Here is a 1,153,433-nt window from a genome sequence, read left to right on the forward strand (position 1 = left end):
TAGTAGAGACGGGGTTTCACCATGTTGACCAGAATGGTCTCGATCTCTTGACCTCGTGATCCACCTGTCTTGGCCTCCCAAAGTGCTGGGATTACAGGCTTGAGCCACTACGCCCGGCCCCATCCCTTTATTTTTAATCTAGTTGTGGCTTTATATTTATAGTGGGTTTCTCATAGAAAGCATATAGTTGTGTCTTGTTTTTTTATTATCTACTCTGACAATCTCTGTCTTTAATAGGTATAAGGATTAGACCATTGATGTTTACAGTGATTATGAATATATCTGAATTAATAGCTATAATATTTGTTACTGTTTTCCTTCGATTTTCCCTTATCTCTCTCTCTCCCCCCTACTCTCTCTTTCCCTCTCTGGTTTCAATTAAGCATGTTATATAATTCCATCTTTTTATTCTCTTAGCATATCAACTATAATTTTTATGCTTTAGTGGTACCCCTTGTGTTTGCAGTATATATATATTTATGACTATATCCATGTCTTCCTTCAAGTAACACTTTCCTACTTCATGTGTCATACCAGTACCTCATAACAGAGTATTTTCAATTCCTTTCTCCTGTCCCTTATAACACTGATGTCATTTATTTCACTTACTCATAAACGATCATCACTGAACACATTGTTGCTATTATTGTTTAGACCAACCTGTTTTCAGTTAAATAAAATAATAAGAAAATAAAAGATTTTATTTTACCTTCATTTATTTGGTATCTAAATTCTTCCTTTATGTGAATCAGAGTATCTGACCTACATCAATTTTCTTCTTTCTCAAAAATTTTTGAACATTTCTTGCCAGGCAAGCCTACTGGTGTCAAATTCCCTCAATTTTTGTTTGTCCGAGAAAGTCTTTATTTCCCTTTCTCTTTTGAAGGACAGTTTTGCTGGATACATAATTCTAGGTCGATGGGTATTTTCTTTAAAAACTTAAAATATTTCTCTTCACTCTCTTCATACTTGCATTGTTTCTGAGAAGTCCAGTGTAATTCTTATTCTGTTCCTCTATAGGGAAAAGTTTTTTCCTGTGAATTCTTTCAAGATTTTCTCTTTGTCTTCGATTTTCTGCAGTTTGTTTATGATATGCCTTGGTGTCATTTTTTTGGTATTTATTGTCCTTTGTGGTCTCTGCACTTTCTGAATCTGTGATTAATTTTTGAAAATTCTCAGCCATTATTATTTTAAATATTTTCAGTTTCTTTCTTCTTCTTGTGATATTTTCATCACACATACGTTGCACCTTTTACAACGTCCCACCATCCTTGCATACTCCGTTCTATCTTTTCATTCTTTCTCCTGTTTTGTCTTTCAGTTTTGAAGTTTCTATTGACGTATCTTCAAGCTCACTGATTCTTTTTTTGGCCACGTTCAATATCCATGACCATGTCCCCTGAGGTGTTCTCTGTTTCTGCTTGTTTTTATTATTATTATTATTCTAGCATTTTCTTTAGTTCTTTCTTAAAGTTTCCATCTCTCTGCTTACATTACCCATCTCTTCTCACAGGTTGTCTCTTTGCTCCATTAGAATCCTTAGCTTATTAATCATAGTTATTTTTAATTCCTGATCTGATCATTTCACAATCTCTGCCATATGTGAATGTGGTTTGTGTGCTATATCGTCTCTTCAGGCTGTATTTTCTGCCAGTTAGCATGCCTTGTCATTTGCTATTGAACATAAAACACCCCCTTCCTTGGCTTAGAGGAACTGAGATAGATAGTCTTTTGTATGAGATTTTATATTTATCTGGCTGGGAGTGGGACTGTGTTTCCTGTTTGCTTTAGCTGTGATATTGGAGGCTGAAATTGTCTGTCATGTGCTTGTTATCATCTCCACTGTTGTCTTTGAGTTTTCCTAGATACTTTTTAAATAGACTCCGAGGCTTGCAGATTTTCTAAGCTATAATCCTGTTATTATACAGGAGCTCTATTAATGTGGTAGTAAGGTGTGCAGGGGCAGAGAGGCATTATCAGTCTTTTAGTAAGGCTGAGTTGGTATTCCCCTTTCTCTAGGTTGGTTAGATTTGGGTAAAACCCCAGTTAGTTTTCTCTAAGGTTCAGCCTTGCTTAAGGATAACAGGGAACGCTGGGCATGTTTCAGAATGGTTACATTTCCCCTTCTCTTGCTGAAAGAAGGTAGGGAGTTTTCTCAGATTTTCACAGTGTGAACCTGGTAGGGCTTTTGGAAGAGGTTAAAACTCTCAAAAGTATGGGGGCCCCCTAAGATTAGACCCCATGAAAGTTTTAACTTTCAAGCTAGTTCATACTGAGCCACCAGCATTTTGTAAATTAGAGTTTTAAGTGTTCCTATTGATACTGGCTTCAGCAGTGGGCTTCCACTCCTGGGCTTCTGCTAAAGGTAAGCTGTCACTCTTACCTGTCTGTCTCTCCAGTTTTGAGGTAGTGATTTGCTCCATCTACTCAATTGTCTGATAGATCTTAGAAGGCTATTGATTTTCAGTTTTTTCATAATTTTTCTTGTTATGAAGACAGGAATGACAACTTCCAAGCTCTTTACATGTTAGATTGGAATCCCTAAGAGTCTATTCATTTTGATTAACAAACTGAATTTCTACTCTGTGCCATGGACATTTGTTGTTGCTGATACTACAAAGGCAAATGAGATAATCACTACCTTCAATGGACATACAGTATGAGAATCCTAAATTATTCACTTCTGTGTTTTTTCTCATTTTTACTATATTTATGTTTGCTTTGCTTCACTTCCTGCAAACATCTGAGACCCACTTTTTGTGCTTCTTTTATATTATTTCTATTTAGCAATCAGACTTCCACCTTCCACTTGGTATGCATTCACTCATTCTCTCATTTTTATGTTGGTTGAGTACTCTTCTCTCTTTACACTCTATATCTCAAAGGCTTTCTCTCAGTGCTCTACTTTAGTTGCTATTAGATACTGTAGCAACAAATGACTGGCTAATACTCTCAGAGATCAGAATAAAAAGAGATGTATTGAGACATGGCTTTACTCCTCAGAGCTACAGCAACAAGTAATTCATGGATACCAAGCCACTCATCAAACTGAGAACACTGACAGCAATTTTGGAGATAATTGCTAGTGCCCTACAGATAAGAATCACCCCTTGCTTTTGAGTTGTTACAAATAGACAAGACTTGGGGAACAACTTGTTGTTGTTGTTGTTGTTGTTGTTGTTGTTTTGAGATGGAGTCTCACTCTGTCACCAGACAAGAGTGCAGTGGCATGATTTTGGCTCACTGCAACTTCTGCCTCCTGGGTTCAAGTGATTCTCTTGCCTCAGATTCCCAAGTAGCTGAGACAACAGGCACATGCCACAATGCCCAGCTAACTTTTGTATTTTTAGTAGAGATGGGGTTTCACCATATTGGCCAGGATTGTCTTGATCTCCTGACCTTGTGATCCACCCACCTTGCCTCCAAAGTGCTGGGATTACAAATGTGAACCACTGCACCTGGCCAGAACCACATTTTAAACTTCTGAAAATAACATATAATACCATTATTGGGAAATCAAAGGTCAAGTATATATAAATGTGATTTTATTTATCTTTGAGACTCCCAGATGCCCCAATTACATTGAGCAATATATTTTAGGAATATATACTCTAATCATGCATTTCACATTAAACAGGTTTCACTTCTCTGCTCCTCATCAAAATTTTTTTTCATGTTAGCTTTTTGAGAAGAAAATATGAACATAATTTTGAAAATCTTTGATAATTTTAATATATATTTTATGATATACTACATTTCCAGTTTATAAATCCAGAAAAGGTATTACCATGTTTTATCTGTCTTTTTAAAAAGTCTTATAGGACCAGGGGCGGTGGCTCATGCCTGTAATCGCAGCACTTTGGAAGGCTGAGGCGGGTGGATCACGAGGTCAAGAGATCGAGACCATCCTGGTCAACATGGTGAAACCCCGTCTCTACTAAAAATACAAAAAATTAGCTGGGCATGGTGGTGCGCACCTGTAATCCCAGCTACTCAGGAGGCTGAGGCAGGAGAATTGCCTGAACCCAGGAGGTGGAGGTTGTGGTGAGCCAAGATCATACCATTGCACTCCAGTCTGGGAAACAACAGCGAAACTCCATCTCAAAAAAAAAAAAGTCTTATAATCAGTGTTTTGTCATAATTGAAAGGACAGTGGCTTCTTTTCTTATACATGGCACTTACAACTAATGTTTTATAAAATATATACATTTCACTTAATGAAATGTACTGTTTTAATATATATCCTGAGCATTTAATTTTTGTCACACTTTTTATTTTCAAATATTTCACTTCTATAAAAATTTACATCTAGTGAAAGCTGGATGAAATAAGTTTATTACCTTAGACAAATGTACCCAAAGAAAATTAAATGTTATTCTTTAGGCCTCACAAAAACTTCACATTGAAAGGATGACATATATGAAGGAAAGAAAAGAAAGCAAATATATAGATAAGTCTAAATAAATAGTCTGTTGTGGTTTGTACAAAATCTTATACATATATACAATTAAAATATATGAAAATAATGGCATCTAAGTTGTGAGATTAGTAACTGGAGTTAAAATTTTTTAAGCTCAATGCATTGTCTGGCAAGAAAATATAAGTAAAATTAATTTTAAATTTTCATAAGTCAAGAATGCATGTTGTAATCTCTAGGGTACCATTAAAAATAGTAAAAAGCATTTCTACTTAAGAGAGGAAAAAATGGGCTGACAAAAATACTCAAACATGAAAAATATTTTAAAAATTTAGAACAAGCAAGATGGACATTGTAGTCCACATAACCTTTTTAAAATAAGGTAATAAATTTAAACCCCACTATACTAGTTAATTACATTAAATGTTAAAAAATTAACTGCTTCAATACCAGCATGAAAAATATTTATCTTATTATCACTAACAAAAGGAAGCTTGTATGTTCAAAAGTTCGAGAACAAAATCAGTACCAATTTTGCAAATACTCTAAACTGAAGTGTTAAATCAGACTAACAAAGACAATGGCCCCAAACTGCTTCATCCAGCATTATCTCAAACCTACTTCTAAACTATGGACAAAAAGTGGAGACTCTAGGAGTGGAGATAAAGGATCTGGAGAGAGAAAGTCGATGTCTGTGTGCATTATGTTTATCTAGTTTCTCCGTCATACTCATGGTGTGTGGTGGTATTTCTTCTACACTCAACTCAAGACAAATCACTAGTGGTAGTTGGAGAGGGTGGGGTTAAGAAAATCTCTTAGGGAGTTTGATTTGGTGTACTTAGCATTTATTAAACAGCAGTGCCTGATACTGGATACTTGTCTTGTACTTGAGGAGTCTAAAAGCAAGAGCTGTTTCTTGGAGCCATGAAAGTATAAGTTTTCTGTGCGCTAACTATAGACTCAGTGAAAAGAAATTAGATTGATCATTGTGAAAGGAATTCCATTTGAGGAATGTCAGGAAAGGCAACAAGTATTCCACAGTGGACGAACTATGGAAAATAAGAGATTGAAGATGGAGTTATAAGTGTCCAGCTTGAAAACATCCCATTTAGGCTGGGTGCGGTGGCTCATGCCTGTAATCCCAGCTACTCAGGAGGGTGAGGCAAGAGAATTGCCTGAACCCAGGAGGCGGAGGTTGCAGTGAGCCGGGATCACACCATTGCACTCCAGCCTGGGTAACAAGAGCGAAACTCTGTCTCAAAAAAAGAAAACATCACATTTAATAAGGTATTTGCAGGTGAGGGATCCCCAAAAGGAACCCATAAAACCACAAAGAGGTAGACCCACCACTTGAAATCCTATATACTCAGAGGGCTTTAAGGCCTGTGTTCATCGAGTAAACCATTCTGCCCCATGTCTTATGTCACATTTTTTTCCTAGCTCAAATTCTGGAGCAGCTAGATAAAGGCGGATGAGTGATCAGAAAGAGTAGAGAGTTAGGTGATAAAATAAAGACATTTCATCATACCCGCACATCCCCAAACATAGAGAGAGGACAGAAGATTTAGCAAAGATGATTTGGAGTCATATGATGGTTAGACTGGGTTAAATTGTTTATTTAACCAAAAAAAATCGATGAGAAATGTCTGAGATTTCATCTAAGGGATTGGGGCATGGGGATGTGGTATAAGTTGGGAGGGTAGATTTAAAGGAGTCATCTTGGGAATGAAAGGAATTACCTTGTGCTTATGTCCTACAAAGCCCTGTTAATTCAATAAGCCAGTTACACTTATGGTAAGACCACTGTCAGCAAATATGAACACTTAGGTTAAACTTGATTGTGTTACAGAAGGATCTCGGTATACAGAAGCCCTAAAAATGCAAAGGTCTATCATTTCTAAAATGTGAAATAAAGTCACAGTGCTACTGGGTTTTTTGAGCATTGCTGGGACAAATTTTTGGCACAGAAAATAAGTGCTCCTTTTATGGGATGAGACTGCCAATTTCTCTTTAAACAGATGGCCGTTATTTCATTATTCAACATACCTTCCCTTGACACTTCTGTCTGCCAATTATTGCTGCAAATATAGTCTTTTATTTTGGAGAATTTACTGAGATACGTTTTGAGACAAAGTATCTAGAGGTGTGAAAGATTTCTATTTCTTTATCTACTTACTAATCAACCTAAAAGTAGGTGCAAGACAAATGGGGACTGATTTCTGTTATTGATAAATCACAAAGAATAAGATAACCCATTTCGTTATTGATCTTGGAGACCTTTTCAAACCCTCTTTGGAATAGAATGAGAATGCCTACTTTAGATGACCACTAATTGGGCTAGTGTATTAGTCCATTCTCACACTGCTAAGAAGAAATAACTAAGACTGGATCATTTATAAAGAAAAGAGGTTCAATTGATTCATAGTTTCGCATGGCTGGGAAGGCCCCAGGAAATTTACAATCATGGTGGAAGTTACCTCTTCACAGGGCAGCAGGAAAGAGAATGAGTGCCAGCAGGGGAAATGCCAGACGCTTATAAAACCATCAGATCTTGAGAGATTCACTCACTGTCATGAGAACAACACAGGGAAACTGCTCCCATAATCCAATTACCTCCACCTGGTCCTGTCCTTCACACACGGAGATTATAATTCAAGATGAGATTTTGGCTGGGGACACAGTCAAACCATTATCATTCTGCCGCAGCCCCCAACCCAGATCTCATGTCTTCCTTTTTCAAAACACAACCATGCCTTTCCAACAGTCCCCCAAAGTCTTAGCTCATTTCAGCATTAACCTAAAAATTCAAGTCCAAAGTCTCATCTGAGATAAGGCAAGTCACTTCCACCTAGGAGCCTGTACATTCAAAAACAAGTTAGTTACTTCCTAGGTATGCTAGGGATACAGGCGTTGGGTAACTATACCCATTTCAAATGGTAGAAATTGGCCAAAACAAAGGAGCTGCAGGCCCCATGCAAACCAGAAATCTAAAAGGGCAGTCAGTGATTAAACCTTAAGAATCCGAAATGATCTCCTTTGACCCAGTTCTCACATCCCAGTCATATTGATGCAAGAAGTGGATTCCCAAGGCCTTGGGCAGCTCTGCCCCTGCAGCTTTGCAAGACACAGGCACCCTCCTGGCTGTTTTCATAGGCTGGCATTGAGTGTGTGTGGCTTTTCCAGGCATGTGGTACAAGCTGCCAGTGGATCTACCATTCTGGGGTCTAAAGAACCCTGGCCCTCTTCTCACAGCTCCACTAGGCAGTGGGGACTCTGTGTCAGGGCTCTGATCCCACATTTCCTTTCCACACTGCCCTAGCAGAGGTTCTTCATGAGGGCACCACCCCTGCAACAAACTTCTGCCTGGATGTACAGTTAATTTCATACATTCTCTGAAATCTAAGCAGATGTTCCAACGCCTCAATTTTTGTCTTCTGCACACCGGCAGGACCAACACCACATGGCAGCTGTGAATACTGGGGGCTTGCACCCTCTGAAAAAATGGCCTGAGCTGTCAGCCCAGGACAAGGGAAGGTCTTGGACACTGGTACAGACAAGGGCATGTCTAGGACCGCATACCCAAGGAACAGTAGATAGATTCAAGGCCAGAACTCGGTTTGAATGTAGGTCATGAGTTACATGAAGGCCAAAGTGAGATCAAGATCTCACGAAGTCACTGTTTGAGGAAGCAACCTTGAAGTCAATGCTGATATTGGCAATACATTTCCAGAGTATATTTATAATATTTGTTGAAGTTGTGTGACATGAGAAAAAAATGTTGGCTATTTGTTGGTTTATTGTTGCTGTTACCTCTCTGAGCTTCTTCTGAAAGGGATCAGAATATGCCACTCCAAAATTGGCATAAGGATTGCTCTGAGCTAAAGATAATTGAGACTCTGCAGGACAGGAAAAGTTTTCTACCCTTTAAACGTAAGGCATGGATTGCCTTTGAGAAAGGTGCCTATCTTAAATCAGGGAGAGAAGAGTTACTGTTCCCACTGAAGACAGACAGCATCAAGATGGGTATGCATAAACAGACTGTAATAAAACAGCCCTTGTCTTCCATGACTTCACCCGTATGCTTTTTTACTTCCTAGTCTCTTGAAACCTGATAAACACAAAAATAAAAATCATAAAAAATTTGTTATAAACATATAATTGTCTTTTTCTTGAATCGCTGAAAAGTGAACTACCTTATAGTGATGACACAGAGGGGACTGCCTTATGCTGGCTCAGGAGTCCCTTCAGACTGCTTGCTGTGAATCTTCTGCTTTTTGGAGGACTGGCCCATTTTAAGAATAGATTACAGGACACCTAGTTCCAGAAAATTCATTCTGGTTTGGTTATTTCAAACAATGTCCTCCCATAAACTTTCTTGAGCAAATCAAAACGTGTTTTCTTTCATTAAGAAGGTAAATAAACCCCAGAATCTAAGCTCTTTCATTCTAATCAACATATTTTTTTGTGAACCACAATGCATGTAAATATTAATAAAAGGTATGTGCTTTAAAAAAAAATCTCACCAGGAAGGTAAGGAGAAATTGTTTTCCTACCAATCATAGGTAATCACAATTAGGATACTGCAGTAATCAGTTTGGGAGCCAAAGAGCCCACAATCAGACCCAGTCTGGACACTGGGAGATCAAATAAAGTTAAATCTTATAAATATTTGTCACATAGCTATTATGTGCATATCACTAAATGCAAAAGTGAATGAAGCACAGTCTTAATCCTGAAGGAGGGAATAATCAAATAGAGGGACAGAAGGAAAGGGTGTTATGAAATACCATTGAGGAGACAAAGATGTAGGTATAACACTAAAGAGTTATTAGTAATACACAATGTTTCATGAATAGGTAAGATAAGAAATGTGCCTTAAGGCTGGGTATGGTGGCTCATGCCTGTAATCCCAGCATTTTGAAAGGCTGAGGCTGGTGGATCACTTGAGGTCAAGAGTCTGGCCAACTTGGTGAAACCCAATCTCTATTAAAAATACAAAACTTAGCCAGGCATGGTGATGTACACCTGTAATCCCAACTGAGGGGAGGATTGCTTGAACCTGGAAGGCGGAGGTTGCAGTGAGCCATGATCAGGCCACTGCACTCCAGCCTGGGTCACAGAATGAGACTCTGTCTCAACCAAAAAAAACAGAAAGAAAGAAATGTGCCTTGAACAATAGGTAATATTTTGACAGGCATGCTTGGGTGAAATGAGAATTTTTTAAAGGTAGATGGAGATCTCAGATCTGTTAAACACTATTTTAAGGATGGGCTTCAGATTTTGGAAAACTGTAATTGCCAAAGTCAAAGGTATCAACAGCACGGCTGATTTAAGTGCAGTTCTTTAACCCATACAGGGAATGGTGGGAGGCAAAGGCAAATGGCCAGGATCTTGCTTTGAAGGGACTGTGCTTTATCCCTGAGCCACTGGCGTACCCTCCAGAACACAGCACACATAGGACTCAAGAACATTTGACAGATAAATTTTTGTCAGAGATCAGAAAGCATATGAGAGCACTCACAATTCATTGTTGCTTAAAAGTTTTTTTTTTCAGCCTCTGAAAACACTAGCACCAGAGCATCTTTGTGAGGGGATGTATATTTTACAAAACAATCTCTTTCCTGCTTCCTTAGATTTCCAATGAGTTTAGTGTCTAGAGCAGCAACTTGGGGGAATTGCTTAGCTTAAATATTTTGAACTAAGAGTGGAGATTTTTTATACTTGCCTATGACTTTTAGCCTTTAGTCAAACCGTTATTACTGCAACAACCAAATATTTTTATCTGACCTTACTACTGTTAAATCCTGGTTTGCAGTAATAAATAAATATAAATAAAATTAAATGAATTTTTAAAATTAAGATGGTATTTTAATGGTCATGAATGGTCTTTTCCAGGGGTATTTTCTATTCAAAACATTATTTCTGCATGTTTGAGATGTATACCATCATTGTGAGTTCTCAATTTTTATAATCAGAGAACTGTATATCAGAAGACTCTTACCCTTGTGTGATAAATATGGACATTTTGGAGACCATTTTTCTATCAGACACTGAGATTACTTTTTATGTTTCATCCCGTCACCGCAATCTCAAAATTGGTAGCAAGTACTTCTTGTGTTACCATTGAAAAAAAAACAGCAGGAATCTCAGTTTGGTGCCAAATTGTAGCCATTCACTTATTTGCCATTTGGCAAAGGATTTCATCCATGGTGATTGTACCCTAGCAACTATACTGATTACCTGTCAATTTCCTAATTCTAAACAGCTAGGAAACCTTGGTTACCATAGAAATTACTTTTCCACCTATGTATAATTTAACTCAGGTAGGTTATTTTTACTAAGAGATCCCAAATTTGAGCATTTTAAAGCTGTAGTCATATTTCCCATAAAGAATTCACATTTCTAAAAGTATACTCTCTGGGTAAAGTTAGAATTTATATGAGTAAATTGTACATTTGTAAAAGTCAGCCATGGAGGAGCTTTGTGAACTTGGATGTGTGTTCTAATCACCTGGAGACTTTGCTCAAATGCAGGTTCTGATTCAATAGATCTGGACTGGGGCCTGGAATTCTGCATTTCTAGCAGGCTCCCAGATAATGGTGTTGCATTAATCCTCGGATCACATCGTAAGGCTCAGGGAGGTATTGGATCTATTTTGTTGTTCTTTAGAAATTTTAATTGATTCAAATTATTAGAATAGTATTTTGTATGTGATGTTTGGAAGCATACAAAAGTTTGACATGTTTCTTCTTTCAGTTGGTCACAAAATATGTTAATAGAGCAAAGATTCTTATGATTATGTCAGTTCGGACACTGAGAACAATGCAGATTAAAAACGAAGTGAAAAACAGCATACAGTTCTATCTATCACATTAGCACTTAAAAAACAAGTCATGACATCTTCCCTTGGAATTTCAAGAACAGCATTTACCATAGGTGTAAATTCTGCTAACATTCATCATAGGTATAAATTCTGCTAGCATAGTCTTTTCAATGCAGGACTGTAAGAAAGAACTGTCTGTAGCAGTGGAAATGTTTGTTTCATCATTCAAAAATATGGAGCTCCTTTGAATTTTTTTCTTCTGCCCCCAAATTTAAATATAGAATTCTGGTTTTCATAGTACTAATAATAAGGTTGTATCTGACTCACAAGCATTCTTCTAGTGTTGAGCTGGTAAAGTGTTATTTCTACAAGGATAAAAGTATTTTATAATGTCACCTCTGCGAAACAAGTAGAAATGTACAGATAAGATTTCAGTTGATTGGAGGCTGAAAATCTGTTCTCCAAGGAATGATTTATAGAGCTTGAATCAAGGCCCTTTTCTCATTGTAGCTGGAGAAACACACATGAAGACACAAAAATTGATAGACACAATTTTGAGGATCTGTCAATCACTGTCAGTTTTCGTTTCTTTGTTGTTTGTTTTATTTTGTTTGCTGAGACTATAGACAGCATCTAGCTCGATGCTTCTAATTCTTGTTTTCTGTAACTAGGTCTTCAGTGGCTGAAATTTAAAATGTAAACAAGACTATCAGAATAAACAACTCAGCCTTTGGTTCTTCCAGCCGGAATTACAGTAATGATTTTAGATACTGCTTTCTCAATAGCTTAATACCCTTAATGTTGCTTCCCATTTTAATTAATGTTCTTATGCACTGGATACTCTAAAGTACATAAGGCCACAATGCTATGGACTTACATGTAAATATTATGAACTGTTCCCTGAGGAATTATGAAGTCAAGGTAAACACACTGTGCCAAGAGAATCTTTGCATTAGGTTCACAGCCAGAATATGGTGCCTTTAGCAAAATCTTCTATTGCACCCTAGCCTATCCAAAGCAATCTTCAAGGATCCTATGATCTAAAAGAAAAGAGAAATAAAAACTTCTAGGTATTCATATCTAAATCTTGTTCTCAATTTCAAGAGTCAAAATTTTGATGAGGATTTAATTTTTCAACACTGCTTTCATGCCTCCCCATTATTTTCTGTTCACATGCTCCATCTTTTCATAAAGTTCATGCTTGCCTCTTACTTTCTTTTACCCCAAAAGACATGCAACTTTACCTTGGCAGTGCCATATAAAATGTTTTGATGGCTCTCCATCAGTTAGAGTCCGAATACCACAGAACAGTGTGACAACTGTCTCCTTCAAAATCTTAGTTTCTAGAAAACCAGCTGTAGTCATATTTAAGAACTTCAATAATGCCTTTTCTCCTTAAGAAGTAAGTTTTTGGGTTTTTGGCCATCACTTACATATTATCAGGGATTTGAAAACAAGTGTAGATCGTTGTTTTCCTTGCAGAACTAACTCAGCATTCCTACCAATTTATTTATACCCTTTTCCCTCAATCAAAACCTTGTGCTTCATACAATTTGATGTGCATTATATTCATGGCAGTGACAAAAAGAGCTAACACTGATGCAACATGAAATATGCCTTAAAAATATTTAATGTGTACATCAATATAGTTCTTTTTCTTTTGGTAGATTTTGTGGATGAGAGTAAGGAATTAATTTGTCACTTAAGGTTTGTCAACAATATGTAGACCTCCTTGAAAATACTTACCTTTAAATACAGTAGATAGTACATAATGCTTTGAAATGCAAGACATTTTTAAAATCATGAAATATATTCATACCTTATCAAAGTATATAAACCATATATATATATATTTCTTTATTTATAACAATAAAGACAATATCAAAGTAGCTGAAATCCTCATTAGGAAATAAGCATTACCAATGACTTAGAAGTTTCTGATCTCTTTCCAGAAAGGGAAGGATATACAATATATTGTATGGCTTTGTTTACTTTTGAACTTGACTTAAATGGAATTGTGAAACATTTTGTACACTCGCAATTAAGTTTGGAAGATTAATAGCTGGTGATACTTGTAGCTGTCGTTCACTCATTTTTTATTGTTGTTTTATGGCACTGAATGATTATATCCCATTTTGTGTATTTGATCTACTCTATTTAGATCCATGCTGCTATGAATTTTTTTAAACCTGTCTTCTGGTACACATGAATAAAATTTATCTAATGTGATTTATTAAAATCTAGTGATAGAATTAATTGGTCATGGGCAGGTGTGTTTCATATTCAGGTAAAATCAAACGTTTTTTGAAAGAAGTTCTGTGTATAATATATGAAAAGCCGGGCCGGGCGCGGTGGATCACAAGGTCAAGAGATCGAGACCATCCAGGTCAACATGGTGAAACCCCGTCTCTACTAAAAATACGAAAAATTAGCTGGGCATGGTGGCGCGTGCCTGTAATCTACTCAGGAGGCTGAGGCAGGAGAATTGCCTGAACCCAGGAGGTGGAGGTTGCAGTGAGCCGAGATTGCGCCATTGCACTCCAGCCTGGGTAACAAGAGCAAAACTCCGTCTCAAAAAAAAAAAAAAAGAAAAGCCAATCTCATAGAAACAGAGTAGAATGGTCGTTACCAGAGGCTACTAGCAGAGAGGGGTGGGGAAAGGGGAGATGTCAGTCAAAGGCTAATAGTGGGGAGGAATCAGGTAAGGGGAGATGTCAGTCAGTTAGATAGGAGAAGTAAGTTTTAAAGATCTATCTCACAGCATGCAGCATGGCGACCACAGTTAATGATATATATTGTATATTTAAAAATTGTTAAAAGAAAAATTTTAAATATTCTCACTACAAAAAAATAAGATGAGGTGATGGGAATGTTAATTCACTTGATTTAATCTTTCTATATATAATGTATACATACATCAAAACATCAGATTCTGTGCCATAAACATATACAATCTTTATCTGTCAAGTAAATAAAGATGTTTTTCAAATTATGGTCTATTTACTAATATGTAAAAATTTATGTTGATTCATGTCCCCTTCAATATTTGCTAATACACAGACTTAAAATTTTTGCTCATCTGGTGGGTGTAATATGGTAACTAACCCCTTTTACTTTTTATTTACATTTCCTGAATATTACTGATCTGAGTGCATTATCCAATGTCTTTTGTTGAGTTACCTCTTCTTTGAAGTGCCTATTCAAATCTTTTGCCCAGTTTTCTGTTGAACTGTTTGAAATTTTCTCCCAAGTTTTAGTCCTTTCTACACTTTATGAGATATAAGTTATATTTTTAGAGTTTGTAGCTTGACTTTTCACTTACTTTAGAGTATCCTGATGGGCCGAAAAGTCACATTTTTAATACAAACAAACACTACTCTACATGTTCCTCAAAATTATTTTTTTAGCTACTCAAAATTAATGTTTGGGTTTGGTAAGAGTTTGAAATATAATGTTCTCTTTTGTTCAGCGCATTAGCATCATTTATTGTAGTGACCATTGGACTTCCCCTTCTTAATTTCCAATAGCAAATCTGTCAAGTAACCAGTGTACTGATATGCATGAGTTTGTTTCTGGGATAATTCAGTTACATTGATCTGTTTGCCTAATATGAAAATTTAACTGGAGAAGGAAGAAGTAGCACGGGAAAAGAGGGAAAAAACATAACTAATTTTATGGTTGTGATATAGGTATTTGGACTCTTTGTTTTTTTAACACTAAAAACATTACTGCATAAACCAATTGGGCTGAACCAGATAAACAGATAAACAGAACCAGATATATAATTTGGAGAGTCTAGTGCAAAATAAGAATTCAAAGTCCCTTGTTAAAAAATTACAAAAGCCAGAAGCAGTGGCTCATGTCTGGAATCCCAGCACTTGGGAAGCCTAGGTGGTGGATCACCTGAGGTTAGGAGTTCGAAACCATCCTGTTCAACTTAGTGAAACCCCGTCTCTGCTAAAAATACAAAAATTAGCTGGATATGGTGGTGCATGCTTGTAGTTCCAGCTACTCGGGAGGCTGAGGCAGGAGAATTGCTTGAACCCGGGAGGTAGATATTGCAGTGAGATGAGATTGCACCACTGCACTCTGGCCTGAGCAACAGAGTGAGACTTTGTCTCAAAAAAAAAAAAAAAATATATATATATATATATATATATACACACACACATATATATATAAACACACATATATACATATGTGTATACATGTGTGTATGTATATATATATACATACATATATATAAAGAATTTCAAGATGCAGCATTAAACCAAGCCTGGGACCCTTCTGAGCATGGGGTCTCATGCACCTGCATGTATCATACATGCAGGAAGTCAGCTCTACAGACAAAATACGAGATTGTTCTCTTTTTATGAGAGAAATATAAAATGATGCAAGAATTAGCCCCAGCTTCTTACAGAAAGATGTTTTCAATCGGAAAACAGAGATATGTAAAAGAAACTAAGCACCTTGCACGGAATCGGGTAGAATATGTAACACAAAATTACAGTGAATACTAGTAAATATACATGTAATGACAAGGGCTCCTAGTTCTAACATTGGGAGGAATTCCTTTTTAATTGGTTTGCTTTTATTCATCATTCCCTAATTGCAAGTTTGAATCTCTCACCTTTACGTATTCTCATGCTTTTGTTTGACTGCAGGGCCATATTACATGTAACCATCTTTCAAGATTCAGCGCTGTAACACACTAAACCAAACATTCTCTTTACCCAGTTTCCTGCTGTGTTTATGATGTTTTAAATAAATGTTGAAGGAAATTTACAGCTACTTAATACTAGTTCATGTGCCAGAAATACTTAATGGAAAGACTGTTTGAATAGGTGCCTGTGGACATATCCACCTATAACCTCTAATTGAATGTTTTCTATATTTGCCAAAATAAATGAACTACTTTAATTAAAGTGTGGTTCAATTTTGCATAGAATATATTAAATAATGCCTCTATTATTCAGCATCATCAGTGACTCTAGGATTCCATGTAATTGAATTTTAAAGGATAACAAAAATTATAATATTCAAAAGTTCAAGTTTTTACCATTGTCTTTTTCTATAATTTTTTTAACCAAAGTTTTTTCATCTTTTTGAGTCACTACTTTGCCTCATTAAATGAAGTATTTTAAACTTTATTGGCTCTTTTTCTGATTATTTATAACTGCTATTCTGGCCATTAATTGTTGAGCTACGTTATAACCAAGACCGCTGTATTGTCATCAGCTCACCCTACTGTGTATGTAGTTGTTATACCTTTCATTGATTTTTCTATCCCCTAACCCTTGTTCATATTGTCAGCTGCTACTAGAGTGTATCCATATGCTGTAGGCTTTCCTCTACTATTAGTTTGCTTTCTTAATCTGATGTGGCTGAGAAACCACTAACTATTATATAATTTATTCGAATTCTGTGTCAAATACGAGTCGGAAGCTTTAAGCAAGAAACCAATCCAGAGAGATGTGTATGAGTTTTCATAGTTGCATTTTTTAATGCTCTTTGACACTAACAGACCTGTACTTAAGTTTAGATTCACTGCTTCGGCTCAGACTGAGCCCAAGAAAGAGCTGTGTTGATGCATGGGCACTGTAATGAGTAGTCAACGATCAGTATTTGACTTATTATCAGTTTGCAGACTCCTTATTCTGCTATTGTTTTTTATATTTCCCACCTGCTGCTTGAATTCTCATAGTTCAATGCCTAAATGGATGCCTAATAATTCAAGTTAATTTGTTCATGTGTATGTATAATTTCAAGGAAAGTAATGGTCATTGTATATGTATTATGTATCTAATAATAAGCTGATTTTTAATACAATGAACATATAAAAATTAAAAACTATCTTATAAATAATAAAAGTGGGTCTCAGAGAAAGTACAGAAATCATACATGCTTATTCATCCACAAAAACTCACAAAGCACATGCGGTTTGTAAATAGGAGAGGTTCCGGAAACATTTCTTAAATAAATGAATTTTGTTGAATACAGTCTGGCTTCAAAACAACAGTTATTTTCACAACATAAAGGTAGTGAGCGGAGATGTAGAATTTAAAATGAGCTTCGAGATTATCCTTGGTTTTCACTTAAAATTATAATTTTTCTTTTACAGAGACACTACTAAGAATTGATCTAGGAGATAATAAAATCTTAAAAGAAATCCAAAATTAGTGTCGGAGTATAATCCACAACATCCCACAGTAATCAGACAAAAAGATAATCTAAGATTTGCACTTATAATGCTGCCTGATAGGTACAAATAAATAATCCACAGTTATAGGTGGCTTTCATAATAGTAGAGCCTGTTAATTTCAGAAATGTTCATTTTCCCATGCCACAGACTGCTAAGTAGGATTGAATGGTTCCCATTAAGATCAACAGATACTTAGAAATCTTAATTTATATAGAAATGTTTTGAAAGAAAGAAATCACAATCCTTTGCCTGTTTATTGATGATGGCTATTATGAAGAGGTTGTTATACACTGTTCTTGTCTGTTCTAGGGGCAGAGCCTCAGGAACACACTTCTGAAGAAAGTCCGCTGTCAGAAACCAAGAGGTGGCTCGTCCAGATCATCTTTCAGGTAAACTCAATGAATGGCACTCTCTAACTGCCATCTCATTCAGGGATGATGTATTTGCAAGGAATAGAAACACACCATCTTTCTCATAAGAAAGTGGTCCTCAGCCCCTGGTACTGCAGACTGGTACTGGTCTGTGGCCTGTTAGGAACCAGGCCACACAGTGGCAGGTAAGTGGCGAGCCAGCATTACCTCCTGAACCCTGCCTCCTGTCAGATCTGTGGAGGCATTCGATTCTCATAGGAGGACAAACCCGGTTGTGAACTGCACATGCAAGGAATCTAGGATGCTCACTCCTTATGAGAATCCAACTAATGCCTGATAATTTGAGGTGGAACAGTTTCATCCTGAAGCCAACCCCGGACCTCCAGTCCATGGAAAAATTGTCTTCCACCAAACCTGTCCCTGGTGCCAAAAAGGTTGGGGACCGCTGCTATAAGTGAACGAAAGAGAGAGAAAGAGAAAGATAGGAAGAAAGAGAAGGAAGAAAGAAAGGGAGAGAGAAAAGAAAGGAAAGAAAAGATGAAAGGAAGAAAGGAGAAAGAAAGGAAAAAAGAAAGAGGGAGAGAAAGGAAGAAGGAAGGGAAGGAAGGGAGGGAGGAAGGAAGGAAGGGAGGGAGGGAGGGAGGGAGGGAAGGAGGGAGACAGACACACCAAAGCTAAACTACCTTAAGTAAGATAAAATGCTCACAGAGTCCATTTAAGAGAAATTTAAAAGAAAAATGTATCCAAGTATTTATGTGTGTATGCAGCTCTGGGTTTGAGGATGGTTCTTTTTATATATTGGCTTCTGGTTTATTATTTCATAAAGTGTCTTCTTATTTGTCTGTATATACATGTCCCATGATGGCTGCATGTTACACCTTAACTCTACAGAATATTCCTTTTAGATCACTACCTTTAAATAACTCCATCAACATAGGCCAGTTCTAAATTTCTAGGAAAGAGGATCAGATTGGCTCAGCAAGAGTCAGATGTTCATTGCAATCAATCCTCTGTGAGCTGGAAGATGGGTTTCTGTGATACATAGAATTGTATGTCTAGGCTATGGATGCTAATTCATATTGAGATCATTGGGCTGGTGGTTAACTTTAGCAGGTTATTACTACCAGCTCCGAGTTTTGATAGCATTCTCCTTAAGATGTTTATACAAACAAAAATATCATTAGAAGCATCTATCCCATTGTCTGTCTGATTCTGATTCTTAACTATGTTTCCTGAGCCACTAAGTGAAGGAAGCAAAACATCTTCTCACAAATTCTAAAAATAAACAAATGAAAACCAACTCCATGGTTCTATATCAAACAAAATAATGTTGATATAACTGAAGATTACTTATCTAGGAAAGAAATGTCATATTGATTATCTATTACTACATAACAAAGTACTCTAAAATTTAGCAGGTTGAAACAACAAACATTGATTATTTCACAGCATCTGCGAGTCAGGAATCCAGGGGGAGCTTAACTGGATACCTAACAATCAGAGCAATTCATAAGGCTACAATCAAGATACCAGACAGGGCTGTACCACCTGCAGGCTGAAGTGGGCAAGGAGCTGCTTCTAAACTCACTTGAGTGGCTGTTGGTAGGGCTCCCATCTTTATTAGCTGCTGATTAGACACATCAATGCTTTACCAAGTGAGCCACTTCAGTATTGCTTTATCACAAAATTTAAATAAATAATCAGCTGATTACATTATTAGGACAACAAATATGTTTTAAAGCTGGGACAAGCAATATACTATGATAATGTATTTTTCTATTCTTCCCTTTTTTCTTTAGTTTTCTATAAACTTTTCGCTATTTTTTCTAAATACTCAACAGAACTCTCCAACAACTGTGAACATTTTTTCATGTGAGCAAATCTATAAATAAACTATTAGTTCCTTTTTCTCTGTTTTTGGAAACATTCTTCTAGCCATGTCCTGTCATCTGATTCAGATAATGTATTTTTGGTCACTAACCCTGGTACTTCCCTTCACATTTCTGCTGAGTTTGATGATATCCAGTATTCTTTCTTGAATTGGTCCTGGTTTTTTTGAAGAACATTCTCCAATAGTTTCCTAAGAAAGAGCAGATGATCTTCTTGAATGTTCTGACCTTCACAGTTGATTCATATTTTTGCTGGATATAGAATTAGAGATTGAAAATATTTTCATGTAGAAAGGCATTTTAACGGCAATACTCCACTGACTTCTAGTTGCAGTGCTGCTGTTGAAAGGTATGAAGCCAGTTCTTATTCAAATTATTGCACATGACTTAATAAATTATTGCCTGATTCTTCTAGAATATCCTTTTTGTTTCTGGTATGCTGAAATGTATGCTTTAGGGTAGGCATATGTTTGTTGATGCAGGGAATTCATTGACTCTTTTCAATGAGGAAAATATAGTTTTCATTTCTGAAAACTGTGTCATTTCTTAGATAATATCTGTAGTTATTTGTTTTTTTTCTGTTTTTTCTAGGGCTGTAACATCTATTATTGAAGTAGTGGACTTCCTTGATTAATCTTTAATTTTTAATATACTTTCCCAAATTTTCCATTATTTTAACATTTGTTTCATTTTCTTTGATATAATTAACTAAATCTTGTATTAAATTCTATGTTTTATATCTGCTTTTCTAATTTTTTTTTTATGTTGAAGGCTTTTCTTAAATTCTTGAGAATTCTTTAACCTGGCTACTCATTCTTATTTAAAAATGAGTCACTAAAATCCTGATTGATATGAAATGACAAGGATGAGGAATGAGGATCAGCAGATGTTTATATTATGGGAATGCACTCATTTCTTAAGCTGGGGCAATCAGTTTCTCCATGCTCTTGAATTTGACAGGGTAGGGAGAGAACAAGCAAATCAGAGATGGTTTCTGGTTGGCTAGTAACATTTGGGCTTTTAAATGGGGGAAGGGTAAGGTAGGTCCCAGAGTAGAGTATCTGGATTTTTACTTACTCTGCCCTTTTCTCAACTTAGATCTCAGTGCAGGTTCTCTAAGTCTGAAGACATGTCTCCAAAAGCTTAACTCTCAGTATCCTGTTGTTGGGTATGGAGTAAGGGAGAGGAGGGCTAGTCCTGACAATGCGAGATGTGTCAGGAGTCCACGCTGTATAGACCTTCCACCAGTCCTATTGTGTTCAACTACATGCTTGTGCTTCCAAATTCCCAAGATTAGATGCTGGAGAATCAGAATTGGCAGGAATTTTTAGACTCTTTCCAAATCATAAGTTAATCTATATTTTTCATAAAGCTTTATTTGCATGTTTTTAAGTAATAGGAAGTGACCTTGATAATAAGCAGTAAATCCTTTTTCCGTGATAGGAGCAAACTAAACTTGCAGGAATTGTTGAGAAAAAAAAGTATTAAATGCATGACTTATTATTATTATAAAACAACGTTATTATAACAAGATTATTTATTTTAATAAGCTATAAAAATTATCTATATCCAACATAATCATTTGATACTAGAAGACATCAAAAGAAAATAAATGCTAAATAAAAATCATTCAAAGCATTGAAAGATAATACCAAAAATATGTTAAATACTTAAAAGTACTTTTCTTAAAATTTTAAAATACATGAAGTTTTAATGGCTGTACCTAGTAGTCTTGATTTTTATAACAAACATAAATTCTGATTTTTATAGCAAACATACATTTCCTTTTAAAAAAAAAATTGCATTCATTTTGCACTGATAGCTTGACAAAGTCCAAAGATCTTCAAATTGCACATCAGAATATATGTTGCCTCATAAAAGTTTATCTCATTTTTTTCATGATAAAAGTATTTCCTCTGCTTTCCCTGAGTTTGGTTTTGCCATTGAAATTTATGTTACTTTTGCCAATTCAAATTTTGCAATAGTTATTAATTCTATGTAAGAATATTCCACAACAATATTTATATATATATTTCTACTTGCATTTCTTCTGTTAAGTTATTTACAAACAGTTATAGCCTGTTAAGTATTTTTAAGCACTGGAAAATGCAGCTAACATTATTGGGTCATATCACAATAAGATAACATTCTGATATTCCAACACAGTTAACAATACTACACAGAACCACATCTCAAAATTGTCAACTTAAGAACTTATTTTGCTTCCAGACTTGTTATTTCTTGGAACAACATTCAAAGGATTTGTATAAAGTATACCATGCATATAAATGTATTAATATATATTTTAATTGCAAGAATGATTCATCCTTAGCAGCAGATAGGGCCCCAAACAGACACCTGAAATATGGCAACAATCACTGACGAGATCGTGATTACTGCTCACCTACCTGCTCCTGTCCTGGTCCTGGAAATGTCCATCTTATGCTTCCATTCTGTGTACCAGTGATTCCTGCTCTTGCTTTCAACTTGGTATCAGTCTATTCTTTCAAACTAGTAACATCTCTATGGTGATTATTAAGCTTTAATTCTAGCAAAGGAATTGTAATTAATTTTCCTGTTTTCCCAACTGATTTGTCTCTGAATTCAGAAAAACACATAAATTTCCCAAAAAATGCCAGAAAAGAATCCCCACATAGAAACACTACCCTACGCTTGACCTTCATTCTGTGTCCAGGATGCCTCCAATCATTAAAGCTCTCAAAATTCCGTGGAGTAATTGAAAACAATCCTGCCTAACCCCCCTCTGTAGACAATTAGGTTGAAACTCTTCTACTTCCTAAATTGTTTGTTTTCTTTCTGCTTCTCATCTTGAATTTTAATGAATCTCTCATTGGCTATTTTCTCTTCTTTCGAGGTTATTTTATTCTTGTGGATTAATATCTTTGCACTGATATCAGTGAGATTTGGGGGTTTGAAAGAAGATAAATGAGGGACATGAACCTGATGTTTTTACTCAGGACTCTCCTTGCCTTGGCTGATAAGAGAAAATCTTCAAAAAGAATGAATAAATAACAAAAGGGCCGGGGGAAAACTTTTGGAAGTGATGAATATGCTCATGATCTTGATAGAGGTGACCATTTATACTTATCCCCCAAACTCATAGGAGTATATGCATTAAATATATATGTGGCTTTTGCATGCCAATCATATTTCAATAAAATGGTATAAATAAAGAGGAAAAACACTTTATGTATCTCATAACTCAACCCCAGCACACATCAGTCACAGATTAGAGGACAAATAATGAACTCTACATTCAAGCCATGTCTGTCAGATTATCTCACCCAAATATTCAAAATTGCTGTTGAAGCCTGAAAATGGTGTCTTATGCCTGTATTCCCAGAACTTTGGGAGACCAAGGCAGGAGGACCACTTGAGCAGACATTCAAGACCAGCCTAGGCAACATAGTGAGACACCATCTCTCTCTCTCTCTCTCTCTATATATATATATATATATATATATATAGAGAGAGAGAGAGAGAGAGAGAGATATCAAACCCCCAAATCTCACTGATATTAGTGCAAAGATATTAATCCACAAGAATAAAATAACCTCAAAAGAAGAGAAAATAGCCAATGAGAGATTCATTAAAATTCAAGATGAGAAGCAGAAAGAAAACAAACAATTTAGGGAGGTAGAAGAGTTTCAACCTAATTGTCTACAGAGGGGGGTTAGGCAGGATTGTTTTCAATTACTGCACAGAATTTTGAGAGCTTTAATGATTGGAGGCATCCTGGACACAGAATGAAGGTCAAGCGTAGGGTAGTGTTTCTATGTGGGGATTCTTTTCTGGCATTTTTTGGGAAATTTATGTGTTTTTCTGAATTCAGAGACAAATCAGTTGGGAAAACAGGAAAATTAATCACAATTCCTCTGCTAGAATTAAAGCTTAATAATCACCATAGAGATGTTACTAGTTTGAAAGAATAGACTTTTATATATATATAAAGTCACGTATGGTGGCTTGCACCTGTCATTTCAGCTACTCAGGAGGTTAAGGCAGAAGGACCACTTGAGCCCAGGAGTTTGAGGATGCAGTGAGCTATGATTGCACCACTGCACTCCAGCCTGGGCAACAGAGCAAGACTCTGCCTCTACAAATAAAATAATAAAAGAAAATACAACTGGGTAAAAAAAATTAGAAAATAAAAATCTACAGGCTAGATTTTTATTTACTGTCTTCTTTTTAATTTTATTCCCTTTTTTCATTTATGCATTCAGTAACCAATTAATCGAGTACTTCCTATGTACCTATCTTTGAGCTAAGTACCCTGGTGATAAAATGAATGATTCATAGCCTTTGTCATCTAGGAATCCAGGTGTAGTCTAGAATGGATAGACAAATCAACAAATAGCCCATCATATCTAACAAAGATATATCCACCAAATGTGTAATGAAGAAAGAAAAGTGCTTATCTGCCAGGAAGGATCTGGAAGGCTTTCCAGAGGACCAGAACACTGAGCTTCAGTAGGTAACATGGAGATGGTCAATCCTAGGACAAAAATATCCAAATACAGAAAAGAGTATGTGCAATCCTTGAAGGAAAGAGAAAATGAATCCTAAATATCCTAAATGAAAGAGAAAATGTCATGTTCAGGATGAACAAGAAGTATCAGGAGACTGGAGAATAAGGTGTTCAGGTAGGCAGTACACATGCAGAGGTTAAAAGTGCAGACCAGAAAAGACTGTGAGAGAGAAGGGTGGCATTTATGCTTAAAGTAGAGGACCTTTTAGGCATAAGAGTGATGTGATCATATTTGCATTTTTATAAGAGAAGAGCACAATGTTATGGGGTTTTGGCAAGGAGCTGAGAGAGGCAGCAGGCAGTATATTTTAAGGAAACTCTCATACTAATTCAGAGGGAAAGGACACCAGTCCAAAAGTTAGGGGGTTGTTTTTTGTTTAGTGGGGAAGTCAGGAAATTAAGCGGACATGTCATGTCCTCTGAGAACACTCTCCTAATCACCCTACACATCTGGGCTTTGTCCCTCTATTTTGTTTCATAGCATGCTCACAAGCATCATACACTTGATCAGAATTTCATATTTAGCTACTAGGCACCTCGAAGGCAGACTTGATCTAAGAGTTGTATTTACCAGTTTAGGATCTAGCAATACTGTATGGGCACCCAGTATTTGTTGAATAAATGAAACCCAACTCTCTGAGAGTCTTCAAGCAGATTCTTACACTCTCCTTGCTGCTGGGAAATGGGAATTGCCTTACTGACATCCACAGCATACACACCAGAGGAGCTGAAGAGTGGTGGCAAGACCAGCGGCAGCTGTATCAGCTGGGAACTACTTAGAAAAGCAAAGTCACAGGACCCACCGCAGAGCTATGGGATCACAAAACCTGGGACTGAAAGCCCAGTAATTGGTATTTTAACAAGTTTTCCACATCATTCTGATGCAAGCTAAAGCTTGAGAGCGTTAGATGATATATTCCATTCCAATAAGAACTTGCCTTTGCTAAGAGACCATGTGTCCTACGTTCTTTTACTATACTTTCAATCTAGTTTTGATGCTTTATAGCCCAAAATCTGTACCATGTGTCTTAGTTTGGGCTACTATAACAAAGTACCATAGACTAGGTGGCTTACAAGCAACAGAAATTTATTTCTCACAGTTCTCAGTGCTGGATGTTCAAGATCAATCAGGGTGCCATGCCGGTTAAGTTTGACAAGGGCCTCTCTTTCAAGTTGTAATGTTGACTTCCTGTGGTATCCTCACACGGAAAAAAGAAGGCAACAGGGCTCTTTGGGATCCCTTTTATAAGAGCACTAGTCCTATTAATGAGGGATTTATCATCTCCCAGAGGCTCCACTTCCTAATACCATCACGTTAGGGGTTAGCATTTCAACATATGAATTTGGAGGGGGTCACAAACATTTCATTCATTGCAGCAAGGTTATATACCACAAGAATAGTGTGAAATGAGGACTTCTTTAGTTGTTCTGAGTGAAAAATGCAATAATCAATACTTATCTAGTTATAAAAGATTTCAATGCTTATTAACTTTATTTCATGAATAAGTACTTGTTTGATGGAACCAACCCAATGACTCTCATGGGAAGTTCAATAGACTATACCCCTCTTTAAGGGTGGGGTTCTGACTTGCACTGAACACAGATGCAGCAAGTTGGGGCAGATTGCCATATTTGTCATTCTATGGGTGTCATTGGTCTAATTTTCTAATAAATGACAACATCCTAGTTGCTGTGTTGGAATCAGTAATGTTTCATCAAAATGTAATCTTGTTCGATTTTATTTCTGCTTGAATTCCTGCTCAAGTCCAGCAGTTGGCCTTTAGTCATCCAGGCCAGCAGGGTATCCTAATCTCAACCTGAGTTAAAGTCTTAATGAAAATACTGCCAAGACGGACACAATTTTTTTATTAAGTCAAATAAAACTGATAATGCCAATAATGACATGTTTGTCTCACGTAAGCAAAAGTGACAAGTCACTCTAGGAGTGCGCGCGCGCGCACACACACACACACACTTCCTGTTGCTCAGTTGTTTGCATTCTTAGTATTGTAATCATTTCTTGTTCCACTATGTCCCACCTTTACAGTGAATATGCATTATACTATTCAAGCATACTGATTTTCACTTCATGAATCTATAAAACCCTATAATTCTTAGCCAAACCTGGCAGTTTAACCTGTCTTTGGAGGAATGATTTAATAACAGACACTTGTAATGAGAGCTCTTATCACACAAATGTCACTGTATTTACAAAATATACTACAGGGCACTTACTAATATACTATAAAGTGCTATCATAAATCATTTAGCCTATGCTACCCTTTTAAAAATACATTAATAAAATAGAAATAGTTCAGTATCCCTGACTTTAAAAACATCTATTCTCTCTACCCTGAGCTCTCAGTTACTATTACTTTGCGTCCTTCTCATGTTCAACATTCTCTTAATAGTCCTAACCAAACATTCATTTGAAAATAGCTTACTGTCCATTTTTGCTATCTTAATAGGTAATAATAGAATATGTGGGGAATTAAGGAGGTGAAGAAAGGTAAGAAACTACTATTTGCTGAATAAGTAATAAGTATGTTAATAATGATAACACTTCCATTTACTATTATCTAATGTGTGATAAGAACAATCTTACATGCCTCATGTAGGCAGGGTGCTAAGTGGATATTAAATACCCACAGTAGACTTGTGATGTAGGTGTTATGATCTCCATTTCATAGGGCAGAAAACTAAAGCAAAAAATAAAAAAAACCTCAGATTAACAGTGGAAATGGAAAAATAACTGTGCTTTAATCACCTTTTAATTTGTTATTTCCCATAACCCCAGAATATTCTGTATTCTTAGTTGGAATACATAAGGGATAAGCGACATGCCCAAAGCCACCCAACTCATTGGTGACTAAGAGTGGATCTAAACTCTATTCTGTTTGATTCTAAAATTCATGCACATTCCACTGTGCTGAGCAGCCTCTCACTCATGCTTTGGGTATAGACAGTGAAGAGTTTTCTTTTGCCCTTTGAATGAATGAGAAAATGATTAAATGACCTAAAGTCAGCGGCAAGAAGATATATTTCCAATGTATTTTCTGAGTATAGTCAGGGAACTCTGAGATATATGATCTCAAAAGAACCAGAAAGAATGTTTTGAAAAGAGGATTTGGAATAAGTTTTCCAAAGAGGGAGAAAGCATTTGTTCTTCCATGACATCTTTGAGAGCAGAGAGACAAGCAATCACAAGCGCTGGCATCGTGAACCTAGACATTCTACTCTCTGCTGCTTACCACAAACTCCCTTTTAATAGCCACACTTTCATTCTTCAACCAAGAAGACAGAATAGTAGGGGGTAGAGGAAAACAGCAAATTTAAAAGGGCTTCTTTAAAACACAGTTCCTTCGCCACTTCCATTCTTATCTTGATTCTTCTCAACCATCATGCGGACTCAGATAACCTTAGACCTTTGATTTTCGAAATTATTTCAGTCAAGCCCTAATGATATTTTGATCATTAATGTTTCTTTCCTTGAAACACAGACAACCAAATGTTAACTGCTTCCTAATAAAAAGTGAAAGCTTCTAAAACACTCCTGCCAAAAATGAAATCTGATTTGGATGAAATCTTGAGCATTACCCACCAATATTAAGACACATAAGGGATAGAGGTATATGTTAAATGATAAAAAGGACAAACTCATCAAAATGCAGAATATGAGATACTCTATGGAACAAAATACCCAGTTTCTTCAACAAATATATCATAAGAAATAAAAAGGGGGTGAAAAAGAGACAGAGTCTTACTCTGTCACCCAGGCTGGAGTGTAGTGGTGGGATCTCAGCTCACAGCAACCTCTGCCTTCCAGGTTCAAGTGACTCTTCTGCCTCAGCCTCCCAAGTAGCTGGGACTACAGGTGTGCACCACCACACCCAGCTAATTTTTGTATTTTTAGTAGAGACAGGGTTTCTCCATGTTGGCCAGGCTTGTCTCAAACTCCTGACCTCAAGTAATCCACCCAACCAGGCCTCCCAAAGTGCTGGGATTACAGGTGTGAGCCACCGTGCCTGGCCAGAAACTTTCATATTATTAAGAGACTTATCAACTAGTTGCAATGTATGGACATTATTTAGATACTAGTTAAAACTTTAGAAAGAAATTACGAGAATACTGACAGAACATTTGATGATACTATGAAATTAGTGTTAATTCTTTTAGATATGATCATGGAATACTGGAAATGTTTTTTAAAAGAGTCCAAATTCTTAAAGATATATACTGCAATGTTTATGCATGAAGTAATATGCTTTCTGGTACTCTAAAAAATAGCACTTTGGGAATCCAAGTCAGGTAGATCATTTGAGCCCAGGAGTTCCAAACCAGCCTGGGCAACATGGCAAAACCCCATCTGTATGAAACATACAAAAATTAGCTGGGTGTGGCGGCACATGCCTGTAGTCCCGGCTACTCAGGAGGCTCAGGTGGGAGGATCATCTGAGCCCAGGATGTTGAGGCTGGATGAGCCATGACTGTGCCACTGCACTTCAGACTGGACACCAACGTGAGACCCTGTCTCCAAAACCAAAAATAAATAAATCAAATTTAATAAATAGAGGAAGAAACAGGTGGAAGTATAGATGAAATATTCTGTGTGGTGATGATTATTGAAGTCAAATCATGAGTAGTATATGAGAGGTCCTATTATTCATTATTTTCTCCCTTTGTATATATCTGAAATTTTTAGTAATACAGTTTTTTAAGTTTATTTTAATCTAATCTAAAATCGACCAGTAACGTACTGTGTGTTTCTTGTGAACTGGATAGTGCTGAGGGTTAAAAGACGTTAAAATCTCTCCAGAGATAAGACATACAAATATATGCAGTAATTCACAACAGGTTCCTGAGTGAATTCTACTATACTATTTTTACTATCTTAAGAACACTAAGGCAATTATTCCCCTAAAGCTATACAGACCACCTGCCACTCTGTTACTTCTCAATTGACTGAAGTAACATCAATTCAGCGTAACTAACCTGGTTATCTCATTTTATAAATATATTAGTTAGTATTTGATAGAAAAAATCTTCCAAAATAGATAGTGTTCTGTGTGAGTTGGGAAATTTAAAAACAGGTTCTTTTTCATTGTTATAAACCTTAATGCTGTGGACTCAGTTATGTCCCTGTATAATTCACATTGATGCTCTAACTCCTAATGTGACTATATTTGGAATAAGGAAGTAATTATTGTTAAATGAGATCATAAGGATGGATCACTAATAGTACACATGGCTTTCCAATAAGGTATACCAGAGAGCTCCTAGCTCTGTCTGCATCTTTAAGAACGCAGTGAGAAGGAGGTCATCTGCAATATAGGAAAGGAGACCTAACCAGAAATTGAATCCATTGGCCCCTTGATCTAGACTTTTCTGCTTCCAGAAACAGTAAGAAATAACTTGCTATTATTGTAGCTACCCAGCGTATGGTATTTGCTATGCCAGCTGAGCCAACTAAGATGCTTGGTGTGCATAAAATCACCTCTAAAGATCATTATAAAGAAACAAAGAAGAGGCTGGGTGCAGTGGCTCACACCTGTAATCCCAGCACTTTGGGAGGCCGAGGCGAGCTGACCACAAGGTCAGGAGTTCAAGATCATCTTGACCAACATGGTGAAACCCATCTCTACTAAAAATGCAAAAAACAATTAATCGGGTGTGGTGGTGCATGCCTTTAATTCTAGCTGCTCAGTAGGGTGAGGCAGGAGAATCGCTTGAACCCAGGAGGGCGGAGGTTACAATGAGCTGAGATTGTGCCACTGCACTCTAGCCTGGGCAACTGAGTGAGACTCTGTCCTACCACCCCCCAAAAAGAAAGAACTATAAATTTCTAATTGTCCATTCAAATACTCAGATTCCACCAGGTCCCACCCAAGCATCTGTAGTTGTAGGAGGCTCATAAATTATGTTGTCCACAAGAGATGGTATTTATATTCATACCCCATACCAAGTAGGTGTGGGAAACTGCAACAGGGAAAAGCCCTCCCATCTTTGTGCTGTTCTACCCCCAGTCCCATGCTCCCCTTCCCTGCTTCACTCTGTATTCCCAGCAAAGCAAGTGGAATGGCATTCTTTTCTCTTTCCAAATCAGATGGCCAATTTAATCATGTTTAGAGAACTTTTCTAACCAAAGTAGCGCTGGAGCCCAAAATGTTCTCACTAAGTGGAAATGTCTATGAAGGTTTTTCTGTAGGACTTTATGCACAATGCTTTGTATCTGCCATCCTCAACAGGGCAGAACTGTACTCTTAGCTCATATGCTGTTGATTGATAAATGTATATACAGAAACGTGTAGATTACAGCACCTGAATACAACAATTAAGCTTTGTGGGCATAAAAGAAATGGGTCTGTGTTTCATTTTAATCATTTTCACTATTAATACTCCAGATTACTGTCCCATCGAATCAGTAGTTCATTAAAGAAGCTAGATTTACAAAGTTAGAACCAGAATAGCATTATTTTCTCCATAGTTTTAAATTACAAAATAATTCAAACAAAAAAATGCAAAAGTTAATAAAGCACTAATGTATCTACTGATAAAAAAAAAACCTCATGGTATCATAATTAAAATCTTCATTTATGTGCACTTATTACTGAATAATTTTTATGTAATTATATTGATACATTATAAGTATAAATTTAGGTACATTTTAGGTACATTTTGACAGATATATACTGTCGTGTAAAGACCACCACAATCATTATATAAACATTTCTATGACCTCCAAACGTTCCCTTCTTTCCCTTTGCAGGCAATTCCCTCTCATTTCTCCTAACTCCTGGCAGCCACCAATGTGCTTTAAATGAAATGGCAAGTCATAAACTGGAAGATAATTTTTACAAAATATTTGTCTGATTTATACCTAAAAAAGAACTCTTGTAACTCAATTAGATAAATAACCCATAAGAAAACAGTTTCAAATGATTCTAATAGACACTTTTCCAAAGAAGATATATCAACGATAAATGAAAAGATATTCAGCATCATTAGTCATTAGGCAAATACCTATTGAAACCACCATGAGATATCACAAAATCCATTCTACTAATGATAGAATGGCTAAATTTTAAAAATCTGACAATACCAAGTTTGCATGAATATGGAGCAACTATAACCAGTCTGGCGGGAATGTAAAATTGTGCAGTCACTTTGAGAATTTTCATTATTTTTGTGAACTGAAACTTATCATAAGACCCAGAAATCTCACCCCTGAGAACTAAAAAAACGCCTGTACATAAATTTGTATTTGAAGGTTTATAGCAGTTTTTCGAATCTCTTTATTTAAAATAAAAAGGTAAAAACCACGTATTATAGATGCAAATGAAGGCAAATCCTCCATGTGGTTCTGTTTTCCATTCTCTTTCCAGAGATAACAACTATCCTGAAGTTAACATGTTTTCTTCTTACAAGGGAGTTTATTCTATTACCACATATGCATGCTTCCATTAAAAAGTAGGATTATTTTAGAAAATATATCTAAATTATATATTTTTGGGTGTAGTCTTTTACAACTTGCATTATTCACATAACAGCATTATTTTTAGATTTATGTATGTTTTCTCTAGTTCACTCATACTACTGTACAGTAGTTCATAGTATAAATACATGATATATATTCAATTTTCTATTAGTGGGCATTTAGATTGCTGCAAAAATATTTGCTATTACAATGTTTCAATGTGCAAGAATGTTCACATTTTCTTCTCTGTGTGTCTCTTGAGTATATCTCTAGAAATGGCTATAGGATATGGCATATATTCACAGCTGTTAAATATTACCACATTTCTCTCCAAAGTGGTTATGCTGGATATTTGCCATCTGTCCTGTGTGACAATGTCCATCCTTTTCCACACTGGCTCTGCAACCCAGGAGACTAACCTTTATGAACATGGTTCCCATCACTTTATGCTTCTCTTGGGTTTGGCCAATGGAAAGGAGATATTAAAGGGCAGAAATTGGAGAGAACTACGTTCCCTACCTGGTAGGATGTAGTTGATCAGTCTTGGATGTCTTCTGTAAGGATCACAGTTTCAGCTGGATGGCTATTTCTAATAAGGACAGCTGTCATGTCATCATCCTTCAGGCCTACAGGTAGTAACAGCTTCCTGCAATTACTAACCCTACAGTGCATCAGCATCCATTGTCAACTCTGATCCCTTACTCTCAGCTTTGTAAATAGTCTACTCATTAAACTCTCTTCAATTTCTTCTTTGAAGAGTGACATCTGTTTCCTGCTGGGACCCTGACCAATATATAGTTTTCCAATTTGCAAATCCACTTATGAGAATTCCTGTTTCCTCCTTGCCAATACTTGATATTAACATATTTGTTCATTTTTGACAATTGGATGAGTGTGAAATGAAAAATCATGAAAATCTTAATTTCCTGATTAGTAGAAGTACAGCATTTTTCAGTTTACATTGCCTACTTAGAGTTCTTCCTCAGAGAATTTTCTGTTCATCTTCATTACTCATCTGACTGAATTGTTGCTCTAATTGATTTGTAGGAATTTTATATATGTCCTGAAAACTAATACTGTATCAAAATGTTGAAAATATCTCTCCATAGTATGTGGCTTTAAAAAATTATTATGGTAGCTTGCATAGTGCAAAATTTTAAATGAAGCTATTTATCAATAGTTATATATTTTAGCTTGCTTAAGAAATACTTTCATTCTCCATATCAATTAATTTGTCTCCTTTTTTTTTTACATTACATTTTTTTCCTCGTGTACTTTATGCATCTGGAGTTTATTTTTGTTTATGGTTTGTTGATATAATGTCATTCTTTTCCATATGGATAGCCAATTGTCCCCAGATCGTTCCAGGAATGGCCTATACATTTCTCATTACACCATATTGCCAAATGTGTCATTTAACAAGTTTCTTATGTGCATTAGTCTGTTTCTTTGCTCCATATTTTATTCTATTTTTATTTGTCTGACACTGGACCAATATCAGAGAGTATGAATCATTCTAGCTGTATAGTTTTCTCCTAATAAGAATGCTTCCATTTTATTCTTCCTTAAGTTGTTTTATCTTATTTTTGGCAATTTATTTTTTCATGTGAATTTTTTTTTTTTTTTTTTTTGAGACAGAGTCTTACTTTGTCGTCAGGTGCCAAGCTGGAGTGCAGTGGCACAATCTCAGCTCACTGCAACCTCTGCCTCCCGGGTTCAAGCAATTCTCCTGCCTCAGCCTCCCTAGTAGCTGGGACTACCGGCACGCACCACCACGCCCAGCTAATTTTTGTATTATTAGTAGAGATGGGGTTTCACCATGTTAGCCAGGATGATCTTGATCTCTTGACCTCATGATCTGCCTGCCTCAGACTCCCAAAGTGCTGGGATTACAGGAGTGAATTTTAAAATAAGCTGGCTAAATTCTTCAAACATAAGCATTTTTCTGGATTTTTTTATCAGAAGTACATGAACTCCTTAGATTAAACCTGGAACTGACTTCTCTAATATTGACTCTTTCCATACATTCATGGAAGTAGCATGTGTGTATATGTATATGCATATATCTCTCATTTACCTCTCAAGTTTGAGAACTTTTTCCATAGAGATTTTGGATATGTTTTGTTAGATTTATTCCTGAATACCCCAATCAAGAAGATTTATTCTTGAATACCTTAGATCAACCTTGTCCAATCTGTGGCCTGTGGGCCACATGTGGCCCAGGATGGCTTTGAATGTGGCCCAACACAAATTCGTAAAGTTTCCTAAAACATTATGAGATTTTCTTCTGATTCTTTTTTTAGCTTATCAGCTATGATTAGTGTTAGTGTATTTTATGTGTGGCCAATGACAATTCCTCTTGTTCCAGTGTGGCCCAGGGAAGCCAAAAGACTGGACACCCCTGCCTTAGATGTTATTGTTGCTATTGAGGATGAGACCATTATATTCTCTAATTGGTTGTTGCTGGTACATAGAAATGCTGAGTACCAAAATTTCTCTTTTAAGATTTAATTCTGCCAATTTTCTGAACACTATTAGTGCTAATTCAAATGTTTAAAATTAATTTTATTTATAAATGATTATATCACTTGAAACAAAATTAAATTTTATTTAATCCTTTATAATACCCCTACCTTAAAAAAAGTTCTTTCTTTCTTTTTCTGTCATATTACATTATTTGAACCCTTTAATAAAATGTTGAATAGTAAGAGTAAAAACAATGTCTTGTACTAGCCCTGACTTTAGAGAATGCTTTTAACCTCTCACCATTAAATATGATATTGCTTTTAATGCATTGGGAGATACTGTTTGTAAGGATAAGGAAGGTTTTTGTTTTAACAGACTGCTAAAAACTTGTGTCATGAATTGGGATTGACTTTTTTCCATATTTTTCTACATTTATTTATCATTTTGGTTTGTATGAACTCAGTTAATATTCTCTCATATGAATCATATTAATATATTGAAATTAAAACTATTCTTTTACTCATTAAGAACATAGTTTGGTGTATTGGATGTGATAATTGTTTCTGTAACTATGATCATAAATGAGATTGGTCTATAATGTTCTTTTTTTATATTGTTCTACAACTGTTTAGTAGTGTATACTTTTGGATGGAAGTGGGGGTATAGGAGTTGTTTATAAGATCTTTTTTATCACTTATTGTTATTTGAAGTTTTACTGAGTCTAGATATATAATTGGTTTATCTTTCTCAGAATTAAGAGGGCTTTATCAATATGTTGATTTGTACCTTTCACTAATTCCAAGAAATTTTTTACTATTATGTCAGCTGAGCATACTCTTTTACCACATTTTCTCTCTGTTCTCCTTTCAGAATTCCAGTTTTGGTTATTCTTATTCCATCCTGCAGGCTTTTTGCCACATTTCCTTATGTCCTAAATTCTAGTTAATTGTTCAGGTCTATTTTCCAATTCACAAATTTTTCATTCAGCTGTGTCATTTCAATGCCACCATTTATTAATAGAAAATCTCTAAAAAATTCTATTTATTTTTCATGGTGATCTGTTCATTATATGTATTCTATGTTTTTTCTTCTTAAAAATTTTTAAAATATAATTAGGCTTATGATTTTCAGCTTTTTTCTATTTTCTCCTAGCACTCTTAGTTTGTTTATTGTGTTTTGTGACTTGCTGCCATGGACTATTCTTATTTCGCACAGTTGTGTTTTCCAAGAAAAGCCCACAGAAAAATATTTGCCATAGCATCCCTATAGATTTATGTTATCTTTTATATGCCATTAGGGGAATTACCAGCCAAAGATCTTTTTGTGTGTTAATTTCACAAATCTGGAGTCCCATCCTGTATCAGTCCATTTTTATGCTGCTAATAAAGACACACCTGATACTGGGAAGAAAAAGAGGTTTAATTGGACTTACAGTTTCATGTGGCTGGGGGGGCCTCAGAATCATGGCAGGAGGTGAAAGGCACTTCTTACATGGTATGAGCAAGAGAAAATGAGGAAAATACAAAAGCAGAAACCCCTGATAAAACCATCAGATCTCAGGAGACTTATTCACTACCACAACAACATATGGGGTAAACTGCCCCATGATTCAAATGATCTCCCACCGGGTCCCTCTCACAACACATGGAAATTATGGGAGTACAGTTCAAGATGAGATTTGGGTGGGGACAAAGAGCCAAACCATATCACACCCCAAGTAGGTTGTGGGTCATGAACAGGCTGGCTTTATACACTTGTATTGAGCGATACTGTTTCAACATCTCACACATGTCTTCCTTGATCCAGAGAGAAGGATTTCTCTAATCCTCCTTTCATGGAGTAGGCAACCATTCCTAAGTCCTGGCCTTATGCAAAAATGTCATTTCTAACACCTTTCCTTGCACCAGTTTCTTGTCATGCCTTTGATCCTCCATAGGCAATGAAATCTCAGGCCGTGGCATTGGGCTTGTGACTGAAACTGATGTCACCACAAAGCTGCCCCAGTGTAGGCTTATTATGCTGACTTCTCAACCTTTGAGTTTCCTCTTTGCTTCTAGCATCTGCAGATTTCCATTATTTCTTTTAAGGATGGATGGATAGATAGATAGATAGATAGATAGATAGATAGATATAGAATATTATACGGCATATCCACATTAGAGGTTAGAGCCAGGGCAGTCCACTTTATCCCCTTCTGCCATAATACTGGAAGCAGATGTTTGTTGTACTTCTGTCCTCCACTGTTGTCTCTAGCTCTTTGCACTCCTAACCGCCACCAGGTAAAGTGGGCATTTTTATCACTAACTAGCCAGTATGGTGAAGGCAATGATAGGTCCTGGCTAATGAAAGGTATTATTTAAAAAAAAAAAAAAAAAAAAAAAGCTTGCATTTTATTTCTCAACTGTACTAAAACAACTGGCCTAAAAACAACAGGGACTAACACAGCTTTGCTACTCTTACTGAATCCTCTGACACAGCACAGCCTTCTCTACCATAGTTAGACACAGACCAGTACATTGCAAGTCAAGTAGCTTTGGCTTTCTCCTAATCCAACCAGGAAATCCCAGTGTGTTCTAAGATGGTCTGTAAAATTGTCAGTGGTGTTTCAAATACTCACAGGATTGTTTGGTTGAATTACAAAAAGAATTTCAGATTTTAAAATATGTTTTTATAAGAATGTAAACACAGTTCAGTTGTATTTAAAATCATAATATATTTTATCAAGTACATGTCATTCATCCTAAGCATGCTCTGTTTTCACTAATTTGTAGTAGGAACCCAACACAGCATAAACTGGCTTTGCTTCAGATGTCTTTGTCTGTCAGTGGGAAAACAGTCATCAGGATATTCAAAGGGCATCAAAACGTTCAGAAGCACCAAAAGGGACCTTTGTAGTGATTCTAAATTTTCCATGGATTTCCTCTCAATGACTGTAAATACCCTTGAAAGGCCATATGAATTGTATCACAGTAGTTCAGGGGGAATGGTTGCTTATTTCTCAGCTGAGATATTTCTGTAAACAATAGGTCCCCATGGGAAAGCCAGATCCTCAATGTGGCTGATAATAGTTTGCTGTATTTGCCAAATTGGAGGGTTTGGCAATGTTATTTTCTGTCTCCAACAGGAACTGTTTCTTCCTTTGAGAGGATGAAATTCTTTCAGAGTTGTGTGTAAAATCAACAAGATGTTCACTTTGGACCCTACAGTTTAAGAGACCTTTGGGTCCTATGTCTTTAGTATGCTTTCAGGTCCTCTATTTAACTCCTACTGAACTGAAGGTCTAGGGCTAAAGTCAGAAGACATATGGGTTCTATTTTGAACATTTTGCCTATACATGACACCATGGACTATCTTGGCTTCAATGAAATACTCCTAGTTTTATGTTTCCTCTTGAGGGAGTATAAGTATATTCAGTTTGAAATCATCTAGGATAGTATTTACTAAGTCGCATTTTTAAGAGAGAGACTCTAGTTTAGGCCCTTTCACAAGGAGTGTATTATTTAATCTCAACATATTCCTCTTGTAGGAGTGTGAAAGAAACATTAATCCAAGCTGTTACTTTTTAATGGCCAATTGCATTATCTCTTCTCCCATAATTTGTCTGCACTTTTTCTTTGCCTCTCATTCCCTAGCGCTGAAGTTCTCATTCATACCTTGGTTGGAACACACACATCAAGTGGCTTCGACACTCAGGTGCAATTACCAATGATGCATTTGCCTCCATGCAAATGTCAGGATGTAGCAGCAGAAAGGTTACCTCCTCGCACTGCAGGGATAATCACTCTGTGAAGTGCCAAAGCTCTATTCACTTCATGTCCTTTTCAGATCCAATTCGAGGTTTCTCGCATCCGTCACAGAAACTGAGCCCTAAATCTGCGTCTCCTGGGACAGTCACACTAATCGGCAATGCCAGGTTTTGTTTTCTTTTAAGGTTCAGGAAGAGATGTTCCTGTATAAAAACAGGAGGTGGGTCTTGTTTACTGGGATTGGGGCCCATTCTTGCAGGGTTTTTACCTTCAGGCTTTGGAGTGGACATCATGTAGCTGATGTCTCAGGGGCTGAAAGCCAGGGGAAAGGGCCATCTGGGTTCATCATGAGTGTCTGGAATCCTCATCTCTTTCAGACTGTGAAGGTCTCATCTCTTTGTCCTAATCTTTAATTATTCCATTAAGAGGAACAGGTGGAGCAAGGGGTGCTTCTGGGCTCTTTGGGAGAGAGAATGGGAGATAAGAAAACAAAGAGACAGAGAAGATGAAGAAGAGCATTTGGGCTCTCCTTGTCGCTGCCGTTTTGCTCATCTTACCAGTTTGGAGGAGCGGGTAGGGACACACATGCTGGCTTTCTCTCCAACGCAGCTGAGACCTTTATGAAATCACTGCAGAGGCAGGGGCGGCAAGGCACTATTTTAGTCTCCAAATTGATTCAGCTGCAATCGCTGCTGTGCCTCTGACTTCATTGCTTCCCGGCCCTCCCCCTCGCTGTCCCCACTCCCAGCTTAGCCCGATTTGGAGACTTATCTTCAGCTTCCTGCGCCGCGCCCTCCCCCTCCTCCGCGGCCTGGGGCAGGGCCGGGCAGGGGCGCGCGGGCTCCTGCCGGATACTGATAGTGACAGCAGCAGCTCGTGCCGCGGGCGCTGACGTCCCATGGAGGTGCGCGGCCAGGCATCCGCGAGCCTCTCCGGGCCGCGCCAGCATCTAATTGTTCACTCTCCAATTTTCCCTGCCCTTGGGAACAGGGTTCCACAAAGAAATTTCATCTACTGAAATACTGCACGCCTGAACATTTGCCAAATGTGTCCCATCTGACTAAGGTCTATGCTTTCAAATGTTGTTGCTAGGAAGAAAGGACATTTACACGCTGGGCTTGTCATCTTCCCTTCCTCCTAGGTTGGTGTGGCTCCAGACCCAAGCTCCTGGAGAGAGTGACTAGCCTCCAAGGACTGGAAGAGATTTTCCGGTTTGGGGCAGCAGAAGGACAGGCGGGTCCTGCCACCCATCCTTGTTTTGCATGTGATGTTTGGAGTTGCCTCTTCCCTCCCTCTCCTTGAGATGCTGGGAATTTTCCCAAAGCCGAGTGGTTTTCTGTTTGTCCCCATCCCTTGTGCCTAGAAAACAGGGGACTGGTCTTCAGAAATGTTTGTTACAAGGAGATCACGGAGTGTAGGCTCATTTTAAGTACCAACAACGTACCGTTAGGAAAACAAAAGACTGTGTCAGTGGGTTCAAGATCCGGTGTCCCGACAACTCCTTGGTTAATCGTCGGAACTCCCTGACTGCACACGGGCCTGACAGCACCCAGTGAAGACAAGTGTCAGGGCTGGTTGGGAAAACGAGTGATGGAGTGACTGTCGCTTGGGACAGGCAATGATAATCTGCCTCTCCCTAAATGCTTTGTGTGTACTAGTCAACGTTCTAGGAAGGCAAAACCAGATCAGATCCCACCAGAAGGAACCTATCCTCTAACAGGGAAGATGAGACATAAGCAAATCCAAAATGCAACTTACAAAACAGATGCCAGGATAGAGTTAACAGAAGATGAAGAGAAAAATGTCCAAGGAAGGGCACAAATAGAGGCTTCCAGGATGATCTGACCTATGTACTGGATAATAATAAATAGCTATTATCTGAACATAAAAAGATAGGTGAGAACAGTATTCCAGGCCTGTGGTATGCGACATGGTAGCTACTATGCATATATGGCCATTTAAGTTTAAATTTAAATCAGTTAAAATGGAATGAAAAATTATCCTCCTCAGTCACACTAGCCAGTAGTCAAGTACTTGATAGCCATGTGCAGCTAGTGTTTACCAGATCGGAGAGTGCATATCGGTTTTATCATTGCAGAAAGTTCTATTGAATAGTGCTGCTTCAGAGGAAGAAAAAAGTATGAACAAAGGCTCTGAGGTAGGAAAACTCAGGATAAGTAGAAGGATCACTCAACAGCTTGGATTGACTGAAACAGTAGATGAATAAAAAGAAGCAATTGGAAGTAAGGGACCAGAGGAAGCAGGCTACCAGATATCAGGTTCAAACATTAAATATATTTTGCAGGTAACAGAACTCCTTGAAGGTCTGGAAGCAGAAAAATGACATGATCAGAGCTGTGCTTCTGAAAGATAAATATGAACATGAAATACAAGAGGTTTTTTTTTTTTTTTTTTTTAGAGTCTTTTAGTTTTCAGAATCTATACACGCCTATTATCTTGTTTAATTCTCAAAACAAGCCCGGGAATAGGCAAAACAAATATGCGCGGGGGGGGGGGGGGGGAAGCTTGCAAGGGCTTGAATGACTTGGCCAATGTCACTGGGGAGACAAAAATCCTCAACAGAGTCACGAACAACATTGCCCCACTGGTGAATCTTCCTTTTTACAACAGGAGCTCCTGATACACGTTACATTCCCTTCCATGAGTTGAATTACAGTATTGGATACTGATCACCCTCAAGAGGAGGCAAAAGGCCATGTGACAAAATGGTTTCAAATTTGACATTGATAAGACACAATCACAACAGTAAATTGGAACCATTTAAAAGAAAAAAGTAAGGAAGATTTACGGTCCCCACCAGGGGTGCCTTAGGCTGTGTGCACAGCGCCCCCTAGGGTTGGTCACGCACTGAAGCTCGGATCACCACCAGAGAGAGAAGAAAGCAGGTCTCATCTAAAGGCAGAGGGAAAGATAGAGCTGAGAGAAGCTTCTTGTCCCTTAACAGAGCAGCCTGGGCCTGCCTGGGAACACTATCAAAATTAAAGCACGTGTAGGTATTCCAGAAGAGAAAAATTTCTTGGAGATTCTCAAATCATACTTCATGGTTGACCTTGAACTCTGTGTTTGGGAAGATGAACGTGAATCTGGCCATGCGTTCTAGCAGAGTTCCTGGATAAGCTAATTTACTTCTCTGACTCTAAATGTTCTCGTTTATAAAATATAATATTTATCAGGATTGAGAGGATTCGACGCGAGATGTATGAAGTACACAATGGTACCCAATACACATAATTTTTAACTCCCCTGAAGACAGGTGTATGCTTTTTAAAATGTAAGTAAAAAGGCAAACAGGATCTTCTGGTTCCAGACCAGAAAAGTGAAGAACATTTATCAGACTGCAATAAAGTCTTTAGTTCAGGTCCCCAGGAATTATTATCTCTCTCTTGGAAAAAAAACACAAAATTTTTTTCCACCTCCCTAGTGAGAAACAGTAAATTCACAGACAGAATATTGTCTGTTTGCTTGCCATCCATCCAGCTGTGGAGCTGAAATACAAACTGAGTTGGGGCTTCTGAGAGAAGGTTGATATGGATTTAGTAAGGTGCAAATCCCAGCGCAGAGGTAAAGTTTGATTTTTGTCACTGATAAAAATGCATTGCTTCAGGCCTAAACTTCTGTCTCCTCCTACTTTTATTCCTGCTTTCTTTCTAAACTCCAATAAGTGGAGCAATTTTACTGCTCACCTCATTCCCTCTATGTTATTACCTCCTTGGTACAGTTTTGCAACATATTCTGGGTATAAATAAGCTGCAAATATTCATAGGGCAGTTTCCTCTTCGAGTTACACTATCTAACAATTACAACATAGAATGTCAAGAAGTCCTAACCATTTTTCTTTCTTGGTTTCTTCTATTTGAGGAAAAGGTTTTCTTCTAACAGTCATCAGAACAGCTGCCTTTCCCAATCTCTTAAGGAGCAAAGCAAATGGAAAAAGAACATTCTCAAACAAGCCAAATCAAGACCACTGTTTTAAAAGGAATTTTTTTAAAAAAAAATAAAGATGATGATATTTGAAGCAAGAGAAACAAATACCTTCTAAGACCTAAACTAAATCCCCTGAGGGGTGGGGGTGAGCAGACACGTTTTCTTCCCCAAAAGCACCTCCAGTGACTCTAAGGATCTTGCTGGCTTAGTCCCTTACTGACCCACACTGGCTAGGAACTGCCTTCATCCTCTTCGAAAGGCAGCTGAGAGCTTTGAATGCACTTTGTTTCATCATCCTGTTCCTTGCAGCCCCAATTACTCTAGATATTTCTGAGTTTCTGGCCACTGAAGATTCTTTTCAAATAGAGGTTGAGTGGTCACGGGAGCAACCTTCCCAAGGAGCCCAGGTTCTAGGTGGATGAGACAAATGCCTCTTTAGCATACTGTGTTTTGAAGGCGTGGGAGCACTTTTTAGGTCCAAATGCAACCTTTTATAGCATTGAGGGTAGAAAGAAAAAAAGAAAAGACAGGTTCATTTAACCTTTCCGTAATTATGTTCAGTGTTTTCCTGCTGTTTTTTCAATGCACCTCCCTGTATTCTCAGTAGTTCCTCAGTCTGAAGTATACTGATGAAGGGAGACCACCTTGCCCGGGGCAAGAGAAATCTGGCTCCACTGAGCTGAAAGTTAGGGTGAGGTGATTCATCACAGCCTGCATCTTTCTGTTTCGCTTACATTGTCCATAGAGAATGCCAGGTAGGACAGCGTTACATGGCTTTTAATAACAGAGCCCTCGGAAACTTCCAAATGAAGGTAGGGTGTGACTGGGAAGAGGACTGCTTATTCTTGACAAGGAGAATTGTTCCTCCCGCCGCAGCCTCCCAAGTAGCTGGGACTACAGGCACGCAGGAGACACCACACCTGGCTAATTTAAAAAAAAAAAAAATTTAATATCTGTAGAGACAGGGTCTTGCTAGTTTACCTAAGCAGGTCTCAAACTCCTGGCCTCTAGTGATCCTTACACCTTGGCCTCCCAAAGCAACAGGATTATTGGCATAGGCCATTGCACCTGGCTGCTTTTTTAATAGAGTTGTGATAGGCTGGTAGACGCTGTTATATAAAGATAATTCAGACATGGCTCCTGCCCCCGAAAAATGAATAATCAAAACATTGTGCTTCAATTTTAGATTAGGTCATGACCAGCCTTTGTCCTTTGTCACTTTCCTACCAGGGCATCATTGCTTACATTCCATCCAGCACATGACTCTTTTGTGCACAGCTCTATTTCCAGCTCACCTCCACATTTACCTAGAAAATGCAGTGTGACTATTTTCCTAAATACTAAAATACTTTTGGTATGTATCTAACCTATTCTCTAATTGGCCAAAGGGGTGTGGGGGGCAAGAAGCTAGCTCTTTCTGTTCCCTTCTTCTAAACTTCCTTTCACTAATGAAATGGTTTTTAAGCATATTTTTAATGCTTAAAATAAGGAAGAAACAGATCAGTTTTTCAAAGGTACACTTTTTATTTCTGGGTTAAAAAACAACAACAAAGGAAAATTTTAAAAAGAAGGAAGATTCCTAAGTTCTGAATATATAACATGCTGACATGCTGATGCCAGAACAGAGCAACCCACAGATTCTGGGCGGGAGATTTAATCCCTGAGACCACAGGCCCTGCTCAGCATGTGCTGGGGGAAGTACAGTTACTACCCTTGCTCTTTCTTCTTCCCTTGGCTTAGTCCACCCAGGTCTGACACGATTATAGTAAGAACTTACAGTCCCATCTGACCACACCTCATGCAGTAGAATCACCCATGGAAATAACTGTATGCCCAGTAGTTACAGTAGTAGGCTGACTCATGCTCTTAAAACTGGAACACACACACACACACATACACACACACACACACACACACACACACACACACACTGTGGATTAAGAAAAGAGGAGATGGTGCATCAAGGAAAGGGAAGACTAAGAATTAAGGTCTCAGTAAGTAGATCTATTAAAAGTGGAAATCCACAATTAGCCATTAAAGCTGTATTGCAGGTTAAAACAGCACATGTGGCCTAACTCAGAAATCTGTTGTTTTGGCTGGGCGCGGTGGCTCAAACCTGTAATCTCAGCACTTTGGGAGGCCGAGGCGGGTGGATCACGAGGTCAACAGATTGAGACCATCTTGGTCAACATGGTGAAACCCCGTCTCTACTAAAAATACAAAAAAAATTATCTGGGCGTGGTGGCGCATGCCTGTAATCCCAGCTACTCAGGAGGCTGAGGCAGGAGAATTGCCTGAACCCAGGAGGCGGAGGTTGCGGTGAGCCGAGATCGCGCCATTGCACTCCAGCCTGGGTAACAAGAGCGAAACTCCGTCTCAAAAAAAAAAAAAAAAAAAAAAAAAAAAAAAAAAATCTGTTGTTTTATTTCCTGGTATTTTTCTGGAACATGCATATATCTGAGTGATTAGAAATCAGTGGCACTAACATTACCATATTCTCATAGTAGCTGGAATGCTGAAGATTCCCTGAAAGGCCCCAATACAGGTATTTGCTCTGACACTGGTGTTTAGTGACCCTCTCACAGAAAGGGCCAATTGCCCTGAAGTTTTGTCCCAAGTTGTCTCTCTCTCTCTTGACTTTATAGAGGTAGGCAGCTTGTATTTGCGTCCTGCATTCTATTTATTAAAAGCTGCCCGACTTTGGGCAAACTACAGTTCCCTCATCTGCAAAATGTGGATAATACGATTGCTTACTTTGTAAGTTACTATGAAGATGAAATGACTCAATACAAGTGACATGCCAGAATGGTTCCTACCAAACAGTAACTCTTCATCATCCTCATGTCGCCTCCTCACTGGCAACACTGTCCCACCTTCCCACCTCAGTGGTCTACATACACCTCGTCCTGTCCACCTCCTCCCCTCCTTTCCTCTAATCCTCACAGTACCTTTCCTCGGCAAGCAAAGAAACTTGAGATTTTTTTTTTTTTTTTAATACTCATGTATTCTTCTCTTCATTATTTACATTCTTTCTTTGGGTAATTTTAGTCTCTCATGCTTTTAAATATCAAACTTGGGTGAAACTTTCCTCATTTATATTTCTGTCTTTTACTCCAGTATCGCATTCCGTATATCCAACTGCTATTACTATTTCCGAGATGTAATACAGAAATTCTCAAGCAAAATCTGCATAAGCTGGATTAACAGTTGATGTTCTTCTACACCCTCTCAGCCTCCCGAAGCAGCCCTTCCTGCTCAGAGCCCTCTAATGACCCTGTAATGCTCATCTTCCACAGCCCACGTGACCCTCCAGAAAGCACTGAAGTTGCCTTCCTACCTCAGGTAGCTAAGATACTTCAGTTTATCCACATTTGAGACCCGTGCGTTTTCTCAGAATAAATCATTTCAAATGAAAATTTCACAAATTATATAACTGACATATTTAGTAGTTGTTGAAACTCAATTTTCTATTGTAATTTATTCCAATAAGGAAAAAATAAATCATACCTTAAACATTTGTGAGTATTTGCCCTACTTAGATTTACAATCTTAGTGTTATAAGGATTTGGGCCTCTGCCATCTATTTTGTAGCTTGTAAAAGCTGAACTTGGCGTTATTGTTACAAATAAATCCAGGACAGACTCTTCCTTTAACTACATGGTGGCTTCTTAGGCAAAGATGTACAGGCAAATGTAATGCACTACTGCATGGCCAATTCTAAAACAACCAACTCTTTAGAAGCATGAAAAGAGCAAACTCAGGTAATCTTAGCCCGACGTCTCAACAGTTATGCAAATATTTTCAATTTGGGCAGATTTAAAATATTTGAGCTGATAATTCAGAGGAAGCATAACTTTCTTATCTTTTCTCTCAGTCCTAAGTTTGTTCACCAGGGAAGTTGCTCATGGTTCACGCTGGCAACTAGGGCATATCATCTTGAAGGTGAAATTCTTTGTGCTAAACAGGAGTAGTTATACAGTCATTAAAAATCTCTCCCTCTAAGCTTGATTTTTTTTTAAGTTCACAATTTTCATTGTTGTTATCCTCTGTCTAATTAATCAGCATTGCCCTCCTTCACCACATACTTTTAAGAATAGCTCTGGGTCAGATATAGTTTAAATCACCCCATGACAAAAACAGCCTTCGTGTTTTTCAGAGTGAAATCACTCATATATTTGAATATTTAATTTTTTTCTTCATTTAAATGGTACATTTTTCTAAACATATTAAGCAACTAGGTTTGTCCTGCAAGCCAACTCTACTACACAGAACCCAAGGTAATTTAGTGGGTGGGTAGTTCTGAATAAAAACCAGGTGGTTCATTTTGCATGAATATTACTCTAGCTTTCTTGCTGTTTTTAAAACATTCTTTCCACTCATATGTTTCTATTGTATAAAGGAAACCAGAGTTGGACATATTATCCCATCCCATCTTATAGACATATTATAATGCCTACCCCTTATGTTTTGATCCTTTAGTGTGGAGTTAAACCATACTATAAATTCCTTTATAGCACAGATCTAGTGCCAGTGTGCATAGGGCCACTGTCACCAGAAGTCTTCTGTCCTGTTACTTGAAACGTTCTACCCCCAATGCTTTTACACTGTTGGTGGGAGTGTAAATTAGTTCAATCATTGTGGAAGACAGTGTGGTGATTCCTCAAGGATCTAGAAACAGAAATACCATTTGACCCACCAATCCCACTGGATTTATACCCAAAGAATTATATATCATTCTATTATAAAGACACATGCACACATATGTTTATTACGGCACTGTTCATAATCGCAAAGACTTGGAACCAACCCAAATACTCATCAGTGAAAGACTGGATAAATAAAATGTGGCACATATATACCATGGAATACTATGCAGTTGTAAAAAGGGGTGGGTTCATGTCCTTTGCAGGGATATAGATAAAGCTGGAAACCATCATTCTCAGCAAACTGACACAAGAACAGAAAACCAAACATGGCATGTTCTCACTCATAAGTGGGTGTTGAACAATGAAAACACATGGACACAGGGAGGGGAACATCACACACCAGGGCCTGTTGGGGAATGGGGGATAGGGTAGGGAGAGCAGGGGGTCGGGGAATAGGGGAAGGATAGCATTAGGAGAAATACCTAATGTAGATGACGGGGCGATGGATGCAGCAAACCACCATGGTACATGTATACCTATGTAACAAACCTGCACATTCTGCACTTGTACCCCAAACTTAAAGTATAATTAAAAACAATAATAATCAAAAAAATAAAAGTGTCAAAAAAATAAAGAGAAAAAGAGAAGTTTCACTCCCATGCTCTCCCCTGGCACTGAAGCTTGATGTTGCCATTTTATGTAAGTCGATAGTATTCATTCAAACTTCAGAAATATCTTCTAATCCAAAAAAGCATTTGTAAGTTCTTACTATGTCAGGACACTAAACCATATGTTATAATTGCCATTGCAAAAGCACTGAGTGCTGACCTTTCGTCAAATAACAGGTGTGTTTCAGCATTACTCCTGCCCCACCTTTGGCATCATAGCAGTATGATCACAGGGGAATTCTTCTACCTTTAGCAAGAAAGGAGAAATGGTATCCTCTTTTCTACACCTTTGAATCAAATCAAATTTATGAATTTAATAATGATTAGCAGATAGAGAAGATGGTGCTACAGTTTGCATGGGATCTGGGGTTTGCAGCAACGGCGGATTTACTACCAACCGTGCCAGCTGCCCTGGAAAGAATAGTGTGACTGGGGCAGTTACCCATGCCAACAACTATACCAACAGCACCTCTCTCATGTCTACCTAGTGAGAAGAAGGTTTCAGAAGACACTTTCACCTCCAATCACAGGAAGAGGTCCATCTGTACTATTGGAAGTAGAATTATATTTAAAGACAATTTCAAAGCTTACATTTTTCCTAATCAATTATATAATGTTTGCCCTCAAATTGCAAGTTTTGCTCCAATATGTTGCTGCTTCTAAACATTTATAGTCACCAGGAACTGAGTTTCAATATAATTTCCGGCAAGACCTTTTGTAATGGAGTGTTCATATTTTTCTAAAGAATAATTCTGGGACATTTCCCAGATCAGCATCTGGCTTTTTCATAGTTCCCTGAGGAGAAGACTTACAAGGGGAAACATTGTAATAATTACATTTATTAACAGTTTATTTTATGCACAGTTTTTTCTTTTGCACATCTGCACATAACACACGCTTTCTCAGGTACCAACTGGTTCTGCTTTGTTTTATTTGTCTCTGAGTACCTGACATGAATGACAGTGCCTAGCAGTGCACCACTCACACATACACATACACACACTTCAGTGAGGACTCAGTAAGATTCAGTTCTGTAATACATATCTGTAGTTTGTTGGGTGGAACACATTTTTCCAATACATAAACTCTCCTTTTGCAATGGAATTATCTTTAGGAACTGTCAGGAGTCACACTAATTACAAATGGAGGAACAATTAAATACACAGAACACAGGGAAGAGCTAAACAGCCCAGACATGGACATAGAAATACTATGGGGAACACTAGTTCTCTAGCTCCACTGAGGCACCAGAAGGAAACAAGTGCAACCATGCAATTGATTGTAAAATGTGGGAAATACGCTGCTTTTCTAGAAAGAAGATCTATAAAATGCACTGGGTTCTCAGAAAAGTTCCCTGTCCTTTTACATTATTCTTTACCATGGGTCATTATTGAATTTCAAAAGACATAATGGGAATATAGATGATTTCTAGTTATCTAAATCTGGGTAACAGTAAGTTGCATTCTTTGTTTCAACACATAATTTATTAAATTACTAGATAACCTTAATGTGAATAAAATTAAGTCTTCCCCAGGGCAAAAATGTACCCTCATAATGGAGACATATGTGGACATAGACAAATGTAATTCCAGACACAATAACATAAATGACCGAAATGGGGCATAGATTAACTCTTCTTGAAATCTCAAAAGACAGTGCTAAACTGAAATCAGAACAGGAAAAAAATTCATAAAGAGGATGGCATATAAGCAGAATTTTGAATCATTGGGATTGGGATTTCAGTTGGTAGATATGATGGGAAAATGCAGTCCAATTAGGTAAGTTTTAATATCATAGAAGTAAAAAGAGAAAAGTAAATGAGTTGCCTCACTGGAATGTGGATAATCTTAGAATAAAACACAGGCAAGGCAGGTTACAATGAACCTTGTGTTAAAAAAAAAAAAAGAGGACATTTTCATATCTGAGCAACCAGCTCTGTAAAATATAAAGAAGCCATAGAAGTTGGCAAAAAGGAAAAAGATGTATTTAATCCATAAAATATGTCTGCTCAAATGTAAGGATAATAAGTCCTATTATTGGGAAATATCATTGTTTTACTACATATATTAATAGATTTGCAGATATAAGTGTCAAGGTGTGAACTGAGAAATAATTATTCTGTAAAGGGGAAGAGATAAAATGTGTTTCCATTTTTTTTAAATTCAAGAAAAATGTCAGAGGAGTCAGATTAAGTATGTTTGGAACAAGGGTCAAAGGAGGGAAAAATATCAAAAAAAGTCAAAAAGAAACAAGGATTTAAAAAAGGGAGATACATCTAACAAGATATTTTTAAGTTATTTTCTCAAGGCCTTGTGATATCGGTCCCTTTTACTGTCTCTCCTATATATAGGACATTCTATAGTGGATGCACAGGAGTGCTGAGTTCTGTATCCACAGGGGCAGAAGTCTTAAGAGGAGTTCTGAAAGCTGTAGCCTGTGAGGACTGATGATTTCACATTACCCTGCAGAGTAGTAGCTTAACCTGCAGGGAAAGAAGTCTGGAGTTCATTGAGCAGATAATGAGATGCTGTTGAAGTTTGGTTTGTTTTGCTTGTTTGTTTTAATCAAATATGTGCTTTAGAAATATACTACTGACAGAATGTAGAAAATATCTTGGAAGGGGAGGTTGGGATGGAGAGAGACAGATTATGAGACCACTGAAATAATCTGGTCCAGAAGAACTGATAAACTGAATTAGGACAATGACAATAGGTATGGAAATGGGGAGACAATTTTGACAAGCATTCACCAAGAAAGTAAAAAGAAATTGGTATACCACCAATGTGAGTGAAAAATGGGATATCAAAGATGGCTCCTGACAATGAAAATTCAAGCTACTTTCAGTAGTCTTATTGTTAGTAGGAATAATATATTAATACCAACTTCAAAACTTTTTATAAATAATTTAAGTTAAAAGCATCTATTTTTCATCATAAGAGATAATAGATACAAGCATTCAACCAATAAAATTAAGTAAAAAAAAAAAGCTACCTTAAATTTGGTTGTAAATATTACTAGAAACTCACTTTTTTCTTGTAAACACATATGTATTTAGCTCTGTTTTCTTAAAAATGCCTAGAAGTAATGACAACCAATAACAATGAGCACTCCAGATCCTTGATTACTGTCTCTCAATACCACTTCCACATCAATAGGAAACAAGATCCAATGTGAAGTTGGTTTCCACTGGCCCAAGACAGAATCCTCCAGCAACAAGCAGCCACACGCAAGAGTATGGAGGATTCAGCAAGATGAATGATGCATTTTCTCCAACAAATCAATGGCATACACAAAACAAGATCAGGATGCTATTTGTAGGATAAAAAAAAAAACTTTAGGAAATATAATGACTAAATGCCATATATGGTCCTCATTTAGATCTAACTAGAATAACCTGACTGTTCAGATTTATCTTTGATACAATCAGGAAAACATTGGATGGTATTAAAATTGGCCCATGTTTCTCTTAGATGCACTGTATCATAATAGGAAGAAGAAAAAGGAGAAAGAAAAATGTCCTTCTATGTTTAACATGTATTCTGAGGTTTTGTTTGTTTGATTGTTTCTAATGAAATGATAGGATATCTAGAGTTTGCCTAAACGTACTCCAGGGAACAAAGTGAAGCAAAATGTGTGTAGAGGTGAGTTGGGGGTGGGGTAGAAAAGTGGGAGATAAAATCAGCTTAGAAAAATGTTAAAAATTATTGAAGCTGAGTGATATATATGTGCAATTTATTAAACTGTTTTCTCTAACTTTATGTATGTCCAGAAATTTGCACAAAAACATATTCAATGAAAAGATAACTCTGAGTTTTAAGCTACCAGGTAGACCATTTTATTTTATTTTATTTTTTAAGCCAGGGCTTGGCTGGGGCTACCTGATGGAATGCCCACATATAACCTCCCTACATGGCCTGGGCTTTCTCTCTTTTTTTTTTTTTTTTTAATGGATTGGAGGTTTCAGTGGGATGGGAGAATCACAAGGAATCAGGTGTTCAGAGGAATGTATTGAGTAGAGGTGAGGAACTAGGATGTTGAAAAGTAAAAAAAGGAGAGAAGGAGAGGAAGAAAGAGGAAGAAAAAGAGGGAGAGAGAACAGGAATATTGCTTCATTCTAAAAATGGGTATTAATAATGGCCGATCAATATCTTGTGTATTTAAAATTTTCCCAGTCTAGCAAAGCAGGATACTATTCAACCCCAGGTAATACAGAGAACACCACAAAGATATTCCTCAAGAAGAGCAACCCCAAGGCACATAATCGTTAGATTCACCAGGATCAAAACGAAGGAGAAAATATGAAGGGCAGCCAGAGAGAAAGGCCAGGTTACCCATAAAGGGAAGCCTATTAGACTTACAGCAGATCTCTCCGCAGAAACCCTACAAGCCAGAAGAGAGTGGGGGCCAATATTCAACATACTTAAAGAACAGAACTTTCAGCCTAGAATCTCATATCCTACCAAACTAAGCTTCACAACTGAAGGAAAAATAAAATCTTTTATGAACAAGCAAGTACTCAGAGATTTTATTACCACCAGGCCTGCTTTACAAGAACTTCTGAAAGAAGCATTATACATAGAAAGGAACAACCAGTATATAGAACAAACAGCCTTTCTAAAAATATACTAAAAAGTAAAGAGCATCAACATAAAGAAGAATTTACATCAACGAATGGATAAAATAGCCAGCTAACATCAAATGGCAGTAACCCTAAAATTAAATTGACTAAATCCCCCAATCAAAAGATACAGCCAAAACCTAACGGTATATCCAAAGATACACAAAGACTCAAAATAAAGGGTTGGAGAAAAATTTACCAACCAAATGGAGAGCAAAAATAGATAAATAAACAAAAAGCAGAAGTTGCAATTCTCACATTTGATAAAATAGATTTCAAAGCAACAAAGATACAGTGGTAAAAGGATCAATGCAACAATAAGAGATCTTAATACCCAGATACATAAGACCCATAACGAGATTTAGACTCAACGAGACAGAAAATTAATAAGGATATCCAGGACTTCAACTCAGATCCGGAACAAGTAAACTCAATAAATATTTATAGAGTTCTCCATTTTAAATACAGGTAGACTATTTTAATAACCATGTAGCTAATCTGTCCACCTCATATATCTCCCCATTCAATTCATCCCATAAATTGTCACCATGTTCTTTGGTTTTTGATCATGTGACTTCTCAGCTTCCATAGACTTCAAAGGGCCTACATTGCTTATCAGATTAAGCAGAAACACACATAGGACTTGGATTTGAAGGTTTTCTTCTTCCTTTTTTTTTTTTGAGGTATGATTTACAACACATAAAAGAAATTATTTTAAAATGAACAACTCAATGGCATTTGGCACATTCCCAATGGTATACAAACAGCACCCCTATGCTAGTTCCAAAACATTTTTCATCACCCCAGAAGAAAACCAATTCAAAAGTTACTTTAAGGTCCTTTTTAATCTGGCCCAAACTAAAGAGCTGGATATGTCTTGGAATATGGACTGTACCTTTCTCATTTCAGTTTTGCTCGTGTTCATTCTTCTTCAGTAATGCCTTCCTCCATTACTGTCCTTAAATAGAAAACCCGTTTAAGACTCAAACCAACTCTACCTCATTCAAGTCTCTGCCATGTCATTGGTTTGGTCTACTTCTCTTAATTCTAATGCTGACAAATCTAACAATGATGAAAGACTATGCTTTTATGGAACTACAGTGAACATAGACTTTTATTTCACAATTATTTTTAATGATAGTAGAGTCATCGAACCTTAGAAGGAAGACTACTCAAGTCCCAATCAGTTCTTTGGGCCATTGCATCTAAAGGGAGAGAAACTGATTTTGGAATCAGAGAAAAACAGAGATCACACATCTGCACTAGGTAAATGCTCTGGAGAGAGGCTAACTCCACATGAAATCAGTGTGGGAGAGAATGTGACCATGATTGCCAATACTGTCAAAGTTTCTAGTAACAGAAAGTGTTCCAAAACAATTTTTAAAACAGATTGAAACAAGACGTGCAGTGAGGCTGAAAATAATAATGAGAAAAAGCTAAGAGTGTCAATGTTCAGCATTTGAAAACTCTCCACAAGGTCATTACTGGCAAATGAATTTATGTTGGTTGGGCCTGGGACGTGAATTATGCAGGAGAGCCAGAGATTTCCATCCCCACCTGGTTTTACTCCATGGCTTCATCAGTTTCACGGTCCCCAGTCCTGCCAGGAGCAAAGCCTGGCACAGGTGAGAATGAATCACAAAAATCAGAGGAATACTGGAGTTGTAAAAAGCCTGTGTGCTTTAGAGGTAACCAAGTCCTGTTTCATCATGGTCTAGATGAAGAAATGGGGCTCTAAGGAAAGGACTTTTGAAATTTACCTGACTGGCAGAGCAAAGTCTTAAAATCCAAATATTCTGGTCCTGATTCCAAGGCTTTTTCTGCTGCAGAACCTAAATTATTTATTTATATTAATTGTTTTAATTAACTTGCTTATTTCATTTTTGTGTGTAGAGGGGGGTTCTTTAAAAGTTTGGTTTTTGATTAGCACTCCCTGAAGGTCAAGGAAATCAGACCCAATGTGAGCATCAAATTTATTTCTATGTTTTTTAAGAAAGTAAAAGATTTGCTTATAGAAATTTGCTGTAATTCCTAAGTCCTGTTATTTCCATATACCATATTGCTAAGGGAGTCACGAGAGAAACAATAAGTAATAAGATAAATGCCCCACATATGAAAAGAGGGGACGAGGTAATGAAAAAAAAAAAGGAAACAGCCGAAGTATATGCTACGACAGACATACATCATGTCCTCAGGAATAGGTTTAAGATCTGACTCCAGTTTCTGGCTTTCTTGTAGATAATGCACTAAATGCAGGCCCAGTCATGCTGAAGGCCACAGAGAGTGTCTAAGGTCTGTCCACCACCATGATCTTTCAGTTATGTGTTGTATTAATTAGTAGGGCTGCTATCACAAAGTTCCATTAACCGGGTGGCTTAAACAACAGAAACATACTGTCTCACAGTTCTGAGGCTAGAAGTCCAAGATCAAGGTGTTAGCAAGATTAGTTCCTTCTGAAGGCCGTGTGTGTCCTCTGTACTATGTCTGTCTCCTAACTCTTGGTCGTCTTCTGGCAATCTTTGGCATTTCTTGGCTTGTAGACTCATCACCCTTGCATTAGTCAGCTCAAGCTGCCAGAACAAAATACTACAGACTGGGTGGCTTAGACCACAGAAATAAATTTCTCACAGATCTGGAGACTGAAAAGTCTCAAGATCAAGGTGTAGGTTGATTCCATTTCTGATATGGGCTGTATTCTTGGCTTGTAGATGGCTACTATCTCATTGTGTCCTCACATGGTAGTGGAATAGTTGTGGGGCAGAAAACGAGAGAGAGAGCCCTCTTTCTAATGTCTCTTCTGTTAAGGACACTGATCTTTTAAAGAACTAAAGAGGTGTGAATACTGAGACATAACCTAAACTGTTGGATGTCCTGGACCCAAGAGAGAGTATATACATGCTATTGGTCAAAATTCAAATGTTAAAATCCTATCTTGCACTACTTCAGAATGTGACCTTATTTAGAAGTGACCTTGTTTGCAGATGTAATTAGGGATTAGGGCCCCACCCTTATGAACTCAAATAACCTTCAATACTTCCATATAGGACCTGTCTCCAAATACAGTCACCTCAAAGTTAAGCCTTCAATGTAAAGATTTTAGGGATATAAAATGCAACGCATAGCAACTCTGATCTCTGCCTTTGTGTTCACATGGAATTCTTCCAGTGTGTGTGTCTATCTCTGTGTCCAAATAGTCTCCTTTTTATAAGGACTCCAGTTCTACTGAATTATTGGTCCACTTTAATCTTAACTAATTACATCTGCAAACAACCCCATTCCAAATAAGGTCACATTCTGAAGTATTGCAAGGTAGAATTTTAGCATTTGAATGTTGACCCATAGCATATATATCCCTCTTCTGGTACCAGGACATCTAACTATTTAGGTGGTGTCTTAGTATTCATGCCTCCATAATAGACCCTGAAACAAGACTTTGCATGCATGAAGTTATTTGGGAAAAACAAGAACTTCAGAAAGGACGTTGTTTGCAGAGTAGGAGAGTAGGGAAGAGGGCATGATTAAGTCAGCCTCCACGGTGGTCACTTGGAGAATCCCATTAGTCCCATGGGGAAAATACAGCTAACATTATCCGTCCAGGAAGGAAAAAGAACAGGGATATGTAAACACCAATTTCTTTGTCTCTTGGTGGCCAGTGGCTGTTGTGTTCTCTCTCTCGCTCTCTCTTTCTTTCTTGATTGTTTGCTTTAGCCTTTTCCAACTCTCCCTGGGGAGCGTGCATATTCATGAGCAAAGACACAAATCAGCTTCACGCAGCACTTCTACTCCTGCTCCCTCTGAGTACTAATCTGGATTCCCACCAGTCTTCATTTGTCATATTCAGGACAATACTTGGAAACATTCATGTTAAACAAGATTCTCTCCTCTCACATCTGGCATCATAAAATGATCTGTAGGGCAGCCCTACTTTGGATACTAAGCTATGTGTTCCCAGCTTAAGATCTTACTCTGGGAACTGGCATGGAATCCCTCTACATTCTTTATCTGCCGCTAAAACACAAAAACAAGCATAACAGATGTGAAAAGTAGAGAAAATTTGTTTATTTACAGTATTTAGCAATCTTAATTTATGTTTATGTCTTATTAGTGAACACCTGCTAATAGAGATTCTGTTTTTGCTTAAATTATTTTGGTCCTAGACTGTGACTTTGCAGGCCGTATCTAATTGTTCTTTGGTTCCTAGAACATTTGGTCCGTGAACATGACTGTAATAAAAGCAAAACAAAATAATCAATCCCAAACCCTCTATCAAGCTTTAAATAGACACACACAAAGACAAGAGTCAGAATCACTAGCCCCTCAAAAATGTCATTCCCCAATTATTTCACCTTGTCATGGCAATAATAACAGTTAAGACTGACAAATGCCTGATGCAGGAATTGGCAGGAGGGAGTGGTGAATTTTGTTAACTGCTGCAGGTTTGAGTAAAATGAAAACAGAATTAGCCATTGGGTTTAGCAAAATGCAAGACATTAGAGATCATTACAGGAGGTCTTTCAGTGAAGTGGTAGAAAGAAAAACTTGATCGAGGTATATTGGGCAGAAAAGGGAAGTGAGAAAGTAGAAACAGTAACTATGAGCAGTTCTTTTGAGGAATGTAACTGTCAGGGGAGCAGAAAAATAAACAATATTTGGGAAGGGGTATGAAGTCAAGGTCAAAAGCATGTACATATACAAACACGCACACACACATACACTTCAAGGCATGTTTTTAAGCCAATAGAAATGATTTTGAGGACAACTGATGACAGTACAGGAGGGAGAAGGGGTAATTGGGAATATTAGGTTGGTGCAAAAGTGATTGTGGTTTTGTCATTACTTTCAATGGCAAAAACTGTAATTACTTTTGCACCCAATAATAGTTGAATAAAAAATATTATTGGACAGGGGTCCTTTGATAGAAGAGGAACCCCAAGGCAAGAAAAGGCAGATGGTGTGTGCAAATGCAGGTGGGAATATGGGGTGGGGAGAACAAGAGATTGTTTTCATGTGATTGCATCTATTTTATTAAAATACAACTCATCCAGGGAGTGGGGGCAAAGGTGGAGAGTGAGAGAAAGAAAAGGGATTAGAGTTTTGAGATGAAAGGTTGTATGTTTCCTACCACCATAGCAAATCACCACAGGTTGGGAGGCTAAAAGCAATGTAAATTTATTCTGTGACAGTTCTAGAAGCCAGAAATCCAAAATCAAGGTGTTGATAGGGCCATGCTCTCTCTGAAGACTCTCAGGGGAGAATCATCTCTTGTCTCTCCCAGTCTTTGGTAGCTCCTGGCATCCCTTGGTTTGTGGCGACGTCTTCACATGGCATTCTTCCCTGGGCCTCTTTCCTATCTCTTATAAGGTCACCTGTCACTGTATATAGCGCACCCACTAAATCTAGGATCATTTCATTCTGAGATCCTTAACTATACCTGCAAGAAGACCCTATTTTCCCAAAAGGTCAAATTCGCAGGTACTGGGAGTTAGGACTTGGCCGTATTTTGGAGGACACCATTCAACCCACTATGGAGGTGGTGTATCACAGTCATCTAGAAGAATCAGGAAAGTTATAGTAGAGAGACTGTGTCTCAATGTCAAGGGTCCATATGCACTTTTGATAGTAATTTGAAATAAGACCATTCTACCTACTTGTGTGATTTTCCTTGGTAATATTCTGCTGCTTGAATGCCAACATGAACTAAGTGGGTAGTTAATTTAACCAAAGTTGAAATTTTGTGAGGCATGCATAATAAATAGAATGACCAGGATATTATGAACCCTGAATAGAAGTGGCTACGTAGTGTCGAACTATAGTGTGGGACATAAAATGTGAGGACAAGCGAAGAGAGATGAATTGTCAAAGTGTCAACAGACTAGAGGTCATTATAAGGTTTAAAAGTAAGTGAAATAGGGGGTGGGTGTTTGAATGAGAATGAGTAGAAACTAATGGCTAGTAGATAGGATGCTTACAATTGAGATTTTGGAAATTAAGGTTTCTCAGTCCTGGCTGCGCATTAGAATAACCAGAGATTCTGAATTAATTGTCTAGAGTAGGGCGCTGGAATTGGTATTATCCCAGGCCTCATTCATGGACAATATATATGGCCATGGTCCTGTGAACATGTGTAAAGGCACTGTGGAGGAAATAAAAATCAGTGGAGTTGAAACAGGAAACCAGAATATGACAACAATCTCCTCAGCAGTAGGAGGAAATGTGAAAACCTCGGGGAATAGAGGATGATTATTGGGAGCAAGACCTGAGGTAGGGACCTCAAAAGAGTGGATAACGCTGGCACAGTTTTTCATGGCAAGCAGAAGTACCACAAAGCCAGAAAGAGATGATCAGGTCTAAGAAAATCATCCTTCGTATCATTATTTGCTATTTTTAAATGGTACATATATTTAATAAAATGATCATTTTCTAGTGATTAACTCCACAAAAGAGCAGCTGGCTTATGCCTGAGAATTATACCAGGAATTACCCAACAATTCAAGAGACTCTGACCTGCCCCCCTCTTCCCAAGTTGCTTCTGTCAACCTGGAATAATCCAAAGGATCAGAATCCAGTTTTAAATAGTTTATCTGAGTGAAAACCTGGGGACTGGCATCCAGGAGACACAGACTCCAGATACGTGAGGTCAGTGCCCCAAAGACAAAAGCTAAGTTCTTGCTTATACAGGCAAAAAACAAAGATGTTTAGTAAGGTTATAACATTTTATCTACAAGTCTGGTTTATGAGTTACAACAATTTAATTAGTTTGTTTTCTTTTCCATAGGGTTTGCTTTCATGTTCTTTCTACAATGAAGTGTACTTAACATTCCATCTTTTTTTTTTTTTTTTTTTTTTTTTTAACAATGTGAAAGCTGGCCCGAGGCCGGCTTTCTGGTTCTGCTTTTGTTTTCAAAGGTCATTTGGTAGGGTCACAGATGAAATTTTTTTTTTTTTTTTTTTTTAATTTTTTATTGGATTATAGGTTTTGGGGTACATGAGCAGAGCATGAAAGACAGTTGCGTAGGTACACACATGGCAGTGTGCTTTGCTTTTCTTCTCCCCTTCACCCACATTTGGCATTTCTCCCCAGGCTATCCCTCCCTACCTCCCCCTCCCACTGGCCCTCCCCTTTTCCCCCCAATAGACCCCAGTGTTTAGTACTCCCCTTTCTGTGTCCATGTGTTCTCATTTTTCATCACCCACCTATGAGTGAGAATATGCGGTGTTTCATTTTCTGTTCTTGTGTCAGTTTGCTGAGGATGATGTTTTCCAGATTCATCCATGTCCCTACAAACGACACGAACTCATCATTTCTGATTGCTGCATAATATTCCATGGTGTATATGTGCCACATTTTTCCAATCCAGTCTATTATCAATGGGCATTTGGGTTGATTCCAGGTCTTTGCTATTGTAAACAGTGCTGCAATGAACATTCGTGTACATGTGTCCTTATAGTAGAACGATTTATAGTCTTTTGGATATATACCCAGTAATGCCATCTTAACATAGTGTGAAAGCCATGAGGTCTTTGTGTGAGAAAGGTAAGAGGGAAGTTCATCTATAATGAAGATCAACGGTGAAGAGGGAAGGAGTCTTCCCTGGTGCCCTTTAGTCATTTATAGCATTTTACAAAACAACGTAGGTAAGGAAGAAAGCTAATCTATAATCAGAGGAGCACAGATTACAGCTGCTGCTTAGGTTGCAGCTGCCTGGCATGTAACTCAGGCCTCATAATCACGTTCCTTTAAAGCTCAAAATAATGTAGCATTCCAACAGCTTACGTTTTGAATTACTTATATTCACACTTAAAACCTAAGACCACTGCCAATACCTCCCTCTGTCCTCCTGGAAGAGAGGACAAGGCTTATGCTGGATTGTTCATTATTATTGCCACTGCCTCACTCTGTGGCTGCCATTATCAAATGATCCTAAGAACTGACTCTTGGGCCTCTCCATTTATGCTGTCTTCTCTTCCTTAAACACTCCTTTACCTTTAAGAGATTGCCTGAGGTGGCTTCAAAGATAGCCCCCAAATTCTCTCTTAATCCCTCTCCCCTTGAGTGGACTGGACTTAGTGATTTACTTCTATTAAGTGTCTAGAGATGGAAATAATGGAATATCGCTTTCAGGATAGAATTACAAAAAATTTCAAGTGGGGCTCACACTGCCAATTGTATTTGCCTGTCAGTTCTGTTTGTTTTTAGGTATTCTTTTGCAGAATACAAGAGATTTTTGGCAACATTCAAGTGGTATTAGAGCAGTCATACCTACATTCTTTAATCCAAATTAACGAAGTGTCTGTTTTCAACAGGCTAAGTCACCAACTCTTCTCTGTCTCAGTACTACTTACTTTAATTGTTTGTTACATATTCATTTGTTTTCCCTAACAAGATCTCTTTGAATGTCAGTCATAAGCTATGCAAGGTCAAACACCACACTGTAAATTTTTCTTTCATGAAAGATATCAGTTGAGACTGCATCTTCATGGGAGAACAAGGTATGGAAGCTATACATTGAAACATCGATGCTTTGAATATTTTATATAGCATAAAATTGTGTTTTATTTATTTATTTTAAATAGCTTTTGACAATAACAAGGCCAATTGTCTATACAGAAGACATACCCCCAAATACAGTGTTTCTCCTTCTGAAGATGGCTGATTTTTATATCTTCATCACAAGTGTGCCTGAGTAGATGAAACAGAAGCATACCCATATATAATAATCATGTGTTTCAGTTCCTCATTCTTGGTTGAATGGAGTATTTAGTTCAGTCTTGGGCAGGTGGTTTTGAGAGCCTCCATTTCTTATGAAGTTCTTCATTTGTAAGGACAGAAGCCATTGCCTAGTTTTTCTTAGGCATTTTTCTTAGTAAAGCTGTCTCTGTTCAAAAGACATCACATTTTATCATTCACTGAACATTCATTAATCTGGAGCATTAATACAATAATGTCTTATATTTACATTGGTTCTTTCTATTTACAAACATCTTTTTATGTCCTTTCTTCTTCGACCTCCCAACAGATGTGGAACTAAATATACAGCACGCTCTTCTATTTCTATTTTTCAAATGAGGAAACAGAATCATAGTGAGGTTAAATGACTTGTCCAAATCCCACATCGAGTAAGTTACGGCACCAGAAATTGAACAAGGACTTCTGAGGCCATGATGTGACTGATTGATGTCCTCATGCATTAAATCACCAGAAGGGAAGACTATCATTTACACATGAGCAAACTCAGGTCTGATAGTTTTTGTTACATATGTTCAAACCTTCTTTGGAACAGTCCTCATGCTCTGTATTATATGAAAAGCACAGACAGAGACAGCCTCTCCTCCAGTATAACAATCTGTCTTTCATCACACTCATTTGTGTTTCACATGACTGAGTTTGCTGTTTAGGGAATCATCAGAGTACAATTCCAAATGGAGAAAAATCAGATAAAACCCAGAGTTCCTGGCTTCAGCCTGTGTGATTATTAACACAGTACTGTACTTACAGTAGGATGCCAGAGTGAATAGACACTGTTGCCTTTGAAAGGATGAGCATTCGTTCTGACCTAATAACTACCTGACGCTGGGTACAATTATCTTTCTCCGAGTGGCACATTATTATTTGACACATTAATTGTTGTGTCATTTCTTTCTGAAAGGCATGTTGGGTGTGTAATACAAACCAGAGGCTTCATGAATTAGCCATGTCAGAGTGGTGCAGCACTAATTTACTTTTCCAAAATAAAATCACCCCAATCTCATCACCTGTTTTCAATTACCACAGGCAGACCCGAGCCACCCTGTGACCTCCAGTGCTTTTTTTCTGTGCCTTGGCATATCTGATAACATCAGCAAGGGCCGCCTTACTCACTACAGCTAGGAAAGGTCCCTCCTCTGAGGCAAATCACAGAGAGACATGGCTTTGCAGAATAGAACATCCTTTCTGACATAGGATGCACTGCACAAGAATATTAGCATGGTCTCCTTCCTTTGTGTCCATCCCACCTTGGTTTCTTTTCACTCTTTTGTAGGAAGGGGTCTCTGTATGGAGGGCTGTTTCCAAAGCACAAAGACTCTATGGTCTTAGCAAGGGCCCAAGCCTTCAAGTCTGGATGATCTTTGTCTATTGCTGCAGCTGCTCTCTGGCATCCTGCACAGGCTGATGGGCTGGCGGCCCTGGGTATGCCTCTGGGCCTGTCATCTGTCGTGTTGTTAGACCGCGGATGAGCTGTCGCTGCTTGCCTTTAGAGTCTGCACTTCTCTCTTTTCCAACTTTGCCTGCCACTAGACAATGAAAATCAAGCAGCCCTTTATCCCCTTCCAGATCCAACTGGTTGAATCAGTCTTATAGCAGAAAACAGAGCCTTCCCATTGTCTTCCCAAATACATTGGGTGTGCCTGTCCTATGGCAAATTACTGGTTTTTAAAAAATGAGAATTAAAAGGCATTCGATATTGCACACGTTGCTGCTCGTGAATGCCATGCTACCCTGAAGACTCATCTCCCCTTTTGGTTCTAATTGGGTCCCTTTCTGTTGCTTTCTTCTCAGCTTGCACCTGTCCCTGACATATAACTGCTGCTGACTACCAAGTGAGTTGTTCAGTGAGCTAGAGGTATGATAAATTAAATATGATATGTATCACTGAATCCATCTTTGGCTGCTTCATGGTACATTATCATTTGGGAAGGGACTATTAAAATAAAATGTCGAGGAATAAGCAGAAACAGCCCACTGTTAACATGGCCAATGGCGAGAGAAAACTACAGGTTTCATTGTATATGCAAGCACCATCTGCTTCTTTGCCGAGGCTGGGCCTTCGGCTTCCCCGGGGGAAATAGCTGTGGATAAGTTATTCAATTAGAACAGCATTATTGGCCAGCTACCTTGGAGAATTGGGTTGATGATGTTGTGATTATCCTCCTGCACATTCCTTCATGTCTCCGGCAGGCTGCAGTGCACGGCAACTTCCTTAAGTGTTTACTGAGCCCTACAGTAGAGGTGAACAATTGGAATGAAGAATATCAAGGATTCCTGAAAGAAAATCAATTCTGAATGAACTTTTCTTGCTTAGCCGCAGCTCCAGTATTCTGAGTCATACTGTATTTTCGTGGGCTTTCATTGAATTAAGTGACAGAAATGGCAATCAGGAGGAAAGCGAATTTCATGATATGCATTTAACCTATGGCACTGCACAAAATAATTCTTCATGCACAATTGTAAGATAAAAAAGTACTTAGGTCTCCGCACTGTGATATTAATCTTGGGGATGGGGAAATCTCATAGGAGCATAATGCTTTTTTAATGAAGACTTTAGCTGTTCTTCAAAAATATTTATATCAAAAAAAGTAATCATTATTTATGAGTCAGTCCCTTCAAGGGTCATGCCATCAACCAAAAAATTCCTAAATGGGAGCTTTGGGGAATGTTCATTGTTATCTCTAGGATCCTATGGCTTATATAACTAAAAGACACAACAATATTCCTCTTGCCTCACACAAATATTTATAATATTTCCATATTTTAAATTTTAGGTGCTTAAAGTTGGACATATAGAAACATTAAAATTTAAAACTATTAATTTTTACATTTCTCATAAATATGTATATACACATCCAAGTATGCTCTGGTATGTCAAATATTTTCAGGGTGCATATGCGCACCCCAGGGGCAGTTCAGGCAGTCTTCTATGACTGTTAACTGGGCAGGAATGCAAACGTGCTCCTCATCACTGGTTCAAATTCTGATGACTCGGGAAGGCATCTGTCTGTATTTCAACTTTCATAAATTGGAAGAATTATGTTTAAATTCTTTGTCTTTGTGTATGTATGTGTGATGCTGATATTTTAAGATACTCATTTTTAACAACTTCTTATATATAAGGTTATAAACCCTCTATTGCCAAAAAAAATGTTTTCTCCACATGTCATTAATTTTCATTTAGTTGTTGATATTTCTGATATGCAAAAGTGTTATGTGCAAGTAGTCAGGTCTACTTTTTCACTTGTGTTGTTTTTCACTAGATTATATGTAGAAAGTCTTCACTTGAGATGTTAAAGATTTACTTATATTTTCTTGGTTTAAAGGTTGAAATGTACTTTCTTTTAACTAATCCATTTGATATGTAGGCATGTATGTTTGTCTGTGTCAATGTATGTATTTAGCATAGAATGGTCTAAGATGCATGTATCTATGAGATCAGGCTATATTATCAAAAACACTAGCATCTCAGTGTCTAAACACACATTTTTTTTCTTGCTCATGTAAAGTCCATGTGTGTCCTGAAAGCTTTTAGACAGATGCCCTTCACAATAACAACAGCTAATTAAGAATTTGAACTGCGCTTTTCCCTGTTATAAGCCTTTACACTCAGTTTTTCAGAGTACTTCAATCTTATGGCATCCCCATCTCATCCCAAAGCTTTGGGTTCACTGTGAAAGAGGAGAATGTGGGAAATGGCTCCATCAATTCTCATGTACTTTGGGGCAGGAAATCATGCGTGGCCTCCTGATAGACATAGTCTGCCTATGAGACCAGTCACCTAGCCCCAGCCTACTGAATACAGGAGTGAAAAAAGGAGAACTGGAAACACTGCTAAGGACTGGTAGTATCTGCCACAATTTACCCTTTTGTTTTTCCAAATATTCAGTGCAGTCTCCCTTTGGCATAGATATGTATGACAGTTATACCAACTCCAACTTCTCCTCTAAGAGATATAACTGCAAGGTCTTCCTCAGTTGTGGCATTGAGCTCAAAGCCCAGAATCCAAAATCTCTGAGTGATATAGCTGTGTCTCTGTATCCGTGAGGGCTTGGTTCCAAGACCCTCAAAGGTATCAAATCCAGAGATGCTCAAATCACTGATATAAATGATGCAGTATTTGCACATAACTTATACATATCCATCTATATACTTAAATCATCTTTGTATGACTTGAAACACCTGATATAATGTAAATACTATGTAAATAGTTAATACCATATGTTTTATTTATGTTATTTTTTTATTGTTATATTGTTTTTATTGGGTTTTAAAAAAACATTTTCCATCCACAGTTGGTCGAATCGTTGGAAACAAAGGGTTTACTGCATACTGTACTCTCTATGTCAAGTCTATAGGTAGCTCCCATAGCTTTGGAAACCTAGCAACTAAAATAACAAGTTATCTGGCACTTATACGTCTCATAATTGAAAAAGGAAACAGGAGTCCCTGTTCCTGAAAAAGTCTGAATTTTTTCCAGGCAGACATTTTTTGAGCCCCCAACCTTCATTAGGCCTGGACTCTGCTCTCTTGGAGGCAACTTGGTTCTTTTTCTCTGTGTCTTCTGCCTCCACCCTCAGGGAGACATTTTTCCTTTCCTTTCTTCCTTCTTAGGCTCATATAAAATGGATCTTACAGAATATGAAGTGTTTTTTTTTTAACCTACTTCCTATCTAGGGCCCGAGAGGTGTTTTAGCATGCCGCCCAGGGCAGCTTTGTAGGCAGCCCAACACAAATGTATAAAGTTTCTTAAAAAATTATGAGGTGGTTTTTTGTTTGTTTGCTTTGGTTTTTGATTTTTGGTTTTGCTCATCAGCTATCGCTAGAATTAGTGTATTTTATGTGTGGTCCAAGACAATTCTTCTTCTTCCAATGTGGCCCAGGGACAAAAGATTGGACACCCGTGTTTTAGATGCTCAAACACTTTAGTGCAGGCTCACAGTTTCTTAAGCAATACAACTCTTAAAACTTTGTTGGTTTTTCTAATCTATTGAATTCCAATTAAGTCCATGTGCCAATAATTACAGCTATGACTCTTTACCTAACACATTTCCCACATCATCCGTATTTCTTTACACTCTTGTGCCTACACCTTTCACAGCTTGACGACCTGGTAGGTATCTTGAGTCTATCTGGATTTGATGTGAGAATGGAACCCTTAAGCTCTTTTACCTGAGCTATTTTTCCAATTGAAAAGGTTACCGGGCCTCAGGCCCTTTGTTTGATCTTTACCCTAAGGCATTTTACCTAATTAATTCCTTTCAATAAGCAAAAGTGCAGTCTAAATAATATTTTATTTTTGGCATTTGTTTTTGTAATTGGCTCAATGTTAAAGTCTTTTAACATTTTGCCTTTTACTATTTAGCCTTGAAACGAATTACTGTTTCAATTCATTCAAGACCCCAAATATCTGACCTATTTCCTTTCATTCTTGCTGGCAAACAGATAATACTTTTCAGAACTGTTTTCCTTGTAATTCCTTATCAAATACAACCCATAGTGACCAGCACACATTAATATCAGCTTTGTGAATTCTCACACTAGAGACACACATTCATTGGGTATACATTCTGCCTCTCACATTATCAGATGAGAGTCTTACCAAATGAGTTCCCGCTGCAAAACTTGGAGCTCCATCTTCCTAGACACAGGTGTCTGCAACAGAGGAAAGAGCATGGAGAATCATTCACTGGCTCCTGATTAATTAATCAGAGCTTGTTGATTAGAAAGTGACATGTAGCCCTGCAAAACATAGTATGTCCACAGAGAGGAAAAATATTGGAAATAGTGGTAATATCTAGAAATTTCTATGCAAAGAAAACTCTAATTTGTTTTTTCTTTTTCTGTTTTTTTAATTGCATTTTAGGTTTTGGGGTACATGTGAAGAACATGCAAGATGTTGCATAGGTACACACATGGCAGTGTGATTTGCTGCCTTCCTCCCCATCACCTATATCTGGCATTTCTCCCTATGCTATCTCTCTCCAACTCCCCAACCCCTGGTGTCCCTCCCCTACATCCCCCTGACAGACCTCAGTGTGTGAGGCTCTGCTCCTGTATCCAAGTGTTCTCATTGTTCAACACCCACCTATGAGTGAGAACATCCAGTGTTTGATTTTCTGTTCTTGTGTCAGTTTGCCGAAAATGATGATTTCCAGGTTCATCCATGTCCCTACAAAGGACACGAACTCGTCATTTTTGATAGCTGCATAATATTCCATGGTGTACATGTGCCACATTTTCCCTGTCCAGTCTATCATCGATTGGAATTTCGGTTGGTTCCAGGTCTTTGCTATTGTAAACTGTGCTGCAATGAACATTCGTGTGCATGTGTCCTTATAGTAGAACGATTTATAATCCTTTGGATATATACCCAGTAATGGGATTTCTGGGACAAGTGGAATTTCTATTTCTAGGTCCTTGAGGAATCACAACACTGTCTTCCACAATGGTTGAACTAATTTACACTCCCACCAACAGTGTAAACGTGTGCCTGTTTCTCTCCACATCCTCTCCAGCATCTGTTATCTCCAGATTTTTTAATGATTGCCATTCTAACTGGCATGAGATGGTATCTCAATGTTGTTTTGATTTGCATTTCTGTAATGACCAGTGATAATGAGTATTTTTTCATATGTTTGTTGGCTTCATGTATGTCTTCTTTTGTGAAGTGTCTGTTCATATCCTTCGCTCACTTTTGAATGGGCTTGTTTGTTTTTTTCCTGTAAATCTGTTTTAGTTTTTTGTAGATTCTGGATATCAGCCCTTTGTCAGATGGGTAAACTGCAAAAATTTTTTCCCATTCTGTTGGTTGCCAATTCACTCTCATGACTGTTTCTTTTCCTGTGCAGAAGCTGTGGAGTTTCATTAGGTCCCATTTGTCTATTTTGGCTTTTGTTGCCAATGCTTTTGGTGTTTTGGTCATGAAGTCCTTGCCTATGCCTATGTCCTGAATGATTTTGCCTAGATTTTCTTCTAGGGTTTTTATGGTATTAGGTCTTATGTTTAAGTCTTTAATCCATCTGGAGTTAATTATAGTGTAAGGTGTCAGAAAGGGGTCCAGTTTCTGCTTTCTGCACATGGCTAGCTAGTTTTCCCAAAACCATTTATTATACAGGGAATCCTTTCCCCATTGCTTGTTTTTGTCAGGTTTGTCAAAGATCACATAGTTGTAGATGTGTTGTGTTGCCTTCGAGGCCTCTGTTCTGTTCCATTGGTCTATATCTCTGTTTTGGTACCTGTACCATGCTGTTTTGATTACTGTAGCCTTGTAGTATAGTTTGAAGTCTGGTAGTGTGATGCCTCCCACTTTGTTCTTGCTTAGAATTGACTTGTCTATGTGGGCTCTCTTTTGGTTCCATATGAAGTTTCAGATGGTTTTTTCCAGTTCTGTGAAGAAGGTCGTTGGAAGTTTGATGGGGATAGCACTGAATCTGTAAATTACTTTGGGCAGCATGGCCAATTTCACAATGTTGATTCTTTCTAACCATGAACATGGAATGTTTCTCCATCTGTTTCTGTCCTCTCTTATTTCATTGAGCAGTGGTTTGTAGTTCTCCTTGAAGAGGTCCTTTACGTTCTTTGTTCGTTGTATTCCCAGGTATTTTCTTCTCTTGGTAGCAAGTGTGAATGGCAGTTCATTCTTGATTTGGCTCTCTTTAAATCTGTTATTGGTGTATAGGAATGCTTGCGATTTTTGCACATTGATTTTGTATCCAGAGACTTTGCTGAAGTTGCTTATTAGTTTCAGGAGATTTAACATAGTATGTCCACAGAGAGGAAGAATATTGCAAATCCTGGTAATATCTAGAAATCTCTATGCAAAGAAAACTCTAACTTGTTTTTTCTTCCAAAGGACATATTCTTTCAATTTGTTAAATATCACCCTTTAACCATTGGTTTTTTTTTTTTTTTAACATTTCATAATCTGTCCCAGGAGTAGAAAAATAATAATAAATAAATAATTCAGAAACACTTAGGGTTACAAAAAATAAATCAACAAATATTTGTGGATACCTACTGTCCAGTGCAAGAAATTAAATTTGCCAGTCCACCAGCAGCCTATCCAATTGCATCCACTTTCCTTTTCTTTTTTAGTTATCTTTTTTTTTTTGAGACAGGTTCTCACTCTGTTCCCCAGGCTGTAGTACAATGAAAAGGGAAAAGTCATAGCTCACTGCAGCCTTCAGCTCCTAAGCTGACAATGTCCTCCTGCTTTAGCCACCCAAAGCACTGGGATTACAGGCATTGACCACTGTGCCTCTTATTATTATTTTTAATTGACAATATGGTACATATTTACAGGGTAAGGTGTGAGATTTTGATACATGTTTACCACGTGTAATGATTACATCAGGGTGATGATCACATTCATCACTTCAAATATTTATCATTTCTTTGTGTTGGGAACATTCATAATCTTATGGCTATTTGAATATACACAATAAGTTAACTGTAGTCAGCCTATTGTGCAATAGAATGCTTAACCTATTCTTCCTGTCTAGCTGGACTTTTGTATTAACCAACCTCTTACTACATAGTCCATCCCCACATCCTTCCCTTCCTCTAGTAACCACTACTATATGCTCTACTGGTATGAGATCATATTTTTTAGCTTCCATGTATGAATGAGAAAACAGAGCATTTATCTTTATGTGCCTAAGTTACTTTGCTCAACACTGTCCTCCAAGTTCATCCACATTCTGAGTTCTCAAATATTAGTGATCGTTAGTCAATGTCATATGTGTCTATTTATTTTTATTGTCAATTCTTACATTAATATACTCTTTTATTTATTGAGGTTATAATAATATGCATGTCTTAGTTTATTTTTTGTTGCTTATAACAGAATACCTGCAACTTTGAAATTTATAAAGAAAGGGAATTTCTTTCTTACAGTTATAGAGGCTGAGGAGTAAAGTGGGAGGGGCTGCAATTGGTGAGGGCCTTCTTGCTGTGGGACACTGCAGATTCCCAAGGCAGCAAGAGGTATGACATAGTGAGGGGGCTGCTAGCTCAGGTCTTACTTCCTTTCATAAAGCCACGAGTCCCCTTGCTATGATAACTTATTAATCCATTAACCCACTGACTTATTAATCTATCTATGAATAGATTAATTCATTTATGAGAATGAAGCTGTCTTAACCCAATCCCCTTTTTTAATATTATTATTATACTTTAAATTCTGGGGTACATGTGCAGAAAGTGCAGGTTTGTTTCATAGGAATACATGTGCCCTGGTGATTTGCTGCATCCTCACCCCATCATTTACATTAGGTATTTCTCCTAATGATATCCCTCCCCTATTCCCCTACCCCCTGCTATCCCTTCCTTAGCTCCCCACTCCCTGACAGGCCCCAGTGTGTGATGTTCCCCTCCCTGTGTCCATGTGTTCTTTTTGTTCAACACCCACTTAGGAGTGAGAACATGCAGTGTTTGGTTTTCTGTTCTTGTGTGTCCCTACTTCTCAATGCTGCCACATTCATGATTAACTTTTAGAGGGGACAAACATTGAAACCATGGCAGTATTCTAATATCTGATAGGGTAGGGAAAGCACCCTTCCTCTCCCTTTATGAAATTATTATTTTTTAAATTACGTATACTTGTTTATTTTTCCTCCAGAAAAATTTAAGATTTCACTCAAGTTAAAGACGTTCTGACAACTGATCCAAGATGGCCAATTAGGAGCAGCTCAGGATTGCAGCTCCCAGTGAAAGTGCAGAGGGTGAGTGGACGCCACATTTCCAGAGAGACTTTTATTGCCCACAGACCAGGAGATTCCCAGGTGGTAGAGACCCACGGGTCACCAGCATGGCTGGTTCAGCCTCCAAGGCTGTTTTGGTCAGTTGCAGCTGTTTTCCTGGGCTTGGCTGTTTGGGCTGGCGCCCTGGCACAGCAGTTCTCCATACAAAATACACGGGTCCAGGAGCCATTTTAGCTGGCAATTGGAGCTCCAGGAAGGCAGAGTCACCCATTCATCTGAATAAAAAGAGGCCTGAAACAGGGAGCCAGGCCAGGAGATTCCTGGGCAAAAAAGCGCCACAAATCTCAGCACAGCTGTTTCAGCCAGTGCAGTGGGTCACCACATGGGAAATCACACAGATCCTGGTGCCTTTTCCATAGGCGACTGGAACACCTGGGAGAGAGTTGACTGTTCAACTAAAAAAAGAAGAAGAAAGGGGGCTCTGAGGCAGGGAGCCAGGTGATCAGGCTCAGCTGGTCCCACCCCCACAAAAAAATAGCAATATGAAATGCTCTGGATTGAGAGTTTCACAGCAAGCACAGCTGAACCCAGGACAGTCCAGCTCTGTGGGGGAGGGGCGTCTGCCATTACCAAGGCCGTCCACCACTACGGAGGTGGTTTGCCATTGCTGAGGCAGCCTGCCATTACAGAGAGAGTCCGCCATTACAGAAGTGGGCCGCCATTGCCAAGGCAGTTCTAACTACACCTGTATAAACAGGACTGCAGGGAAGTTCACATGGCAGCTGGGTGAAGCCCACAGCAGCTCAGCAAAGCCTCTGTAGGCAGACAGTAGGCTGCCTCCTCACTGGGCAGGACAGCCCTGAAAAAAGCCAGCAGCACAACAGAAACTCTTTAATAAAGTCCTGACTCACTGGAGTGACCCCGGGGGGGGGGGGGAGGGGGGGAAGGCATTTATGAGTTCTGCTGCAGCACACTTAAAGGTACCTGCCCAGCAGCTCTAAATGAACAACAGAGCTCACAGCTCAGCACTTGAGCTCCTATAAAGGACAGACTGTCTCCTCAAGCAGCTCCCTGACCCCCATATATCCAAAGAGTCACCTCACAAAGGACTGATCAGACTGACATTTGGCGGGTATCCTCCTGGGACAAAGATAGCAGAAAAAGAAACTGGCAGCAACCCTTACTGTTCTGCAGTCCCTGCAGGTGATCCCCAGGCAAGCAGGGCCTGTAATGGACCTGGGCAGCCCTAGAGCAGAGGGGCCAGACAGCTAGAAGGAAAACTAAGAAACAGTAAGAAATAACTTAATCATCAACAAACAGGACATCCACTCAGAGACCCCATCTGAAAGTCAACAACTACACAGACGACAGGTGGATAAATCCACAAAGATGGGAAGAAACCAGCGCAACAAGACGAAAACACCTGAAACCCAAACACCTCTCCTCCTACAAGGGATCACAACTCCTCACCAGCAAGGGAACAAGGCTGGATACAGAATGAGTGTGATGAATTGACAGAATCAGGCTTCAGAAAGTGGGTAATAGGAAACTTCTGTGAGCTAAAAGAACATGTTCTAACCCAATGCAAAGAAACTAAGAACCTTGAAAAAAGATTTGATGAAATGTTAATGGGAATAAACAATTTAGAGAGGAATATAAGTGAATTGATGGAGCTGAAAAAAAAAAAACATGAGAACTTCATGAAGCATACACATATTTCAACAGCCGAATTGACCAAGCAGAAGGAAGGATATCAGAGGTCAAAGATCAACTCAATGAAACAAAAAGAGAAGGCAAGATTAGAGAAAAAAGGGTAAAAGGAATGAATAACATCTCCAAGAAATATGGGGATTATGTGAAAAGACCTAATCTACATTTGACAGGTGTACCTGAATGTGACAAAGAGAATGAATCCAAGTTGGAAAATATCTTCAGGATATTATCCAGGATAACTTCCCCAACCTAGCAAGGCAGGCCAATGTTCAAGTCCAGGAAATACAGAGAACACCACAAAGATATTCCTGAAGAAAGGCAACCACAAGGCACATAATCATCAGATTCACCAGGGTTGAAATGAGGGAGAAAATGCTAACAGCAACCAGAGAGAAAGATCAGATTACCCGCAAAGGGAAGCCCATTAGACTCACAGTGAATCTCTCAGCAGAAACACTACAAGCCAGAAGAGAGTGGGGAGCCAATATTTAACATCCTTAGAGAAAAGAACTTTCAATGCAGAATTTCATATCCTGCCAAACTAAGCTTCATAAGTAAAGTAAAAATAAAAACCTTTGAGAATAAGCAAGTACTCAGAGATTTCATCACCAAGAGGCCTGCTTTACAAGAGCTCGTGAAAGAGGCACTAAACATGGAAAGGACCAACCAGTACCAGCCAATCCAAAAACATACCAAATGGTAAAGAGCATCAACACAGTGAAGAAACTGCATCAAATAACGGACAAACAGCCAGCTAGCATCAAAATGGCAGGATCAAATTCACACATAACAATATTAACCCTAAATCTAAATGGGCTAAATGCCCCAATTAAAAGACACAAACTGGCAACTTGGATAAAAAGCCAAAATCAATCAGTGTGCTGTATCCAGGAAACCCATCTCACATGCAAGGACATACAAAGGCTCAAAATAAAGGGATAGAGGAAGATTTACCAAGAAAATGGAGAGCAAAAAAAAAAGCAGGAGCTGCAATTCTCATCTCTCATAAAATAGACTTTTAACCAACAAAGATCAAAAGAGACAAAGAAGGACATTACATAATAGTAAAAGGATCAATGCAACAAGAACAGCAAACGATGCTAAATATATAAGCACCTACTACAGGAGCACCCAGATACATAAGGCAAGTTCTTAATGACTTACAAAGAGACTTAGACTCCCACACTGTAATAGTGGGAGATTTGAACACCCCATTGTCAATATTAGATCAATGAAACCGAAAATTAACAAGAATATCCAGGACTTGAACTCAGACCTGGACCAAGCACCTAATAGACATTTACAGAACTCTCCACCCCAAATCCACAGAATATACATTCTCAGCATCACATGGCACCTACTCTAAAATTGACCACATAATTGGAAGTAAATCACTCATCAGCAAATGCAAAAAAAGGGAAATCATAACAAACAGTCTCAGACCACAGTGCAATCAAGTTAGAACTCAGAATTCAGAAACTAACTCAGAACTGCACAGCTTCATGGAAACTGAACACCTGGCTCTTGAATGTTGACTGGATAAACAATGAAATGAAGACAGAAATAAAGATGTTCTTCGAAACCAATGACAACAAAGACACAACATACCAGAATCTCTGGGACACATTTAAAGCAGTCTCTAGAGGAAAATACATAGTAATAAATGCCGACATGAGAAGCAAGGAGTGATCTAAAATTGACACCCTATCATCAAAATTGAAAGAGCTAGAGGAGCAAGATCAAAAAAACTCAGAACCTAGCAGAAGGCAAGAAATAACTAAGATCAGAGCAGAACTGAATGCGATAGGGACACAAAAAACCCTTCAAAAATCAGTAAATCCAGGAGCTGCTTTTTGAAAAGATCAACAAAATAGACAGACCGTGAGCCAGATTAATAAAAAAGAGAGAATAATCAAATAGATACAATAAAAAACAATAAAGGGGATATCACCACAGATTCCACAGAAATACAAACCATCATCAGAGAATATTACAACCAACTCTATGCACATAAACTATTAAACCTAGAAAAAATGGATAAATCCCTGGACACTTGCATCCTCCCAACCTAAACCAGGAAGAATTGGAAACCCTGAATAGACCAATAACAAGGGCATCAATTAAGAGCCTACCATCCAAAAAAAGCCCAGGTCCAGATGGGTTCACAGCCAAATTCTACCAGACACACAAAGAGGAGCTGGTACCATTCCTTCTGAAATTATTCCAAACAATCCAAAAAGAGGAAATCCTTCCCAAATCATTTTATGAGAACAACATCATCCTGATACCAAAACCCAGCAGAGACTCAACAAGAAAAGAAAACTTCAGGCCAATATCCATGATGAACATAGATGCAAAAACCTTCAATAAAAGACTGGCAAGCCGATTGCAACAGCACATCCAAAAGCTTATCCACCATGATCAAGTAGGATTCATCCCGGGGATGCAAGGCTGGTTCAACATACACAAATCTATAAACGTAATTCACCACAACAACAGAACCAAAAACAAAAACCACATGATTATCTCAATTGATGCAGAGAAGGCCTTTGACAAAATTCAACAGCCCTTTATGCTAAAAACTCTCAATAAACTAGGTATTAACGGAACATATCTCAAAATAGTAAAAGCTATTTATGACAAACCAACAGCCAATGTCAGACTGAGGGAGAAAAAACTGTAAGCATTCCCTTTGAAATCTGGCACTAGACAAGGATGCCCTCTTTCACCACTCGTATTCAACATAGTATTGGAAGTTCTAGCCAGAGCAATCAGGCAAGAAAAAGAAATAAAGGGTATTCAAATAGGAAAGAAGGAAGTCAAATAGTCTCTATTTGCAGATGATATGATAGTATATCTAGAAGACCCCATAGCCTCAGCCCAAAAACTCCTGAAACTGATAAGCAACTTCAGCAAAGTCTCAGGATACAAAATCAATGTGCAAAAATCACAAGCATTCCTATACACCAATAACAGACTTAAAGAGAGCCAAATCAAAAATGAGCTGCCATTTACAATTGCTACCAAGAGAATAAAATACCTAGGAATACAACTAACAAGGAATGTAAAGGACCTCTTCAAGGAGAACTACAAATCACTGCTCAACAAAACAAGACAGGACACAAACAGATGGAGAAACATTTCATGTTCATGGTTAGGAAGAATCAGCATCGTGAAAATGGCCATACTGCCCAAAGTAATTTACAGATTCAACACTATCCCCATCAAGCTACCAATCACCTTCTTCACAGAACTGGAAAAAACCATCTGAAACTTCATATGGAACCAAAAGAGAGCCCACATAGACAAGTCAATTCTAAGCAAAAAGAACACAGTGGGAGGCATCACACTACTGGACTTCAAACTATACTACAAGGCTACAGTAATCAAAACAGCATGGTACTGGTACCAAAACAGAGATTTAGACCAACATAGCAGAACAGAGGCCTCGGTGGCAACACAACACATCTGCAACCATCCAATCTTTAACAAACCTGACAAAAACAAGCAATGGGAAAGGATTCCCTGTTTAATAAATGGTGTTGGGAAAACTAGCTAGCCATGTGCAGAAAGCAGAAACTGGACCCCTTCCTGACACCTTACACTAAAATTAACTCCAGATGAATTAAAGACTTAAACATAAGACCTAACACCATAAAAACTCTAGAATAAAATCTAGGCAAAACCATTCAGGACATAGGCATAGGCAAGGACTTCATGAACAAAACACCAAAAGCATTGGCAACAAAAGCCAAAATAGACAAATGGGACCTAATCAAACTCCATAGCTTCTGCACAGCAAAAGAAACAGTCATTAGAGTGAATTGACAACCAACAGAATGGGGAATATTTTTGCAATCTACCCAGCTGACAAAAGGATGATATCCAGAATTTACAAAGAACTCAAACAGATTTACAGGAAAAAAACAAACAAGCCCATTCAAAAGTGGACAAAGGATATGAACAGACTGTTCACAAAAGAAGACATACATGAGGCCAACAAACATGAAAAAATGCTCATCATCCCTGGTCACTAGAGAAATGTAAATCAAAACTATATTGAAATACCATCTCACGCCAGTTAGAATGGCAATCATTAAAAAATCTGGAGACAATAGATGCTGGAGAGGATGTGGAAAAATAGGCACACTTTTACACTGTTGGTGGGAGTGTAAATTAGTTCAATTATTGTGGAATATAGTGTGGCGATTCCTCAAGGACCTAGAAATAGAAATTCTATTTGACCAAGCAATCCCATTACTGGGTATATATCCAAAGGATTATAAATCATTCTACTATAAGGACACATGCACACCAATGTTCATTGCAGCACTGTTTACAATAGCAAAGACCTGTAACCAACCCAAATGCCCATCAATAATAGACTGGCAGGGAAAATGCAGCACATGTACACCATGGAATATTATGCAGCCATCAAAAACAATGAGTTTATGTCCTTTGTAGGGACATGGATGAACCTGGAAACCATCATTCTCAGCAAACTGACAAAAGAACAGAAAATCAAACACCGTATGTTCTCACTCATAGGCAGGTGTTGAACAATGAGAACACATGGACACAGGGAGGGGAGCATCACACACTGGGGTCTGTAGGGGGGAAATAGGGGAGGGACAGCAGGGGGTGGGGAGTTGGAGAGAGATAGCACCGGGAGAAATGCCAGATATAGGTGATGGGGAGGAAGGCAGCAAATCACACTGCCATGTGTGTACCTATGCAACAATCTTGCATGTTCTTCACATGTACCTCAAAATCTAAAATGCAATTAAAAAAAAAGATGTTCTACCAGAACTTTTATTTGGTTGTTATTAAATGTATGCATTAAATTAAAACAATAAAGATATTTCTGATATTTCATCTTTTTATCTACTAGTCTGGCATGTCATTTTAAAATTATTTCTCACAATTTTCTAGAAAATATCTTTTCATAAAATTTTCATGTATTTTTTGTTACAGACATGCCAAGAATTTTGTTTTATTTCTGTTGTAATTATATCTTTTATTTTTTCATCACTTTGTAGATCACAATTTGTAAAACAGAAAAACAAGGCTTTTTTTTCACTTGTATTCAGTGCATGTACTAAATGCTTAATAAATTTAAGTGATTTTTTTTCATTTTTCTGAGTTTAACGATTATATAACTATATAATCCATTAACAATCATTTTTCTGTTTCCTATCACTACACAACTCATTTCTACTTCATATTTCATTGTATTTTTTAGAATCTTAAGATCAATGTAAAAATAATAAGTCTATTAATAAGGATCACTTATTACTTTTAATGAAATACTTCTAAAACTTTGACTTACGATAAAAATTTAAGATTGCAATCTTTTTTTTTCTTTTTCTTTTTTTTTTTTTTTTTTTTGAGACAGCGTTTCGCTCTTGTTACCCAGGCTGGAGTGCAATGGCGCGATCTCGGCTCACCGCAAGCTCCGCCTCCTGGGTTCAGGCAATTATCCTGCCTCAGGCCGATTACAGGCACGCGCCACCATGTCCAGCTAATTTTTTGTATTTTTAGTAGAGACGGTGTTTCACCATGTTGACCAGGATGGTCTCGATTTCTTGACCTCGTGATCCACCCGCCTCGGCCTCCCAAAGTGCTGGGATTACAGGCTTGAGCTACTGGCGCCCAGCCGATTGCAATCTTTATCACATTGAGTTATCTTGCTATATCCACTTTTACCAAATAAAAGTCAGCAAGAGATGTTAAATTTTATTGAAGGCCTGTGGCCTTTAATTCACATTCACACGGGTTTTGGTTGCTTTGATTGAATTTTACTCATGAGCAGTGGTGTATCAAGGGCAGAAGAAGGAGCTGTCTGGCCTGGGTACAGGCTATTGTTTAGAATTTAGAGCAACAAACATGTTTTGTCTAGGAGGAATATTTTATCTCTGAAAATTATATAGAATTGACAGTGCATGATCATAATAAAAAGCAGAGGGACTTTTATTAATTCTATTATTGTTTTAAAATGCTCTATGCAATGTATCCTTTTGTAGTTATAGCCAAGGCTGATGGCCTCCCACAATCCTGTCTCTGTTAAGACATTGCCTATCGTACCTTGTAACATAATAGACTTTCCAAATTAAGCCATCCTTATACTCCTATGAATAGATTAACTCATTCATGAGAATAGAGCCCTCATAACCCAAACACCTCTTAAAGTCCCTGCCTCTCAATACTGTCACATTCGTGTTTAAGTTTTAGAGAACACAAACATTTAAACCATGACAATATTCTAGTATCTGATAGGGTAAATGCCTTTCCTCTCCCTATCTGGAAAATTATTTTGTGTATACACTGTAGAATTTAGATTGTAGGTTTCCTGTAGAAAACTTACATTATAGTAATATAACTATATATAAACTATAAATATGCCTATATATTAAATGTTTATATTTATATTTATTTATTATATTATCTTTATGAGGTAACACTTTTGAATAGAAAACCTACAAATATATAGCGAAGTAAAAGTTTTGAATAGAAAATCTAAAAAATATATATATTTAAAAAAATTTTTTTTTTAATTTTTTATTGGATTTTAGGTTTTGGGGTACATGAGCAGAGCATGCAAGACAGTTGCGTAGGTACACACATGGCAGTGTGCTTTGCTTTCCTTCTCCCCTTCATCCACATTTGGTATTTCTCCCCAAGCTATCTCTCCTCATATATTTTAAATTTTTTACAGACAGGGTCTCATTTTGTTGCCTAGGCTCAAGTGTCTTTGCCCAATCACAGCTCACTGCAGCCTTGGACACTTAGGCTCAAGTTCTCCTCCCATCTCAGCCTCCAGGCTAGCAGTGACTGCAGGTACATGCTGCTATAACTGGTTAGTTTTTCGTTTCAAAAAACTTTTTTGTAGAGATGTGAGGATGTCTCACTATGTGTCCGAGGCTAGTCTCAAGCTCCTGGCTTCAAGTCATCCTCCTGCCTTGGTCTCCCAAAGCTCTGGGATTACAGGCACAAGCTATTGGGCCTGACAATTGGTGTATAATTTTGCAGGGTGGTGGGTGATCAGACATATCATACTTTGGTATCAGAATTGTATTTACTATATAAAGCAAATTAGATAATTATCCTTTATTAATTTTTAATATTTATTTAATTTTAAAGTGTATATTTGCTTATTCTAATCCATTAACTTGAGAACAGAATACATAGAAGAAAACTATTCCTTGAGATTTTGAAATAACTATCCATTAAAGTGTCTGAGTATTTACTTAATAACTTTTAAATTGTCTTTCAAGATTTCTTAATTAGAATTCTTACCTTTCAATAAAGAAAATAAACATTTCACTGATATTTTAAAATATTGACAAAGTTTTTTACAAATTTTGTCTGTTATTTCATCCTATTATTCCTTATTTTGTGTATCTGGGTGAGTTGTAGTACTCCTGAATTACATTTTTCAGAATTTTGTCTGCAGTTCTTTCATATTATCGGAATTTAACTTGCCATTTTTCCACTATTCTATATTTTGATTCATTGACTTACACTATTATCTTTACTGATTTCTATTTATTTAAAACTTCTCTAACTTTTGGCTTAATTAATATGTCTTTCTCCTGATAGTTGTTTAAGAAGCATTAAGGAATAAAATGGACAGTTAATGAGTAGTGGTATTATTTTCTATAACTTCTAAAATTATTTTAGATTATTCTTTGATTTAGTATTATTTAGGAGCACTTCAGTTTTGATACTTTTTTCTTTTGTCAATTTTGTTATTAATAATTTTACTATGATTGTTGAATATGATCTCTGCAATTTGTGTTTTGGGGCAAAGGAATTTTTGTGGCCTAGTTAATGGTCTTGAAATTTTGTTAAAATATTGTTTTATTAAAAATTATATTTATCTAAAGGTCGCCAATTTAAAAACTCAATTTGCAAATGAAAATGATCATTTGTCACCTTGACAAGGTTCAGATAAAATGTACCTCTTTCCAAGAATGTTCGATAGTAAATGAATTGGTGTCACATCACTTTTTATGTTTATCCTCAATATAGAAAGACCTGGGTTCAAATACCAGCTCTGCTACATGTGAACCAACCTGTGACCCTGGACAGGTGCTGTGGTTTGAATGTGTCCACCAAAAAGCATATGTTGGAATCTTAATCCCCAATGTATCAGTGTTGGGAAGTGGAGATTAGCAGGTGTTTAGGTCTTGAGGGCTCCTCCTTCATGAATTTTAAAAGAGCCTGGGTCTGCAAATTTAATCTCTTGCACTTTCTTACCTTCTCTTTGCCCTTCCACCATGGGATGACACAGCAAGACACCCCTCATCAGAAGCAGCTCCTCAATTTTAGGCTTCCCAGCCTCCAGACAATGAACCAAGTATATTTCTGTTCATTAAAAACCAGGTACAGGTATTCTGTTACAGCAAAATAAACAAATTAAGAAAACAAGTCGCTAAATTCTGATCTCTTAGTTTTCTTGTCAGTAAATGACAATAATAATACTGACTTTGAAGTGTCTTGTGTGAAAATTAAATGAATTAATGAATGTCAAGTGTAGTGTCTGCCAATAATCAGCACTAGAAAATACTGGTTCTTCCTATTTTCATTACTTCTGGGAAGAGGTTCTTTGAATTATTTGTGAGACTCTGCTGATTCCTTGCTCACTCTGTCGAGTACACTTTTTCATTCTGTTCTCCTTACTCTCAGTATAGTTAGTCACCTCTACAGTCTGTCTTGTGCATTAGCAGTGAGGGGATTTTACATCTTCCCAGCTTTTGACAGAAAGAAAAACTGCTCTTCTTATAGCAGTTATAAGCTAAAATTATATCTCCCAATTCCCTGAAACATGGATTCTTTGACTTTTCCTGAGCAAAAGTATGTGGAGAACAACCAGAGAATTTTACTGTTTGGCCATTTCACAAATTCTGTCAAGAGCACAACAGGTCTCCTCAGTGTACACATCTATTAAGCTTGTAGCTTACTATAGAGATGATTTGTTTGCTCTAGTGATTTTTCACATTGAAAATCTACACAAAACATTGAGTTATTGCTAAAGCTTCTCATTAACTTACATTTTGAGCTATGATATAGAAATACGACTTGCCGGTCAATAAATAAATAACAACATCATTTCAAAAACAACCGAGTGATTGTGGAATATGGAATACTTTAGTTGGTTGTTTGGAACATGTATATTTTAGCTCAAATCTGAGTACATAGTAGTTACTTAGCATTAATTCTTGATTTTTTAATTTCAGTTTGCAGAAGAAACAGAAAAGCTTCTCTATGAGTTTTAGAAAAAGTACAGTCATTACATTCTTTATTTTTGCATAACCCCACATTACTAGATTTCCTTTTGCCAAAATACTTACGTTTCAATTGCCTTTAAAAAGCCCTAATTTTTTTCTGTATTCAGAAAGTATTCACCTATCCATTAACATAAGATCATTGCCATTTGTTTGCAGAGATATTCCTGTTAATAATATTTCAATGTAAACATGCCAGTTAGCAGAAAAGGTCAATATATGACAATAGTTCTTTTGGCAAAGAACGTAGCCCGAATCTGAAGAGCAAATAATATAAGACCGCATCATTCTCAGCAAACTGACACAAGAACAGAAAATGAAATACTGCATAGTCTCACTCATAGGTGGGTGATGAACAATGAGAACACATGGACACAGGGAGGGGAGCACTACACACTGGGGTCTATTGGGGGGAATAGGGGAGGGACAGCGGGAGGGGGAGCTGGGGAGGGTTAGCATGGGGAGAAATGCCAGATGTGGCTGAAGGGGAGGAAGACAGCAAATCACACTGCCACGTGTGTACCTCTGCAACTATCTTGCATGTTCTGCACATGTACCCCAAAACCTAAAATGCAATTTAAAAAAAAGACCGCTTAAGTAATCTTTGTGAGATTACAAAATATGGATGAAGTTTGTAAGTTAGTGAATACACAGATCATAGAGATACCATACTTAAGTAACTATTGAATAGCTCTCATAAAATACTCCTTCCAACATTGTCTGAATTTTCACATGTTGCATGTCACATAGTAATCACTACCATTTGTATTGTGTGTTTCATGGAATAATGTAAGACTTCATACTAATGACTTTATTTATATTAGATAATATGCTTGTCATAGTAATTCTATGAGCTGTTATATTATCTTTATTGTTAACTTTAAAAATTACATTCACAGGGCTTGTTAATGTTATAACCAGTTTTCAGATATAGTTGATCTTTCTCTCATGTGTGGATGGATCTCAAAATTTCCAACACACTTTCCCTAGTGCTACAACACTGAAACTACTTTTTAACAAACACTGACCTGATACCAAGAATGGGATTGCAACTAGAAGGAGCCACAGTATGGGACTTCAGGCCAGTAATCCAGTAATAGGCAGAAAGGACACAGGTATTACAGGTTGGAAAGCTGGTGGACAACAGCTATTACATGGAAAAAATATTTGTAAACCTGTTTCTGGTAAGTTCTTGTAAACAGATTACATACTAATCAAGGAGTAGCATTAGGGAAAATGGGTAGGACATTTTAAAATGTTAATATAATTGGCTCACATAAGAGAGATGTATGTGAATTAAATCCATCAAGTTTGCTCTGGTTAAGGAAGTTCTTTCTGCTTCAGACAAGAAATTTATGTTGACTGGGATTCTGAAAATTTGACAATACATGGGGTTGAAAAAGTTACTTGGGGAATTCTGAGAATACAGTGATATCATGGTTTTTAATCTCTGCAAGTTCCTACCCTCTATAAACACAGAATATGAAAAATAATTTTAATAAAAGAACCTCACGATTACCAATTACATCAAAACTAGGTAATGTAACATCACTAGGACTCCCCCAAATAAAAGTGCATGGCAACAAATCAGCTAGAAGACCTGTCTTGTATATGCATGTATGTAGCAAGTAATGGAGAGAAGCAACAGAATGTCTGATAGACCCTGACAGGAAACTCAAATTGCCAACAGCTACTCTGCAAAGTGTGACAAGCTAATTTAAGAATAGCAGCAGAAACTTGTAGGAGTTTTTGAAGGATCAGATTTGTGATTGAGTACAGTGTTTACCAGACTTTCTGAAATTTGGACAATTCTGCTCTATGAACTCTCAAAATAATCAGCCAAATTTCCCTCTAGGAAAATTCCCTAATCAGATGATTCTTTTGGGAGTAGAATCCAGCTTTATCAAAACAGGCATCATAGGGGCAAATACATTGAAATGGTCCAAATAAACCTATGGGAAAGGAAGATAGCCAGGAAATCTCAAAAAGTAAGAAGCCGTGCTTTTGACACTTCATGAAATTCACTGAAGAGTATAATAAAACTTTTTGTTCTCTTAAAAAAGCAATACTGGCATGTCTCTTACCTCCAAAAGTATTAGAAATATGATTTCCTGGAAATTTAGTGAAAGAATTATAATCAAATCCCATACAATGTTACTATTAAAAAATAAGACAATGAAAAGAGAATTATATTCCTACAGAATAAAGAAGTTTTCTTACCAATATATTCAATCAGTTAGGTCTTGCAGATTTATTCAGACTCTGATTCCTGTTAATAAAACACACACATGCATTTTGAGGTCAGGGATAAAAGATAAACTGTCACCATTAAAGAAGATAATAACTGAATTAGAAAGAGTCAGAAATGAGATCATAGAACTCAGCAAAATATTAGAAAACAAATTTTTCAGAAATGAAGTCTAAACTGGAAGGACCACAGAACAGAGAAACACAATAGACAGAGAAATAGAAAAAAAGGAAGAATATTTAAAAATCAAAAAGAAAGAAAAATCTTAAAGGATTCCAGGAAAAAAATGTTAAAATATATGCAGAATAGGAGCCCCCAAAAAGGAAAATCAGAACAATGAAATGGAAACAAGATTAAAAGTGAAAATTCAAAAACTTCCCTGAAATAAAATACAGTTGAAACTATATGCTAAAATGATACTACTTAGCTAGGAAAAGTCAACTCAAAATGACAAATTCTAGGCATATTCTCGTAAAATTACTGATCCTACAAAATTAAAGGAAGAAAAAGAAATAAAGACAAAAAGGGGAGATTTCCAAAAGAGATCAAGCCACTTATGGAGGAAACAAAAACAGATTTTGAGCATATTTCTCAACAGTAATACTTTATGCCAAATGACCATAGTATAAAATACATTTAGCTACATTGGAAAAGAAATTAAAATTGGAGATCTATTTTATATCCAGCATAATTAACTGTCAGATATAGAGGCCACAGAAATATGGTTTCAAATATCATTCATGTTCCCATGACCCTCTATGGAGAAAGCTACTATGAAATTGTCTTCCAACAACCAAAAGTGCAAGAGAACCATCAGCTTAAGGACTTTTGATAAGCATTAAAAATGTTTACATGTAAAGCAGACAGTATAACATATAATAGCTGTATATTCTGACAATGTAAATATAGGACAATTACCAAAAATAATGGGAGAATGCAGATAAAAAGTATAAAAGATTACTAGACATAAGTGGATATTACTTTAAATCATATGTCTTAAGACAGGGAAGAAAAATGATAAAATTAGTAGCTAATGTCAATACTGCTTATCCTAGGAAACCAACATGCAATAACTAAAAAAGAAAAAGGGCATTGAAGAGAAAAATAGGGCTTTAACATAACACTATTGTATACAATTACCCATTAGAATAAATATGGATTTATATATATCTATATAAATGGATTAATATATCTATTTAAAGGAGAGGAGGAAAAAAGACCATTTAATGACACACTATTCATAAAAAAAATTGTAAAACTATTAATGTAACATTAAAATGTGATTAGATGAAATATATAAACATGTACATATTCTGAAATTTTCCTTTGATTTATAAGATAAATATGCATATTATACATATTTATTATATGTATCTATATATATAGTATAAGAAAAAGCAAATTTGTAGATTGGCTGACAAAAAATTTCATACAACTTAAAGGAAGTAATTCAGAAGAATGTTTTTATTTTTATTTTAAGGACTGATGAAAACTTTCTGGACAAATGAGAATAAAACACAGCAGGGTTACAACCTTGACATCTGAGAAGATAGAATTTAGAACAAATGCACTGAAAGAAACAAAGGATACTACTGAATGTCAAAGACTACAATTCAAATAATTTTTATTAATACCTATACATCCAATGCCACAGCTAGCTTTTATAAAGCAGAAATTATAGAAGATGTAAGGAAAAATAGAAATACAGCAAAAAAGAAGTTCAATGGATGGAACTAAATCCTACAATGGAGTAAAACGTACTACTAAGTCTGTAGTTTTAAAAGTATGGTATTAGCAAAGACAGAGGAACAGAAGAGAAAATGTAGAATTAGGCCCATTTATATATTCACCTAGTATACAATAAAGGCAACATTTCAAATTAGTGGAAAAAATATATATATTTTTTAATGTGGTGGCAAAATTTATACTTGGGTAAATTCTAAGTGAATCAGAGATTCTATTGAAGAAATGAAGCCATACAAATAATAGGAGGAAACTTGGGTAAATTTCTCTCTATGCCTAGTCTGAACAAATATTTCATAGACCAAATCTAGAGATAGTAAGGAAAAGTACATTTGCTTACATAAATTTTTTTAAAAATATATGACAAAGGAAAATAAGCAAACAACAATAATATATTTAGGAAAATATTGCAACTTATATCACATACAAAGCCTCAATATCATACTACATAATAAGCTTCTAAACATATAAAGAAAAGCACCAACCACTCTACAGAAAACTGAGCTAAGGAAATAAACCAACAGTTCATACTGAAAGAAATATAACTGTCTCTAAATCATATAACAATATTCTTAACCTTGCTCAAAAAAAAGTCGATTAAAACTACACTGATACCATTTTTCATATATCATTCTGGTAAATAACCACAACTTTGACAACAAATTCTCTTGAAAAGGCTATAGGAAACTAGCTCTCTCATATATTGCTGATGGGAAAGCAGAAGGATACATAACCACACGGAGGGAAATTTGGTGATTGCTGTGAAAATTGCATGTGCACTTACCCTTTGACCCAGAAATTTTACTTCTGGGAATTTATCTCAAAAATACACTGGTAATTTTCAAAAAGAGATCTGCACAAAATCGTATGCACCATATAAACATACAGTTACCATGAGGCTATTTGTAAAAGCTAAAAACTCCAAACATATTAAATGTCCATCAACAGAGAATGATTGAATAAACTCATGTATAATCACATAGTGGAAAATCATGTAGCTGTGAAAAAGAATTAGAAATATTTATATACTTTTATGAAGTTATGTCTACAATATATTGCTAAGTAAAAAAGCATGCCAGCACTTAAACACTTATCTAACAAAGGAAGATGTACATATGTTTAGATAAGGAAGATATATATATCTTCCTTTGTTAGGAAGGAAGAAACAGGTATGTGTGTGTGTGTGTGTATAAAGGAAGGAAGATATATATACACACAGATGTAGTGTCTTTGTGTATATATATACACACAATTTCATGTGTGTGCATGCTTAGAGTTATATTTAATAAAAGCAAAAAATTAAAGAATTAACAAAATTCAGAAATAACTTGTTATCTTTATGGTGGAGTGATGGCACAGGATAAAAATAGAAGAGCTAGATTTCTGGGAATATGTTTTGTTTATAATCTTTGCTAAAGTACTCATACGTATATTCAATTTAAATCTATTTAGAGTTGTTGCTTTAATGCCTTGGTAGCAAAGACTCTGCATCCTTTGAACTACAACATTCTGGTCGATCAATTCTCTTTAGGTGGTAACATGAATGGTGGTATCGTCATTTAAAAGTACATTTGTAGAAGGGTCATCTGTGATGATTTTAGAATGAACCCCCAAAACTCATTCATAGAATCTGATTATGGTCTAATATCTTTAGCAAATGGTGCACCAGCACTATGGAAAGAAACAGAAGATTTAAGGATTTTCCAGAGTCCTAAGATTTTCTTGAAGGACTAAGGAAGTTACATGTAGGTAGGGAGGTATGGTGTGGAACTAATTGAGTGAGGCTCTAGGCCTGGTTCAAACTTCAGACAGACTACTTCCACCTCATGGTGTATTTTGGTTTTCTATGTAAAATTTCCTTTATAGAACAGGATCTGAAGCCCATAAAACAGTTTGACAACCATTGAATTAGAAAAGAACTTAGAATTATCTCTCATATACTAAATCTATACAAGATTATATATTTTTGTTATTACTTACATGTGGATTACAACAAAACACACATATAACTCAAGTTTTTAAAAAGGAAAAATTGAAGAATTTTAAGATGAATGAAAGGAGAATATATGTTTATATCAAATGTCAGTAGTTATTCTTGAAAATAAAATTGGCTCTAATCTTTCTAGAAGTCAAAATAAAACAAGTTGCATATCTCTTATTTTCAGAAAGGAAGAAAACAATTCAGCAAGGGGTACAAAGTAATTTCTGGTACAATATTTGGAAAAATATTTCTGGAAAAATATGTGGAATATAAGTGACTTTATCAGTTAGAATTCCTTCAGTTGCAAATCATGGAAAATCTATTCAAACCAGCTTAAACAATAAGGCTAACCTCGAAAAAAGAGAAAGACCATTTCCAGAAGCCTAGAAAACTTCTTTTAATGTCTTCAATGTCTTCACCCAAATTGGGATACTTAGACCCATAAGGATACTTAGACCAATAAGTTTCAAGAAGAGGAGGTGGAGTCAGCTACCCCAATATTTGTGGACTCCATGGAGTAGAGCTGAATACTGTAACACAACTGACTTCTGTTAAAAAAAAAAAATTAAAAATAAATTGGCCTGCCCTGGTGGCTCAGGCCTGTAATCCCAGCACTTTGTAAGGCTGAGGCGGGCAGATCACCTGAGAACAAGAGTTCGAGATTACTTTGGCCAACAAGGTGAAACCCCGTCTCTACTGAAAATACAAAATTAGCCAGGCATACTGACGCACATCTGTAGTCCTAGCTACTCAGGAGGCTGAGGCATGAGAATCACTTGAACCCAGGAGGCAGAGGTTGCAGTGAGCCAACATTGCCCCATTACACTCCAGTCTGGGTGACAAGAGTGAAAGTCTGTCTCAAAAAAAAAAAAAAAAACTTAATTAATTTAAAAAAGAGGACAGAGGGATGGCAAACTCTAATGACCATTACTATGAGTTAATGGAAAATGTCTTTATCATCTACTTTACTACAGTTACCAAGTGGATTTTATGCCACCATTTCTCATTCATCTTTGTTAGAAGTCAGGGCCTCATAAGAAAGACATCTCAGCCTGGTTAATGTGACGCAAATATGTAGCCTGGTAATTTAACTTTATCCAAGTGAGATGGAACTGGGAATGCCTACATGAATACATTGAAACCACTTCCCTTTGACTAAAGTTTTCTAACACAAATTAAATGGCAGACCATTAAACTTGGAATTCTGTAAGATAGATTCAAGAAGTTAGGAAGCAAAAGATGGGAAAGGCAGAGGGAGCCACTGCACTGCAATAGCCAACAAAAAAGAGAACAGGCTTTTATGCAATGTTGTTAACAATCCTATCTGAGTAGCACGTACTAACTGCATTGATAAACACTTTCTCTAGGTACTAGATAGCAAATTGTTTTAGGTTACCTTTACGATAAGGAATGTGATTGCTACTTTTCTGTGAAGGTAGAGCCTTAGGTATAAAAAAACAGTCAAAAAGACGTAGGGCTGTCAATCAATTATTAAGTTTTCTTACCAAGGGGAAGACCATCTAACCTCATTATAGGAATAGGCTGTTGTAGTTCTTACAAGGAAAACCAGTTTTTACCCAAGAATGTCTTTTAAATAGGCAAATGCTTACCAAAGACTATACACTTCAACACTAGGGAATAAGACAGTATGTCTTTCCCTGGATCATCTTTCAGAGGATGTGTTACCACGTTAGTGCCACAGACATAAGGTAATCTCAGTAACATATTTGTGGAGAATTGAAGCTAAACATCATAACCACAAAAGTAAAGGCCAGGATAGCTTATTGGCTCAATGTATCTACCATCTAGGTAGCCAAATAATTTTTCTAAATATGTGGAGTTATTAAAAGTGACCCATGCAACATTAGAAAATGGTTGTCACATAATATGCTTTTAGTTTTCTTATCCTTGAGCACTACTTTCCTGACAGCAGTTAGAGAGTAGAATCATTTGTCTCTTAAGGCCAGGCTTGTTTCATGCCGTTCAAGCTGTCATCACTTAGGAGAGGGGCCTATACATAAAGTTTATCTAAAAAAGGAATCTGATCTTTAAGGTATAATTTTAAAAAGAAGGGGGAGCAACTGAATCAACAATTGAAATTATTTTAGAATAACTGAGATTCTGGGTTAACCTCATGTATCTTGGCCCACAGCCATTTTCCTGTCCACAGAAACAATGACAAGTGAAAAGTTAATGAAAGCTACCAAGAGACACATTGTTGAACTGTTCAGGATTGGATTCAGCTACATATTACAGAAATCTGACAACAATGGCTTAGACAAGTAAGGATTTTTTTTTTTAACTCACATGACAAGGAATAAAATGGAAAGCCATTTAGGGCTAATGCACAAGGAGCCAGGCTACTTCTGCATCAAAGATAGAAAGGCACTTAGACTTCTAGGTATCAATGTATGTTTAACGAGAAAAAGGAAGATGGAGTGGTAAACATTTATACCAGTTTATTGTATGTGTGTGTAATGCACAACCATACTTATAAACTAAGTTACCAGAAGCCCCATTTTTCACAAAGACCTCCATTAATATGGCATTGGCCAGATCTTGAAAACATGACTTCCTTTAGCTTTGGTTCTTAAATGTAATACAATGCCTCCCTCCAAAAGTTAGAGTTCTGTTCAGAAGAAGTAAGGGGAAAGTAAATATTGATTAGGCATAATCAAAGATTAGGAGTATTTGCCTCTATTATTCTTAAATTCTCTGTGGTATTAAAATATTAAAATGGGCATAACTGTAAATTCTAGAAAAGCTGAACCTAAAACCTACTTGCTCTTCACATTGTACGTTGGGCTAAAAAGATATTTATTTATTCACTCAAGAAGCATTATTATATGCAAATTCTGAGCTGATACTGCATTAGATGTTAAGGACAAAAAGGGACCCCAACCCACCTCTAAGGAGCATATGGTCTGGTAAGTGAGAACCGCTTTGAAAAAAGCATGAAAAAAGGTGAAAATGGCTCTATGTACAGTGGCCAGAAACAACAGCAGAAAAAGTGGACTTATACTTGGGGAGACAAAAATGGGGGAGTGTTAGAAATGACGTGATGCCTGAGTTAGTTATTGAGCAATATCTTGAAAAGAAGTATGCCTCTGCTACACAGATTGCCTGGGGTTATACAGAGTAAATTTACACAAGTTCTGGAAAAATCACACAGGAATGAAAAGAAACCCCTAGTGTATTCATGGTTCTACAGGACTCAACCGAACAATTTTCTTTCATTGCACAAAGTTATGAGAGAATATAAAAAATGAAGCTCTTAAGTGGAAAGGAAAACACTTGTGTAATATAGTCAATCATTAAAAGAAACTTTTTCCAAAACAAAAGAATATTAATTCTTGAACTTGTTGCTTACTGTGAAAGCCCCAATAAATCATAGATTGAGCTCTGAGCATTTAAATTAAAATGGCAACATTAGTACCCCCAACTACAGCAATGTAATAGTACTGCATTGGCACGTAATAGAAGATCTCCATGCTGCTAACCTAAGGGGTAGGGTCTGCAATTCCATAGTTTATCTCTCCTAGCTATATTGCTAAATCCATCACTTCTTCTGTGTTAAAGGGCAAGAGAGTCTCTATGGAATATCTCACAGCATCTTTATTACTTAACATTGCCATTTTTTTGGTCCCAGATTGTTTTAGTGTCTGACCCTGATTGACAGTTCCCAGCAAAATTTTTATGGGAACTTCTGTGCAATGTAGATATCATTGCTGGTAGGTGAATCCTTGGAATATCTAGCTAAGAGTATCCCTTTTGTTCTCTGCAGAACAAGATATTTCTTATTTTGGCAGCCATTATAACTTCCACATACTATGTCAAAATGCCTTCATGATCTCCATTACTAGAAAATGTAATCTATTGGTCAATCGATCTAGTTGCCCTTTTTTATATTTTTTAATATTAGGGCCTTCCCAAGAAGCAGAATGCATCTTTGAAGTTTCCAGTAAAGAGACGCTAATAAAGGGATTACATACAAAAGGGGTGAGCAAGATTAAAGGAACAATAAGGGATGATGAGGCTTCTAGAGAGTAGCAATGGTGGGAAGACATTGCTACCCCTAAGAAGGAAAGGGCAAGGAAAGGAAGAGATGATCAGCGAGAAATGCAGCCTGGAGGTTCTCCCAGGGCAGAAACTGTAAGTGTGGAAGGACACAGTGACAGATATATTGACAAAGTCATGGCACAAAGAATAGAGGGAAGGAGGGGAAGAAATGCCTCACTTTCTTCTCTTTCCTCCTCCTTCTTCTATTGGTTCTTTCCATTGATGAACTCCAAGGAAAAAACAGGCAGGCAGCCTCCAGGCACAGAGAGGAATGGAGGAGAATGGCTGTGTTGGAAAGCCAGCAAATTCAGAAAAGCCAAGCAATCACTCTGTCTACTTTTGACACTGACAACATTGGTGTTTGATACTCCAGAAATCTCTAAGTACCAGATAATAAATGATAAAACTTTGCTTCTGGCTAGAATAAGATGTCCTAGAGCTTGGATACTGAAATGCTGAGGGAATCCAGTAACATATGCTATGTTTTTTTAAAGACTCATTTTTTGGGGGGGGCCTAGGTCTGAATTATGGCTCCATAACTTGTTAGCTTGGCCAAGTTGCTTTACTTCTATAAACAGTTTTCCAAGTTAACAAATGGACACATTTATGAAAAAGATAAATAAAATAATTTATATAATCATCACTATGACTAGCACCTTGTAAGCAATTAGTGTTAGTTATTATAAGAAATTATAAACTTGGAATCATGTAGTGTTGGATATAATAATACCTACATCTCAAATTGTGAGAATTAAATGAATAAATAAATGTAAAGCACTTAGGAAAAAAGTGTCCAAAATTATTATTGTTGTTATTACTTAAAATTATGCTTTAAGAATGTATTTATTGAAATTTTAAAAAGGATCACAATACATATTATGTTTCAAAAAGTAGGAGATAAAAGAACATGTTCAATGTGGTCTCATTTAAAAAAAAATTTTTAATAATTTGTATTTAACCCAATATATCCAAAATACCATTTCAATATGTAATTAATATTAAAATGAGAAATTTTACATTCTTTTTTCTTACTAAATCTTTGAATTTTTGCATTTTTTACACTTAAGGCACTTCTTAATTTATTATAAACTCTCCCTGGAAATACTTGACCTATATTAAGATTTTATAAAATTTGCAGTTGAAAAAGTTGATTCACATACTCAAGTTAATCCAAACATACTTAAGGGTTTTTTGTTAATACTTTAAGTTCTGGGGTACATGTGCAGAATATGCAGGTTTATTACATAGGTATACACGTGCCACGACGGTTTTGTAAAAATTTATGTAGCATAGTGCCCAGGAAAGAACTTCACATTATTATAGCAAAATAACAGCATTTAAAAGTTGCTAGTTCTTGATAAAAGAAACAGCACACCACCACGATGGAACATGATTTTGTTTTGGAAATGAAACCAGGATGACCATTTAATTTTACTCATTATGGAAAATGACCCTCATCATTGATTAGTCCACAGATCTTGTGAAGTTTCCCTCAGGGGATTCTCTGTTATAGACAGTAGTTACTGATTTTAGGAGCAGTAATGTCTGATGCTCATTTAATTATCCTCATTGGCATCATAATTCTTTTATGATATCAAGCCTGTCTTAAATCTTGGGCTCTAAAGAGAAGCATTCTGTCAATATTTTAAAGAATGGAGGTAGACTGGAGGAAGGTGGCATAGAATTGAGAATAATGCTGAGAATCATGTGACACAGAGAACTAGACGGAGCTCCACAGTGAAAAAAGGGACAGCCTCCTAAACTTGAAATTCAGTTTTGGCCTGCCTAAAACATTTACATTCTACTCCTGAATACGTACATTAAGTTGAGAAAAATTGAGAATCAAGGTAAATAATTTATCACCAAGTTGATTTGGTAAAAAAAGGTTTTAGAAAGATAAAGATTGACAGACAATAACAAAAGCACATCTAAATTAAACATCAGCATTTTGAGATGCTGACAACATTGATTTAATTTTTCAGAACAAAATGAAGTTGAAAAAGAAAGAAATCATGAAAGATGAGGCAAATGAATGTTTTATGATGGAGCTGTATTTTTTCAGTGTTTTAAGTGGCCAAATTTTTTTTTAATCTTCTCTGTAAACACACTACTTCAGACATAATCATGGCTTGCCACGACCCCCTAAAATGCTTCTGTGGTTTCCACGTGTACTTTGAATAAAATCTAAACTTTAAGCTCTGACTTTACAACCCTCCCCAGGCTTGCTCCTGGTCACTGACATATTTTCCATTCAACTACTAACTTCCCTCCAACTACCTTGAATCTGAGACGTCTCCTCTTACCTTGCATGCTTTATGCTTGTTCTTTCTTCCTATTCTGGTCTCAGTTCAAATGTCACCTTCTCAGAGTGCCTTTTTCTGGGCATTATTTCTAAAGTCCTTTAATAGTTTACTTTCTCTGAGGCTCATGTCATTGTATAAAATTACATCTTTTATTTCTCTTTCTGCTCTTGTACTTGTCTTGCTGGCCCAAGGACTGTCACTGGAGATACAATATCTGTGCAGCTGAGAAACCCCACTGGGATATGAAGTTGATTAAAACTTGGTGCAGGCTGCCCAGCTGCCCAGAGCTGTGCACTATCCACCACCAAGCCCACCCTCACCACCAAAAATCTGCCTCTTGTATATGCTGCTTATTTTTAAGAGGTGTAATCTGGCTGAAGATCAGCGAACAGACTTGCCCGTAGTGGTTCTATGGTGCTTGGGGCTCTCAATACTGGAGCTCATCCCCTCTCCCTCCTCAAATATACAAGGAAGAATACACTGAAGTATAATAAATATGCTTAAAATATAAGGGAATGCTATATATAATATATATATTTAATATAAAGCAGGAAAAAATAAGTTATTTTTAGAAGAAGCCAAGTGGTAATACTAAATGTAAAAAATAAAGTAGGAAAATTACAAAACTCAATGGGAGCCAGGCACGGTGGCTCATGCCTGTAATCCCAGCACTTTGAGAGGCCAAGGCAGGAAGATCACCTGAGGTTAGGAGTTTGAGACCAGTCTGGCCAACATAAAACCTGTCTCTGCTAAGAATACAAAAATTAGCAGGTGAGGTGGTACACACCTATAATTCCAGCTATTCAGGAGGCTGAGGCAGGAAAATCACTTGAACCAGGAAGGTGGAGGATGCAATAAGCCGAGATTGCACCACTGCGCTCCAGCCAGGGAGCCAGAGTGAACTCCCTTTGAAAAAACAAAAAACTCAATGGGCAATATAAAAACTAGGATGAATCCACAGGTAGAATAAATTAGTAAGAGATAGAAAATAAAAAGAGACATGGAAGATAAAAACAGAATTACCAAATCTGGAAAATAGTAGTCCCAGTGGAGAGTAAAATAAGCAAGTGAATAAAATATTTCAAGAAATTCCAAGATTCAAAAAAGATGAAAGTTGTGCCTCGGATTGAAGGTGCTCATAGAGTGCCCAAAGGAAAACCCCTCCCTCAGACACAATATAAGGATATTAAAGAATGTCAAAGAGAAAATTAAAAAGGTAGACAAAGGGTAGACTGTCTTAAAAGAAAAGGAATCATACTGACAGTACACACTTTAAAAAGGCAATCGAATATGATTTTAGAGTAAAATAATGCTGAAACTAGACTTTGATATGCAACCAAATTGTCATGTAAATAGAGGATATAATAAAATTCTATTCTGGAAAATGTTTTCACAGGATTTGCTACACAATGACCTACTTTAAAAGTGCTCTTAGAGGAAATAATGAAATAAGAAATGTAATACATGCTAGATTTTGTTATAAGAGATATAGGAAATAAGGATAATAAATTTCCATCAAATTTGATGTCAACATTACTGTTTTCAAAGGAAAAAAGATAATAGAAATTCTTAATGCTCATAATCAAAATTCCGGAATACATCAAGATGGGTATAGAGAAACCAAATGGATATAAGAATATGCTAAAATGCATGTTATATGGAGCAGGATAAGTAAGAATTTATATGTTTAAAGAGTTATCATGAGTGAATAAACATGAAGGTGAGGCTTATATTAAGGGCAACCACCATAAAAAAAAGTTGAATGAATGTATAACTTTTAAACCAATTAAAGAAAACTTGATTGGTCCCAGGCAAAACAGGAAAAAAGAAAAATAAAATTGTACAAAAGTAGAAAACATGGAAAAAATTGCAAAAATGTCTCAACTTTTTTCAGCAAATGGTTAATACTCACTAATTTAAAGATGAAACTAGGGTTTTTAAAAAAAAGATTCCATAAAACATTATAGTATGTTTTCTGCAAGAGACATGCTTAAAATGAAACAAAAGGCAAAGAAAGGTCGAAAGTGCAAATTTGGAAAAGAATATATCAGGTACATACAAACCAAAGAGATCTTAACTGTTGAAAAAGAAGAGTATAAAACTCAAAAAGAAAATTATAAGCTGTAAAGGGAAAAACAGAGTGGAAAGATATAGTCCTTTTGAGCATACATATTCATAACAATATAATTTTAAACTGTGTGTAGAAATAACAGCCAGAACTATAGGGAGAAATTAATAAATCTTATTAATTCTAAATATAGCTTTTAATATGCCCTGCTTCAAAATCCATAGATCAAGCACACAAAAAATAAACAGCAATATCAAAGACGTGAAAAAATAAATTAATAAACCAGCCTGTTGAATAATAGACTGTGCAAGCAATAAACAAAACTGTGCAAGCAATAAACAGAGAATAAACTAATGCACACATATAGAAAAGTAAAAAGTCCAACTATCAAGCTGCAGAGATAGCTTTATTTTATTCTAAGGGATTAGTGTCATGAACTAATTAGTATAAAAATGTCATGAACTTGTATTAGTATAAAAATGAATAACAAAAAGATATTATAAAAACCACATAATTAAAAAGTAGGTAACATCTTAATTATCATTGGGTTGAAAAGAAAATTTTAAAGAATATTAAAAATGCTTAGAACTAAATATCAATGTAAATGCTGACAGACAAAAATTGTGCTAAAGGAGTAATTAAAAGTTCAACTCCAAATAAACGTATCTGTAAACAGAAAAATAGAAATTGTACAGAAAAGCAAATTCAAAAAGCCAAGAAGAAAGGAAATAATAAAATAATGAACAGCAAAATAAAATTAACAAAATCAGTAATTGGTCCTCGCAAGTTTAATACTTCTGGGAAAAGCGATAAAAAAAATGAAAGAACATACAAATAAGAGCAGAGAATGAAAATGGTGAAATAACTACAGAGGTAGACAATTTGTGAGAGAATAACATAAATAATTACACTTTAAAATACAGATTATGAGAATAAAATACTACAAAAACTAAAAAATCAAAATTAAAGCAAGAAGTAGCAAAAAATGATGAAGTAGTAAGCATTAAATAAATCAAAACATAAAAGCCCCAAATCCTTCTTGTATTATGGTGATTTCTGCCAACAGTTTAAGAAATATTTAACTTTTTAAGGGGAACAAAATCTTCCCTTAAAAAATAAAATAAACATTAGAGTTGCCTTGCTAATGTGGTGAATCTAGTGAAATAGTTCCAAAATCAAATAAGGATAATTAAGAAAAACATTGATAGCCCCAGTTTAGTTTAAAACATAAATGCAAATTTGTTAAATAGAAATTTTACAAGAAAAATTTAAAATACACTGTGATCAAGATTAATTATTCCAAAAATGCAAAGATAGTTCAATATGGAAATTTTATTAATTTAACTTGCTGTAATAGCAACCAAAGGAAAAGAATACATATTTATCACAATGTGTACAGAAAATGGATATGGTAAAAAGTTCAACACCGATTTATAATTTTTTTTTAAGTCACAGAAAGTTTGAAATAAATGGAACCTCCCTGAGTAAAGGTTATATAACAAAAGCCTATTACAAATATTATTTTCAATGAATTATTTTTAATAAAAAATTTAGGCTTGAGAAATACAAAAATAATTCTGTCAGCAGTACTGATTAACATATAACTGGATGCTCTCACCAGCACCAAAAGAAAATAAATTATATGCAAAGAATGCCATAAATTGGTAAAAATGTCATTTTTAGATAAAATATTTATATATATACATATATACAACAAGCTTATAAGAAGAGCTTAGCAAAGTAACTGAAAACAAGATCAACTAATAAAAATAGTAGCACTTCTCTATACTAGAAATAACAAACTAGAAACTATCTGTAAAATGCCCTCATTTATAATAGTAACAGAAACTATAAAACATCAAATAATTAACTCCATAAATATGCATAAAATCTTTGACAAATTCAATTAGTGATAAATTATACATATGTAGACATTATGATCCAACAGTGCTATCACTAAGGAACTCATCCTAAATACGTCTTTATGAATAGTAAGCCCTTGTCACATGTGTATTCTAGCATATTTATGTTGACTAGAAGTTGCAGTCAACTAAAGCATCCTTCAATGTGGATTAGATGCCACCAGTAAAATGTAAAGCACCATTAAAAGCAACTAGTGAATGTACACACAGCAATATGGAAAGATTTTAAAAGCACAATGCTGAGTGAGAAAATAAGAAACAGAGTGAGATCTTTACAATATCACTGTGTAAATTTAAATTTCATGCACACAAAACAATACATGTTTTGCAAGAACATAAACACTAAAACTTAAGTAACCAACATGTTAGAATGTTATCTGCTGATGTGCCTAGGTGTGGGGAAGGTGTAAGTATGAGGAATGGGTCAAAGGAAATAAATAAAAAAGGTAAATAAAATGTAGTCATACACCACATAGTATTTTACTCAATCACAAACTGCATATAGAATGGTGGTCCAATAAGATTGTAATACAGTATTTTTACTGCACCTTTTCGGTGTCTGGATGCATAAATACCACTGTGTTACAATGGCCTGGTATTCAACCAATGTTAGGCCGTACAAGTTTGTGGCCTAAGAGAAATAGGCTACAGCATATAGCCTAGGTGTGTAGTCGGCTATACCATCTAGGTTTGTGTAAATCAACTCTATGATGTTCACACAACAATGAAATCACCTAATGATATATTTTTCTGAAAGTATTTTAGTCGTTAAGCAATGCATGACTGCAATAACAAGAAAGGAACATGGCATTGACAAATAAAGGTAAAGAATCACCTACGAGAGCCATCGGAGCTCTGGCATAAAATCAAAACTATAACTGATCCCACTGTTGGTAACTAATGTCCAGAAAAGTAAGCAAAATAAAAATAATCTCATTCGCCGGGCACAGTGGCTCACGCCTATAATCCCAGCACTTTGGGAGGCCGAGGCGGGTGGATCACGAGGTCAAGAGATTGAGACCATCCTGGTCAACATGGTGAAACCCCGTCTCTACTAAAAATACAAAAAATTAGCTGGGCATGGTGGTGCGTGACTGTAATCCCAGCTACTCAGGAGGCTGAGGCAGGAGAATCGCCTGAACCCAGGAGGCGGCGGTTGCGGTGAGCCATGATCAGGTCATTGCACTCCAGCCTGGGTAACAAGAGCGAAACTCCATCTCAAAAAAAAAAAAAAATCTCATTCAATCTCTTCAAACAGCCACATTCAGAGCCCCAGTAACAACTGCAGGAAAGGGGAGGTGAAATGGTTAATCTGGGCTGCACTGTGAACACACAAGATAAATGAGTTGAGGAAGCAGTACCATTGGTTCTGTGCTGTGTCCATCTTTCTTGCAGCAGAGCAAACAAGACAGCAACACATTGATTTACAGGAAAAGGGCCTATCTTTGCAACCAGAAGGGTTAGAAACTTTTTTTTTTCCTGATGAGATCAAATCACTCTTTTAAGAAAGTGGCTGAACATCTAAAGAGAGGCTTTGAAAAATAAGTTGATAAAAGAGGTGGTTTCTTTATGTGTCTCCTCAAAGAGCAACATAATTTTCAGCTTTATAATAGCCATTTTTTTCTATCTTACCTGATTCAATTGCAACTCAGGTGAATATAGACTTTATTGGGAACATTCCTGAAATGGAGAGAGCTAATGATAGCCTGTGACTAGTCTAAGTTTTTGTTAAGTCATAATGAATAAAATATAACATCATTATTATGCCCTAGAAAAAGATAGGGGATGGGGTTTGCCCATGGACAGATAAAAGTAGCACCTTTATTCTGAATCCCAGAGTGGACCAGCATTTAGGGAAATGAAGGATATAATTTCCAGCAAACGATTCTTGCTTCCTCCCAAAATGCCAATTTAGGATTCACATAATGCAATAACCACTTTGACACTTGAACACTGAAAGCAAATAACCTCTCTGTCTGGGACTTCTTCAACTGCTTTTTGTTAGTTTGTTTTGGCTGGCTATCTGACTTTTGTTTTATTCCTAAAAATATGTCTGGGGAAAAAGTTATTTGCTTTGAACTTCTATAACAAGAACCCAATTTATAAGCTCAATTGGATTAAAAAAAAGCCCAATAGATTACACCAAGGTTTCTAAAGTTACTTCTTTAGAAATCTGAAATGACATTATTAATCTTACTGATAAAGGCATTATATTCATTCCATTAGAAAATAATGCATATTTTTCTATTTATCTAAGAACCTCCTGGGAATTGAAAGCAAACTTAAGGAATACAAAATATGCCAGCAATGTAGTCTCCAGGGCACAGATTCAATGTACTAGGGATAATAAAATGCAACTATTTGACTTTTTAAATCTCCAACGTTTTTATAGTTTAATTCAGCTTATCATCATTGTGAGCCTAATATTTCTATGTCTCCATGTGAGGCAAAATATATGCCTTGACTTTGACCCTCTAGGAACTTAAATATCAAAACTTAAAGAAGATGTATATATATACTGCTAATTATAATGTCATGTACAATGTGAAAAATAACACAATAGAAATCTAGAGAAAGTAACATGAGCAGAATTGAAGAGAAAGAAATTTGTTTCTGACAGGGAATCTGGAAGGACTCCCTGGAATCTGAAAATGACATCTGAGCAGGGCACTAAAGGACATATAGAGTTTCAGAAGGCTGATATGGAAGTGCAAAACCATTTCAGGATGCAAGACCAGTAATGTCCAGGGTAAGGGATATAGATTGCACATCTGTGAAGTAGTGAAGGCTCTTTCATTGAGAGTATGGAGTACATGGATATCTCAGGCCATGATAGGCTGGCTGTGGAAAGCTTGGCTTTGATGTAAGGAAGTATGAGTTTATTCTGTGGAATATGCTCAGGCTTCTAAACCTACTTGAGGAAGGCAGTGACAGATGTGACTATTACTTGGGTAGGAGTGTGAAGTCGAGAGTTTGAGGTAGAGAAGAGATCCATGGTAACCAGATAGAAACTTCATAGATGTTCAAGAGAAGAGTAGAGGAAATTGAAAACAAGAATCACCTACAAGAGCCACCATAGACACATCCTTTTAACAGGATTTATGTTATGAGCTGGATCAATATGCCTTCTTATCTTAAGTTTGCTTTTACATAATTTTTTTCTCCAACTCAACCAGAAGCAGACATTTGACTTCAGAAATAATTAGGCTTTTGTAAAAATAGGAGATCATTTTTTTGGAGAGAGGGTTTTGTCGTCACCCAGGCTGGAGTACAGTGTCATGGTCATGGTTCAACTGCAGCCTCAGCTTCCTGGGCTCAAGGAATCTTCTCACCTCAGCCTCCTGAGTAGCTGAGACTACAGGCATGTGCCACCATGCCAAGCTAATTTTTTAAAAATTTTTTTGTAGATTCAGGGTCTCACTGTGTTGCCCAGACTGGTCTCAAACCCTTGGCCTCAAGTGATCCTCCCATGTTGGTCGTCCAAAACTCTGGGATTACAGGCATAAGCTACTGTACCCAACTTAAAAGATTAATCTGATAATTATATTCATTAAAAAAAATTTTTTTTGGCCAGGTGTCGTGGCTCATGCCTGTAATCCCAGCAGTTTGGGAGGCCAAGGTGGGCAGATCAGCTGAGGTCAGGAGTTCAAGACCAGCCTGGCTAACATGGTTAAAACTCATTTCTACCAAAAATACAAAAAAAATTAGCCAGATGTGGTGGCACGTGCCTATAATCCCAGCTCCTCGGGAGGCTGAGGCAGGAGAATCACATGAACCCAGGAGGCAAAGGTTGCAGCAAGCCAAGATAATGCCATTGCCCACCAGCTTGGGCAATAAGAGCAAAACTCCATCAAAAAAAAAATTTTTTTTTAGGAGACAAACTCTTACTCTGTTGCCCAGTCTGGGAGCACAGTGGCTATTCACAGGCACAGTCATAGCACACTGCAGGCTTACACTCCTGGCCTCAAGCCATCCTCCTGTCTCAGCCTCTTGAGTAGCTAAGACTACAGGCAAGAGCCACCATGCCCTACTCGAATTTTAAAATTGGCCCTGTGACACCAGGACTACTTTCTATGAAAGACAAAGAGAATGAAACCTGGGAAAGCTGATCACTTCTGCAAGAGACTGTTGTGAACTTGAAGGAACTGCTTAATCAGGAAAAGAATAAATATGTTGAATCAGCAAATTGAGTACTACCAACACCCTGCTCTTACCCATCACCATCCCCAGAATCAGTAAGCTGTGAGCCCCAGTGTTCTTACAGCTATATAGCAAATAAAATGCCATGTTTATTATGCATTCTCAATACCCTCCACCATCAACAGCCTTTGCTAACTGCTATCATTTGGATCTGTGTTCACACCCAAATCTCATGTTCAGTTATAATCCTCAGTGCTGGAGTCAGGGCCTGGTGGGAAGTGACTGGATCATGGGAGTGGATCCTTCATGAATGATTTAGCACCGCCCCCTTGGTGCTGTTCTTGTGATGGTGAGTGAGTTCTCATGAGATCTGGTTGTTTAAAAGTATGTAGCACTCACTCCTCTCTTTCTTGCTCCTGCTCTGGCCATGTAAAAGGAGTCAGCTGCCATTTTGCCTTCCACCATGATTGTAAGTTTCCTGAGGCCTCCCTGTAAGCTAAGCAGACAGCCAGCATCATGCTTCCTACACAGCCTGCAGAACTGTTAGCCGATTAAACCTCTTTTCTTTATAAATTACCCAGTCTTGGGTGTTTCTTCATAGCAGCGTGAGAACGGACTGATACACTAACTGATTAGATGAGGTAGGAGGAAAGGTTGTGAGCCAGAAGGAAAAAGAGTTGCTCCAGCAGCCAGACTTTTGAACCAGAGTAGGAGGAAGTATAATGATATCAGTCATCAAATTAGGAAACGAATTAGAGAAATGGAAATGATAGCTCTGTTTAGGGTTTGTTGACCCTAAAATACCCACCTAACATCCAGGTGGCCCAGCAGGCAGCTGCCACTGGGAGTCTGGTTGGTGGTCTCTACTGGGAAGCATCCCACCCATCAGATTGACAACTGAAGCTGGAAGTGAATCAAATGTACTTTCTGTGGAATAAAGCACAGGTGGAAGAGGCAAGAAGGATGAGAAAAACCTCCATAGAAACAAAACATCAGGATGTAGGTGTGGGGACGAAAGAGAGGGTGAGAAGCTGAGAAGGAATGAGAAGTATCAGTCAGGGAGGGGGCTATGAACCTCCTCAGGAGTGCAAAAGGGAGGTGTGGAAAACATCAAAGGACAAAGCAGTGTTGAGTAAGCTGACGTGGTCAACTCGTCCAAATGTTGCGGAAAAGCCGAAGCTGAGAAGGATAGAAAAGGTCACAGCACAAGGCTGCTATTAAGGCACTAGTGATATTATTTGATATTCTTTAAACCCAACACTGCCAGATGCTGTCTGAGTTGTCCTCCTTATACTGATAATATTACATGAGTACCTTATAAAAACACTTTATCCAAATCAGCTTTGCCCTGTGGTTCTGTCTGATAGATAAAATATAATGCATGTTGAGTCATTTAGCTAGCTTATGAACATGTTAGGAAATTAAATTAACACTTCCAAGTAAGTGCTACTCTACTGACCAAAATTATGGTCGTGAGGCCTGTTCTAAAGCTTTGCGAGTACTTAATTAATGGACAGCAAATAGTATTTGCAATGGGACATTTCCTGTGCTGGAAGCTCCTCCCTGGCAGTAAGTTTTCTGCAAAGGTATCAATTAGTGACCTGCAACCGCTAAATGGATTTCTCTTTCCATTTCACCAAATGACCTCTAAATGTACAATTACTATAATCAAGTCACTCTGTTGTTTACACAGTACTTAAAGCTGTCTTCATATAATGTTTGGAAATTACTTGCATGCTAGCATTATGAATTTGAATTCAGAATCTCTAGTTAAAAACTTCAAAAAATATTCCTTTACTTGTTTTAAAGAACCAAACAAACAGGTCAATGGTAGAAGACAACCCAACAAAATAAATGGTTGCAAAATAAATCTGTGCTTGTAGCATCAGATAAAAAGGCACTGGTTACATTAGTTCTCACATGAACACGAAGAAATTAAACATAAACATGGTTATGCTATTAGTTAAAATAATAAGTAGGCTGCATAGTTAATTACCATCTTGTCTTCAATAATGATTAAATTGAAATGACTATGCACATGTCAATTTACAATAAGAGTCTTAAAATGAGATTCCTAGCAATTTCACAGGATGACAAAACAGCATATAGAAAACTTGGTTTCTTTTGATGAAGAAGCCTAAGAAATCTCTACTGAATGCTTTGTTCTTTTCAAAGAAACTAATGCTGAGAGAGAATGGCTGACAGGAAATGACAAATTCAGTGGAGCATCCCAACATTTAGATTGTTAGGCAGCAAATGGTCAAGCTGATCATGTGTCTAATTGTAGCTTTAATTAAAGAATGATGATGGTGATGAAGAAAGAGGAGGAGGAAGAAGTGGAAAGGGAGAGGGAGGAGGGGGAGGGACAGAAAAAGGGGGGAACATTTATTGAGCTATTATTTTATGCTAGTATTCTAGATGTCATTTAGTCTTTATTAACCTTCATTATAACCCTCTGAAATCAGCACTGTAATTATTGATTCTAATATATACTATAATTATTGCTTTTTTAAAGGTTAGGAAAATGAAGCCTAAAAGATTTTGTAAGCAAATTTTCTGAAATCATAATTTGATGGTGTTTTCTTATTATAGTTCCTACATTTCTCATCCTAATGATGTAGTCTATCTTTATATTCTGAAAAAGCTACATGAGGAAGTGGATTTAGACAAAACAACACAGCAATGGGAAGCATATCTCTTTTTTCCCCACCCAAATGTAAACCATACCTTCATTCTTTTTCACTTACTTTACATCTTTTTGCCATCATTTATAGCTCTCTGCCATGTCCCAGAACAAAGTCATGTTAAATATCTCACTTTTATCTTTTTTAATTTAATTTTGTTTTGGTTTGAGACAGGGTCTCACTCTGTTGCCCAGGCTGGAATGCAGTAGTGCCATCATAGCTCACTGCAGCCTCAACCTCCTGGGCTCAAGTGATCCTCCCACCTCAACCTCCAGAGTGTCTGGGACTGCAGGCACACACCACCACACCTGGCTAATTTTTGTATTTTTATGGGTAGAAATGGAATTTCAGCATGTTGCCCAGGTCAGATCTTACTTTTTTTTTCTTTTCAGATCTTACTTTTAAATGAACGTAAGGAGGATGCTTTCCTGGATACAATCATGTGCCACATAATAATGTTTTGGTCAATAACACATATACAAACAACAGTGGTCCCATGAGATTATAATACCATATTTTTACTGTACATTTCTATGTTTAAATATGTTTAGATACCCAAATGCTTACCACTGTGTTACAATTGCCCACAATATTCGGAATAATAACATTCTGTGCAGGTCTGTAGAGTAGGAGCAATAGGCTAGCCCATACAGACTAGGTTTGTAGTAGGCTATATCATCTAGATTTGTGTAAGTATGCTCTGTGATGTTTACATGAAGACAAAATCACCAAACAATACATTTCTCAAAATGTAGTCATGTCATTAAGCAACACATTGACTCTAAGATGACAGTCACGCATTTGGAGTAAATTTTAGCTCTGCTGTCGATGGCTTCAGAGAATTGCACTTAGCTCTTTATGCATTTTTACTAAGTGAGGTAAGGGCAAAGGAGAAAATGCTCTGAAGTATTTTTAAAAATAGAAATCTCAACATCAGTATCCTCCTTTCAAGATTTGTAAACTGGATTTGAGAATATTACAGCACTGCTGTTTTGAAATATTTTCATTTGCTTTTTCTCCATGAAGGCTAACTTCATAATTATGAGAATACCAATTCATCTGGTTGCTGTAAGAATAAAATAAGATAATGATTCTGCAGGTATTTTTTAAACCAGAGCACATATTTAAAAGGCAAGTTGTTTTAATTATCATAACTTGGTTGAAATAATCCATTACAGTGTTAATTCTCAGTTACAGGGAGAGAGGTGAGGTACCGTGAAACTATTGCTCTTGTAAGAAATAAAGGTAGAAATTACAAGCTGCTCTACAGCCCACTGAACCGTGACCCTGGAGTTCACACATTGCTCTTGGAAGCTGCATGCGCCCTCTCCCTTTTTTCTCATATCTCTTTTTCTTCCCCTGCTTCCTTCTCTGTCAGTAACTGATTAATTGTTAAGGCTCCAGCGACTTTAATTAGGCTCAACCTCTAGTATATTCTCCAGCTCCAAAATCTAAAGTAGTTAGGCTATTTTTTTTTTTCCATAAAGAATTTAGGGTCCCTAAGAGGTTATCTGTATGTGCATTTTTCATGACCCAAATTATATGCATCAGACAGAGCTCAGAAAGGCATCACTACACAGGGAACAACTTCTGAATTAAACCCATTCAGTTACTATAGGCTTTGGTGCAGAATCACCCAAAAAAAGAAGGTACTACCACTGATTGAGGCATAGGTTATTTACATAATTGTCTCAGATAAAACTCTAATAATTCAGCAAAGGAAATGTTATTATCCCCATTATATAGATGAAGAACTGAGGCTTAGGAAAACTAAGGTGATTTGCACCAAATCATGCACCTGGTAATGAACAGGGGCAAGATTTAAACTTAATTCTGGGGGACACCAAAACCATGACATCACAGTAGGAGAATTTGTTCATTTTGGCTTCTTGTGAGATCATTCACTAAATTTAAGCCCTGATGTGCTTATGGACATAAAGCAATATTATAATCCTTTTTTTCTTTTTGCATTTATTTATTTTTCTTTTTTTAATTGTGCTTTAGGTTCTGGAGTACATGTGCAGATCATGCAGGATTGTTGCATAGGTGCATACATGGCAATGTGGTTTGTTGCCTCCATCCCCTCATCACCTATATCTGGCATTTCTCCCATGTTATCCCACTCCAACCTCCCCACCCTTCTGCTGTCCCTCCCCTGCCCCCTCAACAGACCCCAGTGTGTGATACTCCCCTCCAGTGTCCATGTGTTCTCATTGTTCAATACCTATGAGTGAGAACATGCGGTATTTGATTTTCTGTCCTTGTGTCAGTTTGCTGAGAATGATGGTTTCCAGATTCATCTGTGTCCTTAAAAAGGACATGAACTCATCATTTTTTATGGCTGCATGGTATTCCATGGTGTATATGTGCCACATTTTCCTTGTTCAGTCTATCATCAAAGGTCATTTGGGTTGGTTCCAGGTTTTTGCAATTGCAATTATAATCCTCTTAATGCTGAACAGAGGAGGGCCATTGGTCTAATTCTCTATATAGTGTACAAACGTGTGTAATAGTTTCCAGTTTTCCCCTCTTTCCTTGCTCAGGCTTCATTTAAGTGATAGCACTCCCCCAGCATGATCTCTTAAACTCTCTATTTCCTCAAAATTGGCATAAGGTGATGGATATACTAACTACACTGTTTTGATTTTTATATGGTATATGCATGTCTTGAAACATCAAATTGTACTTCCATAAATATGTACAATTATAATGTGTCGATTTTAAAAAGTTTGTTATTTAAGCAATGAAGTTTGGAGATGTTTTGTTATGCAACAACAGCTTACCATTACACTCTTAATATAATAACAACAACAAAAGAACGAATTTGGGCCTGGTGTGGTGGCTCACGCCTGTAATTCCAGCACTTTGGGAGGCCAAGGTGGGCAGATCACCAGAGATCAGAAGTTTGAGACCAGCCTGGCCAACATGGCGAAACCCCATCTCTACTAAAAGGACAAAAACTAGCCAGGCGTGGTGGTGGGCACCCATAATTCCAGCTACTCAGGAGGCTGAGGCAGGAGAATTGCTTGAACCCAGGAGGTGGAGGTTGCAGTGAGCTGAGGTTGCAGTGAGCTGAGATCACGCCACTGCACTCCAGCCTGGGCAATAAAAGCTAGACTCCATCTCAAAAAAACAACTAATTTGGTGAAAAATCCCAGTCTCATCGCCTCTTATCTCTCCAGCTCACACTTTGCCCATGCTAAAGGAAACCTTCCTTAAAGAGAGGAGTAGAGATTTTTCTTATGGTTTTTACCTCCTCTATGTTGGTAGTGAAGAAAATTATGGAGAAAAGGCAGGAAGTTTTTGCCCTTAAATGAAAAACAATCCGTTGGATTGTTCTTGTTTCTTTGGATTACCACAAATGTTCATTTATAACTGGTCTATGACAGATATCAAAAGACTCTCAAATATTTTGTTAAAACCTTGTGCGTTTTCCAGTGAGGGAGATGTGACTGGGCCATGAAATGCTTGACTCATCCCTTTTGGACAACCTGCTGCCTAACAGCCCTGGACATAGTAAGCTTGACTGAATAGGGGATGGAGTAGCAAGACAGACGATATGGAGAGTAGGGGAATGAGGGGAAGCATTTGCCCCAACCAAACTGAAAGTAGATTGAGCAAATATGAATTTTCCTAGTGGATTCCAGCCACTGCTGAGTGGTGAAACAAAATCTCTATTTGAGCAAAAAACCCCAAATTTGTAATAAGTAATAATAAGTTTTAATTTCTTTTAAACTTTTTTTCAAAAAGAGTTATTTCAACGTGCTAAACTAGAAGATACAATCTATGAAAATATTTCCTGTAATGACCAATAAATTCAGAAATGGGAATTCATAAAAGCTTTATATACACAAACTTTAATATTTATATTGCTATCAAATATTGGAAAAAGTTATAACTGATAAACTAACAGAAAAAATAATTTGTGAACATGTTTTGTTTTATATGACAACTACATCCTGATTGCAAACAATGGTATATGTAAGAGTTAATAATGAATTGCATATTTTATATTCGGAAAACCTTCTATTTTCAGGCAATAAGTTAAGAGTATCTACTATTTATATAATACTTTTATAGGTCAGATGAGTAATTCTTTTTTTAAAAAAAAAAAAGCTCCATTAACTTGTGTTAGAATTTTGTAAGGAAAGGAAAGGATTATCACCTCCATTTTAAACTAGGATAATTGAGACTGTGAGTAACAGGCACAAGGTCACATATTCTAATGAGTAGCTCAACTTAGGATTTAAATATGTATTTTTTGACATGAAATTCTGTTCCTTCACCACTTTTCTATCTTATTTTCTGATAAGTGGAACAGACTAGCTTGTACTGAAACACATTTCAGTTCTCGGCACATTTGTTCAAGAAATATTTATTAAAAATACATGGCTAAACTAGGCACTAGGCAAATGAAGAAATTAGTGAGAAGTTTACAATTTGAACAAATCTGAGCAGCCCATCTAAGTCCATGCCTCATTTCCCTATCTGGGGAGAGCCTCCATCAACATCCCTGTCCAATGGAAGAAGCATGAAACTGATAGACTGTCAGACCTGGGGATGAATCTTGGTATTGCTATTTACTATTTGCATGACTACTATTTTTACTTTGCAAGATATATCATTTGTAAAATGGTGTTACAGACGTCTACTTTATTTAAAAGCTAGAAGTAATACATACAAATCACAATGGTGTTAAGGACACATACCTTATTTAAAGGTTAGGAGTAATATATACAAATCACCTCTTAGAGTGCCTGACATATTACATGATAGATCCTCAAACATTAGTAGATATTGTTTTGCTGTTATTATTATATTAAGAGTGTAATGGTAAGCTGTTGTTGCATAACAAAACATCTCCAAATTTCATTGCTTAAATAACAAACTTTTTTAAATTGACACATTGTAATTGTACATATTTATGGAAGTACAGTTTGATGTTTCAAGACATGTATACACCATATAAAAATCAAAACAGTGTAGTTAGTATATCCATCATCTCAGGCCAAACTTTTTTTTTTTTTAATGATTCTGTGGATTGGCCTGGCAGTGGCTCAGGGCCAGCTCAGCTGGAGATAGTTTGTTCAAGATAACTTCACTCATGTGTTTAGCAGTTGGCACCTTATTAGTCTAGGAGGTCCTCAACTTGGCTGGCTCCTTTCTGTTGCATATAATGTCTCATGCTGTAGCAGGATAGTCTAAGCTTCTTCACATGAGTGTCTTAAGGTCCAAAATGGGAGCAGGAAAGCAAGCCGCAGTATAGAAACACTTTCCAACCCTCTGCTCACTTCCTATTTGCTAATATCTCATTAGCCAGAGCAAATTACCAGGCAGATCACAAGGGTCATGAGTCAGTGTGGGAAGACACTAAATAAAGACATGCATAGAGGGTATAAAATAACTGGTAGACACTTTTGTAATCTACCAAAATTTCTTCCTTTCCTTCTTCCTTTTTCTTTTTTTTGATGGAGTTTCACTCTTGTCTCCCAGGCTGGAGTGCAGTGGCGCAATCAGCTTAGTGCAACCTCTGCCTCCCAGGTTCAAGTGATTCTCCTGCCTCAGCCTCCCAAATAGCTGGGATTACAGGCATCCACCACCACGCCCAGCTAATTTTTGTATTTTTAGTAGAGACAGGGTTTCACCATATTGGTCAGGCTGGTCTGGAACTCCTTACCTCAGGTGATCCACCTGCCTCAACCTCCAAAAGTGTTGGGATTACAGGCATGAGCCACCATGCCTGGCCAACAATCTACCAAAATTTCTAAATGTTAACTTTCCTTAGGATCCATGGAACAAACTGTAAGGCAACCTCATAATTTAACACCTGTTTTATTTAATCAATTTCATTTGACATGGATACTTCTCGTTTTCTCAATTCTAATTCTGCTTCGCATCAAATAATGTTATTCTGAGTTTATAATATTTGTGTGTGCCCTTCTATAAATCTCTAACTCATTTCTTTCAAAAACAGACTAAAAATGCATGAATGATTTTTCTACCCAGATATAGAAATAGGTAAATATATATTATCGGTCTTTAAAGCTATGTCACATTGATAAGACTTAAAGCATTTCCCTAATATCTACTGCTTGTGACTGTGCTGTGGGTCTTGTTGCTACTTGAAGAATGGTACTCTCATGCTGCAGACAGCAATTTTGCTAAAACTAAGTCACCTGTCCTTGACTACCACATACTAGCACATTCTCTAGGCTACAGTTGTTCCTCAGGTCTCTGCTGTGATGTTACATTGCTTCGGGCTATGATTCAGTGAATTCTTCAAATGCATCCTCGGGCACTCATGCTGAACCAATGTCCTGTGGCTTAATCTAAGCTACTTTTCAGTGCACTTTATTCCATTATCACTCACCATCTTAACATGTCTGCACCCAACCAGGCTGAATTTTCAGTATTTGCGAACCTGCTTGCTGAAAGCTTTGCCAACCAAATGTTTTAAGGAGCAACTTATGAGAAGCAAGAATAGAATTTTTACCCAAATAGCTAAATGAGGCATTTATAAATGTTCTGGTCAACTAAATAGAAGTGGACATTTTCACATTACACAGGTGAAAAACTATAAAGCATGAAGTTCTAGACCAAAATCAGCCGTTCCTGTTTCATCAGGGATGTAGTGACATATACATTTCAGGGACGATTTAAACAGTAAGATTACCAGCCTCCGGATGTGATGTTGTTCCCCGAAGCTCAACTAATAAACATGATCTCAAGTAAAAAACTGCTTCTTTCTGGAAGACTGCTGCATTATTTATAGTCTCTGAAACAGTGGTCATTTTCCCTTTAGTGATGATTTATTTTAAATTTGAAGCACTTTACTCTGAGCATGACCCAAGCTTCCTCTGTTACCTGTGTTGATTTGACTCGTTTTGCTGTTGCAACTATTGCCAGTGCAGGCATACCTGTGCTGCTTCAAAGGACCGGCCATAATGACAATAGAAGGGAAAATGGCCTCGGGTTTGTGTACCCATCAGGAAAGGTATCAAAACAAGCCAAATGTTCTTGCTTTAGTCGCAGAGCTGAGCTCCCTCCACCCTAGCACTTGTGTTCTTAAACTGCTGCACCTGGCCTGTCATGGACAGAAGATATTTGACTTCACCTCCACTGTGAAATCAAAAGCACCTTCACCATCCTTGCCATTTCCACCAGGAAGGCAGATGTGCCACACATTCTCTCCAAGAGTATTTTAATTCATTTGGGTGACTCCCAAACAGGCTAGCTTTGCTGTTTTTATTGTTTTGTTTGTTTAAATGGCCCCCTTCAGTCTTAATTGTTCCTGCCTACTGTACCACCAAATCTTTCGAACTCCTCAATATCATTTATTCTAGGAGATCCATTGGCTCTCCAGGCCAATAGTATTATGCCTGAGGATAGCTCTTCCTCACTTCTCAGGGTTGTCATGCAGATTTGCTTCTCCTGCCTGGAATCCTGTGGTACCTCTAAGGACCAAACTGATCCCTTACTCACTCTTCTCAGTCTTTAATCCATAAGATGATCTTATAGATTAAAATGCCTTTGCTCCTTAGTAATTACATTTCATTGGATTTAAAACGGACTCCTTATGTTGTAGCAATACAAGATACCCTTGGGGGCCCTATGTCCATGATCCTCTGAACGCCATCTCTTGATTCTGCTCTGCAGAGGGCAGAGTACATCATTGTCCAGTGTACATCATTCTCTTTTGCCCATACAATCTTTGCCTATTCTATTTTCCCCCATCATTTCATGTCTTCCTTTTCTTCCTGCTTTCCATCTTGTCTCCTACTCCTCACTTCCGTCTACTCATTATGGTTTCCTCTCTGTAGAGATTACTGTAGAGTATATCCCCTTTCTGTGTGTCAGTCTATCTGTGTCTGTGTGCATGCGTGTGGATGCAAGTGTGACAGTGTGTCAGAGATGAGCACAGTGGGGAGAAGGATGGAGACAGACACAATCATTGAGGCAGAAGTCTACCTCAAAGTTTCGGAAATGAGAGGATTTGAGTGTTCTTGCCTAAAGGAATCAAAGGAACCTACATTCACAGCGAATAATAAAGAGAAATCCCTTACAGCTATAACTCACAATCTTCAACTATTTAGTGCAGCGAGTATTTGCCCCTCCAACACGCTTACGTACAGAATATTTCCAGTTATGCCAAAAGCATGATTCACATAAGTAATGATTACTTAATGACTTCTGTAAGGTACATTTTATGTGATCTTGTTCACATTTTCTGTTTTCTCTTTATTTGGGCCACAGCTTTACCCACCTGATCTGTCATGTGCATTTTCAATGAGGCTCCCTGAGGTTCCTACAGTGATGAATAAAGGAATCTGCACATTTGTACTACACAGTCTTCACTGATTTAATGAGAGCCATGCCAGTGCTACTAAATCAAGCCTATCATGTCTGAAAGGCTTTGATTTTCAGGCATTAACACCAATTACCATGTTGTTGTTGACAAGACAATGAAATACCAGGATCACATTGGTCAGAATTATATTTACTTAATGGAAAGTACTAATGTGGACCCTGGTAATAGTATTAGCCTTTTTTTTTCCAAAGGATAAGATTTTTCTGGAGAAAAAAAAAATAACTGAAGGAAAAAATCCTTTTAGCTTCCAATGAAAATGGAACATATCTGTACTTTGATTTTTTTCATTTCATTCAAACCAGACTTGGTAGAACTCAGCAGGGTGGTGCCAGGGACATTCTCCAATTTCCTGGTCTTGTTCTACAGCGACATATTAAGCTTTTGGAAACATCAATCAGGAGACAGAAAACTGATTTTTCAGCGTTTGAGGTAAGAACAAAAGGGATGGTATTGCCTTTTTAACTTCCTGTGTTTTTTCCTTGCCCCCTACTACCTGCTGTTCTGTTCCTTCCATCCTTCCCCTGTAGATTCCACAATCCCCATGTGCCATCTGCTCTGCTTCTCTCATTTCTCATTCCAGGATTCAGTATTGAGGTCCTTATGTGATTGTCTGGCCATTCATTCATTTATTCAGTCAATCAGTTGTTAAGCAAACCTATGAGCATGTATTGTATGGAGTGTTCTTATTATAGTAATATTCATATTATTTGCATAATTTTATGAAATGAAAGAACAACTGTTTTACAATGTTGTGGTATAGAGCAGACATCACTACAAAACCGTTTCCTACCATGGGAAGCATGCCAAAGATGGCAACAATGAAAGCTGGAACCTAAGAGAAATTCAGTGTAGTGTGAGAAACAGAAAAGTGAAACTATGACTTGCTGGGATCAGTTGTTTTTCTTCTTCCTCTGAAAGCTGGTCTGCAAAGTTTGCTTCAAGAAAATTCAGTAGGTCCACAGCTTCCAGATTCATTTCATCTTCCTGCGGGCTTCTTTTGTCAGGAGCTCAGTAGAGCTGGGAGAGAGTGAGCTAGCTGAGCTGTCAGGTGTCTGAGTAGCCAATTAAGGCAACAAGTCAAAAAATGAAAAAGCCAAAGCTTTGATCACTTACTGTGATGGTACAAGCAAGAGTCTAAAACCAGAGGAAGTACTGACTCTCCCTGTTCCGTTTTCCCCCATGGAACAATGCACAAATTGAGGGTCAGGTGGATCCACATAGACGTGGGGGTCATCTCACTGATAAGGGAGCCCTAACCAAAGGCTTACGCAGTTTTACGGACTCTGGGCTGGAGGAGAGGGCGAGGACTGAGGGTTATGAGTGGAAAAGTACTGAGTACTGAGTCAGAGTTGGGGAAAGCGTCTTCAAGGTTTTCCCCTCTGCCTCTCGTAAGGGGTCCTTGGCAGAGGCAACTGAAGACCCCTACAGCAGGTCTCAAATAAAGAGACCTAGGAATGAAAGCACCTGGACTAGGACTGTAAAAATGTGAAACAGCATGACCTGCCAGAAGGATGCAAGTCCGTGACTGCAACCCCTCTCAGAAACTAATGCACTGGCTTTGCACCACCCATGTGTGAGGAGGCAGCTTCCCTGCAAACGTCCTGCCAGGTAAAGCCTTTGTAATTGCCTATGGCCAGGTCTGAAAAGTCACATATATGTTTTTAACTGGGAACTGAAATCCTCGTTCTCTATTTTTCATTTTTGGCCTAGAAGGTAGAGAAAGAGCAACAGAAGAAAAATTAGTGTGTAGATTTGAAGAGGTCTCAGAACATGAGAGAAATTAAGAATTAATTGTCAATGGGTTTGGGAAATAGAGGTATAGCATCCCTGCCCCAATACCATAATCTCAATAAAGATATTTTTTGTAATTAGAAAACAGATTTCTTTCACTCTAGCTGAAGCATTCAAAGGGAAAACAGGACAGAGATGTGAAAAATTGCAGTCTCTTACGTGAAAAAGTTCTTTCCTACTGCATTCCACTCCCAGCAGATCCTAATCCTTTGAACTATCTCCACCACTAAATTGTCTGTTTGATTTTATCTTCCCAAAGATGGAAAACATGGATGGACAGAAATGTATGACATCACAAGAGAACATCGATTTTGAGTTAGTTCTGCAATCCTTGGACAAGTAACTGCATCTGAGTCTCTGTTTCCTCACCTGTACAAGAATGTCAGGAATACTGAACCAATATACCTACAGAACAGCTCTCCAGTGGCTTTCGAATGACCCAGTTCTCTCCCTGTTCTTCCTTATATTTCTTAAGAGTAACTGTAGAGAGTCTGGGAATGCAATAAGCTGAGATAGGGAAGAACTGCCTGAAACAGCCCAGACCTTATTTCTGTCTCTGTCTCCTACGGAATGTAGCATCTGCAGTTAGGGAGAAACTGCCCTGGACAGCCCAGGCTTTGTTCCTCTCTCCTGTGGAAGCAGGATGTCCATCAAAGCCTTCTCCCATGAGGAGTGGAAGGCAAGGTGAGCTGTCCCATGGAGTCCCTCTGCTGTGAAGCAACTGGAACATGTACCGCCAAGACTTCATCTGCTCCAGGCAGCTTCCTTGAGCCTTGGGGTACTGGCTCACAGTGGATCCTAGGCTGCTTTTGTCCCTGCTGCCTATCTTTAAATAATAAATCAACTTCTGGTAACTTGTGTGTGAGTGTATCCTGTCTCGGAGAACTCAAATAAGTTGGTAACCAGTATGCAGTGAACCTGCTGCAAAACACCTACCTCAGAGTGGAGAGTACAGGAGATGAATGTACCTCTCACATTGTACTTGATTATTTAATGGTAGCTTTTGACCTTTTTAAAAATAACTCTTTAGTTCCTGAAGCACCAAGTACCTTGTTATGTGAAAACTTTTTAGCCATATATTCTGAGTGTAGGCGGCAGGAAAGAGATAGGAGAAGAGAGCATAAACTTATGTTTGACCCAAACTTAAAAAAATTAGTTTTCAAAATTCAGGTTTTAAGAGCTCTATGGTGACCTTGAGGATGCAGTTAGAGACAGGGTTAGCTGGGAATATCTGCCTATATCACTAGCCATCTGGCTTTAGAAACTACAGGGTATAGCAATACCCAATATTTAAATAAAAATAAAAATACAGAAACCTATGAAATAAATATTAGACATCCAGTGACATTTTTTCTTTATACTGACTACTTTGACGCTTTGTAAAGAGCAATATTTAACACCAAATTCCTTTGAAAAAATAATTCCTTTTGCTTTGCTGATGTGTAGGAATGTGCTTAGTCTTTCTCATTGAGGATTCAACCAAAAAGAGGCCCAAATCCTTTCCCCTGACTTTTCTTTCCCACACTCCACACCAGATGCTATGCTTAAAAGTCCATTATTCAAAATACTTTAGTGCAATTCTGGCTTCAGGCAAGATTGAGTAAAACTCTATTCTGCTACTCTCACTGAATGTAAATATAAACATGACAGAATTCATGTGCTATCTGCGGACTCTGAAAAGTAGACGGCAGCAGGCAAATTGGAAAAGGAGTTCAGAAAAAAGTACCTTCAAATCAGCAATGAGTTTTCATTCCCCATTCCCCACCTGTTATCACCTGGGTTGAAATCAAAGCCAGCCACATGCAGACAGAAAATGCTTTAGGAAGTATCTTCATGTTCTGGTCTGAGGAACAAGAAAGGGGTGAGGGAGCGTGAAGAAAATCCCATTTTCTTTTCTTTTATTCTCTTGTGTCTCGGTCCCCAGAAAATCAAGTTGCAACAGGGCAGCCACAGAGGCGGGGTATGTGTGGAAAACTCAGAGAGGACAATCCTTTCCGATCAGAGCACCTATGGTCCCCAGATCAGGGGGAGAATGCCTGCTGGTTTTTTCTCTCTCTGTCGTCTCACCACCTGATTCCAGATTTGTAGACATAGTTGCAAGAAGTGAATGATAAAGTGGAGAAACTGAAGCCTCATATTTTTGGCCCTAAGAGGTAAAATGGGGATCTCAGGGAACCGGAGGCACACATGCCAAATAGCAGTACAAAGGCTGAAAACTGACCTCTCATTGAAACCACAGAACACAGAAAGAAACCCCTAGAATAAGAAAACAAAGTGTGATAGCAAGTAATGCAATAAAAGAGATAGAGATATAAAGAGTACTGATTAATAACTAAAAAGGCAGAAAAATAGTAAAAAGCAAAGGACATATGGGACAATTAGAAAACAAATAGCAAGCTGGGTGTGGTGGCTCATGCCTATAATCCCAGCACTTTAGGAGGCCATGGGCAGATCCCAAGGTCAGGAGTTCAAGAGCAGCCAATCCAGTATTAGAGACAGGTGAAACCCTGTCTCTACTAATAATATAAAAATTAGCTGGGCATGGTGGCATGTGCCTTTAGTCCCAGCTACTCGGTAGGCTGAAGTAGGAGAATCACTTGAGGCCAGGAGGCGGAGGTTGCAGTGAGCCGAGATCACGCCACTGCACTCCAGCCTGGGCAACAGAGGGAGACTCCATCTCAAAAAAAAGGAAAGAAAAGAAAAGAAAAAAAAATAGCAAACTAGTTGGGAGGCTTAGGTGGGAGGATTGCTTGAACCCAGGAGTTCAAGACCAGCCTGGGCAACATAGGGAGACCTCATCTCTACAAAAAATAAAAATAAAAGTAGCCTAGCATGCTAGTTTGTGTCTGTAGTCCCAGCTACTTGGAAGGTTAAGGTGTGAGAATCATTTGAGCCTGGGAGCTATGCTGCAATGAGCCATAATCATGCCACTGAACTCAAGCCTGGTGACAGCAAGACTCTGCCTCACAAAATAAATAAAGAAAACTGACAAATTTGAATGTAATCATATTAGTAATCACATTAACTGTAGATGAACTAAATTCCCAATAAAAATAACAGATCATTAGATTAGCTTAAAAAGCATAACACAATTTACTGCCTATCAGAAACTTACTTGAAATATAAAAATACAAATAGATTAAAAGTAGAAGGACGAAAAAGGATATACCATGCTAACACTAATCAAAAGAAAGACAGAGTAGCTACACTAATGTCAAACAAAGTAGATGTTCAAGCAAGGAAAATTTCTAGTGATAAAAAGGAATATTCCATAATGATAGAAGAGTTAATTCAACTGGAAGACAAAAATAAATAAATCCTAAACATGTCTGCATCTAAAACAAAGCCTCAAACTACTTGGGGAAAAAAAACTATTGAAATAGCAGAATAGACTGATTCACAATTATAACTCAACATTTCTCTCTCTAACAGACAAAGCAAATAAAGAGAAAAATCGGCAAGAATATACAAAAATAAAACAATACTATCAACCAACTATATCTAATTGACATTAATAGAAGACTTTATCCAACACTAAATACACATATTATTTTCAAGTGCTCATAATGCATTCACCAAGATAGACCATAGCAAAGGCATGAAACAAACCTATAACAATGTTAAAGAATTTATATCATATAAAATATAGTCTGAACATGAGATTCAACTAAAAGTTATTAACAGAGATATAGCTGGTAAATCTCCAAACACTTGGGAATTAAACAGCACATTTATCTATAATCTGTGGGCCAAAAAGAAAGTCTCAAGAGAAATAAGAAAATTCTCATATCACAACATGTGAGATACAACTAAATGAGCATTTCGAAGGAAACTAATAGGACTGTATGCTTATAATAGAAAGGATAAATATCGCAAATCAGTGATTAAAGTTTTGTCTTGAGAAGCAGAAAAAAAGCAAAATAAATTTTATGTGAGCAGATAAATAAACACCCTTGAATTGAAAGAAAAGAATTAAATTCAGAAATATATAAGCAATACATAATGAGAAGGGGAGTTATTCCAGGAACATAAAGCTGATTGAATGTATGAAATCAATCTATAGACTACAGCAAACAGACAAAAAGAAAAATACAACACGTCAATTGATACAGAAAAATCATTTGACAAAATCTAACATCCATTCTTGATTAAAAACTCTCAGTCAACTAGGAGTAGAAGGGAATCTTAACCCAATAAAAGGCTTTCAGAAAAACCCACAGCTAACATCACACATTTGGTGAAAGACTAAACGTTTTTCCCCGAAGATCAGAAGCAACAAAGAAAGCATGTGCATTCTTGATATTACTGTGATATGCAAAATAAGGGTCCCCCCAAGATGTTCATGGCCTAATCCCCCCAAATTATGCTTATATTAGGTTATATGACAAAGGACAATTAAGGTAGCAGATGGAATTAATATTGCTAATCAGCTAATTATAAGATAGGAAAATTATCCTGTGTTATCCCAGTTATCCCAATATAATCACGAGGTTCCTTTTAAGTGGGAGAGGGAAGCAAATAAGTCACTTAGAGAAAAATTTGAAGATGCTGCATTATTAGCTTCAAAGATGAAAGGGGAAGGATTGTGGGCAGAAAACTGACTCACTCCTACAGCCTCCGGCAAGAAAGGCAGCCCTGTCAATATCTTGGTTTTAGCTGCATTAGACTCATTTCAGATGTCTGACCTCCAAAACTGTAAGATGATAATGTTGTTTTAAGCCACTAAGATTGTGACAATTTGTTACAGCAGCAATAGGAAACCAAAGTAACTACAATCAACATAGCAGGTGAAGATCAAGTAGGTGCAATATAGCAAATAAAAAAAAATAGACCTATAGACTTGAAAGGAAAAATTAAAATATCTCTATTTTTAGATGAGATATTAGTCTATGGAGAAAACCCTAAGAAAATCTTAAGGTGGGGGGGGGTCTATAGGAAAACTCCTAGACCCAATAAGTGAGTTCAATAAGTTTTCAAAATATAAAATCAACATAACATGCTATTTAGGAATGGATTAAAGATTTTTTTAAAATTTCAGGTCAACATTCAAATCAACTCATACAAATCAAAGTTTGAAAAATATGTAACATTTATAATACCTTAACCTGTTTCTGGAAACATTAAAGTAAAAATCTAACAAAACATGGCAAGATTTATATGAAGATGACTTCAAAACACTGATAAAAGAAATCAAAGACAAGTGAAGTAAATGAAGAGCCACACCCTATTTATGAAATGGAAGACTCCATAAACAGGAGAACTCAGTGGAAGACCCAATAAGCAGGAGAACTCAGTGGAAGACCCAATACAGTTAAGATGTCAATCCCTCCCAAATTGATCCACAGATTCAGTGCGATTTTGCATTAATTTTTGAAAGTCAAAATAGCAAGAGTTTTGCTTTGTTTTGTTTTTTACATAGAGACACTTAAATTTTAACAATCACATGGAAAGGCAAAGGGGAGGCCCAACAGTTCTGAAAGAACGTATTTGGAGTACTCACATCTTCTGACTTTAAGCCTGTCTATAAAGCTTCAGTAATCAAGGCAGTGTGGATCTGGCTAAAGTATAAGCACATAAATCATTCAAGCAGAACAAATTATCTAGAAATAGACACACACTTTTTGTCAAAGGTCCACAGCAAATTCCACAGAGAAAAAGATACGCTGAAACAGTGATGGAAGAAATGGATATCCATGTCTTAGCTCCATCTGCTAACAACATTCTACAGACTTGGTGTTTTAAACAGAAGACATTTGTTTCTCTCAGTTCTGGAGGCTGGGAGTCCAACATCAAAGTGCAGAGTGCTAGAAGATTTGGTTCCTAGAGAGAGCCCTTTTCTTGGCTTGCAGAGGCTTCCTTCTTGCTATGTCTTCACATTGTAAGGAGAGGCAGACAGCTCTGGTCTCTCTTCCTCTTCTTTAAGAGTACTCAGCCAGGCACAGTGGCTCACACCTGTAATCCCAGAAGTTTGGGAGGCCAAGGCAGGTGTATCACCTGAGGTCAGGAATTCAAGACTAGCCTGGCCAATATGGCAAAACCCAATCTGTACTAAAAATACAAAAAATTAGCCGGGCATGGTGGTGCACACCTATAATCCCAGCTACTAGGGAAGCCAAGACTTGAGAATCATTTGAACCCAGGAGGTGGAGCTTGCAGTGAGCAGAAATCACTCCTCTGCACTCCAGCCTGGGTGACAGAGCAAGACCCCATCTCAAATAAAACAAAACAAACCACTGCTCTCATCATGGGGACCCACACTCATGATCTCATCTAAACCTAATTGCCTCTCAAAAGCCCCACCTTCAAATACCATCACAGTGGGGTATCAAATATTCAGTCTATAACAATCCATATCCCCCTCAAAAAAAGAACCTTGATACCTAAACTTAACATTCATAAAAGGATTAACATAAAATATATCACAGATTTAAATGTAAAACTTAAAAATATAAATCTTCTAATATAAAACACAGGAGAAAAAAATGTTATGACCTGGGAATAGGCTTGTATCTAGAATACATTTTTATATTCACAAAGCTCAATAATAAATCAACAATTCAAGCTGTAAAAAAAAATGAGTGTAAGACTTGAAAAAATACTTTATAAATATTTTATCAAAGAAGATATTATGATGGTAAATAAGTGGATGAAAAGACGTTGAACACCCTTAGTCATTAGGAAAATACAAATAGCCATTTGAGATACCACTACAGATCTATTAGACTGACCAAATTTTTAAAAATCTCACAATAACATGTGCTGGGAAGGATGCAGAGCAATTAGAATTTTACACATTGCTGGTTATGAGCTGAATATTTGTGTACCCCATCCAAATTCATATGATGAAGCCCTAATGCCGATGTGGCTGTATTTGGAGATGGCTGGGACCTCCAAGGAAGGAATTAAGGTTGAATGAGGTCATAGGAGTGTTGCCTGATCCAATGGGATTATTATCTCTTAAGAAGAGACACCAGGGCGCTTTCTTTCTTTCTCCCACTTGTGAAGATACACCTAGAAGGTAGCTGTCTGCAAGCCAGGAAGTGAGCCCTTGTCAGAAACCAAATTGGCCAGAACCTTGAACTTGAACTCCCAGACTTCAGAACTGTGAGAAAATAAACTTGTGTTATTTAAGACAACAGACTGTGGTATACTGTGTTATGGGAGCCTGAGCTGACTAATACATGGTGGTGACATAAAATGGTACAGCCACTTCAGAAAACAGTTTTGACTATATCTTACAAAGTAAAATGTTCTCTGGCCCTGTGACCGAATGATTCTACTCTTAGGTGTTTACATCCTAGAGAAATGAAGAGTTGTGCCATATAAAACACCTGTATATGAATGATTATAACAGCTCTATTCATACTGGTTCAAAGTTGGAAATAACCCAAATATTCTTCAGTGAATGGATGAACAAACCGGTACATCTGTACAATGGAATACTACTCAGCACTAAAAAGGAACATGCCATGTATACACCCAACATCATGGATGAATCAAAGACATCAAACTAAATGAAAGAAGCCAGTTTCCATATGTGACATGCTATTAATATATTATTCCATTTATATGTAAAAAGCATATAAATGCTGGAAACGCCAAAAGCATAGTAACAGAAAACAGATCAGTACTTGCCAGGGATTAGAGGAGGCTAAGACTACAAAGAGGCAGTATGAGGGTGGTGGAACTGTTCTGTATTCTGATTGCAGGGGTGGGTATGGTAATCTATACATGTGATAAAACTCTACGCCCCCAAATACATCAATAAATAATGCAATTTAACTGTTAGCTATTAAAATAAATATAATTCCACTGCTATTTGTGGTAGATATTACTGGTACTTAGTAATATCTTCATATAGTCTCCTTTAGACTGAAAAAGGACTTCTTCTGTTGTTAGATAATTTTATGTGGCCAGCAGGCTGTAAGTGGAAGTGACATGTATTATTTACAAGACAAAACATAAAAGATGTGGGAAGAGAGCTCCAAGATGTTCTTCTGCTACTTACACTGAGAAAGTTTGCATGTGCCAGATGATGCAATTTTAACATCATGGAGCCTCCATCAGCCAGGATACCTGAGTGACTGTAGATCAGAGACATCTTTCCTCCCACCCTGCCAATCCATTATACATTTAAAACGAGAGTAGAAAGAACAGGTGTTATGTAAAGCCACTGAATTGTCCTGCTTACTATAGAAATTTTTCATGCAAGTTGACTGCTTCTATTACAAAAACCTAAAATGTGTCACATTGGCTTGGCAGTCCTGGGTCAACAGGAAAAAAAAAGACATCAGAGGCTCCAATAATAAAACATTAAATTAAAATGATGCCTGTTGTATATAACCCATAAAGCAGACAACATACCCAGTGTGCTTGCAGCTTTACGACAGTGGTTCTCAATGGGCGATTTTTGCCTCATAGGGAATATTGGTAATGTCTGGAGATATTTTTGATTGTCACAGTTGGGAGGGTGCTAGTGAGTAGAGGCATGGGATGCTGCTAAATTTCCCACTATGCACAGGATAACCCCCGAAAAAAAGAATGTTCCAGCCCAGGTATCAATGTGGTTGAGAAATTCCAATGAAGACACTGGAAAAAAGACACTGCTACAGGCTATATTTGTTAGCATACTGCAAAATAAAGAGGAAAACTCAACTAAATTTTTGCAAACAAAAATGACCAAGGAGATTCACAGCTGAATTCTACCAGAGGTACAAAGAGAAGCTGGGACTATTTCTTCTGAAACTATTCCAAACTATAGAAAAAGAGGGACTCCTCCCTAACTCATGTTATGAGGCCAGCATCAACCTGATACCAAACCTGGCAGAGACACAACTAAAAAAGAAAATTTCAGGCCAATATCCCTGATAAGCATTGATGTGAAAATCCAAAATAAGATAATAGCAAACCGAATCCAGCAGCACATCAAAGAGCTTATCTACCACAAGTCGGCTTCATCCCTGCGATGCAAGGCTGGTTCAACATATACAAACCAATAAATGTAATCTATCACATAAACAGTACCAATTACAAAAACACATGATTATCTCAATAGATGCAGAAAAGGCCTTCGATAAAATTCAACACACTTTCATGCTAAAAACTCTCAATAAAACTACGTATTGATGAAACGTATCTCAAAATAATAAGAGCTATTTATGAAAAACCTACAGCCAATATCGTACTGAATGGGCAAAAGCTGGAAGCATTCCCTTTGAAACCTGGCACAAGACAAGCATGTCCTCTCTCACCACTCTTATTCAACATAGTATTGGAAATTCTGGCCAGGGCAATCAGGCAACAGAAAGAAATCAAGGTTATTCAAATAGGAAGCAAGGAAGTCAAGTTGTCTCTGTTTGCAGATGACATGATTGAATATTTAGAAAACCCCATAGCCCAAAATCTCCTTAAGCTGATAAGCAACTTCAGCAAAGTCTCAGGATACAAAATCAATGTGCAAAAATCACAAGCATTCCTATACACCAATAATAGACAAACAGAGAGCCAAAGCATCAGTGAACTCCCATTCACAATTGCTACAAAGAGAATAAAATACCTAGGAATAAAACTTACAAGGAATGTGAAGGACTTCTTCAAGGAGAACTACAAAACACTGCTCAAGGAAAAAAGAGAGGACACAATAAATGGAGAAACATTCCACGCTCATGAATAGAAGGAATCAATATCGTGAAAATGGCCATACTGCCTAAAGTAATTTATAGATTCAATGTAATCCCATCAAGCTACCATTGACTTTCTTCACAGAATTCGAAAAAAATTACTTTAAATTTCACATGGAACCAAAAAGAGCTCATATAGCCAAGACAATCCTAAGCACAAAAAAAAAAAAAAAAAAAAGAGGCATCATGCTACCTGACTTTATACTACAAGGCTACAGTAACAATAACATCTACAGGTCCCAAATAAGATATATAGACCAATGGAACAGAACAGAGGCTTCGGAAATAATGCCACACATCTATAGCCATCTGATCTTTGACAAACCTGACTAAAACAACCAGTGGGAAAAGGATTCCCTATTTAATAAATGGAGTTGGGAAAACTGGCTAGCCATATGCTGAAAACGGAAACTGGACCGCTTCCTTATGCCTTATACAAAAATCCACTCAAGATGGATTAAAGACTTAAACATAAGACCTAACACCATAAAAACCTTAGAAGAAAACCTAGGCAATACCATTCAGAACTTTTGGCATGGCCAAAGACTTCATGACTAAAAGAAAGTAATGGCAACAAAAGCCAAAACTGACAAATGGGATCTAACTAAACTAAAGAGTTTCTGCACAGCAGAAGAAACTATCATCAGTGTGAACAGGCAATCTACAGAATAAGAGAAAATTTTTGTAATCTATCCATCTGACAAAAGGCTAATATGCAGAATCTATAAGGAATTTTAACAAATTTACAAGAAAAAAAAACCCCATCAAAAAGTGGGCAAAGGATATGAACAGACACTTTTCAAAAGAAGACATTTATGCAGCCAACAAAATAAAAAAAATGCTCATCATCACTGGTCATTAGAGAAATGAAAATCAAAAGCACATTGAGATACCATCTCATGCCAGTTAGAAGGGCAATCATTAAAAAGTAAGGAAAAAACAGATGCTGGAGAGGATGTGGAGAAATAGGAATGCTTTTACACTGTTGATGGCAATGTAAATTAGTTCAACCATTGTAGAAGACAGTGTGGCAATTCCTCAAGGATCTAGAATCAGAAATGCCATTTGACCCAGCAATCCCATTACTGGGTATATACCCAAAGGATTATAAACCATTCTACTATAAAGACACACACACATATATTTATTGCAGCACTATTCACAATAGCAAAGACTTGCAAACAACCCAAATACCCATCAATGATAGACTGGACAAAGAAAATGTGGCACATTTATATACCATAGGATACTATGCAGCCCTTAAAAAATGAGTTCATATCCTTTGTAGGAACATAGATGAAGGAGGAAACCATTATTCTCAGCAAACTGACACAAGAACGGAAAACCAAATACTGCATGTTCTCACTCATAAGTGGAGTTGAACAGTGAGAACACATGGACACAGGTAGGGGAACATCATACGGCGGGGCCTATTGGGTGTTGGGAGATAGGGAAGGGATAACATTATGAGAAATACCTAATGTAGATGACAGGTTGATGGGTACAGCAAACCACCATGGCACATGTATACCTATGTAACAAAACTGCATGCTCTGCACATGTATCCCAGAACTTAAAGTATAATAATAAGAAAAAAAGACCAAAAAAAAAAAAGGCCAAGGAGAAAGATTCCAGCAATCAAAATTTTTCAATACTGGAAATCCAATTTCTTTAAAAGCCCAAACAGAAAGAGACAAAATTGAGAACGACCCATTAAAACAAACCTATTGATGAATAAATAAGCCACAGATAAAAAGTTCAGACTGTGGATATAGCCCCCAGTAAAAACTGATGGTGGGTAAAGAGGCTCATGGAAAAGATAAGATTAAAGGTATAGCTTACCCCCAGAAGGTCACTATCTATTATTAAAGGAGAGAAAGCAGAAATATATAACAAACCTGTGAAACAGTCTTAAAGAGAACTGCGGTTGTAATTTCTGGAATTTAGAAAAGACTAGATTAAAAATAAACTATGCAATAAATCTTGTGAGATTTGTAGTGACGGAAAAGTTAAGGCTTAGACATTTCCACCAATAAAAGGATCCTATGCCCTGTTGAATCTTTAACCCTTAGGTTCTCAAAACTTCCTTGAGCAGGAAGTAGACAAAAAGTTGTACAGCCTCCAACGTGTGCATATTTCCCAATGCCAACTTCAGAAGTGGCCAGTAAGAGTAAGAGCAAATAAGCTACTGAGAATGCAAAGTTAGGAACCGTAAAATTCAGTGAATAAAGGAGCTCTCCCCAGAGATTAGAATCTGTGCCACATCATGAAGCATTCCCATTCTTGAATATACTGTAGACAGAGAATGAGTGTTTGTCGTTCTGATTAACACAGATTTTGAGAATTTCTTTTAAATGTATTATCGACATTTCCTTGCCCCCCTAATGCCTGTCCAATAGGATTTCAGAGTTGTAGTGATTGCTATATGTTCCTATCCTTTCTTCTCGGGGGGAAGTGTTTATTGTAGTTACTCTTTCCTCTGTTCTGCCACTGTATTTTGTGTGTATGAGTGTGTGAATACACATGCACATACACTCAGAAAAAGACCAGCTAACTTGCATTTTTATTTCAAAGGCTCCATACCAAGAAAAACCACACTTATCCGTGATGTAAGGACTATTGTGAATCACCCAGAAATCTGAGGGATGGATTTCAGTGCTATGACTGATGGACCTTAGTCATTATAGAAGAGGTAGGAATTCTCCTGAAGGAGATCATGAGGAGCAGGTGAGTGTGATCCACACTTGACAGGAGGAATCAATTTAATAATCAGTGACTAGAAGACAGGATCTAGGAAACCCATGACTCAGGCTAAAGCACACAAGGACAGGTGTGAGCTATCCATCTTTTCTTTTCTCCTGCCATGATGACTACAGGGTCTGTGTGTTCCAGGTTGTGCAACCATAAGATGGTGGATCCTCTGATGGGCTGGATCCCTGGGTGACTGTATGGAGCAGAGACCTTCCCCACACTGGCCCCTGCCAACCTACCATAGACATATAGCAAGAGTAATATCCTGACTAATATACACTTCCACCCTCATTTTGGACTAAGAATCTTTAGTAAACAGAATCGTCTTGCTATTCACACCATAATAATGTCATGAAAGGGAGGGAACTGACACAAACTAGTAAGACACTGAAATGAAGAGAGATCCTAATTTTATCGCCTGAGGGCCACACACACAAATATCCATTCAAAAGTATGTCATAGTGCCCTCATGGCATAATACAAATTGTTTTGCATACCCACTGTGTAAAAATGTGGTGTATAGCCCTGCATAAACAGCTTCTTCCTGAAGCATTCCCACTGCAAGCCAATAATGTGAGATGTCTGACTATACAGCTAAAGCTTACGAGTACTTTTTTTTCCCCGCAAAATAACAGGAAGAGAAAATTCATGGTGCATGTCACTATTCACCAGTTCAGTATATGTCCACATTTTAACTTTTAGGTTAAATTCAATATTTACCAGTGAAGCCCTTCTAATAGAAGAGTTTAGTACCTGCACTCTGTCACTTGTGTCTTTTTTAAGCCAGGGGAGTTGGCCATGAGGGGAAACTGACAATCAGCCCCCTTTCTGGAAGATACTAGTTTCTACTGGGTTGGTGTGGAACAAAAATTGTTCATTTTTCTACTGCTGCATTTGGGACTGTTTATTAGTTTCAAATTATTAGTTTCATTTTGATAGATGGAGAGAAGATGAACAAATCACAAGATTTATTTTTCAGGGCATACTTGATAGAATCAGAGACCTTTTACCTTTCTATATACTGTCTAGAAAAATGAAATCAAACCAACATGATATGATTTGGTTTCCTCAGACTTTGTTACTGAAGCTAGGTTTGATAGATAAAACTGCATCAGGCGTTTTTTCTTCTTTGAAACACAAGCCTAAGACAAATTCATAGATCAAAGCCTACATGAAATATAATGTATCTGGTTCTTCTTCATAAAAGATTTTCTGTTATCATATAGATAATGTATACAGTCATTGTGAAATACATAAAATCTTGACAAGTTAACGAAGCAGCATCCTTGAAAAATTTATCCAGTTTCCAAAATGTACTCATGGAGAATAACCATCCTACTGTTAAAAATGGAAAAAGTAAGTAACAGAGACATATTTGGAAAACATTTCTCCAAACTGCCTTTTTGCTGTCCTTGTGTTCCAAAATCAGAGAGTTGGAATTAAAGAACTCTGTCTCTGCCTATCAACTAATAACAGCTTCTCATTCGAAAACTTGATAAAATTGGTAGCTACATGACTGGGGAATTGAGCGTATAGGGAACAGAGTGGGTAGATAACTTTTTCCCTATATTCTTATGTGTTTAGAATTGTGAATTATGCAAATATATTATCTAAACAAAAGTTAACATGCAAATTTTTTAAAAATAAAGTGAAAGCCAACCAAAGCTTATCTGATGTTATTCAGCAGCGCATCAGGAATTGCACAGCATCAGATATAATCCTCTGGACGTTTTAGTTCATTTCACACTTGCCGTGGTCCTCCTGGCTGAGACCCTCTCTGGATGAACAATTTCCGGAATGAAACTAGGTGAGAATGTGAAGTTCATGGTCTGCAGAATATCACTGCTTTCCTTACCATGCCCTCTCTCCTTTCTCACTCTTCTCTCCTCCCAATTCTTCTCTCTCCTCATCTCCATGTATTCTATAACGCTAATCATTCACATGTATTGGATGCTTACTATGTACCTGACCCCATTCAAAATGCTTTGTATTAAATAATTTAAATCTCCTATAACAGTAACCCCGGGGGGGGGGGGGGGAGGGGAAGTACTATCATTAAGTATTACCATTCACAGATAAGGACACTGAGTTCAGTGAACTTAAGCCATTTGCCCAAGTTCACACAACTAGCAAATTACAAATCCAGAATTTAAAATCAAGTCCTCTGCCCAGAATGTCTGCACATAAGCATTTGCAGTGCTGCCTAGTGAAAGCTATTCTTATCAACGGGTTCTTTCATTCCCAAAAAGTATATTCAGTGCATAAACTTCTCCAGGGAGAAGTAGGTTTTTTTTTTTTTCTTTTATTAGTACTTGTTCCATTGGGCCCCCCAGCAAGAGTCTTCCAGGATATTCCCTTTTTCAAACTTCAGATCAAGAGAATGAAAATTTGAAAGACAAGGCCAGAGCAAATAGAGTAGATAGAAGTTAGGGCAGGTGAAGGAGTTTGGAGAACGAGTCCTATTTCGTTTCTTGAATGTGCTGTCTCACTGGGGAGAAGGTTAGAAGGGTAGATGTCAAATCAGTAAGAAAAATGAACCACTTGACTGCCTCAACGTTGGGCTGCCTTAAGGGGCAGTGAGTTCCCTTTCATGGAGGAAGGTGAGCAGATGCTGGATCAGCTGAAAGGAATGTTGTAGAGTAAACTTTCATACAAATGTCAAAAAAATTACCCTTAAAACTAATTGCACTTTGGGATTTAGAAATAAGTCCACATTTCTTGTGAAATATTTTATCTCATTAAAATTGCCTCAATCTGTTTTCTCATTATAATCGGTGGTCCTGATCTAATCTAAGACTAATATGCCCACTAAACTGAGTGATTAATTAGGTACAAGAATCTTTAATGTAAGCCCCATCTTTTGTAATTCTCAAAATATTGCAACACTATTCAGAGGTTGTCCATGCTCGACACATTTATTGACATATTATAACTGGATTCAATTATCTTTGTTTCAAAGACACATTACTTCACCATTCTAAAATAGTGTTTATGGATTTAAAAGAATTAATAGCTCCTCATTATATATGGCCACCAAATACTTCAGTTGTACAAATCAGATTTAAATCACAATTGTTGCACATAATCTGGTGAAACATGAAAAGAAACATTAACTAATAGGTTCTCATGGAGTATTTTAAACTGTGTAAAGTTTTAAAAATGTATTAACTATAATTACAAAATCATACAATAAATCCTTAATCACTTCAAAGGAATGAAGATTTTAAAACTTACCAAGTAGCTGTAACTACCTATCAAATTAATATTTTTACTGTAGTTGAATGAGGAAACCAAAAAGGAAAAGAATTTATCCCCTTTTAATGAAAGTCATACTTACAGTGTGAATATAATATAGGCATGTTGCTTATAGACTTGTTTATCCTTATTTGCTGTCATATAATCAAAATTATTTCAATTATATCTAAGAAATACTATTATATAAATTAGTGGAAATTGGCCTAAATTACTATGTACAATTAGGGCATTGTTATTCAGTTTCCAAAATAATTCCTTTAAAGCAAGAATCCTTTAAAGATCAAAGAATTTTTGATCCTATTTTTTAGTAGGATTTCAGCTACTTTTACATCCAACTTTTCCAGGACTATCAGATGAGCCTAAAGATATTAGCAGCTTTGGTGCTTAAGTTGTTATAATTACCTAATGGAGTTTCTTTCCTATTTTTGTTTCTACACTGAATCTTCTGATTTTGTCAAAACTGACTCCATATTGCAACCTGTTAATTTCAAACTTACTGCCGAAGCTGGAATCAACTGGATGGCCTACATTATCAAACTTGACTCCTAGGAAGGGAGAAAACTATCTTTCCTTACCCCTTGCATCCCGTTATAACTTGATTCATATTCATTTGAACACTCTGAGAATGATGTCACCATTGTGTAAATCAGCTGCCCATCAATGGAGGCCTGATCTGCTTTTCAGCTTTGTTGGTAGAGGATGAAAGACTAGCAGAAGTAAAATAAATATGACTTTAATACTAAAAATTGGGTTTGGGCAGAGATATTATCAACAAAGTGTTCTTTCAGTGAAAGATCATCACAAAAATTCTTCAAAAAACCCAAACTTTGACTATGTACTTTACATCCATCTACAGCAATATTTTCCATTTAAAGGCCCTCTACATATGTATTGTATGTGTTGATTCATCTTTTCTTTAAGTAAAAAACTGTCAGGTTAACTTTTTAAAGCAAAGCGAAAACTGTTGGAAAGCATATGTTTCAATTAAACATGACTCAGAGTAGAATTTTACAGCCGTAAGTACGAGGGCCATTAAGCATTTTATGTTCCCTTTGCTCGTTATCCTATAATTCATTATGCTAGTTGTATGTGCAAATTACTGATACTGGTTAAAATATTTACTTCTTTATTCATTGCTAATTTAATTCTCCTCTAACTTTAATGTAGATACAGATATAAATAATATATAGATTATATATAGTATTCTCCCCTTATCTGCAGAGATACATTTTAAGACCTCCTGTAGATGCCTGAAATAATAGCTAATACTGAAACCTACATACATTGTTTTTATCTATACATACATATCTATGATTAAGATTAACTTATAAATTAGGTACAGTAAGATCTTAGCAACAATAATAAACAGTCATTATAGTATGTTGCAATAAAGGTATGTGACTGTAGTCTCTCTCTTTCTCTTGCAAAATATCTTACTGTGCTGTGTTTATCTTTCCTCCTATGATTTGTTGATATGATAACCAACATGACTACTAAGCAACTAAGGGATGTGTAGGACAGACAGTGTTGACACCTGGGACAAAGGGATAATTTATGTCCTGTACGTCTGCCCAGGGCGTAAATCATCCCTTCGTTCAGTGCATTCCACAAAATGGGACAGCACAAGATTTCATTACAGTCCTCAGAAAGGTGAGTGATTTAAAACTTATGAATTGTTTATTTCTGGAATTTCCATTTAATATTTTTGGAACTTGGTTAACCTCAGGTAGGCTGAGACCTGGGACAGCTGAAACAATAGAAAGTAAAACGATGGACAAGGGCAGACTACTGCATTGTCAAAGACCACAATTTCAACAAACGGAATCTAAAGATCTAATTAGCTTTTATCAGTGATTCACAAATTGGGCAGCATCTCTTCTACAAAATAGAAAAGCAATCCATTGGGTATGGCAGAACAGTTCATTTTTGCAAGGTAGCTTGAGCAGGAATAAGAAAACAGCATAATGCAAAAAGCAAATTGGTTGATATGCAGTTACTTCAGGTTACTTTTCTTGCAAAATTAAAGCAGAGGGAGTTTTCTTATTATGCTAGCTCCAGTTGACTGGACCACTTATGATTGGTTGTACAAATTTTCTATTTTTTGTGAAAATGGCACATTTCTATTTTCAGTTTGATTAGGTGGCACCTAACATGAGTGACTCCACTCCGGCTTGTTTTGGTCTATTGGGGCTTAAGACAGGAGCTCAGTCCAAAACAATGGCTTCTTATATATTTTATTTAATTATCTATCTATCTATCTATAATGCCTTTGAGAAAAATTATTTGCATTTTCTTCCAGCATTTTATCATGTATAATCTTATCTCTAAAAGGAAAATATTTGCTTTTCAAAATATTTTCCCCCTTTTCTGTATTTTCCACAGAAAAATGTATCCAACAGGGATGCCAAAATGAGGAGCTTTTGGGAAACAATCTACCCTCTGATCATGAAAACTCCTAACATCGACTTTAATAAGTTTTAATCTTATTTTTTATTGATTATAACTGTAGAGTTGGGTTGTAATATAGTTTGGCTATTTGTCCCATTCAATTTGGCCCCACCCCCACAATGTCAGAGGTGGAGCCTAGAGGGAGGTATTTGTATTACAGGGGCAGATCCCTCATGAATATTGTGGAACCCTTCCTGTGGTAATGAGTGAGTTCTTACTCTACTATATCATGTGAGAGCTGACATGACAGCCTAAAAGAGCATGGCATCCCTTGTGCCTTCTCCTCCTGCCCCTTTCTCATCCTGAGACATGCCAGCTCCCCTTCCCCTTCTGCCATGACTGGAAGCTCCCTGAAGCCCTCACCAGAAGCAGGTGCTGGTGTCATGCTTCTTGCACAGCCTGTTGAACTGTGAGCCAAATAAGCCTCTTGTCTTTATATATTACACAGCCTCAGATATTGCTTTATAACAACATAAAACAGACTAATACAGGTTGTGAAGAGTGTAAGTCTTACACACAATGCAACTCACAACCCCATTTTAATCCCCAAAGGGCAAAAAACTCTCAGAGTCTCTAAGAGTCTGCACGACAGGGAGTCAGAGAGTCTTGGTTGACAGATGTTTGAAGTCTGTTAATTTAATCTTGAAAGACATATTTATAGAAATATTGAGCTCACTTTTATTCTAGCTGAATCAAAATTGCAGATGTTACTTGACATATTTCAAATAGGATTGTAGCTGAGCATCCACCTGCAATGTAAAATGCCACCACGAGCAACACTTAGGTACAGCCTTCACCCAAGTGTAGGTTCTCCTCATTGTCTCTCACTTCTCACTTTTTGAATTCCTATTCTCTTCATAGGTTCTCTTCTTTTGTTCTGCAATTTCTTCATGATTTGTTAATTTGTTCATGTATTTATTCAGCTAATAAACATTTTTAAACACCTGCTTTGTGCTCAGCATGGGATGAGACATGATCATGAGAATGAATAGCTGATGAAGGGAGAAGGTGAAAGTTGTTGATGATCAAGAAGCCCAAAATGCTGAATTTATAGAATAAATACAAAATAAAGCAGCACCATTCAAAATATGGACTATATACTGGTACAATGCAAGGTCAATTCAGAATTTGGAAGTAAGCTCCTAGAAACTTTTATAGCACCTTGACATGCTCCAATATCCAAGTGTGTGTGACTAATGGACTCATCTTGTTAAACAGGGTATGGATCAGTTTGGTGTGGTTGAATTCACATGGTTAGCTGCCTGTGACATGAGCTATGTACCAGTCATGCATGGTAAGATTGCATGTAAGTCCTCAATTATTCTTTAGAAGAAAGTTGAAGAATTACTAGCTTACAAGCAATACAGAACAACCCTTAGGCTGCAAGATCTCTTTTACTCTCAACTAATCCACATTCCCTAATGACTTTCAACAATTGATCTGATGTTTTGAGATGTAGAGAAACAGAATAGACTTCATAGAAGGCAAGATGCCAACCATTTTTGCCATTTTACCAAGAACTAATTTCAACTCTAATACCATAGCATCCTAGCTCTACTAAAATCCCACTTCCTAGAAAAAGTAACTACCTAGTAATAACCAAGAATAAAAATTTACCTTGGATCCAGTGTGTTTCAGATATACTCTATGTCTATGAATGTGCTTATATTGATGTTTATTCATCAAACCCTAATAAGGGAATATTTTCCCTTCCTCAGAGTTTGAAGTCAAAAGTTTCATCTATAAATTATTATTAGGACATTCTTCGTTCAATAGGGACAGGAATTAACTATTCATAGTGTGTATTTGTCAGTCTTTTTTTTTCCTGAGGGATGGGGTTTATATATTGCTTTGGTTTGGATGTGATTTGTCCCTATCAAAACTTTTCTTAAATTTTGATCCCCTATATGGCAGTGTTAGGATATGGGGCCTAGCGGGAAGTGTTTGAGTAATGGGGGAAAAATCCCTCATGAATAGATTAATGCCATCCCTCAGGAGTGAGTCCTTACTCTTGTGGACTGGATTAGTTACCAAAAGAGCAGGTTGTTTCTTTTTGTCTTTGGTTCCTTTGCACACATCTATGTCCCCATTCTCTTTCTGCCATGAGTTAAAACAACACAAAACCCTCATTAGGTGAGCTGCCAGGTCTTGCACTTTCCAGCCCCCAGAAGCATGAGCAAAATATACCCTTTTTCTTTATAAATTACCCAGCCATGGGTATTCTGTTATAGTAACACTAAACAGATTGACATAAATATCTTTTGTCTATAAAGGTAAAAATTCTCAAAATTATCACTTAGTCCTCCTGATCTTTAATGATTTTGAATACAAAAACACACAAATGTAGAAAGTATGTGTTGTTCAATATGCTTCCTATGTAAAATTCCTAAGATGAAATATAAGCTATCTTTTCTTTCAATCATCAAAACTGTCATGGCATACTATGTGCCAGTTGCTATAGAAGGCATTTGTGAGAAATGTAGAAATGACATTGTTCCTATTCCACAAAAGCTTGATGGTCTCGTGTGGGAGACAGACACATATAAATAATGACAATCAAACATGGCAGTTACTATGACGGAGGTGGACACAAAATGCTATCTACAGGTAGCCCTTAGTTTGCACAATAGTGTAGGGCCATGAAAATGACTGCATGATGAACTTATGGAAAACAACCTACAAAACAAAACTACAATTGATCTGTGACCTTTACATTTTCTCTCAAAACATTAAAACTGTCTATTAGTTCTAAACATATAAGAGAATGAAAAATAGTAAAATCAATATTTCTTTAGTACACTGAAAGTTTAAATATTAGAAACTTTCAGAATTAAAGTGTCTTCTTTTATTATTAAAAAAAAAAAACCTTAAGAGTAGTTTGAACAGTGTTTACCTGCTCATTGTTACTGAGTTGCCACATTCCCTTCTAAAGGGGATCAGCTTCTAACACTTTACCTTTTATGCTTCAGTGTCAAGAAATATCCCAATAACTTTTTAATGTAAAATTTTTTTTGCCAATTTCACACTTCTACAGGGACATCTTCATCCTTTCATCACAACCACTTTCCTCATCTATGTCAAATAAATTCGCCTTCACTAAGTTTCTCTGGCTGCACATCTGGGGTCTTGCAAACACTGGCAGTATCAACATTCCTACAGGCAACTATTTCTCCTGTAACTCCATTTATGTCCAATTCATTTTTCACTTTTATCATTATTGCTTTTCTTTTTTCGCTACACTTTCATCATTTCTGACCAATTTTCTCTTTCAAGTAACTGTATTTCTAAAGTATCACATGGGGCTATCATTGGGCTCAAGGAAGCAACACAACTTGCTGTCTGTGCTTGAACTGAATAACAGATGAGTAAGGACCAATTACCAACATTTTCTGAAAGAAGCAATATGGTAGGTCACCAGTCATGATGTGCATGACTAAATTTTTATTGCACCTGGTGTTAAATGGTTCAATTGTGACATAAATACAACATACATTTACTAAAATATATACAGTCTCAGCTAAAGGACAGAGAAAAACAAACAGTCATGATTTAAGATAAAAAATAATGCTTGAAGTTTTCAGAAAAAAATGAGAGGAGAAACTCAAGTAAGTATAAGAAAAATGAGGAACAAAAATAAAGTTAACTTGAAGAATTTGCGAGAGGGAAATTAAAGGTGGAAGTGGTGATGTGTGAATGAGACCAGCACTCAAAAGCTGGCCATCTGCTTTGCACTCTCTGCAGGTCTTTACGTTAGGTACCAAAGGTGGAACACTGGTAACAGAACACCCAGGGCAATATCCTTGACTTGTCTGAATACATATGCAGTGCACCTGGAAAATACAAGGAAAAGAGTATCTTTGAAATAACTTGAGTTGGATGGGTTTAGTAATCCCATATAGAGGGGTAGTAATAGTCATAGAACTAAAGAGACTTCTCTCTTCAAGAGTAATACCTGATTTGAGGAATTTTTTTTATAATAAAGCTTAAAATTTGCTCATTTCCTTTTACTGTATTTCTATTAAGTTTAAGTCTAAATACTGCTCTTCTGTTCTTCACTGGAAAGGTACAGCCCTTGAAAATAAGATTAAGGGCTTGAGATCTCAAGAAGTAAAAGAACCACACCTCCAAATAATGTTCTACTGCATTTTTTTTTTTTTTTTTTTTTTTGAGATGGAGTTTCGCTCTTGTTACCCAGGCTGGAGTGCAATGGCGTGATCTCGGCTCACTGCAACCTCCGCCTCCTGGGTCCAGGCAATTCTCCTGCCTCAGCCTCCTGAGTAGCTGGGATTACAGGCACGCCCCACTGTGCCAAGCTAAATTTTTTTTATTTTTATTTTTAGTAGAGACAAGGTTTCACCATGTTGACCAGCACTTTGAGAGGCCGAGGCGGGTGGATCTACTGCATTTTTAAAATCAATTACCCTAATGCCACTATCTTTTTTCCCCTATGATTTATGTAATAGTGGCATCTGAATTCCTCTGATTTTGCCAGTTAAAAATTGGCTGTACAAAACAGAAGAAGATAAACTAGAGGTAATTGTTGTTTTTAATAACGACATACCAGATTTTAATAAATAAATAAATAAAATTTTAAAATAAGGCAATTGGAAGGTTTGGCAGATTCACAAATTGGCAGTGATATTTACTTTGTTTATATTCAGAATTTTTAAAACATTGCTCCCATCTCAACAGCCTCTGGCTATTAGCACAGAAAAAAGAATAGGCAGTACCCTGGAAATCTATTAGAATTAGAAAAATGCACTTACTGCAAAACTTCTGGGCATATGTACAAAATAAACGTGTAATCTCACTTCTTTTTTTTTTTTTGAGACAGAGTTTCACTGTTGTTACCAAGACTGGAGTGCAATGGCACGATCTCGGCTCACTGCAACCTCCACCTTCTGGGTTCAAGCACTTCTCCTGCCTCAGCCTCCCGAGAAGCTGGGACTACAGGCGTGCACCACCATGCCCAGCTAATTTTTGTATTTTTAGTAGAGACGGGGTTTCACCTTGTTGACCAGGATGGTCTCGATCTCTTGACCTCGTGATCCACCTGCCTCGGCCTCCCAAAGTGCTGGGATTATAGGCATGAGCCACCGCGCCCGGCCTGTAATCTCACTTCTGAAAACTATTTTATGAATCCTCTCAACACATTATAATCTCTCAGGTGGCCTAAATGAAACCTGCTAAGAGGATCATTATTGCCTCAGACCCCACAAAGGCGATTTTTTACAGGGATAGGATAAGAAGAGATTTTCCAACCTTTAGATGCTCCACAGAAGAGACTCAACTTCTGTTTTGAGAAACAGATCTTTTTGACATAATAGGGAATATGTATTTGGTCTCTTCCCTCAGTTCCTGATACAGAGCTCCTAAAATCCTTGTAATTTCCTGAGTGATGGGGTGCTAGGAGCATCTTTTGTTTTCATATTTGGTCATTGACCTTGACTCCGGACATAGGAGCTTCTAAAAGCTTAGGAATCTCCAAAGTGATGAAAGTCTTTTGTATGCTAATGAGATGACTAGATAGCACCCTTAGATGGCTTCAGGATGGCAGCTAGTCACTACAGAAACCAAAGCATGATTGCAGGGTTAGAACTTTCAGCTCGACCCAACCAATGAAGAGGGAAATAGGGCTAGAGACTGAGTCATTAATCAATGGCCAATGATGTAATCAATCATGCCCACATAATGAAGCCTTATTAAAAACTCTAGACAGTAGAACTCAGAAAGCTTCCAGGTTGACAAGCACATTGAGACACTGAGAGGGGGTAACACCCAGATTTGATAGGGAAATTCTATACCCCTTCCTTCTACCTTGCCCTATTTATCTCTTTATATGACTGTTCATTTGTATCCTTTATGATATCTTTAAAAATAAACTAGTAAACATAAGTAAAATGTTTTTCTGAATTCTGTGACCCTTTATAGCAAATTATTGAATATTGAATATAAAGAGGGGCTTATAGGAACCCCTGATTTGTAGACAAGTAAGATAGAAATGTGGATAACACGGGGATCCACTAACTGGGATTGATATCTGAACTGGGGGAACAGTCTTGTGGGCCTGATTCCTAAATCTCAGGGGTCTGCACTAATTCCAGGCAATTGGTATCAGAATTGAATTAAATTATACGATACTCTCTTAGTGTCCAAGGAGAACCGGAGAATTACTTAATTTGGAAAACCCACATATCTGATGTCAGAAGTGCAATGAGTAGAAAAACAGTTTTTTCTTCTAATCTTCCATAAAAGAGACCATGAGTTGCAAATAACTGCCTCGAAGCCAGAGTATATCATGCAAGCTACAGTTGGCGTCTACATTTTGTATCCCTAATTTTACCATGTAGTTAAAATGGCAGGTCACTCAGAAGTGTTATAATTTGTTATTGAAAGGGATGATGCTTTTTGCATTTTGAGTTCATTTCTGTTGAACCCATGGAAATTATAATAATTATTCAGTATTTGGGTTACAAAATCCTCATTTATAATTATTTCTAACTCCACCCAGATAGGTTTACTTGGACTAAGAAAAAAAAAAAAGGGTAGAAAGGTGCTATTTTCCCTTGGTATCCGTGGGAGATTGATTCCAAGACCCCTGACCCCACAGGATACCAAAATCCAAGGATGCACAAGTCCCTTATATAAAATGGTATCGTATTTGCATACAACCTGTGTACGTACTTTCAGATTTTTAAATCATCTCTAAATTACTCACAATACCTAATACTATGTAAATCGTTATCATACTATGTTGTTTTATTTGTATTATTTATTGTTGTGTTATATTTTTCAAATAATTTTTTCTGCAGTTGGTTGAATCCATGGATGCAGAACCCACAGATACAGAGGGCCAACTATAGTAGATGGGAAAAGTCATTAAGAAGGGACAAATTTCACCCACTCATAGGAGATTAATAGAAATGTCATGGAGTCACTGACTTTTTTTCACCTTCATGAACCCTTCACTTGCTAGGCAAATATTCTTTTAACATTTTTTTATTGTTTGTTAGTTAGATCTGCTTCAACATTTTCTGTTACTTGTTTTACCTCCTTAGAATTCTCACACAAATTTTATTTTGTAATATTTACCACTTTTTGAAATTAAGATACACGTTATTTTAAAATATAACATTGCATGTCTTTTCCAAACACTGTATCCAAAAGAAAAGAAAAGAAAAGAAAAGGCTTATCCTAGAAATTATTTTAATCCCATTTGTTTTTTCTTAAATTTGCCTCTTCATTTAGGTTCTGGTATATTATTTTCATTATAATTATTGCTTCTTTGGCATTCAAATCATATCATGGCATGAATTTCATTTTTCTTACTTGGATTTATGAAATTCCTTAAGAGTTTAAACTGGGCCTTCTAATTATTTTGTCTGGCATGTAACCATAAGATAGTAGAAATGATGTTTTTAATTGTATTAAAGTACAATCTCTATGCAGAAATGTACACAAATTATATTTGCACAGTGTTCTGAATTCCAACAAATTAAATACATCCAGGTAACCACCTATCAGATCAAGAAACAGAACACCCAGAAGTTTTTTGTTTTCTCAGACTTCCAGTAACTTCTCCACTTCAACCGTAGTAAACACTATCTTGACTTCCTACATTACAGATTCGTTTTGCCTGATTTTGAACCCAAAATAAATAATAGTATGAACTATGGACTATAACAGTGAGTTTAGCTGCCTATCATTGAGCCAGTAAGAACTATTTAGAATAGCGTTTGATAGGCCTTAATATCTGGCAGGGTACGTCCTCTTGCTTAGATTTTTGCATTCAGATTAAGTTAGCTAAAACTTTTGCCTTTGCATTTCCATATAAATGTTTAAGGATTGTGATTTTCCACAAACAACTTGCTGAGGATTTAATAGAGATTGTGATGAATCTATAGAACAATTTGTATAGGATTAACATCTAAATTTTTGAGTCTTCCAATCCATAAACAAATACATCTGCTTACTTTATTTCTCCTTAATAATTATAATATTATTTTCAATGCAGAAGTCTTAAAAATTTTCTTAGATTCATTGCTAGATACTTGATTTCTTTGATGTCACTATAAATGGTATTTAAAAAATTTTTTAATTTATTTGTTACTGTCATACAAAAATAAAATTTATTTCTTATATTGACTTTTAGTTCAGCAATTTTGCTGAGTTTTAATAGTTTACTTGTGAATTTTTTTGGATTTTTCTACATGTATAATTATGTTGTCTGTCAGGAAAATAAAAGACAGCCTTACAGTCCTATTTCTCAATTATTTTGAGAAATAATTTAGGGGAGACAGGTTTGTTTGCTTGCCTTATTACACTAGGTAGAACCTTCAATACAATGTAACAGTGATTGTCTTTGGCTGTTCTCAAGCCGAGGGAAAAGCTCTGGATGCTTTGCCAGTAAGTATCATGCCAGCAGTAGTGCATACACATTTTTAAGCAAATATTAGATCATCTATATAGAACCAAATGTACTGGGACTTGCTACCAGAATTTTGTTAACTTTATTATATGTAACTTTATAACTTTAATATGAATGCCTTGTTAAATCTCAAAATGAACATAATTACATTTGCTATTGTTGGTTTTTTTGCCCCTTGTGATTTCCATAATTTCTCTCTAAAACTGTTCAGTTGCTTCTCTTATTATAAATATGTGACAATTGATTAGAAATCAACTCTCAGTCCTCTTCTTCCCCATCTTTAAAACTACAATTGCAACTCTACTTTAATACAGTTTACTATAGTTCCCTCATTTTTACTTTTTAAATATGAAGATTCCAACAGAGCTTCTCTCTTGTTACATAAAGTCTAGTTATCAACTGTGATCACCTCATACTTTGAAAATAAAAACTATTAATATTATTAGTTAGGCCCCTTGTTTTGGTAAACACCACACTTCCAACAACTCCCAGACATTTTCAACTGCCATGCTGTCTTTTGGAAGTCCTAAAGTGCCTGAGAATTCCTGAGGGTTTAATCTAGTTAATTCTAACAACCATTTCTTATTTTCAGTGAACTCTCAAGTCTCACGTTATTATTATCTGTGACAGATATTGTTCATTGTTCCCTGGTTTCCATTTCCTCTCTTATTATTTAAACCAGAATCCCCCTCCTACCAGGTTTCAGCCAGGCACACCATTGGTCAGATCGAGATTATGTTTTTCAGACTTTTTTGCAGCCAGGTCTGACCAATCTGATCAATTTCTGGCCAGTGACAGTTGAGAGCAAATGATGCTTTGAACTTCTAAATCATGGCCTTGAAAAAGGAAGCAGTTTGCCTTTATGTTCTTTTTCTTACCTCTTGCTCTCTAGAAAATGGTGACAAGGAAATAGTTAACTTGGACCCAGAAATGCTTGCTAACTTGGGTCCCCTGTGGCCTTGTAAGAATTGCCTGCCTTACTTGAACTGGCAACCAACCTATAGACCAACCTAAGATCAGAGAAAATTGAACTTTTGTTTTATTAAAACCACTGTATTTGGGTTTCTTTCTTATAGAAATTTAGTTTATTTTCTGTGTCACTCTATATTATTCAGTACTCAAATCTGTTCTTTTTTTCTCTGCCTCACACTGGTGAAGGCAGAGAACAAAGTTTATTTACCTCGATTTTGTAAAAATGCTGCTCACGTCAGAAGGGGTCAGAAGTTTATTAAAGATTTGGGAGTAACACTAAAGATCTAGTAACATTAGACACAGAACAGCTCTGCAGAGAGAGCCTAATACAGAATATTAGAAGTCACCTTCCACATAAAAGTATTCAAATCATACCTCTTGTGATGGGTTAAATTGTGTCCCCACAAAATATATGTCTAAATCCTAATCCCTGGAACCTGTATGTGATCTTATTTGAAAATAGGATCTTTGTAGATGGAATCAAGTTAGGGTAAGGTCATGAGGGTGAGCCCTATTCCAGTATGGCTGGCACTTCCTCATAAGAAGAAGAAAACACCATGAGAAGATGCAGATACATAAGGAGCATGCCACATGACAACAGAGACAGAGATTGACGAGACACTGTGGCAAGCCAAGGGATGCCAAAGTTTAATGGCCACCACCAGAAGCTAGAAAGCAGCAAAGGAGGATTCTCCCCTACAGTTTTCAGGGAGAGAGAGAGCGCACAGCCCCACTGACACTACAGTTTTAGACCTCAAACCTCCAGAACTGTGAAGCAATACATTTCTAGTTTTTAAGCCACCCAGTTTGAGATCTTTGCTATGGTGGCCCTTGCAAACTAGAACACCTACCACAAGAAGTTTCTCACTGGCCAACTATTTCCCTCCCTGAGTATCTGTCCAAAATACCACCATGTCTGTCTCAGAAATGTCCTCTGTCCTTAACACCCAGTGTTTTTATATAATAACTGAACAAAATACAGATTTCACAATGCCATTTCAGTTTGTATAATTTCAAGAAAAATATTCTGGAGTTTCATACTTATGAAGTTGCTTAACAATAACAATAGAAAGCAGCCCCAAGCATACATTTGGCTCATTCTTTTTTTTTAACTGGTGCCATTCTTGCAGTAAAACCTCTTGCCTCTTGCCAAATTTTCCAAATTCAAATATAATATGTTTTCTTACTATACTGATATACTCATCTACATGTTTTGTACTGGGGAGAAGAAGTTATTTTCAAAGCCTACGATTTGGTATGTCTTTTGGCTTCCTAAATAAATATGTTTCTTGAGTTGAGCTGAATAGAGCTGAATTGAATTGAATTGAAATAAATCGAAGCAAATTGAGTTGTGGAACTCTGCTTCACTTATTTAGTGACAGTTGACTGTACAGTAGGATAAAAAGTGTAACTTAAAGAAATATTCTATTTTCATCATATGTACACTGTTACTATTAAGTAATCAGTTCGCTGCTGTCTCGTCACTTTCTCATTGTTCTCTCTTAGAATCCGAGTGGATGGAGATAAATTTATAACTATTTTCTGGTGATTCTTTGTATTGTTGCATTGAACTTAGCACAGAAAGTCAACACCAGAACAAAAGTATGCCAAATTGCAGGGTTTATTGCCGGCGACCACGGAGGACTCACGTCTCTCCAACCCGTGGCAGAGAAAGAAGAGTGACAAGACCTTTTTATACTCACAAAACCACCTTGGGAGTGGGGGTGAGGAGCGGAGATGGGAATGAAAGCTGTCAATCACCTCCTAGGCTGAGACGAGGGTGAGGGGGCTCCAGATATTCCAAGGGCCAGGGGACTTTTGTCATTCCGATTGCCACTTAAGTGGTTTACAGAGGTCAAGATAAACATTAGTTTATACATTATTTGGACAGGTGTGGGGTCCACATAATTTTAGGTTACTTGGTGCCAGGATGGAATTATCTGGGGGTGCTTACTTTGGTAAACAAAGGCCAGCAATTCTGGCAGTTACAGATAAGAGAAAGTATGCAGCTTGTCCTCTCTTTGCATTTTGCAAGGTAATCTTAGTAGTTTACAGAAGCCATGGCTAGCAGTCATTGTGAGGAGAATGGAAACAGTTTTCCCATTTTAAAATGGCATTGTACTGGTTCTAATTCTAGGCCAGCTATATCACAGTATTAGAAAAGTAAATCAAAGTGACGCATATCACACAGTCCGCTCATTAGAATGAAGGTCAACAGTCTTCTTGGATATTTCATGATCTCCACCTTTGTGCAGGTGAGCTACAGTTATATAGCATCCCTGGGCTTTAAAGTGCTGATCATATCCAAGTGCTATAATTTTTAAACAAGCAAGACCAGAAAAGAGTATCCACTTGTGGTACTAGAAATGGGATGCTAAGTTATACAAAGAACAAATGAATCATATTTTTTTCTCTTAACATGAATTCTGGTAAAGTTGGGAGACCATCTCATGTTTTTAGTATTTCAGCTCCATTTTGGTATGTTTTCATCAGTAATTCTCTCTACTGCACAAATAAATATATGTAAATTTAAGTGTTGGTTACAATTCTATTCTTCCTCCATTTCTTGTCATGCATAATAATTTTTTGTTTATGAGAATATGACTTTCTTAGAGAAAAACAAAATGCCATCAGGCTCATCCATAGACATAATTGTTCCGTCTTTTTCCTCTCAGCTTTCTCTTCTCCTGTGTCTCCTCACCTTACCCATTTATTAAGGATCATCTTCATACCCTGTAGCTATTCATCATCCCAACATGGGTCCATAACTCTGCTTATTCATGTCTTCCTTGACCCTTTTCCCCATTACCCCACTTTCTCCATCAAAAGTTATTTATTCTCTGCTCCATTTTCTTCATTCTCTAATTTTTTACACTTCACAGAATTTCAAAATGGTTGTCTGTATGCACCTATGTGTATCCAGTTCTCCACTAATACTGTCACTCCTTTCTAGTCTAACTTCCTTCCTGATGGTTCATTTGAATGCCTCTCAGAACTGCCATGCATAAGAGATGTTTTCCTATCATGGTTGACATCTCAGCTACATTCAACATGATTGTTCCCCTCTTCTTAAAACAATGTATTGGCTTCCATGTGCAAAACTGCCCTCACTGAAGTGCCTCGGGATTTTTTCTACTCATTCTATGCAATCTTCCAACGTTTGTACCCTCTGTTACATCTAAAATTATATATCCAGATGAGGAGATGCCCCATGATGGAGGGACCATTACCAGCAGAGGCTAGCGGAGCAGAGAGAGCTAAGACTATACAGTCAAAAGCAGAGAATGAGGCTCCGACATACGGAGAAACAAGAATAGAAATTCTAGGAAATAATGACAAATAGGAAAGAATCAAAGGAGGATAAAGGGTAAGAGAGGATGGGAAGGAGGAAAGATTAACAGAACAGGAACAGGAGTAGTGAGGTAACGTTTTTTATTGCCTTTTTCCTTCTTCTGACAGCATCACACATCTGCCACCAATGAGCTCTAAGATAAGATGATAATTAAAGACAGGTGCCTAAAAATAGGTAGGGTCGGTAAGTACAGAACAATGATGAGGACCTATAGGAAGGTGATAACAATTTAGAAATTGCAATGAAGGAGAAAGAAGAACCAAATTCAACATGTGGCAGCAGAATCTAGGATAGAAAAAGGGAATCTCGGCTGGGGGTAACCAATTATATATAAGAAATATAAAAATATTATTGTATAATAATTAGAGTAATGCTAACAGTTGAAACAAATGAATTTTTTAAAAATGTACATTGGTTCATGTGGAAAATTTTGTTTCCCACTTATGTAAAGACCAAAGCAAGTATTCCTGATTAGTGAGTAGACACCTCCCTTTAAACAGGGACCAAGAATTTCAATTTTTCATATGCTGGCTTCTCCATCTTCAAACCATGGCTTCCAAGGTCACTGTGCTTATCTGCATCGAGCCAGCAGAAGCCATATGAGCATGGAGGATTATGCATGGGAAGATTTCATGGGCCACTTGTGAAGGTGGAACCGGTCTGTTTTACCAACAATGCTCAGAAATCAGTTACATGGTCACACCTAACTGCAAGACTAGGAACTGTTATCTAGCTTTGTGCCAAGGAGGGAGAGGAAACAGGCTTGCCAAACAGTTAGTAAATCTCTGACACACATTGTAAAATGAGAGTGCACGTGTGCTCTGAAAAGAGTGCACTTTAACTATAATGTGTTCATCCATGACCAGTGATTTATTGGCAACACAAGCACAATTTCAATTGAAGGGCAGTGGCATGATGGGATTCTGCAATGAAAATGAGCCCATGGAGCTCATTCGTGTCTTTTTGAAATTGAGGCATCCCACATTGTTCTGTCTTAAGCAAAATACCATGTCAAATTTAATGCTGTCCCTATTATCTATCACACAATGTCATTTTGTATATAGAAATATTTGATCGTGTGCTGGTCTGTTTTTCCAATTTTAGGGCAAAAATAAAGCTCTTGAACTTCTAAAAGAAAAAAAAAAGGCCAGCTCTCAATCCCCAAGGTTTTAAGACATCTTTGTATCTCAGATCCATATCTGTCAATGGACTGAGAAACAAAGAAAGCACCAGGTATTCATTAGCTCTAGAAGGAAATTACCCTGCCACTTCAGCAGTTGCAAATGCTATCATTCTCCTATGGTGATAGAAGATCATTTGAAACCAGTTTCTCAGTAACTGAGATGACAATGAAAACACTTAGCCCTGCTGGCTAATTCTCTCTTTCATGTGTCTTTTTGGCCAAAAGGCGCTTGCCTCTCCCAGGACACATGACTTTTACATCTTTTTGAAAATACATACGGTGAAAGCATACAGCTTATAGGTATTCATTTAATGCAAGTTGCATACATCTGGTTTTTTAATGAGCAATTGAGTAGCATGCTCTGCACAGAAAGTATTGAAAAGATATTTGTTGAGTGAAGCAGGATGGTGATAGCATGGCCTATCTTTCACTGGCTAGTCAATGAATTTTGGGGGTTTACTTTTGTGTATCTCTAAATATAGTATGATTCATATGCAAAGATCTCTGGTACTATATCTTTGCTATAATAAAGTTGATCTTTCTTAATATGCAAACATGAGAATAAGGAAAGAAAAATTTTGAAGGTGGGAGTTCAGTGACAAAGGGAAAAATTCCGACCCATTCCACAAAAGGAATCCTTGGCTTTTAATTATTCATGCATCCTTCATCCAATAAATCTTTCGGGATCCTGTAGGACCTTGTTAATCAAAGTGCAGTCTGTAGAGCAGCAACATGGGCATCACTTTTAGCTTGTTAAAAAGGCACTGTCTTAAAATCCAATTCAGGTTTCCTGAATCAGAACAGGTTTTTAACAAGATCCCCAGGTGACTTGTAGGCACATTAAAGCTTGAAAAGCACTGCATACACAGCACTCTCCTGTATACAGACTTTTTAACAGCAGCAATCATTGGTCCAATAGCACTAAGCAATTAGACATAGAACCTGTAGCGAACCGCTGTCTCTCAAATGCAGGTGACTTAACCAGGGAACATTTGGCAGTGTCTGGAGGCATCTTGGATGGGCACAACTGAAGGGGTACTTCTACAATCTAGTGGGTAGAGTCCAGGGCTGCTGTTAAACATCCTACAATACACAGGACGGCCCCCACAACAAAGAACTGCCTTCCCAAAATGTCAATAGGGCACTAGTGAGAACCCAAGGGCTGCAGCTGGTAAACTGTAGCTTCTATTAGAAGGATCTGGAGGGTCTGTTAAAACGCAGATTGCTGGCCCCTCCCCAGAGTTTCTGACTATTGATCTGGGCTGGGGCCGGAGAATTTGCATTTCTGTCAAGTTTCTAGATAATTCCAATACTGCTATTCTAGAAACTGTGCTTTGAGAAACATTGGTACAAAGGGATGTGAGAGGCTACTTAGCCCACTGTATCTTTTGCTGTATCCTCTTGATGTTTCTGGAAATTTTGCCTCTCATTTGCCTTGACCTTGTTTAGAACTTTCCAAATTAACCAGAGCCCAAGGTGTCTTGATACTTAAGAGCTGACAGGGAAGCTAGGCAGTGAAATCTTTTCAAGGGTTGCTTGGAGTGGGAGTGTGTAGTGCAGGCAGGGCTGAGGCAAAGGAGAAGATACAGTGCTATTGTCATTTACAGATGATACCAGATGGCAGCTAAATTCAGAGTCCAGACTGCCTGAGGGGCTTGCTAATTACAAGAGACTTCAGCTGCAGGAAACACCCTAATCACCCCAGCGGCAGCTGGGCAGCCCCAGAGAAGGCCGGATTGCCAGTAGAAATTTTTGTTTGTTATAAAATAGGACTTGAAGGGTAAAAATGACAAGTTCAATTTGGACCATATTTAACTGAGAAGGAGAGGGAAATATATTTATAATAGGGATGGCAGAGAGTGATCAAGGGGGACAGGTAGGTTCAGTTAGATGGGAATCAGAACCTGGAAAGTGATGAGCAGCTGGAGCCCAGACCAGGCCCTAAGTAAGGTGCCCCCACTGTCCTGGGCATCCCTGCAAAAACAACAAAGATTTCAAGATGGAATGTGTGGTTTCTACTCACCAACTGCTGTATGCCCCCTACTATTTGTTATTTCTTTGGGAAAAAAAAAAAAAAAAAAAAAGCTAGTGATTTAACACCTTTAGGAAGGAAGGCAGGCATCTTCTGCTTTGTTTCATCAGCTAACTGCCTTTCTTTGGTTGGCAACCAGCACTGAGATAATTTTGTTCTACGGGCGGCATTTAGCACAACCCCAGGACTGTGAATGAGGGAAAAGCAGCAGGGAGGGGAACAACTACCCGAGCAGCTGTTTCCGGGCTCCACCCCAAGTTGCAGGATTCGGGCCAAGTCCACAATATTCTCCTCTGCTGGAAATTTTAACAAGATTTCCTGTGAATTGGAGGGAATGAAATTGGAGAAATGCACCTGAAATAATTTTTTTAAAGTTTAACTCAGTGGGATACAGGGTCTTTAGGTGAATTTTCTTCTTCTAAGATTTGATTTCACAAGGAAACCGTTAGGAGAAAATAAATCTCAAGTATATTCACATTTGAAAACAACTTCAGACTTTACTTTGTACCCCTGTACTGTATCCTGTAATTTTCTGAAGGAGGTAGAAGCATAATGTTTCCAGGGAGCAAACATTTACTAATAATCCTTTTCAAACATACATTTCTTGATGTTTTTGTCTCTGGGATGCTTCGAGTACATGCCCCAAACATCTAGAAACATCTTTTCTGTCTTGGTCCCACTTCTCTTTTCTACCTCTCCGCAGTACCAGAGATTCTAGCCACAGCTTGGGAGGGTGCAGGGCACCCTTCATCCCCGGAGGGTGGGAGAGACTTCTATGCAAGCTGCCTTGCACCCAGGCACATATCTTCCAGATTCTTCACAAATGTGACTACCAGCCAAACTAAACTTTCTCTGGCCAACATGGAGCAATGAACTCGTAGCTCATAGGTAGGCTCAAAATCACCTTTCTTCTAAGAATGAAGGTGATATTCAGTCTAGCAGGTGAGAAGTTTGGAAGTCAACACTCTGTCCTAACAATAAAGAAAACACTGAATAAATGGAAAAAGCAACACGTCTTAGATCCATAAGAAAAGTGAAGTCACAGGGAAAACTGCCGCCCCTAAAACAGGAGAGACCGACAGGCGAAGACAGAGGATCACAACTTACCAGAGCAGGAACCCGAGCGCTGCAACCTCTGCAGATACTACAGCCAGAATAGGAAAACCTTAACTACTAATGTGAAGTGACGCAATCAAGAGGAAGAGGAAGAAGCAGGAAGCTCATCCTGCCTGCATTCTATTCTGTGATACGTTCCTTCCCTGCTTCTTACCCACTCTCTTGATCTCAGATACCACTGACTATTTTACTGCAGATGCTAAAACCTTCAGTTTATAATCTTTAGATTGGTATTAAAGTTCATGCTTTACATGAAAATGCTACTTTAACCAGTTTTTGCTTCTTTAAGTCATTCCTAAATATATACCGTGTTCTTTTAATGGAAAAACACCTTCTCCTCTTAATAATCAAGAGTTAGAACTTGCAACTGATCTGCAGGTGAGCTCGAGATCAACTCCAACCCCCTTCAGCTGTCAGTGAGTTCTTCAACTGAATCTAGAAACCAAATTGACATGAGACAGGTTAACAAGAAAAAAGCATACACATTTTATCAGTTTTCCATGTATGTGGAGATTTTCACATGACAAACAAGACTGAAGGACTGGCTCAAACAATTTGCTTTCATACTTATAGACAAAGAACTATAAATTTGAGAAAAAAACTACAGGACAAAGAAAATTGGACTGGGGCAGTGTATTTCTAGGGAAATAGAAGATATGGGGGGCGTGTAAAAGTAGTGGGAAAAACAATTACTTCAGTAAGTACATTTATTTAGGTCCATTGCAGCCCTTCATTCCCTGTCTCTTGTGATCAGGCTATTTCCTCACCCTTGTATGGAGAGGAGGAGAGTACCCCTCCCAGGGGAATCCTCATGGCTTACCATATGATGAAAGAGAAGGCCAGCTAGCCCTTTCTGAAACCACAATTTCTTCAATGTATTCAACTCAAAATAATCAATATACCAATCTCGCATATTTTGGGATGGCACTTCTTTCACTTCTTCAGACTGATGGACAAAACAACATGGAGTTCTCTCATCAGGCCCTTCCCGTCAAACTGTGAAGATTTCCATTCAATGTGCTACCAAACCCCATGTTCTTGCATTGTTTCCACCAACAAACATACCATAGGTACAAAAAAAGCTTCCGCCTTTTTGGGGGTTATGTTCACAGTGTGGGTATGTCCAAGCAACTAGAGAAAAACAAGTACTGAATTGCGGTTGCTATCAATCTCAGGTTACTTTGGGAATTTTAACATTTTGTTAATTAAAATACAGAGCTTGCAGTTATCTGTGATGTTTAATTATAAATACATCACATGCATGAATACAATAAACTTGTATCAAGTTGTATGAACTTAATTTTTCATTCATAGACACAACACAATTTTTATAATTATAGAGAATAAAGAATAACTTCTGAGAGTTGCCATGTATCTAATGTAGTTAAAGAAAAGTATCTTTGGGAGGCCGAGGTGGGCGGATCATGAGGTCAAGAGATCGAGATCATCCTGGCCAACATGGTGAAACCCCATCTCTACTAAAAAAAATACAAAAATTGGCTGGGCATGGTGTCATGTGCCTGTAGTCCCAGCTACTCAAGAGGCTGGGGCAGGAGAATTGCTTGAGCTAGGGAGGCAGAGGTTGCAGTGAGCCAAGATTGCGCCGCTGCATTCCAACCTGCCGCCTGGCAACAAAGCAAGACTGTCTTAAAAAAAAAAAAAGAAAAGTATTAGGTTAAGAGGCAACCAATTTAAAGCGAGAAATTTCAGACTATGTGTAGAGTTGACACTTGAACAAAACAATGGTTGGGGTGCTGCCAAACCCCAGACAGTCAAAAATCTTCATATAATGTTTGATTCCACCAAAATTTACTTACTAATAGCCTACTGTTGACTGAAGCCTTACCATTAACATAGTCAATTAACACATATTTTTATGCTATATGTATTTTATGCTGTATTCTTATAATATAGTAAGCTAGAGAAAAGAAAATGTTATTATGAAAATTATAAGGAAGTGAAAATACATTTACTCTTCATTAAGTGGAAGTGGATCATCATAAAGCTCCTCACCCTTGTCATCTTCATGTTAAGTAGGCCAAGGAGCAGGAAGAAGAGGGGTTGGTCCTGCCATATTAAGGGTGGCAGAGGTGGAAGAAAATTTACCTAACAGTGGACCCATTTGGTTTAAACCAGTGTTGTTTGGGTTCAGCTATATTTTTTAATTAAGTGATCTGGAAGTAAAATCCTGTCTTTGGTTCCATGATATGGATATATTTTAAGTACTTCATTCTGTTCTCTAAAGACATTTGCTTATTTGGGGCAGGTTGAATGAGTCCTGGCTCTAGACCTCAGATGATAAATGGTGTAGGATGACTTCATCTCTGTACATTATCTTTGTCTCCCTACTAATTACTTCATGCAGTCTCCCTCTCATTAGGGGTAAGAACACATTTGGTCTACATAGTTGAAGGAAGACATCAAAGACAGGATGGCGACCCTCAAGAGTCAATCGTGCTGGCCTAGTTTAGAGAGCTGAAATTTTCTAGCATTTAAAGAACGTTCAAGCACATAGGAATGTTTTCTAGAATAAAACATAAATCAACTTGTGGTGGCTCAGAAAGTTTTGTTCTCATTCCCTCGAAACACAAAATTTTACTAAACTAATAGGCATAACATATTTCTGTGAAAGAGAAATTTGTTTTAGACACTATGAAGAGAAAGGATTTATTGGAAGCACTGACATCTAAATATTAACTGGTAATCACTTGAAGTATTTAAGAGTCTACACAGTGGCATGGTACATAACAGAAATGAGAAATAGTTTCACACAGAGAAGTGGGATACAACAGTGGCTCCGTATGCTAACTTTCCCCGGAGGCTTCATTTTCTTACTCTTGTGAATTCAAGTCTTTCTTGCAGTACATATCCTGGATGTGTTTAGTGTTTTTCTCCTTTTACCTAAGGATAATTGACCTTTAAGAAATGGAATAATTTTGACTTCACATACACATACGTGCATACTCATAATTTTATAGCAAAATGAGAAGTGTTACCAAAAGTCCTTGTATTGCCCAATATGTTAAAGAGAAAGAATAAGGGAGGGAAACGCGTTTTAAATTCAAACCATTCAATAGTGAGTCTAGTTGGTTTCTTTCTATGACTTTCCTACATCCCTTCACGTCCTCCTCTAACCTTCCCGTCCTTCACCAGGCCATGTCTACCTCATGGTTTCTTTTCCTCGCATTGTTTTCTCTTTGATCGCTTTCTTCTTTTACCCTTTGCTTCAAGCCATGAGTCGTTTGCAATTTTCATTGGTATACAGGAAGAGCACCAGTAGGAGATTGAGAGCAAAGGGGGGTGGCCTGAATGAGTCCCTGAAGCCAGGTGCCTCTCAGAGGGTGCTGGCCTCAAGGTTCCAGCAATGTTGTCTGAACACTCACTTCACGGCACTCTTTTAGGTACTTTGTATTAACTCAGTACTCAGGAAACCCACAGAGGTGAGTGTTGTTATTCCCACTTTACAGATGGGAAATTGAGGCACAGAGGGGCTACATGATGCTTATTAACAAAGGTACCGTGGTTAGAGATACCTGGAAGCCAGTGATTCCTGAAACTAAGAAGCATACAGTTTTGTTTTATTCATTTATTTATTTTTCTTTAACTGGCAAAAGAAGGAGGGAAAGACTGGGTATATAAGAGTATAAACAACTAAAAGAAGATACAGAACACTGAAATATCACACCCCCAAAACCATGGCAAGAGCGTTTCAAACTCAGTGTAAGAACTTAGGGCAAATAAAAACAAAACAGGTGATCTTTATCAGCACTCATTTTTCTTCAGGATGTAGTTCAAATAAACCAATTACCTAGTTCCTGAAGAGCTATGGGGTCAGTTAACTAAGGTTGGTTTCCACATCTATAAAAGGAGTATACTGATAAATAATTCCTGCCTGTTCTCTCTCCTAAGAGTTGCTGGAACAATCAAATGAGATGAAGCGTGCAGAGCTCTGGGGTGACAATGTGCTACAAGCTCCTCATCCACATTATTTAACATTTCTCCATAGGAAGTTCTAGGCTCAGTATTACACAGAGTAATGCTTGGGTGATATTCTTTAACTACAATGATGATAACGAACAACTATTGGCCACCTACTATGTGCCAGACACATCAGTGTGTATATGTTCATTAGGCCTTTCAATAAACTGATGAGGTTGAAGATATCCCCACTATATACATGGAGAAACTGAGGAATGAAGCAATTGCTTTGCCCAAGGTCACACTGCTGGAGCTGGGATTCGAATGCAGAAAGTTCAAAAGATATGATCTCTATGACATGATTACAAAAACTTGATCAACATGATATAAATTTGTCTTCCTGTAAAAAGAAATTCTATTGTAAGTGAATTATCCACATTTAAACATAATTAAGATCTTGCCAGTGGATTTTCCATTATTCCAGTGATTGGCATGCTTATTAGCTTTGGAAAAATTAACAAACCAATGCTGAAGGAGCACATGTTACACAGCCTGCGGAGAAAACAAGGACAGAGGGCACAGTTCCTTCTCCAAGCAGTTAGAGTCTGTCTAATAGAGACTTCATGAAGTCCTTAGTTCTGGTAAATTTTTAATGTTGAACTTTTATAATAGACCATAACCAGAGGTAAAATGGGAATCCACTAAATGAGAAACTAAGGTTCTAAGATTCTGGTCCCAATAAATGGACATTTGTTGAATACCTACTGTCAGGAATACAATCATGTGTTCAGCCCTGGGGTGGGGGGTGGGGAGTTAAAGTCTATCAAGAATGATAAAACACTAAATAAGTTATTTTAATAATATATGACAATATCGTATATAAGTACTAAGAATTATTTACAGGCTGCTTATAGAACACATAAGAAGTGGGAGCTCAAAAATTAATCTTAAAAGAATTAGGAATTAGTTTGTTTAACTAGAGAAAGTTTTAGATCGAGCTCTATACGAGTTGGTTTGCTGTGTAGTTTTGAGTTCGAAATATGTAGAAAGAGAAGAAGAGGAGAGGGGGAGGAGAGGAAGAAAGGAAGAAGAGGAGGAGGAAGAAGAAGAGAAAGGAAAAGGGAAGAGGAAAACAAGGAGAAAGAGGAGAAAAGGATTAGACTGATACAAATAGACCTCGAAGAGGAAGTTGATTTACTCTTCCTTACCCCTACATGAGGCCCCACTCCACAGACAATCCTTTCTTTTAAAAAAAGCTTTAATGAGATATAAATCACATTCCATAAAATGAACTCATTTAGAGTGTATATCAATGGTTTTTAGTACACTCACAAAGTTGTGCAACCATCACCAAAATCAATTTTAGAACATTATTATCCCAACCCTTGTCACCATTAGCAGACACCCACCATATCGCTTCAACCCCCATCCCTCAGCAAACATGAATCTACTTTCTATCTCAATAGGTTTGCCTAAACTAGGTTTTTTCTGAATTAAATCATATATATGGTCCTTTATGACTGGCATTTTTCACTTAGCATACTACTTTCAAGGTTCATACATGTTGTCTCATGTATTAGTACTTTCTTTTTATTGCTGAATAGTATTCAACTATATAAATATGTCACATTTTATTAATCCATATGTCAGTTGATGGATAAGGGGATTGTTACCACTTTTTGGCTGTTAGAAGTAATGCTGCTATGAACATGATTGTACAAGTTTTTGTGTGGATATATCTTTTAAAATATCTAGAAGACTGCTGAGTCATTTGCTAACTCAATGCTTAATATTTTTAGAAACTGCCAAAATGTTTACACGTTTGCCAAAATATCTGTACCATTTTACAATCCTACCAGAAGTGTACGAGGGTTTGAATTTTTTCATGCCTTTGCCAATGTGTTATTGCCTTTTGGTTTAGCCATCCTACTGAGGGTGAAGTAATTTCTCATTGTGGTTTTCCTTTGCATTCCCCTAAAGAATAATGATGTGGAATATTTTTGCATGTGCTTATTGGCCACTTCTATGTCTCCTCTGCAGAAGAATCAGGAATAATTTATCTTTTTTTGCCTATGTAGATTAATGTTTTTCATAAACTTTGGTAAATAATTTTCATCATTTTTTCAAATATTCTTTCTGCTTCTTTCTCTTCTCTTCTGGATCTCACATTATGTGCATTTTGGTTTGATGATTTTTCACAGGTCTCTGAGGTTTTGTTCATTTTTTTTAGATCAATAGATTTATGTTTTAGATATGAAGAAAAGTTGAGTGGAAAGGCATTTCCATTTTCTCCTCAATCCCCCCTATTCACATGCAGTTTCTCCTGTTGTGAACATCTTTCATTAGTGCAGTGCATTTGTTAAAACTGGCAAGCTAATACTGATACATGTACTGTCAAGACTTGAAAGTTGTGAATAAAGATGCTATAAATATTTGTGGCCAAATTATTATGTGGACATACATTTTCAACCCATTTGAACAAACCCCAAAGAGAACAATTGCTGAATCATATGGTGAGGGTGTTTATTTTTGTATGAAACTGGCAAATGGTCTTCCAGAGTGCCTATTTTGCACACCACGAGCAATAAATGAGAGGTCCTGCTACTCTACATCCTTACCAACATTTGGTGATGTCAGTGTGTTGGATTGCAGCCATTCTAACTGGTGTAGAATGGTATCTCATTGTTGTGTTAATTCTCAATTCTCCGATGACATGTGATGTTGAGCATCTTTTCATGTGCTTACTTATCATCTGTATGTCTTCTTTGGTGAGATATCTGTTCAAATATATTGCTCATTTTTAACTTTTATTTTATTTTATCTTACTTTAAGTTCCGGGATATATGTGCAGAATGTGCAGGTTTTTACTTAGGTACATTTGTGCCATGATGGTTTGCTGCATCTATTGACCCATCCTCTTAGTTCCCCCACCATCACCCCCAAACAGGCCCTGGTGTATGTTGTTCCCCTTCCTGTGTCCATGTGTTCTCATTGTTCAACTCCCATGTATGAGTGAGAATATGCAGAGTTTGGCTTTCTGTTCCTGTGTTAGTTTGCTGAGACTGATGGTTTCCAGCTTAACTGACTTGTTTTTTCAATGGGTATCCTTGTATATTTTGGATACCAATGCTTTATCAGCTATGTATTTTGCAAAGATTATTTTGGGAAAGGGGGGGGATTCTTTGGCATTTTCTACATAGGCAATTATCCCATCTGAAAACAACGAGATTTTTGTTTCTTTCTTCCTGATCTGTATACTGTGTACTACATATTTATTTCCTTCTCTTGTCCTATTGCACTAGCTAGAGTTTCCAGTACAATACTGAATGAGTAACGGAAGAAGCATCTTCGCCTTTTTTCCTAATTTTAGCAAGAAATCATCTGGTTTGTTATCATTAAGTATGGGGTTAGCTGTAGGGGTATTTTTTTGTAGCTGCTCTTTATCAAGCTCTGCTTATTATTCTTCATTCTTTTTTTATTTCTATTCTGTAGACTGGATAATCTCAATTGACCCATCTTCACATTTACTGATTCCTATTACCACCAGCTCAATCTTGCTATTCAACTTCTTTAGTAACTTACAATTTTCACCACCAGAATTCTTCGTTTCTTTTCCAGTGTTTTGTATCTATTGATATTCTCTATTTGGTGAGACATCACACTCATATTTTCCTCTATTTCATTAGATATCATTTGGTTTTATTCTTGAAACATAGTAGTAATAGCTGATTTAAAATATTCATTTAGTAGATGAAACATCTAGACTTCCTCAGTTATTCTTCTAGTGATTGCTTTTTTAACCTGTGTATGGCCCACACTTTCCTGTTTCTTTGCATGTCTCATATTTTTCTGTTGAAAACTGGACATTTAATTAATATAATATGGCAACTCTAGAAATAAAATTTCCTCTCTTCCCCAGGGTTTTTATTGTTGTTTGTGTTGTTATTGTTATTGCTGCTCTTTTGTTTAGTGACTTTCCCAAACTAATTTTGTCAAATTTTTATTTTTGATATGTGTGGTTGCTGAAATAGAGATTTCCTCAAATGCCTTGATCCAGTAAGCCTCTCAGTCTTGCTGTGGGCTTTGTGTAAGTGTTAGAGCACATATTCAATACTTCAACAGTTTGCAATACTGCCTAAGCCTTTAATTTCTGGCTTGAGGTCAGCCAGAGGTGAGAGAGAGTAGCTTTTTAGTGTAGGCATGTCCATCTCCTTACAGTTTCCCAGGATTACATCAGAGTATTTCAAAGCCCTCGTGGGCATCTTACACCCAGCTTTTGTTTGTAAGTTTTTAGTCTGCCTCTTGTTTGCCTCAAATGTTATCCCTGCCTCAGATAGCTGTGATATTAAACAATTGCCATTGATTGTCTTCAATCATTTTTTCCAGGGAAAAAGCTGTTCCAAGTAAGTTAATTCTGACTCAAGTCAAATAAAGATTATCTGAAAATAAAGTTTTGGTGGTGGCTTGAGAGGGAAGCTGCAAACTTTTCTGCCACCTTTATTCTGATTCTGTTCTGCTGGTTTTTGGAGATACATTCATTACAAAGACGTTGCTTTTTTGTATGGTTTGGCTTTGTGTTCACACCCAAATGTCATCTTGAACTGTAACAGTCAGGTGTTGAGGTGGGTGGTGGGATTCACCCCTACTCATTGGACAATGGGGGCAGAGTCCCCCATGCTGTTTTCATAATACTGAGTTCTCCTGAGATCTGATGTTTTTATAAGGGGCTCTTCCCATCACTTCTCTTTTTCATACTGAGGTGTCAAGAAGGTGCCTGCTTCCTCTTCTGCCATGATTGTAAGTTTCTTGAAGACTCCCCAGCCATGTAAAACTGTGAGTCAATTAAACCTCCTTTGTTTATAAATTACCCAGTCTCAGGTAGTATCTTTATAACAGTATGAAAATGGACTAACACAGTTTCCAATATTACTGCAGATCTCCAGAGAGAGGAAAGAGAATGGGGAACATCAAAATATTATAAAGTTCACTGGCCTTACGAGACTCAGTCATTCATCTGGAATTAATGCTTCTTACATTGGCTCAAAATTTTGGTTAATTTCTAGAGTTCTGAAAAAGTTGGTTTTGGCTATTTTTGCCAGTGTCTTAGTTGTTTTTATGAATGAGTAGTTTTCAAAGGTCCTTCCTCCACCATTCTGAAAGTCCTTTTGCTACCACTGATGGTTATAGTCAAATAACAACACTTCCAATGTGCCATAAGTATGTGGGATAATAGAATATGTCCCTGGAGAATATGAGGGGGAAACTCCAGAAGCCTATGGAATGCAGTATAGGCACCTAGTGATCCAATATTGTTTAACCATAAAGAAGATGTCTCCTAGGAGCTACTCTCTAAATTTGCTTACTTCTGTTTCGTTTATTTACTCTTAGTTTCTAATGAAAGTTTATTCTGATGAAGAATGTTGGTCTTATCTCTCCTAAATATGCAGAAAAGATATTTCTCTATCCCAGTGGGTGATGAGCAACCTGCAATTCACTAAGTGCTGTGGTGATACCCTGTGGAAAATTTCCAGGGCAAGGAAGGGCAAATGTGTAATGGGCAGCTGGGGAGCAGGGACAGGGCAAACTAAGGGAGTTAGTTTCTTCCTGGGTTGACGGGTCCTTCATATTCATAAGAGGTAAAAAATCTTTAGCATTTCCAGAAATAAGCATGGAATTTTTTTTCACAGTGGATATGAACTTTAATTCGACAGCAGTCATTTTTCATTTTTTAAACATAATCTAAAAAAATATTATGGGAAGAGTTCTGTTTTTAAATTTCAAGTAAAGTTATCCATTCTAACTGAAACTTAAAAGCTTACATTTTTACAGTGGACACAGACTTTCCAAGAATCTTTACACAGGAAAAGAAAAATAACAATAAGAGAGAGTATAAAAAGGCACGGAAATCGTAAGGTCAGAGATCAGAAAGAGCTATTAAAATATTGCTTAATCATCTCCTATGGGGCCAGTCTTTGCTAGGTACTTAGGATGAACCTTGAAAAATGCCACAGACTGTGTTTAAGTCTAGCAGCGAAGAAAAATGCATAAACAACCAATTATAGCACAGTATGAAGGGGGCTAATAGCAGAGAAGCAAGCCCCAGTACAACACAGGGGAGGAGGCGGAGGAGGAGGAGGCGGAGGAGGAGGAGGCGGAGGAGGAGGCGGAGGCGCTCAGCCCATGGATGTAGGGAGGAAAACATCTCAAGAGACAAAGTTCTTGTCCATCCCCATTTGGAGGGCGATTCTCTCCACATCAATCTGCCCTGTCACATAGAGAAGGATTTCTGCCACTTCTGAGTCTTTTTGGACCTCATCATTTTAAGAGGACTCCTTGGGGCTCCAGAGCACTTCCTGTTTAAGAAGAAAACTGGTGATATAAAGCTTCAAGTCAAAGTCAGACACTCATTGAGTAAGATATTTAGTAAGATATTTGCCATCTTCTCTGTCCTACTTCTGAACAGTTCTGGCCATGTCCATTCCAGAAATGCCTGGGTGACAGACCAGATGCATCCTTTTGAGAGGGAGAGGAAGCATCTCACTTCTAAAAGGAAATGTACAAAGGAGCATGGCCCCTTTGTGTTCCTTCCTCAAGGCCAGCTATCAGAGTTTTCCAAAATAAAACATTATGACATTTGAGAATATGAAATTACAGTAATTATTTCTTTACTCTGACCCCGTCTTGACATGATTTTCTCCCTTGGCCTTCAGAAAATATTTTGAAAATGATGTGAGCATAGCATCATTTTTCAATATTGAGTCATAAAACTATTTCATGCATTTTAACATTCTTGCCTGTGGTTTATGCAAATGACAGGGATTTGCATAGTGCCAACCACATAGGCTTGTGTAAAGTCTGTCCTTTACTCTTGGATCTCATCATCTTGAGATATTAAAATGTTTTACACACTGTCTTTATCACATGGTGATGCTACCACCCCCTCGTCAAGTGTGAAGAAGAAATAGTTTGTTAAAAGGAACTGTACACTTGCCCTGAGAGTAAGGAAAATGGTATACAAAGAGAGAAGGGAGGCCCAATTTGCAGCGGAGGGGCTCCTTCTCAGGGGGCAGAGGCAACGTTAGCAAAGGTACCACGGTTTTCTTCTGTCACTGTCAAATTTGTTAAGAATTTCCTCGCTCATTCGGGTAAAGGAGAGAATATCAGGGAAGCAGCTTGCATTTTCTATTCCACTCTCAGTAGAGAGCTTAGGCTTACAACTTGAGGAGTAGAGGTAAGTTGAAAGTGCTGTGGCATTCTCAGGTGAGCGCCTGGGGAGAGAAGGGCAGCTGAGACCTGCCTTTGCCCTGACTGTGAAGGATAAAGGATAGAAGGGGCAAAGACAAGCCACACTCAGCAGGCTTGGGGCAGCAGAATGAGGGAAACTACAACACAAAAATACAGAAGCAAATCCAGGAGACGGAAACATGGATTTTTGGTATCACTGAGGCATGTATACTGATTGTCTTTCCGTCAGCCAAATGTAACAGTGTAAATGCCCATGGCCCCCAGCAATCAGCTAATGCCTATGAGGATGGTCAGCCTCCCTGACTTGTTGCTAATCCGGTTCTCATCAACAGAAGACGTGGCAATTCGTTCTTGAAATATTTAGCTTGAGAAAAGCAGTAATATTTCCTATATTCCTCTTACAAGAGTATATCAGGGCCAGGCGCGGTGGCTTATGCCTGTAATCCCAACACTTTGGGAGGTCAAGGCAGGCGGATCACCTGAGGTCAGGACTTTGAGCCTAGTCTGACCAAAATGGAGAAACCCTGTTTCTACTAAAAATACAAAACTAGCCGGGCGTGGTGGTGCATGCCTGTAATCCCAGCTACTCGGAAGGCTAAGGCAGGAGAATCACCTGAACCCGGGAGGCGGAGGTTGCCGTGAGCCGAGATTGTGCCATTGCAATCCAGCCTGGGCAACAAGAGCGAAACTCCGTCTCAAAAAAAAGAGTGTATCAGTGTGCTGTTGTTTTCCCCTATGCTGCAGAAAAATAACTCTGGCTGAAATACAGAAAATATATTTTGGGGAAAATTTCATAAAGTTCACCAATTCAAGTGGAAGGATGGAGAATTAGGCTCTGATATTAACAAGGCAGAAAAGCTTCAGATGGCTTGTTAGCACGAATTATGCAACAGCATCTTTAGGGCTCCATTGGTGGCATGAATATGCTTCCCGTGCTCCCACTGCTTTTATTCTATTTAGTTTCTCTCTCTTTGCCTCAACCCACTCAGAATTCAGAGTACCAGGACAGAGAGTGTGGGCAGCCTCAGTTGAATGGTGATGCTCATTCTTGCCTGGGAAAAGCACCTGACCTTTACATATAACCCAACCAAGACCACACACAATAGCAAGAGGTCACCCCCTAATGGAAATCATTACTGAAAGAAGAAGAAATAGAATCTGGCAGACAAAACGCCCACCATTGAGAGTAATAGCACCCACCAGTCTCTGGGCTTTGTTGACTTAAATAGAATTTTAAAGTAGAAGGAATTTTATGGTAGCCTGTGTGTAAGGGCTATGGACAGTCAGGAATGAAGTACTGAAAACCAGAACCAGTAGAGTTAATGAAAGATAAAAATTAAGCATCAGGTTAAATGAATTCGCCTGGAAACCCAAAGTAATGGGGCAGGTCAATCAGTGAAGATACTACCCAAGACAAAAGAAGATGGGAGAAAGAACTAACATGTGGAAGGCCAGGAACCTCAAGTTCATGACCAGTTCTGAGGCCCTGATACAATTTGGCTGTGTCTCCACCCACCCAAATCACTTCTTGTATTTTAATCCCCATAAACCCCATGTGTTGTGGGAGGGCCCTGGTGCGAGGTAATTTAATCACAAGGGCAGTCTCCCCCATTCTGTTCTGGTGATAGTGAGTAAGTTCTCGTGAGATCTGATTGTTTCATAAGTATCTGGTATTTCCTCTGCTGTCACTCATTCATTCTCTCTCCTGCCGCCCTGTGAAGAGGTGCCTTCTACCATGATTGCAAGTCTCCTGAGGCCTGCCCAGGTATGCAGAACTGTGAGTCAATTAAATCTTTTTCTTTACAAATTACCCAGTCTTGGGTATTTCTTCATAGCAGTGTGAGAAGGGACTAATACAGGCCCCCAGGAAAGAAAAGGTGGCATGGCCTAAGGGAGGTAATTATTTGAATTGAGGGGAGAACTTGGTTGGAGATAAAAGCAAATCCATATAAATAAATAAATGGGAGAGAAAGGATGAGTCTTCCTTACAGGAGTATTTCAATTAATCAAACAGGACAATGAAAATAGAAAAATCATCATTTGTCAAATACCACAGTAATCATTGTTACCTGTAAGAATCACCCTTGGATGCTAAAATTAGACGGCAAATGTATAATGATGAACAGGATATTTGTAGAGTCTCAAATTATTTTCCCACAAGGTGCTTATTAATTAAAAAAAGAAAACTGTAACTTCGCAGTAGAGAAACTTGGCAGATGCCACCTAAGCCAAATGATTAAAGTTAACATCACCAGTAATAAGACACAGCAAAACCTTGTGCCTTTGCATATGACACACTGGGACGGGTCCAACATCACTACTGTTACATTCTTGTCAAAATGCATAACTTCAATTCTAATAAAATCAAATGAAATAACTAGCCAGTAGTCTTCAGAAGTGCAGGGTTCATGAGACACAAATAAGAAGAGTCACAAAAGTCACCAGACTGGAGGCTACAGAGACATGCCACCTAAATGCAATGTGAGATCCTAGGTTGAACCTAGAACCATGCAAAATACACTAGTGGGGCAATTGGCATAATTCAAAAAGAGCCTCTAGATTACTTAGTGATATTGCATCGACATTAACTTCCTGGTTTGAATAATTATACTTTAAGATGGTAACATTAAAGGGGAGATATAGGAACATTACAAGTATTATTTTTACAACCTTTTATTAAGTATAAAATTATTTCAAATAAAAAGTTTAAAAATGTTTAGAATAGAAAGAAAAAGAAAGAGAGGGAGTAAAAGAAGGAGGGAGGAAAAAAAGGGAGAAGAGAAAGAAAATCTAGTCATATTTTATCTCCATGTTATATTTGCTTCTATAACCTCTTCCCGTCCTCCAGTTTGAGCGGGGATATGTCCAGGTCTTGGGTTCTCAGCACAGATATTTGCATTGTTCCTCTTTTCTCCCTTTCTCTCTCCCCACCTCCCTCAGGCCCCCTCCACCCAGGCACACACACCCCACAGTGTTTGCTACTGAGACTTCATTCCCCCTAGGACCCCTACAATACTCAACAAAAGAGGTTGTTTTTGACTTTTCAAGTGCAGATGTACTGTCAGGTGAAATAATCCCTCTCCACCTTTGGAGTAGTTCCTGATGCTCCTTCTATAGTTGCCAGCTTTTTTTCTGAGGCTATTGATGCTGCCGCTAATCTTGCATCAGGGTCTGTTCCCAATCTAAATGTCAACGGCCACCACATGTTCCTCTGTCCTTCACGGCTGCTGCTCTAACTGATTATGCCAATATCATTGCTGTCCATGTCTGGATACTTTAACTGACCCTGCAAAACTCCACCCACAGCCAACCCTGCAGAGACAATGAACCATTCAGCCTATGTCTCCGTTTTTAATTGAAACAGCAATTAACCAAAGAAATGCTATTTTCAGGCCAGGCACAGTAGTTCATCCTATGATTCCAGTGTTTTGGGAGGCTAAGGTGAAAGGATTGCTTGAGGCCAGGAGTTCAAGTGAGCTATGATCGCTGCACTCCAGCCTGGGCAACAGAACAAAACCCTGTTGCAAAAACGTTATTTTCAAATGAACACAATCCTAACATTTATTAAGTTTTCATTTACCCTGTAAAAAGAAACTTGTTTAATTTTTTAAGTTAGAATGTTATTTTTTATCCTCCTTTTATCTTATGGTTATGAGTGGTAAGGGTTTCTGACCACATTATTCTTTTATGCGTTCTTCATTTTATGAATTAATATCAAATTCTAACCTTCCTATAGATACTGAATAAAATATATAAAACATGATATGCAAAATAGATTTTTGAATATAAAGCCAGGTTTGTTTTAATTGAGTTCCATTATACCTAAATGTAGCCTTCATATGATGACATAGTAGAAGGCTTTTATCAATCTCCAGACCTTGGATTGACATAATAACTTGCTTTGATTTTTAATATCTTTTCATAAGAAAATATAGAGACATAATCAGTAAACTCAGTAGTATCCATATCTCAAGCACTTCTACACATTGTCCCAGCACTATTTGAATATGTACATATTTCTTTATTAAATCTCTCCTAAATACCACCGATAGAGCCACTATTAAATATTATCAGTTATATAATATTTCAAGTATCCACTTAGAATAATTAATTCCAGCCATTATTCTAAATGAAGTGACCCAGAAACAGAAAGTCAAAAGCCACATGTTCCCACTTATAAATAGAAGCTAAACAATGTGTACACATAGATATACAAAGTGGAATAAAAGACATTGGAGGGGCCAGGCATGGTGGCTCACACCTGTAATCCCAGCACTTTGGGAGGCCAAGGCAGGCAGATCTGAGGTCAGGAGTTCAAGACCAGCCTGGCCAGCATGGCAAAACCTTTTCTTTACTAAATATACAAAATTGGCCTGGTGTAGTGCTGCATGACTGTAGTCCCCGCTACTTGGGAGACTGAGACAGGAGCATCGCTTGAACCAGGAGGTGGAGGTTGCAGTGAGCCAAGATGGTGCCACTGTACTCCAGCCTAGGCCACAGAGCAATACTCCTTCTTAAAAAAAGAAAGAGAGAGAGAGAAAGAGAGAGAGAGAGACTTTGGAGACTCCAAGATGTAGGAGGGTTGCAGGGGTGCAGGGGTAAGGGATGAAATACTATTTCTGGGTACAACGTACATATTCAGTGATCCGCACACTGAAAGTTCAGACTTCACCACTACGCAGTATACCATGTAACACAACAGCATTTGTAACGCCAAATCTATAAAAACAAAATAAAAAACTAACTTCTAAGGCAATACAATACTTTCTTTTTCCCTGAAAATACAGTAATGTTTGCATATTAAGACCCTTCAGGTAGCAAGTACAAAGCCACACTCAGATAACCTCAAGTGATAGAGATTTTTTATAAAGCATGTACAAAGAAGTAAAAGAGATGGGAAGCAGCTGCATAGCCAGGCTTCCAAGAGTCTAGAATAACTTTCAGAATCCTTCCACATTAACAAAGTTGGGCACAGTGGAGAAGAGAAACGCCATTCAGGTTATAACATTGCCATAAAGACCTTGCTGTCGTTTTACGCCCCTGCAGCAGGCTTCCTTTATGCATTCCTCAGCATGGTTATCCAGCTACTCTCTGCTTTTAATTCCTGCTGTTGTTCTGGCTGCTCCTGATGAAATATTCTCTACTCTGCAATCTGCCACACAATTCACCCCTGTTCATCACATCTGCTACCTCTTAATTTCTGCTGGATTATCCCTTCTTCTTGCTACCTTCTCTTGTGCATCACCCATGTGATTTGTCCCTCTCTGTGTATTTTATATTTAAAACCCCCTAGAAGAGAAGATCTTATCAGATTTTCATTTAATTTTTTAGTCCAGCTCTCCTGGTAGGCCCCCACATTAGGGCCACTGACTATTCTGTAAATGGTTGGGTTCTAGTTGACAGTCATTTTAGATCTAGTTCAAGGATGCCACTATTTGTGAGTCAAATGGAACAAGGCATAACGGTTTGTAAAAAGCAGACAGTGAGCATGGCAATTTCTCTATGGAAACTTAAAAAAGTCCTATAAGCATGTTGAAGGGTTAGATTTTGTACCTCGTTGAATCTATTAAAAAATAGCTTTAAGATTTTCATGCATAAGGTTGGTTCCATTACTGGGCTCATCAGTGGGAAATGAGATCACCATATAGGACCTGGATCACCATTAATCATCACTAAACAGAGCAAAGTGAACTGGCTTGAGGAGCCATAGAGCACTGCCTGCTGCACCCATCCATTTGCACTATGTGCTAACAGGCTCAGCTAACCAACCCACTTCTTGTAACACATAAACACACCCTCATGCCCAAACACAGCCATCACTGGCAAAGTGCATTTGTGATGAATGAGATTCAATCAGCCTTCTGGCCTTCCAGGCTCAAGATAACATTTCTGCTATTGATAGTATCAATTTATAATTTAATTTCAGGTCCTAGCTCTTAAGAGATAAGGCTGTTTGTAGAGCTAAAATCTAATCCAGTTGAGGGTATTAGACAGAGTTCCATAAATTTTGATGACCACAATCTTTTTGAGACTCGACAAGAATGCATTTTATAAACCCAAATTTCTGAAATGAGTAATAATGAAAACAGTGACATCAAATTTAATATTTGCTTATCCATTTACCCAGATGCATGAACTCACTGATCAGCCTGAATGTGCTCTTTTTAAAAAAAGAAAAAAGAAGTCCACCTGTAAGCTTTACAAAAGTGCAGGGAAAACATGGCTATCTCTTAGGGTATTCAGTGAAAATGGATGCCATATCAATATGAGTTGATTGTTTGCTATTTATTTAAGAAAGCAATACATGCTTACTGTGAAAGTTGCAAACAATACAGAATGATAAACAGAGGCTGTTATTCATTGTTGCATATATGGTTCCTTTTATGACGGTCTGCCTTCTGTATCTTTATTTAAGATGATCTGCAGCTGTAAGCTCTGCCACCTTCAGCTCTCCTTGACTGTGGACGCCCCTGCTGCTCCCTGATTGATGTAGGCATAGACTAAGTTATCAGCCAGCTCCTGACCCATCCACGGAGGATAATTTTATTGCATGTCTGTTTAGCCTCTGTCTGGTGCTCTCTTGAAGGCATCAATTCTCTCAGGTGAGGAACACGAATAAAATTTAAGAAATTCTCCCTCAGGCTAAGAGGTTAGGAATCATGCCAAAATTTCTCTGAATGAAGTCACTCTCTGCATAAGCTCCCCAGCTCAGACCATCTCTCACAACTCTGGGGCTCTTTGATTAGAGGAGAATTAAAGGCGATGCAGAGTCACTCAGGGGTTTGATTGCCAGTCATTTTCTTTTCTGTTCCAGTTATTGTTTCGTTGGATCGTCATAAGCGGATCTCTTGCTCCCCTCTTTCTTTTGCCACATTTTTACGTGTGGTTCCTGTACACAGGAAACCTATGAAATGACCAGCAACCTTAAACAATGAGCATTCCCTCTGTCTGTCTTTTCACTGCACCACACCCTCCTCCTCTCCTAACAAAGAACTTTTGAGAAACTGTCTTTCTCTTCCTAGTGTAGTGAAAAATCATTAAATAAAAATTATAGGGTACTTTAGCCAATTTCTCCACTATGCTGTGAGTTCTTTAAAGCAGTTAACCCGGGTTGCTGCATGCATGTTTCTCCATATTCCAAGCTTCTTCCTCCAAAGTATAAACAGGAGTGAATCGGCTCATGAAAATGGTCATAGCTGTGGAATTTAGCTCTTGGCATTTAGTCTCTCCTCTCTCTTCTAAGGCCAAATTTTAACAAATTAATCCTAATGCATTGCAATCTGAAATAATACAATTGAAAGTTCCTTATAAAAAAGATTTCTTCTCTGAAAAACAGGACAAAGAAAATTATTCACCCTTTAAATGTAAACCATGAGTATAAAAAATGATCATTATTAATTTAAAAAAAACAGAGTCCTGATCAAATATTTTGGATATTATACTCAGGCCACAAAGGCAAAAATAATAAATGGTCCCATGTCAAACAACAAAACTTTCTACACAAGAAAGGAAAACAATTAACAAATTGAAATCTCAACCTATAAGTTAGAAAAAATATTTTGAAACCAAGGGGGATAAGGGTAATCCCCCTTGGGGGGATTTAATATCTAATTAAAGAAAACCTCATACAACTTAATAGTGGAAATATTAAAAATGTGGACAAATAGTTCAAATAAAAAAATAGGCAAAATACCTGAATAACTTTCCTCTTAAGAAGACATAAAAATGGCCAACAGATATATAAAAGAGTGCTCAACATCATTAGTCATCAGAGAAATAAACATCATAACCACTCATTATGCCACCTCACAACTGCTAGGATCACTATTACCAAAAAGTTAAAAGATAACAAATGTTAACAAGGACGTGGAGAAAGAGAATGCTTGTACACTGTTGGTGGGAATATATATTGGTGCCACCATTATAGAAAATAGTATGGAAATTTCTAAAAAAAAAAAAAAAAAGAAATATAAAAACAGAACTAACATGTGACCCAGTAATTCCATCTTCTGCATCTATACCCAAAGGGAGTGAAGTCACTACCTCATAACGATACCTGCACTTCCTTGTTCATTGTAGCATTAACAATAGCCAAAATAAGGGAAAATCCTGTGTCCATCATTAGACAAATGGATACAAAAACTGTGGTATGTATATGTAATAGAATATGATTCCACCCTAAAAAAAGAACGAGATCTTGTCATTTGCCACAATATGGATGAGCCTGGAGGACAGTGTGCCAAACAAAATAAGCCAGAGAAAGGAAAATATTGCATGATTTCACTTACATGTGAAATCTAAAAATAATAATAAATACAAAGAAATAGAGAATAATACTGTGATTACCAGGAGCAAGGTAAGGGAATGAATGAAGACATGTAAGTCAGAGGATGTAAAGTAGCAGATACGTAGGATGAACAAGCCTAGAGATCTAATTCACAACATGAGGACAATAGATAAAATAAAATGATACTCTACATAGAATCTCTGCTCAATGGGTAGATTCTAGCTCTTCTTGCCACAAAAACAAAACAAGGGTAACCATGTGAGATGATGGACATGTTAATTTGAGGCACCATAATAATCTTTTTAATATATATACATACTTCATAACATGATGTTATATATCTTATACAGATTACAATTTTTCTTTTTAATTTTTAAAATAACAAATGAAGCAATCTAACATTTACTATTTTATTGTTTTGCATGCATGTGTGTGTGCTTGTGTGTAGAAATGTATTTTATCTGAGTAAATTCCACACACAAGCACATGTTCAGATTCCAGTGTGTAAGAGTATATTAAGGTTTATTTGGAGTCTCTTTTATGCATGGCAAATCCCAGATTGCAAACTCCAATAAAGTAGGAAACCTGTTCCTTTTGGTTTGCTTGTGTCTAAGATGTGGCTTAGCATTTACTTTTACTTGCTAAAATAAACAAACAGATGGTATGGAACAGCATCCTAGCCCTCTCCTAGTTGAGTGCTCGCTAGATGCAGAGCACTGATTATCCTGAACTCTTGACTACTAATCGAAAGAGAATCATGACACAGCACTTAGGAAGGGAAGAAAACCAGTATTCAATAGTGTTTGTTTATAAACATCATTATTATTTAATGATTAAAATCACAAATATTACTTTATTTTAATATTAGTCTTATTTTCAAATTACATTATCACCATAAACGTGGAAATTCCTCTATAAATAGTTAATGGAAGTACAAACATACAATCTTTTCTTAGAATAATTTGGCAAGATTTATCAAAAACTTCAAAAATAACCATTAACTTTTTTCCCAAAAACACCACTTTCAGAATTTATCCTAATTAGTCTATGCATAAAAATTTATGTGCAAAAATTTTTTAGTGACTATTGCTTATAATAGTAGCAAGTTAGAAACAGTTGCAATGCCCAACAATTTTTTTAAAAAGTTTATTTTTTAAACGTAGTAAATCTGTATTTTGGAACACTATATTCTATAAAATTATGGAGTAAGACCGGGTGCAGTGGCTCATGCCTGTAATCCTAGAACTTAGGGAGGCTGAAGCGGGCAGATCACAAGGTCAGGAGTTTGTTTGAGACCAGCCTGGCCAATGTGGTAACACCTTGTCTCTACTAATAATGCAAAAATTAGCCAGGCATGGTGATGCACGACTGTAGTCCCAGCTACTCAGGAGGCTGAGGCAAAAGAACAGCTTAAATCCAGGAGGCGGAGGTTGCACTGAGTCAAGATTGCGCCCCTGCACTCCACTCTGGTCGACAGAGTGAGACTCCATCTCAAAAAATAAATAAATAAATATGGAGTAAAATGCAAAATATGTACTTAAGGTAGTATTACTTAAGGTTTTTTAAAAATAAATATATGTTCATCCAAATATATACATCAAGATACCAATGTCACCCCCCTCCTGGAGATTTGGTTTATGTATGTTAGAGACAATTTCCCCTGGGTCTCTTAAATTTCTGCCTATTTTGCAACTTGAGGCACTGACAGCTCACTTTACAGATTATCTTTCCAAGAATATTTGTATTGTGAACAGGGTTGGAAATTGTATTTCCCTCTAGAATAAAGGGTAGCTTTGTTCACGGTCCAGTTTAATAAAGAGAATGTCTCCTTTCAAGACAAAGTTCAGCCAGGCTATTGCCCGTAAGAAGAGATTCAGGTTCCCTAAGCTCAGTATTCCTCTCCTGTCACATCAGTGTTACACGGTGTACACAGGTGCCATCAGGTTCCCTTTGTATCATCCCATGGGAACTGAGGCTCAGGAACTGGTTCAAAACCTACTGATACTCTATGGCTGTCATAAACTTTTATCTCTGCTCTAGGAGTCCCATGTCTTCTACCAGTGTCTATAAAACTGCAGCAGGTTAATGTTTCAGCTTGCAAATCTTGACAATATGTATTCTTTTATTTGTGATTTTTATACATTTATAACTAACTATAGTAAACATGCATAATCTTTATAACCAGATGCTTAATGGTTTTTTAAAAGAATCTGAAAGTCAGATGCAATGTCATAATACTATGCCAAAATAGTATCAGAGGATGCTAGTTTCTCATGGCAGAATGCGGATAATGAGGCAGCTAATGGCATTTTGTTTGTTGGTAAATTTAGGTCTTCCTATGTTTCCTTCACATGTCAAGAGCCTTGTAGGGCTCTACTTTCAACATAGAGCCTGTTGAAATCCCACACAACCCACTGACTAGTCTTTATGAGGTCCATGGGGCAAAGAACTATTCTAACAAAATAACTAGATCTTTTAGAAAAATGTCAGCTGCATTTTCTGGAAGGGAACAGGTGTTTAGTGCATAGGATTTCGAGTCAGGAGCCTGCTGCCTTTAAATATAACTGTCAAGTGATCAGCGTCCGCTGGCAAATTGCACTGGAAATAGAAGCTTTCTTTATACAACAGATGAGACTTTATAGTGGCTGGAGGTTATAAATGTTTGTGAATATGGCTGTGTGTACATATGTTCTCTCATCAGCATCCATTGGAACACAGAAGTAGTGTTTATGAAAATGTCCTTATCTGGTGGCAGTTCCATTTCTATAATTTGAAGTGAGACAAAAAGAATGGAGTGCAATCCTCTAAAGATTTCTTTGGTGAGTATCTCTACTGTACCTTGGTACTCAGAGATGATGGCTTCAGACAAAAAAAAAAAAAACCAAACAAACAAAAAAAAAAACAAAGAAAGGAAGAGAGATTCTCCCCTTACCCCTAAGCCAGTGTGTCATACTTGCAGGAGATGAAAGGGGCAGGCTGGGTCCATATCTGATTGATTTTAAGGATTTTAGGCTTACAGTAATCAAGCTGGGGCTTCTTTCCTTTCTAGAAGAATTTTAAAGTAATGATTCCTATGGGTGTCACTACTTTAAAACTAAATCTAACCTATAAGAAGCCCCTTTAGGTGGAAGTTAACACCAACCAATTTGAAAAGTTAATCCATTATAGTTAATCACAGATAAACCTAATCCAGTTCCACAGCACACATTGCCTCCCATTGACTCTTGCAATTTTATAGTGGCTTTCCAAACTGGGCTTTCATCCCAGTCTTCCTTCTCATGGCACTCTGGATGTCCATAATTTCTTGATGGCACAGTGGCAAAAGCTATTCTTCCTTTCCACCAACATCCATTTCCTCCATCCACCTTAGTGACAAAATTCCTATTTTATTCACGATAGCACTCTGTCCAGTTAAAAGATTAGATTTTCCAGTATTCTTTGCTGGTAGATGTGGCCATCTGACTAATTTCTAGTCGATGGGAAAAGGAAGTGCTCTGTGGATTATCTGGGATATTTCTTTAAAACAGAAGAACTTCATGCCCCACTCCTCACTTTCTTTCCTTTCTTTTACCCCAGTGATACAGATGGAACTCCTGCCATGACCTTACATAGTACAATTATCTTGCAGATGGAAGATAACTAATAGGAGCAGAAAGAGAAAGCCCCTGGGTCTCTAATGATTTTATGCTTTCAGGCTCTGTCCTCTGAACTTTGCTGTTGTTTACATGAAGAAATAAATCTCGAGTGTCCAAATTACTTCAATAGTTCCTAGATGAGTACCCTTATTCTCACTGATACATTTAGGCTGCCCTCCAATCAGATATTTATCACAAACTCTTTTTGACAAATGTATCAAGTGAATTTAAAATTTTCAGGTTTTAAAAAAGATAAATGGTGTGAGAGATAGAAGAAAAAAATCTAGGCACTGAATTAGCAAACTGGATTAGGTCATTTTCAAACAACAAAATTAAAAGAGATTCTGCATTGCTCTGTACTATCAGAAACCAATGGCTAAATACATATGAAAAGATTGTATTTTCAATGCTTCCTTTCATCTTTACCCACATGAAAGAAGCACTTAAGTGACTTGAACTGAAGTCAGATGGCATGGGTTTGAATCCCGGTCCCACCTCTTCTCAGCTGTGTGGTACGGGACGATTTCCTTCCCCTCTTGTTGTTTCCGTCTCTTCCTATGAAGACAGCCTTCTTCACAGGCTTTCGTTAAGATTACATAATTTAATACAGATACATGGCCATAGACAGAGACTGGCATATATTGTCACCTATAATTATTGATTTGTTTATATATCTTCTATACTTTTAATTATTTCCATAAAATTTGGTGGAGTGACAATCTTTGTTTTGGTATCTAACAAGTGACTGTATACTTAGCAAAAAGAGAAAAAATAAGGTGTTTTGTACATTGAAAGTGGGAGTGTGAAATTCAGAGGTAATCAGACTGTCAAGAGCATAGAAAAACACTTTTCTCACTTTCTTTCTGAACGTCTCCCTCCTCTATCACCAACAGTGCCACTGTATGATAAAGCTGTTCAAGTGTCATAAGAAGTAGGCCTCCTTAAGATGCTCCTAAATTTTCTCTCCTCTTTTTTTTTTTTTTTTTGCCTGTAGATCTCAAAACAATAGAATTTGAGGTCCTACGGTAAGTGCAATCTCACTTATTTTCTGCTATTTTGCTTTGGTTTCTGACAGACTCAAGATTTAAATATGTCATCTAAATTCTTAAAGATACATTCACATTATTCGATTTATTTCAACATTTTCATTTTCTTTTAGAGAAAGTCTTATTCATTTCCAGTAGTCTATAGTTCTATCACTGTATCTTAAAAAAAAAATGAATTATGTATTCATTATATTTTCAAATAATAAAAAATTCTCCGGGATCTCTCAGTGTTCATGATATCATTGTTGCTGACCTCATTCACATAGATTGTACACAATAGGAACATATGACAGCCTTTGAAGGCTTTGTTTTTCTTCCTTCAGCTTCACCCATCCCTCCCTCTTCCATGTTTATTATGTCACATTTCTAGTTCCTCTCTGTTAATTTTGATTCCTGATTACATTTTTGGTATTTCTCATTCATCTGTGTAGAGATGGTATGTCCTGAGAATGTATTACTGCAATTACCCACAGAAAAGGATGATCTCATCATCTTTTCTCATTATGCTCTTTTTTTATTAGTTCATAATCGAATCTTGAACAATAATTCCCCTGGGGTTCTCATTCTTACAATTAAGGATCATAGCACTAATTATTTACTTTTTCTTATCTCTTAACAAGCTGGGAATATATTCTGTGCACCCTAAAAGAAAGAACCATTTAGTGTATTAGTCAGAATCACATGTTTTAATTAAGTGACTTGTTAAAAAAATGTTTTTCACATTTTTTATTTGATATGCCTATCTGCAATGCATTCATAGTTTTCCTATTTCCAAACCATATCTGTGAATACTCTTTGCCTCATCATGTCACTGTCTATCTTTTAATCATGACTATTGATCGTATTGCTGATGCATCCAAAGATTTCAACCCAAGTTTTTCAGTTTTAATAACATTTTGGTAATGGGAAATGTTTTCTCAGTCCTCAAATCCTAGGAAATTTAGAATCTAGCTCTTTATTCATTATTCTCAAATTAAAGAAACTAGAATCACATTCACAAAGTAAAAATTAATCAGAGAAGAAATTTTAAATGAATTTGAATGGTACCATCTTTCAATATCTTTGGTCAAGGTAGACTAAAACCTTTGAGTTTTAAGAATTCAAAGATGATTTTTAACCTCTGGTTTCACTCAAATCCCCCAGTAATACTTTTAACAGAATTTCTTAATAATGGAATATCTGAATGTTTCAAGTTTTACTAAATTCTATTTTCCTTGCTTCTCTACAGTACTTCTGCTACCCTTGCTCTTTCCATGACTTATAATTGCCTCCGATTCTCTCTATAGAATCTTCTTGTATTCATTGTTGTAACCACAGTATTGGCACACAGCAGTGTTCCAATAAATACTTGCTTAAGGAAAGAAATAAACGAATAAAGCGGAAACATGAAAGACTAGCACATTTTCTAGTAGATAAGTGGAAGAAAGGGAGGGGTTATGATCATGAACAATGCTTGTGCATTTAAGGTTATTTTCTAGATGCTGAATACTTTATTTTAAAATAAAAATTAAGCATTGGCATTTGTGTCTGGGTAACTTTTAAGACATTCTGCCATTCTCCATTTCGAACACTCCCTGTGTCTTTTTTTTTTTTTGTATTAACATGTTAATTTTTGTTCCTACCAAAGAAGCCATTTGAGATAGGAACAGTAGTTCACTGGAGCAGAATTACGTCAATATCACTGGAAAAGAGAAAAGGATGCATTTCATACAAAACTCCACAAAAAGGCACAATATACATCCTTTTGAAACCCATTATTTGGAGCATTTATTAGAATAACAGTAAGGCTGCCAGAATTTTTTAAGGCTTTTACAGGTTCAGGAACATTCTTAACATACATTATTAGATTTAGTCTTCACAATAACCAGGAAGCAGAAACTGGGGAGAAAGGTTAAGAGTGACGTCAAAGCAGGCACAGCAGTATCTCCATTAGAAAATACGCTTAATTAGGAACAGGTAGATCTGAGCTCTGGTTCCGGTCGCCACTAAGTATCTTGAGGAATTAACTCAAGTTATTTGACTCCTTTGGGATTTATTTTTTCATCTATAAAACGAAGGGCTTGGATTGTTAAGCTCTAGCTCTAAAACTCTGTGCATATTTTATCAAAGAAAATGCATTCCAACAATTCATTTCAAAACTGGAATTCTTATTATCCAAGATAGAAATAACGTGGGAGGCTTCAGTGTCATTCCAAAGGATGAGCTAGCTTCTTTGTACCCTTCAGCAGGGCACCCCACATTTGCCTACCCCACATGCCCATGAAAAGTGTGCTGAGTTACCTGATCATATTTTACACTGGAAATAGTCTCTTGTTGCCTCTCTCTGTCTTCTCTCCTGTTGTCAGTGGTCAGTGTGTGACTTCCAGATAAGATATTGGAAGGGAACGCAATGGGAAAAATCTACAAAATGTAAAATTGGGAGGAAGTGGTAGAAAAATAAAACAGCACTGGAAACTAGAAAGAATGCTATCTGTATACCAGAAACCTTAATATGTATGGAGCTGACTTTAAAAGAAACATTGTTAGTTGTCTAACATCCCTGGGAAGTTAGCAGAGGAGACACTGCAAAATATCTCCACATCCTGTAAGTCAGTAGGGGGAGGTCAGGTCATGGTCAGGTACAGAGGATATAGAAGCTGTAGAGGCTTCTTTTTGAGATGATGGCCAGACATGCTGACAGTATGGAAGGTTCCCTCCAGAAAGGAGTGCTAGATAGAAGCACACCTAGCATATTTAAAACTTGGAAGAGGACTTTTTTAACACCTTCTTTTCTATCAACAAAATTATTTGCAGTAATAATCATGAAATGAATGAATTACAATAATATCCAGAAAAGAATCGCAGATACTGAAAATCCCTTATTATTAAACTTTGACATATAATTATGCCAGTAAAAAATAAATGTATTAATTGGCCCGGTGCAGTGGCTCACATCTGTAATCCCAGCACTTTGGAAGGCCAAGCCTGGCGGATCACAAGGTTAAAAGATCAAGACATTCTGGCCAACATGATGAAACCTTTGTCTCTACTAAAAATACAAAAATTAGCTGGGTGTGGTGGCATGCGCCTGTAGTCCGAGCTACTAGGGAGGCTGAAGCAGGAGAATCCCTTGAACCCAGGAGGCCAAGGCTGCAGTGAGCCAAGATCGCACCACCGTACTCCAGCCCAGTGACAAAGCAAGATTCCGTCTCAAAAAGAAAAGAAATGAAAAGGAAAACAAAGGAAAGAAGAAGACTGGGCGCAGTGGCTCACACCTGTAATCCCAGCACTTTGGGAGGCCAAGGTGGGCGGCTCACTGGAGGTCAGAAGTTCAAGACAAGCCTGGCCAACATGGCAAAACCCTGTCTCTACTAAAAATACAAAAGTTAGCCAGGCGTGGTGGCGGATGCCTGTAGTCCCAGCTACCAGGGAGGCTGAGGCAAGAGAATCGCTTGAACTCAGGAGGCGAAAATTTCAATGAGCCAGGATCACGCCACTGCCCTCCAGCCTGGGCGACAAGAGTGAGACTCTGTTTCAAAAAAAGGTATTAATTAACAACAAATAAATACTGCAATGCCAAAAGGGAAACTAAGTAATGAAGTACTACATATAAATGGAAATAAAACATAGGCCTACATATTAGTCTGTTACAGTAATGAATGAAAACAAAGTTTTTGTTTTTAGGCCTTAACCTCTGCAAATTAGTAAATAAAATCTTCAAAACCATTTTTCTTCATATATTTACATTCATAGGCCGTGCAGTCTTGTTAATTTGTCATTGTTCATACTTGGCCAATATGAAACCTTATATTTATTTTAAGTTCAAAAAGGTATTTCAAATGAAGCAACAGAAACACAACTTTTAAACATGCAGGTAAGTTTTGCAGATGTGTATAAAAATCTCATTTTACAATACATTTCAGAGCTTGCGGCACCACCCGTGTCTTTGTTTCCTCAGGATCAATTCTAGTAAATCTCAAATCTCTCTGCAGCCAAAAAATTCTTTGAAAATAGCTTCACCAGAAAATTCATCACATTCTGTTTCTTCCAATTCAAAAGCACTGTGCTCTCTTGTTCATTTTGAATCTACCACTGGAATCCAGGAATACCTAGTTCCTCTGGAGTTGGAAAACTGCTCCCCAGGCAAGCTCAAATATCATTAATATTTGTGTACTAGAAACTGACTGTATAATTTGGATTTCTCTGAATTATCTTTCATAGATAACATAGTATTTGTCCAGTGATAAGTTTTAAAATGTATGAATTTAAAGCCATGCATCCGTTATTAGGACACACTAGCTATGGCAATTGCTTAGAATTAGACCAATAAATGATTATTTTTTTAGACAGTATTGTATCATTAACATTGCTTACACTTCTTGGTACATAATGATCATGAAAAGCCGATCAATGTGTACCAGGTTTTCTGTTGCTGTTTGTCAATTTCCTACAGTCAATGGACACTTTTACTGCTTGCACCCAGACCGACCACTCCCATGGTTTCAACCTTTGTAGCTACTCCCACAAGCTCAAAGGCAGCTCAACATCAGGGCTTCTCTAGGGGTAAGCAAACACCAGCTCTCCAAGACAAGAAAGGAAAATGCCGAAGAACTTAGTATAAGAAGTAAATCTTTCTAGTCAAGGTTGCCGTAGGAAAGAAAAATGATTTTTTTTTTCAAAAATCTTGCATTCAACAAAATTAAAAAAGATACTACAGCTACATTAAGATGTAAAAATGATGACCATAAAGATCAGAGTCCTTGAAGATCACTTCATGAAAAAGAATGCAGAACTCAAAATCCAACTCTAGAAGATTGAAAATTTGGGATAAGACAAAATGGCATTTCAGATCATGGAGAGAAGGGTTATACAATATGCACTTTAGATATATTCTGTCTAAGATCTTTACATAAATGAAATAAATGTGATCTCTTCCTTATTCCACCCAAAAAAATAAATTCTAGACCACCTAAAAAGTTAAAGGTGTAAGAATTAAACACACACACACACACACACACACACACACACACAATCATAAAAATATATAGATACATTCTTATCAGTTTTTAGGTTGAGACAATTTCAAGGCATGAAATGAAAGATTAGGTTTCTATACTTTAAAACAAATCATAAATATATTAAAAAGAAAATGACATCCTGGAAAAAAACATACATTGGGTCATACATAAGTGATAAAGGTTTTCACTAATCTTGTCTCCTTGCTTTATTTCACTGAGTTGATCTTCAATCTCTGATATCCTTTATTTGGCTTGATCGATTCAGCTATTGATACTTGTGTATGCTTCACAAAGTTCTCATGCTGGGTTTTTCAGCTCCATCAGGTCATTAATGTTCTTCTCTAAACTGATTATTCTAGATAGCAATTTGTCTAACCTTTCTTCAAGATTCTTAGCTTCCTTGCATTGGGATAGAACATGCTCCTTTAGCTCAGAGGAGTTTGTTATTACCACCTTCTGAAGCCTACTTCTGACAATTTATCAAACTCATTCTCTATCCGGTTTGTTTCCTTGCTGGTAAGGAGTTGTGTTCCTTTGGAGGAGAAGATATGTTCTGGTTTTTAGAATTTTCAGCCTTGTTGCTCTGGTTTCTCCCCATCTTCATGGATTTATCTACCTTTTGTCTTCAATGTTGGTGACCTTCAGATGGGTTCTCTGAGTAGACATCCTTTTTGTTGATGAAATATTATTCCTTTCTGTTTGTAGTTTTCTTTCTAATAGTCAGGCCCCTCTTCTGCAGGTTTGCTGGAGTTTGCTGGCAGTCCACTCCAGATCCTGTTTGCTTGGGTATCACAAGCAGAGGCTGCAGAACAGCAAAGATTGCTGCCTGTGTCTTTCTCTGAGGCTTGATCCCAAGAGGGGCCCCTGCCAGATGCCAGCCAGAATTCTCCTGTATGAGGTGTCTGTCAGCCTCTACTGGGAGGCTTCTGCTAGTCAGCATACATGGGGGTCAGGGACCCACTTGATGAGGCAGTCTGTCCCTTATTAGAGCTCAAACACTGTGTTGGGGATCTGCTGCTCCCTTTACAGTCCAGTTGGAAATGCAGAAATCACCCACCTTCTGCGTCAATCTTGCTGGGAGCTTCAGACCAAAGCTGTTTCTATTCAGCCATCTTGTCAGCAGCTCCACAAAAACACCAAATCTATGTTTGCTTTGTGTACCTGCAAGTGATGGGCAGAATGGAACCAAGTTGGAAAATACTCTTCAGGAAATTATCCAGAAGAACTTCCCCAGCCTAGCAAGACAGGCCAACATTCAAATTTAGGAAATACAGAGAACACCACAAAGATACTCCTCAAGAAGAGCAACCCCAAGACACATAATCCTCAGATTCACCAAAGTTGAAATGAAGGAAAAAATGATAAGGGCAGCCAGAAAGAAAGGTCAGGTTAACCACAAAGGGAAGCCCATGAGAATAACAGCAGATCTCTCAGCAGAAACCCTGTAAGCCAGAAGAGAGTGAGGGCCAACATTCAACAACCTTAAAGAAAATAATTTTAACGCAGAATTTCAAAACCAGCCAAACTAAGCTTCGTAAGTGAAGGAGAAATAAAATCCTTTACAGACAAGCAAATGCTGAGAAATTTTGTCACCACCAGGCCTGCCTTACAAGAGCTCCTGAAGAAAGCACTAAACATGGAAAGAACAACTGGTACCAGCCACTGAAAAAACGTGGCAAACTGTAAAGTCCATCAACACTATGAAAAACTGCATCAACTAACAGACAAAATAACCAGCTAGCATCATAATGAAAGAATCAAATTAACATGTAACAACATTAACATTAAATGTAAACAGACTAAATGGCCCAATTAAAAGACACAGACTGGTAAATTGGACAAAAAGTCAAGACCCATTTGTGTGCTGTAATCAGGAGACTCATATCACGTGCAAAGATACACATAAGCTCAAAATAAAGGGATGGAGGAAGATGTACCAAGCAAATGGAAAGAAAAAATATTAGGGTTTGCAATCCCAGTCTCTGATAAAACAGACTTTAAACCAAGAAAGATCAAAAGAGACAAAGAAGGGAATTATATAGTAGTAAAGGGATCAATGCAATGAGACGAGCTAACTATCCTAAATATATGCGCACCCAATACAGAATCACTCAGATTCATAAAGCAAGTTCTTACAGACCTACAAAGAGATTTAGACTCCCACACAATAATAGTTGGGGACTTTAACACCTCACTATCAACATTAGATCAACAAGACAGAAAATCAACAAGGATATATTCAGGACTTGAATTCAGCTCTGGACCAAGCGGACTTAACAGGCCTCAAGAGAACTCTCCACCCAAAATCAACAGAATATACATTCTTCTCAGCACCACATCACACTTATTCTAAAATTGACCACATAATTGGAAGTAAAACAGTCCCCAGCAAATGCAAAAGAACAGAAGTCATAACATTCTCTCAGATCACAGTGCAATCAGACTAGAACACAGGATTAAGAAACTCACTCAAAACCACACAACTACATGGAAACTGAACAACTGCTCCTGATTAACTACTGTGTAAATAATGAAATTAAGAGAGAATTAAAGATGTTTTTTGAAGCCAATAGGAACAAAGACAGTATGTACCAGAATCTCTGGGACACATCTAAAACAGGGTGTAGAGGGAAATTTATATCACTAAATGCCCAGAAGAGAAAGTAGGATAGATCTAAAACCGACACCCTAACATCACAATTAAAAGAGCTAGAGAAGCAAGAGTAAACAAATTCAAAAGCTAGCAGAAGACAAGAAACAACTAAGATCAGAGCAGAACTGAAGGAGATAGAGACACAAAAAAAACCTTCAAAAAATCAATGAATCCTGGAGCTGGCTTTTTGAAAAGATCAACAAAATAGCTATACCACTAGCCAGACTAATAAAGAAGACAGAAGAATCGAATAGATGTAATAAAAAATGATAAAGGGGATATCACCACTGATCCAACAGAAATAAAAACTACCATCAGAGAATGCTATAAACACCTCTACACAAATAAACTAGAAATTCTAGAAGAAATGGATAAATTCCTGGACACATGCATCCTCCCAAGACTGAAACAAGAAGAAGTCTAATTCCTGAATGTACTAATAACAAGTTCTGAAATTCAGGCAGCAATTAACAGCCTACCACCCAAAAAAAGTATAGGGACACATGAATTCACAGCTGAGTTCTACCAGGGGTACAAAGATGAGCTGGTACCATTCCTTCTGAAATGATTCCAAACAATACAAAAAGAGGGAATCCTCCTTAACTCATTTTATGAGGCCAGCGTCATCCTGATACCAAATACTGGCAGAGGCACAATAAACAAAGAAAATTTTAGGCCAACATCCCTGATGAACATCAGTGTGAAAATCCAAAATAAAATAATGGGAAACTGAATCCAGCAGCAGATCAAAAAGCTTATCTATCACAATTAAGTCAGCTTCATCCCTGGGATGCAAGGCTGGTTTAACATATGCAAATCAATTAACATAATCCATCACATAAAAAGAACCAGTGGCATAAACCACATGATTATCTCAATAGATGCAGAAAGGGCTTTGACAAAATTTAACAGCTCTTCATGCAAAAAAACTCTCAATAAACTAGGTATTAATGGAATGTATCTCAAAATAATAAGAGCTACTTATTATTTTGGCTACTTATTATTATGGGTTTTGGGAAAAACCCATAGCCAATATCATACTGAATGGACAAAAACTGGAAATATTCCCTTTGAAAACCATAGAAGACAAGGATGCCCTCTCTCACCATTCCTATTCAACATAGTATTGGAAGCTCTGGTCAGGGAAATCAGGCAAGAGAAGAAATAAAGCATATCCAACAAGGAAAAGAGGAAGTCAAATTGTCTCTGTTTGCAGATGACATGATTGTATATTTAGTAAATTCCATCATCTCAGCCCAAAATCTCCTTAAGCTGATAAGCAACTTCAGCAAAGTCTCAGGATACAAAATCAATATGCAAAAATCATAAGCATTCCTATACACCAATAATAGACAAAAAGAGAGCCAAAGCATGAGTGAACTCCCATTCATAATTGCTATGAAGAGAACAAAATACCTAAAATACAACTTACAAGAGATGTGAAGGACCTCTTCAAGGAGAACTACAAACCACTGCTCAAGGAAATAAGAAAGGACACACACAAATGGAAAAACATTCCATGCTCATGAATAGGAAGAATCAATATTGTTAAATTGAGCATAGTACCCAAAGTAATTTATAGATTCATTGCAATCCCCATCAAGCTACCATTGACTTTCTTCACAGAATTAGAAAAAAACTACTTTAAATTTGATATGAAACCAAAAAAGAGCCTACATAGCCAAGACAATCCTAAGTAAAAGCAACAAAGCTGGAGGCATCATGCTACTTGACTTCAAACTATACCACAAGGCTACAGTAATAAAACAGCATGGTACTGGTACCAAAACAGATATATAGACCAATGGAACAGAACAGAGGCCTCAGAAATAACACCACACAACTAAAAGCATCTGATCTTTGACAAACCTGACAAAAACAAGCAATCAGGAAAGGATTTCCTGTTCAGTAAATGGTGTTGGGAAAACTGGCTAGCCATATGCAGAAAGGTGAAACTGAATCCCTTCCTTATAAAAATTCACTCAAGATGGATTAAAGACTTAAATGTAAGACCTAAAACCATAAACACCCTAGGAAAAAAACCTAGGCAATATCATTCAGGAATAGGCATGGGCAAGGACTTCATGACTAAAACACATAAAGCAATGGCGACAAAAGCCAAAATAGACAAATGGGATCTAATTAAACTAATAAGCTTCTGCACGGCAAAAGAAACTATCATCAGAGTGAACAAGCAACCTACAGGATGGGAGAAAATTTTTGCAATCTATCCATCTGAAAAAGGGCTAATATCCAGAATCAACAAAGAACTTAAACTAATTTATAAGAAAAAAATGAACAAACCCATCAAAAAGTGGGCAAAGGATATGAACAGACACTTCACAAAAGAAGACATTTATGCAGTCAATAAACATGAAAAAAAGCTCATCATCACTGGTCATTAGAGAAATGCAAATCAAAACCACATTGAGATACCATTTCATGCCAGTTAGAATGATGATCACTAAAAAGTCAGGAAAAACAGGGGCTGGAGAGGATGTGGAGAAATTATACTTTTAGTGGGAGTGTAAATTAGTTCAAACATTGTGAAAGACAATGTGGTGATTCCTCAAGCATCTAGAACTAGAAATATCATTTTACCCACCAATCCCATTACTGGGTATATACCCAAAGGATTATAAATCATTCTACTATAAAGACACATCCACACATATGTTTACTGTGGCACTGTCCACAATAACAAAGACTTGGAACCAACCCAAATGCCCATCAATGATAAACTGGATAAATTAAATATGGCACATATACACCATGGAATACTATGCAGCCATAAAAAATGATGAGTTCATGTCCTTTGCAAGGACATGGATGAAGCTGGAAACCATCATTCTCAGCGAACTAACACAGGAATAGAAAACCAAACACCACATGTTCTCACTCATAAGTGGGAGTTGAACAGTGAGGACACATGGACACAGGGAGGGGAACATCACACACACCAGAGCCTGTCAGGGGGTCAGGGCCTAGGGGAGGGACAGCATTAGGAGAAATACTTAATGTAGATGACAGGTTGATGGGTGCAGCAAACCACTGTGGCACGTGTATACCTATGTAACAAACCTGCACGTTCTGCACATGTACCCCATAACTTAAAGTATAAGAAAATAAATTAATTAATATAAATAACCTCAATTAATATGTGCCAAGTTAAAAAAGGGTTTTCAAAAATCAATAAGAAAAAACATCATTAAAATGCTGAATAAAAAACAAAGAACATGAAGGGCAATTCACACAAACAGAAATGCAAATTTTTTTAAAAAGTTCAACATTATTATAAAAAGAAAAACAAGTAAATAGAACAGCAATGAAATGTTTTACTCCTCAATTTGGAATTTGTGTTCCATCTGTCTGATGTTGAAAAGGGATCGGCAAAATAAGTATTATCTGACAGAGCGCAACATGTAAATTACTCTTCTGGGAAGTTACAATTGCAGCACAAATCAAAAGCTTTGCTGAGGAAACAGTTAAACTGAGTTCTTTAAAATTCTATTCTTAACATATAGTTTTAAATGTGCATTCTTATTCTATATTTAGGGGAAGTGTCACCTTTGTTGAGGCACTTGGGCTTGCTTATCTGAAGTATTACAATATATTTTGTTAGTCGTAACTTATAAGAAGCCTATAACTATTTAAATGCCTCTCATATTGTGACAAAAAGTTACATATTAACCATAATTTTTTATGTTGTTATGAGTTTTCATTTCCCCTCCTGATAAAGAGTACAGTATTTTAATAGGAAGTTTGAACTGATTTGTATTTGGATTACTACTTCAAAGACATTTTAAACCAGAATCCTCATAGTTTTTGTTATAAAAAATTATACTTTTTTTTTTTTTTTTGAGACAGGGTCTCACTCTGTCGCCAGGCTGAAGTGCAATGGCACGGTCCCCCTCTCCTCCTGTGTTCAAGTGATTCTTCTGCCTCAGCTTCCAGAGTGGCTGGGACTGCAGGTGTGGGCCATCAAGCCCAACTAACTTCTGTAATGTTTGGTAGAAACGGGTTTGGGGATGGTCTTGATCTCTTGACCTTGTGATCTGCCCGCCTTGGCCTCCCAAAGTGCTGGGACTACAGGTGTGAGGCACCGGGCCTGGCTTAAAAATTTTTACCTTAAAAATAGCTCATTATCAATAAATACCTCTCTAATTCTTATTCTTAATGAAAAAAAAATAGGACTTGTGACTCCACTTCTAGGAATGTACATAGCAAAATAATTAGAGATGTATACAAGATTTATGTACAACAATCTTCACTGCCCTGATATTTTTAATATAAATATAGAAATAATAATAAACATAGAATTAATCTCAAGAAAAATTTTGAGAGAAGAATGATTAAATAGATTACAATGTATTTGTTAATAAAATGCCATACAGTCATTAGGAAATAAAAAAACAAACACATAGTATTGAAGCATATTATTGTATTTTTAAATGTTTATAATAGTAGTAAGTGGATAAGGCAGGATACAAAACTTTATCTAAAATTATTTCAATTTTTAATAAACTACATGATTCCACATTAAACTCTGGTCATTTCAGGTATTAAGATTATGCCTTATTTTCCTCCTCTGCAATTACTTATATTTTGTTCATGCTCTACAATGATTGTGTAGTATTTTCATAAACCAAAATAAAACAACTAGGTTATTAGAAGGAAAAAATATTAGTCAGGCCTGATGACACACACCTATAGTCCCAGCTACTCGGGAGGCTGAGGTGAGAAGATTGCTTGAACCCAGGAGTTTGAGGCTGCAGTGAGCAATGATGGTGCTACTGCACTCCAGCCTGGCAACAGAGCAAGACCCTGTCTTAAAAAAGAAAATAAAATAAACCTTGGGATAATGAAATTGCCTGTGGCCACCACTTCTCCCTCCTTCTTATGGAGTAAGTACTTCTTCAATGAAATCTTCACAGAGCAGGCAGGAGGCAATTTTCCCTATGGTCCTTTTCCCTCCCAGGCCAAGTGCACTCAAGATTTTGTTCCTGGTGATTTGCTAGTCAAGTCATGATGTAAGATGACACAATTCACACTATCTCATCGCCTAGGTGCTCCAATGAGATAAGACCCTGTTATGGGTTAAGCGTGTCCCTGCAAATATTCGTGTGTTGAAGTCCTAGTCCGCAGCACCTAAGAATTTGACTTTATTTGGAAACAGGACAGTTCCAGATGTAATTAGTTAAGTTAAGATGAGGTCATTCTGGGGGAGGGTAGGCTTGTCATCCATTATGACTGATGTCCTTATAAAGGGGAAAATTTGACACAGACACATACATACAGGGAAGACAACGTGAATCCCTACAGGGAAAACACCACGTGAAGATGAAGGCAGAGATTAAGAGGATGCTTCTAGAAGCCAGGAACACCCAAGATTGCCACAAGCCATCAGAAGCCAAGGAAGAGGCATGGAGCCACGTTCCTTCGAGTAGTCAAATTAATGAACCTCACAGCACTTAGAAAGAACCAACCCTGCTGACACCTTGATCTCAGACTTCTAGAATTGTGTGTATTATCTTCAGAACTGTGAGACTATACATTTCTGTTGTCGAAGCTATTTCATGGTACTTTGTTATAGCAGCCCTAGGAAACCAATACAAACCCAAGAATTTTTGACGCTTTGATCAGGTAACTGTTTTTCTAAAGGTAGAAACCACACGGGAGGGCAATTATCATTTTGTTCAAGGGTAATCACTTTAAGTCTTCTTTGCCTTGACAAAAGTAAAGCACACATTCCACCCTATGATGGACAGACCTAGGATCAAGAGGCTAAAACTCCCTGCAAAATAATATTAAGATGGTCTACACTAGGAATCAAGTTGTACACTTGTGGATATTTTTCACCAAGAGATATGCATTTTTTTCTTTGGTGGCTGGGGTGGGCTCCTGATAGGTGAGAAATAATTAGAGAAGAGTCACTTTGGGAACCGGAAGTCTTGTTCTGTATCTTCAGGTATCCAGGCTGCAGACCACAGGCTGGGGAGAAAAGGTGATACTTGTTGCTGGAGCTTGCATTATGAACGGAGAAGGACTATTTATAGTTTCCAGTTTTTTTCCTCTCTGAATTGCAAATCTCTTCTGTTATCCCCAAGCCTTCAGAAAAATCTTCTTAAGAATTATAGAGTCACTTATCACCATGGAGAATCTGAGGCCAAAATATGTAATCCGCATTGGGGAAATGAGAAAGAAGTTCCAGACTGTTGAGAGATTCCAGTCTCAAGACCACACAGGGTGACATGGACAAAGGCCATGCTGTGGTCTAGACACCCTTGGTTGACCAGGGTGTCTGGCGGGAACAAGGACAGATTTGGGAAGCACATCAGCTCTCTCTGGGGTTACCCAGAGAAAGTTCCCACCTACAAACTGGCAGGTTTGGGAAGCACATTGGCTTTCTCTGGGTTACTCAGGAAACTACAGGGGAATAAAATTGTTAAAAACAAACAGAATTGGACTTTCTGACCTCTGGCAGGATGGGACTTACAGTGTTGTTTTTTTAAGGATTTAATATGCAGCCTCAAAACTGAGCAAGGCTAGGACTCCCTTCCTCTGAACACTGTGCCAAACACCTGGATTTTTGAAAAGTTCCTTGTTCCAGCATTTGAACTTCTATCCATAGTTTTGGTATCTGATCTGCGAAGTCACATAAACAATAGTATTCCTCTAATATTTTGGACTATGGGTTTATTCTAAAATACTGTTTCTTATTAACAAAAAATGTTAAGGTTAGCCAAAATGATAATTAGTGTTTGTCCATTCTGCGCTCATTTTTTTGGTGACATAGCTCTGACTTGAATAGGTTCGTGTCTCTATCTCCTCAGCCACAGTTCTAGTAAAAGTCACCCCAATCTCTCATATAGACTCTCTGAATCTTCCTTTATTCTCTTTCAATCCATGTTTTGTCTAGCAGTAAATTAACTAAAAATGCTAATTTAACCTTGTAATAGCCCACTAAAAATTATTCAATACTTTCCCCAGGAAAAAGAATCAAATTTGTCAGCCTGGCCTGTAAGACTCAACAACTTGATGCAGCCTCTGTCTTCGGCAACGTCTGCTGCTCCGTCAGGGGAATTCTTTTCCCCACTTGGCCTAATTCTTAATTTTCCTTCAGGTCTGAAATTTAATGTCAATTTTTCACTGATCCTGAATCTAAATCAGCTGCCTTAATCATCACACTCTTTAATTTCTTCAATTACATCTATACTTTCTAATTGTATATTAATGTGGTCCTTTATTTGTATAGTGCTGATACCCTATTTTTAAGAATCATAGAATTTAGATTGTTTTCTACTGAGCTGTGTTCCATCCCCAGATCTAACAGAATTTCTGGTATCTTGTAGGTGCTCAACAAATACCTGATGAATAAGAAGGAAGATGCCCTTAAAATAGTGCTTAAATTGTGTCTTAAAGGAAACACTCAAAGATAATTCTTTTTTCAATGCAAAGATTTTTTTCTTTTAAGCAGGAGTAAAATCTGTCTACCTGGATAAAGATGACAAATAGTGCAGATATTTTTCAGCCTAAAAATTTTCCACTTCTCAGAAGCCTACCTGGTAAAGCTTCTTAACACAGTCACAATTTTGATAAGAGAAGAATATCTGGGAATCGATAATGATACACTTGACTGAAAGATGTCCAGAACAATTTAATCTTCGACTTCTAGACCTTGCTTGGACATGAGTAACCATCATCATTCTTCAGCTTTAAATAAGCACCAGTCTCTCCTTTTCCATTTCTTTTCTCTGTGAAAGAAAGCATAGTCCCTTAGCTTGGCTCTGATGTCAACTATGTATAATGACTCTGGCCTCCAGTTTCCTCATCCGTCAAATGGGAATAATATCCAACTCCCTAAATGATAGAGCTGTTTTGAGAATAAAGTGATCAGTTATTGAAAGTACGTTTAAGAAAAACTCTAATAACACAGCAAAATTTAAAGTACACAACTGCTCTATTAACATTTACAGCTAATATGCATAGCCAAACGGTGTTGTTCCAAAGAATTTCCTTAATGAAGTGTCACTAGTGTTTGTAAATGCATACACACACCTGTCAGTAAGTGTCAGCCTGTGGCCAATACGATAGGAAGTCTGGGAAGAAAAGAAAAAAGAAAAGAGCAAAACAATTCCACAAACTACGTTTGATTAATAAAATAGAAAGAATAAATTTGTTAAGGCAGAAATAAATTACCAACTCCAGTTTCATGTATTTTATTTCTGAAGTTTATGCAAGTTCCCTTATATATAGCCTTAGTTTTCAATTTTGACAATTTTATTTTGAAAAGCAATAAATAATACTGAAATGTTTTAAACTGTTGTTACATTTAATCTTCTTCCTAAAGCTCCTTGTTTCTTTGGTAGTAAAGACATAAATTGTCATTGCCTATTCCTATTGAACTTTGAAGTGTAACATTCTTTCTGCTGAGCTAATCTAAATCAACCATGTAATGTAGCCCCTTTGGGTAATAATTATACCTGAAATATGTACCTGAGTAAAAAGAAAGGAAAACATCTCAATTCCTGCTTCTTTTCATTTAGTTTTACGATAACTGATTTATGTATTTCTTCAGTCTTCTATTCAACAGGAATAAACCTCTCTACCGCCTAGGATATTTGCAAATATATGCCTATTAATTGTCTAGTTCCCACTCCACACACCCATAATTTTTATTTTTAATAAATTAACATAAAGTACATGTTACATATCATTATTTGTCACTATATTATCAGAATAAATGGATTATTAAATCAACTTAAAAATAGACAGATTAAATTTTAGTAAACAGCACTCTAAATGTGCTACCAAGTGTTCTATAAAAGCAATTTCACTTCAGCACTGTGTCAAAAAATATCCTACATCCTCACAATATTTTTACTCATTGTAATCATAAATTTTTCATATCATCATCAATAACCTAGGAAATTAATATTGATAAAGGCATTTTATGCTTATTGAGAAAACAGTTCTCCATTGGGCCATAAAATGAAATTCTGGGTCAGTTTCAAGGTTTTGTTCATTCTTTAATGAGAGTATTAAAGGTATAAATCTTCTGCAAAATGTTGAAATGAGATATCCATTTTGTTCAGAGTTGTTTTTGACACTAAGAAGCCAAGCAGTAAGATGATTCATCAGGGCAATTTACTTGGTGTATTAGAAAGTCCTCTATGACAGCAATGGTGCCGCGGGGTAAAACTTGTGTATTTACCTATCGAAACCATTGTGCTCCCAACCACCATTCATTCTGTCTCTCTCTCCCTCTCTCTCTCTCTCTCTCCCCTTCTCTCTGTCTGTTACACACACACATGCACTCTCTCTCTCTGTCTCTCTCTCTCTCGGTCTCTTATTAATCAGCTTGGATGACCTAATCACAGTAATAACACCCGTCGGTTATCCCACTTTTCTTCCCAGGTTGCCGGGCTGTAAGTGCACTCTCAGGCTATTCCCACTATCCTGCTTGATTAAAAGAGACACCATCGTGCATGCATTGAAAGAAACAGAGTTGCTTTCCCTTTTCCAGAATATAGTCACAATTGAGAGTCGTGTTCTCAGTATAAAGACATGACTAAAATTCTCTTAGTACAATCAGTACACAATTTTTTTTTTTTTTGGCTTTAAAGCCACTTAAATACTTTTGGAACCGATTAGTGCTCATATTTATTAAAATAAGACATATCTGTTTTAAAAATGTGGTATGTATAACATAATATATATATATACAAAAGTAAATGGCATAATCTTACAACCTAAAGAAAAACAACTTTGAAAATTTTCTTGATCTATAAATGGTGATTACAAATACTCAGAGTACAAAATCTCTGCTATATATTTTTAAAATATGAGTTCTTATGTCAAAATAATCATTTAGTCTATATGCAAGAACTTAGTCATATTCAATTAAATGTAAAATCATTCTAATCAGAATTTTTAGAGTCCCCGCAGTATTTTCTCAGATAAATTAAAAATTTCCAGTCAATTAGGTTCTCCTTCTCTAGAATTCTACCTAGGTTTTGGTCCAGCTCTAGCAGCACCACACTGGGGAGGATGTGCGTCCTCTCCCGCATCATCTGTTTACACTGCACTTTGTTTGCCTTTATTCTTGTCGGTCTTAAATGAGATATTCTACAGGTCATATGGTCTCCCTGAGCCCATGGCTTTTATATCCACCACTTTCCAACAACAAGATTTTTGATTCTCCAGCTCTCCAGAAACAAGTGGCGAGAGGCTGAATGACCCTAAAATGCACCCAAGACTAGAGTAGCTACATCCATACCCTGAAACTGAAGGACAGGAAAGACAAATGGCTACTCTCTTGAAATTGTGGAGCTGCCCTGAAATCCACCTGCCCAGGTAACTTCTGTGGTCATTGCTACTCGATATCTTAGAAATCATACATAACACAGGCTGGGTGCCATGGCTCGTTCTTGTAATTCTAGCACTTTGAGAGGCCAAGGCAGGTGCATCGCTTGAGCCCAGGAATTTTGAGACCAGCCTGGGCAACATGGAGAAACCCCATCTCTACAAAAAATACAAAAACAAAGCCGGACATGGTGGCACGTGCCTGTACTCCCAGCTATGTGGGAGGCTAAGGTGGGAGGATTGCTTGTCCCCAGTAGGTAGAGGCTTCAGAGAGCGAAGACTGCACCACTGTACTCCAGCCTGGGTGACAGAGGGATACCCTGAGAAAGAAAAGAAAACAAAAGAAAAGAAAGGAAGGAAAGGAAAGGAAAAGAAAGAGAAAGAGAGAAAAAAAGAGAAAGAAAGAAAAGAAAGAAAGAAAGAAAGAAAGAAGAGAAAGAGAGGAAGGGAAGGGGAAAGAAGGGAAGGGAAAGCGAGAGAGAAAAAGAGAAGAGAATAAAAGAAAAGGGAAGGAAGGGAGGGAGGGAGGAAGAAAGAAAGAGAGGAAGAAAGAGAAAAAGAAAGAAAGAAAGAAGAAAAGAAGGGAATGAAGGGAAGGAGGGAAGCAAGGAGAGAAGGAAGGAAGGAAAGAATGAAGGAAGAGAAGGAGGGAGGAAGGGAGGGAGGGAAGGACAGATGGAAAGAGGGAAGGAGAAAGGGAAGGAGAAGGAAAGGAGAAAAGAAAGAAAGAGAGAAAAGGAAAGAAAGAAAAGAAAAAAGAAAAGAGAACACAGGGCTTCTCTACAAGGCTTTGCAAATCCCTGCTCACTATCTGAAACACAAGACACAGGTCCTTTCAGTATCCTGCACTTTCCTTCCCCAAGTACAGATAGCGGTTCTGTAACTCTATTAACTTATATTTCAGTTCCAGGTTATGGAACTGAGCTTTGAACTTTCTTTGTTTTAGAAATTTGTATTGATAATAGTGTTACTCTCTTGTGATATTGTGTTGATCTGGCATTACTCTCTTAGGAGACAGTAATTTTCTACAATTTTCTAAAACAAAGTCATATTCTCTCGAGTTTTTCTCCCCCAACTTAGACAATCCCTACCTAATCTCCAAGGATAGACTCCTATCATATTTCCTAACTATTAATTATAGCAGAAACTAGATATCTTCTGGGATTAGCCTTTTTAAAATACAGTATTCCAATCCTTACTGGTCAAAAGCCCTTGCTTTCAAGAATCTGTCACTGCTGAGTCTCAGGAGCTTATTTTGTAACTCAGAAACCAAGGTACTGATATTTTATTCCATATATTTGATGTAATCTCTCCCCTATGACAGTGCATGTTAATCAACTAATAGGGGAAAGGTCACAGCAAAGAAAGAAATGGATTGGATTGTAGAGAGAAGAATTTCGGTTAAATTATACGTTTCTATCCATCCATCTATCTTATCTATGTATCTATCTAATTTATCTATCTACCTGCCTACTTATGTTTTTCCAGATAGCTTTTTCTTTTTTGCTCTAGAAAGTTCAAGTATATCCATTGCTCTTACTTCTTAGAATTCTATAATTTTTCCCACTTTCATTGAAGTTCTACTTTAGTAAACATTTGGAACATGTCTTCTACATTCACTATTTGGAATTATTCCATTTGCCAGTTGACTGTGTACTTTATTTCCAAAATCATAGAGTTTCCAAATCATGTGAAAGGTGAGCCATGTTTCAAAGGCAAAAATTTATTATTTTCTAACAAATTTGAATATCAGAATAGGTTCTTTGTTCTTGCCACTAGTTTTGGAGTGCCTGTAGCTCACACTGGCAAAACTACTCCAAAAGTCAAACACAATACCTGAAGTGGATTTGGACATAAAATCTTTTAGGCATTTGTCAGAAAATTACAATAAAATTTCCAATGCCCCTCATTAATATTATCTTCACTCTTATTGCTAACCTCTTTCTTAATAATTGTCATGCAGACCAGGGCCTGCAAACTTTCCGGTACAGAACCAGATAATCACATTTTGGGACTTTGCATACTATATGATCTCTGTCACAACTACTCGACTCTTCTTGGTAGCCCAAAAGTTGCCATAGAAAATACATAAAGGAATGAATGTGACTATGTCCCAATTAAACTTTATTTACAAATAAAAAAGTGGGCCAAATTTGGCTTACAATTCACAATTCGCTGTGAATTGTCTTAGACTATCTGGTCCCCATCTTAAAATGTCCTCCCTTTTCAATCCATTCCACATTCTCTGCTTAATCATCTTTGGGGACACAACCTCCCCTGCTGACATGACCCAACCATATACCTGTTTCTCAATCTGGCATTTAAGACCCTCTACAATGTGACTATTAGAGAGGGAAAGGAGGCTAGGACCAAACAGAAGGAAGTGTTGAGAAATCTAATGCATGCATTCTGGCTTTGGTGAGAACAGGCGAACAGTCTGAGGAACGGTTTCAAAAGATATAGACACTTTGGGCAAAAAATGGAGCATTACCTTTCTACTAATATCAGACACCAGAGGGGCAGATCCAGAGGGTTGGGAAACACTAGCTAGCCAGGAGACATTATTCACAGTTTGTTTCTATCAAAGACCCTTAGCAAGAGTATAAGGGGTTGGGACAGGTTATTGCACAGTCTACAAGCCATGCACGTGGCAGGTCTATCATCAGTTTGGTCAAGCCAAAGCTTTGTTTCTGGACATCTGGGTATCATCCAAGTAGCTAGAGGCATGACAGAGTAAGGGACTGGATATATGCATAACAAGCCAAGGAACTATACCCACTGAGGAGCTGGGGGCAAAGGGAAACCCAGTTCTATCTTAGAGCAGACGATGTAAAAATCTGTTCAAAAGAATGAAATTGGTCATTGTGCCATAAAGGGAAGGTTGCCTCTTGCTCACAATAGCCTCCCCAGAAAATGCCTCAATGAAATAAGTCATTTCAGAGGCTCTGTTCTCTATAATCTATGTGCAATGCCCCTTTCTTGATAGTGCCCAGAGAAGCAAGTGGTGGGAGGCTGAATGACCCTAACCAAAATGCGCCCAAGACTAGAGCAGACATAGAAATCCTGACTTGAAAAATTCAATGAGTATAACTGTCATGCTGAGCACAACGGTTGCATCAGCAAATACTAAACTGTAGTTGAACTTTAAAAGAAATCAAATAATATTCAGTACCACTTTATTAAGTCATCTTGAAAGATTACGGTCATAGCACCAATGACCGATGATATTTATCATCTACATGAGTAGTAAATGTTTGCCTGTAGAAAGAACTAAATGGAAAATCAAATCATAATTAGATTGTAACTAGGTAAGCATGGAATTAGTAGAGAGATGATTTGATGTATAAATTGTTTAAAGGCATTATGCTAAAGATAACATGAAACATACCCACTTGCCCATTGAAATACTATTGTTGTCAATGGATCCAGTACATGCTGTTTTCATTGCCTACAATTAATTGCATTTCTCATCACAAAAGGAACGTATTTCTTGGTAAGGAAAACATTTGAGTTTCAAAGGAATATTTAGTGGTGTTCATTCCCTTGTCTATCCCTGAGTTGGCATTGCCAACATTTATTTCCCTGAAACTCTCCATTTCTGTATTTCCATTACTGACTAACCCTTATTTTCACAGATAACAGTCTTTATTTAAGTGAATTAATATAGACAATTGAGTTGCAGTCAAATCCTATTATCATGGGAACCATTCTTAACCTTTCCCAATACTTTGCTTATCTCTGCTCTGGTTTTTTACCCAAAGTGTAACTCTCAAGGAATATTCTATTTAATTTCCAAGATAGTAGAAGTCCTTACTTGCTGTCAACAGGAACTATATAAAACAGAAACTACAGAGACATACAAAGCCATACACTTAGGCACACTGGATTCCTCATCTGGTTGATGGAAATGGAGATTTGAAAGCCCAGCTGCTGGATGCCACATCAGTGGATATTGTTAAAGTAATTTAATTCCCAGACTCACGACACCAAGGTCTACTTCCTGCCTCAATTAGTATTGGCTTAGGACAGATGTGAGACTAAACCTGTAGGGGTAATTGGTGGCAGGAGAATAGATGAGGGCATGGAGGTTGTACATCAGAAGATTCCGCTTCTGTGCAGCTGGTGAAAGTAGCGATACCACGGCACAGAAGGGCGGCTATGAAGCACAGGAGCTCACAATGCGAAGATGAGGAAAAGTAATTGTCTAGGTGAGGATGAGGGGACAGATAATCTCTGTTGAACAGTTTGGATTATTAGCAACACAGGGTGGAAAACCAGAAAAGGGAAATGAGAGAATATGGCAATAGGTGCCTATGAATAGACTACTTCACTTTTGGGTTGCCCAAGTTTTGATGCTGACCATCTCATTTGGAAAATGGGGACAATAAAATGACCTCACAGGGTTACTGTAGGGAGTGAATGAGATAGTATGTATAAAGTGCTTAATATAGTATCTAATACGTGGACTACACGATAAAAGCTATTTCCTTCTCCTCTAGTATAGGAGGTTCTTATCTTGCAATCCATGCATCCAAGGAGAATCACAGTTGGGTGGGAAGATGCATGCGAACCCCTTTCAATTGTTTACAAAAATGTATATGTACATGTACATACACATTCTAAGGATAGAAGGTTTATGCCTTCTATCCAATTTTCAAGAATGCTCATGATGGGAATGAAGGTTGAGAAGCACTGTGCTGGTACACAATGGCAAGAGATGATTTCCAAATCTCACTTACTAGGCAGGGAAAATGTGATCCTACCATGTGAACATGTCAGTTTCCCATTGATTCAAACTGGGCAAGACTATACCTCAGGAAACGGACTTTTAATTCTGACAGCCGAACATGGCAACCCATGGCTTGGGATTGAAGAGGAATCACAAAGCAAATAATTTTTTGGTTGACTCAATTCTCTGCTTAGATTGGGATGTGCATTGAAACTTTCCTCTCCTTTTTGCTTTCCTACCATCATTAACTAAATTGTCCTCATGATTTGTGCCTGTCTGTCTGTTCCAGGACAACAAATGCTACCATACTTTTTCTGGCTCCTCCTGGTCAGAAACCAAAAAGATGGTCATCGCAACAGAAATATAGAGCTTTCAGACATTCTCATCTGGCTACTCAGTTGTCATGGGATTCTTGGGGTGTTGCCTCACCAACTGGAAACCTCTGTGGCTGGTGGCGCCTTCTGTCTGAATATTGCTCATGCCTGGCGGGCTCGTTTCACCCACTTATCCTGGAAGGCTGCACTCAGCTCACCCTCCTGGCCTGAATCCCACACCTGTCAAGGGCAAGCCAGGCATGAATCAGTGAGGGAGTGGATGAGCGAGCATGGGGTTCGGCCCTGCGCAGAGCCAGGTACACTGGCTGCTGCAGCATGGTGGGCAGCTCCAGGCACTGACACAGGTGCCAGCTGCAAGCAAGGCTGCAGCTGGACCAAATGTACTACATGCAGTTTCTGTTGTGGGCACCCATGTCTGGACAAGGGGAATGCAGTGGCACTTGGAGATGCCAGGAACTGCAAAGCCTCAAAGAGGGTGTTATCATAGCCCTAGCTTGGGGAGCCCATAGGTCTAGGCACCCCTAAGGGCTGCAACTCTTTTCTCCTTCTCATCACCCACAACATGATGAGCGACGGGGAAAGTTCCAGTCCTGTTTGTGTTACAGCCCTTTCAGTCCTGCCATTCGACAGATCCTGAGTTCTTGTCCCACATCCAGGAAGAATGAGATGCATGGGCAACTGGAGGTTAAGTAAGGCAGAGAAGAGCTTCAAAGAGTGACAGAACAGCTGTCAAGAAACTTGAAGAAAGCAGCTTTCCACTTTGGAAAGGAGCTACCCACTTTCTGTAGCACTCAGTGGAAAGGAGACCAGGCATGGGTAGCTCCCATCTGCAGGCAGGATGTCCCAATGACTCTTTGAGTGTGGCTAAGTGGGGGATGGGGCAGACAGGAGAAAGGGTCTTTTGTGGGCTTCAGAAGGCAGGAAGTGCATGGTGCATGCTGATTGGTCCACAGGCAGCCATGGGCAGGCCTGGAAAAAGCACCGTAAGTTCACCCAGAACTGACAGCCCAGATCCCATGCTTCAGGCCACCCCTAGATTGAAGGTGGGGCTTTACCAGTGACCCACTGTTTTCCATGAAGGAGCCTGTTGTCCTCCTGCTGCCATCAATCATACTGTCCACAATGCCCTTGTTGCTCACACTGAGGGGTGCCTGCAGGCCCCTGCCAAGCTGCCATCAACCCCACTTCAGACTTCCTCCAATGCTGATCAGTGCCCAAGGTCTGGAGGGGTCCAAGGACCAGGGACCTGGCATGTCAGCACCACCCCAACTATGCATACACATGACCAGGTCACAATAGCACCCGGACTTGGCCTCAACTTTGCTCTGAAATCAGAGTGGGAACCAGGAGCAGGAAGAAGCCAGGCAGTGGAAGCAGGCAGTTCTGAGCCTGTAGGACTGAGGAGGCTCAGAGACCCCCAAGAGCACAGAGTGCTCAGGTCCGCAGCCTTGGCTGGGTGACTGCAGCAGTGCCTGGGAGGGCAGGGCTCCCACCCTGCCAATTCAGAAGGGGGCATGGCTCCCAGCCCCAGCTGTGCCTCCCCCATGGCAGCTGGTGTCCTCACAGCAGCCACTCCAGACAGGGTGCCACTGCCAACAAGATGACCTATTTTGCCAATATTTATCAATTGTAACATACCTCACACTGCAGTGTTGATAAAGGAATATGCCAGTAAGATGGATGCGTTCATTTATGATGAAAATAATTATGACAGAGAATAGTCTGTATAATGGCAGTTATAACAACTGGATCTACTCGACAAGGTGGATGTAACATTTCAAACTATTGAAAACGATGCTTTGAATTAATATAAAATAAAGAATGTGCTGGAAATAACCCATCTACCATTTTACTGAATGAAGAAAATCATTACTATTCCGTATATATTGTGAGGATAGTAAATTGAGACATAAAATATTTTCTGTGAATTAGAAAAACAAATCAAATCAACATTAGTTCTTTCTTTGTCAAAGTTAATATTTCAAGATTAACAGTAAAACACAGAATTAATAAATATGCAAAGAATCATAACTCCAGTCCCCTTAACACATTCATGAGCCAATTAAGAAAATATGGTTGGCATTCCATTATTGGTGTTGGGAGGTTTGATTCAAAGAATAATTGGTCTGTTCGTGCATGAGACTATATGGTGAATCCTTTTTAATGTATAACCTACAGATAATTCATGTCTATTATATATCATTAAAAAATAATTTAGGGCCTATCTCTAAGGTAACAACAAAACATTTCTAAGGACAAAATACTATTTTTTGTAGTTGATCCTCAATACATGAGTGTTTAGTTGGTGCCGTATTTATAGAGCCATCAATTCCTTTCTGAAGGGGCTGTCCTATTGTGGAGTCAGGCATTTGCATTTACATTGCCTTACTTGTCAATCAGTTTTACTCACTGAGCTTTAATGAAGCAAGCCCAGGAACATGGACCAGCGAAAGGAAAATTGTAAATTTTCAGTGTATATGTTTCTGCCTCAGAATCATGCATATTTTTATTGAAATGTTTTACAGGTAACTTATACCACTGCTAGATTAAATTTTTCACCTTTAAAATTTTTCTTTTCAGATTTGATGAACACATCATCACTTTAGAGACCACTTAACAAAAGAAGGCCTCATTAAGTTTGCAGATAATAGTAATATAAGGATGATATATGAAAGACTGATAACAAAGGATAGAAGTTAGGGAGAGGTAGAATTTGACATAATATCAAAAAACAGCCTCTGAATTCCACATTGCCAGGGACTGTGTTTGTATGGTTCAGTGTGGTATCTCTGTTCCTTAGGATTGTGTCAAATATGAGCCCTCAATCGAAATTATTTTAGGTGAGTGTATTAGTTTGTTTTCACACTGCTATAAGGACCTACCATAGACTGAGTAATTTATAAAGATAATGAGGTTTAATGGAATCACAGTTCCACATGGCTGGAGAGGCCTCACAATCATGGTGGAAGGTGAAGGAAGAGGAAAGGCACATCTTACATGGCAGCAGGCAAGAGATCATGTGCAGGGAAACTGTCCTTTGTAAAACCATCAGATCTCATGAGACTTATTCACTATCACGAGAACAGCACAGGAAAAGCCCCGTCCCATGATTCAATTACCTCTCACTGTGTTGTGGGTCCCTCCTGCAACACACAGGAATTATGGGAGCTATAATTCAAGATGAGATTTGAGTGGGGACAAAGCCAAATCATATCACTGAGTAAACTTTGAATGATACAACCCTCTAAAGATGGATCAGATTAACGGATCACTGGAATATCCAGCAAAGACACAAAAACAACACCTTAGGGATGTTGTAGAGGGTGCTCAAGTTTCACTTAAGCATTTGAATTTTGATGACCTTATTTATGGTTCTACCAAATGAATTTCCAAACCTTAACATAGGAGAAAAATGGTGAATAACAGTATCCCCTCTGCCTCATTATAAAAAGCAAAAGTGACATGTTTGACTACAGAAGATAAATTACCACATTTCTTTTTGAGACCTTCTGCAGAAGAGCCAGAATGAACTAGAAACACTTACAAGGCCAACTAAGAAATAAGATGTTAAACATTTTTATGCATCAGATTTAATCACTAATGTTAATTTGTTGGAGAATTTAAATTAGCAAGAATCAAACTAAGAATAATTTTTTCATCTTTCACATATGTTGGAGTAGTTAGCACAATCTAATTAAAAGAAGTCTAACCTAGTTGTTCTGGGTCACTTGTCACTAGTAATCAGAAACTCTTGAATACGTTGTTGAATTTTTCTACTTCGGTATTGTGTGGGGGTTTTCCCTTTTCTTAGAACTAAAAATCTTTTTGTTTTTTATTTGTTTGTTTGCAAAGCAAAATTTAACACCTTTCTAATAAAATTATTCTCTTTAAGATATTCAAATAATTTGTAATTTGGTGTCAGTTTCAGGGATTGGCTTATCGCTAGACCATAAATATTCAGCTTGACATCACAAGACATCTGCTCTTTGATTGCAATATGCTACTTTTATGATTTTCTTTCAAGAACTATGAGTTTTATTTACATGTACCAGATTACATCCTATAAAACTTGAAGTGACTGCTTAGCATTAAGACTTGCAAATAACAAGATATATGCAGATACACATTAATAAATTGGCCATTATATTCTCCCCTCATGGTGCAATAGTTCATAGTCCCTCAGTAATTCCAGAGAAGAGAGGTGAGAATTCAGAGGCTTGGAGTTCATTTCAGACCTGATGCTAATTTTACACATACATAAAATAAGTTAATTATAATGAAGTTCAGTGCTAACGCTAAAAAGCAGCATGTATGTGTAAGGGTCATGGTGGTGGAGGGAGATCTATCTCTTATGAATACTGAATTACTGAACCTAAGAAAGAAATATTGCTTTTTTAACTGACTTGAGTCCTCTTTATGTTAAGGATTTCCTTGTTTTCTATTTGTGTCTCTTTCATATAGAGGTTACACTTTGTTCTTTGTTTCCTTGCTACAAACTGAGTTCAAGGTTTGACTTCTGAAGCATTCTTTTCAGAACTCTCAATTACTTAAAAATCTTTAGATTATCTAAAACTTCCCACAGACTACACTTATTTAAAATGATTGTGTGTGCATGCTTTGTTCATTAACCATAGATTCAGAAGTGCAAGAAAATACAAACTATGAGGAGCAAAAAAAGATGCTTCATGAACTTTATGACTAACGGTGTTGAATAATTTATCTGGACAAGCTGATTAAATAATGAAAGAGAATAAGCATGGTCATTATTTCATGTCTATCAGTGACATTGGCCATTCTGTTTAGAAAATATTTCTTAAAAATCTTATTTTTTATGTAGCCTATTTAATGATGTTTCTAATTTGCAAGTATAAGAAAGCAAAATGGTTAGGTTTGATAGCCTGTTGCAGGGTTGAACTAAAAGCAGTAAATGATGCCAGCATCACTGTCATAAATTTGTTAATATAGTTGCTGCCTCAGCATTCAGTTTTAGACCTGACATAAGTTTTTTGAAACCTAGTCCAACCCCATCACTTTGGCTCAATTGAAACTTCCCCTTCCCGTAGTGGTTGTTTAAAATCGAGCCTGCTTGTGCCTCCTCTCACTGGTCCAAAATCCTGCACACCCCACATCTGCTAACCACAATAAAACACATGGTTAACACCAGAGTTATGTAAATAAGTTCTCCCTTTGCTTATTTTCTTTAGCCAATCCACAACCACCAGAGGAGAGCCTAAGGAATAATGCCCATGGACCTTAATAAACTTACAGTACCACAGGTTTCTCTCTTTCTCTGTCTGTCTTCCCCAACACCCACATGTTGAGCTCCCTGCTGCCTCTGAGCTTCTTGTTTGTCCTCCCATCAGCACCCTTTACCTCTCTGGTCCTGTGAGTAGTAAATTTCTTCTGTCTCACACATTTTGGTTTTACTTCCTCATTGTGTCTCACCTGACACACACACACCCATATTTAACTTTCCACTGGTCAGGGTTCTCCTGGAGGGCTGGTGTCCTGGCTTATGGCCGGGCTCATGACAGAATTCAAGACCAAATTACATTAAAAAGAAACCATAGCAATAGAAATCACAACCATCGAACTCAGCCAGTTACCCTGCCCAACACCAACACCTCCTGCATTAGCTAGCCATCAAATGCTGAGCTAGAAACTTATGACAAAGAAGACTCAAAGCAAGGAGAGGTTTACAGATTTGTATTCAGTTAGAAATATTTTCCAAAATTACCGTTTGCTTTTGTGAGACTTTTCTTTTAATTCCCTTGAGTCACTGGAAAATGTAATTGCATACAAAGAATACATAGGAAGGGTTTAAATAATGCAGGCTGACCTTTCTAATTAAAACCTTAAAAGCAGTTCTCCTGATCAAGCTGTAATTGTCAGGGAGCATTTCCCACAAATGTTTTGTCTCCTATTAGAATTATAAATTACTTTAAACTAGAAAGTGAATCTCCAAGAAATTATTGAAATGTATAGAATAATACATAGTTTAAGCAGGATTTTCAACAGATACCCAGGCAGCTAACCATCTCTATTCATTCCTAACATCATAAACATAAGACACAGAGTAATAATGAATAGCTACTCTACTACTATTAGTAAAGTGTTTAGTGGCTTGAAAATGTTAAACAGAATAAAAAATAACTCATTCATTTATATTGTCTAACACTGTTTAGGCAAATAAAATTTTTATTCACTACATTTAATACTTACTTAGAATCTAATAACTACAAAATACTGAAGTATTTAAACGGCATAGTGCTATTAGTGATTATCGTGGTTTACATGAGCTACTTTGAAAATGAATGCTTAGAAGTTTTTCCAACAACATTAGGTAATGTTTAACCTCTTTGCTCAACTTTCTTCTGTCAGTTACATGATGAGATAGCAGGTACCTAATTGGATACCTTATTTCAGGAGATCTGGGTGAATAATCCCTGCTTAAGCATGAGAAAGGCCCTGGAGAAAAAGTAGAACTTTCATTTAATGTTCTCCATGTGATCAAATGAGGTTTCCAATATTTGTTTATTTTAAAATCATCTCCAAAAACATAATACTAGAGATATTTTATTAGTCTATTCTCACATTGCTATAAAGAGCTTTCTGACACTGGGTAATTTATGAGAAAAAAAAGAGGATTAATTGACTCACAGTCTTGGGGCTGAACAGGAAGCATGGCTGGGAGGCCTCAGGAAATACAATCATGGCAGAAGATGAAAGAGAAGTAAGCACTTCTTCTCATGGCCAGGAGGAAAGAGAAAGAGTAAAGGGGAAATGCTATACACTTTTAAACCATCCAATCTTGTAAGAACTCACTCACCATCATGAGGACAGCAAGGGGGAAATTTCCCCCAGTGATCCAGTCACCTCCTACTAGGTACCTCCCTGAATGCTGGAAATTATAATTCAACATGAGATTTGGGTAGGTACACAGAGCCAAACCATATCAGATATAGTCCCATATTACACAATTCAACTAGTAATTATTAAGTGCTGAAAATATAACCACACTAGTAAGTACTATAGGCTACTGTATTTTCACTCCTTTTATATAAATTTAAGTAAAAACAAAAACACTTATTATTCTCATCCTTAAACCTCTACTTTTTTAATGCACTGGCAATCAGTCCAAAATACATTAAATTATTTTTTGCCTACTCGATAATTTTTGTATTAAGACTCATGTTTGCCATGGATTAAATTATTTGCTAAATAACTGCAAGTATCCTAGACTTAGAGGTTTTAAGCTTAGGGAATAGTCATTGGTATATGCAATATTGATACTGAATTCTCTGTGGGCACATAGCTATGAAATGTAACACTTCAAAAGTGGAGATTTGTTATCAGATCTTTATTATGATATTTTTATTGGGTATCTTTATTATGAAAGAAAATGAGTGGGCCAGGTGTGGTGGCTCACGCCTGTAATCCCAGCACTTTGGGAGGCTGAGGCGGGTGGATCACAAGGTCAAGAGATTGAGACCATCCTGGTCAACATGGTGAAACCCCGTCTCTACTAAAAATACAAAAAATTAGCTGGGCATGGTGGCGCGTGCCTGTAATCCCAGCTACTCAGGAGGCTGAGGCAGGAGAATTGCCTGAACCCAGGAGGCGGAGGTTGTGGTGAGCCGAGATCGCGCCATTGCACTCTAGCCTGGGTAACAAGAGTGAAACTCTGTCTCAAAAAAAAAAAAAAAAAAGAAAGAAAATGAGTGATGCTGAAAAGAACACCAAAATCTGGAAGTCTCAAAAAGAAGCATATTGAGAAATAAATTTAAGATGGTGTCTAATATAGTTATCTTCAAATAGTATTTGAGAAAAATCTTTTGTTAAATATTGTTTGGGTTTTCTATTAAACAAGGCAAAACATATGTATAATGTTAATTTTTCCTCACAGCCAGGAATATTATTAAGATACTATAGGAAAACAAAGAATAACAAGGTATACTAAACTGACTTGTGAAAAGAAAACAGCACTAAAGATTCTGTTAGTTCAAACTTATAATCTTTCAAATACACTGAAAAGGTCTTAAACTATCTGGGCCAGATTCTTGATCAATAGTCTATTTTCCAGGCTCTTCCCACTCGTGTACCAGTTCTGAATCTTGATTCCCACGTAAGTTTGAAAAGTCAGCTGAAGCAATTGGCAAGAACACGTTTTCTAAAAACCTACATTTATTTAGAATGAGTAGCAACTTTCTCTGCAATCAACTTAGACAGTTAAATACTCATTTTGACCTCCAGAAAAAAATAAAGCAAAAAAATTTGACCAAAGGCTGATCTTAAAAATCTTGACTTGTATGATCAGGGTTTCTTTTAATATATTTAAAATGAGATACAGCTTTTAATGTATTGTATGGAAGTCCTGCATCTGCTATAGCACACTAGGACAGAGACAGGTAGCTTCATCGAGTCAAATAAACCTATAAGCACAGGCCAAAATAATTTACCTACCTTTGGTATATATCTTCAACGCCAGTTAAACTTGATATTGGAAAACACCCCTGGGGAATTTGCCTGTATACACAGCATCTACAGCACTGGCTTCATAACACCCACTCAAGTCCCTGGAGAGTCCTTCGACCATCTTCTCTCCCTCTGAACTTCAGAAGAAACCATCTGCTAATGACGCTGCCAGGAACCTGATCTCAAAAAACCTTAAGCTGTTTTACTTCCATTTTTGTCTCAATCACTTTAAAGTCTCCCTGCTCTTCTCCTCCTGCTTGTGATCCAGGAGGTCTGCTCTTCCCAGAAAACCTTCTTCCATCTGACAACTAAGGGCATTTCCCCTTTTGTTCATTCAACAGATTCAGGCTGGATGTCTTGTTACTCTTCCATACATTTGCTTGTCTGTAAATACCAACCATTCAATCGAGGGTTTTTAAGGCTTTCTTCTTAATACCAGGCGAAAAGAGGAAAGTGTAATATCATCTGCGATTTGATTTGAAATATACAAAATCTATTTAGCATAGGGATAAACTGAAAGAAAATATTAAAAATGTCAGTAGTTGTTCTGGTGACTTTTTCTCCACTTTCCTGTATTTTTTACATGTTCTCTTAATTTGTCCTATTTTCATGACAAAATAGTATCATTATCTTAAAATAACATTTTTTAAAATTATGTATTTGGGGTAAGGTTGATACAAGTGACGTTTTAAAATAGTAAAGCCAAGCAGATGACTACAAAATATAACAGCATAATATGATAAACAGCTTTTGTCAATATTTTCATTAAACTACAAATTGGAACTTACAAAAACAACAACAAAAAAGAGAAAGATAACTTCTTTAAAAACTTTTAATCTAAAACAATATCATAAAATCAGTTCACTTTTCATGAAAAAAGCTTCTGATATTAAAAAACATATACAACTATGGGTATGTACATATGTAATATTGCATATGTAATGTATATGTTATTTTGTAATGCATAATGTTAATGAATATGTCATGCATGTTATTAACTTGATTTAGTCATTCCAAAATGTATGCATATTTCAAAACATCATGTTGTACACAATAAACCTGCACAATTTTTATTTGTCAAATAAATAAATAAAAAGATACATGTTGATTTTTTTTAAGTATCGTCCCTCAGCCACAACTAAGCAGAGAAGCAGGATATTCCAACAGGTTAGAAGACGATCCATCAGTTCAAATCTATCCCTGCATGAATGGTGTGTCTGTCTGCCCAAGAAAACAGAGCTCTGGAGATGCCTAAAATAATTCCCAAAATGGAACTAAGTACACTTGGGAGACGCTATACATAGGCAGAAATGTCACATTATCCAACTATTCATTCTATGTGTGCCTTCTGTTGTGATATTGCATACATAAGCAAAAGAAATCCTAATCTGAAAACATTCACTAATAAATTCACACTATTTCCCAAATAACTCTAGTGTTTAGTGATACTTTTGGGCATCTGTCTCTTATTGATCTGGGACATCAAATAATGCCATGGAAATCATCTGCATAGAGAAATTAAAATTGGAATATTGCATGAAACATACACAAAGACTTTGAAAAATTAATGCTTAGTAAAGTTAGACTAGTGAACGGTCTAGAGAAAAGGGACAGAATGATGAGAAAGAAGCAAGAATGATGACTTACAAAGGATTAGAGATTGATCTTCAGGACAAATGACTTTATAATTACACTACACAGTCAAACATGAAATGAAAAATGATCATATCTTAATATAATAATTTGTCTAAAAATTTATACCAATCAAAATTAATATTTGATTTATTCTTAGTCATGTTAAGAGTTAACATATAGATGGAATTATAATAACATTGCATAACATAGTTTCATTTTCTAAAACTGATGTCACAATCAATATCTTTTTTTTTCTTTGACTATTCACCATGATATTTGGCTTAAGTGGTCTTTAAAAAGAGATATCAATTTTTCATATACTACAAAAACAAGAGTATATTTTTTACAATATAAGCCTTAAGAAAAGATTAAATTTTTCTTTTGAGGAATATATCTTGAGCTAAAGGTTAAAATTTTTATTTGGAAGACACTTTTTAATCGCAATCACCTACCAGCACCCTCCCTCCAAATTCTCACCTGTCCTGAAGATATAATAAGCTTAAGAACTTCTACAAAAGCAAAGCCATTAATACATCTGAACAATGTCTATTGGAACTACAGATGAAAGCTAAAAAGTGAGAGAGAAAAAAAAGAATGAAAGTGAGATTCAAAGAGAAGGAAAGTAACAGGGAGAAATACATAAGAGTTGTAAGTGCATGAAACATTAATTCTGTAGAGTGCCATAAAAATTATCTTAGCAATACCAAGACTGCTGTCTTTGAATTGGAAGCAAATGAAAGAGAAAATATAGTACAGCACCCTCTCCTCGTTTAGCTAGCTTCGTGTCATTTCTTGTACATTTTCTTCCATGTTTTTAATCTTCCCACCTAGAATGACCTCTGCTTTCCCACTTCCACCTATGCAAGACCACCCCTTGCTGCAAAGTCCATGTGAAGCTGCATTTCTCTGGTGATTTCCATGATCACTCAGTTTACAATGGACTGTAGCACTTAGTTCGTTAAGTATAAACTCAGTCTTTTACTGCTAGTTCAATGTTACGTTTGTATACTTGTGTCTGTAACTAATCTGTAAGCTCCCCATGGACAGAGGCTGAGTTTCTTTCATCTTTATAACCATACTGTCCTGCCTGTTGTCTAACACATAACAGTCACTGAAGAAATATTTCCTTGTATGAATGGACAGAATATATATCATTCAGAAACTAGAAGAGTGCTTGGCATTATTGGATCAAAGGAATAGGTGATCAGCTGATGTTACCTGAGGCATATTCTTCTTTGTTTAAAACCAGATGAATATGAGTTTAGTAAAGGTTTTTCTAAGGTTTAATATATAAATATTAAGAATAATTCTCTCTCAACTTTCCTTACTATTTTCCTTCTTTATCAATCATGAACTGATATGGTTTGGCTCTGTGTCCCCACATGGTGTGGGAGGAACCTGGTGGGAGATAATTTGAATCATGAGGGCAGTTTTCCTCATATTTTTCTCATGGTAGTGAATAAGTCTCAGGAGATCTGATGAGTTTATCAGGGGTTTCCACGTTTGCATTCTTCTCATTTTCTCTTGCTGCCATGTAAGAAGTGCCTTTTGCCTCCCACTATGACTCTGGGGCCTCCCAAGCCATGTGGAACCATAAGTCCGATGAAACCTCTTATTCTTCCCAGTCTTGGGTATGTCTTTATCAGCAGCATAAAAACAGACTAATACAGTAAATTGGTACCAGCAGAGTGGGGTACTGCAGAAAACTTACCTGAAAATGTGGAAGTGCCTTTGGAACTGGGTATCAGGCAGAGAGGTTGGAACAGTTTGGAGGGCTCAGAAGAAGAAAGGCAAATGTGGGAAAGTTTGGAACTTCCTAAAGACTTCTTGAATGGCTTTGCCCAAAACACTGATAGCCGTATGGACAATAAGGTCCAGGCTAAGAGGGTTTCAGATGGAGATGAGGAACGTGTTGGGAACTGGAGCAAAGGTGATGCTTGTTATACATTAGCAAAGTAACTGGTGGCATTTTGCCCCTGCTCTAGAGATTTGTAGAATTTTGAACTTGAGAAAGATGATTTAGAATATCTGGTGGAATAAATTTCTAAGTAGCAAAGCATTCAAGATATGACTTGGGTGTTGTTAAAGACATTCAGTTTCATAAAGGAAGCAGAGCATAAAAGTTTGGAAAATGTGCAGCCTGACAATGTGACGAAAAGAAAATCCCATTTTCTGAGGAGAAATTCAAGCTACCTATAGAAATTTGCATAAGTAACAAGGAGCAAAATGTTAATCCCCAAGACAATGGGGAAAATGTCTCCAGGGAGTGTCAGAGGTCTTCACAGTACCTCTCCCATCACAGGCCTAGAGGCCTAGGAAAAAATAGTGTTTGGTTTCGTGGGCTGGACCCAGGGTCCCTATGCTGTGTAAAGTCTAGGGATTTGGTGCCCTGTGTCCCAGCAACTCCAGCCATGACTAAGAGGGGCAAGATACAGCTCAGGCTGTTGCTTCAAAGGGTGGAAGCCTCAAGCTTTGGCAGCTTCCATGTGATGTTGAGCCTGCAGTTGCACAGAAGTCAAGAATCGAGGTTTGGGAACCTCTGCCTAGATTTCAGGGAATGTACAGAAATGCATGGATGCCAGGCAAAAGTTTGCTGCAGAAGCAGGGCCCTCATGGAAAACCTCTATTAGGGCAGTACAGAAAAGAAATTTGGGGGTCAGAACCCCCACACAGAGTCCCTACTGGGGCACTGCCTAGTAGAGTTGCGAGAAGAGGGCCACCAACCTCCAGACCTGAGAATGAATAGATTGATCCATCAATAGCTTGGATGGTGCACCTGGAAAAGCCATAGACAATACCAGCTTGTAAAAGCAGCTGGGATGGGGCTATACCCTGTGAAGTCACGGGGCAGAGCTGCCCAAGACGATAGGAACCCACCTCTTGTATCAGAGTGACCTGGATGTGAGACCTGGAGTCAAAGGAGATCATTTTGGAGCTTTAAAATTTGACTGTCCTGCTGGATTTTGAACTTGCATGGGCCCTGTAACCCCTTTGTTTTGGGCAATTTCTCTCCTTTGGGATGGCTGTGTTTACCCAATACCTGTACCCCTACTGTATCTAGGAAGTAACAAGCTTACTTTTGAATTTTCAGGTTGATATGTAGAAGCGACTTGCCTTGTCTCAAATGAGACTTTGGACTGTGTACTTTTTGGTTAGTGGTGAAATGAGTTAAGACTTTGGGGGACTGTTGGGAAGGCATGATTGGTTTTGAAATGTGAGGATATGGAATTTGGAGGGGCCAGGGGCAGAACAATGTGGTTTGGCTCTGTGTCCCTACCCAAATCTCATCTAGAATTGTGCTCCCATAATTCCCATGTGTTGTGGGAGGGACCCAGTGGGAAATTATTTGAATCATAAGGGCAGTTTACTTATGCTGTTTTCATGGTAGTGAATAAGTTTCACAAGATCTGATGGGTTTATCAGGGATTTCCACTTTTGCATTCTTCTTATTTTCTTTTGCTACTGCCATGTAAAAAGTTCCTTTAGTCTTCTGCCATGATTCTCAAGCCTCCCCAGCCATGTGGAACTATAAGTCCAATTAAGCCTGTTTTTCTTCCTAGTCTTGTGTATGTCTTTATCAGCAGCATAAAAATGGACTAAAATACGAGGCAAACAAAAGAAAAAGGAAAATCCCAGAAGTTGAATTTCTTCTACCCAATTTAGGTATATGTGATTGGTACCCTTTGCTGATTGCAGGTTTTTGCTATGGAATCCAGCTACTATCAAGGTAATATCAACTCTGAAGTAGCTTTCTTCTCCTGTTCTTATTACAATCCAAAATTTATTTTTACATAATTTTTTGAAGGTGTAAAATATTCCATATAGTACTTATTTAACTTAAATATCCCATAAATTTTGAGAAAAGTCCATAAGTCTTTTCTGAGACAATACTTACAGTAAACATCAACTATCAAACCTTCAATAAAATAATTGTGGAAGAGTATTTTCTTTACTAAATGTACTAACTGCTACTCATGTTTCTCTAATGATTAAATAAACCATTGCTGAAACCCATTAAGATAATCAAAGTATGTGCATCAGTAAGAAAGGAATAACAGAATAATACACTAAAGCCTTGTCATTCTGTGAACTTAGATGTGTTGCGAAAGTCCAATTCCCTGGACTGACATAGTGTTTTATAGAATTAAGGTAAAAAGAACTTGACTAGAAAATCTGGTGGTTTCTTAGGCCAGTCGTTCAATGTTGGCATTACCAAAGCTCCATTATAATTGAAAGTAGATAATTTATTGAATAATTTTAAAATATAATATGCCTTCTCTTAATTTTGAACTGTCATGTTTTCATGGGGAATGACCTTGTACAAACAAAGGTCATCTCTGCTGCTGTGTCAAACGGACCTGGAAATAGAATGCACTTCTGTGTAAGCCATTGAGAGAGTCTCCAGGAAAACAAATGGGTAATTATTTCCACTCAATGTTCAGTTTTTCTCTGACTTGTTGATTCAGTATATTTTGAAGCATAAAAAATACTAAGATTTATTTAGACAAAGCCAAATTTCAGTCTTAGTAATCAATCACAAACTATCATCCTTTCACTGGTAAGTTAATTCCATGTAGAGATATGTCAGCAATATTTTTAGAGCTGGCCAGATTATACTTTAGATCACCAGAATAAGTTACTATGAGTATTTCGGTGGGAATTATTTTAAATACTGTTAGAAATATCTATTTTTAAAATAGACAAGAATTATCTGGTTTAACCTTTAGCTTATTTTGAACTACATCTAGTAATAATTAGCCAAGTTGTCAGAACAGGAAGAATTTTTAAATTTGCTTAAATAAAAATACTTTAAATGATGTGTACAATAACATGTGTTATCTACAGACTAAAAGCACTTTTACTTACAAAAGTCATTTTGAGAAGTCAGTACTGTGACTCTAAACCAGTAGTTCCCAGACTAGGTCTCGAGATCCTTTCACACTCTTGAAAATGAAGAAAGACTCAGAAACTGTTCCAGACAGCAGGAAACCAGTCAAAAGTAATAACAGAATGTGATGTGGGATTCTGAACCCGTTCCTGGAACCAAAAACAAAAAAGGACATTAATGGAAAAGCTTAAATGGGGTTTTTATTTTGTTAATGGCCTTGTACTAATGCTAATTCCCTGATATGATAAGTATACCATGGTTATGTAAGATGTTCACATTGTGAAATGCTGAAGAAGAATATTTGAAAACTCTCTGTACTATTTTTACAACTTTTCTATATGTCTAAAGAAGCTCACAATAAAAAGATTTTGTAAATTATTAAGGACAGCAAAAAGCTTTGTTTATAGAGGTATCAATATCAACAACATCAATACTCAAAATTTTAAACTGAGAAATGTTAAGGTATATATTTATTAATTCATTTTAAAGTAATAATTATCCAGTTAAAAGTTAACATAAATAGCAGTTTTATAAAAAATAATTATATATTCTAAAATAAAAACATTTAATTAGAAGAGTAGCATTATTTTGTATTTTTGCAAATCTCTTTTAATGTCTGTCTTAAAAGAAAATACTTGGTTTCTTGTATCTGTTTCTACATTCAGTTTATTATAATATACAATATAGAGTGGTGTTGGGGTTTTTTGGTTGAAGTAAATAAAAAATAAGATCCAGCCTCACAGAAGTATATAGTTGAAAAGGGGATAAGGATATCTTTTAGAATCTTTCTGATAACTGTGCATATTCTTCTTTGATACTACACCAAAACTCACCAAGTGATGCTTTAAGATGGAATCTGAAACCATAATAAAATTTCTTTTTCACTCTGCTATGTAAAAATCTATTGGACTATTTTGCACTTTAAACATTTACCCACATGTGATTTTGTGCTATCACGTATGAGTCGTTTGAAAAGTATTTCTTACGCAGATTTTCTAAATGTTAAGTTTTTAATTATAAGATATAGGTGAAAGCCCACAATTCTTAATTTCATCACTAATCTCATCAGAAACATCTTTAAGTATTGATAGTCTTTCAAGTTTATGGTAGCAAATATAAGACTTACAAAATTCTAGTTTTTCACTTGAGAGGTTGGGTTTTATTATGGACAACATATACTGTCAGTGTCTTCCCAAGAAGCTCAGTTTATTCATTTTTGAGGAAATACCTACCAAATAACAGGATTGAAAAACCATAGTTTGTCAGTCCTTCTTTCAAGTAAAAATAGTGTTCTGTGTAAATTCCAGCTAGTTCAGCTCACAACTCAAACAATTGTACAAATGCTTTCTTTGAGGCAGCTGTCATATTGCATTGTGCAGCAGAATGGTTTATGCAGAATATATTTGGAAAGACGTGTATTTAAGGACAGAATGTAATAGAAGTGATTATTTGTACTCCCTTTTCAAGGACATGCTCAGAGCAAACTGACTTTATTTTTTTGTTCTGTGGTGAAGAGGACCACAGTAACTTCTGCCAACAATTGGGCCCACTGCCTACATCACAGTAACTTCTGCCAACAATTTGGGCCCACTGCCTACAGCTAAGGCACCACAGTTTAACCGACTACAGCTTTGCACCACCAGGGCAAATGTCAAAACAGTACAAAGGACAAATACATTCTTACTGTTATAAATAGTTTTGGCTTCATAGACTCCTAGGGACTCCCTCAAGCTTTCACAAACCATACTTTGAGAGTCTCCACTCTAACAGAAAACCAAATCTTATCACAATAGCAAAATGTATTGTGCTACAAAATTATACTGGGCAATGTTTGCACAGAGATAGATGTGGAATATTTTCTAGAGAAGAGAAACAGTTTTGAGAAACTGTGAATGAAAGAACATCCTTCCTGAGTTTATATAAAAGACAGATAGAACCCTGGGCTTTTGCAGAGCCATTCAGAATCAGAAGGCATATAGTAAAGCAGAATTCCATTTTCTTGAGTTGTGCAACAATAGGAAAGGAGAGTGGCATAGTGAAAGACAAACTAGTCTATATAATCCTTACTTGGTAACCACTATAAAGACCATGGTCTCTGCTAAATTCTCTGTCTTGTTCACAATGTGACATCGTCCCTGAAAACAGGAATTGCTTTTTATTTTTTAATCCCTAGACCAAATACAATGATTAGTATCTAGACAGGATTCAATAAGCACTGAACAAATGAATAGACAGGCAGAGTACAGTGGCTCCTACCTATAATCCCAGCAGGGATTTGGGAGGCCGAGGTGGGAGGATTGCTTGAGATCAGGTGCTCAAGACCAGCCTGGGCAACATAGTGAGACTATTCCTTAAAAAAAAAAAAAGAAAAGAAAAATATTAGTCAGGTATGGTGGTACATACTTATAGTCCCAGTTACTCTGGAGGCTGAGGCAGGAGGATCACTTTCACCCAAGAAATTGAGGCTGCAGCAGCCTGGGTACAAATCAAGCCCCTAACTAACTAAATAAATAAAAATGACTGGACAAACAAGCTAAAACACCTGTAGTTATTAAACATTATTTGACTTCACAATAGGAGACAAGGGAATTCATTATTAAACTGCAAAACAGGATAGAGATTTAAAAAGAGACCAGAGAACAACGTACTAGTAGGAAAATTCAGGGTACTTGAGAATTCATATTTCCTGTGATTTTCTTTTGGATTTCTTTCAATCTATCTGATACAATGTTTCTCATTTATGTAAAGCAATTTTGCTAATGGATTTAGTAAACATACATATACACATTAGAACAATATGCACAGATGTATTTAGTACACACTCAAGTACTTAGTGCTCCTAGAAGTTAAAACCTGCAATCGCCCAGATAGGAGAATTTCAGGTAGCAAAGTGGGGACAGGGTAGCACTATTGAGTCACAGAAGAAACTGAAGTCTGCATCCTCGCTTTGCCATTTGCAGACTGTATAAACTTGATTAATCATCCTCTCCATTCAATCACCTCACAGGTAAAGTTAAATAACAGTATGGGTTATGCTTACGCTAGAATTTTATAAACTGCAAATTGTAGAGATTAAGATAATAAGATAAGCTATAAAGCCCTCAACAATCTGAGAGTCTTTTTATCTTCCACTCCAGCACGTCGTCAGTGAGCAAAGTTTAGTTCACTTCTAGAGTACCTAACAGCTGATATAAGATGATATCACACAGACTACATCTCTCCTCCCACCTGGCCTGGGTAGTATAAAGCTTCAACAAACTCAAGGCACCAAGTATTTTTTGCCGGCTTTTCACAATCTCTCTTCTCCCTATGCTGTCCTGCTCCTCCTGGCCTGCCATGTTGTGGCAGAAGTGATAATAAAGAACTCAGGTACAACTCTCCATGTGAGGAGGGTATTTAGCAAAAAAGGAGAGAGAAAAGACAATTTGTCACTCTGAATATCTCCTCCTACCCCTACTATACACACATAGGACTTTCCCTAAAGGCCAACGTGTTTTCGGCTGATGGCTACTCTCAGTTTTTCTATGGGCAAGATAAGAATGTGGAGAAGAAAAAGCAACTCTCTCCGCATATACTTCATCCCATTTCATTTGAAGCAATGGACAGAAAAATAAACATGGAGAAAGTATGCCTTGGACAAAGGGCACTCAGTTTATACAAATACTTGTAAAAATACTTGAAAGTGTTTTAAACACGAAGAGAATGAAACATACAGAGAATTTTCTAAACCAGCTATGAATAGCCTTATGTTGTTAAATCATCTATCGCTAAATAAAAACTAATAAATTTAGATTATTCTCCTTGGAAAAAATAATAGAAAGAACATTGATTTCATAGCACACTAATATTTTCTGAAAAATTAAAATATCTCATTATTCCAAAATCAGCTGTGATACAATTAAATGTAAAGGCAATTTATTTCTCTTCCCAATAGCTGACATTTATTCAAATGAAAAGTAACATAATCCCTATTGAATTCCTACTCTTTTAGAAAACAAAAGAAATGTTAGAAATATTTCTCTTTGAAATGAAATATTTTGGTCATTTATGCAAATGATTGCATCTTAAATCCAATACAATAAAATAATCTAATTCCATATACCTTCAAATACAAATGAAAACTATGGCCTAAACTCTGCCATTAAAATTCTTAGTGGCAGTGCTATGATCTTACTGGTGAAACTGATGAAATCTCTTCTTTGACATATACCATAAGAGAAGAAGAAGTAATACAAGCTAGTAATCTGCATTCATTTCCCCAAATTTTGTTTCTCATATAGCCTTGTATTTGAGCACTGCTAGATGCCTGTGCATGAAGTGTCAGCTCAACAGGAATTCAAAAGAAAAACAAAACTGCAATTTATTGGAGATGACAAAGCATTAAAATCCGCTTATTTTATAACTAAAATTAAATGTTTTACTACTGTTTAGTTGTTTTAAACATGATATTGTTGGAATCTTCTTAACAATGCTAAGCTTTTAAAACTTAAGTCAATCACTCTTTTGTTATCATAGGAGACTACAGATTCTCTTAATTCTAGGTTCGACAATTAAACTTTACCTCTCCTTGCAAAAACTCACATTTCCTACAGTAAAACAAAGGGTGATCAGGTCTTAAGAGGGGATTTCAGTGAATGAATGCTGTGGAATAAGCACACATTGGCTGTGTGTACAAGTGATCTAAATGCAGTTACTACAAACATTCTGACTGAAGCCACGGACTTATATTCCATTAGATCCATATCATAGGAGACTACTATTGTCATCCTAACAACTGAACCAATCTGGAGCAGCTACAAAAACACAGTTTTGTTTGTTTTTTTGTTTTGTTTTCTTTTGTTTTTGTTACAGTCTTGCTCTGTCACCCAGGCTGCAGTGCAGTGGCATGATCTTGGCTCACTGCAACCTTCACCTCCTGAGTTCAAGTAATTCTTCTGCCTTAGCCTCCCGAGTAGCTGGGACTACAGGCATGTGCCACCATGCCCAGCGAATTTTTGTATTTTTAGTAGAAACAATGTTTCACTATATTGGCCAGGCTGGTCTCAAACTCCTGACCTCATGATCCATACCCCCCACCCCCAGGCCTCCCAAAATGCTGGGATTACAGGTGTGAGCCACCTCACCTGGTCACTCTTTTACTTTTAACTCATTCCAAAGTTGAGCACACAAAGAAACCCGAAGGAAAAACATTCTAGAAAGTAATGAACTTTTCATCTGGAAGAAAAGATCTGAGGCTGCTCTTATCTCTAGAAAAATAGCAGGATGATCAGGTACCAGCCAAAATGTTTATTAGCATTTAATTGCAAAGTGTTGGTAACTGTGACATTACAAACTTGAAGGAGGTACAGAGACAATACAGGACTGTACTCACCTGAAAACTTGTAGCCAGAAGTCCTTACTGAGGGCTCAGGGGTACACACCAAAGGCTGGCATTGGCAGGAAAACAAATAAGAATGACTGAAAACTTCTAATCAGAAAAGGCATAAGCCAAAAGACAGTGGAACAACATGGAGTACTGGAAGAAAATAACCAGCAGGCTGGATTCTCTATCTAGTAAAATACCTGTCAAAAAATGAAGGCAAAGTAAACACATTTTTAGAAAAACAAAAGCTGAGAAAATATGTTCCTAACACATCTACACTAAGAGAAATGTTAAAGGAATTTCTTCAAGCTGAAATAAAATGATATAAGATGGGAATTAGAATCCATAGAAAACAGAATGCTAGGAATAATAAATGTGAATAAATATAAAAGGCTGTTTCGTTATTTACTAACCTCTTTAAAAGATAATTAAGAGAACAGAAAATTCACTAAAAAGATTCAAAAATGACATAAAAACCATAAAAAAGCATTCAATCTCAATAAAATTAGAGAAATTAAACAACACTAAGATACCACTTCTCACCTATCAGACTGGCAAAGGTCTAAAAGCAAGACAGCAAGTTCTGTTGACAAGACTATAGCAAACAAATATTCTCATACACTGCTTATGGAAATGAAAATTGGTCTATGTGTTCTGGATAAAAATATTACAATATTTAGCACAACCACATATATATCCTGAAGATATTTTTCCAATAATATGAATATTATGCATAGGCTTAACTAATATGCACAGGGTTATTTGTTGCTGCATTGTTCATATTTGCAAATTAGTGATGATAAACCAAATATCCATGTGTTGGAGAGGGATCTAATAAATTATGATACATTCACATGATGGAATACTATACAGCTATAAAAATAATGAGGAAAAATCCTCTAAGATGCCTTGTTATTTCCAGAATATATTGTTAAGTGGAAAAAAGCAAAGCACAAAGCATTATTTATAAGATTCTATATGTCATGTGAGAAAGGAAAACTAGAATGACTATAATTAAAAAGGATGATAATAAGTTATGAGAATATGGAGAAATTATAACCCCCATATATTGCTATTGATAGTAAGAATGTAAAATGGTGCAGCTCCTTTGGAAAACTTTTTGAGTTAATGCTGAAATGAGTTGAGACTGTGGTGGACTATTGGGAAAGCATGATTGGTTTTGAAATGTGTCGATATGAGATTTCGAAGTGTCCAGGGGCAGAATGATATGGCTTGGCTCTGTATCCCCACCCAAATTTCATCTTGTAGCTCCTAAAATCCTCACATGTTGAGGGACCTGGTGGGAAATGAATGAAGGGGTCTTGTCTTTCCCAGGCTTTTCTTGTGATAGTGAATGGGTCTCACAAGATCTGATTATTTTAAAAAGAAAATTGCCCTACAGAAGCTCTCTTTTTGCCTGCCACCATCCATGTAAGATGTGACTTGCTCCTACTTGCCTTCTGCCATAATTGTGAGGCCTCCCAGCCATGTGGAACTGTAAGTCCAATAAACCTCTTTCTTTTGTAAATTACTCAGTCTCAGGTATGTCTTTAGCAGCAACATGAAAACAGACTAATACAGAAGATACTACAACTGATAACACAGAAATACAAAAGATTATTCAAGACCACTATGAACACCTTTATGCACATAAACTGGAAAGCGTAGAATAGATGTATAAATTCCTGGAAATATACAACCCTCCTAAATTAAACCAGGAAGAATTAGAAACTCTGAATAAACCATAAAAAGCAGTGAGATTGAAGTGGTAATAAAAACAACATTTGTGAATGACAAAACTTTTAGGACAACCATAGTCAAAGACATCATTGACAAGGAAATTTGGTAATTTCTGTGGCATACAAAAATTTAACATGATAATCGTAATTATTACTGAGAACATATATGAAGATATCAAATTTTCAGGAAAGTCATACAATACTGGAACATGTATGAACAACATATCTATGTAAATATAACTCAAAGAAAGTTAAATACCACCTTACATCTGACAAGGCTTACTGTATACTAACACAACAAATAAGTCTAATAAGCCTAATATATCTCGCTTGGACTTCAGGGAAACTAATATCCAAGAAAGTTTGTTTAAGTTAATCCAAAAAGATTGAAGTTAGAACTTGAAATTTTGCCATTGGAAAGTCAGTCAAATATCAAAGTTTTAAGACACTTGATATCATAAAACAGGATCGTGAGTCACTATAGAATAGTTATTCATTTAACTACAGTGATAAAACAGAAACATTTTCCATTTAATGAAGAGAAGATTCAGTTTCCCAAACAGTAAGACCTAATAAAGACAGCATGAAGCCAAATAAATCTGTCTCTCCTGTTCCATTTTCTTCCTGCAGTTTACTCAAAAAGTAAACAAAGTCTTTTATCTTTTAATATTACACATTTTGTTCAGAAGAGAAAACCCTATTTTACCTTTGTATGATGTATTATTAATGTTAAAGCTAATTTTAACAAAACCTAATAAACAAAAAAGTAAATAAATACACAGCTACTGTTGTGCTACAGTCGCCTACAGAATTTACTACAGTAACATGCTGTACAAGTTTGCAGCCTAGGAGCAATAGACTATACCATATAGCCTAGTTGTGTAGCAGGCTACACAACTACAAATTGTGTCATTAGACAATGACAAAATTGTCTAATGACACATTTCTCAGAATATAACCCCATCATTAAGTGATACATGACTATATATCATATATATACACACATACATATATGCTGATTAAATTATATGCAACTTAAAGATTTAAAAAATGAGTAAAAAAAAGGAGTCAGAGAGTTATTCTAAGAAGAGAGAATGTAGGTCTAAGAACAGTTATAAATGGGTCTTGTGTTTTGGTTATTTAAAAATTAGCATAGCAATAGCATATATTTTAAATGAATGGAAGATTAGAGGAAGAATGGAGAAAGATAAATCTGGAAAGATGTGGGGAGAAGGGCAGATTGTTAAGGGTATTTTAACCATGTAAGGAGTATGATTTTGATCTTATAATCTGGGCAAAAGAAACTAACAGGTTTCTAAAGTAAATGGTATAATCAGGTTTGTATGAGTCCAGTGTTAGGGGCAACATTGGCTAGATCAAAGAAAGCCTAAAATAAGACAGTGATAGTGAGGGGGAAAGGAGGAGACAGATTCGATAGATACAATTTTAGAGATAAGGAGAGCCAAGGATGACAGGTTTACAGCTTAGCAGCTAGAGTGAACTGTGTTACAATTTAGTGGGTTTTAGCATCCAAGACAGAACTGGTTTCAGAGGGAAAAATAATGAATTCTGTTCTACAGATGTTGGTATCTCTACAACAGTTGTTAATAAACATAGTTATTATGGCAGGATGTAACCTAAACTAAGAAAAATGTCTGAGCCTGCTCATTCTAGGCCCAGCGAAGAACTGGATGGGTCATGTTCCATTAAAAATGCCTAAGAAAAGAGTACATATGCATCTTTCTAAATAAGCCTGGAAAGTTTTCTTAATTTGCCCAAAATGACTCAATTTCTGTTTTCCTTGTATTTCTAAATTATTTTGTTGCAAGTATTTTAATGCCATATTATTTTTCATAAATTATGACTACTAGAAATGTGATGATAATTGTTCCATTTAAAAATTGTCTGAAACAAAGATATCTATTTGCCCTTATGTTTACCTTTTCTATTTGCCTTTTTGTTAAAAAAAATGCTTGCTTGCCCCTTTATCTTAAACCTTTCTGTATCATTTGGTAATAGTTATATCTCTTGTAAAACAGTATACAGTCAGATTTTTAATCTTTCTGAGAGTGTTTGTCTTTTAATAGAGTATAAAGTGTATAAACTATTTGTATTTTTTGCTGTTTATTTTTTTTATTTGGATTAAGAGATATTTCATTTGCTTTCTTCACATCCAATGATGTGAAACATATTTATTTTTACTTTCCCTTAGTAATAATATTTGAATTTTTCCAAAACGTCTTTCAACTTAAATTCCTTTATATATCACAGCCACTAATGAATGAATCTTTCCAGTTCTTCCATATGTAAGCAAAGGGCACACCCAGGTTACATAACCTAGGTTTAATTTGCCTATTGGGCTAGCACAGTGCTTTTTTATACCAGTATTTATTAAAGTTATTTGATATACTGATACTCACTGACAAACTAACATTAATACAGGAAGAACATGCCTATTGGATGTAAGGGGATCATATCTGGAAAAAGTAAAAACTTACTGCTTAAAATATCTGGGTAAGCCTTTTGGCCTGAACCTCCATTGTTCAGTAATTCCCCAAAAGGACAAACACAAAGAGAAAAAGACAAGGTGCCTGCTACATGTTCTTCAGGCCTTTTGGAAACATGGAGTTGCTCTTTTGGGCACATACATGGGAATCAACAGCAAAGGTGATATTGTAGACATCAAGGGGATGGGTACTGTTCAAAAGGGAGTGCCGTGCAAGTGTTGCCATGGCAGAACTGGAAGAGTCTACAGTGTTCCCCAGCATGCTGTTGGCATTGCTGTCAACACACAAGGTACAGGCAAGGTTCTTGCCAGGAGAATTAATATAGATGTTCAGCATTTTAAGCTCTTGAAGAGCCAAGATAGCATCCTGAAAGATGTGAAAGAAAATAATCAGAACATGAAGGAAGCCAAGGCAGGCATGGTGGCTTACACCTGTAATCCCAGCACTTTGAGAGTCCAGAGAGGACAGATCACTTGAGCTCAGAAGCTTGAGACCATTCTGGCCAACATGGTGAAACCCAGTCTCTATTAAAAATACAAAACTTAGCTGAGCATGGTGGCGCGCGCCTGTAATTGCAGCTACTCGGGAGGCTGAGCCAGGAGAATTACTTAAACCCAGGAGGTGGAGGCTGCAGTGAGCCTAGATCGTGCCACTGCACTCCAGCCTGGATGACAGAGCAAGATTCTGGTTTCAAAAAAAAAAGGAAGTTAAAGAGAAAGTTACCTGGGTTCAACAGAAGCCCCAGCCTGCTCGGAGAAGCATAGTTTGTGAGACCAAGTGGAAAGTAGCCTGAGCTGCTGGAGCCTATTCCCTACAAATTCACAACAGAATTGCTGTAAGAAAAACAAAGACCTCTGGGCTGTAAAAAACAAATAAAATAAAATCTATTTGAGTGCTAATATTGTTTTTCGTTTGTTTTGTTTTCCTTCCCTTTAATTTAACTAAGAATATAATGAGAGAACATATTTTTATTCTAAGCTAAATTGAGAGTATCAGTATAGTGACTACAGTTCAATATTCAAATAGTCAAATTTTCTTGATTAAAAAAAAGATTCAAATGGACTTACCAAATTTCATGTACTGAAGGTGCATTCTAAGCTTCATTTTCAGCTCAGACTCCAGAAACTGACTTTGTTAATTGCGACAATTAAGAATCATCAAGGATATAATTGCTCCTTTCATTTTGCTTTGGGAAGAAAGAGAGTGATTTATTACACAAAACAAAAGCCTAGGGCCCTGCAAGGAAAGAGAATGAGAAGATTTTGGTTAAAGAGGGACACCAGGAAAACTCTTTTATAATCAACTCGTCTCAAGAGATGATAAAAAGACTTCAGTGTCTCCCCCAGATGGTAGAAATTATAGAATATCTGAAATCAGTTGTTTTTAAAAACTCTAATCTACTTTGGCAAAGCAAAAGATCTGGACAGCCATCTGTGCCACCTGCTACCTTTGGCCAATGCTTAAAATACACACACACACACACACACACACACACACAGGTGAGTACCAGAATCAGTGAAACAACTAGTGTTGATTTCAGTGGGATGACAATAATATTAACATTCAAATTGACAGTGTCAACAACCTTCTAGATTTTGGACTACCTGAGGAATCTAGCGTAAACCTAAACAGTTAACTGAGCATTTCTCATCTGTATAGATTATATCAGTATAATTATGGGGATCTAATTTTATAAATATCACATTTGAATACTGTTGAGGTTTTGATAATTATGAGTCTCATATAATAATAAACTTGAGAGTCTGACATACTAATGGCATAAACCTGTGGAGATATCTGAAAACATGAACTTCAAAGCTTTTATTTATGATTCTACCAGTTGAATATATCATATCATATCATATCATATCATAAATTTTCTTATGAAAATTTAAGAGACCAAAACTATTTTAAAAACAAACTTTGTTTTTAAATTTTCATAAGAAGGCTGACCATACGAACCCTAAAAATACAAGGAATCCATTATAGAATGAGTCATAAATATTTGCTGTGTCTACCTGACATCAAAGTACAAAATTTAATCAGATGTGTTTTGTTTACACAAGACCACCCATCTGGCTGTGGAATCTCCTGGTTTCTCATTGTTCTTCCATAAAGAATATTTTGCTTGATAAGAATAAACAATTATTTTTATCAGTCATTTTCAAAACATTGGAATGCCTTCTAGTCTTCCGGGATAAATTTCAATTTTATTTTAGAAAGCTGTGAACCACAGAATAGGCTGTATTGCACTTGACTTTGTGTTTGTTAGACTAAATTAATTTAGCTAAGAAAAAAATAATTTTTTCTATGACCTCTGCAAGTGTTCCATGCAAGCTGTAAATTTTCAAAACTGGCATAAACATTTAGCTAAAACTTATTCTACCTTGATCTGCCTAGCTCTGCCCTTGATCTGAGCAGAAATCTGAAAAATGCCCTGTGTTAAGATATGAAAATGATGCAAAAAAGGAGGGAAAATTCTATCTTTATAAGCTTAGACTGAGGAAAGAAAAGTGTGAAATTGGAAAAGACAATATTTCTGCAGCCCATCCTTCCTGCTAAGTCATCTGTCCTAGTGAAAGGAGACCTTCAAGTGAACTCTTTGAAAGCCTACAGGCGAATTTCTTGGTCTGTTCATGAGACCTGTTCATTTCCAGAGAAGGCCAGATTTAAATTTCTAGATCTGTATTCAGCAAATGCTTGATGCAGAAAATGAAAGTTTGCTATTAAACTTTCGTCAGTTTGCTATTACTTTCCTATAATTTCAGCATCACTTTGAATTTAACAAGCACAAAAATGTGTTAGAGGTCCCTGGAGGCACATGGCACCGCACCACAATTTATTTTACAGACAGTCCTTCAAAATATTAATAAAGAGCCACCAGGCTAATCAATTTGGTCCAACCTTGTTTCTTGCCACAAAGGAACACAGGGTTGCTGATAACCATGGTCCACCCTATATTTAAGTGTCATTAAAATCAGCTCTATGCAAGCCTAAAATGTCAACCATTTATGTTTTAGAAAACAAGTGTGGAGTAAATTTATCTAAATGTCTCAGCTAAAATGCATATATTACCAAAAATCAGCTTTCTAGTCCTTGCTCATTAACACTTGACCAAGATTCATTTATCATAAAATATAGTCTTCATCTGACACCCTGAATAAATGAGGTGCAGTAAAGATGGAGTATGTGGCAGTTAGAAACTCATGGGAATTAAAGCCATCAAGAGATGGGACACAATGAGGGTCATGGCCAAACAGGGAATATATGGAATGATAAGGCATGTGGTTAAAAGTGAAAATGGAGACGGGATTCTTCAGGGTGTGCCTGTATTTTCTTAGCTCCAAGTGGATTCTTCCCTTCCCAAAACTTATTAAGCAACCAAACATAACCTCGTATTAAATTAGTCCTTTAATATTATTATAAATCCTATAAGCAGCAACAGTATTTATTACCACTTGCAGATTTAAAAGAGTGGACTCTTGGCCTGGCACAGTAGCTTACACCTGTAATCCCAGCTTTTAAAGAGGCTCAGGTAGGAGGATCGCTTTGAGGTCAGCAGTTCAAGACCAGCCTGGGTGACACAGCAAAACCCCAATCTCTATTTAAAAATTTAAAAATTAGAGGGGCATGGCGGGATGCACCCATAGTCCTAGCTACCGGGAAGCTGAGGTGGGAGGATTGCTTGAACCCAGGACATCAAGGTGGCAGTGAGCTAGGATTGTGCCACTGCATTGCAGCCTGCATGACAGAGCACCCTGTCTCTCTCTTTTTTTTTTAATAAAGTGGATTTTTATCGACAAGACTTGGTGATAACTACATTTTTGAAAATCACTTAGATATGCACTCAGGTCATTCCACTCAAGGTCTCAGAAAACCAACATGTTCTTACTTTTCAGGAAAAAAAAAAAAATTAAACTCTGTTACAGCCTGCTCTGATTTTAGTAGCTAGCGATAAATTCTGTTTGGCTTTCAAATTCTTTTGAGACATTGGTAAAAAGCAGCCTTAACATTCAAGTCAATTTTATGTGTTACCAAAGCCCCAAACAAAGATACTGCTGAAGAGCTGACTTAGATGCGAAGATTGCTAGGATTACATCCAACCTTTCCCCTCCTGAAGAATAACCTGGTTTGTGACACACACTGATTGCTGATTGTTAAAGCACAAATGTGCGGTGGTACACTGTCAGGTCCTGAGAGCTCTCCTTCTATTTCCACATCATTCTTCCCTATTCTCAACTATCTTTTAAGGCACCATCATCTCTGAAAAAAACAAATCTCTCCATTCCTTTGACAAAAAATTAAATTTATTTCACCATGAAAATGAGTTTGTGCCTTTCTGCACTCATAAAATCTCAGAAATCTTTTGAACAATGAAGTCAACGTATGAAGTCATTATACAAGATTAGGGAGGTGGGGAGAATACAATTTGCACTAAATTATTTTTAAATTGTATTTGAAGAAGAGTAACTCTTGCACACACTTTAGCAACTACAAAATGTCTGCACTTCGAGATTAAAATGATGTCTTTCCAGTTGACATGCTTTATTAATCAGAGAGAGGGGACACTTGTCTGGAGTAGCGATTATTTAATCCCACAGAATTTAAGTACTCTAGGAGAAAGGACTTGGCCTTATTGACCATCTCCTATGGGGGAAGCATTAACCTTGGCATGTTAAGTATTCATCTTAATTAAATCTCACAACAATTTTCTGAGATAGGCATTTGCTTCCATTTTACAGGACAGGAAACTGAGGCTCTAAAAGGTTAAGTAGCTTCTTCAAGATCCTTCATCTAATAAACAGTAATCAGGATTGTGAGTCGAGTCTTTCTGACTCGGAAGCCCATGCTCTTTATAGTATATAGAGTTGTTGAAATAAAATGGGATTAGGCACATGGGTTCTCATAAAAATTATAGGGGACAGAATTTTTGAATAATGTAATTTAATAGGAGATAAATTTTATCTTATATATTTTAATTGAATCTCTTTCAGGGCTAGTTTAGAAATATCAGATTAACAATGTTCAAGAGATAAAATATCAACCTACAGTTGTATTTCTTTTGGATCCAATTTTTTACATGTTTTTATAAACACACAAAGATTATTTAAAATGTTCTATTTTTAAGCTGTGGAAAAATAATGGCTGGCTGTTGCTCAACAGTTGTTCCTTTCTTCCTGAGTATTTAAATGGACTACAATTTGAAGCCACCATTGTATTTAGATGTGGCCAAATGACTGAGTTCTTGCCAATGGAATGTGGGTGCCTCATTTCCAGGCATGATCCATAAATCCTCCACAAAGGCAACACCCAGTGTACTCGTAGAAGCCACATGTTAAAGATGAAAGTCTCTGGACCCACAAATAATTGTGTGGGTCCGAGTTCAAAATGTCTGCCAATACAACACCATCTCTTTAAGTAAAAAATAGGCATTATATGAAATGAAGTGACTATATGTCCCACTATGCAGAGAACAGTTTCAATTTACACTGCTTATCCCAATGTATTTATTAAGAGCTCACCCCTTCATTCTTACAATTGCTCCAGCTTGAATAATAAATGTAGTCTCTGTAGTAATAGGTCATAGAGATTTACATATTATGACAAAGAGCATTACCTTTCTGAAAACATTGGGTTTTATTTGTTGTACATTTACATTCTTTAGCAAACAATGGCTAAGCAAGCTACTTTTATTTTAAAAGTTTTAAAAGAAAAACAAAGGCATACACAATAAATTGCAGTGAATATGATTTATTCTGTATATTTAAGACTCTTGGCTCATTTTATTAATATCTATTTCAATATTCCCTTAGTAAACAATGAGTATATATATATACGGATGGAAAGCAAACATATGTATAATTTACTCCTTGGCAAAGACAACCCTGGGTTTAGTGCCTGGTATATAATAGTACTTAATGAAATATTTCTTGCTAATGCTATGTTATTATTTCTATTATTTTTCTATTTTTGTTCTATTATTACTTTTAATAAACTGCAGATTAAAAATATAAATCAATACAATGTTTTTAAAAAGTAATTTGATAAAATTATTTAATCAGTGTTCATTACTTATGTCTAAGTAATCTAATTTCTAAAAATCTGTCCCCTTCAATTGAAAATGAGAGATCTACAATTCATAATAATCTGTGAACAAAGGGGATTTATTAGTGTAAGTAACTGAGAATTCCAGGAATAAATTTTCTATAGGCAACAAAGCATAAATGATCAATAAAATTATAAGGAAGTCTATGTTTCTCTGTATCTTTTAACTCTTCCTTTCTCTGTACATTCACCTCATTCTTTGGAAGCATTTTATCCTCAAGGCTAAGGACTGGCCATCCATAATGTATATCACATCCTCACAGTTCAGCAATCCCAACATAATAAAGCCATCTCCCGTGACGGTTCTATCGACAAAGTCTCAGGGAGCATTCCTTGTCACTGGATGTGGTACCTGCACCCATCACTGAACCATCCCTGTGACATGAGAATGGGTTATTCTGATTGTCTAACTTGATCTGGTTACTATGACTATGGTGGTGTTGGTTGGGTGGGGGTGTGTATCAGGTTAAATTACCTCATCAGAGTCACACTGAGTGGGGGATGGGGAGTTCCTGAAAGGAAGCAAAGATGAGCAGACATACAATTTTGCATCATGTCACTATAGATAGATATGGAGTCAAAGATATAAAATATTTACACAAAGATGTTTGTTACCTTTTTCTGTTGGTAAAAATGTATAACAATTTTATATCAAGCAATGGGGGATTTTTAAATGATTAATAATATATCTATAAAATTTAACATTATACAAAAAATAAAACCATGGCTTTGAGAAATAATAATATGGAAAATGTTCATGATATATTAGTGTAATAATTTTATGAGTTAAATTGACTGGGCTATGCGGTGCCTAGATATTTGATTAAATATTATTCCAAATGTGTCTGTGAGGGTGTTTCTAAATACAATTAAATCTGAACCAGTAGACTATGTGAAGCAGATTATCTTTCCCATAGGGAGAATTGGATGGTGGGCCTCATCCGATCCACTGGAGGCCTGAATCAAACAAAATTGTGGGATAAGGGACATTTCACATACCTCTGCATTATTGTCTTTAAGCTGGTATGTTGTTCTCCTACTTTCAGACTCAAGTTGAACTCAGATTATACCATTGGCTACCCTGGTTCTCAGGCCATTAGAGCTAGACTGGAACTATACCACTGACTCTCCTGGGTCTCCAGCTCACTGACTGCAGATGACGGGACTTCTCAGCCTCGATAACCTTATGAGACAATTTCTTATTTTATATTAGCTAATTTGTTAGTTGACTTCTCATTTCACTTATATTTTTTTTACAAACACCAGCCAATTTGTTTTCTTTTAAAATACTTTTAAACAATGTTGTCTATGTATTAGGGTTCTCCAGAAAGACAGAACCAATAGAAGATATATGGAGATATAATCATAGATATAAATAGAGATACAGATATACACGTGCACATAAATCTATGAAAAGGTTTATTAGGAGAATTATGAGAAGACTCATGATGAGCCATCTGCAAGCTGGAGAACCAGGGAGGACAGCAGCGTGGCTCAGTCCATGTCCAAAAGTCTCAAAATCAGGGAAGCCAACAGTGTTAACTCTTAGTCTGAGGCTGAGGGGCCAAGGACCCAGAAGTAGAGTTCAAAAGCCAATGAACCTGGAGTTCTGGTATCAAAGGGCAGGATAAGAGGGGTGTCCCTACTCCAGGAGAGAGAGAGAGAGATTGAGACAGAGAGGAACAAAGAAAGAATTTGCCTTTCCTCTTTTAATCCTATCTGGGCCTTAGCCGTTGGGATGGGGCCAACTCTCATTGGGTGAGGGCAGATCTTCCTTACTCAGTCTACTGAATCAGTGCTGATCTCCTCCAGAAATACTCTTAGAGACATACCCAGATATAGTGCTTGACCATCTATATTGGAATCCCATGATCCAGTCAAGTTGACACCTAAAATTTACCATCACAATATATGCATCTGCTTTTGTGTCATCAAGAGGAATATAATAAATAACCATTTTATTAATATAAAATAAGGCTCTTGAAACAATGGATGAAATAGTTTGTAAAATAATTTAAAAGAATGCTATTTAGAGGTTGATTTTTAATGGGAAGGGGAGCATAGGAATGGATAGAATTGTGAAAAGCAAACAGTATTTTTGAATGTTGAACAAATACATGGCAACGTTACTGCAATCACCATATATTAGTTAATATACAGTTAATGTAGAAGCAGGATTTGGTTTGAAGATTAGAGAGAGAGGAGATAAAGAGTTTAGCTTCAGACACAACAAATTCAAGGTGACTACTAGTTTTCCGGTAGATGTGTCTACAAAATATTTAATACATAGTTTGAAGTTCCAGAGAGAAGTTGGCTGGAGACAGAAATTTGTGAGCAATTAGTATGTTGATTTTAGTTGAATCTGTAAAATCAAAAAAAGGATCCAAGATGGCTGATCACTAACAGCTTGGGATTGTAGCTCCCAGTGAAAGCGCAGAGAACGAGAGGACGCCACACTTTCAGACGAATTTTCGTTGCTCATGGACCAGAAGATTCCTAGTGGAGGAGCCCCACGGGTTGCCAGCGCGACTCTTGTGGCCGGCGCAGCAGTTTTGCCGGCGTCTCAGCGTGGCAGCTCTTTGTGCAGAGTAAACGGAACTGGTTCTCTTTCTGACCAATGTTTGGAGCTCTGGGAAGGCAGAGCCACTTATTACGAACTCAAGAAGGAAGACTGACCGGAGATTCCCGGGAAGAAGAGCACCATCAATCTTATCGCTGCTGTTTTGGCCGGTGCAGTGGTTTGCTCAGATTCCAGCACTGGGACTCAATAAACTGGACATCCACTCAGAAACCTAATTAGAAAGGTGGTAATTGTAAAGACGACAGATGGATAAATCTATAACAAAGGGAAGAAACCAGCCTTAAAAGGCCGAGAATTCCCAAAATCAGAACCCCTCTCGCTCTACAGGGGTTTACAGTTCCTCATCAGCAATGAAACAAGCCCTGATAGAGAAGGACTGTGTACCATTAACAGAAGTAGGCTTCAGAAGGTGGATGATATGAAACTTCTGGGAGTTAAAAGAACTTGTTCTAACCCAATGTAAAGAAACTAAGAACTTTGACAAAAGGTTTGACAAAATGCTAACAAGAATAGATAATATAGAGAGAAATATAAATGAACTAACGGAGTTGAAAAACACAACACGAGAACTTAGCGAAATATGCACAAGTTTGAATAGCTGAATTGATCAAGCAGAAGAAAGGATATCAGAGGTCGAAGACCAACTTAATGAAATAAAACGAGAAGACAAGAATAGAGAAAAAAGGATAAAAAGGAATGAGCAAAGTCTCCAAGAAATATGGGACTATGTGAAATGACCTAATTTACATTTGATAGTTGTACCTGAATGTAATGGAGAGGATGAATCCAAGCTGGAAAATACTCTTCAGGATATTATTCAGGAAAACTTTCCCGATCTAGCAAAGCAGGACAATAGTCAACCCCAGGTAATAGACAGAACACCACAAGAAGAGCAACCCCAAGGCACATAATTGTTAGATTCACCAGGGTTGAAATCAAGGAGAAAATACTAAGGGCAGTCAGAGAGAAAGGTCAGGTTACCCACAAAGGGAAGCCTATTAGACTTACAGCAGATCTCTCAGCGGAAACCCTACAAGCCAGAAGAGAGTGGGGGCCAATATTCAACATCCTTAAAGAACAGAACTTTCAGCCCAGAATTTCATATCCTGCCAAACTAAACTTCACAATTGAAGGAAAAATAAAATCTTTCATGAACAAGCAAGTACTCAGAGATTTTATTACCACCAGGCCTGCTTTACAAGAGCTTCTGAAAGAAGCATTATACATAGAAAGGAACAACCAGTATTAGCCTTTCTAAGAATATACCAAAAAGTAAAGAGCATCAACATAAAGAAGTATTTACATCAACAAATGGATAAAATAGCCAGTTAACATCAAATGGCAATAACCCTAAATTTAAATCGACTAAATCCTCCAATCAAAAGATACAACCAAAACCTAACGGTAAGCTACATCCAGACCCATTTCACAACCAAAGATACACAAAGACTCAAAACAAAGGGATGGAGAAATATTTACCAACCAAATGGAGAGCAAAAATAAATAAATAAACAAAAAGCAGGAGTTGCAATTCTCGCATCTGATAAAATAGATTTCAAGGCAACAAAGATATAGTGGTAAAAGGATCAATGCAACAATGAGAGCTAACGATCCTAACACCCAGATACATAAGACCCATAAAGAGATTTAGACTCAACAAGACAGAAAATTAATAAGGATATCCAGGACTTGAACTCAGATCCGGAACAAGTAAACTTAATAAATATTTATAGAGCTCTTCACTTTAAATACACAAAATATACATTCTCTACTTTAAATACACAAAATATTGATTGGCCATTATTAATACCCATTTTTAGAATAAAGAAATATTCCCATTCTCTCTCCCTCTTTTTCTTCCTCTTTCTTCCTCTCCTTCTCTCCTTTTTTTTCCCTTTCTTTCCTTCTAAAGAAAAAAAGAGAGAGAGAGTAGCACAGGACAAGACACTGAGAAGGGTCACAAAGCTTCTGTGCTTTCTCCAGGTGCACCACCCTCCAGAAATAGTCAGTTCATGTGTTCAGCTGTCTCGAAGCTCATTTGAACCCTGTCCTTCTGGGTTTCTGTGGAGGCTTCATTATGTTAGGGCTCAGAAACCAGTACCCAAAACATGGGACTTTGACATTCTGAATTAAAGAAGCAGCCTCAAGACCTCTTGACCTTCTCCAACTCCCTTCACCCAAATTGTGTGTCTCCGAAAGCACAGTATGAGACTGTTAACCAAAGTTCCCTTATTTACCTAGAAACTGGACTCCCAAAGAGGAACACAGTTGCCTGTGATTCCATCCCTGAAATTTCATTAACTAGAGAAGATCAAAACTCAAATCACAGAGGAAGAGACTGAAAATTAAACACCATACCTGGAGCCCAGATGACCTATCCCCCCGCAAAAAAAGAATCTGTAAAATCTTCTGTGGAGAGGGCAGAAAACAGTGGAAATCATAGAGAGCTCTGACACACAGTGACATGCGAGAGGAAGGAATAGAAAGAAGATGCTGCATTGGCAGAAAGGCGAAAGGAGAGGCAGGAAAGAGTTCTGTAAAACTACGGAAAAGAGTAGACAGTTTCCAGAATAAATCGCAGTCAACAGCCACTTCTTTGAAAATTTATGCTTCTCCTTCTTTAGTAAAAAGTTGCCACTGCCCAGCCAGGAATATATTCCCCAGCCTCATGTGTATTTTGGTGGTGCCATTTTACTAGTTTCAATCAATGGAATGTGAGTACCAAGGCAATTGAAAGAGAGGTATGCCGCCTCTGTCCTCTTATTCCATTTCTAAGAGCTGGAAGCAGAGGACTCTGAGGTCCTAACTCATGACAGGGTAATGAAAAGGAAAGAGAGAGGGTCCCTGAGTTGTCACACAGAGGAAGGCCATCCTCACCTTAAAAACACCCATGTCAGACTATGATTGAGCAAGAAATAAATTATTCTGTCAAGGTTCTGAAATTTGTGGGGGGGTGTTATTATAACTACTGTTGTCGTAAATACAGTATGAACTGACAATTAATTGTTGAATTTGACGGCTAGGAAATGATTACTAACAGAAGGATGATCAGGTAGTAGCTACACAGAGATGCAAAGTAAAAGGAAGGTTTTTGTTCTAATATTAGAACCCAAAGGAGATTTCATCATTTTTTAGAGGCTTGAGCATAAGCCATGAGAGAGGGAATGAGTCCGTAGAACAGAGAGGAAATTATTCATAGAGCAAAAGTCATGGAGGCATCCTAAGGCTATGGCAGGTAATGACCTTGATCGCAAGGATAAACAACTCTTCCAATGACTGTCAGAGGCTGAAGTAAGAAAAGATGAATACATGCAGAAGATCAATCCGAGGGGGCACTTAGGTTCCAGTAAATATTATAACCATAATCACTAAGCATCGAAGTTGGATATATCTTGGCAATCAATGCCTGTTGTAATACTTTAAATTTTTTAAAACTCACAAAAAACACATTGGTATCTATATGTTGTCATTATCTACTTAACGTTATTGAAAAAGAAACGTCTCACCTTGAGTTTTCTTCAACTTGCTCATTTCTTACTTATTCACCTTTGAAGGTGATATACAAGATAAAAATCCCTTCCCGCAAAACATTACCAAAGATCTAACATCAAATACTGTCCCTAGAAGAGAACTATATATTAAGAGTAATTCTTTAGTTTTCAGACACTACTTTCTGACTAAGAGCAACATGACAAGGAAATGTGGTTATTAGTCTTGGGAGTTGCGATATTTCTGACTTACAGATATATTTGTCTCTATACAGCCCCACTGTGGGACTGAATGTAATCAAACTAAACTAAAATTGTCCCCAAGTGCTGGAAATGATAGAAATAAATGAGGCGATAGAGAATAGAAAGTGATGGGGTAGGGGAAAGAGAAAGAAAAGCCGTGTTCAATGTCTTTATTACATTTAGTTTCTTAAAGCAGCGGTTTGCATGTCTGGTCTAAACCCTCATTTTTAGGTATTAATACATTTTCACTATAATATTTTTGGATCATTTATAGTAGAAGTGTGTGTCTGTGTGATTAATGTGAAATCTCTGTTAAATGAACAAGATTTATGCTCATGAAGCAACTGTATTGTTTCACAGTTAGTCGTTCTAAGCCTTCTCTCCGGATATTTTTCCCCTCGGATCATGGGCAAGTCTCATAGCTTTTCTGGCCCCTCCCTAGAAAAGTCTCATTTCAGATTTGAAAACAGCTAGATCAGTGAAATAAGTACAATTTGTAACACCCTTCGAGTTAAAGCTCTCTGCAACCTAGTTCTGACGCAGGCACAGAAGCCTTGAGTGCAGAGCTCAGCGTGTCCAGCTTGCTCCAGCATGTCCTAACTCAAGCTCCTGGACCTGCACCAGCCAGCATCAAAGAAGCAGAAGACAGTTTGTGGACAAAGAGCACATGCTTATTGTGCAGATGCAGTCATGATACGCTCTTGGTTCCTTCTAAACAGAGAGCTTGGTACAATCATCCCTTGCTTTCAGGACGCTGTCTTGTGGGTTTGGGGGTTGATTGCTTTTCATCAGGGAGGAAGAAGCAGAACTCTCTCTGTGCCTTTCTAAGGTAGACTGTGCCACTCCTCCCACTGTCTTTAGGCTTCCCTTTGCCTCTCTCAGCCTGTGGGCATCCAGCAACCCACTTCGCTCATGCCATCTGGAGGTCCTTCTGTTCTTCCAAGCAGTGTGCTTAGGCTCTGCCACCACTGGGCCCACAAGTAAACTGTCTCTCTCTCATCTAGCACCTTGGTTGCAAATCTTCTCCCGGAACTGGCATTTTTCTTTGATACCAGTCGGGGGCACCCCAACCTCTAGTCTGTTGGCAGGAGGCAACAGCAGTTCCCCCACTTCCAGGACACATACGTCAAGCCTCCATTGGCTCTCTTAAAGCTTCTGACAACTTTTTCCTAGGCATTCTCATTCTCCCTTTCTCTTCATGTACACACACTCATTCTTGCTCTTGCTCATGCTCTCTCTTAAATTTCCACTGTTTTATAGGCTGGAGGTGAGTGGTAGCTGACATTGGTTTACCCTTGGCATCTGCTACATGTGTGGTCTCTTCCTTCCTTAAGAACATAGAGTTACTTGGCAGTTCTTTTGTCCTTAACAACTTTGAGAGAAGAAACAAGGCCATAAAAAGTCCCACTGCAGAATCCTAATACATTCATTTCCTTAACTTGCTTCCTCTAGACTAGAAGTTCCTTAAAGGCAGAGACTTTGTGCGCTATCATGTTCCTCAACACCCGACATGGCGCCTGGTACATAGTAAGTGCTCAATAAATATTTGTTAGATGAATGAATTCTGTTCTATTTATTCATTTCTGAAATAAAAGCTCTTTCCTTTCTTTTCTTTCTTTCTTTTTTTTGAGATAGGGTCTTTCTTTATTGCCCAAGTTGGAATACATTAGCATGATCATAGCTCACTGCAGCCTCAAACTCTTGAGCTCAAGCGATCCTCCCACCTCAGCCTCCAAAGCAACTGGGACTACATTATGATGGGTACTTTCTTAAATTATTTTTTGTAAAGACAAGGTCTCACTATGCTCACTGTATAGCCTAGGCTGGCCTGAAAGTCCTGGCCTCAAGTAATCCTCTCTCCTTAGCCACCCAAAGTGCTGGGATTATAGGCATAAGCAAGCCTTTCTTAACGTGACCACCCAAGCCTAAATTAGCCACAGGAAGGTATGGTCTGACTTTAAGAACGGGAGCATTTTATTTCTTTTTGTCACACAATGATTAGCTTTTATATAGACTTGCACTAATTAGAGAACTCTTTGTTATCTTTTCCATTGTTCACATGGGCTTAAATAAGACAATATAAAATGAAATCATTTGACTGACAGGAGATTTTGAAGATCATCTAGCTACTCGGCTTAAAATAAGAGATTGAGGGACTTGTGCTAAGTCTCAAGAACAGCTAGTTCTTGGCACGGTAGAAGGCGGAACACAAAATTACTCTCAGTTCAACGAGACAGTATGTTCCTTTTATTAAACACTAGGCAGTATCTGTACTACCTCAGAAAGTACTTGCAAACCAGATCAAGTCAAGGTTTTTATTTCTAACATAATTAGAGGCTTCTTATTGACAGACCTCATCATTTGTAATGTATTGGAACAGTGGAAGTGTTTTAAAAAATGTATGACTTTCTTATACAATTCTAACCAAACGACATATTGATTATTTGACTGACTGAGACTGAAGATTACAAAAGGATTTTTTTCAAGTGATTTAAAGTAATTATTCGAGTTGTAAGTCTGATCCTGGCAAAACTGTGTTTCCATAACTTTGCCACCGTTGCTGTCTTCAGCAAAAGTCTGTTTACTCCCGGTAGCATAGAGAATTTTCTCTCTCTCCATAGAATTCCTATGGAAATTACAGATGGAACTGAAAGACTTCTATAGCTGTGATGGGTTATCACCAGCTCTTGCACCCTGCTGAGTATGTTTTTTTATCCCCTCTGTTAGATTATAAGCAATGCATAGACATTTGATCCCACTTTGTATCTTCTTACAGCACCTAGCAGATATTTATTGGTATGTTTACTGAATAAATGCACCAACATTTCAAGTCTGTGGAGTTTCTTTCTTGGGGCTACTACTCCATATTCTTTAAGTCATATATTAACAGTATTTCAGAAAATGTAAATTTAAAAAGTTACAGGAAATCTCTCAGAAATTAAAAATATTTCTTTATAAACAAATTGTCTTTCTTTTCTTCCAAGTTTGACTTTTACAAAATCATTTTATGGTATTCCTAGTCTTGTCTTTAATATGCCCACTATAGGAATTATTGTCCTTAGCCAGCAAATGCACAAAATTTTGTTTTGAACTTACAGGTGTTGCAGGGGATGGAAAGGCATCTACTCCAGCTCATCACCAAGTTCATGGTTGAGGGCCCTATAAAAAAATAAAAGCTTAATGAGAGAAAAATTATACAAATTTATTTAATATAAGTTTTATGTGACATGGGAACCATAAGAATTAAATACACAAATAAATAGAAAAACCTGTGTATTTTTAATGCCCCATCCCCTTTTTGTTAGACAGAGTCTTGCTCTGTCAGCCAGCCTGGAGTGCAGTGATGTGATCTTGGGTCACGGCAACCTCTACCTCCCGGGGTCAAGCGATTTTCTTGCCTCAGCCTCTCAAGTAGCTAGGAGGCATGCCCCATCACACCTGGCTCATTTTTGTATTTTTAGTTGAGATGGGGTTCTGTCATGTTGGCCAGGCTGGTCTCAAACTTTTGGCCTCAAGTGATCCACCTGCCTCAGTCTCCCAAAGTGCTGGGATTACAGGCACGAGCCACAGTGCCCAGCCACTTAATGCCAATTTTGATGAAGAAATGGATAGTCACGAAGAAATATGAGTGAACAAAGAGGGTATGATCCAATGGTAATATACTGGGGAAAACTTAGCAAGGCCTATTTATTCACATTAATCTCTGTGTCCTTGTGTTCTTTTTTTTTTTTACTTTAAGTTCTGGGGTGCCTGTGCAGATCTTGCAGGACTGTTACATAGGTATACACACGCCATGGTGGTTTGGTCCCTTCATTCCCCCGTCACTTACCTTAGGTATTCCTCCTAATGTTATCCCTCCCCAATCTCCCCACCCCCTGCTCTGCCTCCTCTACCAGCTCACCCAACCCAACAGACCCTAGTGTGTGATGCTCCCCTCCCTGTGTCAATGTGTTCTCATTGTTCAACACCCACCTATGAGTGAGAACATGAAGCGTTTGGTTTCTGTTCCTGTGTCAGTTTGCTGGGAATGATGGTTTCCAGATTCATCCATGTCCCTGCAAAGGAATGAACTCATCTTTTTTATGGCTGCATAGTATTCCATGGTGTATATGTGCCACATTTTCTTTATCCAGTCTATCATTGATGGGCATTTGGGTTGATTCCAAGTCTTTGCTATTGTAAACAGTGCTGCAATGAACATACATATGCATGTGTCTTTATGATAAACGATTCATAACCCTTTGGGGATATATCCAGTAATGGAATTGCTGGGTCAAATGGTATTTCTATTTCTAGGTCCTTGAGGAATCATTGCACTGTCTTCCACAATATTTGAACTAATTTATACACCCACCAACAGTGTAAAAGTGTTTCTATTTCTCCACATCCTCTCCAGCATCCATTGTCTCCAGATTTTTTAATGATCACCATTCTAACTGGCATGAGATGGTATCTCAATGTGGTTTTGATTTGCATCTCTCTGATGACCAGTGACAATGAGCATTTTTTCATGTTTGTTGGCTGCATAAATATCTTCTTTTGAAAAGTGTCTGTTCCTATTCTTTGTCTACTTTTTGATGGGGTTGTTTGTTTATTTCTTGTATATTTGTTTTAGTTCTTTGTAGATTCTGGACATTAGACCTTTGTCAGATGGGTAGCTTGCAAATTTTTTTCCCATTCTGTTGGTTGCCAGTTCACTCTAATGATTGTTTCTTTGGCTGTGCAGAAGCTCTTAAGTTTAATCAGATCCCATTTGTCTATTTTGGCTTTTGTTGCCATTGCTTTGATGTTTTAGTCATGAAGTCCTTGCCTATGTCTATGTCTTGAATGGTTTTGCCTAGGTTTTCTTCTAGGGTTTTTATGGTGTTAGGTCTTATGTTTAAATCTTTAATCCATCTGGAATTAATTTTTGTATAAGGTGTAAGGGAGGGGTCCAGTTTCAGCTTTCTGCACATAGCTAGCCAGTTTTCCCAAAACTTTATTAAACAATCTGTGTCTCTGTGTTCTTGTGAGTTATTTGTGTCCCTGTGTCTTCCAGGTATAGGGAGGGCACCTGTAGAATAAGGGTCTTATGACCTGCTTCAGGGGAGAAAGGACAGGGAAGATGAGACTAATATTCCTGCTTCCATTGTTTTCTCAAATGCTGAGGTGCCATATTTTGGTGTAATATCTCTTGAACCCCATCAAACTCATACCAAGTTACAAACATTTTAATGACTTTCTGAACTCACACTTTGTATCAGTTCTTCCATTCAACAGTGTTGGAGCAGGAAAGCATTTGATGTGTCTGAGGCACAGGTCTTTTTCAGCTGGGTTTGAATCCTAGTTCTTTCTTTTACTGATTTATGATGCTGGCAATTTAATTAGTATTCATAAATCCTATTTTCCCCTTTGATAAAGTGGACATAGTAGCAGAAAGTATCTTATAGGGTGGTCATGACGAATAAGACAATGGGGTCTGTAAAGCATTAGTCATGTTGCTTGATTCCTTCTAAGTACTCAGTACAATGTGTTAAAATGTTTGGTCACAATTGTCAGAAGCTAACCAATTTCATTATGTTGACTTTGCCTTCTTGACCTAAAGTAGCAAATTATAATAATAAATAATTTCAGATGATACTTTGAACACCACCTTCTATAAGGGATGATGACAGGTTTTTATGAATGTATAGTTTTATAAGGGAGACCCACATATACACTCAAGTCCAGGGAGGACAATTATAGACACAATTGGCAAAGCCAAGGTTCTTAGAAATGCTGTGTAGCTCTGAGGAGAAAGGGATTGATTTATGCTAAGAGCTGGCAGGAGACGGGTTAAAAGAGGACTTCACTGGGGAGGGGACTTAAGAGCTGAAACCTGAAAGGTAAAGAGGACTTGGAGGGGAAATAATAGGAAGAATGGCACTGCCACCCAAGGAATCATGCAAGAAGAAGCTTGAAGGAAAACATATGGAATGTTTTAGAGCCTCCTGATATTCATGGCGCATGGTAGCAGCTCAGAGTTGGAAGACAGATTGATGGGCATCCACAGAGTTTCGAATGTCTCACCAAAGGACCATGGCTTGTATTCTGAAGACAATCAGAATCCATTGCAGATTTTGGAAGCACCGTTCTCAAACAAAAGGTAAGTAGAGGGAGGGCAAAATATTAAGGAGGAGAAACTATTGAAGTTATGATAATTAATAGTACAATTGAAGAGTGATGAAGGCTAGAACCAAGCCTGTGTCAGAGGAAATAGAAAAGTTAGACTCAGACCACAGATGTGACAGCACCTGAGGCACAGATGTCTGTGAAGTGTATGGATAAGATATAAGGAGTGCTCTTGTTTCAATGACAAGTAAATGGTAAAGAAGGTAATGAGGAAGGGAACAAAAAAGACAAGATTTGGGTTTGGGAGAGGGACTGGAGGAGAGGACAGGATGTTGGTTTGAGAAATGCTAAGTTCAAACAGTTTGAGGAAATCCAACTGGAAATGTGCAGCTAATAGTTGGATATACCAATTGACTCCAGCCTTTCCCAGTTCTCTATTAAAAATTTTTTTTTAATTTTTTTTTTTAATTCTTCCAGCAATTGTCCTCTAAGGAATTTACTTCCTAAGACTTGATTTGAATTCTCTTCCTAGCTCTATACTCTTTTGGGGTGCTCTCATGTACTCTCATGGTTTCAAATGTTACCTCTATGCCATTGACTCGCATATATTTACATCTCTGTTTTAACCTAACTCTTTCTGGAATTGCAGATTGGTATATTTTCTTCATGTCCACAGTCATTGCCATAGTTTAGTTCCTCGTATTTTTTGCCTGAATGTCTGCATGCCAGCATTGGCATGTCTGCATGTCTGCATACTAGCATGAGTTTTGTAAAATAAAAATTTTTTCATGTCCTTTCTTGGCATAAAATCCTTTACTAATTCTCCATCACCTTCAGAATTAAGTATCTGAGTAGCAGAAAAATCCCTTCAGTATCTACCACTTGCTTACCTTTTTGTCATTGGTCACCATTCCTCTCCTATATAACCTAAGTTTTACTGGAAGTTCTCAAAAATACTTGTTCTTTCTCATGATCTAACCTTCCAATATGCTTATTTTGCACGGAACATCATCCCATGATCCAAAAATCTGTTCACCTTCAAGCCTCAGCTGAAGTGTCATTTTTTTTCTAACTCACTTTCCCCACTTCTATTCACACTCATTGTATCCAACACACACACACATACACACACAGAGTTGGTATTAAAGCTCTCTCCAGTGTGTTCCCACAATACCCTAAAACAGGAATTGTAGCACCTCAAACTTAATAATAATTATATTTGCAACTGCAATGACCATGTGCCAGACATTACACCAAACATGTCATACACTATATCACATTTTATGCTCTCAACAAATTTACAAATTAATTTTGTTATCCCTACTTTACAAAAGAGAAAAAAAACACTAGCAACAATATAGAGTGACAAATGCACAAGATGATTCATCATGACGTTACTTGTGATGATAAAAGATTGGAGAAAATCAAAACACCCATTAACAGAGGATTGGCTGAATAAATTATGACACAGACACAGCACACAAGGAAATACTATACAATGTATGAATGGAATAAGGAGGTTTCTGTGCACTCCCATGGAGTAATAGCTGAGATATATTATTAAGGTAAACAAAAGCAAGGCGCAGAAAATTTGATAAAAAAAACATTGGAAAGAAAACTAAAAACAAACAAATAAAAATGGCTATCTAAATGGTGAGAGAAGGAACAACATGAAAGGTACAGAAATGTAAAGATTTCTTTGGATATACCTTGCTACATAGTTTCAGCTTGGGAATCATGTAAATAATGTACATATTTTTTAAAATTTAAAAGAGCATTCTCTAAAAATAAGTGAAAATAAACAAATGTAGTTGTATACAAAATTAGTAAAACAATGTAACGAAGAAAAAAATCATGTGACATTAGAATACGATATTTGATTACATATCCATGTTGGAATATTTTCTAAAGACAAAAAGAGCCATAAAAATATGTGAAACTTTGTTCATTAACTTTATCGCTAGTATTAGGCTGGTGCAAAAGTAATTACAATTTCTTTGTAATAGTACCAATAGCAATTCTGGTACTATTACCCTAAGACTGCATATACACATATGTATAGACACACCATATATATTTTTCTATATACTAACTATACCCAATAAACATATATTTCTCTTACACTGAAAACTAAGAATTGCATTGTGTTAGAAAAGAAATAAAAGGTTAAAATTAAAGAAATTAGAAAAATAACTATGAACATGTATTTTTTTCAAAAATATGCATTTCTTAAATACGTTCACTATAAAATCCTGGAAGCAATAAGAAGCCAGTAAAAGAAATTCCAGTCACTAGATTTTGGTATCTAAATATCATCTCCCACAATAAGACAAATAGCTAGTTCTATATCTGAAAAAATATGCCAACTGAGCCTGGTGGCCTTTTTTGGGCCAGGAAAAGAAGGAAGTAATTAAAGGCCAGTGGAATTATTTAAGAATAACACTAACACCAACTTAAAAGGGCTCTCTTTGGACAGAGATGGAAAAATTGGAGAATCAAAATGAATTAAGAGCTTAAAAGCATTATTTTCAGCAGCAATGAACATATCTAGCACCTAGATCTTGGTTTCTAATACCATTTTCTGAAAAAAGGAACCAGAGCTTCTTAGAGAAAAAGCTTATTAAGAACTGAGGCAGGAACTTTGTAAGATGAGGCTGGAGCAGCTAGCAGGGCCAGAAGGTAAGGCAATGTTCACAAACAAACAAACCAAAAAATTCACAGCAATAGGAATATGTCAAATGGATACAGCAACCCACTGAAATAACTCCCAAAGGTCAAAGTTGGAACTATTTAGGCAATAGGATACACAAAGTAGTATTTGATTATAACCTAAAATATGAAATAAATACATGAGCCTTTACTGAAATAAATGATCAAAAATAAATAGAGGCAAATCTCCCATGCGAAAGAATTCGAGATAATTTTGTAATACTCTAGCCTTAAATGTGGATGGCATATGGTGAATTCCTTCCAAAGAATACAATATAGAAAGGCAGAAAAACAGAGTTACTTTGCACTGGAGAAATCTAAAAAAGACTGCATTAGCCAGGTGATCAAGGAAATCAACAGTGATCAGTCGTGTTAAGTGCATGTATCCTTCATATGTTGTGATGAAGCGGCATTTTTCACTTTGGTCTTCCTCTCAGGAATCCATAATCTCAGCACAATCATGAAAAGGATATTAGACAAATTCCAACTGGGGAACATTATAAAAATATTTGACCAAAACTCTGTTAAGATTATCAAAAACAAGTCTGAAAAACTGACACAGCCAAGGGGAACCTAAGGAAAGACATCATGACCAAATGTTATGGGGTTTCCTAAATGGGATCCTAGAACAGAAAAAGGCTTTCAGGTAAAAGCTAAGAAAATATGAATAAAATATGAATTATAATCAATAATAATGAATCACTACTGTTTCATTACTTGTGGTAAATGATCCACATTAATGTAAGATGTTAATAATAGGGATAGTTGGGTATGGAGTATATGGGAATTCTCTGTACTATTCTCTGCAGTTTTTTTGTGTAAATCTAAAGTTCTGGCTACATTTGATTTGTATATGTGAATATATCAAAATCTTTGAATTAATAACGACAAGAGAGAATGAAAAAATACCCAAGACTGGGTAATTTATCAAGAAAAGGGGTTTAATTGGCTCACAGTTCTGCATGCTGTATAGGAAGCATGATGCTGGCATTAGTTTAGCTTCAGGGGAGGCCCCAGAAACTTACAATCATGGGGGAAGGTCAAAGGGGAGCAGGGGCATCACGTGGCCAGAATAGGAGGAGCAAAGGAGCAAGGGGGAAGGTGTTACCCATTTTTAAATGACTAGATCTGACAAGCATGCACTCACTACCATGAGGACAGTACCAAGAGGACACTATACTAAGTTATTTATGAAAAATGTGCCCACATGATGCAATCACTTACCACCAGGCCCCACCTCCAACACTGGAGATTACAACTGAACATGAAATTTAGGTGGGAGATCACAGATCCAAACCACATTAATCTCACTCATCACTATTAGAGAGATAACTAGGCCATTAGTTACTGTGAAACTGACAATTTGAAGAAAAAGAAGTAGTCATTTATCTTGCTTTTCTGTATAAATTGTATTTCAGGGCAATCAAATAGTCATAAATAGTATGAGGAAGTTATTTTTTCAAATAAAGCATAGCTAACACATGTGGTAGGAATAATACAATTGGAAACCACCATTATGCAACCCTCAATGAGATAATATATTCAAGTAATAATCATCAGTGGATACAATCAATATATAAAAGTAGATTGAAACATTCCAATAAATAATTATGTTTCATTAAAAGTAGAAAATCAAAAACCTGGTTCCTCTTTATCAGATATAGCACGAAGCCCACAGAATCTTCTATTAAGTACTTCGGCCAAAAAAAAAAGGTATACCTAAATCTCTTTAAGAGTCTAGAGCCTAGATCTGGCTTCCATTTATAGACATTATGGGAGATGAAAGAGCAAATTAAATGACACCACAAGGAAGCAAACAAACAAATCCAAACTGTGGGAAATTCTACAAGAAAACAACTAATCCAGTTTCAGTGGTAAGTCAACTGCATGAAAAAAAGAAGAGAAAAGGATCAAGGTAGGTAAAGAGCTAAAACAATCAAATGTGATTTGTGAATGTTGGATTCTGATTCAAATGCAAAAAGAAATTTTTAGAAAGTCTGGGAAATTTAGTACAAACTGATTACTAAATCATACCAAACATGCTTACATTTATTACATGTGATAATGGCATTAAGGTTGCATAGAAAAAGCTTTGCATCTTTAATAGACGCATACTGAAGTAAGTAGGAGTGAAATGGAATGAGATTTGAGATTTGCTTTAAAATTCTTCAGTAAAGTAAAGGAAGGAAGAAAGGTCAGGAAGGAGAGGAGGGAAGAGAAGAAAAGAATGACAGAGGAATCCCAAATGGCAAAATCTTGCTGATTCGGAAATCTGGGTTACGGCTATAACGAAGTACTTTTGTCATATTGTACTTTTGTCTTTACGTATGTTTGAAATTATCTATTAAAAATATTTTTTGCTGTAGAAATTAATGCTTTAAGTCTCATATCCAGAAATGCAGATGCTGGTATTTTTCAGGATTTTTCCTCATTTCTGTAGTATATGACACTCTGCACTGAAATAAAATTTTTTTCCTTCACTTTTATTTTAGGTTTAGGTGGTACGTGTCCAGGTTTGTTACATGGGTAAATTGTGTTTCACTGGGGCTTAGTGTATTAATGATCATTCATGTAGTGAGCATAGTACCCAATAACTAGCCTTCCAATCCATGCCTTCCTCTAATCTCCCTCTTCAAGCGGTCCCCAGTGTCTATTGTTCCCATCCTTGTGTCCTTGTGCTCTCAGTGTTTAGCTCCCACTTATAAGTGAGAATGTGCAGTATTTGGTTTTCTGTCCCTACATTAGTTCATTTAAGATAATGTCCTCCAGCTGTATCCATACTGCTGCAAAGGACATGATTTCATTCTTGTTTACGGCTGCATCATATTCCATGGCATATATGAACCACATTTTCTTTAGCCAGTCCACTGCTGATGGACATCTTGGTCAATTCCATGGCTTTGCTATTGTGAGCAGGGCTTCAATGAACATACACGTGCATGTGTATTTTGGTAGAATAATTTATTGTAGTTGGATTGCTGGGTCAAATGGTAGTTTTGTTTTAAGTTCTTTGAGAAATCTCCACACTGCTTTTCACAGTGGCTGAACTAATTTACATTCTTACCAGTAGTGTATAACTGTTCTTTTTTTCTCCACAACCTCACCAGCATCTGTTCTTTTTTGACTTTTTAACAATTGCCATGCTGCCTGGCATGAGATGGTATCTCACTGTGGTTTTGATTTGCATTTCTCCAACGATTAGTGATAATGAGCATTTTCTCATATATTTGCTGGCCACATACATGTTTTTTGGGGGGGAAACTGTTCATGTCCTTTACCCATTTTTTAATGGGGTTACAGAACAAAGCTGGAGGCACCACATTATCCAACTTCAAACTATACTACAAGGCTAAAGTAAGAAAAACAGCTTGTTAGTGCAAAAACAGACACATAGACCAATGGAACAGAAAAGAGAACCCAGAAATAAAACCACATGCCTACAATCACCTGATCTTCAACAAAGTCAACAGTAAGAAACAATTGGAAAAGGACTCCCTATTCAAGAAATGGTTCTGGGATAACTGGCTAGCCATATGCAGAAGACTGAAACAGAACCACTTCCTTTCAATATATACAAAAATTAACACAAGATGGATTAAAGACTTAAATGTAAGACCTTAAGCAATAAAATCCCTGGAAGAAAACCTAAGATTTACCATTCTGGAAATCAGCCTTGGCAAAGAATTTAAGGCTCAGTTCCCAAATGCAATTATAATAAGAAACAAAATTTGACAGTTGGGACCTAATTAAACTAAGGGGTTTCTGCACAGCAAAAGAAACTATCAACAGAGTAAGCAGACAACATACAGAATGGGATACAGCGAACATTGCATCCAACAAAGATCCAATACTTAGAATCTATAAGAAACTTAAACAATTCAACAAGCAAAAACCAAATAAATCCATTGAAATAATGTTTTGAGAAGTCTTATTTTACTGTTAGACAAGTCACTCAGTATATATGAACTCTCACTGAAAACAGAGAACTATATTAGGAATTTAATAACTAAGGTAACACAGAATACAAAAGAATGCAGTCCTAAAAATGCATTAAAAGTTACTCCTATTTTTTTTCAATCAACAATGTCTTGATTCTGATTTTGTTAAAGCAAAGGATTCATTAGTAATGGATTTAGATGCTGGAGAAAAATTACCAATTTTACTCTGTACATAATAACCTCTAAAATCTCTGAGTTAAAAAAAAAAGTATTTAATTACATCTTATTCCTCTACCCCTACCACTTGATGTACTCACTCTGAAATGACAGTGGAGCATCTTTGAGATGATTGCAGGTAAAGTAACCATCGCATTTTTCTTTGTCGATCTTGGCCATTATGTCTTCTTTATAAAGGGTAAAAAGCATTTTTTTTTGGTATGTCTCAAATGTCCGAGTAGTAAATATTCTCTCACGCCCTTCAAGTAGGATTTATACCTATATCATAAACTAGTTATTTTTCTTTAATGTTAACATGAAATAAGCAGCAATTTGAACGATGATGAATAACCACAAAATGAAATTTAAGTGTGAGACTTTACACAAGAGAACATAAGGTATCTTCAAGATAGTTTTTCCAAATCAAGCATGTTTTTTAATGTATTCTAATTTAGGTACTTGCAATTGTGAATACGTAACACAAACATAACTTTCTAAATGCCTCAGGCAATGATGAAATTAGCCACTCACTCAGCATCAATAAATCATTGTGGATTTATTAGTCATATATTGCTTTGTAATTGTGCAGCACTTGACAGCTTCCAATGCTCTCACTCATGCATTAACCCATTTTCAGCTCACAACAAACTGCTGAGCACACTTGGATGAGTATGCTCATTTTACACCTAAGCAAATGACAATACAGAGGATTCAAGACCAGTCTGTGGGTCCACTGCTAATGGCAATGGGAAAACTGGGACACAAATCTAGAACCTGCAGCCTATAGCTGAATCAGACACACTTTTACAATACCAAGATGCTCAACATAAGAAACAGTCCCTGACACAACTGGGACTATAACACAATCAGAGACAGACTACTAACCTAATTCGTTACAAGGCAAAGAAGTAAAATTCTTCATAATAATACAAGACAAGGATTCAGAAGTGGTCCCAAAACAGAACATGATACATTTCCAAATGAATGAAGAAGAAATGCTTACTGACTTACCCTATTTTATTGTCAATGTCTTTAACTTTATAAAATACAACAGGATGAAAGAGGTATGTCATATGTTAAGGTTGTTAAATTTATGTGCTTCTTATAAGACACGATGGATTCAGGAGTGATTATAGTAATTACTAAAACTGGCAAAATAATGTGCAAGTAACATGTTGTACATTTCTCACTTAGTCCTCAAGACAGTTCTGAGAGGTAGCTGATGTTATTTCCACTTTACAGAGAAAGAAGCTAAATCTTAAATTAACTTTTCCATACAAACATAGCTAGTAGCTAGCGGTGAAGCCCAGCACTGCCACATGAAAAAGCCCAGGGTCCTCAACATATCACTATGCTTTTCCTCCCCTCTCCATCCTTCTCTGCAAATAATAGTAACAGCATCATTCCAAAACAACATAATTGTTTTTTGTTTTCTGTAGATAGAAATCTTTTTCAAATTGAATTATTTATTTATTCAATATATTTGTTGTGTCTCTTCCTTGTGCACAGAAATATATTACATGGTTCCTGCTGAAAAAGATTTGCCCTCTATTTGAGAGGATAACACAAAGAAAGAGAAAGAGAGAGAAATCACAGTACAGAACTACTACCACTACTACTATTCATACCATTAATAATAAAAATTGCTATTCAGCAGTGGAATCTTATGTACCCAGCTGTTTTAAATGCATATCATGTGTAAACTCATGTAATTCTCACAGTCTTGTGATACTTAGATAAGTCAATCATTTATCTGATTAAATATTATGTTGACTTACGTTTCAAGTTAACAGTAAGATTTCCTAATTTTTGAAATGTATAATATTTCACTTTATTATAAATATGAACCTGAATAGTAATTTTAAGGAAGTCATTGTAGATATTCTTATTCTAACTAATTCTCAACTATGTAGCTTTATAAGGTCAATATCAAGTTATTCATTAATTCAATAAATGTAATTGAATATCAATATATGCACAACTTTAGGCAAGTTGCTATTAAGCTTCCTTAAGTATGACTTGAGCACCTTCAAGAGGCTTATCATCTAGCAATGTAAAGATACAACCTGTGTGTATTCCATCAGAGATGATGCAATATGCCACTCCCTACTTGTTTGTTCTGCCTCTACCTCCCTCAGCTACACAGATATGTCCATTAACAGCTCCACCAAGTACACTCCTGCCTATAATGTTTCCTAAGACAAACAGATAAAATGACAGACAGCTGGGCTTACCACTTAGTAGGTCTTGGTAAATAGTTGCATCCTAGATCTAAATATTGAGTCATGCAATATGTTCATTCACTATTGAGCACCTACTATGAGCACAATTATAGCCCATGAGAACATAGCAGTAAATAAAACAAAGTTCCTGTCCTCATGGAGTAGCATCTTGAACAAAATAAGAGAGTAAATTGTGTAGACACATTCAGAGACTGGCATGCACACAAGGGAAATAGTAAGTGCCCCCCAACCCTTAACAGGCCCCCCTGTGTGATATTCCCCTCCCTACGTCCATGTGTTCTCATTGTTCAACTTCTACTTACGAGTGAGAACATGCACTGCTATGTTTTCTGTCCCTGTGTTAGTTTGCTGAGGAAGATGGATTACAGCTTCTTCTATGTCCCTGCAAAGGACATAATCTCATTTCTTTTTATGGCTGCATAATATTCCATTGTGTCTATATACCACATTTCTTTATCTAGTCTATCACTGCTATGATAAATATATGTGTGCATGTGTCTTTATAGGAAAATGATTTCTAATCCTTTGGGTACATACCCAGTAATAGGATTGCTGATTCAAATGGTATTTCTTGTTCTGGATCCTTGAGAAATAGCCATACTGTCTTCCACAATGGTTTAACTAATTTACATTCCCAGCAACAGTGTAAAAGTGTTCCTGTTTCTCTACAGCCTTGCTAGCATTGGTTGTTTCTTCGCTTTTTAATAATCGCCGTTCTGACTGGTGTAAAATGGTATCTCACTGTGGTTTTGACTTGCATTTCTCTAATAATCAGTGAGGTTGAGCTTTTTTAAATATGTTTGTTGGCCATGTACATGTATTTGTTGGCCACATAAATCTTCTTTTGACAAGTGTCTGTTCATATCCTTTGCCCACTTTTTGATGGGGTTGCTTGTTTTGTTTTCTTGTAAATTTGTTTAAGTTACTTGTAAATTCTGGATATTAGACCTTTGTCAAATGGGTAGACTGCAGAAATTTTCTCCCATTCTGTAGGTTGCTGATTCACTCTGATGATAGTTTCTTTTGCTGTGTGGATCTTTTTAGTTTAATTGGATTCCATTTGTCAATTTTGGCTTTTGTTGCCATTGATTTTGGTGTTTTCATCATGAAGTCTTTGCCCATTCCTGTGTCCTGAGTGGTATTGCCTAGGTTTTCTTCTTTACATTTAAGTCTTTAATTCATGTCCAGTTAATTTTCATATAAGGTGAAAGGAAGAGGTCCAATTTCAGTTTTCTGCATATGGCTAGCTGGTTTTCCCAACACCATTTATTCAATAGGAGATCGTTTCCTCATTGCTTGTTTTTATCAGGTTTGTCAAAGATTAGATGGTTGTAAATGTGTGATGCTATTTCTATGGTCTCTGCTCTGTTCCATTGGTCTCTGTGTCTGTTTTGGTACCAGTCCCATGCTGTTTGGTTACTGAAGCCTTGTAGTATAGTTTGAAGTCAGGTAGCATGACGCCTACAGCTTTGTTCAACACAAATAACTCAGAAAGCCAATACAGGATAAATATTTTAAAATTACCAAAAAAATTAGATATCTTTAAAAAAAACAGAAATTCAACAATAGACTAAGCAGAAGAAAGAATTTCAGAACTTGAAGACAGGTCTTTAAAAATAATCCAATCAGACAAATAAATAAAAAGTAATGTATAAAGCTGTCAAGGGACATGGGGACATCATAAAGTGACCTTTATGAGTTATTAGTATTCCCAAAGATAAGGAGAGATCAGAAGGTTTAAAAACCTATTTAATGAAGTAATAGATGAAAACTTCCCAAGTATAGCAAGAGAATTAGATACTCAGACACAAGAAATTCAGCAATTCTCAAGAAAATACAACACAAAAAAGTCTGCACATTTTAATCCGACTCTCTAAAAGTCAAAGTGAAAATAATAATTCTAAAAACAGTAAAAGAAAAACTTCTAGTCATCTGTAAAAGAAACACCATCAGACTAACAACAGACTTCTTAGCAGAAACCTTACAAGCTAGAAGAAAATGGGATGACACATTCAAAATGTCAAAGAAATAAAGCTGTGAGTCAAGAATTCTATACGGCACTATTAACCTCAATAAATGAAGGAGAAATGAAATCCTCCCCAGACAAACAACTGCTGATGGAATTCATTACCACTAGACTGAAATTACAAAAACAAAACAAAAATACTCAAGGGAGTCCTAAACGTGTAAAGAAAAAGATGATATTCACCATCAGAAAAATACCTGAAAGTATAAAATTCACTGGTAATGCAATTACACAAAGAAGGAAGAGGAAGAAATCAAGTGGCAAAGGTACAGAATTCCACCAAACCACAATGATAAACAGAGAAAAAGAAAGAAAGAAATAAAAAATGCATAAACAACCAGAAAACAATTAACAACATGACAGGAATAAAACTTCACATATCGATATTAACCTTGAACATAAATGAATTAAATATTCCACTTAAAAATATATATTGGCTGAATAGATTTTTAAAAGCACTATCCAACTATATGCTGCTTTTAGAAACTGACTTTACCTGTAAAGATACATATAGATGAAGGTAAAGGATGGAAAAAGATGCTCCATGCAAATTGAAATAAAAAGTGAGCCAGAATAGTTCTATGTTTATCAGATAAAACAGACTTTGAATCAAAAAATAAAGCAAGAAACAGAGGTTATTATATAATGATAGATTAATTCAGCAAGAGGATATAACAATTCTAAATATGTAGCCACCTAACACTGGAGCATGCAGATTCGTAAAACAAATATTACCAGACCTAAGGAGAGAGAAAGATAGCAATACAGTAATAGTAGAGGACTTTAACATCCCACTCACAGCATTGGACAGATCATTTAGACAAAAAACAATAACAACAAAAAGACTTAAATTAGACTGTAGGCCAAATGGACCTAATAGACATTTACAGAACATTCTACTCAACAATTGTAGAATATACCTTTTTTTCACCAACACATAGAATATTCTCCAGTATAGATCATATATAGGACACAAAATGAGTCTCAACAAATTTTTAAAAATCAAAATCATATCAAGTATCTTTTTAGACCATAGCAGAATCAATTGAAAATCAATATTAAGAGGAACTTCAGAAAGTATACAAATACATGGAAATTAAACAACATGTCCCCGAATGACTGTATTCAAGTCAAGGAAGAAATTAACACAGAAATTTAATTTTTTAAACAAATAAAAATGGAAAAAAAATTTAATTTTTTAAACAAATGAAATCAATATTAAGAGGAACTTCAGAAAGTATACAAAGACATGGAAATTAAACATGTCCCTGAACGACTATATTCAAGTCAAGGAAGAAATTAACACAGAAATTTAATTTTTAAACAATATACCAAAACCAGTGGGATGTGGGAGAAACAGTGGTAAAAGAGAATTTTATAGCATTAATGGCCTACATCAAAATAGTAGAAAGATTACAAATTAACAAGCTAATAATGCACCTTAAAGAACTTGGAAAGCAAAAACAAATCAAACCAAAATTTAGCAGAAGAAAAGAATTAAGAAAGATTAGAGCAGAATAAAAAAAAATAGCAACTAAAAAAAATAAAAAGAATAATAAAATGAAAAGTAGATTTTTAAGAGATAAACAAAAGTAATGAACCACTAGCTAAGAACCAAGGAAAGAAGAGAGAAGACTCAAATAAACAGAACTGGAAATGAGAAACATTACAGTTTATACTACAGAAATGCAAAAGATTAACAAAGAATACTGTGAATAACCATGTGCTTACAAACTAGAAAATCTACAGGAAATGGATACATTCCTGGAAACATTCCACTTCCCAAGATTGAACCAGGAAGAAATAGAAAACTTGAGCAGACAAATAACAAGTAGTGAAATTGAATCAATAATTTTAAAAAATCCTACAACAAATAAAAACCTGGGACCAGATGGATTCACAGCTGAATCCTACCAAATATACAAAGAAGAACTAATACCAATTCTTCTAAAACTTTCCAAAATGGAAAGGGAAACTTTCCCTCATGGAAGAGGGAATTCTCCCTAATTCATTCTATATGGCTAGTATCACCTGATAGCAAAACCAGATGATACACACAAATGAAAATACAGACCAATATCCTTTATAAACATAGATGCAAAATTTCTCAACAAAATACTAACAAACAGAATCTAACAGCACACCAAAAAGTCTATACACCTTAACCAAATGGATTTTATACTAGGGACACAATGATGGCTCGACATGCACAAGTCAATAAATGGGACATGTCACATAAACAAAATCAAGGACAAAAAGTATATGATCATCTCACTAGACGCAGAAAAAGCATTTGATAAAATAAAACATTTCTTCATGATAAAACCCCTCAACAAACTAAGCATAGAAGGAACATGCCTCAAAATAATAAAAGCCATACATGACAAACCAACAGCTAACATCTTATTGAACAGGGAAGACTTGAAAGCATTTCCCCCCAAAACTGGAACAAAACAAGGATGCCCACATTCACCCCTCCTATTCAACATAGTAGTGGAGGTTCTAGCCAGAGCAATCAGATAAGACAAAAAAATAAAAGGCACTCAATCAGGAAACTAGCAAGTTAAGGAATTCCTGTTTTCTCTTGATATAATCATATATATAAAAACTTTAAACATTTACCATAAAAACTTTTAGATTTGATAAATGATTTCGGTGATGTTTAAGGATACAAAGTCAATGGACAAAACTCAGTAGCGTTTCTGTACACCAATAATCATCTAGCAGAGAATGAAACCAAGAAGACAATTCAATTTACAATAGCTACAAAAAAAAAAAACAAAAACCTAGGAATACATTTAACCAAACAAGTGAAAGATGTCTATAAGGAAAACCAAAATACAGCAATGAAAGAAATTGTAGATGAAAAAAGTAAATGAAAAAACATTTTATGCTCATGAATCTAAAGAATAAATATCATTAAAAAGACCATACTGCCCAAGGCAGTGACTTCATGCAATCCCTATCCAAATACCAACATCAGTTTTCACAGAATTAGAAACAAAAATCCTAAAATTGGTTTGAAACCAAAAAACAGACCAAATAGACAAAGCAATCCTAAGAGAAAAAAGAAAAGCTGGAGGTGTCACATTGTCTAACTTCAAATTATATCACAAGACTATAGAAACCAAAACAGCATGATACTGGTATAATAGAAGACAAATCAATCTGTGGAATAGAATGTAGAATCCAGAAATAAAACCACAGCCCTACAACCAACTGATCTTTGACAAAGCCAATAGTAACATACTTTGGGGAAAGTACACCTTTTTAAACAAACTATGTTGGGGAAACAGAATTTCCATATGCAGAAGAATAAAAATGGATATTTATCTCTTACCATATATGAAAATTAACTCAAAATATACTAAAAACTTAAATTTAATACCTGAAGCTTTAAAAATATTAGAAGTTCCAGTCAAAATTCTTCTAAACATTGGTCCAAAGAATTTATGACTAAGACCTCAAAAACATAAAGAAAAAAAACAAAAGTTGACAGATAGAATTAATTAAAATTAAAAGCTTAGGCACAGCAACAAAAATAATCAATGGAGTTAACAAACAACCTGTAGAATGGAGAAAACATTTGCAAACTATTCATTCAACGGGAGACTAATACACAGAATCTATAAGGGATCCAAACAAGTCAACAAGGAAAAAAACAACCCCTGTAAAAAGTGGACAAAGGATTGAACATACATTTTTTTAAACAAGACATAAGAGTGGCCAATAAACATATGAAAAGGTGCCCAAAATTTCTAATTATTAGAGAAATGCAAATAAAATCATATTGAGATACCATCTTATATTAGTCAGAATGCCTATTAATAAAAAGGCAAAACACAACAGATGTTGGCAAGGATATGGAGAAAAGGAAACTTTTATACACTTTTCTAGGGAATATAAACTAGTACAACCACTTTAGAAATCAACAGAGCTAAAAATAGAACTCCCATTTAATCCACCTACTATTTAATATATTAGTGGGTGTATTTAATATGCACTACTAGGTAACCACTATGCAAAGAACAAACATCAATTTCTCAAAAAGACACATGCACTCATATGTTTATCACAGCACTATATACAATAGCAAAGATAAAATAATCAACCTAGGTGTCCATCACTGAGGACTGGATAGAGAAAATGGAGTACTTATACACAATAAAATACTATTCTGCCATAAGAAGGATATGCTACATCCAGACCCATTTCACATGCAAGGATACACAAAGACTCAAAACAAAGGGATGGAGAAACATTTACCAACTAAATGGAGAGAAAAAATAAATAAATAAATAAAAAGCAGGAGTTGTAATTCTCACATCTGATAAAATAGATTTTAAAGCAACAAAGATATAGTGGTAAAAGGATCAATGCAACAATAAGAGCTAACCATCCTAACACCCAGATACATAAGACCTATAAAGAGACTTAGACTCCCTAGACTCCCACACAATAATAGTGGGAGACTTCAACATCAATATTAGACAGATCAACAGGACAGAAAATTAAGCAGGATATCCAGGACTTGAACTCAGATCCGGAACAAGTAAACTTAATAAACATTTATAGAGCTCTCCACTTTAAATACACAAAATATACATTCTTGTCAGTACCACATCACACCCATTCATAGGTTTAAATGAAATATTGATTGGCCATTATTAAGCACAATTATTGGCAGAAAAGAGGTTTCCAATACCCATTTTTAGAATAAAGCAACATTCCTGTTCTCTCTCCCTCTTTTTCTTTCTCTTTTTTCCTCTCCTTCACTCCTTTTTTTCTTTCCTTCTCTCCTTTCCTAAAAAAACAATAATAATAATAAAAAAGAAGAAAAAAAGAAAATTATCTCTCATTCATAGACCGTAATGTCCTAAACCTGTTCATTAAGACTTAACTTAGCTATGCATTTTATACCATTGTCCCTGAATACTTTAATCATTTATTAATTATTCAACCACCACGTTGCTTTAGGTGAACGGGAGGCATAAGACAAGTGTGGGATGCAGACTGTTTCTTTTTTTTTTTTTTTAAAAGGAAGGAATAAAATCACATCTTATGCAGCAACATGTAGGAAACTGGAGGTCATTATCTTAAGTGGAACAAGTCAGGCATAGAAAGACAAATATTACATGTTCATACTCATAACTGGGTACCAAAAAATGTGTATAAATGGACATAGAGTATGGAATGATAGACATGGATACTTGAAAGGGTGAGGGGGAAGAACAGAAGTGAATGATGAGAAATCAGTTAATGGATATAACATTAATTTTGGGGTAATGGATCCCGTAAAAGCCCTGACTTGACCACTATGCAATTTATGCATGTAACAAAATTGCACATGTGGCCCCATAAATTTTTCCATATCAAAATTTAAGACAATAATATTCTGAGAGTAGAAATAGGGTAACTTTAGATATGGAAGACATTCATTGGCCAAGGGTTGGAGGATTATCCTTGGGTGTAGAGTGATAGCTGGGATGAAAATGATAAGGTATTAAAATATTCAAACTATCACAAAGCAAAATAGATGAGGCAGACAAGATCCTCCCCACAGCAGGTTCAGGCTTTCTGATATGTTAAAATATAAGGGTGGCTCCATAAGGGCCACTCAACCCCTTAAAATAAATCTGGTTCAGGCTACTGAGCGTGCAAGGCACAAGAATTTAGTAGGACAGTTCTGTATTTAAATTTTTACTCCTTTTTCAGCAGCTGTGAGGCACTAGGCCATTTCTAAAACCTCTCTAATATTGCTTTCTCCTGGTAGAATATAACTACCTCAGCAGTTGCTTGATGGATTACATGAAATAATCTAAGCACATGTTTCTAACGCATACCTGGAATATAACAGATGCACAGCAAATGTCAGCTTTTACTGCCCTCTTAAGAGGAATTATTCTTTCCTGTATCTGTGTTCATATTAGGATAGTGCTTACATCTACTTTTACTATTGAATAAAGGACTAAGGCAGAGAATTATGATTGTGTTTATACTTTAAACAATTCTATCAACATTAAGAAGAATATTAATAACCATATCATCATAAGGGAAACAGGAAATGAATGTTATGTCATCCACTTTAAAGTCTTAAATTCAGTATGGTAAGATGAGAAGTGAATGAGAGTAATGGGGAAAAAATCAGCAGGATAAAAAAGAGCCATGGCAATACCTCTTATGCCTTCTTTTCTTTCTTACCCATTTTTTTTTTACTTTCCTCTTTTTCCTGCACTTTCCAATTGCAATTTCCTCCATATCTCAAGAACCAGTTCCATACCACATACTGTGCTAGGCACTGAGGATACCACAGGCAGACAAGGTAAATCCATACCCTCAAGAGGCGTAGGCTACCCAGCAGTGAAAGACAACTCTAAAATGTCATGGTACCAGTTGGAGAGGTTTTCACCGGGTGCTATGAGAGCAGAAATAGAGTGGAGCCTGGTTTTGCTTGAGGAAGGGCAGATCCTTCGTAGAGGAGGTGATAACCAAACTAAGCCTTGAAAATTTAGTACAAATTACACAACTATACAAGGATATTTTGGTTACAGCATGTAACTGTATTTCTCCAATTGTCATGCACCCAACCATCAATTGATCAATCCTTGTACACACACACACACACACACACACACACACACACACACAATCCTTCCTTCACATTCTCATATTTCTCCTATTTTCCAGAGATTTAAAGTTATTAGTGGGGGAAACAATCTAGTCAGGAAACTAATTTGCATTAATTATTGAGAATCCTTGGAAGTTAAAGCAGCAAATTTTACTTAAGATAAGTAACTAGTTTTTGTGATTGCAGCATTATCAGAAAACTTAGCTTTTCACAGTAGACTTGCTAAGCTGAGATTAAATAAACTAGTAGATCTCAAACAAGAGAGTATAACCAATTCTGTGGCAAGACAATAAACATTCAGATGCACAGGCATTTCACTTCCCTTTGTCCCCGTTTCTGAAACCATGGGGACTTCTTAAATCAAAATTCTGATGACAGAAATTGAGTTTGCAGAACTAAAGAATAAAACTCTCCATATAAGTTAATAGCTTTCCTTTTAGAATATGTACACCTATGTATATTTCCATTTGCACTTTTACTAAAACAAAATTTTGCTTGCAGAAAAAAATGCTATGCAAACATGCCCTTAGAGAATAATGAGTTTTGATATTTACCAAGGGATACAAAAATTTTCTCAATGCTAATAAATTAATAATGTTCTAAGCCTCTAAACCACAGGTTGTTAATTTAGTGGAATATTTTCAAAGTAACTCTAATTATATCTAATTATAAATATTTTGTGTCTACAGTTTCTTAAGAAGAATGTCTTTTTTGCATAATTTCTAAGTATAAGGAACACGAGTAATTTCCAAAAATGGTTAGAACAGAATTTTCATAGACTACAAATGTTTTTCTCTCTGTCCCCATTATAACAATTTGCTACATCAAATGCCAACAGCTAATTTTTAAAAGCAAGCCAAAATAAGCCAAATAATTTTGTTGTACAGATGACTATTTTCTAAAAAAAGAAAGGCAGATTAGAAAAAAATTCATGTATTAGAAGTAGCTATCCAGATGGAGATGTAACATGAGATGAGCTGTTTTGTTATTACTGTTGCTGTATAATCCAATTATTTTGGTGAATGATTCTATTGTCTTATATCCTGAAGCTTTAGGAAAATAACTTGAGAGGAGTAAGTATTTCATCCATAGAGACCCAAATCGAGTTAGGCAATATTTTGGATCCGTGTCAATGTGTGTTTGTCTTATTTATTTAGTTTTTTCATAAAATGCATCATCGTCAAAGGATGAGTTTTCTACTGCTGTATAAAATTTTACCACAATCTTAGTGGCTTAAAACCTCACACATTAATTGTCTCACAGTTTCAGTGGGTCAGGAGTCTGGGCTTAGCTTAGCTCATATTCTAACAAGACTGCAGTCAAGACATTGGCCTGGATGTGTTCTCATTTGGATGCTTGACTGGGGAAGAATTAACTTTCACATTCATCCTGATTGTTGGCAGAATTTATTAATATTTTATTTCAGCTGTATGACTGGGAGTCACTTCTTAATAGCTGCTGGTTAGAGACCACACTTAAATCCTAGAAGTCATCACTGAAGCTCCTGTCACATGCTCTTTTCCATGGATATCGTACAACATCACTATTTGCTCTTTCAAAGCCAACAAGAGAAACTCTATACAGTTTTCTGAGAGAGTCTAATAATATGTAATGTAACCACAAAAGTAGCATTCCATCATCTTTGCCATAGTCAATGGCTTAACACAAATCTGATCCTATTCAGGGGTAGGAATCTATATAATGGTATGACTCAAGAGGGGTAACCTCAAAATGTGTCTCCCAAAATCAGAAATTGTACTGAATATTTAAAAATTTACCTCTTTATTAACTTCTCTGTGCCCTGGAATGTATGTCCCATGAAACCAGGAAAATTCTGTTAAAATGATCCTTTTAAAAAAATCTCTTTCTTATTAATAAAATCTAACCAGAGAAACTATTCAAATATTTGTTTTAAAAGTTACAGATGAATTAACTACAAACATGTAAACTACACAAAAAAGAAACCATTTATGATTTCTGAATTTTATAATTTTGTGAATTTTTTTAATATTGATGTCAATAACACTCTTAGTTGTATAACTTTGTCAATAGTCTCGACTTTCTAATAATCAGTTCTAACTAAATACATTTACTAAATATATTAATTATTATATAACCTGAATAGATGTAACAAAGAAGCCAGTAACACACTGACTGACGTAAGGCAGAAGTTTAGTTCTCACACAACAGACTGGCCAGTATGAACTGGCAGGGCAGCTCACTTGTATAAAGACATTCAATAACCTAGGTTTTTTTCCTGTCTTCTAACCATGTCATGTTTTCTTTGCCTGCTTGGCCAAAACAAAGGCAGCGACATGTCCATTTTGCAGAAAACATGAAGGAGTAAAGAGCCAAAGACCAGGGCAGTAAGATCTGTTCACATTCCATTGACTCAAACATAGTCACAGGTTGCACGTAGCTGCAAAGAAGCAGCAGTAATCACTAGCTGTATAGTTCTGAACCCAGGACAACTGGAGAAACGGATTATAGAAAATAACTAGTAGCCTGCAGTAATATTAAAACAGCTTATCAGAATTCCTGATTAAGATGAACTAATCAAATTACAGGTGCTCTTTGATGACTTGGATCATTGCATCACACTTTGAATGTACAACCATTGTATCATACCTAGAATACAATGTAGGCCTCCTTTGAAAGGCACGTGTTTGCTCACTTACAAAATAATATAGGTTTTTCTGTATTTGTCTTACAATGTTGTTGTAATGAATAATCAGATGATGTTTCTTAAATATTGCTCTCTTGAGGTTAATAGGCTGCCTCTAATATGATAGTTGCACAAAGTCATTATATGAGTAACACAATTTTCCCTTTTCACAAATACAAGATGATTTTTCTCTAGAAAATGAAATAAAAATGTTAACACTTCTTTTTTTTTATATAAAACTCTAAGGAATTCTCTTTTTGAATATTCATGGCTTTTAATTTTCAAATTCTTAATTTCCCAAATTGTACCTAATTGTGATTTACCAAAGCATTATGCTCTTGTTTTTATAAGTCTCATTTGGCTTTTTATAGGCAGTATAAGCAAAATTCTTCCTCTATGTGCAAAATGTTTTGTTGAACAAATAGTCTCCTTTATAACACAAGTTTCTAGAAGAACTAAGCAAGAAATCTTCCCCCTGACATAGCAAAATATTATTATGATTATTTTCAATCTAAATATTTAACCTCCCCAAATCATCTCTATATGTCTTAAGTGATAATTATAACAGTAAAAGATTATTTTCTCATGTAGTGATTATATACTCCAAAGAGTCCTGGCCCCATAAAAAGAGCATTTTAAGATATGTAAAAGAGCCAAATCACTAAGTTTATGGATTGTAGATGTAACACAGTTTACTGCATCTATACATTAGCTACAAAGAAAGAACAAGTACAAGAAGGGGAAGATAATGAAAATAGGTATTCAGCCACATGACACTTTAAAATCCATTGATGCTAAATCTGATCCTGATGCCTCTCCACTCATCACACACATGCAAAAACATACTAAGCTGTTTCTCACCTGGTTCTTTACTCAAACAAGATTCCCCGTCTGGCTTGCTTTTGTATCCTCTCTCCTCCAAATCAGCTCATACTCATTTCTAATGCTCAGTTCAGCTGTTATCTCCTTTGGAGGTTATCTCTTTTGGAGAAAGGGTTATCTCTTTTGGAGAATGGGTTGGGTCTCCCCACCACATAAGTCTCTGATTACATTTACTCTGACATGCTTATCCCTTTCTGTATCTGCCTCCCCACTAGGCTGGAAGCTCCTTGAAGACAGTCATGCAGTTTATTATTCTTTGTATATAGATGCCTGATACATAATGCACACTGAATAAATGTGTGTTGAAAAATAAATTAATGGAGGAACAGGGAAGATGGTGCTGTAGGAGCAGCTCAGGATTGCAGCTACCAGTGAAAGCGCAGAGGATAAGTGGACGCCGCATTTCCAGACAGATCTTTATTGCCCACAGACCAGGAGATTCCCAGGGGGAGAAGCCCCACAGGTTGCCAGTGAGGCTGTTTTGACAGGCACGGCTGTTTCAGTTGGTGCCGCAGTGCAGTGGCGCTCTGCACAAAATACACTGGTCTGGTTGCCCTGTTAAACTGGCAATTGAAGATCCCAGAAGGCAGATTAGTCCATTCATCTGATTAAATGGGACTGAAACATAAAGCCAGGCTAGGAGATTCCCAGGCAGTGACGTTGTTTCAGCCAGTGCAGTGGGTCACCACACAGGAAATCACACAGATCCTGGCACCCTTTCAGCAGGCTACTGGAACACCTGGGAGAGAGTCAACCGTTCAACTAAAAAAAATAGGGCTCTGAGGCAGGGACCCAGGAGATGAGGCTCGGTGGATCCCACACCCACAAAAACAAACAAACAAACAAACAAAAAACAGCAATTGGAAATGCTCCGGGTTTAGAGTTTCACAGCAAGCACATCTAAAGCCAGGACAGCCCAGCTCTGTGGGGGAGGGGCATCTGCCATTACCGAGGCACTCCTGCCCTACAAAGGTAGTCTGCCATTGCTGACACAGCCTGCCATTGCCGAAGCAACCCGCCATAACAGAGAGAGCTCGCCATTACAGAGGCAGGCCAACATTGCCAAGGCAGTTACACCGTACCCATATAAACAGGACTGCAGGTAAATACACAGGGCAGCAGGGTGGAGCCAGCAGCAGGGCGGAACCCAAAGCAGATCAGTAAAGCATCTGCAGGCAGTGACTAGGCTGCCCCCTTGCTGGGCAGGGCAGCCCTGTAAAAAAAAAAAAAAAAAAGAAGGCAGCAATGCAATGAATACTCATAAATAAAGCCCTAACTCCCCGGGACAGAGCACCTGGGGAAAAAAAGGGGTTTATGAGTTCTGCTGCAGCAGACTTAAATGTACCTGCCTAGCAGCTCTGAATGAACAATGGAGCTCACAGCTCAGCACTTGAGCTCCATAAAGAACAGCCTATATCCTCAAGCAGCTCCCTGACCCCTGTATATAGAAAGAGTCACCTCACAAAGGACTGATCAGACTGACATTTGGTGGGCATCATTCTGGGACAAAGATAGCAGAAGAAGAAATGGGTAGCAACCCTTACTATTCTGCAGCTGCTGCAGGTGACTCCCAGGCAAACAGGGCCTGGAATGGACCTCAGCAGTCCTACAGCAGAGGGGCCAAACTGTTAGAAGGAAAACTAAGAAACAGAAATAAACTCATCATCAACAATCTGGACATCCACTCAGAGACCCAATCTGAAAATCAGCAACTACTCAGATGACAGGTAGATAAATTCACAAAGATGGGAAGAAACCAGTGCAGAAAGGAGGAAAACACCCGAAACCAGAACACCTCACCCCCTACAAGGGATCACAACTCTTCACCAGCAATGAAACCAAGCTGGATGGAGAATGAGTGTGATGAAATGACAGAATCAGACTTCAGAAGGTGGGTAATGAGAAACTTCTGTGAGCTAAAAGAACATGTTCTAACTCAATGCAAAGAAACTACGAACCTTGAAAAAAGATTTGATAAAATGATAATAAGAATGGATAACTTAGAGAGGAATATGAGTGAATTGAAGGTGCTGAAAAACAACACGAGAACTTCGCAAAGCATGCATATTTTCAACAGCCAAATTGACCAAGCAGAAGAAAGGATATCAGAGGTCCAAGATCAACTCAATGAAATAAAATGAGAAAGCAAGATTAGAGAAAAAAGGGTAAAAAGGAATGAACAAAGTCTCCAAGAAATGTGGGACTACGTGAAGAAACCTAATTTACGTTTGATAGGTGGACCTGAATGTGAAGGAGAGAATGAATCCAAGCTGGAAAATACTCTTCAGGATATTATACAGGAAAATTTCCCCAACCTAACAAGTCAGGCCAATATTTAAATCCAGGAAATACAGAGAACACCACAAAGATATTCCGCAAGAAGAGCAACCCCAAGGCATATAATTGTCAGATTCACCAGGGTTGAAATGAAGGAGAAAATGCTATGGGTAGCCAGAGAGAAAGGTCGGGTCACCCACAAAGGGAAGCCCATCAGACTCACAGCAGAACTCTCGGCAGAAATCCCACAAGCCAGAAGAGAATGAGGGCCAATATTCAACATCCTACAAAAAAGAAATTTCAACCCAGAATTTCATATCCAGCCAAACTAAGCTTCATAAGTGAAGGAAAAATTAAATCCTTTGCGAACAAGAAGTACTTAGAGATTTTGTCACCACAAGGCCTGCTTTACAAGAGCTCCTGAAAGAGCCACTACATATAGAAAGGAACAACCAGGACCAGCAACTCCAAAAACATACCAAATGCTAAAGAGCATCAGCAAAATGAAGAATCTGCATCAACTAACGAGCAAAACAGCCAGCTAGAATCAAAATGGCAGTATCAAATTCACACATAAAAATATTAACCCTAAATGTAAATGGGTTAAAGGTAACAATCAAAAGACACAGGCTGGAAAATTGGATAAAAAGCCAAAACCCATAGGTGTGCTGTATCCAGGAAACCCATCTCACATGTAAGGATACATAAAGGCTCAAAACAAAGGGTTGGAGGAAGATTTACCAAGCAAATGGAGAGCAAAAAAAAAAAGCAGGAGTTGCAATTCCTGTCTCAGATAAAATAGACTTTAAAGCAGCAAAGATCAAAAGAGAAAAAGAAGGACATTACATAATGGTAAAAGGATCAATACAACAAGAGCTAACGATCCTAAATATATATGGACCCAATACAGGAGCACCCAGATACATAAGGCAAGTTCTTAATGACTTACAAAGAGACTTAGACTCCCACACAATAATAGTGGGAGACTTTAACACTCCACTGTCAATATTAGACAGATCAACCAGACAGAAAATTAACAAGGATATTCAGGACTTGAACTCAGACCTGGAACAAGCAAACCTGATAGACATTTACAGAACTCTCCACCCCAAATCCACAGAATACACATTCTTCTCAGCACCACATCACACCTACTCTAAAATTGACCACATAATTGAAAGTAAATCACTCCTCAGCAAATGCAAAACAACTGAAATCATAACAAACAGTCTCTCAGACCACAGTGCAATGAAGTTAGAACTCAGAATTTAGAAAAAAACTCGGAACCGCACAGCTTCATGGAAACTGAACAACTGGATCTTGAATGTTAACTGGATACACAATGAAATGAAGGCAGAAATAAAGAAGTTCTTCGAAACCAATGAGAACGAAGACACAATGTACCAGAATCTCTGGGACACATTTAAAGCAGTCTCTAGAGGAAAATATATAGCAATAAGTGCCCACATGAGAAGAGTGGAGAGATCCAAAATTGACACCCTATCGTCAAAATTGAAAGAGCTAGAGGAGCAAGATCAAAAAAACTCAAAACCTAGCAGAAGACAAGAAATAACTAAGATCAGAGCAGAACTGAAGGAGATAGAGACACGAAAAACCCTTCAAAAAAATCAATAAATCCAAGAGCTGGTTTTTTGAAAAGATCAACAAAATAGACAGACCACTAGCCAGATTGATAAAAAAGAAAAGAGAGGACAACCAAATAGATGCAATAAAAAAATGATAAAGGGGAAATCACCACAGATTCCACAGTTATTCAAACCATCATCAGAGAATATTACAAACAACTCTATGTACATAAACTAGTAAACCTGGAAGACACGGAAAAATTTCTGGACACTTGTGTCCTCCCAAGCCTAAACCAGGAAGAAGTCGAAACTATGAATAGATCAATAACAAGATCTGAAGTTGAGGCAGCAATTAAGAGCCTACCACACAAAAAAATTCTACCAGACACACAAATTCTACCAGACACACAAAGAGGAACTGTTACCATTCCTTCTGAAACTATTCCAAATAATCCAAAAAAAGGGAATCCTTCCCAAATCATTTTATGAGACCAACATCATCCTGACACCAAAACCCGGCAGAGACTCAACAAGAAAAGAAAACTTCGGGCCAATATCCATGATGAACATAGATGCCAAAATCTTCAATAAAATACTGGCAAGCCGATTGCAACAGCACATCAAAAAGCTTATCCACCATGATCAAGTAGGACTCATCATGGGGATGCCAGGCTGGTTCAACATACGCAAGTCTATAAACATAATTCACCACATAAACAGAACCAAAAACAAAAACCACATGATTATCTCAACTGATGCAGAGAAGGCCTTTGACAAAATTCAACAGCTCTTTATGCTAAAAACCCTCAATAAACTCCGTATTGATGGAACGTATCTCAAAATGATAAAAGCTATTTATGACAAACCAACAGCCAATATCATACTGAAGGGGAAAAAACTGGAAGCATTCCCTTTGAAATCTGGCACTAGACAAGGATGCCCTCTCTCACCACTCCTATTCAATATAGTATTGAAAGTTGTAGCCAGAGCAATCAGGCAAGAAAAAGAAATAAAGGGTATTCAAATAGGAAAGGAGGAAGCCAAATTGTCTCTATTTGCAGATGACACGATAGTATATCTAGAAGACCCCATCGTCTCAGCCCAAAAACTCCTGAAACTGGTAAGCAACTTCAGCAAAGTCTCAGGATACAAAATCAATGTGCAAAAATCATAAGCATTCCTATACACCAATAGCAGACTTAAAGAGAGCCAAATCAAGAACAAACTGCCATTCACAATTGCTACAAAGAGAATAAAATACCTAGGAATATAACTAACAAGGAACGTAAAGGACCTCTTCAAGGAGAACTACAAACCACTGCTCAACAAAATAAAACAGGACACAACAGATGGAGAAACATTCCATGTTCATGGTTAGGAAGAATCAACATTGTGAAAACAGCCATACTGCCCAAAATAATTTACAGATTAAACGCTATCCCCATCAAGCTACCAATGACCCACTTCACAGTACTGGGAAAAACCACCTTAAACTTCATATGGAACCAAAAGAGAGCCCGCATAGCCAAGTCAATTTTAAGCAAAAAGAACACAGCAGGAGGCATCACACTGCCAGATTTCAAACTATACTACAAGGCTACAGTAATCAAAACAGCATGGTACTGGTACCAAAACAGAGATATAGACCAATGGAACAGAACAGAGGCATCGGAGGCAACACTACATATCTACAACCATACAATCTTGAATAAACCCGACAAAAACAAGCAATGGGGAAAGGATTCCCTGTTTAATAAATGGTGTTGGGAAAACTGGCTAGCCATGGGCAGAAAGCAGAAACTGGACCCCTTCCTGACACCTTACACTAAAATTAACTCCAGATGGATTAAAGACTTAAACATAAGGCCTGGCACCATGAAAACCCTAGAAGAAAATCTAGGCAAAACCATTCACGACATAAGAGTAGGCAAGGACTTCATGACCAAAACACCAAAAGCATTGTCAACAAAAGCCAAAATAGACAAATGGGACCTAATCAAACTCCACAGCTTCTGCACGGCAAAAGAAACAGTCATTAGAGTGAATCAGCAACCAACAGAATGGGAAAAAATTTTTGCAGTTTACCCATCCGACAAAGGGCTGATATCCAGAATTTACAAAGAACTCAAACAGATTTACAAGAAAAAACAAACAAGCCCATCCAAAAATGGGCAAAGGATATGAACAGACACTTTACAGAAGAAGACATACATGAGGCCAACAAACATATGAAAAAATGCTCATCATCACTGGTCATTAGAGAGATGCAAATCAAAACTACATTGAGATACTATCTCACACCAGTTAGAATGGTGATCATTAAAAAATCTGGAGACAACAGATGCTGGAGAGGATGTGGAGAAATAGGAACACTTTTACACTGTTGGTGGGAGTGTAAACTAGTTCAACCATTGTGGAAGACAGTGTGGCAATTCCTCAAGGTCCTAGAAATAGAAATTCCATTTGACCCGGCAATCCCATTACTCGGTATATATCAAAGGACTATAAATCATTCTACTATAAGGACACATGCACACAAATGTTCATTGCAGCACTATTTACAATAGCAAAGACCTGGAACCAACCCAAATGTCCATCTATGATAGACTGGACTGGGAAAATGTGGCACATATACACCATGGAATATTACCTGTAATAATATTCCAGCAGCAATCCAAAACGATGAGTTTGTGTCCTTTGTAGGGACATGGATGAATCTGGAGAACATCATTCTTAGCAAACTGACCCAAGAACAGAAAATAAAATATCGCAGATTCTCATTCATAGGCGGGTGATGAACAATGAGAACACATGGACACAGGGAGGGGAGCACTACACACTGGGGTCTATTGGAGGGAATGGGGGAGGGACAGCGGGGGGGTGAGTTGGGGAGGGATAGCATTGGGAGAAATGCCAGATGTGGGTAAAGGGGAGGAAGGCAGCAAATCACACTGCCACATGTGTACCTATGCAACTATCTTGCATGTTCTGCACATGTACCCCAAAACCTAAAATGCAATAAAAAAAAAGAAAAAGAAATTAATGAATTAAAGAATATCATAAATTCTATGACAGTATATAATGCTACATTATGGAATTGCAGGGGTGCTAAACTAGGGGTCTAACTTATCCAAAATTATTTTCAACATTAATTAAAATAATTATTTCAGTGATCTGCTTTGATAAAAGGTAAAAGAGTAAGTTAATTTGTTTGCATCCCACTGAAGTACAGGAAGAAAAAAATTAGAAAGTAAGTTAATTTGATTACGCATCTATTATTACAGGCACTTTGCTGGCACAAATACATTTTCTCATCCATTCATTCTTTCAACAAATATTCAGAGTGCCTACTATGTTCTAGCAACTATTTTAGAGAAACATAGTAAACAGTGGGATAAAAAAGACAAACCTTGCATTCATGGAGTTTATTTGGTGGACAGGAAGAAGTATCCAGGGAGAAAATGAGATAGAAAGTAAACAAGAAATATAAACAAAATATATGAAATAGTGCTAAGAAGTATACCAGAAAACATGAATGTGAAATGTCATAAGGGCTGAAGTTTTAGTTACAGAGGTATGGAGGGCCTCATTTAGATAATGAATTTGAATTAAGACCTAAACTAAGTGAGGGTGATGGCTGTGTATCTATGTGAAGGAAAACAGAAGATGGGGCAGGTAAGACAAGAACTGAGAAAGTTACTTTAGATTTGTCAACATGGAGGTCATCACAATCTTTCAGTAGAGAGGCAGACGTGAAAATCTGATTGAAGTGGGTACAAGAGAGAATGTGAGGAGAGAGTTTGGCAAAGACAAGTCTAGTTTAATCTTCCCAACAACTCTGTCAGGTAAATAGTTGGGAGTTCATTTATAGATGAAATTGAAGCTCACACATGTTAAATAATTAACAAGAGGCAAAGCCAGGATTCTAATTCAAGCCAAATTTATTTCCCCAAAAGCTCTCCAATTTATCAAATTGTTCATTGACTCTTTTGGCACTTGTGATACTCAATTCAATGTCAGCTTCACTGCATGATAAACAACTGTTTAATAATTGATACATAACTGATCCTTATTTCAGAAAAAAATATTATTAACTAGAAAGCCATTAAATGAATGATTACATGAAGACTTGGACATTGGTTCCAACACGTGGCAAGATACACAATTCAACAAAGAATAAGTGTCCTACACAAATACTTGCTCAACAAACTAATCAGATTACACGGTATTCATGCAACCTCCATGCAAAACATTAGAGCAGATTCTACCCATAAGACTACAAGTCAGTCAGGCTGAGGACCTACCCTCTTTCAAGCTAAGAGGAATTACAAATCAGAGTATTATAATTACATAAATGTTTAGGTGCTTTTCTATTTTTTCATTCTTCAGGAATGTGTGTATGTATGTATGTATGTGTGTATGTATGTATGTATGTGTGTGTTTTTACTTTCCTGTAGAATAGATTGTTTTTCTGCTTTTATATACCTCTGATATGTAGAAATTGTGGCAAGGGTAATCCAATTTTACAAGGATGATATATATTGCAGAGATAAAGTAGAAGAATGTTTTTTATTATAAAAAATTTCAAACATAAAAATATGTAGACAGAATTGAATAACAAATACCATGTGCAGCAACAGTTACTGGTTCATGGCTAATTTTGTTTCTATCCTCACTTATCTCCCTCTCTCCCTGTTATTTTGAAGTAAATAACAGGCATCATATTATATCATCTGTGTATGTGTGGTGTGAGGAGATTTAAAAATAAGTCACATGGCTTACTTGCACAGTAAGAAAGTAAAAAACATCTAAGTTCATCATCTTCATTTGGCAGTACCCAAGTTCAAGTTCTATAAGAATAATAGTATCTATATTAGATGACCACCTGGACTGAATAAATTGAATCTTGGAACATGCATGTTTTTAACTGCATTTTGATTTTTCCTTCGAGGCCACCCCATATTCTGGTTCTATGTTCAATTCTTTCATATTGTGTCCCCCTGTTCTAGTCAGTTCTCTCTTCTCATTCTCTTTCATTAATACGACATTCAAACTTCTGTTTTTCTCTCTCAAGTCTAGAATACCACTACCCTTCATTCAAAACTAATACCTCTCTTAAGGTTCAGGTCAAGTGCAAGGTCCTTCAAGAAGTCTTCCTGGAGTAGTTCAAATCATGGTAATCTCTCCATTTCTAAAATCCTATTTCTGTTACAGTTTACACCATTCAAAACTTTACTATATATAATCTCCTATGTTTGTTTTTCCAACTCGACAAGCTCCCACATGGCAAGAATGATAATTTATACCTGATTTATATTTTAAACTTTATACCACCTGCCACAGAACCAGTGATATAGCAAGTGTTCGATAAATATGTATTAATTAATTAATGGATTTAATGGATCCAAGTATTTACCTGGGACTGGAAATGCTGGGTTAAGTGAGTGTCTTAGAATGTAATATATGCATTTAAGTGTTCTAATTGCTAAACTTCTCCTAAAAAGAAATTTACTAATAGCCTAGAGTTTGTTCACACATTTTTAAAAATCAAGACTCTAATTTAAACTCTTCAAGATGTGAGATTTGCCTAATCATGATAATACTCCTGACTTAGATTTCTTTGGTATTTATTTTTTTGAAGACTCTGAAAGTCATCTTTTTAAGAAGTACCAGGAGCACTTGAATGGAAAACTGAATGTTCTCTCTTGTTTCAAGAGAGTTCATCACAAATGCTGAGCTGGGGACAGCCCCTAAAATAGCACTACTCAATCTATTTCATTTATCTTATAAGGCATTTGAAGATGGAATATTTTTATGTGCTGAACCAATTTGATTCTCTATATGATTTGCCATTCATATTTTTTTCTTTTTCCACTCAAGACTGTGATTTTAATAGTGATGAAATGTAATGACAAACATGTGAATGAAATATGTCATTATTATTCTTGATAGAAACAATATGCTGCTATGAAATTTTTGTATCAAAATTTACTCCATGATAATATTAGAAAAGAAAATAAATGCTCTATCTTGACCATATTTGTTGAAATATATGGAGTAGGTTTTGACAACCTTTAGTGATAATCATTTCCTATACTAGATACTTCTACATTGCAAATTCTTTTAGGCCATTTCAACTTTTGTTTAGCCTTTTATCCCCTGATAAAGGGGATATTTGAATATTAGAATACTGCCTAATAAGTATGTGCTTCTTAAGTGCTTGATGGGATACATTATTGGAGTTATCATGCTAATTGATGCTAATTTCATGAAGGGGCAGAAAAGAAGATACCTCTTTATAATAACATATGGAGGAAAATACTATTCAAATGAACTGATCACACGCCAACTTAAATTTTAATCCCCAATGAAAGAAAATAAGTAGGGTAAAGAGGAGGTTGTAAGCTTCCATTGTACTCTTCTCAGATTCCAGAAGGCCTGGATACCCACACTTAACAAACCCACATCTCAGTCTCTAGAGGAAAAAAGAAATAGCTCTGTGGCTCAGAATCACCAAAAGAAACAGTAACACCTAAAATGGACTGAGTGCTTACTAAGCGCCAATCACTGCCCTCAGTGCTTCTTAGTAATTACCTCATTTTCACTTCATCAGAAAACTATGAGACAGATTTCATTTTATGTCCACATTGCTAGGGAGGAGTTAGCCTCAGGGCTTTTACTCAGAGCCTTCACACTTAGCTTTCCTTCACACTGCCTCTCTGTTATTCTAAGCCTCTCTCCACAAAATATTTTCTCTCCATAAGACTTAGCACTTATTCTCCAATATACGTCATGGCCAATATCCCAATCTCCAGTGGCCAAGTTTCCAAAAACTGCTCCTGTAACTAGTTAAAATAAGACCAGTTTTTTTTGGACTTTAAGTTCTGGGGTACATTTGCAGATCTTGCAGGACCGTTGCATAGGTACACACATGCCATAGTGGTTTGTTGTCTCCATCACCTGGTCACCTACATCAGACATTTCTCCCAGAGTTATCCCTCCCCAACCTCCCTGCCCCCCACTGTCCCTCCCCTCACACCCCATTCCCCAACATACCCCAGTGAGTGATGTTCCCCCACCCCATGCCCATGTGTTCTCATTGTCCAACACCCTCCTATGAGTGAGAACATGCGGTGTTTGGTTTTCTGTTCTTGTATCAGTTTGCTGAGAATGATGGTTTCCAGATTCATCCATGTCCCTACAAAGGACAGGAATGCATTGTTTTTTATGGCTGCATAGTATTCTGTGGTGTCTATGGGCCACATTTTCTTTGTCCAGTCTATCATGAATGGGAATTTGGGCTGGTTCCGGAAAACTAAGACCATTCTTTCGCAGATAGTCTTAATGCAATGGTAGCCTTCTGTGTTACCCTTCCAAACTATCTTTCCAGGTGAAATTTTTTTTAATCTTCTGATAATATAGGTATTACTATCAAACAAGGGTCTTAGTCCTAGAACAGGGGCATCCAATCTTTTGGCTTCCCTGGGCCACGTTGGAAGAAGGAATTTTCCTGGGTCACACCTAAAATACGCTAACACTAATGATAGATGATGAACTAAAAAAAAAATTAAAAGCTGTAAAACAATATTAAAATGTTTTAAGAAAGCTTATGAATTTGTGTTGGGCTGCATTCAAAGCCATCCTGGACTGCATGCTGCCCACAGGCCACAGGTGTGACAAGCATGTCCTAGAACTTTACTCCGTCTTCTCTTCCCCAGCTGAAATGAAAGTCTAATGTCTGAATTTAACTTTGTTCCTTGTCAGGATGTAAGTAACCTGCCTGTTCCCCCATGCATAGCTCTCCTCATAGACGCTTGTGGTATCACCTAACTCCTAGTGCCTCAGGACCCAGGACCCAGCCAAGTTGATTCTGTTCCTCTATTTACTCAGCTTCCATGCTTATAGACAGGAAAATCCCCACCTGAGTCCTGCATGGTTTCTTTCTCCGCCACGAAATAAACAAGCTTTCAGAAATGTGGCTCCAAATTTCATATGGATGACACTTTCAAATTTGATATTCCTATAGCAGAAGTATTATTCTTGAATGAAACTAAGGGTCTGTGTCCAACTGTAATGCAATTAAAGTTATCTTTCAGCATCCTCTGGCGTTTCCTAAACAGACGATGTTAAATGAATCAAGCCAGCAGGGCCGTCCTTAGATGCCCAGGAGCAGTGAGGAAACCTGAGTGCAAATCCCTCTGGTGTTCCCCCTTTATCACTTTCTTCCTAGATTATATTTCCGCTCCACAAAAGAAAAGTCCAAACACTGCTAGGTTTGGCACCTCAATCAGATCTGACCTTTTTGGTAGTTGTACTACAAGAGAATCTTATTTTCTCGTCTTGGTTTCACTCAAAACAAACAAACAAAACAATGACCCCCGCATTTTACTCAATCAACCTGCCTCTGACAAACAAATCCACATTACAGTGGCAATTACTTAGAACAGCTTCGTGTTTTATCCTTCTTGATAACAGCTATATATGTAACGAGGACACTTGGAAAGTAAATAGTTTTCAAGTTTCAGGAAATGTGATAAATATAAGCGAGAATCAGGAAAATTTTTCTTAGGCCTCTAAATAATATTAACTGGAAACAGCCCTATTGTCTGGCCTTGGAATTATGCATTTAAATTTCATTAAAAAGTACACCTCATTAAGTGAAGAGAAATGACAATTCTTGAGCACTCACTCTATGCCTATGCACTGAGTTTTGCACATGCAATTTCATTCAATTCCTAATAACAGTCCTGTGCTGTGCAATGCGTATTCTTATCCCCATTTTACAGTGAAAGAGACTGGGGCTCACCCAGCGTACATAGATCCAATTGCTCTTCACTAAGTAGTAAAACAAGAATTGCACATTAGGTGTGCCTCCCTCCCAACCATAGTCTTTATTCACGCTGTTACTAAGATCTGACTCCTATTTTCCATAATCTTTTAGCAGCTACCACTCTCTGTAAATATCTCTTATCAAACTGTCTATAATAATACTGGCTCCATTGAGGGGTGCTTTCCATCTTTAGTACCCAAAGTGCCAATGGCAAATGAGCAAAATAGAATTATTCAGATCATTGAGGATTCTTCTGATAGGTACTAAAATGTTACACTAAATGAAAGTGAAGCTTATGTTTCAAGTACAATGTGGTATGTGAGGAACTGTTCCAAAGGAAAAGGGAGTTCACTTTCCCATGACTAGGGCATGGGGAAGGCAAGAGAGTAGCTGTGGTTCCATAAATGGCAAGAACTCACTGAAAAGAGAGGAATCTCTGATGCAAGAGTATAACCCTTGTGTGCTGATGGGCTGATCACAAGAAGCTGGGGTCTTGGGAAGGATGACAAAAAAAAGTCCCAAGTGCTTCAGGAAGCAGCAACCATGTTGATCCCAGAGGAGCTACAACTCTGCTGTGCCCAAAGGCAGTGCCACAACTCCATCTCGGGGCTCTGTGTCTCATTTGCTCTCTTTTATGCATGATGCATTGTTCTAAAATGTCCCAGTGGTTAGTGATATCCTTTGTTCCCTCCCCTCCATTGCCAACTGAGCCAGGCTCTGCGATTTCAGGTTTGAGAGCTCCTGGAGGTATTACTCCAAGACCAAACTCTTCCATTTCCAGTACTGTCAACCTAGGTACCAATGAGACTCGATGCTAGTAAACTGGAACATATTATCTCTGTGCCATTGCAAAACTTTCATAACATCAGTCGCTTCTGTTGCCACATGTTAGAGGCTTTTATTAACATAAACACATACACATGCTTCTTTTTCTCTCAGGATGCATGTGTAAATCATGGTGGCTGGATTGGAATGAATTTTCCAATCAGTTGCACTGTGATACCAAACCATCTGTCCTCTCCTGCGCTCTGGCCTTATTGGTCAGTCTAGCTCACTCCATCTCATGCCATCTTCACTTTACTCTTGGGGCTTCCTCCATTTTTTTTCCTTGCATTTGCACTTCCCCCAGGTTCACCTCCATCCAGCAGCTAAGATTTCATATGTCCAAATGTCAGAGTTCAACAGTGGAGTGTGATTGTTTTCAGATAGATCCTCAGCCTTCATGTCAATAAGTGGATATGTCATGTATGGGGGTAAGGAGGAGTCCTAAGGCAGAACTGTGCCCAACATGTCATGAAGGAAACTAAGGGGGCCTTTGTGGCTCCAGAAGAGTGACTAAAAAGAAAAATAACAGGATTAGAGTGGGTTACGGAGAGAATGGGCAGGGACCAATCAAAGGAAGTATAACTAACTCGTAGAAGTTTTGATGCAAACTGAGCAAACGTTTATGATATTCTCTTTGCCAATCTGCACAACTTTACACTGTGCCATGGTGCTTTACATACTGAATTTGTTTTACCAGTTTTTACTACCTAGAGGGACTGAAGATTATGGTATTAATTAGTACCATTCAACAAATGTTCTGGTTCTCCACCAGAATACATGGTAGGATTGAGCTTGCTTTCTCCTCATGTAACCTCTTATAGGAGTGATGTATGTCATATCCATGTGGAAGTTTTATGAACTAGAGAAAAATTCACTACAGTCTCTTTCCACCTCTGTAGGCAAGCAAGAACTTTCAAGATGGAGTCTGCTCCATCAGCCTGCATCCTGGAGTAAGGACACATGAATGAGGGTCTCTGGTCAACTCATGATGAGCAAGTCATGTGAATAAGAAATAAATCTTTGTGGCTGAAAGTCAGTAAGTTCTCAGTGTTGTTTGTTATCACAACATAACTTATTCCAACCTGACTGACAGAATAATGTGTAGAGTTTATTTGTGTTTTTAATAATATGTAGACATGGAAGAAAATCGAAGGAGCCAATCTGCATTTGAGGTATCTTAGTAAATTATCTAAAATAAGGTTCATACTAGATCCATCCTACCAATAGCAATAGCTACAAAATTATATTCAAATGTTATCTCCTAAAGCTATGTTATATTTTATGTATGTTGCATTTCATTAACCTCCATACAACTTTGTAACCTTCATACAACTGAAAGTTTTAGATGAAAAAAGTAATATTGGTCTCAAATTATATACTTTCAAGTGAGAGCAGTAAAAACATCACAAAGCAGGTATATTGCTAGCTCCTTGGAAACCCCAGGATCACTTGAAGGCCTCTTCTGTCTAAAAAGACAAATTGGAAGAGATTCAAAATACTACAATACAAAGTTTCCCTGAACCCAGCTAAAAAAATCTATGATAGTGACCATTTTTAGGTGATCTTTTAAGCAGATAGACATAGCCACAATCATCCACATTGAATAAGGAAAAAAATCTGTCTTTCAGATTATAAATTAATTCTTCCTTAATTATGTTAAAACAGACACACACACACACACACCACACACACACACACACACACACACACATTCTTACAAACATTTCAATGGAGTTTCCATTGTCAGCAATTAGATTATGGTGTTCATTTATGTGGTGTCCTTTGATGCTGCCTAGAGCTCGTTTTCATCATTCCTTGGCTGGTGTAAAAGCATGTCCTTTAACCATTTTTGTCATCAAGGGTAAAGACAAGCAGTATTGATGTTTAGTCATTACAATCCCTTTACATTTTAAAAACAATTTCCATTTAGAGTATGAAACTAGCAGATTCACACTGTAGGAGTCTGTTTCTTTTTATAGTCCCCATGGACTTTGGCAGGGGATGGTGTGCACTTGCAAATGGTCTGCTTTGTGCTATCTCTCTGCTTAGTCTATAGAAATTTTCCACTAGAAGAACCAAAAGACCACAAAGAGCTCCTTTTCTCTCTGGGCGGGCAGCGATGTGGACAGCAGACAGAGTATGGAAGCTGAGTGTCTTTTGGCAGGGAGCCATGTTAGGAGACAGCTCTTGGCTACACTGAGAGCTGCTCTGTATTTATCTGTGATGGAGAGATGTGTAAATCACAGACCCAGCAGAATTGCTTACACATAGTAGTCACCATGTAAAAGTGAGTGACTCTATAGCTTTTATTTGACATTGTTCTTATATAGACATATGAGCAAACTCCAGTGAAGATAACAACTTAAAACACAGCTGTGACACTCGCTTTTATGCCCTTGGAAAAATCATCTCATTGCTTATCTGACAACTCACTTCCAGGCTGTTTGGTTATTTTCTTCTTCTTCTTTCAAATTCCTCCTTCCATTGCTCGTGTGTTTAAAACTACAGGTTTAGTGGAAAGGAATAATCTTCATTTCTCTAATGCATGAAATTATGTTTCTAAAGGTTTGAATAGTATTTATTATTATAATTATTGTACTATTATCATAGAACAGATAGGAGCTTGAACTCTAGACCTGGGATCCCTTATTTTCCCATACTCTATGGTTGTGCATTTTACCAAGTATCTTTCCTAATATCTTCTTGTGTTGCTGTAAAGATAAAATTATTTAACAGATATAAAGATTTTAGGACAGAGTCTGGAACATAAGAACCTCTAATTTATGTGTTTTTCATTGTTACTCTTGGAAAAAGTAACACCTTATTGGAGAGCATCAACTTCTAATACAATCCACTGCAAGAAAAGATAATTATAGTGGTAAGTTTATACTGAGAATCCCCAAATTGCTCACCACAAAAGACTCATTTACAGACGCCACGCTGAGAGAGCCACTACTTCAACAAAGAAGTTAAACAGCACTCGTCCTATAAAAATCTTTCCTTAACTAATTAATAAACCCTGGTCTTTAATGTCCAGATCAGCTTTCACCACAGTCCTCTGGCCATGATGCCTAGGAAGGTCATTGAAAGAAAGCCTTCATCTCCACAGCCCCATCTTGCCATAATTCTCAGAGTGTATTAAATGAACACCATGACCAACTCTAAGGACCTATACACCCTTGGTAATGCAACAATCCACAGAATAAAATCAGCAAAGAGTCCCCACCAAAGTAAATGTCATGCCTATTAGTGAATATCCTTCCCCAATTCTACACGATTCCTTCAGCTGCTATCTTGTAGTGTAACAGACTCTGAAACCAGACTGCTTGGGTTAGAATCCTGGCTCTAACACTTACTGTTATGTGATGATGGGCAAGTTAGCTACACTCTCTGCCCCTTAGTTTTCTCCAAAATAAAATAAAGATGACTACAGCAACTAACTTTTAAGGTTGCTGTAAATCCGTATGAGTAAACATATGTGAAGTATTTAAAACAACGCTCGGCACATAGTAAACATTCAACTATTGTTATTAATATTAGCTATTACTAGATTGAATTATGAAATTGACATTTTTTAGCAATAAAATATGTAATGGCCATTTCATATAGTTTAATATAATATTATATGACCCTTCTATAGGTTGTCTGCAGGGACAGGAATAGACACAATGTTTATGAAGATTTATTCAAAATATCTGACAAGAGAAAACATAACTAACACTGGCCTCCACTAATTTGATTACTGTAATCTAAGTAATCTGGCATACATGTTGTCCAAGACATAGGTTATATAAAGATCAGGTTATACGATTTGAGATGCAATGTGATTCAAGATAGCTGGAATAACCTTTTCTACTTTGCTATTATTCTGTCTGAAGTCCAAGAAAGCACATCTTTTAAGTTCTAGCTCTGTCAAAGCTTTTCAACTTCAATCTTTTTTACATAAATTGATTAGGCCTTAGTTTATGAAATGAAATTCATCCAATCCCAAAATGTGCTCAGTTTAAGACTTTGTTCCCACCCACCTAAATTTTCTTTTGTAGATTTCTGACTAGTTTCTTCTGATCTCTGCTTTCATGTTTTATGCCGGGTAGCCAAGTTTTCTATCCACAGAATCCTCAGGCAACTCCATCCTTAAATGTATTTTGCCTTTCTCATTGTCCTGGCTTCTAATCACTGGCATTCTATTGGGATTAATAATGGCATTTAGCAAGGTCACTAGATATAAGGTCAATATTATATTTCAAATCAATTTTATGTTTAATATTAGGTGGCTAATTTCATGCGTCAACCTGAGTAAGTCACAAGATGCCCAGGTATCTGTTTGAACATTATTTCTGAATGTGTGTGTGAGGGTGTTTTGGGATGAGATTAGCCTTTGAATCTGAGAACTCAGTAAAGTAGAATGCCCTCCCCAATGTGAGTGGGCATTACACAATCCATGGAGAGCCTGAAAAGGACGAAAGGCAGAGGAAGGAGAAAGAAATTCTCCTACTCTCCTTTTTTTCCCCCCTGCCTCACTGCTTGTGGTGGGACATCTCCACTCATCTCCACCTGCCCGTGGGCTGGGATGTACACCATTAGCTTCCCTGCTTCTCCAGCCTTCAGACTCGGACTGAGTTACACCCCCAGCTTTCACCAGCATGCAGACTGCAAATCATGACTTCTCAGCCTCCACAAGCACGTGAGCCAATTCCTCATAACAGATTTCTCTCTCTCTCCCTCTCTGTGTGTGTGTATGAATATATAGCGAGAACAGAAACAACAGAATATATACACACACACATATATATGTATATATATATATATATATACACCTATGTATATATTCATATACACACCTATATCTGGGTATATATGCATGTGTATATGTGTGCATATATATGTATATGAATACATGTATATGTGTGTATATCTAGATGTATATATATGTGTACACATATGTATATATGTATATACATTTGTGTGAACACTTTACATATGCTGACTTATATGCATTTACAGCAACCTTAAAAGTTAGGTGCTGTAGTCATCTTCATTTCATATAGGAGAAAACTAAGGCGCAGAGAGTGTAGCAAACTTGACTATATACATACCCACACACATATATTTATATATACATATATAATACATATTTATATGTATGAGTATGCATGTATGTATTATATATGTACACATGTATGATACATATGTTCATATGTATGTGAGTGTGAATATATGTATTATATATGTACACATATAATATATATTCATAAGTATATATGAGTATATATGTGTGAGTGTATATATATATCTACATGTGTGGGTATATATATATATATAATTGATTCTGTATTCTGGAGAAGCCTAACAGCAATATATCACCAACAAATATGTAGGAAATAAATTTAAGTAACAACACATTTATAATAGCAGTATAAAATATAAAACACCTAATAATAAACCTCATTTTAAAAATTAGTATATGCTCTACACAAATACTACATAACATTTTTGAGAGATAAAAAGATCTAAACACAGAGAGGGATATATCATGTTCATAATCTGGAAGACTGAATATCAACTTCTCCAAATTGATCTAAAGAGGCAATGTAAACCTTCCTCTCTAAGAGTGCCAAATTATATTTTATAAAAATAAACAAACTCTTTCTAAATGACAAAGAATAACTAAGACAATCTTAAAGAAGAACAAAGGTGGAAGATTTACAAGGTTTATAGCAAAGCTACAGTAATTAAGCCAGTGTAGTATAGGTACAAGAATAGAAAACGTCCAGAAGAGAAAGCTTAGAAACAGAATGAAAGAAAAGTCACAGATATGGACACTTGACTTACAACAAAAGTGATACTGCAAAATAGTGGGAAAAAAACAGGTTTTTAAATAAATAATGCTGAGTCATCCAATAATCATATGGAGTCAAAGGAACGCTGACTCCTTACTAGCAAATACCACAAACAAAAGTTAATTCCAGATGGAGTGCTGATCTAAACGTAAAGTGAAGCAATAAGGTTTCGGAAAAGTGGCATAAGATATCTTCTTCAAGACTTTTCAATTGACAGTGATTTCCCAAACAAAATATAAAAAATATTAACCATAAATTACAATTAAGATATTCAGTTTATCAGAAGAAATCTTTAAGAGATTGAAGAGGTCAGATACACTGGGAGGAGATATCTGAAATGCTTTTACAATAAGGATCACCTATGCCAAATATAGAAAGAATTCCTCAAGTGAAAAATGGATAAAAATCTAAGCCATTACATAAAAGAGGATAAACCACTTGCCAATTAACATAAGAAAACATGTTATTCTCATTTGTCATGAGGAACATGCAAAATAAAATAAGATAATACTATACATTCCAAATTATGTGAATTTAAAACAGCTAAAATTAAGAAGATAGACAAGACTAGTGATTGTGAAGATATGGAGGAAATGGAAATCTGACATACTACTGGTGAGATTGCAAATTAGAAAAAAACATTTAGGAAAACTGTAGAATACCGGATAGCAGGAGGGAACTATTAATGAGCTCATAACGTTCTATTCTTGATCTGCAGGTTGGTTGCTCAACAGGCTGTACTCTTGTGATTTGTGCAAGTATCAGTTTGTATGTCATTTATAAATGCATACATATTTAATTAGTCTTTTTTACTAGCCATGTTATTTTGATATGTTGATTAGGTATTTAATGGTAAATTGATGACTGATGATAAGTCTAATTTTATTTCTTACTTTCTTCTTTTCTTTTTTTTTTAAGGTGGAGTCTTGCTCTGCTGTTCAGGCTGGAGTGCAGGTGGTGTTATCTCAGCTCACTGCAACCTCTGCCTCCTGGGTTCAAGCGATTCTCCTGCCTCAGCCTCCTGAGTAGCTGGGACTACAGGGATGGGCCACCATGCCTAGCTAATTTTCAGATTTTTACTAAAGATGAGGTTTCACTGTGTTGGCTGATCTCGAACTCCTGACCTCATGATATGCCCACCTCGGCCTCCCAAAGTGCTGGGATTATAGGTGTCAGCCACAGCGCCCGGCCGATTTATACCTTATTTTCAATGATCACATCTCAACAATGAATATTTGATCTTACAAAAAAATACTATGGCCAAATTAGAAAAAAAATGCATATGCCAACCTTTTATAATAGATATTACTGCATTTTAACTTTAGCAATGCATTAATCCTCAGAAACTACATCTGCAAGGAGACTCAAAGCAAAAGTTTGTTTTTTTTTTTAAACTTGACAAAACATGTTCTCTGATCTCTAAGACTATATAAATCAGTCAGCAAACATTTGTTGGACCCTTTTTATATATAGCATGGGTACTATACAAAATTTTAAAAGGCACAAACATGATCTCTTACTAGGGAATTTGAATTCAAATTTGGAAAAACAAATTTCACTCATGTACTCAAAAAAGATATATTATCAAGAATGTGTTAAGTGATTATATTAAACTAATCTTACAGGTTGCAAAGAAAAGGAAAGCATTGTACATGGGGTCTGGTCAAGGAACTCTTTCTGAAGGAAGTAATTTAAGCGATATTATGAAGAATGTATTTAGGAGACGTTGAGCAGCAAAGGCTAATGTTTAGGTACGATTGAAATGTTTAAAATGAAATTTTAATTGAACAAATGAACGTTAGATACAGATTGTGTAAGACTAAGGAGAATGGGAACCACTGAAAATTTTGAGCCAAGATGTGATTTGTTCATTCAATGAAAGGTGAATCACTCATTTCTCCCATAACACATAGTTGAATCTAATTCTGATTTGTTTTTCCTGTGCTTAACTTGCCCATTGCATAGTAACTAGCCTTTTCGAAGGAAAGCATCAGTTAAGTCATATTTATTTCTTCTAGAACATCCAGATTAGAGCCTTACACACAACTACCACTCAATAGTTGTGTGTTAGATAAATGGATCAATCAATATCAATAAAGAAAGCTAAAAAAGAGATACTTATTGATGAACATACAATGAAATACAGTAAATTTAGGTTTGAAGCAACAGAAAGACACTCACATATCAATGACTTTATATTCATTATTTAGAAAATCATAGTATCTAAAATCGTATGTTGTATTAGCTCTAATAAGTTAATTATGAAATTATGAAATCAAAAAGAGATAACAGGAAATGAAAGAGTTTTGAAAAGCAAAACAGGTTCCTGGTGACCATGGGGAAAAAAAAGACCCTGAGCTGTCTGCATGATCTAATAGAGAGCTTAAAGGAAATCAGGAGAATGAGAGACTGAAGAATTTTCGGTGCCTGAGATGGTAGTGGGTATTAAATGCTTTATATATTTGAGACCAGGTCCTTTAGGACCAAGTAAGTTGAAATTTATATATGTTCACCATAACTGTATTTACTTTTGTTGGAAACTAATAGATAAATCTAGTATTGCAATTAGTTTGGGAAGTCATGGGATGAAACATGCTCTGTAAGAAGCAGCAAATTATATATGTTCAACCAGTTAGCTTTATTCAGCCTCTAATCATTACCACTGAAAATATTCAAAGATAACGCAATAAAAAAGAAAGCGTTCATTTTTCTTATAGCTTTTAACTAACTTAATGATCCTTAAAGTGGCTTCTGGTGTATTTAAATCGAGTGGCATTACCATGCAGCTTTCACAAAACAGACCTGAGTCAATGCTGTCTCTTTGACAGGGATCGAGCTGCATTTACTTTTAGCCTACCAACGTTGAAGAGGGCATGAACTGCACTAATGCATATACAGCATTCAGTACAGCATCTAGCTCACAGTAGGTATTCAGTAAATGTTCACCTTTTTCTTCCATTTATAGGAAACCAGGTAAAAAATAAGTTAACATATCACAAAACCATGTAAAGATTCATATTTTCCATATAGATATTTTGCTTTCATATCACTCTGTGTGACCCTACTAAGCAAATATTCTTGTGCATAAGATTAAATTATCTTTTATACTTAAATTATTATGATTAAAATGATCTTCCATAATTTGACATTCTTTCTCTCATCTTGAATTTTTTTAGAATCGCACATATTCCAAATAGAGGTGCTCATTTTGGGGAGTCAAATGCATAATTCCACATCACCAGCATCAAAGCAACTACCACAGAACTTTCGTCACCTTAGAGAACTATATCAGGAATGGGAAACTACAGCTGGGTCCCATGTTTACTGCTATATAGGATATAATAAAAATTTCTGATGAAAGTCAAGTGTCTGTATTACCACACATATATACATACATAGAATCGTGAATCCAATATCAAATTTGTCTTGATATTATAAAATTAAGTGTGGCTGGTTGACTGTTGAAGCCAATGTGTAACTGCAATTACCAAAAGGGGGACCACGAGATCTATTTCTAGCAGGAAAACAAACTCTCCAGTTTGGTGCTTCGGCTTTGACAGGATTCAGTGTGCCACCCATAGTCAGTAATTACAAAGCCATAATTGTGCAGGCTTCTAAATGTCATAAGTCTAATTTGTATCTCATCTAATTAGTCATTATATTATGGACTACTTTTTTCATTGATGTTTTGGTATAAATAAATAAATAAAGAGTTATTAGGAAATGAGCTAACATATCGCCTGGTAAATTCTGAGATCTTTTATACACTGTGTTTTCTTCCAGGTCAAAGCATTTTTAATGTAATTACTCAATATGTATAGCAAGAGCTCCGCTTATTACATTCAATAAACAAGCTGAGCCATAATCTATTTAAACATAAAACTTTAAATTATAGCTTATTCATAGTCATAAATGGAACAGTGTAAGCATTCTCCTTCCTGCTTGTGTTTATGATAGTCCATTCTAATACAACTGTCTAATGCAGTATGAGCTTTGTCTAAGCAGACTGTCAGTTATGTGGGAGGTTTCTTTTTTCCCTTCCTCTCTTTCCTTGACTGCTGTTGTTTGATAGATGCTGTGTGAGGGAGGATGTGTTGTTTGGTTGATGTGTGGTTAGTAAAGAAAGTACTGCCTTCTCAAATAAATGACAGAAATTCCTTCCTGACAAAAGAAGCAAACATTTGAAATGAACTCTCCAAATGTACTTGCAGTAGATAAACAGACCACAACCCTATAAAAAATACCTTAATTTCTCTATGATGAAAAGTGTCCATTAGTCACCAATGAAAGATAATCCCTAGGTGGGAACCAATCTCAATTACATGTGCATCCCTGCTGCCACTGAAAGTCAAACTTCTGAGGATTTCACTTCGCTCATATATGTTGGGTATTCAACTGAAAAATAAAATACATGTATGGCTACTCATGTGAAGACAAAACTGAAATATTATGTAGCACAGTTGGAGAGGCAGGCAAACCTTCCTGAGAAAAACTGTGGATTTGGTACTTAAAGAATCCTGGACAGCATAGTCAGACCCTCATCTCTACAAAATATTTTAAAAATTAGTCAGGAGTGGTGGTGTGTACCTTTAGTTCTGGCTAGTTGGGAGGCTGAAGTGGGAGGATTCATTGGACTCAGGAGTTTGAGGCTGCAGTGAGCCATGGTCATACCATTGCACTCCAGCCTGGGTGACACAGCAAGACCCTATCTCTAAACAAGAGAAAATCAAACACAAAGAATAAGTCTGACTCTAGAAAACGTAAGCATCAAGTCAAACTCAAAGAGCAAGTTCTTTTTTTTTTTTTCTTTTTTTTGAGAGAAGGAAAGAAAAAAAATGAGTAAAGAAGAGGAAGAAAGAGGAAGAGAAAGAGGGAAGGTGAACAGAAATATTGCTTTATTCTGAAAAAAATGGGTATTAATAATGGCCAATCAATGTTTCATTTAATCCTATGAGAAGGTGTGATGTGGTATTGACAAGAATGTATATTTTGTGTATTTGAAGTGGAGAGCTCTATAAATATTTATTAAGTTTACTTGTTCCGGATCTGAGTTTGAGTCCTTGATATCCTGATTAATTTTCTGTCTTATTGAATCTAAGTCTCTATGTATCTGGGTGTTAGGATCGTTAGCTCTTGTTGCATTGATCCTTTTACCACTATATCTTTGTTGCTTTAAAATCTATTTTATCTGATATGAGAATTGCAATTCCTGCTTTTTATTTATTTATTTTTGCTCTCCATTTGGTTGATAAATCTTTCTCCATCCCTTTGTTTTGAGTCTTTGTGTATCCTTGCATGTAAAACAGGTCTGGGTGTAACATGCCATTGGGTTTTGGCTGTGTCTTTTGATTGGGGGATTTAGTCGATTTAGATTTAGGGTTACTGCCATTTGATGTTGACTGGCTGTTTTATCCATTCTTTAATGTAAATTCTTCTTTATGTTGGTGCTCTTTACTTTTTGGTATATTTTTCAAAAGGCTAATACTGGTTGTTTCTTTCTGTGTGTAATGCTTCTTTCAGAAGCTCTTGTAAAGCAGGCCTGGTGGTAATAAAATCTCTGAGTACTTGCTTGTTCATAAAAGATTTTATTTTTCCTTCAATTGTGAAGCTTAGTTTGGCTGGATATGAAATTCTGGGCTGAAGGTTCTGTTCTTTGAGGATGTTGAATATTGGCCCCCACTCTCTTCTGGCTTGTAGAGTTTCTGCTGAGAGATCTGCTGTAAGTCTGATAGGCTTGCCTTTGTGGGTAAACTGACCTTTCTCTCTGGCTGCCCTTAGTATTTTCTCCTTCGTTTCGACCCTGGTGAATCTAACGATTATGTGCCTTGGGGTTGCTCTTCTTGAGGAATATCTTTGTGGTGTTCTCTCTATTACCTGGGGTTGAATATTGACCTGCTTTGCTAGTTTAGGAAAACTTTCCTGAATAATATCCTGAAGGGTATTTTCCAGCTTGGATTCATTCTCTCCATCGCATTCAGGTACACCTAACAAACGCAAATTTGGTCTTTTCACATAGTCCCACATTTCTTGGAGACTTTGCTCATCCCTTTTTATTCTTTTTTCTCTAATCTTGTCTTCTTGTTTTATTTCATTAAGTTGGACTTTGACCTCCGATATCCTTTCTTCTGTTTGAACAATTCGAGTGTTTAAACCTGTGCATACTTCTCGGAGTTCCTGTATTGTATTCTTCAGTTCCATTAATTCACTTATATTCCTCTCTAAGTTGTCTATTCTCAATAGGATTTCATCAAACCTTTTTTCAAAGTTCTTAGTTTCTTTATGTTGGGCTACAACATGTTCTTTTAACTCACAGAAGTTTTTTATTATCCATTCCCTGAAGCGTGATTCTGTTATTGGGATGCACTCGTTCTTCATCAAGCCTTGTTCCATTGTTGATGTGGAACTATGATCATCTTTAGAGGGAGAGGCGTTCTGGTTTTGAGTATTCTCAGCCTTTTTACACTGGTTTCTTCCCATCATTGTGAATTTACCCTCCTGTCGTCTTTGAAATTACCAACTTTCAGATTAGGTCTCTTGAGTGGACGTCCAAGTTGTTTGTTCCCAGGGCCAGAACAGCTGCGTTAAGACTGATGGTGCTTTTCTGCCCAGGATTCTCCTGTCTGGCTTCCTTCTTGTGTCCGTAATAGGCAACTCTGCCTTCCCAGGGCTCCAAACCTCTGTCAGAAGGGGAACCAGTCTTGTTTCCTCTGCGCCGAGAGCTGCCATGCTGAGGTGCCATCACAGCCGCTGCGCCGGCCTCAGGAGTCGTGCTGGGGACCTGTGTGGGTCCTCCAAACCTCAGTCAAAAGGGGAGCCAGCCCTGTTTACTCTGCTCCGAGAGCTGCCGCGCCCAGGTGCTGGTGAAACCGCTGCACCGGCCACAAGAGTCGCGCTGGCAACCCGTGTGAGTCCTCCACTGGGGATCTTCTGCTTTGTGAGCGACCAGAATTTGTCTGAAAGTGTGGCGTCCTCTAGTTCTCTGCGCTTTCACTGAGAGCTGCAATCCCGAGATGTTAGCGATTGGCCATCTTGGATCGTTCCTCACAGCAAGTTCTTAATGGCAGCTTTATTAAGACGTAATTGACATGTTACACAATTTACCCTTTTAAAATATGCAAATCAGTGTTTTTCAGTATTTTTTTATTTCAATAGCTTTAGGAGTACAAGTGATTTTGGTTACCTCGACGAATTGTGTAGTGGTGAAGTCTGAGATTTTTGTGCACCTGTCACCTGAGAAGTGTACATTGTACCCAATATGTAGTTTTTTATCTCTCACCTCTCCCCACAACAACTCCCCTTCTGAGTCTCCAATGTCCATTACACCACTCTGTGTGCCTTTGTGTACCCAGTCACAAGGTAAGAACAAGTCTTACAAGTGAGAACATATATTTGGTTTTCCATTCCTGAGTTACTTCACTTAGAATAATGGATTCCAGATCCATCCAAGTTGCTGCAAAATACATTATTTTATTCTTTTTGATGGCTGAGTAGTATTCCATGATGTGTACATATCACATTTTCTTTATCTGCTCATTGGTTGATGAGGACTTAGGTTGGTTCAGCTTCTTTGCCATTGTGAATTGTGCTATGATAAACTTATGCATGCAATGTGTCTTTTTTATATAATAACTTCTTTTCCTTCAGTAGATACCCAGTAGTGGAATTGCTGGGTCAAATGGTAGATTTACTTTTAGTCCTTTGAGAAATTTCCATATGGTTTTCCAAAGAGGTTGTACTAATTTACATTCCCATCAATAGAGAATAAGTATTCCCTTTGTAGCACATCCACAACAACTATTGTTTTTGACTTTTTAATAATGGTCATTTTCCACAGCCAGCAGTATACTAAATGGACAAGAGCTGGAAGCATTTCTCTTAAAAACTGGCACAAGAAAGGATGCCCTCTCTAACTCCTATTCAATATAATATCAGAAGTCCTGGATAGAGCAATCAAGCAAGAGAAAGAAATAAAGGCATCCAAATAGGAAGAGAGGAAGTCAAAGTGTCCCTGTTTGCAGATGACATGACTCTACATCTAAAAAAAAACTTCATAGTTTCATCCCAGGAGTCCTGTAAAGTGATAAGCAACAGAGTTTCAAGATACAAAATCAATGTATACAAATCATCAGCATTCTTATACATCAACAACAGACAAGCCACGAGCCAAATCAGGAATGTAATCCCATTCACAATTGTCACAGAAAAAGAATAAAATACCTAGGAATACAGCTAACCAGGGAGGTGAAAAATCTCTACAATGAGAATTACAAAACTCTGCTCAGTGAAATAAGAGATGACACAAAAAAATGGAAAATCATTCCATGCTCATGAACAGAAAGACTCAATATCATTAAAATGGCTAGACTGTTTTTCCCAGGAAGGTTTGCCTGCCTCTCCAACTGTACCATACAATATTTCAGTTTTACCTTTCAAATATGGATTTCTATATGTGTATCAATATCATTAAAATGGCCTATAGCAATTTATAAACTAAATGCTATTCCTATCAAACTACCAATGACATTCTTCACAAAACCAGAAGAAATTATCTTAAAATTCACATAAAACTAAAAACGAACACAAATACCTAAGGCAATCCTAAGCAAAAAGAACAAAGCAGGCAGCATCACACTACTTAGCTTCAAACTATACTACAGTGCTACAGTAACCAAAAAAGCATGATATTTGGTACAAAAACAGACACATTGACCACTGAACACCTGCAACCATCTGATCTTTGACAAAGCTGACAAAAACAAACAGTAGGAAAAGGACTCTCTATTCAATAAATGGTGCTGGGACAACTGGCTAGCCATCTGCAGAAGATTAAAACTAGACCCCTTCATTACACCATACACAAAAATCAATTCTAGATAGATTAAAGACTTAAATGTGAAACCTAAAATCATAAAGACCCCAGAAGACAATCTAAACAATACTATTCTGGACATGGGAACTGCACAGATTTCATGACTAAGATACCAAAAGCAACAGCAACAAAACAAAAAATGGACAAATAAGATCTCATTAAACTAAAAACTTCCACACAGCAAAATAAACTGTCAACAGAGTACACAAACAATCTATAGAACAGGAGAAAATATTAGCAAACTATGCATCTGACAAAAGTCTAATATCTACCATCTATTAAAAAAATGTGTAAGAAGAAAACCCCATTAAAAAGTGGGCAAAGGATATAAACAGACACTTTTTAAAAGAAGACAAACATGCAGCCAACGAGCATATGAAAGAAAGCTCAGTATCACTGATTATTACAGAAAATCAGGTCAAAATCACAATGAATACCATCTCACACCAGTCAGAATGGCTATTATTAAAAAGTCAAAAAAATAACAGATGCTAGTGAGGTTGCCGAGAAAAGGAAACACTTATACACTGTTGGGGGGAGTGTAAATTGGTTCAACCATTGTGGAAAGCAGTGTGGCGATTTCTCAAAGAGCTAAAAATAGAACTACCATTCAACATTACTAGGTATATATGCAAAGGAATATAAATTATTCTATCATAAAGACACATGCATACGTATGTTCATTGCAGCACTATTCACAAGAGCAAAAACATAAAATCAACTTAAATAGCCATTAATAGTAAACTAGATAAAGAAAATGTGGCCATATACACCATGGAATACTATGCAGGCACTAAAAAGGATCAGATCATGTCTTTCATAGGAACATGGATGAAGCTGAAGGTCATTATCCTTAGCAAACTAATGCAGAAACAGAAAATGGAATACCCCATCTTCTCACTTATAAGTGGGAGCAAAATGGTGAGAATACATGGACATAAAGACACTGGGGGGGCCTACCTGAGTGTGGAGGGTAGAAGGAGGGAAAGGAACAGAAAAAGTAACTATTGGGTACTAGGCTTAGTACTGGGGTGACAAAATAATCTATACAGCAAACCCCCAGACACAAGTTTTTCTATATAACAAACCTTCACATGTGGCCCTGAACCTAAAATAAAAGTTTTTAAAAACAAAAATAGTGGCCTTTCTAGCTGGGGTGAGGTAGTATTTCATTGTTTTAACTTGCATTTCCCTGATGATTAATGATGTTGAGTGTTTTTTCATGTTTCTTGGCATTTCTACAGCTTCTTTTGAGAAGTGTCTATTGATGTCATTTGCCCACTTTTTCATGGGATTATTTTTTTTCTTGCTGATTTGTTTGTGTTCTCGAAGAGAAAATTTAAATTGCAATGTTTTAGAGTCTGTAACCTCTTGCATAATTTTGCATAATGTCTGGTGTGGAGTGAATGATGTTATATACTACATAATACTGGAAAGATTCAACAATTATGAATCTGATTACAAGGTGAAGGAGATTGCTGGAGAAATTGCAGAAGATGAGAAGCCATTTGAAAATAACTGTGAAGGGTCTCAAAATCCAATGTTTCTTAAGTTCAATAAGAGAGCTTCTTTCCCCTTCCCCGACCCTGCAAATATTTCCCCAATTCATTCCAAACACCAAAAGCCTTCTAAGAATTAAGTTATAGCTAATGTAGTAAAATATATATATATATATTTAAGACTTTCAAAAAAATGTTTTCTATAGGACAGGCAGTAATAAAGAGGACTTAGAAAAGGCAAATAAACATTCATACATCCATACACGAAGACATATGTATAAAAGAAATGGAAGTGGTTATCAACTGTTATCATTATTCTTTGCTATCTAAGATTGTCATTTAGATAATAAAATGGAAAGTGAGGTTAGCACATTAATATCTAGAGAGAAGAATTAAATTTATGATGTTTAGAAAATGGTTTTGCTGGGCTGGGCGTGGTGAATCAAGCCTGTAATCCCAGCACTTTGGGAGGCCGAGGCGGGTGGATCACGAGGTCAAGAGATCGAGACCATCCTGGTCAACATGGTGAAACCCCGTCTCTACTAAAAATATAAAAAATTAGCTGGGCATGGTGGCATGTGCCTGTAATCCCAGCTACTCAGGAGGCTGAGGCAGGAGAATTGGCTGAACCCAGGAGGCAGAGGTTGTGGTGAGCCGAGATGGCGCCATTGCACTCCAGCCTGGATAACAAGAGCAAAACTCCATCTCAAAAAAAAAAAAAGAAAATGGTTTTGCTTTTCAATCAAAATAAATTTTGCAGCAATGGGTAAAATATCTAAGCTGAGTTTTTAAAAAAACTAATCCATCAGTCCTGGGGTTGTTTCCTTACTTATATTTCAGATTCAGAATTTTAACTGAAATTGTAGAGAACTCCTAGTTCACTGTCATTGATTTAAAAATCTGTCTTGTGTCGTTTTTCCATTTAATAGAACCTTGATGTATTAGTCAGGGTTCTCTAGAGACAGAATAGAATATATGTATAGTATATAGATAATAATTTATTTCAAGAAATTGGCTCACATAATTACATAGGCTGGCAAGTCTAAGATCTACAGGGTGGGCCAGCAGGCTGGAGACCCAGGGAAGAGGCAATGTAGCCATTCAAGTTCAAAGGCCATCTGCTGGAAGTTTCTCCTTCTGGGAAAGTAACTGATTGCATAAGTCCTGTCTACACTGTGGAAGGTAATTTGCTTCCCTCAAGACTGCTAATTTAAATGGTAATCTCATTTTAAAATACATTTACAGAAACATCTAGAATAATATTTAACCAAATGTTTGGGTACCACCATTGCATACCCAAATTGATACATAAAATTGACCATCACATTTGGTAATCCAGATACCTCCTAGAGGTGATATTATGCTTTTGATTTTATTCTGCTCTCCAATCTCCTTCTTTCAAAGCTCTTAAATCATTAACATATTGGCGTAGAGGAAAAGTTTGTATTTAAAATTTGCCATAAACAACATGCCTCAGAAATCATCTTTAAACTGCTCATTTTCAGTTACAGTTGGCACCAAGGAATACCAGTTTTTAATATCCTGTGAGTGTTTAAGAATTTTCTTAACCAAGTTGCCTAGAATCTAGTTCAAGAATTTTGGGAGAATCTTATTTTTACATACTCTATCTCTGAGGCATCTCTGAAACGATGATGCAATCTTCAGGTTTTTTGCTTATTTCTTTAAGGACCCTTTAGCATTTGCTAAATTTCAAACTTCTTTTTATTTTTATATAATTAAACTGTTTTATTTCATTTTTATACAGGTGGTGCTTCTAACATCTCAATTTTTTCTCACTTAAAAATATTATTTTGGTCTATTTGCAATAACGCTTATTCCAGTGGTTTCTAATCATCTTTGAATTTTGACAATAATTACATGGATTAAGCAAGGCATTTCATTGTTTTCTCATCTATGATATGTATGAATTAAGTCCAATGCAATTAATCTTGTTTTGAGAATTTTCACAATACCTTTTGTTAGGTTAGTATGAAACTAATTGCAGGTTTTGCAATTAAAATTAATGGCAAAAACTGCAATTACTTTTGCTCCAACCCAATATACCCAGGCATACTCATATAACAAAGCAGACCTCAGAGTTCACTGTGTTGAGTGCTGGCCATGCTGTAGCGTTGGTAATGTCTTCTGTATTCAAGGATTACAAATGTGTAAGGGTTGGCTCCCTGGAAATCCCTTGAATTCTTAGAAAGCAAAGATTAGGGGCATATAGAAGTTTAAAGTGAGAAGATATTATTCATACCAAACCTCTCATCGTCAGAGGAGCAGACTGAACCCTGATGACATGGTTTGACTGTGCCCACCCAAATCGCATCTTGAATCGTAATCACCAGGTGCTGAGGGAGAGACCTGGTGGAAGGTGGTCAGATCATGGGGGTTGATTCCCCCCCATGCTGTTCTTGTGCTAGTGAGTCCAGTCTCATGAGATCTGATGGTTTTATAAGTATTTTGTAGTTATTCTCTCGCTTGCTTGCTTCTTTTCTCTCCTGAGACCACATGAAGAAGGTCCTGGCTTCCCCTTGGCCTTCCACCATGATTGTAAGTGTCCTGAGGCCTCCCCAAAAATGCAGAACTGTGAGTCAGTTAACCCCTTTCCTTTATAAATTACCCGGTCTCAGGCTGTGTGAGAATGGACTAATACATCTGAGAAGTAAAGAAACATGGCCAAGGTATAGGTTCATAAGATGAGGAGCCAGTGATTTGGGTAGCCTTCCTTGCTCTGTTTCTGAGTTGTGACTGGCAAGTTAAGTAAGTATATGGTACTGCAGTTTGTTTACTTTAAAATGACAGTTTTGTACCTCTTAGGGAAGATATGTCAATTGAGTCAACTTTAAGACAATTTCACTTACCTAGAAAATAAAAATAATTGAATACATGCCAGTGTGAAAAGTAGAAAAATGGTAGCTAAACTCTTTCTTGCCAGTGTTTTGCTAATTTTTTACTAATTATGTAATATTCTTGAGCTTCAGTTTCCTCTTTAGAAAAATCAAAATTGATAAATAATATTTGATTAGTTTTTTCTAGCATTTACCCACTAAGAATGTAATGGCAATATAAATAGGCTGAGGCAGGTGGATCACGAGGTCAAGAGATCGAGACCATCCTGGTCAACATGGTGAAACCCCGTCTCTACTAAAAATATAAAAAATTAGCTGGGCATGGTGGCGCGTGCCTGTAATCCCAGCTACTCAGGAGGCTGAGGCAGGAGAATTGCCTGAACCCAGGAGGCGGAGGTTGCGGTGAGCCAAGATCGCGCCATTCCACTCCAGTCTGGGTAATAAGAGCGAAACTCCGTCTCAAAAAAAAAAAAATACAAAACAAAAAAAAAACATAATCTGAGTATCTGGTAACTGTTTTCAGAATTAAATCATTCCATATAGAAAGTTAGAAGTTACTATGTAAAAAAATAGACTATCTTGTGTGAATTTCTGTACAAGTTTTACTTTAGACTATTTCATGTAAATTTCCATACCAATTATATTTACTTTCAAACAAGCTTCTCCAATGGCAAAAAAAAAAAATTATATGACCATGATATATATATCTGGATACATACACACATGCATTATATATACAAAAAGATTCTTCAACTTGACCTATATATATAGGCCAATTTTTTTTGAGACAGAATTTTGCTCTTGTTGTCCAGGCTAGAGTGCAATGGCATGATCTCAGCTCACTGCAACCTCTGCCTCCTGGGTTTGAGCGATTCTCCTGCCTCAGCCTTCCAAGTAGCTGGGATTATGGGCATGCACCACCACACCTGGCTAATTTTGTAATTTTAGTAGAGATGGGGTTTCTCCATGTTGATCAGGCTAGTCTTGAACTCCCAATCTCAGGTGATCCACCCACCTTATCCTCCCAAAGGGCCTGGGATTGCAGGTGTGATCCACCGTGCTTGGCCAGGATAGTATTTTTGATGCAAAATGTTTTAGTTGATCTCCAAGTTATATAGATAAATACCTTGCATGTTTTATAGGTACGTATGATAATTATAGTACTTGTACTGGTCATCAGTATTTGACTGGGCTCATTTGGCAAAAAATAGTAGAAACTCACCAGAACATGATGATTAAAAAAAATTCAATTATAAGTGTGGGTCAATCATTGTGAGAGTAGCAGTTGTTAGCTTCAGCTCCAGTAAGCTTCATCTGCTCTTTATTTTAGTAACTCACTATCTAATCCACACTCTAGGTGTTAAGGATTGAATTGTGTCCCCTGAAAATACTACGTTGAAGTCAATGGGTACACTGGTTTACCTAATGTGACTATATTTGGAAATAGGACCTTTAAAGAGGTACTTAAAGTTAAATGAGATTAAAAGACTGAGGGTCTCATCCAATATGACTGATGTCCTTGTATGAGGAGAAAGAGAGACCAAGGACGTACACACACAGAAGAAAGGCCATGTGAGGGCACAGTGAAAGGGCAGCCATTTGCAAGCCAAGGAAGGAGGCTTTGGGAGAGATCAACTCTGCTGGCGTCTGGATCTTGGACTTGCAGCCTCCAGAGCGGTGAGAAAATGAGTTTCTGTTCTGGAAGCCACCAGTCTGTGGTGTTTTGTTATGACAGCTCCAGCTGACTAATACGCTGGATATGATCTTTAATATCACAAGTTCACCCGCTTCTTTTAACTTGACAGCTTGTCCTTCCAGTTTACCACTTTTTTACTCCCAACACCCCAGTTGTTAATAACATATCTTCTCTGTTTTCTTTTAGAGGCTCCTCTACTCCAGCTGTTCCTTCGATGTTAGTGTTTCCAGGCTTGCACCTTAACCCCGTTCTCTTCATATTGTATACTTTCTGCTTGGGTGATCTCATCCACACTCATGGCCCCAAAAACAATGCATCTGCTAATGTCTACCAAATGTACTGCCCCATCTTTGATCCTTGATTTCTTTTCTGAGCTCTAGACACTAATATAATTGACATTTTCCTAGCCTTGAGGATTTTATAGGGTATTTGTGTGTGTATTTGCTTACCTTTAAGAGACTGGAGAGTGAAGTTCTTAGAAGAGAGAGGGCATGAGATACTTTTAAAAAGACACTAATTCAGTCACTCTTGTCATCATTCTGCTCCTCTGTACTCCTAAATTTGAGAAAGACAGAAACAGAGACAAAGAAAGTCACACAGAGATTTTTTTTTTTAAATGTCCAAAAGCATAAAAATGGAACTTTACTTAGACTGAAATGAGCATGCATCCAAGAAGCCTTTTCCATCAATGAATGAACAACCATTCATCTCTTTGTTAGGACTAAAAAGCAATCTACAAATTGTCCCACCTAGATACTTCCATTTTATTTCCCTCTCTTGTTTTCTGTCTTTCTCTCTCTTAAATACACATGCATGCATGCATGCACACATACACACACACACCAGTACTACTGAGTCTACAGCCTGTCTCCTTCCAACTACAGCTACTTTCTCTAAATATCTCTACTCTTCTCCTTGCCCCAAGAGGCTAACTTCTATTTACTACAACACCGAGATATCCTTCTCAGTGGCTACCCGTTGGATTCAGTGTCTGATAACAGACCTTAGCCAATAACAACTCCCTACTGTGTGGCTCTTTGGGTGCTTCACCATCCATTGTTGATTTCCTTAACTCCATTCACACCTGTGCAAATTTTTTTTTCAATAAATTATCTACCACTACGCTTTTTGAAAGTGCCATCTGTTTCCTGTCAAGGCTCAACTGAAATACATATAAGCTAACTGCGATCTCTGGTTCCAGTCCATTCCTATGCATTCCAGGCTACTGCTAGACTAATACAGCTTAGTTACAAATCTGAATATAGTTCCTCAATGACTTACAAGTTTCAAGTTAAAGTCCATATCCCTTAGCTTAGCTCACAATGTCCTCCATGATTTGATCGTATCTATTGATCTAGCCTTATCTTCCACACCACTCTTTCTTTCTGTAAACAGAACACTCTTCACTCTTTCTCAAACAAACCATGATTTTCATTCCTCTTGCCTTTACATTGTGTTTTCCCTTTACAGAATTCTTTACTCCCTCTCTCCAGCTAGCTAACCCTTACATCTTCAAGCTCTACCAGTCTCAGTTAAAGGAACATCAATGTATATATACCTATCATATTTTTATCGGACTTTAATAGTCATTGTGGATTATTATTTTTCTTCCTCCTTGTACGAAACATCGTGAGGGCAAGGTATAGGTCTTATTTTACTCTGTAAATCCTACTGCGAAACAGAGAGATTGTTGCTGGTTTATCTCTTCCTTCCTCTCAGAGGAGAAAACTTAAGAGAGTTCCCTCTTCTTTTTCTCTCTCTTTTTCCTCATCACTATTAGAAATGTTTCTAAATATCTCAAGGCCCTAATCTAGGCCCTTGAATCCTCAGTATTAATCTACACCAGTAAAAAAAAAAGGATCACACTGGCTATTCTTGCAGACCAGAGGTCTAAGGAACAATAGCAGAAAGATGTTCCTAACAATGGAAGCAAGGTCATAAGCTCAGCCGCCACTCCTTCTCTTACAATAGGTAGACTGGCTTCACCCAAGGCACATGGCGGAGAACCATGGCTAAGAAGAGACTGAAAGTAATAAGAGAGTATTCACAGCAGAGCTAAGTAGCCCAGACATGCACTAGAAACATAGTTCGACGTTACTAGCCTTGAGGATTTTATAGGGTATTTGTGTATTTGCTTATCTTTAAGAGACTAAAGAATCAAGTTCTTAGGAGAGAGAGGGCATGAAATAGTTTTAAGACACTAATTCAGTCACTCTTGTCATCATTCTGCTCCTCTATTCTCTTAAATTTGAGAGAGACAGAAACAGAGATAAAGAAAGTCACGCAGAGAGTGAGAGCGCGAGAGAGAAATTAACATTCGATAGTAATGTGATACTGTTGTCATTTCCTGAATGATGAATCCAATTGTCCAAATGTTCCGCTTTATAACAAGAGCATTTTTCCCTACATCAAATGCTTCTCCCTCAGGCAGGAGAGGCTGGTGCAGCAGTGGTGCAGGATTGTAGCTCTCATCCTATCACTTTCACTCAGTCACTTAAAGCTCCTCACACTCTCAAATTACACACATGGTTTTGGTTTGTAAATCACCATGGTAATAAGCACGACATAAATAACTCATAGAGTTCAATAGAAAAAAAAACTAACAATGACAATGAATAATTAGGAAGTAAGGACTTTGTGCATTAGTTCCAATTAAATTGCTCAAAATAAATACACACTTGTGCTTTCTCAAATCTGTGAGTGCTAGTCCTCTGCCTAGAGAGAATAAAGACAAAATAAATAATAGAGAGGAAAACAGATGTATTGATTCAAATGTACTTTTAAAAATAAGAAAGATGGTCTGAGGAGTAAAAGGGGAAATAGCCATTCACAGAGTGATACTGTGCACCCTCAAGAAAAACACGCTAACAAAAAACAAGGCTTTTAAAACAAGTAGTTTTAAGAAAAAAATTTTGCAACAGGTTAGAGTTAAATACAAAACTAGTGACTAAAGTGGAGATAAACATGCATAAGAAATGGTTAACAATGTTTAGTCAGCTCAGCCATGACAACATTAATGTAGGAAAAGTCTTTCTTTCAATATTTTGGTCATAGCCTGATAAGGAACCAACAAGGGTTTTCACACAGCACCTTAAAAGCCTGTCTTATCCTTGGGGTTTCTGCAGCCAATGAAAGTTTGTCACGATGATGTAATGCTCCTGAGTTGTGTTTCAGCACCGACTATGTGGTCACCGGGTATCATGCCTGAGAGCTAGGTAAGTTTTTGGATCAAATCTTTCTTTCCAGCCTGTTCCCCTGCTTAAACTAATTTCAGCAGAGAGATCATTTGTTTCTAGTCTATTTTACTATCTCTGAACAATTTTTTAATGTGAGCTGGGTTATTATAGAATTGTAAAGACAGCTGGTAAACAAAACGATGGGATCTTAGAGTCAATTTTCCTCTGTTATTAGTGTGAAGGCTTTTACTCCCCAGCAATTTATCGTCACTTCAGAGGAAAAGAGCAGCAAACACTGTTATGTTTTATTTGTTAAGGAAGCTGTCGTCATTTGACAAACAAGTTTTACTAGAGATATTTTCGGGGAGATGAAAAAGATTTCTTTTTAAAGACTGACACTGAATTTGACTGATATTATTAAATGACCCACAGTGAACTGTAAGCAGTAGAGTAAGTTTTGATGTTTTTTTTATAAACAGAGAATATGTAAGTCCTGACCTCACAGATTTTAAACTTAAAAAAGAGAGAGAGAACAAGGCAGTACACTAATTTTTTTCAATTCTTATTTAAGTTAACAACAATTTTAAAAGGAAAAAAACAACTAAATATTTAGTGACCCTCAGTGGCCTGACAGTTACATGACATTAAATGAAGAAAAGTTAGAGATCAGTAATCAGTAAATAAGCCAGTTTCAGTGAATGGCTGTACAGATGTTTTCCTAAACAATTTTTTAAAATTTAGAGCATTTAAAAAATTTGCATTAGGTAACCAGCAAAAGCAATGGAAATGTAGCACTTTTTTTTTTCTCTATGGTACTCTCTGCAGATGTGGAGGTTTTAAAGAACTGTTATTGATATCAGTCAAGCTATGGATTTCTAGCAAAATGAAATACAGGAAACAATTATCCAGATAATTCAGGATGTAGGGGGGAAATCTCCCAAAACTGTTACTGGGGAAAAGAGAATGAGTGGGGAAGAGGGAGAAGGGTTATCATGCACTACCTGCTACACTGATTAAACGACCCAGATGTTACTATCTTTCACCTTAACTCTGACTGTATAGACACAGACTCTGAGAAAGGCATCTTAAATATGAGTGTGGAAGAACTGTCCTCAGCAATGCCGAATAACAGAAAATGTCTTGTAGAGTTTCTAACAGGAAAAGTATTTTTTCTTGTCTTGTAGAACTTGATGTCTGGTAGGTCCTAATGCATGTGTTCTTTTAAAAGAAACTTCACTAGCTTTCAAGCTCTTTCTCTACCCTCAGCTGAGTTTATCAATTACACTTCACTGTCTCCTACATCTTCTTTCATTTTATCCTCCAATGAACTGGGCCGTCTCCCTACATACCATCCTAGTGGTAAATAGGTACTTCACCCCTTACATTTAATTATCGTCCTCTCTTTGTTCCACAGTTAACTCATTTTTCTCTCAGATTAATAACTGAAATGCTAAATAGTTTATTTTTCAAAACTTTAAGTTAAAAATATACTAGCATAATATAAACATGACTCATTTTCCTTTCCCCCACCCCCCAAATTTCCATGGCATTGCTTTGGTGCTGTAATTGATACCAACATGGAAATTTAAGAGAAAAAACTCCACATTTTGATAGCATCCTATGCTTTGCTCTCTGCATTGTAAGTTCTGAACAGGGAGACAACATGGTTAGAAGAAGGGCAACAAAGTATTGCTCTAGAATTGAGTGAATGAAGGAGCAAGGCTTCAGAGTGACTGATAAAGAGAAAAAACATTTCCATAAAAGAAAAACAGTATGGATAAGGGGGACTACAGTGCAAATGATGTGAAATTACCTGGTTTCTGACACAGAATTTTTGGCTTTGGGCCCTTGGTCAAGGCTGAGCCTGTGCTTTTATGACAGAGCTGCATGCAGTGTGTTGTAGCTCACTAGGCTTGGGTTCCGAAATCCCACAGCATCCAGCTAGAGGCATAAAGGGATCAGCGTGGGGTTGCACACACTCATTAGTCTGCAGAGTTGGCCCTCAGAAAGGCCTAGGAGGAATCTGCTTGGGGTTCTGCTTGACCTAGGAAACCTCTTTGATTCTCACTCTGTCTGAGATGCAACTGTGCAGTACACATCAGGATTTTTTTTAAACAATGTTTTAAATGGAACATATTGCTTAAAAAAAAGTCTTTGGGGCATAATCTGAGCACTGACCTGGACAAATAACGCACCCTTCTGATTAATCCTGATGACAAAGTAGGCCTCAGAAAAGACAATTCAAGGTAGAGCTCCAATTCCAGCATTTCTGAAATCAGGTGGACATATCTGAAAGAATGCCTAGAGGATTTGTGGGTGACAACGTCTGGCAACACAGAGAATAAGTTACTGGCTGAGGGAGATCTATGATCGTACTCTACTGTATACCACAAAAGGGGTGTTCAACAAAAGTCATTCCGCTTTAAGGACAGTCTCTTTAAATATGTCACTTTCCATTTCATCAAAAATTATCTTTTCATCAATAGCATCTTTTATAAACAGAAATGGTCTGAACTCATTGAGTTATTTATCCTACCCATTTATATGATGGAGAGGAAAGCCCACTGGGGTCATTATTAGAAAAAAAGAATGATAGGTATGCAAAGAAAACAGAAGTTAGCTATGCCCTCCAAGGTGAATACTGGGACTAGTGTACTCCCAAGATACACTGAAAATGTGGATGTGAGAGCATATAGGAGTAGGTGTAGCAGGAGCAGCCGTGAGAAACAGAGCTCTGGAACACCGAATGGGGAAGGAAAGGGTTTATTATTATTATTATTATTATTATTATTGTTGTTGTTATTATTATGGCAGGGAGCCAGGCGATGGTTCCAAATTACCCAGCTTGTCCAACAAAGGAAGGTTCTGCCTTTATATAAGCTTATACTTTAGATATTACATATGGAAGAATCTTAGGTTTGTAGCCTTAGAAATTACATATGAAGATTTACAGCTTTAGGACTCACCTGTGAAAAGATTTCAGGTTTACAGCTTTAGAAATTACATATGAAAGGGTTTCGGGTTTACAGTTTTAGGAATCACATATGAAAAGGTTTCGGGTTTATAGCATTAGGACTTACATGTGGAAAGGTTTCAGGTTTGATCTTGTTTTAAGTAAAAACAGTGCCTTCCTGAGAGTTTCCCCAAGACCAAGCCTGCCACCTACAGGAAGGTGAATTAGGAGGCACCAGTGGGTCAGCCTTTTCTTCTATTGAAATGTGGTGTGGCAGTTAAAGGGGAAGTTGATCCCAGATGCCTGGGTCTCCTTCCTCATAGGAAAGACAGGAATTCAATAGTCACACTCAATGATACCTCCACAGTGAAGGTTCATGGGGCACCTGCCATGTGCCAAGCATGAAGGACACAGGAATGTGTCCTTCCTGAGATGCAGAGGACACAGGAAGAAAAGGACACTATTTCTAACCTCAAAGAGCTTTCAGTTTTCTTTAAATCAAGTCTTGAAGAATAGGATAGATATCGGTGAAGTGTAGGAAGAAAGTTTGGTTAAAGGAAGAATGTCCATACATCCAGTTTGCCACGGATGGTCCTAGTTTATGCCTCTTGTCCTGGTATAACAATCAATAGCACTTGGGTTCATTTTCAAAGTGTCCTGGCTTGGCCTTTTCAAATAGGGAACCATTGAAAGTTTCAAAAATGAGTTTAAAGAAATGAGTTAAAGGAGAAAAACTGTTCACTCAGGCAAGAAAATTAGGAGGCCCTGACCGAGGGCATTGATCATGGTGACAGAGAAGAGCACACAGCACTCATTTTCCCTTTTCTTTTAGAAGCAGCACCCCTGCCTCCTTTGGCAGAATTTCTCCTCTCCTTTTGCAAGGCGTCCCTGTTAGTCAGTAAGCTGAGGGATCCCTGCTTTCTCCAAGCCAAGCAGTCACATTGGACATGTGAGCAATGGGACACTCTCTCCTGGAATTTTGTCCCTTGAGCTGAATGATGAGAAAAGTGGGAGAAAAACTTGGAGACCATTCAATCTAGCAGTGGTGACCTACAATCCCAACAAGCAGTGCCTCCAACGAAAGCACCATAATGCCACGACCCCTGTCATCTCCGAGTCAATTTCTTCAGTCTTCCTTTTATTCTGTAAGTTTCCTCATGGCCCTCCAATAAATATTCTTTTAGTTTAGTGTCTTTACAGCTGCTCACAACCAGAGAACCTACACTGATAACTGTAATTGTCAATATGCTGTATTAACATACGGAGGAGACGAACTAAGAGCAAGTGAGGCAATATGCTACCCAATGCTATCTTTTTCACTCTATCTTATCATTTTATTGAAGCAAAGTTCACACCGTAATCTCCCTCTGTCACTTTAATATAGTTCTTAAAATGCTGCTGTTTCTGCTGCATTACTTATTGTCCAGTCATCACGTATGACTATATACATAGAAATGGGGTTTGCTTTGTGAAAAGATTAAGTGTTGGTATAGAACTTGGAGGTCCTGCTTCTGCCCCTGAAAGTTCAATAGCCTAGGATTTCTGTTTTCTTGCTTCTTATGATGGTGCCAGTGCTACCCAGGGGCTGCAAAAACAAAAGGCTAAGTAAGATTTCATTTAAACCAAACCAAACCAAAACACCCTTCACAGATGGATCTTTTCTTGGAGGCTATTTGTCATTGAAATGAATGTGCCTGGGTGATCACAAGTAAGTTTTTATTGTGGTATTATTCTCCTTTAAACCCTTCAAGGCATGGAGCGATGCCTCTGCAGTTGTAACAGGGGAGAGCGTGCTCGGTGGTCATTTAACATGGGCAGCTCAGGTAGAGGGAACAAATGAAAATTGGGGCGGGCAAGAATACTGCGATTGGTTGGATTCCGATGCAGCTTACACTCTAACGCCCTGAAATATGGTATGCAGGAGTTTCCACAGATGCTCCCTGCTGCAGTTCTTGAAAGGCAGGAACAAATTTAAACTGGGTTTTGTGAAAACAAATGACATCATTCCTGCATACTCTGAAAAGCTGCAGCCCCAATGGAACATTTTCTTGTTTTCCCCTTTGCTCTTCTCTGTCTGACTGCAGGGCTTCAGGTTTTTATGCTGCACATTTAACTGGCTAGATCTTGCAGGGAATAACCTTTCATCACTTGCCTCTAAAAATAAGAAAAGCCACGAAGAAAATATAGAGGCCTGTAAAAGTTCATTTAAAATCACATTTAATCTCCATGTGGCTCTTATCTGAAGATATGACAGCACATGGGAAGAATTCTAGTGATTTGAAAGAAACAATAACAAAACACTGTACTGGGGACTGTCATCATGGAAATTATGGCCCTGGCTTATTTTGGGTGGCCTTTATTGTACAGTGTTCAGTGCTGGTGATTAGGAGAACTAGGATTTCCATTTAGGGATTTTTCTGGGTTCACATTGTTAACTGCAAAAGTAATCAGGGATCTGGAATATTAAGACAGTCAGCTAAGGGCCATATTGAAATACTGTTCTAGATGTTCCTCATTGCAGACTTCTACAAAAGTAAAATAAATGGTAGGTGAGTCAGAAAGTTTTTTAAAACACAGCAGAGTTTGCTGATTTTCAGAACATGACTTAAGAAGCGAAGGCACTTAGAAATGCAGTAGTGAATCTTCAACATACCAAAACCTGATGGAAATTTTCTCATCAAGATAATATTTGCTTTATCATGATCCTAAGCCAAATGATGTCCCAGGAAGTTCTCTATTTGTCAAAGTCAGTCTGTAAGAGCAGCTGCTTGAATAAGTACTGTGAGAGTCCTCCAAGATTCAAGGCCTACCTGATTTTCTCAGTCCCATCCCAGGAACCCAGGCCTAACTGTTAACTTTCCTTAGAGATAATTCTGAAAACTACTTATCTTTATTGCAAATGATTATTAAAATCTTTACAATTCAAATTTCCTCAATATTACTATCAGATGGCAAACAGAAAGTAAATCTCAAACTGCAAGGATGAATTTTATATAAAAAGCTACATGCAATGCCTTCTAGACGAAGGCATAAGCATGACATCTTTCATTCCTTAAACTTGCAATAATCCATTTAGGAAGCAGGGGCAAGGTGATGGTTATCTTCCTCAATGAAATGAAATCAGCCTAGAGAGAGACTTAAAGAGAAATGAAGAAACAAGTCCATCCACCCTTCCCTACCACACCTTCCTTGAACATGAATTTTATAGCTTTGCCCTTGATTCTTGATTGTATATAATCCCTTTGATGTTCAAACCTTGGAGGTCATCTTTAACAACCCTATTCTTGTTCATGTTATTATGAACTCAACAATGGCTACTATGTGGAACCAAAGAAAGTCATATGCCAGAGATCAAGAACAATCTCTAAAACAGAGATAGATGTATGAGTCAGGAAGCCAGTAGACTATTTGATTAAATAAATACTTCTTTTTTTTATTACAGAGCATGACAGTATTGTTTTTTTTAAATTGCCCTCCTTTTGAATTCCCCTCTCATTCTAAAAGAAAATTTAAAAAAATTTTTTTTTCCTGCTTAAGTTCCTCTATTCAATTATCTGAAAATTTTAAAGATGCCCAATTAGCTGGTCTTTGGGACAAAAGGTGATTTCCCCTTTTTACAATGATTTTTTTTTCCCCATTATGGATACTTTTTACATGCAGGGAGTCTTCTTTCTACTTCCCAGGCTGGGAAAAGGAGAAGTGAAAATTTTTCAGCATATCTCTACTTCTTTCTGAACTTCTAGTAGCCTCTCCTCTTCCTCTTTCTTATTTTGTCTTTCTTCTGCCTTTCCTGAGCTGCTGGCACTGAAGAAACAGAGCCAGAGGCTTGGGAATGCAGTGGCTGCATGGGTCCTCCACTGGCCCAAATATACTTGAGCCTTGAGAAAGGAGAAGAAGAATTAGAAAATAGGAACGCTACTTTAAAATTTTTTAGTTCTGCTTCCTCTACTTTAAATTCACTCCCTGGCATGCCTATGCTGTAAGTTTTTCATCAAAACTCTCTATGGCAATTCCTCAAAAAGTATGTCTTACTAGCCCTTAACACTGGGAGACTTTATAAAAAGGGGCAAAAGGATTAAGAGATGTAAAGAAACCTGAATTCCATTTGCTTTTGTTGATAACTGCTGTGTAACCTGAGTCAGGTTGATATTATTTGGAATACAGTGGAAATTCTATAATTAATGAAATCTACCCCAATGTGATAGAAAATATTGCCACAGTACTGACAAAATTATATATATCCACTCTAATTTATGAAGTAAGCAAATAAAAAGATATTGTAAAAGCATGTATAGGGTGAAAGGACAGAAAGTTACCAGCAAAGCCTGAGTCAGGTCACATTGCTCTTCCACTCAGAATTTCCCAGTGGCTTCCCATCTCAGAGAACATCCAGTGCCCTTACAAAGGTCTGTATTTCTTTCTGTACTCTACCCCACCTTCCTGTCAGACCTCCACTTCTCCCCGCTCCTTCTCATTCACTCAATTCCAAACACACTAAAATGTCCTGCTATTTACTGAGCAGTCCAAAACACATGTCAGCCTCAGGACCTTTGCATAAACTAATTCCCATGCCTGGAAGAGTATTCCTGCAGATGGGTCTATGTGGGTGCCTACATTTCTTTCAGATCTTGAATTTCTCTCTGCCATGTCCTACTTACACATTGCATTGGTTTCTCTTTCCTTGCTGAGAATTCTGCTCTTTGAGATTGCTCCAACTATAATCTTTGGACAAATGTAGTAGACTGAGGTCCCTGATGGAATTGAGTTCTCACAGTGCTGTCTGAGCACAGCAGTCCCTGGTTTCAATTAGTCATTTAAAAGATGTGCTACAAATCAAGCCAACGTCTTCCTTCCTTAAGAGTAATACATTAAGAAGCAGAAATATGTTAAATATAGTGCTAAATGTTAATTTATTTTTCTCATGTTTCTGTATTTTTAATGCTTCTTTACTCTTTAGGCATAAAAGTCTTCTTATAGTGCTCTAAATTTCTAAAGAATTTAAGACATTAGGCTGGGCGTGGTAGCTCATGCTTGTAATCCCAGCACTTTGGGAGACCGAGGTGGGTGGATCATGAGGTCAGGAGTTTAAGACCAGCTTGGCTAAGACGGTGAAACCCTGTTTCTACTAAAAATACAAAAAGTAGCTAGGCGTAGTGGTAGGCACCTGTAATCCCAGCTACTGAGGAGGCCAAGGCAGGGAATTCCTTGAACCTGGGAGGCAGAGGTTGCAGTGAGCCCAGATTGTGCCACTGCACTCTAACCTGGGTGACAGAGCAAGACTCTGTCTCAAAAAAAAAAAAAAAAAAAAAAAAAACTTAAGACATTTTACTCCACCAGCCTCTATGATTTCAAAATCTACCACTTGCCGATAAAACCCTGCCATGCTAGCCTCTCTTCTTTTCTCCTACTCCTAACTCCCACATGGGTCTGAAATCTGTATATTAATATAAACACTCCTGCCCAGTGGAACTTTCTGCAAAGATGGAAGCGTTCTTTACCTGCCCAGTTCAATACAGAAACCACTAGCCACACGTGGCTATGGAGCCTTTGAAACTCAGCTAGAACAACTGAGGAACAAATTTTTAATTTCTAGAAGGGCATCTTTAATGAAGTTTAAATATCTCCTACCAAACATGAAAACAGCGGATGACACCTGCCTGATTTTACAATCTACATCGATATCCATCTCCATCCCCATATTCCTTTCTTCTTCTTGGCATACAACGTATTACTTACCCAATGTCTTTCAGGCAGATTTATCTGAAAAGTATTTAAATACCATGAAACTACTTTGACAGCCAACCCTCTGGCACCTGAAGTGGCAGAGCATATATGTTTATCAGTAATATAATAAAACCAGGACTTCACATTAACTTTGGGTTTTAGAATCTCCTACCCTGACTCTGCTACTAGAATAGCAGAATATATTTCATTTCATTTCTCTTGACCACACTATAGAGACAACTGTAGATGTAAACCATGATTTCCAGATGGAAAGATTCAGAAGAGAAAGAGACAGTGACATAGAGACCTTCATAACCTGATTTCTGAGACACTGCAAATGTCTGATTACATAAATTTAAATTATCCCACATTCCTCAATGAATTATTATTACCTGGGATAATTTGACAATACATAAAAATTAACAGCTTTCTTAGAAATACTATGGAGAAAATATAAGATTTCAAGTTCGTCCATAGTAATTCACTCAACAAATGTTTAAGATGCTATATGGAATGCATTTGATTTTAAATTTTTCTTTATTTATAATCACAGAAACTTCTGTATAACATGGGCCATACCGATGTTTTATTTATCTTTGCCTCATTGTATTTTCAGGTAGGATTTTGTTCATTACTCTCTTGACATTGTATCTGTACAAAGTTGCTACAATGTTGCTATACCAATGAGACAGATATTAGCTCCCAGCTAGATAAAATCTATCAAAGCCCAAGGGGCAAAATACAGCTGGCCACAGTTCCACAGTACCTACAGAAACACTTCAGACTTGTGCTTCCTATTTTGCAGATTATTGTTTTTGAGACACTTCCTAAACAAAGCAAATTGAACAAGCAGCAGCTACTATCCCAGGAGAGTCAAAACCAACAGTGACATATTAAAGGTTCTGAGAAGTCCAGTAGCAAAGAAATCTGTTGGAATTTTTAAAACCCAGTGTTTCTCTCTATATTTGGCCTTAAAACACTTTTTTCTCACCTGACATCTCCTAAGAGGCCCTGCAGCTAGCGCTCCAGGGAATACACTTTGAGAAACCCTGTCTAGGCATTAAGCTATTCCAGGGATCAATTTCCTGTCTGAATAGTCTGGCATATTCTAGATCTCAACAGGTTCATAGATACAGAAACTCTATAGAGCCAACTGAACGCCTTATGTCTAAGTTTGAGAGGCTTCCAAGAGGTTGATAAGATGAATGAATGACTTTCACTGTGTATTCCAAGAGTCCCCTCATGAGAACTTTTCTAGCAGTTTATAGTTGCTATGTTACCAAGAGTTTTGAAACATATTTGGGATCATGATTGTTCATCAATCTACAAATTTGTCATTAATTGCAGATACAAGTAGCTATACAATTACTCTCCATATCCGTAGGCTCTTGTAGACAAGAGTTTCCTACTGAAAATTTCTGAACAGTCTGTTACAAATAGTATTTCCCAGGACAGTATAACACACAGCAATCTGCATGATTTGTTTGGGGTGTAGCTTGATTTCTGTGATTTGGTCAAGAAAATTAACTGTGTAAGGATCTCCTGCGCAAGTATTGTATGGTGAAATGAAAAGTACCTTTGAAAGTCAAAAAGGCATCATTAAAATAGTTTTCTTTCTGGAACAAGATTGCTTCATGACTTCTTCAAAACAAATAATGAGCGAAAATGAAAGGATTAATGAGATGTCCAGATTTTAGAATTTTGGAGTTCTGAGTTATGCTTTATCTACCTAATAACTACTATCTCCAACCACTCAAAGATGTGACTCTTGCAGACAACTGTCACCTGCTTCACGAATTTTTCTCTAGTCAAGATCCTAATCCCCACTTTTCATCTATGTTTAAGATGAAACCAGCCTACGGCAATAGATTACATGAGATAGTACCATATAGAAGATAAACTTTGGAGTCAGAAAGTCATAGGTTCAAATACCCACTCTAACAGTTAAAATTGTGTAACCAGAAAAGGCTACTTAAACTTTCTGAATGTCAGTTCCTCAATTTGTGAAATAAGTATTATAGCACCTACAACAAAGAATAACAAAGGATTCTGGAAATATGGTGGACACAAAGCATTTAAAAGCAGCCCTGAAAAAAAATTTTTTAATGTGCTAAAAAAAAATGGGGATGAGGTCAGGCACACTGCTTTATGCCTGTAATTGCAGCACTTTGGGAGGCCAAGGCAGGTGGATCACCTGAGCTCAGGCATTCGAGAGCTGGACAAAATGGTGAAACCCCATCTCTACTAAAAAATACCAAAAATAAAATTAGGCTGGGCATGGTGGTACATGCCTAAAGTCCCAGCTACTCAGGAGGCTGAGGAGGGAGGATCGTTTGAGCCTGGGAGGTAGAGGTTGCAGTGAACTGAGATCACACCAGTGTACTCCAGCCTGGGTAACAGAGTAAGACCCTGTCTCAAAAAAAAAAAACAAAAAAATTCAGAAACACTTTTAAAAAAGAAAAGAAAATGGGGATCAGTACTCTAAACCACTATTTTTAATCCAAGAAAGCTTTCGGAATTATTTTTCTTTACATGTAATATTTTCTAGAATATAATATTTGAGCACCCATTTCTTTAAACTACATATCCTATTGATTCTGTTATTTGATTAAACAAATGCTTGAATCATTAAGGATCAAGAAACAAGGGAAAGTCCGTGCCACTGAGAGGTGACAATCACGTTGGGGCAAACCTCCATGAGCACAAATCATAACAACACATCACAGCAGCACATCACGGCAAGTATATTTTGAAAGAGGCATAATCACAGTGATTTGGGAGGACAAGAAGGATTGACAAATTCTGCCCCAGTACAAAGGCGCAGGCTCCTTAGGGAAGAGAGCAAATCCAAGGGGATTTTCTGGGTTGGAGGAGAGAGGTAAGAGTCTTTCAGCAGATATATTGGGAAGTGAGATGGTTTAGGGAGCTGGAGAATGTGTACGTGTGGTTTACAGGCAGTGGAGGCAGGACAGAAGAAAGAGGTTCAGGAGTATCCACATTAGAGGTGGGAAAAGCCAAAACTGTTTGGACTGGAAAGAAAAGGAGGAGGGAGGAGTAATGAAGTTATTAAACATCTACTATGGCCTTCATAACACTAGATGCTTTTACCTACACCCTTCCATCTAAATCATGACAACACTACCAGATAAGCAGTAGTATCTCCATTTTGCAGATGAGGAAAGTGTGCCTCTCTCAAGTTAAGCAATTTGCCCAAAGTTACATAAAAGGAAATCGAAGGAGTTTGGATTCCAGCCCAATTTTGTCAGGGGACAGAGCCTATGCCAACCTCTATTTTAAGCAGGGGAGCCAGCAGGGGCTTTCAATCAAGAAAGGAACTCATCAAAACAATTTTTGAAAGAAAAATAAGGAGATGGAATATAAAATGATGGATTGGAGGGAGGTGCAGCTGGGACTTGGGAGATAAATCAGAGGTTATTACTGGTTTGCAGGGGAAAGATGAGGAAGGCCTCAACTAAGGCAGCGCCTGTGGGGATGTAGAAGAGAGAAACATTTCTTAGACTCAAAAAGGCTTAGTTACCAATTGGATGTGAATATACCTCAGAATAAAATCTCTTAACACAGTTACAATAGAACGTATGTGGGAGAGGCCAGGCAAGGTGGCTCACACCTGTAATCCCAACACTTTGGGAAGCCAAGGAGGGCGAATCATGAGGTCAGGAGATCAAGACCATTCTGGCCAACATGGTGAAACCCCATCTCTACTAAAAATACAAAAATTAGTTGGGTGTGTTGGTATGCTTGTAATCCCAGCTACTCGGGAGGCTGAGGCAGGAGCATCACTTGAACCCGGGAAGTGGAGCTTGCAGTGAGCCAAGATCACACCACTGCACTCCATCCTGGTGACAGAGCAAGACTCCGCCTCAACAACAAGAACAAAAAAGTATGTGGGAGAATAGCAAACGACCTCCTCAAAAAGTTTCTTATTAATTTGGGGGATTACAAAACCAAACACGTGGCATTATGTCATCTAAACCAGTGCTTCACTTAACAGATCCAATGTGCATGATTTGGGTGATGGGTACCTAAAAGCCCTGACTTCACCACTACACAATCTATGCATGTAACAAAATTGCACTTGTACCCTATAAACTTATACAAATAAAAATAAAAATAAACTCCTGCTACGCAAAGTGTGGTTCACAGACCAGCACATGACTTCACCTGGTTTTTGACAATGCCGAATCTCATGCTCTAATCCTGGCATTCTGGAAAAATGTGTACTATTTTAATAAGGTTCTTTTGATGGTTGGGTGATCATAGATACTTTGAAGTTTAAGAAGCACTCATCTAAAAGAACTAACATTGAGGGTGATGGAGGAGAAAAAGGTGAGAGGAGATTGGCTCTAAATTCAGAATTTCCATCATGACTCTATACACTTTTAAGAACATTCTGGTTAGCATTAATTTTATTTCATATTACTTTTACTATGTTCAGAAGTTTCTAGAACAAGAAGCAGCCACAGGTGCTGACATGGCCAATATATAAAAGGCAGATGCTCCTTCAAATGCAGTGTTTTATAAAATGCTGCCAAAATCCAGGCTATAACTGCATGATTAGGTGGCATCTGAACTGCTTGTTTGGAATGTCAGCAGGGATAGTGCTTACGTAAGCTGGATGCTGTCTTATATTGTCCTTCAGTTACTAGGAAAGCAGAAATCCAGAAGAGTCAATTTTATCATCATGATGGTCTGAGAAAGAGACAGAGTGGAAAGATCTTAAAATATTCTGTGAAACTTCTATCAGTTCATTTCATACATATGCATATTAATGTGTGTGTAGGTATGTGTAATGTTGAGAATGTTTGAAATTCTTGAATTTACTATTACTTCCTGCATTTACTACTCTGATCTCCAGTTCTTCTTGTTTCAAAGTCCCTTGATTGTACCCAACAATTCCCGAGAATCAGAGCCAACATGAACTAGTTTTGAGAGAGTCTGAATGGAGAAAAATAGTAGACCTCAGAAAGGGTACACCAACTAAAAATCTTCATCCAGGATTTTCCTTGGAATCTCTTCTGTCTCAGCTTCCCACACCTCATCTGCCCTAATGAACACTGTCATCCTTTGGTAAACAATACTAAAACTCAACTTTCTCAACTTTGGTATGAGGTAGGGGTGTTCAGATCCCCATTCTGGTCATTGCACCTATGTGCCTGTTGTATCCCTGCCCTGAAGAACTTAAGGGTTCCTATTGCAGCCTTTGTCAGTGCTCATTAACAATGATTTTTAGGAATCTGCTATGTCCAAGCACTTTTCTTGGTTCAGGGGCTCAGAAGTGAACAAAGATATTGCTCACGTGGACCTGACATTCAAGAGCAAAACAGATAGTAAACAAATTATATATACAATAAAAAATCATGTCTAGTGGCAACGGAAAAGCATAACATGGTGTTATGGGAAAGAGAGCCATAGGGAAGCCATTTCAATCAGGGGGTAAGTCAGATTTCTCTTGTTAATATTTGAACTGAGACCTGAAGAAAGTGACAAAGGTACACTTGGGAGGGGAAGCATGCCGGGCAAGGGAAGCTGCAAAGCCAAGTCCTCCAGCCAAAACACATTAGGCTTGCTTGGGAAGTGGCAGGAAGGTCAGTATGGCTGGGATAGAGTGTAGGGGAAAAGGAGTGACAAGAAATGGTCAGCCAGGAAACAGGTCATTTAGATTCCTGAAGGACCTTAAGGACATAACAAGGTTAAAACCACAAACATTAAAAATAAATAAATAGAATAAAATTTAAAAAACCCTTTCATTTACTGAGCTAGGCACTATGCTAATAAAACATATATACTTTATTCAATCTAATTCTCACAATCTTCCCATACCTGGGTATCATCGTTATCCTTCAAGGGAACAGAGGCTTATATAGATTAATTATAAGGATCAAAGTTTCGAAGCTATTAAATGTTGAAGTTGGGATTTGAACTCAGGACTGACTGACACCAAAGGCCATTATACTCAACACCATGATGTTACTACAGAGAGATCTCTTGAATCAAAATTTACATTCACTTTGTTGGTTGAAATACCGGGAAGTTCAAGTATAGTGGATACAGCTTTAGGTCCTTCTAACCTTAATAGAATGGTAGTCTATTCTCTACTTTTTATTGCAATTAAACTTAACTTCAGCCTCATTTCACATGCTCTTAACACAGTAAGTATCTCATTGAATGTCCAATGTCTATAATACTTTTGTATAAGTCTTTATTTAAAGTATAAAATAATCAAACTTTATAACATCTACCTAATCCGTGATCAGATTCTGCAGACAATAGGCTCTGATACACAGCTGAGAATACATTTTAATTTCAAAAACAGTTGATATTAGCTACTGAACTTGAGGTATGGATGCCCAAAATATCTGGTGCTTTCTACCTCTTCCTAATTGACATCATCTTTGCTGATTTGTGTGCCTGGTTTTCCAGATTTCTCTCACTAAGGTGTGCATGTGTATTATATGTATATCCAGTCAGCAAGGTCTGTTCCATCCATGGTCATCCTTTCTCATCTCATTCTCCTACACAAGAACACTTTCCTGTCTTTCTCTGCCGGTTAAAATCAAGTTGCTCCTTTAATGCCCTGCTCTTCTCACTGGAGCATTTAATATACAGCCCTGCCCCAGGGACTGGATTAACCTTCACTATATATGTTCTGCTTCACCAACTGACAATGAACAGCCTGACCTTGTCTTCTATATCCCTGAGGATGTGACTTTGCCCAGAGAGCCATGCTCGGGGCCTCACTCGCTGCCACAGATGATAGGACTTTTGAGCTTCAGCTTAAGATCACTACCAACATTTCTTCCTGGCCTCCCAATCACAATTGCATCTCATGCTGACCAGAATATTTCTTTAAATGTTTCAGTTAGTTGAATAATCCCTAATTCATGCACAACTGATTTATCTAACTGTTAGCTTCATTATAAGGTAGTGTAGTTTTCAAACCTATTTATAGGAGTTTCTTCAGAAAAGCCCAGGAACCTGAGGGACCTGAAGCACACATTTTAATGGCACAAAAACCTAACTGATTTAAAAATAAAACCCACTTAAGACAAAAATAAACCGGGTAGGTTTTCCTTCCTCCAATGCCCTCTATCCTACAAACTAGTAAATTTTAGATTTAGTTCTTTTTACGAAAGCTCTGCTCCCTTGGGCAACAAATCGCTGTGGACTAAGTGGAATAAGCCTGTTTTCAGTTAGGCCATTGGGACAGTATTAAGCTAAGCACACTCTTTCTAGAAACCCTTCAGCGAAAGTTCTGTCCAAGTGTTTATTTGTTCATGTGTTTTTAGCAAAAACCAGACTTTTCTTATGCTACGTTTGCAGTGCAAAAGGACGTAGCATCATGTGGCATGTAAATCAGGTCTAAATTATAAAGGTTTTTACATTTGTTTTCAGGACAACGTTTAAAATACTCTGCCTTCTCCAACAGTTTGTTGAAGTGCAGAAGCTGAAAAAATTCTGGGCTTGTAAAGAAACTGCAGTGCCTAAAACTCTCCAGAAGTACTCAGAATGACAGGGCTCTTAACCAATAATACGCGAGAGTCAAGGAACACATTGTCACTACTCAGCAAATAATAAGAGGCAGGTATAAGTATGACATCACTGAAACACTGTCTCATTGGCAGTTTCTCTGTGTGCTGGTTACTGCTCTATTTGTGGAAGCAGCAGCCTTATTCAAATTAACCTTTTCACGCAGAGGGGTGGAGGGCGGTAGTGAGTAATATGCTGCAGTCTTTCCCCTGAAGGTGATGTGCTCTCAAATTCGCTTTACATTGCCTTTGAGCAGACAAAATAAAAATAAATTCAGCGGTGGCAGTGTTTCTCAGGGATAATAGCTGCTGGGATTAGATCAGGTCAGTGGAAAGGAATGAAAAAGAATCTGTGGCTGAGTTAAAACAAATTTCTGAATTTTCTTCTTGCTTTTATTCCTTCCCCCTTATTATTTCTCCATGTCTCATTCCTGGTCTCCACAGCTGCAAAGACTAAACTTGGTATCCCTCTAATCAGCCATTTGAGAGGGAAATTTCTTTGAATATTAATACCTCTAGCCTGTGCTGTCTGGGGGTCTAGCAGACAGGTCAGATTAATGGATGGTTTTCTGGCACTGTAGAAATACTCAGGAGTATGAAACTGATGAGATAATTTAATCACATTTACTGTAGTCTGTGAGGAACTGTCATCCTGTATCCTGTTACTGTTATATAATATAGGGCCTCCAGCTACATTAATGATACACGAGAGAGCCCACTCACGTTTTAACTCTTAGTATTTTGTTTTAACTTATGAGGGCTCCAATGTAAGGAGGCTGTCCTTTAATGATCTATCTATTCCTTTTCTAGTTCAGTTTCTGGGACTTCACACAACTTTCCTAAATAAAATGCTGTAGGTCTTTGGCTTTATTTTATTTTCTCTCTTTAGACTGTTTCACTGTGTGTTGGCATCCACAAAAATCATTTTCTAGTAGAAGCCATGTGAAATTTTGAATCCTGCTGTAGAGTATATTGGCCTTGGTCATTTCCTGCTTGGGGAATTTATTTACATTTTTTCCCTTCCCTTATTACCTATTACTTTCTACCTCAAAATTTCTCAACTTGTCAAAGACAAATAAAACAATGAAAATGACAAAGGAACACAGAATTTTGACTATAAACGTGCCATAATACGGAGTTGAGCCAAAACGGCTATATTTCAGGTCAGAAATAAGTTTGCTGCCTGCACATAGCTAAGCTCTCTCTGCTCCAAAGTCAAGATTCCTTGTTCCACTATTGCATGTCCTTAAAGAGGTGTTAACCTCTGAGAGATTAGAGCTTCTCTTACTACTCCACTGAGAGTATTAATAACCATGTCACCACACATTAATGACAATGTCACCATAACTACATGACATTCTCATTTAGTTACCATACTGTTTCGTCTCTCTGTCCTTGTATGGCTTCTCTAACTTAAAATTCCTTTTAACTGACTGGACCCAAGGTAGTGAGTTACCTCGATTGATGGCTCACAGTCAGTTACAGATCAAACTCTTTGTTCTACCCTTTTCTCCCTCCTTACTACTGCACTTGACTAGTCTTTTAAAAAAAATCAGAAAAAAATATATAAAAATTCATTTAAGTTTATCTGGGTGTCATAGCTGTTGTTAGGTTCTGAACAAAGCTATACATATTTGGAAAATAGTCGCTTGGATGAGGATGGTTGAGGTACTATGTTTTCATCACGGCTATTCCTTAAAGTGAATAAATAATGCAAGAGTAGTTTGAATGCAGAAGAGCGCCAGGAAGCTTGTTGACCAGTGGAGAGCAGGTGTTGACTGGGGAGACTGGCAGAACAGAGGCAGGAAGGGTGAGGCTCTTCTCCCTGCCGGTGCTGCATGGCCGGCCCCGACGCCACCCTGCCAGCATTCAGCCAAGGATCACTGCAAGCTGTGCAGCTCTTTGCTGGGTAGCTGCCAAAATCCCACCAACAAGGTGTCTAGAGCAGCTTTTAGCACAGCTCTATGTGTGCCACTGAAACCCACCAGTCCACGCTGCCCAGGCTTCCATTTCTTGACTCTGCACGGTTCCCTGCCTAATCCTAGCCCTTCCTTTGAAATCAGACTATTTCCTGCCCTACCTTGGCAAACCACTCCCCACTCTGTTGGGAGGAGTGCAGAGGTTGCCGATCTGACCTGGCGCACCACACATTTTCAGCTCATTATGCCTGAATGCCGCATTGTTCCTGTGCTGAATGAAGTTTTGGAAAATGACTTTCAGATGTTACAGAGTCCCACTCTGCTGCTGTTTTACCCCGTTACCTTGCTTCTCTGCTGTTTATAATACCATAAAACTCATTGTCTGTGTTTGACTCTGGACAAAAATGAAAAGACTCATAAGATAGCAACTTAGATGCGATGGACTGATATAAACTTGAAATGCTTCAGCTTAAGACCATTACCAAATAATTTAATTATTTGCCTTCCACTAGACTTACCTCTTCCGTTTGTCTACTTCTTTTGCAGTAACTCTCAAATCCATTGGGTTATTTAGTCAGTGCCCACAAATTACTGTGACCCTCTTTATCTGAACTCTGATCAGAAAGCTGCCTAGTTCTCCCCAGTTTTTTTTTCCTTCCCCCCTTCAAACCAGAAAAGTAGCTGCTGAAAGCAGAACAGTTGCCATGGCAACCCCTTGGCAGCTTCCTCAGCGAGTAACAGTGTTGATTTCCCTGGGCCGGGTGGGAGGGGGTGGAGCTGTAAGGAGGTAAAGGAAGGTTACTGTGCACTTAGTTAATATGCAAAACCACTTACGCAGTGCTGGATGAGCAGTGAATAAGTGCAAACAAAGCCATGCTTGATCAGCTAACATGGACTTTGCATACAAGTTGCTCTGTCCAAGGATGCAGATGCTGGCTCAGAAAGAAATTGTGCAATTGGACAGTAGAGGACACAAGAGGTCATACTACAAGAGGTTAAACACTATTTTTGTAATGGTTGGTGAATATGGAAGAAACAAACCAAAGCAGGGGTGTAATTGCCTGGCTCCTCTTTGCTTTGTTCAAAGAAAAACATAGCAATCTAAATCACAGGGATGGTGTTTTCCCTGAAAATCTAACATACTGAAGTTCAAGTTTGCATCAATTAAACTCTATGTAAGATAAACCAATATGTTCAGATATAAGCAAGTATAGCATAATTTGGTTTGTGCTTGAACAAAACATACGGCTCAAGTAGCATCTTTCACCTCCGAGTTTTCAGACAAAGAAGCAGCTTAGGAACTTGGGGCTGGGGTTGGGGGTGGATAGTGGTGGATTCTCTCTCTCTCTCTCTTCTCTCTTCTCTCCTGTCTCTCTCTCTCTCTCTCTCTCTCTCTCTCTCTCTCTCTCTCTCTCTCTCTCTCTCTCTCTCTCGCAACTTTGATAGATTCCTGTGTGTTTCCTGGGACCTGGGCACGTTGGAAATCATTTCCCCCCGAGAGAGCACTGGGGACACTGGCACATGATTCTGCCGACAAAGGTCACCTGCATGAGCAATGAGCAGACCGGCTGCAAGCTGCGGAAGCGGCAGCCAGCCCCTTACCTAGTGGCCTGCAGCTTTGCATGCTAAAGAAGAGGTAGGCTGATGGAAAGCCTGCAGCAGTGAGCCGAGGTCTGCCCAGCAGGTGTCACTAGGGATTTAAAGCTTACCAGACCTTTGGGACCATAGCTAGGAAAGAGCCATGTAATGATTAATAAAGCTTACTTTAAAATATTTGTAAGAGGCTATATGTGAAATAATTCAGAGGCTTTCTCCTTTAAAGGAACATTAAAATGATAGCTACAGCTTGGTTTAAATGATTTCTGGACTATTCTCTCCAAGGCTCAACCTCCATGTACTGAGTCCGCATTCCAAAAACCAGACAGAGACATAAAACTCACAGAAGGCACACTGATCCAACCACGACGGAAAAATACGTGTGCAAAGCCAAAGCAAGTGCAGAAAATTATTACAGTGAAGATCTCTGCTTACAAAATCAGCCTCCATGTCCTAACACCATAGATGTTGATTTTGCAAGAAATCTCAGGATTAAGATCAGAGTTCACTTTAAAAATGCAAATTCCCCAGGTGTCCCTGTAAAAGTGATGTCAGCTTGTATTTTATCAATGCTAACAATTTTTTAACAAACCCATATGAAGGCTATCCCAACTTAAAAAAAAAAAAACTGCATTGACGGTATTACCTGCCTTCTAATTTATGCACCAAGAATATGCATATGATAATTTTTTCTAAGAATTATGTTAGAGAAAATTTGTCTCTCCTGAATATGTTTTTTACTGTTTCCCTTTTTATCTTGTCTTCCTGGAAGCTCAATATTTTGAAATGCCATCATGAATTTCAGTCGCTTCCCTAGCTTAGATTTTCTTATATAATTTCTACCTCCATTCTATATTATTTGAATCGTGACATCCTACCTTGTTTTAATCGTGACATCCTACCTTGTTTTATTACAGTTTTAACACATCTCACATCTCTACTTTTATCTGTACTTTTCATTGTGTATATTACCTCACATCCATTTCAGTGTGGCATATCCCCTTAGAAAGAAGGGAAGAGAGGAAAGGAGAGAGAGAAGAGAAAGAGAGTGGAAAAAAGAAGTGGTAAAATGACCCTGTTATCAACATTCAGCATCTTATGATGAATTGTTTACCATGCTTATCTTCATTTATCCTTTGGAGGATAGAAAGGAAGCTAGAGTAGTGGTTGGGAGAGGGGTAGTCCTAATTTTGTGTGAGCATGGATAATTTCTTGTGCCTAAAAGACAACTAAAGCACTCTGGGCCTGTGAAATAGTAGAGGAAAGGTAGGAGAGTAGAAGCTCGGAACAGAGGTATGAGCGTGGGAAAGACGTGCGTTGGCTTCAGGGCTTGGCTAAGAATTATTGGGAAAATGCTTATAGCTCTTTAAGAGCTTATTACAAAGCATGATTAGGTGCACTTTTACCTTCCAATCTCAATAAAATGTTTATCCAATAAATATAATCCTTCCCATTTCACAGATGAGAGAAACTGAGCCTCAGGGACATTGTCATGTAATCACCTGCCATTATGTAAAAGAACCAGGACTAGAAACCAAGTCCTCTGCCTGCATTTCTGCTACTAATGGTTAACTACAGTTGGGGAAGAATGAAAGAAAATCACAGGGAGTATAGGGAAATTATGCAATTAATCCTCTGTTTTCTATTCTTTCTCCTGGGGATGCCCCATCACACACCACCACCAAGGATTCTCCCACAAATGAAAATGTCAGTCTGCAGTTATGTGATTGTGGCAGGATTTTATTAAGAGCTTAGTTGGCCATTATAGTTCTTTCTGTTTTATGAGGGAAAGAATAAATGACTTTAGTTGTATTGATGTCTACAGGCCCATTTTCTAACCACAACTCCAGCCATCCACAACTCTAGCCATTTCTCTAATCACTTAACTAATATTGTTTTAATGCCAGCTATTGTTATTATGCATTATTAATAAAAGACCACCATTACTATTAATAACACTTACGAAAGATTCTATAAAGAGCATTGAGACTGCAGATGCAATTAACTAGAAGTCAATTCTCCATAGTGTAAAAAAAAAAAAATCAGGTAGGCCTGGCTATATGCATTTGATCTTATTTAAATGTTAGAAGGGGTTGTAAGTGAATTTCACATGTCTACAAGAAAAACCATGTGCCCTATGAAGATAAATTCATGCAGTTACTTGTCCTCCTCCATACAAGAGAAATTTGATGAGTTTAAAAAAAACTTTCAAAAACCTCCAATCTCAAGGCCCACGACAGTGGAAATTATTAGCTCACAGTTCAGGGAGCTCATGCTTACCCAAAAGGTCCTACTTACAATGGGTGAAAAGAAACATATTTACACTTTCAAATAGGATATGAAATGTTACATAAGTGCGAATGTTGTCATAATTCTATACCATAGTGTAAATATACCACAATGCCCATAATTCTCATGGACTTTATAGTATATTTTAAAGGTGAAAACATGCACAGAGGGGCTTGCATGTCCTCCCTTCACTGATATTCCCATTGAAAGGCTCTCCTCTCACCTCCAAAGCTACTACTGCCTACCAGCCTTAGAGCCATTGGATCCTTCTGTCCCTTTATCAGGGAGCCATGAATTAGAAGCAAGTTGGGCATAGCCAGAAGGAGCTGGGCCTTGGCTTCTGACTCTACTACTCCATGAAGGAAGACTGGACCGGGGTGCCATTGCCTTTGAGATGAGGATGCAATTCTGCACTGTAATGCAGAGATCACCTTAGCCAAGTGGGCCAATTGACTCACCATCCTGAGGAGTCCTGAGTTGCACAAATATCATCACACTGTTTTACATTTTTTCTTTGATAAGGGGGCTTATTCCACAGTGCCTGAGGATTGCATTCTGAATAAGATTCTCAAGTACCCCTTCAAGACTTTTGGTTTATGAGTCTGTTTTAAGGAATTGACAACCCCTGATTTTTCACCTGGCATTCAGCCTCACCCTAAGATTAAAAGGCCTAGGTGATCTGGATGAACTGAGGACATTAAGGGTGGGTCCACTTACTATAAAATCATAGGTATACCTGGAAATTTTCAAGGGCGTCAAGGAACTTACAAGACTTTATACACTTATGGATGATACATTTGCCAAAATCCTCCATCTCAGTGAAATAGTAATAATCATGTCTTTTTTTCTAGAAATGCATAGGGTTTAGTTTTTTAAGAGTTCATAATTTAATCTCAGATTGGTCAGGTGAGTATCATTATCCTCATTTTAACAGATGTGGAAACCGAGCCACAAGGGCTGAGAGTACTGAAAGTTATGGAGTAAGAAATGAAAAATTCTAAATACAGCCCCAATTCCTCTGACTTCCAACCTAATGCTTGGTCTGCCCACTAGTACATACTTTTAGGTACTAAATATAGAGGAATGTCTGCACGGAATATAATATGTATCTTTAGTTTATGCCCTGTCTAGATGAATTGATTTTTCTGTTTTATTAACATGAACTTCTTGGGTTATTCCACTGGACTTACCCATATTTTTATGTGTTTTACTATTTTCCAAATTATGGCTCAGCATGTAATGGCAATGAGATTTTTGCAGAACTTTTAGATTATGCTAATGATGCATTCCTAGTAGTTTTGGTAATCAAAGGAAAGCATCTTACATTAGAATATTCAGGAAGTAACCATTGAAAATATATAGTCCGTATTAAAACAATATAGTCTGAATTTTTGGAAGACATTTTCAAATTGGCTTAGATGATTTTCTCAGAAAAGATTCTTCAGTGCAGGTTGCAGTCTACATTTCCTCTGGTTTCTCCAATTCAGTAGGTTGGAAACTAATGTGCATATTGTTCGTTTCTAAGGCAGAGAAATATTGTCAATTTTATGTCTTTTTTTGGACAATTTTTAAATAACATTCTTGCTAAATCATTACAATATGTCATCAAGAATTGAGACACATTTGTGTTTTGCTAAAATAAAATCCATCAACATATTGAAAATCAAAATATGAGTGCAGAGAACATAGATACTAGGAGGTTAGAATCATAAAATACTTCATGAATCATATAGTCAATATATAACCAGGGGAGAAACAGAGACCCAGACAAGTTATGTGCCTTGCCCTAAGTCACACAGCATTCAGTAACAGAACTGAAACCATAATGGAGGTCCCTAACCTCTGAGACCCATCCCTATTTCATTACCCTTTCTATTCAGTTTTGGTTCTTTGGTTCATTTCTATTCCTTGGTTTGCTCTTTCTTCTTCCCTGAAGTTATTATTTCCATATTTCCTTTTCTGCCCATGCTGTCAGGCAGTCACCCATAGATCTGAATTTCCATCACACAGGCTCTCAGGAGAGGCATCCCCATCACACTGAGGCCAGGCTGGTGTGAAAAGATCTTAACATCATCACCCTGTAGCCCTGGGGAACTTCAGACCATTAACATGTTTCACCCTCACAGTTCCCACCCCTGCAGGGTGAAGCCACAGAAAACACTGAAAATAGTGTGTGGTATTAACTTGGAGGAAATACGCAGATCCGATCGTCAAGATTCACAAACCATGTATGTAGCAAGGAAGAGGACTGGATTTAAAAGCCTTGCAACGAAGGCATCATCTTAATCACACCTGCTTAAGTGTGCATAATCTTAAGACTGAATTTTCTCCTAAGCTGCAAGCTCTGAACATGAATATTAAATTAGAATTTTGGAAGGAAAATATGCTCTCCTTCATAGAAAAGCACTTGTATTTTAACATTTAATTATGAAGCTGCCCCACAGAGGAGTCTGGAGCTTGTTGCCACTAGAAACTGAGTCATACTTGCTAGGGCTATCATCCAATTACAAGTCCCACTCCCACTTTCCCCTAACCTCCTCCAGTAATTGACTGACCTTACTAAGGTTGACTGAGCTGAACTTTGAGATGATCCCTGGTGTTTGGGGGCTGAGCTGTGCTTCTGAAGGTGCTCCTGAAGAAAGGCTATTATGTGCAAATACAGAAATTGGATAAGAATTTCCAAGGAAATCTCCCTTACAGAAGATAGCAATGTGTACTAGAAAAAATTTTACAACTACCTGAAGAAAATGTCAACGAAGTTTCCATTTATTTCAAACTGTTGTGAGAGATATTGAATTATTGTGCAAGAAAAATAGCCACCCCACATCCACCAAGAAGATTTCAACAATCTTCCAAAATGGAGAATGTCTTGTAACCAAGCACACAGATCAAAAAATGATTTATGTGAGCCACTGAATTTGTACATATTTTGACGCTATTCATTCTATAGCCTTATTCCATTACCTTGACAGAAGAAAATATTTATCTGTTTCTAAACTTGGATTCTGATTTTTAAAATGTTTATAGCTTTATACAGTTAAAAGCAATTTAATGTTATCTTACAATAAAATAAATATCCTAGTACATACTTTATTCCTAATTCTCTAAGAATGGATTTTTTTTGATTAATAACTTCATGCCATATCTAGTTTTTTAAATACTTTGCATCCACACTTATCACACCAAAATAAATACTTTCATATTCTTTAAATCTTAATTCCTATCTCACAATGTTTTGAGGGAAAGAGAAAGAGGAATAACCTTTCACCTTTTTCTCTGATGACAGTGCAAAACTACTTCATCATCACAGCAGAGAAGGTCAATACATTCCTAGCAAGTACAATTTCTACCAGAACAACTCATGAAGTGTGGTGAGAAATAGTCTGTGGGCATCTTAAGATAACACTTTTTTTATTTTAAAACATTTTTTAAAAATAGAGAAGAGAATTTAAAAAGTCATCCTTTTTAAAATTAGAGAGAAAAAGGGGAAGATGAAAAGATAAACGTGCAGATCAATAAAATACAACAAAATATAGATATTATATACAAGACCATGGGAGATAGAAGTCTAGGAGAAGCATAAGAACCCGTTAGTAATGGATTACAAGTAGCTTTTACCCCACTGCAAAGTAGTCGTGGGAGACAGTATCAAACTTATCAAAAGTAGTGACTATCTGATTGTGGCTCCAGATAAGGTTAATATGTTTTTGAATTTATTTTCCTCCTTTTTTCTCAGTTTTTATGGCACAGTCTTTGGGGGAAAAAAAAAAGCGTAGATAGGAGTGTTAACAAAACAGTATTTGCTACGATTCTCACAAGGAGGATGCACACCAAAGCTTCTTTCACTGTTAGGTCTGACTCTATCCATGAAGGTACTTTCTACCACCAACTTACAGAAAACTAGAGAATGTTTTGATCCCAAGATGTGTTTCCCCATCGTGTCTCTTTCATTAGCCTCCCTGACTACCCCCAAAGTTGAACATTTTTCACCACCATGAGAAACAATCTGTGTATAGATTCCTAAATTTCCCGTGTATATTTTATATTACTTAAGGGTAAATCAGGTAGTAAGGCAAGCTCACTTCCTGATCACACCTTTAATCGGAAGTCTACGGAACAGATTTAAGTGTAGCCTGTTTCCAGCGGTTTCAGGGACTTCTGTATTGGGCGTAGCAGGGACAAAACTGGTCATCAGACTTTACCCAAAAAGATCGTCAGACCATATCAGGTTGCAGTCATGGTTTTGAAAACGTGGACACGTTTCCTAAGCTCTCTGAGCACTTGTGATCTAATCTGTAAAGAAGATATGAGACTGGCTTGCATCATTGTTGTGAGGATTGGTGATTACTTACATGACAATAGAATTTAATAGATTATAACAATTATTAATATGCTCACCAACCACATAGGGTCAATTTTAAAAGGAAGGTTTGTAAGCCCATTTGCAGCCCTGAGGACATCCTACAGAGGCTACTAACAAAAAACATTACTAAAATCTATTTCTTGCCCCATTGTCCAGATCACAGGTATTCAACACATCTGGTCCTCTGTGCTTAAGTTAATGTTCTTCTGCATCCCTCCACTCTTAGAGACTTTCACCTTCTCTCTTATAGAAGATGAAACTTTGGAGTTTCATCTTCATTTGAGACTTTGCACAAGACTTAGATCCTCTTTGCCCATGAGAATAAGTCAAAGCTTTTTAAGATGGAACTTGAGGGTCCTTCAAATCTCAAATCAAACTAGTTTAGCAACACTTGACAATGCTTATTATGTACTCCATGCTCTTTCCCTGTTGAGTCCTCTATGGGACAACCTCCTGTGTTTTCCTGTACCACATGTTTTTTGTTCAAGCTAAACTCTCAGACTGACATGTCATTTACTATTTTGTTCATTGGTTACAGAACTGATGTACCCATTACTGTGCTTAATTTGTTGATTAAGTTCAACACTTTACTGTGCTGAATTAAGTTTAGCCCTCAACAAATTCCTCATGACTAAAAAAAAAAAGTCAACAAAATTTTTGTTTATTTCAAACCATTTTGAGAGATACTGAATTATTGTGCAGAAAAAACATATTTTTCTTACCCACCAAAATTAAACCACACTTTACCAATGTGCATGGTTAATTTTCGGGAGCTATATAACATTTCTTCCATTCAAGGTAGAAGTCAAAGAAGTCGAATGCAAAATACTCTATATTCAGGATAGAAGGCCAAGAGTCTAAGCACAAAGATCAGAGCCAAACGCATTACCTTTACACAGAGCTGTCATGCATCAACTAAATTAAAGAGCACAGTGGGGCTTCCTACTTCCTGTTATAATATCCCAGTGCTGTGATGGAGGAGACTTTTCCCCAGGGGATTTTAAGGGCAGTTATGTCCAAGAGGAAAAGAGCGGGTCCAGAATCTGTTTGGGCAGAGTAATATGACCCACTAGTACATGGATGTAGCTAAAGGATACAGGCTGTCTCCAGTTTCACTAGAGTTGATACTGACAGAACTTCTTGGGTAGCTATGGGAAAAGATGTATTACCTTTTCCTGGCAAAAGTAGTCCAAGTCATCTCCCCACCATGGAAAGAGGTGGGGTATATTCTTATTGGATAAGAGTAGCCAGAGAATCAACATTCCTTAACAGTTCCTTAATTAGCGTTCTTAACTGTGACACTCATTATATAACTGAATATTAAAATGAGATCCTCTCTCTATTTTGGCTGAGGCCTGAAAATAATAGATGCTACATTTCAAAGTGAGATTTGAAAAACATCCCAAGGCAGAAAATTAATTTTGCAGCTTCTGAGATAATAGCCCTCCATTTAAAAGTTAGGAAGAGGTGAGGAAAGAGGGGGTGGAGACTGAGGAGGATTTGTGGAGGCAGCTATTGGAGCACAATGTGGTGTTCACTCTCTGTCTTGTGTTAAAAGGGATGGTTTTTAAGGAACAACCACAAGGATTTAATATATATTCTTGGCTGTTTGGAGGATACTGTGGACTGGTGACTTGATTGTTACTTGGAAAACCTAAAGAGTAAAACCTGGACTGACAGGTTCTCTTGTGGAAGAATGAAAGAGAGTTGTTGCTGAATTGGGATCAGTATGTAGACCGAGAATTTAGACGGAGAGAAGGAAAGGGACATATGAGCAAAAAATGCATGAAAGTTTTCACTGGAAACTTTGAGTGAAACTAATGAGTTAAAAAGCCGTTTTCTGAAGTCATCTTAGATCATGATCCAGAAAGCGACCTGAAGTAGGAATAGACCTCACCAGAGATTAACCTGGCAGCTATCACCAGATTCCTAGGGCTTAGGGAGCAGGAAACGATCAGCCCAAATAGAAATAGAAATCATCTATAGATTGGTTGGGGCAACGGAGGGGATGCTGGAAAAGTTGGGAAGCCAGAGGTGGTGGGTGGAGGCCTCAAAGAACTGATGAGAGCACCTGTAAGCAAACATGTCCAGATTAAACACACATCAGGACCAGAAAACAGCACCACCCAACCCACAATACCAGGCATCTAAAGTATACCTTGCCTCAACCTATCTCTCCTCCTACCCTTCTCCCCATCAGCTCTGATCCTGAAGGGAAAATAAAATTTCACTAATAGTAGCAGGTGGAAGGGTAGATGTGCTTGGCAGAGAGAAAGAAGCCATCTACTCTCCATCCTTTGGGCTGAGGCTTCCAACCTAAAACGTGTCTGAGCACCTATGGGAGATGCCTCAATTGGATATCAGGACTGACCTTGTGACACCCCTTGAGACAGGACATTCTAATTACTAAACTGAGAGAGAGAGTTTTTTGCCCTGAGAACAAATTTTTAAAAGTTGTAGTTCCTTCCTAAGTTTTCATCCAGGGAAAGGGGAAAGAATAGCCCTATAGAGTTCACTGTAAGGGGCTCTTGGAAATAATCTACAATTGCTTTATGATGACTCCCTCTGAGCCATGTTTATTTTCATATAATACTAACAGTTATTTTCACATGCCTCTCTGCCCAATATGGAAAGAAGGAAGGAAGGAAGGAATGAGGGAAGGGAGGCAGGGGGGGATGGACAGAGGGAGGGAGGGAAAGAGAGAGAAAGAAAGGAAGGAAGGAAAGAAGAAAGGAAGGGAGGGAAAGAGAGAGGAAGGAAGGAAGGAAGGAAGGAATGAAGGAAGGAAGGAAGGAAGGAAGGAAGGAAGGAAGGAAGGAAGGAAGGAAGGAAGGAAGGAGGGAAGGAGGGAAGGAAGGAAGGAAACTAGCTAGGCATACTGGTGTGCACCTATAGTCTCAAGCCACTCAGGAGGCTGAGATGGGAGGATCACTTGAGCCTGGGAGGTCAAAGCTACAGCAAGCCATGATTGCAGGCAACAGAATGAGACTCTGTCTCAGAAAAAAAGAAAGAAAGAAAAGGTTGTATACAGACAGAATTACCGAAAAAGAGGCAGGAAAATTTGGATTTAAAAAGCAGTAACAAGGAATGTGTCCATCTACATTTTAAATATATTTTGAGATATAATAGTTAAACCATACTGTATTTATGCAAGAAAAATTCTGGAGACTAAAGCAAGTAAGGGGAAAATCCCACATATATATTAACTCTACATAAGAATTTAATAATTAATGCAACTTGCATTTTTAAAAGCAAGCTTCTATCTCTAGAAAAAATTCAATTATTCAACATGTTATTTAACAGCAACTGGTTAGACTATAACAGAATAAAGAATTATCGTAGGCCTGGCGCAGTGGCTAACACCTGTAATCCCAGCACTTTAGGAGGCCGGGGTGGGTAGATCACCTAAGGTTGGGAGTTTGAGACCAGTCTGATCAACACGGAGAAACCCCGTCTCTAAAAATACCAAATTAGCCAGGTATGGTGGCACATGCCTGTAATCCCAGCTACTTGAGAGGATGATGCGGGAGAATCGCTTCAATCTGGGAGGCGGAAGTTGCAGTGAGTTGAGATTGCACCACTGCACTCCAGCCTGGTCAACAGGAGTGAAACTGTGTCTCAAAAAAAAAAAAAAATCCTGTTAAGATGAAAGCGAGGTCCACATGACTTATTTGCTTAAAACCCTCCAATGGTTCCCCATATCTATCAGAGTAAAGGATTCATAGTGACGTTGAAAAGCCTAAATAATTTTACATATATTTTATCACATATATTACATATACACATATTTTCTCCCAGACTTCATTTTGTATTGCTTTCACACCCCAATCACTCCACCTCACACACTGGCCTCCTTACTGGTCTGCAAACAACACATAAAAGCTCAAATTACAAGGTTTTCACATTTGTGGTTCCCTTTGCTTTGAACAATTTCCCCCCAAACATGCACATGGCTCTCTCCACATCTCCTTCAGATCTTTGCTCAAATGTCACCTTCTCAGTGCCTTGCTTCACTTAAAATATGAAAGTACTAAGAAAGAAAATATAGGCAAGTCTATGTAATCTTGGGGTATAAACAGGCTCCTTAACCAAGACTCACATATTACTGATTAATAAATTTTACTATGTAAAAATTAAAAATATCCAAATATGACAAATGGAATTTTAAAAATTGATGAAGTGGAAGAAATATATTGTTAACATGTGCCAAACAAAGTATAACTTCTTTACTATGAAAAACTATGACATGTAAAAGAAATAATGTAACAATGAGTAAAGGAATGGAAAAGAAAATGCTTATACCTACATAAAGACAGACTGCCAACATGTGTGAGAAATATTCAACTTCAATTATTAAAAAAAATAAGTGAAAATTAAAGTAATGAGGCACCAAACTAGCAAAGACAAAAAGAATGGTAATAAACAACATTGGCATGAGTGGGAAGAAAGACTTCCTTCTTTTTCCCACACAGCAATTAGATACATAAATAAGTACAATCTTTGTCAAGAGTAATATGAGTAAAAATATTTAAAATATGCTTACCTTTTGACCCCAGAATTTCACTTCTGAAAATTGGTCATAAGGAAATAATTCGAAACAGGTGGAAAGATTTAACTACAAAATATAATAAAATGGTAATGTGCAATCTTGGAGGTAATAAGCAATGTAAGAAGAAGCACTGCAATATTTTTCTCTTGTTGATGAGCATAGAGAAAGGAGATGTATGAGCTGATTATATGTAAATAAGCCTTAGGTCTTTTTTTTTAAGGACCATCTGGAAGTGGCAGCTGTATTGCATCTTCAGTAAGGCAGGAGAGGAAGTAGTGGGCTTAAGCTTCCACGTAGGGATTTAGGTTAAATATAAGAAAAGTATTTCCTTACAAGAAGATTTGTAAACACTGGTATTGGATGAAGAGGGAGGTGGTTAATCACATTCCCTGGAGGACTTTCCTGCAGAATAGATTTTTATCACATTAAGATGATTTTCGGTACAGGTCTCAAGAAGCAGAGTTTGGTGTCTCAAGTTCATGTGCCAGTCTTCTATTTTTAATTACACTGTGATGTTTGATCACTGCATTTGTGCACTGTGTGGCATAGGTTCATATTAGAGTAACTGTCTCATTAAAATAATACTTTGAATTATTCTTTATTACCCAAATGAAATAGGTTTCTCAGTAAGAATTAGGGTGGAAGACTGTCTTCAACCCACCAGCTGCCATGCATTACATAATCCTTGTACTATTTGAACTCCTTTGGGTGATCTTGGCTTTTTCCCAGAAAGCTGTGAGTCTGAAACCAATTTATCAGCCCTCTAAAAAGCCAAAAATATTCCAAGTCCACTTCTCAGTTACAGTAGAAACAAGTGTTCTAGTTTGCATAACTCATTCAGGTTTATTATGATTATTAATTATATTATGGTATTTTTACTGAATATTGAAAACTAAGATTAAGCAAATATTAAGCACGATTCTATTAGAGTATAACAGAATTGCACACAACCATTGCAAAGTTCTGATATAAAGGGAATACTTTACAAATAAGGAAAAAAGATTTGTACATGCTCAAGAGAAAAAAAAACTGGATGTAAAGACTATTACAGGAATAGATTAACATTAAGTCAATTCTAATCATTTTTCAAGGGAGCACAGATACACTTACCAAAGGAAAAAATGAGCCTAAGGAGAAAAGAATATAAATTGCTTATATGGAAATTAGAAGGTACTGTATTATTTACAGCTTAAAGAATCATATTTTCACATTCAATAAACTTCAAATATCCTCATTTTTCAAACAAACAAAACCTGGCATTGTTTCTCTGGTTGCATCATAACTATATGCCACAAAATAAGGAATTCTGTAATGATTTCTTAGCGATTATTTATGTTTAGACTGTTCCAAACAGGAAAGGAAAAACTAAAATGAGCACTATTTGAAAGGATACTAGCAGAGCATACCCTACCAAACAGAAAAGAAGACGGCATTTGTGGTTTCTACAGCCCATTTAACCCAGTTCCATTAATTTATTTTAAAGCAACGTAGTTTCTCCTTAAGTCCTTGCTGTTACAGCTAGTCTATTCTTTCCAAACTTTAACTTTTATTCCTTGGACACAACCTAATTTATCTTGTTCAGAATATCAGGTACCTAGCATACCAAAGTCTTAAATGTCTACAAATCAGATTGTTCCTTGGCTTCAGGAAAATTCTACTTCTTGAGTTTCCTAAACTCCAATCTGAAAATTCTCCCTTCTAAACATATAGCCTACTTCTAAATATTTAAGATTTTACTTTTCAGAATTTCCTTTATTCCTGCCTCCCTAGTGAAGAATCCACTCTTTTTTCTTTCAAATCTTCATTTTCATATTCTATTAATGTTCCATGCCATTCTGTTTAGTCCCCTCCTAGGTAAGTGTTACCACCTGACACCGATCCTCCTTCCACAGTTTCAAACCTAATGTCTTAAGTCTTATCTCAGGCTCTCTTGTGTAGACATATTCCCATCTCAAAGACTTTAATATGACAACTATCATACGACTTGTAACATTTAAGTTTGACTCAGTAGCAGTGTACGTTCTCAATCTAAACAATTATTTTAAAGATTTGCTACACCAACCTCAACCTCCCAGATATTTTAACTTCACTATTCAATCACAATCCAAGAAAGTGAATATTGCAGGAATTTCCAAGAAAGGAACATCGGGGAATCTTAACTTTATCCATGTATATGTTTAGCCTTTATACATATAAATACTTACTAAATGGACTATTAATCTTGTAATCAGCTGTTAAATTGGTAGAAGTATAAGTCCCAGACTAGAGAACAATTTATTCAACAAGAGTAATCATAAGTAGCACTTTAGAAGTTAAAGAAAACAATGTGCCAGTTTTCTTTACAACCCTGATTTTTATTTATGATGGCAATATGTGCAGCAAAAAATAAATAAATGAATAAACTTTGTTGTCAGACTCCCTTGCAGCTAAGGTTGGCTAACAAACATAATTCTGGCCAATAAGATTGCAAATACAAGTCACTGAAAAAGTTTTCAGAAAGTTTTTTATAAAGAGCTGACTTCACTGGCATGAGTTCTTTGCCCCTTGCCCTTCACCCTTCTTGCTTGCTAGAGTCTGGTCACCATATCCATGGGGCAAAGAGCCATCTTGAAATCATGAGGAAGAGAGCAAACATTTGAGGGGAAAGTTAGAAGCCTGGATCTCTGATGACATTGTGCATACCATACCTGGCTTGCCTACCTTCCCACTGCTATATGAAAGAAAAATTGATCCCTTTTATGCCACTGTATTTAGTGCTTTCTGTGGTTAGTAGTCCAATGTATCTTTAACTAATATAGCTGGCAAAAAGCTGACTATGAAATTTTTATTTTATTTATTTTATGAAAACAAATATATTTTAGGAAGATGTGTTTATCATTGAGAAAGTGACTTTCCTTTGGAAGAAAAATTAAAATATTATAGATGCAACATAATCATTTGTTAAGAGGTTCTTCTGCCTTACAAATGTCTTCCTCTATGATATAAAAATTGCCCTACCATTTTTTTACTTTTTTACTGTCATAAATTTGCTAAAGGAAGAAGAGAAAATTAGGGGATTAGAGACCTCATGTTAATTTCCAAGGCTTAATCCTTAGTTTCTACTAATGCATAGCATAGTTGCCCTCTTTTCTCCTTATGCCTTATATTGATTGCAGACAACAGAAAGTTACTCTAACTTAGCAGCCCCCAACTTTTTGGCACCAGGGACTCGTTTTATGGAAGACAATTTTTCCATGGACAAAATGGGAGAGACAGTTTTGGGATGAAACTGTTTTTCGCCTCAGACCATCAGGCATTAGTTAGATTCTCATAAGGAATGCTCAACCTAGATTTTTCACATGGCGCAGTTCACAATAGGGTTTGTGCTCTTATGAGAATCTAATACCGCCGCTGATCTGACAGGAGGTGGAGCTCAGGCAGTAATGCTCACTCACCTCTTGCTGTGCAGCTCAGTTCCTAACAGGCCATGAACCAGTATCCAGCCTGAGGGGTGAGAACTGCTGTTCTTAACCTAAGCAAAAAGGGAATTTGCTGGAATATCAAGTGGCTCACAGAATCAACAGGAAAGCCAGACCTAAGGCAATTCTAATCCTAACTACCCAGAGTTAGGTCAAATCTCACAGATTAAGTGCATAGTCCATGATACTGCCCTGACTTCAGATACCAGTCCCATGATCCAGGGTTCCCAGGCCACCTGCACATCTACCCAATCAGCTACAGTTTTGGAGATTCCCACTACATCCTCAATAATTTTCTTACAGAACAACTCACAGAACTCAGGACAGTGTGGTGATTGTTCATTATAAAGGTCACAAATCCATATAGATAAAGAGATGTATATTAATTGCAAGGTTTGGGATGTTCCAAACACAAAGTTTTCCAAACACAAAACTTTGGTGTTCTCAGGATGCTTCATGCTTGCAGCACACTGATGTGTGATCACCAACCAGGGAAGTTCAGTCAGGCTTTCATTGTCCAGAGCTTTTATTGAGGTTTCTATATGTAGCATCATTGGTTGAATCATCAGCCACATGATAGAGCTGAATCTCCAGTTCCTTTTACTTCATTGGAGGCTAGGAGGTTGGGCTGATACCATGTCATGCAAAACCCTAACCCTCTATTTATCTGACTGGTCTTTCTAGCATGGCCAGCCCAATTTGGAAGTCAACTCATTAATATAAATAACCTAGGGGTCTGCCATGAATCACCTTGTTATGGTGTGATCTGAAGAGCCCATCATGAAAAAAAAAAGACACTCCTATTACTCAGAGAATTCCAAGGATTTAGAGACTCCCCCTACTAAACAGGACAAAGGCCAACAAAGTTTTATGTTATACAACACTGAAGAACCAGGCTCAGAAAATTAGTAGAAACTAGGATTACAGTCAGGACCTCTCCACTGGAATAGCTGTCTTAGAACATAACTGCCACCTCCAAAGACGTCTTTGGAACTCTCCACTAAGATTACCACAAACAGCAGGTAGCACTGTGTACACTGAGTACTGACAAACAAATGCCACCTCAAAATGACTAAATACTGTCTAGATTCTTTGTTTCACTTCTCCCATATTAAAAATCCCTGGCATGAGCATCTCATTATCCAAATTTAGGCCATGTGCACACACACTTGCTCATGAGAAAGATGAACATTTATACTACGTAGACTTCTAAGGTAGAAATAAGGATCTTGCCTGAAATAACAGAATTCCTATCACATAGGAACTCGAGTTCCTGGGCAGCAAAAATATGACAAATACCCCTACACTATAACTCTTTCACTAATTAAAATCTATATATACACTTGTCTCAAAAATATGCTTCTGCCAAATATAATGATAGCCTCTCTTGTATAACTAAAACACGTCTTTTTACTCCTACAACAAGGAGACCATCCAGAGTCCCATTATATACAAATCTAAATACATGTCTTGGCTCCTTAGTTACAATCTATTCTTCTCTAATTTTGCCTCCATCACACACAAATATTGTTCAGCCTCTAAACTCAATATGCTCTATATGAAATAGTGTTGTAAATGAGCAGAAAATAAAAGGTAGATTAGTCAAATATGTAAATATATACAGAGGAAGAGAGAGACAGAGCCAGTAAAATAGTAAGCGACTACACTTCTTGTTTATGCAAAATCATGAAGACAAATATGCCTTCCCCACTCCTTCATTTCATGTCCCCTTTGCCATGAGCCATCACAAAAGTTGGTTAAACAACATAATCTCTGGGATAATCCAAACCTTTATTCCTGAGAATTCTGTCTTAGGTGATCCTACTGTATACGACTAAAGTCACCTTTAAGCCATTTTTTCTTTATTGCTATACTTGGCAATACAAAGATCTTCCCCCAACCCCATTCTTGTCTCAGCTGATTCTGTCCATTTTCCTTTCTGCCTCCACTGGGAACTAGCAACTCTACTTTTCTTCAGTGTCAGGATTAATCACCCCAGACAGCACCATAATCCCTCTTTTTAGTGTATTCAACTCATGGTGAAGAACCTAAAAAGACCAAATAGCTGTCTCAGTTTCCAACTCAAAAGAACCCTTGTTACAATGCCTGGTGGATGCATTCATCTCTTGCACTAAATCCTCTAAGCCAGAAGTGTTTGGAGATAGCACAATTTCTAGGGTACACTATGAGTTGTAACCTGAAAAGCATCAAACTTTCTATCACTCCTTCTTCTCCAGACTCACATATTATCATCTCTGAGAGAAATCTTTCTGTATACTGCTCTCCTGAACAGGCATTCCAATCTCATAAGGAGATCTCCTGAATGAAACTGTAAGAGATCCTCTAATAAGCCATCCAATTATGCTGTAAGTGAGCTGCTTTGGGATGATGGGATACATGATAAAACCAATTATCCCAGGGCCAGCAGCATATTACCTGATTTCATTCACAAAATAACAATTTCATGGCCAGAGAAAGGTTGGACAAGATATTTTGATGAACTAAAAGGTGTCTGTTGAGTCTATAATCAATGCCTGAAATAACAGGAATTAATGCTTCTAGAAATATAATAGACAGAAAAAACAAATCCAATCCATATCCTTAAGGTGTTTTTCATTGGCACAAATACTTGATGTCCCACTAAAAAAAGTAATCACCCTGCCAAAAGTGCCACCCAGGCTCTAGCTCCTTAGCTCAGAGGGGACTAATTATACTGGAAAAATTGAGTCCTCAGCAATAGTGATAACAAAATAATATAGAGAAGTCTCTCCTTAGTACTTTTGTTCCTTTGGCTGATTGTAACAAATTGCCACAAACTCAGTAGCGCAAAACAACAAAAATTCATTCTCTCACAGTTCTGGGCACCAGAAGTCAGAAACAAGACATCAGTAGGACCTTGTTCCTTCTGAAGTCTAGGGAAATCTCCTTCCTTGCTTCTTTCAGCTTCTCGTGACCCCAGGTGTCCTTTGGCTTGTGACGACATAATTCCAATCTCTACCTCCATCTTCACAATGGCCTGCTCTGTGTCTCTCTTCTCCTCCATTGCCTCTTTCTTAAAAAATTGCTGCATAATAATTTTATGCATTTAGAGGTACAGATGATATTTTGATATATGCATATAATATGTAGTAACCAAATCAAGATAATTGGATTATCCATCTCCTAAAACATTTATCATTTCTTCATATTGAGAACATCCCAAATATTCTCTTTTAGATATTTTTAACTATACAATAAATTATTGCTAACCATAGTCACCTGACAGTGCTAACACTAGAACCTATTTCTTCTCTGTAACTGTAATTTTGTACGCATTAACCAACCTCTCTTCTTCCCTCCTTCCCCTACACCTTCCAGCCTCTGGAAACCATCATTCTACTCTCTACCTCTATGAGATTAACTTTTTTAGCTCCCACACATGAGTGAGAACATAAATAATATTCCAGCCTGTATATATACCAGTATTCATCAGTAGATGAACACTTAGGTTGCTTCCACGACTTGGCTATTGCTCTATCTCTTGTAAGTATTGTCTAAGGATATTTTTCAATGGATTTGGCACCTACTCAGGAAATCCAGGTGACTTGTCTCAAATTCCTTAACTTCATTAGACCTGTAAAGATTCTTTTTCAAATAAGGTCTTATTCACAGATTCTGGGGATTAGTATGTGGGCATATCTTTTGGGGGCCATCATTCAACCCACCACAATGGGTTTCGTCACTGTCACCATTGCTATATCATTTCTAAGATCATTATGCAAGCACACGGAGAAGGAGCAAGGAGGCTGACTAACATCTACAGAGTGGGTCACCATCTATCCTGAACCTTAAGAGACACTTGATAAGCATTCAAATGGTACACTAATATTTTTCCACTCTGAGAGCATTCAGAGTGGAAGAACATAGCCACTACCCTCTACCAAAATAGTCTTGCTACTTCTAAGTTTCTGACTACCTACTCAAACTATTAATTATTACCCACTGGCTTTTGTTATTACTTAACTCAATCTATGACTTCTTACAGGCAAATTAGACAACATGTTTACTTCCCTTTAGGACCAGCATTCAATTAAGGATTACAGTCATGTAGCATAAGTCCACCAATGCTGGCCCCAGGAAATTAGGAAGAAGTATGTGTAAACCAAGAGCTATCTCTCCATTTATTGATTTATTTGGCATCTTGGGCTACTAACTCGTCATAGGAATCCCTCCATGAGGCCACTGGAGTTGAGTGAGAGCAGCAGGGAAGCAGAAAGACACCCAGGAAGATGAGAATCCTCCTTGTGCAATTTAACATGTACATTCAAGACTGGCTTGGAACCATTCCTGTGTGTGTTTATGTGCATGTGTGTATGTGTGTGCATGTTTGTGTGTGTGTGTGTGTGCATGCATGTGTGTGCATGTGTATGTGTGCATTTCACTTGATAGAGTACTGCTGTGTATTCCTCACTTTATTTTTTGGTGAATGAGTTTATGACTGGTTCATAATGGGAAATTCAGATCATAATGCCAGGCATTTAGTCTCTACAATTTCAAGAGTTATTTCTCAAAATAATACTAGTTACTTGCTGGGGAGGTCATACTTTTATTTTTAAAATGATATTAGAGGTCTTGACTGTGAATTTACTATTGGGGCTCCATAAAGCATCCCAATCTGCTACAGACTCTTCGAGCTTCATTGGATCTGCTGGGTCATATGGACTGCCAGGTAGAGTTTATTGCACAGCAGCCTGGACTGATTGCCAGGAGCTCTGTTGATTTGAGTTAGTGAGGAGACAACATCTGGAACAGCAGCTGCACTTGGAGGCATCACCTAATTAAGCTTACGATAATCCACACTCATTCTCCAAGACCCATCTGTCTTCCCCATCAGCCTAATTGGAGAGTTAAATGGAGCTGTGATGGAAATGACCACAATCTACCATTTCAGTCATTGATGGTAGTGCTAATCTCTCAGATTCTACAGGAATATCCTACTGCACTTGGTTTACTCTTTTGGTAAGGAAGGTGAGATCCAGGAGTTCCATCCTTGTTCTTTCTTTTTGTAACAACTCTTATTCCTGAGTTAACAAGTAAATGTGAGTATTTAGCCAGTTGCCTAGAATATCTTTTCTAAGAACACACAGGAAATGAAGGGAAAAAGAAGAGAATGTGTCTGTAGGTCCCCTATGCCAACAGTGAGATGTACTTGGGGCAAGATTCCATTTATCACCCAAATACCATACATTTCTACTCTGACCATTGAACCACAGTGCCAGAAATGTGCAATTTGGGAGCCATTATCTGAAAACAACTGAAAGGTCTACTTATATTCTTTTCCTCAGAATATATTTACCAAAAAATGACCACAGGTCTAGAAATAGGGTAATGAATCTGCCTTTCTTTTGGTAAGCTTTATTATGAGACATGGAGATTTTATGCCAATTCATTAGAAACTTATGAGTTGCCCACATATCTCAGATCTATAGACTCCATAATCAATAAACCAGTGCTAAATATCTATGTGTCTCTATTAGGGAAAGCACAAATACCTAGCCTCTAGAGGTTAAGTGCCTGACTTCTGCACCTGCCCTTCTCAATCATAGGATCTTTCCAATCTCCATTGCAATCTGGCAGACTATTTCAATATCAGTGTCTCCCATCAATATCCCTATGTGATAAGAGAAGCCACAATCACATTTTTTATAGATACTGGTAGTTCCCTCATTGAAGTATTTCTCAAGGTCTTAGTAACAAGATGGTCATCTATGTCTACTTAAGCAACATAGTTAGGAAGTAGATGAGATTCATATTATAAATTCAGTCATTTTCTTTCCAGATATTATTGTAAATAATTTATGACATCTTAATTTTCTTTAGCATGATTAGTAATCTATACAGCTTCCAGTTAGCCAACCTGAGAATTAAAACTACCTTGCCCTATCAATGAATTCAGATAATGGCACTATACAAAAAAAAAAATAGACTAACCTAAAACTGTATTTCTTCTCTTTCTGGTTGAGCATGTTTGGAATTTAATAATAATAAGATATATTTTTCCCTAGGTATTTCATTATACAAATTGTTAAGTATATTTATTTTATATATTTATTTTATTGTATAAAGCTATTACAAAGTTTGACAATGTAAATTATTAGTATGCTGAAATCCAATTTAGTTACCAATTTGAAATGAAAACAGGGGAAAGAGGGTTAGGATCTGAAGAGAACTGGCTTAAGAATGGGAAGGCCTGCCTCTTACCACAAAGACAAGGGTTTTTACCTGAGATATTGTGAACGCATCAACTGGCAAAGGAAGCTCAAAGAGTTTGGGTTTTGTGGGTATTTCAAGTCCTTCAAATCCTCCCATATATCCTTATTTTAATATTCAGAATGTTACTGTCCCATTTAATATTTTAACTCTCATCAAAGAAGGTGAAGAGGGAATAAATAATGCGTTAACTTGGCAACCCAAGACTAACTAACCTTTTTATTTATTTTTTGGATACCTCATTTTTACCACTGTAAGAGTCCAAAGATTCTGCTAGCATCATCAGGTTAAGTTCCCTGAGCTTAAGTTTGGGACACGAGAATTTAATATTTGAGCTTGTCATTCTTTTTTTACCCAAGACACCTAGTATGTCTAAAAGCAGCTCCCAACATGCCCAGTTAATTTTTTTCAGCTGTTATTCAACATCAGCAAATTGATACCCAAAACCTGCTCTTCAATTCTCACTGGATTCCAAGTGATGACAGGAAAGTTAACCATTTTGTCATTGCTTACCACAGTCTGTCATCCTTCGATCACTGACACAGCCACATTTTCACTGCTTTTAACTCCAATTATGCCAAGTAAATCCCAGACTTGCTTCTTTTCCCTGGAACCAACTTTCATGCTAGTCGAGATTCTTGGTTGCCTAGAAAAAAAAAATGGCTATAAAGCACCAAAAATAATTGAAGAATATTTATTGGATACTCCAAAATCAATAAAAGGCCTGAAGGACAAGATTTTTAAATGGTCAAGAATACATGGAATATCATATTAGGTGAGTGTAGAGTCATATGACCAGACCTGAGGTGATGGGATAGGCAGAGGGTACCTGTATTCATCCTTGACTCCCATTAGCTTGCTCTGAATGAGAAGAGAGAATTAAACTCAGCATTTTAAAACAAATGTAGAGGAGGCTCTAAAGAGATAAATACTAGTACCATATTATTGGATGAGAGTAACAGGTTGAGTGTCACACGTAAGTTGACAAATACTTTAAAAAGCAATGATCTCAACCCCAATTCCATATGCTCTTCTACTGGGACATATACTCATAGATGTCAGTCTTTATCTTACGCTTCCTTTAATCTTTTGTTGCATACAATAGCAATTCAAATGTGAATAAAATCTTTAATACTGTTTTCTTCAATTTCCCTGAATTTTTGATGGGCTTGAGCAAGTTAAACTACCTAATTTTTCTCACAGCTACTATACGTAAAAAGATGTCTACAAGGAGCATTACTTTATTTTTTACATAGCTATATAAGTTAGAAATGAAAAGCATTTTAGTTAGAAGTAAAAAAGAACTTACTTTAAATATCTTCATTCTTTTATAAATGAAAATGTCCTTGTCTTTAATAATCTTCATCAATTTGATCATTCTTTTTTTTATGTCTTGGAGCTGTTAGAAAGTATTTAGCTCTGAGGCTCACATTTGGTATTTTTACTGAATTTTATTTTATTTTCAAACTTTAAAAAATATTATGAATTACACACACTGACTAAGAACCAGGTAAAAAAATATGAATGTGTATTTGTCAATAACATTTTGGACTCTGTGATATATATATACTATTATTCTGAGAGGTTGCCTTCCTGGGATGCTGAGTCGGGATCATGAAAGTCTTCTATGGAAATATAGTTGACCCTCTGCATCTGTGGGTTCCACATTCAGGGATTGAACCAACTGTGGATCAAAAAAATACTCGAGAAAAAACTGTGTTTCTACTGGACATGTACAGTCTTTTTTTTTTCTTGTAGTTACTCCCTAAACAATACAGCTGTTTACATAGCATTTACATTGCATTAGGTATTACAAGTAATCTACAGCTGATTTAAAGTATAAGGGAGGATGGTCATAGATTATATCCAAGTACCACTCCATTTTACATTAGGGACTTGAGCATCCTCGGACTTTGGTATCCAAAGAAGGTCCTTGAACTAATTGCTCATGGATACTGAGGGACAGCTATTCTTTCTTAGCCTTTAAAATTGACAATTGCTCTTGTGTTTTCTTCAAATCTCATGAAGTTATGCTGTCTCAGGCCACAGGTTCTTCCAGCCATATTTCACAAAACATTGATTCAACCTCCTACAGCTACAGTTATGTGTGGTGCCTTTCACTATTTTGAAGATCAACAATACCTCTAATTGCCTCTCATTTGTTCAATTCTACTTGACCATTTCCCTGAAAATACCTCAAGTCAATATTAAACATGCATTTTACCATCAACCATGATACTCTACTTGTGTTTTCTTGCAAGTTGATTATTTACACACCTTCTGTAAGCTGCAATCATTCAATATTGTAGACCAGACCACAAAACACATGGCAAAAAGAGAGGCCCCCATCAGCCACACACACTGAGGAGCACACTCAGCTCGGGACAGCACAGTACAGAGCTCTCCAAAGGTAAGAATTTGCAGCATGGTGGGTTCTTGCTCAGGAGTTGAGCATGTTCATGTAGTCATGAAACCCTGGCTGGCTAAGAGCATATGAGAACATTTGGCAAGTACAGCATTTACCAGTGTACTACTCCACACGTTTCTGTCTGCATGTGCACATTTTTCAGAAAGATAGTTCAGAGACAAATGACTGCATAGCAAATAAATGCTACACAAAGAAACATAAAATCGGGAACACCTAGATTTCTGTATCCTTATTAATATTTAAATATACATAATTTTTAATTGTCTGTAGAAAATGTTAAAAGACACTAAAATCCAAATCACATATACCTGTTGTATATGTGTTTGTTTATTTACAGTCTTTATATGTTTGTTCAGAGATGGACTATTCCTCTAACTTTCTCACAAACATTTTTTATCTTTTCTTTCTTTTTTTTTTTTTGAGATAACATTCAAGAAAAGCTAGCAGGCTTTTATCCAATTTGGTTTATATAGAATGGGCAAATGAAATTTCCTGTCATATTCTATCTAATGCTTCAAAGCACTTTTATTTTGAAATACTTTTTTATTTTCATGCCTCTGTTTAGAAAAAATATCTGCACATATATTATGGAAATTGCATCCATAAACAGATAAAATATATAGATGTGAAGATAATGTTCTTCTATTTCATTTATTCTCTAATTATATTTTTACCAGGAAAGTACAATACATTTAAGGATAATTTTCTTTGGATGATTATTGATATTATTCTGTTAAACACTAGGTCTTTTCGAAAGTGTCTCTGCCATTTTAATACATATTGGTCTGTTTTTAAATTTTTTTAAATTTCAATAGTTTTTGGACAACAGGTGGTGTCTGGTTACATGGATAAGTTCTTTAGTGGTGATTTCTGATATTTTGGTGCAACCATCACCCGAGCGGTGGACACTGTACCCAATGTGTAGTCTTATCCCTCATCCCCCTCACACTCTTGCCTCCTAGTACCCAAAGTCCACTGTATCATTCTCATGCTGATGAAATTGTTTCAAAAAATGTAGTTTGCTTTTTTCTTTTTTTCTCACTTACTTTTTTCTTCAAAATTAATGACTGCAAATCTTGTGCTTTTTTTCTTTAAATCAATTTGTTTTTCTTGGTATGTTTGTTGCTAACACCAATTAGCGCACATATCCCCAAATTTTTATTTTTCCTAGCATTCTCACACATTTACAGTTAGTGTCTATTTTCAGCAACTTCATTACTCTTCCAAATCATAGGATCTTTTTTTTTATTGCTTTTCCATTTGAAGCCCAATTTTATTACTTAGTACCTCTCCAGCAATTTTTTCATTTTATTTTAGTAACAGTGTTTCAGTCTTTCACCCAGGCTGGCAGTGGGGCAATTATAGCTCACTGTAATCTCGAATTCCTGGACTCAGGTGATTCTCCCACCTGTCTCCCAAGTAGCTAGGACTACAGGTGCACCACCACACTCAGATAATGTTTCTACTTTTTGAAGAGATGGTGTCTCCTTCGGTTGTCCAGGCTGGCTTCTAACTCCTGGCCTCAAGCTATCCTCCTGCCTCAGTCTCCCAAAGTACTGTGATTAGAGGTATGAGCCACTGTATCCAGCCTGATTATTTGAATTGTTGCTACATGTCACCTGAGAGAGAACAGCGTGCTTATATGGTCCAAGTAACCTCTTACCAAAGCACATACTCAGAGACCTTGCAGTTACCTCCATGCGCACGTGCGTGAGTGTGTGTGTGTGCGCGCGCGCGTGTAAATTTAGTTTACTAACATTTTGAAGTTCCTTCTTTATAAGGTACATTGCATATACCTCTCCAGAGGGGACATAAGAGAAATAGCCTCCACCTTCAATATATTTATAAATTCACTAGAAAAATGTTTGGAAGAAGTAAAATTAATTATTCTTTAAAACGTTAATCAGCCCCGAACAGCATAGTTATTTATGCAATGCTCAAGCAAATTTTTATCAAAGTCTACTATGTACCCTTAGGCCAGGTCTAGGAGTGCAGCAAAATCATGGTATCAGGCATCACAGCCTTTGAAGTGTGTCTGGACAGCTAATAATGAGCAGAAACCTGAAGTGTGGTGAGCATTACAAACGACAAACAGAATGAATGCTTTTGAAGCAGGCAACACAAAAACCCACCCTAATCACAGGGGCTTGCGTGAGTTAACAATGTTTACACTAAAAAGATTAATAACATTGAGTAGATAAAAAGAAACAAGTGGAGAAGAAGGACTGCATTGAGTATTGGCTAAAGAATTCTTAAACTGGGGTTTAAAAAAAGGTCTTTGGACAGAAAGAAACCTTAACGGGGGCATGCAATTCAATCTAAAAATATATTTTTAAAGGATTATCTATGTTAACTACGAAAAATTCTGTGTACTGGGAGAGACGTGGATTGGTGAAAATGACTGAGGAACAGATTCCAAGTGGAAGAAACACCTTAATAAAGAATGAAAGGCAAAATTCTGTATTGGCTTGACCATAGAAGAGAAGCTAAGCAGGAAAGGAGGTTGCACAGAGATGAGGAAAGTCAGTAGAACCTTTAATAACTAAGTCACTATGTTCTAGAAGGTAAATACAAAATAAATGAGAATAAGAGGAATTTGCAGCTAGACGGGGAATCCCCAGGATATTGTGAGTATTGTTGCCTAGGTTTGGGTAACACGGCAGATGCTTGGTGCCCTGCCCAAACCCCCTTGGCATCCCATTCCCATTTCCATACACACCACCTGCTACCTACCACAAGCATCTGTGACTCTCCACCCTTGGGCTTTTTCTAGCCACAGAAGCATGCCTAGTCTATCTGGGGCACAGGCCAGAAGTTTGGGGAAGTTCGTGCGCTTAACCAGTGAAGAATGGAAATTAGTGGATCAGTAGCCTAATTCTCTTGACCCAGCAGAGGGGGCAATTCTGGGACATGTTTTTCTCAGTCCTCCAGAGGTGTCTTTCAGGAGAGAGCACCAGCACCTTTTATTAGCTTTCTTCACATCTCTGTGTTACTTCTCTAATCTCTTATCAGTCTTTCTGGAATGAATTCCAAAAAAACTGCTCACATCAACTCCTTGTTTCATAGCCTGCTTCTGGGAAACCCAGTCTGAGCAGGGTGCTACTAAGAAAATTGAGGAAGAGTGGGGAGTGTTTGGAAATAGTGAGAAAGAGATATCCCCTCCTTGGGTATTCAACCTATGAATTGACTACCTGTTCCCATAATATACATCCAACTCCATGTTCCCCTGGTAACAAAGATAATGCTTCCAAGTTACATTCTGTTTATCCACTAAATGTACAGTTATGGATCACACCAATACTGTCACTGAGAGAGACAGGATCCTGCATTTACAAAAATTTGCAAAAATGTAATTCTCAGTGTTTTACATGATCGAGTCCTGGTTACTAATCTCTGCTTGTTTTGGCCACCACATCACAGTGAATAAGCACCCATAAAGTCAGGACATTTCAACATTAATAAGGACTTAAGAGACACCCAGGCAGAACACTCACTTTATAGGTATCGGAACCGAGACTTAGGGGAAAGAAATGACTTCAGCAAAGCCACACAGCTGGTGACGGGAGGCATGGGAATAAGATCCGGTTTCCCTTTCTCTCTGCCAACTTCACCTTATACACTGCTGTCTTCCAGCAGGGCCAATCACCTTCAAAAATAATAGGAAACTTTTGTTTTACTACACACACACAGTAATAGACCAAGATGAACCACTTTGAAGGAGGTTGCCCTTAGCGTTAACAAAAGGGCAGGTTTTCGACACAGAAATCGCACTTCACAAAATTCAAAAACTTGTCCTCTTGTCATTTTTTTTTCCTGGGTTGAAAGATAATAGAAGTTAAGTATAGGAGAAGCAGTTCCCTACCCTCTGGTAATGATAAGATACTTATCTAAGAGACTTTTGTTATTTAATACAGAGAAGACCTTTCAAGTAAGACAGAAAATAGCTGATAGCTACTTATCAAAATCCCCTTTACCAGAATTTAGAAATGAAAATATAAAAGGGAAAGATGGGTTAGAGCTGAAAACTTCTGGAAAAAAGCAGCAAAGACAACCAATGTTGCACCAGAGGATAGCAAATGTTAATACAGTTGTGTTGTGGAAACTAATTTGGGTTCACAAAATCAGATGTATAGGAAGCGCATCATTTTTATAATTCTGTAACTGAATTAATTCCATATCAAGCTCACAGTCCCTCAGGTGACAAAACTTAATTTCCAGAAAATCATGTCCTTGTGCCAAGGTTGCCTCTAAGTTTCTGGGAAACTTTGCAATGTGCAGGAGCATCAGCGGGAGAGGGGGATGAACATTGGATCTGGGATTTCCATCCATGCATGTTCCTGCTCCATCTGGCTCACACTGAGCAGCAAGCTCTTGCGGTCAGCTGAATTTCGATGTTGTGTTGTACTGTGTTCCTATGGCTGCATGGGAAAATGGTCTGCTTCTCCTCATGCCATGCTGGAGAGTACAGGGACTCTTGGGAGCTAACTCGATCCACTAGCCTGGACACCAATCATGACATTTCATCTGCTGCTGGGCCGTGGAAAAATTCAGGGAACTTGCTGCTTTCCCAAGCCCTACTCAGGAAAAGCAGCACCAGTCTCTCCTATAATCTTAGATTTCCAGCTACTTCCAGGTCCTGGGACTCGGGCCATGGAGTACAGGCAGAGAGTTTCCAGAAACAGCCAATTTCTAATGCCTTCTTCTTCTCCAGCCTGTGTAACCTCCTCCAGCCTAGGCTCTGTAATTAGAAAACCTGGCCCTGGCTCATTACAGATTCTTTCAAATCTTGCCTGTGTTTTAAAAACAAGAGCAACTTTTGACAATTCCATAAGGCAAAATGTTCACTCTGTTTTTCTCTCTGTTTGGGATGCCTCATGGGTTAGCTGCTTAAGTAGAGAAGATGTAACAGAATAACAACTGCAACAGCAACAGAGTAGAAGACTGATCAGCAATTAATATATGAAAATATGTCTTCAGGGACAGTGAAACAAAATTTCATTGTTCTTCTACCATTTCATGTGTAATATAAGATCTAACAGTGATTAAAACTGGAACTGGTGAATGACAGTGAGTCTCTGCAAATAGCAGGCCATTTCCCAAACAGCATGGCAACAGATAGGAAATTCTTAGAGAGAAGCTCTACTCAGAGTTTTCCATTAATAAAAGAAAAGATTAATGCTGATAAAGTCACCAGCTCCCCCCTCCATCACCAATGTGCTGAAGTGCCAGCTTTATCCTGCTGATTCGCTGGTAGACTGAAGGGCTCGTTATCTCTCTCACTGTAACTTACCTATTGATGGAAGTGTCTCCTGTTGATCGTTTCACTTCAATTGTTTTACTGTACCAATCCCTAACACAGTCCCACGCAGATCCACAAGTTAATAGCTTTTCATCTTCACAGCAATGAAAGGAACAAAGTTCCAACTTCTTGATTTGAAATGTACAAGAACAAAACCCACAAAGCCCAATGGTAGCTGAGCTGGGACTGGAATTCAGGTGTCTTTATTTTAAGTGATGTGTTTGTTCTATTTTATTCTGTTTGTGTTGTTTATTATTTTTATCCACAGGGCCATGCTGATTCCAGTGTTAGCCAGTGTCAGATGTGAGCCACATATGTGTGAACCTTGAAGCAGTTCATTCCTGACTTCTTTAGGGCAATACGTATCATCTCAGTCATCTCAGGAGATGATGGCATTTGACTGGAACCTAAAAACATTTTATTTGAAACTTATGGAATATATTTTTCTCCTCAGTAAGCAGCAGCAGTTAGTAGATAGAGTTAGTTCTCCTGTATATAACAATCTTATTTAGCAAGAAAGCATTTCTTAGAAAATAATTTCTAGGCTAGAGACACAATTTTAATTAAGTAGAAACCATTCAATATAATAGAAGCTACAAATAACTGTTTTGTGGATATCCTTCTCAGGCCAAAAATAATCTGGTAAAACAACTTCCTGAAATTATATCCATTTTAGGTCTCACTATATCATGCAATTGAAAGCTCAATGAAATTCTGATTAGTAGCCTGCTGTTAAATGATACCATGTAAAAGGCAAAATGTTATTTAATTGATAAGCAACCAAAAACTTAACTAGGCTATATACCCTAAGCAAATGAGTATACATCAAAAATAATGATCTTATATTTCATCATTAATCCTAAAATTGCACTCTGGCACATGCAATGTGCTGAGTGAAGTTTGTCTTTGGCCCCAGTACCCTCCTTCCTTAACTTGCAGAGAGGCTCAGTCTCTCTTATTAACCAGTATTTATGTAACACTTACCTGGAACAAGCTACCATGCTAACCATTATGGAATCTTAAAAGGAATGATTAAAATGGTCCTCCCTCCCTTAAAGTATTAGTTTACTAAATATCTGTTATAGAGGATATATTTTTAGTGCTAAATTTTTAAAAATAAATGCTAGACATTAGATGGGTGTACTGATCAAGCAGTCGACCTTTGCAGGCACCAATCTTTTCTCCAACATTCTTCTAATTCTTGTCAGCCTTAGCTGATGATCACAACACTGGCCATTCAGAGGGAGAAGGACTGTTCCCTCCTGAACTCTACAGTCCATTTATGGTCACCTCACCTTTTCTTTACTTATTCAGTGTGAAACTGAGGTAAAGCCTAAATGTTTCAGGGAGGTTTATTAACAGCTAAGGGCTAACAAAAGAGAAAGACACACACACACACACACACACGCAAGCCCTGGCATGCGATGGTGTGATTTAGAGTATATATGTATTTATCCTCAGCTTGGGGAGTCACCTCCCTGTCTAGCTCCTAGCCTCATATCATATGGAAAAGGCTACCTATAAACTTTACCACCTTGGAAGTACAGTTGAGAACTTCTAGATTCAGCAGGCAATGGACAGAATGGTTACAATCACGGGCTTTGAGGCCAGTTAGAAATGAGTTCAAATCCCAGCTTTACTATATTTCTGTGTCAATTTCAAATGTGAGTAGTTATAATCCTCTGAAAATTGCATTAGTAATGCCTTCCTTATTGGGTTGTTTTCAGAATTAAAAGAAATAACAAGTACTTGCCACATCACAGAGCATAACTGCATAATGAGTAGCATTAATATTATCATCATTATAACAATGATAATGTAAAAGCATAAGACATAGCAAGACCCAAGGTAATGGAGTTCTTCCTCTTCTTTCCTAGAGCCTGCCAACCATATTTTCATTTTCTGTCTCAAGGCCTGCTTATCCTAGTTCACTGGCATGAAGAAAGTCCACTGCTGTCAGAAAAGACTATGCGGACATTTAGCAACAGCCCTGCTAACAGGCAAAACCAGAATAATCCACTCAAACAAATAAAAACACGTAATCCCACATGACATATGCATATATGGAGTGCATATAATTATTCATGAAGGCTTAACAAATAATTAAATGATAATCCAGGCCGGGCGTGGTGGCTCACACCTGTAATCCCGTCACTTTGGGAGGCCGAGGCAGGCGGATCACCTGAGGTTGGGAGTTCAAGAATAGCCTGACTAACATGGAGAAACAAAAACAAAACAAAACACACACCCCCACACACACAAAAGATAATTCAAGTCTTCACTAATTAAATGGCAAAAAAATATACAACCAGCTTTGAGAGAGAAAAAGAGAGAAATTGATAAATATGATTTTTTAAAAGATTCCCTGGTCAAATAAGTTTTAGAAATTCTGGTTTAAAAAAATTAAAATTTTCCTATTTTGAGACTACTCATAACCTGTACTAAGCTAATGTGCACTACGGAGCTCACATAGTGGCTACATAATTTGTAGTGTTTTCATAATTTACATGAACTGAAATTTTGCAAATGTGTCTCACTGTTTGTTTGTTTGTTTCATGGTAGTAGAGATAGTTCATGAACCTAGAGTTCTTTAGAATATATTTTGAAAAATACTGGTAAATTTGAAAAAGTATTATTATTCTAAAAGACAGATAGCTTGATGGGCTCTAACAGGCTGGCAAATTTTAATGGGAAGGAGGTTTTAATCTCTTTGAAGAATGGGTAGGACAGAGCATTCAAATCAGATATATATAATAAATTGATATGTAGCTACTTAAAGATATTTTCATATATTCATTTATTTATAACATTCCCTTTTTATTTCACTCATACTAATAATATCTACAAGGGATTTGAGGTAGGTCCCAGAGGTATGTTTATCCCTCAGCATCACTTAGCTACCACTTCAAAATAGTCATTTACATTGTATGATATATTGTGGTTTCAAAGTCTTCACATACAGGGTTCTCAGAATATTATGTGCCTAAAAATGTTGGGGGAGGGGTGGCAATCTTGTTGGTAATATTGATTCTCAGCCTGCAGTCAGATTCCTGTACTTTTAGCAAACACCTCAGGTTCCTCAATGCAGGTAATGTTAAGACTAAACCTTTCTTAAATGTTGCTTTAGATTAATGTTTTTTTAAATAATATCTAATTAAAACTTAAAATCTGAAAGCATAGATTTTTCTCTAGAAATACAGATGAAGAATGAACAGATGGATGGATAGAGGATAGATAGATGATAGATAGATGATAGATAGATAGATAGATAGATAGATAGATAGATAGATAGATAGATGACAGATGGATAACAGATGGATTCCAAGGGTTTTAAAGACATGTTATAAATAGGGATAATCTAGACCAGAGATTTCTAGTTTTTTGCTGAAACATTTTGTCCATGCAAAGAAGTGACTCAAATTTCTAACTTATTTATTTCAAATTGAGAAAGAAAGGAAGAAGGATGGAAGGAAAGGAAGATGGGGAAGAGGGAAAGAGAAGGGAAGATGGGAAGGAAGAAGAGAACAGAGCTGGTAGTTGTAGTTAAATGTTTCTATTTCATTAAGAGAGTTTAAAAGGAAGAATTTGTCTTACATAATCATGATTAAGGATAATAAATAACTTCATTTACAGCCACTGAGCTCAATGCCTATAGAAAGTAATGGTTACATCTTTTAGAGTGATGGCAGCTTTAGTGTTGTTATCCTTGGTGGCCAACCGCTCTCCACCTCCTCTTCCAAATGAGGAACAGGGAATCTGGGTGCTGGGATATGCTGGAGGTTAGTGACAGTTAGCAACAGTGATAGGGTCAATCTTTTATGATGACTGTTAGGTCCTAGCCAAAAGCTGTACATGAGGCTGCTTCTAAGAACAGCAAGAAGAGGTATATATCTGTAACAGCCTGGGATCAAGAGCTAACCACATTTCCATGGCAGGCCCTGCAGAGGTGACAACAGCCTAAGTCACAATGTGTGAGGAGCAGGTAAACTCAGCTGACTCATCTAGCAGCCCCACCTAAGGGTCCTTGGCAAGGTGGAACGCAGCAACCAGAACCATTCTAGGGTAAACAAGCTTTGGGTCAATAATCTGTATGTCTAGTTTTATAAAATCTAAATGATAACGAAAAAGAAATAAACACACACAACAAAACAACATGATATAAGATGGTGTGGCTTGCATGGTCCTTAGGGGAAGTGGTGCCCGCCCATGTGAATCTGAACCACAGCTGTCAATTGCAGCCTGTCACAGACCCATCCCAACATCCCCTAATGATTACCTGCCAGCTGTGTTTTCAGCCACACCCATCTGGGCACTAATAATTGACTCAGCCAAGCAGAATTAGAAGCTTTGACCCTGCCCACTTGCAAGTGGGGTCTGGAAACTGTCCATTGCTGTCTTAAGTCATACAGCCTGGAGGTCAACAGAATTATCTGCGCCAGAAAGAATATTACATTTCAAGTTCCCTAACTAACCCTCATGTCACAGCCAGCTTGTCTAACTGACCCTTCTGAAAGTTCAAGTTTATAATGCTGGGTTTCTCTTGCAAGCAATCTTCTCCATGGTAGGGAATCAGGAACCTATCTGTGAATGCCAGTTAGCCAGATGGAGAGCTGAATCTTTCTCACCTGGTGGGGGAGGGTAGGAAGATGAGGATGGATATGAGAATGTTAATCCCGGAGGACAAGAAGGTGGCGAGGAGCAGGAAGTGCATCAACTGCATCAGGAACTTAGCTCATCAGACCTCAGTGTAATTCAGGGGTCCAGCCACAGTGAAGTCTTAAAGAGTAAAAACCTGTTCTATATAAAAGTGAAAATTAGAAAATCACAGAAGATTGGCTGGGTGTGGTAGCTCATGCCTGTAATCCCAGCACTTTGAAAGGCCAAGGCAGGTGGATCACTTGAGGTCAGGAGTTCAAGACCAGCCTGCCCAACATGGTGAAACCTCGTCTCTACAAAAAAAAAAAATTAGCAGTGATGCATGCCTGCAATCACAGCTACTTGGGAGGCTGAGGCAGGATGCTTAAACCCAGGAGGCAGAGGTTGCAGTGAGCTGAGATCTTGCCACTGCACTCCAGCCTGGATGGCATAACTAAAAAAAAAAAAAAAAAAAAAAGATTGCCCAGAAGATTTCTCAGTACGATGAGTTCATGAGATTCATATCTGGGTGATTTACTCAGATATGACAGACACCAGATTCAGAATCATGGTAATGAAGCTTTCATGAAACTAGCAGCCTGGAGCAATGTCAGGACAGGCAGCAGGCACAGCCGTATCCAGGGGATGGAGATCCTGGGCTCCCTTGAGAAGAACTAGGGAAGACTGGTACTGACTTTAATTTGTGGTGTTAAAACTGAAGCACTTGTCATTAATTATTCTTTGAATGTTGACGTGTTTTCTGTACCACTTTTGGCACATCAATCTTTTCGCTGCTTTTTCGAGGTAATGCACATAACAGTTAGAAAAAAATACAAAACTATTCAATGCTGGGTTCATTTTTATTGCAGCCTTGATCCTTTTTTTTTCTCTTAGGTATCTTCCTAAACAGCCTTGATTGAAGTTTGATGTAATAAAACCACCAGTCATTGGCGTGTTAGACATAATGAGTGTCTGACAGATGTAGCACAGAATTGCTGGATTGTCTTACCAGGAACGGGGTTAAACTTCCTCACCAAGAAGCCTAGCTCTGGCCTTCTCTGCCCTCCCTTTCCCTAAGGCTGCCTCCAGCATTCCCTTCAATGGTCTCATGTTTCTCACTTTTTTCTTTTTTGATACCCTTCTTCAGCATCCTTTCCTCCTAAGTTCTCCAGGGTTCTTTTCTCCACACCTTTCTTCTTTCACCGGGTGTTGATTACTGCCCTCATCCTACCTGCTGATGACCTCAAAGACCATGTTTTGAATTATTATAAGATCATTGTGGAACAATTTGACAGTCCTGCCATCAACATTTTTTACCAACTAAAGCATGAGTGAAATGGATCTGCTCCTTTTCTTGAAGCACGTTACTCTGTGTGTGTAGAATTCTTGCCCTTATCGTCTTCATTCCCTGACAACTAATCCCACCCTGAATTCCTCAATATTCTCTCTCAAAGTGCGACGCTTCCACATATCCTCCATTTACTGATTGGTGTTCTATTTATTTGGCCCTCTTGTTTTGTCTTGTCATAATGACGCCTCATTCCTCTCCCCAAAATGAGTACCTCTGACATGTGTCATAAACATGTCTCAATGTGTCTCATTACTGAGTCTAAGACTGAGCATCTCCAGCAAGGTTGGTTACAAAGTTTGGAGACTGTTGAGTGACCTGATTACTAAAGAGAGAACTTGAAATCAAAGCACAAGGGCACAGTACCCACCCTCTGTCCTGTCCCTCAGCCTCAGGAACTTCCAGAAAGTGTCCACTGACTCCATTGACCTCATCAGGGAGTAACTGAAGAAATGCCTCCTTATGATATTAATATATTAAAAATTCTCCAAGGACCCCACAGAGCATTTCTCTGTTAAGGACTCCTCAAAACAACAGCAGGAAACACACTGTTTTATTACATGTTTTTTAAAAACACCGCTCATCAGAACTTTCAGGTTCCATAGGTTTCCCTCAAATTACAGTTGAGGGAGTTGTTCGGAGTTCCTTTTTTGTTTTTTGAGACGGAGTCTCTCCCTGTCACCCAGGCTGGAGTGCAATGGCACGATCTCGGCTCACTGCAACCTCCGGCTCCCAGGTTCAAGTTATTCTCCTGCCTCAGCCTCCTGAGTAGCTGGGATTACAGGTGCCTGCTACCACACCCAGCTGATTTTTTTGTATCTTTAGTAGAGACAGGGTTTCACTCTGTTGGCCAGGCTGATCTTGAACTCCTGACTTCGTGATCCACCCACCTCAGCCTCCCAAAGTGCTGGAATTACAGGCATGAGCCACTACGCCCAGCCAGTTGAGGGAATTATGGTCGATGAAAACCAGATTTTAAGAGTAAGAAAGCTTGTTGTTTTTCACCAACTCTCACCTACTGTCTTGATGGTCCTCCTACCCACCCACCCCTATCTCAATCCATCCTGGACTCAAGCTGTTGGGAGAATCCCTGAGAAGCTTGTGATTCAAACTCATGATCTGAATTCACATATCCCCAAAGCACCAGGGCCCAGCTCCGTACTCTTTTTCAGCAGATATTTATGGCATTGAGTGAGAGAGAGAGAGAGAGAGAGAGAGAGAGAGAGAGAGAGAGAGAGAGAGTGTGTGTGTGTGTGTGTGTGTGTGTGTGAGAGAGAGAGAGAGAGAGAGAGAGAGAGAGAGAGGCTCCTGCTTTCAAGGCCTTTATTGTGTAGTAGAAATGCAAGAGTTGACATTTACTAAAAGTATCAAATACTTGCTATTCATTGTGCTAGGTTCTTTACAACCATTACAACACTTAATCTTTGTAGCTTTTTTTTATAAATTAGATATTACTATTTCCATCTTAGAAATTAAAAAAAAAAAGCTTCAGGCAAAGAAAGAAGAAGCAACTAGTATCATCACATAGCAAGTGTCAGGGAGTGGTTTTGGACTCATGTGTGTCTGGTTTCAGGGCCCACAATTTTTCTCAGTTTCAACCAACCTACTTTCCCACCCTTACCTCCCATCTTTCCAATCCAGTCCTGTAGCACCATACCGCCATCAGTCCTTCAGCCTCCCGAGACTGACAGTCCATTGTTCCTACACCATTCCGCTGTACCCCACCCTTCTCACATCCCTCCTTTCCTCTTTCCCCACTTCAAATCCATGGTCAATCATCAGAAGTGCTCACTGGCTCACACCTTTGATTCCATGGTGGTTTGCTCTCTTTGTGTGCTCATTTGGTAAAACTCCAACCCCAGTTAAACACAGTGCTCCACTTTCTTTGTGTCTGCTTCCTCCCCGTGGCTCAGAGCTAGAGAGAAACACACAGCCAACAGGACTGGACTCAGATAAGGCACAAATGTCAGGTTACCCCTTAATTGTGGGTACTTCTATAATTATTGCACCATATGTTTAAAGAGCTGAGTCTAACAAAACTGGATGAGATAAGTTCTATAACTCCCAAGTGTGTCGCAACGTGAAACCTAGCATATACACATACAATTGCACATTGGCTGAAGTTGTATCAGTCGATGAAGTCTATTTCTCCTAATTTCTTTAAACTCTCTATTCTTCCTGGAAACATATGAAGCTCACTTTTAGAACCAACATCTCCACCTTTGCCAAACAACAGAGAAACCTAAATGGCTATGGCAAAAGTGCAAATGGTTTTTATCTTGGCCAACAGCAATGTGTCCAAGCATCAGCAGAGAAAGATCGGCTGGCCACCTCCACATTTCCTCATAGCAATAGCATATTCACCCTCGGCATTTCAGGCTCCAAAGCTGAATGCTCCAGAGTACTGAGAATGAATACAAGCTCTCAGTCTGAACTCACAAGAATCAAACTGACAAGCAGGTGTACAAAACCAGAATACAACTACGTACAGGTCTGTCGCAAAGTCCCTAATATTTGAGGCAGCATACCCAGCCCTCTTCCCCAATATAAAAAGCCACATCAGAAACAGAAGGTTGACTGAGCAGCTTGGCATGAGAGGAAACAAAGTTACCTCAATTAAGTTCATAATAGCATTAGTCTAAGATAGCTTAAGGCAACCAGTGCCACAATGGGACTGGAATTCTGATAGTCCCTTGGCCCCCATTCCCCACCTTTGCACAGTGCTTGGGAGATCACTTACTAGCTTCTGTGATCCTCTCTCCTTCCCACCATAATATTAAAAATATCTTTCTTTAATAACATTAATTCATTCAATTTGGTCACTGTTACATCTCACAGAAATGAAAACCACTCTGCCTGTTTATGCTAATTTGATTGGCTGGAGGCGGTGGCTTATGCCTATAATTCTAGCACTTTGGGAGGTCAAGGTGGGAGGACTGCTTGAAACCAGGAGTTCAAGATCAGTCTGCAAAAAATAGTGAGACCCCAGCCTCTATAAATAGATAAATAATTTTAAAAAGATAACCTGACATAACTCTGATTTCTTATACATTGGTTTCATAGGTAAATTATGTTCAATTACAGGAGAAAAGTGCTATGAGGTACACTGTGGGAGATGAGAAAATCAGGTAGGATACTTAGGGCACTTCATCTTTCGTCACCTATGCACAGGGCTGGTACTTCTGGATATGTGCCAGAAACTGATTCAAGAGGAAAATTCAATTAGCGGTAGCAGAGAACCCCCAAATTGCCCATGTGTTGCTGGTATTTTTTTCAAAGAGTTATCATTACAGCAAAATGCTGCTATTTAGTCCATGTCACCCCTATACACCATAAAAGCTGTAAAAACAAAGAAATTATTTCATATTGTATTGTCTTTTTGGTTCAAAACAATCTAAACCCATCGTCATCATCAAGAGCGTTTGTGAAGCAGGTATTCATTTGCCTGCAGTGTAAGAAGCAAGATATCAAAGATGTTTGTTCTGCTTTGTCTTTTCTGCACCCTCAATTTATTTTCTTTGAAATCTGGTCAAAAGAATTTAGCTTACTGCTTCAAAACTCATTATTAGTACAATAAGATAGTTTTCACAGAAGGTAATAACTATGGATGGAATTCAAACTACTGATGTCTATATTATGATCATATTTTTCAACTAAAAGTCTCTTTTTTAAATTAATTACAGAATACCAGTTAATTCCTCTGAGCATTCAGACTTTTTGAACGTATGTGATTAACTCCTCTGACCCTCCCTCATCTTTTTTAACACCGTGAACCACTGTCATTAGCATCCAGTCAGATGTGCTTTCTATCCTTGCCACACACAGAGGCAAGCCACAGCCACAGCCCTCTGACTTCTAAATGCGCATGTGCATAAGTGTGCTGAGATCCTCTCTTCTTGGAGGCTTCCTGTACAGAGACTTGGATTTCTGATGGAAATGCCACTGAGGTGATCTTTGCCATCTGTGCAGTGTTTTTGGGGAGGCATCATGGGTGCCTGCCAGAGGAGAGAGAGTTGATGTGTTCCTCACGTTGGTCTGTGTTACTTTTTCCACCCACCAGGCCAGTAAGTTGGCAGGAGGCCACTTTCTATTTTCTCAGAAGCACAGGATAGTTCCCCTGTATTTTAAAAAGGCAAATGCTGCCTTATTCAACCTAATCATTCCTCAAAGAACGAGAGCAAAGAACGGAGCCCACTGCATTTTATGCCTGAGGAAAAAGCCAAGGCAACATTCTAAATACTTCAGCTTTTCCTTCCCAAAAGACAGAAAAGTAGTGTAGAAAATGGGCTGTCTTTAATGGGGCCACCCATCTTCTGACACTCTGAGTACAAGAATGTGCTATTCCTAGTTCATCTTGGAACTCCCAAACAGAATTTGATCAAACCCTAGTACCAGGTGGCCCTGTCATGAGTGCGTCACCCATTTAAAACAGCATGTATCCACTTATAACAGAAGCCGATCTGAAACTGTTGACTGTCTCTTCTCATATACATAACTAGAGTTCTAGGAATGATGTTGAAGCATAGGCATTTGGAGAAGGCAGGCTTGGGTGTGGTGTCAAAGCTGGAGAATTGGGACACTGACATTGAAGAGGGCTTGAGAAAAAGACCTTTAGGTGCAACGAACGAAGTTTTGATTACCAACAATAACCCTTCTACTTGAACAAGTGTCTGGGAAAAAGTTACTGAAACTCAGCTTTGCCATATGATCAATTTATTTGTTCACTGAAACTTTAACATACACTTGCTATGATTTTCTAAAATTCTCGTATTAGTCTTCCGGTTAATTTGGTCTGTTCAAAACTAACTTGTTGTCCTCTCTTATTTACAAGAGTAAGTGGTTAATTAATTCAGGCCTTTCTTTGAAAAACTGTATTAGGTGACTATTCTTAGTGAAACACTTTGCTATATGTCACAGTGGATCCAAGGTTAATAAGACAACAAATTTTATTTATAAAATAAGATCAATAAAATATGGTAAAAACTCTCAACCAGGAACAAGAAAATAAAACAAGGTTCTCAGAGCACACATTTCCTGTTTTTAACTCTTAACTTTTTAATCTATCAAATGAGAAAATATGTTAGGAGGTTTCTCAATTCATATAAAATGTTAACATTCCTTTGTGTGTCTTTATTTTCGTCCTACTAGATCTGCTTTGTTTTGGAACCTTTTTTTTTTCCGTGCAACGATTTCTTTCTTTGATTCTATAAAACTTTCCTAGCAATTTCATCTACTTTCATAGCTTTAATTTCCACTTCCAGACTTATAATTACAAAATGTTGTAGATGATAGATAGATAGATAGATAGACAGATAGATAGACAGACAGATAGACTTATCTCCCACTCTTCAAACCTGATATTCAGCTTCCTACCAAATGTCTCATCTGTATGTCCCAAATTCATCACAATCATTCATGTTCAAAATGGAAAACCTTCTTCTTTTCTTGTATCTGTCTCAGTAGATAATAATACTGTCTATCCAAATACCAAAACAAAGAACTAGAAATTTTCCTTGATAGCTTCTCTAGCCATCCAACTGGTACTCTGACCAGCTGATTCTTCCTCTTCTATTCTCATGCCTGTAATCCATCTTCTAGGGCTACCATCAGAGTTATTAGTGCGACTTTGCCAAATCCCAGCTGTACTAATCTATTTTTTTGTAAGTTTGAATCATTTAGCCACAAGTTTGTTGCTGCCATCACCGTCTTAAAATCTGCCAGTGGTTCCCTATCACCAAGACGTGCTCCTCAATCTGGAATACACATTGCTCAGGAGGCCTGCAATGTGCTGGGGGAATTTAAAACCCAGGATAACATCTTATTTCTGAAATTCAATTTTACTTGGTAGCAAGAAATTGAAAAATTATCCCAGCATTAAAATAAGTATGAGAATATACATTAGAATCCAAAAACCATGCAGGGATACTATAAATACATCTTTCACTTGTGATGGCCCACTTCAGGCTATACTCCCCAAACCCACAGTGGAGGGCAGATATTCTTCTTACCCCATTGGAATGCATTAGCCAAAATATTTGAGAAGTATTATGAATGCAGTATAAAACCAAGACTTCTTAGTACAACATTTGCAAATCTCCATCATCTGATCCGTACCTAATTACCTCCACTGTCTCATCCTCTTCCCTCTGCCCCTGCCCCACCCAGGACTCCAACCCTCAAGAGGTGCCTATATCTCAACGTGCTGCATTGTTTCATGCACAGAGGCATGAGTTTCAAGAGAGTATAGCGTATGGGGTGGGGAGGGACCATGGGGCACGGTGGGCAATGAGTAACTTGTGATGGTGTAAGGTTGGTGGACCTCGTTGAAAATAGAAAGTGGTAAGTGTGGAGGGAAGTTCAAAAGAATTATTGGGGCCAGGTCATGTTGTTCATGCCACAATAAGACTTACTTCGGTAGATGATGGGGAGCCCCTGAATGTTTTAGGTAGTGAAATGTCAGGATGATCTGCCTTTTGTAGACAAAAGACTAAGCCACATCATGATACCTCTGGTAATAAAGGGATATAGGTGTCAAAGACTGGAGTGAAGTCCAGGTGAAAGATGAAATTCTTAACAATTACCGAAGATGATATTCTTAACAACTACTGAAGAGTCGACCGTGGGAATATAAGCAACACTTTTCACTCTAAAGGTCTGAGGTTAAAAACAAAAAATTCAACCACAGCAGGAACTGTGATAATGATTCATTTGGTAAACATCCTGTAGTAGATGTTTCCAATAATCACATTAGTAAAAGCAAGCAAATTCAGGTTTTCTAACCCCAACACAGGTACATTAAAAACCAGTGAGACAGATCACAATTATCTTTTGCACATATCGTGTCTACAATTTCAAAACTGTATGCCAGTGTCACCCTTCTCTGCCTTGCCTGTACATTCTGTTCCCATTGCAAAGAATGCCCTTCTTAGTACAGACCCTACTCCAATTGTGGAACCCTTAACTGCATTTCAAACACTAGGACAAAGGATATCTCCTTAAAGAATGTCCTCTCATGGCCAACAAACATATGAAAAAAAAGCTCATCATCACTGGTCATTAGAGAAATGAAAGTGAAAACCACAATGAGATACCATCTCACACCAGTTAGAATGGTGATCACTAAAAAGTCAGGAAACAGCAGATGCTGGCGAGGATGTGGAGAAATAGGAACACTTTTACACTGTTGGTGGGAATGTAAATGAGTTCAACCATTGTGGAAGACAGTGTGGTGATTCCTCAAGGATCTAGAAATAGAAATATCATTTGACCCAGCAATCCCATTACTAAATATATATCCAAAGGATTATAAATCATTCCACTATAAAGACACATGTACATGAATGTTTACTCCAGCACCATTCATAATAGCAAAGACTTGGAACCAAGCTAAACGCCCATTGATGATAGACTGGATAAAGAAAATGTGGCACATATACACCATGGAATACTATGCGGCCATAAAAAAGGATGAGTTCATGTCCTTTGCAGGGACATGGATAAACCTAGAAGCCATTATTCTTAGCAAACTAACACAGGAACAGAAAACCAAACACCGCATGTTCTCGCTCATAAGTGGGAGCTGAACAGTGAGAACACATGGACCCAGAGAGGGGAACATCACACACTGGGGCCTTTTGGGGGTTGGGGGGCAAGGGGAAGGAGAGCACTAGGACAAATACCTAATGCATGCAGGGCTTAAAACCTAGATGACAGGTTCATAGGTGCAGCAAACCACCATGGCACAGTATACTTATGTAACAAACCTGCACATCCTGCATATGTACCCCAGAACTTAAAGTAAAGTAAAATAAAAGAATATCCTCTCCCTGCCACCAAATGAAGTTGCATCAGGGCTCTGCAGTGGGTTGCAGTGAAAGGCAAGTTCCCCAAGTGCCCAGAAATTCTGTGTACACATGACTCTGATAGCTTCACCTTGCTATAATATAATTACGTTTCTGTACGGTCATCTTCCACTTTAAAATAAAAGTGGAAAAATAGGGCTACACCTTCTTTCCCCTTGTATCCCCAGTACCCTAGGTCAGGATGCTTAAAAATAGGGCTACACCTTCTTTCCCCTTGTATCCCCAGTGCCCTAGGTCAGGAGGCTCAAGCCCTACAACTACTAAACAATTGGGAGTTTATTGGATGAGCATATTAAAGAGTTAAAACTCGCAAACCGGCCTTATGACTTTGCTACATCTCATATACACACGTGTGTTGATTTGATTTGGCTCTGTTCTCACCCAAATCTCATCTTGAATTGCAGCTCCCATGATTCCCATGTGTTGTGGGAAGGACCCTGTGGGAGATAACTGAATCATGGGAGCGGTTTCTCACATAGTGTTCTCATGGCAGTGAATAAGTCTAAGGAGATCTGATGGTTTTATAAAGGGTTTCGTCTTTGACTTGGCTCTCATCCTCTCTCTTCTGCCACCATGTAAGATATGCATTTTGCCTTCCACCATGATTGTGAGGCCTCCCCAGCCACATGGACCTGTGAGTCCATTAAACCTCTTTTTCTTGATAAATTACCCAGTCCGAGGTATGTCTTTATAAGCAGCATGAAAACAGACTAATAGACATGTCAAAGAAAATTCAGAGACATGTAAACTCATTTCAAAAATAAAGGTCTGTCTTAAAAGATTAAATCTACCTTAAAAGATTAAATCTACCTTCTATAAAATTTGACTCTTCAATGATTTGTATTTCCTGTAAGTTTTACCATCATTAACTAACATTTTATCTTTGAGGGGGAATAAATAATGATCATGCAAATATACAAGCTTTCAAATTTAACTCTCCAATAACACTCCATAGAGTGGACAGAAGAGCTTTTAATATTCCTACTTTAAAAACGTGGTAGCTGAGAATAAAAGTGGATGTGTGGATATCCAAATTCCACTGTTGATCCTCTATTGAGATGCTCTTATATAATGTTATTAGAAATTGCAATTTAAAACAACATGCAAGTGTACTAATATTTAAGGAAAGGAAGATAAGTTTGCATGGCTTTTTAAATCTTCCTTCTGGATATGACTTACATGCTTCAAAGGAGAGAAATACTTCTCATAAAAGGATAGCTTTTGATAATTATAAAAAGCAAATGTAAATAGTAATAAATTGCTATTAACTTATAAGGATCTTATCTCATTTTCCTGTAGTATTTTATTTTTATATTTAGAGTGAGGGGGAGACCATCAACAATAGCAAATATACATATTTTAGTCAAAGATATTTTGTAACTACCTTCTTTGATTTCTCCCGTCTTTTGTAATGAGGAAATTCAGATACTGAATCACTCCATGGCACAAAGGTGAGTGATAACAACCAAACTTTTAAAATAAACACAGAGAAGGGCAGAAAACAAATTATGACACTTATTGAATACTTGCTATACAGGATAACTGAGATAAACTCTTGACACTTGTTACTTCATTTAATATAAACAATATTTTCTGGTTTTTCTTACTGGCACCTATTACAAATAGCACCTGCATGTACTTGTTAACATGAATTTAATGCCTTGGTAATTTATATCAAGTCTAAACAAGGGGAGTCAAAGACCAATTTTTGCTTACATCAACCGGCTTACAAACATTTTCTACGACCCTGAAACCTCTGAGATACATCTGCCTTCATGAGTTGACAAACACTCCCAGAAACTACCTCATCAAAAACCAGAAAGAAAGTGACCATTGAATCTTTTTCAATTTCTTGCATCCAGATTGTATTATGTCACCTTTTAAGATAAAAATATAGATGATAGATAGATAGATATAGATAGACAGACAGATAGAGTAAGTACTCAGAAGAGGACTTCAGAACTACCTCTAAGATTCTATCATTACATATAGTAAATGTATACCTTTTTACAAATTTTAAATAAAGAAAAAGATCTCCATTAATTCCAAAACATGAGGTATTGATATACATAATGGTCTTGAGCAGGCAAAAGAGATTTGGAAAGAGATCTCTGAAGCTTTTTCTTTTCTTTTTTCTTTTTTTTTTTTTTTTCAGAGTTAGAGGAAAGAGTGGCAAAACCTTCAAAATGTAGGTAAGTAAATCTACTGAATGGTCTCCAAATGTATGTACAGTCAAATGAATGAATAATTTGTCCTTTCCTGCATAACGACTTTTCCTTTGCTCCAATAACCTTTCTTATTTCTGACTTCAATCTGTTAGTTTTAAAAATGTGGACAGCTTTTAGGTGTAGCTTTATACATTAAAGATTAGATATTATCAGTTATTGGACAGGTACAGTGTGCCATATAGTGTTCTATGTGATTTGTGAACATAATCTCATTTGACTGAGACAGTCCTTCTTATTCAAGCTCTACAGATGATAAAAATTAGGTTCAGAAAAAAATTAAGCCACTTGCTTAGATTCACACTGCTTTTGCAAGTTACAGAGTTCAGATTTGAATACAAGTCTTTCTGATTCTAAAACCTGATTTCCACCGACTGTGTTACACTGCTTCACAGATAATCATCTGAATATGCTGTACCATGTCTTGGGATGCATTTTTATCACATTTTCCATATATATTCCTTGAATGGGACTTATTTTTAGTAGACTTTATGCAGTTTCATGTTTACCAAAAAATTGAACAAGAAGTACTGAGAGTTCCCATCTATCCCTTCCTTGCCTGTTATTCTCCTATCATCAACATCTTGCATCAGTGTGGTATATTGGTTATAATTAATGAGCTGATGCTGATACTTTCATCAGAGTTTTGTGATTTTCTTCATATAGAACTTGTAGATATTTTGTTAGATTGATATCAAAGTATGTCATTTTGTTGTTGTTGCTAATGTAAATGGCAGTGTGTTTTTTATCTCAAATTCCAATTTCTCATTTCTGGTATATAGAAAACAAGTGATTTTTTGTATATTAAGCTTGTATCCTGTAATCTTGCCATGTTATTTATTGGAATGACACTTTTTAATATTATGAAATATTCTTATCATCTGATAATCTGAAAATGTCCATAGGTGACAAGTTGCCTTATTATGAAAGATCCTCTGCTCTTCAATTCTAAAAAATATATTCTATATTTGAGATTAAAATTATTTCATTCATCTGTCTTCATATAGAAAATGTAGTCATCTGGAGGATGTCTATAAACATTTCACAAGTTACTTTTAATTGAACATTATCATGCCTTTCCAAAATACAACGTGTAATTAGAAACAAAGAAATTGTATTTAAGTATTACAGATTATGAATCTTCATGGATGAATATTCTTCTGGAATAACTAGTAACAAAAATACCTTTTTCCATTGCTCACAAAATACTTGCCCCAGGCACTCTGATGTTTTTCTGGCCATGCGTATGTGACATAGGCTCCTGTCAGAACAGTTTCCCACCTCAGGGATGCATTTCAGGGCATACAGTGGATGGAGCAGGTCAGGGCTGCTTGACCACGGGATCAGTATGATCAGAAGGGCCCTGAACAAATCATGGAGTCTTGTAGCTATTCACACAAAATTGTGAATACCAAAGAAGTAGCTTCCTTAAAGTGTGAGTCTGTGATTTGTTCATTTACTCGTTTGCCTGAATGAACAATCCTCGTATATAAGCCAGGTTCTCAGTGTCTGGGAAAAAACTGTGGAATCAAAACTCCCCACTGCTAAGCAGAGGAGCCCCATTGTCTTTGAAAATGACTTTGGTGAGACTATGCACACTTTCATTTATATCTCCTCTAAATGTGATTCTATGGTAATTGTTGTCTACCTACGTAGAATGCCACAACACTTTTTTGTTGTTGTTGACCTACATGGGACCACCCGATTAACAATCTGGAAATATAAATTCTATTAAAAAATGTACTTAAGTATCATATATAATGTATTTTTATCACTTTTTTAAAAGCTTGGGACAATATGTAAAATTACTTTTGTTGCTATAGGTTCCATTTTCAGAGTGTGAAAACCATCAAACCTAGACAAGACACTCTGCTTGGAATGTAAAGTAAATTTCTAAAAAATACTTATCCTCTTTTAGATGTAGATAATTACTTAGAGGTGTGAGAGTGTGAATAAAGATATGACATGAACAAGACAGTTTCCTATAATAACCTAGTTTGAGAAATAGTACAAACATATATGAAGGGATAAACTATCAAGGTCAATTTTATGTAGCAGAAACTGAGACTGCCAAATGGATATATTACAGAGTCAGCCACAAAGAATCATGAAAGTCTACATGATCACAGTTACCAATTTGGAAATAGAAAATCTCTTTAAAATGTACTTCAATATTATATTAATCTTCCATACACTCTGGAGTGGTGGAGTTTCATTGTTGCTGTTGTTACTAGTGTTTTTGTTGAATAACCATTCTCTAGGAAGCACATAATGAAATTAACTCCAACTCCCTCCTTCTTCCCACACTGTTCCACAACCTCTTCCTCTGCCAGCAAGAACTCGGAAGGAAGATGATTATTTACAAGGGAAAGTAAATTAGTTTATGTTACTCCCAGATCTTGTTACACTATGAATTTATATAGGAAACAGCTTCTAGAATTTAAACTTCCATACATTATATTATCAATTCAGACCCCCAAAAGATTAAATTTTTTTGAATATCTGATTTTAATAGGTTAGATGATTTCTGCCAATTTTTCTCCATACTATACAAACCTAATGAAATAATAAAAACCAATAACAAAATCAGAGGTTTCCTAGACAATAGCCCATTTTCATTCCCAGGTTACAAATTTTGGTTGAGACTATTTACAGGCATACAACAATAATTCCTGTGCAAGAGAGTTTCTATTTAATGATGTATAATCTGAAGATGGTATGAAGGAAAGAGGCTCTTAAGAAGATCCAAGCTGGCTGCCAAGCTTCCATATCCACTTCAAGGTTTTCTGTAATATTAAATTTTTTGCCTTCACAGAAGATGTTTCCAAAGACAACATATACATTAAAACCACTCCTTGGGATAGTCAGGCCTGGAGGATCCCAAACTTGGATATGAAACATGACATAAGAGAAAGAGTTGGCTATTTGGAGGGAGAAGGTTGATTTCAAGGCCAACCCCTCAATCTCACTGACATTGCAAACAGAGACATCACTTAACCTCTGTAGGTCCAGTTCACATGTCTGCCTTACCTCCCTAGATGATGGTTTTGCTTATCAGATAAAATGATGTAAAGGTAAGAAGAAAAGAAGGCACTGGTAAGATATTCAAGAGGTTAAAAGAGGATGTGCAAGTGATGGGGATATTTATTCCTCCTCTTTCTTCTCTTAGTTTTAACTGCTCGGCAAAATATTTACTGAATGCCTACTAAGTTCCAGTGATAAGCACTGGAGATAGAGGGGGAAAAAAAATGGTCCCTGACCTGAAGTAGTCAAGGAGTGATACTACCTGACTTTGGTTTTATAAGGATCACCGTGGTTACTATGTTGAGCAGTATGGTTACTATGACAAGCAGATCAAGATGCAAGCCGAGTTACCTGTTTTATAGACTACTTACTATATCATTTCAGGCAAAAAAAAAAAATGTTAGTGGCTTAGATAAGGATGGTAGTAGCGACAGTACTGAGACTTCAACTAAGATAAGGACGGATGACTAAGTTTTGGATTTAACATAGTGAAAACATAATTGGTGTGCTTGCAGCACAGACACAGTTTAATGAAACCTAGGAGATCAACAGAGAATGAAAATGCCATGAGGCATATCAGAAAGATTTGGAAGGTAGGCCAACAGGAGATGGAAGAATAGGAGAGAAAGAAGCCCCAGGTTTAGAGAAGCTTGCTTCTGGGGCAATAAACACTTGACAGTTGTGCATGCACAGAATTCTGTGTGGTTGGCCCAACAAGGGTGTGCTGTCTCCATAGTTGCTCACTTTCATGCAAAACCAACTGTTACCCATTTGGTTAGGGAATTGAGATTAAACATAGTGGAACTGAAGAGGATTAGGCTGGAGTAGCAGAGTCCTGGCCCTTGAATAGGGTTTTTGCCTTTATTCAAGAGCATGTGGATGAGCACAATTATACCTATTATTTATTGGGTACTCTCTGTGTCTGCCATATTTAATCTTCACAACAAAAAACTTAAAAGATATGTGTACTAGTTCATTCTTACACTGCTATAAAGAACTGCCCAAGACTTGGTAGTTTATAAAGGAAAGAGGTTTAACTGACTCACAGTTCCACAGGGCTGGGGAGGCCTCAGAACACTTACAATCATGGTGGAAGGGGAAGAAGCAAACATGTCCTTCTTCATGTGGCAGCAGGAGAGAGAAGAATGAAAGTCAACTGAAGGGGTAAGCCCCTTATAAAACCATATGATCTCATGAGAACTTACTATCATGAGAATAGCATGGGGGAAACCACCTCCATGATTCAATTACCTCCCACCGGGTCCATCCCACCACCCCTGGGGATTATGGGAAGTATAATTTAAGATGAGATTTGGGTAGGGACACAACCAAATCATATCATATGTTATATCGTTCTAAAGATGAGAAAAGTACAGCTCAGAAAAATTAAGCAATGTACCTCATCTACCCATCTTCACACAGTTAAGTTACAAAATTAGGATCTGAATCTCTCCCTCTTTCCATTACACTTTGAAGAGCCAGGGAAGCATGTCACATTTTAGAAGATGAGAAATTGGGATTAGTTGGAAATACAATATTGGGAACACTGGGGAGATAGGATTGAAATAGTCTGTATAAGAAACAGAACTGAATTAGGGTCAGCTGAGGTTTTGGCCTTCTGAACCAATCCTTGTAGCTTACTCAGGTGCAGGCCTTGGTTGTTAGTGGCTCCTGGTCTGTCCCACAGTACTTATGAAAAAATTAAAAGGAATGGTTACCTTATGATTTTTCCAACCTAAAAGAAGTAATTATTATTTTAGATAACTTTCCAAGTACTGGTATAAGTCAATAGTTTTCTTTAATTAAGACTATCATCATAAACTCTTACCTTTTCCAAATTCTCACCCTTTCAAGTCTGATGACAGGAATACAGACTGTTGTTACCATGCATCACTGTCACCAGAACTTTTTTACTTTTTACAAGCAGCTGGGTACACCATGAGGCTGAGGAAAGCATAGAATTGTTGCCAAGTGCAGGTACAACTTGTGAACCCTGCATGTTCAAAAGCATGAATAATAAAAACAGCAGTAAAAGGACTTTTTTGGCCAGGATTTCACCCTTTAGGAATGTATTCTTCAAAATATTTAGGGATAACTTGCTTATTATATATTTTTATCTTGGTTCAAAGCTTTCATTCCTAATGACTATTCCCTTGATAATTTCACAAAAAGTTGGCATTTATATAACTTTGATGATGAGCTCCAAGAATCCAGAAAGCCAGAGAAATGGCAACATAATTATGTTTGTTCGATATCTAGTACTATCCCAACTCACAGGTTTAAAAGGGCATGTTTCCTTATTTGTTTTACTGTTTGAGATAGTCAGCACTATTACGTTTTAGCATATACATTACTAAAACATAAAGCACCACTGTATTTAACTTTGATTGGCTTCATGTACTGAAGGTTCTTAATATTTGACGATGTAGATTCAAATGTTATTAAAATTATTCCTTACGCTTGGAGCAGCAACGTTTGGTTTCCTTCATTTTTCCATTTCAAGTTAATGAAGACCATAAAAATTGATAAAACATTAGTATTTAATCTTACCTTTTTTTAAAGAAAAACCCATTGAGGGACATAAATAAACTATGACACAAATAAACTTCTTGCTATCAAGTTATTCTGACTTGGGAGTACAGTTTCAATTTCAAATATTCCATCCCATTGTTTCCAATCATATCAGATTTTAAGTCATATCAGATTTTCATAATTTGCATTCTAGTTTTGAATTCAGACAATATAGATACCATAGTATGGGTAAAAAGAGTGACTGATTTGGAATCAGACAAGTTAAATTCTCATTTAAGCTCTGCTACTGATTCCTGTGTGACCTTGAAAAGGGGACTTAATATTTCTAAGCTTAATATTTCCTTACTCACAAAGTGATGTAACTGGTCTAGGTGACCTCAAAATTTCATTCTATTCTAAAATCTTATGAATATGTAATTAGGAAAATAGCACATAAATATTATTTCAATGATTAAAGATATATTACCTATTATTTTAGAACATAACATGTCCAGCTCTCACTGGTTTGCTTTTTCAAAATATATTATTTTCATTCCAGTTTAATTCATGACTTTTTTCCAAATCTTGAATTGTTTCTACTAAATAATATAGTTTCAGATTTTTCAACATATGGTGCAGAAAGGTTGCTCTACATCAAAACATAGAAGAGAAAGATAATATTCCTCAGACATAGATAGTTCTGAAGCTCATCCAAGTAGACAGGTAAAATAAACTTAAGGAAAAGAAAACTGACATTTAAAATTGGTAAAGATACAAGTATTTTTGCAGAAATAACATCTTATATTTCCACAGCAATCTGTCTCCTGTTCTTTCTCCGAAACACAAGAAAAAAGCATTTCAAGTTACTAATTAACTTAAACATACTGATCTCTGGCTCTGTCTAAGGTCCATGAAAGTTGACTGAACATTCTTCTACCAAAGAGAAAAACGAGAAAATTGAACCCATTTTTAAAAAATTATATTATCTATTATCCTGATATATCAGCCCAAAATCTCATTTGGTTTTTATTTGTTATTTTATTTGTTATTTTTGCCAGAGAAATTAAGAAATTTTTTTTTTTTTTTTTGAGACGGAGTTTCGCTCTTGTTACCCAGGCTGGAGTGCAATGGCGCGATGTCGGCTCACCACAACCTCCGCCTCCTGGGTTCAGGCAATTCTCCTGCCTCAGCCTCCTGAGTAGCTGGGATTACAGGCACGCGCCCCCATGCCCCCGCTAATTTTTTGTATTTTTAGTAGAGACGGGGTTTCACCATATTGACCAGGATGGTCTCGATCTCTTAACCTCGTGATCCTTTTTATGATCTATTTCTTAATGATTACCAAAACTCCATCCCTTATCATTCTGCCCAGCTGATATTCATATTTTGCACTGCCTAATGGGCATACCCACACGGATGTCCCACAAACTTGTTAAATGAACATATCCAAGATCAAGCATCTTCCCTTCTCTACTGGCCTATTCTCCTATGATCCTAAGATTAATTCATCTCCCAAGCCAAAAATTGCAAAGACACCTTCTATTTCTTTTTCATCCCAGAACTCTCTATCCAAACCATTAGCAAGTCCTGCCCATTCTTGCTCAGAAACTTCTCTTGGATTTGTCCCCTCCTTTCCTTCCCAAGCTGCTGTTTTTTCTTATTTCAAATTTCCATCAACTCTCACCTGGATTATTACATTGGTTTTCTATCTAATCTTATTGCATTCTTCTCCTTGAAAACATCCTCTACACAGCTCCCAAAATTATCTTCCTTTAGGAAAAAAATATATTCTCATTATTATGGGAATATTATGGAATATGTTTTATTCCCATAATAATGTGGGAATAAATTATATTTTATTTTATCTGCTTAAAATTTTAGATAGCTACATATTACCTGGAAAACAAAACTCTAACTCCTGGGTAGAGCAAGAAAGGGCATTTTAAATGTGACCACAATACACCTTTCCAGCAGCAATTCCACATTTCCCCATCTTCAGTCGTGTTGAATTTATTACTATCTTCTTCGGTTTGCCCCTGTATTCGTCCCTGACCATTGTATATGCTATTTGCTCTGCCTCAAGTGTCCTCTTTTCTCTTCTAAGACTGGACATCTTTCCAACCTTCAAGACACATATAAAAATCACCTTTTCTTTCCCTAACTGGGCCTGACAAAATTGGATTCTCCCTATATCCATAGAACACATTGTTTCTACCTTGATTTTTGCATTTACTCCCATTTTGTTATCACTTTGTCTGTTTATATGTCAGAGCTCTTTCAGTTGGCAACAAAATTACCAAGGGTAAAGTCTGGATCTCATTGACCTTTTTATCTCCCATGTTTCTAATTAGCCTGGTAAATGGCATGTGTTCAATAAATGAATGACTGATTATCACTATCGGATACTACACAAATAAGTAATTACCCTTTAGGAATAATCGCAATGTAGGCCAAGACTACACACAATACTTCTTGGAGAAGAGGTAGGAAATAAATCTCATGGAGATTTAGAGCTTTATCTGTAAGTAATGTTTTGAAAGAAAATGTAACTATGGGTCTCATTAACAGCATAGCTTTGATAGCAAACAATCAACATCCTTAAGGTAGTGTGAAATAAAAACTCGGCTGGTAAAAGAGAAATTAAGGAAATTAGCATTCTAGTCTTGAGTACCTTCTTCATAGAGGTGGTAACTGAAGCTTTGGAACAGGATGAGGATATCAAAGGATCAGGTATAGGGAGAAAAGACTACATACATAATCCATGTTGACTCTCAAATTCTTCCTGAAGATGCCACAGTTAAAACATTCTTGTGTCTGAGTATGGTTGTATAGTGTTATGTTTTACCTTTGGCTTAATTCTGTTATGTTATGTCATTGATATTCTCTAATTTGTATGCAATCAAGGAGAAAGCCATTTAGTAGTAAGAATGCTTTCAGCTGATTAAAAGTTCTAATTTTTCTGGGCAACCTGTTCAAATAAAGGGCAAATTTGAAGGCAACATCAAAATGCACTACCTTTTTCTGTTTTATGCACCTCTTTTCTTTTTCACTTGAGCAAGTAATAATGCATATTTCAATTACCTGCCAATTCTTGAAATGGTTTTCCTGATGAAGTTAAATTGACATTTTTGGCATATTTGGTAAAATTACAGTAATATTCATCTCATATTCAATATGTTCTTTATAATATTTATTCCTTATACTAGTTATTAAGAACTGGTTATAAGACAGTTTGAGAGGGAAAAAAATGCCAGAAACTCAAAACAACAAAGCATTTCCATTGTTACAGAGCTTTATCAGATGTTGTGTTCCCAATTACCTAATAGAGATTTAAAACACTCAATTCCAAGCAGTCACATGCTACAAAGTATGTAATAAGACTGGGAAAGAGCTCAAATGCTAGAGAAATGGAAGAAAGAACATTTCTTCTTTTTAAAAAAAGTCTCCATCATTTAGCATCTATTAATCAAATTACAGAGTACAATAGGCTGGTTGGTTGTTCGATTGGTCGGTCAGTCATCAGTCAGTCAGTCAGCTGTTCAGTCGGTCAGTCATTTGGTTCATTGGTCAGTTGATTGATTGGTTGCTTGACTGTTTGGTTTAATGGCTAAATTTTTTCATATAGAAAGTTAGAAGATCCTAGATGTCATAGATCTCACTAGCCTAGGTGTAAGAAATCAAGGATTTGAGGGTATAGGAAACATGTTTGTATTAATCCCAGAAGGTAGCCCAGGACCTGCAGTCATTTCCTTTTTGAACAAATAAGAGAATGAATAAATGGTCAAACCTCTACATTTCTGCAGAGAATCAACAGAAATGTTGGTCTCATTGAGCCATCAACACATTAGTGCATATATATTCTGAATTATTGGGAATTGTATGAGGCAGGATGAGAGCATCTGTGGAAACATGATATTATCCTTATGAAGCATTCTCTAACTTGAGCTAAAGGACAAAGTCACTAGAGAAGATTTTGTTTTTTAGGGGAAACACACAATAAGAGAAGCAGATAGGCGGAGCAGCGGATGTTTCAGTTCTCCATTACATAAGTTCCCCTTCTGTCAAATGAACAGATTGGCCAAAGAAACAAGATACTGACTTTCTCCACTTTATAGATGGCAAAATATAGGAAAGTTAAAACAAGTGAAATATGTAGTTGTGAATAATACAGACTTGATAAGTGATGGTCAAACCCATGTGGCTATGGAAACCCCCAGACAGTCACACACCACTAGGACCATTACAGCAGACCCAGCAGCATAAAGGCAAAACTCCAAAGTTGGAAGAACAGGGGGAAAATTCGTGATATTAATCCAATAGGAATATGTTAACATTGATGTAGCTCAGCATTGATTTCCTAACACATAAATGGTGGGAATTGACCCCCCTAAGCTTTTTGGATCACAGAGAAGTCCACTTTCCATTTCTATTCCATTTAGGTCGTATTCCTGGAAAGACTCTCCTGGGTCCCAGAAATAGTTCAGTGGCAAGGTCTTTAGCCCTGAATTTAGCAGAGTATCCCTCGCCATATTTGCCCATCATCTGGAAGCTGTCTTGTGGTAATGCAGAAGATCTGGGAAATCAGAGTAAATGAAGACAAATGCCTTTGAACTATGCTGGAACACAAAAACTGTACTAGGAGTCTAAAAGAAATAGACAGGGGTTCTCAGTAGATTTTCACAAAAGTTCTATTCATAAACTTCCAGATATTATTTGCAGCATGTATGGTTTCACCATCTTCATACAAAATCATGCTCTACAATGGAAGAGCTCAATTGTGTATTGTTTAAACCACAATGGAAGAAAATTGAGCTATTTACAATACTATTGTTTACTCATAAAATAAGTTACCCTTCCTCCCCCTTTTTCATCCAGAACATCCTAGCCAACTAAATTAATCCATTTTAAAATTTGAGAGCACCAAAAAAAGGATCCAGATGTTTACAGAAGGGAAAAGGGTGGGGCATTATGTGCTTATTTTCTTTTTTTGGCTCATTTGATTCAAAGTACTTTGTTAAATCAACTAGGGTTAGCAATTTCTTTTCTAAGTCCTACAGGCTAAGAATGTTATTTCTAAAAAGTGGATTTGTTTTTATTAAATTCAGTTGTTGATTCATTCTACTATTGTTTGAGTTTGTATTTGGTGCCAGGTACTGTGCTAGGTTCTGAAACTATTTTAAGGAACAATACCAACATGATCACTGTTCTCATGAAATAACATTATTGTTCCCTTTTAGTTATTTATAAGTAAATTTGACATATTTGGAAAGAGGGCAAAATTTATACATTATTATTTTATTTAGCCTATTAAATTAACTATTTGAACATCAAATCTCTCCCAGGTTATCTAAAACGTAGTTATAATTAAAATTCTATTATGACTATGTTAGCATTGTCCACTGATTCTAAAGCTTTTTTGGAAGAATAAGAGCTGGCACCTAATTAAGCTATTTTAAATAGGTAAAATAAAGAGAATAAAGTTGGTCTGTAGATAACAAAAAACAACACTAACTTTTGGTAATTAAAGGAGTATAGTAGTGATATAGGCCCCAATGACTAGATCAATAAATAGAAATAAATATCCCAGAAACAGGCTCATGTGCTTTTTGTAAAAGACTATGGAATTCACATGTTTAGTCAGTTCATTCCCATAAAACTTAACAAAATATCTGAAATTGAAACCATAAACTATTTTTTAAACTGAAGATACAGACATTTGCTCTCACCACAAAGGGAATGCCAAACATTAATTCAATGCCCTGCAGATCTTGGTTGAAGTACAAATTCCTCTGAAAGAATATTAGAGTGCCCCAAAAAGCTAACCACATTTCTATTTTATTTACTCAAACTACAAGAATTGGGATCATGGCTGTGGTAGAGAGAATGTGAGGGTCAAATTCAACACTGACTAATGGTGGGAGGATAACTGAAATACCTACGTAGACATGTATCTTTGTTGGGGTCCGGCACATCTGCTGGGGGACTACCAACCTGCAGGAGTCCCCGAGACCGCCAATGTAGATGTCTCGTTCAACCTGAGGGAGAGAGTGCGCGGAAGTGAAAGAATAAAGGAAAGCGGAGTCTGGAGGGCTAGCTTAGGCTATGTCCAAGCAGCAATTTTATCTTTGCAATACATCTCATTATATACTTTTCTGAAGTCAAAGTTGTTTACGCCAGATCAACGTACTTAAGTTACAGTAAGCAAGTTATGCCCACTAAGTTACGCCCGGTAAATAAGTTAAGTCCAGTAAGTAGGTTATGCCCAGCAAGTAGGTTACTTCCAGTAAGTAGGTTACGCCCAATAGGTCAAGGTAAGTAAGTTACAGTCATGCCCCCTAAGTTATTGTAAGTAAGTTACAGTTACACCCAGTAAGTTTCGATAAGTAAGTTACCAAGTGTAAATACTTAAGTTAATATTTTACAAAGAAGGTGACAAGGGTCCAAAATGAACACAATCAAGCAATAAACCATAAGGAGCCAAAAGGGGACACATTGCCTCCCAAGTCCTCATATCCATAAAGTAATGTCTGTTAATTATTTAGAATAACATAGTCCCTCTCTCGGTTCCTGCTTTCCCTCGGCTCGACTCCCCCAGCTGGGGATCTGTGTCCGGGCTCAAGTTCACTGTATGGTGAGGCCCATTTCCCAGGGGCCTCACACGGGAGCGATCCCCACATATCTTTACCATCTAGCTCCTCTCACTCAACTATTCAACACTGGAGAAATGGCTTTCAGGTGTGCTAGGGTAAAGGGGAGGGAAACAGACAGAAGTACTCATTGAGCAGAGATAAACTGCCACAGAAATGACCTGTGAGTTAGAGGGCTGTACCATGGACTGTGCTGTCTTCTTGCCTGTGTCATCTACCCATCCCAAAATGTGAGCTTCTAAATCTAAGGCCTTCAGACAGAGTAGACTTTGGTAGAAAATTGTGCTCAAACAACAAACCCAAACTAAAGCTTCAGTTTCCCAGAATCATGCACCCCTGAGATGATGGTATCAGCACATAAAACTGCCTCTCTTCAGATTGAATATTAATTCCACTTAAATATAAAAAGAAGTCATATAAATTGGGTCTAATAACTAATTATAAAATAGCATGTAAGTGTTACAAAGCAAGGGAAGGTAAATATAACAAAGGAAAACATAAAGTAATAGAAATATGTAAGGAGGCATAATTGTGCTAATTTCTTCATTTTTATGTTAGAGAATTAATAATGCCCTCTAAAGGTTATATCAAGGAACTTAGGTCTACATTAATTATTTGGTGTCATAGAAGTAAAACTAAAGGAATAAATATGGGCTACAGAAATTCCAAAAAGAGGTGAGAGTGACTCAAAAGAAAAAAAACTACGCATACCAGATAACAAAAAGTAGAAGACTCAGGAAGCATTAGAAATATGAAGTATTACCTGACTTTTTAAAAGGACTTAGTGATATATATACATAAGTTTTCATAAATGGCAGGTGAGATGAAGTAGAACTGAAAAATTGAGATAAAATATTTTAAATAATCTGATGAAGACAAAATTATATATACACAATGGAATGCTGTTCAGCATTTAAAAAGAAGAAAATTATGTCATTTGTGACAGTGTGAATAAATCTGGAGGACATTCTGTTAAGTGAAATAAGCCAGACACAGAAACAAAAATACCTCATGATCTTAAATGTGGAGTGCAAAAAGTTGATTTCACATAAGCGGAGAGGAGAATGGTGGTTGCCAAGGGCTAGGGTTTGGTGGACCAGGGAGCTGTTGATCAAAGGACACAAACTTTCATTTAGGAGGAATGAGTTCCAAAGATCTGTTGTATGTCATGCTGATGATGGTTCATAACATTATACTATACATTTGAAAATAGCTAAAAAGGGTAGATTTCGAGTGTTTGCCACAAAAAAAATGATAGGTATGCAAGGTAATAAGTATGTTAAGTGACTTGATTTCACCATTCCACAATGTATACATATATCAAAACATCATGTACATAAATATACATCATTTTTACTTGACAAAACAATAAGGAAAACCACTACTTTAAAAATTATTTAAGACAAAGGCTCAAAAATTTTAAAGCATCTTCTTAACAGCTTTGGGAAGATAAGAGAATAATGCCTTACTTTCAAGACAAAAATTTACCATATGAAAATCCAATGAAGGAAGGAAAGCACTTAAAGCCATTATTCTATACTATAATCAAAATTAATAATGTAAAACATGAATTCAACAGCAACTGGGACATAATTAAAGAAAGCACTGCTAGCATATAAGTTTCACTAAAAGAAATTACCAGAACAATCCACAAAAATGCAAAAAGTGGAAAAACGCAGAAGAAAAACACTGGAATTATGCAAGAAGTTTCCAGAACAAGAAAAAGTTGAAGCAGATGCAATACTTTAAGAGATAATGACTAAGGCATTTCCAAAACTGCTTAAACACATTACACTTAAGGATAAGGTTTTAAAAGAAAAAAAACCTACATTTGGACACATTTGAGTGCAACTGTAGAAAACCAAAGACAGAATTTTTCAAAGCAGCCAAGAAAAGCAGATTACCTTCAAACAGCAATTACACTGAGAGCTGACTCCTCAACACCAGCAATCTTAGTCATAAGACTGTGGAATGTTTCTTTCAGTGGGCTAATGTGAATTTTATGCACAGCAGAAATACCATTCAAGACTAAGACTGAACTAATGACATTTTAAGAGAAAAAGTAATAAGACCTACATTAAAGAAATTCTTTCTGGGGGGAGGATCCAAGATGGCTGATTAGGAGAAGCTCAGGATTGCAGCTCCCAGTGAAAGCATAAAGGGTGAGTGGATACTGCAATTCCAGATGGATTTTTATTGCCCAAAGATCAGGAGATTCCCAGGAGGAGGAGCCCCATGGGTCACCAGTGGGGCAGTTTTGGCTGGCGGGGTGGGTCTCTGCACAAAATATGTGGGTCTGGGTGCCATTTTAGCTGCTGATTGGAGCTTCTGGGAGACAGAGTTGCCCATTCAACTGGTAAAAAGGGGACTGAAACAGGGAGCCAGGCCAGGAGATTCCCAGACAAGAAAGCGCCATGAATCTCCTTGTGGCTGTTTCAGCCAGTGCAGGGGGTCCCTGCATGGGAAATCAAACCGATCCTGGCACCTTTTTAACAGGAGACTGGAATGCCGGGGAGACAGAGTCACCCATTCCACTGATAAAAAGAGGGTTGAAACAGGGAGCCAGGCCAGGAGATTCCCAGAGAAAAAGCGCCACAAATCTCCAGCAGGTGTTTCAGCCAGTGCAGCGGCTGAAACAAGAAATCACACAAATCCGGGTGATGTTTCAACTGGTGACTGGGACGCCTGGGAGACAGAGTTGCCCATTCAACTAAAGAAAAAAGGGGTCTGAGGCAGGGAGCCACACAATCAGGCTTGGCCAGTCCCAACCCCACAAAAAGGAGCAATCTGAAATGCTCTAGATTGAGAGTTTCACAGCAAGCACAGCTGAACCTGGGATGGTCCAGCTCTGTGGGGAGGGGCGTCTGCCATTACGGAGGCAATCCACCACTACTGAGGTAGTCCACCATTGCTGAGGCAGCCCACCATTTCCAGGGCAGTCCGCCATTACAAAGAGAGTCTGCCATTACGGAGGTGGGCCGCCAATGCCGAGGCAGTTCTAACGATACCCATATAAACAGGACTGCAGGGAAGTGCACATGGCAGCTGGGTTGAGCACACAGCAGCTCAGCAAACCCTTGGCAGGCAGACAGTGACTAGGCAACCTCTTCGATGGGCAGGGCAACCCTGAAAAAAGGTAGCAGCATGACAGAAACTTACAAATAAAGCCCTAACTCCTCCGGACGAAGCACCTGGGGGGGAAAAAAGGCATTTATGAGTTCTGCTGCAGCAGACTTAAACATACCTGCCCAGCAGCTCTAAATGGAACAATGGAGCTCACAGCTCAGCACTTGAGCTCCGATAAAGGACAGACTGTCTCCTCAAGCAGCTTCCTGACCCCCATATATCCAAAGAGTCACCTCATAAAGGAGAGCTCAGACTGACATCTGGCGGGTATCCTTCTGGGACAAAGATAGCAGAAGAAACTGGCAGCAACCCTTACTGTTCTGCAGCCGCTGCAGGTGATCACCAGTCAAGCAGGGTCTGGAGTGGACCTCAGGAGTCCTACAGCAGAGGGGCCTTACTGTTAGAAGAAAAAGTAAGAAACAGAAAGAAATAACTTCATCATCAACAAACTGGATGTCCACTCAGAGACCCCATCTGAAAGTCAACAACTACAAATCCACAAAGATGGAAAGAAACCAGTGCAAAAAGGATAAAAACACCCAAAACCAGAACGCCTCTCCTCCTCCAAGAAATCACAACTCCTCATCAGCAAGGGAACAAGGCTGGATGGAGAATGAGTCTGATGAATTGACAGAAACAGGATTTAGAAGGTGGGTAATAAGAACTTCTCTGAGCTATAAGAACATGTTCTAATCCAATGCAAAAAAAACTAAGAACCTTGAAAAAAGGTTTCACAAAATGCTAACAAGAATAAACAGCTTAGAGAGGAATATAAGTGAATTGCTGGAGCTGAAAAACACAACTGAAGAACTTCGCAAAGCATACACAAGTTTCAACAGCCGAATTGACCAAGCAGAAGAAAGGATATCAGAGGTTGAAGATCAACTCAATGAAATAAAATGAGAAGGCAAGATTAGAGAAAAAATACTACAAAGGAATGAACAAAGTCTCCAAGAAATATGGGACTATGTGAAAAGACCTAATCTATGTTTGATAGGTGGACCTGAATGTGACGGAGAGAATGAAGCCAAGCTGGAAAATACTCTTCAGGATATTATGCAGGAGAACTTCCCCAACCTAGCAAGGCAGGCCAATATTCAAGCCTAGGAAATACAGAGAACACCACAAAGATATTCCTAAAGAAGAACACTCCCAAGGCATATAATCGTCAGATTCACCAGCGTAGAAATGAAAAAGAAAATGCTAAGGGCAGCCAGAGAGAAAGGTCAGGTCACCCACAAAGGGAAGCCCATCAGAATCACAGTGGATCTCTCAGCAGAAACCCTACAAGCCAGAAGAGAGTGGGGGCCAATATTCAACATCCTTCAAGAAAAGAACTTTCAACCTAGAATTTCATATCCAGCCAAACTAAGCTTCATAAGCAAAAGAGAAATAAAATCCTTTACAAACAAGCAATTACTCAGAGATTTCATCACCACCAGGAGTGCTTTACAAGAGCTCCTGAAAGAAGCACTAAACATAGAAAGGAACAACCAGTACCAGCTGCTCCAAAAACAACAAATGGTAAAGAGCATCGACACAATGAAGAAACTGCATCAACTAACGGGCAAAACAGTCAGCTAGCATCAACATGGAAGGATCAAATTCACATGTAACAATATTAACCCTAAATGTAAATGGGCTAAACACCCCAATCAAAAGACATAGACTGGCAAATTGGATAAAAAGCCGAAACCCATCGGTGTGCTGTATCCAGGAAACTGATTTCACATGCAAAGATACACAAAGGCTCAAAATAAAGGGATGAAGGAAGATTTACCAAGCAAATGGAGAGCCAAAAAAAAAAAAAAAGCAGTAGTTGCAATTCTAGTCTCTGATAAAATAGATTTTAAAGCAACAAAAATCAAAGAAGGATATTACATAATGGGAAAAGAATCAATGCAACAAGAACAGCTAACAATCCTAAATATATACGCACCCAATACAGAAGCAAGCAGATATATAAAGCAAGTTCATAACGACCTACAAAGAGACATAGACTCCCATACAATAATAGTGGGAGACTTTAACACCTCACTGTCAATATTAGACAGATCAACGAGACAGAAAATTAACAAGGATATCCAGGACTTGACCTCAGACCTGGAACAGGCAAACCTAATAGACATTTACAGAACTCTCCACCCCAAATCCACAGAATATACATTCTTCTTAGCACCACATCACACCTACTCTAATATTGACCACATTATTGCAAGTAAATCACTAGTCAGTAAATGCAAAAGAATGGAAAGCATAACATACAGTCTCTCAGACTACAGTGCAATCAAGTTAGAACTCAGAATTCAAAAACTAACTCAGAACCACACAGCTTTCTGGAAACTGAACAACTGGCTCTTGAATGTTAACTGGATACACAATGAAATGAAGGCAGAAATAAATAAGTTCTTCGAAACCAATGAGAATGAAGACACAACATAACCGGAATCTCTGGGACACATTTAAAGCAGTCTCTAGAGGAAAATATATAGCAATAAGTGCCCACATGAGAAGAGTGGAGAGATCCAAAATTGACACCCTATTGTCAAAATTGAAAGAGCTAGAGAAGCAAGATCATAAAAACTCAAACAAAACCTAGCAGAAGACAAGAAATAACTAAGATCAGAGAAGAACTGAAAGAGATAGAGGCACAAAAAAAACCCTTCAAAAAATCAATAATTAATATCGTGAAAATGGCTATATTGCCCAAAGTAATTTACAGAATCAATGCTATCCACATCAAGCTACGATTGACTTTCTTCACAGAACTGGAAAAAACCACCATGAACTTCATATGGAACCAAAAGAGAGCCCGCGTAGCCAAGTCAATTCTAAGCAAAAAGAGCACAGCGGGGGGCATCACACTACCGGATTTCAAACTACACTACAAGGCTAGAGTAATCAAAACAGCATGGTACTGGTACCAAAACAGAGATATAGACTAATGAAACAGAACAGAGGCATCGGAGGCAACACAACATATCTACAACCATACAATCTTTGATAAACCTGACAAAAACAAGCAATGGGGAAAGGATTCCCTGTTTAATAAATGGTGGGAAAAACTGGCTAGCCATGTGCAGAAAGCAGAAACTGGACCCCTTCCTGACACCTTACATTAAAATTAACTCCAGATGGATTAAAGACTTAAACATAAGACCTGGCACCATAAAAACCCTAGAAGAAAATCTAGGCAAAAGCATCCAGGACATAGGAGTAGGCAAGGACTTCATGAACAAAACACCAAAAGCATTGGCAACAAAAGCCAAAATAGACAAATGGGACCTAATCAAACTCCACAGCTTCTGCACGGCAAAAGAAACAGTCACTAGAGTGAATGGGCAACCAACAGAATGGGAAAAAATTTTTGCAGTTTACCCATCTGACAAAGGGCTGATATCCAGAATTTACAAAGAACTCAAATAGATTTACAGGAAAAAAACAAACAAGCCCATTCAAAAATGGGCAAAGGATATGAACAGACACTTTACAAAAGAAGACATATATGAGGCCAACAATCATATGAAAAAATGTTCATCGTCACTGGTCATTAGAGAGATGCAAATCAAAACCACATTGAGATACCATCTCACGCCAGTTAGAATGGCGATCATTAAAAAATCTGGAGACAACAGATGCTGGAGAGGATGTGGAGAAAAAGGAACACTTTTACACTGCTGGTGGGAGTGTAAATTAGTTCAACCATAGTGGAAGACAGTGTGGCGATTCCTCAAGGCCTTAGAAATAGAAATTCCATTTGACCCAGCAATCCCATTACTGGGTATATATCCAAAGGACTATAAATCGTTATACTATAAGGACACATGCACACGAATGTTCATTGCAGTACTGTTTACAATAACAAAGACCTGGAACCAACCCAAATGCCCATTGATGATAGACTGGATTGGAAAAATGTGGCACATATACACCATGGAATATTATGCAGCAATCAGAAATGATGAGTTCATGTCCTTTGTAGGGACATCATTCTCAGCAAACTGACACAAGAACAGAAAATGAAATACCGCATATTCTCACTCATAGGAGGGTGAGGAAAAATGAGAACACATGGACACAGGGAGGGGAGTACTAAACACTGGGGTCTATTGGGGGGAAAAGGGGAGGGCCAGTGGTGGTGGGAGCTGGGGAGGGATAGCCTGGGGAGAAATGCCAAATGTGGGTGAAGGGGAGAAAGGAAGGAAAACATACTGCCATGTGTGTACCTATGCAACCATCTTGCATGTTCTGCACATGTACCACAAAACCTAAAATGCAATAAAAAAAGAAAATCAATAATTTCAGGAGCTAGTTTTATGAAAAGATCAACAAAATAGACAGATTAATAAAAGATTAATAAAGAAGATTAATAAAATAGCCAGATTAATAAAAAGAAAAGAGAATAATCAAATAGATGCAATGAAAAATGATAAAGGGGATATCACCACAGATTCCACAGAAATACAAACCATCATCAGAGATTATTACAAACAACTCTATGCACATAAACTAGTAAACCTGGAAGAAATGGATAAACTCCTGGACACTTGCATCCTTTCAAGCCTAAACCAGGAAGAGGTCGAAACTCTGAATAAACCAATAACAAGGTCTGAAGTTGAGGCAGCAATTAATCGCCTACCACCCAAAAAAAGCCCAGGTCCAGATGGCTTTACAGTCGAATTCTACCAGACATACAAAGAGTAGCTGGCACATTCCTTCTGCAACTATTCCAAACAATCCAAAAAGAGAGAGTCCTTCCCAAATCATTTTTTGAGAACAACATCATCCTGATACAAAAACCCAGTAGAGACTCAACCAGAAAAGAAAACTTCAGGCCAATATCCATTATGAAAATCGATGCAAAAATCTTCAACAAAATACTGGCAAACCGATTGCAACAGCACATTAAAAAGCTTATCCACCATGATCAAGTAGGCTTCATCCCAGGGATGCAAGGCTGGTTAAACAAATGCAAGTCTATAAACGTAATTCACCACATAAACAGAACCAAAGAAAAACCACAATGATTATCTCAATTGACGCAGAGAAGGCCTTTGACAAAATTCAACAGCCCTTTATGCTAGAAACCCTCAATATACTAGATATTGATGGAACATATCTCAAAATAATAAAAGCTATTTATGACAAACCAACAGCCAATATCATACTGAATGGGCAAAAACTGGAAGCATTCCCATTGAAATCCAGCACTAGACAAGGATGCCCTCTCTCACCACTCCTATTCAATATAGTATTGGAAGTTATAGCCAGAGCAATCAGGCAAGAAAAAGAAAAAGGGTATTCAAACAGGAAAGGAGGAAGTCAAATTGTTTCTATTTTCAGACAACATGATTGTATATTTAGAAGACCTCATGGTCCCAGCCCAAAATCTTCTGAAACTGATAAGCAACTTCAGCAAAGTCTCAGGATACAAAATCAATATGCAGAAATCACAAGCATTCCTATACACCAATAACAGACTTAAAGAGAGCCAACTCAAGAATGAACTGCCATTCACAATTGCCACAAAGAGAATAAACTACCTAGGAATACAACTAACAAAGAATGTAAAGGACCTCTTCAAGGATAACTACAAACCACTGCTCAACAAAATAAGAGAGGACACAAACAGATGGAGAAACATTCCATACTCATGGTTAGGAAGAATCAATATCGTGAAAATGGCCATACTGTCCGAAGTAATTTACAGATTCAATGCTATCCCCATCAAGCTACCAATGGCCTTCATCACAGAAGTGGAAAAAACGTCATATGGAACCAAAAGAGACTCGCATAGCCAAGTCAATTCTAAGCAAAAAGAACACAGCAGGAGGCAACACACTACCGGACTTCAAACTATACTACAAGGCTACAGTAATCAAAACAGCATGGTACTGGTACTAAAACAGAGATATAGACAAATGAAACAGAACAGAGGCTTCAGAGTCAACACCACAGATCTAAAATCATCTGATATTTGACAAACCTGACAAAAACTAGCAATGGGGGAAGGATTCCCTGTTTAATAGATGGTGCTGGGAAAACTGGCTAGCCATGTGCAGAAAGCAGAAACTGGACCCCTTCCTGACACCTTACACTAAAATTAACTCCAGATGGATTAAAGACTTAAACATAAGACCTGGCACCATAAAAACCCTAGAAGAAAATCTAGGCAAAACCATTCAGGACATAAGCATAGGCAAGGACTTCAGGACCAAAACACCAAAAGCATTGGCAACAAAAGCCAAAATAGACAAATGAGACCTAATCAAACTCCACAGCTTCTGCACAGCAAAAGAAACAGTCATTAGAGTGAATGGGCAACCAACAGAATGGGAAAAAATTTTTGCAATCTACCCATCTGACCAATTGCTGATATCCAGAATCTACAAAGAACTAAAACAGATTTACAAGAAAAAACAAACAAGCCCATTCAAAAGTGGGCAAAGGATATGAACAGACACTTTACAAAAGAAGACATATATGAGGCCAACAAACATGAAAAAATGCTCATCATCACTGGTCCAAATCAAAACCACATTGAGATACCATCTCACGCCAGTTAGAATGGTGATCATTAAAAAATCTGGAGACAACAGATGCTGAAGAGGATGTGGATAGGAACACTTTTACACTCTTGGTGGGAGTGTAAATTAGTTCAACCATTGTGGAAGACAGTGGGGCGATTCCTCAAGGACCTCAAAATAGATATTCCATTTGACCCAGCAATCTCATTACTAGGTATATATCCCAAGGATGGTAAGTCGTTCTACTATAAGGACACATGCACACGAAATGTTCATTGCAGCACTGTTTACAATAGCAAAGACTTGGAACCAATGCAAATGCCCATCGATGATAGACTGGACAAGGGAAATGTGGCACATATACACCATGGAATACTATGCTGCCATAAAAAACAATGAGTTCATGTTCTTTGTAGGGATATGAATGAACCTGGAAACCATCATTCTCAGCAAACTGACACAAGAACAAAAAATCAAACACCGCATGTTCTCACTCATAGTCAGTTGTTGAACAATGAGAATACATGGACACAGGGAGGGGAGCATCACACACTGTGGTCTGTTGGGGGGAAATAGGGGAGAGACAGTGGGGGATAGGGAGTTGGGGAGAGATAGCGTGGAGAGAAATGCCAGATATAGGTGATGGAGAGGAAGGCAGCAAATCACACTGCCATGGGTGTACCAATGCAACAATCTTGCATGTTCTTCACATGTACCCCAAAGCCTAAAATGCAATAAAAAAAGGAATTCTTTCTTAAATAAAAATATACTCACCCACAGTTCCTATAAATCCAATCCTAGGAATTTATATCAAAGAAATAATTTTAAAAAGCATGAAAAGATGTATATACAAGGTATATGGATTGCTTATCTTTTCAAAAATTTGAAAGCAAGCAAAATGTACGTCAATAAGAGATTATTGAATAAAATATGATGCATTCATAATTTGTCTTAAGAGGATTATACATGTCTTTTATACTCACATGGAAATGTAGTCTCAGTATTACAAAAAGTAGAAAAAATATAAAGTAAAAATAGGTTAAAAGTTACCAGTTTCAGCTTGCCATGGTGGTTCACACCTGTAATCCAAACACTTTGGGAGGCGGGTAGATTACCTGAGGCCAGGAGCTCAAGACTAGCCTGGCCAATGTGGTGAAACCCTGTCTCTATAAAAATATAAAACTTAGCCGGGCATGGTGGTATGTACCTCTAGTCCCAGCTATTCAGGAGGCTGAGTTAGGAGAATCAAATCCAGAGACAAAGGTTGCAGTGAGCCAAGATCAACCCATTGCCCTCCAGCCTGGGTGACAAAGCAAGACTCCATCTCAAAAAACAAAACAAAACAAAAAAACCTCTTAATTGTTATAAGTAAACGTATAACATCCAGAAAAGTCAAAAGTGTATGCATGTAGTCATGATTCCTGGGGTGTGGTATAAGGGGATATGTTCATACTCTCTGTTTTATTTGTATTTTTTACTATCATAATTTTTGTTTGGAAAAACAAAAGCTTTTCAGGAGAATCTCATATCTATTGAGACCTTTACTGTAAAATTATATTTATGCAGCTAACATCATTATGTGAGACTCATTATCTCATTTGGTTAGGCCATGGTGTTAATGAAGCCTACCCTGAAGTTTTCTTTCCTGGGTAGGTCAATTAGCTCTGCACAGAGAACAAAATGACTCGTTTGTGTATTATCTATTCCCCCAGGGAGCCAGGCTTTCAAGTTTACCTGAGTTCGATGGCAAGAGATGTTGTGTGGATGTTGCACAGCATAGAAAATGGAAAAACCAACACGAACCATGTGAACATGGGAGGTGGTGGCAGGGCAGGGTGAGGGGAGGCAGTTAGTATCTCTTTCACCTGCAAAGAATGACTCATATCCTATTCTCTTTGAAAAGTCTACCTTGGTTTTTCCCAGATCACCACATTTCCCAGATTTCATTGCTAAAATCAAAACAAAACTGCATTAATTAAGAAACTCATTTCTCGGTGCTCCCTTTTCATTTATCTTATTGTTCCCCACATTCTCTGATTCAGAGTATGTCCCTCCTTTTCCCATTTTCATTCTCATAATAAAAAAAGCTCAAGAAATGGGGACTGACCAAACCACTAGCTATTGTCTCAAGAAGCCATTCTAATTTTTCAGTTCTGGTGAGAAGCATCGACAATTTTGAGACTTGAATCTCACAATTTTTTCAGGCTTGCAGTTTTGCTTCTCAACTTTGCAGCAAGTATAATAAAACCTGGTAACATTTTTTGGACGCTTGTCTCATATAGAGAGCCTGCCACATAAGCCCACAGCTTCATTCCAGTCTGAATATATCACTGTCCATTTATAACCAGAGTCATAGAAAGAATTTGAGCAGCTTGTTGGATTGTTTATATTGCATATATGGAAGAGTTGGGGTTATACATTCCAGCACATCATTGTAAATGATGGACTATGTAAAACTGTAAACAAGCCATCTCAGAATTCTTGAAAGAATATCTAGCATGTGGATACATTATGAGGAGAAACAGATATTGTAGCATTCTCTATGTTTCTTTTGCAACATGTTCCGGGCCTTTTTTTTCCCTAGATGCAATCTTGCTTTGTTGCCCAGAACTGGAGTGCAATGGCGCAACCTCAGCTCACTGCAATCTCTGTCTCCCGGGTTCAAGCAATTCTCCTGCCTCAGCCTCCCCTTGAGTAGCTGGGATTATATACACACACCACCACACAAGGCTAATTTTTGTAGAGATGGGGTTTCACCATGTTGGCCAGGCTGGTCTTAAACGCGTGACCTCATGATCTCCCTGGTTGGCCTCCCATATTGTTGGGATTATAGGTGTGAGCCACCATGCCCAGCCTGTTCTAGCCCTTTGTGTTAGCAATTAATAATGTTTCAGTTACTGTTATTTTGTGGAGGACATTTTACACTTTTAAAATAGTAGTACTACCAGTAGTGTCTGTAGGGAAGTTTTTCTTTATAAAAAAAAAGTCATCTATTATGCCACAATGAATGAGGCACACATTCTGTTCAATTGTCCTCTGAATGGGTTTCTTACTTCTATATGGAATTTCACATCATGCAGTGTCCTGTAAATAAACATTAAAGTCCACCCTTTTCTTTACTTCAAGAAAAAAAAATCACCTAATACTTAATATTCCGATAACCAAGAAAAGAATAGATAAGGTCCCAGAAATTTATGATTTGAGTTTTTCTTTTAGAAATCCCTAGATATGTATGTATATAAAAGGGGGTTTATTTTTTTAAATAAATACAAAAAAGAAATTGCTAGGTACTTTCTCCTGGGGAATATGGAAGAAATATGTGTTAAATAAAATAATTCTCAAGATCTTTTATATATAGGCTGACTTTTGACAATTAGTATAAAGCCATAAATTTCCATAGAAAACTACTTCAGAGGTAAAAGTGCTGAAAAGAAATTCATTGTCAATCAATCACATTTATTTTTAAAACTCTCCTTCCTGTCAAGGTTGGTTAAGACTTCTTGCTACAGAGGATGCTAATTAGGGCAAAGATAGATTCCAGTTTCTGAAATAGTCCTAGTTGATTTAAGCCTTTTGGCCCCGTGCATCTCTTAATTGCCCTCCTTTTTACTTTTAGCAGCTTGAAACTTCCAATTTCAATAGTTCGATCACTCCTTTTCACATACTTCTCTTGACGACATCTCCTGATGTGCACTTCTCTTAGAAATCCAGGATAACTGAAGAATTGAAGAACGCAGAAGCCCTATCCTTATCGACCCTGGTCATTCACCCAGGGTACCTTGCTAAGTAAGGCTCACTCAGGGCTACCATGCTGCCCAATTTTCAGGGATGCTGTTCCCATCAGAATTCGTATGGTTGGTGCTCTCCACTGCCTCTATTGTACTTACCCTATTGTAAATTAACCTGTGGCCAATTTTTTTGTACATTACCCTGTAGCCAATGAAGAGTTGAATGTTTAGACCTAACCCCACTGGAATTAGGTTCTTTTTTGTTTGCGTGTGTGTGTGTGTGTGTGTGTGTGTGTGTGTGTGTTTATACTTTAAAAGAATTAGGTTCTTTTTTGTTTGCGTGTGTGTGTGTGTGTGTGTGTGTGTGTGTGTGTGTGTGTTTATACTTTTAAAGTCTTTTTAACAAAAAGAGAATGGCAAGGACTTAAGAGTGTAAAAGTGATTTCAAATGTGGGATGTGGGAGAGATACAAAGAATTTGAAAGAGTTAGTGGAGTTTAAAAAGCTGAATGCCAAGTACCAACAGAGAGCCTGCCTGGCAATCCCAGATGGGCTCATTACCTGAATATGCTCCTTAATACAAAGGAGAGTTGGGGCTCTTGTGTCGATTCCTGAAAGCATACATGTTGGACTCCACATTCTCTCCACATTCTGAAACACCATGGTACCTTCCCTACCCTGTTCTAGCAGAAGCAGAAAGTGCTCTGGATTCACGGATACCAGAAATGTGGAAAGAAGAAAAGAGATGCTGAAATGAAAATAGAGGGATAATTAAAAGTCTACACTCAGGACAGTGGGACACCTCCCCGGAACCTTTCTGTGTTCTTCAATTAAAAGAACACTAGCCACCAGGCATATAAACTTCTGGGAGGAAGACTAGAGGAGGAATATTTTTGTTTGTTTTCTGGAAAATCTCTGGTGCAGAGAAATGACAAATAGGTACTGACATAAAGAGAGGCAGAGTTCTGAAACAAAAATGGCCAGATCCCCAAGAGAAAGGCCATCAGGTGGCAAGCTCTGACCACACACACGGCTTCCATTCAGGATGTTTGGGGCCTTTCTCTTAAGCATTCAGTTTTAAACCTCATCACAAATTTGAGGAAAGCATCCAATTTTATAAAAGGCAGAGACCCAAGCAAACTAACTACTTGGCTCAGGTTTCAGTTCCTGAAAAGAAAAAAGAAAAAAAAAAAAAAAAAGAACACAGAGGAAATGAGAATATGTTAGGGTTTTTTTTTAAAGCTTAAAAAAATCCTAAATTATTGTCATCAGTAATTTAAGGAAAAATACTGCATCCATTAAGTAACCATGGGATACAGAAGAAGAACAATCAGAGAATAACTTTTAATAAGAAATAAAAACAACATTGCTAAAATTAAAAAGTTAATAGAAGTGTAGGAAGATAAACTAAAGAAACTCTATCAGAAAACATAATAAAATGATAAAATATAAAAAAATTTGTAGCATAAAAGTAAAATATTTAAAATAGAGTTCGAACAATAAAATATGCCACAAATCAAAGTTCAAGGAGACTACAGTGAAGAAAAAAGATAGGAAGACATTATCAAAAATTAGTTCAAGGCCAGGAGTGGTCGCTCACCCTGTAATCCCAGCACTTTGGCAGGATGAGGCAGGCGGCTCTCCTGAGGTCAGGAGTTGAAGACCAGCCTGGCCAACATGGTAAAACCCCATCTCTACTAAAAATACCAAATTAGCCTGGCGTGGTGGTATGCACCTGTAATCCCAGCTACTCAAGAGGTTGAAGGAGAAGAATCCTTTGAACTCAGCGGGAGTGGATGTTGCAGTGAGCTGAGATGGTCCTACTGCACTCCAACCTGAGTGACAGAGTGAGACTCAATCTCAAAAAAAAAAAAAAAAAAAAATTTCAAGAAATTTTCCCGAAATTGAAAAACATGAATTTGTAAAATAGAATCTCTACAAAATAAATAGAAAAATTGCCTATTTTAATGCACATCTCATCTCTATGAAATTTCAGAGCACTAGGGATAAACAGAATATTATAAATGCCTTCAGAAAGAAATAAATAGATTTTTGGGAAAAAAAATCATCTAAAATAAGAGTCCTACCAGACAACTCTATAACCACATTTGAAGATAGAAGATGATAATCCGATACCTTCACATTTGTGAAGGAAATTTTTATTCACACTGAAATTCTGTTCCCAACCAAACTATCAATCAATCAATGTCAAACTATCAATCAAGTATGGCAATGTGTTAAAAGCATTCTCAGACATACAACTTCTAAAAACAAGATCTCCCATGAACGTCATCTCAAGAAGTTACTGGATGATGAGGATGTTAACTAAAATAGAGAAAGACAGTGAATCTTCAAAATAAGGAAGTCAGAAAAGGGGAGAGGAGAAGTTCGAGGATCACTGTACAACAGTTCTAAAGTGGAACTAGTCCACATTGCAGCCAGGAGGATGGAGGGCTCCAGAGCAGATGTTTCCAAGGGCTATGGGTGGGCTGGGGAGGGGCAGAACTGATAAAACACCAGTTGTATTTGACCATGGGGAAACTAAGATTTGTAAGTGTCTTATCGATCTGTTGGAAAGCTTGATATAATAATTGTGATATGTAAACCTAGGCAAAAAAAAAATACAAATCATAACTAACTCTTGGAAAAACAAAAAATTGCACAAAATAGAAAATTTAACTGTGCTACTCGACTCAGCTCTGAACAACACTAACATAGTCACAGCAACATAAATAATGACCATGAATTCAACAAAACTAACTTTAAAACATTATATTGAAACAAAAGGTAAAGACGAAACATGAGATGAGGTGAGAATGCTAAATCTTCATTTGATAAAAAAAAATAAAAAGTTATTAAAATTGACAGGTTAAAGACAGCATTAGAAAATACAAGAAAGTAAATGCCCAAAGAGATAGCCAAAAGAGATTATAAAAGGGAACACAGGAATAGGATATTTGGGCTTCAAGGAGATATTTCTCAATATCAACCTTGTAAAGGTATTTTTACTGTTCAAACTATGTTCATATATTACTTGGAAAAATAAAAAATAATATTTCAAATAGAATAAAAAACTTGGAGGGAGGGAAGGAAGGAAGGAAGGAAGGAAGGAAGGGAGGGAGGGAGGGAGGGAGGGAAGGAAGGAAGGAGGGAGAGGGAGGGAAGGTAGGAAGGAGAGAGAGGGAGGGAAGGAGGAAAGGAGAAAAAGAAGAATTTTTCATCCATGTATTTTGTAACATCTACCAGTTAAAGGAAATAGTCTGTGTGGTCAATTTTATAAATGCCAAAAAAAAATTGATACAATTGTTTACCCATTGCTGATATAAATGAAATAAAGGGGAAAAGCCCAAAGCAAAAACAAAGAAGACTTTTTCTTTACCTATTGAAAAAGCACTTCCTGGGCTGGGCATGGTGGCTCAGCACTTTGGGAGGCTGAGGTTGGTGGATCATGAGGTCAAGAGATCTAGAGCATTCTGGCAAACATAGTGAAACCCCATCTCTACTAAAAATACAAAAAGTAGCTGGGTGTGGCAGCACATGCCTATAGTCCCAGCTACTCTGGAGGCTGAGGCAGGAGAATTGCTTGAATCCAGAAGGCGGAGGTTGCAGTGAGCTGAGATGGCACCACTGTACTCCAGCCTGGTGAGAGAGAGACTCTGTCTCAAAAAAAAAAAAAAGAAAGAAAAAAAGTAGAAGAGATTCCTGAAATCTACAGCAACCACTATGCTATTAAAATGACAAACAAGATGAGCACAAGAATAGTTACTCTCAACACTAAAATTTAGTAATTTCTTACACTCACAGCCAATGCTGCGAACTAGAAAAATGAAAGAAGTCGGTGTCATGAACAAAGGCCACAGTGTATTGCTAAGTGAAAAAAAAGATGTTTTAGTATGTTCCCATTTATGTGTATGTACATACATACTACTAAAAAGTAATCTAAGATAAAACTTACCACAGATCATCTCTGGGTAGAATTATGAATGACTTTTAGCTTTTATTTGCTGATATATGTGTGCAGTTTTCTACTGTTGCAGAATTTTCTAAATTTTCTGCATTGTTCTACACATGAAAATTATATATTTTTTATTTGTGCCACATTCAAAGAAATTTTCTTTTTTTTTTTTTACCTTTCTGAAGAACATATCCTTCTCAGCCATCTTCTTCTCCATTCCATCTTTGTTGATAAAGTTGAAACTGTAGCTGAAAAATAAAGAATGTAAACATTTGTATTTAAATTACCTCCACTTTTGCACTTGAGAGAAGAACTGATCTTGAGTAAAACGGTGAAATTGAAGAGATATTTCTTTTTTTGTTTTGTTTTGTTTTACTGAAGAGATAATTTCTTCAATGGATCCCGACTCCCCTTTTTGTCTCTTACCTCCATTTCAGTTTTCCTGAAATCAATTAAGAGCTGATTTTTAAGTGGAAGTTTCTTGTTGTTTACACTCATCAAGATAGTCAAATTTTAAATCTTTCATCCCAAAGTTGGTGCTTCCCAAGATTCTGATCTGGGCCATACTTGATTTCATAAATACTTAATTGCTCTTAGACTGTGCTCCCATAACATCTGTGCATGCCTCAGTTTTGGTAACATAGAACTTTTCTTAACGAAACTCCAATTAATGTACCTAAACTACATTTATATCATCCATTCGGTCTGTAAAATATTATGGCTGATGCCCAAAGCATTCTAGACTCTCTCACCTTTCAGCTGTTCCAGCACGATCATGAGCTTCTGTTTCTGCCAGTTGACTTGTACATGTACCAAAAAGTTGGTAACATTTTTCCCCAAACCAGTTATACTTTAATTACATAATTAAATTATGTACTAAATGTGATTTTGAAAAATGTGAAAAGGGTTGTTTCTATGAAAATACATGTGAATATTTAAAAAAAACTGAATAAAGATGAGTTGCTAAAAATAACGCTGTTGACTTAAGTGATGGCAAGATAACTAAAACACTAGTTTATAAAACTAATACAAACCCAGTACACTTTTCACTAATTACTTTGCAGGTTTCTTGATTTTTCACTCCACTTTGAAAAACAAAAACATTAAACCATATGTCATCCATTATGTGGTATATTGCAAAAAAAAAAAGCAATGCATAATTATAAGCAGAAGATCTTTACTCAAAGTAAAGGTCTTGACTTATATCAAAAGATCAGTGAATGAGCCCACAACTTCATGTTTTCAATTTAAGAATTAAAAGGTATGTTTTCATTCCCTCCTATAACCAAATTTTATAATTGGGTTAATTAACCAACTTCTGAGCCAAACTGCATGAGTTAAAAAAGCTTTAACTGAACATAAAAATTATTCAGTTACATATCTGCCTCTCCTACTGGAAAAGGAGTACAATCACTACATACAGGTCTTACTCTTTGTTCTCTGGCACCAATTAAATACCCTTAATACATGTTTGCCTCTTAAAAATATTCAATGCCTCTCATGGAAGAATAACATAATATCAAATTCTTTATTTTGCATTCAAAATTTCCTGTGAATTTTTATTAAGCTTCATAAATCCAAATTGAAGCCCCTGTGAAAATTGTTCTGCTTGATTTCCTTTAAAAAAAAATATTTATCTGCCTTTCCTCATGTAGTTCTTCCACTTAGAATGCTCTCTCACTAATTTCAATATCCTATCCAACCATAACCCTAATTCACACAGTCATTCAGGGAGGTCTTAAATGCTTTCCCTAACTCCTTACACTGACCTGATGGTTGGCTATTTTCATTTCTGGTATCGAAGCACAAGTCATGATAAGTCAGCTCACTCTGGAAATCCTGGGACTGACTGAAGACCCAAATATGGAACCAGCAAGGACCTAAGTGAACTGGTTTTACTCAGAGCTAAATGTAGACATTCAGAGATGCCACTGAGCAGCTGAGACACAGCACCTGGCATCATTATAAGTTGAGTCATGATTCAGACAAGAGTCAGCCCAAGACTTCCAAGCCCAGATCACAGGAAAGGCAATGATAATCTGGGTGGAAGACTGCCATCATCCTTGAGTTGTGCTGTGAACTTACAGACTCCAACAAGATCTCAGAGACTCTGTGGGCTACAGGACTGTACAACTGGTGTGACTCTTTTCTCCTGACCTTGGTTGGGCAGTGTTACGAGGCCAACTTTGGTGTATAAGGAGCAAATGTGAAACCCAGATTGAAATTGGCTATGAATGCCTGTGAGTCAGCAACCAGCTAGGATTTGGAGGTAACACGTGTATTTCGCAAGATCCCAATAGAACGCTGGATCTGAGGTCTGGAGAACAACAGAAATAATTTCTTATGGGGGCCCAAGAAACCAGCTGGGTCACCAGGACTATGTCTGGAGTAGTGACTTAATTTTAAACCATAAAAAATGGGGAATTTTCATGAAAGGGAGGCGCTAAAGCTATAGATACTTCCTAATTTAGAAAATGTTCAATAACTGGCTAGATCATAACTTTAGCAAAGGGTATGAATTCAGCCAAAGTTTATGACCTTGGAAGAGGCATAGATGAAGGAAATGACATTGTCTCACAGATAAAAACAGTTTGAGAAAATGAGCTGATAATATTTCATAGCATAGCTAACTAAGAGATTAATAAACCAGTGACTTAATTTACATTTTATTCATTTATTTTTTTTTTTTTGAGACGGAGTTTCACTCTTGTTACCCAGACTGGAGTGCAATGGCGCGACCTTGGCTCACCACAACCTCTACCCCCTGGGTTCAGGCAATTCCCTGCCTCAGCCTCCTGAGTAGCTGGGATTACAGCCACGCGCCACCATGCTCAGCTAATTTTTTGTATTTTTAGTAGAGACGGGGTTTTGCCATGTTGACCAGGATGGTCTCGATCTCTTGACCTCGTGATCCACCCGCCTTGACCTCCCAAAGTGAGGCAGCAGGCTTTAGAATCTTTGGACAGTTTTGAGGGTAAGCAGTTGGGTGGCAAAGAGCATAATTTTATTGAGCTAAACACCTAGAGTGAAGCTTCTTCAGAACTGAGGTGATGAAAAAATATTAAAATTTTTAAAAAAGAGAAGCTTCTTCATTCATCATAATTCAGAAAAATCTGTCAGTTACCACGTCAGCAGGTTTTAGGACCATATTTAGGACCATATTTTTGGATTCCTAGAGAATGGCATTTACTATGACTTGATAAAAATCTAAGTCAACTGCTATTCAGATTCATTCCTTATAACAAAACACCTGAATCAGCTCATTCTAATTTCTTTGCAATGGTGTTTTGAGTGTTGTTCAGTATCTGTTTTATGATATTTTCACATTCTCCCAAGTAATGACATAAACAATAAATATTAGCTAAATTCTTATTAATTCAGTATCTTCTTCCAGTGAAATACTACCTGGCTTTGGGGATTTTCTTAAGAGTTACAAGTTAGTTTCACTTATTTGGTCAAAGAATTGGAATAAATAAGTTGTCAACTTTATAGCCTAATTCTTGCCTCTTTTTTTTTCTGGTTTTACTATATCTGACTTTTAGTATTAGTTGTGTAAAACATTTTAAGACATAGAGAGGTGCAGCTAACAATATAGTTAATAATTACCGGGCACTTATTATTATTTTAGGAACTCCGCATATATAATGTAATCTACCCCACAAAAGATTATCTCAAGTATCTACCCTTACATTTGCCATTTTGTGAATGAAGAACCTACAATCCTTTTACAATAATAGTCCTAAGAGTGCCCAAGATCACAAAGCTATTAAGAGGTTAACCTTGGATTTTTAGTCCAGGTCTTAAATTTTTTAACTGTACATTTAAAAGAGAGAGAGAGAGAGAGAGGAGACAGAGAGAGAGAGAGAGACAGTGTGTGTGTGTGTGTGTGTGTGTGTGTGTTACTAAGACACTCTCTCCTTCATTCTTTTATACAAAAATTTTCTTTTCTTCTTAGGAAGTTTATTGAACATTTAGTGCACTGCTTAGTGCACAGGGTATTTAGTAGGAATCAGAAATGGATAAAAACCAATCCCAGTGTTTAGAAGCTTATAGTGGTTAGGAAATATTTTCCAATCAAAATGACAACTTTTTAAATGGGAAAAAATGAAGAGGACTGGGTGTTTGGCCCTCAGAGTTAGCTTAGGACATTTAGATGTTGCAGGAAGGAAATTAAGTGGCTCTCACTGCACTTCACTGAGAGTAACTTGAACATTGTGAAGTACGGAATCTAATATCTATTGAATACAAATGGAGGTTGTGTCATTATCCTTGGCTGTGGAACACGTTTTTAATATGCTTGTCTATGTGATAAGACTGTAAGTTCTGTAAGTGTGGATGGAGCCTTTTTTATATTTCTATAATGCCACAAAAGCTAGTATACTGCTACATCATTCAAGATTGGATTTAATTGAATTGGATATGATCTTTCATCTGTATTTAGTGCTCTTTCATGAAATACTTGGGAAATTTCTCATCTCTCTTCCACAGTACTTAAACTGCTACAAAGATAACCAAACAACAGTTTGTCCACAATTCCCATTCCCAATGCAAAATAAAGCTCTGCCCCCTCACTCATTCTTAAAGAAATATTTCTTTTTTTTTTCCTCTTTAATTTTTTTAGACACGGTATCTCACTGTGCTGCCCAGGCTGTCTCAAACTCCTGGCCTCAAACAATCCTCCCATCTCAGCCTCCCAAGCATCTGGGAATACAGGCAAAAGCCACCATGCCTGGCTCATGTATGTTTTTAAACACCATTATTTTCCTAGATTCTAATACTCTCATTACATTGAGAGTATTAATCCAAAAAAATGTCTGATGACTGATTTTGATAGGAAAATAGAAGTTTGAAAGACTATGTTTGGAATCTAAGGACACACTCACTCTGTCTTTCAATAAAATGATCTATAATTTACTTACTATCATATTATCATTTTCAAAAATATTCATGCCAGCAAAGTTCCCAGACAAAATATGCATCTGTTTTTTTAAATATACATTCAGTTTTGTAGCACTATGTTTTTATTTCTTTAATTACACTTAATTAGTGATAGATTGGCCACAAGAAGCTCAGAACCTTGAAGTACCATATTGCAGCATTCTGAATGTTTGCATTTACAAGATACGTTTGAGAGTCAGTTCCTTAAAGAGATTGCAAAGATACAGGTTAGACAGATTTCACAGAGAGGAGATTACCTCTTCAATGTGTTTGATTCTAATAGCTGAACTTTGCAGGTTCATGTTATTAATGTAAAGATATGATCTCAATGTTTCATACCTTTGACATAACTAGAAAGGATCTTGAATGTGAGCATTCCTAATGTCAAAAAAAAATTAACTTCTTTGAACTTAAACTTATTACTGCATTTTTTTCCTTCATTCTGTAAATTCTTAATCCTGTGTTTTTGATGCATTGGAATTAAGCTTTAAAAATGTCTAATTCAATGATGAGTCAAAATCGGTAAACTACATCTTAGAAAATAGCTAAAATTCACTTATTTACTTGTAGAGCAATAGAGTAGCGTAGCAGGAATTATACTTTCAATTTTTCACCATATGCTGAGGTGGTAAAGTAATTTTTTCTGAATTAAAAGATTATGATAAGATAAAACGCAACAGTCAAATAAGCATATGCCCTAGTGGTTTGAAAACTGAACAGCCTGTCACTAGATTTGGGGATGGATGGAATCCTCTTTCTACCATTTGTTACATGACCTGAAACTTTTTATTCTTGTCCTAAGCAATGAGGACAATTGTACTTTCCCATCCAATGCTATGTATTGTGTATGACTGTTATGGTTTGAATGTGTCCCCCAGAAAGCATGTGTTGAAAACTTACCACTGTAACATTTTTAAGGGATGAAACTGTTAAGAGGACATTAGGCCATGAGGGCTCTGTCCTCATGAATGGACTAATGCCATGATCATATGAATGGGTTTATTATTGCAGGAGTGAGTTCCTCATGAAAGGACAAGTTTGGCCACTTCTTGTTCTCTCTCACCCTCTCTTTGCCTCTCCACTATGGGATGACATAGAAGAAGGCCCTTAACAAATGCTAGCCCCTCAGCCTTGGACTTCTCAGCCTCCTGAACTGTGAGCCAATAAATTTCTGTTCATTATAAGTTGCCCCATCTTAGTAATTTATAGCAGCACAAACCAGACTTAGACAGTGACTTAGGTAAGGTTTGTAAAGCAGAACAAAAGTGCTCATTAGTATACTATTGGCAAGGAGGCAGATGCCAAACATTTAGAAACTCTTGAAGACTGGCTTTCATTTCACAACTGTTCTCGGTTTTGTTCTGATACACAAAATTAAGTAAACTGCCAAAGCATCGTGCTGTATTTCATTTTGTTTTTCATGATCCTGTGCATAAAGAAGGACAAAGTGTAGACTAAACCACCTCTTCTCACTGGAGGCTCATTCATTTCCATTCTAGAACCAAGACTTTTCATTTTCCCTGTTTTAAAATTAGCAACGCAGCTCATATCCCTGGATCAGTGGATGAAGGAAAGGGATAATTTGGGGGTGGATGGGAATGCAAAGAGAATGCAAGGAAAGAGAAAAAGGAAAATATCAGAGTTGCAGGGAGACAAATGGGCTACTCAAAAGTGGTTGCCGGGAATGTAGGGAATGGAAGCTGAGGTAATTGTGTGAAACTGAATGAGTCTGTTACTGAATACTGTTTTAAAATATTTGAAAAGCCCATAACGTCTAAGTAAAGTCAATGTTTTTATAACAAAGATAACCATAATAGTACACAGCCATCACTCCTTCTAAAAACACTCGAAATTCAATGATGATAGTTAGTGCTATAAAATACGTTCTGTAAACTAGCTACTGTAATTTTTTTAATGGATTCTAAAATAAGAAGGGCCTGTAATGAATAGGTAATGAAAACAGATGAGACATTTTTTCATGACAATTATATCCCTAGATTTTATCTTGGTTGGGTACCATGGTGTAAACTTGAAGTTCAGGTTAATGAAATGGATCATATCCAAAAACACAAAGCAAAAACAGAGGGAAAATGATCTCCTCAGTGTGACCATTTAATTTAGATTTCACATTCATAAACTTGCATCTCTTGTCATCTCTGTGTCAAACATTACCTCCGAGGCAACTGGAACCCAGTTTACCACATTTGGGAGCTGCTAATTACTGGTGACAGAGTTCACATTTGGCAATTCTTTCTTTCTATTATAAAAATCTCTACAACCTGGAGGAAAGAGTTATCTTTTTATAGCCCACCCTGGGCCTTGACCTTGGTGTAGGGTTCAAACTCAGCTAAGCATGATCTCAACCTCTCTGCCCAGTAATGAGTTTTAGCTCCAGCTGCTTTTGTTTTGGTTGACTCTTCCATTTTCTTTTAAATGATAAAAAGACAGTCTAGTCCTTCCACTGTGTCCATGTCAGGGTCAAGAAAGTCAGGTGGCAGGCCAAAGGAAGTTAGTCCTCAGCTATATGTGGCTACCAAAGCTTTACATGTCCATACAAGTCCAAGATTGTGTTTACTAAGCCAGAATTAGCCAACATCAAGTTTTAGATAATATTTTTCTTTACTCAATACACTTGAGTAAGAAGAAAGTCACACATGCACTTCGGATTCTATGTGCCTAGAGGAACCTCTTCCAAACCTCAAATTCCATCTAAGCATTTCCTGAAAGCCTAGTGAGTCTCAGAAGAAAAGATGCCAGTTGTCTTGGGAGAATAAGTTACTTTTCCTATCACCCCAGATTTAGTCAGAAAAAACTTCATCTGAAAGCATTTTCTGGTGCAGTAAAACTTTGCCATTTGTTTTCATTATGAATTCACTAAGTTGGTTTAATTCAACAAAATGTATTTGGTGATTTCCCTTCTCCCCACGCTGAGCAAATTTGCTGTCAGTCTATGTCCTTAGGGAATTTACCCTCTAGCTAATGCAGATGACCACTAGTGAAATAATTTTTAGGCTATCCACAGAACAAGCTACAAGCAAGAACCAAAACAATACAAGGCAAATATGTCAGTGTCCACAGAAGTTCACTTTCTAAATATAACAATAAAGGATAAATGAGAAAATAACTCTATCATCATCTTCTGCTATCAGCACATGTCTAGTAATTTATTTTATACTGGCTACTGGCTTCATAAAAAGCCCAACACTCAAAAGGCTTGAGATCGGACATGTGCAATAATAGCAACAAACTAGAAAGAAGTTGCTAGGAAGATGCTACACAATCCTCAGTATAATAGCACAAAAATTCCAAATATGCAGTGATGATGGTACAATCATCCACCAACCTCAAATTCCTGAAGTCCTGCCACATGCCATGCAGAAACTGAGGTCTCTGAATCATTCAAGTAATAGCCAGATTCATACATAAAACAGAATCTTCAGCATGTTTTTAGATCTGAAAATTACTTACGACTTAGAGAAAATGGCAAGCCATTCTGTGTATCTGTCAAAACTGCAGTAAATACTCCTCAAATAATTGGGTGAGATCCCTAAAATCCTAAATGATGCAGAAAAGATTTTGGAGTTGAAAGATTTCTAAACTTAAGGAAAAATAAATTGAGAAGAATAATATTATAAGGGAACATAGAAGATTTCTTATAGGTATTTTTTGCTTTTACTAACAAAGTTTTTGGGGATTAACAATTGTAAATCATGAGTCCAAAGTACATTATTGGGCTGATGGTTACATCAAAAACCCAAACTTCGCCATTACACAATATGTCCATGTAACAAATCTGCACTTGTAACCCTTACATTTATACAAATTTGAATAAGCAAAAGTTGCAAACATTTCAAAACCACCCCTGTGCCAGGTACTTTGCATATATTATCTCTATTTTGCAACATTGCTAAGCAACATCCTTATTCTACAGATGAAGTTTAACAACTTGCCCAAAGTCATACACATAGTAAATAAAAAAAAAAACCAGAATTTAAAAACCAGAGTTATATCATTTTAAAGCCCACTCTACAGCAGTGATGATGGTGGTGGTGATGGCAGAGAGGAAGGCACTGCCAAACCTCTATTTGCTTCTGACATCTTTGTGCTTTTGTGGAGTTTCTATCTTGAGCTTTCAAAAAACAAAGATGTCTGTGTAGTATTTGCATCTTTTTTTTTTTTTTTGGAAGGCTTTCTTCAACCAGTCATTCAGGCTTTGCTTCTGAGGCTCCACATATGTACTGTTTAAAACAGTCGTGGGGGACCACATATCTACAAAGCTGTCTTACAAACTGGCAAATTGCCTCCTATATTGGTCAATGGGAATGGCTGGGTGGTACTGTAGCTCTCTGTCTCTGTAACCTGAGCACTGGATCTGCCTTTTCCTTGGCAGCCATGTTTCACTGACATAATTAATTTCTTGTGTCCTGTGGCTAGGAGAAAGACATTTTAAACCTTCTTTGCCAGGAAGAGTCACTCCATGCCAATCTCTACCAAGTCAGTGCAGATTTTCACATTGCATAGCATCATAATATGTCCTACATTTTTACCATGATACATCTCAATGGCAGCTGTAATCCATAAGCATTACCTTTACTTGCCTTATCCTAGTAGCCAGGTTGCCTTAGATTCCATTAAGAATCATAGTGGACCATAACAGTCTTATTTAAAAAATATATGAAGGTATTGATACTTGACTTTTTTACTATTCATGTAATTAATTTACAAGTATGATGAGATGAAATATCTCTACAAAGGAATAGTGTTCCCTCCAAAGCTCAATTTGCCGTCATCTTCTTGCATCTAGCCTTATTCCAGGATAGAGAGAGCAGAGGTTCTCAAGCAATAGATTGACATTCACAATCCATGTGTAATGACACCCAAGTCTAATCTCCAGCAAGTTCACTACCCTCAGCTCTAGATTTCTATCAGTATTTGCAAAGAGATATCATCTCCTAGATGCCCCACACATTCTTCTAACTAAATATGCCCAGATATAAATTCCAAAACAAATTGTCTCTTTTATAGCTCTTCTTTCTTAATGAAACCCCACCTAAAGCATTCATCCAAGCCAGAAAACTAAGAGTCTAATAATCAATCACTAGTTCTATCTTGTCATTTTCAACTTCTAAATAACTTTAACTCAAATCTTTTCCTCCCTTCCTTTACCAGCTATTTTATTGGCACTCTAATTATTGAACACTCTGGTCTTGCTGCCTGCTGCACTTAAACATTTCCCACCCTGCTCCTTTAGGAAAGAAGCCCTACTCCATTTTTTGAACAAATGCTACCACTAAATGGATCAGAGCAAATGCCTGACCCAAAGGTCTATCCAGTGATTAGGGAGGTTGCCTAACTCAGAAAATTCTGGAAAACAGAGATAGCAGCTTCTAGCAGATTAATTCCTTCCATAATTTGGATATGGAATGGGGGTTAGGTAGTTGACCTATCCACAGAAAAAGGAGAAGAGAGCAGACAGGCTGAGTGAAGCCAAGGATTTTGTGTGAGAAAAACAGGGAGAAGTTGGCCCTTGGGGGTGCTAAAGCATAGACAGATTGCTTATTGCAAATCTGGCACACAAGTATACATTAATAAATACACATTTTTTACTAAGAAAATTAGTCTCCATGCCTTGCAACCAGAAAGATATAGCTAACACAGGTAGGGGTTGGGGCTATGTTAAGAGTAGCCTTGCGTCCCAGTTCCTCAGAGGCGGTATGAGTTTGTTTGCAGGGTTATGGAAGGTTGAACAACCCCTTCCACGGTGGAGCGTAAGCCATCCTTGTGCAGCCAAGATAAAGTGGATACTGTCCTGGCCAAAGCAGGGCTTTGGTGCTTTTGCTTTGGAGCAGTTCCAAGGAAACAGAAAATGCAAGTAAAATTCTCCCTCCCTCTACATCTTTCTCCCCACACTGCCTCTTCTGGAAGGATAGAAACCACATTATTTAAGGGGTTGCTTTTGCTTGGTGGAGATACAGAAGACCTTTAAGAGCTTTCAAATTATTTGTATTTTCTTTCCTTTCCTCCAACAATGTACATGCATTAGTTTGGAGATAAAGAAATAAGAAAGCAAAAAGGAAAAATAAAACTCACTAACACCAGAGCTGGACAACTGCCTTTCATAGGATTAGATGGTGTGCAGCAGAGAAGCACATGCTCTGGTCCCAGGTAGCCTGGCTGAAGGCAGATAAGGAAACACAGGGCCACCATATGACTTGGCTTCAGGAAACCCTTTCTGTTTGTAACCGGTATTCTGAGACCACTTAAAATCAGATCCAAAACTAATAGTTCCCACTGCTGAATTGCAATGTTAAGCTGAAGTGCCTGACTTGCCAGGTTTCTATGGTTAAAATTAATGCCCTGCTTGGCAAAGACTGTCATACTAGCAATTGGAACCATCTGAGAGGAGCCAGAGAAGCCTGGATTTTCCGACTCCTGGGTCCTTCTGAGTTACATCTCTGCATTTATCTGCTTCCCCCAAGAGTAGAATGAGGGGCAGGCTAGTCACGAGGATTCAAAAGTAGTGTTACATCCAGCAATATGCAAAATCAGAATATGGAAAAAGAAGGATTCTATGGAAAAGAAACCACAGGAGGTGTCTCAGGAGTATGTGGAAGAGCTTCTTGGGAATATATAGACATGAATCTTACATTTGCTTAACCAAGGCGTATGAAACATAATAGGAAAAGATCTAGCCAAACTTATTCTAAGATCAGGATGAGAAAGGAAGGGAAAGAAGGAGAAGAAAAGGGAAAGGGTTTTATCCATATAGGCACATTCTGAGCTTTACGGGACTTTACAAGAGGATGTGACTAGCACAGACTGATGTTACGGACATCATTCTATGCTTCCAAAGGTTTAGACTGGAAATGGCCAATGTGGAAAAAAAAAAAAAAGATTTACAAATGATGCAGGAGACAGAAATGTTAGAACATACATCTCTCCTTGTACCCTACTCAACTCCCCAGGCTCTCTATTTGAGCTGGAACACACACACACTTCTTTTAATGTTTAAAAATAATTTAATAAGAGAAGGCATTTTGGGAATGAAAACTGCATCCCTGATTAGGATTTGCAGATAGGGAAAAGAGTCAGATATTAAAAAACAAAAAGATTATGCAAGTATATCTGCATTAAATAAAATAGTGGCACCCAAATGGGTATGATGTTTCTAGTGCCAGAGAAGAAAACCTAAAATCATCTGTGTGTTGGACTCCAGAACCAGAAGGGAACCGAATTAATAAGCATTCCAGTAAAGCTGATCTTGGTAAGGACAATAGTAATATGCAAAACATCTTATAGGATTTGGGATTAAAAAACTGAGAGAATGGGCCATTTGCTCAGTTTCATAGTTTTTCCAGAGGAGAGGTGTATAACCACGGACAAAAGTAGAAACTTTCTATGACATTGAATTCATGTGACAGACCTGAGATTAGCCAGTCCTGATGATCTCCATTTCCAGTTTGCAAGTGAAGAGATCCCCTTTTTCTCAGCAAGATCTGAGTGAGACTGAGTTGGGCAATTGGAAGATCTTGACTATTGTCTCTCACCAGGGCTTTTGTAAGCTGGTTTTACATTCTTTAATCTTCCATCTTTTCCCTCCGCCCTACCTGCCATCTAATTTCTAGAACAAAATTTCCAAGACAAAATCCAGGCAGGTGATTCCATCTTCAAACCCTTCCACAACACATAATATGATCCTGCAGACTTGTTCAGTTCCCTCGCTTAACACTTGCCTTATCCCAATAGCAAGGGCATGAACTACACTCATGCTTCATGCTCCAATCACTGAAACATCTCAAGTTCCTCCAGCCAGTCAATTCTACTGCCGTATGAACATACAGCTTTTTCTCTCCACATTGCTTCCTTCCCCTAGCCTGACTGATTCTACCATCCACCCTTGGTGAACTCTGAACTCTGAATTATGCAGGGCTCAGCCGAAAAGATTCCAATTAGGCCCTCTCAGGAAACCCTTCCTGAGCAAGCCTAGAAAAGGTTAACCGTGTCCCCAGGTCCCTTCCTCTTTAGCTCCCTGCTCTCTCATTATGCCAATGATCACAGCTCCATCTCTCAGTTTACCTTTGTGCTTCCCCCACTGCAATGTGATCTCCTTGAGTGGGAAGAATGCTCTTTAAATCTAAAAATCAACTTTAATTATCTTTAAGGCCTCAGCATCCAAAAGTTAACTAGGATGCTATAAATGTTTATTGAAAAAATGACTAGTGATCATTGCCTACTAGATGTCATCAAGAGTCACAGGCAATACCTGAGAGAGGGCTTGGGATCACTAAGATGAAGTCTCCGTGTAGAATTTAGGGACAGATCACCCTGACCTGTGATCTGTCCTTTCCCATCCTTTTGGAAAGCCCAGCAAATCTAAAAGTGAATAAAAATCAAATCCACTCTCCTAAGGCCCATTCCCATGACTTGGAGAACTTCCTATCTGAGCACTTATTCAGGACATTATTGATAATCACCATGGCTATGACTCTTACACAATTCACTTGCTTCACTTAAAATATTAGGCAACAAAGCTGTGATTCTGTCACCTGCAAGTAGAGAGAGCTTCTACAGGTCCTGCACGTCCTAATTCTGCTTGTGTGCCAATATTTGAGATGTAATATTCATGGGAGTTCCTCTTAATATTTCAGCAAACCTTTATTAATATTGTACTATATGCTAGGCATGGTTTTTATTGTCACCATTTATTGAGTGTACAGCAGGGTTAATAATTTATGCACTACCAGTCAGGTTTTTTAAAAAAATGTATTTCTTTATTTCCTACATTTTATGTAATTTTGCTCTCAAGCTACCATACTTCTGGGTAATGAGAACAACGTGGCTGTTGAATCAAAGTGTATAATTTCTTTGGGGCAGTCACTTTGAAGTGAATCCTCAGTCCTTCCACTCTTCCCCACCTGCATTCCCAAGATGGTTTCTGGGTGTATCAGGAATTTTCAAGACCATGAGTTGCTGAGCTAGAAGGCATGTATGCCCAGGGATCTCAGGAATGAATGGATGGCCTTTTGGTCCTTACTGACCTCTGAAGAAATACCCTAACTGCCAGTCTCTGGGTGTCCTGTGAGAATAAAGTCTGGGTCTAGTGGACTCATGGGCTGTTCTCATGCTGGTTCCATCCTACCTCAGCTCTCACTAGCATTATGAGTTTGTCTGAGTATCAGCTAACTCCTTCCTCCAGCTGTGGTTTAGGCCATCTGCCCTTTAGCAGTGGGATCACTCTGCTCTAGTTCCACAGCTAACTCTTAGAGTCTCCATCCAGGCACCTCCTATGTCCGCTACCAGTCAAATACGTATAGTCTTGGCTTCCTCCCATGGCACATGAGACTCATGTATGTGAAGTGTTAGAAGAGAAGTGGGCAGCAGGACTTTCAGCCCTCTGGAGGAGCCCTCTCTTAGCCACTTGTAACACATCTTCTCAATTCAGTAAATGACATATGTTGCTGAAGAAATGGTATATGCTGTACTTTGTTGGTATTTTTTGTCTGTGCTCTAAATTTCTGTTTTAAGCTGGGCCATGTAGTGTGGTGGCTGAGGCCGTAAGAGTATGAATAGTATAACACTTCTCAGACTATCTATACCGACTTTTTCCTTTTCAACCCATTACAGTTCAATATTTTTGTAAAATACAATAAATACTACTACAAACAAAATAACAAAGAGGTGTACAGTACAGGCCCTGGTTTTTATAAATTATTATTTGATTCAAGAGGCATGAGTTTATGAAATTGCTTTAAAAGTTTCCAGATCCCTATTGTGCCCTTCAGAACTCATCTCAGTGTAGATGGGAGTCTAACAAAGTATTACAGGCCAGCACCTTCTCAGGGCCACACTTTGAGTAGTGCTGGTCTACAAGGTGCCACATTGGATGGAGCATTTCTCTGGGGTGGCATCTGATCTTCCCAGGCAGTGCCCAGGAAGGGAAGAACTCAGGATACACCTCTTTTCCTGCCTGGGTCTCTCACAGTGTCTGCCTCATTGACCATGAGCCTCTCTACTTTCTCCTTTTGCTTTCACTCTTCTTGGGGTTGATGGACAAAATTCCCCATCTTTGCTTTTGATATTTGAACAAGAGAGATTTTCTTCTTTTTCTTTGTCTCTTTCCCTTTTTTCTTTCTTTCCTTCCTTCTTTTACTTTCTTTTTTTTTTCTCTTCTCTCTTTTTGTTTCTTTTCAGCATTTTAGGAAAAACAACTCTTTCACTCCCTAAAAGGCTCAAGAGTTTTTTTTTAAGTTGGCTTTAAAATGTAGGCCTGATCAATGCCCTCTTTGTTCCAGATGGTATCTGCCCTCCTCTTGGAGGGACTGCCATTGACAAAATGGGTGGGGAGCCACAGAGGCAAGAAAAACTTGCAGAATATGAAAATATTTTATAAAACGCTTATTGCATGTACACCTGGGTGATAAAAATGGCAGTGGTTATGAAAGGTTTTAAAACTATCACTATTACATTATATTTGCTTGATATGTGCATAAAATAATGGTCTGGATAGAAGCATTTATCTATTTCCCTTACTATTACCCTCATCTTACCAGGAGACAGGAAGAGTTCCCAAATTTTATGTATTTACATATGTACAGAACCAAAAGTACCACTGGTATAAAGTTAGAATTGTATGAGTTATTCACTGAGTATGTGTGAGTGTGTATAAGTGTGTGTGTGTCTGTGTGAGTGTGTGGTTGTGTGTGTGAGTGAATGTGTATGCCTGTAGACAATTGGAGGGAGAATGATCCTTATACGCTGTTGGAATTTGAACTTTACATACCAGTTAACCTCAGATTTACTCCCATGAAAATTGAGTTGCCCAAATAAAATTGAATGGTTTGTTTTTAATAAATATTCTTGAATTTCCAAAGTTGCAATTCTGTAAAGTTGCCTGCAGAATTACTTTACAGAATTCAAAATAACCATCAAAAGAAACTAAAAAATCAAGACAGTGTTTCTATGTTTTCTTCGTATTTATTATAACCATATAAATAATTCTAGCTATTATTTTTATTACAATAGCTATTATGTACTGGAAAGTTGCTGTAAAAAATAAACTCTAAGTTTTCTGGGACCTTATCTCTTTAAGGCTTATAGCTGAACATAGCTATAAATTCACCTCAGTATTTGAAATTTTTGCTCAGAGCCTGTAATATTAAAGAAACCAAATAAATGCTCCCCAAATTAATTATTGGGAGTGAAATCTTACTTTTCCCAAACTCCTTTTGGGTACACGCTCCCTCCATGCATGCACATTTTCAATTAAACTATCTCAATAAAAAAGATGTAGAAACAAAATTTTTTAAAAATTCTAAACAAATATTACTATATATCCTACAGTATCTTTTAAAAATCCATTCTCAGGGTATCAGAGTCCAGAAAGAAAGGAAAGGGCATATTCACATTGTACAATTTGAAGAGAATTTTTTAAAGGCATTATTTTGAGGGCATCATCAGAATATGGGGAACGTACAAAAAGTACCACTGGACTGGTTAAAGGGGAAATTGTGACCATCCTCAGGCTAACGAAGTCAGTGGAGCAGAAACCCACGATGGAGAAAGCTTAGACGGAGAATGTTTAATGAAACCTACCATCTTCAGATGACTCTACCAAAAGATGGTAGAACAGCATTTTAAATGACATAGAGTTTAATACATCTTCTTTCCCACTACTTGCTGTCCTTGACAGGATCTGTGACTTTAGGTCAAGGGATGCAGCAGACCCAAAGTGCTCTCTCCTCCCTGTAAGATAAGGGCCTGGGAAATAAATATTCTGTCTTCTCTCTCCCTCCTCCTTCTGACCTCCTGCTGGTACTCCCAATTCCCAACTCAACCAGAAGTCAGAGGAAGCCTGCTTCGGTAGATCAGAATCCTAATTCCCAGAGCAGAGTGGTGAGAGTGGTAAGTGAAGCTAGAGAAAAAAACAGAGGATATCCAACATACCCAATATACTGTCTGGCAATGCATGCTCCGAGAGGACACATGGTTGTTGCATGTGTGCTCTTTAAATAAATAAATAAAATGTAATATTTTGCACTTGATACTTTCTTTAAAAACATAAAAGAGCGAATGAAAGGTTATATGCATGCATATCAAGAGCAATATGATTTATCTTATTCTCTTTTCATAATACCTTGTAAAAAATACATTTTTTGAGTTTTCCTTTTGTGCCATTATCATGCATTTTTGGATTGTAATGAATATCATGTGTGTGGCCATCAGCCATAAAAAAATTAAACTGCCAGGCGTGGTGGCTCACGACTGTAATCCCAGCACTTGGGGAGGCCAAGGCAGGCTGATCCTTTGAGGTCAGGAGTTCGAGACCAGCCTGGCCAACATGGTGAGACCCCCATCTCTACTAAAAAATACAAAAATCAGCCAGGCATAGTGGTGCGTGCCTGTGATCCCAACTATTTGGGAGGCTGAGATAGGAGAATCTCTTGAACCCAGCATGTGGAGGCTGCAGTGAGCTGAGATTATGCTGCTGCACTTCAGCCTAGGCAACAGAGTGAGACTCCATCTCAAAAAACAAAAACAACCAACCAACCAAAAAAAAAAAAAAACTTAATTAAACGCATAGAATTTCCCTGTTTGTGAAACTTGCATTTCAAGGTAGGAACCAAGACTCCTTCCCAACCTCAATGAAGCCTACCTCCCAACCTCAGCACAGAGACTTCATTGTATGAGGACCTTCTTTCTCTGGCAGGCTTGGGAAACGTGGCACAGGACCCTGCAATTCTAGGATTCATAGCAGTAGGTGTCCCCTGCTCAGCCTTTCAGTGTGTACTGCAGTTTACACGCCTAGCAAGAACGTGAAATGTTTTTCTAGCTGTGAGGCCACTGTGTCTGATTTTTTTGGCCCTCTCAAAGACTGTAAAGACCATCTTTAATAACTTTCTTTTCCACTAAAACTAGTTAAATTTAAGTTCTGCTGTTTGTAAATTTCTTTTAGTGAGTGGTGATACGCATTTCAAATGATTTTAATTTAATCTTATGAGATATTCCTGCCAAATAAAAAAACTCGAGCTTGGAAAAGTGAAGATCACACACCTTGTAGCTGGCCAAAGGGCCAACCGCAGAGAGCTTTCTGGTGCCAAAGCTTATGTTCCGTCTGCTTTCCACAATGCCTTTTCACCCCATCTGCTAGTTAATTCACCTAAGAAGTCAAAACAAACTCTTCAAAAGAAGCTAGTCCTGAAAGAATTTCTCTAGAGAAATTTGAAGCAAAAAAGATAATTATGAGTTGAACGGCTTTATAGATACAACTACAACTACATAAAAGAAATTCTTAAAAACTGGTTGGTTTTCAGGATAAGTAGAAAAGTGCTATGATTCAATATATGAAGTATGGGAGTGACATCTCTCTCAAACCAAACATATTTGAGTGTATTTCTTTTGTTATTCCTATCAGTAAGCACATCTAAATGTGAAATTCAGATGTCATCTAGCCTCCCTACTGGCCGTTAAAACACAATAGATATTTGGTTTCTTTGGTGGTTTAGGTATTTGCCAAAGTGACAGTATTAGGAGATGGAGCCTTTAAGAAGTGATTAGATTATGAGAGCTCCTCCTCTTGTGAGTGGGATTAGGTGTCTTTATGAAAGGGTTTCATGAAGGGAGTTCTTCTAGCTTGTTCTTCCTCCTTCTGCCCTGTGAAGACTCAGTGTTCCTCCTCTCCTAAGGATACAACCCCTACCAGATAACCAAACCTGCTGGCACATTGATCTTGGACTTCTAAGCTTTCACAATTGTGAGAAAATAAACATTGGTTTTTTATAATTACCCAGTCTCTGGTATTTTGTTATAGCAGCATAAATGGACTAAGACACTGTCTATTAATTCCTAGACAGGCAATTCAAAAATTCTTAAATTACATTTCTGCTCTATGTGCTATGTTCTGGTTCCTGGACTCAAACATGCTCTACTATACCATTTTCACCACCACCACTGCAAAAAGCAACTTTATTGGAGATCTGTGGGCACAAAGAAGTGTTATATATCATGCAACTGTCTCACACCTCATCTTTTCTTTCTTTGTTCTCCCTTCTCTCATTCTTCCTTCTGAGGGTGCCCGCAGTTCTCCCAATTATGTTCCCTTTAGGAAAAAAAGAAATGAAATCTTTCCCTTACAACAAATATATATCCAATCCATCCATATGTTCAGCAAAACAAACGATCACCATCCACTTAGAAAACCATTGTCTTCAGAGACGATCCAAGGTGGACCAAAAGGAAAAGCTCTGGAGTGCAGTTCCCAGTGAGAACACAGAGGGTAAGTGATCACCGCATTTCCAAACAAGTATTTACTGCCCACAGACCAGGGATTTTGGGCAGAAAAGCACCACTAACCTCCAGCATGGCTGTTGCAGCTGGCAAAATGTGTCTCCGCACAAAATCTCACACAAATCTGGGTGACCATTTCAACTGGCACCTGGAACAGCTGGGAGACAGAGTCACCCATTCAACTGAAAAAAAGAAGGCAGAAAGAGGGAGCCAGGTGATCTGGCTCGGCAGGTCCCACCCCCACAAAGACCAGCAATCTGAAACGGTCTGGATTGAGAGTTTCACGGCAAGCACAGCTGGACCTAGGATGGTCCAGCTCTGTGGGGGGAAGGACGTCTGCCATGACCAAGGCAGTCCACTACTACTGAGGGAGTCTGCCATTATTGAGGTAGACTGCCATTACTGAGCCAGTTCTAACTATATTCCTATAAACAAAACCACAATGTAGTTCACAAAGGAGCTGAGCAGAGCCTACGGCAGCTCAGCAACCCCTCTGCTGTCAGACTGTGACTAGGCTACCTTCTTGCTGGGTAGGACATCTCTGAAAAAAGGCAGCAGCATGACAGGAACTTATAAGTAAAGGACCACCTTCCCAGGGCAGAGCACCTGGGGAAAAAGGCAGTAATGAGTTCCATTGTAGCAGACTTAAACGTACCTGCACAGCAGCTCTGAATGGCACAATAGAGCTCACAGCTCAGCACTTGAGCTCCTATAAGGGACAGACTGTCTCCTCAAGCAGCTCCCTGACCCTGTATATCCAAAGAGACACCTCATAAAGGAGAGCTTAGGCTGATATCTGGCAGGTATCCTTCTGGGACAAAGATAACAGAAGAAGAAACTGGAAGCAACCCTTACTGTTCTGCAGCCACCACAGGTGATACCCAGGCAGGCAGAGTATAGAGTGGACCTCCAGCAGGCCTACAGCAGGGGGGTCCTGACTGTTAGAAGGAAAAGTAAAAAACAGAAAGAAATAACTTCATCATCAACAAAAAGGACTTCCACTTAGAGACCCCATTCGAAGTCACCAACTGCAAAGACCACAGGTAGATACATCCACAAAGATGGGAAGAAGCCAGCACAAAAAGGATGAAAACACCCAAAACAAGAATGCCTCTCCTCCTCCAAGGGATCACAACTCCTCATCAGCAAGGGAACAAGGCTGGATGGAGAATGAGTCTGATGAATTGACAGAAACAGGCTTCAGAAGGTGGGTAATAACAAACTTCTCTGAGCTAAAAGATCATGTTCTAAACCAATGCAAAGAAACTAAGAACCTTGAAAACAGGTTTCACAAAATGCTAACAAGAATAAACAGCTTAGAGAGGAATACAAATGAATTGATGGAGCTGAAAAACACAACACGAGAACTTTGCAAAGCATACACAAGTTTCAATAGCCAAATGGACCAAGCAGAAGAAAGGATATCAGAGATTGAAGATCAACTCCATGAAATAAAATGAGAGGGCAAGATTAGAGAAAAAAGGGTAAAAAGAAATGAACAAACCCTCCAAGAAATATGGGATTATGTGAGAAGACCTAATTTACATTTGATAGGTGTACCTGAATGTCACGAAGAGAATGAAGCCAAGCTGGAAAACACTCTTTAGGATATTATCCAGAAGAACTTCCCCAACCTAGCAAGGCAGGCCAATATTCAAATCCAGGAAGTACAGAGAACACCACAAAGATATTCCTCAAGAAGAGCAACCCCAAGGCATATAATCGTCAGATTCACCAGGGTTGAAATGAAGGAAAAAATTATAAGGGCAGCAAGAGAGAAAGGTCAGAAAACCCACAGAGGGAGGGCCATCAGACTCATGGCAGATCTCTCAGCAGAAACCCTACAAGCAAGAAGAGAGTGGGGGCCAATATTCAACATCCTTAAAGAAAAGAACCTTCAACCTAGAATTTCATATCCAGCCAAACTAAGCTAAATAAGCGAAGGAGAAATAAAATCCTTTACAAACATGCAATTGCTCAGCGATTCTGTCACCACCAGGCCTGCCTTACAAGAGCTCCTGAAAGAAGCACCAAACATAGAAAGGAACAACCAGTACTAGCCACTCCAAAAATGTACCAAATGGTAAAGACCATTGACACAAAGAAAAAACTGCGTCAACTAATGGGCAAAACAACCAGAAAGCATCAAAATGGCAGGGTCAAATTCACACATAACAATATTAACCTTAAATGTAAATGGGCTAAATGCCCCAATCAAAAGATACAGACTAGCAAATTGGATAAAAAGTTGAAACCTATCGGTGTGCTGTATCCAGGAAACCCATCTCACGTGCAAGGATACACATAGGCTCAAAATAAAAGGTTGGAGGAAGCTTTACCAACCAAATCAAGAGCAAAAAACAAACAAACAAACAAACAAAAAAAGCAGGTGTTACAATCCCAGTCTCTGATAAAATATACTTTAAACAACAAAGATTAAAAGAGACAAAGAAGGGCATTACATAATGGTAAAAGGATCAATGCAACAAGAAGAGCTAATGATCCTAAATATATACCCACTCAATACAGGAGCAACCGGATACATAAAGGAAGTTCTTAATGACCTACAAAGAGACTTAGACTCCCACACAATAATAATAGGAGGCTTTAACACTCCACTGTCCATGTTAGACAGATCAACAAGACAGAAAATTAACAAGGATCTTCAGGACTTGAACTCAGATCTGGACCAAGCAAACCTAATAGACATTTACAGAACTCTCCATCCTAAATCCACAGAATATACATTATTCTCTGCACCATATCACACCTACTCGAAAATGGACCAGATAAGTGGAAGTAAATCACTCCTCAGCAAATGCAAAAGAATGGAAATCACAACAGTCTCTCAGACCACAGTGCCATTAAATTAGAACTCAGGATTATGAAACTAACTCAGAACCACACAACTTTATGGAAACTGAACAACTGGCTCTTGAATGTTGACTGGATAAACAATGAAATGAAGGCAGTAATAAAGATGCTCTTCAAAACTAATGAGAATGAAGATACAACATATCACAATCTCTGGGACACATTCAAAGCAGTGTCTAGAGGAAAATTTATAACAATAAATGCCCACATGAGAAGCAAGGAAAGATCTAAAGTTGACACCCTATCATCAGAATTGAAAGAGCTAGAGAAGCAAGATAAAAAAACTCAAAAGCTAGCAGAATATGAGAAATAACTAAGATCAGAGCAGAACGAAAGGAGATAAAGACACAAAAAACCCTTCAAAAAAATCAATAAATTCAGGAGCTGTTTTTTGAAAAGATCGACAAAATAGACCACTAGCCAGATTAATAAAAAAGAAAAGGGAAAAGAATGAAATAGATGCAATAAAAAACTATAAAGGGGATATCACCACTGATTCCACAGAAATACAAACTACCAACAGAGATTACTACAAACAACTCTATGCACATAAACCAGTAAACCTGGAAGAAATGGATAAATTCCTGGACAATTGCACCCTTCCAAACCTAAACCAGGAAGAAGTTGAAGCCCTAAATATACCAATAACAAGGGCTGAAGTTGAGGCAGCAATTAATAGCCTACCAATCAAAAAAAGCACAGATCCAGATGGGTTCTCAGCCAAATTCTACCAGACATACAAAGAGGAGCTGGTACCACTCCTTTTGAAACTATTCCACACAATCCAAAAAGAGGGACTCCTTCCCAAATCACTTTATGAGACCAACATCATCCTGATACCAAAACCCAGCAGAGACTCAACAAGAAAATAAAACTTCCAGCCAATATCCATGATGAACATAGATGCAACAACCTTCAATAAAATACTGGCAAACCGATTGCAACAACACATCAAAAAGCTTATCCACAGGCTTCATCACGGGGATGCAAGGTTGGTTCAACATACATAAGCCTATAAACATAATTCACCACATAAATATAACCACAGACAAAAACCACATGATTATCTCAATAGATGCAGGGAAGTCCTTCAACAAAATTCAACAGTTCTTTATGCTAAAAACTCTCAATAAACTAAGTATCGATGGAACGAATCTCAAAATAATAAAAACTATTTACGACAAACCCACAGCCAATATCATACTGAATGAGCAAAAACTGGAAGCATTCCCTTTGAAATTGAAATCTGGCACTAAACAAGGATGCCCTCTCTCACCACTTCTATTCAATATAGTATTGGAAGTTATAGCCTGATCAATCAGGCAGAAAAAAGAAATAAAGGGTATTGAATTAGGAAAGGGGAAGTCAAATTGTCTCTATTTGCAGATGACAAAATTGTGTATTTAGAATACCCCATCATCTCAGCCCAAAATCTTCTGAAATTGATAAGCAACTTCAGCAAAGTCTCAGGATACAAAATCAATGTGCAGAAATCACAAGCATTACTATACACTAATAACAGACTTAAAGAGAGCCAAATCAAGAATGAACTCCCATTCACAATTGCTACAAAGAGAATAAAATACCTAGGAATACAACTAACAATGGATGTAAAGGACCTCTTCAAGGAGAACTACAAACCACTGCTCAAGGAAATAAGAGAAGACACAAACAGATGGAAAAACATTCGATGCTCATGGTTAGGAAGAATCAGTATTATGAAAATGGCCATACTGCCCAACAAAATTTATACATTCAAAGCTATCCCCATCAAGCTACCTATTACCCTCTTCACAGAACTGGAAAAAAACACCTTAAACATCATATGGAATTAAAAGGGAGCCCACTAGCCAAGTCAATTCTAAGAAAAAAGAACAAAGCTGGAAGCATCACGCTACCTGACTTCAAACTATACTACAAGGCTACAGTAATCAAAACAGCTTTGTACTGGTACCAAAACAGAGATATAAACCAATGGAACAGAACAGAGGCCTCGGAGTCAACGCCACACATCTACAACCTCTGATCTTTGACAAACCTCACTAAAACAAGCAATGGGGAAAGGATTCTCTGTTTAATAAATGGTGTTGGGAAAAGTGGCTAGCCATCTGCAGAAAGCAGAAACTAGACCCCTTCCTGACACCTTACACTAAAATTAACACCAAATGGAACAAAGACGTAAACAGAAGACCTAACACCATAAGAACCCTAGAAGAAAACCTAGGCAAAACCATTCAGGACATAGGCATAGGCAAGGATTTCATGACTAAAACACCAAAAGCATTAGCAACAAAAGTGAAAATAGACAAATGGGATCTAATTAAACTCCAGAGCATCTGCACAGCAAAAGAAACAATCACTAGAGTGAACCAGCAACCAAAAGAATGGGAAAAAATTTTTGCAATCTACCCATCTGTCAAAGGACTATATATCCAAAATCTATAAAGAACTAAAACAGATTTATAAGAAACAAACAAACAAACAAACAAACCCATTCAATAGTGAGTGAAGGATATGAACAGACACTTTTCAAAAGAAGACATCTATGAGGCCAATAAACCTATGAAAAAACGCTCATCATCACTGGTCATTAGAGAAATGCAAATCAAAACCAGATGGAGATACCATCTCACGTCAGTCAGAATGGCGATCATTAAAAAATCTGGAGACAACAGATGCTGGAGAGGATGTGGAGAAATAGGAACACTTTTAAACTGTTGGTGGCAGTGTAAATTAGTTCACCATTGTGGAAGACAGTGTGGCGATTCCTCAAGGACCTAGAAATAGAAATTTCATTTGACCCAGCAATCCCATTACTGGGTATATATCCCAAGGATTATAAATCATTCTATCATAAAGACACATGCACACGTATGTTCACTGCAGCACTGTTTACAATAGCAAAGACCTGGAACAAATGCCCATCGATGACAGAGTGGACAAGAAAAATGTGGCACATATACACCATGGAATACTATGCAGCCATAACAAACGATGAATTCGTGTTCTTTGTAGGGACATGGATGACTCTGGAAACCATCATTCTCAGCAAACTGACACAAGAACAGAAAATCAAACACCACATGTTCTCACTCATAGGTGGTGTTGAACAATGTGAGAACACATGGACACAAGGAGGGCAGCATCATACACTGGGGTCTGTTAGGGGGAACTAGGGGAAGGACAGTGGGGGGTAGGGAGTTGGGGAGGGATAAGTTGGGAGAAATGCCAGATATAGGTGACAGGGATAGAGGCAGCAAACCACATTGTCATGTATGTACCTATGCAACAATCCTTGCATGTTCTGCACATGTACCCCAGAACCTAAAGTGCAATAAAATACATTTTTTTAAAAATAAAATAAAATAAAGCCATTGTCTTCAGATGGCTTTAACAAAGGCAGAGGAAACAAGCTAAAGAACATAAACATACATTTTTGTTGCAAATACAAGTAGCATAGGGACACGTTAGCAATCATCAGAACTTTCTTCCTAACAGAAGGGGCCAGAAGAAAGGAAGAGATTAGACATACTGAAGGTATGTGGGGTAGAGAGGAAGTTGCTGAGAGTTGGGCTTATAATATTGGTTTCTCCCATATTTTTTTTGACGTTTTAGATTGAATTTTATTTAGTCTAAGCAGGAGGTCTTTGATTATATTATTTAAACTGTGCATAGTGTTCTTGTGTGTATATGGAAAGTAGATGAAGGCATGGAGGAAATTGGAACAAAAGGTGGGAAATGATCCTTGTTAACTTAAACATACAGAACCTTGGGCTATGAGTAACTTTGGCAGTAAACAGTTTGCATAGCATAGGAATCAAGTGTGGGCTGTAGAGTCAAATAAACCTGAGTTTAAATCCTGGCTTTACCATTTATTTATGGTCTAATTGTGGAGTAGTGCCTGGAATTCATTGGTTCTCGTTTGTAAAGAGAGGGTAATAATAGTTTTTACCTGATAGATATGTCTGTTGATTAAACTAGGTGGCATATATAGACCACTTAGCCCAGTGGTTTTCTTCTACATCTTTAAAAAGGAAAGTTCCTTGGCTGGGTGATTACATGGCTCATACCTGTAATCCCAGCACTTTGGAAGACCCAGGCAGGAGGATCACTTGAGGTCAGAAGTTCAAGATCAGCCTGGCCAAGATGGCAAAACTCTGTCTCTACTAAAAATACAAAAATTAGCCAGGCATGGTAGCGGGTTCCAGTAATCCCAACTACTTGGGAGGCTGAAGCAGGAGAATTGCTTCAATCCAGGAGCAGAAGTTGCAGTGATCCGAGGTCACACCACTGCACTCCAGCCTGGGTGACAAAGTGAAACTCCATCTCAAAAAATATATACATTCCTTAAAAGAAAGAGCTTTCAATCTGATTCTAAGAGGTACCCGTGTATGCTGCTTCTGGGTCTGTGGTAACAATTCAAGAGGTAGCAGCAAATAGTGTGATAGTGGGGAAAAATGAATAAACACCATGCTAGCATAATTCATTTTCTTGGAAAATCTGCACATTTAAAGAATTTAGAAAATTATTTGGAGAAGTCCATAGATTTTACTAGACAGTACAAAGTGCCCATAGCATAAAAATGATTTCTACTTGTGCCTCCTCTTTAGCATAGGACATCGAAGTGCAGATCATAGCTTTGCAATTGTATTGGCAACTTTTACTTATTTTATAAAATATGTCTGTCAAACTATTGAAACATAAAGTAACAAAACTAATTTCTCATGTCACATGCAAAAACCCATTTCATTACCTTGTAATCACATATTACACTATGTGAAACCAAAGCATAATAAGCATGCATAAATCATATTACAGAGACTCTACACCTTATACATTCAAAATATCCTTTTAACAGATCCAATGGGTATTTGTAAATTTCTGGAAAGTAACTTTTAAATGTAAAACCAAGGGCTACAGTCATATTTGAAAGGGAAGATCAGGTATCCTAGACTAGTAAAAAATTATTAGTTCTACTTCTAGGACTTTAACAAACTGTGGCTTTTTATACTCAAAGTACTTTGCAAAAGGAATTGAACTGGAATAACCAGTTAGAATTTTTAACATAAACTGACAGGCTGCTTTGGTTGCTTATATATTATAGGTCTAGTATTAGTTGTTACTATTTTCTGTTTTTTTTTTTTTTAAAAAAACAGTCAAGGCACTCCTCATGATTGGTTATTCTGCTCTTAAGGAAAGTATCAATTTCCCAAAGAGCTCATCAGTTTGCTGCCTTTTGTTTACAAGGCCTAGTTACAGTAAGTTTGAAAGTGACTGTGGAGGTATGAACCATATACCTAAAAGCCACTGATACCTAGTCAACATAGGTAATTTGAAGTGAAAAGAGAAAATCTCAGTCACTCACAATTTCTCTCAAAAATGGGAATCACAGAATTTTTTTAAAAGGGAATTTAAATAATTTTTAAGAGCTAGTAAAGGTAAAATATATATATGTATATATATAATATATACTCTACGTATACATATATACGTGTATATATATGTATACATATATACGTGTGTGTATATATAGAGAGAGATAGTATATATGATATACACACACACATATGTATAAATATATAGAGAGAGAGTAGGGGAATACAAGTAAATTTTATAGCTTCTATATACCAAACACCTCCCCGTGAACTGTCCTCTCTGAAGCTCTAAGAAATTTTGTTTCAAGGGTGTAAGGAATGACTTATTTCCATGAGTCCGGGGCTCTGTGCTTTCTAACTTGTCCTCTAAGTCAGCCTGTATGCTAGAGCTGTGCAGCCACGCAGTGATGATTTCTTCAGGGAGATGTCAGGAAAAATCCACCACCACTTACTTCCTTGTCACAGGAGACCCTAATCCCGAGTGCAGAAGCAGGCGGCTCTCATTAACCTAGAAGACAGACATTGAACACTGAGATACAAGAGGGAAAATGGGCTCCTCCTAGGATTACATCAGAATGCATTGATGCTAGTTGTTTAAATATAAGTGAAAGAAAACAAAGATAACTCAACAAAATAAAAAGTAAAAAGGTTTTTCAGGGCTTTGGACATTTATATTCTTATGATACTAACAGTGGTCAAGAAGGAAAATCCTATCTTGTGATAAAGTAACAAGAAAGAAACCTCAGATGTAGCTTAGCCAGAAAGGAAATGATAAATCAGCCACCTGCATGCCACAGATGCCAAGCTCTTTGAATTTCCCTGCTAATTCAGAAACAGAATATACTGCTAGTCACATGCTTCACATAAAATCCTTTGAAAGGGGAATTCATTAGAGAGAGAGTTCACAATATAATGAAGCAGACATTTATTGCTAAAATGATTGCTGACCTGGCTTTTTAGTTATTTTGGTTCACATTAAGATACTCCTAGCTTGTAGCTTCAAAAGCATATTGAGTGTAAAGCAATGTGTAGCAGTGCCCTGTGCTTCCAGAGGTCACTGGCAGAGTAACTGTAGGTCCCAAGAACACATCTGGGAATCCAAACATAAGTGGAGAAAAAGGTCTTTGAACAGAGTGGAAAACAGTTGTCACAAAGCTCAGACACTGTCTTCTGAAGGAGAGGAAAGAGTTGATACGGCCATTGAAACACTGAATCTCAGCTCTCCTGGTGATAAATTGTCAGTAGCAGCCTGGGTTACTTCCATCAGGAAAATGTAAATAATAATATCTATTTTATAAAGTCTCTATGAAAATGCTATAGATGATGCATATAAACATCTACCTGAAACATAAAAGACACTTAACTGGTAGTTATTATAATTATTATTTTGAAGACTGTAGGAACCTCTTTCATTCCTTCCTTCAAATGATAAAGTATTAATTAAGGAAACAGATTAGAAACCAGGACTATATTCACTACACAAAAAATAATAGGTGAAAGAAATTAAGTAGCCAGAAGAACAATCGGGGCACAGTGTTCAGAAACCAGACCCATTCTTGGCAAAACCTTTGTTAATCATCACCCTTGCGGGCATCACTACATTACAGCACAGAATTAACGCTGGTAATAATAACAGTTAAACATCAAAGGAAGACCAGCCTTAGTGTCAGCTGCACAAGAAGGCAAGGGAAATATGCAGTATTTTCTTAAATACATTTTCTAAAGTTTTTTTTTAATTAAATAAAACATCTTGCTTCTTCAATATATAAACTCTACTAAGATACTGTTTTTCACCTATTAGATTTGCAAAGATCAAAAAGTTTGGTGCACTGTTGTTAGGGGAGCTGAAAGAGACATTTTAATATATTGTCAGTGGGAGTGCCTTTTGGTACAACCCCTGAAGAGGGTAATTTGATAATACCTGTAAAATTACTAATGTACATACTTTTGACTCAGGGAGTCTACTTCAGTAACAAATACTAAAAATATACCCTCAAGCGTGTGAATTGATGTGACAAGGTTACTCTTTGCAATAATCTTTGCAATTACAAAATACTGGAAAAATAACATTACTCAACATTGTAGTAGTTAAATAATGTTTTTCATTCAATGGAATACCTTGCACACGTTACGGAAAAATATGTGGACATTCTTCAAGGACTAGTCAAAAACAATTTCTGACAACTTGTTAAGATGAAAAAAGATGTGAAAAGAGTATATAGTGTATACGGATGGATGGATAAAATATATACATATATGTTGTTTATATATGAGTGAAATATCTCTGGAAAGATACAACAGAAATTAGCAACACTGGTTGAACTCAGGAGTTGGAGAATGAGGTGAAAGGTAGATCTTTTGCTCTTATGTACATCTTAAATTTTGAACCATGTGAATATATTACCTATTCAGCAAGCAAAACAATCTTTGCTCCCAAAATCAGCAGTGGGAACAAGGCCTAGAAATGGAAGACTCATCTGTGGGCTGTTGAGTGGGGGCAGTCCCACATACAAAGTCAGATACACCAGTTAAGGTTGGTGCCATCTATGGAAAGGAAAGCAACTCGGCGGCCTCACTGCCATGAGGAAAAATGCATGCCCGATATAGACGTTCTTTGGGAAGGAAGGCTATGATCTATGACGTGTTTTTCCTGTCCTGTTGTCTTACAAAACCAGAAGAAAAACTGTGTTTTTCAGTTTTTCTTATGAGTCTACTGTTGTCTATAATTCCTTTATGTCCTGCAAATAAATTATGGAAGGTTAGCAAATATTTTTTCCTAAATGTGTTCACTGAAACAAGTGTCCCACAGAAAGTTCCACTGGAAAGATGATTCTGTGATCAAATAGGTTTATGAAACCCTGAGTGTCATTTTGCATACTTGCATATTCATGAGGCACAGGAGCACTTCCAAACTTATTTAAGCAGGAAAATCGCTTTTTGGGTTTTGTTGGGGTTTTTTTTGGAGACAGGTTCTTGCTCTGTTGTCCAGATTGCAATGTCAGCCCATTGCAAACTCCGCCTCCCAGGTTCAAGTAATTCTCGTGTTTAAGTCTCTCAGGTAGCTGGGATTACGGGTGCACACCATCACACCCAGCTAATTTTTTTTGTATTTTTAGTAAAGACAGGGTTTCGCCATATTGGCCAGGCTGGTCTTGAACCTGGCCTCAAGTGATCTGCCCGCCTCGACCTCCCACAGTGCTGGGATTACAGGCATGAACCACCGCGCCTGACCCACTTTTTGTTTTTAAGCTGAATACCTATTAACAGCCCATGAAAAATAATATTTAAAATGCTGGTTTAGAGGAACTAGCTCTATTAACTTTACCAGGTCTTACTATCATATTTTGCCAGGCACAATTGAGCCACAATTTAATAAATAGATTTATTAAAAAACGCAATAACATATTTCAATTGTATTTTCAACTTAGTAGAGATAAGGGACTTAGAACCATCAAAATTTCCGTCATCAAATTTGATGATCAACTTCACATATTTTCAGAAAAGTATTATGACATCAAAGGAATATAATTCTAATTTAAATTTTCTATTGTGCAGCCTAGTTGACATAATTTGGATCTGTTTTATTCAGTGGTACATCCTCAATCCCTAGAACAGTGTCTGGATATAGTAGGTAGTCGATAAATATTTATTAGATTACTAAACTACAGCATGAATAGAATACACTGATTCAAATACTTAATAATACAAAAATTATCTAAGAATCAGGTACATAAAACACCACAGCTATACTAAACCTACTTTTTTCTTTTATTTTTATTATTCTAAATAGACTCCCCAGACCTATGCTATCTCAAAGGAACAGCATGTTCTTTTATAATAAGTGTGTTCTATATAATAAGAACAAATGTCTTTATTATAGAGACATTTTAAAAAGAAATCATTGTAATTGAGTGAGACCTGGTCATTGAAAGTCACATGCATTACATTTCGTGAGCAATGTTAAAGAACTCTATTTTCTTCTGGCTACACCCCTATCTGTAGCAACTCTCAACACCTTGGGGCTGGCCTGGCTTGGGTTTGTCAGTGTCTAAAACCATGAAATGTGTCACAGTTTGGATCATGTCAAAGTCAGACAGTGCCCAAACAGCTTAGCGTATCACTGTCAAATGCCAAGATGAAGGCTTGCTGAGTCATCCTGGTATCCTTCAGGGAGCAGGAAAATGTTATACAACCTCTCTGGCCCCCAGTCATCCCTGGGGCAAATCAAACTTGGGCAAATTAATTAAGTCATACATTCATTCAGTCATTTGTCAGATATTTATTTACTGTCTACTGTGTTCCCAGTGGAATACTGGGTGTTAAATCACTCCATATAAGCTCCCTAATAACAACAAAATTTAGTGAGTGATTACTATGTACCAAGAATTGTATAAGAATTTTATGTGATATCTCATTCAACCTCACAGAGATAGCTACACTGGTTATTCCCAGTTACAAATGAGGACACTCAGGCATACATAGGGGTTGCAGCTTGCCTGTGACCACACAGCTAGTGAGGGATGGCAATGCTGGTTAACCACTGAACCTGCAATTGTTTTTTCTTTTTTCTTTGTTTTGAGACAGGGTCTCCCTCTGTCACCCAGATTAGAGTGCAGTTTTGTGATAACAGCTCACTGCAGCCTCGATCATCTGGGCTCCAGTGGAGTGATCTTCTCAGCTCTGCCTCCCAAGTAATTGGAACTATAGGGGCATTCCACCATGCCTAGATAATTTTGGTATTTTTGTAGAGATGCCCAGGCTATAGTCTGCAATCTTAACCACTGAGCAATAATGGATCCTGTCATTCCTAGAAGTAAGCACAGGAATCAACATTTTTGCACACAGGGAGCTAAAATTTGTTGAGCACCTTCTATGTACAGACACTGTGTTTTACATTTTTCTGTGATCTCTCATTTAATAGAATTATAAGATGAAACAGTAGATAATGGGAATTAAGAGCAGGAGACTCGTGAGCTAAAGTCCAGGGTTAAATACCAGCTCTTGCACATACTGTCTATGTCCTTGAACAAATGTTTTTTTCACCTCCCAGGGCTCAATTTCCTCATCTGAAAAGGGGAAAGTGTATACAATATAGCATCAATCAGTTAATTATGTAAACAAAATACCTAATCATGACTGGCACATAGCAAGCACTATATGGCTTAATTATTTTTTAAAATCTAGGTAAAATGTAGTTTAAAAACACAACGAAAGGCATTTTTTTTTCAATCATGGAAGAAAATGGAAGGGTTGAAGGAAAGCTAAAGTCTCACACAACACCTTGGGATGTTACACAGCTAACATCCTCAGCTTCCACATCTCTGAGATAATGTGTCTCAAAATCTTAGGATACTTTTGGTCTCTATCAGATGCACCCTCCACCATTACCCCTTTAAGAATTTCCAGCCATTTGTCCTCAAGCTGTCGAAAGTTCCTGGGCTACTGCTTGTCTTTCGGGGAGGACTCTGGCTCAGGCCTTTCTTCTGCAATCTATAACCCAAACACTGGACATTGGTGAGGTCTTCACGGCCTCATATAAACACCCAGGTTAAGTAAGAAGAATTGAGCCTACTAAATTATAAGTGAAATTCATTACAATTGCCATAGGTTAAACAATGAGAATACACCAGTAAGAGAAGCTGTTGCTAATATCAAAGTATTATTGTTTCTTAAGAAAAAAAAAATCTTCCAAAAAGATGATCCTTAGGATTGTATTTCTGAGGTTTTTGTTGTGTTCTTTTCTGGAAGAGCCTAGTGATTGGTGTATGATCATGCATTTAAAGAATACATTATCATCTAGTGTATATAAAACCCTCAATACTCTAAAATACTCCATTAATCATGAGTCATAGCAAATAATATAATACTTCTAGCTCATCACTGTTCTGATTAAAGAATTCCAGATGACCTCCAGCAAAGTTAAGAAGTCTTACCGAAGTCATTAATCTGGCCAGTGTTGACACCATTCTGTGCCAAAAGTTCCAGGAGTGTTACTTGACTCTGGTCAAGTAACAGAATTCTATTCTGTGCAACGGCCTCAATTTCTTTGGCCCTAAACTACATGAAGCCTGTAGACTCACAATGCATAATAACCCTTCAATGAAGTTGAAGCTATACTCCAAATTCTTGATGGAGTTGGAAAAAAATTTGGTGACTGACTGAAATAGTTCCTGGTGAACGAGTTACCATATTTGGCAGACTCACTCTGTCCTTAGCCTCCTCTGTTGTTTTGGAGGCCTCTATGATTTTCCTAAAGTTTATTGCTAAAAATTCTGAGACTGTGTAAGACCATTTGGGGATGGGAGACAAGGACTGAAATTTTTAAAAAATTAATTTATTATTAATTGAACAGGAAAAATATTTATTTTCATAATTTACTTCTCAACATAGCTTAAAGAAAATATTGGCATACATATAAACAATTGGGAACCTCAACTCCACTTTACCTATTCTAGTCTTGCTGGACCTAGACTAGAATAGGTAAAGATAAACCGTACTTAATAAATAAGTTCCTAGTGAGTAGGGCCATATTTGTCTATACCACTAGTACCTGATTTAAAAAGGCACTTAATGCATAATTTTTATGATGGTGAAGTGTTTGCATCAAATCACTGTGTAAAAATCCGTGCCAACTTGTACTTCAATAGTAAAATGTTCAATCGGCAGAACATTTACTGAAGTAACAAATTACACTTTTAGACAAATGCTGCAATTCTTCTCTATAAAAGCTGATTGCAAAGTTAAATTTTTTAAATTAAATCAATAAAAATGTTTCCATATCCAGTTTGGCCTACTGGCTAACAGAATTCTGTTGGTTATTGTGTTACTGAGTGGTGTCTCTCAGCTTCAGCAAATTGTTGCAACCTTCTGTGAATGCAACCCATATAGCCTACTGTAGAGTGCACTGAGCTTGCATACATAATTATAAAGTTTTCCATAATTATGCTTTATCCACGCATACTTTTGAAGATTTTATAATGGAGAAAAATATTTGCTGGAGGAAATTCTCATCAAAACATGATTTGTAAGAATGTTGGTTACACAGTTCTTTCTCAATGCATAATACTGTGTTCCATAAATACATATTAAAGATTGCGGCATCCTTGAGAGTTGGTCAAGTGGAAACATTACATTGAAATTTTTTTTGAAGTCTGGAAAAACTAGAGCCTTTCCTGGTTTACCATATTGAGTTAGTCACACCTATTTCTGGCTCTCATAGAAGTTTGTCATCCCTACAAGTTTGTGAGCTCTAGGCAGACTGAGACTATATTCTAATTATCTTCTGAAATAATACTTATTAAAATATATTTGGCAGAAAGCTCCTAAAGCACAACGTAAGAATAAAAATCTGTCAGCAATGCCATTATAAATATTTTGGTGTTTAAAAACCTTTTATGCCTAAAATTGAGTGACTTTCAAAGATTTTTGTACATCTGAGTCACTTGGAGATCATGTGAAGTATAGATTCTGATTCAGGAGGTGTAAGGCTGGACCTGAGATTCTATATTTTTATCAAATCCCCTGGTGATGCTGAGGCTGATGGTCAATGGATCACACCTTGAACAGCAAGGACTGTATTTATATCTGCCAACATAACTTCATTCGAATACAATATAAATGCTCTTTAAAAAAATTTTTTTGAGACAGAGTTTCACTCTATTACCCAGTTTGGAGTACAGTGGTGTGATCTTAGCTGACTGTAACCTCTGTCTCCCAGGCTCAAGCAATCCTCCCACCTCAGCCTCCTGAGTAGCTGGGACTACAAGCATGCGCCACCCTACCCGACTAATTTTTGCATTTATTTATTAATTTTTTTTTTTTTTGGTAGAGACAGGGTTTTCCTATGTTGGCCAGGGTGGTCCCGAACTCCTGGACTGAGCTATCCACCTTAGCCTCCCAAAGTGCTGGGATTACAAAAGTGAGCCACTGTACCCAGCCTCTGAAAGTCTCTGAGAGTTTTTCTAAACAGAGTATTGGTGGATTTTTTTATTTTTACAAAATTATTCTAAGCAGGGAATTGGTGCATAATTTGGTAGTCATGATGATGTTTTCATAACCAGAAAAAAAATTTCTTTGTGATTTTGGAAAGAACATTGAAGTGTTTTCTGAGTGTTGGTTAAAGGAGACTGATGGTGAGTAATATGGCTGATGAAGATGGTAGCATTTAGAAAGGGGAAATTTTTTTCTCAGCTCTAACAGTGATATGAAGCCACCACTGAAGAGTAAAAGGCCTCAAGAGAGGGGTTTAGGTAGATGCAAATACCTGACAAGTCATAGCCAAGTCCCAGATTCAAGTGGCTTTTGAGTACTCGACCTGGTCATTTGCATTGTGTCTGGTTCCTCTGGCACAGTATAAACTTCCTGAAGATAGGAACCATATGTCTTATTCATCTTCATATCCCCAGCACCAAGCAAAGAGTAGATGCATAGTAGACAGTCAATTAATCAATGCTATTCAATAAATTCATGTCAAGGAAATATGGCTATAGTAGGTACAAAAGGATAGAGAAACTGAAGTTAAGAGTTCATTGTGCACTTGGGGCTTGAGTTAAAAATGGTTTGGTCAGGGGCAGCATTTTCCAAAGAGCTTTCCAAGAAATATTCATCTCAGATGATGTTCCTGGAAAAAGTGTTACTGTTCACAACAGTTTGAGAAATACTGCATTCAGGGTCCCCCACATAGGCCCCTAAGGAAGTGTGTCACATGTACTAAAGTATTATATGCCTGTTACTTCATAAGGAAAAAAATGCTAAAGTATTTAATCAAGCATTTCCCAAACTGGTCTGACATTTTCCCATTCCTCATGCTCCTCCATGGAATGTCTGTTAATGTTTTGTGGAAGTAATGCTCTTGTTTCTATAAGGAAATAAATCAATTATTCCAAAACGAGAATGCCAAGAACATTTCTCTCCCTATGGCTTTCTTAACCAGCAATATAGGATTGCTCTTCTTTCTCCTGCACACTGTGCACAGCAGTTGGAGGGGATTCCTGGGTTCCCTCTGCAGCTGGTGAAGACAGAGGGGCTCCTAAGTCCAGCCATTTCTCCCTTCGCCTCTGCAGAGGTAACGGAAAGGGAAGTAAATCCTGGGACCTCCCCTAGTACACACTGTGGCCTGAGGCAGACCATCATATACGTGGTGTTTGCTTGAACTGATTTAAACCTAGTGTTACAATGCTGCAATTAGTTTGTCCACTAATTCTCTGATGATAACCATAGAAAGAGAAAATAAAATCACCCCTGGACAAAAGTGACTCTAGCATTGCATGTGCAAATCTCTAAACTAGACCCTTTGTCAAGGATGCCTAAACTAGAAAATAATAAAAGAAAAGGAAGTTGTTATCAATTTGTTTATTTGCTCCTTTCTAATGCAGTGAATTGATATTATACTTTCCAAATATAGATAAGAGTGAAGAATAATATCAAAAACTTTGTACTCATCACCCGGCTTGAACAATTACAACACTTGTCAATTTTTTTCATTTATACTCTCCACATTTTGTTTGTTTTCTAAACTATTTTAAAGCAAATTCCAAACAGTATAACACTTCAAATGTGAAGTTTTTGCTATGTATCTCTAACTGATAAGGTACATATACAGCATACTAAATATGTGTGTTAGGCATATATATCTATATCTAGGTACACATCCACACACAAACACACACACTATGCCACAAATATTCTATGCAATTATCAAACCTAACAGAAGTAATAATTCCTTAATATCAACTAATACCTAATTCACATTCAAAATTCCAATAATATTTCAGAGATACATATACAATGTATACAGTCAAATCAAATCAAGATCCAAACAAGACTCTCATATATTGGGTTGTTATCTCTTATGTCTCATTTTCAATATTCTTTCTTTCTTTCTTTCTTTTTTTGAGGCAGAATCTTGCTCTGCTGTCACCTAGGCTGTATAGCAGTGATGTGATCTTAGCTAACTGCAACCTCTGCCTCCTGGGTTCAAATGATTTTCCTGCCTCAGCCTCCCAGATAGCTGAGACTACAGGCACGTAACACCAAGCCTGGCCAATTTTTTTCTTCTTTTTTTAATAGACACAAGGTTTCACCATATTCGCCAGGCTGGTCTCAAACTCCTGACCTCAAGTGATCCACCTGCCTTAGCCTCCCAAAGTGTTGGGATTACGGGCATGAGCCACCAGCCTCATTTTCAATTTTCAGGCATCTTTTCTTTTTTGTTTTTCAGTTTTGTCAATATTTTCTACTTTTTTTCTTTTATGCTAAATATAGTTTTTAAATGTTTTTCAGAACTTATTCTAATATAATCAAAGGACATGAAACAATCAGATTGGTAAATCAACTTTTAAAATTTGAGTAGACTACATACAAAATTAAATGGACTTAATATTTCATCCTTCCAGTTGTGAATGTCATTTATTTATCCTGAGCTATTTTTTAGAGGGAAAAAGCGACTAATTAGCTCAGGAAGCATAATTGCCAATTAATATTTATCTTTTAAATTTTCATATTTATAATTTATTATTCCTATAGCTGAGGCAGGAGTTCAAACCTGATCTACTGATTCCCAGGCACAGCTATACCCATTCTCAATAAAATAAATGAGTCAAAACCTTAAGTGTACTGAGTTGGTCCATTCTTCTTAAAGATTTGCCTCTATCCATCTAGATTTCTGAATTGCTGCCAAATCATTAGAGTTTAAAAGACATCACCCATGTGTGCTTCATTGCACATATGCCATGATTATGAAGAACCTTAAAAAACATAATCTGATGATTTTCAGAAGCAGGATCTGGTTTTCTTAAGAGTTTTGCTGGTTAGCAAACCCTATTTCAGAAAAGCTAAATGTTAAATGGGTCACTTCATTGGCAAAGACAGTAATTTCTGAGCTTTTATTTAGAATAAATGAGAAAAGAAGGATAAATTGTGAGGAGAATTAGTAACACAATCTTTCAATGGCAAGTATTTCAATTGATTAACTGTCAGACCAAGCATTTCCCTAAATTCAGCAAACCAACTCAATCTGTCTTTTGAAATACTTTTTGCAATTTGTTAAGGCTTTTTGTCTAATCAAGAACACTAAACACCTACTATTAGTTCAGGTTTCATTTGCAAGTTAGAATTATTTTCCATAGAGAAATCTATGCATTGCATGATAGCTCTACAACCAGATAATCAAAACTCTTAAAACAGCCAAGGAATGTGCCAGAAGGCCTTAAATAGGCACACAAATGATAAGTGAAGATGTCTTTATCATTATCTCCCAGATTTGTTACAAAGACGATATTTCTTCATGCTCTAAATTTTAGATAGAGTAGTTTTCCTGTAAGCTATTTCTTCCCAAAATGGATAAGAAATTTTTCCTCCTTTTAAGTACAAGTTAGTTATGTAATCATTCAAAATTACCAGATACTGATTGGGAAACTCGTTAGAAAGGACAGGTTGCATACCTGCAATCTCATTTCTTAGGACATATTAAAGCAATTTAGAGCTAAAATGTCCATTCATTCTTAGAAACAAGAGGGATAAAGCTGTCAGTTTCCTAGCCACCTGGAGTACACTATTCTCCAGTGTTGATTTTGATAAAGCAACCTTAGTTTCATAAACCACTGAAAAACTAGAATTTAACTGGCTGGCAGAAGAACCATGGCATCAATATGTCTTAAAATGGAGGTCAGGGAGAAGTTAAATTACTGAGCAAATGGGTAAAAATCTTTTCCTTAATGTATAGCCTAATTTTTCAGTACATCTCCAGGCAAGATTGTACAGCTCCCTTCATTTAAATCATTTTATTTCTACATTTTGCTTAATACTAAAAGGAGGATGGCAAGATGTAACACTGACACTCAAAAAGGCAGTAATATATAAGCAAGAGCATCTTCCTTGATGCATACTATCGTCCAAGAAACAATCATTTTCCTGCAGGACAGACACAGCCAATCATGCTGAATATACACATGAGTCACCTCATGGCTTTATTCATCCCTGCCAGTAGGCATATCTCTCAACCTCTGCAGCTGTAATGGCTCCTGTCCAAATGGGCTTTTACTACACACAGGAAGCTTTCTTGCTTCTCTCTCTTTTATAACTAAAGGCTTGTGGTCCAACAAGTCCAAAGCCTTTGGCAGGAGGAGCCTGAGTGGTAGGTCTGATGGTCCAGACTGGAAGCCTATATTTGGGCCATACACAAAGGAAGGAAAACCCAAGTCCTAGCGATGTTTGCAGCACATGGACATAGTAGCCACAATAAATACTTACTGAGCACCAACTGACTATATATAGTATCTATAACTCTTTTCTTTCAAGATAAGGCAGAGGTTATATTTTTTAAAAGTAAAACAAACAAACAAAAAAAACTGGATAACTAACTGTAACAGATTATAAATTGTTAGTAAAACTGGGAGTGAGGCAAAAATGGAATTCCAGTATTTCCACTAGGTTCCTAGTGAAAGCAGATATTGCAAGAAGACACTGGGACTGAGGAGGGTCAAATGGAAGAACTCCCCTGTTTAGACAAAGGGGATGTATCCTAGGCTCAGTGTCAGCCTATAGATTGGGGTCCATAGAGAAGCAGGCAAATTGTGTCTCCAAGAACTAAGGAGATGAACTTGTTTCTATTCATAAATGAAAAGAAACACGTTTTAGGGAGATTATCTTTTTTTTTTTTCATGACATCCTCATTCAATTTCCTAAAATTTAATGTCAACTTAAACCCTCTGTTTTTGAAAGCACTGCAAAGAAGCATGTGGAACTCCTCTGGTGTTTCTAAGACAGAGATTGTCAAAAGCACCAGGGTACAGTGTTACAGTGTCACCTCTCTTTTCTGTAATTCTATGGCAGACACTGCTAATTGCCTGCTGATATTTGTTCTGCCCCTTTTCCCTTGAAGGGAGCCATTTTTAAAAGAACCCATTTCTTTTAAGGCAATGCATGTAATTTAAAAAATGGAATTAGTCAGCATACATCCTTTGCCCTTCAAGCCTCCCCTTTCTTCTTTGTGGAATATGCACCCCTCACTGGTTGTTGACCATGAGGCAAAACCATACATTTAAAAAATGGCAGTGCTGGGCCGGGTGCGGTGGCTCAAGCCTGTAATCCCAGCACTTTGGGAGGCCGAGGTGGGTGGGTAACAAGGTCAAGAGATTGAGACAATTCTGGTCAACATGGTGAAACCCCGTCCCTACTAAAAATACAAAAATTAGCTGGGCACGGTGGCACGTGCCTGTAATCCCAGCTACTCAGGAGGCTGAGGCAGGAGAATTGCCTGAACCCAGGAGGCGGAGTTTGTGGTGAGCTGAGATCGAGCCTTTGCACTCCAGCCTGGGTAACAAGAGTGACACTCCGTCTCAAAAAAAAAAAAAAAATGGCAGTGCTGAAAACTAGAAGGAACTGACTCCTTGGTGACACTGTAGAATGCTATACCAGACATGGACCACCTGACTCCAGATTTTTTTATGTGAGAAAATGAAACTCCTAATACATTTAAGTCTAGACTTTAGTGGTTTCTGTTGCTCACAGTGAAACACAATGCTCAAGTGTATTGCATTTATTACTATAATGTAGTATATATATTAGCTCCTTAACATTTGATGATGTAAAATCCTCTGGAGTAGGAATTATTATTAAAAGACCAAAATGAATTACCTACCATCAAATATTTTTCATAGCTCGAATTTTTCTCTCCCACTTAAACCACAAATCCACTATTTCCCTCCTCTAAGTCCTTCTGGCCTCTCCTCTCCATCTGTACCACTGCGGCTTTCCCTCACCTGAATTCAGATAAAGGCTCCTGATTATTCTTTTTACTTTCAGACTTCTTCATTAATTTACTGTCACCAGTGATCTGCCCAAAGTATCAATATGATCATGTCACTTTCTATTAAAATAATAAAATGACTTCCCATAACTTATAATTAAAGCTAAAAGCCTTAAATTTCACGTAAGGTTTCTCAGAACCTTGCAATATGGTAACTTTCTGGCCTTATTTTACCACCTTCCATCACCTTCATCTTCCAGGTTCCCTATTTTCAAGTTCACTGAACTGCTTGCTAGGTAATATATACAAAGTGTTTTATGCAGGGCTGGCAAAAATAGGCACTTATAAAATGTGGCTTGCCTTCCACAGTCCTTCTCCAAACACACCACATACTTTCACATCCTCTGAATTTGCATATAATTTTGCCTAAAATTTCTTGTTTACCTTCTCTCCCAGAAGACCTTCTATTCAGAGTTCAAGACTCAGCTTCAATGCTGTAGGCTCTATGTGTCTTGATGATGTAAAGTCAACTTTCATGCTTTGTATCTTCCTTCCCTGTCCTAGAACAGAAAAGTTACTAAAAATGTTGAAAAGAATTATTCAAAATTACTCTAACTTTACTTCATATAAATTAGGTTTCTGGTAGCTGACCATTAGTAATAAGGCACTGTGAGAGAAGATCAGAGAAGATTCTTTAGAACTGGCCATAGTGGGAAACAATTGTAGCAGATTCCCAGTAACTCAAAGGCAATTAAAATATTAGCTCTATGATGGTGAAAGACAAAGGTAATATCCAATGAAGCAAGTGTAATTAATTTAATTAAGTCAATATTTATTAAGCACCTAACATAGGGACCTAGCTGGAGTTGCTGACAAAGTAGACAGATTGATATAAAGCAGGGGTTTTCTGGGGAAGTTGGGAGAGAGAAAAAAAATAAGTGAAATGAGGAAGAAATTTGAAAGTACAGATGAGAAAATGAGTTAGCAGGCCCTTGAGTTCAGATTGGACAAGGAAGGTAATGAAAATCCAAGGAGGCTAACAAAATTGAGAGAAAATCAAGAGATTCAGTAACTGAATGTCTCAATGCACACAAAGAATCAGTGCAGTGGATATAATGAAGAAAAGCACTAGAACAGGAGCTCATGATCAGAAATGGGAAACCTGAGTTGAAGGTTTCAGTGCCAAAGCAATCCCTGAGGAAGAAAACATCCACTGAGCAGTCATGGGTATGGAGTGGAGTGAGGGTTGCAAGTTATTGGAGGTGAGGATGACAGGGCACCGTGAGGCTAGAATGTTGGGCATTTGACAGCATTAGGCAGAGAAGTTTTCCAGGATAATGGTTAGACCTAGGGTAAAGAGAAAGAATGTTAGTCAAATGAAAAATTTTATGCATTTGTAGAAGATTGTCTGTTGGGAAGCACAGAGGGTAGCAGAGCTACAGAGTTCAACTCTCACAGGGCAAGGGGTATTTATACAACGATGGAGGAACAATGTTTTGGAAGCAATAGTGGGGATTCTCTCCCAGTCCACATCACTGACACACATGTACCAACACAATGTGGATAAGGAGGAATAATTAGTTCAGTTGAAATAGCTAAGGGAAATTGTATGCTTGGGAGAAAACCAGGTTTAAATCAATTTCAAGAAGGTGTAATGAATCCTCTGTGAAGATGATTAAAACGACGGAGCTTTTCTTTATCACGAAGTGAAATTTCTTGGAAATATAAAATATTGCAAGACAGTTGAATAGTAGGAGGCTGGCCAGGGAAGAGAAAACACAGAAAATCCTTGGCATAAAAATATGGGAAGAATAGATAGCCCAAGGAGTTTCTTTTTGCCAAGGATAATGTGTTGTGAGGAACCCGGGAATTATCTGGCATCGAGGTTTTAAGGAAACACTGGGACAAGTGCTTTGAAGGCTGGCTCAGCCTGAGCCACAAGTATGTTTCAGGACAGCTGGTGTTAGCCTTTTGGGGCCTTTGCTCCAGGTTCATATGTAAACCTTGTTAAGAAGTTGTCAAGGTGTTTCTAACAAAATTCTAACCTAGGTAGATCGGAATTAAAATTACAGTCTCCAGATATTCACCTCCCTGTGGAAACATCTCAATGATGACTCAAGCTTTTGAAGAAATATACTGGGCCCTGGATTGGGTCTCATCTCAGGAATGCCCCTGGCAGCATCAGAGGCAGGATTCAGGAAAAAGAGACTCTCATTTTCAAAAGCATGAAAAGCTCAGAGTATCAACTTATCATTGAGTCTGATCCACAGGAATCACAAAAACGTGTTATTGAATGAATTGATATGGATTGTAAGTTTTACCTCTCGGTTAGAACATGGAAGTTGAAATAGTACATTTTCAAATTGCTGAAAAGGACAATAGGACGTATTTGTCATTCTTTCTGGCTTCCCTACATCTTAGCCACTTTCTAATTGGGGGAGTTCCCATTTTATAAGTTAGAGTTAGAAACAAATGCCAGAACCTCATTTTTCGAACCTCCCTTGGGGGTCAGCAGTATATACAAGACCTAGGCTCAGCCAATAGGATGCAACTTTGCAGAATTTATATTGGGATCGGAATGTGGAATCGTTAAAAAAAAAAAAAAATCATTCTTGTAGGAGGGGCTACTGAAGCAAGATTAATTTCCCAAAACAGTACTGGTGGCAGTGACAGTAGCAGCACCCAGGGCTCCATGCTGGTGACATCCACAGCGTGAGCTGTAGGGTGCCATGGTTAGTGGCAGTGGAAGCTGTGTTCTCACCTAGTCAGTTCTGCAAGTGATTTGTGCCATCATTTCTGACCACACATCCTCTGATGATGGTTTTTCATCACCATATGATTTTGTACCCAATATCCTTTTAGTAAACTCAATTTCTCCTTAAATCAGGTTGCTTATTTTAGCAACCAAAGACCCTACTGATGCAGATGTTTGAAGCAGAAGTGGGAGGCTGAAAGTAACAAACTAAAATAAGTGAATGGGTAAATGGACACGGTTCTATAGAAGGCACTGAGGAACCAGGATGGAAAGTTGTGACTTTTTTGAGGTTAGAAAGCAATCAGTTAAACCATCTGTTGCTCTTGAACACAGACCATGGGCCTAGAAAGACATTGGGCTTAGGGCGAATGCTAACAACATCAATGGATGCCTTTCAGTGGGTTCCATGGAGAAAGGAAGTTAAGACTAGGGCTGTACCATCTTAAAGAGGGAAGCAGGAAATTTAGCAGCAGCAGATAAAATTGAGCCAATAGATGAGCCTAATCTTCCAGACCTGTCTTAAACAATTTTTATAAAGTCGTTTCTGCCTGACAAAGAGAAAAACCCAGATGGCAAAGATTGGATTATAGGTATTGCCTTCCCACCCAAGGTTATTGTTTTTAATTGACTCAGGGCAGAGGTCATTAATCTGAGGTCTAGGAGGACCGGCATCATGTAGAAGTCCCTGGAATGGAGTCAGGAATTCTCAGACTCACAGTCTATTTCTAGAAAAGATCGCTGGCTATGTTATTAGCCCATGGAATTGATGGAAGCACCTGAAGCCTACTGAGTTCGTACAGGAATTGTATTACCAAGGAAAGGCCAAGGTTAATAAACAATGGCCTGTGACCTCTCAGACAGTAAGGCAATTCCCTGAGCTCCTAAACTCCCACCAACTGGATATAAAATACTAAAGCTGTATAGCCCCAGAAAGGCATTTTCCCCAAGATTCATCTTCCATATTGCCACAAAGGAGAATTGCCTTGTTCTGGGTAAGGTAACTGCCATAACAAAAAGACCAAATCTTGAAACATCTCAAACCACAACAGGAATTTATTTCTTATTTATACAACAGAACTAAGCAAGTGAAAATGTGGGTGGTACAGCCTTCATCCATCTGGTAATGTCGGGATCCAGGCTGAAAGAAGTTGTTGTATTATATTCAACACATCTTTTAAGCTTATCAAATATCTCCACTGCCTTGAGGTGGAAAAGAGAAAAACAGCAACACATAAGCACACAGGCTGGTGGTTTTATGAATCCAGCCTACAAGTGATGCATGTCACTTCCACTAATATTCTATGAGACAGAACTCCGTCTAGATAGCAACAACTAAATTCAAGGAGGGCTGGAAAGGGTGGGCTAGCTGTGTGCCCAAAAGGAAGAAGAAAGAGGTATTGGAGAGAAGTTAGCCATTTCTACCACAACTGAGAAAAGAAAAACTATTCCTGAGATTAGAAGGGGAGCTGCACAAATGGATGAAAAGGTTCCTTTCTCCACTGGCAGAGTAGGAAGTCCTTGCCGTTCTCAAGAATGTTAAGTGCTATGAAACAGTGATAACTGCCAATCATTTCCTGTTGTCTCCTTCTCAGAATTGGAGTTGATCTGGGGGTGAGGGAAGCTTTTACTGTAGTTTATTGGCTATGCTAGTGATAAAAACTTGTTTCTAAGGCATATGTTCACACACCATGATGGAAGAAGTCAAAAAATCCCCAAAATCTCAGATATAGAATTGAGTATTGACTGATGAGACTGCTGGGTTACCTTCCTTCAGGAAGGTGTGGGCATATTTTATGTAGATGTGCGCACTTTTTCCAAGTATGAATAGGATGATGGGTATATATTTAGATGCTGATCAGACAAAGGATGGACCTGAAGGATGTATTTTTTGTTGCTACCCTGATATCAATTCCTCTGCTTCTTCCATTTGGGCAGAATTACAGTAGAAATTCAGGTCACCCATTCTCTTCTTGTCTTTATTTAGCCAACCCTGGCCATCTCATTCTGTTTGCCTGTGGTATGGGGAAAGGCACGTGATGCATTCTGGCCAATGAAACATTTTGCTCCATTTCCAAACAAAACGAAAATCTGTGGGATAACTTCAGATAAAGGTTTCATTACCATAAAAACGCTTCATGGAGAGAAAGAGATCGTTTTTCCATTTGATCTTACTGTGGAAGCATAAGATATCTGGAACTGTGCCAACACTGTGGGACCATGAAGGGAGCTGGACTACAGTTAAGTCAACAAGAGCATTAACAGCCAAAAGATGGGGCAAACTTCAGTTACAATTATGTCATTAAGCCATGACATCAACTGGCATTGAAGCCACTCTAAGACTCTCCAACTTCTTCTTATGTAGGATAATACATTTTTATTAGTGTTTAAGATCTTTCTGTTACTTTTATCTGAAAGCCTCTTTCCCGAGGCTTTTTTTTTTTGTGCTACCCAATCCATATATTACACATCACACATGGGAAGCCTAAAGTTTACTGTCTTCTTATAGAAAATACCTTGTTTATATCTGATAAATGTACACTATCTTTTGTAGATGAAGACAGCACTGGGAATACATGTCAGTAGGGTGTGTGTGTGTGTTTCATGAGGAAATAAATTTTGATTGATCCATCAACATGGTCTCAACTAGTTCTCTTTGTAACTGAAACATATTTGATAGCCAGTTGGCTGGGGTCAATGGTGTAGTGCTTGATTATGGACTGAAGTAATGTCAGAATAAAACCTATTATCTTAGTTTCATTAGAATGGTGGGCCAACTATCAGAAGTTATGCTCACTCTGAGAGTGAATAACTTCATTACAAGCCCTCCTTCAACATGGAGGGAATTGAGAATTCTCCCTCAGGTTCTATTATACACTAACTATATTGCTTTGGACAAATAAATAGCAACAGAAATAATTCTTTGCAGATGTGGGTGGCTTACATGGTATTTTAAGATCCAGTGTTTGTTTTTTTGTATTTTGTGGGGTTTTTTTTAGCAGCTGAACATTTCCTACAAATGTTTCTGAAGTTACTGCGGATAATTTTCTTTCCATTACATTTTATTATACTCTACTTCCACCTTTCAATTATTGTGAATATGTAATGATGAAAATAACTACTATAAATAATGCATTGACTTTTTATATCATCTTTCCAACAAAGAGAAAAATTCATGCTGAGCTGCAGGGAGAACCGGGTGGCAGCTGCTGCAGTGTCTCCACAGGCAAAGATGTATGGACTGTTTGGGAGGAAGTGGTTTTCCCTGCTATTTAGGATGAGATGGGAGGGAATGTGTTTAGCAGCTAAATTGAAGTTCCAGAGTCCCTCCCCTCATCCCCCACTCTTTTTAACATGCCCAATCTCCGAACTGAATGTGTAGAACATCTGAGAATGCCAAGAGCAGCTTTCTTTTGTATTTACTTCTTAGGAGCTTAAGGACTCTCAAGAAGATCGTGGAGGTAACAGTCACAACCTTGGGCAGAAAATGTGATGGTTTTACTCTCTGAGCAAGGCATTAATTTAATAAAATCTTAACTCCTCTGTTCTCAAGGGATGGATCCTTCTGGAAACAACACAGGATTTGGAATCAGGAGACCTGGTTTGAAGGCCCAGCTTTGACAGTTATGAGCTTTATAAATTGCTCATGTAACTTTGCCTATCTCTAAAACAAGGTAGTGGCCGGGCACAGTGGCTCACAACTGTAATCCCAGCACTTTGGGAGGCCGAGGCAGCCAGATCACCTGAGGTCAGGAATTTGAGACCAGCCTGGCCAACATGATGAAAACCCAACTCTACTAAAAATGCAAAAATTAGCCAGGCATGGTGACTCACACCTATAATTCCAGCTACCTGGGAGGCTGTGGCAGGAGGATCACTTGAACTTGGGAGGCAGAGGCAGCAGTTAGCCAAGACTGCACCACTGCACTCCAGCCTGGGTGACAGAGTGAGACTCTATCTCAAAAATGAAATGAAATAAAATAAAATAAGGTACTAAGAGCCAAATTATTCATTCATTTATTTATTGGCTCTCTCATACCACCCTGTTTCACACATGTGAAGCAGATTATGAAAATGTATATGTGCAATAATCATCTGAGGCTGATGAAATAGAAAAACCAGAGCAAAGAAAGAAAGAAAGCATGCTAACTACAAAGATTGATATAATGGCCAAACATACTCCTTTTATTAGGATCTGAGGTTCCTAGAAGCCAGGGAATGCAGAGGAAACCAAGGGTACATATATATGGTTTACATTAAGGAGAATGAATATCAGCTCCTTTGAGGAAGTAAGTATAGTATATTTTTGATACCGTATTCTTTTTTTGTTCTTTTTTTGGAGGTGAAGTCTCACTCTGTCACCCGGGCTGGAGTGCAGTGGTACAATCTCAGCTCACTGCAACCTCTGCTTCCCGAGCCCAAGTGATTCTCCTGCCTCTGCCTCTGGAGTAGCTGGGACTATAGGCACCCACCACCATGCTCGGCTAATTTTTCTGTATTTTTAGTAGAGACAGGATTTCACTATGTTAGCCAGGATGGTCTTGATCTGACCTCATGATCCGCCCACCTCAGCCTCCCAAAGTGCTGGGATTACAGGCATAAGCCACCGGGCCCGATCTGTATTCTTAAAGAAATTGAAAATTTATAACAATAATAATGCTCAACTCCCAGGAATGCTAAGTGTGTTAAATATGTAAAAGCCTTTATAAATTGTAAGCTACTATTTTAACAGCTTATAATAATAATAGTAATATGTAAATATGAATTAAATATGTTTCCAGAGACTAACTTTGAAAGTAGAGAGTAGAATTTTAATTTTAATTATTTTCCAAGGAAAGTATTTTTATAACAAATTTTATGCTTTCTGTATTGTACTTCCTTCTTGCGCAGATCATATAGGACGTAAGTTCACTTTTAGAAGGGATTTGTGGGTTCATCACCATAAATATCAGTGGTTGTGGTTTGTAGTGTCTATAGGTATAAATGTTGATGTTAAAAATTATGTGCTGTATAAGTATGAATGCAGAAGACTATAGCAATGAATCTGCCACTTGCTTTCTTGAAAAAAAAACAAGCCAATATTTGTTTGCTTTTAAACAATTTGACTCTCATAAAGGTGGGGTGAAAAATGTGCAGCTGTTGACCCCTTGGGCAGTGTAACACAGCTGCTTTTCTGTAAAACTAATTAGCAAGCCTGAAGTTGAAGCAAGCAGCCTTCTCCCAAGTGGCTATCTTACCCTCCAGACAATCTTCACGTTCATGGGGTCTCTTCCTCAACGCCATTCAAGGCATTATCTTTTGTTTCTGCATTATAACTCAATGATCCAGGGGCATTTTCTTGTCAGCTTATAGTTCCTCTTTTACTTAATTTACACAGTATGAGGATGGGATGTGTAAAAGGAATATCCTTCAATATTTCAAAAAGTTATCCAAGGGCAAAAAGTGGTAGCTTATTTTAAAGCCTATCAACAATATTAATAACATCTACCAGTTGCATATCATTTTAAAAGCTTACCGGATGCTTCTTTGTACTTAGATTTATTTAATCCTCACAGTTGCTCTCTGTGTTAGTTATTATTCTCTCTATTTTACAAATAGAATAAGGTATATCTGGATTTGACTTCTAGCTCTGCAATCATTTAATATTTTTTTATGGATCAATGTCTCCATCTATAAAACAGGAATAAAATACCCACATGAATGAGATCACATTTGCAATGTACTTTTCACAGTATTAGTGTTAGACTGAAAAGTAGGTACATAATAATGGTGATTATTATTTTATTATCTGAACAGAACTCTGGCAGCCACAAATAACATTTAAATTGCATATTCTAAATATTATAATATCATTAAAAGGCATAGCCATGTTCTATTAAAATACTTTCTTGGGTAATATTATTTCCTTAATAATACTTTGGTCTACAATTTGAATTAGTCAATAACATTGATTTTTTTAAAAAAAGTTTCCAAACACTAACCCATTTCCTGAGAATAAACTATACAATCTAAGACTCCTGCTTTGAAGCTACCAAAAGGTAACTAAATCATTAAAAGCGTTGCTGTCTCCAGCCATGGCTGATTTGTACTCTCTACGCAGCCAGGAAAGCCAAGGCAGCTACAATACTCACAGACATGAATTTCAATCCCTAATACTTTCACATCATAGGAACTTCTAATATTAGTGCACACAACATTTTCCTCCTTGATTCTTCCCAGAGGCTTCCGATTATCCTCTAGGTATCTTCTGGGTTAGAATTGCCAAAATAACCCAGTTTCTTCAAGTTGGTAAACTGTTTATAGGTGATTTATCTGAACAAAAGCCACAAACATTCTCCAGCAGCCTCCTCACTCACTAACTCTTTGCCACCCATTATTTCCATTTCTAAAAGCATGCCTCATTTTAAATTGCCAGTGATAGCCCTGAGAAAGCTCACACACTGCAGTCACTGTGTTTGCTGAATATAACCCAGCCTTTGCAGCCAGCACTAGATCAGACTTGGGGAGCGATTTGATCTTGTCACCAAGAGGCACATGGTCTCTGTGTCGAATATCACCAGTGGACTATTTCACAAGTTGTTGTACCAGGTTGGCATGAGGACTAGGCAGAAGTCAAAACTCGGACTCAGTGTTAGGCGCACATAAGTAAACATTGACAGCCAACACACCAGTGCCAAAAGAAAGTTGTAACACAGAGAGGGAGTTAAGACATGGAGCCAGAGTCCAGTCAGGGGACAGGAGCAGGCTGCAGCAGCTGAAACCGGTGTCCCCTTGCTAAGGCTGTTCATATTGGGTCACCTGTGAGAAGATGGGCAAACAATGGCTCACAGATACCATTTAACACCACTAGAGATGCGAAGAATTCGAACAGCTACCATTTCAAAGCCTTGATAAGTGATCAGGTAAATTCCACTAAAATTCACTGGCTTAAGGCCAGTTCATGTAATGATAGTTATCTCAATTTGTATAGGAAATGAAATATGCATCCTGTTTTAGTAAAAATCCCTCCAACCCATTTTGGAAAATTTTGAATTCTAATAGGTTTCTTGTAAAAATGTACTGGTTGAGAACAATGTAAGGAGTTTAGCCAATTTAAGCTTTCTTCCACTTTAATTTCATATTTTTAAAATATGCTCATGATAACTTTAGTGTCTTACATTCTTTAATCTATACTTTTATAAACTATATACATTTATTAAATAAATTACAAGTACCCTGTTTGCTTCCGTTTAATGAGGCATTGCTGTTTTGATGATAATAAAGAAAAATCTGTTATGATTTTACAGTGTAGACATCAGGATCAATGGAATGTAATGGAGGATTAAATTAAACACGAGATTAAGTATAAAATCACAGTACCTGGCATATGTTAGCTACTTGGTTGATATTAGTTCCTTTTAGAGAAATGAGAGACTCATTTCAGTACCAAACTGACTTGCTTAGTATTTGGAATACCTCAGACTCGCCAGATTTGCTAACTTTTCATTTCACTTTGAATCCCATCAAAATTGTTATGATGTGGCGAAGAGGTAGGAAAGTAGATTTTAAAAAATATTTCTCTTTAGAAACTGAAATGTTCCAGTTGATTTTATTTTCTCCTTAAGTCCAGTTGGAAACAGCCTCTGGGAAAAGGAGTTATTTCCACTTGACCTTATACTGGTTCCCATATACCTAATACTAAATAGCTAATTTTCTGTCCTATCCCCTCTGGCCTCTATAAGCAAAAAAGGGAGGTATGCCAGATGTTCCAAGGCTTTCCTTTCCTTATAGAACCTGCTAGGGACATGGAAGCTAGTTAAATTATGCTTTAATGCATTCTTTGCTTGAGCAATTCTATATGCCTTAGCTGGACAGATAAAGAGGCAACGAACAAAATGAAAATAATACAAGATATAGGGTCAAAGTATGTGAATGTAAAACTAGAGACTAGAATGTATTAGAATTAAAGAGTTCAAGGTGAGCAGAGAGAAGGATCAATACAGAGCACTAGTTTTGTGAAGGAAGAAAATATGGTTTTGTTTGTCTACACTTGTTTCTGCATGATTACAAAGGCAAAATATCAGCCACAAATATTTCTGAAGAGAGCAAATTCAAGTGTGTGTGTGGGGTGAAGGAAGTTGATAGAATCCCGGGTGATATAAATCAGTGAGATAACCCAGCTTCAGTGGGAGAAGAGCTAATTATTTGAGCATATATTTGAAAGAGGTTAAAGAAGGTGCAGAAGAATACCAATGAACTACTGCAAGTATCAAATGTGTGGCACTGTGTATTTAATATTAGAACAGTAGAGGTTGAATCTGAGTCTAGTAGACAAAGAAAAGTAGGGGGGGAAATCTATGCAGAAACAGGATTAAAGAGAAAATAAATAATAAACATACATGTAGACAGTGGAAAATACAAAAAGTGACATCAGGAAAACTTAACGTTTGTTTTCTAATGGAAGTGAGCTATTTAAGTGGGAGTAATCATTCCACTCTTCAGTATTTCCTTCTAGCAATCATTTTTTAGTTGCAGTCTTACCTATGATTTTACTGGAAGCTTTGAGTCTCTGAATAATCCTCAGATGGAGTATTTCATTTGTTATCTTTTAGGGTGTCTTTTACATCTTAAAAAGAAAGTCTTGGCTGGGCACAATGGCTCATGCCTGTAATCCCAGCACTTTCGGAGGCCAAGGCAAGCAAATCACTTGAGCCCAGGAATTTGAGACCAGCCTAGGCAACACAAAAAACCCTGTCTCTACAAAAAACACAAAAATTAGCTGAGCATGGTGGCAAGCACTTGTGAGTCTCAGCTACTTGGGGGCCGAGGTGGGAGGATCACCAGAGCCTGGGAAGTCAAGGCTGCAGTGAGCTGTGATTGTACCACTGCTCACCAGCCTGGGCCATGGGAGTGAGATCCTGTCTCAAAAAAAGAAATAAATGTTTATGCATCAGCTCAAAATCCTGTGTAATCAATCCATTCTGAACTAACAACCAGTAATGAAACACTGTCTTCAGATTTTATACATAATGTATCTCATAGGTATAACAAGCCTTTCTGTGAGTTGACTACTCAATAGTCATTACATCTTTCCTCCCTGATAACAGAAGCACGATTTTGCAGTGGGCAGAGGTCCTTTGATCTCGGGCAGTGCAGGATCCTAACACAGACCCAAGGAATGAGATATGATTGGTCTAGGCCATTCATAATAGTCTCATTCTCTTCTGTGTATGGTTGGTCCAGAGGTGGCATGTGAAGCAGTTCTAGCTAATGAGACATAGAGAAACCTGGCATTTCCCTTCCCATTTCAAAAGAATACAGTCATTTATCCCTTCCTGTTTGTAATATTGATGTAAAGATTTAAACCTGGTGATGTGGCAGTTATCTTGCAACCATGCGACAAACCTAAATATGAAAATACGAGGCCAGGCACGGTGGCTCACACCTATAATTTCAGCACTCTGGAAGGCCGAGGTGGGTGGATCAGTTAAGGCCAGGAGTTCAAGACCAGCCTGGCCAACATGGTGAAAACCCATCTCTAATAAAAATATAAAAATTAGCTGGGCATGGTGGCAGGCACTTGTAATCCCAGTTACTTGGGAGGCTGAGGTGGGAGAATAACTTGAACCGGGAGGCAGAGGTTACAGTGAGCCAAGATTACGCCACTGCACTCCAGTCTCAGTAACAGAATGAGACTCCATCGCAAAAAGAAAAAAAATATGCAAAGCCCACCGAGAATGACACAATGGAAGGATGAAAAGAATCAGGTTTCTTGATCCCATTTTTTAAAAACTTTTCAATTTTTAATTTTTGTGGGTACATTGAAGGTGTTTATATTTATGGGGTACATGAGATATTTTGATCCAGGCATACAATGCATAGGAATCACATCAGGGTAAATGGAGTAGTCATCACCTCAGGCATTTATCATTTCTTTGTGTTACAAACATTCTAATTACACTTTTAGTTATTTAAAAATGTAAATTATTGTTGACCGTGACTGTAGTCACCCTGTTGTGCTATCAAATACTAAGTTTTATTCATTCTACATAACTATGTTTTTTTGCCCATTAGCCACCCCCACTCTCCATGACCCACCTCAGCGTATGGTAACCATCATTCTATTCTCTATCTCCATCAGTTCAATTGTTTTCATTTTTAGCTCCCACAAATAAGTGAGGACATGTGAAGTTTGTCTTTTGGCGCCTGGCTTATTTCACTTAACATAATATCCTCCAGTTCCACTGACTGATCCCATTTTATTGCTGAGGCTATATAAGCAACCGCCAGCTTCCAGACATATTACATGTATAAGGCACTACTTAGTTGGATTTTTCTCTTATTTGAACCCAGCACATAAGTGCTTGGCCATGAACCTATAACCTTCACTGAATCTTTTTACACTTTAGAGGAACGTATATCTCAGGAATTGAAGAAACCATTTAAATGAACCATCTTGAACTAATATTTCAGAAATACTTTCACACATTCTTTTTTTTGTCACAAATCCAGATACGTTAGAAGTGACAAATTGCCCTACCTATTTTCATGTGTTAAGACTTTCTACTGGCATAATATAAAAAAGAATAAAGAAAATTAATATATGACTAATTTGCAGTGAATACACAAATATTAGAGTAAATACAAGGATTTAAAAATAAAATTTCCATATTGACTTCTGATTAATCATTTTGACTAAAATGTCTTCAGAAATACATAAAGTCACAGCTTCTTATAAAGAAAAAAAAAACACATAAATATGTATTTTTGTTAATTTTGGGAAGAAAACAGAAGGGTTAAGTGACCTGACAGTGAACATTCGACTAGACAGTGACAAACAAGACTACAGTCCTTTCTGACCAAAGGTATTTCCACTGTACTATACTGACTGCCAAATGGAAACACAGAAACTGTCATAATTATTGGAATCCTTCCACTAGAAAGCAATGACCAGATGTACTTTTCCTGAAATTCACCTGTGTCATCTTCAATTATTCCCTTATTTTTTGTCCTTGTTCTCACACATCAAACTGACATTTTTTTCCTTCTTTACTTTTTCTTTCTTATTTTTTAACTATTTCTTTAATTTTTAAATTATTTAAAAAATTTTTTTGGGGTACATAGTAGGCGTATATATTTATGGGGTACACAAGATGTTTTTATACAGCCCTGCGATATGAAATAAGCACATCATGGGGTTATCCATTCCCTCGAGCGTTTATCCTTTGAGTTACAAACAATCGAATTACATTCATTATTGACTATGGTTGCCCTATTGTACTATCTGATAGTAGGTCTTACTCATTCTTTTCCATTTTTTTGTTCCCATGAACCATCCCCACCTCTCCTCCAACCCGCATGACTGTTCCCAGTCTCTGGTAACTATCTTTCTACTCTCTAGTTCAATTGATTTCATTTTTCAGATTCCACAAATAGGTGAGAACATGAGATGTTTGACTTTCTATGCCTGGCTTCTTTTACTTAACGTAATAATCTCTCGTTCCATCCATTTTGCTGCAAATTATTGGATTTCATTCTTTTATATGGCTGCGTAGTACTTCATTGTGTATATATCCCACATTTTCTTTACCCTTTCATCTGTTGATAAACATTTAGGCTGATTCCATATCTTGGCTATTGTAAACAGTGCTGCAACAAATAATGAGTGCAGATATCTCTTGAATATACTGATTTTCTTTCTTTTGGATGTATGCCCAGCAGTGGGATTTCTAGAGCATATGGTAGCTCAACTTTTAGGTTTTTGAGGAACCTCCAAACTGTTCTCCATAGTAGTTGTACTAATTCACATTCCCACCAACAGTGTATAAGGGTAACCTTTTCTATTTCATTTATTTTCTCTGTTTCTATAGCCTCTACCTTCCTTCTTCTCTCCTTCAGATTCCGTTTTTACTAATTTCTTTTACTCTTATCTCCATTCTTCTACCAGATAATCTACTTTCTTTTCTTAACATAAACTAATTGGACTCGAGTATCAATTCATTTGTCCTTTTTGTTATTGTTTTTGCTTTTTTTGATGGAATTTATTTTCATTCTTAATCCCTTTTCTTGCACACACTTTTAAAAAATGCACACGCTACCTTTTTATTTATTGTTTTATTCCATATCTCTTGCTGTTTTCCAAAGTTAGCAGAGCAGTAATAATCATAAGGTCTTGGTACTTTCACCAATGCCTCTGCATTCCACAGTTGACCTGCAAACCTCTGCCAGGGGTGAAAAATAAAGACTATGCACGTGCTGAGGAGGTGGAAGAGAATAAACAGGCAGAGTCCCAAGAAGTAAGAGAGCAAGGAAAATAAATAGCATTAAATGCTCCTCTTTCAGAGTCATATTATTTTACACACATATAGACAAAAGAAAATGAGCAAGTTTTCACGTCATTGGGATTTACTGCTAGAGGAAGGTACAGGGAAACCCCAAATTTTAAGCATCTGGCTTAATTTAAGAATCAAGTTGAAAGAGGTCAGTGATAGAGCAGAAGCTGAGTTAAAGGTTGAAGATAAAAGAGACATTGGTCAAAGCCTCTTCAGTTTTGATCAATCTGTGTTGTCAAACAAGAGGGTTCCTTTGTAGTGTCATTCATCCGTATGTTTGAGAGGAGGACAGCAGACAAGGAACACGGAGAATGAGAATATGAGTTTTCTGAGCTGAACAGTTGCCTTGACATCATTCACATATTTTACCAAAAAGGGTTCTATTTTTCCTAACTCTGCTACAACTCCAGGTTTTTTGGGCTTGTGATTCTGCAGTTAAACCTGTCTCTTTTGGAAATAAAAGTAATATTTGTTGCTGCCACTTTTCCAGTGTTCCACTCCACCATGGAATTTATATAACTCATTAAAATAAACTCTATCTGATAGTCTAAATATTTTTTATAAGAGAAATTGCAAATATGATGGAGATTTTAAAATATATTGATTTAAAATGGAGCAATTTAAGTACATCATCTCTAGATTAATCAGAGAATGAAAAAAACTGATTTGAGCAATTCATATGACTCCCCCTGACCCCTGAATCTATTCGTGAGCACTTATCTGTGTAGATTTGCTTGCGTACATGGAGCACTTGAGAAGGAAATAATTGAGTTGGAATGAAAATTAATCTCTACTCAATTGCTAAATAATTAAACATGCAGCCCATATTTCCACAGGGCACTGGAGGCTGGATCTGAAATTGAGGACTAAAGGTTACATATTAGCTTCCTAGGGCTGCTATAACAAATCACCACAAACTCAGTGTCTTAAAACAACAGGTGATTCTCTCCATCTGGAGTCCAGAAGTATGAAACCAGCACATTAGCAGGATTGTTCCTTCTGGAGGTTCTGAGGGAGAATCTGTTCCATGTCTTCGTCCAGCTTCTGGTGGCTCCTGGCAGCCTTGGCTTGTAGCTGCATCACTTTAACTTCTGTCTTCATCTCCACAGAGTCTTGTTCCCTGTGTCTCTGTATGTGTCCAGATCTTCCTCTCTTTTCCCATGCAGAGGCACCAGGCTTTGAATTTAGGACCCACCCCAAATTCAGTATGATTTTATCTTAGAACCTGAACTAATTACATCTGCAAAGATCCTATTTTCAAATAAGTTCAGGGTTCCAGGTGGATGTAAATTTTGGAAGGACACGATACAACCCATTACAGGTCATAACAATTTTTTTACAATATGGCTCAACACAGATCAACAAATTTTGCTAAAACTCTAAACCACCTTTCCCAAATCCCCCTAGTCTAGTGTGGGAAGCCTTACCAGAGTGGATTCAAACACTGCCTTATCAATTAAAAAAAAAAAAAAGACTATCCTGAATGTCCAAAACCAATCTCCGTGTTCCATCCTATGAACCCCTCCTGCATGAACAGCTTTGCCTCTTAGTTATGACGTCTCCAGTAGTCCCCGTGTGGCTACTCCTCTGCTCTGCTCTGATGGCTCCCTTGCTGAAGAGGGTGAAGAGGAGCTATTCCCATCTCTTGCCTATCAGAACTTCTTTAATGCCCACAAAACAGTGAGCCTTGTGTACTTGCACTTGAACTTAATTAGAGCAAGCCAAGACCCAACTCAAATTCAAGTGCTCTGGATTAACCACCCAGAATTCTTCCTCCCTACTGACCTCATACAGTGTGTCCCATTCTGTCTCCCTTAACCTCCATAGGTTTCTTCCCTTTCTGAATTATGTGCTTCTAAGTCTCTAAGGAATTTAACTCTTTTTCTGGATTTCTGAAGGTGAGGCTACAAGGCAGAAGCCAAAAACTCCGGGTCCCATCTTTTCTCCCCCTGTGGGTCATCTGACACTTACATAAAGACACTTTATTTGTTCTATGCTGTCTGTCCTTTGGAAGTGCCTGGATCTCTGTTAAGCTGAGATATTCCCTAAACAGAAACTTTGCTACAGATGAGTTTTTCTTATTCTCTTCTCTCTGCAACAACAAATATGCAAGGATATATCCATTTGCTTATTTTCAATGAACATCTAGTTACAAGACGGTACAAATAAGATGAATACAACAGACCTAGTAGAAGATATTTTAGAATGAGTGCCATTAGATGTTAGTATCAATGAGATCTCCATGGGTTGAGAATTTCAGTACATAGAACGTGGTAACACATACTGTTATACCACAGTCCTACACTAAAGAAGAAATTATATGACTTACTTTTATAAATTCTGAAATAGGATGTTCAGTTCTTTCTGAGGAGTTAATTCACAATAACCAAACTGCAAAGCATTCATAAGCCAAATTGCCAATTTACTGATTTACTCAGAAAAAAGATAACCACCAGGTTGACTGTGATACTCACTCACTTTGACTAGTTGGAAGAGTACCTTTATTTTTTTGAGACAGGGTCTCCCTCTGTCACCCAGGCTGGAGTGTAGTGGCATGATCTCAGCTCACTGCAGCCTTGACCTCTTGGGCTCAAGTGATTCTCCCACCTCAGCCTTCCATGTAGCTGGGACACAGACATGCAGTTTTTGCATTTTTGGTAGAGACGGGGTTTCGCCATATTGTCCAGGCTGGTCTCAAGCTCCTGAGCTCAGGCAATCTCCCCACCTCAGCTTCCCAAAATGCTGGGATTATAGGCATGAGCCACCATGTCTGGCTGGAAATGTACCTTTTAGATAGAAATGTCTACCTGAAAAATAAATTTAAAAGTAGAGACTATCTTGTAATTACTGAATAAAAGTGAAAGAAACTGAGTGACCTTAAGGCATACAGCAACTTATCTCCCCCCTTGGGGTTACATGTGCTAAACAGACCTAAATATTTCTCCATTACTCCAGAGCAGGCTAAAGTCATAATGAAATATGAGCATTATCCCTCATTGTCCATTTTCAATATTTTTTAGCATGGGACAAAATTTTCTGTGACTAAAATTGTACTTTTAGAATTTTCAGCATCACTATATACTTTCTTCATTTATTTTTCTTACATTTTTAGATCAGGTTATCGTGATTGGAATTCAGGAAGATATGGTTCTCTTACCTGTTATACACTTTTATGACTTGTCTTGGTATGAAATTATATATATTTTTAAAATACCCTTTCCAAAAGATGGCACTTACTCACATGAAATTGTTATTTCTGAAGGATATCCTGTGTGTTTGCCACACAAGGTTATATGGGCACACATAGGCACAAGAGTCCCAATGTACTTAATCCACAGAAGGAATGGATTATCCATAGATGGCCTAGTGGGGCATGCAAAGGTCTATGATTCAGGATATCTGGGTTCTTATCTTAGCTTTGCCTCAAGGTACCTGAGGTATAGGAAGCTCATGCCTGTTTTCTCATAATTACATACAGAGAAACTGGGATATATGATTTTACAATCCCTCTGACTAGCCCATAAGACACACATGCTCATTGAATCAATGAATCAATGTAGGAGCTCTATCAACTTTAAGCGGGAGGGAGGGGAGTTGGGGAGGGATAGCCTGGGGAGAAATGCCAAATGTGGGTGAAGGGGCGGAAGGCAGCAAAACACACTGCCATGTGTGTACCTATGCAACTATCTTTCATGTTCTGCACATGTACCCCAAAACCTAAAATGCAATAAAAAATAAAAAAATTAAAAATAAGAATAAAAACATTTACAAAATCTTTGTGAATTAAAATCCAGATTGGTGGATGACTTTTTTACTCATTCATTTTTCTCTAACATTAGTTTTCCATTTAGTCATTCAGCGAACATTTGTTGCAAACTACCTATGTGTCAGGCAAGGTCTCTGACCTGAACGTTTACTCCACCCTATGAAGAAGCATTTTCTTCTTCATATTCTTATGTATTTATATATTTTATAATGCCCCCCACCTCACTCAACATTCTATATCTATATATGGTCTTTTTATTCTAATAATCTAATAGTCTCTTCCATGACCAACTCCCTCTGTCCATGTTTTTCTTTCTCATGATTACCCCAAGATTTATTTCTCTTTAGGACTCACTTGTTTTGATCTCTTTCTTTCTCAAGAAGCCGGCCGACTGCTTTCTATTCTAAGTTCAGAAGTTCAGGAAAATCAAAAAAGAGATTCTAACAAGAAAGCAAGAGTGTCAGTGAAGGAACCCCTGGCCTTCTGTTCACCCCTAATCCCAGACTGTGAATTGCCCACGTTGCTAACCCTGGCAGGTCACTCCAGCTTCCCTAATCCTGGCAGCAGATTGCTCCAAGAACTCCAGCAACTCCCAGCTCTCCTCCATCTTACACCCCCTGCAAATCCTCCACAGGGTGGGGGTAGTCAGGCAGGAATCCAGCCAAACATCCTGCAGCCACACATGTGTCTTCACTCAGAGTCCAGCCCCCGCAGCCTTCACAGGTCGCTGCCCTCATGCGGACCACCCACAGGGCCTTCCCCTGAAGCCCTGAACGTGCCTCCCTTGCTCTCTCTTCTTTCAGTCATGCCCAAACATGCCCTGTCTATACCCCACTTATTTCTACCAATGTCACTATTAAGGAAACTCTAAAGAGAAACATGATTAAAAAAATTTGCATTAAGAATAAACCACTAAAGTGTAGCAGAAGCAGCAGCAACTCACACACAATGAATACAAGACTGAGGCGGAGAGCTACCCGAGGAGGTAAATGGGACTTGCAGGGAAGAGGGCTGGTTGTGAGGGCACCCTGATGACACCATGGGAGACAGCAGGATGTCTAAGGACTCAGCAGGTATTTGCTCCCAATTAATCGATACCCAAGAAAAGCAAAGGCCCAGCACTGAATTCCTTGTGCTTAACACTTTTCTCTGACCCAAACAATTGGCCAGTCTTAGGCTGTTAACATTCTCTTGTCAGCATTTGAGGGGAGCAGGAAGCTTAATGACTGGTCTGGGGTAAATCCTTGGATTTTGTATTGGATCCCCAGGAAGCCTAAGGGATCTGGAAAAATATGCCCATAAGGTGACCACCTCCAGTGATCCCTTTGAGCTCCCTTCTTTCACTCTGTGCCAGTATTTGTATCTACCATGTTAAGAGTTGCTGCTCTATTTTAGGGTGGATGAGCATAGCCAAGCTCCATCCTTTACCCTAGAAAAGTTAAATAGTTAGTCTAGGATAACATTTTTTTTAAATACAGCAATGATTTTCCTAGGTAATCAGCTTGTGATCAGTCACATTCTTTGATTTCACAGGTAATGTCAGCCCTGCTATGGGACCCTTGGCTACAGGATCAGGTAAACCAATGTTTGACCATATCAGCCCTCTAAGTTCCATTTTGGAATCTGTCATAAAGAGATACGTTGAAAAAATAAAGATACATGTACAAGAGTATTTATTACAGCATTTTATACACTTGTAGAATTTGTTAAATAAATCAAATATCTCTTGACTGATAAATTACTATACCTTTATATAATAGAAAACTAGGCAGTCACTAAATGTGTATATCTTTATTCATTGATATAGAATAGTCCCCTGAGATTCATTGTTAAATGCAAAAAGAAAGTGGTAAAACAACAGATATGATCTCCTTTATGTTAAGTTTATACTGGCATACCCTCTCACACGCACAGAATAAAATATTAACCAAAGCATCTCTGTCAAATTTCCAAAGTGAGGAGATGCCTGCACTCCTATGCTTGTTGCAGCACTGTTTACAATAGCTAAGATTGGAAAGCAACCTGCCCATCAACTGATGAACGGATAAAACAAAATGTGGTACATATACATGATGGAATACTATCTAGTCATTAAAAAAAAAAAGAATGAGATACAGTCCTTTGCAACAACATGGATGGAACTGGAGATCATTATGTTCAGTGAAATAAGCTAGGCACACAAAGACAAATATCACATTCTCACTTATTTGTGGGATCTAAAAATCACATCAATTGATTTGATGAAACACAGAGAATAGAAGGATTGTTACCAGACATTGGGAAAGAAAGTGGGAGGGCCGGGGGTGGGTATGGAGATGGCTAAGTGTTCCAAAACAAGAAACAGAAATAATTAATAAGATCTACTACTTGATAGCACAATAAGGTGGCTATAGTCAATAATAACATGTATATTTTTTAAAAAGTTAAAAATGTAATTGGATTGTTTGTAACTCAAAGGATAAACATTTGAGAGGATGGATACCTCATTCTCTATCATGTGCTTATTGGTTGACTCAGAGCATACATTTTATACCACAAACTGTAGTACTGAAAAACCTGTATGCTGATTACAGAGCAGGGTCCTTCATCCTAAAGGAGACAAGAGAGGAATCCAATGGGTGGAATGAATTGGTTTGGAAGAAACATGACTAGACCATACAGAGGCCTCTGAAAAGTTCCCAGAACTCTGTACCAATTTAGAATAAAAATTATGAAGAGAAATAGCAGTATAAATCCTATATTCAGGGGAGATTTTCAAAGCAGAAAAGACTGTGGCTTAGCCTCCCAAGATATAACTTTGGAAGGTGTGTTCTGGAGGAAGTCTTCAACACAGCCTCTGCAGGATGCACAAGAAGGACTAAGAACATTGTCTATGCAAAAGGTTTCCATATGTAGAAGTAGCACAACTAGAGTGCACCAAGACTGTACATGCCGAGACAACAGGTCATATGGAAACACTGGTATCATTAGTAGAATCCAGGACACTACAACAGGGACCCATCAGGTGCGCTGTACCTCACTAGTGGCTGGCAGGGTCAGAAGAAATTACCTGGGCTGAGTACCCCTCCAAATGCTAGGATGACACAAAAGCAACAGCACTCCTCTCAACACAGATTATCACAGAGGAAAATAAAGGAAAGGAAGGGAATATATCACAAACTAAAGATTTCATTGGAATTGGCCAAATATAAGTTATAAGGAACTAAGTTATCTTAAGTTGCTCAGATTGTTTTTCTGCCATCTTAAAAATAGAAGCTACAGGCTGGGCATGGTGGCTCCCACCTGTAATCCCAGCACTTTGGGAGGCCGAGGTGGGTGGATCACCTGAGGTCAGGAGTTTGAGACCAGCTTAGCCAATGTGTAAAACCCCATCTCTACTAAAAATACAAAAAATTAGCCAGGCATGGTGGCGGGTGCCTGTAATTCCAGCCACTTGGGAGGCTGAGGCAGGAGAATCCCTTGAACCTGGGAGGTGGATGATGCAGTGAGCCAAGATCCTGCCATTGCACTCCACCCTGGGCAACAAGAGCAAAACTCTGTCTAAAAAAAAAAAAAAAAGGCAGGAGCTATAGAACTGATTTACTTTCACTTGTAGAGAAATAAACAGTGTTTGAATTTTGCACACCTAGGTTAGTGACTGTAAAATTTTAAACCTGCTGCATGTGGGAGTGTGCTTGAAATTCCAGGGAACATTCATGCAAAGAATACTTGCACCATGAACTAATTCAAACCTTAGACAAGACTTGGAGCAAGTCAGAACCATGATCCTGTGAGAGAACTGTATGTACAAAGTCAACCGTGATGTGAAGTACACTGATCAAATCTTGATAGTAAAGGAAAGAGAGATAGAGAATATTATTTTTAAAGCCATTAGCTCTGACTGTGAAATGTCCAAAGAAATAAATCCCCTTCTCATAAAGGGAAAGCTAATTTTAGGGGATACCAGCTTAGGCACAAATTTGGTGGCTGGTAATATATTTGAAGAGTTTGACTTTGGAAGAAGAAACAAGACATCGAGTTCAAGCTCCAGGGAGAAGCCAGTTAGTGATGTAGAAGCTAAACAGGCAAAGGAGACCTTGGGACCCTAGAGAGCAGAGATCCCAGGATGATGGAAGAGCCAAAGACTGGCTGGTACCTGTCACCTCTTGAGCCAGACTCTGCCATGGCCCAGTAATGGAACCGTCACTACTCCTCACAGCTAGCGGATAATCCAGGGGATTTGGACTGGGGTCCTGTACATCATTTTCCACAATACTAAGATACTTGCCCACCCCTTGTTTTGCCTACTACAGGGAAGCCTCTTCTGTGGGACAGGTTAAGCTCCCTGGCAGAGAAAAAGAGGAAAGAGAAATTCTTGGGAAAATGCTGGTGATCTAATATTGGAGCATTTAATCACTTAACCCATGGGCTATGTATAACTCCACAATCTCAGACATTCAGGGAGGTAAACTGTATATAAACAAAATTCAAGCAGAGATCTAGCTACTATAATTTTGCAAAAATATATTTTTTCTAGCCATGTAAATACTTATTATGGGGTAAAAGAAGAGGATATTATTTTTGAAAATTCAACCCATGCAATTTATATTTATAAGTTTATCCCTTTTTCAAGTCTCTACTTACTGAATAAATAGTATTTCTTGCTTCAGTGGGTATTCATATTCAATCCAGAACAAAAATTTCACTATTTCACTTTAAATTTGAAAGTAAAGAAAGGGTTAAAAATTCAGATGGGCAGGTAGGAAGGTAAATTCACAAGGATCATGCCTAAAAACCCAGGACAGTGGGCAATAGATTCAGCAGATCCTAGACCAGAAGGGCAATAGCTTGGCTTTCCTGGGTAAATCCCACCACACTGCAAGTGACCTAGAGAAGCTCTGACTCTAACAAACTAAATGCTGTTAACTAATAGTGGCTAAGGCCTCTGGTTCTTGCATCTTTGAAGTCCCTAACATGAGTGCAGTTATGGGAAAAGCCAATGGGGGTTTGCAAAGAGGCAACAGCTGGACCAAATGAAATCCCATATTTAGAACAAGGAAAATGAAAGAACTATGACAGCCAGAAGCCACAAAAAGGGTACGGACTTAGTACAGTTACAGCACGTGTTCAAGTCCAGGCTGGACCAGCTATATAACTTGATGTACTGAACGAGCACAGAGGGCAACCTCTGGACCAGATAACTCATCCATAGGCCAGAACAATGTTTTCGCCAGACCCTCCTTGACATCCTTTCTGACCCAGGTCTCAGTTCAACTCATGACTTCAAAGAAAAAACTGAGAAAGAATCACAAGCTGACTGATTTGAAACCTTAAACTGACTTCACTGAATTCAAGAAAGTCCTGTGTAAACTTGAATGGAGAATACAAAATCTGCCACTGTCAAGGAGACTGGGAGCTTTACATCATTTGAATTATAATGGAGGAGGAAAAAGCATTTTGTCTTTAACACCCAAATTTTGCAACTATGTGAAAATTAAACCCAACATATATGTTAAGAGTAACAGGCACATGGCAAACATTTAATAAACAACAGCTCTTAATTAGTATGAAATTGCTGTATCTTTCTACTTTTATCTGATATTTATGCTTTGGTTCGAGCAACTTTTAGGTCTCAAGACCCCTCTATTTTTATTTTTATTTTATTATTATTTGTAACAGGGTCTCACTCTGTCACCCAGGCTGGAGGGCAGTGTTGCTTACTGCAGCCTCGACTCCCTGGACTCAAGCAATCCTCCCACCTCAGCCTCCCAAGTATCTGGGACTACTGACGTGTACATGACTATCCTCAGCTAATTTTTGTATTTTTTGTAGAGACAGGGTTTCACTGTGTTGCCCAGGCTGGTCTTGAACTCCTGAGCTCAAGTGATCTTCCTGCCTCAGCTTCCTAAAGTGCTGGGATTACAGGCACGAGCCACAGCACCCAGCTGATTTTTTAAAAATTATTATTTATGTAGAAACCTTGTGTTGTCCAGGCTAAGCACTCCCTATTTAAAGTACTAGCAAAAAACAAACAAACAAACAAAAAAAAAAACAAAAAAAAAGTACTAGCAAAAAACAAAAAAACCTTAGGTTCTTAAAGAAGTAATACAATTATGTGAATATGGTGGGGTAAGAACCTGAAGGAAGAAGCTAATGTTTAAAAGGGGAGCAGAAAAACTTACTGAGTTCATATTTTACCTGGAAAGGAAAATAAGTTCATCTGGACCCTGAGTCACATATGAATTGTGTGTACCAGAATGACAAATAATTAATAAGAGAACCTTAGTGTAAAATTGCTGCCAACCCACCTGTATTGAGAAATAAAATTATAAAAAATGGCTTAGTAAATCTGGAATCAGAGCAAATGGGTTGAGTTGTCTCTCAGTCTATTTTCACCACTGTAGGAGCCCAGCAGACTGCTTTTCTTCATTAAAGGACTGTACCATCCAGAGCATCTATTTATACTCCAAAGTCAGGCCACCCTCATGCTTGGAAAGGACTGCCAGAAATGAACCAACCTTGTAGTATTCATTGCCCTTCTTATTCTCCGGGACTGCTACTGCTCCTTAGTTTGCATTTGTTCACTTTCTCTCTCTTTTCAACATGCATTTTTTAACATGTTGCCAATTAACTGGATTATTTCTTATTCCTAATATTTTTGGTTGGTTACTTTCACAAGCACATAAAGAGTGATCTTTATTCTTAATCTCATCACTGTAATGTCTTCAAATCACATTGCACATAAGTTACTTCCGTCAAGCCTATTTCCTGACTTGTATATTTATAAGCTTCAATTATTTCCAAGCCAGAATATCTTAGTTTCCTTTGACTTGCTCCTAGGTTTGGAGATTCTTCTTATTTATTTATTTACTGAGACGGGGTCTCGCTCTGTCACCCAGGCTGGAGTGCAGTGGTGCAATCTCAGCTCACTGCAACCTCTGCCTCCAGTCTCCAGCAGTTCTCCTGCCTCAGCCTCCAGAGTTACTGGAATTACAGATGAGCACCACCACACCCAGAATAATTTTTGTATTTTTTATAAACACAGGTTTTCTCATGGTTGTCCAGGCTGGTCTCGAATTCCTGGACCCAAGCAATCCATCCACCTCAGCCTCTCTAAGTGCTAAGATGGCAGGTGTGAGCTACCATGCCCAGCTTGGAAATTCTTCCTAGTTTGAGGCTTGTACAGCTTTTGTCCATGGATGAAACACTTAATCACATTTTATTTTTATCTGGTTGCAATTATAGTTTTAAATGAAAAGAGTAATACAAAAATGTCTCCAAAGTGGCTTTTCTTCATCCTATTTCAAACCCTAGTCTTCAAAACTATTACTCTTCAGTCCTCTCTTGTATGCTAAAGTAAATTCTCTCTCCAGACTTGCAATTACCTAAATAAGTTAACAATCATTTAACCAAGTGCTAAAAAATCTTATCACCTATTTTCCATCCTAAAATTAATAATCTGGGACAGAGCACCACTATTTTATTATATTATAACTGGTTAATAATGAGTTTGATATTTTTAATTTATGGAATTAAAGTCATTGAAAATACAGTAGTTTCAGCTACCCAAGGTCAACTACAGTCTGAAAATATTTAAATGGAAAATCCCAGAAGTAAACTCGAAGTTAGTTCTGAGTATTGTGATAAAATCTTGTGTGTTCTGGCCTGTCCGCCCCAGGCCACGAGCCGTTCCTTTATCTAGTGTATCCACACTGTGCTCCCAGTCTCCCCATGTGTCCCTTAAAAGTAGCCATCTTGGTGATCAGGTTGACTGTTGTGCTGTTGCAGTATTTGTGTTCAAGTCACCCTTATTTTACTTAATAATGGCCCCAAAACACAGGAATACTGATGCTGGCAATTCAGATACGCCAAAGAAAAGCCATCAAGTGTTTCCTTTAAGTGAAAGGTAAAAGTTCTCAATAAGGAGGAAAGAAAGGTAGTTTGTTCACATTGCTAAGATCTACGGTAAGAATGAAGCTTCTATCCATTAAATTGTGACGAAGGAAAAGAAATTCATGCTACTTTTGCTGTTGAACCTCCAACTGCAAAAGTTACAGCCGCAGTTCATGAATACTTGAGATGGAAAAGGCATCACAACGGTGAATGAAAGACACGAATGAAATGTGTTCTAATTGATGGCAATTAGATTTGGTACTTTCCACCGTTTACGCACCCACGGGGGTCTTGGAGAATTTTCTTTTTGGATAAGGGAGACTACTCTACTAATTCTCCATTGATGAATAAATAATGACAATTGGGTAGGAAGAATTGCTTTAAAATGTATTAGAGATATTCACTAATTTATTCAATAATAAATTCAGTAGATCTATACTGAGTATCAACGGTATTTCTATATTATTCTAGGTAATGTGAATATATCCGTGAAACAGAAAATCAGTCCTTACTGAAATTACAATCCAGTGGAGGGAGAGAGAAAATAAAGAGCAAGCAAACAAACTACATTTATTGCTCACGTTAACGTACAGAGCAAAATGAAGTAGGGAAGGGACATGGGATGAGATGAGAAACAGATGGTTATTTTTCAAAAGGTTGTCTGGGAAGGCCTCACTGACTGGGTGAGCAGAAACCAGAATGTGGGGAAATGCAACCAGCACGTATCTAGGGGCAGAGGCCCCCAGGGAGGTGGAGTAGCAAGTGCACAGCTGGATAGGATGGTCTGGTGTGCTCAGAACAACAAGGAGGCCAGAGGGGGTGGAAAACAATGAGAGAGAAACATGGGAGATGGGATTGGAGAGGTCACAGGTAGCCATGACGTGACTACCTTAGAAGTCTTGCAAGGACTTTGCCCGTAACAAGTGAGAGGAGACATCACGATGGGGATGTTAAGGAGGGAGGTTGTAAGATCTGACTATGTTTTAAGAGGTTCCTCTGGATAGTACCATGAGAAGAGTCTATAATGAGAGATGCTAGCATGGAGTCCATTTATGAGGTGTCCGCAATAATCTAGGTGAAAGATGAAGTGTAGGAACAATGGAAGTGGTGACTGAGTATCAGATTCTGGATATAATTTGAAGGTAAGAAATCAATAGGGCTTGCTGACTGGCCATATGTGAGCCATGAGAGAATGAGTCAAAGTTGATACTAAGCTTTTACGCTAACAATGGAGGAAAATAAGTAATTTTTATTCATTGAGATGAAGAAGATTACAAAGAATACATTTAGGGTCAGAACAGGGTCAGGTAAGATCTGGAGTTCAGTTTTAGAAAAGGTAATTTTAAGTTCCCATTGTACATATGAGTATAGCTATAGAATAGGCAGTAGAATATATAAATCTACAGTTAAGTGCACCTTTCAGATACACATTTGAGAGCTGTCAGCATATAGATGGCATTTAAGTCTATCAAGACTGGTTGAGATCACTAAGGGAGTGGGCTGAGATTATGAAGAGATCTAACAACAAGTTGGGCACAGTGGCTCATACCTGTAATCCCAGCACTTTGGGAGGCCGAGCCAGGTAGATCAGCTGAGCTCAGGAGTTTGAGACTAACCTGATCAACATAGTGAAATCCTGTCTCTACTAAAAATACAAAAATTAGCTGGGCATGGTGGCGGGCACCTGTAATCCTAGCTACTAGAGAGGCTGAGGCAGGAGAATTGCCTGAACCTGGGAGGCAGAAGCTGCAGTGAGCCAAGGTCATGCTATTGCACTCCAGCCTGGGTGACGGAGTGAGAGCTGTCAACAAAAACAAGAGATCCAACAACAAACACAAACACTCCAACATTGACAAGATCAGAGCGGGGGAAAAAAAAAAACAAAAACTGGTGAATGTGGATCTCCGGAAGGCAAGAGAAGGAAAATGTTTCCAGGAAGACACGGTGTTAAACTATCTCTTTAACTATCAGTCAGTGTTGTGTTAAACTCCACCTACTTGAGCGGGCAGTCAGTGCCAGGTGCTGCTCACAAGTCAAGATGGAGTTTAGCATTTACCACTAGGTTTAAATACTAGGGTTAATTGTTGCTGACCTTAACCAATGCAGATTTAGTAAGCAGAGTGGTGGGGATAAAAGTCTTACTGAATTGGTTTCCAGAGAAGATGGGAGGAGAGAGATTGAGTACAGAAAAAAATAAAAAAGAGCAGTTTTGGCAGACTTTTGTTGTGACAAAGAACAGAGAAATGGGATGGGAGCTGGAGGAAACTTTGTGGTCAGGAAAATGGTTTTTAAATTTATTTTCTAAAACTGGAAAAATTGTAGCATATTGTATGTTGAAGGGAGCAGTGGAGAAGGAAAAACTGGTGATACAGAAGTGAGAAAACAGGTAGGGGGCAGTGGCTCAAGCTTTTAATCCCAGTACCTTGGTGGGGCTGAGGCGGGTGGATCACCTGAGGTCAGGAGTTAGAGACCAGCCTGGCCAACATAGTGAAACCCCGTCTCTACTAAAAATCCAAAAAATAAATTTGCTGGGTGTGGTGGTACATGTCTGTAATCCCAGCTACTAGGGAGGTTGAGGCACAAGAATCATTTGAACGGGGAAGGTAGAGGTTGCAGTGAGTCAAGATCATCCCACTGTACTCCAGCCTGGACAACAGAGTGAGACTCTGTCTCAAAAAAAAAGAAATGAGAAAACAATTATTGGAGCAATATACACAAATGGGTGAGAGAGAAGGAAGCCCACAGCGGAGGGGTTGCTTTAGATAGGATCACTCATGATTTACCCATGGCAGGAGAAGGAAAGGCAGAGCTGTCAGAAGACGGGTAATTGAGCTATGAAACTATGTGTGCAAAATCACTCCTGGGGGCTTCTGTTTTCTTAGGGAAAAAAGAAGCAAGGATAGGAGATGAGGTATTGGAAGCCAGAAGTCAGATTGGCTGTATAAAACAGTCAACTGACCGGGGAATGTTGCAGGAGTTCTGGACAGTACGTTAAGTCCCCCCCAAAAAAAGACCATTTTGAAACTCAGGTTCCTGGGAAAGTATTCCCAAAGTGTTAGAAAGTGAGTTTGAAAAAACTGACTACATATTTTGGGGAAGCACTGTACACTATGTGGCCCAATCTCCTGGAGTCACAATGCCAATTAACAAAATTACAGTCACTGCAGCACCCTCTTTGAAGAGTTGAAGAAAGATGTTTAACATTGAGCACCCAAAATTTTTCCAAATATGTGAGAGCATAGAACTCTTTGTGTAGCATCACCAATTAGCATTCTACAGAACAATGTTTCAAAAACTCCAATTTGGAAAATTATTCCTACCACTAGGAAGGTGTGCACTTGTTCTCCAGGGTAGGCTCTTTCAATTGGCACTATTCCATATACAAGGAGCAATGTCTCAGCTATGTGAAAAGTGTAAAACTTAGGAGTCTCTAGGTAAAGGATTAGGGAAAAGCTCACTAATCTTTTCCTGAAGCTCCTTAGTCACGAACCAAAATGGGGATATAAAAAGCCTTCAATGACAATTCAGTCTAATGGGACGAACAATGTGCTGGGGTCCATCAATCCAAACCTGACATGCACGGTCTATGCGTCTTGGCAAGTCTTCAACACTTAAGTATCTAAAGGTTCACTAATAAGTTATCTCCACCAGTACTGGGTATAGGATACACAGTGATTAAGAGGACTTGTGTGAAGTTCAGTCAACATGGGTGAAAATCGCAGCTCCATCTCTTACTAGCTGTGTTATCTTGGAAACAAGTTAACTTTCATTGGACTTAATTTTCTCTTTTGTAAAATGGAAAAGATTTCACCTACCTCCCTGGCTATCATGAGGGTTAAATGAGAAAATACACATCAAACACTTAGCACTTTGATTTTTATACATATATTGTAAGAAGAAAATGCAACAACTGATAGAAAATCATATTCCAAATTAAACACTCCATGAAATTGTAAAGCAGCATTAGTTTTTTACTAATAGTGTGGCAAAGGAAACGAAATTAAGACTGTCTTTTAAAAGAAAACATATGACACATAGATTTGGCTCTAAACCATTGCTCCCTACCCCTTTAAAAACTAGCATCCTTAATCTTTTTTTCTCCACCAAGTGTTTTGACAACAGTCTACATAGAGGTTTATCAAGTTTTGTACTGTATTATTGCAGAAAGGAATGGCTTTTCTGTAGGGGATAATAATAGTAATAAAATCATATTGTTTTAGATCTGTGATCTAGCATGTCCTTTATAAGCAGGTATTGCTCCTGATGGGAAAATAAAGGTTACTGAAGGGTTAACTGACTTACTGAAGGTTAACAACATGGAACAATCACTCTGCCCATAGAGCGGCAGGAAAGTCTGTATTGCTGACATATTTATAACTCTGTGGCTAAGATGTTTGCTTAATGCTCTTTTTTATTCAAAGGTCTCTGACCATTTAAACCTTTCGCCTTTTAACTTAGATGTGCTTTGCTGGCTATTAATGCCCTTTAAAGACTTTCTGTGTGCTCACGTTAAGATCTGGACCTACCAATTTTCAAAGAGGTCCTGCTTTGACAAAACTCTAAGGTAATTACGGCAATTGCTTTTTAAAAACATGTTCAAGTTAAAAATAAAACCTTCCTTTAGATTTGAAATTTCAAAGAATTAAATTTCCTTGCTTGTAAAAAGATATTTCTTAGACTCTGTGATACTAAGAATAAGAAATACACTACATTTTGCATATAGGTTTAAAATGTATTTGAGGATGTCTGCCATTAACCTTGCTACCTGATCCCAGACCAGGCTCAGAGATAGGAGTTAAAAATCTTAAGTCTAGGTTTTATTGCCAAATCTACAGAGAATTACATATCTCCTTTGTAGCTTTGATGCTTCTAGATTAAATGGCAAAATATTTATTTGTGGCTTGATTACATGTTATAAATAAAAGTGATATTTGTGAACACTGCTGGAGTTAAATTATATAAATATTTTTATTAGCACATGACTGTAAGAGATAGGGATCCCAAAAGTAGATGTGCATGAATGGACACAAGTCAATACACATGTACAAAAAGAGATAGAGTTACGCATGGTGTGTGTCTAGATTTTCACAACAGACACAGCCATATGTTTCTTATCTCAGCAGCTGCCCAGTGAACTCATGCATGTGGATAACAGTTCTAGCAGGCAAGAAGCCATATAAACAATGAGCATAACTCATAATGAAACAAAAAGGCATGCTAATAGCAAATTGTGTCATGATAACAAACCCTACTCAACCAAACGTTTTTAATGAGTAATTCTGATCAACGAATACATGATATATTAATATAATAATCCCATTGAAAAAATAATCACAAGTTCAATGGTGGCAGACTACATAGCACTTTGTTCCATAAGATACGATGGTCACATTTGCTCCCTGACTTCTGTCTACAGTTACCTTCATTGTAACCTCTGCGTGGTCAGCAGGACAGGACCAAGTAAAATGTTGCCTGTTGGACAGTAATTAAATTCCACGAACTGTTTTATTTTTTCATTGCAATAGGGAAGAAACTGCTTCTAGATTCAAAGGAATAAAGAATGAAATTTAAATTGGTCCTTATTATGTAATAAATACGATGTAGACTTTCTGCTTAGTGTAGGGGTGGGGTGGGTAGTGTAATAAAGCTATATAGGAAAATTTATATATGTTCAAAGTAAGCCTTACATTTCACCTGATGTTTTCTTTTGAGAAAATAACAGTCACCCTGCTTAATTCAATGAGAAAAATATTTAATAATTGATGAGGATTTGTTGAGTTGAAAATTGTAAACAAGACAATATTTCAATACAGCAGCTCTAAAATAACTAAACAGACATTCTCCGTTGTATTTATTTGCCCTTTCTCTAGCACCTATCATCTTAATACTTAGGCATAAAAGTACCAGGCATAATGTGAGGATGAAAATATTATGATCCCATCTAATTTTTTTCTCTCAGTGAATTAAAAATCAAACAGTGTTCAGCCATACATACATTTTCCCTTCTTACTGTGCTTAGTTCTTGCAACTAAAAAATGCCTTGTGGACTCCATATACACAGTAATTGACATGAAATACAAAAATGTGACACTAAACTTTAATTTTAAACTGACTCAGTGGGATAAATACAAATATACAATTATAGAGTAATGGTAGTTAATAGCCAAGCTTCATGGCCTAGTTTCATTCTCATGTTTGAAGAAACTTGTTCTTGTCATAATCTTTGATAACCAGTGGAAGTCCTGAGACCCACAGTCATCTGTTGGGTCTGGTAAGGTCATCAAGTTCTTTCATGCCAACAAGTGACATAAGAAAATGGTTTCCATGATAACTATTGTTGATGAACTGTACAAAATCCTTGTAACTGTAGTTTTGAAGATAAAGCCATCTGAAAGCATCAGATGCCTCATGTTCCTCATTTATGTAATGGGAATTCATTCATTCACAAATATTTGTTGAGTGCCTACTATATGCTAGGCACTTTTCTACACAAAGGGCTGCAGCAGTCAACAGAATGGAAAAATTCTCTGCTCTTGTGGAATTCCTACTTTAATGGAAGTGGGCTGCAGACACAGACAGACTGCATGTAGTAACAATATAGTATACAGATGCTTCTCAACTCACAGTGGGATTATGTCTCAGTAAATCAATAGTAAATTGAAAATATTGTAAGTCAAAAATGCACCTAACTTACCTTAAACTTGCTCAGAACACTTAACATTAGCTTACTGTTGGCAAAAATCACCTACCACAAAGCCTGTCTTAAAATAAAGTGTTGAATATCTCATGTCATTTACTGAATGTGAAAAACAGAATGGTTGTAAGAAGACTCAAAGTATGGTTTCTACTGAATGCATATCCTTTCACAGCTTCCTATAGTCAAAAAATTACAGGTTGGACCACAGTAAATTGGGCACCATCTGTATTAGATGGTGATAAACACTATATAAAGATAAAAGGGAAGGAGGACCAGGAGTGCTTGTGGGTATTGCAACTTGCAATAAGTTGGCAAGGCTCACCCTGAGGATACGAAAACAATAGTACAGCTTCATAGGATTCCATGAAGAATAAGTAAATTATTATACACAAAATGCTTTGGACAGTGCGTGGCACATAGAAAATTCTTAATAAATGTTGGCTTAAAAATAGGAGTGCCATTTAAGGGGGTTTTAAGAAAAGTTTTTATTTGATATACAGTGACATTTCTTTATTTGCTATGACCATTTTTATCCGGAATTGAGAACGAAATTGTATTTGAATTCCATATAAAAAGCTCATAAAGCTAATTTGTGAACTGGATAAAATTTTAAAACCAAGAAACCCAACTCACCATGCTTCATGGATTAATTATCTACAATCTGTCTCTGTCTTGATAGAAAGAGAGAGAGAAAGACAGAGAGGGAGAAAGAGAAGGCAGAAGAAGGAGAAGGAGGAGGAAGAGAAAGGGGTGTAGGGAGGGAGGAATCAAAAGAAAGGAAGGAAGGGAAGTTCTTTATTAAGAATTGATTTTAAGTTTAAAGTTGTAGTAGGTAATGATTTGTTTTAACTTTAAATGTATTCTAACTTGGAAGAATACACAGAGATGATTTATTTTAACTTTATATGTATTCTAACTTGGAAGCTGGGTCAGTTAAAAGAGATGCATGACAAATCTAGTCAAATACTAATCTTTACAAATTAAATTAACCGAGTACATATATTTTATTGAACTAAAGTATGGAAAATGTATATATTCCTTTAAATTATTTTTCTTGACAAATAGGACAAACGGCTTTATTGTTCTGGTAGGCAACTATATTTACAGATATCATAGCGTACCCACAATATCCTATGCCTTTTGGAAGTTACTTTCATTCTTCCTCCGAAAAGACTTGAGGAGTTTCTGTGTGTTGAATGCCAAGTTAGGCACTGATGATAATTGAGAAGTGGTCTGACACAATTCTTGTCAAGACTTGTAGAGCTTACAGTCTTGTAAGGGAAGGTATGGAAGACCTCATTAGTTGTCCACATCCTTGAAAAGAAGGTGCCAAACCCAGTTGTCCTGGGGATGAAACTGATGACACGGAGAAATATTGAGCAACCTGTCTAAGGTCACACAATCAAGTGGCAAAACCAGGAATCAGTTTATCCTTCTGGCTCTGGGCATTAGCTCATGCATTGCTGCTTCACTCTCATTTGAATGTGAAATGCAAAAACATCTTATATTTTGTGAGACACACATTTACCTTTCTAATAGTGATTTGCTTATCCAACTTTTAAAAATTAATGTTCATTTCTCAGAGACATGTAAATTCATGGAGTGGAAGGATAAGCCATAACCAGACTATGTAACACAGTGAAGCTAAACTGAGATTCACACTATGCCTCGGGTAAATCACACATGGATTCATTTAAAATGGACTACGTTATGGTTTGTGTACTTTAATAACATATTGACTGTATTGTACAGAAAAAATGTTATATATATACGTTAAGAAACATCAATCTTTTTTTGTAGTTTATGAGTTCAGATCTTATGTCTCAATTTATTATATTTGAAAATGCAGATTATTACTTTACAGCTCTAATGTTTATAACCTCAAAACTTGCAAATGTGATTTTTTAAAACAAACTTGCTGTGAATTTTCATTCTGGCATTAAAAAATTGAACATCTTTAATTTAATACAATAGAATGCAGTCTGATTTTAATAAAACATAAAGAGGAATATAATTGATTGAATGATTTTTAAATGATACATATGAAAGATAAAATGGAATTAGGTAAAAATGCTCCAAATCGAATATATTTATGTAAAAACTTCAACTTAAAAGAAAGTTGCTTGAGGAATGTTGCCAGAATTAATGTTCAAAAGGTATTTATTGACACATTACAGAATTTTGTTATTTTCAATATGTGCACCCAAATGGAAACTCAAGTTTTCTGCTAAATCATGTTTAATGTATGTCATTCTAACTTTATATATTGGAGTTATTTCACGATTCAAGAAGCATTCATTAATCACCTACTATACGCAAAACAGTGTGAAGGTAAAAGAAAGGCTAAATAGGTGATTAAAGCATAGCTCTTGTTCTGAAAGGTGTAATAAGTGTGCATGTAATAGGTGGGCCAACAATACTTCATGGAAATAGAAACGTGTGAGAACCTGAAGAATAAATGAGGGAATCAATATTTATTGGATGCTTACTTGGGCGAATATATCTCCCATTGGCTCCGGTAAGCAGCTAATAAATGTTAATCCTTCAATGTGAAGGAAATATTATTTAAGTAGGTGGAAAAACAGAGAATCAGAAAAAAGGTGAAAAACCAGCTAGTCAGCACCTGAAGCACTCTTTCAGTTATACTATAAAAAGCTCCAAAAAGGGAAAGCAACTTTTTGGCGAGAGGATGGATATGCATACATGTATGCAGAGTATCCAAGACTCCTTTTTAGAAGATTCCAGAGAAGACAGAGGAAGATCATCGCAAGGTATGTGCATCAACTGGAGGGGAAAGTATGAGGTATGAAAATGGAAGTGGGGCCCTTACAAGTCTTGGTATTGTATTGTTACTAATTGGTGCCAACTTGGGTTTGTCAAGATAGATATAATTAGTGGATTTGATGCAGAGCTCAGAGCTGGGCAGCGGACATGATAGTGGAGGTGAGGCTGGAAAACACCTGAACAAAAGTGACTGGAAGAACATGGAAAAGAAGACATGTTTGAAGATGTGATGAAGATATTTAAACTAGAAGGATCGAAAACTGTATTGATTGCAACAAAACCAAGTTATGAAACGGCATTCTCCCCCTAATTTGTAGACAGCTCATCCCACAAATCAAAACATGGTGTTTACCAAGTAATCACATAATATCACCAGCTGTTTGCAGTTATAGTAAGGCTTTTACATGTCTTTCTCACTTTCTCATACTTGAACGGGAAAATTCCCCTCTGCTGCACATTATTGCTGAGATATCGCACATGAAAAATATAGGCACTGAAAACCTCACAGTACATGTTCACTTTGGGCCTCAGGAAAAAAAATCAAGATTGTATTTTAAAATTTGTTCAGAGTTCTGGAAATCAGCTTTATTTTTATTTCTAGTTAAACAGAATCTTTCAACATAGCTTTTACTTCTGAAATGGACTTCATTCCTACCCTCTTCCTTGAAATTATATCAGTGCTAAATCATCTATGGTTTCACTAATCCAAAGCCTTATGATCGTTAAATGTACACAGATACTGAACAGAGTTTTTACCTTAGAAAAATCTGGGTGTGGTACAGGTAATGCTCTTAATACTGTAAAAGATTTTTCTAACCACTAATTTTCAAAGACAGTATCACCACTGGTTGAGTATAAGATCTGACAAAAAGTTTATGGGCAGGTAACGTTTACTTTTATAGTAACAACATTATTTCTAGTTGTAAATTTTTCTGTTGTTTCAATTAGATATTTTAACTGCTTTGAGGGTGTTTGGTTGTGCTTTTTCGGACAATGTGTCAGGTAAAGGAAATCCAATGCATGTGTTACGTGTAAGAAATTCAGGGCTGGGTGCAGTGACTTACACCTGTAATCCCAGCACTTTGGAATGCCAAGGTGGATCACCTGGGGTCAGGAGTTCAAGACCAACCTGGCCAACATCTCCAAACCCCGTCTCTACTAAAAATACAAAAAAATTAGCCAGTGTTGGTGGCGCGTACCTGTAATTCCAGCTACTCGGAAGGTGGAGACAGGAGAATTACTTGAACCGGGGAGGAGGAGGTTGCGGTGAGCTCAGATCTTGCCACTGGACTCCAGCCTGGGTGACAGAACAAGGCTCTGTCAAAAAAAAAAAAAAAAAAAAAATTCAGAATATGAAACTTAACCTTCTTTGTTTATAATTCATTCTTCTTTTGGTTATCTAAGACTAAGTAAATGAAGTTTTTATATAGAGTTAGGGAAATAGGTTACCACTTTTTACCAAAATCATCTTGGTTTTAAACAGAATTCAGGCCATATATAGTATTGGATTTGACAGATACTTTCAAGCCCCAGATTCTACAACTGCACTTTCTTCCCACACATTCTTTTACATGGTCCTCCTGAATTGAGGATTGAAATAATTTTGCCATCTTTATATTTTCTGCAAACACAGAAGTAGAGAGGAGAAAGGTCTAAACATTAAGTTAAAAATGCGCACCTTTGCGGAGGTAGTGTACTTTTCCTATCTTCTTCCCTTCTGTTTACACCTTAGTTTTCTTTAAATCCAAGTTCTATACAGAGATAGAATTACATGAACTGAGTTAGAAACGCATGCCTATGTGTATACATACATACACACACACACACACACAAACACCTCTAGTGATCTCGCTCCAGTTATCATCCATGCTTTTTATTCTTTCAATGTTTTTGCTCTTCTACACCCACCCCCAGTCCACACAACGAAGTGATTCTCTTTTCTAAGCCCGTTTTTCTCTTCTTTATCCTTTCCCTTTTCATAACTAGGGAGATGGCTTAATGTAATATTTCTACTCCATATCTGTCAACAATTTTTAAAATCTGCAACATTTTTTCCCAATGCTTGATGTACTTTTCCTTTTAACCACATAGGCTCACCAGACGCTAGAAACTAACCTTGACCTACCCCTAGTTTCCTTAGCCCTCTGGAATGGTTTCTTGTAGTTTATTTTCTGTCTTTCGCCACTCTCCTAACAGGCCCGTGGCTGTTGCCATAGGAAGGGAGTGCAGTTTGCTTTTCCACGTGCAGAAGCACTCGCTATGGAATATATTTATGGTCTGTCCGCCACTCAGCTCACTCGAGAAAGAGCTGTTAGTACAAGAACTGCCACGATGACATAATTTCTTACAGCATCCTTCCACCCTTACAGTGAAACTCCCTTCCTTCACACCCTGCCTCTCCCTGCCCCACCTAGAGGGAAACTTCAGTGATTCTAGCAGAGGCAAGTTTCTCGCTGAAATGCTGCGCAGTTGTTGATATTTTACTGCTTTTCAAACTTGTCTTTTCGTGCGGTTTCCATCCGGGTGTTGTGGAGTGTCAAGGGCTGTTTACCCTCTGCCCAGGATCGGATCAGAGAGTGGGAGCAGCGGCTGTGTTCCCCAGAACGGAGACCGCAGCCCGGCGACTGACCCCTCACCCTCCAGTTCCACTGGGCTCCCGATGCCCTCACTGCGCCCGCGCCTTCCCGCCACTAAGGCTACTTCGCTCCAGTAGTGCTCCACAAATTTCAGACATCTGTTCTTGGAAACCTTAAGACCTGGACAGACCCCTCCTCTGCATCCTGCTGTCTTCCTAAGATGCATCTTAGGATGTTGGGACTCCTCCTCTAGGCTGGACCACTCTTCCCATTTTCCTCAGATCCTAGGAGTGGCTGGAGGCAGAGAACGCACCAGGCAGTCGCCGCCTTTGTTGTGATTAGGAACGCACACCGGGCCTGGAGTGGCTGGAAACTGCCACACCGATGGAGAGCCCGGCCAGCCCTAGCTCACATTCGTGCCTTCGCTCTCATTTCCTGTTTATCATTTCTCCCTTGTTTCTCTTCCCACCCCACTCCACGCCACAGTACAGCAGAGCTTTCTCTGCGCACACAAACTTCCCTTTCCCGGCCTTTCCGCCGTCCTAGCAGTTTCCCACGTGGGGCGGGGCGGGGCGGGGGGCGAGGGGCAGGGGCGTCTTGCGGTCCCCGGAGCTCCGCGCCCACCTAGGCTGGCCAGGAGCCTCCCACCTCCGCCCGCGGCCGCTTCCGCCCCGTCTGCTCCCCGCCCCCGCCGACCCTCAGGCAAGGCAGTGACCGCGCGCCCTCCGAGCGGCCGCGGAAACTGAAGGGCTGCCTGGCCGCCTCCTCCCTCTCCCGCCCCACAATCCCGCTGATCCGCTCCCCGGGGCGCGGAGGCGGGAAGGGAGGGGCTGCTGGGGAAAGCGTCAAGGACTCGGCTCAGGGCCGCCCGCTTCTCCCGGCTCCGCTTAGAGCACTGGACTCCCTTCCCCGCAGCCCCTGGGCCCCGCGGGGTTCTGTAGCTCCCGCTTCCTCTGCCCCAGTCCTGCAAGTTTGCCTCTTTCTAGAACTGGCGCGGGCAGGGGCCCCTTCTCCTGAGGTGGCGAGGACAAGCGCGCGTCTCGCTCTCGCCCCATTCATCCCGCCAAGGTGAAGCGCAGGGAGAAGGGGCGCCCCAGTCTCGCCCGCAACGTGCGTCGCTCCGGAACCCAAACAATGACTCCCCTGCTGGCCGCCGCTGGCCCTCACCCGCCCCATCGGCGCGCAGAGGGCACCGCCCGCGGGGCTGCCCCGGCCGGACCCCATTGTTGCACGGCGCGGTTGATGCCCAGCGCCCGGGGGCGGTCCCCGCCCGCGGCCCCGCAACCCCAGTCGGCCGCCCGGGCCGGCTCCGCCCACACCTTTCCAAGTTCGCTGGCGGGCGAGCCTCGGGGACGGCCGGGACGCCTGCCCCCTCCCTGCACTGCGCGCCCCCAGCCGGGCGGGAGCGGCGAGGGGCGGGGGCCCGAGCTGGCTGCGAGCCTTCTGGGTCCCCGAATTCTCCTTCTAAGCCTGCTTGGCGCGCTCTAACACAAAAGAGGGGACTTTCTCGCAGCTAGGCGCGAGTCCTCGCCCGGCGAGTTGCCCTCCGGGGGTCCCTCCCGCCGCGAGCCCCCGCGGGCCCCCTCGGCCGGCGGCTCCCCGAGCTCCCAGGGCCATGTGTGGGTTATTTGGGGTGCCCCAAAGAGGTGGTGCAGGTGAAAGGGAAGCTCAGCTGAGGCCCGGGACCAGGGGGCGGGGGCAAGGGTGGGGCGGGGTGGGGCGGGGTGGAGGCGCCAGGGACCCACCCCGCAGTCCGGCGGCCCGGGCGGGGAGGCGAGGGCCGGGCTGTGGGTGTTGCCTTCTACCTCTGCGAGCGGGGAGGGGTTAGTTTCCCACAGGGGATTTCAACCATCACACTCAGAGCCCGCCTCCTAATCCTCGGGCGGAGCGGCTCGGGGGCCCCATTTTATGGCAATAAAGCGACTTAGCGCCTGCTAAGCGAGCCCCTCCCCGCCGCCGCCCCCGCCCTCGGCCCCACCCCGGGGCTCGCCCGCAGCGGCGGGGCTTTGTTTCTGGGGAGAAGGACCCGGAGCTCTTTTGTTTGGGGTTCCTTGTTTTCGCCCCCCCCCCACCCGCAGCTCACCCCACCCCACCCCAAGCGCCTCTCTGGTTTCCTGAGCTGCGGGCTGCGAGGGAGGAGAAGAGGCGTCCTGCAACCCCCTCGGCTGGGCCCCGGGGTAATTCGATGCGGGCCTGGCGAGGCTCCCCACACTAGACCTGGGCTAGCGTCTCGGCAGCCTCCACCCACCGGCCCACCCTACATTTAGCGCATCATGTGATCCGGGTAAGTCATTTGCAAGTACAACAGTTCCCCGGGTTGCCCCCCATTCATTTCCTGAGAACTGCAGAGAGCCGCTGAGAGGCTCTGCGTGTGCGTGTGCGCGGGTGACGCCGTGTGTGTGCGAGTGAGTGTGTGTGTGTGTGCGCGCGCGCGTGTGAGAGAGAAAGGGAGAGAGAGGGGGACTCTGTGTGAGGGAAAGAAAACAATTTCTCCTGCTCTGCAGCTTCTGTTCAGGTCTGTGCCGATTCCGTTTCTTATCAAAATAAACAACCCCCTCCTTTTTTATTTTTATTTTTTTTGCCATCCCAAATCAGACCGTATTCTCTTAACGTGTTTTATTTTCCTTCTGTCATCTGCTCAAGTTAAATCATTTTGGTTGGTCTGTGTTCTTAAAGGGGGAAAGTGCTGGGAAGCGGGAGGGGGCCGGGGAAGGGCGATGCTGTTGCAAAGCAAGTAGCGTCGGTCGGATTCGTGGAGAAGAAAGAAGGAGGTTTCTTCCCCCCCTCCCCTAAAATTTTTTTTTTTTTTTTAAGAAGAAGTTATCAAGTAACGTGAATTAAGCAAATGTTTTTCTACCCCTAGTGGAATTGTTGGTTGCAGTGTTTGCCTGACAGTTGCCAAGGATGAGAAATAAAACCCCAGGGCTGAACTGGGGAGGGGGGAAGTGCTAGTGGAAGTAGTTGGCCCCTTGGCCTCGAGCGGGGTGGATGAATAGCTGCCGCACCGGGGCCGTGTGGGCTGTGTGTGCGCGCTCGAGATAGTGGAGGGGAAGGGGTTAAGGCGGAGATGACACTGCTGGCATGAATAGTGCTCCTGGTGCTACATTCATTATTGTCTCTGGTCGTAATGATGTGTAACTGTCACTTGCTACAGTGCCTGGTCCATGCTAGTAGCCAGGGGCTGGCCAGTGGCTGTTATTTTCAATTACGGGGGACCTGGTCAGAGTTGACAAGGGGCAACTTTGCACGTCCACCAGGGCCGGGAACCCGCAGAGCCGTCCTGGAAGCCACTTCTTGCGTTAGAACTCACTCTGAGGATTCGGACTTGACCTCCGCGACATTAGTTGGTGTCACGTTAGATGCTCCCCTACGGGGAGAATCAATCCTGCTTTTGTTGGTTAGAGAGCTGCCTGCAAGAACTTTGAAAACTTTTATCTTTGGGGCAAAGGGTGGGGTACACTCAACAGTTTTGTTTCGCAGTGCATTTGAGGCAAATGCTTGGAAAAAGTACCAATTCCTTTGTTATATGCCCTGCAGCTTCCCAACCCCCTTCGCCTTGCGCTTCGAGTTTTGCATACTTTAATAGTATAGTCTTAATTCAGCTGATAAAAGATGACTGTGTTGAGTTGAAGAGTATTAATACAACAGAATGTGTAATCCGAATAAACAGTTTGTGTAGTTAGTATTGTCAGCCCTCTCATTTAACTGTATAGATGGCTTAAGTGTTGTTCTGTGTGGATTGTTTTAAATAATTCCACTGGCTAATGGAATGCTCTGCGAGCACTCGGATATTTTATTTTTCACTAGCGTTAAGATTTTCTCTGTTATCTTGTAACATTAGAGAGACGAGCAACTCTATTTACATTTAGTGCATGTGCATCTAGTGACTTCGCTAGACATCTGCCAATCAAATACACGTCATTCTGCAAAACCACCTAGACGCCTCCATGCCCTTTTCTTACTGGACGATAGAGTTGTTTAGATAAGTAAATGCTTTGACATAAATTTGGTGGCTTTTAGCAAGAGGAAGCTTGTGGTGGGAATAGGAGTGGTCACTTTGAGGAGTGGGTGTATACTGTCTTCTAAGAAATGCTTTTAGAACTGACATTTAATTAAAACAGTGGACCCCACACCCCCCAAGAAAAAAAAAGCTTGCTTGTGCTGTTCTCAGACCTCATTCACATGTTGTGTACATTTTTTAAAACCACATGGAAATTGATTCCGATAAAGGAGTGTACTTTTAGGCTAGAAAATTTTAAACTATAGAAGCATAGTGCAAATAGGATGTTGAAGGACAAACATTTCAATTGCATAAGTTATATCTTTATTGTTGCAGACCTGTCAGTCTCGATACTAGATTGAGTATATTATGCTCCTTTGATCTGAGGAGAGAGCAATTTGAGCATAAAAAAATTAAGAAAGAGGTTTATTATTCTACCAATGACTGTGACGAAATGTACTGGGAGGATTTGAAATTTGAAATGTTTTCAGATCAAATTTTCATAATTTTTGAACTAAGACCATGTAACCAACATAGCTAGGTCAGGTTAAACAAAACATTCTTGAGGGTTTCTGTTTATTTTTGAAATCCTTCAGTTATTTACTACTTAGTGCAGTCAGCTGAACTTTATTGTGGAATGCTTTTTATTACTATTTATTGAAAAAAATTGTTGTGTCAATGAGTCCTTAATAGTCCCCATCTCCCCAACCCCCCACCCAAGTTCTTTTTTCAGAAATGAATGTCATTTGGGAGGAAATGGTCCTGGTATAGCATTTGAGACCTTGACCTTAGCAACTCTTGGCTGGTGGTTGTTTACTACAGCTGCAGCCTATGTGTGTGCTGAAAGGGAAGGTCTGCAAACACTAGTGCACTCACTCTTCCCAGGCCAAGGGGAGAACAAATCGGGATGCTTGACTTTCATTCTGAAGAGCATGCATCTGGTCTATAATATCCATCGTGTTATGATCATATGAAATATACATGTTGCTCAGGGATATTTTCCCTGCCTCCTGTGCAGGGAAATTATGCACTTTAACAAGCTCCAGTGAGTTTTAGATGTTACAGTATATCATGAAGCAGGCTTTTATCAACCTAGTGAAATAATTTGGCCTTAAATATAGGTGTGTTTTAATTCGGCAGAGACAACGTCAAGTGCTTAGGCCTCTAGGTGTGTGCTGAGAGCATTTTGAATTCGAGCCAGTGTTAGTTAATCTAGAGTTTGGAGTAACCTTGCCCAGTGAAGGGATGTTGTTAAGTAGATGAACGTGTAAAGGTCCTGGACATTTTTTCCATCATACAACATGGAAAGCATGGAACTTTATATTTTTGCAAATTAATAATATTACAATGATCACATTAAATTGGAGTGTTTATATTGTGAGAAAAACAGTCAAATTCATAAATCTAGCTGTAGATTGTATATTAAAGTATAAAACTAGTAATGTCACAAACTTATTTGAAGATTTTTTAAATAAGTTGTTCGACTTGCTGCTTGAATGTTGATTAATGAACATGAGCTAAAATCCCAAGACAGTTTTATTCAAAATTAAGACCATCATTACCTTTTCTGTTTAGAGACAGATTTTTTTTTTTTTTTTTTGGAGATGGGGTCTCACTCTGTCACTCAGACAGGACTGCAGTGGCATAATTGTAGCTCAAATTCCTGGGCTCAAGGGATCCTCCTGCCTTAGCCTCCCAAGTAGGCAGGAAGGGTCTCACTGTGTTGTCCAGCCTGTCTCTTGAATTCCTGGTCTCAAGCAAACCTCCCGCCAAAGTGCTGGGATTGTAGGCATCAGCCACTAACTGCACTGACTACAACTTTAATTTTTAAAATAAGTCCTGAAATAGGTTGTAGTTGCTTATCTGTCATTTTCTACTTGAAAATACTAGATGATCATAGACTGGAAATAGCTTATATTTTTGTCCAGTATTTACTTTTCCTTTCCAACTCAAACTTATTTGTTTTTCAGCATGCAGTTTATACACAGCTTTCAACTTTTAGTTTACAAAATGTAAGGGTAAAAATATTAAAATTAAATCACAGGCAACGCCCTATAACCACAGCCTTAACTCATCTACCACAATTACTCCTCCCAAAAGCAAGCAAGTAAACAGATGGGCCTTGCCCTATGCCCAGAAGGTCAACAGTCTTAGGCTTTGTTAGACCTGCTTAGTTTCTGAATCCCAAGCCCAGCCCTGAGAGCTGTCTGACTTCCACCGGCCAGAATTCACTTTTGGGGCCTAAGTCAGCCACACCCCATCTGATGTCAGCTATTGAGTTCTTGTGGTAGAGAACACATGCTGTGGATTAAATGGTTACTTTCTGTCTATATTGTCAGTAATTATGTTACAAAAGGATTTTTCCGTTTTGGGTGTTTATTGTCATAAAGTGGCTACTTGAGTAGTCTTATTGCTCCATAAAAATTGGTTTTGGTTGGCAGTAGATTACAGGATACTCACCCAAAGAATTCTGGTCTAGTATGAGCAGAATTTCGTTTTTCCTGTCTTTTTATTTTTTCCAGCTTAAAGTCATGCTTTTCTTTTGTTGCTACTCTCATGGTCTACATTTTTGAATATTTATTAGTGTAATAGTTAGACTGGTCTAAACAGATTTGCTATCTGGTGCAGAAGTAGCAGCAAGAAACCCTTATTGCTGTATTGCTGAATGGAAGGTGAGAGGGGAATACATTAGGAGACCTTTAGGATAGTTTTCCCACCCCGGTCAAAGACTACAGAAGCTACCATGATAGCTACCTGCTGCCTTTGACAGTCATGAATTGTGTCCTAAGTGTGATGTTCACTATGCTTTTCAGTCTATAGGGCCTTTCACAGTAATTCCTGGCATGATGTGTATGTATACAGTTGGCCCTCTTTATTCATCAGTTTTGCACTAATTGAGTCAACTAATGGCAGATTGAAATCATTCAAGAAAAAAATCTACAACAATACAGATGATACAAATAAAAAAATCATAACAACTATTTATATAGCATTTATATTGTCTAAGAGATTGTAAGTAACCTAGAGATGATTTAGAATATATAGGAGGATGTGCACAGGTTATATGCAAATACTGCATCATTTTTATAACAGAATTGAGCATCCATGGATTTTGGTATCAGCTGGGGTTTGGGATCCTGGAGTTATTCCTCCAAGGATACTGAAGAATGACTATATATTGTGTGTGTGTGTGTATATATATATATATATATATATATATTGATCACCTTATATATCTATATGTGTATGTATATATTTTGTATTTATCTTTATGTGTTTTTATGTGTGTTTTTGTAGTCTATAGCTATATTTTGTAGTCTGTGTACTAATATCTATATTAGTACATTACCCACACATACACACGCCATACTCAAAATGAAGAATTATAATAAAATTTCATGAACAGGAAATACAGTAAAAAGCCACACATGTGTATAAAAAAGGGAGAAAAACAGTCCTTAAAAAATTCTGTTTAGTAATACTGTGCTCACTTTGAGATTGTCAAGCTAACTCATAACAAAACAGAAAAACAACCCTGCCTTAAGGAAAACAAACCTAAATGGCAACCAAGATAAATTATTCCACAACAATGTAAAGAAAACCTTCATTCATTTCATAATGAATGGTAACCTCTAAGATTATACATCCTTGAATCACAACTGATTTCAGTGGCAGATATATCTCAGTTTGAGTCTTGCTCTCTTGCTTACTAACTATGGATGACCTTGGTCAAATTTCTTAACCTCTCTGAGTCTAGAAAATGGAAAAAATTGTATGTAGTTTACAGGGCTGTGGTGAGAGTTAAATGAGGTAATGTGGCCAAAAGTCACTTTGTAAAACTACAGAGTACTTGTGTGGCAACTGATTTGACAGGAAAAGCACTCCTGCCATACCTCTACCGCCCCCACATTCCCCTCCCCAGAAAAGGATAAACTTTCCTGCTTCTCAAAATGAGCATATAAATTACACTGATGGGGAAGGAATTTCCGAGTGTGGGTAGAAAACTTCTGGTAGTCAAAGGTCATGAATTCCATTCCTGTCTTACCAGAGATTTGCTCTGTGACCTTGAGAAAGTCATTCTTAAAAAGTTTCAGTGTAGCTGGTATAAAAGTTACTGTTAACATTTATATAATACAGGTGAGATATCCCAGCTTTTCAAAAGAAAAATACATGAAATTACAATTCTCATTATTGTAACTTGACACTTGAAAATAAAGATGAACAATAATCAGAGATTGAAAGTCTGCAGGCTACTTCTTTAATGAGTCATCTGAAGCGTCTATCAACTCATCATTTTAAAAGCCCTTAATTTTTAAAATAATTACAAATTGTTAAATTTGTGATGTACTATAATTTCAAGCAGTGCGTCGAACTGCAAATCCTTGGTTAAGCTAAGATTCAGTTGATTAAGCTATGTCTGATTTATGACTTAAAAGTCACTTGGTTAGATTCAGACATTGTTGCTTTTAAATAACATATAAAATGCACAATGAAGGTAGATAATGAGGATCTTATACGTTATTTATACATTTATTGAATAGTTATTTATAATCACACATATACATGATTTCTCCCCAACTGCATTTTCTCCAGTAAAAAAGAAACACTAAAAATTTTTGTTTGTAAAAAAATTTTTTGACACTCATAGGAGCAAAGAAACTAACTCAAACTAGCTCATCAATATAACTCAACTTAAACTCTTTCCATGTTACAGGTATATCTTGCCTGACTCCTCCTATTCATGTTACGATTATCACTGCAAATATGGACATCACTTTTTGTGGGACTGTCTTATTTATCATCCCCTGCTTTAAGAATACACTGTGTTTCCAGTCAGTATTCTTGGGCCTCACAGCTCATAGTATTCCTTCTGGTCTTAACTGCTTGTTGATCTGCCTTGTTCTAAATGCCACTATCATGGTCTTTTCCAACCTAAGTAGCTAAATATATTGAACTCTTTTTGACCATTCCTCAATTCGCTTTATATTCCTGAAAAAAAAAATTATTTCTTCTTGCAAAAAGAAACCTTGTGGGCCTGGCACGGTGGTTCAAGCCTGAATCCCAGAACTTTGGGAGGCCGAGGCAGGTGGATCACGAGGTCAAGAGATCGAGACCATCCTGGTTAACATGGTGAAACCCCGTCTCTACTAAAAATACAAAAAATTAGCTGGGCATGGTGGCGCATGCCTGTAATCCCAGCTACTCGGGAGGCTGAGGCAGGAGAATTGCCTGAACCCAGGAGGCGGAGGTTGCAGTGAGCTGAGATCGCGCCATTGTACTCCAGCCTAGGTAACAAGAGCGAAACTCCGTCTCAAAGAAAGAAAAAAGAAAAAAAAAGAAACCTTGTGGCCAGGCATGGTGGCTCACACATGTAATCCCAGCACTTTGGGAGGCTGAGGCAGGCGGATCACGAAGTCAACAGTTAGAGACCATCCTGGCCAACATAGTGAAACTATGTCTCTACTAAAACATAAAAAAATTAGCTGGGCATAGTGGCACATGCCTGTACTCCCATCTACTCGGGAGGCTGAGGCAGGAGAATTGCTTGAATGCAGGAGGCAGAGGTTGCAGTGAGCCGAGATCGTGCCACTGCACTCCAGCCTGGTGCCAGGCGACAGAGCAAGACTCTGTTTCAAATAAAAAAAGAAACCTTGCGATATAGTAGAATTAAGCCATACTGCATTTATAAATATTTGCTCTCGTGTATTGCTGACTCTCTTAAAAGTTGCCATTCATGCCAGGTGTCTTGGCATGTGCCTGTGTTCTCAATTACTTGGGAGGCTGAGGCAGGAGGATCCCTTTATCCCAGAGTTTGAGCCTGCAGTGAGCTGTGATCCATTGAGCCATTGCACGCCAGCCTTGGTAACAGAGCAAGATCCTGTCTCTAAAACCACAACAGTAACAACAAGAAACAACCATTCAGAGTAAATAGTGGGTACAAAATAAAATACTCCTTATTGTGTACCTAACATAATACAGAAGTTAAGACCCTGGTTTTCCATATGTTAGTTTATTTAATATGTACTCTTTAGTACACTGGTATTGGTAGTCCTTGGCTTTTGTATCATGGACTTTTCAAGTAACTGACACATGGAATACTATGTGTCCCCTCTGAAATGCCATTTATACACTGGATTTTGACTTACAAGCATCATTTGATGAATGTCTTTTTTGGGCTGTTGTGTGGCTGCCTTGCCAATTAACCCTGACTCCTGCTACATCACTGTGACTTTGCCACTTTTGGCAGAAATTTTACTGCTTTTTACTTTATTTTAACAAAATGACTGGAAAAAAAGAGGAAAATTGAAAGCATCTAGTTATGAGAAACAGTTTATTATCTTGCTATACAATTGAGACAATAATCATTAGATGTACTGAAAGTGATGAATCTTTATTGGAAGTGCTATATGAAGTTAAGCTGATGATTTGTGAAAAAATGAAATTATAGAACACACAAAATGATATATAGATACTTCTGATGACTAATAGATTGTATATAATTGCAGATTTTGTGATTTTCCTTTTGTCTATGAGAATGACTCTCCTTTAAAACATGTCTGGTCCCTTCACTTTTACAGATTTGAGTTTTGTATGTTTCAGGCAAAAAGATACAAATATATCTGTAAAACATGTATCATAATTCTTAATGTATCATGTATGTATTTGTATCACTTAATATATGATTAAATCATACAACTTACATGTAATGGTTATGTCATATGACATGTCATATAGCACATATGTGCTATATGCACTGTTGTACTCTATTATGAACTGTGTTATGATTTTCATTTCATAAATGTGGAAACTGATTTTCAGCAAAGTAAAGTAATGAAATTATAGTGAATAGCCAGTTCGCTTTAGAGAGTTAAACACTAGAAAGCCCCCTGGACTTTCCCCTTGTGTTACTCTTACCTCCCTCTGGCATTAAATGTAATATTCCAGAGTTAGCCTTACTGTAGAATACAGCAAAATGGGAGTATTATCAAGTAAATATGGGTTAGGGGCTGTATTATTATATTTGCTATAGATTATATTGACATACTATGTTTACTAGAATGCATTTACTACAAGATTTACTTCAATAAAGTAGTCAATTGTGTGTTTGTTGTTATATGTACTAAAACAAATTATCATACCTCATCCAAAAAATTGTTTTAGCAGGAAATCGCTATAGGATGTTCTATAGCAGTGGTAATAATAGACCAGTAAATTCTGGCTAATATGCATTCTGCTATTGGATAAAGCTATCAAAGTTAGGGGCATAATAAAAGTAATAATAATGTTATTTTTGTTAGAGCATGCTTCAGTTATCCATTTGACTTACACATATTTAGCTCCTACTATGTTTATGGACCCTTACATGAAAATGGGTAGGACAATATCCAGTATCATTAGTGAGCTGAAAATCAAGATGAGAAGTAAGAATTATGTGGCAAAGAATAACATAAGGTAATTTGTGATAAATGGACCAAGTGCTGTAAGTTGTTTAAAGTACCTGGGGAAGGATTGTTTTTATCTGGGAAATCAAGTTTTCAAGGTTTTAGTAGGAATGCGACAAAGATTCTTTATATAAACAGTGTATATGTATATCTTATATAAACTGTGTGTGTATTTTTTATATAAACAGTGTGTGTATATGTATATGTATATATATCTTTTTTTTTTTTTTTTTTTTTGAGATGGAGTCCTGCTCTGTTGCCCAGGCCTGAGTGCAGTGGTGCAATATCAGCTCACTGCAACCTCCACCTCTCTGGTTCAAGCAATTCTCCTGCCACAGCCTCTCAAGTAGCTGGGACTACAGGTGTGTGCCACCTTGCCTGGCTGATTTTTGTACTTTTAGTAGACATGGGTTTCACCATGTTGGTCAGGCTGGTCTCAAACTCCTGATCTCAAATGATCCGCCTGCCTCGGTCTCCCAAACTGCTGGGGTTACAGGTGTGAGCCAACGTGCCTGGCCCAGTTTAAATTTTTTTTAAATAGAAAAAGCAAACCTGCTAGTATATGAATCCAAATTAAAAACATATTTTGGCAGTTGTGGTGATTTCCTACCTATTTTTTTTCTGTTATCTTTTAGAGCTGATGGTTTTATGTGTTTTGGCAAATTTTTTCATTTGCCAGATCACCAGAAAATTTTCTTTTCCATAAATAGATTCTAAGATGTGCATGGCCAATAGGTATGCAGTATTACAATGAGTTTAGAGGTTGTTTATTCGGGTTACAAAAGCAAGAAAATTGACTGATGAATACATTTTAAAATACACTTTATGTGATGCTATCTAATGAAGGTCTTCCATATTTTTGAAAAAATCTGATGTTAGTATTTTATTTTTAAATGATAGGAACTTTAACTTTGACAAAAAATATTTTAAATAATGGGAATATTAATTTATATTAAAATATTGTTTATTAAGAGGAATAAATTTGTTAAAACATGAGAACAATGGTAGGAAAAACTTGAAAACATAAATTTTGCAGAAGATCACAGTCAGTTTAGAAAGAAACATTGAAGTAGGTGGATATTTCAAGGCTAACAGACTTTGGAATATGCATTAGCTCTTCTTTAGGTATGAATATAGGTAACTTTAGCAAACACAAAATATTTCATTGAAGAAATAAATGAACTCAATAAGTCAATTAAAACCATTAATGGAATTATTACTTTAAACTTAGCAATATATTGAGTATGGTGGAATTATACCAAGGCTGTAGGCTGAGGCAGTTACCTTGTGTTTTATTTATAAATAACAGTAATTAAGACAGTTTAGAAAACTTGATAAGTATGTGCTACCAACAAGAATTGCTTTGTGCCTGGTGGTTTACAGACTGATTTTAGTTTCATCCTGATAGTCTTTTATGGTGCATTGGACACGTTACCCATATAATTGAAGAGAACTTAAAATCAAGAGAAGGTAAAAGTCTAAAAATTGGCAGAAGTAGACCCTAATTGCCAGCAGCAGTTAAATAGTTTTTTTCCCGTTTTATAACTACTACTGTCTTTCTACCTTTCATTTAGTATCAATAAGTAAAAACTTTGCAAGTCCACATTGCATAAAAGAAGTGTCACTGGTGTCTAGCTCTTATGAAATGATCCCTCAATATCAGATGAATTCTTACCTTCCTCCAAAATGCGCTTTAAAAAGGTAAAGAATTCATATGCAACAGCCCGGAGAGTTCAACCCACTGACCCTGGATAGAATGTGTGTGTTTAGAGACATCTGTAGAGAGTGCGCAGTTAGAGACATCCATGCTCTTCAAAGAAACTTAGGGCACTTACCATGTGCCAAGGCTTGCACAAGGTGCTGAAAGCATGGGCTTTGTCCTGCAATTTAGGCAGATCAAGAAAGAAGCAGGATAGCTAAGCTGAAAAGCAAGCCCAAGCTGATATATTCTGGTTTAGTTTTTTTGTTTTAGGTCTTTAATGTGCCTAAGAGCTACCCTAGATATTTTTAGATTTATGCTGTAATCTCTTTTGAGTATGTTTAATCTAACTAGAAAACCTTTTTCTATTTAAGCATGTATTTCATAAGTTTTTGCTTTCAAAAACTTTTTGCACATTTATTTTATATTAAATGTGTATAATACATTTTAAAGGCATTTCATTTTAGGTTTCTAACCACACAGATAGGTATTTATGATATTTACATGTGATTTTTTTTTTCTTTCTATGACTAAGTTTTCAAAGAAACACAACTGAAGATCATTAGAAAATAAGTGTTGTCTTGCAAAACCTCACTTTCATGGGCATTGTTTACAATTATATTATTCTGATAAGTGGGTATACTTGTATAGAAATTTTAAAATTCATTTTTTTAGTAAACTATTTTCTCTTTTGCTTAGTTCTTTTTCCTGTAGCCAAAAATAACATTCCATTAGTCTATAACCCATGTTTTTAGTACTATTATGTATCCTTTTGTATTTTTCTCTATATTCTTAAGCATTAGGAACACATACACACACACAGTTTTTTAGTCACTGCTTACAAAAATGGAAGGAGTTTTTTTTGAAACTTTTTAATCTTTTTTCATTGCTGCCTTAGAGAGATCCTTTTCAGCTGCTACTGTTCTAATCAATTAAAAAATTGTTACATCTTATTTCAAGGAGTGGTTATTTCATAGTCTACTCAATCATTCATTTATTAGAGGGAAATACTGTGTTTCTGGTTTTTGCCACTTTAAAACCAATGATGTAATAAATAACTTTATAGCTGTATTCTGAGAGACCTAAAGAATAGATTCCCAAAGACGGGACCATCCATTCAAAATGTATCAATTTTCATAAATGTTGCCACATAGCTTTGAGAAGTATATAGTAGTTCACATTATTAGCAGCAATGCAGGCAAATACCCTCTTCCAAAACTGGGTCAGCATTAGTTGTGTTTCCCAGTCTGATCATTGTGTGCTAATATCTTATTGTTACTTAAATTCATATTTCCTGATTGTTAGTGACTTTGAACATCTTTTCCTATGTTTGTAAGCAAATTAGAATTGTTGTAAGAATTGTCTTTTCATATTGTTTGCCCATTTAAAAATTTTGGTTATTGTCTTTTTGTGGGAATTCATTTCATATTAAAGCCACTAACCATCTGGCCGACATCTCCATTGCAAGTAATTTTTCATAAACTGATCTTTTATCTCTTGCCTGTTCAAGAGGTAGCTTTTAATATATAACCATTAAAATATTAATAAATTCCTTCTCTTTCTCTGTGGTGTCCTGTTTTAAGGTTTTCTCCATTGATAAAGCAGGCGTGTAACCTCCTAACTAGATTTACTTTTCCCCCATTTTTGTCTTATCTTCAATCTATTTGGAATTTATTGTTATATATGGCATAAGAGAGGGGGTCTACTTTTTACTTTCAGAGCATAAACATACCATTGTATCAGCAGCAATTCTGAGGTAGTCTGTTCTTTTTCCAGTGAATACAAATTTCACATTTGTCATATCATATGTTTTCCTGTATTCTGTAGTACCTGACTTTCTTTACAAATTTTCTTACATATTCTAAGACATGTAACTAGTATTCATATGTGAGGAATATTTTATCAATCATCACACCTCTCCTGGGCAAAAAATATTCAAAACGCTGTTGTGATTTTAATTGGGATTGTATTAAATTATATGAACTCCTGGGTTAATTCACATTTTAATGTTATTTGCAGTGCATTATATTATCCCAATTCAAGAATATGGATTTTTTTCATTTGCTCATTTCTTATTTTTTATATTTCAAAAATGTGCACTGCTTACTTAAGCTTTGATCGGATGCGTGGCTGGATTTGATTTTTTAAAGGTTTTGTTTTGCTTGTTTAATAGGATAATGGTCATTAGCTTTTTTCTTTCCTTTTAATATTTTTATCTGATATTGGTTTCAGGGTTTTCATAACATATAATGAGTTGGGAAGTTCTTCATTCTTTTCTATTTTTTGGAATACTTTGTGTAGAATTCATACTATTCCATAGAAGTATGAGAGAATTCATTTGAGAATTCTGTATTGTTACTGGTTTTTTGACTCCTTGTTCTCTCAGTTATTGGGAGAGGAGAGTTTACAGTTGTGAATTTCTCTCTCTTTTTAGTGTTGTCAGTTTTTGCTTTATATATCTTGAAATTCTGTTATTAGTTGTGTGCACATTAGGATTGTTGTAGTTTCTTAGTGAACTGACCTCTGCTCTTACCAGCTCTAGTTTCTATTTGGAGTGTTCTAGCAATTTATGTATAAAATAATTTTTGTATAATTGGGTTTCTATAACTTGCTATTTGTTTTCTATTTTTCTCATTTTTTTCTCTCACTGTCTCCCATATCTTGCTTTCTTTGGGCTTGATTATTTTTTATTATATAATCTCTGTCATTGACTTTTTAGTTACATATATTTGTTTTATATTTTTAGTGGTTACTCTAATATACATCATTAACTTCTCACAGTCTACCTTCAGATAATATTTTACCTCTTACTGTATGATATCAGAATCTTAGTATATTGCTGTTTTTTTCTTTCATTGTTTGTGCTATTTTCTTTATATATTCTACTTATACATGTTATAGCCCATCCATTTCTTGGCTACTGTGTTTGCTTTAAACAATAAGTTACCTTTAATACAGATTCAACATCAGAAACAAATCTGTTTAAAAATTTTTTTTTGCTATATCAGGGTCTGCTTATGGTGACAGCTTTATCTCTTGACAGTGGGTAATTTCTTGCTTTGTTTTTCTGTCTTGTCCCTTTTTTTTCCCCTTGAGATAGAGTCTTGCTGTGTCATCCAGGCTGGAGTGATGTGGTGCAATCTCGGCTTACTGAAGCCTCCACCTTTCAGGTTCAAGAAGTTCTCTGCCTTAGCCTCACAAGTAGCAGGGATTACAGGTGTATGCCACCACACTCAGCTAAATTTTGTATTTTTAGTAGTGATGGGGATTCACCATGTTGGCTAGGCTGGTCTTGAACTCCTGGCCTCAAGTGATCTGCCCACCTCGACCTCCCAAAGTACTTGGATTACAGATGTGAACCACTCTGCCCTGCCCTTGTCATTTTTGATTGACTTCTTGCCATTTTTGATTGACTTCTCTTCACATGTTTTGTCTCCTGGATCTATCTTTCAAGTACTGCATATTTTCTTTCATTATTTTTTCTCTTTGTAGTTTTACTTCGTGCTTTGGAAGAGGTGTGTGTTTGTATGTGCATATGAGCATGTACAGCCAGCTATCTTAACAGCCTTGCACCTTCTTACAATTAAGATGTTGGAAAGTTTGATTTGTAAATTGGGTTTTGGGGATGATAATGTATCACAGGGACTTGTTTAGTTCCATTTTCATATCCAGTTTTGAAACTTTTTTGATAATTTAACAAATGTAATGTGAGAGGGCATTTCTCTTTCATTACCTTGACCTACCGACCTTCAAAATTGAGTCAGCCACTTTTTCCTTCATTCTCTAATTTACCAGGAAATAGATTAGCATAATGTATGGAAAGTCACACCATTCACAGGAAACCAGCTTTCCTTTGCAACCTAACTAATAAAGCACTTATAAAGGTCTTTATTTTTGTAATCCTTAAGAATTTTACTTAACAATATACCAAACTTTGCAAAGTTCATTAAGCATTGTAAGATGTGCCTTGTTTTAAAAATTTTTATTTGAAGGAGGCTGACTGAATCATAGACATTTAAAATATTTTTAATGTCTTTTTTAGTATGAGAAATTTTAAACATATATTAAAGTAGAGATAATAGTGTAAGAAACCCTTATGCACACAGACTTAAACTTAGCAATTCTCAATGTTTTTGCCATTTTGTTTCATAAGTCTCTAGCCTTACTCACCCTGAACAACTAATTTCAGACTTATAATTTTGCTCATAAATACTTTAATATACTTATCTAGCAGATAGGGACTTCAAAAAATCACACACATATACACACATACAAAAAATAACAATATGTAGAATTAACATGCATATACATGATATACATAGTAGAATTACCATGATGTATTTATCAAGGCCAGGAAACCAATATTGGTAGGTTATTGTTATTATTGTTTGGATTTCACTAGCTTTTCCATTAATGTCTACTTTCTCTCTTAGGATACAAATAAGACCATATTGCTTTGAGTGTTTACACACCTGTTCAGTTTTCTGTTCTGTCACAGTTCCTTAGTCTCTCTTTTTATTTTATGACCTTAACAGTTTTGAGGTGTATTGGTTAGGTATTTTAGAGGATGTCCTTCAGTTTTGGTTCATCTGATGCTTTTCTCATGATTAGACTGATTTATGGGGTCTTGGAAAAAACTTACAGAGGTGAAGTACACTTCTCAATGTATCATACCAGGGATATCATTGTATCATATCATGATATCCACAAGATACCACTGATGATCTTAACCTTAATTACTTGGTTAATGTGGTATTGGCCAAGCTTCTCTACCATAATATTTTTCCCTTTCCATACTCTGTTCTTTGGAAGTGAGACACTAAGTTTTTCCTACTCTTAAGAAATAAGTACAATTAATATTTAAAATTCTATAGATTATTTTATTTTCCCCATTTATTTTAAAATTTATATTGATGTATATATGCATATTTATTTTACATGTGGAGTCATAAGCTAATACTGTGTTATTCTCTTAGATTTTTCTAACTTTGACCAAAGACTGCTTTCAGATTTGCTCTTGTGGCCCAATGACAACCCCCCGTCCTTTTGTTTTTGAGTACTTTGTTAACTTTCTGGTATTACAGTATTCTCCAGGCTCATCTCATATTTTCCCTGCCACAGCTACCACCAAATCAGCCAACCCTTGAAGCTTCTCTCATTTCATTGTAGAATAATGTATAGAAACCACTATCTGGGTGCTGAGTGTTCTTTTTGCTACCAGGGTAGTCACTGTTCTAACTGTGAATCAAGTTGATTAGAATTGGTCTTTCTTTAAACCTTTTTTTGTTTTGTTTTTAATAAACAGAGAAAATACCAAGAATTCTGTTTGAAATGATTACCTTATTTTGGCTAATTGACTGGAATTTTCATAACTTACCATGTTGTGATAAGAGTAGAGAAAATAGATCTTTTACTAAATCTTGCAGCAAGTTGACTGACATTTTTCTTACATTCACTCTTTTAAGTTTCATTATCTTGGTTCTCTGGTATGATGGAGTATGAGGGATGTTTTATTTGAAGAGTTTGAGTCTATGGATACATTGTAATGCTAGCATTATTTTATAATCTGCTAGATAATACTATATTAATAGTAGTTAATTGGTCTCTTCAGTTAATAATGTAAAACTTGAATAGAGCACTTATTTCAGGCCTAATTATAGTTTATGGATATTTTGAAATTTCTATCCTAGTTTTCAACCTTAATTTGAAGATCATAGCGTCTTTGGTCTTTGTAAGGTTAAAATATTTTCTGAAAAGTTCTGCTATGACATCTTAAACTGTGTATAGGAAACAATCATAGCTGTGGGAATTAACATATTCTCACTGAATGTTCATGATGTGCAAGGAATTGTGTTTTGAATGAAAGCCTAAAATCTTGAGAAGTAAGGCTTTAAACACTTACATTTCCTATAAGGATAAATTCTTAGTAGTTTGGCTTTCTACCATTCATGTAAAACTACACATGCTATACAACATTCATGGCCATGTATAAAGAATTTAAAGAGATTAAAGTTCACCTAGAGCAGGTTATTGCTTGATGTGAATAAGAGTGTTGCTTTGTGAGGAAGAAGATATATCTCTGAATTTTTTTTTCCTAGGAGCAAACAAATGGTCTTCACTGATCTGTCATTGGGCATTGTGTTGAGTAATTCTTAGTAATTTCTCAGTTAAAAAAACAGCTGTTGAAGCTTTCTGGCTGTGCCTCAGCGATTCGTTTTCAAAGAGGACATTAGCAGAGAAGGGAAGGACTTAAGTTTTCCTGTTTCCACTTTTCCTCATTTTTAGGTTTATCTATATGTTTATTTCATGTGGGTCTAATGTAAGAAAACTGAGTACATATTTACTGTATGGCAATGATAGTGTGTGGAATGGTGAATCTCAGTAAGATATGCCCACGTCTGAATCCTGGGAATATGTGAATATTGTGTTGTTTGGAAAGTGATCTTTGCACATGTAATTATGTTAAAATGTTGAGATGAGAATATCCTGGATTTCTTGGGGGAGCTCTATATTCAATGACAAGTGTCCTTATAAGCATCAGAAGAGGAGAAGGCAGTATGAAGACAGAGGCAGAGATTGGAGGATGTGGCTACAAGCCAAGGAATACCAGCTAGTGCCAGCAGCCAGAGACAAGGAAAAGATTCTTTTTTTTTTGAGACAGAGATTCTCTCTGTCACCCAGGCTGGAGTACAGTGGCATAGTCTTGGCTCACTGCAACCTCTGCCCCCCAGGTTCAAGGGATTCTTCTGCCTCAGCCTCCTGAGTAGCTGGGATTATGGAAGGTTGCCACCATGCCCAGCTAATGTTTGTATTTTTAGTAGAGATGGGGTTTCACCATGTTGGCCAAGCTAGTCTTGAACTCCTGACTTCAGGTGATCCCCTTGCCTCAGCCTTCCAAAGTGCTGGGATTATGGGTGTGAGGCACCAATCCCAGCAGAAAAGATTCTTTTCTAGAGCCTTTGAAGGAGTTGTAGGCCTTGCTTTCCCCTTCTCTACAACTGGTAGATAATAATTTCTGTTGTTAGTGACCAAGTTTGTGGAAATTATTAGGACAGCCACAGGAAATGAACCTACCATGGACAATTATTATGCTAAATGCTAGTGGTTATAAGGTCTTTGCTACCAGAAATTCAAAAATTTTTGAAAAGTAAACAAAAAATGTTACAAGTTCTATAAAAAAAAAACTGTGCAGAAAGTTCTGAAGCTTTGAAGAGGATAACTTTGTTCACTTGGAGGATTTAGAACAGTGCTCCCCAACTCTTTTTGCACCAGGGACTGGTTTTATGGAAGGCAATTTTTCCACAGACTGGGAGAGAGTGGGAATGGCTTCTGCCTCAGAACATCAGGCATTAGATTCTCATAAGGAGCATGCAACCTAGATCCCTCTCATGCACAGTTTACAGTAGGGTTTGTGCTTCTGAGACTCTTATGCTGCTGCTGATCTGTCAGAAGGCAGAGCTCAGACAGTAATGTTCACTGGCCCACAGCTTACCTCCTGCTGTGTGGCCTGGCTCCTAACAGGCCATAGACCAGTACTGGTCCATGGCCCTGGGGGTTGAGGCCCCGTGATTTAGATGATTCATTGAGAAATAAGCATTTTATCTGGGTTTGAATAACGAGTTAGACTATTCCTGGAAAAACGGGGGTGGAGGATTAGAGGGAGGGAGACATGTGTATGAAATAGCATGTTATGCTCCTTTAAACCACCTCATCTATGAGATGAGCACCCATCTAAAACTCCAGTATTTTCAAGTATTGAGAGTAGAGCAGTTTCTTGAACCCACGTTGACAACTTGATGCTGCCATATCTCAGATTTTAATAGCGTGTCTCTGCTGTAAATATTATTAAAGATATTTTTTTAAATCACCTTTCATTCATAATTTTTCTCTTAATCTTCTGACTCAATCTGTTTGGCAGTTTAGAGTGTTCTATGATGTCAGTGACCCACATATAAGACCTTAATTATAGGCATCCCTCAGGGATACTGTGGGTTTGGTTCCAGACCACTAAAATAAAGCAAATATTTCCATAAAGCAAGTCACAAGAATTTTTTTATTTTCCCAAAGCATAAAAGTTATGTTTACATTATAATGACCTATTAAGCGTGTAATAGCATTGTGATTAAAAAAAAACCTACATGCCTTAAATTAAAAATACTTTATTGCTACAAAAATGCTGACATTCATTTGAACCATAAATGAGTCATAATCTTTTTGCTGGTAGTGGTTATTGCTTGGATGTCGAAGGCTGCTGACTGATGAGGGTGGTGGTTGCTGAAGGTTGGGATGGTTGTAGCAGTTCACTGATGCTCACAGCATCTTCACCAGGAGTAGATTCCAATTCAGAAAACCACTTACTTTGTTTATCGTAAGAAGCAACTCCTCATCCATGAAAGTTTTATCATGAGATTGTAGCAATTAAGTCACATTTTCAGGCTCTACTTCTAATTCTATTTCTCTTGCTATTTCCACCACATCTTCAGTTACTTCCTCCACTGAACTCTTGAACTTCTCCAAGTCATCCATGAGGGTTGGAAGCAGCTTCTTCTAAATATCTAATGTTGATATTTGACCTCCTTGCATAAATCACAAATATTCTTAGGATATCTAGAATGATGAATCAATTCCAGAAGGTTTTCAATTTACTTTGCCCAGATCCATCAGAGGAGTCGCTATCTATGGCAAGTATATCTTTATATAATGTATTTCTTAAATAATAAGACTTGAAAGTTGAAATAACCCCTTGATCCTTGGGCTGAAGAAAGGATGTTGTGTTAGCAGGCATGAAAACAGCTTTAATATTCTGCATACATCTGTGTCAGAGCTCTTGGGTGATGAGGTGCATTGTCAATGAGTAGGTATTGTACAAGGAATCTTTTCTGAGCAGTATGTCTCAATAGTAAGTTTGAAGTATTTAATAAACCATCCTGTAAGTAGATCTGCCATCACCCAGGCTTTTTGTTCCATTTATAAAGCACAGGCAGGGCAGATTTAGCATAATTCTTAAGGGGCCTTGGATTTTCAGGATGGTTAAGTGAGCATTGGCTTCAACTTAAAGACATCAGATGTATTATTCCCTAACGGAGTCAGCCTGTGCTTTGTAAAGCCAGTCATTGACTCTCCTCTCTAACTATAAAAGTCCTGGATGGCCTCTTCTTGCAATAGGTTGCTGTTTTGTTTACATTGAAAATCTGTTTTTTTGTTTGTTTGTTTTTTAGTATATTCACCTTCATCAGTGATCTTAGCTAGATCTTCTGGGTAACTTGTTGCAGCTTCCCCATCAGCACTTGCTGCCTTGCCTTCCACCTTTATGTTATGGATGTGGCTTCTTAAAAACCTCATGAACCAAACTCTCCTGGCTTCCAGCTTTTCTCCTGCAACTTTCTCACCTCCCTTAGCCTTTATGAAATTAAAGAGAGTTAGGGGCTTGACCTGGATTAGGCTTTGGCTTAAGGGAATGTTGTAACTGCTTTGAGCTTCTATCCACAGTACTCAGACTTTCCATATTGTTAGCAATAAAGCTATTTCATTTTCTCATTCTTGTGTCTGATGGAGTAACACTTTTAATTTTCTTCTGGAACTTTTCCTTGGCATTCACAACTTAACTCTTTGGCACAAGAGGCTTAGCTTTTGGTCTGTCTCTGCTTTCACCATGCCTCCCTCATTAAGCTTACTTACTTCTAGCTTTGATTTAAAGTAACTTCCTTTTGATTTAAAGGAAGCAGGTGATGCTTCCTTTCACTTGAACACTTAGAGGGCTTTGTAGGGTTATTAATTGGCCCGATTTTAGTGTTGTTAAGTCTCAGGGAGAAAGATGAAGGAATTGCCAGTTGGTGGAGCAGTAAGAACACACACAACATCTATTTATCAAGTTCACTTAGGAGGAGGTCAGGGTTTCCGTTGCCCTGAAGCCAGTCCCAATAGTAACATCAAAGATCACAGATCACCATAACAGATATAATCATAGAAAAGTCGTAAATATTGCAAGAATTACCAAAACGTGACACATGCCGTTAAAAAAATGGTGATAATACACATGCTCAACTCAACATTGCCGAAAAATTTTTATTTGTGAAAGAACAAAATTCTGAAACACACAGTATCTGCTAAGTGCAGTAAAGTGGAGTGCAAGAAAATAAGAAAGGCACGCCGGTATGGAGAACTTTTTATACTCTGACTGGGTCAGTAAGCTTTTGCGTAAGAGCGAGACGAAGTATTTTAGGGTTTTCCAGCCACATGAGTTATCTGTTATGCGTACATGTTATACACACACACACACACACACACACACACACACACACACATTTAACAACCCTGGAAGAATGTAAAAACTATTCTTTGGGAGCATGCCTTTTGAAAACAGGCTGTGGCTCTGTTTGGTCCATAGGTCGTAGTCCACTGACCCCTGTTCTGTGATAATGTGTTGTTAGTTGTTCCTTTTTTCTTATTTATAGAAGAGTCACATATTTCTGCTATAACGAACAGATATAAAATATGAATAACTTAAAATCTGAGCCAGAATATGATTGGCTGAAACCTATGGCTTTCTAGCCTTGACTACTGAACAAATTCAGAAATAGCCAAAAAATAATCTACTTTTCTTTAATATATTTGCCTTTTTTATAAGTGGAACTTTTAAAAACATGTCTTTCACAGGTCTAAAAATAAAGAGGAAACATGGGATCTTGAGGATTTCTGTAACTTCTTTAAAATAATACATTTCTGGCTTAGTAACTCATAGGACTTTTAAAAGACCTTTTTTCCCCATTGGCACAAATGTTTTTCAATGTGAGATGTTCTATTGAATTTTTAAAGACACTTTAATAAAAATGTGTTCTTTAGGGTGAATGATTAATTGGACTTTTCAGATCATCTTGTGAAAGAGTTTTGTTATTAGGTTGTCTTCTCGTTTTCAGTCACAGCTTGTGAAACATCCCCAAATGCTTGTAGCTTTAGAATTTGCCAGCAGGTTACATTAGAATTACTTTAAATTCTCTTAAGGTAAATTGATATTTTAAATATTTATTTAATTTTTTAAAATAAGCCTCTTATAAGGTGATTTTTAATTTCAACAAAATACACAAATTAGGCTTTATAAGAACTTTATTGGTACCTTAAATGACAAGAATATTAGGAATATTTCAAAAGTTATCTTACGATTCAAATTTTCTTTCAGGCTACAGTACAGTACCATCTGTTCTGTTTTTCCTCCAGTGAGTACATCAAGTTCAAGTGAATCAATAAAATTTGCTAATGCAAAAGGTTAATTATTGATATAACTTATTATTTTTGAGGTAGAGTCTCACTCTGTCGCCCAGGCTGGAGTGCAGTGGCGCTGTCTTGGCTCACTGCAACCTCCACTTCCTGGGTTCAAGCCTGGCTAATTTTTGTATCTTTAGTAGAGACAGGGTTTGGCCATGTTGATGAGGCTGGTCTCAAATTCCTGAGCTCAGGTGATCCACCTGCCTCTGCCTCCCCATATAACTGATATTATTAAAGTCAATTTCAAATACACAATTGGAATATGTCACGTCTTCCTGGGCTTCATGTACTACTCATATCCTATTTTCAGATTACAGACCCTTGAGTTCTTACCTTTAGTGTTCTTATTTTTGCCATCTCTCATCTCAGTGCCCTTTTTTGAGAACTGAGTCCCAAGTAAATTTAATTCAATTCAGACCAACCAGCTGTGATATGGTTGGTGAAGCTGGCAAAAAAGAATTTAGAATCTAGTTATTTCCAGGACCTGTTTCGTTGTTTACCCCCCTGAGCTCTACATCACCTGTACAATAGGAATAATACCTGTTTGGCATTTGTTAGGAGGGTTACAGAACAACTCTGTAGAAAGCATCATTTCAGTGTTTGGTATACAGAAAGGCCAGTAAGACAGTATCTGGTATTGTTATTAAGCACTGTTCCTACTCTCCAATCTAGAGGAAGAGACAGAATACGTTGGGTTACTATTTATTATTACAATCTATTGTTAGAACTGTAGCCCTTGTAGCAGAGGGAGAGTAATGATAAATTCGTACCAGAGGTTCTAAGAATGATCTGTTGAGGACTGTCCTATAAGCCACACCTTGATGGATGGGTTGCATTTGAGTGCCTGGAGAAAGAGGAAGGGGCTGTCCAACATAGGAAGCAATTCGAGCTCAGGGCGAGGCAGGAAGTGTTGGGTGTGTATAAGGCAGAGGTCCACTATGGCCATTATAGCCTACAAAAAGGCTTTCTTTGGAAATAGTGCTTTCAAAGACTTAAGCCTACAGAGAAACGTGACATTTCACTTAAGAAAATGCAGATTTCTAAAAGTCTTAGCTATGATTTTTTTCCCCCGAAAGTCTTAGCTATGATTGTCACTTTATTCTTCCATGTGACTTACTGATTATTTTGTTTCTCTAGAAATATGGTATATACTTCCAGTTATTAAAACCTTCTATGTTGCCTTTTAGTAAAAACGGGTCAGTTTTCATAATTTCAGTTCTGTAGATACTTGATAGTAGTTGCTATTGTGAATGTCTCCCTTGCTTTTCATATTTCTTAAGTGGTCAATGTTGGTATGTTCTTGTAGGAAATTTCCATTGACTTGAACTAACATTTTATGATGTTAAAGAACTATCTTTTTATTTTTATTTTACTAGGAATTATAATCAAGAATAGATTTACAATTTTATCAAATGCTTTTGGACATCTTATAATTTTTTTCTTTAAAATATTGATGCTTTGACATCATAGTTTGTTGCTTTTAAATAATAAATTAGGAAGTTTCCCATCTTTTCCTGTGTTCTGGAGTACTTCTTACAGCATTGAAATAGTCTGTTCTTTTAAAAATTATTATAAAAATATATCATCTATTCTTCAAATGTTAGAAACTTTATGTATCTGTTAGCTTTGAAAAATAATCAGTTACTTACTCCCCCCAGTGCTCCCTGCACTCCAGCAAAGCTGTTTTGCAGTGATTGATTCAGTCAGGTCTTGTATTTAAAAAAACAAAATTGATATTAACAGTTACCTTCAATAATTTTGTAGCTACTTTTAAAGTTAGTAGCAGAAATTTAAAGATAATATATGTTAAAAATTTCTATGTGGTAGTTAAAAGTGATTCTTAATTTCATAATATTTGTATTTTTATATCTTTAAAAATAAACTATGATTTGTCTGTTTTAGCAATTATTTTTCAAATATTCATGTTTATTACATTTTTTGTTTTCAATTGCATTTTCTATTTCTTTTTTGAAGTGATTGGATTTTACACTTAGTTACTAATTTCTAGTTAGAAAATCTAACATACCATTTCTGTGTATTGGATTTTACTGAAAATGTTATAAAATGGATGATTAATTTAGGTAAGTTTCCACGTATTTGACCCTTGAACAATATGGATTTGAACTGTAGAGGTCCACTTACACATGTACTTTCTTCCACTTCTGCTCCCCCTGAGACAAGACAAATCCGTCCTTTTCCTCTTTCTCCTCCTACTTCTCCTTAGCCTACTCAATGTGAAAGCAACGAAGATGAAGATCTTTATGATGATTCACTTCTACTTAATAAATACTAAATATGTTTTTTCTTATGATTTTTAAAATAACATTTTCTTTAGCTTACTTTATTATAAGAATATTGTGTATAATACACATAGCATACATATAGCAGTGGTGTTAATCAAGTGTTTATGTTATCAGTAATGCTTAGGCAATAGCCAGCTACTAGTATTTAAGGTTTTGGTGAGTCAAAAGTTATACATAGATTTTTTGACATCATGGGAGGTGAGTGCCCCAACCCCCATGACCCTCATGCCCCACATTCAAAGGTCAATTGTATATTTCAAAATATAGGGTATTTACTCTTCGTATAAAATTTGATATAAATATGTTAACTTTTTTCTCTTGCTCTTAAAGAGTTCCACTTAGATTCTTGAAAAAAATAATATGTAAATGAACATATTTAGAGTTTTTAAAGTTGTACAGAAATTGGAGTGAGAATGAAGTGGTCATCTGAATTGCTAATAGTATTGAAAAAATATATCCAAAGAGACTCTGAGTAAACCAGAATGATATAGACATGGACAAATTATCATTATTGTTGTTGCAGAGAACATAGTCATATACTTAAAGAGATGAGGGACATATGTTAAAATAAATTTGAAAGAGTCTTTTAATGGTCTCTTTCGTGAGTTAAGCATTTATAATACATTCAGTTCCTTGTATGGAAGATAAGTAATGCCACAAGTGAAGAAGTAAAGTAGTAAAAAAAAGTGTGACATAATACTACATTCAAAGCAGCCTGCATTTTCATGGAATGGAAATTAAAGGACCATACGTATAGTATCTAACCCTAAACTTTGTTACCAAGACAAATTGTCTGATGTCATACCTCATGACTAAATATTTTTGCTTTCACAGTTGCTTAAAAGTTTGTAAAGATCGATTATCTTGACCACTTGTTGGCGCTATAATCTAAAGATCATTTTCCACTTTGTATTCCTTCTCTTGGCTCTTCATTGATTCCTTCTCTGACCCAGCTTAGGTGCATTCTTTCAAGGATAGAGCAACCCTTAATGGTTTGCCTTGGTTTTCCCTGATTACTACTTTCTAATATGTATATTTCTCTGCTTTTTATGCTTTATATTGGTAACCATGTGTGCCCGTTCACGCGCAGACACACACAGTGAGAGAGAAAGACCTCACATTTAAGTAAGTCAATCATACAATGATCTAAGAAAGTAAAGAGTTAACTTTCCTTTTTAGTTTTATTTATGTGGAGATATTACTATCTTGAAATTCAATCTATTTCTTTATTTTAACTTTGTGATATTGCTGTTTTAAATCATGGTTGGAAAGTTTTGAGAATAATTGATTGCATAGGGACCCTATCCTAGAACAGTTAGAAACTGACCTGGGAATACATGTGTGTTTCATAGAGGCATCTGCTATGGTCTGTTGATGTCCCACCAAAATTCACACATTGAAATTTAATCTCCAATGCAATAGTATTAAAAAGTGATGCCTTTGGGAGCTTATTGGGTTATGGAGGCTCTACCCTTATGAATGGGATTAGTGCCCTTATAAAACAGATTCAAGGGACAACCCTGGCCCCTGATGTCCCTTCCACCAGGTGAAGACAAGCGCCATCTGTGAAGAATGGGCCTTCCTCAGACACCAGATCTGCTGGTGCCTTGGTCTTGGACTTCCGAGCTTCCAGAACTGTGATAAATAAATTTCTCTTGTTTATAAATTACCCAGTCTAAGGTATTAGACATAGCAGCCCAAATAAAGACAGACAGCATCTTTAGGTTTTTTTTTCTTTGAGCTCTTTTGAATTGGAACTGACTTTCCTGCCAAGATTTTACCACCATAATACAGAGGAAGCATAAGAAAGTCTTCCATGAATTGTTTGGCTTGGGTGTGGGAAGATTGATTTGAGTTACTACATACCTTACTGTCTTTGCAAATAGAGAAAAATACCTAACAATACTTGTGTTGGAGCAGGTGTCTAATGATCTGTTTAGCTCAGTGCAGTCATCTGTTTTCGAGGCAGTTATGTTTCGTTGAATATTACTAATTCATGGTCTTGATAACCCAGTGAAAATGCAGAACTCCTGTGAACACAGTTGTGTTAAGTATGCACTGATTTTTATCTCCAGAAAATAGCATTATTGCTTACCAATAAGATGAATATTTTGAAAAAATTTTTTTTTAAATTTATACTTTGAAGTATAGTGTTGAGTAAAAGAAGTGAGAATTCAGTTATAAAGTGCCCTAAATTGGTCTGAGTTTTATTATGGTAGAAACTATTAATTTCTTCTTGTAGTAGTGTATATTAATCACAGTTTCACCAATATTTAAAGTAATAAATGAAGTTTTTTGATAAATGAAATTTTAATTAAATATTTGACATCACTTTTAGTGTCTAAGATATCCAGTTGAAAAATTGATACAGACAGCTGTTGAATTACCCATATTATCAAAATGGTCTTAAATACCAATTTTGATAGGTACCTGTCTAAGGCTGTCCAAGCATTTTCTATCTACAGGTAAAACATACATGGAGCCTTGAATAGATAGTAGGCATCAAATGTGATTATGAAATATAATTGACTGTGAGTGTCTTGAGGACAGGGACAGTGCTTTATAAATAGCCTTGAATTCCCAGTTATTGTGATATTACCTATATAGGGGAAGGGCTCAATTAAGTTGGTGAAATTCAATTACATCATTTCTTTTTAAAGCTGACAAGAAATTGCCATCTCATTACTACCTTAATTTCATTACAATAAGAGAAGATACTAAGAACATCAGTGGCCATGATGAAGTCTCCCCGATACTATCATGGTATGAAGACATCTTTTCCCACTCACTTTACAAAAGCTGTTTTCTTCTTTTCCTTTGGAGATAATTAGGCATAGTACATATTAATTTTTTCCTTTTATTTTCAGTGCTTGAGTGTTGAATTATTTGAACAAGCACTTTATCCTTTCATGGGAAAGGTCCTCCATCAGATGTTCTGCTTACGTTAACACATTCAGGTTGGAAGCCAAGTAATGCTGTTTCTCCCACTTGTTCACTTGGTGAGCAAATCCAAGAATTCAGCTTGTGCATCCCATTAACTATGATTTTACACTTTTAACAAAGATCTTTTCCCCTTCTTCGCTACCTAGCTATACCACGCTTGCCTTTTCAGGATTATTATTATTATTGTTGTTGTTTGCTTTTTGGAAAAACCTGCATAATGTCAAGTTATTCTGTATATGATGCTTTTGATTAGACTATTTTAAAATATGATAATTGTTATTTTTCTTTGATTTCCATTTTCCTTATACAGATTAATATATATTTTTTAAATTATTTAAAGAAACAGTCTCCAATCAAGTTAGGGATACTTAGGGACAAAACCCAGTCTGGTTTGAAGATATAAAACTTATATACTTGTATTGCTAGAAAATGTTGCTATTTTAAGAATTCTGAAATTGCTAAGTCAGTACTTCCTTTGACAGTGCGTCTCCAGATCTTTCTTATAGACCATCATATCTGCATAATTGTTTCCAATTTAACAGGTTTGTGAGTAGTCATCCAATAAACCTTGTTTTATTTAGTAAAAGAACAGATCTTTCTTACCAGCTGTCAAACAATCATTGACTTCTGCTGTACTTGGCCCAGGGGTTGTACTGAATGTCATGGCAACCCAACTCCCTGTAGACCCTGCAGCTTATGATCTTAAAGAGATGCCAACAAATAATGTTAGAAATTAATGAAATTAATATACAGGAAAAGCACACAGTACTACTGTGCAAACTGTACAGGCCCACTTATACATGGGGGGGACATAACACAATTTTGGTAATGCTCCCTAGTGTAAGTTTCAAAGATGAGAGCCTGTGCCCTCCATATTTTGTCTCTTGGTCACTACTCTTTATTGGTTTTCTATTGTTATTCTCTTTTCCCCTGCTGTTCTATTGCTTCATAAAAGAAATCTAATGAATTTAGAAGTTGTCAGATTAAATTTGGAACACTATATATATTTATGAAATTATATACTAAATTAGGAAAAAGTTTTCTTGAAAGAACATTATTGACTCAGGAAATTGTATAACATCTTAAGTGATATTATATTTTCAGTCTGTTACATTGGGCAAATGGGGGTACCATTAACAGAAAATAAGAAAGCTGAGAGAAGTGTGAAGGAGCAGGAGAAAAATACGGTGAACAGTCACATCTGAATTGATAAAGAAAGTGGGTCCAGGTTATTCAAAACTTTGGCTTTTGGCTGAAACTCTGTGTTTTGCAGACCAATCTTTATAATGATTCATGGAAAATGCAAGTTAAGAAATGTTGGTGCCTTATGCATCTTTATGAATCTCAGTTTATGTGAATGTGCAGAAATGTCAAGCTGTACAGTTATGGTTGAATAAATGTTAGATAACACAGTGCATGAGTTTAATCATTCACTGAATATCTCCGTGTTTCCAGAGAGAAATAATGATGCACTACTCAAAACTGTCTAGAAATAAAATGTACAAATCATTGAAATAATTTTCTGAAAATATGTTCAAATGTGATGACCCACAAGTTGCCAGAACACCTTATTCAGGAATATTTCCTAATATGTACATGTTTCTCTATTATTGGATGGGGTGTGTGTTTGTTTGTGTATTTTAATATAGGATGAAATTTTATAACCCATTATTCCCAGTGGAAAAATTAAGGGTAACTATTTCCATGGGAAAAGTTATTCTTTCTAGTGTTAAATTTGCTTTTCATGATCTATTACACTATCAGGCTTTCCTTAACCCCATATACTTCTAACAAAACTATCATTTGTTTCTCAATTATTTTGTAAGCTGACGCTGTAATAAAGTGGATCCCATATTGTGATGACAAGTTTTTATATATAATCTTTGTTCTTCATTTGATAGTATTGTAATAGATCAAGCCATTTGAAATTAGACATAATTGAATTACATCTCATTAGTACATGTTCTTAGTGACCTGGAAGTTGTTTTTTTTAGTTTGGGATCATTTCAAGGAAAATGAAACATTTTCTTAATTTGGGTTGTTTATGGTTTTCCCTCAAAAAGATTGATATTGTTAAATACAAATAGCACATTGTTATATCGCCATACAGCTCCAACTGAAGATGTGGGGTTTGCTCTTCAGAATTCCCTGAGGGGTGTGCTTAGGCTACTTAGGAGAATATTAGTGACTGCCAGTGGGCAACATGTCCTTGCTTCTATGACCTGCTCTGCTATTTAGATCTAGAGTACCTTTGAGTGGGCATTTTCTGTGCTGCACTGTTGATGGTATTTCTTAGCACCTGGACTAACGTCTTTGAATACACACATTTTTAAAGATCAAATCATTGTTTTAATTTGCCACCATCAAAAAGCTTCAAATGATCAGCTAAAAGGATACTCCTGTTTTGAGAAATTTTTTAATTATGGAAAGTTTTCAACAGCAGGGATAAAATTGTAAAGTGTCCTAGAGTTAGTTTTGGGATACAAATTTTAGAAATAATAATGTTTAAAACTATTTAGAAATAATTTTAAATGCGTAGCAAGTTGTATGAGCATCACAAGTGTTGCATTTCATCATGTTTGCTCCATCACACACCCCTCTCTCCCATTATCTTTGGTCTTTTAAAGAAACGTTTGAGAACAGGCTTTAGACATGATGCCTGTCATCCCTAAATACTTTAGTGCATGTTAATGCCCCCCAAAAACAGGTTAATGGAATCACTGTATGCAGTTCCAAGGGAGAAAGTCCACATTGATATGTCACAGCCATCTAATTCACAAAACTTATTTAGATTTCAACAACTGTTCTAAAGCTGTCTCTTTGCCCTTATGGTTGTGAACTCATGCAAGAATTATATTGAGGTCAGTGGTCATGTCTCTTCATACTCACCAATCTGGAACATTTCCTCAGTCATTCCCTATCATTTCCTCCACAGTTTTAAAGATTACAGATCTGAGATCCTGTAGATGGCCCTCAGGCAGTGATGATGTGTCTTTTTTTTTTTTAGACAGAGTTTCACTCTGTTGCCCAGGCTGGAGTGCAATGGTGCGATCTCAGCTCACCGCAACCTCCACCTCCCAGGTTCAAGTGATTCTCCTATCTCAGCCTCCCAAGTAGCTGGGATTATAGGCACCTGCCACTATGCCGGGCTAATTTTGTATTTTTAGTAGAGATGGGGTTTCTCCGTGTTGGCCAGGCTGATCACAAATCTAACCTCAGGTGATCCACTTGCCTCAGCCTCGCTACGTGCTAGGATTACAGGTGTGAGCCACCATGCCCGGCTGTTGATGTTAATTTCTGATCATCTGTTTCTGCTAGTGTCTGATAGGTTTCCCTTCCATAAAAGCACCATTTTCCCTTTGGTAATTGTTTAGTATTATCAGGAGTTAAGCTGTTAGTGTTAAGATTACACCAATATCCTTTTCCTCATCAAAGCTCAATCCATCAGGCTTATTCTTTATCGAGTTACTCTGCCAGAATCAGCCACCACAGTGATCGTTGCCAAATGGTGGTTTTCATTTTCTACCATTCTTTCTATTGGCAATCTACTTTATGGAGGAGCTCTTCCTTCTTTCTCATTTATTAATGTTTTTCATATATTGTTTCGCAGATTTCTAGTTTATTTGGTGGGATATAACCCATTATAACCCATTAACCATTTTGATGCTCAATTGTCCCATATTTGGTGAATGCAAGCCACTTTGTGGTGGCTCTTGTGTCTTTTAGACACACCCTGGGTAGTCTTTGAGCACTTCCTTATTTTATGGCACAATAAACAGTTCCACACTCATTTTGTATTTTCTCTGCCCCATCCTTGTGATAAGCCGTCTCTTCACTTAACCCAGGTTTCTTTAGTGGAGAATGATATTTAGAAACTGTAATTGGAACTCTCTGAGTGATCATTCATCCTAGGTCTTCTTGGTGGACAACTGGGAAATATGTGTATGTCTGTGGGGAATTTTAAACTTTCCCTCTGAAAATTTGATAATTGAGTCTGTTGGAATAAGCTGACAAAAGACAGATTAACAGGAGAAAAAGCATAGAAACTATTAATATGCAAGTGCACAGGAATTACACAAAGTAGTAAATTCAAAGAAGAGCTTGAATACCCTCTTCACAGGGGAGAGGGCAAAGTGAGTGATGTAGACAATTTTGGAGGAAGAGTAAATCATTTTTAGGGGAGGTGGACAGTAGTCTGGTACAGAGTTCCTTGTGGCTTGCAGGGAGATGGTGACAAGCTATAGGAAGGTGACGGGAAGAACTATTCTGGGAACAAAGGTTGTCTTTTCTGCAGATGAAGCTTCTCAGTAACACACTCAGAATAGTGTGATGACCTTCAGGTTCTTCTTTGGTGATTCATTTCCCTGGTTAATGAGATTTCTGAAGGGACTAAAGGCAATTTTGTTTCTTTTGAAAGAACTTTTTTCAGTTAGATGAGGAAACTTCAGAGATATCCCCTCCCTGTGTTAGGGTGAAAAACAAGGGAGGGTCAGACCTTGATTCTGAGGCAGTTTCTAAGTCCACCCAATTTCCCTTAATTCAAAGTGCTTAGCATTTAACAAGTGCTATACTTTGGAGTATCATTTAATGATCCAATGGCATGTACACATACATTTTTATGCACACACTCTATAAATACATACATTTATAGCAATGTCTCAATCCATGTTTATAGATATATATTTAAGATGGAGTCTTGCTCTGTTACCCAGGCTGGAGTGCAATGGCATGATCTCGGCTCACTGCAGTCTCTGCCTCCTGGGTTCAAGTGATTCTCCTGGCCTCAGCCTCAAGTAGTTGAGATTACAGGTACCCGCCACCACACCTGGCTAATTTTTGTATTTTTAGTGGAAATGGGGTTTCACCATGTTGGCCAGGCTGGTCTCAAACTCTTGACCTCAAGTGATCCACCCACCTTGGCTTCCCAAAGTGCTGGGATTACAGGCATGAGCCACCGTGCCTGGCTTCTATGTTTATATTTTTTAAAGCTACAAGTTCATACTTATATTTCCAATGCCATTATAGCACTTCACCTATTCTGTTTGTAAATACCTGCTACTCTAGTAAGATGCCTGGCTCTTGTTATCCTCAACATATTTATTTGCTTAATCATTTTACTTCTTTTCCCTATCCACTCTGTCTCTTCTGCTTTCTATCATCTCCTTCTCCTTTACCTCCCCACCTTTGTCCTTGGTCTCCAACCAACAGCTGCCAGAGTGCCTCCATGCTGCATGTTCTCTCTCTCCTCTGCACTCTGTGTACTTGGTGCCAATGGGCATGCTTCCCTGTGTGTGCCATTCTTCCCCATCAGCACTTCATGGCTCTAGGTGCTGCTGGGCACAAAATACCATTTCATCCTACAGTACTGTAGAATGTATTTCTATTTTCAGTTTAGATCAACACTTTTTAAAATAAAAAGAATGTTTACCCTGTGTTGAAGCATCATGCTAGGTATGCTACAGAAGTGAAGATAGACATAGTCTTCACCTCTATATAGCCATGCCTAGTGGATGAAATAGCTGAATTATGTTTGATGAATTTTACAAATGGAAAGAGCAGGGTGCTGTGGAGGTGCTTCCTGGGTACCCTACATGTAGGTTTTCTTTCCATGCCTAGGATCATCTTTGTTCTTAGGATTTACTGCATGAATTAATTGGCATTTCAGTTTGAGTAAATATAGGTGCCTAGGGATAAGCGTAAATGGCCCTGAGAGTTACAGAATCATCAAACTTTGGTTTGATGATTTTACATCATCTTCTTCTCATGGTTGGAGTGTGATAGCTCATGTTACCGAGCAAGATGATATTTATATTGTAAAGAGTTAATATGCTTATGAAAATTGATTTAGGGCAAATTGCAAAGGATTTTTCTTTTCTTCTTTTGAGAGACAGGGTCTCACTCTGTTGCTCAGGCTAGAGTATAGCGGCCATGATCATAGCTCACTGCAGCCTCAATTCCTGTGCTCAAGTGATCTTCCCACCTCAGCCTCCCTAGTAGATGGGACCACAGGAGTGTACTACCATGCCCAACTAATTTTTAAATTTTATATTCTTTGAAGCCTCAGTATGTTGCCTAGGCTGGTCTTGAACTGTTGGCCTCAAGAAATCCTCCTGCCTTGGCCTCCCAAAGTGCTTCAGTTACAGACCTGAGCCACCGCACTTAGTCCAAAGTGATTTTCCTAACACTATTTAAACAATGATAGTGATGTGTATATATATATATATATATATATATATATATATATATATATATCCAGTAGCAAAAATGAGTCATAAAATAGCTCCTTCTAGCCTTACAAAAGTAAACAGAGTTTGTGTTATAAAACAAGACCCATGACATATAACATACTTGCATGGTAAGCATTTGAAAATATTGTGTTTCATGTGAATTTGTTTGCCAAAATATAAACATGTTTATATTTTGAATGTAATTGCTTAATAATGGTTAAATGCTACATAAACTTGTTAGCAACATATTTTCTAAAAAATGTTAAGCCTATTATGAAGACTCTTTGTACAAAAATTTGAAAACAAAGCTTACCAAAGTCTGATTTATGTAATGGTTCTTTCTTGTTACATTGGCTAAATATTTGGGAGGTATGCATTCCTGCATTGTAGCAAAACCAGTCTATGAGGTTTGATATAGCCATATAATATTCAATATATGTATCTCTAGGGCATTAGTCCTAAAGAGTCATGGAGAGTTGAAGAGCTTTAGAAATCATCTTTCTTGGGCAGATAAAGGTGAAGTGATCTTCATTAGGTTATAGAGCTTGAATTCTGTAGAGCTAGGAACCTGAATGAGAATTTAGCTCTCCACAAGTCAAAATCTATTCCAAAGGTCTTAGTGCTTCTGGATGTGGTGGTGGTTATAATTATCTTCATTATTGTATTTGATTAGCCTAGCCTAACATTTTACAATACCAGGCTTTTGCCAGGAGGTAAGCAGTACTGATAGTTAATAATTACCTGGACCATTTTTAGCACTTAATAAATGTGCATGCAGTGTTCTCTCCTTGGTGTGTTACTCAAGATTCTAAGCAGTGAGTTCAGTATCAGCTGTGATGATAAACAGAAAGTCTGCATTGCCCTTAGTATTATGGCTGAAATGATTATATTCCTGGGATCAGGATTTCTGGGATTTTGGGAGGAGGTTAATGGTACAGAGGGGTCAGCTTATGGAAATTAAACATGCAGTGTCTAAATATCTGTTTGGTAGTTGAGGCTAGTAGTAGCCTGTGAAAATAACATTAGCTGGTTGGTTGTTGCCATTTCTTAGTCTCTCTTGTTTGATACATAAAAATTCTTTCACAGAGTAGAAAATTGAATTTTGGATATCTTCATGGTGGATCAGCACCTGTAAGTTAAAAGGGATATTTAAATTACCCGTATTTGGAGGAGCAGTTTGTGGAGTTAGGGTCTGAGGTATGGGAAAATTGTGTTGCTACTTTAGGAAAAAGTTGTTTTGCCTCTGCAGACAGTTAAATAATAAAAGCACATGAATATATGTGTGTGTGTATGTGTATAAATACAATGCTATACACATATACATATATATGTGTATAAAATTGTATTTTAAAGTGTCCAGTGCAGTTAAATATTTGGAAAGATGCTTAAAACTTAAACATGTGTTTAAAATGTTGAGATGTTAATCACCAGTGTCTGAGTTTGGTTAAACAGTGAATCTCAGTAGCATATGCAGTCTGGATCTTTGGCCCAGGGATGTTTACCCTACAACTTACTGTGACTTAATAATGGATTTTAGAATTTTGAGACTGTTTAAATGAACTCTGTTGTCAAGTGCATAATTCAACCATGTTGTGATTTGTCTCTCAGTTTTCTTTGTGTATTTGATTGTTGATAAAGTCAGAGCAAGTTTAGGTGATGTGGTCCCAGCACAGATGTATAGTATAGAAGTATCACATTTTCAGAGTTAGAAGCTCATGCACAGATATTTGTAGAAGTGACATACATTAAACTTTTTAAAGATGCCATGTCCCTTTGTAACCCCTCTAAGATGAGAGCTTAAAAAAGAAACCTATGTCATAAGTTTTCACTGGTCATAAAGTCCTTGAGAAGCTACCTGTTTTGTTATCTTGGAACATAATTCTTAAAGATGCTTTAGAGACAAAATCCTGAATGTGGTATTTTTATTTCTTTTTACATTCTGTTCATTTACTGCAACATGAGCTAGGTCTTTTCTCTTTATTAAGACGTGGAAACTGTAGTTCAGAGAGGTGACATAATTTTAGTTTACCCAAGGAAAAAAATCTGGAATTTGAACTTGGACGTGTCTGACCTGATGTTTCTAATGAATCTAGGCTTTTAATTCCTTTGTTTCAAAATGTCATGCTCTGTGTTGAGCACTGTAATGAGCTAGAGTATGAACTGTTTTCCAGCTTTTTGGAGCTCTCTGTGCAGGCATTTATTCTAGTAATTCTCCATCACACCTGAGAAGGAGATGCATTCTGAGACACTGGTATTCTGTGTATCTCCCTTCTCATTTCATTGTGATATTCAATAGTACTAGAAGATAATTTTTTTCTTCTAATCAGCAGTAACCATGGTATGAGCCAAGGATAAAAGGAAAAGTGACACTGGTAGAGTTTTTGTGTCATAGGTATCACCTACTTAGTTTCCTAGGAAACAGAAACATGGTTAATATTGATTTTTAAAAGCTTAAAATACACCCTAGGTTGTTTTTTCTGCCATTAAGATAGTCTTTCTGAGGAGATTCACTTACGTAGTTGAATCTGGAGTGACCACACTTTATTTAGCATATATCTTGCATTATGATTCTGTAAGTTTGAAGTTCATTGTGTTTGTAATCTTTGGTACCTGTCTTTAGTTCTCTCTGCTAGAGAGAGAGGGGATTTCTTTTTCCTGTAGTTATATGTGGTCTAGTTGCTCACTTTTAGATTTTCTGGGCACCATGCTAAATATCAGTGAAAGAGGCATTGGGTACAAAGGAAAGTAAAGATAATTTACGATGAAGCTTAGAGTTTATTGAGAAAGATGAACTCTTGTAGTCCATTTTATGGAAAGCTTTTGGAATTGCTTGAACTTGCTACTTTTCAGTATCAGCAATTCAAATGCAAGTTTTCTGAGCTTTCTAACTAAAAGGGAAATAGGAGAACCTTCAGAAACAGCCTATGTGCACTTATCAGCAAATAACATGGTGGAGAAGAACTGTTCTGACCGGGCGCGGTGGCTCACGCCTGTAATCCCAGCACTTTGGGAGGCCGAGGCGGGTGGATCACGAGGTCAACAGATCGAGACTATCCTGGTCAACATGGTGAAACCCTGTCTCTACTAAAAATGCAAAAAAATTAGCTGGGCACGGTGGCGCGTGCCTGTAATCCCAGCTACTCAGGAGGCTGAGGCAGGAGAATTGCCTGAACCCAGGAGGCGGAGGTTGCGGTGAGCCGAGATCGCGCCATTGCACTTCAGCCTGGGTAACAAGAGCGAAACTCCGTCTCAAAAAAAAAAAAAAAGAACTGTTCTAGGTGTGTGTCGAAGTTGAGGCTTTTCAGAACAAACCAGCTAGCTTAGGAAATGATGGAAAATGGTAGGGATCTAGGTGGAGAGACCACTACTTATCTCAGGTGATTCTACAAAAGGGTGAGAGATACAGGATGTGTGTTTATGTGTGGAACTGTTGGGTCCTCGATGTTATTGAAATACCTCCCTGAAGACAACCCAACATACCCCAGAAATTCTGGGCTCACATGTGGGGCTAGGGAGAGTTGGCTCCTCAGTATTCAATATGGTAACCCAAATCACTAAGAAGAGTTTGTTGTTTTAATTCAGTACATTCTTTGTAAGGAATTGAAATATGTAATGACACACATAAACATTTCTCTTAAAAGTTATGATAAAAGGTGGAGCACAGTAGCTCATGCCTATAATTGGGATGCTGAGGCAGGAGGATCACTTGAGTCTGGGAGTTTGAGACCAGCCTTGGCAATGCAGACCTTATCTCTACATACACATACATAATTAGCTGGGCATAGTGGTGCTTGCTTGTAACCCCAGCTACTTGTGAGGCTAAGGTGGAAGGATCACTTGAGTCCCTGACTTTGAGGCTGCCCTGAGCTATTATCACACCACTGCACTCCAGCCTGGGTGACAGAGTGAGACCCTGTCTCAAAAACGAATAGAAGAAACAATTTAAAAAGCACTAGAAGTATTCACCGTAACAAAAACTCAGCTGTATCAGAGGTCTTATTTCTTGAGGATTCTAAAAAAAATGAGGTTTCACTGAATATAATTATATTGCTATAAACTTGAAATTTTATATCTGAAATCTCATGTGGGGATTTTAATCATATCTTGAAAAAAGACATGATATGAAAAAAAGATGACTGATCTTTGTTTTGTCTGGAGACTTGAAAAACGTGAACTCTTCAATCTGGAGGATATATGATCAGAGTCCATAAAATGCAGACTTTATTATATCAAAACTCAGAAATCTTTATTAGAACTGAGTTTTCCCATGAAAATTGAAATACATTAACTATAAAACAAGTGAAAGGACATAATAATACATACAATGTGTAGGATAACTGTAAAATATATTACATGAGGCATTTTATACTGGAAATACATAGTTTCAAAAATGCTTTAAAAATGAAAGATAGATATAAAAGAGGCTTGTGTGATGATTCATGCTTATAATCTCAGCACTTTGGGAGGCCGAGGCTCATGGATCACTTGAGGTCAGGAGTTCATAACCAGCCTGGCCAACATGGCGAAACTCCATCTCTACTAAAAATACATAAATTAGCTGGGCATGGTGACAGGCACCCATAGTCCTAGCTACTTGGGAGGCTGAGGCAGGAGAATAGCTTGGACCTGGGAGGCGGAGGTTATCTGTCTCAAAAAATAGATAGACATAAAAGCTTTTCTGTTTTGTGGGGGGACTGGGGGAAACATTTACTACCTCCTGTGTGCCAGGGATTGTGATTGATCCCAGAGATTCCTGGCCCAGTCCCTTTTGCCTTTGAAACACGTGATCTGGTGAGAATTGGTAAGCCACGTAGAAATCCATGGCACGGAAAGGAAATCATGATATATAAAGGAAAATGCTAAGTGCTGTGGAAGTCCATTGTACCATGGGTCATTTCTTCCCCCCCACAAATGCATGCTCATGTACTTTTTGAAGCCAAGAACTATTTTCTAAACTCCTGCAGAATGTAAATTTTATAGCTATTATTAATAACCATCTTTCTTTACTTTCTCAGCCATCAAGGGATGGAAGTATAGCTAATTTAAATAGATAAATGAGATTTTAAACCATTTTTACTGTGTCTGTATATATTTGTGCATGTATATGACAGATAGTTATGAGCTTAGTCTATACATAAGATAGAGATATATAACATTTAAAATTACATATGCAGCATGTATCAAATACACTGATTTAAAGTGTTGAATACATATTTGTGTCACATAAATATGAACTGCTGGCTATCGTATAGTTTTTTTTTTTTTTAAATTGTTTTGCTGCTTTGCACTAATACTCCTAATGAACTCTGAAATATTTGGGAAGAATAGTCCTTTCCTAAGAAGAAATGACTTTCAAATATTTTTGGCGAGTAACATGTTGAAATCAGAGTGGTTGACTGTTTGCTTTAGTTTATATTTTTGTTTATTTTACTTACCTAGAGAAATTGATTTGAGATTTAATGTATTGAACACAGGCTCTCTCACTATATATATGGAATCAATTCTTTTTTTAAATTTATTTTTATTTTTTAATATATATACATATTTTATTGCATTTTAGGTTCTGGAGTACATGTGAAGAACATGCAAGATTGTTGCATAGGTACATACATAGCAATGTGGTTTGCTGCCTCCATCCCCCTCACCTATATCTGGCATTTCTACCCATGTTATCCCTCCCCAACTCCCTAACCCCCACTGTCCCTCCTTTAGTTGCCCCTCTCCACAGACCTCAGTCTGTGATGCTCCCCTCCCTGTTTCCATGTGTTCTCATTGTTCAACACCTGCCTATGAGTGAGAACACGTGGTGTTTGATTATTTGTTCTTGTGTCAGTTTGCTGAGAGTGATGGTTTTCAGGTTCATCCATGGCCCCACAAAGGACACGAACTCATCATTTTTTATGGCTGCATGGTATTCCATTGTGTATATGTGCCACATTTTCCCTGTCCAGTCTATCTTCAATGGGCATTTGGGTTGGTTCCAAGTCTTTGCTATTGTAAACAGTGCTGCAGTGAACATACATGGGCATGTGTCTTTATAATAGAACAATTTATAATCCTTTGGATATATACCCAGTAATAGGATGGCTGGGTCAAATGGAATTTCTATTTCCAGATCCTTGAGGAATCGCCACACTGTCTTCTACAATGGTTGAACTAATTTACACTCCCACCATCTGTGTAAAAGTGTTCCTATTTTTCAACATCCTTTCCAGTATCTGTTGTGTCCAGATTTTTTAATGATCACCATTCTAACTGGCGTGAGATGGTATCTCAATGTGGTTTTGATTGGCATTTTTCTAATGACCAGTGATGATGAGCATTTTTTCCATGTTTCTTGGCCTCATAGATGTCTTCTTTTGAAAAGTGTCTGTTAATATCCTTTGCCCATTTTTGAATGGGTTTGTTTATTTTTTTCTTGTAAATATCTGTTTTAGTTCTTTGTAGATTTTGGATATAAGTCCTTTGTCAGATGGGTAGACTGCAAAATTTTTTCCCATTCTGTTGGTTGCCAGTTCACTCTAATGATTGTTTCTTTTGCTATTTAGAAGCTCTGGAGTTTAATTAGATCCCATTTGTCTGTTTTGCCTTTTGTTCCCAATGCTTTTGGTGTTTTAGTCATGAAGTCCTTGCCTATGCCTATGTCCTGAATGGTTTTGCCTAGGTTTTCTTCTAGGGTTTTTATGGTATTAGGCCTTCTGTTTAAGTCTTTAATTCATCTGGAGTTAATTTTAGTGTTAGGTGTCAGGAAGGGGTCGGGTTTCTGCTTTATGCACATGGCTAGCCAGTTTTCCCAACACCATTTATTAAACAGAGAATCCTTTCCCCATTGCTTGTTTTAGTGAGGTTCGTCAAAGATCAGATGGTTGTAGATCTGTGGTGTTGCCTCCAAGGCCTCTGTTCTGTTCCATTGGTCCATATCTCTGTTTTGGTACTAGTACCATGCTGTTTTGATTACTGTAGCCTTGTAGTATAGTTTCAAGTCAGGTAGCATAATGCTTCCAGCTTTGTTATTTTTGCTTAGAATTGGCTTGGCTATGCGGGCTCTGTTTTGGTTCCATATGAAGTTTTTTTCCAGTTCTGTAACGAAGGTTATAGGTAGCTTGATGGGGATAGCATTGAATCTATAAATAACTTTGGGCAGTATGTCCATTTTCACAATATTGATTCTTCCTAACCAGGAGCATGGAATGTTTCTTCATCTGTTTGTGTTCTCTCTTATTTCATTGAGCAGTGGTTTATAGTGCTCCTTGAGGAGGTCCTTTACATCCTTTGTCAGTTGTACTCCTAGGTATTTTATTCTCTTTGTAGCAATTGTGAATGGCAGTTCATTCTTGATTTGGCTCTCTGTAAGTCTCTTATTGGTGTATTGGAATGCTTGTGATTATTTCACATTGATTTTGTATCCTGAGACTTTGCTGAAGTTGCTTATCAGTTTCAGGAGATTTTGGGCTGAGACGATAGGGTCTTCTCAGTACACAATCATGTTGTCTGTAATTCCTTCTTTCCTAATGGAATATCCTATATTTCTTTTTCTTGCCTGATTGTTCTGGCTAGAACTTCCAATACTATATATTGAATAGGAGTGGTGAGAGAGGGCATTCTTGGCTAGTGCCAGATTTCAAAGGTAATGCTTCCAGTTTTTGCCCATTCAGTATGATACTGGCTGTGGGTTTGTCATAAATAGCTTTTATTATTTTGAGATACGTTCCGTTGATACCTAGTTTATTGAGAGTTTTAGCATAAAGGACTGTTAAATTTTGTTGAAGGCCTTCTCTGAATCCATTGAGATAATCATGTGGTTTTTGTCTTTGGTTCTGTTTATGTGGTGGATTATGTTTATAGACTTGTGTATGTTGAACCAGCCTTGGATCCCTGGGGTGAAGCCTACTTGATTGTGATGGATAAGCTTTTTGATGTGCTGTTACAATTGGTTTGCCAGTATTTTATTGAAGATTTTTGCATCTATATTCATCATGGATATTGGTCTGAAGTTTTCTTTTCTTGTTGAGTCTCTGACAGGTTTTGGCATCAGGATGATGTTGGTCTCATAAAATGATTTGGGAAGGGTTCCCTCTTTTTGGATTGTTGGGAATAGTTTCAGAAGAAGTGGTACCAGCTCCTCTTTGTATGTCTGTTAGAATTTGCCTGTGTAGCCATCTGGACCTCAGCTTTTTTTGGTTGGCAGGCTATTAATTGCTGCCTCAACTTCAGACCTTGTTATTGGTCTATTCAGGGTTTCATCTTCTTCGTTGTTTAGGCTTGGGAGGGTGCAATTGTCCAGGAACTTATCCATTTCCTCCAGGTTTCCTGGTTAATGTACATAGAGTTGTTTATAGTAATCTCTGATGGTGGTTTGAATTTATGTGGAATCTGTGGTGATATCCCCTTTATAATTTTTTATTGCATCTATTTGGCTATTCTCTTTTCTTTTTTATTAATCTGGCTAGTTGTCTGTCTATTTTGTTGATCTTTTTGGAAAATCATCTCCTGGATTTATTGATTTTTTGAAGGGTTTTTTGTGTGTCTATCCCCCTCAGTTCTGCTCTGATCTTACTTATTTCTTGTCTTCTACCTGCTTCTGCATTTTTTTGATTTGCCCCTCTAGCTCTTTCAATTTTGATGATAGGGTGTCGATTTTAGATCTTTTCTTGCTTCTCATCTGGGCATTTATTGCCATAAATTTTCCTCTAGAACACTGCTTTAAATGTGTCCCAGAGATTCTGGTACGTTGTGTCTTCATTCTCATTGGTTTTGAAGAACATCTTTATTTCTGCCTCCTTTTCTTTGCTTATCCAGTCAACATTCAAGAGCCAGTTGTTTAGTTTCTATGAAGTTGTGTGTTTCTGAGTTAGTTTCTTAATCCTGAGTTCTAATCTGATTCCACTGTGGTCTGAGAGACTGTTATGATTTCTATTCTTTTGCATTTGCTGAGGAGTGGTTTACTTCCAATTATGTGGGCAATTTTAAAGTAGGTGTAATGTGGTGCTGAGAAGAATATATATTCTGTGGATTTGGAGTGGAGAGTTCTGTAAGCATTTATTAGGTTTGCTTGATCCAGAGCTGAGTTCAAGTCCTGGATATCCTTGTTAATTTTCTGTCTTGTTGATCTGTCTAATATTGACAGTGGAGTGTTAAAGTCTCTCACTATTATTGTGTGAGAGTCTAGTCTCTTTGTAGGTCATTAAGAACTTGCTTTATGCATCTGGGTGATCCTGTATTGGGCGTGTATATATTTCGGATCCTTAGCTCTTATTGTTGCACTGATCCTTTTATCATTATGTAATGGCCTTCTTTGTCTCTTTTGATCTTTGTTGGTTTATAGTCTATTTTATCAGAGACTAACATTGCAACTCCTGCTTTATTTTTGTTTTTTTTTTTGCTCCATTTGCTTAGTAGCTCTTCCTCCATCCCTTTATTTTGAGCCTCTGCATATCTTGCATGTGACATGGGTTTTCTGGGTACAACACACTGATGGGTTTTGACTTTTATCCAATTTGCCAGTCTGTGTCTTTTGATTGGGGCATTTAACCCATTTACATTTAAGGTTAATATTGTTATGTGTGAATTTCATTCTGCCATTTTGATGCTGGCTGTTATGTGTGAATTTCATTCTGCCATTTTGTTGCCCATTGGTTGTCGCAGTTTCTTCATTTTTTCAATGGTCTTTATTGTTTGGTACATTTTTGGAGTGCCTGGTTCTGGTTGTTCCTTTCGATGTTTAGTGCTTCTTTCAGGAGCTCTTTTAAAGCAGGTCTTGTGGTGATGAAATCTCTGAGCAATTGCTTGTTCATAAAGGATTTTATTTCTCCTTTGCTTATTTAGCTTAATTTGGCTGGATATGAAATTCTAGGTTGAAAGTTCTTTTCTTTACGGATGTTGAATATTGGACCCAACTCTCTTCTGGCTTGTAAGGTTTCTACTGCGAGATCTTCTGTGAGTCTGATGGGCTTCTGTTTGTGAGTAACCCGACTTTTCTCTCTGGCTGCCCTTAGCATTTTTTTCCTTCATTTCAACCCTGGTGAATCTGACGATTATGTGCCTTGGTATTGCTCTTCTTGAGGAATATCTTTGTGGTGTTCTCTGTATTTCCTGGACGTGAATGTTGGCCTGCTTGCTGGGTTGGGGAATTTCTCCTGGATAATATCCTGAAGGGTGTTTTCCAGCTTGGCTTCATTCTCTCCATCACTTTCAGGTACACCTATCAAACATAGATTAGATCTTTTCACATAATCCCATATTTCTTGGAGGCTTTGTTCATTTCTTTTTACTCTAATCTTGCTTTCTCATTTTGTTTCATTGAGTTGATCTTCAATCTCTGATATCCTTTCTCTGCTTGGGCGATTTGGATATTGAAACTCGTGTGTGATTTGTGAAGTTCTCATGTTGTGTTTTTCAGCTCCATCAATTCATTTATATTTCCTCTCTAAGCTGTTTATTCTTGTTAGCATTTTGTGAAACCTTTTTTCAAGGTTCTTAGTTTATTTGCATTGGTTTAGAACATGATCTTTTAGCTCAGAGAAGTTTATTACCCCCCTTCTGAAGCCTGTTTCTGTCAATTCATCAGACTCATTCTCCATCCAGCCTTGTTCCCTTGCTGATAAGGAGTTGTGATTTATTGGAGGAGGACAGGCATTCTGGTTTTCAGTATTTTTATTCTTTTTGTGCTGGCTTCTTCCTACCTTTGTGGATTTATCTACCTGTGGTCTTTGTGGTTGTTGACTTTCAGATGCGGGGGAGGTCTCTGATTGGATGTCCTGTTTTTTTGCCAATAAAGTTATTTCTTTCTGTTTTAGTTTTCCTCCTAACAGTCAGGCCTCCCTTCTATAGGCCTGCTGGAGGTCCACTCTCGACCCTGCTTGCCTGGGGATTACCTGTAGTGGCTGCAGAACAGTAAGGGTTGCTGCCAGTTTCTTCTTCTGTTATCTTTGTTCCAGAAGGATACCCGCCAGATGACAGCCTTAGCTCTCCTTTATGAGGTGTGTCTGGTTATACGGGAGTCAGGGAGCTGCTTGAGAAAACAGTCTGTACCTTATTGGAGCTCAGGTGCTGAGCTGTGATCACCTTTGTTCTGTCCAGAGCTACTGGGCATGTGTGTTTAAGTCTGCTGTAGCAGAACTTATAACCACCTTTTTTCCCCAGGTGCCTTTTTTCAGAGATGCCCTGTCCAGCAAGGAGGTAGCCTAATCACAGTCTGCAGAGGTGTTACTGAGCCTCCATGGGCTCTGCCCAGCTGCTGTGTGAACTTCCTTGCAGTTTCATTTATAGGTGCATAATTAGAACTGCCTCAGTAATGGCGGGCTGTCTCTGTAATGGTGGACTGCCTCGGTAATGGCGGACTTCCTTGGTAATTGTGGACTGCCTAGCTAATGGCAGGCTGCCTTGGTAATATTGGACTGCCTCAGTGATGGCAGACTGCCTTGGTAGTGGTGGACTGCCTTGGTAATGGTGACCTTTCTTGGTAATGGCAGACTGCCTCAATAATGGCGGGCTGCCTCAGTAGTGGTGCACTGCCTCGGTAATGGTGGACACCCTTCCCCCCACAGAGGTGGACTGTCCTGGGTCCATCTGTGCTTGCTGTGAAACTCTCAATCCAGAGCATTTCAGATTGCTGGTCTTTGTGGAGGTGGGACCAGCCAAGCCAGATCACCTGGCTCCCTGTTTCAGCCCCCCTTTTTTAAATTGAGCATGCCACTCTGTCTCCCAGGTGTTCCAGTCCCCAGTTGAAATGCCACCCAGATTTGTGTGAGTTTTTGTGTGGAGACCTGCTGCATCGGCTAAAACAGCCATACTGGAGACCCATGGTGTTTTTTGGCCAGGGAATCTCCTGGTCTATTGACAGTAAAAATTCATTTGAAACTGTAGTGATCGGTCACCCTCTGCATTTTCGCTGGGAACTGCAGTCCAGAGCTGTTCCTATTCAGGCATCTTGGATCGTCCTTGCCTATTTTTTCTGGAGTCAATTTTTTTACATGTGATTCTATATTTTGGAAAACTCTAGAATCAGATATTTAGAGTTGGAATATTCTTTAAAAGTTATTTTAGTCTGATTCCTTTGAGTTATTCATAGTCAAATGATAATGACCATCTTATAGCTATTTGTGGTTTACAACATTCTTTTTCATTAAAAGAAATTCCAGCTTTGCCCAATTCTATGACCTCTGTATTTTAATTTTCTTATATTTTATGCTGTATTATATTGAGTGGATGTGTGCCCACATTGTTAGAAATATGGAACCATGATCAGGTAAGGCATTTGAGCTGGAAAAAGATCTATCTAACATCAAGTTCTGGGTGAAGCTTTGAAACATGATTCAGTATGGTAGAAGAAAACATAATTTGCCTTTCTTCCAAAATAGCCATTTCAACACTGTTGCCTGCAAGATTATATTTCTGCTCCAGTTATCTGCCTGCTGTAGCATTTCTTAACTATGTGATTTAGTCAGTTAAGATTTTTGATTTTGAGTAAAGAAACTGAACTCAGCAGGCTTAAATAATAAAAGGGACTTTGGTTGTCTAATAAAAGAAAGTCCAGATGTAGGTAGGTTCTCATGATTAATTCGGTTTAACTTCTCAACAGTGCCATCAAGGACGGATCCAGTTTCTTTCAGTCTCTCTGATCCACCTTAACTTCCACTTGGTTCCCCTCAAGTGGGAAGTTGTAAGAAGCAAAGTGTCTGGATTTTTTGTTTGCACAGTGAAAAGAGGTGGGCTTCTGGAAGCTCTTGCAGAATAGTGAGGGTAAGGAAGCTTCTTTCTCAGGTGCCGTTTTTGACAATTTGCATTTCTCTGATAACTAAAAATGTTGAGCATCTTTTATGTGCTTCTTGGCTGTTTGCATATCTCCTTAGGAAAAATGTCTATCTAAGTTATTTGTTCATGTTTTCATTGGGTTAGTCTTCTTGATGAGTTTTAGTTCTTTTCATATTCTGGATACTAGTATCTTACATGATTTGCAAATAGTCTTTCCCATTTTTAGGTTGTCTTTCATTTTCTTTACTTTTCTTTTCTTCTTCTTTTTTGAGATGGAGTCTATTTCTGTTGCCCAGGCTGCTGGAGTACAGTGGCGTGATAACAGCTCACTGCAACCTCTGCCTCCAGGGTTCACGCGATTCTTCTGCCTCAGCCTCCTGAGTAGCTGGGATTATGGGCACGTACCACCACACCCAGCTAATTTTTGTTTTCTTTAGTAGAGACAAGGTTTCACCATGTTGGCAAGGCTGATTATGAACTCCTGACCCTCAGTGATCTGCCCATTTCCATCTCCCAAAATGTATCTTTTATTTTCTTGATAGTATCCTTTGCATAGTTTTTGATTTTGACAAAGTCCAGCTCATTTTTTTTTTTTAAGATTGCTTTGTTTTAGAGCGGTTTTATGCCCACAGCAAAATTGAGAGGAAGGCAAAAAAGTGTCCCACATACCTTTGCCTCACACATGCATAACCTCTTACATCGTCAACATCCCCTATCAGAGTGGTACATTTGTTGCAATTGGTGAATCTGCATTGACACATTATCACCCAAGATAAATAGTATACATTTAGATTCACTCTTGGTGTTGGCTTTTCATAGATTGTTGACAAATTCACAATGGTACATAACCACTAATACACTCATACAGAGGTTTTTTTTTTTAACTGCCTTAAATCCTCTGTGCTCTGCTTATTCATCTCTCCCTCTCCCTAACCCTGGCAATTACTGCTCCTTTTACAACTATATTCGTAATAGTTAAAAGTTTGGAAGCAACCAAATGTTCTTCAGTAGGTGAATGGATGAACAAAGTGTGATGCATTGAGACAGTGGGACGTTATTATCACTAAAAAGAAATGAAAAATCAAGCCATGACAAGACATAGAGGGAACTTACACGCACATTACTAAGTGAAAGAAGCCCATCTGAAATGGCTTCATACCCTGTGATTCCAACTGAATGACATTCTGAGAAAGGCAAAATTATGGAGACATTATAAAAAAGATCAATTTTTTTTGTTACTTGTGGTTTTGGTATCATATCTAAAAATCATTGCCAAATCATAGGTCATTAAAATGTACTCTTGTATTTTCTTCTAAGAAATTTATTGTTTTAGTTCTAATGTTTAGTTCTTTGATCCATTTTGAGTTAATTTTTGAATATGGTATGAGGCAAGGGTCCAAAGTTATTCATTTGCATGTGGATATCCAGCTATCTGAGCACCATTTGTTGAAAAGACTTTCATTTTTCCTTCAGTGATCTTGGTACTCCTGTCAAAAACCTGTTGGCCATAGACCTGAGCTTATTTTTAAACTCTGGATTCTGTTCCATTGACCTAAATCCTTATGCTAAAACCACACTGGTCTTGTTTCTTGATGCTTTGTAGTAAGTTTTGAAATGGAGGAGTATAAGTTTTCTTATTTTCTTCTTTTTTTTAGAAGATATTTTCAGCTGTTCTGGATCTCTTGCAATTTCTGTAGGAATTTCAGTTTTATAAAAAATATAAAAAATTATATTTTCATAAAAGACATATTTTTATGTTTTTTAATGAATTGGATGGTATCAATATCAAAACTTTTGTTCTCTGAATGACACTATTAAGAGAATAAAAGAGAACCTACGAGAATGGGAAAAATATGCTAATGACATATCTAACAATGGACTCATATCCAGAATATACAAAGAACTTTCAAAACTCAACGACAGCAAAAAAAAAGAAAAAAAAAGCAATCAAAAAACAGGCAAAAGACCTTAAGAAACACTTTTTCAGAGAGGATACATGGCTGGCAACTAAGCACATGGAAAGTTGTTCATTATCATTAGTCATCAAGGAAATGAACATTAAAACCACACAGACCTACCACTAAACATTTATTAGAATCTACATGCATTTTAGAATCAGCTTGTCAATTTTTATAGAGAAGTCAGTTGTGATTCTGATAGGAATTGCATTGAATCTGTAGATTAATTTGGTAAGTAGTGCCAATTTAACAATCTTGAGTCTTCTAATCTAGGAATACAGGATGTTTTTTCATTCATTCAGATCTTTCATTTCTTTGAATGATTTTTTGTAGTTTGTAGAGTTTTATACTTTTTTTTGGTTAAATTTATTATCTCATTTTTTATACTATTATAAATAGAATTGTTTTAATTTTGTTTTTGGATTGTTCAGTGCAAGTATATAAAAGTATATTGATATTTGTATATTGACTTAGTATTCTGCAACTTTACTGAACTCATTTCTTAGTTGTTATTTCTTTTTAGTGTATTCCTTATCATTTTCTATATACAAGATCAAGGCATCTACAAATAGAGTTAGTTTTATTCTTCCTTTCCAATCTGGACGCCTGTTATTTATTTTTCTTGCCTTACTTACTATGGCTAGAACTTCTAGAACAATCTTAAATTAGAGTGGTAGAAGCAGATATGAGTGTTTTCTTCCTGATGTTAGGGGGAATGCATCTACTCTTTTACCTTTAAGTATGATATTAGCCATGAGTTTTTTTTGTGCATGTTTCTGTCTTGTCATGAAAATTCCTTTTTATTCCTAGTTTGATTTGTGTTATTTTTTTTTTTCAAGAAAAGGCTTGTTGTTAAATGCTTTTATTGCATCTTTTCATATGATCCTGCTGTTTTTCTGTTTAGTCTACTGCTATGGTGTATTACATTAACTGATTTTCAGGTGTTAAACCAACCTTGCATACCTGGGATGAATCCCAGTTGGTCATGGTATATAATTTTTTTTATGTTGCTAGGTTTGGTTTGGTGATATTTTGAGAATTTTTGCATACATATCATAAGAAATACCTGTTTGTGGTTTTATAGTGGTATCTTTATCACAAATAATTTTTAAATACCTAGCTATTTAGATTATGGAATTTTCAATATGTTATTTTTTCATAGGCTTATCTAAATATACACTTATATTTGATAAAATGGCCTAGGAATGAACAGTCACCAGCATCATTATTTTGAAGATATTTGGTCCTTTTAGGGTTAAAAAGAGAACACAGTAATACCTGTTTTAAAAATGGAATGGATCTACTATATTCATGAACCTGAGCCAATGCGTCTTTGATTCTCTACCTTTTTTTTGTGGGGGGTAGGTGGAAGTTTTCCTTGACTCTGTGTATGTGTTTATAGGACATACACATTTACCCTATCATTTACCTGAAAAGCAATGAATATCATATAGTGTGAATAAAGTAAAAGAAATTTTATGGAGGTTAAGCTTGGATTTGTGTTTAGGGTTTTACTACTTTTTTTTTTTATAATTACTACATCAGAATTCTAGAAATGTCACAGAAGTAGTAGAATTGTCTAGAGGTACTAATTTACTACACAGGTGTTTTATTTTTTAAGAACTTGGATATAAAGTGGTTTTTAGGATAATCCAGAAAATTAAATCCTGTTGTCTTGAAACATCTCGCTATGCATACAAGTAAAGTTTATATCTTTAATCATAATTCTTTGTGAATGATTTTTAACAGTTTGAAGTGTTTTCACATTCATGACCCCATCCGGTCATCATGAAAGCCCTGTAAAAAAAGGTGTAGAGTGAATATGACCATTCTCACTTTTCAGAAATACAAGTTTAGGCATTGAATGACCTTAAGGCTACAGATCTGTATAATAGCAGAGGACAGATAGTAACCCAGATGTTCAGAACCCCAGTGCTGTGCTCTTTCTTGTAAATCAGATTATGCACATCAGAGTACCATCTGATGACCATATTTTGATTTCTGAATAGCACTCATCTTTCTCTTTTTGTCCTTTGTTATGCTAAAGTTGAAAGATCTAGGGCTGGGGACAGTGGCTCATGCCTGAAATTCCAGCACTTTGGGAAGCTGTGGCAGGGGGATCGCTTGAGGTTAGCCTGACCAACGTGATGAAACCCTGTCTTTACTAAAAATACAAAAATTAGCTAAGCATCATGGCACATGTCTTTAATCCTAGAGACTTTGGAGGCTGTGGCAGGAGAATTGCTTGAACCCAAGAGGCGGAGGTTGCAGTGAGCTGAGATTACACCGCTGCATTCTAGCTGGGCAGCTGAATGACTCTGTCTAAAAAAAAAAAACAAAAAACTGTAGCCACATTTTTTATCAGTGTAATAGTTTCTATGGTGGGTTAAATTCCTCTGAAAAGAATATTTATTCTTAGTGGAATTTCTGAGTGAGTTTGCTAAATAGTAAGAATTGCTTTGTCTTTGGACTGAGCTCACCATGGTTTGTGGAGTTAGTATCCCTTTGTGCCCCATGATGCTGAAAGAGAGCATGATCATGCTTTTGCCTTGCAGTCTGTAGGGTGCTACTCCCTCCTCCAATCACTCATTCCTGTGAAGTTTCTAGGAATAAGAATGTATTGGAAGAACTAAGCTGGATCATGCCCCTTATCAGTGTTCTCTTTGTTAAGAATGCACTTGAGTGTAGTAATTGACAGTTCCTTCTCTTCTGCTTATTAACTCTGTGTACATCGATTGGGCTTCTTTGATAGCCAAGTTCTGGCTACCTTTACGCAATGCACCAAGAAACACCAATTAATAGTATATTATACTTTACAGATATTCTCATTTGATGCCAACAACTGAAGAAATTGTTATTTCTGGTGAAATCCTGTCTCAACTAAAAATACAAAAAAAAAACTAGCTGGGCGTGGTGGCACGTGCCTATAATCCCAGCTACTCGGGAGGCTGAGGCAGGAGAATTGCCTGAACCCAGGAGGCGGAGGTTGCAGTGAGCCGAGATCGCACCATTGCATTCCAGCCTGGGTAACAAGAGTGAAACTCCGTCCCCCGCCCCCCAAAAAAAAGAAAGAAAAGAAATTGTTATCTCTAGTTTACAAATAACAAAACTTGGGGCTCAGGAACTTTTAAGTGACTTGCTTGGAATGATACGGCTAGAAGCTGGCACAAGCTGGGGCTAGAAACCTGACCTCAATCGGATTATTAACTCTTTGAGAGCAAGAAGTGCATCTTCATCACTGTTTTAGTCAAGCACTTGACTGACACACATCTTGGCACATAGTTGAAGCCCAGATAGGTATTGAGCAGGTGTTGAGCCCCTGCTCCACATTGTGCAGCTGTCCCTGACTCTGAGCTATTGTGAGATTGCTAAGGCAAAAGATTCTGGACACTTGCAGAGAAACTGAGCTTCTCCTCTTAGAGCCCAGGGGCATCAGCTACTTTCATGGGTGAGAAAATTCACTCAAAAAAAAATTTCTTTTTTAAACCATTCTCCTGTCTTGTCTCTGACCTACATAACGTCTGACAGAGGACCTGTGTTGACATTCGGTCACATGCTTTTGCTCTTGCCTGAGCCTCTCTTCCCTTGTGCTTCTGCTGGCAGAATTCATGTAGCTGCTGCTTTCTCCCTGGACTCACTTCTTGGGACATGCTTTCTATTCCCTGTTCACGTTGTTGTCAGAATTAAATTACTGCTGAATAATGTCACAGTTCTTCACCAACCTCAGGGGCACATAAACAAAATGTTCCAGACAACACAGTTGACCCTTGAACAACACAGGTGTGAACTGCATAGTTCCACTTATATGTAGATTTTCTTCCACCTCTGCCACCCCAAGACAGCAAGACCAACTCCTCTGCTTCCTCCTCACTGTACTCAGCTTGAAGAGGACAGGACAGAGGTCTTTATGATGTGCTTCCACTTAAAGAAGAGTAAATATATTTTCTTTTCCTTAAGATTTTCTTAATAACATCTTCCTTTCTCTAGCTTACTTTATTATAAGAATAGAGGACATAATACATATGCAAAATATGTTTTGATCTACTGTTTATGTTATCTGTAAGGCCTCTGGCCAACAGCATACTGTTAGTAAAGTTTTTGGGGAGTCAAAAATTACACAGAGATATTTCACTGTGCCTGTGCCCTGGGTAGGGTCAGTACCTTCAACTTCCATGATGTTCAAGGGTCAACTGTATATATTTCTGAATATACAAAGAGCAATATAATAATTTTAAGCCTTTTAAAACAAAAATGCTAGCAAGTGATCATCAACCCCTAGCCATACTGAAAGTATTAACTGTTGTTTTAGTTAATTGTTAAAACAAAAATTGATTTTTAAAGTTTAAACCACTTTTAAAATATTTATATAAAATATTTAAAAACTCTATATCTTTCATAATTTTACATATAATATGTATCAAAAATATAAAGCAGGTTAAGAGTAAAATTTTCTTTAAAATTTACTGCCCTTTTTTGTTATTGCAGGTAATCATTCTCTATAATTAGGGTTTTAGCAGGTATCAGCAATCTCTATTCCAATGTAGATAATTGCCTTTCTGCTTAGAAGTTGATGATTGCTCCACAGACGGTTTGTGCCAGAATTACCAGAAGTGTGTGTTGAAATGCAGAGTCCTGGATTTAACCCCAGGTGACTAAATCAGAACCTCTGAAGGTGGTGCCCAGAAATTGGTGTACAATCAAGCTGTCCATTGATTGTGGTGTGCTTTAAAGTTAGAAACCTACTGGCTAGTAGATCACAGTTCAGGACCAGCATTAGAGAGGTCTGGTTGAATCCCTGCTGCATTATTTAAGACTGCTAAACTTGAGGGAAATTTTTAGGTCTCTCTAAACTTTGACATTTGTATCTAGAAATCGGGGCAATAACAATAGCAACCTCAAAAAAGAGAATTCAGCGAATTATGTGTAAGCTCATTAGTAAACTTGTATGTAACAAGTGTTCAAGGAATATGGTTGGTAGCAGGGCATTTATGGTGGTGTTTGTTGTGATACTAGTTATGTCTTTCTTGTGTTAGGCTTTGACATTGCCATGGGCTTTAACTGGGAAAGAACCTCTGGACAGTGGGTTTTATATGCAGCCCTTAACATTATTTTATATGACCCTTGGGGCAGATGATGAGGTATCCCCATTTTTGCATATGTTCATGGAAACACAACCAGTATCTAAAAGTCTTCAGTAAAAATGTTTTGAAAGATCGAGCAATTAGAATGCTATTCTTTGGTCATGCGGGTTTGATTGTAGGTACTTTTCATGTGTAGTTCTTTCTTCTTGGGTGTTTGTTTCTTTCTGTCTCATTCTTCTTTCACTTGGTCATCTAACTCCATTCTTCCCTTTGGCTTGCTTGTTTAATGGATCATGATATAGAACTGTAGGGTATTATTAGCTCTAATGTTAATGTAATATAACTAGAATAACATATAGCGTATCTTTAATAAAAACAATAAAACCTCCTGCAAACAATAATGAAAAGACTTGATATGCTCTTTAATGAATATTTTTATTAGCACACTGGCTTTCCAATAAGTGGAAAAAATGTTCCCATCCTCTGTTTTTTGGCTTCCTTGTTTTGCTGGCTTAGAGTGTTTTATTGTTTGATGGAGTAGATAAAATTCCCCTGATGTTTCCTACCCACACTAAATTTGGAATACACCTACAGTATTCTTTTAGGCTTTATTGTTTCCTAAACCATCTATTTAAATACAGTCCTAAAGCTCAAACGGAACACTGTTATTGTGGCTAAGAATAATATGTGTAATGGAGCAGTAGATTAGACTTCATTACCATCTTCATAACCATGCAGAAGCCAGTGTTCTCATAAAGCACTCAGTATATTCTAGTGATTATTAAAATTTGCCACTGTCATGGTAAATGTTGCGTGGTAACTTCTAGTGATCTGTAAGTGGAGGGGTAGGAAAATCTAGTGGGGCTTTTATAAAACCCTGGTGTTTGGGACAGAGACAGCCATGAGAACAGTGGTCAAGGGGTAAGTCTGTCGTCCATCACAGAACAGAATAGGATGATCTGTGGGATTCCACCATATTTGTAATTGAGTGAGGAACTTTTAGTGTTTTTTTTTTTTTTTTTTTTTTGAGACAGTTTCGCTCTTGTTACCCAGGCTGGAGCGCAATGGCGCGATCTTGGCTCACCGCAACCTCCACCTCCTGGGTTCAGGCAATTCTCCTGCCTCAGCCTCCTGAGTAGCTGGGATTACAGGCACGCGCCACCATGCCCAGCTAATTTTTTGTATTTTTAGTAGAGACGGGGTTTCACCATATTGACCAGGATGGTCTCAATCTCTTGACCTCGTGATCCACCCGCCCCGGCCTCCCAAAGTGCTAGGATTGCAAGCTTGAGCCACCGCGCCCAGCCCACATTTAGTGTTTTATGTTGACACTTCTGTAAAGTGGAGAAAGTTGGTAGTCCATTTATAGGGAATTGTTGATTCGATGCTCTTATTTAATTTTTCCTTTATTGTTGATCAGAAAACCTTTGTTTTTACCATATCACCCTATTTCTTTGATTATGAGACATGTAATATCAAAATCTCCAATTGAATCTAAATTATTTTTAATAGTGAACCTCACATAGTTGTTCTGTAACATTAAAATAGATTTTATTATTTGAATTATTCTGTTACACTTTATGATTCTGTGCTATGTTCTTGCTTTTCCAGTCTAGAATCCCCATCTGCCATTCCGTATCTCACTCTATTCTCTCTTCTAACAATTCCAAATCTCAGAAACTTCTGCCTGGTTCGTATGCCACTTGCTCTAAGAAGCCATCCTGTTTTCCAAAGACAAAATGAATTACTTTTTTTTTTGCATTTTAATATTTGTACTCTAAGATACTTTTTTCCTAGACTTCTATTTCACAGTTATTTTATTAACTTTTAATATTGGTATTATACAACAGTCGAACCTGTGAAAGTATCATTATTCAATTATGTTTGAGCTGTAAAACATGTCAAGTTCATATAGTTGAGCCAAATTCTCAGTTCAACATTAACTGGACAAACTTTTGAAAATTAGCTACGGTGTACGAGGTTACTTAAACACAATTTGGACTTGGGTTTATGTGTCTCTCCTAGAGAACTTATAGAGCTTTTGTACATGAGAATGTATGTTTGCTTTTTATGTGTGTGTGCGGAGACAGCATCTGACTCCTGTCGCCCAGGCTGGAGTGCAATGGCACAATCATGGATCAATGCAGTCTTGACTTCCTGGACTCAGGTGATCCTCCCACCTCAGCCTTTTGAAGAGCTGGGACCGCAGGCATGCACCACCATACCTGGCTAATTTTTTAATATTTTTTAGAGACAGTGCTTTGCCATGTTATCCAGTCTGGTCTCTCTGGGTTCCAGTGATCCTCCTGCCTTGGCCTCCTAAAGTGTTGGAATTGCAGGCTTGAGCCACTGCGTCTGGCCTCTATACATGTTTGATGAAATAAATTGGATTGGATGTGTCTAAATTAACAATACTCCTTATAAGACAGCCAATAATGGATGATCTAGAGATGATGCCTGATTGTGGGTCCCACGCTTTTAAAGCCAGGATGTTTGAGTTCACTGTATACTTTAGTGTATTCTGTCCAACTCATTTCAATGTTGTCAGATAACCCAAGACAAACTTTCTGTCAAGCCACTCTTCCTTATTTTTAAATTTTATATTGTCACCTGTTGAAACATTTTTCTTTACTCTGCCTATACTTGTCTTGTTTTGCTTTGCTTAATGCAAAAACAGTAATTCTTGTATTTTCTTCTTTTCCTCCCTCAGAATTTTTTACTAACCTAACTCTTGCCAGAAGGTCTGTCAGTGTGCCTCCCCTTCTCCACCCCAGGAAAATGCTCCCTGGCTTTGTTTGTTTAATCATGGAAAAAATCTTTTTCTTCTTTTGAAGTTATATTCTTTGCTTGCTAAAGGTCCAGTTAAATCGCAAGAGATAAAAGTTATACTGACAACCTTGGATGTTCCCTGCCCTTTTGCCAGAAATAGCAAACTAGATATTCATCTTATACAAAAATATGTACATGTTCATCTTTGCTAAAAACATCTTATATTTGGTCTTTCATTGTGCAGTAGATGTTTAAGTCAGCTGACAGTGTAGAATCTGGGGGATGGAGGAGGTGAGGCTGTCAGAGGGGTTGGAAGAAAAAGGGTTTGGGGAGAACTAAGCGTGGTGCTAAATCAATGAAGGAAATTGATAGATTCTATTGATAGACTCCTTAGTTTAATATCACGTAATCTCTTTCTTAGCTTCCTTTGCTATAAGTAGTATAGTATAGTGGAGTAGCTATGAAAGCTCAAGCTATGTTTTTTAGCTCATTTATATTTTCTCCTAACTGGAAGAAATTTTAATGTGAAAAGGACATGTGTGAATTGGAGAGAAATTGTGAATGCTGGATAACAGGTTGAACTCCTGGGCTCAGGTGATCCTCTTGCCTCAGCCTCCCAGGTAGCTGGAATTACAGGTACACACCCCCACACCTGGCCAAATTTTTGTTCGTTTGTTTTTGGAGAGATGGGGTCTTGCTATGTTGCTCAGGTTTGTCTTGAATTCCTGGACTCAAGCAGTCCTCCTGCCTCAGCCTCCCAAAGTGCTGGGATTACAGGTGCGAGCCAGCTTGCCTGGCCAAAAATGTTTTTCTTTATGTGAGTTTCTTTTGTTCTTGAATCATAATTTTACAGCAAAGTACTTTAAATTAGGTAAAAATTCTTTGGTTTTACATTGGCTCTTTTACAATCTAATGGATATGTGCAGATATTTTTCATCTTTAGACCAACCCATGGTTTGAGGGGGCTGGGTCATGAGACACTGAGTCATCTACGTAATTGAAATTGGTAGTTTTAATAATTAAATAATGTGACTTATTTTCTGACATTCTTTGGCAGGAGTAATGTAGGAAAATAGGCTGTTGTAAATCTATGGAAGGAGGCTTTCTATGCCTGTTTGCAATATCTATGTGTTTCTGCTGTTGCAATAAATAATTCAATACAACAGGATAGATTTTATTGAGCATGGATCATAAACTCAGGGGTAGGGATCAGTGTATTCTAGTGCCTAGGAATGATGCCTTGCTCATGGCAGATCCATTATCTGTTGGGTGAATGGTTAAATTGATAAATAACATGTCTACTGGTTGCTTAGTACCATGTGATGAACTTCAAAGGACATAGAAAAAAAATAGAATGCTATTAAACATGGTCCTTGAGGTAAATTAGAAGTAGAGACAAAAATCAGTGCATATTTAGGGAATGATTGGTCCTGAAATCTATAGTACTTAAGGTAATTTTTATAAAAGAGGAGATGAAAGAAGCATCAGCAGTGAAAATGTCAGCTTCTGATTACTGAATACCTATTTTATACCATTTACTGTGCTAAATGTTTTGCATGTGTATTATCTCAATGAAATCTTCATGACAAATCTGCCATTACCATCCCTGTTATTTTTCTGTAATGTAATCAAAGTTAGTATCTTGCTCAAGATCACCTGGCAGTTGTGTGGCAGAGCCAGGTTATGAGACCTATTTTATTTGCCTCTTTTACTACACTGCTGTTTAATTGTTTGACTAGTTTTCTAGAGCTCTCTGGACCAGGATTGGCACTGGTGGGTCCTTTCATACCAGAGGCTTTCTGAACACTTGCAGACCCAATGGAGGAAGATGTGGGGCTCTTTGTAAACTACAAGTATGATGCAGCTAGAGCTATAGTCAGTGGACTAGGGCTCCTCCCACTGTTACCAGTTCAGTGATAGGAAGATGGCATGTTGTAGAGAGGGAGAGACTTAAAGGGCCTCCTTTGTCTCTTCCCTCATCAGTATCAGTATTAAAATGCACACCCTGCCTTTTTTAGTGATGCTATCAAGCTGATCAATTTCCATTTCTTGTAGAAATACTTTATGTGCTCCTGTAAACAGTCTTAAAAACAAAATGAAATGTTAAACATAGCTGCCATTGTGTTTTAGTAACTTACAGCTTAAAAACTGATGTAATTGATAGATCTCTGTTGATACAGAGCCATTTCCTGGGAAGCTTTTTAGCAATACCAGATATTTTAGCCTAATCTCTGGAAATTCTAAGCCAGTAGATTTGGGATGGGAGTCAGGAAATCTTTTAATTAACTTATCTAACGTATACATTGCTCTTTTTCTTTCGATTAACTATTTTAAACCATCTTAACTATTTTAAAATGTACAGTTAAGTTGTGTTAAGTATTGTATATTCAGTGTTGTGCAGTGCACATCCAGAACTCACTCTGTCACCCAGACTTGAGGGTGGCGGTGTGATCACAACTCACTGTAGCCTCAAACTTTCAGGCTCAAGAGATCCTTCCACCTCATCTCCGTAGTATCTGGAACTGCAGGTGTGCACCACAATGCCCAGCTACTTTTTTTTAAGTATTTTTTTTTTTGTAGAGATCGAGTCCCACTATGTTGCCCAGGCTGGTCTTGAACTCCTAGGCTCAAGTGATCCTCCAGCGTTGGTCTCCCAAAGTATTGGGATTACAGGCATGAGCCTTCACACCTGGCTTGGAACTTTAAGTGGAGTCAGTCAGTATTTGACTTTTTGTAAGTGACTTATTTCACTTAGCATAATGTCTTCAAGGTTCTTCCATGTTGTAGCATGTGAGAATTTTCTTCATTTATAAGGCTGAATAATAGTACATAGTATGTATTGCCACATTTTGTATATCCATGCATCCTTTGATGGACTTTTGGGTTTGCTTCCACCTCTTGGCTATTGGGAAAAATGCAGTTGTGAACATGGGTGGCAAATATCCGTTTCAGACACTGCTTTAAATCCTTTATATACCTAGAAGTGGAATTATTGGTTCATATGGTAATTCTATTATTTTATTTTATTTTTTCAGATACTGCTTTAAATCCTTTATATACCCAGAAGTGGAATTATTGGTTCATATGGTAATTCTATTATTTATTTTTTTTTTTTTTTTTGAGACAGAGTTTTGCTCTTGTTACCCAGGCTGGAGTGCAATAGTGTGATCTCGGCTCACCGTAACCTCTGCCTCCTGGGTTCAGTCAATTCTCCTGCCTCAGCCTCCTGAGTAGCTGGGATTACAGGCACGTGCCACCATGCCCAGCTAATTTTTTTGTATTTTTAGTAGAGACGGGGTTTCACTATGTTGACCAGGATGGTCTCGATCTTTTGACCTCGTGATCCACCCACCTCAGCCTCCCAAAGTGCTGGGATTACAGGTTTGAGCCACTGCGCCTGGCTGGTAATTCTATTTTTAACTTTTTGAGGAACTGCCATATTGTTTTTCTTAGCAGTTGCACCATTTTATAATCCCACCAACAATGCATAAGAATTTCAATTTTTCACTTTCTTGCTAACACTTGTTTCTTTTGATAGTAGCCATCCTAATAGGTGTGGGGTGTCTGGAAATCTTTTGAAAGCCCACTGGTGATTCTGACGGTAAGCTGGTTGTGTGAAGCACTATCTCAGCAAGACTTTTTGTTTGGAGACTGCAGATTTCCTACAGTCCATCGAAAAAAGACTCCGTGTTTCTGCAAAAGTAGTTTTCAAGGAAAAGTTACCTTTTCAAGTTATCTTGATAAGTTGGGTTGAATTTAGGTCCTTTCCAGATCAAGAGTTTTGCAGTTTTGCAAGTCCATCTTGCATACTATTCTTTTCCTATGGAAATCTTTCTGGTATTTCCTATGGAAATCATTAAATATACATAACATAAATTTACCAGCACAACCGTTTTCCAGTGTACAAGTCACTAGCATAAAGCATATTCATACTGTTGTGCAACCATCAGCACCATACACGTCCGGACCTTTTTTCATCTTGCAAAATGGAAACTCTTTACCCATTTGACAGTAACTCCTCATTCTCCTGAGCCCCTGGTAACCACCATTCTGTTTTCTGTCTCTATGAATTTGACTGCATTAGGTACCTCATGTAAGTGATTTCTTCTGGTGTCTGGCTTATTTCAAATTTAAAAACATTTGAAAAAATCCCTTGTGCAACATTTGAAAAATGTCTCTTTGATAAACATTTACTGAATGCTACTGTGGGAACAGAATACCATATATCAAGTCTAGGATGCGTGCATATTTTCTCCCACTCTCTCCTGATCTGCTTTTAAACATCTCTGAAGGCAGTTTGGCATTGTCTAATAGTTTAACGGATAGAGCTTTGTTTCTTATTTGCACATAAAATAATGGTACATTTTACAGTCTCTAGGAACTCATTTCTAGTGACGGGTATAGGTGGTTTCTGTGAGGGAAAATGATGGTCTACAAAACACTTATTTAGGGATACCCCTATGATTCCCAGGCTATAAATGTTTTAATTTAACTTAGGAACAGAGAAGTTACTTGGTACCATTAATCAGTATATTTGAGTCATTACTCTGAATGATTATGCTTCATTTATTTTGTGTCAGAATGTTTTCCACACAATAATAGAGAATAAAAGTGCATCATTAATTACAGTTGAGCAGCTCACACATATGTGGGTATATATATGTTTCTATATCATCACACAATTATGGAAATTTACTATAACAAGTAATCCTTACAAAAGAGTCGAAGATTTAATTAAATATGAGTGTTAAATTTGTGGCCATTTATAATTATGCCTTGTAACAGTTTTAACTAATGCTTGAAAAAGTTTGGTGAAACATTTCCACAAGCACGTGTCTTCTTTTTCTAGGTGAAGCATTTTTAGTAATACAGTTTTTGTCTTTTGGGGTAACATGCTTTGGAGAAAAGTACAATTTTTTTTTTGAAATGGGATCAATTAATTTGCAGAGCTTCACTGTGTCAGTTTATAAAATAAGAGACTATTTTAAAACATTACACTTCTACACATGGAATTTTGGAGGTTCCCCTTGACTGTAAATGTGCACTCCCCTCGATTAAGAACCACTATGTAAATCTGCTCTTGTAGGTTCCAGAACTCTCATGTTTCTCAGTAACTGTTTTTCTTCACTTTGGCTGGCTGAGACTCTTGTCAGAAAACCACAAAACAAACAACCCCACATGCAGTCACTGCAATATTACAAAAAACACACTGTATCTTCTTTGGTCTAAAAGGCAGATGAAAGAAGCCAGGCCACCAGTTTGTTTCATCAGCTGCATTTATTCTCCAGAGTGAAGTGGAGGACTTAATTTAGAAGTTTAATAACTTCTTAAAAGACAAACACATCTTCCTCTTATAGATGAGAAAATACATAGACAAGAAAAAGTAGTTTAACTGATGCTACCAGGAAAGTGGGTGGAGAACAAAATTTTAGGGATTCTTGGATAAAGTAACCATGCCTGAGAACTTGTTCTGTCTTTTTTGCAACAAAGCCAAAATAATTTCAACACTTTTTAAAGCCATGAAACAATTTTTAAATGATTTCTTAAACATTGCTTCAGGGTATTCTCAGAATGAATTTGTGATTTAAAATTTTTATCGCCATTTTGAGTAATTCAGCCAAGGATCCTCATCTTGCAAATGTGGGGGTCAGAACTAGGATTTGGGACTTCCTGCTCTCAGGCCTTCCTCACTTTCAGTGCATCGCACTGAGTGATTTACTAACCTAATCACATTTCATCCCATGCCCCCTAATTATTATGCTGTTAATTATAAGATTTTAATGTTAGTTTTTATAGTTTCATGTTTTTGCTACAGGTTGAAACCAAAATTCTTTCAGTATAGAATATACCCTTAAGTTTAGAAGAATGTGAAAAAGAAGTGAGATTTGATATTAAAACATGATTTACTATATGATGGGATACTCATAGTCTATATACAGTGCTGTGGTTTGAATGTGTCCTCTTGTTGGTGGGAGCGTAAACTGGTTCAACCATTGGGGAAAGCAGTATGGCAATTTCTCAGAGAGCTAAAGGCAGAACTGCCATTCGATACAGCACTCTCATTACTGGTTATATATACCCAGAGGAATGTAAATCATTCTGTCATAAGAACACATGCATACCTATGTTTATTGAAGCGCTGTTCACAATAGTAAAGACATGGAATCAACCTAAATGTCCATCAGTGACAGACTGGATAAAGAAAATGTACATATATACCACAGAATACTATGCAGCCATGAAAAAGAATGAGATCACGTGTTTTGTGGGAAAATGGATGAAGCTGGAGGCTGTTATCCTCAGCAAACTAACGCAGGAACAGAAAACCAAAACCACAGGTTCTCTCTTGTAAATGGGAGCTGAATGGTGAGAACACATGTACACAAAGAAGGGAACAGCAGACACTGGGATCAACTTGAGGGTGGAGGGTGGGAGGAGAGAGAGGAGCAGAAACAATAACATTGAGTACTGGGCTTAATACTTGGGTGATAAAATAATCTGTACAACAGACCACCATGACATGAGTTTACCTGTATAGCAAACTTTCACATGGACCCCCAAACCTGAGATAGAAGTTAAAAATAAAAAGAAAATTCATGGCCAATGTGATGGTTTTAAGAGGTGGGGTCTTTAAGAGGTGATTAGGGCACGAGAGCTCCTCCTCTCATAGGTGGGGTTAAGGCCCTTATAAAAGAGGCTTCACACAGCCTTTAGCTCTTTTGCCCTTCTACCTTGCACTCTGTGGGGACACAATGTTCTTTTCCTCCAAAGAATGCAGAGTCGAGGCACCATCTTGGAAACAGGGAGCACCCCCCACCTGCCTGACAAACCTGCCAGCCCCTTGATCTTGGACTTCCCAGTCTACAGAATTGTGAGGAAAAAAATTTCTGTGCTTTATAAATTACCTAGGTTATTTTGTTTTTATAATGTAGGTTATTTTATAACAGCACAAATGCACTAATATGTGCAGTTATGAAAACAGTCATATTTTAAATATAGTAAAGAAAGTAAATCTACCATTTAAAATTTTCTTTAAAAAACTATAATAGCTTTATCGAGATATAATTTATGTACCGTACAATTTCCCTATTTGAAATGTGCAATTCTTTAGTTCTTAGTATATTCAGAGTTGTAAAGCCATCACCGCAATTAATTTTAGAACATAAGAAAACCTACTTTTAAAGTAGTGATATTCAGGGGTATTCGCTTGTTTTAAGTTTTTGACTGTTAAGAACAGAGCTGCTTTTAAGAAAGTATAGGTAATTATAACAAAATAATTAATCTTCAAGTTAATGTCAGAATCGTGTTTGAAAACCTTTAATTATACTGTAATTATTTCTCAGCCATTTAGAGACACTCTCTGCTGGTGTACTGGGCTGGGAAACTTTTACTAGATGCATAAAAAGCTTGTCTTGTGTGCATAGCTTTTTGTTGTTATTTCAGTGTGTTACTGTTTTTCCCCTTTTTTGTGTGTAGTCAGGAAAACAAAGTACATTGATGATTGTTTAAATGTATGAGTTTCCTATATTGTGGGAGGAGCTGTAAGCATACATGTGGTTATTAAATGTAGATTTCTGTTTTTGTTTATCAAATTCACAGCGCAACGTAGGCAGAAAACTACACAGCATTGTTTAATGACCAGTGGCTCTCGGTAGTTGATGTAGATTAGAATCACAAGAGTATTTAAAAATACTAGTATCTTTACTTACTCCCCAGAGACTGTAATTTAATTGGTAATTTAATCTGGCATGGGAGCCAGATGTCAATAGTTAACAAATTTAAGTTTCCTGTATGATTTTAACATGTGGCAGGATTGGGTACCATTGCTTTAGATTCTTGCTTATCAAATTTTAGTAACAGAAACCTGCAGCCTGATTTCATTTTTTTCCCCCCATCTTACCTTTTGTTTATCTGTCTGATCCTTAAAGAAAAAAGACTGATTAAACCAAAACTAGATTAGAAAATGGAGAAAGGACCCTGACTAAATCACTGGCCAGAATCTCTGAAGCTAATTTGCCCTTCCTTCCTTCCTTCCTTCCTTCCTTCCTTCCTTCCTTCCTTCCTTCCTTCCTTCCTTCCTTCCTTCCTTTCTTTTTCTTTCCTTCCTTCCTTCTTTCCTTTCCTTTTCTTTTCTTTTTCTCCCCTCCTCTTCCTTGCCCTCCCCTCCCCTCCCCTCCCCTCTCCTCTCCCAATTTGCCATATTTTTTATCTTCATGTCCTCAGTGCTTAGCAAATGCTTGCCCCATAGAAGTTCCTTCCTTCCTTTCCTTCTTGTCCTTTTCTTCCTTTCCTTTCTTCCCTTCCTTCAACATTTATTAAGTGCCTACTGTCTGTTCCAGCACTGTTTTATGTCCTCAGGATATAAATACAATTTGGACTCCTTCTTACATTTGAGTTGGCAGAAGATGCTTAATAAATATTTGTTGAATTGAATAGAATCACAGCTGAGCCCTCTTGGCATACTGCTGTGCTGTGTGCTTCAGTTCCTTTGTAGAAATTATGCATTTTTGATATCCAGGAACATTCCAAGCATTGTCTGTCACTTCTTCATTTGTCTGTCTCTTTCCCCTTTCTAGTCAGGAGCATGCCAGCTTTAGCCAGGCTTAAGCCATCAGGATGAAGTTGGTTAAGAAGAGTAACTTTGGTCTCTCTTCTCTGTGAATCACAAACCACCTGGGATCCACTGAACTATTGAGGTCAGAATCCAGTTAGATGATAGAGAAAATGGATATTTTGGTGGGTTTTAAGTTAGAGAAGGCTGTCCCAGGAGACCTTCTGCAGGTCTTAGAACCCTGTTTGGCCCCTTAGCAGATTTCCTTCTCTGGGAGCAAGAGGACACATGCTGTCTTTCTGTACCAGTTTATCAGGGCTCACTGGGTTTGATCATCCCTCCTGTACTTCCCTAGAGTTTCTTAGATATTTTAGAGTTGACTTGACTTACCAAAAAAGAGTGCTTCAAAGTAGCAAAATGTACACATGCATCTGTGCATGGGTGCATACAGACACACAGTCTCTCTCTCTCTCTCTCTCTCTCTCTCTCTCTCTCTCGAGAGAGAGAGAGAGAGAGAGAGAAAACAGTAGCAGAAGGGACAGTGTTTTATATTGCTTTTTAATCAGTGATTCTTTTACTTGGTTATTTCTAGCTTTCCCAGCCTCTCAGCCTGTAGAAAATGTCTTCTGAGTAAGAGTAACAGATACAGATTGCTGGGTTATGTTTATTGCTGCAGTGCATCTATTGAAAATATAAAATGGGGCAAGAAAGATTGCAAGCCTTATTAACAAGGCATTTCTTCTGTTTGAGTCTTTGCTGTTACTGTTGGCATTATTAAATGTATTTATGCAACTATGAATAATAATAACTTAGAGATATAGCATGCCCCATGTTCTTAGGAAAATGTTTTCAAAAGTAAATTCACCTTTTACTTTGTAAATGAAGTGACTGGAGTTTAGTCATTGGGGTTCTTCCCTTACACTGCATCCCCTCCCTCAATCCTTATACTTTTTAGTTGGGGCATTGACTCCTTATTCCATTTTGCAAATAGTGTATTTTGTGGACGTGTGTGTTGGTGTGTGCCTTTTTAAAAAGTATCTTGTTCGGTAACCCTTTAAGTATACCAGTGGAACTTCTGTGTGGCCACCGTTAGAACAAAGCTTCCTGATTTCAGTGTCATTAAGTCAGCAGCTGGTGCAGCTGAATTCAAAGAAACAAGCATAGTTATTGACTGTTTTCTCTAAAAACAGCCTGAACAAAGCATTTCCTTAAGCAGCATTGAGCAGGATTTAGAACTTCCTATGCCTCAAAAAAGTCTTAGAGAGATTTACGGAAGTACAAAGGTCAACATTTACTGCATGTGATTCCTCTCTCCTACCCCCAATATATGGCAAATAACTGCCTTAAAAAAAATCTTGTATTTTAAAAATCATATGACCGGAATTTCTAAGCAAAAACAGCAACAACAACAACAAATCGGTCAAATAGATGGTTGTATTCGTCCAGTTTCATACAGCTATAAAGAAGTATCCAAGACTGGGTAATTTGTAATGAAAAAGAGGTTTAATGGAATCTCGGTTCTACTTGGCTTCAGAGGCCTCACGATCATAGCAGAAGGCAAAGGAGGAGCAAAGATACATCTTAAGTGACAGCAGGCAGGAGAGCATCTGCAGGGGAACTGCCCTTATAAAACCATTAGATCTCATGAGACTTACTGTCATGAGAACAGCACAGGAAAAACCCACCCCATGATTCAGTTACCTCCCACCAGGTCCCTCCGTGACATGTGGGATTATGGGAACTATAGTTCAAGATGAGATTTGGGTGAGGACACAGCCAAGCCATATCAATGGTCATATTAGCTATGTCTTGATAACCTTCAGCAGTGTCTGAGGAGTGTGGCAACACAGATGCTGGCTTATTTAAGAAAGAAAAGTTTCAAAAATTGTAGCATACATCATAGTGATTGTGTACTATTTTTTGCATGTATGTATGTATGTATGTATGTTTGTATACATACATACAAAGATGGGGTCTTGCTCTGTCACCCAGGCTGGCAGTGGCACCATTACAGCTTACAGCTCAGGATTCTCCTGTCTCAGCCTTCCAGGTAGTTGAGACTATCGCTGTATGCTACCACACCTGGTTAACTTTTAAAATCTTTTGTAAAGACAGGAACTTGCTGTGTTGCCCTGGCTGGTCTTAAACTCCTGGCCTGAAGCAATCCTTGGCCTCCCAAAGTGATGGGATTATAGATGTGAGCCACTGCACCTGGCAGATTGTATGCTATTTTTGACATTGTTATTTAGTTTCCTGTAGATAATCTTTTATATATATTTATTTTTCTTAATTCTATAAAGATCTTGGAAATAGTAGACATTTAAGAGTTGATAAGAATTCATTCATGCATTTTTCTATATCATATTGTCATATTTCTTTTTAATGAGGATATACCATTAAATGAGGACACTCCATTAAGTGTTAATAGGTACAAAAGAAATGTGTAATAATATACAAACACTTGAGTTATAATAAAAGTAGAATATAATTTGAAGTGAAGCCAAATGGCATAGATCTGCCTTTATCTATTTTATATCCAGGTAAATTTGTATTTCTAATTAAAATTTCTTTTGTAGAGAGAACTTGAGGGTTCATAAGGAGGTTTGGACACTACCCCAGTATTCTGTATAGTGTGATCTACATTTCTGTGGTAGGTAGATTGTCCAGCTATTCTGGTGGGGGGGTCAAGGAGGAAAATCTAGAAAATGCTAGACATTAGATTACGCTGTCTAACACTCTTCTGTTAATATGTGGAGAATTGTTCTTTCTTTTCCATTGGTGTTGATTTAAAATAAGTCACCATACACAATCAGACCGATGACCAATCAGTTTTCTCCCCTGTACCTTCATGATGGGGTTGCCCTTTAACATATCATCATTTCTTCAAGCTACTCCTGTCTTTACTCATGTCTTCATTTCTTCTTTCATTAATGAAGACTTGTTTCATTAAGCTACTGCTTGTTTCTGGTGAATCCATTTTGGTTTGCCATTCAGTCATTTCTTAAAACTTCACGAAATTTGAAAAAATTTTAGTCTTACAGATTAAGGGATTACTTTATGTAGGTTTAACACCTGCCATATGAAATAGCATTCAATTCATTTTTTTATATTATTTGTATTTCTCTCAGGTTTTAATAAAATACTCCTGGGTGTACTGTTGCCAGGATGAGATGGACAGGTGGTGTTATAAGATCCTTGGCAACTAGAACTCCACAGATTATTAGTTTCTGTTTCTGGACTAAAACTTCATATTATTTTTATATAGTACCCTCCATTCTCATGATGAGTAAAGTGCAAGCGGTTGTCATCTTATCATGTATTACTTGTTAGGGCGTGGTGGTTAACATTACAAAGCATCACCGCTCTGTAAAGGTAATTTTTGTTTTGAGTTTATTTGGTAATGCTTAATTTTTGTTGATGTTTGCATTGTGTTAACAGTATTAGAGAGCTAACTCCTATAAATTGCTCACAGTGACTGTTGGGCCCACTTCCTGTTTATTCACAACTGCCATCTGTGTTTCCACAAACTTACCTCAATTATTTTTTTTTCCTCATGAAATATTTTACTTACCGATAAGGGAAATGTTACAGACCTACCCCCAGAGGCTCAGAAGGTCTGCTGCACTGCCCACCCAGGAAGTTTTAATGTCCTTCTCATTCCTGCTGCCTGAACAATGACATTCTCATTCTCATCGATTAATATCTGTGTCACTGAGATAGATCCCTGTAAGTCAAGAACTCCGTCAGCTTCTTCTGTGACCAGTTAGTGGGCTTATCCCTGCCTAGTCCTCTCTCCATCCTTTCCCTCACTCTGCGGAAGGTGAATTGTTTTGGATTGTGGCTGTTGCTGGCAGGGTCCTCTCTTCTGACTCCTTTCTGGTTTTCCTACGGGCAGTGCCCTTTCGTACCTCCTTACATTGATTTTCTTGTCCACTCACTCCTCCCTCAGCTTACGACAGTCTCTAAAGTCGTGTCTTAAACAAACACATATTCCTCCACTTTGTTTTTATCCTCTAGAAAAGACTGTTACTCTCTTTAGCCCTTGGCTGAAGGACAGCTTCTTAAGAGCTTGTTCCCACTTCATCGTCCATTCTGTCTTCAACTCAAGGTGCCTGAGTGTACACACCGTCTGCGGAGCTCCAACTCGGCTAGTGGTCGTGCACGTGCTAAGCACAGTGGTTTCATGAGTTACCTTCTTTGACCTTGCTTTTTCATTTGACACGGTTGATTACTTGCTGCTGTAATTTTCTTCTTCTCTTGGCTCTCATGCCATTCCTATGCTGCTGCAGCTGCTTCCTGTCACTTCCTAGTCTCTTGCATGGATCTTCTCTCCTTCTTGCCTCTAAAGTTGGCATTTTAAAGAGTTTCATCTTTCTCCCTTGTTTCTCTATTTGCCCTCGCATCATGTGCCCATTTATTTCTGCAGCTTCAAATTCTACCCATACAGTAGAGTCCTTAAATAGATCTCTTCACCTCTCTTGAGCACTAGCTGGTGAGGGCCAGCTTCCTATTTATTCACCATCTCATTCCGGGTATATAGTATTTCAAACTCATCATGTTCACAACTGTGTTCTTTATCGGTTGCTTTAAAATGCCTTCATTTCCTATTTTTATTAATGAATTTTTGACCACCAGATGCCAAATTCCTAAACCTAGGAACCATCTTTTATTTATTTATTTATTATTTATTTTTATTTTTTGGGAGGAAGGGAGGAAGGCAGGAAGGGAGGGAAGGAGGAAGGGAGGAGGGCAGGAAGGGAGGGAAGGAGGAAGGGAGGGAGGAAGGAAGGGATGAAGGAAGGAAGGGAGGAAGGGGTGAGGGAGGGAAGGAGGAAGGGAGGGAGGAAGGAAGGGATGAAGGAAGGAAAGAAGTGGGAAGGGGGGAGGGAGGGAGGGAGGGAAGGCAAGGAGGGAAATCAAGCAATGAGAGAGACATTGCCGACCTGGATCTAGAGGTTTACAAGTTGATTTCTTTTTTCTTTTTTTTTTCTTTTTTTTTTTGAAAGAAGGAAAGAAAAAAAATGAGTAAAGGAGAGAAAGAGGGAGGGTGAACAGAAATGTTACTTTATTCTGAAAAAAAAAAGGGTATTAATAATGGCCAATCAATATTTCATTTAAACCTATGAGTAGGTGTGATGTGGTATTGACAAGAATGTATATTTTGTGTATTTGAAGTGGAGAGCTCTATAAATATTTATTAAGTTTACTTGTTCCAGATCTGAGTTCGAGTCCTTGATATCCTTATTAATTTTCTGTCTCATTGAATCTAAGCCTCTATGTATCTGGGTGTTAGGATTGTTAGCTCTTGTTGTTGCATTGATCCTTTTACCACTATATCTTTGTTGCTTTAAAATCTATTTTATCCGATACGAGAACTGCAACTCCTGCTATTTATTTATTTATTTATTTATGCTCTCCATTTGGTTGGTAAATCTTTCTCCATCCCTTTGTTTTGAGTCTTTGTGTATCCTTGCATGTGAAACAGGTCTGGATGTAACCTGCTGTTGGGTTTTGGCTGTGTCTTTTGATTGGGGGATTTAGTCGATTTAGATTTAGGGTTACTGCCATTTGATGTTAACTGGCTGTTTTATCCATTCGTTGATGTAAATTCTTCTTTATGTTGGTGCTCTTTATAGAAAGGCTAATATTGGTTGTTTCTTTCTGTGTGTAATGCTTCTTTCAGAAGCTCTTGTAAAGCAGGCGTGGTGGTAATAAAATCTCTGAGTACTTGCTTGTTCATAAAAGATTTTATTTTTCCTTCAGTTGTGAAGCTTAGTTTGGCTGGATGTGAAATTCTGGGCTGAAGGTTCTGTTCTTTGAGGATGTTGAATATTGGCCCCTACTCTCTTCTGGCCTGTAGAGTTTCTGCTGAGAGATCTGCTGTAAGTCTGATAGGCTTGCCTTTGTGGGTAACCTGACGTTTCTCTCTGGCTGCCCTTGGTATTTTCTTCTTCATTTCGACCCTGGTGAATCTAATGATTATGTGCCTTGGGGTTGCTCTTCTTGAGGAATATCTTTGTGGTGTTCTCTGTATTACCTGGGATTGAATATTGACCTGCTTTGCTAGATTGGGAAAATTTTCCTGAATAATATCCTGAAGGGTATTTTCCAGCTTGGATTCATTCTCTCCGTCGCATTCAGGTACACCTATCAAACGTAAATTTGGTCTTTTCACATAGTCCCACATTTCTTGGAGACTTTGCTCATTCCTTTTTATCCTTTTTTCTCTAATCTTGTCTTCTTGTTTTATTTCATTAAGTTGGACTTTGACCTCTGATATCCTTTCTTCTGCTTGAACAATTCGAGTGTTTAAACCTGTGCATACTTCTCGGAGTTCCTGTATTGTATTCTTCAGTTCCATTAATTCACTTATATTCCTCTCTAAGTTGTCTATTCTCAATAGGATTTCATCAAACCTTTTTTCAAAGTTCTTAGTTTCTTTACGTTGGGCTACAACGTGTTCTTTTAACTCACAGAAGTTTCTTATTATCCATTCCCTGAAGCATGATTCTGTTATTGGGATGCGCTCGTTCTCCATCAAGCCTTGTTCCCTTGTTGATGAGGAACTGTGGTCATCTTTAGTGGGAGAGGCGTTCTGGTTTTGAGTATTCTCAGCCTTTTTACACTGGTTTCTTCCCATCATTGTAAATTTATTCTCCTGTCGTCTTTGAAATTACCAACTTTCAGATTAGGTCTCTTGAGTGGACGTCCAAGTTGTTAGTTCCCAGGGCCAGAGCAGCGGCGTTAAAACTGATGGTGCTTTTCTGACCAGGATTCTCCTGCCTGGCTTCCTTCTTGTGTCTGTAATAGGCGACTCTGCCTTCCCGGGGCTCCAAACCTTGGTCAGAAGGGGGAACCAGTCTCATTTACTCTGTGCCGAGAGCACGCCGAGGTGCCATCACAGCCGCTGCGCCGGCCTCAGGAGTCGTGCTGGGGGCCCGTGTGGGTCCTCCAAACCTCGGTCAGAAGGGGAGCCAGCCCTGTTTACTCTGCTCCGAGAGCTGCTGTGCCGAGGTGCCGGTGAAACCGCTGTGCTGGCCACAAGAGTCGTGCTGGCGACCCATGTGACTCTTCCACTGGGGATCTTCTGCTCCATGAGCGACCAGAATTTGTCTGAAAGTGTGACGTCCTCTAGTTCTCTGCGCTTCCACTGAGAGCTGCAACAATCCCGAGATGTTAGCGATCGGCCATCTTGGATTGTTACCTCAGGAACCATCTTTTAACTCAGTATTATCCTTCAGTCTTTTCACCTCTCACCAGTCACCAAGTCATGCTTATTTACCTTTCTTAATACTATTCTTTTTTTTTACTGAGCCATTTTCATAGTCTCATATTTTCTGCCTATATTACCTGTATTCATTTTCTAAAATGTTGGAAAAGATATCATGATGCTAAAATATGTCTAATTGTGTCATTCTTTTGTTTAAAATAGATGATTCCCTGCAAGTTGTGGTCTGAAACTCAAATAAGTTGGCCTCGTAGTCTTGTTTCCACCCAGCCTTTCTAACCTCTCCACTGTTTGGGATGTTTAGTACCCGGGACCTGTGGTGTTGCTCTGCCCTTTTGCACATATGATCCGTCAGAATGTGCCTGCATACCTCATCTACGTCACCTGAACTCACTCTTCAGGCCTCACCATCATTAATTAACTCTACTCTCTCCAGACTTATTTTCTTTTCCATGCTTAACAGAATGCTTTTCCAGTGTCCACTGGTATTTGTGGGGGATTAGTTCCAGGATCCCTGTGTACTCAAGTCCCACCCTATGGAACCACCTATAGGAAAAGTCAGCCCTCCAAACAGAGTTTAGCATCCCTCTAGTACTATATTTTTCATTTGTGTTTGGTTGGGGAAAAAGAGCCACATGTAAGTTGACTCAGGAAGTTCAAACCTGTGTTATTCAAGGGTCAACTGTGCTTACAGTATTTAGTATGATGAATAGCTATTGTTTGTTAGCATGTCTGTCTATCCCATTACATTTGACTATGTGGAAGGCTAAAACCTTATTCCCTTTTGTATTCACAGCAGCTGTTATAGTGCCTCACACTTAGAAGACATGACAATAAATACACTGTTGTCTTGACAAAAGTAAGAATCAATAGTTGGTCCGTTAGTCAAAAAGTTAGTTAAAAGATTGAGGAGTATAAAATTGATGTATACATAACTTAAACATTTTATTCAAATAGGCTGGGTGTGGTGGCTCACACCTGTAATCCCAGCACTTTGGGAGGCCAGAGTGAGGGGATCACTTGAGACCAGGAGTTCTAGACCAGCCTAGCCAACATGGTAAAACCCTGTCTCTACTAAAAATACAAAATTTAGCTGGGTGTGGTGGTGTATGCCTGTGGTCCCAGGTACTCAGGTGGTCGAGGCAGGAGAATCATTTGAATCTGTGATGTGGAGACTGCAATGAGCTGAGATTGCACCACTGCAGTCCAGCCTGGGCAAGAGAGTGCAACTCAGTCTCAAAAAGCAAATTTTTTTATTCAAACATAACACGTATGTTTGAATAAAATACATTTTAATCGGTGTTAATCCTTACCAGGATTGCAGCCATAATGGACTGTTTGTTATTTCTGATGTTTCTTAAATGAAATAAACACTTGTGGAGATATTTCTTATCTTTCCATTGTAGTACAATTAGGATACCTTCCTTATTCAATATTAAAAATTATTTTTAAAAATTGTTATAGTAGCTGAATCTTTAAAATATTTCAAAGCATATAACTTATTTTTCATAGAAATAGATACTGTGCTGCTTTTCATTCTATTTTACTTCCTTAAGTATCATTTAATTAAGTCACATTTTAAAAATAAGATATTACTGTATAAATGAGTTTAGGATAAAAGCCTCTTATTAAAAATGTGTGTCAGGTGATGGGAGCAGAGGTACTTTGTCTGCTCAGAGAAAAGCCAGTTGTCTAGTCACACTCCAGATGCATCAGTCAGTGTGATTTTCAAAGGGAATGGAGCTCATTGGTTCATCTGGGCAGTTGGTTAAGTGGAAGTTGGTTAAAAGGATTCTACCATATTTGTGAGATTGATGTTAAAAGGATGTTTCATCTCTGTTACATGGCATTTTGGTAACTAGAAGAGCTTAATGCAAACTTTCCTACTTTCCTGTTTACCCTTTCCCCAATATCATTTATAAAAATGTAAAATAAGACCACTTTGAGCACCTGTCTCCTGGAAGTGTGCATGCATATATGTCTGTTTCTCTGTCATTTTTCCACTGCTTACACCATGGCAAAATGTGATTTTTAAAACTGGTCTTTCATTGGTTACTGTCTGTTGATTGCTATCAAGTAGAGTGAGAGCTCAACCATATCACATCATTAATTCCTGGTAGTTTTCCCCTCAATATGTAGTTTCCTTAATACTTGAAAGGCCTTCATTTTGAACATTTGTAGATAGGTACCCAGTTAGCAACTGCATCCTTCTGTATGGTGACTAGTTGTAATTCAAGTTTTACGTCTGTGCCAACAATTTACAAGTTCCCTCTTGAGTCTTTCACTCTGTGTTAGTGCCAATTAGGTTTTTGCTTTTGTTATATCTAATTTAATGATTAGGTTTAGACTCTCCCTTAAGTTAGTAACTGATTTAGTTCCTCCGACCTGTTTCAAGAGATAACTTAGTATTTACAGTAATCTCAGTACTTAATAGAGACCAAGGACAAAAGTATTCAATTTCATATACAGACTCTTTTTTCATCTGATGTACATGCTTTGCAGAAAATCCCACTTAATTTTCAGAGAGTTTTATCTTGTTAAGCAATGTTTTTTATTGTCTTTGGAATACATAGCAGGGTTGCTTAAATTCTTTCTTGGCAGGCCTTATTATTAGTTTGTACTTGACCTGCTAAACTTTGAGGGTTTTCTTGTGATCCTTGATAGGAGGGCTCTTTCCAATTTTAGAAAAGCAGTTAGCTATGTGTGTCCTTGCCCACCCTGCCCCCTAAGCCCCTGTCCCATCAAGGCCTGATCTTTTTGATCCTTAGCAGACATTTATCTTGGGCTATGGATGAGTTCTTTAAAATGGTCTTCAAATTACCTATTGTTTATTTGCTAAAAGCTGTATATTTCCTTTTTAGGAATAATGACCCATTTTTAAGAGTTGACTACTAGTGAGCTTTATAGCTGCCTTCAAAGAGCAGACTGATGGTGCTGTCCAGTTTGGAAGGACTATCAAAAATAGCTATCTTTGATTTAAATGTTAAGCAAAATTCCAGAAAGAGAAATATGTTCACATATTACATCATCATTATTATTCTTGGTGTATTATTTTTATATCTTAATTAAAACTATGAGAATTTTATCTAAGGGGATCATAAAAGCAGTACCTCATTGTTTGGATCATGGGATCATGGCTCACTGCAGCATCAACCTTCCAGGCAGGCTCAAGTGATTCTTCCACCTCAGCCTCCTGAGTAACTGGGACTACAGGTGCATGCCACCACACCCAGCTAATTTATTTGATTTCTAGTAGAAATGGGGTCTTACTGTGTTGCCTGGGCTGGTCTTGAACTCCTGAGCTCATTTTCCTCCCACTTCAGCCTCCCAAAGTGTTGGGATTACAGGCCTGAGCCACCGGGCCCAGCCTATATAGGCTCTTTCAATACAATGTATTCATGAGTTGGTAATGGCTATGTTTAATAATGAAGAAAAATTATGGCAAAAGAAAAATGTGCTGGACCTTTAGAGCAAGTAGCTTAAGAAAACAAGTGTTCATAATATTCGCCATCTGCTTCAGTCGACTTTTTGAGAATAACATAGTACAGTCTGAAACTCACAGATGTTGGGTTCCATATTGCCTCTTCATAGTTTTGTCTGCTCAGTGTTGCCAGCAGGTCCACAGGCCTTACTGAATTGTGGATGTGGATGGAGCATATTATCCACAACAATCCGCATTTTCTGTTTATGCATCTTCCTGCTCCTGCGGGACCTCTAGCCTCCATAAAATTTCCCTAATGTTTTTATGTCTGGGTCCCCAGGAATGTCTTCTATATACATGTGAATTATTGAATCAGCTAGTTACCCTGAAGAATCTTCTCCATCTCCGTCTACTGCTTGCTCCTCCTCTTCATAAAACCCCTGCAAGGGGCCCATCATTGAGATTCTAACTCCCATAAGAATCTTAATGTCTAGAGAGATCATTCAGAGCCCTCTGTGTTGCCAGCCCTTGAGGAGAGGAGAGGATATTCCTTCAGGTCACACTTTGTACTTGTGGTCCTCAGCCACATTGCTCATACACTTCCCTCACATCACTCCTACACAGTGCTTCATGGGGTCAGAAACTGGGAATTTATCCTGGAACAAGGACACAGAATGTTCCTCTGTCCCTGGATTCTGTGTATATCCACCTTTCTATCCCATATTATAGAAAACAGTACAGTATACCCAAAAACATTTAATATTCTCATCCTTGACCTGATAAAATCTTCTTACAAATGGATACCTGTGGGTTCACTATATTTCTATGTCATAGGTCTCATTTCTTCCAGTTTTTGGGGACTCTTATAGAGGTAAGTGAGAGTCTGGATAAATTAATTCATAATATAAGTTGTAATAACTTTGAGATAGTTATATGAGTGGCTGCCTCACACTTGAATTTCTCACTTTAAAAAATATATATGTTTTGAGAATGACCATGATTTACTATTTTAAATTTCAGTATATATATATACCTGCCAATATGTATGTGCATATGAATTAGATACAGAGTAGTATAGTATATATATGTGTGTGGAAGAATCAGATACAATACATAAATGTGAGTAAATTGTGTATGAATCAGTAAAATGTGTATATGAATCAGATACTGAAGTATAATGTTTGGGTCTATGTATGTATGAATCAGAAGCAGAGTACTGCAGTATGTGTTTTTGTATGAATTGAGCAGACATGTGTGAACATGTGTATTTGTATATGAATCAAACACAGCAGAATAATGTATACATGAGTGTGTGAATCAGACATTGAGCAGTATGATAGTAAGGATGCAGGATGAATAAAACTAACATTGATTCCAAGATAACATAGTACCTATGTGACTTTGTGACTTTGCACAAATCACACAAACTGTCTAGGCATCATTAGTATAGTGTGAGATTTTTAGATCTAACTAAGGTCCTTTATGGTTCTAAAATTTGATGGTTAGTACAGTCACCATCACAAACTACTCAGCCTATTTCCTTCCTCTGTGAATTATTATATCTGTAATGACATTTATAATTGACCTTTCAGCATTCAAAATCTCCATTGTGTCTTTGTTTATTAGCCTCTGCAGGAGAGAGACATGATAACTCTTAATTTCAGGGTCATGTTTCTGAACTATGCCCAAAAGATGTCCCTGGTTATTGTAATTAAGGGACTCCAATGCGTCTTTGGATGTATCATCAACACCAAATTTTCTAAGTCACTGGATTAACGTAAACAAAACCATTGCAACTGCCCATGTCTCATTTTGCTAAAGTTCTCTGGCTTTATAATACTTAACTAAAAATTGAGTGAGTGAAATTCGTGAAGGCATTATTTATGTTTGTAGAAAATACGTATGTAATACCTGCTACATGCAGGGTACTTGGCAAGTGTTTATGGAATGAACAAATCATTGTATGGTAAAATGCTTTTTAAATAATATACAGTTCTGTATGAGCCTGTGTGTTCTCTGAGAATTCCTGTGATGTTTTGGTTGGTGACGGAGAAGGGTGGTTTTCCACCATCACCATTGCAAGATGGCAGTGCTATTTAGATGCTGTTTCTAATGGACGGATGGTGAGAGGAACAGAGGGGTGCTGGGAATAGGATGTTAGTGATTTTTTCCTCTTTTGGGGGCAGGGATTGCACCCCTTTTAGAGGAACCATCTTAAGCCAGTGAACCAAATTATTTTATTAGCTCATGTCTATAGAATCACATGGAAGCTTTTTCTCTGGGCATAAATCTTGTGTCCATAGGGCACAAGTTAATCTAAATGCTCTCTTTTGGAATCAAAGGGCAGCTTGGACACAGCACTGAATTATGATACTGGAACATCAGAAGGTTCTACCTTTCTTGTAGTTTTTTTTTTTTTTTTTTTTGCTAGTATATGGTAATTACAAAAGGAAGTGAAAAACTATAAGGGAAAATTATAAACACTAAAAGAAAATTTTGTAGTTTAATACAGAACACCTTTTTTATTGCATGAATACCTTATACTTAAAGAAAATTTCAAATCCATTTGAGTATTTAATCACTAAAGTTTGCTGTGATGACAAGACATTGCCTTTAAAGTCTCCCTTTCATTTTATGCTGAATAGATGTCGTGGCAGTTAATTTTTACTTTGATATTTTCTGTTGACCTCCTTACTTGTGGGAAAGGAGTAAAAATAAGACTTTAAAAATCTTGGCTGATTGTCAGTTATTGATACTATTCCTGAGGAAGAGGTTTGGCCCTAAGATAAATGAAATTTGAAGGTTGTTAAGTAAGGTTAATTTACCTAGCAGTTTTGATGTCCTTGAAGGTTAACATAGGAAATAATAATGCAGCCGGAATGCATGGGTGTTGGCTTTAGGGTAGCTCTTTAGTTCAAGCATCCTTAAACCATTTTGAAATGTTTGCATTAACTTTGTGCTGAATTGAATCCCAGAAAGGAGACTTCTTCCAGAATCAAAATGAAACTAAGTATTTATATTAGAGGGTGGTAGGGAGAAAAAAAAATGTCCTCCACTCAGGAGCGCAGACTGCATTAGAGTTCTGCCAACTGGCCTGTTTGTGAGAACTAGTGAAGTCATCAAGCCTGAGCTATTTTAGTACCCTGACACGGTGCACCGAGGCAGCTGGAGGTGCTGCACAGAGGAAGCTGGGAGAGAGAGGTTTTCAGAAGCAGAAAATTTTCCTGCTGACTGACAGCATCACCATTTCACACCGGCTGGGGCTCTGACATCTCCGGGAAGCATGAGGGCTTGTGTAATGGCCCACACATAAAAAAGGTGAAGAGGATTTCTAGCTTTCTCAGGTTATTTCAAGTGGCGTGTCATTGTCATGGGACCAACCACCCAACAGAATAGGTTCCTGTGGATTAGGGAAATGGTGATGGTGAAGCTGGAGATGAAATCTTTTGTTTCTAGAGCCAGATGGATATTTTTCATTTTTCTTTTTTACCACAAAAGGGTCAGAAATGCAAAGGATGCCCTTTGCTGACACAGCTCTGTAAGAGATTACGGTAAAACAAAGACAGACTTACAGATAATTTATCGGCATATTGAAAACAAATTAAATACCATGCTTCACAGTAAATTACTGCAGAACAACCAAAAAGTGGAAGAAAATACTTGTAAATTGCATTTTTAAGCCCTTAAGAACAAGTTCTATCACTTGTTTAAAGAAATTGTTTTGTAACGTGAAGTGCATTTTAATTTTCTGACTATGAACTCTTGCCATGTGGGCTCAGTCACTAAAGATCCTTAAGAGAAAAGCATAAATTAATACTTGATTGATCATAAAATCATCTACAGGATGCTGTTTTAACCACTTCCAAAATGCTCTAAAAGTGTACACAGCTTCATCCCTTTAGAGACTCAGAAAAAGTTCAGATACATCAACCAAATACAGACAAATGTAGAGAAAATGAGAGACTAAGTTTTGAGTGTAAAAAATTAATTCGTCTTGAGCTTCATGGAGGAAAAGCAAGATTTTACAGCAAGAGATACTCCATGATGAGTCCTTCTTTACAATAAGGAATGAAGCAAAGCAGACACTCTTTAACATGGGTGCACTCAGAGGTCAGGGCTATGAAAGCTGCCAGAGTTCAGCCCTGATTTAGGAATGAGAAACCAGAGACAGGAAGCTGCCTTGTTTATTAGAAATAGGGTAACCACAGTCTCAAGACAACTGAGGAAGACTCTGTTGGCACTTCTGAAAGCAAGCAATAGTGCAAAAAAAAAAAAACACCAACCAAAGTATGTAGTGTAGGTGTTTATATCTTACTAAGGCTTGTATGTTCTTTTGTTTACTTCTTAAAAATTATGATTGAAAAGGCACACCTTTTATATTTCTTACAGTTAAGTTTCACAAAGCTATCATAACATCAAGCTATAAAAATCATGTGTGACCTTGATTTCTACCATACTTTATTCAAAGTAATAGAAGCTTTATTTAGGAGGATGCTTCCTTCAAAGTACTCCAGAGGACTTTTGCTCAGATAGTGCCACCATGTTTCAGTGGGAAAAGGATCAGATTAGCCCTGGGATACTTGAGGTTATGGCAGAGGTGGCAGAGCAATTTTTCATTATTTGATAGAACTTGCGGTATCATTTGGATCATTTTTAATCACAGGTGAAGAAACGGAGACCCCAGAGTGTCTATTTTATCTGTGATTTCATAGTCTAGGAAGTATCATGGAAGTTAGATGTTTGAGTCTAATTGAAAGTCACTGTATATTCAATAACTGGCCTTCCACTTTAGAGGGAAATTAGGAAAAACCATACTATGTTTCTATTAAACTTTCTGGACTTCGATTTCATCTGTCTTTGGAACTTTAAAGTTTCTTAAGGATCATGAAATTTGTCACAGTGATTAAAAACTAGGCTACAGAACCCACCTATCTGTTTTTTAAACCTTTGTGACCTAGGATAAGTTACCTAACACTTTAGTTTCTTATTGGTAAGATGACCTTATTAATAGAACTTAACCTTAAAGGATTGTTGTGATGACTTGAGAGAATATATCCGAAATACCTCATTTGGTACCTGCTTCATAAAAAAAGCAAAGTCAATGTGAATTCTTGCTATAATGAATGTTATTTTATTGTACAGTGCCTCATGACCTTGATTCAAAAGATGCATTTTGGTTAGTAGTGAAACTATTGGACCACACCTGGGTAACCCAGGGACCGAGGTCTAGACTTAGCCCATGTGATGGTCCTATTCCTGTCACCCTTGTCTCCTAGAAAATCACTTATCTTCTGGTAGGAAATAAGTGCCCTATCAGGAGTAAAGTGCTTTTTCAGGAGTAAAGTTCAAGAAGTTAAAACCTGTGGAATAGAGATCAGTGAACATTTTAGAAAATAAAAAACGACGATTCCTAGTCAACAAAGTACTGGAAAGCCTAGCCAGAGCAATCAGGCAAGAGAGAGAAATAATAAAAGATATCCAAATTGGAAACAAGGAAGTAAAATTATCTTTGTTCACTGATGATGTGATCTTATACCTAGAAAATCCAAAAGACTCCTTGGAAAGGCTCCCTAGACTTGATAAACAACTTCAGTAAAGTTTTAGGATGCAAAACCAGTGTACAAAATTCAGTAGAATTTCTGTACACCAGTAATGTTCTAGCTGAGAACCTAATCAAGAACTCACTCCCATTTACAATAGCCCCCTCCGGCCATACATACATACACAACACCTAAGTGTACATTTAACCAAGGAGGCAAAAGATCTCTTTGAGGAAAACTACAAAACACTAATGCAAGAAATTTAGTTGATATGAACAAATGCATTGGAAGACTCAACAATGTTAAAATGACCATACTGCCCAAAGTAGTCTACTGATTTGACACAATTTCTATGAAAATACCAAAGTTATTCTTCACAGAAATTTTTAAAAATCCTTAAGTTTGTAGGAAAACAAAAAAGAGCCTGAGCAAACAAGGCAATCCTAACCAAAAAGAACAAAGCTAGAGGCATTGCATTAAATTGACTTCAAATTATACTGCAAAGCTATAGTAACTAATACATTATGGTAATGGTACAAAAATAGACACATAGACCAATAGAGAAGAATAGAGAACCGAGAAATAAAGCCACTTACTGCAACCAACAGATCTTTAACAAAGTGGACAAAAATAAACAATGGAGAAGTGGCACTTTATTCAATAGGTGGTGTTAGGAAAATGGCTGGCTTTGTGCTGAAGAATGAAACAGGACCCCTGTCTCTTACCATATACAAAAATTAACTCAAGATGGATTAAAGACTTACATGTAAGACCTGAAACTATAAAAGCCCTAAAAGGTAAAACTCTTTTTGATATTGGCCTAGACAGAGAGTTTATGGCTAATTCCCCAAAAGCAAATGCAACAAAACCAGAAGTAGACAAATGGAACTTAAGTTAAAAAGCCTCTGCACAGCAAAAGAAATAACAGAGTAAACAGGCAATCTACAGAATGGGAGAAAACATTTGCAAAGTATCCCTCTGATAATAAAGGGCTAATAATATCTAGAATCTTCACAGAACTCAACAAGGTAAAACAACTGCATTCAAAAGTGGACTAAGGTCATGAACAGACACTTCTCAAAAGAAGACATATAAGTGGCCAACTAACATGAAAAAATGCTTAACATCATTATCAGAGAAATGCAAATCAAAACTACAATGAGATGTCATCTTACAACAGTCAGAATGACAATTATTAAAAAGTCTAGAAACAACAGTTGTTGGTGTGGATGCAGAGAAAAGCATGTATACTGCTTGTGGGAAAAATTAGTTCAACCCTTGTGGAAAGCACTTTGGAGATTTCTCAAGGAACTAAAAGTAGAATTGCCATTCAATCCCATTCAACCCGGCAGTCCCACTATTGGGTATCTATCTAAGGAAAGAGAAATCATTCTATGCAGATGCCTGCTCTTGTATGTTTATCACAGCGCTATTCACAATAGCAAAGTCATGGATTCAACCGAAATGTCTGTGAGCAGTTGTTTGATAAAGAAGATGTCATGTATACACACTGTGAAATACTATGCAGCCATAAAAATTTGAAGCCATGTCCTTTGCAGCAACATGGATGGAACCTAGAGGCCATTATCCTAAGTGAGATAAGTCAGAAACAGAAAATAAAATACTGCATGTTCTTGTAAGTGGGAGCTGAACAGTGGGTGCACATAAAGATGGAAACAGTAGACACTGTGAGACTCCAAAAGGCAGGAGGTTGAAAGGGGAGTAAGGGCTGAAAAATCACCTTTTGGGTACAATGGTAATATCTGGGCGATGGGCTCACTAGAAGCCCAAACCCCAGCGTTATGCAGTATATCCATGTAACAATCCTACACGTTTGTACCCTGAATCTAAAATCAACGCAAACAGAAAATAAGAACAGCAATCCAAGTTCAGAGTAGCAGGTCTCATTCATGGTCTTCTTATACTTTAAAATCTCTTTCCTTGTTTTATACTCTGTGTATGGCTATGCCTTTGTGTATATGTGTTACTTTTGCATATATTATTTAAATGATAAAATTCTGAGATAAATTTCTTTACACTCATCTTATAGATGAGGAAACCAAGGTTCTCAGAAACTTATCAAACATTGTATAGCTGGCCGGACATGGTGGCTCACGCCTGTAATCCCAGCACTTTGGAAGGCCAAGGCTGGTGGATCATTTGAGGTCAGGAGTTTGAAACCAGCCTGGCCAACATGGTGAAACCCCATCTCTACTAAAAATACAAAACTTAGCTGGAAGTGGTGGCACATGCCTGTAATTCCAACTACCGGAGAGGCTACAGTAGGAGAATTGCTCAAACCTGGGAGGTAGAGGTTGTAGTGAGCCAAGATCATGCCACTACACTCAAGCCTGGGTGACAGAACTACACTCTGTCTCCCCGCCTCAAAAAAAGAAAAAAGGAAGAAAAGCTAAAAAGTGCTTGCATAAACTCTGTTTCAGTTTTTGGTTTTCGGTGTTTCCAAGTCTCTGTATCTCTGTCTTATCTGATTCTTCCCTTTACTGTACGTTCTTGGCCTCCTTCCTTCTTACTCTTCATCTTTCTCTTCTCCCTTTGAATGTTACTATTCCCTTATTTTTCCTCATTTCCCTTATATATAAAACAAAAGAACTTTCAGGAAGTTAGTGTCTCTCATTTTTGAATTTTTGGGCAGTTTTAAGAGCTGATAATATATTCTCTTTTAAAATAGTTGAATAATTTCATCACTGGCAATTTCTAGCCAATGAGTTATTTGTCTCTTCTGTACGTCGATGACTAGGGATAAGAAAAACCACTTGTTACCCCTGTTTAGGAGTTAGAAGTGACTGGTTGGTATAGGCAAAACTGTCTATTTTCTTTGTAGGTATTTTATGTTATACTAGCTGAGTGCTTTGGTTTTAACAGTTACCATCACGGCCATCGTTTCAATTGCTCTGGTCTTCTCAGAGTGTAGTACATGCTGTAACCTGTTTTTCAGGAGCGCAGTGTGATTAGTGGTGGGAGGAGGTCGCAGTTCCCTCTAGGTCTCTGGGGATAGGGAGGAGGTTTCAGGCAGCTGGACCTCCAGCTTTGCCTCTGTCTCGCCATTATGAACTGGCTGTCCCTGTTGTACTTTGTCCCCACCCACACAGGAACACAGCCCTTTTCCCTTGCCTGCCTTTTTTTTTTAAATTAAGATCATGTTAGGTAAACTTTATGAAGATAAGGGAAACAAAAGTTCAGAAGTTCAGAAACAAAAAAGCCTGAAATTGAATATTAGACCATATTTTTTAAAAGTGCCTCTTCAGGATACAGCAGCTTGTGTCTGGCAGCTCATCATCGTTGGTCTCTCTGTCTCTCATTGCAATGTACAAAAATAATGTTGGCCGGGCGAGGTGGCTCAAGCCTGTAATCCCAGCACTTTGGGAGGCCAAGGCGGGTGGGTCACAAGGTCAAGAGATCGAGACCATCCTGGTCAACATGGTAAAACCCTGTCTCTACTAAAGATACAAAAAATTAGCTGGGCATGGTGGCGTGTGCCTGTAATCCCAGCTACTCAGGAGGCTGAGGCAGGAGAATTGCCTGAACCCAGGAGGTGGAGGTTGCGGTGAGCCAAGATTGCGCCATTGCACTCCAGCCTGGGTAACAAAAGTGAAACTCCGGCTCAATCAATCAATCAATCAATAAAAATAATGTTGAGTCTGAGTTACACAGAGCACTACAACTTTCTCCAGCTCCTGTGCCCACACCTACTTCTGGGCCTTCTTTTACTCAACTGGAGACCCATTAATATTTTGTCCAGGTCGTCTTTTCACTCCTTTATCAGGCCTCACGAGGGAGATGTGGAGGTATGCAGATTTATTTTTCCATTGAGATGAATTTTACCCTTCCTTCCCAAAGAAGGCAGACATGACTCTTAATTATTTTTCCATTCCTCTTTTATACATAGAATTAAAGCCAAAAATAATTATGGTAATGTTGGCTTTTTTGGTCTAGTAGATTTTAGATGAGTTGGGGTTTACTGTAACATTGAAACAACATTTTTTAGTTCAACAATATAGATGGGTAACACAATTTTTATTTGCACAGATTACTTTTCTGAGCCTATTTGTAGACTAAAGCATGGCAAATACTCAGATAAGTTTCTCTTCTCTCCCCTGTGCAGGGAGTTCTTCATGTGAAATCGAATTCTCATGCACTCAAAGCGATGGATGTACTGCATAATTTTACGCTTAGTTCCATATAAGTTGAATTTCTTATTCATCGCACACCATATGCGGTGTTATTAATTCTTACTGTAAGTAGAATGACAAGTGAGCAATAAAAGCCAGGCCTTAAAAAACTACCAACAAACATACAGGAACAAATCCCCTAACAGATGCTTTAGGAAGAAGTGACAGTCAGTGAAATTTGGGTTACATGTATGTTGCATAACTGATGGGCTGCTGTGTACAGCCAATATGGTTCTTGGTTTTCTTTCTCTTTAAATCACAGTGTGAGCTCCATTCTTACCTGTTTCTCTCCCTCTTTCCCTCCCTGTTGCTCTCCCTTTCTTCCGCCCTCAAACCTCCTCCACTCCTATATCCTATTTCGAAAACATTTGTGGTTGGGACCTGCTGGACTGTTACCTCCTCCTTTCTTCCTCTTCTGGCATGTATCTGCAGGTGTCTGCATCTGCGGTCTCAGGTTCACCCATGTTTTCCTGAACTGGGTTGAGGATAGCCTCAGAAGGTGTTGGCACAGCTCATGCTCGTTGCTTCTTTGCCTCTGTTTCCCACCTCTGCACATGTACCACTGTTTTGGGGTTGCTTTGATGTCATTATCCACGCCTGCTCTTTCTCCTTCCTTGGCCTTACATGCCCCCATTTATCCTGGCTCCAGACTTGAGGTTTTCTACACACTGCTTATTTGCCATTTGCTATTGAAACAGCTCAGTGTTTCGGGTAAATTGTTGGTTGTTTTTTTCCCTCTTCCACCATTGCTTATCCATACCTTCCAGTGTTACAGGGAAAGTCTTTTTGGCACATCTGACTGTCCATGGTAAGAGCCATGGTGAGCTCTGGCTGTGGAGAAGCTAAGCCCAGGCGAAAGCAGAAGAGCTTTGTAGAAACACTGGAAGGCTGACTAGGCCTATAGTTTGTTTCCATATTCTTGCGTGGATGGTAATGCGCATCATATGGGCACAGTGATATGAGACCAGACCTGCTTTGCAGCTTTCTGTCGCATCTTATAAAGAACCAAGAAAATACAATTTCCAGGCATCCTCAGATAATCTAATGGCAAAGTAAATAAATACTTTGTATTGATTTGTTATTGTGGTCCATCAGCAGAATCATATTTTTTTCTTTTAATAAATTGCTTTACAGCTAGGGTTTTGCCTTTTAAAGACATGTAAGTAAATGGAATGGATTTGAGAAATAGAAGTCTAAATTTCCAACTTACTTGATGCCAAGACTACATGGTATTTTGGTGAGAGAATAAAGGGCAGAATTTGACTTGTTAAAACTTTGTTAGCTTTCTTATGGCAGGTTTTCGTAATATGATTTTTCTGATGCTTAAAAAATATTTGGTAATCTCAGTGGCTGCTGGACTGTTACATATTCTGCTAGGTGCTCTGGAGCAAGATATTTGACTTCTCTTTGTCTTAATTTCTTTGCCCATTTCTTAACTTCTTCATCAAGACGTTGTGATATGTGTGATGCTGTATTATCATATTTTGGAATAAATGTCATGTGTCAGTACAAAGCACAATACAATTAACTTTTATTGTTTTCTTCAGTATTATGTCTTTGCTGTTTTCAAATTAGCATAGATGTGCATTGAAGATGTTGAAGCTTATGAGTACTTTTTCTTAAGATCATGGACATCGTTTTTATTTTGGAAAATGAGGTACAAGCAATTCTATCAAGAATGGAAAGTACATGGTCCAGTGAATAAAAGCCAATGATGTTAATATGGTTAGCAAAATGTAGAGGGACCCTGATATATTAGGAACACCAAAAAATTGCATTAACAGAGGAGGCAGTGCTTTGAGAGAATGGCCCTTGGTTCTGATCTTAGAAGCTTATGTGCTCCTGCGTTAAGGCTTGAGTTGTTTTTTCGTTTGTAAAATGAATCATTTGAACTTGATAATCTTGAAGTTCCCTTTTGTTCTGTCTTTCTAAAACCAAGTATTCACTTCCTTGCTCTTCCTTGCCAGCCTCTCCCATCAGAATCACATCTCAGGCTTGGCCTCCTACAAGGAAATTGATACAGGTCATGGTGAGTTGACTCTCTGTGGGATTTTTTATGCTGATGGAAAAACTCCAGCTTCTGACTACAGCTACCCTAATGGCTTTTTTTATATTCTGTATCATGTATAAATGATACTGAATTTTTGCCAAAGCATCTGAAAGTTGAAATGATCATTCTGAAGTCAGTTGCTTTGATTTCTCTTTATGAATTGTCCCGGCTGCCTTCACAAGCCTACTGATTGTTAGGAGCAGACTTTCTATGTTTTGTTGTTTTCCCTCTTTATTCTAAGAATTTTAATACTATGAGTAGTATGAAATACCTATTGAAGATATTCTGGAAAATATTTAAATTTGAAATTTCAAATTTAAAATATCCTAAGATTATTTTTATATGATGAAATATAGGGAAATGTTTATTGAGAGTGGGATTTCATTAAGTTAGGACTCAAATACTTTCTTAATTATAACTAAGAAATATGCCTGTAAATGTTCATAGTAATATTCTGTACCCTTTAGTCTCTCAGAATGAATTTATCTTCAGTATTTTAATGAGTATGTGTCTCTAGGTCCCATTTTACCATTCATTGCGACTAACATGCAAACATGCCAAAAAGTTTTCTGCTTTCCTTCCACCTCATCCTGCCTCTCGACAATGTACTGACAGAATTTTAAGTAATTTTTTAGCAGGGGGTATAGCTCAGTGGTAGAGCATTTGACTGCAGAATTTTAAGCAATATTGTTAAAACATTTCTAGTCCAAGGATATTCATGCAATAATTCAAGCTTGTAACCATTCATTCTATACTTATTAAACATCTGCTTGTGCTGAGTCCAGTTTTCCAAGCATGTGACTTCCACCTTTGCAAAGCATTATTTCGGCTATTACAGAAGCCAGTGGTTAACTGCTTCAGGGTCTGACTGCTTGGGTTTGTATTTTGTTCCAGTGTTTGCTTAATGTGTGACTTTGGGCTGGCTTTTAACTTCTCTATGCTTTAGTTTCCTCATCTATGAAATAGCAATGTTAACCTCACCTCATTAGATTATTGAGAGCATTTAATTAATTAATACATGGGAAGGACTTAGAAGAGTGCCTGACATATGATCATCTTTGTTGTTAGTGGTATTGGAAGGAGAGACAAAGAAGATAGATGTTATTTCTTGCTAGCATGATTCTTACAGTTTAATGAAAGGTTAGAGATCTGTCTCTTACAAGGAATGTATATTTAGTATAAATAAAGTGTGTGTAGGATATAGTCAGTTTTTCACCGTAAGAGGCAAATGTAAATTTTTTCTCTGTCAATGCTATATTCAGTACAATTGCTTATGTGCAGTATTAAGTATACTTTGAACATAATTTATCCTTAATTATTTTAGGTATTTTCATTTGTTATAGCAAGAATCTGAAGATGTTCATTATGAACATACAACCAAATTGGAAATAAAATCCAGATAGTAGAGTTTCCTGACTGACACCGGGGCCCTCCTCGTGAGGAGTAAGTACACATGTGCATTATTAATGAATTCTTGTATGACCGTGATGGAGATAAGGCAGCCAGGGAAGACCGATGTTGTAGAGGGAAAGCAAGATATTCAGTTGGCAGAGATGATGAGGAGAGCCCTACCAGCCAGCGAGTGGAGTATTTGAGAAGTTTATGAGGCAGAAATGAGGAGATGATACACAGGGGAGAGAAAGCTAGTTTGCCCTTCAAGTTTTCATCTCAGCTATAGTAATGGCAGGGAAGGACAGTCACCAGAAAGGGTGTCCTTGTGTAGAGTTAATGACGTTTCATTCCACTTGATTCTTTATGCATGGCTGTGGTGTACAAATGTTGCTTCTCTGGCACATTGACGTTAAAACGTAGGACACTAGAGTGGAAACTTGCTTCAGGGTAAGAATTCTCCCTTCGAATCATATGTTATGTGATCTCGCCAAGACAATGGAGTGTGGCACTGGGCAGGGCAAATAATGTGCCTCCTTGGCTGTTACTTGATTCTCAGCTTTAATAAGTTGGCTCATTGTTATTTTGTTTCTATAGAGTGTCCAAAAACTTATTTTCAGTAGAAAACAGTCATCCCAAGAATGGGACTAATAGAAAACTTAAAAAAAAAAAATAGAAGCTTCCAACAGTTGAGTTTATGTAATTCTCAGAATTACCTAATGGGTAGCAGGTGAACCCAGACAGCATGACAGTTCCTGTCTGTGGCCCAGGTTTTTGGAGAGACCTACACAATGTACACAATGTTTCTGATGCCAAATAAGGGGCACTTTAAGCTGTTTTTCATTTTCTGGGCGTTAAAACCCTTGTATTTATAGACTATGGTTTAATTCTCACAATCAAGCTAAGAAGCTTATTTCTATCTTCCTTGTTTTGTATGTGCAGAAACTGAGGCATAGAACGGTAAAATGTAAGTCATACACCCTGAAGGTTTTGGAGCCAGACTTTGGAATCTTTATCTTCTTTTTATTTCTTTAAGTTTCATTTTATGTTTACTTGACACATAGTAATTGTACATATTTTATGGGGCATAGTATGTTGTTTTCATGGTTGTGTACATGTATAATGATTACATTAGGGTAGGTAGCAAATCTATTACTTCAAACATGTATAATTTCTTTGTGGAGAACATTCAAATTGCATTCTTCTAGCTGTTTTTGAAATACGCACTGTATAATTGTTAACTATAGTCACCCTGCTGTGCAAAGGAATGTTAGACCTTATTCCTCCTATATAACTGTAACTTTATGGGACTTTTATCTTATGATTCCAAGTTCCCTTTCCTTTTTACTTAACCCTACTTGTGTTTCCTTCTAACTTGATCCCAATTCTTTCTCCCCGTTTCTCTTTTTTGGGGGTAGGGTGTGATGGCAAGTGGTGATGGTGTGTTCGGTCCTCTGATGTACATGGTTGGGTCCATTCTGTTCCTCAGTTCATGCCCTATCAGTCTTATTAGAACCAGGAAGACACCTCTCCTGTTTCACTCATTTTACTTTCATTATCTTCATTCCCTAGTTCTACTCTTCTTCGTGTTTCATGTCCCGCTCTGCACCACCACCCAAGCATACTTTCCATTGTGCCTGAGATATGTCCCTAAATGTACAGGAATTCTTGCAGAGTTAGTGGCAGAATTCTTGTGTGTGTGTGTGTGTGTGTGTATTTATCCATTCATCCATTGATGGACAATTAGCTTGGTTACAAATATTGTGAATAGCGCTGCAATAAACATGGGAGTGCGAGTAATCTTGCCAATTTACGAATCTGATTTCATTTTCTTTGGTTACATACTCAGTACTGGGATTGGTGGATCATATGGTAGTCCTGTTTTTAACTTTTGAAGAACTTACACACTTTTCCATAATGGTTGTTCTAATTTCTATTCCCACCAGCAGTGTAAAAGGGTTCCATTTTCTCCACACTCTTCACCAACACTTGTTACCATATATGATTTTGATAATGGCCATTCAAACAGCTGTGAGATGATGTCTCCTTGTGGTTTTAGTTTGCACTTCCCTGACCATTAGTTGTGTTGAACACCTTTTCATGTAGCTATTGGCCATTTCTATGTCTTTTGAGAAATGTCTGTTTAGATTTTTTGCCTATTTTCTTGCTATTGAGTTTCTTTTATATTTTGGATATTAACTCCTTATCAAATGAGTGTTTAACAGGAATTATCTCTCATTCTGTAGGTTGCCTTCTCCCTCTGTTGAGGGAGAAGTTTCCTTTGTGGTGTAGCATTTTAGGTTGATGGAATCTCATTTGTTGATGTTTGCTTTTGTTGCCTCTGCTTTTGGGGTCATATTGAAGAAATCATTGTTCAGACCAATAACATGTAATTTTTCCTATGTTTTCAGTTTCTGATGTTCTTACATCTTTCATGTGCTTCAAACCCAGAATTGTCTGATTCCCCTCTCAATGCATTCAGATTCCAGAGGTGTCTGGAATCTGTCAAGTCTATCTTCTTGGGGCTATCAGGTGTGCTCTGCTTCATACACAGCCCTCATCCTTAGGCTTAACCATAACCATCCTTTCCTCCCTGTGTTTCCTTTGTCTCATTATCTCAAGATTTCCTCCCTGTGTGTCCTTTGTCTCGTTATCCCTCTTCTTTTCTAAGCATATCTTCCTTCCTGAGGAGGGAGGTTGCAGGAGAGGTGAATTTTTTCAAATCCAGCATGTGTGAAATATCTTAACATTTATACCAGACTGATAATGTAGCACGGTCTATAACTAAAGATTGGAAATAATTGTGATTTCAAAGCATCCTGCTGCTCTAGATTCCATTGGGATGCCATTAAGATTCCCAATACATTTGTCATTTACTCTTCTCTTCCCATTCTTTTTTTTTCTTTCTCTCTGAAATCTTGTAAAAGTGTCTTATTCTAGATGTTCTGAATTTCTCAGTGATGTTCCTTTATGCAGTCTGTTTTTGTCAAGTTTTGCAGGGTGCTCAATAGTCCTATCCTTCAGTAAATGTAAGTCCTTCCTTTAGGGAATTAAGAAAAAAAACACCACCAGGAATCTCATGTCATCCAAATTGGTTCATTTACTGAGTTCAGATAGCAAACAATGGTATTAGGACATGTCAGAGGATTGGAGGTACTGTTTCCAAATATTGGATTATCCCAGGCTGGAATTCCGATTTTATTATTATTTTGCTCCTATTTTCGGTCTTGTTCTACTTTCTGAAAGACCACATCATCCATTGTCTTTTCATCCTCTTATTTATTCTTTACTTTTTTTACTACCATATTTTTAATTTCTAAGAACATTTTGTTGTTGTTCTGAGAATAATCCTTTTTTAATGACGCCCTCTGACTTGGTGAGTGCATTAATAATGTCTGTAATCTCTGTGTGGGGCACTAAGCAGCTTCCTGAAAGCTCTGAGCTAGTCTGTGGGCTTCTCAGCAGAGTCACCTGCCCCAGCTATTTGTTACACCCTTGATGGCAAGAACTGTCTTTAGGCTTGAAACTAGGGCTAATTAGGTTCTCCATAGAAAAACTTTTCAGGCTCTGCCTACCAGTGTAACCCAGGCTGCCAGCAGTTTACAATTTGAATGAGAAGAAACTGGACATCTCAACACTATTTGTTCCCTCACTCTGTTCTTGGTATGATTTTTCTATTGTACTAAATGTCCATGGAGTCTCTCAGTGGAGGCCCTTTTTTGACTCTACTGTGGGAATAAACTGCTAGTCTTCTGGGGCTGGGAAGGACAAGTTATCTAGCTGAGTTCACGAGGATATGTGGAAATCTAATTCTGAAGTGGATTGTCGATCAGTCTTCTTCATTTTAGCTAAACTTTTACCACCATGTCTCATCACAGAGAGCTGGCAGTGTCCCAGATTCTGGGATGTTTTGTTGGCTATGTCAGGTTGCTTTTTATTTTTCTTCACAATTGGTTTAGCCTCATTCAGCCTTCTAGGGTCTGCTAAATCATTTAGCTTTCTTCCACTTACTTTTTTACCTTTTCGAAAATCTTATTCTTACTGACTTATCTCACATTCTATATCTAAAGAAAAATTTATTCTCTCTTACCTTAATTGGGGAGAGAGTGAAGGTCAGGGTTCATAATCAATCTGTTCTCTTTACCTAGAAGTTATATTCTAGTTGGCCATTCAGGTTTTCCTTTCTGTCAGTTATTTATGTTTTACCAGGTTTTTTTGTTGTGTTTCTTGACTTTTAAAAATTGTGTTTCTGAATTTCCTTATCTATTCCAGAATATAATTCCTAATTAAATTCACATTCCTAAGTTAGCAACTTTGGACCACATAATAAAGCTCTATTCTCAATGGTCTAAAATGTGAAATTAGGTATTAATATTCTGTTCTCTAAGTATGTGTCATTGCTACATGGGATTCCCTAAACATAAATACTACAGTGATTTAATGCCTAAGAGTTCTCGTTTTGGGCAAAAATATTGTAATTGAGAGAACAACAATATGTCATATGATTTGTGATAGTTGTCTTAGCTGGAAGTTATAGAAACCCAGCTGCGACAGACGCTGACTGTTGCCCCGTCTCTTCCTTTCTTTCTTCTTCTCTGACAATAGAATTTTTATTGTATGTGTGGCTGCTTAGAATAGAGATAACATATTCCAGCCTCTAGATGTGGCCAGCAAGTTCTAGCCAGTGAGATGTAAACGGATGTATAGTGAGCAGCTTGTAAAGCTGCTCCACCTGTGAAGTCTCCCAGTACATTCCCTTTACTCCACATTGTCCTTCTTTACTTCTGTTGCCTGGAATGTGGGTGTGACAGCTGGACGTCTCAGTGCTATATTGAACTGTTTGGGTGTGTCCAATGCTAGGCATGGTGGAGCTATGAGCTGGAATGTACATAAGTTCTGTGAGACTTGGGGAAGCACAGCTTGCATACCCTTTACTGCCTGACTTTGCACTTTGAATGCAAGAAATAGAAACTTCACTAATGTCTCAGCCACTGTCCTTTTAAGTTTGCTGACACTTGCAGTCAAACCTAATCTTAAATGATACACTAACTGAAACTTGCTTAATCAGAAAAGTGTTTATGGAATGGGACACCCAAAAGGTGAAGCTGTATTTAACAGCTGCTGCATGTGGCAATTTGACTAGTATCCTTAGTACTCTCTCTATTTACTTCTTGGTAATTTTATTTTATTTTATTTTTTGCCTCTGTTTGCTTTATCTTAGGCTATCAAAATGTGGCAGCAATACAGCTGTGGGTTGCTTCAAATTTCCGTTATAAAGATGTCTTCTTAGAGCAAGCATTTCTCTGATAATTTTACACTTGGCCTGGTAACCTATTTCCTAAACCAATCAAGGTGACCAAGGGGCAAATCCTAGGAGCTGTTAGGCTTGGGTCATATGGCCACTGCTGATGTGGGGGAGGGGACATCCTTACCCAAACATATAGACTAAGTGGCCTTTCTCTGGCATAGAGGAGGGCTGGTTTGGAGAGGATTCTGGGAAGATAAATACATATCCAGTTGCATTATATACAATTAGATTTCATAATTCTATGGTTTAAAAACCTCTGTATATGTTAATTTCTTGATTTTTTTTTGTTGTTTCTCAGTAGTTCTTTCCAAAGAAAACAATGAATATTAAAGTCAATAGTTTCTAGAAAAATCAATGGTAGTGAAGAGATAAAATTTAAGACAGATAATATGGTATTATAAATCTTATATGGTGTAGTAAGGAAAATATAAAATATTCTTTGCCTTTTTAGGACACAGTAGTAATATCAAATGAAAATAACTGATTTAAAAAGTTGTTTACATTTTCTAAGTAATATCCTTTATGTCAGTTACAATGAAACATTTCTTAGAGTGGTTGCTGTGTATTTTATGCAAACTGTCCCAACTATAGTTAAGAAACTAACAGTCTCATATGATTCATTTCTAATTGTAATCTCTTACAGATAACTCTTTTTCCTGGTATCCTCTACAAGGGCCCCACGCACTGACATAGTTGTTTAGTTTTTCTTTTCTTATTTTTTTCCTGGATGGAAAAGCTCTTTGGAAAGAGCACTCTGAAGTGAAATGAAATGTGTTTTCTTTTTTTTTTTTTAATAGAAGCCTGTAATATTTATTCTTAAATTTATTTTAAATTTAAGTGACAAAGCTTTTTAACAAATTATTTGTTTCCATAAACTTTTGAAAAATTTAACTTTATATGGAAGGGAAGGCAGGAATTTTGAAAAATAAACTTTATTTTTTGGAGTTGTAGATTTTCAGGAAAATTGAGAAGATGGCAAATAAAGTTTCTGTATTCCTGATGCCCAGTTTCTCATGTCGCTATAATCTTAGGTTGGTATGGCATATTTGTTTCAATTAGTGAACCAATACTGATACATTAAACAAAAGTTCATATGGTAAGTCCTCACTTAAGTCATAGATAGTTCTTAGAAACCTGGACTTTAAGTTAAACAATGTCTAAAAATACCAAATTTACAGTAGACGAATTGATATAAACAAGAGTTAAGTTCCTGGTCACAGATATTTCTGGCCACAGAAATATCACCCAGCTTCTAAATAAAGAACAAAACACTTCTGATATTAAGCACTGAAATAAATACAGTTATACATACATTTAAGCAAGATTAATAAAAATAAATAATTACACAGTTATTCCAGTTCAAGGTGGTGGCCAGAGCCCATCTAGGCAGCTTGGAACGCAGGGCGGGAACAGCCCTGGACAAGGTGCCCTCTCATTGCAGCTGCCACACACACACACACACACACAAACACACACAGACACTCACACACACACATGTCAGCTTCCCTAATGGGCACAGCTTTGGGGTGGGGAAGCTCACTGGACTACTTGGAGAAAACCCATGCAGACATGGGAGAACATCCAGACTCCACCCAGACAGTGGCTTGGGCTGGGGATCTATTTTTTTTCCTTCTAATCAACACTGTAATCAAAGGATGTTGAGCCAAGTGATGTTAACTGAGAACCTACTGTACTTTTTTCAGATCTCGTCAGTTTTCATCTCCTGTCCTTTTTGTTTTCCAGGATCCTGTCTAGCATACCACATTAGGTTTTGTGACTACATCTGACTCCTCTTGGCTCCAACAGTTTTTCAAACTTTCCTTATGTCTGATGACCTTGGCAGTTTGAAGTCTGCTGGTCAGTATTTTGTAGAGTGTCCCTCAGTTGAGATTTGTCTGATACCCTCTCATGGTGAGTCTAGGGCAATGAGTTTTGGGAGGAGGACGACATAGGTAGGATGCCGTTCTCATTACATCACATCAAGGGTACATGCTGTCAAAATGACTCATCTCAATACTGACCTTGATTACCTGGCTGAAATAGGGGTTGTCAGGTTTCTCCACTATAAAGTTGTTCTCTTCTGTAATAAAGGATTATGGTCTTTATTACCATTCCCTCTGGAAGGAAGCCACTGTGTGTACCCCACACTTCAGAGGTAAGGAATTATTCTACCTCTTTAAGTGTGAAGTATACAAACAGATTATCTGGAATTCTTCTGCGTATGAGATTTTTCTCCTCTCCCTTATCTAATCTACCTACCTATCACGTCATGTTTATATCAGGTGGATTCATCGATATTTATTTTATATTGTGGATTATAATCCAGTACAACTTTATTTTATTGCCCTAATTGTTTTAGCTTTGGTCATTGGTAACTCTTTGAGTTGGGTTTTGTATTTCTCTGACATATCTCCTTTATTGTATGTTAAACATTTTTTTTTTAATTGCACTTCTCTACTTTCTGGCACTTTCAAGATGTGTCTTACCCATACTCATACTCCATACCCATCTGATAGATCTCCTGCCCCAGTCCTGGAATCAGTCATTTCATCACAGACATTTCATCACAGAGCCCTTGTTTCTCTTATTGACAAATGGTATTAAAAACCAAGATCTGAGCTCTGGGTATGTTGTTGCCACTGGGGTATTGCAAGGCAGGCATTTTTGTTATCCCATTTTACAGATGAGGAATGGGACATCTCAAATGACAGTGCTAGTAAAGGAGGAGGGTGGGGTGCTTGTGGTCACAGTGTGGAGCAGGGAAGCTTGTTTCTGGGTAGTTTCCTTTTCATTCCTCTTCAATGTGCAGAGTTTTGCTCACTGATACTGTTACAAGGTAGTTTATTTTCCTGGGCGTTGAGTCATTCATCTAAGGGCAAGGTGTAAGAAAGTTTTTATTAATATTCTGACTGGAGAAATTATTTATTGATCACATCATTCTTTTCATTTTTTGCAGCTTTGCCAGCAGGCATAGAAATGAAACATGCTGTGTTAAAAAATATTGTATATTGTTGGTAGCAATAAGAATAGATGCAGAATTCCCTACAAGATTGTCAGTAAAGATAGAACACTGCAGGAGTGTTTAATGAATTGAATGCTCTCCCACTCTTCTTTCAACCCACACAGCAATTGCTGTGAGGACCTGCCTAATTTGCCAAAACTAGATCCATTGCCCAATTTTCACAATTTTAGTCTCTATTGAATACATAAATATTACATTGAATAGAGAAATGTATGCTTTCCTCAAGGAACTCCTTCAAAACTCAAACTCTCACTGTGACATACTGCTGTTCTCCCTTTGTATTAATTAATCAATCTGTGCTTTTAGGAAATGGGAGTTTGGTAGTTTTTATGGGTTGTCATAGACAAGGACCAAGATATTTGTGTAATCCTGATTCACTACATTTTAGTGAAATATCGAAAATCAGTGAAACCATTACAAAAGCAGAGTGTGTACACACACAAACACATACACACACACACACACACACACATTAAATTCCATTTTCCCACTGGGACCTGTTACATGTTTGTAGGGAGGTTGGAATGAGTTTTATTTGCCTCAGTTTTGTTACTCCTGTGTTATTGCAGAATGGCCTTAGATCAAGCTATTATGAGTTATCTTTGTTCTCTATACCTACACCCTTATTTAGTCATCAGTAAACATATTCCTTTGAAGCATTTGAATGAAATTATTTTTGAGGTTTGAGACATTTAATCTGCCAAATGATTATGGTCTTTATTTTCCACTGGCCATGAGTGGGATACTTATGGAACCTTCAGCAGTGCTAGACCCTTATTGCATTCAGTCTTTCAAATTTATAGAATTAATGAAAACATAGTATCTCATGAAAAAAAAAATCTCTGTTAACCTCATAGAGAGGTTTTTCCGTCTGTCCAATCTTACCTATCATGCTTGCAATCTTTTTGCCCTTTCTTTTTTGTATTAGTATTGGAATACTTTTATGAAAGACCCCAACCTTTGCTACTTTCTTGAATCTTGATTCCTATTTTACTAGGTTTCTTCTTACTTTGCTGTGTCTTCTACGACATTGAAGTACTAGAAAGGCTTCCTGCCCATAGACATTCACTGTACTGTCTCAGTTTTAATTTGTGCCTCGGTTAATACTTTTCTCATATTCATTTAAAAGCTTTATGAGTTCCTGTTCTCTGAAGCATAGATCTTATCTGTTTGAGTGAATGACACATTGCAAATATTTAATGTTACATATTTATGAAGACCTACTGAATTATTTTATTACCCTTTTGGACATACTTATCGAGTCTGTCTTAATTGATGTGAAGACTCAGCAATCCATTAAGTCTTTGAGTCAATTCAAACTCAGACTGTACCTAGGATTTTTATAGTCCTAACTCCAGTGATTTTCAACACAGCTGAATCAAAGCAGATACTCTTCTGGTTTTGCTTCTTTTTAGCAATCTTTGGGACACTCTGACCTTTTAATGTCTTTTTTACAGTGAAAAACGTGGAACGTTACCTAGCAGGGTGAGATGCTGCCGGGTCAGATACATTTTCAAGATTGAGTACTTAATGCTGAATGCACTTGTGACCTTATCTATTCAGAATTAGCCAGTAGATAACCTCTTTTTTTTTTGAGATGAAGACTCACTTTGTCACCCAGGTTGGTGTGCAGTGGTGCTATCTCAGCTCATTGAAGCCTCCCCTCTCTGATCCAAGTGATTCTCCTGCCTCAGCCTCCTGAGTACAGGTGCCTGCCACTACGCCTAGATAATTTTTGTATTTTTAGTAGAGATGGGGTTTTACCACATTGGGCAGGCTGGTCTCGAACTCCTGACCTAAAGTGATCCACCCGCCTCCTGGCCTCCCAAAGTGCTGAGGATTACAGCGCCCAGCTAATAACCTCATTTGTTTTTTTTTTTTTGAGATGGAGTCTCACTTTGTTGCCAGGCTGGAGTGCAGTGGTATGATCTCAGCTCACTACAACCTCTGCCTCCAAGGTTCAAGCGATTCTCCTGCCTCAGCCTTCTGAGTAGCTGGAACTACGGGCACGCACCACTATGCCCAGCTAATTTTTGTACTTTCAGTAGAGATGAGGTTTCACCATTTTGGCCAGGATGGTCTTGATCTCTTGACCTCGTGATCTGTCCACCTCAGCCTCCCAGAGTAATGGGATTACAGTCCTGAGCCACTGTGCCTAGCCCTTCATTCTTCATACTGAAACTATGACTAAACTATACATTACAGAAAATGTTAATAGCAAACACTTGTATAGCACTTATTTAGCACTTACATGTTTTAGATGTTTATATGAATTATGATCCTCATTTTGTAGATGAAATTAAGAATCAGGGTATTTATATAGCTTGCATACCTTCACACAGTAATGTAGAGGAAAGATTAGACCAAAGCATTTTGATTCAGGAAATTGCTCTGAAAACTTTGCTATTCTGCCCTGAGTTTTTTCTTTTCTGTTTTGAAGGGATGTGTGTGTGTGTGTGTGTGTGTGTGTGTGTGAATCAGCGGTCTGGGGAAGTGCATAGCTATATCTTTGATTTTTCATTTCTCTTTCATTAAGTTGAGCTGTGGATGCTGGTGATTTTGATAATGAGTTTTAAAAAGGAAGAGTTGCTGAAACAAATTGAACTCTTAAAAGGCCCCATCCTCCCACTCATTAAAATTTTAGCTCTACTTACACAATGCTTGATTTTGAGAATAAATCAATATCTTAACATGAATGTTGGAAGCCAGTTTTATTTGATAAATATTTATTAATCACTTCCTGTGAAGTGATTAATAAATATCTGAAGGACAGTAATCACAAAAAGGACAAAACTCATCCTTGAACTGTGTGGGGCAAGGCCAGTCTTTTCGTTGTATAGATACTTCCATAATAAATACCTACATGAGGAATTATACTATAAGGCACATGAGTGGTGCAAAATATTGTGGGGATTCAGAGATGGTAAATATTATGAGCATGCTTTTCCTGAAGAAGTTGCTTTAAAGCTAGGATGTGAAGGAGGTGGGATTTCTGTGAGGTATTTGAGGTGGAAGGGGGTGATGTGAGCAGACGGCTAAGGAAGAAAGAAAGGTGTGTATAAGTAGTCTGCTGTGGTTGTCAGCTAAGATATGTTTCTGGGGAGAAGGAATTTTGGAGATGTTATTTGGGGTTGTATTGTGGGTTTTATTTAATGCCATCCTAGACAATTGTTGTGGCAATGCAAATGGAAAAGAAGGGATTAGTTCAAAAGGTTTTCTCAGAGAGAACTTATAGGACTTGGCAACTAGTAGAATGGTCTGGTGAAGGAGGGGTCAAGGATGATGTCAGGCTTTTAAGTCGAGGGAATTTTGGAGAGGGCAGATGGAAATCAGGAGAGCTGGATTTCATTCTGGCCTGTTTTGCAGAGGCAAGGATTATTGTGGGAATTGTTATGAACATTTTTTACTTCCTCAGCTTCAGGAATACTGTTTTGTATGACTATGTTTTATATATAGGGTGTGTATTTAAGAGAGGTGATGGCTCCCTAAAGAAATCATGGAGAAAATGCCCTTTAACAGCTTTGCTATATAATGCATTCATTGTGTCTAAGTGAGTTATTCCAAGAACCTTTTAGTCAGTCTCAAGTTGTTTGAAAATGGGAAAAGGGAGAAATTGTAGGCATACTGATGTTGGCACTGGGTTTTTCATACTGGAAGTCTTTTTTATTTCTGAACTGTTCTTGAAAACATGGAGGCTCCCCAGGTTTTCTGGAATCCCAATGCCCCAGACCAGGACTGCAGATGCTCAGTGCATCCACTAAGGGTGTCAGTCTTCAGGAGAGGTGTGTGGTCTGTATAGTACAGTACTGTATTCCATAGACCAGTAGCATGAACACACTTTTTTTCTCTTCCTTGTAGATGCTCTCCATGATGGCCTGAACCCTGTCTGTGACTGTTGAATCCCTAGCACTTGGCATAATGCCTGATACACATTAGACTAAAAAAGTATAAATGAAGTGATGATACATTCCTCCCATAGTTGTGGCTATCACATCTGTCCTGTTTATCAATAACCCTGTGATATACAGATTTTGAACTAACAAATAAATTTTGAAAGATAATGTGATGGCTATTTATTAGAGAAAATTTGAATAGAGGGTCCAATATATGTGATTTACCATTTATATGTTTTAATACGTGAAACCCACTGTTGAATGCTTTTATCTAGATTGTCTACTGACACCACACTTGGTCTTTGACATCCATGAGTTGCAGTCTGAGCAAGCTATACTTTTTACATTGACAGCCGTAAGTCACTATTTTATACTGAATTTTGAGCAATAGCTCATGTGTGAAAATTGAGGCATGACAGAATGGTGTCAGACAGCAGTCTAGCAGAGTCAGCATTACCATCTTTGCCTCTGTCATCTTGAACCCAGCACTCATCCAAGCTGAGGCCAAAGATGTATGAAGAATTTCCATCTTTATCCTAATTGTATTATGTTTCTGAAATCTAACATTGATTGTTCATTTTTTATTTCCCCTTATTTCCAGAAGTACTATCCATTTTGTAAAAAATCTTTCAGGCCAAAGCATAATATATCATTAAATAAAAATTATTTTATAATTTTTTATAGAATTATGTTTTTCTTTTTCATTTTTAAAGTTTTTATATATTTTTATTTTTATTTTGAGATGGGGTCTCTCTGTGTTGCCTAGGCTAGAGTATGGTGGTGTGATCACAGCTCTGGCTTCTCAGTCTCCCTGGCTGAAGCAATCCTGCCACCTTAACCTCTCAAGTAGCTGGGACTATAGGCACATGCCAACATGCCTGGCTAATTTTTCTTTTGGTAGAGGTGGGGTCTTGCTGTGTTGCTCAGGCTGGTCTCTAACTGAACTCAAGCACTCCTCCTGCTTTAGCCTCTCAAAATACTCAGATTACAGATAAGAGCCATTGTGCCCAGTTGAGAATTATGTTGTTTTAATGTAGCATTTTTCAGATACAGTGTTAGGTTAGGGAACCCAACGATCTGATTAGACCAGCTTGGCAGAGAGACCAATAAATTAAAATATCAAGATACTGTTAATTGAAAATCAGAAGCAAAGGAAAAAAATACTTAAATAAAAGATCATATTAATTTAAAATGAAATTTTGTGCTTTTACAAAACCTTTTCAGGAAAGCACATATTGTGCAAAGTGAATCCATAGCTGTATTAAAAGAAGTAGTAATGGTCATTCCAGGTTAATTTTTTTTGTGTGCTAGTTATAGATATTTAAGTTCTAATAGCATAAAGCATTTCTTTTTTCTTGGATATTATCATCCCTTGGTTTTACATGTTTTAAACTAAGCTATAAATTTAGCTTGAACAATTTTAATAACATTTCCAAAGATGTATCTCAAAAAGCAATTTAAAAGAAATACTGAGCTTTTGAAGTCAAACACAACCCCCTTTCTTACAAAAGCAGTCAACTTATTTTAGCTGAACATTTCTTTGCCCTGAAGCAGAAATTTCTCCACAGGGTAGATATTGTAATGATGGAAACCTTAGGTTAATGTGACCATTTTATACTAGTCATTTATAATCATTTGTGAATGGAATGGTAATTGACAAATGCATTTACTTTAATGTGGGCCTGGACTATAATATATATGGATCAACTTCAAGTGCTCATGCCTGTCCTCTCCATGTGGAGTACGACTGTACCTTCCCTTCCCTCCTACAGTGGTCTCTGTTGTGGATGTCTAGGCTGTGAGTTCCTCAAGATCAAAGATCACATCATGTTGTGTCTGTAGCCCCAGCATGTAGAGCAATGCAGGCAGCAGTGTGTTGTTAATAAATGTTGGTTGAATGAATACGTGATTGACTCTATGTATGTATGTCTAGTAAATGGTGTTTGCAACTGACAGCCTTTTTGAAAAAAACATTTTGAATAGTTACAAGTTTATAGGAATTTCCCCCTCCCATCTCTCAGATACAGGAAAGTCCTTATTTCCTCCCTACCAGTTTTTCTCACTGGCAGCATCTTACATGACACCGTACAGTGCCACAACCAAGAAACTGACATTGGTATAATCGATTGACCTTCTTCGGGATCACTGACTTTACATGCACTCATTTGTGTGTACTTTGTCTCAGTTCTATGCAGTTTTATCACCTGTATTAATCTGCATGGCTGTCATCAAAATCAAGATACAGATCTTGTGTATATGGGGTTCCATGCCCACAAGGCTTTCTTGTGCTACTGTTTTGTAGCTAACCCCAACCCCTCATAACAGGATTTTAATCATCCTGACCTTGTGCTTTACATTAGCTTCTGCACTAACTATGGCATGAAGGAGCTATAAGATGTTTCTGTTCATTAAGAGACAGCAGCAGCTCAAGCCTGTAATCCCAGCACTTTGGGAGGCCGAGGCGGGTGGATCACGAGGTCAACAGATCGAGACCATCTTGGTCAACATGGTGAAACCCCGTCTCTACTAAAATTACAAAAAATTAGCTGGGCACGGTGGTGCGTGCCTGTAATCCCAGCTGCTCGGGAGGCTGAGGCAGGAGAATTGCCTGAACCCAGGAGGCGGAGATTGCGGTGAGCCGAGATCGCGCCATTGCACTCCAGCCTGGGTAGCAAGAGCGAAACTCCGTCTCAAAAAAAAAAAAAAAAGAGACAGCAGCAATGATTGTATCTGTATCCGTTCCCCAGTCCACAGATATCCCTCATCCATGATCAGTTTACACATTTTTTTTAAAAAATGTCTTAAAGTTGGCTTTCCTAGAGTAATGAATTGTCAAAATTATGATAATGGGAGTCCACTCCTATTAATCAGAACTTAGAGACCACATGTTGTGTTCATTATCCAGAAAATGCATCAAGTTGCAAATCTTAAATAGAATGCTGAAAATTGGGATCCACAGTATTAATGAGTTAAATATTGACAAGTGCATCTTAGAAAATGTTTCTGTGAGCAAAAAAATAAAATCACAGGCTCATATGTAATGAGTTGGAGTGTTCAGCAGCATTTATCTGGCGACTATGCATGTCTTGTGCATAATTGAGGCTGTAAAGATGGATGCACCTGGTAGACATGGGGGATCTAAATTTGTGAGTGTGTATTGTAAGGGAATCCGTCCCTTTCAACATACAGCAGGCTTGGTTGCAGATACAGTGATCCATGTTTATGTAAGCAAGGTGGAAACTTCTGATATAGAAGGAAAAAGGCAAGGACTTAGGGATGTTTTTCCTTCAGGAAATAGTTCACATTTTCGAGAAAGAAAATCTTTCATGCTCATGTCACCAAGATGAAAACAGACAACATGGTCAAGTTTACACTTGGTTTATTCATTTGTCAAAATGAGAGCTGTCTTGTCGGCATGAGATAGAAGGCACGTTTTCTACATCCTCATTCCTGTCTTATTCTTTCACATTTCATTGTGCTGGAAGATTGGATCCCAAGGAAGTTCCTTGGGAATTTCATCACTATCTTCTGTTGACTCTGCTTCTTCCTTCTCTTCCTACCCTGCCTCCTGTTCCGCTACAGGGACTTGCAAAGTGAATGTCTATGAGGACAGAAGCCAGCAAGAAAAACCTGTTTGCAAAGAAAAGCCTCCAGGCCACACTCCCCTGTCATCAGGATAGAGAAATCTTGCCACATCCTCAGGTTGGAAAACCTTCCTGGGAACACTGTGTTCCTGCTGGTGGTGTTCATGTGTTTGTGTGTGCACTGTGTGGGGATCTGGAAGCCTGTGGGTGGCCGTGGGGACCATGAGTCTGGGTGTTAGGCAAGGCCTTTAAAAATAGCTTGTTTTTCATTTTTTGGTACATACCCTCCCTGTTCTAGTTTATTAACAATGAATTTTTAACTCTTATGTTAGGTACCATGGGAAGTTAGAAAAGTCCTTCTTTAAAGAACTAAGAGTCTCTTCAGAGGATTTATCTACAAGTGAGAGAAAAGGAGAGTTACCAGAAATACAAAATAGGTCATGGAATATTTAAGTATGGAGAGGATGCATTCTTAAAATTATAGAAGTGGTTTGAGGGAAATCTATGAAGACTTAGACAGTAGATGGTGTCAGATGGTTCACAAGGAGCTGATGAATGCTGGGCCTTGCAGATGGGAGTGTGGCAGTGGCTTGCTGGTTAATGAGTGTACTGGATCAGTCAGACATCTTTGGTTCAAGTTCTTTTACCACTACACCTGTTAATTTAAGGTGAGGTTCTTCCTTGACTATAAACTCCCATGTTACATTAAAGTTATGAATAGTAAATAAAATGTTTATGAAAAAGTAAGAAAGCTTTCTAAATTGCAAAACAATATACAGATTTGAGTGATTGCTCTCAGATTACCAGTCTTAGAAATCAAAATTTTTAAAATTTGTATACAATTTAAAACTGAAGAACATCTGAAAAGATGCTGATGTTTACCCATTTTTAAGAACATGAAGCCGGGAGCAGTGGCGCATGTCTATAATCCCAGCACTGTGGAAGGCCAAGGCGGGTGAATCACAAGATCAAAAGATTGAGACCATCCTGGCCAACATGGTAAAACTCTGTCTCTACTGAAAATAGAAAAACTAGCCAGGCGTGGTGGCATGCACCTCTAGTCCCAGCTACTTGGGAGACTGAGGCAGGAGAATCGCTTGAATCCAGGGGGCGGAAGTTGCAGAGAGCTGAGATTGTGCCACTGCACTCCAGCTTGGGTGACAGAGCGAGACTCAGGTCTTAAAAGAAAGGAGGAAGACAAATTCATGGTACAGTTGTTTGTTTTGTTCTCATTTGTTTGTTTTTAAATGTGATGTCTGAATGAAGCCAAACAAAAAATTGGTACTACACAGTTTTTTAGAAGTAATCGTTCTCTCCCAAATTTTTAGAAAAGCTGAAGAAAATCATAATCATTCTAAAAATTCATTTCTAATGGGTCAAAGGGGGAATGCATTTTTCATCCTAAAATCTGCTGTCATTTCATATTCTATTTTCTTTGAGACAATTTATCAGGCACATATTTAGATGCCAGCTCCTACAATGGGGATCAGAAATCATCATCATCCCTGCAGTGGTGCAGATAACCACGTTAATACAAATACAGTCAACTTTCTGTTTCCAAGGGCTTCTCATACAAATTCCACCAACCAAAATTGAAAATATTAAAAGACAACATAAATTTTAAAATGCAGCACAACAACTATGTGTATACCATTTGCATTGTATTAGGTATTATATGTAACTAGATATGATTTAAAGTATACGGGAGGATGTGCATAGGTTATGTGCAAATGTTACATACTACTACTGTTTTACATAATGTACTCAAGCATCTTTGGATTTTGGTTTGTGGTGGAAGTCCTAGAACCAATACCCGCAGATACTGAGGGATGACTGTATATATGTATCACTTCAACCCAAGAGCTGCTGTTGAATAAAGGGAAAAATTCTAGGCTAGCTTATAACAGGAAACTGGTGAGGCTGTGTTTCCTTGAGGAAGTAGTATTTGACTACAGATATGAGGTAAGCTATGGGATAAAAAGGCCCAGAAAGCAGAACAGGTATATGGATTGGGATAAAAATTAATTGCTAAAAATGGTGACAGTTATTAAGCCAATGTATATGATGGGCCTTTATATAGTATTCTACCTTGGAAGCTTAAGCAAATCCTCTTCTGTAGCATCTTAATACAGCAGTTTGCCTAGGCATTACGCTTTCTCCAACCTGAGATATTTTCAGAAATAATGCCCTAAGATTTCAGATGTGTCTCTCTAATACTTTGCTTCATAAAACCTGAATCAGAGTAATAGACAAAAGGTACTAAAATAAGATTTAAGTGAATATTTTTGTAAATCTGTAATAGAAAAGAATTTTCTAAAGAGGGACTCCAAATCCAGAAATCATAAGTTGGAATTTGACTTCTTAAAACACTTCTATAATAAAAGTTTTATCAGTTTAAATAGAAAACTATAAACTGGTAAAAACCATTTACAGTATATATGACAGTGAAAACATTTTTTTTATGAAGAAACCTCTTAATGTAAGTCAGCAGCTGCCCAATACAATATAAAGATTGGAAAAGATTTGAACTGGGATTTCACAAGAGAATGCATAAATGACCAAGAAACAGATGAGTTGATGTTTCATGTCACTGGTAGTCAAAGAAACAGTGCCTTTTTTTGTTTGTTTGTTTTTTGTTTTTTTTGGCTTTCAGGCTTTTTGTTTTATTTTGTTTTGCCATTAAGAAGATGGCCATATTGAAGAAACCGTAATAACTACACATGTATATGCAATGATGAAGCATGTGTGAATTTATACTTTCTGTATGCATAAACATTTATAATGTGATTACCCTATGACCCAGAAATTTAACTTCTAGGAATATATTCCAAAAATGTAATTATGAGTATGTGTAAAAATTTAGCTACAATTATGCTCATCAGATTATTATAATTAAAAGTTGTGAAGCAATCAAAATGTGTAATACAGAGATGGTTATATAAATGTAGCATTTTGATAGAAGGAACACTAAGTGGCCATTAAAAACAAGGCCCTTTTGAATTCTCTGCTACGAAAGTTTGTCCATGAAATATTGTTAAGCAAGGAAGTAGATTACAAAATAGCATTTATGGCCAGGCGCAGTGGCTCAAGCCTGTAATCCCAGCACTTTGGGAGGCCGAGACAGGTGGGTCACAAGGTCAAGAGATCGAGACCATCCTGGTCAACATGGTGAAACCCCGTCTCTACTAAAAATACAAAAAATTAACTGGGCATGGTGGCGTGTGCCTGTAATCCCAGCTACTCAGGAGGCTGAGGCAGGAGAATTGCCTGAACCCAGGAGGCGGAGGTTGTGGTGAGCCGAGATCCTGCCATTGCACTACAGCCTGGATAACGAGTGAAACTTCGTCTCAAAAAAAAACCAAAAAAACAAAAATAGCATTTATGTTAAGGATATATAGTAACATGTTAAACACTTACTTGTGTGTTAGATACTTTGCTAAATGCTTTATGTTGATTGTCTCATTTAGTTATAACATTCCTCTGAGTAAATATTATTAGTCCTATTTTATAGATTAGTTAACAAATAACAGGGGCTAAATAACTCCAGGTCACTTCATTCAGTTGAAAATGTGGAGCAGGATTTAAGGAACAGCTTCAGAATTTGTTCATTTGTTTATGTGCATATATAATAAAAGGGGATGCACCAGATACAGTAACAATGTGTACTGTTGGCTGAAGTACTTCAAGGGATCTTAACTTTCTTATTTATACTTTTTGCATAGTCTGAGAGTTTTAGCCTGTGCTTTTCCTATGAGGAAATACAAGCAAAGGTGTTTTTATTTCTTAATGTTTTTCTTTTATGAGAAGGGCAGACAGCACTAGTTTTAATTTGTATACAGTGCATGTCAAGTTTTACTTTAAGAGGAAAAGATGGAGAAAAATGAATAGTTAGCATATGTAATTGGCATTTTTAATAACACCTATGCAACGTTTTTAGGAAATTAGTAAGTGATGTTTGTGAAGGTGGTAGCTGTTAGGGTAGATAAAAAGAAATGGAGTTTAAAGGATAAAAGCAATTGAACATTAACCACATATTTATGTTTAAAATATTACTTTTTAGAAAATTTAAATGTTAGTATAAAGGTAATTTTGTTTTTATTGATCAGCCATCCAGTACTGGCTGAATACCAAGCATTGCCAGCAGCAAAGAAGAAGTATAAGATGCAGAATTCATGGTGTAGTTGTGGAGCGGTAATCTGTATTTAAGACAGTTACATGATTAGGTGGTAAGTTACAAAGTTCAGATAAAAATACTGGGATAGGCCTGGCTCATGGGAGTGGGGTTGTATATAAGATGGGTAATGTTAAGCAATATTCATGTTTCATAAAGAAGATACATGGAGAAAGTGAGTTGAGTTGACACTGAACACTGGATAGGCAGTGACTGGAAGTAGAACCCGTTCTGCAGATGAAATAGCCTGAGCGCAAGTGGCAGATGCAAGAATGAGCAGCTTGGAAATGTGCAGTTCAGAAAGGTGTTGGCTGGTTTTCCTGAAGACATAGGAATTAAAGTAAGGTGAGACTAGATAATGGAGAGCTTCCACTGTGAAGTGTTTATGTAGATGTGTAAATGTATCTAGATACATTTATTTAGATACATATAAGAACATATTTGAAGGCCTTCTACAAGGCTTAGTTATATTGGTTTACTACAAGTTCTTCTTCAGTTTCTATTAGAAATGTTAAGGAGGCTCCTATGATCAACTCTGTGCCCAACAGATTTGGAAGCTCCTACTATATATTGTGGGTTTTATTTTCACTTTTTAAACCGTATTTTTATAGTGCACTAACAGCATTCTGTGGATTTTTACGTGAAAAATGATGAACTTGATTAGTGTGAGCAGTCCTCTGCACGTTTCTGAACAGAGTTCTTAATTAAGAAACCCAGCCTTGGGTGGGGCTTTGGCCGTCATGTAGCCTATCTTCCCACCCCAGTGAAGGAATTTCTTCTGTAATAATTCCCAAAGGAGATTATTCCTAATTATTTACCTAAAATGATGAATAGAGAGAGGAAGATGAAGACCTAATTACTTGCTTAGCCCACCCAATAGAGTAGCCTATTTCATCTTTGAAATACAGATTTATAACGGAATGAAAATTGAGAAGCATGCTTTTTTTTTTTTTTTTTTTTTTTCAGATTTGTACTTGTTGGAAAAGAATCACTCATAACACTAAATCATCATTTAATTTAATCTTTGAGGTAACTTTGTCTTTTAATCTTCTATGTAGCATTGAATATCTTTCATGATATTAACTAGTTTTGTCATTTGAGTTGTTTTATAATGCACTCCTTATAGATGGAAGAAGGTTATATCTGACTCAGTATGTTAAGGATACATTCAAAAATTCTGGTTTGGTAAAAGATTACATCTCTTTAATAGTGATGATTTAAATAACATCATTTTAAAATTTGAAGTAGTACACTACCTAAGAGCTATCACCAGCAACATACACCTCCTCTAAATAAGAGACATAATGATAATTTCTTGTAAACCTAAAATTAAGATTTATCTAGTTCTATGTACCTGAGATTGCCGCCTTGTCAAACTGATTTTATCTACTTAACTGAACATATAGCATATTGTTGGTAGAACTGGTCATTCAGAACAAAGCAGAAGATACAGTCTGTTTGTTAAGTGTAAATGTAATTTACGAAGCCATCCAAACACAAGAAATTGTAGGAATGAATTTTAAATCACATATGAAGTCAATAGTATTGTTAGAGGAGACTTAGTTAAGGAAGACATTTTGGAGACTTTCCAAAGAGCAAAAAGATGGGCTTTGGTGGTCCAAGGAAGGTTTCTATCTAGAAGAAATGGCAAATGGCTGAGTCTCTGAATCCACTGAGTCTTGGACTGTTTATATAATCTTTGTAGTTCTAGATATAGCATAATGCCTTGTGCATACTGGTATTCAAAAAATATATAGTGCCTTATAGATATTGTAAAGAGTAGGAAGTAGACTTTAATAATCTTCAGTATAGTGCGGCCATTCAAAATTCAGTTTAGGATTAGAGAGATTATAGCTTGGGTCCTAGTTTAACCACTTGCTTCTATCTCTGATATTAGTCAAGATATTTATCTTCTAAGTTACAGTTTCCTCATGGCAAGGTGGTACATCAAGAGTCAAAATTTGTGATTAAAATGAGATCAATCTTGTGAAGCATTTAGCATGATGCTATCTTAAATGTCACCCTGAAATGAAATAGGAACATGGCAGAATGCTACTTTTGTGGCTTGCATTAACATATAAATGCATCTTTATTGCTTGCTATAGGCTTCTAAGAACTGATACTAATTGGCTTAAATATTATCTGTGCCATATAATTATTTTCTCTTGAATGGGGGCCAAAATGGGAGACAATGTGGGAGGAAAGGGCAGGAAGGTTTTATTCTGAAACAGTAGAGGTGTTCAGACATCTTCCTCTAGGTATTTGGAAATATAATTAAGACCCATCTTAAGGTAGGGTGAAATACCCTCTTTTCTAATGAAAGAAATTGATATTGAACAGGACTGTACATTGGCAGGAATAGACACACATTCTGAATCATGGATAGAGAAAGAAAGGCCATAGCATGTAACATCAGGCAGAGTGTCTGCTCCTGCCCTGCCCTTCCTTCATAGCTCTTTTCCTGACTGTTCCTTTGCTTTATCTCAAAGAGGTAGTCCCTCTGTCCTCAATGGACGCTATTTCTGGTAATCTTCTCATTTGTTTTCTTCTAGTGAGCCCTCTACCATACTGGCGAAAACAAAATACACTCCCACCCCTTTCCTATCCATGACTTTTATTTTACCCTGGATGTTCAAATCTGTAAGGATGTTTTGACTTTTATGTTTGGCCATCAGTGGTCTGAGATAATTCGAAACAAAGAGTCACTTAAAACATATTTTAATGAGCTATAAAAGGATCTATTGTGGAGTTTTGTGGAGGAAATCCACACATACTTATAAGAAAATACAGACCTTTAAAAAATTTAGAGCCGTCTGTGGGGTGAATTGGGCTCTGCCTGTGGCAGCAACTCTCCTTCCTTTTCATACTTCCTTACTTCAGCTGCCTTGTGCCTGGCCCTGAGTATGCACTTAACTATAGCCAGAGGTAAGATTTGATAAGCAGTATTCTTAGGAGATTAAGTTATGAAACTTAACTCATAGGGAAACAAACATTTGATTTAGGAAGGGAACGAACTGCCTAGGAGGTCGTTAGGAGTTGTTTATGCTGGAAAGCAAGGTCCTTTCTAGGGGCCAGACTTCTGATCGATAGAATGAGACTTGCTGAAAAATGCCTGGGAACAAACTGTAAGCTTGATACTGGGTACCCTGGATCAAGGATGCCTAAACCCATTAATAGAGTCCCTAAATACTTACCTTAGAAATCACTGGCGACTTGTATACTACAGAGAACAGTAAAGATTTATGTGATCCAGTATGTGCTACCAAATTATTCCTGGTGTAGTTAAGTCTCACTTAAACATAAATGTGATCAGATTATATGCCTGTATCAGCTTTATAATCTTAAAGATAAAATTTTAATTTAGCTGAAAACATTTTATGAGAAACCTTGAAAACTAAGTAGTTGACCAATCATGGTGAAATTTTCTTGACATATAGTTGAACAATTCTTGCATCTCAACAACAGATAAAAAAACAACTGTTGAAAAGCAAATCTAGAACATTTATATGAAGAAATAGAAATAAAAGTTGCTGGTTCTATATGATTTATGTAAGTTTTTCCCCCTTCTTTTTAAAGACTGGTATTTGGAAATGGTAGGCAATGTAGGATCAGGATTTGGTTAAATCCACTGTTTATTACTGATCAGATAACCTCCATGTAATCTTATGTGCAAGTTATAGTTTTGACTTGAGATTCACTTTCCTTATTTATAAAATGCAGTTACCAGAATTACCTACTTGGTAGTGTGGTACTGAGAATTGTGTAAAAGAGAACTATGTAAAACATCTGACAGGGCATCTGGAAGTTAGTACTCAATAATAAATATTAACTATTAATAGTGATAACTGCAAACCTTTTTTATATCATATATTTTTACTGCTATTTCACTAGAGCTTTTTAATTGGTCATATAATATATGCCCCTTTTAAAAAACTTGAAAATCCTCTCTCCTTTTATTAATTTAAACTTATAAAATGATGTGATTCCCTTATCTTCCTTCTCTTACACATTGTAACTCTGCGGCACCTAGATGCATTGTAAAAACTTATTAACAAACATTTTAATACTTGAAGAAGCATTTTTCCACAAAACAGCCATGTTTCTTATATTTATCATAGTAAGAGAAATTCTAGATATGTGTGACCTCAATAATCTTCATAGTCTTTCAATAAATATTGCCATTTGGAATCTATTTTAATGTTTAAAAACATTAGGAATATAAAATATGTGTATATATTATAGCTATAAGTACTTAGAATAACATGAAATTATGACAGTAATACAAATTAAGATAAGAAATATTTCTAGTGAAACCACATTTACTTGACAGAATTTTTTGAATATTTTACTAATTCTGCATATGCAGGTCATTTTAACTTAATATTGCAAAATAAGGTCTTTTTTTCATTTTTCTTAAATGTTGTTTATAATAGCAGCATGCTAGTCCATTATAGTTTTCAACCATAATTAAATCAGCTATTTCCTTGTAATAAATCATTCCTAGTTTTTAGGTTATAAATGGTGTTTCCATGAGCTTTTTATACTTATAGTTTTTCCTTTTTGGTTGTTGTAGGACTAATCTAGGAATGTTATCTCTGGGTCAGACTGTCAATGTGTGTTTGACTCTTGAAACTGAAGTGCCTTTCAAAAAAGTTCTGATGGTTGGTAGTGCCAAAGGCAACATACGAATAAGGTCCTTCTTGCCATTTTCTAGCAATGGATATGATGGTTATTAAATTGGTCAATTCAATCAATGTTAAGTGATCTCATTTTTTTCTTCTTCTTTCTCTACATGGGACTGAAATAATTGTTGACATACTGTTTGGATTAAAATGGATAGTTATGTCTTGAAATAATTTGGAATTGATAGTACAGTTATAATAAAGTACATGCTGTTACAACTAAGTTAAAAAGACTCTTCAATGTAACTTGTTGACTTTTTATGTGAAGAATTTGTATGCTCACAGTAGACGCTATCATGGGGAAAATTTAAAGTTTTTGAAGTGAAAAGAAAAAAGAAGCCAAAAAACTTTAAAATATATTTCCAGCTTGTAGATTCAAATGGTGATTTCTTAATGTGCCATGTATTTTAAACTCAAGTCACTACATGTAGAATTAGAAACCACTGTTTTGGTTTTAAGGGTATTTAAAAATAGTCTTAGGGAAATCTTTATCTTCAGTTTTACTGTTAAAGCCAAATTGAGTTTTACTATTAAAGCTAACTATACTCTGTCTTTCTCCTTAGCTTGCTTTTACCTCATTTATAGAACAGATATAATATTTTAAAAACAGTTATATATGCCACTCATACCCTCCCCTGTCCTCCCCACCCCCAGGACAAATTGTTGGCATGTTGAATGAATAGTCATAGCCAAGTGGGGGGATTTCCTTGAGCTGCAGAATTAGATGAAAAAAAGGGAAAGAGGGGAAGTGTGAGAACTACAGAGAAAAGACAAATTACAGAAGAATACAAGGAGATATGAAAGAAGTAGATTTACATTTTGAGTTCTCATTGCCTTCGTATTTTTTGACAAATTCTCTGGCAAGCTGTAAGGCTATTTTTTTAAGGTTTATTGATAAACAGTTGATTTGTATTTTAGGTCAAACTAATTCTGCATCTCTTTCCTATTGTCCTTTTCTATTCTCCTCTTTATTCTATTTTATTTTTAAAAGAAACACTGTCTAACTTGCTGGCTCTTTCTGCTCTGCTGTTGCTCCAGCCGTGCAGCTTCCCTACCGTGTGAATTTGCACTTCAGTGGCACCATTTCCTGTTAGAAACCAAAGGCAGGCCCCTGACTTTTCTAGGTGGTGATTCACACCGGAAGGACCTGAAAAGCTGTATCAGGGCACCTGACTTCACTGTGGGACTAACTGATCAACTTGATGCACAAATGGGACCCTGGACTCTTTTTCATACCTTTTGGTCTCCTGTGGGTCTGAGGTAGAGTGGTCAGAAAATTGAAAGATTGATGTAAGTAGATTCTAGAACACTAATTACAGAAGGTTGGAATCAATCTTGTTCTGATTCCTCTGGATAGAAATCAAGGTGAATGATATTTGAGTTCCAAATCAGGTATTTGTTTTTGTTTTAATTGTAGTAAAATACCTTTAACAGAAAATTTTAAGCTTTTTCAAGACATTGTATAGTGTCACATCTGTATCTAACATGGAAATATGTGCATGCATATGTAACTTACAATGATGAAAACTGTTCATTCCTTATTTATATAAATTGTGTACAGTTCTATTAGAGAAGACTGAAACTAAAAAAAGGTTGATGTGAAGAAATCTCACTTTTTTGGAATTAAAATAACTGATATTTTTCCCTCTTACATCTTTCTTTATTTTTCTACACATATATTTTGGTACTTGAAGTATTGCTAAGTTTTTAAACCTAGTTTTCCTCTGAGGCAAATTTTTTTTGCTTTCAAAACCTTAAAGATAATTTTTTCATGAAATGAATTTGCAATCCATGTGCAATCAATCTTTATAATAAAAATATGTAATTGACATTTGTGGATACATTGTGAAATGTATCCATAACTGGCATAAATTCTGATGATTAATAAGGTCAGGTTTCTGAGTAAGGGTGCCCAAAACTCAACTGTTTTACTAGAGAAATCCTAGCAAATCCAGCAATTAAATCTTAGCAAATTATTTAATTGTTTGCATTTTACCAGATAATGTTTTCAGCCTGTTGTGGGGACTCTAGAGAAGGGGTTATCTGACAGTTGTCAAGTCGGAGGAAGTTAGATGCCTTTCTGTCTACTTGGGCTCATCGTTTAGCTCTATCTGCAGACGTTTGGTATTGTCATCCAATCAGTCAAATGTGTTTCATTTACTTTATTGATCAGTATAATCAACATTATTTTATGTTAATGATAGTGACTATTTGTTTATAAAAAGGCAGTATATGAACTTGGGCAGTTCTGAATTCCCTTGGGTACCTTTCTTACTGAATATATTAGTAAATGATTATGTCCTAGATAGGCCTATGCAATGCAGTGCCAGAATTCTTGCATCTGTTTAGTCTACTTACTGATTTTATCTTTTATTTTAACTCTGAACAAACCAAAACGTCCAACATCTGTAACTCACTAACATTCACAACCCACTTGTAGCAAAACTAAGAACCTTAAAATGACCTTGAATTTATGGCAGTAGATGGGCAGCACATGTATTCAGACACTTCATATGAGTGGATTAGCAACAGACTTCTCTTAGAAAAAAGAAGTAGTTGGGAAGCAATGACATTTGCATAAAGGCACTTCCTTTTTCCACCTTTGGATTTTTTTTTTAGAATTATGGTTTAATCTTACTGCTGTTATTAAACTGCTTTAAGCTTCTTTCCAAGTATCACAGCCAAATTGAAGGATTTATTTCATTGCTTGTACTTTGAAACACTATTGTCAAACAAAGTAAGCAAAGGCAAGTGATAGAGATACAGCCCCCTTGCATTTTCAGTTTATTAGCATTTGTTCATGACTTCTGTGACACTTTGAATTTACAAAGGAGTTTGCTTGCTTTAAACTCTATCATATATACGTTGTTACCTGAATGAGTCTGTAAGAGATAAAAGTACCTGTCAGCTTAGTAAATAGAAGAGATTTTTTTTTTCTCTCTGAACTGGTTATAAAGGGAGAATTCATTGCCTTATATGTGTTGAGAACTTAACATAGTTAAGAAAACAGTGGGTTGTTAAAGTTTGAAAAGTGTCAGGGAAGAGGTGGGTGGTATTTTCTGTAGAGTATCAAATATTTGAAGTATATTAAAGCTGAAATAAGTGAAAATCTGTTAGATTACTTGGAGTTTCTCCTAATTTCCTGTTTTAAAGAGACCTTTTCCCCCTCAAGTACATTTGCATATGTAGAAACAATTTAGCTTTAACAAATAATGTTGCCTATCTCTCTTAAAGTAATAAAATGAATAATACAGACTCATTAATATTGCCAGTTATTTTATAGAATACTTGAAGCTGAAGAAGACACAGATATCAGGGGACCTAACTGATTTGTACCTATGGAATTATTATTTTGGTCAAAAATATTTTCACTCCATGTGTTCATTATGTGTGCATGCCTTCCCTCTCTGGACAACGGTCCAGCTGTTTGCTGCTGTTATTGTTAAGGGCTCTGAGTGTATCAAAAATAAGTTTTTGAGCATGACAGAATGGTGCATATGCTCATTTTTTAAATTGGAAACAAAAGTTCTGTACAAACTACATAGAGAGTACAATCAAATACACAAACCATTGGATGGACAACCAAGCTGGTAAGCCATGGAGAATTTACTTTTTTGTTGAATATTTGTTAAGCATGAAGTTGGAATTGAGAACATATTTTCTTCTGAAATATGGTTGATGATTATGTATGTGTCTGTGAGGTGTCATTAATTCCACAAAGCCTATTTACAAAGCCCCCCAAATCGGAATATGGGGTAAACCTGTATATGACAGTGTATCTATTGGAAAATGTTTTGAGTTTTCATATAAAGTTTTAGGGGCATTGCTGTAGCTTTGACAGTATAAATATGGATTTGAAAGTTATAAGCCATACACAGCTTGATATTTCAGAGTAGCAGTGAGGCTCCAGTGCACTAGTGGTGATAAACTGTTAGGACTTGGAATCTCTTTGTACTTTGATATCTTAGGAACTGTCTTAACCCTAATTGTATTTCACATGCCCCTTTTCTTTGAGATCTCCAGAAACTTAGTTAATCTGCTACCTCTCCACAATGAACAGCTGTTGCTTCTGGCTGTAGTAGCTTTCAGCCCCCTATTCTGCTAGGTTGGGTTAGTGTCCCCACAAAATTTATGTCCTTTTTTGGACCTCAGAATGAGACCTTATTTGGAATTAGCGTTGTGCCAATGTAATGAATTATGATGAGGACATCCTGGAATAGAGTGGCCTTTAATCTAATGTGGCTGTATCCTTCTTAGAGGAGACCCAGACACGTAGGGAGAGTACCGTGTCACAGAGGCAGAGATGGGAGTAATATATCTACACCCCAAGGAATGCCAGTGATTGTTGGAAACACCAGAAACTCAGAGAAAGGCATGTGATAGATTCTTACCTATAGCCTGCAGAGAGAACGTGGCCCTACCAACACCTCGATTTTGGAATTGCAGCATCCATGTCTTTGAGAGAGTAGATTTTTGTTTTTAAAAGCCACCTGATGTGTGCTACTTCCTTACTGTAGCCCTAGGAAACTAATACAACTGCCAATAAGCAGAGAAGAACATATTCTCTGAGTTTCTCTCCTGTAAGTCTGTTTTTCAGCAAACATGTAAATAGTTTTAAGGTTCTCTAAAATTATCAAAAACAAAACTGAGCATCTGTAGGTGAAGAGCATTCATTTTCAACCATCACTTCAGTTAAGCATTTTGTGGGAAAGCGATTCCATACTGGGATTCCATCCCCAGAGATTCTCATACGGTAGGCTAAGAGTAGGGCCTGGGCATCTGTATGTTTTAAAGCTTCCCGAAGGAATCTGGGAATATGCAGATAGAGTAGAGAATCACTAGTGCAGAGGGAAGAGTAAGAATGAGCCAGGAGCACATTAGAATCAGCTTGTTGGCTTTTGAAGCTTGCTGATGCCTGAGTCCCAACACCAGAGGTTGGAGATGCAACCTGCCATTGGTTAGGGATAAAAAGGGGTTGAAGAGAGGTTTTTTTTGTTTTTGTTTTTTTGGTACACAGTGTATGGATGAAGTCTCAGCACAACAAAGTATCTTTTTCTGTATTGTATTCTCTCTTCTTCATAATTCAAGTCTTCCCCAAACATCTTTGAAGGAGGTGGCCAATGAGTTATATGTGAGTTGGGTGTGTTAGGGGGATTGTAGTAGTGACTGGTGGCTCCAGGTAGGGTGGGTAGGGATTGATTTTTTTTTTTTAATCCTTTTCCCTCCTACCTCTGTACCATTTTCTGGTTCCATGGGAAAACCTGTCTTGGGCCCATGTGAATAAAATGAGAATGAAATTATAGGGTTGCAAAAGTGTAGAAGTGAGGGGATTCTCAGTGAGAGGAAGAAAATTTGAAAAATCCCATGTGGCAGAAGTGGGAGGCAAAGAAGTACTGTGGCCATTGGTGGCCATTTCAGTTGTGTATAATCCATCGTGCCTGTAGAGAGGGGACTTAATGTGTATGTGTAGACATTCATACAGATAATTTTTGTGTGGGGCACAAAAATGTCTGTATAATTATGTTTTTTTTTTCCTGAAATTCTGTTTGCAGTGAATGTTGCCCCGTATTATGTGATGATTTCCAAGAGGCTTCTGTTTCTCCATCTTGCAGTCTGCCTTGTACTTTTAGACTTATTTGGGTTGTGCCTGTGGTGTTAATCTTGATTAAGAGATACATTGTTAATACATCTGATGCTGTGCTAGTGACTAATATCTAGTATTGTTGCTATTTCTTTTATAATGACAGTATATTTAGAATATCTAAGACACAAAAACTTCAGATTTAAGGGAGGTCTTTGCATGTAGGTGACTTGGAATGAAAACCTTCTTCATCCTGCGCTCATTTCCTTGCTTTGTCCACATGCTTCACTATCTTCCTGATGACCTTAACTGTGTTTAGAGACCACATTAAGGAGACCTCCTCATTGGCGAAGTTCTTTAAGATTGGTTCTGAGATCTGTGCTTGATGGCAATTCTTAAAAGTTCTCATAGCCATAGCTATCCGAAGTTCCTGTATATCTACTGATAATCATGCTTGCTTTATTTGATTTGCATATCAATCCTTTGAGGTCGATTATAGCACTTGTATTTTCTTGATAGGAGACTATCAGTGAGATTTGTACTTTGGAACTAACCGGTGGCATACTGGGAAATGACTTTCTGAATAAAAGGCCCTTATTTGTAGCATTTGCTGATTCCCCTGATGTAAATACACAGAATATGATGAATTTCAAGCTACTACATTGTAGTCATGGGTCGTAAAGAGATGTGTGAAGTCAGCTGTCTCATGCCTGTACTAGCCAGATCCAACCCTTCTCTGGTCTTATGTTATGCTGCCGAACTTCCCTGACTCGTCCTTGTCCCTCCTACCGACAGCAGTCATTTTACAGAATCCCCGAGTCACTATCAAATGAACATCGTGTCCTATTTGTAGCCCCTTCTCCTAAAAGTTTCTCCGTGATATGGAATTACAATCAACTGTCAACTTTCAGGACCCTTACTGCCCTAGACTAATGTGGAATTAATGGAATAGGATTTATTACATTAAGACATATTTTGTTATTTCTTGAGAAGTGTGGATAATGCTATTGAGTCAAATGCCTGATCATTCTTGATGTGAGTAGCAATTTTATGAACTTATTAATAACACATTAAACTGATTTTTCTCATGACACCAATCATTATTTTTCGGTTTAATTCAAAATGCTTTTTTCTTTCCATATCTCCTTTTTCTTGGCGTGGTCTTTAGGTGAAACCACTTTTTCTCTGTCTTTACAAAAAACCACCTTTTCTCCAAGATAGGATTTGCTTTTGGCACAGCTGTGTAGTAGCAGACTTGGAAGGGGTCCGGCTCTTGGGTAATGAAAAGCCAGGAGACTTATCAGCCCTTTTTTCCAAATTGTGAATGAAGTGGCCAGCAGTACTATCTCCTTCCTATTCCACATTTTTATGGAAAAGTCTAAACAATTATTTCCTTTCTCGTCTCTATTTCTGCCTCATTGTAGATCTTAGAAAACATGTGTCTTGGGTTCATTTTTCCCAATTCTGGCTATAACACTGACTTCCTTAAAAATTAGAGTGCATTCTAAATCATTGCCTTTTGTCAAACTTCCTATTCATGCTAAGACCTTGAGTGAGATGTGTTAGGCATCACTAATGTGCGGCTGCCATCTTTGTAGGATTTGCCCTATAGTGACTAGGATACCCTTTTTTTATTTTTTCTTCAGCACTGCTGTGATAGGCTGAGTAGAGTTGAGAGAGCTTGACTCTATCCCTGGCATGGACTGCTTGCTTTTTCTGAGATACTCTGGTTTTATGGGATACTATGCTTTCATTTATGAGCACTGTGTCATTTGAAAAAAACCAAATGTTATTAAACAATTTCTGAAATTGCTTCCTGAAGTATATATTGCATAAAAATATATTTTAGTGACTATAAATATGAGACATGTGAAGTCTTTTTTATAACCAAATTCCATGTAAGAATGATCTCATTTCAAGCAGACTGGATTTTTCTTCTTTCCTTTCCCAGCTTGTCAAACCTCTTTAAGACATGGCCACAGACCATGGGATTGCAGTCCCCACACAACTGAATGTCATTTTATATTTGATCCCCAAAGATTTTGTAATTGTTAAGATTTTTATGACTGCCTGACACTTATATTTAATGTCCAGGCCATGACCCTGAGCGATGAGAGCATGTGGTGGCTGGGACCATGGACTTGAGTTTGTGTTACTGTTGTAGAGGTTCCTGGGGGCTTCAATATGATTTGCAGTCCGGACAATTTATTTTGCTTTTGCTGAGGAAGTAAAGAAGTACATTTTTATTTTTTTTATAAAAAACATTAAAATTCGAAGCATTTTCCACAAGAAAAATATGTTTCCAGGAAAAAGAAAAATTGTATTTTAGTCTGATTATAAGAGATGCAAAGTGATATTGATCTGCTTCCTACTTTTATTTAAACATATGTGTTACAGTTTTGATTGCAAGGGACTTGTAAGTTAAAAAGATCTATTATGAGTAAGCTTCTTGACAGAGAAATCTGATTTTCAACATGAACAGCATAAATGGAAACTGCTTTCTCTGTGATAATTCTATAATTTTATTCTAATTTATAATGAATATACTTACCCAAAGAGAGTTACAGTGAAATGGAATTACATTCAATTACTTAAACTCTGTTCAGTTTGAAGTTTTCACATAGACAGTTAATAGTATGGTAGTAGAAATATAGTTTTGTAATGAAAGTTTGAATGTTAATCTTTGGTAAAACCACTTAAAAAACTGCCAACAAACATATAAAAAAAGAAAAGCTCATCATCACTGGTCATTAGAGAAATGCATATCACAACCACAGTGAGATACCGTCTCACACCAGTTAGAATAGTGATCATTAAAAAGTCAGGAAACAGATGCTGGAGACGATGTGGAGAAATAGGAATGCTATCACACTGTTGGTGTGATATAATTTAGTTCAACCATGGTGGAAGACAGTGTGGTGATTCCTCAAGTATCTAGAACCAGAAATACCATTTCACCCAGCAATCCTGTTACTTGATATATACCCAAAGGATTATAAGTCATTCTGCTATAAAGACACATGCACACATATGTTAATTGCAGCACTGTTCATATTGGCAAAGACTTGGAAGTAACCCAAATGCCTATCAATGATAGACTGGATAAAGTGTGGCACATATACACCATGGAATACTACGTAACCATGAAAAGGATGAGTTCATGTTCTTTGCAGGGACATGGATGAAGCTAGAAACCCTCATTCTCAGCAAACACAAGAACAGAAAACCAAACACTGTATGTTCTCACTCATAAGTGGAAGTTAAACAAAGAGAACACATGGACACAGGGAGAGAACATCACACACAGGGGCCTGTAGGGAGGTAGGGGGCTAGGTGAGGGACAGCATTAGGAGAAATACCTAATGTAGATGACGGGTTGATGGGTGCAGCAAACCACCGTGGCACATGTATACCTATGTAACAAACCTGCACGTTCTGCACATGTACCCCAGAACTTAAAGCATAATAATAAAAAAGAATAACAAAACAAAACTGTAACTTTAGTAGACAAGACCAATCGTAATTTTTGCATATTTGTATTTGACACATAAGTTAACATTTTGATTTATTTACATATTTATATGTAAGTAAATATTCCTAAAATAAGACTTAGTTTTCAAGTTGTCAGTCCCCATTTGAAGACCCTTGACCCAGAAACATAGACCTCTAATATGTTATTATAAATTAAAACTTTTTCCTCTCCAATCTTTAAAAAAATAATTTATACAGTTTTTGTAATTTCTGTTAGATGAATAAAGCATGGCAGATATTGTTTTTATCTATACACGTAAAAGATAAAAGCATGGATTCTTTTCAGTGTAATAGGCCTTGCTGAATCACTATGATAGGACTAGGATGATGCCTAAATATTTCCATGTTATGGAGTCAGACACCATTTCCATTGAGACAGAAATGTCTATTAAAAACTACATCTGCAAATGATCTGAACCGCGACCCACTTCCAAAGGTTAATTGGCCTTGTGGAAATTATATGTATAGATTTATTTTGTATACCTTTTCAACAGTAGTGAGTGCCCCTTTAGGGAATAAATCATTGTACAGAAACGTTATTACTAATTTAAACTGGTAAAATGCCATTGAAGTTTGACTTATTGAAGATGTTGCCTATGTACTTTCAAGTTTATTTACTTTTAAGCTGACATAAAATTGTATGTATGATTTATAACTTGATGTTTTGAAGTATATATATACACTGTGGAATGGTTAAATCTAGCTTATTAACAAATGCATTACCTCACATAGTTATTGTTTTTGGAGAGAACACTTTAATGTCACTTGGTGTTTTTCAAGAATATAGTATATCTTTACTTTAGTCATGCTGTACAATAGATGTTTTGAATGTATTTCTCCTATCTAACTGCAAATATATATATATATGCATTGACCAGCATCTCCCCAACTACTTTAGCATCTGGTAACCACCATTCTCCTCTCTTCTAACGAAATCCCCATTTTTAGATTCCACTTATGAGTGAGATCATGCAGTATTTGCCTTTCTGTGCCTGGCTTATTTCAGTTAGCATAATGTTCCCCAGGTTCATCTGTGTTGTCACAAGTGGCAGGATTTCCCTTTTTATTATGGCTGAATTGTGTGTATATATTTTTTAAGTTTAAAAAAACAGTAATTATAAGTATTTTCAAAAGTTTTCTCCTGGTCTTGGTTGTTCCAATCCTAATTTATCACATTCTTCTGTGATATTATTGAGAAAGGTAGTGTGGAGCTGGCATGCACCACTGAATAATCTCATGCCTTGTGTACCCTCCCAGCCTCGCAGTGATAACAGTGCTCCTTGGTGACAGCTCTGGAACTGTCCGCTCTAATGCTTTCTTCCCCTTTCCTTAGTTCATCCCTGGAGGGTGGACAATCGTCGATATGCCAGGGCCCCTGCTGCTCTGTGCCTTTCACTGCTGCTTGGCCAATTTCTTTTAACTCAGACCATTTGCTTTAGATGTATGTATAAGTATTATAATACATATACATGTATAGATGTCTATCATTTCTCTTTGTCAGTTGCCAACTTAGGAAAACCTTTCCTTCGTGTTCTTCCAATTGTGATGAAAAAGATAATGATCCTGTTTCTGCTGTGTACCATCACTTAAAAAGTTCTGTGGTTTTTTTTTTTTTGGAGGGGGGCCTCTTTTGATGTGACTTTTTATGACAATGTTAAATCTGTGTATATGTTGTCTGTATTCAGGAAACAGATGAAAATAGAATTTCCCAATGAAGAGAAGAGTTAGAGATGTGACTAAGATAAGATCTCAGATAGAATCAAATGACTTGTCTGGTTCTGTGGATTTCAGACTTCATAAAGGTTTATGAGATAATTCATATAACTTATGAATTCATATAACGTATCACATAACTACCTTAAGTTATGTGTTGACTTTTTTTTTTTTAGGTTGAGGGCACTTATTTATTCACTCATTTGTTGTTCACCTTTTGACCAAAGTTCTGTTCACATGCAAGGAAGTGCATATATTACAAATGTACAAATGGATAAGTTTCCATACACACAGTTTTTATCCAGATAGTCATAAAACCTTACCAGCAGCCCCTCGCACAAGTGTCAGCTACTGTGCCGTCTCCCATCACCATAGGTGACTGTCCCTGAACACAAGACCTTGTGCTGTTTTGAGTCCAGCCTTGTCCATTCAACATTGTTTTGGGGGTTCATTCATATTTTTAAAATTGATGTATAATATTCCATTATGAGTTTATCAAAAAGCTTCCACAGATTTATTCATCTGTTTTACTGACGATAGATGTTTGGATTGTTTCCAGTTTGCAACAGTTGGGAATATGCACTGTGAATTTCTATAATGACTTTTGGTGTACCATGTACACCAAAGAGTGTATGACATGTATCTAAAAGTAGAATCGCTGAGTCTTAAGGAGTATTATTTTTGTTTTAGTAGACACTGCCAAACAGTTTCCCTAAGTAACTGTCCCAGTTGAGACATTCATCAATGCTGTCTTGAGAGGCAGCCATGGTGGCTTACACCTGTAATCCCAGCACTTTGGGAGGCTAGGGGAGGAGGAACCCTTGAGGCTGAGAGTTCAAGACCAGTCTGGGCAACAGAGCAAGGCCTCGTCTCTACCAAAAATTTAAAAAATTAGCTCGGCATGGTGGCACGTGCCTGGAGTCCTAGCTCCTCAGGATCCTGAGGTGCGAGGATGGCTTGAGCCCAGGAGTTTGAGGCTTCATTGAGTAATGGTTACGTGCCTCTGCACTCCAGCCTGGGTGACAGAGCAAGACCCCTGTCTCTTAAAAAACAAACCAACCAACCAAAACAAGAAATGTAGATACTCCATATTCTTTTTATTCTTCACATTGTCTTTTTGCCATTCTAATAGCTGTGTATTGGTGTCTCTTGGTGGTTTTAATTTGCATTTTCCTAATGATTCATATTAATGAATACCTTTTGCATGTTAATGGCCATTTGGCTTTCTCTTGGGAGGAACTTATCCAAGTTTTCTGTTTGTTTTTGGTCTATTTTTCTTTTTTAATGGGCTTATCTGTCATTTTCCTTTTTGTTCATTTTAGAAACTGAACCAAAGCGTAAATCTACTGAGACATTTGCTAGGGAGGATGAGAATAATGGAAAAGTTATTCTGATAGACATATTTATTTGTTCATTTTAAAAAATGTTTATTAAACAACTCTTATGTCCATACCTTTCCAATGATAAAAGAATAGTATCTGGCTTAGGAATTTTTTCAATTTGTTGGTGTATTAAGACAAATACAATGACACCAAGAATGCTTATTAAATTTTTGATTATCACGAGCAAGAAGAGAGTCCAATGAAAGCATAAGTGGGTCCTGTAATAGTCTCTGAGTTTAAGACATACCCTCAGAAGAAAGGGAGTCAGAACCTAGAGGCAAAGTAGGAGTGAGCCAGAAGAAAATTAGGGTGGATAATGGTGTTTTAGATAGCGGGAACATGTACAAATACTCATGTTGGAGAGATTGCAATGCCTGCGGAAAGAGAGGGTGTATCGGAGTATATCTAGTGGGTATTGCTTAAATTAATGAGTATTTTAAGACTTTGTATTATTTATTGAGATTGTCTCATGAACCCAACCCTGTGAAACTCATGAGGACACTAGGGTGCTTAAAAGTAATAATAACAATGGTAACAATCATCATTTACCGAGTGTTTTCTGTGTGCTGGGCACTGTGATAAGCACTCACATTATTTCATTTAATTCCCATAGCCAGTTTATGATACAGGCACTGTTATTATTCATCTTTTATATTAGAAGAAAATAGGTCTTATAAAGTTTAAGTAACATCAGTGAACCTTATGGTGCCCTATGCTCACCAAATTTATAATCTAGTGGAGACTTTAGAAATTGCACAAAGAATTATATATACAAATTTTAAGTGTACTGAGGATTATGATCGCAGTAGATTAGACATGGGTCTATTTATGGTAACAATAAGAGTTGTAGGATACTGGAAAGATGATAAGAACAAACATTTTCTAGCATTGTTTTACAATTAGACATATATAATCTATTGTTTATATTAAATGCTACTGCATGCTAATAGTATATAATTTGTTATATATAAATTACCTCTGTCCAGTTATGATCATGGAAAGGTGATAAACTGTAGTCGTTACGAGCACAGACTTTGGATTCGCAATCCTTGGATTTGATTCCTGACTTCACCATTTGCTGTTGAACTTACCATGACAAACTCAGCCTCACAGCTTTACTTGGAAAAACATTGTTTTAAATCCTTACTAGATTCATTTCAAAATTTAGTGGTCCTGTGAGGAAAAACACATTCGAATTTGCCTTTGGTCTTTTTCCTGAAAGTTTCAATCTGCTGAACATTAACAAAAAAAGCCATTTACAGACGGAGACCTTGGAAAGCACATACTTTTGGGCCTGCAGAAAATTTTAGAATTGAACTGTGAAGGCACTGAAAATAGGTTATAATTGAAATGTCAGCAAATATAACTTTAACAATTGCAGTCGATGCTACTGGAATATTAAATATACCTGTTAAATACATTCTTTCTTTTTAGTGTATAAATTTTAATATGCATTCCATATCTCTCCAGCCATATTTCCTATATCAGTAGTCCCCTGTGGCAACTTTATCTTTGAATACAAACTATGCATGTTCAATACTTGAGTAGTGATAATGGGTTTTATTCTATAAATAACAGCCTTAGTACCCTAAATACAGCCAGCATAACTTTACCATTTGCAGGAACTACTGGGCTTTATATTCTAAATGGCAGTTTTAATGTTTTATTCATTACTAGTAAACCAACGCAGGACACAGGAAAAAGAAAACTTTATTAGCATGGAATACGCAAATCTATCACTGTGGTAGTGGGGTGCCCTCCATCCACTGGGCTGGTATGCCTGAACTGCTGCAATACAGTGTACCTGGGCCCTTCTAGAACATCTTGACAGTACAAGTTATATTTGAATCATCAATCTAAATGGCCCTTCGCTGACAAGAACTCCAAATTATGGAAGAATCTTTTAAAACGATATATTTTTCAGAGTCAGTTTAAAAGATTCCTGCTCCCAGCAAGGTATGCTCCATAGCCTACTTCTCAAACTCTCTTCCTCAGAAATAGAAAATAATTCAAGGTGAGTGTTTGAAAGTAGCCTGATGTTGGCCAGGTGTGGGGGCACATACTTGTAGTCCCAACTACTCTGAAGGCTTGGTAACATAGTGAGACCTCATCTCTTAAAAAAAAAAAGAAAAGAAAAGAAAAAGAAAGTAGCCTAATGCAAGCAGTGAGTTTGAGTCTTTTGCTTTACTTTATGTGACTTTTGAACTACAGTCATAATACATTGTTTGTTTTAATACAAATTAACAAATAACCCTACAAGTAAAATAGATGCTTCAGTAGAAACTGCATGTTTTATTATGTAAGTTCATATTCCTCCTGGCAAAGGCCCAGATCTAGGGTCTTTATAGTTTAGAATTTCTTTGCCTTCCTAGATATTTTGAATCTGAAGGTAAGAATGATACAACACATATCATGAACTGGCTGCTATGTAGATGGTGTTTTTGTGGTTTTGTTGTTGTTAGTACAGGAGTTTAAATTAATTCTGAAATATTTTAAAATTAGCAACTTTTAGAAACAGAGATTCTGCATGTCACTTGAATATAACTGTAGGGCAAACTTGTCAGGAGTGGAGTAGCAGTGGTACTCTGCGTACAGTGCGTTCCTTGTCCCTGCCACTTTCAGCCTTCCTCTGTCTGGCTAGCCGCCTCAGTCTCAACCCTGACTCTTTTTAGCATTTCGACTTGTAGCTCCCTAAGTAAATTCATCCAGAGCTGCCCAGCTGGTGTGCTGTGGGCTGTTACAGTATGCTAAGGTACTGATTTTCTCTGACAGTTGGAGAATTATGGGAATGAAATTGGGAGATGCCCAGTTAGCCTTTTGGTCACTACAGGCACAGCCTGGCATCCCCCAGTATGTCCCAAGATTAGGGGTTCGGGGAATCCATTCCCATGAGGGGCCTTTCTTGTGTTCGTACCCAGCTGTGTAAGACTGCCAACTCTTAAAGGCCTTCTACAGACATAGAAGGAAGAAATCTATGTGTTCTTTATGAGGCTGGCACTCTTTCTGATGTCACAGATTTTAATTAGCTGCTTATGTTGCCTCATGAAAACTGTCCAGTTTGACAACGTGCTCACTTATAACAGGCTCTATCTAAGTAGGGCAGGGATAGCTGGTAGAGATCATATGTTTGAAAATGCTGTCTTTACCTATAACTCCATGAAAAAAAAGATGAGTAATTAGATATAGTATGCAATTGTTTTTTCAGTACTGCTAGTTGTCTGTAAAGGAACTGAAGCACTGCAAAATTGCTTAAATGCACAATGATTTCCTTCAACACTTTCACACGTCATGAGAATTATGAACTGTTAAGCAAATTTCTTTACTCAGAAAAACACTTAAGGAAAAACATACTAGAAGCAACAGTAAGATAACAACAGGATGAATGAAAATGTTGTCAGAGGTTTGACATTTAGGAATTTAAGAGGATGGCTTGGTCTGAGTTTCCAGATGATACTGTAACATAATATACTTGGCTGTGGTAGTTTTAATCATGTATAATGTCCGATGCATTTCCCATCAGCAATGTAGCAGGTATGTGATATAGAATACGTTATATTTTATTTTATCAATTTAAAAACCAAGCCTCTTTCAGGACATAAAACAGTAGACTCAGGAGTAGATATTGGGTTATATTTCTGGTCCTCTGGGACTCTTTTCATTTTAATAGGCTATGAGGATTATGGTAAGCCCTTGACGCTTTCATTCAGGCATGGTTGTGCATGAGTGGCTGTGCTTCGGGAGACACGTGCAACACTTTTGGGATCACTTTGTAGAGTTTTCAAAGAACTGAAGGTTGATAATCTGGTGAGATAAAAATTAGGTACCAGCAAGCATCGAATACATTCTGCACAATTATACCTCTCCAGGGGGATGAAGATTATACTAAATTAACAGTACATGTGATACATTTACATCCAGATGCTTTAATTGCTAGATTAAACAAGAAAACATGTCTTTTGGGAGTTTAGTGGACATATTAAGGTCTATATAAGACAGCTAAAGAAAAGGAAAATTCCCAGTATGTCGTACAAGGGTTTGAAATGTGGAACCTTGACCAATAGTGTTCAATAGAAACATAACTGAAGCACCTTCAGGAGTTTTAGAGTTCCTAATCACCACAGTGAAAAGACATAGTCGAAATTTTAAGTAATATAATGATTCTTAATTAACCCAGTACTGTTTGTCCCTTGGTATTCTTGGGAGGTTGGTTCCAAGACACTCTTCTGATGCCAAAATCCACAGATGCTCAAGTCCCTTATATAAAATGGCATACCATTTGTACATAACCTGTGCATCTCCTCCCATACACTTTATATTTGTTAGATTATTTAAAATACACAACACAATGCCTACACATTATTTCATTTTCATGGATTTAATGTAGTACTTAGCAGCAAATTCGAGTTTTGCTTTTTGAATCTTTGTGGAATTCTTTTTTCATGAATATTTTTGATCTGCAGTTAATTGAGTCCATGGCTGCAGAACCCAAATATAAGGAGGGCTGACTGTATATCCAAAATATGATCATTTCAACATGTATCAATAGAAAATGATTAGTAAATGATTAGTGAACTATTTAAAGTGATTTTTGTATTGCACACTTACAGAACAACTGAAATTGCATGAACTACATGTAGATGCTCCATGGACAGTGGTCAGAGAAGTCACCACTGGTAGGTCCGCAGTTCTTGGCCTTCTGCCTCTGCAGTGCTATGAGCAGAGATTTTATACTGTTCCAGTTCATACTTCCATGGCTTTCTTTACTTATTTATTTATTTTTTGCTCTGATGTGTGCTTTCTGAAATCTAGAGTCCTTCATTATTTTTAACTACGCTAGGGATTTAGTTGGAAAGGGGAGGAAGGAGTTTAAGTATTTGTTGATTCAGTGAATGAATTATTAAAGTTCATAGTGAAGAATCAAGGTATAGATTTCCTAATAATTAAGGGAATAAGACCACTGGTATTGAAGAGGCAATAAAAAGGAGATTGTAGAAGTGACTAAAAATCAAAGTCTAATTCTGAAATAGATTAAATTTTTAAAAATAAAGCCAAAAAATATATAAGTAGGAATTCTGGATGATGGATTCTTAGAATGATCTTTTCCTTTCTATGTTTGTTTAGTTTATTTGGACGATATTACTATGAAAAATCCTGAACCAGGCTTCTGTTGCCTTTCTGTAAAAGGAGAAAGTGACATTGATGCATGTTCCTAGAAATCTGGTTCTATTTATTAACTACATTTCTCCTTTTTAAAATTAGCATAATTTAAGATTATAGAATGCCCAGAGAGGTTCATGCAGCTTTTCTCAACCTTGTTAGACACCAGCAACTTCAAAAGCCTAGTAGTATTGATTAGTTCTGTTTTAAAAACCAAAACTGTACTTATCAATAAGAAAAAATAACTACAAATACCTTCTACAAATGACATGTTTTAGATTCTCCAAATATGACAAAATGATATAACATAGGCATTATTTAAGCCATTTTTGGATGTGAAAAAACTGGATTTCAGAGAAATTATGGCTATGCCATGACTTGGAAACAGAAAAGCTGGCCATTAAATGTAGGGCGTAGCATGCCACATCTCATCCAGAATCAGGAGGGGAATAGTCATTTAAGGAAACATAAATTGCCTCTGAACTCTGCAATTATTGTTTGTGGTCTTACCAAAATGGGTGGGAGAGTTGCTTTCCAGTAACTTCTGAGGCCCCTGGGACTTTTGGGGTATGTGTGTAGGGTGGTGTTCTTGCATAATGTCTTTGAGAAAACCTACATTAAAAGTGAAATACAGCTGGGTGTGGTGGCACTCGCCTGTAATTCCAGCACTTTGGGAGGTCGAGGGGGGTGGATCACCTGAGATCAGAAGTTTGAGACCAGCGTGGGCCAGTGGCAAAACCCAGTCTCTACCAAAAAAGTCAGCTGGGTGTGGTGGCGCATGCCTGTAATCCTAGCTTTCGGGAGGCTGAGGTAGGAGGCTTGCTGAAGCTCATGAGATGGAGGTTGCAGTGACTCTGAGATCTCACCACTGCACTCCAGCCTGGGCAATAGAGTGAGATACTGTCTCAAAATAAAAATAAAAATAAATAGAAGCACAATACACCAGCAAACAAGATCTTCATTATACTTTGTTTAATTTAAGCTCCTTCAGTCACAGACCACCCATGGAGAAATGCTTCCCAAATGGTAGCTAGACTCAGTCTGCCAGTGGCTCCTGGTTAGAACTTGAGAATGAAAGCACCAGACTCTTCTGTGTCTGCCTGGATCCAAAAGTAAATGCTGCAGTCACAATTCATGTAGAACTTCTGAGTTACGGCCATATTTAACATATACATTTATTGACTGTACTTATCGGACCATACACACCATCAGATCAAATCATTTGCAAATATGCTGTTTCTGGAGTTCTTCAAAAATTACCATGTTTCTCTCCTTCCCTCTTGTTCTCCTAAAATCAATTCTGACTGCTGCCTACAGAACAACCAGACTTAGCACTTCCTTCTAGCTCATATCCCAGAAGCTTCAGCGAGAGGCAAAATGGCATGAGGAAAAGATTGTGGACTTTGAGATATTTCAAAAGTGAATTCAAATCCCAGCTATTTGGTTGAATAGCCATTGACCTGTCTTTCTTAACTTGTAAGTGGAAGTTAATATCCTTTTTTTCACAAGGTTATCATGAAGATTACTTAACATACTGTGTGTAAAGTAGTTACCGCACTGCCTGACACATAACCTGATTTATGAATTACATTTTTACTGCTGAAATACTATTGTAAGTAATATACTCCTTTAAAATTTTCAAGACAGTGACAGATACATTCCTGAGTATTCCAAGTGTCTGTGGTAAAACAGTAGGGAAACAGATTATTTACAGTCGCAGATAAACTGTTACAATGCAGTGCTTTATTGAACTGTGCTTAGAAAAGAAATCCTTTCTGCTCACCTTCAGAATTCCTCAAGGCCACAAATCCATCCTCTGCCAGCTTTGGAGAATCCTTCAGCTGCTGCTGCATTCACAGGCTCAGCTAGGAAATAGTGAAAATATTTCACTCCCTGGTCTTCATTTGTAGCTCCTAAAAATCTCCTTTTCAGAGTGAATAGAAAGAGGAGTGCTGGTTACAATGGACATTAAGTTACCAATTTTATTCCTGCCTGAAGCAGGTTGGTTAAATTTTATGAATTCATCAGTGTAGAGTTAGAACTCAAATTCGGTTAACAATATTAATTTACTCCAGCACTTTACAGAGGTCATGAAGACTTGTGCATTTACAAATGTAGGATTTATAGGATCCATAACTTCATTAATGAAAGGAGACTCAAAGATCTTCAACTCCTTAATTTCATAAATGAGGATGCTGAGACCCAGAAAGTCTAACTAATTTGACAATTGGCATATACAGAAGTTAATGGTAGTATTGTGGTGTAATTAAGGAAAAACAACCAAATTGTTTTCTCCATGTAATTTGCTGTGAATCTTCATTAGTGAATCAAATAATATTTAGTGGTCAGCCAGAAGAATTCATCATATTTCAAAGAACAACAGAAACCCCAAGCACAATGCATTGTTTAACTTTTTTGCATTAAAAACTGCTGCTGGTATAAAGGACTTAACAGGATAGATGGAGTACCAGATGTGTTTCCAGTTGTTTGGCCTCCTCCAAACAAGAGGGGCTCATGTATCCTCTCTTATTAATTGATTGGTCCTTGGTGATAGCTGATTTTGGAATGACTCATGCATATACTGAACGTCACTCTATAATTTGGGTAATGTGACTTAAAATTAGGAATTCATCTGATCAAAATTTCTCTTACAGGAAAGTATTTTTTGTTTTAGTTAAATAAAATGTGTAAAAATTATACAAATCATAAGTATATGTCTCAGTAGTGTTCAGAATTGAACACATCCATGTAACGACCACCCAGATAAAATATTAAAACATTACCATCCCCAAAGTCTACCCTTGTATCTCTTTCCAAGTGGTCATTTTCAGTCTCCCAATGTAACTGCTCCTTTGATTTAATATCAGTTAATGTTAACTTTTTTTATTCTTTTGAATGCACTCAAACTGTGTGCACTTTTGTAACTGGTTTAATTTTATTTCACATTGCGTTTTTTTCCTTATGTACCAATTGTTTGTTCTCATTGTTGTATAGCATTTCATTATTTGAATATGCTATAACTTATTTATACATTCTACTGTTGATGCAATTTGGATTTTTTATATTTTTGGCTAATGCACATAGTACTATAATATTCTTGTGTGTAGCTACTTCAGTAAATACATGAACTCATTCTTGGTTTTAATATTGTCCATTTTATTAGCCGTATTTGTGATTAGTACTTTTGGTGTCTGAGGAATCTTTGCCTGTCATAAGATTATGATGATATTCTTTTTCATTTTTCCTAGAAACTTTATTGGTTTACCTTTCATACTATATCTATATCCATCTGGAATAGATTTTTGTGTATGATGTCAGGTGGGGACTAAAGTTCACTTTGTCTTCCCATAAGGTATTCAGTTGACTGAGCACAGTTTATTGAAAAGGTTGTATTTTCCTGACTGCAGACTAGTACTGATTTTCTCATAATCTGGTAACCACATTCATAATTATGTGAGTTCATAGATCAGCTTATCTGGACTTGTATATCAGTTCCAAAATGTCTTAATCGTAAGACCTTATAATAGGTCTTAACATGTGAGAATGTAAGTCCTCCCGTGTCCTTTTACTTTAATAGCCTTGGCTGTTCTTGGTTCCTCACATTCATATTTTAAATTTAGAATCAGTTTTTCAGCATATGTGCGTTTTGATTGGGTTTGTATTGAATCTACAGATACTGGGATTTAGACTGTGTTTGTATTGACTCTACAGATCAATTTGAGAAAAATTTACATTTTAATATGGGATTTTCCTACCTATGAACATGGTATATCCCTCCATTTACTTAGAACTTCTTAAATTCTCTCGAGTGTTTTGTTTTTTCAGTGTAGATGATTTGAATATCTTTTATATTTATTTTTAGGTATTTATTTAATGCCATTTTTTGTTTGTTTTTAAATTTCCAGGTAAAATGTTTTTTTGTTCTGGTATATTGTTCTTGTATATCTGTATACAAAAATCAGTGGTGATACTAAATTCATGTTAATTCTAATATTGTGACTATCAAATCTTCATATTTTCTGCTACAGAATTGTGTTTTTCATGAATAATAACAATTTGTTTTAAAATAATCATTATACCTAGGCTTTGTGGTACTTGCTAGAACCTACAGCATTAGCTGTATTGGGGGTGATGAAAAACATCTTTGTCTTTTTCTAATTTCAATGGGGAAAGTTTAGTATTTCACCACAAAATGTGATGCTTATGGTAGGTTTTTGAAGGCAGTTCTATTTATAGATTCTAAGGTTAATTTTTAAAAAAAGATTGCTGTGTTGATTTTATCCAATACTTGTTTGTGTCTATGTGAGGAGATGATAATGCAGGAGGGCTTTGGCTACAGGCAGAGATGAAGCCCCTCCCAGAGGAAGATGAGGAAACCCTTTCCTCTTCAGAAGGGCTGTGAAAGTCAATGGAAATTGAGACATACTGGAAAAAAAAATCTAAATTCTTGACACTGGAATTATCATGATGAAATATCTGAAACATTAGCCAGGTATGTTTGTCATGTGCATTGGAAAGAGCAGAAACTAGAGATGAACAAGTCGTTCAGACTTGTTAAATGAGGGCCTTAGGAGATGAGGTGGCAAAGGAAAATTGCAAAAGTAAATCTGAAGAGTTATTGGAAAGAGGATGGATTTAGTTATACAGTTGTAGAAAAGGACGTTACCATTGTCTCAAAGATAACGTTGAAGCAATTGGATGTTGATGACTTCTGACTGAAATGGGAAAGCAGGAAAAATATTTTTATTGAGGGAAATATAATGGCTTCAGTTTTGGGTTCTTGGAAATGCTACTGTCTCCGATGGTAAACCATTTTGTATAGGGGAGCAGTCTTCACTGTAAATCTCTATGGCTTTTGTAATTCCAGGCATACGATAAGATGATAAATGTATTTTGATTTGTTCAGTGGTATCTGTGTGTACAAAAAGTAGAAATTTAGGTGGGAAATTATGCCCAAAGTTGTTCATTTGGGAGTTACTTGGGGAGGTGATAATTGAGACTTGTAATAGTTGAACTTCCTAAGAGATCAAACAGAGAGAGAATTACCACGTCTTAAAGTTAGGGCGACTCTTAGAACATAGCTCTGGAGGGAGGAAGAATCTTCAAAAGACATCTGATGGCAGTGGTTAGAGAGAACAGAGATAAGAATCAGAGAAGTCACTGAAATATGGAGGAATTTTCCAGGTGCAGGTTATCTATCATGCCAAATAGACATCAGCAATCAGAGACCATAGCAGGGAGGGTATATAAAATAGTTAATAGGTTGTGATTACATGTCTGAGGAATGACAGAAATGTTCTGCAACTGCATGAAGCAGTAGAGCTAGCCAAAAGTAAAGTGTTGTATAGTAAACATCTGATTATTTTTAAGGCAGGAGAGATGACTTCTATGCTGGAGAGGAGTACAGAATGAGAACCTGATGTGGTGAGGGGAAGTAAAATGCCCTGAGCCAGACCAAAAGCATTTAAAAAGAATACTTGAAGTAGTATATAGTATAAAGCATTTTATGAAGCTGAAGACTGAAGCATGTTGGAATTTGAAGCTTATGAATAAATATAAAAACACCATTATAGAGGTTAGCAACCAGCAACCTTCTGTGATAAAGGAAATTCGTATGCTTTGGACAAAGATTGCCATATACAAAGATCTCCAAATACTATGTTCCATGCCCTTTGTGTGGCTCTTGTATTCATTTAGATGCTGATTGGCTGCTCTTTTCATGCTAAAGTTGAATGGACAGAGTTGTGCGTATACATTGTAGCTCTATTCCTGATTTCTGGTAAGTTGTCATCTACTTTTCCTGAACTGAAATGCAGTTATTTTCATCTTCCATACCTTGGTTCTATGAAGAGATGAACTGTGTCAAACCACATACCTGGTGCTTGCTGTTGCCAGATTTATTGGTACTTCTCCAAAAGTGCAGCATACCGCTGCCAACCTCTTTAAATTTTGAAATATATGCTGTCTTTTTCACCTTTGAATCCCCACTGATAGGCAGGGATATTTACTTATATATAATTGCATAAATGAGATAATTAGTACATATGATTATAGAGATTGTATAGTTCCTTTATATTCCTTTATTTATTTCTGTATATTTCAATACATTTTAGGAAATTTACTATTTGAAAGCATTTAAGTGTATTTGCTTAGCTTTTAAAATGAGATGTAAGCTCTTTATTATTTGGTTACCTTATTGAGATTGTTTAATATTATGTTCATAGCAGTACCTTCAGAATCAGCAAATAATCTAATGTTGTTTCCCTCAGCTCAGATTATTTAAATCTAAATATTTTGCCAAAACTGTGCATAAATTACTTTTTCAAATTATGTAATTCATAGCTGCTTGGGGTGACAGCCTCAAGCACAAATTAGAAATAGTTTTTTGAAATGTATTTTCAGAGTTGACTGTTTTATTTTAAAGACATTCTCAAAGAATGCAGTTTATTTGTGAAGTGAAAACTTAAATTCCTTTCCTTGTCTGTGCACAGGTTTGGATGTCACTGATGAAGAAAGGGGAAGGAGAATTTTCATTCATTAATCCTAAGTTTCATGTAGGAGACTTTACACAAATTTTAAAATCTTTGTAAATCTCTAAACATTTTTGTAAATTTTCTCTAGAAATCTTTTCTCTAGAAATCTTTGTAAATTTTTGTAAAATGATTTACAGAAAGGATTAGTTTCTAATTAATGAAGAAACAAAATACTGGCTTTATTGTAATATTGGGCACAATTTCAAATAATCTCAGATTTGAAATATGTTTTTCTTTTCCTTTATTGGAAAAACATCTGAAATACCTTATTTTACTCTGCTTGAGAGGAAAATACCAAAACTCTTGTTGCAGTTGGCTTTCTGTGTATTTTCCACAAATAAAGATACCATACTGTTGTGTATTACACGATGAAGCTATACCAAGATTATTTATAAGAATCATCATTTAAGTAATAATGATTAAGTTAAAATCATGAAGACTGGAGCCAAACTGCAAGTTTCAAAATTCTGCCTTTATCGCTTGTTAGGCAAGTTACTTCTCTGTGTTTCCACATCTGTAAAATGAGAATAATAATTCCACCTGCTTCACAAGGTTGTGAAGATTAATGTCAGTTAATAGACAATAGAGTAGTTAGAACAGTTGTTAGCACATAGTAAATTCATATTAAATATTTGCTGATACCAGAACTGCTGTCACCACTACTACTTTTACTACTGGGATTTGATACCATGCCACTCCGAACAATTTTAATTCAGTTCTTTGGCCAGTGGCTTTCCTTCCCTGTATCTCCCAAGATGTGTTTAGTCACCTTTGGGAATAAAGTTAGAGAACTGAAAAGATTCTTAAAAAAAAAAAAAAAAAAACAGGTGTTTTCTGCATTATACTATATTTATTTATTTATTTTTTATTTTTTTTTTGAGACGGAGTTTCACTCTTGTTACCCAGGCTGGAGTGCAATGGCGCGATCTCGGCTCACCGCAACCTCCGCCTCCTGGGTTCAGGCAATTCTCCTGCCTCAGCGTCCTGAGTAGCTGGGACTATAGGCACGCGCCACCATGCCCAGCTAATTTTTTGTATTTTTAGTAGAGACGGGGTTTCACCATGTTGACCAGGATGGTCTCAATCTCTTGACCTCGTGATCCACCCACCTCGGCCTCCCAAAGTGCTGGGATTACAGGCCTGAGCCACCGCACCTGGCCTACTATATTTAAATTAAAACATAAAAATACATTCCCCATGCGTGGGGAGATAGGTGTGAGATACATGTGAGCACTTAACCTGCTTACTCCCAATAATTATTTGATCATGTCATTTCACTTGTGAATATATTAGTTTTGTATGTGTCTCCAAATAGGTTTGTAAGCCTGCAGTTGGGCCCTTTATGTTTTGAGATTACTTTTCAAAATGCCATTGACATTCCTTGGCTGCTACACTAATTTTCAAAATCATTTAGTTTTTGTAGTATTTCTGAAACTTACATAACTTCAGGATTTTATCTCCTGTCCGTTTTTCAGCAAAGCTTAGCCATGTATGTGTACACATGTGAACACTCTATCTGTAAGCATATTTTCATTGATTCATATTTGTATAATAAATACTGTGCATTATTTGATCTTTGGTGGCAAGCAATGACAGAAATATCGAGAATCATGTGGAACATGACAGAATTCTTAACTCATTTTTTCATAGATTTCTTGAAATCATATTTTGGTGGTCCTGATATAGCATACCAAATGTAAATCCCTTTGCCTCGTCAGACAAATGTACACCTGAGACACAAGAAGTTAGACTTACAGAAATTACTTGTATTGTTTCCTTGAAATGAATCTCCCTTCCATACCACAGGCTTCTTTTCCACATTAGAGCCACTCTTTCAGTTGGATAGGCTGATATGTTAACTCATGGGATACTCACTCTAATATTCATATATATTCTTGTAAGTTATGCATATTTTCACATTCATGTATGATTATTCTCAAATTCAGACTTAAATCTACTACCCAGTACACCTCCTTTCCCTGAAATATCTTGTCTTCCCCATTTTTCAAGACTCAGCTTTGTGTCCGTGCTTCTGTGAAGCTTCTGATTTCCTTCCACTTGCCACTGTACTCTCTTCTTTCACCCGAGCTCCTGTGATGTTACTAAGGATGGCCTCTTGATCTGAATTACAGAATATTAACTTTAATCACACTTATTTTCACTGTAAAATGTGGACATCGGTCCAACTTACCTGGAATAACTGTGGTTTTTCCATGAATTCAATTAAATAATAAATATAAAAATACCAAGTCAGTGTTAACTATATAGTAAAACATTGAAGAGATGGTAGATATTAATGTTACAGTTATGTCACTTACCCATATTCAGCCTACCTTTGTTGATTGTGAGCTTCTGTGTGTCAGGTTCCATGGAATATTGTTATTGATGTTCTCAGTTCTTTGCATATGGGTGATTCATGTGTGATTTGATAACAGAATGTGTTTGCCATGTAATATGCATCACTATAATAAATAAGTGATTTTCATTACCTTCTAGGAATTGTTGGAATAAGGTTGAGTTGATCTTCTTCAATTTTAGTGTTTTTCCATTTTTAAATGAGTTTTTGCTTCTTATAAATAAGAATCAGACCAGGTACAGTGGCTCGTGCCTGTAATCCCAGCACTTTGGGAAGCTGAGGCAAGAATGTCACTTGAGGCCAGGAATTTGAGTCCAGCCTGGGCAACATGGCAAAACTCTGTCTCTACAAAAAATTAGCTTAATGTGGTGGCATGAGCCTGTACTTCCAGCTACTCAGGAGGCTGAGGCAGGAGGATCACCTGAGTCTGGGGTGGTCGAGGCTGCACTGAGCCATGATCGTGCCACTGCACTGTAGCCTGGATGACAGAGTGAGATCCTGTCTCAAAAAAATAAAAATAAAAACAAAATAGTAAATAAAATAATTTGTCATTTTCAACAAATATTATTTTTATTTTCTGAGATTATGTAGTAATGAGAGAAGCATATGGTTAAGCAATCCGTTTGACAGTCTACTGATTTGCTCATTGAGAAATACTAATTGATTATGTATTATGACAGCTAGCTATGTGTTGAGGACGAGATTCTGAGATACATAGAGCAAAGATGATATCTAAATACACAAACTTGGATTGATGAATTCAGCCAGTCAAAGCTATCATTCAGAAAGGCACTTGGCAATCTGTAAGATAATCGTTGAAAATATCTAAGTGCCTTGTTTCTGGATTACTATGTCAAAATGTCAGTAAAACAAATCTATTCAGTCCTTTGATTGATCTTTCAAATTGTATTATAAAATCTACCTTGGTTAAAAGTTCCTTGGGCCAAGATGTGTGAAGAGATTGAATATAAAGTTTCCTAAAATACTTTGTCTTCTAATATTTTCTAATTATTGCAAAATATTTTGAGAATGCAAATTTCATTTAAATGTCAACCATAATTAAGCATGTACCATTTGTTTTCCTACTCAAGTTTCACAGTTTGATGGAATGTTTTCTCCACAATTTAATAAATATTTGTTTTATTTCACATGAATTAATTCAGAAGTGTGGATAAGAGCAACATATTTTAATAAACTATTGTTGTGATGGACTAGAAAATAAATGTATTCACTAAGCAAACTGTTTGCTATGCATTTGAATAGGATTTATCTTGATTAGCATTGGCAGCTTATGCCTACAGACAACAATTAATAGGAAAGCCAAATATATATACTGCATACTGAGCAAAGCAACTTATTTTTCTTGATTATATCATAGATCTCTAGTATCTAAAACTTTTTAAACTGTTTACCCCACGATGTCCTATAGCTAGCTGTGTTCAAACAACACCAAATGAAGGGAAGTAGTAGAGAAATTCGTAGGCTGTGTGAACTATGCATTTGTAATTGGTACCAAATATGCATGTGATTTCATTTTCAGTTGCTTTCAGAATTTTTAATTTGGCATTCTATGTATAAATCACACAGCAACATTTTACATATAGTGCTGTGAAATAAACTGGAGATTACTGAGTAAATGGGCACCCTATTCTTCCCTTCCTTCCACCAACCTCTCAAAACCCCAAAGATTTTAACATGTTCAACATGACGGTTAAAAACGCATCCTGATAGATAGGATTAAGAAAAGGATGTGAGTGTTCTTCATCTGGCAATGCAAATGTGTGTGTGGCCAAGTTACTTTTGGCAGAATGCACTACTACATGTGGTAGTACTTATGGTACTTACGTGCACATCCAAATGGCACATGTTTATATTTTGTTACAATTTACATCACATAAATTAGACATACAAAGACAAAATTTAATCATCTTGTCAATCCTTTGCAGTACAAATCAGACTTTTGACTATGCAGTCCTGATAAAATGGCAATTACACTCGAATCTGAGTGTAGCGTAAATTACTTTTCAACCTGTTATATTGAGTACAATATATGTAAAAGAAATGCTTAATTCATTTGCTATGGTTACTTTCTTTTAAAGGCTTATTTGTTCTCTGGGTGCATAGAATGATGGGGTGTAATGGAATGGAAGCTGAAAACAGATTAAAGGAGTAATTTCCATGTCACTGTGCTTTTTCTTTACCTTCTCCCTCTGAAAATGGGCTGTTTATTCAGTGATCTTTGTTGTTAAGTGACTGCTCAAGCTTTGAGGCGCACCTTTCTCCAAGTGGGACCTTAGTTCTTAAATTTTACTTTCTGTAGTAGTATCTGCTGTTTTAAAGAGTGAAAAATCCTTGAGTGGAATATAATTTCAGGGAAATATAAAACTGGATATGGGGGACTGTTTTATAAATGAAGTATTTTAAATCAATTTACACAATGAACAGAATTCCAAGGGGATCTTTATTGAACATGGGTTACTGTTGACCTCTGAAGTTCCTTTCTCCTATTTCTACTGGCTATTGTGTCTTTGAATTTTCTTAATGGAGGAATTATGAACACTATACTGTGAGATCCTAGGGTCGAGATTCCATTTCCTGTGGATCCCAGGACCTTCCTATAGGAAACATGCAAGTATGGTTGAAGGTGATATTGAGGAAGTATAACTTGTATCAGATATATCATAGCTTTTCCTAGTTTTCAGGAAAGCGGAAGTGGAAAAGGAGCTGGGCACTTGGTTATAATTGTAGAGAGTAGAAATAGGAGTGACATTTCTTTAATACCCAATATGTCCCAGACATTTTGGTATATACATTCCCTTTTTAAATATTCTTAGCTTTAAAAAAAAAAGTTGAGGGAGAGTTTATGATATCAGTTTAATAAGAGGCAAAGGGCTCATGTGAAATGGAAACAACTTGCTGCAGGTCACATTACCCCCAACTGTTAAGGCTGACTTTCCTTTGTCTGGCTTTTAAAGCTGGATCATTTCCACGATGGCATCACAGCCTTTCTCACATGGAGTGGAATATGCTATTTGTTCATGTGAAATCCTGACCTGCTGGATATAATGGAGTTTCTGAAACTTCTGTATTGTCACCTGGATTTCCCGATAAGTCAAAGGAGTGAGGGTGGAACTTTGTGCCGGGTTTTTGTCTGGAGGATGGATATATGCTATAAAATAGGTGTGTCATTATAAAATATTTCCACGTAATCTTACTTGGAAGTTTTTTGTGCTTTCTTTTTTTAACTTACAAGAGCTTTACTATGATGGCCTTGTGTTACTAAATTTAGTGAGCATTGGATTACATATAGGAGAATAATGCCTTCTTTATGGACTCTACGTACCTTAATTGAAATGATGTCTATTATCACCTTTTAATGTTTAATTGTGAATTGTGAAAGTTAAATGTGTTTCATTTGTAGACTTTACTTAAAAAATGTGTACCTGAAATGGAAAGTAAAGTACTATTCTCTCCTATCGTGAGAGGCATCTCTATTCCTATAGCCATGATTTGCTAGTTGTGGCCTGTATTAAAAAACTCTAGTTTGTTTCTCTGTAGAGAATTATGTGTGTCCAGTGGAAATTCATGTGCCTCTTCTTGGTAGTAAGATGTGTCATGCTGTACAAGTTCAGAAGAGATACAGTAGGTGTCACCTGTCACCTAGCAACAAGCATTCTTCTTTGTATCTTTAGCTACTTTTCATTTTTAGTCAAAATAGCTATGAAAACGTAGCACTTAGATTTGCATTTATCTCCAGAAATATTTAGATTAACCTTCAAATATTTTTAGTTCCCATGATAACTCACTGTGACAGATGAAACAGAAATAACTTGAAGTAGAAAAAAAGCAACTTACGTGGTAGAAACCTTGATGCGCAGAGCAAGGCAAGCCTGGACCTGTTACATAACATCGCAGACTGACATGCACAAAGCCTGCCTGTCGAGTTCCCTAGTTGGCTTTAAAAATTATGGTAACTGAATTTAATACATATATAAACCTTTATCAGTTGATTTTTAAAATCAGTGCTGGAAAATACAGGATCATAACTAATGAAGCAGTGATTTGTCAACCTGAATCTAGAAGACAGAATTCCAAATAAGATTGCTATACCAACACCACCATTCAATTTGCTCGAAACAGAGCAACTAAATTACCTTTGAGCAGAGAGTAGAATCCCTGATGAGTTGGATGTCCAGTGTGCATCTGTGTCTCTATTTAAAGATACGTAAAGGGATTCTCAGAGGATCTACCAACAAGTATACTTATGGGTCCTGAGTATTTAAAATGTATTAAACAGTAACCTTTAAAGACTGAGAACATAATAGATCATTGAAGATGTGGTGAAGAGCAAGCAGTCTGGTACTGTAGTATAATAGAATGCCTGTACTCTGAGGTAATTATTACAGAGTAACTGCTTATTTGTTAAAGTAGATAGCATTCACTTTCATTATGGCCAAGGTCACTTCTGTTGTCCAAGGTGTACTGTCTTGAATTATAAAGGAACTCAAGTGATCATATGTGGAAATTTCAAGACAGAAAAAGAGAAAGTGAATAATTTAAAAATCATTGTCTATTGCTTGCAGCTACTGAAGAGAAACAGGTGTATTTCTCCAGTCTCTCCTCTAAAACCATGAGCATTTATTTATCCATGGTTCCAGGCAGCAATATTTTGGTTTAAAAGTAAACCTAAAATACTTTCAAAAGTGTAGTATTTTATGCCTTGTCATTTTTCAGGTTTTTCACATTGAAATAAGCAGCCAATCCTTTGCTTTTCTTCACCTAATGACAGTTGAGAAACATTTTTGAAGCCAGGAAAATGAGGACCAAAACCATGCATGATGAGCATTTTGATGAGGCCACTGGCCTTTAAAACTTCTGTGCTTTGGGGAGATTTACTGGATAATTTCAGAAACCTATTTGGCAGAGCTAAGTCAATTTAATTCGAAAATTGATGAGCTATTAACTGTTACTGGAAATGTGCCATTTTCCTATTATATTATGGCTTGTTTTTGATAGGGATTTGAGGGGAAAAACCAAAGGCCCCTTAGCATGAATAAAATTAGATATGCATCTGTTCTATCGTGTGGCCTCCATTTAGATAAATCTTTTTTAGTTCCTATTCAATATCTAGGCTGTTGATTAAAGAATGCTAATTCTTACATGTATAACATTTAACATTTTACAGATTGCTGTATAAACATTACTGCAATTAGAGTAGGCAAGGTAGATAAAGCAGGTATTATTATTATCCTTGCTTTTTAGAAAAGAAAACTGGGCATCAAAGGGGTTGAATGAGTTGCTGAAGTTCACACAGCCCGAGGATGATAGAGGTGAGACTAGGGACAGCAGGTCTTCTCAACTCTAATCTGTGTCCTCATCTCTAACCTTCATTTGTGCTCCTTTTAAAGCATGGGTGGCGGGGCGGGGGGGGGGGGGGAGATCTAAAAGGCAAGAGATGAATCTTGAACCTTCTTTTAGGAGGCTGAATTGGATGGAAAGCAAAAACTCGTTTTGTAACAGCTCTTCCCTGCTTTAAAACATACAGAATTACACATTTGAATTGTAGAAGGTTGCAAACATAGGTGGTATGGCAAACCACAAAGAGCCATGCAGTAAGATTTGGGACTAAGGCAGGGGTTTCATAAGAATCTTGACATTATCTAACTTGTTACCTTGGTTATAAAATTTACCTCTGATCATCATCCTTGTGAAGTGGATCTTAAAATAGTTCATATGCTCAACTCACAGACTGCTTTATTTTGTTCTTTTAAAATTTGAGACAGGGTCTCACTCTGTCATCCAGGCTGGAGTACGGTGATGTGATCTCAGCTCTGCAGCCTCAACCTCCAGAGCTCAGGTGATCTTCTCACCTCAGCCTCCCGAGTTGCTGGAACAATAGCTATGTGCCACCATGCTTGACTAATTTTTGTATTTTTAGTAGAGATGGGGTTTACCATGTTGCCCAGGCCTGTCTTATTTTGTTTGTTTGTTTGTTTTTTGAGATAGAGTCTCGCTCTGTTGTCACGTGCCAGGCTGGAGTGCAGTGTCACGGGCTTGGCTCACTGCAACCTCTGCCTCCCTTGTTCAAGCAATGCTCCTGCCTCAGCCTCCAAAGTAGCTGGAACTACAGGCATGTGCCACCGCCCAGCTAATTTTTTTTTTTAATCTATAGTAGTTTGGTTATTTATTTATTTATTTTTTTAACTAGAGGCGGGGTTTCACCATGTTGGCCAGGATGCTCTCATTCTCTTGACCTCATGATCCACCCACCTCGGCCTCCCAAAGTGCTGGGATTACAGGCGTGAGCCACCACACCTAACCCAGGGTGGTCTTGAACTCTTGGGCTCAGGCAGTTTGTCTCCCTTGACCTCCCAGAGTGCTCGGATTACAGGCATGAGCCACCACCCCCGGTCCAGAACTGCTTTCAAAAAAAAAGTAATAACATTGGTCAGGCCAGGTGGCTCACACCTGTAATCCAAGCACTTTGGGAGGCTGAGGCGGATGGATCATGAAGTCAGGATATCAAGACCATCCTGGCTAACATGGTGAAACCCTGTTTCTACTAAAAATACAAAAATTTAGCCAGGCATGGTGGCACGAGCCTGTAGTCCCAGCTACTCAAAAGGCTGAGGCAGAAGAATCGCTTGAACCTGGGAGGCAGAGGTTGCAGTGAGCCAAGATCGTGCCACTGCATTGCGGCCTGGGCATCACAGTGAGACTCCATCTCAAAAAAAAAGCAAAAACAAAATGATAACACTGGGATATTTTGTCAATCCCCACATGCTGTAAACATATGTGATATGTATAGTTATGTATAGTTCACATAATTTAATGTTTATTTTAGTTTGTAGACTGATTGTATCTAAAAATACAAATTATATAACTAAGGTTTTAGTTACTTGGGTAAGAATTATCTGCATAATCGATGCAGAGGAAGTTTGCTTTATTTGCTTTTTCTTCCATTTCTCATCATTAACTTTACTCATTTAACAAACATTCACTGGTCTCCTAAAATTTGTTGGGCTCTCTGCTGTGTATTGGGAAACAAAGATGAGAATGGCACAACATGTTTTCTCCTGGTGGGAATATAAGTTGGTGCAGCTAAGTACAATAGTATAGGATGAGGTTACCTGGGTGAGTGGTGGTTATAGTTTGCAGTAGCCTCTGCTTGCCAGGCCCTGCCCTCTTTCTGATTGGAGTCTCTCTGTGTCGGTCCCAAGAGGGAATCCTTTCTAGTTGCATGAAAGCATCATTCAGGCTAGCAGAGACGCTGGTGCACACCAGATTTACATGGAAGGGTGTTTATATGTGATTTGTAATAAAAATTACAAATTATAAAGCAAAAGTTAAGAAGTAAATAATGATAGATTCCTTCAGTGGAGTGTTACAAATTTTTGGATTAAGCCTGTGAGAAAATGCCTATGGAACACTAAAGAAAAAAATTTACAGAACTGCTCTGAAAAATAATGAGCCAGATTTGACGTACCTTGAACATTCTGCTAAAAAGTTGGAACTGATTGAATTAGATATATTTTGAAGACTAGAAAGGACAAAACATGTTTGAGAACACTGTGTCTTAGGTGACTTTTTAAGTATTTCAAAAGTTACCATGTTATGGTCTAATCATGTTAAATAGAAGAATTATACTTTGAATTTCAATAGAACGTTTTTAGTCTGCCACTGTAATATTAAAAGATTGCATTACCTTTTTAGTAGCATGCCTGGTAAAAGCTGAAGTGCATATTGGGAAATGTGTTATAGCCAGAGAGACATATATATTTAAAAGTAGAATAAAATTAAAGGCCAGTTTCCTTCACTGGTCAAGCCCATGGAGCTCGTGAACACTGCTGCATTTCATTTAAGGCCTTTATAAGTGAGGGAGTTCTTTTCAAATGTATGGAAACATACACAGGAAACCAGGCCCAGTGCTACAGCCCAGAGACATTGGCACAGAATGGGTGCTGCTGAGAACTCCAGGGCGTGTCCCCTCTTGAGTGTAATTCCAAATGAAAAATAAAGTCAACTGTGCCTAATAAGCTGGCTCAACTGAATGCCAAAGAAAATTTGCCTCATGAAGTGGAAATTCTGAAGCAAGTAATATAATGCTGAGAGAGAATAAATAGGAAGACTTGTAAGATATATCCAAAGAGGGCAAATGGTCTATTATAATCAGAACTCCCCAATTCAATAATGTTTAATGATTTGGTGAGATCCATAAGGTCCTGGAGATTTCAGATCTTTTAGAAACCAGATAAGTATTTAATTTATATTTAATTTTTAAAAAAAGGGATATAGATTAATTCAGATCAATTTTTTTAAAGTTAGTTGGATATTGGCTGACATGGAGCCACCAAATTTATTTGTATTCATTATTCTGCACATTTGTAACAACTGTAAGCAAATTACCATTTCCCCAATAAAACAGCATTATTTTAAATCTCTTCATTGCTAAGAATAATGAAGCCAAGTGTTCCAATTTGAGTATTTCAAGCTTCTCTTTTATAGAGTAAATTTACTTATAAACCTTTATTTATTTATTTATTTATTTATTTATTTATTTATTTTTTTTTTTTTTTTGCCATTTTCTCCCCAGTTGTCTTTCTCTGTTGCATCCCTTTTTATTCTCCTCCTCCCTTCCTCCTTCATCTTTGTCTAGGTCTTCATTATCTTGTGCCCAGGATCTTGTCCTAGTGTCTTAGCTGGTGTTTTTTCCTCTACTGCATTTTGCCTTTTCATGGCTGCTGAAGAGCAAGCCAAGAACATGTAACTGAAGAAAAGTTATGCCTCAGCTCTACTGATCATGAGCTTAAGGAACTGTAGAATCAAGATGTATTTTTTCCCCTAAGGGAGGAATAACATCAACTTGTAGAACTTTCATCATTTGTCTTTGTGTTTTTCTTGCAGGATCGATGTGACTCTAAGAACAAATGGATGAATGAATATCCATATGAAGAGAAAAACAATAAAGGTTGGTTAGTCAGATGTTAAAATTGCATTGAAAACATTGCTACTTTGAGCATGACTTTTGGACAGTTTATTCTCATTAGAGTATTTCCTTGTCTGAATATGAGACAGAGGTCTGTACTTATATGTGCATATCTATCTGTAAAATGTAATTTTTCTTTTTAGCTTCTTAAAAATATTATATGGAAGCAACTACCCATTTTTGTCTGCAAGTCTAGCTGTTATACTTTTCCAGAACTTAAGCTGGTATTTTAAGAATCAGCTTCGAGATGAATATTAAAAAATGGAAAACCACTTGATGCAACTGATCACTGGTACAAAAAAAGAAGCCAGATTTTGTTTAATATACATCAGTTTTCTACAAACATACTTCTAATACCAGCACCATATGGTGCATGATTGCTGTCAAATGCAGTCCTCTGCCCCTGAAGTCTCTGCTTTCCTCATAGAAGTAGGATCATCATGGAAAACTTTAATATTTGGTTTCCTACAAATACAGTATGAATTAAAGTAGGTGGGGGCTGTGAATTTCAACAGTCATCAAATAAGGTAAGGGCATTACCTTATTTGTGGTAGTTACTTGAGATTTTCTTATAGTTTCTACTGGTTATAATGTAAAAATAATAAGTGACACTAAGAGAATTACAATATGGTAAACCAGCTCTATTTTATAAATAGGTTTTACACTGAACAGGTCTCACACAGAGACATGTGCCTCATAATTCCTCATGTAGCTGCTGAGCAATACAATTTCGTATTTTCCTTCCCATGTTACTCTTGCTGCTTCCAAATCAATGCACATCTTGGCATGTCTTTTTCTGCCAGCCTACCTTCACAGTTACTTACAAGTGATTTTCAAGGTTATATCTTTCACTTAAAATTGTCTTTTTCCATCCTCATTGGTAAAATTGCTCCTTTCTAGTATTTGTAAAGTGTTTGGACCTGTGGAGGGATATTGATTCAGATACAGTTCAAGGGAGACTTCTGCAGGTATCAGTAATGTTCTTTTTCATGACCCCAGTGTTGCCTATGTGGGTGCATTCACTCTGTGAGGATTAACTATACTGTGGACTTATTTGTATGTGGATCACTGGTGTGTTAGTAAAGTGATTCTCTGGGAGGGGGAGGGGAGAGGAGAGGCCTGATTGTAGTGTTCGTCAATTCCTGTGGTGTAATTATTCCCACTATGGCTGGTTTAGATGCTCACCAACTGGCTTGCAAGATTCCTTAAAATTCAAAAATTGGCGCTCATGAGCTGGGGATGAGTTAGCTCCAGCACACTACTGATAATTCCATCTATAACATAAAGTTAAACATTTTATGTATTCCTTAACACTAGAGTGACAAAGTTAGTAAATTTAAATTTTCTTGCCTCTTCTCTATATAAACATGGAAATGTTCTTATCATGCAAAATGTATTTATCCCTTTCCTTTATAAATGATGTTGAGATAGTATTTCTTTATGTTTTTGTTCAATTGTCATTAAATTTTTATGCCTGACAAGATCAGTGTTACAATGTTAGCTTTGTAAGTTTATAAATTTTGGCAGTGTCATTATTCTGTAACTAATTTTTATTATGGCAATTGAAGATGATAGCAAAAAGAATCATTGTGTTACTAGTTATCCTGAGGATAAACCCTGAAAATATTATGATTGACTGTAATATATGTGATTCATTCTGAATAATTGTGCCTTATAGCTCATAATTCATGAGTTCTAGTGAAGTCTTTAAGGAGAAAGGAGCAGTGAATATTTCATTTAATGTGTTTGTCCCATTGAGACAGAGTCTTGCTCTGTCACCCAGTTTGGAGTGCAGGGGCATGATCTTGGCTCACTGCAACCTCCGCCTTCCAGGTTCAAATGATTTTTCTGCCTCAGCCTCCCAAGTAGCTGGATTACAGGTTCATGCCATGACACCCAGCTAATTTTTTGTATTTTTGGTAAAGACGAGGTTTCACCATGTTGGCCAGGCTGCTCTTAAACCCCTAACCTCAAGTGATCCTCCCACCTTGGCCTCCCAGTGGGCTGGGATGACAGGCTTGAGTCACTGTGCCCAGCCTCACTGCTGTGTTTTTAAAAATAAGTTTTCATACATTTTATCTGTCGTTGATGCCTTTGAACAGAGGATACATTGATACTTGCTTTTAAGTCTGCTTGAATCAGATGCTGTTAGTTTTAACAAAGTCTGATTCAAGGGAAAAATTGCAGAGTTTGAAAATTCATCTTTATATTTCAAATACTTTGACAAGGTCAATATTAAGATGAAGTTTTTTAAATGTCAGTGGAAGCTATATTGCCATAGTATATGTAATTGAAAAGGGATTTGAATATGGCTTTTAAAACTGTTTTGTACATTTCCAGTTTGCCAGTTGTGACAAAATCCTGCCAAGAGCCACGGAATATCATGCTGTGCCTTTCTGCTTAGGTTCTAAAATTTAAATAGACTACTTGGGTTTCATAAAATTTCTATTGTGTCCATACTGAGAGGTTTACTTTCAGGAGCAGTCTTCATCTGCCCTTTCCAAAAACAAAAACAAAAACAAAAAATCTTTGCATTACTTTGCATTAAATTTTCCTTTACTTCATTTTTAAGTTACTTCCTTTACTCAGCTTCATTCCACTTGGATTTGTCCCTTTATCATCGGCCTTTAGAAAACAAATAAATTCCTTTTTAGAAAGGAAATTCCACTTGGATTTGTCCCTTTATCGTTGGCTTTTAGAAAACAAATAAATTCATTATTTCCTGCTCACAAATACCAGCATAAAATCTGGTGGATACACGCTTCAATGTATTTCCACAGTTGTCCTCTCTGTGAATATGGTGGTTTGTTGTGGACCTACTCCTTGCTTTGCTTCGTTTTTCTTACCCCTAGCCATTTCAGTATGTTCACCCAGCGCTTCTCAGCAGCTGGCTTAGAGCAGGTGTTCAGAACATACCAACGCCACATATACATTAGTCCAGCTTATCAGAGTTCACATTAAAACTTTGCTCTGTGACTACCTCTGATGAACAGCTGCCTAACCACCCAGCATTAACAGTGGGGTGACTTTTACTTCATGCATTTGGGAACGAAGAGAACAAGAGCAAGCCTTTCTGTGAGTGATTTCATGCCACACAAAAAGGGGTTGTTTAATATTGATGGTTGTATAGCTTGTGGTTGCTTTAAATTTCGTTTCCAAGTTCCAAGGATCTTTCTTCGCACAGGATAGAAGGATTGTAATAGCAGCATTCCAGCTTTTCTAACATTATCAACTAAGTAGCCATAGGTGCTCCAAAAGCTGCATTTAATGTAAATGAAATGGATTGTTAGCATTGGCTGCTGTAAGTGTATGTAGAGTAGTTGCCTGAACAATAAAAGTGGTCTCAAAAAGAGACAGGCCTTAGCTCTGCAATTATCTGCCTGTTTGATCTGGGAACCCAGTGCCCTCTCCTTTGTGAATTTTAACTTTCTCATCTGCAAAGAGGAACTAATAACACCTGTTCTGCCTATTTCAAGAGTTGCTATGGGTGTGAAAAAAGGACATATTTGTCAAAAAGATTTAAAGCTTTTTTTTTTTTTTTTAGCATAAGAGAGATTCATGATATTGTATGATTTCACATCACAAAGTCAGACATTTTCAGAAACGGAAGTGCCCTCAAAGGTCATTAATTCTAATATGCACTTACTTGGTGCCTGGCCACTTTCCATAAGACTCGGTTGTCTGCATTACTGTTATGGTGAATAAGCCTTGGAATTTCTTAGTTCCTGTTGCATTCATCCTATTTCCAGGCATATATAATTATACTAAAAGTTTTTATTGAGCCACATCAATAAACTTGATAATGATACCAGCTAGTAGGTGTATCACAGTATTTATTAAAATATTGTCTTGAATTGGATCACTCTTTTTTCTGTCAAGTCATTTCAATTTTGGGTATCTCATTTATCTGGGAAATGGGAACAAAATGATATATAGAGATTTGGGAAAAATTATGGAATTACTGAAGGAGAAAAATAGCTTGATTATTTGAAAAGATGATACATTGCTCATTTTTAAACTATTAAAGCATGCAGAGCCCCATCATCTCCTTGCTTCTTACCTTTTGTTCACATTTGGTGAACATTACTTATTGCATCTCTGTGTACATACATACAAATAATTAGAAACAGTTTTATTAAAATAAGATTATATTTATACTTTGTATCTCTTATAAAGAGTATTTTTTTAGTTTCCTTCCAGTGGAATAGGAATTGAATTTAAGCTGAAGGAATTGCTTAATTTCATATTAATTTCCTTTTACCAAAATGACTGAATTTAATTTTAAATAGAATCTTTTGACTTTTTGTTAGAACAATGGGAAAATTAACAAAGTTTCTTCCAGATTCCCTTTTTCCTTTTTGTGTTTTACACAAAAAGTTATTCACATTTATTTTCTGATTGTTAATTATAATGATCAAAGCTATATAGTATTAATTATTACTTACCTCAGAAATATGGAGACATGGCTTCCCCGTCATCTGGCATTTGGTGTCATTGTGAAGGCTGAATCAATGTTTTTGTTTTCACTTGTTCTTGTTTTGCTTTTTTGTCCAGGATGCTAATGAACAATTTATTTTAAACCTGAAAGTCCAGGAACTTCATCGATCATCTTACTTTTTGTCATTCTGTATCACTTTTTCTTGTATATTGCTCTTAATCTCTAAGAAGTAGAGTCTGTTTTTATGACAAGGGATTTTAAAATTATATTTAAAGTACACTATTTTGTTCTTTTCTTTAGTAACCCTGAAAATATGTGTGATGTTTCTTCTTTAACTTTTTAGTTTCACTCAATGTGCTTTCCAATTAAACTGTTTTAAAAACTGTATTTTCAGTTAAATTCTTTACATTTTTGTTCCCAAAGTAGCTTTTCATCTCTGTAGTATTTCATAGCTGTGTCGACTTATTTTCATTTCTTTTAGTTATCTGTTATTGTATCACATGAACCCTTGTACTTCTTGAACCTACACTTGTACCTCTGCCTTGAACTTCTTTCTTTTAAATAAACTTCTGTCTGTTATTTTTATAATTTTTTGGAGTCTATGAAGAGATATTTGTCTAAATTCTTCATCTGTTTGCTTGGGTTGTTTTTCCCGTGATTGTTCTTCATTGGCCTCTTGCTTACATTTCTCTCTGGCTTTTGGTATTTGCTGCCTTTACCTGCAGTTCTCTTCTGGCCTCTCCCTGAGTGTCGCCTGTCTTTAAATGGAGCTAGTGTTTGCCAAAGCACAGTACGAGCAGGGGCACTGGTGATTTGGGTATGAGCTAGTGAGTGCAAGTCTTTGACTTGAGTTTGTTATTTCAAATACTGTCTAAATAAGGATGTCATTTTCAGAGTCTTTACTCTGCTTCCATTGGGACAGCAGTGCCCCTTATGTGAAGGGCTACTATTTTCCTTCCTTCTACCACATCTGGTAGAACCCCTTCATGAGGGAGCTGGGCTCCACCAAAGGCTGTGGAGTTTGTTCTTTTAACAACCCTTTGCTTTCTGAGATATTGATCTGTTTCCACTTGATTGTGTCTGATGGCTGTTCTAATCAAAGGGTCATTGGATAGGTGTCGTGTAACTGTGATTTTTACTTTTAGGGAATTCTGTGTTTTGTCTGAAGATTGAGGAGCTATATATCATCTCCCAGTAGCCTCTCACATTTTACGGTATTTGACAGGTGTGCTTTGATTGGGAATTTGAGTTTGTGACTTTACTTTCACTTAAGGTGGAGTTTTTTGTTTTTTGGTTTTTTTAAATTTGCGTTACGTATTTTCAGTGGGTTTTAAAAGAGAGCTGTACAAATGCCTTTACACTGCCATTTTGAATAAGTAAACTTTTAAATGGATTTAAGGAGCACATGGAGAGTATCGAACTTGCTGTGGTGTTTAAAAAAATGGCTTTGTACTCAGATTGCCTGTATTCAATCCTGGTCCAGCCAGTGTTCAACTTTGCTTGTGTATTTCAGTTGCTGTGTCTGTGATATGGCAATAATAGCAATAGTTTCTACTTTGTAAAATTGTTGTGAACGTTAAATGAGAAAAAAATTCTAAAGCATTTGCATATTGCCTGATCGTTACTAGTGCTCATTAAAATAGCTGTTTTTATCATTTTAAGCTGTGTTAGTTGGATTTAGAGTATAGTCAGTTTAGCTTTAGGACAATTGGCTACTTAGATCAGTATGTGTATATTTTATTTCCTTTGACTGAACAACATGCTGGGATGGAGTCCAGGTGTTCTGCTTATATGGCAGCTTCTGGTGTTGGGTCCAACTGGGGGCTTCCAAATTGTTATACTCTGTGTTGATAAAGAATAGAATCATCGCCAGTTCTCTTGGAGGAAATAACATTGGATATGCTGTGGTAGTTGGTTCACCTACAGAATGTTGGCAACTTTTGTCCTATAGTGTTGCAGGCACTACAATTCAAACATATATTTAGCATTTATTATTTGTTAGACACTGGGCTACAAAGACAAATTCTATTTAGACCCTGCCTTGAAGACTTCAATGTCTCAAATAAGCTACTACAATTTTATGTGATTGGTGCCATAAACATTTATTAGAGCCAAGGAATTGGGATGTGCGTTCTGGAAGGCTTCACATATAAAGTGACATTTGAGCTAGACCTTGAATTCACAGTACAACATTGACTGGAAAAAATGGGAGCAACCAAGAAAAGTTAGCTTAGAAAAAAATCTTAGCAAATGCAAAAGTATGTGTTTTTTTTGGGGGGGGGGGCACAAAAGTCCCCAGCAAAATTTCCTCTTAAAGTTAAATGTGTGATAATCAGTGATTCCAGGGGGTCTACTGGAAGTGGCAGAAGAAAGGAAGACAGAAACCCTTCTCCTAAGGGGCACTACTGTGCCGTAGAAGCAGAGGGGAGACTCTGGAAATGACGCCTTTATTTAGACAGTATTTGAAATAACAAACGCAAGTCAAAGACTTACATTTCAGCCAGAATCTGTTGAGGCTCATTTGTCTTTTTCTCCCTTCCTCTCCTTCCTTCTCTCACTCTCACTCTTTCCCTCTCCACACTCCTTTCTGCAGTTCCTCTCTTTCCTCTACCCACCTTTCTCTCCCCCCCTTCATCCCTCCCCTGTCCTACTTCCTCTCTCCCCTGTCCTACTTCCTCTCTCCCCTCTCTAATTTCCTCTCTGCCCCTCACTTTCCTCCCCTATTTCCTCTCTGCCCCCATATTTTCTCCCTCCCACTTTCTTTCCTCCATTTTCTTCCCCCCATCTCCCACTTTATTTTTCTCCTCTCCCACTTCTCTCTTACTCCAATTTCCTCTCCTCACTTCCTCTCCCCTCCCACCCTGCCACTTTGCTCCCTCACTTCTGATTTTTCTCTTTCGTGTTTACATATTTTTGTTCTCTGGCCACTTGATTGTAGTGATTCTTCAGCTAAGTTATTCAGATTACCTTACCAAAGTAATCAATATGTTTTACCAGAGACATTTTCAGTGATCATGAAAATGATATGGGTATCTTTCAAATATCATTTCAGTTAAAATTTTTAGATTTATGAGAACACTATAGTGTTAAATCAGCATTGTAATTGATTATTAAAATCATTTATTGAAGTATAATATCTATATAGTTTTATGTATCGACATTTGTATGCTGTTTTAATAAGGCAGCTTTCCTTCTCTCAAGCTGATGTTAGGGGAGAATTTCTTACTTCTCTAAAGAATATTATTTAATATGAATAATTATTGACTCAAGAAATGTGATTTTTTTATGTCTTACACATAATCAGTCTTTCAGCATATCTTATAGTCTAATGGAGTGTAAGTTTCTCAAATGTTCCAATTTAAGAATCAGTGGATTATTCATATTTAACACTCTGCGTCAACTATTTGTGTGCTCTTAGATCAAGAGAGTTAATATGAAAGTGAATGTATTTTTATTAAAGGCTTTTAATTTGTTTTCTCTGGCCACTGTAACAAATTACTACAAACTTAGTGGTTTCGAAAAAAATCACAAATTTATCTTGCTGTTCTGGTGGTCAAAAATCCAATGGTCTTAATTGGGATAACTTCAAGGTATTGGGAGGATTATGTTCTTTTCCAGAGGTCTTAGGGCTGAATCCATTTCCTTACTGGACTCGGGGGCCTACACAGGTTCCTTGGTCCATTCAACACCAGCAGCTTTGGGCAGAGTCCTTCTGGTACTACCATTTCTCTGGTTCTCCCCTTCTACCTCCCTCTTCCACATTTAAGGACTATTGTGATTACTTTGGGCTATCCTAGATAATCCAGGATGATCTCCTTATTCCAAGGTCAGGCGATTAGCAACTTTAATTCCATCTGTGACTTTCATTCCCCTTTGCCATATAACCTAACAGATATCAGGGATTAGGACATGGACATCTTTAGGGGGCCATTACTCTGCCAACCACAGGTTTTCAAGAACATACGTGACTATGATTGCAGGCATATGTTACTGTTGTCATTGACACGTGGTTGGGAGTTTTGAAAGAATTCTCATTTTACTAATTCCATTAATAGTCAAACAAATTATGATTTATGTCAACCAAAATATAATTTTATTCCTTCTTATGAGACATTTCGAAAAAAAAGTCCATTCAAATAATTTTTGCAGCTAAATGAAGCAAGTGATAATATTTCAATTACCCATTATTAAAAAAATCTAATAAGTATCTGATTTTTTGCAAACACTAGATTGTTTGCCACAGTTTCACATGGTGATGCTGTGGTTTTAGGTGCCTTCAAAGCTAGATGAACTACTTTTAGAATTCATCAGACCTTTTGGCCTAACAAACTTTCCTTTCTTTCAAATGTTGTTATTTGTAGCATATCTGATAAAACTAAAATCTAGTTTCAGGAGGCATGATTGGTTGTCTTGTTAAAAGCCCTTGGGGTGATAGCATGCACTTGCTTACAGCCCATACACTTACTAAGACACACTGTATGTATCTCTTGAAGCTGTGGCTCTGGAGCCGTATTTAAAGTTTAGTTAATACCTAGCCGGCAGCAGTCCATTGGAATTAACAGATAGGCTAGGGCTGTTGCCTCTTTGAGGATAGGAGATCCTTTGGATTTCAAAGAACTTTTTCATGGGGAATATTTTTTGATTGTTTTTGTTATCAAAGCGAGAAAAAGTTCTGTATAGCTTTTTCTTTTCATCTGTCTTCACACAGCAGAGAGTCTAAAGGGGCAAAATTTGTGAGAGGGACCTTTTGTGATATTCATAGCTTCACATCTCAGGGACAACTCCTTTAATTCGGTGTGCTAATAGCTGGCATCTAGGGGAAAGGCTGCTTGAAAATGAGAAGCCGGAAAATTGAGAGCAAACACATGGAGAGTTGTCAGAGCCAGGATTGTTAACTAACAAGAGGATAGTAGTTACACAGAGGGTCTGGGGTTTGGGACCCCTGAGCCTTGTTTAAAGCCTCCTCCTAATGTTGCACACAGTGATCATCCTGGTTGTCAGCTTTGCACCCTTCTGCCATGAGTAATCCCTTTCCCCCTTCTTAATCATGTGCACACAAATTGAAGGGTAGGTGTTCCAGGGGCTCTTGAGTGTCCTTTTTAACTGAGACTTGGAATCTAGGCACCTTGTGACAACCACGATTTCATCATCGATTGCTGAAAAACAGAGCATCCCAGGTTAGCGGCTTAAAGCAGAAGCAGTATGTATTTTGCTCTCGAAGTGACTTAGTTGGGTAGGACTTGGTGGCGTCAGCGTCTCCTTGCTTTACTCAGTGACTGCTGAGGTTCAAAGGCTGATGGCTGAAATCATGAAGACTCTCTTGTTGACATGCTTTCCAGTCAGTACTGGCTCTCAGCCAGCCTGTTGGCTGCAATGCCTTCATGTGGCCAAGGCTTCCTTAACACAAAAGCTGCGCACTGGGGCAGGTGGGTGGGGAGAACACTAGGCAGCAGCCTCATCATCCATGGAATTGATGTCACGTGATTTCCTCCATGTTCTGTTTATCTATGTGATTATAAAGACTGGCTCATTAATTCAAAAGGAGGGAACATATCCTCCACCCTTTGATGGAAGAGTGGAATCATTCTGGAAGAGCACGTGACTGGAGGCACTGTATTGAACATTTCTGGGAAACAGCGTCAGCTAGAGTTCATCTTCAAACTGGAGGAATCCTTAATGTTCTGTTTTTCTGGAACTAGTTCTGATGCCAAATTCTGTATCAGTCAGGATTTGAAAAGAGAAACAGAATGAGGGGAATGGTGTCAAATATGGGACTTACAAGGACTTGACCTCGTATGATGGTAGAAACTAGTTAAGCACATTTGTATAGCTGTTGCTTTTACATATTTGGTGCCAGAGCTGAAGTCAGCAGGACAAGCAGTCTTGAAGGAAGGATGAATGTGGAGTGCAGAAGGCCACACTGGATGCATGAGAGCATGCTCCAGTCCACACAGAGCCTCACTCATCATAAGCCTCCCACTTCAGAGACTGGGAACTGTGGGAGAAGCTGGCACCCTTCCCTGAGCAAGGCATATCATGGCCCACGAATAAAACCAAGCTGAAATCCCGTGGACCAACTGCTTCCATGTGCCAGCAAGGAGAGTGGGCATATCGGCGACAGTGTGTGTGAGCTGCACCTTCTGAGTGTGAGATGCTTGCGGCAGCTGCTTTCCTCTGCCCCGTGAGTCCCACTGGAATGGCTCTTAAAACCCAAGAAGTGATGGAACGCTGCAAGGAAGACAGTTCCGAAAATGTAGAAATGTAGTTGAGATAATTCAAATCTACCAACAGCTCTCTCCTTGCCTCTTCTCTCCTTTTTCACTTGCAGCTCTTCCCCCTCACTGTACTCCTCACCCAAGTTTCTTAGATTATAGACCTCTCTTGGTTCCTGTTCTTTTCTTGATTTTGCCATTTCTGTTTGAAGCACTGCTCCTGGGACCCAGCCTTGTAGAAGACGACCCTGCTGTCACATGAATGGACATCCTCAAATGAGGAAGTCTCATCTACCCTAGAATACCACCTGTCTGGATTCACTGCTTATCAGCTCCACACAACTCCGAGAACCTGCAAGATCATTTGTGGCCTTTTTTTGCTTTTTCATATGGTACTTAGTTACTGCTGTCTGTTGTGGTAGAGACCACTCTGCTCCCTGGATTTTGGATCTTGACTATCTATAATGCCATAGACCAATCAGGCTTAGGCCAGAGTTTTGTGACCTCAGGGACTGGTGATTGAGAGTTTAGGAAAAAGAAAACATAACATGAGGAAAAGGAGGATTCTGATTTTGGACATGACAGAAATATGTGAATAATTGGGACATTGGGGACTTGTCCAGATAGTAAAGTTAAGAGCAAAATTATGAGCAAGAATGGTAGCAATAGTTTATATTCAGAATATGCGTGAATGATACAAAGGCCGGGAGTAAGTTAGAGGCAAGGTTGACAGGCAGTAATTGGGAGGACCAGGTGCTGGAGAACACCTGGTAAGCAGGAATGTAGTAATTCAGATGGAGGTTCATGAACCAGGAGGCCCTGATCCTGGAGAGAAGAATGGGGTAGGTAGTTAAAAGTCCACGCCGACATCACTAAGTTGAATCATACTGGCACCAAGAAAGGTGGTGACATATGGCAGCTTCTGCACAGCAGAGCTGGAATGCAAGTGGCTTTTTTATTGTACGTTAAGTCTTAGATTGTGCCAGGGTCAGTTGCTGGCATTCTGGCTGAGCCATAGTACAGGACTAGAAAATCCCATACAGTTGGACTTCCAAGAACAAAGATAAAGGGATTCCTCAGTGAGGTGAGTGGTGGTACACAGGGAGAGGGTGCTAGCCTCGTACTGGGTAGTATTAAGCTGCCTTATAGAGATTTTTTCAATGAATATTTGAACAAAAGGATGAATGAAATGTGAGTGAGAGCAAAAGAAGGAGAAAGAGAGAAAGAAAATGAGAATGAGTTTTACTTTTTTTTCCTTTTTTGGAAAAAAAATGTTAGAGTATGGTTATATATGACAAGTAAAAGAAAAATGAAATCCTGAAAAAATGAAAAATGGGTGGCAAAAAACCTGAAATATTGAAAATTTCTTTATTAAGATGGAGTTTTCCGGTATGTGGTAGATGAGGGAAAGGGTCTGGTTTACCGGAGTTAACTATATAAAAAATGGCAAGAGAGGGATTTTCCTAAGCAGTTACTCTCCATGGCTAGGCTGATGTCATGGTAAAATGAATGTACTGCTTAGGCTATTGTTAAATATAATGACAAATACAAAGAGTGTTTTTTCCTATACCTAGTGTATTTATGATTAGAAATCTACACATTTGTGATAACTCAACAGTTTTATAATGAGGCATCTAGCAACAACATTTCTTTTTTTTTTTTAATGGAAGATACTCTTTTGACATTGTCTTTGCCTAAGTGTACATTTACCTTCCAGTGCATATGGGACCAAGAAAACCCATGAAACAGAACCTCCTCCTAAATTTCTTTTAGTTTGTTGAGTGTTCTGAGGATTTTCTTAACCCACTTTTTCTTGTGCTTTTTGTATTGCAAATTAAGTTTCTATTCATGCCTTAAAAATAAAACAATTGCTGTGGGTCACCTTGGCTCATGCCTGTAATCCCAGCACTGTGGGAGGCCAAGGTGGGCAAATCACGAGGTCAAGAGATGGAAACCATCTTGACCAACATGGTGAAACCTTGTCTCTACTAAAAATACAAAAATTAGCCGGGCATGGTGGCACGCTTCTGTAGGCCCAGCTACTCTGGAGGCCGAGGCAGGAGAATCGCTTAAACCTGGGAGATGGAGGTTGCAGTGAGCACCACTGCATCCCAGCCTGGTGACAGAGCGAGACTTCGTCTCAAGAATGAATGAATGAATGAATGAATGAATAAATAAATAAAATAAAACAGTTGCCTCTATTGTGTTATGAGCATATCACCATAATAAAGCAAATCCTAGTCAATGAAGTTAATGGTTTTTAAAATCAGACTTCAAAAGTTCTCATTTTAACCATTTAAAAGAATTAATCACTCTAGTTGAAAAAGCACAGGGGAGATGCTTTAAGTCATTTAGTATTTGGAAGATAAAAAAGAATATGTATGTATTGACTGTGTAAGTTGTAAGACATAATAACAGAGAAACCCAACAACAACAAAAATAGATTGTTTCCAGTAGTTTTTTTCAAGACCCCTTTTAGTCTCTTTCTTAGTCTGTCCAGGCTACCATAGCAAAATACCTTAGACTGGGTAATTTATAAATACTTGTATTGCTCAGAGTTCGGAAGCTGGGAAGTCTGAGATAACTCTCCAGCAGATTCAGTGTCTGGCCAGGGTTTACTCTTTGCTGCATTTTCTCATGGCAGAAGGGACAAGGCAGCTTCCTAAATCACTTCCTAAAAGGCACCGCCTCATTACCACCACAATAGAGATTAGGATTCAACAGGAACTTTAGAGGGATACATTCAGACAGTAGCAGTCCCAGACATAACCATTTATCCTGAATTTTGTATTATTTCCTCTTTTCATCATATGTAAGTACATGTTCAAACTATGTCTCATTTACTTTTGTTTTGAGACGTATGAATAGTACCATACTGTTCATATTTTTCTGATCTGCATTTCTTGACATCGATGTTTTGATACTCATTCACATTGATGCATATAGTTAGGATTATTTATTTCCACAAATGAATAGAATTATATTTTATGACTACACCGTAATTCATTTTCAGCAATGGACATTTCCATTTTTTTAAGCTTTTTGCTATCTTAAACAATCCTGCTATGAACAGTCATTTAAATGTGTCCTGGTACAAATATAGAAGATATTCTCTGGAATATATACCCAGAAGAATTGCTGGATTGTAGAAATATTTTCGGCTCTACTGGATAATGTCCAGTTGTTTTCCCATGTGGTTGCAACAGGTTTTGTTTTGTTTTGTTTTTTTCCTGAGACAGGGTCTCACTTTTCTCCCAGGCTGGAGTGCAGCGGCACAAAACAGCTCACTGTAGCCTCAAGCAATCACTGCCCTGGCTCAAGCAATCCCCCTGCCTTCACGCCCCCGAGTAGCTGGGACTATAGGTGGGCATCACCATGTCTTGCTAATTTTTGTATTTTTTGTAGAGACAGGGTTTTGCCATGTTGCCCAGGCTGGTTTCAAACTTCTGGCCTCAAGCCATCCTCCTGTCTTGTCTTCTCAGGGTGGTGGGATTACAGGTATGAGCCACTGTGTTCAGCCTGCGACAGTTCCTAAATAGTACTGTTTAATAGTCCCATTTTACCACATCCATACTAACTGTTGCTGTCAGCTGACATTTGAAGTTTTGTCAATCTGGTGTGCATTAAATAGTGTCTCACTATAGTTTTTAATTGGACTTTGTTATTAATGGTTCATATGTTTATTGATTATTTGGACTTCATCTTCTGTGGCATTATTTTTGTCTTTTGCTTATTTTTCTTTTGAATGATGGTCTTTTTTGGAAGGGACGATGGGGCAGATATTCAGGATTGATTAAAGATATAGAAATTATTTTTCTCTGAGATGGTAGACTTTCTTTTTACTTTTTATTTTGATTTAATATTTAATTTTGTTGAATTTATAAATGCATGCTTAACGCTTTTTCTATTCAACTTGATCATTATAATTTTATATCCCACTGAGACATGTTTAGTAATATTTTATATAGGATATTTGCATTTATTTTCACAAGTGAGATTGGCCTGTAGCTTAAAAAAAATTCTGACTGGGTTTTGATAGCCATGTTAGAATCCTTTTCAATAGTGTAGAAGAATGTGAATAAATAATTATCTACTCTTTAAGGATTTGGTAGAACCCATTTATAAATTATCTGGGATGAGTGGCTTTTTATGGGTAGAATTTGAACTTAAAATTCAATTTTTAATGGTAATAAGATTAGGTTTCCAGTTTCTCCTTGAGTCAGATTTGGTACGTTGTATTTGGTTTAATGTCAGCTTTCAAGTGCATTAGGGTAAGATTGTACTAGTTCGCTAGGGCTGTGTAACAAAGTACCACAGATTGCATGCGTTAAACAACAGAAATTTATTTTCTCATGTTTCTGAGGGCTAGACATCCAAGATAAGGTCTTAGCAGGGTAGACTTCTGCTGAGGTCCCTCTCCCAATGCTTGGAAATGGCTGTCTTCATCCTGTGGCTTCACATGTCTTTTTTTCTTTTTTAATTTTTCTGTGTTTCTTTGTGTCCTAATCTCCTCTTCTTATAAGAAAACCAGCCAATGAGGTAGGGTCTACCCTTATGACTTTATTTTATCATAATTACCTCTTTTGAAGTTCCCATGTTGAAAAAGAGTCTGAATACTCTGAGGCACAATGGGTTAGGACTTCAACATATGAGCTTCTGGAGGGACAAAGTTCAGCACTTAACAAAGATGTCCACAGTCGTCTCTTACATGGTTAATCTTGCCATATCTGTACTCATGTCTCCCCTTGTGCTTTAGTGTATTTCATGATTGTTTTTACATTATTTTTTATTTGATAAATCTTACCAGGGATTTGACAATGTCATAGTGTGTTCAAAGCATATCCTATTGTTTCTTTCCATTGTATATTTGTTCTCTATTCTACTTTGTCTTTTTCTTAAAATTTCTGAGTTTATCTTCATATTCTTTATCTTCTAAATTGAGCTTCTGAGCTAATTAATCTTTAATTAAAAAATAATTTCTCTCTAGACAGCATTAGCTGTATTCCTTGATATTTTGTGTGTGTTTTAAAAATCACCCTATTTTTTAAAAAAAATTTAGGTTTATAGCAAAGTTGAGCAGAATAAATAGAAATTTCCCATAGTAGCCCCTGCCCCAACACACATGTAGCCTCTCCCATTATCAACATATCCCACTAGGATAATACATTTGTTAAAACTGAGTAACCTACCTTGAGGTGTCGTGATTACCCAGAGTTCCTAATTTACATTAGGGTTTCCACTGGGTGTTTTGTATTCTCTGCATTTTAATAAATGTACAATGGCACATATCCTCTGTTACAGTTTCATACAAAGTGATTTCACTGCCATGAAAATCCTCTGTGCTCTTCCTATTCATCCCTCTCTTTCCCCAACCCTTGGCAACCACTGATTGTTTTACTGTCTTCATAGTTTTACTTTTCAATGATATTACATAGTTGGAATCATAATAGTATGTAGCCTTTTCAGATTTGCTTCTTTCAGTTAGCAATATGCATGTAAGGTTCCTTCATGTCTCTTCATGGCTGACAGCACACATTTCTTCTTAGTACTGAATATTTCATGGCCTCCTTGGTTGCTCCCTACTTTTGGCAATTATAGATAGCACTGGTATTAACATCCATGTGTACATGTAAGTTTTCAACTCATTTGGCTAAATAACGAAGAGTCAGATTGCTGGATCCTTAAGCCCTGAACCTGGATTTTGGGGGGATTAAAAAAGAAAAGATTGATGGATCCTGAGATAAGAGTTAGTTTAGCCTTGTAAAGAGTCTAACAAACTGTCTTCCAAAGTGGTGGTTTCAGTTTGCATACCCGCCAGCGATGAATGAGACTGCTTGTTGCTCCACATGCTCGCCAACATTTGGAGTTGTCAGTGTTCTGGCTTTTGGTTATTCTAAGTGTGGTGTTGTATCACTGTTGCTTTAATTTGCATTTCCCTGATACCATATAATATGGAGCATTGTTTTCATATGCTTATTTGCCATCTTTTTATCTTTTTCAGTGTGGTCTCTGTTAAGGTCTTTGGCCCATTTTTGTACTTTGAGTTCTTCGCATATTTTGGGTAACAGTCTTTACAGATATGTCTTTTGCAAATATTTTCCCCCAGTCTGTTACTTTTCATTCTCTTGACAGTGTCATTCACATAGCAAAGTTTTTTAATTTTCATGAAGTTCTGCTTATCAGTTATGTGTCTTCGGTTTTATGTTGCGTTGTGTCTTTGTTTTTATGTCTGAAACGTCATCTTTGAACCAAGAATTATCTAGATTTTCTCTTAAGTTTTCTAGGAGTTTTAGAGTTTTACATTTTACATTTAGGTCTGTGATCTATTTTTGAGTTAATTTGTGTAAAAGGGTATAAGCCCTATGGCTAGATTCAGTTTTTTTGCACATGGATGTCAAGTTGTTCCAGCACCATTTGTTAGAAAGACTATCATTACTCCATTTTATTGCCTTCACTCCTTTGTTAAAGATTAGTTGACTATATTTATGTGGGTCTATTTCTGAACTCCGTTCTGTTCCACTGATCTATTTGTTTCTTCTTTTGCCACGACCAGACTGTGCTGATTATTGTAGCTTTGTAGTAATTCTTGGAGTCAGGTAATGTCATTTCTTCAGCATTGCTCTTCTTCAATATTATATTAGCTATTCTAGGTCTTTAGCCTCTCCATTTAAACATTAGAATTAATTTGTCAATATTATAAAATAACTTGCTAGAATCCCATTAGTTATGAAATGAAGTATTTTCATTTAATCCTATTCATTTTCTGTATTTCATTATAACTTCTTTTGAGAGGTATGTTCTATACCACTATACTAAATTACCAAGTGCTAATTTCATCATGTTATATTTATAGCCTGTAGTCTGCTTGGTATAATTTTTTTATGGCTTTGTTATATGGCATAGTTCAAGGATAATTTTTGTAAATGCTTTATATGTGTTTGAAAAGAATGTGTGTTATCTAGCTGGGCACAGTAACTCATCCCTGTAATCCCAGCTCTGGGAGGCTGAGGTCAGCAGATCGCTTTGAGCTCAGGAGTTCAAGACCACCTTGGTCAACATGGTGAAACCCCATCTCTGCAAAAAAATACAAAAACTAGCTAGCTGGGAGTTCATGGTGGCTTATATCTGTAGTCCTAGCTACCCAGGAGGCTGAGGTGCTTGAGCCCAGAAAGTAGAGGTTGCAGTGAGCCAAGATCACACCACTGCACTCCAACCTGGGTGACAGAGTAAGACCGTGTCTCAAAAACAGACAAAAAAAAGAATGTATGTTATCTTCTTATTGTATACATCCTTGTATGTTTGTCCAATAGATAAAGCTTTTACTTGCTTTTCTTAAAATTTCTATAACCTTACTGAATTTTTGCTTGACCGATCTCCCATGGATGAAAGAATTGTTTGAAATCTCTGATTCTAATGATGGCTTTGTCAGTTTCTCTGTGTGTTTCTAAAAATTTTGACTTTCTACATTTTGAACTATGCTAAGTAGGTGTACTCATTTAGAATTTTTAAAATTACTCCTAGGAAATTGACTCAATGTCTCATTGCTTAGTGATCTTCCTTGTAATACATTTTACTTAAATGCCTGTTAGTCTGAATTTAACATACATACTCTAGCTAGCTAGTATTTTTCAGCATGTTGAGGATATTATTTCACATGACTCTAAGTGTAGTCAGTCATTAAAAAATAGCAAGCAGGAGGGAGAACGATCCAAGATGGCCGATCACTAACATCTCAGGGTTGCAGCTCTCAGTGAAAGCGCAGAGAACGAGAGGACGCCACACTTTCAGACAAATTCTGGTCGCTCACGGAGCAGAAGATTCCCAGTGGAGGAGCCACACGGGTCACCAGCGTGACTCTTGTGGCTGGTGCTGCGGTTTCACCAGGACCTCGGCACGGCAGCTCTCGGAGCAGAGGAAACAGGGCTGGCTCCCCTTCTGACTGAGGTTTGGAGGACCCACACGGGTCCCCAGCACGACTCCTGAGGCCAGCACAGTGGTTGTGACAGCACCTCGGTGCTGCAGCTCTCAGCGCAGAGTAAACGAAACTGGTTCCCCTTCTGGCCGAGGTTTGGAGCCCCGGGAAAGCAGAGTCGCCTATTACAGACACAAGAAAGAAGCCAGATAGGAGAATCCTGGGCAGAAAAGCATCATCAGTCTTAACGCTGCTGTTCTGGCCCTGGGAACTAACAACTTGGACGTCCCCACTCAAGAGACCTAATCTGAAAGTTGGTAATTTCAAAGACGACAGGAGGATAAATTTACAATGATGGGAAGAAACCAGCATAAAAAGGCTGAGAATACTCAAATTCAGAACGCCTCTCCCTCTAAAGATGATCACAGTTCCACATCAACAATGGAACAAGGCTTGATGGAGAATGAGCGCATCCCAATAACAGAATCACGCTTCGGGGAATGGATAATAAGAAACTTCTGTGAGTTAAAAGAACACGTTGTAGCCCAACATAAAGAAACTAAGAACTTTGAAAAAGAGTTTGACGAAATCCTATTGAGAATAGACAACTTAGAGAGGAATATAAGTGAATTAATGGAACTGAAGAATACAATATAGGAACTCCGAGAAGTATGCACAAGTTTAAACACTAGAATTGTTCAAGCAGAAGAAAGGATATCAGAGGTCAAAGTCCAACTTAATGAAATAAAACAAGAAGACAAGATTAGAGAAAAAAGGATAAAAAGGAATGAGCAAAGTCTCCAAGAAATGTGGGACTATGTGAAAAGACCAAATTTACGTTTGATAGGTGTACCTGAATGCGACGGAGAGAATGAATCCAAGCTGGAAAATACCCTTCAGGATATTATTCAGGAAAATTTTCCTAAACTAGCAAAGCAGGTCAATATTCAATCCCAGGTAATACAGAGAACACCACAAAGATATTCCTCAAGAAGAGCAACCCCAAGGCGCGTAATCGTTAGATTCACCAGGGTCGAAATGAAGGAGAAAATACTAAGGGCAACCAGAGAGAAAGGTCAGGTTACCCACAAAGGCAAGCCTATCAGACTTACAGCAGATCTCTCAGCAGAAACTGTACAAGCCAGAAGAGAGGGGGGCCAATATTCAACATCCTCAAAGAACAGAACCTTCAAACCAGAATTTCATATCCAGCCAAACTAAGCTTCACAACTGAAGGAAAAATAAAATCTTTTATGAACAAGCAAGTACTCAGAGATTTTATTACCACCAGGCCTGCTTTGCAAGAGCTTCTGAAAGAAGCATTACACACAGAAACAACCAACCAGTATTAGTCTTTCTAAAAATATACCAAAAAGTAAAGAGCACCAACATAAAGAAGAATTTACATCAACGAATGGATAAAAAAGCCAGTTAACATCAAATGGCAGTAACCCTAAATTTAAAGCGACTAAATCCCCCAATCAAAAGACACAGCCAAAACCCAATGGCATGTTACATCCAGACCTGTTTCACATGCAAGGATACACAAAGACATACAAAGACTCAAAACAAAGGGATGGAGATTTACCAACCAAATGGAGAGCAAAAATAAATAAATAAATAAAAAGCAGGAGTTGCAATTCTCGTATCAGATAAAATAGATTTTAAAGCAACAAAGATATAGTGGTAAAAGGATCAATGCAACAACAAGAGCTAACGATCCTAACACCCAGATACATAGAGACTTAGATTCAATGAGACAGAAAATTAATAAGGATATCAAGGACTCGAACTCAGATCTTGAACAAGTAAACTTAATAAATATTTATAGAGCTCTCCACTTCAAATACACAAAATATGCATTCTTGTCAATACCACATCACACCTACTCATAGGTTTAAATGAAACATTGATTGGCCATTATTAATACCCATTTTTTTTCAGAATAAAGCAATATTTCCGTTCACCCTCCCTCTTTCTCTTCCTCTTTCTTCCTCTCCTTTACTTCTTTCCTTTTCTCAAAAAAAAAAAAAAAAAAAAAAAATCAACTTGTAAACCTCTAGATCCAGGTCAGCAATGTCTCTCTCATTGCTTGATTTCCTTCCTTCCCTTCCCTCCCTCCCCACCTTCCTGCCTTCATCCCTCCCTTCCTCCTTCCCTCCCTTCCTGCCTTCCTCCCTAAAAAAAAAAAAAAAAAAAAAAGCAAGCAGGAGAGTTACATGATTAAGAGTTCTGCAAAGGTGACATGGGCTTCTATATAGAAAATGGATTAGAAGATTGCAAAAATACTGAAGTAGGGACCCTACTGTGGGGCAGCATGAGATGGTGATGGCCTAGCTTGCAGTGTTAACAACTGACATAAAAATGATGGGAAGTTCATCATATGTTTCTGAGGTAGAATTCAGAAATACTGATGATTGTTGTGAGGGTGATCTGAAAGAGAGTGTATGGATGATGAAGCTTCCGTTTCTATCTTGAGCAACCAGTTCCTTGGAATGATGATTTGTCAACTTGGAGATACTATAGAGGGGCGTGCTCCTAAATTACTTTCATACCGGTTTCATTTATTTATTTTTCAAAAGTGTATTGAGAGTGGCTGCTGAAGAACAACTACAGCTTTTACATTTGTTGTTTTAGAGAGGATTAAAATAAGCTTTATAGTGTATGGATCAGCTATAAAAACAACAACAAAACAAAAACCAACAAATAGCAAAATGAAAACACTTTCTATCCTAGCCTGTTCATTAATTCCTCAACTTGCTTTTTTTTTTTTTTTTTTTTTTGATGACTCCGTATATGCCAGTTTCCGGGGCTTCCAACCATGAATATAGTGGATATAATGTGTGCTTGCATGGGGTTTACTAGTAAATGCAGACCAGCACAAAGACACTTCTCCATTCAGTGTGGGAAAGCTTTGATTGAAAGTGTGTGGTTTTGTGACTACACATGTTGGGATCGCCCAACCTAAATTTGGTTGGGGTTGGGGTTCTCTTGTGAAGATTTTGCAGTGCAAAGGATACTTAAGCTAAAAGAGACCTACAGATAACTAGACATAAACCAAAGGTGGGTTAGGAGTGGTGGAGAAGAAACACAGGCCAGGAGTTCACTGAACAGTTGAAGAACTGAGGAAAGATCGACTGGATTTGAGAGTAGACTGCTCAGAGAAATACACCTGTTGAAGAGAGGAGGAGCCCAAAGTATAATGAGACTTATAACCTAAGACGGTATGTCTGTGAGGAGCTTTAGGAAAGAAATGGACATGATGAGATTTACACTTTAAGGAATTCAGTGCGTGTGAAAAGCACTACAATGAAAAATAAAGTGGGACAGCCGGATTAAGGGGCTGATGATGATGGTGTCTTTAGCTGTGCCTAAGCTTGGCTGTAGACATGGAAAAAAATGAGTAGATTTGGAGCATGTTTAGGAGGTAGATAAAATGAAGATTTAATTATTGAGTGTATGTGGGGTTAAATATAAGAAGGAAGTGAGAAATGATACCAAGAAAATCAGGTTTGGAAAATGAGATCTTCTAGGCCTGTTATGAAACAAAACTACAACAAATATAGTTTAAAGATCTAATTTGATTTTATTTGTAATTATAGAATTGGACAATACCTCATTCTATATAGTAGAATGAGTGTTCTGATGGGCTGAGCAGAGAAGGTTGGCCTTATAGGCAGGAAAGAGCTGAAAAAAGCAGAAACAGAAAAAAAAAATTTTACTTTTTAATTACATACTCAATATGTAGTTAGATTTTTAGATGAGCATACATCTTTTACTAATGGAATAATTAAGTTTTTTAAATGGGAACATATAGTGATAAAGCTACGGTAAAGGTTGCACTTAAGTTTCAAGATTTCCTTTTACTGATTGATTGAGGATTTAGTAAATTTACAAGCTAACTGCTCATGTAGGAGTTTCTATCTGGTCCTCTGGAAAATTAAGAAACCTGTACTGTGCTCTTAAAGGGTTTATCTGCTAGTCAAACAGCAAATAATACTTTTTGTGTTTAAATCTGTTTGATATTCATCCCTGGTTCTTTTTCATGATTTTTAATTTTATTTGTCAACGACGTTTCATTGTCAAGTAATTTTAAGAAAATACCACAAATTCTGCATTCACTGAGAAATTTTATATTTGAGCGTATTAAACAGCTACTTTCCTACTCTTAAGTTCCAATTGACTAAATAAAATAATCGGATCATACATTTCCTCAGAACTTTGTAGAAATTTAGTGTCAAAGTAATCCTTTTGCCATAGCATCTCTGTTAATGACTTGTTGGACTGCATTTTATTATTAAAGAGTTTATTTTATGAAAGTCTTGTGGATGATGCATTTCCTGACTTCTTGCACATTTAAATGTATTTTCTTTTATACTCAAAACATATTTGGCCTTGTGAAATTCTTGGGTTGCACTTAGACATCTGTAAACGTTGCTCCTTTGTCTTCTGGCATTGAGTGTTCCTAATGGAAGGGTGAGACCAGTCTGATTTTTTCCCCCACGTCAGTGAATTGCTCTTTACTGCCTGAACACCTGCAGATTTTTTTTTTTTTTGTCTTGAAGTTCAGTGACTTAAGGATATAACTTTTTTTGGATCATTCTGTAACAATTTTTCCTGGAACACTCTCTGTTATTTCAATCTGTTCTTTGTGTTAGGGAAAGTTTATATTATTTTTACTTGAAATATTTTTCTATCCAATTTTTGGGTTCTTCAGGATCAGCAATTTTCAGGCTCTCTTTGTTCTTCATGCCTCTTATCTTTTCTCCATTAAAAAAAGAGTATTTGTCTTTCTCCTCTTTATTCTTTGGAATTAAGCCTTTCTTCTACATTATTAATTCAATTTCAGCCATTTTCCTTTATTTTTAGTCATGTCTCTTCATTTCCATGCTGTTTTTATTGTGTTTATGAGTACTGAATTGATACATTTTTGGTCTTCGGTATGTTTTATTGGCTTGGTGACATCTTTCTATTGTCTTGTCCTTTCATCTTTGAGCCCCTGTTCATTGATAATCACTTTTGGAAGTCCTGTTATATGAAGCCTTCTTCTTGTAGGTTGTGTAAATGTTAGGAGTGAGTGCTTTTTTCTCCTTTGCATGCTGTTTTCTTCCTTTTCTTTCTTTCATTTCTTCTTTCTTTACTTTCTTTTTGTCCTTCGCTATGTTTACCTATTTTCCGTATTCTTTGTTTTACTTGTCTTGCTGGGCAGATGTTCTGTGTCCTGTGATACGGTGTTAGTTAATCTTTCTTTCCACCTTTCATACTATAGTTGAGACCTGTCCATTATTTTTAGGGAGCTACACTTTGAGAATTGGTTATTATATCTTCCATTTTGCTATAATTCAAGGTGAGGAGTGGGATGGAACTTATTCTGGGGAAGGGCTGGGCTGAAGTATGTGCAAGTCTGTCAGAATGTCCTTGCTCTGTCTGTTTTGGTCATGTATGGACAATGATGCCTTTTCAAAGAGCCACTGAGATACTGAACTTGTATAAAGGCATGCAGACTACCTCTGTATCTTTCAGCTAAATGGCAGGAAGCTACCTCTGAGGGCGATTGGTGGCATTTTGTCTCATACTGTGGCTTTCCTTTTTAACAGTAAGAGCCCTATTGCATAGATTTTTATTTATTAAAGAACTTAAGATTTATCCACAGGATGATTATTTTAAGTAAGATTACTTTGGTGCCCACAGGTGCATCTTCAGTGTTAAATAACAAAGTTATTTTACACATTTCCTGGGGCAAAACATATTCAGAAAGCTAAATGGGTTTTACATTTCTGCTTTTGGTATATTGCTGTTGCACCATTTCCTTTTGCCAATATAGAAACAACTTGCTACAAACTGCATATCATTTAAAATTATCCCCTCATTAGGCTTTCTGATTTTCTGTCATTCTTGATGTTTCAGTTTAAAATGATGAAGTGTTTATACGATAGGTACATATGCTGCATGAAACCATCATGTCCAGTATCTTGTAGAAACGAGTCCTTTCTTAAATTTGTCTCATGTCAGGGGATGATCCTTTTTTGGTACTGTTATAAATCCAGCTCTCACATGGGCAGAACACACACAATCTTGGTGTGCTTCTGGTGATTCATTAAGTCTTTAGAGTGCAGAAGGGCAGGAGTGGGTCACGCTGGGGCAAGATTTCAGCTGGGAGTCTGTCACCTCGTATCGATCTGCCGGTTATTTGTTTCATTTATGTTTGAAGTTGCTCCAGTGTAGCTGTGATTACTGCGAAGTCATTCTGAGGCATACTAGGTGATAAAAATAAACTGAAATTTATGGTTTATAAGAAACCCAGAATCAACCTTCACATCCAGCTTATGATGTTTATGTTTAAATGCAATTCGTGTTATACTCAATAATATTGAGATGTCTGATAAGGAAATTATTCATAATATGTATTAAAGATGGACTATATGTGCCTGAGGAACCACCACGCTGTTATAAACTATTCAATTATATTGATAATTTTATGAATTGAATTAATTATAGAGAGTTGAACTTTGAAGATTGTTTTAAAGACATTCTTTAATGGAACATTTACAGTGAAAATGTACGATGATAATGGGGAAAGTTTCAGTTGTTGATGTTCGTTATTGTCAGTGTTTATTCTTGAATCAAAACTCATATTAGTCTTTAAATTCTTCATCTGTGGTTTAAATCATTTAGCACGTTGTGATTTTACATATTTATGAATATTATATTTTTTCCTCCCTTTACTCAAAGCATTTAAGAATTTTAAGGTTTTTTTGGCATTTGTTATAAGTCGGCATTTCTTTTCCTGAGCATCATTTAATATCACTTGGTTTGATTTAATGAACACTTAATGATTCTGTAGCACCAAAACTCTGATTTGGCTAGTGTAGTTGTACAAACAGTTAATTTGTGAATAGAAAACCCTTGCCCTACGGTCATCTGATCAGTTCACTTAAAAAGATCAGTTAGCTTTCTTAATAAATGAAATGGGGTTTTTCTGTGTTGCCCAGGGTGGTCTTGAACTTCTGGTCAGAAGTGATTTTTCTGCCTTAGCCTCCCAAAGTGGTGGAATTACAGGCAGGAGCCATTGTGCTGGGCCTCTTAGCTCTATTTATTCATAGCTCACATCACCATTGTGAATGTATTATTTTCATTGACGTCAGTAGTTGCATATAAGGTCTCTTGATAGTGATGAAACCAGTCGCTATCAAGATGGAGTTTCCTTGTTTTGAGCCTCAGGAGAAATATCCACCATGCTTTTTTTTAAAGCAGGTGCCTCCATGGTATCAGCTTTATAGTTTATGGTTTAGTAACTCTTCCTGTCTTAAAAGATATTGTCATGGAGGTGTACTCAAACTGGAAAAGGGTAGCATAGCCCAAATAAATTACATATGCACAACATTGTTGCCTAAGAACAGGGATCAATCTAAGAGTTGTTCTGTCTCTTAACAGTATATTTCTGTGCCTGCATTAGAGGCTGGCAGGATGTCAGGAGCTCTGTCTGGGGTTTGGTTGTATAGTCTATTTTGTGAAGGAAGTTAATGTACTTGGATTGCATTATGATTGTCGCCCAAACCATTATCCTCAGTATAAAAATTCTTAAATGTGTTTGCAATTGCTTATTAAAAGTCTCTGGCAAGAGGAGTTTAATTTATAATTCCTAACTTCTTGACTCCTTGCTTGATTGAATTTTTTTGGCAGAACCATGTTTATCTATATATATTTTTTAAATTAGCACAGTTTTTTGTCCCTTGCCAAGTTTGAATAAATTTCTTATTTTTGGTTGCTTATAATTTTTTAACACTTAAAAATTTGTAAAAATTTAACTTTGAAAACCACTGGCAATTTTTCTGTTTTTCAAAGATGCCTTCCCTCAGTCAATGTTAACATTTTTTTTTTTTTTGCAGCTGATGCAATTTTGTTTAAAAACATTCCCCACCCTTCTGCTGCTTTGAGCCCTTGATTTAACCCATAAAAAATGGGTACTTTTGAAAGCATCTGCACTGAAAAATGCTTTCCAAAGAAAACATTTGTTAGAACACACAAACGATTTATTTGGGTACATCAAAGAGCCTAAACATTTGATTCAGCTGCCAGTATGTGCTTTGCTGGCTAATGTTTCTTCAGCGTTTCCACATTTTCATAGGCTAGCGGCCAAGTTGTCCAACAGTCTGGTACCTCTTGAGGGTGGCAGTGGGTGTGTATATGTGGAGCTGGTGGCACTAGCATGCTCCTGTATGTCGCCAGTTGGCATATGGTAGAACTGGCAGAAGCTGGCCCCACCAACCTGGAAGCGTATAGATACCAACAACCTTCTTCAGCCTGCTCAAAATGGCTTCAGGAAGCCCACTCAGATCCCCTGTGACGCTGATCCCAGGAAGTTAGAACTCTCAGAGCAGTTTTCTCACTTATGTCAGATCTGAGATAATAAGACAGTACATATGAACTTGAGTATGCCGTTATTGTACTAAGACATACTATGGTAACAAGAACAAAAAAATCCAGCGACCAGACCAGTACTCATACAGTGCTTTGTGATTTATATAGTGCCATGTGACTTGTCATTTGGTTAATAATAAATGAAAAACTTAAGTAGATTATAGTATCTCCATTTTTTGAGATAAGAAATTGGTCACACAAGCAGGAAGTGTTGGTGCTATGGTTTAAATCCTCCTTATCAGAGTCTACCTTCTGTGTTTTCTCACTGTGCTACACTGGAAATAAAGTATAAACTATGTAAGATGAATGGACCTAGTTTAATACAAATTGCATCAGCTATATATCAAATTAAGGACCTGTATTTTTTGTTTGTTTATTTGTTTTTGAGAGGGAGTTTTGCTCTTGCTGCCCAGGCTGGACTGCAGTGGCGCCATCTCGGCTCACTGCAACCTCCACCTCCCAGGTTCAAGCAATTCTCCTGACTCAGCCTCCTGAGTAGCTAGGATTACAGGCATGCACCACCACGCCAGGCTAATTTTGTGTGTGTGTGTGTGTGTGTGTGTGTGTGTGCGCGCGCGCGCTTTAGTAGAGATGGGGTTTCATCATGGCCAGGATGGTCTCGATCTCCTGACCTCTTGATCCGCCCATCTTGGCCTCCCAAGGTGCTGGGATTACTGGTGTGAGCCACCGAGCCCGGCCACTAAGGACCTGTAACTCTCCTTGTGCCACTGGCATGAGGAAATCAAACAACAACAAGCAGTTGTTGAGCCTAACTACACACTGTGGGATTTGCTAGGTTTTGATTAGATGAAGTCTAAAATTATAAGGAGGTCTCTGTATGTTAAGAACAAAAGATGGGTAAATTAAGATGCTTGCTTGTATGTATCTAACAGGTAGACATAAAACATTTTCTCTGTCTGTACTGCATTAAGAGGAAGATTTGATGGGAGCCCTATGAAAATTTTGAGAATGGCCTCTTGTTAAGTGAGAGCTGTGGAAGTACTGCTTCGTCCATGCATATCCTGAACACTTATTGTAGTTGTGTATGGTGCCAAGCAGTATCCCAGGGACTGGGGAGACAGAGGTAAGTGTTATATAGGGCTCAGCCCTGAGGAGTTCTAAATCTAGTGGGGAGTCTGAACACAGAGGAAATGACTCCTTTAGCATGGCAGAAGTAGAGGAATCTTTACAGACTCACAATGAGGGCTTGAAGGATACAAAGGAGTTCTATCAGTAAAGAAGGAGTTTATCCCTTCCCAGGCAAACTCAATGTGGGCATGTCCTAAAGTGAGGAGGGAAAAAGTATTTAAAAATCCAAGTGGTGGCCAGGCCTGGTGGCTCACGTCTGTAATCCCAGCACTTTGGAGGCCGAGGTGGGCAGATCACGAGGTCAAGAGATCAACCATCCTGGGCAACATAGTGAAACCCCGTCTCTACTAAAATACGGAAATTAGCTGGGTGCAGAGGCTGAGGCAGGAGAATTGATTGAACCTGGGAGGTGGAGGTTGCAGCGAGCCGAGATCGTGCCAATGCACTCTGGCCTGATGCCTGGTGACAGAGCAAGACTCTGTTTTTTAAAAAAAAAAAAAAACCCAGTGGTGTACATTGTTGAGGGTGGTAGAGGATAACTTAGAAGCTTACCTGGGGCCTGTTTGCCAGCAGTCATTTTGGATGTGGGATAAATAGGAGGGAATTGCAGATAACACCCAGATTCATGGGCTTTATAACCCCCTTCTCTGCTTTTATATAGTTACATGTTCAGTTCACTCCAGGCAGTATAGACTTTGATTATCCAATCATTGCCTAGGATTGACTGCTTTAGAACCTCCAAAAAGGTAGCTTTTGTATTCTGGCCCCTCAGTAATTATGGATTTATATTTCCTGGATATTCTTCCCTCCTGACCCAGCACTCACCCAGTATTCCCGTAGATTAGTATTCTTCACGCTCCAATATAGCAGAAGAATTTTAGGATAATTGCTATAGTTTTTTTTTTAAGTATAGGGTAAAGGAGAGAGATGTGAGATGAGGAGGCAATATAAACTTTCTTAGACATTTTATGGGAAATCCAAACTGAGGTTATGATAGGGAATAGAGGTCTGGAACTCGCGAGAGGTGGGAGCTGAAGATGGATGATCTGTGCAGAGCTGGACATATAGCTGTGGGCATGACCTGGACTTCTCAGCGATGAACTACAGTAGAGGGAGTGGGGATGTGGACTTGGATGTGGTTTTAAAAGTTCCTGATGGTGATACTAATAGACAAATCATGTATTAGGGACTCTAGAAAATAAAAGATGAATAAATTCTCTTTCCTTACGGAGTTTGGAAAAATATTTTTTACATTTATACCGTGTCCTATGTTTCCACAAGCATCATCTTTTAGAAAACTTTCTGAAGTAGTGTCATTGAAACCATTAAATAAAGTCTCAAAATAAGAGTATTCACTTTGCAATTTGCTGACAAGCGTAGATGACGAAAGATATACAGATTCTGTTCTTAGGTGGCCTGAAATAGAGCCATTATTAGATAATAATTTGCCTTGCGAGTATTAGGTAAAATAGAAGCCTATGGAAATACAGTGAAATGTCATAAATACAATCATAGTTATCCAGAAAGCCTGGCTGTCTGAGACCCCACCAGTGACTACAATTATGCAAGTAAGGCCTCTGAGAAGACAAATAGATGTCCTAAGGTTTTTCTGCTTTGCTTATAAGACAGCATGTTGTGTGCTTATGTTTCTATTTTATGTTGCTTCCTATGCAAATTTAGCTGGCTTATTTTTCTCATTTCAAAATCTACAACAGATGAGAAACAGCAAATGTGAATTAAGCATCTTAGCAAAGGAAAGGACCTTGAGAGATAGCTGAATTTCCTCATTTCACTTAGGCCCAAAGATGTTAAGTGACTTATCCAGGGTCATTCAACTGGAAATAATAACCTAAATTGACTTCAGTCTAAGTTCAGTGTTCTTTCTGTTTTACCATAGGACAGAAGGAGCATCTATAAAAAGAACATGACCATATTGAGAAGTAGTAGCCTGACAGACTCTAATATGCAGATACAAGAACTCAAGAAGCACAGCAGTTTCAGGTCATTGAGCGTCGATACACTTCAGTGGGCCCTGAAGTTATCTCAGTATGCAGCATCGCATCGTCATTGATGTTCATAATTATTAGTGTGAGTCATCAGGAAAAAGTTAACTTATGCCCCTTGCCTTCTGTGTAGAAGATATTAGGAATATTTCCATCCCAAGTACTCGATATTTTCTCTTTTAAATTTGCAGTTAAAAGAGGGAACCCCTCAGTCATCCAGAAAACTAAACTCATCGGAACACAATATTCCTAAGAATGCTGTATAATTGAGGCTTCTTGGTGAAGGGGCACACCTGCCTTATGACCGGATTACTGTTTTGTGAAAATGACAGATGTTTAGTACAGAGAATAATATACCTTAAGAATTGTATAGTGTTATCTGTATCAGATGCCTTGCTTACATAGGGAATGGCTTGGATTTCTCCCTGGCAGAAGGCAAGAGAGTCTCAGCAGGAATGGTATTTCTTTTTTAAAATCTTGACTTGGTCTTGGAGATGGGTCCCTTAGACTCCCATTTACACATCGTCCACCATATTCAGCATTGTTTGTTTTGTGACCATGTATTCCAGCCTTAGCAAGCTCCTTCACGTTGGCATCTCTGTGCCTCTCCGCACTGATTCAGACCTACTTTTCTCAGTTTTGGTAACTGGTGCAAACCTATTGTAACTGATCTTTCTTAGCTAAACCCCTCTAATGCTCAGACTCTCCATCTTCTGTGAAGTCTTTTGCATGGTCCAGGAAAACGGATTCCCTGGTCAAAGATGCATCTAATTATGGATTTGGGAAGTATTACATTTGCATTCATAGGAAGGCATTAGAAAACAAAATTAGAGGCCTTTTCAAAGCAAAAGAACCTGTGAGAATTGAATATTTTTAATTGTCTTTAAGCATATCCTGGAAGTTATTTTGGTTACTATTAATAACATTTTTAGTTATAAAACTTACAGGTCAATATGCATGTGATTTTAAATTTTCTTTTTCTCAACCTGGGATATTTAAGTGGCTGAAATTAGTTATAATTTTTCTTTAACGTGGATGAATCAGTCAGCTAGAAGTCAGTTGCACATTCCAGAATAGTAACTAACATTCAACAGTGTTTTCTGAGTAAAGTGCTGGCACATTACTGGGCATATAAATTGAATGTCATTGGGTTTCATTGCTGGGTGGAAGACTTTAGGGTTGCTGTCTCTTGAATAGGGGAAAGGATTGTGGAGGATTGGGGGCAAATGTAAGGAATTGACCACTTTGTGTGTCAGTGAGTGAAAATTGAATTTTGGCTGAGTCTTCTTATACATGGAACTGAAAGAGGCCACGGAGGTCAGGACTGCATTCAAGCTGTCCTCAAATGAGACTTGGCTACCCTTTTCTTACAAATCCCCAAGGAAAATAGATTCCATAACTAATGTTGGCTGCACATTTCAGGGCCTCACAATCACACTTGTAAGGAGTTCTTCCTAAAGCCCATTTGTAATCCTTCCTCTTTCAGATACTTTTTCTTTGACATCTTCTTATTCTATAAACTTTTACTTTTCTTCTTTTAGTCTCTCTTTATCAAAACTATACATGTTCATTACATACTCATTAAAGAAACATCAGAAAACAGAGACAAGAAAAGTAAAGCTACCACAATTTTAACTGCACCCAAAATAATGAGTGCAGTTTATTTATCTGTATTTTGATTTTTATACTTAAGAATGACATGCACAAGCTTGTATTATATAGTAGGCACATTTCTGTGTTTTTCAAAATTATCATTTGTGATTTTTATGTTTCTGTGATAAGTCATTTAACTACTATCCACTTTGGGGGCAGTTAGTTTTCTTCTAAGATTTAGTAATTACAAACAGCAGGGAAATTAATATTCTTTTGCACATCCTTAATTATTACCTTAGGATAAATTCCAAGAGTTACAATTGCTAGATTGAAAGGTACATACATTTTGATGGCTTTTGATATTTTCTGCAAAATTGCCCTGCAGTTTACAGTTTGAGAATGGCCTGCCTTTATTTAATTTACATACCAGCTACATCACAAGAACTTGGAAAAGAAAGCTCACTGGTATGAAATAGTCATTTCCTAGTTTGAAGAGCATATTATACTAGGGGCTTAATAACCTTTACCGAGATTCCAGTCATCTTATGCTTTTTGGTGAGAGTGGGAATTGTTAATATATTTATTTGCTTCTGGAAAGGGAAAGATGAAAGGTGGAAAGGGGGGCAGGAGTTTTGGAGTAATGTGCAATTACCTGCATGAATGTTCTCTGCCTCTCCTGCCCTTGGGATGCTAAGTCAGCCTCCATGTTATTTCTACATGGACCATGCAGTAGGGGATGGATCATAAACAGCCATGTAGATACGAGCACAGGTCTCTGACTGGGTGACAGCCAGATTCCCCACCCATCAGATCTGCTTGCCCTGCACATCCCATCACTGTAGAGGATGGTACGGAGGTAATTAGAGTCTCAAATTCTTCTGTATATTAGTCAGGTCCAATGGAAGAATGAAGAGATGAGCCATCAAAATAAGGTTTGCTTTTAGAATAAAATATTTCTTATGGAGACTTGATACTGAAATATTTTGCCCTGAAGTCTTTCACCTGAAATATGTATTTGACAATCTTACTGTCTTGGAAAATGTACTTTTAACAGTGGCAGCATTGACCTGTTAAAGTATAGAGATTTTGATGGTGCTTCAGTTCTCAGCACTGTTGTTTTTTACTGTTGGTGGTGGGTTTGTTTGTAAAGTAGCCATGTTGAGGGCATTGGAGCCTAAGGTAAAGGCTTTTGACTGTTATGATATCTGGAGTCACACTGATGCCTCACAGTTGGGTTACAGGTATACCTCAGGTATGCATCCCTACCCTTTGGGACTGTCTGCCAAGGCCAAGCTAAACTGTGCTCCATAATATGAAAATAATTAGGAAGCACTGCTTATAGTCCTGCTTTGGCTTTTGGCTTCCTTGGAATATCATAGGCTATGTTTATACCAACCCTAACATGTCAGATTCTCCTTAATGTACCTCCTGCAATTTATTCTGATATGTATTTTGTTTTTTAAGTAAAGACGAAGTCTCATTATATTACCCCATGCTGGTCCTAAACTCTTGGGCTCAAGCAGTCCTCCCACTACAACCTCCCAAAGTGCTGGGATTTATAGGCCTGAGCCACCAAGTCCAGCCTCTGATACCATTTTGAGATAATCGAAAAAGTTTTGGGGTATACATAAAACTAGGGTGACCTAAGAGTGTTTCTGAAATTGAGCAGTGGTTTTGCTATTGTCGGTTTCCAATAAACTGGAAAAAAGACCTAGGCAGGCTGTTTTGAGCTTCTGTGTTCTGTGAGCTATTCTATAAACAATGAGAGATGCAAAGACCAATGAGTTGTCAGTAGGAGCCAGTAAGATGTTCACTGTTGCATGGACCTGCTTATTTGTGTTTTCTTGAGGACTCCTTACGCCTCTGCATCCTTAGCTGTAGTTGCTGTGGGTGTGAGAAAGTACAGGGTACCTGGATTTTCTCTTACAAGTTTTATTGTCACACAGGTTACTTTTCCATTGCCCACTATTTGGATGTGAGATCATGAATGGTATAGAATTAGACATTTGTAACATTATTTTAGAAGGGATCTATCAGGGGCCAGGCGTGGTGGCTCAGGCCTCTAATCCTAGCACTTTGGGAGGCCGAGGCAGGTGGATCACGAGGTGAGGAGATCGAGACCATCCTGGCTAACATGGTGAAACTTGTTCTCTACTAAAAAGATAAAAAATTAGCTGGCTATGGTGGCACATGTCTGTAGTCCCAGCTGCTTGGGAGGCTGAGGCAGGAGAATCACTGTAACCCGGAAGTTGGAGGTCATGCCACTGCACTCCAGCCTGGGCAACAGAGTGAGAGTCCATCTCAAAAAAAAGGGGGGGAGGGGTGGAGGGAATCTATCAGTACTTTAAAGCTACTTTCCTTATTTATTGGTTTCCCTGGTAATAAATAAATTGTCAAAACAAACCCATGAGTTGAACCTCAGACACAGTTCCACTTCATAATCCCATAGTGCTAGGTTTTCTTCCCATCTGTTATTGAGGGTCACTATCTTTTTGCCAGTTCTTTTGGATATTTGAATTACTGAACCAATCAATCAGACCTTAGCATCCAAGCTGTATGTGATTTCTTATGTAAAATTAATAGCTTGCAGAAATATAAACAAAATGTTTTGTCAAGTAATTACATTTAGATAAATAGTTCTGCTTGTCCTTGACAACTTATTTTCTATGTCAAAATATTAAGATTTGCTAAACTGAATATTGAAAATGAAGAATTTATTCATTGGCATTATTAGCATTATTCAAGCACTAAATTATACATGAAACTTTTCCGTATAGAAAATGGGAATTATTTTTCTGAAAACTTTTCACCTGAAAAGATAATTGACAGAATAGATGTTCCAGAAACATTGTTGATGGCTTTTCCTAATTGTTAGGAGTAAGAAAATGTGAAAACATTTTTTAAGGTTATATCATCCATTCTAAAATTTAAAATAAATAGAAAAGTTAAAGTTAGTTGAGGCAGAGTGCTGTGTCTCAGTGCCTGCAATTCAGGGACATACAAATAATTCCAAGTTATAAACACTTGCACGTGTGTGTGTGTGTGTGTGTGTGTGTGTGTATGTAAATGACTCCTTATACTTTGATTGTTAACCTGTATAGGAACTTTGGTTTGTCTATCCCAATACAACACACATATTCTTATATCTTCTGGCACAAACTGACGATGCTTTATTTCATTGTATTTTAATCTTTTATTTAACAAGTACACTGGGTAACAATTTTCTTTACTCCTAGGGGGAAAATGATTAAATGCACAATGATATATTTGCCCATGTTGCTTTGTATTTCACATTATTAACCAATCCCTTCTATTGGTCTTGATAAAATGCTAAAAATTAATGTGCGGTAATAGAATTACATTCGAATCTCTGTTACAAGTGTGCTTAAGTAATATAAAATTGTATGAGAGGATGGTCTATTGCTTCAAATCTCTTGAGATAGCACCTTGCTACTTGTTACAGTTTTATAGACTTGGCAGTAGTGGTTACTTTTAGGCAGTAGTCTTTTTACATATGTCTAAGTATTAATTGTAGTAACCCTGAAGTGCATTAGGAAATGCATTATCGAAGTGTCCATTTATTTTTTAACTGCCTTTTTGGAGACCATTGTACAGAGTATATTCTTTTTGTTTTGAATTTTAAAATTAGAATATGTGATTAAACTTACAAATGGATTTTTAATACACTTTATTTTGAGAGCAGTTTTGAATTCACAGCAAAATTGAGCAGAAAGTACAGAGATTTCCCATCTACCCCCAACATGTGCCTACACATACATAACCTCCTTAAAAATTTCAGCATCCTACACCACAGTGGTACATTTGTTACAGTGGATGAACCTACCTTGACATATCATTGTGATTCAAAGTCTATCATCTACAATAGGGCTTACTCTTTGTGTACATTCAATGGGCTTTGACAAATGCATAATGATGTGTATTTACTGTCATAGTCTCATTAAAAATAGTTTCATTGTCCTAGAAATCTTCTATGCTCTTCCTGTTTATCTTTTTCTTTCCCTTAAGACCTGGCAATTATTTTACTGTGTCCATAGTTTTGCCTTTTCCAAAATGTCATAGAGTTGGAATTATGTAGGATATAGCCTTTCAGACGGGCTTTTTTTTTTTTCCACTCAGTAATATGCATGTAAAGTTCCTTCATGGCTTGATAACTAATTTCTTTCTAGTGCTGATTAATATTCCATTGTCTGGATGTACCACTGTTTATCCATTCAGCTACTGAAGGACATTTTTATTGCTTTCAAGTTTTGGGGATTATGAATAATGCTGCTGTAAAGGTTGTGTGGACATAAGTTTCGGTTCATTTGAGTAGATTCCTAGGACAGTGACAGTGTGATCCTGTGGTAAGAATATATTTAGTTTTGTGAGAAGCTAATAAACTGTCTTCCAAACTGGCTGCCTGCCCATTTTGCATTTCTACCAGAAATGAGTGAGAGTTCGTATTGCTCCACATTCTCCCCAACGTTTGGTGATGTTAGGATTTTGGCCATTCTAATAGTTGTGTAATGGTATCTCATTGTTTCAATTTGCAATTCCCTAATGATGTGTGGTGTTGAACATCTTTTCATACGCTAACTTGCCATCTTTGCCTTCTTTGTAAGGTGTCTATTCAGGTCTTTCACACTTAAGTCTCATTATAACACACATTACTTAATCTTATTGAATTTAGTTAAGATTGCAGATTGTACCATATGCCTGTTGGGAGTCCACTGTGACTTGGTCCCTCTAGAGTTTTTAACTCCCAGAGTTGTCCACTCTAAGTCTGTAGCAATCATCAATTACAATTTGGGGTTTCCTAGACTAGTTCTCACAGGGTTTTCTTCTCTGACAGGTTTTGTTTCTCTGTGTCTTCCCAACTTTGTCTCCAACTTCAGGACAGTATTTGCCTGACTTCGCTAACCGATCTGAGAAGAGTTGTTGATTTTTTTTTTAGTTTATTCAGCTTTTCACTTGTTAGAATGTAGTGGCTACTTCTAAGCTTCTTACATGCTGGACAGGAACCTGGAAAGATTTTTTTAAGAAAATATCCAGAGGATATTTTTAGTTCTTCAAAAGTGCATTGTTGCTAAGAACCCAGTTCTCTTCATAGTAACTCTCTAGGAGTTTTCTCAAAAAAATATTTCCAATATTATTTATATAATCTGAGAATGCGGCTATGATAATTAAAGGCTCAAGGGAGGGCAGAGTCTAATTGTTGTAACTATAAGATAGTATATTTTGTTCAAAAATCTGACAAGTGTAAATCTTTTTGCTTTTGTGTAATTTCCACAGACAGAACCAGAAAAGATTTATTTCCCCTATGACTAAGATCTTTTAAAATACACTAACTGGCTACTACATGTAGTTTAAAAAAAAAAAAGAAAGAAAGAAAAAAACGAAAAAAGTATTTGGCAAATAATTTCTTTTTTAAGGATGCTAAATACATAGCACAAGATAATAGCATAATATGTCCATTTTTCTATTGTCAAGGAACTCCCTATAACATAAAAAACATTATTTTTGATGAGGTAACTTTATAATATAGATCTCTATATAATGAAAATATTTGCAAACATGGGTTGATAGCCCCCTTAAAGCTGTATAACAGACTCAGCATATCAGTGACAAATATAACTTAGACAATACATTGTTTCAGTTTCAGCTACATATCTTTAAGTTTCCTATTAGTCAAATTGTAATGTAACATGAGTATACATGGGAGAGTGTCTACCTGTGTGCGTTTATGTGTGCTTTTCTGGTTAGAGAACCAAAATGACTCTCTTAAACTTTATAATTGTTAACCTGTATAGGAACTTTGTTTTTTTCATCCCAACCACTGGCTTTTCTTTTAGCCTGCTTGACTTTTTTTTTTTTTTCTTTCTCTCAAATTTTGAATTGTCAAGCATTTCTGTTAATTGTATGGATGACATGTAAAGTTATTTTAAAGAGTGAGAAACATGTCAAAGCAAGTGAAAAATCTTACTCCATGTTCTATCAGCTCCAATTTTGAGTGTTTATCATTTTAACACACTTTTTCTCTCTCATATGCATTATTTCTAAAGTTATTGGAACATACTGTTTTTTTGTTTGTTTGTTTGTTTGTTTTGAGATGGAGTTACGCTGTTGTTACCCAGACTGGAGTGCAATGGCACAATCTTGGCTCACCGCAACCTCCGCCTCCTGGGTTCAAGCAATTCTCCTGCCTCAGCCTCCTGAGTAGCTGGGACTACAGGCACACACCACCATGCCAAGCTAATTTTGTATTTTTAGTAGAGACGGAGTTTCACCTTGTTGACCAGGATGGTCTCAATCTCTTGACCTCGTGATCCACCCACCTTGGCCTCCCAAAGTGCTGGGATTACAGGCGTGAGCCACTGCACCCGGCCTATTTTTTTTCATTTCTTTGTGATCCTTTATATCAAGACAAAGAGCTACATATTTAATGTATACGTATTCAGTGGTTTGAATGTCTCATAATCATCTGTTCATCTAGTTCTCAATTATTTGACATTAAATTAATTTCAATTATTATTTTTAATATTTGAAGCAGGTAAGTTTGGCAGTCACTTTTTGAGACTCATGTTGGTTGTGAATACTGTTTTTCCTGGATGCCAGTAGACCTTGATGTTTTTCATCCATTTAGGTATCTCTAGCTTTTTTCAGAGAGTTTAATAGGCTTTCAAGTTAATGGTAAAGAAGAAAAGTTGCATTTTGCAGTATTTGAGGCTGTTGATCCTGCAATTTTATATTGTCAAAAGGTAGTAATAATTCACCATCGTCTGATCCTTTAGACTAAACCATTTACTTAGGCGCAAAATAAAGTTGTATTATGCATGGCCCTTTTAAAATCTAGAAGTAATGTATTTGTTTTTAGACAGCATTTACCTAATAATGTGTTGAAAAATAAGGTTCTTATAATGTCCCTTTATATTTACTTGAAGTAACCATAATGAGAATCATTTAATATGTAAATATATTACATGAGATATATAGTTATATAGTACATTATCATATACATGTACTATATTTAAACATATCTAACCATATATACTTTTAACTTCTTTATAAGTCACTTATTCTTAACTACTAGTAGACTTCATGATTTTTCCTTTAATATATCTAATATAAATAATATATATTTAATATAAAATACAGTCATATTTTCTAAGGCTTCCTTATGACCTTACGTTTTACCTAGCATCAATGATTGCTCTGATTTTCCTCTGATGCTGGTTAAATTAGTTAAGCTGTAGACATAAAGGAACAATTTTCCTTTGTCCCAAAATATCTTTGGTGGTGGGACGGGAGAAAATACCATCATATATAGGACAATGACAATTGGAATAGGGAGGAAAGGCTGGCTGTGCCTGGCCAAGGATTCTGGTAACAAGTTTTTATGTGGGGTAGCAAGGGAAAAGTTGCTAGCCCCAGAAACATGGTTGTGTTAATGATGATGTCATTCCTTGAGGGAAAGTTCATGATAAAGAGAAGGATCTGTCTTGCTTGCTTGTGGTGTTTTTTTTTGTTTTTGTTTTTGTTTGTTTGTTTGTTTGTTTGTTTTGAAGGAGTATGGAGGTCAGAGATACTGAATTTGGTTTAAATTTGTTAATTGTACCACGTTCATGGAATGTCCAGCTGGAGATGTTAAGGGGTAGTTGGAATATAGTTCTGGATCTTCAGGGGAAAAAGAGGTCAGTGCTAAAGATACAAAGTTGTTTTGGGTGAGGTCTTCCTAAGAAAAAAAGAAAAAAAATTTTAAAAAGATACAAAGTTGGGTTTCACCAAATACAAAGTTGCTGAAGTCAGCCTAGCAAAGGAGATCACTGTCCTGTTTTCTAGTAGGGGCACACCTGAGATTGTCCATAGAGCAGTTCCTTGTTGGGACTGACTCATAAAGGGCTTTTAACATTATCCAGCTCTGGGCAGTAAAGAAAAGTGGCATTCTTCCAATTTTGTGACATTCGAAACTCCCCCTGTCCTTTAATTTCCAGAAAGCTTGGGTGGAAGCTACAGGGAAGATCATGGTAGCAATTCAGTGTGAGAGCCACTGTCATAAGAGTGTAGAACAGCTTTGTCCAAGGATATAGAATTCAATCCACATGTAATCTTCAGTGTTCTAGTAGACACTAAAAGAAGTTACGATTTTTGTTTTCTAGTAAACATGTTACAAGTTTAAAAAAATTTTGGCTGGGTGCAGTGGCTCACGCTTGTAATTCCAGTGCTTTGGGAGGCCCAGGCAGGCAGATTACCTGAGGTCAGAAGTTCGAGGCCAGCCCAGTCAACATGGTGAAACCCTGTCTCTACTAAATATTCAGAAATTAGCTAGGCATGGTGGTGTGTGCTTGTATCCCAACTACTCGGGAGGTTGAGGCAGTAGAATCACTTGAACCCGAGAAGCGGAGGCTGCATGAGCTGAGATTGCACCATGGCACTGCAACCTAGGTGACAGAGTGAGACTCTGTCTCAAAAGAAAAAAAGTTAAAAAAATTAATAATTTAACCCAGTATAATCAAAATCCCATTCAACATGTAATTAATTCAAAAATTATGAGACATTCTAAATTCTATTTTTCATACTAAGTCTTCAAAATCCAATATGCTTTTTGCACACATCTAAATTTGGACTAGTCATGTCTCAGCTGCTCAGTAATTGCGACAAGTGGCTACCCAGGCAGCACAGATATAGACGGTGCAACAAAACTGCTTAGGCTAAAAGAAGTGAATTCGTGGTTTGCTGTTCTGAGTATCTCCTATCTTCTAAACCAATTCCTTCTTTTATTCCTATGAATCAACAGTAAAATCTTCCAGAAACTATCCAGTGTTCAAACTTGTGTTTCTTGCCCTACTGCCCAGCGTATCTTTTAATTTTTTATAAGGAGCACCCTTTCCCCTTTTCTTCAGCAGTTTATTTACATGACTTGTGATCATTTTTATTGTTCTTAACTGGAACTGGATAGAACAACCACAAGCATATGTTAAATTTTACTACTTATTTCTAACAAAATTAATGGAATATAAGCAGGTTAGTATTTCAGTTCATATGTGAAATATTTTGTTCTTTGTATAGGGGCCAGCCTTTGTTTTTGGGAAGGAAAGCAAAGTCTAAAGATCCCATCCAGCCAATCTGATATAGACCAAAAATAAAAACTCTTATCTTCTGTTTCCTGTTGAAAGTTGTCACCATATTAATTTGGGTAATTGTAATTTCTTACTTTGGAGACTCACTGGCCATGTCTAAGAATGGGACCAGAGAGTTTTCCTTAGTTACTATAACAATATGTAAATCTTCAGGTTTCTTTCAGTTGTCATTGCTTGAACTAATAAGCAAATTTGTAGCCCCTTTCTGTGATCTTTGTACCTTTTGTTGGAGAAACTTGGATATGCAGAAAGGATGGAAGGAAATATTGCTAATTTTGCAGCAGATATATTCTAAAGCAAATTGTAATTATGCTTTTATAACAGGTCTTATTTTCTTTTAATATTGAGTTACTATTTTATTGGGCATTATAATTCAACATAAAATTAAGTTCCCATCCTCCCCTCCCTTCCCCTGCTCTCCCCTTCCCTATTCTCTTCTCCCTCTCCCCTCTCCTCCCCCTCCTCTCCTTCCCGCTTCCTTCCCCCTCCCTCTCTTCCCTTCCCCCCTCTTTCCTTCCCCTCCCTTCCCCTCTTCCTTCCCCTCCCATCCCTTTCCCTCTTCATTCCCCTCCCCTCTCTACCTCTCCCCTCCCATCTACTCCCTTCCCTTCTCCTTTCCCCTCCCCTCTCATCCCTTTGCCTCCACCTTCCCCTCCCACCTCCCCTCCCCTCCCCTCTCCTCCCCTTTCCTCTCCTCCCCTTCCTTCCACTCCCTTCCCCTTTCCTTTCCCCTCCCCTCTGCTCCCCTTTTCTCTTCAAGGCAGGGTCTTGCTCTATTGCCCAGGCTGAACTGCATTGGAACAATTATGGGTCACAGCCTTGACCTCCCAGGCCCAAGTGATCATACCACTTCAGCCAGATTAGTTCGACTATAGGTGCACACCACCATGTCCATCTTGTTTTCCTTTTTATTGTTATTTTATGTAGAGATGGGGGTCTTGCTATGTTGCCAGAGCTGGTCTCAAACTTCTGGGCTCAAGCAGTCCTTCTGCCTTGGCCTCCCAAGGTGCTGGGATTACAGGCTTGTGCTAGCATGCCTGGACAAAATTAAGGTTCTTTTAGTATCAGCAATTATAAAACTGTTTCTGAAATGGGCTGTTTCACTGCCTCTCCTCTGCAACATTTGGCAGTTTCTGAAGGCATTTTTGATGGTCACAACAGAGGGGATATTACTGGGATGTAGTGGTAGAAGCCAAGGATGCTGCTAAGCATCCTGCAGTCTACACAGGGCAGCCCCAACAGCAAAGATTTAATCTGGTGTAAATGTCCATAGTGCAGATGTCAAGAAATCCTAGTCTAAAAGAATATCTGAGTTACAGCAATGGACTTCCTCAAATGTACTGTCTCTATTGGCACCATTTATTTTAGTCATATTCAGCATCAAATAGCAAAATAGGGTAATAGGAACTTGTTGGGTATAATAAGTTATTCAATTTTTTGAAATTATACTGTTTCTATTTTTATGGGTCATGCTTATTAAGAGGCTGGCAGGAAGTAACAAGGCCCGAGTAAATGCTGTGCAGTTATATAATTTCTTAAGTAAAAAGTGTATTCCAAATTTCTGTTGAATTAATTTTGTTTTTTTTTCTTACTTTATTGTGTTACTTTTTAGAATTGGAGAAATACTCCAGAAAGGAAAATATAATACTGGATTTAATTTATTTAAGCACACACAAGGCACATCCTATGGAAATTCCAAGAAGGGACAAGCATGGTTGGTAAAATGTGGAAAAGCAGAGGTGGGGAAAGAACATCGTCAAGGTGATGACGGGAACATATGTAATGGCGTAGAGGGGTTGGTCTTGTGACTTCATATTGCCCTAAATGCAGGTTAATTTTGAAATTTTAGCATCTTATTTCCTGTGTAGTTTTTTTTTTTATTTCTTCAAGTAATTTTGAAAATTTTCCAGGGCTCAAATTACAGGCCATTTTGTAGATAACTTCTCCAGTAATCTATTTGTTAAATATGTTCCATAATAAATGTCTTTCTCTTAAACAGTATATTTTTGGATAATCACATAAAGGAGAACCAGTAAAGCTTTTTGTTTAGCACTGTATCAGATACAGAATGTTCTTGCTAGGAAGTGCTATCAGACACTTCATGGTTGTCTTTAGTCATCAGAAAACGTTAGATGTCCTCATTAGGGTGTGGTGACTTGTATTTCTGTGTCATTGGTATGTACATCATCACAGTTTTAAACAGATAAAATAATTCATTGCTGCCACTTACCATGATTATATATTAATATATTCCACAGTTATATATTAATTGTGTGGGTTAGTCTTTTGTTAATTCCTGTCATCATTTACAAAAAAACAAATCTTTTTAACATTTCTATTTTAGTTATATAATAGTTTTATAAAGAATTTAACACCCAAAACTTAGTGGGTCTGCAAAGAGCCAAAGAAAATCAGGTTAGTACACCCATGCTAAAATCAGTTTAGGAAGAACAAGTGAAATACTTTTCTTACTACTATTGCTAATTATAATTATTTAAATATTATCTATTAACATTTAAAAAATACCATTTTATATACATTGTCTCTTTGAAGTCTTAAAAAATTATACTAAGCAAAAAGTTATCAGCATTTTACAGATAAGAAAACGGAAATCAGAAAAAAGTCATATACCTAGACTTACATGCATGGTAGAGACTAAACCAGGAAGTCTGATCGTCAGGCCTATGCTCTGAGGCAATGTCCTGTTGTAACCTGCATGCTATGCAATAATGAAAGCGTAAAGAAGAATGTGTACATGAAAGAATGTTTTCAAAAAGGTAAAAGATAATGTAGTCAGAATTCTTGGGGGATATTTGCATGAAATGAATATAAATATTTAACAGCATTGCCAATAAAAATGTCAAATGAGTACAGTATTGGATTATACATAAAATTTAATATAACTAAAGGCATCATTTGAGAAATCTGGAAAAATAATAGCTGTAAAGTGGGTATCTTTGAAAATTTGATAGGTTATTTATTGGGACAACATATATATTTGGCCATTTGGCTGCCAACTAAGAAATGTCTTTCTTCACTGCGTTGTGAGCATCCAGAGAGTTGGTGGGAAAAAGAGAGGAAAGGCCTGGCCAGTCTTGTTAGGTGTCTGACATGGCTGTCCAGACAACGCAAATCATTGCAACTTAGTTAATATTGAAATAATCTTTTAATACTAACTACTTTTGTTACACCTTTTAATAACAAGGCAAATATTATATCATCCTCTTGTGTGCTTTGATAACCTTTCTTGGATGAAGTGAAAGTCTAAAGATCATTTTTGCTGCCTTACTTTTTTTCAAACATACATACCATTAAATCAATATCATGCTCAGAGTTTTCACAGGAAGATGAAATTACATGTAAGCACAAAATGTTAACTAAATATTTAAATTAGAAATAGGTGAAAAGAGTGAATGTAGCTTCTTAGAAAAATACAAAAGTTATTTTCGTTGTTTAGCAGTGTGCACATTTTACTGGCTACCAAAGAAAAAATTAAGATTGTTTACTCTCCTTTTTGTTTTCATTTGAATAGTCACATTTAAAAAACTTAACTTGGATTTTTCTTTTTCCTATACATTCTTTTATTTTTCCCAACTCATCAGCGCTATTTCTTCAGGCTGTGCAGGAGATAAACACTCAACAATCCATGTTGTAGAAAGTTAATCCATTTTGGGTTTGATAAGGAGCACTTGAAATCATTGCACACAAGAAAAGGTGGAAATTTAGGTCAATAATCATTTCCTTTGTTTCCCACAGAAAATAAATGACTTAATACTTGATAGTAATCTTCATTTTCTCTAGACACAAAAGACCAGTGATGTTGTTTCATTGCATACGCCCTTCAGCGTTTTGGATGTTTTTTTCATTACTAGTCAAACAACTTTTTATAAAGGGAGATGACCGATAAATATGTTAATGTACAGTTCTCAAAATTCTACTTTGGCTAATGGCAATTTGTATTTTGTTTTTGGTTTTGATAACCATGCGTTTGTAGAATAAAATGGTAGTAAAATTTTTTTGAATATGTGGCTAATCAGAGGATTGGTTGATAGAATTTTTAAAAAAAATTTTAACCAAAACTTGTATTTCTATATTAGGATAAATTTGACTTTATTAGACTCTATGACATGATTTGAACCTGCACAGCTTAAGAGAAATCTTTCCCTCTGTGTAACAAATTCTAGGTAATAAAAATATATTGAAATTAAATACCGTACCCAAATATTCATGTATCCCAGAATGTAGTAGGCCTTGGAGGGATATAGGAAGAATGTGACATGGTTTTCTTTTCCTATTTGGTTTCCTGTCCTAACCTTAGTGGAAAATCTAGAAAAATCTTTGTCATTCCTGTCACTCTTCTCCCAGCTCTTTCTTACTACCAGCACTTCTTCGTCTCAGTCATCAAAGGCTGTACGTTCTTCCTATGAACTGTCTCTTTCAAACATTCTTCCTCCTCTTTCTTCCCACCACCACTGTGACCTTACCACCTCTTCCCCTGTCCTGTCCTTGCAGACTGTGAGCTGGCTGCATTTTCTTTTGTATCACATCGGACATCTTTGTGAGCCAACTTCCAAACTGCTTCTAGTCCTGTCTTTCTATAAACAATGCTTAATCATTGGCTTTTGCTTAATAAGCCTTCATGACTCCTCATCACCTGTTATGTGATACCAAGACACGTTTCTTTCTCTTTTACGCCAAGCTCTCTTAAGGCAGGGAGCCTTTCTGTCTTGTTCACTTGCACCCCTAGCAACTAGCACCCAACAGGCATTACAGAAACATTTTTGAAGAAATGAATTACCATAACATTTAAGAAGCTTAATATGGCTTGGCTGTGTGTCCCCACTCAAATCTCATGTTAAATTTCAATTTTCATTGTTAAAGGTGAGGCCTGGTGGGAGGTGATTGAATCTTGGGGGCAGTTTCTAATGGTTTAGCACCACTGCCTTACTGCTGTCTTGTGAGTCAGTTCTCAGGAGATCTGGTTGTTTGAAAGTGTGTAGCAGCTCCCCCTTTGCTCTCTTCCTCCTGCTCCAGCCATCTAAGACATGCCTCCTTCCTCTTTGCCTTCTTCCATGATTGTAAGTTTCCTGAGGCCTCCAGGCTATGGAACAGCCTGTGGAACTGTGAGTCAATTAAACCTCATTTCTTTATAAATTACCTGGTCTCAGGAAGTTCTTTAGAGCAGTGTGAGAATGGACTGATACAACCCTTCGTGAACTGACTCCAAGTTACCTTTCTGGTCTTATCTCTAGTTACTTCTCCGATGAATATTATGTTTCAGCCATGCCAAAATTTTTTTTTTTATTTTTCACCAGTATGGGGAATTTCATATCTCTTAAGATTTTGCCTATGTTCATCCCATGTGTCAACAACTAGCTTATCTCCTGATCCCAGAGAATGAATGGATCTTATAGTAATTTATATATTTTTCTTTCATTAGTCCAACAAGTATTTATTTACTTAATGGTGTTAAGTTTCGAGTCTAGGATAGGAGTACTGTTATGAACAAAAAGAGAACTCTCTGTCCTCCTGGAACTTACGTTCTGGTATAATGGCATACGAAGTCTGTCAGGTAGTGGTGAATACTGCGATGGAATAGAATGCACACAGTCCTGGAGAGAGGAGCATTTTGTACATGGTCAAGATGTAGCCTGAGCAGAATGTCAGACAATGGGTTGGGGAAGTGGTTAGAGGCACCTGCTGTAAGTCAGGGCAAGAACTTCAGAATGAGCTTGGAGCTCTCCTTCTCCACTGTATATGGGATCAGTTAGCATTTGCCTTGCTGCTTCCACCTCAGCCATGGTGCTTGATCTCTTGATATATTAGGAGCTTGAAACCCACTAGCCAGAGTTGTTTGCACAGTTCTGGACTTACACAGCTTTTTGGCAGTGCCTAAGTACCCTGTGTTTGAGGATCCTTGGAAGTAACGAAAAATTGTCATCCTGAAGTTAGTTTCGTTATCATTTTCATAATCTTAGACAGATATATAATCTCTCCAAACTTTAATAATTTTCTTGTCTAAAATAGACATAGTTTGAAAAAAAGCTGATGTGAGATTAAATGACTGGAATGAAATGCCACAGAACTTTCTCTCTATTGCTCACTTGTATATCCTAAATAACTAGAGCAATGACTGGCCCTCTGTAAGCATATTGTGAATGAATCAATGTATAAATGAAAGAAGCAGTGAATGTAAAGCACATGAAACAACCTTGGTACATGTGTTCAATAAATATTATTGTTGTTATAACTGTTATAACTTATAAAATTAGGGATCCTTGTGAGGATATCGTGGTTGTATTGAAAATGTACTTCTTGTCTGTGAGGCCTGTATACTGCATTGGCCCTTCTGCCCAGGCTCATGCTTCCTGGCTTCTGTGTCCAAGCATGTGCCCAGGAAAGGAGGCCTGGCATCATGGACTGGGGCACTGGGCTAGCTTTCTGATTTCTCTCTGCTCCCATTTCCTAGCTCTGGACTGTTGGGTGTAGGTCCTGAGAATTAGTTTTTGCTAACCTTGTCTCCTAGAGAGGATCTTGTTTCTGGCTTCCTTTTCCAGGACTGAACTCAATTCTCATCTTTGTCTGACACCAAACCCACTTGTAAGTCCATGTCTACCCTAATACCTGCCTCCACATGTTGGATCTCTCCTCATAATATTAATACCTGTTCAGCTGAACTGAAGTTTTGCCCTGGTCTCTAGGGTTAGGTTGGCGATGGGTTAATACTTCTCTCGCCGTGATGTTGCTATCTGACTACTCCTCTTATCCATGGTTCATGACTGTGGTGCATATGGAATGGAATGACAAGCAGAGTAGAAGCCTTCACTGCATATTTAGGAAAGATTTAGCCAACTCACAACCCCCAAGTGTGTGCAGTTTTTCAGAGTACGAATGACAAAAATACTTTTCTATTACAATTTGAATAAATGCTGGGGTGGAAAGTGTTATTTGGAAGCTCAGATGTCATTTTAACCATCCTCTGCCCAATGAACAAAGGAAAGTAGGCGTACATCAGTTGCAATTTAAAAAAAGGTATCAAGGACGTTTGGAAATGCCAGTAGTAAATTTTGGTTCCCAGTTTGTATTGGATTGGTTGCCCTTTTGAAAAGCATCCATTTGCAACTTGAATACAAACATCTGCTTTTCATGGCTAGTTCAGCAACTATCACTAATAGGAAATATATTTTTTTAAATATTAGTATTAACTGTACATTGTTGTGATAGTTTAGCACTTTATCAACATAGGAAACTGACTGATCATTGCTATTAGGAAAGTGTAAATTGCTGCGTTACACATACCGTTTTACCAGTTCTTAGGACAGATACCGTTCCATGTGCTTCAACATGAGGATTTTAATGGAAGAATTCTGTTTTTGAAACTGAAGACAAATATTCCAGAATAATGTAATTTGGATCATTGAAACATGAAGGGGATTTCAGTTGAGAGTCCCAATAGGCCTATGGTTTTGGGTCTTACTTCTGTTAATAAAATACAATTATTGACATTGATATCCATTCTCCTAATATGCAAAAGAATGTAAGATGCAAGGCCGGGCTAGAAAGGCAAAGTCTGTGTTTGAAGGGATGTTTACTTTGTCTCACTTCTGGTACTTCCATTAGTCATATGCCCTCTATGAAACTGAGTTACCAGGACGAGGATATGTGAGTAGAGAAAAGGATGTTTTTGCACTTAGCCATTATAAATTAATTGTCATGATGAGAGGCATCGGTCCTGAGTATAAAATGTAGAAGGTGAAGTTACTGTTTCATCGAAGTACATGAAACCATTGTGAAAATACTGAGTGAGCTGCCAAAGACAAGAATATTTTTTTTTAACTGGGTAGCAGATGAAGTTACTTGCTAAATTAATTGCGAGATATTCTTAGGAGAGAAACATAATCTCATTAAGTTAAGAAAATATGTGGAAAACTTGACTTAAAGGGAAGAAAATATTAATAGCTTTGAAATAGCTTTAAAACCAGAGGCTGATTCTCCAAATTGTTGCTACTCACCAGTGACCACAAGTTCCACATTTTAGTTCCATAACTAAGTTAGCTCAGCTCAGGGAGGAGCTGTTACTGCGATTCCAGAGTGTCTCTGTTGGGACCTTCAATAAAGTGTTCAGATTTTTTTCTGTTATATTAGGAGTGTGTATTGATACAGAGAAAGCTAAGTGGTGGACAGGTAGGTACACACAGAGTGTAGTTGTCAAGAGAGCTGGCTTGGTGTCAGACTCATTGGTTTGGACCACAGCTGTATTGCTTACTAATTGTGTGGCCTTGGGCATTTTAACCTTCTTGTGTCTCAGATGCCTCAACATCAGATAATACAGCATCAACCTCTTGGGTTGCAGTGAGGATTAAATGAGCAGCTGTATGCACAACTCTTAGCCCATGGTTCTGGCTCACAGCAAATATGCAAATATCTGTATTATTTTTGTTGCCAAGATAATGATAAAATGATTGTTGTTTCACGCCACTGTGTGATTTGTTGCATAGCAGTAGACAACTGAAAAAATTACCTAAACATGATTTCAAACTATTAGGTTTGTAACCCTTACCCAGAGAGAGGGAGGAATTCACTTATTTGCTTATATGTGAACACAGGTTTTGAAGTTAGTTGTTAACCTGCTAGTTAGTGGAACTGGCACATCTGCAGTAGGGCTTGAAAAAAATTGCTGTTGTTACTGGTGTTTGTTGTTGTTAGGGTAGAGGTGAGGGAAGTTGACTTCTCTAAAAAATCTTTTTTATGCAAAAGGCTATTGCTCTGTAATCTGATATTGATGTTTTTTCTGTAGGAAGAGGTATCCACAGCATGTTACTTTTAACTAGTTGGCACGCTTGCATTGTAAACCTTTAAGAAATCTGCTGTGCCATCCTGGTGGCTCACACCTGTATTCCCAGCACTTTGGGAGGCCGAGTGGATCCTGGTCTCACATGGATCACTTGGGGCCAGGAGTTTGAGACCAGCCTGGGTGAAAAAATAGAAAAAATTAGCCAGGTGTGGTGGCGCATGCCTGTAATACCAACTACTTGGGAGGCTGAAGCATGAGAATCACTTGAACCTGGGAGGCAGAGGTTGCAGTGAGCTGAGATCATGTCACTGTACTCCAGCCTGGGTGACAGAGTAAAACTCTGTCTCAAAAAAAAAATCTGCTATGAAAGGGTCCCAACCAACGTTGTACAGTGAATCTTGACTGTTCATATGTCCCGTACATTACTTTCTGAATAACATGGGCATGGGGCAGAAATTTAAAGTGGATATGTATTTAAGAAAATATATCATATATTCTGTATCTACAAACAGCAAAACAAATACCAGCAGTTATTTTTGACTTATGACAGGAAACCTTGTTTAAAAGCTTAGGACTGTTGAGTACTCACTAGCTGGTTTCTTATTATTCCAGTTGTGCAAAATGAGTCAAGGTCAGAAGGAAAGAAAGGAAAAGATTTGCCTTGGGAGGTTAGGAGGGCACATTGTAGGAGCTGACCTGGAAAATCACCCCGATTGTATGTTTTTATGAGTTTTGGTCATTGAAGATCAGTCTCTTTCTCTGCTGTACATTACATTGAGAATATTTTGAGATGCTGGGATCAACGACTGTTGTGCTTTTATGGCTTTTGACAGGGGGAGCAAATGTCAACTGAACTATTGTGTTCCCAACTCTTTTTTTTTCTTTTTTTCTTTTTTTTTTTTTTTTGGAGACAGTCTCACTCTGTCACTCAGGCTGGAGTGCAGTGGCACAATCTTGGCTCACAGCAACCTCCACCTCCTGGGTTCAAGCGATTCTCCTGCTTCAGCCTCCTGAATAGTTGGGACTATGGGCACCCACCACAATGCCTGGGTAATTTTTGTATTTTTTGTAGAGAAGTGTTTCACCATGTTGGCCAGGCTGGTCTTGAACTCCTGAGCTCAAGTGATCTGCCTGCCTTGGCCTCCCAAAGTGCTGTGATTACAGGAGTGAGCCACCATGCCTGGCCATTGCCAACCTTATTTGATAAATGGGATATCGAGAGTACCCTTCTCATCCAGTGTACATGGAATTGGTCAACAGCCAACTAACAAATCCTGTGGATAATTTTTCATTAATTGGTACAGTTCACTCATGAAACAAGTGTGTAAGCATACATAAATTATTTCCTGAGGATTGTATAACATCAAATGTTTGTTACAAATATGTAAAGAATACCACGTTACTAAAATTGATGACTGTAATATTATTTATCTCTTGGGAATCAGTTGAACTATTGATTCCACAGCAGATGTGCTTTGATTAAGATCATGGCAAGATATATTTGACAGCAGTTCCAAATTATTAGAACCTATTACTTAAAGTCTACAGTGATCTGAGAGTATATGTATTTGATCTTAGCTCGGTGAGATAAATCTATCAATATTTTGTTTCAAGGACTGTATTGTCAATGCTGTATAATTACTATGTGTTATATAAAAATCATGCACCTTCCTAGATAGTTTGGAGCTTCCCGTGATGTTGAATGTTTTTGTTTATGAAAATTGGGGTTAGATCTATGAATTCAGAGATGAATATGCTTCACATCTGTTTGCAACAGGCATATTATACAGATTGAATCTGCACTAGTTGAAAGAGTTTAACAGTTGAAGCTTAGTTCCCCGGCTGTGAACATTGTTATTTATGGTGTTTATTATAGTTGTGGCTGTGAAACATTCTGGAAAATCATAGAAACATTTCCAGGAAAACTTGATTTCTTAAAAAATTGAGAATGTTTTATTTTTTTCACTTGTACATGAAACTAAAATGTACATCTGGACTTTAACACATGTAGAATTATTCAAGAATGATAAAAAGTTAAAGAAAAACCATCATGAATATATAGTGATATTTTAAATGTGTTAAATGGAACACAGACTCAGTCAGGTTTTCATGATGTATCAGTTTTTAACTTCAAAGACTCTGGTTAGCTTGCATTTTTTAAACTAATGAGTTTATCACAGCCGGTGGGGAAAATGGTTAAAGTATATCAGCTGTAAATTGGTACAAAGCACTAAAAGGGACATTAGCCTCTAATCAGATTCTAACAGTTCATTAAATCTGCTTTTCCAGAAACGCTCTTTGTCTTTCCTCCTCTTTTGCTTGGGCCTTCCTTATAAGGAATCTTCTTGCCTTTTCATCTGGGCAAGAACTCCTCCAGGGTAGGAAGCAATATCAGCTCATCCTTCATTGTCTACCAACCAAACAGACTACAGGGTGCTTTGTTAAGGTGGATTCCTAGAGCTGCTGCCAGACTCCGGAGAGTCAAGGGCTAGCCGGCTGCAGGAAGGCTTTCCTGATGAGACTAAATGGTGGTAAGCCAAGCTGGCTGCTGCCAACCACAGAAGCCAGTGACACGTTTTCAAATAGGATTTGAGATCCCTGCCCTATGCGAAAACAACCCACAGGCCTCCATGAAAGGATTTCAAGTTTACAACAACCTAAGCTCGCCAGTAATATACCACAGTTACTTCTGCTCTAAATTATCTACTAAGATGTAAAATTCTGAAAAAAGGGACAAGTCAAAAGCAAAAATATTTTTAAAGTATCCTGCCAATTTTGAAAATAGCAAACATTTCCAGGAAAATAATATTGACAGTAATTTGTTTTCTTCTTTTTATCACCTAATAGACTAGGTGGTATAGACTTTTTAAATGCACATTAACTCCAGAGTAAATCTTCTTTTTCTTGTTGATTTCTTGGAGCAAATATTTATGATAAGAGGCTCTGTAAATTTTATTTATTGGAACATTTTTCTTAACAAAAAGAATAATGAGGAAATATGAGAAATAATTAGAGCTTCACTATACTGCACTCTGTTGGTATTATTTGGTAGTAAGAACATGTAATTTATGATTTGTTAAAAGGAGAGTTGTTTTTATTTATTTACTTTTTTGAGACAGCGTTTCATTCTTGTTGCCCGGGCTGGAGTGCAGTGGCACAATCTCAGCTCACTGCAACCTCTGCCTCCAAGGCTCAAGCGATTCTCTTACTTCAGCCTCCAGAGTAGCTGGGATTACAGGTGCCTGCCACTGAACCCAGCTTTTGTATTTTTTAGTATTTTTAGTAGAGACAGTTTCCCCATGCTGGCCAGGCTGGTCTCGAACTCCTGACCTCAGGTAATCCACCTTCCTCAGCCTCCCAAAGTGCTGGGATTACAAGGGTAAGCCACAGCACCCAGCCCAGTTGTTTTTATTTAACTTGCTAGTTTGTAGGAAAGCAACCATATTAAAGGTGAACAACGAAGGTTTAGAAATTATACTTATCTTTTTCACCAGGTAGGCAAAATGTTTAGAAACTGATTTTTTTCTCTTAAAGACCATGTTAGTGTCCTGCGGCTTTATCCTATAATTAAATAAAAATAACCATTCTAAAATCTCAATCAGATTTAATTCTATCACTTTTGTGGTTGAGTCAATATGTGAGGGAGAAGTTAGCTTCTAACCATGTTTGAAAATATGAGCCTGATTTGGGTCTTACATGAACACTGATGTGTGATTCTGACTCCCTTCCTCGGTTTCTGACTGTAGAAAATCCCGAAGGCAGTGACAATTAGGTAGAAAATAACCTTGATTTAATCTTTTATAAATGGTGTTTGAAATGTTATTGAGCTACAATTTAAGTAATATTTTCTTTTCAAGAGGTGGTAATTGAGCAAAACATATACCAGAATAAAGACCAAATAATTGTTTGTTATTTAGTTCAGCCTAAAAATTCACTCTTAGTCTAAGATTTGTGTTGGTTGTTTTTAAAGCAATATTTGGAGGTCAGTAGGTAGAAATTTTCATTTGACCAGAATTCCCATGACATAAAAATTGAATGTATAGAATTATCTTGATTTAAAATGATTTAATGAGACTTTATAAATTTTTATGTGATTTTTCTCTTTTATGGATATCTTTACACAATACAATTTTCAGAACTAAGGGAAGGGAAAAACTTGCCTTCTATTTCCTTCCACTATTGTGAAAGTGTGATGAATTGTTGCAGCCCCATATAAATTAATGTAAGGTTTCCATACTCCAGTTTATTACAGTCTGACCTCCAACCCAGAGGTCAGAGAACCAGACTGATTAATTCGACTGCTTGGTCATTATTTCAAATGAAAGTTCAGAGTGGGGGGAATAATTGGTTATGCTGATATTCTCATTTAATTATTCTTTATTGTTTAAAAAATTAGGTTAGCACTACTAAATGTACTACAGTGAGGGAAGACTCTCCCAGAGGTCCTCTTTTGAATGCTTTAGAGCTAAATCTTTCTCTCTCCCTTTTATTCTCAGAATATCAACACTTTTGAGAACAGAATGTTAATGCTTGATGGGATGCCGGCAGTCAGAGTCAAAACAGAGCTTTTGGAATCTGAACAAGGGGTAAGCACAAGTTTCCAGCAATACCTCACTCCTTTTGATGATAGTGGCATTCATTTGCGAGCATCCTGAGGTTTGTAGAACACCTCTGTGGTTTTCCTAGCCTGAGCTTTTCTCTCTCAGGCTAAAGAAAAAAAATCTGAGATTGTGGTTGATTTGTACCCCTTTGCAACTTCACCATTATTTCCTTGGAAGGGATAGTGTCCTAAAATTTGGAAGGCATAGTGACATATTAAGAACCATGTGGTTACATCTAAATTGGTAAATGATTTGAAAAGCTAATACAAATCCAAAGCAAAGAGGAAGTATTAAAAAAATAAGATGGGAATATAACCTCAGTGTCATCATCGTTTGGTTGATTCCAATCAGGAAATGACAAAGTGCAGCTATGAGAATGTTATATTTGCTGGATTGGTTTCTCTTCTGACATTTGTACTTGCCTTTTCTTACTCTGGGAGTACTGGGGGATAGTTGATGAGGTCAGTGAATTTGAAAAATTCCTAAAAGCAAAAGAAAGATTATTTAACAATACATAGCCAAAACAATGAATTAATTTATGGGTACCGAAAATGTAAGGGCTATGAGTGCATCTTTTTTTAAATGGCATAGATTTTATAATGAATGTTTATGCCGTCACTGGTTTAGTTAAGAACACAAGGGCAGTGTAATTGGTTGCAGCACTGGCAACTTTATTTAAGGGAGAAAGCGCTGCTCATGGGGCTTGATGCCCACTGGTTACCTATCTTATTAAACCACCACCACTGAGGCAGCACAGGTGACTGACAGAAAGACATAAATACATATATAATCTTTATCAGTGCCTCTCTTATTAAAAAATCAAAACTAAAAATTAGCAATGTTTTCTACTTGAACACTCAAAAATGTTAAATGTGAATAAAATCTCACTGTTAGTGTATAAAAATCAACGTGGATGAGTGCATCCAGGATCCCACTCAAAGGGTCAGGATATTGATGTCCCAAAAGGATTTCATAATGAGGATATCCAAGGTTATGGATCCATATGGTAGTATTTAGAGAGTCTCTTTGATAACTTCTGCAGACCTCAGCATGATGTAGTTCGTGGCATCTCAATATAATTTCTCTTTTTCAGTGTAAGCCTGTGTTTGAACAGAGCCTCATTATGGTAGAGGATGTCATTTCACCTCTATGTTCTGTGTTGACTTTTGTAGCTCTGAAATGAACTTTGTAGAGTATGTCAACCAATAACACAACTCCACAGTCCTACACATAATATGATGACCAACTCATGTAGCCCAAAACACAGGCAATACAGGATCATGAAAGAGAAGACTGGCAATTACTAACATTGGTTCAGTAGAGACAACCTTTCAGAAAAAGTCATTTGTTCAGCTGAGTTTTCTAGTTGGATTCACTAAGTTAAATTACATATATATTCCAAACCGTATAGATAGTTTTAATCTTTATTGATTAACCTAACCTTAGGGAGGATTTATCTTAGTTCTTTAGAGTTCTGAGTTCTGTTTTCTCTCTCTTTTTTTTTTTTTTTTTTTTTTTGAGACCGAGTTTCGCTCTTGTTACCCAGGCTGGAGTGCAATGGCGCGATCTCGGCTCACCGCAACCTCCGCCTCCTGGGTTCAGGCAATTCTCCTGCCTCAGCCTCCTGAGTAGCTGGGATTACAGGCACGCGTCACCGTGCCCAGCTAATTTTTTGTATTTTTAGTAGAGACGGGGTTTCACCATGTTGACCAGGATGGTCTCGATCTCTTGACCTCGTGATCCGCCTGCCTCGGCCGCCCAAAGTGCTGGGATTACAGGTGTGAGCCACCGTGCCCGGCCAGAGTTCTGTTTTCTTAATTTATTTCTTAATCTAGATGTATTATCATGAGTTTTTTAATAAAATAAATTTCTGCACAACTCTTATAGAGCTGAACATCTCATTCAGAAAGGATAGCCATTTCCCAATGCTCATGGGAAAATAAAAGCGAAAAAGCAGTCTATATTTCACAACAATTTCCTACACTTCTTCAAATAACAGACATTTATTCAAATTACATATGTTGGAGGAAGACAAAAACTATAGAAAACCTGTCAGAAACTTTGCCCCAGACCAGTGGTCAAAGCCAAGATAGTGGGTTGCTGTCACCAGTCCTGGTAATCTTTAACAATATCCAGATAGTTTCTTCCCCACAATTTTTTGGTTTCAAGGTAAGGTCTATGTGAAAGATTTAGATGTACAAAAACCAAATGCCAGTATTCCCAGCAGTTTTACCATGTGAATAAGAACCCCATGTGACATTATTTATAGAAAGCATTTTTTGTCTTTACATAGGGACATGAAAAGTTGTGGGTTCATAGGTATTGCTTAATGCCTGTTCATGAAAATCAATTTTCCTTGTTGTGAATGGAGCTGATGTTGGTATTTTAACTCTTAGATTGTGCATGTTGGAGGGAAATAGAAACTTCATTTATTTTTCTTTGGGTTTATGTGTACTTCTTAAATATATGACAGATATCATATCATTCTCTTTCATTGCAAAGCTTCAAGAGAATCAGCCTGTAGTGTTTAATGAAATGTGTAATTATTTAACTATTAGAATACACAAATTTTAACAATTTTGTAATGCTTTAAATCAATTCTTCTTTAAAAAAAGTCTAGAATTTTAGTGACTTTCATTTTTAGCCACTTCACTGGGTTTTTCATTGGAGAAGTTGGGGTGGGTGTTATATACCATATAATGTTCAGAATCTTATAACTATTTTTAGATAAGGAGAGCTAGAATTTTGAATATTTCATGACTTCTTCCTCATTTATGATTTAAAGACTGGTTGAAGTTTAATTCTTTGTAAGAAAAAACATATTAATGAAATTTCAATAAATAATTACAGTCACGTGTGCAATTATGGGCATTTATTTATTTATCTATTTTTTTTTTTTTTTTTTTGAGACGGAGTTTCGCTCTTGTTACCCAGGCTGGAGTGCAATGGTGCAATCTCGGCTCACTGCAACCTCCGCCTCCTGGGTTCAGGCAATTCGCCTGCCTCAGCCTCCCGAGTAGCTGGGATTACAGGCATGCGCCACCATGCCCAGCTAATTTTTTGTACTTTTAGTAGAGACGGGGTTTCACCATGTTGACCAGGATGGTCTCGATCTCTTGACCTCGTGATCCACCCGCCTCGGCCTCCCAAAGTGCTGGGATTACAGGCTTGAGCCACTGCGCCCGGCCCTATTTATCTATTTTTATGACATGGGGTCTTGCTTGCTGTGTTACCCCACCTGGACTCAAACTCTTGGATTCAAGTCATCCTTCTGCATAAGCCTCTCAAGTAGCTGGGATTACACACATATGCCACCATGCCCAGCTGATTATGGACTTTTGAAAAAGATGAGACATGTTAGTTAACAATGAACAAAAAGTGATAGAAACTTGCCTGTGTCACAGCAATTAATGACAAAGCTTGAAGAAAGCCTGGAGGTGGAACATTGGTTGGAATGTATAATCACTCTGAAAAACATAGTGTTGGTACTCTGTTTTTAAGAAATAGATACTAATCTCAATCTTTTGGTAGAGAAAAGCTCGTATTTCTTTCAGGTGCATGCAGCATTTTAAAGATATGCTACTTTACATGCCCTTCTGTTTCAGTGCACCGGGAAGGCATGTAGTTGTTCTCTGCTGTGTGTTACAGAGTCGTTTAGGTCTTCTGCTTTCAGTGGGGCTCTACATGTCTCTCTCCCCACCCCTCCAAGGAATTCAGGACCTGAGGAGCATATTTCAGAGGTTAAAGACAGACTGGGAATAGGCCTGCGTCTCTTCTCTAGAAAGTTCTGGTTGCCTTGCCTCATTCTCTAATGAGATTAATGCGATGTGTATGTGGTCATTTGACTTCAATCAGAGTATAAGCTCCTAGAGGACAAGGACTATTTCTTATATTTCTCGTTTGTATCTCTTAGTTTTTGGCACATGGGAAATATGTTATTTATTCAACTTGTCTCAGCATTATAATTAGCATGGCGAAAATAGAAAACCAGTCAATAAATAATTGTCAACCTGCTCAGTGTCATAGGGTTATTGTAAACATAAAAAGCAAAATTGTGAATATTGGAAATAGGCATTTTCATTGGTGACAGGGGTCCTCATCTCGTAGACATGTGAACCAGATAGACATGGTAGCATATGGGCACCACCTCTGTGTGCCTTCAGTTTGGAGTTCTCTGACTCTTGCATTTTTATGTAAGTGAAAAGTGGATAGATGATTATTGCAGTCATCTGAAATGTGACTTCGGTTTTCTTCTGGCTTGTCAGTAACATGGCACATGCTGCTGGGCAGCCTCTAGGAAGGGCATGTGCTCTTGTGATACACCTCAGGGGCACAGCGAGGAGGGTTTGAATGACTTTGTGACTTTAGTGCGTGTGCCCTGCCACTACAAAAGCTTCCCAAATTCTGTCAGCCTTTGGATGTTCTAACATGTTATGAAGCAAAGGACTGAAGCAAGAAGAAGAGTATTAGAACTGTTATACCCAGACATAAGGCAGTACGTAGAAGATACTACCCCAAAGATATACAACATGATTTTATTCCTGGTCCTGCAGTTTACCAGCTTGAATGACACTGGAAAGTTATTTTCTATCTTTAGTCCTCTGTGTCCTCATCTGTACAGTGGAGGTGCTGGAAATGAGGCCTTCCCTCCCAGGTGAAGTCTACCATTCTGTGATCCTGGTGAGCAGCAAGAGGAGAGAGAGAGCCTATTTTTGCATTTAAGAGTCTTACTGCAGTGAAGCTTCCTGATATGGAAGTGTAAATGCACAGACTTCAAAATGAAAAAGACCTGAGTTCAGATGATATTCAGCCTGGTGCCAGCTGTGTGGGTCATGCTTAGGCTTCATTCTCTAATTCTGCTCACCTGGAAAATGGAGTTGACCACCCATCCTCATGGGAGCCTGCCTGCCTGCCTTTGGTGGGTGCTGAGTCAATGTTCTCCTTTTGAAGAAAAACAGGAGAAAAAGGCCCTTTTACTTTTGTTTGTGTTATTGCAATCCTCATCAAGTATCTAGTAGAGATTTCAGCATCTATGTTAGTTCATAATTCTCCAAGTAGGTATAAGGTAGATTTTAAATTAGAACTCTTATTTTTATTTTATTATTATTTTTTTGAGACGGAGTTTCGCTCTTGTTACCCAGGCTGGAGTGCAATGGCACGATCTCAGCTCACCACAACCTCCGCCTCCTGGGTTCAGGCAATTCTCCTGCCTCAGCCTCCTGAGTAGCTGGGATTACAGGCACGCGCCACCATGCCCAACTAATTTTTTGTATTTTAGTAGAGACAGGGTTTCACCATGTTGACCAGGTTGGTCTCGATCTCTCGACCTCGTGATCCACCCGCCTCGGCCTCCCAAAGTGCTGGGATTACAGGCTTGAGCCACCGCGCCCGGCCCAACTCTTATTTTTTTATTTGAAGTTTTATTTCAGCATATCTGGAAGAATGTTTCAAATTCTGATTAGAGTTTATTCTGTGAGATAATGGGATACAAAAATAATGCTAATAACAGAATAAAAAATAAGAGAATAATGGAGCCAAAAAATAAAAATACTTTTTCTGCCTAATTCTGTGTATTTGAACTGCTTTAAAGTAAAATGTTTTGAGGGAAAAAAAAAAGATAAGCTCTCTAAATAGAACTATTTTTGATAACTACATAGGTGCAAAGGACTGAGGGAGACCTGAAAGCAGCATTTCTTAGTCACCCCCACTGTTTATTTCCTACGTCTGAGGAATCTGCTGTGGGGAAGGAGCTGACCTGAGTTTCTTCACTAACTGCAGGGGTGTTGAAGCCATTGGTTATCCTGCCTCTCTGCTCTCTTGTCCAGCCAGGTCCAGTTCTGATGTGCGGGCCAGTAGAGAAGAGTGGCGATAGTGTGGCAGAAACAAGGAAAGAGATTGGGTGTTTTGCTGGTTTTAAGTGCTCTACACAGTCAGTAATTGAGTGGGAAAAATATCCCTCTCTGTTACCCTTGGGGAAGGGGACATAATGCCTCTTTACCATAGCCATGTAGCTAGAAGGGCCACAGGCATTGCAGCAGACAAGTATAGGATCACGTCAATACGCCGTGTCTTAACTACCAGGAAATATCCACCTCGGCCAGATCAGAGATTCCTATGTTCTCCCTCATTTTAGAGGATAAGGGAGACTTGGTCTTTTCCCTAGAGGGAGCTTGCAGTAACTTTTATAAGCCATTCTGGAGGACAATAATAACAAGATGTTGGGGCTATTTCTATATCACAAAGAGCTGATTAGCATTGTGAAGCCAGCTGTAAGGTACCTTCCTTAAGAGTGGAGCTTATGCTTTATGTTTCTTGTTATTTCTCATCATCTCAGCATAGGAGCTTATGAATAGGCAGGGCTCAGTAAACGGTGATTCATTCATGTGCTGTTTGTTGTAAGAGGCTGTTTGCCACACTGTGGAATTGAGAGGATTTGGAGATTGGTGCTTTTTTGAAAATGACTCCAGTCCTTAGCTTCATAAAGAAATATAAACAGGTGCAAGTATTGTAGCTGAACCTAGAAAGGTGCTAAGGAATGTTTACTCAAGGCAGGAAATTACATTAAAATTCGGTAGCATTAGGGGGAAAAAAAAACCAAGCTAACTTTTTCCCTCAGTAAACCTATTTAATTTTACACTAATGATCTAGTGTACGTCTGTGTGTAGAGGCTTAGTAAGACAGTGTTACTTTAATGGCTTCATCAGAAGTGAAGAAAGGGCATTATTAAAAATGCCACTTGCATTACCCTTTAACAGGGGCTCATTATTCTCTCTCCTGCTGTGGAACAGGGGCCAGCATTTGACTAAATTGGTAGAATTATCTTGGAAATGTGAATTTGCTTATCATTTAATATTCTGTGATGACCCACTGCTTGAGATCTTTTGATCTGTAGTGAAATCTTTGCATGTCACTACCTGGCTTCAAAGAGAAACATTTGCAGTTGCTGTGTTATGGCTAATATGAGAAGACCATTTTTTTTTTAAGCAGAAAGAGTTATCTCTGCTTGCAAAACTCATATTTTAAGAAGAGATATCCTCCACTAAAGATGCAGAGTTGGACTGATTTTAATAATGTCAGAATGGCCAATAAATGTATTAATAGAAGGAATTGAAAATCAATGAGCTGTGATAGTAATTACAGATAGTACCCAAGGGAAATATGGCAGGCAGACAAATCCTTTCCCTCAGGGCCCGCCCTGGGCAAAGCTGTGAAGTTGTGAATTCTGCCCTTCTTCCCTTTAGCAACGGACTTTCTCTTTCAACTTCATTCTCTTGCCACCCACAATCCAGATGTCCCTGCCCTCTGATGGTGCTGTAATGGTTCAAGGTACCAACAGATGACCAGTTCTAACCACAGTCTCATTAATTGAAGAGAATGTAAAATGTCCTTTCCAAGAGATACTTGCATTTTTATAGGGTCCTTTTGTAAAAAGGAATATTTCTTAAGGAAATTTCATGCTCCAAGTAATCTGAGAAGTTTAATTTCAGGCAAATTAACCTTTCCAGAATATTTCAGCCTCCACTAGATTATGGTCTGCTTTGTCTCCTCGTCTTGGTGGTAGAATTTTTTTTATTATTACTATTATTTTAATCTGGACCATGAAGCATGTATTTCTCTGCGGTTGTGTTTTCTTCAAGCCAATGTTTGCATACTGGTTCAGAGTTTATAAAGTGTGTTACAAAAATATCTTTCTTTTTTTTTTGAGATGTAGTCTCTCTGTTGCCAGGCCGGGGTGCAGTGGCATGATCTTGGCTCACTGCAACTTCTACCTCCTGGGTTCAAGTGATTCTCCTGCCTCAGCCTCCTAAGTTGCTGAGATTACAAGTGCATGCCACCACGCCCAGCTAGTTTTTGTATTTTTAGTAGAGATGGGATTTTGCCATATTGGCCAGGATGGTCTTGATCACCTGACGTCAAGATCCGCCACCTCAGCCTCCCAAAGTTCTGGGATTACAGGCATGAGACACCATACCCAATCAAAATATCTTTTTTAACCTTTGGAGAACTTTTACTTCTGACCATGAAGGATTAACTGCTGTGGGAAATGACTCCCACCATAAACAACTAGAAATTCAAACAAAAGAAGAAATGTTTTTTCACATATTGGACAACAGGCGGTAGTCCTTGAGAGGAGAGCAATAACTTCTGGGTGGCCAAGCAGGGAGGAGGAACCCAAACAGAGTCTAGCCAACTCACTGAACTAAGCAGGCAGGGTTTGATATTTGGAGAAGTTAGGATGACTAGTTCGTGAGAAGAACGATACTGTAGAGAAGGGAATTGTTCAAACAGAAAGCTCTGGAGATACCCAGAGGGGCCACTAAAGGGTTTGGTGAGTACTTATCTTTGTGTGTATTGAGGAAGGCAGGGAAAGGCCAGCCAGATAGCAGTAGGTTGAACAATTCTTGGACCTCACATAAAGCTGACAGAAATCAGGGTGGAGAGACCTCTTCATATGTGAGGCATCGGGGAGAGGGCTTGGAAGGGTCAGAGCTTAGTGGCCCTTAGTCCTGAAATAGACTGCTCGGGACCTACCCTGACAAACCTTAGAAACAAACATTGAAAGGATTAGACTGATCTGCGAGTCACTCAACTGTATACCAGAGCAAAAATTGACTCCAAAGAATACACAGACTAGTGCAGAATGATGTAAAAATCACAGTATCTGGCATCCGATCGAAATAACCAGATGTACAAAGTGGCAGGTTTTAAAAATGAATCAATGGAAACACATCTGGAAATGACAGATAATAGGCAAGGATCTGAAAACATCTATTTTATATCTTATATGCTCACAAATGTGAAGGAAAACATGAAAATATGAGAAGAGAAATGGAAGTTACAAAAAGATAAAAAATTAAACAGATGAAACATATATTGTATATGTCTGTTTTTACATTGCTGTAAAGAAATTACCTGAGACCAAGTGCTCACACCTGTAATCTCAGTGCTTTGAAAGGCCAAGACAAGTGGATTGTTTTAGCTCAGGAGTTCAAGATCAGCCTGGACAATGTGGTGAAACCCCATCTCTGAAAAAAATATAATAATTAGCCAGGTGTGGTGACAAGTGCCTGTAGTCCCAGCTACTCTGGAGGCTGAGGTGGGAAGATTGCTTGAGCTTGGGAGGTGGAGGTCACTGTAAGCCAAGATCCCACCACTTTACTCTAGCCTGAGCAACAAAACAAGACTCTTGTCTTCAAAAAAAAAAAGAGAGAAAAGAAAAGAAAAGTCATGGCAGAAAGCATAGTGGAAACCAGTGCGTCATGTGGTAAGAGGGAGGTGGTGCCAGGATAACAACTTGTGAAATCAGAGTGAGAACACATTCATTACCATGAGGACAACACCAGCTCATTAAGCAGGGATCCACCCCCATGACCCAAACACCTCCCACTAGGCCCACCTCTAACATTGGAGGTCACATTTCAGCATGAGATTTGGAGGGGAAAAAACTTCAAAACTGTATCATACTGTATTCGAAATTTAAAAAAAAAATACAGTGGGTGACATTGATACTGTAGAAGAAAAGATCAATGTCTGAATACATAGCAATAAAAATTATCCAAAATAAGCTGGACACAGTGGCTCAAGCCTGTAATCCCAGCTCTTTGGGAGGCCAAGGTGGGTGGGCCACTTGAGGTCAGGAGTTCGAGATCAGCCTGGCCAAGATGGCAAAACCACGTCTCTACTAAAAAATTTACTCCAGATAATACAAAAATTAGCCAGGGGTTATGGCTCATACCTGTAATCCCAGCTACTCAAGAGGCTGAGGCAGGAGAATCGCTTGAGCCCAAGAGGCAGAGGTTGCAGTAAACCAGGATCATGCCACTGCCCTCCAGCCTGAGCAACAGAGCAAGATTACATCTCAAAAGCAAAAATAACATCAACAAAAACTATTCAAAATAAAGCACAAAGCACAGAGAGAAAAGAAATAGAGACAAGATAAAAACAGAGCTTCAGTAAGCAGCTGTGAAAGTATATCAAGTTGCTGATCATACATACAATTGGACTCATAAGAAGAGGGAGACCGGAAAAAATATTTGAAGAAAAAAAGCTGGTCATTGTTCAGATAGGATGGAAACTGTAAATTCACAAATCCCAGGAAGTTTAATGAGCCCCAAGCAGAATAAAAGGCACTAAAACACATAATCAAATTGCTGGCAACAAGTAATGAAGAACATAGTCTTAAAAGCAGCCAGGGGGCGAAAAATGCACCTTACACATGAAGGAAGATAAATCAGACTTCTTATCTGAAATCAGTCAGGAAAGAAGAAAGAAATTGCAGAGAGAAAGAAAAGGATATTAGGTAGGAATTTAGATTTATGTAGGAAATTAGTAATGGTAAAAATATGGATCAATATAAAATAATTTTACCCCATTGCACTCCAGCCTGGGTAGCAAGAGCGAAACTCTGTCTCAAAAAAAAAAAAAAAGAATTTTAAAATCTTTTTAAAAGACAGTTGACTGCTTAAAGCAAATAAAACAATGCATGGCGGGGTTCGTGACATATTGAATGAAAATGAGTAGAAGAACAGTACAGGGCAGGGTGATGGAAGGAAGTATAGGTAGAGTTCTCCCACTACATGTGATGAAATGTTATGGTATTATTTGAAGATAGTTCAGTAAGTGGGAAGTGATAACTTGTGATAAATTAAGTGTTTGTGTTGTAAATTCTAGAGCAACTACACACAAAAAACCACCAGCTATAGTTGTCAAACCAGTAGTGGAGACGAACCAGAAACACTGCAAAAAAAAAGAAAAAAACCTCAATTTATCTAAAAAAAGAAAAGAAAAAAGGAACAAATAGCAAGATGGTAAATTCTATAGCAGTTCAAGGATAGAATCTAGAGTAGTCATAATCTTCAAAAGTAGAATGAAGTTGCCAGGTGCTGGGGAGAGGGAAATAGGGGGTTGTCCGGTGAGGATAGTTTCAGTTTTGTAAGACGGAAAAAGTTCTAGACATCTGTTATACAACGTTGTTAATATAGTTGACACTACTGAGTTGTACACTTAAAAATGGTTAAGAGGGTAAATTTTATGTTATATGTTCTTTACCACAATTAGAATTTTCTTTAAACCAGAAGGCTTAGGATTTATAACCGTATAGGAGAGCAAATAATGGATGACTAAACTGGCTAAGGGACAACTTGAGCAGATTGCTGTGTGTAGTTCAAAGGGGCAGTGACTTTTTAAGAAATCTGTTTGTTATAGCAGCAACCATGTGTGAGTATATGGCCTTCCTTATACTTACCATGAAAACTTAAATGAATTTTGGCTTTGAAAGCATCTGTCTTCTAACTCTAGGGGAAGAAATTTCATATGAAAAGTGAGACTATTCATATTTGGCCATACCAGTCCTGTTGATTGCCTGTAGACAAGGCCTGTCCTTAGATCAAACTGGAATTCTTATGTCTGATAACATTTTTATTTTATGAAAGTTTAAATATTTATTTTAAAAAAACCTATCAAGAGAAATTAAAAGGTATGGTCACCTCTTGAAATAAAAGCTATTAATAATTCAGAATATTTTCTTCCTGGAACATAATTCTATGGTAAACACTCTTTTAAGATAAAAACTGAAAGGATAGAAAAAGATATATTATGCAAACACTAAATAACTGCAAAACCAAAGCGCTGGTGCCTGTATTCATATCAAAACAGGCCTCAGAACAAGAATATAACCAGAGATAAAATGGAGCATTTCATAATGATAAGGATGTCAGTTCATTAAGGGAGCATAATAGTTTCACATGCTTGTCTACCTTAGTAACCCTTTGAGTAGATTTAATATTTGTATTAGTAAATAAAGTTGCAGAGATATCATGCGTGTTAGATCACACAACCAGTAAGTAATGGGCACTGAACTGTATGTAGTTCATGTCTTGTGAATTAGTCTTTTCACCATTGCAGGGTATTTGTCTTATAACTCGATTTTGATGATTGTAACTAGTTATCACATTGAACATGATCTGATATCAGAGATAATTCCCACTAACATATTGATGTGTAAGAAGAATCTAATGTAGACCTTGTGAAAAGCTTTTGTTTATTACCCCAGTAAATGCAAATTTGCCTAACTAGAGTCATAGGGCCTTTCACACAGTATCCTACAGTAAATGTGAACTCTTTTGAATCACTCTTTCAACTTAATTTCATAGGATTAAAAATATTTTACTACATAAGGTATGTTTGTTTTAGTATAAAATGTTTGTATTTACTTAATGGGAAGACATAATCCCTGGTCACCACATGTTCAAAATTCTGTTTCACTGTGTGTCTATCAATTTCAGAAATCAACAGATTGAGCAGAACTGACACCACATATTAGATTCAGCTTCTGGAAAACTCCCCTAGTATTTTGAGAAACCAATGTAACAATAAAGATGTCAACAGGTATTTTTTTTTTCTTTACAAATTATGTCAGAGAATCATCACTGAGAAAAATGCTGTGATCTGAAGGCATTCCACCTGGTGACAGTTCTGATCAGTTTAATGTCTTACTAAGTAATCGTATCTGTAGCTACAGAAGAATGAAACTGTGTTCACTGTCATTGTTCAGTCCTTTCTGTTGTCTTTAAAAAATGCAAAGAAAGTATCTTAAGGGAATACGAATTTCTTTTCATCTATCTTAAATGAACTGTAATGTTCAAGATGACTCATAGTCTCTATGACTAATTTTCTCTTTAACTCTCAAACTCCAATTTCATTGCTATGTTCTTGTCATAACTAATTATATCTTTTTCAGTAAATTTATGAAGATATTAATTGAGATTATTCATTCTTTAAAGACTATCTGCTAAATAAGGCAGTCTTGTTTCTATAAAATTCAGACAAAAAAGGAATTTATTTTCTTTTAACCTTGGTTATACACTTTATTTTTAACTTGAAATAAATTAGTGCAGCTGTGCTTTTAAAACTTCGAACCTCCCTTAACTAAGTCAGTTCTAACAAGGTAGTAGAATGAGCCTTCTGGGTTGCTTGAAGTTTTGTTATAAATTTGATATAAAAGGTGAGTATTCAGAGTATTTAAAGATAGTTAATATATTACTGTAAATGGTGAAAAAAGAAGCAAAGTATTAGAGGTGAAGCATTTTCTATGCACAGTACAGGTGCTGCTGGCTCTGATCATAGATATATTTTCAAGATTATGTTTTTCCCCAGTCAGCATTATACTCACAAAAACTTACATATTCCTAAAAGTTTCACATTCTTTCACCATCAGCAATTTTGCAAACTAACACTATTTTCATAGATAATCATCATCAAAATCCTTACTGGATGTTGTTTTATCAATTAGAAGACAGTTATCTCTTTCCATTGACATTGCATATCTATGCTATTTGCTCTCCTCCCCTCAAGTTTTATTTGCCATAGTAGTTTCTGATTTCTATACTGACATAAATATATATAAATGGGATTTTGCCTTAATCCTCTTTAGATTATTGCCCTTGGGTATATTCACATTTCTATGCAGTGTTTTCGAGCTATAGAAGTGTTTCTGAGAGTCATGTAAAACATTTTTCTGTTTAAATTCAGGTATAATAAAATAGATGAATTCAGCAAGAATAAATGAAATTGTATACATAATACTCAGCATAGCACATGCACTGTATGTCAAGTAATCAATAAAAAACTGCTATTGCATTTGCTGTTAATCTGCATTTCTCATGAATTTTGTCATAGAAAACATTTGGGATTTGAAAATTAAAATACGTGGCCAGGCGTGGTAGCTCACACCTGTAATCCTCACATTTGGGGAGGCCGAGGCAGGTGGATCACCTGAGGTCGGGAGTTCAAGACCAGCCTGACCAACATGGAGAAATCCCATCTCTACTAAAAATACAAAAAAATTAGCCAGTTGTGGTGGCACATGCCTGTATTCCCAGCTACTTGGGAGGCTGAGGCAGGAGACTTGCTTGAACCTGGAAGGCAGAGGTTGTGGTGAGCTGAGATTGCACCATTGCGCTTCAGCCTGGGCAAGAAGAGTGAAACTTCATCTCCAAAATATATATATATATATTTATATATGTTTTCAATTATTCACATAGCTGTTCAAAAAGGATTTAACATTAATGATGCTCCTGAGTAATCCTGTGCTTTCTTACTTTATTATCAGGAAAAAGTTGGTACTATTGGTACTATCAGTCTGTTTATATGATAATATTAAAGCATGGATATTATGCTGTTGTATACTTGCGTTTTACCAATAATCGATGATTTAGAATAGGTATCTTTAATTCTGTATTCTGGATTTTACTCAGAAATACAGTGTCTTATCATACGTGGCTATCTTTTCTTAAACATGAACTACTAAAAACAATTGTTATTGTAGAAAGCATTTGAAATGTTATTCAGAAACATGTATGGTTGTGACCATTAAATGAATTATGGTTTTTAAAAACTTTCTCAAATTGAATAAAAAACTTTTCTAGTTAATATCTAGTATTTTATTTCAAATTTGTTTCCAAAAAGATAAAACATTACTAGCATTCAGCGTTTCCATCACCTTAGAAAATGATCCTTGAAGAAATACAAGAAAAATATAAGAGGTAAAAATAATGTATGACATATAATGTAGCCAGTTTATTTAATAGGTTTTGTTTACTAGCTATTTGCTTTTTTATTAAAAATGATGCATATAACTATGCTTTTATAATATAGCATTTTTGATGATGGGGGGAAAAATTCAACTTTCTGGCACTTGCATTTTTCTTTTTTTTTTTTTTGCACTTGTCATCCAGGCTCAAGTGCAGTGGCGCAATCTCTGCTTACTGCAACCTCCGCCTCCCGGTTTCAAGGGATTCTCCAGCCTCAGCCTCCCGAGTAGCTGAAATTACAAGCACCTGCCTCTATGCCTGGCTCATTTTTAAATTTTTAGTAGAGACGGGATTTTGCCATGTTGGCCGAGCTTGTCTCAAACTCCTGACCTCAGATGATCCACTCACCTCAGCCTCCCAAAGTGCTGGGATGACAGGTGTGAGCCACCGCACCCAGCCAGCTGCAATTATTTAATCATCTTTACATTATGCCCTGAACAATATCTTGCTGTAGTAAGAGACCTGTGGCCTTTACTAGAAAGAGTGCATTGTTTTCAAATGCAGTTGTACCTGTATAATCTGACCCTACTTTATATAACTGACTTTATTTCTCAGGACCTTTCAGCCTGCTTTTATCAGGATGTATAGTGGCCTTTTGTGATTGCCTGACATCTTTTATTTATCATCTTGACATTTCCTTAGCTTCTTATATTGTGATTCCAGTCCTCTCAAGATAGAATTTTTATTTTTTCAGCTGCATCTCCTAGACTCTCTTGCTGCTAGGATATGGACACAGTGCCCGTCTACTGCACCATTCATGAAAGGGATGCAGGAGGGGGCATTGTAAGGCTGCCTGCACGCTGAAGAATAGCTCTTTGGGCAAGTGCAACGGCTAGGACTTACTATTTTGCAAGGGAGGCTGTGACATTTCTGGCACCACATACATGGAGGTGGCAGCAGTGATATTTTCACTGGAATGTCCTAGTGTGCTTGCGCTTTGTCCCACCCATGTTGTTCCTGGCTGATTCTCTGATCTACTGAGATTTCTGAGCTGATATTTGAAAAAAATGTCTCTTTCCACTTAAAAATGTATGGAGGGGATTCTGTTGTTTGCAGCTGATACAGTGAGATATACTCACTTTTCGGATAAATAGATCTTATTTTGATGACTCTGTAATTTCAGTGTGTGGATTTTGAAGCCAGACTTTATTTATGTCCTACTCTGACACTTCGCTTAACCTGGGCAAGCCACTTAATCTGTCTCAGTTTCTTTATCTGTAAAATGGGGATTATAATAATATCTACCTTCTGAGATTTCTGGGTAGAAAATATTTATGCAATATTCTTGGCTAATAGCAGTGACTTCCACCTGAAGCACCCTCTCCTGTTCCTTTAGTTTATGTCAGTCAGAGTTGTCTTGCAAGTCCCAGCACAAAATCCCTCTTCCAGAAAGCATTTCCATTGATCTCTGTTCCCTTTGCACTTTTATTGAATCTATTTACAGTCACTACCCACCCAGTTTACCACTTAATTGAGCTCAAATTGTATCATGTGGATTAATTCTCTTCTCAGCTTGATTTCAAGCACATTCATTTTTAGTCACAAAATGGTGTGTTATTAGGGACAAAGGTAGGCAAGAATCTGACTTGAAGGAGCCCCACTGTTAACTCTGATGGTGATACTAATATTAAATTTCCAACAAGAATGTCTATGGGGGGTACTGTTTATAAGTGCTTTTATGTGCTTGGGCACTTATATTATCTCATCTAACACCCTAGTAATCTTGTGGTGATCATTGCCACTTTACCAATGAGGACAGCTGTCATTAATAATGGTTATGGAACTTTAGGATCCTCGGCTTCTCAGTGTCAGAATCAGCTGTATTTAAAAATGCTTTTTTGTGATACTAAGCTGCCACTTAAATGACAAAAACATGTTAGGCAAGACAGCAAGTCTTCATCTTTTTGCTGCTGAAGGGTCTTGCCTTGTGTGTTGATGGTCACTGACTGATCAAGGTGGTGGCTGCTGAGACTGGAGCAGCTGTGGCAACTTCCTAAAATAAGACAATGATGTTTACTGCATCCCCTGACTCTTCTTTCATAAAAGATTTATCTGTAGCATGCGATGCTATTTGATAGTGTTTTGCCCACAGTAGAACATCTTTCATGATTAGAGTGAAACCTCTCAAACCCTGCCTCTGCATTTTCAACTACGTTTATGAAGGAGTCTAAATCTTCTGTTGTTGTTTCAACAATGTCAACAGCATCTTTATCTGGAGTAGATTCCATCTAAAGAAACCATTGACTTATCTGTATAAAGCAACTCCTCATCCATGAAAATTTTATCTGAGACGGAAGCAGTTCTGCCATGTCTTCGAACTTCACTTCTAATTCTAGTTCTCTTGCTATTTTCACCACATCTGCAGTTCCTTCCTCCACTGAAGTTTTCTTAAACACCTCCAAGTCATCCATGTGAGTGAAATCAACGTATCCCAAACTCGTGCTGATGTTGATACTTTGACCTCTTCACATGAATCACAGATGTTCTTAGGGTATCTAGAATAGTGAATCCTTTCCAAAAAGTTATCAATTTGCTTTGCATAGGTCCATCAAATAAATCATTATCTATGCCAGCTATAACTTAATGAAATACATTTCTTTGAGACTTAAAAGTCAAAACAACTATTTATCCAAGGGCTGCAGAATGGATATTGTGTTAAGAAATATGAAAATAATATTAATGTTTTTGTACACCTCTGTTAGTGCTTTTGGGTACATTGTCAAAGTAATATTTTGCAAGGGATCTTTTGTTCTGAGTAGTAGGCCTTAATAGTGAGCTTAAAATACTCAGTAAACCATGCTGTTAACAGATGTGCTGTCATCCAGGCTTTGTTTTCCATTTCTAGAGCACAGACAGTAGATTTAGCATAACACTTAAGGCCCCTAGAATTTTCAGAATTGTAAACGTGCATCCGCTGCAGTTAAAAGTCACCAGCTACATTAGCCCCTAACGAGAGAGTCAGCCTGTGCTTTCAAGCCAGGCATTGACTGTTCTCTTACTGTGAAAATCCTAGATGGCATCTTTTTCCAATACAAGGCTGTTTTGTATACACTGAAAGTCTGTTTAATGTATATTCCTGCCTTCATCAACAATCTTAACTAAATCTTTCGGATAACTTGCCGCAGCGTTTACATCAGCTGTTGCTTTACCTTGTATTATTATGTTTTAGAGACAGTTTCTGGCCTTAAACCTCATGAACCAACTTGTAGAGCTAGCTTCACACTTTTTCTGTAGCCATCTCGTCTCTGTCAGCCTCATAAAATTGAAGGAAGTTGGAGTTTTGCTCTGGATTAGGCCTTGGCTTGAGGGAATGTTGTGGCTGATCACCTGTCCAGACTGCTCAAACTTTCTCCATATCAGCAATAAAGTGGTTTCACTTTCCTATTTGTGTATTCACTGGAGTAGCACTTTTAATTTTTTTCAGGGACTTTACCTTTTCATTCACAATGTGGCTATTTGGTGTAAGAGGCCTAGGTTCCAGCCTGTTTTGGCTTTTGACATGCCTTTCTCACTAAACTTAGCCATTTCTAGTTTTCAGTTTAAAGTGAGAGACATGGAACTCTTCCCCTCACTTAGAGTCATTGTAGGTTGTTACTTGGCCTAATTTCAGTACTTAGTGTATCAGGGAATAGGGGGCTGGAGGAGTTGGAAAGAGACAGGGGAAAGAATGGTGGGTGGGGCGGTTAGAACACACACAACATTTATTAAATTCGTAGTCTTCTATGGGTAAGGTTCATGGCACCCAAAAAAAAATCACTGTAGTCACATCAAAGATAACTGGTCACAGTTCATCACAACAGACATAATAATAATGAAAACATTTGAAATATTGGGAGAATTAACAAACCAAAATGTGACACAGAGACACGAAGCAAGCACATGCTGTTGGCAAAATGCCACCAATAGATTTCTATATGCAGGCTTGCCCTAAACCTAAAATTTGTTGTTGTTTTTTTTTTTAAAAAGGCAGTATCTGTGAAGTTCAACAAAGCAAAGCACAATAAAATGAAGTCTACCTGTACTTAAAGTGCCGTGTGTAATTAATCTTTCAGGATGATATACTTTATTGTGTACTTTGTAACTTAGAGTTGGCCATGCTCTTCCTGAGTCCTACTTTACACCTGTGTAGATACTTTGCATGCCTCAGAGTGCCTTCTTGTGCCTTTTCATGTGATGTTTGTGTCAGTTCACTGAGAAGGTGGAATAAAACTACTGTGGTCATTTTTCTCAAGAGAAAACTGAAAAATTCATGTTTTACCCATATGTAATATCATTTGATAATTATTTCCAGTGGATGGCCAGAAAATACAGGTGTGCCTGTGTGATATTGATGATCAGTGTCTAAGTTGAATTGGTGAGAGGATACTGTCTGCCTCAGGACTCAGAAGCCCGGGGTATGGAATACAACATTTTTCAAAGTGTGGTCTGCAGACTGTGACAGTAAAATATCCTGGATTCCCACAGCAGACCTACCAAATCAGGATCTCTGGGAAGAAGAAAGCACCCCGGGTGTTCACCAGATTCCCAGGGTAGTTCTCATTCTTATAGAATCTGAAAACAACTGACCCAGAGGAGGGTAATAAGGTCCCTGGTTCATTGGGCTTTTGAGGACTGTGACTTCTAAGGTGCTACTTTCTAAATGACAGGACCCAGCCTTCTGTGATGGAACAATTAAAAAGTGGCTGCCGTGACCCTCGGAATGTCTGCTGGGTCTGATGGGCATGGCCTTTTAGAGGAACCAGTGGCACCTGCAGCCTGGAGGCATCTGAGAAATTTTTAGCAGCTGAAATTGGTTAGTAGCAGATACATATAAATTCTGAGTGGCACAAATGATTCCTTTAAAACCCCATGAGAGATGGGAGGAAATTGAGTTATAAGAAGTATAGTAAGTGAGATATGGATAATGCTGGGACACTTTCTCCAGCAGCCTTTGAATTCCTGCAGAGCCCAGTGAATTTCCATTGTCATGGGTGGCATTGTATTTCCAAGTTCCAAGCCAATTACCATTGAATCGTGAGAAATGTACTCACTCTATCTTTGAAGCAGTAGTTCACATTTTAGTCATTGACATTTTATTTTACCTCTTCTCTACTAAGAGAGTGAATGACTCATTTAGAAGATAAAAAAAAATACTTGAACTGTTTAAAATATTGATGTTATAAGTGCCATAACTTTGAAGAGGAAGCATGAAAATTGGCATTTAAATGACATCTCCAAAGATTCCACATCTTTTGTACAGAATGAGACTCACTATTGGAGTGAGCCTGAGATGCTGGATTTCGAATTTGTGTTGGAAGGCCTAATGGCAGGGCTGCTGTGTCTGGCTGAGCACAGCATAAAGCCACCCTACAGAGGGGGTCTGGGGGTTAATATTCAGTCTGTGCTAGCCTGGCCAATCAGGAGCCCTAGTGCATGATTTTTCTGGCATATATTTTTCTAATTATCTGAAGAGAAATGTCTAATTTTAAAAGTTTGAACACAGGGTTTTTGGGTTAGCTGCAGTCTTGCACAACACCTAGGGCAGTGCAGAAAGTAGGCTCCCAGTCAGTCTCGACTGCCTTTTGATTTATTGAGCCTGACAAGAAGTCAGAGATGCTGTGTTTCTGGGATGCAGTGTACATAGAATCCTCATTCCGTTATCTCTGACATGGTGGATCAGAGGAATCTGCCTCTCTCCTGGTTGTAAGCAAAGACAGATCACACTTTCCCACTCCCAACAAAACAAAATTGATGAACAAATGATATAAAATTGTACACAGAGGTTCATGTCACACTATTCCCTCTCAACGGTTCCTCCAGTCCAAAATCTAATTCCTAATTTCTCTTTGGCAGTGCAGCTTCTTGATTTTGCCAATCTTTTCCATGGGTACTAAGATGTTAAGCTTATCTTCAGCCTCATGCTGTACCTGAGATACAGGAATGATCTGTTTATGACCAGAAGTATTGTAGGATTTCAACAAAGACAATTAATGGGGAAAAAAGCAAACACAACTTTGATCTGCCATTCATATGTAAAATGTTTAAGGCAAAGGGCAAGAATAAAGTAATTTTCAGTGTATAGAAAATGTGAAGGTTTTACTCCTTGAAGGGAATATTAGTGTAAGTAGAAAATAGTTTCATTGAAACTTGACAATAAAGTAATTCAGTTAAATGAAAACTAGGTACCAAAACAATTGTATGCAATAATAGAAAATCCTGATCTTCATACTGTGAAAAGCATGACTTTTTTAAATAAAAAATTGTGTACAATTAAAAACATAATGCTATTTATTGATTCTGCAGCCACATAATAGAAAGCCCACAGATTCTAAAGCTCCTCTTTATAATCTCTAGGTATGATAATAATGGTTTAGTATTTCTTTTGGACTTTAACAAATCAAGAGAATACTTCCTCTCTCCTGAGGGCATGGTATAGGGGTTAGCTGCAATAACTGCAAAAGACGTGTCCAGTAAGATATGGGTTACAACATGGGTTTTCAGTATGTGTGTTTATTCCCCAGGGGAGGCACTTCTTAACATACTTGAGTTACTGTTAACATGTATTATTACATTTAACATGTATTATTACATTTAACATATATAATACATGTTAACATGTATTATTACATTTAACATGTATTATATATCTTGTGTGTGTGTATATATATATACACCTTTGTATATATATATATACACATATATTACACCTTTGCATTAATATGTATTGCAGTTTTTACCATTACATTTGATTCTTGCAACTGAATTTTCAGCTGGGGACATTAAGTTGCCGAATATGTAAGTGCCTATCTGAACTCAAAGCTTAGGAGTATTTTTTCCAGTATACACAGATAATAAAAAACCGTGTTGTCCTAGGCACGTTCTCTGATAGACACAAGACAGGAAAAAATATTAATGCATAAGTATTGTATTTATAGCCTCTTCTTTCTGCCAGTTTTTGTGTGGTAGGCCTTTGTTATACAGAATCTGGAGAATGGGAGTTAAGTGTGAAAGGAACTTCACTTCCACCTTCTGAAAGTTCAGGAACTTGAGTACATGAAAGAAACTGACAATAGATAGATTAATAGGAGAAAAAGCATACAAGTTTATTGTGGGTCAGCACACAGGAATCACACCAAGTAATGAAACACCAGCGGGGCCAGGTGGTTGATAAATACCTTCTTCATGGAAGAGAGAGAAGTGGGAGATGTAGGCAATTTTAGAGGACGAGTGAATGATTTTTAGGGGAGACAGTGAGCCTGAGAAAAGTCAGTAGTCTGGGACAAAGTCTGAGTTATGGGTGTGGTGTCTGCTCTAGCTTCTTTCCTATCAGTTAATCTCTGTTGGATGAGATCTTTCGAAGGAGGCCTGGAGACACTGCAATTCATTCTCAAGGAAATGTTCTTCCTCAGATAAGGGAACCTCAGAGAAAGCCCCTCCTTGTGCTTTTGGAGAAGGGAAAGGGGCAAGAGCCTGGGAGTGGGAGGAGGGCAGAGAGATCTTGGTTCTGAGCCTTGCTGCTTTAGTTCAAAATACTCAGCAGGTCAAAGAGCCATACTTTGGGGTATTGTTTTCTGATCCCCAATGAGGGAGAAAGATGACTCTCGAGGGAGAGGGTAGAAGTGAAAAGCAGGAAATGCACTGTGCTTTGACTTAACTTTTTAGGAAAGGACAGAAAACTGTTGCCAAATAGGAGAATAATTAACTTTGAAAGGGTCCCCAAGGTTGGGAATAGGGGAATTAAGAGCCTCAGAAAGTTTTAGCAAGTTTGGATAGATAATTCTGTGGACAGGAGGAATGGATTTGCCACATGTTTCAGATTTGGAAAATGGAGAAACGGGATTTTGAAAGTTTGTATATTACAGTCACATTTTAGTTTTTAAATTTTGGTGAGAGACTTCACTAAGCAGTTAGTTTTTTAAATACTGGACTGGTATTTTCTTGAATGAGACCTTGTTATGTCTGCCCCATAAGATGACTTAGCTTACATGCATTTAAAAAAAATGCACAAAGACACACCCAAACTTCACACACAGACATATATGTACATAGTTATACATGGGTGTATGTTTATGCATATATAAACTTATACACACAAAATACAAATATTTATGTGTATACATGTATGCATATTCATGTAATTTATGCATGTTGTGTTTATACATGAATTAATTTGTTTGCACAAGCACCAAATATGTCTCATGGTATTGGCACTGCTGTACAGTATTGTTCAGAACAGGCTTTTCAAACTACTTTGTATCTTTCTGAATTTGAAGGAGAAAAGATTCTAACAGTAGAGCCCCTGAAAGGAGAGGGAGTGGATGTGCCGACAGCACACTCTCTCAGTGGAATGCTATTGGCTGGACTTCCTTTCTATAAGTTGAGAAAATTTAAGGGAGAAAGATTTATAATAAAGAAATAATAGTAGCAGTAAGCTTGGATATTTCTCAGTTAAGGGTTCAGAATCTAAGGATATAATCTCAAAGTGGGTTACAGGGCAACCCTGATGTACTGGAACACACCTCACACGAGGAATGAAAATGGTGCAAATCCTCGTGACATTATGTTGCTTTTCATAGTATATTGGTTATAATATCCAGATATCTGGATGCATTCAAATGAAATTAGGGGATGGATTCACAACAGTATGGTGTGCAGTGTTAATGATATAGTTGGGAATTGGAGATTAGTGAAATGCAACAATAAAATAAATACCATTATTTGCCCATTAGAGCAAACTGTACAGTGAGGTAGCCAATTTTAATTTGGACTTAATTGTTGAGGAAATTTAGGCCTTTTTTTAAAAAAATTACTATGGATTCATTTTGTTTTCACTTTTCTTTTCTTTTTTGAGATGGAGTCTCACTCTGTCGCCCAGGCTGGAGTGCAGTGGCACGATCTTGACTCATTGCAACCTCTCCCTCCTGGGTTCAGGCGATTCTTCTGCCTCAGCCTTGCGAGTAGCTGGGACTATAGGCACGCACCACCATGCCCAGCTAATTTTTATTATATTTTTAGTAGAGACGGGGGTTTCACCATCTTGACCAGGCTGGTCTCGAACTCCTGACCTCGTGAACCACCTGCTTCAGCCTCCCAAAGTGCTGGGATTACAGGCGTGAGCCACCATGCCTGGCCTTTGTTTTCTAGCTATTCTAGATTTAGGAGTTAGAGAAAGACAACTTTCTTCCCTATATCAAGATCAGCAACAGGATTAACAGAGAAAATGGTTGTCTCTGTGCAGTCTAGAGGAATATAAAAAGCAGTCGTTTTGGATTAGTTACTGTTCAGTTTTGTTACAGGAGTCAAAATTCTGTCATGGGGTTAGCAAATTTCCTAGTCAACTTATGGATAACCATTCTAGGAATTTTCATGGTAAATCCTGGGTGACAGTTTAGGAGCTGCCCTCGTTAGAATTCTTGAAGGAACAGCAGAGCTAAATTGATGAGTTTTCTCTGAATTTTGAAATTTCCTAAAGATGATCTTTAAGTATCTGGGGGCCTCTTTTGATACGGACAGTGCTCCTGGGGTAGTTACAGGTACTCCCATTTGTTCTCAGAGGCTCAGGGGCACATGTGCTCAAGTTAGTACCAACAGTTTGATTCCAAGGCACCTATTTAGCTTGTGGCATTTGGCAGGGATTCTCCAGAATCTGATTGGTTTTCAGAGTAGTCAAAGTAAGTAATTTCAGAGTTAATGACATGTTTCAGATCTTCAGAACTTTGGCAGCACAACTCAACTCACAGAATTAAGAGTAAACCAAGCAGCCTTAAAGAGTCTATTAGCAGCATGGTTTAGAGTACATCAGTTAAAACATCACAATAGCAGTTAGGGTTCCCTTAACACTTCTGGGTTTCTGGCAGGAGAAATCCATTGTCTAACCAGACTCAAGATCAGGTGGTAGGAAATAAATCCTTGTTGGATAATTCTTTTACTGGCATTCTTTCTTGTTTTCTAGTTTTGATTGTTAAATAGCTCTCTAAATGTTGCCTTTGTATCGGGTAAAGAGCTTGAGTCTCAATGAGTTTGAATTATAACTAGTTTACATCACAGAGTCTGAAATTCTTGGAGTTTTTTAATCAAATATAAAAATTGGCCTCAAATAGTTCTGTGTAAAAAAACATCTTGTATAGTACTGGGGGATGAGGTGAGAAATGTGTCTTAAGTTAGTAGGCATTTTTGTAGTTCATCTACATCATGGACTGGAGGATTGAATTTTCTAGTAGCAATTTCAAAGAGAGAGCAGTAGAAATAGTCGTAGACATTTCAGTGGTGGAACTTCAAGGTAGAAATATTACCATGGAAACAAAGATTTGAGTAGGAGTGAGAAGAGGAGTTACAAAAGGAAGAATATTTGGGGGAAAAAAAGAAAAAATGTGTTTTAAGTTTTACTAATAATTGCATTTACCAAGTCTGCATTCACTTTTGAGCTGGTTCTTTGGTCCTTTTCACTCAGTTTTGTGAGTGAGGGCAGGAAAATACCTCTCTTTCCCGTTCTCTCTCTCTCTCTCTCTCTCTCTCTCTCTCTCTCTATATATATATATATATATATATATACACACACACATATATATATATATATGGATGTATATGTGGATGTATGTGTATGGTGTGTGTATATGTGTGTGTGAGTGTAGATGTATGTATATATGTATGTATGTGTATATGTTTGTGTGTATATATGTGTCTGTGTGTATATAACCTAAAGGTCAGGAATAATTTTTTTTGCATTTTTCACTGTGTCTTCACAGTGGAAAAGCCCAAAACAAATACTGTTTGGTTAATATTTTTTACTCAGTTTGATTTTTTAAATGCCTTCTAAATACCTGTTATGTACAGGACATTGGCCTAGATGCTGTAGGGTCACCAAATACATAATTCATAATATCCAATACAAAGAGTTTACACTCAAAGCAGGATACTTGCAGCAGGAATAAGAATATTAGCTAGTGTTTGTTTATCGCCTGTTTGCTAGATTTAGCACTTCATATATTTAGTTCTTCTGACAAACTTGTGAGTTAACTATGACTGTCTTTCTCTTCCTTGAAGAAACTGAGTCTTAAGAATGATCTGTTAGGGTGATAACTACAAATAAATGACAGAGTCCATCTTGGTACCTAATATAAACTAAAAGCTGGACTCTTAAATATACCTCTGTGTTGCAATCATGTATGTATGCCATAAGCAGTATGGGTGGGTACAGAAACATACGTAGCTAAAAATAATAGACTTCTGAGCATGGGTGATTCTATCTGATTTATAAGGTCTAGAAGGGCCCGAAGGTGGTGACACTGATCTAGGCATTGGAAAGGTTAGTGTAAATATGAGAGAAATCGTTCTAGGCAGAGGGAGTAGTACCAGGAAAGGTGCTGAGATTTATTAGTATAATAAGTGCCTGTCTCCTAGTACAAATGCCATGTATTGAGTATTTGATAGCATTTATAAAGTAATCATTTTTGTAGCAGATAAAATGGACGCTAAGAAAATGGAGTGTTTTCTTTGAAGGCAAGGCCAGTCAGACATTTGGTATATAATCCATGCTGCACCTTGGATAGTTAATTTTTGGTGATGCTTGTCCAAATTTGGACAGTAGTTATAAAGTTTAATTTAAAGAGATGGCCATGTTTTGACCTAGTTGGACACAAGAGTGGCCTAAGGAATATTAGTGTTCGTGTCCCTACCTTCAGAATAATTGCTGACACCATTTACTGCTTTGAATATGTCTTTTACCTGTTAATTGGGGGCAGATGGAGTTAACAAATAAGGACAATTACATGACTGCAGGCGCTCAAAGCCAGTCCTTGCACTTATAGTGTAGAATGCTAATAAGATGCAGACATCCCAATTCCTCATCTCCCAGTTCTTTGTTAAATATTAATATATTAATTTATGTGACTGCAGTCTGTCACTGAGGCTTCTACCTTCTTACTCCATACATCACAGTTAAATGATCATACTTAAGCCCTCATTGCAAAGTAACTTACAGACTCTGGCTAATTCATCACAACATTTCTCAATTGGTTCTTATTTAAATATTATGATTGCTGTTTTATAGGCAGAGAATAGGAGGCAAAGACATTGACAGTGTTTATTGATATGGCTACTTAAAGCATTGTACCTAAAGTGCTACATTCAGCATAATGACATTAATTTCTTTCAGAGCTTTTTACTTTTTAGAACTCTGAGATGTTGTGGGGTAGATATTTGCAGAAGCAATAATCTCTGTGGCTCCTCTGCTATACTGAGGCAGAGATATTTACTAGATGTTTCATCTCTCTGGTTCTTGTAGTCCCTGTTCTGGAATTCAACAAAGCTATATCTTTTAATTCATTGTTTTTTCTATGAATAACTATTCAAAGCGTCAGCCATTACATAAAATTATTAACACTTTAAAACTGTGTGTGTGTGTGTGTATGTGTGTAAGTCCTAGCTCTTCTCTAAGTTGGAGTACTGTTTATTTGCCTGTTTCATTCAAGATTTATAATTTTTAATTACGGAAGCCAAATTATTCCAATCCTCTAAAAATCTATGCAAGATCAATGAGAACGGAACAGACAAAATCATAAAACTCCATGTTTTTGGCATAAGGGGAAGACAGAGAATACCAGAAATTTCAAATTATCTGTAAGTAGAAAGGTAAACGCTAACTTTCGGAAAAGAGGTTTCTCAAGTTTCCTTCTCAAGTCTTTGTGGAGAGCTGAGTTTTTAGAAAAATTGCATGGAAAAGTGAAGATGTAATTGAGCTAAAATCTACCATCCAGAGAGAAAGTTAATCCTAAATTCAGAAATACTGAAAAAGAGGCCTGGGCATATCAGAGCAGCGACAGCAGGGAAAGGGTGTAACACCTGTGTGTGGGACTCAGGCAGGCAGGCAATCTTGGAAAGGCAGCACTTCTAAGGAAATGACACTGTGGGAGGCCGAATAGTGACCTCTAAATATATCCATGTCCTAAGCCCTGGAACCTGTGCCTGTTACCTTATCCTCTGCAAAAGGGATTTTGCAGATGCAATTATGTTGAGGATTTTGAGATAGAGAAATTATCCTGAATTATCCGGGTGGAACCTAAGTGAAATCCCAAGGGCCTTTGTAAAAGGGAAGCAGAAAGAAATTTTACTACAGAAGAGAAGACAGTGTGAGGATGGAACAGAAGTTAGTGACACAAACGGGAGCCAAGGAATACTAGCAGCCACTGGAAACTGGGAGAGGCTGAGAATGGATTTTCACCTGGAGCCTCCAGAGGGAGCCATCCCTGCAGATGTCTCTCCCTGCCAGCCCCAGAAGACTTACTTTGTTTTTCGGGCTTCCAGAATTAGAAGAGGATAAGAAAGTTTCTGCTGTTTTAAGCCATTCCATTTGCGGTAATTTGTTACATAACCATTAGGAAACTAATACAGAGCGTAAAATGGAAAACTTACTTTTGGGAATTCTTCAGAGAAAGCAAAAACAAGCAAGAGGGGAAATGTAGGATCTTGAAAGGAAAAAAAAAGATGAAAACAAAAATGGGAAATGCATAGTTCCCCTGCCCATCACCCCTACACCCAAACCATTTACTAAAGAAACTACATTTTTGCTAACCTAACAGACAAGACCTTTCTTGAAGGAAGTCGTGAGAGACTGTGCTAGAATAGCCCTGCATCCTGTCTCTTGCAGTTTTTCCTGTTGCAGAATGAGTGTGGGGAAAGAGATTCCTTCTCAGAGGTATTCTCCAACCTTGTTAAATTTATTTCACTTGTGCAGCTCGTACTGATTTTCAAAAGCCAGCCAGAGAATTTGGCTTTTTCTGTAACTTCATAGATGCTTGTTTTTTACTGAAGAAAAAAATTATTTAGCTGTCTTCACATCTCTTTATTGAGTGCATGCTATGTGTACTATTCTCAGAACAGTCAAGGTAGGAGTTAGTGAAAATGTCTCACTTTGATGAAATTCTTGGGGCTGTAATATGCACAAGCATCTCTTGCTGATGAAGGGCTGCAGCAGCTGTAGGGTCCCAGGGGACGGGTGGGTTGGTCTTCTGATGTCTGCCCAGACTCACAGCAGAGTGAGCCACATAGGAAGAGGGGTCTGTCAGAGATGGTAAACCCAGGTGCCAGAGAAGGACATGGAAAAGGAAATTCAAGGGATCAGGAACAGATATCAGAAATAAGTCAGAAAATGGCGTTTAAGGTAGGTCAGTGCAAAGTGGTTTGGGATATAGGCTGGAAAGGCAAAGGTGCCAGGGAACATTTATTGATGTTGGCAGGACCACACCAGTCAGCTTAAAGACTCAGAGTTGGGCTGGCCAGAGACCAGCAAAGATTAAAAATAAATTTGTTTAATTTATGGATATGCAGTATAAATGATTTCTTAAAAAACAGTTGACTATGCTCCTCCTTTTTTAAAAAAAAAACTTCTTTTAATAGAAAAATGTTTATAAAGCTGTTCCAGATGCAGTTATAATAAGTTTTTATCACCATGTTTAGAAATTGGACATATTGTACTTGTACAGTTTTAAAAGTGTTATACTTCAAGTAACAACGGCTGAAATGAAAACAGAATGAAGGTGACATTAATTTATACAAAAAAGTGCTTTCTAAAAATAAAGCTCTTTTTATTTTAAAGGTATTAAAAGGTTTCTGTCTTTTGGCTAAGTTTAAATTTGTTATTTTGGTCATTGCCAGCATAAGTGCTTTATTTTACTTCTTAGCCCATCCAATCCCGTTCTTCCTTTCTTGCTGTGTAAGAGGAACATAATACTTGGGGAGTAACAGTGGACTAAGGACTCGCTTAGTCATTATATTGGTAGAAAGGAAAGAGTTTTCTCATTCATGCTTAGATCCACTGAATGCTCCTCCTTCTGGCCTTGCCACACATCATCAGGGCGGACAATCAAGCTGAATGAAATGTGCACCATGATCTACGGTTGATGGTTAAAATTATGGCAAACCTGAGGCCTAGTCCAGGTTCCTGTAGCTGGCCTGTGGCTCTCAACTGCTGCATCAGCTGGTTTTTGCTAGATTTACACATGGAAGGGTTTTCTCCACGGAAGTGATGTGTAAAGAGAGGCCAGACTAGACAATGGGAAGAAGAAAGAAGAGTGTGTGAAAATACAAACAAAAGTGGTCTATGCAACTGCTGTGTGCCTGTTACGGAGTTCAGTCCTGTGGAGAAACGGAAACACTGTGCTTCAGGAGCTCGGTCCAGTGGGGAAGAAAGACACGTGTTGGAGAAATGTGTGCCCTGCTTGGGGAAGATGGCTCAGCACCGCTCTCGGCTTGGCAACTAATTAGGGAAGGTTTCTTGGAGAAGGAAACACCTGAGATAAGTTATGAAAAATAACGACATGGAGAAGTAGGGGAAGGAGAGAGAGAGAGAGAGAGAGAGAGAGAGACCAAAGGAGGAAGACTAAAGCTTCATGCTATGAGTGAGGGGAGAATAAGGAGCTTGACATCGTAGAAGGAATGTAAAACCTGGAGATAAAAAGCCAAGTTGTTCTTAAAGAGTTAAAAAGAACTATGGTGTGTGAGTTAGCCTAGGTATAAGCTTCCTGGAGCTGCCTTAACAAATGACCGCAAATATGGTGTCTTAAAGCAACAGAAATTTATTCTTACACAGTTCTAGAAGTCCAAAATTATTCATGTCAACAGGGCCATACTCTCTCTGAAACCTGTAGGAGAGAAGCCTTCCATGCCCCATCTAGCTTCTGATGTTCACTAGCAATCCTTGGTGTCCCTCAGTTTGTAGAAGTGTCACTCCAATCTCTGTCTCTGCTTCTCCTCATGTATCTACCTGCGTTTCCTTTCCTGTTCTAATAAGGGTACATGTCTTAATGGATTCAGGGCCCACCATCATCCAGTATGACCTCATTTTAACTAATTACCTTTGCCATGCACTTACTCCAAATAAGATCACATTCTAAGGTACTGAGAGTTAGAACTTCAGCATATCATTTTGGAGAACATAATTCAACCCAAAACAGTATCCACAAAAGAGTGTTTAAGTTTATATTTTTCCCTGGGAATTGCTTAAAGGAAGGCCACGCAGTAGGAACCCATACTTGTGGGCTGATAAACTGTGGTGATTTTTTAAATGGCCTGTTGAAGAAGAAAAGGCAAACTTGAACATAATGAACTGAAAAAAGGAACACTAAATATTTATAGCTCTGGTAACCCTCATTAAACAAACAATGTACAGCACTTTTCTGAGAAGCTGTGTGGAAGCTGTTTTAAAAACTACCTTTTGGGAGTTATTGCGAAGCAGAAGTCAGTTGTTTCAGCATCAGCAATGTCCTTATTTCAACGAAACAAAAAAAGCAAGCCCTGAACATATCCTATCCTAAATCATTGTATTTCATAGAAACATAAAAGGAACAGAAGCACAAGCCAATGGCACGGTCTCTAGCCTACATGACAGGCTTTTATTGAAAAGGTTATACGATATTTGCTTTGGAATAAAGACATAGAATGAAGGCACAAAGACAAAATCCATTTCCATGATTCAAAACATAAAGAATGCCACGTTTAGTTTGTACTTTCTTATCTGAATATTTTTTCTTATTTTTGTAACTTCTGATGTTCTAGATGCACTTTAAAAATCTTCAATTCTTCAATTAGAATAGGCCAACAAATACCCTCCAGTTCGTAGAAATTCACTGCATAGGCATTTATTTAAGAACGTTGCTGTGAACTTCTAAATCACTGTTCTGTTTCTCTGTCCCTGACTGTTGGAATGTATCTGGCTGTTAATCTGTTAATCTACAGAGTACATGGGCAGTATTGAAGCCATGAGTTTTGTTAAACAGCATTTTCAAAGATTATCCTGCGAATCCACTAAATTTATATTATTAGACTCACGTCTTTCTTTGTTGTTTTATATTGATTTTCTGAACAAACTTCAAATAGCTCGCTAATGAAACTTCTTCATTTTAATAGCCATGAAATTTGAATAAATATTTTCATTCATTCATTCATCTAACAACATACTTTATCTTCTCACCTCTTATTAACCATTTGTTTTTATTTATTTATTTATTTATTTTTTATTATTATTTTTTGAGACGGAGTTTTGCTCTCGTTACCCAGGCTGGAGTGCAATGGCGCTATCTCGGCTCACCGCAACCTCCGCCTCCTGGGTTCAGGCAATTCTCCTGCCTCAGCCTCCTGAGTAGCTGGGATTACAGGCACCATGCCCAGCTAATTTTATGTATTTTTAGTAGTGACGGGGTTTCACCATGTTGACCAGGATGGTCTCGATCTCTTGACCTCGTGATCCACCTGCCTCAGCTTCCCAAAGTGCTGGGATTACAGGCTTGAGCCACCGTGCCTGGCCTTATTCATTTATTTAAACATTCATTTATTTATTTCCCAAGAAATAAAGTTTGAAAGTATAAAATTAGGAAATTTATAAATTATATAGAAGTATACAAGTAAAAGGTGATTATATATAAAATAACCAAATTGAGAGGATTATTGGAATAGTAGATCAAGAAAAACCAAAGGCTTTAAAGAAGTTTCCTTTAAGCTATTTGGACAGAAATGGAAAGTGTGGACTGAATGAAGTGGCCCCAAGAAGATTAATAGATATTTCAATGTGCCTATTCAAAATTTTGTTTTTAAACAAACATAAGTCATGTTGGGACATAGTTGATGCCTGGTACGTGTAGATTGATGAATGGCTGGCTGGATATCACAGTTATTAAAATTCCCTTGACTTTGTGCTGGAATTGCTGCATCTGTCCTATTAGGGCAACATACTTTACTTTGAAAATGAGCAATCTGTTTAGGTATATGTGGCCAGGATGGTGAGGGATTTGAAAATCATCCCATATTAAGCATCATCCAAATAACAAAAAGCATTTAGTCCACAGAGGAACAGGCATATATGTGAAGAGACAACAAATTTTCAGATTTTTGAAAGATTATTGTTGATGTTGTATGCTTCATCAGATGTACTTCAGAAGGCAGAATTAGTACAAACTTTGCAAATTACACAGAGGCAAAACTGGTACATATGAGGAAGCAAAAACTTAGTAACTAGTCAAATTGTTTGAAAAATGAGGTCCTCTTTCTGACAAGCACTTTATGATTGACCAGTGGTAGTATGGATACAGAATCTAGTTGAAGACTGAAAATTTTACTCTGGCTACCTTTGGCTGGGAGGGTTAGAAGGTGATCTTTTAGGTGCGCTTTCCAAAGATTTTGTAATTCTCTGAAAGATCTTACATATGAAACTTTGGTCTGTTGATCAGCAAATACGTGTTGTTGTCCATTTTCTTCTGTACCATGAGCACTACTGGAGAAAGATAGTCTCTCTATGATCTTTATACTCTGGCCATAGCCACAATGCTAACATAACTTACATGACTGTACCTGGTGTTGCCATTCATTGATTTCATCATTCGTTAAATATTTTATTGTGCTTCTGTCATGTACTAGCCACTGTTTTAGGGAGTAGGGATAAAACAGACAATCATGAACTTCCTTTGGGGAGTGGGGCCGATAGCATAGAGATCAACAACTAAATATGTATCAATGGTGAGTACTATAAAGAAAAATGAAAACCAGCCGGGCGCAATGGCTCACGCCTGTAATCCCAGCACTTTGGGAGGCCTTGGGGAGCAGATCACTTGAGGTCAGCAGTTCAAGACCAGTCTGGCCAACATGGTGAAAACCTGTCTCTGCAAAAATATAGATATTAGCTGAGCATGATGGTGGGTACCTGTAATCCCAGCTACTTGGAAGGCTGAGGTGGGAGAATCACTTGAACCCGGGAGGCAACGGTTGCAGTGAGCTGAGATAGCACTCCTGCACTCCAGCCTGGGCAACAGAGCAATACTCGATCTCAAGAAAAGAAAAAAAAAGAAACTCTTTGTGGGGGTTAAAGATTGATCAGAAAGGTTAACTTTTTTTTTTTTGACACAGAGTCTGTCTCCCAGGCTCGAGTGCAGTGACGTAATCTTGGCTTACTGTAACCTCCTCATCCCGGGTTCAAGTGATTCTCCTGCCTCAGCCTCCCAAGTAGCTGGGACTACAGGCATGCACCACCACACCTGGCTAATTTGTTGTATTTTTAGTAGAGACGGGGTTTCACCATGTTAGTCAGGCTAATCTCGATCTCTTGACCTTGTGATCTGCCCACCTCAGCCTCCCAAAGTGCTGGAATTACAGGCCTGAGCCATTGCGCCTGGCCAGAAGGGTTAATTTTTTAATAAGATTCTCAAACCTTTCCAATAGGGAGACATTGAACCAAGACCTGATAGATGCAGTAGACTAAGCCAAGCCTAAACTATTCTCATTCCAGGCAAGTGGGCAACTAGTACAAAGGCCTGAAGGAGGAGTGTGTTTCCGTGTTTGAGGAATAATAAAGAGGCATTGTATCTGAGGCAGAAAAGCCAGGGGAGGAGGTGTGGGAGTTGCTGGGGTTTGCTAGAAGGAAGGAAGATGGTCAATCATGTGGGTCATTGTAATGACTTAGGCTTTCACTGCGAGGGGAAGCCTTGAATGCAGATATCATATTCAGAGGGAAGAACAGAAGTAACAAATGACCAGTGAAATATCAATTAAAATGAGTCCTGGACTGATGGTGTGGAACCAGATGCTAGGATGGTCTGCGCCATCTAATACCTGGACGGGGCTTCTTAACCACTCTGGGTCTTGATTGATTTTGTATTTGGGGACTGGAATATTAATAGCTGGCCTATAACGATTTTTATGGTTTTTTAATTTCTTGATTAAGTATCATTTTATATTAAGTTTAGAAGACTGGGTCTGAGCTGGGTTTTAAAAGTAGGCAGAATGTAGATCAGTATGAGCAAAGAGGATAGGATAGTCCAAATGTGGAGAATGCTGTGTGAAGGGAGGCAGAATATGTATTGAAAGTGAGGAACCACAAAGAGGCTGTCTCAGTGAGGGTGGAAGGGGGCTCTGGAGGAATTGCGGGTAGATATAAGACATTAACAGATTATTGGTCAACAGGGAGGGGAGGTTAATATGCTCCAATGAATAAAGAACCATCATGTATTTTAGAATGGGGCTAACAGGTTGATGTCGCTAAGAAAATAATATGGATTTTGCATTCAATGATGTATCATTTCACAACAATATCTTTGATAAACAGAATTTGGGTTATACTGGCAGAGATTAAGTAGTAGAAAATCTCTTAAAAGAAATGTGCCTCTACCATCTCCCTTACTAAAATAGAACAGATCAGCCATAATCAGAGCTGGTAACTGGACTGGTGATTGCTATGAGGACAAATGTATATAAACGTTCTTATCTGAATACCTAGATTTGGGAAAGCAGTAAGAAGGAAGGTTCTGAACCTGAGATGCCCAGATTAAAGAAGGACCTTTTGAGATGGGCTAAACTGTTTTCAAGAGAGTAGCACCCTGACTCCTAGAAGAAGCAGGCAGAAATCCCCTCTCAGGCATCCACATTGTAGGTTTCCAGGATTTTAACAGACTAAGATCAGGTAGGTCATAATCATTTGTCACCAACTTGATAAGAAGGTAGGACATTTAGCCAAAGCAGTGAAATAAGCATTTAAACACTTATGGAGTTACAGATACTGGAGTTATTAAACATAGACGATAAAGTGACTGTATGTACTTATTTAAGAAATAAAAGATGAACGACAAAAATGAACAAGTAATGAAAACCTGTTGACAATAATCAGGAAGATCTGCACAGGAACCACATGGAACCTCTAAACATGGGAAATGTTGTGGAAATTTAAAAAATGGAATAGATTAAGAAGCAGAGGCATCACAGCTAAAGAGAGTTAGTAAACTGGAAAATATATGTAAGAATTACCTAGAAGGAAACACACAAAGGAAAATGGAAATGTAAAAAGATTGAGAGATTGTACTAGCAGACTTCCCACAGGAGAGAAACTGAAGAGTGAATATTTGAAAGCGTAATGGCTGAGAATTTTAAGAACTAATAAAACATGCAAATTCCATTATTCAGGTTGTATAAAGTATCCCAAGTAGGATAAATAAAAATATGAAAATTTTTGTTTAAAATATCTATTTCAGTGGGTTTTTTTTTTTGTTTTGGTCAATATATATATATATATTTCAGAGCATTTGGGGGACTAAAAAAATTGGTGTTGGTGACATCAGCTAAGAGTTGCTCACCATCGTTATGGTGAGAGATGATAACTTGGATGTATGATCCAGGAGTGATGATGAAAAGGCAATCAGTACACATATTAAATCAAACTCCAGTGATATCAAGTGAAATGATCTGATATTAGGGGAAATAAAAAGATCAAACAGCCATTGTCATTCTAGGTTTTTATGATTACAACACAGGTGTGGAGGAAAGTTGGGAAGGTGAAATGAACTAATTTGAGGAAAAGATGTCTGTTTGGTTTTAGATAGATTAATTAAGTTTGGGGGAATAGTAGCATATTGAAATGAACATTTCAAGTAGAGAAGCCATCCTTATGAACATTTAAAAACCTGATGGATGCTTATTGTGAAAAAATGGATTACACGTTAACAATATTTTGTTATAATCCAGAGTTAAAATAAAGGATTCTTTCCAGTGCAGTATTTTACCATGGTATCTTTTATGTGTGTATTGCAATAATATAAGGGGAACAGTACAGTACAAATCCAGATTACTGAAGTTACTAAATTGATTCAAGATTACTAAAGTAATTGGGAATTTAATTTCTGGAATTGGGATCTTTTCTTAACATAGATTAAAAATGGTAAGAGTACGAGAACTAATGTTCATGGAGATTCTCGGACTCAGGTTAAGGTATGTTGGTTTCACTCTGAATTGTGTATTTGTAAAATGATTGTACTATTACCTGCCTAGGTTATTAATTTAACAGTGATTATCCACGATATCATATTTCGACAAAGCCCCATGAACATAAAAGAAGTTAGCACTGCCTCAGATTTTAGCTACACAGGAAAAACAATAATTTAAAAGTCAGAGGTGACTGAATAACACAGAAGCAATGGTAAACTGCAGGGTAAATTTGAGTAATTAATAGGTCCTTCTAAAGGGGAAGAAATCATCTTGAATATAATACCTTTAACATTATATTTAATCTTTTGGTTTATAATATTGCATGAGATGAAGTCTATGTTAAAAACAGGGTTTGAACCCTTGTGTAATGTCTTTCTACAGCCATCAAAACAAAACAAACATGCAAATTAAATAGAATCAACACTTCAGAAAATTATAAAATTGAAATTACCATCACATCTGTTTTAGATTATTATTACTATTTATTTTTTATTTATTTATTTTTTGCCTAGTATAAATTGCTGTCAACCCACTGACTGTTAAGGCACAGGACTTTTTAGTTTGACAAGCCTGCTATTCTGAGATCTGTGTATTCTTGCTACTTTCCTCTGTTTGAATTACTAGGAAATCACCATTATGGCTCCCAGTGCTGTCATTTGGCCTGTGCTGAACTACACGCATCACTGTTAAGTCTGGCTCCATCCCTTTCCTGCTAAACCAGCCCTGGGTGTTAAAGTTGGAACTTAACATGTTACTCATACAACAGTAATAAACCCAGACATTGAAATCACATGACAGTCTCCTAATAAAATGATCCAGAATACAGTTGTGCTAATTTTATAGATTATCACTAAAATGAATAAGATTTTCCCAGAGATAGCTAACATTTCTGATAATACGTTCCTTGGCCTTTTGGGACCCAAATGTTACAGTGACCTGATGAACTTAGTAAATAAAACAAAAGAAAACAAAAGCTTGAGAAACTGTCTTTTCATCTCTTAGTGAAGCAGGTAAATAAGAAATAGCACATTATTCTCTCTTCTCCAGTGAAAATTGCATTTCTAATAGATTAAAAGATCCGAGAAACAGAACTTAAAAGATTTTTGGGCAATGATTGTTACATAAATCAACCTATACATCCGAGAAAACAAATTTATTGTACTTTTTCTAGGAGGTGTCAGGTAGTGAATTTTATTAGTGAATCCTTAATAACTATAATTAACAGGTAGAGCCTTTAAATGTGACTTTTTAAAATCTGAAAGTTATGGCTGAGATAATTTTCACTGCCCATTTTTGATCTGTTATATCTCCATTTCTAGCCTTGCCTTCCAGAGGCTTGCTTGAAGGTTGTTGATTGCCCTTGTATTTGTCATTAGAAATATCTGATTATGATCATCCTTGATGCCATCCGCTGTCTTATCCTCACTAGTACAGCAGTCCCACCTTTTTTGGCATCAGGGACCAGTTTTATGGAAGACAATTTTTCCATGAATGGACAAAAGGTGTGGGGGTGGGAGATGGTTTTGGGATGAAACTGTTCCACCTCAGATCATCATAAGGACCATGCAGCCTAAATCCCTCACATGCACAATAACAATAAGGCTTCTGCTCCTGTGAGAATCCAGTGCCTCAGTTGAGCTGACAGAAGGTGGAGCTCAGGTAGAAAGGCTCACTGGCCCGCTACTCACCTCCTGCTGTGCAGCCAGGTTCCTAACAGGCCAAGGGCCACTGGGGATCCCTGCACTTGCATTATCTTCAGTTTGGTTCTGTTGTAGCTTGAGTTCAAGAGAGTTGGAAGATTGTGATACTTCTGGGGCATGAACCTTCCCACACACTCAGTTGTTAAAATTTAGTTGATCTACCTTTTGAGAATTGTATGACTTGATTTGTGAATAAACCTTTACAAGTAAGTATACAATTCTGTTCTTGAATTTGGCTTTAGGTACAAATCCTATTAAATTTCATAGTAAAATGAATCTCTTGAAAAGATAGTCAGATTTTTGTCCATTTAGTATATTACCAAATATTATGTTAAATTTCTCTTTGCCTTTTATTTCCCTTGTACTGTCTACTTACAGCCTTATGTATTTGTAGAATGCCATAATTAATAAGATTTAGACTCTGTGGTTAATTTTAGTGTTTATTGCCCATTTCCTGATGTGAAGATCACTTCATCACTATCACAGCATGTTCTGGCATACACAAATGCCACACGGACAACAGAACTTTAAAAAAAAAAAAAAACAGCATTGCCTTAAAAAATTAACCTCTCAATTAGACATCAGCCAAGTGAGGAGGTATCTTCTGTTAGATCATATTACATTAAAACTTCTGTTAACCCATATGAAAAAATATAATGTCTTGATTTGTGGGCCGACATTTTTGTCAAAATAATTATAATTTATCACTGCCACATACAGAAGAACTGATCTGAATAAACCAGCTGTGTCCTATTAGATAAACCAATGGAGAATGTGCAGATGGATGTCTTAGCAGTTCTCCAAAAGAAATCGCATTAATAAAGCAAACAACTCTGGGTCATGTTGCTGGACAGGATTTTTTTTGTTTTTTCTGGTTAACCTTTCAGCAATCCGAGTTACGATCATCTTGTTGACAGTAAAATGGAACTTTAAATCATTGCACTGAAAGTCACCTCAATGAGTTATCTTATTGAAAGTAAAGTGGGATATTAGTACTTACCCAATTAGGAATTATCTTTGAAAATTAAAAGAGTAGAAGGAACATTTAAGATTCATGATTTAACAGCGAATTATTACTGTGTGCTGAGAAAACTTGTCTAAATAAGACTTTAGAATGCTTTGTGTAAGTGTGACCATTCCGCTAAATAAAGTAACATCTAAAGTCATGCCATAATGCAGTTCTGGAAAGAGCTATTGAATTCGAATTATTTTCACTTCCTTGCAGCCTAGTAAGCACATCTATGAACTTGGGTAAGTCACTTAATCTTCCTAAGCTTGGTATCCGCTTCTATAAAAATGGAAATGATATTCTAATGCCACTTCCTCCTATGATGGTTTTTAAAAAATAGTTGAGATAACCTATGTCAGAAGGCCAATTACAATGTCTGGCATTGTTTAATTAAACGAATTAGGTGTGTAAAATGACTGAGAAATACAATGCCTGCCTCAAAATAGTTGAGCATTAACAAAATTTTTATGCTCTCCTCTATTGTTTCTGAATCTCTTACCCTTCTGAAACTGCTCTCTAGTCTTTCTGTCCTTACGTAATCTCTGACACACCATAATACTTTTGGGATAACAGAAGTCCAAGTAATTACAATTTTGTTATCTTCCTTTTTAAATTATCCTGTATACATGTTAAAATATTCTGTTTAAATGGCCTTTAAAATCAGCACAGTAAACTATAAGCATTATAGATGAATCAGTTCTATTTTGTACCTATAGTCTCAAACTATATAATATTTCCACTAAAAGTATTTATGGCTATGTAAAATGAATTTGTAGTTTTAAGCCACTCGTATGCTTCAGGGAAGCTCATCTGATTCTTTTAAAAACAATCGTAAAACAGGATTACAGTCCCTTAGACCCCTACCCTCAATTAATGACTCTCAAAGTACTGTTCATATTTGCGTTGACATGATGAGAATTACTTTTCTGCTTTACAACTGTGGAAGATACTTTTACATTGGAAAGTTTAGAATGAAGAAAACGAGCGTAGAGAATCCTTTGCTGATCTTTATTGCTTTGCTGCATTAGGGAAGTTTTCAGTTGAGCCAAAGGAGCAAGAACCTATTAGTCAGGGGCTCTGTCACCAGGAAGATTTGTGTGCTCTGTTTTGGAGAATTTTTTAGAACTAAGGATCACAGTCATTTATAACCATCAGGACGGAGTGAACTATCCTATAATTTGGGCTAATGTATACCTCCAACCTAGTCCAACACACACACACACACACACACACACACACCCTAATACTAGGCTAATGTAAAGATAACATTTAGTGCTGAGGACAAGGTGGACTGAAGATATTTCTTTGGCAACAAAAAAGCCCCTCCAGACATCTGCATTCTAAAGTTGATGCTGTTTTTTAGAGGCTGCCTGTTCTACAGACTGTAATTATCGTTCGGTAGAAAAAGGTTGTTGAATGTGGGTGGACTGGTTGGCTGAAACTTTCTGACTGATTTGTTTAGCACAGCTTTGAAGTAAATTTCAAAGGAATATTAAGAACCTGACATTGTGCTACCTCTCTGTAGGTGAAGCTGTAGCTAATTATAGGATGTTTGCTGAATGTGAAGTTTTTGAACAAGCAACATAAACAGCAATACAAAAACACAATTAAGAGTTGACCCATCTATGTTAAATGATTTTAGTGTATATGCACTGACACTGTTTACAGAGGTTTATTTCTCTTAAAGGAAAAGACACTCTATCAAATCAGTCTTTGAATTAAGTTGCCCTGGAAGTGGTTTCCAAAGGCTAACAGTCTATGATTCAGAATTTATCTTCTGGTTTTAAAACTAGAACTCAAAACTCCCAAGATTTTTCTTGGTATAAATTGTAATCAGATGGGCCCTGATTAGAATGTGTATGGAGCATTTTGTTTTCCTGCATTTATAGTCATGAGCAATATATCTAGTGAGCCAATACAATGTTATTGTTGAAGGAAAAACATGTAGACATTTGACTAATTTTGGCAGCAGAATGAGTTCACTTTCTTTCAAGAAAGCAATTTCAATTGTGAATAAATCATTTTTTTACTATGTGCAATTCATTTTTTTGTTTAATGAGAAAATATAGAAGTTCCACAGTCATTCTATGTACTTAATGGGATTTTACATAAGAAATAATGAAATTGCATATTTTGAAACCATGTAATCATTCCATAATATGTAGAGTCCTGAATAAACCTATTTCACTGATGGTTAAAATTATGCTATAGTGTATTATATTAAAAATATATTAAAAGATTTAGGATGTATTCTTATGTTTTATGGACACCTGTTTTGATAGTTACTGTGACTAACAACAAATGTATTATAAAGAGAAGTAGTTTGCAACAAAATGATTTTGTATATTGAGTATTATGAAATGGCTTAAATGAATTTTCTCTTTAACATGTGCAGGTCTAATTAGATACCAACTCTCATCTACTCTGGCAAATCGTTGTCTTCCTTGGATAATTTAATTTTCATGTATGCTAATTCCCTTATGATGACCAAATCTCCAGTCAGTTTATTGAATAACTTGAACTTGGTAAGGTATTAATATAAACATGAAGTGATTTTATACTTTTGATGAGTGATCGATTCCTCTTCCTTTTCTTAATTGACATTTCAAGTATTTCCTATAACTTATCAGTGACTTTTGGCTATTTAATGAAAAACTTTCAGTTTAGTTTTACTCTTCAGGCTCTCTAAAGAGTCAAAACCAATAGGAGATATAATAGATGAGAGGAGATTTTAATAGGGGAATTGGCTCATGTGATGATGGAGGCTGTGAAGTCTCACAGTAGGCTGTCTGCAAGCTGGAGACCCAGGGAGTTGGTGGGATAACTGTAAGTCTAAGGCCAAAAGCCTGAGAACCAGGGAATTTGGGGGTTTTGGGTGCAAGTTCCAAAGGCCAGAGAACCTGGAGTGCTGATGCCGGGGAGCAGGAGAAGAAGGGTGTCCCAGTTTCAGAACACAGAGTCAATTTACCTTTCCTCTCCTTTTTTGTTCTGTGGGCCCTCAGATGATTGGATGGTGCCTGCCCACATTGGATAAGGGCAGATCTTCCTTCTCAGTCCACTGATTCAAATGCCAGTCTCTCATGGAAACATCCCTGTAGTTACACCCAGAAATAATGTTTTGCCAGCTTTCTGCATATTTCTTAAGCCAGTCAAGTTGACGCCTAAATTTATCTATCATAAGCCTCATATCCAACTGTAAGCTCTTCCTTTTCTTACATTGCTCAGGAGAGGGAATGTAAATTCTGATTTTTCAGCTTGAGCTTTCAGTTTCTCATCTTGGAGTGTGCTTTTTGGTGTTGGGAGATTATTGTCCTCCAGGTAATTTCCTTCCACTCCTTCCATTTGGTGGAAACAGAGGGATATGGGGAGAGAAGGCAGCAATGAGAGACACTTTATAGTCTGGTCTGGCTTGGTCTAGTTCTTGCTGCTGGTGGCCTTAGTGATGTGGTATTTCTCATATAGATGATGCTCGCTTTTATTCCACCTTCTTAGAGGACCTCCTTAAGTAGGGCAGCCATGTTTGTGTTCAGTCTCCCGGTGGGCCATGACTCCAGTCCCCTCTCTTGGGGTGGTTCCTACTGGGGGGGCCTCATGGGCAGCATCCATTCCCTGACGTAGGACATCTTCTGCTAGCATGACTTTTTTCACCCCATCTTCCTTCACTTTTGCCACCAGAATTACACTTCATCACCTCTTTCTGCTGCAGTCACCTTGCATGGCTGGATAACTTTTGTAGGGTACAAGCCAGCCTAGCTTCCTTTGCAGTGTCCCTTAATCCATGGGAATCTCACATCATTGTAAAGCCATAAGGAGGGATTGTAGGCTGTGTCCTCACCCGTCCATCCTTCATTACCTGTTGGTCTCTAATTTCTTTTTTCTCATTTTTGGATAAATGGAAGGATAATTAATAAGGAATATTGCTTAAATGTGTGTCCAGTCAAGGACTGAGATAGAAAGTTTTTTTTTCTTGCATGTACCATCATTTTTATGAGAGATTTTATTGGCATCTATCCATTTACCTTTGGTTAGGGGAAGCCCCTCGTCCACTTCCTTTCCCCACCCTGCCAACCCAGACAGAGGACACATGACTTCATTATTCACTCTTTTTTCTCCCCAGTTTTTTCATTATGGACCTAATAAGTGGGACAGGCTTGGATGAAAGTTTTAAGTCAGAGAGCTTTTTCAGCCACATCTTTAAAAGCCCTGAGGGAATTGTCTGGCCCTAGATATTTATGACTGTCTTTAAATAGGAAGTTTATCTCTGTCTTCAGCTTTGAATTAGTGGGCAAATTTAATAGGAAACATCCTACAAGTATCCTGTAATAAGGTTTTCTTTAAGAAAATGAGAGAGAGAATATTGTCTCTTGTATCTGAAGATTACTGACCTGATAATCATTGTTTAACATTGGTTAATTACCTTTGAAATTTTTGGAGGAGTTTATTGTGTCCTAGGCACAGACCATACAAAAGGGGAGAGAGATTTTTGGTAAGATGAAAAGAAATGCTGTCATAGGAAGCATATGTTAAGAAGGGCTGAATACTCCAGGCTTTGGAGGTAAGTGATCTCTCCTGGAGAAAGTAAAGCTACATAGATGCCTGAAGGAGAAGCAGGAGTTAGGCAGGTGAGTGGAGTGAGGGAGAAAGTTCCCTGGCAGGGACTGTCTTTACAAGGACCCCACATGAACAGAGAATATGGAATCTTGAAGAACTTAAAGTTTAGAATATCTGAAACTAACAGGGCAAGTAGGGACTCATGGGAGGAGTGGGCTTATTGATTTTAGAATCCTGGAAGGTCAGTTAAGAAGCTATTGCATTAATCCAAGTGTGATATAGGTATGAAGAGAAATGGATAATAGGTGTGTTTAATAGGTATAAAGAGAAATAGACAAATTAGAGAGCAATTTGGGGTATGAAATGGCCAACACTTGAAGACTGGCAGAATGTGGGGGTTGAAAAAGGAGGAGATGAGAATGAAGCACAGGTTTCCATCCTGGAATCCCACGTTGTTTGATATTGGTCTATACTGGTCTGGAGGGGAGCTGATGGATTTAATTCCACCTGAGGGATATGAAGTGCCCAAGGGCCCTAAACATGGAAATGTCAAATAGACATTAGACAAATCAGAAGCTGTCTGGCCTGTAGTTGCATGTTGTGCTTGGGAGGCTGAATTTATTACCAAAACTGTTAGCTCATTCAAAATAAAAATAAGGAGACACCATTCATATTGACCTGTAGTGTGTTTTGGTTAGCAAAGTGAACTTTTTTCATTTGAGACAGATTTTTTTTTAAAAATTTTCATCAGTGGGATTTATTAAATGTTTTCAATATGCTGTAAATTTGATATTCCCTCCTTCCACTATAACTCAGAAATGATAAGGTCATCTTTGCCATGGGAAGCAAATTTAGGGCTTTTAAGTATGGGTATATGTAAATGTGACCACCAAACCAAAGATAGGCATGCATGATCTGAAAGTCACCATTAGTTTTGCAGGCCTGTTGCCTTTTGACACCAGATATAAAATATGACAAAGCCTTTGCCCAGGAAAGGAACATTTTATGAGTTTATAATTTTAGGATAATAAAACACAGAACTAATAAAAGGAAATCCTTCAACATTGCAAATACTCCAGTCTCTATCATTTTCTTGGAGAGAACCAAGAAAGCCATTTTATTATAGGGCTTTGTAGTATAGAAAAAAAAAAAAGTGTGTCTATCATTTAGGGCTCATATATATGGATTTAATGAATCTCCACGAGCAAAAGGAGTTTTTTGGTGTTAGGTTAAATAACATAATGTGAAGAGAATTGCTAATTCTAAACATAGCCTAGGTTCAGGGAAATTTTATTACACATTAAAAATACTTCAAAGAAGAAATGAATTAGATGGGGATGCAAAGTCTTACCGGGCCTCACTATGCTGCTCTAATGATTTCTCTATTAACAATTTGTTAACAGATCAGGCCGAATATACCACACTTTTATTGTCAGCTTTTTGTAATGTCTCGGTCAGAGATTTGGAGGCTCCCTGGTGCTGTAGCAGGATTCATCAGTCATCCTAGCATGCGTATTGCTTGGCTAGTAGACATTCAGAAAGTCCCCTATATTTGCATCGCTTTTGAAAAATATCTCGTTCTCAATGTAACAGTTTAATTTCATTAGAAACGGTTTCTCATCCAAAATTTTAAACTTAGTTAATTGACAACCATTTGTTCAACATAATCTACTGTCTAAGTCATCATGAACATAAAAGAGCCAGCATGTTTTGCCTTATAGCATCTATTTTTGACTTTAGTATCTTCTTTTGAATGTGAAGTATACTTGGGACCTGATTTCTCAAAACCTTATCTTCTGGTGCATCATTTTTTATTCTTCCCATTTATAGAATTCTGTGGTGATTTCTATCCCAGCACCTTGGGAGGCTGAGGTGGGTGGATCTCCTGAGGTCAGGAGTTCAAGACCAGCTTGGCCAATGGTGTAACTTGGCTCTACTAAAAAATACAAAAAGTAGTCGGGTGTGGTGGCACACACCTGTAGTCCCAGCTACAAGGGAGGCTGAGGAAGGAGAATCCCTTGAATCCAGGAGGCAGAGATTGGCGTGAGCCCATATTGTGCCACTGTACTCTAGCAGGGGTGACAGTGAGATTCTGTCTCAAAAGGCGGAGCATGGTGGCTCATGCCTATAATCCCAGCACTTTGAGAGGCTGAGGCAGGCAGATAACCTCAGGTTGGGAGTTTGCGACCAGCCTAACCAACATGGAGAAACCTCATCTCTACTAAAAATAGAAAAAATTAGCTGGGCATGGTGGTGCATGCCTGTAATCCCAGCTACTCGGGAGACTGAGGCAGGCAAATCACTTGAACCTGGAAGGCAGAGGTTGTGTTGAGCTGAGATCGTGCCATTGCACTCCAGCATGGGCAACAAGAACAAAACTCCGTCTCAAAAAAAAAAAAAAAATCTGTGGTGACTTCTCGTTGAACTATTGGTTATGATCAAAATTCTGATTTAGGGGTATAAAACTTGTTAATCTAATATCAAACTACCTATTGTTCATTCCCTCCATCACAGTCAGGTCAGTGTTTTATTGCTCCCGGTCATTTAGTTCTCCCTGGTGTATGCTCGACCCTTCTCCTGTGCCCTTTGTAGTGCCACCCACTCTTTATTTGACATATGGTTCATAGCTTATGCCGTAACGCTTGTCTTCAGTGTCAGCATTACTAGCCACCCACTATGAAGATACAGGGACTGGCATAGACCAGAGCACCTATTTTGCTTTTCTAATGTTTTAGGTCTTAAATATAATTTCGTATATGAAAAATTCCATCACCCTAACCAAGTGTGCAAGAGAATACACACTATATGAACAATGTTGCCTGGTTGTCAGGGTGAGATCTTGTCCTTAACACTACTAGACACTTCTGCATAGCACTGGAAAAACTACTTAACTGTGGATTGTAAGTGATTTGTTTTCACCGTGGTAAGAGCAAAAGTGTTCCAAGGGAGCAGTTCTAGGATCTCACGTATCTATACAAATTTCCTGTTACTCAGAAATCAGACAATAACCTCCGCCATCTAGAACAGCGCTGAGTCTGGAAACTGAATATGAAGCCTGGATTTGGCAGCAAAGAAGCAACTTATTTATCCAGCAATGATGAATCTACTGGAGGTGTGTTGGGGAAACCACAGATTCAAGTCATATTGTAATTATATGGTTCATAAATGGAGATACCCACCAGGAAGGAGAGAAATACATTTGTTGGCTGGCTTTATTATATAATGCCAAGACATTTTGGATATAAGCCAAGAAATATAGGAGGATTAAGAAAAAACAGAGATAGAACAAGGAATCAAAAGGAAATCCCTTGATAAATAAGAACTATTACTATAATCCTCTCACTAAAATTTTGACATTTGATAGAATTTAACAGCTATTCCTTATAAAAAATATTAAAAAATAGAACTTATTTAATAGTGGATGGATTTTTTTCCCGTAGTCAACAGTGTATTTAATGGAAAAAGTCAAGAGAATTTTCATTAAAATCAGAAGATAAACAACAGTCTGCTAGCACAATCATTATTATTGTTTTATTTTACAAAAGCCTATTCATTGTGTACATGTAACACAAAGTGCATTAAATAAAATGAAATAAACATTTTATTAGCTTAAGAGAAATTGATTGAATACTTCAAATGAAAGAAAAAACTGATTAAATTAAATGATGAGTTTAGTGAAGTAGGCATGCTAAAGTAAATAATATTATCTATGCTTTAGCAGTAACTAAACTAAAAATATAATGACATTCATGGTGACAACCTATCATGAATTACCTAGAGAGAAATTTTTGAAAGAATAAAAAGTAGATGATATTGGTGGTCAGTTAGGAGACTCTCTTAGATCCCCGTGGGCTCAAAAGATGACACTCATCATATATTACTTATAGGGCATGATTTCATTGTGAATGTGCTGTCCCAAGTATATGTACCCATGTACATTGGTGTGCATGGTTTGTAGACATCTTGAGAGTGAAAAGTTTTATAGATTTTGAGTAGTTTAAATGCTAATCGTTACTGAAGTCTCAGTGTCTCCTTGCTTTATCTATTACCTGCCGCTCTGCAAACTGTGTCCCAAGCCTGCTTGCTCACTTGCTTCCAAGTACATTCAGCCAATGGGAGGCATTGACAGACAATACCAAGGCTAAGGGAGTGGGGCATCCAGGACCCGTCTTCCCCTCTCTCTCACTAACTTGGGCAGCCATTTTTTGGTAGTAGTTATATCCCTTCTTAGCCAGCTCCTAAAAGCCCTTGTTGTTGTTCTAGCTCCCTTCTGATGGAGCCGGCCCTGGCTTCTGATAACATTTGGTCTTTCTAGTTTTAGGGATGAAAGTGGCTTTTTGGCTTTACTCTTGTTAATCTGAGCTCCTTCACTGTTTCCATTTTGTCTCCTGTGCTCTAAATTTCTTCTACTTAAATACCCAGCATGGTGCCTGTTTCTTGACTTGATGGTGAATTATACAAGCACACTTCTGTTTTTCTTTATTTAAAAATATATGTAGAACAATGTCTGGCACACAGCAAGCATTCAATACCAGCCTGGGCGCAGTGGCTGATGCCTGTAATCTCAGCACTTTGGGAGGCCGAGGCAGGCAGATCACCTGATGTCAGGAGTTCAAGAACAGCCTGGTCAACATGTGAAACCCCAGCTCTACCAAAAATACAAAATTAGGTGGGCATGGTGGCTTGTGCCTGTATCCCAGCTACTTGGGAGGCTGAGGCAGGAGAATCGCTTGTACCCAGGAGGCAGAGGTTGTGGTAAGCAGAGATCACACCACTGCACTCTAGCCTGGGTGACAGAGTAAGACTATCTCTCAAAAAAAAAAAAAAAAATCAATATTGTTGATTGAGTATATTCTAAAACAATGAGACTGAAAGAAAATGAACTGATCAAATTACTTGCAGAAATTCAGTCAACTAAAGCTAATAAGAGCCACACCATACTCATAATTAAATTAGATCACATGGATTGTGTTTATTTAGTCATTAGAAAAGAGATTTGAAGGTGCCCTTCTCTCTGACCCAGTGCTAATTGGAAAAGCATTGCGGAGGTGTGGGTCAGGGATTTTTTTGAAAGAGTGCCTTTTCAAAATAAGATGTTAGAAAGTCTGCTTTGGCGGCTGATAAGCAGTCAGCAGAATAGGAAACAAGAGAGGGTTTTCTTTTTTGGTCTTTCAAAGCTCTTGCCTCTGAACATAGTGTATTATCTGAATACATTTACATTTCCAGTAAGAGTGCTGATTTCTGTTATTTCTTTTTATTATAACAAAAGCAATATATTATTGTGGCAAGATAAATTCAAACTAAGTTATGGTTAAAAAGGAGTAGATCCACCCTACCCACCTCTATTCCCACAAATATAACCAAAGTAAATGGTTACTTGTAACTGAGACAGTGGTCTGTGCATAGACTAAGAATATACAAATTGCATGTTGCTGTGCAAAAGCTGTCTTTCAGTTTATTTGCTAAAAAGAATGACTTAGATGTCTTTTGCTAGCAATCCATAAATCTATGCCATTCTTTTTAATAGCTTTATAGTACTCTGTTGTATGGATACTAGTTTGGTCATGTTCATTATTGATGGCCAGCGGAATCTATCCCAGCAGATATCAACTTTAAGCAAAATAAGAAGAGTTTGACTGTTTTTGTTTGTGTGTTTGTTTGGCCATAGTTTCATAGGTTCCTATTTTACTTAAACACCTGCTAGAGTAGATAAAATCTTAGTGGCTGTAAAATGTCTATACCTTTCAAATCCAAATGAATATATATGTGGACATTTGATTCTAGTTATTTTTAAAATTTTTCACTAAAAGTTCTTTTCATCATCAGTTTCATTTCTTGAGAACAGGAATGCTGTTCTACTCCTGTAGGAGTTCGTCCAGAAGAAGTGAGATCGCTATTTCTTAGGAGTTTTACTCTCTCTGTCTTCCATTGTTGTTCCATTACTTTCATGTGATATTCTAGAGAACCATTCAGAGTATAGAGCAGTTTAGCAGAGATTGCTGACGATGATAAAGAATTTGTAGGTTTTTTAAAAGGCCTTCTTAAAATACCGAAATCCAGAGTCTCAAAATTTATTCTAAATTACTACCATTAAAACAACAACTGGGTCCCAGGATAAATACTTGCTGTGAAGAAGCTACTTGTAGTGAAACAGGAAAAAAAAAACATTTGTCAATGAATGCTATTGACAAGTCAACCATTCACAGCAGTAGTGATGACGCAGTTTCTAGAAGGTTGCTGACCTCTTGGGAAATTACTTTGGCTTTTGATTCAGTGTGACTTTTTGTTGAGAGGTAATCACATTGTTTGTACATTATTCTGCTTCTCTATAATAAAGAGAAGTCATCCAAAGAGGCAAACTATCAACAGAAACTTCTTAAGGTTATAGGAAAATTGTACAGTTTGCCAGTTTCTGTTGTCATCTGCATGTGCAACACCATCTATATCTTTATAAGAAGGCAAAAATGGAGGTATAGAAACAGACCCTACCGAAAAAGAGATGACAGTATCTCCATTTTTGTTAAGAAGACAAGAAAATCTATAATTAGCTTAGCAGTATTTTCTTCCCAAAGCAGTTTTGATTATAATTATTTTGAAAGTGTACTTGTCCAGAATGCTTCATTTTCCATGATTCTTGAAAATGAAAAACTATTTCTGGACCATCATTTCATTTTTAACGTTCCTTTATAAGGCAGAGTGATTCCGTTAATATTAAAACATGGAAGAGTGACCTTTATTTGTCCCAGTGTTAATGTGTTCAGTTGTTGAGAGGAGATGGTTCTTGATCTGGGTAATTCTAAACAAGTAGGATTTTGTCTACATAGCAATGAAGTGAGTGGCAATCTACAGTTTTTAAAATATGTGAAAATATATTTTAAATAACATTAGACTTTTAATATAAAAATGTTCCTGGCTGAAGTTTTATAATCTTTTCTAACTTACCCATACTCATGAAAAAATATATATGTACCTGTCTTCTAATCTTACAGTGCCCAGAACAATATTTTCTTCTTTCTGCTTCCTATTGAATATATTTGTTTTTGTCCTGTTTTTCCCTTATTAATATGCAAAGAAGTTGTATGTTTTAGTCTTCAATGTTACATTGTATCTAAAAGTGTAAAATGACCTGTTTCTTCTACATTTATTCTTTGAGGACAAACCGTTTTCAAAAGGCAAAATTTAAAGATCAAATTGGCTTTTATTTGCCATTTTAGAATGGCAACACTGAATTCTTTAAAATAGCGCGAGGGTTCCAAAGAGCTGAGAGAGATAGTTGGCTTTCTAGGCAGAAAAGGACTAAAGAAAGCAGAAACAGAACAAACAGTGGGTTGGCTATTCCACATTTACTTCCCTTATAGGGTTAAAAGAGAGACGACTTATTATGCAGACTCAGATTGACTGGAATCTTCTGTTTTTTGGAAAAGTGAACTCTTTGAAAGATTGGTTTGATTATGATACTTAGCGTAGGTGACTCCATTCTGGTTTGGTCTGGTCTGCTGCGACCTAGTGCAGGAGGCTGGTCTAAACCAATGGCCTTGAATAAACTTTAACAGCATAGTAAAATCAATCAAATTAAGTGTCTGTTAATTTTTTAAAGCTTTCACTAGAAAATTAAAATTGATTTTTCCCCAATCATTATTGTTTAAATTATATGAAAATAACTCCTTATGCTTACAAAATAAGCGTTACAAAATAATGCTTACAAGTATGTAAAGTGATTTTTTAAAATAACAGTGAGATAAAAAGGATTATTTCTTTTGTGGGATAACCCTGATATCAGTGTCTGTTTTTTTGGCTGTTTTTATGGAAAGAATGGGGTTTCTAGTCGGAAAGTTTAAACAAACACACAGAAACTTTGTAAGGCTGATTTTCATTGCTTGAAAGAAGTAGGTATTTTTGGTAATGATTTTTTTTTAAGTACAGCCTAAAATAAAGCTTGTAGAATCCATGCCCCTTGGTGTTTATGTGAGACAGAAGACAAGGAATACAGTTGTGGATGAGAGAGAATCAAAGGAAATCAATCATCTTTTTAATCTGATAATAATAAACTACAAATAAGACTAGGTATGCTTCTACTGTGAGCATGTTTAAAGACAGTATTCTTGTGTATTCTCTTCTTCACATATGATTAAGGTCAATATATGCCTCATAAATTATTGTAGATTTATAATATTCATAATTCAGTCACATAATTAGAGAAAATTTTGTGAAGAATAAAAATAAAATTTATATTTTAAAAAAATACAGAACTATTTTTACATTAGACACTTTCACCAACTACTGTTTTGGAAAGCATGGTTATATTTAGTTCCTTTTATTTTGTAATATTCTAAACAAACGGCAATTTGCTTAAATATTTTAAAATTTTATTTTGTGTTTGTTCAACTTTTCTAAATGTTTTACTCTGTTAATTCTTTATTTTGCATTACCTTTACTTGTACTTTTAAAATATATAAATGCTCCTAAAAATGTACTGATACTCTTGTGTCCTTTTGGTTACATGCTTGTCTTTCAAAATGTGAATTATTTAGTTTACACCATACATTTGTCATTGAGTTTTCTGTAGACGTATTTTAGCAATCAGGTATTAAAGTCACAGTACTTGGCTATTGAGAAAAAGCATAATTGTCTAGATTCTAAATTTATGTGAGATATTTTAAAAGAAAGTTAACCTCTTAGATTCCCAGGTTCTTGATGTGCAAAGTGAGCATAATAATTCCCACATTGTAGACATTGATATTCTACTGTAAGTGCCTACTCCAGGCGTTCAAAGATAGTATGATAAATGATACTTGTGTAATTTGAACTTAGACCCCTAGTGTCATAAGTCACTGCAAAGGGAATATATACATAGGTAAAATGGAGAATGGCATTGTGTGTGCATATACACATATATACATACATGCATGTATATTTTATATAGATATTTTATATATAAATGTTAAATATCTTATATGTACATATACCTTCTGCCTATCTTTTCTGGCTTTCTATGTCTCTACCCAACTCTCCAATTCCCTTCTAAAAGTAGGAGAGAGGTACACACACTCCTGTGGATTCTACTAGAAATTATAACAGAAGAAGACTAAAGATGTCAAGAGATGTTGGCAAGTCTAAATAAATCAGTCTGGATCTAAAATAATCTGTAAAATCCTATTAGCTTACAAAATCAATGTGGTTACTATCCTTCAGGAGATTTATAGGTACACAGTTATAGCATTTTTATTGCTGTTTCAGTTGTTGACCATACTATTTTAAGTGACTTTCCCAAATGCAGTGGAGCCTCCATAGTTAAGCTTTTTGATGATAAAGGAACAACATAAAGCATGGCAGATGGAGCAAAGAATCAAGTTTTGAGTCCTCACAGCTCCCTTCAAAATCTGGCGGATTTCTTTCTTTTCAAATGACATTCTTGTAAGAAAGGCTTATAAAGCATAAAAACATTTATTTTCTGTAAAATCATTTCTTTTGTGATAGTTCCAATTAGATATGTGTGTATATCTTTTCCTTCTTTTTTTTTTTTTTTTTTTTTTTGCATGATTACTTACCACATTTTTTTTTTTTTTTTTTTTTGAGTCGGAGTTTCACTCTTGTTACCCAGGCTGGAGTGCAATGGCGCGATCTCGGCTCACTGCAACCTCCGCCTCCTGGGTTCAGGCAATTCTCCTGCCTCAGCTTCCTGAGTAGCTGGGATTACAGGCACGTGCCACCATGCCCAGCTAATTTTTTGCATTTTTAGTAGAGATGGGGTTTCACCAAATTGACCAGGATGGTCTCGATCTCTTGACCTCATGATCCACCCGCCTCGGCCTCCCAAAGTGCTGGGATTACAGGCTTGAGCCACAGTGCCCAGCCCACATTGTTTTTGAGAAACTGAAACACAATAACCTTCTCTTTTTAACTAACACAGATGAAAGATGAAGAAGACCTATTGTTTTACTGATAAAAGTTTTTATGAAACAATGAATGGCAGAATTATACATGCTACCAGTTGTTTTCAATGCTCTGAATAGCAGCCACATCTGATTTTCTCATTAAAAGTATTCATAATCAAAATACAGTTTTAATGAGTTAGCTAGACTATTGTACTAAAAATATTAGAAGTAACCTAAAGTCATTTCAGTCTAAATTATTTTTGTTTAAAAATTAGAAGGTTTTTGTGGCCATGTATGGTGGATCAAGAGTGCAATCCCAGCACTTTGGGAGGCTAAGGCAGGCAGATCACTTGAGCTCAGGATTTTGAGACCAGCCTGGGCAACATGACGAAATCCTGTCTCTGCAAAAAATACAGAAGATTATCTAGGCATGGTGATGCATGTCTGTGGTCCCAGATCATAGGAGACTGAGGTGGGAGGATCACTTGAGCCCAGAGGGCAGAGGTTGCAGTGAGCCAAAATCATACCCCTGCACTCCAGCCTAGGAAACAGAGTGAGACTCCATCTCAAAAAAATATATATATATATATACTCTGAAGTATTTAATCAGATGCATAGATACAATGATCAATAATAAGTGTTTCTTTTGTATAAATAAAAATTTACAAAAGAGCATCATATTATTATGTATTCAGTCACTTCCTGTCATGTAATCCTTTATGTTGGTTTTCCTAAGAGAGCTGTTTCAGAAACGATTTTTTAAATTCATGGGGATAAAACTTGGCCAACATCAGATAAATGCTTATTCTGGAATTTGCAAAGATTTTAAAGTTCTTTCACATGAATAGGAATAATTTATGTGTTTTTATTTTGTAAAGCAATGTGAACTAAATGAATCTTTTTAAAAATTGAGATATCTTTCTATTAGGCTTTTCTTGCATTGCTCTCAAGAAATAACAGACTGGGTGATCTATTAATATAAAGAAAGAGGTTTAATTGGCTCATGGTTCTGCAAGCTGTACAAGCATGGCGCCAGTATCTATCTTCTCAGCTTCTGGTGAGGGACTCAGGAACCTTACAATCATGGTGGAAGGCAAAGGGAAGTAGGTTACCACATGGGGAGAACAGGAGCCAGAGAGAAGAGGAAGGGCTAAACTCTTTTATCCAACAGCTCTCCTGTGAACTCACAGCAAGAACACACTCACTGCAGTGGTACTAAGCCATCCGTGAGGGATCTTTCCCCATGATCAGTTAACTCGCACCAGATCCTATCTCTAACACTGAGGATCACTTTTCAACCTGAGATTTGGGCAGGTCAAATATGTAAACCATATCATCTTTTAATTAGCTTTGCTATCTTTATTACATTATTTTTACTGTTATGAATGGCTTTAGACTATTTATTTAGATTAGACTATCTAGATTAAAATTAGGCTGTTATATTTGTTCAGTAGCACATGTATCACCAATTTCCATTTTTGAAGATTTTTAGTATCTCTGATGATGATGAACTATATGAGCGTGCATGATCTGAATTAGTGAGTGAGTGGTTTTGCTCTGGCTATACACGCTAAAAATGTTATAAGTATCCAGTGGATTTATTTTCCTGTCTTTTTTCTTTTCATCAGCTTTTAAGTTCCGGGGTATGTGTGCAGGATGTTCAGGTTTGTTACATAGGTAAACGTGTGCCATGGTGGTTTGCTGCACAGATCAATCCACCGTGTCAGTATTAAGTCCAGAATCCACTAACTATCTTCCTGATGCTCTCCCTCACCCCACACCTCTGTTTTTCCATCCTCTTATATTGCTATTCATCCTACACAAACATAGCCGCCATAGCTGTGTGCCATATTGCTGATAATTTTGTCATTTGGTTACTACTGAGCCACAGATTTTCTATCACTGAGCACAGATTCATGCCGAATTAACAGATATCCTGAAAGATAAGTGGAGAGAATTAGAGGAATTCTCTATACTCCATACTCATATATGAAACTGTCTATTTAACTATATAGTCAGAATGGCAAACCTCCCATTTCCCATTGAGGAATACATGGCATGTGAAAGCTAGAATTTCAGACCTTCATCTTAGTAACACTTCCAAAGATTGGAATCCGGTGACCTTTGTCCCTTCTTGGAAACTGCCTTTGTGATGTCCCTGGCTTTGTCATGTCCCTTGATTCTAACCTCTACCACCACCAGCTGTCAAAACTATTCCTTAATGTACCTGAAATAACTCAATAAGTAACACCAATCTTCCTGGAGTTTCACAAGCCAAAATCATAGGAGTTATCCTTGATCCTCCTCATTGCTTCACATTCCACATCTAGTTCATTTCACATCCAGTTCTAATATGCCTTTTATGTGGATTAGCCGCCATCTCTCTATTCACTCAGACTTCACAAATTGTCTCCTAGTTTTTCCAACTTCTGCTCTCACTCCCTTACATTTATTCTCTATGTACCAGGTTTTTCTTCCAAACTTAAAAAACTTTTCACTAGCTTTCCATTTCCCTTTGAATTAGTGCTACTCTTCATTTATAGCTGGTGGCCCTTGCTCTTCCCTGTTCCTAGAATTTTCTTTTCCTAGATATCTGCAAAGCTTGATCCCTCTTTTTTCTTATTTCAAGTCTTAATTCAGACAACCACTTGTCACTAAACACTTCTGTGACACCTGTTTTAAAGTACTTCTGCATCGTTGAGCAGCAGTTGCAGAAAATGGGTGGCGATGAGGGCAAGTGTGAATGCAGAAGATGAGTCTGGAGACCACTGCAAAAGTCAGGACTAGAGATCATGCTGACTGGGACTAGGTTTGTGGTATGAAGGATGAAGTAATGGAAACCAATATGTGATACAGTTGGAAGTTTAATGAAACGTTCTCACTTATTAATTGGATTTGGGGTGAGGAAAGAGAAATGAATCAAAGATGAGCCCCATAGTTTTGTCTTGAATTACTAGTTAGGTGTTGATGCAAAAATGACAAGGGGAAGACTGTAAGAGGAGATGGCTTTTTGCAGAGGTGAGAAATTAAGACCGCTGCTCTTGATTTGTTACATTTAAATGCTTAGTGAAGATTTCTGATACTCTGTTGGCTTTGGGAGTCTGTCTTTGGACATAGAGATTTCATAATGAATGACATATTGACATGTGAGATTACCTAGGAAAGAAATTAGAGGGTACAGGTCTGAGTCCTAAAGCATCTCAGTACCGAGAGTTTGAGCACAACAGGTCGAGCCAATAAAGGTCTCTCTGCCAGAGAGATACAAGCAGAAAACCAGGGAAGTATGGTGCCCCAGAGGTCAGAAGCAGCAAGTACTTAATGAAGAAGTGGTGGCCCAGCTGTGATGAACATCAGGGAAGATGAAAACAAAGAAGTGACGGTGGCCCAAGCCTGTAATCCCAGCACTTTGGGAGGCCAAGGCGGGTGGATCACAAGGTCAAGAGATCGAGACCATCCCGGTCAACATGGTGAAACCCCGTCTCTACTAAAAATACAAAAAATTAGCTGGGCATGGTGGCACGTGCTTGTAGTCCCGGCTACTTGGGAGGCTGAGGCAGGAGAATTGCCTGAACCCAGGAGGCAGAGGTTGCGGTGAGCCGAGATCGTGCCATTGCACTCCAGCCTGGGTCACAAGAGTGAAACTCCGTCTCAAAAAAAAAAAAAGAAAGAAAACAAAGAAGTGAATGACGGATTGGCAATCAGGTCATGGATGACCTTGATCAGAGAATTCTCTGTGGCCAATACTGTGAACACTAACCCCCTTTGGCTATTTAAATTTAAATTTACATTAATTCAGATTAAATAAAATTAAAAAGTCTTCAGTCACACTAGGCCTATTTCAAATGCTCAATAGCCACATGGGCATAGTGGCTGCCATATTGATAGCACAGATACAGGGCATTTCCATCATACAGAAAGTTCTGTTGGAGAATACCACCGTGGTTGGGAGGTACAGACCCTGAGTGGGCACATCCTCCTTTGTCCACACAGGCTCCTCATTCTACAGAGAGGGATGTGACTAGAGGCAGGACAGAGCAGGGCCTTCGATGACACTGGGTCCAGTATCCCTGATTTAAAGGGGATAATTATCACAAGTCTTTTCTTTCATTGAAAGTAAGTGGGTTTTTTTTTTTTTTTTTTTTTTTTTTTTTCTGTAGTGACAGCTATGGGAGATCCAGGACACTGGAGAAAGTGATTGTGAGGGCTTGGGTTGTCCTGGAAAAATGTTATTTTGTAGGCTGTATTTGTGCTAGCCTAAAGATGAGTAAGATTCAGATCCACAACAGGGTATTGATATGTCCTTCAGATGAGAAAATAGAATATAGGTGCAATTTTGTTTTAGACAAACAGCACATTCAATCCTCAGAACAACTTCAGGAGGGTAGGTACTGTTAATATTCTCATCTTCCAGATGAGAAAGAGTTCCATCTTACTTCAAGACATAATATTGATAGGTAAACTGAGGTTTTATTCTGTTTGCTTTTTAGAAACCAAGTAGGGGAGTTAAAGTTTTAACATAGTGGTCAAAAAAGATGTTTCTTTTTTTCCCAACTGTATTAAATTTGGGGAAGGTACCTCAGAAAGGCAGAATGATGCTCTCTCCAGATAATTTATATCTATAATTAAGTTGACTGCCACTCCATTTTATCAGAGTTTATGTCAAAATAGCTACTCAGTGTGGAATGGAAATGTGGTTTATCTCACACAACGTCCTATCACCCTAAATTTAACTTCCAACAAAAATTAATGCTTTTTAAAAATATGAGTTAATTATCTTATCAACTGTCTGCTGGAGACAAATGCCCTGCCTTTGTCGTGTTGTTCTTTACCATTAGCTGTCTACGTGCCTGTTTGTCATGCTGGGTTATACGCTCCCTGAAGCAAAGATGGGTGGACTTTGTTTTACCGTGGAGTGCTCTGCCCAAAGCTTTGCAGATAATTAGACATTTAATAAACAAAGCTTGGATTGAATCAACTACCGTGTTAACTGCTGCTGAGTCCGTTTCAGGTCAAAAGTGTCCCCCATCTATTTTCCTTTTGTGCTTGATCTTATGGTGTTCTTCCTTGTCGCATCTCTTCAGTTTACCAAAGAAGAAAAAAGAAAAATCCCTAACCACGTGCTACCTTGCAGTTGTTGTGACTGGGTGTCATACAGTGTATGTAAGGCAGGTTACCAATTCGGCAAGCACATTTAAATTTATCGTCTGACTTCTGCAGTACTATGCCACACATTCCTGAAGCTTGTATGATAACTGGTGCTTCAACAAAGAGAAACTTGTGAGACTGATTCAGTTACTCATTTTTTTCTCATGCCAATAATTAAGTTTTTAAAGAGTTTTCTGCTGTTCTCATTGAAGTTGCTTCTTAGTAAAAAGATGTATAGGAATGCATGATCTAGACACCAACAAGCTTTAGAATGCATTTTGAAAATGGGGAGGAGGCAATATAATGTTGATTTTAACCATAGTGATTATTTGGAGAAGAAATTCTCAATTTTGCAGTCATCCTGACAATGATTGGATTAATACATTTCGCATTCGGGGATGATTATTTCAATTTAACAGAAGACAATTTACAAAGACACTACTATAACAATACAATGAAAAGGAAAATGAAGAACGAGTATGACTCCCGCCATTAAGACCCTTTCGCCTGAACATGAGACAGTTCCCTAAATCGGTCTATGCATGAGGCTGCTGTTCATCTCCATTCATAATTTGCTTTACAATATATTAATGATAAATTCTGTTGATGTATAATGCATTATATTGCTTCTGGTTTGAAATATCTGTAAGTCTTTTATAATGTTTATAAGATACGATATCAAAGCATTAAAAGCATTGATTTTGAATTTTATCATTGACTCTTGTGGATCAAATATTATAATTTTAATTTAAATCACCATTTAATCATGGCACATGATTGCGTATGTGTTCTTTTGTTGGTAAAACAAAAATCCAAAGTCTATAAAAATCAAATTCTGCTGCTGACATTTCTCATACAGCCTATTTTTGAAATGGAAGTGTTGCATATCTGTGATTTTAAAACTCTTTACATGTTTCTTCACTAAATATGTTTACTTGCTTTTAAATTCAGAATTATTTACTTCCTTAAATCTATATACACTTCATGTAGTAAATTAAAATCTAAGTACAAATAAGGTCCTCTGGTTTCGTATATGCCCTGTCTGTCTCTGTCAGTATATGCTGTGTGACGATCATTTGTATGAAAGTCAAAAATTATCAGAATGCGAATGGTTTAGGAAGATGCAGTTCTGAAAATTCTGAAAAGAGTATCTTCTTCAAATGTTACAGAAGAGGAGTTTTTAAACTTCAGGATTCGTTTGTATGCAGAGGTTAGTATTTCAAGTGCCAGACTTGGATGTAAACCAGCTTAAACCAGAGAAGCCCACCAGGTAAAAGATAGGAGTGGCTAAGCTGTTCTGTTCAAGCATTTCCACCCCACCTCATTTTGTGTTTTAAAATGTGGGGAAGGCAATATTAAGTCAGCTAATAGAATTCCCTTTTACAAGCCCTTAGTTTTTGTTTTCTGTTCATTTCATAGACAAAGCCACAAATCAGGCTGTCCTAATGAAAAAGAACCATTTTATTTTATTTTAATTTATACTGATGAAAAAGACCCAATCAGGGTTGTACTGATGAAAAAGACCCAGTTACCTGTTTATTTCATTATAAGTCTTGTTAATGTTATGTAGAGATCATAATGCCACTTTCTTCCCCCATTAGCACTCTAAGTAAAAAACTGAAGAAGAACATGTATGATCTTGTGCTAGGACCAGGACTAGATTTCTAAAGTTATCAGTAAATTGGAATGGGAAAGCCAAAGTGGAGAATTGTTTTAAGTTTGTCAGTATAGATGAGGCTTTGCATATGGCGGGTACTTATTAGCTCTATCTGATAAACAACAGAGTTTAAGAGAAAGAAATCATAAGGAAAATCATCATGTTGTGCAAAAATTGCCTGTCTATGCAGAGGAGATGCAAAATGATACTGAAAGCATTTTTCAAAACCACAGGCAGAAGAAATATTATTTGAGAAACTTTTCATATGGGACATAAAAGATTAGAAAATGAAATTCTCCTGACTCTGCCAAACCTATAGCTATATTATGCCATTTGAAAAAAGAGTATTGAATGGTTTGTTTTCTTAATATTTATAAGTTAGGAGATCTTTGACTAGGTTTTAATTGGTTTTGAGTGAATGAGTTGAAATTTTTTAGCTCCTTTGTATTAGTTACAAGAAAAATCATACCTCGCTAAAGAAATGAAAGTAATTATTTTATTGCTTTCAACTTCTCAGAAATTTAAAAGAAAAAATGTTAAATATTTTATCTTTTACAGAAAATAGCCTTTAATGATTCTACCAGGATGCAAAAATACAGAAATAAAAGTGAAATCTATGTTTTTATAAATAATGATTTATATATATGAGTTGTAAAAATGGATTCAGTTTCCCCTAATTTACCTTTCATTTTCAAAGCAAGCTTAATTTCTTTTTAATCTTCCCTTGGCAATGACTCCTGAAGTCTGACTTTTGTTATCTCTAAAAGACCATGTTTGGGCATTAATGATTGTTAATAGGTACATTTAAAATTTCTAATTTGTTTAGACATTAACATTTTCCCATATCAGACTTAAAATAGATGCATGTTTTATTTTCTAATGTATTGATCACTTCTGTTTGCTAATAGCATTGTCTACTCTTTTTAAAAGCGAAAGTCTTGATAGTTTTCTCTAAGCAAGTCAAGGTATAACTTTCCATTTAATAATAGTTTGGTTAGTTGTACTACTAGGTTTTTTATTTAAAAAAAAATTCATTTAGAACAGAGCCAATAATCTGGAATTTAGAAAAATTATCTTTGGGAGACCAGTCTTGTTCATGCACCTGTGAAAGACAAATCCCATAGGTCCTTAAAATCCTATTTATTCTAATTTTAGGTACCAGTTTTACCACATGTTTGTTTTGCTTTCCAGCTCCTAAAGTGATTTGGAAGCAGCAAATTAGGAAGCGAATGGGTGAGTCATGGCTAGAGGCATCTGGAAGCCGCAGGAAGTAGCAGAGGAACCTCCATCACAGGTTGGAGGCAATTCCTCATCAGGACTCAAGACTACATAGATGTTTAAGAGGAATCATTTTTTATACAACTTCCCTCCAGGCTTAATGGCCTGTGATCACTTTACCATGCTGATGTGTAGTATGAGGCAATAAACTAATTTGAACTCCCTTCTGATTCATTTAACTCTGTGTTAGTCTGGGTCTAATGCTAACCAAAGAAGCTGAACAGTTTAGTATTTGTTCATTTGGAGAGGAAAAGTGAAGTCCAGAAAACATTTCCTGTCTCAGGGATATTTAAGTGAGGTGGCAAGTATATAAATAGTTAAAATCAGATGGACTGAGTGTCAGGTACCAGGTATTCATGAGCAGGTGTGGACCAGAGAGGGGAACTCTTTATGCACAGTGGAGAGTGAGGAGCATCTTGTTAGAGATGACTTGAACTGAGTCTCAAAGGATCAGTGGGATTAGCCAGGCTGAGGAGGCAAAGAACCATGCTCCAGGCAGAAGAACTAGCATGAGCAGTCACTGAAACAAATGAAGGATCGGGACTTATTTGAGAACCTCAAGTAGTTAAGGAGCTTGCGGAGGAGTGGGGCAGAGCAAGGGTCAGCAAACTTGTTTTATAAAGGGTATTTTATTTAGGCTCTGTGAGCCATATGGCTCATCACAAAGACTCATGCTTTGCTGAGTAGGTAGTGCAAAAGCAGCTGGAGGGGATATGCAAATGAGTGGGCGTGGTGTTCCATGTCCACTATTTATAAACACCATCTGGTGGGATTTGGCCTTCACGCCCTAGTTTGTGGACTTGTGTTGTAGAGATTGTGTTGGCACCAAGGCCCTCTACTGCTTTGAGTAATTAAGTCATTGTTTTTGTTGATATCTTCATAGGATTGATCTGCAAGGCATGATGTAGATAGAATTCTGTGTGTTTATATGCCTCCACTTGTCTTCAGGACATTTCGTTCTGTGTTTTAATTATTGTGGTTTTACTGTGTGTTTTGATATCTGATCTATGTTTCCTATTATGGAGAGTCTGACTTTTCTTAGAGTTATATAAAGCAGTTGTCTGCAGTGTCTAATTACCTTCTTATCTTTTGTTATGTTATCTTTTTGTAACTCAAATTTTGTGTCACAATCACAATGTTGGGGTGGAAGAGAAGCAGAAAAAAAAAACTCAACTATCCCAGGGTCATAAGGGAAGGCTTTACCAAACAATGACATTTGAGCTGGCCCATTGGAATGAGTAAGATTTTGCCAGTCTGTGAAAAGAAAAAATGGCACTTTGGGCTTCAGAAATTGCAAAAGCAGAAATAAAACCATGTAAAAGGCAGTGTAATACTCACTGAGCAGCAGGTGAGTCTGAACATCAGTAAACATGAAGAGTCTGTAGGTCTGTCCTTCGTTTTAAAGTGTCTTCATTGACAGTCTCAGTAGTTTGGATTTTTCTTATAGGCTGTGGAAAGTTCTTGATTTTCTCCCATCTGTTTTCCCCGTCACAGCCAAAATGATCCTTTTAGAGCATAAATCAGATTTTATCACCCCTCTATTCAAAAACTTTCCTTCTCAAAATAAAATTCAAAATCCTGCCATCTCCTCACAGGGCCTCCATAGCCTGGCTCCTCATCCCCTCTCTGGTCTCAGCTCCTCCCACGTTTCCTGCCACACCTCCCCTGGCCTCCAAGGGATTCCTCCCTCGCCGCGGTTCTCATGGCTCTTGTGGCTCCTCTCTCTGGTGCACTCGCCACCCGTACTTTATTCAGGTTTCAGATCACATCTTTTATCAAGCAGGCCTTCTATGAACACAGCATCTCAGTAGCACCTCCTCCCATGGCACTCTCTTGCCCTGCACCCAGCCTTATTAGAAAAATCCCCTTTTTTAGGAAATTATATCTTATGTTGCTGGAGAAGTTAGACTGCAAAAAAGATGAGGACCATGAGAAGATAACTGGAGCCCAGGTGGAGGCATCCTGAGCAGCACATGACTCGGAACAAATTCCGAAGTGAAAAATATTTTAAAATAAGTAATAGAAATTTTGTACTTTCTTTGCATTTTTATTTCCTTTTAGTTTTGCCTACTTGGAACAGCTCCGTGTCACATTCACATGAGAAAGTCTAGTTTTATGGAAGAAACATTGAATTTTTAAGGTTAAATTTTATGTCTTTTTAGCCCATATAGAAAGGGGGAAAAGGTTTTTCCCTTTTTATTAGCCTCTGTAAAATTTTATGTGATTATCCATAGAGAATATAATTTTCTCTTGTGAATTGAGGTTGTGGAGTAGGTACTTTAATTAAATTTACTTTGAGTTCATGCTTTTCCAAAACCAGGTATAAAGTCCCTGTAACTCTTATGACCCATTAAGAGTCTAAGACTCATAAGAAATATCCATTAATACCATTTCAGATTTGAAGGTCAGAGGAAAATACCAATGGAGTTATTACTATTTTATCATGAAGTCCTTTATGACAGCTAACATACTAAAACAAGTAGCAACTATTAACTACATAAACATGTTTGGCGAGGGGGTGGCTGGTGGGGCTCGGGTTTATATGAGCACAGGATACTGTCATGGCAGGCCAGAGTCGTCTTAGAAAAGGCAACATTTGGGCTGAAAACAGAATGCCTATGCAGACATAGGGCTGCCAGCTTCCAGGCTTGAGGGTAGGGCTTTTGCTGGGATCCACCCCTTCTATCCAGTATTTATTTGCCTCCTGTCCATATCAATAATGAAAATATCTTCATAGAAATGAAGAAAACAACTTTTACAAAATAAATAGTGACAATCACTTAACCACTTAATTTTCGTAGAAATGCTACTTCCACCAGTATGGAGGAGTAGGTACTAGCAAGAAGATGACATGAGCTTACAAAGAAAACGCCACTAGATTGACAGCCAACCTCTCAGTATCAACAGTGGCAGCTAGAAGACAATGGGATAATATTTTCAAAATGCTGAGAGAAAGTGTCCACATAAAGTTGTGTGGTTGCTCACTGTAATCCTGTGAAACACCTTCCAAAATACTGGCAAAATGAGGACACTTTTGAACAAAAACAGAGACTATAAGGAATTCTAAAGCATTTAGCTAAAAGGTTCTAATTTTTTTGTTGCTTGATGAAGAAATAGAATGACCCCAAAATGATGAACTAAAATGTAAAATGGAATAATGAATAAGAATATTGTATTTCATAAAAGCATGCACACATTTTCATCTTAAAATACTAATACCATTTGCTCTAAAAGATGTTTATACAATGATGGAGCTGAAATATTAGACTGTAATAACATTCAAACTTGGAGAGGACATTGGGAGTTAGTTTCTAATGTCCTTATATTGTTTCTCTATGACTTTGTTAATTACACTTGTTTTAAAAAAAAAATCAAGAATAACTACTGAAAGAATAGAGGTTCAATGTAAAACTTCCCAAACAAATTGAATGGGAATGAAATATATAAAACAGCAAGCAAACAAAAAAGTATTTCTAATTTTTAAAACTCAGAAATAAGAACAAATAAACCAAAAGGACAAATAGAAACATAAGATAAAAAATAAGACAAGGAATAAGATAAAAATAAAGCCAAGTACCACTAATCATGATCCATGTAAAAGAATGTGGAAGGCACAATTTTAGGCTGGCCCCCAAGAGTTCCTGTCTGCTTCAGCCTCGAGTACATGTTTTGTGTAATCCCTGGAATTGTGAATTTGACGAATTTTACTCCTGTGATTAGGTTGTATCCTGTGACACAATTGTCTTTAAGAAAGGGAGATTGTCACAGTGGACTTGAGCTTATCATAGGAATCTTTTAAGAGCAGAAAGTTTTCTCAGGCTGGTCCTAGAAAGGGAGAGCTGAGAGACTGCCACATTGCCAGGACCTGAGAGTAATCAGTAAAAGCTGAAAATAGTCCCAGCTAAAAGCTGAGAGCTGAAAGGCATCTGGGACCTCAGTCCTACAGACATAAGGAAATGAATTCAGCCAATAATCCATGGTAGTGTGAAGGTGAATCTTTGTTAGTTGAACCTGCAGATGAGGACTCAGCCAGCTAAAACCTTACAATTTTTTTTTTTCTATTTTAGCTGAGTATAGGACCCAGCTAAAACGTGCTAGATTCCTGACTCACAAAAACTGAGAATAATACCTTGTCTTGTTTTCAGTATGTTTGCAGTAATTTGTCATGCAGCAATAGAAAAAAAATATAACAAATCTAATTCCAAAAGCCAAAAGACAGAGACACTGAGTTTGGATTTAAAAGTGTAGTTATATGTGGCTTACAAGAAACACACCTAAACATGAAAACAAAGGTTGAATATAAAGGAATAATGACAGATTTGCTGTGGAAATACACCCATTTTATTTCAGATTATTCAGATTTTAGCACAGAAAATAATTGGGTGAAGATAGGTTTACTACATAGTTTATCAGGACAGTATAACAATACTAAAGCTATAAGCAATTTTTAAAATAGCATGAAAATATATAAAGCACAATTGATCAAACCATTAAAAAATCATATACAGAGGTAGATTTTAATGTCTTTATCAATTTTTTTTTAAGCAGAAAAAGCTAGTAAAGATTAACAATTTATACAACACAATAGGGTAAAGGGAATAAATATATGTAGACTCCTGCATCTAATAGTTTAGAAAGTAGGCATTCTTGGCTGGGTGAGGTGGCTCATGCCTGTAATCCCAGGACTTTGGGAGGCTGAGGTGAACAGGTAACGAGGTCAAGAGATTGTGATCATCCTGGCCAACATGGTGAAACCCTGTCTCTACTAAAAATACAAAAAATTAGCTGGGCGTGGTGGTGTGCACCTATAGTCCCAGCTATTTGGGACGCTAAGGCAGAAGCATCTCTTGAACCCAGAAGGGGAAGGTTGCAGTGAGCCATGATCGCACCACCGTACTCCACCCTGGGCTACAGTGAGACTCTGTTTCAAAATAAAAAATATATATATATAAAGAAAATATGCATTATTTCAAAGACATGTAGTAGTTGCAAAAATGTATCACACAATATGCAACAAAGTAACCGTCATAAATTTCTGAAAATTTCTATCACAAAAACTATGTTTTCTAACCACTATACTTAATTAGAAGACAGTAACATTAAAAAAATACTTTCATTGACATTTTTATAAGTTACCCATGAGTCAGTCAAAAAAATCATGGTGGAAATGTTAAAAAATATTAGAACTGTATCATAATGAAAATAAATGTGTAGGAAGCTGTCAAATTGGTCTTTGCAAACTTAAGAGAGAATAAATGTATATATTAGAAAAGAAGAATAGCTAACCATGGGAGTTCATGTTGATATGCTTCCCAACTTACTACGTCAATTGTATTCTTTTGTATATTTCAAATATTACAAAAGTAGATCTCTTCAAGTTCTTTTTGGTCTTTAATACTGATTGGCAAGCGATCTTCCTAATTTGGCAATAACTACTGCGTTCTCTTCACTTAAGTATTCTGTCGTACATGATATATGAAAACCTAAGACGACCAGTGTTGAAACATAATTGTAAATATACTCAAATTGCCCTTGATTATATTTTCATATTTCATAACTGAAGTACCTATTTAAAATATGGTAGTTAGCAATGACTGGATATTTGCAACTTTGTAAGGGCAAAGAGCTATAATTCTTAAGATTTCTCTTCAGTGAATAGTTAAGCCAAAAAACAAATTCGTGAAATTTACTTAAAACCTATCAGTGAAAATTTCAGTATTGAGGAGAGTGTTAATTCTGAAGAATATATTATTTTCAAGGTGATGGACACTTGGCCCATGTTTCTTACTTTCAGTAACTTGAACTGAAAATAGTCAATGGTTTCACTCAAGGTAAGCCATTTGCCAAGGCACAGGGTGGTCTAATAGGCCGTGCTTGTGTGATCCTCAGGCCTGTATGACTATTTACCACACGTTGGTGTTGAGTGATCTTTGTTGAAGAAAACAGAGGTCGATTATTGGATTGATTCTAATTTAGAATAGACTGACATCACTGCAGTGACATTTTCCTGAATAACTGAGTTTATCAAGACTGAATTTCTTCTAAAAAGGGCATCGTGTGATTTATTTTACATGGGTCTGTGGATGCTAGTAAGATTCACTAATTGATTTATAATCTTTTCTAATTTATGGTAGTGCATAATTGCTTAAACGTATTGAACAGCCATGAAATGTTTCACAGGGGAAGTGCCCCACCTCCTTCCCCACCTCAGCCCAGCTTTCTTTTCTGATAATGTGAATGATTTGCCTATATAGAACTGTCTATTTTCTCCATAAAAGGCAATATATCTATCTAGTGTCCATAAAATAGTTCCAAGGTCAAATATTCAGACAATCCGTAAATACCTTATCTGAAATCATCACAGTATGAGCAAAGCTCTGTAATAAAAATTCAGAACTGCTGCTTCCTTAATAAGTAGTCCATAGTTCCAAAGGCTGCGCTTGACCTCATCAGAATTCTGCCCCGTGAACAGTCCTCGACCTTGCCTTTTCCGCTGCCATTACAGCTTTTGGTTCCTTACTTGCTTTTTCTACGCAAGTTCACTTGTATTCATTTGCATTTTTAATGAATTGTTTGCTTCAATGCTTTTTTTTTGAGTAGTACCATATGTTTACTATTTAAATTATAAATTCTGAATGCCTTCTTAATTTAAACACCATTGTAGGGCTTTTGAATACATCATCAACATGAACTATGTTTAGATATTTTTAAAACATATTAATACATATTACAGATATTTTATAGCTTGACAGTTTCTTTTCCCTGAGAACAGTGTGTTATCTTTTCATAGCGTGACTTTTTACCTGGAACAGAAGCTAAACACAGTTAAGTTCATGTGTTGTTACTTTTTAAATAAAATCACTTGCTAAAATGTCCCAGCTGAGCAAAGGTTTATATAGTTTTCAGAAAAAAATCCACAAAAACAAATATGAACCCGGAAAAAAGAATAATAAAATTTGTTTTAATAACTCATTTCTGAGTGCTTTGATTACAAAACGTAGTTTTGGTCATTTAGAGCATTACTATATAAGTTGCTTTTAAGCTGTGGTTTCTAAACAGTAAAGACACAACAACCACACCAAAACTAAACAATAAATTGATGAACTGGATTTTGATAATTACTGTCTCTTTAAAATCAGTCCAGTGATGAAATGATTGAAATCTCAAGCCATATTTAAGAAAGCTTTGTTTCTTTTCAGTTGTCTGGCATATGATTCTCATGGTTCATTTCATGTTTATGCTTATTCACCCTTTCGTTTATTAAAAGTAAAGGTTGAGTTTACTATAAGTGATTTCTCTGAATACTTATTGAAGTCCTCATTTAATGGGAGCAGAGGTGAGAGCATAACTGGTCAAGTAGATCATTGATTATGTTATTTTAACAGGTCATGATCAAATGGCTAAGGCTAAGAGAGCTAGTCATTTACATCAGTTGTTGATGAATCTGTTCGAATATTCTATGGTAAAACTATGTTATTAGTTTTTCATCTTTGATTTTAATGTGATTCAGCTTACATTTATTCTTATACTTTCTCTCTCTCTCTCTCTCTCTCTCTCTCTCTCTCTCTCTCTCTCTCTCTCTCTCTCTCTCTCTCTCTCTCCTGATATAATAAAGATTCTGTCTTTAGGCTTTAAACCCATAAGATTATGGCAGGTAAAATGGTCAATGCACTGACCAAAAGATGTAACCAAGAAAGATGAGCAAAAGGAGAAAGAGAGGTGCCTGACAACACCAGCCTCATTCCACTCATTTATTCCACAAACATTCCAGGTGTTTGGAATGTAGCAGTGGTCAGAATAAGGCCTCTGAAGGTTCACTCATGTCCTCTGTGTCTCACACTTCTGGTTTGCACACCTGAGCCTAGAGACTTCCACTCCTAAAACCTTGGCTCTGTTTTTGAGAATATTCTTAAAGTAGATCAGACAGTACTTCAGCCGTCCATTGCTCACTCTGCTTACTACTACCGTACAATACATAGAAGGATGTCTTAGCCAAGTGAGATATTAAAAAATGTTATGAGCAGATAGAGCAAGGACCCATCAGTCAGAATATATTCTGGCCACAGTGAACTGGATTCTGCACCCAACAAGAGCTTGTGATTCATGATGACCAGTGGCTTCCTAAGTGCTCCCAAATTTACTCTCCTTCCTTCTACTCAGTGGAATCTGACCCAAATTCTCTGTTCTGTGCTGGGCAGTGGTTGCAGTTTCCCGCTGGGTTTCTATCTCATTGTCTTCCCATTGCCAGTTCTCATGTGAGGGGTCACCCTTCTTACATTCTGTCCTCAGATATGGTAATCCATATACTGTCTAACCATCTTTAAAATCTTGAGCATTCAAAATAATGAAACTAATCATTTGATTTTTTTTCATTTCTTTTAAAAATACATATTCATGTTGAAAGGGGTTTGAAAAACTAAACGAAGAATTTTGGCCCCTAAATCAGTTTACCGAGGGTAAAAGTGGGTGGTGCTGACATGTAGGTGTGTAGATTAAATTTTGAAATGTATTTGCAGTGTGAATGGCCAGACACACAGAAAAATCCAGACTAAAAGTCAAATCATTTGCCTTGAACAGGACATATCAGAATCCCTTCCCTTTTATATGAGACACAGGACCCAAGCACATAGCCTTCTTCCACCCTCAAAGAATTACTTTACAAGGAGAATTAGAAGTTTCTTCGGGAAATCTCGCTTTGATTCAAGCCTTAATAGGATCACTTCCACAAACTCCACAAAAACAACATTCTAGTCTTTTCAGGCAAGTGGACCAATAAAAAATATAGAATTATTTTCTTATTCATTTGGCAAAATTTATTGAATGTCATTCAAAACTACAAGGAGTTCACCGTCTTAGAAGAGAGATATACACAGGCAGTGACTGTAATACAGCATGAGAAATGGAAAAATTTGGGTGGACATAATGCATTATGGGATTCTGGAGGAAAGCTCCTAACCAGCCTAGAGTATCAGGATGCATCATGGAAGACAGGGAGTATCTGAACAGCATCCTAAAGATGCGTTAGGAATTAGGAAATAGTTGGATGTGAAGGAAAAGTGGTTGGGAGAAAACTGTTCAGAGAGAGCAGAATGTATGAAGAGCCCCAAAGTGTCAGGAATGTGGGGAAACTAGGTCCACTTTGGAGGCACGTGGGGTGAGACAGGACTCCATTTGTACTGTGTTCAGGAACTGAGAGCGTGCATGGCTGGTGATGACTTATCCTGCATTTCCTCCCTGCTCAGTTTACATTTATTTTTCTCTTTCATATTCTCTTTTCCAGTCTCAACAATTATGTCAGTTAGTGTATGGTAAAGGAAACACGAACCACTCTAGGCATTTGAGGAGAACAGGAATTTAGTATAGAGAATGCTTGCTTATTCATTGAAGAGAAGGAGGAATGGAATCAGGTCGGCCTCCTGACCATTGATTTCAGGACACATCACCATAGCTGAAGCAGAGACAGAGAAGCTGCTGTGGTCATTACCACACCTGACACAACTGCCTCCCTAGCAGATTAGTAACTCGACTCTGCAACACTGAATGTTGTTGCCAGCAACCACACCAGTGAGAAGATGACCTCCCCTCTCATTTCTGCCTTCTGACTCTTGCATGGGGGCATCTCCCTGGCAGAATCTAGAACCTTCATGTTAGGGAGTTCGATGCTTCAGGGAGATACTACAGAGCAGTGGCAATGGATGACAAGCAACAACTAATTTGTCATATCTCATGCTTTGTACTTATTTATATGTTGCTTATGTAAAAATGTTAAATTTGATTTTTTTTCCCCCATTGATCCAAGTGTCCCAAAAGAAACTATCTAGTGACCAGAAAAAAAGTCAAGTCAACAAGGGAGTAAAAAGAAATCTGGAGAGTAGAAGGCCCCTGGCTGGGCCAGAGAGGAAAGAATTATATTTGAAGGACAAAAGAGATGACAAGGCTTAGAGGAAAATCTTTATTGTAGCTAATTTGAGTTTGTTCTCAATGATTATCACTCCACCCTAGTTTCCACTTTAACCTTCTGTTTTTCTGGACTTGAGTGTCACCAGGTCTCTGAAAGCAAATGTTCTAGCATTACAGGTATCATAAAACTGAATGACTGCCTGGGTGTGAGGACACAAGTATCGCTTTAAGAATGTATTTAAAACAACCATCTAAACACACACAGAAACACACACATGCACACACATAACTCCCTCTGGCAGTTACCTTTAAGTAGCTTTAAGATGATCTTATCTGTAGGTCAGAATAAATACCAAGCCATGGACTTCAAAGAAGTAAATGTTTGGAAAGTGCTAACTGTAGAAACCAGCCAAAGTTGTGTTGGCATATATTTTAAATGTTACTGTAAAAATCAATTAGATATTGTGTAAATTGCTCAAATCATATAAGTAAAATGTTACTGCAGCATAGTGTTTGGGCATCTGGTAAATCTTTTTTTTTTTTTTTTGAGACGGAGTTTCGCTGTTGTTACCCAGGCTGGAGTGCAATGGCACGATCTCGGCTCACCACAACCTCCGCCTTCTGGGTTCAAGCAATTCTCCTGCCTCAGCCTCCCGAGTAGCTGGGACTACAGGCGCGCACCACCATGCCCAGCTAATTTTTCTATTTTTAGTAGAGACAGGGTTTCACCTGGTTGACCAGGATGGTCTCGATCTCTTGACCTCGTGATCCACCCGCCTCGGCCTCCCAAAGTGCTGGGATTATAGGCGTGAACCACCGCGCCCAGCCCATCTGGTAAATCTTTAACTTGCTGACAGATTTTGTTTTGTTGTGTTTGCCAAATGGGAAATGAAGCAATGAGAGAAAACCAATGCTGTGCTATGATTATGTTCTGAGTAAGAAGGAAGAACTGCTTGGTGACATCACAGTGATGGCAATCTGGGGAAAATGGGAATTTATATTGAAGTTCGTAAAAGTAAGAAAAGGAATGTTAGGTACAGAATGGAGAGGTGAACCTTAGGAAAGCTGTCTTCTTACAATGCCTTAAACAGCAGAAAAGTTCTTTTGGTTCAACATAAATGAGAGATTCAAAGAGTGTTCTAACTGGGTACTTGTGCATCATATAAACAAGCTAGAGATGAAAATCTTGTCAAGAAGGAATCAGTGTGGCTCTCTACTAGGAGCCTTCTGATCTTGAACTACAAGGACAAGTTAGCCAGGGCCAGAGAACTGTCCAATACTTGTTTTGTCAAAGGAGAGAGCAATCTCCTAACAGTTAAAAAGGGAGACCAGTTTTCTATCGAGGAAATTCATGCCTTCAACAGAAGAGAAATTGATCAGAGACAATCTGATTTGTCACTCTGTCATTGAGTTTATTTCTTCATTTAATAATTATTAATGAGTAGTTACAAGTTATCAGGAACTATGTTACATACTGAATATATTACATATATATGGTTATGGATATAATTTATATATGTAATTACAGAATAATTACAGAAAATCTAGATGAAATCAGAGAAATAAGAGGACTGAGCACATGTGTCTAATATTTTCAAAATGTAAAATAAAATACAAAAAATGATAGATTCTTATAATTATTGGAATTTATGATGTTATACTTGTTGGAATTAAATGCAATAGTTTAGGTAGGTAGGAAAAGAATACTAACATTTATATAAACTTACATGTGTTTCTTAAGAAGAAATCACAACAAATGTATTTTTAGCTTGTGAACATTGAAAAAAATTACATCAATATAATTTGGCATGAGTTTAACAAGATATTTCTCTTTTTCTTCTTTTTTAAATTTAATTTTATATTTATTTATTTATTTATTTTTATTGCATTTTAGGTTTTGGGGTACATGTGAAGAACATGCGAGATTGTTGCATAGGTACACACATGGCAGTGTGATTTGCTGCCTTCCTCCCCTTCACCTATATATGGCATTTCTCCCCATGCTATCTCTCCCAGACTCCCCACCCCCGGCTGTCCCTCCCCTATTTCCCCCAACAGACCCCACTATGTAGTGCTCCCCTCCCTGTGTCCATGTGTTCTCATTGTTCAACACCCACCTATGAGTGAGAACATGCGGTGTTTGATTTTGTGTTCTTGTGTCAGTTTGCTGAGAATGATGGTTTCCAGGTTCATCCACGTCCCTACAAAGGACACAAACTCATCGTTTTTGATGGCTGCATAATATTCCATGGTGTATATGTGCCACATTTTCCCTGTCCAGTCTATCATCGATGGGCATTTGGGTTGGTTCCAGGTCTTTGCTATTGTAAACTGTGCTGCAATGAACATTCCTGTGCATGTGTCCTTATAGCAGAACAATTTATAGTCCTTTGGATATATACCCAGTAATGGGATTGCTGGGTCAAATGAAATTTCTATTTCTAGGTCCTTGAGGAATCGCCACACTGTCTTCCACGATGGTTGAACTAATTTACACTCCCACCAGCAGTGTAAAAGTATTCCTATTTTTCCACATCCTCTCCAGCATCTGTTGTCTCCAGATTTCTTAATGATTGCCATTCTGACTGGCATGAGATGATATCTCAATATGATTTTGATTTGCATTTCTCTAATGACCAGTGATGATGCGCATTTTTTCAAATGTTTGTTGGCTTCATGTATGTCTTCTTTTGTAAAGTGTCTGTTCATATCCTTTGCCCACTTGTGCATGGGCTTGTTTGTTTTTTTCTTGTAAATCTGTTTGAGTTCTTTGTAAATTCTGGATATCAGCCCTTTGTAAGATGGGTAGACTGCAAAAATTTTTTCCCGTTCTGTTGGATGCCAATTCACTCTAATGACTATTTCTTTTGCCGTGCAGAAGCTGTGGAGTTTGATTAGGTCCCATTTGTCTATTTTGGCCTTTGTTGCCAATGCTTTTGGTGTTTTAGTCATGAAGTCCTTTCCTACACCTATGTCCTGAATGGTTTTGCCTAGATTTTCTTCTAGGGTTTTTATGGTGTTAGGTCTTATGTTTAAGTCTTTAATCCATCTGGAGTTAATTTTAGTGTGAGGTGTCAGGAAGGGGTCCAGTTTCTGCTTTCTGCACATGGCTAGCCAGTTTTCCTAACCATTTATTAAACAGAGAATCCTTTCCCCATTGCTTGTTTTTGTCAGGTTTGTCAAAGATCGGATGGTTGTAGATATGTTGTGTTGCCTCCAAGGCCTCTGTTCTGTTCCATTGGTCTATATCTCTGCTTTGGTACCAGTACCATGCTGTTTTGATTACTGTATACTGGTAGTATAGTTTGAAGTCCAGTAGTGTGATGCCTCTGCTTTGTTCTTTTTGCTTAGAATTGGACTTGGCTCTGTGGGCTCTCTTTGGTTCCATATGAAGTTTAAGGTGTTTTTTTCCAGTTCTGTGAAGAAGGTCATTGGTAACTTGATGGGGATAGCATTGAATCTATAAATTACTTTGGGCAGTATAACCATTTTCACGATATTGATTCTCCCTAACCATGAACATGGAATGTTTCTCCATCTGTTTGTGTTCTGTTTTATTTTTTTGAGCAGTGGTTTGTAGTTCTCCTTGCAGAGGTCCTTTACATTCCTTGTTATTTGTATTCCTAGGTATTTTATTCTCTTTGTAGCAATGGTGAATGGCAGTTTGTTCTTGATTTGGCTCTCATTAAGTCTGTTATTGTTGTATAAGAATGCTTGTGATTTTTGCACATTGATTTTGTATCCTGAGACTTTGCTTAAGTTGCTTATCAGTTTCAGGAGATTTGGGGCTGAGACGATGGGGTCTTCTAGATATACAATCATGTCGTCTGCAGATAGAGATGATTTGATTTCCTTCTTTCCTATTTGAATACCCTTTATTTCTTTTTCTTGCCTGATTGCTCTGGCTAGAACTTCCAGTACTATATTGAATAGGAGGGGTGAGAGAGGGCATCCTTGTCTAGTGCCAGATTTCAAAGGGAATGCTTCCAGTTTTTGCCCATCAGTATGATACTGGCTGTGGGTTTGTCCTAAATAGCTTTTATTATTTTGGGATACGTTCCGTCAATACCTAGTTTATTGAGGGTTTTTACCATAAAGCGCTGTTGAATTTTATCTCAAAGGCCTTCTCTGTATCAATTGAGCTAATCATGTGGTTTTTGTCTTTGGTTCTGTTTATGTGGTGAATTACATTTATAGACTTGCATATGTTGAACCAGCTTTGCATCCCGGGGATGAATCCTAATTGATCATGGTGGATAAGCTTTTTGATGTGCTGTTGCAATCGGCTTGCCAGTATTTTATTGAAGATTTTTGCATCCGTGTTTATCAAGGATATTGGCCTTAAGTTTTGTTTTCTTCTTGAGTCTCTGCCAGGTTTTGGTATCAGGATGACGTTGATCTCATGAAATGATTTGGGAAGGATTCCCTCTTTTTGGATTATTTGGAATAGTTTCAGAAGGAATAATACCAGCTCCTCTTTGTATGTCTGGTAGAATTCGGCTGTGAACCCATCAGGACCTGAGCTTTTTTTGGGTGGTTGGCTCTTAATTGCTGCCTCAACTTCAGACCTTGTTATTGGTGTATTCAGAGTTTCGACTTCTTCCTGGTTTAGGCTTGGGAGGAGGCAAGTGTTCAGGAATGTATCCATTTCTTCCAGGTTTACTAGTTTATGTGCAAAGAGTTGTTTGTAATATTCTCTGATGATGGTCTGAATTTCTGTGGACTCTGTGGTGATATCCCCCTTATCATTTTTTATTGCTTCTATTTGGTTATTCTCTCTTTTCTTTTTTATTAATCTGGCTAGTGGTCTATTTTGTTGATCTTTTTGAAAAACCAGCTCCTGGATTCATTGATTTTTTTGAAGGGTTTTTAATGTCTCTCTCTCCTTCAGTTCTGCTCTGATCTTAGTTATTTTTTGTCTTCTGCTAGGTTTTGAGTTTTTTTCATCTTGCTTCTCTACTTCTTTCAATTTTTATGATAGGGTGTCAATTTTAGATCTCTCCTTGCTTTTCATGTGGGCACTTATTGCTATATATTTTCCTCTAGAGACTGCTTTAAATTTATCCCAGAGATTCTGGTATGTTGTGTCTTCATTCTCATCGGTTTCGAAGAACTTCTTTATTTCTGCCTTTATTTCATTGTTTATCCAGTCAACATTCAAGAGCCAGTTGTTCAGTTTCCATGAAGCTGTGTGGTTGTGAGTTAGTTTCTGAATTCTGAGTTCTAACTTGATTGCACTGTGGTCTGAGAGACTGTTTGTTATGATTTCCATTCTTTTGCATTTGCTGAGGAGTGATTTACTTCCAATTATGTGGTCAGTTTTAGAGTAGGTGTGATGTAGTGCTGAGAAGAATGTGTATTCTGTGGATTTGGGGTGGAGAGTTCTGTAAATGTCTATCAGCTTTGCTTGGTCCAGGTCTGATTTCAAGTCCTGGATATCCTTGTTAATTTTCTTTCTGGTCGATCTGTCTAATATTGACAATGGGGTGTTAAAGTTTCCCACTATTATTGGGTGGGAGTCTAAGTCTCTTTGTAAGTCATTAAGAACTTGCCTTATGTATCTGGGTGCTCCTGTATTGGGTGCATATATATTTAAGATCGTTAGCTCTTCTTGTTGCATCCATTTTTTTACCATTATGTAATGTCCTTCTTTGTCTCTTTTGATCTTTGTTGCTTTAAAGTCTGTTTTAGAGATGAGAATTGCAACTCCTGCTTTTTTTTTTTTTTTTGCTCTCCATTTGCTTGATAAATCTTCCTCCACCCCTTTATTTTGAGCCCATGTGTATCCTTGCATGGTAGATGGGTTTCCTGGATACAGCACACCGATGGGTTCTGGCTTTTTATTTAATTTGCCAGTCTGTGTCTTTTGACTGGGGCATTTAGTCCATTTACATTTAGGGTTAATATTGTTATGTGTGAATTTGATCCTTCCATTTTGATGCTAGCTAGCTGTTTTCCCATTAATTGATGCAGATTCTTCATTGTGTTGATGCTCTTTAGCATTTGGTATGTTTTTTTGGAGTGGCTGGTACTGGTTGTTCCTGTCTATGTGGAGTGCCTCTTTTAGGAGCTCTTGTAAAGCAGGCCTGGTGTTGATAAAATCTCTGAATAATTGCTTGTTTGCAAAGTATTTTACCTTTCCTTCATTTATGGAGCTTAGTTTGGCTGGATATGAAATTCTGGGTTCAAAGTTCTTTTCCTTAAGGATGTTGAATATTGGCCCCCACTCTCTTCTGGCTTGTAGGGTTTCTGCTCAGAGATCTGCTGTGAGTCTGATGGGCTGCCCTTTGTGGGTAACCTGACCTTTTTCTCGGACTGCCCTTAGCTTTTCCTTCATTTCAACCCTGGTGAATCTGATGATTATGTGCCTTGGGGTAGCTCTTCTTGAGGAGTATCTTTGTGGTGTTCTCTGTATTTCCTTGACTTGAATATTGGCCTGCCTTGCTAGGTTGGAGACGTTTTCCTGGATAATATCCTGAAGAGTATTTTCCAGCTTGGATTCATTCTCTTCGTCACATTCAGGTACACCTATCAAATGTGGATTAGGTCTTTTCACATAATGCCATATTTCTTGCAGACTTTGTTCATTCCTTTTTACCCCTTTATTTCTAATCTTGCCTTCTCATTTTATTTCATTGAGTTGATCTTCGACCTCTGATATCCTTTCTTCTGCTTGGTCAATTTGGCCATTGAAACTTGTGCATGCTTCGCAAAGTTCTCGTGTTGTTTTTTTCAGCTCCATCAATTCACTTATATTCCTCTCTGCATTCTCCATCCTCGTTAGCATTTTGTCAAATCTTTTTTCAAGGTTCTTAGTTTCTTTGCATGAGGTTAGAACATGTTCTTTTAGCTCAGTGAAGTACCTTCTGAAGCCTGATTCTGTCATTTCATCACACTCATTCTCCATCCAGCCTTGTTCCCTTGCTGATAAGGAGTTGTGATCCCTTGTAGGAGGAGAGGTGATCTGGTTTTGGGTGTTTTCATCCTTTTTGTGCTGGTTTCTTCCCATATTTGTGGATTTATCCACCTGTTGTCTTTGTAGTTGCTGACTTTCAGATTGAGTCTCTGAGTAGACATCCAGTTTGTTGATGATGAAGTTATTTCTGTTTCTTAATTTTCCTTCTATCTGTCTGGCCCGTCTGGTGTAGGACTGCTGAGGTCCACTCCAGGCTCTGCTTGCTTGGGGATCACCTGCAGCAGCTGCAGAACAGTAAGGGTTGCTACCAGTTTTTTCTTCTGCTATCTTTGTCCCAGAAGGATACCCACCAAATATCAGTCTGAGCTCTCCTTTACGAGGTGACTCTTTAGATATTTGGGGGTCAGGGAGCTGTTTGAGGAGACAGTCTGTCCTTTATAGGAGCTCAGGTCCTGAGCTATGAGTTCTGTTGTTTATTCAGAGGTGCTGGACAGGTACGTGTAAGCCTGCTGCAGCAGAACTCATAAACCCCTTTTTTTCCCCACGTGTTCTGTCCTGGGGAGTTAGGGCTTTATTTATGAGTTTCCATTGTGCTGCTGCCTTTTTTTTCAGGGCTGCCCTGTCCAGCAAGGAGGCAGCCTAATCACTGTCAGCCTGCAGAGGCTTTGCTGAGCTGTGGGCTCCGCCCAGCTGCCGTGTGAACTTCCCTGCAGTCCTTTTTATATGGGTGTAGTTAGAACTGCCTCTGCAATGGTGGCCCACCTCTGTAATGGTGGACTCTCTCTGTAATGGCGGGTTGCCTTGGCAATGGCAGGCTGCCTCAGTAATGGTGGACTACCACTGTAGGGGTGGAGTGCCTTGGTATTGACAGATGCCCCTCCCTCACAGAGCTGTACAGTCCTGGGTTCAGCTGCGCTTGCTGTGAAACTCTCAACCTAGAGCATTTCCAATCGCTGTTTTTTTTTTTTTGTGGGGGGGTGGGACCAGCCGAGCCTGATCACCTGGCTCCCTGCCTCAGAGCCTTTTTTTTTTTTCAGTTGAACAGTCGACTCTCTCCTGGGTGTTCCAGTTGCCTGTTGAAAAGGCACCAGGATCTGTGTGATTTCCCACGCAGTGACCCACTGCGCCACCTGAAACAGCAGCACTGAGATTCATGGCACTTTTTTGCCCAGGAATCTCCTGGCCTGGCTCTCTGTTTCAGTCCCCTTTTTAATCAGATGAATGGGCAACTCTGCCTTCCCAGAGCTCCACTCGCCAGCTAGAAGGGCACCCAGACCAGCGTATTTTGTACAGAGAACCGCTGCACCGGGGCCCCAGCAAAACAGCCATGCCGGCCAAAACAGCCGCCCTGGTGACCCGTGGGGCTCCTCCTTGTGGGAATCTCCTGGTCTGTGGGCAATAAAAATCCATCTGGAAATGCAGCATCCACTCCTCTGCGCTTTCACTGGGAGCTGCAATCCTGAGCTGCTCCTAATTGGCCATCTTGGATCTCGACCTTCTTCCCTCTCAATATTTCTCTTTTTCTTACAGTTGTTTGTGATGAACACAAGAGAAAACTTTCTCTGAATAATAGTGCATCTAGATTATAACTTTATTCTTCACACAGTACATACATTGTTTACCTGCAGAAAGATCTAAATTAAGGACTTTTTTCATTGTTGTTTTGTAAGGTTTTTTTGTATAAAACATGGAGAAATGTACAAATTATAAGTACAGTTCGCAAATTTTTCACAAAGTGAACAGAGATATATGTAACTAACACTCAGATAAATAAATAATAATTTATATGCCCCATTGATATCTCATCCTAGTCACTACCCATTTTCAAGAGTAATGATTATCCTGACCTTAAAAAATATGGATTTGTTTTGCTATTGGTAAATTTAGTCAGGTTTTGATAACAAGTATGCCAGCCTCATAAAACTGTTCACTATGTGTTTCTTCTTCTCTTGTTCTGTGGAAGAGTTTGTGTCAGATTTGGGTGATTTGTTTGATAAGTGTTTGAAACAATTCATGAAGCAAACTTATTAAACAATTCTATTTTTTGAATTTAAAAAATGATTGGCATAAACCTGTTTATAATATTCTTATATTATAAATTTATAAGATTTATAATATTCTTATAAAAATATATAATGTCTGTAGGCTTTGTATGAAAATCTCTTTTTTCAATTCTGGTGTTGGTAATAATTGCCATGCCTCCCTCTTTTCCCTTTACCCTCTTCCCTGTCTATCAGACTGTCAATGGGTTTTTTAGTTTTATTAGTTTATTCAAATGACAGTGTGGGAGTTCACTGATATTCTTTAATTGTTTGCTATTAAATTGTTAGCTTTATTTTTTTTCCTCCTTTAGGATTAATTTGCTTTTCTTTTTCTAACTTCTTTAGATGAATATTTACATCATTGATTATCAACTTTTAAAAATATATTTATTTAAAGTCATAAATTGTCATCTAATCACACATTCAACTATATTCCACAGATTTTTGTATATTGTATTTTATTCTCATCTGATTCAAGATATTTTCTGGGTTTTATTATAGCTAATTTTTACACCTGTTGGTTGACTTCAAATATATGTATAAAACTTTTGGAGTGGTTATTTTGTCAGTAAAATGTCCTTTTTAAGTTTCTAATAATTATTCAACCTTGTCATCTTTTCTCCCTGGTATGACTATAACTGTACCCATCTTATTTTGCTTTGCATTTGCAAACTGTTTTTTCATTCATTTACTTTCAACTTTTGTTTTCTTATATTTGAGAGTTATTACATTTAAGTTTTTCTTAAAAATCCCAGCTATAATTTTAAAACAATAAAAACTAGACTACTTAATTACAGAATGTAGTACTGTACATTATACCATCACACTGTATACTTTTTAATTCCCTTTTTTCTGTTATTTTAAATTTCCTTTCCTTGCCTTCTCTGTAGTATGAATGTTATTTTCAGTGGTTTGTCTGTAAATTGCATTGCCCCTCTAGCTTATTAATGCTTACCATAATTTAATCCTTTTACTTATTTCTAGGCAATGCAGAGATCTTTGGACATTTTAACTCTATAAATTCCTCCAAAACCCCAAAAATATAATTAGTGTTAAGACAGTATATTATTAGCCTAGGATGTCTTCATTATTCGATGAGATATATAAACATATTTAGCTTTTCCTGTTTATCCATGTTCTTTTTTCTTTCTTGTATTTCCATATTTCTATATGGAGGATGGTTTTTCTTGGGCCTGAAGAATTTTTTTAGTATTTCTTTTTATACAGTCTGTTAGCTATGAATGCTCCATTTTTATTTAAAATGTTTGCATTTTGTCTTCACTTTTTATAGAAAAATATCAAAGTTTTCAGTTGTTTTATTTTTTTTTTATTTCAGATTGTAAAGCTGTACTGTTGTCTTCTGGTTCTGTCATTTTGTTGAAAAGTAACTCTTCAAGTAGTTACTCCTTAGGAACTCATCTTTTCACTGACTGCTACTATTTTTGAGTAGTTTCTTTTGAATTTATATTGCTTGGGATTTATACATTCTTGAATTTTACAGCGTAGTGTCTTTCAGAAAATATCTGGCCAGTATTTTCAATGTTGCTGTGCCCTTTCTTTCTTTTTTTCTCCACCCCTCTGGGCCTCCAGTTACACACCCGTAATGCCTTTCCCGTGTATCTTATGTGTTTTTGTTTTATTTTGTTTTGTTTTTTTGAGATAGAGTCTTGCTCTGTCAGCCAGGCTGGAGTGCAGTGGCGTGATCACAGCTCACTGCAACCTCTGCCTACTGGGTTCAAGTGATTCTCACACCTCAGCCTCCTGAGCAGCAGGGATTACAGGTGCCCACCACCACGCTCAGCTAATTTTTGTATTTTTAGTAGAGATTGGTTTTTGTCTATGTTGACCAGGCTAGTCTCGAACTCCCGGCCCCTAGTGATCCACCTGCCTCCGCCTCCCAAAGTGTTGGGACTATAGGTTTGAGCCACTGTGTCAGGCCTGTTTTATGCTTTTTAAAGTATCTTACTACTCCCACTTGGCTACATTCTCATTTTTGCTCGTTCATTTTTTCAGTTCATTAATCATTTCGGCTATGTCTCTTCAGCCGTTAAACACAAGTATCAAGTTTTCAATTCAAGTATTATATATTTTGCTTCTGGAATCTGTGTATTTGACTAGGTTTTTATTTTGTTTTGTAGATTGCAGTTCTGGAATACAATTTTCTTATCTACGCTTTTAAGCATTTTATGATTGTTATTTTAAAGTACATGTTGGGTAACTCTAAAAAATATTTAATTTGTTCTTATTTTTCTTATCCCTCTCTTTTTAGTTCTTTCTTATCTATTTCTCTCCTATTAGTTTTATGTAATTTGGAATAGTATCCTGAAATGTTTTGTAATTTCAGTGAACAACAGACGTTGTGATGATGCCTCAGGGAGAAATGAGATAGAGCGATGGTTCCTTTCCTGGTCTTGCTTTCCTTCTGGGATCTTGGACCTTCAAGTTCTGGTTGTTGTAGTTGCTCTTCATTGTCTTAAATTGTACTTTTTCAAATATAAGCCAGTTTGGTTACTGTTTCTAATAAGAGAGTTGATCTAATACAAGTTACTCTGCCTTAGCTTTTCGTTTTCCACATTTCATGTGCCATAAATTGTCCAGATTATTTTGCATCTCATCACTTTGGATTCCTTTCATAAAGCCCCTCATGAAAAAGGTTTGCAGTTTAATGTAGGTTTTGAAACAATGGTAAGAAATGTATACAGCTCACTATTGAGACAATGTGATTTTATAGAGCTAAAGCACAATGTTACATTTGAAATTTGGGCAATCAAGTTGACCATAACATTTGACTTATTTATAGACTCCTTTTTGTTTAGTGGAAGGGGTCTTATTTCTTTGTTGTTTTTGTTATATAACTGTATTTATCTTTCATCGTATATTTTCTGTCAGAGTTCTCCTTATTATACCTGTACTTGGAAAATTGAATCTTTTAAACCTGTTTACTTGTTATTTACTCTTTAATTTTATATTGGATTGAAAACTATCACTCTAATCTTATTCAAAGTTGACAACATTCAGTCCTCTTCAAAATACTTATTTTTATGGTCTTTTATGTACCACTTTTATCGCATATATATTTCTTCATTCCACTCTGATCTTCTCATCTCGGAGATTCCTGAAAATTTAGCACTTTCTGAATGACGAATCTTGTGTTGATTGATGCTTCTGTTGAACAGAATTTTTAGCAAATTTTACCCAGGCAGGTAGATTAACTTTTACACTCCTTTGTAATTTAAAATCCTTTGGATTGAATATTTTGGATTTATAGTTGGTAATGTTTTCTTACTCCTGTCAGTGAATGATATAAACTGTTTCCTTCAGTCTTTTATAAAAATGCATCAGATTCTTTTCTACTTCATATTGGGGATTATTCACAATCTGATATAATTGTTGTGTGTCTGTGGGAAAATAATAGGTATAGACCAGTATTTTTTCCCCGGGGGGCTCAGCTCTATTTCCAATCATATTGCTTATGTTTTGCTTCATCTACTGATCAGAATTGAGGAATTTAATAGTTTGTTAAAACCTTAAATCTAATAATTTAATCCCACTCACTGGTAAATTACAACTATAAAAGAAATTAATTCCTAATGGAAACCAAGTATAAAATGGTAATGCTATCTTTATGTCACTTTTTACAAATCAGGAAATCTGCCATACCCTTTTAAAAATTAGGGAGTAATTACTTAAACTTGAATTGCTTTTTAAAATTCCATTTGCTAGAAATTCTTCAGGGCCATTTTATGTAAACCAAGAGGAATTTTTAATTCCCCGGTTATCTTACCCTATAATGGTGTGATATGTAGTATATTTTTAATGGAAAACTGTAGAATTGAGATTAGGTGTATCATTCTATTTAATCCATTTCCACAACTTCTTATCTATAATCTAAAATCCTTTAAAATTCTGAAAAATCACTTATTTAGAATTAAAAGCTGTACTAAACTGACATACAAGTATTTCTCGTCTTTACAGCACTCAGGGTAAATATTCATATGTTTTACTGAAGAAATATTAATGCGTCAGAGTATCTGGTTCTGCCCCAAGCCCTCCTGGCAGTGTGTTGTTACCTTCTAAAAATCCTACAAATGTTTGAATTTCTGAATATATATGGCCGCAGAAGCTTAAAACTAGAAAACTGCACATCTCTTGTATTTCCCAGTTAGTTTTGATAGTTACAAGTATGTCCAACTGTCTTCTGCACTAGACTATGAACATAATCTAATATTTGACCCTCCAGTATACTATGTAATTTATTGAATAATCAAAGGTGGCATTATTATTATTATTATTATTTTGAGACGGAGTTTTTTCGCTCTTGTTACCCAGGCTGGAGTGCAATGGCACAATCTCGGCTCACCGCAACCTCCGCCTCCTGGGCTCAGGCAATTCTCCTGCCTCAGCCTCCTGAGTAGCTGGGATTACAGGCACGCGCCACCATGCGCAGCTAATTTTTTGTATTTTTAGTAGAGACAGGGTTTCACCATGTTGACCTGGATGGTCTCAATCTCTTGACATTGTGATCCACCCGCCTCGGCCTCCCAAAGTGCTGGGATTACAGGCTTGAGCCACCGCGCCCGGCCCAGGTGGTATTATTTTATGGGAGGCAAAATGATACAAACTATCAGATGTTCTAGTTTTAGCACTACAATAAAATAGATAAAATAATAGCTACAATAAAAAATAACCACAACTAAGTTTAACTATTTTGTGTCAAGCAATGTGCATTTAATAATTTGATTTTTAGAACTCCCTTAATCTGTAGGGAGTGCTAATATTAGTACTGTTATAAGTAAACAACTGAAGTTTAGAAAGATAAGAAACTTGCTTATGGTCCCAGAACAAGAGCAGAAGGATCCTACAAACCTGTCTGTTGGAATCCACAGCCCAGGCCAAAACACCTCTACCATACTGCAGTAATATAATCTCTCATGTATCAAATAAGACTCTTAATAAATATGAAATTTAGTTTCACTGTCCCCATGACTTCTTGTCAGTTATTCACAGGAAAAATTGCTAACAGCAAATCAACCTCCTTTCTTCATCCAGCATATTTCTGAGAGCCTCTCTCAGTTGGCATGTGTTTAGGAAATACAAATGAATTTATATAAATGAATTATATAAATGCATTTTGATGAGTCTTATAAATGTAATTATAGTGGTAAATCTGCTAGAATCATATAATGAATTTTAAACCCAACTACATGCCTTTTTGGATTATCTGTCACTTGGGATTACTTGTACTGTGATCCTGTCTATGAGTAGATAATTGAACGTTGGCTATCTTCAACTCAAAGTTCTGATGCTAAGAAAATGAATCACATAAATGTGAGTCTGCTAATTTACTTAATAATTAATTTGGGATTTTATCATAGGAATTATTTAAAATAAGAAACACAGAGTAACTTTATCTCACGGGAACCAAACTTCTAGTTGGATCAAAGAAGTGATTAATGTGTGTGACTCTTTTCTTTTTCTTATTTATTCAGTAATAAATAATTGAATAATGTACAGTTGTTGTTTTCTTAGAGCTTTCTAAGGAAAACCACTAAAAGAAAAAATAATTCTGCTAAGATATGTTTTTGAAGTCTGTGAAAGTTTTTACTTAACTTTTGACTCTTTCTTCTTTGTGAAACACTATAGTCATCTTAAAATTGCACAAAATAAGAGCCAAATGTTTTACAGAATTGTTTACAGTGATTTCAGTCTTTCCTGATCTGCTATAGGCATACATCAGAGATTCGGATGTGGGAGTTAGTATTGCATTAATAGTTGAGGCCTTGGATTTTATTGCCAGAAATCACTCAAGATTGTGTTTTGACATTTCATGTAATGCCTTAGAACCAATGGCACATTTTTTAACCTCTCCACATCTGTTTCCTATCTGTAAAATGTGATTCATAATAGTTTTTTATATTGAGATATTGTGAGGAATAAACAATATACTTTAAAGCATGTTTATAATTTTTAGATAGACATGCCTTTTCCCCTTTATATGTTGTGAAAGTAATTTAAGTTTGGGGCCTAGATTTAGCTAGCAGTAGCATCACATGGGCTGATATCCAGAATCCTTACTGGAAAGACAGATGCTTCATGGATTTAGGGATCGGATCGTCAACCGCATTTATGTGTTAAGGTTTTTAACTCAACCTCAACTCCCTTCGATGTAAAAAAATAAAAACAATAACAACACAAACAAATGTATCTGCACTCTTCTATTTATACAGTTAAGCAAATATATCAAAACTGTACAATTAATACTTATAAAGCGAAGGGCTAGGAACACATAGATACACACATTTGTATATAACACATTTGTAATAAATACTTCGAGTTAATTTTTGTATGTATTCTTTCACACACACTCCTTCCATGATTTTTAAGTGCACTACATGCTAAGATGTCACAAGAATACACACATGCCCACCAGCATATTGTGACTATACCTAAGCTATATTCACAAACCCACAGATGCACATATATATGTTTAGACTCTGTAGATATATATATATGATTAACATGAATGGAAGAGTTAGAGAAGGAAAAAATTAAGAATTCTATACATAAATAAAAGAGGGAAATATAAGATGTTAGGGGGAAAAAATAGTAGGAAAAAGATGATGGCTTCATTCAGGGTTTCTTTATGCTTCAACACTCTTGATCTTTTGTCTTTGTCCTGGGAACTGTCTTGGTACTACATCCTCAGATGTGACAATCAAAAGTGTCTTCAGATGTTGCTCAGTGTCCCCTGGGGGACAAACTACCTGTGGTTAATAACTACTCCCTGAGGGTAAATAAGAATGCCAAATAACAATGCCACAGCAAAAGTTATAGAGGACTAGAATGCACATGCAAGAGCTGAGCAAGATAAGCCACGGGGAGGAGAAAGCAGGCGTAGAGTTCACTGTTCAGAAAGCAGCTTCAGAGTTTGTGGGTTGCTGGTACAGGTCATCCCCACACTGAAAGGATTAGAGTTAGCAGTTTTTATTTACCATGGAATGGAAAATTAACAAGAATGGGGTGCATGCATTTATCATTGTGCCTAATTATACATTTATAACCTTCATGCACTGTATTACATGCCATGTATTACACCCTGATTGACAGAAAAAATGTAGAATCCTAACTTTGAAAAAATTGTTAGACATTAAGACTTATTTTCGGAACCAGAGAGAATGTTATTTTTTAACTTCCTATTACTGTGACATATTGAGAGATGCTAATTATAAGTTTTCTAGTTATAAAAAAGGAAATGTATTTCAAATTAGCAAAAATACAAAATATGGCTCATACATTTGGTTTTAAGCCCGTTGGAAGTATGTCTTTCATCTTGTGTTTTTAAAAAAAATCATCTTGTAATACATGGAAACTAGTCATTTAAAGTTCTGTGGTGGGAGGAATTAAATATCAATTGATAAATTTAAATTCTTTTCTAACAAAAGAATGAGCCAATGGAAACCTTCAACTTTAATTTTTATATATGTTATAACAAGTTAATGTTTTTACCATTTAAGTTTTAGACATGGGCTAATTAATTCATAGATTCTTTTCACTCTGTCACCCAGGCTGGAATGCAGCGATGCAGCCATAGCTCAGTGCAGTCTCAATTTTCTGGGTTCAAGTGATACTTCTGCCTCAGCCTTTGGCATGGCTAAGACCACAGGTGTGTGCCACCGCCCAACTTATTTATTTTTATTTTTATTTATTTATTTTTTTTCGTAGAGACAAAGTCTCTCAGGGTTGATCTCAAACTCCTGAGCTCAAGCAATCCTTCGGTCCTGGCCTCCTAAAGTGCTGTCATTACAAGCATGAGCCACTGCACCTGGCGCATAGATGTATTCAACCTGAGACCCAATAAGGCCTTTAGAGAGCAACTGGAGCATTACTAACGAGCTTTAATTAAGTGCTTACTTTGTACTGGGGACTGTGATAGGTGCTTGTCTACAAAATAACAAGATAAAAGTGGTATCTTCAGTGGTCCCATGGCCTCATAAGACAAAGAAGCACAAAGCTCAGAATGCTTTGGAACCAAGGAAGAGTGGCATCTAATTTAGAACAGGTGGAATCTGGTATGGCTGGAGGAGATAACAGACACCTGAACTGTGCAAAAGCATAATCAACATCATTTTCAATTAGAAATTGAAAAGAGGCAATGAGCGAACTGATCATATAAAATACAACCCAGACTGGAACTCAGGCATGGATCCTTTTTACAAAACCACACTGCATTTCTTCTCACTTATTGTCCTATTTGCAAAAGTTACATTTTATTATATTGGTTTTATCAGGGATCGCTCATCGTTGGTCAAAAATAAAACATTTTTGTTAAAATTTCTGAGTCTTTAGCTTGAAAGAAAAGGAAGAACAGAAATTACGTTTATGGTGAGCTGATTTTTCTGCTTACAATGCTTATTGTACTTGTTTTCAAATCTAATGAGGTTTTTGCTTTTTTTTTTTTTTTTTTAATCTTGCCGTCTTTTCTTATTTCTTTCAAACATATATCCCATACAGCATGACCACTACACAAAATGCAGCATGCTATTCCCAAATTCGGGGTGGTTTTCATTGCCCTTGTTTTTCTAAAGCCTGATTTGAGAACAAACAGGATCTAATTAATAAACAGACATTGTGATGTTGGTAACTGACATCTGCATCATGCCATTAAATTTGTTATATTCGAGGTATATTGGGGAAGAGGGTTGCAGCTTACAAACAACTATCCTAGCAGTGCCCATTATTTTATATTCTTTGCAGTTGGTATTTCCAAGTACTAATTGCACATGAACTCCATGAGAAAATTTCACCATTAAAGACAGGAGGTCTTTCTCTTTCTCTTCCGGGGCTGATACAGGCAGCATGGGGAAGTGAATTTAATCTTAGGAATTACCCTTAGGTTTAGATTACAGGTCCATGTTACCTTGTGGCTGTGGGCAATATTTTCAACTTCTGTGAGACCATATTTCTTCACTTGTAAAACTAGAGAGGAAAATTTTACTAATGTTGTAGTAAATATTAATAGTAAATATTTCTTCTTTCTGCATTTTAAAAAGATCAGTTAAAATTGATTTCACGGTGTTTATAACACTTATTTGAACATTTACACTTTTAGTTTATGCATTCTGAAGACATTGATTTAAAGAGCACAGTTTTGTTTTTCTCAAATTTGTTCTTAATACCCTCCATTTTTATAGAATATAGGGTTGAAACTTTCCACATTGCTTTTCCTTTTCATGTTTTTCAGATGTAGTTCACTTTTTAAAAGTGATGGAAATCTCATTAAATCTTTAAGGGGAAAAATGCTTTTATCAGAGCAAGGGTGGAAAATCCTTTCGTAGCATCCTCAGATTTATCACAGTGTTGTGTTGATCACATAGCAGTGATCTCTAAATACTTACTGATGGAAAGCTTTACATCAAAAACAGAAAAGGCCTTGTAGTACCCAGATGCTGATAGGTAATTGTTTATGATAATTTCTCAAACATGAAATTGTTCTCCCAGTGAATTGTTCAGTAAAGCCACAGGTTGGTATTTCCAAGGAACACTGTTGTTTTAATCCACTGGGGAAACTAGAATCACATACCTTCAGTTATTAGTTATATTTTGCTGTTTTCCTTAGTTAATTCAAATTGTAAGTGGATGTGTTAATTTTATGGAATAATCATGCCACAAATCTAAAACTGATACTAGTAACGCACTTAAGAAATAGAGCTTTTAACAATATAGAATATTTTCTTCTAATGACATTATTGTTCACGAGGATCTAGAACTATGAAAACCAGATTTTAAAAAGCTCTGCTCCTCTTTTAGATTTCTTTCTCAAAATATTTTTCTTTCTAAAAATATGACTTTTTAAATTTTAAAAGTAGCAAAGATTTGCTGTAGAAAATAAAGGAAAAATTTTAAAAAGAAAATGTCGTTCTCTCACAAATTCACTTCATGGAAAAACCATTGTTGACATTCCGGAACGTTTTTTCCCGTGTATGATTTTCATGTCTAAATAAGAATGCTTTGGGGGGGACAAAATTAAGCTCATGCTTTTTATATGGTTTTGTATACTGACATTTTTTCACTTAACATTATATCAAAGGTTTCCTGCCATTGAATATTGTTTCTCAAACTTGTCTGATGATCAGATTTAGATGTGATGCTTTGTAAACCGTTGGCGTCTACGCCATACCTACTCCCATACGTCTCTGTTCTTTTCACCTTTAAAATGTATCATAAAGATTGCAGTGAACAGCTGAGGTTAAAATCCTTCTTTCAAACTTGATTGTTTTTACGTCTATGTTTTGGTTTCTAATTTTTACTCCCCAAAATAAAGCAAAGTTAAGCATCCTGATAGGCATCTTTCTCAAAATCCAAAATTGCTGTCTATGTCACAATTTAAGTCCCTGAAGTAAGTTAGCCCTATTTCCCCAAGAAGTGTTTGTAACCAACTAGAATGTATAAATGTGTAGATAATTTCATCTTAAGAGTATTAATATTTTAACGTATTAAATTAGGTAAGCAAACCCCCTCACATTTCATATAAAAATATATAAATGTTAACATATTGAGTCACTCCAGACTCTCAAATTTTATGTTGTTATTTCATTCAGTATCTTCATGTAATTTCAACATCCGTGTCTGTGTCCTCACCAGCCCCCTTTTCAGTCATCTAACAAAGTTTTCTGGAACACGTCATCTTGATTCTTGTCCAGTTTGCTTTAGATACAGTGCTATTTAAGTGATGATGTTGCCCCTGGGATGTTCTCTCAAAACAATCTAAAGTACTTATTTGCATGAAATTGAAATGGTTGCTATATATGTAATCTTTCAAACATAAAGGCTGTCTTTAGAAAGCTGCTTCTGGTGTTCCAGCACTTGAAATTGTGAGATCATTCCATGGGAATCATGACTAAATCTGCCTTAACTTTCCTTGACTCCTTTTTTTTAATATTTATTTTATTTTATGTTATTTTTTCAGACAGGGTCTGACTCTCTCGCCCAGGTTAGAGTGTGGTGGTGTGATCTCTGCTCACTGCAACCTCCACCTCCCGGGTTCAAAGGATTCTCATGCCTCAGCCTCTGGAGTAGCTGGGATTACAGGCGCATGCCACCACGCTCAGCTAGTTTTTGTATTTTTAGCAGAGACAGGGTTTCACCATGTTGACCAGGCTGGGCTTGAACTCCTGAGCTCAAGAAATCTGCCCACCTCGGCCTCCCAAATTGTTGAGATTACAGGCATGAGCCACTGCTCCAGGCCCTTTTTTGTTTGGTCTGGTTGAAAGAGTATTTGCTTGAGGATACCATTTCCAAGCATTATTTTGCTTTTTTAATGTTGAATAGTTAGGAATAGATGTTGAATGTTTCTGAATATAGGGTTACTCCCTCCTGCTAAAGAGGTGAGTGTGTAGGTGAATGGGTGGCTGGGGGTGTGTGTGGAAGAGGGAGGGTGGGAGGAAGAGAGAGGAGGATAGCAGTTCCCAGTTTGTTAAAAGTATTAGTTTTAAGGTATTTACTTTTGAGACAGTTCAACAGGATTCCTTAAAATGCTTCCCTTCCATTTTGTAGCATAATATAGGTGGCAGTTTTCCTAAATCCTTGTCAGCATTACTATGACCATATTTTAAAATTCTTATTTCTGATGTATAAGCATCCCACCCAAGAGGAACATAGAGCTGAGGGTCTTCGTGTCACTGTAACTCACACCTGATTAGCAGAAGCTGTGGCTGGTGGGCATGGCACCTTCTCGGGAACATCAGCTGTCCTTTCTGCCTCCCTGTGCCTGCCTTCATCTCTAAGGCTCCAGCTTGGCTCTTTTACCATTTTGCTCATGCTGCTGTCTTGACAGGTAGGCAATGGGGGCTTCATTTGTACGATGTGTTCTCCACTTAAATGCATTTATTGCATACACCTGTATGTGCCTAGTGACAGTTGTAGTCCAAAAAGGGCCCATTACAACAACTTTAGATGATGTCATCCTCTGGAATCCTCAGAAACAGCTGTGTGACTCTGTACTCCTTTCCCTGGAAGACAAAAGCCAAGGCTTAAGTGTCGGCTTATGTGAAGGTGTTTTACTAATTTAACAATGAGTTGAGATGGAATTAAATCCACTGCTCAATCAAAATCATGATGAGATGCCATGTCACACCAATCAGAATGGCTTTTGTTAAGTAAATTAAAAAAGTAACATATTTTGGAGAGACTCCAGAGAAAGTGAGATGCTTATATACTCTTGGTGGGAATGTAAATTAGTCCAAGCACTATGGAGAGCAGTTTGGAGATTTCTCAAGTAAAAGCTGGACTACCATTCGACCCAGCAATCCCATTACTGGTATATACTCAAAGGAATATAAATCATTCTTTCAAAAAGACACATGCACCCACGTATTCATTGCAGCGCTATTCCCATTAACAAAGACATGGAATCAACCAAGATGCTCAGCAGTGGTGGACTGGATAAAGGAAATGTGGTATACATACACCATGGAATGCTATGCAGCCACACACAAGAAAAACAAAATCATGGCCTTTCTAGCAACATGGATGAAGTTGGAGGTCATTATCCTAAGAGAACCAATACAGAAACAGAAAACCAAATATCACGTGTTCTGACCTATAAGTGGGAGCTAAACATTGAGTACACGTGAGCATAAAGATGGCAACATTAGACTCTGGGTACTGTCGGGGGTGGGAACCAAGGACTGGAAAACTGCCTGTTTGTATACTGTGCTCACTACCTGGTAATGGGATCAATTGTACCACAAAACTCAGTGCCACATAATGTACCCATATAACAAACCAGCACATATGCCCTGGGATTCTAAAACAAAGTTTGAAAAATGGGTAAATCTACTGCTCATGAAAAGGTTCTGGGGCCTTTCAAAACTCTGGCGTTTCTACTTGTGACACTTTCCCATTGCAGCTGCCTCTGCTTCCAGGAAAGGTAGGGAAAGAGATTTCTCTCAGCTTCACCGTTAGCCTTGCCTTGGCCTAGTGGTTTAGCTGTCTCTAAAAGTGTTTTCTATTAGAAGTCGGGTATATACAGTTGTCCCTCAGTGTCCCTGGGTTTCACATCTGCAGATTCAACCAACTGGGTAGAAAGTTCCAGGACTGGAGAGATAATAAAAAAAAATAGAAATGATAACTGTTTACATGGTGTTAGATATTATGAGTAATCTGGAGATAATTTAAAGTTATTGGGGAGATTTGTGTAGGCTGTATGCAAATACTGTGCCATTTTATATCATGGACGAGCATCTATAGTTTTGGTATCCCTGGTGGAGGGATCCTGGAACCAGTCCCCCATAGATACTCCCAAGGGAACCTCAGTGTTGTCCAAAAAGCAAAGCCATTGTTTACATAAAATACTTTTGTTTACATAAAAAGGTTAGTTTTGCTTTACATGCTTATCCTGTGAGAGTTTCCAAGTGTATCATTTGACTGTCATAGCCACTCTGAGGTCAACTTTTGGTTCTCTGAAATTTGATATAACAGTTTATGGTGAACATTTTATAGACTCAAAAGCAGAACCCCTCTGGTAGCAGAGATTAGTCTGTTTGAGGATGGTAAACATTATTGCATATTTAAAAATATGTAACTAGCACAGAACATTTGCCTCAGGCACTGGAGTGCAATTATGATTTAGGATAAAGATTTAAATGAACCTTTTATCCCTTAAAAGTCTATACAACAGATTTTTCTGGTGTGTATAGTGAAATTTTAATTCATATTATAAATAATCCAATGAATAATAACATTAATTTAAAACCAAAAGAACAAAATTCTAATCATGAGGAAAAGATAACCCTATAAAAACTCTTTATTTTTAAGACATTTTTGTGTGCTTTATGAAATTCTACTTAAAAGCAATTGTAAGATAATAGGAATTAATCCAACTTCTTAAACTTCCTTTTCTGACCTTTGTTATGGTGATACTGCTTCTACTTCTGACCATATAAGTAGAATTTAAGTGGTTTAAAATTCAAAACATCTTGAGCACCATATTCCTTCCCAGCTAGCAAGTGTGATGAATATTCTCCTAATTAAGATATATGGTAAAAGAAAATATCATTTATTTGCTATATTTGTGTATTTATCTAGAACACATTTATGTTCCTGTTTAAAAATGTTTGTTTGCCTTTTCAATCATTGGGAATGTCTGCTTACTGATTTTTTGTTTGGTTTTTAGACAGGGTCTCACTCTGTCACCCAGGCTAGAGTGCAGTGGCACCATCTCAGCTCACTGCAATCTCCGCCTCCCAGTGTCAAGCTATTCTCCTGCCTCAGCCTGTGCCCACCACCCCACCTTGTTAATTTTTGTATTTTTTCAGTAGAGACAAGTTTCACCATGTTGGTCAGGCTGGTCTCAAACTTCTGACCTTAGGTGATCTGCCGGCCACAGCTGCACCTGGCCTGCTTATCAATTTTTAAAATACATAACAAAATTCTGTCTTTCCTCCTTACTCACTCACACCAACTTAACCTCATAATACACATGGGCCAAAACAGGGTTTCAGAGTAGCAGTCTGTACACATAAATCCTGATTTTCTTCAGGTAAATAATATGATTTATGAAAGCCCTGGGAAATAGGTCAGGAAAAAATAAAACTATTAGGAAGTAACAGAACTTTAGGGTAAATTTAAATGTGCGTATTAAACCCATTTTAAAGGTTAGCATTTTCAATTCAAATGTTAAAAGCATAAAAGCATAAATTAAAATCACTAAGAGCACATTATGTTATGCATAAACTTTGAATTTTCTTAAGGAATCAATCGTTTCTTCTTTCATTATTTTATTTTGTTTTCAGTTTTGAGATGGACTTTGTTGGCCAAGCTGGAGTACAGTGGCAAGATCTCAGCTCACTGCAGCCTCCACCTCCTGGGTTCAAGCAATTCTCCTGCCTCAGCCTCTGGAGTAGCTGGGATTACAGGTGTGTGGCACCACACCCAGCTAATTTTTGTCTTTTTAGTGGAGATGGGGTTTCACCATGTTGGCCAGGCTGGTCTCAAACTCCTGACCTCAGGTGATTCACCTACCTTGGCCTCCTAAAGTGCTGGGATTACAGGCATTAGCCACTGCACCTGGCTAGAATCAGTCATTTCTTAAACTGACAATTGACATATTTGATATAAGGCAGTTGAATTAAATATTTATTCAAATATCTTCCCCTTAAATCCAGTAGATAACTCATTCAAACCAAATTCCAGGTTATCAGTGTAGGATATTTCTACATTTTTCCTTTTACTCTCTCAGCTGTACTTTTAGAGGAGGTTCGATTTCTCTTTCTTTAGTATACTTTGATTTACTTTTTTCTTTGTCAGTTTTATAAATTCACACTTTTACCGCATTTATGTTTAAGAGTTTGCCCTTGAACATGTAGAGTAAAGAAGAAGAATCACTGGGCTGAAAGCGAGGTAAATTATGACCATCGGGGCTCCTGCAAGACAAATATTGAAAAATAGGCCTCTCTTTTTAGTAATACAGAAGAATAGAGGAAAGTGAAATGCATGCTCCATTCAAAAATGGATGTGTGGTGACTTTTATACTTGTAGCAAAAATAGCCAGAGTGGCAGGATGCTTGTTTTACGAATAGTGCTTGTCTCTTAAAACCATTTTATTTACTACTAATAAAAAATTGTCTTTACTGAGGGAAATCCAGGCACCAAAACTAAGGCATGTACCTACTGTGCACTTCGTGTTCCAAAGGAATTTGGCTCTTTACCTAAAATAATGCAATGTAACTTAAAAGCTCAAAGGATGTGGAGTCATAGAATTAATTTAATTCCTTTTTAACATAAACGTCCTTAAGCACCTCCCATAAAAGGTACATGTTCAACTAATCACTAAGCCACACAGTGAAATTTATGTAAATTTTTGTTAAATCAATTTTAACAAAATTAATTTTGTTAAAATTAATTTTCTACTGAGACACAAGAAACACATATGCTCCTATTTCATCTCATAATAAGACTGCTAAAGAATGACCAACATCCCCAAACAATTATTTGAATCTATTTGTTATATTATTGTCATAATGGATGCACACTGAAGTGTGGATTGATGCAAGTTATTTATACTGTGGAATTAGAAGTCAGGCTAGTCAGTTAAAATGTATTCCATCAACTGTAACATGATCTTCCTGTGGGCCAATCTAGTTCAACTAGAAAGTGTAGAAAAAGTGCAAATGACATAGCTATCTATATTTAAGAGAAAATTGTTTTTAAATAATCGTAAGAGATCCCTAAAGATGACTTGTTCACCTCCTTTTGTAACATGTATTTATTTGGTTCAGTAAATACTATTCCTCCGCAATGACTGTATTTATGCGATTCTGTGTCAGAATATATCTTATGCTACAGTCAGTGAGTCAGGTTCCTCCTGAGATCGTTTTAGTAATAGATTAAGTTCCCTTTGGAATTTTTAGTTCTAACCAGAGGAAGTTCTGCTCATTTGCTTGTCTCTCCTTTCTCAGTATTACTTAAAAGCACTTAATGCTATTAACCCAATCCTCACAACAGTTGTATGAGTTTGGAATTAACATCACACTTTTATAGATGGATGAACTAAGACCTAGAGAATTTTAGTGATGATACCCAGACTGCACAGCTAATAAGCAACAAGGATTGGTGATGAATCCAAGTCTTTTGTGTCCAAATCAAATTTTCTTTGTATAATATCACACAACAGTCTACAAAACAAAGATTCTTGTGACAGTTAAGTCATGAGCTATGTAATGTTAGGCAAGTCACTTTAAAATTTTTTTTAATTGTATAAAATTATTTCTCAAACATTTGTAAAAGTAAAATGTAGCATAATATGTTTAAATGACAGATGACTAAATGGAGAGCTGGAACCATCCTGTGTGTAACTGTGCATGCCCATGTATGTCAGCCCCATCTCTAAACATCCTTAGTGTTACTAAATAGGAAAGAGTATGTGAATCTTGAATTTAGTAGAATAATATGCATTCCTCCTCAATTCTGGCTACACATAAGAATCCCTGTAGGAGTTTCCAAAGACGGAGTATTCTCCAGACATATTTTTTTCTTTTTAAATTCCAGGGTATTACAATATATGACCATCATTTGAAATGCTTTTTGTTCACAGACAGACCATAATAAGATTCAGCTGATAGCAATAGATAATCATAAGAAACATATCTAGTACTCTGAGAACTAACAAGTAGGAGGTTTTAGATTCATTTGACATTCATTCAACAAAATGCCTAAAGCTGAAATTACATTTTAAGATGTTTATTCAGGAAAAACATTATCTGATTAGAAAACCTCAAATGTAATTCCAGATCACTCAAAAAAACGTGTTCATTAGAATGTTATATGTAATATTTTATTGAGTGGCTTAAAGTGAGTAAAACTGGCTTTGAGAGTTTTGGAGAAAAGACAATGTGACAGTATAATCCTTCTTATATTTACCTTTAGGTTTTCACACACATTGTTTTTAATGAAGTATATTGTTGCATTTATTTTTGTGGCCTTTTGTATGTATTTATGCAATTATTTAATATGTATTATAAAAATGTATGTTTTACAGTGGGCCTTTTCAAGGGATATTATGTGATCTTCTGGAAAATGAAATTACTCTCCTCTTTGACATAAATCCAGTGTTCTTATGCAGTTTTCCTGTTGTTAGAAGCAGGGTTTTAGCATGAGAGTTTGAGTGCAGTAAGTGTTCTATCTTTCATACCAGGGATATCAACAGCAAAAATTAGCTATTGTCACCACTCCCAGGCAAAGATTGTGATGGGCTTTTATCTAAAAACAAACCAAGAAACCCCATTTAGTTGGCACTGCCATGTGAATTCATTAATGAATCAAGAACTGAGGACTTAGTAAACAAGGGAAAAATTTTAGTATGGAATTCTTTGTCCCTTTTGCAGAAGTGTCTCTTCCTCATGCTTAAAACTTAGGACCTTTCTTCGTTGTTTCTCCTCTTTTCAGTGTTCTTATTCCCTTTGAGGCCATTTCCTGGGTGGTCAGATGTAGTATCTCCTCTCACTTTCTCTAATATGTGTAATTCTTTCATTTAATTTTTCACTATTGTATTTTCCATTTGGGATTTTTTTCCTTCGTATCTCCTTGGCCTTCGTTCCCCCTGTCGCTATTTGTAGTGCTCCCATCCTGTCAAGACAACTACACATTTACAGGTGCAAATTTCAGAACCAATACCACTTCCCTCCCTTTTTTTTTTTTGAGATGGAGTCTTGCTCTATTGCCCAAGCTGGAGTGCAGTGGTGCAATCTTGGCTCACCTCCTGGGTTCAAGCGATTCCCTTTCCCCAGCTTTCTGAGTAGCTGGGATGATAGGGATGTGCCACAGAACAAAGGCTTTTGATTTTCCATTTCCTAAAAGTAAAGAAATGAATTTCTAATGATGATTTCAGGACTGAGACTTTTGGGTCTTTTTTCTTCCCTAAAAGGAGAAACAAAAGTATGTGCCATAGCTGTTTGAGATCATGTTTTTGCAGTACTTCTGGCTTTACAAATGCATATATAATGTCTGTGTAATCTCAAGCTGGAATTATGGATGACTTTACCTGCCCCATGATCATTGTTTAAGAGATTAGTGTCAGCTGTCAGGGTATGCTGCTGTGTCAAAACTGTAAACAGATGAATTGTACAAGAAGGATTTTGTCCTCTTTATACTGCTGAAGCGTTATTTTTTAATGTGCTAGCTGCATTTCAACTGCTGCATATGAAAAAGGAACCTGCATCTATCTCTGTGATGTTTACAGATTCATGTGTAATTTGTAGAAGGTTCTAAATAAGGTGTTTTTGGTCCCAAGGTTTGGTTTATTCTTCCTTATTTTTGTGAGCCTTTGCTCTATTCTGGCTTGAGCTCATGCGAAAGCCATGTAATTCTCAAGTGTCTGAAAGTATGTAGGGGTTGTTAATATTTGGCTTCACAGGTTTCTTATGAAAGTTAATATTATTCATTATCTATAACCTTGTTGTTTATAACAAGATGTTGTTATGAAACATCTTAAGAGGTAAAGATTTTCCTCAGTAAGGGATTAAGAAGATACCCATAAAAGGTAGACTTCTATTCATAATTTAGAGAAGTCTAAGCAGTTTGCAAAGCTCAGTGAAACTTGGTGTCTCACAAGCAGTCTCTTTACAGATAAGCTGCACATTTATCAGCTCCTCCTCCTGTATTGTTTGTCTACTAAAGTCATCTTTCGTTTACATTATGGAATGTTTCTGCATTGATGTACTCTTCCTTTTTAGTTTGTAAATTTATGTAGGAATGTTGTGTCTAAGTAGATAGTTAGGAGAAAAATTTGTGTTGGAAATAATCGCTATTTCCAAAACAAGAATTTTGATGTGTTAATACGGTAAAGGGAGAAAAACTTATCTAGAGTATAGTTAATGTCAAACCAGTGGTGCTTAATAATATGTGCTTACTGATATTTTTTATTTTTTAATGGCAAACTAGTCGGTGTCTTTTATGAAAGCAGCCTAGTCACAGAATTTCTATGTGGGTATAATATACTAATAAGAAACATTTTATATTTTTCTACAAAGAAATAAAATGATAATGCTGAAATTGAAATACTGTTATAGTTACAAGAGTAGATAATGACAATAGCTTTTTATAAATGTAGTCCAATTTATGGTGTTTGTTTTTTCTTTTGTGTGTGTGTGTGGTTTAAATACAGGTTTACAATTTTTGTCTACATCAGACCTCATTTCAGAGAGGACTTGAAGCAATTTACAAAAATGCACAACATCAAATTGAAAACTTACACTAAGTAAAAATCAGATTCAAGGAAAATGTAAATAAAGTGATTTTTAGTTCTGAACAAGGGAAAGTCAGCATGCAGATATACAGTCTGGAGAAGTGATTCTTACTGCAACTGCACATTGGAATCACTTGGGGATCTTTTAAAATGGGTATCTATGTCCTAGCCCTCAGTGATTCTGACTTAGTATGGGCTGTGGCCTGGGCATTGGGATTTTAAAAAGCTAAGTGATTATAACTTGCAGCCAAGGTTGAGAACCACTGGTTTCAGTGGAGCCTTCTGTTATTAAAGTGAAATTACAGATTTAATTGTGAACTTCACAGCAGGGAGAGCAAAAAGGAAAACTTGATCAGTTTCAAATACACATTGTCTCAAAGATGGGAAGGCTTCTCTGCCTCTGAAGTCTGCAGAAGAATCACTGAAACATTTTTTGGACAGTTGTGTATGCATGCATCTGTTTTTTGGGTCATTTATGTGCATTCATATATCCCTTTTTATGCAAATGGATTCATACTGTATTTGTTCTTCTGCAACTTGCTTTCCTTTTTTTTATTATTCTTTTAATTTCTGAGATACATGTGCAGAACGTGTAGGTTTGTTACATGAGTATTAATATGCCATGGTTTGCTGCACCCATCATCTACATTAAGTGTCTCTCCTAATGCAGATTATCCCTCCCCTAGCCCCCAATCCTCCCGACAGGCCCCAGTGTATGACGTTCCCCTCCCTGTTTCCATGTGTTCTCATTGTTCAACAACCACTTAAGAGTAAGAACATGCGGTGTTTGGTTTTCTGTTTCTGTGTTAATTTGCTGAGAGTGATGGTTTCCAGCTTCGTCCATGTTCCTGCAAAGGACATGAATTCATCCTTTTTTATGGCTACATAGTATTCCATGGTGTGTATGTGCCACATTTTCTTTATCCAGTCTGTCATTGATGGGCATTTGGGTTGGTTCCAAATCTTTGCTATTGTGAATAGTGCTGCAGTGAACATGTGTATGCATGTTTCTTTATAGTAGAATGATTTGTAGTCCTTTGTATATATACTCAGTAATCGGATTGCTGGGTCAAATGGTATTTCTTTTTCTAGATTCTTGAGGAATCTCCACCCTGTCTTCCTCAATGGTTGAACTAATTTACACTCCCACCCACAGTGTAAAAATGTTCCTACTTCTCCACATCCTCTCCAGCATCTTTTGTTTCCTGACATTTTAATGATCACCATTCTAACTCGAGATGGTATCTCATTGTGGTTTTGATTTGCATTTCTCTAATGACCAGTGATGATGAGCTTTCTTTCATATGTTTCTTGGCCGCATAAATGTCTTCTTTTTGAGAAATATCTGTTCATATCCTTCACCCACTTTTTGATGGTTTTTTTTGCTTTTTTTCTTGTAAACTTGTTTAAGTTCTTTGTAGATTCTGGGTATTAGCCATTTGTCAGATGGATAGATTGCAAAAATTTTCTCCCATTCTGTCAGTTGCCTGTTTACTCTGATGATAGTTTCTTTTGCTGTACTGAAGCTCTTTAGTTTAATTAGATCCCATTTGTCAATTTTGGCTTTTCTTGCCATTGCTTTTGGTGTTTTAGTCATGCAGTCTTTGCCCATGTCTATGTCCTGAATGGTATTACCTAGGTTTTCTTTAGGGTTTTTATGGTTTTAGATCTTACATTTAAGTCTTGAATCCATCTTGAGTTAATTTCTATATAAGGTGTAAAAAAGGGGTCCAGTTTCAGTTTTCTGCATATGGCTAGCCAGTTTTCCCAACACCATTTATTAAATACAGAATCCTTTCCCCCATTGTTTGTTTTTGTCAGGTTTGTCAAAGATCAGATGGTTGTAGATGTGTGGCATTATTTCTGAGGCCTCTGTTCTGTTCTGTTGGTCCATATATCTGTTTTGGTACCAGTTCTATGCTGTTTTGGTTACCGTAGCTTTGTAGTATACTTTGAAGTCAGGTATTTTATTTCTCCTTTGCTTATGAAGCTTAGGTTGGCTGGATATGAAATTCTTGATTGAAAATTCTTTTCTTTAAGAATTTTAAATATTGCCCCCCTCACCCACTCTGTTGGCTTGTAGGGTTTCTGCAGAGAGAACTGCTGAAATTTCTGTGGGTAACTCAACCTTTCTGTCTGACTGCCCTTAACATTTTTTCCTTCATTTCAACCTTGGCAAATCTGATGATTTTGTGTCTTGGAGTTGTTCTTCTCTAGGACTATCTTTGTGGTGTTCTCTGTATTTCCTGAATTTGGATGTTGGCCTGTCTTGCTAGGTTGGGGAAGTTCTCCTGGATAATATTCTGAAGAGTGTTTTCCAACTTGGTTCCATTCTCCCCGTCACTTTCGGGTACACTAATCAAACGTAGATTAGGTCATTTCACAGAGTCTTATATTTGTTCATTCCTTTTCATTCCTGTTTCTCTAATCTTGCCTTCATGCTTTATTTCATTAAGTTGATCTTCAGTCTCTGATATCCTTTCTTCCACTTGATTGATTCACATATTGATATTTGTGTATGCTTCCTGAAGTTCTCATGCTGTGTTTTTTGGCTCCATCAGATCATTTAAGTTCTTCTCTAAAATGGTTATTCTAGTTAGCAATTCCTCTAACCTTTTTTCAAGCTTCTTACCTTCCTTGCTTTGGGCTAGAACATGCTTCTTTAGCTTGGAGGACTTTGTTATTATCCACCTTCTGAAGCCTACTTCTGTCAATTTGTCAAACTCATTCTCTGTCGTGTTTTATTCCCTTGCTGACGAGGAAGTGTGATCCTTTGGAGGAGAAGAGACATTCTGGTTTTTGGAATTTTCAACCTTTTTGCACTAGTTTTTCCTCATCTTTGTGGATTTATCTGCCTTTGGTCTTTGATGTTGGTGACCTTCAGATGGCATCTCTGAGTGGATGTCCTCTTTCTTGATGTTGATGCTATTCCTGTTTGTTAGTTTTCCTTCTAACAGTCAGGTCCTTCTGCTGCAGGTCTGCTGGAGTTTGCTGGAGGTCCACTCCAGACCCTGTTTGCCTGGGTAACACCAGCAGAGTCTGCAGAACAGCAAAGATTGCTACCTGTTTCTTCCTCTGGAAGCATCATCCCAGAGGGGCATCCACCAGATGACAGCTGAAGCTCACTTGTATGAGATGTCTGTTGACCTCTACTGGAAGGTGTCTCCCAGTCAGGAGGCATGCGGGTCAGGGACCCACTTAAGGAGACAGTCTGTCCCTTAGCAGAGCTCAAGCATTGTCCTGGGAGATCCACTGCTCTCTTCAGAGTCAGCAAGCAGGGACATTTAAGTCTACTGAAATTGTGTCCATAGTTATTTCTTTCCCCTGATGCCCTGTCCCAGGGAGATGGGAGTTTTATCTGTAAGCCCCTCACTGTGGCTGCTGCCTTTTTTTTTTTTTTTTTCAGAGATGCTCTGTCCAGAGAGGAAAAATCTAGAGAGCCAATCTGGTTACAGCAGCTTTGCCGAGCTGTGGTGGGCTCTACCCAGTTTGAACTTCCCGAAGACTTTGTTTACATTGGCCTCAGTAATGGCGGACACCTCTCCCCACTCCAAGCTTGAGCTCCCAGGTTGACTTCAGACTGCTGTTCTGGAAGCGAGAATTTCAAGCCAGTGGATGTTACCTTGCTGGGCTCCATAGGGGTGGGATCCACTGAACTAGAACTTGGCTCCCTGGCTTCAGCCCCCTTTTACAATTCTGTCTCACTGTTGTTCCAGGTGACACTGGGTTATGAAAACAAAACTCCTGCAGCTAGCTTGGTGTCTGCCCAAATGGCTGGCCAGTTTTGTGCTCGAAATCCAGGGCCCTGCTGGTGTAGGCACCCAAGGGAATCTCCTGGTCTGCAGGTTGCAAATATCATGGGAAAAGCATAGGGCCAGAATGCAATCTTCCTCACAGAACCGTCCCTCACTGCTTCCCTTGGCTAGGGGAGGGAGTTCCCCGATCTCTTGCGCTTCCTGGGTGAGGCAACACCCCACCCTGCTTTGGTCCCCCCTCCGTGGGCTGCACCCACTCTCTAACCAGTCCCAGTGAGATGGGCCAGGTACCTCAGTTGGAAATGCAGAAATCACCCACCCTCTGTGTTGATCTCACTGGGATCTGCAGACCGGAGCTGTTCTATTCAGCTTTCTCTTTTATTAGCTGCTCCTATTCGACCCACACCTCTTTTATTTGCTTTTTAAATGTCTTCGAGAAGAGAAAAAAAATTATATCTCAATGTTAGCACATAAACTGAAAATCTTCTCATTTAGAATTTCATATAGTAGATATTTTAGATGATTCACTTTTTTTCTAATTCATATGTTTTTGTAGGTAAGCAACCATGTCAGCTAAGAAAAAGGAAAAAAGTATGTAAACATCAACCCATTTCCCATTTTAGCTGATCTTGTACCATTACTTAAGTATTTTTTCTTGAGGTATTTTTTCTTTTCTCAGTTGCCGAGTGAAATGCCCTTGTACTCCTGTCTATTTTCTGTTTTGAATGGAACTGTAATTTATATGCTATTTTAAAAAGGCTTTAAGAAGCATATTTTGTTTATTTTTAATGTATGCTGAAGTTTTAGGGGGAATAGCAAACCAGAACCTTTTCTTAAATGAGAAACAAAATGAACCGATTTAATATCATTTTAGGTATTATTCTGAAAAAGTGAAAAAAAGTTTTTGGAGCCGGGCGTGGTGGCTCACGCCTGTAATCCTAGCACTTTGGGAGGCTGAGGTGGGTGGATCACCTGAGGTCAGGAGTTCAAGACCAGCCTAGCCATCATGGTGAAACCCCATCTTTAAAAGAAAAAATAAAAAAAAGTAAAAAAAAATTTTTGTTCCTCATGTAATAGAAAAATAATGTCTATGTTAACCTGGTCAAACAGATATAACCAAAATAATCAGTATAGTCTAATTCTGTCTTTTTAGGCTAGACCGGCACTGCCAATAATACTCTTATGCCATTTGGGGACTTGTACGCAGACATTTAATAAACGTTTGTTAAATTAGTGAATGAGTGTGTGTGTGTGTGTGTGTGTGTGTATACATATATGTAAAGTTATATTCATGCCAAATAATAACATGCTGATCACAAATCTTGGGGTCTGTTATCACCAAATTTTGCTCATTAAAACTTAAAAGGATGCAAGTGAACTTTAACAATATTATCATTATTTCAAATTAAATGAAAATTCATAGACAAATTAAAATTTCAGAATATGTTTTTCTTATTTCCTAAAATGTCACTTGTAGTTGTGTATGTTATTTTGAGAAAAATTTTGTCATACATTATGAATTAGCTAATTATTAAAAATGGCTTCCATTCAATAAATTAGTGATCAGGTACTGGAGGGTGAAGAACTTTATGCCCTTTTTTTCATGTGCAGAATATTCTGAATATGGTATGGTATCTCTTGCACCAAGTGTGAACATAGAAATGTCATAGTGGGTTTTCCCACTCTTGTTGCCAGGTGGTCTGTTTCCGTATTGTGATAGTGTTGAGTAAGGCTCAGAGTCCTAGAGATTCCTGTGGCCTCTTTTCTCCCCCATTGAGCACTGATTTCATAGTATTTTAATAATGGTCTGTCACAATAGAATGAAAATGTCTTTGTGGTAGAGGCCTTGACTTCTGTCTTGTACTTTTGTGCCCTCAGTTTTAATCACAGTGACTGTCACTGAGCAATCCTTCAGATATTTGGAGAATGAATAAATCCCATAAAAATAAGAGAAAAGTTAATAAACATTCAAGTGGTAAGCCATGCATCAATAAAATGTGTGATAAACAAACATAAATATATGTTCCATTTTTCTCCCCACAGTCTCCAAACGTCCACAACTATCCCGATATGGAAGCCGTTCCCCTGTTGCTAAATAATGTGAAAGGGGAGCCCCCGGAGGACTCATTATCAGTAGATCACTTCCAAACACAAACTGAGCCTGTGGACTTGTCAATAAACAAAGCCAGGACGTCCCCTACTGCCGTTTCATCCTCCCCAGTTTCCATGACAGCGTCTGCCTCCTCACCTTCTTCAACTTCAACCTCCTCATCGTCTTCTAGTCGTCTAGCCTCATCCCCAACCGTTATCACATCAGTATCTTCAGCGTCATCTTCGTCAACAGTATTAACTCCAGGGCCCCTTGTTGCCTCTGCATCTGGTGTTGGAGGCCAGCAGTTTTTGCACATTATCCATCCTGTACCGCCTTCAAGTCCCATGAATTTACAATCTAACAAACTGAGTCATGTTCACCGCATCCCCGTGGTGGTACAGTCGGTGCCTGTTGTCTACACAGCTGTAAGGTCACCTGGAAATGTGAACAACACTATTGTCGTGCCGCTTTTGGAGGATGGGAGAGGCCATGGCAAAGGTAAGAGACATAGACAAAGCCTTGATTGATTTCAGCACTAGAGGTGACTTCATTTTTTGCATTGAACATTTTTGCATTGTATGCAAACCCTACATCTAAAGAAGTTCTGTGTAGAGCAACACAGAGACACTAGCTGTTCAGTTTTCAAGGAGAGCACAGTTTAGTGGGAACTCACTCTATCTTTATGTAACTGTGTGCCAGTTTTGCTTAGTGTATTTTTATTTACCATAGGTCACATAAGGTCAGAATTCAGATATCTAAGTTTGCAAAATAATACTTGCTTTTAAATGACCATCTTTAAGTGCTCAGTTGGAAAGGGCAATCTATGGTTAACATAATTGCTTATGAGGTATAGATTATAGATTATAAAGTATAAATTTTTTAGGTAAATCAGGATATTTCTTTGTTGAGTTGTTCAGTTGGGATTTATTTAGGTGGTAATAACATAAAATGTTGTGAAGTTGGCAATGCCTGGAATCTAATCATTCACTTTTGGGTAACCTATAAATTAAGTTGCCATTAAATAATTCTAAAATCAGGGGTTTGACTGTAATAGTATCATGTAGCTTGTGTTATTAACTTATTATAAGGCTCAGTCATTTTAAGGAACAGGATGACTCAATATACTGGAAATATTTCAAGATGCAATATTAATATTCCCTTCTAGGGTCTAGAAAGCAGCAAGATACTTTGCCACTTGACTATGTGTAATAATTACTAGATATTTAATTAAATTTGACAGATATGTAGCTGATCATGAAGTTATTTTCTACTTCTAAGTTTTTTTCCCCAGATTTTACTAGAATGAATTGTAATAGCATCATGATGTCTTTTCTTTCTTTACTACCTATGAATCTAAAAAACAAGCTACCCCTCAATAGAAATGTAAAATGCCCATAATCAGTGACTCATTCCCTTTTAAAGTAAACACATAGGTATGTATTTTTTCTTCAGAGCCTAGAAATAATGATGGATTAAGATTTATGTTGTATTACTTTTTGCTTTGACACCGTATTACTACTGAGGCCTGTAATTAAAATATGATCGATGAGTGCATAAAACATTGCCTTCTCATAAAATGCTAGTAGATGTGGTTGTTTTGGTTTTTGTATAAGGTGGGAATAAATACATAGAAGTAACATTTGATTGTGAACTTACAGCAATTTTTGCAGATATGAATTACAAAATTGAGCATTCATCATTAGCAAGGTATTGTTTTATCTTCAGTGAGTTTTTTCACCACACATGAAATAAATTTCACCTTCCCAGTTCAACCAAGTTAAAATGTGATGATTCAGAGCATACAGGCATTTTAGACTGCAAACCTGAGATGCAGACACTCCTTGCTTACCTGATAATTTCTTTCTTTTGTTCTCTATTGGGCCAGGAGCTAGTCCCACCATCCTCTAGTGAAAAGGAGGAGGAAAAAGAGGAATTAGGGAGCCAAACCCTCTTTGATATTGCTGACACTTCTGACTGAACTGAACCGATTAAATTTGAATAGTAATAACTGCAGGCCAAATCAGATATTTATTTTCTTTTACAATTTAGAAATAAGATTGTAAATTTTTTAAGAATTAGGAATTAAAATTTAGCAAAACATGCAAACTTGCATATCATTTTATATATGGGTATACAATAGAACCCAATCTTTGTATAAGATAAAAATTGCTTTATTATAAAGTTGATAAAGATATTAATGTTGCTCATGACCTCTCATACAATGTTGATTCACTAATGAAAGAAACAAAAGTAATATTTTTTTTTTGTTTGCCATGATCATTTTGTGGGATTTTTATTTTAAAAGTATAATATATTGCTAAAATTTAATTTTCTGGAAAATGAATTATTGTAGTAGAACTTTTAAGACTTATGCTATAATTTGCTCTCTACATGAATATATTTGTTTCATGCAGCATTCTTTACTCAGTAGTTTTCTCATATCAATAACAAAAATTTAAAGCACTGGGTGCGGTGGCTCACGCCTATAATCCCAGCACTTTGGGAGGCCAAAGCGGGTGGATCATGAGGTCAAGAGATCAAGACCATCCTGGTCAACATGGTGAAACCCCGTCTCTACTAAAAATACAAAAATTAGTTGGGCATAGTGGCGCACACCTGTAGTTCCAGCTACTCGGGAGGCTGAGACGGGAGAATTGCTTGAACCCAGGAGGTGGAGGTTGCAGTGAGCCAAGATCGTGCCATTGCACTCCAGCCTGGGTAACAAGAACAAAACTCCATCTCAAAAAAAATTAAAAATTTTTAAAGCATAAACCCTGTGGACTGTGCTATGGTCACTAGGAACATGGGATTTGGGATCAAGGATGTATGCATTAGAACCCTAGCTCTGTCACTGACAGCTGTGTAAATGGGAAAGTCATTTAATCTCACTAATTCTTCATTTATATTAGTGATTAAATGGGGATAACATGATCTAGCCTAGAAAATTATTGGCAAAATTAAGAACATATAAATATGTAGCATCAATTAATTATCAATAATGCTTGAAATTACTTATTATCTCTCCCCTAAATATCAAAATCAATAATATTTTTTTTACAGTTTTCTCTTTTTGATAAAAACAAATACGGAGGAACAAAAACTTGTTGAATTTTAAAAAGTAAAACTGTCTCAAGACATTGGTATGGAATTGTTTCTCAAAGTTTTTACTATGATAGATTATAAGGGATGAGAGTTTAACATGAGAACTTATCTGATGACATCCCATATTTTCTATTTTTATTAGTTTATACTAAGTTTTTATAATCACCATATTCTACAAATGTTGCTATAGCATTTTATAAGTTTTTTTATTGCTTAACTGATTAATTAGGTAATAGTAAAACTGTCTAGAGGAGGAAGCCTGCCTACCTCACAGAATGAATAAAGGAAAGGGCGTTTCAGTAATTCCTCAATTCTTTGTTTTGCACGTATGCAGCCAGGCAGTGAGCCAGCAATGAAGGCTGAGAATAAAGGGAGCCCCCATTTCCCTTCCTACTTAAGATGTGTGTTTCTGGTATGGATGAGCAAAGGAAAATACAGTAGGGAAGTTGAATTTTCAAAGCACTAATAATAAAAATACATGTAACACTTAAACATAGATGATTTCACTGGCTAGTTACTTTTAAAGTTGGTATAGTGTATCTGGTCTCTGATGGAGAAATAGATTACCCTACATGTCACATTACATGAAGGACTGTGAAGGCACATGGCTGTGTCTAAGCTCATGTGTCCTGTCAATTGAATGATTTATCCTTTCAGCTGTTTTTTATCCATTTATCATTATCAGGCATTTTATTGACACCAAAGATACAGTGTTGGACAAAGCAGATGTTGTTTCTGTCTCATAGTGCTTACAGTGTAATGAGAGCTACTGACACTCCACATGATAATCATAGAAACAAATAGCTGATAATTGTGGACAGAGGTGGACTAAAAATAGACCAAGCAGGGAGTTGCCCAGTGGAATGGGTTTAATTATAATCACAAATAGGGAAAGCTGTATTTGACCAAAGTATTTTCATGTAGGATGTCATGTTCTAAGAAGACCTGTACTTACTGTGATGCTTAGGGGATGGGGAGGATTTAAGGAAGGGTGGGGTGAAACTTCCACCAGGGATACTTGACTAAGGACAGAATGGCATGAAAAGACTTTTTTTAAAACTCCTTCCTGAGAAGTGTGAAAATGACTTCTAGTGAGGCAGAACCTCAACCTTGCCAAGTATGTAAAGAATAGTGATCTAAAGCAATGGCAGGTTGTCAGCTAGGACAGAACACCCAGACATCTCTATTGGGCCTTGGATGTAATATGTGATATGAATAAAAATGGAATAATGTTCTAAAAGGTACATTAAACAAACATAATTTAGAATTGAGCTATGAGAGGGAGGATGTCAGAAAACGTCCTGAGGAAGACATTTTTCCATTTGACACCAAAGGATAAGTAGCAGTTAGCCCCCCACAGTGGTGGTACTGGGAAGTGCAGGACTCTCTAATTTTTCTTCTTCCAACGTGGCCCAGGGAAGCCAAAGATTGGACACCCCTGGCATAGAGGGTCAAGACAGATCACAGGCAAAGTTGTTCTTAGTTCATTGTTGGCTTTGCCTTGATGGAAGAGCAGATGTGTTTAGGATTCTCCTTCCTTCCAATTTGCACTATGTGTTTACTTTATACCAACCACATTTCTAAGAATTCGTGTCTTAAAATCAGCAAGTCCCTACTGTCAGGGACCTTACATTCTAGTAGTAGAGACAGTTCATATCTATCAGATGCTATAAGTGCTATGAAGAAAAATAAGGCATGATAAGGAAGATAGGAAGTTAATAGGAGAAGGCACAGAATTAGATATAATCAAGGAAGGCCTCTCTGAGAAGTAAGCTGTGCCAGGAATAGCTGGGGGAAGAGAACTGCAGGTTCAAAGAACTCTGAGGCATGAGTGAGTATGGCCTTTGTGAGGAAGAGCTGCTAGGAGGCTGGTGGAACTAGAGAGGCTTGAATAGGGGGAGGGGAGGGCAAATGAAAGATCTGGTAGATTTCCAAGGCAATGCTGTACAGTCTTTGGTTTTGTTTTAAATGTGTTGGGAAGCCACTGGAATCAGAATGAGCAGGAGGGCGACATGATCTGTTTTACATTTTACAAAAATCATTGAGCCACTGCGTGCTGTAGAGAATATGGGGAAGGAGCAGAACTAGGAAGAACTAGTGAGGGGAGACTGTTGCCATGTGGTTTGGATGGTGGGATATGAGGGAAGAAGAGGAAGTAAGGATGACGTCCAGGTTTTGGCTGAGCTATTGTTCTCTACCAAGATGAGCAAAGTGGAGTTTAGAAGGGACGTGTTAAATTTGATATGCCTGTTCCACATTTGAATAGAGAGAGCTTGAGATGGTAGTTGGAGGGTGAGCCTGGAGCTCAGAGGAAAGAGGAGACAGATTTGGAGAAAAAAAATTGGGAACCACTAGAGATCATCTCAGGAGATCCAAATGGAGAAGGAGAGCGTAGAAGACTGGACACTTTAGCATGATGGGATTAGAAAGTGAAGAAGGATGCAGCAGTCAGCATGGAGACCCATCTGTTCACGAGGGTGGAGGAATGTTAAAGAGAATGCAGGTGGGAATACTTTCCAGAGCTGCTTGTCAGTGGTATCCAGTGCTGCTCAGGGACCAAGTAAAATGAGGACTGAAAAGTATGGACTTGGCCAGGGAGTGTTCGTCGCTGACACTGACTGGCAGTGTGCGGGTGGAATGGTGGAGAGAAACGACGGCCTGAAGTACGTTTTTGTTCAGATGGGAGGTGGGGAAGAGGAGATTCAAAGTCTAGATAGCTCTTTGGAGTAGTTTTGCTTTAAAGGGTTATAGAGAAATGGAATGAGAATTGGAGAGGCATTTAGATTCTCAGGGGAGGGGTTTTAAAAGAGGGAGATAGTATAGCAAGTTTATATGCCCCCAAGAATAATCCTACATCATTGTCTTCTGGTTCTTTTGCATTTCCTTTCATTTTCATTATGTATCTTTTCCTAACAATTTTGTCAACATAATAACCTGACTTTAGAATTCAGATTAATTACTACAAGATGCAGTATAGTTACAGTACAATATAAGCAATACCATGCAATTAAGGACTTCTGTAATTCTTCCTGCTCTAGAATCATTCATTTCCAACTCTCTACTGGATTATTAGCAAACAAATAAAAATAAAAGTAAAATCCGAGTTCTGTTGATAATCACAAAAATGATACCAGAAATTATATAAATATAAGATCAACATTTTTTCCTTCATTATCTAGTGGAATGTGCAGAATAACTGAAAAATAAACCATGAGTCCAAAATAATCATTTTGTCCTTAAGGGGCATTTTTTACATGTAAACATTAATAGGTATTACATATTAGAAATTCAAGATACATAAAAGGTAATGTCAGTCAGATGTGGTGGCTCATGCCTGTAATCCCAGCACTTTGGGAGGCCGATGCGGGCAGATTGCTTGAGCTCAGGAGTACAAGATGAGCCTGGGCAACATGGCGAAACCATGTCTCTACCAAAAATTAAAAGAAAAAAAAAATTAGCCAGGTGTGGTAAGCACCTGTGATCCCAGGTACTTGGGAGGCTGAGGTGGGAGGATCACTTGAGCCCAGGAGGTAAAGGTTGTAGTGAGTTGAGATCACACCACTGTACCCAGCCTGAGTGACAGAGCCAGATCCTATCTCAAAAAAAGAGTTAATGTCATAGCCAGTCTGTGATAATCCAATGAAAGGTCTAGGGAGTAAAAAACAAAAGGATGCTTCTCCTCCATTCCATACCTGAGCCAGCTCTTCTCCATGTTGGTGGAGGAATAAGGTTGATGCCTGGGAGTGAGACTTGAGCAAGGACCTGATTGATCAGTGGCTTTGAGACCATCAGGGCCTGCAGAAGCCTTGTGCAGCCAGGTGGGTATTTTACTTTGCCCAATTTTCTTTCCTAACCTCTCTCCTTTTCTTCTTTCTTAACTTATGTAGATACGCTGTTATTTCTCCCCTTTCCCCACATTTCTGTCTTTTCTTTAGCCACTCAAAAGCAATGAAATGTCCACAGGACAGTAATAAAATAGATTGCTTGAAGGAAAAGAACCCTGCTCTGGTTTCCTACTCAGCCACATTTTGTTTCATGCAAATTTAACACCAGCAGCAGAGTCTACCAGCATTTTAGAAAACATGTTTATTACATTAAGAGTTTTATTGGAATAGTGTCATACTTGGAAAATAACTTATGATAGGTCCTAAGTGCATTATTTCTTCTTGAAATAATCATGTGATTAGATCCTAGAGTATGAAGTACTTTTTCCCAAAGTACCTGAGAAGAGCATGTTGATACTGCTGTTAAGAAACCAATCTGATTTGGGTGTGCAGTTTCTTTGGTCTCCTCCTCTTAAAGAATGCTGCTTTCTTACTATATTTAGATGCAGACACACAGTGAAGAATCCTCCACAAATGTGTTATTTTCATAGCATCCATTCAGGAGTTTCAAAGGGATGTGGCTGTGGACTAATTTGAAATACACCCCGTTTTCTTCCTACAGGCTGTTGCTTTTCTCAGCAGCCTACAGAAAGAAGCCACAAGGGTATTTTTAGTCTCAGGCTGGTTATATTTGTGAAAGGAAATATAGTCATTACAGAGATTGCTGCAAAGCTCAATGGGCATCATGACCTTAGATTCTGTCCCGTTGATGAAACTGGAGTTCACTCCCATGGAACTTCCCATTTCAGGTCTTTGTTTCACTAATTTTCTTCTGTCTTCAGCTTTCTCACTGTCGATGTCTTTGTTTCAGGTCATGAATCCTCCCTTCACTCAGTTGTTATAGACTTTGTTCATGTCACAGACTCACTTCTTCTGTCCACCTTTTATGTGGCTGTCCTCTTTTGTTTACCGTGTGGTGGAATCCTGGAGTCATCTGTCCATATGACAGAACAGCCCTAGACAGTTGACCTATGATTATGTGTAAAGTTATCTTTGCTTCCCTTGATGAATTGATTCTATTTACTCTTAGTGCAGTGGTACAATCTCGGCTCACTGCAGCATCTGCCTCCCAGGTTTAAGCAGTTCTCCTGCCTCAGCCTCTCGAGTAGAGTAGCTGGGACTACAGATGTGTGCCACCATGCCCAGCTAATTTTTGTATTTTTTAATAGAGACAGGGTTTTACCATGTAGGCTAGGATGGTCTCCATCTCTTGACCTTGTGATCCACCCACCTCGGCCTCCCAAAATGCTAGGATTACAGGCATGAGCCACCATGCCTGACACTATTTCCTCTTAGGTATGGTGACTACTAGCCGTAGGTTAATACTTCAATTCAGAATTTGATTTTTATCAACAAATTATCCTGTTACTTATAGTCTTTACTTTTTTAATGTTGCTTATTGGGCAGTGGAACTGGAATATTGGTGATTTTTAGTTTATGATGATTAAATATAGGCTTTGATAAGACTTGAGTGTTTCACTCTTATGGCAAAACAAAGATAGGAACTTGTTAAATAGTGAGAGAAAGGCAGGCAGCTCATATTTTTGAAAAATTGAATTTTTACTCCGAGTTCAAAACCTTTTTTTCCTACAGATACACTCATGATTTGTGGTTTGTTTTTACCTGATTTTCAACAAGAAGTAGAAACTTATCTGCATTTTTTTCACTTCTGGGCATGCGCAAGAGGTTGAATAGATTCCATCAAAAAAATGGATTCTTATGCTCGTATTTATCTGAAATGCCTACAGTCTGTCAATTCCACTGCTTCATCTGGCATAGACTGGGATAGTTCTAAGATTCGATGATGATAACTGGTGCATGGAGGAGACAGAAACTGTCTGTGTTGTTCTCAGAGAATTAGCAGAAAAGAGAAAACTCTAATATCCTCATAGACTGAAAAATGCCCAGAAAAGAGTTGGATTAGCTCCCCTCACCTCCTTGCGTTTAATAGTAAATAAAAGTACAAAGGAGAAAAGTGGAGGAAGAAGGGAAGGTCTGGATACATAGGACGTTTCTTTTAAAAGGTAGATGTCACTTAAGGAAGTGGAGATAAGAGGACCGTCAAATCCATTTTTTAGGTAAAGTAGCTAAAGCAGGAAGAGGTTAACAAAATGGACTTTGTTTCATTTCATTATAAAGTAATATTAGGTGCTACTGAATAAGGGAACCTGGCACACTATTCTATTTGTTAGGTCAAGTTTCTCCTATAATAAAAAGACCTAGTTTATGTTTAAAGAAATATTTTTATGCTTAAATTATATTTTGCTAGTATTCTCATGTAATCTACACACTTACGTTTTCACCAAACCTGAAAAGTTTTATCTGATAATATTTACTACATTGAATATTACCTATTGGATTTTGATGTTTAATATCTTTTATTTCCCTTGTGAATAGTTCTATTTAAAAAAAAAATTCGTTCTATCCTGGAATAATGTTCTTATTAAATATGCTTCTAATTTCATATAGTACAAGTGTTCTTATGCCACAAGGGAATTCTTATTCTACATAGTAGATTGCAAGTATTTGTAGAATTATTTTGATGCTATTTTAGCATCTATACTCACAGTAAGAAATATATACATATATAAAAACATATTTAGTAAATAGACACTTTTTCATTAGTAGAAACAAATGAAAGAAGGAAGGATATAAGATCCAAGAGGGAAACTTGGTCTTAGAATCATTACCAGCACTGTTTTAAATTGGCTTTTTAATAATTTACAACCCTGTGGCTGTGGTTTCTATTTCCTGTTTTTTTCTTTCTCCCTTAATAATTATTTTTCTGTTCCAGACTATGTTATTATTTTCTCAGCTCTTTCACTCTGCCTATGTTCCTTTGTTAATGGGGAATTTGATTAACTGGGTATTCTGCTTTGTTTTCTTTAGAAAACAACTAATTGATATTTGTCCTTCTATCTAATAAGTGAAAAAGAGCTACCAATTTACAGGGTGATGATCACATACTCAGTTCTTTCTCCAGCCACCTTTAAGTTGGGGAAATGCTACTTTGATCATTGGCCAATTGTATGTGTTTTTCACAACCAGGCAGCCTTACCATCGTTTCTTCTTTTAATAATTAGTTCATTTATTCAACAAATGTTTTATGGGCAATTTACATGCCCAGGAATATCTCTTAGTCCTAGCTATGGCACTTAGAGAAATTCTTGTTAAAAGTCAGCTCTAGTTTTCAATAGACCAAAATGATGATCACACTGTGGGTCATTTTCGGTTGGAAATCAGTTTACTGGTTCACAATGAGTGGTTTTAAAGAAATGAAATAGAATGGAGTAGATTGAGAAATCTCTAAGAGTGTCACCCAAATAAGGTTTATTCCATGAATTTTTTTTTTTTTTTTTTTTTTTGAGACGGAGTTTTCGCTGTTGTTACCCAGGGTGGAGTGCAATGGCGCGATCTCGGCTCACCGCAACCTCCGCCTCCTGGGTTCAGGCAATTCTGCCTCCGCCTCCAGAGTAGCTGGGATTACAGGCACACGCCACCATGCCCAGCTAATTTTTTGTATTTTTAGTAGAGACGGGGTTTCACCATGTTGACCAGGCGCAGTGGCTCAAGCCTGTAATCCCAGCACTTTGGGAGGCCGAGGCGGGTGTATCACAAGGTCAAAAGATCCATGAAATTTTTTAACTTGTTTACATATATAAGGCAGGGTTAATGTGGTACATGTGTACTTATCATGCTGATATACATATTTCTTACTGTGGTTTCTGTCCAAACAATTCAGAGAAACTCCACTGGATCCTCCCCTCTTTCACTCAGCCCCTTCCCTTTTTCTTGCCCTTTCTGCACCTCCCTTTCAAAGTACCCTCCTCAGTTCTAACACCTTTTATTCTCTCACTTTTCCTCCATTTTTCTGTCTTCTTCCTTTTCTCAGTTGTTTTTCTCTGTCTCCCTCCACTCCTCACCATTATACCTTTTTCTGAGTCTTGATTTTTCTCTTTCATGTCAACCAAATCACCTTTACCAAAAGTCCTGTATTATGGAACCATGAGACCGGTAATGAAAATGACAGTCTTCGTATTGCCATCTAGTGGCAGAGTTTTAGAATGACATGAACTGAAAGACACAGGAACTCCACAATCTATTTTTTCTACCATGCCCCTGGATTTTTCCCACCTAGCTTAGTGTTGTAATATAGTGTGGTGAATATGAGCCTTTTAAGTAAAACTCAAACCTGAATTTAAGACCTACATTATCTACTTTATTTTTAGAGCTCAAGTATATGAAATATTTTTAGGACTGTATTTAATTTGCCCCCCCCCAAAAAAAGGCTTAACTTCTGCTCACCACACTTCCCATCATGTCCATTTGTATGTGACTCTATTCAATGGAAATAAAAACGCTGCGTTCTGTGTACATGTACATAGTGTTTTTTAAAACTGTGAATTAGGTTTGTTGGCTAAATAGAAGCATATATATGCCAACTTGTGTGCTGCTAGGAAGTTTGGCTGAGAGGTGAACCCACCGAGCAAGGATACCAATCCCCTAGAATGTCATAGAGAGAAAATAAAATTAAAATGGGCCGGGCGTGGTAGGTTCATGACTATAATTTCAGCACTTTGGGAGGTTGAGGTGGTCAGATCACTTGAGGTCAAGATTTTGAGACCAGCCTGGCCAAAATGACGAAACTTCATCTTTACTAAAAGTACAAAAGTTAGCCAGGCATGGTGGCATAGGCCTTGTAATCCGAGCTACTCAGGAGGCTGAGGCACGGGAATCACTTGAACACGGAAGGCAAAGGTGGTTGCAGTGAGCCAAGATTGTGCCACTGCACCCCAGCGCAGGCAACAGAATGAGACTCAAAAAAACAAAAAGAAGATAAAATGAAAATAAATATAGTGGACAGTTATGTCTTGGGACAAAGAGTTCGGGAAAACAGAATGTAGGAAAAATTAGTAAAACCGAGAGAACTAGGAATAGCCCTGGGAGAATTCATCACAGAAACTGCCTTTTCAAATACTAGGCTCTTAGGATTTCAAAAGGAGCATGGTATAATTAGAAGAAAGATAATTCTTTGATAGGTATGTGGATTTCTCAGTTTTTTGGGGAGAGAAAGATCTAGCAGGACTTGGGTAACGTATAGTAAGAATCAGCTCCTCTGCCGAGAAGAACTATGGTGCTTATATAATGTGCTTTATATTGTTATAAATCCTCATTTCTAAAGTAAAGAGGTTGTGGTGTGGGGGGGGGGTTCTCCCAGAATTCTTCACGAAAATTTAAGCTCCTTGGAAGTATCATTTAAGCCTCATTATCTAATATTTCCCTAACATTGTGTTTGACACTAGTAAATGCTCAATAAATATTCATTGACTAAAGATTTGGATGAAGAAATGAATGCATTAATGTAGCCTGCTGCAGGAAGAGTGTTTTGTGTGAGATGCTGAGGAATGCCGTGGCCGGTACAGGCATGCAGTCCTAAACCCTGACCATAGAAGAAACCTTCCCATGGTGAAGTAGAAGGCTGCCAACACACGACATGGTAGCCAGCAAGCCTCCGCATGTCCTCGCAGGCTGCCTCCCACTTCCCCTCCATCTCAGTCTGTTCCCATTCCACCATATGTCTCACGTCCCAGCCATGTTGCATGGCCCTTCAGCTCACATTCTACCTTTATCCATGTAGAAAGCAAATGGAAGTCTTTTATTTCTCTGACAAAAGATGTGGTTCAAATGCCTTCTTTTCTGAAATAGTACATACCAAATTGTAAGGCAAATCATACACCACCACTTCCCCCCACAAACACACACACGCCATCTTTTCTCATTGCCTTACTACTGCCTTCTTCAACATCTGCCATACGATAAACACTCTTAAGTGCAGAATGAATGAATACCATTGCCGAAGCTCCTACCGTGGTATGTCAGTCTGTAGTTGCCTGGTACTTGAATTTATTGTTTCTGCTGTGTCCCAGTTTATTTCGTAGTACTAATATTAAAGAATAACATGTGTGGTACCTTACAGATACTTGGTGTGATTTAGGTTTTAGTAGTTTCTGGAGATGAACCCCTGTGGGTGAGAAATATTCTTATGGCTTCCAAACAGACTTAATACAAAGATATTGCTGTATGAAAATTATAGTCAGTTCTTATTTATTCTTTTACTCTCAGGTAAAATATTTTACCTGTGAAACTAGGATAAATAATAGCTTTGATTGGATCCAGGCAATTAATAGAGCCTGCTAGGTTTCTTCTGTAATAGTAACGCCAATTTCGTTTCCCAGTCAGGGCGAAACAAGTTGTGCCCCCTCCCCCACTGCAGTTAACGGCGTCAGCATCATGGTCCCATAAAATCTGAAAACTGTGGAGTATGGGTAATCCCACTATAAATTGTAACAAAAATTACCTCCCCAGACTCTATATTCTCTCCATTAAGTTCATAGACACTGTCTCTTTGTACATAAAGTTTTATGAAATAAATCGACCATTTCTCCTGTCCTTACCAGATAGCAAGCTGTTTTGATTTAAAAGCTGATAATGGTACAATCAGTTTTTGGTGTTTGTAGAACATTTTTAAAGCATAAATTTCCTTTAACAAACCTTAAGTAGAAGGAAAATGCTACTTTTATTTGTACTAGAGAGTTGAATATCTCTGTGAGAAAGAATAAACGATGTAGTTACCATGGTGGGCCCATTTGTTGCATCCATAAAACAAAGATTTGGTTTCCCTCCTCAGATCTCTAATCTTAAAAGTGTGTTAAGTAAAACCCAGCACGAATCTAAGATAGCTTTATCTGAATTGTTTCCAGTATTCTGTGTTTAGAAGGAATTTTCAATTTCTTGATTGCTTTTTTGTCTCTTCTGTGCTAAATCCCAGGGCTCCCTAATCATCTCCAGTGTGGCCTTTGTCAGAAGTGAATGTTGTAAATTAGCCCTCTATAAACACAGAGACCTTTTAAACAGAGGAAACCTGCTAGAGGCCCAGGCTGTAAATCTGCGAAGAACATGAACTAGACTCTGGAGGAAGTCTTGTGTTATAATGAAGGGAGAGTAGGTAGCATTTGAGGTGAAAGTTGGAAAAGCATAAGGCTTTGGTAATCAAAGTAAATAGCAGTATTTCAGACCAGGAAAAGAATCAATGATGAGGGTAGAGAATGGAGGGCCTACAAAGAATGAAGAATCCTATGCTTGTACTGAAAAGTAGCCTGTGAGGTCCTCTCACACTCAGGTATTACATATGATACAAAATATGTTGCCTACATCATATGTACTCTATGTTACTTACAGGAAAGCACTCAAGATCCTCCCTCTTTGAAAGTATTTTAATTATTGGCTTAGATATATTTGTTACATTCTCTGCAAATATAATGTTCTAACTGCATTAAGTAGAGAATAGCAAATAAAAATATGAAGGAAAAGTAAGTGATAGGAATATTTCTAAGTGATAGGAATTTTTCAGTCTTTATTTTTATAACTTGAGTTCCCTGAAGTGTCTTCTCGGTAGATTTTTATGCCAATAGGCACAAAATTTTGTAGCACTTCGCTTTCTGTAGATTTCATTACTGATAGAAAACAGATCTACTGATTTTTATATTACCAGTTTATAGAAGCTCAATACTTCCTGAGATTCTCATCTACCAATTCCCTGCCCGAAGTAGGAAACTCCCTTTATCTATAGGGACACTGAGGTTAAAAAGTGGCAGCCAGCAAAGAAGATGTCAAAATTATTGTTAAAAGAAGAACTTGAATAATTGCAGCAAGGTCTTTCTAGATGGGAGCAAACGGGCTAACACGGCACTTTAGTCCTTGGAGAAAATACTTTATTACAGGGTAATAACTGCTTTTGAAATAATGACCATTAGTAATGAAAGAAAGGTTAAATTATCAGTCTATTTGAAAAAGGCAGCAAAGTATGCAATAAATCTTGTAAATATATTTATTAGAAATCATTTAAATGACACATAACCTTTATTGAATGCTTATATGTTCTTTGTGCTTTACATATGTTATCTTTAAGCCCTACAATAGCCAACATACAGATATTCTTGAAGACCCATGTAACTTTCTGTACCACTTACAAGGGCACAGCTTAAAAGTGGTGGAGCCTTGAATTAGATCAGAATTTCTAAATACTCCATGGCAATTTTGCTGCACTTAGGCTTGATGCCTTAAAAGATATGGCTTAATTATCTACAGAATTTGTCAGTTTTAATTATCCAATTCCATAGTGCCTCAAATTAGGTGGCATTATGTTTTAAAATCATTTTATTTTTTGGCAAGCATTAAAACTTATTATATATGAAATTTATGTATGTAAAATAAGTGTGTGTGTGTATGTGTGTATATATATGTACATATATATGAATTGCATGAGGTAATTCCATGTTGCTAAATATTGATATTATAGTACTGTATTATGTTTTTTCATTTCTTCAGCATCCTGCAGCCTGAAAACAACAGCCTTAAGCTGTAGGTTAACATTTGTAGGTGTAGGGAAATTTTGTCAAAGTGTGGTTCACTGAGTTTCAGAGATCGACATCCTTGTCATTTTTAGACATATCTGGCCCCTGCCTGGAGCTCTTTTGAGCAGGGAATTGGTTAGAAAGACATATACAACACAGACACGCCTGCTCTATCTTGCCTCGTTCTGGTAGTGGTAATTTTCTGGAAAACACAAGGGGAAACTAGAAAATAAAGACACGGCCAACATTTATTATTACTGTTATAATTATATTTATTTTTCTTAGATTAATGAGTTCAATAAAATTCTGAGCACTAGCCAATAGCTAATAATCATTATAAAATTACAGTTTTAGAATTATCCAAGCTTATATAAGCAGATGTTCAGAAATGCCTTCTTCAAAATTGGAAAATAAATTCAATAAAATGTGTTTGGTTATGGAGAATAGCTTCATAGTAAAATCTGGCATCTTCCAGTTTTTGTTTCAGTGTCTTTTCAGAATCCTATAATCTTTGCTGTTTTTGTAGTTCTCTATTACTTATTAACTTTATCAAAGAGTAAAATATCTTGAATACTGTCCAAAATGTATTGGTGTCGCGATAGGTCATGAGAAGTATCTTTTATCACATTCTGGAAGTCATGGCTATAGTACATCATTATCCATTTATCATCTAACAAATGAGCGCTCACTGGTGATGCACTGCTTAGTGGCATTATTGTGCCCATTGGTATAATCTACAGTAATCAAGATAGTATAACCTCCAATTACGTGTTTTATTATCTCATTATCCACCTTGCAACTCATACAACTATTAACAAGCACATTTCTTGCCTTCTTTGGCCAGTTGTGATTACTTTAATAGTTAGTCACCATGATAAGCCCCTCATATTTACAATAAACCTGCTTTCAATCATGACTTACACGAGTTTTAACTATATAATTTTGTGTGATCTGATAGAAACAGAGGATTACAGCTTTGTCCTTTGCAAGCCTAAATAAGCCACTGAATGGTTCATACCTTTTTTAGTATTGTGCTTTGTTTTTATAACTATGATGAATGTTAAGAATGCAATCATCCTTAATAGCAAGATTAAGCCATCACAGACTCTGTTAGCATTATTTATTCATTTTATACCTTATTCCAGAAAAGATATAGGGGAGCTAAGCCATATTCTTACTATTCAGTCAGTAATTTAGCCAATCACAATTGTCCAGGCAGTCAAAATATGCAGAGGTCTTGCATATTTATAAGTTTCGGAATGCAGTGTCCATCTGCTAGCCAGGCATGTTAGTATATGCTCAGAGAAGAACGTGGTACCAGACCCAATAATGCATCTATATATAAATATAAATGCACACACACAGAGACAGATATATGTGAACATGTATATATTTTTATTAAAAAATGATACTACCTAGAACGTTATAAACCAAAAGAAACTAGTTGACTTGTTATAAAACTCTTGGATTTTATTCTCTATCTTGTAGCATCTCAGTGAAAGAAAGATCTTTATTATTTAATTATAGTACCGATTTATTTTGTTTATTGCTCTCTGACTCATCTGTTAAAACTAAGTAAAATTTGGGCTGCCAGGTTCAAAAATTAAAATTTTTTAAAAAGTCTTTGATCTCCAATTTTCCCCCTTTTGCTTTACCCGGGAATTGCCCAGTGTACTCCTTTCCATTCCCTTATTCATGTGATTAATACACATTCATGATTCAACCACATGCACAATGTACAGTACCCACAATACACTCACAGTCAAATGGATAAAGCAGACAAAAAAGCCACAGTGAGACAAGTTCTGCAATCCAGTGAACCCAGGCCCACAGAGGTGAATTGCAGAGGAAGAGGGACAGTGCACTCGGTGGTGATGTTGGGTGGCGGGGAGGTGTGCTTATCACTTCAAGACAAGGTTGTTTCTCAGAAGAAAGTATTAGTTACATTCTCTGTGTAACCATGGGGGAAAGGAAAGGCAGTTTTTACAAAATGCAGACTCTTGGAAGTACAAAAGGGCGTACTGTATCTTGGTAGGTTACATTCAACAAGTAGATAGGTTGGTATCGTTCAAATGAAAAGTACTTAAAAGAAATAGAAATGAAGCTTAAGGGCAGTATTCATGTATGTGGTTATCACAGGCCTTGTGTGCTGAGCTAAGGAGTTATCTACTGACCTCTACAGGGAGGCACAGGAAACTTGGAAGTTGATGGGAGTTAACATGGTAACATTAAAATCTGGGTCATGAAAGGTTGAATGTATTGAAAATAGAGGGAAGGAGACAAGTTAGGAGACTATTTCAGGAAACCAGGTGAGAATAACAGAGAGCCCGGGCAGGGGCAGTGTGAATGGAAATACAACAGAGCTTGTTGGCCAGTTGGATGTCAAGGATTAAAAAAAAAAGATCAATCTAGAATAATCCCCAGGTTCTTGTTCTGGCAAGTGGAATGTGTTGAGAAAGTTCAGTGGAAGAATATATTAATTAAAAGATTACACTGAGAATTACACCCAAGTAGAAAAGCTGACAAAACCATGAAAGAAAAGTTAAGAGACATTAGTCGAAGTATTCCAACATATATCTAAAATGTCATTCATCAGGCTAGATAGAATGCAACATTCAGAGAAGTGTCTTGGAATTTGGGAAAATTAAGGGAAATTATGAATCTCAGATTGTAGACAAACTCAGTAAAAATCAGTTTACATCTAGATACAGTGCAGTGAAATTCCCAAGCATGAGTTCCCTAAAGAAGACCTTAAAAGCTTGTCTGCAAAGGATTTAAGAATGAAAAGACTTTGAGCAACAACAGATGCCAGAAAGCAATGCAATAGGCTCCTCAAAGGGCTGAAAGATCCTGGGATTCTGTACTCAGCTGAAGTAAAATTCCATCAAGAGTGAAATTTTTAAAAAAAAATTTCAGACATACATTGACTAAGAGCTTACAGCCCACACAAATTTGCTGATAAGACTCATAAAGAATATAATTTTACAAACAGAAAAACCCAAAAGAAAAGGAGAGCTTAGAATGGGTTTGAAAAACATAGATAAATATATGCATGAAGATAACTTTTAATTAACTCTTGATAGTAAAACATGCACCAAAATTCTGGACAGGCTGGACGCAGTGGCTCATGCCTGTAATCCCAGCACTTTGGGAGGCTGAGGCTCATGGATCTCCTGAGGTCAGGAGTTCGAGACCAGCCTGACCAACATGGTGAAACCCAGACTCTACTAGAAATACAAAAATTAGCTGAGCACAGTGACGGGAACCTGTAATTGCAGCTACTTGGGAGGCTGACACAGTAGAATCACTTGAACCTGGGAGGCAGGGGTGGCTGTGAGCCAAGATCATGCCATTGCACTACAGCCTGGGTGACAGAGCGAGACTCCGTCTCAAAAAAAAAAAAAAAAAAAAAAAATTCTGGACGAAATGATAAATGGAGAAGATGGGAGGTTCCTTGGATGGTTATAGCATGCTCAGTCTAGTGTTTAGGAGGTGAATGGACAATGTGGGATAATTTTAGACTTTAGAAAAATTTTAGTATCTGTCAGTGTTAAGTCTGACAACAGTATGGGGAAATGTGGATATTCACATACCAATGGGAGTGTAAATCGATTCAACAACTTTGAACATCAAGTTGGCAATATTTGGTAAAACTGACGATATGCACACCCCATAATTTTCAAATGTATACCATGAAGAAAGTTGCAGCAGCATTTTTGATGAATATTTTTAACAAATTAATTTTTCATCACTAAAAGAATGGATAAATAATACTGGTCCATTTAGAAAATGGAATATTTTACAATGAAATGAAAGAGTATGAATAAATCTCAAAAACACAATGTTAAATTGAAAAATCAAATAGAAATATATTGTTGGCCAGTTTGCGGAGTCTCATGCCTGTAATCCTAGTGCTGTAGGAGGCCAAGGCGTGCAGATCACTTAAGCCCAGAAATTCAAGTTCAGTCTGAGCAATGTGGTGAAACCCTGTCTCTACAAAAAAATACAAAAGTTAGCCGGGCATGATGGCACATGCCTGTAGTCCCAGCTACTCTGGAGGCTGAGATGGGAGGATCACTTGAACCTGGGAGGTCAAGTCTACAGTGAGCCAAGATTGTACCACTACACTGTAGCCTTGGTGACAGAGTGAGACCCTCTCTCCAAAAAATTTAAAATATATATGTGTGTGTGTGTGTGTGTGTGTGTGTGTGTGTGTATAGATATATCATTATGTGACATTTTAAAAAGAGCAAAACCATAGGTATTGTTCACGGATATACATTTAGTTAAGGGCCATAAATATGAATAGGAAGGATATACATCAGAATACTATGGAAGAAGGAAACAAAATAGGAATTTTTAAAAAATACAAAGGAGCTTACATCTCTTTCTGTGATTTAACTTAATGATCTAAAGGAAATACCACAAAATGCTTAGATATTTTGAATATTTTGGGAAAATAAATAGCCATTATACATAAGCCTGGAATTTCTTAACTAAGAAGTGACTTGACATGAAAGAAAATCTGTAAGTAACAAGTTTATAAGCAAGTTAATGAGGGAGCAATTACTAGATCCTATGTTAAATGGCTGTTTATATTTTCTTTTGTATGAAGGATAGTTGGATGTGAGAAACAGTGGGAAGAAATGATTTTCAAAATGTAGGGAGGTCTTTTAGGAATGAGATAAATAAAATTATTGAAGAATTGATTTGGTCCCTGACATGTTATTTGATAGCTTAAATGTGGCAGGCACATAGAAAGCGTGGCTACTCTTATTAGCAGATGGATTTGGTTGGGTTGTAATGAGATACCCTGGCTCTCAGATCTCAGCTTAGCCTCAGAGACAGCAGGTGCTTAGAGTGTAGGTAACCTGGCATCTTCGGTTAAGGAAATCAAGGCTAGATGATGTTTAGAATATATGTTATTAGAGCAGTGTGAATTTCACGTTTCACTGTTTTTTACCAGTAGAAATTCCATTTTCCTTATATTACAAAAGATAGTATCCAGCCTGTTTTTTAATCAACTACATGCACCAACCTCAAGCACCATGCAAAATATGAGAAATTTTCCTGGCAAAGCCCAAGACCTCATCTTCTGTCAGAGCTCTTATCTTCTTCAGAAGCTGTCTCTTCACAAAACCAAAATGAGCTTTCTAAAGAGGTTAGTGTAAGCCCAGCTTAAAGCTGCGAAAGCAGAAAAGACTAGTGTGTACCTCCTATGCTCTCTTGGTGTGGTATATGCTATGGCAGTGTTCTCACGTGCTTCACCTGGCCTGACTCAAGACAGAATTTTAACTTTGATCTCGTTCTTCAAGAGTCATTTCCAGAGATACCGTTGCCACCACCTCCCTCAACGAGTCAGAGGCTTGAGTTCCTGGGCTTGGGAAGGGGTCTGACCAAACAAACTCCAATGCATCAGCCAGACCCAAAGCCCATGGAAGTCATAACTTCATTTCTAGTTGGTGGAAACCTCACCAGCCTTCACAGAGACTAGATAATTTATCATAATAGGGGCAGGAGGAATGGGGGCACTGTCACAAAATGTGAAAATTACATCTCTTTAACAAACTCCAAAACACAGAGAATGCGTATTTCTTTGTTTGTTTTTTTATTGTTGTTGTTGTCTTTTAAAGTGGAGTTTCACTCTTACTGCCCTGGCTGGAGTGTAATGGTGTGATCTCAGCTCACTACAACCTCCGATTCCCAGGTCAAGAGATTCTCCTGCCTCAGTTTTCTAAATAGCTGGGATTACAGGTGCACACCACCACTCCTGGCAATTTTTCTGCATTTTTAGTAGACACAGCCTTTCACCATGTTGGCCAGGCTGATCTTGAACTCCTGACCTCAGGTGATCCACCCACCTTGGCCTCTCAAAGTGCTGGGATTACAGGTATGAGCCACTGTGCCCGGCCTAAGAATACATATTTCTAATAGATTGATGCAAACTAATGGAATTGTTCTTTCTTATAAAAGCATAGCAAACAGAATTAGTGTGGAAAACAACTTTCATCCAATTTTACACAGTATATTTTTCTCTTTGGAGTTTGCATAAGATGAGGATATAAACAAATACATTCTTCAACCAAGATTGAAACAAAGGAAAAAATATACGGTAATACCTGTTCTTTTGGCCCAAAGATATTCCCGGGTTATTTTTGAATAGTGACAGCATTCACCATAGTATGGGACAGTCCTGAGGAATGCCCTGGGGAAGTGAAGAGTCAGCACTTAACTTTTGTTCTCACAAAGAAAAATTATATTTTATGATTTTAACAGAGGAGACCCTGGCATTCACACATATAACATCTAAGATATCCGCTTTCCACAGTGTCCCAGAAGTCTATTACATAGTGCTGATATTTAAGTTCCAAGTTAGAATCCTATGCACGGCAGGGGAGGTCAGTGGATGAGTGAGACTGCACAACTACAGGGCTCGTCTCAGGGGCGCTTTGTGTTCTCTGCCTGTGGCCCGCACAGTAACTCTTGTGAGGTGTCAGTGGAAATGCTTCTCTGTGTATACGTGTTTATCAATCAATCAAATGAGAAAGAAAACTCTCATAGGGTATTTTTTTAAACAATGTGATGTGAAGATGTACACAAGAAACATGTAATTCTTGATGGCAACATGTTCAGGGTGTAGGGACAAATGTGTCCATCCCTGAAGCCAGAGGAGGAGAGTTTTTAAGAACAGGACAGGCTGGGCGCAGTGGCTCACACCTGTAATCCCAACACTTTGTGGGGCCAAGGCAGGCAGATCACCTGAGGTTAGGAGTTTGAGGCCAGACTGGCCAATATGATGAAACCTTATCTCTACTAAAAATACAAAATTAGCCAGGTGGGGTGGCGCATGCCCCTGTAATCCCAGCTACTCGGGAGGCTGAGGCAGGAGAGTCACTTGAACCCGGGAGGCAGAGGTTGCAGTGAGCCAAGATTGCGCCATTGCACTCTAGCCTGAGCAGCAAGAATGAAAAAAAAAAAAAGTAAAGAAAAAAAGAGGCCAGAACTACAAATGAGGAGGGATAACCAAATCTTGAAAGCTGTAGAAAGGTCCAACTGCATGTATAAATAATTCTCAAACTTGAGGATTTTTGATGCTCTTAGACCGTATCTTCGAGAATGTCCACTCTGCTTCTAAAAGAAATTCAATCACGATTATGTATCAAGCCTTACCTTTAACTCTGCAGGTTTAAATGTATTCTAAAGTGAGGCATGGAGAGCATACTAGTCGGAGGGAAACAGCAGCACTGATTCTCAACGTGGCACAGTAGTTCTGCATGCCTCCACCCCACCCCTTGCTTTTTTAAACTTTTAACTTTTAAACTAGGAGAGAGCCCTTGCATGGTAAATCATTTACATGCCATCTGGCTGTACATAGCGTAGTTGATATAGAAGCAGACTTAAGTTCAAGGTAGATTTTTTGCTCTTTCTTTTAAAGTATTTCTTATATTTAAAGTACTAACAACAGGGCTGTGATTTGGTGGTACTTAAAATTATTATAACAGATTTTAATCGGCCTTAAAAGATTCTGCTTTACCCTGTACACAAACTAGAAAACACAGATGGGGCAACAGACCAACTAAGAGAAATAAGAAAAGTGAATAAAAAGGCCATGGATTAATGCCTAAAATCTTCTCTGTACATTGCACATGAAAATGAGTTTGATGATTTCATTGTTCCCCATAGGTATGCACCACAAAATCACTTTTTTATTATTTTACATCTCTGCCTGTAGAAGTTTCAGTTTTGAATAAATCAGTTAGAGCTGATTGGCTTTGGTTTGGAGCAGTTATAACAAATGAACAAAATGCAAAGCTTCTGGGGAACAGTAGTGTGGTGATATCTCAAAGGGCTCCCAGAGATCAGGGCTCTTGGCCAACTCTGGAGCGTTAGTAGAAGCACACACAGTGGAAAAGCCTACTTATTAATGGAAAATTTTATGAACTTTTATTATGCTCTTAGATGTACTTTTAGTAAACAAGACAATTGTAAATCTCTATTCATTTTTTTGTAAACAAGAAAAGTAGTTTTAGTCATGATTCTTTTAAAAAATGAAACTCTTAACAGGTGTTGATTTCAAAAAATCATGAATTTTTAAGCTACGTTTTATTATTTTTTTAATAGAGATGGTGTTTTACTTTGTGACCCAGCCTGGTCTTGAACTCCTGGGCTCAAGTGGGGGCCTCCCAAAGTGGTGGAATTATAGGCATGAGCCACCACACCCAGCCTAAACTAGGATGAAGGATGAAATTCCTTCACTTTCGTTTCGAAGCAGTAATTCATGTGACAGAAATGAGAGGTATTTGGAAGAGTTTAAAATGATTTCCTGAAAGAAAAATAAAGTCCGTTAAATGGAATTTAGCTGAAAAGTGAATAAAACTTATGAACACTTTCATTCCCACTCATCCCAAACCAAAAATATAAGACTTTGGAGAATGAAAGAAATTTAATGATTGTGACTTTTCCCTCACAAATGTTCATATTAGAATGTAAGTCAGAATGTAATTTTTTAAATAAAATGTGAGCTAGACACTTGCATCATTATGTTGTAGAATCTTTCACCAGCTGGGAATTACTGTGATCATTTTCTGTAGAGATCTACATGTATTAGCATCATCTTCATCGGTAAACATTACATTTTACTGTGTACAAGGGAGTATCATTGATGTGTTCTCTCCTCTCAAGGAGTAAACAATAATTGGAGTTAGAAAATAAGTATATGCTTAACTATAATTCAAAATGAAAAATGCAAAAATGCCATGAAAATATATAAATACAAAGTATGAGCATTCTTCATAAAGGAGAGATGCATTTAGTTAGAAAATGAAAAGAAGGGCATGAAGGTATCATTCTGTAGGAAGGGTAGATGATGTTGGCAGAATTGTGAATGGAAGGAAATGGCCAGATAAAGCTGGATTCAGGGGGCTTCGGGGATAAGACTCGTCATTGTTCCCAATGGAAAATGAGTTGCAGGATGGTTGTAGAGGGCTGTTGAACCTTATTTGGTAGATGGTGGGGAAAAGTCAAGGATTTCTCAGTAAGGACTGTCTTAAGGAAAGTTTGCATGCATTCAGTTACTAGAGAAATACTACATGGGACAATGTATAGTATAACAGGACTTCAAGGAAATCCATGAGAGGCAGTGGAAAAAGAAAAATATCAGTGGGTAAAAGCACGAGCACTCAGCAACTGATGGAATGAGGGGCTCAAAAGAAATGCATGAAAGTTTGGAACCTGGGTGACTGGGAAAAGGATCTCTCAGTTGAAACTCAGAAACCAGGAGAAAGAATAGGACTTGCGTTTGAAATGAGTTTTGAGGAATACTAGCCAGTACGATGCTGGAAATGAGACTGGTGTTGAGGGAAGAGGTCAGAGCTGGGGATGTTGATTTGGTATTCATCCCCTCTGAGACAGTCATTGAAATTGGGAAAGTGATGGAATTCTGTGGAATTGCTGAGAAGCTCACCAATAAAGAGGCAGAAAGAAAAGAGTAGGTAGCAAAACCTTGGGCAGCAACTGACACATAGCGGTATGCGGAAGGAGATGAAGTTAGAAGGATAGACAACCAGAGAGAGACGAGACCCAAGAGAATGATGTATTTCAGCCAGCAAATGCTTTTTCTAACGACAGATAGTATTTTATAACAAGACACATAATTTCTGTGACAGCTACTCAATCCTGCTGTTGTAGCACTAAAGGTGCCAAATATGAAGTAAATGAGCATGACTGAATACAACTTTATTTACAAAGACAGGTGGCAGGGCCCACGGGGCTTAGTTTGCCCCTCCCTGAGGCCAAGGGAGAAGAAGGTTTTAAGAAGAAGCCAGAAATGGAAGTGAAAAGGAATAACCAACAGTCTTGAAAATTGTAGAGAGGTCCAGCAACATCGCAACTGAGAAGTGGACCTTGCATTAGGGAATTATAAGAACATTATGAGGTTTTGTTTTTTTTTTTTTTTTTTTTTAACATAATGATAGCAGAAGCCATTACACTGTCAAGTGCACAGAGAAGAATCGGGGGGGAAATGAGTAAATTGCATATTATATCTACACAGTACCAACATCCCAAGATTTACATAATTGATTGAAGTTTTAAATCGTCATTTGGGGTTATATGGCCATCACAGTTGCTGCTCTGTAGAGGCATTAGCAGTAGCAAAAGTAAAGGAAACAAGAATCAAGGCCTCATTGAAACATTAATAAGCAAAATGGGACCCTGGAGAGCTAATTCTAACCTTGGAGTTCACCATCCTTTGAGTCAAGCTTTATTTACTCATGAATGTTTCTCTCGCTGTCTTGATGTGCTAGAAAAATTAGCAATCTGTTTGAACAACTGATACTCTGAAATTAAATGAAGTCAGAATATCAGTTGTACAAATATATTAGGAAAGACATGCCACATAGACCTTGATGTAACAAAGTCCTGAGTTTTAATTGACTATGTGCAGCCAGCATGAGGCCACCAAAGAGATAAAAAGCTTGTGCTGTTTTTAAAGAATATTAATGTCATAGATGATTCCTATGTTTGTGGCTTCATCTGAATCCCCCTATGCTCCAGGCACAGATAGCCAGGGGGATCCTTACCAAATGACACAATTTTGTATCATGTCAGCCTTCTGCTCAGTACCCTCCAATGACTTCCCTTCTCACCCAAAGCAAAATTCAAAAGCCTGTGTCACCCTCCAAGGCCCTCTGTGCTCTACATGCCTTCCTCTGCCTCTCTCTGTCCTCATCCAGTTCCCTGTATTGATTCCAGCCACAGCTTCCTTGCAGGTCCTCAGGCACATGAAACTCATTCCTACCTGATCACCTTTGCACCTGTTTGCTCTGCCTGGCATGCCCCTCATCCCACACGCAAAAACCAAAAAGCCTCACCTGTAAGCTTCTCTTAATTCCTTCAAGCTTTTGCTCAAATATCTTCTCCATCTGGCCTTTCCTGGCCATCATCTCAAAAATTGTCCACCTGCCACTAACCCCATCCACCTTCCCTGCTTCATTTTTCTATGTGGCTATGAGATGCTCAAAATGAAAGGTTATACTTCTTGGAGCGTTAGCCTATCTGTAGCTGATTTAACAGAAAGTATCTTGAAGAATCTTAGGAGAGTGCATCCAGTTTCTACCCTAAGTAAGGGCCTCTATGGAATAAATGAAGAAATATTCTTTAGTGTCCCATGTATCCTGGGAGAGAATGGTATCTCAGACCTTATAAAAGTAAAACTGACCCTTGAAGAGGAGGCCTGCTTGCAAAAGAGTGCAGAAATACTTTGGGAAATTCAGAAGGAGCTCAAGCTTTAAAGTTGCTTAAAGCTACCATTCTGTAGATTGAAGATGAAGTAGTCGTTATGGAATTGTATATGTCAAACTTTCAAATAAATTTGAATTCTAAAAGTTGGAAAAGAAAAAGATATACAGTATCTTTTTCTTTTTTGTTAGTAATCTGTATCTCTGTAATGCGAGAGCAGGAATTTTAATCTGCCTTGTTCACTCTTCTTTCTCCAGCAACCAGAAGACGGCTTGCTACCTCGTAAAACACATATATTACCCAATATGTGTTCTGCTCTGTAATGGTGTTTTCAGTTTAGGTACATGTAAAAAGAAAACTGCCTAATTACAATAGCCCAGGAGAGAGTGAGAGATTTGGAAGGAGCGTTATATAAGAGAATGAATGAAAAAGCAGTAAATTTACTTTCAGGGTAAAACAGAATGATGATTAGCTACTAAGCGCGGAGCCAGGACTAAATGCTTTGCGTATATTATCTTCTTTACTCCTTAGAGCAGCAGTGGCAGGAGAAGAAACTGAAGATTCCCGATGTGAAATCATTGCCCGAGGTCAGATGCTTGCAAGTGACAGGGCCAGAAGTCATCTTATGCTCCCTGAAACCAGAGCCATGTTTTTATCTTAAAGAAGCTTCATAATCCTCCTTGTTTGCGATTTCCGCATAGAATGAGTTGGAGGAGGATTCTTCTACCCACCGATACTATGCATTTTACCCCTAAACATTCCTCCCCAAACATTCATTTTTCCCTTTGTGCGGTACTCCCCCACTGCCCTCCTTTCTAGAATAAAGCACCAGCTCTCCTGGAAGCCGGGCTTTCTATAACTGGGACATGTTTCAGTCTTGGCAGGGTGAGCAATTAGGGCATCCGCAGGTAGCAGGGAGCCTGTCAGTGGCTGAAAGAGGGAGAAAAGAGGCCCATCAGCCCTGTGGCCTCTGCCTGCACAGCCACCTCACACCTTCTGTCTGTATGTGGCCCTCTCTTCTCCAGCCCTGACGTGTGGCAGTGAAAGGATTCAGTATCTGCTTCTGGGATTCATTCCTGTTAGGAAACGTTACTCTGTCAGCTTTCATATATGTACGTAGATTGCTGTGTTATACACATTTAATGTTGCAACTTACAGAAAAACGTCCTTTTCTTTAGGAGTGGCTGCATAGGCAAGTTTACTTCAACAGAAGTTAGAAGGGTGTTTGATCTTTTGACAGCGTGCAGGCTGAGGTGAGGTGAGGTGAGGTGAGAGTGAATTAGTGCCCCTGCATCTGTGTCCTTCTACTGTTACATGAGGGGAGGAAACAAGCAAAGTTTAAATGTCTCATGAGAGTTGAAGAGGACCAGACATGAAATATACCTTTGAGTGACCAGACACCAGGGAGAACCCACCCATATGAGCATCCTATTAAGTCTGAGCTAAGGAGAAGACCTAAAACGTGCTGTTCAGTTGGCACAGTGGCTCACGCCTGTTATCCCAGCTACTTGGAAGGCTGAGGCAGGAGAATCGCTTGAACCTGGGAGGCAGAGGTTGCAGCAAGCTGAGATTGCACCACTGCACTCCAGCCTAGGTGACAGAGTGAGACTCCATCTGAAAAAAAATTAAAAATATAAATAGATAAATACATAAATAAGTATCATTCATGATAACCAGATGGCCCCATAGGACCCAAGAAGAACCTTAGCTATGCAGTACTGAAGGGTCAAAGAAGATACCTCAAAAGCCAAAATGCCCGTACATACATTTGAATATTTTCCATTGAGAGGTAAATGACATAGAATGCAGTAGGCAGCTTTTATGTCACTAAAACAAGGTTGGCTCTTGGGAAAAGAATAAAGGAGAATATTGTTAGAAGAAAACAAATCTAATTTTGCAGATCTTAATTGGCTTTAATTTGATTCCGTAATCAGACAACAGTCTCAACCAAAAATGTTCAGAATGCTTCACCCTACTGCGTGTGTGGATTATATGTATAGCCAGAGAAAACGAGGTGACATACAGAAAGTGGAAGTGAGGTACAGAGACAGCTCCATTGGTTAGAACCCAGAATGTGCCTTAATTGAATCTGGTTTCAGCTGTTGGCCACCTTTGATTGACCGAAACTTGGCTGCCTGTTGCATCTGTTTACACATCAAGTTAGGTTACAGCTCACCATGTACAGAAGAAACTTTAGACCAAACTTAAAAGTGTATAGAGGCAGCTTTAGGCCAAACTTAATTCAGTTCAATATTTTTAAGACTGTAATTGTACTTGTAGTTCATCCACATCATTGCTAGGAGATCTCTAGAAGGAGCTGGGCGAGTAACCTGGTGCACTGACTTTATATTGCTGACCTACAAGTCACCCTAAATTGTAGTAGAATAAAATAGTAAGTCTTGTCTTTTTCTTTCTTTCTTTCTTTCTTTTTGTTTTTTTTTTTGTTGTTGTTGTTGTTGTTGTTTTGAGACAGGGTCTCACTTTGTTGCTCAGGCCTGGAGTACAGTGGTGCAATCATAGCTCACTGCAGCCTCAACCTCCTGGGCTCAAGTGATCCTCCCACCTCAGCCTCCCAAGTAGCTGGGAGTACAGGTGTGCATCACCACATTTTGCAAATTTTTAAAATTTCTTGCAGAGATAGGGTCTCACTATATTGTCTGGGCTGGTCTCAAACTCCTGGGCTCAAGCAGTCCTCCTGCCTCAGCCTCCTAAGGTGCTGGGATTACAATGGTGTGAGCCACTGCACCGAGCCTAAAACAGCAGGTGTTTTATTTGCTCAAAATTCTGTGAGTCAGAAATGTGGCATAGGTTTAGCCAAGAGGTTTTCAAGCAGGTCTCACCTGGGGTCACTCAGGGCTGCAGTTATTTGGCGGCTGTAACGTAGCTGGTGAGTCTAAAATGGGAATGGCTGCCAGCGAGCAGCGTGCCTCTTACAGGCTCACCTGGGCGTCTTTGCAAGGTGACTGGGTTCTAAAAACAGCAAGAGGAAAGGGGAAACCCAAGGTGCAAGAGCTTTTCAAGCCTCTGCTTGTGTCACATTTGCTAATGTCCCATTAGTCACATCAAGTCTTAGAGCCAAGCCCAGAGTCATTGTTGAGAAGTGGCCACATAAGAGCGCGGATACAGGTAGACATGGTTTCCTGGAGGGATCTTTATAGTAACAATGTACCATAGGTGAATATTTGAATCAAAGTAAATCAGGTCAACTTCAGGTGTTGGGATTCTGATATTTTCTCCCCAGGATTTTGACACATGGAATGAAACTCGCATAGGATTCCACAACACCTCCAACTCCAAGGAATGACCCTCTACCAGCAGTAAGCTGGGATACCCAAAACTGTCTGATCCCTTTTTCATTAAAAAGCAGTAAAATCTAAAGTGTAAATTCTTTTCAGGTGTTTATAGATCATCTCCCGTTCTCTTACTTACACAAGTTGATGTTTTTTTGTTTCTGGTGTCCAGGTAACTTCCTTTTGTCTCTAAATGTTCACCCCAGAGAATCAGCCCTTCCTAAATGGGCTGAGATGCTCAAAGACTAATGGAGGTTAACTAGGGTTGATGTCCCTATTCTACATTTAATAAAAATAGAGTGGAATTATGCAAGTATGTAGATAAGCTAATCATCTGACCTAATCAGCAATGCAGATTTTGAAAAGCCTTTCTAATTACTTCCTCAGCTTGGCTGAAGGTATGGGTAAAAAGAATTTTGCAGCATGATGGTAGCAGATGTATTTCATAATATTTATTGAAAATATTGCAAAGAAATCCTCAATTATGCTCCTGAAAAGTACATCAAAAAGATATCATATTTAACATATTTTAAACTTTCATTAAGATATAAACATAACATAATGAGATGATCATGTAACAACTTCACACAAGGTTTTGGAATCTTTCATACAATCAGACTAACTTTCAGAGCCAGATTGCTCACGGTTAACTGCCTCTATCTTCCTTGAGTTGTATTACTATAAGAGCTCTAGTTGTCTTGGACAAAATGGGACAATCAGAATATTTTCTTTTTTCTTGGCTGTTTGCAAATTTGGTGTCTTGGCAAAGGCTTCATAGCGCGTGATGTTTCGACAACTTAAAATGTTAAATTGTTGACATTTACAGGTGTATGAAACACCACACAATATGTGATTTGGAAGCTTGGATAGATCTGATATTCATTTTTTTTTTTTTGGCTGGCTTTGAATAGTTGCAAAAGGCTGTTAAATGAATCATTTTAGAACAGGATTGTCCAAAAAGAAACTATCTGTGAATTCGTAGCTGAAATGACTGTGTCGTTCCTGGATCGTACGTTCTTTTAGCGTTGCTTGTTTGACCTTCCATTCTGTGCGCTGCTCATTATCTTTCCAGCACATTCCTTTATATGTTAGCCTCAGCCAATTTCTGTTGCCTACAGCCAAAATTAATCTTAAATGATATGGTTCCTTCAAGTGCCCTTCGAGTGACTGAGTAGTCAAGCTCTCTGTTATCAGATGGTGATGGAACCAGTTTCTCCAATATTCCTCTTCTAGTGGATCTCCTCCAGAGAGCAGATGGAAAATAATCCTTTTGTCCCATAGCTCATGGTTCAAAGAAAATATTCAAAAGCTCTTAATAAATATTACTGCCTAATTCCTGAAATTGGAGGAGGTATAGAGTCATGTGACAGTGAATTTTTTTTAAGGCAAGGCCAGAAAATATGGATAATCTGATGTGTGACAATTTCCTTGTTAGCCGTGTTGAAGTGAGAGCATAGTTACATAGGAATTGAAAGTCAAAGTATGACACCTTTTATATGTCCAAACACTTGAATCCCTAGATCAGTTCCTCAGCCTAGGTACTGCTACCATTTTGGACTGGCTCACTCTTTGCTGTGAGGGGCTGACTGTCCTGTGCATGGTGGAATGTCTAGCAACATTCTTAGCCTCTGCCCACTAGATGCCAGGGGCACCCTTCCTACCCCCCTAAGTTGTGACAAACAGTAATGTCTCTGGATATTGGCGGGTGTCTCTTGGGAGGCAAATTTGCTTTTGAATGAGGACAACTACTTTAGATTATTTGAATTAATTTCTTTTACATTTAATATTTACCAAACACTTCCATTGTGCAAAGCACATTTTGATATATTTATATTTATAGGCAGGATGTATGTCAAATACTGGTGCACAGTGTACTTATATCTAGGTTCGCTAGATGTAAATTCTTTCCTAACCAAGTGTAGTTAGCAATATGTTGAAATATGTTGAAACTGTCTAGGTATAGTTTTTCTAGCCAGATTGTAAATATCAAACACAATCATCAGAAGTTGCCATTTCATGGCTAAAAATGGTGCATTCTCAGCAATTCCATGTGGTTCTGTATAATGTATGATACACGGTAACCAAAAAAAGGGATTTAAGCAAAAAAAAAGAAACTATAAAATGTACCGAAATGTCACTGTGACCATGATTTCACCCGCATTTCGCTTTCCCTGGCAAGCGGTGGTGGTTTTAGAAATCTTAGGCAGCCATACGGTTTAACAGTGTGGTTGTGTAGCTCATGCGTTTTCTTTTAATTGAAAAGGTATGCCTAGTTTGTGCTTGAGGTGAAGGCTGATAGAAATTCTGGGCAGTGGTTGCTAAATCTGTTCATAGGGAAAAGGAGATGGAAATGAAATCTAATTTTTAGAAATATGTGTTAACATATGTTAACAGTAATCCTCTCATTTGAAACGATCTGATAGTCTTGGTCAACAGAGGTCAGAAGATTGTGCCATTTCCTGCTTTGGCAGATTCATGGTGGGAGGAGAATCATATCTGGACATGCCTTTTTGAAAAATAAAATCGGGATAGAGTTGAAGAGCACTGTCTAGCACTGAGAAACACGATATCTAAAATGCTACCACTTCTGTCATTTTTACGCCTTCAAATCCCAGCTTATAGTAGTAAAGAACTTGGAGACAGTGATTCACTGAAGAAAAATACCTATACTTTCTTTTAGTCATGCAAACGCTGTTCTTCTTTTAACTTATTAGGAGAGCTGTAAGCAACTAATATCCCCTTACTGCATGCTCTCTACCTTCCAGGGAGAGTGCTACTGAGCAGTGAAATGGCCAGAACTCTGGCAGCGGAAGGAAGGAGGAGGAGAAACCAGAGGGTTGAATGGTAGCTCAGAAGCTACGTAATCAGCTTTTGGCCACTCAGGAGTTGGTAATATTGTGAATTTTGTAGTTTCTACTCTATAATCATACCCTGAAACTCTTGAGAGCTGGTGTAGGTATTGTAAATCCAGTGAAGGTGAAAAGAATCACTAAGTACTCAGAATATAAAACGTAGAGCTGTCACTAATTCCTGTCATGTCTAGAGAATTCCATTTGTGTGATATGCACAGAAGAGAAGTTCCATGCTTGATGTTGGTCCAGGACAAGGTTAACTTTCTGCGCACTGATTTTAATTCATTATATATGCCTTTTCTCCCCAGCACAAATGGACCCCCGAGGCCTATCTCCCAGACAAAGTAAAAGTGACAGTGATGATGATGACCTGCCAAATGTGACCTTAGATAGCGTTAATGAAACTGGATCTACGGCCCTTTCCATAGCCAGAGCAGTACAAGAGTAAGTATCACATTCACAGGATGAAATAAGAATTGCCAAGGTGTTCAATGGATAATGGAAACTGCAGCGCCTCCGGTCCCCCAGCCATGTCATTCTAGCTGTGAACTGGCATGAATGTCAGAAACTTTTCATTGAGCTGGTTGCTCTTTGGGAGATTAGGGCAGAGAATAGAGTATTTGAAAGAGTTGGAAATTCATGCTTTGATAAGATACAAGACCTCTGTGCATCTTTTCTAATACCTCCCTCGCCCTTCTCCTTAACTCTGCAAAAAAAAAAAATTGTTCTTTTTGAATGTCACTGTTTGATTATCATCATCATTATTATTACACAGTCAAGGGAAATGTGGCAAGTATGGCTATCTCGTTTTGACAGGAAATTACAGAATAGCTTTGTAGAAGATTTAAATTTGGAAGATAATATGTTCATCCCTTGAAAAGTAGGAATCGTATGTGATTTTAAAATGAATCCTTTCTCTCTCCTTTTACCTGGACCATGGGGTTAGATGTCAGCCCCCGTTTATTGAGAATAGCTGCTTTTCTATCATTGTCAACTTTGTATATAGAATTGAACGTAAACTATTTTTTAAAAATCTGGATATGTTTGTTTCATAGAATAAGTTTTTTCAGCTTTATTGAGGTATAACTGACAAATTAAACTTTATATATTTAAAGTATATGTGCTGATCTAATATACATATACATAGTGAAATGTTTACCATAATTAAATTAATTAACAGATTTATCACCTCACATAGTTACCTTTTTTGTGGGTGAGAATGCATAAGTTCTACACTCTTAGCAAATTTCAAATTTCAGGTATACAGTACAGTATTATTAACTATAGTCACCATGCTGTGTACGAGTCCTCAGAATGTATTCTTGTATTTTTCTTTTCTTTTTCTTTTTTTATTTTTAGTTTTTATTTTTATTGTTTATTTTATTTTTTTATTTTTAGAATTTATTCTTATAGCTTCAAGTTCATACCCTTTGACCAGTATCTCCTCTTTTCTCTGACACCCCAGCCTCTGGCAACCACCATTCCTTTCTGTTCCTATGAATTTAACTTTTTTAAAAATCTTCCACATATAAGTAGTTTCATGCAATATGTGTCTTCTAGAGTAATTTTTAATAACATAATTTTGAAGATGAGGAGGATGTAGTCACTGTTACTTTTGACAAACTTGTTAATGAACATTTCAATCAAAATTATCTTAGTTACCTCTCTTATATTATTTTTCCCAAATGTTGACTAAATACCTACTTTGTTTTATGCATTAGGCTTTGGAATTAAAAACATAAAAATAAAAGAGAACTTTGGTATGGCATTTCAGAATTCACAGCATAAGTGTATGTCTCTGTGTATATAAAATGAATAATATATCTATGTTATAGAGATATGTATTATGTGTTGATATTGTGTATGAATATGCATGTAATATATCAGAGAAAACAAGATATAATGGATCTAAAATGAACAAATTTCCATGTAAGCTCTTAATAGCTGTGTGACTTCTGGCAAGTTATTAATCACTCTGAGATGTCTCTAAGAAGAAAATCAGAATAGTTACCTGACAAGGCTATTGAGAGGGTTTTCATATAGATACAAGGTATGAAAAGTATGTCACAAAGTTTTGGCACATAGAGAGCTTCAGTTATTGATAGAATTAGTATTATTAGTGATAATAACAGAAGGAATTAGTAATTATAGTACTAATAGTAATAGTACTAGTGTAGCAATTTTAAGTTTATAACCATGAGGAAATATAAATACAGCAAGTGTCATTATTCTGATTTTACAAATAAAGATTTTAAGGATCAGAGGTTAATGACTTTTTTAGTCATATGATAAATGGTAACAAGGCAAAGTTTAGAACTTTCAACTCCAAAAACATCTTTTTCTAGATTGCCTATAAATCTGTTACCAGTAGTATGATTCTACTTGAGCACTTATAAAAACATTGTTTGCACACCTGTAATCCTAGCACTTTGGAAGGCCAACGCAGGCAGATCATAGATCATGAAGTCTGGAGTTCGAGATCAGCCTGGCCAACATAGTGAAACCCTATCTCTACGAAAAATACAAAAATTAGCTGGTCCTGGTGGTGGACATCTGTAATCCCAGCTACTTGGGAAGCTGAGGCAGGAGAATTGCTTACGAAGGTTGCAGTGAGCTGAGATAACACCACTGTACTCCAGCCTGGACAACAGAATGACATTCCTTCTCAAAAAAGAAGAAAGAGAGAGAGAGAAAGAAAAAAAACACATTGTTTATCTCTTACTTGTTTTGTTCAAATAACTTCATTTCTCCAAAGTAAATGTTGACTTGATCCAGTATAGACACTGAATCCAAGAGGTTGCTGAGATCTTCCTCATCCCTGACTCACCACAGTCAGCACAGTGATTCTGATTTTGTGTGAACTAAATCCTAAAATTGAGGAGTCTGTGTTCTCTTCTGTTTATTTAGACTAAATGATGATAAATTTCAATTCTGAGATGAATAAGTTTCATAGACATTTCAATCACATTGTTTTTTCTGCATCATTCTGATGTATTTTTAATTTGTGTGAGTGTGTGTGTGTGTTTATAGATGTATGCATTTTTTTAAATTAAATTTTAAAGTTCGGAACTGTGGTGACTATAAAGTATGCTTACTCCATTTGGGGCTTATATAGCCAATAATTACATTGACTTCTTAAATATAACTATTTTTGTGCTTTTAATATTATGTGCTTATTATATATTAGTATATTTTAATGTGTAACTATTTAATAGAAACTTAGGAACTGAAGCTTAATATTCAACATAACTCTTCTAATTTGTTTTCTTTTTCTTTTTCTTTCTTTTTTTTTTTTTTTTTTTTTTGTGCTGGAGTCTCACTCTGTCACCCAGGCCGGAGCGCACTGGTACCATCTAGGGTCACTGCACCCTCCGCTTCCCAGGTTCTAGTGATTCTCCTGCATCAGCCTCCCTGGTAGTAGGATTACAGGCACCTGCCACCATGCCCAGCTAATTTTTGTATTTTTTTGTAGAGACACAGTTTCACCATTCTGGCCAGGCTGGTGGCCTGGCCACTCCTCGCCTTATGTGATCCACCTGCCTCAGCCTCCCAAACTTCTGGAATTACAGGCATGAGCCTCCACGCCCAGCCCACACATTTTCAAGTCGCAGTGTTTTATATAAGAGTGCAAATGCTTGTCTTTGTTATTATTACAAAAGTTGCATTGATTTGGTAAATAATACACAGAGCTAACAACTGGGGAGCCCTAGAATACCAGGACCCATCAGTAGTTAATGAGACATCATTCAAGACTCAATGTGCATATGTCAACACTGGGAGGTGTGCAATGAAGCAAAAAGAATGTTCTACAGAGACCTCTTAAATGTAGATATACAGATCTTTGAAAATTAATAGTAATACATTAAAATTGCATTCTGAAATAAATATATAATTGTTATAGAATTTTTTAAAATTCTATACATAGGTCAAGTGACAGAAGTGGTGACGGAAGTCAATAAATATATGACATTTTATTAAGTTAAATGTAAAAACTTTTAAAATTCTGTACACAGGTTTACTCAAAGTTAACTTTCAGTGTGTACAATTATGAACTTGTCTTCCTGCTTTTGTTAGTTTCTCCTCATTCATTAAGGCATATGACTATTTCACTATTAATCTCTTTCCTCTTTTTCTAATTGTCTTTCATATCTTGATGACTTCTGTAAGCTCAAAGGCTGTCAACAACAAAAAAGTCCCAAATATTTCATTATAATATGATCATTAAACGTAATGTTTTAAATAACAAAAGGATAAAATATCAGATTAGCATGTAAAAAATGAAAACATTTCAGAGGACATCTGTGGATCTCTCTACTTCCTGTACCTGAAGAACTTTTCTAAGGGAGTGAGGTTGAGAAGGATGACTCCAGGTAGGGAGGTGGTAAAATTAAAAGTTTTCTATATAGTACAGGCAGCACACTTTAGAAACTCTGGGCAACTAATTCACATTTGTCTTTACAATTAAAAACCAAAGGAGCCATGGTCTAAGAAGGATTCTAAGATTTGCCTCTTATTTCCTTGGCCACCAGTAGAGTATCAGGGAAGGGAAGAGGAACATGGAAAGGAAAGGGATATGAAGGAAGATTGACAGCAGAGGCTGGAATTGCCTTGCCCGGGACCAGCCTTTCTGTTGTAGGCCTCTGACAAGATGCTAAAGCACAGGTAAATACCTCTAACGGAAGCTCTTGGCTCCTGCCTATTCTTGCTCATAGTCTTGCCTCATGCAATAACTGTTCAAGTTTGGGTTTTTAATTTGGTGCCTTACTTTATCGACATTACTGTATTTATATAGCATGAACATTTCTGAGCTAGGAAATTATTTTTCCTAAATGTTTAGCGCTATGCATTTTACTGTTTTTTAAAATGAACTTTTAAAAATGTTCCCTTTGATTTGATATGCAGAAATTGTTAACCAAGATGCATCTACCCACCCCACCCACCACCACAGATATTCAGATATGCCTGTATTCAAATTAAAAAGACCAGTGCTTAGTGGCTACAGCAGCAACCTGAGTCAGCCTCCGTTTACATAGATTTATGTAGTGAGTCTACTAAACTGTGCTTGATCACTTCAACCATTTTCACTAATTAACTTGACTCTCATTTATCCGCTCAGCATCAGTGACTTTAGGTATATTGGAAGAAGCAGCCACAAAGAAACCCACAGTCAGGGTCTCTGCCTTTTTTCTATTTCAATTGTATACATACTAAGTCAAAAATCATGTCTTCAGTGATCTGACAAAGCCAACTTCCCACAGTTTTTAGAACATCTGTTTCATTTTGGTCTTGGGTTTTTTTTCCCCCCTCCTTGATGATAAAATAGGATCATTACCCTTAAGAACTTGACAAACGTAACTATGAAATAAGTGTTTGGAGAAAGAAAGGTAAAGGCACATGACAAGAGCAAATTATTATAATTAACTTTAGTCCTAGGCAAAATAATGATGTCTCTTTTTTTTTTTTTTTTGAGATGGAGTTTTGTTTTTGTTACCCAGGCTGGAGTGCAATGGCACTATCTCCGCTCACCGCAACCTCTGTCTCCTGGGTTCAGGCAATTCTCCTGCCTCAGCCTCCTGAGTAGCTGGGATTACAGGCACGCGCCACCATGCCCAGCTAATTTTTTGTATTTTTGGTAGAGATGGGGTTTCACCATGTTGACCAGGATGGTCTCGATCTCTTGACCTTGTGATCCACCCACCTCGGCCTCCCAAATAATGATGTCTTTTTAAATGGGTAAAGAAAGTTCAGCTTTGTTATCCAGAGCCGCTAATTTTTGTACCCCTTTTTCCTCTTTCTAATTCCAAATATTCATAATGCTCATTTATTAATGCAAGTAAAAGAATCAAGTTCCACCAAACTCAACTAGTAACATCTGAAAGAGAGCACTCCCTGGAGGAGTTTATGTTTTACTAGGAACAAGCTATAGGACATGGATATTTCAGTGACTGAAGAGGGGAAGGGTGGGGTGAAAGGTGGAGGAAGAGACATAAGATGCTAAGGAGATATGCCTATTTCCCAGAATTAGTCCTTGCAGAATTGATAACTATGTGTTACTGTTTAACTTACTCCGTATCTGAGTAGTAGTCTACTGTCTCTGGTTTTGATTATAATGCTCAGTTGATAGTATTAGTACTCAGGGATGTTAGCATCCCTGATATCTGCCCCTATGAAAATGATATTCTTTTAAAATGGTTCATTGTCAATTACATTTAAGCCAATTAAAACACTTCACTGTCATTCTCTCCCTGTTTTTGTTATTATATGACTTATATGAAGTGCCCATCATCTTAAAGAAAAACAGCTAGTGAATTTCTGGAAATGTAGTCTTATCTTTGGTACTTTTTCACGTAAATGCTCTTTGAAAGAACAACTGTGGTAGCAAGGTAGATATCCTGTTGCTTCCTCAGGCTTCTCTTATTGCTAGTTTGAACGTTATAATCCTCAATTTAGAAAATTATATTTAACAGTCAAAGAAAGTTAGAATCTAGGGTGGGGGTTGGCTTTTGTTTATTTGTTTTTGTTTTTCTTATTTTAAGCTTGCATGGTTAGTTAACACCCCTTCTATTTTTCTTAATCTCCTCATGTATGATGGCGATAATGTCTTTTAAATCACAGTAGAGAATAGTAAAAGAGATGAAGAAGAAAGGGAAAACAAGAATTGTTACTGAGAGGTGACTTTTCGGCAGATTCTATGAAAACTCAGTTTTAATTTGCCCCATGATACTGTTTGTGTCCTACAGATAAAGAAACAGAGAGCTGGAGAGGTTTATTCTCTCCCCAGAGGTCTCAGAGGTTTTCTTTCCTTTTTTTTTTTTTTTTTTTTTTGCAAGTTCATATTCAATCCCAAGGTTGTCTGACTGCAAACCTACATTTCTTTATGAGGGGGAATCTCCCTTCCTTTGTTTTTATGTTGTGGCTTTAAAATCTCTAAAGCAGGTGGGTGCTATGGTGCACACCTGTATTTCCAGCTACTTCAGGCTGAGGCAGGAGTGTCAGTTGAGCCCAGAAGTTTAAGACCAGCCTAGGCAACATAGTAGGACCCCCCTCAAAAAAAGGAGAAAGGCCGGGCACGGTGGTTCGTGCCTGTAATCCCAGCACTTTGGGAGGCCAATGTGGGTGGATCACCTGAGGTGAGGAGTTTGAGACCAGCCTGGCCAACATGGTAAAACTCCATCTCTATTAAAAATACAAAAGTTAGCTGGGCATGGTGGTGGGTGCCTGTAATCCCAGCCACTCAGGAGACTGAGACAGGAGAATTGCCTGGACCCTGGAGGCAGAAGTTTCAGTGAGCCGAGATCGCACCACTGCACTCCAGCCTGGGCAACAAGAGCGAGACTCTATCTCTAAGAAAAAAAAAAAAGACAAAAACTGTCAGGATGCGGTGGCTCACGCCTGTAATCCCAACACTCTGGAAGGCCAAGGCGGGGGGATCACTTGAGATCAGGAGTTGGAGACCAGCCTTCCCCTGGCGAAACCCCATCTCTACAAATATACAAAAATTAGCCCGGTGTGGTGGTGGGTGCCTGTAATCCCAGCTGCCTAGGAGGTTAAGGCACAAGAATCACTTGAACCCAGGAGGTGGAGGTTGCAGTGAGCCTAGATCACACCACTGCACTCCATCCTGGGCGAGAGAGCAGTTTCCTTCCGCCCTCCTTCCCTCCCTCCCTTCCTTCCAGACGGGGCCTGTGGTTAGAGTGCAGTGGCATGATCTCGGATCACTGCAACCTCCTGGGCTCAACCAGTTCTCCCAACTCAGATTTCTAGCAGCTGAGACTACAAGTGTGTGCCATGATGCACAGCTAATTTTTATATTTTTAGTAGAGACAGAGTTTCGCCATGTTGCTCAGGCTGGTCTTGAACTTCTGGGCTCAAGTGATCCTCCTGCCTTGGCCTCCCGAAGTGTTGGGATTGTAGGCATGCCCAGCATCAATTTTAAAACTTCTAATCTTCAAAGCCATTGTTACTTTAATATAATTTGGTTTAGGGAGAAATAATTATATCAAATACATTCTTTGATATATATATATTTAAGAATTCAGCTATCAATCTCAACATTATACTGAAATGTAAAGAAATAAAATGTAAAATATTAGCACGTTTTAAGATAATCTTTACTGTTACTATTATTCAAAGAAAATCTTGGGGAAAATGGGGTTCCATATTTTAGTATCAGCATATTTGCCGACATTCCCAAGCCCCCAAAATGAACATCCCTTTAGAATTGCTTTCTGTTAATCTATAAAAGAAAAAGTTGTCTGAGAGTTAAAAGGGTACTGAGTCAACTTACTTTGCACCCCTTGATGGAAAGATTTGAGAATGTCTGGGCCACATCTCTTCTCTGCTGACAAGAATTAAGCCAACTGCATTGATTATGTTCTGAGAAAAAGCCCAAGAAAGCTCATGTATTTGGTCTCGAATTTTAGTGTTAAATTATTTCAATTTAGCTCTTATATGCCTTTAATGTAAGGCATATAATGCCTTATATGTCTTTAATGTAATCCTGGCACATTAAAAGATGCTAATTTTTATTTAGCAAGCCTAGTAGCTTTGGGACACCTTTACATCCTCACTTCAGAGAATACCAAAGAAATACTCTTTGACTCAGATATTTAGGTGGAAGTCAGCTGTCTGTTAGTGACTAAATGTCATGCCTGTTGAGATGCTGCTGATGGGCAAATCAGGGAGGCATTCATTCTTGCCAGGGGAGATAAATGCTGTTAGATTGCTCTTTTTTGAAGGAGGTGAGAAAAAGCTTTGATTGACTTTGAATGACTGTAGATAAAACCTAAAGTATATGCTTTGCCATTATCATCCCACCAGTATTCTAAGCTTTACAAAATTCAAAATAGTGATCACTTAGTAACTCAGTCCCTGGGTGTTTAGGAGCCAGATAGAGACCATACGCCCATACATAGTCCTTTTTATCTGCTGTGGTGGGACAGTGTTGGTCCCTCTTCAATTTAAAAATATATATATAGTGGAATTTGGCTAATCACTTAATACTTGAATTGTTTCATGAATTGTCAACATTAAATCATATATTCTTTCAAAGAGTCCTTAAGTCATTTATTCAACTCTTGGGTACATGCTGGAGATACAGAATGAGTGACTCAGGGTTCTGACTGTGAGGAGCTCAGAGTCAAGCTTTGTGGGATGGACTAAAGTCTCATGGGTTAAAAATATTAAATGCCACCATGAGAACAGAGGTGGTAACATGTAACTCTGATTGGAACAGGAGGAGCGTTGGCATGTGGAGGAGTGTATCAGGTCATAATGACTGGTGCACAGCGAGTGAGGAGGTGAGACAGGAGATGCATCTGCTTGGAGAGCTAGGTTAGGATGGGACCAGGAAGGATGAGTTTATTCTTTAGACGATACGAACTCAGCCCACTGGTGGGTTTTAAGTGGAAATGGCATGATCAATTCTGTGTCAAGGAAGCTGGGTATGGTTATACAGATTGTACAGCCCAGAGTGTGCCACTGACATCCTCATGGATATGACTCTTGTTACTTAGGTGTCCACAGCCTCCACGATTAGACACAGGAATTTATAGTACAAAGCATGTGTGTGTGTGTGTGTGTGTGTGTGTGTGTGTGTGTGTGTGTGTGAGAGAGAGAGAGAGAGAGAGAGAGAGAGAGACACTCTCCAGTATGCTGGGCTGCTCAGAGGGCAGATAACATGTCCTAGCCTTTGTATCTCCAGAGCTAGCATTGTGTCCATCAGACACTATTTTTAAACACTAAAAAAGCATTGGATAAAATAGACAAAAATCACTGATCTTGTGGTGTTTAATATTCTAGCAGAGAGGGTGGAAGGAGACAGACAATAAGCATATGATTCTATATAATAAGCATAAGATTCTATAATAAGAATTTGATTCTTCTGTCCCTGGAGAAGGTAAGTGCTGTGGTGGTGAAGCAAGCAGGATCTGGGGACTGGGCAGGGTGGAGGTGGCAGGCAAGGTTTGTTATGCCATGTAAGGTGTTTGGGGAAGAACTCTGATAAAATTATATTTTAGGAAAGACTTGAAAGGGTGGGAGGTCAAACCACGTGGACAGCTAAAGGAAGAGCATTCCAGGCAAAAGGAATAACAAGTGCAGAGGGCTGAGGTGGGAGCTTTCTGCAATGAGTAAACGAACAATTTCACTGACTAACCGAAGAACATTCATTATCATTCCTTAAACTTACAGAAGACACTGAACTTCATAGAGGCCAACTGGATAGTCTAGCATCAAATTCCTAGGGAGAAGACAGAACTGAGTCTCTTTATCTACGCATGCTTTTCCCTCTTGCTGTTATAAAAATTCTCTTTCTAAGAGAATCTGTAAATACTTGTTTAACCAAAAAAAATACAGAGCAAATTTTTCTATCAAAACCTTTGTCTGCTTTGTACTTCTTTTAGGCATAGTTTCTTGAAATCTAGTTATATACGCATACAGGTATTTGTTCTGAGAAGTATTTTAAGTGTTTGCCAAAAATTCTAAGATGTCCATATTATTGTGCATGTTGCTATTGGTTACAATGCTAGTTTGTGTTTGTATCAGTTTATTCTTTCAGAGTGATTTTATCCTGGTACATATATACCATGGAATATTATGCAGCCATAAAAAAGACTGAAATTGTGTCTGCTGCAGCAACATGTATGCAGCTGGAGGCCATCATCCTAAGCCGGTTAACACAGAAACAGAAAACCCAATACCACATGCTCTCACTTGTAAGTGGGAACTAAATAGTGGGTACTCATGGACATAAAGATGGCAACAATAGACACTGGGAACTACTGGATGGGGAGGGAGGGCAAGGGTTGGGTAATAACTATTGAGCACTATGCTTAGTACTTTGGGGATAGGATCAATTGTACCCCAAACCTTAGCATCACACAATATACCCACGTAACAGACCTGTACATTGTCACCCCTAAATCTGATATACAGGTTGATTATAAAAATTAAATAATAGGCCAGGCGAGATTGCTCACACCTGTAATCCCAGCACTTTGGGAGGCCAAGGCAGGCAGATCACCTGAGGTTGGGAGTTCGAGACCAGCCTGACCAACATGGAGAAACCTTACCTCTATTAAAAATAAAAAAATTAGCCAGACGTGGTGGTGCATGCCTGTAATCCCAGCTACTTGGGAGGCTGAGGCAGGACAATCGCTTGAACCCAGGAGGCAGAGGTTGCGGTGAGCTGAGATTCACGCCATTGTGCTCCAACCTGGGCAACAAGAGCAAAACTCTGTCTCAAATAAATAGGTGATTTTTTTTTCCAAGCACATCTTATTTTTCTCTTCAATATTGTGTTAAATATCTCCTGATGAATCAAAAATAACTATTACACTGGAAAGTTTTAATATATAACTATGATATCTTCTAGCAGCCATTAGGTGCTTTTTTCCCTAAAAATTGATGCAACTTTAGTTCCAAGTGAGAATTTATCCTGAGAATTTTTTTGTGCATGAATCTTCATAATCATTAAAAGACGTGTATGAAAAATACTACACAGACGTTGGTGTTTTGAGAGTGATTTATGTCTCTCATTTCTGTGGATGGCATTTTATATTGTACACCTAATGCTAAACACACCCCCAAATGAATAGAATGTCTTCTGATACAGGTACAGACAGACCTTTTTTTAGCCTACCTAACCACTTGGAAACTATTCGGTTGAGTGTTGATTTATTGTTTAAACCTCCATGCCTCATTCTAATGTGAATTTATTACCTCTTGGTCATCAGTTTGAAAAATAGAACAAACTTTTGAAAACTAAAGGTCTTGTTTTTATTTTTGTTTTATATGTAAGGGATTCCAAAATTACACCATGGATAGAATTGATGAGCCACTTACAGTTTGATAGTGGCCATTTATTTTTCCCACTTAAAAATTATGTTTGGATTTTTTTAGTGTTAGTAATTTCTAATAACTCATAATTTAAAATGTAATGGTATTTAATGTGGGCATACCATGTATTCAAAAATGATTGCAAGGATTAATTTGCTTTTATTTGTTTGACATACTTCGCCACGTGAGATCTTTTTGTGGCTTTTTTCTTCCTGTATGTTCTACTGTAATCACATTGCAAATTTATGTGTGTCATTTATACTTCTCATAGACATTTTTCTAATGGGTGTGACTAGTGAGCATAGGTAGTCATCTCTCATGCATTTTTGATGTGTGTTGGCATAGATACTCGGTGATGATATTGAAATATTAATGTTTCACTACAAGTTCCCTGAACCATTCATCACTATTTCATTTATTAATATAGCCAGTGAGAGTACACATGATAGAACACCATACAATAATATATTTGAAATTAACCCAATTCACCAGGACATAGTCTCTTCTATTTCCAGTCAAATGCTCGAGACATTCTCTCTTTTTATAACTTTCCAGGAGTTATAGCCATTGTACCATAATTTTCCCTTACTTTGTATCACTTTCTTATGCACTGGAAACTCATTGAATACATTTACTTACCTCCATCAAATGAAAGTAAAAAAGTGAAGAATACATTCTCAGGGTAGCCTGCTGCTGAATACATAAATCTGATTTAGATAGAAAAAGCTTCGCTAAGAGTGAATCTTACCTGACTGATGTTTTACATGGCCATCTTCAATGATATTTTCCCATCTCCTTTACAATCACATAGCCGAGGGTCATCAGCTGGTTAAAATCTAACACATCTTGCATCATGGCTTATTCTAAAAGTTAAATCCCAAACCATATGCAGTTAATGTAAATAAGTGTGCCAACACATTTTCAGAAAATTCCTGATTACTCTTCTGCAAAATTCCTGGTGTGAAGGAAGGAATTCTAAGCTTTTACTTATATAATAAAATAGAAATCTGCCAGTGTTTAGTTTTAAAACTATCCGATATATCGTTAATATTATTTTATCTCTACTTACAGAAGAACAAATCTAATATTGAAAACTGGATGCATTAATATAATGGTTTAACTCTAGTTTAGAAGTAACTTGATATTCTTAGCTAAAATGATTATTTTGTCACCTAATTTTTAATGTTAGATTAAGTCATATAATATTTCTAGATAAAATTCTGCATCTTCATTAATGTGAATGAAATCACTTGACTAAACCTAACATCAGTAGGGTAGGGAAGGAGGGCTTTAGGAAAGCAGTGACTACTGTATTAATATTTTAGAAAAGAAACACTGTTGCTTATAGGAGCAATTCCAATGAACTAATATATCCATTTGTCTAATCTAATTTCCTAAGTTTTAGCTAATTTTAGTCATGTTCTCTGATAAAAATTTCTAGACGATTCTGGTGGTTCCCATAAATTCTTCTCACTAGACTCATGTAAATGACCTAACTTTAAAATCCATAGTAACAGCTATATTTGTTTTGTCTTAATTTCATAATATAAATTTTTATCTCTAGGGTTTCACTCTTAGAAATGCTGTTTTGTTTTGCCAAGTATAATAGAGTAATATTTCTAAAATACAGAGCTTGACAAAAGGCTTATTCTAGGAGAATAAACAAAATCTGTGAAACATAGTTATGTTCAGTCTATAAACTCAAATTAACATTGATTAACCTCTCGTGTTGTAGAAAATGACAAAAAACATCATCAGCTATTGTGTCTTTTACCCTGATTTCTGGACTTACATAGCTGTGGGCTACAATAGTAACAAAACACAAAATATAAAATTGAAACTATTATCTAGATAATTGAAAATAAAACCTTTAAGCCAAAATTTCATGACCTTTCCGCAGAAAGTATTTCAGTCTTCAATTCTGCATTCATTCTCTATTGTGTTTTGTATCTTTAAGCACTATTACAAGGACATAGAACATGAAATTGATCTTGTAATTGAAGTATCCATTTTCTAAGGCAAATATAAAATTAATTTTACATTGCAAATTAAGAGACACTTTTTCTAATATAAGAAAATTCAAATCAGAAAATTGGGAAAAACAAACGGCTTCTTTTTTAATCAAAAGGTTAAAATATCTTCTTGTCATCTTGCATTGGGCACATTACATTCTAGGGTAAAAATACTAATTTTTCACTAAATTTCTTATGAGACTTATTATCCAAGTTAAGTCAGCAAACCAGTAAAGATTTTATAATGAGAGAGTAGCCAGTAAAATTGGAAATTGTTCATGAAAGCCCACATAGTTATTGGATTAAAAATATTATATGTAGTCCCTTTATACACAAAAATTAATCTAATTTTTAAAAATATATGTTTTTAATTTATGTTTATTTTAAATTCAGGGGTACATGTAAAGGGTTGTCATGTAGGTAAACTCATGCTGCTGGGGTTTGTTGTACAGATTATTTCATCACCTAGGAAGTAAGCCCAGTACCCAGTTATCTTTTTTGCTCCTTTCCCTCCTCCCCTTCTCTACCTTCAAGTAGACCCCAGTGTCTGATGTTTCCTTTTTTGTGTTCCTAAGTTCTCTTCATTTCACTCCTACTTATAAGTGAGAACATGAGTTATTTGGTTTTCTGTTCCCGTGTTAGTTTGCTGACCTCCAACTCCATTCATGTTCCCGCAAAAGACAGGATCTTGTTTTTTGTTTTTTTTTTTTTTTAATGGCTGCATAGTATTCCGTGGTGTCTATGTGCCACATTTTCTTTATCCAATCTGTCACTGATGGGCATTTTGGTTGAATGCACATCTTTGCTGTTGTGAATAGTGCTACAGTGAACATTCACATGCAGGTATCTTTATGGTAGAGTGATTTCTGTTCCTCTGGGTATACACCCAGTAATGGGATTGCTGGATTGAATGGTAGGTCTGCCTTTAGCTCTTTGAGGAATGGCCACACTGTTTTCCACAATGGTTGAACTAATTTACCCTCCTACCAACAGTGCAAACACGTTCCTTTTCTCCACAAATTCATGAGAATCTGTTGTTTTTTGACTTTTTAATGATCTCCATTCTGACTGGTGGGAGATGCTCCTCATTGTGGTTTTGATTAGCATTTCTCTAATGATCGTTGATACTGAGCTGTTTTCTGTGTGCTCATTGGTCATATTATGTCTTCTTTTGAGAAGTGTCTGTTCATGTCCTTTGCCCACATTTTAATGGGATTGTTTGGTTTTTCTCTTGTAAATTTAAATTCCTTATAGATGCTGGACATTAGACATTTGCCAGATGCATACTTTGTAAATATGTTCTCCCATCCCATAGGCTGTTGGTTTACTCTGTTGATTATCTTTTGCTGTGCAGAAGCTCTTAAGTTTAATTAAAAATCCCACTTGGCAATTTTTGCTTTTTTTGCGATTGCTTTTGGTGTCTTTGTCATGAAATCTTTGCTCATTCCTATGTCCAGGATGCTATTTTCTAGGTTGTATTTCAGGGTTTTTATGGTTTTGGTCTTTACATGTAGGTCTTTAATCCATCTTCGGTTAATTTTTGTGTATGGTGTAAGGAAGGGCTCAAGTTTCACTCTTCCGAATATGGCTAGCCAGTTATCACAGCACTATTTATTGAATAGGGAGTCTTTTTCCCCATTGCTTGTTTTTGTCAGTAAAAATACATTTCTGGCCAGGCACGGTGGCTCACGCCTGTAATCCCAGCACTTTGGGAGGCCAAGGCGGGTGGATCACGAGGTCAAGAGATTGAGACCATCCTGGTCAACATGGTGAAACTCCGTCTCTACTAAAAATACAAAAAATTAGCTGGCCATGGTGGCGCATGCCTGTAATCCCAGCTACTCGGGAGGCTGAGGCAGGAGAATTGCCTGATCCCAGGAGGCGGAGGTTGCAGTGAGCGGAGATAGTGCCATTGCACTCCAGCCTGGGTAACAAGAGCAAAACTCCATCTCAAAAAATATATATATTTCTTTGGTAAGAGATTTAGCTTTGGTTGTTTTACCCCATATTTTTACCCAAGCTTTCTGGTTGGCTTCTGCTTTGAAACAAATATGGAGTCTCATAAATCTTACTGCATATTAAAAATCAATATTAATATTTTGAAAGGGATTATATGGTAAATTATTAGTCACAAAAATAAGTAATAGATTGGTTACATGCCAAAAAAAATCAGGAAGAAGAATATATCGGAAGTTATTGAAGTAGTTCCGACATGATTGACTCTGGGCCTGGGCCAGGCCTCTAGTGGGGGCTTTTGAGCAAGTAACAGTAACAGTAATCCTAAGGGTAGGATTAAAAATGTAATGTTTTCTTTTTCTTTTGGAGACAAGGACTTGCTCTGTTGCCCAGGTTGGAGTGCAGTGGCACAATTATAGCTCATTGAAGTCTCTAACTCCTGGGCTTGAGGGATTCTCCTGCCTGAGCCTCCCTAGTAGTTAGAATTACAGGCATGTGTCACCATGCCTAGACAGTTTTTAAAATTTTGTAGAAATGGGGTTTTTTTTATGCTGCTAAGGCCGGTCTTGAACTCCTGGCCTCAAGTGATCCTCCTGTCTTGACATTCCAAAGTGCTGGGGTTATAGGAGTGAGCCACCGCACCCGGTCTCTACTACATGTTAAGATTGCTCTTTTCCTGCATTCTGTCTTGAAGGGAAAAGATATATGATTTGTATTTAAAGGAAGAATTGATAGTTTGGGTGATAACTAAACTCTAAAGAACAAGATGCAGGAAAAGAGAATGTCTGTGCCTTCGAAATGAATAGTGTAGCTAAGAGTGTGGGTGAAGGAGTTTGATACAATAATGAAACATCCAGTTGGAGCTCCTCTGTTGGTATTTGGAGATCTAGCACTGGAACTGATTGGAACAATGGAAAGTGTAAAAAGGAAGTCAGTGGCAGAAGGACAGTCACTGAGGTTATTTTGTCTTTATTTTTGAGGTATTTTTTACTTACAATAAAACACTTATTTTAAAGGTACAGTTCAAAGGATTTAACAATCGTATACCCTCATATAAAATCTGAACATTTCCATTGCCCAGAACAGCCTCGTGTCCCATTCCAATAAATTTGCTTCTTCCTCCAAAGCCCCAGAGAGCCACTGTCTGATGCCTGTGACCACCAGTTACTCCTAGATCTTATATGTGGAATCATAGGCTGTGTGTTCTTTTGTTTGAGCTTCTTTCATTGAATAACATTTTTGAGATTCTTGCATGGTGTTGCATTGCTAAATAGTATTATTCCATTGTACAGATATAACATAATTATTCATTCACTTCTTGATGAACATTTGGATGGTTTTTTGTTTGAGACTATTATAAGGCTAGATGAAGGTCTGTGCATGCAACTCTTCTGTGGATATACGTTTTTATTTCTCTTAGGCAAATATTGAAGAGGGGAATTGCTAAATTAAAGGTAAATAAGAAATTACGAAAGAGTTTCTTTATAAGATTTGTTTGATTCACAGGAACAAGATGTCAGGAACCCAGTTTGGGAGGGAGGCCTACAGTAAGGAGACAGAGGAATGAAGAAGATTTAATCACACACACACACACACACACACACACACACACACACACGCACTCACAGAGGCAGGGAGAGAGAGACAGAGACAGAGAGAGAGAGGAGGCTTAGAGAAGCACCAAGAAAATGGGTTCCATTCTTCTGAGATTCAAAAAGAATAAAAAATGAGAAGCCTGTTTAGTTGAGGGTAAAAAAAATGAACTAGAGGTACTACAGATCTAGTTGAGTTATGAAAAGGACATATAAGCCAGGACATATAGCAAGTTAAGAGAAAGGAATTATCATTGCTAATGGAATACGGACATAAGATTCGTGGGGAAGCAAATGTGTAAGGGAGATGAGAAAAATGAGAATGACAGCCAGAGGAGTGAAGGTCATTTATGTAGGCGAGAGATCGATCTGGAGTGAAGAGAAAATGTTAGACAGTTTCTCAAGTAATTGTGTATGAAAAGACTCCTTAATCACAACATGTTTTTGTGTATGTCTGTAAAATAAGCTTGCTTATCTGATAATTATCTGGATAGACTGATGTAGGCATCAATTGTTTGACCCATTTAAAATATACTTATTAAAACTCTAGTATACGCCAGAGTTATTTTTATCTCCTCCCTTCTGTTTACTTCTTATTCAAGGTACGTCATCTTTGTCTTCTTATCCATATGAACTTTAAAATTCTCCTTCTTCCATTTGATTTGTCAACTTTTAAAAATATTTATGAATAAACATTTGTAAATTGTAAACCCAAGGTATATGTTGAATCTTGGTTTATCCTGATCAGAAAATAAGGAGCTTTTCTCTTTGCAACAGTCCTTTCATTCACTATCTCAATAACATTTTATAGCTTTCTAACTTTCCGTCTCTTATCGTTTGGAAAAACAAGAGTTTCTTAAGTGCTTTTCGGATTTCTGAACTTGTAAAGTGCCCAGGTATTATTTAGTCACTTGTTTATATTGTATAAAACTAGGATCGTAAAATCGAAATTGCAGATAAACATTACTGATTTATCCAGAGATTCCTACCATATAACTTCCAGTGAATGCATTGTTCTACAAAATGGCATCACTGGCACCAGAAGGAAATTCTCATACTTCATTCATTCAGTGTGTATTGAACATTTGCCATATGTGAGATACCAGGCTAGGTTTGTGGAAGAGATAGGTAGAGGATATCATCCTTAACATGCAAAGAGTGATTTCCTTTGTTGACCATTATACCTAGGGGTTTGTATTCAAAGAGAATTCCCAGTGAATTTAAATGTTGTGTGCATTACAGTAATTTCTACTCTCTTTCACAGGGGATGTTTCATGTATTGAGCATTCAACATATGCCAAAAATCAGCAGTGTGGAAGGTCTGTGTGGATCAGGCAGAGCAGCCATCTTTATAATGGGGAAAAATAAGATTTAAGATTGTCTCACATGACTTCCCAGTTCTGACCAAAAAAAAATCATGAAAACTTTCTTTTTGGCAAATCTCATGCTTGTAAAATCCAGATTTTGTTGATTTTGAAACCAGTCATAAAGAGATAGAGCTCAACAGCAATAATTTGCCTCTATCTGGGAGGCAGAGAGCACAAAGACTGGTCTGTACTTGTTTCATTTTAAGACTAGGATCAGATATCCCATGTGGTGCAGAATACAGAGAACATAAGCAATCTGATCCGTGTATTAATGTAATGACTTCTTTATTTTGTGGACTATTTACAAGGAAGTTGAACCTTGCACAGGGACAGGTTAATTTAAACATCCCTTCATGATCTTTTCACTCCAAAAAATATTCTTTAAAGAAAGAATATGGGGAATTGAAGATGGTGCATAATCAGAATGATACACTGACAGCTGGGAAGGGTTAAGTTTTTGAAATTACTTCATCAGAAGAAGGAGAATTTAAGGATACTTTCAAAGCTGTCTTTTAAATATATTGAATATTGTCAGATAACAGGCAGGGTTGAACTGTGTTTCAACTGGAATATATATAAAGTCAGGATTCCATATAGAAAAGTTAAATGTTTTCTATACTAAAATATGGCCAGAGGTATGTATAATTATGTATTCATAACCTTATTATTTTTATTTTCATCTTTTTTTTTTTTTTTGAGATGGAGTTTCGCTTTTTGTTACCCAGGCTGGAGTGCAATGGCGCGATCTCGGCTCATCGCAACCTCCGCCTCCTGGGTTCAGGCAATTCTCCTGCCTCAGCCTCCTGAGTAGCTAGGATTACAGGCACGCGCCACCATGCCCAGCTAATTTTTTGTATCTTTAGTAGAGACGGGGTTTCACCATTTTGACCAGGATGGTCTCGATCTCTTGACCTCGTGATCCACCCACCTCGGCCTCCCAAAGTGCTGGGATTACAGGCTTGAGCCACCGCGCCTGGCTATTTTCATCTTTTGAGACAAAGTCTCACTCTGTTGCCCAGGCTTGGAGTACAGTGGTGCAATCTTGGCTCACTGCAGCCTCTGTCTTCCAGGTTCAATCAATTATCCTGTCTCAGCCTTCCATATAGCTGGGACTATTGGCAGGTGCCACCAAGCCTGGCTAATTTTTGTATTTTTAGTAGAGATGGGGTTTCACTATGTTGGCCAGGCTAATCTCAAACTTTTGACAGGTGATCCACCTGCCTTGGCCTCCAAAGTGCTGGGATTACAGGAGTCAGCCACCATACTTGGCCTGTAACCTTTTTAAAAGGCTATCCCAATATGTGTCAAAGAATCAGATTTTCAAGGTTGGCTTGAGGAGCCAGTCATCCCTTCACTGTCAAGCAATGGACCTTGAGGTGAGGTGAAGTGTTGCCTCACCTTTGTGGACCTTTTCTTTCCCGCAACCAGAAAACAAGGAGTTTGGACTAAATTACATCTTAAGTTCTATTCCATCTATGATCTAATTAGTTAGCGATTTATGAACATACTTGAAAGACCTGAGCCTTCCTGTGTAAATATGACTTCTTGGGACCACCAGTTGTCCTCTGTCATTTAGTCATGTGGTTTGTGTTTTCACTCACTGTCAGGTTGCACTATGACTGTCTGAAGTGATACATTCACCTTAAGTAGGAGATATGGATATTGTGATTTAGCACAGTTTGATTCACATATACCTGTTTGTTCTTTAATAATCAGTTATTTCAATTTAATTAAGTAAGAGTTTGGAATTTAGAGTTTCAGTAATCGACCTAATAAATAAGAGTTAATATAATAGGATTTATAAAAGGTACCATAAAAATAATAAGAAATTTACATGTGAAAAATATTAGTCATGAAGCCAGTAGTTGTAATGGAAAGGAGTCTGAATCCAGGAAATTCATTCACATCTCCAAGCTTATTAACTGATATGGTGGGCTAACAAAGGGGTTTGTCAACTGTAAACTCTCAGAATGAGAATTAGAGTTGGTGTCAGAAAATTAGCCTCAAAGTGCTTTTTAAAATGGTACCTATAGATGTCTAGGTCTTATAGAAGTGTTTGGGAGTCATTTTAATGAATTTTAATTATATTTAAAATTGCAGTTATATCAAAATCACATATAAATGAGTTTCCTACTAATATTTTTACAAACCTGGAGGCTATAACTGTGTTAACTTGTACTGTCCGATTATCTTAATTTGGGGGCAGATTGCACACACGTCTTTTACCATCTCTGCTGGTGTGTTTAAAATTCCCATCAATGCAATCCTTGAGGTGGTGAATGCAGGAACTTAGCACAATGCCTGTAATGTAATAAAACCTCCAGAGATGGTAGTTGCTGCAGCTTCCTTTATCACTCTTTTTATTATATACCATTGGGTAGAAAGGTTGTCACTTTGTACTAGTTGTTTTCAAATTCATGTCTGCAGATGTCCACTCACATAAAACTGCACAGTTGAGTAAGTTACTAGAGCACATATGTGCCAGACTCAATTAAACGTCAGGCAGAGCGAGACACGTTTTCAGCATGTGCCCTCTCTGCAGCCGAGCAGTCACTTGTATAATAAGTGAGTGTTTTGCATGTGCAGCCACAATAATGTGGAGCAAATCATTTTGGTTCTGATTTTTAATGTTAATAATGATAAATAGTATAAATTTTCATTAGAAATTTTTATTAACTTTGAAACAAAAAAAAAGTATTACTTTTTTCACGCTTCTGGGTAATTGTGTTATTAAGGCATAACCTGTACATTGTTCGGTTTACAGATCTTAAGTATATAGCTTAGTGAATTTTTACATATGTATACACCCATGCGACCTTCATATAGATTATGGTATAGACTGTTTTGAGCAGTCAGAAGCTTCTCTTACTCCCTTCCACCTAGTAATAATTTAGATTATTTTAATACTTTTCCACCCTGTGATAATCCAGATTATTCTAATGAAGAGGATTCTGAGATTGCAAAATGGCCTGTTAAAGACTCTTGTTATTTTTAACTGTGAATTTCAGTAAATCTTGATCCTTTTATACTTTCTAAATGAAACAAAATGCAAGATAAATTGGATGCTGCTATTGATACCACAGAAACTAAGATTTTAGGATTTATCAAATATATTTTTTATATTGGCTTCATAATTGTTAAGGATTTTAATTTATAAAATATATTTATTATAACAAGATGTTGATGTTAACTTTTTTTACACTTTGAGATTCTGTGCATAATTTCATTGTAAAAATTCTTTTCCTTCTAGAACTAGCAGCTTTCTCTAAGACATGAGTATACATTGGTGGTTTAGGACTTACTGGTATATTGGGTTGGATGAGAGGAGAGTAAAATTGCAGTTAATTTACTGAAGATGTCACTTAACCTACTGTCTGTGCCATAGGACATGATGAGTGACCTTCATTAATCTGAGTTTGTTTCCCTTGATCTGTGTCTATATGACTATGTATATAAACATAGGAACTACATGTCTATAAACATGGAGGTAAAAGCAGCTGAAAATAGCTGACGTAGGTCGGTGGTTTGGCCACATTTAGTACATTCTGCCGACTGAGATAGCATGTTGTAAGGAATTGTTTTTGAGAGTCCCCAGAGTGATGCTGATGAACTAGATTCCTGTTTTGATAATTGTATTCTCTGGTCCACAAGGCTCATAATTCCAGAGCAATAACCATGACATTTGATCTGACAATAGGACTGAATATTGTATTTGTTTCCTTATTCCTTTTCCATTCAGAAGAAATTTGGGGGTAATTTATATAAATGGTATCTGCTGTAATATAATTGAAGAAATAACAACCAAGCAAATCATACTACAGGAAAACATAATGCAAGAACAGTTGGATAAAGCTAAGGAAATGTTACTACCTAGATATGCAGAGCATAAGGTTCTGTATAATAAATAGAGACCGTATCCTACTGCCATTCACACGTGACTAAAAGTCGCATTTCTAAGGTTTTACCCTAGAACAGCCACAAAATATAACCCTAAAGAAGACAATAATTTTTTATTAACCTGACAGCTTATTTCAAGTGACAAACAGCTCATGTGGCAGGAAAAAAAAATGACACTTTAAAGAGGAAATGTGACGAATTGCATTGAAATTCTGCTGCAGTATCACTTATTTTTATAAAAATGCTCTAATTTCAAACACATCATTAGATAATGTAGCAATAAATTGTAGCTTTCACAACATATGAATAGGCACATGAATATACACTGTGTTAGTAAACTCTAGTAAAGATTTTTACTCTCTGACTATAAAAATTATGAATTACATATACTTTAATTTCTATCATATTTTGTTTGTATCCATTTAATTTTCACATAAGTTAAACACAAAGGAAAGGCGCTGTTCCGGAATCTTGGAAATAGTAAAAATGAATTATTTTAAAATTTATTTCTAGTGAATTCGAAATGCAGAATGTCTTCCAAGAGACAACTCCCTCTTTTTGTCAAAAACGTCAAGATGGAATAGAAAAAATTTTTATCCAAGTCAATGTGTTATTTTCATTGCCCGAAGGAACGGGGGTACTTTCATGGAAGAGAGATCATGATTTAGTGAAAGCCGAGGCTGAGAGTCCTTACTCCTGAATTTGAATCCCACCTTTCTGCTGGTTTGGCTCTGTTTGCAATTCAGCCAGGCTTAGTATACATCTGCAAAATGGAGCTAAGAATATCTGCTCCTTCCTTGCCCATTAGACTGTAAGGAGGGAAACATCAGTATTAGCTGGAGAGTTCTTTGGTTTCTTAGCAAAATTGGTACTAAATGCACTGTGGCTTTCTATGAAAATGCTTTCTATGCAGTATTAGCCCCTAGGACCATGCTCCACACTGCATGCAGCAGATAGAATGCAACATAAAATTATATGCATAACTTAATTTTGAGTACCACCCTAGAAAGTGTTGGCTTTTTATTGCTGCAAAATCATGTTACTATAAGTCACTTCACAAAATACTTGATAATGAAGGATTACTTGCATTCTAATCACCAAACAGTATAATTTTTTTAAGGAAGTATAAAAATAAAATTATAAAAAATATATTTGCCAAAGCAGACTGATGTGGACTTGGACTTATATTTTAAAACCTTAAATCATAGTAAGAATAATGAGTTTTATTATTTGGTTAAGTATTTTAATAAAAAGGACTATATATATAATGAAAAGTTTGACCAATAAAACATCATTTGTAAGTTAAGGATTACCTATAAAAGTCAGACACAGACATTTGCAACCAGTTTTTGAAAGCTACTGTGAATTGCTGAATTGTTTTTCATTTACAGCCTGAAATTTGAAAGCTAGATACTGTTATGTCAACAGTGAATTGGAAAGGGAAATAAAATATTGTGTGTTCAGTGGTGATGATGGCCAGACACACCATATTTCTTACCTGTTTTTTATCCCTACAATTGCACAAAGTAGGTATTAATAGTCCCACTTCAGAAATGAGGAACCTAGAATTGTACAAGTGCAGGTACCTTGCACAGGGTTAGAGATAGTGTATTTGGGACTAGAGTCCAAACCTAGCCTAACTCTGAAACATTTTTATTTCCATTACACTTGGGAAGAACACAGAAGTTCTTAGTCCCTGCATGGCGAGGATCTCACTCTGTGACCTAGAGTACTTTGTGTGTAGTCTTACCTCAGTCAGGTTAGGTTTCCGGTGGGAACAGACTAGATGATGTCCAAAATGTTTTCAGGCTCCCAATTCTTCCAGGGTAGTGGAAAAAATAAATACGTGTAGAATTGGTGCTTATTTCTGTCTGACTAGCACTACTATGACACCTAACAAGTCCCAGAAATCCTTAAGGTGCTCATTTACAGAAAGAAGATCTAGTAATTAATGCCTGTGTTCCTGCTGCGGGACTTTTGTGAAGTCCAGATAACATGGGAGAAGGTATTTTGTGACTCTAAAGTACTTCAGAAACGTAGAGCATCACCATGATTCAGCAGTCATAGCCTCACTTCAAGACCAACAGTTGAAAGTCTTCGTAAAAAAACAAAAGTCTGCCAACTTGCCATGTATGCAATATGATTTATGAAACTGTTCTGTATTATCCAGAGCATTTTTGCTCTTAACTCATCATAGGAAAATGAAAAAAAAACATTCTCAGTTGTTTTATTAATGACTCAAAACTGTTAAAACTTGCAGAAAATGTAGTTGTAATAGCTTTCAAAAATAGCAACAAACTATTTTGAAATGTACACAAAGCGTGAGATTTTCTTTAGAATGAACTCAGCAGAATTTGTTGAGACTTAGTATACTGTGGACTGGAAAGACATTAAAACTCATTGGTTTTCACTAGAGTGTACTTTTTATTTGTATCATAATTAGCAGAATGGGTAGATGCAAGTTTCATACTTTGTCTAACTACTTACTTAATTTGAAATTTAACATATAAAATTGAAATGTTCTGAAACAAAAATGCAACCTGAGATAAAAGTAGTTTAATGGAGGGAACAAAATCTCTAAAAATAAAAAAATTTTAAAAAGAATTAGAAAGCAGGCATTTGGAACATGATGTGTGTTTGATATAAGAGCACAAAGGTGTTCTACATGCCCAGGGTAGACCCATCCTTTACAGAATAGCCTTTGGCAATCACCATAAACCATCGTGTATTATTAAACTGAATGTTTGGTCTTAAAATATAGCTGCCTCCATGCATTTGAAATGTAGGCATATTTATTATTTTCTATAGGCCATCATTTTGTATCTTCACTGATTTTCTGAATGACAAAGATAATATCAATAAAGAAACAAAAAGATCCTTATAAAGGAATGATGCATTTGGGTTGAGCTACAGCAAACTCCTCAAATTCCCTACTGTAACTTCCAGATCAGTTTCTTTGAAACTGATTTAAAATCACCTTATATGAATTCCAAAAAGAAATATAATTGTCTGCATTTTCCAGATTTTCCATAATGATACTTTTACCAGGGAAAATATATAACAAAACCAATACATAATGAAGAAACTATAATTGTGGATATTAAAAGTAAGTCAAATAGGGAAAGAATTAGTCAAAGTGTCTTACTGAACAACGAGACTTTATGTAAGAGAACCCCGAAAGATTTCATCAGTTATTATTTTTATTAAATAAAGTGTGTTTTTATTACCTAAAATATTTTTATTAAATACAATCGATTAAGATTATTTTTCCCCAGGTTCCTCTTGCCTTCCTTTCCCTCTCTTTTCCCTGACTTCCTTTTAGATTTGGTTATTCCTACCTTCTGCAAACTATAAATTTTAAAGTTGTCCCAATAGTCATAATGGCTCTTGTACTACAAAACACAATGCACTATGTATTTTTTTTGCTTAAAAGTAAAATATTTTCCATGAATCATTTTGTTAAATAGTCTCCTAGTCAAATCATTGTATCTTCGAGAACGAAAGTGGTTGCTCCACTTCCCACTACATACACTATGGAGCCAAATGCTTGGGTTCCGTTCCCAAAACTGCCACATACAGGCTTTCTGATCTTTCACGTTACTTAGTTTCTCTAAATTGCAGTTTATTTGCTTGGTTTCCACAAGTATCATGCCTACCTACATCATATAAAGATTAAATGAAACATTTGTAATGTGCTTAGCAGAGAAAATGACAGAGCAAGAACTCAATAAATAGTCATTTGAGAAATTAACTTACTGATTATGTAATCAATAATCAATAGGTAAAGTATTGAGGACCTGTTTTTGAAAGGGACTATATTTTGTTACTCTGGAGAAAATACAGCTTGGCTAGGTTTGAGTACAAATCGGCTTCTCTGACATGACCTAGGAGAAGCTGTATGACATCTTAAAACTTGTTCCATCATTCATAAGATAGGTTGTTTTCAATATTGTCACATGGTTGTTTTCAGGGAGAGACTTGAAGAGTGTCTGGAACAGTGCATGGTAAAAAGTTGGTGCTCCATAAATTAACTATATATAGTTGTTACAGATGTTATAATTTAGGTCTTTCAAGAATGAAAAGTAGAGATAAAACTTAGCAACATAAGTTGGTAAACTTATAATAACACAAAGCTGCAAGTGAAAAGCATGTACTCTAACAGTATCATGTATCCTATTTGTTTAGAGGAGGTGAAAGAAAAATCATTTCTACCTGAGGTGGTCCAGGAGGGCTTCCTGGCAGAGATGGGGCTTCTTCTTGCTTTTGTTTTTGTTTTTGTTTATTTGTTTTGAGTTGGGACCTCACTCTGTCATCCAAGCTAGAGTGCAGTGCTGTGATCAGAGCTTACTTCAGCCTTGACCTCCTGGGCTCAAGCAGTCCTTGCACCTCAGCTTCCCAAGTCAACGAGATTACAGGTGCATGGCACCATGCCCAGATAATTTTTTTTTCTGTATTTGTATTTTTGTAATTGTTCTTTGTACTTTTTGCATAGTGGAGACAGGGTTTCACCATGTTGCATAGGCTGGTCTTGAACTTTTGGGCTCAAGCAATCCTCCCACCTTGGCCTCCCAAAGTGTTGGGATTACAGGCATGAGTCATTACACCGGGCCTTGTTCTGTGCCTTGAAAGATAGGTAGGATTTATATGTCAGAGACAGAGAAAGGCATTTCTGACAAGTGGGACAGTGTAAGCTGAAGCCCTATAACAACAACAAGAAAATACAAGCCGAGGGAAAAAGGTATACAGAGAAGTGATGTGGAATAGTACTAGTGGATTAGGGAGAGACCATGAGAGTCTTTAATGTCGTGTTAAGGAGTTAAGGGTTAATTCTGCAGACACTGAGAACCCCCTTGATGGTTATTGATACAATGAAAGGAGTGTAGAGAAGTGTTTTTAGGGTTCTTGGTTGCTGATAATAGAATCCACCACGTTAACAATTTATGATGAAAGGGAGTGGAATGTCATGCCAGCAGAGCAGCCAGAGGACATTTCTAGCAAAACGCCTCTGCCACCCACTGCTCACCAGTTGCACCTCTAATTGGAGCTGAATGCCAGAATCTCTCCCCAGCTGCCCCGGAATGACTTACGTCTCAGCCGTCATGCTTGCCAGAAGACCCATCCCCTTTGCACAGGACAGCTCCCTGACACTGCTCACCTCTGCCTTGCTTTGGTTTGGTGGATGCTAAGTGAGCTGGCTTCTACTATCTGCTTAGATGGCTCATCTGTTATTAGAGTGATAAATGAATAGGCAAGAACAGAGATGGATGCATGGCATCTAGTGGATACTAGTGTGCTGTATGTGAGATGCTAACCACCTTTAATAGAGGGATTGCAGTAGCAGTTGAAAAAAGGATAGTTGAGACATCTCAGTACAACTCTCTAAATGTTATTGACTATAAAGGATGAGTGAGAAGTCAACAATGATTACATGACTCTGAACTCTACTATCTTGAAAATACTCATTTTACTTAAAAAAAACATGGGCAGAGAATTGGTAGTATAAGACAAGTTTGGATTTAGATATGTTGAGTTTGTATTAATAGTGGGATATCTAAGTGAACATAGCCAATAAGGACTTGGAAATGCACTATTAGAATTTGGGCAAGATTAAAGCTGAAGATGTGACTTTGGGTAGAAGGCTACCTGCAGTGAGGTGAAAAGACCTTTCATTAGAAATAAGATATGGGCCAGGCTTGGTGGCCCATTCCTGTAATCCCAGCACTTTGGGAAACTGAGGTGTGTGGATTGCTTGAGTCCAGAAGTTCAAGACCAGCCTGGATAACATAGAGAGAACCTGTCTCTACAAAAAACACAAAAATTAGCTGGGTGTGGTGGCGCCACCTGTAGTCCCAGCTACTTGAGGGGCTGGGGTGGGAGGATAACTTGAGCCTGGCAGGTTGAGTCTACAGTGAGCTGTGTTCGTTCCACTGTATTCCAGACTAGGTGACAAAGCAAGACCCTGTCTTAAAAAAAAAAATAGATAATTACCTGATTTACTGAAGGGAAATAAAGATAACCACAGGAGGAAAAAGTCTTAATTTCTCTGGAGAGCAACCGCTACTATGAAAATGTAACTTTGGGAGACACCAGCATGTTGTACCGTCATGAATGCCTGTGGAGACAGGGGAGAGGAGGTGAAGAAAGAGCTGAAGAAGATGAGGAAGTGTGTCAGAGATTCTGGAGTGGAGGAGGAGATGGGATAGCACAGTGACACAGAGGCCAAGAGAAGTGGGGGTTGCAGATCTGGTATGTGGGGGGGTGGGGCGTCAGCAAGGCTGGTTACTGAAGTAAGTTTATACTGAACCAAAAGCAGGATTAGAGTTAGGGAAGTAGAAGCCAGATCAGAGAGAGAAAGCAACAACAACAAAAATACAAGCCTGGAGAGAGGTTTATAGAGCAGTGGTGTGAAATACTGGGTCAGGACCGAATAAGAGGGTCTTCAATGTCATGTTAAGGAGTTAAGGTTCATTCTGTAGACACTGAGAGCCCCTTTGATGGTTTTTGAACTAGGGTTGATATGAGAGATATAATGGTTGATAGAATGAAAAGAAAGAGATGCATAAGAATTAGAGTCAGATGTAGGCCACCCCCTGCAGATGTTAGCTCTAAAAGAAGCAACAGAGATTGTGACTTCTTTTCCTTCTTTGAATTTAAAGGGAGTCTATTCTATATATTACTGAGGGCCAGGGAAAGAGACTTAATAAACAGAGGTGATGTAAGTCAGGTATTTATTACCAGAAATAAACACAACTTGCATTTTTAAAATGCTCTTAGGAGTCTAAGTACATTCAGCAGTGTTCTGTGGACTCGTGACATTGGAGGCATTTTGGCACGAGCAGGTGTGTACCTGTAGAAATATAACATGATAGCCCATTCTAAGAATGTGTTTGTGTCACACTTGTGCCTGGTTTGCCAAGCCTTACAGTCACGTTAAAGTTCACGAAGATGGTATGATTTTATAAAACATACTAGGAAGAACAAGATGGCATAATTTGAATTTAATATTGGGCAAATATATTTCCAAATTGCATACTCTTGGGGCCGTTCATGGTCAAGGTAGAAAGAGGTTATGCAGGCAATCATGAGACTACACTGGCATTTCACAGCAATTCATGTTAGTAAAATAGAAAATTCCTTTTTGAATTTTTTAAATTAATGCATAATACTTGTAAATGTGTATGGGGTACATGGGATATTTTGATTCATACAAAGGGTAATCATCAAATCAGGGTATTTAGGATACCCATTATCTCAAACATTTATCATTTCTTGGTGTCAGGAACATTCTAAACCTTTTCTTTTAGTTATTCTGAAAGATACAATTAATTATTCTTTGTTCTAGTCACCCTACTGTGCTATATCAAACACTAGAATATACTCTATTTATGTTTGTTTGTACCCATTAATGAATATCTCTTCATCCTCCTTGCTACCCACACCTCCACACCATTCCTAGCCTCTGGTAACTATCATTTTACTCTTGACCTCCATGAGATCAACCTTTTTTTTTTTTTTTGAGATGGGGTCTCGCTCTGTTGCCAGGCTGAAATGCAGTGGCACAATCTCAGCTCCCTGCAACCTCCACCTCCCAGGTTCAAGCGATTCTCCTGCCTCAGCCTCCCAAGTAGCTGGGAATACAGGTGCACACCACCATGCCCAGCTAATTTTTGTATTTTTAGTAGAGACGGGGTTTCACCATATTGGCAAGGGTGGTATTGATCTCTTGACCTCATGATCCGCCCAACTTGGCCTCCCAGAATGCTGGGATTACAGGCATGAGCCACCACGCCCGGCCAAGATAAACCTTTTTAGCTCCCATATATGAGTGAGAACATGTGATATTTGTCATTATCTGCCTAGCTTATTTCATTTAACATAATAACCTTAATTCCATGCATTTTGCTGCAAATGACAGGGTTTCATACTTTTTTAAAGCCTGAATATAAATTCTGTTTTTTTAAGCCCTTTAACCCTTATATTTATCATTACCTGAAAAAGCCGTAGTGTAATTCATCCATGATTTGTTTGGCATGGTGCAGAATGATTCCAGCAGGGGAGCAGGCCTGTGTGTAACCTCATGATACGTATGTAAGAGAATGGGAATTTCAAGGTCTCTGCTCTTTAACACTGTTCTGCATACAGCATACGGTAAATCAGTCCAACTGCCTGTCCTGTTTCGCCCCATTCAGATTGATGACACTTTGTAAACACGAGCTACAATTAGGACACAGCTTGACAAATTAGAGCCCCGGACACAGTAGAGAGAACTTTTTTGACTTCCAAAGCAGCCACTCATCGGATACACAATCAACACCAAATTTAAAAATGCACAGACTCAAAACTAAAAAGAAACTAAAGTCACTTAGCAACCACTGGGTCATACTTCCTAATCAGCAGATAGTTAGTATGGTCAGTTCAACTTTGCATTTCCAAGATACTGATTACTCTGGTATTCTTATAGAATGCACTCTACTACAGCTACAGTGATTTAAGTTTGTCGAGTTATTTAATAGCATGTAGTGAAACACTGGTTATTTTTTATTCTAAACTTAAACATTTAAACCTTTATTCGTGATAAACTCTCCTAGTTATGTACAGTTTGGGAGCTGGGTATTTATTTCAAAAGAAGACTATTTTAAGTCTTCCTCGTAGTCACTTAGCATTTAGCCTGTCAATGCCAGCACCCAGAGAAACAGAGTCTACTAGCTATTGTTCTTACTTTAGGAGAAAGTTGGGCATGAGACATGGAAGAGCCAGGGACACATGGCAACACTGCAACATGAGATTCCAGTAGATAAGGACAAGATCATCAAGCTGAGACTTGGGTAGAACATGCTGTGCTCCGGGCATTGTTCAGAACTATCCCCGTTATGAAGATAGGAAACCTGAGGCAGAGAAGATTAGATTTCTCACCTGTAGACCACACAGTCAGCAAGTGGAGAAGCTGGATTTGAACTCTGGCAGTCTGGTATAAAGTCTAGACTCTTCACCATGTTACTACGTAGCCCTTCCATGAAGTTTCTGTGCTCGTCTGACTCTCTAGCCTGGAAAATCCTTCATGGAGGGAGCAATATTTTATGCTTTTTTTTTTTTTTTTTTTAATGAGATGGAGTCTCGCTCTGTCACCAGGCTAGAGTGCAGTGGCTCGATCTCGGCTTACTACAACCTTCATCTCCTGGGTTCAAGCAATTCTCCTGCCTCAGCCTCCCGAGTAGCTGGGACTACAGGCGCGTGCCACCATGCCCAGCTAGTTTTTTGTATTTTACTAGACACTGTGTTTCACCATGTTGGCCGGGGTGGTCTCAATCTCCTGACCTTGTGATCTGCCCACCACGGCCTCCCAAAGTGCTGGGATTATAGGTGTGAGCCACCGCACCCGGCCAGTTTATACATTTGTACCTCCCTACTGTCTGTTACCCGCATAGAAAACAGTGGAAACTAGGAACATGTTCTGATTCATTAATTACTGTTTTTAAATATTGAAATGTTAATCCTTTGTATGATTAGTTAAATTGTATTGCTTCTTTTCTTCAATTCCCAGGGCAACAGTGAAAGAGTGAAAACATCAATTGATTCTATTAATATTTTAATTTTATCATTTCTTTTTGTTAATTGTGGCATTTCTATATTACTGCTAAGTAATAGACAGTTTTTAAGCCTCTGCTTTGTGTGTTGTTGATCACACATATGAAATTATTTTATTTGACTAGGTTTATTCTTCTTATTTCTACAACTATCTCAGGAACTCTGTAAAGACACTTGCTTTCTTTTTTGTCAAAGCAAAAATAAAGCTAAATAATAAGGATGCATTTGTGGGTGATTTCCAGACCCAGCCTATTTTGCATAACATCTGTATTTAATCAGAGCCTACAGATTTAAGCAAACTGCTCTAATCATATTTTGTAAATTCAGTTTGTCTTGATTATTTAAGAGAATATCAAGATTGGTAGATTTAAATATAAGTTAAATCTATTTTATGGCCATTCATCCATCTACATTTTCAAATAACAATGATGGAGAAAATATAGTTCTAACAAAAAGTTTACAAAAAACTGAGTAGTGGTGTACCTCAGAGTTATTGTGGGCTCAGTTCTAGACCACTGCAGTAAAGCAAGCATCGCAATAAAGCGAGTATCATAAGGCAAGCCACACAAATTTTTGGTTTCCCAGTGCATATAAAAGTTGTGCTTAAACTATGTTATAGGAAGCATGCAATAACATTATATCTTAAACAGTATATGTACTTTAATAAAAATATATTATTGTCAAAATATGCTAACGATCATCTGAGCTTTCAGCAAGTCATCTATTTTTTTTGCTGGAGGCAAGACCCTCCACCAGCAAGAACATTAGGACCCTCTGAAGGCCGACTGATCAGTGTGGTGGTTGCCGAAGGCTGGGGTGGCGGTGGCAATTTCTTGAAAAAAGACAACAGCGAGGGTTGCTGCATCCATGGAGACTTCTTTCCGTGAAAGATTTCTCTGTAGCATGCAGGGTTGTTTGATAGCATTTTGCCCACAATAGAATTTCTTTTGAAATTGGAGTCAATCCTCTGATACAGCTTTATTCACTAAGTTTATGTAATCTTCTAAATCCTGTGCTGTCATTTCAGCAATGTAAACAGCAGCTTCACTAAGAGTACATTCTATCTCCAACTGCTTTTTTTGTTCACCCATAAGAAGCCATTCCTTGGTGCTAAGCCATGAGGACGCAAAGGCATAAGAATGATATAATGGACCTGGGGACTCTGGGGAAGGTCGATAGAGGAACAAGGGATAAAAGACCACACACTGGGTACAGTGTACACTGCTCAGGTGACCGGTGCACAAACTCTCAGAAATCACCACTAAGGAACTTTTCTGTACAACCAACCACCTGTTTCTCAAAATCTACTGAAAAAATGGAAAAGGAAGAAATGACTCTTCATCTGTCCACATTAACATTTTTTTAAAAAGTTGCTTCTTTGCTTATAAAGTAGGATATTGTTGAAGAGTGTGCCATAGAATTTTTCGGAAATTGTAGCCATTCAGTCACGTCTTCAGGCCCCACTTTTATGTCTAGTTCTCTTGCTCTTTCTACCACATCTGCGGTTACTTCCTCCACTGAACTCTTGAGTCATCCATGAGGGTTGGAACCAACTTCCAAACGCCAGTTAGTGTTGATATTTTGATCTTCTCTCATGAATCATGTATGTTCTTAATGGCATCTAGAATGGTGAATCCTTCAAAGTTAATTGAAGTTTTCAATTAACTGATGCCAAGGAGATGTCCAGCTATTCAGTTAAATTCTAATGCTAGCAAGGCAGTCAGCACAGATGCCACAACTCAAGGAATCTGTCCCTCAAGACTACTAGCACTTCAGATGCCAGCTGCAAATGGGGTCCCCAAACTACCCACCCTTTGTCTGTCTAACTAGAACTTGGGAAATTCCCATAATCCTGTCTCTAGTTCATTAATTGGTAAGGATGCCTTGCAGAAGTTAGGAAGGCAATTTACTTGTGATTACTAGTTTATGATAAAGGATAAAACTCAGGGGCAGCCAGATGGAAGAAATGTATAGGATAAGGTGTGAGGGGGAACCCTGAGTTTCCATGTCATCTTCGGGTGCCCCATCCTCCCAGCACATGTGTGTATTCACCAGCCTGAAAGCTCTCCAAACCCTACCCTGTAGGGAGTTTTACTGAGGTTTTATTCTATAGGCATGAGGGATCAAATCATTGACCACTGATGATTGTGCTCATTCTCCAGACCTTCTCCCCTTTCCGGAAGTTGGAAGATGGGGCTGAAATTTCTAACCTTGTTTCTGGTGAGGAGCTAAAAACCTGAAACTGTCTAGGGGGTCTGCCATGCATCATCTCATTAACATAAATCAAGGCATGGTCCAAGGAGGCTTATTATAAATAACAAAAGACACTCCAGTCACTTAAGAAATTCCAAAGGTATTGGAAACTGTGTGTCAGGAAGCAGGGCAAAGACCAGATAATGAATTTTTTGTTATATAACATGTAGGCAGACTAATGTGTACATTGTAAGCTGTGTATTGATAAATAAATCGGATGGTCATTTAAATAGCCCAGACTGATGTATGACTTAGAAGCATAATTCTCAATTGCAAGCAACATCACTGTTTGGTAAATATGAAACTATAAGTAACTAATATTTACCACACACTATACCATTCTAGCTTATGTCTACTTAACATTTTCTAAAAGAGCTGCTTCTTTGCTCATAAAATAAACTAAGCGTTGTTTAACAGAGTGGCATGGGAGTCCGTCAGGCCTGGGCTTGAGTTTCAGCCCTGGTGTGTGACCTTGGGTTGGGTACATAACCTTTCTCAGCTTGCCTTTCTCATTTGCAAAGTGAAGATGATAAACTTGCATGGCAGGCTGTTGTTCGGTGAGACTAGTGAAATTCAGCAGAGGCCAGGCACAGTGGCTCACACTTGTAATCCCAGCACTCTGGGAGGCCAAGACAGGCAGACCACTTGAGCCCAGGAGTTCAAGCCTAGTGTAGGGAACACAGGGCCTACCATACAAAATTGTGGCTTCTGTTTTCTTTTCTTTTTCCTTTTTTTTTTTTTTTGAGATGGAGTTTTGCTCTTGTCACCCAGGCTGGAGTGCAGTGGTGTGATCTCGGCTCACTGAAACCACTGCCTCCCGAGCTCAAGCAATTCTCCTGCCTCAGCCTACCAAGTAGCTGGGATTACAGGCATGCCCCACCACACCCAGTTAATTTTTTGTATTTTTAGTAGAGACAGGGTTTCACCATGTTGGCCAGGCTGGTCTCAAACTCCTGACTTCATGTGATCCGCCTGCCTTGGCCTCCCAAAGTGCTGGGATTACAGGGGGTGAGCCACCATGCCCAGCCTTCTGTTTTCTTTAAAAAAAGAGAGAATAAGGGAGGGAAAGAGAAGGAAGGGAAAGATTACCTGGATACTGGTCTTTTTCATTTGTAGTTCTTCTGTACACCCTTTACCATTGAATTCTTATATGACACTACCTTGTACATTATTCATCTGAAGCGAGATCTTCCACTTTCACTTTCAAGAAAAGAAACATCTCAAAGCATCAATTGCATCATCAAGGACATTCTGTCCTCTGGGATATACCCCCTCAGCATGAACTCCTTCTTCCCACTAGGGTAGTCATGCGCTCAACTGATCGTCCTCTCTTCCTTTTTGCACATAGGTCTTTCTTCACTCATATACCTGGCTGCCTCTTCATGCCTGTAGAAAAGTTATATCTTAGGAGACCCAGCCCAAATCTCATACCAAAGGAATTTTTCTCCTCCGACCTCTTGAAGTAATTATATTTCCATGATTTCTTTACTGTTTAGTTATCTACTGCCTTAGAACTATTCTTCTATTTGCAGAACTGGGTGTTCTTAATCCTATATTGGTTTTTAGCCTTTCTGAGACTATTGTATACTCCCCGAATTGGACTGTTGTCTTTTTTTTGATCAGAGGCTATATCTTAGATTTCTTTAATACTACCTAAATTGACTGGCAGGTGCATTGAGTGTAGGAGTGCCTAACACATATTAATCAATTTCTTCCTGTTCATGTATCTTTTTGCAATCACAATGGTAGAGTGCTTCATACGCAACCAGAACAATGATGTAGTGATTTATATCAAAAATAACCCAAAGAACAATAAGATGTGCTTGAATTTGGCTATTCTATGAATATTACAATAGCCAATATGTGTTTCTGCAGAGTAAACTCTGTACCCTCTTCGACTTGTGCTACATGAAGCAGTGGAAACCTAATGCCAATGGCTGGAAGTGAGGCAGAGGAGACAATGGGGAATTTGAATGTGACTAGTATAAATGATGTTGATCGAATGTGAGAGTCCGGTGCATTTTGGAAGTGCTTGTATGGTGGGTACATTGCAATTTGTCCAGTCCTGTTGGTGGGCTGGCACGTGATACTTCATAAACTCCTTGCCAATCTCCACAAGTACCTTTAGCCCTGTGGGTACTGATTTATGTGTTTGGCATCTTAGATTCAGATGCCAAGTTCTGAAATAAAGTGTCTCTGTATAAGCTGGTAGGTCAGGTCCTGGCTCCTTTGCCTTGTAGTTCTCCAAGCATCTTGGCCGTCAGTATTGGCAGTGAGGAAAATGCTACTACAGGTGTTTACGGATCAGACTGCGCTGTGATTCAGTACTGAATCCATCTCTTGGATACCATTCCTTTTGATTTATTTGGTGTCCACTTAAAGAAAAACAAATTGGGACTTACACATACACACTCATACACACACCCCTACCTAAATCCATTTCTTTTTAACACATTATTTAAAATAATAATAATAGTCACTTTTAGTTAATAGACTGAAAGTTTTCTAGCATTTGAAATTTTATTGGAAGTGAAATATAAGCTACATTTTTTCCTTAGAGGTGGTTTATCATCTTTGGAATCTAGTCGATGCCATTTTCATTATACCTGTGAACCAAATGTGTAAAATTTTGTCCTATTCAAAGGAAAAATGGTATAGCTTAGTGAGCTATAACACCTTCTTGAGAGAATGCTAAATTGTAATAGGTCCAATTTGAGGTGACAAAATGTCTATATTACAAACTTTAACTTTGCCTCTTTTTATAGCCTAAATGAGGCTTCTCAAAATTAATGCAGCCAGAGATAGCAAAGACATTTGAAGTAATTCCCTGACTACTTATTACTTATTCTCGACAGAGCTCACCAAATAAATGGTGTTATGAGTGGGACTAATAGAGCAACTACCAATCAGAATATCTGCCAGTTCATGAAATGTCTCTAACTCTATCCATACTAAAAACTAAATAATGTAATAAAGGACTGGAACCTTAATGTGCCACATACTGAACACTAAAAAATAATATATTTACATATACACAAAGTGAAGTGGAAAATCAAAGCAATTATCAGGGTCTCTCAGGTCAAAACAAAATTTGGGATCTGTATAACCTAGATAAATGTCAGTTCCACAAGACAGATTGTATTTCTCTGTACACATAATGTAAATTTCCCCAAAACTTACCATGGCATTATTTTATCAACCTTTAAAAATGCCTTCATCTCTTTTTCTTACTCCCTTCTTCTCCCACTCTTTAGCATGCCATTTATTAGTAATTCTGTACTCAGTTCATGCAAAAAAATCATGAAAGTAAAGGTGGAATTAATGAGTTTTTACTTCTAAAAAAAAGAATGATAGGCTGGGCACAGTGGCTGACATCTGTAATGCTAACACTTTGGGAGGCCGAGGCAGGTGGATCACCTGAGATCAGGAGTTCAAGGACAGCTTGGCCAACATGGCAAAACCCTGTCTCTACTAAAAATCCAAAAATGGGCATGGTGGCACTTACCTGTAATCCCAGCTACTTGGGAGGCTGAGGCAGGAGAATCACTTGAACCCAGGAAGCAGAGGTTGCAGTGAGCCGAGATCGTGCCACTGTACTCTAGCCTGGACTACAGAACAAAACTCCATATCAAAAAAAAAAAAAAAAAGGACAGAGAAGGGACATACATATGCACGCACACACACACTTTATAAACAGGTATAGAATGAGTGTTATTGGTAATAACTTGAATGAAAAAATATATCACAAACTGAAACACGGAAAAAATAATTTCTAATAGATCTGTACTGCTTATACTCTTATCCCAGCAAAGCCCTGCCACTTAAAATTATTTTATTTTTGAAACAACTTTAGAATGTAAAAGTTGCAAAAATATTACAGAGTTCACATACACCTTTCACCCAATTTTTCTAATGTTAATATCTTACATCCTCATAGTATAATTATTCACACCAAGAAATTATCGTTGATTCAACAATTCACTAAACCACCGACCTCATTTGGATTTCACCAGTTTTTCCTCTGTGTCCACTAATTTTTCTGGTGGTAAAGAAGTGATGGATACATCTGCCATGACATTCTCGCTTGGGATGGTTCCAGGTGTGGGCTGATGCAGGTTCAAAGAACCCATCTCCTGTACAGCCACAGCTTTCCTTTGGGGTACATCATTTTTCACTCATCTTCTCTTACATTTTGTACGTTATCATTTTAATATATAATCTATGTATTAAATAGATGTCATATATATATATATATATATATATATATACACACATATGTATTATTTGTATATGTGTACATACACAAACCTATATTGACTTATTTATTTCTCCAGATTATTGCGGCAGCACATCTTTAGGAAAAATAAGGCTACTATTGTGAGTTCTCATCATCTCTTTTTATTTATAGAGCAGTATGTAATGTGTACCTACTTTGCATTAGACATATGGCCTGGTGCTAGGCATGAAGTGGTGAGCTAAGAAGAAATAGTTCTTACTTTTTATCAAATAATCACTCTCTCTATAATTACAAGCTGGATAAGTGCTATGAAGGGCAAATGCAGGGAATGATGAGAATCTAAGTTGGAGACATGATCCAGTTTGGTGAGCTGGAGAGAGAGAAGTAACATTTGAGCTGAGGAGCTGAAGAAGGACTGGAGTAAACTAGGTGGGGCTGGTAGGGGGTCTGTGAAGAAAAGGACCAGTATGTGCACAGACACTGCACTGAGAGCTCGAAACAGAAAGCAGAAGAGAATGTTGTAGCATCATGAAACTTGGAGGGGTGGGTAGTTGGCTGATGGGCATTTGGGCTGTTCTGAGATTTGGGTCAATTTCAAGAGCAAAGGAAAGCCATTGAAGGGACAGTCTTGCTGAAAAATATCACTATACTATAGTGCAGCCAAGAGATTAGGGGAAGTGGTAAAAAAGAGGAATGGGTTAAAATAGGTGGGTAACTGTGGAAACGGAACACAGATAGAATAGTGATAGTGTCTTAACTATGCCTGTTTGTGGATATGGAGCGAGTTCAGACCAGGGCGACCCTGGGCTTCTGGGTTGTTTGACAGAATCCATACTGGTGTTAATGACTGCTCAAGGCAACACTGAGGGAAAAGCAGATTGTTTTTCGCCTTTCTGACGTCAAAGAATGGGTGGAGACACTCTCTTTTCTGTCCTGATGTTGGTCATGAGATCATACGGGCCTGAGCTGAGTCATGAAACTCCAACTTCCCATCACCAGTGAGATCCCTGGTATTCTCTGAATGAGGGGGAAGAGAGATTTAAAGTCAACCAAGAGGATGTCCTGTTCCCTGAGGTCCTGACTCTGGTTTGGTGTTCTTCTCACTTAAATTCTGCCTCCATGAAGCTCAGGGCTCACCTATGATTTATGTGCTGAGGGTACTCAGGTCTCTAGCTCTTCTCAGAATTCTCTGCTGAACCCCAGACCTGTATATGGATCTGATAGTTGGAAACTTATATTCCTTTTTAATCCGGAAACATAATCCTCCTCCTTTTCTGTACTGGCTTCTTTGATCACCCACATCCGAACCATGGGTGTCATCCAAAAAGTTTTACGTTACTTCTGCCTTGGTTGCCCACACCTCACATATACTTAGACCAGGTCCTGCAGATAACATCTAATCTATTATGTGTCCATCCTCTTCTCACTCCTCCCCCAACCCACCATCATTCCTGCTTGTGTCCATCCAAATCCCTCTCTGTGGCATTACTGCAGGTGACCTCCTGTGGCCTCCTGTGCCTTACATTCCCCTCAGGCCATCCTCTGTCCCACTGCCAAGGTGATTTTTCTGGCATCCAAATCTGCTTGTGACCATTCCAATCTTAAAATTCTTTGGTGGCTGTCCTTTCATTCTGTTTGAATTAACCATTTAGCACCACATACAACACCCATAATCTCCTGCCCCTACAGGCCTGCTAACTAACCCCTTTCTCTAGGTGTCCACACCAATTTGTGGTTTTGCTGTTGGACACATTTCCACCCTTCGATGCCTTTTCATATCTCCAGAATTCTCCTTTCCTTTTTAGCATCTGAGAAATGTATCCTTTAAGGTGTACCTCATTTATTGTCCTAGGGAAACTCCCATGTTTATTCCAAAGCTTAATTCAGATGCCCCATGGCCGTTTATCTGCCCCGTGGCTGCTCATCACATGGCACCATCATGGTCAATTATTTGTCTAAACTCACCTTGCAGTGCTGGCTTCTTCAAGGCAGGAACCATGTTTGAATCCACATAGTATCCCATCGCCTAACGTGCCTCAAAACACGTAGGAGCCTGGAACACACTTCAGAACTTAGATCAGTGCCTGGCGCAGTAGAGATTCAACTAATATTTGAATTAATGAGTAAGTAATAGGTGTACAATAAATGTTGGTTAAGTAAAAGATAGATGGGTATACAGATGGCTCTGATCAATAGAGGAAAGGCTGATGGCTGCACAGCTCTGCGACCCAGTTCTTGACTCCTTAGACATTTATGTATTGATCTGTCCTCTAATCCCATCTTAATATCAAGCTTATCTCCCCCAAATACTTCCAATAAACTTTCCCGTCTGATCATGCCATATTATTCACGTCACACCTTGAATTCACTTTCATACTTAGATGAGTAACTTAGCTCCTCTTCTTGGAGCGCTTTCCTACCGTTGTCCAACTCTGCCTCTGAAAATCGTACCTATTCTTCTTGTCCTAGCCTAAAAGTCTCTTCCTCCTGGAAACCTTCTCTGGTATTTCACAGTTTGAATTCATTCTAACCCCATTTTCACTTTTACAAAATTTGAAATCTCTCTTAATTTCCCTCATATTTTGTAATAGTTGCTACCTGTTTATCTCAACTGGACTGTAAGCTGCTTGAGGGCAGGGATCCTATTTTGCTTACAAGGCAAGACCTCACACATAGTAACTGTTGAGTGAAGTTTGTTGGATTGAATTAATAATGTTCAATTATTGATGCTTTGGGTATCCTGAAGGTTTTCAGTAAGTAATTCAATGAGATTCCTCAAATTTCTAAACATAAAATATTTTATATTTTTCTATACTCATTGTTTAACAAAGGTTTATGTGTCTATGCCACATATTTATTATATGTGGGCAATATGCATTATGCTAAGCTCTAAGGATGGCTCCTCAGAAAAATGGCCATTGTATCCAGCCTGGAAAATGTAGTTCAGTAGGAAAATCATGCTAATCATACAACAGCTATTTATTGAGTGCTCACTTTAGTACCAGGTACTGGAGATATGACAGTGAGCCGAAAGAGAAAAGTTCCCTTGTCCATTGGAATATGCCATCCAGTTGGAGAGACAGGTTAATAAACCAAACATACTAACAAATACAATCTTCAGTTAACCCATGCTAAGTACCCTGTGCCATGAGAACTCACAGCAAGTTGACCAAGACCTGGAGGTCAGGGAGGGCTTCTTACAGTTGAGCATTGGCTAATCAGGTTAGCAGGGAGAGAGGAGAACATCTAGTGTCACTACCCCAGAGAGAGCAAGTGGGGATGGTGGGAGATAGGTCCAGGATTAATTGATACATTATAACTGCATACCAAATGCTCTTTTTAGAATTCTTCATTCTGTTGGTGTATATCAGAAATAAATGTTTCCTTCAGAATGTTTTCTTTTTAACACAGTTTAACGTCTCTCTTTCAGTGTCCATGGCATTAGAATAAGAGTTACAGTAAATAGTAAAAACATGTTCACCTACTGGCTGGGCATGGTGGCTCACGCCTGTAATCCCAGCACTTTGAGAGGCCAAGGCGGGAGGATCATTTGAGGTCAGGAGTTCGAGACCAGACTAACCAACATGGTGAAACCCCATCTCTACTAAAACTTCAAAATTTAGCTGGGCATGGTGGCATATGCCTGTAATCCCAGCTATCAGGAGGATGAGGCAGGAGAATCACTTGAGCCCAAGAGGCAGAGGTTGCAGTGAGGCGAGATGGCACTGCCTGGCCGACAGAACAAGACTCCATCTAGGAAAAAAAAAAAAAAGATCACATATTAATTCTATATTGTATTTAAGTTCAGCCCACTTTTCTAAAAGTAACATAAATGGCTTTTCATGAGATAAATTTTAGTATAAAGGCAGGTGGAGGATCTTTTAAAAATATGTGGCATTTCTTTTTTTTTTTTTTTTTGAGATGGAGTTTCGCTCTTGTTACCCAGGCTGGAGTGCAATGACGTGATCTCAGCTCACCGCAGCCTCCGTCTCCTGGATTCAGGCAATTCTCCTGCCTCTGCCTCCTGAGTAGCTGGGATTACAGGCACGCGCCACCATGCCCAGCTAATTTTTTGTATTTTTAGTAGAGACGGGGTTTCACCATGTTGACCAGGATGGTCCCGATCTCTTGACCTCGTGATCCACCTGCCTCAGCCTCCCAAAATGCTGGGATTACAGGCTTGAGCCACCATGCCCGGCCCAATATGTGGCATTTCTAATAGTTATTTAATCACGGGCCTGAGGAAAACCTGAGAATAGAAAGGGCCCACTGAATTTAAACACTGGTCACATTCATATTTTTATTTGGTCATGGGTAGTGCATTTATATTAAAATAACATGTAGAGTAACCTGAATAATCAGGAGAACTTGTATTCAATACAACCTAGTGTAAGAAAAAAGCAATACCAATAATTATTTTTAAATTATCTTTTATATGATTCTTCATAGGAAAATTCTGATATTTAATAAATGTGGAATTATTTCTAGGTTAGTCTTCAACAAATGTACTAAACTGAGTTGTTAAAACATGTATTATGTTTAATGCTTTGCACAATGGGTAGATAATCATTTAATCATTAACCTGATTAAAATACAGGTTCATGATTATGTAACAAATGGATTTAGAAAAAGAACATATTTGTTCATAATAATTTCTTAAAATCTTGACATAAAATATCTAATCTTGCTAGATGAGTAATGTCCTACAAGAAAGATTTCATTGGTCTGTGAAATAGTCATTTGTTCTCATTCTTCTCGGTATGAAACAGCCTCTCTTACAAAGAGCACAAGTGAGCACAAGTGGACTCACATTTTATTCTGTTGTTCTTGGCCTAAGCAACTGAGTGAATAATCCTGCCATTTTTGGGATTGAGAAAATATGAGAAGGAACACCTTTTTTTGTTTTTGTTTTTTTCAGAGAAAGGTTAATATTAAGAACTAATTCTGGTATTCAGAAATCTAAGGCTGGAGGTAGACATTTGGGAGTCATGATCATATGGGTGGGAAGGCCATGAGGGTAGCTATATTGGAGCCTCTTTTGGCTACAGAGCATGTTTAAACAGTGGAGCAGAAGGTCATAGGAAAGCGACAACTAGCCCATGCCAACATTTAGAATTTGAAAGAATGAGAGGAGGAGAGTCAAGCAAAAGAGAAAGAAAAGAGGAAAACCAGAAGAATGTCTTGGCTGCTGAGTAAAGAATCTGTTCAAGGACGGAGTGATAAGTTATGTCAGCTGTTGCTGAGAATTTGAGAAAGTTGAGGACTGAGAATTTACCCTTAGATTTGAAAACATGGAGACTATTGGTGACTATGACGAGGGTGGTTTCATCAGAGGGCTGTGGACACCAACTACATTTTATTCTGGAGAAAATGGAATGTGAGAAAGCAGATTTATGTAGCTAGAATTAATTTCTGCCCCCTGAAATTTAAATGTGTTGTACATTATATATTTAAATAGCAATGCTAATATAGGAAGGAACATTCATAAACAATTAAAGAGTATTAAAGTATATTATCATGACTGTACTTCTTGTAAGTACCTACATGCTTCATATTTAGTCCAAGATTCCACTTTGTATCTACTTATATTATAAAACGTTCTATTGGGCTTTAATAAATGGAAAATCTCCTATTTAAGAATCTGGTGCTAATTCATCTTATTACATCCTCTGGGCTGAGTGGAGGGAATACATACATATATATATATGTATGTATATATACCTATTGTGTATATATATATATATATATATATATGTTATCATCTGATATGTACGTGTGTGTGTGTGTATATATATATCAGATAATCTTACATCATCATAAGTAGGACAGGTCAGATATACCTGTGTTTAAATTCTGACTTTTCTCTTTACTATCTATGTGACCCTAGCTAGTTACCTAATTTTCTAAGCCTATTTCCTCAAAGACAAAATGTGGACAGTAATGACATGAGGATAAATTAAGATAATATGTCTTAATTATTTAGCATGATGTTAGGCAAATAGTAAGGACTCTGTAAATGGGTGCAAATTTGCATTGCCGTGATTATTGTCTTGTTCTTGAATGGGGCATAACTTAAATATGATGCAATTTAGTAAACAGAAGATAGGTCTTCTAATGAGCTGCCTGAGAGTAAGCCATACCTTATGAGCCATAGTGTTTTATTTGTATTACTCTGTACATGTTTATTTGTTTCCTTGCCTTTAGTAAAGTTGTATGAGCATAGTAGGTAAGACTACTGGCTCTGTAGATTTGTAATCTTAATCCCCTGGAATGACCTGGGTAGTCCAGCTTTATCTTCCTATCTTTTCACATCTAATCAGCACTGCTAGTGATGAAAGCTAACATGTATTGACTGCTTCCTAAGTACTGAGCACCATTCTAAACATTCTGTAGCTGTTAACTCATTTAAACCTCTTAGCCCTAGGTAATAGGCACCATTATTACCTCCATTTGCCCAGATGAGGAAACTGAGGCATAGAGAGGTTAAAATAACTTGCCCAAAAATGACGCAGTTGGTAAACGTGAAGCTGGGATTCAATCAGCCCGGCTGGTCACACAATTTTCACTCTTAACCTCTTCGTCCTAATTCCACTTGGGATGATAAGACTACATTAAATTATCACAGCTTTCCTGTAGTACAGATAGTAAAGTGGGACCGGTATCCGCCCCCAGCAGTTCATGAGTGGCTGATGATTTGTGTGGGGGTCAAGGTGCTAGAGCCCACCTCCAGTCACCAGGGGACACACGGTTCCGAGGGTCAGGTTCTTTGCTGTTTATACCCTAAGAAGAAAGAGTCTTTTTTTTTTTTATTAAGTCGTCTAAGAAGTTTTCATGTACTTAGCAAGAAAGCTAAATTAAGCTCTGCACTGGGTAAAATTATAAACATGCTCTCTGCTCCAAATGAGTAAGTATATATAAATAGAACAATTGGTACACATGGCCTTAATGGTATAGCTTCCCTGTTTTCTTGTAATGTAAATCACCAAATGTGAGCATTTCCACCTGATAAACTGTCAGTCTCAGAAGAGCATATTCAATACATATTACATAACAACCAAGTTTGCCCTTTTCTTGAGCATGGTGTTTTTTCTTTCCACATCCAGCAGTTAGTACTAAGGCCTAAAACCCTTAGTTACAGAACAAAGTGGATTAGCAGTAATCGAGCCTGTGTGAGGCTAAGGGAAGAATAATGAACATTCCCTGCAAGCTTCCTGCCTAGATGCAGGTGCAGGAATCAGGAGGTCATGAATAATGCATGACATGCAGATTAGGTGGTAGTTTCTCCTACTGAGGTTTTGACTTTGCTACCTGCCTGGCTTCTATATGCAGAAAGAAGCAGAACAAGATGGTAAAAAGTGTCACAGTTTAAAGACTGAGCTCACAAAACATGCCATATCCTTTTGAAGAAATACAATTTAGGGAGTTGGTGAAGAGCAAGGCTTATGGTCTCCTTTATAAGGTGGAGTATGTGCCAAGTTATCAGTGTATTTACAAAATAAAGCTTTCTTGATTTACCTTTTTAATTTAAGAAACCATATAATTATTTGTTCATATACTCACAATCAGGACTTCTTTTCCAAAGACTTTCCTAAGGAATTCTTTTCCTCAGACTGCTAAACCATTATAGAAAAATCTTCATTTATAGTATTTGATCTATGGATCAGTGAAATTTTCCTTAAAAATACAAATACCTAGAGAATGGTATAATTATGGATTAAACAGACCCTATTTTTCACCACTAATGTATGCAATCAACAGCATCAATAAGAGAATACTTCTATCATTAAACTTCACCCGGTGGAATTTTCACGATCAAGTAGTTTCTCTGTACTCCAAGTTAAGGAGGGGACAGTGAAAAAGGTAAATGTCTAAAGGATAGAGAAAAAGAACTGTGAGTATCTGGAGCTGATTCAACTTTAATTAAAAAGGACTCCGATACACCAGTGAGGGTATAGGGAAAGTTCAGGAGAATTTCCTGCATTTCCTCTTAGGTTAGGGGGCTTTAACTGGGGAGAAGTTTTTTGGCTCAGATATCCATTTTAAGGATTGTATTTCAAGCAACAGATAAAAAACCAAAAGAATAAAAGAGGAAAAAAATTACTCTTGCTACCTTTCGTATAATTTTTACGTACTTTTTTTGCATTCCCCCCTCTTTGTTCAATTTGGGAAACTGGATTATGAACTGGCTTTCATTTCTAGCAGAGTCTGTCATTTCCACTAGGCCCCAGTTTGGCTGGATGCCAAGACCAACAGGTGATCCTTGTAGCTGCAAAACAGCAGGAAGTGGGCCGTGCTTGAATGAGACAGTTCACCAGAGGGGCTGTCTGGCCTCTCTCCATCTTTCTGCATAATTAACATCCCCTCCCCCATGCCGAGCAGAAAATCTGTGCTGAGCAGCTCAGCTGCAGCAGTCATTGAGAAGCACCGTGAGGAAAAGAATGTTAATAAGGGATGTTGGAAGAAATAAGCCTTCCGAGTGCAAAGTGCAGTCTGGCCCTGGGTTTAGGGAAAGACTACAGTTGGCCCTTAGGCGGAGCTGGAACTGCATTATCTGTTCTGGAATGATTTTCACTTGCTAAACAACTACAGAGAACTGTATTTCTTAACAAATCTTGGAGCTGTTGGTGCTAACAGGACTTTAAGACCAGTTTTATATATCCATTTGTTTTTCTTGTAAATAAAAGCAGTGTATGAAGTGTAAAGGGTGAAGGTAATATAAGCTAAGACTGCTTAGATCTCACAAATCCTGGTAAAGATAGACCAAAACAGGAAGCTGGCAGCCGGAAGTAGGGCATATTGTTTTCCCAGTTAGTGACCCACTAAGAGGTGGAGGTTTACTAGCCAGGCTTTGATTGGAGGATAACAGCAGTTCCCGGAAGCTTTAAGCTATTTCCGGTGGGTGAGTCCAACCCTGGAAGCTTGTAAAGCAATATATTCTTCACTTCTCCTTTATCCAGCTAAAGTTTTGAATTGGCTTTACCTTCTTCAAAGGCCAGTGGTAGCACATCACTTCCAGAAGGTACTTCTCGTAGGAGTACCTGTTCACTCTTCCTTCCTCCCGTGTGCCCGCAGATTCTGTTACAGCACATTTGAATCAAGTCGTCTTGTTCCCTAGAGTTTTAAATGTAGTAGACTGAAGAAGGGGTCACTTAGATGCCTATTTGGGCCCACCCTCATGACAACAAGTACAAAGAGGGCTTACTGAAGACAGACCCCATACCTTAGGTAACCTTTACCCAGTCTTCTTGCACCAGGCGAGGGATAATTGGACTGAATGAGTGCATCAGTCCTGCCTCAGGGAGTCTTCCGTGTCTTGAGAGTGGTTAAGAAGGAAAAAAGGACCACAGATTTGCAGGCATAGGAATTTAGTTGCATCATTTACTAAAAGGGGATCAAGTTCTGGGATTTTATATTAAGCATTTCTAAAAGAGATTATTTATAAAACAGATGCCATTTTTTAAATTTGCAATCGGGAATGTGCTTTTTCAATGACTGGATTGTTCTCATCTGTCTACAGGGTACATCCGTCCCCAGTATCAAGGGTCCGGGGAAATCGAATGAATAATCAAAAGTTTGCTTGGTGAGTATAGTCAAATATGAGTAATTGTAGGTCTTACGGGAAATTTTAATAGGGCTTGTGTTAAAATTAAGAGAATTATTCCTACTTCTCTATATAGACTACATTTCTACTTACTGGACTATGTGGTCTTCCTTTCCTCTGGACAGCTCTAAATAAAAATTGACAGAGTTCCTTTCCAGCAAAAACTCTTCATTCACCAAAAACCCTGAGTGTAACATTTATTTTAGCAGATATGATCTAAGCTCCCATTTAAGAGTATTTTCCTTTTTTCAAAGATATATAGACCCAGATATTTCTCAGATGCCAACTTCAACTTCTCACGAAGATTTTCACAGTCAATGAACCTGTTACATTAGTTTTGGGGTTACAGCCTCAAGGTTTTTTTTTCCTTGCCTTAGCCTTAAATATCCCGGTTTTTTTGTTTGTTTGTTTTTTAATTTGGGGACTGCTAAGATCCTCCTTAACTGATTGAGTTCTCAGACAAAACTACAGATGGAATTTTGCTGAAACCACCTGAAAAGTTGTTTCAACAACAAAACATTGATTATTGATTCTTTAGAGAAGCAATTTAAAGTGCTTCACAGATATTTGATGTGAAACAACAAAAAAAGTAGGTTCAAAATCTGTATTTGTTTATATTGCTCCATTTGACAAAATTAACCTTTTCACACATAATGTATTGTTAAGAGAAAAAAAAGAAAGATAAAACAATGAACTGTGGCTATATTAGTTTAAAGATGAATGGAAATTCCATTTTACTTCATTGAATTATACTTAGAATGAGATTTTGATTAAAACTATGGCTTTTTTTTTTAAGTATGGGAAGATGATTACCAAAGATTGAGCTTCCAAATTAATTTTATTCCTAAATCAGGATTATTTTTAGACACAAAATAATGACACTTTGAATTTGAATCATGCCTAATCAGCTCACCTCCCTTCCCCCATTAAATCTAATTAACTCTCACAATAGCTTGGGCATGTTGTTAAATATTGTGCTTTTCGTTTTCACAGAGCGGGAAATGGGGCACAGAGGATACTGTCATTTGCTTACACCCTGCCTCAGAGGCGGAGCATCCTTCCTGGTCTCTTACCATTGCTAAAGCATATTATCCCCTGTTCGACCTGGAAAGCTAAGGGGGTAGTAATCTAATGGTCACTAAGTAAAAAGAAAAGTAGAAATCGGGTCTGTTCTTGACTCTTGACTTACCTCACGCCATAAGCTAATGGGTAGAGTACAGAATTGTCAAGTATGAGATCCAGTTTCTGCAACGTGGTTTTCAGTGGCTAAATGTGAAACATGGAGTAAATAACAAAGTTTCTTTTCTTGACTTTTCCTCTCTGAAGTATTGAAGTAATGATGTTCCCACATAGTTCATAGCATGTTGTTTGTTTAGTAGGTGTAAACCACTTGTATCTCCAGAGAAGTAATCCATGAAAGACAAAAGTGATGTTTACTACCAGCCTTGAGAAAATTCAACTTTTATTTATTCTGCAACATTTATTTACAGTCCCAGGCACTGTAAGCAGCACTAGATTAGAAAGATAAATAAAACATAGTTTCTATCCTAAGGGGTCTACCTGTCTTCCAGGCAGATGTGTATATGTATGTGTGTGTGTGTGTGTGTGTGTGTGTGTGTGTGTGTGTAATGACACACACACACACACATACGATATCACACAAGCACATAATATGCAATGTGGGAAGTGCTCCAAGGAGATATATTTATAATGTTTAGAAGGAGAAGTTAGCAGCTTTATTTAAGATGAATTTGAGAGTTTATACTTGGGAGTGGGGGGAATATAAAGGAAAACAAGGCTGTCAGAAAATCCATCCCAAAGAAGAAAGCTTTTGAGCAAAGACCTAAAATTAGTAAGGAAAGCAGGGTTGAGCTAGTTCTTCCTTTATCGATTGATGCACGCATAGAAAGACCTGGAGATATTTCTAAATTGACTCTAGTAGGAGCATACATGGATTTAATACGTGTACTTTATTTGGTCATGAGCTAGCTAAGATTTCTATGATATATACTACCTTAAATCTTCCTTAGGTAAATACTGTGAGTCTAGTATATGGAAATAAATCACCTGGCTAGGAAGAAGCCCCATGAATCACCCAGCCTCTACTTCTAGTAAAATGATAAACACTTGTTATTTCTTTGTGAAATATTGGCCCAGGAAATTCAGAAAGTTTAAACACTCAGGCTGGCAATGAAGAGGAAGGGAAAGTGATAGTCGCTCTCCCCTATCTATCAACTGAGTAATTTGTAGGATTAGATGTCAAGTTCAACAACTAGCTTGGCTCTGGGTTGGGTTCAACCCACAAATACTGTATTTGAGAATTAGGAACACTGATTTTTGTGAAGGTGGCTTACCAAATACCCCAATCAGTTAAAAAAAATAGTCTTCATCAGATCAGTAATTAAAGTTCAGGGAAAGAAAAAGCCTCCAACTTAACACTATTAAGGTATGTATAGGTAAGCTATGAAAATCAGTAGGTTGGGAAAGCCTGTAGCTGTTGTTGAGCTCCCAAACCAATGTTCATTATTGGGTTAAGATGGTTTAAATTTTTAAGTAGCATTTTTCTTTGCATAATGTTATAAGAGGTGGCATCCGCTGGCCTCATTCATGTGGCAGCATTTCCTCTGGAGCTGAAGAAAAAGAATATCTGTATAAGGCAAACAAAATCTGCTGGAATTGAAAGTGTGGCAACATTGTACATACCCAGGGAGGAGATGAGAGCACCAGGGCCTAAGAATTCCAATGGCATATGTTAGAATGGAACCAGGCTTGCTAACTCGAAGGGATTAAAGAATGGCAATAAGAACTTCTCGCAGGGTCTATGAGCACCCCAATGACAAATACCAGATCATTGTACAACTCATTTACTATTGAGTTAATTAAAGGTAGCAAGCCAGGCCAGACATAAACTCTGTTTATCAGAAAATCTGTCCCCTCAGTACTGCCACACACTGGGAATATTTACCGATTTGAAGATCGATGAAGCCTTTGGGGTTCAGCCGTGTGAATTTCATTCTCTATTTCATCAGACCGCTCCTTTTTCCTTCACCCTTGGCCCTAAATGGAGGTGACCATGCCTTCCTTTCTCCAGTGACTGTGGTAGGGAAGTAAAAAACTCTTTTCCTTCTATCCATCTGAGGTTGATTGGCTGGGGCCCTGTAAATTAGAATGACAAGAGATTAACAAAGAAAAATGAGCAGAAGTTTATGAACATGTGCATTTACATACACATGGGAATGAGTAACTCAGAGGGGTGGTTAGAGCTTAGACTTCTATAGCATCTTAACGACAAGTAGTTTTTTAGAGAAGTGAAAAAGACAAAGGAGAAGGATTTTTAGCTTCTAGGGGATACAATCGTACAATCATAAGGAGGTAAATACGTGGGAGAAACTAATGGGAGATAAGGGACAGTTGGTGAGATTTGTTGTGCAGATTCCTCTGATGCCATCTGAGTTGATAAAGGAGAGCTGTCTTCAGTGATTAAGAATGGCCTTGCCCTTCCTGGTAGAAAGAGGGAGAGACTTTTTCTTGTGTCTCCTCCGTTTTCATTGCCGTTAGCTCATAATAATCCTTATGCCAAAGTGACAAATTTTGGAGTGGCATATTCTACTACACTTCACATTATAAACCATATTTAGAATACTCGCCACACATTCTTGCATATAATAATGCCAGAAAAAAAAAACTGTTTTTCTCCATTTGAGGCAAATTTGGAAAACTTATTAGATAATTGAAAGTGAAGACAGAATTTTTTTCTTGGCAGATCTTTTTAATTGAAATGAGTATATTCTGATATCAAATCCACAGGAGAGTGGCTGTTTCCAGGTCATATTCAGCTGTTCTATTCCTAAATATATAACAGAAATCTGGAAGCTACCTTTTGGTGTGCCTGTGTAGCTGGCATAGGACAGGGAGGTATTTGGTGGGAAATATCTGTGAACCAAATATTTAGGTTGACTTAAGGCTCCTGAAATTTCTAGAATCTGTGTTCATATTCTAAAGACATGCACATTTACATATGCTCATGTTTAGATTTTCAGTTTTCTTTTCACTCCATCCTGCTCCATTTCTCAGGTTTTAAAGGACCTGGGCATGTGTTGTTGCTTGATAATGGTAATGGTGGTGATTGTGCTGTTTACCTAAAACATGTATCAAGGGCTGTTATGTAACAGTGGTAGTGGGAGTCACATAATAGAAAATCTATGGGACATTTATTGATAACATAGGAAATAAAGCATTATTAATAGTAATCATTGGCCGGGGTGGTGGCTCACACCTGTGATCCCAGTAGTTTGGGAGGCCAAAGCTGAAGAATCGCCTGAGCCCAGGAGTTTAAGACCAGCCAGGCAACATAGTGAGACTCCATCTCACTATTTTTTATTTACTTTTTAAAATGAGCCAGGCTTGGTGGTATGTACCTATAGTTCTAGCTACTCAGCAGGCTGAGGCAGGAGCCTCGAGACTAGGAATTCAAGGCTGCAGTGAGGTATGATTGTGCCACCACACTCCAGCCTGGGCCACAGAATAAGACTCTGTATCTGAAAAAACTATGTATGAATCGTCATTAGGAAAATATAAGTAATTTTATAGTTTTCTTTAACCAATTGGATGCTGCCACTACCAGTCTCAATTATGATTTATTTCTTACCAGTGTGCCTAAGATTTTATGTGGCTATATACACAAAAAGGCTCCAGTGTTAATGGAGTCTCTATGCAAAATATAATCATTCTGAGTATGAATCATATTTCACATTTGGCTGTGAAAAAGTTCTGTGTCACAAATTTTTGTGGAGGGCAGGAAGAATCTTTTCACACTTTAATGTTTTCATGTGGATATATAGCGCTACAGTGAACTTAAATATTTATATTCATACAGTTGCAAATGTTAAACATGACTTCATGGAATCTTTTTGAGGGATATAACTAGGAGAATTTTGTCATAAAAGTAAGAACATTCTTTCTTGCTTAAACCTTTTTCCTTAACAGAGGAAGGCACTGAAGTTATTTATATTGGAAACCTATCAGAAATCTAACGTGGAACAACCTTTTAAAGAAGGATAGAGCATTTCCAAATTACAAACATCAAGACTATATAGGAAATGCAAGCATCATCAAGTGCACTTCAACCTCCTTACCTTACAGATGAGGCCCCGAGACAAAAATATTACATGCCAAACCTGGGCATAAATCTAAGCCTCTCCATGCCTGTTCATCCAGGCCTCTGCATGCCTGTCCAGTAGTCCTTCCACGATGTGACAGTTGTGCACCTGTGTGGAGAGCAAGAGAAATGCTAAAGATGAAATAGGATGAATGTTTAATTCATTACAAGCTAAGCAGAAGGCTTTAGCCTGGGAATTCCCGTTAGATTGATGGGGTGGGAGAGCAAGGAGAAATAGGAGAAGCTTAACGAAGACATTGCTGCTCACACCAGTATGTGGCACTCATTCCCTGCCAAAATGTTTACTCATCATCTTGCAGATCGTTGCATGCTCATTATTTATAGATAATATTGATTTTGCTATTTTAATTACCAGAATATTTCACTGCCTCACTTCTTGACTTACATAGCAAAAACTGTATTATGCATTGACTTTAACATGTGGAAATTCCAGTTCCCAGAATGCAAAGCCTTCCTAGTCTTTTTGAGCCATGTGTGTTGGCAAATAAGTTACAGGAGGTTGTCTTTACATTTGGTTTGGTAGCACATTCTCTCCCAAGTTTGATAAGAGATTTGAAATATGCGCCATAGTTGGTGTAATCACTAACCTGCTGGCAAGTTTTCTGTGTATGTACTGAATTACAATGAAAAGAAGTGCCTGCAGGGTGACGTTACATTTACATCCCTCCAAATTCACATCTTTTCTGTGTTATAATGTAGTATTACTTATTAATTTCTTCAATGGCTTCACCTCCTCAAATTTAGCTTGAGGACACATATATATATACTTCAAACTTATATTCTGTCTTCCAAAGTGACCGTATGAAAGAATCTTGGCCTAATTTTCTTAATTTCTCTGTCACCCAGAATTTCAGCAGGAGAGCTTCATGACAAAAGTGGTTTCTATATTCCTGTTGGTATCAGCTGATTTTGTCTCTAGTATTTCGTTAGTAACAGTAAAGATGATTTAAGGGAAAAAAAAATAAAGTAGATAATTTTCTGTAATTATTTATTATAGGAGAATTAAGGCTACAAGATCATGCTGAGGCCATGAAGGTTAGCACTTCTGAGACATTTTTATATTAAAAATCCAGAAATATCTTACCAACCTGCAGGTCAGAACCATATTAGTATCATATTAAAAGCCTAACATGTGAACCCATAAAGACATGTCATTGTACTGTTGATTCCTGGAATCTTCCCAGCACCGTATCCAAGTGTGGTGCTATCATGTAATAAAACATCCCCATCATATTAACTGATTATCCCATGAGCAGGCAATATTGTTCACAATTCCAAACAACTTTGTAATTCTGGGATTTGTAGTCTGTTGTCTATTTTTGTTCTTAGGGTGGTTTTGTATAGCAGAGAAAATTTAAAATTCACACAGTCTGAAATCACGATTTACTCTAGCAAAGCTGCTTAAACTACTGCTTCTTATGGAGTTTTAAATTGTGTGATATGGGTTATTCTCCATCCTAAACCTCTCCCCTTTAAAGTTGTTCATATGTAGAACCTTAACATAGCTGGGTACAGTAGGCTGGTTCCTGTAATCCCAGAAACTCGGAGACTGAGGCAAGAGGATCCCTTGAGCCCAGAAGTTCAAGACCAGCCCAGGCAACAGAGCAGGACCAACTGCTGGCTCTTAAAAAAAAAAAAATTTATTAAAACTTAAAATAATGGTCATAACATAATAAAACATGAAGAAGGGAACGTGGAGAGTCATAAATGAAAAAATATATGTATCTATGATAATGCTAGTTTAACCAGTCATGTTATAATTAACATATCAACTTGAAGAAGGATTTTATTTTATATATAAAGAGAGAAGGTGCATCCTTTCTTCATCTTTCATAGTATTTTTCAGTGGATATATTTGGGCTAAAAAAATTGGCTATCAATTATAAACCATAGCTGTCTTCTAAATATGCATTTGAAAGAATAATGACTAAAATTGGAACCCAATCAAAAATCTGAACGTGTTCATGCATATGCTGGAAATTCTGCTCAGGATAATAAATCTTAAGGGGTTCCCTGCAGGAATGCTCCACGTGCCAGCAGTTTTGTTCTGGTTTTCATCTGCTGGTCATATTTGCAATGTCATCTTTCTGGCTAGGGAGATTTCTCCGTATACATATGGACAGCGAACTAGCAATTTTAAAATCAAACATATTCTCACCTCAATATAATTTTTCTCAGTCAACCACCAGATTTTCATAAAATTTCTTAGTAATTTCCCTGAAACTAGCTATTTATTACATTTTTGGCGTAGTACTAGATTTGCCTAAGGTAAGACCAGTATCTTAATAATATATTTCTTTTAATCAGTTTTAAGAGAGCAATAGATAGTGTGCAGCATATTTGTAAAAAAATTCAAACCAACTCAGTATCCCACAGGTTTTGTCACAGCTATTATACATAAGCCCTAAGCTAACTGGCAGCTAGGGGGCTGAATGAAGACTATGCTGGAATCCACTGTCTACTTGTAGCCGTTATCTCTATCTAAATAGTCATTTAGTTTAGTCTCTATTGTCAGATATAGTTTTTTTGTATAAATTTATGAGATATGAGTGATTTTGTTACATGCATAGATTGTGTAGGTGAAGTTGGGGCTTTTAGAGTATCCATCACTCAGATACTGTTTGCTGTATAGATGGGGTTCTTTAGTTGGAAGTGATGGAAACTAACTGAATCTGGCTGGCTGTCTTAAGCAAAAGGTGATTTTTAGGGACATAGGGAAGGTTATATGGAGACAAAAGAAAAGCAGCAGAGGAGCTGAGCCTCAGGAAGCACAGGAGTCAGGACAGCACACAGGGTCCTGGGAGCAAGATTTAATCAGCAGGTACAGGCACCTCTGTGTCACCTCCTCAGTAATCACAATAGAGGAAGCCAGAGTATGATTGGTTCTGGGTCAGCTGCCCAGCTCTTGGTTCAAATCCTACAAAGATGACATGAGGTGAGAGTAGTTGCCCAAAGGAAAAGTGTTAGTACCAAAAAATGATAGGAAAGACTACTTTTCATTAATTAGAACCATCAATTTGCCATACTGTTAAATTACCTGGAAGCTCTCATAAGGGTAGTAGCTCTTCCATGACGAGCTTTAACACTTTCCCTTTGAGGCCGTAATGCCTTGTATTTTAGAAAATGAAGTTGCTCTAGCTACTAGATCCCTTCTCTTTGGTCTTACTCTTGGTTATTGAGTAGCCAAAGTGTTTGAAGGATGTTTAGTCAAAATAGACTCCATTCTCCTTGAAACTTAAGACTGTTTGATCTTAATCACTTCGAACCTTCATTTCTCTAAGTCCCTACTTGGATCACATAGTTTTAAAATGCAGCCTTTAAAACCAAACATACATAGTTACTGTGATATCACATATGCAATAGGTAGAAAACAGAAGAACTGCCTATGAAATGCATAAAGCTTTGGTCTACAAGCTGTTCTGGCATAAATTCCTCACTTACACTAAATTAGTCTTTATGGCTCTTTAAGATAAATATTTATCCTTTTTTTTTCTTTTTGAGGCAGAGTCTTGCACTGTTTCCTGGGCTGGAGTTGCAGTGGGGTGATCTCAGTTCACTGCAACGTCCGCTTCCCAGGTTCAAGGAATTCTCCTGCCTCAGCCTCCTGAGTAGCTGGGATTACAGGCACCCACCACCACGCCCAGCTAATTTTTTTATGTTTTTAGTAGAGACGGGATTTCACTATGTTGGCCAGTCTGGTCTCAAACTCCTGACCTCATGATCCGCGCACCTCAGCCTCCCAAAGTGCTAGGATTACAGGTGTGAACCACCATGACCTGCCCAAATAATATTTATCTTAAATCAATAGATAAATGATATCTGACACAAACTATTCAAATTAGGTCTTGAAATAATCCCCAAGAGATAAGACTCTTCATAGTATCACCATGAAAGAAAGTGCTTCACAATTTGCAATTGCAAAAATATGCAACCAGCCCAAATGTCCATCAGTCAACTAGCGGATAAAGAAAATATGGTGTGTGTGTGTGTGTGTGTGTGTGTGTGTGTGTGTATAGAATATAGATTCTATAATATAGAATATATACTATATAGTGTATATATATATAAGGGGATAAAGATATGGTATATATATATATATACACACCATATTTTATAGATATAGTTATATATATTTCATACTATATATTCCATATATAGAATATAGTATGGAAGGCTACTCAACAAAATAATAGCATTTGCAGCAACCTGGATATAAAAGAAGACCATTATTCTAAGTGAAGTAACTCAGGAATGGAAAACCAAACATCGTATGTTCTCACTCATAAGTGGCAGCTAAACTATGAGGATGCAAAGGCATAAAAATCATACTATGGACTTCGGGGACTTGGTACAGTGTCCACTGCTTGGGTGATGGGTGCACCAAATTCTTAGAAATCACCACTAAAGAACTTGTTCATATAACCAAACGCTACCTGTTCTCCAAAAATCTATTGAATTTTTTTAAAAAAAAAGCGAGATAGAGAAAGTGCTTCATCAACCCTAAGTACTAGCCCACAGTCAAATCTCAACTTTATTTAAAAGGAATCCCTTACACCTAGGGATTCATTGACATCTCCGCACTGGGTAAACAAGGCTATAACTTACCTCACTTCTCCTGAGACTTTCCTAAATCTAACAATTTAGAATTCTGAGTTGATGGGTATATTTATGTAGGACTGTAGTGCAATACACTACATAAATATGTACTCATATGTTACCATGTTTTCTGATGTTCTATCTGGAACACTCTCATAAATGGATATATCATAGGATTAAGGTGATTGTATTGTAAAATAGAAATCTCTCCAATTCCATCTATTTTTCCATTCCTTTACTCTTTACCTTTTTTCCTCAGAGGCTTGAAAAGAAAAAGAAATACAGCTTTTCTGAGAGTTTGCAGTTTACAGGTATAGAAAAAGAAAAGGGTATACCTTTCTATTATTTTTCACTTTAGGTCTGAATTATTTTGTACTCTTTGAAGAACCTTGTAACTTAACTGAAGAATGGACTGATTTCTTACAGTGAAAGTGACTTAAAGTAATCTTCCCCAAACTGCACAGTCCATCAGGCGTTTATTTGAGAAAGACAAGGAAGTATGGAATTGTATTAAAGGTAGGAGACAAAGACTAAAGGCAACCACGTGAAGAACAGAAGAAAGTTGCTGCCACCTAGAGGTAAAAGTTGGTAAATTTTGAGAATGTGCTGTGAATACGCAAAGGTTTTTGAGTAGACATTGATGTAACATAATCCGAAAGTGAAATGCAGCCAGGTGACTTCTTTCTGCCTCTAAATGAGGTGAGATTTATTTCATCTTCTTTCACTCCCCATTAGTAGTGTTTTTGTATTCCTCATGAGATTTTGGTGACCTGGGTGGGTTTTTGCATTTTTTGTCAGCAGTAGCCTTGTTACTGGTCATAAGACCTTATGTCATTGCTTCATCCTGTGCGATAGAATCTCAGTTGTTTGGAAGTCATCATTACCATGGCTCATAGAGGATGTGTTTTCCACAGTCTTGGCTATCTTTTTCCATATCTAATCTCAGAAGCGCCACTAAGCTGCAGATCTCATCAAATTGTGTGGCTCTTTTCCTTTCTCCCAGGAGAGGGCAAGCAGCAGGGAAGCCTGTGTGATGAGAGGTGAGGGGCCCGGGCACACCAGTCAGAGGAAAGGACCCTGGACTCTTCCTAAGTTATGTCAACACCTAGAAACAAATGTAGCACCAGTCTGCAGAATAATATGCAGTTGGGCCTGTTTTCATTTTGAGTGTTAGGAATTGATTAGACATAGCCCTAACATTTAAAAAAATTGTCAGAACATTTCCTTTAATGGAAAATTCTCCCAAATAAAGAAGCCCAGGTAGCCAGAAATTTGGTGCCACCACATTTGCCTTGCTATTCTCTTTTCAGGACAACCATATTGCACAACCCCAGGGGGCACTATTCACATCATATTCTATGTGAAGAGTACCTCCAGGAGCATGAAAGGAAAACATATTGGCATAGAAAGGTGAGAAAATGTGAAGAGAATATGAGTGTGAGTTTCTATGTCTGCCTCTCTCTCCTCTCCTGAGTGGGAGGATGATTGAATGCTGTTGATGGTTTTCAAGGGGAAAAGGGCTTCAAAAATACAAGAAGATCCAGCAACACCTTTTGAAAAATGAGGATCGCAATCAGAGTGGTCCTTGTTTATCTTCCACCCTTCTGCTTCCTTAGAATGCATTGGTTGAGTCTCTTCTCTGCCTGGCTTCCATGTGGGCCTTTACTTGCTTGCCATTTTTGTTTTCTCCTACTCTATATTTATTTTTAATCTTCAATTTAAGTATTTAAATTCTATGTCACTTACAAACCTGATCATCTTTTGAAATTGCCAGAGATTGACTTCTTTTTTACCCTCAATAGCATCATCACTTTTCCAGAATACTTGTGTTCATTCGTTTGTTCCCTCGTCAGTGAAATTAGTGTGCCTGCAATGATCCAGCCACTTTCTGTACTATGGGGGCACATTATTTAATAAGACAAACCTGGCCCCCACTTGGTACCGTGTAGTGGAGCAAGAGTGACAACTGGCTAGTGTCTGGTAGTGATAAGTGCTCTGATAAAAATGTAATGAGGATATGATTGGAGATGACTGTAAAGCAATCCAAGGGGCTTGGCCAGAAAATCCCTCTTGAAAGGAGGTGTGACTTGGCATCTGGGAGCTGAACGACAGAAAGGAACCAGCTGGGTGATGGTCTGAACACAATATTCCAGGTGCTGGAAACAGCTCATACAAAGGCCTTCTGATGGGAACAAACATGGACATTCAAGGAACCAAAAAATGAATGAGGAGGAGCGTGAATCAACCTCAGTCCATCATCCGGGTGTAGCAGGAGCCACAGGCCAGTTTTGAGCAGGAGAGAGAAGTGATGGAGTTGTGTGTTTCAGACTTAGTCTGGCAGCTCTGGGGAGAAAGGGCTGTAAGAGTGTAGAAGGAAGCCGGGGAATGAGTGGGGAGGCCAAGGCTGTGGCTAAGGAGAAAACATGCTAGCTGTGACTAGAATGGTATCCACAGAGGGGGAGAAGTGGAGGCAACTAGGATGTGTTCTGAAAACTGTTAACAACAGTTCCTTATGGAAGGAAAGGAAGAGAAGAATCAAGGGTGACACCTAGTTTTAGTGTGAGCCACTGGTTGTTGTGGTTGGAAACGTAGAGCCTAGGGGAAGACTGTAGATGTCAATGTAGGTACCACTGGCATATAAATGACAGTTACCAGGGGTGTGTGTGTGTGTATGTGTGTGTGTGTGTGTGTGTGTGTGTGTGTGTGTGGTGTGGGTGTGTCTATATTTGATGTTAAGGGACAGAACAGTTCTTGAGATGAAGAAAATCTGAAGGTAAAAATGCTTGCAAACCATTAACTGGAGGCTATAAAAATGTATAGTTGGCCGGGCGCAGTGGCTCAAGCCTGTGATCCCAGCACTTTGGGAGGCCGAGGTGAGTGGATCATGAGGTCAAGAGATCAATACCATCCTGGTCAACATGGTGAAACCCCATTTCTACTAAAAAAAAAAAAAATACAAAATATTAGCTGGGCATGGTGGCGCATGCCTGTAATCCCAGCTACTCAGGAGGCTGAGGCAGGAGAATTGCCTGAAACCAGGAGGTGGAGGTTGCGGTGAGCCGAGATCGTGCCATTGTACTCCAGCCTGGGTAACAAGAGCGAAACTCTGTCTCAAAAAAAAAAAAAAAATGTACAGGTGATGAGCCATAAATATCCATAGGTGGCCGGGCATGATGGCTTATGCTTGTAATCCCAGCACTGTGGGAAGCCAGTGTAGATAGATCACTTGAGCCCAGGAGTTCAAGACCAGCCTGGCCAGCATGAGCAAACCCCATCTCTATTAAAAAAAAAAAAAAAAAAAAAAGACAAAAATTAGCTGGGCACCATGGCATTTGCTTGTACTCCTAGCTCCTTAGGAGGCCGAGGCATGAGAATCACTTGAACCCAGTAGGCAGAGTTTGCAGTGAGCTGAGATGGCACCATTGCATTCCAGCAGGGCGACAGAGTGACACTCTGTCTCAAAAAATAAAAAATACAATAAATCCATAGGTAAACTGGGCAGAAGCTATATCATTGTAACTAAGGTTGCCTGCGTGTGTGACCTCAGGATGCAAAGGACCCTGTAAGTTTCAGCCAATTTCTTTGCCCTAAGTGCACATGCTGTCAGCAGCCCATTATAAAATGATGTCACCTGCCCCTAGTAGATGTCCAGCCCTGGGCTGCTCAGTGAGATATCCAACTTCAACTGAATAAATAGATCTTAATATGTGAGGGACTCTTTTCCCAAAATGCCAAGTACCCTGATGCCTTTCGTCCACAAGAAGACTGGCACTGAAAGAGCCATCTATTCTATTTGTTCATACTCCCCAAGCTCAGTCTTCTCATTCCTCATCTACAAAATCACCCAAGCTGGAAACCTCATAGTAACTCCAGCTCCATCATAACCGACATTTATTTGACCAACTGAGTCTAGCGTTCCTCCTCCTAAATATTTCTTGGCAATGTTGGCTCTTCTTCACCCCACTTGTCCTTATCATCTCTTAGCTGAAACATTACCCTAAGCTCTAACAAGTCTCTTTTTTTTTTTTTTTTTTTTGAGACAGAGTCTTGCTCTGTCGCCAGGCTGGAGTACAGTGGCGTGATCTCTGCTCACTGCAACCTCCACCTCCTGGGTTCAAGAGATTCTCCAGCCTCAGCCTCCTGAGTAGCTGGGACCACAGGTGCATGCCAGCACGCCCAGCTAATTTTTGTATTTTTAGTAGAGATGGGGTTTCACCATGGCCAGGATGGTCTCAATGTCTTGACCTCGTGATCCGCCCACCTCAGCCTCCCAAAGTGCTGGGATTACAGGTGTGAGCCACCACACCTGGCACAAGTCTCTAGATTCCGTGTTACACCAGGCAGAATGGCTATATTAAAAAGTCAAAAACAGATGTTGGCAAGGATGCAGAGAAAAAGGACCATTTACACCCTGTTGGTGGGAATGTAAATGAGTAGTAGTCTCTATGGAAAACAGTACAAATGTTTCTCAAATAGCTAAAGCTACCGTTTGATCCAGTGATCTCATTACTGGGTATCTCCCCAAGGGAAAAGAAATCATTATATCAAAAAGATACCTGTACTCACTTGTTTGTCACAGCTCTATTCACAGTAGTAAAGTCATGGAATCAACCTAAGCATCCATCAGTGCATGAATGGCTGAAGAAAATGTGGCATGTATACACCATGGAATTCTAGATTCAGTTCTTTCTACTACTACTCCCCTGAATCCAATCACTGCCATGCCTATGATGATTATTGTAAAACGCAAATGCGATTGCTCCTATCTTTACAACTCTGTGGTGCTGTGCCATGATTTAGAAGTCCAAAGCCCTTAACACTGTGTATGAGGCCCTTTGCATCACGTAACTCTTTTCCATCTCACTTCTCAAAATGGTTTCCATCTTCCCATGAGCCCTAAATTCCAGCCACACCAAACTTGTTATATTTCCCAAAATACCTTGATCCCCAAGGACACTAATTCTCAAAAACTCAGCTTAAAAATGTTCTTCTGCTTAATACCTAGGTGATGGGTTGATAGGTGCAGCAAATAACCATGGTACACATTTACCTATGTAACAACCCTGCACGTCCTGCACATGTATCCTGGGACTTAATTAAATTAAATTGAAAAATGTTTTACTGTGAAGACTTCCATGCAGTCCCTAGCCTATCAACCTTGTCTTCCTCTCTGATCTGATGCCACCGTACGGAGCATATCATCATCCTCATCGTGACTGACTGTATTTGTTGGTCTATGTATGTTCTCTCCACCTTCTCCTCAAGACTCAAGACTGAGGCCCTCTAGTATGAGGGCTTTCCTTTACTGGCTCTGAGCATAGCACGTGGGCAGCAGGCTCCAGGCATACGGATCAGTGAACTGAAGACATCTCTTCCACCACCCCCATCTGTTGGTAGGAAAACTGAAGCCCAGAGTTTGACTAATTTTGGCCAAGTTTGCACAGTGAGTCGGAGCTCGGATTAGAACTTAGAGCTTCTGCCTCCTGACTTTGGTCGTTTCCTTTCTACATTTCGACGGGTGTTTCCCATTCTTTATTCAATATTTTCAGAAAAGTAGAAGTATTCAAATTCAGAGGGTAGCAAGGCATTTTCGTATTGGAAGCATCTTTAAACATTGGTTACATTATTTCTGCCCTTTCTCTGTTTATCACTGTTATGCCTGACAAGGTGTTTGAAGAATAATGGTGGCTACTGACCCCAATTTCAGAAGCTAAGATTTTAAGGCTGTTCTGTCACTCTCTAATTATGTGATCTGGGGTGAGATTGAGTCCCTCATGCCTGCTCTTATCTATTTTTTTCCATAGGGATTATGTGAAAATAAATGGAGATTAGTATGTAGGAAACACTTTATGTCACAGAAGGCAGGATGCTACAGAATACCTGTGTATCATTTGTCACTGTTCACTTTTCTCTTAAATATAACCACCTTTATTGATGCTTTAAAAAGAAAAAAAAAAACTTTTCATAAGTTTTCTTTCTCTTCTTCTTTTCACAAACCATATAGTATTATAAAAGATTAGGATTCCAATTCTAACCTCCACCTGACTTTTACTTTTGTGGCCTTCCCTCTGATCCACTTGATCCTGAATTTAATTATCAGGCTTCCATTAACACCCTGTCTCTTTGCTTTCTCTGCCTAGCAGTTCTTCATGGCTGAGTGGAAAGAGCTTGATTAATAAAAGTTTACCCTTTTATACTTCCTTGCAATTAGTCCAATAAAAAGCCTCACCCCCTGGATAGGCTTTGTGTGGCTATTTTTTAAAATTCTTTTTCCTTTGGCTGTGCTAATTTAATGGCTTTTTGTCTCTTGTGTATATTAATGAATTTGAAGATCAACCTTATAGTTTTTATTGTCACACCTTCGAAGATACAAACACCCTCAAACATTATAACTCAGGAAATAGGATTTAGAATGAAATTTAAATCCAGGCTCTGTGGTTTAATGGGATTAATGCCTACAACATTTTTACTTGAACAAAGAATAAATATCTTTTTTTATCTCTTAGCTGAATCAACAGGTACTAAATTTTAAATGACACTGTGCAAAGTGTCAATCCATGTTGGTATAAAGAGGTAAGCCATTTATCTTTCGGAGGACTGAGCAGCTGGGCCTCCCCCAGGATTGTAGCAAGCTGAGGGCCCATGGTCTTAGAATACACACTGAAAAGGGCCTTCTAATAATAAAAACTGAACATAGGAACTCTATAGGAAACGACCATCCAAGTAAATCTAGTGTTAATTGGCCACAGAGGGAGATGTGTTCCTCTGAAGTACTGAATATATTAGGCTTTTATCCTCCAGTAACTTTCCTAAGGCCTTTAAAACTGACCTGGGGTGAATAAATATAAAGAACAGGTGTCCAAACAACTCAATGGAAAGAGCACAGCTTTGGAATCAAGGGATGCTGGCTCAAATCCTGTCTGCTATTGGCTTTTGACATTAAGCAAATCATCAAACTCTTCACTATCATTTCCTCTGGGAAAAAAATGCAACAGAAATATCTATCCCAGAGCTCCACGTATTGAAATTTAAATATGTTTGTCATGGATTGGCCTGCCATAACAAAATACTGTAGATTGTGTGACTGAAACCACCAGACTATTACTCATAGTTCTGGAGGCTGGGAAGTCCAACTGCAAGGCATTCGCTGATTCATTTCCTGAGGAAGGCTTTCTTCCTGGCTAGCAGAGTGCACTTTTTCTACATCCTCAAAAAGTGGAAAGAGAAGAGAACCCTGGTCTTTCTTCCTCTTCTTATGAAAGTGCACTAATCCCATCCTAAGAGCCCCACCCTCATGACCTGATCTAAAACTAATCCCCAAAGACCCCATCTCCAGATACCATCACATTGAAGATTAGGGCTTCAACATGTGGATTTTGGGGGGACACAGACATTCAGTCCATAACTGTTGATTAAAGGTCTGGACAGACAAGGATCATATATAATATTATTTTTATTTATTAAAATGCCAACTTCTGATTATCAGCTCCCTTAAAACTTAAACATCACTTCAGTACGACTTTGTCTTCTGTATGGCAAAGGAATCTGATAAGGGTTAGAAATGGAATTATTGGAATTAGAAATGGGATTAGAAATGGCCCTTGGAATCAATAATTTGCTCCCAGGCATGCCTGGTTATATTGCTGGTAAATAATTCATCCTCTAGTAACAGAAGCAAGTCTCCAAAGTGATTCTTCACAAATTTATCGTTTTCAACACTTCTCTCTAGGGGAAACAATGAAGTCTGATTTCACCAGAAATGGACATTGTACTTTGTTAGAACCACTTTTCAATGATGTTTTACATTCTTAAGCTTTTCACGGTTTCACACAGTTCATAGGTATCATTTTATTTATTTCTCAGACCCATTCTGTGACATGTCTTGAAAATGGTTTTATCTTAATCTTTAAAATGAAGAGAGAAAGAATAGAGTAGGGATCAATAAATCAGACTGCTTATTTTCATATTTCAGTTACTATATCTTAACTGTAACCTCAAGCAAGTTATTTTATATCTCTATGCCTTTGGTTCCTAATATATAAAATGGGGGTTGCTAATTATACCTGTTTAATGGTTATCATGAGGATTAAATGTACCATATTACAGATAAAGCTCAAAGGACAGTGTTTACCAACTCAATAAATAAATCTTGACTATTATTTATAAGAGAGTACAAGACTCATTTATTATGTAGGGCCATAACTAATACATAGCTAACATTAATTATGTCATCTGGCTAAAATGTATTTTGACCCTTTAACAGATAATACAATGGAGAAGTAGGTTAAATCAGTTTCCCAATATGACACAACCAGGCTAACCCTGACATTCCTACTGCATCCTTCTCATTCACTCCTTTTCCTTTACCTGCCTTTTACATGTTCATGTTCTTCAAAGTTTCATTTCCTTTTGCATACACTCCCTCGATAACAGCCTTCTCCATAGCTAAAGCACGCACCTTTTTGCTGATGGCAGCCTGGATTCTTCACTTCCTCCTCTGGATCCCTGCCATGTCTTTTTGTCATGGCCCTCAGTTGTGTGCCTGTAAGGAAGTGTGTGTGCCTCTCTTGGACTGTAAGTCTCCAGCACCTAGCATAAGGCCTGGCCTATAGTAGACACTCAGTAAATATTTGAAGAAAGGGCCGGGCACAGTGGCTCACACCTGTAATCTCTGTAGTTTGGGAGACTGAGGCAGGCGGATCACTTGAGGCCAGGAGGCCAGGAGTTGGTCACCAGCCTGACCAACATGGCAAAACCTTGTCTCTACTAAAATACAAAAAGATTAGTGAGGCGTGGTGGTGCATCCCTGTAATCTCAGCTACTTGGGAGGCTGAGGCAGGAGAATCGCCTGAACCAGGGAGGCAGAGGTTACAGTGAGCCAAGATTGTGCCACTGCACTCCAGCCCTGGCAACAGAACAAGACTCCATCTAAAAAAAAAAAAAAAAAAAGAAGGAGGGGGGTGGCAGGTGAGGGACAGGCATGGCTTTAAACTGAAGTACTCTCATTCTTTTAGTTTCAACTCCATAATTTTTTAGAATCACTCTTAATTTTTGAGAAAGATAACACACAATTTAAATAAAATGGAATGTTTTAAGACATTTTCCAAACTTTGCTTGATTAAAATAATGAGCTCATTGAAAATCTGACATATTTTGAGCACCTGCTAGGTGTCAGGCACTATGGAAATGCTCAGAGCATAAAGGTATCTAAAGGAGCTCTGTCTTTGGAAGAGAATTCAAACTATTGTGAATGAGTTAGCAAAATTATGTTGCAGCTGTGTGTTAACAGACGTTTATAAAGACGGTGTTGCCTCTTTCTCACAGGTTGGTCTTTCTATGCCTCACCAATTTAACATAGTTAGATATTACATCATGTGTTGGCCCTGGGAGTTAGCCTTGTTTGAGATAATAAAATTCATGTTTGTTTTATTTATAAGATTTAAATACATCTATATCTATTGCTTTACCACTTTAATACTTAATGTGTTTTACCATGTGCAGAAACCAAAAAATAATCAAATTAATATAATCCCTGCATTGTTTGCCCACATGTACATATCACACTTGTAATTGTGACAGTGCACATTTTTTTGTTGTTCTTGGTTTCGTTTGTAGATCTCTACCAGCTAGGTGCCACACCATTGTGAAATGTTAAGACTACTGATTTCTCTCTGGGTCCAGAGACCTATTTTGAAGTTACCTGATATTCAGTAATAGCATTTTGCCTGGTGCAGACGGTGTGCACTACCTATTTTGCAGGACATTACTATCCTTGAAATGTAAAAATGATACATCGTTTAACTTTTTCCACAGTTACTGATTCATTTATGTAGTGGCATACTCTTGACTTGCATGCTTTCGAACTGGTGGTATCTTGAAAATAGCATTAAGTGAAATTAGAATCATCGTGCTATTTTTGCTTGGTATTATCTGAAATAATGCGTAGCTTTTGCAAGTTTGTGAGTATGAATAGATTTGGAGGCCTTTGATTCTAGAAATTACCTACGTGCAGAACAATGACAAGCGTTAACAAAGGAGCATTTTCTTTTTCTTTTTACCCTTAGTACTGTGACCTAGGATATGAAAAACAGTAAATCTCACATGTGATGCTTTACAAAATAGAAATTCAGTATTGTCACAATCTGGGTTGACTTTTGTTAGATATATTTTAAGGATAACATGTATAAATATGCCTGGTTACAGTTGTATTGGATAGAGCATGCCCTTCAGTCATCGTCTCAGGTGATCTAAATGTCACATGATTTCATGCACTGGAGGAGGAAAACCAGAGCATACTTCTAGGCTACTGACACAACTCCATTCATAGTGAGCTCTTTCACAATGTCATGAGTTTAGTCACAGTTGGATAAGAGTAGCGTCCCCTCTTTCCTACCTAAAACATATGCTCTAAATGAACGTTCATTTGTAATAGCTGTTCTCTTATGTCCCCAGGGGTCAAAGAGCACATGTATAAAACATTACCCCAACCTGAAGTTATGTGTGGTGATGAACCATGGCTTAAACAATGGATGCGGATGCATTAACCACAAATTCTTATAAACAATAAATGACTAAGTTATTTACTTTAATAAGTATGTAACAGCTATAATTTTAGGTACTCATAAAAGTGACTGGTTACATTAGCAGGCCTTGGTCTAAAGAGTGCAGCTGGCTAAAACTAGAAGGCTCTGTAGAGCGAGAAAAGGCAACCATGGCTTCAGAATTTAACATCAGGAGGCATGAATATTCAGTTCTTCTTTTCTGATACACTAGCCTTCATCAAAGGTAATCTCAACTAGCCACCCTCAGAAATTAACGACCCCAGTAACGTAGAGACACACATATGCTAACCTATGGGTAGACATGCATACGTCACCCTGCAGTTTTATTTTTGGATGTGCTGATGCAGGTTTGCCGAGCATCGTCTTGTCATGTTTGTCCTCGGCAGCAGGTTTTCCTTCCCCGCATTGCTCCTCAGTGTCTGCCTCCCCGCTCCTGCAGCCCTGGGGCTCCATAGCAGTTCTTCCTGTGTTGCTTTTTCTGGCTTCACTTTCTGTTGCTGCCACCCCCCTCAACCCCACATTACTAGACCACCCCTGAGTAGCTGACCCAGGCTCCAGGATGTCCACCACACAGGCCCCAGACACCTGCTCCTACCAGCGACCTGCCAAAAGGGTTTATAAAGACCTGTCTTGAAAAGACCCCTCCTGCAGGAGACCTACACTTACCCTTTCAAAAGGCACTTTCATCCATGCCCTCATGAGAAATTCACAACCAACCCTTAGGACATTCACAATGGGTAGTACTGACCCCATTTTGTCAGTGATGAAATTGAAGTTCCAAAATAGAAATTCAGTGGGTTGTCCTATGGAACAAAGCCACTTTGCAACAGCACTGGCACATCTAGATCTTCACATTCCAAATTTAGCAGTGAATCTCCTCATCCAATCCCTGCTACCCAAAGTTAGACTTGAATTCGTATTTGTAGATGGAGAATTTGAAAGCAGGCTTACTAGTGGTATTTAACTTTAGTTCAAAGATGCCATAGGTCTTGGCATTTGGGTCTGTTTGAGGTATGGAAAAATATTTGTAGATGTAGAACTTTTCTTATATAAGAAGAGTTTCCAGACAAATAGGAGAGGTCACTAAAGTTCTTGAAAGTACTTTTCAAAACTTTTTTAAAGGTCTACATTCGTTTCTTCTATCTGGAATGCTTGAAATAGAATCCTGCCTCAAGGAATTAGTCAATTATCAGAGCCCTCAATGTACTTTCTAGTCATTATTTTTCTCTCTTTTACTGGAAGCCATAACATTCTTAGAAACCACAACTTTGGTTCTTCTCATTGATAAGCAGAACTTTTGAAAATAAGGTGATTATTCTGAAATTATTGATGGTTCCGAAGCATGCTAATACCAAAGCAGAGTTAAAATCTCCTTCTTGGATCAGCGGTTTCCAAATAAACATAAATACACATTAACCCACACATATAATGTAATATGCATGCTATATCTTTTGGGAGGTTTTCTAGGAGCCAGTTTCAAAGAAGTTTCCTTGTAACTTTAATGAATGGGAGAACATTTTTTTTCAAGTACTCCCCCCACCCCACCTTAATTTCTAGTACTTTCAACTTGTTACATAATTATATAGTAGGTCTTAAGGCAAAGCCATATTCTGTGGTGCTTTCAGGAGCTCAAATCAGTAGTTATTTTATATAAGATAGCACTGATCAGACAGCAGAATTTTAGCCTCTCTACACAACAGTTCATTCTGAGGGAAGTAATGTTAAAACCCTCTGTCAATTTTCTTTAAGAGTGAGTAATAATAACACCACCTACCACATATAATATTTACGTTATTCATAGATGAATATGCCTAACTCCTCCCTCCCAATTTGCTCATATGTGAAGCTAGTTTTGGAAATAGAGTGCAACCCAGAGCTGAAGAAAGAGAATCTACTGTGAAATAAACACGATGTCCTCACTCCGTCTGATATGTTACAGGCTGCTTCCGGCTTCCTTTCCAACAACTCTCGCTTTAAGCGGAGGAACTAATAGAAAGATAACAGGATTTTCTTATGTAAGAGAAAAGACCACAAGAGGAATGAGACTAAAGGCTTGCCTTTTTTATTTTTTTTTATGCCGAGGAGAACACAAAACTACAGCCGTCCCTGGCTTAATGAGAGGGTGACATACAAGAAATGAAGGACAGCCATTCCTTTGAGCAGTGGGAGGCTGAGCCATATCAAGTCCTTCATGGGATAGTTTATTATTTTCTCTTCAGGCTGTGATATTTTCTTAAGAGGAAGAACAAATTGTAAACCTGAGGTCTCATTTGAAAAGTACATGTCCCACCATTTCATTTTCTCAGCACTGTGCGGTTGATGCACTAACATTTCTACTGTGTGACCTCTAACTTAAAGAGAAGGTCAAACTTTATCTACTTAATCTGCCTAAACTCTATTTTACTCATCTGTAAAATGGGGATGATAATGCCATTATCTTAGATGTTGGAAAAATTAAATAAAATGACGCATGTAAAGTATTTAGCATAGCATCTAGCCAACATTAAATTGCTCTATAACTGTTAGTTATTGTTAACTACTAAGACTTGAATACCAAAAACTTCAATGAAGGAAAAATTAGTATTTGTTATCCTCTAACTAGAGACTGAAATTTACATACACTCTATTTTTGAGTTCAGGTTTGACTGAAGTAAAGCTAGCAAGTAATTTCAGAGACTTCGGTCAGTTCTTACCGTTTTCTGCTTTCTTAACTAAAAAATTGTGTATGTTGGCCGGGCGCGGTGGCTCAAGCCTGTAATCCCAGCACTTTGGGAGGCTGAGGCGGGTGGATCACGAGGTCAACAGATCGAGACCATCCTGGTCAACATGGTGAAACCCCGTCTCTACTAAAAAATTACAAAAAATTAGCTGGGCACAGTGGCGCGTGCCTGTAATCCCAGCTACTCGGGAGGCTGAGGCAGGAGAATTGCCTGAACCCAGGGGGTGGAGGTTGCGGTGAGCAGAGATTGCGCCATTGCACTCCAGCCTGGGTAACAAGAGCGAAACTCCGTCTCAAAAAAAAAAAAAAATTGTGTATGTTTCACAGGACACCTTAAGTATTCAAGAATCTTCTCCAAATCTAATGCAAGAATCTGAAATATAAATAAGCACTACCCTTTGCTTCTATTTGTTTCCTTTTGCTTCTATCTCTAAATTCCCTGCAGTTTATTAAACTGACTTTGTTGACTCTGCTCAACAACCATAAAACAGGAGAACGCTCAGCAGGTTGGGCTTAAAACTCACCGTGTATGTAGGCTTTCCAACCTCTCGTGAAAGGTCAGTGCGAGTGACTGCAGGAATGTAAGTCTCTTGTCACTTGGTGATCTTTGTTATATGCATCGTAGCAGATGAAAGCAGAGGCAGTCCCTGCCTCATGACTGCATTCCCAGAGCTTAGTGCTACACTCTGCACACTGGTGCTCAATAAATGTTTGTGAAATGATAAATGAGCAACCAGTCTCACAATTTTCTGGAGATTTTTTGAAAACAGCATTTTTTAAAACTTAACCTTACATAGAATATTTAAAAAGATAAGAGCAGTAACACATGAGTGTAAAGTCAACCTCCAAGAAAAATGGAGCTATTGATAAACATGACAGGAAGTCAAAGGTAAGGGTTATCATCTTTTTAGATTAGCCTTAACCTGCTTGAAATTGCAGTCATTCGAAAGAGTCATCCTGAAGTTCTGAAGGTTCCATTGTACGTGGTTTCAAAAACACTGTCGTAGAATTAAGAGAGAATGTGTTATTGGCATAAGTACTATAAGAATAGTTAGCATCTAGCAGATTGCAGGAGAAATCTTTGCTGTAATTCTTTGTAAATCTGAAAGCAAGGTTCCTGACCTAGCAAGGAAATCAGCAGCTAAGCCTTTGAAACCACAGCAATAGCTGACCAACCTAAAGCTCGTGTAGGTCTTCACAGTGTTGGTGCAGCTCTCTCAGGGTCAGGGACCAACCCTGGCAGGCTCCCTTGTGTGGGGGCGGAGCTTCTGTGAGCGTTCGAGTCCTGCTTCCTCGACACCTTGACGTGTTTCATCTAATTGGGTTTTGGGTTTCCTCTTCTGTAAGATGCAGGCAAATTTCCTACTGTTCCATGGGAACATTGTCAGGATGAATTGGAACTTTGAAAATGAATAAAACATCTTCAGAGGATATTTAACTCTTCAACAGAAAGATGTTATAGAAATGGAAGGCGTTATTATAAACTTTAAAAAAAAAAGTGTTACGTGAAAATGCTGTTAGCATTTTGAGACTGTGTCCCATTTTGTGTCTTCTGTTTTGCTTTTGCTCCTGGAATTTTTAGGACTGTCTTCAGGGTATGTATATTGCATTAGCACTGGGTGGGCTTTGCATCTATGAGTGGTACTGTCAGCCAGAGCAGACTGCTCTGCTGTTCCTGCTGTACTTCCCAAGTCTGCCCACACATTGACATGCTGCAGAGGCTCCCAGACTGAGACATATGTTATAGCACAAAATACTTTTCCCCCAGGACTCCTAGAGGGTGTTAGAAGAACGCTTTCCCTGATTCCTGCTTCTTGAGATAAAAGAACATTTGGCAAAGAAAGTCTAAATAGTTACTTTGAAAAAAATAAAGAATTGAACTCATATTTAAAAACTAAGCCAGGTGCGGTGGCTCACACCTGTAGCCCCAGCACTTTAAGAGACCAAGATGGATGGATCATTTCAGGCTAGTTTAAGACCAGCCTGGTCAACATACTGAGACCCCATCTCATTTGTTTTAAAAAAATGAAAAACAGCTAAAGGATCTGTGACATGCCTATTCCTAAATTATCTTCTGTGATAATCCTTAAGCAGGTTTACCCTTGTCTTAGTCTTTTTGGACTACTATAACAAAATACCATAGACTGCGTGGCTTACATACAACAGAAATTTTTTTCTCATGGTTCTGAAGGCTTCAAAGTCCAAGATCAAGGTGCCTAAAGATTCAGTGTTTGTAAGGCCCTGCTTTTCTGGTTCGTGGACCTCACCCTCCCACTGTGTCCTCACATAGTAGCAGGAGCAAAGCAGCTCTCTGGAGCCTCTTTTATAAGGGCACTAATGCTCATGAGGTCCCCACCCCTATGACCTAATCATCTCCTAGAGGCTTCACCTCCTGATACCTTCACCTTATTTCTTAACTCATCTTCTTGCTGTGAAAAATTAAAAAAAAAACAATCAGCTTTCAGATATACCTAAATGAGACAGTTTCAATGTATGAAATTTTGGGAGGACACAAACATGAGACCATAGCACCCCGCAGCTGTCTCCAGTGATCCAGCTCCTTCTCACGACTTTCTGGGAAGGCTTCTTGTTACACTTTGACAGCATTTTACAGGTTTTTGGTCACACAGTCTGCAGAACTGAATAATTCTACAAGAGCTGTGACTTATAGCCCTGCAGATCAGCTACAGACAAAATAGTTGACTCTGTATTCCTGTGCATGTTACTGGTTTTGTATTTTTCCTTTTAATTAGCAAATCTCAGGAGGTAATATGTTTGTGCTAAAAGGAGAAATTATGATTTGGAGTTGGAAATTAGACAACTGGTTTAAAAGATAAAATTATCCAAGAATGTGCTAAACCTAGATAAATTTACAAGTGTTTTTTATCGTTGTCAAAGCTAGCTTAATGTTTTCTCTGATTATTTATCATCATGTCTATGTAAATGCAAGAACGATTCAGAAGCTATTAATGGTCTACAGTTGTGAATTTACCCTAGAAGAAGAATTTTAGAAAAAGAAGTCTCTAGTGCTGCAAAGCGTCTCTAGAGAATGTCAGATAACAGCAGTGGAAAAAGGGACATAAATGGGCATGTTTATTTCCCCAGCCTTTGCCCCAGAGCAATGACTCCCAACCTTTTTGAAGATATAAAACTCATTAATTTTTTTTTATTGATTTTATGCCTTCTCTTCTACATCTTAAATGAGCTATATGACATACATTTTTTTAAACTGAATTGAGCACTTTTGCAGTTTCCCTTGAGGTAAACAACAATACCTTAATATATTTCCAGCCCAAAATTGGGGAACAGTGAGAAAACATTTATTAAGAAAATGTTTATTAAGGTGTTTACCAGGCACTGCTTTAAATACTTTGCATGTTAACTCATTTAATTTTTTCTGCAACCCTTTAAGACAAGTACATTTATTATTAGTATTTTTTTTTTAATTTGAGATGGTCTCACTCTGTCGCCCAGGCTGGAGTGTAGTGGCACAATCTTGGCTCACTGCAGCCTCCAGCTCCCAGGTTCAAGTGATTCTCCAGTGTCAGCCTCCTGAGTAGCTGGGATTACAGGCATGTGCCGCCACATCTGTCTAACATTTGTATTTTTAGTAGAGATGGGGTTTCACCATGTTGTCCAGGCTGGTTTCAAACTCCTGACCTCAAGTGATCCACCCACGTTGGCCTTCCAAAGTGCTGGAATTACAGGCGTGAGCCACTGTGCCTAGCCAAGTACATTGTTTATTCCATTTTATAGAAAGGAAACTGAGGCATTGAGGCCCTAAGTTACTCATCCATAGTCCATAGTGGCACAGTTAGATGGGTGGGGCCTGGTGATCTGACTGTAGCACCAGGCACTTAACTGTAAACCTCAACAGATGGCCAGCAGTCCACACTTCAGAAGCAACAGTCATCAGTGGAAGTTGTATGAAAATCACTATGGCTGTGTTTATCATGGTCTTTGTTCTTTTTAAAATTTCACCTGCAGTCTTTGTAGGGCAATCAAATCTCTCATGTTACATGCTTCAGCATGCATAGACTCTATCTGAATTTCTCCGTGGTCACTCATATTGGTTTTGCATGACTTTTGTTATCGATGTTTTTCCCCAAACATAATACATATTTACTTACCCAGCTTTGCAATTCAAATGATCAGAGACAATGTCTTCCACTACTTGTCTATTTTTCACAAAAGACATGGAAAAACAACAGAGTAAGGACTTAAAACTATGTGTTAGGGTGGGGGTATGGTGGCTCATGCCTGTAATCCCAGCACTTTGGAAGGCTGAGGTGGGTGGATCACCTGAGGTCAGAAGTTCGAGAGCAGCCTGACCAACACAGTGAAACCCTGTTTCTACTTAAAATACCTGTCTCTACTAAAAATTCAAAAAAAAAATAGCCAGGCTTGGTGGTGGGTGCCTGTAATCCCAGCTACACAGAGGGCTGAGGCAGGAGAATCTCTTGAACCCTAGAGGTAGAGGTTGCAGTGAGCTGAGATGTGCCACCGCACTCCAGCCTGGGTGACGGAGCAAGACTCCATCTCAAAATCTATATGTGTTGAATGAAGGGGATTTAAGGGAGTTAAACAACGTTGGTTTTAATTATTAAGCTGTTTCTCACATCTGTCAGAATATAATGTTCACAAATTTTGATGTTGTTGGCTTACAGTCACGTATTAGTGCCAAAGTGCAATTGGCCAATCTGGTCGTCTTCAGAAAGGCTCTGAAAGAAATTTTTTCTAAAGAAGATGCTTAATTAATTCTCATGGATAGTGTACATACTCTTTAATCTTCTTGCTGGGAAAATCAGCTTTTAGATGCACCTAAATTAGGCAGTTTTATATATTTCTATTTACATATCCATAATATTCATGCATGGAATTAGAAAAAGAGCCTTGCTGTTCTATATTAAAGTATATTTTAATTGCCCAGTAATCAAGGAAAATTCAATTCTAATTAGTATGAGCCTCATATCTGATTCACAGGTATTTGATGATAAATCTTAACTTCAGTGTTTGTCTAAAATATTTTAGTATGCTAGAATCATAGCCTCATAGGATCTGAAGGGGCAGGAAAGAGTATTTAGTCCCACTGTCATATTTTACAGATGAAAAAACTGGAATCCAGGGCTGCTAAATGACTTATCAGGGCTACCCAAAAATAACACTTTCCCACTGTTGACACTCATTTGTAAGGACCCTTGAAGAATGTTAAGAAAAGGCCTCTTAGTAACGAGTAAATTTGAAGACTAAATAAACGTGATTCCAGATAAAGCTCTTTTTAATTTGTGATTCAAAGAAAGATTACAGCTGTAGTTGAAGAAAGGGCAGGATATAAAATATAAAATTAATAGAATTCCCCTGCATTGCCTGTAATACATTTAGAATATTAAACTCCATAGTGACATGTGGGGCTTCTGAGCACATTAGCTTTCTGAATCAAGGCCTCAGAAGTTGCCCTCGGGTAGTCTAGAAAGAAGACAGAAGAAAAAAATAAATTGCATTGATTGGAAAGCAGGGAGAGAAATCTCAGAAATCCACTGATACATACTCTTTTTCATCAGAACAACAATATATTTTTGAAGTTACTGTATAATGAAGAGAACTGCAAATTAAATAAGAAAATGTTTCATTTATGGCTCTAAGTATTTTTACTAAAAGCTAGAAACTATAATATGTATTGGAGTATATTTATTAGTATGTAGTTTTCCCCTGGGTTCTGTTCGGTCATTCTCTTTCAAAGTGAACATCAGTTCTCCATGTTTCTAACTTACTTGCCCTTTGAATAAACCTGGACTTGCACTGATGCTGTTAAACATGTTTCAACACTTGACCGCAGCATACTTCGTTAACCCTGCAGGGCAGCAACCCATCCAACAACCAAACTCTGTGTTGTTATTTGGAAGCTGTAATATGCATCCTGAGTGCATTTGTGCATTACCTGTTACACAAGCATGGTAAAGCCTGGTGATATATAAAGTTCCTGCTTGACAATCTAATCTGTAATATACGGCCACATATCCTCTGATACTAGGTCATCTTATGGAAATTATGAGAAGTAATGGGGGAGAAATCATAAAGTGGTGACTTTTCTGATATAGGAATTATTTTACTGACTCTTGGAGTCAGACAGTTTTAAAATACTATAGTTTATATAGGTAACTTGAAGAATCAAATTATTATGTTGATAATTAACTCTCTGAATTGAGATGAATAGTTTATAATTTACAGAAACTCCAGGCTTTCTAGAGATTATGCTTTAATTAATGTCACTTGTCTATGAAGCAGTTCTCAAACTCCACAGTCATTTTCTCTACAAATGAATTATACATTATGTGGATTTTGATGGCTAGGAGATAGGTCCTTGAATGGAGGAACCAAGAGGTGAGTTACAGGCATAGACTAAGGAATTTCAATTAGCAGGGTTTAAGGGTGACAGTCTAGAATGACTGGAGACTAGGAGATTCATCTTGATGCAAGCATATTTAGAGCCATCTTATTCAGAGTAGCATAGGTGAGAGAGGAGCTGGTAGAATTTGAATGTCACAGCTGGGTAGTACAACTGGCTATTATGAAAACATGGTAAAACTTCAAATAGGAAAGAAAGGAAGAAAGGAAAAGAAAAAGAAAGAAAAAAGGAAAGAGAGAAAGAAAGAGAAAGGAGAAAAGAACAGAGGGAGGAAGAAAAGGGAGGAAGGGAGGGAGGAAATAAATCAGTGCAATCCCATTACTGGGTATATACCCAAAGGATTATAAATCGTTCTATTATAAAGACACATGCACACATATGTTCATTGCTACACTGTTTACGATAGCAAAGACCTGGAACCAACCCAAATGCCCATCGATGATAGACTGGGCAAGGAAACTGTAGCACATATATACCATGGAATACTATGCAGCCATAAAAAATGATGAGTTTGTGTCCTTTGTAGAGACTTAGATGTATCTAGGAACCGTCATTCTCAGCAAACTGACACAAGAACAGAAAACCAAACACTGCATGTTTTCACTCACGGGCGGGTGATGAACAATGAGAACACTTGGGCACAGGGAAGGGAACAACACTCATTGGGCTACGTTGGGGGGTGGAGGGGTGAAGGAGGGGAATGGAGACAGCAAACCACCATGGCTGTGCACATGTACCCCAGAGCCCAAAGTACAAAAAAAGAAATCAGTGCATACTGGACAAAGACAAGTACTTTGTCGCAGCATTCAAAATCTTGACGCAGTCAACCTATGCATCCTTATCTCTCACTGTGCACCCCTGTCTCTCCCTTAGACTCAGTTTTTTTTTTTTAATTTTATTGCACTTTACATTCTGGGGTACATGTGCAGAACATGCAGGATTGTTGCATAGGTAGAAACATGGCAATGTGGTTTGCTGCCTCCATCCCCATCACCTATATCTGGCATTTCTCCCCATGTTATCCCTCCCCAACCTCCCTACCCTCTGCTGTCCCTCCCCTGTTCCCTGGCAACAGACCCCACTGTGTGATGTTCCCCTCCCTGTGTCCAAGTGTTCTCATTGTTCAACATCTGCCTGTGAATGAGAACATGTGGTGTTTGATTTTCTGTTCTTGTGTCAGTTTGCTGAGAATGATGGTTTCTAGATTCATCCATGTCCCTACAAAGGACACAAATGCATCGTTTTTTATGGCTGCATAGTATTCCATGGTGTGTATATGCCGCATGTTCCTTGTCCAGTCTATCATCGATGGGTATTTGGGTTGGTTCCAGGTCATTGTTATTGTAAACAGTGCCACAATAAACATACGTGTGCATGTGTCTTTATAATAGTACAATTTATAATCCTTTGGATATATACCCAATGGGATTGCTGGGTCAAATGCAATTTCTATTGCTAGGTTGTTGAGGAATTGCCACACTGTCTTCCACAATGGTTGAACTAGTTTACACTCCCACCAACAGTGTAAAAGTGTTCCTATTTCTCCACATCCTCTCCAGCATCTATTGTCTCCAGATTTTTTTTTTTTTTTTTTTTTTTGAGATGGAGTTTCGCTCTTGTTACCCAGGCTGGAGTGCAATGGCGCGATCTCGGCTCACCACAACCTCCGCCTCCTGGGTTCAGGCAATTCTCCTGCCTCAGCCTCCTGAGTAGCTGGGATTACAGACATGCGCCACCGTGCCCAGCTAATTTTTTGTATTTTTTTAGTAGAGATGGGGTTTCACCATGTTGACCAGGATGGTCTCGATCTCTTGACCTCGTGATCCACCCACCTCGGCCTCCCAAAGTGCTGGGATTACAGGCATGAGCCACCGCGCCCGGCCCGTCTCCAGATTTTTTAATGATCACCATTCTAACTGGCGTGAGATGGTATCTCACTGTAGTTTTGATTTGCATTTTTCTAATGACCAGTGATGATGAGCATGTTTTCATATGTTTGCTGGCCTCATATATGTCTTGTTTGAAAAGAATTTTTTCATATCCTTTGCCCACTTTTGAATGGGTTTTTTTTCTTGTAAATCTGTTTTAGTTCTTTGTACATTCTGGATATTAGCCCTTTGTCAGATGGGTAGATTGCAAAAATTATTTCCCATTCTGTTGGTTGCCAGTTCACTCTAATGGTTGTTTCTTTTGCTGTGCAGAAGCTCTGGAGTTTAATTAGGTCCCATTTGTCTATTTGGGCATTCGTTGCCAATGCTTTTGGTGTTTTAGTCATGAAGTCCTTGCCTGTGCCTATGTCCTGAATGGTTTTGCCTTGGTTTTCTTCTAAGGTTTTTATGGTGTTAGGTCTTATGGTTAAGTCTTTAATCCATCTGGAGTTAATTTCAGTGTAAGGTGTCAGGAAGGGGTCCAGTTTCTGCTTTCTGCAAATGGCTAGCCAGTTTTCCCAACACCATTTATTAAACAGGAAATGCTTTCCCCATTGCTTGTTTTGTCAGGTTTGTCAAAGATGGTTGTAGATGTGTGGTGTTGCCTCTGAGGCCTCTGTTCTGTTCCACTGGTCTATATCTCTGTTTTAGTACCAGTACCATACTGTTTTATTACCGTAGCCTATAGTTTGAAGCCAGGCAGCGTGATGCCTCCAGCTTTGTTCTTTTTGCTTAGGATTGTCTTGGCTATGTGGGCTCTCTTTTGGTTCCATATGAAGATTAAGGTTGTTTTTTCAAGTTCTGTGAAGAGGGTCATAGGTAGCTTGATGGGAATAGCATTGAATCTATAAATTACTTTGGGCAGTATGGCCATTTTCACAACATTGATTCTTTCTAACCATGAGCATGGAATGTTTCTCCATCTGTTTGTGTCCTCTCTTATTTCATTGAGCAGTGGTTTGTAGTTCCTTGAAGAGGTCCTTTACATCCGCTGTTAATTGTATTCCTAGGTATTTTATTCTCTTTGTAGCAATTGTGAATGGCAGTTCATTCTTGATTTGGCTCTCGTTAAGTCTGTTATTGGTGTATAGGAATGCTTGTGATTTCTGCATATTGATTTTGTATCCTGAGACTTTGCTGAAGTTGCTAATCAGCTTAAGGAGATTTTGGCTGAGAGGATGGGGTCTTCTAAATATACACTCATGTCCTCTACAAATAGAGACAATTTGACTTCCTCCTTTCCTAATTGAATACCCTTTATTTCTTTTTCTTGCCTGATTTCTCTGGCTAGAACTTCCAATACTATACTGAATAGGAGTGGTGAGAGAGGGCATCCTTGTCTAGTGCCAGATTTCAAAGGGAATGCTTCCAGTTTTTGCCCATTCAGTATGATATTGGCTGTGGGTTTGTCCTAAATAGCTATTATTATTTTGAGATACGTTCCATAGATACCTAGTTTTTTGAGAGGTTTTAGCATAAAGGGCTGTTGAATTTTGTTGAAGGCCTTCTCTGCATCTATTGAGATAATCATGTGGTGTTTGTTTTTGGTTCTGTTTATGTGGTGAATTACGTTTATTGACTTGCATATGTTGAACCAGTTTTGCATCCCGGTATGAAGCCCACTTCATCATTATGGATAAGCTTTTTGATGTGCTGTTACAATCAGTTTGCCAGTATTTTATTGAAGATTTTTGCATCGATGTTCATCATAGATATTGGCCTGAAGTTTTCTTTTCTTGTTGAGTCTCTGCCAAGTTTTGGTATCAGGATGATGTTGGTCTCATAAAACGATTTGGGAAGGATTCCCTCTTTTCGGTTTGTTTTGAATAGTTTCAGAAGGAATGGTACCAGCTCCTCTTTGTATGTCTGGTAGAAATTGGCTGTGAAGCCATCTGGACCTGGGCATTTTTTGGTTGGTAGTCTAGTAATTGCTGCCTCAACTTCTGCCCTTGTTATTGGTCTGTTCAGGGTTTTGACTTCTCCCTGGTTAAGCCTTGGGAGACTGCAAGTGTCCAGGAATTTATCCATTTCTTCCAGGTTTACTGGTTTATGTGCATAGAGTTGTTTGTAGTAATCCCTGATGGTAGTTTGTATTTCTGTGGAATCTGTGGTGACATCCCCTTTATCATTTTTTATTGCATCTATTTGATTCTTCTCCCTTTTCTTTTTTATTAATCTGGCTAGCAGTCTGTCTGTTTTGTTGATTTTTTCAAAAAAACAGCTCCTGGATTTACTGATTTTTGAACGTTTTTTTGTGTCTCTATCTCATTCAGTTCTGTTCTGATCTTAGTTATTTCTTGTCTTCTGCTAGCTTTTGAGTGTTTTTGATCTTTCTCCTCTAGCTCTTTCAATTTTTATGATAGAGTGTCAACTTCAGAGCTTTCCTTGCTTCTCATGTGGGCATTTATTGCTATAAGTTTTCCTCTAGACACTGCTTTAAATGCATCCCAGAGATTCTGGTATGTTGTGTCTTCGTTCTTGTTGGTTTCGAAGAACATCTTTATTTCTGCCTTCATTGCATTGTTTATCCAGTCAACATTCACGACCCATTTGTTCAGTTTCCATGAAGTTGTGTGGTTCTGAGTTAGTTTCTTAATCCTGAGTTCTAATTTGATGGCACTGTGGTCTGAGAGACTGTTTGTTATGATTTCTGTTCTTTTGCATTTTCTGAGGAGTGATTTACTTCCAATTATCTGGTCAGCTTTAGAGTAGGTGTGATGTGGTGCTCAGAAGAATGTATATTCTGTGTATTTGGGGTGGAGAGTTCTGTAGATGTCTATTAGGTTGCTTGGTCCAGATCTGAGTTCAAGTCCTGGATATCCTTGTTAATTTTCTATCTCATTGATCTGCCTAATATTGACAGTGGAGTGTTAAAGTCTCCCACAATTATTGTGTGGGAGTCTAAGTCTCCTTGTAGATCGTTAAGGACTTGCTTTATGTATCTGGGTGCTCATATATTGGGTGTATTTAGGATAGTTAGCTCTTCTTGTTGCATCCATCCTTTTACCATTATGTAATGCCCTTCTTTGTCTCTTTTGATCTTTGTTGGTTTAAAGTCTATTTAATCAGAGACGAGAATTGCAACTCCTGCTTTTTTTGCTCTCCATTTGCTGGGTAAATCTTTCTCCATCCCTTTCTTTGGAGCTTATGTGTGTCCTTGCATATGAGATGGGTTTTCTGAATACAGCACACCAATGGGTTTTGACTTTTTATCCAACTTGCCAGTCTGTGTCTTTTGATTGGGGCATTTAGCCCATTTACATTTAAGGTCAATATTGTTATGTGTGAATTTGATCCTGTCATTTTGATGCTAGCTGGTTTTTTGCCCATTTGTTGATGCAGTTTCTTCATTGTGTTGATGCTTTTTACCATTTAGTATGTTTTTGGAGTCCCTTGTGCTGGTTGTTCCTTTCTATGTTTAGTGCTTCTTTTAGGAGCTCTTGTAAGGCAGGCCTAGTGGTGATGAAATCTCTCAGAAATTGCTTGTTCATAAAGGATTTTATTTCTTCTTTGTATATGAAGCTTAGTTTGGCTGTATATGAAATTCGAGGTTGAAATTTCTTTACTTTAACGCTGTTGAATATTGGCCCCGACTCTCTTCTGGCTTGTCGGATTTCTGCTAAGAGATCCACTGTGAATCTGATGGGCTTCCCTTTGTGGATAACCCGACCTTTTGCTCTGACTGCCCTTAGAATTTTTTCCTTCATTTCAACCCTGGTGAATCTGCCGATTATGTGCCTTGGGGTTGCTCTTCTTGAGAAATAACTTTGTGGTCTTCTTGGTATTTCCTGGACCTGAATATTGGCCTGTCTTGCTAGGTTGGGGTAGGTCTCCTTGATAATATCCTGAAGAGTGTTTTCCAGCTTTAATTCAATCTCTGTCACATTCAGGTACACCTATCAAACACAGATTAGGTCTTTTCACATAATCCCATATTTCTTGGAGGCTTTGTTCATTTCTTTTCACTCTTTTTTCCCCTAATCTTGCCTTCTCATTTTATTTCATTGAGTTGATCTTCAATATCTGATATCCTTTCTTCTGCTTGATCAATTCACCTATTGAAACTTGTGTCTGCTTTGTGAAGTTCTCATGTTGTGTTTTTCAGCTACATCAGGTCATTTATATTCTTCTCTAAGCTGTTTATTCTCATTAGCATTTTGTTAAACCTTTTTCCAATGTTCTTGGTTTCTTTGCATTGGGTTAGAAGATGTTTTTTTAGCTCAGAGAAATTTGTTATTATCCTCTCTCTGAAGCCTGTTTCTGTGAATTTGTCAGACTCATTCTCCATCTAGCCTTGTTCCCTTGCTGGTGAGGAGTTTTCATCCCTTGGAGTAGGAAAGGCGTTCTGGTTTTGGGTGTTTTTATCCTTTTTGCACTGGTTTCTTCCCATCATTGTGGATTATCTACCTATGGTCTTTGTAGTTGGTGATTTTTGGATGGGGTCTCTGAGTGAACATCCTTTTGGTTGATGATGAAGTTATTTCTTTCTGTTTTTATTTTTCCTTCTAACAGTCAGGCCCCTCTGCTGTAGGACTGCTGGAGGTCCACTCCAGAGCCTGTTTGCCTGGGGCTCACCTGTGGCAACTGCAGAATAGTAAGGGTTGCTGCCAGTTTCTTCTTCTGTTATCTTTGTCCCAGAAAGATACCCACCAGATGTCAGCCTGAGCTCTCCTTTATGAGGTACCCCTTTGGATATATGGGGGTTGCGGAGCTGCTTGAGGAGATCGTCTGTTCGTTATAGGAGCTCAAGTGCTGAGCCGTGAGCTCCATTGTTCTGTTTAGAGCTGCTGGGCAAGTATGTTTAAGTCTGCTGCAGCAGAACTCATAACCGCCTTTTTCCCCAGGTGCTCTGTCCTGGGAAGGTGGGGCTTTATTTATAAGTTCCTGACATGCTGCTGCCTTTTTCAGAGATGCCCTGCGCAGCAAGGAGGTAGCTTAGTCACAATCTGCCAGCAGAGGCATTGCTGAGCTGCTATGGTCTCTGCCCAGCTGCTGTGTGAACTTGCTTGCAGTTTTTTTTACAGAGGTATAGTGAGAACTGCCTCAGTAATGGCAGTCTGCCTCAGTAATGGTGGATTGCCTCTGTAATGGTGGACTGCCGCAGTAATGGTGGACTGCCTTGGTAGTGGCGGACTGCCTCAGTAGTGGTGGACACCCTTCCCCCCACAGAGCTGGACCATCCCAGGTCCAGCTGTGCTTGCTGTGAAACTCTCAATCTGAGTGTTTCAGATTGCTGGTCTTTGCGGGGGTGGGACCCACCAAGCCAGATCACCTGGCTCCCTGGTTCAGCCCCCTTTTTTCACTTAAATGAGCGACTCTGTCTTCCAGGTGTTCCAGGTGCCAATTAAAACAGCTGCCCAGATATGTGTGAGTTTTTGTGTGGAGACCCGCTACACCGGCTGAAACAGCCATTCTGGAAACTCATGGTGCTTTTCAGCCCAGGAATCTCCTGGTCTTCAGGCAGTAAAAACTTGTTTGGAAATGTGGTGGTCACCCTCTGCGTTGTTCTTGCTGGGAACTGTACTCTAGAGCTGTTCTTATTCGGCCATCTTCTAGACTCAGTTTTTATGTTACCTGGGTAACTCCATAGTATCAATATCATAGAGTTGCTCTGCACATTAAATACATAATCCTTATATAGCATATAGTGCTTGATATCTTTTACTAAGTGCTCGATAAACATGAACCACTGTTCTTCCTTTTCCTCAACTCCTCCAGAAGTAAACTATGAAATCCAAGTAGATCACTTTACCCTTTTTGGACCAAATGCTGCTCGCTCCTTTTTGTTTTTAGGCCAATGCTCGGGTGGTTGCCACAGCTGGAGTGACCCTCTTCACATCCTGCATGCCTTGCTCATCTCATTCCCATTTGACAGGACCTGGCTCAAGTCCCACTACCTCCAGGATAACTTCCTGACCACCAGAGCCCCTAAGGGTGTAATCCTCCTCAAAATCCCTGTAATTATCTTGAACAGTAATGGAGGTACCAACTTTTGTTGTCCATTGTATTGACTGATGTCTTTTAAATTACATATGGACACGTGCTTGTCAGACTACTAACTAAACAGCATTCTCTTTTTGTTTTTTTTAGACAGGGTCTGGCTCTGTCACCCAGGCTGGAGTGCAGTGGCACAATCATAGCTCACTGCAGGCTTGAACTATCTGGGCTCAAGCAGTCTTCCCACCTCAGCCTCCCAGGTAGTTGGGACCATAGGCATGTGTCACAATGCCTAGCTTTTTTTTTTTTTCAGTAGAGGTGAGAACTTGCTATGTTGCCCAGGCTGGTCTTGAACTGCTATGCTCAAGTGATCCTCCTGCCTTGGCCTTCCAAAATGCTGAGATTACAGGTGTAAGTCACCATGCCCAGCTAGCATGGTCCTTAAGGGAGAGATTGTGGGATTTAATTCTCCGTGGTCTCCAAACTGCTGTGTATGACTTCTTGCAGAATGACATGTGGAATAAGCAATAACCTTTGGAGTCAGACAGTGCCTGGTGGGAATACCTGACCTGCCGCTTACTTGTTGTGTGATCTTGGGCAGTGTACCCTTCGTGAGCCTTGGTTTTCTTATCTGTAAAATAAAAACACCCTACATAATTTTGTGAAAATTAGACATAGTGTATATTAAGTTCATAGCATAGTGCAGGGCACAAGTAAATGCTTAATGATATTATTGTTATTATTGAGAATATCAGTAGAAGTTTCTTTCTTTGTCTGGTCAATAGATAATAGCAAAATCATGCTTCACCCCCCTCCCTAAAAGGAAGGAAAGACATTTTTAAAATACTTTCAGATATCAAGGAATCTTTTGCCATCTATTAGAAAAGTGATAAAAATAAGTAAAGATTCTTTACTATAAAAATCTCAAACTATTAAGCCTCTATAAATAGATAACCTTGCCTGCCTTTTATAGTTAGTACTTAAATTTGCTTCACACTGTTTTAGGTATTGGGGACACAGAAATGAATAAAAAGTCCCCAACCACATAAAACTTACATTCTGCTGAGAGAGATGGATGATGAACAAATAAATATACCATATCATTTTAGAAATGATAAGATATATGAAGCAAAGCAAGCAGTAGACAGTGGGAAGGTCTGGTGCAGAGGCCAAGGGAGGCTATCTGGATTGGGTGCTGGAAGTGTCCTCTCTGAAGACATCTTGAGATGTGACAGCTAAAGATCTGAACAGCTCCAAAGAAGTGACAATTGATCAGAGACATGGATTAGGCCAAAAGCCATGTGATAATGGTGAGAAACTGTCCTAAGCAGAGGGATAGCCAAGAGTGAAGGCACTGAGTTGAAATGGATTTGACATGTTCCGAAACAGTTAGAGGCCATTGTGGCTGGAGCTGAGGAAGCTCAACAGAGAATGAAGAGATCTGAGGGTTCCTGTAGAACCTTATGGGTGATGATAAAGACTTTAAGCTTTGTTCTAAGTGAAATAAGAGACCACTGGTATTTTGAAAGGACATTATTTGTTTTATTAAGAAGACTATGGGAGACCATTTCACAGCTGTTAGGATGGCTATTAATAAAGAGGAAACTAATAAATGTTAGAATATAGAACAATTGGAGCCCTTGTGCTTTGCTTGTGGGAACGTAAAAGGGTGCAGCAGCCATGGTCAACAGTTTGCTGATTCCTTAAAAAGTTAAACATATAATTGCAAATAATCCAGCAATTCCATTTCTGTGTATAAAAAAAATGGAAGCAAGAACTCAAACAGATACTGGTTGTAACAACATTATCACAATAGCCAAAAGGTAGAGACAACTCAGATGTCTATCTGTCATCTATGAATAAAGATAGCATGTGTGTGTGTGTGTCAGCATTAGAAAGCAATGAAATTCTGATACATGCTACAATATGGATGAACCTCGAAAACTTTATGCTAAGTGAAATAAGACAGACAGACATAAAAAGACAAATATTTTATGATTCTACTTATATGAAGCATCTAAAGTAGGCAAATTCATAGAGACAGAAAATATGGTGGAGGTTACCAGGGCTAAGGGAAGGGAGGGGACAGGGAGTTAATATATAGTGGAAAGAGAGTTTCTGTTAGGATGATGAAGAAGATGTACATATAAATTTATATCAGTGATAATTCTACAACAGTGTGAATGTACTTGGCGCCACTGAATCATACACTTAAAAATGATTAAAGGGGTAAATTTCATGCTATGTGTATTTTATTAAAATTAAAAATAAAAGACTGAGGGGAAGGAGTAAGAGTGTGAGAGGGTGGATTCCGGTTAGATCCTATAGCAGGTAGCCAGATAAGAGACAAGTATATGGCAGTGAAGATGGAAGTATTCAAATTTGGGATACATTTTAGAAGTTGAGCCTTTAGGTCCTGTATATCTATAGAAGAGAATAGTTATGAGGGACCCCTGTTTTCATTCTGAACTGCCAGGAGGTAAGTGGCCATTTCCTGAGATAGGGAAAACTGGGAAAGGAGTGGGTTTGGGGAAAACATCACTAGTTCAACTTTGGACATGTTATATTAGCGTTATCTGCTTGACACACAAGTGGAAGGACTAAAAGATATAGGAATCTGGAGCTCAGGGAAGAGGGAGTTTGAAATAGATTTGAGGGCTTACAAAATGGTATATGAAGCATACCATGTGAAACGTGGGAATGACTAAGATCACTCAAGGAAGAGCTGAAACAGAACGGAGAAGTGGTTGGAGGACTGAGCTCGGGGAACCTCCAACATTCAGAGGTCAAGAGAGAAGGAGGTATGTAGATGTGTGATGTGAGATACTTTTCCTTGATATTAGGCAACTATCTATTGAGCAACACCTCTGCCAGCCACTGTCTCAGGTGCTTGGAATAACAAGTACCAGAAAGGCAGCTCTCACTACTTCATATCTGTGTTCTTGATTGAAAACTTACTTAATTTGACCAAACCCCAGATTTCTCATCTGTAAAATAGGGTTAATAATTACAAAGTGAAACAACAGTAACTGCAGTCATTTTCCAAATATTTGCCTGCTCACACGAGGTATTTCATTTTCATAACCCCAATCCCCTTTATAACCCAGAAAGTATAGATACTATTGTTTCGTAGGAAAAGAAACCAAAGCTTAGGAAAAGTGGTAAATTTTTCTAAGACACAGCTGAAAGTGCATTGGTAAGATTCTGCCTCTGACATTCCTGAGCTCACACCTTTCAGTCCCTCCACTCTTTCAAGGTATTCGAATATGTAAAACACGCAGCAGGCAGCCTAAGGCCACAGTTTGTGCCTTAGAACTTGCTTCTTTCATCCATTTGTCCTTCCCTCCACTAAAGTGCATCTCTTTGAGGTCCTGAAAAACAAACTCCTATAATTAAAAACAATCAAAAAAGCAATCACCTAGGTCATCAAGTATGCAAACTACCAACTATAAACTTAGTAATATCCCTAAAAGAATTTAATGAATGTTAATTGACTGAATAAACAAAAACTATGCATTTTTTTTTTTTTATCTGATTTCCTCTACAAAGTACCTGGCCTTTAGAATTATACATTGGACAACATTTAATGAAATTCCATTACCATTATGCTTATTTTATGAGCTTTCTTTTATAAAATCTATTTAAGTTATTTCTGGAAATTCTTCTTTATTACTTAGTTTCTACTTTTTTTTAAAATTATTACTTGTCTAGAAAATGAAAAGAAAGTGCTACTCTGTTGTCATTTAAACATAAATTTATTGTTTACATATACATTAATTTTAATTGTTAGCTTCTATCGTGGCACTTTTCCTGTGGACTGCAGGTTGGCTAATGACGTTATCCTGGCCATCTAGGCTCAGCTGCTGGGGTCACCTTTCATTCTTCTCTCTCTCTTATCCCCCATTATTCAATCAGTTACCAAGAACTGACAGTTCTACTTCTGAAATGCCTTGGAATTGGTCCCCTCTGATTCGTATTTAAAGACACTACTTTGGTTCCGGTAGACTTCACTTACTTGAATGATGGCAATCAATAGCTCAGTAACTGATAAAGGCCTTGACTTTAATCAGTTTCTCACCATGGAAGAAACTAAAAAATGAAACAAAATGAAATCATGGCACTTCCAGGGCCTACACATTGAAGTTCTTGTAAGGAAACATTCAGTCTATCATACGTGGCCCTGGTCATCCTCTTCTGCCCACCCACCCACCCATTAGGAACCCTGTTTGTTAGACAATTTGTTATTAAGATTAATTGTGTGCTATTTTATCTCCATCGTCAGCAATTCTCTCTTCCGCTTTCTCTTTACCACCGACACATCCATGTACCAGTATTCTTCAAGACTCATTTGTTGGTGTCCTCTATCGAGCTTGCCCTGATCTTTCCAGGCAGAATTGGACACACCCTCTCTTGACTCCCATAACACTTCATTATGCCTCTCTTTACCACATATCATTTTTGCCACGTATAATTATGATTTACATATATAATAAATTGGAGAAAATTTTATCATCTTAATAGCTGGCACCAAATTCCTCCAGAAATTCTTGGTGTGGGAAACATTCACTTTGAAAGGCTCGGAGGTAAACTATGAGCTGAACCCTGCCTGTACTTCCTAGCCAGGGACCTGAATATAACCTGCCCCCAAGGTTTTTGGAGGGCAAAGCTGTTATACTTGTGCCAAGGGAAGGAAGCTGTTGTTTTTATACAGGTAGAATGCGGGTGGATTAAGGAATCAGAATAGATGTAGCAGAGAGCTCCCCAGCAAGATGCAGAGAGCCTGAGGCCGGGTGAGATGGGTGAGACCAGTGAGCAGCACAGAAGCAGCCAAGGGCCTTTTACAGAAACAGGGAGCACCAGGGAAAGAGTGAAGCTCCAGGAGTCCCTCAGCATCTGTCTGTAGGAGAGAGAGCTACTAGACCCTCAGATGGGTTTCTGTAGTTCTTGAAGAAGGTGCTAACCTGATGCTGAGGCCAAGGTAGTCCTGAGAGCTAAACTCCCAGAAGTGTACATACATCTTTGGGGGGGTTGGGAAGGAGGCTTTAGACTTCCACATGCCATAGATTTGAGCAAAGATTTGAGTCATTTTTCATGCATTTGAGGTAGAGAGATATCCAAGTTCTACACTTGACTAGATTATCAACTTGCTAACGATGTCTTTGAGTGTTTACTTGCTTCCCTATGGGGAACCCACAGAAAGTAATTGTTTTATTTTATTGAGTCACTATTGTTAAGATGAAAAATACTGACAAAGCTGACTGCTACTAATCTGCTACTCTCATCTTACTGATTTTCTCAGCAGGAAAAAGCCAAGTTAAAAAAAATACCAACAGAGCATATAATATTTAATCATCAATAAATATGGTACAGGAGATTTAACATTATCAGCTTGATAATTTAAAGATTTCTCATCTTTCCATAGGAAAGATGTGATATATATAGGAAGAGAAGTGGAGAAAAGAGCTCTCAGGTTTATCGTTCCCTAGCACTTAACCACTCCAGGCTTCTCTTTCCTCACTTATTTCTCAGCTGTAAGATTGCTACTGACAATATCTACCCTGCCTACTGTCAGGTAATTTTTCTGACAATCTTCTAAGCTTATGTAAGGTGCTATATAAGCCATTATTACACCATGCAGTATTTTACATTGTACACTGAGAGTACTGTAAACAGTACAGTTCATATGGAGATTTGAACAGAAATTCCCAGCAATATGCTCTGACCCTGAGAACTGTAGACAGCGTGTTGCCAATAATGCAGAAGAGAGAACCTAGGAAAGTAAAAATACATGATTCTTTAACACTTGCAACGTCCTTATTTGATCCTTCTTCATATTATGAATAGGGCCAGGTCTATGCATTCAGTGAACATCAAGGCCATGAAACTTTAGTGATATGAGAAGTTCTAGGTAAGAGCAGGGCTAATAGCATAAAAATATCGTAAAAAGCAACTCTGTGGAAGTGGACTGAAAGCTAAACTGAGGTTAGAAATATCAGCAATTGGGAACAGTCGATATAGTAAGGAATGGATCTTAGTGTAAACATGGCACAGTGAAGCTTCAGGTTAATGAGGAGCCCAGAACTCTCGCTAACTTATTCTTTGAGACCAGCATTATCCTAATACCAAAACCAGACAAAGACCTCACCAGAAAACTACATGTCAATATCCCTTATGAGTGTAGACTCAAAAGCCATTAACAGATTGCAAGCAAATGGAGTCCACCAACATATAAAAAGGATTACATACCATGACAAGGGGGACTTAACCCTTGCCATGGTATGTAACAGGCTGAAGGAACAAGGCTGATTTGACATGGGAAGGTCAATATAATACACCCCATTAATAGATAAAACCACATGTTTATCTCAATAGACACAGAGAAGGCATCCAACAGCATCCAACATCCTTTTGTAATGAAAACACTCAGTACACTAGGAATAGACGGCAGTATCCTCAAGTTGATGAAGCTCATTTATGAAAAAGTCACATCAAACATACTTAATGGTAGAAGACTGAATACCTAACTCTAAAATCAGTGATAAAACAAGGATGTCCATACACACCACTTTCACTCAACATTCTAGCCGAGGCAATTAAGAAAATGAAATGTGGACTGGAAAGGAAAAAGCAAAGCTATCTCTATTTGCAGTTTACATGATCTTGTATATAGGAAATCTAAAGGGCACCTCCCAGAAAGTATTAGAACTAATAAATGAGTTTAACAAGGTTGCAGGACACAAGATCAATAAATAAACATTAATTGTATTTCTATATTCTGAGTGGATAATCTAAAAATGTAATTAAGCAAACAATTTCATTTACAATGGCATGAAAAAGAAGAAAATACTTCTGAATATATATAACAAAAGACATGTAAGACTTGAACATTGAAAACTATAAAACATGGTTAAATTTTTTTTAATTAAATGGAAACAAGTTCTATATTCATGGTTTGAAAGACGTAATGTTGGCAGCAGTAAGATGGCAGCAGTCTATAAACTGGTTTTCATCCAAATTTTGGCTACATTTTCTTTTGCAGCAATCAGTGATGGATGGCTGGGTGCAGTGGCTCATGTCTGTAATCCCAGCACTCTGGAAGACTGAGGTGGGCAGAATCACCTGAGGTCAGGAGTTCAAGACCAGCCTGGCCAATGTGGTGAAACCCCATTTCTACTAAAAATACAAAAATTAGCCATGTGTGGTGGTGTAAGACTGTAATCCAGGCTACTCAGGAGGCTAAGGCAAGAGAATTGCTTGAACCCGGGAGGCAGAGATTGCAGTGAACTGAGATCATACCACTGCACTCCAGCCTGGGCCACAGAGCAAGATTCCATCTCAAAAAAGAAATTTGGTGAGACAATTCTAAATTTTATGTGTAAACAATCTGAGGGGGGAGAATAAATTTGAAGGAATAATATTTTCTAATTTAAAAATTGATATTAAAGCTGTAAAATCAAGACATTGTGGTAATGGAATAATTATATATAGACATATCTATGGAATAGAAGTTAAGAGTACAGGAATCAACCCTTACATTTATGGTAAATTGGTGTTGTCAGCAGTGTCAAGACAATTTACTCAGGAAAGAATAATCTTTTCAAAAAATGTTGCTGGGACAACTGGATATTTCCATGCAAAAGAATGAAATTCTTCCTTCCTTTCTTATATCTACAGAAATGAACTCACAGCTGATCATATATCTAAAAGTAAGAGCCAAAGCTATGAAATTCTTAAAACATAGGAGTAAATCTTTGAGACTTTATGTTAGTTCAAGCCATCTTAGAACACCAGATATATATCACAAAAATTAATAAAGTCAACTTAAAATTCAAAATATTTGAGAATCATGTATCTGATAAAGGACTTGTATCCAGAATATATGAAGAAATCTTACAACTCAACAATAAAAAGACAAAACAGTTTACAAATGGGCAAACACTTCTCCAGAGAAGGCATACAAATGACCTGTGAGCACAGGAAAAAACTCTCAACATCACTGGTCCTTAGGGAAATGCTAATCAAAACTGCAATAAGGTACAACTTTACAATCTCTAGGATGACTAAAAGGAAAAATACTGACATTATGTGTTGGTGAGGATGTGGAAAAATTGAGTCTTTCTCACAATAGTGGTTAAATTATAAAATGGCACAACCACTTTAGAAAACAGTCTGGCAGTTTCTCAAAATACTAAGCATAGAATTATCATACAATCTAATAATTCTATTCTTCGGTATGTAACCAAGAGATCCGAAAACATGTCTACACAAAAACTGTTCACAATGTTTGTAGCAACATTATTCATAATAGCCAAAAGTGAAATCAACCCAAATGTCCATCAGCTAATATGTGAATGAACTAAATGTGATTATCCATAAATGGAATATTATTAGACTATAACATGAGTGACGTATTGATGCATGCTGTAGTGTAGATGAGCCCTGATGACTTTATGCTCGGTGAAAGAAGGCAGACACAAAAGGCCATGTATTATATGATGTCACTTATATTAAATGTCCAGAATAGAAAATTCGTAGAAAGTAGATTAGTCCTTGCCAAGGCCTAGGAGGAAGACAGAATGATGCTAGTGAGTATGGGGTTTTCTTTTGGGGTGATAAAAGTGTTTTGGAGTCAGAAGTATAATATGAGTATACTGAATTGTACACTTTATAAGGATGACTTTTATGATATGTAAAGTTATTTGCCACAAAAGAAAGAAGGAAGTAAACATTAAGAAGTATTGGATGTATTAGACATTGGGACAGCTTTAGCTTACTCTAAACTAATCTTCATGAAAACTTCATTTAGTAATTACTATTAAAAACCCATTTGAAATATGGGAATCTGAAAATCCAAAAGTTTAATACGCAAGATACCATAGCTAACAAGTTATAATACCTATAATTCATGTCTGTATTTTCAGATTACAAGTCCTGTGTTGTTGATTTTCTTTTTTCTACCCCACCAAGCTGTGTTTCAGTGACAGCTTCTGAAAAGGGTGGCAACTACTAATCTTACATTTCAATCGGTTCAAAATAGTTATAATAGCTATAATTCATGTCTGTATTTTCATACTACAAGTCCTGTGTTTTGTTTTTTTCTCCATTTTAAAGGGCAGCATATTCTGTTTTTTGTTTTTGTTTTCTTATCATTAAAAGTTTTCTTAGTTCAGAAAATATTTCATAATACATACATTTGAAAAATTACAGCATAAAATTAAAACCATGTAGTTTTATGTTTCAGATCTTATATTTAGAGTGGCAAATAAACACAACAGATCCTCAGCTATTGTATCTGAGTTTCCTAGCAGCCAAAGCAAAAAAAAGTAAATAGGGTAGATTTGTAGCTCTAACTCTCTGGTATAAAAACAATGAATATCTATGTTGCCAAGCAGGTTTTCCTTCCTACAAGTAAAAAGTACCACACAGATCTTTCTACAACTTCACTGGAAAGTCTTAGCTCTAGCGATCAAGAAACTCACTGTTTAGGTCTAACTGCCCCTGTTTAGCTAAGTAAGCTTCAAGCAGTAATTAATCTTTCTGAGCCTTAGTTTTCTCATCTTCTAAATGTCTTTAAGATACGAATTTCAGTCATATTAGTATACCTCTCTACTTTTCAGTGTTAATTTCACAGAGTATTCAAAGAGTAAGTAAAATTTTCAGGAACGAAATAAAAAGTGGGTAAAATATTATCTGTATCAGGTGGGAATATTTTTGTTTTTCTCCAAAATTCAAATGCCTGGACATCTTATGATGAGAAAAATGCCTACACATGGCCTCAGACAGTCATTTTGGTAACACAAACTCAAGGGAAAAACTACCAATGAGTTCTACTTGCTCTTATTTGTCTAATCCTACCCAGGCAATAAAAACTTTCAATAATTCATGTTAGCTTAAGTACCACAGTTAGCTGATATAATTTCAGTGCTCTTTAATAAAACAAATCTCTAGTGTAACATAGATCTGGTTAATGATCAGCATAAAATAGATTGAGGCTTGTTTTGATGGTCATGTTAAACATTTATTTTATATTTTATTTATTTATTTATTTATTTTTTGAGACAATCTCACTCTGTTACTCAGGCTGGAGTAAAGTGGCACAATCTCAGCTCACTGCAACCTCTGCCTCTCAGGTTCAAGAGATTCTCCTGCCTCACCTCCCGAGTAGCTGGAATTACAGGTGTGCACCACCACACCTGGCTAATTTTTGTATTTTAGTAGAGACAGGGTTTCACCACATTGGACAGGCTGGTCTCAAACTCTTGACCTCAGGTGATCTGCCTGCCTCAGCCTCCCAAAGTGCTGGGATTACAGGCATGAGCCACCATGCCCAATCCAAAAGTTTATTTTATGGGTGCATTATAGTATCTCATTAGAACTGTGTATTTTGAAACATCTTATATGTTTTCATCTTTAAAGCATGGAGTCTCGTTACATTCTGTCCTTGTCTGGGAACATCCATAGGACTGACTTATTAGTGAATCTGCTTTATATTAAGATTCTTCTGAAGTGGAAAAATTAACCTATTCAATTCTGCCTTAGAGCAGTGTTATGGTGAGGTTCCTGTGTATATAGTTGGTAAATTCCTCATAAGATAGACTGAGCTTTCCAGCCTCCTTCTTCCCTTCCTTTCCCCCATTCAGGCATCCTTGTATAACACTGGCTTCTAGACAGACATGTATAAGACCCTATTTTTTTTTTCACTTTAAGTTCCAGGATACATGTGCAGAATGTGCAGGTTTGTTACGTAGGTATACATATGCCATAGTGGTTTGCTGTACCCAGTAACCTATCATCTAGGTTTAAAGCCCCATCATTAGGTATTTGTCCTAATACTCTCCCTCCCCTTGCATCCCACCTCCTGACAGGCCCTGGTGTGTGATATTCCCCTCCCTGCGTCCATGTGTTCTCATTATTCAACTCCCACTCTTGAGTGAGAACATGCAATGTTGGCTTTTTTTCTGTATTAGTTTGCTGAGAATGATGATTTCCAGCTTCATTAATGTCCCTGCAAAGGACATGAACTCATTCTTTTTTATGGCTGCATAGTATTCCATGGTGTGTATGTGCCACATTTTCTTTATCCTGTCTATCGTTGATGGGCATTTGGGTTGGTTCCAAGTATTTGCTGCTGTAAATAGTGCTGCAGTGAACATACATGTGCATGTGTCTTTATAGTAGAATGATTTATAATCCTTTGGGTATATATCCAGTAATGAGACTGCTGCGTCAGGTGGTATTTCTAGTTCTAGATTTTTGAGGAATCGCCACACTGTCTTCCACAATGGTTGAACTAATTTATACTCCCACCAACAGGGTAAAAGTGTTTCTATTTCTCCACATCCTCTCCAGCATCTGTTGTCTCCTGACTTTTTAATGATCGTCATTCTAACTGGCATGAGATGGTATGTCATTGTGGTTTTGATTTGCATTTCTCTAATGACCAGCATTGATGAGCTTTTTTCATGTTTGTTGGCTGCATAAATAGATATGTATAACACTCTTCACTCTTGAGTATTTTAATGTTTATCTTTAGTCAAATAAGGATAACTTATTTTTAAAATTTAGCATGATTCTAGAGAGTCCCAAAATCATATGTGTTCAAGAACTACATAGATAAAACAAAGTGCTGTTCTCATAAAGCAATAGGGCAAGGGTTGGGCCCATGCTAGAATGAGGAGGGCAGGGCTTACCTTAAGGCATTCAGATTAAAATAATTAATCCTATTCTGACCTAGAAAGTTTTTTTTTAAGTTTATATAATCCACCAAGCTACATCTTTTGGCATAAAACCTAATTTAAACCCCAATATTTTCTGAAGAAATTCTATGGGAAAATTCCTCTAAATATTTAAGTAAGTTATGTGTCTTCCATTCAGTGGGTATGTCCTGGATAATCCAGACATACATACCTGTTTCAGAACCCTTGTTTCATCCTACATTATGAACTGATTTCATGGGACAAAGTCCTTGTAATGCATAAGGCCTTCCCCTCACAGTAAGTATTTTGAATAGATAAGCTGTATCTGAAACAGTTGTTTTTTTGTTAACTAACAATCCTTTTTCAACTTGGAGCCTAATTTCATCATAAAAGTTTGATAAAGCCAATCATAGCAAGCTGTTAATAATTCATTTTTTCTGTGATTATCTTTAAACCTTTTGCTTAATACAGCTTCTGATCTTGCTTGCTGAAATACGTTGACTCAAAAAGAGAACAGAACGCCTGTAATAGTTTTAGGTTTTTTAATGGCCTAGAAAGTGATGTGGAAAATTATGTAGTGGCTGTTGTTATATTTAAGTAAAATCATGATATACCGTGAATCCATCCCTGGGCTCCCAAAAAGTCTCATTTGCAAACCATTATCTTTCAATTAGTTAAGTAGGAGATTTTGTTTACTAAAGTAAAACAATAATTAAATATACATTTTAGACACATTCTGTTCATATGAAAAACTTGCCAAACTCTTGTTTGAATAGATGCTAAAATTGAGCTTTTTGATGCATTTTAGCAAATGTATTGCTCTTGATTTATACATTTTGTAAAAACATTTTTATTGACTCCAAATTAGAACATGATATAATGTCTCAGTCACAGCTTCTGAAATGGGCGGCAACTACTAATCTTACAATTTCAATCTGTTCAAAAGCAGTTTTCTGTGAAATGCTACAGACAGGAGTGAGAGAGGAACTTGATTGCAGTGAACCTGCTCTACCTCCAATTGTAGCTGCTGGGGATATGGTAGTGAATGTATCTAAACAGCGCCTTTCCCCTCATTAATATCATAGGAGAGACATTGACATGGTTTGACAGGCACTAGAGTCTATCGTAGTATGGAAGATAAATAGGAAGATTCCTGCTTCTGAGAGCCATCTACTGGCTAAGCAAAAGCCTACAAAGTAATACAGTTATCTGGATTGTTCATGTGAATAGAATCTCTTTTACTGAGATGTATGTAAATCCTTATTAATAGAAAGTTGCATCCACTGTTGCTCTGCTTATGTTCTTGATCATTCACTCCCATGGTGGTGGTTGATTCATTAACAAGGAAGTCGTTCTCCTACAAGTATTCTGTGTTAGAAGTTGATTCAGAATTCTGCAGGTGATGTCAGTGTCTTATTTTAAATAATATTAAACTTTAGATACAGTACAAAATATACTTTGTAAACTGAATGCTCCCACTTCCCTGAAGGTAATTCTGTCATGCAGCCAGCTCAATTCTTTTTGGTACAATTGTAAATAAAGTGGGATGACAGGGAAGGGACTAATTTTGTGGCCTTAATCGTCAAGGAAGACATTATCATATACCACTGCCAAACTCAGCCTTTAAAAAATATTTCCCTTGGAAATATGTAGTTTATCACAACTTTAAGAAAATACGTACTGGCTCACCATAGTGGCTTCTATCTATAATCCAACACTCTGGGAGGCTGAGGTGGGAGGATCACTTGAGGCCAGAAGTTCAAGGCAGTCCAGGACAACACAGCAAGACCTTGTTTCTACCAAAAAAAAGAAAAAATTAACTAGGCATGGTGGCATGCACCTGTAGTCCTAGCTGCCCAAGAGGCTGAGGCAGAAGGACTGTTTGAGCCAAGGAGTTTGAGGCTCCAGTGAGCTATGATTGTACCACTGCACTGCAGGCTGGACAACAGAATGAGTCCTTGTCCCTTTTTAAAAAAAAGATAAAAAGAGAAGAAAATATTTTATTTGGTGGATTAACAGTAAGTATACTGAATGCCCACCTGATGGTATGTATAAAACAGTTTACCTTTTTAAAGTTTTTCAGAGAGAAGCATATGTCTTTATCATAGTAGGCTATATTCGAGAACACTTTATATGCCGTGGTTTTATGTAATTGGGTTAAAAGGGAAATTTAAATGCTACAGATATTTTGTTGCTTGTTGCTTTTTCCCATTTTATCATATGTTGGTTTGTAACCATCACATGCTGGTCTTCATCTGAGTCTTCATCTGAATAAGCACAACATCGGAATTAAGATCTTGTTCTGGAATCAACCACTCAGGTCTGAGTTTCGGTATAGCCATAGACTTTGTCTTGGCGTTGGCCTTAACCTCTCTCTGCCTCAGTTTCCTCATCCGTAAAAGAGGGATACAGTGTACAGAAATAGTAGTGTCAACCTCAGAGTGTTGCTCTGAAGCTTAAGGCATACAGGTCAGTGCCTGACACAAGCATTCTGTAAATATCACTATTATCCTCAGCTGTGCCCCTTGGAATTCTGTTGAGATTGCATGTGTGAATTTACTAAATCTCCCTCAATTCCAGTGTTTTCTGCTCTGGTTTTTAAATCTGGGATGTGTATGTCTTTTCTAGGCTTGAAAGATTGTCCTGGCCTTTTTAATTTTTTTAAGGCTATAAAAACTCCAATTTCAGTGAAGGACATCTCATCATGCTAAGGTCACACATGAGGAATGGTCTTTTGTCACCGGCTGATTACAGTTAACCCTCATTTCTTTCATGGCAGCCATGCGGCGCCTTCTATTTAAATAGAGCTGTTCTTGGCTGTGACTTTTTGAGCCTCTCTGGGTTTAAGTCTAATTTAACTTGCCATTCCAAGTGGGACTATTGTGCAAGCAAAGTCATGATTCACTCATCTGTTCTCTCTAGATCTAATTATCACCAATGTGGCACCTGTGGGGCCCCCTCGAGTGTTCATTCACTACTCTAAATGGTCTAACCTTCTGGGGAAAGAAGTGGCCTTTAGTTGTTATTCTTTGGGGCTGTACAGATGTATTTAGTATGGAATTTGGGAACACAGTAACAACCGTTTTACTTCAACCATTTTCATCATACCAAGCTTATTACTAAAGATTATTCAAAGAATGCGCTACTGGTGTTTGCAGTAGTTACTTGCAATTCCCATTCTATAAAATAAGGCCAGTTTTTGAAGCACAGGAGTCAGGTTTCATGCCTGTGAGGATTCTTCAAGTACTCTCTAAACAAAGGGCATGTTGCTCAGAAAGCATAGGTAAGGCAGAGTGAAAACACCCAGTGTCATGACAGCTGTTCTGTTACCAACACCCCTTCTTATGGACAGCTCTCAGTGAGATGGGGCAAGATAATATTGCCAGCAGTAAGGGTCTTTCCTTCACTTTTTCCAACTAATCTAGACGCGTATTAGGGTCAAAAGAAATACTATCGTTCTTTCGTTCACCAGCATCCTACATATTTATCAGTGGCTTCCCACTGAAAATTTTAATTGTAAGCAATGCTTTAGAATGCGCTGCTCTTGAACTTAGAGGAAATAACAGAGACATTTATATCTATGTGTTTTTAATGGTTAATCACTAGCCACTTTGTGTAGCATTGAATATATGAAACTTGGCCAGGAGTGGTGGTTCATGTCTGTAATCCTAGGACTTTGGGAGACTGGGGCAGGATCACTTGAAGCCAGGAGTTCAAGATAAGCCTGGGCAACAAAGTAAAACCTCAACTCTACAAAAAAATTAAAAAGTTAGGCAGGCATGGTGGCATATACCTGTAATCCTAGCTACTCAGGAGGTTGAGTGGGAGGATCACTGGAGTCCAGGAGTTCAAGGGTACAGTGAGCTATGATCATGTCACCTCGGCCACCAGTCTAGGTGGCAGACCAAGACGCTGTGTCAAAAAAAAGAAACTCAGGGAAATGGGTGAGGAGCGTGGAATTGAGTGCCCATTGTCTGAAGACTTATAATCAAAGGATCCTAGTGAGGATTAATTAACCAATTAAGAATAAGTTAATTATAAAATTAAAAATCAGGAATACCAGGCTTAATGCCTTCATTCATTCTATTTAGCAAACATCTTTTTTTTAATGCCCACAATATTCTAGGTTCTAGAAATACAAAATTACTTGATACCAGTACCTTGACTGACACCTTTCCAACCATGGACTTGGCTCAGACAAACCCCAGTCCATGGTTGTTGTCCACCTGCAGTGCTCGCCAGCTGTGGATTTATGCTGGGGATCCCAACACAACAGCAGCGCTCTTGGAGCTTGGACTGACCTCTCCTTTTCCTGTGTCTTCAGGTTCTGGTTCCCTTTTATCTCAGCTTCACTTAACCTTCCTACCTTTCCACAAAGAGATCAACTCTACATTTCTGAAAGGCATAGCTTAGCTCTGGATTCTTTGACATCTGAGGATATCTCTGACTTTTAGAAAGGGGAACCAAGGGGAAAAATCTACCCATTAAATGTCATTTCAAAGCCAGCTTTACTAGGTACAATTATTCATTGCATATATCCTTTTTAAAAATTATTTTTATTGTACAGATACCTTTAGGTATTTGTTCTTCACAGTATTCTAAAACATTTCACTTCACTTTTTTTTTTGAGACAGGGTCTTGCTCTTTTACCCAGATTGGGGTACAGTGGCGTGATCTTGGCGCACTGCAACCTCCGCCTCCCCAGCTCAAGGAATCCTCTCACCTCAGCCTCCCAGGTAGCTGGAACTACAGGCATGTGCCACCACGCCCAGCTAATTTTTGTATGTTTTTGTAGAAACAGAGTTTCACCATGTTGCCCTGGCTGGTCTTGAACTCCTGAGCTCAAGGGATCTGCCTAGGTCAGCTTCCTAAAGTGCTGGGATTACAAGCGTGAGCCACCACGCCCGGCAAATTCTTGTATGTTTTGGTAGAGATGGGGTTTCAACATGTTGCCCAGGCTGGTCTTGAACTCCTGAGCTAAGCAATCCACCTGCATCAGCTTCCCTAAGTGCTAGGATTACAGGCATAAGCTACCACACCCAGCCAACATTTCATTTTAGAATGAGGAAAACCAGGAATGAGATCCTGTAGCATTAAGACAATCCACCTGTCATCATTTTGATGTAAATTCAAAATTCACAGTGAAGCAATTTCATGGCCTTCTGTAGCCTTTGCTTTTGTTTCTCTGCCTGCTGTATATTTAAGTGGTTGATGGGCTGTGGTACAGGATTACTTCACTGGTCCCTAAAGAAACATTCACTATTGACTGAGTTCTGATTTCAGGGGTTCTTTTTTGGTTGTTTGTCTTTTTTTTTTTTTTTAACTTTTCTCCATATATACCAATAGCAAGATAAATAGCTAAAGTCAACGAAACTCAGCAAAAACCTGTACGTGTGGGTTTATGCATACATTTAGACTTCTACATATTCATGTGTAGAAAACATTATACAAAAAAAGTGTTCTTATTATAGACTTTACATTATAACTTGCAGGTAAACAAATACTGTATCATTTTCTCACTTTTAAAAGATGTTAAACATTGTACAACACTACGAATGACTTCTTTAGGAACAGAAAGGAAGGACCAAGATCAATATTTATTCCCATGACTACCTATTCCAGAAATGAATTACTGTTGCTCTCTTATCGCCTCAGAGTCTTACTTGTTCATGGGAATCAAACCCAGTGATAAAAATGTACCTTGTCAGGGGTGACTACAGCTGTTCTTACATGAGGCAGGCCAGTCACACTGTTTTGACTCCTTTCATGACAGACTCCAATCCCTGTAACTGTGAGTCAATTATGTGGAAAACCACAAATCCACATTGATAAGAAAGCTGAAAAAAAAAGTGGCTTGGCCATATGTAACGTATTTTCTTTCATTCTACTAATGCAGATCTTGCACAAAACTGTTAGAGACACAGGTAGATAAATATCATTTATATTTGACCTTACGTAACATAAAGCTTTGTTTGCCTGATTTATTAGTAAAAGGGACAGAGTATGCTGAAAACTTAAGACTTGTATGCAGAAAGAGACTTTCAGAAAAAAATTCACTGAAGCAATTTAAAAGTGCAAATTAGAAGTCGTCTCTATGTCCATCACTTGAGAAATGGATTTTTTAAACTCTGCAATGAAAATTCACTGGACTCCCACCATATTTCATCTAACTCCATAGTCGGCAAGCTACAGCATAGTTTTCTCCATAGCATGGAGAAAATACAGCCCACTCTTGATTTGTTTGTTTATTTGTCTTGTAGAGATAGGGTCTCTCCTTCTTGCCCAGGTTGGTCTCAGATTCTTGGGCTCAAGCAGTTCTCCTGCCTCAGCCTCCCAAAGTGCTGGGATTACAGGCTTGAACCACTGTGCCTGGCCGGCCCACTGTTTGTGTAAATGGAGTTTTATTGGAACATAACTACATTCGTTTGTTTATATATAATCTATAGCTGGCTTTCATGATACAGTTGTAAAATTGATTAGTTACATTATAAGACCGTGTGGCCCTCAGTGTTGAAATAAAATATTTACTATCAAGCCCTTTACAGAAAAAGTTCACTGACGCCTGATCTAAATTGAAATGTCATCAATTGTAAAATGCACCATTACTTTATGTACCACTAATAAAAAAATATGCCAGTAAAATTATAAGCCATCAATTGTGAGAAGCATTCTGATTTTAGAGATGGTTAAAATATTTTTTAAAAGATCTTAAAAATTGATAAGTTGTAAGTATATAGCACTTCAAATAAGTGAATTATGGCATTTATTTCAATAAATTTCAAATGTTAAATGTTGAATAAAAAATAGGAATAAAACAATTTGCAGAATGATATAAACAGCATGATATTATTTATCTGACTTTAAAAACACACAATGCATGTCTGTAAATGCAGCTATGTATAGGTAAACATAATTTAAAAGAATTGGAAAGATGTAAAGAAAACTCAGGATAGAGACTTTTCCCTGGAAGGAGGAGAGAGGGCCAGGATCATGGTGGAAAACTAGGGGGGAATTGATTTTTATCGGTAATGTTCTACTTTTAAAAGAGGTGATTTACTAATAACAACTAATTTTTAAAAGCATCAAAATGTGAACAACCTGGAAGAAAACATGTCAAAATATTAACTGTGGTAAATTTTGTGGAGTAGAAATACGAGTGACTGCATTTTAAATGGTATCTCGCTGTAATTTTAAAGAACGTCATGGATAACTAAAAAAGATGAGTCATATTGTTTCTGTCTGAATCAAAAGAGATTAAGATTTTTTAAAGTACATGTTAATCAATTACCTGACGTTACAGACTAATCCTGTTTTTCTACTGGGGCATTCAGATGAAACAACATGCAAGTCAGGGCCACGTTTCATAGTTAGAACTGTTTTTAATAATGGTGGTACAGCTAATCTTTAAAGACAGTGCACGTTGTTCCTCACCACAAAGAAACTCCAGTGAGAAAAGTTAAATGTCAGGTGTGCTTCACCAAACTGAAAGAGCTTGTCATGATTCATGTTACTGATGTCACTTCTTTCAGCCTGACCTCACTTGTTTTGAAATGTTCCTTGTGCTTTTACAGGAGTTTATGTGTTGTCACATGCAGTGCAGACCCTCTGGTTACTTATTAAATGTGTCACTTTGTCATTTGTCTATAGCAAGGCTTCTTAAAATCTTCGCTATCAGGATATTCAGAAATTCAAATCTGTGAGATGGTAATTTACCCCTACCAGATTGTTTGTTCTGATAATGAGGATACACTCACCGACCACTGCTTTCATTTACTTTCAGTTGTTGTTATTGTTGTTCTAAACCTGCCTTTCTCTCACTTGGAGTATTTCACCAGACATAACTCATGCTGCCTGCCTTTCAGGATTCAAAAAGTGAGATCTGCCCGAGAAAGTGGTAGCAGGAACCGTGGTCATGGTGGCCTTGAGTCTGTGAAGCTGTAGTGCCTGAGACAATGCTCCCATGCCACTAGAACCAAAATGGGGTGCTGTGCATCTCACCATGTAACTCCACTTTTTCTTTTTCCAGTTCAATTTCACCATTTAGTATTGAGAGCACAAGACGCCAGAGACGGTCTGAATCCCCAGACTCCAGAAAACGGCGTATCCACAGATGTGATTTTGAGGGATGCAACAAAGTGTACACAAAAAGTTCTCACCTGAAGGCTCACCGGAGGACACATACAGGTACAGCTGTGCAGGGCTTCTCACCTGTGAGCCAGTGGGAGTCTGTAAAGCACCGGCCACTCACCTCGGGAGCCTTTCGTACTCATTCGTCCTGTGTACATCTCAAGTCCAGTTCCCTCCTTCTAGGCAGAATGTCTTTCTCTCTCTCTCTCTGTGTTGAAAAAGGCTTAAGTCTTAGTGAACTTCAGAAACCAATAAAGTATTTGAGCTTTTAAAATGTTGGAAACACAGTGATCTGGTAGTCTTTCTCATAATCAGTATCACCATGTCATCATTATAGAGTCTATCAGTTTTTAAAATGTCCGCATGGTGCATCAAAGAAGAAACTGAGCAAAATTATTCTCTCTCTTAAAGTTAGTATTTTATCCATTCCTTCAGATCATGCTTTTTTCTCTTCTCAAAATTATCTCCCGGGCAGGTGCTGTGGCTCACGCTAGTAATCCCAGCACTTTGGGAGGCTGAGGTAGGCAGATCATGGGGGCAAGAGATTGAGACCATCCTGGCCAACACGGTGAAACCTCGTCTCTACTAAAAATACAATGATTAGCTGGGTATGGTGGTGCGTGCCTGTACTCCCAGATACTCGGGAGGCTGAGGCAGGAGAATAGCTTGCCTCGCCATGTAACGAGGGGCAAGGTTGTAGTGAGCGGATGATCGCACCACTGCACTTCCAGCCTGGTGACAGAGCGAGACTCCATCTCAAAAACAAACACAACAACAAGAACAACAAAAATCTCTCCCAAATAGCAAATAGGTAAACAACTGAAGAATAAAAAATGACATATACACATATATGTAGCATTGTGGAAGTTTTTACAAACACTCAGGCATAACTCCATTTGATTCACACTGGCTTTTTTTATAAATCAGGAGAGGAGTTTTAGTATTGACAGTTTACAGAATCGGAAATTGATAACACAATTGATTAACTGCCTTTGCCACTGTTCACCCATCCGTCTAGAAAATGAACTGGTGACTGCACTTAGCCCCTGCCCACCCCATCCTCTGCCTTCTGTGTCCCTCAGCTGGCATCCTCTGGCCTCCTGGGCTTTCTGTTTCTCCTGGATGCCCCCAGTGGAAGGCCCTGGCAAGAGACTGAAGATAAGAGGAGGGCGCCATAATTCCACCACCTCTTTTTTAGAAAGTGGTGAGTGGACTGTGTGAAGCCCAAAGAAGCTGATAGAGCAGGAAAACTCATTCACACATTCCCAGTAAAGCACGCCTCACAGCAGCCAAGTCCCGTCCAGTGTCTTTCCTTGACAGCATCTGCCACTGAGTGGAAATTTCACATGTAACAGATTCCCGTCTCAGACATATGAAAAGAACTGTACCCTGTAAACTGCTTCCCAGCTTAGGTGTCAAAATAATTGAAATTAGCACCCTTTTCCATTTAGCCCATGTTCCCTCTCTGCTCTCTATTCTTTTTCCTTTCCTACTTAATTAGAGGCAGGGTCTCACTATGTTGGCCAGGCCGGTCTTGAAGACCTGGGCTCAAGTGGTCCTTCCACCTTGGCCTTTCAAAGTTCTGAGATTACAGGTGTGAGCCACTGCACCCAGGGTCCTTTTTCTACTTATTCTAGATTCTTCTCTATGATTATGAGCTTCTTAATGAGAGGTTTTTTTCTGTTTCTTATGCTCTGTTTTTAAGTCAGTTTCTTTATTATTAAGGCAAAGAATGAGTGTAAAGACATGGAAATTGAATAAGCATAAAACATTCTACCAGTAGATAGCACAGATCACAGCAGGAAGTATGATTAGGCCATATTACTCACTTTTTATAGGAGCATTTCTGTTTTTAAAAATGGCTTTCTGTACTGAATCAGCACATATTTTGAGTTATTCCTATTCTCTTTGAGCTTTCTGGAATGCATATTAGCCTCATTTTCACACAGATACCTCCATTCCTCTTACCCAAGGGATGAACAGTGAAGGGGAGGGAAATTTTTAATCAGGTACTATTAAAGGATTTAACTCCATGGCATTATAGGATTTTTTCTTACAGGTTCTAACATATACCATGAGAGCAGAGGAGATACCATGTATGCATTATCATTCAAAGCAATCTAAAGCTTGCATGCTGTGCTAAAGCAGAATTAATTAGCTTGGCTTATTAATACAATGAAATCATGGACTCTAAGGGTCAGAATGGACTTTATATGTTACAGTCTAGTGTTTCCTAAGTAGGGGAACCCTTTGCATGTCATACCTCACAGAGAGCGAGTCACTGCTATGCAGTTTTCTGCATACTTACGTGTATTTTTAAGAATTTCTTCTTAACGACTGGGTGATTGCAGCTGTTACTATGTCTTTTACACTTCTGGCTATTGTTCCCACATTAGTAATTTAACCAACTCTCTTTAAATGCTCTGAGTGATCACTTATTCTTCTGCAACACAATCTGAAGGCAGAGTTCTTCTCTTACAAAGTCCAATAGTCTCTTACGGTGCTGTTTAGATCTGGAAACCTTCTGGTTGAGCAGAATGGCTCTAATGATAACGCTGTAATTTTCACTCTCTAGCCCCGGGGCTCCTCTCAACACTGTCACGAACCAACTAGCGTCTTAATTCTCCAAATCAAACACCTCTAGTTTTCTCAGCCATGTCTCCAACTGATCATTGTGTCCCTTCAAGTTTTGATACCACAGATTGAGGGAAGACATCCTGTGAATGGACTTCTCTCAATACATGTGTACCCCAAAGATATTGTGAGTTCAGTTCCAGACCACCCCAGGAAAGTAAATATCACAGTAAAGCAAGCCACACAATTTTTTTGTTTTCCTATTACATTTAAAAGTTGTGTTTACACTATACTCAACTGGGCAATAGCATTGTCTAAAAAAAGTACATATCTTAATTAAAAAGCACTTTGTTGCCAACAAGTACTAATAGTCCGTCTGAGCCTTTTGGCTGGTGGAGGGTCTTGCCTCTGTGTTGATGGCTGATAAGTGATCAGGGTGGTAGTTGCTGAGGTTGGAGTTACTGTGGAAATTTTCTAAAATAAGACAACAATGAAATTTGCCACGTGAGTGGACTCTTCTTTCATAAAAGATTTCCCTGTAGCATGTGATGCTGTTTGATAACATTTTACCCACCCGTAGAACTTCTTTCTAAATTGTAGTCAATCTTCTAATGCTATCAACTAAATTCGTATAAACGTCTAAATCCGTCATTGTCATTTCAACAGTGTTGACAGCATCTTCACCGGGAATATATTCCATTTCAAGAATCACTTTTTTTGCTCATCCATAAGAAGTAATTCCTCATTCATTCAGGTTTTATCATGAGCTTGCAAGAATTCAGTCACATCATCAGGCTCCACTTATAATTCTAATTCTCCTGCTGTTTCTACCACTTCTGCAATTCCTTCCCCCATGGAAGTCTTGAATCCCTCAAAGCCATTGATGAGGACTGAATCAACTAATTCCACATTCCTGTTCATGTTGATTTTTGACTTATCATAAATCACAAATGTGCATAATGGCATGTAGAATGAATCCTCTCCAGAGGTTTTTTAATTTACTTTGCCCAGATTCACAAGAGGAATCACTAGCTATGAAGCTATAGTCTTATGAAATGTATTTCTTAAATGATAAGACTTAGAAGTCAAAATGACTCCTTGATCTATGGGCGGAAGAATGCAGGAAAACAACACCCATCTCCTTATACATCTCATCAGAGCTCTAGGGTGACCAGGTGCATTGTCAATGAGCAGTAATATTTCTCAAGAAATCTTTTTTTCTGAGCAGTAGTCCTCAACATTGGACTTAACATTCAGTAAACCATGCTGTAAAAATCCAGGCTTTGTTGTTACATTTATGCAGCACAAGCAGATTTAGCATAATTCTTTAAGGACCCTAGGATTTTCAGAATGGTATATGAGCCTTGGCTTCAACGTAGTTACTGGCTCCATTAGCCCCTAACAAGAGTCAATCTGTGCTTCGAAGCTTTAAAGCTAGGCATTGACCTCTCCTCTCTAGCTTGGAAAGTTGTAGATGGCATCCTCTTTCAATAGGAGGCTGTATCGTCTACACTGAAAATCTGTAGTTTGATATGGCTGCCTGCATCAGTGATCTTAGCCAGATCTTCTGGATCACTTGCTGCAGCTTCTACATCAGCACTTATACTTATATGTTATGGACGCAGCTTCTTTCTTCTTTCCTTAAGCCTTGTGAACCAACCTTCTCTAGCTTCTGACTTTCCTTCTGTAGCTTTTTTACCTCTCTCAGCCTTCATAGAATTGAAGAGTTAGGCCCTTGCTGTGGGTTAGGCTTTAGCTTTAGGGAATACGGTAACTGGTTTGATCTTCCATCCAGACCACTCAAAATTTCTCCAAATCAGCGGTAAGGCTGTTTGGCTTTCTTATCATTTGTGTATTAACTGGAATAACATTTTAATTTCCTTCTGGAATTTTTCCTTTGCTTTCGCAACTTGGCTAACTGGCTCAAGAGGCCTAGCTTCCAGCCTGTCTCAGTTTTTGACGTGCCTGACTTGCTAAGCATAATCATTTATAGCTTTTGATTCGAAGTGAAAGATATATGACTTTTCCTTTTGCTTGAACACTTAGGGGTTATTGCAGGGTTACTAACTGGCCTAATCTCGATGTTGTTGTGTCTCAAGGAACGGGGGGGAGCTCAAGAAGAGGGAGTGAGATGGGGTAGCAGCTGGTCAGTAATGCAGTCACAACACACACAACATTTATCCATTAAGTTTGCCATCTTGGGTACAGTCCATGGAACCCCAAAACAATTACAGTAGAAACATCAAAAGATCACTGATCACAGATCACCATAAGAAATGTAATAGAAGTTTGAAATATTACGAGAATTACCCAAGTGTGACACAGAGATGCAGAGTGAGCACATGCTATTGGGAAAATGGCACCGACACACTTGCTCGACATCGGATTGCCACAAAACTTTAATGTGTGGAACAGGCACACACACACAATATCTTCAAAATCCAGTAAAGTGCAGTAAAATAAGATATGCCTGTATATGCAAAATAATATTAAGTTTTTTAGCAGTTTACTCTATTAGGTTATCTAAATCAACACTGACAACTGTATCTTGTCTATTCCTTGTACCTATAATAGATTTCTTTTAAAAGAAAGAAATTTTTTTTCTTTCTTTTAAAAGCCATCAGCTCCAACCATATATATAACATTGCGTTTATAAGGAATTATAGGTAAAGATTTCTTGTACCTATAATTTCTTATAAATGCAGTGTTACATATGTGGTTGGAGCTGATGGTTTTGCTTGGAAGTAGTGTGCTTCTGATCACTGAAAGTGTTGAGGCACAGGCTGGAAATAGAGGACAGAATCATTATTCTGAAGGTTGCACATACTTTTTCAAGCCTAAGAAATAATTATTTGTATTCATTTTCTTGATTTGGGCTCTTTTTCTAATAAATTGAAATGACTTGAAAGTTCTCCCCACCCACTTTGCTTTTATTAATTTTGCTCTCTGTTTCAGCTTCTCCATCTGTACCAGATAATTGATGAATGATTGAATAGGATGGGTTCAAGGAAAACCCTAAGACATGATCTGAGAGGCCTCCATTCAGTTGCATCTTAATTCTTTAAACAGTATCCAAAATCCACCTAGCTCCCCTATTTCCAGCTCACATTTCTCTGTCTCACAGCTACATCGAAATTTCCTTGTGAAACACCTGCCCAAAACCAAGATATGTCAAATCCATTCATCCACTCAGCAGAGAGATAGTTACTATGTACAGGCGTAGCATCCTTGAACTATTACCAGTCAAATAACATTTTTTTTTAAAAGAGTGAAATTCACTTGATTTTCTGTAACTAGTTCAAAATGAGCCCACACTGACTTCTGATTTATAATTATGTGTAAGATTTTATAACAGTGTCCAAAATGAAATCAAAGCTAGATCTATAGGGAATCAGCTTGGTTTGCATGCTCTTAGTAAATATCTTCTTAGCCTTCCCTTTGCTTCAGGCATATTGAGCAAGTTACTCGTGTGTGACCAATAACAATTAAATTGGAGTTTGGCATTTTAACATTTGACTTACGAGAGCCATGCACGCTATGGGAGGGGAGTAAGTATCAGTGAGAAACTTCCCTTTAGAAAGTTAATTTCACATTTAATGCTTGATCTTTTTGTACCATATAAGTACCTGATCAGCCGTCTTTTTATTTATGACTGTGACAGTAATTTAAACATTTTTAGGTATTTCAAAGAGGAACATTTTCTAGATATTAGCAAAGAATTTACAGTAGAAAAAGAAATGCTGAGGAGTGCCTTTCTAAATTTAAAAATAAGTATATTTTCATGAATGTGCAGTTCGGATAATAGCATGAAGATATGACCAGGAATTTTTAAATGAGTTTATTAACACCTGCCTGTGCTTAATCAGGCACGTTAAAAAGGAAAAAATATATCTCAGCCATCACATACACATTATTGTCAGCAGGTTAATTATTTATATCCACTGTCTGAATTGTGAGTCTCTGTACATGAAGCAGTTTACAGAGTATTTAAATATTTATATTCATAAATAAATATTAGCACTTAAATGAATATGCATTGCCATTTAAATTAATATGGTCATTTAAATCTGTGCTATACAAAACAATTATGCACTACAGATTCCCTCATGTTAAGAATTCTATTGCTTATTAACTGAGTTGCATTTGAATTTTAGAAGAAACTAATTTTGTGAATTTGGTTTTGCTGTTTAGAATTCTCTATTTTCTAAAAAAATTAATGCTCTAGTAATATCTACAGTGCAGTACAAGCAAATACCATTCAGGCATCAGTGATTCCTGCAGCCACTAGATGGTGCCCCAGAACCAGATGTTGGGTCTAGTCTAGAAGAGAGTCTGAAAAGAAGAAGCTAGAACTCTGGTGGTATGTATGCTGTGGCATTAAAATGGAACTGGGATACTGACGTTATCAGTGTTCTGCAGAATATTAAAATTTAATGATGAAGTTTGAAAACACAAAATGAAGATAAAATCGGATTTTTTTTCAAAGTAATTGGAATATGTAAAAATAGTCTGTTTCAAATGAATCTGGAAATATTTTCTATCCCCAATTAACATACTGTTCTCTAATAAATTTGTGAGGGCCAGTAGGTAATCCTGTATAATATTCATTTTAATTCATGTGAAAACCATACACCTCTAACCTTAAAAATTAGTAAACTTAAGGTAGTCATATTTCTAAGGAATTATTCATATCTGAATTTTGCACATAAAGGAAGTTTAATCATACAGATGCTTAAAAATATTAAGCAATTCTGATGTAATTTCCAAAGTACGTTTTTCCCTACCTTTATGAAACCGCACATTGTTTAATAATTTTTCTCTCAATGAATGAAGCCTCTGTAATTAATATCAAATACTGTAACAGATTTATTACATTAATTATATTTGATTACATCTTTGAAATGCACATACACATATGTACACACGCCCTCCACACAGAGGGCACTAAATGACTGCAGATTTTGTCCTTTCTCGCTTTCTTACTTGCCTCATCATTTCTTGCTGCTATTCCTGTATTTCTTGCTTCTGATTTGAATCTTCATCTTCATTTACTGGATGAGATTCTGAAGTGGTTGAGGATATTCCTACAAAGAAAATTGGGGGCTTTGTGACAGCCCTATGTCCTGGTGGCCTTTTGTTCACAGGTGCTTGTGGTTGCTAGATCTTAACTTCAGATGAGTAAATGCTGCTGTTCATGACTTCACATCTGTACTTATTAATTAAATAGCTCATTCCACCTAAAGCTCTATTTCAGACCCCCCCATCTAGATTCCTTGTTAGAAAAAGCACAGGGCTTAATGATGCCAAGATAATAAATCATTTAAGAGTACACTGACACTTTTCAAGGAAAACTCCTCTCCTGTAAGTTATAAGTCCTGATCAAATAGCTTGTGAATATGAACTATACTGGTAACTGTTGAGACTTAAGAAAATAAAATAGAAATATCACCAAACTTGAAGTCCGGAGACAAAAGTTTGAATCTGTCTTTGGCCCCTAGCTGGTTGGCAAACTTAGGACAAATTACTTAACTTGTGTGAATCTCAGGTTTTCTTTTTTACCTTTGAACAAGTACGTAGCTCTTCAAGTGGTTTACATTTTCTCATCACATGTGTAAATCCCTGGAAAGGAACAAGGTTAGGGCACATGGACATTGTATTAGGAAAGCAGTGGAGCTGAGATTGAAACTCTGGTTTCTCTCAAGCCTATGCTTGTCCTTAAAGCTGGTCTCAGACTAGTTTGCCGATAACCTGCGAGTCCTCTCTTCACTAGAGCCATGCTCCTATGCTATGCATCTCTACCCAGCAGCACCTACCTGTTTAGCATCAGCCCTTCAGCGATGATAAAGTAATGAGAGAGCAAGAGACTTTAATCTGTTTTTAAGGATTTCATTTAACATACAGTGGTCTCTCTTCCCAGTCTACTCAAATTTTATTAGAAGCCAGTGAGAAGACATGGACCAGAAGCATTAATCATCAGATAAAATTAAATAGTCTGCTCTTGAGTGCTTGTTTGGCACATAGCTCTTTGAATGTAATGGGTGCTATGTACAAATGAAGACAGCAAAAAGTTCTAAATCTGGTGGGAGAGATGGCCTCATTCATACATAGCCAGCATGTAAAATAATATGTAATAGGAAAGCAGTGAGTGAGCTCTATGCAGGTTGCTACAGTGGCACTGAAGGGGTCATTGGTCCTGACTGGAGGGAGGCAGCAAGCATCACCTGCCCATGCAGACCGTCTTGTTTCCGTGCCACCTCCAACAAGGAAAACAAATAATTTGGATTGGTAACAAAATGCTTCGGAGGCATAGCACTTATTTTCATTAATGGAGAAGGGAGTCATTTTAACCTGTCATGGAGAGTTTTTGTTTAGAAACACATGCTTAAGATTTACAGTGCTTGGAATGTAGGCAACCATTCTGTACATAGTTGAGCAAATTTTGTTTTAAAAGTTTTACCTTATTTTTATTTTAAAAATAAGTTGGTCTTTTTTCCTATATTTAGAAAAGACTTCTAAATCTATTATTTATTTTTTTGGAGGGGGGAGGAAGGGAGGAAGGCAGGAAGGGATGAAGGAAGGAAGGAAGGGAGGAAGGAAGGAAGGAAAGGAGGAAGGGGGGAGGGAGGGAAGGGAAGGAAGGAAATCAAGCAATGAGAGAGACATTGCCGACCTGGATCTAGAGGTTTACAAGTTGATTTCTTTTTTTTTTTTTTTTTTTTTTTTTGTGAGAGAAGGAAAGAAAAATGAGTAAAGGAGAGGAAGAAAGAGGGAGGGTGAACGGAAATATTGCTTAATTCTGAAAAAAAATGGGTATTAATAATGGCCAATCAATGTTTCATTTAAACCTATGAGTAGGTGTGATGTGGTATTGACAAGAATGTATATTTTGTGTATTTGAAGTGGAGAGCTCTATAAATATTTATTAAGTTTACTTGTTCCAAATCTGAGTTTGAGTTATTTTTATTTTAAAAATAAGTTGATCTCTTTTTCCTATATTTAGAAATGACTTCTAAATCTATTGTTTTTATTTTTATTATTTTTCTTTAACCCCATTTTAGTCTGACTCTGGTATATTTTTATTTTAAAAATAAGTTGATTTTTTTTCTATATCTAGAAAAGACTTCAAAACCTATCAATTATTACCTCATTTAAGTAAATAAATTATTAATGAGTTCTGTTTCATAATTCTTTTTATGTTAGCACATAAATTATCAATGACAGTGCAAAGTTAAGGATGCCATGGGATTTTTATAGTGTCTTCATTACCTCATTCTCCTTACTTTGCTTTGGGGGCTTTATTTTATCCATACATCCATCAAAGCTGGGTTATATGAAAGGTATGGAATAATAATATCTTTATCCTTTCTACTTTCTCTTATTCTGCCTAAGAAAACTGGATTTGACTGTTGGTCATCTTATCCTGAATGGTAAAATTAACTGCTACTAATATAAAATTTGTGGTTTTAATAGAATTATTAAAGACAATAAGGAACTGTATTTTGGTAGAATATAGATTCATCATTAAAGGGTATATAAAAATAGGGTCGGGTGCATTGGCTCACACCTGTAATGTCAGCACTTTGGGAGGCTGAGGTGGGAGGATCACCTGAGGTCAGGAGTTCTAGACCAGCCTGGTGAACATGGCAAAACCCATCTCTACTAAAAATATAAATATTAGCTGGGCATGGTGGCATGCCTCTGTAGTACCAGCTACTTGGGAGTCTGAGGCAAGAGAATCACTGGAACCTGGGAGGCAGATGTTGCAGTGAGCTGAGACCATGCCACTGCACTCCAGCCTGGGTGACAGAGCAAGACGCCATCTCAAAAAAAAAAAGTAGAAATAATGGATTCAGAATGCTCAAGATAATTCAATTAAAAATCTTCATAACTAAGAATAATAGAATTATAAGACATATGTTTTAAATGTTTAAATAATGCTCATTTGAGTAACAAAGTACAAGACTCGATCACATTATCATGTTGCTAATTTTAGAGGTGTAAAACAAAATATTTGCAGACTAGAACGTAAATGGCACTAGTATTAAATACTTTACAAATCTGTTTTTCTTTTCAAAAGTATATATTCTAATTCATTAGACAAGAAAATATAGAATAGATAGAATGCAAACAGTATATACTCTGTCTCACTAAGTAGATTACTCTTATGTTAACCCTACTATGTACTATTCTTTTAAAGAAAAGGAAGTATTTAAATTAAAGTAGTTTCATTCATTTGATCAACAAGTCTCTCTTAGCATATAGCACTAACATATTAGGCTCTGGGGTACAGTAATGAGAAGGCTCAAAGCCATCCTCAGTATAGCACTACTCAGTGGGACAGAGAGGAAAACCTTCAATCACAGTGTGGTGTGAAGAGAGTGTCTCAGTATTGTGGGGCCAACATGTGGTATGATCCGATTATCTTCCAGAAAGTTTTCTTTCTCTACAGCATGGACAATAAATTGGAGTGCATAGGAGGTAAGATAGAGAAACAGTCATTTAAAACTGGTCCTGGTAGAAGGTGGAAAAGGACTTAAAGTGAGGTAGACCACCACTGTGGGGATAAACTGGGAGGACTGCTGGATAGATTTTAGAAGACAGAACTGGCAGATGTAATTAATCAGAGTAGGGTAGGCAGGGAATCACAAAGAGGGAACAGTCCAAGAAATCTCTCCAGCTGGAGACGTTGATGACTGGGTACCTGAGTAGGTAGAGTTACTATTTTTCCAGAAAGCAAAACAGGAAGAACATATTTAGGTGGTAAGTGCTGAGCAAGTTTTGGTCATGTTGAAGATGCTTTCAGACCGCCAGTTGGAAATGTCCTGTATCCCACTCTGGTGCTTAGGAGAGAGACTGAGGTATAGCTGCTTAGGAATCTTTCCCTTATGAGTTGTGGCGGAAGCCATATTAGCCAAGAGGAACAGCTGCCAGGTGAGAAGTTAAGTCAAAATCTTGGGAAACATTTATGCGACAGGTAAAGGAAGAGGTCTCTGCAAAAGAAACTGAGGAAAAAGTAGCCAGTCACTTAGGAAAGTAAAGGACACTATGTAGAAATGAAAACTCAGAACAGCCAAAAAAAATATTGCCTTTTGACTTTGAACTTTTTACTTAGACTAAAGCTCACTTTTATTGTAGGTTATTTTGGGTCATTTATATTGGATTTCTGGGTGAGAAGGGCTAGCCTGTGTGTTAACGCCATTGTCTGTCCTGTAAGTGGCAATTCACACTTGCAATCTCCATGCCCAGTTCTGACCAGATACCCTGGTTTATTTCAGCACTGATTTAAAATGTTGAGAGACAGGATGAGTGGTGATTGAGATATATGCTAACTGGGTGAGGACACTGGGTGAAGTGGGGCTAGTTATTGCAACTACTTCATCAGGAAGTTGTCAAAGTTAAATGAGGTAATATCCTTAAAGCTCTTAGGGCAAAGTATGGTACACGGAAAGTACTATATGCTTTAGCAAATACTATTTTTATCAAAGATACTTATTAGAGAATATGCAATATTATTTAGAGGAGGAAAGAAGGAACCCACTTGGTCTTTTTAATATATAATGAAAAAGATATTCAATTAATTCAGTCCAAGCAATTCAGTAGGATGGAGACTGCCATATTGATTACTTATTTAATTGAATTGACAGGACCAGATGGATATCATAGAATAGATTGGTCTGCTTGGCCTATAAAGTAGTTTTTTTACTTTACAATGTTAAGAAAATCAGCATCAGGATCGGCATCCAGTTACCCTAAAACCATAATTAATTGCTGAGAAAATAGTAACTAATATTAGTATTAGTTACTAATAGTAATATAATAGTAAAAAATAGGACCCATTTTTAACTTTATATTATTTACATTTCTTTATAAAATCAGAAATACCTTGAATTTTGTAAATATAAAATTAAATATCCTTTATTGAGTGAGTATCATTTCCCAGGCATGCAATGTGTTTATTTTTGAGTAAATGGTATTTCTATTTTATAGATGGGGAAACTGGGAAGCTTTCAGAAAGCTTAACTTTTTGGCCTTGGATCGATTTCATATAGGTGAATTAAGCCTGTATATGGCTGTGTGCTCTTTCAGATTTCAAAACCTGTGGTGTTTTATGCTGCCTTAACCTATGAAGAGGTACAGCCACCTAGTCTATCTGTAGACAAGTCAGGGGTCTTACAATCTCAGCTCTTTCCTGGCCTTTAGATTTCAGTTTCCTCATCTTGAAAGTACCTAATTTCCTTCCAGATCTAAATTCTGTGAACTTTCATGAACTAATGTAACAGAAACCAGAAGACAAGATAGGAATCTTGCTTCTGTTTTTTTTTTTTTCTTTTCCTCATATGCAAATACCATTCCTCAAGGGAAACAGATTGTCACAGCCAATATGTTGAACCTTGAATGTAATGAAGCTCATTTGTCAGTGTCTGGGGCTCCGTAATTGTATAAAAGTTAAACAGGGACATGTTTCAGAAATGCACTTCTGAACCTAGGAAAATGCCTGTGCTTCCTGTTGCAAAAGGTGTTCCTTTTCAGTTGCTTGAGAAAATAATAGAGAAGCTGATGAGAGCATGGGTGTTTTGTTTAACAGGCTTTTTCAAATTGCACATTCCTCTTATGTGTGTTGCTCACATGTCATTTTAATATGAAAGGGCACCTGTCTTTTGTCTCAGTACACATTTACCTTTCAGCATTTCAGATGGCGAAATGGGAGGTACCTGAAAAAGTTATTTTTGTTTGGTGGGTTTGGGAATCTATTCAATACCTGGTGTTTTCTTTAGATGTTATTCTGCCTTCTGCTGGGTAAATGTCATGGAAATGCACTTAGTGACTCTTAATCCTTTTCTTTAACCAAAATTGAAAGAGACAGCCGTTTTCACAATAAATCAGTTGGTTATTTCAAGAAAAAAAAAAAAAAAACCCTGATGTGAGTTTTTATTTTCCCAGAACACTTATTCTATTTAAATAATACCTACATTTTTATATGCCGTATATGCATACAAAATTATATTTAACATGAATTCCAAACTGGAGTTAAAAGAGTGTTAGAATGAACAATAACACACCCCCGCTTTTTGGGGGGTATGTTGTCTTTTTTAACCTTTAGAAGACTATTTCACTTTAAAAAATAGATGCTCGTCCCATTAGTGTTGGTTAACAGATTTCTTTTTCGAAGTTTTTCTGGTTTAGTCCAGGTTTTTTACAGAACCGGAGAAGCACAGATTGTGCTGAAAATGGTCAGATACTTTTTTTAAATACGAAAGCTGGAAATGGCCTAAGGATTTATCATGGGACATAGAGACCACCCCTTCAGAATTGAAGGCCTAGAAGTTAATAAACTATACACCAAGCACTGGCGTGGTATCACCCAGCGAGGCACCCATTACCCAACTAGTATCCTTTGATTTTTCTCTTTACATCAAAAATTCAATGTCTCAAGTTAACAACAACAACAAAAACTTACTAAGATTTATTGGCAGAGCAGCACACAGTACCTTTCTCTGTAAGTCTGCTGTTTCGTAGACGTCGTATAAGAAACCAAAATCAAAGATGATCAAGTCAAAGTGAAGTCAAAATTTTAGATTATTCAGAAAAATATTAAACACATCTTTAAAGATTTTTGTCAAGAGGTATTAGCTGTGTACTTGTGAGTTAAACAAAAGGAGCAAAGAAGGTAAGCAGGCTGTTTTTATTTTTAGCTTATTTTCAGAGAAAACAGTTTTGAATAACACATTTGCACATTCCTCTTATGTGTGTTGCAGAATTCACATACTTTTCAGAATTCTACTTCCAGTGAATTTAAGGAAACTGCATTATTTCTAAAGAAATTATTAGAAATCAAGTTTCTGATCACCATCGTTCAACCTGATGCAGAGTCACCCAGGTGCAGTAGCAACCCAGGCTCTGGGAGGTGTCTGACTCCATTTATTGTCCCAGCCAACTCTTTTCATAGGAACATTTTCATGGAAAATTCACCTACCATTCTGTCCCTGCTCCTGACTTTTTAAAAATTAAATTTAGCTTTTTATTTTCAAGCAAGTTTTAAAGGAAAGAATGCAAAAAGGACAATTCTGTTCTTTATTATAGCCTTTCACGGCTCAGTTCACATGCTACTGGATACCTTACAAACTTACTCACCTTTCTAATTAGTTTTTGACTCTCATCATGAAGTTAGTTCCTGCTATCTTAATGTGATTATAAGATTGTATACTTTAAATTGCCTCAAAGCACAAATATAAGATACAGCGTGCCGTGCCGTTAAAACACAATGCAGTAGCTACTAAAGTGTTTTGTATCCGTTTCTAAAATTTGACTAGTCTAAGGAGAGCACTTATAGACTTTCTTTCTTTTTTTTTTTTTAATGAAATACTAGGCAATGGGTGGGTATATTGAAAACATAGGTCTCTCTCGAGCTCTCTGGCTGGACCCAGTGACATCTTCTCCCCTACCCCATAGCTCAGCCTCTCATTTTGAGAAGAGATTTGAAAACCTTGTTTTCTTTTTTTTAAGCACGGTGAGAGAGAATGCTTAAACTCCTGTTTTATTAGTGGGGCAATGGGAGTAAAGAATATTATGCATAAGATTTTTGGGGGATTGTAAAGTTATATGTTTTTATAAGGAACATTTCAAGGAAAATTCATGTTATCACTTAGATGATTAAATTTACTGTTTTCTAATATACTTTCTTCTCCCTCCCCCCGTAGAGAAGGTTTGCATTCCTTATGATATGGCTTTGTTAGTTACTTAGCCCCAAATAGCATATAAATTTTCATTTTTTCTTTTGATTTATTTATTTATTTTCAAGACACAGTCTTGCTCTATCACCCAAGCTGGAGTACAGTAGCACGATCTAGCTCACTGCAGCCTCCGCCTCCTGGACTCCAGTTCTCCTGCCTCGGCCTCTTAAGTAGCTAGGACTGCAAATGCACGCCACCACGCCCAGCCGATTTATTTATTTGGTAGAGATAAGGTTTTGCTATATTGCCTAGGCTGGTCTTGAACTCTTGGCCTCAAGTGATTGATCCTCTCACCTCAGCGTCCCAAAATTCTGGGATTACTGGCATGAACCACCACATCTGGCCTAGCTTATGATTTATACATTGTTTTTATTGGTTTTATTCATGGAGTAGGGAAGCATCTGCCTCTTGTATTTCTGAGGCCCCCACCTTGCTTTTCACGATTGTTTAGTACACTTGATCACACTTCAGAGGCACTGTTTCCCCACTCTACATTTGAGGGTTCAGACAAATCCTTGCTCTACCAGGGGCTGTTTTCCCTGCTGCTTCTGCCTTTAAAATATCCATCTTAGAAATAGCTCTGGACGTCTTAGCTCCTACTTTCTGATCCTTCTCATATTGTGACCCCACTTCCCAAGCTCAGTAGGAGGGTAACTCTTCAGTGTTCAGAGTGGCTTTTTTAACACAACTGTATTTCAAGGATCTGGAGGTGAGGCGGGGCACCATCATGGTGTAGAATCCTTACTTTCGTTTACCAGGTATAGAGAGGCACTCCTGAACTTCATACCTTGTGACCTTCACCCTCATAGGTGAGGTTATTGTTTTTTTTTTTAATGAGCAGAAGATTTTGAGGATATTTTTAGGTCTGATTAAGTTGGGTGAGCCTTTCTCAATTTATTATTATTTTTTTTTTTTTGAGACAGAATTTTACTCTGTCATTCACACTGGAGTGCAGTGGCGAGATCTCGGCTCACTGCAATCTCTCTGCCTCCCGGGTTCAAGCAATTCTCTTGCCTCAGCCTCCTGAGTAGCTGGGACTACAGGTATGTAGTCCCCAATAAAATGCCCAGCTAATTTTTTGCATCTTTTAGCAGAGATGGGGTTTCTCCATGTTGGCCAGGATGGTCTCGGTCTCATGACCTCGTGATCCACCCACCTCAGCTTCCCAAAGTGCTGGGATTACAGGCCTGAGCCACCACACCCGGCCTTAATTTTCATTTCTAAAAATTATTTATTTTTTGACCAGGCACAGTGACTCATGCCACATGTAATCCCAGCACTTTGGGAGGCTAAGGTGGGCAGATCACAAGGTGAGGAGACTGAGACCATCCTGGCTAACACAGTGAAACCCGTCTCTACTAAAAATACAAAAAATTGGCCAGGCGTGGTGGCATATGCCTGTAGTCCAAGCTACTCAGGAGACTGAGGGAGGAGAATTGCTTGAAACTAGGAGGTGGCGGTTGCAGTGAGCCAAAATCACACCACTGCACTTCAGCCTGGATGACAGAGTGAGACTTTGTCTCAAAAAAAAAAAAAAATTATTTATTTTTATATTTTGGAGGCAGGGTCTTGCTCTGTCACACAGGCTGGAGTGCAGTTGCATGATTATAACTCAACTGTAGACTGGAACTCTTGGTCTCAAGCAATCCTTCCACCTCCAGCTTCCCAAATAGCTGGGGCTGCAGATGTGAACCACTGCCCCGGCTAAGTTTTCTTATTTTTATTGTTTTAGAGATGGAGGGTGTCTCACTGTGTTACCCAGTATGGTCTCGAACTCCTGGCCTCAAGTGGGATCCTCCTGCCTCAGCTTCCCAAGTCACTGGGATTATAGGTCTGAGCCACTGTTCTCAGTGGGTGAGTTTTTTAAGAGGATCACTTATTTTCTGTTGTCCAGAAATCAATTTGAGGTATTTGAAATACCGTGGGTATTTATTACTGAGAGGACTGTTAGGATTTGGATCGAGGATTCTAAGTTGGGAATAAGTGATTGAACTGTAACTAAAACATTCCCTCACCAACTCATTTCAAAATCCCAGTGTGTAATATACAACCCCAATTCAATAAGCTAACATATTCATGAAGCTCACAAAAAGCAGAGATGGCCATCTCTTATAATCAGTGGTTGGCTAACCCTTTCTATAGAGGACTGGATAGTAAAGATCTTAGGCATTGAAGGTTATACATTATATGTTGCAGCTGCTCAACTTCTCCCTCTCTGGAAAACAGCCAGAACAAAGTGTAAATGAATCAATATGGCTGTACTCCAATAAAAACTCATTTATGGACACTAAAATTTAAATTATATATAATTTCTCTTGTTTTTTCAACCTTTAAAATTATAAAAGTGGGGACCACAGTTCACCACACCCTGCTATAGATTTTCAAGTGGAAAGGACATAACTACCATTATTAAATAGCCAACATAAAAACAAGTATGGCTGGTATCATTTTAAGGAAGAAATTAGAGAATTTTAAGTGACTAAATTGGAAATACAAAGACAGCTAGACAGCACCTGATGTATAAACTATCTCTACCTGGGAACATACCAGCCTCTCAGATCCTTGTGAAGATGAGCCTGGAGTTCTTGTCTGTCTCTCCTCCCCAGGTACACCCCCACCATGGAGTCCCTTCTTCTACTATCTGGAATACCAGTGGCAGGATCTAGCAGCTTATCTTTTCTTTCCCCATCCCCTCCTTCTTCTCCTTCCCTTTCCCTCCCCCTTTCCTCTCTCTTTTCTTTCTTTCGGGGTTATGCTCTGTCACCCAGGCTGGAGTGCAGTAACACAATCATAGCTCACTGTGGCCTTGAACTCCTGGACTCAAGCAATGCTCCTGCCTCAGCCTCCCAGTGGCTGGAACTACAAGTGCATGCCACTGCACCTGGCTAATTTTAAAATTTTTTTCGGAGAGAGATAGGATGTCACTTTGTTGCCCAGGCTGATCTCAAACTCCTGGCCTGAAGTGATCCTCCCACCTCAGCCTCCCAAAATGCTGAGATTACTGGCATGAGCAACCATGCCCAGCTAGTTATCTAATCCCATGTGCTACTTCCTCCAAGAGAAAAACACACATCCTCCTGAGCAATGCTCATCTCCAGTGAAGGAGACATTTTATTCTTTTCTTTTTAGGCCTTACACTCTCTAGATGGTTCCATAGCAACACAGGAAATAGCTAAGAGATGGTTCTCAGTGAACAAATCCAACTAGCTCAGCTAAGTGCACCAAAGATGGATGTATTTTTGAAAAGATGAATTATATCAAGCTCAACTCATTAGAACCCATGCTTATAATATAAATTTCAAAAACAGATGACATGTAACACTTAAAAGCATGTTAATGATACCATTGATATACTATATAGTAGATCTCCAATCTTTTTAAGTTAGGGGCTTTGGTGGCTTTTTTTTTTTTGTTTAATTTCTGTCAGACTTTGGTGAGTGGACATATGCAAATACAGTTTTGTCTCCATGGGACAACCACAATGAATCAGAAGTTGAGGTTTGGTGTCAATCCAGGCAGTAGACTTTTTCTTAAAAGGCGCCCTTTCAGAAAAACCTAGAGCAACCTGGGGCCACAATTAGTGCATCAGTATTTCTAGATTTAACAAGCCTGAACTATTCACTCTCTTCTGAAAGGGCTACTTGATCCTGGAAGGATCCACATAGACAGCATTGATTTAACAGTTGAATGAAAAATGCTGGGTCCAGTTCGGTCTAGTTTTCTCATGTAGGCATTACCTGTACACCTCATTTATAGGGTCCTGTAGTTTTCCGTGTATGTTCTTGTGTGTGTGTGTGTGTGTGTGTGTGTGTGTGTGTGTGTGTGTGTTGCAGATTTCTTAATACATTCAAGTACTTGCTTGGCAGCTATTCTAGGCTCCAGTGAAACTGAAACAGTAGAGGCAGAATAGTCCAAGATCTCCAAGTATTCAGAAACTGGTAGAGGAGAAGGGCATCTAAAGAAGATCTTTATGGTATGTTGTGATAGGTGATGTAATAGAAATAGGAAGCAAATGATTTTGGAGTACCTAAGAAAGTAACACTAACTCTGAGGATGTGACAACACTTAGATGGGATAAGAATTATCCTTTCCACTGTAAAATAGTGAAAAGCACTGGATTGAGAGCCATGCACCTTTTTACTGGCTTTGAGTAATGTTACTACCTTGAGCCTCAGTTTCCTCATCTGTAAAGTGGTGTCAGCAATACTCACTTTGTAGCTTCCTGCGCGGGGAACAGCAGAGAGCATTCTTCCATATCTTAGGCTCTTTTCACCGGAGGCCATGTGTGACCAAGAAGCACAATGTGGATTGTTGGGTGTAAGGGGCAGAAGAGAGATCAGTTTTTGTGGGGTTGTGTGGGGACAAGCCTCCCATTCTGAATGGGAGCCAGGAAAACAGCACACCTGGGTCAACTATTGTCCTACTCCCCCTGGGAGCTCATTTAGACAATGGATAGTGTATCTTTTCCCAGCACAGCCTTTGCATATTTTACTGTCCTTACAAGTTGACTAAGGGACCTGGTCAAATTACATACTTCTTCAGACAGCTTTTCTCTGTGAATTTTAGCTTTAGGACCAACGTGATGATTTCTCAGGCCTTACCCCAATTCTTAAGTCCTGTAAACTTTACGCTATTAAAGTATCTAGGATTTTCCCCCAAAGTACCAACAAAAAGTAGATATCTATGAATAATATGTACTTAATACCTGATATCTGGGGGTGATAGAGTATGTTATCTTTCAATAAAATTTTGTGTATATTGTTGGACATTGTGTTTTAAAATTGTCTTAAGCCACCTAAGGGATGCACAGTCAGTGGGGGTAGTGAGGGGAAGGTCGATTGCCCTTAAGAATTCTTTGTGACTTTCAGCCTTCAAATCAAATCAAACTGGGTAAAGCTTTCATAATTTCCTTTTAGTCTACTGGTGATGATACATACAGTGGCCATCAATTCATGCCTTTTGATATTTTGATGACACAGTCTTATGGAGGACACCAGTGTTAACTAGCTTGCCAGATGTCACAGCAGGCAAAACAAGATTGAAACCCTCACCTGTCTGACCCAGCCCCGCTGGTGGGATGGTAAAATTTCCCGACAAAGATTTACCAACTGGAAAATTCATTGAGAACACCAGTTTCCCGACGTAGAGCACTGGCCTGGTTGTTATGGCAAGGTGATGGATGGAGCGCCAAACTTTGTGTTCCTTTGTTTCTTCCAGGAGAGAAACCCTACAAGTGTACCTGGGAGGGCTGCACCTGGAAGTTCGCCCGTTCGGATGAACTGACGAGGCATTACCGCAAACACACGGGAGTGAAGCCATTCAAGTGCGCGGACTGTGATCGCAGCTTTTCCCGGTCGGATCATCTGGCCCTGCACCGCCGGAGGCATATGCTGGTGTGAGGAATGCTACCTGTCCAGCTGAGCGTAAGAGCTGGATCTCTTAGCGGCACCCAATTCAGCAGGGCTGAATCCCCTTCACAGTGTTAACACAAAAGGGCATCACCATCCCACGATGTCTGAAACCAGAGCAGGAGAAAGAAGGCAGGCTTCTTTTGGTCTGAAGGTAACCCCCATCATGACTTCACGAGAACCGTCTTTACGCGGGCCTGGGAACTCAGTGACACAAATGCTGAAGAGACAGACATTGTTTTCCATGCTGTGTCCTCTGCCATTTAAAGATGTTTGTAGCTTGTACATTTTCTGAGCTGTCAGACATTTTGTTATTGATACCTTAAAGGTCACCTACCACAAATTGATGGCTAGAGCAAGACCTTTTAAATTTGGATGAATCTCCCATCATCCCACCTCTTAACCCCTTTTTACAGAAATTTTAGTTACAATCTGAGTAAGCTAGAACACACATCCAATCTGTTACCAGCAAGCAGCATGAAAGTAGAAACGAAGAAGCAGATGGAGAGGTCCCATTACCTGCAAAGAAAGGGCACTCAGGCAGCCCTTTGCAATCGCGATGGCGGCCACTAGATATCACTCGCAACTTGTCATTCTGCCATGCCCTGAAGAAAACCAACATTGAATCTTTCATTTGTTTGTCGTTGATTGTTTTTGTTTTGTTTTGATTCTGTTTTGTTCATCTGTTCGAGCAGAGGGGCAGTTGAAGTCTCGTCCTGGTCTCTGCCCTGGCATGGACTGGCACAGAGGTGTTCTGTAGTTGAATAGGAAGAGCCTGTCTAAAAAAAAAAACTACTGCCCCACTTCAAATTGCAGTGTTCTGTCACCTAGGCATCATCTCTTCCTGCCCCTAGTATTTGATTACAAGGAACCAGGGGAAAAAAACTTTCTTAGACACACTGGCACCAAGGTAAGAGGTGGGGCTGCCCAGGCAAAGTCAGTGAACATGAAAAATCAGACAAAGCAGAGATGGAAATAATGCGCCTCTTGAGGAGAAAAGCAATAATGAATAAAAGGACTTTCCTACAATAACTTCACTGAGGACTCACGTTACCAATTTTCATACTTACTAAAGGGATTGTAAAAAACACCCCAGCATTTTAGATGTCTTGGTTCCATTTACAGCACTGAGGTAATCTTTCTGCTGTTTGTTGTCCTGCTTGGTTGAGTTAAATTAAAGATTACGCTCCCCTTTTCTTGTTTGAAAACAGTTATTTGGTGACTAGAAAGGCAAGGGAGGCATAGCTGGGAATTAACTTTGGTTAATGGGTCAGTTCTCCTTGGAACTGAATCAGTGGAAAGAGAATGCTTCCCATAGAAAGCCTGACATGGTGCTAGTTTCCTCTCTTGGAGAGTCAAGGATAAGTGACTCTCCAATAGGTTCTTCTATACAGATTTCATTTTCTAAACTGTATCAGGACCCAGTGGTCCTGCACTGGCATCTGCAGGGATATTGAACCCACTCATCCCATGCGGAGGATGAGAGGAAGGTGTTAGTTCCATCAACCCCCTAAAATTATGAACCTTTTTGCAACTAGCAGAGTATACAGTAAACAAGCAATACATCACCAACAAGCATTCTTTCAGAAAAATTACCATATTTTTGTGCCCACTACAAGCTGGGTTTTTCTCCAGCTTTCTGTGGCTGAGGGGCTTGGTGAGAGATTTTTTTGTTGTTGTTATTGTTGTTGTTGTTAGAATTTTTTATAGCTTAGATATAAAAGGTCTCCAACAAGACCTTTGCAATATATTTTAATTACAAACACTTGATTTTGGGAATTGCACATGTTAACCTCACAATATTACTAGCTCATTTTTAAATGTCTGGACATTCTGAAATAATTTCCGGTTGCAGAATTATCCTTTTTAGGATCATCTTCTAATTCAGATAATCTTGTTCTGATGAAGCGAGAACTATGAACACTGAAACAAGGACAATTTGTGTTGGATGGTATTCAAAGGAATTTTTTAAAACGTTAAGCAACAGTATAATGATTTTCAGGTCAAATTATGGCTTCAAAAATATGTGCTCTATATTGTCTGCCAGATCTCAAAAATTTATCAGGCAGTTTCCCTCCAACAAGGGCTGCAGTTCTAGTGATAAATAGCATCTTCAGCTACACAGTCTACTACTCACCAGCCAGTGGGGTTTTCACCACCTGGAAAGTTTTTTTTTTATCTGTACTGTATGCAACTCCTACTTCACATTACCTGTGACCATTCAGAATAAAAAAAAGGTCTCTTGATGCATGCCAGCGTTGGCTACTAGTCAGTGGCAGAGAACACAGACAGGGACACACACAGCCACGAACCCCCTGGTGCTAGACCAGCACCTCGTTGGCAAGTAGTCGGCGCACCCCTCAAGTGAAGTGTAGATTTGTATTTAGACCTGCTTGCTCTCATAAAAAGAGCCAGTTCTTTTCTCTGCTGAAAGATGTTTTGAGAGTATTACAGGTAGACTTGGTTTTTAGAATTCATAAAACTGACAGGCAGGGGAAGCTTCCTGAGTGACAGCCTGGTTTAAATTTAGCACAGAACTAAATGAGTTGCACTTTTCTAATAACATAGGATGGATTTGGGGAAGGGAGCATTTTTCCTCATCCTCTGAAAGTGGAAACCAGACTGAGATGGTAAGTTAACTGATAAAAGCTGTCAGCATTCCATCATTTTCCCCTTTTGACGTATCAGTACTTCTAAGAAGGGATCTAAGCACAAGTAAGTGAATGAGTCCATGGTCTCGCCTCAGGAACTGAAACTTCCTTGGGGCTTGTCTTGGGACTTGGCAAATTCTCCTTGGTGAGTTTTCTAAAAGTATTTCCCCATGGAAAGGAAAAAGTGGTTTGGGACAGAAAGAAATGGAACGTCTTTAGTCATGAAAAAGCCTCCATTTCACCTCATGTCCATTTCTAGCCTCTTTCAAAAAGCACAGTGCATCATGAGCGACAGAAAAGCAGTAGAATCCTAAAGAACTTATCAGTTGTTCCCTAACTAGAGGCATTCTTCGATTTTAAATTTTAAGCTGTTCAATTTGCAGTTGGGGATATGTGCGTGGTTGAGAATGTGTACACATAGAGCCGTTAACAGCTTAAGCAGCTGCAGTAGACCTGATTTTCTGTTTGCAGTGTAGAGATGGATTTCAAGGGATTTACATTATTTGAAAAGTTATGACGGTCAGCCTTTAAGGTTTTAACAATCTCTTTTCATGCTCTGATCTTAAGTTGTTTGGAAAAAGATCACGCTTCTGCATCCACCTCTGCCCTCATCCTGTCAATTGTGTGTGGACTCTGAGAAGCCTGCTTGATAACTTGCCTTAAGTTCTATTAAGGCAGTTAGACTGAGATTTCTAGTGACTTTCCCATAAAGATTATACTTCTGCCTGGCATCATTTCTACAAAACACTATAGGACATTGGTTTTCAAAAGCAGTTGGATAACAGCAACATACACAACATTAAAAAAAATGAGCACTTTTCATTCACATGAAAGCTTAAATGGGAAATAGGAAGATGATTGTCAGGGGAAAAACTTACAAAATGCTACAGTGTTTACAAATGCCAGTTCCAGGTGATTAGAAAGGCCATTTTCATTATGGTTGGAATTTGGAATCGCTTATGTAAAGCGATTGTGTTCATTTTTATACAATTCTTTTTGACTTTAAATTGCCATTTGTGTTTTAAACATAATTCTGCACTTTGAAATCAGTTCATTAGAATGATAACATTTATATGGATAAAGATGCAGTATTCCTTATTCTGTACTTTATTTATTATACTTACCAAAGCTGCAACTGAATAAATCTGGTGAGGTGAGGCCTTCAAATGTATTAATACGCCTTTGTTATGTTGTTATGACTGCTTAGAAATGTAGCCATGATATTGTTCTAAAGGTGTCTTAACATTTATAGTGAGGATTGACACAAATGAAGCAGTGTTAAGAATACCAGCATCCATGTTACAGTCTGCGTATAAGGGACTGAATGTGAGATAACTCTTCTGAATCAGAATAGGCCCAGAAAGCCTTAATATTCATAGTTCATAAGCCAGTCTCAGATTTCGCTCTTCAGTGATGCCTGTCGACTTAGCAGGTAAATGTATTCTAGAATAAGATATCATTGACCAAATCTCTTCCTTTAGTTTTTCTGAGGTAGTGCATCCCATAAAAAAAGTCTCTTCAATTTGATTTGGCTTTAGTTTAGAAAAGGGGTTTGGTAAGTCATGTCTTCCATATGACATTTCTACTCATTCCTGCACTGCCTTCCACTGAACCTGTACAGACAGCCCCCACACATGCACATGTGTATACAGAACTGTATATGCAACAGCCAGTGGGCTAACAAATATCAACAAAGAACTTTTTTAAGAATTTGTAATAATCGATGCTGTCTAGAAATGTGAGTTACTTACCTTATTAGGAAATCGGCTTATAATACTATATATGACTCTGCCTGCATTTTATAGTTAAGAAATGTACATAAAAATTGCTATATTTTCACAGTTTCATTATAGAGTAATGTCTGTGTAGTAATCCATGTCCACTGGTACTTTAAATATGCTAATTACTGAGCAATTGCAATAGAAATCCAGATTTTCTTAAGAAAATGAAATAGAAGGATACTGCATCTTTAAAAATAGAGTGAAGATATTTTACTGTATTCGTAACATATGTGATAGTGGAAAAAGTATTTTCAAACTCACAAATTTTACAGAGGTTGTAAATAGTTTGATGAAGTATGTTGGGAAAAAGAGCTTCTAGTTTTCATCACAATAAAAAGTAAAACTTGTTCAGATATGCCTTGTATATCTTACACACAATGAGCGATATTGCCATGGGAACTCTGTCCAACTTTGTCAGAGCACGTTCTTCGTGTTCTGTTCCAAATAGAGTGGCCACTTGTCACGGTTTAGCCAGGATGGTTTAAAATATGATGAAGTCATTCTAAGTTGCAGACAACTGATTCCAAACTAGTAATGTCTTTTTCTGAAAAGGGCCAAACAGCTGCACAGCATTTTGCTTGTACGAAAGAGGAGCATCTTACGATTGTTCACTTTTCTCAGTTATCTCCCTCCTCAACAGAGTGGTTCTTGATGAGACAACTATACAGGTGTTTATTCTTGTGTAATTCCAGAGAGACTACTTTTAGGTGTAACTACATGTTGACAAGATTAAGTGCCATGGATATGGCCACAAGTTAAATGAATTTATACTGGCAATAGGAATAAGCTAATGCCCATTTTCAGAAATGAATTAAATGCTGAAAGTGCCTGTCAGTAAACATTATGACCAATGAAAGCTTCCTATACTTTTACACAGCAATAACTCTTAATTAGACGTTAGGGCTTTTTTCTGCACATGGGAACAGACACACACACACACACACACACACACATGGAGTAAATGCATGGACATAGTAAATCAAATCTGTTCACATGCCCCCAAACAAGCTTTTATATCTTTCAAATATACCTAATCATGTTTACATTAACATTTCTTAATTTGATCTTTCTAATTTCCAGATAAAGAGTTGACTGTCATTTTCCCCAAACTTATGAAACAGTATGTATGATTTTAAAAGTTTTGCTCAGTTAAAAACACCAATTTATTTGGAGCAAAAGACCGAAGGGTATTTGTTTGCTTGTTTCATTTTATCGACTCATATCAAACGCACAAATTCATCTTTACATTTCTTCATTCCCTTTTCCCCTAATATCACCTATTGTCATCTAAGAATCATTTGGGAATGAATATTGACAGAATCATTTTTCCCCAAAAAGTCTATTGAAGTACTACTGACACTTAGTAAGCCTAGCCTTTAGCCCATTTTGCATTTAGTCCTAAAAATTACCAGATTTACATTTAGAAGCTCACAGGTTTTCTTCCTGTAATTATTGTACTGCTGAAAGTGGAGTCATGAATAGAAATATGCAATGAGACTATGTGAATAGACATAAACCCTGGGAATTCTCCAACCCTGCCATCTCAGAGCACAAAGTCACCCAAACAAGCTGAGGCTATCAGCAAAATTATACTCATGGAGAGTCACACATTGGGTAAGGGCAATTTTAAGAGTAGGACTGTGATTAAACATTCAGACTTTAGACTTCCACGATGGACTCAGAACACAGGCCTCGAAAACAGCCACTGTTTTCTCCTCCCAATGTTAGAAAGAAGGAAAGGGAGAAGATCAGTGTACCAGGATGAGGGGGTAAAATAACCAATTAAGTGTCAAAGGAAAGCTGCTGGGTTCCTTAATCTCACTGAAGTCAAGTCTTCTGACTGGGCTTCTTTCCATGTGTTATCTGAAAGTACTAAAGTACCTTGAAAGGTGACACATTCAGCAGACCATGAAAATAATAGCTGTTCTTTATTAAACACTATGTGTCAAGCACTAGACTAGCCAATTTTTAGATACGTTACTTCCAATCTGTACAACATTTCTACATTTTATGGATGGGAAACGGAGGCATGGGAAGTGTGGCTGAGTGGTTCATAAATGTAGAAATAGTAAATGGCAGAGTGGGAATGTGAAACTGCCTATCTCTGACCTAGAGGCCTGCCCATAATTTTTCAACTCCACCACACTGCACGTGGGTTTCCCAATACCACCTTCCCAGATTCCTGACTCTCAGTAATTTTATTATGGACAACATGCATGAGTAGTCATCATATATTTCAAGTGAAATATCGGGCCATGATATAACACAAGACTTAATAGTGGTACTGAATATTTGAAATCAGGCCTCTCCTGGAAAATCATGCATGAAGGATTGTTATAAACAAACAATAGCAACCAGTTGTCTCCCAGAACTTCTCGTTTTTCTCATAAATGTCTGGCGTGGAGCTCCAAAATCATTCAAACACTTAGTGGCATTTTAGCCTGAGTACACTTTCTCAGTTCTTCCACTCTTTGTATGCCTTTCCACCAATATAGACATTCTAGAATCTGCCTCAGATGCATTTGAAATGTTTCCCCCCACAGAACCAGTTATTAACGTCAGAGCCCACTCCTGCCATTGTTAATGGGGTGGCGATGAAACATTCAGGTAAAGATCAAGGAGAGATCATGGATAATTCTTTTCCCGATTCCTCACTTAACAGCTCTGCGTTGGAATGTTTTAAATAGTCTTATAAATAATTTGTTTATAGTATTGTTGTTAGTTTAATTGAATTTTATGTAAGAAGCTGTCCAACATCAGAGAAATGAAATCCCTCCCGCTTTTCTGTGTAGAACAAGGTCTCTGACAGTATTGATTCATGGAAGTACTAATGGACTTAGAAAACATTAAGAGAATGTCATTTCTCATAGCGTTTCTGTTTCTGAAAATGAATCTCCTGAATTATGATCTTTCTCCCTGTTACTTGGCTGGGGAAAGAGATAGAAGCTGTATAAACAAATTCTCTTCCATGCTCAAAGCAAGTGTTCCATGTGCACAACCTGCTGCAGACTGGGGCTCTTCTCAGTTAGTTGGGTTTCACAAGCAATAATTTCTCCACAACTTGAAGTGAGTTGAAAAGAGATGAATAGTGGAAACAGTCACCTCAGTACTTTTTCTTTCTGGATTTCATCTCTAAAAATTTGAAGTGTTTGAGACAAGTGTCCACCCTTTGTGCAAGGCAAGACCCAATGAATGACTCCTTGTGTGAATTATTGCATCTTCTTCCAAAGCAGGTTCACCAAGACTTTCACAGAGATTCATTTTTGTTAAGAAATAATGGTCAATAGGAGGATAGAATTTGGATCCAAATCTAGTAATAAAAGTGTCCAAGCAATCAAAAAGTAAGGTAATTCAGGGACATACCAACATCTTCCCTTTCTGCTAATTTTATGCTCCAAAGATACGGCAAAAAGAAAATCATAGAAAATGCTTTTGCCCTACTTGTGTTCTAGTTTTCCCATGGCAGAATTTTGTAGTTACATCCAGACTGTAGTGTGTATTTTGTTCCTCAAACTTTACCACATTGGATGGATATTGTTGAACTGGGGCACTGGTGCCTATATTCAAGGCTCTTTCCTATCAACGTGTCTGTCCACAATTTGTTGTGTTTAAAACTTCATTTTGAAAACTCACCGTCCCCCCATGGGATAGTGACTGTATTGTTTTGTTCATGTCTGTGTGGGACACATTGCATCACATGGCAAACCAACTCTCTGTGGATGTGAGATAAGTACCTATAAAACCAGCTTGAAAACATTGTCTTATGTATTATGTCATCCTGCATCATAATGCAATTATGTGTATCATAACATGCTCATTTAAAAAAAAGAGAAACCAGCAAATTCATGTTTGTCCATAGAAGAATGTACTCAGAACTTTGTGTTGTGAAACGATGAGAACAGACCACCTTGAAGATACCCACCTGCCACTTAAAATGAGTTAGTTATAATTAGTAGTAGTCTAGACGTTCTTGGTGTGTGGGGGTCAATTCTAACGTCATGTTCTTTTGAATAAATCTCTCAGTCATATTTGAAAAAATACATAAAAATATCATCTTTGGCCAAATCAAGCAGGCATCTTTTTTCTTTTCCTTGACGTTTAATTCATGATACATGGTGATTAGATCACAAGATCTTTCCGTGTAAAAAATATGAAAACATCTTTAGTTTACAAAACAGTTATTCTAGGCTTGAAGCCTCTGAACAGCAAATTGAATAGATGGGCTGTGTCTGATTTGCTTTATGGATGTAATTTTACAAAAGACTCTTGGGTCTCTGACCCCAGAGAGTTAAGAGTGCCCAGAGGAGGTCCTACACATTAAAGATAAAGCCCCCTGTAATACTGGCAAGCAAATGTGTTGAGTTCTTAAATCTTCATTTGGTTTTCTGTTCAGGATTTTAATTGCAAATGAATTTATTTCTCCAGTTTATCTAAAGATCTAATTTCCCAATAGTTTCCTCTGCATTTATATACTCCGTAGTGTTTAGGCAACCCCTGTTATAAGTTTATTAATATTATGTAAGTGTTGTTCTTGTATTTATGTATAGTGTATGTATTGTAAATATACTCAGAGCTTTTTTTCCTTTTACTGTAAAATGGTGATTTTTTTTGCCCTATGATAATGTAAAGGGAGACCCTCCTAATGAGATTCTCTCAGAGGATGATTATTCCAGTCTATTCTCAGAGATTTAAATGAACAAGTGTTATTGTTTTTAATGGTGTCTCAGACATATTCTGTTGGTGCATTGCTTTTCTGTATTCAACTTTCCTATGAATTGAGCTGTGAACTGAAATAGAGTTTAAACCTTTAACTGTATGCATTTGTATAATTATCTGAATGAAGGCATGAAGGTTAAATAAAGCATTTTGTATGGAACAAAACTCCCTAACTGACTCAGACACTTTGGAAATCATAGCTATTAACCATTCTAATTAAACCTTTGTTATGAAAAGTTCTACCATTTGTGTATAGTAATTTAAAACACAGAACAAAATAGAGACTATTCTAAAAAAAAAAAAAAAAAAAGCAACATTTTTATTTCCTAACAGGCAGCACAGCACCTAAGGAGGGATTGCTAACTTAATATTTTAATGAATATAAAACTAAAAAGTAGTTCGGAAATGTAAAGTGATATGAAAAATCCATCTTTCAGAGCCCAGCATTGAATCCTTGGGATAATTTCTTCACACTTTACATATCCTTTATGTACAGAATGATTCATCTAGCACGTGCTACAGTTAGCTGATTTCTGTCGATTTTTTAAGAAAACTGGGTTATAAAAGATTTTGAAAATACCTTTAATGAGTAAAATGTCTTTAAATAATTGCTCAGATAACCACTTGAAAACCTGTGTAAGTATCTTACTAGTGTCTTTTAATCGGAGAACTAGAAAAATCCATTCTGCAAAAGGAATGGTATTAAATACTAATAATTATATAGAATGGTGATATGTGATAGATAATAATTTTTTAAATAATATTTGAGTGTTTCCCAGATGCAAGGTAATGTTTTAAGCATTATATTTATTCTCTTTATTCATTACAAAAATCCTGAGTTCTGTTTTTATTAACCTAATTTTACCAATGGAAAGGTGAGGCACTGAGTGTTGGTGACTTTCCCAGTCAGTCTGGTTCCAAGATCGGTGTCCTTAGTCAGTAAAGGGATATGAGTTACAGAGATGGAGAAAGGATGGGAGGTGGGGAGCAGAGTTTGAGGTGGAAGAGAGAATAGCAATGACTATCATAAAACATTCAACAAAAGCTTTGATTATGTATGTATCAATATAAATATACCCATGTTTATATTAAACTACACTCTGGTTGCTGAGTATGAAATGAAGGATAATATTCTAAATAATAATATTTTAAATATTATCCTTCATTTCATACTCAGCAACCAGAGTGTAGTTTAATAACTCATACAAATCAGAGACGAAAATCAATTTTGGTTCACTTTATGACTGACTCGAACCCATTTCCAAATAAACACTGAGTTCTGTGAAATTGTTCTGCTGTATTCAGGGGAACTGGAGAGAGCCATGGGGGCCGCCAGTCCCACTCCATTCCCACTGAAGCCTCCTCTCTTCCCATCAGTTGGGAGGCTCAGGGTACCCTTGTGTTCACGCTCCCCACCCTGGCCCTGCTTTGAGCACTAGGAAAGGGTCTTGCAGAAATCATTTCCTCTCCCAGTGACAGCCTCACCTCCTGCTGAGTTCAACACCAGTCTTAGAGAAGAAATCACTCATTAGAAGATTAAGTCTCTTTCAAAATTGAGGCCATAAGCTATTAAGTACATGTTTACTAATTTTTTGTAAAGATTTTAGTTGTGCCATTTTAGAAATATTCAGTTAGGAAACGGCCAATAAAAAAGTCTATCTTGCTCTACTCTTGTGAAACATACTAAGACTTGCAAGGCTAAAATGAATCGATTCAATTATTTCATTTTGGATATGACTTTGTAACCAAATGGTAAATTGGACCTTAGATTTATATGTCTTTGGCCTGATTTTCTGCCTGTTCTTTGTAGGCCACACAAGCAGCCAAACCAGCTTTCCAGCTTTGTTTTTTATTTGTTTTTCAGCTCACCCCAGGAGGCTCTGTCATACAAATAGACCAATGAGACAAATTTCACGGACTAGATCACATGATGTTATTTTTCTCTCAGGGCAATTTATTTGGCCATATTTCTTCTACCAGGGTGATTCTTGGATACTTCAATGATAGCTGGAATTACACAGGTGATAGATAATTCAGTAACATTCTCAGGTTTCACCTTTACTCTAGCTGTTTTGCCATAGCCATGATTTCGAATCTAATGGCGTCATTGTTTCTTATTCTCCCCAATTTTAAGACTACCAAAAAACCAGATGAAATAGTTAAAAGTACAGGAGCAGCAATGTACTTCATCTTAGAATACCTTGGGGCTTTATCAGAAAAGAAAAAAATATTTCAGTGCTAGGACAAAATCATGCTCCCTAAAAAATTATTTGACTCCCAAATGGCCACAGAGCGTTTCATACTATACAGTGCATTGTCTTCCCCTGAAAGTGCGTGGTTTCCTTCAACACAATGAGCTCCTTGTGCTTTGTTCGTGTGCTGTCTGGATTTAATATATTTCTCTCCCAGCAGTGTAATAACTATAATTTACATCACTTCCTGTTTAGTCTAAATTCACCAATGAACGCCTACACAGCTCATACACTTGAATGATTGTCTATTTCTGAAATAAATTACATTTTCCTTGAACAGGAACAACTTTTACATGATCTTTTTTCCTTTATAGATTCACCACGTTGAGTGTGTTTGTGTGTGTGTGTATACATATACAAAAGAGAGAAACCCAGTTTTATGAGACCATGTTGACATCAGCAATATTTGCTGAAAACATTTACTAAGGAGAGCCCCAGAATTGTTTAAATAGGCCTATAGTCATCAGAATCGCCCCTTTTTCTCTTACTGTAGCTGCAGTTCGCATGCACAGATTGCAATCCATTGTATTGAAGAAGATTGCAAGGCACAGAAGGCCTGTGCCGTGAGCTGCTCTTCTACCCAGTCCCTCAGAGCTTTCGGTCTGTACCAAAGACCCAAGCTTGTCCCAACATCTCAAACGCAGGCTTGCCACTGCCTCTGGCTGCTTTGCCCTCTTAAACTTGGCCATTACCTGGTCATGAGGTAGACGTGGCCGAGGAGGGTTAAACATTATTGATCATCCCTAGGGCCCTGAAAGCTTACGTCAGTGTGGCCAGTGCATTCTGTTGCTGAATTAGGGCCTGTGTACCTTACTTCACCCTTCGTGGCTGATTTAGAGCCCTTTCTTTGTACTGCGTTCAGCATGAATGAATCCAGTCATTTGGGCACTGATATGGACTCTTGCATTATGTGTACCAATATTCTGCATTATACAAGTGAGTATTCAAATTATACTTGATATATCTAAAACATGGAAGAAATGGTTAAGAAATTGCTTGAAGTTTATGTATTCTATTTAACCACTCAAATCTATGTTCTTATGATTACTGATAACAATTTTTATGTGCATAAAATAAGGAAGAGCACAAGTTTGAGTTATTACTCTGTGAAAAGATTATACTAATTGATGTGAGGCATAAGGCTTTGTACCTAAGACATAGTCCCTCATCTAAAGTAAGTTATTATATCCTATTAGGGTAGATCAATATATACGCAATTTCCCTAGTATAAACTATAAATGGATAAGCACCACCAGAACTGTCTAAAGCATAATGGAAGTTTAAGGGTAGAGAGAATAGCTCTGTAACACAGGTCATCAACCAGCCCTTGTGTCCCCCATATGCAACAACATTGTCCGCTTTGATCTGGAGAAACAGCAGAATAAGAATAAGCCGTGAAAAAAGAATGAATGGACGAACAGCATTTGGAAGATGTCAAATCCCTGTCCTCTGTGTTGCAGCAATAGTCCAACAAACATAGATAATAGTCTGTATTTGAACAAATCCACATTCTTGTCTCTTATGCCTCAGCACATGTGGTTCCCTTGCCTTGAACATCCTTTTCTGTGTGTCTACCTGGTGAATTCTAAATTAATCTTTACCTTCCCTCCCTGAATCCATTGTCCATCTAGGCAAGAAGTAGTCAGTATGGTAAGTAGTTGTTGTCTTCTCTGCTACATTGTGAGCTGTTTGAAAGTAGAACTTGTGCCTTACTCATCTTTGAATCCACAGATCCTAGCATGTATTAAGCAATCAAAAAAATTTGATAGTTACATGAATGATCCAAATAATAGATAAGATTTAATAAGGACTCTGTAATCTGAAAGTACAGAGATTACAGAAATCTAAAGGCTAAATTCTGGCCAAGTGTGCTGGCCCATGCCTGTAATCCCAGCACTCTGGGAGGCCAATGCAGGAGAATTGCTTGAGCCCAGTAGTTTAAGATCAGTCTGGGCAATATGTTGGGACACCCCCATCTCTTCAAAAACTAAAAAGAAAATTAGCTAGGCTTGGTGGTGCAGGACCGTAGTACCAGCTATTCAAGGGGCTCAGGTGAAAAGATCATTTGAGACCGGGAGTTCAAGGCTGCACTCCAGCCTAGACCACAAAGCAAGACCCTGTCTCAAAATAAAATAAAACAACATTAAGCAAAATTCTGGAATTTGGACTTCATTATTTATGCAATATGAAGTTAGTGATATTTTTATTTCTAAAAATGAATGTTCTAGTAAGTTTTTTAAAAATTAGGTTATATTTATAGAGGCACCCACACAAACATATTGTTTTCTTAAGCCTAATAATTGATAATAATAAATATGTTCACATGTCAAAATTATTATCAGCAGGAGGCTTATCAAATTGTAAACTTTCCCTGGAATTTCCCTGTCTATACGTTTTATGATTAAGTATGAAAGTCCTTTATTTTATCCAAAAGTTTCTGATCTAACTTTCTGCCAGTGACCACACTGATTAACACCATATTACTGTCTTATTATTTCAATCCACAAAGTCTTATGCCAATTAAAGAAAAAATACATTTCATTTATTTGACACTTTTGCATCTTTCAGAAGAAAATCCTTAGGACAAATTTACATTAGGAAAGTGCTGAATTGATACTATACCTCACATATAAGTCACTATTTATAAATGGCTTTCATTTGATTATTTGATTATGGGTTGGATTTTAGAAACATACGATAAAGAATTGTGAAACTTGGAATGGCAGCTGGTGTACAGAATTCACCGCAATCAGAAAATAATTGTTTTCTTCAAGTAAAAAAAAAAAATGTTGCCTATCACTCTTGCTGAGTAGGTAGAACTGTCCTAGTCAGAAATGTTTTTCTCTGAAGTCATAGCATTCACGTGGATTAGTAACTTGTTCCTGTGACAGCACTAGAGGAAGAAGGCCTTATGCGATACTTCCTCATAGCTAGGGCAAGTGCGAACAGGCCACCTCCACACACCATTCATTGATGTTTCCTTTCTGCTTCCAATATTCATGTATTTTTCCTTTAAGATTGTCATTTCCTGTCTTTTGTGAAGGATTCTGTAATCTTAGAATCATTCAGCACAGATGAGGCCTGAAAAGTTTTGGCATTTCCTTTTTTATTTTTATTTTTGCTTTATCTTCTACGCAGATGTGGCTGTGTCTTTATTCACATACATCCAAACAATAGTTTCTTATTTTACAATGTTTCACTGTGACGTATTTATCCACAAATAAACTGGCTGTATCACATGAAGTATTTATTTAGATATTGTGTATGTGCAGTGAACTGCTAAACGTGGGCAAGTTATTTTTCACCATAACCTTGGGGAGCCACTGTGATGACTTTTTTTGTCCCTTATCTGAGGACTGTGATTCATAAAATGCTCGTCATGCATGTGGGGAAGGGGACAGTATTTTCTGTGAATTTCTAACCGGTGGAAGGTATGCCTATTAAAACCTTAAAGACGTGCAAGATGACAAAGGAAACCTTTTGACTTCTCTTCACTGTTTAATCCCTGGCAGCCTCTTATAGCTGGACAGAAAACAGCAATAAAATCCAGAAGTAGATAAAAGCACAAGGAGTGAAACCAAAGTATTTGTAAAGCTCTATAAACCTGTTACCCAGAAGCTGCAGTTTTATCTTTGCATACAGGTAAGTCTCAAGGTTAACTGCTCCATAAAGCTCCTCACAGGCACGGGTGTTTGGCATCTCTTCACTTCCTTATCAGCTAAAGAAGGGCTCCCCCATTAGATTTCTTATAGTTTCCCTTCTCTAGAATGTGGTGGATGTGAGCTTTCCCTGCCTTCAATTTTAGAAAATGTCACTGGCCTATTGGCATCAGTTCACAGATATACATGTTTGAGGCAAATGTATGAAAGATTGAGAGTGGCCTCAGTCGGTTCACAATAAATGATATGATGATGGCATTTTTGACTCCATGAGGGAAAAAATAAGACTTTCCACCAAAATTGAATGGATTCTTCTCCAGGTGTACCAAATGAACTAGGCAGACTGTTGTAACTGTGAGTGTTTTCAGGATGGAGAGTTTAAGAAAGAAACTTTTGCTGCAATATACTGGTAGAGCTACAGCCTTTGTGTTCGTTACAGAAGGTCGAAGTCTGATATTTAAAGTGTTAGAGCGGTGGAAAGATCATTCACTGGAAGACCAGGTGGAAGTGGTTTTAGATATTGGTTATTCACTTGGCCAGCAGAGTGATGCTGGATATTAAGACATGGTTACCCCATGTTTAAACAGTCTCCCCGGGTGTTGTGAGGCGTGCACAGGATAACATGCATGAAGCACACAGAGGTGTTCAGTGTGGGGCCTGGCACAAAGGCGGCCATCAGGAAGGGCTTGTTATCATTCCTGCCTCCTCTTGGTCACAGAGAGAAAGAACTTTACTCCACAGGAGGATAAGTTCAGGATTCATTCTTGCCACTCTCTGCCCCTCTCCAAGACCGCAGTAGTGATTGTCTATGTCACAAATTTGAGTGAAGGAGCAAGTGCATGGTGACTCAGTCCCTCTGCCTCTCTCAGAACATCCTGACCTTGAGTCCTAAGTTCTCCATCAGACCTAAAGCAAAGACCCTTGTATCAATATCGTTGCTTTACAAGGCATTTGGGGCCATCTCTCCTCCTGTCTCCTGGAAAGGGAAGGTGATATTAGTGCTTGTAACGATGATCTCTACAACGCTAGGACAAAGATCTACGATGCTAGGACAAAGATCAGAAGGACTTAAATATGAGGTGGCACCTGGCTTCAGCAACACAGATTAATAGCTAGTTTATTTGGGGGGCAGCTAAAAATACCCCTGTAGCCCATCTCTTCAGTAAATATATATTCCTATTTTTTCAGTTAGTGTTTGAAATTACACTTTAGGCTTCATGTATTTGCCTAAGACTTCTTATCATATGCTAAGTAAGCCTCAAAGGGCAAACGTCACGCCTTAGTAGGAATTTATCTGTAAATGTATTTGGAAGAGCAAGTTTGGATTAAGAGAACAAAGACAATGAAAAACACTGACCTCTTGCTTCTGGTTAGTTGTGGAAATTGGGCATTATAGAAGTGGCAAGAGGTAGAAGGAGAAGTTGGCAAAGTTATATAAAAGAGAAATAAGTGTCCTGAAAATTAATCTTTACCTAATATATGGTTTCACCTTGGAATATTCTGCCTGAGATGTAAAGGGCTTATTATTCCACAAGCAATTCCTAGTTGAGTAGGAAGAATCCTCAAAACACATTTTCACAAGAGTCTACACAATCTAATACTCAGATGGACTATTGCATTTAATACCCAGATGAAATAGCTAAATGAAAAATATTTATAAAAGAAATTTCCTACAAATTGCTTTAATAGAAGTATGTATCTTTTTTCAGGGTTCTGGGAAAATTGGTCTATTAGTTTTCCCTACTCAGTTTGCTTCCTAATAGCAAAGTGCCCATTGGAAAAAAAAAAAAACAACTAAAGGGGAAAAGACTAGAAATGCAAAAGCACAAGTTATGAAAATTGTGGAATACCTGGGTTTTTTGTTTTGTTTTGTTTTTAGTTTTTTTCTGTAAACTGTCCTTTCCTCTAGGAGGATTTATTGTCCCTCTGGGGTGTGGCTGAGAACAGACCAAAGTAGCAGAAGAATAAATAAAAGCTTTTAAAAATTGCTAACGCCTTGCCAGGAATATTTACATTAGACACATTGCATGAAAAAATAGATTTTATGTATCTGAGTAAATTCACTGGGCGTTCTTAGCAACTTCCTAAACCACTCTGTCATTTGGGATGACACCTTTTTTTCCCTGTCTTTGAACAGAATGCTAGGTGTAATAATATTATGGAGCTGGAATTCAGTAGGGTGAATTTTCACAGTGTAGGAATTTCATAGCAAATGAGTACTTTTCAGGTATGTAAAGCACATATTTATTTGGTATACAAAAATCTGGCCCCCATAATATCTCCTCCTGTATTAAATAAAACCCCTATGCCATGTTTAAAACCTCTATGCCCTTCTCTTTTCTGGTCAGTTTCCTCAAGAATGATAATCTTGTCCTTTTCATTTTTGTATTCTTTATATGCACCTTACCCAAAGCCTTAAGTGAAGAATGCGCTTACAATCAAGAGTCAACATTTTGGAGGCATTTATCATATACCAAGCACTATGCTTTGAGCTTGACTTATTATAATTACTTTTATCTGCTCAACAATCCTGCTACCAATATTGTTCCCACTTACAGATAAGGAAACTAGTGTCCACAAAGCTCAACAAATTTGTCAAATGTCACATGACCAGCAGGCGTGCCTAGAACTCAAGCCCGTGTTTAACCACTATATGTTAACGAACTCATCTATTACAGACGTTGGGTGGTACAATAAATAAGAAAAATAATACACACACATTCTTTCTTCAAAAGAAACATAAAAATATTATTATTGTAGAGGGAGGCACAGGATTCAACCAGGCTAATACACCAAGGCTTCGTGCCCCACCCTGTGTGCCCCCCCCCCGTGTGCCCCCCGTGTGCTCCACCCTGTGTGCCCCACCCTGTGGCTTACTGTGTTTGTCTTAGGTAAGTCAGTCAGGCTTGTTGATTCTCTGGTTCTTTATCTGTAAAATGCGGATAATGCACAATAGCTACTTCATTGGTCAATAGATCATTTAAATAAAATATGGCATCTACAGTTTGGAGTTCTGCTTATTTCTCTCTCACTTTACTCCCTTTCATCTAGCACATCTATGCAAAGGTACTCTCTGTGACTTTAATGAAAGCAGAAGGCACCATTTGAGGGTGTTGTTGATGCTTGTTTAATCAAAATATCTGCTGTTTTTAATTGACAGCTTTAACGAAGGAAGTCATATACTGAAAACTATAAAACACTGAAGAAAGAAACGGAACAAAACACAAACAAATGGAAAGATGTTTTGTGTTCATGGATCGGAAGAACTAATATTGTGAAAATGACCGTACCACCCAAAGTGATCTACAGATTCAGTGCAATACCTATCACAATTCCACAAATCTTTCACAAAAAATGGAAAAAGAAATCCTAAATTCATATAAAACCATGAGAGACCTTGAATAGCCAAAACAATCTTGATCTTTTATTTGCAATGTGAGAAGCCATTTCTTGTGTCAAGATGATAGATGTCTAAAGAACCTACTGAAATAAGTTAAAACACATTTGGGCAAACTTGCTATCTTTTCAGTTTAGATTGGTTCCTGATTTTTACTAATGACCTTTCATTCAACATAAGAGTTGAATAAACCCTGGACTTTCCCAGATTAAAAACACACATAAACCTGGAAGCAGCCACCACAAAATATCACTGTGTAAACATGATAAAATACAGAAGTAGATCATTTACATTCAATGAGTAACAAGGTATTTGCAGGAATTAGCTGTCCTTGACCAGCCCAATTCTGTTCATATGGCTTATGCTTTCACTTTATTGATGCCTATAAATAAACATTTCTTGTCTTAATGTGTCCGGGTTCAGCATTCAGCACACAAAGGGCTATATTTTATAGCTGTGGGTTACAACTCAACCTCCAGGGAAATTGTGTGATTTCTTTCCTCTTACTCAGCTTGGTATCTGCTATGGAGGCCTGCATCCCTGGAACTTTCAATTAGAATCAATAATTAGCTGCCTATGGGCCAGTTATCCACAGATTAGCCCTCTGAACCTTCTGTTCCTTCTGGCCATCTTTGGGGGAGTCTCATTACTTTGGAGAGTAGCTGTTGTTCTGGAGAAAGAAATGAAACTAATAACTGTAAGAGCAGAGGTTTGTGGGGGTGGTAGGGAGGGACTAGGTCTGGAGACAGTTTCTTTCTGTTTTTGCCCCTGCTTAATCAGTAGTTAAACATAAAATGCAAAGGCTCCCACACGTATATTTTTTAAAAGAATTAGGCCGGGCGTGGTGGCTCACGCCTATAATCCCAGCTCTTTGGGAGGCCGAGGTGGGTGGATCACGAGGTCAAGAGATTGAGACAATCCTGGTAAACATGGTGAAACCCCGTCTCTACTAAAAATACAAAAATTAGCTGGGCATGGTGGAGCACGCCTGTAGTCCCAGCTACTTAGGAGGCTGAGTCAGGAGAATTGCTTGAACCCAGGAGGCAGAGGTTGAGGTGAGCCAAGATCGTGCCATTGCACTCCAGCCTGGGGAACAAGAATGAAATTCCATCTCAAAAAAAAATAATGATAATAATTAGATCAGCAAAAATGGCAGTAGACTGTATCTACCTAAACTTTACCAAAGATGGAAGTAAGGTCTAAATGGAATTTGGAAATACCCTAATGGCTCTTGGTTCCCACACATGGAGCACTTACACATCCCACATATGGTGCTACTTACCTGATAAGTATTGTCTCATCTAAGCCTTACATATCCCTGTGAGGCAGACATTACAACGTGGACCTTAGGGATAACAATACTGAGGTTTAATGAAGTTGAGCAGCTACCCAGAGACACACGACGAGCAAGTGGAAAGCTGAATTGTCTCCTCCCAAAACCAGGCTCTTAATCACATTGATGCTACATATAGTCATCCTGGTAATTCAGTCTTAGTGAAAAATGGCTCAATTTACACCATGTGCTGTTCTCAGTAGTAAATCAATGGCATTAACTAAGTTTACCTAGTTTTAATTTCTTATATCTATGGCATTTTCTACTTTTATTTGGGGGTTTAAAATTAAAGGAATTCCTTTAAGAAGCAATTATGAAAGGTTTCAGTATTTATTTTCTAAAAAATAGAGATGGGTCTCGCTATGTTGCCCAAGCTGGTGTTGAACTCCTGGGCTCAAGAATCCTCCTGCCTCGGCCTCCTGAGTACCTTGAACTACAGGCACGCTTCATGGCCCCAGGCAAGTATTTTTTTAAGAAGCTAATATATCTATCAGAAGGACGATCACCAAGAAGTAGAAGACATAATTTCTGTCATAATGTGTTTATTCAACAAATACTTATTGAGCACCCATTTTTTTAATGCAGGTCTTGTTTAGAAACAAGAAATAAAATAGTGTGTATGACTGACCTGCCACACTAAAAAAAAAAAAAAAACCTCAAAAAACTGGAATCCTATGAGAAAGGGATTTCCAAAGAAATAAAGCAGAATACAATGGTGAACCGCCTTGGATATCACAAAAGGAGATGATGAGGGTGATGGGTACTTAATCTAAATTTGTCCAATAGGGGAAAGTATTGGCAATAGGTGACACCTGCACTGACTCATCAACCACAAGTACAGATCAGTCAGGTATAGGAAAGGTGGGGGCGAGGAACAAATGAATTGGTCTAGAAAAAAACTGAAACCTCTTTGGCTTTGGAGAAACAGCAAAGATAATTTAGTAATGGTTAGCGTATGGATCAATGGCCTTTAATTTGGGAAAATTAGAATAACCTGAGGAGCTTTGAAAACTCTCCGATGCCCAGGTTGTGCTCCAGATCAAGTCAGAATTATCTAGAGGTGAGATGCAGAGATCAGTCATTTCTAAAGCTCTCTGACTAACTTTAATATGAGCCAACTCTAGGAACCAGTAGTGTAGGGCAGTAGTTACCAAAGAACAGTCTAGGAACAGGTAATACCAGCATCAACTAAAAATACAAATCCTATGCACAGTATTGGAGGACAAATTGCAGAGCCATCAAAACACAGATTGCTGGACCCCACCCCAGAGGTTCTGATTTAGCAGGTCTGGTGGGGCCTAAGCATTTGTATTCCTAATAAATTTCCAGGTGATGCTGATGCTGCAGGTCTGGAGCCATAATTTTAAGAACCCCCCCCCGCCCCACCCACGAGTCAAATGCTTCTCAAACTCTGACTTGCATATGATCACCTAGGGATATTATTAAAATGCAGATTCAGATGCAGGAGGTCTACGGTGGGCCTGAGGTCTGTGTTTCTAACAAATTCCTTGATGATCCATGTTGCTGCTCCCCAGACAACACTTGGAGAGCAAGAGGCCAAATAAGGAGAGATGAAGGTGAAACTGTAACATGAAGAGCCTGGTAATCTTCAGAGTAAGTTCAAATCAGTTATAAAAAATCCGGTAAGTCATGCATGTTCAGTATTGGTTGGTTTCTCCTGTCTTTCAGCTTTGCCTTCCACAGCATCAATTTTAGCTTATTAAGGTAGTGGCCAAGAATACTCAAGGCTACAATGTTGTTGTTGTTGTTTACCTCAACATGAAAAGAGAGAACGCTCTTATTCATGGAATAAACTTCCTCACTTTGGTCTTAGATTGGCTCAACTTAGATACCACATCCACAGCTCCACCAATATATGTCATCAGGGGAATGCTCAGCATTAATTCTCAGCCCAAGTTTCCCAAATCAATCATGATTGGCAGGACTAAGCAGCAGCTGCCTCTGAAGCAAGGATCAATTCCTGAAACCACTTTACTGCTATACATCAGGAAGCTAGGCTTGGCAATGAATGCTCAGGGGTGAATCATAAAGAGCAACGTTGTCCATGAATGTCTTGGTAAAGTACTTTTTTTCCTAAGAACTGTTGGGTATCATTGAAAGATTTTTAGTAGAAAGGTAATATCAGAAGTGACTTTGAAAAGACACTTGGATCTTGGAGTCAATAAAGTCAATAACTGGTAGTGGGTCAAGAAAGCCAATGAGGAAGATATTAACATTTTTCAAGGGTAAATGGTGGTTTCATCTTAAGCCATGGTGTTGAAAATGGAAGAATCTACAAGACTAGGTAATAATTGTATGTGAGCTGAAGAAAGATGGGACTTGAAGATCACTCATGTGTTTCTGGGTTTTATAAGAAACACAGAAGGAGGAAAAGGTTTTGGCTGGGGTGGGAGGAAAAGGTGAGAGTGGAGCAAGGGAGTAAGCTGGGTGGAAGGTAACAGGTTCCATTTTAAGGATGTCAAGTTTGAAATGTCTAGGAGACTTTCAGGCAAAATATTCCCAAAGCAGATTGGACTAGTTGTATAGATCTGAACCTCAATGTAAAGAACAGGGCTGGAAATTCAGAATGAAGAGTCTCTTTTATAGATAGTGATGTTTAGTATGAAAAGAGGCCAAGAAAGATCTGTGGAGAATCCCAGCATTCATGGGGAGGTCCAGAAAAATGGGATATTCATAAAAGAGACCAAGAAGGGTCAGGTAGAGGATCAGACAGAACACAGGAGAATGTGGCGTTGCAGGTGCTAACAGTGGAGTTTCACGAAGGACAACAGAAGTTCATGGTAGAGAATGTTGCAGAAGACAATGTAAGTGCAGGAAATTGTTCAGGACTTTTAGCCACCGTATCCTAGTTGGATAATACATGCTGAAGGGGATGGACTTAGAGGTGAGGGATGAATGATTTGAGGTCGTGCAGTTTGCAGGCATAATCTTTCCATGTCAATCAGCTGTGACAGGTTCTGACCAAAGGGGAATATGGGATGTCTTGTCATTTTTTACAAAAAAAAAAAAAAAAAAAAAACTGGAACTTACAACTATCATTATACTATTGCAGTATTCAGAAGCCAGCTCATGATGGCTTAGGAGAAGACAGATTTCATATCTTACTGATTCTGTGTGAAGATACATCACATTGGTAGCTTGAAATTAGCCATGGTAGGAGCATTTTTACCCCAGAAATTGGCAAATGCTACACATCAGTGCTTCTTTCTTCTAGAGTACCAATTGTTAAGTGTTTACCAGCACAAAGCTGCATATAAATAAAATTTTAGAAGCGGCAATGGATATTTTTCATGTTTGTCTGCTGCCCAGAATTTCAGCTTTTCTTACTGTTTGGGAAGGTCTTGATTTCAATAATCCTGGAGGGGACAGAGCCCTGTGCCATTTCTAAAGCTGAAAAGATCCATGCCATGGCGGCCAGGATTAGGACCACCATGCCGTTCCGTTCTGGATTTTGATTCTGAAGAAAGTGAGATGACTCAAAAAGAACAGTAGAGGATTCCTTTCAGCAGGGGAGGTAGCACCACGTAGTATTCGGTGGCAGTGGTACAAGGGGATGTGCATTGGAGTAGCAGTGTCCATGCCAGATATTTGAGTTTGGCTATGGTCATGACTCTCAAGTCTCCCTTGATTTTTTTCTGCTCTTCCAAGCCTATGTCTGATTTTCCCTGTCATTTCTAATTGACTCTATATCCCTTCAATGTATTTTTTTTTCTGTATACATACATGTAGTACATTAGTAAATAAAACAGGTAAACATCTTCACATTCATGGAGGTCACATTCTGCTCAAACAACCCAGAGAAATTCTCTCTTGCTTAGGCCTCAAACTCTGATTCCTAGCAAGGCATTCTCTACAAAGCTCAAAGATGTCCGCGGTTGTTACATCATAGTCCATGCTCTAGGAGGCAGGCTCTGAAATGGAGTTTAGCTTGCAGAGGATTTATCAAGAAGTGTCCTTGAATCAACACAATCAGAAGACAAAGAATGAAGCAGGACTGGGCAAGGGAAAAGCTGAACTGTAAAGTAGGTCCAATAATAGCTTCAGCCAACCCAGGGGAGCTATGGAGCTAGAATGCTTCTTTGGAGTTGTCCCAAAGCTGGGCCAAGATCTATCATCATTGATGCGGGCCAGCCCAGAAAAGGTGTGACTTTGCACAGAGTGGCTCTCTGCAGGTATGACAATCCCTGAAGGGGGTACCAGCTGAAAACTGTATGCTGGCAGGGCTCCCAGGAACTGGGGCAACAAGCCTGTTCTTAAAGGGGGATCTGGGCCCTTACACACTGTTCTATTCAACATTCCAAACAGTTAAACAGTTAACAAACAAACAAGCAAAAGACATGCGATATAAGGATTAGAAAAGTAAAAACACAAAATTCTCATTTGCAGTCAATAAAATTGTATACATAAAAAACCAAGACATTCTAGAGTCAATATGACCGCATATTACTTGATAAGTACCGACATGTACAAATCAGTATTCTTCTTGGACGTCAGTAATAACCAAGTAAAAATCATAATGGAAAGAGCCAATTTACAATAGCAATAAAAGCTCTAAATAGATATCAAGGAATAAATTTTAAAAGGATATTAAAGTGAGGGATCATTATGAAGAAGTTTAAGAACATTACTGAAGAGATACGAAAGAAGACTTACATAAATGGAAAGATACCCCCATTTTCAAAAAAGGGAAGACTCAATAGCTCAACGATGCCAATTAGTCTACCAACTCAATGCAATTACAGAGTCCCAGCATAATATTCTCACTAGACTTCATAAATTGGTACTAAAATCTACATGAAAGAGAAGCCTAAGAATAGTCAATTCTAGTTCTAAAAAAATAAAGAATGTATCACAAATAGTAGACATGAAAACTAAATAAAAATAGTTTCACTGAAAGATCTGCAAATTTAAAAGACTAACAATAGACTGGGAAGAGAGATTTTCTACATATGGACAGAAATTATTATGCAGACACATTTTAAATATCACCTATAAATCAATAAGGAAAAGACAAACACACCAACAGAAAAATAGGCAAGATGTGTTAACAGGCAAGTAACAGAGGAAATAAAACACCAGAATGAAAAAAATAAATTAAAAGGCATTGTTCTTCACCAGTAACTGCGTAAATCAAAATCAAAATAATATAAAACGCAATTTTACACCTGGATTGAGAAGAATTAAAAAAAAAGTCTGACAATACCGTATGGTATCAAGTAAGCACAAAAAAAAAATCCTTCTTACTGTGGAGAAGAAAATAGGTATAACTATGTTGGGGAGTAATTGTGCAACGTCTAACAAAATTTAAAATATACATAGCCTCCTACTCATATGTTCTACTTCTCACTTACCTTAGAGCTGCAGCTCTCAGCTGAAGCTCCTCATTAGAATTTCCTGTGAGGCTTTTAAGAAACACTTCTGGAAACTCTATTTTAATAGGTCTTGGCTAGAACCCTTGAGGACTGGTGTCCTGGAGAAAACTGTCACACATGTGTGCAAGAAGACAAGGACATGTTTATAAAAGCACACAAACAAAATGGTTATAACTAGGAAATGTCTAAATAAATATGGACATGTGTGGATGAGTAATAAGAATACAGGTGTATGTGTGTACAAAGACACACACAAATCAGAGAAAAGAGAGATGAAGCACATTACATGTTAATGAAAAATGGAGAAAGCCAAGAGAGATAGAAGTCATACAGGAGAAGGATTGCCTGATGAAGCCAGGTTCCTGATGGGAGGACACAATAACTGCTTTGGAGAATGCAGCCAAAGCACAGGTGGAAGATTTAAAGTCTCCAGAATATTTAGTCAAGCAAGAGGAGAGCATGTCCTCTATTTGACAAGTGTCAAAGAGTCAAAAAAAAAAAAAAAAAGTAGGGAACTGCATCCATTCATTCAAATAGCCATTCCTGGAGCACCTGGAGGTAAGTGTGCAATGAAGGTTTGGGAGGTGAGAATGAAGAGATTCTGCCTGTGGTGGTCCATTTTCTCAACAAGTCATCTGCTGAGGGGTAGGGAGAAGCAGTGAGACAGTTAGCAACAGTGTTTCTAGAACTCAAGTGTTTTTAATTAATTTTATTGTTTTTCAATTTATGTGTTGGTTAACCCAATAAAAGCGTTTCATTTTTTAAATTAACCTTCTGTTTTTAATTGTTTTCAAGTCCAGAGCCAAGTGTGTATTGTTTTGTTTTGTTTTTCACTTGAACAGCTGGTGTTTTATAAACTATTGACAAGATAATCATTTACAAAGAAATCCATTTCTATATGTGTCTCACATCAGACACACAGATGAATCTTTGAATAACACTATCCATAGTTCCCTATACAATGACTTCACAATTACTTGTGGACAAAAACAAATTTATTTTTGGAATACTATTGATATTTTCAGCTTTATTGGCATTTAAAAATGGAACCACAGCAATTGAGTGTAAATAAGAGGCAGAGTCAAGATGAGAAACTGTGCTTCCTGACTCAACACTGAGGCCCTGCATCTTTTCCCAAGGGCAGACACAAAGGTTTGAGCTCTTTGAATAGACCAGCCAGCAGCTTATGGATAGAATATATTAAACAAAAGGCCCAATAACATGACTGCAGTGTTTGAAGGCCCCCAAAATGAGCAATTGAGCTAAGTTTGGCATCAGCTACTTTATAAGAAAAGAAACTATGAGAAAAGGGAGATCTAAAACTGTTCTTCCACTGGAGACCTATTATCAGTTGCACACAGAGTTATTGAAGTTGCTCTTACATGCTACACCTGCAGCATTGTGTGAGATAATTATTTTATTCTTTGCTCATTAGAACTAACAGACCTCCCAGAGAGTAATGTGCATTCTTATTTTTTAATGGATTTATGGACTCAAAGTATTGAATACCAAATTTTCTGTGGGTTGCTGAAAAGGCACAGAGGGATTCTATAACAAATTGGTTGTCAGAGTCCAGGCGCCTTGTATCCAAGGAAATGGACTTAATTTAATCCAGGTGACTGGCTACTCAACAAAATCTTTTCTTAATTAATGGTACCTTGACCTCTACTTGTGGAGTCTCTTTCATGATCTACATTTCTTGCATCTAACTCGTCTTATTTTCCCACACAACTTTCCACAGTTTTACTATAATAGAAAATCTATTAAACAAAAAAAAGTTCCTTTGATTTTAAATGTATCCAAGTGGGCAAGAAGAGGTAACTATTCTCTGTACTAGTTTTGTAAAGATAATTTTTAACCCAAAACAAAGATTCCAAAAGGCAGTTCTTAGATTCTCAAGAATTTCAGTAGCAACACAGTAGTGGCAAATATTGAAATAGGAAAATGTTTTCCATCTCATGTGTGGAAGGCAGGATTCTCAAAATGGCCCTAAGGATTTCCTACCACCAGTATATACACATTATCCCAGTTATACAGTCAGACAATAATCTAGGCTCTACCGTAAAGGAATTTATCAGATATAATTCAATCAGTTGGCTGTAAATTAGAGATTAGCCTGGCAGGGCATAACCTTACTAAGTGAGCTCTTAAAATATGTCAGAGAGATTTTTTTATTGGCCTTAAAGAAGCAAACTGTCATGTTATGGAGAGGGCCACATGGCAGAGAACAGTGTGGGAAGGGGGTTCTGGTTGCTAAATGCCTCTGTACTAAAACTACAAGGTCCTGAATTCTGCCAGTGAATTTGGAAGAGGACCCTGAGCCTCTGATAATATCACAACCCTGGCTGACACCTTCATTTCAGCGTGGGAAGCCCCTCAGCAGAGAACCCAGGTAAGCCATACCCAGACTGCAGAACCACAGACACTGTGAAATAATAAATTTGTGTTGTTCTGAGCCACAAAGTTTTACCAGATTTTGTTATGTGGCCCTAGAAAACTAATACATGAGGTGAATGCAAATCTTAGCTTCTTGGCTTGAAGGTAGAATATTAAGTTTTTATGTGGTCTTCCAGTTCCCAGAGCACGTGGAGCCAGCCTCAGTATGAAACACCCTTTTCAGAGAGAGTAACTTCCAGTGGTCATCCACATAGTCCTGTCAAATGCCTGAATGAGAGGAATGACAGAGAAGATCATCTAAGACAGAATTCTCAGGTTTTTTTCTACCTGAATGTACATGATGGATGAGATTCACCTTTATGATATTCTCCCATGCATATCTAGTTCAATCCCCACCCATAGCCTGTAATTATATCCCTTTCTGTCTCTAATTAACAAATCAAATGATTGAAAGCCTCATTATAATAGTTGTAATAATCTTGTATCCACTTTGATTTCTTTTTAAAAAATAATTCGTTTTCAGTTTTTGAAACTTTTGCTGTCACAATACAATTGTGACAGACCTCATGACTAACGGTTTCTTTATCAAAGTTGAAAGCAGCTTCTCCCTCAGTTTTTTTTTTTTTTTTGAGACAGAGTTTCACTCTTGTTACCCAGGATGGAATGCAATGGCGCGATCTCGGCTCACTGCAACCTCCGCCTCCTGGGTTCAGGCAATTCTCCTGCCTCCGCCTCCTGAGTAGCTGGAATTACAGGTACGTGTCACCATGCCCAGCTAATTTTTTGTATTTTTAGTAGAGATGGGGTTTCACCATGTTGAGCAGGATGGTCTCGATCTCTTGACCTTGTGACCCACCCGCCTCGGCCTCCCAAAGTGTGGGATTACAGGCATGAGCCACCACGCCCGGCCCCCTCCCTCTTTTTTTTTTTTTTTTTTTTTTTTACATTCAATGAAGATTGAGACATTTTTGTGTAAAGGACTGTAGTAAGTACTATAAAAGTGGCTTCCTATGTTTGTTATCCAAAAATATTCCTACTAATTAGATCAAGAAAACCTGTGATTACCAAGGCCTTTCCCACCTACAAACCCCTTACCACACGTTTCCTAACTTTCTAGGCATTTCTTGTTCTATCAAAACGCAAGTGGGTAGCCGGGCACGGTGGCTCACCCCTGTAATCCTAGCACTTTGGGAGGCCAAGGTGGGTAGATCACTTGAAGTCAGGAATTAAAGACCAGCCTGGCCAACATGGTGAAACCCCGTCTCTACTAAAAATACAAAAATTAGCCAGGCATGGTGGTGGGTGCCTGTAATCCCAGCTACTCGGTAGGCTGAGGCACGAGAATCGCTTGAACCTGGGAGACGGAGGTGCAGTGAACCAAGATTGCGCCACCGTACTCCAACCTGGGCGACAGAGCGAGACTCCATCTCAAAAACAAAAACAAAAACGCGAGTCGGCAATTTCAGGCTGTAAGCTTCTTGAAGCTTCTCTTACTTGTCCCTGGAACATGCACAGTACTTGATAAATATGGTTTTGAATGAGTAACTGAGTGGCTAATAGAAAGTATCCTCTCCCCAGGAGGGTCTGTTTAGAGATTTCTGAACAAGGAAGAGAGCTGGTTATAACCTCTTCATCTTTTTCTTGCGAACTCAAGAGTTGTAAATGGAAGGAATAAGAATAGCAGAGTACTTTCAGAGCAGAGGGCTGCCAGCCAGAGGATTGGTCTAAGTGTGGCGGTGTCTTGCCAGTCCCTAGATAGCAAGAGGGAACTGGGTGCCTAGATAAGGTCATCGGAAGGAGACATTAGGAAGTGGAGGAGTGTTCTCTCTCCATTTGGGTGCCTAACATTTAAAGTCTGCTGAGGAGCTAGAAGGAACACAGCCCAAAGGCTGGGTTTGAGGACATGAAACCTGACTAGAAGAAACAGACATGAAAATTGGCTGGAAGGAACATGTTTCAGTGGCCCATCTACCAGTGTTTCCTCACTGAATCACTGGGTCACCGTTCAAGTAGGGGTGTTTGGAGCTGGGAGAAACCTAAAGAAATATATATTTTTAAATGAGAATCATGGCTCCATAAGCCTCATTTCACTTTACAAGTGCCACTGGAGCCAAACTCTAGGGCAGGGAGGGTTTAACCCCAATCTCCCAACCCCACATCCTGTGTTTCCAGAAAAATGGGGGGTGGCCCACATGTAGCGGAGGAGCAGAGACATACAGCCCCCAGCTAGGCGTGGCCATGGCTGATTGCAAGTGGCAGGTGAAGTGCCTGAGTGAGGTCTGGGCAGAGGGAAGGGGGTGGCCCAGGTGAGAGAAGGCAGAAATTAAGGAGGGGGTGTGGCCAATTTAGAGAAGCAGAGTGTATAGGGCATAGCTGTGGTGGGACGGGCATGACATGGAAGAGCACAGGGGCCAGTCAGGGAAGAGAACTTGGAGGGAGAGAAATGGAGGATACCTGACGGGGTTGTGCTAAAGCCAAAGCACATTTGCCCCAGCCCAGCAGGTAGGGACGTGGTGCAGGCGGAGCGCAGAGGTGTGGCCTGTCAGAGAAGGCGTGGTTATTACAGAGCACAGCGAGTGCGGTCCTAGGGTCAGGGCCCTGCACCCAGCTGAGCTCAGAGGACCCAGTCTGGCAACTAGAATGCAATGGGAGGTAAGGAGTGACAAGGTGAACAAAAGCAGCTTTGTCCTGGTGGTGACAACGCAGGGGCCAACGCAGAACGCAGAGGATTGGCCTGGGAGGGGCATGGTGGCGTGGGCAGTTGTGGCTCTGCTAGGAAAAGCGTGGTTCTGTGGAGTGAAAGGGCCTGATTTCAGGGCGTTGCCCGGAAGAAGTGCAGGGGCTTGGTGAAGTTATGGCCCAAGCCAGAGAAGAGAGGGTCGGTGGCTTTGAGGGATCGTGGCCCAGACGGAGCACAGGGGCATAGTCATAATGGACCAGATACGGCTTCCGCAGGAGGAACCACATGAAGCACAGAAGGCCATTTACTTATGTGTCTACCACATTTCTTTGTCTCTCCAAAAAGTCCCTGCTTCTTCCACAGTCTCCCAAAGCCTCTGTTCTCTCCCGTAATTCCATGACTCTCCCGCAATTCTTAATGACTACGATGGAGTGCAGCAGTAGGCCCATCGATAACCACGAATGTGGCTCCAGCTGGATAGGTGCTGTGGGGCAGGAGGGGGCGTGGTCACGAAGGAGCAAACGTGGTGTGGCCTCCGAGAGAGGAGCAGGGCTCTGCCAGACCTGTCGGGTGGATCCAATGGTAAAGGCGGGTGGAAGAGCGCAGGGTGAATTCTCTATCTCACTGCACCTTCTTTCCCACAATTCACTATCTCACAGGGTTCTGTTCTCACCCACGATTCTGTTTTCTCCCACAATCCTCTGCTCTCCCACAATCCAGTCTTCTCCTACCATCCTCAGTGCTCTCCCACAGCCTTCTCTGCCCTCCCACAACCCAGCCTGCCCTTGCAGTCATCCATGCCCTCCCACAATTCTCTGTGCTCTCCCACAATCCTCCATAATCCAAGGAACCTCTTGGTCTCCCACAATTCTCTTTGCACTTCCCAGAATTCTCTGCTTTCTCCAATAGGACTCCATTCTTTCCCACAATTTCCTTCTCTCCCAGAATTCTTTGTTCTCTCCTATAATTGTATGTCTCCCACAATTCTCTTTGGGACCTCACTAGGAGTTGTGACTTTAAATGGAATGTGTGTCATTGAAATTGCATGGGAGAGTGGCCCTAGCAGAAGAGGCAGGTTTGCAACATTGTGGGGTAGGGTGGAGGAGCATGATGATCTTGAAGGAGTGAAGGTGGCTTTACCAGTTCAGAGGAAGTGCTCAAAGCTGAAAGGAATCCATCCTCCCTCCCTTTCTCCCTCCTACCCTCCTTCCCTTCCTTTGAAAGCTTTGAGGAACAAATCAATCCTTCCTTTCATCCACCCAGGTGTTCTAAAGTCTATTCTGTTTGTGTTTGATCTTGAACGGCTATACATTTGAGATCATAGGATCACTTCTATATTGAATGTAATTAGGCCCAGACTTTGCAGCGGGATTGAGGTTGTTCTTTGAATCAGCTGTATGGAGACTGCTGCATTTGTGGGAATACTGTTGTTGAAGACAGATACTTTTTTCCTTAACAAATATCTATTGAGTACTCTATGCCAGGCACTGGGTTAAGTGCTAGGGACAAACCGATGAATAAAACACACTCTTATGCAAGAAAGTATGCTGTGATATATAGTATGAGTTTTAATAGAGGCCCATTAAGGGTACCATGGGTAGCCTAAATCAGCCTGGGAAGTTCAGACATGTTTGAACTGTCTTGAAGAAGCGGTATTAAGTGGAAAGACTTGAGAGGGGGCAGACAATGAGAAATGATAAAGGGAACTTGGAATGCAGAGCATGAAGGCACACTAATGTTTACTACTCAAGGATGGTTAAGTGGATCAGTATAGCTGGAGAATAGGGAAAGCCTAGTGGTGAGTAGTAGGAAATGAGACTCCAGACGTGGATAGAGGAATGTGATCTTCAATATAATATGGAGTCATTGAAAAATTTTATTCAGAAGCTAGGCACAATTATATGTATTTAAATGTACAAAGATCATTTCTGAAGATAGGTAGGAGGGGATAAGACTGGATTGAGATAAACCGGTTATAGCCAACAGTTTATGCAGGAAATGATGAAATCCTGAACTAAGGCAGTAGTGAATTGTATGAAGAGAGGAGGCATTTGAGATATTCAGGGTACTCTTATTGTCCCCTATGTAAAATTTTAGAGAATAGTTGTCTTGAGTTGGAAAGGGCATGGATTTTAGAACCAGAAATTTAAATAGTTCTCAATTTAAATTTCGTTCCCTGTAAATTAGCTGAGTAGAGAAATAGCTTGTTTTCCGTTTCCTTATCCATAAAATAGGAATAATAATGTCTAACTAACAGAGCTGTAAAAATGAGCAATGTGTTTAATGCGCTTAACATATATTATGGACTGAATATCTGTGTCTCTTAAAAATCATATGTTGACTAGGTATGGTGGCTCACACCTGTAATCCCAGCATTTCGGGAGGCTGAGGTGGAAGGATTACTTGAGGCCAGGAGTTTGAGACCAGCCTGGGCAACTCAGAGGGACCTCATCTCTACAGAAAATTTTAAAAATTAGCTGGGCGTGGTGGCATACATCTACAGTCCCAGCTACTCGGGAGGCTGGGGTGGGAGGATCACTTGAGCCCAGGTGGTCTGGGCTACAGTGAGCTATGATGGCACCACAGCACTCCAGCCTGGGTGATAGAGTGAAACCACCCCATGCAATGGTAGTAAGAGGTGTGGAGCCTTTGGAAGGTAATCTTGATTTCCACCGTGTGAGAATATGAGAAGTTGGTGGTCTGTAACCAGAAAGAGGGCCCTCACCAGACACTGACCATGCTGGCACCCCAATCTCAGACTTCCAGCCCTCATAACTGTGAGAAAGAAATTGTTTAAGTCCTGGCCTATAGTACATTGTTATAGCAGCCTTCTAAGCTAACACAGCATAGTAGCTAAAACTTTACGGTTAACCTTGTCTTTATGTAACTCATATATAAATAGTTTACTTTTTTTTTTTAGGTTTCAAGAAGTACAGAGTTAAATGTAATACCAATCAACAGAAATCACATAGACCTTGGGACTGATATATATGCTTTCTCTATCTGTTAATGTTTCTATGACATTAACTTTACTGAGTATTCAGTCCTGTGCTGTAAACCACCTCATAATCTTTTTGAGAAAAAGGAGCATTAGAAATGGATGAGTAGATAGATGTCAATATTAACCCAAAGTTGGTGATTTAAAACAACTCTTACTTAACTTACAATTCAGTGGGTCAGCAATTTGTGCTGGGCTGGGTTCAGCTACGACAGCTCATCTCTGTGGCAGTTAGTGGCTTCTGGGCTCAGTAATGCTTTTGCAGTCAGCTGTCAGCCAGCAACATCACTCACAATTTGGTTCCCTGTTGGTTATTGGCAGAGGCTAGCAACTGAGCTAGCCTAGGCTCTTTCACATGGTGGTTGCTGCAGGGTTTCCAAGATTAACAGAAGAGGGCTACTTCCATTGCAAGCACTTTTCATGTCCCTTCATTACGTTTGCTAATATGCCACTGGCCAAAGCGGGTAATATGGCCAACTCCAGGGTTAAGCAGTGAAAAAAATAAACTCCATCTCTGATGGGAGGAACTGCAAGTCATATTACAAACGGATGAGAAGGAACTTGTGGCCTTTTTTTTTTTTTCCCACAATTTCCACCATCTGGGCTAGCTTAGGCTCTTTTACAGGGAGTTTGCTAGACTAGGTTTTCCTGGCTATTATCCAGTAACATGTCACCACTCATACTCCCACTATTTGAGGATCTCCAGCTTCCTGCGAAGTCCTCAGAGTCCATCTCTAAGAGTCTCCAGAGAGTACCTCATTGTTCTCAGTTGCCTCCTACTTAAGGATATTTTCTTTCTGCACCAGCCTCCTCTCTGCTCAGTTGGTGCCCTAGATCTGCCAGATGCTGCTCTCCTCATGAGTATTTGATTAGCTCCTTTACCACGGATGCAGTGGAGTGTTTGAGGCACTGAAGTTCCACCGTGTGTTACAACACTGTTGGGAGAAACCATTCTTCCTTTTTCACATTGCTCTTGGCTACTAGTACTGCTCATGCCTCAGTGTGTCATAGTATTTTGAAAACACACTCTCTTTTAGATTTTTCATATAGCCTACCACAGCCACCAATCACAAGTTCATTGGCTATAGATTGAGAGTTATGAAAAACACTGACTGAAGATAAATCTAAGTTTATAACAAACTCATATTCAGGTTGCCCCATCCAATGATTAAGGCTTGTTGATATACTTTGGAGGTTTGTTCCCTCCAAATCTCACATTAAAATGTGTTCCCCAAAGTTGGAGATGGGACCTATTGGAAGGTGTTTGGGTCATATCCTTTATGAATGGTTTGCTGCCCTCCTCATGATAATGAGTGAACTCTCACTCTATTATTTCATATGTGGTCTGGTTGTTTAAAAGAGCCTGGCACCTCCTCCCTCTCTCCCTTGCTCCCTCTCACCATGTGACACATCAGCTCCCCCTTGGCCTTCCATCATGATTGTAAGCTTACTGAGGCCCTCACCACAAGCAGATGCTGGCACCATGCTTCTCATACAGCCTGCAGAAATGTGAGCCAAAATAAAACTCCTTTCTTCATAAATTACTCAGCCTCAGATATTTCTTTATAGCAACGTTAATGAACGAATACACTTGTCCACCTCACTCATTCCTTTATTGTGAGATTTTTTCCTCTGTAGATTCCTTAAGATAACATCATCAATTCACAAGCATAGTCAGAAATGTCTGCATCTTAGTAAAGGAAAGGAGTTTCCAGATGAACTCCCTACTTCATTTGTTTTATAAGTAGTATCGCCAGTATTGCTATTATTACTATTTGTACTGGTAGCTGCCACGTATCCCTACAGCCCTGTGAGATGAGTGTTATTATGGTCCCTAATTTGTAGATGAGGAAAAATGAGGCTTAAAAAGGCGGAGAAAATTGTTCTGTGTCTCACAGCAAGTACATAGCACAGCGGGGATTTGAATACAGGCATACCGACTCCAAAGCTCATTCACTTAATGGCCTCACTATATTCCAGCTCCTACATGTAAATCATTTCACTAGGTATGTATTCCAGGGTTTTTGCTTTAAAGGTTAGGTATTATGAATACAGTGCTGAAGAGCAGGTATTTCTTTTTGCTAACAGAGGAGAACTAAAACCAGTTCTAAGTGAAGAGTATTTAAAAGGAGAAATTCATAGGTAGTCATTATAAAACCTGGTACCTGCCTGGCTTTAAGGCTCTATAATTTGTAGTATAGTTTAGTATAGCATAGTATGTCTAGTAATTTAAAACATGCTACTAGTATGTTTCTTACTATCCTACTGGCACACTAGTAGTATAGTATAGTAATATATTAGTATATAGTATTAGTACACTAGTAGCATAGTATAGTAATCTAGACATGTGTAGCCGTAGATGTGATGGCCTTGCCAGAAAAGAAAGGGAAGGAAAAGGAACTATTCAGGAACTCCTCCAAATTTCAAGAGTGTCAGGTGGCACGAGAAAAAAGAGCATGAGACATGGATTCAGGTTTTCTCGGGTCCAAAACTAATTTTTTCATTACATGTTGTACAGCTGAGCAAGTCACTGAAACTTCACTTTTCTCTACTGAAAGATTGTATGAGCTTCCTGTCAGCTTGTGAATATAAATAAGTTAATGCATGTAAAGCATTTTAGCTTAGTACCATAACAAGAATAGGTTCCACTCAGGAAACTGCAGCTATTATTATAAACCTTAAACCTTTTGAAACAAAGTAGAAAGAAACAAGTAGTTACTCTAATACCAACTGCAACTACAAAGATTCCAGCCAACGAAGACTGCTTTCTTTGATCATCAGTATTCTCGTGATTACTGTTCCTAGGCTGTTTCCTGTTTCCTCTTTCATATGTTTTTGTCCAATCTTCATGTCATCGGGCTAGTTTTTAGTTGTGATGAGATCAGGACGCTTACTCTTTTTCTTTCCTTCCTTTGCTTCAAGTACTATCTAAGTCCTTCTTCTGGTGGTAACACTTGTCCTGGTTTTTGAAGAATTTCAGTAGGCAGAGAACGCAAAAAATCTGAACATCTGTGATATTGGCAGAAACTGGTGAGCTGCTTGATGTGTCCAGAACACCAGATAATACTAGGGGGATTTTTTTGTAAAGGCAATGGAAGACAAAAGTGATAAAGGACTGAGAATTCTACAGTAAGAAATGCAGATTTTACCATAGGCAGTGGAGGCTTTTGAAGGTCTCTGAATAAGAGGCAAATGCATGACATGTGTATACTAGGAAGGTCACGTTGGCATAGTGTAACAATTAGATAAGAATGAATACTGAATTCAGGCGACAAGGGATTGGTAAGCTGAGATGACTTGAGCAAAGGCAGAACAGTGGGGATGGAGAAGACAGGGTGGAGCTAGCAGATGGAGGCATTTGCTAGGATGAATATGCATTTGTCAAATATTTATCAAATGTTGACTCCATAGCAATGAATGTTCTACGTACTAGAGATTCAAAGTGGACATGATTCTGTGCTCAGCATCGGCGTTACGTGGTAATGAGTGCTCTGGAGAATAATACATCTAGGAGCACCAGGTGGGAGCTTCTCTCTTTGGGAGGACATTTAGAGTGTGTGTTTCTAATGCGGTGACACAAACAATGAATGGTGAGTGAACAGCCTTGAGGACACAGCAGAGAGACATTTCTGGGAAAAGGAGCTGGCAGGTGCCAAGCCATGAGCTTCAGCATAATTCACTGGACCAGCAAAAGGGTTAGACTTTAGAACAGGGAGGAGGAGGGTGGAAGACATAGTAGAAAAGCTAGGCATGGTATCCAGGGGCTGGTTCTTAGAGGGCTTTGCAAGTCATTTAAAGGACATTTTTTGGGTTTTTTTTTTTTTGACTCTAACAGTGTGATGGAAGCTGTTTTGCATGTGCTGTAATTCATTTATCATGATTAGCTTAGCCATCCCTACATATGTAACTTGAACCTTGAACCTTTCTGAGCCTCAGTTTTTTCATGTTTAAAATAGGTACAAAATGATAAACTCTCGAAGTCTGGTATAAGCATTAAATGACTGTTGAAAAGTACTTGGCTGTGGTGATTGAACATGTCGGACAACAATGGATTTTATATTTCCAGCCTGCACAGCTAGGTAATGGTGGTATTTTCTGGGAAGAAAACAGGAAACAAGCTATAATAATGAGCAAGAAAATAATGAGATGATATGGATTCTAACATGCTGTGTGACATCCAGGTGGAGGTCTCTGGTCATGGCTGGTTCTGTGGGTATGGATTCAGGAGAGGGCCTTTGCCTGGAGATATGGCCTCCAGGGAGCAAAGGCAGAGAAATAGGGCAGTTAGTATTTTTTTTCACATCTTGTTCTTATGCATCAAAAGAAATCTTTTCTCCATTATCACTACACAATTGTCATTATATCCTCAAAGCTGAAAGAGAGACTCATTAAACTATAAAACAATTCTATATACATCATTCCAAATCTTCCTTCTATTGTAAGCACAAAAACCTGCTTCTGTTTGCCTCTCACTCTATAGGGCCATAAAACATGTCCTGCTGGACATCTGGCGGCAGAAAAGACTTGATGGACGTGCCCTACTTTTTTCTTTTCTTTCTTTTTTTATACAGAGGGTCTCACTCTGTCACCCAATCTGCATTGCAGTGGTGTGATCATAGCTCATTACAGCCTCAAATTCCTGGACTCAAGCGATCCTCCTGAGCAGTTAGGACTGCAGGAGTGCACCACCATGCCTGGCTAATTTTTGTAGAGAGGGGTCTTACTATGTTGCCTGGGATGGTCTTGAACTTCTGGTCTCAAGCAATCCCTCTGCTTCAGCTTCCTAAAGAACTGGGATTACAAGTGTGAAAGTGTGGTTACACATGTGTAATGGGGCCCAAACCCATGCCCTATTTTCCATAGCAATTTCCAAGTCCCCCCCACCCCCATTTGATTTCCATTGCTTTTTTTTTTTCTATTTTCCTAGTTCTCTTTGTGTCTTCCTCCCCTTTAAAGTGGACTCCCCGGAACTATAACACTTCCTCCATTATTCTAGTTGCAATAGTATTGTCCCTCATTTTGATGGACTTGCCTATGTTTAATTGATTCTTAATCTTGTGAGTCTCAGCCATTCAAATATACATCCATTTGTATTTAAACTGCTTCACAGTCACATCACCTGCCCAAGATACAAAGGGGGGATGCCTATGAAAGAGTCCCTTTCTGCACCTTTCCCAAGAATTACTCTAAAGAATGGCTTGGAAGAGGATCTGGGAAGCCCAGAATTGGGAGCTGAGTGGGCAACTGTGTGTACTCCTACATTTCCCACTCTAAGTGGGGAGGATGCCACACCCACTGAGAGGATCTAATATTCCCCACACTCCTATAGGTTTAAGCCCTCTACATAGAAAACCTCAGTCTGCCTAACAAAAGCATTTCTTGGCTTGGACCATGGTAAGTATCCACACTACCTTTCTTATTTAGGTGGACCCCCTGGTTTTTCCTAAATCTCCATCCCTTGAAGTCACACATCACATCCAATCCCCAGGAATCCAGAATAGATTGTACAACCAATATCTATCTGTTTCTATGACTTCCTTCTGTCTTTTTGTAACCCTTCACCTGCCCAATCCCAACAATACACCTCATGTCAGAAGACTAGACATGTTCATCTTTTTCCCATTTGCCATCAAACAAAGCAGCTGAGGGTGCAAGAGGCAGTCAGGCAGCCAGCAGGAGAAATTCAGCCATGGTGTCAGACTGGCCAGGAGCCTGCTCCGTACTGAAATTTCTGCTACCAAATAATTTACTTTCTCTTGTCTAAGGGTCTTTGTGCCAAGCTGAGTACTGTGAACCACTTTTCTCTATCCACAGCCTATGATAACCACCCCTTTTTTGTTGGGATACTTCTCCTTGTCCCCAGGTATTGTACCTTCAGAGAAGCCTCTGCTGGTAAGTTCAAGATCCATTTCTTCCCAAGGCTGGGGTGGATACTAACCTCGGGAAGGTACACACACACACAAACACACACACACACACACACACACACACACACACACACATACACACACATATATACCCAATATTATGTTGTCTTTGTCTGTGGACCTGTTTGCCTTCTCAATGAGATTCTTACCCCTCTGAGGGCACCTCAGTTTCCTCAGCACTGGCCCCACTGTTGAGCCTGAGTAGATAATAAATAAACACTTATTAAATGAATATGTACATTTCTTCTTTATTCTTTCATCATAATACTAAAATTAAATAAGATTTTTGTATATTAAAACTTTACCCATATGTGGACTTTCTTCTTACTTACACCTTCTTTTGATGCTGATATGGTTTGGATCTGTGTCCTTACCCAAATCTCATGTTCAATTGCAATCCTCTATGTTGGAGTTGGGTCCTAATGGGAGGTGATTGAATCATTGGGGGATGGATCCTTCATGAGTGGTTTAGCACCATCCCTTTGGTGCTGCTCTCATGATGGTGAATGAGTTCTCATATCTGGTTTGTTTAAAAGTATATAGCACCTGATCCTTCCCTCTCCCTGCTATGGCCATGTGAAATGCTAACTCCCGCTCTTCCTTCCACCATGATTCTAAGTTTCCTGAGGCCTTCCCAGAAGCCAAGCAGATGCCAGCACTGTGCTTCCTGTACAGTCTGCAGAAGCATAAGCCAATTAAACCTCTTTTCTTTATAAATTACCCAATCTTAGGTATTTCTTTATCGTAGTGCAAGAACAGACTAATACCAATGCCTTTTTCCTTTTTCCCTCTTAAAATCATTTCATAAAGAAATTAATTCTCCATTATGTGAAATTTCTTGTTCCATGCCATAATAATTTTCTTTTTTATTTTTTTCTGTAGTAGAGTCTCTATTGCCCAGTCTGGAGTGCAGTGGTGCAATCACAGCTCACTGCAGCCTCAACCTCCCAAGCTCAAGTGGTCCTGCCTCAACCTTGGCATCCCAAGTACCTAGATTACAAGTGCGTGCCACCATATTTTTTTTTTTTTTGGAGATGGTGTCCCACTATGTTGTTCATGTTGGTCTTGAACTCCTGGGCTCAAGCAATCCCCCTTCCTTAGTGCCCCCCAAGCTGCTGGGACTGACAGCCTAATTTTATTTCTTAAAACCAATTTACTTTCTCTTTTTTCTTGTATACTTTGAAGTATTTTGATTGTGCCTTTATTTTTACCTGATATCTTATAACACTGAAACCACTGTCCTCAGGCAGTGTAGCAAGATGTCTCAAAATCATTAAGCTTTTCTCAAACTACATATCTTCATCAGAAAGTTGGCAAGTCTCTATGGGATTCCTCTCTCCTCCCGCTACCCAATTTTATTTTAGAATTAGCCACTATTTCAGATGAAAGCATTTGGGAATAGGTATATTAGAACTTCAAAAGTAAAAAGTTGGGAACTATTCAGTACTATAGAAATGTCTCTCAACTAAACTTTAATTTTCTTTGTGATTAGAAAGCCACAGCCTCACATTTGCTCAAGATATTTCTTTGTTTTCTTTAATTCTAATATAAGTTCCTTTTTACCAGGAATTGCCAGAACTCAGGTGTAGTCTATCTTGGATTCCATCTTCTTTTTTTTTCAGAATTCAGAGGAAAAGGGTTTGGGTCCTCTGACATGATTCCTTGATTTATTCACTCAAGAAATATTCATTAAGCACTTATAATGTGACAGGCACTGTTTCAGGCCCTGATCTATAGCAATAATAACCAAAACAAAATTTGTGCTTTCACAGAAACACACACACACACACACACACACACATATACACATATATATGTATGTAAATATATATGTACATGCTGTTAGGTGGTAATAAATGCTATGAAAAAAAGTAGCTCACTGTATACACAATGGAGTACTATTCAGCCATAAAAAGGAATGAGATCCTGCCATCTGTAACAACATGGATGGAGCTGTAGGTCATTATGTTAAGTGAAATAAGCCGGGCACAGAAAGACAAACATTGCATATTCTTACTTATGTGTGGAATCTAAAAATCAGAATGATTGAACTCATGGAGATACAGAGTAGAAGATGATGATCAGATGCTGGGAAGGGATATAGGAGTGTGGGGGATGTGGGGACAGTTAATGTCTACTAAAAGCAGTTAGAAAGAATGATAAGACCTAGTATTTGCCAGAGCAACAAGGTGATTACAGTCAAAAATAATTGTGCATTTAAAAATAGCTAAAAGAGTATAATTGGACTGTGTGTAACAAAGGATAAATGCTTGAGGGGATGGATACCCTATTTACCCTAATGTGATTATTGTATTGCATGCATGTGCCCAAAATATCTCATGTAACTCAATATGTATAGCTACCATGTGCCCACAAAATTTTATATATATATATATGAATGAAAAGAAAAATAGCTCAGAGTATATAGAGACAGGATACAACTTCATGGTCTTTACTATATTCACTGTATTGTGCAGTCATTGTCACTATCTAATTCTAGAACATTTCCATTACTCCAAAAAGAAACCACTTACCCACAAGCAGTCACTTCTCAATTCTCCCTATCCCCAGGTCCTGGCAATGAGTAATCTACTTTATGTCTCTATAGACTTTCCTATTCTGGATGTTTTATATAAATGGAATCATGCAATATATGACCTTTTATGTCTGGCTTCTTTTACTTAGCATAATGTTTATGCCTTCCTAGTTTAAGAAAAAGGAACCATCTGCATTGTTCTGTCCAGTTCATTAGAGGTCAGCATTAGAGTTCAAAGCCCAAGACTCAGCGTATCAAGGTGCAGTACTATACCTTTCACTTTCTCATTGGCCATTGCAAACTTAGTCAAGTAAGAACACCTCTCTTTAGTGGCCAGTTTCAGACACAGTCATGCTTCCTGGCAGTGGGTCAACCCATTCCATGTCAGGAACAGTGAGAGCACCATATGGTAAGCTGATTTCCATGTGGCTCTAAATACCAGTGACAATCTTGAATTGAATTCAGACAATTCTGCTAGTAGGTGTGCTGAGAGGAGTCAGCAGCTGACATCACCAGAAGCATGAAAGGGAGAAAATGGGAGATGCCACATCCTAGGTGAGAAGACTTGTTAGTCCCCATGAAACACCCTTGTAGACTCCTTAAAATTATTGGAGGTGGCTTTAGGGAGCTTGTCATAGTCCATTTGTGTTGCTATAAAGGAACACCTGTGGCTGGGCAATTTATAAAGAAAAGAGGTTTATTTGGCTCACAGTTGCACAGGCTGTACAAGACGCATGGTGCTGGCGTCTGCTCGGCTTCCTGTGAGGTCCTAGAGCAGCTTCCACTTGTGGTAGAAGGCAAAGAGAAGCTGGTGTGTACAGAGATCACATGATGAGAGAAGAAGAGAGAGAGGAGGAAGTTGCCAGACTCTTTTAAACAACCAGCTTGTGCAAACCAATAAAGTGAGAACACATTGCCATGAGAACGTCACCAAGACATTCATGAGGGGTCCACTTTCACGACCCAAACACCTCCCAACAGGCCCCACCTCCAATATTGGGGATCAAATTTCAATGTGAGATTTGAAAAACAAACATCTAAACTATAGTAAGGCTTATAAGAGTACATGAATAGTATGACTGTCACAAGTTTTTTTCCTTTTTGAGACAGAGTCTCGCTCTGTCACTCAGGCTGGAGTGTGGCGGTACTATCTTGGCTTATGGCAGCTTCTGCCTCTCAGGTTCAAGTGATTTTCCTACCTCAGCTTCCAAGTAGCTGGGATTACAGGCACGGGCCACCATGCCCAGCTAATTTTTGTATTTTTAGTAGAGACAGGATTTTGCTATGTTGGCCAGGCTGGTCTTGAACTCCTGATCTCAAGTGATCGGCCTGCCTTGGCCTCCCAAAGTGCTGGGATTATAGGCATGAGCCACCACGCCCAGCCAAAAATTATTTATACCATCAGTATAGTCTCATTTTTACCCCAAGACTGATGATCTTGGGAAACACTGATCAGTTTTATAAACAAACGAAGATTCCCTCGTATACACTGATGAAGCCTAATTTTTTGGATTCATGGACTACTTTCTTGATTACTTCCACCCAGGGACCTAATCAAGCTCTCAAAAATATAGCTTGAAAGAGCAGTAACTCAAATAACTGGGGAGGACTCCAGTCTCACTCAAGGGTTTCCCATTTAGCCTTAGTAAAATTCCCTTCTCCTCTCTCCCTCCCACCATTCCAAGAGGTAGAGTCTGATAGAAAAAAAAGAAAAACAGAAAAAGTTGAATGGCTCTACTACATACCAACTGATGTTCTTGAACAAGTTAACTGATATCGCAAAATGTTGGTGTCCTCTTGTGTAAAATGGGAAATAGAGTACCACTTTCCAGATGTTTTAGGAAGTTCAACTGGAATCGTGTCCATAAAATGAGTGGCAAAGTGCCTGGCATGGTAGGCACTCAGTCAGTAGCTGCTTTCTCACTGCTGTTGGCTGGGCCCCTAAAAGAAACCACCTTGGGGCTGGGTGCAGTGGCTCACGCCTGTAATCCCAGCACTTTGGGAGGCCGAGGCGGGTGGATCACGAGGTCAAGAGATCGAGACCATCCTGGTCACCATTGTGAGACCCCATCTCTACTAAAAACACAAAAAAGTAGCTGGGCATGGTGGCACATGCCTGTAATCCCAGCTACTCAGGAGGCTGAGGCAGGAGAATTGCCTGAGCCCAGGAGGCGGAGATTGCAGTGAGCCAAGATCGCGCCATTGCACTCCAGCCTGGGTAACAAGAGCGAAACTCCATCTCAAAAAAAAAAAAAAAGAAAAAAGAAAAAAGAAATAAAAAAAGAAACCACCTTGGCTGGTATTGAAAACGCAAGTCTCCAGAACAGCCTTCTTTGAAAACCCATGGCAGCCAACTCTATTAGCACAACTTCTCTTTGGGAGCGCTATTAGCTGTTGCCTCTGACCACAATCTATCTGCTGCGTTCATTGATTCTTTTTCAATATCAGTCATGCTAGGTACATGCACCGTTGAGCCTCTGATTTCCTCCATCAGGTATAGCAGGTAGATCCTAAGTTGTCCCCAGGTCCACACGTAGAGTTTCAGGCAAACTTCATACCTCTGCTTCACTCATTGCCATGATACCCTCTGACCAGGTAGGTCTCGGCCTGCCCCCACCCAACTCCTGATTCCTCACAGTGACACTTTCTATACCAATGATGGAAGGCAGGATAAAACATCAATCTCTGACTCTTTTCCCTCTCCTCTCACACATTCTTCTCTTCCCCATCTCCTGCATCCCATATCAACTTATTCCTTTCTTCCATTTTCTAAATTCTCTTTTGAGGTTGATAAAGGAGAAAATAAATCTCAAGAAACAATGAATGCCATTGTCTGAGTGTTTCCAGAAATGACTGATTAGTATTAAGTCTGCCAAACTGAAAATAATCAGTTTTTGCCACTCACAGAAGTTTATGTAGACAACACTAAACAATTTCATCTTTTCATGAGAAAAGATCCAAAGATAACTCTTAAGGAAAAATCTGACTTTGGTGTCAGACATCCCATGGCTCATCTCCTGGGAAGATGTTTCACTCTTCACATGAATGTGGAGTCAGGTCAGCATTATAGACTTGCTCACAAGCGCCACTCATATAGCTGGGATCCAAAATATAAGGGGGTAGGTTGAACTTCAGTCAGGAGCTGAGCATAGAATCTGTATCATATAATAGTTAAAAGCCCAGCTGTAGTACCAGGGTACTGAGATTTGAAGCATAGTTTATTGACAATGGGAAAATTTAATAAAATCTTGGTTTTGTAATATATAAAATAGATAGAATATTGTTTGTTACCCCATAAGTTTGTGTGGGACTTATGCATTACAATCAAGGCCTGGAGCATAGGAAGGTACTCAAAAAGTATTAGCTATTATTATTGGTGGTGGTGATGTAATTGTTATTATTTTCTAAGCTGAAGCTAGAGAACTTAATTTAGGACTGCGAGAAGTAAAATAATATGTATGCAAAGAAGATAAGTAGATCGTTTGAGACAGTGGTTCAAAAATGTGAGTGTACATCATAATCACCTAGATGGTTTGTAAACATTGACACAGATTGCTAGCCCCACCCCCAGTCTCTTTTGGTACTTCTCAGATAGGAAAAGAGAATTTGCATCTATTTTTGTTTTTGTTTTCTGAGACAAGGTCTTACTCTGTCGGCCAGACTGGAGTGCAATGGAGTGATCACGGCTCACTGAAGCCTTGACCTCTTGGCCTTGAGTGATCCTCCCATCTCAGCCTCTGAGTAGCTGGGAATACAGGCATGCACCACCACGTCCAGCTAATTTTTTTTTTTATTTTTAGAGATAAGGTCTCACTATATTACTCAGGCTGGTATTAAACTCCTCAGCTCAAAGTGATCCTCCTACCTCAGCCTCCCAATGTGCTAGGATGACAGGGCGCCCAATCTGCCTTTCTAAGGAGATCTCAGTTGATGCTGTTATGGCTTGCCTGTGGGCCATGCTTGGAGCAGTACTAATGTACGCTATTTCTCTCTGAGGAAGAGAGTTTGAGTTTTTATCAGTGCTTGATACAAAACGTAGCCACATTTCTTTTACACACACACACACACACATATATATATATATATTTTATTGTGTTTTAGGTTCTGGGGTACATGTGCAGAACATGCAGGATTGTTGCATAGTTACAAACATGGCAATGTGGTTTGCTGCCTCCATCCCCATCACCTATATCTCCATGTTATCCCTCCCCAACTCCTTCCCCCAACTGTCCCTTCCCTACTTCCCCCCAACAGACCCCAGTGTGTGATGCTCCCCTCCCTGTGTCCATGTGTTCTCATTGTTCAACACCTGCTATGAGTGAGAACATGCAGTGTTTGATTTTCTGTTATTGTGTCAGTCTGCTGAGAATGATGGTTTCCAGATTCATCCATGTCCCTACAAAGGACACAAGCTCATCATTTTTTATGGCTGCATGCTATTCCAATGGTGTATATGTGCCACATTTTCCTTGTCCAGTCAATCATAGATGGGCATTTGGGTTGGTTCCAGGTCTTTGCTATTTTAAACAGTGCTATAATGAACATACATCTGCTTGTGTCTTTATAGTTGAATGATTTATAATCCTTTGGATATATACCCAGTAAAGGGATTAATGGGTCAAATGGAATTTCTATTGCTAAGTCCTTGAGAAATCGCCACACTGTCTTCTACAAAGGTTGAACTAATTTACAGCCCACCAACAGTGTAAAAGTGTTCATACTTCTCCACACCATCTCCAGCATCTGTTGTCTCCAGATTTTTTAACGATCGCCATTCTAACTGGCATGAGATGGTATCTTAGTGTGGTTTTGATTTGCATTTCTCTAGTAACCAGTGATGATGAGCATTTTTTCATGTTTGTTGGCCTCATAGATGTCTTCTTTTGAAAAGTGTCGTTCATATCCTTTGCCCACTTTTGAATGGGTTTGTTTGTTTTTCTTGTAAATCTGTTTTAGTTCTTTGTAGATTCTGGATATTAGCCCTTTGTCAGATGGGTAGATTACAAAAATTTTTTCCCATTCTGTTGGTTGCTGGTTCACTCTAATGATTTTTTCCATTGCTGTACAGGAGCTCTGGAGTTTAATTAGATCCCATTTATCTGTTTTTGCTTTTTTTGCCAATGCTTTTGGTGTTTTAGTCATGAAGTCCATGCCTATGCCTATGTCCTGAATGGTTTTACCTAGGTTTTCTTCTAGGGTTTTTGTGGTGTTAGGTCTTATGTTTAAGTCTTTAATCCATCTGGAGTTAATTTCAGTGTTAGGTGTCAGGAAGGGGTCCAGTTTCTGCTTTCTGCACATGGCTAGCCAGTTTTCCCAATACCATTAATTAAACAGGAAATCCATTCCTCATTGCTTATTTTTGTCAAGTTTGTCAAAGATCAGATGGTTGTAGATGTGTGACATTGCCTCCGAGGCCTCTGTGTCTGTTCCATTGGTCTATATCTCTGTTTTGTTTCCAGTATCATACTGTTTTGATTACTGTAGCCTTGTAGTATAGTTTAAAGTCAGGTAACATGATGCCTCCAGCTTTGTACTTTTTGCTTAGAATTAACTTGGCTATGTGGGCTCTCTTTTGGTTCCATATGGAGTTTAAGGTGTTTTTTTCCAGTTCTGTGAAGAGGGTCATGGGTAGCCTGATGGGGATAACATTGAATCTATAAATTACTTTGGGCATTATGACCATTTTCACAATATTGATTCTTCCTAACCATGAGCATGGAATGATTTTCCATCTGTTTGTGTCCTCTCTTATTTCCTTAAGCAGTGGTTTGTAGTTCTACTTGAAGAGGTGCTTTACATCATTTGTTAGTTGTGTTCCTAGGTATTTTATTCTCTTTGTAGCAATTGTGAATGGCAGTTCGTTCGTGATTTGGCTCTCTTTAAGTTTGTTATTGGTGTATAGGAATGCTTGCGATTTCTGCACATTGATTTTGTATCCTCAGACTTTGCTGAAATTGCTTATCAGTTTCAGGAGATTTTGGGCTGAGACAATGGGGTCTTCTAAATATACACTCATGTCGTCTGCAAATAGAGACAATTTGACTTCCTCCTTTCCTAACTGAACACCCTTTATTTATTTTTCTTACCTGATTGCTTTGGCTAGAACTTCCAGTACTATACTGAATAGGAGTGGTGAGAGAGGGCATCCTTGTCTAGTGCCAGATTTCAAAGGAAATGCTTCCAGTTTTTGCTAATTCAGTATGATATTGGCTGTGGGTTTGTTGCAAATAGCTTTTATTTTTTTGAAATACATTCCGTCGATACCTCGTTTATTGAGAGATTTTAGCATAAAGGGCTGTTGAATTTTGTCGAAGGCCTTCTCTGCATCTATTGAGCTAATCATGTGGTTTTTGTCTTTGGTTCTGTTTATGTGGTGAATTACACTTATAGACTTGCATATGTGGAACCAGCCTTCTTGCATCCCCAGGAAGAAGCCTACTTGATCGTGATGGATATGCTTTTTGCTGTGCTGTTGCAATCGGTTTGCCGGTATTTTATTGAAGATTTTTTGCATCAATGTTCATCATGGATATTGGCCTGAAGTTTTCTTTTCTTGTTGAGTCTCTGCCAGGTTTTGGTATCAAGATGATGTTGGTCTCATAAAATGATTTGGGAAGGATTCCCTCTTTTTCAATTGTTTGGAATAGTTTCAGAAGGAGTGGTATCAGCTCCTCTTTGTATGTCTGGTAGAATTTGGCTGTGAAGCCATCTGGACCTGGGCTTTTTTTGGTTGGTAGGCTATTAATTGCTGTCTCAACTTCAGCCCTTGTTATTGGTCTATTCAGGGTTTTGACTTCTTCCTGGTTAAGCCTTGGGAGAGTGCAAGTGTCCAGGAATTTATCCATTTCTTCCAGGTTTACTGGTTTATGTGTATAGAGTTGTTTGTAGTAATCCCTGATGGTAGTTTGTATATCTGTGGAATCTGTGGTGATATCCCTTTTATTGTTTTTTGTTGCATCTATTTGATTCTTCTCCCTTTTCGTTTTTATTCATCTGGCTAGTGATCTGTCTCTTTTATTGATCTTTTCAAATAACCAGCTCCTGGATTTATTAATCTTTTGAAGGGTTTTTTTCTGTCTCTATATCCTTCAGTTATGCTCTGATCTTAGTTATTTGTTGTCTTCTGCTAGGTTTTGAGGTTTTTTTTTTATCTTGCTCCTCCAGCTCTTTCAATTTTGATGATAGGTGTTGATTTTAGATCTTTCCTTGCTTCTCATGTGGACATTTATTGCTATAAATTTTCTTCTAGACACTGCTTTAAATGTGTCCCAGAGATTCTGGTATGTTGTGTCTTCATTCTCATTGGTTTCGAAGAATATCTTTATTTCTGCCTTCATTGCATCATTTATCAGACTCAAGAGCCATTTGTTCAGTTCCCATGGAGTTGTGTGGTTCTGAGTTAGTTTCTTAATCCTGAGTTCTAATTTGATGGCACTGTGGTCTGAGAGACTGTTTGTTATGACTTGCATTCTTTTGCATTTGCTGAGGAGTGATTTACTTCCAATTATGTGGTCAATTTTAGAGTAGGTGTGATGTGATGCTGAGACGAATGTATATTCTGTGGATTTGGAATGGAGAGTTCTATAAATGTCTATTAGGTTTTCTTGGTCCAGAGCTGAGTTCAAGTCCTGGATATCCTTGTTAATTTTCTGTCTCATTGATCTGTCTAATATTGACAGTGGAGTGTTAAAGTCTCCCACTGTTATTGTATGGGAGTCTAAGTCTCTTTGTAGGTTGTTAAGGACTTGCTTTAGGTATCTGGATGCTCCTGTGTTGGGTGCATATGTATTTAGGATTGTTAGCTCTTCTTTTTGCATTGATCCTTTTACCATTATGTAATGCCCTTCTTTATCCCCTTTGATCTTTGTTGGTTTAAAGTCTATTTTATCAGAGAGGAGAATTGCAACTCCTGCTTTTTTATGCTCCCCATTTGCTTGGTAAATCTTCCTCCATCCCTTTATTTTGAGCCTATGTGTATCATTGCACATGAGATGGGTTTCCTGGATACAGCACACTGATGGATTTTGACTTTTTATCCAATTTGCCAGTCTTTCTCTTTTGATTGGACATGTAGCCCATTTGCATTTAAGGGTAATATTGTTATATGTGAATTTGATCCCACTATTTTGATGCTAGCTGGTTGTTTTGCACATTCGTTGATGCAGTTTCTTCATTGTGTTGATGCTCTTTACCATTTGGTATGTTTTTGGAGTGGCTGGTACTCGTTGTTCCTATGTTTAGTGTTTCTTTCAGGAGCTCTTGTAAGGAAGGCCTGTTGGTGACAAAATCTCTCTGCAATTGCTTGTTCATGAAGGTTTTTATTTCTCCTTCACTTACGAAGCTTAGTTTGGCTGGATATGAAATTCCAGGTTGAAAGTTCTTTTCTTTAAGGATGTTGAATATTGGCCCCAACTCTCTTCTGGCTTGTAGGGTTTCTGCCTAGAGATCCACTATTGAGTCTGATGGGCTTCCCTTTGTGGGTAACCTGACCTTTCTCTCTGGCTGCCATTAGGATTATTCCTTCCTTTCAACCCTGGTGAATCTGATGATTATGTGCCTTTAGGTTGCTCTTCTTGAGGAATATCTTTGTGGTTTCTCTGTATTTTCTGGACTTGAATATTGGCCTGGCTTGCTAGGTTCGGAAAGTTCTCCTTGATAGTATCCTTAAGAGTATTTTCCGACTTGGATTCATTCTCTCTGTCATATTCAGGTACACCTATCAAATGTAGATTAGGTCTTTTCACATAATCCTGTATTTCTTGGAGGCTTTGTTCATTTCTTTTCACTCTTTTTTCTCTAATCTTGCCTTCTCATTTTATTTCATTGAGTTGATCTTCAGTCTCTGATATCCTTCCATCTGCTTGATCGATTCAGCTACTGAAACTTGTGTATGCTTTGCAAAGTTCTCATGTTGTGTTTTTCAGCTCCATCAGGTCATTTGTATTCTTCTCTAAGCTATTTATTCTCATTAGCATTTTGTCAAACTTTTTTCAAGGTTCTTAGTTTCTTTGCATTGGGTTAGAATATGTTCTTTCAGCTCAGAGAAGTTTGTTATTATCTACTTTCTGAAGTCTGTTTCTGTCAATTAGTCAGACTCATTCTCCATCCAGCCTTATTCCCTTAGTGGTGAGAAGCTTTGATCCCTTCTCCATCCAGCCTTTATTCCCCATCCAGCCTTATTCCCTTGGTGGTGAGAAGCTTTGATCCTTGGAGATGGAGAGGCATTCTGGTTTTGGGTGTTTTCATCCTTTTTGCATCTTTGTGGAGTTATCTACCTGTGGTCTTTGCAGTTGGTGACTTTCAGATGGGGTCTCTGAGTGGATGTCCTTTTTGTTGATGATGAATTTATTTCTTTCTGTTTTTTAGTTTTCCTTCTAACAGTCAGGCCCCTCTGCTGTGAGACTGCTGGAGGTCCTCTCCAGAGCCTGCTTGCTTGGGGATCACCTGTGGTGGCTGCAGAACAGTAAGGGTTGCTGCCAGTTTCTTCTTCTGTTATCTTTATCTCAAAATGATACCTGCCAGATGACAGCCTGAACTCTCCTTTATGAGGTGTCTCTTTGGATATACGGGGGTCAGGGACCTGCTTGAGGAGACAGTCTGTCCCTTATAGGAGCTTAAGTGCTAAGCTGTGAGCTCCATTGTTCCATTCAGAGCTGCTGGGCAAGTATAGTTAAGTCTGATGCAGCAAAACTCATAACTGCCTTTTTTCCCAGGTGCTCTGTCCTGGGAAGGTGGGGCTTTATTTATAAGTTCCTGACATACTGCTGCCTTTTCTCAGAGATGCCCTGCCCAGCAAGGAGGTAGCCTAGTCACAGTCTGCCAGCAGAGGCATTACTGAGCTGCTGTGGGCTCTGCCCAGCTGCTGTGTGAATTTCCTTGTGGTTTTGTTTTTAGAGGTATAGTTGGAACTGCCTCAGTAGTGGTGGACTGCCTCAGTAGTGGTGGACTGCCTCAGTAGTGGTAGACAACCTTCCCCCTACAGAGCGGGACCGTCCCAGGTCCATCTGTGGTTGCTGTGAAACTCTCAGTCCAGAGCATTTCAAATTTCTGGTCTTTGTGCGGGTGGGACTCACTGAGCCAGATCACCTGGCTTCCTGTTTCAGCCCCCTGTTTTTCAGTTGAATGGGCTACCCGGTCTCCCAGGCATTCCAGGTGCCAGTTGAAATGGCCACCCAGATTTGTGTGAGTTTTTGTGGGGAGACCCACTATGCTGGCTGCAACAGCCATGCGGGAGACCCGTGGCACTTTTCAGCCCAGGAATCTCCTGGTCTGTGGGCAGTAAAAACTTGTTTGGAAATATGGTGATCACTCACCCTCTGCATTCTCACTGGGAACTGTACTCCAGAGCTGTTCCTATTCAGCCATCTGGATCTGTCTCCTTGCCACATTTCTATAACTATTTTCTGAGGAGGCATGGTCAAGGCTTGCTGTTTTTCAATGCCCTATATATGAATACTTAGGTTGATTCTTCTCATTCCCCAGACATATAAATTGAGGATCTGTGATGTGCCAGGCACTGTGCTAGGTCCTAGAAATAAAACAGTACATCAGACAGACACTCTCCCTATCCCCATGGAGCTGACAGCCTGCTGGGGTGATAGGCATTAAGCAAATAATTACACAAATGCAAAATTACAGACCCTATTGAGTAAAAGAACTTAATACGCTTATCAGCACTGGAGGTGGTACAAATATTATTGCCCCTATTTTAGAGCTAAGGAAAAATGTACAGAATCAAATAATTTCAAGGCTGGCAGAACTCTTAGAAGTCACCTTCCTAAAACTCAGTACAAATGGAGTTAAAGAACTTCCTCAAAGTCACAAGAGTAACTGGCATCAAAGCTGAAATTAGATTCTCATTTGAATTTTCTCTTCATATTGTCTGAAAACTGAAAACATGGGCTTGGTGTTTTACAGCATGTATGCTATATATAACACATCCACTGTGTTAGCCAGAAAAAAATAATAACAAGGGAGCCAGCAGGTGACATAAATAGACTTTCTGCCACACTGATTTAGAGCATTGTGTGATATTTATAACTTCATTTACACTTCTCTTGGTGGCCTAGAAGTCAGACATTATTCTTTTATTATGTTATTTAGTGAGTGTTTTTCTCTCTGAATTTTGGAATAAATTGTCGAAAGAACACTTGACCTTGTCTGATGAAGTTTTACTCTAAGTCGTTTATGTTTAAAATTGAAATCCTTATTTAAAACAGTCCACAATTTCTGAAAATAAGGTACTTGAAAATTTTTTGTAAGAATACAGTCTTATTTTATAAAATACCTCTCTATCAGCTATTCATTAACCTTGTTGAATTTTTTTCCCTCAGTTCTATTAACAAGGAAACTAAAAAATACATAGAAAGTAAATAAGAAATAGTGTTACTAATTAGAACACATTAAAAAAGAGTGATGAGAATCCTATATATAATTCAAGTCACCAATATTAGAGAAAAGCTTTTAAATAACGTGAGACATATCCGTTACATACATGACTTTTTGAGCTATGAAAATGAGATCTTAGCCTCAATTAAATAGTTCTAAACCTAATTAGAAGGATCTAATTTTTATGTACTGTAAATGGGTAGAGAGTAAATCATGGCACCCCACATTATTTCCCATGAATATATGATCGCAGAGTTTCAAAGACAGCAGAGCTAGATGGAAATCTTTTTTTTTTTAATCAGATAAAATAGTATTTCAGTATTTCTAGATCCAAAAGAGAACATGGAAAATGTCTGTCCTTACCCCTGATGACATGGGTGAAGAAACCAAGTTCCTGAGAGGAAATGACTTCCCCATAATTGCTAGCGGTGGCAAATCCACATGCATCTACAGCAACCTCACTTTTGCCTCCTCAGAAGAAAGAATTGGATCAAAGGGCATAAGAGACTGCGGCGAGTTTTAGAGCAGGAGTGAATGTTTATTAAAAAGCTTTAGAGCAAGAGTGAAAAATACAAAATAGACTTGGAAGAGAGCCAAGTGGGCAACTTGAGAGATCAAGTGCACAGCTGACCTTTGACTTGGGGTTTTACAAGTTGGCATACTTCTGGGGGGTTGCATTCCTTCTCTCCTGATTCTTCCCTTTGGCTGTCTGCATGTGCAGTGGTGTGCTAGTGCTTGGGAGGGGGCTGCTTGCTCAGTGTGTTTACTGAAGTTGTATCCATGCTCATTTGAGGCATTTTTCCCTTAGGAAGGTTCATATACCAGTTAAACTCTCAGGCCATTTTGCCTCAGTTGGGTGAGTGGCGCCTCTTAGTGTGCATGCTTGAGCCCCCTTGCCTAACTCCTGAGATCTTACGGGGAAGCCACTGATCACCAGCTTCAGTTGTTTTCTATCTATTGGGAGACTGTCGTTCCATGGCACTGGCTGCAACCCATTATTATTTTAGAGAGAGAGTTTAAAAACCTCCTGACCATCACCTGATGGTTGCCTGATATTCCTGGTGGGGTTGAGGGGAGGTTCTTCTGCCCTGCTCATGTCTGACTAGCTGCCTACAGTAACATGATCACATGGCAAACTCCCAATCTCCTAGTTCCTCATCTGGTGCTTTTCTCTGAATTATGGTAGTGGCATAGTGTTTTATAAGTTTTATTATATCCCCTTTCTTCCACCCTATAGATGCCCCTTTAGCCAAGTCAAGGAATTTCTCATACATGGTGTCACAGGAGAGAAAAAATTGCAAAGTCAAAGGAGTCTATTCCTGGCTTCGGTGTTTATAAGCCTAGATCCTGGAATGAAACAAGAGATTTGGATGAAGCATGATGACGTAAGAGCAAGGCTTCCTGCTTCAAGCTAGAGAAAGATTATCTTGGAAGAAGAAGAAGTTCAAAAGGCAGATGCATAATTTAGACCCTGTTGGTTTCTGAGAAGGGAGCCTGTGATCTGCTTCTTCTTAGCCGAACACCTAGGGGGAGAGGGCACCATAGAACTCTGAATGCCGTTGGAAGGTCCAAGAGCAAAGAGGATCTGAGTCCCCATCCCTTGGAGACAGAGGGAGCCTTCAGCATCCCCAGCCTTCATGGCAGGAAGCAGAAGCAGAGCTGGGCAGACGGGCCCCAGACAGCCTCATCAAGTTCTCAGTCCTACTCCTTGGCTACAGAAGCAATGGAATGATGCCACGCACCCAAGAAGGATGGGCACAACACAAAAGCGGAGGAGCCAGAAGAAGGCTGAGGCTGTGGATAAGAAGGGACGCTGCTGGGACCCACAACAATCATTGCGGGTCCTGCAGGTGTGGTGCCAGCCCTCCTTTCAGCCTTTGCCCATGTCTCCACACTATGTAAGCCACCCTAAATTTAGACCTAATCCCGGGGAAAGGAAGGAATAGCTGAAGTGGGGGCAGGAGACCACATTGTATTGACCGAGATCAAATTTCCAACCATTTGGCCAAATAGGAAATGAAAATAAATATTAAGTTTCAGTCATAAGAAAATAGAGAAATTTCTTGTACAAAAGCGTTTGTGGGTGAGGTTTGTTTCTTTTTTCCTGCCTCAATCTTACTGCTTATTTGGCTTGAATGTAGTTTTCACAAATGGCAAAAGAGTTGCTTTCCTGAATTCAACTTAAAAAATAATAATTTAGTCCAGTTAGTTGGCATGTAAAATGGCCTTAAATAACATTTTAGGAAAGGCTGCAACTCCTCTTTTAAATGAAAAACTGTTGGGAAGAACAATTTATATCTTTAAATATTTTAATGTAAAACGTGTGTTGGTATTACATTTTGGATCTGAAGACCAACTCAGCCCCCATACATTCCCTTCTCACATCCTGTGTTAAGAACGTTCCAGTGGACTGCACCAAGGGCCTCCTGACAAGACCTCCCAACTTCCTTTGGACACACCCCCAGCTCACTGTCAGCAGGGAATATTATCGTTTCCTTATTGTAATCCAAATGGTCCTTCTTACTTTGCAATCTTATTGTTATTTACACATTTCAGATGTTCCCACATTTATTTCTGAAGCACATGCAATTAACTTTCAACTAACATTTACTCAGGCCCTTGAGAGTTACCATTTGTATCTTCTCTTCTTTAAAAAAATGAGCAATATGTCTTGCTCCCTTTTTTTTTGTGGCAGGGGGGAATTGGGGGGTAGGTGTCAGGAAGCAGCATCCTCCCATAGTCAAAGCAGAAGCTTTGGAGCCCCTTTTGGCTTTGAGTCTTTAGGAAAATCACTTAAACTCTGTAAGCCTCAGTTCCTCATTTATAAAATGAAGATAATAATGGTTTCCACCTCTTGGAGTTGGGAGGATTAAATGTAACCCATGTGAAATACTTAGTGATATTTCTGGCAAATGGTTAGTGTTTGAGAAATGGCAATGATTCTTACTATTGTATGACCTGGAACAATGAATATGTCACATGTGTCCTCTCCCACCCCCAGTAATTTTCTTCTTCACTTTGTGAGATTATTCCTTAAATATTTGTTGAATATATTCTAAATGACGCATTTACCATTTGCTTTCGGTATTCAGTTCCATAAACTTTAATTAAATCCACACCATGCACCAGACACCATGGTAGTGAAACAAAATGGATAAAATATAGTCTCTGTTCTTCGTCTTACAGTGTAGGAGAGTTTCAATAATTTCACGTACGTGCATTTTAAGGCAGAGAGAGAATGGGGGGGGCAATGGAGAATAACTGAAGGTTTCATGGGGAGGCTACCGGTAACTTGAGTCCTGAGCCATGTGTGAGAGTTAGCCAGGTGGAGAATGGTGGGCAGGCCCTTTCAGGCAGCAAGAAGAGCCTGGAACACAGGAAGAAACATCATGAAGACATGGTATGTGGGAATAACATATGCCCACCATTTGTGGAGACTGGGGTAAAAGTGCAAATGGAGGTAGCATATCTTACCTCTAAATAGATGCTATAAATCAAGCTAACCACCTGCTATGTAAAATAAGGTTTATGTTCCTGCCTTGATAAATATACCTTCATAATATCTTGGAAGGCTGGGTCTAATTTGGAATTGTAGAATTTATCGGAATTCCAGGCTAGAAATGTGATGGTAAGGAAAGACAGCCCTTAGCCCATGGTCCACTGCTATGGGCTAAAAGTTTGAGTCCCTCCAAAATTCATATGCAGAAACCCTAACCCTCAATATAATGTTATCTGGAGATGCAGTCTCTGGGAGGTAATGGGGTCATGAAGGTGGAACCCTCATGATGAGATTAACTCCCTTATCTTAGTGTTCTGTCCCCCTCCCCGACCCACATCACCACTGTGACAACACCAGGAAGAAAGTTCTCACCAGGCACTGGATCTGCTGGCACCTTGATCTTGGTCTTAGCAGCCTCTGGAACTGTTAGAAAGAAATTTCTGTTATTCAAGTCACCCAGTCTGTGGTATTTTGTGATAGGACCCCCTAAACAGACTGACACCCATCTTCCTGTTCTCTTACCCCTGGTTCCACAGTCCACCCGCTTCTTTTTGGCAACACTGCTAACATTTGCCTCTGGGCCAGCCTACCTCACACCTGCCCAGCGTCATGTGCTATCCTTCAGAGCATAAATTCAGAAAACAAACCCATGCCAGCTTTGGAAAGGGCTTTGGGCCCTCTGTCCAGGGAAGTCGGGATACCAAACATCTGAAGCGTGGTCCATAAGAAGGAAGTTTAGGCTACAGGTGATTTCTGCATAGCTACATAGATTCCTCACCTGTGGGAAGACCAGGCAGCACCAGAGCTGAGGCCTCTGAAGATTGAAAGCTCAGCACAGCTATGCTGTATGCCTGGGTCTAGGAGTGGTACTGAAGGGAAGTTGCAATTCTCCATATAAGCACATAATGAATGAGGCAGAGAGAAAGCGAGCTGTGAAAGGCTGGAGGGCAGATAGGATCTGTGCCATGGATGTCTCTGCATTACAGTGGGGCTGAAGTGGAATCTGCTGCTTATGTGGAAACACTGAAAGATTGTGTGCAAAGAAATGTCATGATTATATATTTTTAAAGTAAATAATTGGCTATGGTTTGGAGAATAGATTGAGTCAAAACAAAATAGGGGTAGAGGGACCAGTTTGAGATGGTCCAGATGATAGATGAAGTAGAATTCTGTGCAGATGAGAAGATGGGGTCAATCCATGCTTTGGAAGTAAAATGGATAGGAACTGCTGAGTGCTTGGAAGTACCGGTAGGAAACTGTGAAGGATGGAAGAGAGGGGGGACTATGAGATTTGGGTTAGTGGTTTTCTATCCGTTTTTTAAATTGCTGTCATAAGAAATTACCACAAATTTAGCAGCTTAATACAATACCCATGTATTATCTCACAGCGCATCTCATCTGAATTCCCTGCTTAGGATCCACAAGGTTAAAATCAAGGTGTCAATGAGGCTCCATTCCCTTCTGGAAGATCTGTGAATGCATCTGCTTCTAAGCACACTCAGGCTGTGGGTTAAAGTCAATTCTTTGACACTGTAGCAGTGAGGTCCCCATTTCCTTACTGAGGTCAGCCAGGGGTGAGTCTTTGCTCCTAGATGCTACATAGGTTTCTTCTCATGTGTTCCATCGGGAATCCTTCCAGCGACAGCAGGCTGAATTCCTCTCACACTTTGAATCTCTCCATCTTCCCTTTCTGTGGCATTTCTCTGCTGCATCTCTCTTCTGCAATCAAAAGAGAACATTTTCTGCTTTTAAGGACATGTGATTAAATTAGGCAATCCAGAGCAATCTCCTCATTTCAAGGTACTTAACCTTCATGAGATCTGCAAAGTTCCTTCTGCCATGCAGCATAATACATTCACAGGTTTTGAGGATTAGAATGTGAACTCTTTAGAGAAGGGGTCCGCAATCCTTGGGCCAAAAACTGGGAAAGGCCATTGGCCTGTTAGGAACTAGGCAGCAGCCAGGCACAGTGGCTCATACCTGTAATCCCAGCACTTTGGGAGACCAAGGCAGGGTGATCGCTTGAGTTCAGGGGTTCAAGATCAGCCTGGGCAACATGGCTAAACCCTGTCTCTACTTAAAATACTAAAAAGGACATTACATTTGTTGTGTGTTTCATTCACAGCTGGATGGTGTTGTGCCACTTTATTTATAGCTGGGTGGTGGCACGCCCCTGTGGTCCCAGCTACCCAAGGAGGCTTAGGTGGGAGGACTCCTTGTGCACGGGGGTCAAAGGTTGCAGTGAGCAGAGATTGTGCCACTGCATTCCAGCCTGGTTGACAGAGAAAGACCTTGTCTCAACAACAACCAAGAAAGGAACCTGGCCTCACAGTAGGTGGCGGGTGACTGAGCATTACTGCCTGAGCTTGGCCTCCTGTCAGATCAGCCCTGGCATTAGATTCTCATAGGAGCAGGAACCCTATTGTGAACTGCACGTGCGAGGCATATAGGTTGCGTGTTCCTTGTGAGAATCAAATGTCTGATGATCTGTCACTGTCTGCTATCACCTACAGAGGGAACCATCTAGTTGCAGGAAAATAGGCTCAGGGCTACCACAGATCCGACACCGTGGCAAGCTGTATAATTTTTTCATGATATGTTACAGTGTAATAATAATAGAGATAAAGTGCATAATAAATGCAACGTGCTGGAATCGTCTTGAAACCATTCCCCGTCTCCTGGTCCGTGGAAAAATTTCTTCCATGAAACCGGTCCTTGGTGCCAAAAACGTTGGGGACCCCTGCTTTAGAGGGCCCATTCTGCCTCCTATAGGCTGTAAAAAGCTTCTGGATTATGTAGTCCAAATGACCTGCTTGGTTTACAGATGCCCCTTTTCTAAGGCCACTTAGCTGGATTGGTGGCAGAAGTTCGGTGAGAATCTAGCCTTTCTGATTTCTGGTCGAGGCCACATGTAAGCATGGTATCTGGTAACCTCCAACTCCATCTACCTCAATCCCACCCAACTGCGCTCTGTCAAATCTCCTTATTTCCTTCATTCTAAAATGTGATTAAATGTTATTAGTTTACTTATTTATTGGGTGTATTATCTCACACAATTATTCTAGTTCCCAATTAAGCTATAAGTCTAAAATACGGATTTTTTTTTTCTGGTTTGTTCACCATTGAATCTCCAGCACTACAAATAGTGTTTGCTACACAATAAATGTCAACAAATACTTGTTGATGGTAAGATCTGGCTTGAATATGTGAGTCTTCAAAAAAAGAAGCAACACTACAATTCAAACCTTGTTCAGTCTCAATGTTCAAAGCATATTCAGTTATCCACTGATTCTTCTGGCAAATCCTCTTCATTTCAAATATGCAGGTGCAGTGTACCCACTTACACAATAATGTCAACATCGAAATTACTTGAGATTAACTGTGGTTGGATTTTCCCTAAACAATGCAAAGTGTATTGAATTTTGCATGCAAAGCAGGCCATTTTAACCTTCTAGGGTAATATGTCATCCATGAGTGGTCTCATTAAAATAAATCAGCAATAGTAAGTCACGATATTGTTTTATATTTAACATACTAATGAGTGTTACCAGGGCCAGCTGGACATTTGCATATGTTTATATTTTCCACAATGTTTTGTCATAAATTTTACCTCTACTTAAACCTTACTTGTCATATAGGGTTGGAAATAACTTCAGGTCACCTCATTCATCCTCTTCTTTGAATCATAAGTATATGAAAACCATCCATAAAGTCAGCTGAGAAGCTATTTCTTAAATAGTCTCCAAAGAATATAGCTTTTTGACTGAAAACCCTGCGTTTCGTGACTATTAAACCAAGTGTATTGTTTCCAAATCTTGCTTGTTCTTTCTCCCATTACTATTTAAGTTGCACTGACTTAATTATCCTCTCATATTTATCTCAGTGAACAGAGAATAACATCACAAATAATTCATATCCTTCATTCTTCTTCAGGCTTCCACAGCAGATAATAGCTACAAAGTTAGGTTTTACACGCTGGAGTCTCGCTCGGTCGCCCAGGCTGGAGTGCAGTGGCACGATCTCTGCTCACTGCAACCTCCGCCTCCCGGGTTCAAGCAATTCTCTGCCTCAGCCTTCCAAGGATACTTTTTCTTAAATGACTGACTGTACATTCTTTGAAGTTATATCTTATTTATGGGACCTCAAAGTGAATACAGTATTTTATTGAAGTCCTGATTAGTGATGTATGTAACAAGTAGGTGACTTCTCCTTCCTGTGAGCTGCATTCCTTGAGAGACACCTCATTTCTGATCTCTTACTCTTCTTGGTCCACCATGGCTTATAAACTAAAGGTGCACCTGAAGTAACTTCTATGTGTATTTTGATAAGGGTTATTTAAAATAAACTCCAGAAGCATTATAATAAAAAACAACCAGCACAGACAATTTGTCAATATCCCCTTGAATATCTGATTTCAAAGATTCAATTTCTTTTCCATGTTTACTCAAATTAAATCTCAAATTAAAAAAAAAAAAAGCAGGTTTCCTACCTTTGGCATGCAGCATGTTTCTGATTGCCTTTTAGTGGACATGTGTTTAGACATCAAAACTCAATGTATGTGCAGAGCTTTCTATAGACTGGGATCTCCTTCACGGGAGTTGCCAAGGTTAACACTGGACTTCCCTGGTGGTGTTCCCTGGAGCCTTTGTGGTCTCAATGGACTTTCACTTATTCTACTGCTCCAAGGAGCATTTCACAAGCAGAGTTCAGATTCCTTTTTTAAGAATTAGCATTTTTGTTTTTTTGAGATGGAGTCTTGCTCTGTCGCCCAGGTTGGAGTGCAATGGCATGATTTTGGCTCACTGCAACCTCCACCTCCTGGAGTTAGGTAATTCTTCTGCCTCAGCCTCCCAAGTAGCTGGGATTACAGGCACCTGCCACCACATCTGGCTACTTTTTGTATTTTTAGTAGAGACAGGGTTTCACCATGTTGGCCAGGCTGGTCTCCAGCTCCTGACCTCAGGTGATTCGCCTGCTTCGGCCTCCCAAAGTGCTGGGATTACAGGCGTAACCCACCATCAAGAATTAGCTACTTTTAAAACAATTTCGGGCTTGTCTGGACTATAGTTTCTGGAGACCTTTCTTTTCTTTCTTCAAGCTCCAAATTTCCTTCTTACAGCACCTCATTCCATAGAAGTGTCTTGCTCCTGTATGTCTTTAAAGACAGCACTAAAATGCAAATGATGCCAGATTTGCCAGTAGTGAACTATGGAAATCATTTCCAAATCAGTTTCATTGTAACCTGGTTGAGGAATCATGTGCAGGGGACAGGGGAGATGGGCTTCACAGCATGCATCTACAACCTCAAGATCCTATCACTGTATTGGTTGTGAATATATAAGTGTTAATTGCATCCAGAATAAACAAATATAAACTGTTTTATACATTTTTTTCTCACTTTTCTTACATAACTCATTCAGGCTGTAATGAATTCAGGCTTTATTAGATTTCACATTTTCTAGAAACATATACTTGATATGCCTTCTTTGAACCTTGTGTTGATCCTTTGAGCGAAGAGATGCACTGGGCATCATTGTATAATCAGCATGGCGTTATTTGATCCCAAATATGAGGAAATCTGTGGATCTAAAACTTTTTGCCTTGACTATGTAAATATTCTGGATTGTTCATAATCCACTTCACTTCCTGCTTCAAAAACATTCAAAAGAGCATATTAATTCTTTTCTTAAATCCTTACATATTTTTCCTTCTATGAATTTAGTGATGCTCTTCCTACATTTAGTATATTTGGAAATTTTACTTTCGTTCAATAGTTACAGCTCATCACAATCTATGCCAAGACTGAATTTTTTTAAATGTATCTTCAGGGCTGTGTGCCTGGATCTGGAATGGAGTGGTGTTTGTTATCAAAAATACCCCTTAGGGAAATCTAATATACAGTTTATTTATAAATAATATAATCCCCTTCAAAATTAGGTTCTTTTCTGTGGGATAGATAAAAATGCATGTACATTCTTTTTGTACCCACAATGGGCAATTTCCTTAATGCATAATAAATTATGGTTCTTCCTTAGAATGTGCAGAAGGAAACAAGATGGATAAACATATTATAACTACAGAAATATGTCATAAAAATCCTCACATTTTAGTATATTGCTAGTTACACATCACTATTTCTCATTGCTGAATTTTTTTCTATAACTCATGGCTTTTTTTTTCTTTGAGATGGAGTTTTGCTCTTGTTGCCCAGGCTAGAGTGCAATGGTGTGATCTCAGCTCACTGCAATCTCAACCTCCCAGATTCAAGTGATTCTCCTGCCTCAGCCTCCAGAGTAGCTGGGATTATAGGCATCTGCCACCACACCCAGCTAATTTTGTATTTTTAGTAGAGATGGGGTTTCACCATATTGGCCAGGCTGGTCTCAAACTCCTGACCTTGTGATCTGCCTGCCTCAGCCTCCGAAAATGCTGGAATTACAAGCATGAGCCACTGCGCCCAGCCCCTGATGGCTCTTTTATAAACCCTTATGCCTTATCAGAGAATATGGGGAAATTCGACAGAAAGACAGAATAAAGCTATCAAAAGCTGGAAAACTGGGTAAATATAAAAATATTTTTATCTTGTTGATAAAGAAAGTAGAACAATATACCTCTTTCTGAATCAATTTACATTCTAGAGTGTTTTCAAACATTTATAAGATGGTTACATTATTATTAGCAAGCAATAATTATCACCATACTTATATAGTTACAGAAACCATTTTTTGAACAGGAAACTATGTGTTGATATGTATTTTATATAAAAAAGAACTTATTTAGCTAATTGCATTAAAATGAACAACTGAAAGACTAAAACCTGCACATTGCCTTCTCTTTGGCAATTCTTAAAAGTTAGACTCTAAAATAAGCTGCCTTAATAAAACTGGAAAGATTTGGAGAGAAAAAAGAAGTATGGGCTAGTTCTTGGCAAATCAGAATTTACTGAGTTATATCTTTGGGTAACAACTGACAGCCATGGATGGTGGGAAGATGGAAGAATCAGAGTAATACGGACACTAACACCTGATCAACACCTGTGGTTGTTAGCACTTCGTCTGTGAGCCTTTGCCTTTAAATCTCAACCTATTTCTATATCTCCTAAGGCAGTTAGCAGGCCTTATAACCCAAGAGTCATAAAGCAAAAAGTCATACAGGCACAATCCATATTGGCAGCAATGTTATGAACAGATAGAAAAGAACTCTGAGATTGGGAAGTATCAACACACCCAGGACTGTTGATGTCTCACGTGAATGTGAAGGTTACTGGGTTGTGTTTTTATATGGTTTTTCATTGAGGACATTCAAAGGTAGAGCCTCACCACCCCGCATTGGGAGTGGCTTGCAGGTAAAAGCAAAGAGGATTTTTCCTGTCCATCACCAGGGAGAGATGGATCTCCATGCAGGACACCTGGTCCAAGAAAGTGAACATCGGTTACTCCGAGAGGTCAGGCTTGGGGGATTTAGGAATCTGTGTGTGTTCCCACTGCTAGGAAATCACCCACCTTTAATACCTATGGCTCCTTGGGTCCTGGAATAAAAATAAACAGAGATCCTCCTGGGTTACAGATTCTCAGAATATTTTTTTGACTTAATTATAGCTATGTTCATTCTAACAGCAGACCAGGAATCTCTTGGAAATACATCTAAAGGGTTTCTCTTATCTCTGTCACGGTCGCAGTCTCCTCCTCTCTCCTTCCTAAAAGCACAAATGGGCATACGTATGTGTGCAAAAAATAATCCAAATCCCATAATAGGCAGGAATAAGCCTACATCCCATAATAAGCAGGAAAAGTGTTATCAGCTGAGATAACAATGCAACATTTACCACCAACTTGGCGTCAAAGATCTTCCTTATCTTTTTCTTTGTAAGCTTTCAGAATCTTATTACACAAAACACATGTCCTTGAACATTGAAAATAATTTCAGATAAATCTGCACCTGAATATCTGTACTAAAGGTGTCTCCTGGAGTCTGCCTCTGTCCTCATGTCCCACAATGGCAGATCAGATGGATATCAAAATTACATTTCTCTACTTTGTTATATTAACACAACAATATAATAGAAATCACAACGAAGAGAGTGTAGAAACTATGCTGTAAAAACATATATGTTAGACATTTCATTGCTATAGAGTTAATACTCAGAACTTACAAATAACATCTATAGAATAACACCAAAAAGCAACCAATACAGATGAGTGAATGGTATGAATAAGCACTTTACAAAAGAGGAAAACCGCTGGCTAAAAGCATGAAGACCTTCCCAACTTTATGAATCTTAAAGAAATACATGTTAAGATATGTGATTAATACCGGTGTGAATTTAAAATTTATCTTTATGCAGTTGCTCACTCCATTGCCATTATGGCCTACATCCCATAATAAGCAGCAAGAGTGTTATCAGCTGAGATAACAATGCAACATTTACCACCACCTTGGCGTCAAAGATCTTCCTTATCTTTTTCCTCCTGAGCTTTGAGAATCTTATTACACAAAACACATGTCCTTTGGTAACATTTAAATTTTTGGTAACATTTAAAAATTATTAAATATGATTGAAGATGTAGAACAGTGGTACTCTCAGATAGTTCTTAGGGAAATTTAAATTGGTACAAGCACTTTAAAGAGCTTTTTGACACATGTATTGCTGAATATGCACATAATCTCCCACCCAGTGATCCCACATGTGCACACACCTCACTCTTCTAAAGTTTCACATGTATGCACTAGACATATACAAAAATATTCATTGTAAATTTTTGGAAGTGTTTAGAAATTAGAAACAATGTTTAAAAATTACATCAGATCGAGACCATCTTGGTCAACATGGTGAAACCCCGTCTCTACTAAAATTACAAAAAATTAGCTGGGCACGGTGGTGCGTGCCTGTAATCCCAGCTGCTCGGGAGGCTGAGGCAGGAGAATTGCCTGAACCCAGGAGGCGGAGATTGCGGTGAGCCGAGATCGCGCCATTGCACTCCAGCCTGGGTAACAAGAGCGAAACTCCGTCTCAAAAAAAAAAAAAAAAAAAAAATTACATTTCGGCCAGGCGAGGTGGCTCAAGCCTGTAATCCCAGCACTTTGAGAGGCCGAGGCGGGTGGATCACGAGGTCAACAGATCGAGACCATCCTGGTCAACATGGTGAAACCCCGTCTCTACTAAAAATACAAACAATTAGCTGGGCATGGTGGCACGTGCCTGTAATCCCAGCTACTCGGGAGGCTGAGGCAGGAGAATTGCCTGAACCCAGGAGGCGGAGGTTGTGGTGAGCCGAGATCACGCCATTGCACTCCAGCCTGGGTAACAAGAGCGAAACTCCGTCTCAAAAAAAAAAAAAAAAAAAAATTACATTTCTCTCCCATGCCAACTAGGTAAAATGTAATATCCTGTTCAAAAGCATAAGCAGTATGGAAACTAGTGGTTACGGTGTGGGATCTGAGGAATATAAGGAGAGAAACCCATTCAGACCTTCCTGCTTTAAGCAGCAGATCAGCAGAGCTCCTTTGATTGCAATAGAAACTCACTTCAGCACTGCTCCAGAGTGTAGAGGGATGGCCACAGTCAATGGGAATAGAAGTTCAGGATGGGGACACCCGGCAAGGTGTCCTTTTCCTTCCTGGAGTCACACGTGTAGGAGAGACGCAGAACACCTCTCAGCTAGGAGAGAAAGTCAATATTACAAGTTACACTGTCTAGGGTCAGGCACATCCTGTGTTGATTTTTCTTGTTTTCATTCATCAGCCCAAGGTTGGTTCTCAACCACACGTGATCCTCAGGATTAAATGCCAAACAGGATGCTTTATAAGCATCCAGAATCCTGGGCTCCACAACGGGCCTAATACATCTCATTTCTGAAGAGTCTGAGATTAAATTGTTATGGGTTGAATTGCGACCCTGCCCCAAAAAAGACATGTTGGAATCTTAACACCCAGTACCTGGAAATGTGACCATATTGACAGATAGGATTTTTACAGAGGTAATCAAGTTAAAATGAGGCCTTTAGGATGAGCTCAGGTCCAATATAACTGGTGGTTTTATAAAAAGGGGAAACTTGGACACAGAAATAGGGAGAAACAATAAGGAGAAGATAGCCATCTACAAGCTCAAGGGGAAAGGCCTTTGAGAGACCTGTCCCTCTCAGGGAAACTAACTCTTGACACCTTGATTTTAGACTTTCAGACTCCAGAATTGTGAGACTGTAAACTTCTGTTGCCATCTAGTTTGTGGTACTTTTTTTAGGAGGGGAGGTCAGAGTCTAGCTTTGTTGCCCAGGCTGGAGTGCAATGGTGCAATCTCGGCTCACTGCAACCTCCTCCTCCTGGTGATTCTCTGCACCGGCCTGTGGTACTTTATTACAGCAGCCTAGGAAAGGAATACAAATCTTAGTTAAACTTTATAGACAACCTGGTTCAAACAGAAGAGAAATTTATGATTGTATGCATCATCTGTCAAAATCAAGAATAACTCCTGGACGCCCACCCCCAGAACCCAAAGCAAGAGCCTCAAAATTATATCTTGAGTTAGATTTATATATTTCAGGTAATTCTCTCAGAAAGTAAATAAATGTAAACATCCTCTGTCAAATGTCAAAAACTGCTAGGTGAAATATTTTTTTTTATTGATTCAATCCTATTGAACGATGTGGTTCAGAAATGTTCACATGATTATACTAATTTTCATAATATATTTGAAATGGAAAAGATAAAAACTAAGCAATTTTGAATAAAGATGAAATCAATTACACCAGAGACTTCATTTTTCTCTCTATGGTTAAGGTGAAATTACACACAGGGTACTGGGGGGCTGTTAATTGGGTCCCTCATTTATCTCAGATAGATAGATTCTGAGGAATCCTGGATTTCTCTCTGTTACTTTCATTTTCTAGCTCAGTATACTTAGCAAATAATTTGATTTCTCAGGACCCTACTGGTCCTGCCTAGAGTTAGAGTTCCTTCCTCTAGGTGTTCTTTCGGTTTAAATTTAACACTTTACAATGTGCCAAGGATGTTCCAGGACCTGAATACGTTAGTTTCCTTTTTCTTCTGTTTCACCATTTCCATAGACCGAATTCAGCATGCACTCAAAACTTTAAGTGCCTCTCTGTGACTCAAACCTCTCATCTGTAAATGAGGGTAACCATAGCACTTACTTCAGCTTTGTATGGTTGTGGAAAGGATGCAATGAGCAATCGCATTGCATATACAGCACATAGCACCAGGCCAGAAACGTTGGAGCAGCCCGTAACTGTAAGCTAGTACCATTTCCAGCATTGCCACAGGATTAATATCTCCCAAAGGGAGCAACAGCCTCCACCTAACAACACAACCATTCATCTGAGAATAAAAATGCCAACAGGCAAAATCTAACAAATTACACAAATCAGTCATTGTTGCTCTAGATGGTTTTAGCGTTTACCTATTCATTCAGACAACCTGTATTTTCCAGTGTCAGAAACTGAACCCAGCACATGATGCCTACTCAAGATAAACAAGGGACTCAATATCCCACCTTAGCAGCCCCCCAATCCCCTTTATGAGATCCACCTCATGCATAAAAGAAAGAAAACGTCCCCGGTGTAATGGATGCAGGAATCTCTAGGGAAGTAGACTGTGTTTATGATCAGAATTTCTCCTCAATTTGGAACCAGTTTGGCTCCGGAGATAAAGATTAAATGGAATTCAATGCATCCTATGAGCTTGAGAGCCAGTACCCAAAGCAAGACCCTCAAAATTAAATCTTTTTTGAAAATAGATGAATCTTAAAATGTTTTATTAAATGGAGGAAGAAAAGACTCAGAATATTACATATAGCACAAGCCCTTTTTATAATAGTCATTCTTTTGGTAAAATAACAGTTATTCCTAAACTAAAAGCACCTAAACTAAAAATATTTACTTTTGAGGAATACGTACAGATGAGCTAACTATATTCAAAGGAAGTAAGTGAACCAGAGACCTGTGATTCAGGACGATGGCTACCTTGGGTGGAGAAGCAAGAAGATTGGAAGAGGAATGGCCATGTAACTAGATGGAAGTGATTGTCAAGGTCCCAGGCTTCATGTTGGATGGTAAATTTGTAGGTGCTTACTGAATTGTGAAAAACAGATACCTGCATAAATGAATGAATGATCAAAGAGGCGCTATATTCTGCATCAAGGATTCTGATTAACCTGATTCAGTGCCACTGAGGTCCACTGAGAGGAAAGGGCTGAGCCTGAAGGATTGAATAGGACACTGCTATCAACCCCTGCATTGTGGAACCCCCATGAAAATTAAATCCTGAGTTAGGTTTCAGATAATTTTGTCAGAGAGTAAATAAGTGTAAGCATCATCTGTCTGCTGGGTGAAATATTTTTTTCTTGATTCAATTCTGTTAAATGTTGTGGTTCAGAAATGTTCACAAGATTGTGCTAATTTTCAGAATATGGTTGAGATGGAAAAGATAAAAAATAAGCAATCTTGAACAAAGATGGAATTGAGAATAGAAGCTTCAACAACTTTAATTCTAGGTATAATTACAAATGCAAAGTTTCTTGGCTTTGAAGAAATTACTATAGAAAAACCAAAGAAAAGCCTACTCACTTTTCTTTCTAAATTGAAGCACTAACCAAAGTTACTAGATCATTAAGTCAAATCTCCATTTTGTTTCACGTGTGCAAAGACAGCTTATATTTAGGCAGGCATCACTACATTAGGAAATCTTTTCCCAAATAAAGCAAAGTGTGCTGCCCACACAATCATGAATGAGCGTCGTTGCAAGGGATAAAAATCCCTCCTGGGCCACGCAATTTAGGCCGCTCTGTGGCCACAGGGGCATCAGAATAGAGCACAGTGGGTATCTTGTAAGATCCCCACGTGAGGGGATCAATGTTTCTGCAAAGGAAAACATTGAGCATTCTACTTGCCCAAGTCCATCGTGGGCACAAGAGAGTTTTATTCTTTTTAACGTCTAAAGGCAGCTCTTGTGTTTGAGATCTCCCATACATCACTCAGTAACTTCAACATAAACTCTGCTTCCTCATGGAAACTTCTCCTCAGGTTACAAAGTACATGAAAACAAGAGGGAGGGAGTGGTGGGAGGGAAATTCCACACTGTAGTTGGTTTGCTTGTATAATTTCAACAACAGTGACATTGATTAGATTTACCCCTATGGGAAAGTTACAGGAGATGGAATTATTGCCCAGTGGTATAGGCCGACTTCCACATCTCTATTTTGGGAATAAATACTCTTTAAGAAATCCTTGAGGTGAATGATTAACACACACCTTGCGCCGAACAACAGGCCAGAAGATTTGCAGACTTGGGCAGTGGAGCTGCGGCCCTTCCTGTTCCTGGCTCAGGTTAAAGGGGGCAGCAGTCCCTTTTGAATCCTACAATGAATGTTCCCCGACAGGGCTCCTGAGCAAAGCAATTCTAGTTGTCTTGGGGTTTCTACTGTAACCAAAAGAAAAATAATGCTTTGCTATTTGCCCAGATTTGTCTGTGATTTTTAAAAGGGCAATTTTAATCCAAAGAAGTTTTTCCAGCATATTTCATCAAAATGGGGGCAAATTGGATAGAAAAGTCTGGAAAGACCACATCTTTTAGAATGTTACTCTGTGAGCGTCCTTATGAAATATTTTCTTTAACAAAATGTTGTTCTAAAAAAGGATGTAAATCGAGACAGACTAAGCTGAGCCTAGAAAAAAAAGTAATTAGACACAATGATGCCCACTTAAAAGCAATATTAACGAAATTAAACAATGTAGAAGATCCCCTTGCAGACTTCATGCACAGCCACAGTAACAGGCGTCCTTCCAGTGTCATGAAAGGAGACCAAGCTTCACCCTACAGGCTTTGGAGGCGGAGAGCTGGAGTTAGAGACTCAGCTCTGTATGTGATCTTGGGTAGGTAGTTACTTTCTTGAGGCATCTGTTTCTTCATCTGCAAAACTAAGACAACAAAAGCACCTCCCACCTTGCAATATTGAGAGTATTGAATAAGACAATGTCTGTAAAACATTTACTATGGTGCCTTGTATATAGGAGGAGATAAACACAGATTAACTATTATTATTCAAAGATACTGGAAACAACCCTATTGAGAATGTTATTGACTGCCTAACAGAAATATGAAACATGAAATGTAATTAACTTTATGAGGATATACATATATATACATACACATACATATTTCTAAATCCAGAGATGTTGTGTGCCCTTAGGAACCAGCTGATATGGACATACCTGTAGGGTCACAGAAGGAAGTCCTTTAAGGCTGAGTGAAGGACCAGGGGGAATCCTAGGAAAAATTCATATTTAGTGCCAGAGCATGACTTGAGGACACAGGTCCGAGGTTAGAGAGGGAGAAGAGATTGTGAGAACCACACCATGTCTGCCACTTGGGTATTTGGCTTAGCTCCTAAGGAGTCCTTGGTCAAAAGGGATAGTATGACAATATAAATAACAGAAGAAAAAAAGAGATCGGGAGAAATTCACTGAATTTGCCTGGATATTAAGAGCACAAAGTGGCAGCTCTGTTCTAGCAGCATTGGCAAGGGGAAACACTTTGCTGGGAGTTCTGGAAGATGGTGCCAGCCTTCCAGAAAAATTCGTGTCCCGTACATTAGTAGCCTTGGGACCATCATTTTGAGCAGCCGTGGCTGCAGTGCGGGCATAATCAGCAGGCAGCAGTGAGAAAGCCTCTGGAGGCATTGGCAATGTAACTGACGTAGTCAATGGATGTCTCTGCGGGGACCCAGAGCAGGAAAGAAGGAAATAATGGTTATCATGTAGCAAAAAAGAGGAACAACTGACTGGGCACAGGCGAGTCCACTGTCGGGATTCAGAATTTTCTCTAAGTATTGTTACAATGAACTCTAGAAGGGGCATTTCACCAGAGGTCAGACAAACCTTAGAAATGCCGCGCATCCCACCAGTGAAAATCAGATTCCATTTTAGCATGGTCCCAGGGTCCTTTTCCTGTCCTGTGAGCAGGGTTATTCACCCACAGAACATCCCGGGGTGCCAGCTTGCTGAGACTTGTCTAAGATGTTTGTGCCTTTCAGGATCAGGTTCTGCTAAAGCCCAGGAGAATAGATTGGGTACTTAAGAACAGGGAAGCCAGGCAGGTAATGCTGGAAATGTCATGAGCAAAAGAGAGAATTATCCTTTATCTTGACACTGCTAACCTGGCACGCCCGTTCTGTAACAGCTGACGCGAGACAATATGGTATGGCGGAAGGAATGTAGGCTCCGGAACTAGGCGGATCCATGCTCACATTTTGGCAATAACACTTAGCAGCTGGCAATAATGCTTTACCTCTCTGAGTCTCCCTTTTCTCCACTATAGAAGGAGAAAAATAATATCTGTCTTGCTGAGTGGTTGGGAGGGTTAAACAAGGTAACGTACAATGCAGAGTATCTGGCCCAAAGTAGGAATTTAAACAGACCTGCATTCATCAGAAGAATTGTTTTCTAGCGCGGCATTCTATGCAAAGAAGCAGTATGATGATCCCTTCCCTGGAAAATTATTCTCAAATAGGGCTTAGCCAAACTGACAAGATTTCTTTGGGATCCTGGTTCTTCAGACTCATTGGGGCAGACGAGTGCGATGGACCCAAATGAACAGCATTTCTGAATCTCCTCTAAGCATGTAGATCCATCCTTCTTCAGCCTCATCTATGGCCCTCCTTAGACTGGACCTGAGTCACTGAGGTCCTCCAGAAGCCTCCAGATCACCTGTGGTGGTGTTGTCTCCTTTTAAAAATTACTTTATTGAACAGATCATTACATAAAGTAGAATGCTGTAGAGAGAGATCCCACAGGAATACCAAAGAGATGTTCCAAGGAGCAAAAGTGAGACTACAAAATACAACAGAACAGTAACGTGTACGTTCAGGAGGCAAACACCTTGCCTCTCCTCTGAGGTCTACAAGAAACAATGTGGCCCCTTTTGCAGGGAAGAAGGCATTTATGGTGGGGTGGAAAGCCTTTTAGGAGGAGAACCTAGTTAAAAATCTAGCTCTGCAGGTTGCCAATCTTGGCGTAAACCTGGGCAGTCCCTAGCCTTTTGAGACCCAATTTCCTAAATGATATTAACAGAAATTCCTAGCTAAGCAGAATATTGCTTTGAGAATCATGTGAAACTTTTTTCAAATGCTTATTTTTCAAGGGAGAAACCACTGCCATTGCCACTGTTTTCAAAGAGAAATCGGTTTCTTCCCATCCTTCATCAACTCACGCCTTTTTCCACCAGATTTTTGGAGCCAATGCCCCTGAACCATGTGCTGTACTTTTGAGAATTAATTCCAGCTGGAAACATTGACGTTTTTACAAAAAGCAAATACTTCTCATTTTAAAGATTCTCCTAAAGCTGAAAGAGAAACTTTCACTCCATGCTGAAAGTTCGCTTCCCTTACCTGAATGAGCTACAATCTTCCCGTGAAAGGAATAGAAACACACATTTTCGCCTCAATTTTGCATGGGAAAATACAACTTTAAAAAAGAAGTGATTTCTTCAAAGTCACAGAAGAGTTTAATTTTTGAGATAGAACTGCAAAATACCTTTTGTTTGAATACACAGTAATATCATATTTTTATGACTTTAGTACCAATTTTGAATGCATAACATGACTGAAAAACATTTATTTTGTAAAAATTATTTTATTTAAAAATAAAACTTAGGCCGGACCTGGTGGCTTACTCCTGTAATCCCAGCACTTTGGAAGACCAAGGTGTGGTCTTGGGGAGAGATTACAATCTCAAACTCCTGAAGTCAAGAGTTTGAGACCAGCCTGGCCAATATGGTGAAACCCCCGTCTATACAAAATTAAAATACAAAAATACAAATATTAGACAGGCATGGTGGCTCACAGTTGTAATCCCAGAAAATACAAAAATTAGGCAGGCATGGTGGCTCATGCCTGTAATCCCAGCTGCTTGGGAGGCTGAGACAGAAGAATCACTTGAACTTGGGAGGTGGAGGTTGCAGTGAGTCCAGATCACGCCACTGCACTCCACCCTGGGCAACTCTGTCTCAAAATAAATAAATAAAATAAAAATAAAAACTTAATTAAAAATAAAGTTTAAAATAACTTTATAAATAAAACTTTATTTAAAACAAACTTGCAGCTTGGGAGTGGTGCTTTCTTTTCTCTCCTCTTTAGTTAATGTTGTAAATCCTGTTTCTTTGTTTCAATGCCTCCATGTCACACCCATCTGGTCTTCGCTTCTTGACTGCCCTAACCCTGGTCACTCTCCATCACTTCACACTGGGTTATTTTAACAACATTCTATTGGCAAAATTTCTCTAGGACCTCTCCTCCTCAGTTTTTCTTTTATATTGCAATCTCTCCCCATGAGAACAAGAATCTTGTTATCTGCTATCCCCCACCATTGAACCAGAAGCACTGGTGGCCTTTGTTTCAATTTTTTCAGGATGTTTGTGTAGCAGACAGCCTTGGAAGACAGATATGGCGTCCCCCTTCACAGTAGGGGTAAGCAGGCTTCTTGCCCATTATAAATATTTGAGTTATCTAAGTTTAGGATTCCTCTATTATAATTCAATCAACTGCATACACAGGTGTCACCTGCCCCTCTTCATGACACCCTGTAGAAATGAGACTTAGAGAACTGAGACAAATGCAGCTATTCTAGCTACTGGTACTATTGTGCATAATCACCATCCTTCATCTCTGACCCAGGAATCTCATGTCTTTTGTCAGCATTTATGAAACTGTACTAGGCTAACTTGTTAGCATGTAAGAATGCTAACCTTCAGAATCCTTTAAAATCTTCAATATCATTATCAATAGAGAAACACTAATTGAAGCACCATGAGCTACCGGTACATATCTAGTAGAATGACTAAAATAACTTTTTAAAAACCCTGATAATATCAAATGCTGGCAAGGATAAAGAGCAACTGAACTATTGGGAATGCAAAATGGCGCAGCCACTCTGGAAAACAATTTGAAGTTTTTAATAAAGTTAAACATACACTTATATATGACACAGCAATCTCACTCCCAGATATTTAACCTAAAGAAATAAAGATCTCATGGTCACACAAATATCTATAAACTAATGAGTGTAGTTTCTCTATTCACAACTGCTCCAAACTATAAAATATTGAAATGTCCTTAAATGACTGAATAGATAAATGAATTGTACATCTAAACAATGCACGGTCTACTGCACAGCAATATAAAGGAATACACACTATTCACAATAGCAGAGACATGGAATCAACCTAAATGCCATTTACTGATAGACTGGATACAGGAAATGTGGTACATATACACCATGGAATACTATGCAGCCATAAAAAAGAATGAGATGATGTTTTTTGCAGAGATTTAGATGGAGCTGGAGGCCATTATCCTTAGCAAACTAATGCAGGAACAGAAAACCAAATACTGCATATTCTCACTTGTAATTGGGAGCTAAACAATGAAAACACATGGACACATAGAGGGGAATGAAGCACACTGGGGGGCCTTTTGAGGGGCAGAGGGTGGGAAACGAAAGAGGATAAAGAAAAACAACTAATGGGTACTAGACTCAATACCTGGGTGACGAAAGAATCTGTACAACAAACCCCCATGACACAAGTTTACCCATGTAACAAAAGTCAACTTATAATACTGAACTTAAAATAAAAGTTTAAAAAAGGAATAAACTATAGAAACACGGAGAAGCTTGCATTAATCTTACACTGAGTGAAATAAATGAGTCTCAAAATGTTGCATGTGGTGTGATTTCATTTATGTGATATTCTACAAAAGACAAACCTATGTAAATAGGGAAGAGATCTGTGATTTACAAGGATTAAAGGTAGGGGGAAAGTGTGACAGGAATGGATAGCATGAGGAAGTTTTAGGGGAGTGATATATCTGTCCATGTGTTAGGAGTCAAACAACTGTGCATCCAATAGTCCTTTTTACTAGATATTACTTTAAATAAATAAAAATTTTTAAGTGTCACTAAAATGCTCACCAATGTGCTTCTAGCCACCATTTCACAAGTTTCTAAATAATGCATAATTTTTAAAAAAATAACTGGCATACAGTAAAATACACAGCTCTTAATTGTATCGGTCAACAAGTTTTGACAAACAACAAATGTTGTAACTTTTCTTTTGCTCAGTTCTTTCGTTCTTTTTTTCAGTGCGATCTGTTTCTTTTGAGAAACTTATACCTATATATTGTCATATCTCCTCATGAACACTATCATAGCACATCTAATTTATGCTGTGACATATATTCTTCTTATTATTTTACCTGTTTATTTGTCCTTCATACTCTATACTCAAGAGGAAATGGTTAACAACTTAGTCTCAGTTAATCCCTCTCACCTGAATGAATACTTGAGGACAATTTTTTTCATCCATAAGAAGACCCCACATTTTCATTTTTTAATACCATAAATATATCCACATACGATGAATTTACAGAAAGTTTAGGAGGTTGCATTAAAACTTTATATGCTCAGTGTTCAGCATAGATTTAAGATTGTAGAGCCAGCTATAGGTAGTATAATGAAACAGAAAAAAAAGCCTCTCGTATAAATACATGGAAAAAAAATTTCAAACATATTTCATCTGCCTTCTGTATGCTATACTCTTTCAAATCTATTAATAGAGCATTCTTAAGTTTTTTAGTCAACACATTATAGCAATATGCAAAAGTTTTATAACCAATATCTTGTAGCATGACAATATTGAAAGCATGACCAAAACTAATTCGGTGGTCAAGAAAATCAGAAAAAAAGATGGAACTTATTTCAGCCAGTCTCAAATGGACTTGGAGTCAGAAAAAGAAGATAATTAAGTAGCTTGAAAGGAACATAAACAGCATACAATAAAGTTTATTCACAGACAATGAGAATGAAACAGAAACCCGTTCAAATAAGCACAACTGTTTTATAATTCTTTCCCATTTAACCCTGGAGACATCTAGTGACAGGACCAAACCTGTTCTTTGACCAGTCAAGCAAGTGAAAAATATGATCGATACTGTAAAGAGAAAAACCTCACCCCAGCGATCCTGGCCTTGAGCATGACTGTGCTTCTTGGGTAACAGGAAGGGTATCTCTGTGATCAGTGGCATAACACCTCCCCGTGTCTGGTGTAGCACTTTCTGAGATCTAGTGCTAACCTGAGCAGTTAACCTGTCAGCTCACTGACTCCTTCTTCCCATATTCCAAACTGACTGAAATATAATGAGTGTCTCAGAAATAACTGCTTCAGGCATTCCCAAAGGTGCATCCTCCCTTAGTATGCTGGGAGCATAAGGTAATTTGAACCCTCTTTTGGCTTCCTGTTTTTAATTTATTATCAAAATAGTATGTCATACAAGGAAAATGGAGGAGTCTGATTTAATTGGATTCTGCAAGAGGTGTGACTTTTCTCATCTGCCCGCTTCACACCGCTGAGCTCTGGCAGCAGACGTGAGGTGGGGCTCAGCTTACCTGCTCAGGCTTCTACTTTAATAATTCTGAAAAACATCCCTTTATTTCAGGACTTTATAAATAGAACAAAATCAGTTAGTTCAACGGAATGCCCCATTCCTATGGTGGCAACGTAGCTACACCGAGCAGTTAACCTAAGCCTTAGTATGTTTCGAACAATAGCAGATCACAAACAGGGCTGTTCTTGTTTTAGCCCTTATTCCTCAGTTCAGAGGAACTGGTGCCATAAGTACTTAAGCAGATGTAGTAAGAGAAAAGTCTTGCTTCTATTTCTGTCCAGACCCTGTTTATTTTCAGCTATCCTGGTTTTATGACACGCATTAGTCGCATTCTGGGGACTATGTTGTTTAATTTACCATCACGATTCCTTATCAGGACTTCCCTCCTAATGGCAGAGCAGTGGCAGGGTCTTTGACTGCAAATAATCAAGGTTCAGACTTCAGATTCTCCACTCATTAGGTGTGAGACACTTAATCTCTCTGTGCCTCAGTTTCCTCACATCTAAAAAGGTAGATAATCATATCTGCCATATAGATTTATTGTCAGGATGAAATGAATTGTATATAGAAGAGGCTATAATAGAACTGGTAGAGAGTGGGCACTCCATAAATGTTAGCTATTTGCTTATTTACCAAATAGCGAGCCACATTAAGCCTACTGATAATGAGAGGTCTGGAGAGCACAAGGCCACAGAGGAAAGAATGTAAAGGGAAAAGGGTAGGGCATAGAACTTTATGGTTCAACTTTTAACCCTTACGGGACGTCTTTTCTGTGCAGAAATCCTTCCATGTGTGGAAAGATGTGTCTGAATCCTCCTACTTCAACACATGCAAATGACAGCAAGAGACTTATTCAGCTTGGTGTCTTCAGTGCCTAGAATGGGGCTGAATATAACAGATGCTCAATAGATATTTCTTGAAGAAAAGTTGCTGCCTGTAATCCCGGTACTTTGGAAGGCCGAGGCAGGTGGATCACTTGAGGTCAGGAGTTCAAGACCAGACTGGTCAACATGGTGAAACTCCATCTCTACTAAAAACACGAAAAATTAGCCAGGTGTGGTGGCACGTGCCTGTAATCCCAGCTACTCAGGAGGCCAAGGCCTGACAATAGCTTGAACCAGGAAGGCGGAGGTCGCAATGAACCAGGATCACAGAACTGCACTCCATTCCTGGTTGATGAAGTGAGAGACTCTGTCTCAGTAAAACCAAACCAAAGCAAAAAAACAAAAGTTGCCGATTGTCTGGGTGGGATACTGGCTATGCGAACAATTATTCTATTCTTATGCCTAGCTCAAATTTCTTCCTATAATTTGGGTACTATAAAACTCAATAGAAGGGATCAAACCAAAAGTTTGGAGAACACTTTTTGCATAGTCTTGGAGAAGAAGGAGCCTGCAGGTAGAAGAGTAATTCCAACAAGTTGCCCAAACTAGAATGTCACAAAAAGCAATCAGCGCAGGACCCAGCTTGAGAGGCTGTTGACATTCTGTGTAATTACTGCAAGTGCACCCTGGGTATCCACATTATTGTAAACTGCATTTCCAACACTGTGTGGCATTACATTTTTAAAAAAAGAAAGTAATGAAGTTATAGCTATTAGCAAAGCTGAATTGGAACTCCTAGAAAATGTCAAGGAGATCTTAATTGTACTTTATATAATGGTCTCCTAGACTAATAAGATATGATCTAAAACCATTAGGTATGAGAAGGTAAACATTTTAAGAGCACTCTTTTATTTTTTATTTTTTTGCCAAAAGGCTCTTCATCTTTATTTGACAACTCTCGCTTGGCCTTGAGGTAAGCATTGCAGTGTTCTGAAATAACAGATATTGTTTGTGACAGAGGCAATGAGGCCCTGTGGTGTGGGAGTGTATTCAAAGATAACACTTATGGAGCAAAGACGTCTATAAATCTGACTGTTAAGTCTCACATCACCGCTCCACACCTCCCACCCAGGCAGAGGGAATGGGCAGGCATGCTGTAAAAGTTATTAGCATGTCACGTAGCATGCAATTCTAAAATGCTGGGAAACACCCATTACTCTAACGAGCATCAGAACACATAAATCTATTTAACCTTCTAGATGACTGAGATTCATTCTCTCAAGGTCGGAATCTCTCCAACAGAGAGCCAAATATTCATGTCATGTTTTCTTCAAGAAGCTTTTGAGCTAAGACAGCCAATCTTTGAATCCCTGTAGCTGTTGGAAATTTTAGAGTCCCTGCTCTCAATTATTGATGAAAGTCACCAGCAACTAAACAGCCAATGTTACATTCTCCTAGAGTTCCCCAGTCTTATTTGCTCTTTCTGGCTCAAGGAGTATACTTTTTACCTTAACTCTTCAATAGTTAAGTGGCTAGTGGCTACAATTTGCAATTTGGTTCTGTTTGTAAACACAGATGAGAAATCATTGTTAGGACATGTGGGCCTTGGTTCCAGTTTGTCTCAATCTTGTGTGTATTCTGGCAAGCAATCTAATGCCTCTTTATACCTTTGTTTTTCTATTTGTACAAGGGGGGAACATTACCACGAAATGAAATTTGTATAGTGCTTTGGGACACCTGCACAAATTGTGCTGTTTCTAACAGATATTAAGATGATATTTGTTTAATCTACTACAAAGTCTGAATAATACTTTCCTTAATGCTGGTTGAGTAGTGTTTACCAAAGTGTGGTTGTTTCATTAAACATTAGCTCTTCAGGATTAGATGTTACATGAAACGGCCTACTTTTGTGAAATAAATTATGAAACTCTAAGGTAAACAGAGTTAAACAAAGGCTTTGCTACAGGACTTCTCAGAGCCTTTAATATGCTAATGATCATTATGAATCTTCTAGGTGGCTATGGTATATAGTGTTTCCCAAACCTATTCAACCATAGCATATTTGGCGGGGTTGTGGGGACTTTTCTTTTGAGGTTACAGGAAAATTCTTTGTAAAATGCTTGGCAGAAGAATAAGCACCATTAATAAGTGCAGTTCAAAACACTTAAAGAGGAAGCACGATGTTGAAAAACAGCTCTGCTCTTTGAATATTATAATAGAAGCAGCCTTAGCTGACCTGCATTTAACTAACTCACCAGACCAGCTTGTCATCACTCTATAAAACATACTGGTTGAATCATATTAAATCGCTGGTTTTGTGGGTCAAGAAATGCTAGAATAACCAGCATTTTCATGTATTTCTACTTAATAAAAAGTTCCCCGGTAGACTAAACCCTTAGGACTAGTAGGCTAAATTCTAGTCTAAATGCCAGCAAACTTCGGCTCCCACCACTTGAATTATGCTTATCAGGATCAGTTGTGTTTGTTTCCCTGTGTTTCATGACAGCTGTGCTAGTTCTTATAATTACATAATTCAATTAGCTATTATGAAACCCATAGAATATGAGTATGCTGTTGTTGATTCTATCACAATTAGATTGAATGCTTGTCAAGATTCATTTTGGTGAGATTTTAAAATTGCCATTAAATGAGGTGTAGGTGAAATATTCTAAAAGATTAGGTGGGGTTGGGTACGGTGGCTCACACCTGTAATTCCAGGACTTTGGGAGGCTGAGGTGGGTGAATCACCTGAGATCAGGGTTTGAGACCAGCCTGGCCAACATGGTGAAACCCAGTCTCTACTAAAAACACAAAAAATTAGCCAGATATGGTGGCGGGCACCTGTAATCCCAGCTCTACTTGGGAGGCTATGGCACCAGAACTGCTTGGACCTAGGAGGTGGAGGTGTAGTGAGCCTCGATGGTGCCACTGCACTCCAGCCTGGGTGACAGAGTGAGACTCCATCTAAAAAAAAAAAAAGAAGGAAGATTGGGGGAATCTCTAGGCTGAATCATAAACATATGGAAGTCTTCATTATGTATAGAAAGTTATTTTTAATTCTCACTGAGCAATTAAAAAAAAAACCCTGAAACTGAAAATTAAGGATAAAATATAATGACTGTGGTTTATGGAAGAATGAATTGCTATCAGAAGATCCATTCTGAAAAAGAGGATCTTGATTCTGTGTCAAAAGATTGATGAATATAAACTCAAAAAGTGGGATTATATCCAAATACTCTATTAACTGGTAAGGTTTTGACATTGACCAAGCAGAACAAATGTTTGTCCCATCAGAAAAGATGCTCACATTTAAGCAATTATGTAGCTATGGGCAGTGCATGCTGGCCAAATGTCAGCTCTGCCTACAACTCTTTTGCACTAAAATATAGTATTTTGATAGTTTTCATCATTTTAAAATGATTCCTTATTTCAGTTAATTGTTTTGATTATCTGACCAAATGCCACTCCTGATTATCTCAGAAAACATCTCCTAAATACTTGCTATTGTCAAAAGTAAGAGGACCAAGCACAATACAGTTTACAAAATACTTTCCATATATTTTACCCCCTTTAATAATCAGGAATAGAAGAAAAGAAGTTTGGATCCTGTAACCAAATGTCCCAGAAGAATCCTTCTTTGAAGCTGCCACAAAAACAGGTGAGAGCTATAGAAATCAGAATTTAGTTACATAAATTATTTCCTTGTTAATCATTCGGTGAAAGAAACAACAGATTTGGAACCTGGATTTCAGGTTGGGGCAGAACAAACACTCAGAATATGTGAGGTAGTTCCTGACCATACAGCAGCACTCAGTTGGAGAAATTTGAAGGAAATTGGAGGGTACTTGTGCTGGGTATGTGAGTGCCCAGATGGATGTTCTTCACATTCCAATTATCATTAACCTACAAGACACAGAGGACAGTCCAGCTATGTCACTGAACCACTACCCAGCAGTTTAGAAAGAAAAAAGTATATCAGAATAAATTCTGATTCTCAATGACAAAAGCATAATAAAGCCTACCCACAATAGTTTTTAATTATCGGGAAATAATACATTTAGGGGTAATTCAAGTGCCCTTGGAGGCAAGTAAAAGTAAACAACTGCAACAATGATTTTGTTAAATAGAAAATATCATAGTCATACCCAGGTTTTATTTGCTGTAAATTTCACTTCTTTGAAGTCAGTCATCCCTTTTTTTGAGATATTAGTTACTGCTTATCTGTGCCTAGTGGAAGTCCTTGAGTTAGAAGCTACCATTGCCACCTGAAAGTGGCCACTGGGGCTGGAGGCCTCGGGCCGTATCGTGGATTGGAGTCACCTGTGGAGGTATACACACATACTGAGGGTGGGTGCCACTCCCCCAGTTTCTGAATCAACTGATCTGTGATGCCACTGGGGCACCTGGATTTTAAAAGCTTCCCACCTTAAGTGTTGGGAGTGGACCACTGGGCTTCGCATCACCTGGGAACCTCTTCAAAATGCTAGAACTAAGTCCCATCCTAGACCTACAGAGAATCAAAACGTGCATTTTAACGAGACACTACATGAATCCTAGGTACCATAGAGGTGGAGAGTCTGGATAATTCTTTCTTGAAGTATTGATAGAGAACCTACATGAGAATCACCTGATTCTCAGTAAAAAATTATAAATATTTTGGGCCCCAACTTAGCCCTGACTGAGAATCTCTGGGAGTGAGGGTAGGAAATGAGCCTACGGAATCAACAGTTCCACCATCACCCAGGTGAGTCTCAGGAGAACCTAAGTTGAGAAGTGCTGTTCTAGAGAGTGGCCTGGGGCTTTTACTAATGTGGCTAAGGTCCAGATCTGAAAGGGGTGTGAGGGGTTATAAGCAGGTTAGAGAGGGCAGTTTCTTTTGCTGTGCAGCATTTTCTTTTAAATTAATTAGATCTCATTTGTCAATTTTTACTTTTGTTGCAATTGCTTTTGTTGTCTTCCTCATGAAATGCCAGCGCCTGTGTCTTGAATAGTATTGCCTAGGTTGTCTTCCAAGGTTTTCATAGTTATGAATTTTGCCAAGTCTTTAATCCATCTGGAGTTAATTTTGTATGTGGCATAAGGAAGGGGTCCAGTTTCAGTCTTCTGTGTATGGCTAGCCACTTCTCCCAGTGCCATTTATTGAATAGGGAATCCTTTCCCCATTGCCTGTTTTCACCAGGTTTGTTGAAAATCAGATAGTTGTAGGCGTGCAGCCTTATTTCTGGGTTATCTCTTCTGTTCCATTGATCTATGAGTCTGTTTTTGTATCAGTACCACGCTGAGCTGTGCCATCTTGATATGGAGCTTCTATGATAAGCAGAGCAGGGCAAGAGAAAAAACTTACATCTCTCTTTTATCCTCTGACCCAGAAGTGACTCAGATCCCTCGGAATTAAGCTCATTATCCAGGCCTAGTCACATGTCCCTACCTAACTGTAAGGAACACTGGGAAATGCAGTCTTTCTGTATGCTCAAAGAAAGGAAAGGGAAAGAAACGTAGAAAAACAGTATTGCCTCTGATACAGAAAAAAGTAAGTCAGACTATATCTGAGTTTGTGGTACTGCCAAGGAGGTTAGCCTTGATTTAGATTCTAAATAGAAACTATTTTAACCAGCTTTAAAGAAATAGGTTTTGATAGTGAGGTTGATAATAAAATGGGCTTTTTGGGGTTTGGTTTTGTTTTTTCTTTTAAATTTTCTGGGCTTCTAACTTCCTCCCTCCTCTAAGTTTAATGACGGTATCAGAACCATTCATTGTTAATTTCCACTCCTCCCACAGGTACTGAGCACAAAATCCACAATCAACAAAACATACACTTACCAAATTAAAGGATGAAAACTTTAAACTCAAACCATCCTGATACTTGTGTTATTAAAGATTTAATGAGGAAAGAGATAAAAAACCGGAGTAGAAAGTTCTACTAATAACTAATGACTTAATTTATCCATGTCTTTCATCCTCCCCCAAAGTAGCAATAATTAACGGTTGATGATGTCATTATTCATTAAACCTTTATTTGTATTTCCCTTTCAACCTTGCAAAGCATAGTGTATCTGTCATCTCACGGTATCCTCACAACCACCATGTGAGGAGAGTAAGGTAGATATTGTCCCTGTTTTGTAGATCAGGAAATTAGAGGACAGTGATGTTAGGTGAGCTGCTAAGATCCTCAGCCAGTCTTGATGTTGTCACTGGAAGCCAGATCTCCTGACTTCCTGTCCTACGCTTTCTCCACACTAGATTCTCTCTTCAGAGAAAGAGTATCCTCGGAAGCAAGATAATAAAGTTTACTCTTTAATCTTTCACATGGAGAAACCCAAGTTGGCCATAATCATTTCAAAATTTTTAAAAAGAATCTCATCCCAGTGAGTGCATTTCTGTAAATTATTCTGGATCTGCGTGTGATAAAAGACTCAGCTGTACAGACAGAATCTGTACAGGGGTTGGCAAAGATTTTCCATAAAAGGCCAGATAGCAAATGTGGCTTTGCAGTCATATGGTCTCTATTGTATGCTAATCTCTTAAATACGTATAATATTTTTAAAACAAAAATCATTTTCCCTCACGGGCTCTTCAATAATAGGCCTTGGGCTACATTTGTCCCACAGGCCTTGGTTTGCCAGCCACGATTCAGGACTGCCAAACATTGTGGGGTTCACAGTGCCCATGCACCCGACGCTGCTACTGCAGCGTGGACTAGTTCCTGCTGCTTTCAGCCTGCCTTGGGTCACCTGTTTGGCAACTTTCTTTAGTGTCACAAACAACCCGGTTTTGGGATGAGATATACCACATTTTGTCTCTGAATTTCTTGCCCTGCCAGGGTGATGTGCGGTGTCTCCCTCCTGGTGCGTTTCTGGATTTGTGACAGGGGTTTTGTGAGATATTTTTTGAGCTCCCCTTGCAGCTGGGAGCTGTGGGGTGTGATGCTTCCCTTCTTCTCTAGAGAGCTGAACTGCGGCCTGTTTGCTGGTCTTGAACCTCTCCACAGAGCCCTCTCTAACTCCTTTTATAAATTTGTTCCCCACCCACCATACCCCTTTTTAAAAAAAATCCTCTTCATTATCTCTTTTTAAAGCCAAGGAACGTGACGGCTGGGGTATCTAGGTAGTCAGGAGTTGAGTATAACCCAGGTGATGATTAAAGGCCAGGGAGCCTTCCCAAGCCTCACCTGTGTTTTTGCTACTAACGTCGTGGCAGTAGTAGCGGGCAAGAGCAATACTAGAATGTTAAGAGGCCACTCGTCTCAGGCAATCCAGGCATGCCTGTTAAAGATATATGAACTTCATTAACACTCTGCAATGAGAATCAATCAGTTTTATACATTCCACCACTTTGGGAGACTGAGATGGGTCAATCACTTGAGGCCAGGTGTTCAAGACCAGCCTTGCCAACATACTGAAACCCCATCTCTACTAAAAATACAGAAATTAGGTGGGTATGGTGGCATGCACCTATGATCCCAGCTACTTGGGAGGCTGAGGCAGGAGAATTGCTCTAAACCCAGAAGGCGAAGTTTCCAGTGAGCAGAGATTCCACCACTGCACTCCAGTCTGTGCGACAAAGTGAGAGTCCATTAAAAAAAAATTACGGCTAGTATTTTGTTCTAGGCAGAACATATTTTGATCATTCAACAAATATTTTCCAATCCACCATTGCATAAGTTGCTGAGTTATAAAGAGGATTGATATGCGGTACCTCCCTAAGGAGCCTACATCTTTGAAAGGGATAAATGCATGGACTATGAAATACAGAATGAAAGGACAAATACAAAAATCTGTGGGAGTTTCATAGAGCATGGAAGAGATTCCTAATTTTTCAGGAGGAAAAAAACAGCTAGTAAAGATGTCAGAAAGGAAGTGAAGTCTGAGCTGAGTAGAAGAGAAAATGAGAAAAATGATCAACAGAGGGGCAGCATGTGCACAGAGATGTGGTAGAGTGTGATGTAAGACCAGAGCTCTCCAGGTCTTACATCACACTAGCAAGGGTGACTTGCTAGATATAATGTGGTGTCTAGGTAGGAGGGGTGAGTGAGAAGGCTAGCAAAGTAGAAATGTGCCAGAATATACTCTGTGCGGGTGTGAAGCTTCTTGTTAATCCCAAAGACAATGATAAGCAATAGTGGCAGGGTGGTGGCACTATAAGGTTTATGTGTTCTGAAAGACACCTTGGGCTGTGATGTGGAGGTTGTACTGATGAAATTATGACTGCAGTGGGTTATTGCACTAACCCAGCAAGAGATGATAAATACTGGAGATAAGGCAATAATAGAGGAAGTAGCAAAAGGAAACAGGTTCAAGAGATGATTAGGAAACGACGGGACTCAATGACTGATTCTGAGTGTGAAATAGGGAACATCCAGAACTGTCTCCATGCGAATGGCTTGGAGGTTGGGAAACAATGTTGTAATCCAACAACACTGTGAACACCAAGGGGAGCAAAGAGGGAAACTAGGAGGCTCGATTTACTTCATTTTGTCCATGAAGATGCAAAAATCCTCTGGGATGTCCAAGCGAAAAGTATTCCACATACAGCTAGAAAAATGTTTGGAGGTCCGAAGCAGTGAGTTGGCTGGAGACGACTGGGAAATGTTGGTAACCAGTTGTTGGTTGAGGCTGTGGATTTGTATGTTCAAAGACAATACACAGCTTGAGAATTAAACAGGAGAAAGGACAAAACCCCAGGAGGCCCCAACTCTTTCGGGCTCAAAAGCCTGAAGTGGCAATAGGAAATCAAAAAGGAATGGTCAGAGGAATCATTAGAAATGTGTGCCATTATGGAAGACAGGAATGGAAAGAGTTTGAGTCTGGTGAGATGAAAATGAGAATTATTATTTGATGTAGAAAATAGAGGATTACTTGTTAAAAACAGTTTACTAGAGTAGTGGAAGTGGAAACAAAATTGGAATGATCTGACCGGTGAATAACTGAAGGAGATAATGTTGATACCGGATATATGGTTTGTGAAGCACTTTGTATACAGTAAAAAGGTATGCAAATACTGTCATGAGTCACTCAACAATGGAGATACCTTCTGAGAAATGTCGGTAGGAGATTTTGTCATTGTGCCAACCTTGGAGCATGTACTTACAGAAACCTAGATGGTATAGCCTACTAAATATCTAGGTTATGTGATATAGCCTATGGCTCCTAGGCTACAAACTTGCATAGCATGTTACTATACTGAATACTGTAGAAAACTATAGCACAATGTTGAGTGTTTTTGTATCTAAACCTAGAAAAGGTATAGTAAAAAAATAATACTAAAGATTAAAAAGTGGTATACCGTCTAGGGCAGTTATCATGAATGGAGCTTGTGGGACTGGGAGTTGCCCTGGGTGAGTCAGTGGGTGAGTGGTGAGTAAATGTGAGGCTTAGGACATTACCGTCTACTACTGTAGACTTTATAAACACTGTGCACTTAGACTACACTAAATTTATAAAAAATATTTGTGCTATGATGTTACTGCTATGATGCCATTAGGCAACGGGAATTTTTCAGCTCTGTTGTAATCTTATGGGACCACCATTGTATTCATGTGTGCAGTTCATTGTTGAATGAAGCATCCTTATCCAGTAGGTGACTGTATATAATAGGCTTCAATCAATGTACAGTCTCAGGTATAGCCTTCTGAACTTGGACCTATCCTTTAACATAACCAATCTCTCTATATTTAATTTTCTTATCTCAATGATAATAGAATCATAAATGATAGAATCAATAGATTGGTAGAATCTAAACCAACACCTTATCCTCAACACAAATCCCCCCTATAATCAATCTATTGATCCTCTGTAGGGAACTCATTACCTTAATAAGACTCCTGTCCATTTACTATACAACTCCCATAGTTAGAGGCCCTATTAGGACTTTCTGTTTTTATGCCCTGTGGCCTCTTCCCAGTCCCAGACAGTTCAGGGACCTTCCTTTCTTGCCTGCAGGTACATCTCAGACATTTGGTCTCTGTTACCACTATCCCTGCCCTCAAGTCTAAGGATCAAGAAGTCCCATCCTCACCTCTCCTTACGAGCTGTTTTCAAAGGTGATCACATGTTTATGTATCAAGGATTTGGTGTGTGTGTGGGAATACTGAATAATCAGAATCTCTATGTATGGGGTGGGAATGGGAAATATAATTTGGAAGAATATTCCATTTGATTCTAACACACCAACCCTCCATCTTAGTTTTAAAAAATGGTGTTTTGTTTGTCTCTTTTCAGCTCTGTCATCATTAAAAAGAAATCTGTTATAGGCTGAATTGTAGACTTCCAAAATTCCTATATTGAAGTCCTAACTCCCCAGTGCCTCCAAATGTAACTGACCTTGGAGATAGTCTGGAGATAGTCTTTAAAGAGGTAATTAAGTTCAAACGAGGTAATTACGTAGGTTAATTCAGTATAATGGGTGTTGTTACAAGAAGAGGAAATTTAAACACAGGTACTAAGGGGAGACCATGTGAAGACATGGGGAAAAGACAGCCATCTGTAGGCCAAGAGAGAGGTCTCAGAAAAAGCCAACCCTGCTAACGCCTTCGTTTCAGATTTCTAGACTTCAGAATTACAAGAAAATAAGTTGTTGTGTTTTAAATCACCAAATCTGTGGTATTTTATTTTGGCAGCCCAAGCAATCTAATACATAATCTACATGAAACATTGATTCCATTCTGTGACTGGGCCATTTTAAAGGGTTTCTAAGTGATTTCTTTGTTAATCCTGTCTAAAATTGTGTCTAGAGTCAATAGCAAACGCAGTTTATGGCATGTGGTTTGCAAGATCTATTTTTTTAATCCTTTAAAGATCGTCGATGTACATGTATTCAGCCTCCCAGCACCTCCCTTGTCCTCCACAGATCGCTAACACAAGCTCATTTTGTATCCAGAATGTAATCTCAATGGGTAATGAGATTCAAGCTCATTAGCGTAATTATGCACTCTCTTTTTATCCCTTAACTAATCTCAGGCTTCAGTTTTTCTCAAGTGTCTTCCTTCTTTCCAGCCAATCATGTCGAGAGAGAAGATGATAAATGATGATAAAAGCAAATTAGAATGTGGCCAAGTCCATCTTCTCTCTGTCATCTTTCACAGGAAGTGAGCTGTAGAAAATTCTTTTTCCTGTTCTGACTATATTTAAATTTGCAGTCTTTTGCATTTTTGTTAGCTTTATCTTAATCTGGACTTTACTCTGTCTACCCTGTTCTATCAGGTTAAGGGCGCTCTTCTGCGTGTTTCTGGACTGTTTTTCTCTCCTGCCCTTTTTTATATGATGGAAGTATTGAACTTGGTTGGAGTCAAAGCATTCGAGTGCCATCTATTACCCACACGACCTGGGTCAAGTTGCTTAATCTAAGTTTCTTTGTAAAATGGAACTAAATCATATCCCATCTTATAAGGAAAGCCATTATGAAATTATGATTAAATTACATAATACATGAAAGAATACCTTATAAATTACATATTTCAGATGTATATACAAGACCTTATTGTTGTTATTACTATTACTGATATATCTCTTAGTTCTGTGTTCAAGAGATACTTAGAGAACCACATTAGTATCTTCATTTGCATTTTATTCTCATTTTTTAATTTTATTTTATATTTTCTGAGATGGGGTCTCAGTTGTTTGACCAGACTGGTCTCTAATTCCTGGCCTCAAGCAATCCTCCCATCTCAGACTCCCAAAGTGTTGGGATTATAGCCATGAGCAACCATACCTGGCCCAGCATGTTATTTTTATTTTAAACTTAGATTTTACAACATTCAACACATAAAAAAGAATATATAGTGAAAAATCTCCTTCTTATTACTCAGTCTCCCCCAATTCAATGTCATTATTTGAGAGCAACCAATATTTCTTATGGATACATCTAGAAATATTTTATGGATATCCACATATATCTTTTCTTCTCTCCCTTCCTTTTTTTCTTTTCTTTTTTTTTTTGAGATGGAGTCTCCCTCTGTTGCCCAGGCTGGAGTGCAGTGGTGTGATCTCAGCTCACTGCAACCTCTGCCTCCCTGGTTTAAGCAATTCTCCTGCCTCAGCCTCCAGAGTAGCTGGGACTATGGGACTACAGGTGCCCGCCACCATACCTGTCTCATTTTTTGTATTTTTAGGAAAGACGGAGTTTCCCCGTGTTAGCCAGGATGGTCTTGATTTCCTGACCTCGTGATCTGCCCACCTTGGCCTCCCAAAGTGCTGGGATTACAGGCGTGAACCACCACACCCGGCCCTCTCCCTTACCTTTATACCCATGCAGTAACATCGTATCAGTTCCTTCACATACCCTCACTTTTTTTTTTCTCATGCTGTCACAATCTCTTTGCTGAGAATTTCCTCTCCTCGAGGAGAGGAAAATTTACATTCTCTGCTTTGGGTTCAGACATTTACTTTCTCTCACGTTTTAAAATCTATTCTTTAACACTCCATATTGCACTTAAGTTTGCACAATATGGTGACGGGTTCCTTTCCCCTGTGATCATCAGTGGAAGCAGAGAAGAAATCACCATCTTTGGCAGCAAGAAACATTTGGTTCTTACGGGCCGAATGTAAGATCTGTCTTTGTTGTTGTTGTTTTTGAGACAGGGTCTTGCTCTGTCATCCAGGCTGGAATGCAGTGGTATATAATCACAGCTCACTGCAGCCGCAATGTCCCAGCCACAAGAGACCCTTCCACCTTAGCCTCCCAAGTAGTTGGGAGTACAGGTGCACACCACCACACTTGGCTAATTTTTTTATTTTTTGTAGAGACGGGGGTCTCACTATGTTGCCAGGGCTGATCTCAAACTCCTGGGCTTAAACTATCCTCCTGCCTTGGCCTCCCAAAGTGCCTTGGCCTCCCGCAATGGTGTGAGCCACTGTGCCCAGCCAAGATCTGTTTTTTATTAAAGGTGGTGTTTTAATGCTTTCATGAAAGGTCTTACGGCATCATGGAGGGAGGTCATGTTTTAGAGCCAGCCAGACCTAACACCTGGCTCTGCAGCCCCTAAACTGTTTGCACTGGCCATCTCCTGAGTCTCACCTCACTGAGGCTTCATTTTCACATTTGAAAAGTGGAACTAATAAATAACTACCTCAAGGGTTATATTACATAAAGTATATATAGTGGGTGGTATATCATACGTGCTTCATAAATATTATTGATCCTCTTGGTTTCACTATTTAACCCGTATCACATTAATATTTTCTCACTTAAAAATAATCTTCATTATACAAACTCCAAATCATAATCGAGAAACATTTCTTCTTTACTGCAGTTACAGGGCTGAGTCAGATGGTAAAAATACAAGGAAGGAAAGATATACTCCCCTTTTTGCAAGCAGATTGCAATCTAAGTGGGAGGCATAGCATATACAAAAACAATAAATAGTACAGAGAATAGAATAGGAAGGAAATAATTTGGTCATAAAAGCAGAAAAGACTTTCGTATGAAGGAGAGGTGAAATCATGCTCAGGACAAGATGTTGTATTACAACATCTAGTGTTATAAAATTATGAGTAGCTCAACATCTAGAGGAAAAGGCAATAAAGAGAACATTAATGTAACAAAAACAGTAATTTATACATATTTTTATTCTACTTTTCTTAAATGAGGAGTATGTTCTGAAGACTTACCATACTGAAACAAAATTAACTTCCTTTCCACAAGAACTCAAACTATTCTGTTTTATTCATATATAGCAGGTTTGATATACCAGGTGTTACATATAGAGAGAGACTGTAGGAAGCTTCTATAAAGATACAGCTTAAATTTGAAGACCTTGTTTCCTCTCATTTGAATTCAATGAATAAATAGAAGACACAATTGGACTAACAGTCAGTGGAAACTCATTTCTTATTGATACAACTGCATCTCTGTAAACTCTTTCTTATTATTGAAGTTATTTGTTCAGGGTCTTTAAACAAGGCTCATGACAACCCAGTAAGCCTGCCTTGATCACATTCATGAGGTGACTCAGGAACACAATAGCTGAAATCTCTGAATGTAGCGGTTTAATCAGGGTGGAGAATATATTGCGGGGGCGATTAAAAATTGCATCAGAGAAATAATGATCCATCCTTAATTACTTTCCTTTGTAGTTAGCTTAGATCAATATCAACTGTTTGTTTTATTCAAGCTCTTTTATTTTTCCTTTTTAAAGAAGACATTGCGTGACTGTACAAGTACAAGAACTAAGAGAAACTCATAAGCACTTGCCAGAGAAGGTTCAAAGTGCGATAAAAGTGACAGACATCGGTTCCTGCAGAGAAAGGCCTATGCTGTGAAACACCTAACAGCCCATCCAGAATGAGAGTCAAAGTAAGGTTATCATCTAATTTTTACCAAGGTGTGGCGATCTCTTCATAAATATATGAAAATAGAAAAGCTTGAGGTTAAATACATAATGGTATTTGGTTTGGGTTTGGATTACTTTTTAAAACGTTGTGGTGGGTATATAGTAGGTGTATAGATTTAGAGGGTACATGGATATTTGATACAGGCATGCAATGGGTAGTAATCACAGCATGGGAAATGGGGGGTCTGCATCCCCACAAGCATTTATCCTTTGTGTTACAATCCGATTACACTCTTTCAGTTATTTTTAAATGTACAATTAAATTATTTTGACTGTAGTCACCCTGTTATGTTATGAAATACTAGGAGTTAATAATCACATCACAGAGGATGGGGTATCCATCTCCTCAAGCATTTATCCTTTGCTAGTTGTTTTAAAATGCACAATTAAGATACTGACTATAGTTACCCTGTTATGCTATCAAATATGAAGTCTTGTTCATTCTATTTTTTTTTGTACCCATTAGCCGTTCCCACCTGCCCACCACCAACACAAGATGAATGAATAAGGAACATGTGATACATATATATGTTAGTGTTTTTAAGTGAATCTCCTGAGTGCTTCCTTGACTGCAGCCACCCAGTGGAGTAGCTTAATTACTGTAGTTGCCACTTTTAATCTTTCCCGGGGTTCTCATTATTAGTGCCAAGTGTTATAACTATTATTGTTGTTTTATTTTTTGCCAAGGAAAATGAGGAAATGAATAGTAGCATTCTGAAAACAAAGGATACTCCAGAAACAAACCCAAAGTTCCCATCCCATGCCAAACTGGAAAGAATGTATGGAAGTAAAATAAAACGTACTTTCAGGGTGGCCTATTTTGAGGGCACATCTTGTGATCTGCGAGGGACATTGCACCTGGTTGCCAACACTGATGTCACAGACAAATGAAACCACACACTCCTTTTGGGTGTGGCATCATACTAGGGCATTGTACCTCCTTTAAATTAGATTTCATTGACTGGGAAAATTTATATACAATTTGGAAGATAATCTAGAAACAGTCCAAGTGTTCGTGTGAATGCTAAAATGGCCATCATCCCTCCCTGCGATGGCAGGGAGTGTCACAGATCTTCTTTAAGGGATTGTGTCTCTGAGCTGGAAAGTCATTATGTCACCCACATAACTTTATGAAGAGTTATGCTGCCACATTGCTGGGTCGCATTATCCCGCCTCATCCCTGCCGAAGGTAAATTCACACAGGGCATTTCTCTTGTGGCTTTTTGGCCTCACATTTTAAAACCCATTACTAGGTAGTGTAAGAAAGAATTAGGAGCCCAGGCATGGTGGCTCATGCCTGTAATCCAGCACTTTGGGAGGCTGAGGTGGGCAGATCATTTGAGGTCAGGAGTTTGAGACCAGCCTGGCCAATATAGTGAAATCCATCTCCACTAAAAATACAAAAAAATTAGCTGGGTGTGGTGGCGCATGCCTATAGTCCCAGCTACTCAGGAGACTGAGGCAGGAGAATCACTTGAACCTGGGAGACAGAGGTTGCAGTGAGCTGCTTGGGCAATAGGGTGAGACTCCATCTCAAAAAATAAAGAATTAAGAATATAGGCTCTGGGGGCAGTTTGGGTCTGAGTCCCGAGTGGCCATGTGACCTAACCACTGTGCCTTATCTCTTCATCGTTACTTTTTCATGAGGTCGTCTTGAAAAATAAGAAAATACACAAAGTGGTAGAATACTAACTGACTCATAGTAAGTATGCAGTAAACATAGGCATTGTTATTATTATCAATATATAATAATCACTAACCAGGTTTAATTTAAATGTTCAGAGAATGAAGTATTTTTTCAAGAATTGAATAGAAACTTCTTTTTGTTAAAATACTTGTAGGCATTCCTCCAATCCTTATATGAATATACTTATAATATTACCTAACATCAGTATAGTAAAAATAATGTAACTCTGATGATAATCTTGCAGTGCGTCAGAATATCCTTCTGAACATGTTTGATCATTATAAAAAACTGAAAAAGGCTTGGAAGTTTAGAATTAATATGCATTGACCCAAGTAATCCCTTGAAGATTCAAAAATTGTTAACTCATGAGCTACATGAGGATTTCTTTCCCATACCATTGGCTTTTAAAAGGGGAAAAGTAGCACACAAATCCAACCAAATGATTCCCGTTAGTTAGGGCTAGTGGACATTTCACCATGCTTCTCAAATTGCTCACGCTTGCACATTCATCTCTTTTGAATATGGGCTTTTAGATACATTTCCCAAAAACTGAAACTAGAACTTGTGCTTGTGTGTGTATAAATTCCTATATAAAAGATGGATGCTTAGAGGGCACAGCCAAGGCATACACATTCAGAAATTTAAAGACCTTATTTGATAAACAAGAAAGAATAAAATCAAATAAATTAAAATTTTAACTCAAGAAACTAGAAAAGTAGCAACAACATAAACCCAAAGAAAGCAGGGGGAATTCACAAATGTCAAAGTGGAAAATAATAAATTAAAAAATAGAAATAAATAGGATTTATAAATAATCTAAGATCAATTTCAGTGAAAAGTGCAGACAAAATCTGGCTCTTTTGGTCAAGAAAAACATAGTAAAATTTTAAATGACATAATTATAGGCCAATAAGAAATTCAAAATTATCAGAGGATATTATTCATAATTCTTTGCCAATCTACTTGGAAAACTTGATGAAATATATAATTTTTCTAGGAAATATATACATTTTAAAAATAGAAAAAATGAAAAAGTTAAAACAATAATGAAGGAAAAAACAGTCACAAAAGAAATCAACAAAGTTGTCAAAGTATTACTCCCTTTTTCTGCATCCCACCATAGATCTTATGACAAATTTTTAGAAAATCTTTTTAGAATAAACTATGCTTGTGCTAGTGAAGCTATTATATAGCATATAAAACTCTGGACATTAAAGTATATTTATTACTTGTGGTTAGCATGACCTGTTACTAAAACTTGGCAAAGGTAGCAAGAAGAAATAAGATTTCAGGATACAAAAATCATAATAAAAATTGGCAAGTCCACCAAAGCATTGAAAAGAATACTAGGTTTTGAAAAAAACAGCATTTAGTTTAGAAATTCAATGATAGCTCCAAACTAGGAAATCTAGTATGTAATTTACCACATTGATAGAACCAAAGAAACAAAACATATTTTATTAAAATAAATGTTAAAAGTGCCTTTGATAAAAATTAAACACTTTGTTATAAATCTCTCAGTAAGCTAGAAAGATGTTTATATTATCTGACAAAGCGTTTTTATCACAAATCAAACCCAACATTACTATTTGAATGATGAAAAATAAAGAAACTTGCAATATAATCCTGCTTATCATTTTTCAATATTTTTCTGAAGGAACACCCAGTAAAAAAAAGTAAGCAAAAGAAAGAAAAGGTATATCTCTTTGTGATACAAAACTATCATTACTTACAGAGGGTAAGATTCACTACCTGGAAAACCCAAGAGAGTCAACCGAAAACAAGCAGATCTAATAACTGAACTCAGAAAAGAGGTCAGATACAAAATACAGACAATGACACAATGAAGAGCTTCCTTTTGTGCCAGTAATAATCAGTGGGTAATCCACAAAACTTTGTGAGCATCTAAGATTTTCTCGACATACAAAAACTTGAGCAAGGTAGCCAAATATAGTATGAAAAGAATGACTGTATTAGTAATCAAAGAGATATAAATTGAGATGGCAATTAAATTGTATTTTATATCTAAATTAGCAAAGATCAGAATATGATAATAACCTGTGCTGGTAAATAGAGCACAACAAAGCACTCTCATATATCATTTATACAAATATAAATAAATATAACTTTACTGGTGGATATTTCTTTTGTATCTATATATATATTTAAGTTTTATTTTAGATCCGGGCGCAGGGGTATATGCGCATGTTTGCTACATGAGTATACTGCATACTGGTGGGCTCTGGGTTTCTAGTGTACCCATCACTCAAATAGTGAACATTGTACCAATAGGTAAACTTTCCATCCCCACACTCCTCCCACCCTCCCCACTTTTGGAGTCCCTAGTGTCTATTATTTTCATCTTTTTGGCTTTGTGTACCCATTGTTTAGCTCCCATTTATAAGTGAAAACGTGCAGTATTTGGTTTTCTGTTTCTATGTTGATTCACTTAGGATAATGGCCTCCAGCTACAACCATCTTGATGCAAAAGACATGATTTCATTCTTTTTTTATAGCTTTGTGGTATTCTATGGTGTACATACCACGTTTTCTTTATCCAGTCAACCAATGGGGGACACTTAGGTTAGTCCCATGGCTGCTGTTGTGAATACTGCTGCAATGAACACACAAGTGCAGGTGTCTTGTTTTAAATATGATTTCTCTTTCTTTGTGTAGATAACCAGTAATGGAATTGCTGAGCTGAGTGACAGTTCTATTTTTATTTCTTTGAGAAATCTCCATGCTGTTTTCCAGAGGTTGAACTAATTTACAACAGTGTATAAGTGTTCCCTTTTCTCTGCATCCACATCAGCACCTGTTGTCTTTTGACTTTTTAATAGTTATTCTGACTGGTGTAACATGGTATCTCACTATGGTTTTAATTTGCATTTATCTGATGATTAGAAATGTTGAACATGTTTTCATGTATTTCTTGGCCACTTGTTTACTCCTTTTTTTTTAATTAAAAAAAATTAATTTCTTTATTCATTTGGAGGGATGGAGTTTTGTTCTTCTTGCCCAGGCTGGAGTACAATGGTGTGATCTTGGTTCACTGCAACCTCCACCTCCTGGGTTCAAGTGATTCTCCTGCCTCAGCTTCCCAAGTAGCTGGGATTCTGGGCATGTGCCACCTTGTCTGTCTAATTTTGTATTTTTATTTTTTAGTAGAAATGGGGTTTCACCATGTTGGTCAGGCTGATCTCGAACTCCTGACCTCAAGTGATCCACTTGCCTCAACCTCCCAAAGTGCTGGGATTACAGGTGCAAGCCACCATACCTGGCCAACTTTTGTTATTTTTAAAGAGTATTTTCCCTAAGTATAGAATTCTAGGTAGGCAGTTATTTTGTTTTAGCAAAGATGTCATTCCATTGTCTTCTGGCTTACATTGTTTCTACTGAAGAATCAGATATAATTTTATTGTCTGAGGTAACTTATTTCTAGCTATTGTTTTCTTTATCTCCAGCTATTTTTTTTTCAATATTTTCTTGTTGTTTTATTTCAGTAGTTTTACTGTTAAGACTCAGTGTAGTTTTCTTTATGTTCCTTTTGAATTCATAGTGCTTCGTGAATCAGTGGCTTGAGGGTTTTCATCAGTTTTAGAAACTTAATGCCATTATTTTTGATACAATATTTCTTTTTCTCATTCTTCTCCTCCTAGGAATCTAATAACATACAGTTTAGACCTTTTGACCATGTATATGTCTTTACATTCTTTGCTATATTCTCTCTCTCTGGTCATTTTTCTCTTATTTGTCTTTTAGTTCATTAATTCCTCTTTATCTCTATTTAGTATTCTATTAAATATATCTTTTAAGTTTTTAAATTCAATTTGTTGTATTTTAATTCCAGAATTTCTATTTTTTAATGGCTTTCAGTCTTCTGCTGAAATTTTTACTTTATCATCAATTATCTTGAATGCACTAAACCCAGTTGTTTTAAAGTCTATTTTCATCAATTTAATGTTGATTACCTGTAGGTCTATTTGTATCGTCTGTTTTTTTTCTTACTCCTGTCCTTTAGTATACCTGGACCTGACAACTATTGCTTACATTATAAATATTGTTTATGAAAAATTGTGGAGGTTCTGCATGATATGTGGAGAATGCATTTCTGCTTCTGGCAGGCAGTTAGAATAGAAGCAGATCGTCCTAACTTAGCCTGGTATCAAGGTGATTCTATGCTGAGTTGTCAATTTTGTGAATGCTAATTTGTTTCAGGTTTTCTTTTACTCCTAGCTATAGCCCTGTCAGGTATTTACTGCAAATCTAGGATGTTTATTAAGGTCTCTCATCCTTAGCAACCTCTGGACTTCATAAATATTATGAGACTTTTAAAAGTCCTGCTTAACTTCTTAGCCTTTCAGTCACTTTTGTCTTTTTCTTCTCAGCCTCTAGGCCTTTTGTAAACTGTCTTCATAAAAGGAAAAGGATCACCAAATGTTTAGCTCACTTTTTTGGAGTACCTTTTTTTGCACGTTCCTGCTGTCTGGGATCTTGCTCCCTCTACTCTTGGCTACGTTTATAGCCTTGAATTCCGGTTTTTGTCTCTTTAACCCCTTGAGATTACTGTCAACTTTGACCAGCTTCTTGGCCAGTTAGCCTCATATTTCTGCTCAGCTTCTGAGCTTTCAGACATGCCCCATTCATAAACTGGCAAATGACTCAAAGGAAAAAATAGTATGAGATGTTGGGCTCACTTTCACGAGTTTCCCTGCCCTTTGACGTCTTGCATCCCCAAATCCTGGCTGCACTGGGAACTTTCTGCTGCATTCGAACAGGTTTTGTTTTGGTATTTCGTTCATTTTTGAATTTTTTATGGTGATAGCATCTAATAAAAACTAGTCATTTATAGCAGAGAGGGGACATACTCTCTGAAGGGACATCAAGGATTTATGCATGACTCCTCTCTTTCTCACACACCCCGCTCGTAATATCTCAACAAATCCTGTTGGCTCTACCTTCAAAATATATTCAAAGTCTCCTACTCCTCACCATCTCCTCTGTTACAACTCTGGTCCAAGTCATTTTCACATCTCACCTCATTATAACAATAGCCTATTTACTGTTCAACCTATTTCAACCCTTGCTCAATACAGTCTATTTTCAACAAAAAAGACTGAACGATCTATTGAAAATTTAAGTCATTCCTTTGCTGACAACACTACAATGGGCTCCCATTTCACTCAGAGTAAATTCCAAAGCTGTTATTGTGGTGTGACAGATTGTATTTTCCAAAGATAGCCACATAATATCTTTTGCCCCATATCGAGCTTCATCATTTCCTCATCAAGAAATGGGGTCTATGTGTCTCCCCACTGAACCTGAACAGACCTTTAGGCTGACTTGATCAGTAGAGTATATAGAAGGTGATGCTCTGTGACTTCCAAGGCTAGGTCACAAGGGCCATTCATTTCCTCCTTGCTCCCTTGGGAAGCTCACACTTGGAAACTAGCCACCAATCTGTAAGGAAGCCGAAGATACCCAGAGAAAGATAATAACGAGAAGAAATGAGGTCTACAACCCATAGTTCTGGCCAAGATCACAGATTACAGCCAGTACTACCTTGCCAGGATGTGACTAAGCTATTATTTACGTGGATGCCCCAGCCCCTAGTCAAGCTGCCCCATGCGATGCCATATGGAGCAAAGATAAGCTTTTTCCACCAATCCCTGCTTAAATTGCAGATTTGTTAGCAAAATAAATGGCTATTATTGCCAGTAGGCTTGAGGGTAGTTTGTGATGAAGAAATAGATAACTGACATACATCACCTACAAGATCCTTCATAATATGATTCCTAAGTATCTTTTTAAAATATCACTTCTTCTGCATCTTATCTCACCTATTTTACTCTGAAGATGTTTGAATGTGCCAAGCCTTTCCCTACCTCGGGGTCTTTATGCTTCTTCTTTTGTCTGCCTCAAATATTTTACCTCCTTTTATCCCAGGCTTTGTTCCTTCACCTCCTTCAAGTCTGCTCTCAAATATAATTTTATCAGTGAGAACTTTTCTAACTTCTTTGCTTTTCTCCATAGCACTTCTCATCAACTTATATATTATATGTTTTATTTACTGTGGTCAATTGTCTCTCTTTCCCCATAAGAATATAAACTACCTGAAAGGGCAGATTTGTTTTGAGTCCCAAATGCTTTTAATGAGCAAATAATAGGGAATCAATAAATTTTATAGCAAATAAATCAGTTTATTTAAAATGCTGCTTTGCTGACTATTTCTGTCACTCATCTCTTTTTTGATGCACGTACTCTCATTAGTCATCCATCTCTTTTTGATCCATCCACACTCATGGACAGGCTTACATACAGAAACTGGGAATTCCTGAGAAATCCATCTGTAAAATGTAGTCACTCTTCTCAAAGATACTTCATTTGTTTTTTCAAACAAGCACATGACCTTAGTTTCCTAAGATCAAACAGCATTCACTAAGTCTTAAAAGTGGCTGGGAATCTTCTTTAAGCTCCCATTTTGTCAGCTCGCTTTTCTTTACTGGTTCTGGTCCTTCTGTGTTGTCATTTTAATCCAGTGGTAGCTTCATCTCCTATCTTTTAGGAAGGCATAGATTGCTCTTGCCTGTGTAGTCTACTTCCCACAAAAGACCAAAGTCTGTAAAGTTCCCAGAGTGCAAGAAAACAAGTCTTTTCACAATCATTCTCCATATTTCTGCCCTCTGTTTTTCTACTTTTCCTATCTGGGTCAGAGAGCCTCTTTTTGTTTTCAGTGGATCCTGAAAGTGCCTTTCTAGTTAGCTATCAAACCTGTTCTTCTCTAGTGTACAATCATATTATATAGTCTTGTTACCATATGTAATCAGAATAAATAAAACAATACTCTCAATTTCTCCCTTGAACATTGAGAAGTAAATATCAACAGAAGTCATTTGACCAGATCAAGCACATTTCCATTCCACATGCAATTTGCTGATGTGTTTGCCAAGGGAAAGGTCAAAAGGAAGTTGCATAAAAAATGACTGAATCTGCTTGCTTGGTCCTTTTTTAAAGGACCCTTCTAGAGAACATTTGCCTTCGGCAATGGACTCTGAAGGTCACTGTCCTCTGGAGCTTAAGAACCAATATAATCATAGAATCCAGCCACTCAACAAATCCAAGCATCATACTCCAAAAGAGCTGCTGTTTCCAGTTTCTTTATTCTTCATAAAAAAATATGGATAGGGATGTGTTTGATAAAAAATCTGCTGAAACAGAAATAGAGAAGTCTTCCAGGTCTGATTTTGATTCTTTGCTTACTCTGAGATGAAAACACTCCAAAAGTCACCTTGCTCTTGTTCCTAGATTCCTTGAGTCAACTTGTCATTCTAAAACTTATCTACTGGATCAAAAAATATGAAATGCAAAAAAAAAAAAATAGGTTGAGACAGACTTGCCACATGGTTTGACTGCTTATCAAGTAACAAAAATCTAACTGTGCTTAGTATGGAGATACCATCTTCTTAGAGAGTTGTAAGTGAATTAGCATTGGAAAAACAGGTATCTGATGAATTTGGGGGCCTAAATGGCTTATGCTTAAAATGTTTATAAGGAAGAATAGCAAATGGATAAATTAGAGAGTGTAATTCAGTGTAATTGAAGAGCTATGGGTATACCTAAGATCAAAGATCAGAGACACAGAGAATACTTCTAGCAGATAAATTTCATACCCTTTTAAACCTAAGAAATACAGCAAGACCCAACCAAGTACCTGAACATGCTTCTCTTATATCCTTGTCTCTTTTTCCATGATTGTTGAGGCGTCTTAAAAGATTGGGGTGCCTGCTTCTCCCAGGAGGGGTAATGTTACATCTTTTCACAGATGGAAGCAATTTGTTCAATGTAAGCCCTCCAAACTCAACAGTTTTCCAGTTTGTACCTCAAATGGAGAAGAAAAGGGCAATCAACTAAAGTTCTGTTGACTTTAGTATAAGGTTGCAAGAGCAGTTATTTACCACTCAGCCCCTTATATTTCCATAACGCTCTTTCTTAAGTTCACTCCCAAGGCTGTGAAGCTGTGGGCAGAGTCTCTGTGTTGACAGAAACTCCAATTTGGAGTTTCTAAGCATCTGTCTCCACTACTTTTTTGATAAGAAACTTCCCTTCTCCTCCCTACTGATGTTAAGTAGAAAATGTGGATTGACTTTCTTTTTATTAAGAGGAATTCACTCAAAGAGAACTGTAGGGAAGAACCCTCTGTAGGGGGCGCCTTTTTGTGACTCTCCTTAGTGGCTTCACTAATGCCCCCTTACAGCACCTGGGATCGCTGCTCCCTTCCATGTGGGCTCCTTCAAGTAATGGTTAGTAATAATGCTTCCCTGTAGCCAAGTCTTCTGTATGGTTGCCACGGTTTCTCACTTCCTCATACAGCCAAGAACTGGGGGAAACCTCTTTGTTCCAGCCCCACATAAACAGTCATTCTTACTCTGCTGAACCCACCAGGACCATGTAATTTTTAGACAGAAAGTCTACAAGTCCTATCAAGTGAGTTGGAACTGCAAGATACCACACTTTTAACAGCTCTTTAACACTCATTCCATAGGCTCATTGGCAAATCATAGATCCTCAACTCTTTCAGCTCAGGGTGAGCTTTTAGATTCCCCAAAGGTGTCCCAGCAAGGGCAAGGCAGTGTAGAGCCCTTCACTTCCTCCTAGAAGTGTTGGACGCCAGGTGAGTATTTGGCAAACAAATCACGATCCTCTTCAGACATTCCTCCATAGGGCACAGGAACAACAAGTACCCTAGGCCTGACAGAAATTTCCAGGTACCCATCATTCCACAGGACAGGTATGCAAAATAAATTCTTTACATCTTATGAAACAACTTTGTGCACCCGCACACGTGTACTCTGTAGTGTTTGCCTCTGTGTGTGTAAACACATAGAAAATATTTGCTGTTCAGATTTATGTGACTCTGTGTGTGTGTGTGTGTGTTTTGTGGTAAATACTTTGAAAGCACCATTTACTCTTTATCTCCCTTCCCTATTACAGTTATAGCTAGATCCCAAAACTAGGTTCAAGGTTTACATCTGAGGTCTAAGTCACAAGGAGGATAATAAATATAGAATATGGGATAGGAGGCAGCAGAGTCTACAGAAAACCTCAGTGGCCTGAGCTTGAAAGAGGTTTAGTGTCTGCCATGTCATAGATATAATTCTGATGCTCATGGTTTGACTTGCTTATTTCAAAAGTAAAAATGAATATGTATTAGGTTCGTACAAAAGTAATTGGGATTTTTTAATGACAAAAATCACAATTGCTTTTGCACAACCTAATATTTTCAGTGGGGTCACAAATATACTCGAACTATACTCCAATGTGTAGGGAAAAAAATGGAATCTCTTTATTTTTTCCTTTAATGGATCTGATTTCCCTCCTAAGTCCCCACAACGCTAGATAGTGACATAATAACACAGCTCAATTCAGTGTTTTCAGATCAAATAACTTAAAGTCTCTTTAGAAAAATTCTCAGTCTCATGTGGATGAATGCATTGACTTTTTTTTTTCTGACCTTCTCTCTCCTGCTCTTCTTAAGGACAGTGTTGGGACAAAGAAGGAAGTGTGGCTCCAGCAACCTTGTGGTGGCAGAGGGGAGCCTGGGTCCTCAGTTGCTCTGGGCTCTGTCTGGAACAGAGACAAATGTTGCCTCACTAGTCCTGGCCTCATGTCCCTGCATAGTCTGGGTGTCTGCTGCTGGGGTCTGGTGCTCGTGTAACTTGTGGGCTGGTTTCTCAGCTTGACAGTGCCTCATCACCTTCTAGCAAGATGTGATTCCTTTTACCTGCTTTATGGATATGGTTGTGATTCCAAATTTGTCCTTGCCAAGTCTCCAGCTCATGACATTAGCAACTCTTTGCCCCACCAGGGCCACTGCAACCAAAGTTCTTCATCCCAACTCTCAGCCAACTGTGTGCCAGCCCACTCCAAGGACACAGGAGAACTCCAGGGCTCTGTAAATTTCACTTATGACTCATTGCTGCGGTGCGTGTGTGCTAACCCTCTTCTTACAGGCAATACTACGCTGTGCCCCAAGGTTGCAAGACAGTCTATGAGGGGATTTCCTCTCAGATCCTAATGGGAAGTTTGGCAGAAGCTCTCCTGCCCTCTTGTTTTCCTCAGTGTATTTCAAGTGCTTTTCATCACCTCTTGAACTTCAGTCCAGAGAGGAAAGGCCGGGACAGTTTGCATCTCACTCTTTCTTCTTGCACTTTTCTCTTCTCACAATACTTGTACTAGAAAAGAAATGCATACCTCTCCTTCTTTCTGTAATGACAATTACACCTAAACATCTAGGCTCAAAATACTAGATTATTTCTTAAACACTTATACATTCCAGAGTAATCTTAGGAGGGAGGTAAGGTAGTGTTTCAGTTTTCTATCAATACATAATAAATTACCCCAAACTTAGCAGCTCAAAATAATACTTATTTTATTGTATTTCGGAATTTTGTGAATTTAGTATTCAGAAAAGGCTCTGCTGCACAGTTCTTCTTTGCTCTACGTGATCTCAGCTGGGGAAGCTCAACTGGGACTGGAGGATGTCCTTCCAGGACGACTTACCCATATGGTGGGCAAGTTGATACTGGTCTCCAGGAGCCTCTTAACAGGGCTCCTTAGACTTCCTAATAGTAGAGTGCCTCAGTTCCAAGAAGCCTAGTTGCAAGTTTTAATAAGGCAGCGTTACAATGGTACAACGTCACAATGGTATTTTATTTATTGAACAATGAGGTCAATGGTCAATGTAGTCAGTCTAAATTTAAAGGGAGGGGAGGAGTAGACTCCATCTTCTGATGGGGAATGGTAAGAAAGGAACTGATGGCAGCCATCTTGGAAAATAAGCTGCCATATTTTTAATTTAGCTCCATGTAGTCATTCAGGGACTCAACCTGTAACTTCAAATGTCATCCCAGGGGTTTCCTTCATCCCAGACATGTGGAAAAAGGCAGGAACAGATGTTGCATATTTTTGAACATGGCCTGAGAGTGGTACATAGTGTTTCAACTTACATACCATTGACTAGAACTCAGCTACAGGGTCACACCTGACCTCAAGGGAGGCTGAGAATAGAGCTTCTCTGTGGATCCAGAAAAAAGAAGAGAACAGGGTTCTTGGTGAGCAGAGGTCACAGCACATGCTGTAGTCAGGTCAGCCAGGCTAGCTGTTGTTATGATATGCAGGAGCTAAGAAAGTTTAGAAAAGTTTATCTTTCTTGCCAATGTCTGACTTTCAAATCTATTTTCCTCACAGTGAGTCTTCCTTAAAAAAAAAAAAAAGCTATTGACAGTCAGAGATGAGCAATGAATGACCTTATTGTACTGCGGCTGTTTGCCATGCTGAGTGGGAAGCTCCAGAGTCACAAGATTGACAAGGAGTGAAAATGCATCTGAAAAGACAGAACCTTTTCCTATCTTCATCATGTATGCTTACATAATCAAATCATGTGCATGATTATCAGAAAACTGCATACACCAAAATTTTGTTGGTTTGAAATATTTATTTCGAAAATTGGTTTGCTCTTAAATAGCAATAGTAGATCCATCTCCAAAGTCCTCAGACACCCTAAAAGCCAGATAAAGAATTATATTCACCTTTGTGTCCTTGCCTCCCTCCAGAGAGCAAATATTTGTTGAGCATCTACTATTGTCTAGGCATGTTTTTAGAAACTGCATATCCATCAGGAATGACCAAATCCCTTTGTCCATGGGGGCTACATTCTACTGTGGGACTCACATTCTAGTGAGTGTATGCTCCAATATCTAATCAAGTATTCAAAGTTTACAAATACTTGCAGAATGTGAAGGAATGGAATTATTATAAACTCTAAAATGCAAGGTAATTTTAGGCTCTTTCAGCTTTTAGAAAAAATTATGTTGAATCCGATAAAATTTACTTAAAAAGTAAAAAATTTGAGTGCTTGCTACCTATGCACTTATTACTTATGCACAAAGTATTAACATGATTAATAGCTATCAGAAATATAAAAATATCCCAAGATCGGGCCTTTTTCTCACTTCTTCCATCTAATTGCTACTCAATAACAAATTATTCTTATTAATAAAAGATAGAGTATACTACTGAAATGAATACAAACATATCATAGGAAAATATTTTTAAAACATTTCTTAACTTAGAAGAGGTAAAATAGGACCTTCAAAATAATGTTGGTAATTTACAAAATTTCTAATTAATGTCATAATAACTTTATGTTTATAATTATTCCTGTGGTTGTAACTGCTTTTGTAATCAAGTGATTGTTTCAATAAATATGTGAATCCCAGCCAGATTTGGTGAACAACAATAATGAAATCAGCACATAACTCTCGAAAGACTACTTTTTAACACTCTTCCACACATTCCTATGCATCTTTTCATTTTTTAAAAAATGCCAATTAATGATTTGTATGGAAAGTGAGGCCATTCTACATAAAACTCAGATAATATTGTGAGGTTTGCAGATTAAACTATGGAAAGTTAACATTGGGAACACTCAGTATTAGTTATCACTTAATTGCCATGTCACCTTGCTCTTTAACTGTCTGCTACTTAATCATTTACCGTCTGTTAGATGGGAAAACTTCCTCCATGGTTTTATAAAGATTAGATAATAACTATAAAGTAATTTCTGGAAAAAAGTTCTTGGCAGAGGTGTAACAGGGATAGACAATAGTTTATTATTAACCAACAAGATGGAATCCAACTATCCAAGTCATGGGAAGCAGTAATGGCTAAGAAGTCCAGCACATTCGATAGCGGATAATAAATGTCACTTGGTAAAGGTTAGGATAAACAAAAAGAATGTGATGGACAACACTGGCCCTGAGCTTTTTATGCCCCATAGATGTCTCCTAATTCAATCTGATCCATAAGTCCTGTGGCAGTCATAAAGTAAGAAAAACATCGAAAATGTGCTTTCAGGACAAGCATTTAAACTTCTTTGGGAAACATTAATTAAATGCACTTGTAGGAAAATGGAAGGTTTAGGAGAGAGTTATTCCTCCTACTCCTAGCCAGTATTTCCAAAACCAATCAAGAGCCAGGGAAGAAGGTGTGGAGAATAATACACAGAGGGAATACTGTACTTCAGAGCTGGAAAATTTCCTCTGGAGTAGTTAAGTAGCCAGTGTGATTTTTTAGTAGCAGTCCTTTGAAGGCTGAGTAGATCCGTTAAAGGAGATGAGATCATTGAATCAGAAACAAACTGGGGACATCTGACCTGAAAGTGAACTTAGATTAGGGAGTGAGACTATAGATTAAATCACCTTTCCGAGAGCCAACCAGGAAGTCTTCATCGGAAAAATGAAGATATAAGATGCACCAGTATATTAATTGGCCTTTATATTTATTCCAAGAGAATCCCAAGGAAAACATGGTAATATCCTAAGAAGTCAGAATCCTGGGTAGGTTGGTGGACACAGGTGTGTGTTGTAGGCGTGTTTTGCAAAAGTTCCATGTGACTTTGTTTTTCCTTAAAGATACTGGCTCACATCCCTATTAAAGGAATCCCATTTTTATTTCTTTTGTAAAGAGTAGAAACTTTTGGCAAGAAGAGAATTAGCAACCAAATGACTCTTCACGGTGTAATATTTGCTTAAGATGTGATATACACTAATGAACAGTAAGAAGCTTTCTACATAGGCAAATTTAGTCAATAAATATTTATATGGGCACCTAATATTTGTAAGGATGTTGTGTTTGGTTTGTAAAGTATGAAAGAACAAAGAATACATTTCCTCTCATTAGCTCACACTTTACATAGATAAGAGTCTCTGGATAATTAATTCTGTGTGATGTGGCATAAATATTATATGAGTTATATATATACACTATAGAATCAAGAAAAGAATGAGCAATATAGAATTGAGAAATACGTCATAGAGTAGATTACATTTTAAGCAAATCTTAAGGAACAAATAGGATTTCTAACAAGTAGAAGAAGGAAGGAAGGGTATTCAAGGCAACATAAAACAGTCAAGGCCAGTGATCTCAAAGTTATTGTTTATTTTAAACTCAACGTGTGGTCAGATTATAAAACTGTGTGGCGAAGTGTGAAGTCAGGGGTGTGTCTACCATGACATAGAGTTGCTACTTTCCTTGTTACATACACATGGAGGATCACTAAGGGTTTTTAAGCATAGAAATGGCATCATTGGATTTGTGTTTAAAAGAATTCAATGGCAGTGTGGTGAATGACTTGCAAAGTAGAGAGTCTGTGATTAGAAGAAATTACTTATTAGGTTAATTGGATAATATACAAGAAAACATTTGATAAATTTATAAAGAACCAAACTAACTGGAAATTTCTATTATTCATGATTCCAAAAAGAAATGATGAATACCTAAACTATGGAAGTATCAAAGACATTAGGAAATAGCACATGTTTGAGAGACAGTTGAGAGGTAACAATAATAGTAATAAAACAACGTTTATTAAGCAGGTGCTATGTTTCAGGCACTGTTTTAAGTGTGTTCCATGAATTACTTCATGTAACCTTACTATCCTTTAAGAAGAAGAAACCATTTGAAAGATCTAAAACCTGAGTGGAGAGATTGTATAACTTGCTCACATCTCATGCCTGGTAAGTGAAGTCAGGAAGGGAATTCAGGCAGCCAGACTCTAGACATGCTCTTAGGTCCAGCTACACAAGGAGATGAATTTTATTAGTGGCTAGGGGATAGAAGGAGTAAAAATGTTCTACAGTGGTTGTCTAAAAGTATCTTTTGCAAACACTAGTTTTTCAGAATGTTAATTGGTGTGATGCAAGAAGGGATGAACATCAAATAAAATACTGGGATAAACAAAATAAACATGCTTTCTACTGCAGGAGATCAAGGAGCCTTTAGAAGTTTAATTTTCATTGGAAATATCCAAACAAGTGTGTTATGTAAAATTTCCCAGACTTATTTGACCATAAATCTCTTTTATAATTTAATTTTTGCGGGAGAGTGTTCCTGGAATATAATCCAGAAATTGTTGATGTGGAGAGCCTGCTTTGGGTACAAGATACAGGAGCAATAGTGCTGTGGATAAAATGGTAAATTTGGTTTGGATATCTTGAGTGTCAAGTGCCTCATGGGAAGATTCATAATAGAATATTGTCGATTTGGGTCTTAAGAATGTGCCAGAATTGGTGAGGTAGATGTGTAAGTCTCTCATAGGTGGGTGACAATAAAGACTTGAGCTTAGTGGCAAGCTCACTAAGGGGAATGAGAGAAAGAGATGACCAAGGAGTTTATTTTGGGTGTCGCCTACTTCCAATGTCAGTTTGTGTGGGGCTCAGCTAATGTTTAATTGATATTTAAAATAGATAATATTTTGTCCAGTTATTTCCAATTGTGAATTGTCTGTTAAGTTTCACCATAGCCAAATCTATAATCTAAGCCATAGATTTTTTAAATAACTATATTTCTCCAGTATAGCTGACCAAGTAGGAACACAAATTTCTTAATTTATAAAAATATTAGGCCAGGCGCAGTGGCTCACACCTGTAATCCCAGCACTTTGGGAGGCCGATGCAGGCTGATCACCTGAGGTCTGGAGTTCAAGACCAGCCTGGCCAACATGGCGAAAACCCATCTCTACTAAAAATACAAAACTTAGCTAGGTGTGGTGGTGGGTACCTGTAATCCCAGCTACTCAGGAGACTGAGGCAAAAGAATTCTTGAACCCGGGAGGCAGAGTTTGCCATGAGCTGAGATGGCGCTGCTACACTCCAGCCTAGGCAACTGAGTGAGACTCTATCTTAAAAAAAAAAAATAGCCTGGTTGTTGATCTCTTTTCTCTTGGGAGAAATGGTCTCTAATATGAACACAGCCATAGCTCAACTTTAAGTGCAATGATGTGGACCCCCGATTAACATTCCAAATACAACTTTTCCCCATGATGACCTTATATAAATTTAAGAGAAGATTGTTTCCTAAAGGTGAAAATATTCCTAAATTTCAAACAAGAGATCTCCTATTAATTTAATCCATGGCAACAGAGATTTTCTCAAACCAAACAGTTCCAGGAGGATCTATTTTAGCTTCAACATCTGTGAGCCATTCTAAAGGCTTTCAATAAAAAATAAAATCATATAATATCCGACTAGAAACAATAAAAGCCAAATTGGATTGCTCTCTGGAAAAGGGATTTCAAATTATGTTTTAAACCTACAGACTTTTAGGGGGAAAGGTAAAAGAAATTATATTTAATTTACTTAAAAACAAACAGTTTCAGGCAAATGCACGATTCAATCCTAGATTTTGTTGAGGACATGTTTTCAAAGTCAAGGCCAATGCTAACCTAAAAGGAGATAGAATTAAGGAGAAGAAGAAGTTTAGCTATTTTTTTCCCACAATCTCTTAACCCTTCCCCAGTTCATTTAAGATACTTTTGCTAGATGAACATACCTAAAGGACAAGTTTTGGTCTTGTAGTTTCTCTGCTTGCAAAATCTTAATGGTTCTTTACCATGTAGATATTGAAGTCTAAGCCCCTTAGACTAACATCAGGCTCCTGCAGGCCCAGGCTTTAGTGTGGCTTTTCAGTCTGATCTATTGCTCTGCTTCTTGCCTGGAAGATTCCAACCAGCTGACCGCTTGTTTACCATACACAAATTCTACATTCCTCATTCTGCTTCTTTGCTTATATTTTCTCTTTTTTTCAGATTACTTTTCTTTCTTCACCAACTCCAGCTAGAGGTAAGTCACTTCTTCTCTTATCTCCTCATGGTGTGGCAGAAAGATTCATGTAGCCTTGAGGATCAGCCAGTTTCATATTCCATCTCTGTGTCTTATTAGCTAAGTGGCCTTTGGCAATTCTCTTAACCTGGCTGAGCCTCAATTTTCTTATCCGTAAAATGGAGATAAACTGTCATCTGTAAGATTTCTCAGCGTTCTACTTGGCACACAGTTATTAATATACATTATTCTCATTTTCAATAGAGCTTGATTCCATTTTTGCTTTCCAAGTAGGTATAGATCATCTCTACTAAAAGACTGTGGAATTGGAAAAAAATTACCTACCTGATTTGGCTGTTAAAAGAGTTTTTAAAATAATTTTTACAAGGCATATAGTTTAGTTCCTGGCACAGAGTAATCATAATAAATGGCAGCTCTATTGTTGCTATTATTTTTTAAGAGTATAAATTTTGCTAAGTAATGGTTTGTGTGCAATTCATCTTTGAATTTCTGCCAGTGTTTAGCAGTGTTTAGTTGATGCTTAACTATTATTCATGGAATGTATACTTCCATATTTTGGGGATCAAGCTTGTAAAGTAAGAAATAATGATTTGGGAAATCCCAAAGATAGGTCCATGAGGTAGGTTTTATTTCTAAAATAATCCAGGTGAATAAGCATTTGATTAAATTTGGTGCCCAATTCAACACCCAAAAGCATAAAGAGCAGAGCTCCAGAAGAAAACATCCTTAAATATCTTTTTAAAGAACATTATGATAAAAAATGCACACAACATAAAATTCAAATATTTCTAACTATACAGTTCAGCAGAGTTAAGTATATTCACACTGTTGTGAATATATAATTTGCCCTTGAACAACACAAGTTTGAACTGTGTGGGTTCACTTACACATGAGTTTTTTTCAATGAAAGTTACACCAATGTAATTGCCTCTCCTGTCTCTCCTTTCACCTCCCTCACCTTTTCTGCCTCTACCATTCTCAAGACAACAAGATCAACCTTTCTTCTTCCTCCTCCTACTTTACCTGCTCAACATGAAGATGATGAGGATGACACCTTTAGGATGACCCACTTCCAATTAATAGCAAATATTCTCTTATGATTTTCTTAGAAAGTTCTCTTTCTTATGATTTTCTTAATAGAAAGTTCTCTTTCTTATGATTTTCTTAATAGAAAGTTCTCTTTCTTATGACTTTCTTAATAGTTTCTGTCTCTACCTTTTATTGTAAGAATACAGTATATAGTACATATAACATGCAAAATTTGTGTTAGCTGGCTGTTTGTGTTATCAGTAAGGCTTGCAGTCAACAGTAGGCTATTAGTAGTTAAGTTTTTGGACAGTAGTTAAGAAGTTTTTGGAGAGTCATATGTGGATTTTCAACTGCACGAAGTGGGGAGGGGAAGTTGGCATCCCTAACCTCCATGTTGTTCAAGGGTCAACTATAGTTCTGTAGGTCTCCAGATCCTACAAGTCTGAACTCCATACTCACTAAACAACAACTCCTTTTTTCTTCCTCGCTGCAACCCTCGATCACCACCATTCTATTTCCTGTTTCTGAGAAGAAACATTTTTAAAAGGGGGAAGAAAAAACAAAGAGGAGAATCCTATTATGAGTACCCCACCCATTAACTATCATTGGAGGTGAAAAAACAAAGAAAAATAAGAAAACAGAGATGTCCCTAGCACAGGGAGCCTGTCACATGCTGAGTTAATAAGACTAAAACTTGGAGCAAACTGGTCCTTGGCTGGGAAGCCAGAGATGAATATCAAGTCCTGTCTAGGAAGCAAGAGGTGGAGTAATGCGGGAAGGCCAGAATTGGTTTCTGGATATTAGAACAGAGTGAGGCCAAGAGCTGAATTAGGGTTAAGATCACAACCACAGTCTGAGGGCTATCATGAGATTTCAATAAGAAGACAGGAGGAAATGAAGAGAAGAGACAAAGGAAAGGTCAATAAACCTAATTTCTGTGGATGGGTCTGTCTTGGGCATCTTTTAAAGGATCAAACATGGGCCTTTTGGGCAACACTGGGAGGCGCCTTTTGGCACGTGCTCCAGGTTGCTGGGATGGGCACCAAATGAGGGAAGACCTCTTCCAACCTCTCCACTTGACCAATTGGTACTTATAAGAACTGAGGCTCACAAATATTTTTACCTGATTTCATAAGTATAAACATATTTTTTGGTGGAGTCAAGGGAGAGAGTTCTAAAAAATAGGATTTGTCTGGGTCCCGCCCACTTTTAGATGGGCCTGCTGGGAAAGAAGATGCTTAAGGAAAACAAGGCAAAAAAAAAAACTTCTAAACTAAAAATCATGAGTCCTAGATTTTTTTCCAACTCCACCCAGTCTTTTTATATATGACCTTTGGCTGGTCCAATCTACTGGCCTTTGGCTCCCCTTAGGATCAATTTCCTTAACATTTTCAAGAACTTTGTATAACAAGTTGATTCACTGAATAAAAGCAGATATTTTCTTACCCTTGTACGGTGACTATTTTGCTGTTTTTATTCTCAAAATGTTTCCACAGTCATATTAAAAGTTAACACTCAAGGGTACACATATATGAAAACAGGTTAACCCAAAGAACAAAACAAAATGAACTTTAATAAGTGACTTAGCTGCTACAATTAAATCAATTTCTTGATCATGAAATACTTACAGCCTAACTTCCTATTTTGTCCACACCCATCTTACTGAGACTACCATGGTAGTCTGTGTGGGCTAATAGGACAGTAGCTGCCTGGAGTGGACAGCAGGCTCAGAAGACAGATGGGAAGTGTCCCCATTCCTTCTGCCATGTTAGAAATACAACGATGAAGGGACACATGTAGTCCTTTGGGTCTTGACCTTACAGTCTAATGTAGAATAAGGGAGCTTATATTCTAATATAAAATAATTAAAAATAATCCAGAGGCCAGGCACGGTGGCTCACACCTGTAATCCTGGCACTTTGGGAGACCAAGGCAGGCAGATCATAAGGTCAAGAGATTGAGGCCATCCTGGCCAACATGGTGAAACCCCGTCTCTACTAAAAATACAAAAATTAGCTGGGCATAGTGGCGCGTGCCTAGAGTCCCAGCTACTCGGGAGTCTGAGGCAGGAGAAATGCTTGAATCTGGGAGGCAGAGGTTGCAGTGAGCTGAGATCACACCACCGCACTCCAGCCTGGCACCTGGCAACAGAGCGAGACTCTGTCTCAAAATAATAATAATAATAATCCAGAAAAGAATTAAAATGATGATACCTCATGAGAAGTTCTAGGAAAGTACTAAAACAGAAATAGTTATACACAAGAAGAGGGATCTTCAGAGAAGAAATGCCCTGGAATGCAGTATCAGGTTTTTAGAAGCAAGCATGTGAGCATGACTTACTCTATTTTAATGCCCAGTTTCTAATTTTGTCCATAGCAGCAGCAGCATGGTGCTTGTACAGTATAGTCTCTGAATGAGGGATGGGGGTTGTCTTCACTCACCTTCCAACTGCTCTGCCTTGAATCTCTCTTTCCTTCCTCCTCACCTAAAGTCCTCACTTTCTTGTCCCCCTGTGCCTTAGTTTTCTATTGCTACTATAACAAGTTACCATGAATTTACTGGCTTAAAACAACACGAATATATTACTTCACAGTTCCAGAATTCCAATGCACGTCTTACTGGGGTAGAATCAAGGTGTTGGCCTAGCTGCAGCCTTTCTGGAGGCCCTAGGAATCTATTTCTTTACCTTTCCACCTTTCAGAGGCTGCACCTGTTCCTTGGCTCATGGCTCCCTTCCTCCACGCTCAAGGCCAGCCACCTAGCATCTCCTTGACCCTTCTTCCATAGCCAAATCTCTTTCTTTGATCACAGCTGAGAAAAGTTGTTCAGTTTTCAAGACTCAAGTGATAAGATTGAGCCCTCCTGCATAATCCAGGATAATCTAATCACTCCAAGATCTTTAACCTAATCACATCTGCAAACTCACTCTTCCAGGTAAGGTGACATATTAACAGTTTTCAAGTATAAGGATGTGGGTATCTTTGAGGGCCATTATTCTGTCTTCCACACTGAGATAATTAGAGCTTTCTGGGGTCTCATAGGAGAATAAAAGCCATCTCTGGAAAAACTTTCATTTCCTCAACTATTGGCTAAAAATTACGGAGAAACTGGAGAAATAAACAGTTTCACAATAAAATTGTAATGGCTGCCACAGTCTATATTTTCTGGTGGCATTTGATTACAAATGTTAAAAAAAACTTTAAGGGGTCAGATTTCTGGCTGTATTACAGGTAGGCATATATTTCTTGATTTCAACTGGACTATTGACTTTTGAGTAGAGTCATCTCATAATGGGGACAGAGGAGGGAAACAAATAAAACCTGTAGACTTTCCTCTGCTGTGGGAAGAGGCGGGAACTGCTTCGCTTTCTCTCCCCCATACATTTTGTTTAGAGATGAGGTCCAACCACCTTAGTAAAGGCCTGGCTTTAGCATCTTAATGAATAGAGCAAATTCACTTGTGAGAGAAGTTCAAAATAGGGAAACTGTACTTGAAATGGAAACACCTCTTTTACCTCTGCCTTGCTGCAGGTTCATCAACTTTGTAGACTCTGATTTTTTCATAATCATCCCGCAGAAGCAGGAATATCTGGTTCTGTCAAGAAACTCAGAGCAACTTCCTATTACATTTCATACCTTTTTCTCAATTCCAGTTTCCTTATCACCTTTTCCCCCACATCAGGAACAATCTATAGCCCATTTCTGCACCTAACACAGTACTTGGCTCATGATATGTGCACAATAGATATTAAATAAATAAATGGATAATTTATTGTCTAGGAAACTGAGCTGTAATGACTATGTGGCAGCACCTACCATTTATTGGATACCTACTTATTGTACTAAAGCGGCCTTCCCATATTTTCTAGGCCTTCACATATTTTATCTCTTTTTTTTTTTTTTTTTTTGAGACAGAATCTTGCTCTGATATCCAGGCTAGAGTGTAGTGGCACAATCTTGGCTCACTGCAACCTCTGCCTCCCACGTTCAAGTGATTCTCCTGCCTCAGCCTCCTGAGGATTAGCTGGAATCACAGGCATGCACCACCATGCCCAGCTAATTCTGGTCTTTTTAGTAGAGATGGAGTTTCATCATGTTGGTCAGTCTGGTCTTGAACACCTGACCTCGTGATCCAACCACCTTGGCCTCCCGAAGTGCTAGGATTATAGGCGTGAGCCAACATCCTGGTCATATTTTATCTTTTTAGTCTTCTCACCAGTTCTATGAGGTTGGTATTATTGTCTCTATTTTAAGATCAGGGACTTCAAGAAACTTCCCGAGGATATGACAGCTAGTAAGACAACCAGGACTTAAAGTGGGATCTGACACCTAAGTCCATTGTTCTTCTGACTGTGCTGCTCTTTTCCTCCTTCCCATACTGGTCCAGTGAGAAACTCAGTTTAGCATTCGCTAACAAATCTCCAGTCTCAGCTTGAGAGTGACAGGGTGGGGAGGAGAGAGCTAAGGGTCAGAAATGGTCCTGAGTATCATTATGAGCAGGGAATACTTTTAATTGTGCTGTAATGATTATGTGTGGTATTCACTATGGGTTAGATGAATACTTATGGCTGTTTTGATTGCTCTCTTTATAGAGTTATCATTTTTGCATATATGTATGATAGCTCAAAAGTTAAAAAAAACTTTAGCCAAGAATTAAGCAAACTCCCAATCTTTATAACTAAATCCTGCCTGGGTTGGTCTTTCAGAGACCCCATACCATCACCTACTGAGGCTTCCTCAAACCCTGCTATCTATAATTCAGAATTTTAAAAAATTTCTAAACTGTTAAAGGAAAAGATGACCAAGAGGATTTTTATTTCTGGGGTGCCTATTTTAAAATTCTTTCTGAAATACCAATTAAAAAATAATAATTTTTGTGTTTCTGCTTTGCTGGTGCTCCCAGCATGGGTTAGCAGTGTCCACGGGTAATCTAGCACTGGGCTTTGCTATTGAGTTGCTATGTCTTTGGGTTTCTAGAGGAAAACTGAGAAGAAGCTGGGTGGCCAAGTGAACTATGAAACCCAAAGGCCTCTTGAGGTCACTTGCAGTTGCTTCAGTACTTCTCTTTTTCCTGCTCATACTGTTTGTTCATATTCTTTCTTAGAAAAGTTAGGTTTGTGTTATATGTTGCAATAGATGATTTTCCCTTATGTTTCAAACTCCCATATTTGTTTTAAACACAGGGGAAGACTGTTTCTTGTTAGGACCTATGCACATTTTTCTTCCTTGGGTTTTTCATTGGTAAATTTCTAAAGATTCCTTTTCTGTAGAGCTTTCAAGAAGAATAGCCAGTTCATAAAAACTACCAAGTGGCTTGCAAATACTGAGAAATAATTCAGTCATGTTAATCTTTTACATGTAAATTTTGTTTTTGTTATAGGCATGGAAATATGTAGTCATATGAAACCCTTTGGTTATGTATTTAGGGATCCCAGGAGGATACATTGGATGAAAACCAATATTTGCTCTAACAAGCAGTTACTGAAATTCACTTAGGCGCGAGGAACTGTGATAGGTACTGAGGACACAAAGATGAAAATGATTCTCCAAATTGATCAGCTTGGACATTGTTTCCCTCTGAAATCAACAGATTAATCATTCTTTTAATTTTCTAAGACTCACATAAGTAATTCCAATTTTCATAAGCACATATGAATATTCAGTTACACTGATAAAATAACTTAGCTATAGAGCTCCAGTGAGAGTTTCTGGATTCACGGCTAAGCCAATATTTAACTATAAAATAATAAAAAACACAGCAGTAAAAACTGAATTGGGCTAATTCATGATAAATAATCTCTGGGGTATTATCTGAAATATTATCTGCCTACACAAAAGAAGAAAATTAAAAAATACATTTGCCAAGAGAATAGGAGGCTTGGAGGTAAATGGAGCACAGACCCTTCATCTGGATGATGTTCTGTTCTCTTAACATGCATCTGCTGCACTGGGAATGTTGCTATTTCTACTTGTTAAAGTGATGGCCTACATGTTGCCGTGAGGTGATCAGTAGAAAAGTTTTAGAAGAATGAATGTTAGAAGGCTACGTAATAGGGTCAGAGAGAGGGATAACCTAGGGAAATTGGTGGAGGCACGGGAATATACCCAGAAACTGTAGAAAATGGGATGGGAAAGGAAGAAGAGAAAAAGAGTACATAAGGATAAGAAGAAGAGAGAAGTGGGGAAAAAGGAGAATAATGAAACAGAGTGAAAATGACAGGAAAGATACTATCTAGATGAGAATAAAAGGAAAAGGGAAGTTGGCGGAGGAAAAAAGGGACCAAAAAATATTTATAAGTGGGAGACAGGCTTCAGTGCGACAGACTAAAATGCTCACAACACTCTCTCTAGTGTTGGATTCTAAGATCCAAAGTCTGTGGTTGCCACAGCGAATTGACAGCACCAGTTATGGGCCTATCTAACAGGGAGACAAGTTCCAATTCTGTGCAAGGGTCCTGCTTCTCAGCTGTGTCTATGTGCCAAGCAGAAAAGCTCGATTCCAGCAGTCTAGGACACCTATCAATGCCCTGTTGTCATCTTAGCCTTGAGCTGTGGCTTCATTTGTGCAGCTTCAGGAAGGCGACAGGGTTCTCTAGACATGGAGCTCAGGCTAAGATGGACTGTGTTGGCTAGAACCTCTTCTGCTCCTTACCAGGTAGACATCCAGCCTCACACAGAAGAGTAAATAATCTTTAGTGACTTTAGTGAATAATCTTTATTCACTTTATTCACCTTAGTGAATAAGCTTTAATGACTATGCAACATAGCAAAATAAAATGTGTTTCTGCCTCACTGAGAGCAGAGGCAGAGTGAGCACTCAGCATATCAGAGTAGCAGATGAGAGAATGAAGGCAAATAATGCTTTATAACACCATTCGAACAACACCACTCTTCCCTGCCTCACCAACATCCCCCAATAAAAACTTCCTAAAAATAACTGCATGTTATCTTCAGGCTTTATTGTCAGTGTTCGTGAGATGATGTTACCAGTGAGAAAAAAAAAGGTCTTCAATTTTTTCATAACTAAAAACAAATACAACTTAACTTGGCTATTATTTGTACTATTTTAAATATAAAATAGAACGATGTAAGTGTTTGGTGCACTGGTTGTAATGTAACGAATCATATCACAGGTCACGCTTTGCATATGTTGTACCTGCATTTTTTTGTTACTGATTCTTCCTACCTCTGGACACAGTATGTCTCTCCATGTAGTCAGTTAGAGCATCCTTAATATCTCTCAATATTTTAATAATTTTTTCTAAAAAGGTCTTGTGCCCGGTTATTAGATTTATTCTCAAGTATCTTATATTTTTGCTGTAGTTAATATTGAATTTTTTATATTACATTTTCTGTTTTTGGATAGTGTAGAGTCAAATTTGAATAATTATCATTTATCACAGGACCTCTCTGCGAGCCCTTACTTGTTCTAGTTTTCACCAGATTCTCTTGCATTCTGTACGTTTATAATCACATTATCAATAATAATGGCAGATTTTTCTCTTTATTTTTATATTTTATTTTATTTTATTTTGGTCTTGTACTGAGTGAGACTCCAGTTTTAGTCAAGATAGTGGCATCTTTTTCTTCCCTTGTATTTTCATATTTTAAGCGATTGCTTTAAATTTCTCTTGTAGTGTGTAGTTTGTTATAGGTGTTTTGAAAGACACTTAATATGAAGACAAGGAAATCACTCTTATTCCTAGTTTGGTAAGAGTATTTATCAAATCAGAAGTTGCTACATTTTACTCCCTTTTCTGAATCCATTAGACTGATCATATGATTTTTCTTCTTTTAATCTGTAATGTGGTAAATGTATTTACATAAATGCATTGTTAGGTTTTGCTTACTCTGTTTAAAAGAAAGTTTACATTTATGAGGACAAAAAAGATGAATATGTAATTTCCCTGTCTCATATTATACTTTTCTGATTTAGGGATCAAGTTTTACATGAACCTATAACAAAGGATTAGGGAGCGTTCTCTCTTTTAGTGTTCCCAGAGCAGCTGGAGATGATGGGAATGATCTAATTCATGAATGTTTGGTAGAATTTGTGAAATAGTCTGAGCAGTGCTTGGGATTTATATGTATATAAATGTGTGTAAACAGGTGACTATTCAGGTATATTATATTTTTCAAGAGTCAGTTTTGACAAGTTATTTTTTTCTAGAAAATTATACATTCCCTCAAGTATGCAGATTTATTAGCACAAAATTATTGATAGTATTTTCTTATTATTTTCTATTTAGGCTACATCTGCAGTATGCCCTCCCATTTTAGTTCTAATATTGCTGTTTCTTCCCCTTGAGAAATCTTACCAAAGATTTGTCTATTTTATTAGCTTCTCAAAGAATAAGCTATTGATTTGGTGTTTCTCTCTAAGGCATCAAATATTTTCTCTGTAATTTTAGGTCTTCTGTCTCTTCTCTTCTTTTTTTTCTTTCAGCTGCACTTTTTCCTAATTTCTGGTACTGTCCATTTAACTCATTAATTTCTATTCTAAAATAATATTTAAATTAAAAACTTACACTACTGCTTTGCTACCCACAGATCTCGATATGTGGTATCATATTTTGATATCATACTTTTTATATCATATACTTGATATATTTTCAAATATTTCAGTTCTGAGTATTTTCTAATTTAAAATTATATATATACGCATGTGTGTTTTATGTGTCAATTTCTAAACATGTTTTTTTCCCAGATATACTTCCATTATCAACTTAGTATTTGTGTTTTAATCAGAAAATGTAATCACCCAGATTATGTCATAATTTCCAATTTTGTTGAGGCTGACATGCTGCTATGATTTCTGTTTGGTTATAGTCTAAACGTTATACATCTGTTATACATCTAAATGAAAGAGAAGAATCCTGCATTCTTCTAGGGAAGTGTTAAGGATCTAGAATGTGAAAGTGACAGGATAAGGCCCTCCATAGAGAAATCACTGCTTTAGATCACCTTCCATGCAAATTCAGTCTCCTTCCCCTCTCATTCTGGTCCTGACTCCTTGTTCATCAGAGTCAGCCATTAGCTGGTTACACTTTTTAAAACATTCATCATTGTACACTAATTTCAGAGAAGTAAATGCTCTAGAACATTTCTTACTCCAAAGGTGCTTTTCCTTTTCAAGCAAGCTGAAGACTTTCTCCCAGGCTGTACATTATACTGTCAGCATTAGTGAAATGGTGTTACCTGTAGCATGAGTTGGTAAGAGGAAAAAAAGTCCCTTTAATTTTTTAGTAACTACTTTAAAATGGTCATAACTTGATTTGTAGGCAATGAAGGGCTAAAGGCTCTAAAGAAGAATCGCTTAGTTTTGAAAAATACAAATGCCTATTTTTATTTCCCATCCCCAAGAAGGAAATATTCTATAGTCACCAATTTGGGTATGAATTTTACATTAAATTGTCAAGGTTTTTGTTTGTTGTTTTGTTTTAGTGCTGGAAGTAATTTTAGTCTTCAGCCAAGGCTTTTGTTTAACAAATGAGGAAACTGAGTCCCAAAAATGTTTAGGAATTTGCCCTTGATCATACCGCTTGCTCCCGGAAAAGCTGAAAGTGTAATTCGGTGTTTTGCCCACCTCACCACACTGACTTATTTGAATGCTCCGCTCTTTATAAAGCTTCTAACTAAAGATAGGAAGATTTTCCCCCCCCCCACAGCTCAAAATTTAGCTTGTCAATATCCTGATGAGCTTCAAACTTGGCAGTTGTAAATCCTGCGAAAGAGTAGGGGGTGGGAATTTTCCATATTTTTTCTATTATCAAAGGCTGAAATTAATGACATATGCTATTGCTAGAGATCCTCAGATTCTGGCAATGTGATGTTAAATCTTTCCAATTTTTGTTAGAACATGAATCAGGCTTCTCTACTCAATGGGAGCAAACATCAGAGATGATGTGAGATCAACACATGAGCCCTCAACAGCTGGCAGAGATAAAATAGAAGGCTATCAAAGGAACATCCAATAATGACAAAATTCAGCACAATCAGAGTATATGCTGATGGAGGCAAGCAAAATATTAAGGCTAAATCCATTTGAAGCTATCTTTTTAGACATGAGAAAAGCCTGTGGGGATCTTTTATTCAAGCTATTCATTCACTACTTTTACGCTGAACTATGATTGACCATAGATCGCGGTGGTAGTCAGAGGAACATGTCAGGCAGAAGCCATTTCCATCAGGCCTTAGAAGCAATGAGAAGTCACTAATGAGTTTTAAGTAGAGAAGTAATTTAGTTAGATTTAAATTTTAAAACAATCACTCCCGCTGAAGTGTGGATGATCAATTAGTGGTATGCAAGTATAGAGGCAGGAAAACCATATGGGAAACTATTAAAATTCTCCAAAATAAAAAGGTGAATACGGTCTGAACTGAGACATAGAAATCAGGACTGATTGAGGAGATAGGTTAGAGAAATATTAAGGAGATAAAGGTTTGAACATGGAAGATGAAAGAGAGGGATGAGTAAGGAACACGAATTAAGCACTGGGTTACTCAGTGGTGGATTGCCATGTTACTCACCAAGCTAAGGAAGGTGGTAGAAGCATGTCTGGGAGGAAAACTATGGGTTTATTTTTAGGCATGTTGAATGTCACTTACTTTGGTCTGCAATGATGGAGAAGAAACTGATCTGGAGGTGTGCATTCGAGAGTGCTGCTGAGCTCACAAGTGGGTGAAACTCGGGAAGGAATGAGATTTCTCAGTGAGTGTTGCTGAGGAAAGAGGACCAGGACAGAACCCAAGCAAACAATAGCACCAAAAGGGAAGACAGGGAAATGAAGTCCACTACAGGAAACTGGAAAGTCAGAGACGTATAGGGAGCAACAGAGAGTGGTATTCTAGAAACCAAATAATGAGTTTCAGAAATAGTACTAAACACCCCAGAGAAGTCAAGCAAAATGGATACTAAAGACTGAGGCCACATATTCTGAGCTAAGGAATTAGAGGGAGTGTTAGTGTTTTTTGTTTTGTCTTGTTTTATTTTTCTGAGACGGGATCTTGCTCTGTTGTCCAGGCTGGATTGCAGTTATGGCTCACTGCAGCCTTGAACTCCCTCAGCCTCCCAAGTAGCTGGGACCACAGGTAAACGCAACCATGCCCTGTTATTATTTTTTTTTAAGAGAGAAGCGGTCTCACTATGTTGCATGCGCTGGTCTCAAACTACCCTCCCGCCTCAGGCTCCCAAAGTGCTGGGATTATAGGCACTAGCACCATGCCTACCCAGAAGTGTTCTTAAACAGAAAGGATGATTGGCATAAGAGCAGAGGTGGTGAGAGTAATAATTTGTAATGAACCAGAAAGGGCAAGAAAAAGATTACCAGGCATCACTGAGTTTATGTTGGAGCCCAAAATTTGTAGTGGCAAGAGGAAATTAAATACAATTAATATATAGGATGTGAAGATGGTGGATGGACGGATGGATGGATGGATGGATGGATGGACGGTTGGATGGACAGATGGACGGACAGACGGACGGACGGATGGATGGATGGATAGATGGATGGATGGAGAGATTGAGAGAGTGGTAGAGTCTTTGGCCTATTACAAAGTTCACCCCTGCAATGATTGAAACAACTTTTTTTTTTTTTTCCAGATAGAGTGCCTCTTTCCACATGGACTAGGGCTAAATAAATGCTAACAAATTACACAAACACATTCTGAACTATCCAATTACTATTTTTATTAATTACCAAAATCACAACTATCCCATAGGGAATCGGTCATGATATAATGAAAAGTTCTATTGTCTGGACTGCATGTTGAGCCCATCAGCAACTCAGTTACAAAACATTGCCCATGGGTTACTTTGCAGATGATGAAGCATCCAATTACTGTTCATCTAGAGTCTGTTTCATAGAGTGGTCTTTCCCCGACTTTAAAATCAGGAAATCTTGGAATTGTGCTCTATCCAGAGCTTCCAACCATTCTGTCTGGGCAGGAGCCCATGTTGAGGATGAGAGTGGCATGAAGCAAGAAGGATGCCTTGTTCTATAAGCACTACTGAGTCACACTCAAGAGAGGCTGAGGTGCGGGGAGCACTGTGTCCTTCTGTGGTAATCCTCTCAGTTTTAATCTCTATTTTCTTCTGTCTCAGTTTCTCCCTCTCTGATAAAATGGTTCCTTCATTTTCCCCTCATTCTTCTCTTTCAATTCTATCTTTGCCTACCTGTGACATTTTGTGTTTGTGTTGCAAAAAGCTCTGGACTTGCAGGCTAAATGATCTCATGGAATTGCTGAGATTCTTTCTCTTTTTGGTTGAGAACTTTTCTTCCCAGTATCTCATGGAAATTGACTTCATCGTGAGAAATGAACATCCTTTTGTTTCATGTGTAATTTGGAACTGTGAAGCCTCCCTTGTTACTGCTCTGCTCAGACAGGGCTGCCACACATAACCATCGTGATTACTCATCCTTTCATTTACTGAGTTTCCACCACTTCAAACGCACAAAAATGAACAGTCTATGTGCACAGAGAACTGCCATAGAGGGATTTGTTTAGAGTTGGGAAAGTCGTCTCTTGATGCTTATTACATCATAAGAATCTTTCTTATGAAGGGAAAACTATCAACTCATCAAAATATATTTACCACAAATTACTTAAAATCCTGGCTTATATGTCATTCTGACACATAGGTAGGTACACATGAGGTATTTGTGAGATGACTGCATAAATGATTTTGGATCATTATTACTAGAAATATTAAATACATATTAAAGTAATTTTATAGATCAGGAAAGTTCTCCAAAAATATTTATCACATCTGTTCATGTACTCTTAAGGAGAGCTGACTGCTCCATGGGATGTGTTTTTGCCTTTAATTCACAGTAATTCCTTTTAGAAATGTGAGATATGAGTTCAGTGCCTTAAAGTTTGTGGATATTTCATGGACATTTCTTCTTCAGTCTTTTGCCCACATAGGGTGTAGCCTGGAATTCCAGTTCATTACCCTGAGTCCTCAGCTGTGGCTCCCCTCTTACCTCTAACACACAACCCCAAAGTCACATAAACTCATCATTTATCCCCAGGACACAACTTAGTGTGTGTTTATGAATTGATCTGTAATAAGCCCACAGGAGCTCAGCAGTATAAAATTTGAAATAAATAACACCCAGGGCCAAGAGTTGTCCACAAAATGAACTTCACCCTACTATTTTCATAAACCTCCAACCCCCACCTGCTGTCTTCAGATCTCTTTCAGCTTCAGGAGAGCCAGATGTTCTTCACTCCGTGTACTCAAAACCACCACTCTGAACCCCAGGAAAGTGAAAAGAACATGCTTTGCTGTCCACTGCCAAGGGCACTCCACCAGGATCCAGAAGCCTGAGAATTCTACCCTGGGGAAAGAAAGCAGGAGCTTCCCGGCCAGATTCACCTCCCACTATGGGAGGTTGTTTTTAATTGTTCTTTGAAGAGCCTTTCCAAGTTTTATAAAGCCTTGTCCACCCACTCAGGGCAGGCTTTGCTGTACTCTGGGAGCAATCATGGCTTGACGTCCCAGCTCTCTGTCATGGGCACTGAAGCTTTGAGCAGAGATCCTTTTTCCACTTTCTGCCGGTGACAGTACCCAAGTGACTCAGGATGCAGCAGTGGTGACAGCTGAGATCTTTTCCATGGCAAGCTTTTAGCTGCAATTCAGTTATAAAAAATATCCCTGGAAAATGTGTATAAATGATATTGTTCCCCTTCTGTATTATCAGTCGTAATCATGCATAAGCAGCTTTTTAGTAACCATGTCCATTTAAGCTGGTGAAATATCAAACCAAGTAGCCATTCTGACAAAAAGGGGTAACCGGCCCAAGGCACTTTCTTCTCACCCTTATATTTAAATTTAATTATAGTTCAAGAGCTGGGACCTGTACCAGCATTGTGTTAAGGGTTTAGCATGCACTGACACCTTTAATCCCTCAACAATCTTATGATATTGCTATGTATTCCAATTTTTCACATAGAGAAACTGAGGTTCACATAGGTACAAAATGGCAGGGCTGATATTTAAAGCTGATTTATCCAAATCCAAGGCCTACAGTCTGTGTTCTATTCCTCCCAGAATTCCATAGTATTCCATGGAAAAACATAGCAGAGCCCCACAGGAGCATTCATGAGTCCAATATTTAGATTAATGGACTATTTATTTTGATTGTCATTGAGGTTTGAAGCTTACATACTTTGTCATTGAAGATAAAAATTGGCCCAGCCACACTAGAAAGCCTGTTTATTTATTATTTATTTTAACTTTCGTTTTGAAATAATTTCAGACTTACAAAAAAGTTGTATAAACAGTACAGAGAGTTCCTGTATACCCTTCTGATAACTTTCTCAAGTTTTACATCTTACATAACCATAGCACAATTACCAAAATGATGAAATTAACCCTGACAATAATATTAGTAACTAATGTATAGTTCTTCAAATGTTACCAGTTGTGCCACTAATGTTCTTTTTCAGGTCCAGGATCCAAATTCCCAAATTGCTTTAGTGTCATGGTTCCTTAGTCTCCTACAATCAGCAGCTGCTCTTCATTCTTCCTCTGTCTTTTACTGCTTTGACATTTTTTAATAGTACTTGCTATGATTTGAATGTGTCCTCCAAGTTCCTGTGTGGAAACTTAATCCCTAATGCAACAGTGTTGGCAGGTGGGGGACTAATAAGGGGTGATTAGGTCCCAAGGACTCTCCCCTCATGAATGGATTAGTACTTTTATTCTGGGAGTGGATCAATCATAAAACCAAATTTGGCCCTCTCTTGCTCTCTTGCTGAGGAGCTCTCTTTCCCTTCTGCCTCCTGCCACAGGATGATGTAGCAAGAAGGCCCTCACCAGGTGCTGTCCTGTCAGTCTTGGACTTCCCAGCCTCCAGAATCATGAGAAATGAATTTCTGTTCATTATAAATTACCCAGTCTCAAGTATTCCCTTATCTCAACACAAAATGGACCTAGACAGTACTGGCCAATTATTTGATACAATGCCTCTCAATTTGATTTTGTCTAATGTTCTCTCATGATTCCAGTTATTTATTTATGTAAAGAATCCTACAGAAGTGACGTTGTAGTGCATAAGATCAGGAGGTACATGATGTTGATATGTTTCCTTACTGGTGATGTTAACTTTGATCACTTGGTTAAAGTGATGTCTGCCAGGTTCTTCACTGCAAAGTTACTTATTTTCCTTTTGCAACTACTAAGTATCTATTCTTTAAATTTAAACTCTCTTGTACATATTGATAGTTATATAATTTACTATCTTTGGGCCTAGTGTCCTCAAGTATTAAATTGGGTTAATAATCACAGCTTTGCATACTGATCAGTGTTACTGTGAGGCACAAATAACAACTGTGAAAGTGCTTTGTAAATTGCAAAGTTATATAATGCACCAAGTTAACATACTGAATCACATATATAATGAGAAGCCACGGGTTGATAGAACACCCAGCATTTATATTATATGCTTTCAGACTTCCACTGAAATCACTTAAAAGAGGTATTTTGGAATTGGCCTATAGTCAGCCAGGCAAGAGAATTTTTGTGCTGTGACTTTCTGTCATAGACCTCCCAGAAGAGACCATATCTTCCTTGTGGTTTTTAGGATTTGTTCCCTGGACCTCTCATTTAAATTCATAAACATAAAGAAAAAAAATCACAGTATGTATTGTGATTTGGGATTACTCTACACAATGTAACATTGTAATTTCTCTATTATTTTACAAAGGCAATAGGCATGTACTGATTCATTAACGCGAGGGTACAAAGCAGTCATATTCTCTTATATTTCCAGTGAGCACCCACGTGACATATTAGTGGGAAGTCTAGCACCTCACTTTTGAGACCTCCCCTGGAAAGCATTCCTCTCCCACACACACACAGACCCCTGTTACATTTGGATTTAAGTTTAAGAATCTCATGGCTTACTCAATCCCCTAGGGAAATGAGTTTAATCCTTCACTACGACTCTGTCTCTTGCACTCACTGAAAATCACTGTTAAAAATAACTCTGCACAGTGCCACAAAGGCATGTCCATCCTGCAAGGACATCCTCATACCTAAACGAAAGCATGCCCCAGGTTCAAATGCTCAGCTTTGTTCTAGAACCACAAAAATATGCCAGGATAGCTGGATCCTAAGGCAGTTTTCAATCTCAGCCACATTTCTGTTTTCCAAAACAGCCTTCCTCTGTCATAGACCAAGAGCCACTGCCCCCACATAGCCCATTCTTTTTCCTGTTTCTTTTTGAAGCTAGTGCTATCCTTTTTGCCCACTTGGTCTACCCGTGCCAGTCTACCTCAAGAGGGGAGCAAAAGTCCATAGTTTCAGACTTTAGTCAGAAAGTCCAGGGTTTATCAGACTCCTCTCTAGTGACCAGCTATGCTGATTAAGAGGTACCAGGAGGAGCTAGCTTGGTCAGGTCACAAAAGATTCCCATTTTATTCTTGCCCTTAGTAATGACTGCCCAGTAGCCACCTTATTCTTATTTAATGTAAAAAAAAAAAAAAAAAAAAACTTCAAGAGACTCTGGGAAATAATCTGCTACCTGGTGATTTATTACGTTCATCAGTAAAACAGAAGGGAACAGCCTCTGGTACCTATGACACAAATACATAGAATTAAATGTTCAAGCATCAGCTATATATAAATATAAAATAAGGTTATATTTCCTTGTTAAGCTCCCACAATAATAGCTTGAGTCCTGTCTACTGGTTTTCAATGAAGTAGGCAACTTCCAAACACCTTTCAGCTATTTTCTGGGAGGAAATCATGGTGCTCTCACACATCTGTTCAGTCTTGTTCATGCATTTGCTCATCACACTGCACTTTGCTGCCCTTGTACTGAGAACCCCAGTCAGGTGTCCTCTGGACCAGGCGCAGCTATCCTCTCCTGATGACTACCAATGTCACCAGCCCTGTGGCCTCTAAGAGGGGAGACTACGCTTTCCCTCAAGCAAAGAAGAAACCAGGTGGTAACACCCCCTTCTAATCAGGCTTTGTTAATAATTAATAGAAAACAGAAGGGACTATCCACATGCAGAATACATTAGAAGCTACATTGGGTGTGCTCTCAAGTTATACCAGAGAGTCCTCAGCTTCAAGATCAGGACAACATTCTTCAGAGTCCCTTTCTCCCAGCCTGGTGTTTGGAAGAGGACAGGTAACCGCTCTTCAACAGGTGTGCCCCTGAGCACATCTGCTTTATTTCGTTTCCATGCTTCAGAGAGAGGAGAGAGGCTTCAGAGAGAGGAGAAAAGACTCCTCACACTTCCCCCCAAACCTAACGGCCAATAACCCACAATCCCAAGTTTTTACCTTCTGGGAAGATTCACCTCTTCCCAGAGTGGTGGGCAGTGGATCGATCACTCACTACTTTAGGGGAAACCACAACTTCCACCTTCAGAGATGTAGTCTGGTCCTATGGCCTCACCCGTATATGGCCCTACAGCTTTAATATATTTACCCAAATCTGCCTTATTTAGTCTTAAATAGACAGCAATCTTTCAGTATAGGTTGCATACCACAACATTTTTTTTCTCCTCCAGGATAAGGTAAACATCAAATTCTCACTGAAATGGCGCCAACGTTCCAGGGGATGGGGAAGAGAATCTCAAACAAAAAAAATCACTCTTCAAGGCCGCTTAAAAATAAACACAGTAGAAGAGGCTAATTCCACACAAAGAAAAGAAACACCTGCCCCTAGGTAGCAACTGCTAAAACATACCTCAATTTACATGAACAAACAGAGAATTTTACCTCTTAGTTTAAACATTTGAATCTAATTTATCTCACTATATTTAAGATTCCTCTTAAGATCTATGGTTGAACTTCTGCCTTACTTTTTACATAACAAAAAATAATGCCCATTACGGGATTTCTCCCCGTTTGCTACACAAATTTGAGCTAGATGTAGAACATGACTTGCGACTCTTAAATAATAGTTTTCCCCACATCTGTATTCATTAAGATTTTTACAATTTTCCTCAAAGGACTGAATTTCACATAGAACAAGACTAAAGCAGGGTCTTCCCCTGTCCTGACACCAACCAGGGTCACTTCATTCATGCATTTCCTTAAACAGCTCCCTTGCTAGTTGACCATGTGGAAACCCTGTGGTCTACGCTCTATTCAGTGTGTCCTTAGGCACAAAACAGGCTCCCAAGATTCCAGGAGTCCTGCCATACCTTGGCAGGATTCAGAAGCAATCCACGTATTAGGATGTCTACAGTTGAGAAGGAGGTCCAGAAGAGAGTCCAGGATAGTTCATCCACAGCAAAGCAGAAAAGAGATGGCACTGTGGAGCAGCTGTGCTTTCTTCATTGTAATTTCGGGAGTTGGATGACAATCTTTATGGCTCCTCCAAACTCTAAAACTCTGTGACACTATCATATCCCTAGCAACATTTTATGGGACTGTACAACCATGAAAAAGCTTTGGGAAACCAGGCATTTGGGCTTGTCTGGGGACCACTCCTCTGCAGAAGACTGGTTTCTGGCCATAGGAAGGTGGGCATAGCTTTACCAAACTTAGAATACATTGACATGTAGGCATAGTGTGTTCATGACAGACCCTGTGGGGCAAACTAGATTTGAACTATATTGTAACTATCTCCCAGTAGCTTTAGAGTCTTAAGAAGCTTAATACACTTTTAAAGGTAGTTTATTTTGGCAGAATTAACAAGAAATATATATTTTTTACACCATGGCATTTAAAGCTTGGTGCGTAAGTTACTAGGTACTGGATACTGTTAAGATTACATCCTCAAAATCTCACTCTACTTAACATTTAAAAGAAAGTTTAGTATATTAAATATATCAAGTCTCTAGCCTTGAAGAAAAAAAACTCTACGTACATTCCAGAAAAACTGAGGAAAAGACTGATTCTCTTTCAAATGACCATTTTATATTTAGAATAATGTATTGAATTGGAAGAAAATTACATGGTTAAGACAAACAATTATGTCTGGGGGAAATATGACTTGTCTTCATATTTATAAATATGAAATAAAAGTGAAATAGATCTCCTCCCCATTCTCCAATGGCCTGAAGCTCAGCCATTAGGGGGCATTTTCTCAATGCTGCTGTCCCCTTTTGGAAGTCTTCTGCCTCTCTATCAAGACCATCCTTCAATAAACAGCTCTGGCATTACTTTATTCATTTAATGTTCTCCAGCTCAACTCTATCTTATCTTTTCACTATTCCGTGAACTTCTGTCATGCTAAGCTCAGTACTTGATGATTTAACAATACATTGCTTTTTTGACTTCCATTAATTTGTTCTTTTCAACTGAATTGTAAACCTGAGACTAAGAATGGACTCCTCTGCCTCTTTATGTAACACGTAGCATCTTACACACTACTTAGCAATAGAAGGTACTAAAAATAAATGCTTAATTGACTCAGGTAGAAAGAAAAAATATATACAGATAAGCTAAGAACACACATACATCTTTTGCTATACTATGACTGAACTAATACCAAACTAGTGTAGTGTGTTAGAGAAAAGGAATGCATGGAAATGAAAAATTCCATATCGGCAACCAGAAAGCTAACTAGCTGGCAAAGTATTGCATTTATTTTGTTTTATTTTGTTTCCAGAGAGTCCTTGTACTGTGACTAGCCAAGACCTGCTCAGAAAACTTAGGTCAGTTCGAGGGATGTAGGTTTACTTGAGGTTCTTCAGATCACTCTCCAAATGTGATTTCAGGCTAGGCTCATAACAACTGTGGGAATGAGGAGCAGGGTGAGTAAATTTCAGAATTTCTGAAAGATGTATTAGACTAAGCGGACCTGCTGTGTTACTGTGGGCTTTCTGACTTGACTCTGTCTCAAAGCTTTGAGAGAGTAATTTTGGAATCTAGAAACCAGGCAGGGGCCAGTAAATTCAAATGAAGAGAAATTTGTAAAAATAAAGGAGTTTCATAACCCTCCAGATGCCAGACGGAGGACACAATGTTCTGATAAACTAGGTGCCTTCCTCAGGTGGCATTGTCATATGAGCAAAGATGTGCTTTAAGGTACTGCTGAAGTACAATACAGGGTAGGGAATTACTTATCCTGGTAGCTGCACATAAGCTACTAAAAGGCATGAAAATAAGATAATGTAGGTTGTATATCACTATGATGAGTTTCTAGTATCCTCCAATATTTGGAAAATATCACATGAGGAAATGCTATGAAAAACTCTTGCCAAATTTGGGTTGCAAACCTATTTCTAAAATTTCCAACACACGCCAGTTTCAATTTACTACCACATTATCTGGACTCTATAAAAGAGATGAAACTTGAAAACTATTTTAGCCATCTACTTCATATAGAACTGCTTTCAAAAAGATCATTTTTGTGTTTCCAGTGTAAATGACTCTAACCAAAAAGATCTTCCTTTTACAAGATTTCCATACAGTACTGTTAGTTTGTTTCTGCCTCATATTTTATACATGAAGCTGCTGCATAAAAAAAAAATTCTGTCAACTGAATAAGTTCAATAGGAAATTAAAGACTTATTTTCTTCAGAGAGAAAAATGCATGACAGTTGTTATTCATAAACACGCAAATGCACTTCCCATTGCCGAGATTTTCCAAAGAAAGCTTCAGTTTGCTCAAACAATAGACTAGCTCCTAGATCTTCCAGCTACAGGAACTTGTGGTCCTTGGTAAATATTAGCAGAACAGACCTATTCACAAAGGCCGCACACCTGACGGCCTTCGTGAATCTGATCTCACACACACAGTGTACCCTCACCACTTCTGGGAAAGACCAGTCTTGAATTTTTTTATAGGTTGGACATAGTGAAAATGAACCAAGGTTCTGCTTGTATTTGTCCACATTTTTTCAGCAATGAGTTTGGTAAAATCCATTCATTATCCACGCATGGTGGGAACCAGCTAATGAGAAAAGAAATTTAAAGTTTTTTCATATGCATTTGAAGGTAAGCAGATAATTATTACTGTAATCATTGATTTCATTTATTTTCCTATTAGTACCACCCCACAGGCTAATTTTACGAGATGATTTGGGTTTGTAGGTATCAATCAGGACGAATTCTTTCTTTCTTTATTACTAAAAACCATGCCTTGTCTCTTCCTGTAAGAACAAGTTTTATATTTTTAATTTGTTTCTCATATATTGTCAGTAATTGGTTCATATATTAGTCTAATATCTACCAAAATATTTTCTATTTATCATCGCCAAGAGCTAGAATATATACTGAATGTCTTCCTAAGGACAAATTACTGTATAGTGATTGCAAAGATTGGACTAGTCTTTTTCTTCTTTACGTTTCGATACACAACTGTAGCTATTACTAATCAAATTATCTCAGCTATAGTGAAGATGAGGAATAGCATTTTTTAAGGCTCTACCTTGAGAAATCAGGACAGATTACTTTATAGAACATACCTGTGTTTGTCTCCATGCCTTCCAGAAGGTTTCATATGAATATACATTCTTTTTTTCTGAGACAGCGTTTCACTCTTGTGCAGACTGGAGTGCAATGGCGCGATCTCAGCTCACTGCAACCTCCACCTCCTGGGTTCAAGTGATTCTCCTGCCTCAGCCTCTTGAGTAGCTGGGATTACAGGCATGTGCCATCATGCCCAGCTGATTTTTGTGCTTTTAGTAGAGACAGAGTTTCACTGTTGGCCAGGCTGGTCTCGAATTCCTGACCTCAAGTGATCCTCCGACCTTGGCCTCCCAAAGTGCTGGGATTATAGACATGAGCCACCAAGCCTGGCTCACGTGAATGTATTTATATTTTATTTCTCTTAGCTGTATGTGTTTAGTACCCTCCACATTTATCATTTGTGGGTGTATTTTTCTCAATTTCCAAAATGAAGATACCATCCAAAGACAATGCCAGGACTGACTCTTTGGCAAAGAAATAAACCCAGTGAATGTTTGACTGCCATTCAATTATACTCTTGATAGGTTAAAGCTTCAAGTGACATTTTCTGCATCTGTGCAACACTCGGGAGAACCATAACATCCAGACTTGTTCATGGTTTTTTCTTAGGCTATCCAAATAAGAAAACAAGTCTGTGTTTTCCAGACAATACGGCTGAAAACAGTGTAAGGAAGTGTGATGATTCCCGTCAATGAGGTAACTGAAGAAACGTCATGACAACCAAATTAAAATGAGCAGTTTCCATTTGCATGTGCCAGCAATTCCTCAGGAAATCTTTCTGGTTGCTTTTTGCTTCTATTAGACAAGATAATGTGGCTAAGAATTATATTCAACTGAAAGAGGATTGACGCATGCTCAGCAGGTACTGTGGGAGCAGACAACCCCTGAAAAGACAACAGTCAGAGAAATAGCTGAGAACCAAGCAAAACACCCACAAACATGCATACACACATATATTATTACATTACGTAGTAGATTATAAAATTAATATACCTATATTAGTTTTTCTCTCCTGTTTCTACTGTGATGATGCTTGGCGATCATTTTAAAACTTTCAAAATAAAAAGTTCCTGTTAACTTCATACCACTCTAACTTGCCTCATGATTTATTATATCTACTATGGTACAAAATGATTCTGAAGACCATGGCATCTTCCTCTTATCTACCCAAATGTTCTCTAGGAGAGTAATTTCAACAGAAACTACCTTCCTCCCATCTGGTCACGGGATTCACAGTAGTGAAAAGTGGATGCATAATACCATTCTGAGCCCTCGCTTGTGTTGGACATCCAGGTTCACTTTTGCTGAGTCTTCTGTAGCCAGGAGACATACAAATAAATATCCTGTTCTTCCGCCATCTGTCTGTTCTCCTGTGCCTCACAGGTTTGGAGGTCAACTGCAGTGAGGTCTCTATACCACAGAGTGGTGAGTCCCCAAGTCCCATTGAACTTAGAATTGGGCATTATCCACTGGAAGATGTTTATAGAGGTGAATTTTTTGGTGAATCTCTGAGATGCCTGTTGACACGGGAATTGCTTTCTTCCCTCAACTGCCGGCATCTCATATGGCCATTCATCAGCTCAATACAAATAAGTCATCAGAGTGGAGTTTCCTCCTCACCTGCTGCTGAACCAGGCACAGTGGATTGGCATATTCACTGACTTCATGGCACAAAGCCCTACGAAAGCAGAACAACTTTTCACCAGTGCAAAAATGTTCCAAAAGATACTCGCTCTGTTCAGGACCCTTGTAAGTGCATCTAGAATATAAAAAATGGAGAGAGATAAATGTTCTGTTGAAAGATAATCCCCAAAATATAAGCTTTTATGTAAGACAGTGCTCTCAGGTCATAAATGGCAAATTCTTCTGAAAGTTATAGAGAAAATTACTCTTAAGACCTCTGTCTTGTTAAGTTACCATAGCAATAAAATCTTAACCTACCAAGGTAACTTTCTAAACATGTCAGAGCTTGAAAGTCTGTTGTAAATCTCTAAATACAAAGAAAAGCCTAAGTTTATTTATTGAAGTTCAATCTGTAGAAATCTGACAGCTGGGAGGACTTTAAAAGATACTGAATCAACCATTATAAAAGGAAAATAGTCTTGACAATTTTAATTCATACAGTATTAAAACTAAAGAAACTATTTGGTGATTTATGAAGGGCACATCTGTGGGCTGGGTTTTGGAATTTTTGTATGAAAGGTGAATTTGTTCTCAGAATGTTTGCATCTTCAAAGACCCGTGAGTTTGACTGTAGGGGCATGCAACATTTGGTTTGGAAATATATGAAATACATATTGCTATGCCTTAAGAATGTGACTTAACTGTCAATTAGCTTTGATACATAGATTTAAAGTTTTGAGTGATTTTATATGTGCTATTCACGTATATCTGTATTGGAGGCATCCATTTGCTGCTTTAGAAGCTCCTAGAGAGTAGAAATTATCTCTACGTAGCTCTCAGCAATTAATAAACACTGAAGGCAACTGGGCTTTTAATTCTTTTTAATGCTCAGTTACTTAATTCAATATCTACTCCATTCTATTTAGTCTCAAGTGTATTGTGTGTGAACTGAATAAACAAAAGACTGAATGAATGAAGTCAGATGTAACTTAGACAATGTTTCTGGAATGGCTCCTTAATAAAATCCTCTTCAAAGAATAGAATCCAAAAAAGAGAGGACACATGATTTCTGAAACCAAAATCACCATTTAATTGGAGAAGATAAATATACACATGTGATTCATCCGGAGACTAATTACAAAGCAGCCTGTGAGCAAGTCTAAGACTGTTTAGTATACACTAAGTGTGCAGTTGCTAAAGAGACGACATGCAGATAAGCATCAGCTCTGGGCAAGTGGTGGTCCCTGTATTCTCCTTAACTCCTACCTTCTATTAATATTTCAGCATGCCTCTTCCCTGGGAACTTATTCTCCAGGAGCTCAATCACTTGATGAACCAATATAAGAGAGACCTATAACACCCAACATTTTACCTTGTGCTTCCTTTGAAACCAAAATGTGTTTTGTTTGTTCTCGGACCAAATCATCAACTTTGCCATTATAACCTAATGGAGAGGGAAATTAGTGTAATGGGTCAGGTGATCGTTGAGTGTCTCTCAAATCACTGAATACAATCAACTTTCTTTCCTGCCTGCTGACTCCATCTGTAATCAGCAGAGCATTCTTAGACAGAGAAAAGTAAGAGGCACCTTCCTGAAAAAGCTGTGTTTATATGTAAGGCACAGGAAAAGCTTATGCCCTAACCTTCAGTGATTTGGTGGGGACTTGTCTTTGGCACAAAACTTGTCAGAACCAAAAAACATAATAATCAGTGTAGATAATATTTTAATGCAATATTTTAAAGATTAAAATGTATGCAAAAATATTCATGATAAAAAATACCAAAATTTTAAATAAAGACAGGATTAATACTACTGATTTTTTTCCTTTTGCCTCAAGCCCCAATATGACTTAGTATAGCAAGGTTACTAGTTCTATTAAAAAAATGGCTTTGCTCATCGTGGATGTTCTTGCATTAATCTTAATTTTTAAAAAAGTTTCATTAAAATAGTATTTGTCTCGATTATTGACATTTTTTATTGCCCCATTACATTTTTTCACCTGAAATAAATGACTCATTCAGCTAACCTTTCCGCACTGATGATAAAGAGGGAAAGAGGGAAGATAAATTGGTGTGGGGAACAAATGACAAATGTAGTTTCCAATAATGTCAGAATATTACTTCTGAGTTTTCCTGGAATGAAACAGTAATTTAAAAAAAAATTTTTTTTTAAACAGAAAGAAATAACAGATCTGGTATACAGGGAATTCTCACAGCCACAAGAGGGCATCAATTAAAATTGTGAGAAAATACGCACTGCAAAGAGTATGGAAAGAAAAGAACAGAGAACTAAGGACTTATCTGAGCACCGATAGTGCTAAATGACAAATCTTTCTCTATGGATTATTATACTCGAGGCATGATATTCTAGAACAGGACTTCTTCAACTTGCACAGGCACCTGAATCTCCGAGAGGGCGTTTTGAAATGCAGATTGTGGAGCCCACACCCAGGATTCTGTTTCAGCAGATTTGAGGCAGGGGCTTGCATGTCTAACAAGTTCCCAGGAGATACTAAGACTTCTGATTCATGGGCCACACCTGGAGAACCAGCGGGGCCAGAATAAATAGACTCTATTACACAATGATTTGTTCAAAATTTTATGTAATAAAATAGTCTATAGAGAAATCAAATTGTATTATTTCTTACTACTGTAAACTCTTAAGGAAGAAAATAAAGTAATTCTTTCACCTCCCCTCCAAGACCAGACAGTAAGGGCAATAAAGAAAGAAAACTAGTTGGAGTAAGATAATAGAGAGTGGTAGGGACTGTAAACTGGAGATTACAGGTCCAGTCTAAAGGTACTGAAGTTTAATTAAATCAAAACAAATCGCTGTGTGAGGCAAACAATTTCTGCCTTTAAAATTCTGGGCCTAACAAAATAATTAGACTGGATTGCCTGGGCATGGTGGTGAACCCTTAAAGTCCTAGCTACTCTGGAGGCTGAGGTGGGAGGATTGCTTGAGCCTAGGAGTTGGAGGTTACAGTAAGGTATGATCTTGCTACTGCACTCCAGCCTGGGTGACAGAGCAAGACCCCATCTCTAAAAATAAATTTAAAATAAAGAAATAAAAATAAACTGGATCACCTGAAAAAGAAAGGCTTTGGAGGCCTGCTGATTTAAAATTTGGTAAGGGAACAACCAGGTTACTAGGAAATTGGTTTGACTCTTCAACTGAGGAGAAAAAGAAGTTCAGGGTGCACAAGTGACACAGGTCAGAGCCATTAAATGAAGCCCCTTATTGCTGTGAAGAATAAGAGTTGTGTCATGTGACCTAGGGAGCTCCGATGACGGTCTCCAAGGCACATGTGGCTGGAAAAGTTGAAACTGCCTGAGAGCAGTCTACCTTTGAACAAGTCATTAAAACATGGGCGGTGGGCCGGGCATGGTGGCTCACACCTGTAATCCCAGCACTTTGGGAGGCCGAGGCAGGTGGATCACCTGAGGTCAGGAGTTTGAGACCAGCCTGGCCAACATGGCAAAATCCCGTCTCTACTAAAGATACAAAAATTAGATGGGCACATGGTGGCAGGTGCCTGCAATCTCAGCTACTTGGGAGGCTGAGGCAGGAGAATTGCTTGAACTTGGGAGGCAGAGGTTGCAGTGAGCCGAGATCGCCCCATTGCACTCCAGCCTGGGAGACAAGAGTGAAACTCAATCTCAAAAAAAAAAAAAAAAACATGGGCTGTGGCAGACACAAGTAAACAGAAACTGATGAACGATGCTGCTGTCCTCCATCAACCTGTACCCCCTCAAATCTTGAGGTCCTTAGCCCAAGGTAGAAAATGGGAGGCCTGAAAAAGCACTAAATCTTGAAAAATAAAAAGCTCAAGCTATATTTAATATAATTTAGCAAAATGGGAAAAGGTGACATTTCTTGCATTCCGAGTGTTATAGAGTAACCCATCCTTTTTCAGTTAGAGGAGACAGCTTGGTAGCAAACCAGCCTAACTGGTAATATGGCTTGACAACTGTTACTTATAGAGTAATATATGGAACCCAATCTGTCTCCCCCCTACTCCAAGAATTTGCTGAGAAGACATCCGCTTTATTTCTGCTTCTTTCAGCATGAGGTGGTACAACCTGTTTTCCACACTGCAAAGGGTGAGTCAGCTGAGAATTATATAAGTTTGGAGTATGCCAAGCAAGTTACCAAAAAGGGCTGCATATTATGGTTAAGCATAGGTGCCTGAGTGGATCTCAGTGTAAATAAGCTACCAAGCAAGCTGCCTGGGCTCCGTTTTTAGACTTAAAACCCATAGAAGAGGGAGAGATTCACGGGATGATAAAATGTCCAATAGACTGAAATAAGTCAGCAGAAGCAAGAGCTCAGAACCAGAGAAATACAGGTGCTATGGTCTGAATGTTTGCATCCCCCAAATTTCATATGTTGAAATCTAATCACCAATGTGATAACATTAGGTGATGGGGCCACTGGGAGGCGATTAGATCCTGAGGGCAGAGCTCTCATGGAATGGGATTAGCGCTCTTAGAAAAGAGGTCCCAGAGGGTTGCCTCATCCCTTCTTCCAGGTAACAACACAGCAAGAAGATACCATCTATGAACCAAGAAAAGGGCCCTCACCAGACATTGATTCTATAGGTGCCTTGATATTGGACTTCCCAGCCTCCAGAACTGTGAGAATTAAATTTATTTACTATTTATAGAAATACCCAGTATGTGTGTGTGTTTTTTTTTTTTTTTTGAGACAGAGTCTTGCTTTGTCGCCCAGGCTGGAGTACAGTGGCACGATCTCAGCTCATTGCAACCTCCGCTTCCTGGGGTCAAGTAATTCTCTCCCTCAGCCTCTCAAGTAGCTAGGATTACAGGTACTCTGCAATGCCCAACTAATTTTTTTTTTTTTTTTTTTTTTTTTTTTTTTTTGTATTTTTAGTAGAGATGGGGTTTTACCATCTTGGCCAGGCTGGTCTTGAACTCCTGACCTCGTGATCCACCCGCCTCAGCTCCCTCAAAGTGCTGAGATTACAGGCATGAGCCACCGTGCCTGGGCAGTATTTTGTTCTAGTAGCCTGAATGGGCTAAGACAGCAGGTAGTAGTGAACCATCTTCATCTTCTGAAACAGGTACCTGAAAACTATACTCCAGGGCCACATCTGACCCACCATCTACTTCTAGAAATGAAGTGTTATAAGAATACAATCGCACTCATCTCTTTACATGTTTCTTCTAGCTGCTTTGCCTTGCAATGGTGGAGCCAAGTGGTTGTGACAGAGACTGTATGGCCCACAAAGCTGAAAATACTTGCTATCTAGCCCTTTACAGAAAAACTTGGTTTACCTTTGCTCTACACAGAAAGACAGGAAAATTCAGAGGCTCCAAACTCACTAAATTCACCTGGATTATGATCCAGTTGCATTTTATTTACATCTCAAAGGTCAGAAGACCTCAGTGATTTCTGTTCATAGTAGTGTCTGTGGACAGATTTCACAGAAAATATCAATATCCCTGACCTGGTGAAATCTGAACAGAGTCCCTATCCAATGGTGGCTTTCAACCTGTTTTTTAGGTTCAGTCTTAATAACTGGTCCCAAACTTCACATCTTGCTGGTCTACTAGCTGGATTTTGAGCTGGCTAAATACTGCTATGATTTGCCCAGAGTTTCACATAAGGTAACAGGTTGCTTTCTGACTCTGCCTGGCATTACTATTTATGAGTAAAATGAAGAAACTGTCATTTGTCCTTCCAGTTCTGTCCCCTTCTTTCCTTGGAAACATCTCAATTGCAGTGGTCTAGTGTGTTCACCCTCTCTTCCTATCAAAACCTGCCCCTACAAGACAACATCTAAAATTCGCCCACAGCAAAATACAAATAATATATGTCAAAGTCCTAGAGACATCAGCAAGTCGGGGATGGGGATGCAGTAAACAATTTTTTTTTCATTCTCTCTCTTTTTGAGGTGGGGTAGAAACAGACAGAAAAAAAATAACACCAGGTAGGCTTGTAGCTTCCTGCCCCCCAAGAGCCAAATCTTCTGTGCTTAATCCTCTGTGCTTAACCTAAGATCCCCTACATCAAACTCACCCAGAATGGTAAATTTTCTCAAATATTTAAGGAATAAATAATAATATTCCTATTCAAATTTACTCAGAAAATAGAGGAGGTGGGAACACTTCCCAACTCATTCTGTGAGGTCAGTGTTATCCAAAGACATCATAAAACAAAAACTACACAGTGGTGTTCCTCGTGAAAATAGATAGAAAAATCTTTAACACAGTATTAGCAAACCAAACCAAGCAACATACAAAAAAGTAATACATATAAAAATATCATAAACCATGGCAGCAATTCTACCAGCTTAAAATCCAGCTAGTAGAACTCCATCTTTACTAAAGAAGACAAGGTTGGTATACCACCTGAAAGTGAATTAATGTAATACATCGCGTTAGTGGAATAAAGGATAAATCCTCACGATCATCTCAGTAGACTCAGCAAAAGCATTTGCCAAGACAAATACCCATTCACAATACAAACTCTACAGACAAGGAAAAGAAGGGAACTTCTTCCACCTGTTCTGAATATTTTATAAACAAAGAAACAAATACTGGTGCTAACATCATACCCAATGCTGAAGTACTGACTGCTTTCCTCCTAAGATAAACAAGTCAGGATGTCCACTGGCACAACTTCTATGCAACAATGTATAGGAGCCTCCAGCCAAGGTAACAAGGCAGAAATTAAAAAAATTAAAGGCATGCAAATTGCAAGAGAGAAAGTAAAGCTGTCTTTATTAGCAGGCAACACGATCCTGTAGAAATTTCTATAGAAAATTATAAGATATATACAAAAAACAAAGCAAAAAGCTAATAGAACTAATATGCAAGTTCAACGAGGCTACAGAATACAAAATTAATTAACAAAAAAGTCAGTTGTATGTTTAAATATTAGCAAACAATCAAAAATAAACTTAAGAAAACAATTTCATTCCAAATAACATCAAAAATAATAAGACGCTTAAGAATGAATTTAACAAAACAACTGCCAGTGGTCATGAGCGAATTTTCTGGGTTGATAGAAACACTTTGAAGCTTGTTGCACAACTACATAAACTTACTGACAGTCCCCAAACTATGCCCTTTGATAAATTTTATAATATATTGATTATACCTCAATAATGCTGAATAGTGAATACCCAAATATATAGAGCTCCGTATAAAGACAGGGAAAAACTCAATTATCTTTCTTTTCTTTTTCTTTTTTCGAGGAGGAATCTCACTCTGTCACCCAGGCTGGAGTGCAGTGGCGCAGTCTAGGTTCACTGCAACCTCCGCCTCCCAGGTTCAAGCAATTCACCTGCCTCAGCCTCCCCGGTAGCTGGGATTGCAGGCACCTGCCACCATGCCCAGCTAATTTTTTTGTTTTTAGTGGAGACAGTTTCACCATGTTGGCCAGGCTGGTCTCAAACTCCTGACTAGGTGATCTGCCAGCTTGGCCTCCCAAAGTGTTGGGATTACAGGCGTGAGCCACTGCACCTGGCCGAAAAACTGAATTATCTTTCTATTCTCACAATAGAAAAGGATATCATAAAATTAATCTAATCAAATTAAAACATAATGCAAATTAACAATAACAACATAACAGATAATACAGACTTTCATAGCAACCCTATGAGATTGGTACTTTTATTTTTTAATTTTTTATAGGTATTATTTTCACCCCATTTTTCAGATGAGGACACCAAGGCACCAAAAGGTATAGTAATTTTCCTATGGTATGTTTCAAACCCAGGCAATCCAGCTTCAGACTCTATCCTTTTTTTTTAAGACATAAGATCTCGCTCTGTTGCCCAGACTGGAGTACAAGTAGCTCAATCACAGCTCACTGCAGCCTAAAACTCCTGAGCTCAAGCAATCCCCAAGCACCTAGGACTACAGACACACACCCACCATGCCCAGCTAATTTTTAATTTTTTTTTTATAGATGAGGTCTTGCTATGTTGCCCAAGCTAGTCCTGAGCTCCTGGGCTCAAGTGATCCTCCCACCTCGACCCCATAAAGTGCTGAGATGGCATGAACCATTGTGCCCAGCCTAGAGTCTATTCTTAACTGCCGCACACAATTGCCTTTCAATGCATACATAAGGGTGTGTGTGTGTGTGTGTGTGTGTGTGTGTGTGTGGTGGGGGGTGATAATTTAAGCATAGAACTCCATTTTGTTATACATCCTACACACATTTTTCTACACCGTTTTTTAATGCTCAACAATATATCTTGGACACAGGACTGGCTACATAATTTTCTAGGCTAAGCACAAAATGAAAATGTGAGGGCCCTTGTTCAGAAATTATTAAAAATATCAAGAAGGCAATAGCAGAGGATCAAACCAAGCACAGGGGCCTTTTCACTGGATGCCCCATGCAACTGCCCATGGTTGCATGCTTATGAAGTCAGCCCTTCACAGAGATCCCAGAACCCAGAACTTTTACCTCTAACATTTATCACAATTGCATCTGCTTCTCATTGACTGATCATTAGTTGATCATAGAAATTACAGGCCACTTTTGTGCCATATCTAGGGACATGCCAACTGTTTTGCTGTGGTTGTCAATCTATTGGGGAGAGGCAAAAGCACGCCCACACAGCTCCTGCTGTTGACTAAGAGAAAAAAATGACAGTCTGGCTGTGTACAAATATGGGTAGAGATCTGGAGCTGGGAAATCTTTCGTCTGCAGCTACCTTGCCTCTTATCGTTCACTTTACTTTTAGTAAGGTAATTCAGGTCACTAATATCGATGAGATCAACAAAACCAGCACTAAATTCTTTCTTTTTGCCAATCTCTCCTCCCACTTAAAACCATAATTTTTCCAACCAAGTAAAATTTTATTAAGCTGTTTTACCCAAACACCACTGAAAAACTGGATGGTTAGATTCTTTGCAGCATTTCATAAGATTTGGACTTTTTCTTGCCTTCGTAGGGGAAAGCAGGGGCCATCTTAAGAGCTTTGGCTCATCTGCCTGCCACTGTGAAGATCAGAAGCAAGCCACTGAGCTGAAGACCCTTCAAATCCTTTTCTGCCCTGCAGATGGAAAATTTGTTTCATCTCTTCTGCATTTCCTGGCTGATGTCCTATAGTGACTTGGGAAGTTAATTTGACGACATGTTCACACATTTATTGAATGAATAGCTAACAACAGAGTTAACTCTAACTGAAGTGACTACAGAGCATGAGGCACTGGCCAGGCAAACAAAATCTACTTCAGAGCCATCCAGTAGGTTACAGGCAAGGGAATTAAAAAAAATATATCAGAGAAGAAAATTTCCAGAACATTTCCATTTAGAAGCACGATCAGACTTGTTGACTAAGGTAGCGACGTTATCTAGGGTATGCATTTGACAATCTGGCACAGGTGATGAAACTGACAAACACACACAAGGAACTAGCACATTATCTGTAAATTGGTTGTGATTGAATATTTCATGTCATCAAGGGAATAGAGGCAATGAAAGAAAAGCCTTAGTTCTCTGCAAAGAAAAGAATTTCTGTCAGAAAGAGACTAGGAAATAAAAGAGAAAAATGTCTTAAGAGCGATCACTATGCATTTGGTAAAGTACATATTGTAAAAGGAAAAGGGAAAAGCAGCTTGATTCTGAAACTCTATTCAGTGTAATTTTGTGTAAGCTGTTCTCTAAGGAGAGAGATTGAACCCTAATCAACCAGCATCTTCTTCCAGATGGCTCTAAGTGTGCCTTCATCTGTTTTTTAAGAGAGGGTGGAGATGATTCCTTACTCTGAGGAAAGGCACGTGTTGAGGTTTGATCAAAGGGTTTTGCCAATACATATTTATAACTTGAAGAGCACTCTCAGAATGGTTTGTAAGGGTTTTCCCTTTACCCATTCTCTGCTTGGCATTTGTGGGCTCATAATTGCTGAGATGTTGTCATGCTTCAGCAGAATTCTGGTTCTTGAGTAGCTAAGTGGCAAGTCCACAGATTTTTTTTTTACAGGAGACCCTTAATCAATACTTGTTGAATGAATGAAAATAAAGAGATCACATTCCCTTATCCAAAGTTATAGCAGTTGAGAAAGTAGGAACTAAAGGAGGAAAGCCAGGTTGGCTTGCTTCAGCTGAAGGCAAAAAGCTTAAGTGCCAGCCTTGTCTACATAGGCTAGTATAATGTGAACACAGATGCAAAATTTGATTCTGTGGCACTTCCAGCTTCATGAGAAACTTCAGCTGTTTGTCTTATAAACACAGAAACAGGGCTTTACCCGAAACAATGCCTGTGTCAATGAAGTCATAATTGCTAAGGAGTTGCTGGGAGAAAGGATTCTTGAGATAAGGTTCCTGGCTATTGCATGTATTTATTCATTTCTTTACCTATGCAAGGATTTATTGAGCACCTACTAAGTCTCAGTCAGTGTACTCAAATCCTGAGGATATACAGGTGAATAAAACATACTCTGCCTGCCACCTCAAATTTACAATCTAGTAGGAATAATTCAATTGCAATCATGTTTGATGAACGCTATGCCACCATTGCTATGGGAGCACATTTTGAAGTATATTTAATCCAAATATGGGGAGTTATAAAGCATCCCCAAAGAAAAGGGAAAAAAGCATAGACCTGAAAAATGAGTATGACCTAGCCAGGTGAAAGGTGAGGAAGGATGTTCCAATCAAAGGGAACAGCATTTGTAAAAGGCTAAAGGCAAGTTCAGGGAAAAGCATGCTGGGAACTAATCAGAGTTCATGATGACTGAGAGTAGAGTTGGGTGGGTACAGGGGAGATGGGATAGGTTTGGAAGGGTAGAGAGGACAACAAGTCACCCACCCTCTTCCATACTTGCATGGGGATCTACATTTAATTGAATTAAATTATGCAAACTTGGACTATGCTATATGCTGTCAGATATAACAGGATTAGCAGGAAGCTGTCTTTGCCCTCAAGGAGTTTGAGTCAGTAGCAAATTCCCAGGGCCCAGGATCTATGTCAAATCACAGAATAGATAATCTATGAGATGGGAGATATCCCACAATTATACCAAGTGCTGATTCAGAAATGCTGGCTTGTGAAGGAAGGATAATCTGATTCTTTCACGTAGGTGATTTTAACTGTGATATGGGAGTATGTATGAGTATATGTTTAAAACACACTGAGAAACATTCTTTTTTTCAATAGAAAGCGTCAAGTTTATTGAAAACACATCTGCTATTGAAATGGTAAAGATGGCTTTTTTCCCAATTGGTTTATCAATCTACAGATGAATATTACTTATCACTATAATATGACAGAATTCCCTGGGATATATACCCAAAGGAATATAAATCATTCTATTATAAAGATACATGCACACATATGTTCTTTGCAGCATTATTCACAATAGCAAAGATGTGAAATCAACCCAAATGCCCACTGATGGTAGACTAGATAAAGAAAATGTGGTACACAGACACCATGGAATACTATGCAGCCTTAAAAAAGGAATGAGATCACATCCTTTGAAGGGACATGGATAGCGCTGGAAGCCATTATCCTCAGCAAACTGATGCAGGAACAGAAAGCCAAACACTGCATGTTCTCACTTATAAGTGGGAGCCGAACAATGAGAACACATAGACACAGGGAGGGGAACATCACACACTGGGGCCTGTGGGGGTGGAGGGGTTGTGGTGAAGGAGAGCATTAGGTAAAATAGCTAATTCATGCTGGGCTTAATACACAGGTGATGGGTTGGTAGGTGCAGCAAACCACCGTGGCACACATTTACCCATGTAAGAAACCTGCACATCCTGCACATGTGCCCCAGAACTAAAACTAAAAATTAAGAAAAGAGAGCTATTCTTAAATTCATTTAATGAACATTAGGAAATGAAGCTGATTTAAATATATTATCAATCAAAATTATCTTTCTGAATTTTAGAAACATTAAGAAGATGGAAATTTTATCATAGAATAAAATTACAGTGTATGCTTTGTGATGCAGTAGTGACAGGTGGAACTCAAAAACTTAAAGAACAAATTCACCTCAAAGTTCTCTTTCTTTTGGTAGGATTCTGAAAAATCTGAACGCCATCTGATTTGGTAAAGCAGTTACAGAGTATCATTTTCCACTCAAAGTCTGCATAATCTATCCTAAGCCATAATCTAAAGAATCTTCTAGGACTTTGGAGAAGTATAGCCAATATGCTATACTCCTGTATCAAGGACTTAATAAAAATTACATTAAATTCGTGAATGAATAAACCAATTTCCTCATTTGAGAACTGTTGATTTATAGACCTTGTCTATTGATCTTTGTGGGTGCTGAGTGAGTCTGCAAAAGCTTATTTTATAATTAAAAAATAACGCTATCTGTGTCACATTTGCTATAAAATGTTTTTTCTAGTATTGCATGGGGGGCATAAATTTGTGTGAGCAATTTTGTCCCATGTTCCCTAGTCATGTTTACTCTTCCAGACACAGGGATCTTTCCTGCTTTGGCATATGCCCTGAACATTTAGAAATCCCCAAATGGCAATTTTAGAGAAATTTTAGAGAAAACTTGCATTAAAAATAAAAATTAAAACAGTGCATATTTTAAAGTTATGGATCTTTAAATGAGTATGCTGAAGCTGACATTAATTGCTGAGCTATTCATCGTTGTGGTGAAAAACTGATGATTTTTAATAATATTTTCTCTTCAGTATAATTTTGGTTGGATGATAATAAGTTTTTTAAAAAAGTCTTTTCTGGACACCCATTCATGTAGACTCCAGTTCCAACCTTAATCAGAGCTGTGATTGGTTGATCTTCAGAGCATGAGTTATTTGAACAAAGAGGTACACAGCCAATTACAACTAAACAAGCCAACTAATTAACAATAATAACTTTGAAAACCACTACCATAGACCTGGAGCTCCCATTCTCTGGTCAGAAGACTCTTAAAGCCAAGACAAAAACATTTCAAATCCATGTGTTTAGCAAGAAGTCTCTGTACTAAACAAGTAATCTATGCAAATACCTGTGCCATCTCCTAAAAATATATTCAGATAGTTTTATGTTTTAATAAATAGAAAACATTTAAGGGTTACTAAATTTGTGATAGGTTTTTTTTGTCATATGTTCTCAAGCAACATATTCTAAAAGCAGAATGAGATAGGTTGAAATATTTTTACCTTAAAAAAGAATCCTCATTCTGCAGAGAAGAAGGTCTGTTTAGTTTTTCCTGCAAGCGAGAGAATTGGTTTTTTTTGTTTGTTTTAATTCACAGGTCACTTTTAAGCAAATTATACACAACATTGCTAATGAATAGTTTGAGGACTGTAATTAAGCCCAGCAGAATTTTAGCGGGTCCAGGTAACAGGCCTGTGCATTGTTCTCTATCTGCACAGGGTCCCTCCAAAGTACGTGAGCTATTCAAAAAGAAGAGCATATCCACTTCTCTGCTAAGAGTGTAAGACTGCATTGTAATCTCAACTGCAGCAACTTTCTTTGGCTTTCCTTATCAGATAATGTTATCACCTTTTTCCATTGCACGATGCTTTCATTGTGTTTTTAAAGATGTAATGATTCATGTGACTCATTGCAAGCGATCTCAAATTCTTTTTGGAAGCAGGTGAGGCATGAATAATAAACTAATTAACTTGCAATGTTGTACCAGAAATGATTCCATTTTAAAGCCTTTTCTGAGTAATATGTCCTCCTAGGCCTAAATCTTTGTCAGAATAAGGAACAAAGTTTTCAAAACTCAGGCAAACAGTATTAACTCAACACTTAGCTGGCCGTTTTTTGTATGTGCTACTTGGTGCTAGGAAACAGAAATAAATCAGAATCACCTGCCATGTCCTTGTTAAAAATCAGCTCCGAAAGTTATGGGGTGGGAGTGGGAGTTGTCTTTGGCAGCCACATTGACAATTTCATTTTTGCTTTTTCCGAAGTACTATAGAAGCAGAGAAAAGAGAGCAATGGGATTTTTATGGCACTTAGGGAAGCAGAGAGTGAATCGAGAACGTTTGCTGCACCAAAGAGACATTTGAGATATGCTGAAGGATTAGCTGTATTTCACCATGCAAAGAAGAGAGGGAGGTTACTCCAGGGAAAGGGATCAGCTTCACACAAAGGCACTGTCCCAGTTTTCCTTCTACCTTTGTGGTCGTTTTATTAGCTCTTCCTCCTTTACCCATTCCTAAAAAACTGGGGTTACACAGGACTCTAGCCTGCACCCACTGAATCATGTCATTATACAAACAAATCTTAAGCAGTCTTGCCCATACCCATGAACGGCTGGATTCCTATCTTTCTGTCTATTGCATCTAGATATGTATCTGTAGCCCCAATCTCTTTGCTTAATAGCAGATGAGTAGAAACCGAATCCCTCTAGACACCCCTTCTTTGGTATCTCACAGATCCTTCAAACTCAACATGTTCAGAACTGAACTTCTCTCCTTCTCATACTGTTTCTCTTCTAGTTTTCTTGTTTTTGTTACAATATCCCAGGCGCTCATACCGAAAACCTAGGAGTCATTCATTATCCCCTTTTTCCCACCCATAGTCCCCATGCAATAACTTACCAGGTTCTGTCCTGAATTGTGTCCTAAATTATAAAACTCTATGTCCTAAATTACTGAATAGTAACCAGCTGGCAGAAGGTGAGAAAGGGATAAACAAGAATGTGAGGCTTATGGAAATGGTGCAAGCCTGAAGTGAGGCCCAGAGGTTCTAGTACCAGACATAACTTGGTGTTAGATACTGTTGGTAGTTACAGTGAGTGTCTAGCTATGTCTGAAGGCTACAAACCAAGCAAGCTTAGCACATCCTATTCCTGTGCAGTGGGAAGGTATTACCAGTGCTCCTAGCAAATCCATTTGTCTTATAGCAAATAGTGCTCTCTGAGGTTACAAGACCAGGAGTCATGGTAGAGGCTCCTAATGTGTAGTAGGTGAGGTTTCGCTCTCTCCTCCTCATTTCCTACATTGATTAGTCTGTTAGAGAACTTGTGGCAAATAAGCTATACTCCTGTATCAAGGACTTAATAAAAATTGCACGAAATTACTGAATGAATGAACTAATTTCCTCATTTGAGAACTGTTGGTTTATAGACCTTGCCTATTGATCTTTGTGTGTGCTGAGTGAGTCTGCAAAGCTTATTTTATAATTAAAAAGGTAACGCTATCTGTGTCACATTTGCTACAAAATGCTTTTTCTAGTTTTGTGTGGGGGGTATTTTTGTGTGAGCAAATTTGTCCCATGTTCCCTGGTCATCTTTACTCTTCCAGACACAGGGATCTTTCCTGCTTTGGCAGATGCCCTGAGCATTTAGAAATCCCCAAGCGGCCCAGGGAAAGGGATTTCAGTCCAGAAGGGCACTCCAGATCATATACATGATTCTACACTAAATACTTTCATTCAGGCAGAGTTTTTCACTTTCATGTAAAACAATTCCATGTTTTAAAAAATGCTTTCAAACACAACATACGACACTCCAGTTAACTAAATATTTGGAATAAGTTTTCAGTATAACTCATATCACTTAAGTATGTCTATTTTCAGAATGGCCATTGTGCCAAGGACAAGTTGATCAAGTGACTTCCCCTAAGTGTTCTGGCAATCCACCCTGATGACACACTGCCAGTTATCAAAAGCACAATCAAGTTCAGTAGAACTGAAGCCTAAGCCTGCAGGGCTGAGACCACTGCGTTTTGAAAACAGGCCCTTTGACATGGTGAAGCCCCGACTCTACTAAAACACAAAAAATTAGCCTGTAGTCCCAACTACACGAGAGGCTGAGGCAGGGAAATTGCTTGAAACTAGGGGTGTGGAGGTTGCCGTGAGCCAAGATCGTCCCACTCTACTCCAGCCTGGCAACAGAGCAAGACTCTGTCTCAAAAATAAAGAAATAAATAAAAATAAAAACAGGCCCTCAGTGTGCTGAGTCCTGTCTGGAGATTGGTCTTGGGTCTCTTTAATTCATGAAAAAAAAAACCAAGTCTTTTAAAATTATTACTAAAGTTAATCATGACAAGGAATGTTAATGACAAAGAAAGTGGGAATAAAAGTGAACTTCCTTCTTTAGTCCCTCAATTCACCCACATCCCCATAAATATACTTTTTAACCAAATAATAATACAATAAGCATATTGTTGTATACCTTGCTTTTTCATTGAATAGTAGGTGCTGTATGGTATATAATAATAATCTAGTTTTTATATTGATAAACACTACCACATATTGATAAGCCTGTAGCACATATAATTAAGAAGGGAGTTAATATCAAATGAAGAAACAATATCACTGAAATAACTGGTAACTATAGATAGAAAGAACATTAAAAGAGTTGTAATAAATGGATGATTCTTCCGAGAAACTTTCAAATAAATTGTAAGGTTACCATGGGACCAAGGATGCAGAGGTCATTTTAAATTCAGGATACACTAAGCCCAAGCACATGTGGCTGATCTGCTTACCAGAGTCACCACGCTTGCCTAAAGAGATATTACACCTCCAATAAACTCATTGTTCTGTGTCTAAGAAGTGCCTAGCACTCAATAAATATTTGTGGAATGAAGGAATCCACTATGCAAAGTGAACCAGTCACTAATCTTGGGAGCTCACTTTCCAAAGCACTCGCCTCTATGGGACTATCACCCATCACTCCTACAACAGCCTTCATCTGCAAGTTAGATGCTAACAATTTCTTTTTTTCTTTAGCCCTTCTGTCAGTAAGATTAGAAACAGGTTCCAATTTAGTAGGAGCTTATTCTCACAACTATCCTTATGCTTTCCTGCCCAAATTAATTGAAAGAAATCAAATTCATCCTCCTTATAGCAGACCTCTATGGGTGTATGAGTCTGTTTTCACACTGCTATAAAAAAAATACCCAAGACTGGGTAATTTATAAAGGAAAGGGGTTTAATTGATTCACAGTTCTGCATGGCTGGGGAGATCTCAGGAAATTTACAATCATGGCGAAACGGTAAGCAGGCACCTTCTTCACAAGGTGGCAGGAGAGAGAGAGTGTGAAGGAGGAACTGGCAAACACCTACAAAACCATCAGACCTTGTGAGAACTCACTCACTGTCATGAGAACTGCATGGGGGAATTGTCCCCATGATCCAATCACCTCCCTTCCTTGACATGTGAGGATTTCAATTTGAGATGAAATTTGGATGGGGACACAGAGCCAAACCATATCAATGGGTTATCAGTTTTCTCCCTGATGATGAATATTAACATCTTTTGGTGGGAAAATAGTATAAGGACAGTGAAGTTCTTTGACTTTGATTTGGGATCAGGTGATTAAATGAATCCTCTCCTTGTGCAGATGTCCAAGTCAGAAATATTAATTTTTCCACAGATTTTTAGTTTTTTTATATAATTCTTAATGTAGCTCCCAATTTTTTTTTTTTTTTTTTGAGACGAAGGTTTGCTCGTTACCCAGGCTGGAGTGCAATGGCGCGATCTCGGCTCACCACAAGCTCTGCCTCCTGAGTTCAGCCAATTCTCCTGCCTCAGCCTCCTGAGTAGCTGGGATTACAGGCACGCGCCACCATGCCCAGCTAATTTTTTGTATTTTTAGTAGAGACGGGGTTTCACCATGTTGACCAGGATGGTCTTGATCTCTTGACCTCGTGATCCACCTGCCTCGGCCTCCCAAAATGCTGGGATTACAGGCTTGAGCCACCGCACCAGGCCAGCTCCCAATTATTTAACAATGACAGGGTAGATACTGCTTCTGCTCTGTTAAGATGCTTAACATTACCATTTACTCAGTTTGAGGCTTTGCTCACTGGAAAGAAATGTGGGGACCATTCCTATGATAGCTAACAAAAGGACCCTCAGTTTATTTGGAGCTGTGAACAGACAAGAATGAAAGTAGAAATTGGATTTGGCCAGGCATGGTGGCTCATGCCTGTAATCCCAGCACTTTGGGAGGCCAAGGCAGGCAGATCACGAGGTCAGGAGATCGAGACTATCCTGGCCAATATGGTGAAACCCCATCTCTACTAAAAATACAAAAATTAGCTGGAAGTGGTGGTGCTCACCTGTAATCCAAGCTACTTAGGAGGCTGAGTCAGGAGAATCACTTGAACCAGGGAGTCAGAGGTTGCAGTGAGCCAAGATTGTGCCACTGCACTCCAGCCTGGTGACAGAGCAAGACTCCATCTCAAAAAAATAAAAATAAAAGAAAGAAAGAAATTGAATTTCACTAGGCATAAGGGTTTCAGTGGCTGAGGCAGAAAAGAAATATGGTCATTACAACTGGTCAGAGATTTTCATCTGTAAGAGAAAGGGGAAAAACAAGTACATATCACTATTTCAAAGAGAGGAGTAGCCCTGTCTCAGTTTTATTATGTGATTCAACTGATAGAGAGAACTGGAAATTAAGACATTTTTGTTATTTTCCCACATTTGAATGCTTTCACATTGCTCTTTCTGACTTTGGCTTTTTAAGACAATTGGCCGTTACTCGATCAAAGTATCCTCTGTATGCAATGGTTTAAGAGCGCAGCTCTGTAACCACCGTTAGAGAACAAGCAATCTAAGTAAGTCATCACATTCTAAGTACTTCTTAATTTAGAAACCAAGGAAGCAAATGTAGGCAGGAGATTTAAGAGTCCATAACAATATCAGCTTAAATGAGGCTTCTGGAGTTATGTTGTAAAAAAATCCGCAGTGTTCTGTTATTCAAGTGCTACTTGGAAAATTGGAACCCACAGGCAGGCAAGAAAAGGGCTCTTTAGCGTTGCCCAGGACTTGCTTTAGGTGAGGCTTACTTTGCTCATTTTCTTCTTTTTGGAAGTGAGATTATCACTCCGATCCCTTTTCTCTTGCTCTTGACTCAAAACTTGAAGCATGTGAGAAAGGGAGGGTTCTTCATGTCAGGCCATCAGATGCCTCCAACGACAACCTGACCTCTAATGTCTCCAGATCACCTAGATCTGCAGTGTCTAGAGCAGTGGTTTTCAGATCTGGCTGCACGCTAACACTGGAGGCAGTTAAAAAAAGCTATTGCCCTAGGCCCTAACCTAGACCATTAACTCAAAATCTCTGGGGTTGTCGGTATTTTTCAAGTTCCGTATGAAATTCTAATGTGCAGCAAGAATGGAGATTGGGTCCCGATACAAAGGAACAAAGACATCCTCAAGATCAGTCTCGACCCTGATTTTACTTCTAAGACAGCAGGTCTCCAGGATGGTGAAATTAGTCCTGTAGGGGTTGAGTTCCTGGCTCCCCAGTGAAGCTTGGCTTGATATTACAAATTTGGGGCAAGACTAAATGCAGAAGTGAGTCCTACTTTATCCTTTTTCTACCCCTAAGGCTGAGGTGGAAAGTAGCAGTTACCCTTGATTCGCTTGATTAAAATCCAAAACCCTGTAGCAGAGTGGTGGCTTAAGAAATATCTTAGATAACTTACAGTATAGCATCATCCATTTAATTTCAGACTTCCACTTATAGATGGAATTCTGTGTGCTCAGACATTTTCATATCTCATTTCGTTTGCACATCAACCTCTTTGAGCTAGGGTTAATAGCGCATTTAATTTGGAGGTAGAGAATAATATTTCAAAACATATATACAATGTGTGATGATCAGATCAGAGTCATTAGCATACCTATTGCCTTTTTTATCACTTCTTTGTGTTAAAAGCATTTGAAATTCTCTCTTCTGGCCATTTGAAAATATTCTATGTATACTAGCAAAGGTAGTTGAATCTTGGAAATTTAAATCAGAATTTGTTGAGAAGTGCTTCTTTTATCTTGTACTCAATAGTCCTGAGAGGTTTACTTTTGGTCTATAAACATCAAGCTCAGGCATGGTGGCTCACACCTGTAATCCCAGAACTTTGGGAAGCTGAGCCAGGAGGAAGGCCTGAAGACAGGAGTTCAAGATCAGCCTGGGCAATAAAAAAATAAAAATTAATTAATTAATTAAATTGCCTGAAATTTCAGCGTCATGTTCCAGAAGAGAGACAATGATCGTAATATCATGAAGACAAAACCAGTTTACCTCCAGTTTCAGCTGATGCTTCATTGCTCACTGATAGCAGAGTAGCCTAGAAGCAGTGTGGTGAGGGGAGCTGTAACACCTAACAGAAAAACTAGACTTAGAATCTGGAAGTGGAGGCTGAATCCTGCTTTGGCCACTTCCTAGCTGGGTAATTTTGTTGTGATTACTGAAGCTCCGACTTGTCTCTGCTTTCTTATTGTTAATTATAGTCACCCTATAGTGCTATAGAAAACTAGGGCTTATTCCTCCCATCTAGCTGTAATTCTGTGTCAGCTAACCGACATTTGCCCATTCTCTCCATTCCCCGAGCCTTCCCAGCTTCTAACAGCCATAATTCCACTCTCTACTTCTATGAGATCAAGTTTTTTAGCTCCCACATGAATGAGAACATGTGGTACTTATCTTTCTGTGCCTGACTTACTTCACTTGACATATGACCTCCAGGCTCATCCACATTGCCTCAAATTACAATGTTTTTCTTTTTTATGGCTGAATAATATTCCATTGTATATATGTGACACATTTTATTTATTCATTCACCTGCTGCTGTAGGACACCTAAATGGATTCCATATAAAATATTCTATTGTGAATAGTGCTGCAATAAACATGGGAGTGTGACTATCTCTTCAATATACCAATTTCCATTCCTTTGAAAGAATATCAAACAGTGGGATTTTTATAAAGTTCAAAGTTCTAAGAAGCAAAACTTGAATTTGTCACATGCCAAGTACTATGTGAAGTCACATGAATGAAATGATGTGTTGGCATTATATTGGGTATTGAAAGTAATCTAGAGATCATTTAAAGTATATACAGTAATTTTTTAGGTTATATGCGAATAGTACACCATTTTATATAAGAAATTTGAGCATTTTTGGATTTTAGTATCCATGGAGGGTACCCCATGGATTCCAAGGGATGACTGTGCATTCTTTCTTTTTTTTTTTTGAGACGGAGTTTCACTCTTGTTACCCAGGCTGGAGTGCAATGGCGCGATCTCAGCTCACTGCAACCTCCGTCTCCTGGGTTCAGGCAATTCTCCTGCCTCAGCCTCCTGAGTAGCTGGGATTACAGGCACGTGCCACCGTGCCCAGCTAATTTTTTGTATTTTTAGTAGAGACAGGGTTTCACCGTGTTGACCAGGATGTTCTCGATCTCTTGACCTCGTGATCCACCCGCCTCGGCCTCCCAAAGTGCTGGGATTATAGGCGTAAACCGCCGCGCCCGGCACGACTGTGCATTATAATTGACACAAAGTTTCCTTAAAAGAGGCAACACATGGATGATTTTAAAATTCAACCTAATCTTGGGCCGGGCGTGGTGGCTCACGCCTGTAATCCCAGCACTTTGGGAGGCCGAGGCGGGTGGATCCCAAGGTCGAGAGATTAAGCCCATCCTGGTCAACATGGTGAAACCCCGTCTCTACTAAAAATGCAAAAAATTAGCTGGGCATGGTGGCACGTGCCTGTAATCCCAGCTACTCAGGAGGCTGAGGCAGGAGAATTGCCTGAACCCAGGAGGTGGAGGTTGCGGTGAGCCAAGATCATGCCATTGCACTCCAGCCTGGGTAACAAGAGCAAAACTCCGTCTCATAAATAAATAAATAAATAAATAAATAAATAAATAAATAAATAAATAAATAAAATTCAACCTATTTATCTTTTTCAAATATAGTAAAATTCACTTTTTTGTCATATAGTTTTATGGGCTTTTATAATTGCATACAGATGTGTAATCATCACCACAGTCAGAATATATACAAATTCTATCACCCCAAAACATTCCATCATATTGTCCCTTTGGTATCAAACTCTCCCTATGCTTCCAATCCATGGGAATCACTGGTATGTTCTCCATCCCTATGGCTTTGCATATATATTCCAGGATATCATTCGAATGGAATAATTAGAATATGTAGGTTTTGAGTCTGGCTTCTTTCACAAAATGGAATTGAGATCCATCTATGGTATTGTATCAGTTCCTCCATGTTTGTTGCTGAGTAGTCCTTTGTAGGGATGTACTCAAGCTTATCTTTTTATCAGTCGAAGGATATTTGGGTTGTTTCCGGTTTTAAGAATAAAGTTGCTATAAACATTCACACTAAAAAAGTGCCCCTTTATTTTACAAATGAAGAAGCAGAGACAAGTCAGAGCTTCAGTTATCACAACAAAATCACCCATCTAGGAAGTGGCCAAACCAGGATTCAGACTCATCTTCCAGATTCTAAGTCTAGTTTTTCTGTTAGGTGTTACAGCTCCCCTCACCACACTGCTTCTAGGCTATTCTGCTGTCAGTGAGCAATGAAGCATCAGCTGAAACTGGAGGTAAACTGGTTTTGTCTTCATGATATTATGATCATTGTCTCTCTTCTGGAACATGAAGCTGAAATTTCAGGCAAATTAATTAATTAATTAATTATTTAAATAATTGTGGAGATAGGATCTCGCTATGTTGCCCAGGCTGGTCTTGAACTTCAGGCCTTCCTCCTGGCTCAGCTTCCCAAAGTTCTGGGATTATAGGCATGAGCTACCATGCCTGAGCTTGATGTTTACAGACCAAAAGTAAACCTCTCAGGACAATTAAGTACAAGATAAAAGAAGCCCTTCTCATCAAATTCAGATTTAAGTTTCCAAAATTCAACTAACTTTGCTAGTATGCACTCTTCCAAATTGGTGGCTCTTTTCTCCCTGAACTTGGAAAGGAAAGGAAAGGATTCCAAGAAGGAAGAGGAGGGCAGCTCATGGGATTCTTTGGCACAGAAAAGTTGCTTCCCTATATCTGCTCCTTGAAAAACGATGTAATTAAGGAGAGAAAGTCCCAGAGATTTTGTGGGGAAATAAAAAATGTCTGCTCTTTCCCTGCGTGTTCTAATAATTAAAGATTGACTTATGATCACACACTCTTAAATATGTAGAGTTAAACTTTATTCACCTCTTAACCTGAACAATTTTTAATTGCTAGAGAATAATTGTTTCAACTGGGGCCAAGAAAGGAGCAATTTCTGGATGGTGGCAAAACTGAACAAGATATGCCAATAGCCAGAATACAGATAAAGCAATTAATTGCAATAATCCATTTTTTCTTTGATTCATTTTTAAAAATAATAGTAACAGTCTCAGATAAGCAACTGTTAAGATTTGTGTTTCACATCTTGAACAGCTCTGGTCATTTAATATAGGACAATTAAAAGCCCAGTAACAGCATGTTTTAGAGTTTTATTAAATATTTATGCATTGAATGAAATTGATCAAGACTGGGGAGAAAAGACAAACCCTGCCCGCTTTGCAATCCCACTTGCCAAGGCTGCTAAACTATGGTTTGGATTCCAGCTGGTGCACTGCAAGATAATGTTTTCCATCCTTGGGCATCCAGGAGAGGCCAGAGATGGGCCAGGCTCTTGAGGAAGTCACTTGCAGCACAGAAGATCCTCAACTATGTTCCAAATACTATTCAGTTGACCCTAGTTTGTAGTATAAATATTTTTATTTTCTGAGTGATATCATATGAAACATATTGGGAAACTCTTTATATACAAAGCATCAGATAATCTAAAATCAAGCATTTCTTCTTCAGATAGCCCAAGCCAGAGTTAAAGCGTCTATATATGTTAGGGCAGTCTAAGCTTCCTCATTGTTCAGTCCATGCTCTCTGCCCAAAAATGGAGAAATACTACCACTAGATTCAACCAGACGTTCCTCAATAGGAGAAATACACATTTGCATGTCTCTGACTTTTCCCAGTATTTCCACAGGTAGGCAAGAAAGGACTGCCACACAGAAGCCCATGAATTCCTATGTTCCATACCATATTCATGGAATATTCAATATTCATGGAATTACGTTTGATAAGTGAGTAACAATGAAATGCTATTGCATCTTACATTTGAGATTTGATCTAAAAGAAAACACAGAGTGAGGTCTGAGTTTTTTTGACAGAATGTGATGTAAGGAGAAATATATATATAGCAATTAAATATAATTTTGGCAATTAAGGTAAGTACAAACAGTTGGGATTTTCAAACAGCTCTTTGAAAGAACAGAAGGCCTTAGAATGTTCACCCTAGTACATTCAGGGTATGTACTATACTCTGGCAAATGAACATAACGGCAACTATTTAAGAATGAACATCGGGGTTATGCTCAGTAGGAAGCATGACATTCTACGATTACAATGATAATTCTACTTTTATAAAACTGAACTATACGGCATTGTTAGCCCTAAGTGCCTTTCCCTTGGAGGTTATATAAAAGAATGACGGTATATTGGATGACCTTTAATTATTCAGTTTCCTTCTAAGGATAGCAATCTGTAGTCTAGCTCCAACTGTGGGTCAGACACTAAATAAGAGAGCCTCAAAGAGAATTGCGGCCAAGGAACGAATAAATCAAAAAAACACAAGCACCTGATCTGTTTCCTTCCAATGATTCCTTTCACTCTTCAGGGCTTATGTATAGTCATCTCTCCCAATCCCTGTTGAAATAAACAAGTCTAATAACACCGGATGTGAATGGCAAATTTGAATTTTAAATTTTGAACACTACAGGTAAAAAGCAGGCAGCAACAGGGGAGCAGAGTATCACCTACTGAAAACATAACCCACCTCCTACACCACAAACTTCGGGCCGTGGCAACAGGAGGCGGCAACATAGCAGCCCAGCCTGGGAGCTGCCTCTGCTGCTGCTTTCTAGAGAGCAGGGAAATGGATGTGAATGTAGCTCAGCATTCCAGAAGCACAGCAGCCTGGCACAGTGAGCACTGGAGTGGTACCTGGTTCTCACTCAAGTTGCACGAAAGAGTCTCTGTTCTCCCTGGGGGGTCCTGGAAAGTGTGAGCTATAGGTGCAAGCACACCTTTGATTTAACAAGGGTGTGCCAGTGGTGACCCTCCTCCGTTTGTTGTCCCAGCGTGTAGCACTGTAGCCTATTGGCCTGCTCGAAAGCCCCTTCAGACAGGGAGGTTTGCTGGGATGCTGGGGTAGACGCTCAACTTCACACACTGGCGTCAGCACTGGAGGGGATTCTACCCAACCTTCCAGCAAAGAAAAAAGCATTCTTTAAACTGGGAGGGGCCCGGTAGGTAATATGGTTGGGAGGTCAGGCACACAGCTTGTCGCAAAGCTGAGTTTTCACAGCAATCACATTTTTTTAATTTAGATTGGATTATACAATCAATAAAACTTGCAAAAATCCCTAAAGATGCCTTGACATAAAATTCATATAAAAGAATATCGCTGGGCACAGTGGCTCATGCCTGTATTCCCAATACTCTGAGAAGCCAAGGCAGGAGGACTGCTTGAGGCCAGGAATTCAAGACCAGCCTGTCAAACATAGTAAGACCCTGTGTCCATTTTTAAAAAGAGAAAAAGGCTGGGTGTGGTGGCTCACACCTATAATCCCAGCACTTTGGGAGGCTGAGGCAGGTGGATCACCTGAGGTCAGGAGTTCCAGACCAGTCTGACCAACATGATGAAACTCCATCTCTACTAAAATATAACATTAGCTGGGCGTGGTGGCACATACCTGTAATCCCAGCTACTCAGGATGCTAAGGCAGGAGAATCACTTGAACCCAGGAGGCTGAAGTTGCAGTGAGCTGAGATCGCACCACTGCACTCCAGCCTGGGCAACAAGAGCGAAACTCTATCTCAAATAAATAAATAAATAAAGTGGGAGGTACTGCAGGAGATGGTGTTTCCAAGACCATGGAGAGATGGTAAAGAAAGACAAGTTGGGAATTGACAGAGAGGCTGTGCTAGAACAATGTTTTCAAGTTCAACCTAAGGTCAATAGAGTTTGCTAGATACGAGAAACATGGAAATAAATGTTCTTTCTCTTTTCCAAGTGATTTGAGGAAAATATTCACTCTGAGAAAGCACTTCCTTATGCTTCTCAAGATGAAAAGAAGGTTTCTATTTATGTATCACCCAAATGTCCTGGTGAGAAGCAAAACTTATTTGTCAAACACGCTGAACCTACCCACCCATACTGACTCATCCACTATCTCAGATGCTCTCTGCAATCCAGAATCTTTAAAAAGGAAAAGCAGATACTTCAATGGTGTTTTTTCCCAGATAGTTACTTATTATGACTTTTGTAGCTTTGCATTTTCTCTTTACCTCAACATGTTATTTTTAAAAGCTTTTTGGTTTATTGCTAATTTCCCCTTTTTGTGGGCTCAGTTGTACAATATGGTATGTGTGTCAGCTTGCAATTTTGGAGCTGAATTTATGGGCCTGCTATAGTTCAAATGATACTCTATTTCAGCTTGTTGTATTTTTGCCTGGACTTGATATGTTTTATGAGGTTCTTTCCTATAGTACTGGCATTCATATCTGGCATAACCAAAATTCTGTCTCTCATTTAATATCCCTTCAAAGCTTTAAACCTAAGTATTTTCTTTTCCTTTGTGTGGTGTTGGAGCTTGTGATTTTTTAAAAATATCTGGAAACATTTCCTTCCACATCAGAAACTCAAGTTTGCAAGAAATCCCTTGGGGACTCTTTAAATGTGTATTTGAAGGGAGAGAGAAGAGACAGCCAACACTGGACCTCCTGTCCACCCAGTCCCTGTGTACATCTGCAGGGGAAGGGATGAGGTTGGAGAGCGGAGGCTGGCCCTGATTCTCCACCCAGACCCTCTGAAGCCCTTACCTGCCTGATGCCCTCTTTCCTCTCTAAGTGAGGTGCGACTGCACTGCTCTCGTTAGTACCAGGCTGCTCTTCTCCAAGCTTCCCACTTCCACAGTGAAAATGAGACAGCCACTGTTGCTGGTTTTCTTGTACAGGCTGTCCTGATCTTCCAGGAAGAATGTGAAAACAAAAACCAAAATTGTAAAGAGGTTTGGGAGAACCCAGTGTAGCTCAAAAAGACATGTGCCTCTATTAGTCCACGGAATCAACTTCTGCACAAACCACTCCACCTAAAGAAAGCTATAAAAAACTTATGATTCCTCAGGAGCCCCTTGATCTAGCCTGGTCCTGCCCCTAACTAGCTGTGTGGCTTTGCACAAGTAACTTCTCCAGGACTGAGTTTTCAGATTAGTCAGAGATGAAAGGGACAATGGGATCTCCAGGCCCAAATCTCGCTATTTCTAGTGTTGAAATAAGATTGGAGCAGCCGAGTGACCTGCCGAGGCCACGGTTAGTTAGAGGTGGGTCATCTGCCTGTCCATAAAAAATTTTTTTTCATCACATCATACAGTTTCTGTCACCTGTAAAACTTGACTGGGGAGTGGGGAGAAGTTGGCAGTTAAGAGGGGAGGAGTGGAACAACTGCGGAAGCTTCTTGACGTTTTCATGCTGTGCAGGTCCACAACTGTGGGAAGCCAGGTTGATGCACGTGAGAGCAGCCATTTCTAACACCTCCGTTTCTTTCTCACTTGTCTCCTCTCCATCTCTTTCCCTCCCTTCCACCTTTTCTCCACATATCATCCGTGTTTTCTTCTTTATCATCTTTCTTTCTCTTTTCTATTCTTCATGATTATGAGTTAGGAAATACCTTACCTATAGTTTATTGTGCTTTTTTTTTTTTAAGAGAGGGTATCACTCTATTGCCCAGGTTGGAGTGTGCTAGCACAATCACGGATCTCTGCAGCCTTGACCTCTAGGCACTTAGCCTCCCAAGTAGCTGGGACTACAGGCATTTGCCATCACACCTGGATAATTTTAAAACTTTTTTGTAAGATGGGGTCTCACTTTGTTGCTAAGGCTGGTCTGAAACTCGCGGGCTCAGGTGATCCTCCCACCTCAGCCTCCTAAGTGCTGGGATTACAAGAGTAAGTCACCACGCCTGGTCTTTTGCATACTTTATTTTCTTTAGAAGAAAAATATGAGATAACCAATCAGTAAATAGAAATTATATACCTTCAAAGGCAAAGTGTTTCCAAATGCAAATTTTAGGAAGATGAAATTAGATGGAAAAAAAGATCTTATTTTATATTTTGGGCTTCAGAGGTTTAACATATCTATAGAAGGGTGTGCTAGAAAGAAAAGTTAGACGACTTGCTTCTGGAAAATGCAGCATTCTAATTCAACTGTTGTCTGAGAAGGGAAAGCAGAGAGTACTCATTGTACTAATGTAAAAAAGATGAATGACACCTAAATGGGTTTTCTTTGCATCACAGACCACGGTTAAGTGTTTTACATGCATTTGTCACTGCTATTAATGTAATCACATAAAACTTTCTCTTGTTCTCAAGTGCTTTTAAAGTGAGCTATTTGAGCTTTTGATTCTGCAGGTTTTCCTTCTCTTTCAAAATTAGCAAAGGTAATATGTAAGCCCTGAAACTTTTTTTTTTTTTTTAATGTAAGAGCAGAAGTAAAGAAAAGAGTATGGTGGTTGTTTGGGTAAATTGAGAACTGTGGCGTACCTTTCATGGGCTGTTGCCCGTAATTGTAATAAAAATATCCTGAGAGGATCATAAAGGATGTTGCAAGTGTTTTCTGAACCATATATTAATGCCAGATCATCTATGCAGGCGTCCACACAGGCATTCTTCTCCTGCTGTGTTTTCCTTCTAACTCAGGAACTCCCAGCCACCTCAGGGAGAGACCCCAAATCCCTGCTGTGCCCCACCCAGCAGGGAAATCTTGGGATGGAGACAGGTCAGTCCTGGGTTTCTGGAACCCATGCAGAGTTCTAACTATGTCAGAGGCGTGTGAACCAGAACAACTCCATCTTGAATGGAGCTAGGTAAAACAAGGCTGAAACCTACTGGGGTGCATTCCCAGATGGTTAAGGCATTCTAAGTCGCTGGATAAGATAGGAGGTTGGCACAAGATACAGGTCATAAAGACCTTGCTGATAAAACAGACTGCAGTAAAGAAACTGGCTAAAAGCCACCAAAACCAAGGTGGCTGCAAGAGTGACCTCTGGTCATCCTCACTGCTACACTCCCACCAGTGCCATGATAGTTTATAAATGCCATGGCAACATCAGGGGGTTACTCTCCATGGTCTAAAAAGAGGAGGCATGAATAACCCACCTCTTATTTAGCATATCAAGAAATAACCCTAAAAATGGGCACCCAGCAGCCATCGGGTCTCCTCTGTCTATGGAGTAGCCCATTCTTTTATTCCTTTACCCTCCTAATAAACTTGTTTTCCCTTTATGGACTCACCCTGAATTTTTTCATGCATGGTATCCAAGAACCCTCTCATAGGGTCTGGATTTCCTGTAACAACTAGGGTAGGCTCCTCGCAGGGTGGTGAAAAGTTTAAAGGAGACCTGCCTCCTTTCTTCCTTCAACCTGAAAGACTTGATTTGAGACTTGGCTCTACCATTGCTGGGCACCATGGCCTTGGACAGATTATTTACTCTTTCTAAGCCTCAGTGCTTTCTATTATATCCATCTTCCAGGGCTCCACTGAGATCACGAATGGAGAGCACCTGGCATAGAGGCTGGCACACAACATGCACTTAGTGCTCCATGTTCATTCTGTCCACCAGCCTACTAAAGGGCCATGAAGTTACCAAAAGCTTTTCCAAGTTACTTCGAAAGCCCCTAAGACTCTTAATCTGTAATAGTTGAGAAGAAGCAAGCTCATTTTTCCTTTAAATTAATAGACTTTTTAAAAGAGCAGTTTAGGGTTTATAGAAAAATTGGGGAGAAAGTATGAAGAGATGCCACATACCCCCTGCCTTGTGCCCGTCCTTACCCCTGACAGTTTCTTCTGCTGAGACAGGAGTTTGCAAGGCTAGTTTCCCAAGACACATGTCACAAGATATCCCTGATCAAACAGAAGGCCACACAGAAGCCGAACAAAACCTGCCATAACCAAGATGGTGACAGAAGCAACTTCTGGTTACCCTTGCTGCTGTTATATGCTAATTATAATATATTAGAATGTTAAAAGAAACTCCCACCACCACCATGGCAGCTTACAAATGCATCGCAACTCCCAGAAGTTACTGTCTATGGTCTAAAAAGGAAAGAACTCTTTGGTAATGAAAATACCCCGTCCCTTTCCCAGAAAACTTGTGAATAATCTACTCCTTGTTTAGCATATGATCAAAGAATAACCATAAAAATACCCAGCCAGCAGCCCTTAGGGCTACTCTGCCTATGGGTAACCACCCTTTAATTCCTTTACTTTCCTAATAAACTTGCTTTCACTTTACTGTGTCCACTTGCTCTTGAGTTTTTTCCTACATGAAGCCAAAAATGCACTTGGTCTCTAGAGGGCTGAGCCCCAATTTTGTGGTTTGCCCTGCAGCACTAGCATTCATATTTTTGCATTAGTGTGGTACATTTGTTGCATTGATGAGCCAATGTTGATATGTCATTCTTACTAAATCTGTATTTTACATTAAGATTTACCCTTTTGAGTGTACATTCTATAGGTTTTGACTAACATATGCCATACATCCACCATTACAGTATAAATCAGAATGGTTTCACTGCCCTAAAACTCCCGTGTGTTCCACCTATTTACCCCTCCTTTATTATCCCAGAATTCCTGGCAGCTGCTGATCTGTGTCTCCATAATTCTGCCTTTTCCACAATATCAGATAGGTGGAATCATATATGTAGGTTTTTAGATTGGCCTTCTTTCACTTAGCACTATGTATTTTTTCCTCCATGTCTTTTTGTGGCTTGGAAGATCATTTATTTTGATGCTTATTACTCATTTCAGGAATAATATTTCATTGTCTGGAGGTACCACAGATTTTTTTATCCATTCATATATTGAAGGACATCTTAGCTGCTTCCAGGTTTTGGCAATAATGAATAAATCTGCTATCAATATTTGTTTGTAGATTTTTGAGGGGACATAAGTTTTCCATTCATTTGGGTAAACACTAAAAAGCAAAACTGACAGATGATTTGAGTCCGTTTAGTTTTCTGAAAAACTGCCAAACTTTCTTCCAAAGTGGCCACACCATTTTGCATTCTCACCAGCTTTTTTTAAATACTGAAAAGTCGCTTGGATGAAAGGGCACATTTCTATTAGTAGTCACAAACATTTGCAAGTCCCTATGTTTTGTTTGCATCCAAAAGTTAAGATGATTTGAATTTCTAAGAGACTCAAACTTTCATTCCAAGAGCTCCCTACATCTGAAAGTTATTTCTTCCTCTTATAAAAAGTATAATGACCCATGTGGGAAAAAAAATAATTAAAGGCATGATATGGTCCAAGATGTATTAAAAGAGCAAATTTTTAAACTTTTTTAATACACAAAAATATGGCAGGCCATTCACATAATGTGGGAACCATAAAACCAATGAGGAAAAAAATATTTCAAATAAGATGATCCTGTGATGGGGGTCACTCTAAGGAGAAATAAAAAAGGAAAACAGATGTTTAAGTAGCAAAAATTATAATTTGCTTTTCTGGTTATTTTAAGTTCTAGTGCTTATATGTTCACGGCTCTATCTTTCTGTGACCCTAAGCCAAAGAATATTACAAGAAATAATGTTTTACGACTTTGTGATAAGACAGGTTAAAATAAGAAAAAAGTCAGAAAGAAAGGGAGAGGAGAGTTAAGTAGTGACTATTTCAGGGCCTTATTCTTGAAAGGACATCAGGTGTCTCTGAGAGAGTTTTCCACAAGTGGGCTAAGAGTGAGTGGACTCTAGTAGAACGGTTTTGCCTAAAGTTTCATGGCTACTTACATGAAACTCTGACCGGAGAAATCCCAGTTTATGGTCAGTCTAGCAAGAACCGAGCAAGCTTTCTGATGAATATCCAGTGAGCCAAGAGGTCTATAATTTGGAAAGAGTAATGAATTGATATTTTTAAAAATGGTCACATACCCTCTGAGTCAGACAGCAAGCATGTCTATTTTCTGTGGTCCTGAAATCAAATGCCTTGAGGTAAGACTGGAAGAAGGAGCCAATGAAACATCAGCGGAAAAAATGACCAGTACTTGGGTCAGACTCCAAAAAAAAGAAGAAAACCCTGTAGGGTCTCACAGCAGCCACAGTAAATGGGTAGGTATGGCTACTCCCCTGAGAGATAAACACCCCAAGAGCGCGGCTCCTCTGCTGGTCTTCCTTCGGCCCTTTCTCCAGTGATACTCTTTCCTGCTTCTTACTGGGTTTTTCTAACTTGACAAGTCTCCCAAAGTTCTTTGACCTGGGAGATAATCAGAGATGTCCTCTATCAGGGCCATGGCTGGGGGAAGACTGCTGGTCTGCAGGTATAAGCAGAAGCTGATTTGACACAGCAAAATATGCTGGGGCAAACAGAACCACAGGATAAAAATCCAAGGAGTACTAGATTTGAGAAGGCAGAGAGAGGGAAATAGGAAAACAAAACAAAACAAGAAAACGATTGTGAAAATCTTTTTACATCTAACCAATGACTAAAACAACATTATTTATCATTTTTTGTATATATGCAGTCTCAAAAGTAGCACAAACATTGATTGGTAAAAATTGAATTGTGTATTCATGTTCTCACTCATAAGTGGTAGCTGAACAATGAGAACACATGGACACAGGGAGAGGAACCTCATACACTGGGGCCTGTCGGGGGTGGAGGACAAGGGGAAGGAGATCATTGGGACATATACCTAACACATGTGGGACTTAAAACCTAGATGATGGGTTGATGGGTGCAGCAAACCACCAGGGCACATGTATACCCATGTAATAATCCTGCACGTTCTGCACATGTATCCCAGAACTTAAAGTAAAATAATAAAAAAAATTGAATTTTATATTTTTAACCCTGTCTACTTGAGATACTGTGTCCAGCTAGAGAAAGAGAATAAAAATCATGCCTGGCTGGGCCTGTTCCCAGTTTGGGAACTTGGCAGCTTTTTCAGAGTTTCACTCAAGTTCTCAGGTCAAAGGAATCAAGTAGAAGAGGTATCAGTATAAACATGCTGTGTTTTTCTGTGAGTAACAAACCTACTCCAGTTATTTATTTTAGATTTATGAAAAATGTTCCCATCCCAGCAGCTTCAGGGCATGTGACAGTATAAAATTTGAGACTCATTAAAGAAAATTTCCATGTATTTCAGCTTTGTACAATAGCTTCCTTCTGGCCCTCTGAAAATATTAAAATATCTTGTAGATACAGTTTGTATTATTCCACAATTGCCAATGAATTAAAAAATGTTTTGAGGGTACCTCTACCATAAAAAAACAGTCTCATTAGAAGAGGATGAATATTTTTAAATGATACACTGTAGATTTTAAATTAAAATCTAAAACTTTTCCCCCTGCACTTTTTACAAACACTTTTTCAAAGGTTTTAATATCTTGTTTTCTGGATAGTTTGTTTTCTCTGCAAGCATGTGCTCTTTCTAAAATGTTTATCATCTCCTGCATCTACGGATGAGTTAGGCCTGGGAAATCTAACCTAAGGCATTGGGCTCACAGGAAAACTGCCCTTTGCTTTGCCTCATGTAGAAGGAAGGACCTCTGGGGCTAGTCACCCAGATACATTATGCATAAAAGAATTTGCATTAGAAGTCTAACACTGCTTCTCTTTGCAAAATGAAAATCTATGAGCGAAGTAATGCATCCGAGGTGAACTGTGGATGGTTAATACTTTGCCTTTTCCAGATGTCATCGCCATCTTATGTTAAGTCAGTAGTTTTCAAATATTCACTTCGAGTATTAGAAAATTGGGATTTTCATGATGAATTCACAATGTGCTAGAGACAGTTAACATATTTACGGGGCACCTGTGGTATGCAGTTCACAGTACAGGGGCTATTTAAAGTAAATTAGTAAAATATTTCCTTTCTGACTCTTTTTTTAAATAAAATATTGTCAAATAATTCATTGTTTCTGGAGAAAAAAATATAAGTAAATAAAACGTTTTTAAAATGATTGTAAGGCAGCATTTAAACACGTGAAGATTAATGCAGTATGTTCTCAGGGCTGTGGAGAGCAGCTAGAAAGAGAATTAAGAAGAAACCATGATGGGCTGGGTTAAGATGTGAAAGCTTCCTGGAATATCTATGTTTTGACCTGGATTTTGATGGTTAGATAACAAGGACAAAAGCCAGCACTTGTGAATGCAAGACCAGGACATGAAATCCCCATGCATGGGCAGAATATGAATAGAAGAAACGAACACAGCCAATAAATGTCTACTTTAAATGTCTTAGAATTATGTTTTAGGATTAAGTTTTCTTCTTGTATTAGTTAGACTTTGGGACTCAAACAATGTAAGTCAACTTGAGAGAGTGGAAATTTTAAAAAGCGGATTTATTATATGGATACCAGAAAACTCATGACACCCTAAGGGGTCTGAGGGAATTAGAAAAACACATTAGGAGCATCAGTCTAACAGAGCAGTCATTCACCAGAAACAGGCATCACGGGAAACCTCCTCCAAGCCCCCTACTCCTGACCAGTGTTTTCCCTGCCATCTCTCTGCTTCTCCTTTTGCATGTATTTCTCTTTCTTTCTCCTCTCTGTCTTTCCAGGCTGTTTCCTCAGCCCCCTGATCTATATGGCAGAAAATACAGCCTAAGTGTTTATATTTTTTTCACTAGTATAAACCAAGGTTGAAATTTCTTGAGCCACCTTCAAAAGTGCCAAGAAAGGGACTCTGCAAGGCTTAGCTGATTACCCCGGGACGGATAGGACTGGAGCCTATGGGCATTGTCACAATGTCTAAAGATGACTGTTAGAAACCTGCCCCTGTGACTGGCAGTGGGGCTAAGGGAATCCCAGAGAAGGACACCTCAGATAACCCAATGTGTCTACTATACTTATAGATCTAAATTCTCATTGTAATTCCACTGGATTAACACTTATCACAGCTATGGACTATTTTATGAATTAGATTGTTTAGTGAGTTCTTCGGAAGCCTGGAAATATAGTCCCCACGTTGAGGATGCCATGTCTTGTGGCCTCAGTCACGGCAGCAAGGCATTGTTGAGGTAGCTTGGGCTCTGGCATTGGAAAATAAGGGGTTGAAAGTTCTGGTAATTTTTCATAGTGGGGGCTCTTCAGTCATCTTCTACTGTCTTATGACAAATCTACCAGTTCATCCATTGGACATAAATCAACCAGCCTGCATGTATTAGTCCGTTCTCATGCTGCCATGAAGAAATCCCCGAGACTGGGTAATTTATAAAGAAAAAAGGTTTAATTGAGTCACAGTTCCACATGGCTGGGGAGGCCTCAGGAAACTTACAATTATGGCAGAAGGCACCTCTTCACAGGGAAGCAGGAGAGAATGGGTGCCAAGCAAAGGGGGAAGCCCCTTATAAAACAATCCGATCTCGTAAGAACTCACTTGCTATCACAAGAATGGCATGGGGGAAACTCAAGAAAAGAAAAGAAAAAAAGAAATTAAAGAGCCATGGTGTTAATTTTTCCACTCATAGACATTTTATTCTGGAATTTGTTCTCGATTTATAGTAGAAGCCATCCCTTTTTTGAGGGGGGAAAAAGAGAGAATCAAAGTAAAGCGTAATTGCTCATTCTCATAAAACTTTTTGTTGGCTTGTCCACTATTACTGAGACTATTTTCACAGACCTTAGTAAGATTTTCTGGACCAAACTGGCATAGTTATATACAGGTGTCTTTTTGCCATGAGAACATCATTGCTACCAGTAATAGAAAATCTGGTAAATAGGCTAAACACCTGTCAATGAACATTACATGGATTCATTTTACAAATATACCTGGAAGGCCATAGGAGAGGTACTAAGATGTTTAGAACTATGGCTATTACTACAGCCAGCCTCAGATAAAACTGATTTCTAGAAATCAAGCTATTAATATCAATGCACAGAGCTTATAAGCTCTGGGTCACCAGCTCTGCTTGCAGCACTGGCCTCAACTGACTCATAGCTTTTTCGACCCCATGCATATAGGTCACTTATGTACCCAAATACTAGGAGAGCATTGATTATGGGATCTATGTTGAGTTAGTGTCATTCATATCACATAAAAAATAACTAAGCCTCAAGATATAATTTTTCTTGTGACAGAGAACACTAGGATTTACATTATGTGTCCTCCTGTGAAAGAGTAACAAAATAAAAAAATTACATGATGGAGCTATGGTTGTTGGTTTATTTCAATGAAAGACATAACATAAAAGAGGAGACACTCGATTAATAGACTAAGGAAAAAGCATGTGAGGCTTTACATTATGCATGCCAATAAAAAAACCCTTATTACATCTTAAAACTGAATCTATTCAGCATCATCTTCACTGGTTTGTTCAAAGTGAAATAGGTTAATTTCCAGTTATATTCCCCAACACCTAACAAGGTGTTAGGCTTGGAACCCATTTAGGGGGCTGAAGCTGACTTGGGATTGTTCTTTATGGAGGTTGGGCTATAAAAGAAGCAATTCACAAAGGTAGATTTTACATTAGAAATTCTCCAAGACTGTATGAAACTAAGAAGGAAAGAAAGGAGAGAGAAGACAGGGGAACAGTTTTCAAATTAAAATAGGGTAGACTGTGCATCAGTCTGAAGGAAGAAGAGTGGGCAGGAAGGCTGTGGCCCCAAAGAAGCAGAGAGAGTAGGTAAGGATCAAGCCCAAAAAGTAGGCTCCATAGAGGAAGAAAATCATCAGTTTGTTTGCCATGGTAGCCCCAGTGTCTAGAATGATGTCTGGCACATTGCAGACGCTCAATTAATAATAACGGTTGACTCAGTACCTGAATGAATGAAAGGTGAACTTGTATGATTCAGGGCACAAAATAAATGTCTCTTTTATGTCAACTTCAGCACATATGGCATAAAATTGCTTTTAAAACTATCTGACTATGCCAGAGTAGAAATATGCTCCTAAAAGGAATGAATGCATGAAGCCAGGCTGTGCAAAAGGGCTTTCCCTTCATATTTCATTATAATACTATCTCCATAATTATCACAGTAACTGAACTTCATTAAGTGCAGAATCTGTCTCTGACATTTTCCTTTACTGCTTGAGTATTTGGACTGTGATTTCTCTTTTTTATTAAGAAAATTTTCAGAAATAATACAAAGTAAAATCAAATGTGTGATATCATAATAGCAAATATGCCTTCCCATTGAAGATATTTTATTTTCCATCTACTATTGCCTAGGCTTGGAAAATGTCATGTTGGCAGGATTGAACTCCTCCCCCTAGCATTTGACTTGCTCTATCCTCACCTGACCCAATCCTATTAACTCAATCTCATATTCTACCATGTATTCACCACCATAATTAAACTGACCTGCTCTCATTTGCATCATAGGTTTTATTTCCTAGATTTCTGGGTTACGTTTATCTCCATATCTGGACGCTATCCACCTTTTCTACAGTTTCTACTCTGACTTTTCAAGTTCTAGTTTAACTTGCAGTGCTCTTTAGAACGTTTATGTCCAGGATTCTTCACAGAGTTTCTATTGCATTTATAATTTTTAGAACAAAGCCAATATTTAGGTACTCTACAGAGGTTCTTTCATGATATTTCAAATATTTCTTGAATATTTCATGATATTTCTTTCAAATATTTCAACAATAAATATTTGTTGATTTCTTTCTAGCTGTGCTTTTGTGAGTATGTATTTTCATAGATTTATTAATTTATAATTTATTTTTTTTTTGAGACAAAGTCTCACTTTGTCACCTAGGCTAGAGCGCAGTGGCATGATATAGGCTCACTGCAGCCTCCACCTTCCAGGCTCAAGCAATCCTCCCATCTCAGCCTCCTAAGTAGCTGGGACATCATACACTACCACAACCGGCTAATTTTTAAATTTTTTGTGGAAATGGGGTTTCACTATGTTGCCCAGTCTGGTCTTGAACTCCTGGACTCAAGTGATCTGCTCACCCCGGTCTCCCAAAGTGCTGGGATTACAGGTGTGAGCAACTGCACCTGGCCCATAGTTGTATTTAAAAGCAACTAGAGGCCAGGCATGGTGGCTCACACCTGTATCCCAGCACTTTGCGAGGCTGAGATGGGTAGATCACCTGATGTCAGGAGTTCTAGACCAGCCTGACCAATATGGTGAAACCCTATCTCTACTAAAAATACAAAAATTAGCTGCACGTGGGACATGCTCCTCCTAAAAATACAAATATTAGTCGGGTGTGGTGATGTGCTTCCATAGTCCCAGATACTCAGGAGGCTGAGACAGGATAATTGCTTGAACCTGGGAGGCGGAGGTTGCAGTGAGTTGAGATCAAGCCACTGTCCTCCAGTCTGGGTGATAGAGTGAGACTCCTTTTCAATAAAATAAAATTAAATTAAAGCAACCAGAGTCTAAAACACTAGAGAGGATGCTATGATTAGGTGCTGTACTACACGTTTTACATGAGCACATTATGAAACACAATTTTCTACGTACTTGTGAAAGCTGGAGTGTATGAACATGATCTGTAGCCAACGAGATTTGCCAATTCCAATGCATTAAATTATTTTGAAATGTCATAAATCTTGTATTTTTCTTTGATTTCTCTACCTGCTGAAGCATTAGTCTGTCAGCCACACCAGGTTGAGACTAACATTATCTATCTAACATCTATTTCTTTGATTTCTGTATCTGGCTAAGCATTAGTCTGTTAGCCACACCAGGCAGAGACTAGAAGTCTTTGCTCCGAGTTTATGAACCTTACAATGACATTTTCAGAGGCAACATCTGGCTATAAGGACTTCTCAGATAGCTGCTGTGGGTGCTGTGCAAGTGACAGCAGGTTATCATGAGTTCAGGTTGCTGGAGAGCTTTGTGTGCACTGCCACGTTCTGTGGCTGTCTCCTCTTTAGTTGTCCTCCTAATAAACTCTAAGTCATTCCTCTAATGATGATGGGCTTACAATTTGAAAGCCCTTTCTATGCCAGATGTGGTCCTATGCCAAAAATTTAACATTATTAGCATCTCATTGATAAAAATGTAATTAACATTTATAACATAATTTATTTAAAATGCACATTCCTGGCTTTTGGTTATAGCAAAGTAGCATATACTAGAATAATTTCCTGCCATTAACAACGGTAAACTCTATACAAAATATAAAACACAACTGCTTGAGTTTCCAAAGAGCAACTAAAAACAGGCAGAAAATGAAGGTGATGTGATCCTTGAAATAACTGAAACAAGTTGAGTAATACATATATATTTGTTCTGGCATTTCTTTTTTAGGGAAATCCCCAGTCCATGCAGCATATGGGGTCTAGAGATCTGTCAGAGAATAGAAATCCTTCTGTGCTGAGAAGCTCAGAAGTCAGAGCTCAGGGCTGCCAGAGCACCTGTAATTTGAGGAAAGAAATTCTATAAATGAAGCTATCACCAAAGTGAGCAGATCCTCAAATCTGCACAAAACGACCTTCATATTTTTAGCTACATTCTGAAATGCACAATTGAAAAGAATGTCTTAAGTGGAAATCAAATGCCAAAGGCTAAAGGAATAGCGCAGAGATTTCAATGTCTGCCCAGTCTGGGGGAGACCAAATTTGGCATTCAAGTCTTAATAAGTTAACAGGGCTTGGTGGACATCTTGAACTTTCCATTAAAATCCAGAATGGTGGCTGGGTGCGATGGCTTAAGCCTGTAATCCCAGCACTTTGGGAGGTCAAGGCAGGTGGATCATGAGGTCAGGAGTTTGAGACCAGCCTGGCCAAGATGGTGAAAGCCCGTGTCTACTAAAAATACAAAAATCAGCTGGGTGCGAATGGCAGGTGCCTGTAACTCCAGCTACTTGGGAGGCTGAGGCAGGAGAATCACTTGAACCCAGGAGGTGGAGGCTGCTGTGAGCTGAGATTGTGCCACTGCACTCTAGCCTGGCGACAGAGTGAGACTCCGTCTCAAAAAAATAAATAAATAAAACAAGAATAGCCACATCTTAGGAATAAGAATCACATCCCAAAACAAAGAACAAAACTGAAATAGAGTCACTGGAACAAAGCCCCAAACTAAAACCAGACACTGAAAGGATCAAGGTAATCCACTAGTGATTTAGCTGCCTGCTAAAAATAAAGCCTCTTTACTCTTCTGAGGAAACTGCAGAACACAGAATCTCTATAATGTATCATCATGCACAATGCCCAGCGTACATTTCTTTTTAAAAATATTTAAACATGGTGCAGGCACAGTGGCTTACACCTATAATCCCAGCACTTTGGGAGCCCATGGTAGGGGATCACGTAAAATAAAGAGTTCAAGACCAGCCTGGTCAACATGGTGAAACCCTGTCTCTACTGAAAATACAAAAAGTTAGCTGGCCGTGGTGGTGCATGCCGGTAATCCCAGCTACTAGGGAGACGGCAGCAGAAGAATCACTTGAACCAGGAAGGCAGAGGTTGTACTGAGCTGAGATCATGCCACAGCACTCCAGCCTGGATGACAGAGTGAGACTCCATCTCAACAAACAAACAAAAAATAATTAAACATGCAACCCCCCCCAAAAAAAACAAAACAAAAAGTTAAAATGTGATCTATAGCTAAGAAAAAGATCAACAGAAACAGACCTACAGATCTCTCAGGTGAAACTGGTAGCCAAGGGCTTTAAAATAACTATAATAAATATGTTAAAGGATCTTCAGGAAAAATGAATGAAGAGACAGGTAATTTCCGGACACAGATGGAAACTCTAAAAGAGAAACAAATAATACACTTGGAATTTAAAAATACAGTATCTGAAGTTTAAAAAGCATTGTTAAGATCAGTAGGAGATTGGCTAATGCAAAGTAGAGGATCAGTAAAGGTAAAGACAGATCAATAGGAATTATTAAAACTGAAGCACAGAAAGCGAAAAGATTGAGAAAAATCAAACAGAACTTTAATAAATTATGTGATAGTATCCAGTGGTCAAAAACACATATACTTAAGGTCACAGAAGGAGAGAAGAGATAGATAAGAGAAAAAAAATATGAGAGAATATTGGACAAAACTTTTCCAAATTTGATGAAGAACATCAACACACAGATCCAAAAAGCATACCAAACCCCCAATAGGATAAAGTACACACCTAGACACATTCACTGAAAATCAAATATAAAGTCTTTTTTTTTTTTGTAAGAGATAGGGTCTCACTCAGTCACCCAGGCTGGAGTGCAGTGAAACAATCATAGCTCACAGCAGCCTCCACCTCCTGGACTCAAGTGATCCTTCCACCTCAGCCTTTCAAGTAGCTGGACTTAGGCATATTCCATCACACCCAGCTAATTTTTTATTTTTTGTAGAGATGGGGTCTCCCTATACTTCCCAACATGGTCTTTGGACTCCTGGGCCCAAGTGATCCTCCTTACTTGGCCTCTCAACTTGCTGGGATTACAGGTATGAGCCACTGTACCCAACCAAATGTATAGTCTTAAAAACAGCCAGAGTCAATGTTACATGTAGAGGAACAATAATACATTTGACTTGCTATCAGAAAAAATGAGGATGGAAAGTAATGAAATGGCATCACCATGCTAAAATTAAAAAAAAAAAAAAGAAAACCTGTGAACTTAGAATTTTATATTCAGTAAAAATAACCTTCAAAAGAGAAGAGAAAATAAAGCAAATCTCAGATAAGCAAATGTGGAGATAATCTGTTGTGAGCAAATCCATCCCATAAAAAAGGGTAAAGGACATCAAGGGAACAAAAAAGACAGCGAATTGACAGAAGCAGGCTTCAGAAGGTGGGTAATAAGAAACTTCTCTGAGTTAAAAGACCATGTTCTAACCCAATGCAAAGAAACTAAGAACTTTGAAAAAAGGTTACACGAAATGCTAACTAGAATAACCAACTTAGAGAAGAACATAAACGACTTGATGGAGCTGAAAAACACAGCACGAGAACTTCGCAAGGCATACACAAGTTTCAATGGCTGAATCAATCAAGCAGAAGAAAGGATATCAGAGATAGAAGATCAAATCAGTGAAATAAAATGAGAAGGCAAAATTAGAGAAAAAAGAGTGAACAGAAATGAACAAAGCCTCCAAGAAATATGGGATTATTATGTGAAAAAAACTAATCTATGCTTGATCGGCATACCTGAATGTGATGGGGAGAATGAATCCAAGTTGGAAAACACTCTTCAAGATATTATCCAAGAGAACTTTCCCAACAAAACAATGCAGACCAATATTCAAATCCAGGAAATACAGAGAACACCACAAAGATATTCCTCAAGAAGAACAACGCCAAGACACATAGTTGTCAGATTCACCAGGGTTGAAATGAAGAAAAAAATACTAAGGGCAGCCAGAGAGAAAGGTCGAGTCACCCAAAAGGAAAGACCATCAGACTTACAGAGGATCTCTCGGCAGAAACCCTACAAGCTAAAAGAGAGTGAGGGCCAATATTCAACATCCTTAAAGAAAAGAACTTTCAACCCAGAATTTCATATACAGCCAAACTAAACTTCGTAAGTGAAGGAGAAATAAAATCCTTTACGGACAAGCAATTGCTGAGAGATTTCATCACTACAAGACCTGCCTTACAGGAGCTACTGAAGGAATTACCAAACAGGGAAAGGAACAACCAGTACCAGCCTGCAAAAACATACCAAATGGTAAACAATAACAACACAATGAAGGAGCCATATCAATTAATGGGCAAAACAACCGGCCAGTAACAAAATGTCAGGATCAAATTCAAACATAACAATATTAACATTGAATGTAAATGGCCTAAATGCCCCAATCAAAAGACACAGACTGGCAAACTGGATAAAAAGTCAAGACCAATCGGTGTGCTGTATTCAGGAGACCCATCTCATATGCAAAGACTTACATAGACTCAAAATAAAGGGATGGAATAAGATTTACCAAGCAAATGGAGAGCAAAACAAGCACGGGTAGCAATTCTAGCCTCTGATAAAATGGGCTTTAAACCAACAAAGATCGAAAGAGACAAAGAAGGGCATTATATAATGGTAAAAGGATCAATGCAACAAGAAGAGCTAATGATCTTAAATATTTATGTACCCAATACAGGAGCACCCAGATACATAAAGCAAGTTCTCAAAGACCTACAAAGATACTTAGACTCCCGCACAATAATAGTGGGAGACTTTCACACTCCACTGGCAATATTGGACAGATCAACAAGGCAGAAAGTCAACAAGGATATCCAGGACTTTAACACAGATTTGGACCCAAGCAGACCTAATAGACATTTATAGGACACTCTACCCCAAATTCAAGAATACACCTTCTTTTCAGCACCACATTGCACTTAATCCAAAATTGACCACATAATTGGAAGTAAATCACTCCTCAGCAAATGCAAAAGAATGGAAATTATAACAAACAGTCTCTCAGACTGCAACACAATCAAATTAGAACTCAGGATTAAGAAAAGCACTCAAAATCGCACAATCAAATGGAAACTGAACAACTTGCTCCTGAATGATGAATGGATAAACAATGAAATGAAGGCAAAAATAAAAATGTTCTTTGAAACCAATGAGAATGAAGATACAATGTACCAGATCCTATGAGACACATTTAAAGCAGTGTCTAGAGGGAAATTTATAGCAGCAAATGTTCACATGAGAAACAAGGAAAGATCTAAAAATCAACACCCTATCATCAAAATTGAAAGAGCTAGAGGAACGAGATAAAAAAAAACTCAAAAGCAAGTAGAAGAATTAACTAAGATCAGAGCAAAACTGAAGGAGATAGAGACACAAAAAACTCTTCAAAAAATCAATAAATCCAAGAGCTGGTTTTTTGAAAAGATCAACAAAATAGACAGACTGCTAGCTAGACCAATAAAAAGAAAAGAGAGAATCGAATAGATGCAATAAAAAACCATAAAGGGGAGATCACCACCAATTCCTCGGAAATACAAACAACCTATGCACATAAACCAGTAAACCTGGAAGAAACGGATAAATTCCTGGATGCCTGCACACTCCCAAGACTAAGCCAAGAAGTTGAAACCCTGAATAGACCAATAACAAGGTCTGAAGTTCATTCAGCAATTAATAGCCTACCAACCAAAAAAAGTCAACGTCGAGAGGGGTTGGTTCACAGCTGAATTCTACCAGACATACAAAGAGGAGCTGGTACCATTCCTGTTGAAACTATTCCAAACAATACAAAAAGAGAGGATCCTGCCTAACTCTTTCTTTGTTTTGAGACCAACATCATCCTGATACCAAAATCTGGAAGAAACACAACTAAAAAAGAAAACTATAGGCAAATATCCATGATGAACATTAATGCAAAAATCTTCAATAAAAGACTGGCAAACGGAATCCAACAGCACATCAAAAAGCTTATCACCATGATCAAGTAGGCTTCATACCAGGGATGCAAGGCTGGTTCAAAATATGCAAATCTCTAAACGTAATTCACCACATAACAAGAACCAAAGGCAAAAACCAAATGATTATCTCAATAGATGTAGAGAAGGCCTTCAACAAAACTCAACAGCCCTTTATGCTAAAAACTCTCAATAAACTAGGTATCGATGGAATGTATCTCAAAACAATAAAAGCCACTTATGACAAACCCACAGCCAATATCATACTGAATGGGCAAAAATTAGAAGCATTCCCTTTAAAAACTGGCACTAGACAAGGATGCCCTGTCTCACCACTCCTATTCAATATGTATTGGAAGTTGTAGCCAGAGCAATTAGGCAAGAAAAAGAAATAAAGGGCATTCAATTAGAAAAAGAAGTCAAATTGTCCCTATTTGCAGACAAATGATTGTATATTTAGAAGACCCCATCATCTCAGCCCAAAACCTCCTTAAGTTGATAAGCAACTTTGGCAAAGTTCTCAGTATACAAAAATCAATGTGCAGAAATCACAAGCATTCCTATACACCAATAACAGACAGCCAAATTATGAGTGAACATTCACAACTGCTACAAAGAGAATAAAATACCTAGGAATACAACTAAAAAAGGAGGTAAAAGATCTCTTCAAGGAGAACTATCAACCACTGATCAAGGAAATGAGAGGAAACAAACAGATGGAAAAACATTCCATGCTCATGGTTAGGAAGAATCAATATGGTGAAAATGGCCATACTGCCCCAAGTAATTTATAGATTCAATGCTATCCCCACCAAGCTACCACTGACCTTCTTCACAGAACTGGAAAAAACCACTTTAAACTTCATATGGAACCAAAAGAGAACCTGCATAGCCAAGACAATCCTAAGCAAAAAGAACAAAGTTGGAGGCATCATGCTACCTGACTTCAAACTATACTCCAAGGCTACTGTAATCAAAACAGCATGGCCCTAATACCAAAACAGAGATATAGACCAGTGGAACAGAACAGAGGCCTCAGAAGCAACGTCACACATCTACAACCATCTGATCTTTGACAAACTGGACAAAAAGAAACAATGGGGAAAGGATTCCCTGTTCAATAAATGGTACTGTGAAAACTGCCTAGCCATATGCAGGAAGCTGAAACTGGACCCCCTCCTTACACCTTATACAAAAATTTACTCCAGATGGATTAAAGATTTAAACATAAGAACCCTAGAAGAAAAAACCCTAGAAAACATAAAAAAACAAACAAACATAAAAATCCTAGAAGAAAACCTAGGCAAAACCATTCAGGAGATAGGCACAGGCAAGGACTTCATGACTAAAACACCAAAAGCAATGGCAACAAAAGCCAAAATAGACAAATAGGACCTAATTAAACTTAAGAGCTTCTGCACAGCAAAAAAACAATCATTAGAGTGAATTGGCAACCAAAAGAATGGGAAAAAATTTTCACCATCTACTCATTAGACAAAGGGCCAATATCCAGAATCTATGAAGAACTAAAGCAGATTTACAGGAAAAAAGAACAAACAAATCCATTCAAAAGTGGGCAAAGGATATGAACAGACACTTTTCAAAAGACAACATACATGAGGCCAACAAACATATGGAAAAATGCTCATCATCACTGGTCATTAGAGAGATGCAAATCAAACCACATTGAGATACCATCTCATGCCAGTTAGAATGGCGATCATTAAAAAATCTGGAGACAACAGATGCTGGAGAGGTTGTGGAGAAATAGGAACACTTACACTGTTGGTGGGAGTGTAAATTAGTTCAACCATTGTGGAAGACAGTGTGGCGATTCCTCAAGGCCTTAGAAATAGAAATTCCATTTGACCCAGCAATCCCATTACTGGGTATATATCCAAAGGACTATAAATCATTCTACTATAAGGACACATGCACACGAATGTTCATTGCAGCACTGTTTACAATAGAAAAGACCTGGAACCAACCCAAATGCCCATAGATGATAGACTGGACTGGGAAAATGTGGCACATATACACCATGGAATATTATGCAGCAATCAAAAACGATGAGTTCGTGTCCTTTGCAGGGACATGGATGAATCTGGAGAACATCATTCTCAGCAAACTGACACAAGAACAGAAAATGAAATACCGCATATTCTCTCTCATAGGTGGGTGATGAAAAATGAGAACACATGGACACAGGGAAGGGAGTACTACACACTGGGGTCTATTGTGGGGAACAGGGGAGGGACAGCGGCGGGGGGAGCTGGGGAGGGATAGCCTGGGGAGAAATGCCAAGTGTGGGGGAAGGGGAGGAAGGCAGCAGAACACACTGCCATATGTGTACCTATGCAACTATCTTGCACGTTCTGCACATGTACCCCAAAACCTAAAATGCAATAAAAAAAAAAAATCCTGAGAGCGAAGTAAAAAAAAAAAAAGAAGACAAAAAATGGGGCCAAGAAACATATAAAAAAAGGCTCATTATCATTGGTCATTAGAGAAATGCAAATCAAAACCACATTGAGATACCATTTCACGCCAGTTAAAATGGCAATCATTAAAAAATCTGGAGACAACAGATGCTGGAAAAGATGTGGAGAAAAAGGAACATGTTTACACTGTTGGTGGGAGTGCAAATTAGTGCACCTATTGTGGAAGACAGTGTGGCAATTCCTCAAGGAACTAGAAATAGAAATTCCATTTGACGCAGCAATCCCATTACTGGGTATATACCCAAAGGATTATAAAATTGTTCTATCATAAAGACACGTATGTTCATTGCAGTGCTGTTTACAATAGCAAAGACCTGGAACCAACCCAAATGCCCATTGATGACAGACTGGACAAAGAAATGTGGCATATATACACCATGGAATACTATGCAGCCATAATAAATGATGAGTTCATGTCCTTTGTAGAAACATGGATAAATCTGGAAACCATCATTCTCAGCAAACTGACACAAGAACAGAAAACCAAACAATGCATGTTTTCACTTGTAGGCGGGTGATAAACAATGAGAATACTTGGGCACAGGGAAGGAAACACACTCACAGGGGGAGGTGGGGAGTGGGGGGAGGGGAGGTGGGACAGCGGGTGGGGGGCAGGGAGGAGGGGGATGGATATTATCGGGAGAAATGCCTGATGTAGGCAACAAGGAGGGGTGGGGGGTATGGAGACAGCAAACCACCATGGCATGTATGTACCCATGCAACAATCCTGCAAAATACAGGATGTACACATGTACTCCAGAACCCAAATAGAATTTTTAAAAACAGGGGGGAAAGGAATGAGCATTTCAGGCTAAAGAGAAATAATACTAGATAAAAATTTAGAATTACAGGATGGAATGAAGGATAGATGAAATATAAAAATGTGGATAAATATAAAATATATTTTTTTCTAATTTTCTAACAGACAAAGCAAACATACTCATCTGGGGTGATTTACTGAAGCTTACTTTATATCAAGCACTGTGTCCTAAATGTTTTACAATATTAATTCATCCCTACAATAACACAAGATGCAGAGATGTGCAGGAGCATGTCCACGGTTACAATTAGTAGCTGGCTAGAGTGCAATGGGTAAAACTGGAATTTCTGGAATTAAACAGACCTGGATTCAAATCTCATCTTTCCACTTACTAGCTGAATGCATTTGGTAAATTTTCTTAATACTTTAAATATCAGTTTCTTGTCTAAAAAATATGCATAACATCATCTATTAAGTTGTGAAAATCAAATGAAGTTGATATAATCATATAAAAAACATTATACCAAACCTGGGCACCTTGTAAGCTCTCCACAGACATTAGCTTTTATTACTATGTGATCTGGGATTTGAACTTGGTACTGTCAGACTATAAAACCCATCACCAGACTTAACCAGTGCACCATACTATCTCTATCCCTCAGAGTACAGCTCTAAATCAGGAGAAATGCAAGAAGAAAAAAAACAAAAACAAACTCCTTCCCTGTTAGGGAATTGAGAGTATAGAAAATGCAAATGTCCCTGCCAAGTTAAAGAAGAAAAAAAATCTGCTACTATCTTTGATTCCATCTTCACACAGCCTTTCACGGTTTTGTTACAGCAGCACTTTTTCTCTACCAAAACAAAGCAAACAGGCCATCACCAAAGACGTGCATCTCAGAAAAGTGAATGATATCAAGCATTTGAAATTGTTAGGACGAAAGTATTTTCCTTGTTCTGGCTAGTTTTGCTGTGTGTGTTTTACATTTTAAGACAAATCAATCGATATGATGACCCCATAAAATTTGTTATTATTTTGCTTTCTTTTTTGGCTTTTTGAAAGGGTTGTAAGCAGCAAGGAAGCTTTCCATCTATGAAAATGAGCATCTCTAGTAGTCACTAAATTTTAGTAGATGTTACAAAAATTTTGCATTTGTTTTGCTATCCATGTGATTTTTAAATGGTTCAATTCTAGGCCCTTATATGTCCACTGAAAAAAATTAATGGGCTTCTAGTATATGCCTGGCATTGTGTAAGGCATTAGGGGACTGATATGATTTGACTGTGTCCCCACCCAAACATCGCCTTGAACTATAGTTCCCATAATCCCCATGTGTCATGGTAGGGATCTGGTGGGAGGTAACTGAATCACAGGGGCAGTTACCTCCATGCTGTTCTTATGATAGTGAGTTCTCATGAGATCTGATGGTTTTAAAAGGGGCTTTTCCCCTTCTGCTTGGCACTTCTCCTTCCTGCCATCATGTGAAGAAGGCTGTGGTTGCATGACCTTCTACCATGACTGTAAATTTCCTGAGGCCTCCCCAGCCATGCTGAACTGTGAGTCAGTTAAACCTCTTTCCTTTAAAAATTATCCAGTCTTGGGTACATCTTTATTAGTAGCATGAGAACAGACTAATACAGGGACATACACAAAAGTATAGACATCTAGATATGACAATCTGGGAGAGGAGTTAGAGAATCTGCAAGTAATAATTTATATTCACTATGACACCTGCTATGGCTTAAAGATTAGGGCAAAAGGAAATGGGAGGATAGAGGAGAATTTTAAAATGCCTTTGCTGTGAATTGAGTATTGACATACATAGGGGAGCTCCTCAGATCTTCGTTCACAAAATAGTTAAGAGGCCGGGCGCGGTGGCTCAAGCCTGTAATCCCAGCACTTTGGGAGGCCGAGGTGAGTGGATCACGAGGTCAAGAGATTGAGACCATCCTGGTCAACATGATGAAACCCCATCTCTACTAAAAATACAAATATTAGCTGGGCATGGTGATGCGTGCCTGTAATCCCAGCTACTCAGGAGGCTGAGGCAGGAGAATTACCTGAACCCAGGAGGCGGAGGTTGCAGTGAGCCGAGATCGCGCCATTGCACTCCAGCCGGGTAACAAGAGCGAAACTCCGTCTCAAAAAAAGAAATACACATTCTAAACACACTAAGATCCTTAAGAAGCATACATGGGGTACTGTTTTGAAAGTAAAGCAACGTTCTATTAGGTTTTTAAAATGCTCATCTTAAAATTTAGCCTTTTCTGGTCCATATTAAGTTGCTCTGACATTCTATAAATGAATAAGCTAAAAATAAACATAATATTGATATGTTTAAAGTATATTTTCTGTCTGAATTCTTCACAAGATTAAAAGAAAGTGGAGTACATTATAAAGTAGGTTTTGGCATCAACTCAATTACATACATTTTATAAGATGAGACTAAATCAAACAACTTTAGATAAACTGTGATAACCTAAATTAACAACATAGGTTATTAGTCAACAAACCTGTCACATATATCTGTTTTAGTTTGGCTTAACTTTGGAGATACTTTTTGGTTTTACCTTGGCAGAAATTAGAAAATGGCCTTGCATCCTATTTATTTACTTTGAATGTATTTCTCACGGCGGACATGCTGCTTAAGAAAACAGGTGTTTCAGCACAATCCCTGGGAGAGTCAACTTAAATTTAATGTGATTTTGCCTAAAGAATCAAATAGAGTATTAATGCCTTGTTTTGACACAGGTTGGTAGATGGCATTTACTTGGATTTAAGTGAATGATTTGTCATTAACTTAAATCCAAGTAAATGCCATCTACCAACCTGTGTCAAAACACCCATGATTTTTACACCAGTCTATTAAAACCTGCCAACTCAAAAATAAAAAAACCTGCCAACTCTTTGAAACCACTAATGTTGTCAATATCATGCTTTGAAGTTTGGAGGCTTTGGTAATATAGGATAAAATCTAAAGAAAATTATTTTACCACTTCAGCACATCATTGGATCTTTCCTTAGTGAGTATGGTTCACTTCTCACACAACCATAGTAATAATAATAAATGCCATGGACATTCTGAGTGTATATTTAAAGAAAGGATGAGAAGAAGAGACAAATAGCAGCATTTTGATAGTATTTCTGTCCTTCCAAAGGGGCTGAAAAACACTGATATTGCTGAATTGATATGCAAATCTGAATGTTCTACTTTATTCATCTAGCTGTGAGCAAAAACTAGAAAACTCAAGACAGCAAATGCCACTTAACTCTGGATTATTCAGTGTGGAGTGCATTTTAGGGTGAAACTAAAGAAGAATAGGTTTTCCTTGCTTTTTCTCCCCAACTGACAAAGAAAAATCAAGCAACCTCCTAGAATTAGAGTTCAATGATAGGTAGCCATTTCAGAGAGGTCTGAAGACCTGGTAGATGGATAATGACCAGTTCAGGATGCTGACGGCTTACACCTGTGGCAGAGGACTGCCCACGCTCCGTGTTTGTTTCTCACTATGAGAGCAAGTATTAAGCTGGATTTAAAATTCTGATGACTCAAAATATCACCTTCCTCTCAGGGCATCTTCTCCACCATTGTAATTAACCATAAAATGGGCCCCCTTTACTCCAGGACAGGGACACCTTGCAGCCTCCTGCCCCTCCTAGCCCACACTTAGATTTAGGAGCTGCGAGGCCGGGTGCGGTGGCTCACGCCAGTAATACCAGCACTTTGAGAGGTAAGGCAGGCAGATCATGAGGTCAGAAGATTGGGATCATCCTGGCCAACATGGTGAAACCCCATCTCCACTAAAATACAAAAAATCGGCCAGGTGTGATGGCACACACCTGTAGTCCCAACCACTTGGGAGGCTGAGGCAGGGGCATCACTTGAACCCAGGAGGCGGAGACTGCAGTGAGAAGAGATTGCACTACTGTGCTCCAGCCTGGGTGACGAGAGTGAAACTCCATATCAAAAAAAAAAAAAAAAAAAAAAATGTTAGAAGCTGCAGGAAGAGAGCTCTGTCTTGAAATATTCTTATTTCTGTTAAGGCCTAGTGACCTTTGAAGTGTGTCTAATTTGTTGTCTCATTTACTGTCAAGCTTTACTCACTCCTTTGGTTGGATTTTGACTAAGTGAAGATCTTTCAAAATTTATGTTTAGCCCAGGCACAATGGCTCACGCCTGTAATTTCGACATTTTGTGAGGCCAAGGCAGGAGGATTGCTTGAACTCAGGACCTCAAGACCAGCCTGGGCAACATAGGGAGACCCTGTCTCTACAAAAAAATAAAAAACACGGTTGGGTGTGGTGGCATGTGTCAGTAGTTTCATCTACTTTTGGGGCTGAGGTGGGAGGATCACCTGAGCCTGGGAGGTGGAGGCTGCTGTGAGCCACGATCACGCCACTGCACTCCAGCCTGGGCAACAAAACAAGACCATGTCTCAAAAAAAAATTATATATATATATATGGATAAATAGATTATATGTATATGTTCAAATGCCTAGAAATACATCAAGAAATTGGATACATTCAAATATAATGGGTAATAGTATCAATGATTGCTCTGCAAAGGAAATTGTGGAATCATTTTTATTTGTTCCGAGTATAACTGTTTGATGTTAGAATTTGGCATTCCCTGGTGGGAAATCTATTATAGGGATGTTCTGCCAAGATAAAGGAAGGAAGAAATAAGCACCACACCCCAGTAAGACTATATAGAGGCTTTAAAAAACACTTTTAAAAATAGCTTGTCTGATGATAGAATCAATTGACCTTAAGGAATATTTCCTAATCCTACTGCCATGAGGTGTTCGTTTCCAAATTTGTATGGCCATCATTCTGACGGTAGTCCCATTTCTCTCTTCTAGGTTTCCCAAATCCTGCTCCTAGCTCTGCTGTGGGAGGGGGCTGCTTTCCACGTGTCCATCGAGCTGCTTTGAATCAGGAGCACAGTTGCATCATGAACATCAGTCCTTGCCTTTCTATAGCCTGCCATAAAAAGTGTCTCTTACTGGGGCCTCATGATGTTGCTTCAGTACACTATCAGCACTGCGAAAAGAAGAGCTTGTTCTTTCTGAAGAAGCGTCACTTACAATTTCGAGATAACTCACCAGTTAAATTCACAATTACTATTCTCTAAATTGACAGAAAAGTGATACGCTGAATGTCAACTGATAAGAACCTGTCTTCTAACAGACATGAATCATAAAGAGCAAGGAAAAAAACCCATTTCTGAACTTCCCTTTACTGGTTTCCCTTGATGGATATATACAAACCAGAATAATATTCGGAAATCCTGGAAGTTCTCTGTCTTAGTCTGTTTGGGTTGCTGTAACAAAATACCATGGGCTAAGTAGTTTATAAACTACAGAAATATATGTCTCACAGTTCTAAAAACCGAGAAGTCCAAGACAAAGCTCAGGCAGATGTGGGTCTGGTGAGCCACCATTTCCTGGTTCATAGATGGTGGCCTCTCACTGTGTCCTTCCTCATAAGGTGGAAAGGAGAGAACTCTGGTCCTTTCAGCCCCTTAGCAGGGTACTCATCCCATTCTCGAGGTCTCTACCCACATAACCACATCACCTCCCATAGGTCCCACCGTCTAATGCCATCACATTGGTGATTAGATTTCAACATATGAATTTGGTGGGGTATGCAAACATTCAAACCATAGCATTTTCCAAGGACTGCTTTGCAGTTTCCTATTCTCAGATGTACACCTTCATACTGTAACAGATCTGAAAGTGTTGGATAGTTTGAATGAATGCTGATCATGCAAAAAAGGCACGTATCTTTTTTTGATCATAATTTGTTAGAATTATCTGTGAACAGGGAAAAGATATATCAGATGCTTTTAATAAGCTAGAAAAAAAGCCAAATATTCCTCCCTTAGATAAGTAGAAATGAAGGACTGTCTTACCTATTAGGCCTTGATTGTAAGTCATTATCTCACAGGGGTCTGTGTTACGTAACTAGGTCCAACATCAGGTCAGCAAGAGCTTTTCCTCTAGCAGATTGATGTATGTATTTGCCTAACAGATGATTTAAACACATATTCTCTGTAAAGCTGTATGGCTTCTCTAGGAGTACAGAATACAGATTTCAATGCAAAAAGGTCTTTGTCCCGGATAATAACTTAAAGATTCATCAAAATTGTACAGCAAATAATGATAGGATTTCTGTCACAACACAATGCCAAGTCTGAGCTCCTGCTTCAACTTTTGCAGGTTAGTCCTTCACAGAAATACATTTATCAGGCAATATTGTTTGGGGGAAGAATATTATTATATTAATCATCTGGAAGAGGAAATTTATTTTGCATCTGAAATAAGCATAACATAATTAACCTTCTTCTGCCTTAGGTATAAGGGCTAAAAAATAATTCAAAAGCCCAGTGAATTTTAGAGTTCTAAACACCCTAAAATAGCCTAATAATGGATTTATGCATTATTTTTTCCAATAATGTAAACATTACTTGAAATATATTACTTAATTTCTATTGGCTCTAATGTAGGTGACTGTAATTATATACTCGTTGATGATGATTATTCATGGACAATCTTTATGTCTATTTTACAGTAATTTTTCTGCTCATATGATGTGCCCACACTATGCTAGATATTTCAGGGGGATAGAAAGACAAGGAAAACATAGTCATTTACACATAGGACTGGGAGAACCATGGCAAAGGATAGCACTGGAAGAGATTACAACATTAACGGACACCTTGGAGGAGGAGATTTCTGAAATAAAAACTGAAGCTTGGACAGGATATTTGCAGGTAAAGCTAATGCCACAGAACAATGAGCTTTAACAGAGTCTTAGAGGCAGGGTAGTGAGAGAAAAAAAAATGTCCAGAATTGGGCCAGTGCAGTGACACACACCTGTAATCCTAGAACTTTGGGAGGCCAAGGCAGGCAGATCACTTGAGGTCAGGAGTTCAAGACCAGCCTGGCCAACATGGTGAAACCCCATCTCTACTAAAAATACAAAAAATTAGCCAGGTGTGGTGGAACGCACTTGTAAACCCAACTACCTAGGAGGCTGAGGCAGGAGAATTGCTTGAACCCAGGAGGCAGAGTTTGCAGTGAGCCGGGATCACACCACTGCACTCCAACCTGGGTGATAGAGCAAGACTCTGTGAAAGAAAGAAAAGAAAAGAGAAAGATCCCAATTCATTAGAAATAAGACTTTACAAAATGTAGATCCATTTATTAAAAAAAAAAAAAAGTTTGCATTTCCCCCCCAACTCCCAAAATGATACTCACCATACTTTTAGTAGTATTTCACAGAAATCAATACATGAGTTCCAAGTTACTCCGAATTCACTTTGGAATAAATTTACAAAATCTATATAAATTTGAACAATGTAGAAATTAGAAACAAGGCATATACTGGAATATACACTGATTCATGGCTCCACTGGCATACTAACTTGGTTCTCCCAGGCAGGGGTCTTGGCCCACTGTTTAGAATTCACTGATGTCAGGATAGTAACAGAGGACAAGGCTGGTAGGATATTATCATTTCAGAAGGCTGCAGAATGAAAGATTGTAAAGGTTTTCTCTTAAATTAGAAGAAGGTATTAAAAGTATTTGCTAACATGAAGTTAGAAGGTATCAAAAGTATTTGATAACATGATCTGATCTGTGGTTTAGGATAATTAATTCAGTTTGATGTTAGTTCCAAAAAGCAGAGAGTTTCTCTGTTTTATTCACCACTGGATATGTGTTGCCCAAATCATAACAGGTGTTCAACCAATACATTTTTGTTCAACAATTGAGCAGACAAGTTAATGAAACTAATTATAAGAACAGTTTCAAAAAATACAAGATGGTTTAAAAAAATGCAAGTACCACAAAAAAAAAAAGGAGGATGAGGATAGACAATAAGAATATTTTACTGTAGACAGTAAGGGATCTGACATGATCTTCATAGGGACCCTTCCTGAGAGCAACAGCAGGTCACCATGTGGAGTTTAAGAAAGATTCGTTGATGAGAAAAGTGGAGGCCACACCATTGTTTCAAAAAGTCTGACAGTCACTTTGGAGAACACTTGGGCATTGCCTAGTAAAGTTAAGATATACACACCCGAGGCTCGGCAGTTCCAAATGCAGAGCTCTGGATACAGCAGTGTCCTTTCCTGCTGTGGGAAAGATGAAGATGAAACATCCCTGGGGTCTTTCCCAAATAATAATTATTTAGGAGTAATGCCGCTAATTTACTCTTAAGTTGTTCTGGGAGAAAAAGGACTTTATACTATACTTGCACATTTTCTGAAAGGCTGGGATTGTTCCCAAATGTAAAAAATTCCTTAAAAGTATTTTTAAATAAAAGGAAGTATAAAAAAATGTATGACACCAATAAAAAGCTAAAGACCAGGTGGGGTGGCTCACGCATATAGTTCCAACTACGCCAGAGGCTAAGGTGGGAGGATCACTTGAGCCCAGGTATTCTACAGGGTTAGAGCATGGCCCTGTCTGTAAAAATAAAAATAAAAAGCTGGATATGAGGCAAGAATGTGAATGGAGGCATTGTTGAAGAAATGTAAAATTTTTATTATGATGTTTTATTGTTTTGCTTTTTTAGGATCAGGAGAAGGTTGATATGTTTGATGGGCTAGGCAGAGAAGAAGACCAGGTTAGAAGAGAAATACAACTGGAACCCGTTCTAATGAACGCTTCAATCCAGCATGCTCAATTTCATGGGATGTGGAAAGAAAGCAACTGGAAAAAGGTCACTTTTTGCCTTCAGGTAGATTACAAATGCCTTAAAGCCAAACACATACCCCTTTACCTGAGAGTGACTCTAGAATGTAGTAGGAGGTAGATTCTAGGTCTGTCGTGATGGGAATCGAGATAACAATTGCTAGAATTTTCAGCACCACTGTTCCCAATATTCCTGGACCTCAGGTCCTTCAGGAGACTGATGTAGCTTTCCGCCTGGATACAAACACACCAAGGCAGGTTTCATGAGTGAGGTTATTTATGTTGCTCTGTAAAGTCAATGGCATGATGTTCATGCTCACCCACGTCATTACTACTCGTTAGACCTGTGTTCCTGCGAACAACCCCCACAGTAAGCAGGGGCCTGTTACTACTTGTGATCTAAATAGGGCTCAGGAAGATGCTGTGGCTGTGGGGCTCACTAGACCAGAATATATAAGAAGTGGGTAATAATGTGTATTTCAGTAGTAGACTGAATAATATGCCTTGTACATCTAGTAAGTAATATGCCTTGTACGTCTACATCATTCAAATTTATATAGATGTTGTAAATTTATTCCAAACTGACTTGGAATAACTTGGAACTCATGTGTTGATTTCTATGAAATTTCTACTAAAATGAGTATTTCATCTTCATTGAGATGAAGATGGAGATGAGACAAGAACAATCTCAAGGTATTTCTTAAAGAAAAAGACAACATGTAGTGAGGATCATGGGTTTTAGATTCAGACAGTGGGCCTGTTTAGCCTCAACTTTATGACTGTGATCCAGCTGGGGAACCTCATTTTCTTCTCTATAAAATGGGGCTAATGCAACATTACAAGGTTTTTATCAAGATTAAATATATGTGAAATAACTATCATTATTTCTGCTTATAAATAGTGCTCAATAGTTATTACTGCTTTTTGTATTTATCATATACAAACTACATTCTAATCCAGTGAGTCAATAACTAAAACTTACAAATATTTCACAATCATCAAAAATATGCAAACATACAATTGAAGAAAGCATAAACACATGCTTTAAAAGCCTTTACAGTGGTGGTATCTTTCTACAAATCTGCCATTTCTTTTAACTGCTTATTCCTTAACGTTTTGAAAAAGAAAGTAAAAGAAATTATGTCTTAGGAAGCCTACAATTCAATGAAAGATTGCCTTGTGTAAAGCATCTGTTATCTCCTGCTTCCTTAAGATATCAGAGCCTTTTAAAGGGATCCATTTTAACAGGCAATCTCAAGAAGATTTTGTACTCAATGATGACAATATCCACACGTGGTATTTTAAAATCTTTTTCCAAATAAGGGGATCCTATGCCCTAGCATGCCTAGGACACTTCCAGTTTATTTCTGTTATTCTGGCCTACTTATTGATAGTCCTTTCCATCCCTTCACTTTCAAAGATGTCCTGGTTGGATAATAAATACATTCATCCTACATAAAGCATTTTACACTTAATTTTTCCTGAGAACCCAGGTTAGATGCAATGCAGCCAAAGATACTGAATATTTTACTTGCAATCTAAACAAATTACACAGATTGGCACCTAGACTGTGAAAAGGGCTCACAGGAAATTTTCCAGTAGCATTTTATTAATGGATCATAATATAGCAAAAGAGATAAAGGAAGAAAGGTTTGCAGGACCACAAGATGACCAAAGCAAATGGAAACCTGTGCTGGGCTGCTGGTGGGCAGGGTCATTGGTGGGCAGGGTCACTGCTGGGCAGAGTCACTCGTGGGTAGAGGCAGGGATGGGCACAATCACTGATGGACCAGGTCGCTGGCGGGCAGTCATGGGTGGCCAGGGCAGGATGGATAACTCTGGCATCAAGTGTGCTTATGCTATGCCCTCAATGGTTTGGAAGCTCCCTCCAAAACTGGTAAGAAAGATGAAAGGATCTTATTTTGGTTGACTAAAAAATGATTTTTTTTTTGAGATGGAGTCTTGCTCTGTTGCCCAGGCTGGAGTGCAGTGACATGATCTTGGCTCACTGCAACCTCCACCTCCCGTGTTCAAGCAGTTCCCCTGCCTCAGCCTCCTGTGTAGCTGGAACTACAGGCACTTGCCACCATACCTGGCTAATTTTTTGTATTTTTAGTAGAGACGGGATTTCACTGTGTTAGCCAGGATGGTCTCGATCTCCTGACCTCATGATCCACCCCCTTTGGCCTCCCGACTTGCAGGGATTACAGGTGTCAGCCACCGCACCCAGTCTAGAAAATGATTTTTTTAATCTAAATATTATGCAACTTTTTTCAGAATTTCTATTAGAGTTTAACACCTAGCTCATTTTGAACATTTTGAATTCTGATATCCTATACCCTGGAGATGAGTTCATTGCATAGAATTAAAGGAGGTCACATGGAAAATATCCCTGTCTTATTTTGTCTCCCCTCTCCTCTATTCTCCTCTCTTCTCCTCAATTAGCTATATTTATAATATTTTCAAGAAAGAGAGAAACTGTGTTTATGCCTTTTGCCAGTTAAAAATTGAGATTTCTGGATTAATTTTAGCTTCTGGGGAAATTCAAATCTATTACTTTTTGTAACCTAAGTAAGTTATGAAAAAAATACTTAAGATAACTTACACATCATTAGTTTATGAAGTATAAATGTACTGATTTTTGTTATGATGACACTATACCACTTTAAGTAGAATTGTAAGCATTGTGCTGCTCAAAATTATTTATTTACTCAACCTTACCTCTATTAAACTTATTACTCACAGGAAAAACAAAATGGATATCTTGGCATGGAATAAAGACATACAGAAAGAATAGATGGCTTTCAATGCCAATTGCCAGAGCAAAGATTATTTTAAATCTAATAGTGCATAAGAAATTATAATCACAAATTACAAATTATGATTATAATCACAGTCACAAATCAAATAATTGTGAATCACCATCAGTAAATTTCCACGAGTAAAAAATTCAGTAAATGCTATATTTTAAAAATATTCAGCCTGAAGCCCTCTGGTCATCTCAAGACCTTTCTATTACTAACCTATTCATGTGCACAAGGAGGCCTGTGCCTATTTGTGTATTTATTTTTAAAAACTGTTTTAGAAGACTTTCTGAGCATGACACCCAAAGGCAGAAATCATTATGAAAAACATTATAGATTTAACTACATGAGAATGAAATATGTAGAGCAAAACCTACTATACACAAAATTAGAAACAGAATATGTAAAATACTTGATGGACAAAAGGTTGCCACAATTCATACATAAGTTCTCACAAATCAATTTTTAAAATCGTCTCCCATAGAAAAAAGGGCAAAGACTTGAAAAGAGAATTTACATCATAACACAGCCAAAGAGAAAATAAGATAAGTCTTTCTTTCTGATAATCAGATAAATTCAAATGAATATACAATGTGATAGAGCACTTTAACCCAGTAGACTAAGAAATTAGAGTGATCACGCCTACAACTGATGAAGATGAAGGCAACAAATCTCTTTCGTGCATTGCTGGTGACAATGTAAGTCAGTACAAAGAAATATGGTAACATGTATTAAAAGCCTTAGTGATGTACAAATCATTTGACATGGAAATTCCCCTTCCAAGAATTACTGCTTAGGAATGGATTGGAAAAGAGCACAGGATATGATAAAGATTTTCAACACAGGGATTGACCACTTGGTGAAAATTGAGAAGAGTCCAACTGTCATTAATAATGAATTAAATAAAATCAAATGGCACATTTATATATGAAATATTCTTCATTTGGTAAGAATGGAAATTTATTTTTATTGACATACAAGAAGGCCAATATATATGTAACTAAAAAAGCTAGTTATAGAAAGAATATTTACAGTAGGATTTCCATCTTTTAAAAGAATACAAACCAAAATTATATCAACATTATCTTGCAGTGGTAAAATTACAAAGAATTTTTACTTTCTCCTTTATATTTGTCTATATTTCTAAATTATTATAACCAGGATGAAAACAATAAAGGAATTTTCCTGCCCCCTTTTATTTTCCCATTATAAAGGAGAAGATGTCATGGTAAGTAACTTCTGGCCATTTTCAATAGGTAGATGTGAAATTTAATCCACTGTTCAAAAAAAAGCCTTACTTACATTCTAATGAAAAAACCTAAATGGAAAATGTGCTCTGTATTTGAAACTTCCAGACATTGACAAAGTAAATAGGAAATCCCTACATCCAGGGGCTGTGTGGACCTCTGCACACAGAAAGATCACTTGCAATGAAGGGTCACCTATGTCTTGGCATAAAGAGGCTCTGAAGACTGTCAGTCTATCTGGGGGGCAGATTTCTTAGTATCACGACGTTGCTCTTCTGAAGGTGGGCAGCTCTTGATTTGCTTCTCAGCCCTGTTTCATCTCACTTACCGGCACAAAGTGAGCCGGTTCTTGGTAACCAAGAGAAAGTGTAGTTGGAGGTAAGTGGGAGAGAAGGAAATGATGACAACCACTGGAAAACCTTCCAGGCCACAGCCTGCAGAACAATGCCACCAGGCCCATAAATTTAGTGCTAATTTTATCTCTGGAAAATCACAAAAATGAGCCTGACTACCTTACCTCCTGCTCCACGTACAAATATTTATGTCAAAATTTAATCCAGGGGGAAAAAATGAGCCAAATAAATACATGCAGCTAGCTAAGTCTTTCACAAAGCGGCCTTCAGTGTTTCTACCCAGCATAAGAACATAACTCCTGGCTCTTCTACTGAAATGATTCATGAAAAAAAAAAAGCTAAATATGTTTTCTTAAGAAGCAATTCAATGTGTCAGAAAAATATGATTGTCCTAATCCAGTTTAACTTTTAACCTCAATAAATAAGCAAGAGAAGTTTGCAACCTGAGCCTTTCTTAGCAGTGAATGTTTCTCTTCCTTCTTACTCCTAAAGAGTTTTCCTTTTTATCCTGGGGATATAGGAATATTATAATTCATCAAAATTTCATCCCTACAGGAATCTGTACACCCCCAAAAAATGAGCTAGTAAAGGAAATCATGAAAGCTACCTTCACAAATGCTTTTTTCTAAAGGTAGGCACCCAACTGGGTACAACCCAGAGGGAGAGCAAGGGATGAACGCAGAGCCCTCCATAAGACTTTCTCTCCCTGGACAAGGAGAGGAGACGAGGGTCAGGACACAGTGCTCTCCGGGTATCATTCAATTACACAAGCCCAGACAAGTCACTTTGCTGCTCCAGGACCCTGCAAGAAATGTTTAGACTAAAGGATCTCATCTGTGTCTTACAGTGCTAAGATTCCATTATTTGTAATATACAACTAAACAGAAGTGGGGGGGAGAAAGGGTACAAACCAACATGTACGGAGTGATCCTATTTCTGAGAAACAAAGCAGAAACATAGTAATAAAACGAAAACATATGTATCAGACAAGGACTGCAATGAAACTCAACAAAAATCATATTTTGATGGCAGTTTTTTCTGTTCTTCATACAAGTTCTTGGTCAGTATAATATTGCAAGGAGTATCTTCTCCCAATCGGTGGCATGCTTTTTTACCCTCCTAAATGATGTCTTTTGATGTACAGTTTTTATTTTTCCCCTTTAAATCAGCACTTTGCCTAGGTTAAATATATATATATATTTTTTGCTTACACCAAGACATGAAACTATCAATGGTTTATTTTTATCTTTTTGAATCAAGCCATTCAACCAGTGGGCCAGGGAAGTGCCATTCTCAAGGCAGTGTCAGAGGTGGCATGCTTTGCTTCAAAATGGAACCTCCTTGGAAGAAGTCAAGGGGAAGTCTCAAAGATCTGTGTTCAGATTTTCTTCTGCAGTATGTTATGTCCGCTGCGAAGTTGATTCTGTCTTTTTAGTAGACTCTTAATTCTCACTGTGCACCATTGCCAAATTCCTTTTCTCTGAAAGCTCTCTTGACTGTAAGCAACTGAAACTATCAGCACTCACACCCCACCCAGCCCTTCAAGCAAGGGAGAACCCAGGGTTCTTTGGAGTCCTGAAACATATACAATTTGGAGACCTCCCTTAACGAAAAGAAAATAAACTACAAAATACCTAGGGCAATAGCAGTAAAAATGATAAATGTAAAAGGCCACAGCCACCCTGGGAGGGGCCAGTACAACTGAGGGGTTCTGTGCACAGGTCACAGTGATCTCTGCAGCCTTCTAAGGAGGCTGATTGGCCTTGCTCATTTTGGTACCCAACAGCCTGAAATAAGACCAGAGTTCTGGTTTTAGGTCATTTGTTTTCCTTCTTCCTTCTAAAGCCCTCACCCTCCTGACTTTCATGACACCAGACCACATACCCACCTTTTCTTTTTGATGTCATTACTAACCTCCCCTGATCCTTTGTCTTCTTTTCCTGAGGACCACATTTGTTTTATTTGAGTTCTTTCTCAGGAAAGAACCTTCAGGCCTCTCAAGAAAAGTATCAAAGAACCGAAACTCACCAGGTCAGGGCACCAGATGCCTCCTTGCCCCTCCCTAGTTCTGTTTTCTTACACATTGTTACGTTTCTTCCCTGCTATAGTTTTAGTCATTCAGGGAGATGGATTTGAGACTGTGTTCCTATCTCTTTGGCCTTCTTCATTGGTCATCTCTGTGACTGGTTTTCTGTGTGGGGAGCGGCAAGACCTAGACAAACCTCTGGTGTTTCGGTAACACATCCAACACCAGTGTCCTCCACCTTTCAAAACTGCTTCTTGGACCCATCTCCTTCTAGCTCTCACTTAGTTTTCTGATCTTCAGAACAAATCATCTCATAAGCTTTCTATATATTACGGTCCTCACTTTATTCCCCTTCAGTTCTATCTTGATCCCTCTTGGCACAGAAGAATGTGGGATTCTCAAGTCAATAAGGGAGTCTCACGTTTCCAAAAGCAGCCATCCCTCTTGACTTCATCTTGCTTATCATCTTGGCAGCTATCCACTCCTTAAAAAAAAAATATCTTTACTCTGTTGATTTCTATGATGCCCCACTCTTCTGGTTTCTTTCCACCCCTCTGGCCATGATTCTCCCATTTTCCTTTGGTGAGTTTCTCCCTCTGCTTAGTCTCTAAATATGGGAGTGGTCTAGTCTCCATTCTAATTCCTAGACATTCTCTTCTTCTTCCTCTTTTCTCACTACTGAGGTGATTTCCTCCAGTCACATGGCTCTAAATGCAACTTATATGCCTGGGATTCCAAAATGTGTGTCTGCTGTTTCCTCTTCCCAAATCTCCATATGTATCTCTATCCTGTACTGGTTTCATGTGGCTGCCATGGCAAAGTACCACAAACCAAGTAGCTTAAACAATGCAAAATCTATAGTTTCCCAATTCTGGAGGCCAGGAGTCTGAAATTAAGGTGTTGGCAAGGTTGGTTCCTTCTGAGGGCTGTGAGGCAGAATCTAACCCATTCCTCTCTGCTGTCTTCCTATAACTTTAGGCCTTGTGTGGCTCGAAGATGGTGGTCTCCCTGTGTCTTCACTTCCACTTCCGTCTTTGTGTGTCTGTCTGCCCAAATGTTACGTTTTTACAAGGACTCATTCATATTAGGGCCCACCCCAATAACCGTATCTTAACTTCATCAACTGCAAAGACCCTGTTTTAGGGGATTATGTCTCTAACAGCTTTTGGGACAGGCAAGAGGGGTACAGTTCAACCCACGATGCCATCAAACTGCTTCCCTGACAGCCATCTTGGATGGGAATGTCAAACTTAACACGTACAAAACAGAAATCTTGATTGATGGTTTCCCAACTAAGATTTTTTTTTTTTTTTGAGACAGAGTCTCACTCTGTCGCCAGGTGGACTCACTCTGAACCAGGCTGGACTCCCAGGTTCAAGCAATTCTCCTGCCTCAGCCTCCCGAGTAGTTGGTACTACAGGCATGCGCCACCAGGCACAGCTAATTTTTATATTTTGGTAGAGACGGGGTTTCACCATGTTGTCCAGGATGGTCTCAATCTCTTGACATTGTGATCTGCCTGCCTCGGCCTCCCAAAGTGCTGGGATTACAGGTGTGAGCCACTGCGCCAGCCCCCAGCTAAGATTTTATTGAGGCATTTTGATGTTTACAGGTGGTACCACCATCTAATATCCTATGTGTCATCCTGGATGATTCTCTTTCCCTCATACAGCCAATACTTCAGCAAATTATGTCAACTCCATATCACACTCCGAATCTGTCTACTTCTTTCTCTCTTTACCACTACCATTTGATCCAAGCCACTGTCATCTCTCACCTGAAACACCAAATTTATCACCTAAAAATTTCTGTTCTTGTCTCTCTGCAATCTAGCGTCCACACTGCCACAAGGGACTTTTGTCTTAAATGTTGTTTCTTTTTGGTGAAAGTAGTATGTACACAAAATTTGAAAACGTGATGTATTAAAAATCTATGATACATAAACATACAATATGTTGAGTATTGAAAAAGAACAACTCCTCACCCTTTATTTTCATGTTTCTTCTGGTGCTTACTTACACATTGTTAAATAATAAAAATAAATGACTATTTCTTGATTTATGAATTTTCAGTATTATTCATTGGCTGCCTTTTACGGTTGGCGAGGACTTAGTTCTCTTATACCACTTCCCCCTTCTCTTCCCCCTCCTTCAGAAGGAGGTACGAGGCTCCTTTAAACAATCAGCAAAATAATAAGTCACATAAATTATTTAGTAATAAAATAGTAACATTATTATTTATTAAGTGATATTATTAAATGTTACTAATTTATAAATGTTACTATTTTATTATAATAAATTATATTAAATGTTACGATTTTTATTAAGCAAATACTATTTTACTTAATAAAATGTTACTATTTTTTAATAGTAAATAATATTTGCGGACGGGCGCGGTGGCTCAAGCCTATAATACCAGCACTTTGGGAGGCTGAGGCGGGTGAATCACGAGGTCAAAAGATCGAGACCATCCTGGTCAACATGGCGAAACCCCGTCTCTACTAAAAATACAAAAAACTAGCTGAGCATGGTGGCGCGTGCCTGTAATCCCAACTGCTAAGGAGGCTGAGGCAGGAGAATTGCCTGAACCCAGGAGGCGGAGGTCGCGGTGAGCCGAGATCGCGCCATTGCATTCCAGCCTGGGTAACAAGAGCGAAACTCCGTCTCAAAAAATAAATAAATAATATTTGCTATTATTTATAATGTTACTAATTTATTATTAAATAATTTATCAGTGACTTATTATTTTGTTAATTTAGATTATTAGGTTTTCACTCTAGAGCCAAGTAGTTTCATTTTGGTACATATTTTTGCTTTTCATTTGTGGATGTAATTTTTTGGGACCTCGTCTGACTCAAACGTCTGAAAATAATTTTAATTTATTCTCAAATTTGATTGATAATTTGGCTGGGCATAAAATCCTAGGCTGAAAGTATTTTCCTTGGTACTTTGTAAGCATTCCTCATTTCCTTCTGTCAGTGACATTAGTATTGGCAAGTCGAATGGTATGCTAAATCTTGTTCCTTTGTAACCGTTTTCTGTCTGAAAGTTTCTAAAAGCCTCTCATAATGCTCTTATATTTCATGATGGTGTGTCTTGCAGTGGGTCTTTTGTATTCATTCTCTTGGAAATTCTGTAAAACTATTTAATCTAAAGATTCACATCCTCTAACAGGCAGAAATGTTCTTGAATAATTTTTTTCATAGTATCTTTTCCTCTCTTTTATTATTTCTCTGTAGTACTCTGAGTTAGATATTAAACACTCTGGTCCTCCAACTCTTGTCTTTTTTCTTATTCTTTTTTTGATCATTTTGTTTTATGTTCAACTTCTTGAAAGATTTCTTCAACATTATTTTCTATCACCTTTCTTGTATTTCTTATTTTATCAATACTTTCTTTCTTTCTTGGTTCCTTTCTTATAGTTTCCTGATCTTGTATTATGTCTTTTTAATGATATTAACAACTTTAAAAAGTTATTATGTTATTCTTTTACTTATTTAGGTTTCCCCTAGGATATTTTTTCCTATTTGCTTTGAGCTCTTTTTTTTATATTGGAGGTTTCTCTTAAATGTCTGATGATTTTTATTTCCTAGTTTACATTGAATGGTGCTTGGAAACCAGATCTAGTCCACAGTTAAGACTGACCAAGTAGTGGCTCCACTGTAGGCCACACAGTCTGGAAATTATGTAAAAATATGCTCTCCGGGACTTCTCAGTTTCACCTGAGCAGAATTCCCCCAAGTCTCTTTCCTGTGGTGTATGGACCAACATTCACACAACAGGCAGGTAAAAGGGGCCTGGGAATTCCCCTACTCAGTGTGAAGGCTGTTGATTAAAGCCTCTGTTTTCATCCCCAAGCTGCACACACCCACCCTTCACTCTGCCATGTGCCCTGGTTCCTTAGCCACTTAAAGCCAAATGCTCCGTAGAATACATGCTCCTTTTCTTGCCATAGGGGGCATCATCTTGATCCCTGATGGGCATGGGCATCTGGAGACTAACAGTTTCATTTACAAACTTTCATCCAATCCGTTTTGAGATGCTTACCCACCCTGCTCTGCACCATACCTCATGCCCTCAAGTCTTGGACAGTGAGAATTGGCTCATTCTTCATTCCTCTGTCCATCTATTTCCATTTTCCAAAAATACATGTTACTGTTTTAGCTCCTACTGTCTTCTCACCTCTACTCATTGTTCTTAAAAGTTTATGCCTTTTTTTTATTCCTTTGCTATTATTTCAGCATAGTCTTTGGAATAAGAGAAAAAAACACATATGAGCAATCAACCATCTTTAACATCTTTATAGAACAATTATTCTAAAATGTAAAATTGACCATATCACTTATTGTTTAAAATTTTTAAAATCGTATTAAGACTGAATTCCAAACATGTTATCATGGCCTCTGTGTTAGTTCATTTGCATTGCTAAAAAGGAATACCTAAGTCTGGGTAATTTAAAAAAAGAGGGGTTTACTTTGGCTCACAGTTCTGCAGGTTGTTCAGGAAGTGTGGTGCTGGCATCTGCGTCTGGTGAGGCTTTGGGGAGTTTCCAATTATGGCAGGAGATGAAGGGGAGCGAGCCTGGCACATGGCAAGAAAGAGAGCAGGAAAGAAAGGGAGGACATACGAGGCTCTTTTAAACAATCCGCTCTTGCACGAACTCATAGAGTCAGAGCTCATTACTGCAAGAACAGCAGGCACCAAGCCATTCATGAGGGATCCACCACCAGGACCCAAACACCTCCCATTAGGCCCCACCTCCAACACTGGAGATCAAATTTCAACATGAGATTTGGGGAGGAGAAAACATCCAAACTATCTCAGCCTCCAAGGCCCCATATGATGTGGTTCCGTATATCTTTCTGTCCCCATCACTTTCCATGTCCCCTTCACTGGCCACACTGGCCTTGTTGCTGGAAGGCTTTGTTTTCAAATCTTCATCTGATTTGTTTCTTTTTATTATTCAGATCTCAGCTCAAAAATCACCTCCTCAGAGAAACCTTCCTGACTTCTCTAACGCAAAGAAATGTCCCCTCTGGGCACTGTCCACTATAGCCATTTGTTTTAATTTTTAAGAGTATGTTTCACTAGCTATAACTATCCCGTTTATTTCCTTGTTGATCAGTTGTTTGCCTGCGTCCTCCCCACTAGAATATTGGCTTCATAAGCACAAAGGCTTTGTCAAGCTTGCTCACTGCAGTATGCCCAGTACATAGTACACAAGATACCCAATAAATATTATTACGTGACAAATACAGAATGTGACCATCTTCATTAATCAAATGGACAGAATATACTGTGTCCTCTGGTACAACACAAATGGATCTTGGAGAACCTTAGAAGAATTTATTCTAAAAGCTTTTACTCCAAAACGCAAGCTATTTTGACTTCGAAGCATTTGATTTTCCAATCAGGTTTCAGAGGCTGCTGCGTAGAGGACGGAGGAACCTGAAACCCTGCTGAACTAGCCACTTGCCCACCATTTCTAGTAGTGCCAATTTATTCATTTGATCCACAGTATTAATTACCTGCTCTGTGTCAGGCACTGTGCTAAATATGAATATGTACATTTGACACAGGCACTATGTCTGAAACTTCCCTATTGGTGGGATAGGCAAATAAAAAGCAGCCAAAGAAGGAAAATCATTACAAGTTTTGATGAGGCTTAGAATGGACAAAACAAATAGGCAATACATAGGCATTATAGGTAGGGATCTACTTTAGAGTAATCAAGGAAGGGCTCTTTGAGAAGAAACTAAAATCTGCTCCAATAAAAGGAAGAAAAATAATCTCACCAGTCACATTCTCCATTTCTGGGAGACAGTCATTTGTCATGAGGCTAGTCACACCTGTCTTTGACTTCTGTAACTGAAAGACAAACTTAATAGTTCCAATAAACACACCTTGGATAATACAGTGGGTGTGGCATAGTGATGGAGGGAAGAGCTGTAGCAGACTACTTGTCATTCAGAATGACTGACTGTGAAGGGAAGGGAACAGGGCAGTGCCAGGGTATGGGAATGGCAATGATAAATTTTGAGGAATAGCATTCAGCCCTATTTTGGCATTGTCTATAGCACCTCTCAACTGCTCTAGCTAAGTATTCTCTGGTGTGAAGAAAATCTTCCCCTTTCCCCCATTTTTTTTTTGGCAGACTCCTTAAGGACCTACTACTTCTCTCTGCCTGTCTGTTTCTGTCAATCCCTTCCTCTTTCCTTACCCTGCCTCATCTCTCCCTCCTTTGCTTCCATTCCTTCCTTTGCCCCATTGTTGATTTCATTATACTTGCTACCTTCAGTTGTTATGTCTGTGGATGATTCTATAAACCAGCAGTTTTCAACGTGAGCCCCACACTGGGAACATTGGCATCATTTGAGAACCTCTTAGAAATATGGGCAATTAGCCCTGCTCCAAACTGACTGAATAAGAAACTATGGGAGTGGGGCCTAGCAATCTGGATGTTAACAAACTCTCAGACGATTTTGATGCACCTCAAAGTGTGAGAGCCATGGCCATAAGCCTCATTCTACTTTCTGAGCCTTCTTCCAAGCTCCAGGTCAGGCATTCCTATGAGCCAGACATGGCCACCTGGGCATCTTGTTCAGCATCATTTCTTGCTCCTCCCCAAGGCTCCCAACTCCTCTTTGTTCAGTAACCTCACCACTCATTCCTCCTTTGAAAAATTTTCAAGTCTCTTCATTGTAATTGTTTCTGTAGCATATTTAACTGTTCTATATTACTTTTATAATAAAATTAGTTTAAATAATTTTAACATTCTGAATGTGGCCTGACCAGTACAAATTTATGTACTGTTATTTGTGTATTCTCTTGTGTAAACCTTTTTTGCCAATTTAGCTGATCGAGATTTTTTTTTTTGAGACAGAGTCTTGCTCTGTCACCAGGTTGGAGTGCAGTGGTGCAATCGTGGCTCAACGCAACCTCCTGCCTCAGCCTCCCAGGTAGCTGGGACTAAAGGCACACACCACCACCCCAGCTAACTTTTGTATTTTTAGTAGAGACGGGGTTTCACTATGTCAACGAGTGTGGTCTTGATCTCTTGATCTCTTTATCTCGTGATTCACCTGCCTCAGCCTCCCAAAGTGTTGGGATTACAGGATTGAACCATCATGCCCGGCTGAGCTCTTTGCATTTTTATAAATATTATAGCATTTTATATATTAGAAGTATGAATTCATTAATCACATTTATCACAAATACTTTCCTGTTCTGTTGGCTTTTTAAAGTTTCACTTCATTGTATTTAATAGTAATAAAGTTTAAAAGTCTATAGTATAAAGAATAAATTATAGACAAATGATTTTGTAACATTTTTCATTTTTTTAATTTTTGAGTGTAGGGGTATATGTGAAGGTTTGTAACATATGTAAACTTGTGTCATGGGGTTTGTTGTACAGATCATTTCATCACCCAGGTATTAAGCCTGGTACCCCTTAGTTATTTTTCCTGGTCCTCTCCCTCCTCCCACCCTCCATCCTCCCATAGACCCCAGTGTCTGTTGTTCCCCTTTATGTGTCCATGTGTTCTCATCATTTAGCTCACACTTAAAAGTGAAAACATGTCATAATTGGTTTTCTGTTTCTGGGTTAGTTTGCTGAGGATAATGACATTTTCTATTGTTCAATAATTAGAAAATTATCACTTCTAACAGAGTTGAAATGAATTCTATAGTGTGGTTTCCAGTGTTTTTCCATGGATTAAAAAGTATGTAACACTTTTCCTGGTTCATTTAGGTTTATGGTATAAAATGCCAAAGAGCTAATTATAACTAAAATGCTTATTAAACTTCATTTTTCCAATGCAGTAGAGTGTAGAGGTTAAGATGTAGTTCTGGAGCCCAGTGGCTTGGATCTAATATTAGTTCCAGTTCTAGATGATGAAGCTAGTTTGGGAAAATTATTGCAGTTTTCAGCACCTTCACCTCTAGTGATGTTTCCATCAGGTCCCTGAGAGCGTGAGAGGAGTAAGTTCAGTGCCCAGCACATGGTAAGTTATCTGAAATGTTAGCTATGATATAGTTCAAAATCCATTAGCTTCCCTTTCTGGCCTCTTTTACTATCAACACATATGCCTACTTTTGTACCATCATCATATTTGATTTTAATTATTGTTATTTTCCTGGTATAGGCGGTTGCAGTGGTCTTGACTCACACTTTAAAAATAAAATCATATATAAAATGTGTATGTGTTACCTGACTGGCTTGACCAAGTAGCAAAAGAGCTTAGTAGGTAGAACATAAGGCAACTTGAAAAGGGAAAGAAGGAAAAGTCTGGAAGATGTCAGCCCAGTCGGGGAGGCCTTGGATAATAAGCCAAGTGAATGTGGGGTTTTCACAGAGGAAGCCGGTCTTGCGGCAGAGATAGGGTTTTAGAAAAGAGGAGGAGGAAGGACCGGTGAGTTTAGGAGATGCAATAGGAGAGTATCCATGTGAGAAAAAAGCAAAGAGGCAAGATGCAAAGGAGAGGACACTGTGCAAAGTCCCAGGAAAGAGAAGCGTGTCGTATAACCTACAGGGCGCCAGCTGTCTTTGTGACTGGAAACAGATCCGGCTAAATCCCTTAGCACTCAAATGAGTAGGCTTTGCTTACACACAGCCAATGTTGTGAGGGCCATACCGTAAAACATGTATCACTACCTTTAGTGCTAAGCTCTATTCTATTTTGCTAAGTATTTAAATGCAAAGTTTCTAATTCTTTGCATTGGCTGGATATATAAGATGTTATATTTTGCTCTAAAACTTTGCAACTGCTTTTAATTGGTTTCTCCAAATATTTCTCAATATATATTTCCATGAATTTTTAAAATTATTTACATCATTTCAAACTTACCTTGATCATTATTTCAGCATGCTCAACCATTTTGGCTTTACTCCACATTTGAAATTATAATATATGTCTCCCAATAGAGTATCTACTCCAATTACATCCTGACTCCTAACCTTTGTTTTACATTACCTAAGAGCACACAGTGTTACCTTCAGAGAGGCATATTGCATTGGGAAGCTATGCAGGGCCTGATGCGTGAGTTTGCCTTACGGCCAATTTATGCCACTTAAAGTAATCCAGTATGCACCCTGGTAATGGAAATCCGTCCATTACCATCACTCCAGCCCATTTAAATATTTCTTTTACAGAGGCAATTACGTCAGGTGGTGAGCCAAATGGTTTGGGAAAGACTTGGGCATTTCCAACAAGAAGTCTCTTGGCTGCTCACCAAAAAGCTGGTTGGTATTCACAATTCCTAGTCCAACTCTCTTCTCTGCAAGGTTCCCATTTAGGAGCACTGGCAACCTTTCTCCTCATTTTAGAATTATTGGGACTTGGGTTGACCAATGCTTGCGGTGATAACCACTGAGAAAGGGTAACCTTAGATTGCTACATTGCTTGATTTTTTGCTATAAGAAATTGTCCTCAGCCCAAAATCAAGGCTTCTTGCATTATGTGAACAGTATTATATTTTCTAGAATAGCTTGAATCTCATAGATGCAATTTTAGTTGAAGTGGAAGATCATCCCATAATCACAAGGTTGGAAAGAAAGATTTGGATATTAACAAAACTGGCAAATTTCTATGATAAAGCACCAATAGTGCCTTCTTAATGTGCGTAGATGGATGTCTGTTTTGTTTTTATGTCTGAGAATGCTGCAGGACCACAGTATGTGAACTAAATAATTCAATGGAATGCATAGAGAACACTAATAATTCTATAGTTTAATACATGTTTTATGAAAAGCTCTTCATGTAACCCTCAAAACTGACTCATAAATCCATACTTGGATTGTGCAATGAAGTTATATTTAACTGTAGAACTCTCCCCACATGCCAGGTTCCAAATCTGCTTCTAAGTAAATGTCCTTTTGGGGACTCATTACGACTATTCCTGTTTTTCCTCAAAACAAACCTATTATGGTTGCATATTTCCCTTTTCTCTTGCCTTCTGGCTGTCAGGTTTACACCTCTTCCAAACCGTGCTATCCTGGCCTGCAGCAGCAACACGACAGCCAAAGACAGGGAGCCCAAACCTGACAGAAGCTGCCGGAGAGTTAAAACCTAACAAATGTTTTCTTAAGGGATCCACGCAAGAGATGGCCTAAAATGGTATTACAGATGAGGTTTATAATGGACTACTGGATGAATTAATAAATCACTGATTGAAATCCATGTTTATAACACTTAGACCAACTTTATTGCAGTACAGAAGAAGGTGTACACAGAAAAATCACACAGACAGATATCCCCCAGTGACAGTCCAAGGATGTGAGATGAGGCCACACTGGCAAAGCATAAAGGTTATGCAACAAGCAGGCTTGTCATACGTAAGTTACAGTCATAGATGTCATTATGACTTCTGTACTCCAGGAAGATCTACTTAGTAATCCTCCTGAAAATGAATTAATTTCTTAGTTGAAATCCCCCCAAAGGAAGCTCCTTTACTAAACACAAATTATTCTCCCAACAGAGTACCAAAATGCTTCAAGTGCCCTGACTTTAACGTAAAGATGTGTGCCAACAGGAACTATATAGCTATTCTGTGCATAAATGGAATAAACGGATCATCTGTTCATCTGTTTATCTGATGCTTTTCATGGGTGCTGACATCTTTATTAAAATGGTCCTTCAGTCTTTAGAAAAATAGAAGCTTAAATGCTCTCTGAGTTTCACATTCCTGAGAACTATGACATTTAAAAACATAAAGTTAGCATTTTCTTTTTCCTCAACTTATAATAGATAACAAACTATATCCCTACTGTGTACAATAGAATGTATGTGTGTGTGTGTGTGTGAGGCAACATTAATAAGTGCAGAAATCTCAGTCCAAAACTTTAAGGTTATGACATTTAGTGGCCTTGGACAAGTTATTAATTCTGGGGAGCTTTAGGCACAAGTTGGAAATCCTAAAACTAACACAGCTTTCAGAGTGCACATGCTTTAATTCAGTTTTAAATAGTACTGGAAATAGGGCCGAATCTAATGTCTTTACTTCTCAACAGAACAATAATAGACAAAGCATGAGATTTCACCTAAAACGCTAAAAAAAAGCAGTTGAGTTCAAGTAGTTGGGTCCAAGAGGATAATTTTCCTCAGTGCAGTCCCCGAGCAGAATTCCTTTCAATATTAACATCTTTATGAACTCATGGTAGATCGACGGGCCTAGAACCCACTTAAGGGAAATAACGTCAAAGCAGAAAATGTTATCCAATAAAACCAGATCCTTGGAGAAAGAAGCCAGTAGCCCAGGGTTTTGTTCCGTGGGCTCATTACACCCCAAGACCAGAGCGGCAGCGTCTTTATCGGGCCCTTGGGCAGCCCCACATCAGGGATCTGCTGTCTGTGAAGCAAACGGAAGGGCTGGACTCTGCTTCAAGTTCCACATTAACCTGCCTGTTCCTTGGGAATCTAGAATACTTAGAACCTGGCCTAAAAGATTAGTTATTGATCTCTTTTACTTTAGATTTTGTGAATCAAAATTAGTCTTTTGGTATTATTTGGAGAGAACATGTCTTTCCAAAAAAGTTTGTTCCAAAAGTAAGTTTTAAACATACATTCTTAAAAGTTAAAAAAGAATTCTCAAATTTAGATGGATACTTGTTCTGTGAACTATGGAATAATTTAACTCTCAATTCCCAAAATGATGATGACCTGCCCTCCTCTTCTTTTTGGCAGCTTTAGGTAGAGAATGAGACACTGTGTTTGATCACTGCACATGAGCGTTATTTATGAAGAAAACCCACACTGTATTTTTCTTCTTTCTTCTGTCTTCTCATTCCAAGGCTGAACCTTAGGTTGGAGTTTTGTAATCTCCCTCAACAGAAATTGCTCCAGAGAATATTTGGAGAGATCATTTGAGAAATTGACCCTTTCTCAGAACTGAAGTGGAATGAAAATATAAGGCTAAACTATTCAGGTCAGGGCAGAAAACACTTGGAACTCACTTTCAAAGGATAATTCTGATTTAGATATGAGGAACTGGCAACAGCACAGATTAGGTGGAGAAGCTACACCAAAATCAAGACTGTGAGTCAGGTGCACTGAACAATCAGGTGCAAAACAACAACACTCTCTCATGTGCTTAATCTGGGCCATGGCAGGTGCCTATGGGGGAGATGACTGCATGGTACATATTCTTCCCTATTCATTCATTCTCTCACTCACTTATTCTTTCATATATTTTTCCACCTGTAGATTCATTTATCCAGTCCTGTGCCAGATTATACAATGTATGCTGCAGACACAGAGAGGAATATATTATAGTTTTCATATTTAATGAGTGCACAGCCTAGATCAAGTTCTGTAAGTCAATAATTACAGTACACAGAGGTGAGTGCAAGTAAAAAGAAAGCTACAGAGTGATAAAGCAGTAGAGAAGAGGATTGCTTAATTCAATTTAGAGGAGAGAAGATTTGAACCAAGTCTTAAAGACTGAGTTGGTGTGAGCAGACAGACCAAGTTGGGCAAAATGGGGATTCCAAATAGTGGAAACACATGGGCATATCAGACCATAATATGTGACGTAAATAATCATATCACTCTTTATAGCTATGAGCTCCTTTGATCCTAAAACATGAAATATATTAGCATGTGGGGAGATGCGGCTGCAGAAGTGGAGAAAGTCCATATCCTGGAAAGATTTCTGTCATTCTACATAGTCTTCACTTGATGCTGAAGGTAATAGTGGACTCAAGAAACATTTTAAGCAAAGCGATGGCATAAGGATTTTGTGGTTATATATTATATACTATAATGTGTAATAATTTTATAATAATAATTAACATATAATGGTTTTATATGTTTTAAATTTTTAAGAAATTTTTGAAATTTCAGTTTTTGAATTTAGTATTCACATTTTCAAAAATTAAAACAATCAAAAAGGCATATAATAAATTATCTCATATCCATTCCTGCCCCAAAACATCCATCTCAGATGCCCCTAATAAACAGATAGCCACTTTTATTAGCTGCTTAAAAATGCAAAAATATAGATGTATATCTCATTTCCCTTTCTTCTTACATAAAATATAACACACTCTATTGCAAGTTCTCCACTTTGCTTTTTTCTCTACTTAATAATAGATCTTGGAGATTTTTCCCCATCAATACATAGAAAGCTTTCTCAATATTTTATGACTACCTATCATTTATAAATGAATAATCTCATTGCAATGTAAAAAAAAAAGACTGGGGAAAGGGAAAGTTGTGGGAATCTAGGCAAAAAATGATAAGACCCCTGAAAAAAATGATAGTGCTGAGAGCATGGAGGATACTAAGAAGCTAGAATCCACAAAACTGGGGGATACATTGGAGAGGAGATGTGGTCAAGAAAAGAATCAAAGATGACTCTGGGATTATGGCCAGGGCAACTGGTGAAGCAGGGTTAGATGATGACGCATTGGCTGAGAGAAGGGAAGCACTGGAGGAGCAGACTGGGATAGGAAAGACTGGAGGGAGAGGAAGACTTGAGTTTTCAACATGTAAAGTTTCCTGGGGCATTTGTGTATCCAGGTGAAGATGTCCAGTAGTAAGTATAAAGCTCAGGAAAGAGGTGAGAGGTGGAGAGTTGGAATCACTAGAATATAGATAATGATTAAAGACTTAGATATAGATTAAATCATCTGGCAAGAATATGGAACAAGATAATAAAAGCAGCTGATGATAGAATTCCCCTGCATTTAAGAGGCAGCTAGAGGAAGAAGAATAAATATTACTTGATGTA

The 1,153,433-nt window shown here is 37.9% G+C and overlaps 1 protein-coding gene and 4 long non-coding RNA genes across 31 annotated transcripts; 2 read left to right on the plus strand and 3 right to left on the minus strand.

Annotated features, from left to right (window-relative positions):
- Positions 1–60,339: 60,339 nt before the first annotated feature.
- Positions 60,340–473,563, minus strand: LOC103788360 (uncharacterized). 4 transcript variants are annotated; one of them, XR_013525688.1, is made up of 17 exons: positions 471,910–473,563; positions 471,431–471,548; positions 434,494–434,609; positions 420,755–420,810; positions 393,008–393,080; positions 340,032–340,164; positions 296,145–296,250; positions 237,118–237,180; positions 222,672–222,790; positions 217,368–217,558; positions 214,253–214,346; positions 211,975–212,145; positions 83,485–83,533; positions 80,237–80,373; positions 66,163–66,215; positions 62,687–62,790; positions 60,340–60,690 (listed from the first exon to the last, which is right to left on the minus strand). It is a non-coding gene; the product is annotated as an uncharacterized LOC103788360 (long non-coding RNA). The 4 variants fall into 4 exon arrangements; XR_013525695.1 differs by having other exon boundaries at positions 62,687–62,834; positions 222,672–222,840; XR_013525691.1 differs by lacking the exons at positions 60,340–60,690; positions 62,687–62,790; positions 66,163–66,215; positions 80,237–80,373; positions 83,485–83,533 and adding exons at positions 175,662–180,077; positions 189,132–189,323.
- On the plus strand, positions 298,861–951,972 carry KLF12 (KLF transcription factor 12). Of its 19 annotated transcripts, none has more exons than XM_078347015.1 (12): positions 298,861–298,910; positions 363,246–363,282; positions 454,412–454,453; positions 562,142–562,203; positions 563,549–563,667; positions 579,419–579,538; positions 677,608–677,697; positions 783,630–784,176; positions 816,767–816,902; positions 864,713–864,775; positions 921,846–922,003; positions 942,469–951,972. In XM_078347015.1, exons 6-12 carry the CDS (start codon positions 579,434–579,436, stop codon positions 942,648–942,650), a joined length of 1,281 nt encoding a protein of 426 aa, XP_078203141.1. In that variant the 5' UTR covers positions 298,861–298,910; positions 363,246–363,282; positions 454,412–454,453; positions 562,142–562,203; positions 563,549–563,667; positions 579,419–579,433; the 3' UTR covers positions 942,651–951,972. The 19 variants fall into 19 exon arrangements, with proteins under 19 accessions (XP_078203141.1, XP_054108447.1, XP_078203569.1 ...); XM_054252472.2 differs by lacking the exon at positions 454,412–454,453 and adding an exon at positions 623,431–623,494; XM_078347443.1 differs by lacking the exons at positions 454,412–454,453; positions 579,419–579,538 and adding exons at positions 623,431–623,494; positions 653,482–653,672.
- Positions 951,973–993,167: 41,195 nt separating this feature from the next.
- Positions 993,168–1,019,455, minus strand: LOC103788372 (uncharacterized). Of its 3 annotated transcripts, XR_001910910.4 has the most exons (6): positions 1,019,283–1,019,455; positions 1,009,428–1,009,629; positions 1,008,792–1,008,924; positions 1,000,826–1,000,985; positions 999,639–999,689; positions 993,168–999,134 (listed from the first exon to the last, which is right to left on the minus strand). It is a non-coding gene; the product is annotated as an uncharacterized LOC103788372 (long non-coding RNA). The 3 variants fall into 3 exon arrangements; XR_004741960.3 differs by lacking the exon at positions 1,009,428–1,009,629; XR_614276.5 differs by having other exon boundaries at positions 1,008,792–1,009,629.
- A 19,445-nt stretch (positions 1,019,456–1,038,900) lies between these two features.
- LOC118152924 (uncharacterized) lies at positions 1,038,901–1,135,810 on the minus strand. 2 transcript variants are annotated; one of them, XR_004741963.3, is made up of 5 exons: positions 1,131,837–1,135,810; positions 1,130,489–1,130,600; positions 1,077,268–1,077,406; positions 1,075,644–1,076,531; positions 1,038,901–1,044,431 (listed from the first exon to the last, which is right to left on the minus strand). It is a non-coding gene; the product is annotated as an uncharacterized LOC118152924 (long non-coding RNA). The 2 variants fall into 2 exon arrangements; XR_008479818.2 differs by lacking the exon at positions 1,131,837–1,135,810 and having other exon boundaries at positions 1,130,489–1,131,759.
- On the plus strand, positions 1,133,488–1,150,452 carry LOC144579007 (uncharacterized). 3 transcript variants are annotated; one of them, XR_013525774.1, is made up of 5 exons: positions 1,133,488–1,133,646; positions 1,136,022–1,136,778; positions 1,148,857–1,148,946; positions 1,149,916–1,150,038; positions 1,150,182–1,150,452. It is a non-coding gene; the product is annotated as an uncharacterized LOC144579007 (long non-coding RNA). The 3 variants fall into 3 exon arrangements; XR_013525735.1 differs by lacking the exon at positions 1,136,022–1,136,778 and having other exon boundaries at positions 1,150,182–1,150,339; XR_013525739.1 differs by lacking the exon at positions 1,136,022–1,136,778 and having other exon boundaries at positions 1,133,488–1,133,530; positions 1,150,182–1,150,339.
- The last annotated feature ends 2,981 nt before the right edge of the window (positions 1,150,453–1,153,433 follow it).

Source organism: Callithrix jacchus, chromosome 1 (assembly GCF_049354715.1).
Source record: "Callithrix jacchus isolate 240 chromosome 1, calJac240_pri, whole genome shotgun sequence".
In the NCBI taxonomy this organism is placed as follows: Eukaryota; Metazoa; Chordata; class Mammalia; order Primates; family Cebidae; genus Callithrix; species Callithrix jacchus.

What these genes read in the sequence shown, in the direction of transcription:
- KLF12 (XM_078347015.1), top strand. Translation starts at nt 579,434, where the DNA reads ATGTCTATGAGGACAGAAGCCAGCAAGAAAAACCTGTTTGCAAAGAAA. An exon ending in AAATCTTGCCACATCCTCAG is followed by an intron (nt 579,539 to 677,607) that starts GTTGGAAAACCT and finishes TTTTATTCTCAG; the next exon opens with AATATCAACACTTTTGAGAA. An exon ending in AATAATCAAAAGTTTGCTTG is followed by an intron (nt 864,776 to 921,845) that starts GTGAGTATAGTC and finishes TTCTTTTTCCAG; the next exon opens with TTCAATTTCACCATTTAGTA.